The sequence below is a fragment of the Paroedura picta genome, chromosome 4 (genome assembly GCF_049243985.1).
Source record: "Paroedura picta isolate Pp20150507F chromosome 4, Ppicta_v3.0, whole genome shotgun sequence".
Lineage (NCBI taxonomy): Eukaryota > Metazoa > Chordata > Lepidosauria > Squamata > Gekkonidae > Paroedura > Paroedura picta.
Window position 1 is genome coordinate 103,511,710 of NC_135372.1, and position 1,153,433 is coordinate 104,665,142.

At 42.3% G+C, this 1,153,433-nt stretch overlaps 3 protein-coding genes and 6 long non-coding RNA genes across 26 annotated transcripts; 4 read left to right on the forward strand and 5 right to left on the reverse strand.

The window, feature by feature from the left end:
- Positions 1–35,790: 35,790 nt before the first annotated feature.
- CD34 (CD34 molecule) lies at positions 35,791–73,753 on the reverse strand. Its single transcript, XM_077334856.1, has 8 exons — positions 73,421–73,753; positions 51,459–51,608; positions 50,358–50,578; positions 48,848–48,928; positions 42,082–42,214; positions 40,292–40,341; positions 38,737–38,898; positions 35,791–36,694 (listed from the first exon to the last, which is right to left on the reverse strand). Exons 1-8 carry the CDS (start codon positions 73,497–73,499, stop codon positions 36,503–36,505), a joined length of 1,068 nt encoding a protein of 355 aa, XP_077190971.1. The 5' UTR covers positions 73,500–73,753; the 3' UTR covers positions 35,791–36,502.
- A 6,050-nt stretch (positions 73,754–79,803) lies between these two features.
- On the reverse strand, positions 79,804–83,228 carry LOC143836844 (uncharacterized). The gene is made up of 3 exons (XR_013230777.1): positions 83,197–83,228; positions 81,609–81,670; positions 79,804–79,867 (listed from the first exon to the last, which is right to left on the reverse strand). It is a non-coding gene; the product is annotated as an uncharacterized LOC143836844 (long non-coding RNA).
- A 24,534-nt stretch (positions 83,229–107,762) lies between these two features.
- On the reverse strand, positions 107,763–118,799 carry LOC143836845 (uncharacterized). Its single transcript, XR_013230778.1, has 3 exons — positions 118,727–118,799; positions 109,874–109,963; positions 107,763–107,846 (listed from the first exon to the last, which is right to left on the reverse strand). It is a non-coding gene; the product is annotated as an uncharacterized LOC143836845 (long non-coding RNA).
- Positions 118,800–193,734: 74,935 nt separating this feature from the next.
- On the reverse strand, positions 193,735–673,729 carry PLXNA2 (plexin A2). Of its 4 annotated transcripts, XM_077334858.1 has the most exons (33): positions 673,273–673,729; positions 661,044–661,129; positions 625,761–627,037; positions 622,875–623,057; positions 471,350–471,484; positions 392,554–392,654; positions 378,758–378,881; positions 377,805–377,958; positions 374,690–374,786; positions 369,177–369,291; positions 352,570–352,770; positions 348,220–348,316; positions 345,030–345,229; positions 326,116–326,267; positions 312,637–312,754; positions 304,390–304,526; positions 297,861–298,028; positions 293,262–293,355; positions 280,708–280,947; positions 278,807–278,950; positions 275,238–275,472; positions 268,301–268,443; positions 263,645–263,913; positions 236,281–236,347; positions 235,883–236,029; positions 234,904–235,063; positions 233,093–233,196; positions 213,332–213,431; positions 211,502–211,713; positions 209,934–210,103; positions 205,881–206,093; positions 204,849–204,999; positions 193,735–201,858 (listed from the first exon to the last, which is right to left on the reverse strand). In XM_077334858.1, exons 3-33 carry the CDS (start codon positions 626,946–626,948, stop codon positions 201,763–201,765), a joined length of 5,715 nt encoding a protein of 1,904 aa, XP_077190973.1. In that variant the 5' UTR covers positions 626,949–627,037; positions 661,044–661,129; positions 673,273–673,729; the 3' UTR covers positions 193,735–201,762. The 4 variants fall into 4 exon arrangements, with proteins under 4 accessions (XP_077190973.1, XP_077190974.1, XP_077190972.1 ...); XM_077334859.1 differs by lacking the exon at positions 661,044–661,129 and having other exon boundaries at positions 625,761–626,949; XM_077334857.1 differs by lacking the exon at positions 661,044–661,129.
- Positions 272,952–275,296, forward strand: LOC143836071 (uncharacterized). The gene is made up of 3 exons (XR_013230499.1): positions 272,952–273,091; positions 273,748–273,913; positions 275,177–275,296. It is a non-coding gene; the product is annotated as an uncharacterized LOC143836071 (long non-coding RNA).
- LOC143836070 (uncharacterized) lies at positions 428,192–550,519 on the forward strand. 9 transcript variants are annotated; one of them, XR_013230490.1, is made up of 7 exons: positions 428,219–428,245; positions 489,863–490,089; positions 497,877–497,961; positions 518,497–518,666; positions 529,397–529,484; positions 547,667–547,820; positions 550,502–550,519. It is a non-coding gene; the product is annotated as an uncharacterized LOC143836070 (long non-coding RNA). The 9 variants fall into 9 exon arrangements; XR_013230493.1 differs by having other exon boundaries at positions 428,227–428,245; positions 489,863–489,920; XR_013230491.1 differs by lacking the exon at positions 428,219–428,245 and adding an exon at positions 487,386–487,425.
- Positions 673,730–673,878: 149 nt separating the features above from the next.
- On the forward strand, positions 673,879–748,565 carry LOC143836068 (uncharacterized). 7 transcript variants are annotated; one of them, XR_013230484.1, is made up of 5 exons: positions 674,095–674,227; positions 677,277–677,437; positions 740,308–740,489; positions 741,868–741,931; positions 748,080–748,565. It is a non-coding gene; the product is annotated as an uncharacterized LOC143836068 (long non-coding RNA). The 7 variants fall into 7 exon arrangements; XR_013230487.1 differs by lacking the exons at positions 740,308–740,489; positions 741,868–741,931; positions 748,080–748,565 and adding exons at positions 696,140–696,220; positions 699,504–704,817 and having other exon boundaries at positions 673,879–674,227; XR_013230483.1 differs by lacking the exons at positions 674,095–674,227; positions 677,277–677,437 and adding an exon at positions 730,596–730,846.
- Positions 748,566–771,847: 23,282 nt separating this feature from the next.
- On the forward strand, positions 771,848–774,220 carry LOC143836673 (uncharacterized). The gene is made up of 4 exons (XM_077336220.1): positions 771,848–772,472; positions 772,651–772,734; positions 773,030–773,208; positions 774,209–774,220. Exons 1-4 carry the CDS (start codon positions 772,397–772,399, stop codon positions 774,218–774,220), a joined length of 351 nt encoding a protein of 116 aa, XP_077192335.1. The 5' UTR covers positions 771,848–772,396.
- A 52,795-nt stretch (positions 774,221–827,015) lies between these two features.
- LOC143836846 (uncharacterized) lies at positions 827,016–832,400 on the reverse strand. Its single transcript, XR_013230779.1, has 3 exons — positions 832,347–832,400; positions 830,142–830,269; positions 827,016–827,122 (listed from the first exon to the last, which is right to left on the reverse strand). It is a non-coding gene; the product is annotated as an uncharacterized LOC143836846 (long non-coding RNA).
- Between the last annotated feature and the right edge of the window lie 321,033 nt (positions 832,401–1,153,433).

Below are 1,153,433 nucleotides of genomic sequence, written 5' to 3' on the forward strand. Positions count from 1 at the left end.
TCATTGCATCAATTTGGCTCAGGTCTTCAGATTCCTTTCTTGAAAAATAGGGGCTATGACATGGATATGTCCCCCACATTTTCCACACTGAAGACAGAAGCAAAAATGTCATTAAGCTTCTCTGCTTCTTTTTTTTAGCAATCCCTTGATTTCTTTGTCATCCAAAGACCTCATTGCTTTTTTGGCTGGTTTCCTGCTCTGAATATTAAATGTTTAAAATGTTTATTGTTCATCTTGATGCTTTTAGCAACCTGCTTCTCAAAATTTCTTTTTATAATAATTATTATTGCCTTACAGTTCTTTTGCCAAAGCCATTGGCCTCTCTTGTTCAATTCACTGGGGCAGACCTCCAAGTTTTCAAAAGAAGCCTCTTTACTTTTTGTAGCTTCCTTGGCTTGCATTGTCAACCATACAGGCCTGCTTTTAGACTTGGAAACACCTTTCCTAACCTGTGGAATGTACTCTATTTGGGCTTCAATGAGTGTGGTTTTAAATAGCTTCCCAGTGAACTACTTGTCTTCGCATTCTGCTGTCCTTGTGATTTAATTGCAATGTGGAGAGACCTAATTTGTACCCATAACTGATGATGATCCTGTTTTAAAATGAAGGTTTCATGGATAGCTTCCTGTTTTGACATTCTCCCACCAAAGCAGTTTACAAATCTTGAGAGATTTTTGCCCATTTGTGTACACATTGATAGTGAGTGTCCCAACTTCCAAAATCTGTTTGTGATATTATGCTAAGGTATGTGTCCCATATAGTTATGGTTTCCCGGTACAATAGAAAACAAAGCTCAACACAACATTCCAGATGAGAGCTAACCAATCTGAAGGAAAGGCATATTACAGTTTAATATTAGTGGAAGTACCGTCCCATAATGAGAGGAATCTGTATATGCTGGTCATCAAAGTAATTCATTAATAAGAAGCAACCCTTTCATCTCCAGTGAGCAGTGCTTCCTTATGCCACTCTTACAGCTACAAAAATGTTGTTGAAGCATATTTTTTTATTTTTAAAAACCATTATTTATTCAGACAACTAATAGAAAATGTAAACTGACAACATCCTTTTAGCATGCAGAGGAAAAGCATATAAAACATTTTATGACCAATCATAAATTATACTGCACAATAAAGGGAAAATGTCTCTGAATGATCCCCCCCCATAATAGGCTATTAGGAATGTTGTACAACTAATTAAACTATTAATTAGACACCTTATCATCCTTTCACATGATAGCATGTCGCCAAAGAAAAAACTGCCTCTGGGCCAGGCAGAGGAAAGACGAGAAGATGTAAACAACTGCCAAAGAGAAAGGGAAATGACTAAGAGGTTTAAAGAGAAATGGTGGAAGGGGGAGAAAATGAGCAAGAAATTAGATACTTTGATGATTCTTCTGCATAAAAAAAGTAGTGAGATCCAGCAATAAAAGAACAACCAAATTATTTGTACATTTTAAAGTACTCTTGGCTGAGGAATTTTCCCTCCTTCACTTAATACTTTTTTGTTGTCAGTATTTGGAAAGGACATTAATGTGTAAAGATATTCCTCCTGCAGCTTGTAATGAGTACTGGCCAGGGTTGCCAATTTCCAGGGGAGAAACAGTGCTCTATATGAGAGACATATGTACTGGTAAAAAGCCAATTGTGTCTTTCAATGCAAAGATGAAATGCAGTGGTAGAAAAGTAAATGATAGCTTAAAAACTTACAGTTCTTTTCTGCATGACAGCATTCCTAGTTCCAAAAGGTTGCAATTGATGCTGTCACACATAAGGATTCAGTATTAGACTTACTCCTGGTTCTTTTCTGAATTGCTTGATTTGATTTTCTCAAAACATTTTCAATATATTCTACAAGCAACATTTTCATGATAAATACTTAATTGACAAAGAAAAATATTTATTCAACATTATTACTCTTTATTGTACTTCACACAGTATAATTTCTTTTTCATATGAACTTTCTACACTGTGGGGATTTCCGCACCAGATAAATGTAGTGTCATGCCAGACGAATGTAGGTGTTATATTCCAACCCCTTCACATGACGTTGCCACCATCCAGCTGACAGTTCACTACATCCTCCATTTTAAAGCACTTCTTTGGGAATCACATAAAGTGGATTCACCACCCTAAAAAGCGCTAGGGGGAGAGCAACCAGCAGGCAACCAGCAGAAGGAAGGTATGGACACTCAAACATGCTCGTCCGTATTGTCCCACTCTCGCACCCACCTCCCTCTCCCAGGGATGGAAATTTCTCTTTTAAAATGGCAACGTGCCTGGAGCAATGAATAGATGAATATGTGTAGGCAATGCCAGAAGTTAAAGACCTTGAACAGAGACAGACGTGGCGGAGGGAGAGTAGGTGGCAGCAGCCCCCTGAGTGGTGAATAGAGACAAAGATTTCTTTGTAGCACAATGTGTGGCCCTCTAAAGTGACACTCAAAAGCACTATGCATTTATGATTCCATGCATAGGTATTGCAACAGATAAGTTTGAATAAAAAAAAAATAGTGGACATCGCGGTACCTTTAAACTGCTTCAAAATATGGACGAAGGGGATTAGTTGCCTAGATTGATTGGCAGGCAGAAGCGCGATGTGTATAAGACGCGTTGCTCTCTTCTACCTTTTCCAGCAGCAGATGAGGTTGGTAAGATATATGAAAAGATGGCAGACAAAGGTGAGACAAGAAAGGTGAGGAGGGTCTGAGAGGCGCAATATTATTTCGTGTTATGCCATTCCACGGGCATGATGCTAAATTCCCTGTGTATTCCTGCTTCTTTTGTAACCTCCAGGTGAGGCCTGAGGATCCTCCAGAATTACAATAGATTTCAAACAAAAGTGGTGAGGTCCCCTGGAGAAAATGACTTTAGAGGATGGATTCTGTCATTATACTCCACTGAGCTCCCTTCCCAGATCCTTCCTTCTCCTGGCTCCATCCCCAAAATCACCAAACATGTTCCCTTCCTTTAGTTAGCAACTCTAATGTTGGTCCATAAAGTTCCAAAATTAGACCTGGATTCAATCTCATAATATCCTTTGGATACCTCCAGCAAGATGTTGATCTTTTAAAAATGTTGTGTAATGCATTGTCATCTCAGGGCAGCTTACAACAATAAAACCATACAACGATAAATATATTTTAAAACTTAAAAATTGGTTCAATTAAATCAAATTGCATGCTGCCATCTAGCTTAGCGATCCCAAACCTGTAGGCCGCAGACCACATGTGGTCCGTCGACTAATTGGAGGTGGGCCGCGAAGGACGCCTTCTCCCCCCCTCTGGCCCTTTACTCCCCCCCCCCGGACCTTTACAACACACTTCAGATGTCATTGTCTCCCATCACTCCCAGTTGCAGAGAAACAAGCTCAGGGTTCCCATTGATTTGTCATTGTCATGAGTTAAAATTTCCATGAAAATAAAATGTTCCTTACATTAATTGTTGTGGCGTGTCTGTATCTTATTTTGAAGGGATGTTTAAACATTACCATAGTGATCAGAGAGCGTTAGGGCAGTGGTTGAGAGTAGAGGAGTAAACTATCCCCCCCCCACCAGGCCTCAGTAAAAGGCGTTGAGTGGTCCCCAGTGAGTGGTCCCCGGCGTTGAGTGGTCACCGGTGATAAAAAGGTTGGGGACCACTGACCTAAAGCATCCAGGGTCCTATCTGCATTCACAGTTTAATTTCAGTTCTTAATGAATTGAAGTGGTATCTCTTTAGTCTACATCCTGATGACATCTGTTCCTGCACTCTGCACCTGTCTTATTTCTCGGATATTCTCCTCCAAATTGCAAAGTTTAAAAAACAGACTGCAGTGGGTCTATGAGTGCATATACTTTATAAATGAAAGCAGGGACCAGTATCTCGATAAATTTGTAGTTTAAACTGTGCACATGATGTTTGTAACATGTAAACTACTGAGCCATATATCAATTAAAAAACAAGTGTGCACTGTACACTGATTGTACTTACATTTGCAGTTACTTTCAGACTAGCTTAGTGAATATATGACATAAAGGGTAGTTGGAGGAAGGGAGAGGCATGCACATTTGGAGTGAAATTCTTAGAGCATGTTGAAACTACCGTAAATCTGGAATATATGTTTGCTAACATTATAGGGTTGATTGTCCTTTTCTGAGAGATTATCGAGGTTTTTCCTCCCTGCAAACTCACACATGCGTCTGCAGAGTCTAAAATTCCTTGACGCAAACTCCTTCAATGGTGGAAATGCTGAGATTTCCTGAAGACATCAAAGAAAGTTACTTTGAAATCTTCAAAAAAGAATTATGTAAATATTTGTGCTTGCAAAGATGAGGCAGCAGATGGCAGCATTGTACCATGTATGAACACTTTCTGAGGCTTCAAATCCCAGACCCAGCCCTTTTAACAGAGATTCATTTATTTACCTGATAAATTTATATACAACTTTTCTGCCATTGCATTTATGGTCATTTACAATACAAAATTAATGGGATGAAATTAATTCAAAAGAAATTCCATCTAAACACCCGGAAGAAGTTCCTGACAGTTAGCGCGGTGGAACAGGCTTCCTCGGGAGGTGGTGGGTTCTCCATCTTTGGAAATTTTAAAACAGAGGATGGATAGCCATCTGATGGAGAGGCTGATTCTGTGAAGGATCAAAGGGATGGCAGGTTACAGTAGATGAGCGATTGGGATGTGAGAGTCCTGCATAGTGAAGGGGGTTGGACTAGATGACCCAGGAGGTCTCTTCCAACTCTATTATTCTGTGATTCTATGAAAATTACATCTATGATATAATACACATACATATATGCTGTCAAGTCACAACCAATTTATGGTTACGTCAACCAGTGACTTTCAAGGCAAGCAAGCAGCAGAGGTGGTTTGCCATTGCCTTCCTCTGCAGAGCCTTTCTTGATGATCTGACATGGGCTATACCATGCTGTCTTTCTGCCTACACTGCACTACCATGTACACAACACAAAAGGAAAAAAGACAGAGAGAAAAGGAGAAAGGAAAATGTTTAGGCTGCTTGCACATCTGCCTTTGCTTCCAAATTGTCACTCTTGTTTTTTGAATCTTTGCAGGATGCTGTCTTCTGTTCACCCATTTTCCATGTTTTTCCTTTCATCAGTATGCTTTCTCAGACACACTTTAAAACATAAGCACAGTATACGGGCTGGAAAACTTACATTAATGATTTATGTTACTTATAGCCTGCCTTTATCACTGAGACTTGGCGGATTAGATAATGTAAATCAGCACAAACTACAGGACGACGATGATGAAGAGTTTTTATATGCTGCTTTTCTCTACCAGAAACAGTCTCAAAGGGGCTTGCAATCACCTTCCCTTCCCTCTCCCTGCAATAGGCACCCTGTGAGTTAGATAAGGCTGAGAGAGCCCTGATATTACTGCTCAGTCAGAACAGCTCTATCAGGGCTGTGACTAGCCCAAAGTCACCCAGCTGGCTGCATGTGAGAGAGCAGGGAATAAAACCTGGCTAATTAGATTAAAAGCTGCCACTGCTAACCACTACACCATGCTGGATAATCTAATAAACTATTTATTTATTTATTTAGATTTTTATACCACCCTTATCTACAGCTCTGGGTGGTTTACATAAAACATATAGAACATTTAAATGGAACAATATCAAAATAATAATAATATAACAGATATCAATATAACAAATAACAATAACATCTCAGCTATAACAGCATTTCAACAAACAAATTTAACAAGCCCTTGGTAGGTTTGACCTCTCAGTCTGAGGTGTGGGGAACCTGTAGATGTTCCGAGTCGGAACAAGCGAATGCCTGGTGGAAGAGCTCCCTTTTGCAGGCCCTGCAGAATTGTGGGAGTTCAGGCAGGTCCCTGATCTCTTCGGGAAGCTCATTCCACCAGGTGGGGGCCAGGACTGAAAAGACCCTTGCTCTTGTTGAGGTCCGATGTGCCTCTTTGGGGCCAGGGATCCGCAACCAGTTGGAGGTGGTGGAGCATAGAGCTCTTCTGGGGGTTACCAGTTGGGACAACCAGTTGGAGGTGGTAGAGCATAGAGCTCTTCTGGGGGTTATAGGCAGGGATGCAGTCTCTCAGATACACTGGGCCCAGACCGTGTATGGCAATAGGTTGTAATAGGTTGCAGAAATCTGAAACAATGCAGGCATACTAAACATAGCATAGTAAGCAGTGCAAACAATTGTATTACGTAAGTAGAAATTTAATGTAGAGAGAGCAAAATAAAAACATACAGCATCAGATGTTACATATTAGTCCACATTCCCATTCTCTCTATTGAATTTTCCTGAATCATCATCTGTAAACCGCTCCACGGGAGCGGTAAAGAATAAAGCAGTAAGGGCAATGTGGGAGGAGTTAGGCCGGGGCGAGTCCGTGATAAAAACGCGAAGGGACCAATCGGGAGCCGCGAAGCGGCTCCCGATTGGTCCCTTCGACTGTCAGTCTCCACCTGGAGCAGGCCTGCCTGCTCCGAGCACATGGCTGAAGCCTCGGCCTTGCAGGGAGCCGAGGTGAGCGTTTCTCTTGCGAGGGGGGTGGGGGGGAGGCAGATGAACCTTCAGCTGCACCTGGACCAGGCCTGCCTGTTCCGAGCACATGGCTGAAGCCTCGGGCTTGCAAGGAGCCGAGGTGAGCGTTTCTCTTGCGAGGGGGGTGGGGGGGAGGCAGATGAACCTTCAGCTGCACCTGGACCAGGCCTGCCTGTTCCGAGCACATGGCTGAAGCCTCGGGCTTGCGAGGGGGTGGGGGAGGCAAACGAGCCTGCAGGTGCACCTGGAGCAGGCCTGTCTGCTCCAAGCACATGGCTGAAGCCTCGGGCTTGCGAGGGGGCGGGGGAGGCAAACGAGCCTTCAGCTGCACCTGGAGCAGGCCTGCCTGCTCCGAGCACATGGCTTAAGCCTCGGGCTTGCGAGGGGGCAGGGGAGGCAAACGAGCCTGCAGCTGCACCTGGAGCAGGCCTGTCTGCTCCAAGCACATGGCTGAAGCCTCGGGCTTGCGAGGGGGCGGGGGGGGCAAACGAGCCTTCAGCTGCACCTGGAGCAGGCCTGCCTGCTCCGAGCACATGGCTGAAGCCTCGGGCTTGCAAGGAGCCGAGGTGAGCGTTTCTCTTGCGAGGGGGGTGGGGGGGAGGCAGATGAGCCTTCAGCTGCACCTGGACCAGGCCTGCCTGTTCCGAGCACATGGCTGAAGCCTCGGGCTTGCGAGGGGGTGGGGGAGGCAAACGAGCCTGCAGCTGCACCTGGAGCAGGCCTGCCTGCTCCGAGCACATGGCTTAAGCCTCGGGCTTGCGAGGGGGCGGGGGAGGCAAACGAGCCTGCAGCTGCACCTGGAGCAGGCCTGTCTGCTCCAAGCACATGGCTGAAGCCTCGGGCTTGCGAGGGGGCGGGGGAGGCAAACGAGCCTGCAGCTGCACCTGGAGCAGGCCTGCCTGCTCCGAGCACATGGCTGAAGCCTCGGGCTTGCAAGGAGCCGAGGTGAGCGTTTCTCTTGCGAGGGGGGTGGGGGGGAGGCAGATGAGCCTTCAGCTGCACCTGGACCAGGCCTGCCTGTTCCGAGCACATGGCTGAAGCCTCGGGCTTGCGAGGGGGTGGGGGATGCAAACGAGCCTGCAGCTGCACCTGGACCAGGCCTGCCTGCTCCGAGCACATGGCTTAAGCCTCGGGCTTGCGAGGGGGCGGGGGAGGCAAACGAGCCTGCAGCTGCACCTGGAGCAGGCCTGTCTGCTCCAAGCACATGGCTGAAGCCTCGGGCTTGCGAGGGGGCGGGGGAGGCAAACGAGCCTGCAGCTGCACCTGGAGCAGGCCTGCCTACTCCTAGCACATGGCTGAAGCCTCGGGCTTGCGAGGGGGCATGGGAGGCAAACGAGCCTTCAGCTGCACTTGGAGCAGGCATGGCTGAAGCTTTTAGCATGCGGGGCGTCTGGCCGAGGCTTCTTTGGTGAATTGCTGCCTCAACCCTCTGCATTGTGTTGTGCACCTCCTCCAGACACACTCCTTGGTGAGTTTCAATCCCTCCCTATCCCAATCCTACAATCCTTGCCTCCCCTATTCCTACAGTAACCCCATCACCCACCTACCCTCCACACTTATGCCTTCCCTCCTCTATACTCAGCCACCCACAGCTTGGTGTAGTAGTTAGGAGTGCGGACTTCTAATCTGGCATTCCAGGTTCTCTTCTGCGCTCCCCCACATGCAACCAGCTGGATCACCTTGGCCTCGCCATGGCTCTGATAAAGCTGTTCTGACCGAGTAGTCATATCAGGGCTCTCTCAACCTCACCCACCCCGGGTGTCTGTTGTGGGGAGAGGAATGGGAAAGCGACTGTAAGCCGCTTTGAGACTCCTTCGGGTAGAGAAAAGTGGCATATAAGAACCAACTCTTCTTCTCCTCCTCCTCCTCCACCACCCCCTTCTCCTCCCAGACGCCACCTCATGCATCCCCCTTCTGTCTCCATCCCACAGCTCCCTGGGTGCCTGCCAGCCACTCCAGCTACTCTCCAGTCTCCCAACACTCCTGATCCCAGGACTCATCCAGCTACTACACTCCCCCTGAAACGGTGTATCAGCCTCCTCCCAACCCACAGCTACACTTTCTAGCGCCCGTTGTATTTAAACGTACAACGGGCTTTAAATCTAGTTCTTTTATAATTCAGCTCTAGTCCTTTATAAAAATGACCTGAACAGTTCTGTCCAATCTGTAACAAAGGCAAGGCAAGTGTGGTACCAATGTTCCCTATCCCCCCCCCCCCCCACTGAGCAGAGCAGTTCACATCTTGGACAGAATATAACTGCTGCAATCTTAAAATGGGCTCCAGATTGCTGCAAAACAGGACTTCCTGTGTTAATGTGTGGGCACTCATGTACCCAGTTTAGAAGGAACACTGATCATGACTAAAATAAACATGTTATTATCACTCGTTATTTATGTATTTACTGTTTTACCAAAATACCTGCTATGAAAGTGTAGGAGGTGCAATTTTATATTCTTGCCTCTGGTACAAAATTAGCTAGCTGGCTCTGAGTTCAGTTTTACATAGTTTGTGGAAATCCAAATATGTTGGGAGCCTTTCTGACCTCCTCAGGCAGGCCATTCCATAGGACAGGGGCTACTGTAGAGCAGGGGTAGTCAACCTGTGGTCCTCCAGATGTTCATGGACTACAATTCCCATGAGCCTCTGCTATCATTTGCTGGCAGGGGCTCATGGGAATTGTAGTCCACGAACATCTGGAGGACCATAGGTAGGTTGACTACCCCTGCTGTAGATAATGCATGTGTATTGGTTGGTTGTTTATTTTACCCATTTGCAGGGTGCCTCCTGTAGAAAGTCCTGTTCAGATGAGCAAAAGCAAGTCAGTGCTGCTTGTGATGTTAGACCTCACTGCAACATTTGACATAGTAGATAATGAGCTTTTGGCTCACTGCCTTACCAATGCAGGAATAAAAGAGGCAGTCTTATAGTGACTGATCTCCTTCCTTTGTGGTTGTAGATAGAGGGTTGCAGTGGGAGACAATCAATCATGCCACTGCAAACTCTCTTGTGGAATTCCACAGGGCGTTGTTGTATGTCCCACTTTATTATTATTATTATTATTATTATTATTATTATTATTATTATTATTATTATTATTATTATTATTATTATTATTAGATTTATTTCCCGCCACTTCCTACAGGCTCATGGCGGGTAACAATAGTCTTAAAATCCCCCATTAAAACCCCCATTAAAAGACTATAAAAATAGTCAACACGGCGGAAAATACCACTCTCCCCTACCCGAACAAGGGCATTGGGGGATGGAGGGTGATGATGACTACTTCAAACCCCCCAGGGGGGCAATGTTCTTCCTTGCCAATCCCAGCCTCAACCATAGACCTGGCGGAAGAGCTCCGTTTTACAGGCCCTGCGGAATGCTGACAAGCTCCCGCGGGGCCCACAGCTCACCTGGGAGCTCATTCCACCAGGTGGGGGCCAGAGAAAGCCCTGGCCCTGATTGAGGCTAGGTGCGCTTCTCTGGGGCCGGGAACGATCAGTAGGTTTTCTTCCGCAGAGCGTGGAGCCCTGCGGGGCACATAGGGCGACAGGCAGTCCCTTATTCAGCATCTTCATGCACCCTCTAGCCCAGCTGGTCCAGAGATTTGGGCTGGAATGATATCAATATGCTCTGTCTCCTGATTAGTAGCTGCCTGGATTCATCCCTGGAGAAATTTACCAGTTGTTTGGAAGCAGTGATGGTCAAGCCGAACCAACTGAAACTCAACCCCTCCGAGATGGAGATCCTGTGTCTTGGTAGGAAAGGACCAGGAAAGGAAGCGCACTTGCCTAGCCTAGATGGTGTGCAGCTTACAGCTGCATCATTTGCTAGGAATTTTAGAGTGATTCTTGATTCCTCCCTATCCATGGAGGCTCAGATTACTAGAGTAGCTCAACTGGCATTTTACCATCTCTGCCAGGCCAAGTTACTAGTACCCCACCAGGCCCCAGAACACCTAGCCACAGTGATCCATGCAACAATCACCTCCAGGGTGTAAACTGCACGGAGCTTTTATTCCAATCCCATGTGAAACTAGTCACTGAGATAGTGTAGCACAATGGCTAAGAGACTGAGCTATTTGAACCAGGATAGTGCCACCACTATCAAATTTTTAGATAGGCGAGCCTTTACCCTGCAGCTCTGTGTGTACAATACAGGGATGACCTTAATTTACTCTGGTAAGGATTTTGTGACAATGAACTGCTTTGAAATTCTAATGAGCTTGATAAATAGCAACTATTACTAGTGCTTCTGCTTTTGCACATGCATTGCAAAAGCAATCCTAGGTGTAAACTGCACGGAGCTTTTATTCCAATCCCAGGTCGATTCAGTCCCTGCCCTCTACACAGAATGCGATATCCATTTGGATTTGGGGCGATTTAAATTTTCCTTCTGCAGCAAGAAGGATTGATCCGGAGTGACCCTACCTTTATTGTGCAATATCTTAGAGTGCTTTTAATGCTAAATATTTTTAAAATCGAATTGAGAAAGCAGGCTGTTTTGAATCTGGGTTTTGCTCCGTGGTAGAGATGACCTGACTGGCCAAAACTGATCATGTGACAAGCTTGCCTTAAAGGAGAAGCCCCTAATTTCTCCCAACTTCTGTCGGTCTTGGATTCTTTTTCCCTCCTCCTTCGATCCTCTCTCCCCACCTCCAAGAAAAGAAAGAGGCTCCCTGCTTGGCTCTTCCCCCCCTTTCAAGAAAAGAAAGAAAGAGGCTTGGCTCCCCCCCCCTTCTGAACTACCCTAACCACGTGCAGAACACTTTTCTGTTTCAATGGGGTGGGGGGAGGGAGAGGAAGACCCGAGTTCAAATCAATCTGAATTCAACAGGATTGACAATGGAATAAACAAAGTAAGTGCAGACTCTGCCCAGGTTAGATTTATGTAACTTGCTCTACACTGGCCTGTCCCTATTCTTTGCAAAACCAAAACCAAAACCAAAAAAGGAACACAACCCAACCTTAACAGGTAGGAACTCAGAAGTTGAGCTGTACAATAAAATAATGTAAAAATGTTAATTTTTTATTATAGTGCACATATAAAACATATAGTGCACATTAAAAACATAATAAAAACTACATAAAAACTATACAGAACTAACAGCACATAAGACCAAACGTGTTTCGACCCTACTGGGTCTTCCTCAGTGGTCAGAACTGTGACAATACACTCTATATAAAATATTTATATTAAACTTATTATAAGTGTAGCTGAGCGGTTGAATGGGATCCTGGAAAATAATGAAAAATATCAGAATGAGCATGATTAAAAAGGAGAGTCTAATTACCAAACATGAGTGGTAACTTACAGTAAATATATATAAATTTTAGACTTTTTGGAGACCACCTCCTATGGCATATGCCTAGGCTCACCACTCTGTAAAAATAATAAAAATAAGAGACTAATTTTGAAAAATTAAAGAGTAAAATTGCCCATATTACCAACAGGATATCCCCATACATACCTTCGCTATTATATAATTCTGTGCTGAGAGTGTATCTCATGTGCATCAGAAAAAAAAGCTATATCCTTGTATTGGGGAGGAAACTATTTATGCTCATCTGTAAGGCTGATGTAATTCTGCTGCTATTGCATCAACAAGTGTCTGTGGACTGACCTTGAAATCCAGCAAAAAGATGTGTGTGTGTAGGGGAGGGAAAGGTGGGGGAGAGAGAGAAAGAGGGGGAAGACACCATCTCAAGTCTACCAGCTGCAAAGTAAAATACAATTATACAACATTGATACATATTAAAATGCTGACATCCAGTCCATCTCCTCATTCAGGCCATGTGTAAAAGAGTTCAGCTGGTATATCTAAAACAGTTTTCTTTTCCTCAAAGGTTTGGATGATATATCTGCAGATATGAGCTCCTAGAAGATCTGCGGGCCCTACAGCAACTTCCTCATTTTAGAAGGGCCTGAGAAATGGAGCATTTCCACGAGGCTTTTGGTTGAGGCCAGTGAATGTTGGAAATTGATATAATCAATCCCTACAATAACCAGTCCCTGAATGGGAGGTAGGGAGGTAGAAGCTAAGACCCACATTCAATATGCATATGGAATATTTAAACTGATTTTACTGTTTTTCTAATTGTAATTGTATAATTGTAGTTGCAAACTGCCTTGAGTCAGTAATCCTGAATAGGGTAGTATAAAAATGAATGAATGAATGAATTAATTAATTAATGAAACGGTGACATTTCAGCTACCCAAGGCACTGCTTTCAACAGGCTTCATCCATCCTCTTGGAATGTAGCATCCTGGCACCACATTTTCCTTGCAAGGTTATGCAAGGTTAGTGGTAGAATTCCTCAAGGGTCATGAGTGGTTGTACACAAGTGGTATGAATTGTCAGGATAATGGCACTGAGTCAGAAGTGTCCTCTATCAACTGACTGTTGTGTGCTGACTATAGTTTAAGAATCCCATTGCTACTGAGAGTTGCTTGGTTCCCTCACAGCTGGCCAACTTACATATTCAGAAACCAAAATCCATAAATGAATATAAAATATCCCCTTGCCAAGGCCAACACATTTAGAGAGCCACAAATGATGAATAGAGGTTACCCTGTTCACAGAAGAGCTTCTTTATTGTTTGGCTACTAGAGCCTTATGGGTATTGAGATCACAGGATTTACCCACAGCATTACCTTCGGCACTATATATCCTTTGATATATGGCTTCTGTCAGGCAATCACAATGCCTTTGGTTTCTGAGCAGAATGAGCTGTGCAGATTAGAAAAGGCATTGCCCAGAAGGAGTTAACTCTTCGGAGCTTTTTAAGGGACAGGGAAGTTCAGGATATGCCCAAGGCAACTGCCTTCCAGTTCTTTCTTGTATAGGTGCTTAGGCTATGATGTGTCACTTCAGCAAGAAAAAGATGACCTGGGCCATTCAGTCTGTCCGCTTATTGGAAAGTGGTAAAAAGACTGCTGTATTGTCTTTGGAACTTAGCGGATGATGGATCCATAAGGTGAAGCCGGCAGCTCTGCCATCTCTTGTACAGCATTATGGGGTGTGGGTCTTGGAACACAAAACTGCATGAACATTAGTTAACTGTTCTTGTGGTTAGCTATTTTTATGACATGGTGCCCAACTGGTTCTGGCTAAATTTAACCACACTAATAAAATCATGCCCTTTCTTTTAATGTTCCTGATGTTGTTAAAATCAGTCTAATCCATAGGAGTCTGACTAGACATGTCCACACATTTTGGGCTTCTACTACAAAGCATTCTCCCTTACTGCTGAGCATAAACACAATTTCCAGGTGATCTGATCGTGATCAACTCAGTCAATTACATATGCAGTGAGCTTCTCATCAGAGCACCTTGGTGGTTAAAGTGTGTCTGGAGGAGATTTGCACTTGCGTGGTGATTGGGTTTTGGCTGCTTTTGTGAAGACCAAAGATTACTTGGCGGACATACCTCTGAGTTATTAAACTACTTGTATTATAAACCAGGAAATTACTTGTAGTTCATCCTCTTTTCATGCCTTCATAGGCAAATCCATCCTTTCATGTACAAATATTGGCTAGTTGACATTGTCTATCTTTTGCGTCTGCACAGTCGGGAATATTTTTGAAATGTGATCATAAGAAATAATTGCAAGATTAACTGAGTTCATGGGCAAGCTTCAAATATACAGGGGGACCCTAGCGATCTCTCAGTTTAATTTTGTTTTCCTCTGTGCTTTTTAAAATGGTAAGGAGGCTGCTGCAAAAAAGGTACAGCAGTAGGGTTGCCAGGCCCCCTCTGGCCACTGGCAGGGGATGGTAGGAGTAGGGCTGCCAGATCCAGGCTGGGAAACTCCTGGGGAGGGCAGAGATCTCAGTAGGGTACAATGTCACAGAGTCCACCCCCCAAAGTATCCATCTTCCCCAAGGAAACAGATTTCTGCAGTCTGGCAATGAACTAGAATTCTGGGGTATCCCCTCCCACCTAGAGGCTGGCATCCCTACACTGTAATCATGAAAGAAATAGGTGAGCTGGGAAATTCCTAGAGATTCGGAGGGTATGGTCTCAGGAGGGGTAGGTTTTGGATAGAAAAGGCTTCAAGTTGGTTATAATGTCATTGAATCTGCCTTCCAAAGTAGCAGTTTTCTCCAGGGGAACTTATTTCTGGAGATCATTTGTCTTTCCAGGAGATCACCAGTCATTTCTTAGAGTTTGGCAACCCTAGGAAAAAGCAGTGTATTTATGCAAATGAACACATCCAGACTGCTTGCCAAACCATTAGCTTCCTTCTCATAACTGGCAGGCCAGATGTGCACTCACTGATGGTTATTCAAGCATGTCTAGCTGATGCCTGGTGTGAGCAATTTAACAACATTTCACAGCACCTATGCAAAAATCCCATTTCTGAGGGGACAGGGACTGTAAATCCAAAAGCTGCCCCAGATTTCTCTGGACACTCTGTGCCTGAACTATGTTTTGCTGTTCTGCCATAGTCCTAGTATTTATGGTGTTCTTCAACTTGCAGCTCACATAAAGACTTTGATTCAACCAGCCAATCCAGACCCAATCACATTTTGTTCTTATTTACATCTGTTAGAAAATAACATTAAGTCAGAACATGCAATTTATCATAGTGCAGATGTGGTTGTAAAGATATGATCTTCTTTGTACCTGAGCCAGGCTGTGAAAAGGAAAACAGCTTCCCATGTTCCTTAAATAAAAGTTCCCTCCCTTCAGCGCACCCTGCTTCAAACTAGTAATATGTAAAGGATAACAATGATGAAAGTCACTGGGCACATCTTGTCTTCAACCAAAAGAAGAGAGCATGTTGGAACAGAAACTAACCGGAAAAGGCCTTTCGTATCCCTCATCGACTCTTAAGATTTCCAGTTGTAATTAGACTTCCCCTTCCCCCCACCTCCTCAATTGCCTCATAGCCATTCATTGTTGTGTCCTTGGATTACAAGCTCAAGTTTGGCAATTTGTTTGCTGGCAGAGCTTCTCTGACTTTAACTCCTTCCTGACATGCAGAAACTTAGAAGGGATAGTGTTGGCAACCTCCAGGTGAGGCCTAGCCTTCTCCCATTATTACTACTGATCTCCAGACGATAGAGTTCAGTTCCCTTGTAGAAAATGGCAGAATCAGGGACCATCAGTACCATAGATTCTGAGTGAAATACCTCCCTAGATTTCCCCCTCCTCATGCATCATTCCCAAATCCCAGGAATTTCCTGTGACAGAACTAGCAACCCAACAAGGGGGGAATTAGCAGCTGCGTTCACACATGGCTAATAGAAAGCAAGTGTAGGTAAAGAATCCTATTAAATGATTTGATGCTGTATACAAATACTGCAGCATGCTGAGTGAAATGATTAATATCACAGAAGAGAAGCATCAGGTGAGGTGAAATAAAAACAAAAACACTGATCTTTGCCCTTCTAAAATTACATTGAAATTTTTTCTTTTAGTAAGCCATGTGTTTACATATGTTACATATGTTTCCTTTCAGGAACTACCGCTGCATTTCTACAGAGCATATTTACTAGAGAGTCCTTCTGAATTCAATGCAATTGGCATGTAGTTCTGTCTTCAAAAGTCTACTAATAAGATAAGGATGGACAAAATAAAATGTGCAATTTAATGAGCCCATCTTGTGGAGACTCTGGCAATCAGCTTGTTGTTTTCATATGAGAATCCCAAACTCCCTGTTCACACCAGCAAGGGGCAGAGTGTTTCTGTACTGCCAGAAACCACAGATTATTAACGAGTTTCAGACTGGAAATAGTTCCTTGGAATGTGTCATTAGCAGGCTCCCACAGACACACATTTATTCAGTTACACCCAGCTGGGGAATCCTTATAGCATCCAATCTCACCAATAAGAAGGAAGGATTATTAAGAATTTCCAAAGAAGCAACTCAAAATCCATGGATTTTAACAACAGACATTGAGTCAGACCTTTATAATAGTATTATGACCAAATGTTTTATCTCTTTGCATTTGCAAGTTAGTTTTGTGGGAAACTGATGCCATTTACAATAGTTGTGGGATTAACTTATTGAGGCCCCGATTTAAAATGGTGTGGGTAACGTGAATCTAGAATCCAGTGGTCAGTCTCATGAACTTCAACCAATTTATGACAGAGCTGAATAACAGCATTCACTGTGCTGTATGTGAAAAAGTTATTCATTACAACTAAAATTATTTAATAGTTTCCTCCCCCCCAAAAAAACTAAAAGCATTAATTTTATTAACCTCCCCCTGCCAGTTGAAGTCCTGCAAGGACTTATTTCTGTCAACTGGAGATCAGTTGTAATTCCAGGAGATTTCCCCTTCCTCAATTTCTTTTTCTCCTTTTCTAAAAGCCTCTTCTTTTATCCTGCTTCCTACTCTTCTTCCCATCCACCAGACAACCTACCTTTATTTGTCCTCCTGTATAGTACTGGCTGCTGAGCCCAGTTAAACAGTACGCAACCCCAAAGGACTTGTGGAGATCTCTGCAGAATATTTCATCTTTCCATCCTGATGACAACTCCTATATTCAACCTTTCCTGGCCTCCTACTCTCCTTTTCACCCACTTCCCATATTCAGCTATGTTCATTTTTTAAAATTATACCTCATCTTTCTCCACAATGGAGACCTAAAGAAGCTTACATCATTTTCCTCTTCTCCATTTTATTCTCACAGCTCCCCTGTGAGCTAGGTAGTGTAGTGTAACTGGCCCAAGGTTACCCAGTAAAATTTCTGCTAACATCTAGATAACTGGAATGCACTCTAAGTGGGCTGCTCTTGAAGACCATCTGGAAGATACAGTGGTAACAGAAAGCTGTGGCTAGAGTATGGGTTTTAGGGACCTTAGAGGATGGGCTTTAGGGACCTTATTACTCCAGTCTTTTCCCATCTACACTAGGTCCTAGTTTACTTCTGGACTAATTTCAAAATGTTGGCTTTAGGGTTGTCAGCTCTTCCCTGGCCACTGGCAGGGGATGAAGGAGTAGGGTTGCCAGATCCAGGGGCTTTACGCACCGGGATCTTTGTAGCAAATTGGTCACTGAATGAAAAATCGCCATTTAAAATAGTGGAATTCGTCGTTATGCATACCTGCCTGTAGTGGAATCCAGTTGCGTTTTGTAGCGTTTCCCACAGGCTTCCGGTCTCGGCAGAAATCGCTAGAAAGGAAGTGCTATTGCCGAGCTCGACCCGCCCTGGGCCGTCAAGCAGCCAATGGGCAGCCGTTAGCATGCTCCCAAACAGCCCCTTTCCCTTTAAGAAAGGTTTTTTTTTTTAAAAAAAAAGCAGACCCATTGCAACAAATCTGTGTTAATTCGTTGCAACGGAGAGACCCATCCAGCTGCCTGGTGTGTTTGAGCTGTCGTTTGATCGTTGCCACGCTCCCTCCGAGTGAAAAAAAAAATCCCCCCCCCCTCTCATGGGCCCGATTTTCGGCTGAATGAATGTGTAAAAAATAAAGTGACTGCTTAGTAGTGTGCTTAGTGACTGAAGTGTGCTTAGTGACTGAAGGGGAGGGACTGAAGCCGGGGAAGCCTCTAAACTGAAAGAGGCTCGCTGGTGCGTTTATCCCCGCTCGCTCGGAGAAAAAAAAATGGCGATCGCTTCGCCGGAAGATCAGAGAAGAGAGCCAGGGGGAGGGACTTTGTAGAAACCGCAACAATGTTAACACACAGGTCTTTTTCGCTAGTGTTGCAGATTGGTTGCAGGAGTGTATTGCTTTCCGGAGGGTGAATCCACTTTTGGGGATTTCCCTGAAAGCGCTACAAGGAAGCGCTTTTTGCAGATTGGTTTCAGGTGTGTGGCAGATTGTCGACGACGTTGTGCAAAACAGCAAATCAGTAGCGTTTTCAATTGGCAACCATTGTGCTATTTTGAAGGCGTGCAAAAAGCCCCCCAGTCTAGGAAAATCCTGGAGATCAGTGGGTAGATCCTGGGGAGGGATCTCAATGGGGTACAATGTCCAGACCAAGTTCAGAATTAATGTAGACCAAGGTTTTTGGACCAATCATAAAAAGATGTTCTATTGACAACACAGCACCTTCTCCTCTTCCTCTAGTGTTCTAGTTTGGAGAGGTTGACCAATCAGTCCTGATCCCATAAGTCAGGTAGCGGATGAAGGAGAAATTCCCAGTACTCAAATACCAGGGTTAATTTTCTGAAAGGGACGAAGATACTCAATAGGCAGTAACAAAAACTCCAGCTTCCACAGAAGCATGTTATAGTGGCAAGGAAAGACTGAACTGTGGGACACACACACACTGCTGCTGTATTCCAGAGATTCTTTACTTTTAGTCCAGTCCTGAATCAAGGAATGCAGATTTCAATAAAATAACTTGATTAGAGCACTTCTTGCCTAACTCTCTTTTCATGTATGAAGTAATGGTTAGTATAACATTAACCTTTCAGCTTCATTTAAATGAGGAACTGGACCTTAAGACTGAGTCAAAGGGGGAAGCCTTTAAATTTAAACAAGCTAAAGCTCTTGATTGGTTCTCCCATATTCACCTAACTCCACAGAAACACAGAAGTTAAGCAGGGTTATAAAAGTTATCAGTCCAAAAGCAAAAGATTGAGGCAAAAAATTTCCAAGGAAGAAATGTATGGTTGATAAGGAAGGAGTAATAGCTATCAGCTTTGTTCAAATCAGGGCTGTTCGTGTTTACACACTCAGAGAAAACTTCCTGTAGTTACGAGCAGTCTTTTCCGGACTGGACTTCTCTCCTGTTTTGCACTTCTTCTGGCGCCATGTAGTGCATTTCCTTTGGCTTCACACACTTTGGGAACAGCTTTGTTTTCATACCTCACAATAGACAAAGATATTTTTTTCTAGGCTGAGAAATTTGCCTAAGGTGGGTTCAGTTTAAGTTTGGTCTACAAAAATGACAAGGCTTCCTTATAAAGTTGTGTCACAGTGTTGACTAAACTGTTAGGTCAGGAAAGACTAAATTTTGGAGTTGCATTTATTTTCCTACATTTATTTTAGTTATATGCTACTGACAGCAAATCACAGTTCCCAAAGTTCTCAGTTAAAAGGGTGACTGGGGCCTTATGACACCCACAGTTTGGTAAATTGGGGAGCTAGCCTGTGAAAGTACTGGGCAAAAAAACAAGTGGGGTGGTGGTGAGGGGAGAAGTGGCTCTTTTCAAGCTGGGTAAACATGACAGCATGCCGTATTTTTGAAAGAATCTCCTCCTACTGAAGCAAGGGCTGAGGACTGCCATTAGGGTTGCCAACTCCAGACTGGAAAAGATTGGGATATTTTAGGCATGGAGGTTGAGTAGGATTTGGGAAGGGGGGACTTCAATGGGTTATAATGCTAAAAAGTACACTTTTTAGTGTACTGAAGTACACTAAATTGATCTATGTTGCCTGGAAATCAGTTGTAATCCCAGGAGATTTCCAGCCACCGTCTGGAGATTGGCAGCCCTAGCTGCCAATCATGTATGATGTCTTATATTCCTTCCAACATTGGAAGCAGGCAGGCCTGGGAGTTGTTTGCTTCCAATTTGTGACCTATATTGGGGGAACCTATGCTTGGAGGCCCACTGTACCCAATTTCAAAGAACTACATGTATGGAGATTCAATGCAGCTCTTTTGCACAAGAGGGATGAAACAGGAGAACATAAGAAGAGCTCTGCTGGATTAGACAGGCAGACCACTAGTCCACTAGCCTATCTCACACAGTGGCCAAAGTTATTCTTGAGAGCAAGCAGTAAGGCATAGAGGTCAAGGCCTTCCCTGGATGTGGCCTCCTAGCATTGGGTTTTAGGGACCTTGGGTTTCAGAGGTTTTTGCCTTTGAACATGAAGGCTCTCTTTCATCACAAAGATTAGTAGCTAAGGTTGCCAGATGCCCAGTGCTGGTGGGGAAACCTCACTGGTATTTCCTATTCCCTGACAGTATTCAAGGGAGTAGCAAGGGAAGGTGGCAACAGTGCTGCATGATGCAGCAATGTCACTTTCAGACTAGGAACCTGGAAGTGTTGTCACCATTTAGCAAAATGCTCCAGAAATTCCATTCTCCATGTTTTTTCAGGAAATCCTAGAGTGTTCAGCAATGCTGTAATGTCACTTCCAACAGCTAGAAGTCATATCACAGTGCTGCAAAATGCCATTTCACCAGGTCTCTGCTCTTTCAGTTTTCTACTGGTTCCTGCCCTGAGCTGGCAACCCTAATAGCTGCCAATGATGGATCTATTCTTCATGAATTACAGCTAATCTCCAGACCAGGGAGATTCATTCACCTGGAGAAAATAGTTGCTTTGGAGGCTGACCTCTGGCCTTTTATCCCACTGAGTCCTTCTCCTCCCTAAACCCTGCCCTCTTCAGGTTCTACCTTGCAAATCTCTGTAATTTCCCAATTTGGATTTGGCAGCCTAGGTGACTTAGGGAGTGAGCATAGAACATTCTTTACTTTGTAGTGTTCTTTTTTCTCCTCTACCACTTTTGTTTACATAATGGGGCAAAAGCTAAGGCTTTCCTTCACTCACTGCCTCCCCTCTCATGAGCCATAAATGGTTTTGTTGGTGAGGCATAATTTTTACACTACTTTTTTGAAATAACTGCCCCAACCCCACAACTTGCCAAATGAGTATAATTCATTGTGGTATGCTCATGTCCTTGAAGATTAGTCACTAAACTAAACTTTCTGTTACTATTTCCAAATCTCCTATTACAGTGGTCCCCAACCCCCAGTCCATTGACCGGTACCGGTACTGGTCTGTGGATCAGTCGGTACCGGGCTGCAGCTACTCCTTGTCCTCCTCCCCAGCTGCTGCCTCGGGGGCTGCACTGCCACTGTGCCGCCGGCTCACTTTTGGTGCTTTCCAGCAGCTGCCATGGCTTGGGCTTCCCCTTGGTGTGGCACTGCACAGCTGCTGCTGGTAGCACCCCCCAGTGGGTGGCAGGAAGTCAGGGGTGCCGGCGGGAAAGCAAGTGGAGGCTCAGGCAGCGGCGATGTCCCTTGGCAAAAGACTACCCCACCCCCAGGTCTCAGTAAGCTTGTCAAGCGTTGACTGGTCCCCGGTGATAAAAAGGTTGGGGACCACTGTTCTATTACATTATGCTCATGATGTGGAAGTCCTGGACCATAAGCGGGAAGCCCACCCTCTGCTTACTGACATCGGCATAGACCCAGTTTCTGGGAGGGTTAATGCAGGTATGGGGAGGACCCTGAGCATAGATGCATCCCTTTTGGTTAGGAATTTACCATGTGGCCTGAGTGACAGAGGAAGGAATTGGCACTGTTGACCTCCCACACAATGAACATAATGTGACATCAGGCTGAAGCAAATCAAGGCCCATGTTTCAAATGCAGCAGACCAGAATAGATGTAGTTTTTAGCTAGCTCTGGCTTTCACAGGCTAAGGTGTATTAGATGATTGCTGAGCTACCCATGCATTGAGTTGAATTACTGCTCAAAAAGTTTCATTTGTGTTGGAGAAAAAGTTTGAACACCGCAGATTTTTCACACAGCCCATCGGCAGTCACACCACAGCTTCAGCCTGTGGCCATCTCTTATGAAATTACACCTGCAGATTGCTGGTAGGATTGTTAGATTAAGGATCCAGTAGCATAGTAATTTGGTAATTTTTTTTGTTATCTCATATGGAAGTAACAAGAGCACCTGGGAGTTTGACCTCAAATGTCACTCTAAAGCTAAATCCATGCACTAGAGCTCCTCTTTAGCAGCTTTTGAAAGGCATAACACAGAATTATTCCATTTTTTCCCTCAGAATCCATCTGACAGTAAGGCTCCAACAAGCTAATTAAAAGACTGGCTCTGATTTCTTTGCTTGTGTTGACTGCAGTCCAAACCATAATCAATTACAACGTAAACTGTTTAAAATGCTTGAGTATCACAAGCATTATGCTTTTATCCTTTACTAGGTGCTAGATTGCAGCGGGTGCTAGCAGGGAGGTGTTTGGGGGGTGGGTGGGACACAGTAGGCATGTGGGGAGTCTGGCTTTACATGGTGTGAAGCAGCTTCCCCTCCATACTCCTTACTGTGGCTGCTGCCTTGCTGCTGCCTCCGCTGGACTGCTGCTACCAGTACCTGGCCACACCTTGATTGGCCCATGGAGTGGAAGTGGTGTTTGGACAACTGGACAGGGCCTGGATAGGGCCTGGACACCGCTCCACCCATAGTGGCTCTTCCTAATTATATATAGCCCCTATATGGTAAGGATATGTTTTGTTTTATCTTTTGTATTTTGGTCTAAGACCATATATGAAAACAAAACAAAAAAAATGTCTGATTCTCGCCATGACTCTTGAGAAACGATTACGGTATGTTCATATGACCTTTCACAACAACTAATACTAACTCTTGGGTATGTTCGGGCTACGGAGTTAATTGAATTAAGAATATTAGAAGTTGAATGTCAGCACAACCTGAACAGAATCAAAAGTCCTCTCTTTGAATTGCTCCCATTCAATAATTTTGGGTTGCCCTATCTATTTAATTTTTTATGAGACTCTTGTGGCGCAGAGTGGTAAGGCAGCCGTCTGAAAGCTTTGCCCATAAGGCTGGGAGTTCAATCCCAGCAGCCGGCTCAAGGTTGACTCAGCCTTCCATCCTTCCGAGGTCGGTAAAATGAGTACTCAGCTTGCTGGGGGGTAAACGGTCATGACTGGGGAAGGCACTGGCAAACCACCCCGTACTGAGTCTGCCATGAAAACGCTAGAGGGCGTCACCCCAAGGGTCAGACATGACTCGGTGCTTGCACAGGGGATACCTTTACCTTTACCTTTATCTATTTAATTTATATTATTTGGAGCACAGGAGAATGTTTACTCCGGTAAAATATACTTCCATCTACACTTATTGAAGGTAAATATAAAAAAAATACCTAGGCAGTACTATTTATGCATCTGTCAGGAGGGAAGTATAGAAACAACAGAACATGTGCTTTTTGAATGTATGCTATATAATGAAATTAGGAAAGAACTTGTCATCTCGCCCAATAAGCAGGCAGATTTCAGGCATGCTTAAGGAAAATAGGGAGTTAACGTCTGCAGTAGCCAAATTTGCTTGATTGGCTATTAAGGTTTGGAATGTTTGGAAGGAATCTGAAGGAAATATGTCAAAGAGTTGTGCTACTTGCTAAATTTACAATATATCTTGTATTCTTAGAATTTTCCTATTTTATTTTTATCTGTATATATTCTGTAGCTGGTCAAGTACTGTAATAAATAAATCTAATCAATTACAATGATGCTGCTAATGTCTCATAGCAATGTTCACTCTTTTATTCTGTAAGGAAAAGAATGTATTTACTTAATGGATACCTTAGAAGCTTTCAAGTGATAAATCCTCTTGGGATACTGAGCCTTTGGTGAAAGATACTTTCTCCCACTGAAATTTTTCTTTTATGAAATTTGGCATATAATAAATTCAAAACAAAATGAACAGAATGCCCATATTATATATATTTTTATATACTCCAGTGGTTATATGTACCTAGTATCTGAGAACAGCTTTCTAATCTATACTGTAATATTCAGGACTTTATACAAAACCAAATTAGTTGGAAATGATTTTTGCAAGTAGCTATGTTCTGTTGGGTTGCTAGGCATGTAGGGGCAGGGACTCCTCATTTGTGTTTGTGTGGCCGGAATCCATGGAACTATGATGTCACTCCCAGCACAGTCTGGAACTGATTTCAATCTCATGGGATGATGCTCTGACATTTGCCAAAATCTCTATGGTTTAAAAACAGTTTTTAGTAAACACTTGGTGTTATGGAGTCACTTTGAGGTCTAATTAGAAACAGTGTCTTCATGTTAGGGATGTAAATTGCACCCTACCCATTTTGCTGGGGAATTTCCTCCTACTGCCCAGCAGAACAGCGGCAGGCAACAAGAGTGGGGACCAAGAGGTCTCCTGCTGTATGGGGAACTCTGTCATCCCTTGTTATCCCTGGTTATATGTAATAATGGTTAATTAGTGCTCTCAGCCACTCCAGATCCTTCAATGGGATAAAAATGTTTTAAACAAGTAAATAAAATAAATTATACCTCTTGGAAACTAACCTTCATAAATTTGTTAGTGTATACCAAATTCTGGAATCTTGAGCATTTAAGTGAATAGGACATTACATGATATTTGGCACACAATTTACAGACAAATGTGTTACGAGTGGCTTATGCACAAGCACAAGCCTGATTGGCAGAGTTTTTGTAGACAACTTCCAGCTAAAAATATTTAGGTGTTCTCATCAGGAGTTCATCTTGGGTGAAAGCTAGGAAATTTGATCATGATAAATTCATCTGGTGATAATCTCTTTAAGACAAAGTACTTGGCATCCCTGGTAAAAATATACTGTTACATCTCAGAATACATTATTTGTATATTGCAAAAGTATGTATACTTTGAAGACGAGGAAGTGAGTCTGAAGGACTGAGAAAATTTAGTTGACAAGAGATGACCTATTGGGGAAATTTAAAACTGATTTAAAACTCCAGGTCCTGATGGCACACACCAGACTTGGGAACAGCTGCCCAAACTCCTCAAATCTACGGATCACTACCCATTTGTGATGGTCCATGTGGGAACGAATGACATGTCCCTGAATACCATTGCTCCTATTAAAAAAGACTATCAAGATCTGGGGAGGAAGCTCAAGCAAATGGGGGCACAAGTGGTATTCTCTTCAATCTTGCCTGTCAAGGGAAGAGGAATGCGTCGGGAGAGGAAGATAATGGAGGTGAATCACTGGCTGCATAGTTGGTGCCGGCAGGAGAGATTTGGTTTCTGGGACCATGGGATAGGCTTTCTTGAGGAAGGCCTACTAGCACCTGATGGACTGCACTTATCGAAACTGGGGAAGAATGTGTTTGGCAGGAACCTGGGGAGATTCATCAGGAGAGCTTTAAACTAAAGCCACAAGGGGAAGGAGATGATCAACATAGGGAGTGTATGGAAGGAAAACGATCGGGGGTAGCCCAACCGGCAAGGCCAGCTCATAGGGAACCAAAAGTAAAAGGATTCAGATGTCTTTATACTAATGCCCGAAGCATGGGCAATAAAAAGGAACTTCTGGAACTTCTCATGCTGGAACTTCTCATGCTGATGGAAAGGTATGATCTAGTAGGCATCACAGAAACTTGGTGGAATGATTCTCATGACTGGAATGTAATGGTGGATGGATATGAACTGTTCAGAAAAAACAGAATAGATTGAAGAGGTGGAGGAGTGGCACTGTATGTGAGGAAAGGGCTTACCTGTCAGGAAATTCTAGTGAAGGAGAGCATATCTACAGTGGAAAGCATCTGGGTGAAAATAATCGAGGGGAAAACAAACAGTGAGGTGGTTGGTGTCTGCTACCGACCGCCTGACCAACGAGAGGATGTGGATGCTGCACTTTGTGAGCAGCTTGAGAAAATATTTGTCTCCAACAGGTCCTGCCAGACCAACCTGGTTTCCTTTTTTGACCAAGTAACAGGTTTGCTGGATCGGGGAAATTCGGTTGATGTCATTTACTTGGATTTTAGTAAAGCTTTTGACAAGGTTCTCCATGATGTTATGATGGATAAGTTGACGGACTGCAATCTGGATTTTCAGATAGTTAAGTGGATAGGGAATTGGTTAGAGAACTGCACTCAAAGAGTTGTTGTCAATGGTGTTTCATCAGACTGGAGAGAGGTGAGTAGCAGGATACCTCAGGGCTCAGTGCTCGGCCCGGTACTTTTTAACATATTTATTAATGATCTAGATGAGGGGGTGGAGGGACTACTCATCAAGTTTGCAGATGACACCAAATTGGGAGGACTGGCAAATACTCAGGAAGATAGAGACAGAGTTCAACGAGATCTGAACACAATGGAAAAATGGGCAAATGAGAACAAGATGTAATTTAATAAAGATAAGTGTAAAGTTCTGCATCTGGGTCAGAAAAATGAAAAGCATGCCTACTGGATGGGGGATATGCTTCTAGGTAACACTGTGTGTGAACGAAACCTTGGGGTACTTGTGGATTGTAAACTAAACACGAGCAGGCAGTGTGATGCAGCAGTAAAAAAGGCAAATGCCATCTTGGGCTGTATCAACAGGGGCATCACATCAAAATCACAAGATGTCATAGTCCCATTGTATACAGCACTGGTCAGACCACACCTGGAGTACTGTGTGCAGTTCTGGAGGCCTCACTTCAAGAAGGACGTAGATAAAATTGAAAGGGTACAGAGGAGAGCGACAAAGATGATCTGGGGCCAAGGGACCAAGCCCTATGAAGATAGGTTGAGGGACTTGGGAATGTTCAGCCTGGAGAAAAGGAGGTTGAGAGGGGACATGATAGCCCTCTTTAAGTATTTGAAAGGTTGTCACTTGGAGGAGGGCAGGATGCTGTTTCCGTTGGCTGCAGAGGAGAGGACACGCAGTAATGGGTTTAAACTTCAAGTACAACGATATAGGCTAGATATCAGGGAAAAAAATTTCACAGTCAGAGTAGTTCAGCAGTGGAATAGGCTGCCTAAGGAGGTGGTGAGCTCCCCCTCACTGGCAGTCTTCAAGCAAAGGTTGGATACACGCTTCTCTTGGATGCTTTAGGATGCTTAGGGCTGATCCTGCGTTGAGCAGGGGGTTGGACTAGATGGCCTGTATGGCCCCTTCCAACTCTATGATTCTATGATTCTATGAACTCAAATGTGAGATTGTTGACCTAGTAACCTGGATATGTAACTTCTCACTATATTCAGCCACTATATCAGAAGTCTGGAGAGTAGCAAGCATTATACTGATTTTTAAAAGGGGTCCAGTGGGGAACCATGACATTACAAACCAATTAGTCTAGCATCTGTCACAGGCAAATTAGTAGAAACTATAATCCAAGACAGAGATAGAGGCATACACAGGAACAAAGCCTGCTGAAGGGGAAATCAGCATGGCTTCTGCAAAGGTAAGTATTGCCACTCCAACCTTTTGGAATTCTTTGAGAAAGTGAACAAGCATGTAGATCAGCCTTTTCCATCTTTTTGACAATGAAGGAACCCTGGAAATATTTTTCAGGCTTGGGGGAACCCTGGAAATGATGATGTACCATTTCAGAGAAGTGAGTGCAGAAGTAACATGTGGAAGCCAGCTAATCAATCAATTGATCATTTACCATTTCCATTGTGGAGAAAAAGAGTAGGCCTGTAGAGCAACAGAGGAAGTGGGGTCCAGTGATATCTAATGATGTCAGTAGCCATACAAACTTCTGGGAAAGTCACATAACCCCGGCAGAGCTCTTGTGTAACCCCGTGTTCTCTAGAACCCTGGATGGGAATCTCTGATGTGGATAATAGCAGACATTAGATACTTGGACTTCCAAAAGTCTTTTGACAATATGCCTGAGTAAATTTAGCAGTCATGAGATAACAGGATGGATACATGTAGCACTTGCCGCGGCAAAGAACCAGCTAAGTGCAGTCTCGTGTTTTCACTTTCGTAGTGGGAACCAGTTTGTGCCAGCAGCGATCCAGATTTTTCAGGCGAAGGTTGTTAATCAACTCCTATATGGGATACCAATCTGGATTGAGTCTTTGAATGATGAAGTGGATCGTATAGCTGCAATTTTCTTTCGTCGTATTTTGGGTCTTCCAAATATGATTAGTCTTGCCACCCTTTGTAATGAGTTGGGTCTTGGTCTGTTGTCATCTAGAGCATGGTTATCCACTATCAAATTCTGGATAAAATTACATTATCGCTCCACTCCTAATAGTCTCTTGTACGATCTGCTAAGTAATCCTTTTGTTTCTAAATGGTACTGGCAGATCCAACATAAAATTCACACTCTGCATATCAACCTGGAGCCTCTGGCTAATTATGAGGAGTTTCAAATATACAGTATTATTAGACAGAGAATCCGTGATATTGAGAGACAGACCATCGAAGCGGGAATCAATCGGACTTGTTTCCCCCGCTTCTTCGGCCTTGCTTCCAATACAGGTCAGGGAGCTACTTATATGCAAAGTCTTATTAACCCACTCCATCGTCATGCTTTTATGCTTGCTAGATTAAACATCTTCCCATCAGCTTGTCCTAGCAGGCAGATACAGCAATGTACCAATTGGGAACAGACTTTGTAAATTTTGCCAATTAGAGCCTGACTCAGTGCCACATATTCTACTCTATTGCCCATCACATTCTATGCTTAGACAACGACTTGTTGTCCCTATCACGTTGGACCTTTCTGGTCCTATGGACAGAATAACCAGACATTTGTTAGCTGATAGGTCCCCAGAAATAACGGAACTGGTGGCCGAATTCTTGGCTACAGTGATACAAAAGGACAGTTGGCTAGGCAAGAATCAGGTCTAGACCAGGGGCACCTACAACTGGTGGAAATTACTGATTGCTGGGCATTCTGGAGGAATCTACTGTTGGGTACTGCTTATTTTATTTTCTCATAGAAGAAGAATGAGCTTTTTCTCACTTTCTCAAAATTCTAGTCTACTCAAATGAAGCCAATAGGCAGTAGATTCAGGATGATCAAAAGGAAATACTTCTTTACATGAGTGATTAAAATGTGGAATTCACTGTCAGAGGATGTAGGGATGGCCATGGACATAGGCAGCTTTAAAGGGGGATTGGATAGATGCATAGCCAAGATATCTTTTAGTGGCTGCTAGCCATAGTGACCCCTTCAAGGATCACTGCCATGTTGTGGCAGAGGGGCTTGCGTAGCTCAGTGAAGCTATGACCTATGCTGTGCAGTGCCACCCAAGATGGTCAGGTCATAGCTGAGAGCTCTGACAAAAGGTGATCCACTGGAGAAGGAAATGGCAAACCATTCCAGTATCTTTGCCATTAAAACTCTATGGACAGGTTGAAAAGGCAAAACGATGTGACACCAGAAGATGAGCCCCTCAGGTCGGAAGGTGTCCAATATGCTACTGGGGATGAGCAGACGGCTAGTACCAGTAGCACCAGAATGAATGAAGCAACTGGGCCAAAGCTGAAAGGACGCTCAGTTGTGAAGGTAACTGGTGGCGAAAAGACAGTCCGATGCTGTAAAGACTTTTATTCCATAGGAACCTGGAACGTAAGATCCATGAATCAAGGCAAGCTGGACGTGGTCAAACAAGAGATGACAAGACTGAACATCAACATTTTAGGAATCAGTGAACTCAAATGGACAGGAATGGGTGAATTTAGTTCAGATAACCATCAGGTATACTACTGTGGGCAAGAATCCCGCAGAAGAAATGGAGTAGCCTTTATAATCAATAAAAGAGTAGGAAAAGCAGTACTGGGATACAATCCCCAAAATGACAGAATGATCTCAGTTCAAATCCAAGGCAAACCATTCAACATCACAGTAATCCAGTTCTATGCCCCAACCACTGCTGCTGAAGAGGATGAAGTTGACCAGTTCTATGAAGCCCTACAACACCTTCTAGAAGCAACACCAAAAAATGATGTGCTAATCATCATGGGGGATTGGAATGCTAAAGTAGGAAACCAAAAGATAACTGGGATAACAGGCAAGTTTGGCCTTGGAGTATAAAATGAAGCAGGGCACAGGCTGGTAGAATTTTGTCAAGAGAATACAATGGTCATAGCAAACACTCTTTTCCAACAACCCAAGAGACGACTCTATACATGGACAACACCAGACGGTCAACACAGAAATCAGATTGACTATGTGCTCTGCAGCCAAAGATGGAGAAGTTCTATACAGGCAATAAAAACAAGACCAGGAGCTGATTGTGGTTCAGATCATCAGCTTCTTGTTGCAAAATTTAGGCTCAAATTGAAGAAAGTAGAGAAAAGCACTAGGCCACTCAGGTATGAACTAAATCATATCCCCGACGAATATACAGTAGAGGTGACAAATAAATTAGATAAACCAGATAATTTAAATTAATTAGTGTTTCTATCACAGACTTGCACAAGCATTAGACAATACTTTTTTCTTAAGCAGCATATGTTTTGGTTTATGGTGTGGTAATAATTTATTTTGTTGAAAAAGCCATCTTAACTGGGTTAAAAATGATACCTGTTATTTTCACCTATACTTCTGTAACATATGTAAAAGCTATAAAAATGCAGATTTCTAATGAATAGCAAAGCTGGGTTTCTTTCTTGAGTGAAGGAATAGTTTATATATTCTGAAGCATTCATCATCACATTGCTATTTGCTAGACCTTTCTGGGAACTCATTTTCTTATCTAAATATCTTATTTCAAAATCAGTCTACTTGCGCCAAATATGCCCGGAAACTGCTGTTTAAAACAAGTAGGCAAAGTTGATTCTTTAAGTTCCTCCTGTCACTGTTCTAGTTGAAATGGGATAAAGCTTTCCCCTTCACACATACTGACAGAGCCTACAAGACAGCCTATAGATGGAAACACACATTCATGATCTCTCTCTCTCTCTCTTATGCTCTCTTCTCTTCTAGACTATTCTAGACTCAACAGCTGAGGTTTTTCCAGAATGGACATCAAGGGCAGACTGGCCATTGTAACCACTGAGCCTTTTCCTAGTGGACCACACATAGCCCACAAGCCTCATATAATGGAAATGCTATGTGTGGTCATTCGGCCATCAGGCTGCCTTACCCTTCCTACTTCCTTTGAGTAGGTGAGACAGGGACAAAGCAGGCAGGCTGCCCCTGATCATGGATGAGGAAGGCTTGGTGGGCAGCTCCCTGGGGCCCTTGTTCCTCTCTAGTCCCATCCCAGGTGGAGTTATGCTGATGGGGAAACATCACCTGTTATGTTTACCTTTTACCTGGCTAAGACACAGAACCTCTACCTATACAGTATTCATTGGTTCTTGCTAGTTTTTCTCCTGGACCAGGATAAAACTAGCACATGTGCATAAGTGATCTCAGTAAGACTTTAGAAGTGCAGTCAGGGGAGTCTGTTGTGTACTTAACTAAGAATTCTTAGGAATTGACCTAGAGTTGTATGACTGTACTCCTACTTGGAACCACAGAATTTGTAATATAGACTATTTACATTACTGGGTTCCTACAGATGTTATGATTTGAGATCATAGCCAAAGACACCATCAAAATTACAGATTGTTGTCACCAACATCAGGTTCATATGTTCATTCATCACGATTAGGCCATGTTGTTCCGGCACCCTCAAAAGTAAATGAGGCACAAGGCTGGAACAGTAAATTGTCCAACTATGTGGGAATACTTAAAAGAGCATAAATGTGTATCTCCATCTTTTCTACAAGCTTTTGCTGCATGCTGCTGCTCACTCATCCTTTCTTGTGGCATCATGGGATTAGCTGGTTGCTTCAGGGCTGAGGAAGAATTTGGGGGTTCTTATATAATGTTTTTGTGGAATCTCTTTTGGCTTGCTTCATGTTGCCCCAGGAAGACTTGGGATAATTAGGCTTGGTGTTGAGACTGGAATAGGATGGGTTGTTTATTATAGGTTGGATGAAGCAGTAAGCACCCTGAGACATCATGAAGTGAGAGTGGGGGGTATTCCTGAACATCCCATCATATAGGCTATAGCCAGGCTAGTTTGGGAAGGAATGCCCTGTATGCTGAGCAACATCCACCAAACACTTGTATGTACAACATATGGTGGAGGGGTGGGATGGGAGGTAAAGCTGGGTACCTGTTAGCACAGTTAATATTCAGGTAAGGATAGACAAAATTAGCACATAAACTGGTTGCTGAGTTTGGAGCTAAGGTGTTGTTATCAAATGGAGGTAGCCATGAAAAGCTGCCTAATGCAGCCCATGCCTAAATAAAAACTACTTTATGACACATAGACCAGTTATGCACAGGGCAGGTAAACTGGGATGGTGGCAGTACGGCAGCCCTGATTGTGCATGACGCTGCCACCATCCCAGCCCTGGCCCAGCACAGCACCCCAGAAGGCCCACAGTATGCGAATGTGGGAACTCCCGCATTCCCTGCGATATTGCGGGTGCCATCGGTGGCTCTCCGGTGCCAGCCTCATGCTTAATCGGAAGACCCGGGCTCCACTCCATACCTCCGGTATCCCTGCAGGGACAACGGAGGTCTGGCCGCTCCACGGAGCTGGACAGGACATTCCCGAACCCCCACCTTGGTGGGAGAGTGGCATGTTGCTTCCCTGCAATTTGTGCAGTGGGGGCCCCCTGTCCCCTGCTGCTGCCAGGCAGCATACCAGGCCCTTCCAGCCCTGGTGTAGTGCTCGCGCGCTACACCAGGGCAGTCTACGTATGCTAGGAGATTCCCTCCCCCGTGCATATGCAGGAAGCAGCAGGGCATGCCACGTGGCTGCTTCCATGCATAATGTTTCTGTGCATAATGGGTCTTGGTAATTTCAATAAGCTTGTTAAACCCAAGCTTTGCCTCTCTTGTGTCCTTAATTGTGAAAAGTGTTGGGGGCAGATCAGTTCTGGATATAGGATGGAAAAAGAGTAGGTTAGAATCATAGAATCATAGAGTTGGAAGGGGCCATACAGGCCATCTAGTCCAACCCCCTGCTCAACGCAGGATTAGCCCTAAGCATCTTAAAAGTTAGCAAAAATTTCTTACAAATAGATGTGCCACTGACAAGTATATAGAAATCATGACATGTTTTGATTCCTAGAATCCCTTATCAATGGGATGATTAAAGGTACTGTGAAGCCAAGACATTTACTTGTGAATGTGGGTAGTCGTGGCAAGTCTGTACCCCACAGCAAAAGACTGAACCTGTTTTGACTGTGTTCAGAGAGGAACCATTTATTCAGAAGTAGTTTGTATTATAGCCCTGTCTTGGAAAAGGCATTTGTTGCTAAATCATAACACCACCATTAATCCTAAATTACCATCTATCCAGTGGAGCTCAGTACACCTAATGGTACATTTTTACACTATCTGTTCACCTAATCTTACCATAGACTTCTTTAGTTTGAACTGAATTTGAACTGAATTTGGAGGTTATAGCATATAACCCATAGGAATTAAGTTCCCATAAAAGTGGGGACTTAATTAAGTGGCTAATATTTCTGAACTTCAAAAATGATAAAGAGGGTGTGGATGAATTCACTTCGGAAGGCTGAGTGAAATATTTTCCATTTTTGTTATCTCCTGTGGATTTCTTTCTTCCTATAAACTACTGGTTTACTTATTTTAAATGAAATTAATCCATCAGTCTATTCTCATTCCCAGTATCACATTTTAAGTCAGTATCTCTATTGTTTTTATAAGGTCAGCCAATATTCATTCAAGATGTGACACTCCCTATACATGCATACACCCAAGTTAACCTCTGACTTGTACTCTGTTCCACAATTTACCTTGAAACAGAACAAAACCAGGCATATTAATGACATCTCTACAGATGAGGAGAATACTAGAATCACTATTTCCCAGTTGTTCACAAGGAAGATGTTTTTCCTTAGGTCCATTACTCAGTCACCAGCTGTTGAATTCATTGTCCTATTTCCATCAGTGCCACAGTATGAGACCTTAAAATAAATAAGGTGGCCTCCAATTCATACTGGAATTTTCTATATTATTCTGATAGTCCACAGATTTAAATGCAAAACAGTAATGTCCATGTTGACCATGCAAAAAACAAAACAAAAAACACATACCGCATTTCAAAGCCTAATCACATTCTTGGTACTGATTTAAGTGGATAGCCGTGCTGGTCTGAAGCAGCACAACAAAATAGAGTCCAACTGTAAGACCAACAAAGATTGATTCAAGGCGTGAGCTTTTGAGTGCATGCACTCTTCCTCAGACAGAAGATTGCATGAACTCGAAAGCTCACACCTTGAATAAATCTTTGTTGGTCTTAAAGGTGCCATTGGACTCTATTTTTGTTATTCTTGGTACTGTGTTCTCTCTATACCCCCCCACCCCAATACACTGGCAACAAGTCCTTAGATCAGTAAGATTTGAGTCCTGTAGCACCTTAGAGTAAAATAAGATTTTAAGGGTATATGCTTTTTGAGTCAAAGCTCCCTATGTTAGATAAGAGTAGGAATGGATATCTGTGAGTCTTTATATCCCAGTTTGAAGATGAAAAGGATGTTTTAAAGAATGCTTGTAAATGATGCAAAGGAACAAAGGAGTGTCACATCTTGAGAGCCAAAGTGGTATAGTGGTTAAGAGTGGCAGCATCTAATCTGAAAGAACCGGATTTGATTCCCCACTCCTCCATATGCAGCCAGCTGGTTGACCTTAGGCTAGTCACAGTTCTCTTAGGGCTGTTCTCACAGAACAGTTCTATTAGAGCTCTCTCAGCCCCACCTACCTCACAGAGTGTCTGTTGTGGGGAGAGGAAGGGTATACAAACCAATTCTTCTTCAACAATGCATGCTGTAGTCTACTTGATCAGAACAGAAATACATGCCCTGAAAGCCTTGCTGGTCTCTGAGGTGCAGAAGAAGTAGTCAAGCTGATGATTGCTATTATCAACTTGACTTCTTTTATTCCTCGGCTGGGGGATCTTCTTTGGTTTCTAAGATGCTACTGAACTCGAATCTAACTGTTCTACTGCAAACCAACAGGCTTATCCTGTAAAAGAAATGCTTAGATGTCATTCATTGAGCATGGGGAGGGTAATAAAACACAAAATGGGGAAACCGCTTCCTAGCAGGGCAGGGAAAGGAACAATTAATATAATGGGTTTACCCAATCCTCAGAATTTGAGATATCAAAAATTAAAGTCAAAATTTGGATTGACATGTATAAGTATGCTTCCAAAATGTTTTTGGAGAGATACATTTGTGGATTCATTCCGAAGAAAGTTAAAATCTTTTAAATTCATTCAATAGACTTAAAATAGTATAATTCTGTTTAGGCCTGCACTATTAGTTTTCCTTAAGTCCTATTGCACATAATAAGTCCCATTCATTTCAATGGAACTTTAACATGAATAGGATCGATGATGAAGTGTCAGCTGTCTGCTTTACAGCCAAACATAAGTTGCTCATGGCACTGCTTTTATTTGCTCGTTCTTATATGGACAATGAAAACTGAGTCCCCATGGAGACCTCATGAACAGACAGAACACATGAGTGATACTTGCAATTTCAGGCCATTTGCCTGCTGCACTTCAGTGTTGGTTTTGGAAGCTGTCTTGCCACACTTGATAATGTTTATTAACTGGAAGGCCATCTAACTTTCTGCTGAGCAGCAAATCTAATAAAGAACTTTTTCTGTGTAGCTCAGGGATTGCCAGATCCTTGACCATCTGATAAGTTGTAGAGTTCCTGCTAGTAAGCAGCGCAACACAAAGAGCAGAGAGGCAAAGAAGGATTTCTGAGCTGAGTGTAAGAAGGACAAGTAGAATTCAGCCAAAGTAATTACAACATTGGTGGGGTTGTGATACTTTTAAAAACATGATCATGTTGATCTTCTGGGTAGTTTAATTTGGTAAACTAGTTTAATAAATGTACCAGTATTCACCTAAAAGGCAAGTCTTCACATCCTGAAATGGATGTTGATCCAGGTTATGGTAAATCACCACATGGTCATACAATAGAGTGAGGAAACATTCCCATGCACACTTATCTGGGAATAAGCACAGTTGAATACAATGGGATTTATGAGTAGATATGTATAGGATTGCACTGTGATTCACTGTACCATATAAAATAATGGCATGAATCAGAATTACTGACCCAAGTGTGAAATGTTCCACCATTCATTTAAAGTTAAATCTCTTTACATGATCCTTCCTCCTCTAGTACTGGAGTTATTGAACGATTTCCTAACATTTCCTAATATGCCATACATTTGCAGGCAAAAGCCCTCTCTTTTCTTTGGAGGGATTGTTGTGCAGGCCAGTCATATCTAATTTTGGTTTGAAATAGAAAGAGCAAAAACATATATGCCCAATCAGATAAGAAATCCCACTTAAGTAGCTTACTAAGGAAACAGAAACTTGTACACAGCTAAGTCTTGTGGCAGCTCTTAGGGAAAAAATGCTTTACAATGGGACTTTTGAGTCCTTTACAACAAAACAAAACAGGATTATGATGTCATTTATGCCTTAGCTTCTCTATCCTTCTACTCTGCTCCTTCAAGCCACTTTAATGAGACTTTTGACCATGGCATGTTTCACAGTTCAGTGTCAGCAACAACATGGGGTTTGCATGACTGTCCATTTTTTGAGGCTGGCTGCCCAGTCCCATTTTCCCGGGCCCCTCCGTTGAGGTTTGGTTTATCCTGCAGATCAGACTGTTCATGAGAAGCCACAGAGATCACAGTGTTGCCACGACTACCATTTTCTGTGTAATATGGATCTTCACCCTAAATGGGGGGCATAAATGATAACAAAACGAGGAATTAGACAAAGGCATAAAATGAGCAACAAACTGATTCAGATTCCTCATATGAATGGAATCCTTGTCCATTCATCTGGGCATCTTTTCTGTTATTAAAAAGTTCAGTAGGTAATATCGTGTGAAACAGGAAGCCTCAAGAACCTGATATGGTAGCTCTTACAGTTGTCTATAGGTGATAGCAATAAAAATGAACCAAATGGATTGGAACAGAAGTAGCTTTGTATCCTGGCCTAGTACAAACAGGTTTCCTATTCAAAAGACAATATGGTCTTTCCTTCCTTCAGTCAAATGTCCATTTTTTCCTTTAAAGGGCTTATAATAACATGGGAGAAGGCAGTATCAATCAGAAAAGTCATATGGGGATGGAAGGAAGTCCCTCTCCCCAACCTGTACAGCCCCAATTAAAATGGGGCCTCTTCAAAGGTATAAACATTGTTCATCCACACAGTTAATGTCTTGAACAACTCTAGCATTCACTCTCCATGCACCAATGTGAAGGGAATGAGGGAAATTCACTGTGGAATCCTAAGCATGCACTCTTCTGAATGCATGGATTATATAACTGTGTGTGGGACTACACTATCAGTTATTCACAGAATGCAATTTCTCTTGGGAGTGTTTGGACAAACCTATCTCCTAGATTTAGATTAAAAGGCAAACTCAAGGCAGCTAAAATGGAGCCAAAATAGAAATAGGTGCTGAATTATTGAGTGCTTGTCCAAATTAGTGCTTCTCCAAATTACCCTCCTCCAGGTGCTGGTAGAAGAAGAGGGGTTGAAGAATATCACTTCTACTATGTAGAAGAAGAAGAGTAGTTTTTGTATTCCACTTTTTACTACCTGAAGGAGTCTCAAAGCGGCTTACAATCACCTATCCTTCCATGTTGTTGCTGACGCTCCAGCTACTGGATTTATGCAACAATAGGTGGACATACCAAAACATTAAGTACAACTATAATTGTGGCAATTGGATAAAACCAGTAAAGTCAGAGGTTTTTAGAAGGATACAAATAACCTTAAAGGTGGAAGAACAAAAATTAAAGGTAACAAAGGTATCAAGGAAAATATGCTCTTTCTTCATGTTCTTTATTATAATTTGTTAGCTAAATAATGGGGAACAACCATTAATACAGTAGAAATAAAAGGAAATGGTAGAACAAACTTATAACCTAATAATACAAGAGCAAATATGATGCCTATAACTTGTATGTATAACTTTTGTATTTTTACCACTGACTGGGAAAATAATTAAAACTGAAAAAATAGTGATATTTATTTTCTACAATTAACAAACAAATCCTATATTATCAGAGAGAAAGAGAGAGATGAGAGAGAGAGAGAGAGAGAGAGAGAGAGAGAGAGAGAGAGAGAGAGAGAGAGAGAGAGAGAGAGAGTATAGCTTCATCCACACATTGGTGTGCTATTGTGATAATTCTTAGCTAGATTGCCTTGTCCATACAGGAAAATTTAATTTTAAATGATTGCTATAGCACATCAGCAGCTCAATAGCCAATAACAGATAGATGAAGATTATGTCTCTTTTATTCCCAATGTGGTCACAGTGTGGTTGTTCCTGGAACTATAGGACAGTAGTGCACTCACTTCCTGGTCTTGTAACTCCTCCTTAGATGGTAATGTACACTTCAAATATGAATCTACAGACTAATTTGGGGGTCCCCCTAGAAAACTGGGGCCCTGGAATTCCATCTGACCCTAATGGCACTATTACAGAGTCTTTGATTTTTGCTAGCTTTGTAAAATATATTGTTGATACACAGAAGTTATGGAAAAACTTGGTAAAATGTAAGATCTGTAGCTGTTTCTCATTTCCATCCATGTACCCTAACCATAAGCAGAGATACTGGATTCACATTTTGCAGCTCTCTCTATTTGTTTAGGATGCTTTGGGCTGATACTGCGTTGAGCAGGGGGTTGGACTAGGTGGCCTGTATGGCCCCTTCCAACTTTATGATTCTGTGATTCTGTTTTGCCACCTATAAGCACTAACCAGCCTCTCTCCCATGGGGCTCCAGCTTCGTCGTTTCATAAGACAGTATCCAGCCAATGCCAGAAATGCTAGCAGCAGACCAGAAGTGACCAAGGCAATAAGTGTCTTCCGGGTATAGCTCTTCCGATTTTCCATGCTGTATTTTTCATATTGTATCCCTTGCTGAAAAAACACAAAACAGAGCCAAAAATATGATAAACAGGAAACATGTTATATTCTTAGAACCTCCTATTTATATCCAAAATACTCAGTCCAGTTTCTTTTTTCAGTTTTAATTCCAAGGAGAGATGGATAGAGAAATGTAGGTTGAATTTCCAGAAGCATCTGCCTTATTCAGTCTCACTCCACCAAAGGAGAAAAGAAGTTCTAAATCAGTCATAAGAGAAGATCAGATCAGTGTATGGGAACACACCGAACCAAACCAGAATTCTCTGGTCCATGGCCATCCCTACTTCTGATATTCTGATAAAGGGCTTAGAAACCCAACTTTTTCATTCTCTCTTAATTTTTAATTGTAAAGAAATCTAAGTACCATTTTTTCTTTTAAATATGGCCTAAATTAGTTTAAAGAATAACTTGCACACTGTTAAATGCTTTGTAGTTTAATCACTTCTATTCTCCTTTCTGGGGCCTGACACTATTCCCTACCTGACACCCATCTGGGCAGAATGCTTCATGGTTCTTACAATTTGTTGTTTCGTATCCAATTTTTAAGTATTCCCAACTGTTACTTTTCTCCCAACTGTTACTGTTACTCTGCTTCCCTAAGATCTAGAGCAAGACAGCTGCAGGAGTTATGGACACATTTAGCAGTTCAGTGCTATTTTTCGGGAGCTCATTCCACCAGGTCAGGGCTAGGACTGTAAAAGCCGGAACCACCCCTATCCAGCTCACATTGGAGATAATCCATCAGGGCCACCAGTGCAGTCTCCACTCCATGGCCAGGACGGAAGCCCGAGCGGTATGGATCAAGGGCTGAAAACAATAGATAGAGGGTTGCCATTGCCTGACTCTTTGTAGCGACTCTGGACTTCTTTGGTGGTCTCCTATTCATGTACTAACCAGGGATGACCCTGCTTAGCTCCTGAAATCTGATGACACTGAACCATTGATACCCTTTAGTTAATTTCAGATATTGAATGTTCAGCCATATGAAAGATTTTGATTTTCAGGGTACCAGTGCAAAACTTCCAGAAAATCTCTTGCATTTAATAGCTTTTCTTAAATAGCTTCCTCAGAAATCTAGTTGTCCTAAGTTGCTGATCATTATCTCAGGAAATTATGAAATAGAGTAAATATGGTAAATTGTAGCTTGGTCTACTAGGCTTCCATTCAGTCGTAGTATATGGTTACTTTTATAATGCCCTCATTTTAGGTTCCTGCACAGAAAAAAAAAAGAAAAAGAAAAGAAAACAATCCATACATCTGTTCAGCTTCCTTGACAGACAATAGCGCTAAGGGTATTTTATGTAACTTCTACTGTAGATGTAACTAACTACCGTAGATAATGTAGTTCTTTAGTACACTGATCCTATTTCACATATGTGTTCATTACCTGTAGCAACGCAGTTTGTTTTTGTAGGTAAGTAAATAGTCCTTCTGCGCCTGTAGGTTTCAAAACAATAAAAAACTGGATTAATTACACAGCTAGTATCCATCTGTTATACATGGTTGGTATCTATTGCTAAAAAAATGGAAGAAAGGCATCATACATTTTCACAGACAGAATTCTTGAGTCTCTCAAATGTTGTATGTGAGACTGTTGTTCTTGCAGAGAACAGTTGCAATGTGAGTGAGCATTATAGTAAACTACTATCAAAGCCCATTTAAAAATGGGATTTGAAAGGGATGGCAGGCAGGTGTCAGGAATCAGGCGGAAGTCAGCGAGCAGAGTCTGTGATAAAGGAGCTTCCAAGATCCAGGCAGAGTAAGGATCCAAAAGAAAGGCTTTATTGAACAGAACTACTACAACAGCCAACGTGGACCAAGACTCATTGAACAATTGACTTGGCAGAGACAAAGATACAATGAACATTGGGGTATACTTATAGGGGGACCAAACATGGGAGGGGGGGATGAGGAATCGAAATGGCAGGAAAGGTACATTTGCAAAAAGTTACAAAGATTCCCAGCCGAGCCAGATGGCCCAGCTTTGATCTAAACTAACAATCTGTTGAGACTCCAGTGAGACAAGCAAGGTTACTAAAGGTGGGAGAGATAAGAGTGCCCTGCTGAGGGCAGCTATGGTATGCAGAGGCAGACAGGAACCAACATAAGGATTTATCGTTTTATGACACCTGGCCTGGAGGAGTCCGGGAGAATGTGACAGGAGGAGGGGGCATGAACCAGTGTTCATGACAGCAGGAGGGCTCCCAACTCAGTGGCCTGCACTGCACCATGGACTATAGCCAGCTGCCCTCCCCCTCCTCACCTTGCGAACACGAGTGCTAGTGTAGAGTGCTACAGCCTGACCATGGGGACTGGGCCAACAGGGCAGTTGATGTGCCTCTGACACCATGGCACATGGCCACCCATTCTCCCCTGCTCACTGGTGGGCAAGAGGACTCAGAGAGTGGTGGCCCAGTCACAGGTCCTCCTCCTGAACTTAATTGCTGCTTCCTCTTCCTCCTCCCAACTGCTTGGAAGGGGCAGTAAGGAGGAGGAGAAGGACATGGAAGATCTGCAATTGGCCATTAGTGGGTGAGTGCCCATTCTCTATTGGGGGCATATCCCCACTGAGGGCCAATTGGATATGGTATGTGTCATCCACATACCAACCCAACATTATTATGGCCAAAGACATAGAATTTACTACGGTTACCAATCTTCAGGTGGGGGGCTGGAGGTCTGGAATTACAGCTTAACTAGACTAAAAAAACAGTTCTCCAGGGGGAAATGGCAGCTTCAGAGGGTGGCCTTTTAAGGCAACACATCCCACGTGAGATCAATCCCCTTTCCAAACTCACCCTCCCAAATGTCACTCTCAAATATCCAGGAATTCCCAAACCAAAGCTGGCAACCCTAGTCATCCCAAAGTGATAGTGGATGCTTTCAGCACTGTGTGTGAAAATACTGAAGGTATTTACTCTGAAAAACTGCAATACAATGCATGATGAACTGTCAATTTTTAATTTCAAGGAATAACTGGAGTGGGCTGCTTAGTGGAAAAAACAAATTGCTGGAAACTTCAAAAGCTACCATTCACATATTCTTCAAACACAACTGTAGTTTAATGCTAGTGTTCTTAAATCCAAATAGACTGAAACAGAAATTCCCGAATCATGGCAAACCACTCAGTCCTTAAAATGCTGGAAGAAAACTTACTTGTAAACAATCCCTACTGACCTTTCTCGTTAACTTTAACCAGCAGTAAGCATTCCTTGTTCAACTCTGAATTTGCCAGTTCGATGTCACACTGAATTGGTTTTTCACAAATCATACGTTTAAAGTGATCTCCGTTCTTCTCTTTAAATTCTTCCTACAAATGGCCAAGGGAAAAAGGAGCTAATAAAAAAAGAAGCTGACTTGCCCTTTAGCTTTTATTATACAGTATACAAACATCAGTTGGAAAGTCAACTATCATAGGCTGCCTAAGGAGGTGGTGAGCTCCCCCTCACTGGCAGTCTTCAAGCAAAGGTTGGATACACACTTTTCTTGGATGCTTTAGGATGCTTTGGGCTGATCCTGTGTTGAGCGGGGGGTTGGACTAGATGGCCTGTATGGCCCCTTCCAACTCTATGATTCTGTGATTCTGTGGTAAGCTGAGGAGGAGTGGCAGGATGGTGGGTAGTATATCGATGGCAAGTGTGGTCACCAGAGTGTGGTCATCAGAGGCAAGGCAGCATGATGGACCCCTGGACTGGTGGCCAAGATCTGCGTATGCAGGGCTGGTGTGTGGCTGACAGTTGCTCTGGAGGAACAATGGCACTTCAGCAGAAAAGTGGGATTGGAAAGGTCAACCTGGAGCAGTTAGGTCTGGAGGAGGAAATAGTCTGGCAGAGCCTTTAGTGGTGTCCTGCAAGGAGCAAAGTGGGGGGGGAGTGGTTAAAAATCAAATAAATAAATGAATTCCCACATTTATTTCAGTGGTATACTATGTTTTAAGAGTAGGATATCATGGGAACTGTGAGTGGGTTGGGTTTAACAATCATTGATAACAAGCGAGGGAAGTGCTTCATGGAATATGACTGCAAAATGTGGAATACTGATTTAGCCATGATAAAGCAAATTTTGGCTCACACCATGGCAGCTACTATGGGTGAAAGAGATCAGGCTGACGAGCAGCAGGTAAACTACCTGCAAAGATAGAATTTGACTCTGAGTATTTGTTGAGACATATAACATCTGTGTATATCTATTGAAAATATGATTGGGTTAAAAGGAGTTTTTTCTTTGGGACGAGAAAACTGAATGAGGTGAAGGCAGACTTTTTGTTTGGCAGTCACAAGAATCTTCTTCTTTGTCACGAGGCAGGAGATGAGAGAAATAACAAAGAAATGCTTGGTCTTCCTGCCTAGGAAATGTCTTGAGTATTTGAGATGGCTGTTTTGTTCACAGGTTTAACAAGGGAAAAAGTCTTCCCACACAGTGATTTAAATAGTGAACCCTCTTCTTTCAAACAATTATGACTCCTAAGTGGGAGTACATGGGGGAGAAAGTCAGAGAGTGAAGCTTTTTCCTTCTTTTGACCCGTTTGTGTTTCAAACAGGATGGAGCTCCTGGAATACAATATACACACGTCCTCTGGGTTGGGATCAAGGCCAAATTCAGCTAGAACAGGGCTAAAAATAAATATTCTGAAGTAGCAAAACATTCTAGTGCAGGCAGGTTTGGTTATTCAGAAGGCTGCTTTGGGTGTTGAGTTTTTCATGGTTTTTCATGATTTGTATAAATCAGAAGTTTCCAACAAGTATTAAAACATTTATACCCCACTTTTCCTTTTTGTTCAAGATGACTTACAATGAATGATAGTTTTAAAAATCCAGTGAAAACCAGAATAAAATAGCAAACCACTAATTTATTTCATAGGATTCTTTGCATAGTTGATACTGTCATTTCTGGGCCTCTTACTAGTTCATGTTCTGTTTCTAGGTTAGAACAAAATTTGGCAACATGGGGGTAGCCCAAAACATTTGTTACTACTAGCTTGCCGCCTCACCGATGCCGGAATACGAGAGACAGCCCTCCAATGGCTGATCTCCTTCCTCTGGGATCGTGGACAGAGGGTTGCAATTGGAGACAAAACATCAGACTGTCGTCAACTTACTTGTAGAGTCCCACAAGGAGCGGTCCTCTCTCCTATCCTATTCAATATCTTTATGCGCCCTCTCGCACAACTAGTATGGAGGTTTGGGCTGGGTTGTCATCAATATGCCGATGACACCCAGCTCTTCCTCCTGATGGATGGCCGCCCTGACTCCCCCCCAGAAGCATTAGCCATCTGCCTGGAAGCAGTGACGAGATGGCTGAAGCAGAGTCGTCTGAAGCTCAATCCTTCAAAGAAGGAGGTCCTGTGGCTGGGTAGGAAGGGCCCATGCGAGGAAGCGCGCCTGCCTGCCCTGGATGGAGTACAGCTCTCTAGGCTGACTCCACCAGGAACCTAGGCGTGATTCTGGATACTTCCCTTACAATGGAAGCCCAGATCACAAAGGTAGCGCGGCTGGCATTTTACCATCTCCGCCAAGCCAAACTACTAGTGCCCTACCTGGCCCCGGAACACCTAGCCACAGTGATCCATGTGACGGTCACCTCTAGACTGGACTTCTGTAACTCGCTCTACGCAGGCCTGCCCTTAGCCTTGACCCGGAAACTACAGCTGGTCCAAAATGCAGCGGCCAGGATCCTCACAGCAACACCGTGGAGGTCCCACATCCGGCCCATTCTCCACCAACTGCAGTGGTTACCAGTTGAATTCCGGATCAGACTAAAGGTTCTGGTAATTACCTTCAAGGCCATTCGCGGTCAGGGCCCAGTGTACCTGAGGGACCGCCTCCCTGCCTATGCCCCTAAAAGAGCTCTGCGCTCCACCGCCACCAACCGGCTAATGGCCCTAAAGAAGTCCGCCTGGTCTCGACCAGGGCCAGAACATTCTCTGTCCTGGCCCCCACCTGGTTGAACGAGCTCCCGGAGGAGATCAGGGCCCTGACGGAGCTTAAACAGTTCCGCAGGGCCTGCAAAAAGGAGCTCCTCCGCCAGGCATTTGGTTGAGACCAGGCACAACCAACAGTGAATGAAGGGCCCCTGCTCCCCCCCCCGCTCTCCCCTCCCCCCTTCCTCCCAGAAATCCACCAGAGCGCTCTGGACCTCTTGTGGTATTGCACTGTTCCATCGTTATATTATTTTATTATATTGTTTTACTGTTACATTATTCTGTTATATGGTTACAGCCACTGTTATTAATTACTGTATGTTTTAACGAAGACTGTTTCATGTATCGTTGACTAGTTTTAATGTAAACCGCCCTGAGCCTTCGGGGAGGGCGGTATATAAATCTAAATAAATAAATAAATAAAAATAAATAAAAAGTTGGTGACACCTGACATTCAATCAGCCAAGGTAAGCTAAAAATGTAAAGTCACACCCATGAAAGGTTCAGAATGTAGAATCTCCACCAAGAGATCCACATAATTCTCACATGACACCTCTGTTGATTGGACCGTTTCAGATAGTGGGGTGGACCAACTATCTGCCAAGAAGCATTCTTCCAGGGTCCTTTCTCCAGCAGTGAAAGAGCCACTGAAATTGGAGGAAGGCCTCCTTCAGCTTGAGCAAAGCTTCAAATCTTGGATAGGGATAGAATTTATCCCAGTGACCCTTGTGAGAGTAAATGTTACATCTGAATTTGACTGTAACAAGGGGGCACCCTGCAAGGACTTGCATGGATCACTTATTCCTCTTTGTATCCCCTCTTTCCTTCTGGCAGCCTCATATTTTCCTCTTTCCCTGCTTTCTTTTTTCCTTTATACTGACCAACCTATTATCTGCTCTCTAAATCCCCTCCTGTTGTTTTCAGGTTGCTGAAACATCTAGGTTGAGTGGAGACAGTCTGTCTGCAAATATATCCATTCACCACCCACTATAAACAGCTTAAAAGTTTGTGCTGATTGACTTCACATGAAATTCAATTTGTGAACTGTGATCCAGCCAAAATTTGTCACTGACTTTAGTACATGAGCCAGTTCATGCCCATCCCCAGTGCACATTCCTAGTCAGCATTTGGGAAAGGGGCCATGCAGACCTTGGATAAAAGAATCAGAATGAACGGACTATATCAAAGTGATGTTGTGCACTCCCTTTTTAAAAATGTCCAAAATTTGTCATTGTCTGAGCCAGGCTGTTTGTTGGGTTCCCTATTGTTTTGATTGGAAAAGGCCATTCTCTCTGGACATTTATTATCTAGACTGGTGGAACTTTCTGTCTGCCCTGTTTCCCCTTTTCTAATGATTTCTTTTTATAAGTTGTCTTATGCTTACTTTGTCCAGAACCTTATTTATTTTCCCTGGGTTGCCTATGTCTGACATGTTGTGTTTGTGGTGGCCATCTAGAGACCATGAGCTCAGAAACAGAGACTGAGATCCTAAACCTGTGTCTGGGATTGATTGGTTCCCAGCTTGTGACCAGTCAGCAGACAGACTTAAGTTCCAGTCACAGGCCTCCATTAATGGCCAAATGTGTGGGCATTTCTACATGCAGGGAATGTAGCATGCCAGCTGCTGAAGTTAGGCAGCATATTCCGGTCTCTCCAGATGACATCGCCTACCTCCAGCGGCTGGCTTGCTATATCTGCCATTTTAAGCTGCGACAGGGGGAATCCCAAAAAATGGATTCACCACTTGGAAAAGCGCGATCCCCCAGCAAACAACCTGCCCGCAAACTGCAGGAAGAAGGTTTTGAGGGGGAAATGCACTTTAGCCTTGTCCTGCCCCCATTCCCACCCTCCTCCCTCCATTCCCTGCCAAGTGGCGTGGAGGCAGCATCTGGCATACGACGTGCTGGGGAGGGAGGGAAGGCATCCAGGGTGACTGGACTGGCATGGACTGTCAGGGACTGGGTGAGACCTGTTCAGGGCAGAGTCTGCACTTATTTTGTTTATTCCATTGTCAATCCTGTTCAATTCAGATTGCTTTGAACTCGAGTCTTCCTCTCCCCACCCTCCCCATTGAAACAGGAAGGTGTTCTGCACGTGGTTAGGGTAGTTCAGAAGGGGGGGGGGGAGGCAAATGGAGACTCTTTCTTTGTTTTCTTGAAGGGGGGGGGAGGTTCCAAGAAGTCAGAGGAGGAAGGAAAAAATCCTTTCTTTTCTTGAAGGGGAGGGGGGAAGAGGATCGAAGAAGGCAGAAAAAAAAATCCAAGGCTGACAGAAGTTGGGAGAAATTAGGGGCTTCTCCTTTAAGGCAAGTTTGTCACATGACCACCTGTGGCCAATCATGGGTCCTCTACCACGGAGGAGAGCCCAGATTCAAAACAATGCGACTTTAAAATATATAGAGCATTAAAAGCACTCTAAGATATTGCACAATAAAGGTAGGGTCACTCCGGATCAATCCTTCTTGCTGCAGAAGGAAAATTTAAATTGCCCCAAATCCAAATGGAAATCGCATTCTGTGTAGAGGGCAGGGACTGAATCGACCTGGGATTGGAATAGAAGCTCCGTGCAGTTTATACCTAGGATTGCTTTCGCAAAGCATGTGCAAAAGCAGAAGCAGTAGTAATAGTTGCTATTTATCAAGCTCATTAGAATTTCAAATCAGTTCATTGTCTCAGAATCCTTACCAGAGTAAATTAAGGTCATCCCTGTATTGTACACACAGAGCTGCAGGGTAAAGGCTCGCCTATCTAAAAATTTGATAGTGGTGGCACTATCAACTTCCTGGTTCAAATAGCTCAGTCTCTTAGCCATTGTGCTTTACTATCTCAGTGACTAATTTCACATGTAATACCTACATTCTTGTGGTTTTATTATCATTCTACTCTTTTTATATATGGTTAACTACCCCACTATTGTGCTTTCCTCATGGTGTGGCAAGTGATTCCTGAGAACTATAAACAAATTGCTCCCAAATGTCCATTGGGGAAGTTGCAAGATGGAAAATACAGCTGTTTTTGAAAGAATTAAGTCATCTGGCAAATGTTCTTTGCCCATTTTTCTTGTTACGTTCAGGCTCCAGATTTTCATCTCCAAGCAAAACAAAAGAACATTAGCATTTACTCACTAAGCACAGAACTGGGTTGCATTTTCTTGAGATTACATTTTTTTTGAGATAAGATTGGTTCATGGGAAACTTTTGTTAGTATTTGTCCTATCGAATACACTGAACTTTAGCAACTTCCACACAGGGATTTCCCTCCCCTGCATGGAATGCAGGAATTCTCCAGACACCACCACATGATATAGTGCTAACTTCAGTCATGACTAACTGAAGGGGTTCTCCCATTAACTGGAGAACAAAAACTGTTGTAATCCAGTTTAAAGGGGAAATTGTGGTGGCTGCGGGTGAAGCAAATCATCTGTTTATTGTAGATTATCCAGTCTTCTTGTCGCCCACCAGCCAGAAGGCAGCCAATTTTTCTCAGCAGGCATGCTCAAGTCCATCTGGCCCCCATGCCAGGCTCCCCGTGCCCCCAATGTCCTGCAGGTTACCATGGAGGTGGAAATAATTTGGGAACCTGTGGCATGAACCTATACTGGGTTCCCTTGCCACCTGGAAAATGCAGATTTGCCATCAAAGCCCCCTCCTCCATGAGTGGGGGCCACCCAGCTCCGCTTACCCCCAGCCTAATAGGGAGGGATAAGTCCCGTTTGCTCTTCTTAAATGTTATATATAGTACCTAGGCAATGCACACCAACCTGCTTTGTGTGTGTGTGTGTAAGTTTTCAGGAAGGTGTAGTGGGAATAGAAGAACTCAGGCGGGCCAGGCTAAATCTGAAATACTTCAGAGCATCTTTAACATCAAAATGCATCTCTAACTACAAAGCAAGTAAAAGCAAAATATGAGCATTTTCTTTTCTTAACCTGGGACAGGCCTCTACAGCAACAGGTTTTGCCTCAAACCCCTTTTACATTACAGTCAGTTCATTATTATTGATTCTGTCCATCTGGATTTCACTTACACATGAGTAGGTCTTATTGAGCTTCAAGCATATCACATCAGAAGTAGTCACTTGCTTGATATCCAAGCATGTGATCTTGCCCTAGAAAACAGATTGAAACAATGCTATCATTTCAAAATGAAGGGTGTTAGAAATCTTTGAGTCATGTGACAATAGTACCATAAAGGTGTCCTAAATGTCTATACCTTCCAACAAGCTCTCAATTTTGTAGTAGTAGTTTCAATTCAAACATCCCATTCCTGTAGATCTACCATCAAAATATGGTAATGCAGACACTATGATGTCACAAGCCATCTCTTAATAGGAAATTAAGAGATGAAAATTCCCTATCTTTGTTTCTTTTAACACTTCTTTACAATATTATCAAGAGTTTCGGTTCTCCACTGTTGTCTGATGGTTTTGCTGATTTGTTTGCACTGCATAAATCTATTGGATATCTTATATACAATTTATACATGCAGTATATATATATAATGTTGCTACTTTCAACAAATAATACTAAAAATATGTATTTGAGGAAAATTTGGTATGAAGGCATGGATTATAGTATGAAAACAGAGAACAGAAATTAAATCTGTATAAATGGAAAATAAAATTGAAATAGGAACTTTCATGTTGAGGAATGCAAAATTTGAAATCATTCCAACATATGCTGCAGTTACAAGAACAGGATCCAGACAGCAAAGAAAGGCACAACAGGAGTGAACACAGGATGAATTCATTGTAGCTTAGAAAGTGTTCAAATGCAAAGGGGACCTTTTTGGCTGAGCTGGAAATTTATCCATCATTGATAAATGGTTCAAAGACACACATTTTTGGTACAAAAAGAGGACTTCATGGCAGTTGGAACATCTCCATAGCTCCAGTCACCAATTGCATTGTCATTAAATTTACCCTTTTGGTAGGAAAAAGTAAACAATTGGCTATATAATGATATAGTTAAGAGCAAACATATCTGTTTCAAAGAAAAGGCAATGCCTGTTTAGGAAGCATTGCCCTTCCACTGCATTAACTTTTGACTTCAGTGACATTATCAAACAGGCTTACCTAATGGGCTATGTAATAACTCCTGTGTTCCAGTTAAAATTAAACAATGCTACAATAGCAGCTAGCCAGAGCTGTGAAAATACTCATTCAGGAACACCGTCACCATACCACACCACTCATTCATCTGAATGCCAGGTGCCAGGAAGAAGAGTCTAAATGTGTGTTGAGGGAAGCAGGGAGAAGTGCAGCCGTGTTGTAAACATTTCCCCCTTCTTTTTGAGCTTCTGAAAGAATCACAGTCTAATAATATCACTTTAGTCCAACTCTAATAATGGAAATGACAAGTACATGGTTAGAACTTGCAAATATTTCCCAAGGGGGCTGAACAAATGTACTTATTAATTAGTGAGACCATCTAATAAATGGCTTGTTCGCATGTGTAACAGTATTCCAAGCAGAGACTATTCTGTTCTCCTCTTCCTTTGTATTCTGATCAGTAGTCATAATCCTTCACGCTTCTTACCATCATACCGCTATCACCAGCTTGGGCTGTGGTAGATGAGTCAGAGAAGTTATTTGGTTGATCAGTTGAAGAAACATTTTGCAAAACTGGAGCTGAAGTCAGGGAAGAGGTGGCTGTGTCATTGCTGTGAGCAGAAGTTACATTGCCTGGTGTTGGGAGGGTTGTAACAAGTGTTACATTCTCTGCTGGATCTGAAAAGCTGGTGGTGTCATTTGAGATGTCTGAAGATATTAGACAGGGAGGGGAAAGAGAACATATATGAATGTGTGAGACCTCCTGGACTCAATCCATGGCATGACAGTGACTGGAATTCAATAATAGTTTGTCATACAGAAGTGTTGTCAGGATTATAGCATGGAAGATTGACCTCCCAGTTACTCAAAGCTGCAATCCTATAAGGAGGCTGCTGAAATTCCATTCAGTCAATGGGATTTAAGTAGCATAACTGTACAAAGGATAGCAATGTTGGTGGTTGAAAGTCCTGTGAGGTTGCAGCCAAATTATGGCAACCCTGCAGAGTTTTCAAGGCAAGAGATAGTTTCATAGAATGATAGAATGGGAATAGGCCATACAGGGCATCTAGTCCAACCAGTATCAGTCTAATGATTTGCCATTGCTTGTCTCTATGTAGCAAGTAACCCTGGATTTCCATGGGGTTTCCCATCTAAATTTCAACCATGCCAACTCTGCTTAGCTTCTAAAATTTGACTGACTGGCCTAACTTTGGTTATCCAGGTCAGGCAGCAATCTGACCTATTTCTTGAACCTCTGGGCTCTAAGGAAGATATCAGTCAGAGTTTGAGTTCTGGGTAGTTCTGGGTAGTTCTGGGTAGTTCTGGGTAGTTCTGAACCTCTGGGTTCTGAACCTCTAAGGAAGGTATCAGTCAGCGTTTGAGTTCTTGAACCTCTGGGCTCTAAGGAAGGATCAGACAGAGTTTGAGTTCTGAAAAAACTTCAAATATTTTGTTTGTCTGCAGCTTTCAGTTCAAGCACTGAAAATACTCCCTGTTGTACTTCTCCATGATAAATATGAAACTTTAACCAAATAACCCTAAATGAAGAGGAAATTTAGGAATGAGCTCAATTTCAATTCCTTTTTACCTCTGGATGTTTGATTGCTATTTGTAGAGTCAGTGAAAGCCTTTGTTGTGAGAGAGATGAATGCTGTTGTTGACACTTCAGTGGTGGAAGAAGAAAGCCCAGAAGATGATGTAGGAGTGGATATTGTAACATTACCTAAAATTTGATCTTCTAGAAAAGAAAAGGAAAGAAAAGAAAGAGATTTACCAGCAATCTACTCATAGATATAAACTAAAACAGCCAAATCCTGAACCAAACAAAATTCCGTGAAAGGTTCAGGGAGCATGAACTGAGGCATTTTCATGGGAAATTTTGGGTTTCCTTGCTTTGTGTCCTTCCCTACTGAGGAACTTCACCCAACTTCTCCCATATTTATTATATCATGTCACTTAATTTTTTAAAAATAAATCTTAGTTTTCCTATTTAGAGTTTGGTGAGGGATATAATGATTTCATTTTATCTTTTTACTATGTACTTTTTGGAATGGAAGCATATAAGGTAATTAATCTTTGGCCAGTCTTTTCTTTTTCTTTTGTAGGCTAATAACAGTGTAAGGAAGATGTTTCAGTGAGTGCAGTTGGAGGAAATAAACTTCTCTTTATCCTCTTTCATGGCCCCAATCCAAATTAGGGTGATCAACATTTTCTAATTTAAAATTGACAAGAAGATCCTGTCATGTATTGTCTTTGCTTTGACCTCAATAAAACAGCAGCCCTAAGATCCTGGAGCTCTGGCCAGAAGAAAATAAATGTCAAGGTTTCCTCTTCTGTACTCATATATCACAAAGGTTGCCTTTGTGTTCTCTTTTGTTCCTTTATGTGAAAATATTATAATTCCAGAATATTTTGGGTGTTCTTTTTAGAACACATTAATCCACATACATTCCATGGTTCCTCTGTGGTATAGCAGTTAGACTGATAGAGTAGGATTTAGGACACCCAGGTCTGAATTTCAGCTCTGCCATAGAAGCTTGCTGGGAGCCCTTGATCCAGTTGCTCTTCCTCAGCCTAACACTCATTACAGAGTTACTGTGAGATTAAAGGAGAGGAGATACAAGCCAATTCGTGCCCCTGTTATGGAGAAAACCAGGGTGTGAATATCTAAATAAATGAAATACAACTGATTTCTCTAAATCCACCCTTTTAAGTTTGAAAAACATAATTATAATAACTTGTGGATTTTTTTTGCCATTTAATAGGCTACACATGGAACAAGAAATCAATTATTTCCCTGTGTTTGGGTAAGTTGTTTATTTATACCCACAAGCCTCATTAAAAGAACATTGTGTTGTGCAAATGGATAGGGTCTGTCTGCCAAGAAGTCTGGATTATCTTAAAATTGATCTAGAACAAATATTCAGAGCCAAGTGCCTGAAGCAGTCTGCTTGATGTTCTGAATGATACTACCCAAGATGTGTATGGTACAAATGCCCCCAGATTCACCGTGCTAATATAAAATCTGTCATCAAGATCATCCTGAAAAATTGTGCTTTTGTATTTGTTAATGTATGTTTGCAGCCCTCATCAGCTTTACTGCTATGTACTAAAAGCTCCCTCCCCTTTCCTCACAGCTACAGCTTCCCCATCTTAATGTGTTTAAAAAGCAGAAGGTGAAATAAACAAATGAAACAAAGGCTGACGGCTGGCATACAAAGTCTGTTGAAACCCTTATTTCCTGCAGAAGAAGGGAGACAATGCATCCCAATGATACCATGATATTGTTATAGATGATAGGCATTGTGAGGCATTGTGAGGCCTTCACACATCATTTTAGAAATGATATTTACCAAATTAGTATTATGGCCATCAATTAACAGGCACTGGAGATCTTTGGCCCGAACCAGAAACAGTGATCTCCAACTTTTGTTCTTTTGCTCTCAAGTTACCAACCCAGGGATATGGAAGGAGCATTGGGTTCTTCCAAGGTGACTGAAAAGGCTTATGGAATTATGTTTTTTCACAATGAAGAGAAAATCAGGTCCAGAGACCTGCAGCTTATAGTGATGCCAGGCTAAGACTTGGCACCCAAATGTGGACTATGTTTAGAATTAGATTTAAAATAGCATCTCAAAAAACTACTCTGTTTTAAGTAGAGGCTATAAGAAAACCTTAGCTGATGAGACATGCTGAGCAAAGAAGCCATTTAAAGTAACTCTTGCCAATAGAACACATAGATTTTTATGAAACTGGTTTAATTACAAGGAAGGCCTACAATGTAGTAGCTAAAGCAGAGTCCACAGTTTCTATTTCAGGCTTTGCAAAGAGAGGATGTCAAGCTTCCTCCAAATAGCAGAAACACATAAGAGTCACGTGGGTATCAGACATTCTCTTTGCTTAATCCTCCTCTGTTAAGTCTAGGTCAGCTATGGGAAAGGACATTTTTGATCAAGCTTTTAATAAGTTTTCAGCACCAGTATGTCGTATATAACTAAGGCTAGCCTTTCTACAACATTGCAAATACATTTTACTAAACAGGTCTTTGCTTATCCAAGTTACATGCTTAGGGATGCCCATAATAATATCCCATTAGAGAAAAATAAATACAGGCATAAGCTATCCTTTTTATACAGTCTTCCAATGCAAATGTTAACTGAAATAGCAGAACTTTGTTCTTGCCTGCTACAGAGAGCCAGAAAGTGACAGAAGTCCCTGCTCAAATTCTTATAACTGTTTGTCAGAAGGAAAAACTTTACCCTTGAAGTTTACCTGAAGGTTGCATTTCAACAAACTTGTTAACAGTGACACTGTCTCTGTGGGTAATTACCATAGACCAGAAAAAAATCACATTTTATTTCCACCTCTAGCACTTTAGGGAGGCTTACAGACTTTCCATTCCTTTGATGGCAGCTAATTCAATGTGGGAACCAACTGCCAAGCATAATTTCTTGCTATTTAAGGGGTTTGCCCACATTTCTGAAATACAGGGTAGATGCCACCTTGAGAAATGGTGCTCAAAAAAACCACATGTGGCTTCCAAACCACTGGGTATCACTGCTTTATATGTCCATAATGCTAAGTTTGTTCACATCAATATTGTGAGGCTTCCAACCAGGCAGCCTGCCACTGTGTATTCTAGTGTAGTGGTTAAGAACAGCGGTCTCGAATCTGGAGAGCTGGGTTTGATTCCTCACTCCTCCACATGCAGCCAGCTATGTCTCCTTGGGCTAATCACAGTCCTGTTTGAGCTGTTCACACAGAACAGTTCTGTCAGGGCTCTCTCAGCTCTGCTTACCTGACAAAATGTGTATTCAGGTAGTGAAAAGCGGGATGTAAAAATCTTCTAAAAATAATGGTGATTGAATGAATAAACAGTGACTCAACATATTTAATTGGCACAAATTTACCTGTGAAAGAAGCAGCTTACAAATTAAAATTATTTCTATTTAATCATATTCCATGTAGCTTGTATGCAGCAGCCCAAAATAAATACAGCAATTCGGTCAAATTGGTAAGAGATAACAACAGGAGGGAAAAAGAAAAAGAACCATTCCACACATATTGGAATCCTGCAGATGGATTTTCCTGTGCAGAACAGAAGAATCTACTTCTAAAGTGCAATGTATGTGCATTATCTAATGTGGATAATGGGTTTAAATAAATTCAAATAATTTTCAGCTAAACATCCAGAAAAAAGTTCTTTACAGTTAGAGCTGTTCCTCAGTGGAACAGGCTTTCTTGAGAGGTGGTGAGTTCTCCTTCTTGTACGTTTTTCAACAGATAGTCATCTGAGAGATATGCTGATTTTATGAACTTAGGCAAATTGTGAGTGGGCAGGAAGAGATATGCCAGTGTTTGTCTCTTGTGGCTCTTCCTTGCATACCCAGGAAATTGCTAATTGCTGGTGTGGACAGGTGACTTTCCTCCAGGCCAGGCTGGATTCTGGGGATTTTTGGTGTAGGGATCACTTGGGCATGAAATTGGGGTCACTGTGGGTGGGCAGGTAGTTCTGAGTTCTTTCATAATGCAGGGGGTTGGACTAGATGACCTTGGAGGTCTCTTACAACTCTATGATTTTATGATCCTATGATTCTGTGGAATGGGCCAAAGAGAGGAAAGGAAGAAGAAAGGATAGAGATGAGGAGCTGTGTGTCAGCTGATCAGAATTTAGACATTAGAAAAGGTGAGGGGAAGTGACAGTCACTTATTTGAGTATAAGGCACCTTGCACTGTTGTCCTAAACACACTTACACCCTTCTAACTCCATCAACTTCAATAGACATAGAAGGGTGTGACAGTGATTAAAAGTGCACTGTTGGGTAGGGCCTTGTCTTTTTATACTTGTTTGATAAACTTTGGAAAACATGATGTACAAATGGTTCTATATAAATACTAACAACTTCTTCTTAATCTTTCCCAGATGAATTTAAGTGGAAGTGAAAGTGGCCTTGTACTCTGTAGGTACAAATTTGATGGTCGTACCCGGTCCCTGGGAGGCGCGTCTGGCCTCAACCAGGGCCAGGGCCTTTTCAGTCCGGGCCCCCAGCTGGTGGAATGAGCTCCCAGAAGAGCTGCGGGCCCTGCAGGATTTACCACCTTTCTGCAGCGCCTGCAAAACGGAGCTCTTCCACCAGGTTTATGGTTGAGGCTGGCACCTCAATGGTAGATCGGACTCCCCCCAGGGTTACTCTGGCAGTGATTAATTTACCTCCTTCCCTTGGGATATGCGTTGGGTTGTATGGTGCTGTCGCCACTTGGATTGGTTGGGGTTAGGTTGGCCTTGCTTGTTTTTGGGTGGGATTTTATTTTATTAGGGGTTTTATGGGGGTTTTATTGAATGGGACACACCAGGAGCCTTGCGGGAGTGGCGAGCTATAAGTCCAATAAATAAATAAATAATAATTAATAAGATAATTTAAATCCCTTTCTGTAGTGACTTTCTCAGCATAGTGGGTAGTTCTTGCATAGAACTTTATTGCATAAAATCAGAGGATTTTTTTACATGCTATTAGGGATGGGCATGAACTGGAAAAATGCTGTTCATTTTGATTGATGGTTTGTGGTGTGCCCATTTTGTAAGCTGCAAACTGTCACAAAAGTTTAAGTGCTAGATGAACTGGTTTGGTCTGTGAGGTTTGTGATGTGGTAGAATGGCTCCCAGGCATGCTAGAGGCACCAAACTTGCAAGAGTATCAAAGAGCTGACTCTCCTCTACCTTGCCTCCACATTTGGTGAAGATTGGATTTATGGGGTATGGGTTACACCCTCCCAGATGGTGTCCCTATCATTTATTATTTCCAATAGTAGGCTGGTGGGAAAAAACAAAAGAACCAAGGTCAATAGAAGTCCAGTGGCAGAATCAGTCCCAGAGAATCTCTGCAGTACTGAAGGTGGGGAGCATTTTTGCAAGCTCAGCTGAACCAAAGCAGTGTGCCCAGCAGAATCCACTGTAGCAGTGCAAGCCCAAGAGAACTAAGATAAAACCAGATCATTGCTTCAGTAGAAACTGAAGGTGGTGACACATTTTTGCAAACCCAGCAGAACCAATGCAATGTACAAGAGCCCAGCAAAGCCCAGTGCCATTGTGCCAATGCCAGTTCAACAGCACTGATATCTAGCACATAATTACAATCCAATAAAAATGGGGGGGGGTGGAATCTCAGCAAAACCAGTACCAGTACTAACACCCAGCATAACCCATGGTTACAGTGGCAATGCCAGCTCAATCACAATCCTAGCAAGAGGGGTGCATTTTTGAGATCCCAGCAGAGCCAACACAATATACAGAGTTCCCAACAGTACTAGTGCGATCACAGAGTGCCTAGAAGAACCCAGTGCCAATTTTGATATCAAGCACAGAAACACAATCCAATCAAGGGGGGAGGCTTGGAAACTCAGAAGAACCCAGTGCAACTGTGTTAATGCCAGCTAAATCCAAACATAGGGGGCATTTTTGCAAGCCAAGCAGAACCAGTACAATGTACAGAATGTACAGCTATATCAGTACAATTACAGACTCCACTGCAGAACTCAGTGCCATTGGCATTGCAAGTGCATGCTTTGGAGGGGTGGACTTTATGGCCACTGAGAATCCTGAACTCCCCAGGCTCCACCCCAAATATCTAGGGATTTCACATCCTGGAGCTGCCAACCTTAACCTCCCCCCCCCCCCACACACACACCAGGGAAACCTGACAACCATAGTTTAGACATACACTTTTTATTCTTCAGGGTGACATTTTGGTTCTTCTGTCATTTGCAGGCATGATCTTAAAAATTGCGGACAGATTGCTTCCTATGTTTTATTATTTGGTCCATCTTTGCTGTGAGTGGGAAACAGGATTTTTGCCCCTTGCTTTTATAAACCTTTCAGCTTTCCCAAACCTGTTTTACTACAGTCTTTTAGGAATTATCTTAGGAAAGCTGGAGTGGCCACCTTATGGACAGAAAATCCAGATCTGGTCTTACTCATTTTAGCACCATCTACCCTGACTCTGTCTCCTGCAGTCCCGCCTCAATACATACCACTGGGCGATTCCTTTTTAGGAAAAATGGCAATTGACAAATCATAATAGTAGGTAATCAATTACTGATTAACCTTCTCCCCCACCGGAAAAATGGTCCCTGATAGCAAGGGTGGGAAAATGACTGGCATAGGTATCTGGGGCAGTGGAAAAGTGGATCAACCTAACACATGGGAGCCTTGTTGCTATTCTGCTGAATTGATGGCTACAGCTGCAGTGAGGAAGCTTCTGAGTAACATCTAGTTGTGGGTGACTTCTGGTTTAATTCAGTTCACAACAAAGAGGATGTCCAGAATGCTTTTAATGGAGCCAACAAGTATTTTATCAAGTTAATAACTGTCTCTTCCTGTACTATCCACTCCACCCATTAAGATCTGCCTCTCAAGCCCTGTTTTCTGTGTTTCCACCTTCAGAGGTTAGTTGCATCTCAACTTTGGAATGCCCTCCTCTTTGAGGTTCTCCTGGCACCTACTTCATGTTTTTTAAGGCACCAGTCTAAAACACATCTTTTTTATAACCCTGGACTTTTAATTAGGTTTTAATTAGTTTTTTCAGCCTTTTAATGCTCTGCTTGATTTTATAGACATTTTTATACAGTGTTTTTTAAACTGTAAGCTGCCTTGAGCGGGATTCTTTAGAGGTAGCATAAAAATATGCTAAGCAAACATACATTTCACTTTAGTCTATACATTTTTTTGTGTTTTGACCAAAAGATGACATCTAAATGTTATTTTTGTGAAATTGTTCATCTTATTTTCATCCTTTAAAGATAGATTTACAATAGCTGCATGAAACTATTTGTAAAATACTTTACTAGCAACATGTATCTAGGCATATTTCTTCCAACTGCAATCCCTGAGGAGAATGAGTACATACAATATTAAGAAGGGCTATATTAGAACAGCTGTGCACACAGGAGCCATAACCCCATATGACGAAAAAGAATTAATCATTATTAGTTGGTGGCCAACTCAAATGAATGTGAGAATTTAATTTGAATTATGCATCCATAATAGGGTTAAATGAGATCCACTAAATGTCTCAAAACAACCAAATCAAGTCCAGACATTCAGGGTTGGCAACATGACTTGCCTGCCCAATTGTTGAGTCTGTAGCTTGAATGTGTTATTCAGTGGGTGGTTTTATGGGGTTTTATGGGTTTTTATGTAATCTGCATCAAATCCCTCAAAGAAGGAAGGCGGACTATGACTTAACTAACAAATAAATAAATAATTTTGCTCAGCATAATGTAATGAAGATGAATCAGAGTCAATAGGTCTCCGGGGCTAAAAGTACATTTCACAGTATTCAAAAATTCATACAATAGTCTCTTCCCATCAACCAGTATACAACTGATCTCCTGAACGTACTGACTGCACTTATGAGGGAATGATCATGCTACATATTGCTTATTTTAACCTTCATCAACAGCTTGGATCATGCAAATTTATCCTGTTCCCATGCCTCCACCTATCAGTTCTTTACTGTTTTGTGCATCTTTCCGTGGGAAGCCCCTGTGATCTTCAGAAAGACCACCACACTGGTTCTTCTTCTTCCTATAGTGCAGGATTTCTCAACTAGGGTTTCATGAAACTCTGGGGCTTCTTGGTAGCTCTGGAAGGGTTTCCCAAGAAGATGGGAGTTAATTAATTTTTTTATAATTTTAAAAAGGTTTAAAACATTTTTCAGTTGATATAACCATATATAGTCATATTGATCCTTTCCCCAAATGGCCAATGATGAGCCTGGAGGGGGTGGGTGTGTACACAGCTATGCTTCCCAACCATATTCTGTACAATTGCATCACTTTTGGGATTTCTTGAAGCCTGAAGAATGTTTCAGGGGTTTCTCAACAGTAAAAAAGTCACTCTGATGTCATGTGATTGCTTTAACATGTTGACAGCTAAGTTGCCCCATGTTGCCAATTAGACATTAAAAGGGAGTCCCAAATATGCAAAAGTTGAAGCCCAGAGTATCTTAAAATGAACAAGTCTAGCAAAAGAAGACTGTCAGATCTTCTTTTATTTAATAGAGTGGCCACCATCAACTGTACATATACCAAAATAACTGTTGAGATTTGTAGAAATGCTCAGCATGCTATATAGTGAAGAAGTGAAAAATGGAATGTTTCATACTTTAATTTGCATCAAATGTATTTTTGAGATCTTTGAAAGGGAAAGCCATACTCAGCCCGTTTATGCTAAACTACAAAGTCCATTGCACCCAGGAATACAATGGGTGATAGAACATACACCTGTACTGTGACCTTCCAGTGTTCTCCCCCCGCCCCCCGCTCCCTGCTTGATCTTGAGATCCAGTGTGTTGAAGTGGTTAAAGAGTAGTAGATGCTAATCTCAAGATCTGGGTTTGATTCTTGACTCCTGCTTCACATGGGCCCATTATGCACGGCCGCCGAAACAGCGATTTCGGGTCACATGGAAAACGCGGAGGGGGAAGACGCGACGCATACCGGTTATACACGGGGCGGGGCGCGACGGCGGCAAAACCCAGAGTAACCGATTATGCACGCGCCGATCCGGGCGCCGCTTCTGGTTGCGCCCCGCTCACCCGGAAGCTGCGCTTTCTTCCGCGTTTCACTGACGCGGCTTTTTCGGCGGCATGCACCGAAGCTGCAGCCGGTTGCAGCCGGCTCCGTGCATTATCCGTGATTTTAGTCGCCGCCATTCCACCCCGAATGTGCGCTAAAACCCCCGTGCATAATGGGTCATGCAGCCAACTGAGTTGCCAGCCTCCAGATGGGGTCCTGGAGACTTTCAGGAATAATAACTGATCTCCAAAGAAGATTGCTTTAGGATGCTAGGGCTAATCCTGCGTTGAGCAGGATATTGGTATACATCAAAGTTTTATTCAAGTTATAATACAGGGATTTGCAACTAGGGTTCCAGGGAAGCCTGGGGTTACATGAGAGTCATTCAAGGGTTATGCAGCCTTTTCCAGAAGATCATAAGGCTGCTGACATAACTAGATGTCACTGGAGCCCACTTCCCTTGTTGCTTTACAGGCCCAGTTTCTTTCTCCACAATGGAAATAGTAAATGATCAATGGATTGATTGGCTGACTCCTGCATCTTATTTCCATACCCACTTATCTGAAGGGGCCTGTCACCATTTCCAGGGGGCCTTGAAGCCTGAAAAATATTTCAGGGGTTCCTTCAAGGTTAAAAAAGGCTGGTATAAGCTTTTGTGTGTAAGCACACTTTTTCAGATACAAATTGTATCTGAGAAAGTGTGCTTGCACACAAAAGCTTATACCTTTGTTGTTTTTAAAATTACTATGGGACTCAAACTTTCACAGGGTAAAATTAACAGTTTGTTAAGCAGTGCTGTAATCCAGGCTATGCTGAAATGAGCAAGACTTGACAAAAAAACTTGACCCCTCTCTACTACACTCTAACTTCCAAACCTATACTGAAAAGTATCAAAGCCTCCTGCAGGATTCCAGCTCAGCTGAAAAATGAACACTGAGGTTTAGATATATACCACAAGGGATTGGGGAGGGACCTCTGAATTATCACAGCTATTCTTCTGCACAGCTTGTTTTCTTTATTGGTATACATTTATTAGCACTCAGGGTCTGCAAATGGAAGCCAAGTAGATGCAATAAGCTTGAGCAACAACTAGCATGTGGGACAGAGAGGGAAGAAGAAAGGAAGAACATTTTTGCAGAATTTGAATGTTCTTTCGATTCTTCAGACTACAGCAAAACGATGTTTATTCAGGGTCCTGCCCCAACTGTGCAAAGAAACCTGACACAGAGCTATTTATGCCAGATTGAATTAAATAGTTAGTGAGAAGCATAAACATATCTTTAAAATGATTTGTCCTCATAGAGTCAAAAGGAATCTCTGTATCATGTCTGCAAAAGGACAAATGAAAAAAAAAACCCTTTAATCTTTGTGGAGTGAAACCAAGGACCATGGACCTCAAGCCTATCAAGGGAAGTTTGTGTATTTATTGTCCCCTGTATAATCAATTGTGAGCTAATTCCCTGGCAGAACATACCACAACAGGCTTCATTGTCTTTTTTGGGGTTAAATCTCTTTATTTAAATAAAATAACAACAAGCAAACACTGATCAAAAACCATCTTTGGAACATAACAGAGTGTAACCATCCATTTGTCTCTTTTAATTGCAGGGCATGGCCTCATAGATTGGCACAGTGGTGGGCTTCTGAGCTATATTGACATTTATTGCAGGGTTGTTGGAAGAACTGCTGAGATAATATGTGTAAAAGCATAATGCTAAGAAGTATTTGGACTGCTTCAGAGAATAGCTGTTTTAGATTGCAGTAGATTTGACTGGCAGCTTAAAGACGAACAAGATTTTTGGAGTATAAAGGTAAAGATATCCCCTGTGCAAGCACTGAGTAATGTCTGACTCTTACGGTGACGCCCTCTAGCGTTTTCATGGCAGACTCAATACGGGGTGGTTTGCCAGTGCCTTCCCCAGTCATTACCGTTTACCCCCCAGCAAGCTGGGTGCTCATTTTACCGACCTTGGAGGGATGGAAGGCTGAGTCAACCTTGAGCTGGCTGCTGGGATTGAACTCCCAGCCTCATGGGCAGAGCTTTCAGACTGCATGTCTGCTGCCTTATCACTCTGCGCCACAAGAGGCTCTTTTGGAGTATATGAGCTCCCTATATTTCTCAGTGCGAATGACGATGGTTACTGTGTTAATTATCAATAGCGTTTGCTTGCAATAACATTTTTTTGAAAATATATGCTACTTGTAATAAAGCTTGTCATACTGCCAATCACTTGTTAGTCCCTCTTTCTTATCTTCTTCCTGCTGCAGTTCCTTCCTGTTGAGCCCGTGAGAAAAGCCCTTCCCAGCACTGTTTTGAAGAGGTCACACTTCCCAGCATAACAGATGCATACACTGGTAGCCAAATTTTCGGATGTTTCCACAAGGGGGCCATAGAAACAGCCTGTGCCATGGAAGCAGCAGCAAGTGGGGTGGAAGCAGGCAAGGATGGTTGTAAATGGGGACAGGACGCAAAGCTGAGCTTTGTTGTTTTTAAGGCTGAACTCCACTCTGCTCACTTTCCCAGCCTGCAATTTCTACACAGACGTTCCTGTTGCCACCCCACCCTTCCTCCTATAAGGACAGGAGGTTTTTCTTTCTTTTGTCTCAAAGGTACTTAGGAAGAACATGATGATATGTAGAAGCTTCCCCCAAACTGAAGAGGCTTGCTACATTTCACATGAGGACAAACTCCTGCATGGAAGCAGTTTTTATTTGCCAGCTGGCTGTTTGGATGCAAGTTAATGCAGCTGCAAAAATGCTTTTTTCTAATTCAGTCTAGCCTGTAAGATCTTATATATCTATGGCAGATATGGCCACCTAGATTCATGCCACAATAATATCAGGACTACCATAATGTACTGTACATTGGTCTCCCCTCAAAATCAACTTGGAAATTCCAGTTGGTGCAGAATGCTGTGGCTTGACTCTTATTGGGAGTTAGACAGAGCATGCATACTAATCCCATTCTGCAGGCGGTCCATTGGCTGCCCATTAGTTCCCAGGCTCAATTTAAGGTACTGAGAAATGCAAAGTCCTTCATGGCCTTGCTTCCTCAAATCTGTGGGATCCCCTCTCCCCCAATTACAGCTTTGCTCATGGGCAAAATTAAAAACTGCTTGTATCCGTTCCCTCTCCATTTTGGCCTCTACCTTAACGAATGCTCTACCTGAGGAATCCAGGAAGACTCCTTGCTCTCCTGACTTTCTGCAAAGTATGCAAAATTGAATTGTTGTATTTTATTATTTCTAGCCTGCCCTTTCCCAGGCTCAGGGCAGGTTACAGCATAAAAGCATGTAGTTTAAAATTTTCACAAACTTTAAAATATCAGAGTCTTAAACTTTAAAATTCTTAAAAATACAATTTCCTAAAGATACAAAAACACTGCTTTACATGATACCACACCCTTGTCGAGAAAGGAGGAGGAGGAGGACAGTGTATAATAATATCATTTCTCGGCTGAGGATTAATTGGTTGGATTTGGGCAGGGAGGCCAGCTGAAATTATGATGCTAGTGCAAGGCCTCAGTCATAGTTGTTGAACCAAGAGGGCTCTTCTATGCAGCTGTACTGCACACAATCGTTCACAGAGTTACTCAGATAAATAAATATTTATATACTGCCCTATCCCTGTTGGCTTGGGATGCTTTACAACAGTGGTCCCCAACCTGCGGCCCGCGGCCCGGTGCCGGGCTGCAAAGGCCATGGCGCCGGGCCGCGGCTCCCTCTCCCCGCCCCCCCCCGCAGTAAAAAACTTCCCAGGCTGCAAGCTTGCGGCCCGGGAAGCTTCTTACTGCGGCAGGGTGGGGAGAGGGAATCGGGGCCGGGCTGTGCCCATGCGGGCGCAGCCTGACGTCCGGCCGCGGCTCGCGGGGCGCGGCCCGACGCAGGGGCGCAGCCCGACGCAGAGGCGCAGCCCAACCTCAGAAAGGTTGGGGACCACTGCTTTACAACATTTAAAAATAATACAAATAATAAAAAACATATAACTATAAAATGACAAATCCAGTCATAACCACCTTCTATTTTGCATCCCATGTGGGGACTAATTCACCTCCTGAGAAGGGGAGTTGGAGGGCTTCTGTAGGTGTTTCCAGTGGGGAGGCCAGTATTCCATGCTGTTATTGTTTGGCCTCAACCATAGGCATGGCGGAACACCTCAGGGCCTCTGGAACTGCTTGAAATCCTGGAAGGCCCTGATCTCTTCCAGCAGAGCATTCAACTAGGTTGAGGCCAGGTTTATCTCTCTGGGACTAGAAACCCTAAGGAGATTTAAACAGCCTGATCTTAAAGTTCTTAGGGGGGGTGTAAGGGAGGAGGCTAAAGATATAAAGGTCCCAGACCATAGAATCGTAGAATAATAGAGTTGGAAGGGACTTCCTAGGTCATCTAGTCCAACCCCCTGCACTATACAGGACACTCACAACCCTATCACTCATCCACTGTAACCTGCCACCCCCTTGGGCCTTCACAGAATCAGCCACTCCATCAGATGGCTATCCAGCCTCTGTTTAAAAAAAATTCCAAAGATGGAGAACCCACTAAGGAAGCCTGTTCCACTGGGAAACTGCTCTGTCAGGAACTTCTTCCGGATGTTTAGACGGAATGTTTTAAAATTAATTTCATCCCATTGGTTCTGGTCTGTCCCTCTGATCTGTCCCTCTGAGAACAAGAGAACAATTCTGCTCCATCCTCTGTATGGCAGCCTTTTAAATACTTTTAAATTTGGGGTCTTGAATATCAGAGTCAAAACACTGAATCTGATTCGATTTCCAATCTGGAGCCAGTGCAGCTGGGAGCGCATTAGTGTAATATGTGTTCTCCATGGGGCTGTTGTCACGAGATGAGCAGCTGCATTGTGGCCTAGTTGGAGTTTCCGGAACAGCCTCAAGGGTAGCTCTGAGCAGAGCAAGTCACAGAAGACAAATTGGGAGGTGACCATTGCATGGATCACAGTGGCTTGTTCGGCCATTGTCAAGTAAGTGCAAGTTGCTGCATAGATGGAAGAATGCCTTGTGAGAAACATCTGTGACCTGGGTCTCCATAGATAAGAGAGACATTCATGATCAGCCCTAGACACTTGATGGTTGTTAAAGATGTCAGTTGGACCCCATCAAGAGTCTGGAATTGCACCACATTACCTTTCACGTGTCGACCTAGCCATAGAATCTAGTTGGATCTGATTTCAGCTGGCTTCACTTGAGTTAATCCACCCCACCAAGGCATCTGGGGGTGCTGACAGCTAGCTCTCCATCAGCTGAGTGTCATCCATGAATACAACTCTGTATAGCTTGCTGTAAGTAGAATTCTATACTAAAGGATTGTTCTTCACCACTCTTTCTCTAGGAGGGTGCTTGAATGTACCTAGCTGAGGCATATACAAAGCAGCATAGTCAATGTGTTATTATCTTCTCCCATTTCATCACTGCCTTAGAAAACTTGTTCTATAAGGAAGCTAGAAGAAAAGGAAGCAAGGTGAACTAACATCATCACTATCTTCCTTTACTACTGCTCCACAAACTGGAATCAGGTTCCCCCCCTCACAACAGGTTGTTCTGGAATAGAATATCTGATTTTTGAGGGGATGGAGCCTTACCACCATTATCTCACCTTTCTTATTTGCACTTCCCCTCTTTTGGCTGAGACTATATGTTGGAATTGCAATCAGCAAGTAATATGGTGAAGTCAGCCTTGAAGGGATGTTATTAAGCTGTTTAAGCAGCTGAGCTGTAGTGACATCTAATGGTCACTCTGAATTTGCAGGGAATTCTAAGCTTTGTGCTCTGGGGATTCCTTTGTTTAAGGTAAACTCTCACCCACTTCCTGCTTCTACAGGAAGAGCACCACAGTTTGCTTTGCAGAAGTTAGGTGCAGCCATTAGGCTCTCTGCTCTCTCAATCTGCTGATGTGTGACATGTAGTCTGCTTACAGCTCAGCCATAGAAGCTTGCAATACGCTGCTTTTGTAATTACTCTTTAAGCTTTTGTACTCTGCTTCAGTAAGGAGTCTAAAGAAGATGACTATGGTATATGTGTGTAAATAATCTTTCCAAGTAAAAATTACTCTCTTTTAAACCTCAAAGTTCTGTGAGTCTGGATATGTGCCTCATCCACAAAAGTAACTAATAACTGCATACTTTCAAAACACTTTGCTGCTCTATTTTTCTGGAGGGATTCAGGACCAAACCAAATCCCAAAATCCCCAAACTATCCTTAATCTTCACTTGAATTATGAACTTTTGAGTGACAATAATAGACATCACTTTGATGAAATTTGTAAGTTGCCTAAAGCCCAAGGGATAGAGTAGGATATTATGCATAAATCAATAGAATCATACTTTAAGTGCTAAAGTTGCTGTGAAAACCTACTGTGCCTATGTAAACTTGCTTTCATTTTTATGTTATAATACACACACTGTGATAGTCCAAGAGTAGCAGAACAAGGCATAGATTACTCAGTTTTAGAGAAATAAAGGCCCAAGACTGAATCCATACCCTTGCCTAGTATGTTCATTCATGATGCCTCCCTCTTGAGATCTCAAACACCCTTGAGAATTGCCCTTGTGTCTGATGATACAGGGAAAAGTGTAAGAAATGGAACATATATCTTTGAGAGAATCAGTTTCTGGAACTTGCTGTACACAAAGCTTCACTCAATAACACTTCTTCAATTAACTCTCACATTTTTTAAAACTTTTGTCTTTTTGTGTCTTCCCAAAGGGCGCAGATGTTTCTTTATAAATGAGATGGAACCTGCAATTCTCCACCCCCCGCCAAAGTTTAGCCTTTATATTAATTGTTCGATTAGAGCTAAATATTGTAGTGATAGAGTAATTGAGAGTGAAGTTCAAGTGGGGGGCAATAGCTAGAACCAAGCCTCACACTCATCTTCCTCCCTCTCCCCCAAACCTTGGCCGGGTAAAACAACATCACAGTGATACAATACAGTCCTGACAGCAGTAAGGCACAGATCCAGACTTTCATGCCTTGGATGAAATGGGAAAATAATGGAAATGAAGAGGCCAGGATTTAAATTGGATCAACAAGGTTTCACTATTACTATTTACGTATTACTCTGCCAGCAGTTTTAATGAGCACCACCTTTGGAGACTCAGAGCTCCATTACTCATAACCCTTCTAGCTTTGTTCCTCTTCTTCCATGTGGCAAGAACTCAAAAGGGTGGGGCTGCCTTTCCAATGGAAATATCTGATAAAATCCTATTCCTTCCCCCTCCCAGGCTCTTCCCCCTTTTCCACATGGCCCCAGACAGGATATGGGTGTGGGGTCTCCAGTCACAGAAGAAGCAAAGAAAAGGGCAAAGAGAATATGGGTGGAGGGAGACAGGATATTAGGATCATAGCAGGTTAAACCATGACATCACCCTGTTAGACAGCAAATACCCTCACCTAATGAACAGTCAGCCTTGATCAAACACAATTGATACCCTCCCCCCTTTTGCTTTTGCTCATAGACCGACTGGCTTATTTTTCAGCCAATGGCTAACATATCATATGAACATCTGGGGTTTGTAATCGCTACAAACTTTGGAATCAGAAATAATTTAAGAATAGTTGGTTGAATAATATTAGGATATCATTGTTTACAGCTGGAATAACCTCAGCTCAGGCAAAATGGCTATAATATTTTTTATTAAATAATGATTAACAATTTTATTGTTTTGTTCTAGTGTACATTTTGATAGAATTGAACACAAAGTCTTGTATGTGCGGATTTTGGGGCAGAGCCCAGATATCTCTCATGAACAGCTGTGCTAGATGGGGCATTTTAGATAAAGTTGTACTAGATTGCTGGAATTTTCCCTCGTACAGAGGATGAAGTGCCTTCTGCAAACAGCAAAGGTTAGCATCTTGTGCAGAAGTTCATGTTCAAATTATTTGGACATTATACTAATTTTGCTAATTTTTTCTCACAGTTAGTCCTATGAAGCATTATTTGTTTATTTTCACAAACATAGTGGATGCCAAACAATACTTTGGTGACAATCATTGCATTTTTCCTCTAACATTTTTATTCTGAATGATTTCCTACAGGTGAGCATTCATGCAGTGTACTGTTGAAAAATCTGGACTGAAATGCTGAAATTCCAGACCACCTAATGTGTCATATTTCCTGTACAGAGAGTACCATAAAACTCCATGAGATTATCAAGCACATCAACATAATAATCTATAATATTGGAATGCTTTTTCTTGCACTAAAGTGATTTCCATCCAGAAGGTATTTGATATTAGAAAGGAATGCATTTCACATTAGAATAATAGAACCATAGAATCCTAGAATCATAGAATCACAGAGCTGGAAGGGGCCATACAGGCCATCTAGTCCAACCCCCTGCTCAACGCAGGATCAGCCCAAAGGCGGAATTAGGCAGAAGCAAACATGTACAGTGGTCATTCTCAGCCCTCTGCATGTATGGCATATAACAAAGACATAGGTAAATGCCTCTTTCATGACTACAGGCTTTACATTTTTACATGTACACATAGAAGTTTACATTGTTAACATTTACTATTTTGTGAGGTAATTTCATAAAGATAATTAATTTTGTTTTCCTTTTCATTGATTCTCTAAGATGCCTTTGGCACATAGGACTCTTCAACACATGTACAATTGAAAGTATGTGATGCGTGTGGTATGCATTTTCAAACATGTGGCACCATACTTAGAACTTGTGCTTGAAGCTAGGGGATTGGGGGGGGGGACGAAGAGGAGCTGGAGGCTTCTGATCTGAGATGTCTCACTTCTAAGGGATGATAGTTTTAACTGGTCTAGATAACTGACTAACCGATCATGGGGGTGGAGTTTACAGTGATAATATGTCAGGAAATTGCAGGAATCTAAGGAGTCCAAATGGCAGCAAAAGAAAAATGGTTGGAAAAGGAGGGGTGTATGAGTCTTTACATGTGAATACTAGAAGCTGAGTGCTTGGTGTTAGAAGAAAATATGGGTACAGACCTATTTTAGGAACCCAGAGTTCTGGAGAATATCAGTGGAATATAGCTATTCCCAAATACAAGGTACATAAGAAGGACAAGGAACATGTCAGGGATAGTAATGTAAAGTCTGTATGGCACAGAGGGTATATAATATGATAAATGAGAATGGCAAAGTTCCCCACATGATGGTTATTGGTGAAAATGTCAGGCTCAATAGGTAATATCATGCTGGAAGCATGCTATTGGCTGTCTGACAAAACTCTGAGGATGAAATATGGAAAGAAATAAGAGAGGCACCCAGAGGAGAAAGTTATGTAATAATGGTTGACTTCAACTAGGTCCACATTGACTAATAAAGTGTTTGTTTGGGTCATGGGAAAGGGACTAAATTCCTAGATACCATAAAGGAGTGTGACCTTAATCAATTGGTCTGTTTAGCCTAGAGAGGAGACGATTGAGAGGGGATCTGATAACCATCTTCAAGTATTTAAAAGGGTGCCATATGGAGGATGGAGCAGAATTGTTTTCTCTTGCCCGAGAGGAACAGACCAGAATGAATGGGATGAAATTAATTCAAAATAAATTCCATCTAAACATCTGGAAGAAGTTCCTGACAGTTAGAGCGGTTTCTCAGTGGAACAGGCTTCCTCGGGAGGTGGTGGGTTCTCCATCTTCGGAAATTTTTAAACAGAGGCTAGATAGCCATCTGATGGATTCTGTGAAGGCAGAGGGGTGGCAGGTTACAGTAGATGAGCGATTGGGATGTTAGTGTCCTGCATAGTGCAGGGGGTTGGACTAGATAACCCATGATGTCTCTTCCAACTCTATTATTCTATGATCCTATGATTCCATAAATTGGTCACGGAGTCTGCCAAAAAGTGGGTCACACTGAACTTGGTCCTAAATGGTGCCCAGCACCTGGTATGAGCTAACTGTTGTCACACCAAACAGGAACACCATTTAGGTGAATGGAAGTCTACTGTCAAATTCTGAAACAAGCACACTGGATTCAAAACAAGCACACTGGATCAAGCATACCTACTCAATGGGGGATACGCTTCTAGGTAACACTGTGTGTGAACGAGACCTTGGGGTACTTGTGGATTGTAAACTAAACATGAGCAGGCAGTGTGAAGCAGCGGTAAAAAAGGCAAATGCCATTTTGGGCTGTATCAACAGGGGCATCAGATCAAAATCACAAGATGTCATAGTCCCATTGTATACGGCACTGGTCACACCACACCTGGAGTACAGTGTGCAGTTCTGGAGGCCTCACTTCAAGAAGGACGTAGACAAAATTGAAAGGGTACAGAGGAGAGTGACGAGGATGATCTGGGGCCAAGGGACCAGGACCTATGAAGATAGGTTGAGGGACTTGGGAATGTTCAGTCTGGAGAAATGGAGGTTGAGAGGGGACATGATAGTCCTCTTTAAGTATTTGAAAGGTTGTCATTTGGAGAAGGGAAGGATGCTGTTCCCGTTGGCTGCAGAGGAAAGGACATGCAGTAATGGGTTTAAACTTCAAGTACAACGATATAGGCTAGATATCAGGAAAAAATTTTTCACAGTCAGAGTAGTTCAGCAGTGGAATAGGCTGTCTAAGGGGGTGGTGAGCTCCCCCTCACTGGCAGTCTTCAAGCAAAGGTTGGATACACGCTTCTCTTGGATGCTTTAGGATGCTGCTTCAAGAAGCCTGGAGCCTGGTCTATGTTCCTATAAGCCAGGCCTTCTCAACTAGGGTTTCATGAAATCCTGGGGTTTCTTGATAGCCCTGGAAGGATTTTCCAAATAGGTGGGAGTTAATTCATTTTAATATATATTTTAAATTTGTTTAACATTTATCAGGTGATATGATCATATATGGCCATATTGACCTACCCCTCTCCCAATGGCCAGTGATGGGCCTGGGGTGGTCGGAAGGGGAGGGTCCTGGGCATATATACAGCTATGCTTCCCAACCATATTCTTCATGATCATGTCACTTCTGAGGTTTCTCAAAGCCTGAAAAATGTTTCAGGGGTTTCTCAATGGTTAAGAAAGGTAAGAAAGGCTACCAGAAAAAGAAGAAGAAGAGTTGGTTCTTATGTGCCACTTTTCTCTCCCGAAGGAGGCTCAAAGCAGTTTACAGTCACTTTCCCTTTCCCCTCCCCTCTAGGAACTCCTCTAGCTAAGCAATTGGTAAACTAGATGCTGGGGGTAGTTCTGATTCTTGGGATATCTTCACTGGTATATTAATCTTTACTAGGTAATGAAAGTTTTTAGTCCTGGGAGTAACTTGCAGGTGTACTCACATGATAAATTAGCCAATTAAAACATAAAACAGACAATTATTTCCTCCATTTTTTCATTTTGGTGGTTAGGGGTCATTTAGTAGGGTGACTGCAGTTTACTTGTCTATCCCCTTCCCCCAAATGTGAAAATATAGCCTTATTGAGGAAGAGAATCTAGAAAGTTTAGCTATGAAATGCTATGTGTTTGCATTCTATTATTGCATTAGCTGTGCGATAGCACTTCTCATGTGCACATTTCTAGGCAATAGGCCAAAGAAGTCAAAGTATTACTAACATATTGGAGAAGAAGGAGCCAAGTCACACAGGTGTAAAACAACCTCCTTGAGAACAATTGCCAGGTATTAACAGGAGCCAAAACCCAGAACCCATTTCAGTATGAAAAGCGCTTATTGGAGTGCCACTCTAACTGGGAATTCATTCCAGCTCTAGTCACACATAGCAGTTAGTAGCCCAGGATGCACATTCCAATCTAGCTCAAAAGAAATATTTAAGCAGATGGAAATGTACATCCAGAATTCCAAGTTAGTTTCTCCATTTATGCTGGCCCCACAAACATAAGAATTCTTCATCATGTAGACAGCATTTACTAGTTCAGGGAACTCAGGAGGATTGAAGCATGAATTGTGGATTTCTTTTTAAGTAATTGAAGAATTTGTTGCTTTTCCAATGAAATATTACATCTCAGAGAGATCTAATTACATCCAACATAATAGTTGCAGAAACTGCAGAAATAGCAGTTCATGTGCATTTGGAGATGCATATCTGTTCTTCACAGTTTATGTCTATGGGTGATGAACACACCCAAGAGATTCTTGGTGCTAAGATTAGTGTATATAGGAAACAAAAATGAACTGTCTTTAAATAGATAGCGTCAGACCAATGTAACCATGATCTTTTTTTCTCCACAGTAGATGTCATAAGAGGGCAACACAACAGGGTGAACTGTTTAAAAGGATCTACCATCCAGGACCTGGTGACTAAGTCGAAACTAAAGTAGTCTGTCTGCTTTATTATTCTCAGACACGCCACAGAATCTTTTGCAGTTCTTGAAAGCATACCAAATACCAATGTACTATCATTCAAAATAGTTTAGGGGAAGATCATGCATAAACAATGATTTTGATAAATGATCCTGTTTTTTAAAGGCTGACATTGATCTAGATAATGGCTTTTGAAAATGAAGTCTATACAAAAAGACACTGGTTTTTAAATGCACTTATTTTTTACTGTGTAGGTTGAGCCATAGGTTGTAGAAGTTTGTTGAAGATTTTATTTGTGGAATCTGATAAGCTGTATATATTTTTTCCAGTTAAATGGTCTGGGATTTCCTGTTATATATGATTAAATGGATGTGAGTTTCAGGTATGTTGGAAGTTGCCAAAAATCCTTGGGAATCTCTGGTATGGATCGCTGCCAGGTCATGAATGAAAGTATGCATCTGATATACTTCACATTTCACCTCCATATATGGGTGGGTGATTCATGTCTATAGCAACCTGCAGGATTCCTTTTCTATATGTCATTAATCTGGGGATCCGTGTGTATATCTTTTTTTTTATATGCTATGCATTCATGTTTAAGCACAAAGATGTACTGAGCTCCCAAACAAATAACAATAACAACACAAACTTTCTCCAGTATTCCAGGAACTGTGGCACAGGCAGGAACATTCATTTTTATCTTTTCTGTCTGCATAAAATAACAGTCAGGTTTTTCATATTTAATACTCACCCAATAGGCTCAAAACACAGAATGCTGTCCAGAAAATCTGCCTCCTTTCCCTTGCTGTCAAACTCCACTGTAACATCATTCCCAATGGTGGCTTATTAAGCAATGCCTGCCTATGAGTAAAACAGAAAATTTCTCCAAATTCCTCTTGGGTTTTAGCTTTTCTGCAGTGCAGCTAAAGCTCGAGTGTTTCTTCCTTCTCTCTAAAGCCTTTCGAGGTCAGTACATTGTGGGGTAGGATTCCCTTCTAAAAGATGTGCTCGTGGCTCAAGATTCTGAGGTGGAGTTTTCGAAAGTCTGATCTCATAGCTTTATATAGTTCAGTGCAGTTTCTCATCATTACATTGTTAAACTTCCTCCTCTACAATATCACATCAGCTTAACTCTTTCCTGGAATTTTCTGATTTCTCTCACTATGGATAGGCCACCCCCTAGAACTTAAACTCTGAGAGAGAGAGAGAGAGAGAGAGAGAGAGAGAGAGAGAGAGAGAGAGAGAGCAGATACTTTAACACAAACTCTACCCAAGGGTAGAAGGTAAATCACATTTCTTGGCTATCATAACAGGATGTTTGTGCTAAAAGTTTTTAAAGGTATAACCAAATCGTCATACCACTGGAGTCAGCTTTCTGAAAATTTTCATTAAATCGTGTCATTTAAGATGAATTATCTGAAAGTTATTGATAAAGCCAGTGTTTTGGATCCAGCCAAGCATTTCTATGAACAGAGGATTTCTGCATTAGTTTCTCCCCACCCGTTTCCTGTTGTTGTTGTTGTTGCTGTTAGGTGCGAAGTCGTGTCTGACCCATCGTGACCCCATGGACAATGATCCTCCAGGCCTTCCTGTCCTCTACCATTCCCCGGAGTCCATTTAAGTTTGCACCTACTGCTTCAGTGACTCCATCCAGCCACCTCATTCTCTGTCATCCCCTTCTTCTTTTGCTGTTTCCTGTTACAGCCCCTAAATGCTGCTCCAGGAGGACAAAGAACCACCAGGAACAGCATTTTGGAGAAATCTGGGAGGGCTGCAAGAATGGGAAGTGAGAAAGATATGTTCTGTGGCTAGAAATCCTTCCAACTGTGGGAATGTTGTTTTGGACCCACATCAATAATTGAGCCCTATTCAGAGTTGGTGACAACTTGCCAAAAGCTCAGAAGGTTCATATCTATGATATTATATTACATTCTAATTACTTTACACAATTATTTCATATTAACTTACCAATTTTAAAAATATGATTTAAACTTTTATACTATTGCCCCTAGGATTGGCCTGAATTATTACAGATAGCATTTTGGATAGCATTTTGGATGTAAAACAAAGCTTTGGAATTTTTTTTTAATGAATTGCTCTTGTTATTGTATGTGAAGATCCAACATATGGGTGATAATGCAATCCAGAAAATAACTTCAGGATGTCACGCAGTCAACTTTGGGTATCCATTGATAGCATAAAGCCAAGTCAAAGATAAGGCAATACTTCCTGATCTCATTTTGAATTAGAAAAATGATGATGATGTTAGCCATTCAATCAAGTCTGACTCTTGGTGATCCCATGGCTCGACTGTCACCATGATTTTTGATCTTGCACCACTTGTTTTAGTTTTGTAATGTTCTGGCCTGTATCCCTTTTTATTGTATCTAACCAGTGCATTCTTTGTCAGCCTGGTTTTCTTTTTAAAAGGTAAATGTACCCCCTGTGCAAGCACTGGGTCATGTCTGACCCTTGGGGTGACGCCCTCTAGCGTTTTCATGGCAGACTCAATACGGGGTGGTTCGCCAGTGCCTTCCCCAGTCATTACCATTTACCCCCCAGCAAGCTGGGTACTCATTTTAGCGACCTCGGATGGAAGGCTGAATCATCCTTGAGCCGGCTGCTGGGACTGAACTCCCAGCTTCATGGGCAAAGCTTTCAGACTGCATGTCTGCTAGCTTACCACTCTGCGCCACAAGAGGTTTTTACCACTGGCCAATTCTAGCATAAATCCTATCTCCATTGAGTTGGATCGCATGATATGGCCAAAGTAAGTGAGCTGGAGTTTTGTGATTTTGCCTACCAATAATATATCAGGCTTTATGCAGTCATATTACCTTGTTTGTGACTTTTGCTGCCCATGGAATCCTTAGAAGCTTTCTCTAATACCAGAGTACAAATGAATCAATTCTCCTCTTGTCTAGTTTTTTTTTATCATCCAGCTTTCACAGCTGTAAGTGGGTATTGGAAATATGATAGACTGAACTAATATGCATTTGGTAATCATGTTAATGTCTTTGCTTTTCCATGTTCAGTTCAAGCTCATCATTGCTGAGCAACCCAAAGCAATTCAATGATTTATCTCCATAATGCAATTGCCATTCTGATTAATTTGTGAGCCAAGAAAAATGAATTCTTGAACACATTTGATCTCTTCACCAATTGTTATTGTGACATGTCTTTTTTTTTTTGCAGTGGTCATTATTTTCGTCTTTTACTTCATTGACCTTTATAATCAGCTGTTCTAGGCCTTACTTAGTTTCGGCTAGGAGGGTAGTGTCATTAGCATACCGAAGATAATTTATATTCCTTCCTCCAATCATAATTCCAATGTTTGATTCTTTGAGTTCAATCTCTCTCAAAATAATCTCAGCATACAACAGGAAGGGGGAAAAGAATACAACCTTGGTGCAGCTCCCTCTCCCAGATACAGCTGAAACAGGGATGATGCATAATGCAGTGTGTAGAGCAATTTATTTTTTCCTGGCAGATGAGCCATGATATTTTTGCTCAGCTCAAGTTCATGCATGATCTGTCTTTAGCTTTCAATTCTCAGGTGAAGAGGAAATCTTCACAGAACTCTTCAGTTGCTAAGTAGAATGATCCAGCTTGTCTCTATGGTGTCAGATCTCAGGAACTCCTAATCTAGTAATCAGATTGTTTCCATGGTCCCCTGGGAAGAAGGAACCAAGAATGGATGCTACTAGAAATGTGGATGAACTGGTACACAGGCCAAAATTCATCATGCATTTGTGTCCTCTGAACTGAGATTTGGGGGAGGTTTGGGGTTCAGACAATTTAAACCTAGCAGCTGAACATGTGTGTGGGGGGAAGCAAAACAGACTGGTGATGTGTCTGGCAGCCATTTCACCCTAATAGTGGGGCAGGCAGTTGAGGTGGGGAGCAAAAAAGGTGGTTTAAATGGCTGCCAGCCACTTAAAACTAACATCTGATGGTCAGACTCGCCAAGCTATTAGTTTTAAATGGCTGGCAGTCATTTCATCAGTTTCACTCCCTCTTGCTTTGAAGTGGAGGGGAAAAAACTGATTGGTGCAATGGCTGCTTGCCATTTCAGTGGTTCTTTCATTTCTCACCGCTTCTAGTTTTGATGTTACTATGGCATGGATCCAGGTAGTCAGACTAGCTGAGTCAAGGTTGGGGGCCATCTTCCAAGCTAAAGTGAATTGTAAGTAAGTGGGGGGAGGGTTGCAATTTTTAAAAATGTAATCATGAAAAGCAAGGGAATTCCCTTGTTACTTATTTATAATTTACTGATACAATATAATAGCTAGCATTTTTAGCCCAGGACCAGAAACTATCGCTGTGGGGGAAACCTGTGGGCCATTCTGCACATCTAAGAACATGGTGTTAAGCCAGCACAGTTGCTTAATGCTATAAAAAAATCTACTTCTAAAGTTCATGGAAAATGCATTATCTATTGTGTGCGGAATAGGTCCAGGTGTGGCAGCAACCAATGGCCAACATGTTATCACACAACATGCATGACTCACCCAGGCACTGCTGGTTGCTGCTGTTGAAGAGTAGCTATTTTCTGCACCTTTTCTGGATAGGTTGGTTGGTGAGTGAGAAGGAAAGGAAGCAGAAAAAGGCAAGGATATAGGGGTGGCCAGGAGGGAAACAAGAAATAGTGTGTGGAGGTCCTGGGAGCAATGTGCTGCCTGTAAGTTTTGCAGGTTACCCACTGCACAACTGAATCTGGCCTGACACAGCTCAGGTTAGCGTACTATCTGGCACCATGCAACTAGGCCATACTTTTTCCTGGGTACAAGCTGCTGGGTTAGGAAGCAGGGAAAGCTTAAAACAGTGGGCAGATAAAGAAAATTTAACTGTTGGGTAATATGCAGAGAGGGAAGCAGGAAAAGGCAAGAGGCTATGGTGGCTTTCAGAGAAACGAAAGAAGAAATATTGTGAGAAACCAATATGTGACCTCTTCTGTAAGCCCTTGTGGGTCCCTTCTTGTATAGAATACAAAAAAGTACCCCCCAAAAATGTACCAAATGCCTTCTTAGTATTGAATCTGTGGGTTCAGTAAGTCACGGATACTTAGCTCCAACAACTAGTAATTTTTCTGGAACCAGAAATACTGAACACGTTTTGGGAGGTGGTGTGTTCTCCATCTTTGGAAATTTTTAAACAGATGCTGGATAGCCATCTGATGGAAAGGCTAATTCTGTGAAGGTTAAAGGGGGTGGCAGGTTACAGTGGATGAGCGATAGGGTTGTGAGTGTCTTGCATTGGGTGGGGGGTTGGACTAGATGACCCAGGAGGTACCTTCCAGCTCGATGATTCTAACACCAGATATATGAAACTTATATACCGACTTGAGCCTAATGCCAAAACATGTGTTGGTTGTTAATGGAGGCCTGTGATTGGTTCGTAAGTCCATTTCATGATTAGCTGTAACTCTGGAACTGGCAAATCCCTCACAAGGGTTCAGGATCCCAGTGTCTACCTCTGAGCTCAAAAACTCTGAATAGCCGCAGATAATACCCCTGCCTCCTTCAGTAAGTGTCCTGCATGTTGTCTTCAGCCATCGGAGACTCCAGTGCTGGGTTATCTGCTGAGGCTGTTGATGTTACTGGTGCATCAGGCAGACTCACCACCAGCACTGGATATGTGTGTTGTTGCAAAGCCTTTTTGAGCATACACTTGTAGTTGGTGTAGATCCTGACATCCCTATTAGATATGAGGGGAGTAATGATTAGGATTGCCCAGTGTGTGTGTGGGACGGACTCGAGCACCACTTGTTTGATGAGACAGTCCCGTTTGATGTTGATTTGGGATCTGAGTGCAAAAGGAGTTTGCCTGGCCTTCAGATAGGTGGATATGTTAAGTCAAGGACCTGGGACACTGACAGGCCATTGCAGCTCCCCAGGGATTTGTTGAAATTGGCCATGAACTCTGGGCATACCTTGTCAAAGACATTGCTGCAGATATGTTGGACTTTGGTCACGCTGATGGCTCATACTTGCATTCATCATTAAATATGTCGATCCTTGTGTCTGACAAATCCTTACATAAAATTGCTGCTGGACATTCCCATAATGTATTTTCATGAAATGTGTTTTTATGCAGTCCCCTGTTATAATTTATTCCAAAAATACTCCTATGCCTTCATATCATCCACAGCCTCTGTTCAAGATACTGTTCCTGCCCTGAGGATTTTATAGCCTTCCTGTTATTGTAATGTAGGAACAGGGAGGGAGGGCATGAGTAAGACTATAATATCTCTCTTTCCCACAGTCTCTTAGCATACATAGCAAACATGTTTAATGTTTTTTGGGACATGTCCATTATAGGCTTGCCTTCTAGATTCACTGCCACCCTCTAACATCAGTTTTGCCATATTAAAAAAACACCAAAATACAGCCAGCTACAGCCTGTTAAATGAAGTCAGTTTACTTTAACTAAGGAGGTCAGCCAAGCAGTACCTACTTGTAAATCACTGAAAGCCATTCTAGTGTTAATCTCTATATTTGTTCTTTTTGGTTTTATGGAAATACCTAGGACAATAAGGGCAACTTAGACTAGGCCTTTCAACATATATTTAGTACAGTCTATCATAATTTTCAAAAAGAAGATCTCTATTTATATTTGCAGAGGATTCTGGTCTTCCCAGGAAACAGAATCTCTGTCTGGTTAGACATTGCATGTAATTTGGCTTCACAGTTCCAGACCTTTCAGGGCCTGGAGCCATGAAGTCAAGTTATAAACAGGAGTTATATAGAAGGGGAAATTCCAGCAAGTAGGATTTCACTTAATTAAAAGCATGTAAAAAACTTGTGTATGGTCCTCAAAACTAAGGCATACAAAACATGACATCCCTTGCAAATTCTCCAGTCATGTATATAAACTAGAGGCAAAGCCCATTGTATGTGGGAATACAGCTGCTTGCATGCACTTTGCTGATGGCACATGTGGACCTGCAACATGTTGCTGGCCTCATAATTGTCTGCCATACTATGCCATGCTGCTGGACTGATGGATACTACCTCATACATTACCCACTCACATACAGGAATCACCTTCTTTTCTTTTATGAAATGCTGACCAGGATGTTAATGTCTATTATCTGTGTAAAACACAGTTGATATAATTTTACTTACCTTAGTCCCTCAGTGACCAGCTATTTCTTCCAGCAAACATGTTGGCTAGGCGCTGGGCAAATATTTCATTTCTGTAGAATCACAGAAGGTCAGTATCAGAATCATAGAAGGTCAATATTAGTTGTCAGCTTCAGTCCCCACTCAGATTTTAGGTATTCTAGTTTATCAAACAATTTTCCAGCTGACTGGATGGCTGCTGTTATCAAGGCACAGGTAGTGAGGAAAAGCCAGGACATTATCATCCAATTGTTGTCATATTTGTGGAGTTGCAACTTATTGTAAATTTCCCCTTGAGAAATTATTATGTTTCTATACTGAGAGAAAATCAATCTGTTTGCAGAGGAGCAAGCAAGCTTTAGGAAAGAAGGTTGCACAAGCAAGTTTCAGGGATGAATTATCATTGTTTTACCCTTTCTCATCTAATTGTTATCCATGGCTTACTCACAAAGGGTTTCAGAAAGTTCATTGATTGGAGAGTATGTTTGTTCCTTGTACTTGCAGACCATCTCAGAGAGAAATAGTATTTCACTGGTATTGATCCCTGGTCTAGAGCTGCTGTCACAAACTTTTTATGCTCATAATAACGATACTTTTTCGATAGACTGAAGATGGTCTGTAAGTCTTCAGCTAAAAATATAAAAAAAGTTCCCCTGGAGTTTCTGCCTTACATCTATCTAGAACAATTATCCAAGTGTCATATTAGAGCTTTTCCATTTAGTGAACAAGCTCATTGCAAATTCAGCTGCTTCAAAGCAGCAATCCAATGAAAACATACCCGTGGGTGTAATTCCATTGAATTAGATGTCACTTGTTTATGAACAAACATGCAAAAGAGCATGCTACAGATACAATAGCCATATAACCACATTATAGAAGATAGCCAAGGTAGACTTATTAATTATCAGATTTATTTGTCACCCTTTCCCAATGTATATGCCACCCTTTATTGCCAATACTTACGATCTCTACAATAGGTATTTTTTTAAAAAAAGGAAGAGCCATGTATTTGATCAATTGCCAAATCAATTATTAGGGGAGCAATAATGATTTTCAGTTTGATTATAATGATACTTTGGTTGCAGAAAAAGTATTAAAGGATTCATACAGGTGAGGGTCTTTTTACCTCCCCTTCTTGGAGAGAACATTCTTGGATGATTTGCTGATCTTTAAGTGAAAAATTATGCACGATGTGATTGCTTCCACATTCACACCAATCCATGGTTTAGGTTTGGAATTCTGAAATCATGTTTTATAAGGTTAATTTCCTTCCCAGTATGCTAAGGGCTTGTTTCCATGTGATGTTTGTATAAAAAGATTTGTTTTAAAGGTATCCCATGGTTTTTACATGTGGAAATGTTACAAGAAAAATTCTGTTCCTATTTTCTGAGCCAAATCTGTGACCAGCACTGGGCAAAGACCTAAGATCCCACACATAGGCACATTGAGGGAAATCTGCAATTCCCATGTAATATCTTCCGTTTATAGGTCTTCTGGGACCACTTCAAAATAAAGTCTGTAAGTGCAAAACTTTATGATGGCATCAACTTTGAATTTGTATCCCAAGAAATACGGAACAGCATGGGAAGTATAGTTGTTTTGAAATTTCCCATTCATTCCAAATCACTTGCTAACTTCTAGCACACCATAATGTTCATCCCAAACTCCCTTCTGAGCTCAATACGGCTAAAGACTTCTATAGTCTGGCTGCTTGAGGTGTACATTCACTCTGAGGGCATTTCTGCACATGGGTAAAAATAGTGTCAGCGGAGTGGCGTAAAGCTAAATAAAATCATGCTTCCTGGCCCTCCTCACCTTTCCTGCTGTCTTGCTCTTCTCTGCTGCCATTTCATGCTTCTCCCTCTCCACAAGTGCTGCTGGCAATGATGAAAGAGAGCAATGTGATTTACATGGGACTCTTTTCTTCCTGTCACTCATGCCAGGCAGTCAATCCCGTTTCTCCATGCTTTGAAGGGACCCCATGATGCCCGCTAATTAAAAAAAAAATCAGTAGTTCTCCATTGAAACGCCTATGCATCTTATCATAGATGCATAGTGCTTCTTTATTGCCACTCTTTATGGAATTATGAGACTTGCTTCTTTTAAAAATACATCTTATTTCTGATTGGGGGTTGGGAAGCTTAGAGAGGTATGCTTTGTGCTACAACTTTGGGGATAATTTTCTTTTACCCTTGCCTATACGATTTAATGACTTTTCATTGCTCCAGGCAGTTCACTTGAGAAAAAAACCTCTGTTCTGCTGTCTCTCCCCTCGCGTGCACACTAACCGTGGAGTTTCCTTGCAGCATGTGGCAGGGGTGCCTGCCTGGGGGTTTTCTCACTGGCTGGCTGCCTCTTGTTGTGGGCTTGTGGCTCCTCACCCTGCCTCTCGAGAGAGGGAGGGAGGAGAGAGTGCTCAGCTCCCCCATGTGATCCAATGGGGAGGCTTCTTCAAAGGAGAGATGTTTGGAAAAAAATCTTACTATCATCACCTGCACGCTAGTCCACCAGAAGAGGGAGGCAGGAGCAGGGGTGGGACAAGGCAGACGCCTTGCGCATTTGAGCCTCCATACCTTTCTTTGGCTGGCGGCCTGCTGGCTGCTCTCTATTAGGTAGCACTACAAATGTAGGTGAATCCACTTTCACCAACTAGTGCTTTAAAACGGAGGATGCAGCTGGCCGGTTACTGCCCAGATGCTGGATGTTGGCGACGTCATGTGGAGGGGCCTGAATATAACGACTACTCATGGTAAGCATTACACTATATTTAAAGGGTGTGGAAATGTCCTGAGGCTTGTTACTTAGAAAAGAAACAGAAGTTCTTTATTGTAAAAGAACTCCATAATAGATAGAAAAGGCAATGTAAAGATGCCTAGTTATATATGTAAGCTAGGATGGAAAGAGACTGTAGAAACTATGTCAGTTTCATGGCAAACAAAGAGAGAAGGAGAAAGAAAGTGACCAGAAGGTAGAAGCCCCTATGAGTAACTTTCTGGATAACAACAGGGCAGCAACAGGCACGGACAAAGGAAAGGTCAGGAAGCTTTTACCGAATCTCTACTCCTCTACCCTGGTAGCCCAATGTTTGTACAAGCATTAAGTGCACTGTCCATTCTTTCCAACAGTACTCCCAGTACTCCCAAATTAGGGTTGTCTACTTTTCAATGGTTTGCTTGTGCTGCCCCTTTAAAACAGTTTGATCTGCAGTAATTATAAGGTGATTTATTTATTTGCATGACATAAAAATCTTTAGTTGCCAATTCCGCGTTAGAAAACTCTGTTAAAGGGAACTTCTTTTACTGGACACTTGGCAATCTTACAAAAAAGACTTCATGAAAATTATCTTTACAACAATATCTCCACCCACAAAACTAGAACTGACAAGCCAGAAACCTGCACTTACCCTGTCATCCGTTAGTGATGAATGATATGAAGGGCCGTGGCGTGGGTCCTTTCTTAGATTTGGATTCCATATCACAGGACATTATTCATTGCTAGTAGTAGGGACAGCCACTCCCAGTTGTTGACAATGTTTCAATGTCCCCATTGTGTTTCAGGATTAACAGATACATTCTTAACTAGAACAAATTATTAACTAGAATGAATTATTAAAACTATCAGGAAAATCTAGGCATAACTTAGTGGTAATTAAATAAAGAAACTCTTAATTTCTTCGGCTCAAGCACAGGCCTGAGTCCTTGAGATGATTGGAGCACAACTAACTAGTGCCTGGAAGTAACATGCACTGTACAGCTGGGCCACAATGCTGCAAAATGTTGTAAAGTCTCTTAGATGGCCTGTTGCTCGTACTGAAGCATCATACCCCCCCCCCCGGGGTATGTGACCGGGTCTCCCGCTCCCTCCTAGCCCCTTTTTCTTCTTGCATGTTATTAGACTGTGCTGGGGGCTTATACCATACTATTCTGATTACCAGCCATTTTTAACTATTCACACCAAGTTTGGTGCTCTGAGGCATGGGATGGGATTTACTTTTAGTCAGCTGGATACTGCCATCTTTTGTGGGTATGATCTGTTTTTAAGGGTTTTTTTGTTTTGTTTTGTTTTATTGGTTATTTATGTGACTCTTCTTTTTTTGTAAACCACCACGAGCCAGTTCTCCAGGAGTGTGCAGTATAGAAGTTCAAACATAAATGAATGAATGAATGAATGAATGTATGAATGAATAAATAAAACACAGCGCATTGTTGGAAAATGTAGTAAAACTACTAACTGTTGTTTCTGGTATTCTGGTCAATGCATTGTGTTGGTGCTTAACTGCAGGTTGTCACAGATCAGCTGCAATTTTCTGTTGCTGGTCAAGCATTAGCTTGTACATCAGGAAAGGATTTCCACGTATGACTGGGCTGCCTGCTGAAAATATATCCTATCAAAAGTATATGAGCCAGCTTGGTATATTGGTTAGGAGTGAGGACTTCTAATCTGGTGAGCCGGGTTTGATTCCGTGCTCCCCCACATGCAACCAGCTGGATGACTTTGGGCTCGCCACGGCACTGATAAAGCTGTTCTGACCGAGCAGTGATATCAGGGCTCTCTCAGCCTCACCCACCTCACAGGGTGTCTGTTGTGGAAAGGGGATTGTAAACTGCTTTGAAACTCCTAGTAGAGAAAAGGCATATAAGAACCAACTCTTCTTCTTCTTCTTCTTCTTCTTCTTCTTCTTCTTCTTCTTCTTCTTCTTCTTCTTCTTCTTCTTCTTCTATCAATAATGAAGTGCAGCAGCAAGATAAAATAGTGCTGGAACCTCAATCCAAACTAGGGAGTGAGCTATTTAAATAGAAAGGTACATTCCGAAAGCCAATGTCAGTTCCTGTCTGTCACACTGAAAATTACTTCTCATCTTGTCTCTTCCTGACCACCCTGCTCTGTCACTCAGGCTTTCTCCTGTCTCTGATGACTGGTTTCCTGGTATTCTCTCTTACTGCATTGAAGTGTGGGATTGAATGGAAGAAAAACAGCAGGCCCATCCGGACTAGAGCTACTGACCCCAACTTGCCTTTTCTTTCTTTTAAAGGCTAAAAATAGCGCATCATGCCAAAAATAGGATAGGAATTAACCTACAGGAATTTAAGCTTTGGAAACCTCAAAGGTTTTTTTTTTAAATTGCATTTTACTTCATTACAGGGAAACCTCCACATTCAGAGGCAATCAACCTCTGAATCCCAGTACCAGAAAGCTACATCAGGAGAACGTCTCACCTTCTATGCCTTGTTGGCCCTTCAGAGGAACTGGTTGGCCACTGTATGAGACAGGATGTTGGACTAGATGGGCCACCGACCTGATCCAGCAGGGCTATTTTTATGTTCTTATTGTGTGTATGAAAGGATAATGAATTCAGATGGCACACATTCAGTTTAACAACACATTTATGCATAAATCTTTTGGTGGACACCATCTTAATATATGTCTTATATTACCATTCAAATTTGTTTCCTATGAGGTTCCAGAAGAATATTTCTAACAGAAATTTATATATTTAATAGTCATTACACTTTTATACCACCTCTTTTCCAAAGGATGTAGGACGGTGTGCATGGGTTTTAATCCTCCCAATATTCCTGTCAAGAAGGTTAGACTGAAAAATGATTGCCTCAAATTCACCTATAAACTTTGTTTGAGCCCCCCCCCCCCGTGCTTTAGTCCAGACTTTCTCAACCAGGGTTTCCTGAAACCCTGGAGTTTCTTGATAGCCCTGGAAAGGTTTCCTAACTGAGTGGGCATTAATTGATTTTAGTCTATTTAAAAAGAAATTAAAAATATTTATCGGGTAATATTACTATATGTGGTCATGTCAGCCCACCCCTCCCTTCCAAAATGGCCAATGATGGACCTGGAGGGAGTGGGAAATGGAGGGGCCCCAGTGGGCATGTACATAGTTATGCTTCCCAACCATATTCTGCACAATTGCACCACTTCTGGGTTTTCTTGAAGCCTGAAGAATTTGTAGCTATTATGGCTCAGAGCTAATAGCCATTGAGGCTGGAGACAAAACTATTTATCATAGTGGAGGTTTCATTAAAACAATTATTATAGCTCAGGGTTTAGGCATACATTTCAGTTTTGCTTCAGACTGATTTGCTGGTTGTTGACATTTTTCCAAAACTACAAAACCTATTGGACCATAAGGAACAGTGGGACAAGAGAAGTATCTGGGAAATTATGCTTCTCTCAAACTGCTTTAAATTCTGCTGGCTGCCCACAGTCATGTCAGACAAAATGCCTTGCTTGTTTTATCTAATAATCCTAATTTATCTTAGTTTTAAAAGGCTAGTATAATAATCATAACATCCAATACTAATACATTTCATAATATAATTACATGTTGGGTGAAGAATTGTGCTTTTTTGTTTTCTTCCCCCACCAAATGTACTGGCAAATATTCTAATTGGAGGCCTCCAGATGGATAAAAAAGCTCAGAATGTATATAGTATTTCCACATTACAAAATTCTTCACATTCATTATCTTTGTAATCTCTGCAACACTCCTACACAGTAGGCCAGTGTTATTATTCCCCTATTTATAGATGCTGAGACTGAAAGAGTGGCTTGATTCAGACAACTAGTGAGTTCTTAGAATATGTGAGATTTGGAATAGAGATGTCCAAGATGACAGCTCATTTTCTTACCCACTAAGATATCCTACCATTTATGGTTTAGAGTCCAGCAACACCTTTAATGAACTTTTGTCATTACCTTTGTGATCTTTTTTTCTAAATTAAGAAGTCTCTTCATCAAACTGATCACGTTTGCACTTTTCAGTACAAAGATGGGCAAGATATACTCAAATCTTTCTAGGCAGCAGTTATTCTGTAAACAATAAGCAATGGCTGGCAGTAGAATGCTGATTGTCTGCAGGATGCCAGACAGAGTATCTCTGTCTCATTGTTGAATGCTAATTCAAATGGACTAGTGTTTTGTCCAAATGTTTAAAAGTCTATTTGATTTAACACTGAATGATGCAATGGACATATGGCGAGGAATTTATCTGACTGGATACATGCTTTCTATAAGTACTGTTACTGAGGAAGACAGATGGTGAATAATACTTTGGCTAAATCATTTCCCCATATGCAAAAGATCACTGTTTTGGAGTCATGACGTTCCTACTATACACCCAAGGCCTGAGAATTCTCTTTTAAAGAGATATTGTAAAACACTGTGAAAAAAGAGCACCATGAGAAAGAGTACCTTCAAGGAATTTCTAAATATTTTTTAATCCTTATATGAATGTTAGTAAAAGTGTTTCCATTTAGCTCTTCCACCAGGCATTTGGTTGAGGCTGGGCTAGAAAGATCACGTCCCTCCCTCTGTAGCCCCCTAGGCCAGACACTGCCAGTGAACATCCTTTGGGGCAATGGTGACTGCTGTGGCAGAGTTGAAGAGATGGCACGGGAGACACTGTAAATTGTTGTGGTAGATCATTTTTGCTGCCAATATTGGTTTACGTACTGTGGTTTTATGTGATTTTAAAGTTTTTATGTCAACCGCCACAAGCTGGCCGAGCCAAGAATGACAGTCAATAAATATAATTTAAAAAATAAAATAATAAATAATAAGACATTTTGGAAATTATTAGTACATAGGTTAACCATACATTTGAAGCACCTTGATGGCACATAACACATAGAGACATAGCAAGACATGAAGGAGAAAGATAACAAGCAAAGAGACACAGAGAGTTGCCTAAACCAGAACCTTTTATGGAGCTGAGCATGAAAGAGGCAGACACATGTAGAGAAAGCTTTTGTGGACTTCAGTTGTTGGAAGCAGCGGTATATGCAATCTCTTCAAATGTCTGCCTCTCCCAGATCCAGTTCCATAAATAGGTTTGGACTGGACAATGTTATGAGACATCTTGTCTAATGCCAGGACACTTTTGTGAATGTTTTTGACTGTCATGAACCCCGATTCATGCCATCCCGATGCTGCATTTCTCACACTTCTCTGATCTTACCGGCCAGCTCTGGCCAAGGTCATAAAGCAATAAACATGTCCTCTGGTTCTCTTACTCCCTTCCTTTCCCAGCGGGAGAGGCTCCATGCAAATGTATCAATCTTACTGTAAGTGTCCTTGCGGAGACAACCCAAAGTCTCAACAAAGTGCCAATTGCTTGATAAGGTTCCGGGCCATCTGGCGGCTTGGGAACCAACTCTCCTCTGTTACTTTTCCACTCTTCCGCCCTCCCCTATTTGGTGGGCTCTATAACTGCCCCGCGAGTTCCCTTGTACTTTGTTATTATCAAGATCTTTGCTTGGAAGATCTTGGCATGCTTTAGCTTTCTGTGGACTTTGCCTAATAAAGCTCTTTCTTGAAATTTGCAACAGGCTGTTGGATTTCGGATGTGCTTTTACCTGGGATTCCACAGGCTGGGCTCAGCCTGATTCCTGACATTGACTTCATTTATAGTAATTATGTTTTTGGTAATGGTTGAAAACTGACTATAATGATAAATTATGAGTATACTAGAATTAAAACCCATTGTAGCTGATACAACGGGCGCTAGCAGGGGGGAGGGGAGAAATAGCAAAGAGAGCGGGAGGTAGAAAGGAAGAGAATGATTATGATAGAAAGAAATTGCCATTCGGAAGAGTAAGGGGAGGGGTTATCCAGTCTGTAAGGGCATGCGGTTGAATATGTTAGTTGTGTGGGGAGTTGTAGTGGTGTGGTGACAAATCAGGGTGTGGGTGTGGAGAGATGGGTGTCAAGAACCCATGCTTTGGAATGTTGAGTGTGGGAGAGGATGTCTTCAGATATGTGAAGGCATAATCAGTCCAGAGATTCTTCTTAGGGGGAGATTACATGGTAACCAATTCCTCCCAGTTCTGTGGCCCTACTCCTTCTGTCTCCATTTTTTTTTACTGTTGATATAATGTTATGTGCCCACATGCTTTGATCACTATTGCTGCTTAGAAGAAGACGAGATGGATTTTTGTAAAATGATGTTTACTACCCAAAGGAGTCTCAAAGCAGTTTACAATTATCTTCACTTCTTCTCCCCATAACAGACTTATTTTGAGGGAGGTGGGGTAGAGAGAGTGCTAGCTCATGGTTTGGTGTAGGTTGAATGCCTCACTTGGAAGGTGGCAACCCTGAGAGGAGGTCTCTCTGTGCACAGCAGTCTTTACCCTAGTCAAGTTTATGTACACCTAGGTAGTGCGGAATTCCAGAACATGAACCTACACCTTACCTCCTCTCTGGAATGTTTTCTTGACCTGAAATAGGTCATGGGGGGCAAGGTGGCTGAGGGGGCATTACACACTTTTGAGGCCCCACTTCTAGAACCCACCCTGACCTTCTCTTTCCCCACCCGATCATTCCTCGCCCCACACCTCCTTGCCTTTCCCCCATCCTCCACTTTGCCACCCCTTTCCTACGGTTCCTCTAGCACTGCGGCTAGGCTGCACAGTCCGCGCGGCTGCTGCCACGATGCTACACTGAACCAGGCATGCGTGGACTCCCAGTGCGCTGACCCAGGGCCGGCCCCCTCTCCAACATGCATGCGCTGCCTCCCGCGCATGTGTTTTTGCCCTCCCCATCGCCTACACTGGCCCCACCCCTTGGCAAAGCCATGTCGCTTCCCGCGGCCCCCCGCCACCACGATTCCGCCCCTTCCCGCCTATGGGTGGGGAGAGGACACCACCTGATGCCCCTACTCTGCCCATTTTAACAAATGGGCTCTATTCCAAATAAATAAATAAATAAATAAATAAATACATACATACATACATACATACATACATACATACATACATACATGTGAAATGTAGCTACCATTTTTTCTCATTGGCAGGGAATGGGTTGGGGGGAGCACCGCTTATTGGTGTGTGTTGAGACATGGGAGGAGTCGAATAACTCATCTGAAGCTCTGCATGACTAATAGAGCTCAGAGGCAGGTAGGAGAGAAATAAATTGGCTTTTAGCTACTTTCAGGAATGATGATGAAGAGACGCTGTATGCAAAAAGACATGGTTGACCATGCAGAGCAAAATCAGTTTTGCAGAGTAAATTCACTCTCTTGTGCAGAGATCAGAAAAACCACAATGTTTTTAGTGAGTTCTCACCAGCTTTTCTATCGTGCAAAAGAGGCCCAGTTCAGCTCATGTCCTGTCTGCTGGTCACAAAGAAGACCTGATTTTTCAGCAATCAATTTTAGTCTGTTGAACACAGACTATTGTATTCTGTTACCATATAGAGTGACACAAATGACTTTTTGTGCATGCCCATTCTCACCCGGCCCAATCAAGTTCTGCTGTCCCCATTGTTGCATTGTTAATATTGATGGATCAATGATTATTTTTCTTCATCCAGGAGTTACAGGATAAGATATGCCTGTGAGATGTGTGTGTTTGTTGTTTTACACTGGGAATATATGTTTATAAGACATCTTGGGCCGTTTTTCAGGGGGAAAAGTGGGGTATAAATATTTTAAATAATGTACGCACATGCAAAAAAAGAACTTTGCCATTATATAGAATAGGTTACAGAGTGCGGCTGTACACGTTGCAAATGTGCTGTTTAATCAGAAGGCCGTCAATCATTTGAAAATTATCTTAAATGTTAGGGGAAGCAGCTTTTAAAATAGTCACTAGTTGGACACTCCTTACAAGCTGGGAAAGGGAGGGAGGATTTGAAGAAACTAATCTAACTGAAAGTTCTTTTGTCTCCGGAAGCACCAATGGCATTCAGGCAGCCTGCAAGAGGGAGATAAGCATCTGTTTGGGAGGCAAGAAACCTATGGTGGTTAGCTATTGTTTAGAGGTTCACTTCCTGTTACTTCAAAAACATAAAGGCCAACTTTGGCAACATACAAAGGCATCCTGAAGCAACTGCCTTTCTATTGAACTTACAAGGGGGGGGGGGTTGCTCACCTTATTGTCCAGCAATTTTTTGCTTATTTGTAAACTATTACTGTGAAGAGGAAAATATAAGCAAATATTTTGGTATGTGGTGGGGATTAGAACACTGAATTAGAAACTTCTCTACTTGCACAAAGACAGGAGACTTACCTGTGGCGAAACAGCAAGACAAGGCTGGATCAGTGAACAGAAAATGTATTAACACACAGTGGGAGCAAACTTTAGCGGGTCGATGTTTCATTTTATTCAGTGGGAATGATTTGTCTTTAACTGTAAGCCTAAAATAGTCCGAAAAGTAAATTTGTGTGTCTCAATACAGGCAGATGAAGAGACTTCCTGGCTGGATAGCTGAGCTCAATATGTTGATCACATAGATAAAACACCAAGAGGATCTTAGCCATTTCAAGGAAATGCAAGGTGTGTTGACTTCTCAGGGCTGTTTCTTAAAGTCTCCAGCTGCTGGACTCCAGTTCCTTGGATCTTTTTTGCCCTGGTAGCAAAGTCAATGTTATCAACATGGGTTAGGGATGGGCATGAGTTGGCCAACAAGCTAAACTTCAGCACGAATTCTAGCCAGTTTATAGTTCGAAAAGTGATGTTCACAAACAGAAGAGCTACCATGATGCAGTTCATGGTGATTCATGAATTGCTTTCTGCTCCCTGTAAAAAAAACTATGGGGAGCAGAAAGCAGGGATTTCCAAACAGCTGAGTGCTGAGTTATTTCATTAAAATGGCTCTGAGCCATTATTGCGGGGAGCAGAAAGAAGGGGTTTAAATAGCACAGAGCCATTCAAACCAAACAGCTGAGTGGCAGTCACTGTATGGAAACTCCTATTTTCTGCTCCTTGTGCCTTTTCATAGGAAGCAGAAAGTGGGGGTTTGAACATTGTAATTCAGAAGAAGAAGAGTTGGTTCTTATATGCTGCTTTTCTCTACCAGAAAGAGTCTCAAAGCGACTTACAATCGCCTTCTCTTTACATCAAGTTGGCTCAAAAACTGATATGAACCACTTCAATTCACAAATGGGAGTATCTGTTTGTGGTTCAGCCACTAACCACAACGTAAACTGAACTGTAAAACTGTGGTTTGTGCTCAACCCTAGCCAATCAGGTGAACTCTAGGCTAGTCCCTCATTTCATGTTTAAAAAATAGAAGCTACACACAAGAGATCCTATGCATGTCTAGAAGGTAGAAGTAAGGTCTGCAAAATTCAATGTAAATGGAAGCTGGGGCTGAAGTCCTGAGCTTGTTTATGTAAGGAATGAGGGTTTATGAACCCTTGCCTGTATGTCATATGATACCATCACTCAGTCTTCTTGAAGTCTTCAAGGTGATGAACAGTTTAAAAAGGAGTTACAAAGAACATTACAGAAATTAAAACAAATTGAAAGAAGTGTCAATAAGGGAATGCTAAATGAAATAAACAAAAAAATCCTCACCAACTGATGAAAGGCAATGATAGGAGGGGGGACAGATGATTTTCACTCTGGAAGGAATTTCATTATTTTGGTGCCATGACTGAGAAAGCCCTTTTTTGCTGGCTACCCATCTAGCTTCAGAAATTTGGAGCACAGAACAGGGTCCCCAAAGATAACCATAATGCCAGCCTAGGCTTGGGAAATTCCTGGAGATTTGAGGATGGTTCCTGGGGAGGGTGGAGGATGGAGAGGGGGGGGCGGAGGATGGAGAGGGGAGGGAGCTCGACAGATACGTTATGCCACAAAATCTTCACCTGAAGCCATCATTTCCTCCAGGGGAACTGAACTTTGTTTTTTGGTGATCAGTTGTAATTCTATGTGCGCTAGAGGCAAGATTTATCTCTAGACCCATGAACACCTCTCTCTTATATTCCCCCAGAAATACTTGCAGTGGTTCTAATCTTGCCATTGAAACTGGGATACAGAAAGGAGTAAATTCTCTTTCTGGATTGTATTAAGAGACAGACTGTGGAGGAAGCCTGTGGAGGAAGAATAGTAAGAGGCAGACTCTTGGGAGCTTGCAGACCGAGAAAATCATGGTTAAAACCTTCATGAGTATTTTAAAGCACCACACCAGTCCTGACATTTACAGGGTAAGGGATATCAACCACCTGTTTTCAGTGGGTGGAATGAAAGAAGATACAGAAGTTTCAGAGCATTCAGTTATTTTAGATGCCTCTGTTCAAAACCACCTGACTGTGCTACTGTGCAGCTCACCTCATCCCACACACCCTTTACATGTTTAGTAGAGCAAGATCAAACAACAGGAGCAGATCCACAAGCTCTAGTAAAAATACCATGTAAGGAGTTTGATGGGGATATGTGGAATGAAATAATGACAAAGGCCTTAGACAACCACTCAAAAAGAATGTCACAGCATAATGATCAGTGCTGCTCTCTCATCGGTATTCTTTTAAAGTCTTGCCTTTGTACCATGGCATACATTTACCTGATTTAAATTTACCTCTAGTGTATACAACAATTAAACAGTAAGAGTCCTCAGTGTTATTTTTAAAAACAAATGAGGTGGCAAACTTGTTTCCAGACTCACAGAGGTGTATGTGTGTAGTTACAGTACAGAGTCCCCCCACCCACACTTTAGAAAGTAAACGTCTCCAGGAGAAGGCAAACTTTCTGCAGGATATGCTTATTTTTGTATGGAAGAGCATTCAGTTATGGGAGCCACACCTGCAGTATGCAGTGGTATAGTCTGAAAGCAGCTTTATCACCCCGTCTGCTATTTGTGATAACTAGATATAATGTACCACAAGCTCTTTCCATTGCAAAGCACTGAGGAGTCATATGAAAATGTACAAGTACATTGATATAAAGTATAATATTAAACCCAGTGCACTTGCAATTTTCATATGTACAACGTTCAGAATCTTATCTGACTTTGCTTTGGTCTGATAACTGAAACACAGGGAATTATTCAGACTTGACATTCCTACCATATTGCCATATGATAAATAATAAGCCACACAAATAACTTAACAAAAATTCTAATTTCCAAGGGAAGAAAGAGTTGTGAGAATTGTAAAGGCATCATAGTACTGAGCTGGGAATGTTTTAACCTGCCCACCCCTGTGCTGCTTCTCTGAAAGAAACTGCCCCTTCTTTGACAGCTATTAGTCCTAATAAGGAAAAGTCAAGCAACCATGTTTACCTGTCAGTTCCCCATATCAGGAGAAGTTCAGGAAAGGGGATTGAAGCAATTTCTCCTGGGAAAATGGCACAGGGGATGATTTAATCTATCCTGCTTCAGTCTCATGGTTCTTACCCACATTGCCCTGCCCTTGCCTTCTCTTGGATGTAGAATGGTATAGTATAACTGATCTAATCAGGTCTCAGAGGTTAAACAGGTTCAGTGCTTGAATGGGTGTCCACCAAGGTAGACTTTGCAGAGGAAAGTGATGGTAAACCACTGCTGCTTCTCATTTGCTAGAAGACTGCTGTGACCACGGTGGGCTCCCTGTTGTTTCTACAGATGAAGAGCAGGGGAGGTGAGGAGAAAGAAAGAGGGTTCTGGCATCCTGATCCTCTTTGGTCCCTGGACTAGTTCCCTCTGACCTTCTAGGCTTTTCCTTCCTCTCTTCCTGGGCTTGACATCTTCCCTTTTAAAGAATTCCTTGGCCCCAACTCCACCTGTCTTACCCAGAAGGGCATAATACATTAATTTTATTATAAGAAAAAGAGATGTCGCAGTGAGGGGTATATAAATTATCAAATTAATGAATACATAAAGAGCTGTGAGGTAGGTGGGGCTGAGAACAGCTCTAAGAGAACTGTGACTAGCTCAAGGTCATGCAACTGGCTGCATGTGGAGAAGTGAGGAATCAAACTCAGTTCTCCAGATTAGTGTCTGCCACACTTTAACCACTGCACCATTCTGGAAAAGGAAACCTCCCCCAGCTCTTCCCCCTGCTTCTTCCCCTTGCTACTCAGAACTGCTTGGCTGTGCCTTCTGGCCACTCTCCTCCACTCACCTCTGAGCTATGGGAACTTTACACACACACACATACACAGTTGCTTTTTGAACATAAATACATATGGAAGATGAGCCTCTTGTGGCGCAGAGTGGTAAGGCAGCCATCTGACAGCTTTGCCCATGAGGCTGGGAGTTCAATCCCAGCAGCCGGCTCAAGGTTGACTCAGCCTTCCATCCTTCCGAGGTCGGTAAAATGAGCACCCAGCTTGCTGGGGGGTAAACGGTAATGACTGGGGAAGGCACTGGCAAACCACCCCATATTGAGTCTGCCATGAAAACGCTGGAGGGCGTCACCCCAAGGGTCAGACATGACCCGGTGCTTGCACAGGGGATACCTTTACCTTTACCTTTACCTTACATATGGAAGATCTGTTAAAGCAGTGGTCTGCAACTTTTTTAAGGCTGCAGACTGGTAGCGGCGGTGAGGGCGATCGCCCGGCCGCACATGCTGCGCATCTGCGACCACACATGTGCGTTTGCGCCATGTGTGGCCGCAAACGTGCATGCGCGGCATTCCCACGCATGCACATTTGTGGCTGCACATGGCACAAACACGCATGCGCAGCCCTGCTTCCCTCTCCCCCCCTCCCACAAAAAGAAGCTTTCCGGGCCGCAAGCTAATCGCCTGCTTTTGTGGCCGCTTTTGCCGGGAGAGGGAGCCACTGCCCGGTGTCAGGGCCTTCGCAGCCCGACACCAGGCTGCGGCCGGGTGGTTGGGGACCACCGTCTTAAAGGATCATCAGTGACAGAAAATATTCCATGCATGGTAGCAACTTCCCAACTTTTCAAAGATTTAGTCCTGAAATTGTGGTTGTATGTATATCAGGAAAAAAAATCTACTAAATCCTTAAGACAGGAACATTCATTTTCCTAAATTTAGGAGCTACAAATGTAACAGACCCAATTATAATTGGCAGTGGAAACATTAATCCCCCATTAGAATGTTAAGGTTCTAAGTACTGTACCCTGGAAGTATTTGTGGATTTGTCAGTGTTATGATGATTTATATGCCCAATGAACTCAAACTGAGATGATAGGGAGAATTTTTTCTCTGCTCTGGGCTTGCACACATCAGTCACAAAATTCCTAAGAAAAAAACTATTACATGCTTCCCATCTGCATTTGTTTTTCACAATCTTTTGTCAGATCACTGAAAGGCTGAATTTTTGGCATCATTTGTTATCTTGAAACAATATGGCTGTATTCATCCCCCTCCCAAGCTTTGTATTTGAAATTATAAAGATGAACCTGAATTTGTTGGATTACCAGAGAGTTTATTCTTATAAATGAACCATTTAATAAACCAATTAACATTATTTTGTAAACAAAAAGTGTTATTCTTTTCTCAGTGGGCAATGGACAGGGCCAAGCTTACAGAGTACTGATTTCTATATATGTAGTCATGGAAATAGTACATAATGGGAGTGAATTCAGAACTGTATCTGGTAGTGCTTTGGCCTTCAGTTTTTGCAGGAAATGGACTGACATAACATTCAATAAGTGACTCTTCTACATTTTCCAGACAAGAAAATTTCTCTTCTGTGACACTCCCTCACTTAGGCCATGTATGAATTAGATGTTATGATTCCAGTTTGTGTATCCATTCAGTACACACCCATTTTGCCTAATGGGGTGATACTTCACAGCATGAAAATTAATTGGCATAATATAAACATAGCAGATATTTATTTTGCAGGTTGCATGAACCAGTTTTTAGTAGGCATTTATGGCAATCTTGCACTCTTCCCTCCCTCACAAGCAGGATTTTTGCTCTATTTTCCTATCAATTATGGCTGAGCAAACCTTTTATTTATTTTTTTCTTATTTGAAATAATATGGCTATCCCACCCTGTCACATTATTATCTTTTGTTCTTGGTTCAGCTCTGGAACTAGAAGGAAGTGACAAGGTTCCCTCCTTAACTTATGAAAATGTCACATAAAAGGCTTTTGATAGTTCAAAAAGTAACAAAATATTTTATTCAACATAGAGGTTAAAAGGTCATGTAAAATCAGAAGTAAAATGTCTTTGGTGAATCAATAATAACTCTGTGGTAACTTAGTAATTTCACAAACTCCAGTTAATGTTTCTAGAAAGTAAGATTTTTAAGTTTTAGAATCTTTGCTAAGGCAGGCTTTGGTTTCCAGGTCACTAAACATTCCAGTATAAATTCTTGTGTTTAACTGAGTCTTCAAGTTTTATAAGGCAGGGATACACTATCAAGTACCCAGATTCCTTTTCTAAACAAACCAGTGATCACTTCACTTTCTAGCTATCTCCGTTTTCAACTAGGTAGGAAATTTCTTCTCTAAACTCTCCCTTTTTCTTCCCTAATTCAGCAATCCTCCCATTCAGCCTTTTCTACCTTCCCAATCCTCAGTCAGTGAGTTTTCTTCAGCAGTCAGTTCCCAAGTCTTTCTGCTCAGTTCACACTATGTAATGACATCTGTTTGAGCAGCAAATGAGTGATACCTGCTTTGTCACATACTTATACAGCCTTTATGAACTAAGCACATTTTGTCATACCATTCTTCAAAGATTTATGGAATATTCACTCCCAGAGTTAATTACTTGTATTACTAGCATTATGTCTAGAATGTATATATTTTAAACCAAGTATGTGATATAAAATATCTCAAAATAAATAAAATAGGGTTGGTCCATAAAACTATAAAAATGGGCGAAAGCTCTCTGTTAGGAGCAGGTATCAAAAGACCTGTTGATTCCAGTACTATATATTGCTGAAATAATCTATAAAATATAACAAAATGCCAAGCTCGCAAATATTGGTTTCACAGATATTTGCTTTAGGATGCTTAGGGCTGATCCTGCGTTGAGCAGGGGGTTGGACTAGATGGCTTGTATGGCCCCTTCCAACTCTATGATTCTATGATTCTATATATATCTTATTTCAAGTAGCTCAGATATACAGATTCCTCAAGATATCCATGATTACACCTGAGTGACTTGCACATCTGCAGGCTGTACTTAAGTTCCAGGTAACCTGCTCCCTCTTGCCTGTGAAACACGAAGCCTGAGTAGACTCATCATTACTCCATGATCTACTAAGTAATCTCCTCAGCATATGGCTTCATCTTGTTTAATCTTGATTTTTGACCCCAGGTTCTTGTCTTCTACTGGATTTTTCATTGTAAAGTTGGTCTCTTGAACCTGTCTCTTCTTCTTTCATCTCGGAATCCTGTTCTAAATCCTTTCCTGCTTTGTTCCTATTTCATCCTTCCTTGTTTGCCACTCATGATGCACTTCAAATCCATTCCTGATGTCTTACATAACAAAAATGCATGATCGAAGTCTTCCACTGAAACGAAGGGCTTTCCCGCACATTGAACATTATCGCATGAAGCCTGCTACATGGCAAAGCGTAAGAAATAATGATGACTCACCGGCACTCCACACCTCTCAAGCTGTCTCAAATGCTTCTGGGTGCTTTTTGCATGTCTTGTACTCCTCACTCAGTGCGAGAAAAAGAGAGCAAGACACTTTATTCTTGTTTTGCTTTGGCCTATTTACCAATGTCACCAACCAATCCCTGCCCAACATTGCTGATTGACCCATGAACTTCTAGTGAGCACAGAATTTTTTACAAAAATACTTATTTGTTTAAACACCTATCCAAATCTTCATAGAGGCACAGACAATGGCAGCCAAGGCACATGTTTGCCTATTCATTGCTCCAGGCGGCTCTCCATTTTAAAAAAGAATTTCCCATCCTGGGAAGAGCGGAGAGGGAGGCGGGTGTGAGGGCGGGACATTTGAGGTGGATGTAGTGCTTCTTCGCCTCCATACATTTCTTTTGCTGGTGGCCTGCTAGTTGTCTGCTGGGGGATAGCATTTTTTTAGGTTGGTGAATCCACTTTTTGGGATTCACCAACTTGCACTTTAAAATGGTGGATATAGTGAGAGGTTTGCTGGCCAGATGTGGGAGGTTGATGATGTCATGCAGAGAGGCTGGAATATAGCGTCTTCTGATGTTAAGCACAGTATTAAAATTATGGCATGCAGAAAAGCCCTAATACCTGTCTTTCTTAGATACACCTCGTAAGTATTGTTGGTGTCTAGAAAAAAGTGCAAAGGCAACCCCCTAGCAGAGAAAGTGAAAAACACTAAAGAGGTCAAATGATCAAGCCATGTCCACAATAAAAACCATACTAATAAATCAATCTTTTTTTTGAAGGAAACTGGATAAGCTAAAAAGGACAAAGTTTAATTTGTCTGGTTACTGTACTAATATTTCAGAACCTTCAGAAGATGCCAGAGCTCCATTAACCTGCTAGGTTTCATTGACTGCTCTCAAATGCCTCAGTGGCCAAAGTACTTAACTATAATAAACAGCAGTACAACTAAACACCAATAAAAACCACTAAAGCATAAACCTCATAACATAGCACACAGATTAGCCTCTCTATACTAGATTCACTGATTGTTGATTACAATTTATTTCACCCATTTATGGCCGTCACATGAAAGTGTGCTCTAGATTTATTACTCACATTCTTCATCCAACAGTCTGACAGGCAAAATAGTCAGTTATTATTAGAGATAGATGTTGAGTGCTTAATTTAAAATTAATTTTCAATAAATTGATTATTTACTACTTCATATACTTTAAAGATTAGTTTAAATATTGGCCATTTTAGTAAAACCATAAGATATTTATGATTATAATAAATGAAGTAATTCGATGCAAATATATAAAGGACAGATCTGATTAATAATTTGCTACTTTTAGGGTTGGATTTAAATGCTCTGGGGGAAAACAATTCTGGCTTGAAATGAAAGAGGATGACACAAAGCCTTGATAGTGATGTATGAGTGAAGTCATGTTGGGGCCCAGCCTAGGAGAAGAAGAATTAAGAATGCATAAAGTGTTAGTAGAACTAGAATGAAAGATCAGCAAATGAGTGATTAGGTTTCTGCCATTGAAGTTAGTTTAGGAAGAGTGGGTGATAATGTTATTTGTATCTTTTGTTTGTGACTGCTCAAGCTTTCATCATTTAAATGGATCCATTAGTTCCTATAATAATTGATCATTATTTCCACCACATATGTGTCCTACAGTTAGAACTATTTCTGCACAGACACTATTGCTCCTGTCAAAATGAACAATGTGAAATAGCTGAGATGGCTGATACGTAGTTATATTCACTTTTCTGTTTTTTATGTATCATTGGCATGATTTTACTCAACACTGAAATGGCTTCCTTCTTCCTGTAACATCTTTATCTATGGACAATTTTCTTGATGGATGTCTCAGTAATTTGGGGTCAACACATGGACCTGCTGTAAATAAAAGCCCATCATTTTGCTTGTTTTCCCTTTGTCAAACTGTATATGTGTAATTCTTTATTTGACATGTACTGTTTGTGTCTTTCCTAATGTCAAAACCTACTCATCTCAAAACAGCTTTTTGTCAACCAAGTTTCAAACTTGGTCTTAGTTCCATTATCTAGTTCCAGGATATATAGATAGGTAATATAACTGATGTTGGCCTATTAGGCAGGAATCATGTATCAACAGATTCAGTGCTTCTGAATCCCAGAGTTTCTTAGCACACACTCCTGCCCTCAAACTGTGGGTCAGACCCTTTCTGGAAGCATAAACTGCAAAGTGTGTGAGAATAACCAATGCAAGGCATGATTCCAATGAGTAGCCGTGTTAATCTGAAGTAGCACAATATGGGACTAGGGGGAGTGGCAGTCAGTGCTGATCCTCAATCAGCATGTTAAGACTTTTTCTATTTCTCCCAAATTGGCCTGGCTTGGAATATAGGAATGCAGCATAGCAGAAGAGGTGGAATGATGGGAAATGGGATGAGAAATCTAAGTTTAAAAAAAAATCCATTGACTCCTATCTACAAATACTGTGTGTTTAGACACTTACTAGATGATTGATAGTTGATTAGGCAGACACAATCTAGAGCAGTCTTTTTCAACGTTTTTACCATTGAGAAACCATTGAAACACTCTTCAGGCTTTGAGAAACCACAGAAGTGGTACGATGACACAGAATATGGCTGGGAAGCATAGCGGTGTACATGCCCACCTTGGCCCCTTCCCTTCTCACCCCCTCCAGGCCCATCATTGGCCATTTTGGGTGGGGGCAGGTAGACAAAAATTTATATGGTGATGTGGCCATATATGATCAACAAATTAAAAATATATATAAACAATTAACTCCCACCCATTTGGGAAACTTTTCCAGGGCCATGGAACCCTGGTTGAAAAAGCCTGATCTAGTGAAAGAGTCAAATTCTCCCTTTCCTCATCCCTCTCTAGAGTTCTCATTTGGAGCCAATAAGCCAATAAGCTTCAATCACAGAACTCATCACTTATCATTTTTGGAAGATCCAAATAACTGTAAATAGGTATATTATAACTATTCTAAACTGCTGCAGATTCCAAGCTTAACCATGCACGTGGTATGCACGTGCCTCTTCATTTCTAAATCCACATGATGCTGTTGATCTCCCTGAGAGCACAGAATGCGTCTTAGAAAAATGTTTAGGAAACATTAGTTTTAGTATATTTTAGTCCGTACTGATCACCCACACTATTCATGTTTTTCAGTACTCCAATGAAATTTATACACATTGTAATCGACTAGCTATAAAGACTTGCACTCATACAGAACTTATAACACATTACCATCTTGTCTCATTGATCAAGGTTGATCCAGGTTGGTTTTTGGATGGGAGACTAAACAATACCAGGGTTGTGACACAGGCAAGCAATGACAAACCATTTCTGAATGTCTCTTGCCTTGTAAACTTTATGGGGCTGCTGTAAGTTGGCTGTGACTTGATGGCACCCCCCGCTTTACATTTTCACAAAATAAATGCTCATGTGCCATTTGATTCAGCCTTTATGCAACCAGAATGGAAAGTAACAATTAGGTGGGGAAGACCCAAACACTTGCCTGCATATCTGGTTGCTTTTGTGGCACACAGCCCCAAGTGGCATGAGATCACAGCACAAGAAACACACTTTACACCATTGTGAATCTGTCTGCTGGCTGAGCTGCCCCGACCATAGAGACAGACTAGGCAGGCACCAGAAGTGCAAAATTCCAAAGTGTGTCTGCGTGTGTGTGTGCATGCATGTGTGGGCTTTCCTTTTTATTTGGGCTTTCCTCCCCTCATTTCCCAGGCTGAAATTCACCATATATACTTTCTGCCTCCCATCATGCTTTACTTCCATCCCGTTTGCAAAAAAATGTTTGTTTCACAAAATGGTGCCTGCTTGCATCTAATTCCACCATTCTGTGCCCTTGATTGGCTTCCCCCTTCCCCCCAAGAATGTGATTATTTTTAAAGGTTATCATATTACAATGCTGTTGCAGTGTAACTTCTATTTCTTTACAATTGGAAGCATCGTTGTAACAAAATCACACCTTAAAACACAAGTCTGATTTTCCCAGACAGAAGGAGGACTGCGGAGGGAGGATGGTAATGAGGAAGGGGGGCATGCACAAATGATTCAAAATGGTCATGGGAAAAAAACCCAAATGCATTTCCCCATTTGGCAGCTGTGAATTAGATTTGACCTTGAAAGATGAACTTACTGTGACTGGGAATTTCCTTGCTGTAGGGTAAATGAGAGGGCAGTTCAGGTCTGTACTTGGAAAGGCGAATTTTAGTGTGGAAATGGACAAAAAGGGTGGCACTTTTAAAAGGCAAATCTGAATGAAATTGCTAGTGCAGAAACAGACCAAGGGAGTAGGACAGGACATTCATTGAACAAAGCAATAGAAAGTGCCGTGCATGTGCGATTTTGGCTGCGCAGTGCACATGTGCGCATGTGCGCATGCGCAGCCCAGCCACGCATGCGTGATGCGTCGCCCTGCCAGTCCCCAGCCGAAAAAAGGTTGGGGACCACTGGTATAGACTACAGTCCCTATTAATTTATTCAAGTAACTTTGTGCAACATTGAGTACAGTTCAACTCTATGACTTATGTAGGCAATCCCTCTTTAATATTGCAGTTTTGCATAGTTTGTGGAAAGCCAGGAGAGTGGGATCTTTGCTGACCTCCTCAGGCAGGCCATTCCACATCTATATGGACAGTTGTTGATTTTGCCCATTTGCAGGCCGGTACCTGTAGAAGACCCTGCTCTGATGAGCAAAGCTGCCATGGCAGAGCATATGTAGAAAGGAGACCTGGCAGACAGGAGGATTCAAGGCCATTTAAGCATTTGTATGTGACAGTTAATACATAACAGAGCTTTCTGATCCTGGGCATTCCGGAGTATAGGTAACAATTTTTAAAATAGAAGCAAATCAAGAAATGACATTAAAAAAAATCCCTGTCAATTGTTTTTTATTTTTAAAGCTGTTGTTATGCTGCTTAGCATACAACAAATACATAGTGTGGGTGTGCTAATTTGCACAGAAAAAAAGCGTTTGGTTAGCTCAATATTAAAGAGACAAAACATGAAACCATGTGGTATGAGTCAAGAGGCTGAAACAAGGCATGTAATAGAAACTGCTGAAGCATAAACCACACTAAATTATTTTCAGCCATACATCATAGACTATGGAGGGGAGTTTACCAACTTGAAGAACATAACTACCCCTTCTCCAAAACAGATTTTAGACAAAACTATAACTCTATCACTACACTAACAATATGTCTCTTAAAATGAATTTCTTTTTGAACGATAAGGACTGGTACCGTTACAAATTATATCAACAAAACAGATGCAGCGCCCCACCTGTGGAGACCTAGTTTCTCACAGTGTAGTCCTAAACAGAGCTGTATCCATCAAGATGCACTGAAGTTAATGGTCAAATTCTGCCCAGATAGAACTGCACAAAATGAATACTGAACTTCTGTTTATCAAACAGAATAGAAACAAGAAATATTTTACTATATGTTCAGTTTTTATTCTCTGGACATAGGTTTTTCTGGGGTGGGGGGCAGGGAAAATAACAATTGCATGACACAACACTTCCCCCTTGTGGTAGGTAGTGCTATTATTTCATCTTTCACAATAAAAGCTTAACAATTTATTTTTCTGTTTTGTAGCAGTTGCCTCAAGAAGGCATGATATTAGTATCACCACAATAGAAGCACAACTCTGCTACAGCCATTCCAGAAACAAGGGGAGATTAGTTTTATGATCTTCTGCAGTTTCATATTCTCCATGAGCAGGTTTTTATAAAGACTGACTGAAATTGTTCATAAAAAAATAAGCAGAGAAAAATCCAACAAATAAATAAAACACAGGTATTGTCCTACCCTTAAAACAGCTCCACAATGGGTTGGCAAATATTGCCACTATTGGTGCAATTATTTTTTTAAGATAGCACCAACTATGTAAACACCAACTATGTTCTAAATGAGCTGTCCCCAACCCCAGGTCTGGGGACTGGTACTGTTCCGTGGATCAGTTGGTACCGGGCTGTGGATCCTTCTCGTCCTCCTCCCTGGCTACTGCCTTGGAGGCTGCCCTGCCACTCTGCCGCCATCTCACCTTTGGTGCTCTCTGGCGGCCGCCATGGCTGGGGCTCCCCCTCGGCGTGGCACTGCTCAGCTGCTGCTGGCAACACCCCACCCCCAGTGGGTGGCAGGAATTCAGGGGCGCAAGCGGGAAAGCAAGTGGAGCAGGGACTCAGGCGGCAGCAGCGACATCCCTCAGCAGAAGACTACCCCCCCCCCCGGGCCTCAGTAAAATTGTCAAGCGTTGACCAGTCCCCGGTGGTAAAAAGGTTGGGGACCAGTGTTCTAGATGATGATGCTGTGCTCAGAAGGAGTATTAATGTATAGTTTCTGGCATACTCTGTTGGGTGTGGTACTTCCATAAGGACCACAGTTATAACTGTGCCACCTGCGCTACTGTAAATTCCTGTTGTTTTAAGGCACAGAATTTATTATTCATCATGATACATTTTTGCATTATGATTGTGCTTCAAGCACCTGCCCTTGGGTTTTAGTCACAGCAGAGGCCTACAGGACCATTTTGTACTTCTACTTTGGTAACAACTGTTGTGCCCTATGAAAACTTAGAAGTACAGTATAAATGTGCAAAGAGTTTAAATGTGCAGAGTGAGTACAGCACTAAGTTGCTTAAAGGATTTTTTAAATTATTAAGAAACAAACTTTGTATAGAAAGAGGAGAGAAGAGAATCCTGTCTATAATTACTATTTGTCTTTATTCAGTCTAATGTGGAGGCAAGCAGGGAGGAAGTATGCTCAAAATATCAGGAAGTCTTCAATGGAACCAGTTAGGTCATTGGAGGAGATTTGAAAATTATCAGGAAGTTTCTAATCTAACTATGCTAAATATATGTCTCCTCCAATGCCTCTTGCAGGAAATTATTCTTATACCATTAAATCATACACTCTACAGATCTTGCATATACCAACACAGTCTCAATTTTCCTGCTGTAGACTAATACAAGGTACTGATAGCCTTAGAAGGAACTACTGGGATACTTCAGTTTAAGAGTTAAGGAGCACTAAATTGTGCCTCACATGCCTCCAAGTAGTGCATCTAGCCCTGCTTGTAAGATGTTTCCTACAGCATATATTATTTCTAACTTGATGAACCACTGCTGCACAGTTAGCAGGCACATTAAGGAACACAATAATTAAATATATTGTTTTTCTTTAATTGACTGGCTTGTTGGGTAGGCCTCCTGATCAATGGGTTAAGATCTACTGAACAGTTCAACTACAACATAGCATACAGTTATTAGACCACTGTAACAAAGGCAGATTCCACATGGGCGGAAAAGGCCAGGAGGGTGCCCATATGGAAGCACATTTAATCCTTACTTCCACATGACCTTGCTGCTGGGCTGGGGGAACGTGGATATTTTCCACATTCCCTTAAGTGCCCCAGGGGCCAATGGGACCTAGCCCAGCAGAGGCCTGTGTGGACGGGAAGAGCTGGACCTTCCCAGCCCTGCTCCTCCTCATCCTCCGGAGACCCAGAGGGGGCAAACAAATGCCCCACTTGGCTCTGTGGTGCTTTGCAGCACTGTCGGGCTAAATGAGGCTTTTTTTGCAGGAAGGTGGGATTGCATTCTCACACAATCCCACCTTCCTGCGATCCTCCTCCCCGCCGCCCCCCCCCTCCATGATGGATCCTTTCCACCATAGCTGCATCCCCCATGGGGACACGTTTCAGTGGTGGACCAGGTCTTCTGCCAAAATGTGTTTCCTATGGGGATGCAGAAAGTGGTGGAACATGCTGCTACACTGCAACCCAATGGTGGCAGCCCAGTGTGGCCACCACCATGCGGAATGGCCATAAGAGGTAGTTAGAGGGCAGGTTGCAGTAGATGACTGTAAAGGAAACTCTAGTCTGAAATGCATTCTCACCTTTCACACCTTGTTGAGTTTTAATATTTGCATCTTGTTTCATTGCTGATGTTTAGAAGTTTGTCACATTAGGGAAACCATGCTGAGCAGACAAGACCTTTTGCTACTGAAGGAAAAAGGGCAGAGTAGAATGGGGAAAGAAAAACAGAGGAAAAATAAAGCAGGAGCAGTAACAGGAGGAATAAAACATTACATTAAAAATTCTACCTTGTTGTCTCCTTACTTGCTCCAAGCTATACAACATAACTCTTTCCCTGGTCCCGATACAAATCTCTCCTGAAAAACTTAAGTCCCCCTCAATAGGAAAAGAACCAATCTCCCAACCACGACTCACAATATAGTTTTTCCTACTAGTCCCACCCTACTCAGTCATAACTTCCTTTCCCAGGGAAACTGGTCCAACCATTCCTTTGCAGCAAAATGGCATAGGTGGGGCCACTTGCCTGGCTCTTTCTCATCTGACAGTTGTCCTCCTTATAGAGTTCATGGTGATTATTTGAGAAGACTAATGTAATGGCTCCCACCCTGGTGGCTGTAGAGTTGTTCATACATGCTCCATAGCTACCTGAAACTACATTCCAAAAAATCAGCTGTTAGGATGTTGCATATAAAGGGGGGCATAATTCTTTCTTGAATTGATCCACCTAATAACTCGCTTAAGGAAAGAGTACATACTTAATTTATAGCAAGATTACAAATCCCCCCTCCCCCACCCTGAGCAGCTGGCAAAAAATTGGAAAGCAGTCGGGTAAGCCAGAATGTGGAATACTAACAGGCATTAAGAAAGTATCACAAACATATGAACATGCCATATATTGTGTGTCCTTGATCTGTCTGCTCTGACTGGGAGCATTGCTGCTTCATCTCAGGGAGAGGCCTCTCATATTCCCTACTATCTGATCCTTTTAACTGAAGACTCTAAGTATTGAATATGGAGTTTTCTGCAGGCAAAACAAATAATGTACCACTAAAGCATAGTCACTCACCTGAACCCTGGTCACTCGCCATCTGCATGGACTGCAGCATTGTATGTGGTCCACTTTTTATATTATAGCACTGAATGCTGCAGCAAGCAGCAAGCAGAAGACAGAGGGTATAGCAGCACCATGTAATGAGGGGTAAGGAAACCACCTAATAAGGACAAATTGAAGCTGGCCTAGAAGCCCACCTAGGTAACTCTAGCTAAAGAACAACAAAGTGCTTTGCGGTGCACAGTCCAGTATTTTTGTATGAATAAAAATGCTACTGGTGAAAACTGGTACTACAGGTGTGACTGTATTGCCATGTAGACTGTTATCCTTCCCAATAAAATCAGAGTCCAGTAGCACCTTTAAGACCAACAAAGATTTATTCAAGGCATGAGCTTTCGAGTGCAAGCACCCTTCGTCAGACTATGATCTTCTTACATGACAGGGAATAATTCTTTGTTGTCTCACTTTGCCTGTATGAAAATTAACTACATAAACAAGGTGGATTCAGGTGAAAGCACATGAGAGCTTGCACCTTGAATAAAACTTTGTTGGTCTTAAATATGCCACTGAACTAAAATTTTGTTGAGCAAAGAGAGTTGTGGGGAGAGCAAAGGGAAGGTGAATGTAAGCTACTTTCAGACTCCTGGTAGAGAAAAGCAGCATATAAGAACCAACTCTTCTTCTATTTTATTAATTGTTGGTTACAGGAGGAACTGTAGGGGGTGCTAAAATCCCAGCAAAGAGAATTACATGCATTTCATTGTTACTTGCGGCTGGTTTGGACAGCATATATATACTTTACCAAACTCCTTGGCAGTAACGTAACTTTAGATCCTTCCTGTATTTACGAAATGCAGCATGCCTTCTATTTCCTGGTTCATGTTTCTTGCTTGATGCACTGTATGACAGAAACAGGAAAGCAAATGTGAATTCACAGGATCTATCCTTGGGCATGTGGTTGTAAGGTCACACATTGCAAGGAAAGAGAAGTACTTGCTAAAATTACTTTTTCTACACACCTGCTGTTGGGGTCTCTCTTATGCACACACAATAATATTCATTAAGCTGGAATTGTCACCATATTATTCACACACAGAGTTACATACCCCATATAAGATCAATTGATATAATCCAGGCAAGAATCCCCCATGGAGAGTCACATACAGACCTCAGGCTCTGAATGGCACCCTCAAAGTTAACTTCTTTAGATGACTCAGACAAGAGAGATCAGCTCTATGTTGTGTGTATCCAATCCAACACATTATCCTTAGCTAATCTGATCTGGGGGAAAGCCTCCCTTCACCACCAAAATGTAGATTCTTTCCATGGATCTTTGCAGAAAATCATGCTGAGAACATAGTGCTAGCCTACCTCTAATGGTGACAGTTCCTGACTCCAATGCTCTAGAGCAATGTCTTATAAGTGTTTGGTAATTACCACTTCCTTTTTATAAATGGCACCAGAAAAGAGAAAAAAAACATTTGTTTAAAAAATTTTCAACATTTGTTTGATAATAAAAATATAACTTTCACTTTGCTAAATGGTTTGGGGTGTGTGTGTGTTATTTGCCTGTATACCCCCAGGAAGGCAGGAGTCCTTCCTCCCCCTGTGCCATGGTTGTCCTGATTGGAAATGAACCATTGCAGCATTATTAAAGGGATATCCCTGATGGGAACTTATTGCAACAGAACAGTGGCATGTCCCTGGGACATACTTGGGAATGGCTCTTATGAGGGAGTATTCCCATTGAAATCAATAGAATTTACTTATTAGTACACATGTTCAGAATTGTATTGTGAAAGTATCAGTGTGATAACTGCTTCCTTCGTGCCTTGTTTCTAATAGTGACTATTAGAATAACACCAGCCTTGTACTGATACAGTGGTGCAACAAAATTTGTAAATTTGAGGAAAGCCAGCCAAAGAACAGGAAATATCCACTGTTGGATTGTACCATGGAAAGCAAATGCTGAAAAATGTCATTGGTGTAGTAGTGGTTATTGTGGCGGCTGAGAGTGGCGGCTTCTTCTAATCTTGTGAGCCGGGTTTGATTCCCTCCTACTCCACATGCAGCTACTTTGAGACTCCTGGTAGAGAAAAGCAGCAATTCTTCTTCTTCTTCTTCTAGTAAATGATATCAACTCAAGTAGCACTGTTTATTCTGAGACTATGGGGACACAGTCTGAAATCTCCATTGGCTTCTCTTTCAAAGGAGCTGGGAACCTTGGCATGAAATATGAGGATATTCAAAATAAATCCGTATCATTACTAACAATAACAACAATGATGGCGTGGACCTATTTTCTATGGGGAAAAACAGCTGGCTTGCTGGAGCCATTTAAAAAAATAGCATCAACATTTCAACAAACCTAGTTATTCCTTTCTGTTAAAGGTCCTTCAGGGTCGAAATAGTTTTGTCCCCCTTTGTATGTGGGCAAAGGTGGCTGTGTTTTTTCAGAGAGGTTATTTTGACACTGAACACCCCTTCTCAAAAACAACAAATAACCAACAGTTAAAATAACAGTAATCACAAAACAACTTCCCCTTCTTCACAAAAGCAAACACAAATGTGTCCCTTTTCTAATTAACCCCTAGAGAAAAAAGAAAGCTACTAGCACGAATCACTATGCTATCAAACCAGGCTGTAATGTGGGTAACAGTCCAAACCATGGACCGTGCACTTCATACAAGTTCCAAACAGGACCTCCAAAGTAATACAAAGCCTTGCTTTAATAAATAGAAGCACATCAGGAGCAGTGGGAGAGAAATTACTATTGAAAGGACCTTGATTAGCCAAGGAGTGCTCTCCTGATCCCTCCCTGGGTACCACAATTAGGGCAGAGAATTGCACTTTTACTCCATTCAGGATTTCTAAGATGCACAAATACAACAAGTAGAATGGAAGACAAGAGCACAGTTTACAAACCTCTCCAAAACCAGGGAGCCATAGGATCAGTCCTAAGGAGGGTCCAGAGCTCAGGTTCCATGGCATAGAAACCCAGGCAGGGTACAGGGTCTGTGTTTTTAAAAGCAAGCACGGGTTAATGCTCTATTCACTATACAAGTCCATACACAAAATTACTTCCTCACTGAGCTTTGTCCAGCATGTTCCTTTTAACTGCCTTCTTTTGCCGACTCATCCCCCAAACCCAGGTGTTTCTTCTTCCTGATGGATTCCTCATTTTGGCTGCTTTCTATCAGCCTGTCAATCTTGAGCCTCTAAAGACTCTTCTCTAGGAACTAACATTGATTGCTGCTCTGCAACTCAGTGAGTGTTCCATCTTCTCTCTAAAGCTGTCAAGCTCTCCTTCCTTCTTCTACCCTCCATTGATCCAGGAGGCCCTGTTGTGGACTGAGGCTCTGAATTCTATGTCTTTTTTCCCAGCTCCTGCCAGAGTAGGCAGTCTGGCCTTGGCTGGGAAGCATTCTTGTGTCTGTTTCTCAGTCCAGCTGCTTGGGTGGCTATTTTACTGGTGCAGGGCCTGACTCCTCTGATTCCTCCTTTGAGGAGGTGCCAGATGGCTGGCCTATGACACTGGAATCAGACTGGCCAGGAGATGTGCCTTCTCTCCGTTTCTCTGTGCAGCGCAGCATGAAGGGCGGAGCATAGGCACCTTTATAAGGCGACACTTTGGAGTGCTCAGCCTCTTCTCCATGTTCTTTGCCACCTGAACTGCTTCCCTCCCTCCCCCCCCCCCCCCATTTTGTTACAGTTATGTATTTGGTTTACAGGTTATATTCTTAGACACAGCTGCAGTTTAGTGGCACAGAAAGGGGCTTCTGAAGGGGCTTTAGTTTGTTCATTGGATCCCTGTGGTTGAGAGGTCTCTTGAGAGACTGGCATTGAAGGGAGCACGGCTGTCCTAGCTGGGGCAGACCAAGGGCTCTGAGCCAGACAGCAAGTGAGGCTGAATGAGGTGGGCCCCTGTAGGTCCTCATGTTTGCTGCCATCTCGTGGTGTGGTCTCCAGAGTGATGGGATCTGCCTTCCCGTCTGGGAAGAGGTGAGTCCCAAAGAACGTCTGTAGCCAAGGTAAGCAGCAGCTGGATGGCTGCACTGGGGGGACATGCCCATTTCCATGCCTGGCCAACCCTCAGTTGTGGTGAGGGGAGTTCAATAAAGCTGTGGCCTTATTCTACCAAATAAAAACTTGTGTCGTGTCTTATTGGCCGGTGGCCATTCTGCTAATCATGCTAATCATATGCAGAGAACTGAGAACAAGTCTCATGACTCAATTCCAGAGGTTTCCAATAATTAACAGATCAATATTATCAGACTTTGGAAACTATTGGAAATCTTTTGCTGTGTCAGATGTTGCTAGCTTGATCTGATAATGAAAAATGGACATTTTATTAGGTTATTAATATCCATCTGCACACTTCTACTTCAGAGCAGCTACAGATCAGAGCAGACGAGTCTTCATGGCTAAAGCATATACCGATGAAACATGTAGTGGGTGAATGTGATATGGGGGAACAACCTGCATAATGAATGCTCAGAAACCAAAATGGATACTAGTTTTGACAGTGCTTCATCAGTACCACTCCTGCTTCTTGTGGATGATGAAATTCTCCAACTTCCAAAACACATTTCATCTATAGACCAGATATTAAGCCTGCTGTAGGCAAAATCAGCGGGCGCTAGCGAGGTGGGTGAATGGATGAGCAAAAGAAAGAAAGAAAGAAAGAAAGAAAGAAAGAAAGAAAGAAAGAAAGAGGCAGAGAGAGAGAAATTGAGGGAGGGAGGGAGGGAGGGAGGGAGGGAGGGAGGAAGGAAGGAAGGAAGGAAGGAAGGAAGGAAGGAAGGAAAGAAGGAAATGCTGGGAGGAAGGCAGGCAGGAAGGCAGACAGGTAGGTGCCATGTAAAGGGATGGGGCAGGAGTGGAAGGGAGGGGGGAGGGACAAGTAGCTATTGGGGGTAAGAGTGGGGGGTTGAGAAGGGTGGGTGGCTGGGTGGGAAAGTGGCGACAGTGGTGTTTGGGGATGGGGGTTTGGGTGATCGTGTGGGGGAGGGGAAAAGTGGTGGCGGTGACGTTTGGGGATGGGGGCTTGAGCGATTGGACAGGGAAGAGGGAGAGCAGCGGCAGCGTTTGGGGATGGGGGGCTTGGGTGATCATGCAGGGGAGGGGGAAAGCGGCGGCGGTGGCGTTTGGGGAGGGGGGCTTGGGAGGTGCGGGCCAGGGGGGGAAGGAGTTTGGGGGGCAGAGGCGAAGGGTCTGGTGGGCACGGTGAGCCCCCCCATCCTGCGTGGGCCACATGGCAGGATAGGTCAAGGGTCTGCCTACCTGCATTGTCGGCGGCCAGCCGCGAAATGGCGGCTGGCAGCCGAAGGCAGGCCAGGCTGGGGGGTGGGCGGCTTGGGAGGTGGGCTGACAAGCTTCGTGCCAGCCGATTGGGCCCTCTGCATGTCATGCGTTAAGATAGTTGCAGTTAGCAAAACAGAGAATAGGTAATCTTATTTCATAGGTGCTGCGCATGCTCAAGGCACTTGTGTACATAAGACAATCTCCATTGATCCATCCAACTGTTCTTTGTATGGTTATTTCTTCTTTTCTGCAGCTATGAGGCATTTAGTTACATCAATTTTATTCTCTCTCATTTCTAACAACTCTCCTTTGACTAAGGCTGCATTCTATAAACTCCTACTCAAATTTAGGCCTCAGGTAAAAGGAAAAGAGGTAAATGGATCAACAAATCATTAATGTGAGTGCTTCGTCAATACCCCTGCTGTTGCATGGCATAGCATCCCCAAATGGAAGCACTCCAAGATCCTCTGGTCTCCTTATGCCGGGGGTGCAGAAAGAATATACCCCAAGTTATTTTGGCCTTGTATGGGAAAAATTGTGTGATATTATATATTAGTTTTCTGATCAAAGAATGAATTGTGGAAAGTCCTCTCGATAGATGGCATCCTGTTTTCTTGAATATTCCCAGAATAGGCCCAATACCAGTGCAGACGCTAATTCTGTACCAAATTGGACCAATAGCAGATTTTCTCCATAGGCTCCTAGGTTAATTAGGGTGTAAAAGAGCATTCTCACACCTACATTTTTCAGTTCTTTCCCCTCCAAAATCACCTTCAGATTAACTATTATGTGTTATATTGAAATCACTTCTATTCCAATTAGCATGTATTCAACCACTCTCAACAAATTTTGAAACTTTCCTCCAACTTTAAGAGCCTTTTTCCAACTCAAGTTATTCTTCTTGCAGAAGGGCTACTAATGTTTTGGGAAGACTCCTTCAGCTGAAAGAAAGAGTGGTAGAATTATGTGCCAGTAGCTCTGATCCTGTTAAAGTAATTGTAGTTGGAACTAAGTTCCATTGAAACCAGTGGAACAAATCAGTATTGACTAAGTCACATTGTTTTCCATGAAACTTAGTCACAACTCATTTTAGATAGTTTGGGGCAATGGTTTCAATGCAAGTTACATCCATAAAATTCTCATACAAAACCACACAAGCACAAAAGTTACATTAAAAACACATGTTTCTGTTATTCGGCACCAATTACAAAGTTAAAGGGAGAAATTATTTTAGATCCAATTTACCTTAGGGTGTTGGTGTGGCCTATGAAGTATGCTGGCACTTCTGCAGCATTAGCAGCAGCACCCCCCACCACCCCCAATGCCTTTATTTATATCACAGACTATATTCAAGAAAATGCTTGTAAATCATAGCTATGTTTTCCATTCCACTGCTGGTAGCAGTCATGAAAAAGATTATAGACCTGCCAAAAACTGTAGCCCATTGCATTCTATTCAGTGTGGTCCTTAGAGACCACCCAGATTATTCTGGGCTATAATCCAAGTATTTATGACTGGTTAGAAATGTTCTTGACAGTAGATTCTCTTCATGGCAGCTTTCTTTACTTATGATTTAGCACTGATCTAGAGACATTCATGCGTATTAACTATTGTGGTGGGACAATGCTATCAAGGAGACCATCAATAGTTGTCTGGTCATGTTATCAATATGTCATGTGATGTCAAGGCTCATCCTCATCCCCTGCATCACCCTTTGACACCTTAGAGTTGTCTCTAGAAGGTTGTATATTCATGCTTATCAATGTATATTAGAATGAATAGAGAAGCCCTTCCTCTCTTACACATTGCCCTTAATAAACTATTCATCTCAACTGGACATGAAGCCTGATTCCTTCTCTTCTGCAGTCTAAACTACTGGAAACAGAAAGAAGATAAATGTAATCCCATCATGGATTTTTGTACCCTGTTGTTTACTACCCAAAGGAGTCTCAAAGCGGTTTACAAACACCTTTTCCCTTCATCTCCCCACAATAGTCAACCTGTGAGGGATGTGAGGCTATGAGAGGTCTGAGAGAACTGGGAATGGGCCGCAGTGACCCAGCAGGCCTCAGGTGTCTCTAAGCATTTTCCAATTGTCTTCCCTTCCTCTCCCCATAGCAGACTCCCCATGAGGGAGGTGGGGTGGAGAGCCTCACATGGAAGCTGGCAACCCTAAGAGGAAGACTCTCTGTGCACAGCAGTCTTGACCTTAGTAAGGTTTTTTTATACTGGTTTTTTATTTGCCAGGCCAAGGTTGAAAAAGTTATTGCAGTTCCCATGTGTCTCCAGCCATTTAAAGGTAAAGGTATCCCCTGTGCAAGCACCGAGTCATGTCTGACCCTTGGGGTGACGCCCTCTAGCGTTTTCATGGCAGACTCAATACGGGGTGGTTTGCCAGTACCTTCCCCAGTCATGACCGTTTACCCCCCAGCAAGCTGGGTACTCATTTTACCGACCTCGGAAGGATGGAAGGCTGAGTCAACCTTGAGCCGGCTGCTGGAATTGAACTCCCAGCCTTATGGGCAAAGCTTTCAGACGGCTGCCTTACCACTCTGCGCCACAAGAGACCCTTCCAGCCATTTACTTGTTCACTATTTACAGTTCCAGGCTGTAAATATTTCTTTAGATCTTTCTGCATTTTCCAGACTCACAGGACTGATGCTGGTCTGCCTGTCTGCACCCCAGAATACAAACTGTTGTTGGTAAGAGCTGGCCATAGCCCAGAGACCAGGAGGGACAGACCTGCACCACTCCTTCCCAACTGCAGACAAAAATGTATCCTTTGAAGGCTGGACTCTGAGGCATTGTACGATTTTGAAGTCCTACCTCCAAACCTCCGGGAATATTTCCAACCCAGGGGTAGCCAACCAGGTGTGGCCTGGAGAGCTCCTGGAATTACAGCTCACCTGCAGAGTATAAAGATCTGCTGCCCAGGCAGAAAGGGCTACTTTGGACAGGGTTGTGGTAGAGAAGAAACATTTAAGGCCTCCCACACAGGTTGTTGTTGAATTGAAAGACTTCAGGCCTACTGCACAGGGTACTCTGCAATAGCATCCAGTTTCATCTGCAGAATAATGCTGTGCAGCGGCCTCAAATCTGCAGAGAGTTGCAATGAAGAAATACACATGGCTTGGCTGTGTCTAACTCCCGGCCAGAGCAGTATTTTAAGTGAGAAGGGGAATTTATGTGGCCTCCCTTTCAGCCAACTGTTTGGCAAAAGGGAAAAGCTCCCCACCCTCAAAAGGAATGCCCACACCCATGTCCTCAGGCTCCCCTGCATTGCTCTTGGAAATACCTCCCTCCCCTCAGTCCGGGGCTGTCAGAGGCTCCTTTGCAGCAGGCCTGAAAGGAGGGGGGAGGGAGCGCACTCTCCAGCCTCCTGTTAGCCCTGTCAGGGTTCTGAGGCAAAGTTACAGTTGGACATGACAGTTAGGACAGCCTTGGGGTGAAAAGGGCTGGTTCAGCCTGTCCAAGCCTCTGTTCTCATCCTCCTTGGCAGCCCTACTGACCTCCTCTCTCTGTGGTGGTCAGGGGCAAACTGGCAGTGATGTCTCCAGATTGCCCCTGGCTGGGCAGGCCCTGTCAGAACTTTGGCCCTGTCAGAAATTTGGCTTTACTCCTCCCAACTGGCTGGAACTCTGGTCTGACCTGGTGAGGGCCCAATAGGAAGGTGCTTGTCAGTCCAGGGCCAAGGGGCCAATCTGAGAGTTTTGATCACACTCTGATCACACCCCAACTCCCCTTACTGTTGTATTAAGAGTGACAGATAAAGTTCTAAAGTGCATCTTCCAGACACTTTAAAAAACCCTCTCCCTGACTTCAATAAATTTGGGTTTAGAATATCCAAGCAAATTAACTGTAATACAAAATAAACAGTAACAGTTAAATTTTGTCCAATACCAACTCCACATTTCATGAACAGTTTTGTTTCTATATTATCCTGGGGGACAGTATGCTAAAGACTAATTTTATCAGTTTGACAGTGCAATCTGAAGCTGAACGATACCTTTCTAAACCCTCTAATCAATTGATTTAGAGGTATAACTGTTTGGGATTAGGCCAGCAATATTTCACTTTATGTCCCATCCTTTGTTTGCAGTAACTGTCTGCAGATCTTATGGTATAAAGATAATGTTCTTGAATAACTTTCTGAAAGTCAAGAGACACAGGATTCTTTTCTGTCTGGAGAGACAGAGGGTTGTGTTTCCATTTAGCTTGTTTGTGTTATGAATTGCAAGAGAGTTTAATATTACTTCTGCATTGAAAAAGAAAGAAAGTTGCAGAATAACCAAACACTTGAGTGTGTGAGTGCTTGTAACAGTGATCGTTAGGCCTAATTGGATAGTCTGACATAGCCAGAAAAGTAACATTAGCTTGAATTAGGGGGAGGAAAAAAATACACCCCTCCAATTTCATCACTTAAAAGGGGAAAATCCCTTCCAGCTATGGTTTATTTAAAGTAAGCACAGTCTAAAAGCAGTAGCAGTATCTTTCAAGAAGAAAGAAAGCATGGTTGTTCTAAAGCAGATTTACTGTTTGGAATAGCTTCTCTGTGAAGTCACTAACATTTAGAGCACAACAAATTGGTGTTTATGTAAGCTTCACCACAATGAATGACAGTCTTTATGAACCTTGAAAGCAAAACTTGGTTCATGCTGACAGTACTTGAAAGGGGAGAAATGTAAAGTTACTGGCACTGGCAGCTCAATAGGAGGCACAGAACACTGCATCTCAGTGCCAGGCTGAGCCCAAAGGCACACAAAATAGTAAACTTGGTATCTTTTCATTGGGTCAGATTAGTTAGTAATGAATACTTAAGATGGCTTGATGACTCAAAAGCACATGCAAGCATTATTCCAATAAAAGATAGTTACATATTTACATCCTTTATTTCCCTAATCCTTGGGAACCATCAGCTGCCTATACTAATGACTTTTAGAACCCAGGTGGCCTTGCTGCTCATCTTTTTTGAAATCTCTTAGATTCTCTCAGTCTTTACGTGTGTGTGGTCTTGTCATGTTGATATAATCAAATAAGAATTGCAATTTACTTAGATTTATTATTTCTTTCCCTGGATAATTTTTTGTTTAACAGCCTGAGTCATAATCATGCAACTATATGACACAGTATGAGACATAACCATGACTGAGAAGTTTTTGTGTAACCTGGAGATCTGCAACCCCCCCCTTCCCCAAATTTGCAGAAAAATCTCCCTTCTCTCCACTTGTGTTCACAGATGGGGCCAGGCTGAGATTTAGATATATGATTCTAGAATCAGGATCTCGCATAGAAATATAGTACTGTATCCAACAATGTCACCTCAAAACGTCATAATGCAATCAATATATAGTCCCCTAGTTCAGCATTCTTCATAGCTCTACACATGAGCCAAACCTAGGATAGACAGCAAGTGTGCAATACTCTACATTGAGGATATCTCATACAGACTCTCCAACAACTTTCTAACACCTCCCTTTCAACACTCACTGTGCTATCCTAGCAATTTAGAAGGACTGTATCTCGGTGTACGTTGGCAGATACCCACCAGCAGACGTGAAAATTAAAAGAAAACTGGTTCTACAAACAAAGGATGTATTAGTAAGCAGACAAGACAGAAGGGAACACTTGCTCTAAACAGCAGCTGCTCACCCATTCATTATAACATTTAGGACTTGCCGGGGTTATTTATCTCTTTCAGTGTCTGTCACGTGCAAAATACTCACCATGTTTTAACTATCTTTCTGCTCTGGAAAAAAATCAATCAGTCCTCATGCCTTTGATTACAGAAGTGAGAAATACAAGTACATCCCAACTCTCTGTTGAATGACCTGAAGAAAAATGCGGCTACGATAGCAATTATGAGTGCATTAGTAACTTCAGGTGCCGCTTATTTATTGATATGTTTGTACATTAGTGGCAGTTGGCAAGGCTGCAGATACCCAAGTGCCTTCGGATGACACATAATAAGTGCAGGCAAGCACACTCTCACACACAAACACGTCTATGGTAAATAATAGAACAAAAAGCTCCTAGCAGCTCTTCAAATCAAAACATATAAAAGGAAGCAGTTAAACCTCACTGAAAAAGGGCAAGAGGCAGGTCTTCCAAGGAAAGAGGAGAGAAATGTTGAAAAATGGTTAGGCTAAGTCCAACACTCTGAAAGAAAATAAAATGTAAAAGTTTTATGTGCCTTTTTATGCTGTTTTAACCTTTCCGAGATCTCTCTTCCTCACAGTCTCATAATCCTCTCTCTTTGCCCAACAGTTGTTCTCTTAACTGTTCTCCCTTCATACTTTCCCCCTGCAATTATAAGCCAACCCATACAAGATTTCTAGATGGTCCATCAATTCGGCTTTGTTATTTGCTTCCCACTTGCCATTGCCCTCTTCCCCCCTCCCTCCCAGATTGTCCCTTCTGTCTTGCTCAGAAGTCTATCATCCATCTATCTAATTATTGTTTATTAAATTTATAAACCTTCCCGTTGAAGAACAGAGTGGTTCCAGCAGATGAAAGCCAGCTGCCTGTTTCCAGCCCTCCAGGATCACTTGCACCTTTAGAGAGATAGAGACTTAGAGCAAAGCTGCAGGCTAAAAGGAGAAGTGTTTGCTTCATGGCTAGATGTCAGTTTTCTGCTGAGAGCAATGATAAGTAATTGCAGGATTATGTCTGAACAACTGGCATTTGACTATAAAACCTCTCAAAAGATGCTGTGGGGATGTGGATGCAACGTAAACTGTATGCTGATACTGCCTTGCCTGAAGGCCTTGGTCAAGTCCTCTTGACTGATTTCTGGATTCTTTATTTTCTTTCTTTTTCAATTTATATCCCACCTCTCCCAGCAAGCCAGCTCAGGGCAGCTCCCAACATTGTTTCATTAAAACATACACAATAAATACAACCACATATGCAACATTATATTAAACGTTAAAGTCATCATCCTAAAAACAATAATGCCAGCTGTATAGGCAATTTATTCAAGAGTATCTTGGTTTTCAGGGCCTCTATCCTTATGGAGGGAGCTCAGTCATCTTACAATTCATTGGCCACCACCAAATGCCTGGTAGAAGAGCTCCATCTTATAAGCCCTGCAAAACTTACCCAGTTTTTAGGGCCCTTAGCTCTTCTGAAAGCTCATTCCACCAAGTTGTTCAACAGCAGCCATTCCACAAAAGGTTGTTCTGCCTTTTGTTCAATCTTTTGTTGTTTAACAGCAGCCATCCCACAAAAGCCAGCATGCCGTAGGTTCAAGTACCTATTTTGCCATAAAAACTCCCTTAGCATCCTTAGGTCAGTCAAACAATTTTAACTCAACCACCCTCATAGGGTTGTTGTGAAGATACAAAGGACGGGAGGAGAATGATGTAAACTGCTCTGTGTCCTCATCATGGAGTAAGACACACTCTCCTTGCATATTTAAATTCTGCCAGCACTCCAATGTCCCTCTCAAGAGATGCTGACCTTGTTCTGGCTCCCACTGGGGCCAGGGTGTGTGTGTGATTCTTTGCTGGAATAAGGGAGCTCCATGGCTATCTTCTCAGATGATCAGTCCTCTGTTAGGCTGTGGGAGATAATGGGCATTAAATTTTGAAATCTGGAAATGTGGCAGCAAAGTTACACAAATTGTGGCAAGTTCTTAAAGAGATGGGAATACCAGAGCATCTTATCTGTCTCTTGTGAAACCTATATGCAGGTGAAGAAGCAACAGTGAGAACCGGGCATGGAATCACTGATTGGTTCAAAATTGAGAAAGGAGTCTTGCTTATTTAACTTGTATGCGGAGCACATCATGAGAAAGGCGGGGTTAGATGAGTCACAAATTGGGATCAAGATTGCAGGGAGAAATATCAGCAACCTCAGATATACAGATGATACCACTCTAATGGCAGAAAGTGAAGAGAAACTAAAGAGCCTCTTGATGTGGGTGAAGGAGGAGAGTGCAAAAATTGGCTTGAAACTCAACATCAAGAAAACAAAGATCATGGCATCCGGCCCTCTCAATTCCTGGCAAATGGATGGGGAAGAAATGGAGGTAGTGACAGATTTTATTTTCCTGGGCTACAAGATCACTGCAGATGGGGACTGCAGCAAAGAAATTAAAAGTCGCTTGCACCTGGGGAGGAAAGCTAAGGCAAATCTAGACAGCATCCTAAAAAGCAGAGATATCACCCTGCCAACAAAAGTGCATCTAGTGAGGCTATGGTCTTCCCAGTTGCAATATATGGCTTTGAAAGTTGGACCATAAGCAAGGCCGAGCATCAAAGAATTGAGGCTTTTGAACTCTGGTGCTGGAGAAGACACTTGTGAGTCCCTTGAACTGCAAGGTGAACAAACCGGTCAGTCCTAGAGGAGATCAGCCCTGCCTGCTCCTTAGAAGGCCAGATCCTGTAAATGAAACTCAAATACTTTGGCCACCTCATGAGAAGGAAGGACTCCCTGGAGAAGTCTGGGAGCAATTGAGGGCAAAAGAAGAAGGGGACGACAGAGAATGAGGTGGCTGGATGAAGTCACTGAAGCAGTCAGTGCGAGCAAGAAGAAGAGTTGGTTCTTATATGCCACATTTCTCTACCAGGAGTATAAAAGCGGCTTACAATCGCCTTCTCTTTCCTCTCCCCACAACAGACACCCTGTGGGAGCCCTGATATTACTGCTCAATCAGAACAGCTTTATCAGTGCTGTTCTGATCAGCCCAAGGCCACCTAGCTGGGGGAGTGTGGAATCAAACCCAGCTCACCAGATTAGAAGTCCACACTCCTAACCACTATACCAAGCTGGCTCTCGATATACCAAGGTGGCTCTCCAACACCAAATTGGCTCTCCAGCTTGGAGAGATTCCTACTTACTAAAAAGCTGGTCACAAGAGGTGAGAGGCAGGGGATGCAGCCTTCCATGTCAACAAATTGGGGGAAAGGAATTCTGTTATAACATGGAAACAGAATGAAATTGCAAGGAAGCAAAGTGCAAGAGTGACAGAGACTCTATTAAATTATAGAAAGTGATAGATTTTTTTTAAAAAAATAGACTTTAATATATGATAACCCAGAATTCTCATGAACCCCCAGCTGAAAAACATAGTGACTTAACAATTTTATATGCTAACTAGATTTAAAGCCCATTTTATACTGCCATAAAATGGGCGCTAGACAGCTCCCCCCCCAGAATGCGAAGGGCACCAGCGATGCGAGGGATGGCGTGGGGTCAGGAGGCTTTTGCGGAACGGGCCTTGGATGGGAAGGGCATGTAGCGCAGGCATGTAGCGGGCATGTAGCGCAGCTCCTGAGGGCATGTAGCGCAGCTCCTGAGCGGCCGGGTGGTCCGAGGGCACTGGGTCGCGACCAGCCATGAGGCGGGCGACCATGTGCAGGGGCGCGGCAGCGGCGGGGCAGCTGCGGCGGTGGCGGCAGCAGGCCAGGCGTGTTGCTGGCGGTGTAGGCTGCACCGAGGGCGCTCCGAGGGCGAGAAAAGGCCGGCTCCCGCCCCCCCACCCTCCCCAAATGGCGAACGGCGTTCTCTCGGCCGGGTTTGCCTGCTTGGGCCGGGATGGACACTTGGAGGGGCCCCTCTGAGTTTTTATCCCGGACAGGGCCCACCCTAACTCCTCCCACAGTGCCCTTACTCCTTTATTCAGTCCGTGGCGCTCCGCGTCACGGGGCTGTTTAAAGATGTGCATGAATAAAATTATACTTTCTTGGGATTGGGTTTTTTGGAATCCGCCTCCAACCTAGAAATCTCTAGGTCAAGTGAGACCACCATATTATAACAGGATATGGAATTTGCAGGTGCTGCAATAATTTTCGAAGAAAGCAAAACATCCAGGGGCTGCACACTATAATGAGACATATAATGTACCATTAACTTGTCCTGTTCATCTGGCTGCCATCTATCTTGATGTCCCATGGCCTTGAGGTTAACTATATTTGCAGTGGGTGAGAATAATAGGCACATTAGGAATGCCTAAGGTGGAATAAGACTCTCTGGCATAATAAAGAATTAATGACTCCAAATTTGTCCAAAGATACAGAATGGATGTCAGATCTGATGGATGCTTGCTAGGAGAAGCAGATTTGTCCTTTCGTTGCTCATGTTGACATCTTGTCCGCAGCTAAACAAGATTAAACTAAGACTTAAACCAAGCTCCTGGAGCTATGTAGGATATATTCTATTGACAGTGCTGTTCCGCCTTCTGTGTGGGCTGCAGCCATGAGTAGGTGTCTGAAAGAAACAGCTTCTCAGAGACAAAGGTTAATTGTTTTGCCATATAACCTAACTCAAGGGAAGGTCAGTCAGATGTTTCTTATTCAAAAGGACTGCCTCTTGTTCAGTGCCAGAAGACTAGCACTCTAGTGGACTCAACATAAGAGATGGTGAAATTTCCCTATTTTCAAAGCATCCCAGGCATGGTAACTGCCCAGTCATTACCTTCCTGAATATAGTCTGCCAGCCATGCCTGGCAGTTCTGGACCTTAATAATCATGCCTGAGGCTGCAAAAACAGGGAGCTTATCAGATCTATAGAAGACTTTAATACTCAGCTGGTGGGCTGTATTTGGGGTGATAAGTCATAAATTGTGCATCCCTATAACAGAGTGGACATAAGGCTAATGGGTGACATTACTCCTGCTATTGCTCCAGTAACATTTTGCTTCTGTGGGCCTGTTCACACAACCAAATTGGCATGCTAAGTATGTGGGTCAAGTACTTCCCTGCAGAGCTGTGTATGTAATGAAGTTGTCATGTGATTGCTTTATCATATACACAGACTGCAGCTTCATCCACATGCATTTTCCCATTCATTTCTAGCAATTTTGCAGTGTTGTGGTAATTATGGGCTGCAAATGTGCATGTGCTGAAACAATCATATAACCCTTCACTATATACTCAATTCCATATTGATCCACACAGCTGCATATAGAACATGACTTTTTAAATTAACCCTAACTTTCAAAATGACTGTTTCCCCCATTGCTTCAAGATACATGGAAATATGGTATTTGGCAGGATGTTTGATCAATGGACTTGGGTTTTGATATTTCATGTCACATTCTTGGCATCCCATATTTTGTGATTGAATCTTTGTATGTGGGAGGTGACTGGTTTTTCCTTGTTCCTACCTCAGATATTTTGGGTGCCAACAATAGATGGAAGAATTTTTTTGAGTGTAAATACAGTCCAGTGATTGTGACAGGATCCAAGTCCTTTTCATATGAGTGGCTTGGGATTAAACCACATTTAGGAAGAATTATATCCCTCATAGGTTTGAGCCCAGAATGCTGTGGTTGCTTAGCAACAACTAGTGAGGGAATCTGTTTCTTAAAGCTCCAGGTATTCATTTTATCATTTTGATAGTTTTAAAATCTCCAGTGTTTTGTTTTTAAATTACACAAACTTCTGCGAACACAGAGCATTTTACAGGCTTGTAGAAAGATTTGTCTTCCCTGTTCAAAGCTCCAATCATGAGATTTAAACATCCTCAGATCTGGCCAACCTGGCTACTAGAATACACAAGTGGTAGCCTTAGAGACTCATGGGGGGTAATCTCATATCCTCTCACTTCTGAGCACATTGGGGCTGTGGACCTCACCACTCACCTTGGATATGGGCTGCAGCAGTGGTGACTGTGAGCAGCTCTCAGCCTGGCGCAGCTCCCCATGTTGTTTGTCCCTGCAGTCAGACCCTGAGCAGCTCCCAGTATTGTCTGCTACCACAGCCAGGCCTTACATGACTCTTGCCATTCACTTTGGCAGCTGGGCTCTCAGATGTTCTTGGCTTCACCCTCTAAAACAGGGGTAGTCAAACTGCGGCCCTCCAGATGTCCATGAACTACAATTCCCATGAGCCCCTGCCAGCGAATGCTGACAGGGGCTCATGGGAATTGTAGTCCATGGACATCTGGAGGGCCGCAGTTTGACTACCCCTGCTCTAAAATAAGGGTATGTTAGCTGTTATTGCATGTGCAGACAATGCTTTCTTAAATTGTGAGGAACTAAAAAAGAACCAATACATTTCAGGTTTTTCTGCAAACCTAAGAGTCTCTCCCCCCCCCTCCAATTTACAGAAAAATCTGTTTCAAGTTGCTATGGCCCTGATCCACAGATTTAGATGTCCGTAGATGAGGACTACGCAGCTCTGTTCGATCTATAGATAAAGATTATATTAAAGAAAAAAAATAAAAATAATAGCCTGCACAATAGATTTGCAACAGCAAGTATGATTGAATGGTTAGCAAATGAAAATGGAATGCAACTGATCTGGATTAAAACCCCATCTCTATATTATGTTCACTGTACTACCATGAGCAAAGTCTTAGGTAACTCGCCCTCAGTGTGAAGTGTAACACTAGAGAAAAGTTTTCCAGGTTACACTGGGGCAAACATAGTATGGATGACAGTGTTTTGCAAACAAATGGTATTACTGCAGAAGACAACAACCATCTGAGCTTCTAACAATTATTACCTGATTTTATAAAAACACTTTGGGGGGGGGGTAAATGAGAACTCCTCTCTTTTCATGTATTTTCCGTGTCTTTTCCACATGCTGGCTATTCTTTGCTTGCTTTCTATTTAAATATTTTTAAAGGAAGAAGCATGAGGCCTAAGGTTTTGAATTGTTCACAAGATAGTAAATAATACTTTTATTTTCTATGAGACTGCAAAGGATGGAAATAATAAGAAAATAAATGAATCTGTCAGAAATTGGCTGCTTCTCCTTTTTTTCATTCCCCCTATCCCCAAACACCCACCTGACCATGTTATCTTGTTCATTTTCATGTACAACCTGGTGTTACAATGAGTATAAGCACTGATATGATATGCTCTGCTGCACAGAGACCTGGAGCCCATTCCCACTAACCTTGACCTGCTGTAAGCCATCAGCCTCCAGTGAGACTTGCCTAAGCTACACACTGTTGCTACAGAGAAAAGGGAGGGAGGAAACCTATGAAGCGTGTTTAGTCATCCCTGGGGACTTACGGATGGCTGACCCCAATGGCAGTCTAAATAGGAACCGCATTCCTTTCGATTATGTTGGGGTTTTGTCCCACCTTCAGGTGCTGTCTTTCTCTGCTGCAGCAAATGCTCACTCTATGCCAGTCCTGACATTGCTGTGTGCTGTTAGAACCAAAGCAATTTTGCTGAATAGATGGGGGGAGGGAATGGAAGACAGCCAACATCAGGAATTTGTATGTGGAGTAGGAAATGCAAGCTCCTCAGGACTCCACAGACCCACCTGGCCTAGTTATTAGGGAGAAACAGAGCTTGGTGCTATCTGCATATTGGTGACAATTCACTACAAGTCTATGAAAAACTCAAGGTCACCCAGCTGGCTGCATGTGGGGGAGTGCAGACTCAAACCCAACTCACCAGATTAGAAGTCCGCACTCCAAACTGGCAAATCATGGTGGTTCACTTCTTCAGTTTGTGAACTTTGGCTTGCAAATCATGAACCAGCCAAAATTCATCATGAAATTAAAGCCAAGATATTAAATGACCTGAACCACTGAACCCCTAGTTTTCTGCTCTTCACAAAAAAATAGCTGAGCAGCAGGGAACAGAAAACAGGGGTTCAATCCATTCAACCCCCTGCTTTCTGCTCCCCAAAAATATTTGGAGAAAAGAAATCAGGGGTTCTCCCTGCAAAAAAAGGTAACAACACATGAAAGCCCTAGTTTCATCACAGTTAACACCAAGTCCATGTTATATCTCAAGGCTGGCAGCTGTGCATGAGCATTAAAGTCACCCAGAATTAAAAGTCTGAGAAGAAGAAGAGTTGGTTCTTATATGCCACTTTTCCCTACCCAAAGGAGGCTCAAAGCAGCTTACATTTGCCTTCCCATTCCTCTCCCCATAACAGACACCCTGTGGGGTGGGTGAGGCTGAGAGAGCCCTGATATCACTGCTTAGTCAGAACAGTTTTATCAGTGCTGTGGCGAGCCCAAGGTCACCCAGCTGGTTGCATGTGGGGGAGTGCAGAATCGAACCCGGCATGCCAGATTAGAAGTCCGCACTCCTAACCACTACACCAAACTGGCTCTTGAGAAACTGCAAGGTGCAGGCAGCTGCCTATGAAGTAAACAGATGGTTCATTTTCAGCTGGATTTTGAGTCAACACTAATCTGCTGCTTTGTAGGTGAAAAGGCAAATGAGATTTCGGGATGTATTAAAAGAAGGTCCAAATCATGTGAGGTGATGATACTACTTTACTCCACTCTGGTGAGACCTCACTTGGAGTACAGTGTTCAGTTTGGGGCACCACAAATGAAGAAAGATGTAGACAAATTGGAGCATGTCCAGAAGAGGGCTACAAAGATGGTGAGGGGTTTGGAGACCAAGATGTATGAGGAAAGATTGAGGGAGCTTGGTCTGTTTAGCCTGGAGGGAAGACCACTAAGAGGTGATATGATAACCATCTTCAAATACTTGAAGGACTGTCATATAGAAGATGTAGCAGAGTTGTATTCTGTTGCCCCAGAGGATCAGACCAGAACTAATTGGTTGAAATTAATTGAAAAGAATTTTTGGTTAAACATCTGGAAGAAGTTCCTTACAGTTAGAGCAGTTCCTCAGGGAAACAGGCTTCCTCAGGAGGTGGTAAGTTCTCCTTTGGAAGTTTTTAAGCAGAGGCTAGATAGTTATCTGACAGAAATGCTGATTTTATGAGGCAGATTGTGAGTGGATGGGCAGGAAGGGATGTGCCAGTGTTAGTCTCTTGTGGCCTTTCCTTGCATACCCAGGGAATTGCTAATTGCTGCTGTGGGATGGTAGGTGAATTTCCTCCAGGCCAGGCTGGATACTGGAGATTTTTGGTGTATGTGTGGGGGATCATTTGGGCATGAAATTGGTATCAATGTGGGTAGGCAGGTAGTTGTGAGTTCCTGCATTGTGCAGAGGCTTGGACTAGATGACTATGGAGGTCCCTTCCAATTCTATGATTCTAGCTGCTCATCTTGTACATGAAGAACATTCTGAAACCTGGGCAAATGCAAACTTAAGTTTGTAACCCTATGAACAATAAGCTTTACTGCATGGAATTTACTGCTGTACAGGATAAGACTCATAGGCCACTGCTCAGGAGCACAGTAGTTCAAGCCAAGTATCTGATTCGAGTACATCAGAATATTTTGTGCACAATATTAACCAGTCATGAGAACCTGCTGTCTGCGGTGACAACAATGATACTTGAGGAATTTGGGGATGTTTTTCAAGGAGAATGTCATTTGGCAGGAAAACTGAAACTTGAGACAGACAGATCCAGTGTGAAGCTAGTAAGTATCATAGGATGATACTTATTGCACTGGCAGAACCACTGAAGCAGGAGCTGACTTCTGATGACTTACTATACAATCCTAAATGCGGGGTGGGTGAAAGCAAACAGGAAGTCAACTGGCCTTTGTATTGGTACTTTACTGGGATATGTCAGTATAAGCCAAGCACCCTTCCCAGCACCCAAATTGTGGCCACCCAATCCGACCAAGATTTCATCCAGGACATTTTAAAGTTCAGTAGTTAGGTCATGTGGCATGGGATGCCATCCCTGCCATGCGGACTTAAAGCAAGCAGCAAGGCACTTTGGTGGTGGAAAAACAGAGCTCTACACTCAGCTCTACAGGGTGAGCATTTAGCTCTCCTTCTTGGGTGTTAGCACTAAGTCTATATTCTGTGACTGACTTCTCCCATTTCAGAACCCCAACAAGTACCTGACCCTTTTGAGGTTTTGACCCAAAGGGGCAACCATGCAATGACAGGGAATCAAGGGCAAAGATGCCAAACCTGTTCATCCACTTCCCTCGCTTGAGACTGGGTGTCATGATGGTGCCTCCTGCACTGAAGCCCAGCATTGTGTTCATGCGGGGGCAGCAAAAGGCAAAGCTGCACAGCACATACCATGGGAAAAGATCCCAGGAAAGCTTCCTGGGAGATCTTGGAGGGGGGAATGTTCTGGAGAATGGTCTCCAGGGTGTGTCTGGGGGAAGGGGAGGGCTGGCAGCTGCTGCAATGAATGTGGTGAACCAGCTTTTCAGGTGACCCTTTAACTCATTCCTTGCAGAATCAGGGCCTTGAGCAGCAGTTGCAGGTGTTGCTATAGATGGGGAAAGGTCAGAAATAATTAAAGTGAATGAATGAAATTCATAATGGTGTGTCTGTTCTAGGAATGGAGGGGGCTTCTGTCACCCAGAGAAAGATTTCTGTGAAGCGACATGGGATCATGGGGCTCCTTGGAATCAATGGCAAGGGGAAAGCCAATGCAGAGAGTGGATGTTTTTGGACAGACATGCAGTTTGGAAAGGTATGTCTATTGGGTATACTGACAGCCATGAACACCACTTGACTTACATGGTTTCCATTGCAATACATTGTTACCACATACTACACCTAATGATGAATGAAAAGTGGATTTGGAATGGCAGAGCCCATAGTGGAATGATGGCCATTTGAGTCTAAGACCCCCTGTGTTCCACTGAGGAGGGGATTAGGGGATCACACCCGCACATCTAAGCCAACCCCAGTGGCCCTCTTTCCTTCTCTTGTGGGGGTGGTCTGGGAATGCCCTTGGTAACGTGGGAAGCACATCCTCTGGTAAGCAAATACATAGGATAGAAATGACAGTTCCCCTTCTCCTTCTGCCCTTCAGGGACCCTGTGCTCTGTGTGGGTATTGAGACAGTTGAACATGCATGTGGGTGAGACAGCTTGAACCCCTGAATCTGTTGAAAGGAGTTGGTTGCTGTGGGCCACCCCTCTCCATACTCTGACTGAGATGGATGCTAGACTACAGCCCCTTGGCATATGGCCCCTAATTGTTTCTGGTGACCCTGTCCCTCACAGTGCCATCGTCTCCACACAACACGTCCACTGCCTGCAGCAGTACAGTTGCTGTAGATGCTACAGTCCAAAAACACTGTGAAGCCACTGACTTTGTTTGCACAGTTGCAGCACAAGACTGCTGTTCCTGACTTGGAACATTCTGTAGCATTCTGTATAGGTGAATCACAAAGTCATTTGAATCCACCAGGACTTGGACTCTAGTATTTGACAGTGCTTTTACAGAATGTTATAACTGTCCTGTCAAATTGTAATTGCTTGTATGACAGCCCAAGAATATCATCTTCAATGATTGACCCTTTCTATTCCTGACAAAACCTAATATAGTGGATGCAAAATGTAGTAAATGCCTCTTGCATAGTGGAGCTGCAACAAATATCCAGCTCCTTTAATTTAAAGGTTTGTTTATTAATGCATATTTCACGCATGCTGGATAATGCACTTTCAATGTGCTTTTTCAACTGTTTCAAAGAGGAAAATCTAAAGTTCAGTAAAAGTGCATTATCCAATGTGTGTGGAATTCTAACACTGAAACTTCAGGGCAGATAACTTGGTTCTGGGGGGTGGGGAATTACTTAACTAAAAAGCAGTTTCTTGTCCACGAGGGCTAGGATTGTCCTGGCCTGATTCTTAATGGTTTGTACAGGCCCAAGCACTCCTGCAAGTTACTGGCAGGACACTGAAACTGTGTCCATTCTGTACTCCTGCTTGCACATGGGCCTTTTAGGTTAGCGTCTGAAAGAGACACAATATCATAATTGCTGGAAAGAAGAGTTCCAATTACTTTAAAATAGCCTTTTTCAATTGTTTGACCATTGAGAAACTTCTGAAACATTTTTCAGGCTTTGAGAAATCCTAGAAGTGGTACGATTGTGCAGGATATGGTTGGGAAGCATAGCTGTGTACATGCCCACGTGGGGCCCCTTCCCTTCCCATCTTCTCCATGTCCATCATTGGCTGTTTTGGGAGGATCCAGGGCTGTCAAAAATCCTGATGGTTTCATGAAACCCTGGTTGAGAAAGCCTGCTTTAAAAGAAACAACTGGGGCCTTCTCTGGGGCCAGGATGTCTGAAAGAACACCCACTTCTGAATATCCCTGCCTGTCATAAACCCATCTGTAGTAGAGACAAGGTTGTCTACTGTAAGAAGCAAGGCCTTTTTAGTCATGATACCAACATGGAATGACTTTGAAGTATAATTGGAGCCGTGACTCACCAGAGGCTCCCGTTTGCTGCCGCGGAGGCGTGAGCCCGCTTCCAAGAAGACACGTGGCTGAGCGCTCTCCCAACAAGCCTCTTTAATGAGGCTCGCTGAGCTGTGCTCCATCTCAGTGGCCAGGGTAGGAGACACGTGGCTGTAAGCGAGCTATCCCAGCAAGCCTTGTTAAGGCTCGCTGATCTGCTTGCTCCCCCATTGGGCGGGGGAAGGAGGAGGTGTCACAGACGCCTTTAAAAGAGGCTACGAGCACATGCTCGGCCCCTTTCTTCCTGGCGGCGCTGCAGGAAGCTTTCCTCCCTCCCACCCTATTAAACTTTTTTGTGTTGCAATTGTTGAAGGTTGGATTTGCTGTTAATTTTCACCACAGCTGGCGGTTCAGCATGGGAGCATCCATTTGGGGGAGACTGGTCGGCATATCAGTATCCCTCGACATTGGGGTTTCCATAAGAGACGGGGCGGATACGAGCAGGGCGCCCATCCGGCTAGATGGCCAAGCTCGCATTGCCAGGTGGCTTTGGGAGACAGTCAGAGCTTATGCCCATTGGATCACTTGAAAGTCATCTTCCCTGGGTTGGGTTCCAGATGGCAAGGGGAATCAAGCTCCAGGCCAATGCCTAGGCTTGACCCCAGGGTGCCATCTGGGACCATGCATAATCTGGTTCGCTGACCAGATTAACTGGATTTGTCCTCATGCCTGTGCCAACGCTCCAATGTGAGTTGTAATAAAAGCTGTGGCCTATTTTATTCCAAAAATGTTCTTGGTCGTGTCTTCTTTTGCAGTCAAATCCTGCCCTCCTGCCAAGCAATATTGGTTTCATGTAAAGATGTTTTTGTTCTCCCGGGACTCTTGTTAAATCATGGAATCATAGAACTGGAAAGGACCTCCTGGGTTATCTAGTCCAACCTCCTGCAAAATGCAGGAAACTCACAACCACCTGTCCACCCACAGTGGCCCCAATTACATGCCCAGATGACAACTACCCTCCAAATACCAGGAATCCTGAACAATCTGGGTTGGAAGAAATTCACTTCTTGACCTGAAAGTGGTGATCAGCATTTCCTTGGGTATACAAGAAAAGGCCACAGGAGCCAAGCAATGACACAACTTAATCTGTCTACCCATTTATAATCTGCCTAAGCTCATAGAATCATCATTTCTGTCAGATGTCTGTTTCTATCAGAGGAAGCCTATTGGCTTATGGTTGGCTGGCTCATGGCTTACTGCAGTGGTCCTCAACCCCCGGTCCAGTGACTGGTACCAGTCCGTGGATCAGTCGGTACTGGGCCATGGCTCCTCCTCATACTCGTCCCCGGCTGCTGCCTTAGGGGCTGCCCTGCCACTCTGCTGCTGGCTCACCTTTAGTGTTCTCCAGTGGCCACCGTGGCTGGGGCTCCCCCTCGGCATGGCACTGCACAGCTGCTGCTGGCAGCACCCCCCAGCGGGTGGCGGGAAGCCAGGGACGCAGGCAGGAAAGCAAGTGGAGCAGGGGCTCAGGCAGCGGTGAAGTCCCTCGGCAAAAGACTACCCCCCCCGGGTCTCAGTAAAATTGTCAAGCATTGACCGGTCCCCGGTGATAAAAAAATTGGGGACCACTGGCTTACTGTGTTGGCTTTACTTATTAGTGGCCTTATTATCTGCAATGGACTGCAGATACTGCAGAATAGTTAATTTCATTTTAGTTTTTTACAATTATTTCTTGCTTGACTGTTCTTATGTTAAATTTTTCTGCTTTGCTTGTGTGGTTTGTAGAGGTTGTTTTCAAGTTCTTGTAACTGTCTTAAGTAGGGTTCTGCTGTTTGATTTTGCTCCTGTGGTTTTTGGGGTGGGATCTTTAATATTATTACACCCTTATATTAATTTTGTTTAAGCCATTTTAAGACCCTTTTAGTCAAGGATGTATAGAAATTAAATGGCAACATACTTCCTATATTCTTCCAGGGAGCTCAGTCTGGAGTACATGATACTTGAGATCTGACACCCACCCTTTACCCTCACAAACTCCTGTGAATCAAGTTAGGCTGCTGTGTAGCAAATGTGCCAAGGTCACACAGTGAGCTTCATAGATGAGTGGGGATTTGCATCTGGGTCATGCCAGTTTAATCCAGCACTCTAGGCATATACCACACTATTGCCACAGTTCAAGGTGTTTGTTTTATGTAGCACTAAATTATTACAGCAAGTGACAGTTCTAGTGATGCTACAGAGAGGAAATGAACTTGCCTGATTGCTACTCATTCCTTTTCTTTTCTTTTGCTTTCTTCATTTGCTGAGACTCTCCTCCCCCCCCCCCCTTTCTCTCCTATTCCTTGTAGCAATTCAATTCTCTAAAACTCTTCTCATTCCTGACATTTATCATTCCTGTCCATTCTTGATGCTGGGTTCCATGATGTCATGTCTGCAGTCTCTCCCTACTATAAACAAACATAAATTAGTCTCTCCTTTCCCAGTGCTATGGGCTATAATCATTTGACTTGTGTTTGGGAGGTGCCCAGAAACATATCTTTTTCTATTGCAATCAATTTTTCCTCTGACTCATGAGTTATTAAGTGGTGCATTTTCATTATTGTATGCCATTTGATCTTCACTTTGTATTTTTGCTTGGCCACCCCATCCATTGAGTTCATGAACCACATGGTGCGTATTCTGAAAGCAATACATGTTCTCTAACATTGAGAAAAGCAACAGGAACAAAGGTACCCAAATATTTGTATAGTTTGGAAACAGTGATCCTTGATCCCTCACTGGATCATTTTGTAGCTGTTCATTTCTTGCAATTAGCACCATTGAATGTATGCCAAACATTTTGCTAATATTCGTCTGCATAAACTAGCATGCCAAAGAAGTAAATTGCTCATTTTTTTCATGGCTTCTCCCTGTTTGGCACCATTGCTTGTCCTCCTTATTTGCTGTTCATCATATATCATAGTTATTGATTTAGAGTTCAGAAGAATTCCTTATTCCTGATTTGGTGTTCAGTAATAGTGAGGGCAGGTAACCTGTCTAACTCTGGAACAGTTTGTATGTATATGTACTTGCACTGCCTGATGGGAATTGTACTTATTAGGGGGTTAAGATTCCTGAGGCAGTTTGGTGACTCTCATGCTGCTTCATAATGAACACATCTGATTGGATGTGCTGCATTACAAATGTTTTAAATAATAATAGGCTTAATGTTGAAACCATAGGCCATAACACTTATACAGGGAAGAGATTTAGGAAAGATTGTAGATAAACTTGAAACCATTCAAAATATTAGGAAAACCTTGGGAATGCTGCAGGGTATTGCCAGCTGCTCATTTAAGAACTCAAGTTGGTCTTCCATCCATTTCACCTAGAGTGCATTTGAAGTTCTTGACATTTTATATAAGGCTAGCTACCTGAAAAACATCTAGTTAAACCAGCCTTTTTTTTTTTTACCGTTGATAAACCCTTGAAACATTCTTCAGGCTTTGAGAAACCTTAGAAGTGGTGTGATGGTGCCAAATATGGTAGGGAAGCATAGCTGTATACACACTGACCTGGGGCCCCTCCCTTTCCTAACCCCCCAGGCCTAATTTTGGTCATTTTGGGACTGGGTGGGTTAATATGACCTAATATAGTCATATCCAGGACCACCAAGAAACCCCAGGTTTCATGAAACCCTGGTTTGTTTGTTTGTTTATATTTCAATTCCTATACTGCCGCTCTTGCAAATAGCCATCTTGTGGTGGTTTACAAGTATAAAATCAATAAAATCACAATAAAACCCATAAAACTCCCAACAAACAATTACAGTAAGATAGCCACATAAACTTCTCTAGTTCTCTCAGTCCTAACTCTGCTGTTCCAGCCTTGGGCCAAAAGTGGCCTAGATGATATAAACTTGGGGGTTCTGATCATAAAACCAAACTAGGGTGAGACCTACAGTTGGAACACTGGTCACTCCCCTGGACTCAAGCAAATGCCTGGCAGAAGAGCTCTGTCCTGCAGGAACTGCAGAACCTAGATAGCTCCATCATGGCCTTCAGTTCTTCCAGGAGCTCATTCCACCAGGTTGGAGCCAGGACCCGGCGAATGACCCAGGGCCCCAGGACAGCCAGCAATTCATACTCGCAGAGCGAAGAACCCTGCAGGTAGAGAAAACACAGGTTTCAGTTCTTTTTGGAAAGGATTTGTTGATCAGTCCTGTCCCCCCCCCCCCATACATACTATCTACTTTGGATGTGGTAAAAGCATGGGATTTCAGTGAAATTTAAGACTGGGTCTGCAGGAAAGATACTACAAATGTTGCTAATTTAGTGAGTTTAATCTTGCCATGAACCTGTATGGATAGAAGCAGCAAACCCATACAACTGCCAGTCTGAATACCACAAACTGCAGGCACAATGCTAGTGAATATAGCATCTGATAAATATTTTGAACAGGTGAGCCAATAATAATTTGACTCAGCTGCAAATAAGCAGATTTAAGATTATAGACGAATGACCTCAGATGTCTTATCTCTTTAAAATATCCAGAAATCATATCAATAAGAGTTAGAAATGAGTGAGTTGCATTCTACTCAGAGTGCCTGGCTGCAATAATACTAATGCTTAGCAATCATACAGCACAGTTAAAGTATTCAAAATATTAATCATATTAGCTGCAGTCAAATAATTACAATACCTTTAAACAGTGGTTTGATCAAGCTGGTTAGTTATAATGGCTTAATGCAGGTGGTCTGACAAATTGGCAGTTGTTCATTTGTGCCAGACTTAGATTTCAAACCAGTCTCAAGCTGGTTCATTAACCACAATTTGTACTAATTGTGATTTGATACAGTCTATGAAATGCCCTCTACATTGGGCAGGTGTGGTCCTAGCCAATGGGCATCAAGTTACCTGCCTGAGCCCTGCACTGGGGAGGGAGTTCAACTGCCTATGGCACCATTCCCTAAAGGAGGGGAAACAGAAGAAGGGCGGGCTCCTGTGTTACTTGCATTAGCTCTATCTGGAGCTTAGGCAATTGGCTTCTGGTGGTACTCATGGTTCCCATCCACTTTACACAAGGTGAGGGCTGCCCGTTGCTTAGCCCCAGAAGAGCAGGAGTGTGGCAGAGGAGTGACAATGATTCTATGATCCTATTCTGGACTTTTGTGCAAGGCCCCAGAATTTCTAAGAAGGCAGGGGAAATGGAGCAACTTCCAAACTAGGATTTTTTTTTTAAAATGTATTTTAGAAAGCAAAATAGACAAACAGAAAAGGATGATACATAAAGACTGCTAGAAATTGTGATAGATTCAAGTGGGTAGCCATGTTGGTCTGAAGTAGCACAACAATAATAGAGTCCAATAGCACCTTTAAGACCAACAAAGACTGATTCAAGGCATGAGCTTTCGAGTGCACGCAGTTTTCTGTCTGAGGAAAAGTGCCTGCACTCGAAAGCTCACGCCTTGAATCAGTCTTTGTTGGTCTTAAAAGGTGCTATTGTGTAATGTAGTGAAAAAGATAAGCTAAAAACAGTAGAATTCTCCTCATCTCCTCCTCCTCTAGATCTTAACTATTGTTTACCACTAAGTTAATTTTATCATTGCAGCTTATTCCATTAAACATCTTATTGTCTCTACATATCCATCTTAGCCTATTCTATAATTGCATATATTATTATACCATAATCCAAAGCAATTATTCATCCCATGTCACATATTAGAAATAATAAAAGATAGAAATATTCTTATTATTCAACTTCTAATTCTTTATAAGATTATATATTTTAATTTTTTCCTCATTGTAAATTTAACTTCTTTCATAATAAACTATTCATCTGTCCTCAAATTTCAAAACTGATCTATTTTTCGAACATGACATTAATTTCACTATATAGTATACTCAGCCAGTTTATTATTTTAGTTGTCTAAGCCTGGGCAAACAGCATTTTCACATTTTGCTGCATAAATAGTTCTCACTGCCGTGACCATATATTCAAAAATCTTTCCCAAAACTTTGAGTACTTTGTTGAGTAGTATCCCCAGTAACATTAGATAAAATTGAAAGGGTACAGAGGAGAGCGACGAGGATGATCTGGGGCCAAAGGACCAAGCCCTATGAAGATAGGTTGAGGGACTTGGGAATGTTCAACCTGGAGAAAAGGAGGTTGAGAGGGGACATGATAGCCCTCTTTAAGTATTTGAAAGGTTGTCACTTGGAGGAGGGCAGGATGCTGTTCCCATTGGCTGCAGAGGAAAGGACACACAGTAATGGGTTTAAACTACAAGTACAACGATATAGGCTTGAAATCAGGAAAAAAAATTCACAGTCAGAGTAGTTCAGCAGTGGAATAGGCTGCCTAAGGAGGTGGTGAGCTCCCCCTCACTGGCAGTCTTCAAGCAAAGGTTGAATACACACTTTTCTTAGATGCTTTAGGATGCTTTGGGCTGATCCTGCGTTGAGCACGGGGTTGGACTAGATGGCCTGTATGGCCCCTTCCAACTCTGATTCTATGATTCTAACATATTATTGGTATTCATAGGAAATTTGAAACCCTTGAAACATTCTTCAGGCTTCAAGAAACCCCAGAAGTGTCACAATCTTGCAGCATATGATTGGGAAATATAGCTCTGTGTGTGTGTGGGTTACAGTACGTACAGTATATGCCCACCTGGGGCCCTCCCCTCTCCACCCCTTCCAGGTCCATCATTCACCATATCCATTACAATAAATGATATTTTTGCTTTGTAATCAGCTATTCAAACTCGCCTTCTCTCTTAAGGTTCCACTTTCCATATCTGTTACTTCTTTTAGTCTTGATATTGATCAGTGGTTTATTAACGATTGAAATTTGAGTCCTTCATCTCTGATACCTTGCCAGGACTTACATTTCTTCTACACCAGTTTGGTGTAGTGGTTAGGAGTGCAGACTTCTAATATGGCATGCCGGGTTCGATTCTGCTCTCCCCCACATGCAACCAGCTGGGTGACCTTGGGCTCGCCACGGCACTGATAAAACTGTTCTGACTGAGCAGTGGTATCAGGGCTCTCTCAGCCTCACCCACCCCACAGGGTGTCTGTTGTAGGGAGAGGAATGGGAAGGCGACTGTAAGCCGCTTTGAGCCTCCTTTGGGTAGGAAAAAGCGGCATATAAGAACCAACTCTTCTTCTTCTTCTTCTTCTTCTTCTTCTTCTTTTTCTTCTTCTTCTTTTTCTTCTTCTTCTTCTTCTGAGCTTTTAAGTATATTACCGCAGGTTAAGAAATCACGTTTGGTTCTCATGTTCTTATCATCAGTCTCCACTGTTGAAGACATCAGTGGAGAATTGGAAGACTCAATAAGTTCTGATGTGATAACTATTTTCTCAGTAAATTATCTCTGATTATATGATTTTTTCTTGTGCTGTAGTCACTTTAATTGATTTCATTATCCTTAAATGATTATGCAAGCCTTACTCTAGACCTAAAAAATTATTATTTCATGTATGTTATTTATAATAATGATGTAAGTCAATACAATTAATAGGATGAGGAGACATCTAATAAACAATGTGATAGGAATATGATTTTAGAACTGTGAAAAAGGCATAAATGTTAAATATGACATGGTAAATGCAAGAAGTGGTATCACATAACAAGAAACTTAATGCAGTGAGATCAAGATAAAAATATACAGCATCCCATTCCAGTAGCTCTTAAAGAGAAGTGCTGCAATATAAGGACACATTTTTAAAATTCTTCCAAGATTAGTCATATATCCTTAAATACTGAGGTACAACTAGCCTATACATCAATGTTCAAAATTACTGTCTTTGTTTTGTTTGTAAAGTTTTAAACAAACTTTCTCCTCCAAACCTTTCACCTCCTTTTTGCCGTCACCATTCCAACTTGGCAACCGTGAAATATTAATTGTTTCATTTGAAGCCTGTCATAGCTGTCAGAAACCATCAAGCTGGCATTCACTGGGAGCAAAGCCATTGCAAAACATGATGCTAAGATCACCTTTAGCTTTGGGGGTGGGGTGGAATATGGCATTATTAGAACTTTTGTTTCTCCTTTCACGTTGATCTAATGCTGCACCTGGCCTGGGGAAAAGATATGAGCGGGGTGCGGGGGGAGAGATTTAATCAGCTCTGCCATCAAACACCACATTATGCCAGTTATGAGGTATGAAGCAGACCCAGAAGGCTTCCCCTTCTAGGCACCTCTTATAGAGCCAGGGGCCTATTTATTCTGTTTGTACTCTCTCCAGCCACCTTGCTGCAAGCACTGCCTAGCATTCCAATGACAGCTGATGAGCCCTGACTGCCACAGAGATTGTCAAGAGCCAGGTACGTAGAAACCAATGAGCTGTTGCTGGGCAAAGTCAAGAGTGATGAGAACAACTAGCAGATTCAACCTGACCTTGCAGTGATACCAAAAGCCAGTCATATGTCACAAATGTGCAAAATAAGAAAGGCACTTAAACAGAATAGTTTTGCTTTTAAAACTATTGTAGATATTGCACCTCTGTGCTTTTTTTAATGTTTGAGAGGGATGGAGTCAAATAAACATCTGTTGATATTAATGTCATCACTGAGGGGATAGAGATATCCATGCCTGAAATCATACAAGGCATTTTGTAGTTTTTAAAGTTTTCAGCTACAATTGTACATAATGTATTTCACAGCCTGATTGAAACAAAAAGGTTGAGAGACTTCTTGCTCCGATTCACAAAAGCTCAGAAATTGTTAACTTCTTGGTTTAAAGAAGTGGATTTGCACACACACAAAATGAAATGTCTCTCCAATGTGTGAGAAATAATGCAGGGCAAGAATATTGTTTATACAATTGACAGAAATTCTGGGGGTTTGGCCTAACTGATTCCCAAGTCCTGTTCTGAAACTATGAGCTGAAATTTTGAAAATGCTGTAGAGATGTAATCTGATTTCCCAGATGTAGGAAGAAAAGCAAATGCCAAATTTAAGACCGCCCCCCCCCCCATTCCTGCTGGTTGTGAACAAAATTCTTTAAAAAATTGGAGGAGGTGCCATAAAGTAATATTTATTACACTTTTAAAACTTTCTGTACTACAAGGTACTCAGGGTCATGAATACAATTCTTCTTGAGCTTCATTCTTCTTCACAACAAACCTTTGAGGTGGGTTAAACCCTAGTCCAAAGTCATCTTGTGTGTTTCTAGGTGAACTGGGGATTGGAAACTGAATTTCTATGGTCATGCTCCACTACTACCCTACACTGGCATCCTTTCAAGATGCCCATCTGGGAAGTTGAAAGCAGAGGTGGATGCAAAATGTGGAAGAGAATTTTGTTGGAGTTAAGTGTAGGAAGGATTTGCTCCCATGGAGCCAAAGAACATTAGCTCAGCAGCCGGACTGAAAATCCTATTATCGGAACCCATAGAGTGGAAAATAATGGTGTTCCCATGCTGGATATGATCACAGCTAGTCTTTCAAATGGCAAAGATGCAGCAACTTTAACCCCAAATGAATGAGTGCAAACCACCAATAACAGCTGCCCTCCTTCTAAGCACTGGCTATTTGCATAACTTTACTCGCTGAATCCAGGCTACATGATTGACTGCGTGGATTGATTCTGATGTGTATAACAGAGTGTTTATACTGTGCATTCAGTGTGCTTCCAAAATTTGATAACTGGACACAGTTTACAGCTGTACCATAAAAAGTGAAACACTTAGGTTTAAAATATTTTTGTAGAGTAAACAATGAACTACCTCTCTCATAGGGTACTGACAAAGAATGTGTGAACCAGTTGGAAACAATGGTACAGTTGGTATGGTATGATGAGTTGACTGCAAACTATGAAATATTTGTGTGCTGAGGAGGAGAGGCTAGAAAGAGGAATGGAGAACTTAGAATCATAGAGCTGGAAGGGACCTCCATGGTCCTCTAGTCAACCCCCCTGTAGAATGTAGGAAATTCACAGCTACTTCCCATCAGATGTAACCCACTTTTTCCTGTCTTAATTTTTCATATCTAGTCTGCTAAACTGAAAGCTGAGGACAGATATCTCTTGCCTAGTTAAGTGTTCCTATGTCAGACTCAAGAGGCTATAAAGAAAGAAAAACATACAGGGATGAGATTGTCACAGCTTCCTAAGAAATGGAATCAGATGCTGACCAATGGAAACACAACCCCATTTTATCATTCATGCATCCTTTGCCTGTTCATGGTGTCTTTGTATGACAAGGCCACAGGTCATATTCCTCACTAGGTTGGGCTCCCATGCTACACATGGAGTATCGAAGAATGAAGGATTGATTAGGTTCCTCATGAGTCCCAGAAATTGCTAGATTCCTACCAGTAAGCAGAAATATCTATGTAAATTTTGATGTCTGTGAAATGTTACCAGGCATGGGCACAAACCAAACCACAGGCCTTTCCTGTGCAGTCCCTGAGCAACCTCTTATTTGTTTTCGAGGCTTTCTGCAAACCTTGATTAAAGGGATTGCAGTCCTTTTCAATGGGGATTGCAGAGTCATGAACCATAAACTGGTACAGTTAATGAAGAAACCTCCCAGTTTGGTTTGGTTTATAGTTCAGTTTCTGATTTGGTTATGAACCACAAACTGGCATGAACCACATTTTTCTGTACCTAACTGTTACCTATTTGACATCTAATTGTTGCTTAGTACATTGAACATGTTGTTTCAAAAAAAATTCTTTGACAATGCAGTTCTAAATAGTCTTGTACTCTTCTAAGGCCAGCTGGGCAAATACTCTTCTAAGGCCAGCTTAAAACAATATGCTTAAAGTAATTACTAGTCTGAAATAAAGAAAAGGAGACTTGCTCATGGTTCCAGCAAGTTTGTGACAAGGAAACCTTGATTAAGTTAAAGGAAAACCTCCAGAATGATGTAATGCACTGAGATATTTTTTCAGGTAGTCTGCAGCATTTGCGGTTTTACCTGAATAGGTGATTGGATGTGGCTCAGACACTTTGCTAAAATGGGCTTGATGACCATGGATGAGATAACAGCTGAGGTAGATAACATAATCAGGGAAGAAATTAGGAAGAGAATAACTCCAGGTGTTGGGATAGCTCTAAGGGCAATCAGAGAAGATTAACAAACTGCTGTCTGAAGGTTCCTTTGTTAAGCTGTTCCAGGGTGTGGGGAAGGCCCCCTGTGCAATTAAATGTGTTACTTTGTAAAAGCTAAGATCTTCCTGGAGGGATATGGCAACTCACTAGAGCACTCTTGTCCTATTTCTGGCATGCAAACATTTCTGGGCAAGCTCCCTGGCCTAGCCATAGTTCGCTAAGATGAACCAGAAATATTATTTAAAAGGAGGTGTGCTGACAAACTTCCCCTTGTGCACAGTGAAGGGGCCAGAGATCCTAACAGCAGAGATCCTTTTTACTAACTACTGACATGGATTCTCAACCCTTATTTGGATCACATTCCACATAAGGAGGGACAGCTTGCATGGCCTGATGCTGAGCACTGCTTGCTGCCAGTGCCTCTGCTGCTCATCTTGTGAGGCTATCCCTGCTGTCATGAGGGCAACAGTGGCCATGGGAGACAGACTGCATTGGTGGCACAGTAGGGTCAGCATGGAGCCTCAGCAGCCACCACCGCCACTTGTCTTCTGAGGCCATACCTTCTCTCCTGAGGCTGAGAGTGGCCATGGGAGACAGGTGGCATTGACAGTGCAGCAGGGCTCATGATGGAGCTTTAGAAGCAGCTGCCACCTCTGCCACCCATCTTATGAGGCCATCCCTGCTCTCCTGAGGGTGGGAGTAACCATGGGAGATGGGCAGCATCAGTAGCACAGTGGGGCACAGTGTGAAGCCTTCACAGCTACTGCTGCCTCCATCTCCACCTCCTATCTTCAGACCAAGATGGCCAGTGGAGGTAGAGGCAGCACAGCTGTCATCTACTGGAGACAGGACAAATGTCACATCTGTTATCATTTTCATTACAGGGAGCATGTCAATAGATGTGTTCCACATCAATAATTACTTATTGTTTAAGTGGTCATTTCTTGTACTACATATTCACTTCCATTGTCTGTGATAATTGATAGTGGCTTTCCTTTAAATCTAATACTGACAATTGCCACATATGCTTTACATACACTTGACTTTTCTCTTTAATTAGGAAAGCTACAGTGAATTTTGTAATCATCAATAAATCTCGGAATATATCTGTTTCCGCGAATAAATAAATAAAAAGTGGTTTCTGTGATGTTACAGGCTTTAAAATCCATCCATCCATCCATCCATCCATCCATCCATCCATCCATCCATCCATCCATCCATCCATCCATCCATCCATCCATCCATCCATCTAATTTATTCCTCGCCTCTCCCTGGAGGCCTGAGGCGAGTTACAGACATATAAAACCCCCATAAAAACATACAATAAAACATATCATACATAAATTTTATTATTATATTTATATTTATATTTATATTTATATTTATATTTATATTTATATTTATATTTATATTTATATTTATATTTATATTTATATTTATATTTATATTTATATTTATATTTATATTTATATTTATATTTATATTTATATTTATATTTATATTTATATTTATATTTATACCCCGCCTCCCCCTGAAGGCTCGAGGCGGCTTACATAACCCTGTCCCCTAAAACCATAAAATGACAATAAAAACCGATAATTTACAGTAATGGCAACAGCGATGGCGTAAACTACTCATTTGCTCTCCGCATCCTCAACTACGGAGGGGGGTGATGCTCTCTACCGCCAGTTTGTGAGGGGGGCTGATCTTCTTTCCGCCCAGCCTCAGTTATAAGCCTGGCAGAAGAGCTCCGTCTTACAGGCCCTGTGGAATGCTGGTAATTCCCGCAGGGCCCTCAGCTTTTCCGGGAGCTCATTCCACCAGGTTGGGGCCAGGACCGAAAAGGCCCTGGCCCTAGTCGAGGCCAGGCGGGCTTCCTTGGGGCCGGGAACGACCAGATAATAGATAAGATGTCGTATCCCCAGATAATAGATAAGATGTGGTAAAAACTCAGGTAATATGTACTCTACCCCTTGGTAACCCACTAGAGGGGGAGGGTGGACAGAGGGTGCCAGATGGAGTATGCTACTGCCACTGTAAGGGGGGCCCGATCTTCCATGCGGCCTGGCCTCACCCGATGACCTGGTGGAAGAGCTCTTTTTTGTAGGCCCTGCAAAACACTGAGAGCTCCCACAAGGCCCGCAGCTCCTCCAGGAGCTCATTCCACCAGGTTGGGGCCAGGACCGAAAAGGTCCTGGTCGAGGCCAGGCGTGCTTCCCTGGAGCCGGGGATGACCAATAAGTTTGTACCCACAGAGTGTAAGGCCCTGAGCGGGTCATAGGGTGATAGGCCAGGCCCAGGCCCAGGCCCAGACCGCGTAAGGCCTTAAAGGTCAAAATCAAAACCTTGAACCAGATCTGGAAAATAACCGGCAACCATTGCAGCTGCCTCAGCACAGGCTGGATATGGGCCCTCCGAGATGTACTAGTAATGACCGTAGCAGCTGCATTCTGTACCAGTTGAAGCTTCCAGATCAAGTGCAAGGGCAGGCCAGCGTAAAATGAGTTACAGAAATCTATTCTGGATGTGACTATCACATGGATCACTGTGGCCAGGTATTCAGATGAAAGGTAGGGTGCTAGTAGCCGAGCTTGGCACAGATGGAAAAAAGCCTGGCCAGCTACCTTCTTGACCTGAGCCTCGAGTGTTAAGGAGGCATCAATAGTCACCCCCAAATTCCTGGCCTGAGGCGCGATTTTAAGTTTAAGTTCAGAAAGTTTTGAAGTGAGGCAAATCAATTTGTTTTGGTAGTTCACTTTCATTTCCCCATTGGTAAACAGTGAGACGAGCTGTACGGCAGGGCCAGGGCTGTGTGTGCAAGTAATCTGAGATTCTGATGAAACAGCTATGAGAGTTACATGCTTGCCTAAATTTGAAGGATGCTAACATTTCAGATTTTAGCTGGATATTCTTCCCACTGGCAGATCTTTAGGGCTTCATCACACACTGGTAAAAAAAAAAAACATTAGCAATGCATACAGTTCTGCAGATCTGCATGTGAACAGTAGCTCTCCTGCCACTTGATCATGGGCCTGGAGCATATTTATTCTGAATATACTTTTTTAGTCTCACATGCTTTCAAGGATAATTAAAACTTAAATTTGCCTTGATAGAGTTGCTTGATTCTTTTGAAGTCTCATTTAGAGCCAGATGACAGCCAGAATGAGACCAAGGTGCTTGGTCTAGTTTCATTAAAATGAAAATAAATTTGCCTATGTTGACACTTCCCAGATTTTTATGCTGCCAGGATGTAGATTCTGATGTCACTCCCTTTAACATTGCAGCTCCATTCCTCCCTCAACAGACATTTTAATTCCTGTATGCTAAATGAGTCAGGCAACCAGCTCTGGAACTGGTAAAGAAGAATGATAGCAGCAGTCTGTGCAATCCTAAATTCTTTAAATAAAGTAGAATATATGGATGAGTGATTCATATCACTGCAGTGATGTACATCTGGCTGATCTAGCACTAAGTTTGGATAATGTCCCAAGAGCTCATTCTTTTTAAACCACCATCAATAAACTTCCACTTATATGCTCACATTCTTTCCTGGAATGAACTCCCCAGTTAAGGGTTTTTAGATTACTGCATCTGCCTGGAAGACTCTTATCCATGGGTTTATTCCATAGCACTGTTGTAACTTTTAATGGCCTGCCTCTACCTCCCCACAATATCTGTTGGAAAAAAATACTTTCCTTCACTGGCCATGATCCATAGAGTACAAGCCATATTACAAGCAGCAGAAATGAAAAGCCATTAATTATTGTTCTTTCTAGGCTTGAAATAACAGAGTCTGCTAGATGTATAACCTGACTCAACAAAGGGGGTGGTCCAGGGCTCTGGAATTATTGCAAACTAGGGGCAAAGCCCGTTGTCTCCAAGAATACAACGGGCGCTAGAGCTTGGCAGTGGGAAGAGGAAGGGGAGGAGTTGTCCAGTCTGTAAGGGCATGGGGTTGTCATGTGTGTTGTGTGGGAGGTTGTGGTGGCATGGTGGCAAATGAGGCCATGGGTGTGGAGATATGGGTGTCAAGAACCTGTGGTGTGGAATGTCCGTTGATTGTGGGAGAGGACTGACCTTTGGGAATTGTGGCATAGACCGTTTATGCACTGGAGGTTTCATGCTGGGCTGCAGGCTGGGGTTTTAGTTGTGGCAGGTTGCCCCACCTCTTCCTGCATCCACACGGGGGAGCATTTGGCCCAGTGAACCTAATCTGTCCCCTATTTGTGTTCCTGCATGAGAGCTGGAGCAATGAAGTGCCCAGTGCATAAACGGTCATAGTGGTTACAGATGAGCTTTCCAGAGCCATGTCCTCAGATATGTGAAGGGAAAATCAGACTGGAGACTCTTCTTAGGGGAAGATTACATGGCAACCAATTTCCCCCAGTTCTGCATCATTTCCCTTCTTGTGTGAATTAGGCCACATTCACCAAAATGCTCCTCTGCCCTAATACACATAGGGTAGTCACAGTACACAGGTGTCCACCCTGTTCCTTCTGTCTCCCATATTTTCACTGCTGGTAAAATGTTATGTGCCCACATGCTTCTTTCATGGTTGCTCCTTAGAAGAACGGATTTTTGTACCCTATTGCTTACTACCCAAAGGAGTCTCAAAGCGGTTTACAAATACCTTTTCCATTCGTCTCTCCACAATAGTCAACCTGTGAGGTATGTAGGGTTGTGAGAGATCTGAGAGAACTGGGAATGGGCCGCAGTGACCCAGCAGGCCTCAGGTGTCTCAAAGCATTTTCCAATCATCTTCCCCTTCTCTCCCCATAGCAGACTCCCCATGAGGGAGGTGGGATAGAGAGCCTCACAGGGAAGCTGGCAACCCTAAGAGGAAGACTGTCTGTGCACAGCAGTCTTGACTTTAGTAAGGTTTTTAATACTGTTTTTTTATTTGCCAGGCCAAGGTTATTTGCCAGTTACTATTTCAGTTACGATGTGTCTCCAGACATTTACTTGTTCTCTATTTAGTTTCAGGCTGTAAATATTTATTTAGATCTTCCTGCACTTTCCAGACTCACTGGACTGATGCTGGTCTGCCTGTCTGCGCCCCAGAATACAAACAGTTGCTGATAAGGGCTGGCCATAACCCATAGGGCAGGAGGGACACTCCTGCACCACTCCCTACCAACTGCAGGCAAAAATGGCTCATTTGAAGGCTGGACTCTGAGGCATTGTACGATTTTGAAGTCCCACCTCCAAACCTCCAGGAATATTTCCAACCCAGGGGTAGCCAACCTACAGGTGTGGCCTGGAGAGCTCCTGGAATTACAGCTCACCTGCAGAATATAAAGATCAGCTCCCCAGGCAGAAAGGGCTACTTTGGACAGGGTTGTGGTAGAGAAGAAACATTTAAGGCTTCCCACACAGGTTGTTCTTGAATTGAAAGACTTGAGGCCTACTGCACAGGGTTGTTGTGCAGATGAAACAGGAGACAAAAGAGCCAGCTTCCTCTGCAGAATAATGCTGTGCAGTGGCCTCAAATCTGCAGAGAGTTGCAAAGAAGAAAGACACATGGCTTGGCTGTGTCTAACCTCCAGGCAGAGCAGTATTTTAAGTGAGAAGGGGCTTTTCTGTGGCCTCCCTGTCAGGCAACTGTTTGGCAGAAGGGGTAAGTCCCCCCCCCTCAAAAGGAAGGCCCTGAGGCTCCCTGCGTTGCTCTTGGAAAGGCCTCCTCCCCTCAGTCAGGGCTTGTCAGAGGCTCCTTCGCAGCAGGCCTGAAGGGGGGGGGGAGCACTCTGCAGCCTCCTGCCAGCTCTGTCAGGGTTCTGAGGCAATTTACAGTTGGACATGACAGTTAGGGCAGCCTTGGGGCGAAAAGGGCTGGCACAGCCTCTGTTCTCATCCCCCTTGGCAGCCCTACTGACCTCCACTCCCTGCGGTGGTCAGGAGCAGACTGGCAGCCAGACTGGGCTGGGTGAATGGAATTTTGGTCTGTCCTGGTGAGGGGCCAATAGGAAGGCACTTTGCGCGCCTCCCCATTGGCTGCTTGGCCCTGGATGGACACTCGGAGGGCCCAATCAGGAGCCGCTTCGCGGCTCCTGATTGGGCCCTCTGAATTTTTATCCTGGACAGGGCCAGCCCTAACTCCTCCCCAGGTGGCCTTACTCTTTTATTTAATAGGACCCTGTCCTATTTAAAGATAAGGTAACAGAGGAAGGGCTTCAGACAGGGAGCAGCATGTTGTCCAGAAAGTCTTCCCCTGCCTTAAAGAGATGTAGGCAGAAGCAGAAGAAGCTGTTGCAGGAGGATGGTGTAAGTCTTTTTTTGACTTGCTCATTGCCTATTATGGGATTCTTTCCCTTTAAATTTCAACCTTCTGGCCAATGGCTTCTCAGAGCAATCCAAGGAGGGAGACATGTATTTCCTAAATGGAGAGGTGGTTAATAAGTTATGCAATTTGAGAAGGGAGGAATGATTTTGTCTTCTGTGTGTTCTCTGAATGTGTGTGTGTAGATGGGAGTGCAACACAACTCTCAGTCCCCATCTCAACCCACCCTTTCTTCCAGGGGAACTAATCTCTGCAGTCTGGAGAAGAGCTTTCATTCTGTTGGTTCTCCAGGACCCACCTGGAGGCTGGCACCCTGACCAGTGGTGGGGATGCCACCCTCCATCTGGGACCTGGAGATCCTACTTCTGGGGTTCCTCAAAGTCTGAAGAATATTTCAGGGGTTTCTCAATTGTAAATAAGTTGAGAAAAGCTGACTTAGAGGCAGTAACTGAAAAATCTACTGTAAGTTCTTTGTTGACCAATATTTTCATGTTTGATTGTAACATGCAACTGTTTTTGATTTACTCTGATATTGAACTGAAGAAGTACTGACTGAAAGGTTTTCAGTTTTTAAGCAAGTTATGCTATCAATTAAATAATTTCATTAAAGGAAGGAATTGTGACAAGTTTATGAATTATTTGATGTTTATTGTTATTAGCAATTACTGCTACCCAGCATTTCTCTTTGTTTCCCACCTGGAGCGTGGCATCCCTACACCTCCATGGGATCCAAAGCCTGGGCTTTTCTCCAGGGGGACTGATCTCTGTTGCCTGGAAATTACCTGCAATTCCAGTCAATGCCCAGGTCCCAAATGGAGATTGGCATCCTGAAACCTCTCTGGGGCACAGTGGGTGAGCAGGAACTTTTGTCATGTTGCCAGCCCCCAGGAAGGCCACAGTGCAGATGTGCATCTTAACACCCATCATATTCCTGGGTATAACAGGCTTTGCCTCTAGTGGGGAAATATACCCAGGAGGGGGGCAATCAGGTAGGGAGTTTGTCTATATGCAATTTGAACTGATTGGCCCTCATTTATAGAGTACAATTTGAACTGATTGGCCTTCATTAGCAGCATGCAACTTGAACTGATTGGCCCTCATTGGCAAAATGCTGATTGCTCTCTTCCTCTTAATGGAACACTCCCAGGGAGGGCCAATGAGGTAGGGAGTGCGTTTCTGTATGCAATTTGACCTGATTGGCTCTCAGTGGCAGAAAACAATTTGACCTGATTGGCCCTCTTTGGCAGAGTCCTTTCTTTATTGGCAGCACACCCCCAGGGAGGGACAATCAGGTATTGAGTGATCTGTCAACTTGAGCTTTATTATGTTTAGTGGTTATTATTTCAAGTGGTGAGAGCCTTCTTGAATCTCATAAAGCCTAAAGGCAGGGCAGATTTGTAAAAATAACTAAATTGTATGAGTCACTTTCCAGCAAAGACAGGCACATAGAGGCACATACATGTTACAGTGTTGAGTTGTTTCACTTTAGCAAATGAAGGATATAAGTGAGCAAGTTTCAGTGAAACTAAAGATGAGATTCCAGGAGCAGGAGCTCTCTCAGCTTGGGATAGGCCTCAATTGACATTCTAGCCCTTTAGCAGTGTGTGCCAGCCAAGAAGCCACATGATTTGTTGGAAGGCAACTTCCTTGTGTTTGGCAGCTGGTAACTTCTCCTGCTGACTGAATTTGTTGCTCAAGAGACCAGTGAATAGAATATGGAGAGAGTGACCGGTAGGGCTTTATTAGTTAGAGACAGGAAATATTCAGTATCCAACAGTATCTGGGGGAAAATATTGCCTTGGTAGCAACAGAGGTTGTGAAAGAATTGCATTTGAATAACTGTTGCAACTATAAAGCAGCACACATCTATCCCATGGAGTTCCAAGTTCAGGAAGTTAATAAGCAGGGCTGGTACAGTCAAGTCCTGGGTTTTGCCTCTGAGCTATGGTTACAAGAAAAAACATGGGAGAAATGGCCTGGCTCTTTCCCTGCCCCTTTCAGGCCAGTTCAAATCATAGAATCATAGAGTTGGATGGTACCTCCAGGGTCTTCTAGTCCAACCCCCTGCACTATGCAGGATACTCCCAACTACCTGCCCTCCCACTCACAATCTACCTAAGTTCATAAAATCAGCATTTCTGTCAGATGACTATCAGGCCTCTGCTTAAAAATTTCCAATGAAGGAGAACTCATTACCTCCTGAGGAAGTCTGTTCCACTGATGAACTGCTCTGCCAGGAACTTCTTCTAGATGTTTAGCCGAAAATTCTTTTGAATTACTTTTAACTCACTGGTTTTGGCCCAAATCTCTGGGGCAAGAGAAAACAACTCTGCTACATCTTCTATATGACAGCCCTTCAAGTAGTTGAAGATGGCTATCATATCACCTCTTAGTCATCTTCTCCCCAGGCTAAGCAGACCAAGCTCACCCAACCTTTCCTCATATGACTTGGTCTCCAAACCCCTTACCATCTTTGTAGCCCTCCTTTGGACATGCTCCAGTTTCCCTACATCTTTCTTCCATTATGGTGCCCAAAACTGAACACAGCACTCCAAGTGAGGTCTAATCAGAGCAGAATAAAGTAATAGCATCACCTCACATGATCTGGACACTATACCTCTTTTAACACAACCCCAAATACTTTTTGCCTTTTTAGCTACTTTTTTTTTTAAATGGCATGGTCCACGTTGCTATGGAACTGCAAAGCTACTTTGCCTAAAATGTGGGAGGAATCTCCCATCAAGAAGCTTGCAAATGTGTGGCTTACAACCACACCTTTGCAAGCAAGAGACAGTGCGAGTTTTGTGCCTCCATGCAGAATCAGTCCCAATCTTCTTCCTTTATTCCTACTTTTTCTGCTGATGCCCTTCTCCTCAAATCCCACCTGAAAATCCATCTCCAAATCTCCAGGAATTTCCCAACCCAGAGTTGGCAATCCTACTTGAGAAAAGTTTCATGTAACAATTTAGGAAATGGGAGGCAGCCAGGTTGGGGATACATGAAAAACATCCTGGAGACTGAGACAGGGTGCTTGACTCCAACCTCTTTCCACCACATGGTAATAGCAGCGAGATAAATTTTAAAGGGCAGAATAACCTGGGGGAAAAAATCCAAGAAGCATGGCACAGTCATTTCTGTTTGAAAAGAAATCGGGGTGGGGGGGGGGAAGAATTACTTCACTAAAAAACTGTTTTGAGTATGCGAAGATCTGCTTTGAAAGCAAGAAAATATGACATCAATATCCAGAAAGTTAAATGTGCTGTGGGAGAAGGTTAACTGAGCAACTGGAGGAGATTATTAAGAAGGAACCAATAACCAAGCTAGGCTATGAGAGATGGAGGAAATCACTGCACTGGAACACCAGTCACAGGAAGAGCATGGCACCTTGGAGAAGAAACAAAAGAGAGGAAAAGAAGCTGCATATCCAATTGACATTCAAGGGCCAAGTTACATTCATACCTCAGCCTTCAGCCTGGCAAGCCACCTGGTAGAATAGATAACTATGCTTATTATTAATGTGCTCCTTGAGAATGAACTGAATAGGGAACAAAACTACAGTAATCCCTAGGATTACTGGGGATACTGCCAATCTATGTCTACAACAATCAACCAAATTATGTTAAATACCATGAATGGGGGCTTAATCAGATGGAAATGCCCACATGAAGAAAATTAATTCTCCCTTAATAGGAAAATACAAGCTCCTGCTGCAACAGGACTTCAGTTTATGGAGGAGATCCTCAGGTCTTCAGTTTATGGAGGAGATCCTCAGGTCTTGCTATCACATATTCACTTTTGTTGGCCTTTTTCTGTCCTTCCCATTATGAAGATGTGAGACCGACTTTTACCTACCATGAAATTATGGTCCTTAGTATCTCAAATTTCCAAGGAGAAGGGGAAGAAGCAGGGTATTGCTTAGGTCAGGGGTAGTCAAACTGCGGCCCTCCAGATGTCCATGGACTACAATTCCCATGAGCCCCTGCCAGCATTCGCTGGCAGGGGCTCATAGGAACTGTACTCCATGGAGGGCCACAGTTTGACTACCCCTGGCTTAGGTAACTGGATCATATGATTCCAGAGAGTAGAGAGACTCTCTCAGTATTGGGCACTATCAATCAGGACTGGTTTTTAAAAAATCTAGCCTTAGAACTTGTGACAAAAACTTAGTTATTAGAATATGGTCTGGTATTCTAAAGATTCTAAAGATAATTTCATACATTGTTTATTTAAAATCCTTTGTTAATATTAGTATTTTCTTCTGATTGAGGACAGTTGTAGGTGAATATCAGTTGGGTGATGAGTTTTTATGTTAGGAAGATTTCTGCAGATACTTCAAGGCCTTCTAAGAGCTCCAAAACGAGGAAACGTATATAGGTATTAGTTTCTGAGGCTCTAGGAGCCATTCCACACCAGGATCTATGTGGCAAATTGGTTGCGGGACGAAAAAACGCTATTTTAAATTGTGGAATTCATCGTTATGCATACCTGGCTTTGTAGTGGAATCCAGTTGCGTTTCTATCGTTTCCCACAGGTTTCCGGTCTCGGCAAAAATCGCTAGGCAGGAAGCGAAATTGCCAAGCTTGTCCCGCCCCTGGCCATCAAGCAGCCAATGTGCGGCCGTTATCATGATCCCAAAAAGCCCCTTTCCCTTTAAGGAAGTTTAAAAAAACACACACACATTGCAACGAATCTGCGTTGATTCGTTGCAACGGAGAGACCTATCTAGGTATCAGGTGGTGTTTGAGCTGCCGTTTCATTGTTGCCACGCTCCCCCCGAGTGGAAAAAAAAATTAACCGCCCCCCTGGCACGGGCGCGATTTTTGGCCAAAAATACAGTGAAAAATAAAGGGAAAATAAACCAGCAAACGGGGCTGTGTGTTGTTTCGTGCTTGGTGACTTAAAACAGCTCTGCAGCCAGGGAAGCCTCGCTGGGCAAACTTGCTCGGAGAAAAAAAAATGGTGATCACTTCGCCGGAAGATCAGAGGAAAGAGCTAGGGGGAGGGACTTTGCAGAAACCGCAACAATGGTAACGCACAGAACTTTCCCGCTAGTGTTGCAGATTGGTTGCAAGAGTGTAGCGCTTTCCGGAGGGTGAATCCACTTTTTGGGATTTCCCTGAAAGCGCTACAACAAAGCGCTTTTTGCGGATCGGTTTCAGGAGTGTTGCAGATTGTCAACGACGTTGTGCATAACAGCAAAACTGTAGCGATTTCAATTTGTAACCATTGTGCTATTTTGGACAAGTGTGGGATGGCCCCAAGTCTTAGTTATGTGGGGTTGGTTCCTTCAGGGTGGGACTTTTAGTGAGCTGGCTAGGATCTGGCCTAAGATATCACAGGGAGAAAGGGGTTGTATGCACCCTGTGTCACTCTCCCAGAGTCTCTAGGTCTTGCCTATGCTCTTCTATGGACTGTGCTGTGCTTGCTGCTTAAATCCTCCCCCTTGGGGTAGGACACGATTGAGCTCTCCAGTTCCCCCTTCTCAGGTGGGGCTCATGTAATAGGTTTTCCTTGCACGCAGTGAGGCATCTCCTCTCTGAACCTACCTCCCTTCCTTACCCTTTGCATGGGGTGGGGCTACTGGCCCAGACTCCAGACTCCTTTCCCTGCTGGAACACCATCAGCTATGGTGCTCCTGCTTGCTGCTTCCTCCCCACTACCAGGTTCTTCTGTGCTCTGCCATGACTCAGAGAAGATCAGGCATGGCAGCTTTGTTTCCACATCAATCAACGGATACCCCCAGTGGCACTGACAACTACCCCTGACTCTCCAAAGTTTGCTGCCCATTTCCTTCTCTGGAGGTGACTTGATCTCCCTCTTCATTAGTTTGGTGGGGTGGATCCCACCTCTCGATATGTGTTATGACATTCGAATATTGGGACTGAAGTAGAAACCTTTTTCAGTTTTCATGTTTCCTGACTATGAACCATAGTAAATCATTAAATAAACCAATTTCTCTTGTGACTCAAAGTGGCTTACAGTTTTAGCTGAACGAATAATTCTCCTTGTGGAAGAGGTTTGTTTGTTATTGTTGAACAGCACTTGACAATTTTGTTCTTCAATCCATTCCTCTCTCCATTTTGCTTCTTCTCATGCATCCCTATGTTGTAGATTTGTGTATAATTTTAAATGGCATGACTGCATAACAGAACTGTGGCTGGTTTCTGACTGTTTTGAGCCATTATAGGGATTCTAATTACAGGGCAGAACTTTTTTTAAAAAATCTTAACTAGACTAGTAAAAGTACCAGGATGCATCTTATCAGAACTTGCCATTAAAAATCCACTGCTGGCTTGTTGGGATCTATATTCCAGAAGAATTCAGAATGGGGAATGGATTCCCCTGATCCTGATGCTCTATGCAAATGTATAATAAACAATTTATGAGCCAACACTGTACCAGATTGATGTGAAGAAACCTGCAGTGCAGACATGCAGTTTGACTGTCATCTGTGGACCTATTTTTATAGCCCCTTTAGGGACCCTTCCTTACCACTCTGTGTGGAAGGTAAAATTCTAGAAGGTCTTTGTGACTTGTCCTGTAGTGAGAGTTACAGCACCTCCTTGTACCATGGGGTAATTTGCATGGGGTGGGAAGATAAAAGTTTTCAAACCTTAAAGCACTCAGATAATGAGATAAAGTGAAGGGGGGATACAAGGTGACCATGAGGACTCTTGGATGCCACAGAGAGTTTCTTTTATTGATCATAAACTCTTGTCTTCAGAAGCTTTCCCCCTTTCATTTATGAGCTGATGTTCTGCCTGATCCCACCAGACGCTGCAACTCGCAGGCTATTTCCTCCCAAATCATTATTTTACAGACATTCATTTTTTACATAGCAATCTCCCCGCACACTGTCCAAGTTTCAATAACAATGGTATCACCTCACTGTTCACAGTACGACAAAAAGAATTTCCTTCTTTTGCAGCTTCGCACTTGAAAAACCTTGGACCCTCCATGGTTCAGTCTCCCCTTTTCAAATGCTATTCCCTTTCTCCTTCTGCCACCACTCTGCTTAGCAGGTGTGAAATATTAATTGCCACACTGGGGACAGGGCGCTCAGTCTGCTGTGTCTGACTGAAATATCATTCTTCATTGCACGTCTAATTGTTGGGAATGAGGGGGGAGAATAGCTATTGCATTTTTTAGAAAAAAAGCTTCCCGCCTGCCTCTTAATTAAGAGCCATGCTTTGCTTCATGCTGAGATATTTTGGCTAATTATGAAGGGGGGGGGGAATACACAATTTGTCACATCTTTTGTTTTTGTTCTGCCATGTCTTGCAGTGACAGCATTGCCAACCTGTGATATACTGCTCGGCCGACACTTCCAGATGCTCTTTGCAAATCAGAAGAAAGTTCCTGCAAAAAAATTCAAAATTAAATTTCAAAAGAGAAGATTTTATGCAGTTCCACAACACCAAAGAAACCCAAATTCTACTCTATCCCCCCCTGAATAATACAGTATGGGATGTCTCCTCGTCATTTCCTCCTGCACAAGCTTTCATTCAGCTATGTCATCTACAGGATGATTTGTAATAATACTCAAAATCTTTCAGCTCAAATGAAAGATGGATAATTAGTCAAAATATCTTGGTACACATGGTGATTCATCATACAACGCTGGGCACCTGCTATCTGGAACAAAGGTTTAACATCCTTAGGATGTCAGCTATCTTGTTATCTAAATAACTTGTTTCTTGCTCTCATTATTGCAGAGAAAATCTTCAGAATGTCTAAGTGGTGTCTGATGCAGATGGGAAAAAGAGGGAGTCTGATCAAATGTGGCAGACATAAGAAAATGGTTCTGAGTTCCTTGTGTGGTTGTTTTCTCTCTCTTAAAGACAAGCAGAATTCTCCAAAGAGTGAACTATTTAACATCAGTGGTACTTTCCCATGTTGCACATACTTGCTATGGGATCCTCTGCAATTAAACTATGAAGAAATTCATTAGGATGTGAATATTGGAGGCCTCCAGGCACTTGTGCAGTAAAGTTTTTGTTGGGGTCCACTGAGGAAGCATTCATGAGCGAAACTCAAGATTTAACGGTTCTTCGTTTGGATTTTGGAATTTCTAGGGGCACTGCAACAGCTTGTTAATATCTTTGCAGTATTTCTATGTATTGTTTGTGCTTTCAAAACATTTGATAAAAGCTTTTCTTCTTATTATACCAATACTGGTTGTGTTGTCTTTGCATAGTGGATATTGTTTTTTTAATTACTGTCATGCTCTGTGTATCCCAGTTTGTATTTTTTGACTACCGCCTGAGGATTGGCCATCCCAACCTTGGAAGTTGAGCAACTGTGAGGTTGCTGTTGGAAGAAGTTGGTCCATTGCCCCGTGGAATACTGAAATTGGCCTTGTTGGGTCAGGTATTGAAATTGAGAAGGGACTAAATAAGCTAGTCACATCAGGGAGCTTTATGAAGACTTTTTTTTGGGGGGGGGGCTGTCCTTTCATCAGTAATCTCTTTTTCCTGGCCTATGCTTAAAGTATTGTTTTAATTTTTGTATATGTATTTTAGCTTGGTTTTAATAACGTGTAGGGCTTTTTTTGTTTTGTTTTAATGGTTGTGAAGATCTGTTTTAATCATATGTATCAACATTTTTAGATGCCTTTGTAACCCTGATCAGAACAGAATGGTGGGATATACCTCTTATACATAATTTCGGATTAATACTTCCAGCTATGTACTGAACGTTCGAAAGGCTCTAGGGTGAGCTGTGGCTGCCAGGACCCTTCCGAACATTCAGAGTGCCAGGAGAAGACCCCCACCCTTGCTGAGCACAAGGAGGAAGCCACTCCGTGGTGGTGGTGCTAGGGCCGGGGGCCTGACCAGTGCCTGTCCTGCTGGGGAGGGATGCTGTGGGCCTCCCAAAGTCCCCCATCCCCACAGAGTGCAGGAAGAAATCTCTCTGTGCTCCGTGGCAGTGATGCAGGGCCAAGCAGCTGGCCAGCACCTTGCAGAGCAAGTGGCTGGGAAAGGAGAGGGCCAGTGCCTCTCCCAATGGGGAGAGATGCTGGCTAGCTCTTTCAGCCTGCTCCCCACCCCTGGGTGCAGAAACATGTGTCTCTGTACCCTGCGAGGCAGCACTAGGGGGAGGAGCCAGCCATTGCCTCTCTCAGTGGAGAGAAATGCTAGCTGTCTCTTTCAGCCCCCTTCCTACCCCAGGGTGCAAAGACAAATGTCTCTGCACCCTCCAGGAGCAGAGCCAGGGGAAGGAGCCAGACAGTGCCTCTCCCCATGGGGACAGATGCTGGCCGGTCCTTTCATCCCCCTTACCACCCCAGGGTGCAGTGACAAGGCTGTCTACACTCTGCAGGGGCAGGGTGGGAAAAGGGGAGAAGCACTGCCTGACTTTTCAAGTCCCCTCCCTGGGTGCAGAGAGGAGCCTATCTCCGGCCTGCAGGGTGGTGCCATAGTCAAGGAGCCAGCTACAGCATCTCCTGGTGCTGAGAGCCCCTACCAGGTTCTTTGCCCATGCCCCACCCCGCTTCAGAGAGATGCATCTCTGTGCCTGCTCCCTTTAACCCCCCCCCCCCCAACCCTTATCTAGCACCCAGTGTATTTCTGAACACACTGGGCTTTACTTCTAGTTTTTTTTTAAATAAATGATGATAAAGCAATACTAGAAAGAACTTAATAGTTAGAAAGCTAGTTTCACTTGAAGTTAAGCTGGTGTTCTTGTTTAGCTAAAAATAACACAAAACCCCCTAACACCATATTAGATATGCAGTTTTTCCCACTGGCACAGAGCACGCTGCCATTTCATATTACTCCAGGGCCAAGTGGCCAATGGGGAGCCATGCGCAGCGCGGCTCCCCATTGGCTACTTGACCTGTCCTCGGCTGTGCTATCCGGGGAGTCACCAGGGGAAGACCCTTCGCCGCTGGTGAGTCGCCTGGGGGAACATGCTTTGCCGGCGGGAAAGGATCAGGGCCGCTGTGCTGGCCAGGTGCCTGGGACGGGTGGTGCGGGAAAGGAGCAGGGATGCTGCGTCAAAGGCCCTGCTCCTTTCCTGCTTCCAAGGCACAGGCCATGCTGCACGGGGGGTGGGGGTGGACAGGAGGCCCCGGGAAGTCTTTGCCCTGTGAAGGCTTCACCGGGGTGGGGGCTAGCACCCATTTCATTTTAAAATAAAATTGGCTTTATATCTAGTTTCCTACAAAAACAAGCAAAAAGCTATTTTGAGCAAGAATAAAATATGGGAAATCGCTGTCAGTCTGTTACTATACCAAATTCAGCGTGCTGGGATTAACCTTTAAAACCCGAAATGGTTTGAGTTCAGGGTACTAGAAGGGATGCATTCCCTTGTACTGTCCAGCTCTTCAGTCGATATCTTCATCCTAAACTCTACCAGGCTTAGGAAATAAGTATCTTGGGCTTTTAACTAACCTTTTTTGTCATCTTTTAGTTTTTTTTTTAACGTTGACTGCGGTTTATATTCCCCAACTTTTTGAATAATGCTTTGACAACCTGTATGGACACAAAAACTTATACCTTGACTAAAATCTTGAATAAAACCTTGTTGCACTTAGGAATTCCACTGGGCTCAAACTTTATTCTGCTTCTTCAGACCAACCTGTCTACCCATCTGAATCTTTCTTCTGCTAATTGGATATGCATTTACACAGAAGGTAGACTATGTTCTCCTTTGGTCTTGTCCTACACATCACCCTCTTTCATTTTAGTAGCCTAATTGTTACTTCTGTGTTCATGAATAAAAAATGGATTATCAACAATACTCTATATAAAGACGCCATTTTTTTAAAAGCTTTATAATTATTTATGAAATTATCCAGCATTTCATAGTTTGCATGATAACAACTCAAACTGATGTATTAAGCAGGCACAGTAATTATTTTAACAATATTAAATGTGTCTCTGTCAAATAATCATTTCATAAATATGAAGAAAGCATTTCTAAGTGGTGCCATCATTTAAGACGTTACTGGATTAGTGACACCAAAATCCCATATCCTTTTTTCTTCAAGACAGATTGAGCTCCTTATCTGGCTGTGAGCTCCCTATTTCTTGAAAAATGAAAATGAATTTTTAAATTAAAAAAAATTATATATTATAGAGGCAATTTTGGCAGTGAACCGGAAAAATAGAAAGGAAGATAAAAGGAGGTATTTCTTTATCCAGGAATAAATTGTGCAAACCTTGTTCTATTACAGGCAGTCCCCCAGGGTCCTTAGAAATAATTCATTTTCTGTCATCTGTTTAAGGTTCACAGTTCAGTTTGGATATATTAGCTGGAGATGCCTGAGCCAAAAACCAGCCAACCCCCTGCTACCCAAGTCCTGTGAATTTAAATAGTTCCATTCTTTAGGTGAAACAAAAAATGTTAATGTGGCCTGAAGATATTCTAATCCAGATGTTTGTATAACCTGGGAAGATGCATATTTCAGGGGTTTCGAATAAATGTCCCTATTTTCTCTATGTCTTGTTCTTAAATAAAATAAAAACACAACTGGAGCCAGTGTGGTGTGGTGGTTAAAGATCAGTAGACTCTAATCTGGTTTGTTTCCCCCTCCTCCACATGGGCTAGTCACAGTTCTCTTAAAGCTGTTCTTACAGAGTAGTTCTCTTAGAGCTCCCTCTGCCCCACCTACCTCACAGGGTGTCTGCTGTGTGGAGAAGAAGGGAAAGGTGTTTGGAAGGCACTTTTGGAGTTCTTCAGGTAGTGCAAAGTGGAGTATGAAAACAAAACTCTTCTCTTTTTAATAACAAACCCACTGTCACTTACATATTGTGGATATCTCAAGAAGATATTAGAATTAGATCCTAATGATCAGCTTGAGGAAGTTTAAACATAAATGTCACTAACATGTTTTATTTTCAAAAGACTACAAGGACTATAAGATGCAGTCACTCAGATATATGCTGTTTCTGGCAATTCCCAGAGTAGAGACTGATATCATTTCCAAAATTTCCTGTAAGTGATGTCACACTGTCATCCAATAGTTCCCCCCCTGCCCCCCCACCCCCCACGCACACATATCTTCCCTCTCCAGACTGGATGGGAACCTTATCCATGCTGAAGATTAAGACTGGATTTTATTATATTACAGGGACAAACACCATTCCTCTCCCACCTAAATGCTGGTATTCACCAGAAACACAGACTTGTCTGTATAGATGTCATATGCTAGTTCTCAGACAACTACAGTATTCTTTAGCATTGGTAATAAAGGGCATTTCCATACCCCTTAAATATAGCAAAATACTTACCTTATGTAGTCATTATATTCCAGCCCCTCCACATGATGTCGCCAACATGTAGGTTCTGAGCAGTAACTGGCTGGCTACAGCCTCCATTGTAAAGTGCTAGTTGGTGAATCCCAAAAAGTGGATTCACTAACCTATTTAGCGCTAGCTAAGGGTGAGCAACCAGTAGGCAATCAGCAGAGGGAAGGTATGGAGGCTCATTTGTGCTAAAGGCGCCTGCCTTTTCCTGCCTTCGCACATGCTTCTCTGTCCCACAGGAATGTGTTTTTTAAAATGGCTGACATCCTGGCGCACTGGCTCTGGGCGCTGGCTCCTGGTGCTGTAGGAAGGGGAAGAAGGGCGCTGCTAGTGGAGGAGAGGCTGTAGCCTGGCTACAGGCTGTATGCTTGGGGCGGGTGGATATGGGTGGGTGGAGGGGGCCAGGAGCCTTGCTGGCCAAGCCAGGGAGAGCACAACCCTGCCACAGTTGCTCCTGAAGGCTCCTGGTGCTTGTGTGAGAGCGATGTTTGTGTGAGAGTGGCACCTCCTTCTCTGGAGAATTGGTCATTGTGCTGGCAGGGAGTCCCCGCTGCCTGGGCAGTGGTGGCAGGCTCCCCCGGGCTGGCCACTCATCCTGCCAGCACTGCTGGTGGTGGGGAGGTGGAAGCTTGGCTGCAGGCTGTCTGCTCAGGGCGTGGGGGACTGGGTGCCCTGCTGGCCAAGCCGGGAAGAGCTGGCGGCACAGTGCATCCCATTCAGCAGCTCAACTTGGGCCATGCAGGGAATTCATTTTTGTACATGGCTAACATTTTGGAGCAATTAATACACAGACAACCATACAGGCGATGGTAGAAATAAAGGAGTTTTTGTTCAAAGTTGTAACACAAAGCATGCCTCTCTAAAGTTTTCTCCGAACCCCCAATCAGGAATGAGATTAAGTTTTAAAAGTATTAAGACTTGTAATTCCATAAAAGGGGGGGGGGTGTTAAAAAACACTACACATCTATGATTAGATGCATAGGTGTTTAAACAGAATATTATGAATTAAAAAAAACATGGAGAAAGGAGATTGGTTGCCTGACTTGATTGAGAGGCAGAAGAGAGTCATGTATGAACCATGTTGCTCTCTTCCACCATTTCAAACAGGTGATGTGGAAGGGAAGAAGCGAGAAAAGGCAGCAGAGAAGAACAGTACAGGAAAACGGTGAGGAGGGGCTGGGAAGCGTGATTTATTTTAGTGTTATGCCATTCGGCTGGTGTAACACTATTTTTACAGATGCGTGGAAGTGCACAAACACTTCACTGGCTGTCATTCACTAGGAAAGCTAGCACATAAATCACACTAATGAACAGAGAACTCTCCATGCTAGTTACAAATTAATCTGCAAATGCTTGATTTTTTTAAAGTAGGTCTAAATTTACTTGCATTTGTTCTTCCCATTCACAATCTCATACCTTCATATGGAATTAGAGTGCAGGTGCAGGAGAAGACAAAATGTTGTCTAGGCAACTATGTGATGTTTACGTTCCATCTGAGACATCACCATTTAACAGTATTGATCTCTTTGTGACAGAGGAATCGTCAATACATCATTTACAATTATATCTGAAAAAAACTCAAATCAATTTCAACAATCAGGACCATTTAATTAAGTCCAGGAAGCATTTTTCAAATTGAGTTCCGTGGACTCTCTGGATTCCATGAGCTAAAACCATAGAGTTTTTGACAATTCCTAGAGGTATCCTCTGTTGTCTCCATGTTTTGACTGGAAGTTATATAATGGCACACATGATGTAACCAAGTTTAAATTAAAAAAAAAAGAATTGGAATGACAGTGGGCAACAAGGGCTGGTGATCCCCTGCCCTACCTGGGGGATTGAAAAACTAGTTACTGGTGAGGATAGGGATAAATCATAATTTAAATATGATCCAATGGTTTTTAAAATTAAGGAACTGCTGAATAAAATTAATCAGTACTAGCATGATTTGGTTTTCTAGCCAGATGAAGCTGAGTTCAGAAGCACAAAAGCAGCACAAAAACTTAAAATACATTTTAAATAGTGAAATTGGAAAAATTTAAAGGGGGATTAATTCCTATTAAAAATGAGGGCCTTTCAGCATGCCATAAATATAGTGAAATGCTTAACTTTTGCAGATGCCATATTTTTGGTGTTTTGTGCGAGGACATCATCCAGTGCTCAAACAGCAAGCTGGTAGCTATATCCTCCATTTTAAAGTGCTAGCTGGGGAATCACATAAAGTGGATCCCCCAATCTAAAAACTGCAAGCTAAAGGAGAGCAACCAGCAGGCCACACACCAAGGAAATGTGCAGAGCTGAAGTAGCGCTATCTCTGCCTCCAGTTCCTGCCCTCGCACCCACCTTCCTTTCCCTTCTCCCAGGGACAGGGCATTATTTTTAAGCAAAATGCTTGGAGCAACAAATAGGTGTTCAATCGTGCAGGCAAAGCAAAAAAAATAAATAAAAATCCCCACAGTTTAAACACAAAGCATGACAAGGTCCCGATTCAGCACCTTTGGCTGCAGCTCCCATGTAAGTCATGATGAAGGGGCGAATAAGCCTATTGCAGAAGCACGACAATGCAAATCAATAGCACCGTTGACTAAAATGGGAATGTTTGGCTTTTCTGCCTTTCCAGGTGTCAGGAGGAGTGGGAGTTTGAGATACAGCCCCCTAAATTTCAGCGTAGCTCTGGGAGACTCTCCGCTGACAACCTTCAGAATTTCAAAAAGATTGGTCCAAGGGGTTGGCTTCTAGGGGCTCCTGAAGTGGGTGCCTCCATTCCTCCATAGGATAGAATGGAGGGATGGGGCACCCATTCGGGAGCCCCTAGAAGCTGACCCTTTAGACTAATCCTTTTAAAAAATTTAGAGGAGTCAGGGAAGAGCCTCCCAGAGTTACACCGAAATTTGGGGGGCTGTACATCAAACTCCCACTCCTCCAGACACCTGGAAAGGCAGAAAAGCCAAAAATTCCCATTTTAGTCAATGGAAGAAGGGGATTGGCTGCCTGATTGACAGGCAGAAGAGAGTTGCCTGTAAACCATGTTACTCTCTTCAGCCATTTCAAACAGGCATGCAGAGTGTAAGAAGCGTGAAAAGGTGGCAGACTGCAGTGAGATAGCAAAAAGGTGAGGAATGGCCGGAGTACATCACTCAGCTGGTGTAACACTATTTTTAGCGATGTGCAGAAATGCCCTGAATGTTGCAAGTATGGAAGATTTGCATTATGAGCACATTTTTAAATTCTGTAATCTTACTAGTAAATACACATAGTACTATGTTAAAAAGAACCCTAGTTAGTTACTAATTCCTATATACAAGTAAGATTCTGTTCTAATAGAAGTCCAGAAATAAAATACTCTTTCTATTGTATGGCGTATGAATAATATCTTTAGTAATGGAATTACTGACTGATTAGAAGAAACAAGCATTGTTGGCTTTTGCTTTTAGGTCAGAAAAACAATAGAACAGGACTGTTCTTTCACCCTACAACCGTAGAAATATCCACTTGATAAATATCTCATTTTTATACTGGGATTAGAGTACCCAATAGACTGGAAAATAACAGGCTCTGGTAGTGTTGGATGCCCCAGTAAAAGAGATGTGAAGTTCATAGCTTCCTTGAAAAAAAATGTACTAATAATTTGTTTAACTATAGCGTTGTCACAGTTCATGATAGCTCTTGGCTCCTTCTTTATAAAATATTATATTATCAATTCAGTTTCATTCTAAATTTCTCTTGAAGGTAGCTTTCTACTGGTTATAAAGTAACAGTAACTCCATTTGTAAGTATCCTTAGAATTACTCCAGATATATAAGATCTCATATCAGTTCCAAACAATATGAATTTTATTATAAAGGACAACAAGTGTTGCATTTGGTAAAGATTTTAAAGTAATGGGACAGGAGCAAGGCAAGGCTCTTAGAACATGATGCATTTGCAAGCAGAAATAGAGTTATCATGTGTCGACAGAAGGCTTTTTAGAATGCCATTTTTTATCTCCTTTGGGTATATGTGCATGCCACTTTGCCCACATTATATGTCATCACAAGGCACTTTTCAAGAATGACAGAACTTCCGTCAGGGGGAAATTTAAGCTTTAAATGCTTCCAAAATGAGCATGCCACTCATCACAAATGTTAGCACTTTCAAGATACCTTTTCTTACCAATTTGTGAAATATTATTGTTAGCTCTCCCCCTTGTCATTGGCACATACGTGAGCTCTTTTAAAGATGTTATCCATCCATTAGATTCCTATTCTTTCCTCTTTGAAAAATATTACTGTAAGCTCTTATCATCATCATCATCATCATCATTTTTTTTACCTGTGTGCCATCTGTAACTATATAGCAGTCCCCCCTTCATGCAGCATAAAACAAGGCAAGGTTCTGAATGTCAGAGTAATGCAAAGTATTGTATAGCATCCTACCCTAAAACAATGTGATAGGGCACAATTACAGTAGCATGGGGAGTGCATGGCAGATATTTAGAAACAAAAGAACAGAATGGCAATATTTTAATGGTTCTGAGCCCCAAAGTAGAGCAGAAATTTTATATAGCATACTATTCCTCTGTACTGAAATTCTATGGTAAGTTATAGAATTATAGTATACAGCACCAATATTTTTACCATAGAGTTTCCAGAGATTTCTAGAGTGACTGCTATCGCTTCCAGCACTCATAAAGCTGCCCCCCACCATATCTCTACCTCACTCCATTTTGCTGGTTTTATTTATTTATTATATTTATTTATATACTGCCCTCCCTGGAGGTCTAGAGTTGCCAGGATAGGGTCACACTGGTTGGTTACTTACTAGGAAGATATTCCAGGATTACTCAATCTTTTGAGGACACTTTCTCTCTTTGTCTTTGTCACCGAGCTAATGAATCTCCATAAAATCTTTGTAGGTTCTCCTATGTTTGCCATGCAGAAATGACTGTCCATCATTTTTTTAAAACTATTTTCTCAGGGATTTTATTATTTATTTATTTATTTATTATTCTCTGCGGGTTGTTGTTTTTGATGAAAACATATCTTTATTCCAGCAAGGTACAACTGCAACCTCTCAGAGGTCAAAACAAGGGTGGGGGGGAACTTGTTCTAGGACAGGGGTAGTCAACCTGTGGTCCTCCAAATGTTCATGGACTACAATTCTCATGGGAATTGTAGTCCATCGACATCAGGAGGACCACAGGCTGACTACCCCTGTTCTAGGAAACAACTTCCAATGAGAGAGAAAAGAAAAAGGATATATTATATCATCATAATATATCACACACTACATTTTATATGTTTTCTGAAATACATGTATGCAATTTATAAATCAACTAGCAAGAAAGCCCATTGCAACCAGGAATGCAATGGGCGCTAGGACCCAGGGGACACCAGGAGGTGCTTTTTTTTTCTGCTGCGTGGAGCTGTGAAAGGCTCCTACAGGGTTTTTTTTTCTGCTGGCTCTCGTGGGCGTGCTGGCTTGGAGCTCCTACAGGGTTTTTTTTTTCTGCTGCTTGGAGCTGGGAAAGGCTCCTACAGGGTTTTTTTTTCTGCTGCTTGGAGCTGTGAAAGGCTCCTACAGGGTTTTTTTTTTCTGCTGCCTCTCGTGGGCGTGCCGGCTTGGAGCTCCTTCAGGGTTTTTTTTTTCTGCTGCCTGGAGCTGGGAAAGGCTCCTACAGGGTTTTGTTTTCTGCTGCCTCTCGTGGGCGTGCCGGCTTGGAGCTCCTACAGGGTTTTTTTTTTCTGCTGCCTGGAGCTGGGAAAGGCTCCTACAGGGTTTTTTTTTCTGCTGCCTCTCGTGGGCGTGCCGGCTTGGAGCTCCTTCAGGGTTTTTTTTTTCTGCTGCTTGGAGCTGGGAAAGGCTCCTTCAGGGTTTTGTTTTCTGCTGCTTGGAGCTGGGAAAGGCTCCTTCAGGGTTTTGTTTTCTGCTGCTTGGAGCTGGGAAAGGCTCCTACAGTGGTTTTTTTTCTGCTGCTTGGAGCTGTGAAAGGCTCCTACAGGGTTTTTTTTTCCTGCTAGCTCTCGTGGGCGTGCCGGCTTGGAGCTCCTACAGGGGTTTTTTTTTCTGCTGCTTGGAGCTGGGAAAGGCTCCTTCAGGGTTTTGTTTTCTGCTGCTTGGATCTGCGAAAGGCTCCTACAGGGTTTTTTTGTTCTGTCAACGACGCTGTGAGCCCGCTGCGGCCGGCGGCAGAAGGCTTCCCTTCCCCCCCCCCCACCCACCCATCCACCCCCCCGAGGCTCTCTGGAGCCTTCTCTCGGCCGGCGGAGCGGGCTCGCAGCGTCCACAACGCTGCGAGGTCGCTCCGCCGGCCGAGAGAAGGCTTCCCGGCCCACCCCCCAGCCGAGGCTCTCACCAGGCGGGCCGCCATTTTCCGAGCGAGTGAAGCAGGCAATGGGGAGCCGCGCTTCGCGCGGCTCCCCATTGTCTGCTTGGGGCGGGATTGACACTCGGAGGGGCCAATCAGGAGCCGCTTCGCGGCTCCTGATTGGCCCCCCCTGAGTTTTTATCCCGGACCGGTCCCGCCCTAACTCCTCCCCACTACCCCTTACTCCTTTATACAGTCCGTGGCGCCCGTGGCGCCACGGGCTGTTTACAGATTATTTCTTCCCATCGAATGTGACAGGTAGGAAAAACCACATACACCAATATAGGATGGGGGAGACTTGTCTTGGCAGTAGCATGTGCGAAAAGGATCTAGGAGTTTTAGTAGACCATGAAAAAACTTGGCATTCCAATACTACTTTTGGGATTTGGGAATATCAGGAAATACTGATTTGGGGGGGGGGTGTTGGTATACCCAAACCTGGAAAATGCTATTTATTGTGTTTGACTGTTTCTTGCATTGTTTTTCAGTTTTGTTATCCTAATCCTGTTGTTTTGTTGCTTGGTTGTCTCATGCTATTTGATTGGTTTTATACTGCATAACCAGCCTTGAATTTCAGCAAGAAAGGCAGGCCATAACTAAAGTAAATAAATACATTAAATAAGCAAACAAATCTGGACTGTTACTAGTCGTCCGTCAAAAAACTAAATGTTATCCAAAATTGCTTAACTTCATGGTTGATGCACATGGCTGTGATCCCCAGATTTATTTGTACAGATGCTGTAGTTGTGTTCATACCAATGTGTGGATAGCCCCAGAACCATTGAAGCATTTGGTAACCTTGCCAAAATTAGCTTTCATTCCACTCTTTGCTGATTTGCTGTTCTGCTGCCTCAGCGGAGGCTTCTTGTAAAGTCATGGCTGCCATCCAGAGAAGCTTTCATCAAATGCCAAGCTAAGTTTATCTATCATAACAGTGAAATATTTATATCTAGGACTGGCCATTTACAAGTTGATCCACTCAAATATTCATATCACAGCATGATGGCATTTGCTTGGGCCCAGAGTATCTAGACAATTCTAAGGACAACTCCAACTGTTGCAGAGTTTTGTGCCTTCATAATGGCATTGCAAGTCCTGTCAATTATGTATGGGATTTGTAAGCATACAGAGCCATAAAACCACCTCTGTCTCAGTAGTAAAAGGAATAATGTGTTGGGATTCTAATGTTTCAAAACAAAGACATAACTTGCAGTCTCTTTTTCTCTGTACTAAAGTTATTCTCTTTTTCTCACTCATGGGAAGCTGAATACAACCAATAGAAATTCAAATGCCTTACTCATCACCACAATCAGAGATATAAAAATGAATTAGTTCAGAATCTGGTCTGATTCTCTGACTTTCTCCAAAGCACATGGACACATAAGTTTGGTAAGACTGAGTTCAAATCTCCACTTGCTTTGAAGTGCACTGGGTGGCAATGGGTCAGTCATTCCCCTCAGCCTAACCTCCCTTAGAGGGTTATTGTAAGGAAAAAACAGGGGGAGGAGATGTACACAACTAAGCTTGTTGAAGGATTTGCAAGATACCAGGCTCCTAAATGTTCTGGGTTTTTTGTTTTTGTTTTGAAATTGCAGTGCCGTATACTTTTTCTGGTTTGAGTCTGGTGTTTTGGCTGTGGAGTGGATTCTTCTATATGACATTGTTATTCGAATTTGATGATTGATTTTAATGCTTTATTCAGGCAGCACCTGGCATTTTTCTTGTAAGCTGCCTTGGGTTCATCTGTGGAAAGAAATGGCATAAATATTTCAAAGAAAGATTTAGCATGCAAGGGACAGTTCCCAGATTCACAAATGTGTTTTAGGAAGTAACATTCAATGAATTTCGATGTTCAACTCACCACTGGTTTTAATGGTGCAAGAACTAAGCTATCATTAGTGAAATGTATAAATTATCCACATAATTACCATGTGTTCATGTAGTACTGTATTAATAACTACAGCATGCCAATTAGTTCCTCTCCCAATCCAAGAAGGAAAATCTCTATTGCCAATCAGCCCCACTGCAAGTGAATTAGTAATTTCTGTTCCCTACCCTATGTTTCTGTTCAGAATTTGTTTGGTGGTGGGATTGGGCAGTGTGCTGCAAAATGGTAGTAATTAACCCAGCTGCAGAACGTAGCATGCTGAGAAAATCCCTATCATTTTCTGGAATGGGGGCATTTGCAGGAGGAGTCGTCTTCTTATAGCCCATTTTGTATTGTAATTGTGATAACAGATGCTGAAGGAGAGCTAATTTTTCAGTCCTGGGCCTCTCTCTGCTCGTTACCACCTGTGAGGATAGCCACCTTCACCCCTCAAAAGCTAGTGTTTAATAAGCCTCTCTCAGTGGCACGTATCAATTATTACTCAAGTACCTTGGCTCAGGCTGGGTAACTGTAAAGCTATTGAGTTAAAGAAATAATGAGTGGAAAGCCAACCCTCGCCATGGGGCAGCCACAACAAACCAGGGGCTCTGTTGTTAAGTGAAATTTGCCTTTTTCATGCTGGGCTTTCAGCTCTGAAACCTGTGGATGGTTTCCCCCTCAGCCATCTGCAGCATTTCAGATGGTTTCTTTATAAAATGTGTGTGAGAAGGAAATTAAAAGCCCAACTGTATGTAAATAGGAACCTGAGCGAATGCACTCAGCAGCTCTAGGGAATGAGCAGCTGTGATTTGCCAAGCCAACCAGAAAATTAAAAAGATTGTTTTACAAACAGGCAGAGGAGGTGTGTTGGAACATAAAACTCTGGGTGCATGCAAGGTTTACTGAAGGCAGCTTTGTGAGGATTTCCTGTATCTTAAACTGGGTTTTTCAATTTCTTGGCATGAGTCAGGTCCAAGTAAGAGCAGGCTTAACCAAAAGCTTTTCCCTTTGAAACATCTCCTGGTTATTTTCTCCTCCTGGGGGAAGAGATGCCAACACATTTCTTAGCATTCTTTCTGATTTTGAAAGGCTTGGCAAAAATAGTCCATCAGGGTGGGTGGATGGCTGACTGATACAACATTCTGTCTGACCAGTAGAAAAGAGCAAGAGTCCAGTAGCACCTTAAAAAATAACATTTGTAGCAGAGTGTAAGTTTTCATTGAGTCACTGCTCATTTAAATGACCATCTGCAACAGCCTGAGAAGAGCAGGTTCAGGAGATTCAGGAGTTCATAGAACAGACTGACTTGGGGGAAATACAGTTTCCATGGTTCTTTGCAAACTGTGCAAGTGTCACACAATATGGGTGAAGGACAATTGTGTATGCATGCATGCATGCTGTTGTGCTAGCTGCCTGCTGAATGCCAATTAATTGATGAACACTTGATCATCAATATGGATATTTATGACTGGCAATTGCAATGCAGTCTGAATTTAAAGTGTTTAGGCATACCTTGGCAAGACCCCCTGTCATTAGGTTCACTGATTGACTTTGGACCAGTCACTCAATCTCTCAGCCTCTCTTATCTTACTTGTTTCTTGGGAGGATAAAAAAGGTAGAGGAGCACTATGTCATCTTCAACTCCTAGAAGGAAGCATAGAATAAAATGCTAATTAATCATTTCTATACTGCCTCTATGATGAGCTCAAACTGATGGCTGATCCCGCTTTAAAAATCAAATGTTTGTGTCAAAAGAATGTTTAAAATCCTGTTCAGGAGAACTCCCAACATGGGAAGCTGAGCATTGCTTTAAAAAGAGAGGGAAAAGTGAACCTGAGCATTTTCTATATTTCCTTCAAAGCCAAATCTAATTGAAATCTAACCCAGGAGAAAGGCTTCATCTTTCCTCCCCAGAAACCAGTGGCTGGCCTGAAATTGTTATTTGGAAAGCATTGGGGAAACAGCCTCTTCTGAGCAAAGAAAATGATTTTCAGACGTCACCTTTGACAGACTTTGGATACCGCTGCTGTTTTTCATGAGAATATGGAATTCACATGTGCAGAATGTATGGTCAAGTTGTGCAGCTTCCAAGGTCAGAAGCATATTCCATAGTATCAAAAGTCATAAAAGAAAAGATGACTTTTCCAAACCAATGAATATCCAGCTTGGTGTAATGGTTAGGAGTGCGGAATTCTAATTTGGCGAGCCGGGTTTGATTCCTTGCTCCCCCACATGCAATCAGCTGGGTGACCTTGGGCTAGCCACAGCACTGGAAAGTGGCATATAAGAACCAACTTCTTCTTCTTCTTCTTCTTCTTCTTCTTCTTCTTCTTCTTCTTCTTCTTCTTCTTCAAATCTCACTAGATTCTTCAAGGATATAGAAAAATATTAGTAAATTAATCCAAATTAGAATGAAAGGCAAAAATGAGAATCAACGTGCTATGCCCTGCTTAAAAGAGTAGGAATATATGAAGAGCCCCTTTGAATGAGACAAGTAGTCCATCATCCTGTTTCACACAATGGACAGTAAGACTAACAATGAGATATCCTTTATTTGTAGCCATTGATGCTAGTGGCTATCACTATAGCTTCTAGTAGCAAATTCCACATGTTAATCACTCAGAGTAAACAAGAATGTTGCATATCCTGCATATCATGTAACTTTATTTTCAAGGAATGAGCTGCATTTAATGTTGTCCTACCTTTCATGCTTTATTGATCACCTGAATAAAAGAGACTGGCTTTCTCTTGAGCCAGCTTGGTGTAGTGGTTAGTAATATCAGGGCTCTCTCAGCATCAACTACCACACAGGGTGTCTGTTGTGGGAGATGTAAGGGAAGGTGATTGTAAATAGGGTTGCGCGCTCTGGCTGTTCTGGCTGCTTCGATGATCACCGATGCCCGAGGTTTCCAGTGCCGTGGCATGGAGGGGTGGCGGCAGCATGCCAGCCAGTGCCCACAGGCAGGCGCAGAGCTGGTGTGCCACCTCCAGCACTCCCCCTCCCCTCTGCAGTGCAGTGCTGGCTGCCTCGGGTGTCAGTACTCATCGAAGTGGCTGAAGTGCGCTGGAGCGTGCAACCCTAATTGTAAACTGCTTGAGACTCCTTCTGGTAGAGAAAAGTTGCATAGAATCATAGGATCATAGAATCATAGAGTTGGAAGGAGCCATACAGGCCATCTAGTCCAACTCCCTGCTCAACGCAGGATCAGCCCAAAGCATCCTAAAGCATCCAAGAAAAGTGTGCATCCAACCTTTGCTTGAAGACTGCCAGTGAGGGGGAGCTCACCACCTCCTTAGGCAGCCTATTCCACTGCTGAACTACTTTGACTGTGAATTTTTTTTCCTGATATCTAGCCTATATCGTTGTACTTGTAGTTTAAACCCTCTACTACGCGGCCTTTCCTCTGCAGCCAACGGAAACAGCATCCTGCCCTCCTCCAAGTGACAACCTTTCAAATACTTAAAGAGGGCTATCATGTCCCCTCTCAACCTCCTTTTCTCCAGGCTGAACATTCCCAAGTCCCTCAACCTATCTTCATAGGGCTTGGTCCCTTGGCCCCAGATCATCCTCGTCGCTCTTCTCTGTACCCTTTCAATTTTATCTACGTCCTTCTTGAAGTGAGGCCTCCAGAACTGCACACAGTACTCCAGGTGTGGTCTGACCAGTGCCGTATACAAGGGGACTATGACATCTTGTGATTTTATGTGATGGCCCTGTTGATACAGCCCAAAATGGCATTTGCTTTTTTACCGCTGCATCACACTGCCTGCTCATATTTAGCTTACATTCCATAAGTACCCCAAGGTCTCGTTCACACACAGTGTTACCTAGAAGCGTATCCCCCATCCAGTAGGCACGTTTTTCATTTTTCTGACCCAGATGCAGAACTTTACACTTATCTTTATTAAACTGCATCTTGTTCTCATTTGCCCATTTTTCCATTGTGTTCAGATCTCGTTGAACTCTGTCTCTATCTTCTGGAGTATTTGCCAGTCCTCCCAATTTGGTGTCATCTGCAAACTTGATGAGTAGTCCCTCCACCCCCTCATCTAGATCATTAATAAATATGTTAAAAAGTACCGGACCGAGCACCGAGCCCTGAGATACCCTGCTACTCACCTCCCTCCAGTCTGATGAAACACCTTTGACAACAACTCTTTGAGTGCGGTTCTCTAACCAATTCCCTATAAGAACCAATTCTTTTTATTTTAAAACCAGGTGGATCTATGGAAATCTGAAGTAAATGTTTGCAAAGTATGGGATGGTAGTAACTATAAATTCATGTGATTGTCCACAGAACAAGCAATTGCTGATGTACAAAAGAAAGAGCGAATGAAAAAGTTGACAATTCCACACTGTTTTCAATGGACTGGTTTCACCTATTTTTTATTTATTTATTTATTTATTTATTACATTTATATACCATCACTCCCAGCGTACTGGCTCGTTGCAGTTTACATCTAATTAAAAAAACATAAAAACATAATAAAACCACATAAAACCATGAAAAGTGCATAAATTACAGACATCAAACCCCCAGATATTAAATGTGCTCACCAAAGTGGCCAAAACACGCTGGTGCGCGCAACCCTAATAACCCTAATAAGTGTCAATTGAAATCACTTATCATCTTAAACTTTCCACACAGGCTACACATTGATGTGGCCTATCTTCAATTTCACCCACTTACATTCTTCTCTCTTTTGGATACTAGGCTTGGAAAAATGTATGTAACTTCAACAGCCTGCATAAGTTGCCTAGTTTAGCTGCTCTGACAATCTTAGGGGGAAAAATGTCCTGCTCCTCTAACCAGTGCTTAGTGGGATTTATTTAGCTCCTGATGTTACTTGCCTTTGTGCCATGAAAAGCTTCAGCTGCTCATTTCCACACATTAAGTCTCTGTTTAAGGGGCAAGACATTTGTTTTTCTCCAGGAAATACTATCTGTCTATTTCAGTCCTGTCTACTTGGATAGCCACTGGCTCCTCAGGGTCTCAGGGAAAAAAAGATCTAGCCAAACATCTGCTACCTGAGATATTTTAACTGGAGCTGTGGGGAGGATGAACCTGAAGTGAAAGATGTATACTCTGACAGAGCCAAAATAGTTTTTCAAACTGAATCTCAAATCCCATTTGTATTGTGAAAGATCTAGTGTGTTGGGAGTGAATTGCCACACAATCCATCAGAAAGTCATGTAGATGGTCATTACAGTCATTGGGAACTTTCAAGAGTAATTAAAGCTTTATACAATTAAGCTACAGATTAAATCCTGCAAAGTCTGAATCTCCGAATGTTTCATTGGCCAATGAAAATTGGCATTGATCTTGTGTTTTTAATCTAGCACTCACATTTATACCTGGGTAATCACGTCTGCTCTGTTCCCTTTAAAGCAGAAACAATGTGTGGAAAAGTTGCAAATATTTGAATTCAATTTTTTAAAATCCTGTCTCGTTTGCATATATAATTACTGTGCTATAGATTTTCTCCTTCACTAATGCAAGTTGACCAAAAGAGAAAATGTTTTATGAGGAACAAAGAAAACTAATGCTAAAGTTGCCTTGTTATAATCTCCCAATATTAACCCTCCATCATGCTCAGTATGCTGTCAGGACAGGCAGTTTTCAAGACCAATAAGGGTGAAATGGTAGCCATAAAACTCCAGTAATCAAATGTAAAAATAATATCTTAATTCATTAATTCAATGACAAACTAATGAGATGTCTGTCTCAATTATCAGATGGAGCCACCGATTTCATTTTAATGTACTTGTTAGTTAAACAGGCTATCTTTCCCTTACAGACATTTTGCTACAGGGTGACACGGTGAACAACTGAGAGTCCATTGCTGGAGTTAATTATGAGGGTGTAATAAATGTTGACAGAATTCTATTTTAGTGTCTATTACTTTATGGAAAAATCCTTTGAGGGGGCAAAATGTTTTTAATGTTATTACACCACTACTGTGAAGTTTCTCAACTTTAATATATATGTACAAGGAAGCATATTGAGCATGCTTAATATAGGTAGCTTGTCCCATGCCACAGTACAATTAGAACGTTTCATTATATTCCTTAGCAAAGTGGCTAAGCAATGGTAAAAAGTGTGGATTGCTCTTAAGGACTCAATATGCAACCAAGTGGTGGCAATTATGCTGGATTGGGAGAAGAGCCCATAAATTTACAAGGTAGCTTCTTTGTTCAATGAACTATCAACCACCTGAATTCCCACTTATCTGAGAAATCAACATATGATTTCTAGTCTAAAACAGTAATCACTTCACCTTGCAGATTCTGGGCCCTAAATTAACCTAACACTTGGAAAGCTGAACAGAATGTGGTGGCTGATGCTTATGAACAACACTGTCAGCCTTTTTATTACAAATGTTTCATTACTAGCTAAAGTCTATAAATTCTCCCCCTGGTTGTGAAAGGAGGTTGCATAGGTCAAACCAATGGTAGTGAACGGTAACAGTAAGTTCTACTGTTCTATTAGTGTTAACTAATCTCATACTTTAGCTGTGTTTTTTTAAATGGAACTATTATGAATTATATTGTAAACTTCCCTGAGCTGAATGAATGAATAAATTAATAAAACCAAAAACAACCAATCTCAATGGTAGAGGGTGAAAGGTAGATACTAGTAGGTATTTTCAGTGAGAAAATTTTGCAGGATAGGTGTGTGTGTGGGGGGGGGGGGCTAAAGTGCATTACCTATTGGTCTTCAACTGCTCATTTGTGGCTGTCATTCAACATCTCCCCCGAAGAGGCTGATTACTGTCAATCGGAGCCTCGCTGAGTGCAGGAAAATGTCTTTTAATTTTTGTCTTTGAAGGGGGGGGGGATTTCTTGGAAACATTTTGTCCTAATTTTCTTTTTGGAAGTGGGGTGAAGAATTGACAGTGACTGCTCTCTCCCCCATAGATCAAACTTCTTTTTCCTTTTCCCCTAACAAGATGAGTGGTAGAGTGCAAGGTAAAGTCTTGGGATGGGAGAGTGGAGCTGTAGGCTCCAATGGGAAGATTGGCCACAAATATCCATGACTAATGTTTTGCAAACTCTGTTATTGGGGATGGAGATGCTTCATGGAGGGGCTGTGGAAGTGGTGGGGTGGTGTTAGGGTTGAGCTGTGGCTGCCCCTCCCACAGGAGGGAGAGGCCACAAACATACCCGGCCATGCCTCGGCACCTGGATACTGTCAGGCATCCCTGCCTTTGCTTGGCTACCCGGCTGCCTGTCATGCCCCAGAGTTCATCATGATGACTCCTGGGGAGAGGCGGACCTCAGTTTCTTCTGCATAATGTATCTGGATGGGGGTGACCAGAAGGGTCCACAACCTTAGAGGGGCCAGGATGTGCTGTAGTTGTCATTGCACTCCTTGGGCTCTGGATCTGGTACTCAGGCAATTGTGCTCAGCAGGTGTTAGATAGATGGCTAGATAGTGGTGCAGGTAAACAGTTGGTTAGTTAGGTAGGTAGGTAGAGAGATGGCTAGATAGGCAAGTTGAAAGTTGGTTATGTAGGTCGATAGTTGGTTAGGTAGGCAGGTAGAAAGTTGGTTAGGTTGGTAGGAAGATAGGTGGGAAGTCAGAACATCTGATTCAGGACCCATGGAGCATTTTGGGAGCTACACCCCATCCAGGCCCCTACAAGCTTGTGGACTCTCATGATCATATGTGCAGGCACCACTTGGCCCCCACCCATAGGAAACCTTGCTCCTCTCTAAAACTATGACATGGGAAGGTAAGTGGCCACTTCCCAGGGACAATGGGGAGAAGGGTAGACACTGGACAAGACCCAGAAATCATGTCCACAATGAGGCAATACAGTCAGGGGGCTCCACAGTGAATTTCACAGGTATGGCACCCCAGAAAACAGCTAAACAGTTAATGAACTCAAGCGAACCCAAAGGTTTGTGAACATGGGGTTAATGTAAGCTTGAGGTTCATGATTTGTGACTTCCCCTTGAACCGCAACCACCCACAAATCCAATGAACTTCCATTTTCTAGATTCATGCCCACCTCTACACCTGACTTATCCACAACCATAAACTGAAATACATAGACATTACTCCGGACAGAACTTTTAGCTATAAACAACATCTTACCACTGTAGCAAAGAAAATATGCACACAAAACAACATTCTCCAAAAATTATGTGGCACAACTTGTGGTGTATCTGCTGCAACACTTAGATCCTCAACTTTGGGGTTGGTGTATAGTACTGTGGAATATGGTGCTTCAGTGTGTCTCAACAGCCCAACATCCATCAACTTGAAGTCCAACTTGGTACAATGAGAGTCATCAGTGGATGTATTAAATCCACTCTGACTTATTGGTTACCTAAATTGTGCCACATTGCTCCTCCACATGTCCAAAGGTAAGATGCGGTTTTTTGTGAATATAAAAAGATCACTGAAAACACAGAACTGACCATCCACAAAGACATGGCTGATGCGAGCCTATCCAGACTCAAGACTCAATACCTGGCAATAAGATCTGTACAAATTCTGCAATCACGAAACTTCTATCTAGGAATGAATGATTGCAAACATAGGTGAAAACCGTTCTGCCCGATATCCATAACCTGATAAACACCAAGAGCCTGCAGGATTTGACTTGCCTTATAAAGTATGGAAGGGAGTTGATGGAATACAAACAGGCTGTTGCAGTTGTGTAGACCTGTTGTTTAAAGGGAGCAAAATATCAGGTCCCAAATGCAATTGTGGTGCGGCCCACCAAAATATTTTCCATCTGTCACAGGTGTGTGAACATCGTACTTTCCATGGAGATGTGATGGAGCTCTTTCAACTGTCCCCAGCTGTGATTGAGTGGATTGAAAATGTAGATATTAGTATTTAAGGGGATTGCCCAATCTGTCTTCATAACTGTTGCATGTAAATGATTACATTGTTTATATTATTATATGCTTCCTGTGTGTAATTCTGCTGTATGACAAATAAAATAAATAAATCCCCTATGCACATTACAGAGAACATAATCTCTTCTTGCTAAGAAGGCTACTGATGATTTAAATTTGAATATGGCCTCCTAACAAGAACCCTCCTCACTATCTTCCCCCTTCCCAATGCCCAGGGAAAAAGACCTGGAAGATTAAAATAAGCATCATGCAGAGTAAGTAGGCTTTTCCTTTTATTGCACAATAATCCCTTTAAAGCCTGGGAAAGTAAAGTATTTCTATTGATGTTGTCTTTACAGTGCAGTGTTTCCTGGGAGACAGATTTCATGTTCAGCAGCCAAATACCATAATCTTTTGCCACAAATGCTGCACATGTAAAGCCCCTAATGAGCCCAGGAAAGCTAGAACAGGCAGTCATTTGGTTCTACATGTAATGCACAGAAACTGTTTCTGAGATGCATATTAGGTATTAGTTAAAATGGAGTCTTTTATCCATGAGAAAAACACACTAAAGACAGGGAATTGTCTCTGCAATTCAGCTGAGGGTTTCCAGAGCCAGATATGCCTGTCAGGTAATGCTTTTATGTGACCAACTCAAGCATTACAAAGTAATATGCAAGCTTTCAAGTTTACTAAAACTATTACTTTGGAATTCTCTCTATGGATCAATACAGCGGTGTTCTGTTTCTGTGTACTGAATCATTTCCCAGCTGAAAAGGAGATTAGAAATATTAATTCCAGGATTGAGCTGAAAGTATCTACTTTGGTTTGTGTTGATTTTGATTTCATTCATGACATCTTGTTGGCAATCAGTAAAACACATCAAGCACTTGATTTTCAAAAGAGTCCATGAGACACTTGGCACAGGTGGTCTAAGTAAATGGGGAAAGAAGAGCAGCTTCCCTAGACCCCGTGCTGACAGAGCAATGGAATGAAGAAAAAGATTATGCTCCCATCTCCACTACTTGCACCTGTTCAGTCTGGAACTCTGACTGCCCACTCATAGCACCAGTTACGTCTGCCCACCTTGTCCAGTGTTACGAGAGCCAACTGGGTAGCCACCTGCTCCAGTACAAAATCAAAAAGAAAGACAGAACGCTAACCTGACTAGACAAATTAGGAACCTAAAAGCTGAGCTGTAGAAAAAAGTTTTATATTTAAAATAGAAATAGTTATCCTAATCAGGTGCACATTATAAAAATTAAAATAATGGATAAAATCTCCATTATATACTATATAATACAATCAAGAATAACACATGGAAGTAAGACCAGATGCATTTTGACTCGAAGGGTCTTCCTCAGTGCTCACATAATTTAAAACACACTTATACAATTAAATAACATTATGGTTTGCTGAGTGGTAGAAAATCTATAAGGTGATGCTCCAGCTAATATGTGTTTTATAATACTTTTTGTCTAATATGAAGCCCGCACTCTGAAGTGGAGCCTAATATGGAGCCCACGCTCTGGTCCCAGAATACCTTGCCACAGTGATCCATGTGATGGTCATCTCCAGGCTGGATTTCTGTAACTTGCTCTACATGGACCTTGATTCAGAGACTACAGCTGGTATAAAATATGGCCACTAGGATTTTCACAAGAACATCTTGGAGAGCCCAAATCCAGCCACTGCTGGGGCAGCTGCATTGGATGCCAGATGAATACTGGATCAAGTTCTGGAAGAGTTTAGGGCCCTGTTAGAACTAACTCAGTTCCTCAGGGCTTGCAAGATACAACTCTTCCACCAGACATTAGGTTGAGGGCAGACTGACAGAAGATCTTGCCCTCTTCCTGTGTCTCCTATTGGGTGGGTTTTTTGGTTTATTACTAGCTTGTTGGGGTTGAGGAATTGTATGGTTTTATGTAGCTTCCCCTACCTCACAGGGTATTTGTTGGGGGGAGAGGAAAGGGGATTGTAAGCGGCTTTGAGACTCCTTCGGGTAGAGAACCATATAAGAACCAAGTCTTCTTCTTCTTCTTCTTCTTCTTCTTCTTCTTCTTCTTATTATTATTATTATTATTATTATTATTATTATTATTATTATTATTATTATTATTGAAGTGAAGACTTCCACATGCCTCACAGAGAGTTCGGGCTGCTTTTTGCTTAGCTGTGTCAGAGGGCACTGATGTGTGTATATGCGGTAGCAGTGATTATGAGGCCTGATCCTGGACTTCTGCCCAGGGCCCTACAATCACTAAGACTGCCCTTGGACCTGGGCCCCCAAAGCAGGATGATTCATGGTTTGGAAATATCCATTATTGACAAGCTGAGCACAACATAGCATTACTCAGTGAACTGTTGTTGATATGTGCTCACAATTTAGGGGCTTCTTTGGATTGCCTGATCTTCAAGTGCATGACAGGATATGGGCCTATTTTTGTACCCCATAATAGCACATATTCAGAACTACAGTTGTACATTATCGCATGGACATGTAAAAATCAACTACATCAGCATGTGTGCATGCTGCCTTTATGCCTGTGCAATTGTTAGTATTTTTCAGTAAATGGCATTCAGCATGTTCAGTCCTTAGTGGTTTGAACTACAGTTCCCTGGCAGCACTATAAAAAAATCCATAAATCCAACAAAATGCAAATGAATGCAAACATGCATTGCAGTGGAAATCAGGTGGGAGGCAAAATAAGCAAAGCTAGAATACTAGAAAGAAAGCTATGCAGTTTCCTACTACCCCAACAGGATTGTCACTACCAAGCAAAGCATCTATTTTGTAAGTTATTTTATTTTCTGTTGAGTGCAATTGTGGACAGATGGGAACGATGAAAACCATGTGAAAGTAGTGTGAGAATCCACATGTGCAAAGCAGACAGAGAAAAAATCATGCCCTTCCCTCCTCCTACAATGGAAGCAAATGTTTTTTACTTTACTGATTTCTAAAATCTGTAACAAAAACTATGGATGGGGGAACAGGAATAGCAATGTGCCAAATATGTGTGATCCGATTTTGAATATTTGAAAAATAAAGCACAAGGATGGCTTTAGTTACCCTGATGGATTATCTCCATTTAAAGTAAGACAGGGGAAGGCAGCACTATTGATACTAATAGTTCTATCAACCGTCTTTGACACAGTTGACCATTATATTCTTACCTATTAGATGGAATATGAAGTTGGTGCTAAGGCCTTTGGTGGTTTTGAACTTTTCTGTCTGATTGGACACTTGGACTGTTTCTGCACTAGCGATATGATTCTGATTTGCATTTTTAAACGGTGAACTATTAAATCTGTTTCCGCCCTTAAATCTGATCTGACACAGACCTGAATTGCCCCACAGCAAAGCAATCCCCCCCTCCCAAGGGAAAGGTACCCTAGTGCTCCCCTCTTTCATCTGATGTACATCTGGAGAGCATAATTCAGAGACTGCCCAGAACAAATGGCGCTTACTTGCACCTTTCTTTTAATCATGCCCCTTCATTTTTCCAGTCTGTGCTCTTGATCACTTTCCCACTACCCCCCAGGCATCTTTAACATCCCTTCTCCACTCACACAGAGTGCCTACCATCCTCTTAAAGCTCTTTCTCAGGTTATAAGTTATACATAGGTTAGGATGTCACAAGCTGTCCTTCTTCTCATTTTTAAAATATACAGAGCGCCATAATTATTTCACACTGCAGGTCTTCTCTTTCCTGCCGCCAGAGTAGCCCAGCCCCCTTTAATAATAAGTCATCACTCACACAGAGCTATTGGAATTGGGGCTCAACCCCTGGTCCAATTCCTCATTTATTCATATCCTGAAATTTAAGTATATAGACCAAGATATTAAATTGTGTTTGTGTGTTTCTTTCCCTTACACTGATATGGATTGAGTGCCGAAGTTTCTTCCAAGAAAGCCAGGAGCTGATCCCACAGATCTAGCCATGTTTCTTTAGTAGAAGGTGAACCACCGCCTCCTTCAGCAACTCAGGGAACTCTCCGGTAGACACTCTCCGCTGGTTACCCTCTTTGAGCAGCCAAGACGGACAGGGATCTAGGGGGCAAGTGGTTACCCTCACCAACCGCAGCAACTTGTGCACTTTGGTTAATGAGAGTCATCAAACATCACCTCCAAAGGTGGCCAACGGGCCTCCAGTTCCCTATCTATATCATCCGTGGAGGGAAGGTCCCGGCGGAGTGACAAGACTTCATCCACAAAAAATCTGCACAGTTCTGCTGCTCTGTCAGACATCCTCTTTTCCTACCCTACTCAGTTCCTCAGCTGTCAGCTCCTCTGCTACTAACCACTGTCATTCTCAACTGCTTTTTCCAAGTCTCCCTTTCTCGCCATTTCATCAGCTCTCATTGGTTTTCTTAGGAGGAGTCTGAATTAAGCTGGTGCATTATAGACGGGGAGGACTTCACCTCTTTCTCCAACCAAGACCCCCTTAGTTAAGGAGGGTCCCCATTTTATTTTAAACTTAATTCTTTTAATAGTCACCCACTTTTACAGCCTAATTGCCAAGGTGACCTAAAACAGGCATTTGATTCAGCCATGACACTGGAAATTCCCAAGGAAGGGAGAAGGAGAGTTGGTTTTTATACCCCACTTTTCACTACCCCAAACAGCCTCAAAGCAGCTTACAACCACCTTCCCTTCCTCTCCTCATAACAGATACCTTGTGAGGTAGGTGGGGCTGAAAGAGCTCTGATAGGACTGCTCTGTCAGAACAGCTCTATGAGGACGGTGACTAATCCAGGGTCTCCCAGTTGGCTCCTTGTGGAGAAGCGGGGAATCAAGCTTGTCTGATTAAACATTTTAGCTCTTAACCACTGCACCAAGCTGCAGATGAAGGAAGTGCTGTCATTAAATGATCAAGAACCATCTTCCCAAGATCAGATTTCTCCATAAAAATAAGACAAGATTGTCCATGGCAAGCGTATTACAGTAGTTGGAGTTCTGGAATGTCCTCTCTTGAGACATCTATTTGGCTCTATCTTTCTAGAGGTCCCTTTTATGTTTCTCAAACAGAAAACAATTCCATTTCATTCTCTGTTTTACTGCTGCTGTTCCTTTTGAGTTACTTGACCTAAATTACATTATTTAATTTGTATTACCAATTTATGGCTTTATTTCTTTTGCTCTATGTCACTTTGCAGCTTTGCAAAAATCCATTTATTAATCTCATACAATAATTATTGGCTGCTGGAAGGGAGGAACTGGGAGGACTCATTCTGTACCATGCAAAGGAATGCTGCTGCAGCTAACATGCAAGCCAAGGAAGCAGTTTTGTCTAAAGTCCCAAAATAAATACATGCAGAGGTGAGACTTTCCAAAGTCTCTCAGATCTAAGACCAACTCTGTATCCATTGGAGCACTTTGCTGGTCAGTGAATCTATCACAATATTGAAATATATAATTTGAATTTCTGTGTGTGTGTGTGTGTGATTACAAAGATGGCTAGAGGTCAAACACTTATCAATTACTCTTCTAAATTAGTTGCAGGCAATTAGGGTTTCACCAGGATGATGAGAAGTGGGCTCTCCTTCACCAGGAGTGTCTTGGAAAGGCAGATTTAAATGTCAGCACACTAGCAGTACTTGATGCTCCAGACAGATAATCTCCAGTGGGAAATTGGAGAAGCCTAATTTGGAAGTCAGGAAGAGGCAGCTTTTGCTGGCCTTGCTGATTGTTAAATCTACCACTGGGTCCTAAGTATACCACTGGTGTGTTGTGCATAATTAATGGAATGTTGCAACTCCATGGAGGCAGTAGGAATGGTTTTCTATTAGAACCTCTGTGGGATAAATAGAAACATATTCCCATCACTTGACTCACTTGCTAATGATATCCTTGGTGCATCCTGGTTGCTGAATGAGTCTAGGGCTTCCCTTATGAGAATACAAATAATCAGATTCCATAAATAAGCCATTTTGGCTTGGGCTGGAGAATCCACTCATTAGGCCTCAGGAGGGGGCTTACACATTGACCCAAAAGCTAAACCCATGATTAGGAGAATAAAATATTCCACTTGTGAATTATTCTCCCAGAAGAAGAAAGCAAGTGCTGAAGATATGTGTGATGCTGTTGAATACATTTTGCTATCTGACGCTAGTAGTATTCACTGGTAAATTTAAATTTCAAATTATTATCCTTCTAAACACGTTAACTCAAAAGAATATTTATGGAAATAAAAGAAATTGGATGTTTGTGTGTATTATTGCCAATTCCAAACAAGTATTTGTGATTAAATCCAATTGCATATTACCCTCCAGCAAAATGTTTTGTAGAGAAGAAAGATGTTGGGATTTGAACAATTGCAGGTCAAATTAATATGGTGATTGCATTTGATAATTTAAAAATGCCACCTTGTGTTAGCTTATCTTGAAAAACAGTCTGGAGGAAGCTACAAAATAATACTGATGAGATGTGTCTAAGAAAGACAGGGAGAGGACAAAATAAAAGCTCAGACTGCCAATGAGGATTGCCATGCTGACGTTAATGTTAGGAACTTGTTCTAGAAGAACAGCTGTATCAAATCTGATATAGGAAAAGCAGTCTTGTGGCACATTCAAGAAAGTAAACTTGTTGTGACAACAGATTCCAGAGGTCAACTTCCCTAGTCCATAAAGTACAAGAGGCTTGTGTTTTTGTTGGAATAGAACTAAACAGAGCAACTTTAGGAAGCCACTGCTTTGCAGACAATACAACCATATGGGTGAATGTTATGCAAGTCATCAAAGCTAAACCAATTGTCTCAGAGATAATTCTTTGCAAAAGGGATATATTTAGCTAGCCTTGGAAGGAGAGGCATGGAAAATGTGGATAACAGAAAAAGATGGCTAAGCTAACAAAGACAAGCATTGCATACGGCTTGGCATCTGCTGCCCGCATAGCTTATCCATCGCATTCCTTTTCATTCATTGCACCAGCAATGCAGCAAGAGGAAGCACATTGCATATGTATTCTTGGCATACATCATAGCCAGGCTCAAAGTACACACAAGAATATTCATAACATTAAAAAGAAAAATCCACCTTCAGTGGAGTCACTGCCATTGCCATGTCAAAATGGCTGTGTGAACTGACTCATGCTCTGCTGAATATGTACAACTAGAAATTAAGCCCGCTGTAGGAGAAATACAGCGGGCGCTAGGGAATTGGGAGGAAGAATGTAGGAAAGGAAGGTAGAAGAGGGAAGGAGGGATGGGAGCGAGAAAGGAGGGCAAGGGGTGGGTGAAAGAATGGATAGAAGGGAGAAAGAAAGGAAGGGAGAAGGGGAGAAAGGCAGAAAGACAGAAAGGGCAAAAGCGAGCAAGTGAGAGGGAGAGAAAGAGGGAGAGAGAGAGAGGCAGAAAGGAGAGAGAGAAATAGAGGAAAAAGGAAGGAAGGAAGGAAGGAAAGAAGGAAGGAAGGAAGGAAGGAAGGAAGGAAGGAAGGAAGAAAGGAAGGAAGGAAGGAAGGATGGGATGGGAGGTGGGGAAGAAGGGGTGTGTGAAGGGGCTGTGGGGAGATGGGGGGAGTTGCGAGGGGGGCGAATTGGGAGGGTGGTTGGTGGGGGAAGAGCGTGGGGTTGAGAGGGGTGGGTACGTAGGTGTTTGAGGTGGGGGAAGTAGCGGTGGATCGCGCAGGCGACTTGTGTGGGGGATGGCTGGCGGAAGCAGATGGTGGATGGTTGGCAGCATGGTTGGCATGGGGCATGGGGGGGTGGGGAAGTGGTGGTGGAGCTGCTCCCGGCCCCAGGCTGCCTTCAGGCATGGTGGGCAGCTCAGGAGGGGTGGGCTGCCCCCCTGCCACGTCCACCAGGCTGGCCATGGCAGGCAGCTGCCTGTGGCAGCAGCGGTGAGTCCATTAATGGTGGCATGGATGAAAGGCAGCTTGGGAGCTGCTGCACACCTCCCGAGTCATCAGGTCGGTGGGAAGGGGTGCCTTTCGGCCACCCCCAGAGCAGGTTCCAGCTTCAGGGGCAGGAAAGGAGCAGGGCCGCCATGTCAAAGATGCAGCAGCCCTGCCCCTTTCCTGGTGGTGAAGCATCTTCTCCCGGCCCCCTCACCCTCCAGTCAACCATGGGGCAAGCGGCCAATCAGGAGCTGTGCTGTGCGCAGCTCCTAATTGGCCATTTGGCCCTAGAGTTTGGCTTCGCCGCTTCCAATTGGGCCCTCTGAGTATTTATCACAGACTGGCCCCACCTCTTTCTCTGCCCACAGTTCCCTTACTGCTTTATTTCTACCACTCCGCAGGAGCGGTTCACAGTTAATGATTTTCTTACAGAGTGGTGGTGGTACCTTCATGCTCATACATCAAACATCCCATATATAATCTTATTGCATGATTTACTGGGTGTCCACATCTTTTGTTTTGATAGTTGTCAATGCATGAGAAGGAAATAGTGATGTGCAGATTGCAATCATTATTGTCCCGTGGCTAAAGATGGTTGCTAGAGCTGTGAGAGGTGCAAGGAGGTGGGTAACATGTCACAGGATTTGATTGTTTGCTCAAGCTGGGCTTTCCTTCTATGACCACGTGGTTAAGCCAGAAGAGGAAAGCAGAATGACAGAAGCCCAAAGTGGTTCCTGTTTGCCAAAGCATGACTGGAGGCGTCATGTGGGAAGCATGATGGATTTCCCAGTTCCTCCCTTGTCTCCTGTGAAACCTGGTGATACCATGGGATTGGGGACCTTAAAGAGGTATTGAGAATGTCAGTTGAAATAATCTCCTACACAGCCAAGCATTTATGTATGGAAGCAAAATCTTTATAAGGTATTGAGCAACAGTGCACCCACATGCACATACACAGATTAGACAGGAAAGAAAGGGCTTTTTCCCCTTCAGGTAGTGGATTCTTCAGCATTCTGTGTAGGCTTGTTTGCATAATTGCACAATATCTCTACAGTTCTGAAGCAAGCATGATGATCTTGTGCAGACAGGACTAAGCATAAAGGAAAGGGGTAATTTTCATGGGTGCCACTCTGAAACCTCCTTCAGAATCACCTCTGAATGCAGGTCCTGGACTTGCCATGTTCAACAGCAGAGGTTGATAGGCTGCAGCCTTTATGGAGAGGTTGTTATCTGCATTTTATATTAACTTTCCTAAGCATCATTTGACCTTGTCAGTGCAGATAAGCCCTGTGAAGTGCACACCAGACAAAATGTAATTTTAATTAAGTATAGTTATATCTGGCCAAGGTGGCATGGAATACAAATGACCCTGCCACCACTGAACCCTATGCATTTCGATTCCTGTGTCTTTTGCAGCCCACAAGGCCAGACCTCCCTGAGGAAGCATTTGGGGAAGGAATTCTTCATCTTGTGATATCTGAGTGCTTGCACTGCTGAGATGCCCATGAAATATTCTGCAATATTTTCATTTCACCACGATATTGTATCACAGAAACTCCCATATGGTATCCCTCTCTTCTTTTTCTCTTCCAGAATGACAAACTCCCAGTTTGTTTTGGTTATGATGGAGCCAGCACCAAAGAAGACAGCTTACACCTTGTGCGATAACAGCATACATATGCCCCCTGATGTGTATGTGGAGATGGGTCAGCACCCTGCATGATCTATAACTGAATCCAGCAGAGAGAAAATCTGCTTGTACCTCAGCAGATGATTCTTCGCTTTGTATCTGATATTTACATGGAACAGCAGCAAAAGCACTTCCAGAAGGGAGGCTAAGAACTGAATGTAAATCTACTGTAAAAAAAAATGCCACACTGAAAGTGCAAATGCAAAGTTAAATGGTTCTTTTCTGGTTTCCATAGCTGACCATTAACAATATTCGGATGTGATGCATTGGAGGCTAATAGAGATATTTATCATGATGCTCAAAGTGATTCTTCTTCCAAGCAATATGTGCCAAGAAACAGGACTGCACACTTAAAAAGAAAAAGAAAAGAATTCGAAGTCAGTTCATTAGTTTCAGAATTAAACCCAGGAATGTGACTAAATCAATCCGAAAGGCATTTTTGTTAGTTTCAATATGAGAATGTAACCTCTTCTCTCAGCTGGGATGAAATTCTCATGGGCCGTACCATTCTTTCAAGGGAGCCATGCTGCCAGAGTTGCAAAGAGATTGAAGTAATGGAATCATTCTCATCTTAGGAGTAATCAAAATTCCCTTTGGTGGAATTGTCTCCCAGAACGGATGTTCCTAGATCTGCTATCTTGAGTCTTGGATTAAAAAATGCAGAAATAATCTCAGTAAGTCAAGTGATGGGTCAAATTTTTGTCCCTCTAGTTGGCATGCTCAATTTTTGTTTAAAAATAAACTCTTCTGAATGGGAGGTACCAGTCCATTTCTCCTATAAAAGCAGAGAAAAAGAGATTTAAATAGGGTAATTATGCATTTGGATGCTTAAGCATTTCCACATGAACATCAAAATCAGTTGATATTTTAGAAATATGATCCTCATCAGTGATCTCTCAGGTAGCGACACTTATGTAGATTCTTCAGCATCATAGATCCTTTATGTCTCATCTTGCTTGGCCCTGCCTCAAGTACAGGAGACATTTCTTTCAGCTCCTTCTACCTATCTGTAACACGCCTTGTCTGTCGGCCTGAAGGAGTGAACGGATACTATGCTTCGGGGATAAGTATCTTTGATACTGGTTATTGCAGACAGCCTGTGACAGCCCCAAAAGTGAAATGGCAAGCCCTGGGAGTAGCAGAAGTATTCTGGGACTGGAATGACAGTCTCCAGTGTGAAATGCCCCACTTTGCTGTCATTCCAGTCCTAGAACAGTTCTGCTACTCCCAGGGGCTGTCATACTGTTCTGGAACTTGTCATTTCTGTCCCAACACAGTTCTGTTACTCCTAGTGGCTGCCATTCCAGTCCAAGAGCACTAGTTCTATTTCTGGGGACAGTCTTTCCAATCTGGGACCTTTTATTTATTTATTATTAAATTTATATACTGCCCCACTTTGTGGACCAGCTCAGGGCAGTTTACAAAATGTTACAATCATTTAAAAATGCAATAAAAAATAATAAACCAATAAATACACTGAATGCTCTGATTTACCTGCTGCTTCTTCATGTTCCCATTATCTCCAGTGGGCCTTCAGATTTCTCCCATTGCTTCCAGTGGGCAATCCTGGCATTCCTTTTAGCACATCTTTCTTCTGCCCTTGCAAAAATGCCTCTCATGCACTGCCTGCAGTTTTTACCACAGAGATTCTCTGGCTTGACTCTTGTCTTGTTGCATTTGCACTGCCACAGTGACAGTGGTTTTGCTGGGCTTGCAAAAATGCCTCCCACATCTTCAGTTTCTACTGAGATATTCTCTGGTATGACCTTAGTCCATTGGAAACAATGGAAGATGGGCATTTCCTTAGTAGACCATAACTTGGACCCTGTAAACTTAATCCTCACAGAACTTGGAGGGCAGGCAGAGGAGAGTCAGTTAAAGATTCCCCGTGAGTCTGTTTATAGCATGCGGCAGGGGTGGGGGCTGTTTTACTAACTCATTAACCTCATGAAACAAACCAGTTTGTTTGACCCCCTACAAAATTAACCACATTTTCCTGGTTTGTGCCTATTTCTACATATATGTTCTTAATGTTAGCACTGTACATTCATTTTTTTTGTTTCAATAGGAGTTTTGTAGAAGATGAGAAAGCAGAGGATACTCTGTCTGATTGACCTTAGCTGTGGAGAAACATTGCACAACGCTATCAGCAGTGTGGACAACTTCAGGATCAGTACAGATAAAGCAAGTCTAATGTGCATTGGGCTGATCAAATAGCAAAATACAAATATATATGCATGAAATGTGAAGACTCTCATATTCTGCATCTCAAACTTTGGTTCTGTGCAGTGCTAAGAAATTTTCATGTAGCATTATATTTTCTAGGTTTATTTTCCAAATGAAGTCATTTCTCCATTATGCAAATAGAACAGTGTCTTTGAATAAAACAACATTCTAATCTGGTGGAGTCATTAAAAGTCTATAGTCTATAGAGGTAATAAGATTTTACCAGCTCCCTATCTCTACATTTATTAAACTCTGAGTTTTTTTAAAGACATTTGAGCAAAGCCCATGCCCAGTCCAAAATTAGCATATTTCCTTTCTACAGTCCCCAAAGGGTCTCAATTTCTCTGTCTCTTCTCATCACCCAAAGTAATTTGGGGCTGTTAGAGCAAGTTCATTGCTGTAATTGCAACCAGATTGGTCATTAAAGTTGACAGACAGCTGCTGAGAAAGTTGCTCATTGATTCCTGCCACTCAGCTGCTTACTCCCAATGCTGACTCAAAAGCAAGCTTGAGTCACTGAGAAAGGCATCCCCTTTCTTTCACATCAAGGAGAAATGCTTTCTGGAAAGAGGGAGGGCTAGAACTCAGGCCATTGTTTGTAAATAAGGTTCATTCACTTGCATCTTCCCTAAATTAAGCAAGGCTATTCAGCAAATGAAATGTATTCCTGGAGCTTTTTTTCATGGCTCAAAGTTGGTAATGCTGTTTAGAAAAACAACAATCTACTTTTGCAGCTGAGAACAGCATACATTACTACATCTTTAGGAATTCAGGAACACTCACACTGTGACTTTTCAGCCTTCCTTTCATTCACTAAGAGGCAGTTGATACCCTTCTCATTCATTTGTTTCCAGCTATGATGGTGTAGTCATAAGTGCAGTTGTTGTTGTTAGGTGCGAAGTCGTGTCTGACCCATCGTGACCCCATGGACAATGATCCTCCAGGCCTTCCTGTCCTCTACCATTCCCCGGAGTCCATTTAACTGCAGTTACACCCTTCTAATCCACTGAAGTTAATGACCTTCAAAGGGTATATCCTTTTAGGACTACACTGTGAGAGTTGCAACCTGTGAGTTAAGAATGAAAGATAAGAATTAACTTTCTTTCTTTCTTTCTTTCTTTCTTTCTTTCTTTCTTTCTTTCTTTCTTTCTTTCTTTCTTTCTTTCTTTCTTTCTTTCTTTCTTTCTTTCTTTCTTTCTTTCTTTCTAAATCTAAATATGCACCTGCTGTGTTTGGAGTCAAGATTCCTTCCACTGGGCAGACGTGTTTATGAATCCAGTTCCACTGGTATTTTCAAGAAAGCCTGACAACTTTTCTCTTTATTTCAAAAGAAAGAGTTGTTCTTCCTCTATAATAAGAGCATGGGAAGACACTGGGTAGAACAAATTTCAAATTGTAATTTAAAAGCTACTAGATATATAAATTATATCTTACATAGTGACCCTTGTGTGTTTGCAGTTCCTTAACCATGCTTTGGGGGTCAGGACTACAGATTAAGTATGCCATGCGTCAAGGGCAGAGCAGAAAAGTTTTGACAAAGGAGAGATATAAAACTGTTTGGGAATCATCCCTTTTCCTTTTGCATTGTTCATACTACAACTCTGCTCTCCATAGGCTAGTGTAGGTGATTAAACCATCTGTCTCCTTGCTGATTTTCCAACATGGACTATATATTATACAGCCTCGATAGATTTAGGGACCATATACACAATACTCACTTGTGCATGCAGCAAAGGATACATAAATCTCCCCTAGTTGAAGCAGGGAGAATGACTAGGTCATGAATTAAAATATAGCCTACTGATAAAACAATATTGCATGAGAATAAACATATAAACACATAGAAAAAGATTTTCAGGAAATGGGAAAACCTCCTCTGGGAGCAGAAAGCAGGAATGGACACTTCCAGAAATTCCTTCTCTTGATACTCAAAACAGAGATTCAGCAAGTAAGAAACAAAACTTTGGTTTTTAAAACTGTTATGCTAGAAAAAAACAACCTGGGTCCAATATCATCCTATAAACTGCTTAACGGTTTCTTATAGAATCATAGAATCATAGAATCATAGAGTTGGAAGGGGCTATACAAGCCATCTAGTCCAACCCCCTGCTCAACGCAGGATTAACCCTAAGCATCCTAAAGCATCCAAGAAAAGTGTGTATCCAACCTTTGCTTGAAGATTTCCAGTGAGGGGGCGCTCACCACCTCCTTAGGCAGCCTATTCCACTGCTGAACTACTCTGACTGTGAAAAACTTTTTCCTGATATCTAGCCTATATCGTTGTACTTGAAGTTTAAACCCATTACTGCGTGTCCTTTCCTCTGCAGCCAGCAGAAACAGCATCCTGCCCTCCTCCAAGTGACAACCTTTCAAATACTTAAAGAGGGCTATCATGTCCCCTCTCAACCTCCTTTTCTCCAGGCTGAACATTCCCAAGTCCCTCAACCTATCTTCATAGGGCTTGGTCCCTTGGCCCCAGATCATCTTCGTCGCTCTCCTCTGTACCCTTTCAATTTTATCGATGTCCTTCTTGAAGTGAGGCCTCCAGAACTGCACACAGTACTCCAGGTGTGGTCTGACCAGTGCCGTATACAATGGAACTATGACATCTTGTGATTTTGATGTGATGCCTCTGTTGATACAACCCAAAATGGCATTTGCCTTTTTTACCGCTGCATCACACTGCCTGCTCATGTTTAGTTTACAATCCACAAGTACCCCAAGGTCTCGTTCACACACAGTGTTACCTAGAAGCGTATCCCCCATCCAGTAGGCATGCTTTTCATTTTTCTGACCCAGATGCAGAACTTTACACTTATCTTTATTGAATTGCATCTTGTTCTCATTTGCCCATTTTTCCATTGTGTTCAGATCTCGTTGAACTCTGTCTCTATCTTCCGGAGTATTTGCCAGTCCTCCCAATTTGGTGTCATCTGCAAACTTGATGAGTAGTCCCTCCACCCCCTCATCTAGATCATTAATAAATATGTTAAAAAGTACCGGGCCGAGCACACACCTGAGGTACCCCGCTACTCACCTCTCTCCAGTCTGATGAAACACCATTGACAACAACTCTTTGAGTGCGGTTCTCTAACCAATTCCCTATCCACCTAACGATCTGAAAATCCAGATTGCAGTCCTTCAACTTATCCATCAGAACGTCATGGGGAACCTTGTCAAAAGCTTTACTAAAATCCAAGTAAATGACATCAACCAAATTTCCCCGATCCAGCAAACCTGTTTCTTGGTCAAAAAAGGAAACTAGGTTGGTCTGGCAGGACCTGTTGGAGACAAATCCATGCTGACTTCCTTGGATCACCAAATTGTCCTCCAGATGTTTGCAGATCGCTCCCTTTAATATCTGCTCCATTATCTTCCCCACAACAGAGGTCAGACTCACTGGTCTGTAGTTTCCCGGGTCATCCTTCCTCCCTTTTTTGAAGATCGGAATAACGTTTGCTCTTTTCCAGTCCTCCGGGACATCTCCAGTCCTTAAAGAGGTTCCGAAGATGATGGACAAGGGCTGTGCAAGTTCTCTGGAAAGTTCTTTGAGTACTCTCGGGTGCATTTCATCTGGACCAGGGGATTTGAACTCATCCAGTGCAGCTAAATGCCTCTCGACAACCTCTCTATCCATGTTAACCTGCCACCCAGACACTGTCCTTTGGCTACAGCCATCTCTAGACGTGCCTAAACACTTTGACCTGTGGGAAAAAACAGATGTAAAATAGGCACTAAGCCTTTCTGCTTTCTCTGCATCTTTCGTTAGAGTTTGTCCATCCGCACCCAACAGCGGGCCTATTGCCTCCTTTACTTTACGTTTGCTCCTCACGTAACTGAAAAATCTTTTCTTGTTACAGTGGGCTTCCCAATCTTAGCTCACTCTCAGCTTTGGCCTTTCTAATGATTGATCTACAGTGCCTAGTAACATGTAGGTACTCTTCTTTAGAGCTCTGTCCTTCCCTCCATTTCCTGAACATTTTCCTTTTCTTTCTTAGTTCCTCTTGAAGTTCTCTGTTCATCCAAATAGGCTTCTTAGAGCTCCTGCAGTGTTTTCGTATTTCTGGAATAGTCATTGATTGAGCATGCAATAGCTCTTGTTTGAGTAGCGCCCACCCTTCACATGCTCCCTTCCCTTCCAGCATTCTCGTCCATGGTATGACACTCATCATGTCTCTGAGTTTATTAAAGTTTGCCCTACGAAAATCCAACATCCGTGTCTGGCTACAAGCTTCCTTGGCTCCCCATCTCAAAAGGAATTCTATGAGGACATGGTCACTTCCCCCTAGGGTCCCCACCTCCTTCACCTCATCCACCAACTCTTGCCTGTTGGTCAGTATTAAGTCCAGTATGGCTGAACCTCTTGTGGGTTCATCTACCATTTGATAAATGAAATTGTCAGCCAGGCAGGTCAGAAACTTGCATGACTGAGGACGCTTCGCAGAGTTTGTTTCCCAGCACACATCTGGGAAATTGAAGTCACCCATGATGACAAGGTCCTGCCGTTTGGATATTTTCTCAAGCTGCTCACAAAGTGCAGCATCCACATCCTCTCGTTGGTCAGGCGGTCGGTAGCAGACACCAACCACCACACTGTTTGTTTTCCCCTCGCTTATTTTCACCCAGATGCTTTCCACTGTAGATATGCTCTCCTTCACTAGAATTTCCTGACAGGTAAGCCCTTTCTTCACATACAGTGCCACTCCTCCACCTCTTCGATCTATTCTGTTGTTTCTGAACAGTTCATATCCATCCACCATTACATTCCAGTCTTCTTCATCATTTTTCTGATACATTACTTGTCAATGACAGGATTTTTTTGCAAGAGATGTCATTCACTTTGAAAAGGAAAAAAAAAACTACAACTGTTTCCATGTTTGCTGCTAGATGGCACTGTTTAACCTTCTTCAACCTCTTGAGTGTGCAGTGCTTGGCATGTTGCAAAAATAAATTGGAGATTAAATATTTCATAGTGGATTGCCTGTTACTGATTTCATACTGGTGCAACACAGCAAGTAAATACTCCTCACTGGTTTAGTGAGTGTGAGCAACAGTAAGTCCCACCTATTCCAGGCTGCCCCTCTGGAAACAGATATAGAAATTTTTATCCAGTAAACTTTATTTATATATAACAACAGTACAAAGTGAGTCCTTGGATTGCAAAATAGGAGTGTTTCATATTTACAATAGGTACACAATAATATATTAGAATAATAACAAAAAACTTTTTCCCTTGGAACATTTTTAAATACTTCAGCTTTCTTACAGTTTTCCCCACAACACTTATAAAAACAACAGAAACCAGACAACCATCTTTAAAAAAAATATATAATACAGAGCTCCAGTGTGTCAAGTATAAAGGAGGAGGAAGATGAGAAAAAGCATAAGGTACTGTGAAGTGGGTAAACATAGACCATTCAGCTCCACAAACTTGCTGGCTTGCTGTGCAATTCCAGGTATGGGACAAATGCACCTTCTTTCTCTCACCTCCTCAAAATCTTCCTCATAGTACTCAAATGGATCTTTATTAGAAATCCCACCACGCTTGGGTCCTATTATTATTTTTCAACATTAGTGCACTTTCAGAATGAAAATCAGAGTAAAGATCATGCTAGCACGGCACTGGGGAGAAATCCACCGATCATCTTTTCACCCAATCCATTGGAACCAGGCTTGATGCTCACTAGATTGCATTCTAAGGGCCCTCCTCCCACTCTTATTTGGGAATCAGCCCCCTTAACGTCAGGCACAGTTATAAACCTATGGACGTGACCTACAACCTGTCTAGAAAGTGTTTGGAAATTTTCCAAACAGACACACCATTTCAGAAATGTCTCGGGAAAGTTTTGTTCCTTGGTACGTTCTGAAATCTTACTTCAATATCACTGGGACATGATCAAAGCAGAATGCTGACTGCCAATATCAAGTAGTGTTATGTTTCACAAATGGTAGCCAAACTTGACAAAAAAAATCAACTGTTATCAAATTTCCCCTTTAACTATTTAGAATGCCTTATTATGTTCCCCTCTCCCATACCATCAAGGTACAAATGTCTCCAATTTGTGGCCAAAATCAGAATTTTTAAAAATCCTGCAAGAAAAGCTAATTCAAAAATGTTGCTATTCTTTCTGGAGCACTGTCCTGTAAACAAAACAAAATTGAAAAGAAAGTGTCCACACTTCTTCAACCTTATATTGTTTTTTCCAGTTTGAGCTCATCATGATGTTTGTTCTGTGAAGGGAAAAAGATCATACAGAGAAGAAGGCAAGATACAAACAATATAAAGCAAAGGGAGATTCCATTCGAAAACCAAAGACAAACACAGACACCTAAGCACTAACCACATTCAAAGCAAACAGTGTCTCATTCCAGTTAAGTGACCGGACTGATTTCACAGAACACGCTGGGAAACCACTGACAGCCTCTGATGGCCATGTGAGGTTGCTATGAACTTTTCCCAGTTGCTGAAAGGGCTGAACTCGGGCACATTTGTGCCTTGCCTACACTTGAGACAGGAAACTAATGCACATCAGAGCCTTGAACTTCTGAGGACAAAGCTTTCCATGTGTTGGAAAGAGACCTGGGTTCAGTGAGAACAAATGGATCACAATTTCTTTTTGTGCTTCTCATGTAACACGCAAAAGAGATTTTTGCAAGAAGCAGCTCACTCTTCTCCTCATGGAGTAATTTCCACAGTTCCACATCACATGGGAAGCACAGAAAGAGGAAGATACTTGGGCATCCCTTCATCCTGTTCCTTTGTACCGTATGAAGCAGCTAATCAAAAGAAGCAGATATAGTATACATTCATAGTTTGGAGGGAAGAAGAAAATGTAGTCAAGAACTATGTTCCGAAACACAACCTAATCCTTCAGAAGTACATTTTCACTTACTGGAAATTTAACAGATTTCCCCCTCCCCCTTTTGAGATGTCCTTTCATTACAAGAGCTGCTTTTTTGTACCCCACTTTTTACTACCCAAAGGAGTCTCAAAGCATTTTACAATCATCTACCCTTCCTCTCCCCACAACAGGCATCCTGTGAGGGAGGTGAGACCTCTGAGAGAACTATGACTGGCCCCAGGTCAACCAGCTGGTTGCACGTGGAAGAGTAGGGAATCGAAACTGACAGTCTTAACCCCACTCAAGCTGGCTCTCAAATAAAATGATTTTTTGTGTTTGTAAGCAGTAAACAATCTTCTGAAATTGATTGAATTTAGATTGTAGTCCATTGCTCTGCAGACCCATTGGGATGGGTTTATATTTTGAACCCCAATTGATCCATAGTCTTGATGTGCCAATCTGTTTTGTTGCTTAGAGGTTTGGAAATTCCATTTAGTACATTTTTTTTTAAAGGAAAGAGGTCATTTGAGTTTTGCTCATTTACTTCCTACTACCTTGCTGATCTGGTGGGATCTAGGACAGATAGGTAATAGCTGAAAAGACACAGGATGGGAGTGCTGAGTAGTCATCACTGGAGACACATTCACTATTTAGATCAGACTGCTCACCTAGCTCTAACTAGCGAGTAAATATATACAGCATGACAGATCTCTGTGTTACTCGTGTGTGGTTTATGATACAAATGTAATACTGAAATGACAGACTCTAGCTCTACTGGAGTTTTAATGGTGCTTTCATGTTGGCTGTTTATCCCCCCTTCAACCACTCCGGTGTCCTTTTCCTACAGGTTGAATCTCAGCCTCTTTTCCTTGTACTGCAGACTTATTCATATCAGACAAACCATTTTTTGTTTCAATTTGTCTGGTGAACAGAATCTCTTGACAAGAGAATGCAGATAATACTGGAGCTCGAAAGGAGGACAATCTCTCGTTCCTATCTCAAAAATGAAATAGGCATTTTCTCCAACTGGAACCTCTGCAGATGGAACCTCTGTGGAACCTCCAACTGCAACCTCTGTGTTGCATCAGATTGTCATCGTTCACAGAAACATATGTATGTGTTATTTGGCCAGAGTTCTTTTCTAGTTCTGATTCCCTTCATCCAACCTGAATTTAGATCTAGATTAGTCTTGTTTCAACCAACCCATGACTCCTCAGTGTTGAATTTTTGTTTTTTATACAACAAAACAAAGGGAAAAATCAGGGAGATGTCACAATAAGCAGTAATATTCATGGAATAAAATACAAAGAGTTCAACTAAATTATATGTAATGTTGTTATGGACAATCATTTTGGTAGATTTCCTGTGGCTATGAGTGCCACAATATGTAAACCTGCAAAATGATGAGTTAGGACAACAAATGCCAGCCATTATGGTTTCTGTTGAAGTTAAATTGTATTGGAGCCATCCAAAATAAAGGTTGCTTAGCCAGTCATTGCATAAGTGACTGAAAGGCGCTATTCATGGACAAAGTGAAGGTAACTTACTTTTCTGCAGGGCATAGGAGTCCCTGGAGCTCTTATAACTGGGTGAGGACTCTTAAAGAAGAAGCCTTGTCAATATGGCAGGCTTTCTCAACCAGAGTTTCATGAAACCCTGGGGTTTCTTGATAGCTCTGGAAGGGTTCCCTGATTATATTTTAAATATACTTTTAAAAACTGTTAAACATTTATTGGGTAATAGGCCCATAAATGGTCATGTTGACCTGCCCTCTGACCCAAAATGGACAATGGAGGGTCTGGAGGGGGTAGAAAGGGGAGAGACCCTGGGTGAGCATGTACACAGCTATGCTTCACAACCATCATGCCACTTCTGGGGTTTCTTGAAGCCTGAAGAATGTTTTAGGGATTTCTCAATGGTAAAAAGGTTGAGGAAGGCTGCAACAGCATAACCTTCTAATCTAATTGGAATGCACTGAGGTGTACAAAAACTTTGTCTGATCAAAATCTTGGCCACTTATTGGCACTGGTATCACTTTGGGGCAGGTCATCCAGAGGATGTAATATAAACTTAATTCATTTGAGCCAAAACATATGAAGTGAAGAACACTCAATAGGTAACCAATAGCCATTGATGAAAAGAAATCGGACTACTCTTGCAGAACCCATAACAACACTATCACCACATGGAATAGGAAATTAACTACTTCATATTATGAAGATAATATATGAATTCTATATATTATATTGGATTTTCTGACTGGAAAGCAAAAGGCATTCAATGACAATAGGGACAACATGATATCTGGTTGACCCACAGCACCATGTTCCCCTGGGTAAGACTAAGATCTCTACCATTCTGAATCAATCATGCAGCCTTTAAATCTCTAACTAGGATATTTCCCATAACAACTTGGAAGCACTGTAATTTTTGACACTTCTTTACCGTGACAGTTGTTAATTTAGCAACAGGTTGTTCTCAATGTAGATGTATCTGATTTGCTATTTATACTTTGTACTGCCTTCTAAGAGTACAGAAGGAGCTGGATAGTCTGAGTGGCTGCAGAATTTTGGTAGTGAGAGGGGGAAAGTATAGCAGGTGCAGGCAAGTGTGCTAACAAGATGGATTTCTTTTAAAATAAAGGCCTTCAAAGGAAAGAAGCATTTGATTAGCACATCACTACCCTGTGCAGTGGGCTCTTTGATGGCCCTGGATAGCACTCATCAGTAGAAGATTAAATGGAATTATTCAAACAGCAGTGCCAGGCACAGAAATTCCAGAAATGACGTCTCTGGCTTTGATGTAAAAAAAACACCTGAAACAGAACAGGCTGGGATTCAGACATCAGGGAATGGAGCCACGGACATATATGGGGAAGAAAGTCACCTAAGGCAATCACTATGGCTTCTAAATGCTTGAGCTTGGCTGCTGTCCAAAGAAAACAGCACTGGAAACATATCTCACAACACTTGAGTAATCCATGAGCCAGACCAGGCAGTTACAGTCGAACTGTTTGGTAGCCTTTTGGTGTCATAAATATCTAATTCACAGAGCAGAAATTGCTGTTTCATCTTAAGACAAGCCCTGGCCATTGTGGAAAAAGCTAGATGAAAGGCTGCCATGTAACCTTAAAAAGGATGAGTGTAAGCTATCAGTTTGCTGGTTTAAAAGCATGACTTTTGAGGATGGCCAGGCACAAGGGGCAATTCCAGCACAGCATGCCTGAATCCTGGCAAGCCATGCAAAAACTACACTGATCAATCTGCTCTGTGCTATGAGGTCAAACTGGCAGGCAAGATGTCAGCAGCTGGGGTGCTGACTCCCTCCTTCTTCCTACTAGCTGGGTTACTAGTGAATCACCTCTTCCCTCACTTCTAACAGTACAAGAAACTTCAGATGTGCCCGGATGCAGCCTTAATTCAGAAGACTAATGCCACAGCGGAACAGCCCATCTATCATGTCAGTAGAACCTGATAAAAATGAAACGGCACTTACAAGTTCCTTAAATGGACTAAATTTGAAGCGCCCATAACTAAGCAAACTGGCAATTCTTCTGACAAAAACTGGCAGTTGGATTTGCCTGCCAAACTAGATAAGTTCAGTAACAAAGGTTTCTCCCTGTAATTAAACCCACTACACTCCCGAGGGGTATGAAGGGACAAGAGAGAAAACCCTCCTGGATGCAGACTGCCCTTGTTCTTCACTTGGCTCCTGGTTCCTGCTCCTGCTAAGTTAGTGCAAATCAGAGCTTTCTGGCTGCAAAGCTTTTGCTGCTGAGAATGTCAAAGGCTTTGGCTTATTGCACAAGGTCAGTCATTAGTATTTCTTTCAGGCTATTAATAGGGCCCAGGGAAACTTATGAAAGTGAATGATCAGGGGGGAAAGTGGGCTTGGCACAGCTTTTAATGAATTATAATTAAAGCAGTGACTTTCTCCTTTCCTTTATCCTTTTGCTGGCAGCATTAAAAACCAAAAATCAGGGATTCTCATGGAACAGGCAATTCAATGCACAACCAACCCAACCAGCCTGCTGGAAGCACCCTCCCTTCTTTTAGCAGAACCGGGACAGTGTATGTGGAAGGAAGGAATGAGGACCTGGGACATTATGTGGTTCATGTACACCTGCACAAACCAATGTTGGCGGGAAGCATTTGCTCTGCTAGAGAAATGGCCAGCCTTTCCAGTATTTTGGCTGACTAAGCATACCGTATAGTCATCTGTGATAACCATCACTTCCTGACCACCTCTTAATTGTGAATCCTGCTTTGGAAAATTGATGATGTGGCAAGGCAGCACAAATACAGATCTCCTAGAACTGTGGGGCAGTGGAGTGGGATCATACCTCTTAACTGTGAAACTTCCTTCTGTGAAATAGGAACAAAATACTGCTAAGTGACCACTCCCTGTCTCCCTCCCTATTATTTGTGGAAGCCTTTGGACATGGCTGCTCTGGAAATCTTTACCAAGATTTCCAGTGAGTTTACTAAGATGCAGTTTATAGCTAAAATGTTACAAACTTTAGGTAATTATGACATGCTCAGGATCATCATGCAGCAAGTTCAGCGGTACAACCAGCCCATTCTTTAATCTCAGCTGGCAGAGCCATACTGCCTCTCTTACTGACTGACTCCAGGTATCCAACACCCATTTTTTTGAAAACTTGCTTTTTGTTAGGTCTAATCATCTTGCTCCTTAATCATCCCTCTTAACTGCAGCCTGCACAAATATCAATATTTACTACAGAGAGAAATATGTACAGCATTCCATCTGCTACTTGGCACTCTTGGAAGGGACAAGAAAGCTTTGGTCTTTTTGTGACAGGAACGACGACACAGAGACATCAGGCTTCCATTGACTACTAAGAAATGGGCTGGTGGGGTCAGCTAAGAAACCTAAGCCAAGACAAAACACATGGACAAAGACAACAGCCATAAACTAGCACATGGAGTGTGCTACTTCCTTTTGACAAGAGAGAAGGTTCCACTGCACCTTGCCCTCCCAGTGGACAAAGAAGTCTCGTGCTTGGCCTTTGCATGACCACACTTAAGGTGTGAGAAAAATGCAAATACCCTTTGTCCTGATCACATAAGTATCAGGGAATCCAAAGAGGGAAAGCAATAAATATGTCACCTCACTAGGTCTACTCTGTTCAAGTATTGCTTGCTGTAAACATTTTTACTGCAAGGAATCACATAACAACTGGGATAACAGAAAAGCTAACCAACCCAACACCCGAAAGCAACTAAAAAAGCCAATTGGTTTTTTTTTAAACACAAATTGCACCTGCAGAAGCCCACAATGTGCCAGTTTCAGTTTAAAACACTCACAACTTCCTCAGTGTCAAAAGGACAGAACATTCCTTAAGGACACGGTTGTCACACACACAGAAAGAGGGAGGAATCTTTGCAGCAAGATGGAGTTTTTGTCAAAGTAGAAGAGGAATGAAGGACTTTCAAAAATCATAGTGCCCCTCCAACAGTAAACAGGATTGTTAAAAAAATACCATACTCTATAAATACATAGCCAAAGAAGGACTTCAGAATAGATGAGTTGGTTGACTGGATGGCTTTTCCACTCTGCTATGTGTCTGCTATGTGCCTCTTGAAGGCACAAATGAATGGACTTCTTCCCCCAACCACACAGTTTCCTTTATTTAAAAAGGTTTGGTGCAAAGTTGTGCTTGTGGGGTTTTCTGTAAGTTCCCAGGAAAAGGAATAATTGCATTTTTTTCAAACATTCCCATTGGGTTGAGCGTCCATCCCAAGCCATCCACCTGAGCCACAAAGAACTCATGAGAGAAGAGGGGCAGTGTGTGCAGCAGTATCTTTTTTGACAGAGATTTGACGTGGCCACTGTGGTTTTGTCTCATTTCATATTTCTTCTTTCTTTCCTTTTTCTTTAAAAAAGAAAAAAAACTCCCTTTAAATAGTGTTTTTGTTTTCTCCTAATATACATCAAACATCTTTCATGCAAAGCAGCAGTCACAAAGGGATCTAGTCTTCCCATGGATCTTTCTAGGCGTATGACTTGAGGAGCTGAACTTCTTGGTGGATCCAACGATTTTGGAAATGCAGTGCTGATGTTGGTTCTCTGCTGTTCTTTCAACTGGAATCTGATGAGTGATTTTGAGCTAAGTATTTGGGCCAACTTCTGCTTCTTTTTGGCAATTGTTACAGTGTGTCAGGCACAATGCCAGTGGCCTCCTTGCCTGTTCTAATTTTTAATCCCCAGAGGTCTTTGTGGTAACCACTTCCTGCTCCTTAATCCAGGAGTTCCAGCTCCTTTCTTCAGCTCTCCATAGACATGGCACCAATAAGCTGTTCTACTTTGTATGCTAGGCGCTGCCGGCGCGCCTGTTCATCTTGTTCCAGAGCCCCGATGATCTGGAACCAAGCAGACAGAATTAACAAAAGGAAGATTAAATGGATGGCAGAAATAACAAAATGATCTTTCATAATGGTTTTTAGCATTCTCTGCATCTTCAAGGTCAAGTAATATATATATATATTGTATCCTCACAAATGTAAGCATGTAAAGCTATTTAGGTTGAATCAGGTGACTGATCCAGTTTACTGCAGTACTGTCTTCTCTGATTTGCAGCGGCTATCCAGGATCCCAGGAAAAGGTCTTCCCCGTCTTTGCTACCCTGAGATCCTTTTAAATTTTTCAACATTCTGCCTATAAAGCATATACTCTGACCATGGAGTAATCTTCTGTAAGTGTACTTTAGTCTGACACTGTCTACCTGCCTGTATATCACACACAGTCCTGGATCTACATGCTTTAGGATGCTTTGGGCCAATCCTGCGTTGAGCAGGAGTTTGGACTAGATGGCCTGTATGGCCCCTTCCAACTCTATGATTCTGTGATTCTATGTAAAAACTGACAGAGAGAAAAATATGTTGATTCCATTCCATGGACTGCACATGAACGATACTCTGACATTGGAGTCTAGCTTTGTAAACATTTGTGGAAGAACTACTAAGTATTTTCCAGAGACCAAGAAGGCAAATAATGCCCAAACTTCTTAATAAATAGAATTAAATGATGAGATAGTAAAGGCTAATAGAGAGGTGCCGGTATAAATCTAGTCTTTTAGCCGTATTTCCCCTGGAATAATGTACGGGATGAAAAGAAGGCAAAATGTAGAGGGATACTGCATTCAGCAATCCGGAGTCATTTCTGTGTTATCATATTGGTGCACATTACTGGCAAGGCATACAGTCATATGCTACATTTCCTGTTTCATTTAGCAAGAAAGTAATGAGGTTCTCATCTCTAATCGGCAAATGGCTGCTGCACAGTACCATGTATATATACATGCAATTAAATGACAAAAACCTTGCCTTTAATGGTTGTAATTGCAAAATAGGTTTTTCTTGCATTGCAAATTAAAGGGCTGAACAGATGGTGGAAACTTGGTTTCAAGTGATGCATCCATCAGAAGAGCCCATGCTGCCAGCAACACTTTGTAAAATAGATCATGCCTAGGTTCTGCCATGGTTTTTGTTTCTAGGGAGAAAATGGAAGGGGAGGGGATGGTCCTTTAGGTCTAAAGAGTTTCGGAAAGCATTTAGACACCAGTACAGCTTTTCCGGGCAAACAGAATTATGCCTTTTCTGATTTGGTGATTTGGTGATTTTTTTGATAACTTCTGATAATGGTAACGACAGCAAAAATAAATCAGGGAAAACGTATCTCACAAAGGTAATCAGATTATTCTGCTTATCTTAGAGCCCTCAGGAGAGGAGTAATCAGGTTATTCAGAGAAAAAGGTTTTTGAACTTCACATGTTTTTGTTTAAAAGATCTTGTACAACTTAGCTTCTAAATATATGATGCTGGGCTTTAGAAGTAAAATGATAGTGAAATTGGATTAGACTTTGCAAACAAATCAGGGAATCCCCTCCTTTAAACTGCCCACCAGATCACATGTCATTTCATGGGACTTCTGATGAGCAGTCTGACAAAGAGTGTCTTTCTTTTTCTTTTTGCCCCTGCTACCTGAAGAAAATACAGAGGGGGAAACAGCAATTGCCACTGGAATCAACTGGGGACTTTTGCAATGTATTGAATTTGGCAGCTATGTCCTCATATAACACTTATTTTATTTATATTTATTTTTCATTTGGTTTCCAGTAGGAATTCTGGCACTTACAGAAGATTCTCTTGATTTCTCCCCAAATCTTGAACAGGCTGGATCTCTGAGACGGTGACTGAAAGCCCCCTTCCCCCCTCTGTCTGTGTGTGTGTATGTATGTGATAGATGACTTTTGATAATGGCTTTTTATATATATATTTGCGAAATTTCTTAAACTTTGATGGGGCTGGAGCTTGCTGTTCAATACTGAAACATTAACTGTGTGTCCATGAATATATTGGCTCCCTTTGGTTCATCTAAAATTGTTCTTTAGATCTGGACATGAACTTCCTCAAAAGTATATATTTGGTCATTTTTAACTGGCTAATTCTCACGGTCCTGTTAAATTATTACTTAATGACATGGTGCTTTTATGCTCTTGAACACTTATATCAACATGAATTTATTATTTAGAAGCAGCTTTTTAAAAAGTATTTTAACTCAAATCGGAAGTTCATAATAACTGTTTCTGTGAGAAAAAAAAAACACCTCACTTTCAGTTTTGAGTCTCACAAGACCATGCCTTTTATTACAATCTATTTATTAAGAAGCACAGCTTACTTCACATGTCAATATTTCTTAGATGGATGTCAAGGGAATCTCAGTTATGAGAGAAAACAAAAGTTCTTGTTTCAATAAAAAGCTGAGTCAGACCATCATAATGATACAAATGATTGTGCACTGTATGCCAAGGGGCAGGGGCTTGGCTCAGATGCAGAGCACTTCTTGGCAACCAGAAGACCCCAGATTCTAACCCCAGCATTGCCCATTACATGAACGCAGCACATCCATGAAGCTGTCTTGTACCGAATCAGACCATTGGTTCATCAAGGTCAGTATTGTTTACAGTCTTGCAGCAGCTCTCCAGGGTCTCAAACTGTCGTTTTTCATATCAGCTACCACCTGATCCTTTTGACTGGAGACCAAGCCTGGGATTTTCTGCAAGCAGAAGGCCCAGGTTTGATCCCAGAGCCCCAGCCCCTTCCCTAAGTTCAAAAAATGCAGAAATAGCTGATGGAGAAGAACTCTATCTGAAACCCTGTCATTCTGCTGCCAGTCAAGACCAATTATCTTACTTAGTATAAAGCAGCTTCTTGTGTTAATGTGTAAATGGCTTAATTTCTTGCACCTTCCTTTGAAGCACAATAAACTCTCAATATAGCTGGAATTCATTTGTAAGATAAATGACTCCTTTAGGACTTCTTCCCATTTTAAGGAGGAAAAGATCTCTTACCTCTTCACTGTATTTGCTGACATAGGAGTAGATTTCATTGAGTGCACTCAGCATGTTGAAATCAACAGCATGCAGACGTGACTGCTCTGCGAGGTAGGCATTCATGTCCTGGTCACTGATGGCTGGGAGTTTTGCAATATCTGCATAATATCTGCAAAATTTAGTGGGAAGGAAAGTGAGAATGGTTTAGCTTGGTAAGAGACATGAACAAGACATGAACCTACTTTTTCTGCCCTGCACAACTTATGCCCCAACAAATTACCTCCTGTTACCTCCCTGAAAGTGCAAAAAATCTGGTGATGTGAAATGGAGTAGTAGTGGTGGGGGTGTTAAGCACTTGGCAGGTTATTCATCTGTCTGGATTGGTCCATAGGAATTTATTCCTGCCTTAGAGCTACTCCAAAATCATAATCAGTGGGTAGGTTAGATCAGGGGTAGTCAACCTGTGGCCCTCCAGATGTCCATGGACTACAATTCCCATGAGCCCCTGCCAGCGTTTGCTGGCAGGGCCTCATGGGAATTGTTGTCCATGAACATCTGGAGGACTACAGGTTGACTACCCCTGGGTTAGATCAATAAAAGAACTTGCTGGATCTTGTAGGTTACATGGCAATTTTAAAAACAAACAAGCAACCCTCCAAAAAAACACCCCCTACACATTGTGTTTTTGCCACTAACACATACATTATCATTCATTTTCTCATTGATATTTTAAGTTTTCAGGGAAGGACCAAGGTCAGGGCCAGAATTGAAGGTGTATTTTTTAAAAAAATCACTCATACAGTACTAGATATGACTGAAAGGACAGGAAGAAGAAATTATATGAGAAAGTGAAACCAGAAAACCAAAGGGGAAGAATGTTGGGTTACTTAGAGAATTGAAAACATTCTGCTATTGCTCTTTACCTGGCCCTTCTTCACTTGGTTTACACATTTACAGTGAAGCAGGTATAGGCACAACAACTGAAAACCATGAGTGGATTTAGAGTAGCAAATCATGATACAGCAGGTGCTGCCCAATTCCCACACTGACCTCTCTACCCAGCTCTTATAGCTGGGAATGTCCTTGGCGTACAGCAGCTTGTTGGAGGGGGAGTCTTTGCCAAGGCGGTGTTCTGAGGTGGAGCATGAATCCATAAAGGTTTGAGCCACGACTGAGAGACAGGCATCCGTGATACTTCCTTTGTGGATGTCAAAGACAAACTGTGGGTTTTTAATTACATTCACCCAGAAGCGGAGAGGAAGACTGTAGGAAGAGAGAAGCAAAAAGTACAGAAACATATGTTACAATTCCCAAAGGGAAGGGGAGCATGCTGTAGAAGAAAGTGAACCAGATTATATTTGGTACCAGGCTCCAGCTAAAATCAAGTACAATACTGAGTTAGGTTTCTGGAAAATCTCCTGATAGTTTTTCCATTATTCACACACTTTGGAGTTGTACCTATCTGTGTTTTAGTCAGTTGCCACTATTAGCAATTTTCTGGCAGCTTAATTTTCCCCCTCGTTTACTTATGTGCATTAATTTTACTTTATTTAAATTACTATTTCCCACTTCCCCACCTGATGGCAATACAGGAAATAATTTATGATAGGGCAAAAGAGAAAAAGCATATGTTGAAAGGCTGAATTCTGTCTCACCTGTGCAAACTATTAGGGGAACATGCAAATCACACACATCTTTTCCTTCTGCAGCTGTGAAGTCTGGGACAAGAAGAAGAACTTACTTTTTCCTATGCCACATGTAGTATGCTTTATGATCATGCTGTTTAGAAGGCTATGTATTTAAATAAGAAATGATAAGGATCTGCCTTTTCTTTTGTTGACTGTGTTGACTGTCTACCAATCAATACATGGATAAAGGCCACAGTTCACTGTCCAGACACATGCATTGTGTACAGAATTTCCTAGGTTCAACCCCTGGCTTTTCCAATGAGGTGAACTTATGTAGGAAGGCTGGAAAAGACCCATGCTTAGGAGAGTATTAGCTAGGTGGACCAGTGATCTGGTTACATGTATGGTAAGTTGGAATGTTCACAGCTGAAAAGGAAAACTATGCTGATGACTGAAGATAGAGACTGGACAGCTCCTGTCTCTCAGGATTCTTCCCTACTGGGTAGCTCTCTATGCTGAAGACCCCCTGTGGTCAGGCAGCCATGGGAAAAATTTCCCACTGATCAATGCCACTTGGTAGCATTAAGAAGTGTCAATGTATTCTGGATTCCAAGTCATTTCTCTAAAGCTTTTGCTAAATTGTTTTTAGCTCTGTACAGCCTTAGCAGGGAATCTGCTTTGGCAGACACAATGATTAGAGGCTTTTTAAACCACAAGGGATTGAAAAAGAATTTATATATGTATATATGTGTCTGTGTCTCCGTGTGTGTGCATAAAGATCTCATTTTCCTACTGTTGATATCGTCTAAGGGCTGGTGTTTGGCACATGTATCAGTTTTCATTCTGTTTTTAGTAGTAAGTTTCTAACCCAGGGAACTTTTAATCCTAAAATAACAGCGAAGAAAAAGATTTAACAGTGGCAACTGTCTTTAAGATATGGAATACATCTGCAGGTGGGTATGAGCACTGGTTCCTCTCAACCACATGACTGAAGTCCTTTGAAACATGTTGGAAGTGACTGACTGGGCACTGGTATGTGTAGCAGCTTGCACTCCCACTGTTACAACAAAGGCTGAACAGTGAAGGCACCCATTCAATTTCAGTCATGCGAATGCACAGCCTGATAATTCTTAGTAATGTTTTTGAGATTTTGAGATTCTGGCTCTTTTTTCCAAGTCCTAGATGCTGAAATAAGAAATCCATGGGCCTTGGAAAACTGGGAGTTTTGGCCTGACTATACATGTATCAACAAAGGCTCATGAAATCAATGAATATTTGGTTCAGTCTTAGGTGCAATGAGTGGGATGGACTGTGGCTCAGAAATAGATGATATGCTTGGCATGCAGAAAGTCCCAGGTTCAATCTCTGGCATATCCAATTAAGAAGATCATGTAGTAGGGTGATGTGAATACATCTGCCTGAGGCCCTAGGCAACCATTGCCAGTCTCTCTTGATGGATCAGTGGTCTGAATCAGTATAAGGCAGATTCACGTGTGATAGTTCTATGTCATCCTTACATTGCTTTCCTTTTCTTTCTCACACAAACTTCTTCAAAGTCTGTAGTTTCAGGCAATCCCCAGTATGTGTGCTGAGCAGTGACGCACCAGATTATTTTGTTCAGCAACCAGGGCTGGTTCTCCATGGTATCAGCCAAAGCAAACCCAAAAGGACTGCCAAGAACAATCCTCTTCTCCCTCCCCTTCCATTTGTGGAAACAAGATGATGCTTCATTCCCGCCTCCCATCCTCCAGCACTCAGAGCAAAATAGTTGTTTATTCCAAGCAATACCCTATACACTCATGAAATAATTAATTAGACCGGATTAATGAATAGGAATGCATGGATTCAAACACTATTTACATATAGGGCCCCTCTGTGGTCAAATTCTGTCATAGCAACCCAACACAAATCTTGTAATTTTTCTTGACGCACTTTATTTGTAAAAGTAAAGTGGAATTGAGCCCTTGGCTGCACAGAATAATGAGAATGTCCATTCAGCGTACAGCATCCCAGAAAGCCTCAAATTTAAAGGAAGTAGATACATACTGATAGCTTCAAATACTGATACTAAATCCTTATTCAACTACTGCCCAGTTTCCAATATTGTCTAACTCCATGTTAAGCTGGACAGGTCGCTTAGTGCATAAGGTGAACTAAACCGACCATCAGACAACAAGTTATGCCCTCAATTACAACCACAGCTCAACAAAGGAAATTTTAACTTGCTGCCCCAGGAGAGATTTCTGTACCCTTGTAGCACTGATCTAGGGTTGCCAGCTCTGGGTTAGGAAATACCTGGAGATTTGGGGAGGTGGAGCTTGGGGAAGGAAGACTTTGAGGAGGGGAAAGGCCTAAGTGGGCATCATGCCATATAATCTTCCCTTCAAAGCAGGCAGGGGAGCAGATCTCTGTCAGCTGGAGATTCCTTGTAAAATCAGGAGATCTCCAGACCCCACCTGGAGATTGGTAATCCAACACTGCTTCATTCTGATGATGTAGCAGCTGATCAGGCAGCTATTTGTGGGACTGCTTCAGAACAAATTTGACCATGCTTGCATTCGAACCTTAAATAAGCCATTTTAAAAAAACAAGTTTTAAATTCTGCAGAAAGCTCTGTTGACATGTTGTATTATACGGGTCATATCTTGCTGGAAACAGATGGTACTAAACTGTAAATATTAGAGGTTAACAAAGCACCGATCACATGCTACTGATAAGAAAGAGCTGCCGAGACGGAGTGGGATTTGGATACAATGAGGCTGCTACTTTCTTCAGCAGTGAGTTAACTGGGGAATCATTATTAGGAGAGCAGACAGTGTCTTCTGTCACCCCGCTGCTCCCTGGCAACAGTTTTTGATTGAACACTGAAAACCAAAAAAGGAATGTATAAGAATGCCTTCTCTTGGATTACAGGCCACAATCTGAGTCTCTGGATTTACCTTTCCCCAACCAAGAATTACCCCTTTTCCAGAATAATCTGAATAACCCACATCAATGCAATTTTAGACTTATTACGAACTTTTCAGCTGTATCCAGCAGATCACATTTTGTACCTTACTATTTCTAACCACCAGAGACACTTTGTAGTTTCTTTGGCACTTCAGATTTAAGGTGAGGGGAGTCAAAACAGTTTAAAATGGGCTGGGTCAGAGGCAGAGCTGCAGTGTTAAAATTACATGAGGTTGCCTGAATTTGCACACTGATAAATCACATGAGGTGTGCATCAAAATATGTTAGCTATACTGAAACAACAACAATATTGCAATCCAATATAGAGAACCAGAAACTTTGTCCTCAACTTTCCTTCAGAAAGCAAACTGGAAGCATTTTAGTTATGCTAGTTCTATAACAAACGTAAGACCTGTGTCTGGACTCCATTCACCATATTCTGTCCACCAGCCCCTGAATATTTAATGTGTCTCAATTCTTTGCTCTAGTATGGGCTCCATTACCCAGAAACCTCGCCCACTCTTACCAGTTGCTCTTCCAGGTGTGCCTCACGTCTGTGTCATGGATGCCATGCTTATCAGCTTGTTCATCGAGGAAATCAAACATATATTTGATGGCCAGCGGGAGAGCGCTGCCTCGGTGCACAGTGCTGAACAAGGTCTCAAACAAGTCATCTACAAACTTTTGCAGCGTACCCTTTATGAAAAGAGAACCCACAATGTGAGGGTTGGCTTAAAAGAAAGGCACAAAACAGTATCATTATAGGTGATGCCTAGCCAAAGTCTAGGTACAAGTATTTATCCATTACTTTGTACCAAAAATACTTTTTAAAGCAAAATTCTATATTTCTTTATACGTATTTCAGAAAATGCCACAGATTATTATCACAATTATTTATTTCATTTTGACTCCACTCAAAGTTGCTTAAAACACTCTCTACTTTTCTGGTTTGTCTTTGGAGGTTGGTTAGGCTAAGACCAAGGTTACCCCATGAGCTTCTACAGCAGAGTCAGGATTTGAACCAGGAGCACCCAGATCCTAGTCTGAAATTCTAACCACCTCCCTGTGCTAGCTCTCTTGTTTCCCCTACTGTTTTGCAGTTGTATTTGGAAACTGATCCAAAAGCAGCATTTTTATTCTTTCAGTCAATGTTGGTTTCTTTGCTTTTTGAAATTCCCCATGAGGAGTTGTGAAAGCTGCAAGTCTGTTTCGGCCACAGAGAAATATAGAGTTGAAAGGTACCTCCAGGGTCATCTAGTCCAACCCCATGCAAAATTTAGGAACTCACAACTACCTGAACACCCACAGTGACCTCAATTTCATGCCCAAGTGATCCCCCCAACAAAAATCTTCAGAATTCAGCCTGGCCTGGAGGGAATTCACCTACTTTCCCACAGTGTCAATTAGTAATTCCCTGGGTATGCATGGAAGGGCTACAAGAGACAAACGCACATCTTTTCCTGTCCACCCTCTCACATTCTGCCTATATTCATAAAATCTTACATAGTGTGTTAGTGTGCATGTGCTTGCACCTGAATCTATATAAACACACACACACACACACACGTGCATATTCTGTACATTTTGTTCTAGTTTAAGTAGGTTTGTTGTTGGCTTAGAACTGGTAACATTTATCAGAACTGTTTACAATCTGGGATTAATTCTCTCATGGAATTGTATTAACATTGTTTCATTGTCCATTTAATTCTTTCTTTCAATATGGCATGCAGAAGCAACACGGCAGACTACTGAATAGTAATAATTTTAATCATGACCCATTGTGATCCCTCTGTTCAAAAGTTGGCAAGCAAATAAAAAATCTAAAAAACTGGTTCTGAGCCAGATACCCTGAATTTAATAAAATTTATAAGGAAGAGTCTCTCAGTTGAATGTGGAGACACAATTAGCTATAGGGGACACGAGATATTCCCCTGTGCACCAAAAATCCAAAGGCAGAAATGGGGCAATTGTCCTTTTTAAAAGAAAAATCATGGAAAGACTTAGCTTGCAAAAGGCCAACACTCTTCTCCATACTGCTTTCATGTTATCAGTGCATATGCCATTTCCAAAGGAGTTTATACTCTCTGATATTACCTTTGTAGCTAGCAGCCTCGTTAGGTAGATCTCTGACACCATCTTGCTGCCCCGATCACCCTCCTTCTGGTCACCATGATCATGGTTCTTGACTAAATGCCAAACTTTTACCCCACTTTCTAGGTCTGGGGTAATCATGGGTGCCCTGGAGCGGAGACTGTCTGGACTGCCTGTGTACCGAAATGTGGAATCTGGGTAGGAGGAGAAAGAAGCTGGTAATGCACAAAAGGAAAACAGCCTTGATTATATCTCTGTCTTGCTTTGTGTCCACAATTAACACAATATTAATTGGCTTTTGTAAACAGTAGTAAATAAGCAATACACTAGCAAGTCATGGGATTGTATCGTCATCTCTGTTTCATGGAGATCTGAGATTTCCTCCAATAGAAGGAATTTCTTCTAAGTGTATGGAGCCTCTCCAGTCAGAGCCTCACTTGCTAGCAGGAAAATCCTTCTGCTAGAGGCAAGTCAGCTGCCCATAGAACCGAGTCACTGGATAAAATTTCTGATCTGTCTTAAACAGTTTCTAGTCCACCTAATGTTTTCTTAGCTTTATGTCATGAGGGAGTAGTGGCACTATGTGCAACTACATTTGGCCTCCATGATTCGGTGACTCTATCATCATTGGTCCAGTCTTGTGGCCATGCATTCAGAACTAATATCATAATATCCTACAATTTGGCTAGTATAGCAACCATACCTATAACATACAGAGCAAGGTTAGGAGATTTACCTATGTACCTATGCTGTGCGAGGAGAAAACCCCAATGGTATAGTGTTTTGGAGTAATGCCAAACTAGTTTAAAAACTGCCCATCTTCCCCCCTCTCTTCTCTTTGCTATCAAGCAAATGCTTGTTTTGCTTTGACCAGCCCAGACTGGTTTCTTAATTTGCCATTTTTCACTTCTGGGTGTCAGCAGGATTAAGGGGATCCCCATAAATTAGCAGGAGAATGAGTGAATCATTACAAATTTGCCAAAGCTTCACTCTTGATTAATGCTCAGACAAATATGAATATTCCTGAGGATGTAATTAAGGGGTGAGAGCACTGAATCATTCTATATTTAAACTCAGTGCTGCACCAATACATAATGCAAATGTAGAGAGTAAACATGCGGCTTCATTTGCATGCCATCTGCACAATCAGAGATATCAATATCAATGTTAGCAACAACTGTAGAGGCATGTTATGTGCAACTGCTCTTCTGGCAACTGTTTCTGACTCTGAGAAGTTCAATACTGTTGTTGCCTGATAGATCTTTACTGAAACTGGAAAATCTTGCTTGGAATAGTTTTCAAGGGAAAGGACATCTAGGCTACATCCACACACCATTGGATATCATGCTGTTATTGTGCAAAAGCAAACTTGTGTGTCTGGTTGTTGTGTCTACATAGGAAAATCCAGGTATGAATTACTATAGCACAATGGAAGCATGATATCCAACAATGTGGGGAAGCACCCTGGCCTTCTGCAAAAATTTGTTGCTTTAGGGATATGCTGCTACAAAGGTCTGCCCTTGTAATGGTGGTCCCTTTACAGAGAACTTTTCTTTTAGTAAATTGTCAAAGGCTTTAATTTAATTTAAGCACAGAAAACCCACAACAACCAATTTTCTTTTAGTACTTCTTTTGATGGGTATTAGAGGGGAGAAGTTGCATGTGATTTTGGATCTCCTTCTCAAAAATTAGCTTGCAGAAGTAAAGAGCTGAACTTTGCCTATAACTTCAGCAGAATACTGTTATTTCATTGTGATAATGGTTGCACAAGGGCAATGCAACCATTGCTAGAAATGTAAGACAAATTAAAACATGCCCTGATTTATTTCTTACCATATCTGCTAATTGAGGTCCGTGATATGCTGGCAGATGCAGGAATGTTGTAGGAAGAGGTTTGCTTGGGAACAAGAGCAACTACAGAGCGATCAGACACCTGGGTGAAAGAAAAGGACAAAAAGGGATAAGGAGGCAAATCAAACTTGCAAGGAGGTTCTGTACTACAAGATACAGAGTTCAGCTAGTCGAGATCACTGGCAGTTATGAATCTTTCAATTCAGACATGGCAGAAACATATGGAATGACATGTGGTGCTGAAAGACCAAGGGAAATAAATGGTATATTTCCCTGTTGGCCTGTTCAGCCCTTGAGGAAAACGACTGGCAAATGAAGAGGCATATTGAAGGCATTCGTGGCCATTTTGATTTAGGATTACATTTGATCCAATAAAAATGGAGATTCCCAAGAATTGTGGCAAACCAATTAAAGCAATAACGCACAGGGAATAAAACAGCTATAATAATGTTATGGACCATAAAACATTACTATTAAACCATTTTTTATTTTAACCATTTTTATGAACTTTAAAAGTTTGATTTACAGCTGAGCAAGTCATAAAATCATCTTTCGGGATTTTAAATTGTGAGTCCCACAACCAGACCAAAAAGAAGGGGGGATTAAAACTGGGGAAGTCAAACTATAAATGAACATTAACACTAACGAGATTTTGTTATAGCAGGTTTTAGTGGTAGCATTTAATTTTACCCACCCTATAAATCAGAGAGTCACGAAGTTTTAAAACTTATCTTCATTAACAGGCCCTTACATCTCTGAGATTTGTACTAATAGCCTTCTAGTGTTGAACAGTTGTGAGAATTGAAATGGCAGATTCTTTAGGCTGAAAATGCTTTCTGACTTTATTCTGTCTTTGACTTGAGCTTGAGAATGTTCTTTGCTTTTATACGAGCCCTCACTAAATTGTCTTATTGCTAGTGTTTAAAGTGTTTGCTGGTTGTTCATTTTGAAGGTGTTGAAAACTTTGTTCTAATCCAGTAAAGTTTTTAAGGTATATGTATAGGATGAATGGGATGAGGTCATTCTGTTGAAGAATATATGTAACCTGACTAGTATGTTTGGAAGCCAACAATTCCCTTATGTAGCCACCAGGGATAACTATTATATAAGCCTGGAACATTGCAGGGGTGCTCACCAAAGACTGAAATGGTTTACTTAAAATTTCCAGAAACTTAATGTATCCTCATTTCATTTACATCTATAATATTTCAGTTATGGTCTTGCAGCTTTTTTTTGTTCACTCCTCTCATTGTGAGCAGATCAGTTCTGCATATCTTAGCTTTTTTCCTAACATGTCTTTGCATCAAAAATAAATCCACAGTCATCCATTAACATTCTGAGTGCCAGGAGGGCTCTATTCTCTTTTCACTGTTAGTTTCTTCTCATATGAACAATTACTTATGAAAGCTAGCCGTTTCCTTAATGATCCACATGGCCTTGGTTCTCTTCACCTTTTCTGTTGGCCAAGGCTTGTCTAAACATTGTGCTGGGTTGAGTGTATAGATCCCACCCCGGCATCCCCAGGCAGCATCCTCATATTTTAATTACAGACCTACTCTGGGAGGTGTTAATCTAAAAAGCACAGCACAATGTCACATGCTGGGTTCACTGCCAGAAAGGTGCACTTTTCTGAAAGAAACCTTCTAATCTCACAAGCTGTTTGTCCAAGCCCAAACTCAGAGTCTTTGTTTTTTCTTTGGAGAAGTTAAAATAGTAAATGTGGTGATTTAAGAAGGCTTGTCATGAAAAAAAATTGAGAATCTCTGCCCGAACACGTTCCTTATACACCTTTCTTATCTTTTCACTTTGTACTCCTCTCTGTGTAATGGAAATAATCTATTTTATCTTTTTTTTTTAAAGGGGGGATGTTCTGATAAAATGACAAAGAGTACTGTGGCAACTCTGAGATGATCTTGAGTAGTTTCTTATATGTGAAATCTTAAGCCACAATAAATCAGTTGGATTCTAGGAAGCCATAGCTCTTTTTATTACTCTGTCATGCAGAAAGGCTTTCCATTCCTTTATCCTGCTTGCCTTCATAGCATGTCATTGTTTTTACTTTGTCGTCAACATTCCCAGGCCTTAGCCCTCAGCCTCAATCACAGGGATGGGAGAATCTACAAGGTGATAAAAGCTTAGTATATCAATGGTAAGAGAGCAGTATGCCGCAGAAAGCTCTTACTGCACATTCAAGGCGAATGGAAAATAATTATGAAAGCACAGATGCCTGTGAAGCCCTTCATTATGTTATTATTTTATAAAGTTATTTATTATTATTAACAATAGGGCCCAGCATGGCATGCAAGAAGAATGGGATATTTATATTTGCCAAACACAACACTTTGTTCTTCTGCTGTTCCCTACTTCTACCTCCTTTTAGCTAGTTTATAAGTCTTTAGAAGAAACTATCAGCAATCATATTATTTTCTTAGGATGTTATTAGCTGCTACTTTGGCTTAATTCCAGTGGTTGGAATAAAAAGGGCAATTCACACACAAAAGCAATCATTCCTAGGTTTCTGAAACTCTAGGTAGTTTCTTCAGAGCTGTAGTTAACCAAAAGAAAGAGATTTCCCCCACTCCACAGTTCTCGGCGTTAGACAAACTTCAGAGTTAGCCATCAATATCACATTTTTAAATGCCAAGAAATCTCACAAACACCTTCTATGTTTCAGAGACTTAAGCAGCATCTGATGTGATAGATATACTTTCCTCTGTCCCACCCATAATCTTCCAAACCCTAATAGAGATATAGGAGAAATGTATGGATGTCTTCATTTTGATCACAATTCAAGTACCGTATTTGCCGGTGTATAAGACGACTGGCGAGCCTCTTGTGGCGCAGAGTGGTAAGGCAGCCGCCTGAAAGCTTTGCTCATGAGGTTGGGAGTTCGATCCCAGCAGCCGGCTCAAGGTTGACTCAGCCTTCCATCCTTCCGAGGTCGGTAAAATGAGTACCCAGCTTGCTGCTGGGGGGTAAACGGTCATGACTGGGGAAGGCACTGGCAAACCACCCCGTATTGAGTCTGCCATGAAAACGCTAGAGGGCGTCACCCCAAGAGTCAGACATGACTCGGTGCTTGCACAGGGGATACCTTTACCTTTACCTTAAGATGACTGGGCGTATAAGGTGACCTCCCAACATTTCCACTCAAAATATAGAGTTTGTTATATACCCAGCCCGCCCCTGCATCTCCCTGTGACCAGCACTAATGCGCAAGTGCGCATGTGCGAGCTCTGTGTAGACAAGGGGCGGGCCGGGCTGGAGCGCCACTGCTTCCTGCCGAGCAGAACGGGCCGGTCACGCCAAAAAGGCTGGCACCCCTGTCTCGCTGCTGATGACCCACCTCAGCCATGCTGGATACTGCACGATACTGGATGGTATGTAGAATGAGGTGGGCGGGCATAGGGAGGCCACTATGGGCAGCTATGTCTATCCCAACTGAAGGGCACCCGGCGTATAGGATGACCCCCCACTTGGTAGCATGTTTTTCAGGGGGAAAAAGTAGTCTTATACGCCAGCAAATACAGTAAGTCCAAATAGTGACTGTTTAATGGGACTTCAGCAGAATGCAGGGTGGCCTATGTGATCATACAGCATGTCCAGTTTCTTACTTGAACCACATAATACTATAATGCACACAAAGGCAGTACTAAGAGATGGGCTACATAAAGATAGATTCTAGTGGGTAGCCAAGTTGGTCTGAAGTAGCACAACAAAATTTTAGTCCAATAGTTCCTTTAAGACCAACAAAGATTTATTCAAGGTGTGAATAAATGAAAGCTTACACCTTGAATAAATCTTAGATGGGCTCCATGTGAGTTTATATTACATGAAAGATCCATGAGAGCATCTCCTAACATTTCCTTTAACATTAAAAAGCAGCTTCAGGGAGGAATGATGGCAGGGATAGACTAGAAAGCAAAAATGGTCATAAACACTGAATCAGACTACTGTTTCATCAACGTCAGCATTGTTTACTCTGACTGGTAGCAGCTCTACAGGGTCCCAGATGGAAGTCTTTCACATCACCTACTATCTACCTTATCCTTTTAATGCAAGTTGACAAGGATTGAACCTGAGACCTTTTGAATGCCAAGCAAATGTTCTACCATTGAGCCATAACCTTTCCCTGTTCATCAGTGGGAAAGTATGAGGAAAGGAGGAAAAACAGATTTCCACCCTGCATGAGGATCACTGACTCATGGTGGCAATTTGAACCCATTTTGCATGGGGCTGGGCTTATTGTCTCCAACCAGCCTTGCATTGGGGAAAAACCAGCACATTGTGGTGATGACTCCTGTCCAATTGCTTGAGACAAAATCACCAGCTTATGGTAACCATGTGCAAAGTGAGGGCACCTGATTGTGGCAATGACAGTTCTGCCTACTTCTCACACAGTTGTCTTGTACAAGGTAAGTGTCTCCCCACTTAAGGCCAGGAGGTGGCCTTGCAGATCACTGGCACATTAGGAGTTTTCTCAGAGGCTTTAATGGCTAAATCACTCCTGATGATTAGCCATTGTAAATAATCAGTCTTTCCTATGTATTACCTGAAAGGCGTGGATTTCTACTGGGGAAATAGCTTGGGAAGAAAAATAAATTAACCTTTCCTCCTAGGGAAGTCAGTCCCCAGGTGGGACTTGGGGATTACCTGGAATTATAGCTCATCTCCAGGTGACAGAGATCAGTTTCCCTGGAGAAAATGGCTGCTTTGGAGGGTGGGCTAAATAGCATTATACTCCATTGAGGTTCCTCCCTGCCCCAAATTCCACGCACTCCTGGCTCCACTTCCAAAATCTCCAGGTATTTCCCAACTCAGAGTTATCCCTCCATCCCCAACCAAGGCTGTAGCCTCAATCCAAACCGTACTCTGCAGCTGCAGTTACCTGGAGACATAGTCTGACTGTTCTATTTGTGCACATTGTGTCTACAGTTTCTTTCTTTTGGTTAACTGCTGTCCTGAAGAAACTATAGATCTCCCATGTAATATGGCACTCTATGCGTTCCACATGTATCTTTTAACTTGGCCTCATCCACACTCAGTAATTCTTCTTGTTTTGAACCTAACCCCAAAACCAGTTCAGTTCAGTTCAGTTTATAGAACAGGTAGCTGTGATTCTTCCTCATTTTGAGCTTCTTCCTCATTTAAATTTTTTTTAACTATCATGTGAGGAAACAACAAAAAACATTGGCTAACTTTTGTATTTATGTGAAAGGGACTCAAAGACTGTGAAAGAACCACTTGATAAGACATCTAGGTTTTGTTTTCTGTATTGCTCATTCTTCCTTGTCCCTAATTTATAATTGGAAATAGTTTTCTAATCTCTCTTACTGTTTTCCATTGATGTGGTTTGCTGCCTTGGAATTAACCTTACAAGTGCAATTATACATTGTTCAGTGCTAATTGAGAGCAAGTCAGTTTTCTTGTAAAAAGACACATTTGTGAAGACTATATTTTCTCCTTCCAATCATCTTGAGTATTTCGATCTGTTTTCAGAACAGTTACATTTTTATTTTTATTTTTGCAATCAGTAATACATAGCATATGTTTGAAAGGACTCCTAATCTACAATGAATTGGCATCCTGGGGGATGCTGATCCTTAGAAAGAGCAAATGGGAAGTTAGTTGGTTTCTATTGTCTGTGGCTGAACAATCCATGATTTGGTGTTTGGATTGCATCTATATTCAGGGAGCTATTAGAAATGTTTCTACAGGCTTGCACTTATATGAGCACATAATGCTGCCTTATACAGAAGCAAAGCATTGACCCATCTAGCTTAGTCCATAGGCTACTAGGACAGTTGTCACAGCCCCAAATGCTCAAACAGAAAAAGGTCATTCTCAATACTTGTTAGCTTTGCTCCTTGATCTGGAGGTGCAAGAGATTAAATGTGGGGGTTTCTGCATGAAAAGCATTTGCTACCCTACTGAAATATAGGGCTACAAAAATGAAGGGATTTGCCATTTTATGTTTACCATGTAAGCTTTAGACTCACAAAAATCTGATGCCAAATCTGAGAGACCTACATGGACAAAAAGGCATGCAAAAGGGATCAGCACACTGAGGTGTGCAGTGGTAGCACTACTTGTTACATAACCTAGAGAGCTGTTTCTACCTCTTCACTCTAATCCCTGGTCCATCAGGATCCACCCTCTGCATTTGTTTGCCATTGAGTTTTCACAGGTCAAAAGGAAATGCAGCAGATGGGAAAAATCTACTTCTGCAAGCACCTTGTGCTCATCTTTTACAGGATCCCACCAATATTCCACCTGCTGCTTATTTACTTTAGCTTTTTTAAAAATGACAGCTGACTTTTGTGGATGTTTTACACGTTCTAGTGTTTTAATAAGTAATGTTACATTGACTGAGCAGTATATAACTGTTTTAAATACATTAAATACAGGTTTTTTACTGCTCTGACCAAGTCTTGTACCTTCTTTGCAAGCTTCCATCCTACCTGACAACTGAGCAGTACTGTCTGAAGCATTAGCTTCTGCTGATATCGAATGTGACAGAGAAAGGAAAAAAAGACCAGGGTGCACATTTCTTGCAAGTCTGCTTTAAGCTCCCCTAAGAGCTCTCACATTCCAATCTATTATTTTGTGTGTGTGTGAGAGAGAGAGAGAGGACAAGAAGATGTTGAAGCCTTCCCCTGGTCTCCAGCGCAGAAGCACAGTGCTCAGTGGGCTACAGCTTTTGTGTACCTACCTGGCAAAACTGACTTCAGAGTTGCCACATGATTAACTATAAGGGATGCATTCTCAAGATCAGAGCAAAATCCCCCCTTAGATGTACAGATTCTGTGGTGTGAATCCCACACTTATCCACTGGGTGCAAAGGCATTGCCACCAGATTAAGGAAGCAGATTTCTGCCACTTCCCCATTCCCACAGAAGATCTCTGCACTGCATTTATTTTGCATTTACTTATTCATACCCCATTTTTGCTAACAATCCTGTGGAGTTAGGTCATGTTGAGAGTGATGGGTCCAAGGGCAGTCAGAGAGCCTCCATGATAGAAGTGGGGATTCAAGCCTGGGTTTCCCAGTATTCTAGTCCAATACTTCAGTAACTACATCATGGTGGCTCTTAGTGTGGAACTCAGGATTGTTCTTGGAGATCCTGCAAACTACAGGGGAAGAATTTTGCAGATAGCAAGGACTACAGCTTGGAGAAGGTGGAAATGAAACTATTCCAAGAGCAGAATATCACAGTACTTTGGGTCTGTTTCACATTTCTACTGCTGACAAAGAACAGAATAAGAAAAGGATTGGTACTGCAAAATACTGCATATGCCTGACAAGTGGTCAGTAAAGCAGAAGAAAAATGGAAGGCCAACAAATTTATTCATATATTAAACAAAATTATATTCTGCTACAGAGCCTATTATTATTATTAATATACCCTGAGCAAGGCAGCTCAGGGCAGTGTTCAACAATCACAAATCAATAGATTTAATTAAAGGTTTACAGAATTATTTACAACAAAAGAATTTTAAAAATATATAATAATACTAGCGAGAAAGCCTGCTGCAGCCCTAAAAGCAGCAGGTGCTAGCAGGACATAGGTCAGGGGGGAGGCAGCTTTGCCGAGGCACAGAGTGGCCTATCTTCCCCTTACCCAACTCCCACTCCCAAGGCAGAGTGGGACCTGTCAGGCAGTGCTGCGAAGACCATGACCTTCTCCCCATTGGAGCTGGCGGCTCCTCACAAGTCTGACTACCACCAACAATGACTCCGTATTGCCACCACAGGGTCCGCTGTACTCTCAGTGCCACCGACACCTCCACTCAGTGGTCTCGGCCACTGCCGCCTCCTCGCCAGCGGCCCCTCTGCCACCACTGCCTCCTCACCATTGGCATCACCACCAGCTCCTCCTGCCTGGTGACACTGGAATGGGTGGAGTGGCAGGACACCACAGGCACGTCAGCCACATCAGCGAGGCTCGTGTGGGGCGATGGGGGCGGAAAGGCTCACGGCTGGCTAGGGAGGTCGATTCCTTCAGGGGCTGGCCCAATCAGGGTGTGGACAGCTTTGGTAATCATGCCCTGGTGGGCCCATGGAGCGTGCCTGTTTGGAAACTGAGCCCGGACTGTCTCAGGGCTCCGGACACACTCTACCCACTGGCCCTTTTCCAAATTATTATCGGGTCACAATGGTTAGGATGTCCAATTAGAATTAATCATTAATATATAAAAAACTTAACATATTAAGTTGAAGCTTCTTCTGCATACCAACTCATGGGCCCAAAACTGAGTGGGAACAACACCCATGGGAATGATGGAGAACTTGCCAATCATGTATGACTATGCAATGGTTCATATGGAAGATCCATGGGCTTGTGAAAGTTGTGAAATTTGTTGCATGCAAACAGATATTTTGTTAATGAACAGACTTGGACCAAGGCCCCAAATGAAAGTGTATGAGGTGTTATAATTTGGACCAATTCTATCAACCATTTTAATGGATAAAGCCAACATTTCAAGATACCCTTGGTAGTGGCTGCTGCCTAAGAATTTTGCAGGGGTGCTTGGTCCAGGAGAACTCCCAGAATTGTCATTCACATCAAAAGCAGTTCTTTGCTATGAATGCTTCCCGGCTTCAAGTTAAAAGAAATTCTCATTCATTGCAACAAGAAATTTCCTACAATTTAGTTCTATATACAAAACAGGGCACACACAATTACAACCTTATCTATATTATGCTTGTGTTCATTGCATTGCCCAGTCTGAATTTTTAATTTTTTTTTTACTAAAATGAACATAAGAAAGATTAGAACTGAAAATAATATTATTACTGATACTGAAAAGAAAATTTGTTTTGAACAATTTCAAATGACCACTAGGTTTGTGTGTGTGTGTGTGTGTGTGTGGGGGGGGAATTCTGACAAGATTTCTGTGGCAGAAATATCAGCTTCTTTTTGCAGTTTAAATAATATGTTTGGGCTGCTATATTTTGAATTTGCGAAGGAAGGAATATGCACATGTGGCAACAAATGATTGCTATTTCATATCCAGGAAACGGAAACAGTTATTACTGTCAGTGGGGGCAACAGGATGGTTAACATTAAAGACAAACTGAGAATACAGCATAACACTAGCATTCCTAGGAGGCTTACTCTAAACCCACTCCTGCACACAGGCCCCCACACAGAGGCTGTTGATACAACATGGCTCCTTCACAAGTACAAGAAAAGAAACAACATTTTAGATGTAATCCTGATTTGGTGGGTGATAATGTTGGTTGTATAGTAATGCTAAAACACTTCAAATTATCAAAGGGATTGGGTACTTGATTCTTAATCATTTTAAATGGAAACTGAGTGGAAATTTTAAATGTGAGGGGAATTTGTGCTTTTCAGTCACTTAACTGCTTGTGAAAATCCCCTTTGCTCCCCTTAATAACAGCTGAGGTGGCTTTACAAATCTTAACCCATATTTGTACTATATTATTCCACACTGCAAACCCAGGACCATGACTTCATTTAACAAAAAATCTGCAAGAGGGTATGTTAGGTTTTGGGAGAGACAGATAAATGTTCAAACCCTGCTTAGTGCCATGAAGCTAAAATGGAAAGCCTTGGATCAGACATGATCTTCCTTAACATATCTCACAGAGTATTTGAAAGGATGGAAAAACACTTTATACCTTGAAAAATGTCACTGAAATGATTACTAACAATTAGGATGACAGAACTGCTTATGCTTTCAGTTCTAGGATTTGCTTCCAACAGATGGAAGACTTTTATCACGTTCTTTGCTGAGCAAGATATGGCTTGAATTTTTAGTCTGCCCCACCTATTTCCCTTACATTGAGCCCTGTCCTACCTCATATGGCATTTGTACATGGAGGTACCATGATTCTTAGCATATCATTTATTGAGGTGAGCAAACAGCATTTTTTTTCACCAGCAGAAAAGCCTATATCAATAATTGTGGACTTTTCATAGAACCTCTATGTCTGGCTCACTGTGAATCAAGGCTCTAAGTCTTCCTCATAAGGATTTTCATATTACTGTTCTAAACTGGATATTATTTGTTTTTGGCAATTTTGAGTAAAGTGATAAAGAAGTGGGGGTTTCATACAGCAAATTTTATTCCATTAATTTGAATTGCTGTGGTCATTTCAAACAGTGCCATTCCCCTCCCTCCCCGGGCCACCCTTTTTCACTGAGTGGTCTTTTGTTTTAAGCATTCTAAGTTGAGTGCTGTAGTGCTAAACCAATATAGTACTTCAGTGCTATCGTGGCACCATTGAGTTGCCTTGATTCTACTGACTCAATGGCTGCCTTCATTCCATTGACTCGATAGAGTCAAGACACCTCAATGATGCCACAATAATGCCATTGTTATATTGGTTTAGCGCTATAGTGGTCAACTTTGGGGCCCATTCCGCACAAGGATCAATGAGGCAGATTGCTTGCAGGAAGAAATAATGGAATTTAAAATAGTGGAACTGGGCGTAACGCATACCTGCCTTTGTAGTGGAATCCAGTAGCATTTCAATAGTTTCCCACAGGTTTCTGGTCTCGCCAAAAATCGCTAGAAAAGAAGCAATTTTTTCCGTGCTTTGTCCCGCCCCTGGCCGTCAATCAAACGAAAAGCCAATGGGCGGGTGTTATCATGCTCCAGAGAAGCCCCTTTCCCTTTAAGAACAGTTTTTTTTTAAAAAAAGAAAAACACACATTGCAACGAATATGCCTTTCCTTGATTCTTTGCTTCCTCCTAACGTAGAGACCCATCTAACTGGCAGCTGGCATGTGAGCTGCCGATTCATCGTTGCCATGCTCCCCCGAGTGAAACCCCCCCCCCCCGTGCACGGGCGCGATTTTCAGCCGAAAATAAAGGGAACTTGCAAACGGGGCTGTGTTGTGCTTGGTGACTTAGGGGAGCTTTAAAGCAGCTCTGTGGAGGGACTGCAGCCGGAGAAGCCTCACTGGGTGAATGAAGGCTCGCTGGCTCGTTGTTCTCCGCTCGCTCCGAGAAAAAAAATGGTGATTGATTCGCCGGAAGTTCAGAGGAGAGAGCCAGGGGGAGGGACTTTGCTGAAACTGCAACAATGTTAATGCACAGGTCTTTTCCGCTAGTGTTGCAGATTGCTTGCAAGTGTGTAGCGCTTTTCGGAGGGTGAATCCACTTTTCTGGATTCCCCTTTAAGCGCTACAACGAATCACTTTTTGCCGATCGGTTTCAGGAGCGTGGCAGATTGTGTGCGACGTCGTGCATAACTGCAAATTAGTAGCGTTTACAATTTGCCACACTCCTGCTACATTTAACTTGTGCGGAATGGGCCTGGATGTTTAAAAAAATTTCTGAGGAAGATTGCACAGCAAAAAATGGCAAGGGAAAAAGCAATACTTTGAAAAGCAACACTTCAGAGATGGCTAATTAGTGGAAGGAAATTCACTGTATGAAACCCCCATCTCTTTATCACTTTACTCAAGATTGGGCCAGCAAAAAAGGATTCGGGGAGGGGGGGTGACATTGTAGGGAGCGCTATTGACATTTTAAACAGCACACCATAGTGATTCAGCAGCACAATGAAGGGATTGAAAATGGAAAAAAGCAGTTTCCCTAAAAAGTGGCTAAACTGTACTTTGCTGAACCTGACAAAAGTTGGGTTTGTAAATAAATTCTGCTAGCAGCCAGTTATTAAATGGGCCTCTCTGAAATGACAGAAAAATCCATCAGCAACCAGTTACTCAAAAGGCAGTTAGAAAATGGCTTTAAATAGTTATGATTTTCAAGATGACTTGTAGGAGTACTCCTGTGAAACCTGTACCACTCTCAGCAACCCTGAGGCCATTCTGGCACATTAGCACAAACGCCCAGCTCCAGAACACATATGGCCTGTACAATTTTCACAGTTAAGTGCTATCATGCTGTTGGCTAAGAAAGATATATCTGCACAATCACAAGATATCCAGAATGAGTTATAACATCTCTCTACATCCAGAGAGGCACAAATGATTCTTCTTCCTGCTGCAGCCAAAACATGATGACAGCACAAAAGTTTAGGATAGCATGCAACAGACATAGCCTGAAGTGAACTTCATAGTGGCCAGGAGTCAAACTTTAAGCATCAATTGATAGTGAGACTCCACTGCACTTAATGGCAGAGATCTAGAGATCTGTTTCAGAACTGGTTTAAGGAGGGCTATACTTCCTCAGGTGATCAATCTGTTACATAAAAAGTACCTACTTTATTGTGGAAATCCAAACATGCCATTTTCCCCCAAGCACCCCAATTTCAATAATAAGAGCTGCTGGGTGAACTGAAGTTGTGTGATTGTCATGGTGATGCACAATACAATAGCTTGCAGTACTGTCTTATGACCTTTCTAAAACATTCCTTTTTCCATTCCCTCTCCCCACTGATTAGAAGCTTAGTGGTCTTCACTGTACTATTTCATTGTGGAATGTTCAGGCAGCTCTATGGAGAAACAAAACAAGGGAAGAAAAACTGCAGAAGTACCCAATTCCACAAAGCGCTGCCCCACCAGTCTATAGATGGTATTTGCTTTCCTTGAGAGTTGTACCCCATCCCCAGCACAGTTCCCAAAGACCTAAAATAAGAACTACTAACAGATTATTCCACCTTCCCCCAGCCCTCATGAATTACAAAAGAATGGGATATAGTGCTACTGATACTGTATCAGGTCTAGCACAAGCAGTAAAAACTCAAAACATTCAGGTACATCTGGAAATGCTTTGCCAAAGCTCCACAGGATACAGGGATAACACAGAAGATATAACTTTCTGATCCTTGCCAGGGAAGAACAATATTGACCTAAATTGCAGAGAACACTTTTGCTTAAAGCTTATCAAGTGGCTATTCAGTTTCTTTTAGGAAGTGGCTCCTCATTCCAGAACAGGTATTGGGGCTAGTGAAGTCTGTGAGCTTACAGACAACTTGAAATCTGCTCACAGCACATGTGTATTTACTAAGACGGTTTATGCACTTCACTGCCCCAACTCCCGTGCAGGAGCAAAGATCTGGCAGATGAGGCCAAATGCTCCCCATGTGGGTGCAGGAAGAGGTGGGGCAACCTGGCACAACTAAAACTCCAGCCTACAGCCCGGCATGAAACCTCCAGTACATAAACAGTCTAAGAGCCTATCTTACTTGAGCTGGTGTTATGACAAGCAAAACATAATTGTTTAGAATGCAGTCTTTCTTTGTTCCTTGTTTAAAAGTTGGGATCCTTTTTGACTGACATGACAGCAGACCTTCAGCTTCCAAAGCAAAAATTATCCTTAGCCTTAGTTTGAAAGCACTAGCTTTCAATGACTTTTGGCAGAGTTCTCCTCTAAGGGATACAACAGATATGCAAGGAGGGACTCCCATTATCCTATGTATAAACTGAAAGGGGATGGTTGAAAGATTTGGCAATCAACAAAATCCAGATAGTGACACCATATAGAAACTGGGCATTATTTTAGAGTTGAACATCTGCATTGCATTGGGGATATATCTTCCTCACTTGTAAAGGTGAGATATTGCTCCAGAAGCAGGCTTAATTCTGAGCAAACTTACACTGGTGAGACTAGAGGTTTGAAGAAAAAAACAACCCCAGGTAGCAAAAACTCCTGACTTGTTCAGTGTCTGAGTCCATTTGGTAAGATCTAGTTTGTCGTTGTATTTATTTTTTATTTTATTACATTTATGTTTAGAAACGCCCCCCCCAAAAAAGATTTTAAATTTGTTATAGTTTATTTGCAACTACTCATTTAGGCAATAATTTGAAAAACATCTCAGAAGTATCTTAAGGCTGATCTTGGTGTGGGAGATAAGAACAGAATCATTGGCATATGGCAGCAAAGGTAATCTTGGGGCATGAAACTCTGGAGAAGAAAGACTTGGCATTAGGTCATTTAGCTATATGTTTTTTAAAAAGAGCAAGCAGACAACCTTGTCTCACCCTTTATCGATGGTGAAACGCTCAAAAAGTTGCCCCCTGTTTCCACAATGGACTTGAGCCGTAGTGCTGGTGTATAGGGTCTTAATTAGCCAAAGTAGTCTTTTATCAATGAATAGGCCACCAGTTTCTCCCACAGTTTCTTCAGCTGACTGAATCAAATGCTCCCTTAAGATTCATAAAGGCCACGTAAAGTTTCCTGCCAGGACAAGCAGCATATTTTTTCTGCTAGATGAAACAGAGTTAAACAGTGATCAATAGTGGAAAAGCCTCTCCTAAAGCCAATTTGTTCCAAGCCCAGGATTTATTAGTCTTGATCCATTCCACTAATCTTTGGTGCAAAAGGGAAGAATATAATTTCCCAACAGACAATAGGAGACTAATTTGCTGATAGCTGGTTGGATCAAGCCAACTGCCCTTTTAAAAAACTGGAATGATTATAGAATGCTTCAAAACTGGGGGGATTTCCCCCATCTACTTTTGAAGTCTTCCAGTTTGTGTAAAGAGGGTTATTCAGGTTTAAAACTTCAAGGTATCTAGTGGTGCCACAACTGAGGTACTGGTGGGTAGAAGGAGCCATGGTGAAGGAAGGATGGCTGGGCAAGAGGAAGCATGGAGTAGCTGACCACTGAGCAGGCCTGAAGGTCCTGCTGCTGAACAGCAGGTCAAAGTAAAACGCACTTCATTTAGGATTTAATATCAAATGGGGAGCTGACCTGGTATGCATCACAGAGGCCCAGGTAGGTGAAGATCAACTTTGCCTCCTGGGTTCCACCAGCCTAAGCTTGGTGAGTGTGAAGGGTAAACAGTTGTGGTCTATGAGGCCGCTCTGGAAGCTACCAGGTGTTTTGTTACCCAGAACTTCAGTTTTGAGTATGCATGCTTGATATAGGAACTTGGAACAGAACAGGGATTCTGTTGGTGTACTGCTGATCAATGAACATGCTGAGGCCGTCCTGATGGATCAATGGCAAAGCTGTTCGAGCACTGAAGGGTAGGCCTGTCCTTGAAGGGTTTGCACTCCCCCTGAAGAAACAGGTCCATTATTTGGAAGGCCAGCGCGCTGACGCCTACGCCTCCCCTCCCCCCCCCCCGTGGCGCAGTGCTCACTGTGCCGGGAGAGACCGTCCACTTCGGGTGCTGAAGCACCCAACCCTAGCCCAGATCTCTTTATTAGCTTAGGCTAACATTTCAACCTCTTGTGGCGCAGAGCCTCTTGTGGCGCAGAGTGGTAAGGCAGCCGTCTGAAAGCTTTGCCCATGAGGCTGGGAGTTCGATCCCAGCAGCCGGCTCAAGGTTGACTCAGCCTTCCATCCTTCCGAGGTCGGTAAAATGAGTACCCAGCTTGCTGGGGGGTAAACGGTAATGACTGGGGAAGGCACTGGCAAACCACCCCGTATTGAGTCTGCCATGAAAACGCTAGAGGGCGTCACCCCAAGGGTCAGACATGACCCGGTGCTTGCACAGGGGATACCTTTACCTTTTAACATTTCAACTACAACCATTCTTTCAAATGCATGGTCTGGCCATCATGATCCAGACTCTGATTTTAGTCTGTCCTTTACGAGACGCTGTCTTTGAAAATGGTCTGAAAACTTCAACTTGTCCCAAATGAAGCAGCTGGGCTATTGTCAGGGAAGGATACAGGGATAAAAGATCTCCACTGGCTGCCTATTTGTTTCCAGGGGCAATTCAAAGTGCTGGTTCTTACCTTTAATGTCTTGGAGCCAGAGTACTCCTCCTATATTTGTCCCGTATATTATCCAGGCTGCCAGTTAAGACCTGCCTCAAAAGCCCTGTTCTCTGAGCTCAGAAGAGAGGTTGGGGACAATCAGAGACAAGGGTTTTTCAGTAGTGGCACCTTTCTTGTGGCATTGCTTTCTTTTGGGTAGAAGCCCAAAACATTTTTGTGCACCTAGGCTTTTAATTAATGAGTTATTTTTTTGCCTGGAAACTATCTGTGTTCTGTTCTTATGTTTGGATGCTGGGCTGTTGCTTTTGTAATCCTGGATTTTAAGAACTTTTAATATTTTGTTTTTATTGTTATTTTATTTTGTAATCACCTTTGGGTAGGTTCCTAGGGAGGCAGTATAAAAAGGTTCTAAAGAAATAAATAAAAGAAGTAAGATAAAATACTTCCTAATGCTGAATGGACAGCAGTGCTGGCTGCTTCAGGTGCGAACGGCCACTTTGGACACCGTAGCGCCCTACCCTACTTAGAACTGCATTCATGGAGTTACCAAACAGCCTCTCACTGAGATACTGCCAGGCAGAGACTTCCTTCGCTTCAGAGATGGAAGTACATCAGGCCACCCTTTGCGTACATTCCCCTCATAAATATTTAGACGATTAATAGTTCCATGGGACAAAAAGCTGAAGAAAGAGAGTTGTTCCACCTAGTAATAAACTTTGCTTAAGAGCTTTCTTCTTTACCCACAGGAAAATAGAATGCATCAGAAACATGATCAGCCACTCTTCTCTTTCAGTCCTTCCTTCACCTGTCAAATGTTCCCCTCCCCAACTGCTATTAGCAAGACAACCTTATCTTGGCAAGGGGTTAAAATCCTCTTTCTTAGCTTAGCGTCTCTCTCTCTCTCTCCTTCACCCTAATCAGCACATGCAATTGAAAATTCATTGAATTCTTTTGGCATGCCGTCCTTGTCTGGACAACTGTCATTTGCACACATTACGAGATTGAATCCTTTGGAGGAAATAGGGTTATCAGGCTGAGAATTGCAAGACTGAAAGACCAAAAGGGAACCTGAAGGCTGAGAAAACAGAACATTAAAATAAAATACAATTATTTATTATCTAACGCACATAAATAGGATTAAAAACTACAAACAACAATGTTATTAAAAACTTAAATCTACATTTACTGCAACCTATAACATGTTGCAACTACAATTCCCAAGAATAACATTAATGATTATATATGCTAAAAAATGATGCAGTAAAATGTCATACTCAATATGCCAGCAAATTTGGAAAACTCAACAATGGCCACAAGATTGGAAAAGGTCAGTTTATATTCCAATCCCAAAGAAGGGCAATGCCAAAGAATGTTCAAACTACCACACCATTGCACTCATTTCTCATGCTAGCAAAGTTATGCTCAAAATCCTACAAGCTAGGCTCCAGCAATATGTGGACCGAGAACTTCCAGAAGTACAGGCAGGATTTCGAAGAGGCAGAGGAACTAGAGATCAAATTGCCAACATACGCTGAATCATGGAGAAAGCTAGGGAGTTCCAGAAAAAACATCTACTTCTGCTTCATTGACTATGCTAAAGCCTTTGATTGTGTGGAGCACAACAAATTGTGGCAAGTTCTTAAAGAGATGGGAATACCAGAGCATCTTATTTGTATCTCGAGAAACCTATATGCAGGTCAAGAAGCAACAGTGAGAACCGGGCATGGAATCACTGATTGGTTCAAAATTGAGAAAGGAGTTCGGCAAGGCTGAATACTGTCGTCTTGCCTATTTAATGTATGCGGAGCACATAGTGAGAAAGGCGGGGTTAGATGAGTCACAAATTGGGATCAAGATTGCAGTGAGAAATATCAACAACCTCCAAGATCACTGCAGATGGGGACTGCAGCAAAGAAATTAAAAGACGCTTCCTCCTGGGGAGGAAAGCTATGGCAAATCTAGACAGCATCCTAAAAAGCAGAGACATCACCCTGCCAACTACAGTGTGTGTAGTCAAGGCTATGGTCTTCCCAGTTGCAATGTATGATTATGAAAGTTGGCCCATAAGGAAGGCTGAGCATCAAAGAATTGAGGCTTTTGAACTCTGGTGCTGGAGAAGACTCTTGTGAGGACTGCAAGGAGAACAAACTGGTCAGTCCTAGAGGAGATCAGCCCGGACTGCTCCTTAGAAGGCCAGATCCTGAAGATGAAACTCAAATACTTTGGCCACCTCATGAGGAGGAAGGACTCCCTGGAGGAGAGCCTAATGCTGGGAGCAATTGAGGGCAAAAGAAGAAGGGGATGACAGAGAATGAGGTGGCTGGATGGAGTCACTGAAGCAGGTGCAAACTTAAATGATGCAAACTTAAATGGACTCCAGGGAATGGTAGAGGACAGGAAGGACTGGAGGATCATTGTCCATGGGGTTGCGATGGGTCGGACATGACTTTGCACCTAACAACAAAAACAACATTGCTATGACCAATGACCAGATTAATTTCAACTCAGAAGAACTTCTTCAGTGGTCAAACAACATACACACATAACTCTTTAAACATACAATAAGCAATTAACGCCTGCCAGATAGTATATAAAGTCATAGAAAATGATGCTCCCTCAAAGACAACTGAATTACTTGCTCTGGCTTTTGGATAGTGGAACACTGAGAACAGCAGAGGTCACAAAAATGGCTATTCATTCATTCATTTTCATACTGCCCTCCCATACGGCCCAGGGTGGTTTACATGGGAACACCGTGGGAGTAAACATAAGCCATATCAAAAGTAGAAAGGCTTTCCTGAAAGAGTAACTGGGAGATAAACACAGGTGGGTAGTCATGTTGGCCTGAAGCAGAACAAAATCAGAGTCCAGTGGCACCTTTAAGACCAATGAAATTTTATGCAAGATATAAGCTTCAAACCTTGAACATGAAAGCTTATACTTTGAAACTTATACCTTGAATAAATCTTTCCTGGTCTTAAAGGTGCCACTAGACTCTGATTTTGTTCACTTCAGGCCAACATGACTACCCACCTGTCTGCTTGAGAAGCTACTGAACCCAAGTTAATCAACACTGAATTTGTGGATCAAAAACACTAATAGTATTCATTGGAACAATCTCTTGGTATGATGCACACTTCACAAAAATCACCTACCCATCCTCCATTAAATTCAAACCACCTGACTGAGAAAAATAAATATCCCCCCTTTTCTGTGTAAATAAATGGCAAGATTGCTAACTGCGAGGTTTAGGTAGGTCTGAATGACAAGTCCATCGTGACAGATGATAAAGAATATCACATTTCTGGTGCAACATACCTGTTGTTTGGAATTCTGTCCATCTAGGGTTGGCAGTTCCATTTTAATACAGCCATTTCCTGAGTCGCACCCCAGACTTAGATAAGTTGATGGGCCTGGATGTGCATTCATATTCCAAAGTCTGCAGCACAGCAATGTTAACCTCTTTCAGCTGATGCAGCTTTTCTAGTGTAGACTGAACAATGGAATCCTTGTAGCAAAGTATGGGGAGAATGCAACCTGCTATCAGTCAGACTGATTTTATGGCAAAGCAGGAAACTGACCCCAGTTTTTCTCCGTATGGAGACTAACATATGCAATGGGCCAGTCATCTAAACAGAATTATAGAAAGGCCTTGTGTGTGAATCAGCGGAAAACCAATTGCCTGTACAGTCTGATATCCCGCAACATTTGTTCTGACTATTGCTCCATTCAGCTGTGTAATCTACAGCCCATGGCTGATTCTGCCTCCTCCTCAGCACTGCACTCCTCTGTCACTCCAGTCCTAGGTCTCCGACATGGCAGCTACTACATGGGCTTTCACATTCTTAATGCTAGAAGCTCAGCTATTCTGCATCTGCTGCCTGTCTTGCGAACACGACTGGCATTTTTAATTTAGTCAATTTTTAGCTCTGCTTGTTCCTGTGAGATGTGTGTCAGAGCTGTTTTCCCTTTTAATACGTGAACACACTGAAGTATTCTGATTTATCATAAGAATGTGACCCTCCCTGCCTGTCATGTTAGAAAAGCTGCTGCAGAATTAAATTTCTGTTTTTGCTTTGCCTTCTGCTTAGCTGATTTCTGCAGATTACATGCTAGGTTTTGCTTGCTTACCTGATAATGAATCAAGGTATTTAACCGCTTCCAGTCACCTTCAATCTTGGTGGTGATATCTTCATCCTGAAGGACCACACGCGCTATTCGGCCCTGGCGCCACTCTGTTGAGCAAGCAAGAGCATATAAAGTAGGACAAGGACAAGAAAACAAGATTTCTCAACAGGAAATAAGTTATAAGAACACAAATAAAGCATTGCTGGATCAGATCCGTGATCCATCTAGTTCAGCATCCTGTTCCACAGAAAGGACAACAAACAGAGCACAAAGGCTGAAGCTCTCCCCTAATATTGTCTTCTAGCATTGACATTCATCTGTCTGCTGCCTCTGCATATGGAGGTTCTCTTAGTAACCATGGCTTATTGCCTCTGATGAGCCTTTCCTCCATTAATCCAATGCTTGTGGCTACCATTATGTCCACTGACAATAAATTTTACAATTTAATTCCTTATTGATTAAAGAAGTATTTCCTTTTGTCTTATTGCCCATCAACTAGCCTACGTTCTAGTATTATAAGAGAGGGAGGAAAGCTTTCTCTATCCAGACCTCTATCATTTCCCCCAGTCATTTTTTTCTAAACTGCAAACTTCCAGACCCTTTCATCTTTCCTTATTATTGGCTATTTTATTCTCAATCCATTTCCTAAAATGTGGAATTCACTGCTGCAGGAAGTGGTGGTGGCTACAAACACAGACAGTATTGTTGGAATACTATGTCAGGGGCAGCAATGCTTTATATTCTTGGTGCTTGGGGGGCAACAGTGGGAGGGCTTTCAGAGTTCTGGTCCTACTGGTTGACCTCCTGATGGCATCTAGGTTTTGGTCACTGCATGACCGAGTGCTGGACCAGATGGGCCATTGACCTGTTCTAACATGGCCATACAGCTGAAATATAACTAACCCTCAAGTTAGAAATGTACTGAGATTTCTGTATGCCTGTCATATCCAGTTTGCCTTCATGCATTGCATTGCAGGGCTTCCTAAAGAGGTTTTGTAAAAAGCAGTACAATAATCTGAAAAGGCTACATATTTTAGGGACAGTAGATGAAGGCAGTCGAACAATAGATTACCTTCTGAATTATCTCCCTGCCCTTCCATATTAGGGTAAAGCATATATTAGCATTAGAGTAAGCATATATTCACAAGAGCCTCTTGTGGCGCAGAGTGGTAAGCGGCTGAAAGGCTGTCTGAAAGCTATGCCCATGAGGTTGGAAGTTCGATCCCAGCAGCCGGCTCAAGGTTGACTCAGCCTTCCATCCTTCCGAGGTCGGTAAAATGAGTACCCAGCTTGCTGGGGGGTAAAACGGTAATGACTGGGGAAGGCACTGGCAAACCACCCTGTATTGAGTCTGCCATGAAAACGCTGGAGGGCGTTACCCCAAGGGTCAGACATGACTCAGTGCTTGCACAGGGGATACCTTTACCTATAAGCATATATTATATAGAGTGAGCAGTGCAGCCATAAAAGCTCCTACAAGGCATAGGGGAATGAAACTTTACCAAAATTGGTATTGTACAGGTCAATTCTGTTTAGCATGCATCAAGGGAAGCAGCAAGGCAAGAAGATCTGAGGCTTGGTTCATGAGTGATTGTCGCTCTTCACAATGGTTTATATGCCTGAGGAACATCTTCATTGCAAACTTCTCAACTTCCTTAGTCCTAGTACAGGTTTTATTTTACTGTTACTTTTGGATTTGATCTAGATATGAACAGTTGTCCCCTTGAATACAGTAAACATGTCAAAAGAAAATCCTGTCACCGTGCCCTCTTCCCCAAATCCTCTCCTTTTTCACAAGGAAAAGGGTGCCCTACCTAAGTCCATATCAACAGCTCGAGGTCTTTGTGAGTATGGGACATTTTTATACACTGCATCCAGAATCTTCTCTTTGACCTGAGTGATGGTATCGCAGTTGAGCACCTTCACAGGAATCTCAGGACTGTTCTCATTGTCAGGATTCACACAATTTAAGATCTAGAAAAGGGAGATACTAATAATATCAGACCAATCCCATGAACGTTAGGGAAAATATACCAATCATAATTGATATCATAATGTGGAGGCACTTTTAACTGTGTAATCTTCATTAATACCTAATGATTTCCTACAGTTTAGTGCTATTTAAATTGAGAAGTTGACAGTATGGCAAATGAGGACAACCGCTACCTGCTTCACAAAGAGCACGTGGAGGCCTAGGCCTGGAAATATGAGCAGATAAGATTCACACTGTTAGGTAAATGTACAGATACTGCAGCTGTTTCTCATTCTGGTCCATAAAAATGAAACATATTATTTCATGTGTATCAAGTACACAGTCCTTTCAAAAGTCAGGCTTGTCTCTTCAGCCATGCATAAACACCTATCTAGTAAAACATTGCCAATAAAATCTCAGTATCCAAAGTTCTGAGACTGAGGATGAGACTTCAATTAAGATAAGTTATGTTACTTCCAGTGGGTACTTACTCAAAGGATCATGAGGATTTGTGCTGTCTCTGAAAGTTATCAACCAGTATTAAACTGTAAGAACCACTTTTCTATTAATTTAATTCACAGTGATGTTGCAAACAGCCCGACAAGATCTTCCTTTTTTTCTCAACAAACCTGTCTGCTTGAATATGCTCAGAGTTTACCACAACATGACAATTCATCCTGAAAAGAGTCTATTGTATTAAAGATGGGAAAAAAGAATCTTCCCCACTCAACTCATGCCCTGCCTGGGGCTTTTATACATCCCCTATGTCAGTTGATGACTAGTGACCCAACATAAGCTGTTTAGGTAAAGCACCCACTCACTAGAGTTTTGTACTCAATCTGCTGCCGGATCAGCTTGTCTTCACTCAGGGAATAACGGGCCTCCCCTGTTATAGCATCAATTGGGCCTTTCTCCATCTGTTGCTTGATGGCACAGTACAGCATAAAGAGTGGTTCCCCAGCACATTCCTGATTGACACAGAATATAAGAGAACATAGACATGGGTAAAGGCAGAGAAAGTAGACAAATTGTGGCACATAAACTTAGTTTTAAACACCTGGACAACTTTTGACTTAAAAAAAATCTAGCCTGTCTTCACAGTCTTGACAGTGTCTCCTTGACAGTGTCTCCACAAGACATTTGAAAGGCAAAGGTAATCAATAAGAACCATATTACCATGAGCAAAGGACCCAGTTTGACACAACAGATGCTCTCTTACCTTAAGGAATTTATGGAGGAGGAAAGCAAACCAGTTAGTCAACATCTTCTCAGCCACTGATTCAGTCCTGAAATTGTGGAGAAAATAGTTGATTAAAAAAAAAAGCATACAGAGCACTTGCACATAATTATCCCTATGAAAGAGTATTACAAAAAGAGGCAATAAAATAAAGCAGCTGATTGGACTAGTTTAACTTTTACCTCCTGTAATAAATCCTATAATATTACATCTCCAGACTCCATCCTCCATTTTTTCTACAACAGAACACTAGACTACTACCAACTCAAAAGTCTTCTGTCTACCATAACACCCACTATTCCTTTAGTAACTCCAAAAGGTCCTTTGTAATACAACACCTTTCCATGCCTTAGGAAAAAGTCTGTGCCCTGAATCACTCAGAAACCCTCTACTTAATCAAAGAGAGCTTAGTCTAATTCAAGACTGTTAAATCACTGTCACCATTTTTGCCTTCCCAATCAACATCACTTTCATCTTGATCTGGTTGTCCACTCTCACGCATTGGATCACTGCTTCAAGGTAGTGTTCCAGAACAATCACTAAAGCTTCCAAAGCTTTAGAGAAAGAACTATTGAGCTGAATAGCATCAGCATACTGGTGAAAGCCAACTCCCAAGCTATTGTTGTTTAAATCATTGTTGTTCAATGGTTTAAAACAAATACTAAAGAGCATAAAGGGAATAACAGCCCCTGTGGAATGCCACAAACCATCCCAAGCTTTTCCAATGGAAATTCTTTGACTCATGTCTACAAGGATAGAACAAAACAATCAGAAATCTCTCTTTTATATACTATTATTACTATTATATACTCTAGCAAGTTTAGCAAGACTGACTGATAGATCTAATAAAATCTACTGGGATACACCCTTCTTATCCCTTTACAAGGATCATCCATCAGTAGTACTAATCTGACTCATATTTTGCCTTGAAACCTGACTGAAATAGGTAAAGGGCAGATTGCCATACAAAAAGGTCTGAAGTTGTTTAGCCAGCACCTGTTTGCTCACCTTGTACAGAAAAGAGGACTAAGTTTAAAATTGCCTTCCCCATTCTTGACTAAAGATGGTTACTTAAGAAACAATCTAATCACAATTTCTAAACAGCCTGTTGAAATCAGCCAACAAATCAACCTGAAACTCTCCAAAGAACTTTGTTTGGTGAATGCCTCTGACATCTTTTATATCACATCTGTTCTTAAACTGACCTCTAAATTAGGTCAGTTATTTGCTGCTATTTTCAAATTCACTCTGTCAGGGCTCAAATTACTACCCTGAATAATTTTGCTGAACACAGTTCAAAAGATGTTAACCGACAAGACACTCTAGAGCAAGTTCTATATGATCCTTAGGCAGTATAGAATAGCTGTATCCTGTACTGCTGTATTACATCAGGCTCCCATGTTTTGATTGAACTAGAGCAGCTTGTTCAGACAGAAACAATACATTTCTGTATACATGCTCTTGCAGGTTAGGTTACATGATTTGGAAGCTAGATGATATGAGGCTGTGTTCATTAAGAAAATCCTACTGTATTCATTTCTAAGAGCATATGGACAGGATCACAGTATTTATTACTGATGTTAGGTAGATTGTATACGTCTTTTTATGGGCCAGCTGTACACAACCTAAGCTATCTCACAAGAGTTGCAAGGATACAGTGTTGCTTTTAGTTCCTTGGAGGAAGGGTGGGATATAAAGGGAATATTTAATAATAGTAATTATGAGTATATGTCAATTGCCTACATTCAGGATTTCAGAGCCTTGTGTGACTGCATGGAATGTGTTCCAAAAAGAAAATGAAAAAGGAATAAGAAGCATTGACTTTAATGCTGAAGTTTATGAATGCTACATGGTCTCACTCTTAATTTTTGATCATTTAGAATGGCAAAGTCAATCTAGTGCTTTTGTCCTTTGCCCTGTCCCTCCCACATATTCAGCCAGAAGCAAATGCAGATTGCTCATGAACTGAGAGTAACAAAGCCCAGCTGACAGCCCATCAGCAGCCCCTCTCAAGGGATTGCCTGGTGGAGCTGTAACTCCTCACACGTGGTGCAAATTATACCCTGTAGTTCAGTAAATCACTGGAATTTGTGGCTGGTGGCAATCAAGGACAACGGAATGACAATGGCAGGGGAAATTGCAGATTTCTCAAGGGCCACACCCAGCACTAGATCCTCACATTGTATCCAAGATTATCTCTAATTTAAATACAATGGCTTTTAATGATAGTTTTTAATACATGCTCAACAGGATTGCTGATTTCTCTTTAAAGAGACACCTTCTCTTTTCTGGAGATGGAGAGGGATAGTGTAAGATTTCCAAAGACACATCAATGAAAGGAAGAGAATTCCTTTGAACAGCAAGGGCTGTTCAAATAGGAGCTGCAGAGCAGCAGGCAACATGCTCCACTTATTACAGGCTGTGCAAACTAAAAGAATGTTGCTGATGAATTTGTATAAGTTCAGCTGGTATCTGCTATACTATCATTTCAATAGATTTTCTTCCATAACAGACTAGTTAGTGGTAATATCTACTCATCTGTTTTGCCATGTATCAATCCATATTGCTATGTACCATTCAATTGTGTGTTATTCTGAACAGAATTTTGCCGGGCTGACTTCAAGAAACTATATTAGGATTCAGCAGGAAACCTTTGCAGATGAACTGTTCACCAGAGGTCCATACAAGGCTTTTCCCTACCTGATCATATATTTACTTACAACTATCAGTTCTGAACATTTTTCAAGTAGTGTTTCATGGACAGATCCTTGCTCTTTGATGGGTGGAAATTAGATTTAAAAGACTGTCCTTTATAGAGAAAGTGGAGAGGCCATCATTCAGTGGGAAAGGAAATGATTTGCATGTCTGAGTCCTGGCACCTCTATATAAAGGACTGCAGATGGCAGGACTGGGAAAGATCTGTGACTGAGGGCCGGTCTGAACATTATTTTTCTTGACACTTCGATTAATTTTCAGGTGTAATAATGTGAAGCAGGCTCCCACGTTACACTGATCAAAGTTTAAATCACATTTGGTCATGCTGTGCTCTACTCCCCTCCCCCCATAAAATGCTGAGCCCAGGAGCCAAATTTTATATGCAGAACAGATTGTTCAAATTTGCTGGGTCTACCTCAATTTGAGTATGATGGAATTGAACGGGTCTTCATAAAATACTGCCTACTTAAGGAAGAGAAGAAATTGTGCTGTGGTCCAAGTGGCAGAAAAAGCATCAGGACTACAATCCTATGCACACTTACCTGAAAGTAAGCCCTAATAAACAGAGTGGAACTTACTTCAATAGAAATGAATTGCATGAGACACCCAATCCTTGTACCCAACCTTGTACCCACATCAGAACCTCAAGACGTTTACCTGGTTCTCCTCATTTCCATTTTATCCACATAACAACTGTGAAGTAGGTTGGGCTCAGAGTTTGTGACTGGCCCAAGGTCACCCAGCAAGCTTCACAGCAGAGTCAAACACGGTTTGCCTACATCCTAGTCCAACCACTATTATTATTATTATTATTATTATTATTATTATTATTATTATTATTATTGAATTTATTTCCCGCCACTCCCTTGCGGCTCGTGGCGGGTTACAACAATATAAACCCCATAAAATACATTAAAAAACCAATTAACATGTCAATATTAATGACTACCTGGCAAGAGCGGCTAATCAACTACCCATTCCCCTTAGCAAGTGGAGAGGGGATACTGATGGTACTCATGTCTAATCCCAATCCTCAGGTCCCGGGGGGGCGTAGGTGTTAAGCCTGGTCTCAACCGTAAACCTGGCGGAAGAGCTCCGTCTTGCAGGCCCTGCGGAACGATGGAAGGTCCCGCAGGGCTCGCAGTTCTCCCGGGAGCTCATTCCACCAGGCAGGGGCCAGGACCGAGAAGGCCCTGGCCCTGGTCGAGGCCAGGCGTGCTTCCCTAGGGCCGGGGACGACCAATAGATTTTCTCCCGCAGAACGTAAAGCTCTACGGGGGGCATAGGGCGATAAGCGGTCCCTCAGGTATGTGGGTCCCAACTCGCGTAGAGCCTTGAAGGTTAAAACCAAAACCTTGAACCGGATCCGGGCAGCAATTGGCAACCAGTGCAGCTGCCTCAGCACTGGCTGGATATGGGCCCTCCAAGGTGTACCAGTGAGGACCCTGGCAGCTGCGTTCTGCACTAGCTGAAGTTTCCGGATCAAGGACAAGGGAAGGCCCGCGTAGAGCGAGTTACAGAAATCTATTCTGGAGGTGACCGTTGCATGGATCACCGTGGCCAGGTGTTCGGGGGACAGGTAGGGCGCTAGTAGTCGGGCCTGGCGAAGTTGGAAGAATGCCTGGCCTGCTACTCTTTTGATCTGTGCCTGCAAAGTTAGGGAGGCATCAATGATCACGCCCAAATTCCTGGCCTGGGACGCGATGGTAAGATGCGCCCCTCCCAGGGTGGGCAAGCGCGCTTCCTGATCCTGCCCCCTGCGTCCCAGCCACAGGACCTCCGTCTTGGAGGGGTTGAGTTTCAGACGACTCTGCTCGAACCATTCTGTCACCGCTTCCAAACATCTGGCAAATGGTTCCGGGGGAGAGTCCGGGCGGCCGTCCATGAGGAGATAGAGCTGGGTGTCATCAGCGTACTGGTGGCAACCCAGTCCAAAACTCCGCACCAGCTGGGCCAGAGGGCGCATAAAGACGTTAAATAATGTGGGGGAGAGGACCGCGCCCTGTGGGACTCCACATGGAAGTCTGTAGGAGCGCGAGAACTCATCCCCCATTGCTACCCTCTGGGTCCGGTCCTGGAGAAAGGAGCGTATCCAGCGTAAAGCTGTGCCCCGTATCCCCGTTTCGGCGAGGCGGTGGACCAACAATTCGTGGTCCACGGAGTCAAAAGCGGCCGACAGGTCCAGAAGAACCAGCACTGCCGACCCGCCTCTATCCAGCTGGCGACGGAGATCATCCAGCAGGGCGACCAGCACCGTCTCCACCCCGTGGCCAGGTCGGAAGCCAGACTGATATGGATCGAGTGCCGAAGTTTCTTCCAAGAATGCCAGGAGCTGGTCTGCCGCGGCCCTTTCGACCACCTTGCCCAGGAACGCTAAGTGCGATACTGGGCGGTAGCTGTCTGGGTCTCGCGGGTCCAGCATAGATCTTTTCAGGAGAGGGCGGACCACTGCCTCCCTTAACTGCTCAGGGAATTCCCCGGAATCCAGGGAGAGATTGACAATATCCCTGAGCTGGCCTCCTATCTTCTGGCCCCCTCCTTTGAGGAGCCATGACGGACAGGGGTCGAGGGGGCACGTGGTCGCCCTGACCGAACCTAGCAACTCGTCCACTTCGGGTAGAGAGAGCCGTCTGAAGCCATCGAACGTCACCTCCAAAGGCGGCCAACAGGTCTCCAGTTCATTTACTGTATTAACCGTGGCGGGAAGAGCGCGGCGGAGCGACGAGACTTTGTCCGCAAAATGGCTCATTAAAGCCTCACAGCCTAGTTCTAATTTTCTACTATTTTGGCGCCCCTCAAGGGCGGTAAGGGATCTAACTGTTCTAAATAGTTGGGCCGGGCGAGAGCTCGCGGACGCGATTTCCGCGGCAAAAAATTCCCGTTTTGCCACTTTCACCGCCATCTCATACGCCCTCATAAGCGTGCGATGAGATGTTCTCGTAGCTTCGTCGCGAGTCTTCCGCCACACTCGCTCTAGTCGTCTCACTTCCCTTTTTCTCTCCCGAAGCTCCCTGTTATACCAGGGTGCCCGTTTGAGTCGAGGGCAGAGAAGACGTTTAGGGGCGATCTCATCTATGGCAGCCGATAGGCGGGACTGCCAGTCCTCCACCAGGGCCGCCAGTGAGTCGCCAGGAGGCATCGGGTCCCGCAGAGCATTCCGGAATCCTATTGGATCCATAAGTCTCCGCGGGCGGACTAAAATGCGCCCGCCGCCCAACTGGGGGGGGGGTGGTATCCTGAGCCGGGCCCGCAGGGCATAGTGGTCTGACCACGGCACAGCCAAAGCTGTATCCAGATCCACTTCTATCCCAGCGCCGAAAATCAGGTCGAGTGTGTGTCCGGCATGATGGGTGGGCCCAGCAACAAATTGCGAAAGTCCTAGTGTTGCCATGGATGACACCAGGTCTCCGCCATGGACTGGAGAGGGCGCATCCGCGTGGACATTGAAGTCACCCAGGATCAGAAGCCTGGGGTACTGCAACGCCCAGGCGGCCGCCGCCTCCAGCAGGCGGGGCAGGACATCTGGCGGCGCGTTGGGCGGACGGTATACCAACCAGATAGCCAAACTCTCGACCGAGTCCCATCCAATACCGACACACTCCACCCCCTCGATTTCCGGCGCCGGGAGAGCCCTGTGGGTGAGAACCTCCCGGACCACAATGGCCACCCCCCCTCCCCTTTTGTGGGTCCGAGATTGGTGGAGGACCGAGTAACCTGGTGGGGCCAGTTCTCTCAGGGCCACTGTCTCACCTTCCCTCACCCAGGTCTCGGTCACGCAAGCAAGGTCCGCCTTCGACTCTGCAATAAAATGTTGCAGAGTCGAGGCTTTGTTCTTAATCGACCTTGCGTTGCACAAGACCAATGTCGGATCCTTTACCCTAGCCTCCACCCTCACATTCCTGGGGATGGGCCGGAGGTTAGAAGGGGATCGAGCACACCCAGGGCGCCGACCATGTCTCCATGACCGGGCCCTATACAGGACACCAGTGCTCCCACCCCTTCTCTTGTCCAACCTCCTCCCCTCGCTATAGCGCCCCTGGCCCATGATCGTCGAGATCCCGGCCCCAGCATAACCCCCCCTCTCAGTTTGGGCCTCCCTCTCCATACCCCTTGCTCCCAGAGAGATAATCAATTAATCTCCTATCTATACTCCCACCCGGCTGCACTAATCCCACCCTAACCCACCCTACCCTATTTTACTAACCACCCAACCCTCCCTCCCCCACCCTATTCTACCTAGCAGCTGGTGGGACCAAGCTATACTGCAGGGTGGGATCCCGCCTGCAAGGGGTTCTCCCAGCCCTTTAGTTCACTTCCCAGCACTGCTAAGTTTCCCTAGCATCTAATCTCTCTGGTCGAAACCCTATCCTTAACCCCACTAACCCACCCTATTACCAAGAAGGGGGGGGGCTACCCCAGACAGCCACAGGTAGAGAAAGGACAAAACCAGAAAAAAATAAAAAATAAAATAAAAATAAAAAATAAAAAGGAAAGAAGTAGTAGTTGGTATTCGCCGTTTGGCCACCAGGTGGAGCAGAGGGCGATTTTCAGTAAAACAAGTAAATCCTTGTAATTCCTCCAGTCTCCACTAGATGGTGGCCAAGGCCAATCTTCATTTCCAATCTTGGTCTTAAAGGGAGAGCACTGATATCTCCGCTCTCCGCGCTCTCTTCGAGGCAGCAGCCCCACCGATGGAGATGGAAGGGTGGGGGGGGGCAGATTCCAAGCCCCGTTGGCAGCAGGAGCCCTCTGGAAGCTGTCCTTCGCCAGTCGATGGATTTTTCGGCCGCAGGATCTTCAGCCGCAGGGCACGCGCACCGCTCCCGAGCCCCCCGGTCGAGCCCAGGCCCCAGGCAATGGCTCCCGCCGTCGCCGCCGTCGCGCCCCGCCGCCGCTCGTCGCCTCCAAGGCCCCAAGCGCCGTTGCGCCCCGTTTCCACTCACCGCTCGCTGCTTCCAGGGGTCCCGGAGTAGAGCCCCCAGTGAGCCGATCCCAAGGGCCAGTAATGAACCGGCAACGAAGAGCAGGCAGGGAACCAAGCCAGCCCCAGCGCCCCACGCTATCGAGGCGCTCTTCCAGGTAGGCCAGCCATTATGTATACCATGTTGTATACCATGTTGAACAATTATAAGATCTAATTTTCAGAATTTTATCAAAAACAATGTGAATCAAGGCCTTTCACTTACAAAAAGTGAAACAGAGAAATGGGAGCCAATTTAGTATCACGTTCCATGGTGTAACCAGATTCAAGTCTAGTATCATTTTAAAGACCTTCCAAATTTTTAGGGTATGCGTTTTGAGAGCCAATGCTCTTTGAAAAATTACCCCCAACCCCCAATTTTATTGTCCTCTAAGAAGCCACTGGACTTCAATCTAGGTATAGCATGGAATGGGAGTTTGTGACTGGACCAATTTGACTCCCATTTCTCTTTTCCCCTTTTTATGATCTTGATCCTCATTGGGAAACACTATCAAAAATGTATATTCTCAAAATCTTGTTGGTCTGTAGCTTGCTAGTGGACTCAAATGTAGCTGTTCTACTGCAGACCAACATGGCTACCCTCTGAAATTATCTTCCCAGAAAACAACTTCATGGTGTGTGAAATTGAACATGCACATATTTTGATATATAGGGTTGGATTTCATGATCAATCAGCACAAGTACTGAGGGGATTTCCCCCACATTTCTTTCAGGCTCCCCCAGTTATCCTATTAGGAATACTGATTTCCTAGAATTACACAATCAAAAATAATAATTCTGCTCAGGAAGCTGTGGCAGATAAGGAATGAAACTGCTACCCCTTTCCCCTTTCATTAGTACAACTCCACAGACTGAAGTAACAAGAAGGGCATTTTTGTCCCCTCCCCACTCAACTGCAGACCCTTACCTAGTCACAGGTGCCATGAACCTGGGAATCAACTTTCCTGGGGCCACATGGGATTACTGAGGAAGGGGAACAATGGAAAGATCTACAAATATCAGCCCCTTCCACTGATGGATCTCAGGAGCCGGTCCCTTTGCTACAAACATATTTGATTCACTATCACACTTAATACCTATATTTACAATTAACTACAGTGTCCCAGGTGAAAACCTGGGAGGGAAGGATCAGAAAGGTAATGCTGATATAGTCAAGAGAACTGCATGCAGGTTTCCTAGTACTTGAACTGTTAATAATTCCAGAGGAAGGATTTTGTTATTCTGTTGTTGCAGCCCATTTTGTCACATAGCACAAAACTCTTGTCCCTAGACCAGGAATCTGATACCCCATTAGGGTCTAATGAAGGTACTGAGGAATCTTCATTTTTAGTTATAATTGTAATTATTAGACCACAGGTGCTGTGGAGGATTTAACCAATAACTCAGAGTGATTTATCTGTTGTGCAGCGGTTTTGTAAACTCATAAACCTGTTCAGGTATCCTACTAGGTTCCAAATTCATTGATATGCAGCAGAATCTTTTTCCAGTCAAAGGGCTCCTTTCTTTCCCAGTCAAAGTTCTCCCTAAGGAAACTCAGACTAGTGTTTATTTATCTGGTTGTTAATCGATGCATACATATATTTCCTTGACTGCTTTCATTATTTCAGCATACAATGGTAATAAATAAAGAAAAGGTATTGCTATATTTTGGATGCACATATAAATCTGCACAAAATATGTGCATGTTTACACAGGACCATGAGATATCATTAAAAAAAGTGCTGTAGACTTGGACTTTGATGCTGGCATTGTGTGACTGGTATTGCAGATATGTTATTTGGGCCCAAAAAATAAACCATGAGGGAGGGGAGGGTCACATAGATTGTGGCCATAGTGCTGGGGATGAGCTGGCTATTATTGGACTGAGAAAAGAGGCCTTGCAAAACAGACCCACATTTAGTTCTTACACGGATTGTATTAATGAAGTAACATGATATCTGTCTTACCCACTTGTGTTAAGTTTTTACTGAGAAGAGCACCCAGATTTCCTGGATGTGGGGAGTGAGACCAGAAGCCCCTTGGGTTAGAGCCTCAGTGAAGGCATGGGTACATGACAATACTAGTAAGAAAGTTAAGTTACTTTGTACCTAACCATATTCTGTGGTATTATCAATGGTACAAAATGAATATAGTAAAAGACTGTAGTGTTCACAATTTACAGTTGCTCCACTAATTTCAATGAGTTTAGAACGCAGCCCTTAGGGAAAGGCTGTATATAAATGCAAACATAAATAAAGTAACTCTAGATAAGATTATACTGACACCAGATTAACTATGCAGTCACTTGAATATTAGCACACTGATATCATTACATTTTAAGCCGAGTAATTTTACATTAACAATGTACATTCTAAAATGCACCATTTAATGATTTGGTTTTGTTGCCATGCCATCCTATAAAATACCATTAGCCTGCTCTAGAAATTAGTTGGGCAGGAGTGCTCTAACATATGCCGAGTCCAAAATGACCTTCTGATTGATTTCAAGAGACATGAGACACAAGAGCATGGGAGATGAAAATATGGGAGAGGAGGAGAGGAACAGCTATACTTTACTGTGGTCTAGAGATCCAAAGGAGCACCGCCTGAGCAACAAGCCCATCAAAGTGATACTCATTTAAGTCATTTTCAGAACAAAAATAGACATTTTCATGTTTCATATGATTGTAAGTATGGAATGGAATATAGTGGGAGGGGCAGTTTATCAGTAAGTAGTGGGTCCAGAAAGTGGTTCTGTGACCTTGTTCTTTCATACCAACATTGTCCTGCAACTAAAATTAATTTTAAAAACCCCAATGCGTATGAATGACCCCTGTATATGTTCTGAAGCATGTATGGTCAGGGTACCCAAAGAGGTAAATTTTAATTGTGTAGATGTAATTAGGGATGAAGCAGAGTATACTGTTACTGGACATAGGTTTGTTTTCAAATTAATATAATGGATTATCAAGAAGGAGAAATGCTACTTAAGATGTCTTGGACTCCTTTGTTTATAACAACAATTACATAACCTTATAGGGGAATGTGATAATGTAAACTTTATGTTAAAATTATCCTTTGTTTGTCCTCAGGCACGTTGTATCTGCACAAAATATAATATGTGTTTCCTTTGCCAAAATTTTATGGTGGCTTGCAATCAATGCTGCAACTTTGAAGCGCAATTTAGTTTTCTAATTTTGGGGGGCTTTCCGCACCGGGATCCTTATAGCAAATTGTTTGCTGAACGAAAAATCGCCATTTAAAATAGTGGAATTCGTCATTATGCATACCTGACTTTGTAGTGGAATCCAGTTGCGTTTCTATCGTTTCCCAAAGGCTTCCGGTCTCAGCAAAAATCGCTAGAAAGGAAGCACTATTGCCAAGCTCGTCCCGCCCCTGGCCGTCAAGCAGCCAATGGGCAGCCGTTAGCATGCTCCCAAACAGCCCCTTTCCCTTTAAGAAAGGTTTTTTTTTTTTTAAACACACCCATTGCAACGAATCTGTGTTGATTCGTTGCAACGGAGAGACCCATCCAGCTGGCAGGTGTGTTTGAGCTGTCATTTCATCGTTGCCACGCTCCTCCCGAGTAAAAAAAAAAAATCCCCCCCCCCTCACAGGCCCGATTTTCGGCCGAAAACAGTGTAAAAAATAAAGGGAAAATACATCAGCAAACGGGCTTCTCTGTGCTTAGTGACTAAACAGCTCTGGAGAGGGACTGAAGCCAGGGAAGCTTCTAAACAGAGGCTCGCTGGTGGGTTGAGCCCCGCTCGCTCGGAGAAAAAAAAAAGGCTATCGCTTTGCCGGAAGATCAGAGGAGAGAGCCAGGGGGAGGGACTTTGTAGAAACCACAACAATGGTAACGCACAGAACTTTCCCGCTAGTGTTGCAGATTGGTTGCAGGAGTGTAGCGCTTTCCGGAGGGTGAATCCACTTTTGGGGATTTCCCTGAAAGCGCTACAAGGAAGCGCTTTTTGCGGATCGGTTTCAGGTGTGTGGCAGATTGTCAACGACGTTGTGCATAATGGCAAATCAGTAGCGTTTTCAATTGGCAACCATTGTGCGATTTTGAAGGCGTGCGAAAAGCCCCTGGTTGTCACTCCACGAAGAGATGTCAAGATATATGTTAACAGTAAGCAGAGGGTTGTTGGGGTACAGAAATCCTTAATCACGCATGCCTGCTCTTTAGAAGTTTCATGTGACACTCCAGCCCAAAACTCCAGACCAGCTGGGCTAGAGGGCACATACAGATGTCAAAAAGCACGGGGAGAGGGAATCGCTCCTTGTGGAACCCAACATGGGAATGCCACAGAGTGCCAATACTCCCCCACTGTCACCCTCTGTGACCAGTTCCTCTAGCTGGGCTAGAGGGCACATACAGATGTCAAAAAGCACGGGGAGAGGGAATCGCTCCTTGTGGAACCCAACATGGGAATGCCACAGAGTGCCAATACTCCCCCACTGCCACCCTCTGTGACCAGTTCCGGAGAAAGGAGACCAGCAATTTCAAGATGGTACCCTTGATCCCAGATGTGGCAAGGTGGTGGGCCAACAACTCATGGCTGACCACATCAAATGCAGCTGACAGATTGAACATAACAAGGGTTGCCGACCCACCCCAGTCTAGCTGGCATCGGATATCATCTGCTAGAGCGTCCAGAACAGTCTCCACCCCATGGCCAGGATGGAAACCAGACTGGTATGGGTCAAAGGCTGAAGTTTCCTTCAAAAATGTCTACTCCATTACCTTACCAAGAAGCACAAGATGCAAGACTGGTCAGTAGTTAACAGGGTCCCGTGGGTCCAGTGCTAGTTTCTTCAAGAGAGGATGAACCACTGCCTCCTTAGGCCCTTTAGGGCAGTGGTCCCCAACCCCCGGTCCAGGGACCAGTTCTGGTCCGTAGATCAGTTGGTACCAGGCCGTGGCTTCTCCTCATCCTCCTCCCCAACTGCTGTCTTGGGGGTTGCCCTGCCGCTCTGTTGCTGGCTCACCTTTGGTGCTCTCCAGCGGCCGGCATGGCTGGGGCATCCCCTCAGCGTGGCACTGCGCAGCTGCTGCTGGCAGTGCCCCTAGTGGGTGGCAGAAAGTCAGGGGCGTTGGTGGGAAAGCAAGTGGAGCAGGGGCTCAGGCAGCAGCAATGTCCCTCAGCAAAAGACTACCCCCCCTGGCCTCAGTAAAATTGTCAAGTATTGACCGGTCCCCGGTGATAAAAAGGTTGGGGAGCACTGCTTTAGGGAACTCTCTTGTTGTAAGGAACAGGTTCACAATATCCCTCAAAGAGCCTCCTATCCATCTGACACTCAATTTGAGGAGCTAGGACAAGCAGGGATTTAGGAGGCAGGTGGTTGCCTCACTGAGCCCAGCAATTTGTCCACTTCGGATAATGAGAGCTGTCTGAAGCCATCAAACTTACTTGGTGATGTTGGGGCAGTTACCTAATCTCCTTTACAGGGTTGCTGTGATGATAAAATGTAGGAGAGGACAATGACAGAAGCTGCTTTGGGTTCCTATTAGGCAGAAAAGTGGGTTCGAAATGAAGTTTTTAAAAAGTAGCTCCTTTAATGAGAACCAAACTAGATGAAACTTTCATCTTTCCCCTCATATGTCTTCTTTGTGAGGCTGCAAGTTTGAATTGAGGAGGAAGGGGAGGGGGAGGCTGTTTGTTGGCAGTGGCGGAACAAGCGGGGATCAGTCCAGGGCCTCAGCAGCCGCCACTGCCCGGCTTCTGTGCTCCTCCACTGGCACCTCAGTCACCCACCCCACAGCTGCCTCCATCTAGTGGCGCACTTCCTGGGACAGGACTAATGGATGTCACATCCGTTATCATTTCTGTTCAGGGGAGCATACCAGTAGATGTTCCCACATTTTAAAAAATCATCATTAACATGGAATGACCATTAAACAGCAGGACTAACACCTAGGTCTTCTTGTTCATGTTGTGGCCTTTCTGGTTTTTTGTTTATTTTCATATTTTTAAAAGCCATAAATTCCACAGGACTACAGCTAGCCCTTTTGTGAACATTCAGATATTGGCTATTATTGAATCATTGGATATGGGCTATTATTATTATCTAAAAATTCGCACTCGTACTTTAGTTTCAGCAAAAAAGGGTGTCTCATTCCAGCTCTACCCATTCTATTGATTTCCTGCGGCAAGTTTCAATATATCATGTGTCATTTTGCTAACCACATCTGACTGTGCTTACTAGGCTCTAAAATCTATCTTGTGCTGAAGGTCCCAAAAGTAATCCCTTAATGTTTACCTGCCATGTTCTGGAGGGACCGCTGCTATTCTCTCTTCTGTGCAATAGTTTTTTCTGATCTGCAAAGATAACACCTTCCAAGTATGGCACTGACCCCCCACAGCAGGTATGCTTTTTGCTACACAGGCACTCAAAAGACTGCTATAGATCTGCCTCTAAAAATATTAAATAAGCTCCAAAAGATTAAAGCAGCAGGGAGCTATCCCCAGACGCAAAGAAAATCCTTTTCATATTGACCACATAACGAGGGCAAAGCACACTCCAGAGATGAGCCAGCTTTTGAGGAGAGAGAGAGAGAGAAAGAGAGCCTGACGCCAGAAGCCAAAGCCTGCTGGCTGGCTAGAGACAAGAGGAATAAAACTAAGCCAAACAAAGAGGTTTAGGAGATCTCTGAAAAATGAGTGCGTGCTTTATTAATTTTTCTGGTGTTTGTCTGGGACTCTGAACTATGGATGGGCACAAAGTCAGAAAATTTGGTGTGGGTTGAGGCTTTGCCAAACTGAACTGGGGTGGGAAATTTGGGATGGGGAGAGGTGGCAGCCCTTCTGAGAACTAGAGACTCCAAAATTTCAGGGTATCTACAAAAGACTTTCCCTTACCTGCTCATCAAGTTTGGTGAAGATTGAACGGGAGAGGGGTGGGCTGAGTTATGGATACCCAAACAAGATATCCCCAGGAAAGTGCTTTTCAGGGAGATGTGAGGTGTGGCTTCAGGTATGTATAGAACATGGTCCTGTGTGAGCTGGAAGAATCAAAATCCCAGTGGACCTCTCAGGAATGCCCCCTATATGTCCTACAATTTATGTTCTGATTGGACTCAAGAGATCTGAGTTACAGACATCCAAACAAGGTGACCCCAAGAAAGTGCTCTTCAGAGAGATGACAAGCACAGATTCTGTAGTGAAGAATGGGCCCTGTGTGAGCTAAAGTCATCAAAATTGTGCTGGACCTCCCATGGATATTCCCCATATGCCCTGACTTGGGAGTGCTAAGGAACAGGAAAGTGCTTTCTGGGAAAATGTTCAGTGTTGGTTCTTGCCCATAGAACAGACAAGATGGACCCTATGTGACCTAGCAGAGGGGAGGCATAAAATTTGTAGTGGACCTCTCCAGGACCTCCCCCCCCACCAGAAGCATAAGGGAGACAACTGTTGGCAACACTCCGGTGAATGGATATGTCTGTGGCTGGGCCCATTATCTCTCCACTGACCAGATGAAACCCGCCCCACCCCACTCAGGCCTGTGAGCCACCTGCAGAAGTGGAGTGTATTACAATGCACGGCAGGTCCAAATTTCCCCCTCTGCCTAGGAGCAACCCACATGGACATAAATGGCTGGGCCCACCCTTCCCCTGTAGTTGAACAATGTGATTACATGGCATAGGCAACTCTCCTGCCCAGGCCAGGAGCAACTCGTACAGCAAGTGCTGTATGTCCCTAGACCCACCCTCCACTCTGACTATGGTCAATGTGATCATAGGGCAGGGCCAACCTTCCTGCCCTGCTCATGACCCAGGTGTCACTCACATGGTTGTGGGTAGTTGTGTGTTCCCTCCCACAGCATGCCGATGGGTGGAGCAGGTGAAGGCACAGCTGCTTCCTGGCATTGGGCCGGGGAGTGCTAGATGGGTGGGGGTACCAATGGAAGCAAGAGCAACAGAGAGTTGGGAATCTTGGGATGTGGAAGGGGAAGATGCATCACTACCACCACCACAACCCTCCAAGTCACTGTCATTACTATTCCAAACATAATTTTCTGCTGCAGCTTAGGCTGCAATGCTGAAAACTCTTGAGGGGCTGCTGATAGTCCCATGGATGTGGACGGAGCAGGGTAAGTGGGCACAGAGACCCCCAATGATGTTATTGATGAGTCCTTTGCTGTGAGGGAGAGGCTGTGCTTGCCACGCACTACCATATGCTACCCAATATCACTGGACATGCAGGAAAATGATGACATCCTCCCACAGCATGACCCCTTTCACTGTCTCTCATGATACCAAACACCTGACCAAGTAAGCACCCAACTGCAGTCCTGGTGGATCAGTTGGCAGAAAGGGGAACAGGCATGGCAGACAGATACAGATTGGCTCCCCAGAAGAGAAGCGGATCAGTTGGCGGGACATTTCAAACTAGATGTGGAGAGCTGGGCACTAAAATCACCCCATGCCACTGGAGCAAGTTCCCCAAGGCTGAAAGCAAGGAGGCAGGCTGAAAAACACAAACCCACTCCCCCCCTTCGAAAAGCAGAGTAATGGGGGTGGGTTTCAAATGAAGAGTAAAGAGAGTAAAGGGGCTTCCCCAGTGTGTGTGTGTGTGTGCAACCCCAGTAACTCTGGAACAAAGACTCCCATGGCAGGCTGGGTTCAAGGAGGCAGGGTGACAAAAACAGGTCACCCCCTCCCCCAAAGAGAAGCAGGTCAGTAAGGGGATAATAGAAAACACATAGATCACTCCAAAACAAAAAGCATCTCTCTCTCTCTCTCTCTCTCTCTCTCTCTCTCTCTCTCTCTCTCTCTTGTTCTCTCTATCTGTATAAAATGGCAGAGAACTAAGTTGAAACTCACTCCACAAGAGCAGCCTCCCCCCCAAAATACCCAAAGACCAATCCCTTGCCTTACTGTAACCCAAAATGGTTGAAAAGAAAGTGAGTCAAAAGTAAAAGGAAGGGAAACCAGCAACAGCTGGAAAATATTGCTTAAGAAACATGATATGCAAAAGAGGAATTTAATCCTGATTTTTCTACCCTTTGAAGTGAACAAACTAAAAAGAAAACTGAATCACAACCCAGAGGAACCCCGGGCAAAGCAGAGCAACATCATTTGGCTACTGACTAAGTCAGCTATGCGATAACTGCCCCCCCCCCCCCATGTCCAGCAGCAAAGCTCTTTCACGAGTACACCCCATCAGTTCAAAACCATCTTCTGTACCAGAAATAAAGCCAGACAGGGATGATAGGAGGAGTTGGGATTCATCACCTACTTGTTTAAGCCCCTGAGGAGTCACTCTATCCAGAGCACCAATCAGACAGGGGATGTCCCATCCCTATCTGCCTCTACCTGCCTGCAATGAATGGGAACTTTGCTATTGGAAAGCAGCGGTATCTGTCAAGCTTTGGAGGGTCCCCATTTGTGGTTCCAAGGCCAGAACTACTCCACACCATTGCCTAGTATTTTTTTTTATGCCAGAGTGTCTGGGTGGGTTTCATTTTTTGAGCTGCCCCAAGATGTGCCCAAAAGCACAGAGATGTCTTCAGAGACTATAACCTGGCCAGAGCGTGGCATCAGTTTGGCTTGTCACATGGTTTCTGCCCTTCCCTACTCTGAGTTTCAGTTTGCTTCTTGTTCTAGGGCCCAGCTCAGTGATTTCATTTGATTTCAACCCTTTGCCAGATTTTCAAAAGTAATGAGAGATTGGGGGTGGGCAGGGAGGGACTGAATGCAATTTAGAAATTGCTTCCATCATCAGAGATCTTTTTAAAAACCTCTCTTGCTTTGTGGTTGCTCATTCATTATTAACTTAGAACAAAATGTTCCATCTCACAATATTTTGCATACTAAATAAAACTGAAGGAGTCTGCTGATATGCAGGGTTGGAACAGGCCTTTAATTGTAGCTTTCTGACTGAAGTGTTTGATCCTCACACTGCTATCTGGCTTTTCAGTTGCTGTGTTCCTCCCTCCTTGCAGCTTTGCCTGTCCTTATGTAAAACTGCTACTTCTCCTTATCCATTTCTGAGGCACCTGCAGCGATTTTGTCAAATCATATGACTTCCCTTCTAAAGTTCAGTCTAATGCCATCTATCAAAGTCAGTAATATACTAGGAGAGGTGAGATAGTTTTGTGGGCTTCATATTTCAAGGGCAGTGACCAGTGGGGACCGGGCAACCCTAGATCAAGGAGACTGTATGAAGTGCATAGCAAGAAACTTCTTATGATTGCAATATTTAATTCTCTATTAATTCTTGCAAAGAAGTTCAAAATCTCCTGCAAAAGTCAATGGAGCAACATGTCCTTGGGGGAGCCACAAGATATTTTACAGGGCAAGTCATAATCTTGCAATGGATCTCTGGCTAGGGCCGAGACTGGCAAGCAGCAGGAGACCAGGTCTGGTGGCGACATTGTGGGGAGGGAGGAATAGAACAGTTGTCCATGGTAGTGTTCCTAGAAACTGGTATTACACCTTTTAAGGAAATCACAGGTAGAGTGAGACATTATATCTGTGTTTTCTGGAAGTGACATCACACCAGTTTTTTTTTTCTTTCCCACCCTGGCCACTGGAGTGCCAGTGGGCAAGGCCTACCCCAGCAGGCATAAAACCCTATTTCTGGCAAAAAAAAAAAAAAATTGATTAACTTGGTGGTGTTTGCTCCCTTTGTTTTGAGTGACAAATGTCCTTTAAAGATGATTTTTTAAAAAAATCTGCAGATCAGTGGCAAAAAAGAAAACAAGATTTCACAGGAGGGACATATGAGGGACTGGCAAGTGAATAGAGATCTATGTAGTTTGGCCGCTTCAGTCTTTATTTATTTACGAACCAAAATGCATTTCTGCTTTGCAGCTGTTGTTCATGATATCTAATGAAGAGAAAGAGGAGGCAGAGAAAGCTAGGTCTTGCCAGACTCTTATCTTCCAAGGCATAACTTCTTTCTGCCCTTTTAAAATGCTGGAGCTTCCACATGTGGTATCTAATAAACACTATGCTGCAGGGCTTATGTCACTGACAGCAATCCTATGTTGAGTTAGCCCCCTCCATAACATACAGTACAATAGCCCAGTAGCATTATATCTTGTATTTCCTTGCCCTACATCCAGATCATTAACTGCCAGTGTCAGGGATGGTAAAATTAATAATATAACACAGGCATGGGTATGCACTATATACTATAGATGTAAGGGAAGAAGATTTAAAACATGGAGCTATGGTTGAAAATGGCAGCCTTATATCACCTACGTATAACTCCCTCAGCTGTGATTTTTTTCTACTGATATATGACTTCATAGGAATGCCAGAATCAAGTGCAATAGATAGACTCAACTACATAAAGGAATTAAGCTGTTTAGCATCAAAGAATTTGCTGGCTAGTCAGTTTTTCCCTTCGTATTTAAGGATAGTTTCTAGTAAAAGAAGAAGAAGAGTTGGTCCTTATATGTTGTTTTTCTCTAACTGAAGGAGTTTCAAAGTAGCTTACAGTCCCCTTTCCTTTTCTCTCCCCACAACAGACACCCTGTGAGGGTTGTGAGGCTAAGAGAGTCCTTATATCACTGCTCCGTCAGAACAGTTTTATCCAGCACCATGGCAAGGCCAAGGTTACACAGCTGGTTGCATGTGGGGGAGTGCAGAATCAAACCCGGCATGCCATATTAGATGTCCACAATCCTAACCACTGCACCAAACTGGCTCTACAGCAAAAGTTAAACCACCCTGTTATATTCCAGAGGGTAGCCAATTGATGGAAGTAGTAACAGTCTATTCTAAATACTTCTTTTCACAACTGGGAAACCGTCTGCCATTAATCACTCACCTTGACATTTTTATATCCCCTTTGTTTTTATGAAAGACAACTGAACCCAAAAATCAGATTTTGTTATTCTAGCAAGAAACTATCCAAACTTCAGCTGTTTACTAATTTACTAATAATTTACTCTCCCCTTAAATCTGTACTCTTAAGATTTTTGTACCATTGTCTGAGGAAGTGTGCATGTATATGAAAGTTCACATCTTGAATAAAACTACCCTGATATCTAATTTAGAAACAAAGCAGGAGCTCCATAACACTATTACTGCCTATACAAGCAGCTGGATCAACTGAGGACTTGTAATGGCCAGTTGTGCGGCACTAACTTTTCACCTTAAAATGGAGAGGGTGTAGTGCAAAAAGTTCCTTGATGCTGTCTCCTACACTTTTTTCACAGCTGCCTCTTCATGTGGTCCAGAGACTAGCAGCGACAACACTTCTCACTTCTGTCAAACTGTCTTTTCTCTCTTTTTTGAAAGCACAAGACACCAGAGAAAGGGCGGAAAACACTGAGTTGTTCTGAAGCCACATCACCGTGGAGCTTTAATGTTACAAAAAAGGAAAAGGAAGGATATCCAGCAGAGCAAGGAGCATAGTCACCACTTTGCAACAGTTCATGCATCTCCCAAACAGGCAAAATCGCTGCTCTAAATCTTCAGCTTGTGAACAGGAGAGCAAAGTTACTGATTAGGGGAGAGCTCAGCCCTAGTGCTGGCTCCTGCTTAACAGGCTCCTAAGCTAGTTTGTTTAAGGGCTGTTTGTCTGCTACAACGGAATAGTTGGGGAGGGGGGAGAGAAACAACAGATGTATACTCTATAGTGTAAATCTGAGAATTCAGTAACCTAGCTCCTGAGTCTGCCACAAAAAAGGCTGTTGGGGATTTCTCTCTAAGCCTTATTTGGGCAGCAGAACATCTGCTTCTGGCTTAATTTCTTTTTTCCTTTTCAGCTCAGAGACGCCTTCCTAGCTCATAACTGGATGCACTACAATCCACTCCGATTCTGGGTTTGGCAGAAGGAAGTCAAATAAAACATGTCACAGACACTTTATGCAGGCAAGGGAAGACGCGAGCAGGACCACAGCTTGCCACACACAGCCTCCGTGGGCTTGTCATTCTTGCTCCATTGGGATGGAAATCAAGTTGTGAAGTTGCCAGACTGGCTCTGATGTGGAGCACCGGATTATGAAGAAAACCTGATGCTTCTGTAGTAAAGCATGAGGGAAATGCTGAAAGCGTATTTGTGGAGAACAGTGAAAAGTCACTTCTAACAGCTTTGGCAGAAGACTTCTTCTACGGCAGAAAGAGAATATAAGGGAAAATAACAGCATGCTTTGCTTTCTGAGATTCTATTGCTTTCATGAGCATGCCAGAATAAACACCAACCAATCAAATAAATGCAATGAGGCCAGATGAAAGAGAGTTTCTAACTCTGAGATACAGACTGCAGAAACAGGGATGGAGGAGGCATAAGAATACAAGAAGAGTCCTGCTGAATTAGTTCATCCAGTCCAGACAATTAGTCATCCTGGAGGACCAACAAAACAGGGCATAGAGGCCAAGCCCTTCCTCTGATGCTGCCTCCTAGCATTTGTATTCAGAGGTTTACTGCCTCTGGATGTGGAGGTCTCCATTAGTCACTATGACTAGTAGCTATTGATAGTCCTTGTCTCCACCAATCAGTTTGATTAGTTTAGGAAACAATTCAGCTATGTTTGAATTCCCCCAAAAGTCTACCCTTCCTCAGTCCTCCCCTGGGAAAAAGAACTTCTGGTTAACATGTGGTTAATTATGGACAAAGAGCAAAATGTAGTGTGACTCACTGCAGAAATACTGCTATTAGAAAGAAAGATCCTCAGTATCAGATGCCTAGTTTTCAATTTGGAATAGGTTAGGCAGCAAATCCATCTGTCTTGCTACAGGAACTACTAACACATAGTACAGTTGTAATAGGCACAGCATGAAAATGCAATCTAAGTGCCAATTTTACCTATATGGGGATTACTCAGAGACTCAAGCAGTTTAATAGTATGAACATAAGTGCATTTCTAGAATTCTTACAGTTATGAATAAACCACAGAATAAATAGGCCTCATTTTCCAAAGGCCTCCACAGTTATTTATGTGACCCTGTCCTTGGTGGGACCCATTTGGAGATCAGAGGGCTTTATCTTTCTCTGATCTTTAACCGCTCCTAGCGGAGCGGATTAAATATTTCGTTAAGGGCACCAAAGGTGGGCCCTGTCCATGATGAGGAAGGATGCCCATAAGCCCCTTCCTCTAGAATGACAATTGGGGGGCCCAATCGGCAGGCGCAAAGTGCCTGCTGATTGGGCCCTCCGATTGTCAGTCCAGCGGCAAGGGACCAATTGGGAGCTGCGCGAAATGCGGCTCCCAATTGGTCCCTTGCCGCCGGACTGACTAATCGGGAGGCGCAAAGTGCCTCCCGATCCGCCCCCCTTCATCCTCGCCCACAGCTGTCCACCCGCCCACCGCCATAACTACCCTTACCTCCACCAGGCCCAGTCGCTGCCTCGCAGCGCCGCCGCAGCCTCATCTCCTCACTGCGCCGCCGCCGCACTATGAGCCTCAACACGGCCCCAAGTCGCTGCCAACGTGACTGCCGCCCCTCGACGAGCCACCCCGTGCCGCGCCGCCCCACGCCCGCATCGCCACCAACGACTCCTGCGACCCGGCTGAGCCGCCCTGCGCCGCGCAGCCCCGCTCCACCCCTGCCCCGCCAACTCCTGGGCCCCGTTCACGCCCCGAACCATGACCTCACCCGATCAGCTGGCCCCGCCGACTCGGAAGCTCCGCTAGCGCCAGATGCATTAAGACTGCAGCAGGCTTATTTGCTAGTTATATTATAAATAGTATACTTCCTTGGTTTCAAGATAGCAAAAAGTATAAAGTCTAGGACTGATACTCCTAGATGCAGATAGGATGGCCAAAGGTGCTTTATAAATCCCAAAGATAAACAATTGTGCATATGCAGTACATGTGTTAGCAGAACAATGACACCAGCAAGTTATAATTTTTAGAAATTTATCAGAACCAACTTCTGTTAGGAGAAAGCAGCACCTCCAAAATCACTACAGTCACAGTTATTATCTTGCTTCCTCTCCATTTTATCTGCATTTCTTTCTATCGTTCCTGTTGTCTGCAAGTCCTCTGGGAAGAGGAATCCATGAACGGACATTTGAACACATGTATGCAGTTGTCTAAGACAAACACTTGTCCATCATCCGTCTGGTATAGATTAACAGATTTAACATTTTACCTCCCTACATGTCTTTTCCCCTGTTTAAAGAAAGATGAAAGAGGCCTATAAATGGAGACATGAATCAAACGGGGTTACTGAAGGGGGGTAGGAGACAAAATCTTTGAAGATCTATGGTAGCTACAGGCAACCCCTGTTCCAAACGTTTGGGTTAGCATTATACACTAAATAGAAAGCTGGAGAAATCCTCAAAAACTGTAGCACTATCCCATCTCAGAAGTTAGATGTTGTTGTTGTTGTTGTTGTTAGTTGCAAAGTTGTGTCCAACCAATCGTGACCCCATGGCCAATAATCCTCCAGGCCTTCCTGTCCTCTACTATTCCCAGGAGTCCATTTAAGCTTGTTAAAAGTTAATGGGATGCTGCATATGCTACAAGAGAAGTACTTGTTGTTGTTGTTAGGTGCGAAGTCGTGTCTGACCCACTGCGACCACATAGACAATGATCCTCCAGGCCTTCCTGTCCTCTACCATTCCCCGGAGTCCATTTAAGTTTGCAGAAGTACTTGTAAAAGGTAAAGGTAAAGGTATCCCCTGTGCAAACACCGGGTCATGTCTGACCCTTGGGATGACGCCCTCTAGCGTTTTCATGGCAGACTCAATACGGGCTGATTTGCCAGTGCCTTCCCCAGTCATTACCGTTTACCCCCCAGCAAGCTGGGTACTCAGTTTACCGACCTCAGAAGGATGGAAGGCTGAGTCAACCTTGAGCTGGCTGCTGGGATTGAACTCCCAGCCTCATGGGCACAGCTTTCAGACAACATTTCTGCTGCCTTACCACTCTGCGCCACAAGAGGCTCATAGAAGTACTTGTATCTATAACCAAAAATATATTGCAATAATAGAGTTGACAAAAACTGTAATTCTGTCTCAAATGCTATGGTGATATTGACATGCCATTTTGAACCCCATTCCCCAAATACAGTTGGGTGTCTAACATGCACAATACTTACCTTCAAACAATTTGCATCCCCTGTTACTAATTTGACATAACATCGGTTTCTGTTCTACCCCAAAATCACTTTATTAGAGTTCTTTATGCCACTCTCAGTCCAAATCAACATCTTCTATAAAAGAACACCACTGTCAAGGTCTGGGCCTACGCTTTCTTCATTATTTTCTTAAATCTGTGTTCTGATGCTAATCAAATAGAGCAGCATTTCTCGACCACTGTAATGCTGCTACCCCAACTGTGGTGGCAGTGCACGTGAAGGTGCAGGCATGCGTGCAGGCACAATGGCGGTTAACGATGTGGAGGTGGCGTGGAGGCAGCCAGTGCCATGGTTCCACCGCTGCCAACCGCTGTCTACTGCCGCTGCCTGCCAGAGCAACCTGTCCTGTTGACCCCACAGAAGGGGCCAGATGGCCCCACTTGGGCTCGGGACCCCAAGGTTGACAACCACTGAAATAGAGCAATGTCTATTTGATGTAACAATACACTGCTGCTCTGTAAAGTCACAGAACAGCCTTCTAAGTCTTAGAATGATCCCTGTGGTGAAAATGTCCATGCATCCACACACTATCCTGTGCAACAGTCTCAGTAAAAGCTTCTTTATCTCTCAGGAAACTTTCCTTGGACCAACCCTGCTCTAAGGTTGCCACCTCCAGGTTGGGAAAAACCTCGAGACTTTGGAGGTAGAACTTCAGTGGGGTATAATGCCATACAGGCCACCTTCTAATTGGCCATTTTCATCAGAGGAAATCTTTGTACATTCAGGGGATCACCAAGTCCCACCTGGAGGCTGGCATCCCTAACCTGCACTAATAAATAATGGAACTAGTTGAGTTCACATAACAAGTCCTGTGTTTCAAGGTATGCTATGCTATGCTGAATATCATTTAAAATGAAGGCTGACATATTACAGTTGACAGGAGAAATTAGCCCCATGTCTTCTGTGAACTGGGCCAAAAGGAACCTAATACCAAGTGGCTTTGTCATAAGGTGTATGTCCCTTCAGAGATTCAGATAAATTAGGTGTATTGAATCCTTGACCTGAATCTCCTCTCAGATTAATCTCCTTGCTCATTCATAACTCCTAAGGGAATTGTTTTCCTGTATACTTGCCCTTCATCTTGCTTCCCCCCTTCTGACAGCTTCTCCCCTGCTAGTCCAAACAGAAGATGAAATAGGATGGGAAAAAGTAGAGGCTCGGGAGGGGGGGGGGGAGTTAAATATGTGTCTGACACCTAAGGCCTTGTGTAACCTCATGGCATCGGTGAGAGTGATGGTTCTGTGTTAATTCCCCCCCCCCCTCCTCCTAGGAAAGAAAGGCATTTTGGATCCCATCTGGTAGGCTCTGGGATTTCCCCTTCCTCTTGCCTTCATTTATCAAGCAACCCTCTTTCGGACTGATCAGGTGGGACTTCACAAAGTCCCAGTTGTGCTATGTGGGGCTTGTGAAGGGAAGAAAAACGCTACTCTCCACCAGAGGCCTTGAGCAGCCAATTCATTTCCCTTTACTTTCTCTAGTAACATGAAGTTAACTGTATCGTATGATTTCATGGTTGGCCGCGCAAGGCCTTAAATTGGATATAAGAGAATGATTTCCTCCAGCACTTCTGTTTCGCACATTATTTCCTACTGTCCTTTCCCTTTGTCCTATTTGGCACAGCTTAGGCCTTGCTGGATGTAACTACCCAATAAACTTTATAAGACTTTGTTTCTTCCATTCTGACTTCTGCCATCAAAAGAGGAATGGATATAGGGGAAGGGAAAGAATGGTTAGATTGAAAAGGAAGCCATTATTCCCGTCCCTTAACAACAGGAGTGCCAGATGCCCTGGTGGAGGTGGAGCCTGCCACCTCGATGCCACCAATTGGTTGGTTGACAGGGGGAGGACTTACTCTTCAAAAGAGGGAGAACCAACTGATATGTAAAGACTATGTCTATGCCGCTGCCTACTTTAATCACATCCAGGATTTGGGGGTGACACTGTTATTTGAGCAAAAACTATGGTAGAAGCCAAATTTACCACAGAGTTTTTGCCGAAATACCAGAGCATCACCCCTGACATCACTTCTGAGTTACATGGGCAGTGGTGTAGATGCTTCACTGTATGTCAGATGTGCTTCCCTGCTGCTCCTGGTAAGCCCCCCCTCCCCCACTGGTTGCCAGGAGAGTTCTGGCAATTCTACTTAGCAATTAAAATTCAATGGTGAAACTAGTGGTGAGTTTAATCTTTAATCTCTGATTCCCCTCATGCCAAGCAACAAGCACAAATTAGAACTTCCAGGGGGAAAAGGAGATGTTGAATCATGCAGTTTATGCAACATTCCATCCTGTGGAGTTCACCACCAGTAAGGGCATCACTTTCTCTTGTCTATCGTTTGTACTATAAGGACTACTAAAACATAAGAAGAGCTCTGTTGGATAAGATCAATGGCCCATCTAGTCCAGCATTCTATCCCGCACTGTGGTCAACCAGTTGTCCTGGAGGATCAGCAAACTGGCTACTGAGGTCAGAGTCTTCCCTTGATGTTTCTTCCTAGCATTTGTATTCACAAGATTGCTGTCCTTAAATGCGGACACTTTAGTCACCATGGCTAGCAGTAAGTGATGGACCTAACTTCCATGAATCTGTCTAGTCTCCTTTTAACAACTTGGAACAGTAGTCCAGAGTCTTATAGAGATCAGGTACCTTGAAATCATGGTACTGTTTGAGGACCCTCTACAAACCATGACCTAACTGGCTGGTCTGGTTTCTATCCCTTTACAAAACCAGCCTAGGGAAAAAATAGCAAGTACTCAATAAATAATGCAAGCTGGGAATTAAAACCTGACATCCAGAAAATTTAGACTAATGTGGCCAACATCCCTGTAGGTTGGGGTCAGACTGCTGATGCTGAGTAATGTGTTTAAACTGTCAAGATGTCAAAACCTCCAGCACACATTCTTACTTATTACTGTCACTAAAGGTCACCCCATATGGAGTTGCTCCTCGAAAATAGAAAGATCTCCAAGCATTCCTGGTACAGGGCATGTGAAAAGCTTCAGCAAGCATCCTATGTACAATTAGACACCACAGAGGGCAAGAAAAAGTAACTAGCAGGTAAGAAGGAAAATCCCATGAGGTCAGCTATGCTCTTGGGTTATTTTAGTAGACAGGGAGTTCCCTGGTCTTGAGTGCCAGATCTTAGAGCACTGGTGCAGCCAGATAGTTTTCTGCTGCTTTGTAGCCTGCTAAAGCTGCTCCTTCACTGTTAAAGAGGTTCTGTTAGCCTCTTCTGCCACTAGCGCTTTGTCCAAGCCCACTCTAAACTTTTACAGGGTGAATATTCCATCTTCCTGATTTGGATTTGGTTCATCTTAAACCAAAAAGCAGCAAACAAGTTTGTTTTCTGAGCAGCCACTAATCACAAAAAAACAGTGACAGAGGACCCTAGAACATCAAACAGTCCAATTTTGACACTGCGCTTTTCAGACTGGTATTCCATAGAATCATTTAGCAATAGACTAAACCTGGTAGGTGAGTTCATTGACTTCAGCAGTACTAGATGACAATCACATTTCTATACCCCAAAGAAACTACACACCTGGTCTATTTCATTCTTGCATCAAGGCCTTCCCATATAGATTAGAAACCTCTATCAAAGCAGCTTCCCTCTTTTCTTTCTGCTTTTACCTGCGCAAGAGCAACTTTGGGTGATTCTTGTTCTCTAGGTTCTTCTCAATCAGGTCAGACAGCAGCTGCTTCAAGACATCAGTGGCATATTCCAGCTTTCCCTGAAGCCCTGTCATGATGAGCGAAGCCACATTGCCACGGTCCCGCATGGAGAAACTGCGCTGCATCTCTAAGGTCCGAATGAAGGTCAGTAGGAAGACCTTGTTGTTGATTAGCTGGGCAAAGAGCTTTAGGGCCTTTTCAACATTTTGCTGCCCATTCCCTTGGACCTGCAAGAAGAAACAAATGTTCTTAAGTATCAACTTAAAGAGCTGATGTTCCCTATACCCATTTTGAATTTGGATTCACAAAGGCTCAACTAGGGAGTATATTTCATGATGTGACTGTTGAGTTTAAAAGTCCAACAAGTGGTACAATAACTGTGCTTCTATTGCAGAGGTGATATTCTTTCTGGCACATTAATTACTAATTTAGGCTGTTGCTTTCTTGTGCAGTAACAGTAAAAGGAATTCAGGTTTTTCTGCTAGTCCTGGTTGATAGTAATTCTTTAGAAGTCAAAATGATAAAGCACTGTTTGTAATTCTGCACCAAAACTTTCAATGACTTTATTCACCTTGCCCACATTACAAAACTAAGCAGCTGTGTAATTGGCAGCACATTCATCATCAGTGTAACTTTTTTGGGCAGGGTAAGTAGCAAGCATCAATATTTGCTTGGCTAGTGCACCCAATTTGTTTGTAATATAAGCGGGGAATGCAATAGGCGATTCCTTAAAGGGACACTTTAACAGGTTAATCTCTATAGGAGACTCATGTAAACTGATGACTTTATTGTGCAAGACCAAAGGTTTAGAGTAGAAGAAAGTGTCATCTGACCTACATATATTTTAAAATAGCTATGATTGTTATGCTTGCAGTCTTGTAAAGTAGCAAACTCGGGCTCCTTTTCTGGAAAGGGATCCAACTGATCATGGAGTCCTACCACCCACATTTAGCAAGGACCGCCTTATGTAAAATGCCCCAGATCTTGTACCTTTGAAGTACAAACACAGAATAATTGATATACAGTCATTTCTATGCATTCAGAATTGGAACTAAAAAAAAAAGACAGTACAATTATTTTTTTGAACGAGAGGACACACTTGCATAGACAAAGTTTAAGAAATTATCTATTTTACTCTATCTCCAGAGGTAAGATATATGGGAGCATGGGTCTGTTTGTCTCGAGAGGCTTGCATGATGCGGTTACTCATACTCCTTCAGAGATTTGTGAAGTTCATTTCAGTGGTAGGTAAGGGCGTTTGGGAGTATATACATTTTTCTCTCTAATATGTTGGTTTAGTCTTGTAATTGGTTTCTGTTTTATGTCCCTGGTAAACTCACTTGACACATATAACCAGAGTTAGTATCTAACTGGAATTGTTTCATCAAGCTCTTTGTGGGAAGGGAAGGAGGAGGAGTTCAGTTGCCAGAACAAGTGATGTGTGAAGGCCTCCCCTCATGTAAAAAATCTCTAAGACTGATACATCACATCCGTAGCTCACTGACTCTTCTGATATGATGGCACCTAGGAATATCACCTTGATGGTGAGCAGGCATACGAAGCATGTGGCCATAGGTTCAAATGGCTTTGCCATTAACATGGACTGCACCAGGGACAGACTCCACTGAGGTATTGGAAGATGGACTGGGAAAAATTGATTTAATATCCTCTTAGGGACAGCTTGGATTCCCTTTGTGCAAAGAGAGACTTTGCCTTTACATGTGTATGGAAGCATGCTATAGCAGCTAAGTGGACGTTTAGAGTAGAGGCCAGTCTTCGTTGTGACAGGACATGTACAATGACAGGACAATAGGTACAATGATCCAGGCCCTGTTGGAGCTAGCATAGTATCGCAAGGGCTGTAAAATGGACCTCTTCTGCTAAGATTTTGGTTGGGGCCTGTGAGCTGATAACATCTACTGGATTCTCCAGAAGTTCCCACCAGAAATGTCCAATGGGTACATCAAGAGTGAGCTAATTAGGGTCTGGTCAACCTGTTAATTTATGGTCTTGAGTGCTTTAAATGGTTTTCAATGTTTCAAATGATTAATAATGCCAATCCAATGTTACTGAGTTTAACTTTTGATAAGGATTATATTTTGGTGTAGTGGTTAGGAGTGCGGACTTTGAATCTGGTGAGGCGGGCCTGTTTCCCAACTCCTCCACATGCAGCCAGCTGGGTGACCTTGGGCTTTATCAGTGCCACAGCACTGATAAAGCTGTTCTGACTGAGCAGTAATATCAGGGCTCTCTCAGCCTCACCCACCTCACAGGGTGTCTGTTGTGGGGAGAGGAAAGGAAAGGTTATTGTAAGCCACTTTGAGCATCCTTTGGGTAGAGAAAAGCAGCATATAAGGACCAACTCTTATTCTTCTTCTTTTATATTGTATTTTGAACCATATTGTAAACCACTCTGAGCTGTATGGGAGAGCAGCATATAAATGAATGACTGACTGACTGACTGACTGACTGACTGAATGAATGAATGAATGAATGAGTACAGTGTGGGGGGGATTTCATGATGGGGGATAGGAGGTTCTGAATCTTGCACATCACCCTCTGATATGGAATGAGAGAAAAAGGGCAAGTGACCTGATAGAGAGGGAGTTCTTGGTTGCCTCCTTAACCAATTGCAAAAATGAGTTAGTTGGAACCTTCCTTGGACTGGGAATGCGACTATTCTGACTTCTTGTCCAGTTTGTGTTTGTGATGCACCTTTTATGAGGTCATTCTGAGGAGCTACATTTAGGAGATATGGGAATGGAGCCCATAGTTGTTCCTGATTTTTGTGTAGGACACAAGGTGGTCAGGCTTGGTCTCAGAGCATAGAAGCTAAGCATTCTCAAATCCATTTACCAACAACAGAAGACAGTGTATCAACTTAATTTTTCTCATGAGCAGCACCGGACAAGACTTTTCCCCACAGTCCTGCTTCTAGCAAGAAGCTCTATCATGCATAGCTTTCAGAGTGAGCTGATGACATATAAAGCAGTGCAAGATGTCTTGCTCTTTGCCAAGGTGCATAAAGCATTCACCATGGTTATTGGTATGGGGAATTTTCAACCCACAGGTCCCACATTTTTAACAGCATTTTTTGTGCCATATTCTGGATACCTGGCTCTCAGGAGTCAAGACTTAAGGTAGTTGCCAGTAGGATTTGGTAGGTATCAGTAAGATTTGAGGTTGTTGGCACTAAGAAAGCTGTTGAACAGAGCTTCAAAACAGGAACCTCTCTCTATGGCAACAGGGAGAGTACTGAGAGAAATGTGCTGTAGCCCCTATATACCATAGTGGAAAAGGTGTAAAACAGCATGGGGGAGGGGGATGAAGTACCAGTAGGCATTTTTGAGCTTCAAAAAATTCTAATGGGGGAATGCACAGGTAACACAAGGATAAACAGTTAAGTTGTCCATCCCATACAGGATACTGATTCTCTATGTCAACATGTCAAGTCATTGCAAGCTGTTCAAAAACAAACAAACAAAAACCCCAAAACCAAGAACACATAAGTTACTTGTGCAGCTGAAGCCTGAAAAGGGCAAGGGGTCAAGGAACAGAAATCACCAATAGCAAAAGTAAGCATCAAGCTGTTGCATGGGCTATTGTGGCTTGTTGATTAATGTACAGAAGTGCCACTGATAATATATTCCACCATAGACAAATATTAGCCACCACATTTTGGCTTGCCAATTAATGCACAGAAATGCCACATATTTTATCTTCCACCACAGCCAAATACTAAACACTACATTTTTATGGTGAATAATAGGTTGGCTCTGCTGGTCATGGATCTTTTCCACATTCCCCTTTCCCTAATGGTTATTTCCAGTCCTGTCAAAGTTTATCTCAAGGGGTGCAGGACCTGCGTGGATTAATTGCCACATGATTCAGGAAATTACGGTGTGGAGGTAGATGGAACAAAATCTGCCTTTTCCACCAGTATAGCTTTCTTGATGCAAGCAGGTGATTCCCCCCACAACTCCATGGCAGGACCAACTCAGTGGGAAACTATATATGCCTTCACTTTGCTTAAGATGTAAGTAGGAGCTGTATTTCTTAAAAGAATGGAGACTCTGGCAAAGTAGTTGGTAAACTTGGCTTCCAATGCAGCTCAAGAGATGTGACCAAGGTCTCTCATACAACAGCATAGCCATATATAGGGCAAGATGCAGAAAACTTGGCAAGCATCTTTATATTCTTTTCAGAAGCACAGTGCAGTTTCCTAGAGTACCTCCTTTCTCTTTGGTTTCCTTTTCACAAGAAGAGAATTAAAGGAGCCTTGAAATGTTAACAAATTCTACTGTGCTGCTGGACTTGCTAACCTTGTCAAAGGGTTTAACAACTGGGGTCAGGAGGAGGTGGCAAGGCAGCAGCCAGGTAAGAAATCAAGGGGAAGCAAACTGTGTGTAAAATAGATAAAAAAGGCCTTTGTTATAATGAGCCTCGGTGTTCATTGTGCTTAGCCTAGCACTTCTAATAAGATTCAGTGTGGGAGGCAGAAAGGTGCTTTCACAGCTGTGTGGGTTTCAATCTAGCTTCCCAGAAGGGACCCAGGGAACAAGATCATCAGCTACCTGATGAAACTGAAACCAAGAAAACGCACTACATTGTTACCTCTAGCTCCCGCAGGACAGGGTGGTCCTCAATGCCAGGGAAAAGGACCCTCATAGCATAGGTGCGATAGTCGAGGTATGGTATCCCTGAGCGGTCCAGGTCACTGGTTAACTCATTGATGTCTGTCTGCAGCTCTGCAAAAGCTATTACAGGAATGGGAGAGAGGAAGAAAGACAATCACAGACAAGCGCTGGGAATAGAGGCAGTGGCACAAGCAATCAAGGACTGCAAATGAGCCAACTCAGGGAAGCTCTTTTGCTCTAGACCTCTCTGTGTCACTCAGACATGCCCTCAAGCTGGGAGCCACTTCCGTGGCATCAGAGAGAGAGAGAGAGAGAGAGAGAGAGGGAACAGATGCTGAGAACAAAACACACTTGCTAATTTGTATGCTATTCACACCTTGTATGTAAGCACTGAAAATGCCTTGAAAGGCACTAGATAAAAATAAAGATCCTATTTTTAAATCACTGTGCTGTGTGTGGCTTTCTCTTTTTCATTCTACTCAGTCACCTCCCCCCACTCCCACCTCTAGTGTACTTTTGCTGTGGCTAGTCCAGGAATCTATTCTCATGTGTAAAAGCATAAGTGGCATTTATCCAGGGTCCAGGAAGAAAATCAGCCTTTCAGGTAGGGGTACAAAATTGCAACAAGATTTACAGTTGTTGACAGCTGGCAAGCAAAACCTTGTTATCTCACAGGGTTCATGCACCAGCACAGGAGAAGCATAAATGCTTGCAAGGCTCCCTCCCCCCCTGCAATGTGTCCAGTGACTGTATGATGTACAATTATCTGATCCTCCCTTTTTATAAAGGGTAAAGACTGCTCAAATATTGTGTTCATACAGATGTATCACATATTATTATTACAGTGATGGCATGGGAGAACAATGTGAGCATTCATGCTCTCCTAACGTGCACCAGGGGCCTATTCTACTGAATTTTCTTACGCTTGTCCTTATGCTGGACTGAGTAACTAATACACAATGGTTTTGATCCAGTTCAGTTTAAAGTCACAAGGACACATGCTGACTGATAGATTATTAATTTCCTTTTCTATAAGTCATGTTTTCTATTCTACTACTGTTTAAATAGACCCATATCAAAAAAGCATCATTCCTTCACTCTCATTAATGCCCAAACTGAAATTTGCTATGGAGAGCAATACATAGTAAGGCGCTCCTGATAAGGGATGTTGCAAATCTGCCTGCAAACCTGTTTGGCAGGCAAGCATACATTGTATAATATCAGGATCAGATTGTGAGCTAATCTGGGATATGTTCAGATTGCATAGAACAATCTGAATGGAGGCCAAACACATTTACAGAAGCCACCCCACAGTTGAGCACAGTGATCACCTGAGACTTGGGTTCTGATGCTATCCCCTCAGCAAAATAGCTACACAATGAAGTTGCAAAATGGAGAGAAGAGCTTCTTTCTCTTCCCTTCCCTCCATGTTGGGCTGGGACAGTGCTCCCAAGACTAAGGACCTAACTACAAATCACATTTAACACTACTTTAAAGGTAAAGGTAAAGGTAAAGGTATCCCCTGTGCAAGCACCGAGTCATGTCTGACCCTTGGGGTGACGCCCTCTAGCGTTTTCATGGCAGACTCAATACGGGGTGGTTTGCCAGTGCCTTCCCCAGTCATGACCGTTTACCCCCCAGCAAGCAAGCTGGGTACTCATTTTACCGACCTCGGAAGGATGGAAGGCTGAGTCAACCTTGAGCCGGCTGCTGGGATTGAACTCCCAGCCTTATGGGCAAAGCTTTCAGACGGCTGCCTTACCACTCTGCGCCACAAGAGGCTCTTAACACTACTTTAGGTTGGCTCAAAAGACCTCTTTTGGAATTTTTATGCTTCCAAATGAACAAGTGTAAAATTTGGATAGGAAGTGTGGTGCGTGGGAATAAGATTATACCTTCCCCCTATTCACTTTTCCTGATCTAAATGGCCCCAGACTGTTGCCATTTAGTCTGCTATGATGTCCACGTGTACTAATAGGCTACATGCTACATTTCCTTGAGCTAATCTGAGCATTCCCAGAGAAAACGTAAGATAAGAACATTTATACATAAAGACATATAGGCACAAAGGCTTAAAAAGGCATTTATACTTTAAAATTCCATAACTATGCCAAACACTACAGTTTTATATACCTAGTGATAAATGAAGCACTTCGTGATGCTAAAACAGTAAAATAAATTTAGGTTAATAAAAAAGTATTGAATTATTTCATTTTTTCACCTAGATTTCTGTACCACCTCATGCCTTCAGAAATTTTATGTCCCTTCCTATACAGATTCTATACCATCTTAGCAAAATAAACATCTGATCACATTGAGTAATCAATACAAATTTTAAAATAGTAGCCAAATTCTCAACAATATGGTTGTGCCTCAGCATCAGAGAATCTGTTTTGCACGTACAAGGTCCTAAGTTCAGTCCTCCGCATCAGGTAGCCGGTGATGTGAAAGAATTCTGACTTGAACCCTGGAGTGCCGCTGATAGTCTGAGCAAATAATACAGACCTTTATATGTTCACCTGCATGTTCAATGCTGTGTACATTCAAGAACTCCAAGGCACCCTGAAGCACTCAAAAATGCATTCAAGCATCTGCTTGTAAATCTTTTATACGCTTTAATCATTGTTATATTTACAGTGGATGAAAATAGATGACCATTTAACAAGTGGCTGCAGTAGGCATTCAACCATGTGGCATGCTTTCCTCTAGCATCTTTCAGAGTGGGGGAATGAACTTGTGTTTGCCTCCAGATGTCTAGTAAATTTCTAATCACATAGACAGTCATGGCATATGATGCATTCCTCATGTGACGGTGTGTGCCTAACATGACAAGTTTATCACCTGAGATGCATTCTCTATTCATCCAATGAGCGCATCATAACAGTGCTGGAAATAAAATCTCTGTATCTCCCTTTCACCATCTGCTTATAGGTTAAGCAGCAGCAATTTACTGTTGTTGTTGTTGTTGTTTTGTTGTTGTTGTTGTTGGGTGCGAAGTCATGTCCGACCCATCACAACCCCATGGACAATGATCCTCCAGTCCTTCCTGTCCTCTACCATTTCCCAGAGTCCATTTAAGTTTGCACCTACTGCTTCAGTGACTCCATCCAGCCACCTCATTCTCTGTCATCCCCTTCTTCTTTTGCCCTCGATCGCTCCCAGCATTAGGCTCTTCTCCAGGGAGTCCTTCCTTCTCATGAGGTGGCCAGAGTATTTGAGTTTCATCTTCAGGATCTGGCCTTCTAAGGAGCAGTCAGGGCTGATCTCCTCTAGGACTGACTGGTTTGTTCGCCTTGCAGTCCAAGGGAATTACTGTACAAAAGTATAAAAGCTCTGGTGCTGTTGTAGATTCACAACTTGCCTTTTTGCTATGCAGTCTGTGCCAATAGTCAGTATTCTCAGGTTCAAAAGTATTTGAATTCAGCTACTTACTGTGTGTACAATTATAATTATAATTATTATTATTATTATTGGATTTATTACCCGCCACTCCCTTGCGGCTTGTGGCGGGTTACAACAGTATAAAACCCCATAAAATACATTAAAATCCCATTGACACATCTACAATTAAAAGCTGCCTGGCAAGAGCGGCTAATCGACTACCCATTCCCCCACTAGCGGGTGGAGAGGGGATACTGATGGTACCCGTCTCTTTAATACCAATCCTCAGGTCCCGGGGGGGCATAGATGTTAAGACTGGTCTCAACCGTAAACCTGGTAGAAGAGCTCCGTCTTGCAAGCCCTGCGGAACGATGAAAGATCCTGCAGGGCCTGCAGCTCTCCCGGGAGCTCATTCCACCAGACGGGGGCCAGGACCGAAAAGGCCCTGGCCCTGGTTGAGGCCAGGCGTGCTTCCCTAATTAAACCATGAGTGTGTATTAGGGGTTTGGGGTGAGGAAGGACCTTGGCAGGCTACAGTGCCATATAATCTGCCCTCCAAAGCAGCCATTTTCTCCAGGGAAACTGATCTCTGTAGTCTGGAGGTCAATTGTAATTCTAGGAGATCTCCAGGCCCACCTGGCAACCCTAATATGTGTGGAACCTCCACCCCATGCACATGCCCCAGTGCCCAGCATAGACTTTTTCTGGTAATTACTATACTTGATCGCTTCTCCCTTTTGTTGCCAGCATAAAACAGGTAGAGTCTAGCCCATTACACTTCTCCCTGGTTTTGAGGTAACTTTTGCTTTGTTATAGCAGGGCCTGACCTTCCTAATATCCACACAAAGAACCTACAGGGGGGAAAAGGCCAACAGACAGCCAGGCCTAACGACCTGGCACCAACAAACTCTGTTCATGTTGCTTAAATAGGATCAAGCACTAATCCTGTTCTCCACACATTAGTCAAGCAAAACGATGCTTCTGAATCCAATACAGTTGTTAATGTCTTCCCTCCCATGGGGCCTGTATACGAGGCAGTTCTCGGTCTCTCTGACCACAAAAAAAGGGCATTTTATGAGCGTATGTGTTTGAGAGAGATTGACCAAATGTTTATTTGACAGCTGTACGTAGGCTCAGGCCCAGTTAATTCATACCAGATCAAAGTCAACTCAGGGTAAGCAGGAAACAGTTACCATGGAAACGAGACTTGGTGCAGCTCAGCCCTGGAGATGCATCCAATCAACACAGGAAAGTTATAGAGACAAACAAGATGTGTTTCTGTCTATCTAAGATAGAACCACCCATGCATCTGCAGGATATTTCCATCCAGATTCTAGTCCTTTATTCAGAAGTAAGTCCAATTGGGTTAAGTGGGACTGGCTCCCAGGTAAGTTTGCAAAGAATTATTGCTTTAATGCATGATTAGGGCAATGTTACTTTTGTCAAAACTTTGTTAGAACTAGGTGAATCTTTGGCTTTGGAGTAAAGACTGCACAGAGTACCTGTGCATGCAAGAGTTTTGTTAATAACCAAGCTTGCCTTTGTACCTGTCGGAGTCAAATAATGGTTTATGGTATTATAATGACTGCAAAAGAGCACACGTCTGTGCCCTTTTCCAGGAAAGCCTAGTTCAGAAAGGCTCAGTTTCAGTAGAGTGGGGTTTCCATGATCTTGCCAATGGTATTGGCAGAAGCATGTGGGAGATAGGTCATTACCTTATCTAAGTGATTTTTGACATTGTTGCCTGGATGCATTTAAATTCCTTCAAATGAGGCTTTTATGTCAAGGTATGTCAGTAAGCTCATATCACTTTTCTCAAGATTTATGTAGAATATAAGTAAGATGAGGGAAGTGAATGTATTACTTGAAGCCAATTATGTTGAGTCAAGAAATGTATAGTATTAACTGTTGCAGAGAAGAAAAAAGAGAAGCTGTGTGCTAATCTTTTTATATTGCGAAATTAGTGCATCTGCTTAGTGTCAAAGATACATTACAGCTAATATGAAAAACAAGAATTGAACTTCTGCTTATCTCTCCTTGAAGAGTTGCATCCTTGATTCTTCAGTTCCATCCAGTTTTCTGACCACCTAAGAGAGTGGTGAGTGGCAGCTGGTACTGACAGCCACAACTTTGGGAAATCGAACAAAATGAAGGGGATATCCACAACAGAAAATCAGATAAGATGGTAAAAATTCTGGATAAGTGCAAGGTAGGAAGAACTTGATTATCATTACAGAGTCTTCAATAAGGACTAATTTTATGGCAGATGACAGACTGGTCTTGTTATGAAGACTATGAAGAAGACAACTGTAGGAATTTGTCAATGAATTGAAATTTTAGAAATGTTGCGAATAGTACTTGACAAGTGGGGACTTATGAGATTTGTGTTTGTGTATGTGTGGGGGAGGCTAGGTATTTCATCCTCCCTTTATCATCGATCCCATAATAATTCTTAGGCTCTTCTGTAGCCATGAGGTCCAGAGAGGCTCCTGGGTCATTTCACCACCACTAGTCTCAGTGTAGTCTCTGGGCTGCCTTGCCGCTGCCATCACTGGTGTTCTTGGCTCCTGGGTTCTACCACATTGGAAGTAGGAAGAAAAGAGTGTTCTCTGCACTTCTGCTCTTTTACCTTTGGGGGAATTTAATCCCCCTGTATATTTTTCAGATTTTTCTGCAAGCTTGTAAGGAGGTGTCACCCAAATCTGCAGAAAAATGTGTTTAGTACAAGTGTGGCTTCGCGCGACTGCCGGGGGTTCCCTCGGGCCGCGTCAGGCCGGAAGCAACTGCGAGCCGCGCTGCGCGCGGCTGGCAATTGCTCAGGCTGGGAAACGGAGGGACCAATCAGCAGGCGCTTTGCGCCTGCCGATTGGTCCCTCCGATTGTCTGTCGTGAGGAAGGGTCCAACCCGGACGCTTCCTCATCACGGACAAAGCCCACCTCAAGGGGGCTTAACGAATTATTTAGTCCGTGGCGCCCGTGGCGCCACGGGCTGTTTAAAGATAGATGTAGTATATATAAATGTAATAAATGCTCAACAGGCCAGGAATTTTGGCATTGTCCCACTTCTAAAACCAATTTCTAGAATATAATTTTCTGAATTTATGAATTCAGAAAATGTAGGCTGAGGTCTGCACCAAGGGTTGCCAACCTCTAAGCAGAGCCTCAAGATCTCTTGATATTAAAATTGATCTCCAGGCAATAGAGATCAGTTCCCCTGGAGAATATGGCTCTTTTGGAGATTGGATTCTACGATATTATAGTCTACAATATAATGTCCCTCCCTCCCCAAACCCCAACCTCTTCAGCCTCTACCCCCAAAATCTCCAGGTACTTTCCCACCCAGAACTGGCAACCCTGCCTGCAACCCACTTGTGCCAGTATAAATAATGACTGTAATTGATAGAAAACCTTCTAAAATGTTCCAGCTGCATGCATCAGCCCTTTCTTAAATATTTTTTTTCTTTTCAAACAGATTCCACACTTTGTTTGACATTTACAGAGTGGAAGCATACAATTGGGGTGGTACCACTGACCTTCCTTGCATTCAAGGGCCACTCGAGACTCCAGGTTGTCCATCTGCATTTGTAGCCTCTTGAGGGTGAGGTCATTTTCACGGGACTTGCGTTTGTAAGCAATAAGCACAATGATGACAATAATGAGGAGAAGGCTGCCTCCTGCTGCAATGCTGACAATTGCTGGCAAAGTCAACAGGCTGTCTGAGATCACATTTACTGAGCCAGGGGAGAAGATGATGCCACCTACATGCACCTAGTCAAACAAAAAAAATGAGATTAAGTCTTCAGGTTTCACAATGGCAGCCAGGTAGACCTGACTTCCCCTCCTGATGAGACCCCCTTCCCCAATCCTATCCCCAATCTCATCTAAATTGATTTGAAGGGCACCCTCTTAAAAGCCCAAGTGCAATGGGGATCCCCAGAATAAATCTCAAAAAGCACACCTGGTCTGCCATGACCAAGGCAGATTCTATCACAGAGGCAGGATGTCACCAGTATGCAGAAATCACTTACATTTCCACAGGTTCGAGGCATGCATAGCACAAGCATAAATATGCCCTGCTTCCAAGGACACGTCATGTAACTTGGAGGGTGAGGAAAAATTATTGGAAAAAAGAATTTAAAAGCCTGAACAATGTACTCTCAGAAAGAAAGGGAAGTAATGAGATCCTGGGATTACAAGTATATGGATCATGAGCATCCCTTGTATTGGTTCAGTCTACATCTCTGCTCACCTGAATGTCAGCTCCTCTATGAATGACAAACTGCAATTTCCACTGCAGTTGTTATCTTAGTGGGATTTTTTTTTAACAGAGGGGAAATGAAGAAGAAAAAGAAGCTGGATTTAATGACTGGTACCCTGTGCATGTCACCTATAATTTGAAAATCATTCCCAAAATGCCACAGAAAGCTTCAGAAGACACAATATTCAGTTTGTCTTCCAAGTCACAGACAAGGCCATTCAAACATTGTCCTCAGAAAGAAAGGGTACAGCATAACTTAAAACACAAGGCTTAAAGTTTTGATAAATACGTCATCCTGGAACTATCTCTGCCTTTGTTCAGACTATCTGATGGTTCCACTTGACTTTTATTTCCCTGGCTTTTAGCTTCCTTTTGTAAACCATGGGCATTATAGCCAGAATGACAATTTCACTGACAGAGGAGTTTAAATAGAAAACAGAGAAGAGAGAAAAAACAAAAGGAATAACTAAGTGGCAGGGCCTTGAGGAAACCATGGGAATGCAGAATAGACATGTAGATGGTTAAAGATGGACTAAGAGTTTGGAGAAGATGCAATGTGCTCTGATGCCTGGAAATGTGGAGCAGCTGAATTACAGTGTTATTGCAACTGGGAGCAGAAAGTATAAAACACAAAGCAGGCAATAGCTTTTTATTGGATCTTAGCAAAATATAACTGAAAGCTTACTAAGGTTTGATTATGGAACCATCTTCTGTTAGGATATAAGCAGCTATGTAAAACAAACAAGCACATAAATAGATAAATAACCATTCTAGTACCACAGGTTTTTCTTTCAGACAAAGACAGGAAAAAAGTGTCCCATGAGAGACACAAAAGTTGATCTGATGAACAATATCATCTTGTGGTATTTGTGTTCAGTGGATAAATTCTGAGGAAACAACCTGTAACCAAAAAAGCATGCAAGCTCTTCTGTTATTATTTTGATGTTTCCTGCCTGATCTCCTCCTATACTGTATACAGGTGATAGTATTTTGAATGGAGAGTGAAGTATCAAATTTAACTTAGAAGAATAAGAGTTGGTTCTTATATGCTGCTTTTCTCTACCTAGAGTCTCAAAGCAGCTTACATTCACCTTGCTTTTCCTCTCCCCACAACAGTCACCCTGTGAGGGAGGTGAGGCTGAGAGAGCCCTGATATTGCTGCTTGGTAAGAAGAGTTGGTTCTTATATTACACTTTTCTCTACCCAAAGGAGTCTTAAAGCGGCTTACAATCACCTTTCCTCTCCTCAAAACAGACACCCTGGGAGGTGGGTGAGGATGAGAGAGCCCTGATATTACTGCTCGGTCAGAACAGCTCTATCAGTGCTGTGCCAAGCCCAAGGTCACCCAGCTGGCTGCATGTGAAGGAGGAGCGTGGAATCAAACCCAGCTCACCAGATTAGAAGTTGGCACTCCTATACCAAGCTGATCCCCAATACTATTCAACTCATGTACTTGCAGAGAAATGGTGTGTGTAAATATTAGTTTAAAAACAAGGTATTTTCAGCTAACACTTGGCCATTGTATCTATTAAAGGCATGATTAATGGAACAAAAGATGGAAAAATATTTCAGGTAATCAAGTAAAACTTTTAGAGGTCTATTTTCTGATTTAGGATGGATCCAGAAAAATGACAGTTCTTCCAAACAAGGTTACACAACTACAAGTGGACTACCTGCGGACATGAAAAAGCCGTCAGCTGAGCACCAGAGATACATTTCATATAATCATTTAGCCTTTAACACAAACCCCAATGCCAGCTGTCTCCTTTATTTCCTCTGGCAAACATAAGATTATATCTAATAATACCAGCTTCAGCAATGAAGGCTCATTCACTTGTGAGTCCACTAAAATAACATATATGTTATTATCTCACTTGCCAGAAATACCTTGTGATGGTATTAATCAGCTAAATGGGAGCTCCTGTGTATGAAAAGAAAGAGACACAAACCAGGCATACAATGAATGTGTACAAAGTGGGAGCATTGCAGTGTCTTGAAACATTGAATCTCTGATTTGTACAGTAGGATCAAATTTAGAAAAGGGAAACAAGGCTGTCTCTACACTATTGTCATTGTCATATTGTACATTTTTATTTGTTATCATCTTTGTTCGGGTGTGTGTGTGTGTGGCAGAAGGCTGATGTTCAGGTCCCCAAGGAATGTAAGGCTACAAAAACTGTATTCATCAACAAGTCTGACAGATGGTCTGATCCTGGCTTCACCTAGTGTAAAGTGAACTGAAACAAGCCATTTCCTTCCAACACAGCCGAGAACCCAGTGCACTCACTTAGATGGTCTGCTGCCTGCAAAAGCTCTGGCCACAATACAACTCATTAGACTCAGAGGCACAGCAGCACTTTTTTGGCTTCTCAGCAGTTTATAGGATTTGGCACTTCCCAACTAGTGATAGCATATCTGGCTTCCCAAGAGTGATAGCAGATCCGGCTACTAGTGCTAAATATCCTCATCCAAAATACATACCACTGAAAAAAGAAGCATTCATGCATACTTGTGGTGTTTTCCAAATTATAAACATACATTGGCTAAAGAAGTGCCACAAAGTCAAAATATTGTACTCTATATGCTCTTTAGATTTATGTGTGCAAATTACTGAGGTGGTGAATAAAGCCATTTTTGCAGCATCTTTTTATCAGAGACACTCACTGGGGCTTTGCATATGTCTAGGAAATTTGAAGGCATTGGAGATTCCTTTCTTTTTTATCTAAAAGTAGTTTTTAAAAACTAATTTCCTCTTTAGCTACTGAGATCGAAAACAGAACAGAGAAATTTCGTTGGCAGAAAACACAAACGGATGGAGGGAAAGTACAATTTTTTTGACCTCACCATAACTTTGTGTTGCCCAGTGAGATTTGGAGGCTCACACAACAGCTGGGTCTCTGAGACAGTGACAGCACAAGGAATCTCTCCAATCAGAACAGTGTAGTTCAGCTTTGCTCCACCAGAGGCAGGCGGGCATAAATTTTTACCCTGTAGAAATAGTTGGGGAAAAGTTCTGTGAAAATATAGCAAATGCCTTTGGCTCATCCTTGATTATCTCTTCATGCAGCTCTAATAACTGTAAGAAACAATCCTGCATAAACCTTTATTTCCCAATAGGTATTACACAAGTGATACACATTTCTATAGTTAACAGCATAATTTAATAGGAACTCCTGATAATACCCATAGAAAAATGCATATCAAGATGCTGGTCTGTTCTATCTAAGCTTGTAATTTTTTAAACTTTATCCTACTGTGATAATTGACAGCCCAGTGCATGACTATGGATTTTGAAGGGCTGAAGTGGGTATATCCAGACCTGAAGATTTCAGGGTTATTCTTGCAATCTGGGGTACCCTTAAGAAGAAGAAGAAGAAGAAGAAGAAGAAGAAGAAGAAGAAGAAGAAGAAGAAGAAGAAGAAGAAGAAGAAGAAGAAGAAGAAGAGCAGCTGGTTTTTATACCTCACTTTTCACTACTCAGGAGTCTTAAAATGACTTACCATCGCCTTCCCTTCCTTTCCCCATAACAAATACCATGTGAGGTAAGTGCGGCTGAGAATTCTAAGAGAACTGTGACTGGTCCACAGTCACCCAGCTGGCTGCATGTGGAGGAGTAAGGAATCAAACCCAGTTCTTTAGATTAGGGACCACTGCTCTTAACCATTACACCATGGAAAGTGCGAAGATTGTTGGGAGAAAAGGGCATGAGCCTAACTGAGTTATTCTGAGTATGTATGCAAATATGGCATGGCAAGTACAAGGAGAACAGTTTGTGTATCTGCAATAAACAGGAGCATTTTAATGGGCTTCCTATGACACATAAGCTTTGGAAAAAATATTTTACTTTCTTCTTCAGATACTTTGTGTCAGATCCTATATGTTATTCTCACTCCCTTTCTCCATTAGGGAGCTTGCCCTCGACTGCAAAGCAGGAATCTCTCCAGTGCTAGGCATTTCCACTAATTCCAGAATAAGTATTCAAGATGCCAAGAAATATTTAACATGAAAGGAAGCACTCCACAGAAAAGGACCAGCTCTGTAATGGACTAGGTTAGGCACAAGCAGAAAACAGTTGGAGACTTGTATCTTATAATAAGTAATACATATAAACATTCTGCATACTTCCCAGTGTGTAAGCTTTGACACCCCGTGTGACATGTTTAACACGGGACTGGAGCAGAAGTTCTGAGGCAAGAAGTGATCCATCACACTTGAGCAAAATGTACCTTTAATCCCAATGTGCATTTGCTGAACATTCAGAGGTTAGGTTTTTAATACAAAGGGAACAGCAACCAATAGTGCATGGTGGTAAGTTTATCTGTACAGGAGGATGAAGGTGTCAACTACTATCTAAAGCCCTGGGTAAAATAACATTTAAAATTCTGCTGAGTGGTGTTCCTAACTGGTAGATACGGACCAATTACTTTAGGGCTTTAAGACTGCTGTGTAACTTACTGTGCAGTCAGTGTCAGAGCATTTAATAGACTATATAGGAGCAAAACAGTTATAGTTGCATTCAGTTCTGGGGATTTCTACCTGTATAGCATATGACTCAGCAAGCCAGTGTTTTTTTGTTTTTGTTTTTGCATTCACACTTTGTACTTAAAATATACTGTGTGAAGTGGTTCCATGCATGGTAAATGTCATATCTGTTAGTGAAACAAAGTCAAGATTTGATACAGAGAATTCCCAGAATATGCTAATGCGAATATGCCCAGGTCACCTGGACCGTCTGGTCTTCTTACCTTCAGGATAATGGGTGACCCTGGCTTCTGCTCCAGTACTCCGGTGGGACTCAGAAGCTCAAAGGTAGGGTTTGGGTAGTAGATAAACTTGGTATCATTGTAAATTAGTAGGTACTGAACATTGTTAAAGATGAAGCCAAACTCATCAGGTCGTTCAACAGCATCCAAACCAGGACGGTACTCTGGGGTGAGGGAGGGAGCCAGGCATGTCAGGGTGGTTGTATTTATCACTTTACAGACCTGAAACAGAGGTGAGTGTTATACTGAGAATTCATATGTCTTTGAAGAGAAATCACACATAGCAGATAATACTCTTCCTTCAGTAGATTCTCTTTCCACCCCAAATGTTGCCCATCACTGGGTTTGGATACTATCCATTTTCCTCCTCACTTCAGACCTCTTTATTATCCTTTTGCCCATACATGTTCTGTGATCTTTAACATAATCTATTTGGAGGTCAAAAAGCCTCTTTCACAAGTGAAAAAAGCTAGCTGGCTCCAGCACACTAATTGCACATAAACAGGACTTCACCATTTGTATATCTCTGTAAGTAAAGAAAAACATTTTTTCTTTGTTTTTAGACACCCCCCACACCCCCTGATTTTTTTAAATGGCCTTGCAAGGCATAGTTTCAGTGTTCTAGGAGTAACATGAAATGGAATGCTTGAAAATATTATCTCCCCTGCTTTCCCAGTATTCAAAGAAATCATGAAGATCATGTCAGGAAACCCCTCATAACATCTCTTTATGTTTTAAATAAATACCATACTACCCTTACTTTAGCTATCACTTTTAAAAGCATTTGTAGCCATATACATTAAGTGGATAGAAAAGTAGTTTGCACAGTTGCACATTTGGCTTCTATTCATGCAAACTGTAGACCATAATAATTTATCTCCAGACCTGTACTTGGACAACCAACAAAGGAGATTTAGAAAATCCCATTAAAAGCTACAATGCACATTGATATTATCAAATGGATAGCAACATGCTATGGAGCAACATGAATGAACCTATAGTAAACACAATGTGTGAAAATTGGCAGAACTAGTTATCACCGTCCTCAGTGTACAACCCGATTCAACTCCAAAGGTGTTTTGAAAAAGTACCACCTTTGACTGGTGGCTAAAAATAGAAAAGGAAGAAGCAAGATTGATCTCCCACATGCAAGTAATTCCATCAAAGGGTAAGATCCTCTTTCAGTCTGTCTTCTGGACAACACTAGCTGCACGGGAATGAACAATGTGTAAGAATTTGTGGTTACATCGTTCTTACGATAGGTGGTAGAAAGTGTTGTTAAATCACAGCTGACTTATGGTGACCCTCTAGGGCAGGGGTAGTCAAACTGCGGCCCTCCATGGACTACAATTCCCATGAGCCCCTGCCAGCATTTGCTGTTGTAGTCCATGGGCATCTGGAGGGCCACAGTTTGACTACCCCTGCTCTAGGGTTTTCAAGGCAAGAGATAAAGAGAGGTGGTTTTATTATATAATTAGTATATATATTTTTCCACATGGCAAACATTTTATAAACTGCCTGGTACTCTAGAGTAAACAAAGAAATATAGACCTTATTCTACAGAACATACTGAAGTAAGTTGTTTCAATCTTGAGACCTTAGCATTTCTAACACTTTAAAACTTAAAGCTCATTCAAAACAAAGTTAACAGATTCAATAAGAACTATGTTATTTATCTTGCTTAGCTCTTTGCCACTGACAAAAGTGCTAGTGAAAATGACTGTTGTATCCGGATGTCATACTGGCAGAGAATGGAATTAAAGAAAACAAGAACAAAAAAGGAACTGTGAAATAGTCTTTTTCATTAAGGATTGTTACTGTGCCTTTGTTCAGGCTCTTTGTTTTAATTGCTTGCTCTCTACTGAACAGCTGTTTTGTTTGTTAAAATTAGGAGAATGACAATTTTTTCATATGGCTCAGGTAAGTTAAAATCTTCCCAGTGCTATAGCAATGTAATTTACTATATAAAAGGTAAAGGTATCCCCTGTGAAAGCACCGGGTCGTGTCTGACCCTTGGGGTGATGCCCTCTAGCGTTTTCATGGCAGACTCAATACGGAGTGGTTTGCAAGTGCCTTCCCCGGTCATTACCGTTTACCCCCCAGCAAGCTGGGTACTCATTTTACCGACCTCGGAAGGATGGAAGGCTGAGTCAACCTTGAGCCGGCTGCTGGGATCGAACTCCCAGCCTCATGGGCAGAGCTTTCAGACTGCATGTCTGATGTCTTACCACTCTGCGCCACAAGAGGCTCTAATTTACTATATACATATAGTATATAGTCTTCCAACATGATACTAGTAGGATTTATATTATATTATATTATATTATATTATATTATATTATATTATATTATATTATATTATATTATATTATATTATATTATATTATATTATATTATTATATTATATTTATATGCCACCCTCCCCGAAGGCTCAGGTCGGTTTACATATAACTGTAACTGAAACTATACATCAACCATCAACCATACATATAATAATTATAACATTCAAATTATTAACTGGTATAATCGGATAACAGTATAACATAACAGTATAACAGTATAACAACAATAATAATAATTCAAACAGGTCCAGGAGTCTTAGTGGGGTTCTGGGAGGGAGGGGGGGCAGGGGCCCTGCAGATGTTGGCTTGGTTGGCCTGGCCTCAGCCAAACACCTGGTGGAAGAGCTCCCTTTTGCAGGTCCTGCGGAACTGTTTTAGTTCTGTCAGGGCCCTGATCTCCTCTGGGAGCTCATTCCACCAGGTGGGGGCCAGGACAGAAAAGGGGACAAGGCCAGGCAAACTTCTTTTGGGCCAGGGATCATTAGCCGGTTGGTAGCAGCAGAGTGTAAAGCTTTTTGGGGGGGCATAGGCAGGGAAGCAGTCTCTCAGGTACACTGGGCCCTGACCGCGTATGGCCTTGAAGACAATTATCAGAACCTTTAACCTGCTAAGCTTTTGTCAAAGCCATATTATATCTTTTTGCTATTTATTGCTAGCAGGGGTGGAGAGGGGGAAAGTGTGTGGGAAGTTCCAGCCCCTCAGCCCTCCTGCAACCAACCCGCATGGCCCTGCAGGGCCACACCATGGCTCCTCCATTGGACTGTTCCAGGGGGAACCAATACCCAAAGTGCATTTGTACTCAATAAACTCCTAGGAGAGGAAAAAGCTCCCAAAATACATTGTTTGGAATTTGGCTAGAGATTTCATATTATCCAACACTTTGAGTATGGCAGCAATGGTCTTTTTTGCCAAGCAAAAGCATGGGACCAGGGGTTGAATGAAATCTCCTCCACCGATACCTATCCCCTCCTTCTTATTAAGGAACTGTTGGGGCATTTGGGGAAGGGGCATATCTTCACAAAACTGGACATGAGGGAAGCATATTACTGCACTTTTGTGAAACGGGGGGATGAATGGAAGATGATGTTTAACACCGCCCTGGGACAGTTTGAGTACCTAGTCATGATGTTCAACCTCAGTGTGACACCAGTAGTTTTTATGAACTTGATCAATTAAGTCATGCATGTTTTTTCTTGATTATGTTCTGATATATTTGGAGACTTTGGGGGACCATTTGCAGTTGGTGCAGTAAATCCCAAGACGTTTGCGGGAGAGCCACCTGTTTGCTAAACTATCTAAGTGCAAATTCCGTAAGGAACAGCTGGACTTCCTGTGGTATAGTATACCCAATCAGGGGCTGGAGATGGACCCATGTGCAGATATCTCTTTTTCTTCCCACAACTGTTCTATTTGACCCCTAGAAAGATGATGTCTGGAGTTGCAGGACCAAAGACAGATGAGCTGGGAGACTGTAGTAGGGGATGGGGATCAGGCTAAATCACTGTCTCCTACTCACAGGAGTTTTGAAAGTCAAAAGGGAAAGGGAAATGTGGTGGAAATCTGTGTCCACTAGCACCTTCTGTTTGCATTTGGCTGTATACAACCTGATATCTCAAAATTCCAACATAAATTCAACTTCATAGGTGCCTGGGGTTGTAAAAAGGGCCTCAGTCAGGTATAATGTACCTATGGAACATGTAGAAAGACTGAAGCAAAGCAAGAAAACACAAAATGGATGACAGCAGTTGTCATATGGGGAAGTTCTGACAAGGCTGGTTCAAGGTTTTTTGGAGTTCTCAACAAGATGTTATCCAGTGGGCTCACTTCCTAATGTGGCTTGACACAGAAAATATGGAGAACTCTTAAGCCACTGAAGCAAACCTGTTTGGGATGCATGAGTATCACTTCTTCAGACCTCTATTTTTATGGTCTTCTTTTGTCCCCAGCTAAGGAGACCATCAGACAGCACTTCAAAAATGAAAATAGAAGCAGGATTTGAGAGTCTTGAATCAGAACTGCAACACCCTCTCATCTTTCATACTGCACAGCTGCCTGCCAAATATGCCTTTCAGCTGAACTTGTAATTAATGTCTGGTTCTGGTGACAAATCTGAGCAATTTTCCCATGCTAGCAGTAAAGAACAATCAGCTGGTCACAAGGGAATTTTGGGCAAGATGAAGGCTACATCCCCTTGGTAAAAAGCTGGCAGCCCAGGCAGTTCACAGGTTCCCTTGAGAGAACAGTCCCTTATAAAGCAGAGCATGGCTCTTGCAGCAGGGGTTTCATCAAGAAATCACACCCTGTAAAGCAGCAGGAATCTTTTCATTTGGACACACTTGATAAATGGGAAATTTAATCTTACTCAAGTTGGCATTTAAAATACAACTTTTAAAATAATCATAAAATGCTGGATCTTTACAAATTGGCCCACATGAGTCAACCTCTCTTCATTGCTGGAAGGGTAATCACATCTTGATCTGGAGCTACCATCCGAAGCTTTTGCCTCTATTGCTTGAATAACTCTGAAACAGAGATATACCACACTACAATGGTATTTCTTACTCCAGCACTCAAAGAGAACATTTTTTTTTCTGCACTTGACTCCTCTCTCCATTTCAGTTGCATATGATATATGATATTTATATGATATTTATTATTCAGACAATGCTATGCTACACAATGTTGTCACTGCTTAGGATTGCACTACAAAGATATTAACACCTTAGGCAGAGTTTGTGGATCTTTATCTGGCTGCCCTAAATAATGATTTCTGATTAAGGTGCTGGAAAAAAGTATCTGCTAAATGAAGAAGCTACTCATCTTAGATGAAGAGATACCAGATTATCATATAGTACCTTTGGAATATGGTGACTTGATAAAATTCTTTTCAAGCCTTAAAACCCCTAAAAGTTCTCCTAAAAATATTTGGTGAACTTTAACACTGGAAAACCACACTCTCCATACCAACATAAACATATCTTAGCTGCATATAATTATAGGCCTCCTGTAAAAACTCTCCTCAAACTGTTCTTGCAGTGGGTAATGTGTGTGGATGTAGAAGCACCCAACTCAAATATTAGGACGACAGCATTTTTGTTGTGTTTCTGGGCAATTTCAACACCCATCTATCCAAATTTAAACCACAGTTAAATGTGTCGTTTTTGTTTATACTGTCAAACAGTCAGCTGCATATTTCTGCAGATTCTGTTTATGCAAGAATCGAACAGTGATGCGGGAGGGAGACCAGCTGGCCAAGGCAGCCTGGTCATGCTATTTCATTGAGTTTCTGTGGTGTTCACAATGGCCCATTATGCACGGCCGCCGAAACGGTGATTTCGGGTCACATGGAAAACGCAGAGGGGGAAGATGCGACGCACACCGGTTATGCACGGGGCGGGGCACATCGGTGATTTTAGTCGCTGCCATTCCACCCCGAATGTGCGTTATTCCGCCCGTGCATAATGGGTCAATGAGATTATTTTGAGCTATCCAAAGCATCAAACAAGAACAAATGAGGAGGGAGCTCTATCATCTGACCATCTTGGGACATTGCTCAATAGCTCACAATTGCTTTGAATCTAGACCTCCTGGAGGTGGGAAAATCTCAGCTGCAATAATACATTCAGTTAGGTACTCTTTACTTTATATTTATTTGCTTTGAGCACATATAGCTATGCAGGACTGTAGAAACTATTGTTCTAGTCCTGGGGATTATAGAGAAATGCCTCAATGGTGTTTTTGAAAAGAAAATTCATCATAAGCTGCATTTTAAAAGATTTATGTATGCAGGTATCATAAAAGCATGCAGCTCATTTGTACAATGTCCCACCAATTAAATCTACATGTTCTAAATCAATCTGAAACTTTGCTTTGACTTGATCATGACCTCAATAGTTTACATCCAATCTTGTCTGAAAATCCTTTTATCAGATCAGAACTCCAAGTGCTGCTGGCAACATGCACACCTACAATGTCATGTTTCCACGTAGTAAAATTAAGCTGTTTCCCTGCTGAACAGCTCCTGAAAGTCACTAAAAGACCCTAGCAAATTTGCTTTCTTTATGACATTCCAGGCAAAACAACAATATTCATAGCTATAAAGCTTCCAAGAGTACTACAGTTCCAATTGGTTACAGGGTGTGTGCATGACATGTCTATAATGAAAGTTCCCTGCTGGCCATTGCCTGTACCGAGGCTTGTAATGCTTCCAAAGCACAAAATCATACTGTATCTCCTTCATATAATATATAATTTTGAATTTAATCACAGTTTGTGCATGTGCATAAAACTAAGTTGCATGGAAAAGGAAAATGTCAGATTTCTATATCTTTTAACCAGTCATTTCTATGCAATTTACAAGTGAGGATAGCTTTAGCTTAAGTGCATTCAAGGCAATTCTGATATTCTTTTTGAGGGGGATAGGGGATATGGTACAAAGGAGAGAATGAAATAAGAGGGGAACATGCCATCTTGCATCCTCTTAGTTCTGAACAGAACCTAGAAGTAAGGTGTCAGATCTTTGCTGACCTCCAGGCACGTGCATAAAATAGGATGAGGTCAGGTGAATCTCATTAGCCGCTGGAGAAAAGGAGGAATATATAAAAAGAGAACTAACCTGGGAATGTGATACTTGATTATCTTGACAGCTATTGCAATGGTTAAGTCAAGGGGGAACCCTATTCACACTCTAACTCAAAGATAAATGTTATTACAACCCAATTTATTGGCTTTAACTTTTGATGGTAGTTTATAAAGCGAGGGAGAAATGGCTTAAGAGGCCAGCTAGAACTAATAAAGAGTGGTGTATTTTTAAAAAATGATGAAATGTCTATATAGGGCTCTGAGATCCTAAAAACGCTACAGTCAGGATCATAAAGTAAAGGTACAAAGTCTTCCTATCACTGTTACAAGCCTGTATAATTGAGAGTGCTCCACAATACAATCAGTAACTCAGATCCAGGTAGATCACAGAGAACATTCTGAAAATATGCAGACCTAAAAATGTTACAAAGTATACCTGCACTTGAAACAGCACAGCAAATACGGCAAATTCTTACTTTCCCTTTTTCACTGCACGTCACCCTCCTTGAAGCATGTTGTATGAGCACCATGAATGGCTGCACACAAAATTCTTAATGTTTCAAATTTAATGTTGAGGAACAAGGCAGCCTTTTTCTTCAGACATGATCAATTGACCTTACATGTAGTTTGTTTAACAATTGTAAAGCTACTACACACACTTTTTTTACAATGTGTATCTTGTTTTGGTGTAAATCCTATTACTTTTAAAAAGATTGAATATGGAAAGGTGGAATGCAAACACTGAAAATAAATATGTCCACACATAACAAAGGGGAACGGATTGACCTAAAAAAACTGGGGAAAGTTTGGTACTTTTTGCTGGCTTGCAAGTAGGGATGTGTGTTTTGATTCAGATTGGCCGAAAACTACCTGAATCAGTCTTGATTCAGGAATGAATCAGCTGAATCCAACTTGAATCACCATTCCCCAATAAGTTTAAATTGCTGAATCAACCTTGTTCGAATTGCCGAATTGTGATTTGGTGTGATTCAGACAAGTGATCATTTAAATTTAAATTTTAAAGGAAAGGAGGAAAGGGGGAAATTCCCCTTTTCACCTTTCCAGGCACAAGGGTGGGAGGTTGTGTTTGAGGAACCAGACTTGCAGTGTCAGAAGAACCCTAAAGCTGCAAAAAGGGGAAAATTAAAGGGTAACTCAAATATAACGAACTTGGAACAGTATGAATGTGTGTACCTAATGGGGCTCTTCCATTTTTAACAGTTCCATATTGACCCCTGGAAAGCACCTTTGTCATGAAACAGGTGCACGCACAAGGTATGGTTGAAACATTAGTCTCATTGTACCCCTGTCAAATCTTCACTGTTTACTTAGTGTACCTCTCCTGCTGAGGAGTTTTGTGTCTATTGGGAGGGCCTCACAATTACATAAGCATCATATGCCTCAATTGTCTCTCACTCAGTGTTATTTCTATTTATGAGAGGGCTCTGTGGAAAAAAACAGAAGTGGATCCCTGGTACACTCTCTAACCAAGATCCCTCCAGAAGACTTCACCTTGTGTGTCCTAAGATGAGGCTGCACTTAAGCAGTTGTTTGCTTAAGCACTAGTTGGCTATTCTTGTTTTTAAAATGGATATCCTGTTTTTTAATCCTCAAATGATCCTAAAGGCAAAGAGATGCTGAATAAAGCATGGTGTCCTGGAAGACAACGAACGAACGAACGAACGAACGAACGAACGAACAAACGAACGAACGAACGAACGAACGAACTAACGAACGAACTAACTAACTAACTAACTAACTAACTAACTAACTAACTAACTAACTTAAGCACAAGGCCTCAGACAGGCTGTCTATAGAAAAGTTCTGACGTATTTCATTCATTATGCTTCTTCCAAGTAGCTCACTGTTCTTGTACTGTATGTAGACCCTCAATATCAACTTGCTGAAAACTATTTTTAGGTTGCTAATTCTGAACTTCTTCAATGAAGAATTAAATACAAGGGATATTTTTTCTACAAATGTTCTAAATTAGCTCACAGTTGTTCTCATAAATACATATGCAGGCTTGCAATGTAGCTCAGGCATTATAGAGAGGGGCAAGCAGCAAGCACCACATTTACCATCCTTTCTGATAATGCATCAGGAAGGAAGGAAAGGCAGTTTCTCATAAAGACAAAGTAAGACTTTAAAGCAATAAAATTCTCTGCTAGCAGTAACTACTGGTCTCAGCTGCCTGGATTGATTAATGTTAAATCTGCAGGCACAAAAGTCAATGTGATGCAGTGGTTATAGTGGTGGACAAAGACTAAAATGGTTAATATCTCTGCTTGCCATGAAACTTACTGGAAGAACTTGAGCTGGTAATTTTTTTCTCAGTCTAATTATTTTATACATAAGATAAAATGCAAGGAGGAAGAGCCAGATATACCACTCTGAGTTCCTATGAGGAATATTGGGATAAATATCACCTTTATATTTCATTGTTAATTATGGAATGACACTTTCAGGGTACACTGCCTCATATTCAAAATAAGTTTCACGAGCAATTAAATTTATGAGCCTGTTACTTGTAAACGTCATCCATATCGCTAGTCGTCTTCATAGCTGAACATGACTTTAACTCTGCCTGTCCCAGTCTCAAATCCAATGCTGATTTGATATTGTTGTGAAACTGAAACGTTTATGATTACAAGATGTGATGGAAACATGTGTAGATTTGAGACAACTGTGAAGCCACAAGGCCGATTGGACAGAATAGTTAGCAAAAAAGTAGAGTCAGCAGTAAGCAGGAGGTCACAGGCTAGTAAAAACACAAAATAAGCTGCTCTATATTCTCTGTCTCCCTAAGAAGAGGCCAAAGGTCACCTCAGTTAATAGCCTGTCCTGTCGATTCCTTTTATTACACAAGCAATCTGTCAGCAAGCACAGTAAATAACACCCTTTCTTTCAGACAGTTTCCCTGTGTGAACAAGTCCATTGTCTGCACACTCTGGAATTTAGTATCTACATCTGTGATCTCAGTGCTTTTTTAAAAAAAATGTAGTTTTAATAAATAAATCTTCAGAACTATAAACAATGGAAGTATAAACCTTTCAACAGGATTAAAACTTTTCTCAGCATGAGGTGTGTTTATTTAAATGTCCTTGCAGTTCTAACCGGACTTTAATACTGAAGGAGGATCAGAAAGTGATCTGGAAACTTTCTCTTCTTTTTCTGACAAAGCAATTATACATTTGGATAAGGGGGATGATATTGTTTTGTTGGTAAGGTTGATTTGAAAAGGTTTGTTTAAGTGTATTTGAAAAAAAGGGCTGTCTAACATGATAGAGCTGCATATTAAAGCAAAACTAAGGCAAACTCAAAAGGGGATTTTAAGATGGGTCTGTATCTATATTTAAAATAGAATTAGGGTCTCATCAATAGGATTAGGATCAAAATAGGAAATTATTAATTTCCAGGCTAAGACTACTGTGTTTGCAGTGCTATGCACAGGAATTCTTGCCACTGGACTCAGAGGTGTCTCCTTATCCATAGGACAAGGGGGCCTGTGTCCTGCATAAACATGGCTATGGTTATTGCCATATATTATTATTATTATTATTATTATTATTATTATTATTATTATTATTATTATTATTATTATTGAATTTATTACCCGCCACTCCCTTGCGGCTCGTGGCGGGTTACAACAGTATAAAACCCCATAAAATACATTAAAAACCAATTAACATATCAATAGTTAATAACTACCTGGCAAGAGCGGCTAATCAACTACCCATTCCCCACCTAGCAAGTGGAGAGGGGATACTGGTGGTACCCGTCTCTAATCCCAATCCTCAGGTCCCGGGGGGGCATAGATGTTAAGCCTGGTCTCAACCGTAAACCTGGCGGAAGAGCTCCGTCTTGCAGGCCCTGCGGAATGATGGAAGGTCCCGCAGGACCCACAGCTCTCCTGGGAGCTCATTCCACCAGGCAGGGGCCAGGACTGAGAAGGCCCTGGCCCTGGTCGAGGCCAGGCGTGCTTCCCTAGGGCCGGGGACGATCAATAGATTTTCTCCCGCAGAACGTAAAGCTCTACGGGGGGCATAGGGCGATAAGCGGTCCCTCAGGTATGTGGGTCCCAACTCGCGTAAAGCCTTGAAGGTTAAAACCAAAACCTTGAACCGGATCCGGGCAGCAATTGGCAACCAATGCAGCTGCTTGGACTATGTTGGACTATTTGGGCTTATTCATACAATTGTTATTCTTTCCATTGTAAAACCATCATTTTCAATTACCTCATGGTAGATATTTCTGTATATGCTTGGGTATCAGGAATACAGAAAATCATATGATGGAAATTTTTGATAAGAAAATGAGTTGACTCACAATATGAATACATGGACATCATTATGCAGTGGCTAAAAGCATGTGTATATCTGGGTAAACATCCATATAAGGCTTGCAGCAGAAAACTGCTCTTAGATTTGATCATGTGAACCTATTCACAATAGGATAATTGGCAGTAAATGTGTTCTGTTTCCAGCACAATCCTAAGAAATTACACTGTTCTAAATCCATTGACGTCAACAGACTCAGAAAGGTGTGCATCAAGACAGTAATGTAGTACTACAATACACTGTAGCATCATGTAAGACAAATGCTATTTCCCCACATCACAGAAATAATGGAATTGGTCTCCTATATTGGAACCCCTGGACACAACACTGACCAGAGGTTCAGCGTTACAATGACAAATCTTAGAGCTCTAAGAGGCTTTTTGACCACAAAAATCCATATAGTGTCAGAAGCAACTGACAGCAAGTACTACAGTTCTTGAGTGGCAGCCATAACTGAGATTCCAAGGCTTTAATTTGGAAGTTAAATTTGATCTTCTAGCTGAGAAGAAAATGAGAGAAAGACCCAGGGTTTTATGTCCCCCCCCCTTTTTAAATTTTTTTTGTTTAAGAATATGCAACTATGAGCATGCCAGGCTATCAGGAACTAACTAGAGGAAAAACAAGTAAGGGGGGGGGAGAGAAGTTGAACACTGAAGAATCTTCCCTTCACCATAAACTTCAGAACTGCTGATTCAAACCCAAGAAAGATGCATCTGTTTTGCTTGGATTCCCAGGATTTCCAAAAAAGCCACCACATAATTTTAAGGATAACCAAACTAGGGTTAGTCTGTTAGTGAGCATTCTGGGGGTATATCACAATTGTTAGCACTACAAGTTGGGGCCCAAGAAAGTGTGAGAACCCCATGCCATCATAATAACTCTTGTCTCCACAAGTTAATGACATGCAACAAACTTATACCCGGTCTCTGCTTGCAAAACAAGCTTGCAAAACAAGCACGAGAAACACTAAACAATGACAGCCAATAGGGGCTGCTCATGACACCCAATGGTAGTCTTACTTAATTATTACTGACACTGACATCCTACCTTTCTTTCATCATAAAATTCTTCATTTACATACACCTTGATCACCTAAGCAGAATAATACTCATGACAAGCATATCAGCAAGACAGAATCTTTCTTTCCCAGTTTTTCTTTAAAAAAAAAAAAACTGCAGAGGCAGAGTTTGTGATGGGGTGGCTATGTCCACAAAGGATCTTGCAACAACTGTGTCAAAATGGGGAAAAAACCTTGGCTCAAAAGGCTACTTACATTGACAGACTCCTTGCCATTGTACTTCACTCGGATCCTGGGCTCTTGTATAACATCCAGATTGGTCCCTGTGATAGTTAGAGGTGTGTGGCCACTAAAAGGAAACAGAAGGCATTGGGTTAATGGGGTCTGGCAAAGGGAGCTGGGGCAATGCCCAGGGCCTGTGTTTCTGGCAAACACAGATGCCTGTGAAAGTCAGCAAGATGTTTTCTACAGGCTGAACAGGAACTCAGTGACAGAGTAGATTAATATACTATTACCCTCACTCTGGCTAGAACAGTCTCACAAGTTAATTGGATTTTCTGGTCTCATCTGTCCCCCTAGTGGGCAGTCACCTCTCCCATGTAACATTTCTTAGGGATGGCAGGATGAAAAAATAAAGATCCAGGGCTAAATAAATAAGGACAATAAATTAGTCAGAGTGCTTAATTATTTATATAGTGATGCTCCTAAGTAAGGGAGTCTGTACATAATATAGTGTGTACAGGGAAGGGACTGCCAGTTTGTTTCCCTGCCTTTGCAGTTCCCAAGTACAACTACTATACACAGGACACAGATTTACACAGAAAAGGCAGGACTTGCTTGACTATGACCATATGATGTCTGTAGCCCTGCCCCAGGGAGCACGGCAGAAAATATGTAGGTAGGTAGGTAGGTAGGTAGGTAGGTAGGTAGGTAGGTAGGTAGGTAGGTAGGTAGGTAGGTAGGTAGGTAGATAGATAGATAGATAGATAGATAGATAGATAGATAGATAGATAGATAGATAGATAGATAGATAGATAGATAGATAGATAGATAGATAGATAGATAGATAGATAGATAGATAGATAGATAGATAGATAGATAGATAGATAGATGGGGGGAGCTCAGGTTTCAAGCATGGCATAGACAAATTCTCTTGAAATTCAACATATGCATTTTACTGATAACAGGGATTCTTTTACACACGATAGATGGCAAGGGAACCTGAAAGGGGTTCACAATCACTTTAAGAAGTGGCCAAGAGTTAGATCAAAGCTTCATTTTAAAGTATATCTAAGCTGACCATCTGAGTGATTGTAATGAATGACAAAGGTCAACAGCCTTACTGCACTTTCTCCCTCCACCCCCACACTTAAAGAGACAGTTTGGATGACTGCTGGCTCTGCCCAGCAAATTCCAAAGTTGAATTCTACATTGAGGCATTCCTAGTTTCTCAGGGGTGTATGAAGAGTCTCCACAATCTCTTCTAGCCTACTTTATGAGCCTATAACTTTTCTGTCTGTTGGATAACAAACTGTGCCTAATCAGTGTCATCCAGATTTCTTCCTGCAATGAAATCAAAAGAATGGCAAAGACCAGCAAAGACACAGTTTCCTATTTTGATGTGGAACACATCTTCTGGCATGTGCCCTAGGAGCATGCCAGAAAACGTGGGGGAAATTACTCCATTCGGCCAGCCCTCTTTTGTGTGAAGCCAGCAGAGACAGGGCTCCTAAAGCCAGCTGGGGCAATTTTTCCACCCCTGAAGCAGGCTGGGGCTGCTCTGCCACTGTGGTGCTCAGCTTCCCAGGCCTGTCCTGTCCCTCGCAGATCAAGGCAGGCCAGGGAAGCTCTACCACCGTGGTGCCTGGCTTCCCAGGCCTGTCCCACCTTCTGCAGAGCAGGGCACGCCTGGAAAGCAAAGAGACACTGCGGCTGCCAGTGGAGGGCCACAGAACTCCTACTGCAACATGCAAGAAGGTGTGTATGTGAACCAGCAAGGAGAGTAGGTGGGAGAGGCAAGGTGTGGGGGAAAGGTGTGTGTGTGTGGAGGCATTGCAAGGGATGGACCAGGATAGACAGATATGCGGGAGAGGCAAGGGGGGAGTGGGAGAAAGGCATGTGTGGGTGCAGGAGGTAGGGATTGAGGGGGGGGGATCCGGAAGGATAGGTAGGTGGAAGAGGCAAGGGGGGAGTGGGAGGAAAAGGTGTGTGTTTGAGGGGGAAGGATTGACGGGGGTGGGGGGAGAGACCAGGAAGTACAAGTAAATGGGAGAGGAAAAGGAGAGGGGGAAGAGTGTTTATGTCTGTGTGTGTCAGAGAGGGAGGGGGCCAGGATCATACAGTCCCACAGCAGGTATGTATTCTACATACCCTGTGATAGTTGGACTCACACTAGAATTTATTTTAACAATCATTTTGCTCCTGTGCTGGTGAGAAGTGTCATTCCCCACTAGCCACACCAACTTTGTTAGCTATGCCTAGAAAGCCAAAAATGTATTGGGCCTAGAGAAGCTTATTATGATATAATTTGTGTTCACAAGGATGCATTTCTTGTATTCATTTAAAACATTTCCATTCTGCTTTCTATTCTCATGAGTACTTAGGGGACCTTACATTAAGAAAGTATACATTTTGACCATAAGATATAAATGCATAAAATCAATAATCAGTATATATAAAAAAACAATCACTTAAATTAGCGAAAAACAGCAAGCTTCCTACAACAAAACAGTTTTAAACAGTTGAAGAAACAACAGGAAATAATTAAAAGAATACCGAAGATCTCGATGCAAAGAATAAAATTTACAATTTCTAACAGAAGGCAAGAAGAAACCAGACTGATCACAACCAGGGTCAGGGGATGCCTTGCCCCAGGAGTGGGCCAGTTGAAGAGGCAGTGATACGTGCACTGTCAGTCTTAAATCTATTAATGTGAAAATTGCTATAACAGGACATCACCAGCAGGCAAGGCCACCAAGAAAGATGAGCTAGGGCAACAAAATCTGGTACACTTCGTCATCCGGGGAACCAAGAAACTGGACAAGTAATATGCTTTTAAAATATAATACCTGGTTTGGGACTGGTTAGTATATGGGGGATCTCAAGGGGAATATTTGTCTGGAAGCCTGTGGTGGGTCTCAACAGCCTTGCCAGCAAAGCTGAAAGGCTAATTAAGATTCCCAAAACCTGGGTTATCTAAGAGATCAAAACCAAGAGACTTCTCCAGCTCTGACTTCTGGAACTCAGTGTGAAGAGCACAATGCCTCTAAAACCAGGCCAGAAATTCCTATTTCCACTTCTCAGAACCATTTCATTCTGTTTGTTTTCAGAGTATGAAACTAGTGCATGAAAGTTTCTTCTTTTATGTGCTATATATACTATAAAAGGCAAGAGTTATGGCAGCAAGAAAGGGTCCAAGTTTTCGAATCTGTTCCTTAAGTCCTGTATTTCAGAGTGTGGGTACAATGAATCTTGGGTAAGCAGCATATTTTGATCAGCATCAGCTTTTTTAATGCATTGGTTGTCACTGTTTTTATTTTATTCCTGACTCTCTGATGCTCTTAAGAAAAAGCTTTTAATGAGCAATTGTGCACTTCTTCAGCAGATGGGAGTGATCACAGAGCTCCATTTGCTCTCCCGGAATCTCGTCACAGATTGCCACAGTTGTAATTGCCTCAGTAATTACAATTGAGTTAATAACTCTGATTTTCCAACTCAGGAAACAGGGACGCTATAACTGCCAGGCAATGATGAATTTGTGTTTGTGGACGGAAGACAGACTATTCCAGAGAGTTTGCAATGTACTGAAAGGGAACTGAGATATTTTCAAAGAGGCTCTGGAGCTTCTGCAATTACTATATACAGGTCCAACAAATTCAGTCTGTACCTTGATCTTAAAGGCCTAACTCTTCAAGCTGCCCAGATCCTTCAGAAAATCTATAGGAATATATATGCCCAGTTGCTTGAATGATCAGGCCTTATCCATAAAGCTTCAGTATTTACACAGTTGGATTATATTCCCCCAGATGTTGGGGGCCTTTGAGGCCAAGAGGGTCCACTGACAATTTTTCTCACTCACATGTAGTTTTTGCTTGCCTTTGCTATTTGAGCTTAGGGTGGGCAGTAGTAAGCCAGATCTGCACTGAAATTCCTAAGAGGGCTGTGGCTCTCCATTTATCACCAAAGATGTATGCTATTGGTTAGCCATGTTGTAAAGCACTCTACTTTGAATCATGATTAAGGACAATGTCCAGAATACTGGAATGAATTTGTGACTTAGTTCTATTTCAAACTGGGGTTCCAGTTAAGCACCTAAAGTAAGTTATAAAATGTTATTGTCTGATGAAATGCATCCCGTCTGATTTTGCCACACAAATATCTCTGATTTTCAAGCATGCCAAAGATGTCTGTAGGAAACATTTTGACAAATGGATGAGCCTGATCCTTACAAACAACAACAGCTTGTAAACTAGACAAGGCTAACAGATTTATTGTGGTATACACTTGTATGTACTAGACCTGATTTCATTCAGTCCATACAAGTTTATGCCTCAGGAGCTGTGCTGTGTCACTTGTCAACACAGAGCTGAGGTGGGCTCCAAAATGAAACAAGAGAGATTCCACTGCATTCTGCTTCTTGGTTTAGGAAATGAAATCCTGCTCCCTTCCTCCAACACTTGATAGGAGATTCCTTTATTTTGGTGCTTCAGAAGATGAGGCCTTGTAAATCACGTGGCTTGAATCAACTCATGTAAAGCTCAAATCAGCTTACATAACTTTAATTAGAAAAGGGCAGATCAGCCATGTTTTGATCCCATTCATCATTCCCACCTCTCCAGTTATAAGCCCAGCTACCTGGCTATGCTCCATTCGGGATCAATGCGTTGAACTTTGGGGTCATCGATGTATTCAAATTGCAAGTTGCTTTCTAACTGTGCTCGATCCACAGCAACTGAGACATGGACAGAGCTGAGGCCATGAGTAGAAGGGGCAGAGACACACACAATTTCATTCATGGACCTCCTGAAAGAGAGAAGGGGACAAAGGTGCCTTTAAAAAAAACTACACAAATGAAAAAGAATAACACTATGATGCTTATAATGTTCACTTATTACTCTGGAGAAAGTGGCTTCATCTTCAATGCACAGCGAGAATTACATCCCCTTGAATTTGTTTTTGGGTCAGATGGTACACCTGAGCAAGTAATTACTTCATCCTCCTATACATACACCTCCTACTTCCAATTTTTCTGGGCCATGATGCCCAGTCAACAGAATGGCCAGGAAAAAGGAAGATTCTCCCTATTTTCTCTATTCTCCACACCACCCTTCCTCTTTATCTTTTTTTGTGGGTGGAAAAGCAGCTGTGCATGGGAGATAAATCTGAGCAGACAATAGAAAGGAATAGAAAGAGTTAAGCATCTGCCTGATTGCAGCCACCCAATACTAATTTTCATTAACACACACACACATCCAGTTGGGCCTAGAGATATTCACCTGACAGATAAACATGCAATCATAAAATTACAGTCTTGAAGGTTTTAACCTTCTTAAATTCAGATATAATAAACATAATTAACCACAATCACTAACAGCAGTACTCCTTGGATTGTGCGATGTTGACACACAAAAATGGAAGGATAAAGTCCCCAATACTGGTTTCAAGCTAGCTCTTGATGTTCCAAAAAAAGGAGTTGAAATGGCTTTGTAGGATTTTGAGAAAGGTCGTTGTTATTTTATGACTCATTTGTAACCATGAGCATATAAATAAAATATCTAAGGAGTCCTGGGAGGAGTTTGGTGTTAATGATTACAGGCCAATCAAGTCACCTGTATGGCTCCTGCCTGTGTCTTCCTCCAGCCTGATTGGCCATCCACCCAGTGGCCACTCAATCAGCTAATGTATCCCACCTCTGGCCATCTCCTTTCACTGTTTCCAACTCTGGCTGTCTCCTCTCACTGTCAGGTCAGAGTTCCTGGCCACTCAGAAGTCCATTGCCAGGTTAGTGAGCTGGCAGGGCTGGCTGTAGGTCCTATGGGCTGTAGGTTCCTGTGCCACTGGTTGCTGCCTGTGGGGGTCTAGGGCAGTGGTCCCCAACCTTCATCTGGTCGGGGACCGCCTCCGGGGGTGGGGGAGAGCCAGCAGCCCGGCTGCCGCAGTTGCTCAAAAACGCGCACGTGCGGAACTGCCGCGCATGCGCGTTTTGGCCACCAGGTGGTTTTGGCCGACTGGCGCACCGGCTGCCGTGCCGGCCTCTTTCCCCCCTCTCGCTGCAGGGGGGAGGCAGACGCGGCCGCTGGCGGCCCGGTACGATGGCCTTTGCGGCCCGGTGCCGGTCCGCAGACCGGGGCTTGGGGACCCCTGGTCTAGGGGACCAGAGCTGCTCAGGGCCATGATAGGAGGAGGACCAGTCTGGCCCCCTGTGCTTCGCACCCCCCCCAAAAAAGGACCCCAAGACTCCAGAGGGCTCGCTGGACCTTTTGCAGCTGGCGTTGTGAGGAGCCAGTTCCCCACTGCCACTTCCCACCCCCTGCCCCACAAGAACCCTGCTGAGATCTCTGGGCCCTTCACTGGCCCTTTTGCAATGGTGGAGGCGGCAGTAGCCGCCTCCCCACTGCTGATTCCCACATACTGCTGATTCCCACATCCTGAGAGGAGGCCGACGAGCCCACTGGGGCTTCAGTGGCCCTTTGGCAGTGGTGGCAGCCTGCACATCTCTCGCCATGCTCTGTAGCCTTTGCCAGGCCTTTTCTGGTGGTGGCGGCAGGACCCGGCTGCCCACTGCCACTTCCCACCCCCCTGCTCCCCCAAAAGCCACTGAGGTCCCTAGGGGTTTTGGCAGCCCTTGGCTGCCACCACTGGTAGAAGCTGGCTCCCTGCCATTGATGCTTTACCCTGAGGAACTTACAATCTAAATTTTGTTGGAAGGGATACAGGACAAAATAAGAAACCAGAGATAGTAAAGATGAACAGAAAAGGCAGAGGTAATGAAGTTAAAATGTGATGAGAGCCTGCAATACTTCAGTACATCATGGGCCTTTGAAAGAGCCAGTTTCCCTATGAATGGAATGGTTCTAACAGCCTTTCCCTGCCTTGCCCTTCTACCTGCCAGTAGCCTCAAACAAGTACAGACATTTTACCATGCCAGAGACCAGACTTCAGAGAAGCCTGCTTAGCCCTTGTGTGAGATCCAAAGCGACATATCACTGCCGGCAAAGAGTTACTGCAAGCTCCCTGTGATCAGTTAATTAGCTTTCTGCGCTATTACCATGTCGTCATGGTGAATATCCCAACTCCCGTGATCAGAGGCAGGAGAATACAGAGAAGCTGTAATTATAGTGAATCTCATTAGAAACTGCTTCATCTAATCAGTCTCCTTGCACATCATAAGTACATGCCAAGTTCATCACCTATAAACCATGAAGTTAAAAAAGAAGAAAAGAAATGGACCATGTTATGACCTTGCATAGAAAGGCAGGGGTAAAACAGCAGTCTAATAGATTTACTGGTTTGTGTGTGTGTGTGTGTGGGGGGGGGGGGTAATTGGATCATATGGTGAATTAGGAGCAGTGCTTAAATTAGGAACAGTGCCAAAATACATATATACATGGATGATTGTGGTGGAATAATTCTGGCCATAAAGGTAACCATTTTTAAATATTTCCTTAATCTGCTCATTAAGAAAATGTTATTTAAAAAAACCACACTAGTGCAAAAGATTAACTGAGAAAGCTACCTGTCTGAGATCTGGAAAAAGAAGTAACGTGAGGAAAGGTTAAAGGAATGGGTGCCTTTAACCTGGAGAAGAGAAGATTCAGGGAAACATGATCTCACTCTTCAAATATCTGAAAGGATTTCACAATAAAGAGAGAATGGACTTCTTTTCTTCTACTTCAGACAGGAGGATGAATGAACTTAAATTACAGTAGGCTAGATTTCAAATGAACATTAAGAGAAAACCTTAGTCTTAAGAGTGAGAATAGATCACCAATGGAACAGTTAACTCAATAGTAGGGGCTTCTTCCTTATTGGAGGGCTCCATGCTGAGGCTGGACAGCTGTCTATGGGGAGAGCTCCAGTTTTGATTGTTGGACTAGACTAAGTTTATAAAGCCCTTCCAACTCTAGGATCCCATCACTATGATTCTAAAGAAACTCAGTCATAACCTTCAGACCTTGTGTAAAAGTGTAAAAAGAACTATACTTGGCCTCAACTAGGAACAGAATGTTTTCTGTCTTGGCTCCACCTGGTGGAATGAGCTCTCAGAGCAGATCCGAGCCCTGACAGAGCTGGCACAGTTCCACAGGTCTCTTCAGCCAGGCTTCTGGTTGGGGCCAGTGAAATAACAATACCTACTGGGCTTCCCCCATCGAAGATGCTCTTGACTAAAGACTAGTTCTGGGATAAAGGTGATCCATTACTGAGGTTGCTGAGATATGATTTTTTAATATGTGGATTGATTTTTTAATTTAATTTAATTGTATTTATATGTTTTAAAATGATGTACACTGTCTTAAGCCAGCTTGCTAGAAGGGCAGTATATTAATTAAACTAATTAATTAATAAATAATAATAATAGATGAGCAGGGCAGTGGGACTCCTTAATGTTCCAGAACATTGACAAACCAGAAGAGGAATAAAACATCCAACTTCCTATTTAAAAAATATCAAATATTGTGCAAGAGAATAAAAAAGGATATTCCAGCTATTTCACAGGTTACTAAACAGAGTCACTATTACTTTACAATTGTTCTGTTTAAAATTGCTATATGCATTATAGTTTCTTAGCCACCTTGTGAAGGTAATTTTTACAAGCTGGAAGGCATAATAGTAAATAAATATCTCAAATGTCTGCAATGGGACTCCCAGTTAGAAACCAAAGCGACTAATCAGAAGAACCAGCACAAACCAGTAATTCTTTAAACCTGTACAGTCACCTTCTCACAGTATACTGTCCGTTCTGTACTTCCAGAAGAGCAGTAGAAACTCTTTCTACTGGAAAGAGTGCAAAGATGGCCCAAGGTTACTCTAAGATATATTATGCTTTCTGTGGAACCAAATAATGAGGTACAGTTGACAATTTTTTCTGTCAAATATATGAGTCCAACAGAGCTGAGCGTAGTCATGTAAACTAGCAAAAGGCAGAGCTCTGTAAACATCAGTGTTGCCTTCCAGCACCAGTTTCTGAGAGTTCTTATGCAACTCCAGGCTTAAAAAGGACATCTGAAAAGCAAAGGCTATGAAGAAGGCACCTCATCTGCAGATAAGAAATGAAATAGGTGGTAAAATTTAACTAGGCATATTCTGTTTTCCCTTTTATTCATTCCAAAGGTATAAATGAACTCATTATTGAGCGAGATGAGGAAGTAGTAAATCCATTAAATCCTACCCATTTATTAATATGCTGCCCCTAATCTACAGTTTCCCAGTCCAGGCATAAAGTGGGTGTGTTGGGTTATTTTATCTTTTCAGAGGCTGCAGAAGGCAGCAATTCTGATATATAACATTCTCATTAGACTCCATAATGCAGCAAGGGAAAAAACAGGTTTTATAGTAAGTAAAAGGAGAAAGATGAAAAGGCAAGAAGTATATTAGGTTCTTCAAATGGTGGGCTCCAGAAGGAATAGCTAACAGCATATTCAGGTGGGAAGGCCTTACCATAAAATGTATTCCTACCTTTCAACTCCCCTTCTTGAACATAAAAAAAATTGCTTCAATTTCCAATTCCTCTTTAATTAGGTTTATAGACTATAGCATGTGAACAACCACCTTGTGATCAAATGACCATATTTCCATACTAGGACTTAGAGTTAGGAGGTAAAGTGGTAAGACTATCTTCCTTTCAGGGCCTTTATGTTGAACTATGGGATTGTGTGATTTGCCTAACTCACACAGCAGTTTGTTAAACAGGGAAGGTTAATTTACTTTTGTGAAAAATCCTAAAATATACAGAACTGAGCACAACTATATCTTCGTGCATGACACGCCAGCACGGTGTAGAAGAAGAAGAGTTGGTTTTTACATGCCACTTTTCTCTTATCAGGAGTCTCATAGGAGTTTACAGTCACCTTCCCTTTCCTCTCTCTACAACAGACCCCCTGAGAGGTAGGTGAGGTTGAGAGAGCCCTGATATTACTGATTGATCAGAACAATTTTATCAGTGCTATGGTGAGCCCAAGGTCACCCAGCTGGCTGCATGTGAGGGGGCAGGGAATCACACCTGGCTTGCTAGACTAGAAGCCACCACACTTAACCAAGCTGGCTCTGTAGTGGCTAAGAGAGACAGCCTTTCATCTGGAGAACCAAATTTGCTTCCTCACTCCTCCACATGCAGCCAGCTGGGTGTCCTTGGACCAGTCACAGTTCTCAGAGTTCTCTCAGCCCCACCTACCTCATGGGGTGTCTATTGAGAAAAGAAGGTGATTGTTAGGTGCTTTAAGACTCCTTTGGGTAGTGAAAAGTAGTGCATAAAAACCTACTCTTCTTATATAGATTCAGTACTTCTTACTTTACTGCCTAAGTAAAGCACACACTCATATAATAGATTTAAACCTAAATTTCCCTTGACAGAAGGATAGTTTGATTCACTCATTTCACTGCATTCCCCCATATCACAACTAGCATTGTTCCCAGAGTTTCCCTGAGTCCTTGGAGTATCATTAAGGGATTACTGTAGTCTGGAGACTAGAGGCAGGAAAGCCCTGTTTTTCTTGCTGGTTTCTGATCATATTATTTTATGTCATGTGTCTATAGTTATTGATTGATCATCATCATATAGCTTACATAAATTCATAAAACCATGGAACATAAATCAGACTCCTGTATGTTTAGAAATGACAAGTAGTGTTAACTGATTTTGTTTTCATTCCAGAGGCTGGATTTTGAAAGAAAAAAATAATTGTAAACACTTAAACAGTTTTTTTATGATGCCCAGGCCCCAAGACAGAACAAGAGAACATTTTCATCCTTCGTATCTGTCACTCCTTCGTATCTGTGCTCCTAACACTGTTCTGAGTACTATCAAAAGGCAGACACACCTGCACCCAGCACTACAGTACAGATAACAGAATGGAAGAAGCTGTCTGTTGTTCTTTCAGGATTATATCATCTCTCAAAAACAAGGGGATGGAAAAACACATAAACACACAAAAAGGCATGTGCTTGGGATTTGGTTAGGAGGCAGGATTTAAATATACCTAGATGAAGCATTACATAAAATTAATAAACATTAAATTGGTCATTACTATGCAGCTCTCATCACTGTCAAATGCATGATGACTTGAGATTAATGAGAGGATGGGCGTTTACAGCTGAAACAGCTGAAATGTTGCCCATGAAGTAGAGATTACAATGTATGCTCATATGCATACATCAGCCCCCTTACCCATAAAACTCGCAGGTCTGGTTACCAAGCAACACCGATACACTGCTACCAGCCCCAAGAAAATGGCCAGCGATGGTCACCATGGTCCCTCCTGACTCTGGCCCACGGCTGGGACTCAGGGAGCTCACTGTAGGATTCTTAAGAAGAAAAAGCAAAAAAAAAGACAAAGATCATCTGCTTTGGTCTGATGCTGTTTCATGTGAACATACAGCACTGAGATACATTGCTATAAAAGGGGGAAGGCTGTAAAAGAACTTGAGCTGAAGGCCAAAAACACACAATTAGATAAGACTTGCCAGCATGTAACATATTTTCATTTTATTTTGTATAAACAACTGCACTGCTGGTAACCAGTTCTGTGCCTAGATACTGGAAACTGACAGAACCATCCCAAATGGAGTCAAATATTTCCAAATCCATGGATTTAAGAAGGGTATAACTATCTAGGACGATGATCCAATCCACACTCTGCTATGGAGCACACTAGATAGACTCAACAAACTCATCTCATAGATTTACTAAACACATGGGAGTCTAAACACGCTGCTCTGAAGTCCTCAGAAGAAGGCTAGTCTTCACATGTAGAGTAAATAATAACAAGATCCCAAAATATAGCCATGGTAATCTACTGCAACCAAACTAACACAAAGTCTTCTGACATCTTAAAGACTGATGAATGTATAGTGGCATAAACTTGATAAACCAGCACCCGCAGTGTCAGACATATGAAGCCACTCATGAAAAATAACAACCACCACCCACAAAAAGTCACCATCAGTGTTTCTCGTAATATAATCCTAATCTGAGCACTTTCTATATAATAACCTTCCCCCCCTCTTATGGCTGTTTAAATCATTCTGCCATCACCTGCAAGATGAATGAAAGGACAGAACTGTGATATTTAACAGGAAAACATTTATTATTGGATCATGTCTCACCGGGATATATTGCCTTCATGACAACTGTGTACACGCGTGTGCAGAAATAAAGAAACCAAGATATCCAACAGATTCTGTAGGAACTGTGGAAGGGTACATGCACTCAAAAGCTCACGCCTTGAATAAATCGTTGTTGGTCTTAAAGGTGCTATTGGACTCAAATTTTGTCATGCTGCTTCAGACCACTTGAATGTCTTTTAGAGATGTTGTCTCTCCTTATATACCATCTGAAGAATTAAGGTCAAACACTATGTTCACACTTTAGTGATAGACAGATGAAGAAAGCAGATGAAGAAGGCAGGTAGTTTTTCTGTCCATGGAATAGTCCAGTGGTCCAGAGCACTCTCATCCTCTGCTCTCCAATCATGACATTTCTCAGCAGACATCATAACAACTTTTATATAAAATCAGTTCAGTGGTCAAACTAATCCAGGGCCCTGGCTCTGAAAAGTAACCTATGCCGTCTGTTCATGAAATGCTTCTCTTAGCTCAAGAGGCCTGAAAGGCTCCCAAAGAGGCTGTATATGGAACAATAAGAGGAATAGGTTTTTTACCCCTTAAGCCAAAAGTCTTTAAATCTGTAGCTGAATTTTTAATGCTAGGTAATGATCCTCTAATGGCAACAACATAACCAAAGGAGGTAATAAAAGTCAGCATAAATAGGTGCTTGTTCTAGTTCCTGCCTGGTCTGCTGAATGACTTTTCTGTGCCCATGATTTCTCTCATCTATAACATGGGCGTAATGATACTGACTTCTAGTGCAAAATCCTCTGAGGTTTGTGAATGAAAACACAGAGATTTTTAATGTTAAATAGCACTTAATTCAGGATTGTTACAGCTGAGAAATTTAGAAGCCATATTTTTAGGCAATTTTATGTTACAATGGACAAGATGTCCGCTGCAGAAACAAGCAGCATAAGACTACAAAGTACTTTGGTCCAATGTATTCTTTTGTTCTACAGGAGCTTGAGTGTTAAGAGTATTTCAATTTGTTTTTCAAGATTCCAGCCCTTGTGGCTGTAGATATACTTAGAAGATATTGATATATGCAAAATGGTCAGCTTTAAAAAGGTGAATAATAATAAGCTCAAATGTAGGCTTTTTTTTTTTTTTTGTACATCATGGTTTCAAGGACAGGTCAAAATTTCTTGATTCCAGAATATAAATATTGTAGACTAAATACAGGAGACCTAGCAAGTTGCAGCTCTTCATTCTTGAATGTAATGTGCAAATTGGATTAATTCCATGAAAAAAAATCAAATTAGCTGTGGTTCTCTTGCTGTCTCCTGCTGCTAAACAAGTTGCCTTTCCTTAGCCAACAGTACCTGTGCTTTGGCAGACAGCCAGTATTTTTCTTGTCTCGTCTGATTTTCTAGTATTTCTGAGATGTTTACTGATTTCTGTTCAGAGATAAGAATCTGCAAACACACCAAAAAGTAATCCCAAGGCATTTCAGCAACTCTCTGATAGGTCATTCATAAGTCACTGTTTTTATTTATGACATAGCATCCGCTAAACAAACCCACTTCTGCTCTTTACATGGATATACAAGAATAAAAAGGAGCGGGCTGCATAATTTATTTTGTTTGAATTATTCACTCTTTCACTTCACCTGTGAATTACCACTAAAATGTGTAAGCAAATTATTTTATTAATGAAAAAACTTTCATAAAAATAATTTAAAAACCAAAATGTGTAAACAAATTAGATGGCTAAAATCATTCTAGGACAACTGATTATATAGGGGCCATTTTTTCTTTTAAACCCATTATTTGGGCATTGGGGTTGCTCTTATTTTAAGGTGTCTACAGGTGAAGGCAGATAAACTATTCCTCACCTTTCTATTGACCCTCGTCTAAACACTTTCTCCAGTCTGGTTCTGATTCCAAAGCTCAGCTGGGCTTGGAGAAAATCTCCTTGGCTACACTTTATGCTACCGGGGTTTATCAACTTATATCCTGAAAGTGAGCAAAGAAATATGTTTGATGTTATCATATCTAGTTTTTGCAAAGAGCTCACTATTGGATAGTTTGAGGAAATGGAAAAGGCCACTGAGGCTGTCCCTCAGAAACCCCACAGAATACTTTCCTTCCTATTTTATCCCTTTATGAAGTCGGTATCAGACAGAACCAAAACATAAAGCAAAACACGTCGAAGCAACAGGATGGAATTATGTACTAGTAGCTTTTTCCATTAATAAACATGGCACAACACTGCAAAGCATGATAATGTTCAACATATGTTTAATGAGTTGCTGCAAGGTGTTACTCTGAGATTCATCTTCACAACTGCTGTCACCCAGGCACTGGTTATTACTTAACATAGCCCAACACAGTTGCCTTCTGTACAGTTAAAGAATTGTTTTTAACAACTAGCAGCTTTGCAGAGACCAATAAGATGCTCATTGCTTGTGGCACTAGCAACATGGCTTTTTGTGATTCTGAAGAGACTGAATACAACTCAGCGCAGTCCTTTTTGCAGAACATTACTCATCATAAGCGACCTTACCTCAGAGACTGTGTTATAGTCTTAGCTTCTCTTCCAGTGAGTGAACAAAGGCAAGTTTTATATTTGTTGCAGACACTATTTGATTTCCCTTTTTATGCTTTCTTTAGCAAGCCCTTTACTGAATCACCTCAGACTCAACTTACCTACGCTTATTCCCCCCACCCATGCATTGTCTTCTTACGTTCAACTTTTAGCATGTAACCCCAAAGTTCAGCCATTGATTTTAGCAACATGGAAAACTATCCCTATTATAAAGCTATCTATATCACAATGTCAGATTAAGGCTGCATTCACACAGCAAGGAATCTCCATCTTGCATTCATTGCCACTGAGAAAGCAAACGCACGGAATGGAGCTTCCATTTTGGAGGTTTCTGTACACCTTCCTCTGTCAGGTGTAACTTTTCATATCTTATTCCCAATGCCTTGTTTATGAATGGTACTTTCACTGGCACTTTCCTGGTGCATACTGAACTTTGTTACTGGCTGCCCTTGTCCAAAATAAATGGTTTTCCACAGCTGCCTAAAACGAGTTGCAACTACTGAAGATTTAGGTTATAGCGTTCCTTCAAGCCTTTCTTCTCTTTATTCCCTCTTATTTTTCTCCCATCTTCCCCTCTTATGATTTCTTTCACTTATTTTTACTCCTTGGTCCTTTTCTCTGTCCACTCGGGTGCTTTCATTCATTTCCTTGAATTCCCTTCCTGTGATCCTTTTGTAAAGTCAGAAGGGAGGTATTGTGAGTGGCTGTGCCTTCTACAGCAGCATTTTGAAGTATGACTTTGCCTCCTGTGGTAGCCATTTTGGAGTGGCATTCATCATCCCCTCTCAAACTTCCAAAATGTACCCACAGGTTCAAAACGTCTGGTGGGTGTTCTTTGCTTTACACAGTCACCATGGAGTAAACAGAACTATTAAATACTAGAGGCACAGCCCGTTGCATCCAGGAATACAACGGGTGCTAGAGCTTGCCAGTGGGAAGTGGAAGGGGAGGAGTTGTCCAGTCTATAAGGACATCTGGTTGAATGTGTGTTGTGTGGGAGGTTGTGGTAGTGTGGTGACAAATTCACCCCTTCAAAAGGAATGCACATGGCCCCAGAATCCACTTGGTTGCTTGGCTGGTGATGTCTGCCCTTCTGAAGCCTGAGACCTACTGCTGGCAACTGCAGTCCCTGTTGTTGTCTGCAAGGCCAAGTCATTGCCTAATAAAGGTGGATCACCTAGTTTTCCCCAAAGTCTCACTGTCTACTTTCCTGTAAAGCTAAATACACTTGAAATTCTGTGCCACTTATGTCTTTGAGTAAATAGGAGTTTTTATTTACCTGGCCAAGCTTGAAAAAAGTCACTCTAGTTCCCGTGTCTCTCCAACATTTACTTGTTCACTATTTACAGTTTCAGGCTGTAAATATTCTTTATTTAGATCTTCCTGAACTTTCCAGACTTGCAGGATTGATATTGGTCTATCTGTCTGTCTGTCTCTCTGCACCCCAAAATACAAACAGTTGCTGGTAAGGGCTGGCCAAAGCCCGTAGCCCAGGAGGGACTCACCAACAACCACTCCACCCCAACCACAGTCTATGAGCTTCTACCATCCTCTCTAGATCCCTGCTCATCTCTAGATTATAAGGATCAGCTCTGCAGGCAAAAATGGCTACTTTGGAGGTCGGACTCTGAGGCATTTTCCAATTTAAGGCCCTCCTCCAAACCTCCAGGAATATCTCCAACCCAGGTGTAGCCAACTTCCAGGTGGGGCCTGGAGAGCTCCTGGAATTACAGTTCATCTATAAAGATCAGTTGCCCAGATAGAAAGGGCTCCTATGGAATTTGGACACGGTTGAGGAGAAGAAACATTTAAGGTTTCCCACGCAGGTTGTTGTGGAGCTGAATCACTTGAGGTCTACTGTACAGGGTTGTTGTGCAGATGAAACAGGAGGTAAAAGAACCTCTACACAGCTTCCAGTTTCACCTGCACAATGACCCTGTATGGAAGGTCTCAAATCTGCAGAGAGTTGATTGGCTGTTTCTTCCCTCCAGCAGCATGGCCAGCCACAGCAGTATTTTAAGTGAGAAGGGGCTGTTCTGTGGCCTCCCTGTCAGCCAACCATTTGGCAGAAGGGGAAAGCTCCCCCCCTCAAGAGGAATGCCCACCCCATGCCCTCAGACTCCCCTGCATTGCTCTTGGAAACACCTTCCTCCCCTCAGTCAGGGCCTGCAGAGGCTCCTTTGCAGCAGGCCTGAAGGGAGAGGGATGGTGGGCACTCACCAGCCTCCTGCCAGCTTTGTCAGTGTTCTGAGGCAATTTGCAGTTAGACTTGACACTTATGACAGCCTTGGGGCGAAAAGGGCTGGTGCAGCCTGTCCAAGCCTCTGTTCTCATCCCCCTCGGCAGCCCTACTGACCTCCTCTCCCTGCGATGGTCAGGAGCAGACTGGCAGCAATGTCTCCAGATAGCTCCTGGCTGGGCTGGGTGGGCGGGAGGTGTTTGCACCTCCTGACTGGATGGAACTCTGGTCTGTCCTGGTGAGGGCCCAATCGGATTGGCCCCTTCACGCGTTCCGATTGGCCCCTTCGCTTGTCAGTCTGGGGCCAAGGGGCCAATTGTTGCCCTCCCATCATGGACTGAGCCCACCCCCACACCCCTTAGCCTTTTATTTATACTGTAGAACACAGTTTACAGATTATGTCAAAAGGACTTCAGGGGGTCAAAATGTATTTGAATGTGCCCCCAAAGTGAGGCCTGACCCCTTAAAAATATGGCCACTAGGATTTGAGACAGCTATTAAATTTATTATTAATTTGTTGTGGCAGGAGCAAAGAGAACACATTATTAATACAGCAATAGGGTCACTGGCATTTGAGTTTTTGTGTGTGTGACTAATGTCCCCCCATAAATGGCTATAGAAGCAGCCCTGATATTAAGAAGCAACTGGTGTTCAAAGATATTAACACCCAATCCTAAATGTAAGAGTATCTGGAAACTTGAAATCTGGATTTTGGACTTTTGATAGAGTTAATGTTTTTGCAATAAATCCACCTCTAAAACAAAAGCCCATTTCCATTATACTGCACTGCTTAAAGCAGTGATGAAAAAGCAGGAGATAATTTATCAGTTATTTCACAAATTGTGTATCATTGGAAAGCATTAGCATATAGTCAGAACAAAATCAACAAGGTAGGATAAAGTGCCTTGTTTAGGCAAAAAAAAAATAGACAGTGGAAACCCCCAGGTGTGACTTACAAGTATAGGAATAATGTGATTCATAGTTAAATAACTGAAGGGAACAATGATTAGTCTGAGAATGGAAAACTGCAAAGAGGAACTGTGGGTGAAACAGATGGATGGAACCCCTATTGAATTAGCATCCATTTGCTTCCTAAATATAGAGTAACTCTTGTACATCAAGGCAAGCTACAGGAGAAAATCCAAGAATTTATGATGTGCATATGTGTTGTGTATAAGAGAGAGCTAATAAAGCAGATATACTTACTATCAGGAAGTAAGTGATAAAATAACGACCCTGTAAAGTCTTCAGTACTGTATCCTGACCAAACTATTCCATAGTGTTCTGAGCATATACAAAACATAATGGTGAGAGGCAGCTCTACAGATTAATTCTAGTTAATCGAGTCCCAGAGTAACAAGGGATCTCATTATTCTTGCCAATGTGAAAAAGGAGGGAAATTATGAACAACATGATACTTCTCCTTGCCAGTATAGCGCACAGGGAGACCTCACCATTACAGCAAATTCACTGTTAAAGCCATGCTTTGGCAGAGAAGAGACACCTGAAATCATTATATGTCAGCCCCTCTGCAAGGCAGTCATATATAATAATCTTACAATGCCAGCTGGGTTCATTTTTGTCCACAAAATGAGTAACTATATCACATTCATTAGCAGCTTTGAATGTAAGCTGTTTGGGCGGGAAGGAGTGCTGTCATCCTCCACAAGGTCCTAAAATTCAATATCTAATGACAGCCCTTCATGATATGGCAGCCTTCAAATGTAATGTGGATGCTGGGTTACTCTAATCTATGACGCATCCAAAGTCACATCTACTTTCCTGAGAACATCGGCAAAATCTTATGTTTCAGGAGATTTCCCATATTAACATGTAAAATTGGGACACGGGAGATCCAGGTGTGAATCTCCACTTTGACAATCACACACTCTCTGCCTAAACTACTTCATAGTGTTGTTGTGAAGATAAAATGAAGGAGAGAAGAATAATATAAGACACTTTGGGTCCTCTTTGGGGAGAAAAACAGGCTATACATGAAGTAAGCAAATTAAATAAATGTTGGACTAACGGCCAACGTGAATGTAACAGCCCCATGCCTAGAATAAATGCTTCTGCTGAGAGATGCCTTAGCATTTCAAAACAACTTATGAAGTGGATGTAGCTGATCATATGAAGCCACACTATCAGGGCATCTACTGGCTTTGGTGTGGAACCAATGAGTTATTATGGCATATTTTTCTATAGCCATGAGTCCATCAGGTTATAGAGCAGACTACAAAGGGACTGAAGAAGAACAGATGACAAACCCAAATTAAAGAGATGAAAAATAAAGTTAAGTGGAATGAAAACCAATCCTGACAGTTTGTATGCTAAACATGAATACATTATCTAAATATTTTAGGATCCTTAAAGCACAAATAATAAACCATTTCTATCACTTTGAGAATTCTTGTGTTACCCTTAAAATATTAGTTTGCCAGAGCAGGAAGAGATTCTGTTTGTGTATTTTGGTATGGTTTTGCCAAATCAGCTCATCATAGGGGCTATATTAATACTCACCACAAATGTGTAATGCTGCGCAGACTTGGCCACAAATTCTGCCTTGCATTCTCCAATACAGAGAAGAGCAGGACCAGAGCTGATTCCGGGCTCTGCTTGCCCCATCTCACACACAATTCTGAAAATGTAAAGTCCCACAGTGAGTTTCATGAAATGCAGAAGTTACTATGTTTCTATATTCCTGATTTCCATGCCCTTCCCCCTCATCTTCTGAATTACCTAATTATGGAGTCTTCTTTTTGTGTGTGTCATGCACCAATTTAAGGGGGAAGAAAGTCAAAATTAGATATAATTATTGCAAGCTGTAAACTTGAGTGCTAAGCAAAACACTAATGGCAAATATATTAGCCCATAGCAAAGAAAGTGTGAAGTCCTTGAAATAAAGGATGAGTTTGTTAAGGAAGCAGCTCTCATTGCATTCTCCAGTTTAATCTCCAAAGTGGAGAAAATAGATTTGGCAAAAGTGACCACAAGAGAATGCTCTGTTAAATCTGAGAGCATAAAGCAAGTGGAATAGAATACCATTGGCACAATATATGCACATTCACAGATAAAATGGTTAATGCTGTCAAAATATGGAATAGAGAAGTAACTGTCTTATACATCAGATCCCAAACCAGCTATTGCATGTGAATGCATTCTCTTGGACCCATTATGCATGGGGCTGGAAATCCAGGATGGCGGTAGAAGGGCAGCCCCAATTATGCACCCTGCTGCCACCATCCCAGCCCTGATGTGGCTCAGCGCCCCGGAAGACCCCCAACAAGGGAACACAGAATCTTCCACATTCCCTGGGATGCCGTGGGTGCCAGCGGGGGCTGGGTCGGGCCATGCATAAGCAGAAAAGCCAGGGCTTTCATCCCAGCCCTTCCCTTAACCTATGGTGTCCCTGGAGGGACACTGCATGCCCCTGTCGGCTCTGCGGAGCCACGGAGCTGACCGGGGAGTTCCCCCACCCCACCTTGATGGAAGAGTGGCATGCCGCTCCCCACCATTGTATGGTGGGGCCCTCATTCCCCCCACTCCTCCCTGCTCCCCTGCCCACTGCTGCTAACTCCAGGAAGCATGTCCGGCTTTCAAGCCCCGGCGTTTTGCATGTCCGTGCCCGCAGTATACTGGGCCAGCCCATACTCCAGGAGATTCCCTCCCCCATGTGTATACGGGAAGCGCTGGGGCATGCTGCCCTGGCGCAATGCCTGGCAGCAGCCCAACATGGCATAATGGGTCTTAGTGATGCACCTCACCCAATTCTTATGTCCAAGCAAGCAGGGGTAACATTTGGGCAGGGGGTGGGGAGAAATGATATTGCATGACTGTCCTGGAGGAATTCCAGAGCTGATGCACTGAAATCACTTCCATCAATTCCATCACTGACATTGAGTCACCTGACATGTCATATGACTTAATTTCCCCCTTTGCTCTGGCTCCAAAGCTCCTGGAGTTGCAAGGGCAGGCAACCCTATTGCACATACATCTCTCTTCTCTATATCAAGTTCTCCTTAAACATATATTGTGCTGTGCATTACCAGCATGAATTTGAATGTGATGTTTGCCATGGATCTATTGACGATATTGGCAAGCCCATTTCAGGTTCACCTCCTTCTTCCTGTAATGTTAGGTACATTCACTCATACAATGGTATTACATTATAAGTTTCTCTACCCCTGTTCCACAGTCTTTCATAAGGAGAAATACAGCAATATCTACCTCAACATTGTGGGAAGAGGATAGAAAATTTAACAGATCTCCCAGTTTTGGAGGCAGACCCAGTCTAGTTTAGCCCTCATGTACAAGACACTTGAATAGATGAAGAAGAAGCAGTTGAGACAGAGAGGTACACTTGAGCCTTTGTGGGAAATGAGGATGGGAAATGCAAAAGGGGGAAGTTTCAGTCAAAACCACCCCATGCACTGTGTAAATCATTTGCGTCATATTATGCGAAGTTTATTATTGACAATGGCTATTGATATAATAGATATAATCTACACATTTTGGTAAGTCAGCTTTGTCTATCCTGTACGATACATATCATATTGGCCAGAGTTCAGTTCAGTCAGAATCTATATTGTGTGACTTTTATTTATTTTATTTATTTTATTTATTTTTATTTAGTTATTTATATTTGTACTTCTATACTGCCCCTCAAGGCAGGTCATCTCGGGGCAGTTTACACATAAAACCAGTACAAATACAGAATAAAATCCCATAAAAACCCTTAATTATACAAAACTAAGAATAACACCAAGAGAAAGATGATGGCATAATTTCTTCAGCCTAGTGACTGTTCCAGTCAGATCAGTGTGGATGTTCCTACAATCCTGTCCATCCGGGGCAGGTCATATGGGGAGGAATCCACAGATGTCATTCCTGCTCACCGCCCTGGCCTCAACCCAATGTCTGGTGGAAGAGCTCCATCTTGCAGGCGCTGCGGAACCCAGTGAGCTCCATCAGGGCCCTTAGCTCTTCCGGGAGTTCATTCCACCAGGTTGGGGCCAAGGCCGAGATGGCCCTAGCCCTGACCTGGTTGAGGCCAGGCAAATGCCCTGGGGGGGCAGGACTACCAGCAGATTCATAACCGCAGAGGAAAGAGCTCTGAGGGGGGCATAAGCAGATAAGCAATCCCTTAGATAAGTGGGACCCAGGCCGTGTATAGCCTTGAAGGTCAAAACCAAAACATTGCACTTGATCTGGAAGCAGACAGGTAACCAATGCAGCTGCCACAGAACCTACTGGATATGGGTCCTCCAAGGTGTCTTAGTGGGGACCCTCACAGCTGCATTTTGTACCAGCTGCAATTTCCGGATCAAATATGAGAGTAGGCCTGTGTAGAGCGAGTTACAGAAGTCTAATCTGGAAGTGACCGTTGCATGGATCACAGTAGCCTGGAGGCAGGTAGGGTGCTAGTAGCATGTGACAAGATTGTCCCACTTTTGGAGGGACATCTGGAGGTACCTGGCAAATTGTACTTACGTTGAAATTAATATATATATATATTACAATACTATCTTTGTGTTCTATGCGTTCTATGAAACTTTTTGTTGCTCCATATAGACCAAATTTTTAATCAAGAATCCTCCCCAGTCAACGGTGTCCCGCTTTACCAATGGTAAGTAGCAGTTTGGGAAAGATGGAAAAACGCCGTTTAGGCTACTTTCATGATCCAAGCTTCCACTGAAAGGGAAGCATCAGAGATCACTCCCAAGTTCGCGGCAACTGGTGCAGCTGTCAATTGCACCACATCCAGGCATCGGAGACATGCTTCCTGATCCCGCCCCGTTCTACCCAGCCAAAAGACCTCCGTCTTGCAGGGGCTGAGTTTCAGACAGCTCTGCCTGAACTATCTAGACACTTCTTTCAAATAACTGGCAAATGTATCCAGGGGTGGGGAATCCAGCCGGCTGTCCATCAGGAGATAGAGCTGAGTGCCATCCACATATTGGTGACAACCCAGCACCAAACCCCAAACCAGCTGGGCCAGAGTGCGCATATAGATGTTAAAAAGTATAGGGGAGAGTATTGGCCCCTGAGGTACTTACCTGAGAACCTTACCTAGAAATTAATTTCCATTTGCGTTAGGATATAGCAACATTTTGACCCCTGTACAAGAAGACTGCTTTAATTTGTCAGTTCCAATTTTATGTAACCAATTAAGGTTTATTAGTCATAAGTAATTCACCATTGTGATTACATCTGTGTGACCTAATATTTAAAGCTTAACAAGCATCATTCTGCATATTTAGTTCAGTTGCCCATTTGGACAGAGAGTTCCATTAAGTTGAAAAGCTTGCATTTTCTTGCACCAACATAATGCCAGATATATTGATGGTTGCCTGTTCATTCTCAGAAAGTACAGTGTCAGCAACATCCCCACATTCTTCTATTGTTCTCTGCAACTTAAGTCAATCCTCTTCCACAAAGAATTTATAATACCCCTTTGTAGATTGAATCCTTGAAAGAATCTTAACATCAAAATATGTAAATGCAAATGTGATATCTGTTATCCCTGCACATCAACACAAACTCCCTATATAGATGCTGCCCTTGGACAATCATAGCATCTCTTCTGGATACTTAAATCCTTTGTATGATCTTCTCCAGCATCCTATTAATCATGGATTATGTGTGTGCCTCTTTCTCACTCTGATCAAAATAGGGATGTTGCTCTCTTCAAGCTCACACACTAAATGCAATGGGAACAACCATTCATCTCAGCCACAGAAATATTGCAGGTGTATAAACTAACTGAAAAAGAAATGGGTGGGGGAGAGGTTTTCAAAAATTCCTTTTATGAGCTACTACCTTTGAATGGATGCTTGATTTGGTTTCAATAGAAGATGCTGGCATTTTCACTTTTAAAAAATGTGCAGGTTATTGTGACATCATGCCCAGGGAATGACTCACAAAGTTACTGGGAAAGTATTGCCATAAGAAATCATATAACTTTAGCAACTTAGTGTTCATTAAAAAATATTTTCCACAGAGTGAGATGTAGGATCTTTGAGTGACCTTTAGGTATACCTGGTTTTTAATTCTTCAATTGGTAGAATTACAACCTTTTAATAATAATGCACTGTTATGGAAGCCACAGGCAAATTGCAAATTAAAGAAGGGGATATTAATTACTATGGTTATCTGATAGGAAACTGAAGTGCTAATCCAGGCTGAAACCACAGGTACCCTCTTATAAAATGGAGTTCTTGGAAGTGCCATAGGAGGTTGATTATTGGGTTAAGTGGCCTTTAACCAATATTAACCTAATTGCTGGCTGGCAGATAGCGTGGCTAGAACATGGCAAGTCATTACTATCAGAGAATCCAGTCTACCCACAGAACCCTTTACAGAGACTTTTTATCCGGATTCATCCAGAAAAAGCAGCTAACCCTTGCTGTTATCTGCCCAGGATAAATGTTTTAATGATGTTAACAATCTTTGAAAGCTCAAGAGCTCTAATTAGAGTTGTGATTATAAAATCGGGGTTTCATACCATCGTCAAAAGAGAATAATTTTAATACCACCCATTCCTTTGTCTAAAAAGAAAGTGTAATACTACAGTGTATAAAGCCTAATGGCTGTGCAAACCATAGCCTCATATAGCTTGCAATGACATTAGTGCATGGCCTCAAGCCATTACAGTAATAATAATATTACATTGCTCTTCTGTGGAATCTTTTGCCCAGGGATGTACAGGTACTTTGCAAGTGCTAAGACACCCACAGCACTCCAGGCAAGAACAATAAAATAAATATAGTGATGCTGATTCCTGAGATGAGAGAACTAAGGCACTTAGCAATTTAATGATTTGCCCGAAGTGGGTTAGAGCTAGGTTTGCCAACCGATCAGGAGGAAAATGTCCTGTTCATTTAATGAAGGATTAATGTATGGAAATGGACAGCTGAAACTTTTCATAGCAAGGAGGTAACTATTAGCTAGGATTTGCTGCAAATAAAAATTACATTAAAGGAACAATTAGTAGGAACAGTTAAAAATTTGGCACCCCTGCTTATAGCTGGGACAAGAATCCAAGACCTTTTCTGCACAGACAGCTTATTGCAGATTTTCCAAGCAGTCAAGCCTTCTAAGCAGATTCAGTGCCTGCATTTATAGACAAGAAAAAACCCCACAGCTTTCTCAATTTGGATAGGAGCATTACTTGTGACATATGGGGCGTGGCATCCCATGTTTTTAATTGATGCAATTGCCCTATTACAGCTGCACAGTAGTGTCAAGTGGTTGACAGGAAACACAAAGGAACTCCAATCAACAAAACCTTTTTGAAACTGACTGGAGCACTGACAAAGTTCCCTTTTCCTTATTGCCAAGCTCTAGAGATTTCTTTGTTATGTTATCAAGCGCTGTAAAAATGGAGAACAGTCACCAGCCTCGCCATCTGAGGAGGCTTTTCAGAGACCGTTTATGCACTGGGAACTTCACTGTCTCAGCTCTCATGCAGGAGCACAAATTGGAGGCACATGAGGTGTACCAGGCCAAATTCTCCCCCAGGGGAAAATGGGAAGAGGTGGGGCAACCTGCCATGACTAAAACTCTAGCCTGCATCCTGCAGCCTGGCATGAAACCTCCAGTGCATAAACGGTCAGAGAACTGCCAGAGAAGCTTATTTTTTCCATTATTTAAAATTTAGGTTTTTTAAAAAAGTAAAATTCTCTGGCAGCTCCCTCCCACCCTCACAGGGGGAAGAAAAAGAGAAGAAGCTAAGAGGAACAGAGGGAACAAGTCAGAAATCAATCCCAACCAGAAGGAGGTTTCATTCTTGGTTGGAGCTGAGTTACTAGGAAGGAAAGGACTCCAGAGGGGGGCAGGTTGAAAAGGGCAAAATACTTGCCTTCACCTTGGCAGTGAAACTGATGGAGAGGAACAAGCCAAGTACCCTTTACAAATGCAAGAGCAGCTCGAGGCAAGAAAGGAAAGTGGCAGCTCAGCTCGTGCTAGTAACTCCCTCCTAGCACCAGTAGCAACTCCTCAGCAAGGTGCACATAACACAAGCCCTTGGTGAGCTACCTGCACTAATGTTTTCCTTTCTCTCTTTTCATTGACAGTCCCCAGAACACCAAGGATGTCTTTTTCTCTCCCCTCATTCAGCTTTTATGAATCACTCCCTTTCCAGAAATCCCTACTTCAAGTTTATTTCCAAAAGCCCTATATCAGAACTCTTTCTGCGAACTATCAACCAAAATTCTTTCCCACACAGAATGAAGAGAACATGGAGAAGAGGGGGAAATAACAAAACCAGAGAGATAGAACCAGCTGCTCTCTGGCCAATCACCAACCTTCACTAGTCATTCCATAATGAAGGGGGCAGTAGAAAGAAGGTACAGAGCAGGAGGAACAAACTGAATGGGGATGATGGAGTGGTGGAGGGGGGAATCCAAGGGAATTTGCATGCTTTTGAACTACCTTGGGAACAAAGCAAGGGGAAAAACAGTAGAAAACCACTCCCAGAAAACCTGGGAAAACAGCAACTAGAAAGCGAACTGAGTTTTGAAGGGAGTAAAATCAAGGCAGAATAAAAAAGAAAATCCAAAGGATGAACAGGATGAAAGTGAGAAAAAATACAGAAGAAAAAATAAAGCCCAATGGACATTCAAGGTGAAAGTGTGGGATAATACCTATGCATAAAAGTCCTGGCTGTCTCATGCTACAATTGTCTGAATATACTGCTCTTTCCAAACCAACACTCATAAAGTGTTGCCTTGCACTATGCACCATTTGCTAGCATTGTCAGATCTACCAACTCCCCTTTTGCCTCCATAAAGCACTTCCCAGGTAAAAAGCCAGACCATATCCACACAGAGACGTAAAATGCACGTTGCCTCCTGCTTGCAAATGCATGATCCTAAGCCACATATTTGCATGCTTCCGGATGGGAGACTCTGAATGTGTTATCCTGCTGCCTTGTCACAGCTTTTCCCTTCCTAATGAGGTAGCAGAGAAGCTGCAAGTGTGGCCAACCCATAGGTTCCCCCCACTCTGCTCATCAGGTTGTCAATCAATGCAAGCCACCAGTCCCTTCACAATGGTTGTTTTGGGGACTCAGACTTCTGTCCCTCCTGAGTCCCCAAAATAATATATTTTAAAAAAATACTCTTCTGTGTTACCATGTGGACACACCACAACAGTAAAAAACATTTTTTTAAAGTTACACTTCTGCATTACTATGGAATCACACCACAACAATTAAACATTTTCTTAGATCTCTTTTCAGGATTCTTTGTATAATGGTCTCTATTTATGATTGGGTAAATCTCTGATAGGCTGGCCATGGTAACTGGACCCCAATGATTGTGTGTTCACAATATTTAAAACACAGAGCACGAACATCAAGCTAATAGGGACAGGGCTGCTTCATCACATGCCCCTCCCCCCATCTTTCCCCATTCATGCCCCACCATCAGAAAACACAAACAGGAATATGTTTTAGATTGGGTTGCAGCCTGATCCCAATATTACTGTGCATACTGAAGAGAACATGTTACTTGTACTGAGGACATGTCGCTTTATGGCCCATAGTGACATGGACCATGTCCCCCCTTTTTAAAAATTCGATCTGGAAATGGAGAGGGAAAGATCGGGGTGGGCAAAAAACTACTGAGAGTGTCACACATTTCTCCTTTCAGACAGGCTTGCTCCAACCTATGTTCCAATTTGCAGGGAGACAAGAAAGGGGAATTGGGATGTTGCGATTTCTCTCATCATGGAGCAAACTGAACAAAAACTCGCACCAACTCCTGCACAGCCGCGGATTGCTACTGAGGAAGCAGCACTAAAACCTTTAAGCAACGAGAGGCTGAGCAGAGGAAAATTTCTCATGCGGAATTGGTCCCAAATAGCATGCCTTTCCTACAAGCAATTTTCTGCTATTATTAGCATTTACATGCAACATCTTTTTGAAAAAATAGGATTGTTCCACTCTTTCCAATTTTACAGATGTTACTTCTAATATGTGAGCATCGCTGACCTGAGTTGTAAGCAGCTGAAAAAGCCTTTGCCTTTAGAAAACCAGATTCTCTGCAGAATCTGATCCTTGCTGAACCTGTTTATCCAAATGGAAAGCCAAGCTGAGTATAAACTACAATGAGCTTCATGGTTCACAAAGGCTTTGTGCCTTAACCCAGAAAGAGTTTTACCTGGTTTTGTAGTTTTGTTTTTTTTTACTTCGCTAGAAAAGGCAAAATCAGGGCTCAATCTGTTGTTAAACACTGGCGAGGCAAATTGTTGCTCAGCTACACCATCCTAATGAGGAAGGTCAGGCTTCATAGAAGCCTCTTGGAAAGGCCAACACAGCAACAGGCCACATGTTCTGGAAGGGTGAATTAACTAAACCTTGGCCAATCCAGTTTGGATAGGTATCAAGAAACAACTGGATAGACAATTCTTACCTAGTTTTCTCATTTTATCATTCCCAAATGATAAGCATCATTATCTGGGGCAGAGTCATACCTAAATTTGCTTTGAAGATAGATGTGGGCATGGCTTGGCAGCCAAGACTGCCCCCCTCTTGTTAACAGGCCATGAACCACAAGACCTTGAAGGGAACCTGCATGTTGTATTAAAGACAGACACAATTGAGATCAAACTGCATTACTAAATCTCTTGGTGCAGTCGTATCTCCATACCTGTGCTGTCGTACCTCCCCACAAACACTCCATTCCTGTGTTTCCTGTCTCAAGAGAGGACCCTGCTCCATTCTGTGCATGAACAAAACTGAAAACTGTTTTCACCTAACTGCAAGTGAAGCAAGAAGCACTTGGCACCAATCTTGGGCGGTATAGATTGTAATCTCCAACAACCGATACCTCCCTATGAAAAAAAGAAGAAATGGCTCTTACTCACCCACCCCATCCCGCCAATCTCCACCAATTCCCCAAGCCAAAGTTGGCAACTCTAGATTCAGAGAAGAAATCACTGGCGTTCGGGTAAGGCTGAAGCACTGTAGTCACCATAGTAGCCTCACCATCTCTGCATGTTTTGTGGGAGGACAGTTTTTGCAGCATTACACAACTATAGCTGCTTGAGATGCTGTGTTTACTATGACAACAACACCCCAGCTTCTTCTTAGAACTACTAATACCCATCAAGCTGAAGTGCTCCTAGCCTTCACCCCAGGGGGAGGGAGATATACTAGGCAGGCACACCACACTGAAATTTCCAGAGGCCATGGTGATCAGGATTTTCTCAGCCCTGAAGATCTCCCAGTTTGCTTTCAAGGCATCACATCAAAATCACATGATTTAGGTGCTACGTTCTTCCAGCTTCTTATGTTACATTGATTATGATATGGAATTATTTTTCATGCAATAAAATAAATCACAGTAAATGTAACCTTGGAAGACATGGCAACTGCTGAGGCAGTTTTAGAAATCTTCAGCTCCTTCCTCAGAAAGAAGAACACCCCTGAATCCTCATGTTATGCCATAAAAAGGACATTAAGATTGGGTGTGTGCGTGGGAGGACAGGGCTCGATAACTTCCATTTTGAACACTTTTAAGACAAAGATTTTGTCATAGCATGAAAGCTAAATCAGAAAGCTACTACAGAGCACACTATTATTCATTGGGATGCTATGATGGTCAGTAGCACAAATGGCGCTTAAAGAATGATCAATGTGCAGAAGATAGCTCTAATATCAACAAATAGTCATGCAGACAATCAAAAATGCACCCTAACTTTTCAGAGACTATGTTGCAGCCCAATAACCCTAAGGGCATTTCTGCACATCAGTAAAAATAGCATTTTGCCCGCTGAATGGCAAAACGCTAAATGTTATCTCGCTTCCCAGCCATTCCTCGTCTTTTCTGCTGTCTCACCTTATCTGCCGCTGTTATCACGCTTCTTTCACTCCACATGTGCTGCTGGAAATGACGGGAGAAAGCAACACGCCTTATATGTGATTCTCTTCTACTTGTCAATCAATCCAGGCAGCCAATCCCCTTCCTCCATATTCTTTAATGGGAATTTTGGCATTCCTGCATTTCCCAAAGCCTGGGGGGGGGGGGTTGGGATTTGAGGCAGAACCTCCTAACTTTCAAGGTAGCTCTGGGAGGTGCTTCCCTTATTCCTCTCCACATTTCAGAATGATTGGTCCAAGGGGTCCACGTCTAAGAGCTCCCGAAGAGGGTTCCCCCATCCCTCCATTATACCCTACAGCAGTGGTCCCCAACCTTTTTATCACTGGGGACCAGACAACACTTGACAATTTTACTGAGGGCCAGGGGGGGTAGTCTTTTGCCAAGGGATGTTGCTGCCGCCGCCTGAGCCCCTGCTTCACTTGCTTTCCCGCCGGCGCCCCTGACTTCCTGCTGCCTGCTGTGGGGCACTGCCAGCAGCAGCTACGCAGTGCCTTGCTGAGAGGGAGCCCCAGTCATAGTGGCCGCTGGAGAGCACAAAAGGTGAGCCAGCAGCAGAGTGGCAGGGCAACCCCTGAGGCATCAGCCAGGGAGGAGGACAAGGAGGAGCTGCGGCCTGGTACTGACTGATCCATGGACTGGCACTGGTCCTCGGACTGGTGCTTGGGGACCTACAGGACCAACACTTTTGGAGCCCCTAGAAGTGGACCCCATGGACCAATCATTATGGAATTTGGTGGGGAGTCCAGAAGAGCCTCCCAGAGCTACCCTGAAAAGCTGGAGGCTCTACCTCAAACCCCTACCTTCCCAAGCCCCAGGAAAGGCAGGAATGCCAAAATTCCCATTATAGTCTATGGTGCCATAGACTTTTATGGGGGCCGAAGCCCAGGCGGCTGGATTCAAGTCCTTTGACTGGGGGAAGGGGTAAGAATAATTCCTGACTGGGGGGTAGAAATCTTTAAAGAGGTATACTTTGTGTGACAACTTGGGAAATAATAATTTTTTGCTTTGCCTGCATGCTTGAATGCCTATTCGCTGCTCCAGGTAGTTTGCTTTAAAAAAAGCCTCATCCCTGGGAGAAGGGAGAGGGAGGCGGGTGTGAGGGCAGGACATGGGAGGTGGAGATAGTGCTTCTTCGCCTCCATACATTTCTTTAGCATGTGCCCTGCTGGTGGCTCTCCTCTAGCTCGCACTTTTTAGGTTGGGGAATCCACTTTATGTGATTCCCCAGCTAGCACTTTAAAATGGAGGATGTAGCTAGTGGTTTGCTGCTTGGCTGCTGGAAGTTGGTGACATCATGCATAATGCCAAAAATGTAGCATCTTCACCAGATAAGCATTTCACTATATTTATGGCATGTGGAAAAGCCCTAAGTATGTGCCTCTACATGTCATAGATTATTCCCTCCAAGCCTCCCTGAGCCATGTGGATACCTATAATGATGGAATGTTAAGGTTAGGATGATCAGTGGGTTGACCTATCATTGCAACTCTTTTAAGTGGTTGCTCAGAGAAATGGGGAAAAAAGAGACACTTAATGCATTTTCCTTGTCCTGTATAGATGAGCATTTACTGGCATGCTCTTCCTTTTAGTACAATGATTCTCCCCCCCCCCCGAAACTCCACAAAAACAAACAAATAAGCAGCTAACACGGGGACATGTGTCACCGGGGAAGGGTTGTTTGCCCGTCCTTTGTTACATGCCTATTTTCTAATTTTCAGCTGACATTTTTCTTAGTGAAATAAATGAATTGACTCCAGCAGAGGCCTATTCGGATTAAACTGCTGTCACTGCCTCACACGTTTAACAAATGGCTGCCTGCATCCGGCAGCACGGCGGGATGCATTCCAATTGGAGTGGAGAGGAGGCTGAGAATAAACAGCAAGGTGCTCATCAGGAAAGTTGCTTAGCAAAGCAGGAGCCCTGACTCAGAGGGAAACAAAATGCTTAATAAAAGTTTAAAAGGGTCATTTAATCCAAGAGATAAAATCCAGGCTCTTGTTTCTTAGCAGATGCAAGCCGGCCTAGATCACTAGAGCACTGTTGATTTATACTAGCTGAGAATCTGGCCTGACAGGTACAGGGTCTCGTTTGTGCAGTGCCACAGTAAGAAATGACAGGAATATAGAACCATTGGAGTTGTTGTGCTGGAAGGTGATTCCAGAAGCCATCCTGGCACTAAGGCAGGGTTAATTAAGCATAAAATATTAACAGCAGATGTTTTCCAACAAAATGCCTTTTACATCATATTGACCCTGAGAAAAGAATGATGTCTTTGCATAAAAATGACTACGAAGCTATATTCAAACTGGCAGAAAGAACTTGGTGGGATGACAACTTAGATGGAATGATTCTTGAAAGAGAGCCATATCAAACTCTTCTTGCACACAAAAAGGCATAAAATGAAGCAATGCAAAGGAAGAAGCAGGACTTGAACACTCCTTATGACCCTTAGGAAGGAATTAAACCTGAAGTCACCTGAAACTTTTTTGCCATCAAGTCACAACTAGATTATGGTGACTCCTTTGGGTTTTCAAGGCAAGAGACATTCAAAAGTGGTTTACCATTGCCTGCTTCCACATCAGTAAACTGGTTTCCCAAATTCTGAGTTTATGTCATGCTGGTATGATGTGCTTTAACCAGTTCTGCAGGGCCTGTTCCACCAGGTTTATGGTCAAGTCCCCCATAACACTCATTGAGGCAGCTGGCCTTACTGCTGGGTGGAGGAGGAGAACCAGAAGATCATCTCCCTGATAAAGGACTCCCCTGTCTGGGAAATTTAGTTGGAGTTGCTTTTTACAAATTGTAAATGCCTTTTAAAACAATTTTAAATTCATATATTGATTTTACTGTTGTCACCTGTCCTGAGCAACTCAGAAAAAAAATCATTATAATAAATAAGGCAACGTAAGTCATTCATATGTTTTATTGCATGAATGGTTCATAAGGGCTTATATGATTAACCTATTCAAATTACCTATTAAGATCTGTAGTTTAAAAACCACAATAGAAGGAAGCATACTTAGTTTTCCCATTGCAAGATGCATTGGCATTTATAAAAAAGTTAAAATTGATGTTCAGTTCACATAAACACTGAAACACATCCACATCAACTCACTGCTCAGCAATTATATACTGTTCTTCCAGCGGCGTACATTCCACACCAGCCACATGCACATTGTGGGTGATCTCAGAGAAATCCAAGCCCAGGTTAACACCACGAATTGTGACTCGTGTTCCTCCTTCCGGCGGACCTGACACCGTTAGAATCTGAGGAAGGAAGCAAGTATAATGTTTACAATATGAACAAGGCCTACGAAAAAGCCTGCAAGAAGTGTGGATTCTGGAGCACAGTCACCTTAAAACTTAAAAAAAAAAAAATCTTGCAACCAGGAATTCTTTGTACTGGTGCCCAGCCAATCAGGAACAGACTGCCTTGTTACTGCTTGGAGCCACGAGGCAGCAACAAGTTATTTCGGCGAAGGCAGACAGCTGCATGCTTACTCATGTTGATTTTTCAAATATCGAGGGTTATATTCACTCCAGGATATCACAGGGAAAAGGTAGGGTCACTCCGGATCAATCATGCTTGTTGCAGATGAAAAACGCATATCGCCCAAAATCATAATGGAAATTGCATTCAGTGTAGACGGCGGGGATTGAATCAACCTGGGATTGGAATAAGAGCTCCGTGCAGATTCAGCCACAGTGTGCCGAGACACTAAACCATCAAGAAATTAATATCTTTGCCCTGCTTCTTAACAGAAGTGTGGAAGGGTCAAATAAATGACTAGCATATGGAAAGTCAGGATAATACAGTTGTAATACAGTCTTGTCAAGTGAATATTTCTAGCCTTAGGGTTTCAACAAAATAAACAGCACTTTTGTTCCCATGGTTGGATCATCAAGACTGTTTAAAGTGATGTCATACTCCTCTAGGAATCACTGGAACATCCATGGCAAACCGTACTATTTCCAGTGTTTCCTATGTTTCTACTTTGAAGAGGCTTTCATCATTCTTCTCTCCTCCCCTGTTTGCAGACCACAAGCACTTCTTCTAGTCCTAATGAACTGCATTCTATCCCAAGGCCTTTTTAAATTTTAAAGGAACACAGCCACTAACAGCTTTCTGAAGTGGGTTATAATAGGATCAGGAAATATGCCCTTTCTAACATAGGGAGAGGCTAATAAAATGTTTTATGTTTGGACAGCAGCCAGAGATTTGTAGCAATGGGAATATAAACTGCTCGGGAGCAGGCAGATAGTCGTCTTATGGTATGTTTATCCTTGCCGCAATTCCGTGTGAAGCCTCCATGTACATTTTGCCTATTGTGAATATGTCTGAAATTATTTTTAATGATTTAAGGGGGGGAAAAGCAATTTGATAATAAAGCTGAGAATCACAAACCTGAACCAATATAAAGAATACAGAAAATCATTTGTCCAAAGATAAACAAGGAGCACCATGGGAAGGATTTTGTTGTCGTTTAATGAGGTACTATGCAAAGACACCTGGAAGTGAAGCATTAATTGGACAGAATATGCAATGAAGTGTGAGCTGGTCAAGACAACAGCAGTACTTTCAGGTACCATTAATGGGGAAATCTGTCAGTCTGAACATATACTTGGAACTTTATGGGAGCAGAAATAACTTAATGATCTGGCAACTGTGTGAAGTTAGCTGGCCACAGATCAGTGCAAAGGAAATAGTAAGAAAAGAATCCTCCACACATTACTTTACAATTTTCTGACTACAAAACTTGATACTACTCAGGAACAAACAAAATCAGAGTTGTGACACCTCAAATATAAATGGAACTATAAGTGTCCTCCTACGCCAAGTTACACCCATTAACTTCAGCCACCTTAGAATAGACTTTCTCAACCACAGCCAGCGTCTCACCACGGGGGGGGGGGAGTGCACTGCCACGCACCCTCCCCCCCCACAGTGAGGCACTGGCTGCGGTGGCCTGGAGTGGCCGATTCAGACGCAGCTGTGCACAACCCTAGTCACAGTCTCTATCTCAGCTACTGAGGAGATAGCAAAGTGAGAGAAAAAAAGGAGAGTACAATTAGGCATATTCATCCTATAAGCTCTCAGACAGAAACTATGATGACAAAAGCCTGTGTTAAATTTTGTGGCAATCTATATAGCCAAGTGATATAATTTGGCCCATTTTCAGTAGGCTGTCATTCCAATATGACTTTAAACACAAAAAACCCCAACAGCTGTACCACTTGCCAGCTGTATCTTGTACAGATGTCTCACACCAGATGTGTGAGTTAAATTCACATCAATGGGAAATTAATGCACAAGAAGTCAGCACAAATATATCCATAGACAGAGTTCACGGCACATTCCACCACTCCTTTTATCCTTCACTAACTTTGTCTTGTAGTTTTCACCAAATCACTCTGTTCACCTTGGAAGACTGACTAGTGTATTGTAATCATTCTAAGCCCTGAATAAAAATCTCATCTTCACAGCATCTGAATCATGCTCTGACATCTTTCAGTCATGGGAAGAAGCTTATATGCCTGCTGTAGCAGAACATAAGAAAGCTGATGGGAGGTAATAGCTGGATGTTAGATGAGGAAACCTATGCTCAAAGAGTGGGATTGGCTTCCTTCATATAATCTTTTATTATAAAAGCTAGTAACTTTGAAAAGTATTACACTTACTCTGAATGACTTAATTAAGCTCCATTTTGGACGGGCTTTGCGTGTTAAATTAGGAAGCAAAGCATTCCTTTAATTAGGAAGCAAAGCATTCACCTCTCCTTAAATGTCTTTTTGAAGTACTAAAAGGAGAGTTTACTTCATGAGTTGACTATTTATCCAACACTTCCACCATAACAACTTCAGCTTCCCTTAAAAAGGGAAGCCACTTCATCCAGGTCCCCAGGATAGCATCAGTCAGGCACTCAGACTTGGTAACAGGCACTATCTGTTACCGGAATGTACAGTAGCAATTTTTGGCTCTGTAAATGGTTTGTGGTGTAAACTGGGAAAACCAGGCCCTTTTGTTATGTGTTTTCCAAAAATATAGGACAGTTCCCAAGACTATTTTAGCAACAGTTTGTTCGTTTGTTTATATATTTATTCTGCGATTTCTATCCTGCCACTCCCATTCCAATAGCTTGTGGCGGGTCACAAAGTCTTCAATAAAACCCTATTAATCCCATTAAAAGGACATTCAAAATACTATAACATGGTAAAAACATAGCAAACAACTCAATCCCCATGCCCAGAATCTAATAATCCACTATAGGGGAGGGAGGGCCTAGCTGACAACAGCCCATATGCTAGTACTAGCCCTGGGGAGGGAGGAGGCGCGATCTTCCTCACTGCCCTGGCTTCAACCATATACCTGGTGAAAGAGCTCTATTTTGCAGGCCCTGTGGAAAGCAAAAAGCTCCCGCAAGGCCTGCAGCTCACCAAGGAGCTCATTCCACCAGGATGGGGCCAGGACTGGAAAAGCTCTGGCCCTGGTCAAGGCCAGGCCTACCTCTCTATGGCCAGGAATCACTAACAAGTCAGTACCTGCAGAGCATAAAGCCCTGCAGGGGGCAAAGGGTGACAGGCAGTCCCTCAGATATGTGGGGCCCAGACTGTGAATGGCCTTGGAGCACAAAACCAAAGCCTTGAACTTGATCCAGGCCGCAGCTGGCAACCAATGCAGCTGCCTCAGCACAAGCTGGATGTGGGCCCTCCAAGATGTTCCTGTGAGGACCCTAGCAGATGCATTTTGTGCCAGCTGCCATTTCTGGATCAGGGACAAGGGCAGGCCCGCATAGAGCGAGTTACAGAAATCTAGCCTGGAGGTGACCATCACATGGATCACTATGGCTAGGTGGTCAAGGGACAGGTAGGGTACTAGTCGCTGGGCCTAGGGAAGATGGAAGAAAGCCTGGCCAGCTACCCTCATGACCTGAGCCTCAATAGTAAGGGTGGGGATGCAATGGTAAGTTGCATCCCTGCCAGGAAGAGCAAGCATGCCCCTTGGATTTCCCAACCAAAGGACCTCTGTCTTGAAGGGGTTGAGTTTCAGATGACTCTGCTCAAGCCATGCATCCACTGCTTCCAAACATCTGGCGAATGGTTTTGGGGGAGTCTGAGCAGCTGTCCATCAGGAGATAGAGCTGGGTGCCATCAGTGTACTGATGACAGCCCAGCCCAAAGCTCCACACCAGCTGGGCCAGAGGGCATATAAAGATGTTGAAGAGCATGGGGGAGAGAACCACACTCCGAGGGACCCCACAGGTAATGGACTCTAGGTAATGGAGAAAGAGTGTATCCAGCTTAAAGTTGTGCCCTGTATCCCTGTCCCCGCCAGCAGCTCATTGTCGACTATATCAAATGCAGCCAATAGATCTAATAGAACCAGTAGAGCTGACCCACCTCAATCCAGCTGGTGCCGGAGGTGATCTTCTCTTATCTCTTAGGAACCAACCCACTTACCGCATCTGGAATTAAACTTATCCAGACAGTTTTTTTTTAATCACTACTGCCTAGACTCTTGGCCCCAAGTGGCCATACTAAACCTGCACCCTCTACTGAACTCTTCTGCTTCATATGTCTCTCCTTTATAGACTATGCCAGGACATTCTTCTATCCAGTTAGTTCTCATTCAGCACTGTCTCCTAATTTAATCTACCCCATCAATCTTCTGCTGCTGTTCAAATCACAGCAGACCTCAATTCTTTTCCTGCCTGATAATTTTCTCACTGCTGATTTGCTCCTATTTCATTTGAATATCTTAAGCTGATAATTTAATGCTGAAAACCATTCCATAATACAGTGAACCATGCTGGTGCCATTCTAGATGGGGCCGTTGCCATTGTGTTCTAAAAATACTCATTTGTTCACTTGCTTTTGCTTGAATTCCCATTTCCTCCTGCGCTCTCAATCCTGGGACTAAAAGCTTTAATTTGTTCACTATGTAGTGTCTCTTATATTCCCACTTTCTGTAACTCACACTCTGTAGTATGTCTTGTATCATTTACCTTTGCAAAGCATCATGTGTCTCAAAAGACACTATACAACAATCAAGTCGCATTATATTATACTGAGCGCAGAAGGTCTGCTGTTGCTAATGTTTACAAGTCACCCAAACACAATGGTTCATGGTTCTTGACAGTTATTTCCCTTACAACTGCGTGTTATTTTTAAAAATGCATTTACGGCAGCATTTGCATGACAAGCTGAGCTGCTTCGCCCCCTCCCCAATAAAGCCCACTGTTTGCCATTCTCTGAGATGCCATTCACATTTCTTACCTAACTTGAGTCAATAAAAACTGACTACAGTGTCAAACAAGGCAGTAATGCCTTTCCATTTTCCAAACGTTCTGACCTGGAAAATACCCAAACCAGACTTCCCATTCGACCTAGATTTTAGTGGCCACTAATTGAACAGTTTTGAAGGAACTGTGTCACAATGCAGCCCCAGGGTTGGAACAGATGCATTAAATTAATTACAGCTGGGGAGATTCAGTCATAATCATGGAAGGCAACTAAAAATTAAAGGGTATGGTTACAGAGACCCCAGAAATGGACCAGGGCAAAAGCTCAGCCAAAAACAAAAACAAACTGGTTTGAAGCATTAATTCAAAATCCTTAAACATGTGTAGTTTCTTGATCCTATTATTCTGTAGATTCAAGGCCTGCAGTTATGGAGCATTCCATGATCCCAGCCATCATGAAGGACCAGGAAGACTGAGCCTGTTTGAGCGGGGGGGGGGGGGTAGCTAGTACTGCAACAAAATCACAATTTGTCATATATATTTAACTAGTGATCAAGCCCCTGTACCTGAAATACAGCGGGCGCTAGCGGGGCAGTGCGTAGCCCCTGAGCCGGCAGGCCGCCGGCAAGGGAGCCATGGCGAGCTGCTCTGTGCGCAGCTCGCAATTGCCAGCGTGCCGGCGGGCTGATGCGTCGGAGGCGCTTTGCGCCTCTCGATGTGTCAGGCGGCCGGCAAGGGAGCAACCGCAAGCCGTGGGAAGGGAGGCACGGCGAGCCGCGCTGTGCGTGGCTGGCAATTGCCGGCGTGCCGGCAGCCTGACGTGTCGGAGGCTCTTCGCGCCTCTCTACGTGTCAGGCCTCCGGCAAGGGAGCAACCGTGAGCCGCACTGTGCGCGGCTCACGGTAGCCCCCTTGCCGGCGGTCGGCCAATCAGAGGGCCCAATTGGCAGGTGCTTTGTGCCTGCCAATTGGTCCCTCTGATTGTCAGTCCAGAGGAAGGGGCCAATCGGCATCCTTCCTCATCATGGACAGAGACCGCTCTAACTCCTCCCCCCCCAGCCCTTAGCGCATTATTTAGTCTGCGGCGCCACGGGCGGTGTTAAGATTTTGATACCTTGATCCAAAAGACCATATGTGTAGCAACTGAAGACATTCATGGACATGATGTACTTCAGATTTCCAGGTAGAGTCTGGTAATCAGTGGAAACTTTGGGGACAGGGGCATTGAGGGGCAAATAGTCTTCTTTGTCATAATGTGTCTTAAGGGGAAACTCAGAAAGTGGTGTCAGGTAGCTATAAGAATAGCTGGAAATGCTATGATAAAAGTGGAAGTGATATTGACACACATCTAACACCAACTTCCCTTCTCCCATAGCAGGAGGCCTGACACCCCTTTTTGTACTTATAGCCCCTCTGAAAAATTATGTACACTATTTAATCCTGCTACTAGGCGGGAATGGGGGAAGGGAGATGAAACCAGACTTCTGATCTTCCTCTTGAACAGCTGATTGGTAAGGTTCCTGTTTGTTTCCGATGGTGATACTCACCTAATTCTGCTATTGGATTGGTTGGAAAAATAGCAAGCACAGTTGGCATTTGTTCACATGTAGAGATGTGCCTAATTTGCTCTTTGCTGTTGGGCAAACCCAAGGACTGGGGCAGGGTCAAAAGGTCAGTCTCTGGTCTCTGTGTAATCAGAAAGACAGGGTTTCTACAAATAGTTGACCTTGTAGGAAACCTTCCTGTGTGAAGATAAGCTATACAGCAGTGGTCCCCAACCCCCGGTCCAGGGACCGGTATGGATCCCTGGATCCGTGTCGGTACCGGGCTGCGGCTCTTCCTCCTCCTCAGGGGCTGCCCTTCCGCTCTGCTGACGGCTTACCTTTGGTGCTCTCCAGCGGCCGCCATGACTGGGGCTCCCCCTCGGTGTGGCACTGTGCAGCTGCTGCTGGCAGCACCCCCCAGCAGGTGACAGGAAGTCAGGGACGCCAGCGGGAAAGCAAGTGGAGCAGGGGCTTAGGCGGCGGGAGCATCCCTCAGCAAAAGACTACCTCTCCCCCAGGCCTCAGTAAAATTTTCAAGCTTTGACCGGTCCCTGGTGATAAAAAGGTTGGGGACCACTGCTATACAGCATCTTGAAACTTGATAACAATGAAATGTGTACATAGCTAAGCTTCTGCAGACCTCTGCGTCCACTGATGTGTATTGTGAAGTCTGTTCTGATCTGTAAAACAAATAAACGGCTAGCCTGCTTGAGAGGGCTACCAAGCTCCTGAACGACCTGGCAGGAAAGATCGAGCTCTTGAGCAGGCTAGGACAGAGAGAGAAGGAAGCTTCGTGTCTCTCATTACTTCATTCATACAATTTCCCATCCAGCCAGGAATAGTACATGCTAAAGACTGCTTTAGTACTTGTGAAGTTTCTAGCTGGAACAGAATGTTAAGGTGTAAGATATTTAATCATCTTTATCCCATCCCTTCTTACAACAGACCTGGAGAAGAGGATTTCTTTTATAAAGATAATTTCCCAGTGATCTAACTAATGTTACCATTCAGAAAAGGAAATTATATTCTTGTGCATTCTAATCCCAAATCAACTAGTGTGTCACTGTGCCCCAGCTGCTTCAAGTACTTAAAGTGCTTGACAATCAATGAATGAAAGCAGCTACACAAGATGAAGTATTATATTACCGTTTATGAAGGTGTCATTCAGAAGAAAGCACCCATGAGGACAAGTATATATTATCAAACCCTATACCCACCAATAATAGGGTTCTATCCTATTACAGACCAAGTAATGTACAAACATATTACATTTTTTTTCTTATTTGAGATGAATGAAGATGGGAACCTGGAAGGAAAAAAAATGCTATTTTCCTACAGAAACTGTGTTGGCTCAGTGCAGTATAATGGTTAGATTGTCAGATTATGGTCTGGGAGATCTGTTTAAATCTCCACCCATGCCATGGGAGTTTGTTGGGTGACCCTGGGCCAGTCATACACTCTCAAACTAACCTACCACACAGGATAGATGTAAAGATAAAATGGAGTTGAACAGGACAACATAAACCACTTTGTGTCCCCAGGAGGGAAAAAGGATATAAAAGTAGTAAATAAAGTTTCTATGACTCCTTACATTCATTAATGGTTCAATACAATGGTGCTAGGCACAGAGTTTGAGAACTAACTTGCCAGTGTAACCTTGCAAGTTACTTGAACATGCCAACAGAGGAACCGAGTAAAGGAAATTGCCACAACATTCATCTCAGGACAGTTCAATTACACCATACCAAGACTTTGCAAAAGAAACAATGCAATCATAGCCCTGGAGTGCTAATCCAAAAACATCAATACAAAGTGCCCAATTAAGGCCCACAGGCCAAGCAGCATCTCCATCCACACAAAGCACATGTATGCCAGTGCTGCACCTTAAAGGAACACACCAACTCACTGCTATTTATTGCGGTGAAGTCACTGTGTGTCACACTTTGGAATCTATGTTCTGATGTTCTGGGAACAAGATATAATTGTTCTGGGAACAAGATATAATTGATTCCAAAAGCTTCAGAATCAGATGAGACAAAAATATGTTCCTCTTATAAAAAGGAGGAGCTGCGACTTATCACCTACCCATCAATCATGGAGGCTGTCCTAGTTGTCCATCCCTGATTAGCTCTGTCCAATGAATGGCCAATCAGGAAGGATGTCCTGCCCCCTGCCGTGTCCCCATACAACTTCTTCCATCTGGAAGAAGTGCCAGCCACCAGTAAGGTAGGCAAGCAGCTGGAGCTGGGAGGGAAGTGGGGGGCCAGGGCCAGGGGTCCCTGCAGGCCTTTTGGGGGTCATGGGGGGACTTGGCTGGCCTGCCCAGGGCAAGGGAGGGGGGGTTGAGCACCCATTGCATTCCTGGCTGCAACAGCTTTGCCCCCAGTGAAAACATAAATTACAAAAAAGAAATGAGTCCATCAAGTCTAGCACTATAAGCTATCTTGGATATAATAATGCCATATCTGACAAAGGAAATGACAGAGTCATTGTCTTACAAAAGCAACACCAAAATGCAAAGAAATCAACTATTTTCCACTTGCTTTTCTGTTCTATTGTAATATTTGAAGCTGGCTATGTCCCAGTGAATGAGCCCAGCAGGGACTCAGCACATCCATGGAGCTTGTTCATCAGCTTGGCATGATCACTTCTTGTCTCCGTTGTAGCTGATAGTATATTCCAAACCTAATTGTTATCTCAGCAGAGCAATTCCATTATTCAGCCTGACACTGCTCTCCCCCCCTCCCCAGTCCCTGTTAGCTGTTTGTTGCAGCAATGTTATATTAATGAGCCTTGCAAATAAATGAATAGATCAGAGCACCACTTGTTCACAAGGAAGCTGATTTTTTAAATTCATTTCATCACTGAGGTTACAGGCAACAGGGGAACGATTTGTGCTGTCAAGAGGAACACATGGCAGATCCCAATGACATGTTGTTTGAATGCAGAAGATTTCATGTTAGCATGTACACTTCTATTGATTTTCTTCTTTTCTTTCAATGAGTAAGGATTCCCCTAAACCACCACTCCCTGGAGGCTGATTACAATTTTAAATATTGAACTGCTTAAGTTTTCATGAAAAATCCACATCAGACAAAATTTTGCCTTCCAATCCCTTTCTCCAGAATGTTAACTGTGAAACGAATCAAGATTGGCTAGAGCTAGACAGGGTTCTCATGAAGTAAGGCCTTGAACAAATTAACCCATGATTTCTGAACTTGGGTTAATAAAGACTCCTGGTTAGTTTTGTGTTCAAGGGTTGCTACAGATATAATAATTATCTTCAATTAGACCAGATGGGAGGAATTTACATTACAGGGTATAGACAGGAACCTTGTGATCCTGTGACTTTTTCCATCTTGCTCTTTGGGAAAATAACATGGATTCTACCCCTATGGACAAAGTTTATGTATTTGTTCATTTGTTTATTAAAATATTAAAAATTACAATATGAAAATATTTATACCCCACCTTTCATTTTGACTCAGTCACAAGTTCTACAGGCTAAATGATCTTTCTCCAACTTCAATAGTTCTTTTGTTGGAAGAAACCTACTTGTTATTTATTTACAAAATTCAAATCCCACCTTTCTATCCTCATCAGGGTCACTAAGGCAACTAACAAATTAAAAGCAGAAACACACATTAAAACCTTTAAAATCAAACAAAACCATCAGGACCAAGTGGGTAACACTTCAAGTTCAGGTCACATCTTCTGTTCATCAGTAGTACTTCTATTTTGCTGGGATTAAGGTCCAGTTTATTAGGCTGCATCCACTCCATAACTGCATCCAGATACCAGTTCAGGGTTTCTATAGCCTTCCTGGGGATGACTGGAAGCATGAGACTAAGCTGGATGTCATTACAACCCAATCTTACTGGATGACCTCACCCTCAAGTAGATGTTGTGAAGCATAGGAGTCAAAATGGAGGACTGCAGAACCCCACAGACCTAAGGACAAGGGACTGAGCAGCAGTTCCTCAGCACCACCTTCTGAAACCTACCCTCCAGTTAGGACCAGAACCACAGTAAAAATGGTGATTCCCAGTCCCTGCCTGGAGAGATGGTCCAAAAGGATATCATGATTAAACACCACTGAGAGGTCCAGGAAAGGATGGCTGAATCCATCTCATGTGCATTGGCACATAGAAACACCCCAGAATTCAATGGTATGTACTCCTGATTAGACAGACAGACAGACAGACTGCTATGTGCAGGTCTGAAGCTTTAAATTATTGGTTGTAATATAGTAAAATCTGCAAAACAATAAGATTTACTGAGTGCTCATACTCATCCCAGTTGCAGAAACAAACTATCTGAAACTGTCTTCATCATTCAAATTTCACTATTAATATCATAGAAACGGAAAAGTAGTTGATTGGAACACATGCACAAAAATCTTTCTTGTAATGCTCACCACAGTTATCAAATTGTGGTGGGCTCTTTTTCTCCTGAATATTAATCTTTGGCTTTGATAACAATCTGATCTGCTGTGCCTCCTCTTCCTTCTTTCTTTGAATGCTGCAGTGGTAGTTTTTTAAGCACTTAAGACTGCTGGGAAATAAAATTGGCACCTGATCACATTCCTAAAGTTCCCTGAGCTTAGGATGTTTGCTCAGTTTTATACCAGAGTCAAGGAGCTTTAGGGCATGCAATTTTTTGAGTGGCCAGTTTTGATAATATGAACTCAATTGCTTAAAAGAACTACAGCTCCCAGGCTGCCTGGTCCCTGGGGCATAGCAGCATTCTAAGCACCAGACGAGGAAGGAAGGAGGACTTACAGAGGTCTCTACCAAGATCTCCCTGTTCCCATTGTTCCACTGCTAGTGCCAGGTAAGTCTGGAAGAAGGGAAAGACAGGAGGAGGTTGAAGGATACATTGATGAAGAATACCATTCAGAATTCATAATACTTTCACTGATGTCTGTGACTAGCAAAAATTTTCTAATGGCTTTTGGAAAACAGTCCTGTTTTCCAAATACATTTCTAAATCAAGTTAAAGTCTGTTCATCTGTGGCATCTACCATTCACAGTAAGTTTGGACTCTTGTCAGAATGGGATACGGTTCCAGGTCATTCTGTTTAGGCTGTGGGCCCTTTTACAGTGATGACAAATCACAAGCCCCTGAGTTCTAGTCTTCTCTTCTGAACAAACTAAAGCACAGATTTGCTCAAAGTCACCATGAACACCCTAAGGGTGAAGGCATGGAGACAATTTGGCCAACAATTCTCTCCCCCACCCCTCCCCCAGCTTAGCTCAAGGAAAGGAAGTGAAATTTCTGATTTCTTAAAATATTATATCTGTCTGAACAGTTTAGAGGAATAGAAGATTGTTTGCAGGCTACTTTGCTCCTGGTGACTTGGAAACTCTCAGCTCTTTGCAGACAACTCTATGAGAAGAGCAGCATTAAAATGCTGAGAAGGCAAGTTTGTTTATTTATAGAAAGGCTCTAGGCATTGATTAAAAATAAAAATGGAAACAAACCCCCTTGGGGTGAAAGAATATCCTCTAAGCCCATCAAGTTGGCAGAGTGGGTGGGTCTCAGTGTCACATAGAATTAAGCTGAAAAAGAGAAGTATTGTTAAGTTTCTAGTGGCTGTGGAAGTACTGTGAAAAATTCAGTACTGGGCAAAAAGCCAGCACAATGCCTGAGATTTACTTCAATTCCATGCCCAGATGATGCCCCCACTCCAAACCAGATTCCTTGACAAGTCTCACCTAGAGGAAAGTCACCTCCCAACCCCACAGTGGCAATCAGCATTTCCCTGGACATGCAAGAAAGGGCCACAAGAACCAAGCACTGACACAATCCCTTCTGCCCACACACAATATGCCTAAATTTACAGCATCAGAATTTCTTTGAGGTGGCTATCTAGCCTTTGCTTAAAAACATCCAGAGGAGGAGAATTCACCACCTCCTGAGGAAGCCTGTTCCACTGAGAAACTGCTCTGTAAGGAACTTCTTCTGAATCTTTAGCCAAAAATTCTTTTGAATTAATTTCATCCCATTGGTTCTGGTCTGACTCTCTGAGGCAAAATAATTTTGCTCCTTCAAGTACTTGAAGATGGTTATCATATCAGCTCTTATGAGCTGATAGTGTCCTTGAATTAGATGCCCTTTGTGCACTAAAGAGGGTGACAAGACTAAAGCATATGGAGAAAATATCCACATCCACCCTGGTGGAGCGATCTGTTCTGGGTAGCTGCAAATGTAATAGGAGACATCAGCCCTGAACCATGTTTTGCAGCTCCCAAGATCAAAACATGTTTAGTTATATATGTTCTATACCACACACTTGGATTTTAGAACATGCTCTAGGATTTGTGCTATGTTAAAGGTATAGCCAGGACAAGTACAATCAGTGTTTCACTAACCAGCAAGCATAAAACAAAGATTAAAATCCCCTTTTTTATGAGACTGACAAATATCTGAGCTTAGCAGAGCCAGCCATAAACTCCTAAATCGCCAGATGTAACTTGCATATGAACTCCTTGATCTAAAGGCCAAATCTGGCCCAAGGGAAGGTCATCAGAATGATATTTACCCCTAAAGCATTTTAAAGACAAAATTCAAACCATGCCATTTTGAACTCTTTGGCCCATTTTGAACTCCATCGCCCCATTTTGAACTCCTTGGCCCATATGACACATGATAACATTTGTTTTTTTCTCTCTTGCAGTGACAAAATAATTATCCTGCTGGATGGATTGCAGCCACAAGGTGAAAAATACCACTGATGGATTTTTGAATGCTAAGTTTGTGCCTTCTAAACTTTAGCTTGGATAGAAAGATTTTTAACTGTAGAGGACACCACCCATCTGTTTGTATCAGGGGCATTTATTATTATAGAAAAACAAAATACTGAGCTACTAACTAAGAAAATAATGGAGCTTGCAAAGAGGATGAATAATGAGTCTTATGAACTTGATGAGAAGTATAGAGCAGTATTAGAGAAAGGAAGCTTCTGTTCCAATTCTCTAATGACCCATTAACCTCCCAAGAAGTTATCAGGCAGTTCGATCAGCCTGTAGAAGAGACCAAAAAGCAGTATCTTGCAGGACTCACTGACAATTCCACTGCCCAGTGTTCTTTGCAGCAGGTGCTATATGTCACCCTATTATGCTTTCCCATCTGTTTGCGCAAAACACTAGTCACTCAAAGCTTGAGCAGCTCTCTTGCTTCCTTGGCTTTTAAAATTTTGACTAGGAAGGGCCTGTCTATCAATCAAAGAATGCCATAATACATGTGCGGAATATTATAAAAGGACTTACATGTGCCAGATAGAAGAGTACAGAGGGAACTATCCCATTCTCCCACCCTTGTTTCCTCCCCTCTCCCACTATCGCTTCTCTTACTTTCTCTCTCCCACTTTCAGCCTCTTTCCTGCCTCCAACCCCTACTTCTTTCTTGCTCTTTTTGCCTCCCATATCACTCTCTTTCTCTCTTTCTACTCCATCACTATTTTCCTCCTTCTTCCACCCTATACCCTTTTCTTTTTCTCTTTCTGCCCCTCATCACTACTTCTTTTTTCTATCTCCCCTGCCCCATCATTCTCTTTCATTGTTTGCCCCCCAGCTCATCACTCTATCATTCTATTTCTCCTTCACCCACTCCTAGTTTTCGCTTAGCTTTCTCTAACCACCCTACAACTGATAAGCATGCTGTGATTCTTGCCTCCCCAACTGTGCTGCCATTGTAAGGGAATGCTATAGTCCCCACCTACCCCTGCTTTGCCATCATTGACATTGGCCTTGGAGTAGCTGCTGGCCTCCAGCACTGGGTCCACCATGCCTTCATTCTGTCAAGTTGCTGCTGTCATAACTAGGGCCATCATCTCCTGGCCATTTTCCCATTGGCATCAAGGCTGACAGAGCTCCCAGCTTTCATTGCCAGGCCCACCATGGTTTCTTCCTCCCTATCACTGTTGCTCCTGGCCACTGGCCTGGCTGCCTGGAAGAAGTAAATATGCATGTGTGCAGACAACACATTTGTTTTGTGTGGGAATTACCCTTCCCAATGTATTTTTAAGTGTTTTGAGATTTTTCTGCTAATACGGGGTGGTGGGGGGGTTGTCTCCCACATTTGGGGGGGGGATCTCGTTTCTGTTATTGTAGGTAGATTTTTGATATGCACAGATGAACTCACATGTGTCTGTTAGATATATAGATGAAATACAAGCCCTCACATGACAGGTCCATTGAGTACTTCTGAGAAAAATAACATCAACAGTGGCTAACTCTGTAGGGAACTTTTCCTTTAGATTTAGTAAAACCTTCATCAGCAGCATGTTTCAGCTTGTTGGCTGTGCCCCAGCAACATTTACATTTGGAATCAGTAAGTATATTGCCATTGCTGGAGAGAATAATTGCAAACAGAAAAAAAAGAAGAAAGAAAATCAAATAAAAAAACCAAAACCCCAAACCCTAACAAAATGAGCTTTTTGTTTGGTAAACTGGTTGTAACCAAGGTTGCATTTGTATGAAGATTGTACTGTAAATTCCCATGGAACTACTGGCCAGAAGCCCACTTTCTGCCTGGTAAATTACAACCCTGCTTCCCTACCCACCTCCTACTTACCAATTAGCAAATAATGGGAGAATCTTTTCCCAACTCCCTCTCACTCTGTGTATCAACTTCTCCTCTGTCTCTCTCTTTGGCACCTCTTCTTCTCTTTACTAATATATCTCACATTTATCTCTCTCTTCTCCCCTTCTTCCCTAATATGTGCCTTTCATGTCAAGGGTTTATGGAATACAATACAACATTATGCAAATATTGTCTAGCTTTCTACTATCCATTTAGATGGAAGCTTCTCTGACCTGAAGTTAAATATGTTTTTTGGTCTTTGATACAAGATGGATGAGATTGAATGAGCAAAACCAACAGAGTGGCGTTAGTACCTCCTTTTGTAGATAAGGTGCTCTGAGAATGATAAATGTTCAGCTTCAGACTTGGTTGCATGAAACTGATTTTCTATATCCATTTCTATCTGGTTTCTGGCCTAGTTTTGCAATAGAAACTTTGTTGAGACTTCTGGTACACCCATCAGCTTTTACTGTCAACCAAGAACCAAGAAACCAAGAGTTTCACTTGACAGCTACCTTGGGAATTGGGGGCACCACACTCTGGGATTATCTGTCAAATCTGTTCCTGAAAATGATACCGGGGGATAATCACTCTGCACTATGGTCCTTGCCCTTTGGGGTTCCACAAGATTTTGTGTTATCATGCATACTATTTAGCATCTACATGAAACTGCAAGAAGACGTCATTGAGAAATTTTGGAGTGCAGTGAGTTATGAGTAAGTCAACTGCTGCTCTACCCTCCTCAGAATCTGAAGAATTGGGATCCACATTAATGGAATTCCCATCTGAGCAGACAGATCTGGCAGCAGACTCAATGACCCTTCCCAGCCATTACCAGGATACTCAGTCTTCCAGGAAAAGAAAGAGACTAGTTTCTCCACCAGTCTCTCCTGAGCCAGTAGAGTGTAGGAGAAGAAGAGAGTGCTTGGTGGCTCAGGAGAGATGAAGAAGTGCCTGCTTGGCTGCTCAGCAATGATCAGCATTAGTTTCTGGAGCAGACTTCTTGCAGGACCAGAATTCACAGGCTGTTAGGAGAAACAGTAAAAGACCTACAGTGATATATCACTGGTAGGCAAAATCATGAAACTCTGGCTCACTTACTTTGGCCATATCATGTGATCCAACTCAATGGAGAAAGCAATTATACTAGGACTGGTCAGTGACAAAAAGAAGAAGAAGAAGAAGAGTTGGTAATTATATGCTGCTTTTCTCTACCCAAAGGAGTCTCAAAGTGGCTTACAGTCTCCTTCCCTTTCCTCTCCCTACAATAGACACCCTGTGAGGTGGGTGAGGCTGAGAGAGCCCTGATATCACTGCTCGGTCAGAACAGTTTTATCAGTGCCATGGCGAGCCCAAGGTCACCCAGCTGGTTGCATGTGGGGGAGCGCAGAATCAAACCTGGCTCACCAGATTAGAAATCTGCACTCATAACCACTACACTAAGCTGGCTAACAAGGAAGCCAGGCTAACAAAGAACTCAGTCATTAGATATGATCAAAATGGACACCAGACAGAACATTACACATCTAAAAGAAGCGGTGCAAGATTGAAAATTGAGCTATAGGATCGCCAACAGGTGGACTCAACTGAATAGCTAAAGACTTAAAGAGATGGGAGTCCAAGAGAGCTGGGAGTTTCTTAAAAGTGAAATACTGAAGGTTCAATCACAAACAATTCCCTTGAGAAGAAAAGATGGAAGGAGCCTAAGGAAGCCAAGTTGGCTCCATAAGCAGTTGTCAAAAGATTTGAGGAATAAAAATGAGTCATTTAGGACAGTGATCCCCAACCTTTTTGAGGCTGGGGACTGGCAGGGCAACTGCCCGCCCGTGCATGACGCGCATGCGCAATGTGCCCGCAGTAGCATGGGACAGAGACAGCATATTCTGCCAATTTTAAGAGACCTTCATTGTCTATATGTTCACTGGTTATTAACATTAAAGTCCTAAATTGTCCAGGACTTAAAGAATTGCCTGTTCCCATGAATACCTGTGAGATCTTCTGGTAAGGCTCTTATCTGTGTGATCCCTAACTTCAGAGTGAGATGGGTAGCTATTGGAGCACGTGATGTGGAAGTTCTGCATCCAAAGTATAGGAGTCTTAGACAAAGTCCAAGCATCATTTCTCCAGGCCTCACTACAAGCTTTTAATTGCATCCCTTCGCATGCATATAATCTTATGATCATAAAACATATCCGAAATGTCACAAGTAGACCATATTATGGTTTGGAGTTCAGGACTTTGGGTCCATGACAAAGTACACTTGGCTTTGCTCTATTGGGTCCTTGAAAAAGAAGCTCTGAGTAAATGCTGGGAAATGGAAACACAAAAGCTCTATGATTTCTCAGTCCACTGTCCAACACTCACTGCTGAGAGCTATTTATAGCATTGCCTGTTTCTCACCAATGGAAGTGTTAGAGTAAACAAAGTTTTCATAAGACTCTTGCCCCTGTACTCGTCTACAATCCAGAGAAATCAATTACATACTAATTAGTTTCCTGTTTTAATTAGTGTGCCTGCCAAAGGGCGGAGAGGACAGCCCTCTACTGATGACTAAGCCTGACAACCGAAAATAGGTGATCGAGGCCAGTGAAAGTGTATACAGTTTATGCATTAGAGATGCTACAAATTAATTTAAATTTAACATCACTTTATTTGTTCCTCTCCATTGTAATAAGGGGAATGTGTTAAATCAGGACAAGCAAAGGAAAACAAAGAACATTTTAAAGAATACAAATGTGGTAGCTCCATTGCAACCATAGAATTTTTTTTTCCTGCAAAATGTTTAGTACAGAATCATACGTGATAAAAAACACCCCAAAAGGATTGATTTCATACAAAAAATGAAGTGTCTCCTGATACCCATGGAAAACATCTATAATTTGGCATGGTGCATCATGAAAAACCAGGAGATTTTAACCCTATTCAAGTAGATCAATAGAACAACATTTAATGAAAGGTTGTGACCTTCATATCTGGGACACCAATAAGCTGCTGTGGGCTGGTATGAAGTACAGATAAGGAAGTGAACAAAGTGATAACTTGCATTTTCCAAGAGAGACTTCCACTCCTCCTTCATGTACCACAATAATACACCAATGAACATCTGGGTTTCCTAGTTTTGTCATAAATGAAAGACCCAGGAAAGAGAGAATACTTCAAATAAAACTCATGCCACAGCAACATGAATGTGAGACTACCTCATATTTAAATAAATCCCTTTGATTACATTGGAGATATAAGTTAAACCAGGGGTCGTCAACCCCCGGTCAGCGGCCCGATATCGGGCCGCAAAGGCCTTGGTAGCGGGCCACCAGCAGCCGTGCCTGCCTCCCCCACCTCGCAGCGAGGAGCTCGGCAGGCCCCGAGCGAAGCGGCCGCCAAAGCACTCACAGCCCGGCTAGCTTTTTGCTGTGGGGGGGGGGGAGGGAGGGAAGAGGCAGGCATATAAATGGGGAGTTTGAACAATGGCAGCATATAAAACTAATGTGAGGTTGGAACAGAAAGCACAGTTGACTCAGGCTGGAAATGCATGCCTCCTCATGCACAAATGGCAGCATTTTGTAGTTAATATGGGTAACCACATAACTGCCTACAAATTAATAATATAGACATAATATGATAGGCTAAGAAAGAACAGGAAAAATGCGATCTAGATATTACCTCAGTGATGCGTGGGTTGGAGCACTTGACGTTCCTGCTTGACCAATCAAGCCACCTTCCCCATCCCCCAACAGATGAGGGACAGTGCTGGCCCAGAGTACACCTCCCATCTACAGTGCACCAGCCACACTCATATTTCTGGTCTGCTTTCAGGCACAATCCACAGCTTTCTCGCTGGGCAGCACACTTATACAGGTGAACTGTGGAGACAGAAAACATGCATGACCTGAAAGTATACTTGCCAAACCAAAGGAACAGTATTTGCTCATAGTATTGCAAGGTACAAACTAGTCACTATATTGACTAATAATTTATCTACATTGCATTATGAAAGTATTATATGGAGAAAGGTATAGTTCAAACGATGAGCAATTTTAGGAAGAGTGAGAGATGCTGCCTTTGGAATGATATTCTATACAATTATTTATTCTTGAGATGATCAGATGATCCAGCTGTAATTTAAAATCAAACCACTGCTGGTCAAATTGTGAGCCAGACATCATGACACACTTTAGTGTGCTACTTTTTCAGAAACTCTCAACATCATATATTCAATGCTTTGTTAAGGATTACCAAATTGAGTACATACAAAACAGCAGATCAAGTTCAAAAACTGCATATAGCATTCTCTCTCTCTCTCTCTCTCTCTCTCTCTCTCTCTTTCTCTCTCTCTCTCTCATTCAGTAGCTCCCTCTTCAGATACTAGTTGATAGTGCCAGCTAGGATTCAACCAAAAGTAGAACTCAAGAGCTATGGGCAAGGTTATGTAAGGTTCTTACTTGCACATGAGTTTGAACAATTGGGGCATATAAATCCTTCGCTTTCCTGTTGAACCTTTCCCCCAGATGTTCTTAGATATTATTTCTTCCATGCTTGATTTGGAAGACAGCTTTAAAAACCTCTTTGTTTAGTTCCCTCCACTGATTTCAACCAAGAAAGACCTCTTTGAAAACAATGTCTCCATTCCCAGGGAGCCTGGCAGGACTTCCAATATATCAGGTTCCACAGTAAACTTCAAAAGCACTCAAAAGCAAAATATAGCTCAGATGGGAACAAATGGGAACCCATTAAATGGATGTCCTTGTAGCCATAAAAACCAGACTCTTTAACAGGTATTGTTTCAGGGAACAAGTCTGCTGATTTCAGAAGTCTTGTTTTGGTCTGAGCTGCCCCAGATTTGCTGTTGAATTCCAAATATGTTTACTCAGAAGTAAACCACACTGTGTTCAATGAAACAGACTCCTGGTAAGTGTGCACAGGAATTTAGCTTTGATCATATAATTAACTCTGATAACATGTATATTATTCTAGGCATTCCATTTAATGTAGCAGCTATCATTAAACTGCTTTTTCTTTCTCTGTTCTCCGCCAAGTGTGGATTTAGTAAGCCACATCTGACTATTTTTCCTAACCATAACTGATTGTTTTTAGTCAGCCCCAGGCACATATACATGTACTCTGATATTTCAGTTATTTCAGTAAGGTTGCCACTTGCCAACCTGTATTCAGAATTAAAAAAAAAATTCAAACCAGAGTTGTGCCATAATTTGAAGATATGGTAGGCCAGTTATGCTAAGTCTTTACTTTGCTGCAGCAAAGTAGACAAAGGAAATGAGAGACTATAATATAGCTTTTGGCTTCTAATCTTATCTTACATCCTTATGCAAAGTTTCTTTTCTGTTCTGTATCTAAGAGCATATAGTATTGCAATAATAAAGAAAATCATGTAATGGCCTAAGATATTTACATCAGTTAAAAGTAAGGATAAGTTTGTTCCTGTCAGACTCAGTTATGAGCTTGAGGATGGTTGTCGTGGTTGCAAAATTGTTTTTGAACCTGTTAAATCTAATTCAGAGGCTGCCCCATTTCTTGGTCCCAGTGAATCTAGCCATGCTGATCCATGAAACAGTGACCTTGAGATTGCACTGCTACAATGCATTCTCTTTGGGTTCCTTTTGAAGGCAATTTGGAAACATCAGCTGGTATAAAATGCAGCATTTCTTTTATCAACAGCGACTAATTGCTTGGCACATGTCATGCCTATTTTGCGATCTCTGTACCGGTTGCTGAAAATAAAGTTTATTATTATTGTTGCTGTTGTTTCTGAGTTCAATTTAAGGTGCTGGTTGTTACCTTTAAAGCCTTTTATGGTCTTAAAAGATATAGATCTGGACGACCATCTCTTCTACTATAACTCTGGCCCTTGGACCAATACCTACTGGCTAATAGCCTCTTGTAGTGTAGTTAGGATAGCTCTCACTAGGTCTAGAGCAGGGGCCTCCAGATGTCCATGGACTACAATTCCCATGAACTTATGAGGGGCTTATGGGAATTGTAGTCCATAGACATCTGGAAGGCCGCAGTTTGACTACCCCTGGTTTACAGCTTTTCCTGTGGCTCCTCCTATTTGATGGAATTGCCTTCCTGAAGTTGTTAGAAAGGCTTCTGCTTTCATAGTTTGACACTTATTTTTAATTACATAGTTGTTAGATGTAATGGAGTCTTTATTGTACATTTTTAGAATCATTGAAACCAGTCTTGAGTCCCATTTGAAGTAAAGAGAGTGGTTCTGACAACATTTCCTTGGATCTTTTCTGTGACTTGGAAAGGGACATAAAGTGTTATAGTGAAATCCAGCTTCCACTGTAATACAGAAAAAAAACCCATGAGGAGCAAGAACACAGCGTTTTAAATTACTATTAAATACAGGCCATGTTTAAATGAAGCACTGTGAGTTCTTGGCTTCACTAGCTTTATAATCTTAGCTTTTAATAGTAGGTATTTAATTATTGTAGTTCCCATTTATTACACAATATTGCCCGTGTATTTGAATTTATTTCTGCAAAATGTGATTTATAAATATATGAAATATGTGTACCCATGGGCCTGTGCAATTCTTAATATATTCTATCTTTCACCACTAAATTGTTGCACAAAGACATCCCATTTGAACCATTTCAAGAAATGTCATACAAAATCTTCCCTAGGGCATATGTAGGACATCTGAGTGAAAGACGGCTATACATCCATAGATTTTATAAAGTGTATTGGAATTATGCAGCCTTCAGTAGTCCTCAAATAAAAATACAGCAGTACCAGGACTTTACAAAACACAAAATCTCTGAATTTCCTGATCAGATTTCTATATAGCCCATAACCCCAAAAACTTCAAATAAATTTATATTGTTACCTTTCAAATCCTCTGGGTTGTCAATGATAAAGTTTCCATTCCAAACCACTGCAAAATCTACTGCTAAGTTACTGATGTCCATTCCATCGTAGAGATACTAGGGAACAAGAACATTAATATATTAATGTCACTTCTCTGCATGTATGTGAGAGAAGGACCATTTACGCACTGGGAACTTCACTGCCCCAGCTCCCCTGCAGGAGGACAAATCGGGGGCAGATGGTGCACCAGGCCAAATGCTCCAAATAGAGAAAGAGGTGGGGCAACCGGCCATGACTAAAACTCCAGCCTGCAGCCTGGCATGAAACCTCCAGTCCATAAACGGTCAAGGGCTAGCGGCTGAACTATTATTTATTTTAACATTATATCACTTAGGAAAGTGAAACAGGATCTGAAAGATTGATAATATCCATCACCTGCATGGTGAGACACACATTCCAACACAAAGAGACAATTAAATCTGTCAATAGCCCTTGCAAGAAGAAATAAATTAATGATCCAATCCATGCAGGCTGTTCTTGCCATTCAAATCTCTTGCTTAATGAGGCCTATTTTACATACTACCTTTTCTCAGCAAGATGATTTACTATTTAATTATTTATTTATCATATGACATGTTTGTAGCATAGCCAGGAGATCCTTGGATTGTCTGGCAGCCAGGCAAGAGACGTTCGAAGTTGTTTTGCCATAGCTTGTCTCCATGTCATGACCCTTAGTGTTCCTTGTAGGTCTTCCATCCATATTAGTCAGGGTTGACCCTGCTTATCTCCTGAGATCTGATGAGATTGGGCTTGCCAGGGCTAGCAAGAAGATGAAGTCTTGACTTCTATGCCCTGTTGTTGACCCTTCAGGATAACTAGTTGATCACTGTGTGAAACAGGTTGCTGGACTAGACTGTGGTCTGATCCGCCAGGGCTCTCCATAAATATGTTCTTTATGAGGCTCATTGTCATGAATACTGAGCACTTCAGGATTCACACATTTGGCTGTAGCGACATTAATCGGAAATGTATACAAAATACCTTTGAGGTATACAGTCAAGGTCAAATATGTTATAGAAAAAATGAAAGAAGACAGGTAGTAACAATAGTACTATAACAGAATTTGAAGCCTGTAAAGTAGGACTTCCTCTTTTATAACTGGTTCTTAATATAATAGCTATTTTCCCCATCTGTTTTTGAGGTTGTAATTATGATAAACAAATGCATTCCAGAGAGCATTCTGAACAGTTGTATATGAGCCTAGGGACCAGTGAGGCAGCACCATTGAAGGGGAAAGGGAAGGCGACTGTAAGCCGCTTTGAGCCTCCTTCGGGTAGGGAAAAGCGGCATATAAGAACCAACTCTTCTTCTTCTTCTTCTTCTTTTCTGATAGAGTTACCACAAAGCCATTCATTATTTAACTCTCTGGATTCAGGGGTTGTACCAGAACAAGGGAACTAAGAACGTACTCATATGGGCAGGGGAAAATTGGATTATAGTTTAGTTGGGGCTCTTAAACAATAAGCACTTGAAAAGGAGTGAAACAGGGGCATTTTATATACTTGGCAACTGCTGGCTGCGATCACCACATGTTGCTGTGTTGGTGTGAAGCAGCAGAACAAATCTAGAGTCCAGTGGCACCGTTAAGACTTACAGAGTTTTAGTCAAGGTATGAGCTTTTGTGTGCATGCACATTTCCTCAGATACAATGTCATGAAAGATTCAAATGAATAGCCATGTTGGTCTGAAGCAGCACAATAAAATCAGAGTCCAGTAGCACCTTTAAGACCAACACTTGCACTCAAAAGCTCACACTTTGAATAAATCTTTGTTGATCTTAAAGATTTTATTGGACTCTGATTTTAATGTCAGGAAAGGACATTGTATGACATTTGTATCTGACAAAGTCTGTGTGCACACGAAAGCTCATACCTAGACTAAAACTTAAAGGTAAAGGTAAAGGTATCCCCTGTGCAAGCACCAAGTCATGTCTGACCCTTGGGGTGATGCCCTCTAGCGTTTTCATGGCAGATTCAATACCAGGGTGGTTTGTCAGTGCCTTCCCCAGTCATTGCCGTTTACTCCCCAGCAAGCTGGGTACTCGTTTTACTGACCTCGGAAGGATGGAAGGCTGAGTCAACCTTGAGCCGGCTGCTGGGATCGAACTTCCAGCCTCATGGGCAGAGCTTTCAGACTGCATGTCTGCTGCCTTACCACTCTGCGCCACAAGAAGCTCTTACAATTTAAGTATACTTAACTACTTTATGCTGAGTCAGAACTTTTGTCCAAGTTCAGTACTGTCTGCTCTGACTGGCAGCTGCTCTTTGAGACCTCAGGTAGGGAAGGGTCTTAAAAATACCTGTAATCCTTTTTTAAGTAGAAATGCCCACAATTATACTGGGGCGTTTCCACATGTAAGACATACATTCTATCACTGAATCTTTGTTCTTCAAGCTCCTGGAAAGCCACAGAAGCAAAAAAAACAAAAACAAAAAAACAAGCAAACGTACAACCAAAAAACTTTAAGTGAATGCTGTGGGGAAGGTTTTAATGCAATATCTGGGTGTTTCATACTCCTCCTCAACTTTATTATTGGACTACCTACCATTCCATCTTTACTTTAAGATGTCAAGCCATTGGACAACTGTGCAGCCTGACCATCTTTTACTGTAAATGTCCAAAGAACCACTTGCAACAATTATATCATTTTGAATTATTTTTAGGTTAAAAGCAAAACAAAACTGAGACCTTTACAAAGCACTTGGAGATACAGTAGAAGCTGATTGTCCTGACTGGCTGGATTGATTCCAACATCCTTCTTGTTCATTTGAATACTCCTGTCAAATCATCCAAAGCCTTGCTTCTCAACAGGCAGGAGTACAGAGGCCATTCTCTGTTGTCACTTTTTTCTTTCTTTCTTTCTTTTTTAGTGAAGGTTATATTTTATTCCTTACTTCTCTCACTCTCATCCTTGTCCCTTGCCCATCCTCTCCCAGCAACAGGCAGCTTTCCAGTAGTACACATTCTATCATGCTGCTGCAGCCTGGAATTTGACAGTTCCCTGATAAGCGGTCTGCAATTCTCTTTATCTCTGCTGTGTGAATTAGCTTTGCCTTAACACCTTTGTCACATCCCCGCCCTGACTCCCCCTTTCCCTGACCCCCCACAGTCACAGACGGGGAAGCTGACAGATAAAAGATTTTCTCTGGGGCCAGGATTCTAATTAAACACCTCACTTGCCTGTAGCACATTCCCACTTGGAATTCAGGATTAGTTTAACCCATTTCTCTCCCTCCCTCCCCCATTTTAGGCTTCACCACCTGGAATAATGCTTCCATGTGCCTTTCTTTTACCTTCTATGCTGTTGCCTCATGCATACTTCAGTCACTTCAGTATTTTGAAGATGAGGAAAAAAAATTGAAGAAGGAATACTTCCAATGATCAAGAATAACAGAAGCTCTTCTCAAGGTGGCTAGACAGAAAAGCTAGCCTTATGGAATGCAACAGCCTGCCCTGGCATTAAGGAATGGGCAGTCATGATGAATGGCTATAAGAATTAAATGCCCCATACTTGGAGGAGTCCTGGGAGACCTTCTATTGAATGAATATTTGTTTAAATCATCAGACCAAAAAAAAATGAAAAGAAAAAAAGAAAAGCCCACCAATGAACTAAACTGCTTTTTTCTTGTTGCCTTGGACCAACCTATGAAACCCACATGATTTCACTTCCAACTTTTATATTAAAGTCGGAAGGAGGAAACACAAGTCTTGCACAGCAGGGCAAAACTTTGTTGGGGTATTATATAAATGAATGAATAGCTTTTCTAAAGTAATCTATCAAGATTCTTCAATCTCAATTTGATGGAAGGCTAAAGACATGTTGAATGTGAGAGACAGACAGTGCAGTCCTAAACTGTCAGGCACTCTTTTAAGTCTATTCAAGTCAATGGGCTTTGAAGGGTAGAATTCTGTTTAGGATTACATTGAGAGACTCTTAATAAATAGGGACCACCGATTCATTTCTTTCTGATAAATTACCATATAAATTCTAGCAAGGTCATTATTTCAGATATGCTAGCTTAGATGTACATCATTCACTGTAATTACCTGGAAACCTGCCAGGAAACTGAGAACGGGAAGAACTTCTTGGCACTCTTTAGCCCCTCCCCCCATGGTGGGTATATTCTCCTTATAGTATTACTCAGTTACATCTTTCCACTAGCTCACGGAAGTACATGTTTAACTTGGGATTTCGTACAAGCTCTTTATCTGTATCTTTCCTAACATAATTTCCCACATCCTTTAATATAGGCTGTCTTCTCACTCCTCTCCCACTCCCCACAATCCTGCCCCAACCCAAGGCTCTTACTGAGCTATTCTGGCACTGGACACTTGAGCTGTTGAAGCGAAGAGCAGGCACACGATGAATCACGCCTTGGATGTTGAGGACACACTCATAGCCACGCTGGCCCGACTGAGGTTGTGGTAAATTTCTAGCCTTCAAGGTGATGGGCTTCACCTCACCAACAGGAATCAGAATCTCTTCTGTAGGAAAGAGCTGTGGGCAATCCTAGAGGAAAATATATAAAACACAAATATCTATGTAACTGCAGCCTCGGAATGCACAAGAACCGTAGGGTTCGGGAGAAACTAGATGAAGAACAAAGGTGCAAAGATCAAAGACCCCAAACAATATTTATTTTAAGCATCATGATTTTCAAGCATAATTCTCTGGAACAATCTTTTTGATTCCTCAGAGCAGTTTCTTATTAAGACTGGAAATAAACGAGTCAGCTTGTCATCATACAATCTACCTTTGATTTAGACAGACAATCGATCAGCTGGATGGGCAGGAAAGAATGCACTTTTCTGGCATGATTAAGTGAATAAAACAAATGAGCAACAAATAAGTCAAGAGTTCTCATTTGCTTTTGCAATTAAAATTTCCTTCTCTAAGGAAGCCTCTGACAATTCAGAGAATACTCTCAAAATGTATGTGTACATTTTGAAAGAAAGATTAAAGTCATTCAGGGTTGAAATAAGCAAGGCTTTTCTAATCAGCAAATGCAAACTTTTGACAAATACATTAGTTCAGAATATTAATCTGCTTTGAGAGCTCCTTTTGGATTTATTATTATGGTATTTATCCAGTATCACAAACATGACAACTAAGGTATATCATTCATAGCATTCACAATTTTCAAAATAAAGCACTCATCCAATTACCCAGTGAACCCTGCAGCACAATAGCACATAATCAAGGTGTTATCTGTTAATTAACAAATGGAAAGTTCCAGTTTATGACATCATAAATTATGTAAAATTGCCTTTCCATTAAGAATTTCATTTTTAGAGGTTAAATTGAAGAGAAGATTCTATTCAAATCATCAGCACACAACCACTCATATCCTGAGTGCACTAGCAGAACATGCTCATAGTGCAAACCATGACTTCTTTGGGTAGTAAAAACAACATACTCATAGCCACACTGGCAGGACTGAGGCTGGGTACTGGCACTAAGCACTTTTGGATCTAGTTTGTGGCTGGACTTTCTGGGGTTTCTATATATACTGCCTTGAGCTCCATAAGAATAAAAGGCAGAGTAAATGCATAATCCTTCACAAACTGTTTTGAGTTCCTTAGAAGAAAGGCTGTATGCAATCCAGCAAACAAATAAAATTAGGGCCTAAATGTGAATGTAGATCTTGTCCACAGGAAAACTACCTGATCTCAACAAATCATACAAATGCAAGCACTTAGAAGCATCATCACTTATTTTCAGCTGCAGAACCAAAGACTTGTGCAGCCAGACAGCAAATCCATCCATCTCACTGATAGATGTTGCTCACAGCCTTTTCTAGCTATGATCATACTTCTAATAATGCTTCCATTTCTCTATTAACTCAGGTGTAGATAAATGGAAAACAGATCATGTCTGTTTGGGGAGACCCAGTAGCTTTACCCAGAAGCTCCATAAACTTTTACAGCAACTCTTGTATATATTTTATTTCATTTTAAAGACAAATTTTTGTCAGAAATGATTTTTAGATCAGGTTGGGGAAAATATATGCATCACAGGGGGGAAAGGAACTTATATTCTAAGGAGTGACTTCATGAATGGGAGGAGAATATTTGTGATTAAGTATTTACCCTGTGCACCCTTGTCCTTGATTCTAAAAAAGTTCATCTTACATACAGAATGGCTCATGGCCTCATTCTCTAGGGTGCTACTCTAACTAAAGTGGCAGATGCCTTTAGTTGCACCATTAGTGATCCTCATATCTCTAGGATTTGGATGTTAAATAACAAGCATTTTAAATATATATGAACACAATTAATACAGAGAGTTTTTGTGGATGTTCATTTCACTCAAAGTGTTGAAGTCTGTTTATATCGCACCTTCCTTGGATGTTTTTTGTACTCTTTTGCTTTGCAGTAATTCATCTAATTTGTCTCTCGGTGTTACTATTGTGCTGTTTGCACTGCTAATTGCACTATAGCAGAACCTAATGACCAAATAAAAAGTTAGCTCACTACCACAACAAAAAGATATTCTTGGAAGTATTTTGAGAGGATGGGGTAAAGATTTCTATTGCATGGGACTATTCTGTTCTCTTTTTGTACAAACCAGGAACTTTGAGGGGTAAGCCTAAGGTGACCATGTGACCCGCATCTCAGTCCAGAATCCTGCGTCCTTGCACATTGTTATAATGTCCTGGCGGGGGCCTCTCTGTCGCCCCTGGGCAATGCAGCACGAGCCATTCCTAGGCCCAGGGGCGGCGGAGCTGCCCCTGCTGGAACATTTTAACAATGTGTCCATCACTCGCTTCGTTGCAAAAAGGCAGGCTTTCATTGTTGTCCCTCTGAGAGCAGCGAGCCAGGCAGCGGGCATGGCTTCATCCCGCATCGACTCCCTCCCTTCCAGAATTCTCCTGGAAGCTGTTGGAAAAGCTGTTGATACTACTATCCTCATAGAATCATAGAGTTGGAAGGAACCTCATGGGTCATCTAGTCCAACCCCCTGCACTATGCAGGACACTCACATCCCAATCACTCATCTACTGTAACCTGCCACCCCTTTGCCTTCACAGAATCAGCCTCTCCATCAGATGGCTATCTAGCCTCTGTTTAAAAATTTCCAAAGATGGAGAACCCACCACTTCCTGAGGAAGCCTGTTCCACTGAGAAATCACCGTCAGGAACTTCTTCCTCATGAAATAAGTGGAAACCATGTATGGTCTGACAGTTCCCCCCTTACTCAAAAGCTGAGCAACTATTTCCTACAAACAGAACATCACTAAATATACATTTTATTCTAAAGAAACACTACTGATCACAGGCTCCTAAATGCCAGTAAGATCCCATCATGCACTGACAAACAGTATGGGGAGGAAAGCCTCCTTTGTTAATAAACAGTGAATGCTCTACTCCAGCTACTAGAACTGTTGGTCAAACACGACCTTTTCCAGCATTTGAACAAAATTACGTCGCATAACAAGTGGATTCCAATGCATTCCTCTATAAGAGAGGCATGAGTATCCTCTAATTATAACAATATTTCTTCCAACAGGTTGAATTCTTTATCATCAGATTATCATTATTATTGGTTGAATTCTTTATTATCAGAGTGCCATGCAGTCTGGATTATTAATCAGCTGAATAGCCATTTCCATGTGTTTTCAAAAGAAAGAATCCCCACCAGCAAGTTCCTGCTCCCTGAAGTGGTCTGATATCCTCAGAGGTGATTTCCTCACCCAAGGGAGTCTCTCTTAGAATCACAGAATCATAGAGTTGGAAGGGGCCATACAGCCAATTAAATCTAAATCAGACTAAAGCATCCATGATAAGTATCTGTCCAGCCAACTGCTTGAAGACTGCCAGTGAGGGGGAGCTCACCACCTCCTTAGGCAGCCGATTCTACTGCTGAACTACTCTGACTGATTTTTTTTCATATCTAGCCAGTACTGTTCTACACATAGTGTTAACCCATTACTGCAGGCCCTATCCTCTGCTGCAAACAGGAACAACTGCCCACCTTCCTGTGATAACTTTTCAAATAATTAAAGAGAGTGATCATGTTCTCTCTCAACCTTCTCTATTCCAGGTTGAACATTCCCAAGTCTCTCAGCCATTCCTCATAGGGTTTGGTTCCCAGGCTCCAGATCATCCACATCCCTCTGCACCCTCTAAATCTTTCCACATCGTTTTTGAATTGAGGCCTCCAGAACTGCACACAGTATTCCAGGTATGGTTCAACCAGTGCAGTATACAGTGGGACTATGACATATTACAATTTTGAGTTGATGCCTCTGTTGATACAACCCAAGACTGTATTCGCTTTTTTCACTACCACATCACACTGTCTACTCATATTTAGCTTACAGTCCATGTATCCCAAAATCTCATTTATACACATAACTGCAGGTAGAAAGGAGAAAAAAGTAAGGCCCTCATCCAAGAGAATCTCACCTCAGCCAAGGGAACTACTGGGGTGGTGGGAGGGAGAAAGATACCCTATTTCATAGGCAGAGCAGGCACATGAAGATGAAAAGAAGACTTTTTCCTCTCTTTCTGAATGGCCACTCCCCATGCCTGGAGCTTGATATGTGTAGGAGGCTGAAGCCTGCTTTTAAATAGAAATGGTATAGCATGCTAAATTCTGCATTCACACATGAATGATGTACTTGCTTCATTAACTTCGATACTTTCATTTAAACTTCTACATAGCCCTTTCCCCTGCTTAACACCAAATGATTGGGCAGATTACCTTACTACTTCCTGGGGACTGTTGCTTTGTATGATTTTGTTTTTGTCCATTTGGTTCATTTCCCTCTTTTTATAAAGAAGTATATTCCCTCAGAGTCCTGAACACAAACATGTGTGCAAGAGGAACAGACTTCTATTGGTAGAGGAGTTATATTTTTTTTCCCCTGGAGCATAATTGTCATTATGTGCTGGGGGTAATGTAAACTGGCTTCATGGACCCCTGCTTTCAATACAGGTTGATTGGTGCTCTCCTTACATGGGTAATATACAGGCATTTTTGGTGAAGAGTTGTCCTGCATGCTATGGGAGTGACAGTCAACAATGCTACATTATCATGGGTTTCTAGTGCTACTATTGCATTTTCATTTTCAGCTTTGCTGCTAGGAGTGCACAGGATGGTAAGTACACTAGGCCAGTGTTAGCCTTTGCATAGAGGCTGCTGGCTTAGCTGGGGTGTTGCACTGAGCTACCAAAGGGATTTTTTTGAAATGCAAATATTTAAACAGAAAAAGTACTATCAAAAAGTGTTTGCATAACCAGAGAAGCCAGTAAAGGTGGTACAAAGATAAAAGTACACCTAGAGGTACTCTGCTATCATGTCTTTTTAAAATCTTCCATGCTGTTATAAATGCCTGAGTTAATGACAATTTTTCACTATTAGTTTACTTAATTTTGAAGACCAGGGAAATTCAAAACAGAGTATTGTAGAGTTAGGCCCCCAAATTAAAGGCAACTCATTATCCTTTTATCTTTTAAAGTTTCAGAACATCAAATTTAAGATTCATGCTGTTTTGCTACAATATGTGAATTATTGCTATAAGACAAAAACCCTGCGTGCACCATAGAGCACCGTCAGAGCAGAGGAACTGAAAAGGAATTATGTAGTATGATCCATTATCTTTCCAGCCTACAGTATTTTAATGCATCTGGAAAACAGTTTTCTGTTAGATGGATATGTGTGAAAGTCCCCCCCCCCCGCCTCAAAAAAAAATTGTACACTGTACGACTGGAAATGTTGGCTGTAAAGGGGTTTCTATTATCATTAGATACAAGGAGAATATAATGGATTTGTTTTCTCTTAGCAAAGGTTTCGTTGGGAGGGAAATGTCACATTGGGACTCTAAGTGAAAGTAAAGAATCAGTCAGATTGCGAGTATACTTGACTGTAGGGACAAGAAAGAAACTGCAGGCTTTTGCTGTTTGACAGCTTCAGTGATTGCATTAATAAAGGGATCTACGAATGAGGAAGGAGATGCTACAGGACGCAATATCACCAACTGCACAGGGCACTTGTGGCTACTGCATTGCTACTGGCCATTTTCATTGAATTTATCAGATGAGTGAATGAAGACACAGAACCTGTAGGGTGCTGTGCTTTGCTTGGGTGTGTGGCTTAGAAAAGAACGCTGCTGGGTACTGCTATGTTGTTACGGGGCACAATGTTTTAGACCGGAAACCTGTGGGAAACGATTGAAACGCTACTGGATTCCACTAAAAAGGCAGGTATGCGTTACGCCGAATTCCACTATTTTAAATTCCGTTATTTCTTTCTGCAAGCAATCTGCCACATTGATCCTTGTGCAGAATGGGCCACAGTCTTCCTGACAAGCCCATAAGAACTAAGCAAAGCAACTTCACCACCTTTTTACAGACTGCTTCCCCCAACAATCCTATGTCCCCAAATAAAGATTCCATTGAATCAAATAAAGACTCAGTTTTGACCCGTAACCCTTTCCTACCTAAAAATGCCACTGTTGCTTCTTACTAGAGTACAGTCTTGTAGAAGATACTATACAGCTAATCCACTCATCCCTTTCTTTTTAGGTCACAACTGTGTTTTCTCTTTGCAACAAACACCCATCAACCAAGCATCAGGAGCATTCTCACAAGCAAAGCCCCAAGAAGTAACCCACAAAGCACCAGGTTCAAGTGTAATTAAGTTGCTTAGGCAATTGATCTTCAAGTAGGAGTACATATTGGTAAACAAAGAAAGTTTCTTTTGGAGAGTGCTGGCATTCTTCGACCTTTACGAGGCTGAAGGTACAATATGTAGGAAGAGACAAGGCTTTTACCAGGAAGACTTACAAAGGCACAGGTAGAACAAATTTAGAGCCCAGTTTTTAAGACCAACAATTTTTATTCAAGGTTTGACCTTTCATGTGCACGCACACGAAAGCTCATCTGTTCCACATAATGTATTTCTGGTAAGGCCTTGGAGGAGTGTGTCTCATGGCTTAAGTGCCACTCAGCTCTTAACACCCACACAGGGAGGCTGTCCCACCCCTGAATGCCTCCTCCTTCCAATTGGCTTGCCTGTCTGTCCAGCAGCCAGCCAATTGCCTTTGGTCCCCTCAGTCCCCGATGACCCCCTGCTCCTTTCACTTCCCTCTGAGGCTGCAAATTCCTGCTGCAGGAGAGCTGCCCCTGCCAGTGAGTTCCCTGCCCAGAGGCCTCCAGCCTGCAGCCTTTCCAGGTCCTGGGGGGAGGGAGAGGCCATCTGCAGAGTTCTTCCACCACTCCCAACCCACCCCCACTCCCATCTAGTACCTGTTGGATTCCTGAATGTAACGGGCTTGGCCCCTAATACCTTGAATAAAACTTTGTTGGTCTTAAAGGTACCACTGGGTTCTAAATTTGTTCTGCTGCTTCAGACCAACACAGCTATCCACTTGAATCTAAAGGCATCAGCAGAAATTTTCAGTGGGATCAAAGCTCAGTTTTTGGTCCTATTTCCTTCACGCCAAATGAAATCTGGCCTCTTGACCCTGCTCATGCTCTGGATTGTTTTTCATTTTCATTACCATTTTCTTTACAATGCTTATGACAAGAAAGGGCAAGGGGTCCAACAGCTGAAATAGCCGTATAAAAAGCAAAGCACTTTGCAATACAACTTAACTCTTGGACAATAGTTTGTTAAATATTTTTTCTTAAACCCCGTCTTTGAATTATTAATTAGGAGCTGAGCTAGACAGCAAAAGTATTTTGTTGTGATCTGGCAAATCTAGCTCTTATTTTTATTATTATTTCATATGCTTTTTGGAGTCCAGGGTGGGACTCCAGCAGACTTTGAGTATTTCCCCAAATACTACAACTGGATAAATATGATATGAAAGACTTCCAAGTAAACCTGGCTAAAAATGCCTAGCTCAGCATTTACTAGTGAACAGAACGACAACATGCTTATAACTACCCTGACTGGCAAAGTTTTTCTAATATTGTTGTTTTCAGTGGTGCATTCAAGAAAGCAACAGGAATTAGTGTCTCCCCCCCCCCCCCCCCGGAGACTGGAATTTCCCTCCTAAGCCCAAGCAAGGCATTGCTGAGCTACAAAAGAAAATTACATTACAATTGCACTGTGTGAACACACAGAGAATTTCCCAAGATGGATATCCATCCGAGATCTAAATCTGTTTTTCAACTTCAGTTTAGATTTAATTTTTTTTGCCTTAGCATGGAACAAAAAGGGGTGTATGAACCCAATTTGCAATACAAGAGACAAGTTAAAAGAGACAGCTTGTTTCATTTTCATGAACATCTGAAACAAACATACACTTCATTCAAAGGTTACAGATATGTAATGCTAATTAGCTTAATAACCAATTTAGAACTTACATTTGAAATGCTTTTAGTGAACACTGTTTACAGTTTCAACTCACTTTTCCTAATAAATTCTTGTATTTTGCTAGGATTATATCCAGTGTATTTAATTTATAAAATAACAGGTTGGATAGAAAGTACTATGAGCAGATCTTTCTTGGTTTCCACTTTCTAGTGCAGCCCTTTGTGCATACTGTCCTCGAAAAGCTGCTCTTTTTAGTTCAACAAAGTATTCTACTTCATCACCTTTTCCGCATGAGGATTAAATGCCGGGTCAATAATCGTCTGGTAGCAGGGCTAATCCCTGCTACCACATGATGTCAGCGCAGGCTCAGGTTTGGCCCAGCCCTGGCCTGAATCAGAACCTCCAATGCCCCGTGGCAAGGGAATACAGATATGTGTTCCCTTTTTCACCCTGGGGGCTAACGGGGCCTATCTCAGGAGAGGAAAGGGAAGGCAACTGTAAGCCACTTTGAGACTCCTTCATGTAGAATAAAGTGGCATATAAGAACCAACTCTTCTTCTAAATCCTTGTGTGCAAAACAAAAGCTTTGTGTCAACAACAAAGTACTATTGGATTACAGTCCTGAAATGGAAGTACTAAACCATTCTAGTTTCAAAGGAACCTGAAACCATAAACTTCAAGTACTGGTCCTTACTTGAGAATGACCCACATTGTTTGGGAAAGGCATACCTGAAGGAGCACTTCATCCTTTACTGTCCAGTCTACCAGTTACAATCTGCCATCTAAGATAGTATCTCTATGTCTCTGCCTGCAGAGGTCAGGTGGGTGGTGACCACAGACAGAACCATTTATTGTTCTGTGCCTTTGGAATTCTCTTGAGGTGGAAGAGCTCCATTTTACAGGCCCTTAGCTCTCCTGGGAGTTCATTCCATCAGGTCGGGGCCAGGACTCAAAAGACCCTGGTCCTTGTCAATACCAGGCATACCTCCTTCAGGTCAGGGAACAAATTAGCACCTGCAGAGCGGAATATCCCGTGGGGGGCATAAGGAGAAAGGCAGTCCTGCAGATATGATGGACCCAGACAGCAGATGGCCTTAAAGGTTAACATAAAAAACTGCAACTGATTGTTTGATTTAGTCTGCATCTAGCCAGAGGACTGTTTTATTATTATAACACTAGCTGCAAAGGCCATTCATAAGAATCGACTTTGCAAGGCTGCCCTCGGGTCTGCCGTGGGACTACAGTCCCGCAGCAGTGTCCCTGTTGTGTGGGAAGCACTGTCGCCATGACGAGAACGCTCCCCGCGGCCCAGGGAAGGGAGGCGTGCCTCCCTCCCCCTCCCCCTGGCAGACTCCCTGGCCCACAGGAAGCGCTGTCGCCATGGTGAGAGCACTTCCCATGGGCAAGGGAATGGAGGCTTCCCCCCTCCCCCTCCCCCCGGGAGGCTCCCTGGCCCTTGAGAAGTTCTCTTACCATGGCGGGAGGCTTCTCCCTTCCCACGGCAGGTTTCCCAGGTGGTGGAAAGTGCTCCCTCCCCCACTCCCCCCCACTCCCCCCCCCGGTGGCCGGGACTCTTACCTGGGGCCCTGCAAGGTGGCAGAGCGACAGAGAGGCACAGTGTTCCTGGCTCTAGCAGCCAGGTACATCTGTGAGCCAAGGTGCGAGGGCTCAGTGAGGGAGGGCGGGAGCTGTAGGGGCAGGGCCAATCAGGGTGCAGCTGGTCACACCCTGATTGGCCCTATTCCAACTCGGGCAGCTGGACAGTTCGTCCCCCAAGGCTGTTTCACAATTATATATAGGAACCAATGGATAAGGATTAGACTGTTGAATGTTAACACTTTTCTGTCCTATATTATTGATAGTTTTTGGACTTCTAAAATGATTCATGTTTTACTTTGTGAATCAACTCAAACAGGTCTCTGGAGAGGCAGGATATCAAACTTCTAAATAAATGTGTAAAAATTTTTGAAGTCATTTCAGTTTTACCTTCTGACTCTAATCCCACTCTACTCTTAAATTTACTTCTGGATACTGGAATAATTTGAAATACTTTCTACTAGTTCTGTGATGCCAGCGAGATTTTTTAAAAACAATCACAAGTTTATGGTTGTGGAACGATAATAAATATAGTGAGATTCTAATATTTAACATTATGTTCTCAAAGGTCATAATCCCTTCCTCTAAAGTCAAGGCAAGGTATAACTAGGATGCAGAAGTGATACAGAAGTGAATAATTAGGAGTACTTTTTCATATATTTTGCAAAGAAGAAGAGGAGGAGGAGGAGGAGGTAGAGAAGGAGGAAGAGGAAGAAAAACCTGTACTGATATTTCACACATTTGCAAAAATCTATCACCAAAAAGCAAATGAATAAACCAGATGACTCCTTATCTGGTTTGGGGCTCCAGCTTCTAGTAAAGAAAAAAAGACTAGGCATTTAAAGGTCACACAGATGCTTCAGTTTTTTGTTGTTGATGCTGCTGACAATGATTATAATTACAAGGAATTTCAAGCCAGTCTGAAAACACAATCAGATATGGAGATTTCCAGGTGAGATTATTACCTCAACATTTCCGCTGAAAGGAAACAGAACCCTCCATTTTAACCTTTCAGAGCCTTTGAATACTATGTCTGCCTGTTTCAGTATTTCACACATGGAAGCCACATTGGAATTGTTTCCATTCCTCTGCTGAGATGAGACCACAGGAGCACATTTATGCTGCATGCATACTACTTTCATTTACACAGATATATATTTTATTACCATAAACCTCACAGTGACATGATAACACCAACATTCTTCATAGAAATTCTTTTCATGTTATAAAATTTATCTCAAAACAGATATCCATTCAGCACTATTATAAGTGCTCAGGAGTGGGGAATGCATACACTAATGATGATGATTTACAAAATTTATCCCCCCCCCTTCTGCTGTTACATAGGCCACCCAAGGCAGCTAAAAATTTAAATTATACATGATAAAATAGCATTATAGAACCATTAAAATAAACCCCTCTTGCCAAAGTACTTCATTAAAATAATTTTCAAAGGAGTTTTTTAAACCCCAGGTAAAATACATATAAATCAGATGAGAAACAAACTGGAAGACAGTGTAGGTGGGCCAAGACTGCAGAGATATGGCCCCTACAACTCACACTAGTCAATATCTTGGCTGCAGATCTCTGTACCAAGTTTCTGGACATTTTTAAAGGGCAGCCCCATGAAGAGCGTATTGTAGTAATTTAATTGAGATTTAATTATAGAATTCACCACAGTGGCCAAACCATTTTTGTCCAGGAAAGGTCACAGCTGGCTAACCAGTCAAAGCTGGTAAAAGGCACTCTTGACCACAGCTACCAGCAGTAAGCCCAAGTCCAAGAGTATCCCTCCAGACTTACAAATCCGTTTCTTTAAGGGGAGTGCAACCACATCTAGAATGGGTGATTTCTTAAATCCCACCAGCAGATATGTTCTGGGGTTTCCCTATAGGAACAAATCTGAAAAAATTGCTATTTTTTCGGAATATGGGCATGTCCCTATATTTTAGTACACTGAAACCCAAACAATGTCATCCAAAGCAGAATCACACTCTTGTAAATTCATAGAGGTACTTAGAGGACAACTCTTGTTTAGGATTGCACTATAAATGTAGCTCATACTATTCCACACTGCTCTGAACAAAAGAAAGTCATCTGTACAGTTGCACAATAGTGCAATGGTATTATTTTCAATTCCTGAGGTAACTGGATGGAAATCATTTTGTAGGAGCCTTGGTTGGCGACTTATGGAATACTATGACAGTGACAAGAGGTCATTCCTGGCAGCCAGCATTAATCAGAATGTTTGTACCTTGATTAAAGGTATGCATTTTAGCATAAAAGGGCTTCCATGTTCATTTTGGCATAAAAGGGCTTCCGTGTTCATTTTGGCAATGATTCCATAGCAACAAAATTATTTCTCCCCTAAGTGCTAACACTAAAAATACAACATGGGAAATCTTAAATGCATGCTGAATTAACTGTGGTTTAATTTATCAACATAGAGGCTAATCTCTGGGCCAAATTCCAAGCTCAATTGTGGGCTTTGTGAGAATCTAAATCCAATAATCTATGAGAGGTGCTTGAGAATCTGAATTACTCTGGATTCTGCAGGGATATTCTTCTTCTGGAAAACAGAACCTTGGATGAAACTATTAGACATATATGGTATCATGGATATCTGAGAAAGAATGTATATCACATTTACAAAATTAACACCTTGGGACAACCGGCTCTTATCATGTGAATTGTAGTAATTTTAGTTAATCCTTCAAAGAAAAACTGAGTCACGCCTCATCATTGCCTTAACAGGCTGGCTTGCACAGACGTAAGCACAGTGTTGTTTAACTGCATTAAGGAATCATTTGTCTAGAATAAAAACGGCAAAGAAACCAAGCAACGCAAATTTATTTGAGTGACTGCAGACAGCAGAACTGCCTCCCAGCATTAATAGGAAACAAGGTGGTGGAACATGAAAGTGCCACTTTTCCAGTCATTTAGCAAAGTATAACCTTACTTTAAAGGCTTCAGGTCACGTTCTCTCTGACATAAACAAGCAACTGCTAGTAACATGTCAGGGTTCACCACTGGTTAACATCAGGTTAAAAGTATGATTTTAACCTCTTGGGGGGGGGGAATAATGTGTCAAAATCATTGCGAAGGCAGGTTTCTTTGATCGCAATGCATTCTGATCCTGAACTTCATGAGAATGTTTGTATGTGAACTCCTTTCTCACTTAACATCACTAGTATCATTTTGATTAACTGCTGAAGAAAATGCATCTTCTGTTCACAGCAAGTGTGTGTTTTGTTTTGTGTGGATATTCCACTGCTATATTATGGGAAATGTATGGACAGCTTTGCTAACAAAGTGGTGCTGAAAGCAAATAAACAAATAAAACCCAACAAAACCTTCCTAAGACATTTTTGAACTTTGTGTGTTATTTTCTGCAAAGTGCTTTTAGCATAATAACTGGATTCAGCTTTATTCATAACCCTCATTCATTTTTCATAGAAAGACCAAGCAAATTAGCTTGCTGAGCTGGTTGTGTGTGTGTGTTTGGGGGGGGGGGGAAGAAGCACAGAGGAACAATGTTTCATTTGTATCACTGCTTGTTACACTTAGCTAGAGAGATCTCTCAAAGAAGCCCAATACATTTGTTTAGCATATGCTAACTAGAAAGAGGCTAACAGAAGCCTTGCCAGCTACAGAGGACAGGAAGGAAGTGGCAGGGAGAGAAGCAGAGGCAGATTTTTCATGACCTAGAGAGGACTTTCTTCAGGGTCATTAAAATAAAATAAAACCGTCTGATGTTCAAGAAAGCCAAACCTCCTGCTGCTCCACTTGGACAGATATTTAGAACACCTCCTTGAATATGCTGCCTAAATTTATGAAGAAGTTCTGCAATACCATTTAGAACAGACAGGGACTCAAAAACTCTCTAGAGTTCAATTTCCAGATATGTCACAGATTTACTTCTTCAGACTGGTCTGGAAAAATTATAAGTTCTGCTTTTTTCTTCCTTCCATTTCCTACCGGGGCAATAAGAGCAATCTACAACAGTAGAGAACTTTTGCTGCCATTGCCTTCAAGCTTGAAAACAAATTCCCAAAGTTAAGGGAAAGGAATGAAGACAACCCCACTGGATGGGAAGCAAGATGTATCCTCACTAAAGCACAGGAAAGATAAAAGATAATAGTTCCCTCTTGCCGTCTTAAAAAAGATGGATCTTGGTTTTGCATCTGGCTATTTAAAGCTTTTGCTTTGTCTCTAGAATTAGGAACTTCACCTTGGGCATCTTTTCTGGGTTCAGGCTGAAAGGCTTTGAAGTTTTACATACCACAAACTGCCTGGTGTTGCTTTTGGTTAAAAGCAACAAGGAGACAGGGACTGATTCCAATGATGAGTATGTCTGCCTCTCTGTTGCCAAGCCCTGCTGAGGTTCATAGACATGTTCCCCATTTATGTTATACTAGATTTAGAGCCCATTTTATTTCTAAATAAAATGGGTGCTAGATGGCAGTGGCCTCCACCACCGCGGACTGGCGCAGGCTTCTGCCTACGGCTGGATGGCATGGTGTGGGTGAGGAGGCTGGGGGCGGCATCCGTGGGGCGGCAGAAAGGCAGCGTGGGAGGTCTTACCGCGGCTGTTGGCGGATCCCGGGTAATCGGCGCAGCGTTCGGCAGCGGCGGCGGCTCCTGAGGGTTGGCGAGGCGCAGGCCCGGCGTTTAGCGGGCGTTGGTGAGGTGTGCCTGTGGGGGGGGGGGTCGAAGGGGGCAGGAAGTGTGGAGGCGGCGTGGGTGTCGGCGCGGCGCTTCGGGAGGTAGCGGCGCCATTTGCAATCGCCGTCTTCTCTCTCGGCGGGGGCGGCAAAATGGCGGCACTCCCGAAGATTTTTAAAGGGGAGTCCCTGCCAGCGGCGCGCAGGCCGGCTGGCGGGGGCTCCCTCGGGCGGCGGCTTGATGGGTGGCGGCTTGAAGGCTTGATGTGCGGCTTGACGCGCGGCTTGACCTGCGGCGGTTTGATCTGCGGCTTGACGGGCAGGGAGCCCCCGCCAGCCGGCCTGCGCGTCGCTGGCAGGGACTCCCTCGGGTGGCGGCTTGACGGTCGGCGGCTTGAAGGCTTGATGTGCGGCTTGACGCGCGGCTCGCAGTTGCTGCGCCTGGGAATTGGAGGGACCAATCGGCAGGCGCTTCGCGCCTGCCGATTGGTCCCTCCAATTGTCTGTCATGAGGAGGGGTCCAATCCGGACCCTTCCTCATCCCGGACACAGCCCGCCCCAGGAGGGCTTACTGTTTTATTTAGTCCGTGGCGCCAGTGGCGCCATGGGCGGTGTACAGATTATATATCTCCTGGCATAGTTTCTAACAGGAAAGGTATATGTTCTTTTAGTCCGGTGTTTCTTGTTGATTTAATATGCAGCAAAATTCTTTTATAAACAAAACTTGATTTTGCCTTTATAACTGTTTTATTGGATTCCATGTCATTTCCTCACTAGGCTGACTTTTCCTTTAAGAGGATGAATGGCAATGGCTTAATCATGCCAGCAAAGTAAATAGATCTGAAATCTGCAGCCAAATGCAGAAGCTGTTTATCTCCCACATTTGCAACAATATTGATGGGCTCTTTAATCTCAAGAGACCTCATGAGTACTTGGTAGTCCTATGACTGAGAACTGAACTATTTTATTTATTTAATTAATTATATTTATAAATTGCCTTCCTTTGCTGCTCAGGGCGGTTTATAATGGAACTTTCATGAAAACAGTACATTGTGAATAAATGTATTGGTTTGAACATATATAACAGTTTTGGTAACAGGAACTTGTGACAAATAGATATGATTTATAAAGTCAACATTTAATAATAGGACAATTCTCCATTTTTCTGCACTGTGGTTTCTATTCTTTTCTTGATTGATGGTGGAAGGGACCTCTGGGCTCTAGTTGGTGGATTTGTTTACTGGTCTTGACTGGAGGCCAGTTTACAGGCCCTGTGGAATTGTTTTGGCTCCCATCAGGGCCCTGATGTTGTCTGGGAGCTTGTTTCACTAGGTGGGGGCCAGGCCTAAGAAAGCCAAGGCTCTAGACAATGACAGTTGAGCTTCCTTGGAGCCAGGGATCACCGATTTGGTGATGCTTCTGGAACGTAGTGCTCTCTGGGGGGCATAGGTGGAGAGGCGGTTTCTCAGGTACTCAGGGCCCAGACCACATATGGCCTTGAACGTTATTCAGTAGTCAACTGGTAGTCAATGCAGCTGTTGGAGTGCAGACTGGATGTGGGCCCTCCAAGGTTTTCCTGTAAGAACCCTGGCTGCTGCATTCTGTACCAGTTGAAGTTTCCAGATCAGGGTTAAGGGTAGCCTTCGTATAGTGAGTTCTAGAAATCCAGAAATCCAGCCTAGAGGATGCTGGGAAATAGCCATTGTGCATGTTTTTATTTAGGACAGACATTTTGTTCTCTTCTCATCATAGGACTCCCTTACTTACTCTTGCCTTTTATTGAACAGTAAGATCTCCATACAGAGATCACAGAGATCTAATTTGGCCCTCAGTTCATTACACTTTTAATCCACTTGCAATACACTTTAGATTGTGGATTTTGCCATTTTACACAGTAAAATCTCTGAGTTGCTATGGTTGTGACAATTAATGATGCAGTCCTACAAGCTATGCATGGATAAGCCCCATTTATTTCTCAGGTTTACTGATTGAGTAAACAGGTGGTATATTACTATCTAAAGTTACAGAAAGGAATTTCTGGTAGAACAAAAGATTATGGGGATTATTTTTTCTTGCACTGATCAAACAGGCACTACTTACTGTCCTCCCAACTTGGTGAAATTTTCACAGGCTTTCTGTTCTAAATATATCTCGTGTCTTTGGCTTGAAAGCATGCTGTGCGCCTCTGAAATTTTGGGCCCTCCATTTACTTGTAGCCCTGTCAGCTCCTAATATTGAAAAAAGAGCAAATAAGAGCCAAACTACTTACCTTTCCTCTGCAATTTGGGAAGGTTTCTTTCTTTTAAAAAATATTAAGTTCCATGAGAGTAATGCCTGGGAACTGCTGCACTAAAAGGTACTGCCTAACCTATAATCCAGTGTCCATACCTCAGAAACATTGATCCGCCCCTCTTGAAATGAGCACGTTGTAGGGTCATGGGTGCAGAGGTTCCGATATTTACACCAGTGGCAACGAAAAGCACTATTCACACAAGAGAGGCACCTGTCAAGAAAGGAAAAAAAGTTATTGTGTGTGTATAAAAATGGTGCTTTCTCAATTTTACCCTGTGCATTTCAGTTTTGTTAATGTATCATTACTACTGAATAACCAATAAACCATTGTCTATGGAGGCCCAGGTCACTAGAGTAGCCATCTACTGCAGGCATGACTAATAGCACCCGATCTGTCCTGGGAACACCTACGCACAGTGATACACCCAATAGTTACCTCCAGACTAGATTTCTGTAATTTGCTCTTATCCCTCACCCAGAAATTGCAGCTGGTACAAAATGCAGCTGCTTGGGTTCTCACTGGAACACCATGGAGAGCCCATATTCAGCCGGTGCTGAGGTAGCTGCATTGGTTATCAGTTGAATTTTGGATGAAATTCAAAGTTTTGTTTTTAATCTTCAAGGTCATTTGCCGTCTGGGCTCAATGTATTTGTGGGACCACTTAACCTTCTATGCCTCCCACAGAGCCTTCCGCTCTGAAGGGTCAAATAGGTTGGTGATCCCTGGCCCTCGTGAGGTGTGCCTGGCCTCGACCAGGGCCAGGGTTTTCTCAGCTCTGGCCCCCACCTGCTGGAATGAGCCCCCAGATGAGCTGAGGGTCTTGATGGAGCTATCACAGGTCTGCAGGGCCTGTAAAACAGAACTCTTCCACCAGGCATTTGTTTCTGGTTGGACTGAGAAACATCTTCCCCCTCTGGTGCTCTGATGACCTATTCCATCATCCCTGATATAGATAACAGCCATTTGGAGGCTTGGTGGGGGATGTAGGGATGGATCTTTTGGGATGGCTGGGGAGGACGAGAGATAGTTCTTAATTATGTTTTATTGTTTTACTGTATTATTATTGATTAAGGTCATGCAAGACTCTGAGTGTTTTGCCAGGGCCAAAAAACTATCTTTTGGAATGGCTGGTGAGGGTGGGAGGGAGTTCTTATGCTTTATTTTATTACTGTATTATTACTGTGAGCTAGCTGCTCTAGGAGAGATGGCATGAAAGAAAGAAAGAAAGAAAGAAAGAAAGAAAGAAAGAAAGAAAGAAAGAAAGAAAGAAAGAAAGAAAGAAAGAAAGAAAGAAAGAAAGAATTCGTGGAGAATATAATAATAATATTTTATTTATTACTTGCCTTCTCTCTGATGATTCAGGGCAGGTTACAACATTGAAATTTACATAAATCAATATAAAAACCTAATTAAAATAATTAATTAAAACATTAAAACTATTACAAAATTACCCAGGAGAGTAATCTTAAACCCTTTTGATTGGATATATTTGGTGGATTCCTGGCAGGGAAATCAGCACTTCCAGGTGTCACTTCAACCTCAATCATTGGCCTGGTGGAACAGCTCCATTTTACACACCTTACAGGACTGATTAAGGTCATGCAAGACTCGGAGTGTTTTGCCAGGGCCAAAAAAGCACTGGCCCTAGTTGAGGCCAATTCAATCTCCTTGGGGTTGGGGATCCTGAGCAGATTTTGGTCTGCAGATGTTAACGCTCCTTGTAGGACATATGGAGAGAAGTAGTCCTGCAGGTACGATGGTCCAAGACCATGTAGGGCTTTAAAGTTTATAGCCAAAATCTTGAATCTGATTTGGTCTTCATTTTGGAGCCAGTGCAGCTTGATAGCATAACACAATAATTTTTTAAAAAATGTTCATGAAGTTGTGGGTGGTATGATTTCACGAACATTTTATGACAGTTGGATGCAGGTGAATTGCTGTCATCCTTTGCAAGGTATAAAGTATGAGGGTTTGGGATGGAGCCAGGTATGGCCTCGTGTCTTAGCCAGTGGGAATAGAAAACATATTTACAGAATTCTGGTTATCCCCTTGTGCAACCATATTAACCCACAGGCCCCGTGCATCTGATTCAACCAATCAACACCAAGAAATATTTATTTTTTGAAATTACACTTACTGTCTACACTTGCAAGTGATCCAGTTTTGACTGCTTTGTATTGCAGCTTTAAATAAGGAACTAGCATTTGGATTTGTAACTTAATTTCACTGTTAGCCCTAAACAGAACCAGCTTATTTTGTACCTAAGGCAAGAATTTAAAATTGCACCCCATACCTTCATAGTAGGTATTTTGGCACAGAGACAAATGCAAAAATAATAAAAGTAATAATAACACAATGTTTACTTTAGTTATATACTTTTTCTACAGCCTTCATTTGCCTTTGGCATAATAACATGTGGACATAGTGAAGATATAGGGGAGAATATTGGTCGGCACATTTTAGGGACTACTTGGAAACCTTATTCAAATTAACTTCACATGGTTTACCAGTATGTAAGAACTTGGTAAGAGAATCTCCAAGGAACTCACTGCCTCAGTAACCAACAAAAACTCTTAGGCCATGATCATCAGTTTTATGGGGACAGGGTTCTACATGATCACCACAATTTCATATACACCTTCCTTCATATCTAGACAAAAAAGCCATGCCCCCCACTCAAAATGGGGAATGGTGATATATAACTTTTGCCATGAATATTTATAAATTGTCCTTTGCTTAAATAAAAAAATAGTAAATTAAAACAAAAGAACTGGTCAATATAAACAAGGATTCATTTGTTGATGGATAGATTTTCCCATAAGATTGTGAGTGCGCTAGCTCTCAAACTGTTTTCCTGGCTAATAAGTCAAAATAATACAATTAACTATTTGTGTGTGGGGGGGGAGTTGTATCCCACGCTGAAAAAAAAATCAGTTCCAACCAGGTAAACCCCTGGTGACTAGATTTTGCTATTGACATATTTTTATCTTGAAGGTTTTAAGTTTCACTGGTCATCGGATGAACAATGTATAGTGTTACCTGGCACCTTAAAAGTTACTGTCTGCAACTCATATATGACAGCAGCAATAATAGTTTAATGCCATCTAGTGGGTCAGCTAGAGCTCAAGCAAAACTGCTACAATTCTATTGTGCAATTGCTCCAGATTTTGCCCAGGGCCTCTGCTATGCATGCAATTTTTCTTCTCCTGTCACTGAGACGGTGTGTTTTGCCTTGGGATATTTTCAGAACAGCAGCTCCCAAAGGGACAAAACTCTAAACAGCATTTGAATCATGAGCATTTCTGCTTCTACTGTGGAAGAGTCTTTTCTTCCACTTCTAATAATAAAAAGCTTTGAAGAAAAAGAGGGGATTTTATATTTGCAAAAGCCAACAGCATCCTTGAGATCTAAGAGTTCAACCTCCCACACTAGCTTACTGGTTTAACAGCACAAAAGCTTCTTTTTCTCCCCCTCTCAACAACCAATGATAATACAACAGATGGTCAGGGATTTTTAAGGCAAGTACAGGCCATTGGCCTAAAGTAGTTTCTTTGCCATTACAGAGAAACAGTGTTATAATTTATTATCTAAATATCAAACATGAGGCACACAAGGAATCCCAGCAGAAAATGCCCCAATGTAATGCTTCTCCCCTTACTATAGTAAAATACAAATTAACCATATTCTAAATTATATCTTCTTTTTGATACTTTTTGTAATCACCTTAATAGTAAAGGAAGCTCATTTTACTTAGACATCACAAATCTGAAGAGGTAAGCAATATGAAAGAATGAGCTGAGCATTGCTAATTACTCGTGTATTTGACCCCTTTCTCCATTTCTGTTAGTAGGCATCTGAATGTCACCTGCTCTTTAGTTCACTGTTCTAGGCTAGAAATGGATCTCCCTTTCAAAGAACTATGCCCATGGTCTAGTCTGAGAGTCTCACTATGCTATTTTTTACTCTGTTTCAGCTGAGAATAGCTTCTTATTTAGACTGGAATTACATGTGTATAAAGTTCAGCAAGGACGAAATGTGATTGTCAATCAACCTTTGTGCATACTCATTAATCATATTAGAAACCACACAAAAGTGGATTTTCAGTTGTGTTTCTGTTTTATATGAGAGAAACCTGCTAACCATATATTGGGCTTGGATCCTGTCTTTTTGCTCATGTAGGGGTGTGTGTGATTTTTACTTCCTTCCTTCTCTCACTGTTAGCCTTTCTTTAAACCTTTGTTGTTCCTGGGAGTTCACTGAACAATGCAGAAACAGTTGGGGGGGGGGGGGAGATTAATGTAGTAGGAGACTGGACACTCACCTACTTTTTCATATGTTTTCACTTTTTTCACCAAGCAAAAACACTGAAAAGTACTTCAAGCAGCACACGTGAATTCAGCTACAGGATGCTTTCTGATATTTTCTACTTCCCTACTTTAGAACTGATAAGTAAAACAAGGTATCTTTGAGCTACAGTCACTTTGGGGAGCTCTCACTTTGAGGAAGTGCACTCCTTTTTTGAAACACTAGGGCCATGCACCTGAACCCGCATGGACATTAAAGTTTACTTAAGAAAATCCAAGTGCCATTCCACACAGTAAAAAAAAAAAAAAAACTACCGTTACGCCAGAGCATCTCATGCATTTTGCCACTCTGCACGCCTGCTTGAAATGGTGGAAGAGGGGAATGTGTTATACATGCTCCTCTCTTCTGCCTGTCAATCAAGACAGGTAGCCAATCATCTTTCTCTCTCTTTTAAAGGGACCACAATGCCAGCTAATTTTTTTAAAAATGAGACTTATGCATTTAAGCGAGTATGCATCTATTCATAGATGCATAGGGCTTCTTTTACTGCAAGCCCTCTTGCAATCCGGAGCCTTGAAGCTTTAAAAAAATTTGGGGGGGGGATTTTTTTTTGGGTGGTGATGCTTTGTGGGCAAACTGGTGGAGAAAAGTTTATTTTGTACTCTGCCTGGCGATTGTGTGCCTATTAGTTGCTCCAGGCAGTTTTTTCCAAGAAAGAAAGAAAGAAAGAAAGAAAGAAAGAAAGAAAGAAAGAAAGAAAGAAAGAAAGAAAGAAAGAAAGAAAGAAAGAAAGAAAGCCCTATTCCGGGTGAAGAGAGAGGGAGGCAGGCTCGAGGGTGGGCACTGCAGCTGGAGATCTCGCTACTTCGGCCACTTTGGTAACATACGTGTCTTTTGCTAGTGGCTTGCTGGCTGCTTTCATCCTGCTCACGCTACATGGCAGGGGGAATCCAGTTTATGCGATTCCCCTGCAAGCACTTTAAAATAGAGGATGGAGCTGCCGGTTTGCTGCTGGAATACTGGATGTTCATGACATCGTGCAAAATGCCGAAAATATGGCATTTACAAAAAGTAAGAATTTCACTTTTTTAACGGGCGTGGAATGGCTCCAAGATTTAGCTTTAAGACCGTCAAATAGCTTTTCACAACACTGGCTGCAACAATTCACCACTATTTAACCATGTTGTTTTGATCTTCGGGGCTAGTACTTGATGCTGAGATATCTCCTGCGCTGAACAATGCTAACTCTTATTGGTAGAATTTTCAAGGATTATGAGAAGGAGGAACAGAAATAGATTCTTACAATTGGTGGGCACTGCAGTTGTAGAACTTGAACTCAGTGCTGACAAACATCTTGCCTGTCTCTTTGGATTTCAGCAGCAGCTCTATCCCAAACCAGTCTGGAGAATGAAAGAGAGGAAAGGACAATTAAAATGGGGAAAAATAAGATGGAATTGTTTAGTTCACTCATATATAGATTCATTATCTGCAAGTCTCCTTTCTTATAGCCTTCTGGAGTTTTTGTTTCCTTATCAGTTGCTTATTCACCTGCTTTGTCTAGTGAGGTTGTTACAACCTGTTCTTTCCAAGTGGGATGCTGCAAACACCTTTCATGTATCTGATGCCAGGTAAGTCTCCTTATACAATGGGAAAGTATCTACCTACTTTGGTTAAGTAGGCCACTGGGATCACATCTGATTTTGCCCAAAGTAGGCTAGGCTCTCTCTGTCTTTTCCTGCACCTTGTGGTAAGTTCTAAGACTTAGTACTCTCACAAAGCCACACTAAACATAGTTACAGCTTTTGAAGTCAGCAGGCTTACAAAAGAGCAATTTGACTTAGGATGACACTGTCATGGTATGGAAGATACACCAATGCTACTGTTTCTTAAATTGCCAAAATAGCATCAGAAACACCAGGCCATGCAGGAGGAGCCCACACTGAAGCCTACATTTTCGGAAAGCTGATGCTGGCAAGGGCAGATGGCACAGCATAGAGTCCCTTCTCATAATGAAAGGTTCCCACATATCCAGAATAATAAAAATACTGGGACACAAGGCCTGAAGAAAATGAAGTAAGGTAGCAAAACCCTAAGTCCTGAATCCAACTACACATTATATACTGCAGTTATGCCGATTCCTTGCTTTCAAAATTCCATGAAGCTGAGTTGTATCCTTATCTCTGCTTGCTGAGCTGCTTTTTTTAAAAACAGAGTTTAATTTTTTTAATATCTTCCTTTTCTCCACAATGGAAACCCAAAGCTGCTTACATTATTCTCCCCTTTTCCATTTTATATTCACAGAAAATTATGTGAGACAGCTGAGAGTGAGAGAGAGAAAGAGAATGACTGGACTGAGATCACCTAGCAAACTTCCATAGGAAGGTAGTGATTTGAATGTGGTTCTTCCAGCTCCTAGCCTGACACTCTAACCACTGCTCCACACTGGCTAATATAAGGAAGCATTGTGAAACATGATCTTCCTCTTGCCAACTCATACCCATACATGTGAAAACTGGACCTGAGATTGACAGGTGATGCCTTTTTATGTGACACTAACATAATGAAAATTACTCGTAATAGTGGCTTTGCAATTATGGAACCAGATCAATGTGAACAAACACCAACTTGCTCTGAAGTTAGTATTAAACTTTCTACTCTCTCTACCCAAGCAGGAATGTTTGGAAATCAGCCAATGAGAAAATAAGTTTAAAACAATTAGCTTTTGGTAACGATGAACATAAGCATGTGTGTAAGAAAGAACTTGACAGCAGTGACATTCACAAAGCAACAGCCTGAAAAATAGAAACCTCTTCCACCCACTCATGGTAGCTGAGTCAGACCTCAGAGCGTGAGTAACACCCACGCTGCCTCCTTCCTGGTCCGCCTTAAGGAACAAAAGAATGAGACCCCTAATAATACATAAGCCCAGAAAGCAGATGGCTTGAAGTTTGACTGTTAAACGTGGGGGTGCACAAGATTTCATAGGAACAGTTTACTCCCACTGCAGGCAAACACAGGACAGCCATGCTTGCGGATCCCATCCCTTTACCACCAGACGTTTGGCACTAGAGAGCTGTTCGCTGATAGAGTCTGCAGCCAGCTATCATATTCCACTGATATTTGTTTTAGTTCCTTGGACAAGGACACACACCTGCCATATTAGGCACTCTTAAAACTGTTTTAGCATCCTATTGGAGTAAAGAAATAGAATGACAAGACCACACTGACACCCAGGCAGAATTTAGTACATGCCAAGCTCAGCAGAAAAGTAAGAGACCTCCCCTTGGTGTCGCATGTCCCTCCCCAAAGTCTATCTTGAATAATGATACTTCTTTCACATAGATTCTGGGAGGTTGGCCCACTTGCACTTGCAGACAGCAATCTGCTCTAAATCAGCTTCTTACTGGTAGTGATCGGTCACCTAACAGAGACAGAAGCCCTGGGACCAGACCCTATGCTGGTACCACATCCATCAAAAAAACAGTTTTACCAAACATAGTTATATGCTGGGAGGAGCAGGGTACAAACTGAAAAATAAAATAAATAAAATCTAAAGATTATCACGAGGGGCTCATTCACTCACACAATTTCCATTGTGGCATATGCGTTCACCTTGTTTTTTAGCTGTTTATAGCTCTGCCTCTATGCAAGAGAATGAATGGCCAGGAAACTGACATCCAAAGTGGCAACACTGCACTCTTCCGAGGCACTCTGCTACTGACCACAAAGACACTTCAGTTCAATAAATAAAAAATAAAAAGAGAGCAACTAAAATTTCAGTTCAACTTTATTAATGTTTAATAATAATAATAAGGCTCATGATTACCTTTCCTACTATGGTTGTTCAATCCAAAGATTTGATAGAAACAAAGTATTCTAGGGAGTTCTTTTGTGACTGTTTTGTTATAATCTTTTCTTGTATATCCCTGTGTTCTGTACTGAAATGCCACAGACTTTATAGTATGTGATATTTTGTTCTGTTTTTTACTCGCACTGCAGCTTTTGCCACAATGGATGTCTTTAAGGTGCGGCAGGATTCTCTGTCATTCTTTATATAATGTAAGACTTGCTAGTCCCTCCTCCTTCTATGCTGCTTCACACAGAATGCAAATAGATAGGTCTGCTGTTTCCTAATGATGACCAATCTTTTGGGTAGGTGCATTTCAAGGCAAGGAGGGGGTGCCTTTTTAGTGCACACCAGCATGATAAATGTACACTGGGCCAGATTCGCCTCAAATCTACTAGTTGAAGGAGGAGGCATCATAGGGGAGGTAAGCAACAGAGGTTCTTAACTCTAATGCTAGGCCCACCAACTCCACAGTTTCTATTCCAAGCAAATTCCCTAAGCCCTGCCATTTGTGATATTGTACTGCAGTTTGTCTGTCCCTTGTTATATCTCAATGAATAAACCAGCTCACCCTGGTCCACAGGTATGGCAGGGACATCCTTAGATACTGGTGAGATGCATACAATCTGGTTGCCCAAAACTTGGCCTTCCACTTCTGAGAGGTTTCCAAATACGCAAGTGATACCAGTTGACAGGTCAGGTGCATCACTCACTAGCAAGCTGAGCTAGAAAGAAAAGGAAAGAGAAACAACAATGAATGTTCTAAACAGCTTTCAGAGTCCAAACACCACACAAAGTGTTAGGTTGATTGTAATACTGCTTGCATTGTTTTGGACTGTATGTAAGCTGACTTGAGCTCTTCCAGTGGAGAGAGTGGGATACAAATTATTAAAAGAAAAGAAGCAGAAAGAAACTGGCACGATCATGAAACATTATTCCTTTCTTTTTCCTCTCTTCAGCAGTGAAGAAGCAGTCAAGCGGCCAGCTGCTCTTCAATAGCTTTGCACGTCATTGTATGGCAGTTGAAGTTACCCAGCTGACCTGATATGTGATAATACCAGTGGGCAGAAATACAATCAACAATTCCCTCCCAGCTAGACATCAGAAAAGCTTTTAACAGTGCTACAAAAAGCCCAACTTCTAACCAGGGGGACTTTCTTCCACATATCACTGGAAAATATATTATATTTTCCCATTGATACCCTTAAAACCCAGAGGTTGGTCCAGAAAAGATTACTCCTTAGGGCCTAGCCTCACAAATTGTAAATTACAGTACACAAAAGTCAATTTGAATTGACTTCCAACCTCTAGTGACATGATAGTTCTGCCCCACATAGATCTCAGCATGGATTTCTACAAACCACACTGAATGCTCAAAATCTATTTTCACAGTGTTGTGCAGAAAGTTAATCCACACTGAGATCTGCATCTGGCCATGTGCATATGGAACCCATACTTGAAATTAACATACAAAGATTGAAAACCTAATAATGAAGAAAGGCATTTCCCCCAACTCTTACTTACTGGAAGGCTGTGCTCAGAAACTGGGATACTGTTGGGCTGCACAATGATACTCATACACTGGTTAATGCTGGCTGCAAATCGGTACGGTTCATTTGCTCGCTCGCACTTGTCCCTCCGGGAACACCTGGCACCAAAAGCACAGAACAGTATATGTGTAAAGCAAGTATACTTCCACATTCCCTGAAGTTGTTTACATCTCCCATTATTTTGCCTTTTCGTAACATATGATAAAGAAGTTTACTAGAAAAAATGATATAGCACAATTTATTCTATACTAGGCATTACCACTCCTTCAAGACAAGTAGCTTACGGACATGTTGGACAGCATTTGTGTGGTATGGTGTTGCTCAGGAGTATCTAATTGTAATGATTTCCATAGTTACTTACTTTCTTCAGATTCATTCCTGATTTTAGACACATTGATCACATCTTACTTAAGAGAAAGTATTGTCAGTTAAGAAAAAGATGCCTCCAGCTGAATGGAACCCAAGAATGGTGTATCAGAGGAAAAAATCAGATAACTGGCTTTGGAAGCTATGATCTTGAACACAGGAATTTCCATCACCGGATTCTGTGGTTGCCAGTGGTGCTTTTAATTTTCTAAGAATTAAACTATATAACACAGGATGGCAACAACTTCACAACATTTTCTATTTAATTAAAAACTGAGGCTAATTAATCTTCTCATGGAGGTGAAGGGTCTTAGAATGCTGGAAGCTTGCATTCCTCTGCTGTACACTGGAGTTAAGGCTTGTTTTAATGGCTGAATCACCCAGGCTCCCTGCCTCCTTGAACAGAAGCCATTACATGTCACAAGCTGAGTTATGAGCTCTGCAGCTGGCAAGTTTTGGACACCTGGCTCATCACCAGAATCATTTCATTTGAGAAGAGTCCCAGAGTGGGCTGAAACTCTGAGCTTCTATCAAAATGAAGAGAAATGGAGAGAAAAGGCTAATCATCTTGTGATCTTTCCATTTTGCTTCATCATAAGAGGTTATGAGGTCACTGAGCATACTTAGAGAGAGCTCTGAAAAAGTCAGGAGAAGGAGTACTGCTACCAACCAAGCACCAGAGATGTTGTTGAACTTCTGCCACTCAATGCAAATGAAATCTGTAATATGCTGGGCTAAAAGACTCAGGATCAAATTTAGCATGGCGGAGTCGGTATATTTGTCTTGAAGAACTAAGCAAGTGTACTAGGACTTGGAAGAATGTACTTAAAGAAGGAGCCTGATTTTATGTTCTGTACAGGTAAAGGTGGGGAGGACAGAATTTGCTTTGTTTAGAGTGGCGTAATTCATACCTTTAAACAAAATGTCTTAGCTTACTTACTTGAAGGATGTGGGTATGGTAATCCAGAGCACATTTCTACCATAGTGAACATTACAGGGTTGCCATTCCCTGATTGAAGCCTGGGATTCCTCAGACAGCTCTGGAGGCATTTAAAGGGACCTAGGTGACCCTTCCTACACAATCCAGGAAGTGCAGGTAGGGCAACATACAGGCTTGGGGACTGCTGAGCCAGCCCAGCAGGGACAGCAAGCCTGGGTGGGGAGCTGACAGGTCAGCTCCACACCCTCCCCCCCCCCATCCCAGCCTACAGCTGGCTTCAGCAGGGTCAGGAAGGGTGGGTGCAGGGCTGAATTGTCGGCTCTATGGGCTTATCTGATCAGAACTGCATATCCCTAATTCATTTTCCTTTTTGGAGAGGATGCTAGCTTTTAAACAGCAATTTCTTTGGAAATCAGCTTTTGCCATTAATCCATAAGTAGAGGCAAGTGGAAGGCTACCACCTAGGACTCTGAGTGAATCATTCTTATGTGACATGTTAGAGGACTACGGGAATAGCTACAATATGTGGCCCACTCAAGACCAATGTTTCCCTCAGCATTGTCTTATCTTACACAGGAATAAAACATTAGCTTTGATTTTGGTATACTTCCCATACTACCAGGTTGCACTCACTTGAAACTTGTGAAGCAATTAGTTATTGTAACTATTGGAAGCAGACTTTGTTTGTCACCTGTCACCTGTCAAAGCATACTGGCTGTATGCAATCTTAGGTAAATGCTTACATTAGCAAACAAGCTGGCTGTTCTACAAAAGGTCTCAATCTTTCCATGGCAAACTTTGTCCAGATGCAATGACAAGAGGGGCTCACAAAACTGGGCCTCAAAGGCAGGAAACGCCAAGCAGTCTTCATTACTGAAATGTTATTTGTGTCTATAAAATTGCACTGAGGGTGGGGGGTGTTACCAATTTCCCTCTGCAAGCAGTAACAGAGATACCTAGCAATTGATACAGCTATTTTCTTTCTGCACCCTCCCCCTTTAGTGGAATATAATGGACTGAAATATGAATGCTGCCAAAGAAAAGAATTATTGTCTTTTAAGTGAATCTGTGAGATTGCTCTAAAGTGAGCTCTTGACTGAAGCCTTTATCTCATTGACTTGCTGGAATGGCTCTTTTTTATCATACTATTTATGGCAACAGCCCTAACAGAGATAAATAGTTCTGGAGACAATAACATACTAGCAAACAAGCAGCATATGGGGGAGCCCTGCAGGAGATAGTTCCCAACAGACCAAGGAGACTCTTTAGCAGTCTCCTCGTTGGCTGTATCTGCTGCCTGAACAACAGGGTGACCTGTAGTGCAATCCTAAACAAGAGCGACACTCTTCTAAGCCCACTGAGATCAACGGGCTAAGAAAAGAGTAACTATTTTAGGTGTGCACAGTGAGGGAGGAGGAGAAGAAAACTTCCTTTCTCTTTCCTCTTTAAAAAGAGATACTCATGCCTTAAGCTGGCATACCAAACTCTGTAGATAGGATGCCCATTCCGTTTTATAGTCCAGACAAGTGATTTTAAGGAAGAATGGAAGATTTGTTTCACTTACAGTGAATCTTCCTTCTCTGTGGACTGAAAATGGGGCAGTTCTGATCACTCAGAATTAGTTTCTCCTCCTCTAGGCAGGGTCATAATGGGGAGGTGCTTCTCCCCAGTCTGGTCCAGAGGAGTACCAGTGGATAAAACTAAAGCAACCATAACACCTCTCCCCTAATAGCAACTATATAAGTCTTGGGTACAGCAAGGCCCAAGCTGTCACCACATCCAGGAGGCTCGACAGGGCAGCTGGAGGCACGCTGGGTGGTTGGTGCATCAGCCAGATGATAGAGTTCTCCACTGAGTCCCACTCTAGGGTAGTTCAATCCCTTACTTCCCTTGAGGAGGGGTGCCAAAATTCTAGTCAGGGCCAAAGACTGGCAGCTGGGAGAAGCACCTTCCCCTAGTGGGGTCACAAATATTTGTGACCCTGCCTACAAGGAGGAAGAGCTAATTCCAAATGGTCAGAACTGACCCTCGGAGGGCCACTGGAGAAGCACGTCTCTCTCAGCTGCATCTTAAGGCTCTCTAACATTGCCATTTGCAATGTTAGAAATTGCCCTGAATAAAGAAGATTCCTCAAAGCAAAATAAAAATAAATAAAGGGGCTGTGCTTAAACAGAACAACTGTAGGATTCTCATAGAGGGACCCTGGACATCTTTGTTGCCATCTATTATGCCTATGGTGAAATTTGAACTCGATTGGTAGAAGCTTTTTCAGTTAAAAGATTTTTCAGTTATGTGAGGAGCAAACGTAAAGTAAAGGAGGCAATAGGCCCACTGCGGATGGACAAACCCTAATGGAGGATGCAGAGAAAGCAGAAAGGCTCAGCGCCTATTTTACATCTGTTTTTTCCCACAAGTCAAAGGGTTTAGGCACATCTAGAGATGGCAGTAGCCAAGAGTGTCTGGGTGGCAGGTTGACATGGACAAAGAGGTTGTTGAGAGGCATTTAGCTGCATTGGATGAGTTCAAATCCTCTGGGCTGGATGAAATGCACCCGAGAGTGCTCAAAGAACTTTCCAGAGAACTTGCACAACCCTTGTCCATCAACTTCGGGACCTCTTTAAGGACTGGAGATGTCCCGGAGGACTGGAAGAGAGAAAACATTATTCCGATCTTCAAAAAAGGGAGGAACATATGGATGTCGCAGTGCTTTTCTCCACCCTTGGTGGTCGGGGGGGGGGGGAGAGCTCACATGGGGGCCTCTGCCATGCACAGCAGAAGCCTGGAAGGCCCATGGGCAGTAAGGCTGAGACGAAAGGCAGACAGCCATCATTGAGGGTGTAGAAGTTGCCGGAAGACAGACATGGCATTAGCAGTATACCAGCCCCCTGATTGGCTATGGAGGGACGGCCCTCCCCCTAGGGCTAATCAGAAGGCAGGCACATCAGCAGTGGCATCCCCAGCTGGGAGGGAGGGTCAGCACATAGTGGGAAGTACCCTGCACATTTATATATAAAGGACATGGAAGGCAGCCACCCCCCCCCCCCCCACGCAACCATAATGGACATAAGGAAGCTATTCACACCTGCTGGTAATTTATTATAGACTACCAATGTTTTATATAGTTTGATAATGGACTAAAGAGCGACTGGGGAATGGAAGTGGAAGGCATGGAAGTAGGATGTGGGGAAAGCTGCAGGAATGTATGAGAGTGTACATATGTGAACTGTCAAGTACAATTGAATATTTTGTCGGATGTACATCTGTGCTGATTGCAACTTGGAAAGCATATTACCTTGGTAACTGAGCACCATCACAAAATAGAAGAGAGCTATGAAGACTTCAGGTCATCACCTGAAGTAGATGCTACTGTTTTTTCCCCTGGAAGGACTCCTTTGCAGCACTTCCCTCAGGTTTCTGCTTCTCAGGCCACTGCCTATTCCATGCTTCATTCATATAACTTGCCTGATTCAAGGCAAGCAGCCTCAAGCGTAAACAAAGTGGTTGTCATGTGATTTCATCATCCCAAAATTATATGTGCTCATCCGATTTTATCAGCCCCTTAACAAATGCAGTGTGAACAGCACTGCTTTGACCTTCACATTTTTTCTGAGAAGAGCACAAAAAAAGCTGAACCACTTGGCAGGAAAAAAAAAGACAAAAATTGACATTTGAAATATTTTTGGGGAACAAACTTAATTCAGAGGAGACCTCTGAACATGAGTGCAACCTTAAAAGCAGCAAGATTGACACAACTATTGATACATTCAAGACAACTGTTTCAGTAAAATTATCGCTGCTTCAGGAAAGTGGTGGTGAGACAGGAATATTCTAAGGAGAAGTTGAAAAATACTATTAAGGAACTTTTCAAACCACTATATAGACTCTTACAACTCTGCCTATCTTGTGCCCCCAATACGGTTGCCAGCTGGGGCCTGGGGCTCTCTTGGAATTACAACTGATCTTCTTGCTTATGGTTCACTATAAGTCAGCTGTGATGTGGTGGCAATTCTCTCCACCAGATGTCAGAGATCAATTCCCATGAAGAAAATGGCTGCTGAGGTCCCTCCCATTCCCAAACTCCATACCCACATCTTTAGGATTATCCCAGGCTGGAATAGATAACCCTGCCCCCTAGGCTTGACAGAGTGCAGCTTCACACTGCACAAACGGTCAGGAAGTTGGGCAAGACCTTTGATGCCTCCCTTACTATAGAGGCACAGGTAATCAAAGAAGCACACCAGGTTTTTTTTCCATCTGTGCTAGGTGAGGCTACCTGGCCCTGGAACACGTAGACACAGTGATCCATGCGACAGTCACGCCCAGGTTAGATTAATGTAACTCACTCTATGTGGATCTTCCCTTATCCCTGACTCAGAATCCACAGTTTATCCAGGATGTGGCTGCACAGGTCCTATTAAAGACCCCCTGGAGAGTGCATATGCGACTGGTTCTCCAACAGCTGCACTGGTTGCCAATTGAATTCTGGATCAGGTTTAAAGTGTTGGTCCTAACCGTTAAGGCTCTACATGGTCTGGGGCCTGTGTACCTGAGAGACTGCCTCTCTGAATACATCCCCTGAATAGTTCTTCATTCAGCAAACAACTTGCTGATGTGTCCTGGCCACAGAGAGTTGCACTTAGCCCTAGCTCCAGCCTGGTGGAATGAGTTGCCATTTGACATGTGAGCCCTTCTGGAGCTAAGTTCTGGAGGGCTTGCAAGATGGCACTCTTCCGCCAGGCATTTGGTTGAGTCCAAGTACCACCATTCCCATCAAGTTGGGCCTCCTGGCAAAACCCCCAATTCTGCCATTTTTGTGCCAATGGATCAACTGTAACCATCTTATCTCCAGGCACATGGGGTGTGTGGAAGTGATTATTTAAAATGCATTTTAAAGCCTAAATATATTGTATTGGTTTTAATTTATTGTGTAAGCTGCCTCAAGACAATGAGGAGAGGGGCAGCCTATAAACTGGAATATAAACAAACAAACAAATGAATCTATAATGAATTGTGTTTTCTACTTCATCTTAAAAGTAGCTTAACAGGACACCAGGGTTATACTGGAGGAAAGAGGAAAGTTTGCAGAGTCTAACGTTTTCTTCTGATACTAAATAGGCCAGTGATATTGGGTAAATCATCAATATTAGAATAACAGGGATTCATCTACTTGGTTGTTTCCAAATTTCTCCTATCCCCCTGAAATTTCTTTCTGGATTCTGGAGATGCAAATGACCTGGAATCATATTTTTTTTCATTGTTCCATTTACTTCTTCCTGTATTTCTTAAAGAACATTGCACATTTCACTTCTTTCTGTCCATTTGAATTGCTATCCCCCTGTGCATGAACAAAAACACTGTAAAAAGGGAATTTTGATCAGTATTACATATAGCTATATTAGTATTCTTTTGTATGGTATTTAACCAATGTATAAGAGCATAAATGTATATTTATACCCTCCCATCGATATATGCACATACATACATATTTACCATAACATTGAAATTATTTTACAGTGTTTTAGTAATACACTCATATTTCTTGGTACCACAGGGGGAGGGGGAAAACTTCAAGTACATTGGGGAAATTGATAAATGATAAACTCTGCATTTCCTGTTCTGAAATTAATTGCACGTATTTTCTTAAATAGAAATTCAAGAGGAAGTGGCAGAGTGTTTGAAGCTGGTCAGTTGTTATCTCCTCCTGCAAAGATACTGTCCATTAGGATAGTGTAGAAAAACATTCTGCACATTGGCAAAGCAGGGATATTTTTTAGGAGAGCATACTGTAGGTCTCATTGACTGTTTACGCCACCATGAAAGTGATTTTGTCTGAATCATCATACAAAAGTCTCGTTCTCCAAAGTGCCAAGTAGAATGAGACAAAATTCCCCTTTTACAGATCTCTTCCTTGATCAGTGCTGACAGTTTTTTGCTTTCCCTGCAAAACTGTTCTAAGTAGTATTACTGGGTCAAGTACCATGATCCTTCATGGAAAGTCCTAGTCCCTCGGCGCACAACACAACCTCTGCAGAGGGATTACTCAGAAAAAATTATAATTAAGAGTCAATATTGGAAAATTTCATAAATTTCATCTCTTGAAAAAGTGGACCTGTGGCTAGGGTTTGAAAACAAACAAACAAAAAAGTGCTAAATTTTAAACCTGCCTAAAAACCCGACTCTTTAATCCCAGATGTGATGGGAAAGTCTGTGGTTTCTCTGCAGTGATGTAGTGTACTCTGAACATACTCAGAGGGTTTTTCCCTTATATAATATTGTTTCATGTGATCATCACAATGTCAGAAATCTCAGATATGACAATACGTGCCAGCTAGTATTTAGAAAATCAACAGGGATGGCAAGCAGCACTCTGAATACATGTGGTGGTCCATTCTCTGCCTCCTGACTGACCCCTGCCCTCCCTAACATGGACATGTGGGGGGGGAAGAAAATATTATGTAAGACTTAACCTTATGTTTTTGTTAGAATAGCTCAATAAAAAGAAACTGAAACTCCTGAAGTATTCTTGTATTTATCACTAAAATATCTTAACAATAAAAATCAGTAAACCTACCACACACACTAGTCAAGAGGTTGGAATCCATCTGAAGAAACAGAAGGCCTAAGGATCAACTTACAGTGAAACATATTTTTCGGGAGGTAGTGGCTCCACATATGCACGGTATTTTATTCAGGAGGTCACCCTAACTATCAATCTTTCTTTCTAGTCTTGAAATGTATTGTACTATACAGTCTCTCTGCAAGTCAAAGGGAGGGGGGACAAAATGTCTGCCTTCCCTAAAGTGGCTGTGGCAACCACTTTAAAAGAGACAAATCTGCAAAAGGAGGGAAGGGATCCCAATTGTGCAACAAAACCTGACTGCTATCTAAGAGGATGCTGTTCTTCTGGTGAAAATGTTGTTCTCCTGGAATTTTTACCTTTTGCTGTGAAAGATAAATCTCATAAAAATCCAGTTCAGCCTTGGCCTTAAAGCATTCAAGGGAGAAAACTCAAGAGGAGGATGGGTGGTTTACAAAAAAGTGACTGTCTCAATAAGGTAGATTCAAGTGGGTAGCTGTGTTGGTCTGAAGCAGCAAAACAAAATTTCCAGTGGCACTTCTTAAGACCGACAAAGTTTTATTCAAGGTATCAGCTTTCATGTGCACGTACACTTCTTCAGATACAATGTCATGGAATGAAAGTAATCAGTTCACTCTTCTAGGCAAAGTGTGAGAGTAAATTCTCAATAAGGTACAGTGATGTCCAAGTAGAAACAAAAGTAGAGTTACACTGGCAGAGTAGAGAGGAGCAAAGACAAAAAGACCACATGCAGGTTGCAGACCTCCTGCTAGCAACCATACTTGCTCATGGCCACTCCAAGGAATGGTGGTGGTGGTGGTGCCAAAGAAGGATTACAGCTGAACATCAAGAAGACAAAAGAAATTACTACTGATGAATTAAACAACTTTATGGGAGGTAGAGAAGAAAGTGAAATTGTTCAAGATTTTCTGTTCCTTGGCTCAATTATTAACCAAAAATGAGACTGTAACTAAGAAATCAGGAGGTAGCCGAGACAAGGGCAGCTGTAAAGGAACTACAAAAGAACCTTAAGTATAGCAATGTGTCACTGTCAACCAAGATCATGATCATTCACACAGCAATATTCTCCCATACTATGTATAGCTTTGAAAGTTGAAGAAAGCATGCCCTATATCACTTCCAGTTTTCCACAGGAAGTTATATATGAAGGTTAGCTTGGCAACTGATGAGGAATTGGAGCAGAAAAAGATTTGATGTGAATCCTGCCACAAATCTTTCTAGTGGGATTCCCTTGTGTACGGGACAGGAACAGATTTGGTTGTTACATATAATGGATTATGAGAGAGGTCATCAGTTTGAGCATCTCATGTAATTACTTGGGTATCCATTTCCTATACACATAGTATATGCCCACCTTGTACACATGTTATATGCACATACACATATACCCATACTATCAATGTACAGTATATATTTAATTTTAGATGTAAGGGCACTGAGCAATTATTACATTAGACACATGTACCCCTGAGTGTATAAATTAAATCCTACATTGGATTTAAAACCAACATTAGTCCATGGGGGTCTTACAACCTAGGGAATAAACTCTCTTGGATTGTTTCCACACTAGTGCTATCATTAACCCTTTTTAAAGGGTTGACTTTTTAAATCCATTTCCACACTGAAATCCACTTGTTCAGACACATTTGCTCTGCAGCAAAAGAATCCCCAGAAAACCCAATTTCATTTTTTCAAGCAGTGCGGAAATGTGTTTTTCAGTTCAGTGCAGAAATGTGTTCATTTGGGCTTTTTGCCATGTCTGCCATTTTGAGTTGTTTGGGCACACCCCTTTCCACATCACCATCCTCTCCCCACTCCCTCCATTCTGAAAAATCTGCCTTAAAAAAAAAAGCAGTCATGCACAATCGTGTTATAATGTCACTAGTAAATAAGCCCGCTGCAGGCTTAATGCAGCGGGCGCTAGCGAGGCTGGGGAGTCTGGCGGGGCGTGGTGGGGCAAGGGCGGCTCGGGCTGGGCCCCCGAGTCCGGTGGCGTGGCCTACCTCGGCGCAGGCGACCCCCAAACTGGCTGTGGGTGTCGGTGGCGAGGCGATCAGCAGCAGGGCAGGGCAGGGCAGCGGAAGCATGGTTGGAGGGTGTGAGGCTGGTCAGGCTGTAGGCGCGCGGGGCAGAGGGCAGCCGCGCAGTGGTGGCCACGGCCTCAGCCGGGTGCAGGCGCGGCGGGTGGCGGCACGTGGCGGTGGTAGCCGTGTGAGGCATGCGCGAGGCAGGAACCGGCCAGTCGGAGTGGCGGCCAGTCGGAGTGGCGCCTCCCAATTAGTCAGTACGGTGGGAAGGGCTGCGCGTGCCTCGCAATTGGTCCCTTGCAGCTGGACTGACAATCGGAGGGCCCAATCGGCAGGCGTGCCTGCCGATTAGGCCCTCTGATTGCCAGTCATGAAGAAGGGGACTATCGGCACCCTTCCTCATCACGGACAGGGCCCTCCTTTGGTGCTCTTAACCGATTATTTTATCTGCTCCGCAGGAGAGGTTAAAGATAACTGGGACTGTTTCCGCACAGAGGCAGACAATGCTTGTAAACACACAATGGTAAACCACACATTTGGCCGCTTCCTGATGAGAGACTCCTCCTGCCTTATCCCACTGTCTTGTTGCGGCTTTTTGCTTTCCAATGAGGCAGTGGGGAAGCTGGAAGCAAGGGCAACCTGCTGGCTTCTTACTGCTTCTTGGATTGTCAATCAATGTAAGCCACTAATCCCCTCAGAGTGGTGGTTTTGGGGACTCAAATGCCCCCTCCCCGAGTCCCAAAATCAGTTTTTTAAATTAAATTTCTGCATTGCTACGGGGACATGCGACAACAATAAAATATTTTTCTAGAATTTGGGGGGGGGATTATTTTTATGATGGTCTCAATCCATGTTCAGGTAGATTTCTGATAGGCTTGGGACTTATGCTGGACACAGTGATTGGACTCTGAGGATTGTGTGTTCACAATACAGAATAAAAATACAGAACACAGACACCATACTAATAGTGAGAGGTCTGCTTCATAACATGGTCGCCCCTCTTTCCCCGTTCATGCCAGACTACCAGAAAAAAAATGAATTTGTTTTAGATAAGGTTGCTCACAGAGAACATGACAGTACATTTTATTTCCACTGATACATGGGCATGTCGGTTTGCATTCCCATAGCAATACAGACATTTTTTTTTTAATTGGCATTCTGTAAACGGAGAGGGAAGGGTGGGTGCGAGGGTGGGGAAACCGCTAGCGAGACTGTCACACGTTTCTTTATCCAGGCAGGTTTGCCCTGGTTTTTGCCACAACAAGAAAGGGGAAGTGGATTCTCTTGCTTTCCCTTATCACAGGACAATGGGAATTAAAACTTGCACCAACCCCTGGTTGCTTCTGATGTCATCAGGAAGCAGCATTAAAACTTGCTAACAATGTGAGGCTGGGCAGGGGCAAAATCCTCATGCAGAAATGTTCCCATGGTTGTTGTCTATAAAAAAAATTATATTCAGGACACTTTGGACATAAGGGGAGGCAGGTAATCAAGGGCTCAGAATGGTGGGATTAAGGAGCATTACAAAAACAAAGGTGCAAGCAGACACCATTATGCAAAACACACATTTTTAGAAAAGGGGAAGGGAGCAAAGCATGAAGGGAGGCTACTTCTGTCGGACTCAGTGCAGAAAGTATATCACAAATTTCAGCCTTGGAAATTAGAGGAGGAAAGCCCAAATGCAGAAAAGCTAAAGTCAACTCACAGCATTCAAAGGAAATCCAAAGTGAGACTAAAACAAGGTCTAATGTTAAGACTTTATTAATACGGTCATTAACCAGTAAGATTCTAGCATATCATAGAAAAAATTAGGAAATTAAAATTCTGGTATGACACCTAAATAAATTATGTGCACAACATAAGATATCTATATCTATATCTATATCTATATCTATATCTATATCTATATCTATATCTATATCTATATCATCTATTTCTATTTCTATTTCTATTTCTATTTCTATTTCTATATCTATATCATAGTTGTAAGAACAAAAGTAAAATACCCAATGCAACACAAATACGAAAACTAGATTACAAGAAATACATCATCATTAGCTACTTATAGATTCAAGTGGATAGCTAGTCATGTTATTTAAAAGTGATTTCCGATTACAAGTCATGATGTAGCAAAACTTTGATACTCCTAATGTGGAAACAGCTCTGAAATCAGAAAAACTTGCTGCTTGAAGAACGGGGAGAACACAAGAAAGATCCATAACTGTCAGCTCTTTCCACTAGCAGATGATTGGATTCCATCCTCTGTACCTTCAAAGAGGTAGGAAGGATGGAAGGAAAAATGACTGAGTAGTACAGCTTTTCTGGTCAGTATAAAACTGATTTGGGGAAAGCTTGTGCATGCAATCTGGAAAAGTCTGCATGCAATCAGGGCTGCTAGAGATTCAGCTGTTTAGAAAACTCGGGCATTCCCTGTCTGCCAAAATGGAAGCTGAGCTTTATGGAAAATCTGCCCTCAAGTGCCTTAACTCCAAAGTGGCAATGCATAGTGGCAAAATGGATGGGTTAAAAGCCACATAAAAAAGTTAAAAGGTGTCAAAGAAAAGCCTTGGAAATTAAATACCTTTTGTGGAGAGTGTGGCATTGAAATTTCTCCCCTCCTATGAAGGCTTCTGATTCAATCCGGACATTGCATCATAGCCTCTCTCTCTCTCCACACCTGCTGCATGGGCACAAAGCCCATTGCTACTGTGTGGGCACCCTCTGCCTCCACCCCAACAACTAAACATTTAATGGAATTACTGGCACCAGGCCCAAAAGAAATCTGGACTGTTTTTTTTTTTTTCCACCAGTGAACTTAAGCCTGTCCTTCCTTCACACTTTGGACTCCCCTTCCGCTTGAGGAAGCACTACCATTGTTGAAGAGAAAAAGATGCCAAACACCTCCATAAATTCAGATGAACAGCTTCCTTGGCTTTCACCAAAATGTTTCCTAGAAAACCTTTATTCTTTGTCCCAGCAGATGTCTTCAAGCTTAGCAGAGAATTGCGAGGCTAGCAAGCTAAGACAATTCCATTACTTTGCAGGTTTTAAGCCAGAGACTGACATGTGTAGCTTTTCTGAAATTTTGAAGTGATATTTAAACAGCAATTCTATTAGGTTACAGTCTAAGAGAAATGATTGACACCAGGAAGACATCTTGGCAAGAGCGCAGACGCTAGTTTTTCCAAAAAGGAATAGAGGCAAGAAGAAAACAGGAAGACAAGGCAAAGAGATTAAAGTGACAATCTCAGACCAAGGTAAGTAGATTTAAAGGGGGATTGGGGCTTTTTCTGGAATCTGACATAATCAAATGTCTAATGAAATATATTCAGTTGATGTTAAAACCATATATCTATGTCATCTGAAATGGGGTTTGGGTTTTGTTTTGTTTTTTGCACAGAATAACGTATTAAAATTAGGTTTTTCTCACAATTTAGTTAGCCAGATTCTAGTCATATCACTATAGTCTCCTTGACAACAATAAAACTGCAGGGATGTGAATGGCAGCAAAGGGGAAAAAAGAAAAGAAAGGGGGAGAAATGCAAGACAAGTATTATTCAAGTGACTAAAAGACCTATATACACTAGATTCAGTTTCTATAAGTTAAACATCAAGTGATGCCATGTTCAATATTCAGATTAAACCCTCTGTTACAAAATCTTCCCTAGACATCTGATTGTATTTATGGTACAAGGCTAAATACTTCCTCTAGGTATGGCATGATTCTAAAGTACTATGACTGTCTTAATTAGGTAATCACTATGCTATATATGAAATGGATTAAGGGTGTTCGAGTTGGTTTTAACATAATAATTGCCAGCAGTTAATTCTGGACTCACGTATGGTGCAGAACACACCAACCGCAGTGAGGGTCTCCTGAGCTCAAACATTCTCCGCACGTTGTGTACTGTTCACAGGACTCAACGGAAACCTGGGACACCTAGAGAAAAAAGGGAACACAGCAAACACTCATTCAATGCAATTTCACTCATCTTGCTTGCCAATGTAACTCAAGAAAATAAGCCATACACAACTGAACTTCCTGAAGTAAATGAGTGACAAAGGTTTAATTAAAACTCTCAGCATTCTTATATATGTATGCATGTATTTGTGTGTGTGAACAGTTTGTTACTTTCCTTCCACTCTCCTCACTGCAATAAGGTGGTGGAAGTAAAATTTGAATGCACTACATTGGTTCTCCATTTATTTATTTAAATCATTTATTAGTTTCAAGGTGGTTTACAATTATGGCTGTCAAATTAGGAAGCAGCATTGGGGAGGTGGATACTGAAAAGAATACCCCATCTCGTAACTGTAATGGAGTTTCTGATAGCTGCAGGTAAATGTGAGTTTTTCTTTTTTCAAGCATGTGAATCTAAATGCAAATCATGGATGGCTTCAGCTCCTGTTAAAAAGAAAGCCCTGCTGAACGACAAACCTTGTTAAAATGGATGCCAACAAAGGTTGCCAACTTCTGGGTGGTGGCTAGAGATCTCAAGGGATTACAAGTGATCTCCAGTTGATAGAGATCAATTCACCTGGAAAAAATAGCCAGATGGACTCTATGATATTATACCCCACTGAAGTCCCTTCGTTCCCTAAATGCTGCCCTCCTCAGGCTCCACCCCCCAGTTCTCCAGGTCTTGCTCAACAAACAGCCGCCAATTGTAATGCCAATATTTTATTGAGCCACAGTTAAGGCAGGAAAGGAAAATTGCTCCAGGAAGAGCACATTACCAAGGCTGGCTTCCAATTTGTTCATTGTGACTAACAGGAATCCGGTGTTACAGCAGCCCAAAGTGACTTATGTATTCACACGCTAGCAAAGGAGCTAATTCTAATGAATTATTTAAATAATTCAGATCATACCACCTATCTTGAGGGAGGTGACCTTTTATTTTATCAATTAAAAATTGTTTGGACAACTATTTCCTCCCAAAAGGTACTGCTGAATTGTCCTGGTTGAATGCAGTCCTCAGAGAACTACAAATCAGCTTGTTAATTTTCTCAAAACAACAGATTATTCTGAGCAGCCTCCATTTTCCATTCCTTATTTTCCTCAGTCAATTCAGTAAGTACTGTCAGTCTTCAGAACCTTACAGTAGGACTCTCTGTCTGAACACATTTACCCGATAGACATCAGAGAAAATGCAAAGGAATAAACTATCTTTGCTGGAATGCAGAATATTGGCTGTTAATGACATGCTAGTTTAATAACATCTTTTAAACTTTAGCAGATAGCAAATGCAAAGCAAAAAAGGACATCAGTTTAAGATAAAATTTCTGGTTGCAGTTGGAAATATGTAAATTTGCCCCCATGTTTTGAGATGCTTCTTAAGAGAAGCAATAAAACTATGTTGGTTGGTTTCAGGTTTTGGTGTAACCCATCTTTACTTCATAGACAGTTGAGAACCTGTCAATTTGGCTCAGGTTCAGCTTGCTGGTCACAAAAGAGATATTTTTTGTTGTTGCTAGGGGCTGTTTGGGCATGTCTGGCAGGTTATTTTCTGTTTGTTTCAATACACATGCAGGATTCCTCACCTCCAGCTGCAGTGTATGAGGATCTTCAGTTATTCAGAAAAGCAAACCTTTGACTTGATGCAAAAGATTTCATTTATTCAGAGCAAGCAAGCCCTCTCAACAGTACTTTGTCAAAACTGAGGAAAAGACAAGGAGGCATAGCATATAACCCTTCACCATGTCCTCCCCCACCCAAGAACAGCCACGACAACCAGATAGGGAGATCCCAAGGCTAGTCCAGAGGGGAGAAGAAGAAGAGTTCGGTCTTATATGCCACTTTTCTCTATCTGAAGGAGTCTTAAAATGGCTTACAACCGCCTTCCATTTCCTCTCCCCACAACAGACACCCTGTGATGTAGGTGAGTCTGAGAGAGCTCTGATATTACTGCTCAGTCAGAACAGCTTTATCAGTGCTGTGCCGAGCCCAAGGTCACCCAGCTGGCTGCATGTGGGGGAGTGCGGAATAACACCCGGCTCTCTAGATTAGCAGTCTGCAATCCTAACCACTACACCAAGCTGGAGATAGATGGAGGAGAGGTGAGAGGATCAAGGGGGGGACAGGTGTGAATGTAGGAAGAGCTGACAAGAGATTGAGGCAATAAAACATGACAAACAGGCTAGATAAACTAACAGACTCCAGCATGGCTAACAAGCTAAATAATAAGTTAATATAAATCATGGCAAGAAAATAGCATCCTGACAGTGTGTTCAGTTCAATAACCCTGTGACATAAGTCAGTATTGCTTCGATTTTGCAGTTAGGGACTGAAACTACAAGAACATGATTTGCCCAAGATTATATAACTTGGTGTCAAAAACAAAACTGGAGTCCAGGTCTACTAAACCCACATCAGAATATTTATAAGACCATGCCAGCTCTTACGTATAGTAAGATTTGTGCGTGCGTCTGTGTGTGTGTGTGGGGGGGGGTCATCATCCTATCATTCAAGTTTGATGCTGAAAGACCAACAAACAAGAAAACCATTCCGCTGAGAAGTTTTCTCTATATATGAACTGTTATTGCACAAACATAAATATTAAGGTATCATAGAATGAGAGCCTCTTGTGGCGCAGAGTGGTAAGGCAGCCGTCTGACAGCTTTGCCCATGAGGCTGGGAGTTCAATCCCAGCAGCCGGCTCAAGGTTGACTCAGCCTTCCATCCTTCCGAGGTCGGTAAAATGAGTACCCAGCTTGCTGGGGGGTAAACGGTAATGACTGGGGAAGGCACTGGCAAACCACCCCGTATTGAGTCTGCCAAGAAAACGCTAGAGGGCGTCACCCCAAGGGTCAGACATGACTCGGTGCTTGCACAGGGGATACCTTTACCTTTACCTTACCATAGAATGGGGAGTGGTACATTATCTCTTCAATGTACATGGCACCTATTAACTCATATTTGAGCTATGGTACCATGTTAAAGTTTGTGGAGTTTCACATACAAAGCTGCATAAATCTCAGTGGGAAGACCAAAAATATCCTAGCTGTGTGGAAGTGGGTAAGGGAATACTGGGGTGCAGTGCATATTCATTTCCCATCTCCTGTACTGGTTTATGATGTGGAAAATACAGTGTTTTACAAGGCAGCCACATTACTACCTGTGCCTATGATTACCTGTCATGTTAGACACCTAATAGCAGATCAGATTCAAGGAGAACCATGTAGCAGGAACTGTTATGTATTTGTATGTTTATTGGGAGTCAGGGATCCCTGCGTACACATGGTGTTTCATTCTCCTATTCTGAGTAGAGGTGGGAGAAAAAATTGGCCATGAGCCAACAGCATATCACTCCTGAGAAAACCAGGATGTGACATCAGTAACCTCTAAGAACTGCCAGAAATATGGCCAATTCCTACACATGCATGATGTCACTGCTGGATTTTCCTAGAACTGATGCCATATTGTTGCCTTATAGCCACCTCACCTTGTCACTCCCCATCTCCTAGGAAGGGGGTGAGGAGTATTAGCAAAGGAATTTCCAATTATGACAGAAGTCTAAGTGGAATAAATAGATATTATGGATAGCTGGTGTTCAAGGCCATTGCCACATACTGAACTAAAACATGTGTTCATTTGATATCTGTTCATTTCTGTGTTTTGTGTCTTATGCTGGAATAATTATTGTTAGGTTTGAATGTCCCTCTGGACTTCTCTTTCATTGAGTCTGCTTATAGAATATATGAACACCTCTCTCAATAAAACAGAAATAATTACTCATTATCTAATAGCAGAAACACAAAGAGAACATGTACACCATATGGTAAAGATTCAGACATCTCACTGGCACGGCCTGCTGGTACTTCCTGTAACTGTGCAGCAGCTTAATACTGCTAGAGAACAGGGCATAGCCAATGCTGACAGATGGCCCAGTCGTCTAAGTTGAACACGTCAAGGATCAATTCCTGGCTTGGGCAAGGAAACTTGTCTACTAATGCCTCAGGCAGCACTTCTCCTGGCACAACTCCGGATCAAAAAGTTGTTCCCTCAAATCTCCCATTGTAAGAAAGACTGGGGACACGGTTATGTCAGGAGATGATTCTTTATTATATGTGGCCTTGAGAAAAAGCACACTCCTTATTTACAGGCAAGTCACATTCTAAGAATTGATACTGGCAAGAAGTGGATCAGGAATGCATCTTGTACTTACAGGTCTTTTTTATTTTTTGTTCACTGGGTCAAGAACACCAATTATGACTTCACATAGAGTATGACTATAGTATATTTAGTCAACTTGTGTGTCCTTTGGATGAGGATTTCAACCGTAAGGCAGATTAGATGCTGAAGGCATTGAGGAAAAAAGATATGATCTCAGTGGTGCCTTTCACACCAAGAAAGTATGCCAGAGTCATACTATAGTCAAAGCATGAATCAACAGATGTATTTTGTATTACCATTTGTATGATATCCCATCTACACATATTAGTTATAGGGGGGAAATAACTGTGTTGCTTTTCATCCCCTACAAAAACACCAGAAGAAATGATCAACAGTACAAGGAAGGAGGTATACAAATATGTCCAGTAAATAAATCCGTGCTTTGTCCAGCTTTACCCTATGGCAGTGGTCCCCAACCTTTTTATCACCGGGGACCGGTCAACACTTGACAATTTTACTGAGGCCTGGGGGGGGTAGTCTTTTGCCGAGGGACATTGCCGCTACCATCTGAGCCCCTGCTCCACTTGCTTTCTGGCCGGCGCCCCTGACTTCCCGCTGCCCACTGGGGGGCACTACCAGTAGCATTTGCACAGTGCCACACTGAGGGGGAGCCCCAGCCATGGCAGCCACTGGAGAACACCAAAGGCAAGCCGGCGGCAGAGTGGCAGGGCAGCCCTCGAGGCAGCAGCCAGGGAGGAAGACGAGGAGGAGCCACAGCCTGGTACTGAGTGATCCATGGACCGGTCCTGGTCCCCGGACCAGGGGTTGAGGACCGCTGCCCTATGGAACCCTTCAATAAAGACTGACTTTTTTTGCATCATATGTCTATGGAGCAGTTCTCTTTGAGGGGATCTCTTCTGGTCAGCCAGACCAGCCCACAGTTCATGACAGTACCACTCTACTCACAGTTCAATATGGGCTTTTGTGCGTGAAGGTGTCTGTGTGAGGCACCCTTCCATTATGGGCTACCTTTATGGTAACAAACCTGTGTAATAAATGATGAGAAATATAGAACAGTTCTGCAAAAAAAAAAAAAACCTTGATTGTGAAAAGGGATTATTGTCATGTCTTCCTTGCTTATATTCCATCCTGCTGGCACTCTGCATTTCAGACACCTTCTTTCCATAATTGCAATCATCTCACAGTTCTTATTCTTAAAGCTTTTCTTTGAGTTCAACAGAAGTAGGCCCCCTTTGCAGACTTGTTAAAATGCAAATACTTTGTCAGAGCTGGATTGGGGACTAAACTGTTAAGTATGTGTAGAGGACAGTTGTCTTGATTGCAATTTTGCATGCTTGTTGACATGTCTGGAATTCAAGCAGGGGGAAAGAAAGTCTTCAAGGGGAGAATGAATAAGTTACAGATATTTTAAAACAACAGTAAGTCTTTTTCTGCCCCTTCCTCCTGGCACTATATGTACAGCCATAATACGAAGAAATAGGGAAGAAGGCAAAAAGCACTGAATAGGAAGCCCCAGGGAGAAGATGAAAGTGAACAGAAAAATAAGGTTTTGTGTTCTCCCAAAAGCTTCATGCTCCAGTAGATCTGAGAAGAAATTCCTGATTCCTACTCCAGTTCACTTCTCCGAAGCTCAAGCACAGGCGGCTGTATCCGTTACCCTCACCAATGGACTCTCTTTTACCCTTGCCATCCAAATGTAGCTCTTGTGCAGAGAGCTAACTAAAGAAAAGAACCCAGACTCTATTTTTCCTCCCTCGGTTTTTCTGGCCCTTGTGAGTGATGTCGGCAACTGGCTGAGAATTAAAACAACTGTCTGCATTACATTAGCTCTGTCCCTCCAAACACTGCCCAGCTCCCAGCAGCTGGAGAATCAGAGGCTGAAAGGCATCAGTGTGTCTTGGAACAAAGGCCACTTTCACGCCAAATACTGTTGATACAGTGAGAACTCAGTTCCTCTCTACATTTGAAACCAATAAGGGCACTTTTTTTCTTGTTTCCTGGGCCCTACTGAACAGATTTTTTTAGAGGGGAAGTTAGTTAAACCAAAAGGGTCTAAAGTCAGAAGCAGCTCAGTTCCCCCTGTGGAACAAGCAAGCAGGTGTAGCAATCATAAAAGAGACTTGATCATATTCTTGAGTTAAACTGAAAGTGATGTAGATCTCTGAGTGAAACAATGCTCTGGTTTTATATTTGGCAGCTGTGCAAAACACCCACTGATCAGGAGATGATGGCTAAAATGTTGGTTTGACATGAGGCAGGGAGGGAGAGCGGGAGGGAGGGAGGGAGAGCGGGAGGGAGAGAAAGAAAGAAAGAAAGAAAGAAAGAAAGAAAGAAAGAAAGAAAGAAAGAAAGAAAGAAAGAAAGAAAGAAAGAAAGAAAGAAAGAAAGAAAGAAAGAAAGGTGGGTGGGTACTAGAGGCAGAAGGCAGGTCCCTAATCATTAGCTGAGGTGCTGAAATCCAATATACAAGGATAAGAAAGATCTCAACTAATATTTGCAGAAAAAAATGTAAAAAGAAATGATGCCACAAGATAACAACAAATGGCACAAACTTACTTTACATAACATTGTGAAACTCTTCCAGCAAAGATTTCAGTTCTAAGTGTCCACCAGAACTGTTCTCTTCTCTAGACACACCATGCTTTGATACCTGCTATCATCTTTAAAGACAATATAATTCTTGCTATGTAATTTCCTTTCATTTTGCCTCAAGCATTTAAATGACTAAAATCTCTTCTGAAGTCTCACTGCCACTTTGAGCTACAAAACTGGTTGTTTTGTCTTATAGTTCAGCTCCACAAGATGACTGTTTTGTGGGTACCTTACACTTTAAAGTTTTTCTTCCTGATGGTTGCTTTAATTTAAAGTGGTTTTTGCACTGCTTTTGTTGTTGTGACCTGCTTTATCTTGTACAGGTGTAACAATATGAAATATAGCAATTGTGCTGACTTGCCAATCTCCAGGTAGTGGCTGGGGATCTAACAGGTTACAAATGATCTTCAGGTGATAGGGATCTGTTCATCTGGATACAATGACCGCTTTGGAAGATGGACTCTATAGCATTATACCCCATTTAAGTTACTTGCCTCCCCAAACCTCAACCTTCTTAGTCTCCACCCCCAAAATCTCCATATATTTACCAAACCTGGGGTTGGCAACTTTAAACTGTTCTGATGGATCAGCACATATAGGTTATATCAAATTTCACATCAAGAATCTAATGCTGAATGGATTCACCCCAATTTTTACCCGAGTCATTCTTTCATTACAGATCTGCTATCTTTTCTTGTGATACATAGAGAGAAGCTAGAACATGGAAATCATGTTGAATCTAGTTCAAGCAACTGATCAAGAGCTGGAAGCTAATCAGAAAATCACCCAGGGTAGTTTTCCAAAAGGAAACTGTCCAGGAGCCAAGCAGTACAGTGGCACAAGCAGAGAAGCCAGTCCCCAGGGAAACCAGCCACAAGAACAAGTAAGACATGAACTGCAGGACCTGTAACACAAAGGAAGAAATGACCAGCCAGCTAAAAAAAACAGAAGTGAAAAAATTACACCATCCTCCACAATTTTTCTACATTTGGACCCAAAATTGACTATGGAGCCATTCCCATGCCAAAAGGAACATAAAAAAACAGCAAAAGGACAATGGCACGTGTGTTAGTCCTGATATGTCTGGGATGTTTTAAAGCAACTGGACATCATAAAGTTTTGTAAGATATAAATAATTTGTTTTTCTTTTTAAAGATAGTCATTTTGTTGTTGTTAGGTGCGAAGTCGTGTCCGACCCATCGCGACCCTATAGACAATGATCCTCCAGGCCTTCCTGTCCTCTACCATTCCCCGGAGTTCATTTAAGTTTGCAGTCATAGTTTTATGCTGAAGTGTCTGGGACTTGTCAGTTTAGAAAATAATGACCAAGGAGGGTCATGATAGAGAATTATAAAATTATGCATGGGATGGAGAGAATTGACCGGAAATTTTTCTTATTATCTCAAAATACTTGAATTCCAGAGCATTGAATGCAGTTCAAGACAGATAAAATACTTCTATACACAGGGAGTGATTTAAACATGGAATTCACAGCAAAATAATGCAATGATGGACATAGGCATGGATGCCTTCAAAAGGGAATTACACAGATTTATGGAGGATAGGTCTATCAGCTACCCATGGCAGCTAAAGGGAACCTTATATTCAGAGGTAGCAAACCTCTGAATTCCAGTACCAGGATACAACATTATGGGAAGGTCTTTATGCCCTGTTGTTGGACCTCCAAAGGAGCTGGTTGGCTATTGTGAGAGACAGGATACTGGACCAGATGGACCACTGGTCTGATCCAACAGGGGCTTATGTTTTTGTGCTGGAATAGACAGCAACAACACAAACACAAAGCACTATCAGATATATTTGACTGTCATTTCACATACCTCTGAGTGCTAAAAGTGTATACGTGTGATTTCAGTGTTCCAGGTGGAGGCCTCTGGGAACATCTCATCCATAAGTTGACAAATTCCTAGCATACTGTTTTGATACTAAATGGAGCCTAGCTCAGATGTCCAGAACCAATAGACTGATGCAACACTAATTTTATCATCATCACCATTATCGTCATCATCATCACCACTGGAGCCAGCTATAACTTGTGAGTTCAGTGCACAATACTTAGAATCTATCGGACACAACAGTTAGCTACTATCACTATTATATCCTGTCTTCCCAAATCAACATGCCTTTGAATATAATTCTCAAAACAATAAACTACATATAATTCTATGTGATTTCCAGTGATTTCAATAATTTCCAGTGATTTCAATAATTATATGCAATCCTCTATCCTGCCTGGGAGTTTCTCTACCTCACCCCTCTTCCCTGGGGAATCTGGTTATTATGCTTTGAAAGGAATGTTGTGTTGATTGGATGAATTAAAAATCAGGTGGAGTGGTAAGAGAGGTAGGGCTTGAAATGAGAATTTCAAAAGAGTGGAAACAATCAGAAACACAGAACATAATCCCATTTCTAATCTGGAATTTGACCCCACCTCCTTACAAGTCTTCTCAACCAGAACTCTTGCATTAGACACCTGTTTCTGCAAATATGCCTCTGACATGAAAATGGAGAGACTGCAAAGGAAGCAAACTGAAACACTTGTCTGGAAGTGGGCACACAGGAACTACCGTTGAAGAAAGCACAATTGGCCCTGCATAAAACCTTACTGCCCTCACTCTGGGAGACTATCGGATACTGTGTGAAAGCAGGAAGAAGAGCAGTTTCATGAATCAAGCTACCCTTCCTCTCTGATGCACTAAACAGTTGACACCCAAAGCACTGTTCAATCTCACTCTTGGCATTCCTGTCAGTGAGCAACACAGGGCTCACTGACATCCAGCAGTGTTTTAATTAAGACAATTGTCATGGGACACTGTGTAAGAGGTGAGGTTCTTCCACCCCCCCCCCCCTCTTCAGAGAGTAGAAAAGTATGTATCTGATTCTGTCACATGAAATGCCTGCCAGAGGCCAATGGAAGCTTTACAACTTCGCTTTTTTAACATGATGAAACACTTGGCAGTCCTGTCACGCCTTTCATCAAGGATCTCAAAGCACAATAAATTAGATCCTGCAAACCTTTCTGGGAGAACGTGAGATACACATGCCTGCTGGACAAAGCCACTTGAAGTGAGAGGTTGTAGCTGTGGATGGAGCTAGGCAAGCTATTCCCAAAAGGAACACAGCCAGGAACTGATTTAATCAGCTAGCAAAACACTGCCTGATTCCCTTGCTGCAGTTTATGTATTTGGTGTTGGTAAGCTTCATGCATCCAGCGTAGCTTGTTTAAGCTTACAGAAGTCTAAGGACCATCTCTTACATTGTGTTTAAAAAATTCATACTTTTGAAGATACAAAGAAGATACAAGAAGATTAACAAAGACATCTTAAATCAGAGGTAACAAGGTCACTTGGTATGAGGGCCAGATCTGACATAAATGCAATTTTGTTTGGCCAGGACATGCGTGCCATAAAATGTAATACCAGGTATGGGGGTTATAAACTTTGTAAATGACTGCACAGGTAGATTCTGGCCTGCTTTCTCCCATTTGCCCCAAGGATTTGTGTACATGTGGGATAGTTGAGTGTCAGGAAGTCAAAACTTCCAGCTGTTTATTTTACTCTGCAAACACTGTCACGTGGCAAGAACTCCCCAATCAACTCCCAGCTCCATTTGAGCAATCCCTTCCAAGTCCAAAATAATTTTCTTAAAAAAAATTATCATGATTGGCAACAAAAAACAATACAAACAAGGGGATAAAAAATAGGCTCTTTAATCATGCCATAACGCTCCCCCCAAACACACATGCAAACTGTCCCCAATCTCACTTAGATCAAGAAAAAAATAGAAAGAAGGGAAGGTGCTGACCAAACATGGTGGTGGTGGTGTGTGTGTGTGTTTTTGCTATTTCGTTACTTTAGAATCATAGAGTTGGAAGGGACCTCATGGGTCATCTAGTCCAACCCCCTGCACTATGCAGGATACTCACATCCCAATCGCTCATCTACTGTACCCTGCCTCCCCTTTGCCTGCAGAGGTTATAGATTTCCTGCAAGGAATGCTGGGGCATGAGTTATTTATTCATGTGTTGTCTTCCAGTGCACGAAAAAGTAGGAGGTTCCTGCCCCAAGGGAGCTTAAAACCTAATAATAATAACACAACAGAAAATATAATAGCTGCCTCAGACCAACAGAACTACTCACCTGAGTCTACCTGCTAGGCAAAGAAACAGTAACTAACCCAGGCTTTCTTAACCAGGGTTTCGTGAAACCCTGGGGTTTCTTGACCGTCCTGGAAGAGTTTCCTGAATGTGTGGGAGTAAATTAGTTTTAATATTTTTTTTACTTTGGAATTGCATTGTAACATGATCGGACATTAAAAAAAATAATAAGGCTGCGAAGGTAGATTATGGAAGTGATACTTGGTGGGGAAGGTGGGAGCAATGCCTGCTTGGGCCCAGCCTTGACATACACACCGATGAATCTGGGGGCAAAAAACATTTCCTTGCTGGGGGCAACTGAGGGCCTGAGTTGGGCCAGGCCTGGGACTGCCCTGGACTTGGCCTGATTACATGCAAAAGTGGGAATTAGCCCTGCACACTAACAAGTGGTGTTCACAGCCTAATCCGTCATGTGGAAGATGTCTAGGTTGGGAAATACCTAGAGTTTTGGAGGGTGGAGCCTGAATAGAGCAGGGTTTAGGGAGGGGAGGGATCTCAGCAAGAATGTAATGTCAGAGAGTCCACATTCCAAAGTTGCCATTTGCTCCAGGTGAACTATATCACCAGGAGATCAGTTATAATAGCAGGGGATCTCCAGCCATTACCTGGAAGTTGGGAGCCCTATCTTGACTATTTTAGTTATCATAATGAGATTAAAAAGCTTCTATAAAATGCCTCATCAGGGAGAGAAAAGTAAAGAATGGTTCAAAATTCAAGGCTGATTGTAGTAGGAATTATATGGATTATTGCTATCTTAAGGCAATGGAATCAGGCTGATGAGGAAGGATCCAAGCTGGTTGAAATGAAAAATGTGGTGATTAGCATAATTCATTAACATACGATCTGTATTTACATTCAAAAGAACAACAACCAGGTAAGGCATACCCGGCAACAAGTTGCGGCAGGATTGTGAAATTATGCTTCCCGATAAAAAGGAGTAAAGCAATGATTGAAACAGACTACATTTAGCTTGCTTCTATCCATTTCTCCATAAGTTTCTAGAACATTAAAATGTTTGAAGTGTTCCAAGATCCAGTTTAAGGGCTGATTTACATGGCTTATAGGCTTTAAGGATTTTTGTATAGTGAATATGGGAAAGGCGTAGATTAAATCTTTTCCCCAACAAGATGAGCTGTGATCTAAATATGTTGCAACATTTACTAATCTAGTTCTGCATCTTAATTCTGTGGATGCATAATATCCTGTGTGAACTCATATCGAAATATTTTGCAGGGTCTTGAAGGGGAAGGTATTATGTTTCTAAATAGAAAACTTTGGACTCTTGCCCATTTAGAAAATTATGACATTTGTGACACATAATTCTAGTACTATATACACATACATGATTGGCCATATTTTCTTTCTTTTTTTCATAAAACAGATATATACATAATAAAAAATCATTGCAGATTTGTTCCACTCCACAGTCAACTATCACATATATTTTCATACATAAGTATATCATAAGTATATATTGACAATTTAAAGGTACCAAGCTAGACGGGTCTTACTTAATATTCACTGTAGAATGAAGAATATAGTTTCAGAACTATAACTCATAGTTTAATGTATTTGCTTTGATTCCAGGTGTCATGAGTGAGCAGAAGATGACTGAGGCATAAGGAGCATGTGACAAAAAATGAATCATTTTCAAATTGCTGTATCAAAAACTGTTTAATTGCTTGGTTTTCAATATTGCACAGTGACAACTCTTCTCTGCCATAATTTGAAAGTCAGTGATTATGAAATCGTCACCTGCCAGTACTTATGGTTTCATCTCATTCAATGCAGAGAGCAATACCTCAACACAGAATGTTGTTCTTGACTCTTTAGGCTATGTTTTCTTTGCTCTTGCTTGTTACCATACAATCAATGGACAAGTGCTTATCGAACTATAGGTCATGCACAGGTCATTGTTTTAATTGGGCTCTATACACATAACAATTAGACAATTTGGGTGATTACACACACACACAATGCAGGAAATATATAGTGCCATCCTAAAGCAAATTTACAGCCTTTTACATCCATTGAGTTCATTGAACTTAGAACAGTAAAACTGCTCAGAATGACACTTTTGGGCTTCTGCTGATACAATAACTTGTTAAGTGGCCAAGAATCAAGATGTCTATTCAAAGTAACTAGCTGCTGTTCTCTAAAAAAAATGGCAATAATTGGTGATTTTGTATGTGCATGTAAATGTGACTGATTCGATTATAAAGATAATAACAACCAAATTCAGAATTGAAAGCAAAGTAATAACTGTCCACAAAACATCCCTCTACAACCACTCTCTCTAATGGTACCCCTAAAGAGAATTTTTCAAATACAAAGTTGCTTGCAATCCTGACAATCAAATGAATTTGGATGTAAAGACAGATTACTGACAAGAGAACAGAAAAGTTTCTCTTGTATGCTTTGATGGACTTCACATTAGTATACCCACTGCTACCTGGTCCTCCCTAAAGATCTGTTACTTTTCTACCATATATGGATAAAAGACTGACAGGAATCTGTGAAAACCACACAGCCAAAAGCTAGGGGTACAAAGGGCAGGAGTTCAAGCACAAAGAGAATCTAGTCATATATAGTTGGGTCATAAGTAATACATGCAAAGACAGGGTACATCTCTAGCTGCAACAGAATCAAGTGACATTAACGGATAGCCCTCTACCTTGGAAGTGAAGAATCTTAATGATAAAATATTCCATGTTATAAGTAACATGCTGCTCGTATTTCTTTACTGGAAATAGAAAGATGGGGGGAAAGGAGTTAGTAGGGTAGCTAGACAGGCAACTATCAACAATGATCTGGCAGAAACAGGTTAAGAGTAAGGCGGAACATTTTCACATTGGAGCAGTTTGAATCATACTATACTATTGCACCAGTAGTACTTAAACTTTGACCTTCCACAGAATTTCTTTGTTGACTGTTGCTGTTTCATAAATTCACATAAATTCACACACCCGAAAGATAGATGCAACATGACTGTACACCAAGCCTAGTCTCCTCCCCACTCAGCAGTCATTGCCAAACTGTAGTTAATAATTTGAAGTGATATAGTGATGTCTGTCTCTCAAGCATACCGTTCTTTCAAATAATGTAAAGTTGAACATATCACATTTTTTGCCTCAGCTCGGGTAGGAGTGCAATTCTGAGTTCACCGTCTAAACCCTGAAGAGCCATCCCTTACAATACTTACCTAGCATCCTATCTAATTTGGTTCATCAGCAGTCCTTCCTGATAACATGGGGGGGGGGGCTTCTGCACATTGAAAAAAATAGCGTTATACCAGCAAAATGGCATAATGCTACAAAATAACACGCCTCCAACCATTCCTCATCTTCTGGCTCTCTCACTTTCGTCTGACACTTTGTCATGTTTCTTAGCACTCCGCATGACTTTTGAAATGGCAGAAGAGAGCAATATGCTTTACATGTGACATCCTCCACCTATCAATCAAGCCAGGCAGCCAATCACCTTTCTCCATATTTTAAAGGGCCCATGATGGCAGCTATTTTTTTTAAATAAAACTTCTCCATTGAAATGCCTATTTTGCTTTTTATAATGCCACCCCTTATGGAATCACGGGCCTTGAATCTTTTTAAAATTAACCTCATTCCCAATTTTTTTTGGGGGGGGGAACTTTAGAAAGGCATGCTTTGTGTTTCAACTGGGGGAATTTTTTTTTTTGCTTTGCCTGCGCAATTTAACACCTATTTGTTGCTCCAGGCAGTTTGCTTTAAAAAAGAAGTCGCTGGGAGAAGGGAGAGGGAGGGAGGTATGAGGGCAGGAATTGGGGGTGGAGATATCACTTTTTCGGCTCCACACATTTCCTTAGCAGGTGGCTTGCTGGTTGCTCTCCTCTAGCTGGCACTTTTTAGTTGGGGGAATCCACTTCATGCAATTCCCCAGCTAGCACTTTAAAATGGAGGATGTAGCTACCGGTTTTCTGCTTGCACACTGGATGTCGTTGATGTCATTCAAAATGCCAAAAATAAGGCATCTGCACAAGGTGAATATTTCACTAGATTTATTGGGTGTAGAATGGTCCTCAATTTCCACTGGTACATTCCAGTGTAGCTAGACTGCTCTATATATACCAAACAACATATGAATGAAACCAGAAATGGAAGCCAGGGGGGAAAAAATGAGAGAAATGTAAGTGGGCCTGTGAGGCAATATACTGGGTCTCCAAATGGAAGAAAACCCAGACCTTCAGACCAGCACCTGAATAAATAAACTTCATAAATACCCCATAGGGTATTTCTTGTAATTATACTTTAATTCCTTTAAAAAACAATGTAATTAATGCACATTAAAGGACTAACTACATATTTCCCAAGCAATATGTACCAGAGGTTTACATATCATTTACACTGTTTTCATTTTAGTCATTTCAAAATCAATCCTAATTCTCATTCACAACATGCACGAAAATGCAAGCATTTACCTGATATCCCCTCCTTCTTTCCTACAGGAATCTCAATGTACAGCAACATTTTTGTTTGTTTAGTTGACATAGCAGCTTTGGGGATCACTTTTTCCACTACCTAATTACAGAACCTCCTATCCAGTAATTAAATGATAAAGACTCATTACTGTTTTCCTTGATTGCCTGATCAGCTCTGTTTTTAAACCCATGGGGACTTTCCTCAAACCCCTCCATTTAGAACCAGTTCTTTCCCTGAATAGCCACCAGAGTCATAAAATAAGTACTCTGAACAATACGGTCCTGGAAATAATTAAATAAGGAAGGAGGGGGGAAATGCTGGATGCCTCTCTCATCCTCCTATTCCCCACATTTTTGATTGCTACCAAAACAAGTGGTTGACCTCTCAGACTAGGAGCCAACCCATGGGGCATCCCGTCAGTGGCACGCTGCCTCAGAGACCTGTCGTGGTGAGAGGAGTTCAAACAGAAAATCTATTTTTAATGACTTTGGGGAGTTCTGGGGAGATGCTGAGTAATTCAATGTAATTAAAGCTATCTATCACTCAGTGAGCAGGAGCTGAAACTTGATGAACTTTTCAACGATATTTTTTTCTATTCATTAAAAACACAGACACATACAACTATGGGCTCCAGCAGGAGTCATAAAGAGGATGTATGTGTGTATATAGGGTGTATATATTTATCTAAGATCAGCTTGTTGTTTTATAGCAGTTAACATATCTACAGGTTTGGGAAAATAAAGAACTGGATCACTTGCCTTCCTTTTCAATTTTATAACATTCAGATAGATCAAACTAGAGAGATTGTACTAAATAAACCCCACACCTAAAGGTGAGATTTAGGATTGCAAAATGTGGGAGTTAGTGAGGTTCAAAAGACAAGAAAGCTGTTGCTTTGGATTTCTGATGCTAGATTTCAGGTGACAAGCTAAGAGCATAAGATGTAAATCCTTCAAATAAATGAAATAATAACTTAAGATAAACAAGCCCATTTTAAGTTGCAAAATCAGAAAGAAAATAAAGGAAGTATCTCAAGAAAAGTGTACTTATTACTGCAGTGGCTTATTACCAGGGCCGTTCCGCATTCGTCCAAAATAGCATAATGGTTACTAATTGAAATCGCTACAGTTTTGCCATTATGCATAACGTCGTTGACAATCTGCAACACTCCTGAAACCGATCTGCAAAAAGCGCTTCGTTGTTGCGCTTTCAGGGAAATCCCAAAAAGTGGATTCACCCTCCGGAAAGCGCTACACTCCTGCAACCAATCTGCAACACTAGCGGGAAAGTTCTGTGCATTACCATTGTTGCGGTTTCTGCAAAATCCCTCCCCCTGGCTCTCTCCTCTGATCTTCCGGCGAAGCGATCGCCATTTTTTTTTCTCCGAGCGAGTGGAGATCAACGCACCAGCGAGCCTTCGTTTACCCAGCGAGGCTTCCCTGGCTGCAGCCCCTCTGTTTAAAGTCACCAAGCACAAGCATCGCAGAGGCCCGTTTGCTGGTTTATTTTCACTTTATTTTTCACACTGTTTTCGGCCGAAAATCGCGCCCGTGAGGGGGGGAGGATTTTTTTTTTCACTTAGGGGGAGCGTGGCAACGATGAAACGGCAGCTCAAATACCACCTGCTAGCTGGATGGGTCTCTCCGTTGCAACGAATCCCTTCCTTAAAGGGAAAGGGGCTGTTTGGGAGCATGATAATGGCCACCCATTGGCTGCTTGATGGCCAGGGGCAGGACACAGCTTAGCAATAGCGTTTCCTGGCTAGCGATTTTTGCAGAGACCGGAACCCTGTGGGAAACGATAGAAACACAACTGGATTCCACTACAAAGGCAGGTATGCGTTATGCCGAATTCCACTATTTAAAATGGCGATTTTTTGTTCAGCAAACAATTTGCTACATGGATCCCGGTGCGGAATGGCCCCCAGTGTTTTACACATGTTGGTTAGCCTGGGTTGCAAGCTAAAATGTGTACTTTTCCCCAAAGGGGAAGGATCAGGCAGGATCAGGGAGGCGTGTCTGGACATAACCAGGGCCAGGGTCTTTTCAGTCCTGGCCCCTACCTAGTGGAATGAGCTCCCGGAAGAACTAAGGGCCCTGGGGGATTTACCAGCTTTCCGCAGGGCCTGCAAGACGGAGCTCTTCCGCCAGGTCTTTGGTTGAGGCTGGAGCCTAGATGGTAGATTGGGACCCCCCACACCAGGGATACACTGGCGGTCGCTATTCCTTCCCCTTGGTTGGGTCAAGTTGTATTTCTCGTTGCCACTTGGATCGGGTGGGTTGCTTGATTGGGCTGTTATTTTATGAGGATTTTATTGTACTAGGGGTTTTATGTGTTTTTATGATATGTAACCCGCCACGAGCCTTGCGGGAGCGGCGGGCTATAAGTCCAATAAATAAATAATAAACATGTATCTGCCATTTCACTGAGCTCTGGGGCCATTTTAAGAGCTAGTATCATCATTTTAGCACAATCTATTTTGGTACTGTTAATCCATCTAAATTAGCAGCAGTTATCATGATTAACTACATGCTGCAAAAAACTACTATGACATAAAGCACTCATTACCTGCAAAATAACATGCCTGAAAACATTCTAACACAGATGTAATATTTTCCTACTCCAAAGCATTGCCATGGGGGTAAACTCAATAAAGGGTATAAAACCCAAGAAAATTAGAGATGTTGTATAACTGATAAATAGGACCAGTGACTGCAGAATACTACACAAGCTCTGCTACCCAGCTTGACGTATCTTCACTGGTATACAGCGGCTTCTTAATTGCATGATTGCTCAACACATTACAAAAGGTTCATAAATTTCTTTTCTTCCCCTTTTTCAAGAATCTCAGAGAAGCATTGTTTTCTCTCCCATTTGTTTCCTTCCAACACTTCTGTGATGTAGGGTCAAACCAGATGAGATACTAGGAGTTCCTTATGCATGTGTTCCAGTACTTTCTGAAATTCCGTTATCTGATGTGTGTGCGGTCCAGTGAGAACTGGGAACATAATGCACACTTTTCCTGATTTAAAACAGCCCACAGTAGAGAAACAGAAAGGTAATTTAAGCTCTCCAGGGCTATTCCACATCAGAAAAACATGGGGGAGAAGAGCTACCTCTTTTCACCTTGAGATGTGAACCATCTGATTTTTTTCCCCACACATTGATAATGGAATTTTAAAAAGCAATGATCCTGACACTGATCTCGCCTGTATTGGTCTACAGGTTAGGCTGAGTGATTGTGAATTGTCCAAGTCTACCAGTAAGCTTCATAGCAGAGAGGAAACAAGTGGGTTGTCGAATGCTGAGTTCTCTTCTTGGCTCACTCCAATATTTTATTAACTACAACACAAAGCAATTGACTCCACATACAGAACCACTTCTTCAGATGCAAATGGACAGGACAACACTTACAGGCAGGAAAACTTCACATCTTTTAAAGAACTCTAATATCCATGAAAAAATGACTAAGCAGAACAACATCTTGCAATTTTATCGATATGACTGAAGGCTATTCAATGCCTTGGAACAGCACTCTCATTAACACTTGGAGTACAACTTGGAAAACTTTATGAGGAATTATATAGATCTTAGAGTATGGTATAAGTATATCATCCACAACAAAAGTGATCTGATCACAAGTTGTCTTGAAACATCAAGTTAAAGAGAAGCATATGCTTTGTTTTGATGGGTCTTCATGGAACTAACTGCTGGGCGCCAAATGCTAGCTATTTGAATTTTATATTCAATACTTCTTTGACTGGTCCTTAAAGGTCAACATTTCACAAAGGTGACAGTAATTGTATGATTGCCTACTTTGACATTATGGCGGTTACTAAATATGCATATGATAATCTCCCTTGGTTCAAACACAGTTGGATCAATTTTGAGGAACAGTTTTTGTTTTGACAAGTCCTCTATGGCTCATTAGTATAAAAAAGGCATTCCATTTCTATTGTGGCAGGAAGGAATGCCATGGAGACAGTATTTAGGTGATATGGATTTGCACATCCAAATATCCCTGGTAATAGCTTTCTGAATGGGCTTTACTCACGTTTACAGACCAATCACAAAAAAACCTAGTCTTGTATATGATTAAATATATTTAATGGGTTTTTTTGTGGATTCTCCAGTAAATCAATTGTTTTCACTTCCAGGAATCAATTGCTTTTGTTTGTATTTTCAGTTAAAATAAATATGGTTTGTCTGTGTCATACTTGACATTATATTTTATGGCACTCATGGCCCAGCCCAACAAAGTAACACTGATGTCAGCTCCATCCCTTATAACAAATGAGATTGTAACCTCTCCTTCTAACTTCTGAAGATGCTATTTTCTCCAAGTGAATTGATTGCTGGAGATCAGCTGTAATTCCATAAGTTTGGCAAGTCCCAACCAGGAATTTGCCTGCAATGGACCCTGATGATCAACCGATTAGCATGACAGGCCACTCTGTGCTAAGGTGGTGGAGTTTGGAGAGATCATCCTTAGGTTTCCATGTCAATTCTTGGTCAGTTTTGGATTGCCCACAAAGACTTGCCTCTTTTTGATGACTCATTTTGCTGGACTGAATTCCTGAGAAAGTCTTTTACAGAATTCATTCCCATTTGTATTTGTCTCTGGCTGCCAGCAGCTTTAGTTATCATTGCTCTCTTTTCCTTCCAACTGAAATTCCCAGTGATAAGAACTCTGCCTCACAACTTCCTTTCCTTTGGAACTTCATAAGCTTCCTTCGTATGTAAGGTTCATTTATATACACTGATATCATAGTTCTGGAACTAATCTTTTAACACTGAAATATTTAGCCTCATAAGCACAGGGGGACAAGGTTTGGCCCACTTTTATTGTCCTGCATAGCTAATCTTGGCAAGAAATCTATATGTAGAGAGATAATATTTGGAGTAGTTAAAACACAGCCACACTCTGATCTGGATAGTTAATAGGGCTGTCAGATCACGTGTGGAAAGGAACATGGGATCTTAAACCATTTCACTCAAATAGGTATTTTTTTACTAATTTATTTATTTCATTTATATCTTGCTTTTCTCTCCAATGCAGACCCAAAGTGGCCTATATTAGGGAGGGACTGTGGCTGGTGGGAGGCTGTGGCTCAGTGGGAAAGCATCTGCAGAAGGTCCCAGGTTCAATCCACAGCATCTCCAATTAAAAAGGATAAAGCTGTAGATGCTGGGAAAGTCCTCGGCCTGAGACCCGGAAGAGCTGCTTCCAGCCTGAGTAGACAATATGAGCATGATTTGACCAATGTTCTGATTCAGTAGAAGGGAGCTTCACGTGTGTTCATAGTCCAGATGCATATTCTCCACCCCTCCATCTTATTCTCACAACAACCTGTATGTAGGTTAGGCTTGAAGAGGCATGTAGGTTTGAGTTTCCAGACTGTTAAGTGATAGTTGCAGATCTAATATGCTGATTTAAAGAATGAAAGCTAGTGAAGTTATCAAAGAGATTCTGCATGCCAAACAGATTTTCCGGTATCTGTTACCAACTTCCAGGCACATTTATGAACCAACTGTTGGCATCTTTTGTATCTAACTAGATGTTATATCGATATGCTCTTGAATGTACATGTACTACATTGTTAGTCATAAATCATAATGGAACAAAATGAACTGTACATGGAAATTAAGCCCTGTGAGCTTTACTGCAAAAAAGACCAGTGCCTCAAAATAATACAATCTACTGTTTTTAATCTGTAGTCCTAAAGTCACATGACAAATGAGAACAAAACATTATTCCCCAAAAAGAAAAAAAGACATGAAATAACTGACCCAAGGTTACCCAGCAGGCCGAAGCTAAGTCAAAAGTGGATCACTGCTTTCAACAGGTCTGAATGGTCTGATAGATTTTCTGAGATCATATCTACAGATGCCATGTTTGAAGGGACCACAGTATTAATGGGCATCCTATCAAACTTGGCACAGACAATGCCTACATTGATGGACACATGAATGCAAGAGGATCACTGAATAAAGAAATTAGCAAGCAACTGGGAAAAGAATGCGCCTTTAGCACAGAATAGAGTACAGAAGCAACTTTCTTCAAAGAACAGTGGTTAGGAATGTGCATTAGCAATGTGTTGTGAGTGCATGGATGAATACATATGCAAAATCAAAATCCATCTAATATCTTTTAGTAGACCTCTCAAAATAACAGAATACATTGTTTCATGTATTGTTTATAAGTTCAATGTAAACCGCCCTGAGCCTCCGGTGAGGGCGGCATATAACAAACAAACAAACAAACAAACAAGCTTTCAAGCTCTCTGGAATACATCACACTGGTTGTTAAAAATAAATGGGATGAAACAGATATTTCAGGCTCTGATATTGAGGCCACATGCCATGACTAAATCCTGTGCTGACTGTGAGACAGCCTTGAATAGAATAAGTAGTGCAGGGTGCATCTGGTATCAGATTGTACCTTTAAGGCATCTGGGAAGAAGAAACTGAAGTTTCCAAATGAAAATATAAAAGGCTTTAGCTGATTAAATTTCTCTAAAAACACCAAACAGTACATGCAGGTCCTTCAAAAGCCCAAGAGCAGAAGAAAAACATTATTGTGGTCAGTCTTAACAAATGGTATTACATGGTTATTACTTTTGGATTGTACCTTGGACCAATACAGCCAATGACCTCTGATCTCTCTACACATATGTGCATTTATATGTTTATTCTTTTTCCCCACTCAGGAGAGTTTGCCAGCTCCCAAAAGCACTCAACTGCTTTAGTGAAGTTTTTCACCCTGCAGTAATACTGTTGAGGCTGTTCTTTAAAGGGAAATAATGAAATGGAACATAGTGTCTTGAGGACAGAATGCTTAAGGAAAGATTCAGAAAACCAAGTAAACATTCCAACTGGGCAGAATTCCTAAGGGAAAACCGATGCCTTGCATGTGGTTTACTACAGCTTCAACGCATCATCAGAGCTGTCTGAAGCATCTCGGTAAAACATGCTGACATAACAGGAAACTGGAAAGGCTATGCTCCTTTATTCCTAGAGAAAAAATGCCTGAAGTGTAAAGAGAACAAAACTAGTTTTCTTACCAAACAAGAAACATTCAGATTCATTTCAGCTAGCAATGGGTGTTCTCTTTAAATTACATGCTAACACTTTCTCTGGTTCTAACACCTCAAGGTCAAACTAAAAGTTACAAAGGTACCCAGATTTGTTTATACATCTGGCCCATTTTTGTACAAGTGAAAGAGAGAGGTAAGCTCTGATATTCAAACTGAGATGCATACAAGTAGCTCAACCCTCCCCCCCATCTCACTATGTTGTATCTCATTAAAACTAAATCAGCCTTTCACTTAATCAGACTATTGGTCCATCAAAGTCAGCATTGTTTACACAAATTGGCAATAGCTCTCCAGGGTCTCCCATTTTTCACATCACCTACTGCCTGATCCTTTCATGCAGATACTCTACCAATGAGTCACAACACGTTCCCTTACTAGGGCATTTTCTCCCTCCTTGGTGCCATTATGTAATTGGAATCAGGAAGGCAAAAAAAAAAAAAGAGAAAAAGAGATTAACTGGAAGATGGCAACGAAAGACAGGATACATTTCAATTATCCTCACTTGCATGACTTTTTCATATTAAAATTAGATACTCTCCTATGTTACACATTAATAAGAAACTCACGTTAACACATCTGATTGCCACCATCAACTCTGGTTTTGATCTTCACATACTTCAAGTTAAGGCAGCAGTCCTATCCCTCTCCAATACTTTCCTTTCCTTTAAGAGCCACATAAAGAAAACTTAGTCACAGTTTAGCTGGAAAAAACTTTGCTATGTCTGATGGAGGGTTTGCCAGTCGTATGATAAATTACTTGCATTCATGTAAAGATATGCATAGAGAATATGAGTTAATGTGATCAAGAACCCAGGTTAGATAGAGCCATGCATATCTGTACATGTACTCATAACCCCCTTGGGTTTTAGGAGCAGGACCACCTGCCACTGCTTACCCCTGTTTCCTGCCAGAACTTCCAAGGCTGACAGAGGGAAAATGGGGCTAGGGGGTGGGGCATGTTCCTTTAAATGAATGTAGTCTAGTCAAGAGTGGTGCCCAACTTTGCAGTTCTGCTTCCTCTGCCCCCCAATGTACATTCATTCTATTAACAAACACTGTGTAGAAAGGAAGAATTCCTACACAATGAGTTCTGTACTTTTGGTAACAATATATTGTATTGAATGCACAAGGGAAATTTTGAAGGTGACAGGCTATGTAACTGAGAAAACTGGGCACAAACCAAAAGGGAGGGGGGGTTTACATATCAGCTGGAAGTCACCAGCCATCCCTTTTGCTGCAAGGCACTAATTTATAATTATTATTATTTCTACCTTGGATGCAGACTTGGTTTATGGCTAATATATGCCCTGAGACTAAACTTTAATCTAAGCATCAAATGAGGACTAACATTTCCCTAGCAATTGACACCGTGCCACCCAGGGTCTTATTTTCAGAACTGCTCCACAAATTGAACAACCTCTGGCCTTCTATTTCCTTCCTTTCCAGACACATCACTCAGACAGCTTGAATAAACTGCTGAAATCTTTATAGCATCCTGACTCTGTCACCAGCATTGCTACTTAAGAAATCCTTTGCACACACATGCTGCAGATAAAGCCCAGTGATGAACTAATGGCTGTGTCAGGTGAAAAAAACAGAGAGGCAGATTCCTGGTTGAAGTGATTTAGAGCTGCTCCACCAGAAGTCATAAAGCTTCTGTTGATTTTACATCAGGCCAGGATACAGCAATGGAACATCAAGCAGAGCACTTAATACTCAGCTTACTTCAGTATGAACACACAATTGGAATCTTAGTGTTTGTACAGCCAGAAAGCTTATTATTTTCATGCTAAAGGCCAGACTCACAAAACAAAATAAGTGACAACTAAAAACTTGTTCTAAAGGAGGTATGTAGCAAATAATACCAACATAAATCTTTTAGCAAATCATCAACTAGAGGGACCTCAAGGATCAGCAGCTGATTTTATTTAATTTTAATGCATTCTAGACACTGTCCCCCCAATCAATATGAGCCATCATTTTTTATTAAAAGCACCTATTTTGATTCAGCAGAGGATTCCTGGGACAATATTCTAATATAAAAAGTTTCTCTAAAAACCAACATTATAATAATAGTTTGCAGAATTCCTGCGCAACAATGGATTTTGTGTTATAAAAAATAAAAGTGCCTCTGTTAATTTTAAATTATGACCTCGGATATAAGGCTATTGTTCTTGAGAAAAAGCCTGGATCAATCAATTCAGATAATTCTTCGCAAGTTCTCTCTTCTTCACCTCCTCTCAAGAATTCCCTCTTCATCCTCTCCATTTCCTGTTCAGCACAAACCACAGTTTGCTATAATAAGCCACAGTCTTATAGAACCTGAAAGACTACCTGCTTTAATTCTATAAGCAGCTTTTATGGACTAAAGTCTTCTCTATGAGACACATGTGGTAGGTCATCCCAAGGCAAAGTTGTCAAAGAACCATGACATACAGGAAGTACAGGGAAAGACACAACTATATAAACTTCAAACAGAGATTATTCACAGTATCAGTAATTGATAATTACATAGTTTTCCTACTTCTGCTAAACATGTTCACACCTGTAATAGCATCAGGATATTTATGGTATCTGCATCAGCAAATAATGTTAGTGATTATCCTCCAAACCAGGCTCTGAATCCATTACTCCAAGTCAATTTCTGATTCAGTATAGTGTACTGCTGTAGCATTAAAAAGATGTACAAAACAAAGAATAGACAGGAAATTAAGGATGGGGAGAAGTAGTCATAGAACCCCAGGGGTTTATTCATGGTTCTCCAATCCATGATTTGGGTGGTAATCTGATGGATTTATGAGACAGCCCTAAAAAACAAAGTTTTGGGTGACCCCAGAACCTCTGTCCATCTGATATTTTCATGAAGATCCTGAGTAGCAGCAATTATATGATACAGAGCAATGATGATATGTAAGCAAATTATCCACTTTTCTGAATGACAGCCCAAGTAACTCATGGCTCTGATACTTAGGAGTTCTGGACTTGAACTAATATCAACAGAATATCAAGGCTTCACTCTGTAGTTCCTTCATGCAAGTTGCTTCATTCAGTCAATATCTTGAGATTTACATCCAGGCCAATTTATTTAGGCACTTTAAGGTTGCAAATTTGATTGACCAGGAGATAGTGGATCCCACCAATTATAAGTCTCCCCATCTCCCCACCAAGTCATGAGTGCTGACAATAATCATAACTTGAAGAACAAAATGTCAATTTCTTTTTATTAAACTTTCTATTCCAAAAACTGGAATGGAAAATGTCAAGTACTCATACTGAAACAGAATCACACAACTAAAACTGTTTTAAATGTTACATTTCATTTTGACACATCCAACTTTTTATTTTAATTTTATCTTTGAACTTATTTAACTGTTACATACACTGATGTTTTTGGCATGCAGAATAAATTCTGATGTTTTGCCTTATGTGTACAATTCAAAACAAAAGGGAAAAAAAGCAAAACAGACTGTCTGAATTGTCCCTGCATCCTGCATGCATTTGCTTCTTAAAGCATGCAGTGTCTTAATTTTATTTGGAAAGGTTTTCTCTTAAAATCAGTTAATAGATTCAGAGTCACGTAGCACATCCATATACCATGATGTATCTATGCTACAAATCTCAACCTTGATGAGCCTCAGATTTTAGGAGGAAATACTTATTTTAGGGAAAACTGGGGGAACAGCCTTTGAAAATTCCTATCGATAGTTATTTAAAAAGAAAATTAATTAAGGTGAATAATTTCCTCGCTCGGTTGTAAGTGGTAAAAACAGGATTTTAAATAATTCTGGAGTTATAACCAATGTAATTAGGTGTTCAGAGCATACTTAACAACTGAGCTATGCTTATTAAAATTACTGTTTTAATCAGGACATTACCAGAAAATAACTAATAGCACAATGGGTTGATTCCCTAAAATTATAATTAGACCTGGATTTCTCACCACTTGGAGAATTGAATCCTCTCTTGCACTACAAGTGATGCATTTTCTCCCCTACCCCCAATCTGTTTGGAAAACAAGAACTATGACCACCTTGCCAAATTTTCATTTGTAGATCTCAGCTAACAGTGGCTGTAGAGATGTCTGAAAAATAAAAAGGAAAGTTGGAAAAGGCTGTCCTAAAATATTAAAGAATCTTGCACTATAGCCTCCAGGAATAGCAAAGAATCAGAGATCAGGTGTTTACTTTAGTCTGAAGAACTAGTTTCTTTGGTCAGGATGTAAAGGTCACTCCAAGACAAGTGGATCCGTAACTCTGTTGTCTCCTGAAGTAACTAGGGAGAGTCTCTGACTGCTTTGTACTCTCCTTTCATGCATCTCCTGTGAGCTCTTTATAGCTCTAGGCAGGGAAGTCTGTGATTTTCTTAATTCCATCTTCTAGCATTGTTGGCCTTGTGCCATTAACAGCAGCTCTTTCAAGCCCGAATTCAGCATCAAGCACAAGAACAACAGCTAAGATTCTTGTTCATAGACATTGTGCTGATGTTTATTCCTTATATATTAATGGACTCAAATTCATTATTATATAAAATAAAATCACTGGAAAACTAAAAGGTCAGGCTACCCCACCCACCACAAGCCACGACTTTGTTTGAAACTCAGGTCCTCCTAATATATATATATATATTTAAGGTAAACATATTCCAGTGTTATTGTTTTTAAATCACTTGGCTTCTTATCATCTGGAAGCCTAACAAAAGCTTAATTAATTTTTGAGAGAACCCTGACTGGATTCTAACCTGGAATATGTTTTGCATTTTTTTAAATACCCAAAGCATCACCTACAGTTAACTCTCATTATATTCTAACCAGAAGTTTCTTTTAATATTTTCCCCCAAAACCAGCAGTTGGCAAAACTGCCAACTAATGAAAATCAGCTAATGCAATGAGTTGCAGTCCTCCATCAACAAGGCAAGGAACAGACAAAAAACAACACTGAAACAGTTCCCACTCTCCTGCATCCTATGTACCCTCACACACTGCCCTCACACACTGAAAGAAAGCAACATTCAAAGTAGCTCCGAAGCTGATACTTTCTTCTCCCTGCCCAGCTGCTTGCCTCTGGTGAGCAAGTGGTTCTCAACCCCTGGTCTGGGGACCGGGACCGGTCCATGGCTCAGTCGGTACCGGGCTGCAGCTCCCCAGATGCTGCCTCGGGGGCTGCCATGCGACTCTGCGGCCAGCTCACCTTTGGTGATCTCCAGCGGCCGCCATGGCTGGGGCTCGTGCTCGGCGTGCCACTGTGCAGCTGCTGCTGGCAGAACCCCCAGCCAGCAGTGGGAAGTCAGGGGCGCCGGCAGGAAAGCAAGTGGAGCAGGGGCTCAGGCGTCAGCGACGTCCCTCAGCAAAAGACTACCCCCCCCCCGGGCCTCAGTAAAATTGTCAAGCATTGACCGGTCCCCAGTGACAAAAAGGTTGGGGACCACTGCTTTATAGTACAAAGGCCCACCCAGCATATGGTGGAGCTAGTAGTCAGTTGCAAGCAAAACTGCCAACTAATGCAAATCAACTAATACAATTAGCTGCAGTCCTCCACCTCTCAGGCAAGGAACAGACAAAAAAACAACAAGACTCAAACAGCCCCCGCTCTCCTGCAATCTATATACCCTCACACACTGCCCTCACACACTGAAAGAAAACAATACTCACCAGTAGCTTCTGAGCTGACACTATCTCCTCCTCCCTGCCCATCTCATCATATGTATGATATGATGATACAAAATACAGTCTGATCTTAATATCCTTAAAAAGTTAATCTGTGATTGCATTGGGTTCATCAAGCTTGCCCCCCACCCCCAGCATGAAGGGGAGGCATTTCTGGCCATGCATAGAGGAGGGAGGGGGATCTACAATTTCCAGTTATTTCCCTCTTTAACTGCAGCCCCCAACAGTGCATCATTTCTTTCCTCAAAATGCCCCAGTCTTCAGCATACAAATATGCTTTCCCATTATTACCAAATCTTGCCATGTCTCCTGAATTTATGATGGAGGAATTAGCAATTCCAGGTGATAAATAAGCGATACAAGAGCAGCAACAATTAAAATATTCTACCAGTGAATATGATGAGAGTATCTGATCAGAAATCTAGACAGAGGCAATGCTTAATCATTAATGAAAAATATTTGATTAATGCAAATGAAAGGATCCCTAACAACATACATTCAATTTAAGCTAAACACTATCATGCAGATGAAAGTAAAGGGATGAATGGGTGCAATAGAGGTAGAATTTGGGGCAAAGGAAATTAGTTAACATTCTACGAGATGAAAAGAAGTCTGGAAGCAGCAGCCTGCCAACTTGATTTTGTATACGGGGGAACCAAATGCTTTGGGCTGATCCTGCATTGAGCAAGGGGCTGGACTAGATGGCCTGTATGGCCCCTTCCAACTCTATGATTCTATGATTCTATGAAATATGAGAACAGTGATGGCTTGTCTCTGATATCTTTTAATAGTGAATTTTGATCCTTAGGAGCTAGGGACAAAGCACAGAAGTCCTAAGACAAATCCTTGAGATTATCAATTGGGCAATGTCAAAGAAACGGAGGGTTAATTAATGAGTGAAATAGACTTTGATAAATTCTGATGGGTTATTAGGGAACCTCTGGAGCTGGTGAAAGGTTATGGGCAAGTCCTGAGAGTTGACCATATTGTATTTGTGCTGGAAGGGGAGTCCAGGTTTGGTGGACCATCTGTTAATGGGATCTTCATATGCCAGTTTTTAAAGGACATTAGGATAAAACAATTGATAAGATCAGCTACTGACCAGGTGTTCCTTTGTTCCTGTTGTGCCAGGTAGGGAAGAGCGTACTGCCCAGTCCTGTAACTGCATCACTTTTGTGACAGCCAGAGTCAATCAATCATGCTTTTATTGAGACAGGCTTCACACAGAGCCGGGGTTTGGCCTGTTTCTAGCATGCAAAGTCTTCTGGGTTGACTCACTTGGCCTGTCTTACTTAGAATGAACCAGAAATAAAATGGAGGATGGCAGCTGCAAAATGGCTTATCTGGGGTGTATCACCGTGGTTCAGTTCTTAACTGCAGTAAATTGTAGCTGGTTGATTTGGAATACATGTAAATTGTAGTTATGTCACAGATGTACTTCATGGCCTAGTTTCTTTTGCCTTGCACATTTCTAATGCATATGTCTCCCCATTTTGCTATTTGCATATAACTTCTACTGATGGTAGTTTTAGGCTATTTGCATCTCCAAGCAAATAGACCTCATATTTGCATAAAATCCACCTGGAGGGAACTTTAGACAAGGGCAAACATATTCAAAACTGAAGTTAACATTGGATTAACCAAGTCTAGCATTCTCTATGACGCTTACGTTACAAAAAAAATAAAAGGAAGCTATTAGGTATTCAAGCATATATATCCTGAGATTCTGTTACACATAGCAGCTAATACAACAGCATAATTTTGTAAAGGAGACATATTTCAAGAGGAAACCAAATGCACTTATGTGTAGAAGCATGATTCTGTAAGAAATAGGAGTTTTAATAACAGTTCCAGTCAAGGTTAGGAATGCCTACCTCCAGGATCTGGTGATCCCCCAGAATTATAGCTCATAACCCTAGAGAAAAGGAATGCTTTGGAGGTGGCTCTACACCTGGAACCTCATCCCACTGATTTTTCTGCTGGTGGACAATTTGGTAACCCTAGCTAAGGTCTAAATCAGCTCTTAGTAATGATTCTCTTGCACCCCATAGTGCACATTAGAAAGCATACCTAAGAACAGAAAGTTAACCACATTCAAAATTGCTGGGCTTGTAAACCTCACACTACTGCTTGACTGTACCCGGCTCTCACACAGGATGTACTTCTTCTCCAACTGTCCAATGTAACCTGGAGATCAAATGTAACAGTTGGAGATCTCCAGGCACCACCTGGAAGTTGGCAATACTAGCTTATATAGTTACACATGCCCACATGCTAGAAAACAGGGGAACCTTCTCCACTATAGCTGCCACCTTCGCCCCCCCCCCCTGTTCAGTGGTGTTGTTAAAAAAGGATTAGGATAGGGCACGATTAAATAGAGGAGTTTAAAATGACAAACAAGCCTCTAAATGGGATTAGAGTCTTAATGAAAGCAGTAATGAATGAAAGAAGCATCGGAATATTACCCATAAATATCCAACAGATAGATTAGATCCCTGGATACTGCATTAGCAGACTCTATAAAATTATTTCAATTAGTCTTCATCGATAAATAACAAGGCCGTGTCCCACATAAAAGCAAATTCTTCTCTGATGCTGTTTGAAGTCACTAAAACTGATTTGGAGATTTTATCCCAGAAAAATCAAGAAAAAGACAACACACAGAGATGATGAGAACATGAGAAAAATTATTAGCACTATATAACAAGGAAGATTATTATAAGTGCTCCGACTCTTCCAGTCACACAGCACCCAAACAGTGGCCAATAACCAGGCACAGAGGATGAGGCCTCCCCCTGATGTTGCCTCCTGGCACTGGGATTCAGATGTTTACTGCCTCTGAATGTGGAGGTTCCCTTTTGCCAACATGGCTACTAGCCACTAACAGTCCTTCATCAACCTGTCTAATCCTCTTTTAAAGCTGTCTATGTCAGTGAATATCACTAAATACTCTGGCAGATAATTTTACATTTTAATCATTAATTGTGTAAAGAAATACTTCCTTTTGTTCATTCTGAATTTACCACCCATCAGCTTCATTAGTCGAGTTGTCTATTCTTGGCAGGGAAATTCCTGGAGGAGAATCATGAGGCTTGGAAGGAGACCTCAAAATAATATAATGTCATCCCACCCGCCTTTCATGGAAACTGATCTCTGTAATCAGGAGAGCAGTTGTAATTCCATGAGATTCCCCAGGCCTCACCTGGAGTTTATGGGGTGCCCTTAAATTCTAGCATTTTGGAAAAGGGTGAGAAAGTTATCTCCCTTCACTCCCTCTCGCATAATTTTATAAGGCTCTATCATGCCCTCCCCCGCCAATTGTGTTTTTCTAAACTAAAAATTCCCAGATTTTTTATTCCAAATAAAGCTGCATCACAGATCTATACAGGGGTATTTTAATACCGTACATTTTATTTTCACTCCTAATAATCTCCAGCACAGAATTTACTTTTTTCACTGCTTCCCAAGGATTCCTTCCTGCTCCCCACCTTGGTAAACTCCCAAATTCAACATTAGATGCAAGCCCTGGGATACAACACCCCCTACCCTGGAAATGGGTGTGCCTCTTACAGAGCCAGACCATATTTTGACCTATATGGGAAAAGATTTATGAGACACAAGACACACAATCCTGGGTAACTAACTGGACAGGAGGTTAGTGAAACACACAAACACACACAATCCTGGGTCACTAACTGACCAGGATACTGCTTCAGGCCACAAAGTCTTTGGTTCATACCTCCAAGTTCTTGATACTGTATTCTCTTCTGAGAAATGCCAAGCCCTATCTCTAGAACTTGAATGGGGGAACAGGAGGACCATGAAAGAAGCTGGGAAGATGAAATCTATGTTCCTGGAAAATATAAATTAACTTCCCACGAACTGTGCTCTATCACTCTAAACCACTGTTCAAGAAGGCAGGAGAATCATATGCACTATTATTCCTTCAGCTGAGGGGACAGATGACCTTTCCAATACAGTAGCTTTATAAATCTTAAATAATGAAATTTCTTACAAAAGAAATGAATAAATTCAGGTTAGATCATTTCCTTTAACAGATTTACACTGAGATCTGAGAACATGCGTACAGAAGGCTGGCTCAAACAACAAATTTTCTGTGAAAACCACATTGACTGTTAAACCAATAGAAGTCTGTCAGGAAGCCATGGAAACAACATTCAGGTCATCAAATAAAAAACACATGGAGGGACAGAGAAGTCTAGCTGTGTTCTGTTTTCTAATCAGTTGTATTGTTGTGATGTTACATTGGCCTTAACAGTAAGGACAAACATGGATATATATCTTGTTGACATTAAAACCATAAACTTATTTTTTACTGACAAGTGGATTCCATCATGGTGTTGGCTGGACAGGGCTGTTGCTGAGCACTGCTCAGTCCACTGCCAGTCTTTGGTACTTGCACTCAGCCCTTCTCTCTGCACCACTGCTGCCACTCATCTTCAGCCCCTGGCCCTGAGCTGCGGTGGTGCTGAGGTTGACAGCCATCTTCAGCACCTGGCCCCAGGGCGTGGGCATAGTGAGGGCCATTTGTGCTGCCACCACCGGGGCTGCTGTCTCTGCTGCCATGACCTCTGCTGTCAGCATTGGCCGCCTCCCTGCTACTTACTTACTTACTTACTTATTTTCTTAGATTTTTATACCACCCTCCCATACGGACCCAGGTGGTTTACATGGGAAAATCGTGAGTAAAATAGAATGTTATACAGTAACAATTCCAATAGTAAATATAAGTTTAATAGGTTACCATGATTAACTCATTGAACAATTTCAATAGAACAACTTTAACAAAGCCCCTAAGGAGGTCAGAAATGTTCAGATTATGGAGGGTATGATTTGAAAGGGGACCACCGGATGTTTCTAGGTCAGATTAACTTCAGTCGAATGCCTGGTGGAGGAGCTCCCTTTTGCAGGCCCTGTGGAATTCTGGGAGTTCGGGCAGGGCTCTGATCTTTTCAGGGACCTTGATAGGAGAACAGGGCAGATGGACATCATATCCATGACAACTTCCATTACACTCCAGCATAAAATGTGTTTCTACATAAATAATCTCAATAACTATATCCTAGCAAGACTTGCCATTCTTCAAAAACTAATCTTGGAGTACAATATTTCTTTTTTAATACTAACTTTTCAAATACTAACTACATTGAGTTCTTCCTTTATTCTTCTCAATAAAGGGAATGCTAGTGTTTGTGATATGGAAGTGCTTCCAGGAGGACAAAGATTCAGATTTCAGGAAAGGCATAAATCCTGGTATTCAGGGTATTCAAGTCTCTTGATACTGTTTTGAGACTTGGGTTGGGGTTTTATTTGGGTTCTGTTATTCCCTATGGAGAGCACTCAAAAGGAGGCTTTAGTGGCCATTTTTCAACCAAATGACACCAAATTTACTGGGGACCTAGGAGAAAATAGTCAGAAAAATAGTTTAGGGAGTCTTAAAATGGTATTTCCTGGATATACTCAAATATTTCCAGATTTTTCTGAACTAGTTAATTGGTATCCTGAAAATTCCCTAATACCATCCAGATACTCAAATACACAAAAAATAGTACTATTTTTCAGGTATATATTTGTACCTGATCTATCCAAGCTTACTCTATGGCAATTTCAACAGAAATATTCACTGAATACATACTATGCTTATTTGAATAGATTCTGATGTTCTTTTCATTTTCTATATAGCAATAGCTGATTGTATATACATAAAATTTCCTTTCACAAATGAATTATAAGTATATCCCATTAAAATGAATCATTATGAAAAGGGAAAATGAAATGATACAGAATCAGAAGCCATTAGAGAATATCCTATGGATATGTATAAAGCCAGGACAATCTGAAAAGAAGCTAAGGAAGACCCAGAGAGAAACTGGCTGTTAAGATCATTTTTAGGAGAGGAAGCCCATAAAATTTTTTAACACCAAAGCCAACCAGTATCTGAACAAGACACATTCCAGCTCATTGATGCTGGATTACTTTTCTTATGTTGACAGTAGGAGTATAGGAAAAATTGAATCATAGACTTCCTTTAACATTTCCATCAAAGCTGAATGGCTACACATAGGTCTCTCAGTAGGACAAGCAGCCAGGGGTGAGGCTAATAGGCCAACCCCACATGTGACCTCCCCTTTCACACTTGAAATCTCTAATTACTTGGCAAAAGAAAGAACTAAGTCCTATAGAGAGGGTTCTCCCTGCCAAGCTGAGCTCTTCCCTCAGTGATCAATTGGTAGTTTCCTGCTGGGTTGAATGAAGGCATTTCCCTTCAGGTGAAGCAAGGGGAGTCAACAAAATCAGTTTTTATTTCTCACTGGGCAACTAATCAAGACCAAGCTGGCCCCGAAAGGCAAGAACAAACCAGCAAGTATCCCCAGTAGCTCGGAGAGAGCATAAATAAATAACATTGCTAATGAAAAAAGAACCACATGGCTAAGATGAAGTGGGGAAAATCAGACAGATGAGACTGTTTGTAATGCACCAACAGCATGACAATTGGCAAATGAATCTCTACAGTTACCCGATTCTTCTCTTATGAGAAAGAGGCAGGCAGCAGGCAAGCCGGGTATGAAAAATGAGCAGCATATGTATCCAAGACAAATGTGAGCAGGGGGGTTATTGTGGAACGAGGGAATCTGGCAGCTCTCTCACACTTCCCCAGCATCCTCAGGAATTTGTTACAGGTTAGTTATATTTTCCCTGCCTCCTTACTGACTTTTGTTACACTCACCTATAGAAACCCTTGGGGAAACTGTGCATTGTGGGAGAGAGTCATAGATGACAGGGTTCTGTGTAAAATCCAGGCATATCATTTTGTTCCCTTGGCCTTGCATTCTCTACTATGCACAGGAGATAACTACTTTGCTATATTTTCCCCAGCCACCTTGCCATATGTTTGTTTAAAATCACCCAGCTTCTTTGTTTCTTCCTGCCATCTTCTGGTGTTCAGAGTCTCTATTTTCAAACAACTTCTCAGACTAGCTGAGATTTTGCCTTCAGTTTAAGGGCATGTGGTCACAGGTAACCTTGGAGAGTAAGTAAAACATAAGGAAAAAAGTGTAAATAAAAACAAATGTGAAATACAGTGACAAGCCAGATCTACTTGAAGGTTTTCCTATACACACTCTCTCAAAACGTATAGGCAGGTAAGCGGGCATCTGTAAACAGCCCGTGGCGCCACGGGCGCCACGGACTGTATAAAGGAGTAAGGGGTAGTGGGGAGGAGTTAGGGTGGGACCGGTCCGGGATAAAAACTCGGGGGGGGCCAATCAGGAGCCGCGAAGCGGCTCCTGATTGGCCCCTCCGAGTGTCAATCCCGCCCCAAGCAGACAATGGGGAGCCGCGCAAAGCGCGGCTCCCCATTGCCTGCTTCACTCGCTCGGAAAATGGCGGCCCGCCTGGTGAGAGCCTCAGCTGGGGGGTGGGCCGGGAAGCCTTCTCTCGGCCGGCGGAGCGGCCTCGCAGCGTTGTGGACGCTGCGAGCCCGCTCCGCCGGCCGAGAGAAGGCTCCAGAGAGCCTCGGGGGGGTGGATGGGTGGGTGGGGGGGGGAAGGGAAGCCTTCTGCCGCCGGCCGCAGCGGGCTCACAGCGTCGTAGACGCTGTGAGCCCGCTGCGGCTGGCGGCAGAAGGCTCCAGAGAGCCTCGGGGGGGTGGATGGGTGGGGGGGTAAGGGAAGCCTCCGATTCCCAGCCCCAGCAACTGCGAGCCGCGCGCAGCGCGGCTCGCAGTTGCTCCCGGCCTGACGAGACTCCAGCCGGCGAGAAGCTGAAGAGAAAAAAAAAACACCCCTGTAGGAGCCTTTCGCAGCTCCAAGCCGGCACGCCCACGAGAGCCAGCAGAAAAACATTAACCCTGTAGGAGCCTTTCGCAGCCCCAAGCCGAGAGCCAGCAGAAAAAAAAACCCTGTAGGAGCCTTTCGCAGCCCCAAGCCGAGAGCCAGCAGAAAAAAAAACCCTGTAGGAGCCTTTCGCAGCCCCAAGCCGAGAGCCAGCAGAAAAAAAAACCCTGTAGGAGCCTTTCGCAGCCCCAAGCCGAGAGCCAGCAGAGAAAAAAACCCTGTAGGAGCCTTTCGCAGCCCCAAGCCGAGAGCCAGCAGAAAAAAAACCCTGTAGGAGCCTTTCGCAGCCCCAAGCCGAGAGCCAGCAGAAAAAAAAACCCTGTAGGAGCCTTTCGCAGCCCCAAGCCGGCACGCCCACGAGAGCCAGCAGAAAAACATTAACCCTGTAGGAGCCTTTCGCAGCCCCAAGCCGAGAGCCAGCAGAAAAACATTAACCCTGTAGGAGCCTTTCGCAGCCCCAAGCCGAGAGCCAGCAGAAAAAAAAACCCTGTAGGAGCCTTTCGCAGCCCCAAGCCGAGAGCCAGCAGAAAAAAAAACCCTGTAGGAGCCTTTCGCAGCCCCAAGCCGGCACGCCCACGAGAGCCAGCAGAAAAACATTAACCCTGTAGGAGCCTTTCGCAGCCCCAAGCCGAGAGCCAGCAGAAAAAAAAACCCTGTAGGAGCCTTTCGCAGCCCCAAGCCGGCACGCCCACGAGAGCCAGCAGAAAAACATTAACCCTGTAGGAGCCTTTCGCAGCCCCAAGCCGAGAGCCAGCAGAAAAAAAAAACCTGTAGGAGCCTTTCGCAGCCCCAAGCCGAGAGCCAGCAGAAAAAAAAAACCCTCTAGGAGCCTTTCGCAGCCCCAAGCCGAGAGCCAGCAGAAAAAAAAACCCTCTAGGAGCCTTTCGCAGCCCCAAGCCGAGAGCCAGCAGAAAAAAAAACCCTGTAGGAGCCTTTCGCAGCCCCAAGCCGAGAGCCAGCAGAAAAAAAAATCCTGTAGGAGCCTTTCGCAGCTCCAAGCCGAGAGCCAGCAGAAAAAAAACCCTGTAGGAGCCTTTCGCAGCCCCAAGCCGGCACGCCCACGAGAGCCAGCAGAAAAACATTAACCCTGTAGGAGCCTTTCGCAGCTCCAAGCCGAGAGCCAGCAGAAAAAAAACCCTGTAGGAGCCTTTCACAGCCCCAAGCCGAGAGCCAGCAGAAAAAAAAACCCTGTAGGAGCCTTTCGCAGCCCCAAGCCGAGAGCCAGCAGAAAAAAAAACCCTGTAGGAGCCTTTCGCAGCTCCAAGCCGAGAGCCAGCAGAAAAAAAAACCCTCTAGGAGCCTTTCGCCGCTTCAAGCCGGCGCCCTGGGAGCCCCGGCAGCCGCCCACAGCACAGCTGCTGGGTGCTCCCTGCCCTCATGGCCCCAGAACACAATGGAGCCGCCGGGAAAGCCGCAGAAGAACAAAAAAATGCAGAGGAGCCGCCACAGCCCAGCGCACCACACCTGGGACTCCCGCCTCCTCTTTCAGGTAGCCTGTCCCTCGCTCTGTCCCTCGCCTGCCGCTCGCTCTGGTCCCCACCTGCTAGCGCCCATTGTCTTCTTCATACAATGGGCTTTTTTACTAGTGTTTATATAATACAGTTCTTTCCTTTTCATTCCATCAAAGACAGAATGCCAAGAAAAATCCTTAGGTCCCTTTGATTGAGGGGAAAATATTCAGTCAGAATGCATGCCCTGACCTTCATGATTGGAAGAAGTGTTCAGCATTCACACTTTTAACCTTCATATTATTTCCAAGTCACCCCAAGGGAAAGGAAACAGGGCCAGAGAACTCTATCTCAGTCAGGGATATGTTCATTTTACCTAGCAGCCAATTTCAGGTAGAATATCACAGTAGCAGAGTCTGTCCGGCAAAAATTAAGTTCATAACCCTGTTGTTTTCTGTCTGTCTTGCAGGGAATCCTGAGGTTCTTTGGAAGCTTATATAGCAAGGGAGCCATTGGTGAGGCCCCGTGCCCTGGGCAGCTGAACATGTACCACAGAAGGGGTTTATGGCTGTCAATGCTGACAGATATCCTGGAGGCAGAATGTTTTAAAGCCATTGTCATAATCTAATTTTGTTCCCTTCATTTATAGCAGTCATTAGTGCTGGTATCTAACCTAACAATCTTTCATGAATTAATTCATCAATTATTCTTTGAGAGAGAGAAAATGTTGAAGTCACAGGGAGCTACTTCTTTGGGAAAAAATGCATGATTTATGAAATTTTGATTCCCAGATGTTAAGAAATAAAGAAAGATGGGAAGAATCAACAATAAAAGATTTTGCAGACAGCTTGCCATCATCTTCAAATGGGAAGAACTACTCATATAGCCTCCAGACATTTAAAAACATAATAATTATAGTGCAGCATAATTCCCAAACCATTTCATGAGCAATTGGAATTCTTGGGTTGTCTCCTATTAGCAGCCCCTGCTTCCCACTGCTGCTCCATTAGGAGAAAAGTTAATTTTAAAATTGCCATTGGTGCAACAATGTCATATTTCAGGAAGTGGGGAAAACCCAGAAGTAACTCTGCTCTAGGAATTGCCAAAAACTTTGGTTTAACTATAGTTTTTGGTGATTCCTAGAATTGCATGATGTTAAGTCTGCACTTTTCTCAAAAGTGACATCATGCTGCTACACAGATGATGCCTGTCCATGTTCATGCCCCCCATATCCCACTGAGTGTCAGTCACTGGCTAGCTACCCTACAGAATATACTTTCTACAGATATTTTCAATACCAGTGACTCTATGACTTGTTCATTTATCTTTGTGTAGTGGTTTGGTGTAGAGCCTCTTGTGGCGCAGAGTGGTAAGGCAGCCGTCTGAAAGCTTTGCCCATGAGGCTGGGAGTTCAATCCCAGCAGCCGGCTCAAGGTTGACTCAGCCTTCCATCCTTCCGAGGTCGGTAAAATGAGTACCCAGCTTGCTGGGGGGTAAACGGTCATGACTGGGGAAGGCACTGGCAAACCACCCCGTATTGAGTCTGCCATGAAAACACTAGAGGGCGTCACCCCAAGGGTCAGACATGACTCGGTGCTTGCACAGGGGATACCTTTACCTTTACCTTAGTGGTTTGGTGTAGTGGTTAGGAGTGCGGACTTCTAATCTGGCATGCCAGGTTCAATTCTGTGCTCCCCCACATGCAGTCAGCTGGGTGACCTTGGGCTCGCCACGGCACTGATAAAACTGTTCTGACCGAGCAGTGATATCAGGGCTCTCTCAGCCTCACCCACCCCACAGGGTGTCTGTTGTGGGGAGAGGAAAGGGAAGGTGACTGTAAGCCGCTTTGAGCCTCCTTCGGGAGAGAAAAGCGGCATATAAGAACCAACTCTTCTTCTTCTTCTTTTGGGTTGATTAATTCGCAGACGCTTTTCCATTTTAGCTAACTGTTTGTTGTCTTGTTGTAACTACTTTCCCTCTCTCTTCCTGCTTGAAAACCCACTTTCTCATCTGATGTCCCACTCAGATCCATATATCAAGGTATCCAGCTGTCAAAAGCAATTTGAGAACCTGACTGCTATAGTGACCAATGAACAGGTAGGTATACTGAAAACTAAAGCATTGCAGTAGCTCGATTCAGCACATGAAGCTGCTTGGAGAACAAGACTGTGGGATGCTTTGCACTGAATATGAATGTAAACAAACAGACAGACAAACAACAACACCCAAACTTATCTTAACAGAAAGCTCATTTGAGAAACCAAGGAACCTACCAATACATTTTTTGTCAATAAACCTAACTTCCTTTTTCAAGACTAGCCAAGGCAGGCTTTTTCAACTCGGTTTTCCTGAATGGGTGGGCATTAATTAATTTTTCTATATCTTAAAAATTTGTTAAACATGTATCGGGTGATGTATCGGGGTGGGAAGGAGTGGGGCCCCAGGTGGATGTATACACAGCCATGCTTTCCACTTATATTCTGCATGATCATGCCACTTCTGGGGTTTCTCAATGGTAAAAAGTTGAGAAAGGCTGAGCTGGGTTATTAATATAGATACAGGGATTTTATCACATGGTATCTTATCCATGTACAGTCCCCTGCACGCTTCAGTGGTTCAGGAGTATCTAGTTGCTAAAAATGGTCAAAATAGAAGAAGAAAAAGAAAGAAGAACAGTTGGTTCTTATATGCCGCTTTTCTCTACCCAAAGGATTCTCAAAGCAGCTTACAATCGCCTTCCCATTCCTCTCCCCACAACAGACACCCTATGAGATAGGTAAGGCTAAGTGAGCCCTGATATTACTGCTCAGTCAGAGCAGTTTTCTCAGTGCTGTGGCGAGACCAAGGTCACCCAGCTTGGTTGCATGTGGGGGAGTGCAGAATCAAACCAGGCTCGCCAGATTAGAAGTCCACACTACTAACCACTACACCAAGCTGGTTTATTATTTTTCTGTCCATATCTAGCTTCAATTGATCCAAAAACATCACTGAAATAAAAACTGTCAATTATCCCACTTTTCATTGCTTGGAGGTTTTTGTATGCCATACTAACTTTTGAGCCAAAATATTTGGGTTGGTATATTCGGCTCCTAGCCAGTTATGTTTCACACAGTCTAAAAGACAAATATTCTCAAAATTCTCATAAGATTTCCCCTCAAAATTAAAGAGAAAAATCCACTTTCTCTGAACCTTTATCTAGCTTTTACTGTCCTTAGTTTCTCCTAGTCTCTATTATATACCATAGGAAAACTGAAAGTCTTGAAGTATTCACCCTGTGTGGCCACTCTAGGACTTTAATCGCTCCTAGACTCTATGGTATACCCTCCAAAGCTGTCATTTTCTTCAGGACAAATGAACTTTGTAGCCTGTAGATAAGTTATTTCAAAAGAACTTCATGCCCCATTTGAGTTTGGTAACTCTATTGATAGCCTGTGTTTACAGGTGGATCCAATTAATGTATCCAAGGACCAACTCCAGCTCATACAGTAGCTAAAAAACAAAACAAAACACAATCAGAAATATTTCAAGAGTTTCTGTATTCTCCTTTCAGATAGGAAACCATATCCAATCTAACTGAAAAATACTACTAGATATCACAGAAGAGTGCCAATTTGGCAAATCTAGCTGGAGGAAAAGCACACATTCAGCACACACACTGGCCCATTATGCACGGCCGCCAAAACGGCGATTTTGGGTCACATGGAAAATACGGAGGGGGAAGACACGAAGCAAACCGGTTATGCACGGGACAGGGCGCGATGGCGGCAAAACCCAGAGCGGCGGGTGTCGAGGCGTCGATGCGGAGCCGAGGGGAAGCGAGGTGAGCACCCCGCTGCGTTGGCGAGCATCGGAGGCAGAGGCCAGGAAGGGCGGAAGCAGCCTGCGCAGGCGCAGCCATACCGGGTTTGTCAGGCACGGAGGGGGAGGGAGCATGTTTCCCCTCCCCCTTAGTTTACTCCCAGTTCGCCTCTCCCCTTCTTTGCTGCCCCGGTTCCTCTGCCCCATAGGTTTCCCCTTTAAATTGTTTCCCCTACTTTAAGCTTTGTATTGTATATTTGTGCTTTGTTCATTCACACTGTTTTATAAACTGTTTGTATTTTCTTAGAGACCTCGCCCCCGTTCTCGTTTGTGGTTGGGGTGTGTGTTTGGGAATGGGTGGGAGGTGGGTGGCCGGCCTCTCTGCCGTCCTTAGCAGCGGTGATCCCCTCGCCCCCCTCCACTGTGAGCTCTCCAGCCGCCTTTCCGTCTGTGTTCCCTTGGGTTCCCCCCCGGCCTGCGCCGCCGTTAGTTCCAGCAGCCGCTTGAGCGGTTGTGCCGCCTCCGACCCTCCGGCCTCCCCGATTATGCACGCGGTCAATTCGGCGGCGCCTCCGGTTGCGCCCTGATCACCCGGGAAGTTGCGCTTTCTTCCGCGTTCCGCTAACGCGGCTTTTTCAGTGGCGTGCACCGAATCTGCGGCCGGTTGCAGCCGACTCCGTGCATTATCAGTGATTTTAGTCGACGCCATTCCACCCCGAACGCGCACTAAAACCCCCGTGCATAATGGGTCACTGGCAGACACAAGCCAAAAACACAGACTCTTCCCTCCACAAATTACTTCATTGGGCTAGTAGGAAGTGAGGGTAGAAGCAAATGAAGCTTGGCTCTTGCCTCTGTACAACTGCTTGGTTGTCTGTACAACGTGACCATGCAGAGGAAGTGGCCATGATCAGCAGCATTTTAAGAGCACTGTCACTGATCATTAGTAAGAAGCATATGTGCAGCTGCTTCCTACACATGATTGCACTCTGAAAACAACCACAGAAATATGCAACACTGGAGGTGGGGGCAGTATGCTCATGCCTGCTCTCTCTCTACTCAATGAAGGAATTCACAGGAGTAGGTTGTTCTACGCATACTCTACGCCGTGAGAAAGGACTTGAAACAATCATATGGTAGTATATGCTACTGCCCAATACATTAGGAGAAACCTGCTTTGATAATTTGGGAATCATCTTAGGATGGTTACAAATAATTTGACGTGCAGCTACAACAAGAGTATTAAAATGCCCCATACCACTTAGCAGGATGACATAGATTCAAACTACCCTGAGCTGAGAGAGATCAAGGTAGTTTTGTCATCTTATAAATAGAAAATACAATGCTTAAGTGTTCAGATTGGCAGAAAATACTTATATTAACAATACAACTCTCTTTGCCAATCTGTTCTTTTGGCAAAGATCATACTACAGTATTGGCCAGCATAGCATCTCCAAGGTCATTCAGACTTGCAAAACCAGCTGTGTGCTTATAGCCTCCTACATGCACTGCAGTGCACACCATTAATTAGAGATTTTGTTATGGAGACTGACTGAAACTGAAGCCAGAAACAAATAGCTTTGTGTTTTAGAACAAGACATGCTGTGTTTTGCTAAGCTGCAGGGGCATATAGGCAATGCAAAGTTGGTAGCTCAGTTTTTAGCTCCAAAAGTTGTAGCAGAAAATCATTAATAAAATAGGAACCCCATTGAAGCTTTCTCGATTTCAGAATACTAGCAAGCAGCTTGCAAACTACAAGCTACAGTGTTTAATTCTTTATTCCACCAGTGGAGGTTGAAATATTCATACCGTTATGGAAATGAAAGGAAAAGTGTCAGGCAATAACACTGACAGTGTCAAACTCCCAAACCTGTAGCAGAGTATTGCAGAGCTGTCTCAAAAGACTGTTTTTAGGATGTGCAGAGTTCCAGAACAGACTGCATATACATTCAATAATATACACATTGTGGATTGCTCCAAATTCAGAAATAAATTCAAAACAATCCAATTTTAGTCCAGAATTCACAGTAGCTCCAAATGTATAGCTAATTCTCTGGACAAGGTGACTATGTTGCCAAACTTAGATCGGCCTAATCACTCTGACCAAAGCTAATACCTTTAATAGAGAAATAAAGCTTCTCTTTCTGCTTCTGAAACCTGCAGTTATACTTCTGAATGTTTATACAGGAAAGTGATTTTAAAAAAGAACATTTAAAAAATCTTCCTCCTAATTCCATGATTAATTCTGCCTTGTATCCAGGATGCACTGAGCTGTAAATCAAGGACAAACTTTACATCTATTTCATTGAAAGTTTTTAACCACTCAGAAGCTCCCTCAGGTCTTTGCAATATGAAATAAAATTAAACTACTCATTCTATTCCTGCCAGACCTTTATTTCAAGTTCTCAGTTACAAGCAAGGCTCCCTATATGATTTATTGTAGCTGAAGGGGAAAACCCCCCAGATATCTAACAGCCTAGATATTACTTTACCAGAAAGGTACAATGTCCAGTAGAGATTCCTGTAATATCTGAGGGGCACAGATTTACCTCAAACCATGTTATTCAAAAAATAAGTTTATTTATTTAACTGCCATGACTACTGGCAAATCTTTTGTTCGTGTTTAAGAAGTCAAAAGCAAGAAGATACATTCTGAAGAAAGTAAAAAGTGACTTCATAAATGTTTTCTATCATGTTTACAAAATTATTGCAAGATATAGCCTTTAAAAACACAGGTTTCATAATAGTCACCTATTCCTTTAAGTGTTTAATAGCCATTACAAAATTGTTATCTTCAATCTCTATCTTTCAATAATTATCAATGTGCTATTTTCCAACAGCCATACAATAATCTCCCCAACAATGACTGGGAAGCTCAGATTCTTCATATTAGTAAACTCAACAGGGTCCCACCAGAGTCAGCCTTGTTTTTCCTTCTTCTGCAGCTACAATTTCTTCTCATACATTTAGATTTTGGGCTAAAATCACTCCTGGAATAAAACTCACGCCTTCATTAGTTTGTCTCATGAATATGCTGGGCCCCATGTCATCCCATTTTATCAGTTCCTCTGGTAATCAGCTTTGGAAATAATTTGTTGTTTGCCTTCTCTGATGTTTCCTTCTTTTGTGTGTATCAAAACGACAAAGCCATCAGACCCTCAAAGTCCAATTGAAAAATAATTGGAAATCCAAAGTGGCACTAAATGTTATTTTCTAAATAAAACACATTCAATTACAGAACATGCAACTGTGGAACATTAAGAAAGATTAGTTAGCATTTAAAAAAAATGTATTAAACATTCAAAGCCTTCATTATACGCAAAGGACAACATATGCTCATTGGGCTGGGCATGAGATGAAACAAATGCAAAACAATGAAAACTCCACTGTCTTTCAGCAAAATAAGATGCCTTTCCCACCCTACATTTGTATCTCATGTACCACATGGATTTTTGATTTGTTGCATGTGGGGTTTGTGTGTCACAATTCTTTATTGTACATCACAGTCTACAGTTACCAGTTTTATCTCCCTTACCCACCTTTCATTAGCCATACTGAGTTCTGGATAACTATTTGGATGTGGGAAATGTCCTTTATGTAAAAATAAAATCTTGAAAAATTATATAGCTATAGTATGAGATGCCCTAGCAATTATTTTGTAAGATTATTGAATTGATTATTATTGTAGATTCTAAAGTTAATAATTTTATTAGGTGAAACAAGCCTTTGAAAACAGAACAGCCTCATGGGTCAGATCAAAAGTTCATCCAGTCTAACATGTTGTTTCCCACCTTGGCCAATCAAGTGATCTGGAGGGCTCAGAAACTGAGCGCAAAGTCCAAAACTTCCCATTTGTTGTTTCTACTCCTAGTAACTAGTACTCCAAAATATACTGCCTTTAAACTTTAAGGTTCCATTTAGTCTTTACAGCTAATAGGTACCAATCAATCCATGTTTCATGAATTTGTCTAATTCCCAAATCTAGTGGCTATCACTATAAGGCAGTGAATAACATATTTTAATTACAGATCACACGATGAAGTCCTTTTTTGTTCACTTCTGAGTCTACCACCCATTGGTAGACCTGCTGAGGCCTGAGCTTGAGATCTGAGGCAGGGTCACAATCCCCAGTACGCAACTGGCCAGTATGTGTTTGGATCTTGTCTACTGGATTCAGGCAGTTTAAAGTGAAAATGACCAATAGTGTACACTGGTGGGAAGATCCTTTTGTTCCCTGTTTGTATATAAGTTGGGGGTTTTGTGAGGTTTCTACAGTTCAGTTTTTGCCTCTTGTACCATCATGCTGGGATCACAATAAAGAACTGAAATGAACTCCCAGTGTCCTGGTTTCTAAACCCATAGATCTAAAAGGTATACCGAACTCATTGGCTATTTTTGGGTCACGTTCCATTAATGGAACATATGTCAGAAGAAAGCTGGCACACCATGTGAGAGATTTGTTAGTCAGGCTGTATGAACCTGCAATCAGTATTCAAGAGGGGCAAAATATGGTAATCTGGGCATTCATTTTAGAGCTATCTGGTTAAAGTTAAACTTGAATAGCAAGTGGAATTCATCTCCAGAAGGCAACAATGGATGAAAAGGCATAAAGAAAACCAAGCAAATAAGACCATGCAAGTTTGAAGGTAGAAGCTATTTCACTAGGCAGGAATATATGAGCAGCAACAAATAATTGTTGTAGGGGAAGTCATGTTTCTACATTTTGACTGGTGAGAACAGAAAAAGGAAAAGTTAATGTGGCTTTTCAGTCTCCACAATTCCTTTCCTTGGTTATCCTGGATAGTTCTTCCATGGGATATCCATGACTCACAGGCCATAATTCAAGACCCACCACAGAATCTTGATAGGTTCTTTCTTAAAGTAAAAATATTTCTTTACCTGTGTTATTATTTTAACCTGTAGCACAGATATTGGCTTTTGTAACATTTTGTAAAGATAATTGGGACAGCTAGAGAGATGGAATAACTTCAAGATTCCTGAGATCAAGAAAAGTGATTTATTCCCACTTTTTAGTTATTTCTTCATAGTGATTGGATAGGCTGATATAATACCCATAGTTAAATGGATGACGAAGCATCAGAAAGGAAGGTAACTAAATAAGAAACAACATAGGACCAAACCAGATATGTTACATAGACTCAATTTGGCTTCCCTACAACCACAAAACCACTGCAAGAAATAGCTTAAAAATACAGGACAGTTCATTTGACATAGGAATGCTACCTCACTCAGAGGCCAAAATCTCCCTATCATCGAGGTTCCATTCAGTTATCACACAGTTTGGGGTGTCCCTATCTAAAAATCATAAGGAACTATAGTATCATCTGCTCAATTATATAGATTCAGAATATAATCCAGCACTTTTGATCATATGAACTCTACAATTTACCCACCCATATAAAGAAGAAGGAAAAGACTAACAGCTTTTCGACAAGCTTCAATTAGCAACTGCTAAATTTAGAGAGGGTTGCATAAACCGTTTATGCACTGGAGGTTTCATGCTGGGCTGCAGGCTGTAGTTTTAGTCATGGAAGGTTGCCCCACCTCTTCCAGCACCCACACAGGGGAGCATTTGGCCCAGTGCAATTCATCCGCCCCCAATTTGTGTCCCTGCATGGGAGGTGGGGCAGTGAAGTTCCCAGTGCGTAAACGGTCATAGAATGTGGGTATAGAAGAGCCAGACCAGCGTCTGCATACCAGCGGGGCTAATCCCTGCTTATGCAGGGTGGCACCGGCTTGGTCCCCTCTGGCCCCAGCCTTTTTTAGGTCCTCTGATGGTCACCAGCAAGGGAACGCTGATTTTCCAGCCACCATGAGCAGCCAGGCCAGTCCAGTCCCCTCTGTGTTACAGTGGCCAGGAGAGGCCTGAAAATACCCCACTCAGCTCTGTGGCACTATGGAGCACCATGGGGTCAAATGTTTGGGGGTTTTTTTTGGCTAGTTTGTAGAAAAGTGGGATCACATTCTCATGCAATCCCACCTTCAAACAAAACAACCCCCCACTGCTCCCTGTGAGGCGGACCCTTTCCTCTGCAGCTGCATTTCCCAGAGGGATGCATTTTGGCAGTGGAGCTGCTCCATGGCCAGAATGTGTCCCCTGCAGGGACGTAGAAAGTGGCAGACCAGTTCCACCACTGAAATGCATCCCCTGCGAGGTCACAAGAAATGGCAAGCATGGTGCTCCACTGCAACGAATCAGCAGCGGCCCAGCACAGCCCTTGCCATGCAAAATTGGTCATATGCTAAAACTCTAGGGTAGCGATCCCCAACCTGTGGGCCGCGGACCACATGTGGTCCGTTGACTAATTGGAGGTGGGCCGCGAAGGACGCCTTCTCCCCCCCCCCCGGCCCTTTACAACACACTTCGGGTGTCATTGTCTCCCATCACTCCCAGATGGGACTATCTCGTTGCAGAGAAACAAGCTCAGGGTTCCCATTGATTTGTCATTGTCATGAGTTAAAATTTCCATGAAAATAAAATGTTCCTTATATTCATTGTTGTGGCGTGTCTGTATCTTATTTTGAAGGGATGTTTAAACATTACCATAGCGATCAGAGAGCGTTAGGGCAGTGGTTGAGAGTAGAGGAGTAAACTATCCCCCCCCCCACTCGGCCTCAGTAAAAGGCGTTGAGTGGTCCCCGGTGATAAAAAGGTTGGGGACCACTGCTCTAGGGGATGAGGTGGTTTCAATTGCTGAAATGAAGCCCTCCTACAGGGAAGACATTTGTATTGTAAAGTGAAGCTCAGTAGCAGGGAAGAATGTCATATGCCAAAATAGTCCCCAAATGGGAAGAAAATCCTTAATGTTAAAGCAGTAATAAGGAAAATACAATTCCCATGCTCCCTTGTTCTCTTATGTTTGCAGTAGAGTTTGTACTTTTTACTTTAGCTGCAGACCTCTACTTTATTCCTGAGGATTTGCTGACTAATGGAGACAATATGGAGGATTTGTTGGCCTGCAGCAAGAGGGAGTAGTGGGTAGGCATTTATTTGCTAAGGCTGCAGGTCATTGGGTATGCAGCACTGAGTTTTTCTGTTCCTCCAAAGCTCAGCAACAGAAAGCAATGCCTGTATGTAGTCAGGATCTGAAAATTAATGATAACACCAACAATGCAACAAATGTACATGTTAACTTTGATAAATATAATGAAGTATACAAGAGGGGGCCAAAATAATCCTATTTTCACAACCAGAGGCAGTGCGTCAGTAAGTAGCAAAGTGAAGTTCAATCCAAACATGACCTTGAATGGGATCCAATTTGCATCACGGATATCCCAACCAACAAAGAAAATGCAAAGTGAGACACATTTATCTGGGAGATTACTTCAGATGATTTGCTTAAGGACTTTCATTCCTTTCATTTATATATATTGAAAGGAGCTGAACAGGAAAAAAGTTAAGTTTTACAGCTTAATTGACTTATTTTGTTAGCCATTTTCACATCTTTTCTTGTTCATTTTTACAAAAGATGCAAAATACATACTTTTTGCAACTGTAATGTTCACAGGTGTATACATGAAAAAATGACTGCCCTGCAGCCCATACCCAAGAACGATAGCAGCCTCTCAAATTCAACAAATACAATCATGCATACAGGCAAAAAAACATGCAAGAAGAAAGAGCTGACCCCAAGTAAGAGCAGTGAATTTACCTCCACCTATGCTAGAAGGCTTAAGACATGGAAACCAAATCCCTCTCTCTCAGGGTTTCATTATCCAAGAATAGTTTTCTACCTAAATTTACTTATTCTAGCCTGGAGCTTACACATCATGAGACAGAAGCAACAGAGCAAAAGGAGATGCCTTTTCCCCACCACAGTCACCTATAATTCAAACACGTTATACCACTGCCATCACTGTGATTACACACAGACTGCACAATGAAATAAAGCCCAGCCTTCAACAGAATTACATCTTGATTTCAGCTGACCCTCATATTTACAGGGAGCTGCTCCATCTTTAAGCCAGGACTATAAAATCACAAATCAAGAGCGGTGAGGCTGAATGACATTAGCTGTTCTCCTTACATTACTACAGAATCTGATCACAATTGAGATGTATTGTTCACAGCCAGCTAGTGGTTAAGGGCCACTTCATATAAGATCCATTGCCTACTTTGAAATCAGGTAGGAAATTGTATAACTGAAATGTATGGTTCATTTCATGTTACAACCAATATATATATAGTATACACTACAAACCCACACTACAAATACATGTAGGATTTGTGCAGTTTTCAGCAGAAAATAGATTAGTTCTTTATGTTTGCATAAGTATATGTGCACATCCAAGAATCTGTTTGTTGTATGTGAAATGGCCATCTCCTGATGAACAGCCAAGCGGATGCCCCTCTGAACTTATTGACCAGATGTTTTGAGGTCATTTTTGGATTTATCAAGGGTAGTTGTCGGAAGCTGAACCCTTTGAAGTTCAAGTTCCTGTGGCTAGGAGGAAAGAACCAGAGCAGGAAGTGTATCTCCCACACCTGGCTGGAGTACACCTAACAACAGCACACACTGCTAGGAATTTGTTTGTGACTTTTTGATGCCTCCTTTTCTCTAGAAGCCAAAGTCATGAAAGTAGCAAAGCTGGCATTTTCCCACCTCTGCCCAGCTAAGCTACTAGTGTCCTACCTGGCTATGGAAAATCTAGCCATGGTAATCTATGTGACAATCATCTCTAGACTAGAATATTGTAAGTTGCTCTACTTGGGCCTGCCCCTGGCCCTAATTCAGAAATTAAAACTGGTCCAAAATGCTGTTGCACAAGTCCTTGCCAGGACTCCATGGAGGACACATATAAGTTCAGTCCTGCAGGACAGTGGTCCCCAACCTTCATCTGGTCGGGGACCGCCTCCGGGGGTGGGGGAGAGCCAGCGGCCCGGCTGCCGCAGTTGCTCATAAACGTGCATGCCCAATTGCTGCGCATGCGTGTTTTGGCCACCAGGTGGCGCTAACACGCATGCGCAGAGTTGCCACGCATGCACGTTTTGGCCACCAGGGGGTGCAAACGCACATGCGTGGCAGTTCCACACATGCGCGTTAGTGTCGCTGGCGCGCTGGCTGCCGTGCCGGCCTCTTTCCCACCTTCTTGCTGCAGGGGGGGGGAGGCAGGCGTGGCCGCTTGCGGCCCGATATGATGGCCTTTACGGCCCGGTACCGGGCCGCTGCCCGGGGGTTGGGGACCCCTGCTGCAGGAGGTACATTGGCTACTAGGGGAGTTCCAAATTCAGTTCTAAGTTTTAGTGCTAACTTTTATGGCCATTTGAGGTCTGGGACCTGTGTATCTAAGGGACTGTGTGTCTGAATATGTCCCCCAGAGAATGTTGCTGTCAGCTATAGCTGGTTATCCCAGGCCCCAAAGAAGTGTGACTGGCCTTCAGGGCCAGGACCTTCATGGCCCTGACCCCTGCCTAGTGGAATGAGCTCCCAGAGAACAACAAAGCCCTGACAGATAGAGGTCTTTCACCAGGCATACGGTTGAGGCCACTATCCCCAGAAGATCAGAACAACATATGGGCCTCCCCTACCAATTCAGGGTCTTCAGGGGAATGTATTTATTAGTTTTTATTTACAATATTGTACACCACCTCGAGATCACTGGCTTATAAATCTAATCTAATCTAAATCCGTATCCATTGTTGTTCCTCTATATATTTATGAAACAGCCTAGGGGGTGTGATGTGTCTGGCTGTCCAAGTTGGAATAGGGCCAATCAGGGTGCAGCCAGCTTTGCCCCTGCAGCTCCTGCCCTCTGTCCCTGGACTTTAGCCTCTTTGTTCTCAGATGCCACAGTGCCTAGGGCCAGCAGCAGGTAAAGGGGAGAGGGCCCTAGGCAAAGGGTCATGGTGAAGGGCTTGCTAACGAGGGTATCTTGGCCTGCTAGGCTGGGCCTGCTGGCGAGAGCCTTCCGGCCTGCTGACTGCTCATTAAGGACTGCTAAGGAGCTGGCTAGCTAACTGCTAAGGAGCTCTGTCCCAGCCCTGCTAACGAGCTGCCCAGCCCCCACCCACCCCACTTGATCTGGCTGCAAGCTGCTGCCCAAGGCCACCTTAAGCTGCCAGGCCAGGGGCCAGGGGAGGAGACCCTTTCAAGGCCCGTTCTTAGGAATGGGCTTTGAAGCTAGTAATAAATAAAATAAATCTTTCTAGAACTGGCAGGTGACAAAGGAAAATTATTCACAATATTAAAAAAACCCTGAAACAATAACCCCTTTAAAATATATGTATTTAAAAAGTCATTTCCAGTAGGCTGAAAAAGCCTAGTTCCTAATAGATATCAATTACATCTCAGACAATGAAGGGATCTGGATGAGAGGCCCACCTAAAGATGTTAATGTTCATATGGGGAATTCATTCCATTAATCCTCTCATTACCATTGTCATCACATATTTTCTGTGGCACTGGGCATCCCCAATTATATTACCATAAATATTCATATCATCATTCAATTAATTCTTCTTAATTTATGGCAACAACACAGTTACCAGATTAGATATTTTTTAAAATGGAGAAATAACATGCTCTTTTCGAAAACCTAGGCTTGATTTTAATTTTAAAAAACCTATTAAATCATAGAACCAAACTATTGGGTGAGAAACATGAACTACTAGAAATATTAGTGGCATAATCTATTCAGAAATGTCACCATTCATGTCTTTGATGGCAGACTTTATCAACAGAGCCTTATTATCACCTTTCAGAATGTACATAAGCCTGTCTACAGTATGAGTCTTTACATGAAAGACTGTATTTTGACTTCCTCTTATCTCTGCCAATCTTCCACTCCCTCTTTTGTGACACACACCACTGCCTTAGTGTCAGTAAAATAAATATGAAATAATATTTTCCTTTAGCTGAAGACCATGTAAAGCAGTCTTTATGCTCCAGCTCCCAGCTTACTCTGAAATGCTGGTAGTGACTCCTCTGCAGTTGAATGCCCTGACAAATTCCCTTCTGAGCTGGCAATCCTCAGAGTTGGAAGATAACCATAATCTGACACATAATCTCTTTCCTGCTGTCTCTTGGATGTACAGAAATAGCCCAATTTTGTCCAACAAGGAGAGATGCACAATCATGGCAGGAAGATTGGATTTTAGCTGGTAGCCTGGTCCAATTGCATAACCTTTCATGAGCACAGCAGAATCAAATCTGCTAGTATAAAATGGTTTGCACTGCATAGTGGTTACTACTAAGTGAGGAATGCTTTGCTCAATCTGGCCTGAGAATGAATATGCGCCCAAGGAATTATTGTTCTGCATAACATTTTGTAAGAAATACATATTGTGGAGGACAATATGTCGAGAAAGTGTGTAAATGAAAATTTGGGGAATATATATCATAGAATCATAGAGTTGGAAGGGGCCATACAGGCCATCTAGTCCAACCCCCTGCTCAATGCAGGATCAGCCCTAAGCATCCTAAAGCATCCAAGAAAAGTGTGTATCCAACCTTTGCTTGAAGACTGCCAGTGAGGAAAACCTTTCCAAACAGTGGGACAAACAACATAGTAGAAGGTAGGTAATGGACAGGAACAAGGGAACAAAAATAGCATTTTTAATTTATAAAAATTATTCCATCATACCTTGAATTCTTACACTTATGGTAATTAAAGAATCATTCTTGTTAGAAATTGTCTTTCACTTGCTAATATACAGATGTGATTCACTTTGCTTAAAACAGAACATGAGCCACAGTCTGACAGAACACTCTGACATCTTACTTATTTTCACATTTCGTCAGCCTGAATACCAGCATAATCTGTTTAGATTATTTCCTATGAGGTGTGGCCAAGAGTGACAGTTTGGTGTTAACTTTTAGCTATCCTTTCAGTCAGAGTGTCTGCTTGACATATGTCAGTCTTATACATAGTTCAGGCAGAAACCTGAAATGTTCCCTCTCAAAGAAGTCTACAGCTTTCATAGTCAAGAGGGAGATTTTGGTGGCAGAGTTTAAATATGTAAAGGGGGAAGCACTGGCAGCTTAAAAGAACAGCTTTATTGAGAATAGAAACAACTTTTTAAAGAGAGAGAGAGTATGAAGAAAGTTCTAGCAGTCTCACCAACTGTGGTCAAATGAGCAGGAAATCTCCAATTAAGCCAATCAGGACAAAGGATGAAATTATTTGGGAGATTTTCAGGAGTTTGCTTGAAAATCTGCCTAATTAATCTTTACGGGTAAATATTATGTGACCCCCTCCCTTTCTCCCAAAGGAAAGCAGCAGCTTTTATGCAATTAATTTAGTTTTATAACTTAAAACTGTTAAAAGTTAATTTTTATGCTCTATATTTAAAATGTATGTTGTATATTTTACTGTACTCCTAACTCATATGAAGTGCCCAGAGCCTTTGGGGAAGGGCAGTATAAAAATAGAAAAATACAAGAAAGTTCCTATCTAAATATATTAACTATAGATCTCTTGTGATGTCCCGTGTAGGATATTCTTCATAAACTGTTGAACCTTGCATAGTACTGATCTTGCATATTCTAACAGGTTGGTCATTTGGCTATTTTCAATGTTTTAGGCAGTGAATGTACACTGTTTCATAAACACAGATTAGTACTTGTTAATTATTCTCATCAGCAAAAGGAAAATTTTCGTTTCAAAGCCAAGTCTTACCATGGAATACTCCAAGTAATGCATAGTCTGTCTTCAGTATTAATATTTTTAATGTTGGGAGAAAAAGTATTTGTTGTTGGAAATAATTTTTAAATCAAAAAATTGAAATTATCTCAATGAGAATTTTCTCAGAAAATGTTTCCTTGTAGGGATGCGATAGGATTTCAGGAAGTGCTTTGTGTGCACAATAAGGATATACACCTAAAGAACAAGTGGTTGGAATGCCTTGTTTTAACTTGTTTGTGTGTTATATACATGTGTAAACATGCTTGCAAACACTGCAGAAGTGAAGGATAGATCTGGGAGAGCAACCCTGTTATGTTTCAATAAATATAATTCATTGTCCATCTTGAGAAACACTGACCCATTATGTCTCACTCTCAATGTGACTACCTTTTGCTGCAGCAAATAAGATAGAATAACACTGCCTGTTTCAGACAATGGTCAATGCTTTCTCAAGAGTTTTGGGCTAGAACTGGCAGGGAAGTCAAAAAGGAAACCTGGTTCCTGAAAGCCCTGTAGTTGTGGGGGGAGGGGCTCCAAACCAGGGGATTCCTCACACACCACTGAGGACTGGTAACCCTATTCCACAGGCTGTAGCAGTACACTCTGGACATGCAGGTGATGTCTTGACATTCAGTATTAGCCCGGCACTGGCACTTTACCATTCAAGTGGTGCCTCATAATTTCTGATTTATGTCGAATAGAACCAGTTCTGAGAAATGTATAAAGGTTGTTCTTTACCTGTTTTGTTGCAAAGAAGAAAACACAGTAATAATGTTAAATTGGATATTTCATCTAACCAAACTTTTCTGGTTGTGTTTTTTGTAACAAAGAAGCAGCACCACCATTTAACTAAAACATTAGGACATACCACCCTTCCCCAAAGAGACGCATAGTGAGCAAGCATGACTAACACAGCTTTCATAGAGGTAGTTTAATAGTTATGGAAGACCCTCCATAGAAAAGATCACTGTAACAATTTTGTGATATAAGCGAGGGACCTGAAAAGACTTCTGAAAGGCGTCTCATTTTCCTCCCCCACTATTTCCTCTTTGTTTTTCATGAAAGCCCCCAAAGCCCTTCCCTCCTTCATGCCTCTTTTTCTCCATCCCACCACCACCCACCTACCTTTATCTGCCCCACCCCCATCCTCACACTCGCTCTTTCCTTCCCTCTGGTAGTTGCTCCCTGGGAAACTATGGTTCCGTCATGGAATGCCAGCTCCCAGGCTCACTTGCATGGTGGGGAACCCTTAAACACTTGCAGCAGACAGCTCATCTTCCCCTGAATTCTCTTTCCCTCACTGTTGCTTTCCTTCCTCCAGGCAACTCCATACCCCATCACTTTCCAAGCTTCCTTTTATCTTCTCATTCACCAGCCGGCCTATACTTTACCTGTCCCCACCTCCTTATCTTTAGTTACTGTTGTACTGTTTATTTACTTCCTTTAGATCCTACTTTTCTCCCGAATGGGGACCCAAAGCAGCTTACATCATTCTCCTCTCCTCCATTTTATCCTTACAACAACCAAGAATGTCAACTGGCCCAAGGACTTCCAGACTAATTATGCACCGGGGGGGGGGAAGGCTGGGCCAGTGCTCACATGGCAGTGGGGCAAATTCCCGCTTGCACACGATGTTAACACAACCCCTTCCTGGCCTTGTTCCCCCCCTGGGGGGGTCGCTGATTTTTTAGTATTTCCTTTTTTTGCCATGGCCACAATCGGCAGCCATGCTGGGCCAAAACCTTGCACACAGGGAGGAGTGGGCCTTCGAGGCTGGGCTCCTCCCCCACCTATGTGTCCCAACAGGGGCAGAGAATGCCCCATTTGGGTTTGCAGTGCCATGGAGCCAAACAGGGCATTTTTTTACCTTCCATGTTGTCACACAATTCCAGCCTTGTGGAAGTGACCGTTCGACCTCCCCCCCCCCCCCCCCCGCTGCCATGGAGAAACATGGCAGAACCTTTCCACCCCAGCTGGCATGTGTATATGCCGAAATCCATTGATACACAAGAAGCAGCGGAGCATGCTGCCCTGCTGCAAGAAACCAGCAGTGGCCCACCATGGTTGCCACTGCGCATAATGAGCCCCAGAAAGCTTCCACAGCCAAGCACTGATTCAAGCATCTCTCAGATTTTAGTGTAAAATTGCAATGACTACATGAAGTAGTGTCACCAAGTGTTTTTTGTAAAGTGGGCAGGGCTACATAGAGCCTTTGCCCAGGAAGGTTTCTGATTGGCGGTGCAAATTAAAATATATATATTGCTCTGGCAGCAGCTGCTTCCACAGCACAAGGATCTTCACCGTGTGGTTGAAAGTACGCTTTGTTCACCATTTTGTGGTTGGATCCACCTCCTGTAAGAGTCATTTTGTGGTTCCACTTACCATCCTGTGTCAGACACACAAAGGTGCTCACAGAGTGAAAAGTGTTGGGGACTCTGGAGTTAGGGTATCCTCCAGTTTCAGTTCTCAAAAACTGTCCTTTTGAATTTAATTGTTCCAGATGCTCTCTTTCGATTTCCGTTTCCCAGACTAACTTTATGAACATTCTGCTTGTAACTGATCAAAAGTACTCCTTTCCCTAAAGGCAACCACTTTAAACTTTAAACTTAATAAGAAAAATCAAAACCACCAAATAATGGAAACTGTTCCATTTCTTCACAGCATCCAGGGGTTGCTGTGCCTACCTGGCACATTGTGGTGAGTTTTTCTGTTTGCTCAATTTATGGTGTTAGCAATGCATAGTGTATAGTAAAAGTAATATAACAGACTCAATATCTGAGAATGCCGTGCAGCATGTTCTTGAGTTGAGGCTGTTCTGTTGCCACATCGGCAGCTGCTTCACAATATTTGGACTTTGAATAGTCGGACCGAGTGCAAAGCAACTGTCATTGTGGCTGCAGAAGGGCCACAATCCAGGAGGATGTTGCAATGTATATCACATCACAAAGCAGGAATAAACAAGATTCCTATATCTATGGGAAATTAACTGAAAAAAATTAACACATTTAGACAGGTGAAGGAAATGCACCAGCCATGTTGTATGCTGCAAGAGAAAGTAGTACCTCTTTGTAGCCATGGGACTCTTCCCCATAAAAAGGTCATCCCAATTCAGGACTAATGTGCCAGGTTTTCCAGCTAACAGAACACCCCTGCAACCATGTTGCAGTCTGCCCTTTCCCCCTCATTCTGCTCTTTGGGCCCTTGGACTTTGCCAGTCCTCAAGCCCAGGATGTCAGGTTGTGTACTCCTTTCCTACCTATTACAAGTGTGACTGTTTAGATGGTGTAAATGTGACATTGACAATTAGTTCTCAGGTGTTTAATTCTTTACTCTTTTGCCTCTCTTATTTTGTATATAATACAGCTGTTTGTGTTTAAAATCACTATCACTCTTTTTCTTCATAATTGTACTGTGGGGTACCCCTAAAAGATCTACCCTCATACACATAGACCAAAGATATTGAGTTATTCCTTTCTCAGATGCTTTGAAAGCTGATTTTTCTTGCTCTGGGTTAAGTTTGGGTAACACACTCACTCAGGCATCATATTCTCCAGGTAGATCAGACAAGTGCGTCAGATTAAGAGTGGGTACTAAGTTAGGATCGCCAATTGCCTGTATTTTTATTGAAATCATCTGGCAACCCTATTTCTTAGAACCAACAACACTGGCAGAAAACACTGAAAATATTTGAGTTACTAGAAACTCTTCATTAGACTTGATGTTACAAAATATAAAGTGATAGAAGGTAAGAAGCAGTGTCATCATGCCATATTCTTATCGTCTGATCCTGCAGGCATCCTTTGTAAGATGGATATATGCCATAAAGGGAAATGGTTGTGAAATAACAGCAATGTAGTACACCTTCTACCCCATGTTCCTTGGCATCTGGAATCAAAGTGGAATTCAGACTGATATATACTTGACATTTCATGTCTCCATTCATACTATACTCTGAGTTTTACAACATACTTGTAAAGTGGCTGACTACTGCAATTTCTTCAGTGGTGGAGACAACAAAGTTAAAATGTACTTCTAAGTTAAGCAATGCCTGTCTAGTGAGCACTGCTGCTTCACTTTCCCTTCTAGCTGAATATGTAATCTAAAAATATGTGTTGTGTGTGTCCTCGCAAGATTCTCACGGTAATCCAATTCACCTCCTATCAGACACCCACTATATACAAGGGCTGGTGAACACTACATTCCATCGCAGCAGGGACACTAGGAAACTTGGCAGATTTAAAGGTTCAGGCTTAGCAGTGGGCACTGTTGATGCTGGCACCCTGCCCTCTTCACTTCCTTGCTCCCATGAGCTTTGAGGTAGAGAAGGAGAAGCCAGAATGTTTAGTCTGCTTGGCACATTCCTGGATTGCTAAAATAAATAGAAGATTATTAATGGAGCTGCTTTTCCTCAGCAGTGTCGCCAGGAGATGCCAAAGTTATCAAGTGGCTCCTGAAGAATGTCAGAGGCTCTGTGGGGTGGAATGACTGGACTGGAGTGACTGCATAAGCAAACGATCCCCTCCTCTATAGTGAACACAGAACTGGCCAGCTAAATAAGATTGTAGCTGCAGATGTTTTGTAGCTCTAACAGAAAGTTCAACATTCTCAACTCAGAAGAATTCCTAAAAGGAAGAGTGATGAGTTAATAAGGAATTAGCCTGCCATGGAGATACAATCCCAATATAACCTCAGGCAAGTCAATCAGTGCCTCTACATTTCTTCTCTTGCAAGACAAAGATAGCAGTCTCATACTGCCTTGGGAATATGAATACATGCATTGAACAAAATGGAAAGACGATGAATATGGAAAATCTCATCTAAAACCTGATGGCCAGTTTCCATCTGCTTCAATGTTATAGGCCCTTTTTAAATTAAAATAGTATGCAGATCAGGATATACTGAATATACCTTCCAGTCTTGTCATATTAAGAACCAATCTCTAACATCTGAGATGGGTATAATCAGGTATCTTGACAGAAAGAGAGAGAGAAATTAGTAAGATTCATGGTGACTCGTTCTGAATTCAGTTTTAGTAACATTAACGGTGACTCGTTCTGAATTCAGTTGCAGTGATTTTGTTTAGTAAATACCTCTGATATTTGAAGCATTTGTGGTTTTCTTACTTTCCTACCACTCTGCCCTTGGTTCCCCCCTTTCTTGCTTCTTTTGACAGGAGCAAGATTTTTGGTGAGTTAGAGTGGGAAGGGGAATAAATAAATACATATTGGAATGCTAGTATTCTACCACAGCATGTGGGCAGAAGATCCATTCTAGATCAGGTAACTTCAGGAACACATCAATGTCAACACGGATCAACAAACATGCTAATTTCCTTCTTTCAGTGCTTTCTGGTCTAGGCTTCCTCCCTTGTCTCCTGTGTACTTGCAGACAATTCTTTACAGGGCATGTTCCCAGGCATCCTGATGGAAACAGCTAGGAGGGTCTGTGAGTCTCTAACATTCATTCCCTACAAACTTCATAATAATAAAGTGATACACTATACCATATCCCTTTTCCCATTTCACCCTTCACTGGATCATTTTATGCATGCATTCCCATTGCTAATTCAAACTAATTAAAATATAAAATGGAATAATTTGTGCAATTTCAGAGTTCCCTTCTCCATATTGTGAGTTATGTTTCTTTTCTGTTTGCACCCTGCGTGAACAATTCCCCTTCCTCACCGGCTGACTAGCCGCCAAACTCATTTACTCAAAAGCCTCTAACAGCTACAGCAGCACTGAAAGGGAATTGGGAAGGAAGTCCTGATAGAGAAAGAACAAGGAGTCTGAGGTTTGCTTTTAAATTTCATAGTTGAGCACTTTCTGAATTGGGCGATGGGACATTTCAGTTTTGTCCTTTAAGTAATTACCTCACTTGATAATATAGTTTCCCCCTCTTGTTATTCTTATTCTTCTGAAGGTAAAAATATGGTGTCAGTCAAACATAAAGATGTTTAACACTTTATAGACTAACAGCTGCTGGACAGTCTGGGATTCAGGTGCATGTCAGACCTCACTTATGTTGGAAAACACAGGGCATTTCCGCACCCATTAAATGTAGCATCATGCCAGTCAATTGCAAGCTGAATATTCTGGCCCCTGCACATGACATTGCCCACATCCAATTGACAGCTTGCTACATCCTCCATTTAAAGCAATTATTTGGGAATCGCATAAAGTGGATTCACTACTTAAAAAGCGCTAGCTTATGGAGAGCAACCAGAAGGCAACCAGCAGAAGGAAAGTATGGAGGCTCAAACATGCTAAATTTGCCTGCTTTCTCCTGACCTTACACCTGCCTCCTTCTTCCTTGTTCCTGGGGATGGGAATTTCTTTTTAAAAATGGTGACATGCCTGGAGCTACGAATAGGTGGACAAGTGTGTAGGAGATGCCAGAAATAAAAGAATATTTTTTTCTGTGTTGTAACACAAAGCATGCCTCTCAAAAGTTTCCTCCCCCCCAATCAGGAACAATTTTAATTTTTTAATGTATAAAAGGAGTCTTGATCCCATAAGGGGTGGCGTTCAAAAATCACTATACATCTATGATTCCATGCATAGGCATTGCAACAGAGAAGTGTTAATTAAAAAAATTAGTTGTCATCGCGGGACCTTTAAACTGCATCAAAATATGGAGGAAGGGAATTGGTTGCCTGAATTGATAGACAGGCAGAACCTCGACGTGAATAAGGCAGCTTGCACTCTTCTGCCATCTTCTGCCAGCAGCAGATGTGGAGGGTGAGATGCGAAAAAAGGCAGCAGACAAAGGTGAGACCTTAAAAAGGTGAGGAGGGCCTGGGAATCACGACAAAATTTAGCACTTGGCCATTCCACTGGCGTAACAGTATTTTTACTAACGTGCGGAAATGGCCACACATCGATGCTTGCATTCATTCCCATTGCTTCCAGTATTTTAAAATTTATTTTATAAATTTGATTTATATACCGCCCCTTACTACAACATATGTTTTTCTTCCAGTATATGCTTCTGGAGGTATTTTCACTAAAACATTACAAATTATACACATGTTCCTGTATGAATGGAGATCTGCCTAAACCAGCCTTTCTCAACTTTTTTACCATTGAAAAACCTCTGAAACATTCTTCAGGCTCTCAGAAACCCCAGAAGTGGTGTGATAGTGCAGAATACAGTTGGGAAGCACAGCTAACCTTGGACCCTTCCCCTTTTGATCCCCTCCAGTGCCATCATTGGCCATTTTTAAGAAGAAGAGTTGTTTCTTATATGCCGCTTTTCTCTACCCAAAGGAGTCTCAAAGTGGCTTATATTCGCCTTCCCTTTCCTCTCCCCACAACAGACACTCTGTGAGGCAGGTGAGGCTGAGAGAGCCCTGATATCACTGCTGGGTCAGAACAGCTTTATCAGTGCTGTGGTGAGCCTAAGGTCACCCAGCTGCTCAATGCAGGATCAGCCCAAAGCATCCTAAAGCATCCAAGAAAAGTGTGTATCCAACCTTTGCTTGAAGACTGCCAGTGAGGGGGAGCTCACCACCTCCTTAGGCAGCCTATTCCACTGTTGAACTACTCTGACTGTGAAAATGTTTTTCCTGATATCTAGCCTATATCGTTGTAGTTTAAACCCATTACTGCACGTCCTTTCCTCTGCAGCCAACGGGAACAGCTTCCTGCACTCCTCCAAGTGACAACCTTTCAAATACTTAAAGAGGGCTATCGTGTCCCCTCTCAACCTCCTTTTCTCCAGGCAGAACTTTCCCCTCAACCTTGGACCCTTGGCCCCACATCATCCTCGTCGCTCTCCTCTGTACCCTTTCAATTTTATCTACGTCCTTCTTGAAGTGGGGCATCCAGAACTGCACATAATACTCCAGGTGTGGTCTGACCAGTGCCGTATACAATGAGACTATGACATCTTGATGTGATGGCCCTGTTGATACAGCCCAAAATGGCATTTGCCTTTTTTACCACTGCATCACACTGCCTACTCATGTTTAGCATACAATCCACAAGTACCCCAAAGTCTCGTTCACACACGGGACCTTAATTTTATTGTTTTATTGGCATGTGTTACTATGGAATATGCCTGTTTGTTTGTGGTTAGGTATTAATGATATTGCTTTATTAGGGACCAATGGTTTTATTCTCAGTGACATTACCTTCATGGTGACTTTTTCCCTAGTTTCCATTTACAATTTTAGGGTCACAAAAAGCATCTCCCCACCCCTTTTCCCCTCATCCTCCTGATTTACTTAATCTATTGTTGTAAACCACCTTGTCCTGGACAGCTGACAACTAAACAAAACAACTTTTTAATATATGGGATTACTACTTACCCCGGTTACATCAATATGGGTTACAAGAGCTTTAAAATGTTTGATGTTTAATTCCTTTAAATGGAAATAAACAGAGTCAAAAATCAATTGTATCCTTACTCTTCCCCCTCACAGCATAGCCGTATTTCAAAGACAGGTAGAAAATTAGTGACATGAATTACTTGTTTTAAAAGAGAACAAGCTCTGAAGACTAATATTTCCTGTATTGGTCAGCCTCCAGTTATGCAGCTGTGTGCAGTGACATCCTTTAAAAAAAAAAAAGAACACTGAAAGTCCAATATTTACTATATGTAGAATAATAAGGAATTTCTAAGTACAGCTGACAATCCTGTATGTTCAGACACTGAATTATCCCAGTTATGTAGAAAAAGGGGTGGCAGTGGGGAGTCATCTTTCAAAACAAAAAGGGTGAACAGAGGAGTAGTGCAAAAACTCCTTCCTTCTTCCCCACCACAACTCACTTCAGGCACTTTTCTGCCATCTAGGGCCAAGATACCCTGGCTAAAATAAACGTGCTTGGAAAGGGAGGCTGCAGAAAGGAAACAATTGGAGGGGAGGGTCACATACTTCTTATCTCTGCACCCCATGCCTCCCATTCTACAAAAATGGGGCAGTTTTGTGTTTAAATGTGTATAACTGCCATTGTTATATCTAATCTGGCCCTTTTCAAAGTGGTAATAGTAGTCATAACTGAGATGTATAAGGCTGTATAAAGTTGCTTCATTCTCATTTTTCCTAAGAGGAAAAAAATACATAAGCAAAGTACTAGCAAGCATGTACACACAATCCCAGACATGGCCTCAGCTGACAGTCATGAACAGCTGTTCAATCATGGCCGTAAACTATTCACCATCATTTAAAGCAGCTGCCATTTCCTCTATTTTTTATACACTGGTATTTGGGGAAAACTATGTAAGTGTGTGTGTTTTTGTGTGAATGCTAGAAATGTCTCAAAGCCATAAATGCCAATCTAAACATTAAACAACAGGAACATGACAGAAATGGAAAGCTAACATCAAGAGAAGTTTAAGCTGGGGACCTTGGGGCTCAGATAAGCATGGGAGAGAAAATCAGAGGGGGAAAAACTTAAATAATTCTAACTAATATTCATGGGGGGGGGATTAAATATAGTTTAAACATTTCATTTGTGAAAACCCCACCTACTCAAAGCAAAATTATTAACACATGCTTTTGCTGGAAAGAAGCATATGTGTGCCGGGTGCTAGTTCAATAGAAAGAATCCAAATCACATGTATGCCCATAGATACCAGAAGGAGTGTCAAAGCAGCTTGCAATCACCTTCCCTTTCCTCTCCCCACAAAAAGTGGCGGGACTTACCCAAGCCGCCCGTTGGCGGGGGAAGGGCGGGTGAGAAGAGAGCGATGCTGACCGCTCGTCTCCTGCATGCACTCATGCTGTGTGCAGCAGCATGAGCCGCATGTGGGCGGAGCTTGGACGTCCCTTTGGGATGCCTTCTGCCCACTCCCTGCCTCTTTTGTGGCCCGGCATGCAAGCGACCCACCCTCCCTCCTTGTTTTGATGTTATATATTTTGTATGGTGTCCGTTTCATCACAGCGGGTATGTGCATACGAATGAGCCTATTTAGGGGAGCTAGGGCCTACCCAGCGGGATAGGTCACCGCAGATTGTTTGTGACCGGATGGCTCTGGGGGTAGCAAAGGAGGTTCATGCCCTTTGCCCCCCTGCATGGGTCATCTCCCCCTTAGGGGATCAAAAGAAATGAATTACGTATTCCCAGTGGGAAATTTGTGATGTACTCTGAGGGGTTGTGGATTTTGGTTACAGTTGTCAGACTGCTTAGGCCAGGCTCATCCCCATGCTGCACCAACCCTCTGGCAGGAGACACATGATAATAAATGCTGTGGCCAGTTATAAGCCAAACAATTGGTGTTGCATATTCTTCATGCCAGAAATGTCCTTCTACCAGTCAACAGACACCCAGACCGTTTATGCACTGGAAACTTCACTGTCCCAGCTCCCATGCAGGAGCACAAATCGGGGGTGGATGAGGTGCACCGGCCCAAATGCTTCCCCTTCTGGGTTCAGGAAGAGGTGGAGCAATCTGCCACAACTAAAACTCCAGCCTGCAGCTTGGCATGAAACCTCCAGTGCGTAAACGGTCTCAATGAAGTAGGTGAGGCTGAGAAAGCCCGGATATTACTGCTTGGTCAGAACAGCATTATCAGTGCTGTGGCAAGCCCAAGGTCACCCAACTGGCTGCATGTGGGGGAGGAGTGGGGAATTAAACCTGGATCACCAGATTAGAAATCCATGCTCCTAATTACTACAATAAGGTGCCTGAGATCTATTACTAATAAGAGCCTTTTTGACAAAAAGCAACAACAACTACACCTGAGCAATACTTAAAACAAACAAAACTGACCCGGATTCAAAGCTCAGAGGAAATGGCTAAACTTTACATATTAGGGGAGTCTGGAACAAGATAAAACAGAAACCCTGTTTTCCTATTCACAATATTATACCTACTGGATAGGATTATTTCTGTGTAGAGGCTCAAATTACACAAAATAATGCTTGGGCCCTCAATTGACCTAGTCAAGGACAAGTGCTTTAGCAGGAAATGCTCTAAAAGTCTGACAAATTGTCTAATATCAGAGGGGGAAAAAAATCAAGGCAGTATATTATCTCACCTGGTTATGCTCTTTTTTAAAAGATCAATTAAAGGTAATTAACACATCCTGCTTGTCAGGCAGCTTTTCTTAAATGACCTCAAACTAATTTTTTAACTATGTTTCTTCTTTGGTTCTAAATGATTACTGGAAAAAAGAAACCCCGGGTGTTTAATCTAATGTTATAATCAGAGGAGAAAAGGCAGTAACTTGCCACCTGTCTTGGTCAATTGCATTTATCCAAGTATTCTTTCAGAAAGCATACCTGTCCACTTTTGTCCTTGGGAAAGGAACAGAAGCATTCTTATAGCCACTAATCTATGACTGGAAACTGACAGTAAAAATATATTCTGTCAAACATGTTGAATTGTTGGTGTTCCTCAGCATGTTTGAGCATGAGGCCTTTGTGAACCCCAAAGTTAATGTCATCTCCATAAGCTCTTCCCTTTGGGGTCCTGTAGTGTTTAATGTTACATTTTGGCAAATGAAGGGTGCTTGCACTCGAAAGCTCACGCCTAGATTAAATCTTTGTTGGTCTTAAAGGTGCTACTGGACTCTGATTTTGGCTAATGATGAGAGCTGTAGGATTCCGTTAACCTAATGGAGCCATTCTGAAGACGAGAGACTTCATAATCCCATCACTTCTCTTCCCATGTTTCCAAAACAAAAAGTAAATCTTGAGTGAATGATAAAATGGCCTCCAGAACTATGTTTTAATTAGCCTTGGATTCAGTATTTAGTGTCAATCACTTTAATCCATCTCGAAGAAATGAAAGGGGAAAAGCACATTCCTCAAGGCCCACCTGTGTGATAGCTTTCTGGCTGGACATTATAAGTTTGCTCTCACTGGACATGCTCAAAATCTGCATAAACTGAATTTAATAAATGGAAGGCAGTACTAGGGAGGCTCGTCAGGACAAGTTTTGGCCCTTTGGAGGGGACACAACTCAAGAATATGCATGTTTATTTACCATCTAAGCCATATGTATGAGCCCAGTAAGTAGCTTAAATCATATCAACACACAACTTCCCCTGTTTGGAAATGTGTGATAGTGAAACACTGAAAACTGTACCTTAAATTTTATTAAGGTTCGAATCCATAAGACTTTAGCTTTTAGGAAATACATGGCCAAGTCTGACTCGGAGAACCTGTTCAAAATGTAATCAGTCCATTCTTACATGTTATCCACCCGCTCAGCACAATTATTACCATAAGAGGTCTCTTATAGGAAGGAGATTATAGATTGCATATAACATATTTGATTAACCTAACAAGAGCAGGTCTCTCTTATCTGCAACAAATATTCAAGATTGTGTCCAGAAAACCATCCGAACAAGCAGATACAATTCAAATTTAAAACAGATTTTGTTCACTTCTCCTCTCATTCTCTTATCCCAGCAATTTTCATACTTCTGCACTTCTAATAGTTTTATTCTATTCTTTTTAAGGATATCAGCTGTGTTTAGGTCCTCCCTGTTCTAGGACTGATGGTCCTTCTTTACATTTTTCAGTCCTCAGTCTAATCCGAACACATGCAGGTATCTGCCATTTACTGTTTTACCCCATCCCAAACTCAGCAGCCAGAAAATAGAGCTTAAATACAAAGCTGTTTTCATGGGATTTGTGCAACTCAAAGTTACAGGGCACAGAGTTTCACTGCAATTTATTCTACAGATTCCTATTCCTCTCTGGCTCCAGATACAGGAACATTGGCTGTGCAATTACCTCACAATCGGAGATGGACGTGAACCAGGAAAATGCAGCTCATTTTAGTTTGTGGTTGATTCTGTAGTTTGTGAGCCATGAACCATCAAGAACTTTTAGGTGCCACGCCAACCAGTGAGGTTTGTGATGCAGTAGAATGCACCCAGGCATGCTAGATATACCAATCTCGCAGGGGATCTCTGGCTAACTCTCCTCTATCTGCCTTCCAAGTTGGGTGAGGCTTGGACTTAGGGGGTCTGAGTTATGCCACCAAGAGGAGACCCTCTCAGGAAAGTGTGTAAAATGGACTCCCTGTAAGCTACGCACACAACTGCACAGAGAACCTCACCTTGCTGCCTGCTTCTCTACAATCTCTCCAAGTCCAGAGTGGTGTAGGGAATGAGGGGATCCTGCTTTCAGCTGATGTTGTAAAGATGGAATTATGCTGGATGTACACGTATGGTGAAATTGTGTTGGGTGCACAGGCATGGGGGAAGGCAGAATCCCTTCCTGAGTTGGGCCACTGTAACACAATTAAAGGACTTCCCAGATTAAATTCACTGTTTAAAATAGTAGTGTGTCCCAAAAATGAACCGGAAATATGTGTCTAATCTGGTTTGGTCCTAAATCTGCAGCCAGTGACAGCTCTCCAAAGCACTGGATAGACCCCAGTGAAGTCACTCAGGTCTCACACAAATGTCATGGGGTCATGGGGTTATGTTTCTCTGGCCTTGAATACTTAGAACAAACACAGCAGGAGTCTGCTGATGGACATTTTAGAGAAAAATTACTAATGTAAATTATTTTAGAATAAAGGGTTAAATATGCACAGCCATGGGAGAGAACAAATACTGCAAATCACAGACTTATTACAGATATGATGACAGTATAGCACTACAATGTCACCACAATGCATGCCAATGAAACCCCTTTCCTGGGAGGGGGCACAGGCTGCACACACGTAAGCCTGAATTACTATCAGCCACTTCACCTTAATCCTCAAACAGAAAAGTGCCAATTGCCAAATATCTAGAATGGCAAAAATGGCCTCTGTTTACATCATTCGCGGGATAGGGGGACATCAGTATCTGGAGTGTAAACTTTATTTATCGTTCATCTTAAAATTCTCTTCCACTTTTCAAAAGAATAATAATGCTTTCAAGTCTCATCATCAATATCCATGCAAGATGCTCATGTGACTTGGTTAACAGGGTACCAGGTGTGTGTTCTAATTAATGACTTACTCAATCTAGTGCTCTAAGGAAGTTTCTGTGTAGGAATGGCAGACTTTGATTTTTATTAATGAATGTCAATTCCCAAATCCCTCCATACAGCTTGAAAAAGATCTCTTGATAATAACTGAAATTTACAGACAGGCAAAATGATTAATACCACACAAACTTATCTGCAGCAACTATAGCAGCATAAACTTTGAAGCATTTTTGTAATCTGTTCAAGGACTTGTGTATTTTGAGATGTGATGACAACTGACTCAGTCCTATACTAAGCTCAAAATCCGCAGAAACTTCACTAAAATGAAGGCTGTGCTCTGTGCAGACTAGAGATGGTAGCCATCCTGAACTCAGCTCTCAACCTTATGACGATCAAAACAATCAGTGGTTTAGACCCAACAAGATTTATACAACAAGTGAAAAAGAGAATACCACTACAAAGGTCATACTGGGGATCATGGGACCTCATGGAGAAAGATTATGAAGGGCAGCAGTTGAAGTAAGTAAGGGAATCAGATGAAATTTAGTGAAAAAAACTAGCTGATCTAAGGCATTTTCTTAGATCCTAATTGTCTGCATTTACAAAATCCTTAATAGACAAAATGTGAGGAAAATGCTTAAAATATCCATAGGATTTGTATGTTGACATTTAAAAACTTTACATGCCACCTATTGAAAATGACTAGGCTTTTGCTACTTTCCTCAAAGTTACTCTACTATTCATGCTTTGTTTATCTTCCAGTCCTTGATTCAGCCTCACTGTATGGTAATTCTTGAGTCCTCTATATTTAAACACATTGCATATGCAAACGTATATGTAATAGGGCGGGAGGTTTGTTAGTATGGCAGATCCACCTCTGAGTAGTAATGCTATCTACATCTTGATTAGTATGCCTAACTTCACTCAGTGACAGTGAGATCTCCTCCAGCTGTACTGGAATAAATTTTAGACCAAACTTCTATATAGGGTAATAAGCAGAAGAGCCATGTATTCCCTTACGCCTTCCCTTTCACAGTTTCTTGGAATGATTCCCCTTAAAGTAAATGCTAATTACCTGATCCAGTGAAAACTTCCTGGGACTGGCCTGAGGGGATCTATCCCTTTCACAGACCTTGGCAATTTATGTAAAGTTTTCATGCCAATAAAATACCACTGAAACTGCACTATGTATGTAACCTTTCCAATGGCTCTTATTCAGCTGCATCATTTTAAACATAATAATCTATCCACCCCATAACCTTCAAGAGTCAATGTCCCTACCTTTTTCATTCGGATTCACCTCCCTCCCTTAGGCTTAGAAGAAGAAGGCCTATTATTTATACAGGCAGGGGCCCAGCCCTCTCTTTGCTATGACTACTTTGCCCTTCCTGTTGCAACGTGAGGAGAATCTTCAGGGCACAACATTCATCTTTCCCCACCTCCCACCAACTGACATGCAGGAGTGCTGCTCTATTCATAATATTTTGCATAAGGGTCTCTAAACCTCATCCAACCAATGTCATAATGTCATAGAAGTTGGAAGAAATTGTTCATGGGTTCTACAGTTCACTGACTCTCTCTTTCAAAAATAATTTCCAAAGGTAAAAGCAGGAATGAGACCCATCTGTTTTCTAAAGAAGATATTAGGCAAGATTTGAGAACAGGAAGGGGCCACTGTGGAGTCCGATTTAAGAGTGGCAGCTTTTTGTTTAGCAAGCCAGGTTTGATTCCCCACTCCTCCTCATGCGAGGCAGCTTGGGTTCATCACAGCCCTGATAGTGTTGTTCTAAGAAAGAAGAAGAGTTGTTTTTATATGTCACTTTTCTCTACCAGAGGTCTCAAAGTGGCTTACAGTCACCTTAACTTCCTCTCCCCACAACAGACCCCTTGTGACGTAGGTGAGGCTGAGAGAGCCCTGCTATTACTGCTTGGTCAAAACAGCTTTATCACTGCTGTGAGAAGGCCAAGGTCAGCCAACTGGCTACATGTGAGGAAGGAGTGGGGAATCAAACCTGGCTCACCAGATTAAAAGCCAGCACTCTTAACCACTGCACAAAGTAATGTCAGAGCTCTTTCAGCCCCACCTACCTTGATCAGTTTCTGTTGTGGGGAGAGGAAGGCAATTATAAGGCGCTTTGGCAGGCAGTGAAAAATGGAATATAAAGCCAACCCTCCTCCTTCTCCTTCTTCTTCATTATTATGACAAAGGGACCACATGCAAGAAGGCATTCATACACGAGAAGGACTTGATGAAGAGAAAGAACTGTTCAAAGAACCAAATACAAGAACAAGGCCCTAACATTTATCTGTTTATGATATGCAAAAGAAGCCATTAACATTTTTCAAAAGTCAAATGTTTAAACCATAAACATGTGTTCAGGTGCAAGTAAAAGCATTCTTTCATGGAACCAGGTTAAAGATTTGATGGAAAAGTGGTTGCTGCTCCCTCTTCCCCCCTGATGGACTCACCAATGAAAGTGGGAAGGTATTTGTGTGCACCAAGTTATAATTAATATATAGTTAGACTTGCTAACTATCATTTAAAACATTATGATATTATATTCCATTACAGTTCAAGCTCTGATAAATATATCATTTTTCTACAGTCTCACAATATGTCCCTAATTCAAGATCTGTTAAAGCAAGCTATATACCTATAAGTTTTTAAATTTGCTTTACAGGTTTCTGTTGCCCCACTCCTAAATATACTAATCCTAGGGTGGCATTGCAAGAAATGTTTTTAGAAGGAGTGTGTTGGTGTTTAAGCTCAAAAACCAAAGCACAAGGGCAAATTTCTTGGGTAATGAGGAAAGGCATAAAAGACTAGCATTTTAAGAAGTAGTCCAAATAAAGAAGATGCGTGATAAAGGGAATGCAACCAACAGAAGAATCACCTTGACTTGTCAACTGTGGTAAGCCAAAGAATGCTGATGTTTGAAGTAACACCTTTCTAAATGCTTCTAGCTGGTTTCTTGTGTCTTCAACATCTTTTCAGAATTTCTACAAGGAGGGTTTTAATCAACAAAATATGTGAATGCCACGGCAAAAAAATACAGCTGCCCAACAAATCTTTGAATAGCACTCAAGGAAATTATGTTTAAGCAAGACAGAACATAAAAGATATAGAAAATATTCACAGGTTGTACAAATCAGTTATGACCAGTAAAGCAGTGACCATTACACCAGCAACAAAGAAGCCAGTGAGGAGAGTGCTCTGACAGAGCCAACAGAATCATAGGAGTAGGAATGAGTTAAGATTTTGACAGCTGGTATTTTACTTAGTTGAACGTTGAGAACTGGTATTGAGAAAGAGAGTTTGAAAAAGGGTTAACAAGACAGGAAAATGGGTTAAAGACAGAGGCTTGGGTTTGGAGCTATCTTGGATCTGGCATTGTGACTGAATTACACTGGGGTGTAACAAAGTGTTAAAGTCTGTTTAGAAAGGTCCCTCCCCATCTGTTTCCTATTTAAATCAGCCACCTCGCTTTTCAGTATATATTTATCTGTGCATTTTTCCTACATAAAAATTGTTCTTCATTTGAATTATAAATATCTTGTCCCTATCAGAGTATCTCATCCTTCAGTATCAGAGTACTTCATACTTCAGTTACCAGTCAGGCTTCTATAGGTTTTAGACTTCAGCTCAGATTCTGTCCATGAACCTTTTACATTTTGGTTGTGAATCTCAGGTCACTGGAGTAGGTAGGAAACAGATGGGGAATCCCTGGGGTAGTGTCTAGCCTTAGGAAACTGTCATATTGGTTTAAGCCAAAACAGATTTTAAACTCAAAATGAGGAAACATCCTTACAGATTTCTCCTCATTCCCCCTTGCATATTTTGAGATATGGTTTTTAAAGCTAGCTGGATCCTAACCATTGTTACTCAGAAAGAAGTCCAAATGATCACAGTGGAGTTTGTTTCCAGGTATATTTTAAGGTTGTAGAATTGTAGCAAAATGAAACTGTTTGCAGTATGCAAGCTGGTGGGAACTTCTGAGAGTTTAGAAGTATCCTGTCACTGCATCCTCTTTAACCTCTCAAGTCTCGCTTGATCACTGTAAGTCCAGGCACAATATTTGTTTGTTTAGCTTATTTATATGTCTGATTGCGTATCCTCATGGCTCATTAATTTCTGCAGTGAGTATAGGACAAGGGGGGGAAATCACTAGAACAAACAGTTGCAAGAATCCAGGATTTAAATGTTGTATCTGCTGTGGAAAATGCATGCATTAAAACTTACTAATTGAATCTGAATGTTTGTGAGAACTGCAAGGTGGCTCATGCTGGGCACTGTGCTAAAAATAGCTCCTTCCAAATGATCTCAATTCAGATGTGCCAATCAGTCCTGCCTACTACATCTACTGTTATTTCTAACAATCCTGACACAGCACATCACCCAGCTCATGCATCTTAATTCCAACCTGCAGATTCACCAGCTGTTATACCACAATTGTAGTAACACAAACTGATATCAGCACCTGTATCAGTGTGTGAAATCATCCAGCCCACCACTGCATAGATGCCAGAAAAGTATCCTGAAATAGTCAAGGGCTTTAGGGATTTCAGAGTGCTACAGTATAGCTTATTCCATCTTATCTCTGGTGAACAGGAATGAGGATGGGTGTCTGAGTGATTATTCTGACCAAGGAACCCACAGTCAAGGGAGGGGAATTACACACTTAGGTGCTACTAGACTCAAATTTAGCTGTTCTAGAACATTATAGCTTCTAACCCTTCATATGAAGGATCCATGTGTATACCAGATAACTAGATGCATAGAGAAAAATGTTCCTGGATCTTAGATGAAAAGATTTCAATAGACTCAACTTGCCATATGGTAATTCTATTAGGTAGAGAAGTTCAAATACCAAAACTCCCTCTTCCATACAACTAACAAAAGTAAAGGAAAATGCAGTTGTACTTTCTGTGCTAGGCTCAGAAATTGCCACCTCTTGCAGGTCACTGACTGATTCTGGAAGACTGGGCCCAGTATATATTGAATTTGAATTCTGGGGACCAGAATCTGCACGAGAAATTTGCCTCTGTACAGCCTCTCATTGCTCATGTGTTTTAGTGCTGTTTCTTCATGACATTGGCAGTAACCCGTGGCTGTGCAGGAATTGGCATGAGTTTTCATCCAGTTTGCTCCACAATGAGGGAAATCACAAAATCCCACTTCCCCTTTCTTGTTGCGCTGCAAATCGGATATTGTGCCTGCCCTCGCACCTTCCCCTCCCCATTTGCAAATCAAATTTAAAAAATGCCACAGTGCTAGGGGACCACAAAGCGATGTGCCCTCAGTTCAAATACAACGTTCTCTTCAGTGTGCACAGTAATATTGGGATCAGGCACCAACCCAATCCAAAAATATTCCTGTTGAGTTTTCTGGTAGTGGCATATGAACAGGGAAAGGGGGGGGGGCTGTGACGAAGCAGCCCTTAGCTTAGCATCCATGTTCTGTGTTTTAAATCTTCATTGTGAACACACAATCATCAGGGTCCAGTTAACATGGCCAGCCTATCATAAACCTACCCAAACATAAAGACAGACCATTATACAAAGAATCCCAAAAAGAGATATAAATAAATGTTTTACTGTTGTGGCATGTACTGTGTATTTTCAGAGAAGTGTATTTATAACAATTAATTTCAGAACTAAGAGGGGATGGAAGTTTGAGTCCCCAAAATCAATGCTGTGAAGAGATGGGTGGCTAACGTTGATTGACAACCCGAGGAGCTAGGGGAAAACTTTGGGTTGTCCACACTTCCTGCTTCACTGCCGCCTCGTAGGGAGGCAAAAAGCTGTGTTGAGATGGCAAGATAACATGGGGGGGGTCTCCTGTCAGGAAGCATGCAAGTGTTGTGCATTTGCAAGCAGGAGGCAGGATGTGTTTTAAGCCTTCATGCAGAATTAGTCAAGAAGAGGATACTAAGTCAGGCTTAATGAGATTTATGTTCAATGGATGTAGCTCAGTGGTAGAGCAAATACGTGGCATGCAAGGGGTCCTAGGTTCAAGCCCTGGTATCTAAGAATTTCCAGGGAAAGATGTTTGGCGAACAGTTGCCAGTCACATTAGACAATCATGAACCAATATTATGCACTTTTATATATGAAACCAAATGAAAATAAACAGTTTCTTATTACAAATCTGAGAACATTTATGATATAAATATACCACCAAAATACTTTTTTATTATGATGCAACATATTTGTAGAAAGAGAACTGTTCTTTAGGGGATGTGTTTTGATGTGTGCACTTAGTGATTTTAAAACTTTTCATATGTTACCAAAGTTGAAAAATGTAACTTTTGCTTGCAGCTGCTTGTGTTCCCTTTGGAAATTACCCTGAATATTATCCTTCACATAATTGTGAAGGATAATATTGTACCCTAAACATTTTACTTTCTCACAATAAGAAGAGGGGGAGTGAATAACCACCGCTGAGATGATTTATGTATACCATCCCCATTCAAAAACTGTTAAGCAGTCATTGATCCCACCGCCAGGGGTACAAGGTAAGAGCTTCTGTCAGAATAGTGTTTCTTAACTAGGACAGGTAGAAATATCTGCAAAGAGGTTAACATCAATGGAAACATGGAAATCACTTCACTGATGAGTTAAACACAACCGTTAATGGAATTACGCTTCAGGTATGTTTCATTATTTAGTAATTCTCTCCATTTTACAATTAACAGTATTAGCAGTTCTGATGAATATTTAGACCCTCTCACCCCATAACAGATGAGTTGGAGGCAACCCCGCTGGATCTCTAATGGAAAACTTCCTACACGGTTGAGTATCCCCCCCCCATTCTTTATGTGTAAACCAGAGATTAAGCTTTACTATCAGGATTATACAGTCTAAATTTTAAATTGGCACTATATATGAGAAAGATCACTTCCTGTTTCACCACACATGTTCCAGTTTCATGCTGATGAATTACTAAAATGTAAATAATAGGAGAGGCACATTGCCTTTAATAAGAGGGGAAGAGCCCTGAATGTTGTGAACTAGATATTTTGTTCCACAGAACTTTTCTTCAGGATGAATGCCAAAAAGAATGGAAGTGGAGAAGAGGAAAATGCATTGGCACAGTGCAAAAATTCAGATACAGGCTGAATGGAGATTGGTCTGGTTGAAATCATAAACAAATTTACTGAGACAGCAGCCAAAAAAACAGGTGCCATCAGGAGGTCCACCACTGGGGCAAGAACTCCCCGTCAACATGTATTGGTGTAGTGGTTAAGAGTGGCGGCCTCTCATCTGGAGAACTAGGTTTGATAACCCATTCCTCAACATCAAACCAACTGGGTGACCTTGGGCTAGTTACAGTTCATGTGGAGAAAGGAGGGGGAGGTAGTAGTAAGCCTCTTTGAGACTCCTTTGGCTAGTAAAAAGCAGGGTAGAAAAAAACTAGCTCTTCTCCATTTATAATTAGGATTTTTTTTACTCCAGTGTGCTTGACTTTATACTTGCCCACACTGAACCTCATTTACCATGTTCATATCCACTTGCTGAGCCTTGACAGATCCATCTGGAAAGCTTCACATTCCTCCCTGGTTCTCACCACCCTGAACAACTTATGGCCATCCACAAACTTAACCACTTCACTGCTTACTCCTAACTTGTAATAAGTAATTAATTATATTTATATTGTTTTCTACCCTCTCTCCCAAGATTCATATCCAAAGGGTTGAATTCCACAAAGAAAAATTCAGCACAATGCTGCCTTCTTGAGATGACATTCTCATCTCCTCCTGTACACACAGCACCAAGCCCATTATTCAGTATTATAGAATTATGAGTGGTAGGTGGTAAAATGCTTAACAAAATCAGTGAACCCAAGAGCAAGACTTCATGGCTGGGACCGCTTGCATTTTCTCATCTCTGACAGGTGTAGAATATAGTCTGTTACAGTTGAGATTCTGGATATTTACATGGTGTTGGCTCCCTTAAGCAACAGTCTCTAGTAGACTGCAAAGGCTATAAATTTCCATTATAATTATTCTGGTGTTGCCATGTACAATCTGGTCCCTTTTTTTCTAAGGGACAGTTTATCACACTCATAAAGAGGTTCAGAGCAAGGGCCATGCAGACAGTAAATATTAGTGAATCGAAGAGCTGACACTGCCCGGGAAGCAGTGACTCAGCCACACATTGTCTGCTTGAAATTTGCTTGGAAGAGGTTACCTTCCTCTTTCTTCCATTAATTACTGAAATGAGTTTTAGTCATCACTAGTATGTTCAAGAAACTCATATGTATACTGTTCAGCAAAAACATCAACTTTATAAATCACAGAATCATAGAGCTGGAAGGTACCTCCAGGGTCATCAAGTCCAATCTCCTGCAGAATGCAGGAAATTCACAACTACCTGCCCATCCACAGTGACCCCAATTCCATGTCCAGATGAACCTTCCGCACCCAACCCCCCCCCTCAGATTCCCTGGTCAGTCTGGGATTTGAATAAGTGAGTCAGATGCCTTGACATGGCATCACTCAAAGTGTGTATGTGTTATTTTTTTAATGGGATTGTTCTCCCTTTGTCTTATAATAAATAATAATATAATAATAAAATCATATTTTTAAACCACTCTTCCAGATTTGCTCAGGATGGGTAACAGCATTCATATAAACATCATACTAAATCTAATTGCCTCAAATTCATATTTTTCCAGACAGGGAGTTTTGGGATCAGGAGGTGGTCTTCTCTCTCCCAGTGGTGATGCAAGCATTTATTAGTGGTTTTTATTTTGGGAGCGGACAATAAACCTGGTGAAAGCCTGGTGAAATCTTACAGGCCCTGTGGAACTGCTTAAGATCCTGCAGGGCCCTGATATCCCTTGGGAGCACATTCCACCAGGCTGGGACCAGGGTTGAAAAGCCTCCTTAGGGCCAATTATGGCAGTTGCTTTATGATGCCTCTTTTCTGTGTATCCCCCCGCCACCCTTTCTCTGCATGGTTCTTCATGGAGTCACATGTAGGTCTCTCCTGTAGAAATAGTGCTTTCATGCACATGATGCTGGATTATCTGTACAAATGTGATTGGGAATGTACTCCTTAAGCTCTCTCTCTCTCAACCACAACCTGAATCTGAAATGAATCTACTTGAATAAATGTAAGTTTTACATTTACAATATATTCCTTGGGAAACTTATTTACTGCACTCAAAATTATGCTTTGGTACTGAGCAAACTCTGGCACTTAATTACTGAAATATCCCAATACATATTATTAAATTCCATCAAAACTGAGACAGAATATGTGAATATGCTAATTTAAGTGAATCATCATGTGGTATATATCGCCACATATGTCTGTTGCAGATTTCTATAGGAAATGTTAAATAAGAAGTACTGATAGATCTTCCACAAGGGAGAAAGGTACTTTGTGGCTAAAAAGCTCAGGGATCATTAGAAAAATGAGGAACAGATATATTATAGAAAATAACACCAACCTTATGCCTGATCATCAGAAAAAGAACAAATATGAGAACTATGATCTCATGTTAAGGAGCAAGCTATTATCATGGCTGGAAATACAGAGTTTTCAGTATGAATTACATTCCGTTGGAGACAGTTCATAGCAAACCACTGAATGACTAGCAATTTCATGTACTGTTGCATATGTGAAAAGTTTAAAAATGTAAGTAATCAAGACAATAAGAATGTGAGTTCATTCAGAATATTTAGAGGCTAATAAACAAGTCAAATTAGTACTTTGTCTGTAGGCTTTGGAGCAGATTGCAGAAGTCTTATAAAGGGATTGTGGTTGAAGACTGGATCCTATGATCTGTGGGCACAAAGACTGAGATATTCCCTGTTCTTTCTTCCCATCTGGAGCCATTTCTGATCCTGGGGAAGTTTATTCCCAGGGTCAAGGGACTTGTGTGGGGTGAGAGAGTGGGAAGAGGGTGAAATCACTTTTTCTTTTATCTTCTGTCAATATAGCTCTACTCATACAAGGGGCAAAAAGGGTGATCTCAGTCCCTTCTCCCTTCCCACTATAGCCACCCAACTGAAGAAGAGCTGGGTTTTTGTACCCATCTTTTTACTACCCAGTCTCTCATGATTGTTTGGCTATGAGTACATGCAAGTCCCTCAAACGTTCTAGGAGGATGTGGAAGATCCTGGACTGTCAGTGCTTTCCACTGATGGTTTAAGGAATCCAAGCCTGTATTTTGAATGTCCCACAGTTAAAAAATCTTGTTCAGTTGGAAAATAATTCTTTTCTGCTTTCTGTGCTGTGTTAAAAACACTGAGAAGGGCCATATGGAACAGAATTGACTCTGTTTTGATAGGGGAAGGTAAGGCAGGATAACTGAAGATAGGAGTTTTAGTATGTTTAGATTGCTTAGCAAGATAGATATGTAAGAAAACAGCATCTTTATTTTTCTTGAACACAGACTGCCCGATGTGTACATCTGTATATACTGTGTATTTATATTACATATGTTACAATATTACAATTTCATAGTCTGTTTAAGAAACAAAATCTATTGAAATCCAGGAAAACCAAACTAGACAACAAAGGACAATCCTATGCAAATATCACCTGCTGCCAAACACATGGGAAGGAAGTAATGGATGAGGTTTTTGCTTGAGAAATGCTTTGCTAATAGACGAAAGTCCAAATCCCTAAACCATATTTCATTCATAGTGGCTCTGTCCAATTCTCATTTCTTAAAGACAATGGAGTGCCAGCAAGAAAGAACATTCCTTCTTCCCTGGGGCACAGATGGCTGTCTGTGGCCAGACACAGATAAAAATAAAGCCTCCACAGGCACTCTCCATATCTGAAAGAAATGCTAAGCCAAGGAACAGTTCACAATATGCAACACTTTTTCTGTAGTGGCCAAATTTAAAAGAACCTAAGGTGTGGAAAGGTGCACCTTACCTGTCTTTCTGACATCACATAGAGGTAATTATGATCTGTGGAAAAGGCCATGTCACGAAGTATAGGACTTCCGTCCTTGAAAATTGGCACCACTTCATATTGAATACCACCATGGGGAGGCCCATCTGCTCGGATCTGGAAGAAAGACAGACATACTACAGGTCACTATATGGAAGAAAAAAACAGGGACAAATTATACTTGTGACCATATATTAGAAATTAAGTCAGGATCAATGTGATATCCAGCATATTTCAATTAATTCTAATGAAAAAAGTTTATGAATAGAGACATGAAGACCTGAGGGAAAAGGCAGAAATACTGAGGGAGAAAAATGTTTTTTTCAGAAGGATCCCCCGCCTTTCAACACACTCATGTGACAGACCTTCTCCTTTATAATGCAACATTGAACATGAGATATAGTGATAATAATTTCTGTACTTATTAGATAGACTTCTTTCAAGGATCTGTTATTGCCTATATGTGACTAGTATTGTGTACAATTAATGAATGTGTTATAACAAGTATGATGCTACAAAATTTAAGTGGCTTTCCAAGCATGATGCTAATCCTATTGTGACTGTATGAGATAGAGTCTGTTCAAACAATACACTTCGCTGCAAAATTTGTGATTTGTTTTTCAACAGTTATTTCCCCCTGCTTCTCAGATAGGAACTTCAAGAACAGGCTAGAATGGGATATTGCAGAAATGCAAGTTATTACAACACTCAAAACTATGACATACCCAGGACTCAACAAGGACATAGGGTTTTTTTTATCTCATTATTCATGCTAACTTTGTTTATGTATCCATATTCCTCACAATTTATTTTATTTGTGATAATGTGACTGTAAGGTAATGGCAATGTAATGGAATTTTGAGTCTGACTCCCTGGCCTTGGGATAAGATAGTTACCAGCAATTCCCTTGTAGGAATGTTTCACAGTTGTATGGAGACAGATGGCGCAAGCAGCATATGATGAGGTGAGAGCCTTTGATCACTGAAACATGCAGTTTGGTTTCTCCTTGTGTTTTTGTAAAGTACACTGATTTCCAGGGGATTGATTGGCTGTTTTGACAAAGAATTATCATTGTCTGTATTTGGTTGTGTGACACAGTCTACGGATGTAACATAATTGATTTTTGCTATATATTCCCTGTCATGTAAGGAGTTCATAGTCTGACAAGGAGTGTTTGCACTCGAAAGCTCACACACTGAATAAATCTTTGTTGGTCTTAAAGGTGCTACTGGACTCTGATTTTATTGTGCTGCTTCAGACCAACACGGCTACCCATTTGAATCTATTTCAGACAGCTAGACATAGATGTGCTCAGATGACATATAGGTGCAGTCGCTCATTGTTCTCTCTCCCCCTCTCTAGTATTGGCATTATTCGCCTTTTTGCTTCCAGAACTTTTATTATAAAACAGGGGTAGTCAAACTGCGGCCCTCCAGATGTCCATAGACTACAATTCCCATGAGTCCCTGCCAGCATTCACCGCAGTTTGACTAACCCTGTTATAAAATATCTATTACAGAAATAAAAGACTATAAACAGGATGCCCAGCACCAATTTGGGACTGTAGCTATTCCCTTCCAATACAACAGGCTATTTTCCAAGCAATATCAAAGTGTTTTGGGGAATCTCAAATAGCAACATCAAAGAAAGCAAATAATTAACTGCTTGTCAAGAAAATAAGTATCCTATATGTTATTAAGTTAGAATTTGAATGATGCTTGTATTAATCAGGAGACAGCATGGTGTAGTGGTTAAAATAGTCGACTTGGATCTGGGACACTCAGAGTTAAATTCTCACTCAGCCATGATAGGCTGAGGGATGATCTTTGGCCAGTCACATACTCTCAGACTAACCTACCTAACAGGGTTGTTGTGAAGAAACAACTGAGGAGCGGGAAATGGTGTTAAGCTGTTCTATCTCCCCATTGGAGCAATAGGCAGGATATCAATAAAGTAGTAAGTAAACAAATATAAGTAGAAAGAAAGAAAGAAATCTATGTTGCATTGTTTTAAGGAGACAACACTACAGAACTAATAGAGGAGAGAAGCTCATATAATGGCTGTAAACACTAATTTCTGCTGTAACAGACTGTGCATTTCTATATACAAAAATATTGGACTGCAAGCAGATGTATTGCAGCCTAACACTTTAACTAACACAACAACTTTCTATGTGAAAGGCGAGGTAAAAAGGGCAGATATGTGAGTCATCACCTGTAGCCTAAATCTTAAAACAGTGAAAATTGGATTTAGTGATGTGAGCAACCCTAACATCACAAAAAAATGTCCAGCGAGGGCAGAAGAACTGGGAATTATTCAGGATGCAAATTATTATATCACGAGGAAGACCACTTTTTTTCTTTATCCTTATATCATGAGGAAAGCCATTTGATTTTTCTGCTTCAGGCACCACTGCCTCTGCACTGGAGTCAAACATCAAATAAAACGATTGCATATTTTTTACCTGATATGAATGTTTCATTGCCTCCCAAAGTCTGAGGATTATAGTAAACAAACACACTCACACCCAGACATACACACACCAAGAGCTCTAGGCGGATAAATGAGGTGGATATTTGGCTGATTCCATATGAATGTCTCCAAGTCTGTTGGTATTGGTGATATTTTAGGCTTGATTATGCAAATCTCTCCCCCTGCAGAAAAACTCAGCTCAGATTGAAAGAGACCTCACTGCTCGCAGTGGGAATCACAACTGCTTGAAAACATCCCAGTCTCTTTCCAAATGTTAATAATTGATGGCCTTGGGGAAGAGAAGGGGAGGGATAAACAAACAATTTACACTGTATTTCCCCCACCAGGATATGCATATTTGAGTAGCCATTTGATTACAACACGGTGTCTACATAACACCAAGCTGCAAACATTGGCATCCGCCAGGCTGAGAGATTAGACCAGCCATGTGAACCAAGGGCTCCTGGAACCTTCCTGATGCCCCAGTGGCACTCAGTGACAGAGATGCTGTTACTTGCTGGCCAGGAAACTGCTGTGAACAAAGGGATTCTTCAAAGCACTTGCATGCCCTGTCATGGTAGGAAGATTGGGTTGGCGGAGGGTTTAATAGGGGGGGAAAGCTCCTGTCATAAAGTGGCCATCTGCTATAAACAGCCTCATGCCTGGCTGTCACAGGTCATCCCATCTTGCTGCTCAGTCACTCAGACCTTGAGAAATATTAGAGAAGGATGCACTTCCAAGGAATTAAGAAGAGATGCAGTTAATCAGAATATTTACAGCACAAGGAACTGTCCTGATTGGCAAGAAATACAAAATAATGGCCTTTATAAAACCTGATGATATGATTAGATCGAAAAGAGAACATGCTGTGTGCTTCATCACATATGACAAGCAGGGCTGCATCCATTCCACAAGCCCCATCAACACCCCCGCTCAGTCCACAGTTCTCAGGAAAGCAGGCCGTTCTGTCCCCAGGCCCAGCGTACATACTCCCAGCCACAGCCCCCTTTGCCACCCGTCACTAAACCAGCTGTTTAAAGCTGTTGCCAAGCCAACAGACTACAAAGTCTTTGCATTAAAATGTCTGATTGGAATTTAATTAATCCTTGCAAGCCAGCTGGCAATGGGTTGCGGAGTGAGACAGCAGCATTTCTTCATGAAGTTTCAACGAGGACACTTTGGTCCCTTTCCTTCTTTGAGCAAATAACCAAGAATCCCTAGTAATAGATATAGGCATACACACACACACAAACTCTTCAGCATGGAAGAGATGGATTATGCCGAGATGTAACAGACAGACAGACTTTTTATTACAACTTCAGTAGCATTTGTTAGAATCATACTTTCAGCTTGCATTGTAGCATATACTGCACCTAGTACATAAGCGACTTGCCCCTTATGTCTGAAGGCCAGGACATCTCCATGAGGCATACCTGGAATAAAGGTACTTCTGAGCAGGATCTGAACCTGGCTCTCACTGATGCAATTATTAAAATATATATAACATGTATATATTTGCCCACCTCATGATTTATTCTATTTGATTCTATATTTGTTCTTTATTATTGCTCTGTTCTAAGACCATTTATATAAATATACATTAACATGTATATTTCTTTCCTATTAAAATGTACAAAATACAATACCATCAGATTAAAGGTCCATTGCTCTTTGATGCTAGAGAGGCCTCTTAGGCACCCTTTTATTCAGCGTAAGGAGGGGGTAACTCTCAGGTGTCCTCAGTTTCTGTACCTGGCCTCTCTTTGTTGATGCAAGGCCTGGGAAGTTGCAACAATGCTAGCAGGGAGTATTTTCCCCTTCCCTGACCCATTTTTATATCAGCTACTGCTGCCTTACAGCACTGCACTTGGAAAGAAGGGTAGCTACAGTAAAAAAGGGGGCTACAGTTTTGAAAAACAGTGTGGAACATAATATCACAGATATAGGGAGATGAAGGTAGAAGTGGCCATTGCTCTCTAAATTATCTGATTACAGATGCCTTCATTAATTAACTTGGTTCCAAACATACAACTAACCAGATTCTAATACAGTAAGAAAGAATTAGAATAAGTGTCCTGTCAAAAGTTGGCTATGTTGCATGGAAAAAGCCGTCACTCCGGAAGGCAGAAACAATTCAGGCTAAGAGGAAAGAGAAGGAGTCCTGCCCTGGGACCCAGCTGTGATGCTGAGTCTCCTGGGATGGAGGGAGTTTGTTTCCTCAATCAGTGTTGATGTGTGTGTTTGCAAATACAGCTTGAAAACAGCCTAACAACATAATCTGCAAATCCAAATATCAGTGCCAGCTCAGAGCATTCAAGGCCAGCAAAACACTTGCACGTGACCAAGTAGATGCATTCTAATTCAAAAAAAAAATCAGTTCTTCAAAGGCATCATGGAGATTTGTCTGGCTAATACCCCAACAATACCAACTGCAGGCATAAGCTCTGCATTATCTTAAGAGATTAGCAAAATACCATATTGTGTCATGTACACATTGCATAGTAGCACCCTGGTGATACTGTCTGATCCATTCAAGGCTCTGATGTAACATAGAAGCTCTTGCTTGCTTAATGTACCAATTCTTCTATCTAATATTTTACTTGCCATCACAACTGTCATTGCAACTAAGCTATGATGGGTCTGCATCTTCCAGTTCCTCTCTGCAGGCTCTCATTAAAGGCTGTTAAAGACTCTTCGTGGGAACTTTCCATGATTAAATTACCTGTCTTTTTTCATTATGAATTCTTCAGTGAGATAGAATCTCATGACAAAGTGTTTGGTGCCAGAAAAAGAGCTGAATAAGTCCTTGCATACCAAGCTTCTTATTCTGAAACAGCAAAATCTGCTTTTGTTAACTCCCAGAAAACCACACAATCCTTTCCACATGCTCAGAAGTGTGTGTGCGTGTTGGGGGGGGGGGGCTGGTACACACTTAGGAGCTGTTTTGCTTTGTAGAGTTACTGTGTTATCTTCAGTGAACTTCAATTTCAACATATGACTCTCATTTCAGCAGCTTTTTTCCTTTCTCCAGGAAGCTGCAAATAAGCTAATCAATTTACAGATATATTCCTGCCCAAATGAATAGTTTAATTGATAAAGCTCATTGTATCAGTGGCCCATTCCGCACACATTGGATAATGCACTTTTAATGTGCTTTTGCAGCTGGATTTTGCTGCAAACAACTTCCTTTCCTATTAGAGCTTCCTGAGTTGAGAAAGAGCAGCCATTCATCAAACTGCTGTTCTATCATCCACGTTAGGCTTGAAATTACTTTTGTTTCTTATTCCCTATGACTGGCTCTGTCTTACTGACTAAACAGACATACTTACTAGCCAATCAAAAGTATTTATCTAGATGAAATGCATTTTTTTCTGATTAAGTAGGGGGGGGGAATGGGTAGACATATTGGTCTATAGAAAAATCCAGGGGGAAAAGCATATAATACCTTTATTAAGAGTAACCAAGTTAACATAACACAATGGGACTGCACAGAAGCCAGGATAATGAACAAGAAGTTAAAAATGGAAGTCATCCAAGTGAAAACATAACAACCTATAGTTGATCAATGCCTCTCCTCTGCCAAATAGATATTACAGGTCCTTTAAAAGGTCAAGAGCAAAGGAAAAACAACAGTGAAGATTAATTTTAATAGATGCACTATCGGTTAGTGTGAGCCAAATTGTGGGTAGTATTACCAACTGAAACCTCTCAGTTTCTTTTTTTCCAGCAGAATGTAGAAGCCTAACCCACTAGAAATTAACATTAGAGGGATTCGAGAAAGGAATTAATGCAGGACTGTTAGATCTTTGGGTTTGAAAGAAGCCAGGATGCTGGGAGTTCAAACAGCTCTTTATTGTGACCCCAGCATGACAGTACAAGAGTTAAAACTGTCCCCCCCACCAAAAAAAACCCCCTACTTAAATACATGCATAGACAAAAGCATCTTCCGTCAGTGCACGCTATTGGTCAGTTTCAATTTAAACTGACTGGATCCCAACTGGGATCACAACTGGGATTTAGCTGCACATTGGCTAACTGAAGTGCAGACTTACAATCCTGCCTCAGACCTCAAGCTCAGTCTTCAGCAGGTCTACAGACACAATCTTGTAAGTCTGTGAATAGCAGAGTGAATCTCAGTAGGAGTTCCCCAAAATAAAATTCTGAAAAAAGAACTGTAAATCAACAATACACACACAAGGCACCTGAGAATGGATTCCCTAAGTAATCAAGCAAACACATCCATCCACATAGGGCACATGTTAAAAAGGTAAGAGGGAGGGAATTGGGACGTTTTAGGGAAGAGACATATGACCTTAAATCTTGAGGTCTGGAGATACTCAGGGGCAAACATAACTGAGGTCCAAGAAGCAGAATGATGAGCCAGCTAAGGAAGGAGTAAATACCTGTGAAGCGCAGCAGGGGTTCTTAGAAAGAAACTAGAGTTCTGGCCAGCAGAAATCTGGACCATGAATCTAAGGAACAATTTGCTAGTACCTGGGGTCCTTCTTTATGGCTAGAAGTTACCCAGGCTAGGGCAGAGTCTGCACTTACTTTGTTTATTCCATTGTCAATCCTGTTGAATTCAGATCGCTTTGAACTCCAGTCTTCCCCTCCCCCTCCCCTTCCCATTGAAACAGGAAAGTCTTCTGCACGTGGTTAGGGTAGTTCAGAAGGGGGGGGGAGGCAAATGGAGACTCTTTCTTAGTTTTCTTGAAGGGGGGGAGAGGATCCAAGAAGTCAGAGGAGAGAGGAAAAAATCCTTTCTTTTCTTGAAGGGGGGGGGGGACGAAGAAGGCACAAAAAAAAAATCCAAGGCCGACAGAAGTTGAGAGAAATTAGGGGCTTCTCCTTTAAGGCTTTGCCTTGTCACATGACCACCTGTAGCCAATCACGGGTCCTCTACCACGGAGGAGAGCCCAGATTCAAAACAATGCGATTTTCGGAATATATTCAGGATTTTTAGCACTCTGAGATATCTCACAATAAAGGTAGGGTCACTCCGGATCAATCCTTCTTGCTCCAGAAGGAAATTTTAAATCACCCCAAATCCAAACGGAAATCGCATTCTGTGTAGAGGGCAGGGACTGAATCGATCTGGGGTTGGAATAAAAGCTCCGTGCAGTTTACACCTAGGTGGGATTCAGTCATCCTGGTTTTGGAGTGGGTCAAGGTAAAAAGTGTGAACCAGGAAAATACCTTGATTTTTAGCACTGGAACCTGGATGCGACAACATGAGTGACATTTTATTAGACTGCAATGAGCCAGATTGCAGATTTACAAAAGCCAAGGTGCAAACAAAGTGCTATTTCCATTCCTCTTTGCCACTGTAAGAACAGTGACATTTTCCCTGCACATTTCAGCCACTAGTACATTCCCACTCATCTGTAGCTTGGCTTCCGCACAGGAGTGTGCCGCTGAAGCTGAATTCTATTCCTCATAAAACACTATCGTCTGAGGATTGCACATGGCTTACTTAACAACAGTTATATACCATTCATTTCAAAGATTACAATAAGGGCATGTAACACTCCAAGGGTCACCCACCCACCCACACATTCATCCTCATTGTTGAATGCTTAATTCATCTTACTATATGCTGAATTAATTTGCTCTGCAGAAGGAGGTTCTCTGCACTCCAACAGATATTGTTAAAAATATGCTAGAAAAAGAAATTGTCCTCTAGTATGTTGATGGTTCAAAGTACACCTCAGCAGCTGTAATTTATGAAATGTCATAATGGCAGAGTTCACAGGCTTGCATTTATAGGCATGTAAACTAGAGATAAGATGCATTCTCCTACTTGGTGATTTAAGTTTAGAGACCTAAGGAGAGTTTTCTGTCCTGAAGAATGACAATGCTAGCAAATCTATATTTCTATGTCTGTGTGTGTTACCAAGGGCTGGTAACTTAACATTGTCAGCAAATCTCCATTTTAATGCATGGATGTAGTTTACAAATGATTAATATGAGCGGTGTAAAGGCACAGAGTTACTAACACTTGCTGTTAAAAACAAAATAAGATAAATTAAGGGGGATATAGATTCCAAGATCTTAGTCTAAAAGTGATAGCCCAGTAAGGGTGTGGTTGAAGACATAGATCTTGGCAATGCTGGCAGGCAGGAGCTACAGTTTTTTTTTTTTTTTGACAAGTCTGAAGGTAAGCCAAGTGTTCTTTGTCTGGCCACTTAGCAAACCTTATAGTCATTCCACTGAATGAAATCAAAAGAACATGTACTGTAACTTCTTACCTAGAGTATCATATAACTATTAGCCCTTTCCCATCTAATCAATCTAGTGGTGACATGCAGATAATTCAAGCAAGTGAACCCAGACATAGAAACGCTGAAACAAAGAGCTGGAAGGGACCTCAAGGGTTATTTAGTCCAACCCCCTGCCCAATGCTGGAAATTCATAACTATCCATTCCCCCATCCCCCCCCCCCTCCTCTCTATGTCCAAAGGAAGGCAAAAAACCCTTCAGGATCCCTGTCCAAACTGGCCTGGAGGGAAAAAAATCCTGATTCCAAAGTGGCTTTCAGCATTACCCTGGCCATGTAAGAAAAGGCCAACAGAGACAAGCATTGACTCATCCCTTCCTGCTCTCCCACTCATATTCTGCCTAAGTTGCTGTCAGATGGCAAGCTAGCCTCTGCTTAAGAACCTCCAAAGAAGAAGATCCTGCCACCTCCTGAGGAACCCTGTTACATTATAAGAACTGCTCTAACCATCAGGAAGTCCTTTCTAAAATTGTACATGATATGCAAACCTTTGCTTCCCTGGGTTGATACACAATCTGATATCTAGAAAAATTCCTTTTCAACCTTGAAAATGATAGCTAGAGCTTGAGAAAGAGTTGTCAGACTAACCCTGGCAACTAACAGGAAGACTGGAATGGAAAAAATAAGGTGTGTTGTTGGGTTGTGTGTGTGTGTGTGTTTTTTTTTTTTTTTTGAGGGTGTGGGTGGGTTCACAATGATGACGTCACATCCAGGAAAAATGTGTAAGTGACACAAGTCTAGAAATTGCTGGAAACACTATAGTATTACCATAGAGTTTCTGGCAATTCACAGAGTTACCTTTCATTTTCATGTTCAGCAGAGGATAGGACCCACAGTCATGGGTTTAAACTATGTGTAGAATGGTATTGGCTAGATGTAAAAAAATAAAATCACTGTCAGAGTAGTTCAGTAGTAAGCTGATCCTGCATTGAGCAGGGGGTTGGATTGCATGACCTGCATGGCCCCTTCCAACTCTGATTCCATGGAAGTGACATCATCATACTATTGACAGCCGTGAGATTTTACACCCACATGCACACACTGCTGCTTGGAGTTGTGGCAGACAATGGTTAATTAGAGCAGGAGATTCCCCCCTCCCCAACTAGGGGCTTGGAAGCCCTACCTTGCACATGTATTCCTGAAAATTTCACTGTGATGTACCTGCAGGTAGCTAAGACAAATCTTTCTGGATAAGACCAAATAAATATCATTCTGTGTCTCACGCTGCCTAGCCAAATGCATCCAGGAAATCCACAAGCAGGTCAACAAAAAAACAGCCATCCTCTGCTGTTGCTATATCACCTTTAAAAGTTATTCACTATAACACTTCCTCTGAACCTAGTCTCATGGTAAGAAGTCAGTGCCAGCTGTATCATCTATAGATTTGTCTAATTACCTTAATAAAATGACCAAAGTTTCTGAGCTTCATTACATTACGAAGCATTTAACTGCATAAACTAATACATGATGAAGTTCTTGTCTAGTCATTTTTCAAATAATTCATGACAGCTCAGAAGAATTGACAACAGTACCCAAGTTCATGAATAGAAAAAATACTACTAATCATTCCAGATGACTATGAAATAACCATAGAAGTATGACAATATACATAACCTTATCCCATTCTTATACAGTTATGGAGCCATACATAGCACTGGTATTTGATCTCTTTGGAATCTACCATTAACCATTTAACCAGTCAACCATTTAACTGAAGTTTCCTTCCCTGCTACTACTTTGGCATCCACTAGGGTTGCCATCACAAAGATAGCAGTAACACTCTACCACATCAATGGCTAGAACACAGTTTCCCCACCTCATCCTGTGTTCTGGTACATTAAGAAGCAATATTGATATGATTTAGTACCCTGTCTTCTGTGTGGGAAATTTCCCCTTTGAAATTAAAATGAAATATTAATCCTATTAAGTATGTTCCCCTTAAATCAGAGATATGTCTGTGAGGAAATTAATGACAACTCCTTACATGCACATTCAGTTCAAATCAGCATATCCAATTAACTGTGTTACCTGGAGGCACCCTTATCTCAGTATCTCAGTCACATGTCTACTAGTTAGCCCTAAATTATAGTGGGATGAAGCCATTCTAAGTGGACATCACCATTGGTTGTTGCAAGGGCATCAGTGAACGAATTCATTTCCTTAAAAGTCATTAACAGGTCATTTGAGAACTGCTCTATGTGAAAGGTGAGAGAAGTGAATATTAAAAGACTACAATGCACAGCCAAGTCTCTTTGAAGCAAGAGAAAACCCATAAACTCAGGAGCTGTCTCATCTCACTGAAGATTAAATACATTGGTCATGTTCCCTCCTTTTCAACTTCTGTACTGAAAGGGAAGATGAACCAGATGCAGTCATAGAAGTGGCTTGAATAAATTGGATAGCTGATCTTCTAATTACATAACCATTTAGAACAGGAGTTCTCAGCAGCAACTTGTAATAATATCAGGGGCAGTGCAAGTTTGCAAGTTTGCAAGTTTGCAACTTTACCTGTGTGTAGATGCTACGATGAAAAATCTTCAACTGCTGTTTTTCTACTTGTCACTTAAGAACTCTATCAAAAAACTGAAAGTCAACAATTCACCTTGTTGGTACAATGCTCAATGCTATACATGTCAAGGCAGCCTGCTTCCATAACAGCCCTAAATCTCACAGTAGAAATGAGACAATCCCTGCTTAATGCCTATTCTAGCCTCCTCAATTACTACTTTGAACTCAGGGAAGAGACCCAAACACAAAATGCAAGTCTTAACATATCCATGGATCCTTTTGACTGGGAACCTGCCGGTCACCACACACTTGTACTTTAAAGACAAAATCAGGGATTAAAATGAAAAGTACTCATCTCAGCAGTTACCTGAAGGTGCTACTCTGCAAAAGCATGACACCAACAGATGCCAATACCAAGCATTATCAGCTTGAGGAATGGCCTGCCTGGGGAAGTCAGGCTTGCTAATTTCTATTGTTCTGCAGAGTGTGTACAATGGAATTGTCCAGGAGGGCATTTTTATAATCGAAATAGGATTTTAGTTTCTTGCACTCTTTATTATCTTGTCTGCATTAAAAAAAAACACTTTTAAAATACAGTTGTTTCACTGTTTATGGACTTAGATGGGTCTGAAACAGCAGAACAAAGCTTGAATCCCAGTGGCACTTTTAAGATCAACAAAGCTGTATGCAAGGTACAAGCTTTCATGTGAATACACACTTCCTCAGTCACATGAAACCTTATTTACGGCTCAGGGCCATTTACAGAAAACAGGAAAAGATACAATTATGCCATGAATAAAACTGTGCTGGACTTCTGGTTCATAGAATAAAGGTGTCACTGGACTTCTGGTTCATAGTACATCTTACATTGTTTTCTTTATCCCATTGTTTTCCCAACTTTGTAATCTATTGTGAGGCTCAACTGACAAAAGTGGCCTATCAGAATAGTAAATACATTAAGAAGCAAGTCTATCATTCAGAACATAGACAGTACAGATGTATTTGTTACTAAGGAGCTTTCAATTACCTTCATATGAGTGAGGAATTACCTCATTAGATCTCTTTAGAAACTGCTAAGTGTTGAGTAGCATGACTCTATGAACACTTGCAGCAAGTTTTACAGACAAATTCAAAACCAGGTACAAGGCAGTAAGGACAGTCTTGTATTAGGATATAGGCATGGGCAAAGAAAAAATGTTTTTTTGGAGGGGGTTGGATGCTTTGGACCAGAATTGGTATTTAGATTCATCAATATTCAGGAATACCTAATATATATATATATATATATATATATATATCTTAATTATAACCTATGGGACCATTCAAGACAGCAGTAAATCTAACCGAAGTCTATTCAGTGGTCTGGTTGAAGAGCCTCTCCTAAAAATAATAAGTTTCAAAAATGTTGGATTGGGGGACCAATTCTATGGGGACCCATAGAGGGTGCCCTGATCATCTATTGTTTCCAATTGGGGGAGGGATAGCTAGGTAGAAGTACAAGCCCAGCAGAATGCCACAGTGAAAGTGACTGGGAACCTGCAGTGAAAGTGAGGGGGACAATTTTGCAAGGCCAGCCCAGCAGCAGGACCAGTGCAATATCCCCATCAGAACTAGTGTCACCACAGCAGTGTCAAAACCCTCAAGGACTAAGTTCACCTCTGAGAATCTCTGAAGCTGGGGTGAAATAGGAGCAGGGGCAATGTGCTTTTTTAACAATTTCATGATTCTCACAAAGGAAAATCCAAATGCAAAAGGACATTGAAAGTGTGTATGTATATATATGTGTGTGTGTATATATACATACATATATACACATACATAGAGAGACAAAAAATAAAATTATTTCCAGTTATCACAGAATGAGATATCCTATGCTATTATACCCTTTTTTTCAGTGTCAGGGCTTGCCTGTGAGATCTGATGTTATGTTATTTATATCAAACAGTGGAATTAAAATAATAAATAATTGAAATAAATAATTTTATTGGTAATTATGTGGGCGGTTCAGTTTGTAGACTGTAATTTGGGGCTGGTTTACACATAAAATCATCCAGGCAGAGGTCACTTGAAAAAACCTCTGCATGGTATGGGCTCTGTGCTTCAACATTAATATCTGGGGCAGGCACTCTGTGAATTTAGCATTGGCATGGACCCATTTCCTATGGGTAAAAGGCAATTCTTATTGAGTCTTGCTTCTGCCCTCCCACTGAAGCTCAAGGTGCCCCCCCCCCAATGCTGCTTCTGGAATACAACATGTGTGGGGATGCTGAAGTCTCTCTTTGCAGCAGACTTTCTACCCACAGAGGCAGAGTTCTAGATCCAAACCATAATGCTGGAAATTTCTACACATACTGATGATTTCTGGTTACAGGTGAAAATGACAAGAAGATTCTTTAGATTGACCTGCTTATTTTAATATAAACAGGCTGCATCCTTGGCAATCAGATAGTATCCAAAGCAGTGTGTTCTGCAATGATGAAGAAGATGAAAAACTGTAAAAATATATAAAATACCCAAAATCACATGATAGGGAAGAGCCATTATTCCAGCTGTGTGGATAAAGGTAATTAGATATCACAGCCAGGTCAGCCAGGGAAATCCTTCCATCCATCTTCTTTTTGCACTACACTAGTCTTGATTTGTCTCTCATAAAAAGCCACATGTAGCAGAGCCCCGATTTTCTCTCCAGAAGTCTAGGGAGTGACTCATCCTGGTGTTCTATTTAAAAGCAAAAGTTCTTTGAGACAGCGAGAAAGCCATAGTCACCCTCATCCATTTCCCATACAGCATCAGCAGGGAAGGCAGCAGCGTGGAAGAGATAGTTTAAGTTTTCTGTCCTCCTCTACAATTATCTTGGCATTTCGGGTCAGACTCTGAGCTTTCCTCTAGGGAGCTCCTGGCTGCTGAGTTGAGACTTTGAACATTTAGTTAACATTTCCAAAGATAGGGTTGGGAGGTATGTGTGTGCGCCAGGGAGAAAAAGAAAGGAGGGAAAAGAAATACACAGCCACACATTTTGACACAAGTATTGAACTTACAAAAGACTTGAATCTATAAATAATTTGGGTCATAAATCCTTATAAAAATAAACCCTGTGGCTCCCTTTCTTTACTCTCAGCACTGAATGCAGCACTGCACTCCCAACTGAACCTCATTAGCTCATTTTCCAGCTTCTTAGATCTGATTCCCAGGTCTCATTCTTTTGCATTCACCATCACCATCTCTTCTAAAGGAGCAGAGCGCATTCACTGAGCATACTTGAGCTTTTCCAGTACAGACAAGCACAGAGAGAGAGAGAGAGATCCATTCAACCCCTGGGAGGGCAAAGAATGGATTAGTTGGGAATGGGAGGATACAATGTATATATTTGCAAGTTGTTATGTCCCTGGAACAACAGACAAGTGAAGGAGGAGTGACAAGGAAGATGTGGCCCAGAATGCCTAGGCTTCAAATCAGAGAAGACAGGCTTCTCCGGCTCCGTGCTGTTTAGCCGTTTTGTTTATCTTGTGCCCCAGCGATGTGAGAAAAAGGCTGGGATGTCAAGCTGGATTTGCAGTCCAAGCTCTATTGTCTCTTTGTTGTTGCTGTTTGAAATCACACTTCTAACATCCATGGTGATTGTCATGGTTTGAAATGGCTGCTGCGCCACAGTAGTCCCCCTAGGGTCCCATCTACATTCTTTTGCATAGCAACACAATTCCATGTGTTTATAGAGAAGTCAGCAACAAATGCGGCCCATATCCTAATCAAATAAAACTTATGCTATTTTTAAAAAATATTGTCATACAAAATGGGTAATGCTAGGAAACCACATTCCCTAGTTGGGGGGGGGGAGTTTTTCTTGCTTTAGATATAGGTTTAAGTTGCTTGGCAATAAAGGAAAGATATGTTGGACCTTATTTTTATTATTTCATTGTTACAAACCGCATCAGTAAATTCAAGAACTACATCATACCATGTTGAAAAAGTGACTCAAGAATAATTGAAGGCGATAATCCAAACTCCGTTGTGGTTAGCTGCTAAGTTTCATTCAAATTTCATTGTAATGACAATTAATTAAACCTCCCATAATTGATCTGAATGTAACTTGTATCTATCTGGCTTAAGTACACACAGGCAGCCATGCTGGTCTATTTTTTTTTAATCCATACAGGGATAGTACAACACAACATTTTCAAAGCTCTTCTGACAAATCCTTCTGTGGCCTATATAGTTTCCAGCTGATCTCAATACATCTATTGTTTCACTGTCTCTATATGGAACTGTGACTTATTTCCCACTAGATGTCCTATGTATATATATTACCTTTTGGGTGTGATACATCATGATTTATTCACAAGAAATGTCAACTGTAAGGACTGAAGGAAAGTCTCTTGGATGACCTGCTCCCTGAGATTTAAGAAGCCAACACATACTACTGACAATTACAACAGAATGGCCCCATAAACACAGCCAAATACCACAGCAATATTTTTCAAATCTAATTATACTCTCACTTCCTATAGCATACATCAGTGCATTCATAACTTCATGTGACCTACAGCAATAGGATTATATAGATGATGATGAAGGCACTTTTTCCGGATGTAGTCTCTTATAAGAGAATGTATAACATTGGTAATAAAATAGCTGTATATATGGAGGTTTTCTCTGAGACACATGAAAATATATTAATAGCTCTGTGCAATGTATTGTGGTACATGGCTGTAAGTTGCTTCATACAATAATTAACCACAACTTTATGTATTTTCTTAATTTATAGTCTGCCTTTCTCACTTGGACTCAAGGTGAATTACACAGTGTGAGTCAATACCAGGTTTTATCTACTGAAAGAAAGTTGTGTATTAATCTTCAGATATGAACACCACAATACAAGAGAGCTACCAATTCTAGTTGATCTTTGTATGAGGGTGAAAACCTATCTGTATTTTATGACAGAGTCCAGTCATTTTCTTTCTTTGTATGTGTGTGTGAAATAGAGAGAAAAAAATTCCAATATCATAATGCCACTGTATAAATCTCTGGCATGGCCTCATTTGGAATATTATGCACAGTTCTGGTCACTGCACCTCAAAAAAGCATTATAGGATTGGAAAAAGCACAGAAAACAACAACTAAAATGATTAAGGGGCTGGAACACCTTCCCTATAAAGAAAGGCTAAAGAGGTTAGGGCTCTTTAGCTTGGAGAAAGAAAGACTGGGAGGTGAAAGGATAGAGGTTTACAAAATTATGTATGGGTTACAAAAAAGCAAAGTACTTTTCTCCCTTTCTTACAACACAAGAGCTCATGGATACTCAATGAAATTAATGAGCATTAAGTTTAGAACAGACAAAAGGAGGTACTTCTTCACCCAAAGAGTAATTAACATATGGAATTCACCACTGCAGGAAGGTGTAGCAAATCTAAAACGTAGAGAACTTCAAGAGTTGATTGGATAAACACATGGAACACAGATCCGTAAGTTGCTATTTGCCACAAGCCATAGATGGAACACTATGTCTAGGGTGTTCATCCTCTATATTCTTGATGCTAGAAGATGGGCATGGATTGGCTTATGAACTAAAGCCCATCATGAATTTTAAGGTTTGTGAATCAATGTTTGTAAACTGAAGAACTATCATGAACTTCCATGAAATTTTACGTGGTATTAGTTTTGTAGCAGTTTGTGAAGAACAGAAAATGGGTTTAAAAGACTCTGTGCCATTTAAACACTTGCTTTCTTGTCTTTGGGATAAACAGCTATTTTGTTTAAATGGCTTGAAGCCTTGAAAAGCCATGGGGAGCAGAAAGCAGGGCGTGAAATGCCTTCCAACATTTTCACCCCTCCATATATAGAGAGCCAGTTTGATGTAGTGGTTAGGAGTGCGGACTTCTAATCTGGCATGCCGGGTTCGATTCTGCGCTCCCCCACATGCAGCCAGCTGGATGACCTTGGGCTCGCCATGGCACTGATAAAACTGTTCTGACCGGGCAGTGATATCAGGGCTCTCTCAGCCTCACCCACCCCACAGGGTGTCTGTTGTGGGGAGAGGAATAGGAAGGCGACTGTAAGCCGCTTTGAGCCTCCTTCGGGTAGGGAAAAGCGGCATATAAGAACCAACTCTTCTTCTTCTTCTATTCATTGCAACCAGAAGCGGCTCTAGAGTAGCCGCGTGCATAATCGGATACTCTGGGGTTTGCCGCTGTTGCGTTCCATCCCATGCGTAAGCGGTTTGCTTCACTTCCTCCTCCTCCGCGTTCTCCATGCCGCCGTTTCAGTGGCTGTGCATAATAGGCCTTACAGAGTAAAGGCCTTGAGTTGGTCAAAGCCTGCTCCTTCTGGTCTGGTCACAATTTCAAGAGCATTTTGGTGTGGACAAGGAATAAGACAGGCAATGTAATCGTAAACAGAATTATATACTTCTAAGACCATGGAAGCAAAAGGGCTTAAAAGAGTGTTTCTATGTTTCAGATTGCCTTGTAAATTACCTCTGCTGAGTCTTGGCACAGAAAACCAGGCATCATACCAAGGGCAACATGGAAAGATTTCAATGCTTTCCCTTGGCAAATGATAATTTGTGTCTGCTGAAATACAGTCACTTAGAAGGAAGTCAGACAAACATGCAGTATATGTACGGCTCTTTAGCTGGGCTGTGAAAACATTTCAATTACACAGAAGTTGGAGACCAGTGTCTCCAAAGACCCAAAATGGGTTATCAGACAAATAAACCCACAAATATTTTGCATTATAAGCTGCTGGCTGGTTATGCTGCTAGTTATAAAAAAATTGCTATGGACTATGACATTTGCATAACAAACAGCTTGCTGCCTTAGAAAGGTGGGAGACTGCATGTATTCCATGGCAGGGGGTAGTTTATGAATTCTCTAGACAGACTTCTTACCCCAGGGCTGCTGAAAAGCAGCAGACTAGCACATGCAAAGGGGTCTACTGAGCACCCATTACAGAATCATGAACAAGTATCAGAGATGTTTTTGCTTGTTGGTTACTACAAGAATATTTAGTTTGCTGGACATTTCACAAAATGAACATGCCTGTTGCAAAATACACACAGCACAATGAAGGGACTTCCTATATTCTCAGTTTGGCACTTCAGTGAAATATATTTCATGTACAGGAAGGAAACAAAATGGGTATTTTGTTTATTGTGTTTAATGCAAACTGCTTGAAGGTCTTCTGGCTGTATGTACATAAATATGCATAAATGAATGCATAAATCCAATCCTTTTTTTCTTCAGATTCATAATATGATTCTACACAGTGGTATGAAGACTGTCTGCCCTACTCTGGTATACAGTGAGTGAAATTATAGATGCATCTGAATTGAAAACTGGATGTGTTTTCAGAGTACATCTTGCCACATGCAAACTGATTACTAAAATACAAATGGAAGAGACTGTGTGCTTCTCCCAGGCTTTGCAACACAACAATCTACATGTATCTAATGCTGCCATTAAACCAAAAAGTAATTCCATTTTGCTAGTGCTGTGGGTACCATGCTGAAATTGGGGAGACTTGGGTTCAAATCCCTGTTCATCTATGAAGCTTCCTATCTATTTCTGCCTAATCTGCCTCCTAGTTCTACAGAAGGGGGAAAGTGGGGATAATAATATGTGCACAACTCTATGCAATTTGCAGAAAATGACACAGTTGTGATAAATGCACACATCCATTCAACAGCCGAATAGCACACAGAAAATTCATCTAATTTTGTCTCTTGAGTTACAGTGAAGGGAAAAAAAGAGACAGGGGGGTTATGCATCATTGGTCATCAGGCTGCTCCTTATGGCAGCAGTTGCAGCAGAGGCCTGGCAAGGGAGATAAAAGGTGTTAAAGAGGTTTTGAGCATAAAAGGGGGAGATGAATGCTCTGCTCTGCATGGTGCTCTTCAGCAGCCCTGCTAAGAACACAAGAGAAGTATCTTTTCATGCCAGCTCAAACACAGAAGCACTGAAGCAGCCTTGGAGCTAACTTTGCCATTGCAGTCAATGTTTTCAAAGCTAAGTATAACATTCAAGCTACTCGCTTCAAGTTCTGCATAATTGACACAATGAAAAGGGAAGATTTTTGTCTCCTTAAATATTTTAAGGATGTTTTACTGACTTGTGCCATTTCTACCATTTCTCTTGCATGACTTCCAGGTTCCCAAACCATTGAAATAGGGAATACATTTCCATTTCACTCCCAGGCAAGCTCTAGGACTTAATATAACAATTTTAATGTAAGAAACATGTTAAAAATCTATTAACATGAAACACGGGAACAATGCTAAGCAGGTCTACTTAGAAGTAAGTTTCATGTTATTCAAGGACAGGAAAGTATCTTCAGGAATACGGTCTGAATGTGCTGAATTTCATATCTTGAGTCAACTAAGGCTGCAGTGTCGCTTACCCTTTTGTTTGGCAAAATTCAAATTCTAAATAATGTAAAATCTGGTGTTTCTAACCCACATTACCACTCATAAGATGCCCAAAGTGACTCACCTGAACATATACTACTGGTTATCTGAACAAAAAGCTGAAAATGCTAAAATGTCTACATAGAAAAAATTAACTAAGCTTAATAATAAAACTAAGCTTATACTGAATACTGGGAACTGAACCCAAGGCTCCTTAATATAATCTCATACTTTGTTATACTGCATTGACTGTTCATGCTACGGCATCCGACAATACCTTTCTTTGTGTTCGCAAACTGTTTTTTAAAAGTGGGCAAGGTGGGCCAGATGGGTTCTTCTCCATCAGGGCTTCTGACTGGCCACTGGAGATCGAATTGTTTTTTGTTGATCTTTAAAGGACATTGCTTAAGGCAAGTGCTGCCACCACAGCACAGAGATCTTCACTGACGGACTGAATGCAATCTGTGTGTATGCAGAAAACCATCCCAGACAATGTGTTCATTTTAAAAGGCGCCCTGTGAAATTGAGTGCCTATCTGCAATGTTGAAGATGTATTATCAGTTATGCATAACTTTACTATATGCCACTTTGTGGTTGGTTCTGCCTCCTGCAACATTCATTTTATGGTTGCACCCACCACCAAATGTCTGGATTCCAAAGGTGCCTGCAGATTTAAAAGAGGATGGGGGCCTGGCACAAAACAGTTTTGAATAGCGTGGCACAAATAAATATTCAGTAGTATTAAGATTAGCTAGGGAAATCATTGCACCACATAATATGTTTTCATGGCAGTACTGTTGAAAGAAGTAGAATTGTCCTCCGAATAATGCCATTGTTATCCCATGTTTGAATTTAGTATTCCCTAAAGCTGGGCTCTGCACAATGAAAATCTGATTTTAAGATAATACGCCATTCTATATTAAGATGAGGGTACTTTTTTGACAAAATGTAGTGTAAAAACTAATCATACATAAAATCAAGGCCCTGAATAATAATTTAAAAAAACCCAGATAACTGCTTTGTAAGACTAGTCTGAAACCTCACTGAAACCTCACTGGAGTAAACATACTTCTTGTAGGAGATGATATAGATTTCAGTCCTATGTCATGTACCACTAAAGTGGTCCTATGTCATATACCACTAAAACTGTGTGAAGAATATCATCCAACCAGCCATACTTAAATATTGTATGAAGGAGCCAGAGCAGCTGACTGATACACTGAAGATGTTTATGTATCAGATTACTTCCAGTGACTTCTTTGTTATCAGTTCCAGTTCTTTGCCAGGCTCTTGGTTCAAGCACTACTCTCCCTTAGATCAAACAGTTGGGGACTTCTTTTGTCTTGCTATTGTTGATCAAGCCAGGTCATATACTTACTCTTCTTTATATGATTCCCCATTAACTTCAATGAGGTTAAACTTTTCGCTATAGAATCATAGAATCATAGAGTTGGAAGGGGCCATACAGGCTATCTAGTCCAACCCCCTGCTCAACGCAGGATCAGCCCAAAGCATCCTAAAGCATCCTAAAACTATCTTCTAAACCCGCCCTGCAAGAAGGGATGATGGATCAATTCAGTTCAGGCTTTCCCCACTGTACCATTCACTCTATTGCTTTTTAAATTCCAAAACAACAGCCACAAAATTTTAAAGATGAAATACGAACAAAGGTAAAGAGTTGCCATATCAAGAGTAATCAGAAGTCAAAGCATCTTTAATTTATTACCACATAACAGCTTGTAGAGAACAAAGCTAACAGTTCAGGTAGATCACTCTGTTTTAAAGAATTTTTTTTTAATTTGAAAAGCTGTCAGCCTGTACCTTGTCAGATCCCTGCTCAGAGAAGAGGAACTTTAATAATGTACCACCTCCATTCAAATGAACTCCTAATTAATTAAGTACTATTCTTCTGGGGTTAAATTCATTAGAATTGGATTTGAGGAGATGGGTTGACAAGGTTGTTGGGGTTTTTTAATCCTTAAAAAAATTCCCTCTTGGGCCTGGACATTGGAGAGATTATGTTGATCAAAATAACACTTCCTTTTAAGACAAGGTGTCATGATCAGAGTGCTGTCCTCTCTGAACTGCAGGCAGATTCCTTCTTCTATCTCTGCCAATCAATAATACGGCTTTCCCTATTCCTCCAGGTACAGCAAAGACTGTATGGAATCCAAGCATTATGAACATACAAAAACATATCCAAAACCTTCATAATATTATACTCTTATCCTATATTATTTTTATGCATCACTCAAATTTTTGAATGGCTGATTTATTAAAAACAAAACAAAACAGAAAGGCTTAAATTTTCTTTCTACCATAGACTGCTGAGCAACCCAGTTAGGCTACCTAGGGTTGCCAGCTCCGGGTTGGGAAATACCTGGAGATTCTGGAGGTAGAGCCTGAGGAGGGTAGTGTCTGGGGAAGGGAAGGACCTCAGCCGGGTATAATACCATTGAATCCACTATCCAAAACAGCTATTTTTCCAGGAGAATTGATCTTGAGTCATCTGGAGATTAGTTGTAGTAATGGAAGATCTGTAGGTATTACCTGGAGTTTGGCAACCCTAATTCTACCAGAGGTTGGTGGAGTCCTGGGAACAGCAGGTGTGTGAAGTTGGGTTCTGCAACACTGTTTTAAAAGCTCCTGAAAGTTCATAAGATCCGTCCTGCTTAGGTTCACAAACCATGAACAGGGCATGGCTTGGTTTATACATATCCCTTGTTAAGATCTAGTCAGTCTTGATGTCTTTTTAAGCATCTTGCCCTTGCCCCTTTTACAAGGAGTTCTGGGAAGAATACAAGGTTCTTCTATTTTATTTCCACAAGGATGTGAGGAATGCTAGGTTGAGAGTGACTAGCTACCTACTGAGGCTTGTGACTAAGAATGGATTTTATTGCATGTCATCCCGGCCCTCGTCCTACATTCGACCCACTACACTACACTGCCCACCAGTAAACTGCTGAGAACTAAACATTAATTTTCTTCTACTTGCCATTATGTTGCCTCAAATGAGAAGTACAACAATGAGATTTGCATCTTTAAAACAAGAATATGCCAAATCAAATCTTAGGGTCCTGATAATGTGCTATTCAACATTACCATGTGGGTACAAATATGCATCTTATCATCTTGACATATGCCATGTGAGTCCCTAGGTAGGGTGTGTGCTGGGAAATGTGTTGGGAACACAACAAAGTGTTGGGAAATTCCAGCACATTTGGGAGTAAAGAGTGATGCTTAGGGGGTCGGAAGGACCTTAGTGGAGCACAATGGCTTAGCATCCAATTGCCAATAATGTAATTTTCTCCAGGAGAGCTGACCATCATTAGTGGATCAATTGCAATTCTGGGAATTTCCAGACCACACCTGGAGGGAGGCAACCCTATCCCCAAATGAGATTTGATACAGTTACAAAAGGTAGATTTTGTAATAGAATTATTGTGTTTCCCATCATAGAATCATAGATCATAGAATAATAAATAGAGCTGGAAGGTGCTTCCTGGGTCATCTAGTCCAACCCTCTGCACTCATCAAGACACTCACAACCCTATCGCTCATCCACTGTCACCTGCCACCCCCTTGAACCTTCACAGAATCAGCCTCTCCGTCAGATAGCTATCAAGCCTCTGTTTAAAAATTTCAAAGATGGAGAACCCACCACCTCCCCAGGAAGCCTGTTCCACTGAGAAACTGCTCTGTTAGGAACGTCTTTTAGATGTTTAGATAGAATTTCTTTTGAATTAATTTCATCCCATTTGTTCTGGTCTGTCCCTCTGGAGCAAGAGAGAACAACTCTGCTCCATCCTCTACATGGCAGCTTTTTAAATACTTGAAGATGGCTATCAGATCCCCTCTTAGTCATCTCCTCTCCAGGCTAAACACAATACTCCAAGTGAGGTTGAACCAGAGCAGAGTAAACGGCACTATCACCTCCCGTGATCCTGACATGATACTTCATTTGATACAGCCCAAAATCCCATTTGCCTTTTTAGCCACCAAGTCACACTGCTGACTCATGTTCAATCAGACTGCTCTTAATACCAAAATCTGCTCTACTGATACACAATCTAAAATGGGTTCACACTTCTTTGTACTTTCATTCCCTCCTTCCTGCAAGTGTCTATAAACCACAAATACTGAGGATATTTTAATATAGTGGTCCCCAACCCTTGGGCCTTGGTGCCGGGCCGTGGCTCCCTCTTCCCGGCCCCCTGCAGCGAGAAGCTCGCCAGGCCACGAGCAAATCGGCCGCCAAAGTGACCGATTAGCTTGCGGCCTGGCAAGCTTCTTGCTTCAGGAGGGGGGGAAGAGAAGCTTGCCGGGTTGCAAGCTAATCGGCCTCTTCGGCGGCTGATTTCCTCGTGGCCTGGAGGGGCGGGGAGGGGCGGGGAGAGGGATCCGTGGCTGCTGGCATGCCAGCGGCACAAACGAACATGCGTGGACTTGTCGCGCATGCATGTTTGCGTCCAGCGGGACCGCAAATGCGCACGCATGGCAGTGTTGCACATGCGCAGTGCTGCCACACATGCACGTTTGTGCCCCCGCCGGACACAAACGTGCACGTGCAGCAAGTCCACGCATGCACGTTTGCACTGGGGCTGCCGCGCGTGTGCGGGGCCCCGGGTCACCCTCTCCCCCCACCCCAGCACAGCGGTCCACGGCCGCCAAAAGATTGCGGACTGCTGTTTTAATATATATAGACACACATTTAAAATTCCTAGGTTCAGGAATCTTAGGGAAAGAAATGTATATATTGCTAACTAGGGAAGAGAGGGATAATAGGGAAAGCATTTTGGAAAGAAAAAAGTTCAAATCTAATTTTGAAGCAACTTCTTATTTGGTTGTTGTTTCTGTGATGTAAAAGTGCAAAATTGTACTCTTCTGTGTCATAGGCACACGAATAATAGAACTCCCTTCAAAAGTAGCCCTTGTCTAAGAAAATGTGGGTGTTTACTGGGGTGGTGACTAGTTTAAAGTAGCTCCTGTTATTTTGGCAGTGTTGCAATAAGTATACTTGACCCTGATTCTTGGACATGTATACCCTCAGTCTCCACTATCTCTCTTTGATCACTGAGTTTTGCTTCTCAAATTCCCATAAAATTCATCAAAGAATCATCAGAGCAAAATCCCTGGATTAAAGATTTAACAAATCCTAATAGGCTTTAGAAAAGTCAACTCATTCTTTGAAGAAAATATACGGCAAACATTTGTGGAAGTATAAGGAAGCTCTCTCTCCTTGCATGTGGATTGGTACAACAGTGTTATCTAGGAAGTCTCTACAGAAAACCTTGAAAGTAATGTCCATTCATATCTCCCCATGCCTAGCGACATGAATAATCCACTGACCCTCCAGTGTCATTTTTTCTCCCAGAAGATCACCGTTTCACAGTAACAGTTTTCACAGATGAGAAGACAGCAGCACAAGCTGAACTTGCTCAGTAGGGTTGAATAACCAGGCAACATGGAATAAATAGGCACTCATAATACTGTGCAGCAAAGATCAAGTTTTAGTCATTTGCTCTGGATAATTCATCTCCATAGGAAATTGCAAAACAAGTTACTGTCAAGGATCAAAATATAATATTAGGAAAACTCACTCGCCAGATGAAACTAGCAGACATTTAGAGTGTGTTCCTGAGAGATGAAACTTCTGCTGTATTCCCAACATTCCTAATCAACTACCACCCTCCAAATGTGCCCATGTGATTTCATTGTGAAGAAGAGGAACAGTTGGTTCTTATATGCCACTTTTCCCTACCCGAAGGAGTCTCAAAGCGGCTTACAATTGCCTTCCTTTCCTTTCCCCACAACAGACACCCTGTGAGGTAGGTGAGACTGAGAGTGCCCTGATATTACTGCTTGGTCAGAACAGCTTTATCAGTGCTGTGGTGAGCCCAAGGTCACCCAGATGGCTGCATGTGGAGGAGAACGGAATCAAACCCAGCTTGCCAGATCAGAAGTCCACGCTCCTAATCACTACAACAAGCTAGCTAATTGTGACATCGTTTCAGGGCAAAAACTCTGGTAGAAGCTAATTCTACCATAGAGTTTTTATCCCCAAATACAGCGTTACCCTGATGTCAACAATATACCTACAAAACTTCTGATTTACTTTGGGACTTGTGAGAACATCACTGAAACATGGGATGAAACTCCCTGTTTCCAGTAAACCCACCTCCCACCTGCCACAAACTGCCTGTAGGGACCTGACAACACTAACCCCAGAATATTGTCACAGAAATATCTTTTAAATTTCAGAGGGTAGCCAGGTTCGACTGCAGAAGAACAGTCCAATACCACCTTAAAGGTAAAGGTAAAGGGATCCCCTGTGCAAGCACCGAGTCATGTCTGACCCTTGGGGTGACGCCCTCTAGCGTTTTCATGGCAGACTCAATACGGGGTGGTTTGCCAGTGCCTTCCCCAGTCATGACCGTTTACCCCCCAGCAAGCTGGGTACTCATTTTACCGACCTCGGAAGGATGGAAGGCTGAGTCAACCTTGAGCCGGCTGCTGGGACTGAACTCCCAGCCTTATGGGCAAAGCTTTCAGACGGCTGCCTTACCACTCTGCGCCACAAGAGGCTCTAATACCACCTTAGAGACCAACAAAAATTTCTGAGTTTGTTTTCAAGAGTCAAAACTCCCTTTGTAAGATCTTCTCCCACCCCACACACCAAAAAAAAATCTTGATGGTCTCTAAGGTGCTCCTGGATTAAAACATGTCTGTTCTACATAATTATCTGTATTTTATTGTCATGGACCTATGAACAACATACATTTTTAATCTGTTTCAAAACTGCTCAGATGTAAACCTTTATAGTCTTACTTTGAAATACTAAATCTGTTTTTCAGTTTATTTCCAAAGTCATTCCAGAGGAAGCCAGGTGGTAATTGATACTGCAGCCAGATTGCCTGCGGCTAAAAATCTAAATTAAAGGTAACATCTTAAAATCATATATTTAAAAATTAATATTGGCCCAATCGTGAATGTTTGCAACTTCCTGACCTCTTAGCAACTTTAGTAGTGGAGGAACAGGAATAAAGGTCTTTGTTTCACTACTACTGTTTCCTTTATAATACTTGACAGGCACTATGGGTTGCTCAGCAAAAAATTTTTTCTCAATTTAAGCAGTAAGAGACACTATGTCATAGCTATACCTGACCCAATAGTCAGTGCTACTATGATAGTAGAAAGTATCTCATCAACTGCTGTAGCCAAGACTTTATCTACTAAGGTTGCTTGCTCTTGCTTGATAAATACTTGAAAATTTGGGGGTGGAGCCTATGGAAGATGGAGTTTGGGGCATAACTCCATAGCATCCTACGTCCAAAATGGCCATTTTATCTAGATGAACTGATATCTGTTGCCTGGAGATCAGTTATTATAGTGTGAGAACTCTAGCTACTACCTAGAGGTTGGCACCCCTATTATCTGCAGATGTAAACAAAATACAATAGTACATATGAATACTGGCTTTATAGGCTCTTCCCTTAGCTCAGGATATATATTTTAATTATTTGTATTTAAAAGCATCCAGAGTATGGTAAGGTGACCAGATTTTAACATTGGTAAAGTGAGACACCATTGACCGGGGGGGTTCTTGATTAAAAATTTGGTCTATATGTAGCAACAAAAAGTTTTATAGAACGCATAGAATGCAAAAATAGTATTGTAATATATATATATATTTTAATTTTAACATAAGTACAATTTATGTCCCAAAGTGGGACAATCTGGTCACCTTAAAGTAAGGAGGAAAAGATCTTGTGTTCCAAGATTATATAAACAAAAATCATAACACTCTCAGATTATGTTTCGGCTAACCAGTGATATAAAACACTGATTTGCAGATACACTAAATTTTTACTTATTTTAATGTAGCAGCGAGGAGATGCCAACTCAAAACTCCATTCACAGAGAATTAAAGCATTTGGATGGAGAAACACTAAACTCCAAGGGCTGACTACGTTCCACACACTGCGTGGTGCTATGGCTCATACATTTATTTTATTTATTTACAAAATTGATATTCTGCCTTCCTATCTAGTCAGTACACTTATAATTGAATTTTCAGAGTTAGACATTCACTATTAAATAAATGAAGCTAGGGTTGTTCAAATGTTAACCAGACTTTGATGTCCTAGCATAAGGAGTTCAATCAAAATCAATGTCCCTTGGTGAAATGACATTTATTTTCTAGGATTACATTATTCCACATCAATCATGAGGTTCTCTATGTTTCCAAAGGATAAACAAAATTAGTTGAGTTCTTATAGGTGTCCTAGCACCCATCACATTTTTTTTAGTTCCTGTAGGCAACCAACAAAGAACTCCCAGCATAGATACATAATCCTTCAAGCTTCCCACCTGCAAAAGTCCCATTAGAGAACAAACTGTCAGTTCCCAGAGGGCAAGAAAACAAATTATTCATGCCTCCCAAAGTATACTTAAAACAAAGCAAAGACAGACAGTATAGCTGATGGCCATCGGCCTGGAGACAGGCAGATCAAATGAACAGAAACAAAAGGAGAAATGCCTGTGCCTATGAAATACCTCAGATCCCATAGGGGACTTTATAAGAAAAGTAAAGACCATGAAAAATTGGCCTTGCTAACTTGTCAAACAAGGACAAGAAGTATTCTTTTGGCATGATTCCAACTGAGAGAAAGTAATGACCTAGCAGCTGAAACCTATGTCCAGTTGAGACAAACTCAACATTTATGTGAATATCCTCCTTTAACAAATCTTAATACAGCAGAAGCAAAAAGCCAGTCAGTGGGGCTGTCATAGTGAGGGGTGTGTGTATATAAATTGTGATGGATGGATGGATGGATGGATGGATGGATGGATGGATAGATGGATGGATGGATAGATGGATAGATGGATAGATGGATAGATGGATAGATGGATAGATGGATAGATGGATAGATAGATAAAATATGTAGGAGGTTGAGAGGGGACATGATAGCCCTATTTAAGTATTTGAAGGGTTGTCACTTGGAGGAGGGCAGGATGCTGTTTCTTTTGGCTGCAGAAGAGAGGACATGCAGTAATGGGTTTAAACTACAAGTACAACGATATAGGCTAGATATCAGGGGAAAAAATTTCACAGTCAGAGTAGTAGAATAGCTGCCAAAGGAGGTGCTGAGCTCCCCCTCACTGGCAGTCTTCAAGCAAAGGTTGGATACACACTTTTCTTGGATGCTTTAGGATGCTTTGGGCTGATCCTGCGTTGAGCAGGGGGTTGGACTAGATGGCCTGTATGGGCCCTTCCAACTCTATGGTTCTATGATTCTCTGTACTTAAGAATGATAGGGAAATTTCAGAGAAGTTAAATACTTTTTTTGCCTCTGTCTTCAACTGTGTTAAATGAGCTTGCCCATTCAAAAACTGTCAGTTTCAGGAGGGATGTTGAAAGATCTGAGTAGGATTGAGTTGATGAGAAAGGAGTTCCTATGATTGGTAGACAAATTAAAAACTGACAAATCACCAGGCCCAGATAGCATACATCCAAGAGTTTTGGAAAAACTCAAATGTGAAACTGAACTAACAAAAGCATGGATCATTTTTGCATGGAGAGGTAAACTGCAAATGGCATCCTGCTTGCAAATGCAGGATGATAAATCTCATATTTGCAGCCCTCTTAGACACCTCCTGCATTTTCCCTCTGCCCTGTTGAGGCTTTTTGTCTCCTGTCTCCTGACGAGGTTGCATGGGAAAGCAAAACAAACTTCTCCCTCCACTCCTTGGCATGTCAGTCATAGCAAGCCACCAATCACAGTACAACAGTTCTCTCATAAAATGAAACTGAGAATCTTGCTCGGGGTTTTAGATACACAGAGCTTCAGGCCTACTAAGCTACATGCACTTGATGTATCTTCTATTCTGCTTCCCATCGAACCAATGTAGTTCATGCCGGCAAAGGACAGAACTGGGTCAGCATAAAATAAACAAGCTGTGAATGATGCTGTATGGGGAAAGCAGGCTGGGTTTCTTCTACTCCTGTGGTTCAGGTGTCAAGTCCTAAGAATGTTTAGAGGAAATTAATGAAATTAAATTTGGTGATTTTTTGGCAGTTGACCTTCAGGGCAGTGACCCTGTGTCACTACCTTTAGATGGTATTTCTGTCCACATGTATAGATCACATGCTGTTTGGTCTGAGTTAGGGTTCTATGTAGTTCCAAACAGGAAGTATAAAAGCACCACAGAATCTTCTTTGCGATTAGAGAGTTCCAAACAAGAAAAGGAAACAGACAAAAAAGCAGAGTCTGATTTGGTGGATAAATTAAAGCCCTGAAATTCTGATCATAGCTCATGAAAATATGAGGTGAAAATATTAGGATTGTTGCTTAAAGAGCTGCAAAATAAGACATACATTGGAAAATCATAAGAAACTTATGTCTTATAAGTGAGAGAACATTACAAATACTTTATTAGAACACACTATCCAGGTATTAAATTAAAATTGGTTTAGCACTTAATGGTTCATCTCTTCTTTTCTATGAACATTTCTGAAACAAATGAATATTTCTTTGAAATATTGAACAGGAGGCAACTCTGAAATACACCATATGCTCAACAGTGAAAAGATCTGCTCAATATCATTCTTATTGGCTCAGTTCAGGCATGGCTTATTTTAACTATAGCTAGTTTTTGAAACCAATAATCAAAATGCAGATGATTACACAAATCCTGATTTAATTTGACACATGCTAGCTTCATCACTTTCACTCTGGACAGGCATCAGGATGAAGCCAGGGCACTTGCACATGGACAACATACAAAGCCATATTGGTATGCAAGAGAACAGCTGAATTTGAGTCCAGTAGCAGCTTAGGGAGCATCCAGATTTGAGTTTTGAGCTGTTGAGAATCATAGCCCCCTTTGTCAGATATCTGACAAAGGAAGCTTTGACTCTTGAAAGCTTACCTCCCCAAAATCGTGTTGATTGGTAAGTTGCTACGGGACTTAAATCTATATGAGGCAATGTACTCATTTTTATTCTGTATCCTTTCCCTTGCTTACTCTAAAATTCTGTATCCACTCAGATTTCATCACAGCCCTGTTTGCCTGTTCCCAGCCTGCCTGGGTTATCTCAGTTCTTCTGCTTCTGTCCAAAATTAAATGCTAGACACATGAACAAAGTATGTGATTTAGAATGTCATGGAGAACAGCACCATGCTGCTGAGTAGAACATGGAATTTCAGTAAGCATAGTTCCTCTCATCTTTGCATCCCAAGAATTATGATATGTCAAGACAAAAAGAAAAAGAGTCACCTTTAGCACACCTAGATAGTTTTGCTTATGCATCTAGTAGGCTCCCCAGAGTACCCAGCTTGCTGGGGGGTAAACGGTCATGACTGGGGAAGGCACTGGCAAACCACCCTGTATTGAGTCTGCCATGAAAACGCTAGAGGGCGTCACCCCAAGGGTCAGACATGACTCGGTGCTTGCACAGGGGATACCTTTACCTTTACCTTTAGGCTCCCCAGATGCAGAGGTCCTGTAGCTTAAAAGTAAAAAGAGAATTTCAGGAGCTGCAGTTTTTATGGGTCTGCACAAAAGGCTCCACCAGATGAAATTTCCTGTTCTACCCAACCCATAAAGGAACAGGAGACTTTGCATCTAGTTTCCCTACCTGCCTGACTAATGCAAAAACACAAGGATGTTCCTTTTGTCTCGTGGCAACTTCTTGATCATTAGCCGTGCCACATTTTTTTCCATGTAATTCAACAGAAAACCCTAATCCAGTGTAATTAGCTCCCTCATTGCCAACGTCAGGCAGAAAAAAAGCACTGTTTTAATAGTCTTTCATGTCTAGCCGGCTAGGAAAATACAAGTGCGCGGTTCAGTGATTTAACACAGAAGCAGCCCCCATTCGGTTTCCCTCCCATTCCCACTCCGCTTGTCAATTTGTTTTCCTAAACAGAACTGAATGATTTCCTGACTGTAACAGCCCTGACATCTCCTGAAGTGCTGCATCGCCAGCCTTACCCGGACAAAGAGGCTGCCATCGTGTCCCTGTTGGAGTAGCAACAGAACGGGGAGAACTGAATACTGCCAACAGCAGTTGTTGCCAGCATGGGCAACTTTTCCCCCCATCTGTACCTCTAACTTTTCAAATTAACACACACACACACACAAAGACAGAAGAGCACCAGTTTTCCCAGGCCAATTTTTCCCCCTTCAAAACTTGTTTGTCTAAAGCTGGGCTCCAGAATCTACATTTAGGCCTGTGAATGAAAGTGGCCAGGTTCCCAGAGCTTCAGAGTCGAGGAAGCTCTGACTGATTTCAGACAGCAAGAGCGACAGATGCTCAACGCTTTGGAGAATTTAGCCACTTTAATTGGAAGCCCAGCTGTGAATTTTTGAATCCCCATTTTAAAAAGCCAGATTTGAAAAATGTCAGGCTGAGAGAAAATGAAGTCACACCATCATCTTATTGTAATTTGCATTTCACATGTGTTCCTCCAAGTTGTAAAGGGTACAGAGATGCCTGAAAGTCAATAGGGCAAGAACTAAAGCATGAACACATTCATTCAGGGCTAGTTATCTAGACAATCACGAGTATTTATTTTAATTGATTAACTTTTGAAGTACTTCGAAACCAACAGAAGAAGCCAAATCTGGGAGAGTTTCTTTGAATGCACCTTAATTCAAATTTATAGAGGGATAAAAGAGACACAACATGTTCTGCTCAGTTTCATCCATGTGCCTTGAATGGTGAACAATTAGCAGCCCAGAATTCATATAATTACAGAATTACAGGACTAAGATGAAGTTTTTGATTACTTGCCAACATAACAAGTCATCCACGCCTAACACCACTAAGAAATTTAACTGTTACCAAGAGATACCAAGCAACAGGTACACCTCAAATACGTAATTTGATCTTGAATATAAGACTGAGAGGGTTTCTACAGAATGTACTAAAGTTCAACATTTTATTGTATATTGATTAAGGATTTTACATGAACAATGACATCACAGCACAAAATGGATCCAGAAACCTCCTAACACTGTAAACATGCCATAGACTATGCAGTTTCTACACCTCTTATTAATGTATCATGTTTAAAAGTTCATAATTTGATTCAGCACTTTTTGAGATTTCTGTTTGTTTTTTTATTTCTGCAGTTAAAACCTATTGTGTTGCTTTTGAGTGCCCTATCCTGTTGCTGGTACTTCATTTGCACCAGTGGCTCCCAAACATTTTAAGGCTGTTACCCGCTCTCAAGTCACATACTTGGGGCTTCTCCCACATATTAACACACACCTCTTTCCTGGTATCAGGTCTTCTGAATTCCACTTTGGAAACCCCTAATTTACACTCTGTAATCTGTAGACAAAGGCAAGAATAACTAAATAAAATTAAATAATATGTCTTGTGTGATTCTTCTGACCCAAATCAACCCACTCCTCCCACTGCGTACTCTTACATCATCAACCCTGAATTCTGCTTCTCAGTGGTACACCAAGGTGGGGTGTTAGGTGGAGTATGTGAGGGGGCGCATTGTCAAAAATGAACATGGTTAATTTCTCTGCTCCTCCCTCCTGCCCAGTCACTGCAGGCAAGTGAGAGGCCACCACAAAGTTCCTATGCAGCATCCCAGTCGCTCATGTGCCCAGCCTCCACCCATGCAGGCAACTCGCTCCACGATCAACACTGCTTCCCAGCTATGCTTGTCCATTGTTGTGACATTCAAATCATTCCTGAGCTTTCCCACTAGAGTCAGCTTCCACTGCTCTGGAAGTTCATTTTTTAATAGCAGTTTTGATATTCCATGTCTAAAGCTGAAGCTTGACTGGATTCCATATCCAATGGCAATTATGTCATAGTTATAAATCCCATTCTAATTTACATTAACAGCCAGAACACTGCTTTGATTTTGACTTAGGTGGGTTATGCATTCACAGTTTTAAATTGTTGTCAGATCACTCATGCTGTTAAAATGCCCTTTTAAAAACGCCCCTTTTTAAAAACGCGTTGTTTGTTTGTTTAAGATAGTAGATCAACATCATGAATTCTGCACTTGAGAGAGCATTCCTCAAGTGGAAGAATACTTCATCCACTGTTCTCAGAGCTTATTATTAGGCAGTGGTCAGCAGCAATGTTACCAGACAGACACATGCTGCTGACAGAGCCTCATGGGAATCATAGTTCATAGGATTTCCATTCAGCTATTGGTGTAAGACAGCTTAGGGGAGGAGACAGAAAACACAGTAAGGTTTATGCATGCCATAAACAGAATCCCTGCAAGTGGCTTACACAAAAGAATTGTGGCATTACAAGTTTCCAATACTCCAAGGAAACAACACAGGAAATGCCATGAAGGGTGATTGCAATGCATAATCAAAAATACTCTGGTTTTTCTGTGGCAAAACCACCGCTACATGCAGAATCAAATACTGAAATGTCTTTTTTTTGCAGACTTTTTGTGAGTTTTCCTGTTGTGCATAACTGACCCTAGTTAACCCCAGTTTGGATGATTTAACACGCCACAAGGACCAAATCAAATTTGTTTTCAAAGCTCTGTCTTTTAAATTAGATTGAATAGGAGACTGATAGTGTTAATCAAATGAATGGGGAGAAAACAAAATTTATTTTGCATTGATGGGTACATGCTGAGGCTTTGAGGGTTAAAATTATCCTTGCTGACATACTTCTTATTATATCGAAGGCCAAAGACATCCAATGCTCTAACCTTGTAATAATCACTTTATCTGCAAAGAATGGGTTAATTTTTTTAAAAAAATTCAAAGCTCCAATAAAGTCAAGTAGCAGCTGAGACCCATCACTGTATTGAACAAGGTAAACTAATCCCCTGCCTCCAAGTTCAGTTTTCCCACACTGGGGAGGCATCAGGAACAAGACATTGATTGCAACTGGAGCCTTCTGGCTTGATGACAGAATTTCAATAATAGGGGCATTAGCCTGCAATAACAAATATGTAACAACTCCTCCCATGCTATCAGTGCACCAGGAATAAAGTAAAACATACTGTCCCAGAGGAGGCTGGGCAGATCAACTTGTAAGGCAAGCAGTCCCAGGTGTAAGATGTTGAAGCTTGGATAACTTTAAGACAATTTGGTTTTCTTGTTCTTCTGGCTTTCTGCAACAGCACAAAAGCTGTTTGGGCCTGCATGTTACAAAACAGCTGCTTGCACTCAACGCTCATCTCTTTTGTTTCCCATATCTACAGTAGCCAATGCCAACTATATCCGAGGAAGGTCCACGTGTTGTTCAGTGCATATGGCTTACTACTATTACCAGTATTGTTATTATCCTTTCTACAGTACACAAAAGCATTCATAAGCAAACAGAGTAAGACAAAAATTACCACAATACATGACTGTTCCTAGAACAGCCCACAGAGAATATATATGAGGGAAAAGAGAAAACAAATTAAAAAGTAGTTTATTGCAGAACTGTTTCTAGTAAAGTTTTACCAGGTCATTTTCATTTTTCTAGCAATATTTTCTCTTTCCAAAGGTACAAAATTAACATTCAATTTGTATCTAAATGTTCCAGTTGGGGTCACTCCTTCCCCCAATTCCTTGCATCATCTCTGTTCTCTAATCATTTTCATTCAGATATCACACAATCCTAATTTATGTTACAATCATGAAGGACCACATAGATTCACAAGCCAAATACCATGAAGTAAATGTGGTGACAAATAATGTCATGACATCAGGACACTTAGTCCAAAAACTGTGACATTTCCCTGGCCATTAGTCTTAGAGGTGTTTTAATCCCCCCCCCCCTTTGTATGCTACCCTTCCCCAGGCAGCCCAGGGCAGCTCAAAACACACACACATACACATGCACACGCACACGCACACACACACATATGTCATGCATATGTGTGTGTAGATAGACAGACAGATAGAATTTTTATTCACGTATGTATACATGCCTCTTCTCCCCAATTGAGGTACAAAGCCACTTACAAAATTGTTCTCCCGTCTTCTGTTTTATTCTCACAACAACAACTCTGCCAGTTAACCTGAGAGCGACCACGAAGCAAGCTTCCATGGCTGAATGGAGGTTCTAATCCATCTCCCAAATTCTACTATGTAAATCCTTAAAAGTATTTCCTCTTCCTCTTAATAATTGTGAAACTGCCCCCTGGGAGGAGACTGTCCTGGCTATCACAGCCTATCAGAAAGAGGCTGCAGAAAAGATGCAGGTTCCTGATTGGCTGCCCAGACTAAGTCCCACCCTACAGAGGCCTGTGGAGCCTGCTGCCTGCCATTTGGCCACTAGACTTCGCCGAGCACAGGTTGGCCTTAGGAGCCTTGGGGCTCTGCCTGCTTATAGGCCTCGGGAGCAATTGGACCCTCACCAGGACAGGCCATGGCAACCCAGGAGTTCTAGCCAGTCTGCTCTTGACCACCACAGGGAGAGGAGGTTAGTAGGGCTGCCAAGGGGGATGAAAACAGAAGCTTGGACAGGCTGCGCCAGCCCTTTTCGCCCAAAGGCTGTCCTGTCATGTCCAACTGTAAATTACCTCAGAACACTGACAGAGCTGGCAGGAGGCTGGTGAGTGCGCTCCCTCCTCCTCCCCTCAGGCCTGCTGCAAAGGAGCCTCTGATAGGTCCTGACTGAGGCGTTCCCGAGAGCAATGCAGGGAGTCTCAGGGCATAGGGGTGGACATTCCTTTTGGGGTGGAACTTTCCCATTCTGCCAAACAGCTGGCTGACGGGGAGGCCACAGAAAAGCCACTTCTCACTTAAAATACTGCTCTGGCCGGGAGTTAGACACAGCCAAGTCATTGTGTATTTCTTCTTTGCAACTCTTTGCAGATTTGAGGTCTATTGCACAGCGTTATTCTGCAGAAAAAACTGGATGCTGTTGTGGAGGTTCTTCTGTCTCCTGTTTCATCTGCACAACAACCCTGTGCAGTGGGCCTCAAGTCTTTCAATTCAACAACAACCTGTGTGGGAGGCCGTAAATATTTCTTTACCACAACCCTGTCCAAAGTTGCCCTTTCTGCCTGGGGAGCTGATCTTTATACTCTGTAGATGAGCTGTGATTCCAGGAGCTCTCTAGGCCCCACCTGGAGGCTGGCTACCCCTGGGTTGGAAATATTCCTGGAGGTTTGGAGAATTTCCCCCTAAGAAGAGTCTCCAGTCTGATTTTTCCTTCACATATCTGAAGACATGGCTCTGGAAAGCTCATCTGTAACCACTACACCCTGATTCCCACAGGTCAGTCCTCTCCCATACTCAACAAGCATTCCAAACCACAGGTTCTTGATGCCCATATCTCCACACCCATGCCCTCATTTGTCACCACACCACCACAACCTCCCACACAACACACACCTCCCACACAACACAAACATTCAACGCCATGCCCTTATAGACTGGAAAATTCCTCCCCTTCCTCTTCCCACCACCAAGCTCTAGTGCCCACTGTATTCCTGGATACAACAGGCTTTACCCCTAATCTAAACATAATAAAACACTGACACTGTGTGCTGCTTATGACACTCCGACAAACCAAAACTGAAAGAAAAAAAATTCTACTCAAAAAACAACCAATTTACGTAACCAATTGTGTGTGTGTTCCAAAGTGCACTAAAACTCTACAAAACTTGTACATTCCACCATTGAAGCAGCGAATATTTAGACTAAGGAGTCCTGAATTTATGTAACATGATACAATTAATTATCTCTAGGTTAATAGCCTTGAACCAATAAAACAGGACATACAATTCAATATCTGTAGGTTGACAACCTTGAACCACATTAAAACAGAACCAAACATGTTTTCCTTGGCTATATATAACATTATATATGAGGTTTGTGAATGGTAGAAATGTAACGGGTGATACATATATGCACACTGAGGGTTTTGATAACTACGGTCAGGTATGTTTGCTATAAGACTTATTTAATTGCAGTTTGCTGTGTCCTTAATTAATTGAACTTAATTTTTTTCATTAAAATAGCTTTGTCATATATATTTCTTACAGAAGGAGTTATTAAATCTGCATTCCTTGTATAAGTGTTCTTACAAGTCTAAGAAAACCTTTTATACTACCCAATTCTTTTGCCACACAGAATATTCAGAATTAGTAATTAATTCCATTTTTAAAGAATTGTGTATAGTCAAATTATTTATTTTTCATATATAAATTACCCATTCTTTATTCATTTAAAGGATTTATAAACAACCTGTCTTGGCATTAACCTATTTTTATATGTCATAGGGTGCATATATACAATAATTTATCCACTGAATTCCTGTTCAAATGTGTTTCAAGGTTATAAACCTAGAGATAGTAAATTGTATTTCCTGTTTATAGGTTCAAGGCTAATAACCTAGAGATAATTAATTGCATCATGTTACATAGATTCAGGACTTCTTAGTCCAACTATTCACTGCTTCAAGGGTGGAATGTACCTATGTGCTTTTTAAAAAATTGGTACATTCTGCCCTAGAAGCAGCAAATTTTGTGAGGGCTTTTTAAAGTGAGTTTTAGTGCACTTTGGAATATGTATGTAAGTATGCATGTGTGTATGTATGCGTGTATGTGTGTATGTTTGTATATGTGTGTGTGTGTGTATGTGTGTGTGTGTGTATATATATGTTGTTTAATCCATTACTTATCATTCTCTTACTCAACTTTCAGGTGCCCAACTTCTATATTTGGGCATCCACATGCAAAGCTAATAAAATCCCCAAGCTTTGATTCTCATCTTTATAAGGAAGTACAAGGCAGTTAAGCACACACCAAAATCATCTTCATCATCAAGCTGAACTACTTCTACTATCAACACTTCTAGATAGAATTTCTGTTGATTAGTCATCCATTCTGTTACTGACTCCAGGCATCTAGGATATTTGCTAACCATCTATCAGAAGTATCAGGTGTGCTAAACCAGCTCTGTGGCTGTGCCAACAGAAAAGGGAAACAACTGGAGGAATTGGTCTTGCCCTTAGCATCCTAGAGGATAGGGACAAGTATGGATCCATACATTAGCTTGGCTCATACCAAATGTGGGCAGAAGGCCTGAAACTCCAAACATACATGGAAAAGTAAGTTTCTCAAACCTCTCCATGTTGCTACAGTTATTTGCTCAAACTGGAAGCATTCAATGAAACATGGACTGTCATATCCTGAAGGCTAGTAGGAACAACACCTCCTTCCCTCTTTAATATAGAATAAAACAAGAGTGGAATACATTAAACCCCTGCTGGCTTAATGGTAACTTCCTGTACAAACGATTGGTTCTTATAGTACCAGTTAAAGATGCCCAGGCATTACTGAATTGCTCTGGGGAGGTCAGGGAGCTTGTAAATGGAGAGGTGCACCAAGAGAGGACCTTTACATGTGCAACATTCTTCTTATATGACCCCCTTGATACACGACCGCCTGGCTTTCTCTGGCATTCTGAACTATAGGACAAGCTAAACAAGACTCTTGCATGACTGGTTCTCCCAAGGGTTTCTTATTGTAAACAACAGTCTCCAGGGTTGTTTACACTACAGTACATACTGGATTATAATCAAGGTGCAAGCAGCAGAAAGATTAAAAAAAAAACCTTTACCATACGTTTGACACATTAAGGGAAGTTTACAGGCTGCCTATACGTTTTCCCTCATAGGGCACATAGCAAATCTTGTTGATTCATTGAGGTCAAGAAAATTGTATGGGTGGAAGTGTTGAACCCGCCCCTCTCTAAATCTTCATAGCTGTTATTTAGTATTTGTTTGTTTGTTTTTTTAATCTATATATGATCTAGATATTCATTCTGGAATACCATTCTTATCTAGGTTGGTCCTGGATTGCCCCAGTTATTTTTAACCAGAATAAAATACAGAGGAAGATCTTTATAGTTGCCTGAATCTTTCCAAATAAGGTGAACAAAAATGAAGTGGTTAGACCAAACTGTCTCCTGGCAGTTTGGGGTATCTGGAGTCAGACAGTACAGGAAACTTAAAAGCGACTCATTCTCTCCATGGCCCAAATGAAAACTTGATAAATATCAACTTTTCCCCCTCTCTAGCCACAAGTGCCACGCTAAGCTAAACATAATATGTGGAGATTGCATTGCTAATGAATACCAGCTGGGATATCAAGTTCACCCATTGCAGTTGCAGCAGGGTGGGTTGTTTTATAAGAGGGTTTCTTTTCTTCAAAAAACCCTTTGCTGTTATTCCACCTTTTATTCAGCCGCTGGGAAATCACTCCTGCCAAAATACCCACCATGGAATACCAATGTAACAGGAGTCTGTGCTTTGACGAGTCTGTGGTTTCTTTGCCTCTGATCCATCCTGCAGGGCTTGCATGAGGCGGCTTCCATCTATGAGCACAACTTTTTATAAGCTTGCTTGGGGGGCAAATCCCTCTGCTGCCTCTGAATCATAAAGGCTTTGGTTAGAGATCATTTGAAAGAAGGCCAGACTGCTGGCCAGATGGTTGGAGTTTTTGAGGTAAAGTAGATAAAGCTTGAGTAACTGGCTATGACCTCTTTCCAGCATGTTGTGCTGCCACTTGGCAGGTGATAAAGCAGCAAGCACAATCAAATCAGTTCAAAACGAAATTAGCAGGCTTTTTATAAGATCTAGAGGGGAGATGTCTCAAAAAACACAACTGGGAGTCGACTTGTGCTTGATTTATGAGCCAAGTGGAGTCATATCTAAAGTCAGGTCCAGGGGACTGATACAACAACAGATTGTGGCTGCTTTTCAAATCACACTTCAAAAGCCATAGGGTTAGTGGCTGCCACACAAGTATCTTGACATGTGACTATTTAAACATTAAATAGCTAGTATTTGCTGAGAAAGTAAGAGTACAGCTGACAGAGACTCCTGCTTGTCTGCTCGCTCTCTGGATTCTAAGAACAAGAAACCTGAAGAATGTACCAGGAGGTTTCTCAACAGTAAAAAAGTTGAGAAAGTCTGGTTTAGATCATTGTCCTCATTCATTCATTCATTCATTCATTCATTCATTCATGCATTTTCTGTCCTTCCCAAAGGCTCAGAGCAGTTTTCATCAAACAGGAACAATACAAGTTACTCAGTTTATAACAATACAATAACAACAATGGAAACATTATGAAACAATAGAACACTGGGGAAAGCAAGTCAATGTGTACTGATGGCCAGTGGGTTTTGGTTTTGTTTTTTTTTGGTCTAGGTTGTTTTTGTCCAGCCTACTGGTTTACCATAGTTTGTGGGGGTAGGTTTTAGGTCCAGTTAAAAGGATCTCAAGATCATTTTCTCTGGGGATGCAAGTGATTGAAGATCTGGGAAGATCTTATTTCATGCAAACATGTCTTTCATCAGTCAATTATGCCCCTTTCCCAGCTAAAGCTCCTATTATAACTTGAAACTGCAGCATGCACATACAAATTGCTTAAACTCAAATTCACCATTTCCTTTAGCTTCACTTTATATTGTCAATTAAATGCCATGTTGGCCTATAAAATGAAGGGTACAGTATGAAGACAATTTCTATTGAACCTCAAAGTGATCAAGGAGTCTTGCTAAGGAAAGACAGCTTGAAGGAAGACAAATTAGCTTTAGCAACATAACAGTTCTACAGAAAAGATAACCAGGCCTGCCCAAATTGTTTCTGTGTACAACCCAAAATGGATTGTTAGATTGATCTACCTCACTTGCTGAGCTCAAATGAAATCCCATTCATAGCTGTCCTTTATCTGTGAGTTGCCTACTAGGCACGATCTCATCTGTTCTTCAACATACAGCTACAGATTAATGTATCCTAACTGGAATGTATTTTACTGATTAATTTGAAAATAGCATTAAAATATCACCAAAATATCATGGAACCCCAGTTCAGGTATTTTTTCCTTTGATTCTACAAGACACAAAGATATCAGAAGTGAAAACACATGGGATAAGTCAAAACAAAACCCTCAAAAACATATTAGAGGTGAAGCCCTGTAAGGTTGTAGCAACAAACACAGTCAAGAGCCTTGAGGCACTTAAAAGAATAACACTAAAATAAAAACTCTTCAAGGTGCCACAAGACTCCTCATGATTTTTACAAAGCAGATAATGTGTACACCTATATACTCTCGATGCAGAGAAATACAGGAATAGCTGAACAGAATCCTTTCCTATATCAGAAAGAAGACCGAATACTTGGAAACAGTGCAGTCCTGACAAAAGTCTTTGTCCCTTGACTATGAAGTCTGTTTCTTTGTTCAGGGTTGCACTGTAATTTATTTATTTTAAATCCCTCTTTTTCTCCTCAATGGGGACTCAAAGCAGTGTATTGTTCTCCTCTCCTCTGATTTATCCACACAAACCTGTGAGGTAGGTTAGGATGAGAACATGTGACTGGATGAAGGTCACCCATCAAGTTCCCATGGAAGGGTTTGAACCTGGGTTTTCCAGATCCTAGCCCACAACTTTAACCATTATACCATACTGGATCTCAAATTCTATTTTTGTGTGTGTGGGGTTTGTGTGTGTTTTTCATTAGCATCTCCCATTGGCCCTTTCAAAGGGTATTCTGGCCACTTAACGAATGGGGAAAGTTCTTTGTGCGCCACTGATAGGTCACTGCTTAGCCTATGCCTACACTTCCATACAAGATCACCTACTATTGAATCCCTTTCCTCCTTTCCCCATTTTCTGTTTTTTTCTTTTCTTTTCTGGCACATTTCTTTCCTATGCTTAGAATATTCTCTCACTACATGCTGCAAGCTATTTCCCATCATTCTCTCAATGCTTCCCTCCACATTCTGGTCATCAGCCAAGTTTTCCCAGGAAAACCATCCTCTCACCTGGCTTACACTTCCACATGTTCTTTAGCTGTACTACTAATTTATTAGGCCCTTACTTCCTTCCTGCTCCCAGCAGATACATTCTTTACCACTTTAGCTGCCCGTACTAGGGAGTGGCACAAACCCATTCACAACCTTAAATTCATTATGAATTTGGTGCCTCCCCTGAACATTTTTCAAACCTTTGTCTGGTTCAGGGATTAAGGCCATTTAAACCTAGCAGCTGAGCACATCGGTCTGCCAGTCACCTGAGAGCCATTTAAATTGTCTGTTTTGATTCCACCCCCTTTCAAGTAGGTGGAAGTGAAACAAATGGCTGAAATGGCTGCCAGTCATTTCAGCCTAACAGTGGACAGGTGCACCAAACTGTTAGATTTGCCAGCAGACCTGCCAAGCTGCTAGTGTCAGCCCCCAGCCAGATACAACCCTGTCTGACTCCGAGGAAGAGGCAGAGCTGAGAGTCTTCCCAGAATCAGTCCCTGAGCTTCAGCCATTACCAACAGACTCAACCTCAGAAGCACTAGAACTGCCAAGGGAACAGCCCAGAATCCTGAGCCACAGCCAGGCACAAGCATCCAGCACCTCCAGCTTCTTGATACCCACCCTGTAGCAAAAGCCCCAGAAGCAGCTGGCTCCACACCCTCATCTCTTGAGTCCAAAGAGAAATGGTATAGGAAGCAACACTATGCCTTACAGGGAAGGTGCAGGAGCGTAAGACTGTCTACACAAGGCAGAACTGGTCTCTGAGGTGTTTTGCAGAATCCAATCTGAAGACTGGGGCAGCTTTACAGGATTCTCTCTGACCCATTATGCACGGGGGTTTTAGCGCACATTCGGGGTGGAATGGCGGCGACTAAAATCACCGATAACGCACGGAGCCGGCTGCAACTGGCCGCAGCTTCGGTGCATGCCGCCGAAAAAGCCGCGTCAGTGAAACGCGGAAGAAAGCGCAGCTTCCGTGTGACCGGGGCACAACCAGAAGCGGCGCCCGGATCGCCGCGTGCATAATCGGTTACTCTGGGTTTTGCCGCCGTTGCGCCCCGCCCCGTACATAACCGGTATGCGTCGCGTCTTCCCCCTCCGCGTTTTCCATGTGACCCGAAATCGCCGTTTCGGCGGCCGTGCATAATGGGCCTCTGTGTGGGTCTCAAGAGAGATGAGAGGCAAAAGTCAATTGTACTGGCAACATCTTTCTTACTGGACCTGTACTTCCAGACCCTGTTCTTGAACCTCATGGATCCTTTTTCCCTGACTGGCCTGGCTTGCCACTCTTGATTATGGACCTTCTTCTTGACCTTATTGAACTTGGTTTGGGAGGGCCTCTCTTCTGGCTATTGACCTCGGCTCCCTTGACAAATGCTTTCCATATTCCCTGCAGGACTGTTCTGGCTGCTTTCCCATCGCTTCCTGCCAGGCCTGTAGACGTGACAATTAGGTTTAAATGGCTGGCAACCATTCCAGCCACTGATTTTTCTCCCTCTACACTTCTAAGTGGGGAGAAGCGAAACAGACTGGCCTGAACTGGCTGATTCATTTTGGGGCCTGCAGTTCACTTCCGTGTTGAAGTTCACTTTGAGAACACCTTGAAGGAACCAGAAATTTCCAGTTCGTGGCCATCCCAAGTCTGTATCTGTATGATACATAAATGTTTAGCAATAGTAGCAATAGGCAACTATTGGTTTCTATGCACTACTACTTCAAAATATGATTAGGCATAAGTTCATGGAGTTAATGAGGGAAGCTTTTCTGTACAGTAAGTGCGGGTGAGGTTGCCATTGAGGCAGGAAGTGTAAGACAGAACAGTAGTCATTTATTACTGAAAATTAAATTCAGTGTGTAAACTTTCTACATGTACAATGAATCTGAATTAGTAGAAATCCCAAGTGAGGGCCTTAGGCACAGCTGATGATTAGTATTAGTGTAATCAGATGCATAGCCTACTGGCTAAGATTTAGAAGAGCCAGCTGCACATTCCAACTCTTTGGTGTGACTTTAGGAACGCTAATGTCTCAGATTTGCACTGCAAAGAAAGGAGATAATGCTTTAACAACAAGAAGCTGTGCAGATTAATATGTTAAAGATAAATTTTTGCCTCTCTAGTGAAGACTAGATGGGCTTGTTAGACCAGTAAACCTAATCATGTCCTCATCAGTCTCATGAGATGCTTTCTTGTGGTATTATAGGAAGCCCCTCATCCATATCCTGATTCATTTCTAGTCAAGTCAGACTTTATTGCATTAGGCTATAGGGCAGTGCAAGATCAGCCACACAATAAAATTGTTCAAGACAGTATATTAGTTCAAAACAAACACAGATCTATCACGGTTATTAACTAAAAAGAGTAGAAATTACAATCCTGACTTTTTTTTGTTTATTCATTTTATTTATTTCATTTATACCCCAACTTTCCACCCCAGCATCCCACCTCACATCATTCTTTGCTTCTCCATTAGATGCTCACAACAAACCCTGTGAGGTAGGTTAGGCTGAGCCTGTGACTGGTCCAAGGTCACCTAGCAATCTTCTCTGGCAGAGTGTGGATTCAAACCTGGGTCTGCCAGAGCTTAGTTCTACGCTCTACCCACCACACCACACTAAGCATTTTTCATGAGTTTAGTATTTTTGGTATTATGGCTGAGAATACATTGTCATTTAAATTATGAGGATAATTGTTGTTTATATGTATATGGTCTCCAAATGCAGCCAGGGGGCACCACAGTGCCCACTGACACCTTTCCTGGTGCCTGCCAAGCCTTTTTAGAAAACAGACATGGCCTGGTGGGGCTTTTGCCAACAAGGCTTCTGACTTGCTATTTGAGATTTGATTGGTTTTGACAAACATTGCTATGGTAGCAGCTGCCACCACAGCACATGGATCTTCACTTTGTGACTGAAAGTAAGCTGCAGCAAACACTTGGAGCTGTCTCACATCTCCTGAAGCAGCCATTTTGCAGCAGGCATTTTGTGGCTGTGCCCACCATGCTGCGTCAGTATTCCAATGGTGCCTGCAGGCTTAGAAATGTTGGGGACTCCTGGCCTATTCACATCCTAGTTCTCTTCACATAGTCATTGAATCTGAATGAGTAGGATGGATGGATGGACTTATACCTATTTGACCTTCATACAATCAACTGTCTGACAATCTGGAACCCTGCAACAGATAGTCCTGCAATCAATCATGGACACTGAGCCTGTGGGTGTATGGTTGTATGTGCATGGGACTCCTGGTCCACCGGACTGCACTGTGGTTTGGGGGTGCTGATGCACTCGAGTTCTCCCCTTCACACATTCAGTATGAAGAAGATGAGTAGAGGGTTCATAGCACCTTTCAGAATTAAGAACCATTTTCCCTCCTGCTGCTATCTTGGTTCCCCTTACATTTCCACTAAATTTCAGGATCTTTATTCGAGACTCCCCTCCAAAACAAATCTGCCCCACAAGTCAATTCTCTGGCTATACCCACAAGTCACAACATCTTTGAAAACTTTGATGAGAACTAGCCTGGAATATTAACTGAAGGAGTACATTCCACCTCAGCTAACCTCATTGCAGTTTGAAGATCCCATTAATTTTTGTTGTTGGAACATCCAGATAGGTTATTACTATTTATTGTAAGGTTGCTCCTTCAGCTTTGACATGTTCTGTTTTTAAAAGCCCAAGCCCATTCTTAACAACAATGGTTTTTCAATGTCATATCTCATTAGGCATGTTGTGATTTGCATTCAGCTTCAGAGAGTGCAATTGATAAGCAAAACTGCAGTATTCTGGCTCCTCAAGTATATAGCAGTTCTGTCTTAGGAACAGAAAACTGAGGCCCACATACTGTTTGCTGACAAATTATATAGTCAGGTCCAGCATCCTGTTGTTTGAATTCAAGGGAAACCTGGAGTTTCAGAGTCTTAAGTATGCCAAAATGTGTGCCAACCATTTTGAGAGTTCATGGCACCAATTCTGCTTTAGTGAGTTACACTTAAAATGATGAATTATGATATTGTAGATAGTAAGGGAAACAGTATCACAAACCTGTTCCCTTTTCCTGATCACTTGCCAGTGGGCACATGTAGCTACATGTCAATGGTGCAGGCAGAGCAGCAGAAACTTCAGATCAGCCTTATTGGGGGCATTAGAAAGACTTGTGTAGTGTTGTTTTAAAATCATAAGATACCTATCAAGCTCTGCATAACATACCGTAGGAAAAAGGATTGTGCAGGGAACTGAACCTGTAGCTTTTGACACAATGCTATTCTTTAATAATCTTAACTTCTTGGTGAATCAAGCTTCAACAACTCTGAAACAGTCTCTTACAAATCTAAGCTGTCATTTCGAAATATTCCCTTTTGTTTCAAAGACTGAAGGTATATCCTGAAAATCAGCAAAGATTTTAGCAGCAATCATACACCAAGTAGGATAGGATGCTCCTGCTTTCCAAGAAGCTCCCTAACCATCACATCTTGATTTGTGGCCCCATATTTTACCCCAGCCAAAAGATTAGTATGACAAGATCAGGGGTTCAAAGATTAAGCTCAGTTTTGCACATTCCACACCTCAGATTCCCAGAGGCACATGTGACTCTGTAGTTCGGTAAAAGAAAAGCTGCAGATTTCGAAGTGATGGTGTTTAGTGTTATCGCTTCATCAGCATGACAGAATTCTAAATGACTTGTCGATGGTTTGAGCACCAACATGCTTTTTCTTCCAGGAAACCAGTCCTGCTGGCTACCACAGATATGTAAGGCACAAGGGCAGCTATGTTTGCTTCAAGTGGTCACAACTCTTACAAAACCCTAACAAAACTGCTTTGATTAATGAGCCAGTGCTGAGGCAACACTTCTGAATGTGGCGTGCACCTCAGGTTAAAGTCGAGACCAGGTGGGTTTCCGAAAGGACAGCGGCAAACTGAGCACTTGACTTCACCAAGCAGACAGCTCTGCCTTTATTAGCAAGCTACTCTGGGCAATGATTTCAAATGAAAGTCTGTATTTTATTAATTATGAGTCTGCTTTGCTGCTGAACTCTTTAATGAGTTCCCCAGCTGTATCAATCCATAGCCATTAAGCTTAAATGGCTTGTGCATGTGTGTGGATAACCGTGAGGCAAAAATGCATTCATCAAGCAGATAAGAAGCATGTAGGTTTACAACAATACATAGCTCATCAGCCACATGCAGCTCAAGAAGGTGTTTATGGCTTGGCCGAAAGGCCAGTGATAAACAACTGTGAAAAGTTCAGCTTTTGTTTTTTTTATAGACCAGCTCAAGTTTGTAACCAATATAGCTGTAAAGGAAACACGTCACAATGAGTATGTGAATGCTCATCAGGAAAGAAAAACAAACAGGAAGAAGCATGGCATTATTTTAAACTAGCAAAATGCCTGCAATTACATGAGGGAAGGTTGAGAGCATGGAGGGAAGGTTTGAATATTGCACAGACTTTGAGTATTTGCATACTATGATTTTCGTTGAACAGGTTTACACAGCTCCTTTCCCCCAATGCAGAAGATTTCCTCTCCCTCCAATTGTACTATAGTGAAATGTGTGTGAGTGTGTGTGGGGGGGGGAGGGGTATTGTATCTTAGAACAGTGGTCCACAACCTTTCTAAGGCTGCGGACCGGTGGGGGGGGAGGGCGATCCGGCGGCCGCGCATGCCGCGCAACAGAACAAAGCATGAGTCCAGGGGCACCTTTAATGCCAACAAAGTTTTATTCTGGGCATAAGCTTTTGTGTGCATGCTCATGAAAATCTAGCTGCAAAGCACATTGGAAGGGCATTATCAAACATGTGTGGAATAAGCCTTAAGAGAGACATTTTCCAGTCAATAGCCAGCTGCTTTTGGATTCAGGAGAGAGTCAGCCCTAAAGATAAAGCTGGAAATAGCACATCCTCAAAAATTACAGAAGGAAACAGGGATAGTCCTCTGAACAGCTTGGGGGCAGTGTCTGGTGGCTCAGGAAGCATAGGCCCATTTCAGACTACAACTGTGCCACAAGCAGAATAAAGGAAATATTTAAAAGTATACAAAGCATATCACTACAGACTACCAATACTGTAAATAAGCCAAATCATTAAGTACTGTGTACAATTAAAATGTAATAGAAGAAAAATCTCTAGAGTATGAAGAAATCCAAAGAAAATTATATTCAAGATCCAGGTTTACTTACAAGGACATTTTAAATAAAGAATCAAATTTACAGAAACAGTAGACTTTGATATATATATATATATATATATATATATATATATATATATATATATATATATATATATATATATATATATATATACACACAGAGAGAGAGAGAGAGAGAGAGAGAGAGAGAGAGAGAGAGAGAAGCCAGCCCAAACCCAAGACAAGATACATTGCTAAAACTAAATATCTTAAGCTCTAATTGCTGGCTACAAGGCAGGCATATTATAAGCAAAGCTACATTCTAGATGAGATTTTCTCAACCAAGGTTTCATGACACTCCAGGGATTTGTGACAGTTCTGAAAGGGTTTCCTGAATAGGGGGAGGTTTTAATTAATTTTAATATATATTTTTACAATTTGTTAAACATTTATTAGGTGGTATGACCATATGGTCATGTTGACCCCCCCCCAATGGCCAATGATGGGAAGGAGAGGGCCCCTGAGTAGGTATATACACAGCTATGCTTCCCGATCATATTTTGCACTATTTTGCACACTATTTCTGAGGTTTCTCAAAGCCTGAAGAATATTTCAGGGGTTTCTCAACAGTAAAAACATTTAGAAAGGCTGTTCTGGACGCTGAGAGACCTTGCACCTGGAAGTCAGTGGTGGTGGGAAACAAGTCTGATTTATAGATAAGAATCTGGCAGAGTAGGAATGAAAACATGATCTGTTGGCCATCCTTACAAGCATATAGAGGTCAGGAGCTACCAGTACTTCAAGATAGGGAAACAGAGGCTATGTAACTATTTACAAACTCATTATTCTGATTCCCGGTGGTGGTAAGGAGCTAACTGGAGGGGTTAGAGAAACATTTGGTATAAATTCCACAGCATCTGTTAGGTAAAATGTGAAGCTTAAAACCAAGGTTAATATATTTGCATGACCATTAACCTCTCCTTTAAAGGAATATTACAAAAAATATTTTCAGTTAAAGGGAAGTCTGGCAAATGTATTGTAGCCAAGAAATAAACAACCCCCTCCTACAATTCCTTCCCTATTTCTGCTATAAATGCAAGCATTTCTGAGCACCCTTTGCAGCACTCTTCAGTTGATGTTAATAACCATTAAGGGTTAAAACACCAGCCTCAACAGCTCTAGGGAGCCATTTTTAGAAGTCAGCATTTCACAGCTAATCCTCCTAAACAGCTCCTTCACAAATAAATAGTCAAATGATAAGCTTGCCTGCAATAAGATACACAAGGATGTTCTCACTTGACGTTGTCTAACTGTGCAGCCAGTGGAACAGATTCAGTGCAGAAACCCATGGGAGAGGACAGTTTCGGTTTCCTAGTATAAAGCTTTAAGCCTGTTCTGCAGGAGTCTGCTGTTACTGCTCAGGGAAATGGTGCCAGTTTTCCACACTCTCCTATTGTGCAAATATGCGGCAAAAGGAGGTAATAACCTAAGAAAGTTGGGGGGTATGAAATACATGTTTTGCTATTTCTTTGCATATAATGTTTTATCTTGGAATATACAGATAGTTCTAGTTCAATGCAGAATTGCTTGTTTGTTTACATACCATTACTGCGATCCTGTGAAAGATGTCAGAGATGTTTTGGGCTCCTGGTGGCTACAGAATGACAAGTTGTAGTGGCATTTACACTAAGGGAGGAGGAAAAATGGCAAAAAAAAATCATGAAAGATCCCAACAATCTTCCATTCTTTTAAATGTTCTAATGCTGTAGTCCCCCATCACTGGATATTGTGCTATCACTGTGCTATTTGTACAGGGAAATCCAGCTGCGGATAATTCTACAGGGCAAAAACTCCTACAGTGCAATGATAGTGAAATATGCAAGAGCGCATAGATACAGTCTATATGTATGCTGGAGGCATATTTATTGCCAAATTAAGAATGGATGGCACGTAGGGCATTTGAAAAGGACTTTTGAAAGCGGAGCAGTAATTTCATTCCGTAGCAGGAGGCAAACAATTCAGGATAAATAATCCAGAATAAAAGACAAACATTTGGATATTATTGTTAGCCCACAGCACAATGAAATGTTCATTTCTTTATACTGAACCAACACCTACACAGAAACCTTTCAGATCAGTGTTATCAAGCGCAATGTCTTGCTTGTCTGAGAGCCAATCACAACCTACAGCTGATGTTACAAGAAGACCCTGTCCTTGAGCTGCCTTGCTACTGTGCATCCCTAACTTTACAGAGACAGCCCTCAAACAAAATGCATATTGCCTAGAACCGTGACAATCATTCTCCACCTGGTGGGTTGAATATGAACTACAGGCAAGGAATTAAGAGTCAGCATATGCCGGAGCCCTGACAAACCCATCAGGATTGTTAATGATTTCAAAGCAAGGTCCATCTGGTTTCTCTGCCGGGTTCTTCCATCCTTCAAGCAGGTTGGCAGGAAATGCAAAGAGCTATCTCTATCACTGCTGGGCTTCGGCTTAATGCATTGCCAGCAGCTGTCAAGGAGATAAGATGGGAAGAGGAACAGGGATCATTTGCATTGTTGCAAACATTTCTGCTGGCCTCATTTACAAACTCGGCACTCCTTCCCTACCCATTCCTCTGGTTGTATTGATGCCTGCCTCAGACTCTAAGCCTTCTGCCTCTGTATTAACTTCTCAGGCAATTGCAACGCAGATTTATTTGGCATTCCTTCTCCTATCACACGGGCAAATTAGCAGAATCTGCTTCCATACAGCTGAAGATTTAGTCATCTGTTAAGTGACAATGTCTGTTGGCTATGATGGACATACTGAAACGTGTGGTTTTATGTGCAAACAGCTGGGCATGAATTGCTCATCTTAAGGATGTTGTTAGAAGAAATTCAATGGTAATTCTTTTGGTTTCTGTCTGTGAGCTTATTTAACAGCAGAGATTCACCTAGAACAATAATCAAGCCAGACCTTCTCTTGTGCACATCACCTATACAGTAACCATATGATCTGGTAGTGAAGATGCCTCTAGCAGAGGCTAGTTGAGCCACCAGGATGTTATGCACAAGCAGGTAGATTGAAGCATCTCCAGATGCTGTTAGCCGAGTCCTTCAGACCATACAAAGAGACATAACAGGCTGAAAACTCTAGGGAAGAAGCATGTGTATAGATGTTGAGAAGGGGGGAGGTGGTGATGCTAGGAGGCAGCTGCTCATGGGGATTAGGAGGAACCTTAGGACGCAGCTGGAAGGAGAGCCCCAGGGGCATGAGGCAAAAGAGAAGACTGAATGGAGAAGATTAAAAGGGGAAGGCAAACAAAACTAGAGAACATGAGCAGGAGTTGCAGAAACAAGGAAGATTGAAGCTCACATATTGATTTTCATCACATCTTTGTTTGAGGGCCATTAGTAGTTATTATAGGTTGAATGTCTTCCATCAGGATCTTCTTCTAAGCAAGACCCACTGAAATTAACAGAGACTTAGACAGGAGAAACACCTAGTTGGAATGGATGCTTTATTCTAGGAAAGTATTAAAATTTGTGATTATTCCAGAGGACTAAAAAAAAAAAAAACTTTCTAGAATCTTAGATTACTGACTTTAGTGCATTTAATTTTCCCTTTTGACCTCCCAGCCCCCCCATCCCTTCTGAAAACTCCAAGGGCGGAAGGGAACTAAAGAATATGATGCCACACATGTGCCTTCAGTGCTAAGAAGCCTAGCAGTGCAATTCCATGCAGGGTCACTGACTTTGACTGAAGTCAGTGAGCTCAGGCTAGAATAGCTTCGCACTGAACTCTTCTGAAGAAGTGTGATGCTTGAGCATGCTTCCTGTCTCTTTCAGGGCAGCTCCAAGTTCTCTCACAACTAACGCAACTACTGTGTGTATCTCAGAATTATGCCACTATTCTGCTCAGTAAGCATGGTGATTGTCAGACATGTGCATCTCGAAATTATTAAGTAGGTGTACATGGGTGTTAAAAGATATGTCCCTGCTGCAAGAAATGCTTGGGGGAGGGGACAACTGCAATTCTGTTTATGGCATGAAATGTAGTACAGCCCTTGGTGGGAGTTGGAGCAGTCCACAAACATTGTAACACTTGCCTGAATGGATATGCATGGACTTCTATTATCTCTTCCCCCTTCGAAGGAAGGAAGGAAGGAAGGAAGGAAGGAAGGAAGGAAGGAAGGAAGGAAGGAAGGAAGGAAGGAAGGAAGGAAGGAAGGAAGGAAGGATCTTCCAGGCTGAACATGCATCTTTTTATTTCTGCCAAAGAGAAAGAGAAACTAAAACACTTGCCTACAGAGATCACCTGTTTGTCTGGAAGCAATGCGTATTCACCCGAGGTGATTAAAAGAGTGGTGGCATTTTTGAAGCCTGCAGTGAACTAAATCCCTCTCTGTCCCCCACTATTGCATGGTGGCTAAAGAGTAGGATGGTTTTACCACTGCATTTGTCGAACTAAGAAATGCATTTCCTACAAGGCCAAGGCCAGCAGCCCAACCACTTCCACCAGTGGGTGATTCACTTAAGAAAATAAAGTAGCTAATTATTTAACAACCTCCCTGTAATCCTAGCAGCACTAATGGGTTCTGCTGTCTTACCGCTGCTCTCATTTAAGGCTTGTAAAGCTGAGCAAGAGAGGCAGTAGGTTAAAAATATCCCCTTTCAAACAAAACAGCAACATGTTTGGATCTTCTCAGAGAAATTAAAGCAACAAAAGGTCTCTGAACTCATGCATAGCATAACCAAGGAATGTGCACATTGCTGCACATGTCCATCTGTTGGGGACATACTTTCATTTTTTGCAACTCTTCTGACAGGCAGACGGCGAGGGAGGTGTGTGTACAGCAAAGAGGCTGGGAGAAATGGAAGCTGTCTAACAACACTTATGAAAACTGTACATCTATTCAATAGGAAAAATATACACCTGCTACTGATGCATGCTCTTGTCATGCCCAGCATGAAATTAAAATTCCTCTTCAGTCTCGTATTGCAAGCTCCACAAGCCGACAGCAAATGTATCCACTGACTTCCTCAGTGCTCAGATTGGAAGCCAGTGAGGTGAAGGAAACAGGTCTATCGCTTGAGGTAAAAATATTCCATTTCAAAAATAAATCCCGTCAAAATATTGCTAGCCTGGAGCATGTCTCTTGGTATTAATTTCACAGTATGGATTCATGCACTGCCCCCTCCCTCAGCTCTCCCGCTTATCTTTCCAGAACAAACACAACGTGCAAGCTAATTCTGTCGTTTCCCACCTAGAGTCCACTCAACATGTCAGCAGTCCTGCTAGAATTGCAAATAGAGTATATTGAGCAAGGGAACTGTGAGAAGGCAAAGTGATCACCACAAAGGAAGTTGGTGGGACAATTAAATGGAACTGTGGAATGCTCCATGCTGTGGCCAATCCAAAAGGTGTAGGGACAGGACACATCCAGGGAGGGCTCTTTACACTCATTATTCTATGGTCCAATTGATATATTACTCCAGTGGCAAAGTTGATTTTAGGATTCCAACTGCATAGGTAACACGCTAGAGAATAAGCTGTTTGCTAGCCATGCCAAGTTTCAATACAAAAATAAAGACGAGCTGGTTTTTAATACCCTGCTTTTGACTACGCAAAGCAGCTTACAAACATCTTTCCCATCCCCTCTCCACAACAGACACCCTGTGAGGTAGGTGAATCTGAGAGAACTCTAACAGAACTGCTCTGTAAGAATGCTCTAAGAGAACTATGACTATCCCAAGGTCACCCAGCAGGTTCCATGTGGAGGAGTGGGGAATCAAATCCAGTTTTCCACATTAGAGGCTGCTGCTCTTAGCCACTACACCATGCTGGTTCTGAAAAGACATTAAAGAGCTTCCCTCATGCTGTTACACTTCACTTCACACAAGCAGCTTACCAAATGGAGCAGTATCCATGTCCCTGGAAGAAATCAGGAAAGCTCCCACTCTCCTGGTCTTGGACAAATGATACAAAACCGAACTACTGTTCAAAAGGGCTTTTCTGTGCAAATAAAACGAGGGAATTGAGATAGCTAGAGCAGGTGTGGAGGAAGTTTCACAATGAGGCCTTGAGAACATCCCATTGAATACTTAGGAGGACCTAAGAGATGGAGGCGAAGGCTGCTAAACAGTAATTTTATGTGGCCTCTATTGTGTCCACAAACTCATGCCCAGCCCAGTGAAATTATTTAGGCTAGTTCAGTCTCTCCTCAAGGAAAGGTGCCAAAATTCTAGTCAGTTGGAACTTAGCTGTGAGGCATTGGCAAACTATTTTGCGGACAAAATCTTGATGCTCTGCAATGACCTGTCCCCCACGATTGATACAGTAAGGGAACTGGAGGCCCCTTGGCCATCCTGGGAGAATATGTTTAATGGCTTCAGTTAGCTCTCTTTAACCACAATGGACAAGTTGCTGGGCTCAGTGATGGCAACCACTTGCCCTCTAGACAGCAACCACTTCCCCACCCTTAAATCAAGCAATAGGAGGATAGGAGGCCCATTCTGGGAAATAATAAATCTCTTCCTCTCAACTGGGGAGTTCCCATATGTATTGAAAGAGGAAGTGGTACATTCCTTACTGAAAAATCCATTGCTGGATCCCTGCAACCTGGACAATTATTGCTCTGTCTTGCAGCTTGCATTTCTGGGGAAGGTAATTGAAAGGGCCACTGTGGACCAGATTCTGGCATACTTGGATGAAGCTTTGGTCCTTGACCCTTTCCGGTCTGGCTTCCGTCCTGGCCATGAGCTGGAGACGGCTCTGGTTGCCCTGATGAATGATCACTGGTGCCTGCTGGATAGCTATCTGACGGAGAGGCTGAGGTTCAAGGAAGTAGCAGGTTACAGTGGATGAATAGGGTTATGGGTGTACTGCATAGTGCAGGGGGTTGGACTAGATGACCCAGGAGGTACCTTCCAACTCTATTATTCTATGATTCTATAATCCTGCAAGGTGCAATATTCTACCCTACATTGTTCAACATCAACATGTGTCCAATTGGTCCAGAGTCATGGGCTGGGTTGTAATCAAAATGCAAATGACGCCCAGCTCTATCTCCAGATGGATGGCTGACCCAACCCCCTCCCCCCCAGCAACGTTCACCAACTGTTTGGAAGCAGTGACAGTTTGGCTCAAGTAGAGCCACCTGGAACTCAACCCTTTCAAGGGATATCCTGTGGTTGGGTAAAAAGTGTCCAGACTCAGATGTGTGTTTGTCCTGCCTGGACACTGTGTAGGTTGCACAATCTGCCAGAAATTCACATGCAAAGTCTACTTTGTATTGTTCAGGCTTTACAGATTAGAAACTAAGTTTGAAAGATAAAAAGCCCCAAGATTTATCTTAAGGGGCCATTGCCGCTGCAGGGGAGGAACGCTGACAGGGATCTAGCTGGTGGGAGAGAACTCCCAGCCTTGTCATTCTCTAGGCAGTATGTATGTTGGCATGGCAACAGGGGGCATGACTGAGCTAGGCGTCAGTTAAAAGGATGGCCTGACATTGCTCTGCCTCTTTTCCCCCTCAGGGCGCCCGAAGACGAAACCCACCCTCCCTGTTTATTAATTGTTGGACTGTTAATATTTTACACCAAAGTATGGTTGTCAGTGTCCTCATTAGGCAGGCAATATTCCCCTGCAAGGCAATTACTGTCCTAAGGACATTCAGCAAATTCATGGAGGATGGGGCTACTGATAGTTTCCAGTCAATGATGGACATCTACTTCCCCTAGTGCCAGAAGCAGTATGCCTCTTTGTATCAAGATCAAGCAGGAAGATGGGTGTTGAAATCACCCTGTTTGTAGGCTTAACAGAGGCAGCTGGTTGGCTGCTGTGTAAACGGAACCCTGGCTAGATGGTCCTTTGGTTTGATCCAGCATGGCTCTACTTATGTTCTAATGTTCTGTTACCATCTAACCCTGAGACAGGGGGCTGGGAAGCTGCGGTGAGGTGGGGGGAAGGTTATTTTCATTGCCAGAGTGGAATAGATTATTTTACTGGGGTTTTATTGTGGGGTTTTACATGTGTAACCCATCATGAGCCAGCTTGGCTGGGAGTGGTAGGCTACAAATCAAACAAATAAACAAATGAAGGGAGGAAGGGAGGAATATAATGGCAACTATGGAAGGTGTGGAAGCTGAACCTAGATTGCCCCCTCCCACCACAGTGGCTGCCAAAACTTTGCTTAACTTTGATGGTTTGTGAACAACATTCATCTTTTAGGTGGGAGAGTAAGGCATTTAGGGGTCTGGTTGTATTGGGTTTAAATTTACAATACATCAATAATTACCTGTAACCCAAGTAGTATGGGAATATAGTGTCACATGCTAGATCATAATCTGTATCCTAAACATTTGTATCCTGATTCTTTCCATGCTAAGCACTTGTAGCATTTGGCCACCATTATGTAGCATGACTATATGTGAGAAGTACAATAGAAAAATATAACTGATTTGTGGCTATTTAATCTAGTCTATGTGATGGATTGTACAAGATATAAAGCAATTGTGTTTGAGGTTTCCAGAAAGTAGAGACTAAGGGGCTTTACGCACCGGGATCTTTGTTGCAAATTGGTCACTGAATGAAAAATCGCCATTTAAAATAGTGGAATTCGTCGTTATGCATACCTGCCTTTGTAGTGGAATCCAGTTGCGTTTTGTAGCGTTTCCCACAGCTTCCGGTCTCGGCAGAAAAGGAAGCGCTATTGCCAAGCTCGTCCCGCCCCTGGCCGTCCAGCAGCCAATGGGCAGCCGTTAGCATGCTCCCAAACAGCCCCTTTCCCTTTAAGAAAGGGTTTTTAAAAAAAAAAAAACAGACCCATTGTAACGAATCTGTGTAGATTCGTTGCAACGGAGAGACCCATCCAGCTGCCTAATGTGAGCTGTCGTTTGATCGTATGATCGTTGCCACGCTGCCTCGAGTGAAAAAAAAAAATCCCCCCCCCCTCTCACGGGCCCGATTTTCGGCTGAATTAATGTGTAAAAAATAAAGGGACTTTATTTCAGCAAACGGGCTTTTCTGTGGTTTGTGCTTAGTGACTAAAGGTGAAGGACTGAAGCCAGGGAAGCCTCTAAACAGAAAGAGGCTCGCTGGTGCGTTTATCCCCGCTCGCTCGGAGAAAAAAAAATGGCGATCGCTTCGCCGGACGTTTGGAGGACAGGCTCAGGAGGAGGGACTTTGAAGAAACCGCAACAATGTTAACGCACAGGTCTTTTTCGCTAGTGTTGCAGATTGGTTGCAAGAGTGTAGCGCTTTCCGGAGGGTGAATCCACTTTTTGGGATTCCCCTGAAAGCGCTACAAGGAAGCGCTTTTTGCAGATTGGTTTCAGGTGTGTGGCAGATTGTCTACGACGTCGTGCGTTATGGCAAATCAATAGCGTTTCCAATTGGCAACCATTGTGCGATTTTGAAGGCGTGCAAAAAGCCCCTAGAAATTAAATTATCCCACTTTTTCTGAAAATAAATTTCCTTTTGTAATGCTTAATAATTTTCACACATTAAAGTGACAGGTCCATGAGCTGGCAGGATACAGACTTTGAGGATCCATGCTACAGACATTTGAATGAGACCTTAAGAGGAATTCCTTGCCAGGTGAGAATTGCATTGTCCAGAATGAAAAATGTTCTGAGGTGAAGAAAATTGACATTTGTGTACATCTTTATATACCAACTGTGAAGATACCTTAGACATAAAAGTGGCTTAACAAACTACTAATTGCATCAGGTGTGACATTAGCAGTTGGGTACCTCAAAGAGGTGCCCCGGGCTCATTTTCACGTGTCCCACCAGGATCTTACTAACATTGGCTTTAAAAAGCTTTTTGGGTTTTGTTAAAAAAAACTAATCTGCACCTGATGCTGCTTGGTTTTTTTCCCCCTTTCTTCTCCAATCTGCACTGCTCAGGATCAAGTCTAGAGTCACACTCCTTATTTCCCAGCATATCTGAGAGTTTTTCTCCACTTCATTGGAGAAATGTGGGCCCATTGCACTCTCTTCCAGGAGCAGATGTCTTGCCTCTTTCGGATTTTCTCTCCCAACCCCCATCCCAACCATACCTCTAGTATGAATGCTGTGCAGAGGTCTCTGCTGGTTTATGGCAGGAGCAGACCCTTTTACTTCTGATGCTCACTTTTTTTTGTCTGAGTTTTCATTCTGTGGAAGTGTTTCCCCTGATTTACAAGCCCTCTTTAAGTAAGGTGAGAAGCACTCATATGAGGAGGAGTTAAAGACCAGTTCATGGTTGCCTCCAGCTGCTTTCCCCTTTCTCCTAGTCTCCACATGTGCTTCACTGAGGGGGGGCACTCACCAGGACTGCTCTCTCTCTGTTCTTTCCCACTCTGCCATTTCCCCTCTTTGCTTGGAATTTATTTTTTGTAAGTGAAGGGGATGCTTTTTTTCTTTCTTTAAAAATTGATTGTAATCTTATTTCATTCTTTAAAAAAAATATCAGTAAACATTGTGAATAGGGCACACAAACAGCAAGCTTCAGCATAGCCAGATGTTCTGCAATTATGAATAAATGGCTGTCCATCAACCGTTATACCTGTCATCAGAACCAAGTGGGTGTTTAGAACAGATAAAAGGAAGTACCACTTTATCAAAAGAATAATTAACACATGGAATTCACTGTTGCAGGATAAAGTGGTAGCAGCTAGAAGCATAGAGAGCTTCAAGAGAGGATTGAATAAACATATGGAGCAGAAATTAGCTGCAAGGCATAGAGGGAACACTATGTCTGTGGTAGTGATGGTTTGTATTCTTGGTGCATGGGGGGACAACAGTAGAAGGGCTTCTGGAGTACTGGCCCTGCTGGGGGACTTCCTGATGGCACCTGGGTTTTGACCACTCAGTGACACCGAGTACTGTTCTAGATGGGCCATTGGTCTAATCCATCCTGGCTTCTCTTACTGGATAAGTGACTGAGAGTGAACTGAAGCATGCTGTGGGAGGGAAGTGTTTCTCCTAGGCATGGAAAGTCCTTCCTGATACTTTATAAATGACATACTTGAAGAAAAGGATTAGGGAATAGGCATGATTTGCTATGTAGGGTTAGTGATAATTCCAAAAAACTCACCCTCCAAATTCTCTTCTCTCCATCCCTAGATATGATGGCTTTCCCCCCACCCAAGCATGCAACTGAGTACATGATGACATTAACATTCCTTTTTGTTGATCTGGAGATGCAGACATTAGCCCACTTTGCTCCTCATTCAATTACACAAGATCACAAAGACCATGTCTCAAACTTGCTAATTCTTCATTCTAATACTTTCTCTAGTAGAAAGAAAGATGGTGCCTACATCCTCTACTAGCAAACCAGACATTGCTCCATCCTTAAATTAGAGAGAGACAGTCTGCATTAATGTTAGGATCTGCACCAGGACTTTTGCATTCACACACACACACACACACACACACACACACACACATATTGACACAACTGTGCGTATGAATGCATGCTGGAGGTAAGAACTACAATTGGTTAGAGTTTCAATACACATTAAAAACAATATGTACAAATGAAGAGAATGAAAAGCTATAGCTAAGCAAACTGCATGATCCATTTCTGGAATTAATTACAAAACTTTACATGTGAAACTTGAAAATCGGTAAAGCAGAAATGGTGCAGAGCCAACCCATGGGAGAATTAAGAAATTAAATTGGAGAATTTTTGTGTTTATGTAACCCACTGATGTTTCTGTATGGCCTGCTCTTTATTGCAGCAGAGGCTCAACGGCTCCAAAAAGACTGTTCTGAGAATACTTCTGGTCCAGGAGGAACTTGAAATTAACTGCACATTGATAGGATGTTGTGCTGCAATCATATTTACATACCACATAGCTTAAGAACAGTCAAACTCTCTAGTGTACATTCAAACCATGTTTCCCACACCTTAGTATAATGCTGAGCACTTTCATGTAATTGTTTACTGGAACATATTTTGCACCTTATTGATTTCCTATCATTTTTCCTGGAAATCTCCCCCCACTGAGATTACTGTAATGTATACTTTAAGCAAGGTACTTTCTAGATTGTTGCAGTCATGGGTATATTGGGATCCACACTTTCTATTAAATATTGAAGGAATTTGAATAACTGGTTTAATGAGCAATTCCACTGGTATGACCTTTGGCAACTAATCCCCCACACCCAAACAATTGGAATTTATTGTGCAATCCTATGCAGAAATATTTAAGTCCATTGAAGTAGCTCTGAAAAGGATTTATGATAACAAGCTCAAGGTCAGACCTGGAGTTCCCAAGGAATTACAGCAGATCTCCAGATTGCAGAGTTCATCTGGAGGGAATGGTAGCTTTAGAGGGCAGAACTATGGCATCATATGCCCAGTGAGCTCACCCACATTTCCAGGAATCTCCTAAACCAGAGTTGCTAACTCTAATGTGATTGCACTGCTCAGTCTAGTAAATAGCAGAAGATTATTTGTCTGCCTCAGAAACTAGATGTGATGATGGAACATGAAGGGAAGAGGTGAGAACAACAACATATTTGCCAGCTTTGCAACATCTTTGCTGAGAATAGTTTTCCCCCTCCCTTTCTCAGACACCTTATAAATCTTGGGTATGGCCAGGGACAAGATTCTTAGGTGCTTAGAATGTGGCTTGCAGCTGGTATTTTCAGCAAGGCTAGCCAATGAGTCCAGGACCTGCCTGAGAAGCATTTGCTTGTTTTCCTGTCCTCCTTTGCTATGCAATGTTTTATTTATGTAGTACCATTTCTGTCGTAAGCTGCTTTGGGTCCCTTTGGGAGAACAATTGGATATAAATAGTACTAGGGGGTCTGAAAAACCTAGAAGGTAAAATCCATCATTTAAAAAACTACAACCAATATTTTCCTTCTCCTATCTCCTCAGTTCTGTTCAGGCTCTTTTCCCACTAACTGTTTGGGTCATTTCAGGGAGAATCCATTGTACATTGATCCTGTACAGCCCATGTGGACACCGGGCAGGGTCAACTGCTGTAACAGCACAAGCTGTCCATGCTGACTGGTGGGCATCACACCTTTTGACTACTTTCCTGCAGTTCTTGGTGCTGAACTTCCATTCCAAATGCAGGAAGGAACCCTTTCATTTTTGTATGTTGCAATTCTAGTAGTCTCAGTGAGATGCTGTGGGGAAGGAGTGGACAGTGGAAAGAAATACCCCTAATAGCCTGTGAAGTGCAAGAGCCAGCCTCAGAACTGGCCATATAATGTGGAACACTTAAGAAGGTTAGCTTATTACACACACTGTGAAACAGCAAGTCAAAGCAGGGAAATCTATATTGTGCTGTAACACGATATAGAATTAATCCCCCTGGGTAACAAAATCTCTCATAAATAGCAAATGGGGGGAGATATTCGCAGTATTATACTTTATCACACTTTCTGTCAAAATATCCCCCGCAGGGAGTCTTTCATATGATGATATCACCAGTAGAGCCTTACTCAGAGAAGATGAGTTTAACCAGACACCAGCCAACCATCAATATATTTCTTAGTGAGATGAGAATGTAAGGAGACACCTTATAGTCATCTTTGGTCCGTTATTGCTCTTCCTTATGAAGTGTAAGTACTTTATTTTTATGGGTCTATATACACACAGACTATATGCCATTCATTGTTAACAGTATGGACATTGCACTTCCCGCTCTGTGAAAACTTTTACAGATTTAAAGAAACAAAAGCAGCATGTAATTGCACAGTTACTCTTTCGACAATGAGTGTCAGCAGTTTAAACAAACACACTGCACAGCACAGAGTGGTAAGTTGGGAAGGAAAGTACAACATACCCTGTGCTGGAGGAGGATAAGCTTAAAGTGCCAAACATGTTTCTTTCTAAACAGACAGTGTATAGTGATCTATCAGTTGTCAGTCTTTCCAGATAGCCCATCCATCCTGAGGCTATTGTGTTTCTTCTAAAGAGGTGTGTTACCTCCTGCAAGGCAAATATTCTGTTTGCTACTGTTTTGATGGCATTCGGGCTCTATGACAGTAGCACTCTCTCCTGTATGTTGCTTGTATCTTCACATTGAAGGCCTCAGGTCCTTCTCTGCTTTTTAAATACACACAGTCTTAATTGCCTCTCTACCATAGAGAGCATCCTTGCAGCCTTTTAAATGGAAACCACAATATTTTAAGGAACACCAACGCAATTTCTATTTCATCTCAACCCCACCCACATCAGTGATAACTATTTCAGAGCTCGCTCTTGCTTTCTCAGTTTTTCAAGTTATGTGTTCACTTTCTCCAATGCTGCATCACTGATTTGTGGATAAAGAAATGGGGAATTGTTCATAAGTTATCTCCAATTTAACTGAATACCTAACTAGGAACATCAAATTGGAATCAGTACTACTTTTGTGTGAAGAAAGGCACAATGTCTTCCCAGCTAACTATCACTCCAAAAAATAGTTTTGCATATTGAATAAAGACACATGCATTTGTTTCCCAAACAATTAATTTGTGTCACACATAACTTCAGTGTGAAGTTAAAAGCACACTGGCATGGGAAGGGAGGCGTGGGAAGGGAAAGTGCAGGAGCGCACCGAGTGCATGCTGTGTGAAAGTGGGGAGGGGAGTGGGCACACAGCTATATAAACAGTCATGTGCTTTGGGCCCACCCTCCTCCTGGCGGCAAAGCAATGTGTTGCTTGGCTGCTGGTGCTGCTATGAGCTGCGAAGGACAGAGAAGGTGGGACGCAAGTGGAGAGGAGAGCCCCCACCTGTCCTTAAAGTTTGGAGTGTATAGCCCTAGCTCTTATCGGGCTAGTGCGGAGGAGCTTCAGCGGCAGTAGGGGAAAAGGACCCCCTCACATAGGGCTTATGACCCCCAAGATGGGTCTAAGTGTAAGGCAGGTGAAGGAAAAGTAGTGCAGAGCAACATTTCCCAAGCGAGAGCCTGGTTTGCCTTACTGGGATTTCAACAGAAAGACATGTAAGCGGTCACGGTGCTGTTACAATCATATCTGCGAGGTGTGTGGAGGACACCCTAGGGAAATCATGCAGCAGGGTGCCGGGGTTTCAGCAGTCCTTTTGAGGGACCCAGTCCTCCTCAAGGAAGGGGGATCAGGTTTTGGAGGACCTTCCAATGTTGACAAAGCCAACTGAGAGCCCCCCCCCCAAGGTTTTTGCATATTATACGGAGGGCAGTGGGTAGCAACTGACTGTGGGAACTTGAAGTCCACTAGGGACATTTCAGGCATCTTACTAAGTACACTTCAGAAGGAATGTGTGGATGGCCCTGCCACTGAGGAATCCCAGGGTATCTTCCCTGGGAGTGGTCCCTAAAAAGTCACCAGGTAAATTCTGATGGGACCTCACTTTGAAGAAGAAGAAGAGTTGGTTCTCATATGCCGCTTTTCTCTACCCAAAGGAGTCTCAAAGCGGCTTACAGTTGCCTTCCCTTTCCTCTCCCCACAACAGACACCCTGCGAGGTGGGTGAGGCTGAGAGAGCCCTGATATCACTGCTCGGTCAGAACACTTTTTATCATTGCTGTGGCGAGCCCAAGGTCACCCAGCTGGCTGCATGTGGGGAAGTGCAGGATCGAACCCGGCATGCCAGATTAGAAGTCTGCACTCCTAACCACTACATCAAACTGGCTCTTTTGGAGTGGCTTCCAATTTTGGTGGTGGTGGTCCTCTGGAAGGTGGTCTACTGTTGTTAAATTACTGTTCTCACCATTGTTCTATTGTTCCATTACACTATTTAATTGTCACCACTGTATTGTTACTGTTTACAACTATTAAGTTATCTGTACTGTTCACTGTTTGCTATGTTCTATGTAAACCTCCCTGAGCCGCAGGGGAGGACAGTATAACAAAATAAATAAATAATAATGATTCGCCAATCGGAAAATCATGTTCTGGTGGGACATCCAGGCAGTAATGCAGGTGGTGAATAGGCAAACGTCTAGATCAGTCAGAATCATGCGGTTGGTCAGGAGGTTAGTTCTGACATGCCTAGAAGTGACAATCTCCTTTGTGCCATGGCATATCGCCGGGGTGAACAATGAGATAGCTGGTGCTCTCTCACGATTGCAGGTTGAGAAATTTTGTCAAGTGGCTCCAGGGGCAAACCAAGACCCGGAGGATTTTCCAGTCAACCTATGGAGCCTTGGAGAAGCTTGATCCTCTGTGGGGTCCTGGGATATATGGAACTTTCTACGTGGTGGGCCTATGAGGGAGCAACCAGGAAATTTCTAGTATTTGCCAAGAAGGCCGAGCATGCGTCAGCATGGCTAATGCAAGAGTCATTAGTGTTGCAATACCTAGCTTGTTTGGAAAGCGAGGATATTCCACCTGGGACCATGAGGGTCAACCTAGCCATTTTATCATTTTACAGCAAGGTCATGGAATCTTGGCATCATGGGATATCCTTCCTGGCCCAACGGGTGAAGGGCTGAAGATAGCTGAACCCTTTTAAATGCCCTATTTCATTGACAATGCACAGCAGCTTTTGAGGCAATTGAAGGCAATGTGCTTCAACCAACTTGAGACAACTTTATTCACAACAGCCTTCACTGTGGCCTTTTTTGGTGCATTCAGGAATTGTGAATCTCTGGCCCCAACATGGTTCACCCCTGAGAACGCCCCTTTGTCCAGGACAGACATCCTGGTAAGGAGTGTGTCTATTCAAGTCACACTGTGTGAATAAAAAATGGACCAGAAGGAATAGAAAGCCTTCTGTAACTACACTGGATACTTTCTGGAAACCAGGAACGAACCATCAGAGAAGTATTCATATGCACAGAAAGATCAGGATGATTGCATCGCCATTCCAGTCAGCTCAAGAAATGACAGTGACTGATTGCAGAAATAATTCTTATTTTTAATGGATATGACCTCAATTTGTCTCTAGTAAAGATAAAAGGAGTGTACCATCATCCAATGGTAGCTAAGGCTACTATGCCTAAGACATATGTAGGTAAGTCTGTGCTTTACAATAGAACTAAACATTACATCTTCAATTGGTTTGCTTACTGCAGCTATCTTATCTTATATTCCAATATTGGTAAGAATCCTACTGTGTGCCCTGAAATACTTCCAGCTAGGCTGAGAGCATAGAGATCTTCAGTTCATGAATCTTTGACTCAGCACTGCAGATATGGAAGTTATTGAAGCTTCCAGATGCATTGCTTCCTTTGACTCAATGGCAGATGAACAGTATAACCACCCTTTGTCATCTAATGTTGTCTCCCCACTCAACACAGATGATACAACTGACCTGTATCTCCAGCAGATATCAATCAAGGGCCTTTCTGCTTTGGTAAATTTGGCTTTCTATATGCTCCTACTAGGCAGTCTACAGTTTCTGACAACCACCCACCTGGAAGGGAGACTGCCTACTTGTTCTTTCTTCTGCATCCTCCATGCCCCAGTTAGTGACCCCTAACCTGCCACTCTGCTTTTGCTCTAGATGTTTTACACGTGGCAGGGTCAAAGCCATTACAGTTGCTCCAAGCCATACACTTAATCTTTTTATCACACTGCTGTTTCTTCTTTGAAAATTTTCCTCTGATCTTTTTTCCAAATTATATATATTTTAAACAGTTTCGTCTTTGTGCACTCAGCGCCCCATTGGTGGCTATGCTGAAGTTAATTTTGATGAGAGAAAGAAAGATCCTTGACCTAGAAGACTCCTGAACAAAGTTAGAGTCCGGTGGCATCTTTAAGGCTAACAAAGTTTTATTCAAGGTATGTGCTTTGTATCTGAGGAAGTGTGCATGCACATGAAAGCACAAGGCTATGGTCTTCCCAGTTGCAATGTATGGCTGTGAAAGTTGGAACATAAGGAAGGCTGAGCATCAAAGAACTGTGGCTTTTGAACTCTGGTGCTGGAGAAGACTCTTGCGAGTCCCTTGGACTGCAAGGCGAACAAACCAGTCAGTCCTAGAGGAGATCAGCCCGGACTGCTCCTTAGAAGGCCAGATCCTGAAGATGAAACTCAAATACTTTGGCCACCTCATGAGAAGGAAGGACTCCCTGGAGAAGAGCCTAATGCTGGGAGCAATTGAGGGCAAAAGAAGAAGGGGACGACAGAGAATGAAGTGGCTGGATGAAGTCACTGAAGCAGTTGGTGCAAGCTTAAATGGACTCCGAGGAATGGTAGAGGACAGGAAGGCCTGGAGGATCATTGTCCATGCGGTTGCGAGGAATGGTAGAGGACAGGAAGGCCTGGAGGATCATTGTCCATGCGGTTGCGATAGGTCGGACATGAGTTCGCAACTGACAACAACAACAAATAAAAAAGTACACTGAATGTACCTATGAGCATTCTCTCTACAAAACCCGCATATTGTAAAATAGAGTCCAGGGCTACATTTTGGTGAACACCGGGACTGATTAAGAGGCTGGCAAGAGAATTCCAACATGTATACTAATACTGGTATTTAGGTACTGACAAATCCTCTGGCTTTTCCTATCTAGAGAATTGGCAGTTCCATTCCATGAAAGGGGAGGGGGGGACTGGAAAGAAGAAGGCCCTCCCTTCTGTTGTGTGTCAAAATTGGCAGGACCAGCACATGCTTCCATCTTAGCCCTAAGGAGGGAAAGGAAGAACATGAGAAGTCTTTCAATTTCCCCGTAAGCCACTCCCAACTTCCTGATTTGGACAACTGTGGTGAGGAGGTTTTGCTGAAAGCTCCCAAGAGCTTGTTGTGCTGATAGTCCCCCAAACCTTGATTGTCTGACCTGAATATTGGCAGGAGGAATGGGCACCTTTGTTGTGGCTATCAACACTCATGCACTGCTTCAGAGGGTAAGACAAGGAAAAATTCTGGCCCAATGGCATTCTTCTCTTTTTGAGAACAGTATTTTGGAGTAAAGGCCAACTCAGCCTCTGTGCCAGCAGTGAAAGAAAGTGGATTTCTTAAACGAAGGCAGAGAGGAAGTAGAAAGGAATCATAGAATCATAGAGTTGGAAGGGGCCATACAGGCCATCTAGTCCAACCTCCTGCTCAACGCAGGATCAGCCCTAAGCAGTCACTGTACTTTTTAATGAGCACAGTTAATGACCACCTGTCTGCATGCCAGATAGGGCCAAAACTGGGAGATAGGAGTCCACAAAGATTAATAACTCTGCCTTCCTCCTGAGAGGTGTTTCTTCCCATTGGTTGTGATAGCCCCAGCCTGAATTACTGAAGATTTTTTTTTAATTAAAAACTAGGACTGTGGATTCCCTGTCTTCTGAATCATCATTGATCATGGCATCATTAAGTGTTCTGGGTTCACTGAGTGTCTTCCAGAAAAGAGAACTCTCCCAGGCATTTACACATACACAATGCCAGTCAGTGGTTGATCGTATAGGGGTCAGACAATACCTCTATAGCTAATGTGATGTCACTTGAGCAGGAGGTTTCAAGAGTCACAGACATTGATCAAAATGATGGTGAATCAGATGGCACTAACTTACTCTGACAGGGCACTGGGGAAAGAGCTCCCTGTACTCCACAACAAGTGTTAATTATTTACATCCCCTGGACTTTTTCAATTATCTTTCCAACAGCAAAGAATTGCATTTTGTTCTTCAGAGATATTGATTACTCAGAAAAGCGAAGAAGGACATTTAGCTCAGCATACTATTTGTTTCAGCAAAAGCTTACTGACAAAGCAACATTATGTGAGATGCAAAGCTAGACCCGACTTTCAGTCACCCTATTTTATGATCATGTATTCCTATGGGCTTTTCAGTACTAAAAATGTATGTGCTGTAGTGGGTAATACTAAGGAGGTTTCCCCCAAAGTAAGACCCATATTATTCAAAGTGGCTTACTCACAAACAAATGTTCTGAAAATTGCATCCATAGTTGGGTACCTGGGCAATCTTCCCATACTCTTCCCATAAAGTGCTATTTTGCCTGCTTATGTAAAAGACCCCAATGATTCTGCTTTTGAGTTTGCAGGATGCTTGAGTATATGGCCACACTAGGTCTGCCAAACTTGGTTCAATCATATGTTCCATGTAAACCGCCCTGAGCCTCTGGGGAGGGTGGTATATAAATATAATAAATATCTTTAATCCGCTCCTGCAGTGAGGCTGGTCCAGCGGCCGGGAGAAGCCTGAACATCGCAACCGCTGTGGGGAGGGCCCGGCTCTAGTGCCCGCTGTATTAACACTACAGCGGGCTTTATTTGTAGTAATAAATATAATAAATAAACTTGAGGTGGAGTCTGGAAATCTCCCATTTTTACACCTACAGAAATCAGTTTCCCTGGAGAATGTCTGCTCTGGGAGGTTGACTGTATGCCATTGTATCATGCTATAGTCTCTCCTCTCCCTAAACTTTGCCCTCTCCAGACGTCATCCTCCAGATTGCTAGATGTCCTCAAGACAGAACTGGCAACCCTGGATCACACAGAAAATAAAGCTAAAACCATTAAAACTATTGGGTTGGTTGTTTTTGGTCCTGGCCCCTACTTCTTGGAATGAGCTCCCAGAGGAGATCAGGGCCCTGTGTAGCTGGCAAAGTTCTATAGGGCCTATAAGATGGAGTTCTTCCACTGTACTTTGGGTTGGTGCCAGTGATTTGATAACATCTATGGGCCTCCCTGACAAAGACACCCTCCCTAATAATATCCAGTCTTGGATAAACTTATTAGCAGTGATAAACCTTCAAGTGTTAATGATACATTGCTGTTTACTGATATTCTGAATTTATTACCTGGTTTTAATGGTTAATTAGGATCCTCTTGTGGTGCAGGGTGGTAAGGCAGCAGACTTGCAGTCTGAAAGCTCTGCCCATGAGGCTGGGAGTTAAATCCCAGCAGCTGGCTCAAGGTTGACTCAGCCTTCCATCCTTCAGAGGTCGGTAAAATGAGTATCCAGCTTGCTGGGGGGTAAACGATAATGACTGGGGAAGGCACTGGCAAACCACCCCGTATTGAGTCTGCCATGAAAACGCTAGAGGGCATAACCCCAAGGCTCAGACATGACTCGGTGCTTGCACAGGGGATACCTTTACCTTAATGGTTAATTAATCATCAATGTTTTATTATTTCTACTGTATTTATAATTATGTATGTATACTGCACTGAGCCGGTCTCAAAAGGGCAGTTTAGAAATTTAATTTAAATAATAATAACAATTAGGAATGATCCACCAGAATAATAGGACATAGAAATCCTATTTCTATTCCACAACAATAGAAAACAAATTTCAATACATTCACTCCTGGAAAAATCAGGGACATAACAGAGAAGGAAAACAAAAACAGTGGGCTGTTACTGATATCAACAAGCACCAACATTGTAACAGTCTAAACAACTGATGGCAACATTACAACTGACTGGTGTAAAATCATCCTGGAATTATAAATATACAAAAATGTATGAAATTAATAATGATTGCTATCACAAAAAGCACTTTTTCCCACTCCGACCACACATATACCATAAATAAAACATGTTTTACTCAGATGACTGTGTGAGTTCTGTTTAATTTGATGACTGATTGTTCCTGTTTACATTTTAATCCCCTTGTGTTTATGACTGTCATCCCATATTTCATGGCAACTTGATAAAATATTTTAAAATAAAACAATAAAATTAGCTTGCATGTCTAGACACTTCAAGGAAATTTATAATCTAATGAAAAATAATATAACATAAAAATAACAAATATAACAGTCAACTACCACCAATCAACACATTAAGAAAAAAAAACACACCACAATATTAACTGCAGAAAATAAACCACTAGTTAAAGGCGAAACACAATGCCACTTTAAGCCTTCTGGACACTTTGAAATCAATAGATGTACGTTGATACAGTTTAGAATTGCACATCCAGTATATGAGAAAGCCCACTGAATGAACTTTCTCAATGCTGTTTTCTAGTCTACAAGCCTTTGTTTCATTTTCCTATATAACTCCCATATCTCTGAAATTTGTCACAGATTATTCTTTTAGAGAAAAGTACCATACTGAGAATTGCATCCCAATTGGATGGAAAATAAAAGAACTTTCTGCTGGAACTGTTTCATAGTGAAACAAGGGAAACAAAAAGAAATGGGATTAGTACATGCTGTTCAATTTCTGTTTGTGATGCAAAAGGAATGAAAATTACTTTTTTTGTTTATTTTTTTCATTCATATTTGAATTCATATTCCAAAACATCACTGTATCTGCATTATCATTTTACACCAACCCACATATTTTATGTATATTAAAATGTTGAGTCTTAGAAACACAACAACATTTTCTAGCCTTTGTTTTTTTAAGGTCAAAAACAACAGGTTATTGATAATGTGCATCATAGACACCATGTCTGTTCATAGAAGCATGATAACACATTCCCACCAGATTACTGGAATTACATAATTACATTTCCAAGGATTTATAATTCCTAACAGCATGCTGAGTAGTTTTACACTTGTGCAGTAGCTGTTTCATCACTGTGGTTTTTCTTGTATCCTCGTCAAACAAAGAAGAGGCACCATCCCTGTGCAAGGCTTGACTGCAATTTGTCCTCTTTTTTCCATATGTGCAGTTGGATTCATCTTTTAACAAAGTATATTGCCTGCTTCTTGGACCTGCACAGAGTCATTTATTCCAGTAGTGATCAAAATTTACTGGGTTTATGGGCAGATACTAAAGGCATACACAGAAACTAAGTAGTAAGTCTCAGCTCAAAAATCTCAAACTGCTATTTAACAAAAATTACAATGCACTTTTTAAAAATCAGTGGCAGAAGGTGGGATGAGACAGCAATGTGGGAAAATCTAATTTTGTGCAAAATAGCATTATACAGATCAGATTTTGAACAACTTATTAAACAAACTCCCCTCATTGTCACCAACATGAGCTGAACCAGCAAGTGATTGAACATGCCTACTCTTAAAACTACTTCCTTGGTTCAAAACTCAAAAAGTCTTATAATTTTTGTTGTTGTAAGGTTAAACTAAAAACCTGAATGTTAAAACTGTTCTTGCAGGAAATCATGTTAACTATAATTTGTCAATAAGACTAAGTATGCTCCTCTTGTCAAGAGAGGTACCATCTGACCTGCTCCTGAAAACTACTGATTTTCTCCATAAAGAAGTGATACTAAAGGCATACAGATGTCTTGCTGCACAAGAAATAAGCATACAGGTCATTTAGTTATTTGTTTGTTTATTTATTTATTTGTTTATTTATACTTAAATTTATATACTGTCGATTCCGACAGAGTTTGTGGTGGTTTACACAGTAAAAGAATAAAAAGCATAAAACCCATAATTCCCTTAATAATAATACATGATAATACATAAAACCAGGCAGCAGGCAGAACAAGCCCAATTGCTATCTATCATGGAGAAAACTGACTATAGGTGAACCATAATTCGCTTCGTGACTCACCTGCCATTTCAGATGTCCCGGATGGAGACAATCTATAGTACGTCTTTAATCAATTCATTACAAGGGACGTGTTGTTTTTTTTGGGGGGGGGGTTGAAGGAACCTAACTCTGGCCTCCTTATATTACCTGTTATTTTGTTCCCAAGAGTGACTAACAGATTTGGGTTTTGTTATATAATTAAATGCTAACACATGTATTCTTTGCTTAGCACTATTTCTGTATTTGCTTGTGTTAATTAGGATGTGAACCGAGAAGCCTCTCAGCTGCGTTTTAACATGCTTCCAAGTTAGTTTTTCAAAAAGGCTTAGAGAGCAAAAGCTCAAAACTAGAAATATTCTACTCTAGACAAGTTTTCGAAAATCATTTGTCATTTATTCTGTTCATTCTGTGATAGCATTTTGGGATTCTGGGTAAACCAATTAGTGCAAAATCATATCTCTACATGATGTCTTTTCAATCACCCACTCAGAAATATTCTTCAACAGAAGAGAAAATGTTTGTGTCACTCACTGCAGCTTCTTCTATCTCCTATGCACTGCTTTCCTTTTGTAGTGCACTGCCCTGGGCAAAGTGTCAGAATCACCCACATATGCTGAACCATTACTCAAAGCACACATTCCAAGTCCTGTCCCTACATTCATGCTATGTGGGACTAGTATTCACAGGTCTGTAATCCAAAGAAAAATGTAACAATTCTGAATAGGACCAATTAGCCCCTGATTGGTCCACCCATGCACAAAGACCCCCAATATTATTATCTCCCTCAAGGGTTTGTGGTTCAGCTGCAAAGTGTGTGGTGTGCAAACTGAAGGTTTTGGTTCCTGGTATCTTCAGTAATAGGAACTCAGGAAGCTGAGATCCTTTTGAGTATACATAAGTGATGTAGCTGGATCTATGTATAATGTTCCAAGAAAATGAGAAATTACCAGATGATTCCATAAAGCCTTACACTTATAAAATGTGAAGCACTTCCCCTAACATATGAATAATGAAAGCCAGAATCAGAGAGATGTATAGACATGTTTCAAATAAGATAAACTGTCAGTTTCATCTGTGCGCTATTTTGGAATCTGCTGGGACAGCATAAAAGATCTGCCATGTGTGGGCTATTATTTGTATTTCTCTCAGAAAGCTATAGATCCCCTCCCCCCTTTTTGAACACCTGGGATCTCATTATATGAAGTACATGAACTCAGCCTTCCACCTACTAGGCCAGATGATGGGCCAATTTGGCTAGGGATGCTTTAAGACAGAATATAAATAAAAATAAATAATATCTTCTGTCTGATCTTAGTCCATCCTTGATGCTTTAAAGGAGAGCGATAAATTACTGTACTTCAGTGAAGGTGCTGCATAGAAACAGCTTGGAAGAGCCTACTCTGATCAATGCAATCAGCATTGGATTACATTGCAAAGTACAGAGCCTCTTGGTCTACCTTTCTGATCTTAATCCATTTATTTTGGAATACCCACAACAGGATGTTCCAACGGCCTCTTTCAATGCATAACACAAAGAAATGAAAGCAAATGTTTGCTTCTCTCTACAGCACTACACTATATTCCTACCTAGATAGCAGTAACAAAACAGGGCTTGACTGGCCATGTTGCCATTCAATGCCATGACAATTTCTAACTGAGAATATTTTATTTCATATTCCCCAGTCACACTTTAAAGAAGAAGAAGGAGGAGAGTTGGTTTTAATGCCCCACTTTTCACTGCCCGAAGGAGTCTCAAAGTGGCTTACAATTGCCTTCCCTTCCTCTCTCCACAGCAGACACACTGTGAGGTCGGTGAGACTGACAGAACTCTGAATCTGCTCTGTGAGAACAGCCTCTAACAAGACTGTGATGAGCTCAAGGTCATCCAAGCTGGCTATGTGTGGAGGAGCGGGGAATTAAACCCAGCACACCAGAGTAGAAACCGCTGCTCTTAACCATTACAACAAACTGGATCTTACTCACAAATACTGTGTCTGATAGGAACAGAAGATCATAGCACTGGTTCCTTACTCAGAGACCCTGTGGGAGAGGTGAAAGGAAGGATGCAACTGAAACAATTCTATGAATGAATATGATCTGGCTGATGGGCAGTTCATTACTAGAGTAAAGGAAACAACAGTACGTTCCTGAGTGGCTGCCCTATAGTTGCAAGGGTAGAATAAAACAACAGGGGTGAGGCAGGAGGGAGATAGCTATGATCCACTTAGAGATCAGTAAAGCAGCTGGAAGGGATGAATGTGTGGCTTCCTGTTGAAGCAGGTGAAACACAATCCTAAACTAAACCCAAATATATTAAACCCAAATATATTAAAATCCAATTACTATATTACTAAGCTGGATTTTCTATACACATTAAATGGGAAGAACATGTGATAGGCAATACACTGGAACTGAAGGCAATTTCCAAAGTTATGCCAATGGCAGAGGTGAGCTAGTAAATCAGGATTATGATGAAAATCAGAATGGTGTATGTTTGTTTGTTTTTTGTCCATAACTATTTATGCATGAGACACGGGTACAATTATCTGCATACTCTTCATCTGATTCAGATGGATTTGGTACAGGAATGCCTGATTCAAGACCATGACTGTGAACAACACTGGAACATCTGAAACAGTCTTAAATAGTATCTACCCACTGTCTTATCCATTGTGTCACATCTTTAGTCTCACACTTCAACCAAATACAAAACTAAAAATGCACAGTCAAGGGAGAAAAAAAAGTTAGAGCAGTAGATAAAGGTTCTGTGCTGCTACTTGGTTGATCTATAGATCAATCTCTTAGTGATGTCTTGGTTCCCTGTGCCACCACCCTGACCCGTTTTACAACTACGTATGGTCAGTTTCCACTATTATGAGCATTATAAGCAGAGGAAAGAATCTTCAATTATGACTGCACTGGCTAAACTGCAGCTTCCTCGTCAACTAAAAGGCAGCAATGATTATGGCATCTTTATTGTTCACTTAAGGGTGAAGGTTATGTGATTCTGTATATAAAAAGAGGAAATAAGTCAGTATAAGCACATCCATGCAAAGACCGTCTGTGTCTAACTGTGTTTCTCAGACAAGAGAATAGTTGTGCAGATGTGGATGATAGGGTAGGCAGATGAGGCGAATAATTTTAAAAGAAAAATAATTACATACAATACCAACACAGCAATTGGGAGAAAGCAAAATTACCCATCCTGGTTAAATTACCATACTATCTGCTCCTAAAACAACTCATTGCGGAGAGGGGGGATGTTTTGTTTTTAAACAATAATATTTTATACACTTTAAAATGAGATAGACTTTTTGTGAACTCTAATTCTTCTTAATAGAAATCAGAGAAAAAGTTACTAAAAGGGTGCACTCACTTGATCTCTGTTAGGATGCCGAACAGCTGGGAAGACAAAACAACAGCCAGACCCTTATGTCTGCATATCCATAATCACATGACACTACCCAGACGTGAAGCAACGTTCTGTGGTTGCAGTCTTGAGCACTGAATTCTGGAACATTCTACATTTTTGTTACAGTTGCAGCTGAGATTAATTATTTGCTGGAGGGACTGTTGATTTGCTCCAATACAGACTAAGTGAGGCTGTTTTGGCTTCACAGCAGACTTCAGTGGATCTTTAACACCTCTCTCATTACTTTCCAAATTTGTAGAACTTTTAATTTGAAAAGCACTGCACTATGTTTGCTGGAGTCAGCTTTTTGACACCATCTTTCCCTTGTTTAGTCTCACCTCCATCTCCCTTCATATACACATCCCAATTGTGTTCTGTGTTCAGTTTTAGAAGAGCTGTTTTTTTATACCCTGCCTTTTCACTTCCCAAAATGGCTTATAAATTCTTTTCCCTTCTTCTCCCCACAACAGACACCTTGTGAGGTATGTAGGACTGAGAGAGCTCTAAGAGAACTACTCTGCTAGAACAGCTCTAAGAGAACTATAACTAGCCCAAGATCACCCAGCCGGCTGCATGCAGAGGAGTGGGGAATCAAACCCAGTTGTTCAGATCAGAGACCACTGTTCTAGAACCACTACACCATGCTGGCTCTCACTTAAGATCCTCAGACAGGGACCTGACTTCCTGCTACTCTAAGGTATCATAAACTCTGATGGCACAGTCTATACAACAATCATTCATTACAATCTTGAGAGGTAAATTACTCACTTCTGTTCTCATTTTATAGTTATTGGCTGGAAGCAGAGAACTTGCCTATGGCAGAGACAGAAGACAGACCAGGGCTTCCATGCACCACCCCAGTATTTCAGGGAAGTTAGATAAAGCTTAAGGAGAATGAGGCAGATGACAGCCCAGTTTTCTTCCATCGTCACAAAGAATGTTTCAGAAGATAATAATGATTTAAATAAACTGAGCTATCATGGCTTCTCCAAAAGAATCCTTTGATGTGGTATTGAATAATCAGATTTTATAATTTTTATTCTGTTCCCAGGATTCACTTCAAGGAGGACAATTACTATTAATTGAGTTTAAGGCTATCACTCAGCCAGGCTCTGAGAGGAGCACACCAGAGATTTGGGTTCATGTCAGTTCCCAGAAAATCAGATATGGCATCAGCTGTTCTGACTGCAGAATTTGAACTCTAGGTATAGTATATGCTCTATCCCAAGAAGATTCTAATGTATCTAATCCACAATGTATACAATGTTCAGAATGTAGATAGGGCTGTGGAAGAGATTTCAGAATGCTACTGCTCAGTTCTGACTTCATACATCCATAGCTCAGAGGTACCAGGGGTTATAGATTTCTGTCAAGGTCAATTTACTCAGACATCACCTTCTCTCTACTTACACAGCCCTTTGAGACAGAAAGAGTGAAAAGGGCTGCAGTGCCCAAAGGTTGTGTAAGGACAGGTCAGAATGCAGGTTGGTCAGAAAAAGACCATTACTTATGAATCAGACTGATTAAATCACTGGAGAACTGAATACCACAACCAGTAAAGGCACTGGTGCTTTGTCCTCCATTCTACCCAACCTGCACATATTTCATGAAACAATTTGTTTATTGGAGGGCTGCCACACACAGTCTAACAGTACAATCCTAAATAGGCCTACTTAGATTTCCTAGTCAAGTCTATTAAAAGTCATTTTAACACCCAGAAAATTGTGTTTTTTAAATGTAAGACTGCACTATCAAATACATTGTTTATTGGAGTAGATAACTTTTGCCTGGTTTCTGGCTACAGATTGTAGCTATAACTTCCAAATATACCATAGCAAGTTTACAGAAACAGTCACAACATTATTACATAAAATAGTCTTCTCCCCAAATTACCACCCACTCTCTGCCCTTTCTAATGCTACAGGGACACAAGATTTGGTTTTGTTTGAGCACTGGGTGGGAGGTTTCCTCCCTTTAAAGAGCAAGGAGATATTTCTAGACCTAGCGGTTAATCAGGCCTAGATTGTTCATGGATTTTGAGTTCTTCTCTTGTTTGTTATTTGATTGGGTTGGAGTTTGGAGATCCGGTCTCGGGCCAAAGGAGTAATGTCACATTACTTGCATTTCCAAGGTAGTATGCTCATTAGTTAGATGAGCCAGGAAGGTTGGACATTAATTATCAGAAGGCATCTGTTGTTTGTATCGGGGTGGGTAGGAAGGAGGCTTCAGAAGATACTAGCACAGAAGCATTGCTGACAGTATCTCACCTGTGTATGGTTAGTCTGACGTGGTACCTTTTGCAAGGAGTGTGGAGGAGAGACACACGACTTACAAAGGTTTCTTTTAGGCTTGAAATACACCTCTTTTCTTTATGGGTCTTTACTTGTTTTAATTTCTCACCCTTAAGAGAGCTGGTGTGCTATTTTGGGTGCTATAACCCTCAAAGTGCTGCAAGTTTCCAGTCAGCCAGCCACAGAAATGCTGGAAGGAACATCTAGATGGATTGTTAAGAGAGATTTGCTATATGTCAGCAGTCTAAGAAGGGCAAAGATGAATAGGCTGCAGTCTGAGGAGTTTGAGAAAGACATGGTGAACAGAGAGAGAATCTACAGGGATCAGAGATCTGGGCACAAACTTTCAAATCTGGACTTAACCCACACATTGAACTACCACAGATCAATCAGAGAAACAGATAGTCCAAGAGGATTAATTTTCTGTTTTCCAAGCAATGCTAGCTTCTTTTAGATACTATGGAAATTAAAGCTACCATGCAGGGAGCATATTTTGGGGGAAACCAGCCCTAATTCAGACTCTCCATAAAATCTTGAGACAGTGCATGGGTCATTTTTAACAGATTCCAGTCCTGCCATAATCTTGCATTTTCAGTTAACCACTGCCCTGGTACTGTTAATACATTACCACCCATTCCCTTACTACATTATCCACGTCGAAAGACAATCACAGAGCAATAGGAGTACAGCAGAAGCACTGGTTCTCAAGATAAAAACAAAGTAGCTGCAGTCTGTCCTGGAGAGCTCTAGCCCTCAAGATGATTGAGTGAAGCTGCATCCAAAATGGTTCCCCTTTCCCAGCTCTTCTCTCTGCTGGGGGGGGGGGGGATAGAGACCTGCTAGCCATAATATAAACTGTGTAGTTCACTCAGAGTTTTTAAAATGGTATTAAAATAGTCTTCATAAGTGACCTCTGTAAGAAGGCATTAAATATAGATGGCAGCTTCCTTCCTTCTCCTCCTCATCTTGTTACCTTGTGTCCCTTATCTATCTCCAACAGTAATCTGAAAGCAGGTCACTAACAGTGCTATTGTAGGCTTACTTTCTTTGGAGTCAGTTCCCATTGAACAGACCTGAGAAGGAGTCTTGAGTTGACCTGTGGAGGCTTGCTGTGTAAAACCGCTCAGTGCCCACAGAGAGCTTCTCTCCCACCTATGTCAAACCACGAGTGAATAAGATACAGCTTTCATCAGCTATTCACCTTTTCTACCGCCACACTCCCCTCACAAATACAGCTGGCATCTTTTTTCTTAGCTCCCCCATGCTGATGGGTGCTGACAGGTAAATTGTTCTCAGACAGCACCACCAGATTGCCAGAGGCTGATAGTAAAATTATTTTTTCCTCCTCGTAACACTAAAGGTTCCTGTTCTCCCTCTCTTCTCTCACACTCTTTTCCCCTCTATTCCCCCACATTCCCCTTAAAGCAACAACTCGTGATTCTTCTGCCAAATTTAGGAGAGGAACTTTAATAAGATTTGAAATGTCTTGAAGCAATTATCACTAACCTGAGAGCTACAGCAGCGGGGTGGGCAGATTACTTTAGAAGACCAGTAGAGAGCAGCTGATGTGTAACAGTGTTTATTTTAATCTGAAGCAGGTTGAAGATGGATGATAAAACCTCAGCCACCCACAAAACATAGTGTTCTCTGAACAAGAAGCTGTAAGTTCTGAAGCAGACATGCTGCAAGGATGAAATAGTTATGTCTTTGTTATGTTTTTAATGGGTGTTTTAATGGGACAATATTGTATATTTTATTGGGGTTTTTAGTGTGACCCGCCATGAGCCAGCTTGCTGGAAGCGGCGGGATATTAACTGAAACATAAATAAATATATCTATTAAACATATCCAAACAATTAAAACCAGCAATCTATAATAAAACAACCTGTAAAAGATACATCAATAAATCATTAAACCGCAATAAAATAGCAGTAGAACAACTTTTCCACTTTTATTTAAAACTCATCTTGGTAGTTTGCCATTGCTAGGAAGGTGATTATTCGAGATGACAAGATGGAGCATGCTGTGCCAGACACTCTAAGGTGAGCCTGTACAATTTGTGACAACTGACACAAGCACAGTCTACCAGTTATAAATCATATATCCTATACAAACATCCTGTGTTGGATGTTTCCATGGAACTGCTAAAACAGGGAGGTTGTCAAGCATTATGGACTTGGAATGATTATGCACGGCAGCAGCTGTGCCGGGCTGCTGCTGGTTTCTAGCAGCAGAGTAGTATGCATCTGAGAACGCATGGGCGAAGGAATCCCCCAGCACATGCAGACTGCCCCAATGTTATGTGTACACACACACAACTCCGGGGCTGGAAGAGCCCGCCACGCTGTGTGGCAGTGGCAGCAGGGGGGAGCGGGGCTGCTCCCCTGCTGCCACCAGCCTGGACTTCTTGCCCCATGCATAATTAATCTAACTGTCACTTCCATTTAAATTGATGTGAATTTAACTGAGAAAGTGTGTGGTTATACACATTTTATTTATTTATTTATTTTTATTTGTTTTTCGATTTTTAGCCCACCACTCCCGAGGAGTCTCGTGGCGGGTTACATCTAATACCCATTCGGTGAAAAATGCAGAAAATATGCAAAGGTTTATAGCTTGATTAGATTTCTTTTTTAAAATTAATAATATATAAAAACTAAAAACAGACCTGAAATACAACTGATAGGCGCAATATTCACAAGAAAAAAATTAGTCAAGAATATATCAGCATGGTTTCGTATCTTCAAGACTGTCTAACACTTTAAAAATAAAATGCAATTTATTTTGTCTTTTCCCCTCCCCTCAATAAAAAAAAATTGAGTGAATCTACTGTGTTTCATTACAAAATCCACAACAAGAGCTTTTTAAAACCTCCCTGTGCTCAATACGTAGCTTTCAGGATATTACACACAGGCAGATCAATTCTTATTGCCCATTCAAAGTACAAACATTGACACAGGAGCCATGCATACTGACTAGGCAATATACAAAACATCAATCCATATTCTCCACCTAAGTGAGTCCAAGCAAAGCTACAGATGGAGTGAGTCCAAGCAAAGCTACAGGTACAGCATAACTCCCATTAGAAGGAACACTACTGCCAACTGTACCATCTAAAGCTACATTTTGACTTGTGCTTCCTATTTCATGACTTTAAGTATAAAGATTGGTTGTGGTGAGAGGCATGAGCCACAAATACTTGGCTAATTAGTCTCAGAACTATCCCAAGATACGGTTGATCGCTCTTTCTTGGTGATATCTTTGATTGAAATTTTTGTACTACATTGTTGTAACCAATTTTGGAGCCTATCAGGAAACAAGAATGCCTGACTGCTATTATAGGGATCCTTGGTATCTGGAATTTTGACTGTGATTATATGAAAGTTTAAATGTACTTTCCATGTTTCCTTTTGGCTGGTGACATTATAGACCTGGGCAATAAGTATTGATTTGCAATCAGCTAAGTGAAAAGATTTCCAGCATTTAACCACTGAGGTAACTATCTGAGTCAGATTGACTTTCAATTAGCAACATGCCCATGAATCTTAAAATTGGGAAGAATGTATTCTAATCCATTGTCTTGCCCCTGAAAAGATCATTCACAGAACACTGGTCCACCCATGGCACATACAGGGCAGGCCACACTGTAGTATGCCACTAGCCAAGATTAGAAGCACTGTAGGTGAGTCCTACAACTCAAGCAAGGGAGTTGCATACAAAGGCAGACAACATAAAGGACAATGCTTGCCCTTCAAAGAATGTGCAATGACCACCAAAACAAGTGTTTCCAAAGTATGTCACAAAAGTCCATTTTTAATTGTGGCAATTCTGAAGCACCAGCTTCTATTACTTTTCTAGACTGGAGCTGCACAATGGGAAGAGTTGAAGTTGGTTAATGTGATGGAATGAATTATACGATAGATTTGGACTTCACAAAAAACAATGATGTTTGGCCCAAAGGACCATGTTTCTTACTTTCTCATGCAACATTTTGCCATTGTAAAGCGATGCATAATAGTTAACCTGCCATCAACCACAAACACACCCTTTGCATAAAGAGACTGAATGATTAGTCAGCAGTGAGAAAAACTGTTGTGTAATAATGCCTTGTTAAGTATTGTAGAAATTGGTTGGCCATTCAATTGACAGGGAAATTTCCTGGTGGAAATTAGCAGCTCAGATCCCTCATCAGCCATGGCTGTTTGTGTCAATTCACTGTCTACTCCTGTGCTGATACCATTTGTGAGGGGTGAAGCAATGGGTGAGCTAATGCCTATGTCAACCCCACTAAGCCGAGTGCTGCAGGAACCACTCAGGTTCCTTTCTTGGGACATTTTCTGTAGTTTCTGTGGTTTCTACTTCTCTTGTTTGACTTTGCTAACCTTTTGCTAACCTCGGGACATTCTTAGTTCCTCTCCCCCTTACAGTTTCCTCAAATCAAAGGTTCTACAATGTTTTATGTAAACCACCCAGAGTCATACAGAAGGGTGGTATAAAATATAAATAAATAAATAATGATGCAGTATTAGATTAAAACCCAAGTAAAGATAGGATCCTCAGCCTTTGGTATGTACACAGTTTCACAAAATGCTGTCCATGTTTATGTCCAAGCCAAATGAAATTAATTGAATGATGTCAAACTCTGGATACATTATAGGAATAAATGGACTCTGAGAAGGATTAAGAAACTATCATCATTTTCTGGCTGTATGATTTCTGGTATGCTTAATCTGAGGTTCGGAAAAGCCAACCTTCACATGTTCCCCTTGCTGTTTGGATAATTGATATACCATCTCTCCAGAGATCCACCTGTGGCCTACAACTAAGATAATAAAATAAAGGAATTAAAAAACAGGCTAATGCCATCAAAATATAACCACTAAAAACAGGTTGATGACATTAAATCAAGCCAAATCTATCTAGGTTCTACACATAGAATAAATGCTTCTTGAGTGAAATTCAACACCATCTGGATTCTTCCCCAAAATTTCAAAGAACATGCTGAGATTCAATGTCCTTCTTTACCATCAGTAGCAACAGCGAGCAGAAAATAGAAAGGACACTAAAGGTAAAGGTATCCCCTGTGCAAGCACCAGGTCATGACTGACCCTTGGGGTGATGCCCTCTAGCGTTTTCATGGCAGACTCAATACGGGGTGGTTTGCCAGTGCCTTCCCCAGTCATTACTGTTTACCCCCCAGCAAGCTGGGTACTCATTTTACTGACCTCGGAAGGATGGAAGGCTGAGTCAACCTTGAGCCGGCTTGAACTCCCAGCCTCATGGGCAGAGCTTTCAGACTGCATGTCTACTGCCTTACCACTCTGTGCCACAAGAGGCTCCGGAAAGGATACTAAAGATATATAAATGTTGCCTAGTTCAAATTTTCATATAGTGTGTAGCAAACATATGTGGATACAGAGATGAGGGTTCTACCCAGTCAACATATGTTCAACTATAGATCTGAACAGTCTACCTGCAATTACTGAAAACCCTGCAAAACAAGATCCCCAGTCATGTGAAGGGGGCATTATGTGGATCCAATTGTACTTACACAGGCTCCATTCTAGTATTCAGCTGAATGCCTAAAAGGGCATAGGCAGCATCTGCAGTCCCCCTCCCACCATTCCATTGTTAATCACAATCAGAAAGAAGCTTTACTTGTTGAAATCTGAAAGAAGAAAACCCTTAAAACTTTTGTATTTTATACATGAAAAAAAATAAAAACAAGATATGACAAGCTTTTACTGTTAAATACATGTAATATTTCAGAAAAGTAAAGTTGTAATTTTGGAAGAGAGCCATATTACTATATTAACATTGCAGTCCTGAATAGAATTGAAGCCAACTAGCTTACAAGGGTGTGATAAAAGATAAAGGTATCCCCTGTGCAAGCACTGAGTCATGTCTGACCCTTGGGGTGATGCCCTCTAGCGTTTTCTTGGCAGACTCAATGTAGGGTGGTTTGCCATTCCCTTCCCCAGTCATTAATGTTTTACCCCCCAGGAAGCTGTGTACTCATTTTACCAACCTCAGAAGGACTGAAGGCTGAGTCAACCTTGAGCTGGCTGCTGGGATCAAACTCCCAGCCTCATGGTCAGAACTTCAGACAGCATGTTGGCTGCCTTACCACCCTGCATCACAAGCATTTCACAGTCAGTTGATGAGAAAAAGTTGAATATCTCTATTGCCATCTATGAAATGTTCTGTATGTAGATCTTTCAATTTCAAGAGGGGAGTTAATACCTCATAGGGAAGCAGTATGTCATAGAAGCAATGTTCCAGCAACTCAAGTGTGAATTTCAAAGGTCTCTGCAAAGAATAGATGAACAACATGCTAATGCCAGTTACTGAAGGGTGATCTTATATACACAGCATAGATCTCATACTGAAATGGTACTAATTGCTATATCAACAGGGTTTGGAGGGAACCATTGCTTTAAACACTACCAAAATGGTTTCCTATTATGTGTTCTGTTCATAGACCAGTCTGGTAAAAACAGTTTTTCTGTTTGTGTGTTTTATATCCTAATTTCCCTGTCACTTTGCCCAGAGCTTTTCACTGAACTATTGAGCTAGATATCTTAGATGTGATTTCACCAAGATAGCAGGATTCAGAAGAAGAAGAAGAGTTGGTTCTTATATGCCGCTTTTCTCTCCTGAAGGAGGCTCAAATCGGCTTACAGTCGCCTTCTCTTTCCTCTCCCCACAACAGACACCCTGTGAGGTGGGTGAGGCTGAGAGAGCCCTGATATCACTGCTCAGTCAGAACAGCTTTATCAGTGTCATGGCGAGCCCAAGGTCACCCAGCTGGCTACATGTGGGGGAGTGCAGAATTGAACCCAGAATGCCAGATTAGAAGTCCGTACACCTAACCACTACACCAAACTAGCTCTTTAACCAGTGAACAGGACTATAGTCTTCCCAGAAAAATATAGAAAACATAGAGGTGATAATTATTTAGTGAAATAGAGCAAATTTATACAATATATATGAACTTGAAAGCTATAGAATCATAGAGTTGGAAGGGACCATACAGGCCATCTAGTCCAACCCCCTGCTCTACGAAGGATCAGCCCTAAGCATCCAAGAAAAGTGTGTATCCAACCTTTGCTTGAAGACTGCCAGCGAGGGGGAGTTCACCACCTCCTTAGACAACCTATTCCACTGCTGAACTACTCTGTGAAAAATTTTTTCCTGATATCTATGTTATACTTTGTACCATACTAAGACATTATGGTAGTGAAGTTTCCTATAACCATGTCCAAACAGATTTTTTCCCTGTAGTGCTGGCTGAACAACATTGAACGGCCTGCATCCACAAAAAGGGGAAAAATGAGATTATGAGTATCCCTCCCCCAATCATCATGCAATGACATTCACTGTAAGCTGGGTCAAACATTTGTATGGCTAAAAGGGGATGACTACTGGGCCAACAAGATGTGTTATGGAATTTTTAGGGAACAGCTAACAAAGAAATGAACCCATACTTGTTCATGGTCTATATCTATAGAAACAGGCAACAATTGCCCGAATCCTTTAGAACAGCGGTCCCTAACCCCTGGTCCGGGAACCGGGACAGGTCCGTGGATCAGTCAGTACTGGGCCACGGCTCCTCCTCGTCCTCGTCCCTGGCTGCTGCCTCGGGGGTTGCCCTGCCACTCTGCCACAGGCTTGCCTTTGGTGCTTTCCGGTGGCCACCACAGCTGGGGCTCGCCCTCGGCATGGCACTGTGCAGTGGCTGCTGGCAGTGCCCCCAGCAGGCGGTGGGAAGTCAGGGGCGCCAGCAAGAAAGGAAGCGGAGCAGGGGCTCAGGTGGCGGTGGCGACGTCCCTCGGCAAAAGACTACCCCCTCCCCCAGGCCTCAGTAAAATTGTCAAGTGTTGACCGGTCCCCGGTGATTAAAAGGTTGGAGACCACTGCTTTAGAAGTCTCCTTCCAGATCTCCTACCCAACTGCACAGTAGCTCTTTCTTATCTATCATATAGTGTCAGAAAGTGATTAAACCCTGAAGGCTACATTCAGCATGACAGCAGCTAAAACTATCAAAAGAAACTGGAGGTTTCATAATACTGAAAATGTTCAGAACACTTGGTAGAAATAAGAATTGTTTATGCCAATAAAAACAGTAACAGCTGAACAGCATGGACCAGCTGCACAAGTGGCATGAGGTATGGGGGAATTACATTAATCCCTTCAGTATCAGTCTGACCCCTTAAAATGGAAGGAATGGGTCTGAAGGTTCACTGTCATGAAGTAAAGCCAAGGGATCAACTAACAGCAGCATCTGCTAGCCCAGAACATTCTGCTCTAATCTCCACCATTCCATCTGGGGCCACAGACTAGAGGCTGCCAGAATAATACTCATTCATAAGAAGCAGTGAATTGAAATAGTGTGCTAAGGGCAAGCATGATGATAGTGTACAACTACAGGTAGGCAATGTGATTCTGGAGAAGACACAGCAAGAAAAAGGCATGACTAGACAACCATTTCAGAGTATGATTGTGTTAGCCCTGATGCAGTGTCAGTAGCAAAACAGTCTTTACATTATTTCTGCTACTAAATACTGGCAGAGTACTGCCAGGAATGTAGCCTGTTTCAATGGGAGGATAGCTGGAACTATTTTCTTTTAAAGTGTGCAGTATGGGAGTGCAGAATAAATTAATAGTATAGACAAAACAACTTCAAGTTAAAGCTCCAGAAATACTGTGTGTGGTTGGGGGGGGGGGTAAGAGCATTGTGTGTATATGTGTTTGCGGCTAGGCTTTTTGGCAGGGATTAAATCGAAGCTGGTTGCTTTAGGCTGCTTAGGGCTGATCCTGCGTTGAGCAGGGGGTTGGACTAGATGGCCTGTATGGCCCCTTCCAACTCTATGATTCTATGATTCTATGATTCTACTCAACCTCAAATGCTAATGGAATCCAAGGAGCAAGTTAAATCATATCTGATTTATTATATCTGCATTCTTCTGAGGAATGCCCATTTTGCTGACTTATTAGCTAAAACAATGAGAGGAGAGATAGATGTAGGATCAGTCTCTGGTGGCATTCATGTTGTCTTGCTATATTCCATATGATGTTGATGCATATATATAAGTAAAACATGTTTCCACTTCCCACATGAAGGTCTTCAGCTCAAGTTCTAGAAGCCACCAGTTCATTGCTTGCCTGGACAGCTAAAACAGCAACCATTCCATGGACATCTGTCCATGCTACGAATCAACTGAGACCCAGAGGCTCATTCTTCACAGGCCAGTGAACAGGGAGATGACAGTAATGACTTTTGACAACAGTTGACCTGGGCAAAGGTCAGACCAGTGACCCCAAACAGAGTAGTTTCTCTAGCTTTTCACCAACTCACAGGAGCCATGCTTCTTAAAAGACAGTCCTACAAAGAAAACCTAAACAGGTCTTGAACTGTATCTCAGCAGTAACCTTATCAGCATGCACTCCAGATAAAGGCTCCTTTTTCCCCCTGGCAGGAATCAAAGCCTTATTGATACGTGAATTATGAATGAAACCTTAAGCTTTTAAACTTTTAACCTGTACGTTTCTAAGAAAGTCTCCACAATGGATCCAGGGCAGATGGTAGAATCATACAGCTTCTGTGAGCTTGTTTGCTCCAGATCCAAGCGTGTTCGTTGAGGAATACAGTGTTCTCAAGGTAGGCTTGAAACTATGATCCGTGGGAGTGAAAAGAAAAGCTGCTGGTTGAATGACATTAAACCTCACTTAGGTACAGCTTACAGCTTAGATTGCACTTATTGCTAAGAGAGAGGCCTATCATCTTCTTATGTCTGACATTCCTTGAACTTTTAAACTTTCAAACTACAGACCAGTGATTCTGACCTCAATTGCCTGGAAGATAACAGATTTAAAGGGGGTGATCTGCAATCATCTGCAGAACAATTTGTTGATCTGGGAAAGTCAGCACAGATTTGTCTTTAACAGTTCCTGCCAACCTGTTTTCCTTTTCTTGACGGAGTGGTGGGCTTATTGGGAACTCAGTGGATTTCAGTAAGGCTTTTGACAAGGTTCCCCATGATGTTCTGATGGGTAAACTGAAGTTCAGCACTAGAATCAACTGCTTAAGGAGGTGGGGAGCTCCCCCCCCCCAGCAGTTTTCAAGCAGTGTCTGGAAGGATACTTATCCTGGATGCTTTAGGCTGATCCTGCATTAAGCAGGGGGTTAGGCTCAATGGCCTGTATGGCCCCTTCCAACTCTATGATTCTATCTTTCCTTGAATTGAACTCCATAAGTCTTGAATGTCTTTGTGCCATGCAGAGTTTATAATTAAACAACAACAATATTAAAGGGTCCATCTAGAGCAGGGGTAGTCAAACTGCGGCCCTCCAGATGTCCATGAACTACAATTCCCATGGCAGGGGCTCATGCTGGCAGGGGCTCATAGGAATTGTAGTCCATGGACATCTGGAGGGCCGCAGTTTGACTACCCCTGCTCTAGAGCAATACATCATTGGGATTAATAATTTTGTAGTGAAATTCAGTTAAAACAACTGAAGAAGCACCAGTCTAGTTTTTCAAAGTCTCTCCACTCCTAATTGACTCAATGACATTAGCGATTGTTTGGAGTACCACCATTCTCTAGCTTCCCATATCCTGCAATTATAGTGGTTTATATCATAAGGTTATATGAATGTCTATATCAGGTGATACTTTTCACACTAAATACTGCTGTGTTGGAAATGCTGTGAAGATTGGAGCTCTTACACTTTCTGGCCTGAGATGCATCCAATTGATCATTGTGATCAAGGAAGGATATGGGTTCCTCTATGCAAAAGCAGAAAAAAGCGACACTCTCATTCAGTTGTGACTCATTTTCAAATGCTGTAGAGTACTAATTAAAGAAGACCGGCTTTCCCCCTTGGGAACAGAAATCCAAAGGTAACATTCAAGCATGTATTCTATGTTTGCACATTTTCCCAACATTATGTATGAATGACAATGCAGTTTTGCATACAGGAAAAATCAAAGACAGTAATGCAATGTCTCTGAATGCTTTCATTTAGTTATTTCATTTAGAGTCCATCTTTCTCACTTGGATTCAAGGCAGATTACACAGAATGAGTCATTGATTTTGCCTATTTGCAGGTTGGCAACTAGAAAATCCTGCTGCGATGTGTGAAGTTGTGGTGACAGAACATGTGAGATAGGCAAACTTATGCATATGAGGATCCAAGGCCATGAAGGATTTTCATTGTGATGGTTACTACCTTAAACTGATAACTGATGGACAGCCAATGAAGTGCCTGCTGAATGCTTGTTATGGAAACACAGGAAACGTTTCATACATATGACCTCGCTCTACCCCAATATGAAAAAAACTTACAATGTATTGGAGTTTTAGCCCTTGAAAAGACAAAGATTAATGTTGTAGTTGCCCGATGTTTTTTTCTCTTTTGGCATGGACCCAGTCACGTTCTTTCACACAGTTCAGGGAGAGGGAAAATTGCTTCCAGTGTTTTGCTTTCTAAGCACAGGAATATTTATTTCTGATACTGATGTTACAGATTGTGCCTTCATTCATCTCACTGATGCCAAGTCTGAGCAGAAGCCACACCTCCAGAAATTCTAATCATATGAGGCTGTGGCTTAGTATAAGAATGGATGCTTTGGATGAGAAATATCCCAGGTACATTCTCTGCCAACTTGAGTTAAAAGATTACAGGTGGCAGTCAAAGGTTTCTGCCTAGAACACCTGCTGCTAGTGTGAGTAGACAGAACGTTTCTACATGGCACACTGGTTCATGTGAAGATTATTTTCTAGCACCTTTTATTTATATGAGAATCATAGAACCAGACACAAGGCAGGTGGGACCCAAGATGCCTATAAAGGCACCACACATGTGGGTCCCAGCCTCCTCGCCCGGCATGCCGCGGACCAGCTTCCCTCCCTCCCACCCTATGAGAGGTGTAAACAGCCTCTAGGCTGTGTCTGTGGTGGATGTTTCATGGTTAATATTTGGTTACAGCTGAGGGTTTCACATGGGATAGAGCCTGTTGGCAGGGAGTCTGGTGGGTGATCAGACTCCCTGGGGTTCAGGGCCTCCATATAAGCCAGCATGTAAATGAGCGCAGCTTACCTGGCTGGCAGGCCAGGGGCTCGTTGCCAGACAGCAAAGCAGGTGGGCACCTGGTGACTCCCCCCCACAAAGGTTGCCTCCTGTAGGGCAGACTTCAGTAGGCAAGGGAATCTGCTCTCCCGACTGAGAACGGTGCGGATACCTAGCCACCTCTGAAAGCCATGGGTTTTTGGTGCAGTCTACTGACTGCTAGGTCAGGCTCCCTCTCCCATGCTGTGCTAACCCTCCCATGGGGAGGTAATAAAGCTGTGGCTTATGCCCAATAACTGTGTGTCGTATCTTATTCCAGCCCAAAATGCCCTCCTGCAAATCAATTATGTTTGTGGCATCCAGCTTTTCATCTAGTAGTGCTATACATTGTGCTTATTCTCATGCATAAACCAAAAGTTGCACAGCCCACTTCAATTTATTATTATTATTATTATTATTATTATTATTATTATTATTATTATTATTATTATTCAATTTATTTCCCACCACTCCCTAAGCGGCTCGTGGCGGGTCACAATGTCTTAAAACCCCATTAAAACTCCAATTAAAAGACTTAAAACCATCACAACATGGCGGAAGCAAAAACTCCCCTTCCTACCCCCATTGCTAAGGGGGAGGGGTGAAGGAGGAGGAGGAGGAGGTCTATACCACTCTCCCAATATGGCTCAGGGCAGTGTACATGATAGGTTAAAATTAACAGTAAATCAAAAACTAGCACAATAACATAAACATTGACAGTATTCCACCCTACCTGGAATGAGCTCCTGGAGGAGCTGCGGGCCCTGCGGGAGCTTCTGGCTTTCCGCAGGGCCCTGAAAATGGAGCTCTTCCACCAGGCTTATGGTTGAGGAAAAAATATTCATAGTCACAATAGTTCAGCAATGGAATCAGCTGGCTAAGGAGGTGGTAAGCTCCCAGTCACTGGCAGTCTTTAAGCAGCGCCTGGACAGATACATATTACGTATACTTTAGGGTGATCCTGTATTGAGAAGGGGGTTGGACTGGAAGGCCTCTTCTATTGATCCTTCCAACTTTATGATTCAATGAAACCCTGCATACTGGTGGAAATCTTTGCTTCTAGTGTACGGGAAGAATTAAGTCTGGTTATACACAGAAAGAAAAGCTTAAGCCAGTGTTACCTGAGATTAAATTGCAACAAGAAAGGGAAAGGTATACATGAGTGAGTGAATGAATGAATGAATATGAGAGAGAGAGAGAGAGAGAGAGAAGCAACAGTAGCATGTTTATTTGGTCAGTTGACCCATATAAATGGTAGAGAGGAAGGAGGAGGAGGAGGAGTTGGTACTTATATGCTGCTTTTCTCTACCAGGGGGATTCTCAAAGCAGCTTCCAATCATCTTCCCTTTCCTCTTCCCACAACAGACACCCTGTGAGGTAGGTGAGGCTGAGAGAGCCCTGATATTACTGCTCAGTCAGAACAGCTTTATAAGCGCTATGGTGAGCCCAAAGTCCCCCAGCTGGCTGCATGTGGGGGAGCGCGGAATCAAACCTGGCTTGCCAGATTAGAAACTGCCACTCCTAACAACTACACCAAGCTGGCTCTTGAGAGAGAGAGAGAGAGCTTTTAGCCTTTTTACATCCAAGGATAGAGTATGAGTTGTTCTATCAAGTGTTGATAGTTTTTCATTGTCACATATGGGGTGAGGGAAAATCAATTAAATATAAATTATAAATAGAGATGATACAAGTTAAAAGTAAGAAATCAGCAAAGCCCCTAGTGGCTTGTAGCTTGAGGCAGCTTTGGCTAATTTTAGTTTTCCTGTTGTCTTTTCTTCAGTTTGGTTCACTGACTGCTCTTACTGTTCAACTGTCATGTGTGGTGGCCTAAAACAGACTATTCCCTACAATTTTCCAAAGTAGAGTTAACCATAACATGGAGGCAGCTGTTGCAGGATGTAGAAGCGATTTCAGTTGTTCTCTCCTGTGGATCTGCTGGGAGTGAGAAATTTGTGAGTAGGAGGCCTGTAGATGCCATAGAGCAGGGGTAGTCAAACTGTGGCCCTCCAGATGTCCATGGACTACAATTCCCAGGAGCCCCTGTCAGCGAACGCTGGCAGGGGCTCCTGGGAATTGTAGTCCATGGACATCTGGAGGGCCGCAGTTTGACTACCCCTGCCATAGAGTAATGAAAGGCCATGGGGACAAGTTGCACCTTCAGTGTCAGCTGCTTATGTTCTAAGTATGCACAACACGAGGGCAGGTGGGAGATGTAAAGGAATACCATGGAGCCTATTGTATAACAGCTAGGATTTATAGAATGCTTAGGGGCTTTGTAGTCCGTGACTGCACAGGCAAAACAGAAGCAGGCAGAAGAATTTTGTTATTCATACCCACAAGTCCAGTGCTTTTGCCACAGGTAGGTTACACCAGTGCTGTGAACAGGATTTTAAACAGAGAGATTTGGGATACCAACAAAGCCCTGTTCCTTCCTTGTTATGTTTCCAGTGCTAACTATTTCTGGCTTCTATTCTACTTCAGCATAACATTAGATTTATCCTAATACCATATCGGTGGGATATTATGTTGGTATATCCCCGAGTTATGCTGGCACAAGTATTAGCTGCTATCCTAAGCAGTTTGCAGACTGTCCTTAGGACTACACTCTAAGCCATTTAAAAACTGATTCAAGTATATCTATTTATTTAACTTATCTTACACTCACTCCTCACAGGGGACTCAGAGCAGTATATATTTACACCAAAAGTATACTTTGTTGGTTACATGTGATAGAGAAAGGGAACAGTTATTATAGGAGCACAGTACTCGTTTGAAAGCTACTTCCATGCAATATACTGTTTAGTGATGACTATCCCAAGCAGGCTTACTCAGAAGTAATTTCAATTTTATGACCAGAAAAGTATTCTTAGGACTGCAATGTCATGATTTTGTGAAAGTATCTTTCTCTCCTGGACAGATTTCTCTTTATCTGAATGTGCCTTCAGAGGTACATAAATATTCATTGCTAAGCACACAGTGATAGAAGGTTAGAAAGTTTTTGATTCTATGTGCAACTTGGTTTTAGAAGGGTATTTTCAAAATCTTCATTTTGATCAAAATGAAAAAGTGTCATCCTCTGGGGATTCCTTTTTCTCAAGGCATCAGTCTCACAGTATTCATGTGACAATTGACAAACACAATAATTGTAGCAAATTATCCCTTCTGTGAGTTCTTTAAAGTCTTTTGGATCATTTTGGGAGGATTTTTAATATTACATTCCTACTGTTCTAGACAACAACAACAACATTTATTTTACTTTCCCCTTATGCCAATCAAATAGTTTTTACACCATTTTCTGTCTTTTTAGACTGAATTTGCCCATAAAATATGTGTATGTTTACCATTTTATTTCTGTACCAATAAATCAGCTTTATAAATCTGCAATAAGCATAAAGGATGCATATCGTGTGCATAAATGTTATATAAATTTCATATAGAAACATACAACATGAACACACAATACAAACAAGTCTACAAAACCCATAGTGTGAAACAGAAAATCAGAACCATTGATAAATTTAGCAATGGATATAAAAAAGGAATGAGGTGGGGAACACTTGTGCCTCTCTGGTTTATTCTCAGAAAAAAGTTGCTCTTCACAGTGATGTGTTCCTAGAATAACTAAACCAACACACCATGTCTATTCACTACATAAAAATTCCTCAAACCTTTCAGCACCTGGACTGCAGGGTTCCAAATCCCATAAGGTCCAGAGGATCCCAATAATAACAATACAACAAAGGATATCTTGGTGCAGCTTTTCAACTCCTGAAGCATTACAATGGGAGACAACGGACCTGCCAAAATTTTCCCCTTTTATTCTGCTGTTCAGACACACAGGTCTTGTCTTGATACCATTTCCAAAAACACAGCCTCCTCCTCTGTTGTTTGTGCCAGGAGCTAATCCCAATGAGCAGAGTTCTGTGCTGAGTGTTATCAGAGATGCAGCCCTGGTATTTATTTTGCAGGAGAAAGAAAATGCAGCAGCTTTATAGAAATCTTTCCTATACGGCAGAATTTATTTAAATTACTAATGAAGGAATAAATCTAGAAGAGGGAGACATTTACTGCATCCTTATTCACACAGGGCTTTTGTGTGCATGGAGTAATGCGGGGGAGGTGGGAGAGGCTAAGATTTGTGCTATACTAAACCCTGCTTTGCCAGAGTAATGTATTCTGTAAGATTCTATTAAAAGAAGAGCCTACCTGTCAGGGAGGAAATTGAATGCTCCCTCTAACTGTGTGCTTTTTAGGAGCATCCATTTGATCAGGACAACACCTGTCTGAAGAAGCCTTCCTGTGGACCTGGGATGGCAAAAAGGTACTTGTTTGTATAGGAAGAAAAAAACACACTTGTCAGGTTGGTGCCAACTCAATCTGCAGTGGCTTATACTTTTCTGGGTCCTGCTGCTTTTCCTGGGCAACATTCCCAGAACTGAGATGAGTCAATTGCACCTGAGGAGACTGTGGGATGGATGTTTGCAGCTTGCTGTGTCAAAGTATGTCAACACAGTGAACAGAAATCTGATCTTCAGCCTTTTAAGAAGGAAAGGAAGGCAGGATATCAGCAACGGGGAGATCCATACTCCAGTCCATGTTCAGCAATACATATTCTGTCACTTCAGGTGAGCTACATAACTACACTTTACCACATATTATTAATATCAATTTAATAAAGAATGAACTTGTGGCACTTATCTGGTGTTTCAGCTCATAATCAGTGTAGTCAGTGTACCAAAAAGTTACCCATAGTGAAGTATATTTACAAACCACTCTTCTACTGTTTAGAGCACTACAAATTGAGTTTTGACCGTCAGACTTGGCCATTACAGTTATTCTTGGTACACATAGGCTTGCAGCTTCTCACATGATGGTTTGTCATGTAAAAAAAAGCTATATGCACACACACACAGGTAATGTTCTTCAGAGATTACTGCAGTGTTGCCATTCTGGTATTCCACAGATTTACACTTGTATAGTTCTTGTATTTGCTAGTAAAAATGCTGATTTGCTTAGAAAGGTGAGACAAGACAATTTTCTAAAGACCATCCCAGTCAGAATCATAACATCATAGAGTTGGAAGGGACCATCCAGGCCATCTACTCCAACCCTCTGCTCAATGCAGGATCAGCCTAAATTATCCAGGATAAGTATCTGTCCAACTGCTGCTTGAAGAATGCCAGTGAGGGGGAGCTCACCACCTCCTTAGGCAGTTGATTCCACTGATGAATTACTCTGTGATATCTAGCCAATATCGTTCCATATGTAGTTTAAACCCATTACTGTGGGTCCTATCCTCTGCTGCCAACAGAAACCTTTCCTTGCCCTCCTCTAAGTGACAACCTTTCAAATACTTAAAGACAGCAATCATGTCCCCTCTCACCCCTCTCTTCTCCATGCTGACCATTACAGTCCCTCAGCCTTTCCTCACAGGGCCTGGTCCCCAAGCCCCGGATCATTCTTGTCACTGTCCTATGAACCCTCTCAATTTTGTTCACATCCTTTTTGAAGTGAGATCTCCAGAACTGCACACAGTACTTCAGGTGAGGTATAATACTAATGCGGTATAATGTGGGAATATGGCATCTTGTGATTTTGATGTGCTGCCTCTGTTGATACAGCCCAATACTGCATTGTTATCTGTATCTTTTTCCTGTTTCCAGTAAACTTCCCTGAGCCTCTGGGGAGGGTGGTATACAAATATAAATAAATAAATTTCCCTTCTTTACTGCCACATCACGCTGCCTGCTCATATTTAGCATACAGTCCACAAGTACCCCAAAGTCAGGTTCTCACACACTACAATCCAGAACTATATTTCCCATCCAGCATGCATTCTTCTCATTTTTGTGACCCAGATGTAGAACTCTATACTTCTCCTTCTTGAATTGCATCTTATTCTCATTTGCCCAATTTTCCAGTACGTTTAGTTCTTGTTGAACTCTATCTGCTGGAGTGTTTGCTACTCTCCGCCATTTGGCATCATCCACAAATTTAATGAGGTCTAGTTGCCCCCCAATCCAGATCACTGATAAAAAAGTTGAAAAGTACCGGACATAGTACCAAGCCCTGTAGCACTCAGCTGTACACTTTCTCCACCCTGATGCAATACCATTGATAGCCACTCTTTTGGTATCATTTTCTAGCCTGTTTCCTTACACCTAATCATCCAAAAAATCTAGTCCACAGTTCTCCAATTTACCCATCAGATGTCAAAAACCTTAATCCAGGTAAACAATATCCACTGAGTTTCCACTATCTAATAAGCCTGTTACTCGGTCAAACAAGGAAACAAGGTTGGTCTGGCAGGACCTGTTGGTGATAAATCCATGTTGACTTCCCTGGATCAACAAATTGTTCTTTAGATGATTGCAGATCACCCCCTTCAAAATCTGTTCCATTATCTTTCCTGCAATTGAGGTCAGACTCACTGGCCTAGAGTTTCTTGGGTCATCTCTCCCCCCCTTTTTTGAAGATTGAGATAACATTCACTCTCCTCCAGTCATCTGGCACCTCTCCAGTCCTTCAAGAGGTCCTAAAGATGAGGGACAAGGGTTCTGCAAGCTCTCAAGATAGTTCTTTGAGCACACTTGGGTGCACCCCATCTGGCTCAGGGGATTTGAACTCATCCAGTGCCTAGGTGCCTAACTAGGTGCCTCCCGATAATCTCTCTGTCCATATTAACTTGCCACCCAGACACTATACCTTGCCTACTACCATCCCTAGATGTCTCCATATTCTTTTGGGAAAACACAGAGGCAAAACAGGTGCTAAGACTTTCTGCTTTCTCTCTGTCCTCTGTCAGAGTATTTTCATCTTCACTCAATAATGGGTGTATTGCCTCCTTTACCTTACGTTTGCTCCTCACACATTTGAAAAACCTTTTCTTGTTATAGTGGGCTTCCCTGGCCAGTCCCAGTGATATCAGGGCTCTCTCAGCCTCACCCACCTCACAGGTTGTCTGTTGTGGGGAGAGGAAAGGGAAGGCGACTGTAATCCGCTTTGAGCCTCCTTCGGGTAGGGAAAAGCGGCATATAAGAACCAACTCTTCTTCTTTTTCTTCTTCTTCTTGGATCCCTTATCATGTTTCCATCTTGCAGCAATAGTCATGCCTTGAGCATGCACTATTGCTTAAGGAGAGCCCACTTGTCACTTGCTTCTTTTTCTTCCAGCATTATGGTCCATAGGATAACTCTCATCATATCTCTATTAAAATCTGCCCTACGAAAGTCTAAAATACACATCTAACTACAAATTTCCTTGGCCCCCCATCTTCTAAGAAATTCTAGGAGGATATGGTCATTCTCCTCCCCCACCAGGAGTCAGAACAACTCAATTTCATAGTTCAATTTTTCAAAGGACAATAAAATGTGCATGTGAGAAACAGCACAAAACAAAAGGCACTGCTGTAAGAAAGGTAAATTTCACTGAAAAATTCTGCCATAAAGAAATAGACTATGCCACAGTCACTGTTGGTCTGGCATAGGCAGTGGCACATATGCCCAACTTTAGCAAGGTATTTTAAATAATTATAGATTATAACAGATTCAGATACTAAAATAACCATCTGTAATGGTCAGCACCTGGAAAAGTAGGTTCTAAATGCTGTAACAACAGCAATGGTTAGTGATGGATTAAAAATTCTTTACTAGGCAGACTAAAGCAAAGACTACAGGCTATTCTGAGCCCTGTGATTGGCCAGCAAAAGCTGAGTGGGAGTGAATATTCTTGGTTGTAGGCTGAGAGAGGGGGAGTCGGAGTGGGATTCTGATTAGGTGTTTGGGTCAGAGAGAGAGAGATCCTTAGCTGGAACACTCCTCAGAAGAGATTCTCCAGTGAAAAGACAGATTTTGGGCTACAGCTAATCAACACCATGTCTGGTGAACAAGTCCAATCATTTGACATAGAGAGAATTTGGGTAGACAGGTGTTTGCTCCCCAATTAAGCCAAAGTATTCATCGTACCATCGTTAAGATTAATCTATGTAATGATGTCTGTGTACATGTGTAATGTGGTGGGAATAGATGAGGAGAAAGTGGCAAAAGCTGCTCCATGTCATGAAATGTCCAGCTGCTATGCAGTGGAATTTCCATGCACTAATGACAAATCATTTGGTTTAATCTAAAAATGAGCAGCAGTATCAGTAGCTTTAGTCTTTGCCAACATTGCTACCTATGCCACTGGCACAGATAGTAAATAGCTGTCTGGCTTAAGCAGCTGCTCATAACTAGCACATGTTACATAAAACAGAGTATACAGAACATTATTAGTTTTAGCAGGATCATATCAGTTATTTAACTTACAGGGAAACTGGTGAGCCACCGCCCGAAAGGGATACAGATAGTGAAGACCAGGGATAGCCAGGCACCATCAATTCTGCCAGTGCCTCTGGGGCATCTTGGCTGAGACCCTTCACAGACAGCTCACCAACTGCTTCCTACTTTATTGGTGCCAGGCTGTAGAAGGAGGCAGTGAGCCAGTGCCCACTGTTGATGCCACTGAGATGAGTGACAATGCAGCATGGTCTTGCAGAGTATCAAGGCTACACAACTTGACCATTTTCTCTCCCCAGTTTGCCTAAATGCAGAACTGAAGTCCTCTAGAAAGTTCTTTGCCTGATTGGGTTGGACCACATATCCTCCAAATCCTTTCCATCATGCAATATAGGTTTTTTTTATTAGTGTTCTGAACAGGTGTTTGCCTCTCACTCACCTGAGACTGTACAGCAACAGCCATGGCTAATGGTATTCTGCTCACACCGTGTAACATTCAGATTAAGACTGGAAGCCCTTCTAAGGGAAATACAGATGTCAAATCCAATTTTAAAGGGGCTTGATCTGCCAGGAACCAAAAGAACATTTGTTACCTCAGCCGTTTGAAAAGAAACAACCCGCACCCTCCTCTAAGAACAGGACATTTGAATGGACCATTTGCCTCAACCTCTACTGTTATGAGCTACTGCAGCCTGCAGAGAAAAAAAAAGAATTGAGATGGAATAAATGAAGTGATAAAAGAAGAAAGGGAAAGGGCAGCATGGGGAGCAGAGTCCTGGGCAGCACATCATTAACCACAGGACTAGGGTGAACAAGAATCCTGCTGGAATGCAGAAATAACTTGGGGCTGCTTTTGACCTCACACAGAGGACGAGGGTGGGGGAAAGCACTTTGAGTTGCTACTGCCAATTTACAAAGGAGCATAACTAAACGTATCCCTCATACCCTGAGACAAGATTGGATGCTCTTAAGCAAGGGGAAACTAATCAGAGTCATGGGTATAATCTCCCAAACTAGCTCCAGTGAGGCATTGTACCCCTAGTTATTTATTTGCAACATTTTCATGTCACCTGTCTTGTATGATGCCCCTTCAAGTAGCAGTTACATGTGTCTTGGGAGTTTTCCACCAATTATAGAGGTTTAACTTAGGTGGAGATTCCTGCATGTGTTAAAGTCATTAAGGAGGTTGAGAGAGAATTAAGATGAAAGGGAGAAAATATTTCTGCTTAGGAGCTGTCAGCAAGGGCCCTCCCCCAGACCCAAGGAGGGAAAGTGATAGATTGGTGGCCCCTCCTTGACCTGAAGGTCTGGTGACATATGTCTAGATAAACAGTGAGCTCACTGGCATTTGAGAAACTCTTCTCCTGTCAGCATCAACTCAGCCTCCTAACCCAGCTCTAAGAAGCAATAGTGGCTCATGACTTTGCAGGAGGATCTTGAACTGGTTAAGACATGGAGTAAATTTATCTGTTTGATCACCCTAGCTTTTCAAAAATGTTCTAGTCTGTTTTCATGAAGGAGGATTTATGCACAAAATCTCTCTCCCACACACATACACACAACATCATTGTCACAAGTCAGCATGGGAACAAACAAAAAGCATGTCTTCATGTAAAGACTTTCCAGGCTTCTGGAAAATCCTATATACTACAATTAATAGGTCTATTGCCTTTGTGGCAGATTACCAGTGTCCGCTTGTTGCAGGGAGACAATGCAGCTGAGTGGTCAGCTATCACTGCAATGGCAAGCAAGTCAACAGAAGGTGCTCTGATTGTTCCTCAGACCTTTCCTCTGTCTGAGCTCTCTTTGGCTTCAATAAAACTATTGATTGTACAGGCTGTAGAGCTGCTGTCTTGAAATAAGTGATCATCTAAACCTCACTTCAGAAACTGCTTCAGGGGATGTGTGTAGATTTGCTAGAAATAACTCAGTGATGGGAAGTATGGAGGCAGGGGTTAGCAGAATCAAGTAATGCAGCAAACACTGAGATGGGGGAAATGCTTTTACAATTAGCTTGCATCTCTCCACACAAGCTTTTCTTCTTCTGTAGAATGCAAAACCAAACAGGAATCCAATAGCACTTTAAGGCTGAACAAAATTTATTCCAAAATTCCATATATATATATATATATATATATATATATATATATATATATATATATATATATATATATATATATATATATATATATATATATATATATATATATATATATATATATATATATATATATATATATATATATATATATATATATATATATATATATATATATATATATATATATATATATATATATATATATATATATATATATATATATATATATATATATATATATATATATATATATATATATATATATATATATATATATATATTGGAAGATATATGCAGTAAATCTGTTTAGATCAGGAAGTTACTGGTATTTTTCAAATAATCTATTCTGGTGTCCTGATTGGATCATTTAGAGACTTCCTGCTCCTTTGAGTACACTTCCTCCCTGTTTGTCTTCAGATGAAAAACACACAGTTAGAGGAGTTTCCCTCCTCTCTCTTTATACAGCTGTTTCTCTTCTGAATAAAACTATGTATTATTTAAGCAGCCAGTGCTGGGATCCTTTGCATATATAAACTCTGCCAACACCTGCATCACCTGCCTTTTGACCATACCCAGTGAGTTTGTTATGTGTGCCTTCAGCATCCCCCGAGGAAATGAGTCGATATGTTACATGCCCTGGCAAGTTCATCCTTTAAAATCAGGTAAAACAGAAAAAACTGCAGTGACGGAGGCTGAGGCTATTTTGCAGGTCCACTCTGCCCCCCCTCTCAATCTGTGTTGTAAACTGCATTTAAGACTTAAGAATTCTCTTTCCAGCTGCTCCCCTACCCATCTGGAGAAAAGCAAGGAATCATCTGGAACCATAGCAGCAGCTGAGGGGAAGAATTCTGAGTACTGTTGATTTGAAGCAAGAGTTCAGCTGTTTGTTTTACATTTCAGAAAACTAAATGTATTAAGGAGTAATTAAAAAAATGAAAACCAGTGGTGTGTTATGGAGCATTTCCAGCTGTGCCCACCATCTCCACAGCTGGCATGTTGCTTTGCAGCCTTCTGCACTGTGATCCTTTGTTCTAGCCTGCTGGTTCCTCCCCCTTTTTTTCAGATAGCTCCACAGTTTGACCCTGAATCCACCCTATTGCTCTTGCCATGGAAAGGTCATCTCTAAAATCCAGAGGTCACGAGTGATAAATGAAGGAGAAACATAGGAGAAGATTTCCAAACTCTACTCCAGGCAGTTGTGGGAACAGTACAAACACCACCTGGAAAGAGAGGGGGCAGGAATTCTCTACTTTCTAGAAGACAATTGATGTGAGATGTTGTGACATAAATTTGAATTTGCAAAATCTCAGCATACGAAATGATGAAAACAGAGCGGAGTTCAAGTTACCAAATGGTTATGGTTTCATGTAATCTTTATTTTTAAGAGAGCTACTCTTATTTCAGAAAAAAAATTAATTCACCCAAAACTCAGCCTCATTTCAGATTTTCATATGGTAACCTTGAGGGCATGTCCATATGGGACAAGCATGCCTATGGTTTGCAGAGCCTATTTTGAACTTCCACCCATCTGTACAGCAGATGCAGAGACCTTTTTTTTTATTTTGTCATTCCATCAAACAGTACAGGGTGGTGGATATAACACTCCTCCACTTTATACTCATAAGAAATCTATTAAGTAGGTTTTGCTGAGAGATAGTGACAAACCTAAAGTCACCCACTGAGTTGTATGGCTTTCAACATGGGTATCCATAGCCTTAGGTTAATATCCATAGCCCTAGCCCTTATACTTTTAGACTTTGGACTGGCTTTCTTATTCGAACCACAGGAAACACACTTAGCGCAAACCACTTAGAGACTAAAGAAATGTGAAGGTGTGAGACTGCCTGCCACATTCTTCATGCTTCACTCAAGTATTGCTTCTTGTACTTGCATTTAATCCCATATCACAGAGCACTTGAGTGTTACCTTGCATGTGATGCATAACCACTCACTCTTCACAACTCCTATACCACAATACCGGCATCATTTTGAGTCTTCTAAAAGTCCTTATTTAAATACACATGGCTAAGTTTGTTTCAGTAAAAGGGTGGTACTCTTAGGGACAGATGAACAGCAAAGTACTTCTCCTCCTTACGGTGATACACTATCTTTTCAAGGCAACCTCTTTAAAAGTGCATTATGCATCTACACCCTCACAGTGGGACTAGCCTTTGCATCCACTATGTTTAAGATGCATATAACATTGTTATTGTTGAATAGGGCTCATAAGACTATTGTGCAAAGGTTGAAAATGCAGCTAGAGAACTGCTATCATTATCTGGATAAGGTCTGAAGTTTGCAAGCCACAGTACTTGGGCTTTTTTTCTTCTACTTCTTTCATCTGGAAACATTATTTTGTGCATAGATAAACCAGTGCAACACATCCCACTGCCTGGAAGCAGACTAAAGTCTACCATGCCACACACACCTCTCCCCCCAAAAGTAATGATCAGGCAGATTTTATCACTAGCTACTTCTTGGTTTCTAGAAAGCAAAACTGTACTCCCTTCTGAATTCATAACTGTGGTCCCTCCATCAAATTTCAGATTTGCAACAGGTAGTCCAAAACAGCTAAGCAGAACAAAATACCCTCAGTGTCTCCATGTTCTTTCCGCTGTGACATGGGATACAACATATTCATGGAGACTTGTAACAAAGACAGCTGAAAAACAGCTGAAATCCAGTTTGCATCATACAAAAAAGAAAAGAATAACTCCAGAAGATACTCTGGTTTGGGATTTGGTTTCTTTCAGGTGGGGAGTTTCAGACTTCATGTCTGTTAATAATTGCCTCCAAATATGGCATGTGGACACCACAATTAAAAGATATTGAAGAGAATCAAGAGAAAATAGCTACAGATTGATAATTACCCAGCAGCTAAATAAAATACAACATGTGATTTAAAAAAAAACTTATCTGCCTAGTTTAAAACCCATCCATTATTTAGGGAGCAGCAAGTGGCCTGTCAGAATGATCATTTGAACAGCAGTCGGTGCCAACAAAAGCCCCACTATCTTGTTCTGTCTAGCATGAGTTGCTTTTGCAAGCTGATTTTCGCAACAGCTACTACTGTCAGCTTTATTAAAATTCTCCACAGGCAGGGCACCCAACAGAATTTCATGCTTTGTAAGGGCCAAAAGGAGGCTCCCCTCCTTCCCTCCCTGCATCTGGCACCATCAAAGTCCCACTCAGTTCTGACCCCAAGCACAGGGGAATGAGCAGAAATCCAGCATGCTATTTATCTACCACTGTTTAATTGACTTATGGCTCTGCTGGCTTGGCTCCTGGTAGAACTCACAATAAAGCTGAGCTCCTTGAAGCAACAGAAAGAAAGAAAGAAAGAAAGAAAGAAAGAAAGAAAGAAAGAAAGAAAGAAAGAAAGAAAGAAAGAAAGAAAGAAAGAAAGAAAGAAAGAAAGAAAGAAAGAAAGAAAGAAAGAAAGAAAGAAAGAAAGAAAGAATCCAGTCAGGGAAGATGTAGCAGCTGGGGGAGATCTCTGGATCAGCGTGGTTATATGTGTGTCCCACTATCAGAAGCAATAGGCATATGTATTTTCTCATTCGCATGTTACCAAATTTCTCAAAAGAGAATAGTCACGTTCTTGGCCTGAAAATACACTACCAGAGAGTATGTCATTTTTCAACTGCACATCTGTAGAATTTCATAGGTGTTGTTTCTACTTAGTTCTTCTTTCAGGTGATCTGTCAGTGTCATGAGTGACAGACATGTCATCATCATTCTCTCAGTCTGTTGTCATACATATTCATGTCTTCAGTTCTTGAGCTTTCATCGTTTGTTCCACGTAGAAGCCTGAGCACCGTGAGTAAATCAGGAAGATGTTATTTCCTCAGGTCTGCTCCAGGTTCCCCATAATGTTATGAGATCTGATTCCCAAGAACAACAGGATGGACCACAGGGGCCCCAGCTCAATATGGGTTTCAAATGATCCTCAGGTAAGTATTATTTGATTTATATCTTGCTTTCCCCCTCCACTGAGGACTGAAAGAAGCTTACAAAGAAACATAAAAATATAATTTAAGCAAAAAAAAAAAAAAACGGAATTTATGGATTCACTAATCTGGCTCACAGAAGGCCACAATTGCAAGTCAAGGACCAAAAGCCCTTTTGAATCCTGCCCTCTGACTCATGCCTCTGGTCATGTTCCGGCTAAATGTAGGCAACACAGGAGGAACAGAAGCTCTACCCAGATCTTATTCAGCAGGAAAAAGCTTTCCTCCCCTGCTGGAGATATCAACCACACTTCTTTGACTTCACTAATATCCCATGCAAATGTGTGACCCTTGAGCCATACTCTGATTCCTTTATAAAGATTTTGCCCATTCAGGAACCAAAGACGGCAATAGCCTTTTGCCTGTTCTAGGTAGGTATACCCAAAGGCCAACCCCACTTTCCTACATAAATTCTTCATAAAATAGCTCAGCATTTGTTAAAACTGCAGAGAAGAGGGGAGGTAATCTGTTCATTTTGTATGCTCAAAGGAGCAGGAAGTCTCTACATGAGCCAAGCAGGACATTGTTGTTGTTGTTAGGTGCGAAGTCATGTTCGACCCATCGCAACCCCATGGACAATGATCCTCCAGGCCTTCCTGTCCTCAACCATTCCCTAGAGTCCATTTAAGTTTGCACCTACTGCTTCAGTGACTCCATCCAGCCACCTTATTCCCCGTCGTACCCTTCTTCTTTTGGCCTCAATCGCTCCCAGCATTAGGCTCTTCTCCATGGAGTTCTTCCTTCTCCTGAGGTGGCCAAAGTATTTGATCTGGCCTTCTAAAGAGCAGTCAGGGCTCTATGGACAGTACCAAAAGCAGGACATAAGAGGAGACTATTTGAAAAATATCAAGATGTTCCTAATCTAAATCTAAACTGTGTAGTACTCATTTCCTGTGGGAAAGTGACCAGCACTGCTTTTTAGAGTACACCATTCTATAGGATCCCACAGCTTCCATGAATCATGAATGTGTTTTATGTTCTTTAAAATCCCACTTAAGATTTCTGCAGTGCTGGGAGGGGCAGCCTACTGCTAATTTACATATGCTAGTAATTTTTTTTTAATATATGGCTATTGTCATCCACTGACAAAAAAATTGGCATAAAAACACATACAAGTCTGAAACATGCTGAAGAGAGATGACAACTCATCTGGCAGAGGACTGAAGCAGCAGGGGAACTTCATAACTTTGTACCATATGGCTCCATGATCAAGCTTTCTAGGAAAGAAAATACAACAGGCAGAAATGCAGTTTCTGAGCCCTAATGAAGACAAAAGAAGACGCCCTTGCTGAGGTAGATGTGGAGCACTGTGCAAGTGGGGATAATTGCATGCCTGCTGATTCTCAGGGGGGGGGGTGCTGTGCTTTACAAAGAAAAGGTAGATACTCCCCAGAGCAGAAAGTCATTTTTGTTACTGTGCTTCAAAATGTTGAGAATTCTTTGAAACATTTTCAGATTTCAAGAAACTCTGGAAGTGATGTCATCAGGCAACACCTTCCTGCCATGCTCCCAGGAGTCCCATGTCACCAGAAGTACCATCATCCAGACACTCCCACCAGATATGTCATCACCAGGCCACTCCCACAATGCAGGAAGTGACAGCACATACATATTTTCAGATGATTTGTGAACAGAAACAAACCTGCATGCTGGGCTGGCTACCAGTTTGCTCTTCTTCATCAAAGGAAGCCTGCAGTGGAACCCTTGCCTGGACAGTTCTATGCTGCTCCATTGACTCCACTGACCTCCCATGCCAGAAACAGGGCCAGAGCAGGCCTATGATGTTCCTTCCAGCACCCCCATGACCACCCCTATGCCAGAAATGGGGCTGGAGAAGGCCTGTGCCACTCCATCATCCCCATGCCCATTACAATGCTACTCCATTGCTACCCTGCAGTTGTTAAAATGAGAGTACTTTCCTCTATGGACTCCAGCCACTATCATGTGTGATGAGCCATGGCTGGGGCTCCACCCCTTCCCACCACCACCAGGCACATCACTGGCCATTGTGGGGAGCAAATCAACATGACCATAAATGGTCATATCACCTGATAATTTTTTTCCCACCCAATCAGCAAAACCCTGATTGAGAAAGCCTGCTTTAACTTATGCTGCCAGGAATTAAAGCAAAACATTTTTTTAACCTAATCTCTATTACTTCTTATTTTTCCCCCTTTACCAATTTCCTTGTTATCCTGCCACAAGCCATCTTTGGGAGTGGCGGGAAATAAATCGCATAGATAGATAGATAGATAGATAGATAGATAGATAGATAGATAGATAGATAGATAGATAGATAGATAGATAGATAGATAGATAGATAGATAGATAGATAGATAGATAGATAGATAGATAGATAGATAGATAGATAGATAGATAGATAGATAGATAGATAGATAGATAGATAGATAGATAGATAGATAGATAGATAGATAGATAGATAGATAGATAGATAGATAGATAGATAGATAGATAGATAGATAGATAGATAGATAGATAGATAGATAGATAGATAGATAGATAGATAGATAGATAGATAGATAGATAGATAGATAGATAGATAGATAGATAGATAGATAGATAGATAGATAGATAGATAGATAGATAAGCATTATTTCAGTGAAGCTTAGAACAACCCTATAAGGTAAGCTAATATGATCTACATCAGGGGTAGTCAAACTGCGGCCCTCCAGATGTCCATGGACTACAATTCCCAGGAGCCCCTGCCAGCATTCGCTGGCAGGGGCTCCTGGGAATTGCAGTCCATGGACATCTGGAGGGCCGCAGTTTGACTACCCCTGATCTACATAGTATATAGGGCACAGCAAGATATATGAAGGACTGCCTATGAGCACATGAACTTACTCAACCACTCCAGTCATCTTTCGAAGGCCTGTTTTGGGTGTACCTACCACTTGAGGCTAAATGGGTGCAAAGCAAAGAAGGGGTCTTCTCAGTTGCAGCACCAAAAACTGTGAAACTCCCTCTATTGTTGCCTTCCACCAACCAGTGAAGGTTTGTTTGGTGTTTCTCATTCATTCTCAGTAGCCCTTCTCCTTGCTGGTGTGTCTGTGAGGCTATACATTTTAACTGTTTTAAATATTTTATTTAATATTTAACTGTATTTTAAATGTTTTAGTGTTTGAAAATTGTTCACCATTTCAGTATTTGCCACCTTAGGGACCTTGAGTTTAAGAGAAGGAATGAATTAAATACAATACAGTTAAAAAAAAAAACTGGGGTTGGGATGGTTGATGAGAATGATGGCTTGCCTAGGGATACATAGAGCTTGTATGGCTATTATTTCTCATCTTGCACTCCCATCTTCAATGCATATTGCACTGAAATTATAACACACTTGGTGCATGTTTTCATGCTGCACAAAATAACTATCTGTGTATGGGTGTGTGATTGAAAGAGGGAATAACTTGACAGAAACTTTTCTAAGCAGTTCTTACAAGGAGTTCAAAAAGTCTGGATGTGGCACATTTCAAACATGTTCACAGCAGATGCTTATCAAGTCCTGCTTACTCATCACTTGGCTAAGCAAGCCATATTTCATCTCCAGTAGCTAATTCCAGCCCCTTCAACATTTTTACGGCTTGCTTGAATCCCCTCCAACCTGAGGACATTTCATTGGTTTAGATATGCCTGCAAATGAATATGGTAATGCATATGACACTTATATTAAAGAAGGGACTGCAACCTCCCTTTTTCATTGTGTGACACTTTACAGATGCAGCCAAAAACTGCATTAGAGATTTCTTTTTTTTTTTTAAGATAATCCCAGAAGCAACCTTGCATGCTGAAATCTATTTTTGTTCCTACATAGTCGTCTTTAGGGAAGCTGCATATTATCTCAGCAAATCCTTTCACAATTTACAAGGAAAAGAGACATTTGTAGCATAAAACTAGAAGATAGAAAGAGCACTTCATTCATGAGAGCCAGTTTGGTGTAGTGGTTAGGAGTGCAGACTTCTAATCTGGCATGCCAGGTTCGATTCTGCGCTCCCCCACATGCAGCCAGCTGGGTGACCTTGAGCTCGCCACGGCACTGAGAAAGCTGTTCTGACCGGGCAGTGATATCAGGGCTCTCTCAGCCTCACCCACCCCACAGGGTGTCTGTTGTGGGGAGAGGAATGGGAAGGCGACTGTAAGCTGCTCTGAGCCTCCTTCGGGTAGGGAAAAGCGGCATATAAGAACCAACTCTTCTTCTTCCTCTTCTTTTGGTGCTCTTTATTGCAGCCTTGTAACTCTCCCCTCTCACAGCTGCTCTTCTCAGTTTATTTCTGGACTGGAAATAACTGGGCTGAAAATGGCACAGAAGGGGCATTTTGGGGAAGAATCTGCAAGCAAGCTTACCTTCATGCCCTCCAGTCTCTGCCCCCCCTGACTTCACCTGTTTTGTCTGTCAGTATGTAGGCTTGCCCCCAGATTTCTGGCTTGCAGGAAGCTAGAATGCTGTTTCTTAGAATTTCAAAGGATAATATGTCTGTTCAACAGATGGTTTTGAAAGAACGTTCTGTCCCATCCAGTGTTACTTGTCAAGAAAAAGCATTAAGATTAATCCAGATGTTAAAATTCCGATTGCAAGTGAGAAAATAAAACAAAAATTAATTAATTTATATACCACCTTTCTCTCCATTGGGGATTCAAAGTAACTTACATTTTTCTCCACTCCTCCATTTTATCCTCACTACAGCCTTGTGAGGCAGATTAGGACAAGTGTGTGTGACTGGCTCACTTCCATGGCAGAGTTTGTGCGACTATCCTAGAAACTGACAAAAGGAAAGGAAGCCTATTCCAACTATATTTGTGCAGTGGAGGTGGGAAAGTTACTGAGAAGATGAACCTATATCAATGTTTTCCAGATGGTGTCAGCTGCTTTTAAATGCTCCTAAAGAAATAACACACTGATCACGCAGAAGCATTGTTTTGCAGAAACTCTAATCACAGTTTCTTAACAATCACAGCTGCAATGCGAGACAAAATAGTTTTTACAGTTACATCTGCTTGCCTAGTTTCATTAATAGCAAGCTATTCCTTGCATCTCTCTAAATAAACTTTTTGATTTGGCTGGAGCCTTCTTTCCATTTTCTTTATGCAAAGAAGTTCTGAAAATACAACAGGTAGCCTATCTGTAATGGACAACTTATACAAAGAGGAGGAAGATTTAAGATGCATATCTGTGGAGACCCCACTCCACCCCTGACACAAACTTCTGGGGAGAACTTGGTGAAGTCATTTGTATTTTCCCAGATGTTATTTGAATAGCATTCAGTACCTAGTAATTGATTCCCTCGGTCATGCAAAGTACAATGTTCCACAACAGTTATCCTGCCACACCACTGAAAAGCCATTGTGGTGTGGTGGTTAGAGTCTTGAACTCAGATCTGGAAAAACCAGATTCAAACTCACATCCTTGTCATGGAAGCCTGAGGGGTGACCTTGGACCAGTCAAATACTTCCAACTCATGATACCTCAAAGGGTTCTTGTGAGGAAAAACAGAGAAGGGAAGAATGTTATAAGCCACTTTCAGTCCCCAATGGGAGAAAAGTGGGTAAGATAAAGTGGGACATAAGGAAATAAATATTATGTTTCAAAAAACTCTGGATACTAAGAACTGAGCAAAAGAGTCCAACTATGACTTCATTTAATTACTGAGAACTGTGCTTTTTTACTCATCCCTTGAAGTCACTTCAAATCATACAGTCTGACTGACAGCATATTCTTAATTTTTGTCAGATGGAAGCAGGTACACTCATTTAATTCTAAATTAGAAACACTAGCTTATAGTGGGATAGAAAGCAAGTAGGGTGAACAATTGGCTTCCTTAAAGCCCAATGACTAACATATCTGTGCTAGAGGAATTTTGGATACCTTAACTTCAAAATGTACTTTGCCTTTCTTTAGATTTTATATTTAGCTAGCACAATATTGGGTTATATTTTATGAGTTTTGTGAGAGCAAGATCACAAACACTGACTTTTCAGAATCCCCAATATGTATTAGCAAAGTTGCTAATTCTTTTGGCACAACAAGAAACTTGGTGTTCTGCCAGGTACATTCGGTGGTGGTGCTCCTCAACTAGGAACAAGAACCTGGGAGCTCAAAGTCAAAGGATCACCAGTTCCCCACAAACTAATTACCATGGATGAAGAAGGCATAGCAAGAATGATGTCTGCTTTAAGCTTTCTTTCATCCCAAGAGGAGGAGGATGTGACTGTTGTGCTGGAAAGTGGGGAGGGACAAGACTGGCATTCCAGCATTTCTTTTCTTGATATGCATATCTGTCCTTTTTGATATGTAGTTGAAAGGGTTCTTGTCTGATAACAAACATATCTTCACCATTTGTTACTTACCAAAGGAAAAAATTGAACAAACTAATGTTTATTATATGCCTAAGATCCTGTGGCCTTCTGAGCAACCAACACGTATGCAATTATAAAGTATGTGCAGTTGATATAAGAATTGTTGTGCAGTTTCATCCAGCCTTTCTTTTATCTTGGAGCAGAAAAATACTCCTCTTTCTCAGAGAGCAATGAGAAATTACATTATTTCTCCTAGCAATGGAACACAGTCAATGCTTCATTAAAGTTCATATGTATTATTTTACTAACCTTAGAGCAAATTCATCCAAGCGCAATGCCCATCACTCAATTATTGGCAGCTGAATATGCAGACAGATCCAATACTGAGAAGTTCAAAACATTAGTGGATGTATTTTTTTTTTAAAAAAAGCTCTACTTGGGCCAGACTGCCATAGCACTTCCTGACAACTGCGTGTTCAGTTTGCCCTCATAATGTAACAGTAGTAGAGTCAGAATTTTCTGAACTACATACCACTATTGAAGGAGCTAAGGAAGTATCCCCCACATCCACACAAGCTCTTGGATAATCACACTGTAGCCGGACCCTCCATTAAGCAGACTCTATTTGATGGAATATACTAGAAGGCCATGTTATTGATTCCTCTGTCTTATTAAAGGAAGTTTGGCAGGTCTTTCGTTGCTGGGTCAGTGGCAACAAATTGTTCTTGTCCAGAGCTAGTATATGAAGGGATGCCAGTAGTAGATTACTTTTACATGAAACTTGTTCTTGAATTTGCCTTACAGTTCCCCAGAAATCATCCTTTATCTGCAAAGACAATGGCATCCAAAGACAATCCAAACATGCTGACTTGGAGCCATAGAGAGAGACTGCCATCTGAAACAAACTTATACAGATACACTATGTACAGTGATTTTGGAAATCACCATTCCCAAGTACTGCCCAATCATGGGAATTGCTGCCAAAGTGCTCTGTAGCCCTTTAGTTCTCGTTGTTCAGTTTCCAAACCACAGGGAGCATGAGGAAAAGCATAGGAAGAAAACTTCTACAGGAAAAAAAAATAGCTCATAAAACTAGCTTCCAGAATCACAGGTTTATAAATGTAAGAGAAATTTCTGTTGTAATCATCAATTACTAAAACATTAGAACTGTATCTTTCTGTAATGGAAATTTTCATCTCTTTCCCTTTCTCAACAGAACAGCTCACTAGCCTTCAGATTTTTCCATCCTTTATGAACTGTTCCCACGTTTATCTAGCAACCTGGTACTGAGCAACACTTGCTGGTTGCAAATGATCCTCAGGTAAGTATTATTTGATTTATATCTTGCTTTCCCCCTCCACTGAGGACTGAAAGAAGCTTACAAAGAAACATAAAAATATAATTTAAGCAAAAAAAAACCCGCAATCAAACATAACTTATGGATTCACTAATCTGGCTCACAGAAGGCCACAATTGCAAGTCAAGGACCAAAAGCCCTTTTGAATCTTGCCCTCTGACTCATGCCTCTGGTCATGTTCCGGCTAAATGTAGGCAACACAGGAGGAACAGAAGCTCTACCCAGATCTTATTCAGCAGGAAAAAGCTTTCCTCCCCTGCTGGAGATATCAACCACACTTCTTTGACTTCACTAATATCCCATTCAATATTTCCAATACTCTCCTGTGACTATGCATTGCAGGGGAGGGAAAACTATCAACTATTGCTACCATTCTTGTTGAAAAACTTTTTATACATTAGTGAAAAAAACAGGGATCCTGGTAACACTGTTTGGAAAATACTGCAATAGTCCTTATCATCAGCTAAATTTATAATGTGCTATAATCATTTAATCATAAAAGAGCCTCTTGTGGCGCAGAGTGGTAAGGCAGCAGTTATGCAGTCTGTAAGCTCTGCCCATGAGGTTGGGAGTTCAATCCCAGCAGCCGGCTCAAGGTTGACTCAGCCTTCCATCCTTCCGAGGTCGGTAAAATGAGTACCCAGCTTGCTGGGGGGTAAACGGTAATGACTGGGGAAGGCACTGGCAAACCACCCAGTATTGAGTCTGCCATGAAAACGCTAGAGGGCGTCACCCCAAGGGTCAGACATGACTCGGTGCTTGCACAGGGGAAACTTTTACCTTTACCTTTATAATCATTTAGTACAAGGTACATTGTGCCAGGGAAGCTCGTAGAACAAGTTTTGTAAAGCAAACACAATTGTGCTTAGGCGATGAATGTGACCCACCCTGTCAGCCACTCATCAATCTGTCTTGGAAGGGAATCTTTACACATTCATTGCTGTCTATGAAGACTAGCCCAAGCTTTGACATTAGAGACCAGATGTGGTGTCAGTGATTAACAAGACCTTGCATTTTCTGGAATCCATGCACTGGCAACTGGTACATCACTGACTGGGGCCCAAACCCACCAAAGCTTAAAAATATAACAATTTTTATTTGAAAAGGTGAGGGGAAATGTGCACACAGACATGTGTCTATTGCTGCACAGAGACATGTATCTACTGCTCACAGGTGAAGGTTCAGTTTGAGCACTTCAACAAGTCTTATGTGGCTGAGTGGTAGCACTGCTTATGCTCTAAATCCTAGTTTCCACAGCAGCATCTCAGCTGACTGAAACTTAAAATGGCTGTCTAAATGTCCTGCAGCACTCACCTAGCTCAGCACCAAAGGATGTAGGTGGACTTCTGGCCTTTACCCTGATGTGAGAGCAAGATGCATGTCTTGTGTGGGAGGATGGGGAAGAGAGGTCCTTTTCAGATCTTGCGCTCACACAAACCTGGTTCTGTTTAAACAACTACTTACTGGTCCATATGAGTAGCATAGCTAAGATTTTTGGACTCTTATCTCATTGTAGTTTATAACCCTATTAACATTGTATTATTTCAACATTCTACCCATATTTAGCTGTACATCCAATCTGCCCTCTCTGTGTGTACAGATTATATATGTATCTGGCAAAGCTGCCTGAATCAATCTGCCAGGGATATTTCAGAGGGGTGGTCTTCTAGGCTACCTGTGAACTTTGTTGCTTAGCCAATGGATATTATAGAAAGGATCCACTGGTCATTTGTAATGTTTTCCCAGAGTACAGTGAGAGGTATGGTGGTAAACAATCAAACCCCCTATTTCTAAGCCCCTTTAGAATTCCTGGGGGAATGTGATCTGGATATCCTTTTTCTATTCTTTCCAATCATTTCAAAATCACCATCATCATCTCCTTTGGATGGCTGTGCATGCTCAGAATCCATGTGAAAATGCATAGAGACCAAGGTGATGAATGTATCACTCTCTTTTACCACTAATCTGTATCTTAAAAAAAAAAAAAGATACACATCACGGCTATTTTCTCAGGGATAAAAGCCTAACACCTGAAGGAATTGTAAATCGGCTTCCAGCCCACTTGGGGGGGGGGGCATGGAACAAATAATTGGCTCTTTAGTAGCTTATTGGCATTTACATTGCCAAAATCTTTGATAACCCTCTCTCTGAAAGGCAATCTACAAGGACCCACTGTGCCCCAGGGACATGGAAAGGGGATAATAAAACTTCTGATTCATTACCACACTTCACTCCCAAGCATCAGCAGCCATCAGCTTAATTCTTCTTTTCGAAATGCCCCTAAAGCTGAGCTAAACTTCTTCTTACAGAAAATGCCTAAGCTTGAGCTGAAGGCAGAAGAAGAGGCAGGGCTGGTGATGAGATGAAAGAAAGGTTTGATGGCAGAAAAACTGCTAATGCCTTTATTGCTGGGACAGTGACAAAATCTTGCAAAAGGAAAAAAAAATCTTTATCCGCTTTCATGGTAATTATATTCCTGTCCTTCATTTCAAATGCATACCCCCTTGGAAATCCCAGTGAACCTTAATCCAGTCAGGGATCTTAACAGATGCAATGTTATCCGGGTCTCTCATGCCTCTAGCTCCCTCTGTGCCCTTATCAGCACCCCCCCCCCATAGCTGATCTCTTATTTTTAGCCTATCTTTTGGATGAGTAGGAGCTTTTTATTAGTTATGATTTAACAATAAAAAAGAAGGAGAATGCACAAGAACACCCAATTACCCATCCATTTGGAAAACTGAGCCACGTGGAGAAGTTTTATAGCAAACTTTTAGGATTGGAATAATCTACAATATGGAAATTCTTTCTGTTCCACTTGTAAAAAAAATCTTCAATCTACTAATGCAAAGGTCCCCAACACTTTTTGAGAATGAGGACATCTTTGAAATTCTGAGACAATGTGATAAGCACAACCACAAAATGCTTGCCAAATCACATATCTAGAAAAATCCCAAGGGCAAGGGAGAAGATGGGTAGATTTAAAATACACTGTGAAAGAGAAGTGAGAGAGATTGAAACAAACACTGTGTGGCAGCTGCCCCTGATGGATGCTACTGAATGTTATTTGAATCTGCACATCTGTTCAAATCTTCAGTGGCCAGTAAAAAGCCCTTTGAGGCAAAAGCCCCACCTGGCTCCACCCACTTTCTAAAAACATTGGTGGGCACGAAGAAAGAAAGTGCATCATATTGTGGACTTGTTTTCGAAATGCTGTCCTAGTGGTTTATGAAGACTAGGGGTTTTCTGGTTGCAGATGACCATGATAACAGCCACATCTGACATTGTACTGCCTCAGTTTGGCTCCTTAATGGTAATCTCAGAAATCCATTATATAATAATAATAATAATAATAATAATAATAATAATAATAATAGTAATAATAATAATAATAATAATAATATAATTTGTTCTCTGCCACTCTCAGAAAGCTGGTTTGTGGTAGGTTGCAGAATAAAAAACCCATAATACAATAAAATTCCTATTAAACCCCCAATTAAATATATAATATTTAATTATAATAGGGACTGCTATAAATTCCAAATCTTTCAGACTTAGGACTTGCGACAATTAGTCCAAGGCACAAATAGGTTACCAGACTCTAATTTCCATGAATTAGATATATATGGAAACAAGATATAAGCACCCGGATATTTGTACAGCTTATCACTTCCCCTTGTTTATCTTTTAAACAGAATAATGATGAAAGAGTTGTAGCACAACAGAAATCTATAGCATCTGGATAACCAAACATATCCAAACGTTTGTGAAAAATTAACCAGAAAGGCAAGAATACTTCCAAGATATACAATAAGCATGAACAAGATGCATCAATGGTTATCTCAGATACACAAGCAACAACTTCCTCTGAAGGTACATCTGGTTCCGGCTGCACCTCCCTAGAGATGTCTGCTTTGAAGATTATGATATCAGATTTCCAAGCATGAATATGGTGTAATAGTCATCATGAGACTTGGGACCAGGGCAGGTCAAACAAGCTTTGGCATCAGCTGTAGTGGCTAGAAAATCCCCCCCCCCACACACACACACACAATTCCTTCCCTTTGGTCTATTCATATACTGAAAAGACTCCATCTGTCTCCTCCAGTTCAGACATAACAGGACCAGAGTTTGAAGAGTGTAAATCTCCTTTTGCTCTCTTCATTTCTTATGAGCATAATTAGGACAGCAGTGTTGACAAAGACTGGGAATTGCTCTCCCTAGGGGCTCTGAATTCCAGCCAGCAGACTGTTGAAACAAAGAAAATGCCTGCTGATCAGGAGCATAGCACTGATGTAACACTGTCCTGTCCCCACAGCCCTGCCATCTACTGCTGTAAAGCTGTCAACAAATGGGAATGAGAGCCTGTAGTCCAATGAAGGATCAAGATAGAAGGCCTTCTGTCAGAAACTAAATGCAACCAGAGGAAGCACTATCTCCTCTTTATTGCCAGTTTAGTCTCAAAACTGTCACTTCATGGCAAACAACCTATTCAGCCCTGTAGCCTGTACAAAACTACTATGGGCCCATCAGAAGAAGCGGCACCCTCATGGAAAGTCAGTGTGATTTTTCTCAGGCAAGAATCAGGCCTCATACTTTCTGCTTGGAAGATCTTCTCAGTAGGTAAAAAAATCTCGTATTATAAAGGCTACCACGATTGATAAACATCATGCCTTCCAGCACTAGAAAACTTCAAGTCTATCACACACAGAAACCTCAGAAAAACAACAGCCAGGACCAGACTAGACAATATGGGACCCCAAGGGCCACCATTGCCATTTTACATATACCACAGCACTGTAATCCTGCTTGGGACCTCAATGTAGGGAGGAGGAAGGGTATTCAGGATTTTGAAAATACTGCGTGGGGGAGACAGGAACTCCTCCTTTCCCCTGTTCTGTGGCCCCAAGCAGGATGGGTCACTGTGACATTTATGAAGTGAGGTAAATGCAGTGGTAAAATGGCAGCAGCATCCTCCTGATTACATAGTCTTGGTCCTCAGACCCGGAAGCCTGAGTATCGACAAGAATTCAAGAGACATAATGGGGAGGGAGGTTCTAGAGCCACCTCTAGCCACACAAAAAGGTGGGGTATAAATACTTTAATAAAAACAATGCTCTAAACAATTCTGCTGACGTTGTACCTGAATTTCTAGGGTACACATATATATTTGTATTTATTCACATACTAAAATTTCACTGTCCTTTTATTTATTTTTTTATCCTCTGCCCCATCTCAATAATCTTTGAAATAAAAAAGGAAAATGATTGGCAGTTTTGAATGCTAGAGAAACAATACTGCCATGTACTATGATATATCAAGGCTGCCAGGCTCCTCCCCCCCCCAAAAACAACAACGTTTACTGAGTTTTCTTTATAACACAATATAAAACAAAAAGTTTCCCAGGGAATCTTTTTTTAAATTGAATTTTGTCATTTGTATTAACTTTTGATTCCCAGGTCTCTAGGAAAGTTGGATCTAAAAATGTATACTGACTGTTGAAAACACCCAGTGACTCCTACCCTCTTCCCAAAACTCAACATAAGAGACAAATGAAGGGGCAATGATCAAAAGAAAAACAATGGACTGCAGTATGGGGTGGAAACATGGTGCTACACCTGAGCCCCTCCAAGAAATCCCACTCCAGCAGTGTAATCCTGAGCACTAGTTCACTGAAGACAATGGACTTAGAATGGTGCAATTGTACTCAAGGTTGCACTGCCGTTCACCTATCTAAGGCTACCTCATGTAGGTTTCAAGGCAAGAAAAGGAGGTGGCTTGCCATTGCCTCCCACTGCGTAGCAACCCTGGACTTCCTTGGTTGTTTCCCATACAAGTAACAACCAGAGAAGATGGTGCCCCTGCTTGGGTTTTTTATTGCTCAAAACCTCTTTTTGAAAGAGGAACTCATTTTACTGCTTTTGGCGCAATTGCTCTAGGAAGAGGATATTACAGTTTCCACCTGTTACAGCTGGTATCTTAGATGCAGTAGTTTCAAATCAACTTGTAAGTTAGCAGCAACAGCCAAATGACTCACTGCGTAATAAGCCCAACTGCTTTTAATAAGCTGATAGTGGGAATGCCAAGCTGAGATGAATAATTACTACCTCCAGCCAATAGTAAGCTTTGTGCTGCTTGATTTATGTACTTTACAGAATACTCTGGCTGGCAGGTATAAGGCCTGCAGGCAGCAGGTTTATAAGATTAAAGCCCAGCACACAATAAATAATTTAGCATCCCTCTCAAGCAGTGTGATGTCTACATATATTTTAAATGCACACCACTTTCATCCATGTGTGTCTTTTGATCCAAAACACGTAACCGGACAAAAGGAAGAAAGAGAACAACAACAGGGATAAAAAGTAGACTCTAGTGCAGGATATAGACAAGCCATAAACTAATTATTCTGAACATGCTGGTATGCCATTATGCTGAACTGCTGTTTCTCACTTTTTTTGCTGTTTGCCAATGTGTGTGCTGGAAGAATTTGAAATTCTCATTTGACCAAATTATTCAGAGAAGCCCCCTTCTCCAAATAGATGACTTTACAACAAGGACTTGGTTTGCTTCAATCCCCTTACAATGGGTATCAGGTGAATGCTAAGTGAACTTAAAAGTCTGATTTTACAGAGTCTAGAATTAATAAGAAACAACCTTATCCATTGATTACGGTGAACACTTTACATTGGATATTATTTATTCATTGAGAACCACCATCTAGCAGTCTTAAATGCGGTCAGCAGCCAATTTTCACAAGGTGTTACAGTGAAAAACTGACTTTGCTGAACAGGTTATCATAGAGTGTGAGAAAGGCAGACAATCGATTATCCACATCTTCATTTTGAAGATTCTGAGTCAGAAGAAGATAGATTCTGAAAACAGTTTCAACTAACTAAACAGTATCAACTAAAACAAAACAAAACATTAGCTTAAGTTTTAAATGCATCTGTGCCCAGTATTTGATCCCTGCTTAGCTGTCAAGTTAGTGTCAGACAGTAGCCGTATTAATCTGCACTAGCACACTTGGATTCCAGAAGTACCTGAGAGACCAACCAGACTTTCAGGGTATAAATATCTGAGAATCAAAGCTCCCTGACAAAGGTATCTGACGAATGGAGCACTGACTTGCAAAAGTTTATGGCCCAAAATCTTGTTGGTTTCTGAGGTGCTGCTGGACTCAGATATCGCTGCTTAGTCACGATGCCTCTGAGGATTTATAGAACTACCCTTTGTCACTTCCAGATTTTTACTGGAAATAACATGAGGTAGCAGCCAGACTCATATTTGTTTGTTTTTAATTCCCCCTCACCTACACTCTGAACAGTGGTGGGTAATGGAAGTGTGGAGGACAGCAATCCCTGCTCTGGCCAGAGGCCTAGCAGATCTGTGGCAGAGTAGGATTTGACAACCTGACTTGCTATCAGAAAACTAAAACTGGAGCTAGAATACGTGAATGATTGAAAGGACAAGTGCATTAAAGGGTGCACTAATCACACATAACTGGTTTTTGCTCTACCCACAAATCACGCAAAATGTGTGGTCACTATTTTGTTTGAAAAGGGCAAAATGCATATTTTTCCATATTACATTTTGCACTTTTCATCTGTAATACCGGGAGCTGTTATATAATTCACTAAGGGCTAAGTGGGTAGAGAGTGGGTGTGGCCTGTCAGAGGCAGCACCCAATCATTGGGGCAAAGTTCTGACAGGGCCCGCCCACTCAGGGGCAATCTGGAAACATCACTGCCAGTCTGCCCCTGACCACTGCAAGGAGCGGTGGTCAGTATGGCTGCCAAAGGGGATGAAAACAAGCTGCACCTGCCCTTTTCACCCCAAAGCCGGCTTGTCATGTCCAACTGTAACTTCCCTCACTTTCCTCAGAACACTGACAGAGCTGGCGGGTGGCTGGTGAGTGCTCTCCCTCCCTCCCTCCCTCCCCACTCCCTTCAGAAACCTGCTGCAAAGGAGCCTTTAACAGCCCCTGACTGAGGGGAGGAAGGTATTTCTGAGAGCAACACAGGGGAGTCTGAGGGCATGGGTGTGGGCATTCCTTTTGTGGGGGGGAGCTTCCCCCCTCTGCCAAACAGTTGGCTGACAGGGAGGCCACAGAAAAGCCCCTTCTCACTTAAAGTATTGAGGCCTACTGCACAGCGTTATTCTGCAGATGAAACTGGATGCTGTTGCGGAGGTTATTTTTTTCTCCTGTTTCATCTGCACAACAACCCTGTTCAGTAGGCCTCAAGTCTTTCAGTTCAACAACAAGGTGTGAGAGACCTTAAATATTTCTTCTCCACCACAACCCTATCCAAAGTAGCCCATTCTGCCTGGGGAGCTGATTTTTATACTCTGCAGATGAGCTGTAATTCCAGGAGCTCTCCAGGCCCCACCTGGAATTGGTTGCCATGTAATCTCCCCCTAAGAAGAGTCTCCAGTCTGATTTTCCCTTCACATATCTGAAGACATAGATCTAAAAAGCTCATCTGTAACCACTATGCCCCAATTCCCAATGGTCAGTCCTCTCCCACACTCAACAAACATTCCAAACCACAGGTCTTGACAACCATATATCCACACCCATGCCCTCATTTGTCAACATGCCACCACAACCTCCCACACAACACACACATTAAACTCCATGCCCTTACAGACTGGACAACTCCTCCCCTTCCTCTTCCCACTGCCAAACTCTAGTGCCTGTTGTATTCCTGGATACAATGGGCTTTTCCCCTAGTATTACATATTTGCACAAATGCATATCCACAAAAACTCAGTGTTCTACTACCTATACTGAAGCAGGAAATAATATCAATTTCTCTGTATATACAAAACAGTGACAGGACTTATTAGAAGAATTGTGGCTACCCCAGTGCGCAATAACCAAACATTAAGTGTTCAGCCACTCCAGACAGACAGCCAATACCAAATTCAAAATCAGCAGTTCAAAAGTGGTGATAATCTCTAGATCAATTCTGCATGGAGGCATAAAACTTGCATCGTCTCCTGCTTTCGAACGCGTGATTGGAAACCATGCATTTGCAAACTTCCTGATGAGAGACCCTTCCCATATTTTCCCACTGCCTCATTGCGGCTTTTTGCCTCCTGAAGAGGGTCCGGAGAAGCCAGAAGTGAGAACAACCCGAATTTCTCCCCCACTCCTTGGCTAATCAGTCAAGGCAAGCCACCAGTCCCTTCTTCACAGCAGTTGTTCTGGGGACTCAAATTTCCATTCCACTCGAGCCCCAACATTTTTTTTTAAAGCACTTCCATGTTACCATGGGGTCATGCCACAACAATAAAACATGCCCTTATATATCTTTTCAAGATTCAGTATAATAGTCTCTCCTTATGTTTAGGTACATTTGTGAGAGGCTGTCCATGGCGACCGGTATTTACAGTGAAGATTTAAAACAAAGAGCACCTAGCTAATAGGGAGAGGGCTGCTTCATCACACACCCCCTATTTTCCTGTTCATACTCCACTGACAGAAAACACAAACGGGAGTGTGTTTTGGCTGCCTATTCCCATAATGTCCATGCATAATGAAGCAAACATTTTATTTTTACTGAGGGCATGCAGCATTGTGGTCCCACAGCAATGCAAACCGTGCCTTAAAAAAAAAAAATCTTGATCCGGAAATGGAGTAAGGAAGGTGGGTGCGAGAGCAGGCAAAATGGTATGAATGAGGGCAGGCAAAATGTTACTGACTGTCATAATTTTCTCCCTCCAGACAGGCTTGCCCCTGTTTGCAACCCAGATTGTAGCATGATAAGAAGAGGAAAATCAGTATTTTGTTATTTCCCCTCATCGCACAGCAAATCGTAGAAAAAGTCACACCATTCCCTGCTGCTGCCAACGTCATGTGAAAGCAGCAGTAAAACCTGCAATCAAGAGAGGCTGTCCAGGGGGCAAATTCCTCATGCAGAATAGGTCCCAGTATCCCGCTTCACAATGTCTTTATTTATTTATATATCTCTACTTGTATTCCACCCTTCTCACATGGCTCAGAGCATATAACAATAAAATCCAATACAATGTTAAATCCAAGCAATTAAACACACAAATGTAGGGTTTAAAACAATTTAAAAGCCACCTCTTCATAAAAAGCTTACTGAGGGGACTGATCTGTTCTTAGGGGTTAGTTGATTAGGTGGATTTTAGGTGGGAAGGTCAGAATTTTCTAGACATTATTTCCAGGCCTTAATAATTCTGTTCATTTTAAGTTGTAGATATTCAAATAAAGTGATAAAACCATTAAAATATCCTATATATATTAGGCTAAATAATTCCACCGACTGTCTTCTGATTCTGTCTTTCAGTTGCCAGAGTTCTACATTATAACGATTGCAACCATTCCTGTGCAATCATCTTCCTGCCTCTAGGAGATTTTGTCTCATGAACCTGGTTTATTACCTAGTGTTTATTACCTAACTCTGGCCTAGGAAGTATGGCAGCTGCCTTTTCCAGGCATCAATTTCCAGAAATGAAAAGGACAGTAATAAAAAAAAAAAGCAGGAAAGGGACTGCGCATCATGAGGGACTCAGACTAATATACAGATTGGCTGCATCCAGATTGTGCCTGTTTAATATGCCTATAAATTTCGAGCAGAAGCTTATGTGATGAATTTGCATGCTCAATACATGTAACAATTTTCACTATGGCTTTTATGTTTCTTCCATGCTGCTGGGGCAGCACTACCTGGCAGTGCACAGTAAGCACAACAACAATCCGCAGTATACTGTATTAGAAAACAAAACAGGAAGTAAAATCAAACTTGGTATGTCTTGGCCCTGTGTTCTTCACTGCCCACTGGCACAGAGTGACAGATTGTGCACTGGACACCAGGATACATGCATTTGCAACCCAAAGCCAAATATGGCTCTTCTAAAACAACAACAACAACAAAACACTTAAAAATAAAGTACATTGGAGAGGCAAGTGAGATGTTACAACAGCCAGTATGCAAAAGGAATGACAGGCAAAGTTTTTTATGAGGCGAAAGGGCTTCTTAGAAATGCTTTACAAAAAAGGAAACAGAAGAAGTGAACAGCTGCCAATAATCAGGTACAACTACATGCAGCTTTATGCCAGTACAGTGAAGGAATTGTGTAGGGTGGTCCTGTGTGTGTTTATTCCTAATAAAGGACTTGCAGCAACTAGCATTTGGACAGCAGAAACTTCATGGGTTATTAATCAACATGCCAGTGATTCATAATATTAAACTAGATATTTTCAGTTACACAAATTCACTTTCTTATAGCCTTACAGTCTTCGTTGATTTCTTGTTCTTAATATTGGGGAAGTTTGGCCATTTAATTATCAAAGATTACTGACCTACATTGGTAATTTTGTTGATAAAAGCACTGAAAATAGCACAGAGAAAAAATGAAGAATGCACACTGATACTGATCTGTAAAATCCTAACATTTGAAAGAACTCATAAGGAGATTTTTTTCTTGTACTCCTTAATGAATTCTTAATTAATACTGGTTAATCTGTCAATAGCACTTTTATGTTTAAAGTGGTATCAGAAATGCAAAAGAGGCATTTATTGTGCAAGTTGTCCTATTATGACATTGCCTTTCTTAACTGAAACTCTGCACGATGTCCAAGTGCCATCAAATAACACTCAGTCATTCCCCTTTTCAAATTATCAAAACCAGTTGTAAATACAGTAACTGATTAGACGAAGCTCAATAAACAAAAGCTGGATCCAGACAAGGCTGAGATTTATTTGATTTTTTTATGCCGCCCTCCTGTATGGCTCAGAGCAGTTTATATTAAAGGTTTTTGGGGTATTACATAGAACATCATAGATATAAGTAACAGTCATAACATAGCATCAGCAACAATTTCTACAGTGGTTATAAGATTAACAGAATATTAAAACTGGTTCAGTTGAACAACAATTTTGATATCAACAGCAACTTTAACAGAATCCCAAGAAAGGTCAGATTCATTCAGGTCATGTGGGTATGGTCTGGAGGAGGGGACCCACGGATGTTGCTGGGTCAGATTAGCCTCATGCAAATGACTTGTAGAGGAGCTCTCTCTTTCAGAAGCTGAAGCTGGCAACCTTCACCCCCACCCCTGCCAATGTCAGGGGGACCCAGCAATCCTAGTGTCCTCCCACTTTCTTAAATGAAGTAGATGGATCCCTCAAGTTTTGCCTGCCGGGTACTTGATTGTTTCTGTTTCAAGTGCCTAGTAAAATCATTTTTATTTCCCCGAAGATTTAGTATTAACCTGTTTTATTCGTGGGTTTCTCAGTTTCCTTCTTCTCTCCTTTAGAAAATGGATTTTTGTTTTACCTCTGCACCACTGATTTTTATGGTTGCTGCCTTGATTTTGTCTTGTATTTACATTGTTTCTTTACTTGTTTTATGGATTTTGTATAGTTAAAAAGGTAAAGGTAAAGGTATCCCCTGTGCAAGCACCGAGTCATGTCTGACCCTTGGGGTGACGCCCTCTAGCGTTTTCATGGCAGACTCAATACGGGGTGGTTTGCCAGTGCCTTCCCCAGTCATGACCGTTTACCCCCCAGCAAGCTGGGTACTCATTTTACCGACCTTGGAAGGATGGAAGGCTGAGTCAACCTTGAGCCGGCTGTTGGGATCGAACTCCCAACCTCATGGGCAAAGCTTTCAGACGGATGCCTTACCACTCTGCGCCACAAGAGGCTCCTTTTGTATAGTTAGATTTTATATTATTTGTTTGCTGGCCTGACAGTATATTTTTAAACCTGCTACAAACTTCAAAACTTTGGGAAATAATCTGAAAGAAATACTGGGATAGCCAATCAAATGCAAAGTGAATAAGTTGACAACCTTTCTAAAAACTGCTAAGGTGAACATTAATCAAGCTTTTGGGGGAGAGAATTATATACACTTGATGATGGCAGTACCAACAAGACTCATCCCTTTCACATGTTGCCACATAATTAGAAGGTCTCATGGTCTGGGTAGGTGCAAGTACCTTGGCTCCAAACCACTGACACCTTTAAAAGTCAAAACTTGTACCTGGATTTGTGCCTGGAAGTGAACAGAGAACCAACACTTGGGTCAGGACTGTCACTTATTTGATATCTATGATTCTGATGCTTCTGTACTGATGATTTTGTTTCTAGATGAAGTTAAAACTGATCTTATTCAAGACATGGCCATTAAATAATTGATTCTTTTGGTAATTAGGTACTGATCCTTACTTCATTCTTTAAAAAGTGACATATAACCTAAGTCTACCCTGACTTGCACACCAATTACAATTGATGGAAACACACTTATCTTACACATAGATATGTAAAAGGCGAAAGATTTATACGATCTGAAGAGAAACCAGAGTATAAAAGAAAGAATTAGCATAAAGTAGATATATGATGGAATTCATCCAGTCTAGCACTCTCTTTTGTAATAATTAAGAAAAACTTTAAAACAGCTTGCACTTCTATATTTTTCCTCCAAGAGATGTATATCTCCAATATGTAGGATATATAGATTCACCAATATGAATTTTCTTGAACTGCTATAAATAATAAAAATGAAACTCAGTACAAATAAGAATATGTAGAAAAGAAAAGGAAAATACCTTCAATGTAGATATTTGGAGACATACCGGGGAACAGAGAGAAAATTTAAACATTACAAAAAACCTCTGCAATCATTATTTTAATTATATTACTGTTACTCAGTTTTCATTGTGACAGGATGCAGCACTCTGGTCAAACAAGCTACCTGCTAAAGTATGTAGAAATATTACTTTTGTTCTATTACACATGAGAGAGAAAATGTACTTGGTACAAAAAACCTAGAATATAAATAGTTGGACACCACAACAGAAGATGTAGAGAAACTGGAGCATGTTTTGGAAGTTTTTAAGCAAAGGCTAGATAGTCATCTGACAGAAATGCTAATTTTATGAACTTAGGCTGCTAGTGAGTGGGGGGGGGGCAGGAAGGATGTGCCAGTGTTTGTCTCTTGTGGCCCTTCCTTGCATACTCAAGGGATTGCTGATTGCCACTGATTGCTGATTGCCACTGTGGAAGGATAGGTGAATTTTCTCTAGGCCAGGCTGCATTCTGGAGATGTTTGGTGGAAGGATCATTTGGACATGAAATTGGGGTCACTGTGGGTGGGTGGGTAGTTGTGAGTGCCTGCATTGTGCAAGACTAGATGACCCTGGAGGTCTCTTCCAACTCTATGATTCTACATGAATAGCCATTACATGGTAATGGTTTATCAAGGAACCAATAAGAAACCTGGAGAAAAACCTGAGAGTTGGTGTCATATAATTGTCAGAATAGGTTCCAGGACAACTTGGTCTGAATTTATTTATTGATTTATTTATATGCCACCCTTCCCCTATAGTCAGGGCAGTTCACATAAGTTAAAATATAGCCATATCCAATATAGCAAAGTACTACAATATAGTCAAAGTTTAAAATGTAAATTCATTTCATTTAAAATACAATTTATCTAATCTAAACAATGAATAACTGCTTGGTCTGCATCCTATTCCAAGGAATGGAGAGAGGAGGTCATAATTACAATCTTCAAATGCAATTTGGGTAGACTGGGGGGGGGGGTGAAGAAGTTCCTGATAGTTAGACAAGTTCCTCAATGGAATAGGCTTCCTTGGGAGGTGTTTGGTTCTCCTTCTTTGAAGGTTTATGCAGAGGCTAGATAGCCATCTGACAGAAAAGCTGATTCTGTGAACTTAGGCAGATTGTGAGTGGGTGGGCAGGAAGGGAGTGTGTCAGTACTTGATTCTTGTGGCCCTTTCTTGCATGCCAATGGAAATGCTGATCGCCACTTTGGGGTCAGAGTGACCAGCGATTCTGGTTTTGGGGGAGGCATCATCTGAGCATGGAATTGGAATCACTGTGATGGGCAGGTGAATTTCCTTCATTCTGCAGAGGGTTGGACTAGATCATACTGGAGATACCTTCCAACTCTATGATTCTATGATTCTAGAGCACCTATGTTTTGATGTTACGTTTCATTATGTCTCAACCATAGGTCTGGCAGAACAGTTCTGTTTCACAAACCTGTCCTGTGGAACAATCTGTGTTGACTCTGATCTTGCTAGATAGAGTGTTCCACTAGAACAAAGCCAGAACCAAAAAGGTCTGAACTAGGGTTGGGTTCTTTGACGTGCGAAGTGGCCGTTCCTGCCCGAAGCCGCCCGCACCGTAGCGCAGGGGGGAGAGGAGGCATGGGTGCTGGTTGGCTCTGTGCCTGCACGTGTGTGCTGACCGGTACACCAGCACCTGCACCTCCCCTCCCCCCTGCACCGCAGCGCTGTCTACTTTGGGTAGACACCGAAGCACCCAACCCTAGTCTGAACCCTGCTTGAGGCCAATTTTATTTGTTTGGGGATCCTAGGCAGGTTTAGGTTGCTAGACTATAATGTGCTTGGGAGGGGGACATAGTGGGATCCCTGGATGACAATGTGGTCCTCACAATCTCTCAGCCTATCCTACCTCAAAGGATAACATGGAAGGGGAGGAGGAAGAAACTGAGAAAAGCCATTTTTGGTCCCAATCATGGAGGAAAATGGGATAGAAACAAAAATAAGCAAGTTAGCATAAAACATGTTGCTGTTTGGCTAGACTGGTGTTGTTCTTGCTGCCTGTTTATTTTTGTCTTGAAGTTTGTGAGGGTATGGCACATTTTTCAGGTTATGCACATTTTTCAGGTTATGCATGCAGATTTCTCAGATGAAAACCCCGCGAACCACTTGACACTCATGCTGGCCCCTTATAATTCTGCTGTCATTACACAGGGAAATAAAACCCAGTGCAAATGAAGTTCACATGATGAAATAATCCATAGTGCTTGGAAAATTTGATTACAACTCCAAATAGTACATAAAAAAACCATATAAATATAAGGCATGGGAGCCAGCAGGAGGTGGGAAGGAGACATGGGGAGAACTGTTGGCAGTGGTGACGTTTAAAGATGATTTCTCTCCCATCAGCTGAAGCAGTAGTGGTAGGAAATGGGAGCTGGGGACAGGGCTTGGCAACCCTAATAAGTGTAGCTTTTCTGAACTATTGTTTTATGTCAAATTAAATGTGCATGAAGACAAGTATTTTCTTACTGCAGTTTGTACTTTGAGTACATGAATGTCATGGTATCTTTGGCATCACTAATAACTATGCACAACTTCTGCTCTACTTCCATGCCACGTTGAGAACTTTATTTTTAATAGTTCAGACATTTTACCCTGACAGTTTTACACCCTCATTCTATATCTGATCATTCCAGACTCAGGCTTATTTCTAAGAATGAATGCTTACTGCAATCCAGAAGACGGGTATGGTACCTATTTGTTCAGACTTACTGTGTTCTGTGGTCATAAGGAAGCTTGGATCCTTGGGGTTCCATCATATGACTTCAGCTGGAACACTCAAGGTACTATTTACATTTGAAAGCAAAAACTTTTGGCAAAAAGAACAGCAGAGCTTCATCATGCCACGATAATTCAGCTATTTGCTATTTTTAGCCTCTCTCTCTCTCTCTGTCTCTGCCAGTTCTCCTGTCCAGTATAGGAGCACACAACACTACTATTTAATGGTTTAAAAGGAAGGCATAGCAAAAAATGCAATTCCTATGGAGCATGGCCATACTCCTACAGCAAGGTTAATTCTTCATCCAATGTATGAGGGCCAAATTTTGTGCAGCTAGTTCTATTTCTGCTTATCAGACAACACCCTTAAGGCCTTGGGAAGCTCTAAGCCTTGCTTAGCCATTTATGATATGAGCGGCCAGGACTTATCCTAGCTGTGTTTGCAGCTGCGGGGAAGCCCACAGCATGAGGATGCCAGGAGGCTCAAGCCTAAATGTCCCAGGGGTCCTTGGGCATACCTCAGAAGCGGCACGTACGCCACTCATTTGAAAGAGGTGGCTGGCCTCCTCCTCACTCCCCTCCCTTATATATGGGGCAGGGCGGAGGCTCACGCCTCTTTCCTTTTGGCGTCGACCAAGAAGGCTGCGGACAAATGGCTTTCTGCTGGTTCACGGGCTGTCCAGTTGGTGAAGAGAAGAAAAACAGCTGGGCCTAGACACAAATATTATTTTAAAAAATAGGGTTTTTAAATCCCCGGTTGTGATGGTACCACGGAGGCAGGGGCCTGCAGTCCGAGCGGAGAGTGGGCAGCCTGTGGGCCAGGCCGTTAGCGCTCATCAAGTGCTTGGCCTCCAAGCCATGGGGGGAGGGCGGAATCGCCAGGGGCTCCTTCCCAGGCTGAAGAGGAGGTTAGTGGGTTTGGTGGTGAGCCACACCGGGCTCGGTATGACACTAGGAGGGCCCGGCTGGTGTAAGAGGGAGCTCAAGTGACTGTGCAGGCCCTTCCCTTCAGTGCTAGGCTTCTGCAGAGACAGGGGAGGATTGATTCCCATGTGAATGGTGGCCAATTAGGGGCTAGTGGTGGCCAGTTGGGGGCAGCAGCAGGGGTAAGTTTGCCCCTAGACCCCCAAGGCGGCTGTTATTGAGGCAGCAGGGATGCTGGCTGTGGGTGCTGCGGAACAGGATGGCCCTTCTAGGCAGGTGGGGGGTGCAATTTACAGACCACCCCAGACTTATTATGGCCAGAGTGGCCATGGTTGGGGGCAGCAACCCAGACAGTTGGCCTCAAGGGGGGCTCCTTCAGTGGCCTGGTCATCAGGATGCTTATGATAAATATATTTTTTTCCAAATAAAATATCCATATTTCTTTTATCAATAAATTACAATGATTTATCATTATGCTGGGATTCCAGTGCCAACTCAATGATTCTGAATGAATCTTATAATATTTAATCAATTTCAAATGTTTTAGTTCCAAGTCACAATGGGAACAGCCCAGTTCTGTTAAAACAAATCACAGCTTTACCATCAAATTCAATGGAATATGAATTAAACCCCTAATTTTACAAGAATCACATAGATTAAAAAAAAGAAAACAAATCATTAAATTATATTTCTGTTGTAGCATGGAAATATTAGAAAATGAGACCAACATCACACCTGGACTTTACAAGCTCAATAACTAGGGACACTGTGTTTAAAAAGAATTATAATGTATCTGTTGTTTATTTTGAAACACATGCCAGAATCCGAAGATTATCTGAATGGAACCCTGCTATTGACAAAGGAAGAATTTGGCTGGCAATGAGCAGTCTATTTCAAGCCATAAATGTGTGTGTGTGTGTGTGGGGGGGGGGGATTTTCCCTAAGCAAACTCTGTGAAATGCATAAGAGTTTGCATGTCAGTTTACTACACTTTCATCATGGTAACCACTGTTAGATTTTCCCTTAACACAGGAGAGTTCAGAAGTATCTCCAAGCTAAAAGTAATTTAGAGCACAATCCAACAAAAATTAAGCGCTTTTCAGTCTCATTGATTTCAATGGGAAAATTAACTACATGCTTAAAGCTAGGCTATTGAAATCAATGGGACTAAAAAGTGTTTAACTAAGGATGGTAGTTCTGTAGCCTCAGGCAGGGTAGCAACAGGAATTATTAATACAACTCTCATAGTGTCTGCATTGTTGCCCTGTGTCCACACAAAATCATCCTATACCACAACATTTCCTTCTCTAAGCTATATGTGTACTTACTTCCACTTTATTAAAATGCTAAGTGTAGGATATTTATTTATTATTTCTTAATTGCATGTATAGTCCGCCTTCCTCCTTGGTGGAACTCAAGGCAGATTACATAAAGACCCATAAAATCCCCAATCCTTAAAACCATAAACCAGGTGGCAGACAGAAAATCCTCCCACCCCCACCCCCATCCACAAAGGGGTTCAATCAATTATATAGCTAAACTGGGGGAGAGGCAAAGCTCTTAAGTAACTCAGCATCAACCAAAGACCTGGCGAATAGGCCCTGTGGAACTTTAATTGGTTATATGATTTTTTTCTGAAGGGGGCTGTTTTTTCAATTATCTGCATCATTCTGTTTAAGCAGTGAACCACCTTGAGAAGTCTGAGCAAACAGCATACACATTGTCTACATAAATGCTAAATAAAAGAACAGTCTTATTGGTGAGCCAGCTTGGTGCATTGGTTAAGAGCTCAGGCTTCTAATCTGCCAAGCTGGGTTTGATTTCCTGCTCCCCCTCCACATGCAGCCAGCTGGATGACCTTGGGCTTGCCACAGCACTGATAGAGCTGTTCAGACTGAGCAATAATATCAGGGCTCTCCCAGCCTCACCTACTTTGCAGGGTGTCTGTTGTGGGGAGAGGAAAGGGAAAGTGATTGGAAACCACTTTGAGACTCCTGGTTGAGAAAAAGCAGCATATAAGAACCAACTCTTCTTCTTCTATTGTATATTGGAAAGCATCCACAATTTGAACCATCCCTTCACCTTTAAGATAGTCTTGTATTCATTGTATTCACTAGATACACTTCAACTAAAGCCATGAACAGCTAGTTACCCTAAGAAGCAGGATGTGATATAAGCATGCTCTGCTACTGTTCAACAGGGAAGGCCAACTGTGAGAGGTTTTGAGAGGACGTGGACAAGTTGCCTCTAATACTTTCTGCAAGAATGACCTCCAGTGCCCCCTCTTTAAACTTTATGCACATTAGTTAACTCTGTCTATTCAACAGATTAGATATCTGAAAAGAGCTAGGGTGGGGGAGACTTCTCTTATTTCTCATGGATAGACTTTTGATTAAGATTAAATTAAATGGATGACATCAACATCCATGAGAAATAAGAGAAGTCTCCCCCACCCTAGCTCTTTTCAGAAATCTAATGTGTTGAATAAGACAGAGTTAACTAATATGCATAAAAATGCAGCACCTTTAAGGGAGGACCAACACATTTCTGTCTACCCAGACGGGAAAGAAAGGCAAATACGATCACTTACTTCTGTTATTTAGCTGAGCGGAGTATGAAGCAATTGTCCATTGCCTGTCTGACTTATGAATATAGATAGTATTGTACATTGTGCATTGAAATATTCATAAAGCTAACAACATGGAGTCTTGGAATTGTAATAATACAAATGTCTCAATTCAATCATATTTTAAAGGTTGCCTGTGCAGGCAAATTTCCTCAAACAAGCAGCAACAAAAGGCAGTACAAAACATGGGTACAGAAAGTACCTGCACCACGCATTGAAATGAATCTTTTCTTCATAGTAATACCCCACAATTTTTGGACTCTCCATGTTACCTATTTCTTTTTCTCTAATCTCCAGAGAGGTAAATAGGTATCCCACCAACAGTGAAATCCCTAAGCAGAGTTATACCCTTCTAAATCAAATGGACCATTCTAAATTCAATGGACTTAGAAGGGTCTAAATTTGTTAGGATGGTACTATAAGCATGCTAGTCTCTGGGGTGCTAGTCTCTGACAAAGAGAACTTTAACTCTCAAAAATTTATACCCTTAAAATCTTGTTATTTTTAAGGTGCTACAGGATTCAAATCTTGCCATTTGACTGCAGACCAACACAGCTGTTCTCTGAAGTTAAGGCACTGTTGGTCAATGGCAAAACTGGCTCAGGATGGAGGAGTCTGCTTGACATAGAGGGAGTTGCATCCCCTTGTAGGGACAGTTTCATAACTTGGAAGTGCTTAGGGATCCAGGCCTGCATTTGGAAGTGTAGATCTCATCTGTAGTACAAAGTTTTATCAGATCAGCTGATATGTTAGCTATGGTTGTGCCTCAAAACTCTCATCTGAGTACGATTCATGCTCTGATTGCATCCAAGTTAAACTAATATGTGGTGCTGCATTTGAAAGTGGTCTGGAAGCTGCAACTGGTCCAAAATACTGTAGATGGGCTATTATCAAGAACAGAATCAACTCAGTGTTGAAAAGTCTATGTTAGTTCCCCATGTGTTTCTGAGAACAGTTCTAAGTGCTGGGTCTTACCTTGAAAGCCCTAAAAGGCCCAGGCCACCTGAAAGACCATATATTCTATCCAGACCTGCCAGCTAAGGTCTGATTCCCAAGCCCTGCCCTCCATACCTCAACCTTCAGAGTTGAGACAGGTGGCAATCAGAGACAGGAATTTTTCAGTATTATGCTATTACAGCAGTCCGTTGGAACTGTGAATGCCAGTGTTTATACATGAAAAAGAGAGGTATTCAGGGAAGGTTTGGGGAAGACCTTCTGTCTCCATCATTGAAAGCCTTTTCAAGAATGAACACAAAAGATTGAGAGGACAGCAGCTGAAAAACACAGTTAAAAAATTCTAAACAAATAATTACAGCAGGAAATAAAGAAAACCATATCTGTTACAAATTGCTGGAGTTTGTCATGGGAGAGATACATTTTTCAGATTGACAGAAAAATAAAAACAATTGTTCTTTTATATTCTCTTGGCAAACTGGTCAAATTCCAAGCATCATATCATTTCATGGTATACACGCACATATTTCACAGCACAATGTAAGAAATGAGGTAATTCCTCAGTTAAATAAAAATACTTATTAATATCTGGAAAGCATCCTGGATGAATGGATTTCAGTGAAATACAGTTCAAAATAATTTAATTAACCCAGAAAACCAATGACCGAAAATCCAGTGTTCTTACATGTATGCAGATTAGTTGGCTTCACATAATTTATTCTGAATTGCAGTATTTTTTTTTTGTTTTAATAACATTTTAGGGGCAAAGCTCTGCTGTTGACTATAATGTGAGAGGCAGCTAAATGGGATTAAAATGCTATCCCTTCCGTCTATATATAGATAAATCCTTACAACTGAGAAGTGTGCCAAGATGCTATTGTAAGGATTACTAGTACAATTTATGGGCAATATTTTGCACACATTAAGTGTGTGGTGTAGTGGTGAGAGTTTTACATTGGTACAAGTGAGATGCGGGTTCAAATTCAGACTCAGCCATAATGGTCACTTAATCTCAAAGCCTGACAGAGTTGTTAAAATAAAATGGAGCAAGAAACAACATGTAATGCATTGTTGCTTTAAAAAAAATTAAAACACCTGCCTTTTCTATTAAAAGGCCTACAAAAATGTCATAAAATATAAAAATGTCATTTTTGATTGACTGTGTAGCTAAACAGGGATTAGCCATGTTACTGATCTCAAAATAAAAAGTAGAGGATAAGCATGCTCAAGAGGTAGAAACACAGGAGCAAATAAAAGCAAAGAAAGAATTTTTGTAAAATCTTCAGGCACAGGATGGAGAAACAGTTGCTTCCATCTTCCATGTTTTCAAGGTTAGATGAACAACGGAATGGAATGACCAGATTAGATTAATTCTCATGATGGAATAGAATGTAAAGCATTTATTTATGTAAAGCATTTCAAATAACAAAAACCTGACATAAAGACATGAAATTGTGAGTATAGAGCATGGATTTGTGGTGCTCATCAATCATCACTACCATTCATATCCAGGGACTATCCAACAGGCAGCAATAATATTTAATCAATGTATTCTGGAAGGTATTCCAAAGAGCAAAATCCCACTATCCAAGGGAAGAATCATGCTTTACCAGATACAACATGCCAGGAAGGCTTAGGAAGGACTATTATTGCAGAGTAGAAGTGCTGCTTGAAATTCACTTTCTGGGAAAAGCCAAATGAATGAAGTGTGAAATAATTGTGCAAACAAAAGGTTGCACAGAAAGGGATTTACTAAAATAACATGAAAGACTAAAAGTGTAGAACCCTGAGAAATTGGATAAAATGATCAAATCAGTTCAGTCAACCCATACGAACATAGAGACAGAAAGTCTAGGCTTGCCTAATTCCAAATAGCCTGGAATTCTCACAAGTAACATTGTGTTTCAATACTAGTTTGGTGCTAACCAGAAACTATATATACCATCTACATTTTGTTGGTGGGTGTCTCCCTGTAAGCTTGTCGTAACATGCTGTAGCAGTATGGCTCTAAGTTATCATAGCAATCTCATTTTTCTTATGGTAGCGGCTATAAATGGCATGATGGCAAAATTATACATATACTTCTCTATGCTTGACAGCTCTGTGGCATTCATTTATTCTCCATCACACAAACACTACTCCATTGACAAGCTGAATGAAGGGCACATCACTGATTTATTAGCTATAATAGGATACACCACTTCTTGGCTTGAAAGACAAGATTGATTTTTCCCCCACAAATAAACCATGCAATCCACCTTCGTTATTCCATTTGCCCTGCTATGACACAACCAGGGACATGACCCCAGTGGAAGGAATGCAAAACATGCTGGAGTCAGAACAATGATGGACAGAAAGGATTATTGGTATGAATTAAAATCTACATTTTAACGGAAGGTTAACCAAAAAACAACCCCAAACTAAAACTAGCACTAGTTAATTTATCACCTGTATATTGATGATATGCTTTCATCGAACAAATTATCTCTCTGTTGGAATGGAGGGGAAAACTGCTATTATCATTTTCCTGGATACCTAAGGCATTGCCTACTCATCCTACATAAGGGTCAATTGCACATCTGCCATAAATTAAAGTTTCCCTTCAGTACCTTCAGCTACAAACTATTTCCTAACAGAACATTTATGGGCTGTACTTAAATAATAAGATTCTATAAGACCTACTGAGTTGCCAGAGAAAGGGCAGGTAATAAATGCAATACTGTATAATGATGCTGATGCTGATGATGCTATATAAGTGTATCTTATAAGAAGGTATACTTAGAAAGCATTTGAGCTAAGAAATGGTAAACTGATAATCAGATAGCTAGTTAGTCTCAGATTCTGCCCAGTCCTTTACATATTTCTTCCCATGGCTCATGTTTGCAGAAGTGCAACTTTTAAAGCTGATCTTTACTTATGGTTACCAGCCATTCAGCCATTTGGTGCTCTTAGCATTATTCTCCAGACATAGAGACATAACAACACCAAAACAGCAAATAAAGCAAGTCTAACACAGGAATTCAGATTTTGGCTTTAAATATTTTTCCTATCCAGCTTTCATATTAAAGAATTAATTAACAGGCAGCTGTGAATCCACAGCATCTTTACAGACTGTTCCAACTGAAATTAATAGGAGCCAAATGTGGTCTAGCACAGTGGCTTCTGATTTTTTGCCTAGGGAGGTGCAGAGGGTTTTTTTCTCAGCAGTGTCAGAGATCCACAGAATGTGTCACATATCCATGGAGTTTCCAAACAATATCTGTGTATTTGTACATCTACTGTTCTCATGAATCTGTTCCTTTCCCTCCTTGCTTCTTTATGCAACCATACACCAATCTACAACAGTTCGGTGCTAATTGCATATTACCTAGTCTCCCAGCAAAGGCTGATGAGCAGTAGGCAAACTAAGCAGGTTTCCCAAATTGGAGAAGTGTCATCACTGTACAGGTAGTACTGTCAATCGATTTTAAATCCCATGTTTCATCTCTACACTCAAAGAGCTTGTTCAGATTTGCCGCAAAAGTGAATCAAAGCTCGTCAGTTTCCCCACTACTCTTAGCAGCATTTGAACTCCAATCTCCAAACTTGATGTTGGGGCATTCCCCTTAGTCCTCACAGCAAAGGCTGTAGAGAACAGTCATGAAACTAAAAATAGACATGGCTGTTACTCCTTTAAAGTGATCTGCAGACTAGCTTCAGAGAGAGAGAGAAGGAATTTTTCAGTTTCCCCCCAGCTTGGGCAGAAAGATGCACATTCACTGACAATTATTTCTTTTTTCTTTTTTTTTCTGAGCAAGCACAAGAATTTGTGCAGCCTGTCTACAAGATTTCTTTTAATCCCATGATGGAAATATAATTGGGCAGAATCATACATATGAAAGATCAGGGATACCTGTCTGCATCAGCAGAACTATTTTTTATATCAGAAATCTAGCCAAGCAGATTATAGATGCATTCCTAAAAATGCTATGAAATAAAAGAAATGTTCAATAAATCATCTTTAAACTGAGATAGTGGCAAGGAGGCAGTATAGTTTTCAGTCCTGGCCCCTACTTGATGGAATGAGTTCCCAGAGGAGATCTGGGCCCTGTTTGAGCTTGCAGGGCTTGCAGGACTGAGCTCTTTCACCAATCTTTTGGTTGAGGACAATGACTTAATAACAAGTGTGGCCCTCCTCTACAAAACACCTCCCAATGAGTGATGCCTCGTCTGGAGACTTATGTGCAGTGCATATCTAAAGGTTACTATTACTTAATGCAGTTAATTTATTACTTAATGTTTTATTTGTTTTATACTGCTAATGTTTATACTGTTTTTAATTTATCTAGCAGGCTGGAATCTTCCAGGCTGCACAGAGGACATGGAAACAGAGGATGCAGGAAACTATATTTCTTTCTGGCATATAAAATGGCCACAAGCTTTATTGTGAATATGAGCGTCGGCGCACCAGCTTACGAATAGCAAGTGGACCATTCTAAGCCCTACCACTCCAGCAAGCCAACCATTTTGGGAACCGAGCAACACCCGTGGTCAAGCTCACCCCCACTACTAGGCCTGCTGGGTCCCACGGGAGGGTGGTATTGGTGAAGGCCCTATGGACATTAGCCTCTATTGTGGCTCCCACTATCACCCACACAGCGAGGCAGCTCCTCCGCCATAGAAGAGCTGCTAATCAACATGCACCCAGTCTCTTACTAAGGCTCCTGATACCATCCAAGCCATTATGCAGGTGCAGTCTCTGCAAAACTTACGAACACCACAAGCTGTGACAAAGAAAACACGTCTTAACAGAATGCAGCCAAACAGTCAACAGCACATCTCCTGATTAGCCAAAGGGAAGGGAGGGTTGAGGTGCTGGGAACCATGGAATAAAGGGAGGTCTTCAGCGTGGGCTCCCAGCTAAATAGGATCTAGGCCCTGCCTCCCGGCCCTGTGCCTTCCCTGTGGCCAGGTGAGGCTGGCCCTTTCAGCGTGTGTGTTGGGCGGAGAAAGGGGGGGATGTGAGTCCAGTGGAACCCTCTTCTTGCAGCTGGATCCAGCCGTGTTGCTAATAGCAGTCTGCTGGCAAGCCAGCAGCTGCATTTATTGTAAATTTTAAACCACTTTGCACACTGTCCTCAGCAACATTGGGAGGGCAGTATAGAAACCTTAAGCCATTCCTGCGGAGTGGATTAAATAAAAGGGTAAGGGCTGTTTGGGAGGCGTTAGGGCGAGTGCTCCTCCACCTTAAGAAAGGAGCAGGGACGCGGCGTCCCTTCTCCTTTCCAGCCCTGGGAACCCTGCCTATGGGGGGGCGCCCTTGGTGGAGCTGTCCTCTCGCCCCAACGAGCAGCCTTGCCGCATGGCGGACGGGTGAGCCTGCTCCTGGCCCTGGCGCAAGGTCCCTGGATGCTCCGGGGTGGAGAGGTGGGTCGCCACCTTCTCCCAGCCGCAGGAGTGGCCTCACCATGTCGTAGACACGCCAAGCCCACTCCTGCAGCCGGCAGAAGGCCCAGCCACACTCCGGGGTGGGGGGGGGGTCGCCGCCTTCTCCTGGCCCCTGGAGAAGGAATTGGGGTGGGGGGCCTCCCCGTCTTCTCCCGGCCACAGCAGACCAGCCGCAGACCCCTGGGAAGCCTTCGGCCTGTGAAGGCTTCCCCAGGGACTGGCCCCTGGTGCCCATTTTATTCAGCAATAAAATGGGCTTTATTCCTAGTTGAATAAATAATAGTAGAAGTAGCAGTACGGTGAATGAGTCCTTTTCTGGCAAACTGGCTTTGTCAGCAACAAACTGGGGTAGAACTTGGATTGGGGTACGGAATTCAAGAGGGCAAAGTTTAGAATGAAGACAAAGATGACAAAGAAGAAGATGAAGAAGAGAGTGCCTGATGCTGTCTGGTACCCTATCCCCCCCCCCTGAAAGATGGCCAATGTGTTTCACTTCAAATAAATAATCTTTTTAAAAACTTATCTGGAGTTATTAAAATTATGCCCTTCTTATCTAATAAAACAGCTTTCACAAGATGCTTTCTCTAGGGAGCAGTCTCAGATTTGACCTTATTGAAAAATCTGACCTTACCTGACTCACATGCTATTACCGAACTTTTCCAGTAGCAGAGTTTCTCAGATATCTATTACAGCTTCACCTGTTCAAAAACTAATGCAAATCTATTATGCTGCTTAAAAAAAATGTTTAAAATACAGCAGCAGTACCATTTCCTAAAGTGTTTATGTGGTTTTAGGTCCCTAAATCACTGGGGAATCCCACCTTAGTCTTAAAATAAGTTCCTATATCACTTTTGGTATGGGAAATTGGTTACTTTTGCACATTTAACCTATGTATAAAACTCCACTGAAAAAGCCTCACCTAAAGTGCAAGAACAGAAGTAAGCCAAGAGGTCTTCAACAGCCAAAAGTAAGAGATCCTTAGAAAAATAATATACAGAGTGTCACAGTGTTTTGTTCCAAACAACAACAAAATTTCTACCCCCTTGCCAGAACCTTCATATCCTTCACCATCTTGCTTCCAGATAGCCAAATATTCGTCTGGCATTCATCATGGAGAAAGTTGGGTCCAGTCCCTGGATGGTCCAGCATTCTCTATACCGGTCACAAAAAGGAAAGCTTCCCCATAGGCTGGGTTGTAAACTGTAAATAAACTGCCAACACTGGCCTTGCCCAAGTTCCAAAAAACCCAGTTCGCCGAGCCCTGTGGGCCTCATAAAACAACAAAACAAACAGCAAGCTCACTAGCAGGAGTCTGGGAATCAAGCCAATCTCATTATAGGGGAAGCAGCATTAAGCTTGCTCTCTCTTTTGGAGCAGACAAAAACCCCTCCTCTCCAAAAGTCAGTTCTATAGCCACGATGGGCTGCTTAAGGGAGCAAAGCAGTATAAAAAGGAAAGAAAAGAGGATGGAGGAATCATTGTGTACAAAGAAGTGTCAGCATAGAGTGGCAGGTTCCTAAATACACTCATAAAGAGCTTTGCAATTGCAACTTGTGACAACCTGAGGTATTTCTAAGTGTCCAAAAGGCTTGTATCACAAGGAAGGATTTTTTCCCCCAGTTCACAAAGGCTGGACTGACCATAGCCATCAGCTCAATCTTTTTTCAATATGAGTTCCTTAGCTTGATTGAAAGCAAGGCAGCCTGAATATCAGGAACCTAAACATGCTCAATATATTTTTACACATCAGAACAAAGGCTTGTGGCCATCCAAGATGAGCTACAAGGGACAAAAGAGTCTTTTTTGTGTAGTAAACACATTGTGTAAAAATACTCCACTAGCTGATCAGGAAGCTAATCTTGATAGCTTCCAGGCTTGATAGCTGGGCAAAATCTGTTGTTTGTCACCAACCTTATTCCTATTCCTTTTGAGGAATCCAAAGGAATCTGTCTGCTTTTGAATTACTTCCATCTTGGAAGCAAAACAAGTGAGGGAAACTGCCACAAAAACTCTCAGAAATCAAGGGGAAACAGGGGCTGAAAAGTGTACTGAGTGCTGTGGGGAGGGAAAATCAATGCAAAATGAGAAAGAAAACCCAGTGGATACCACAGAGTTTAGATGGTTCCCAAAGGTTCCCAAAACCTCACATGACTTTAAGACTGTGGGCTTTGAAAGTGGGTTCATCCTTAGTGCCTTTAGATTCATGATTAGCTGAAGAAAAATGCATATTTGGCAAGGCAACTGCAGTGAGTGACTTTGTGGGACTCCTGTCACTGATATAATCCTCTATGGCAGCAGTCCCCAACCCCCAGTCTGGAGACTGGTACTGGTCCGTGGATCATTCGGTACTGGGCCATGGCTCCTCCTCATCCTCCTTCCCAGCTGCTGCCACGGGGGCTGCCCTGCCACTCTGCCACCGGCTCACCTTTGGTGCTCTCCAGCAGCCACCATGGCTGGGGCTCCCCCTCGGCATGGCACTGTGCAGCTGCTGCTGGCAGTGTCTCCCAGCAGGCAGCAGGAAGTCAGGGGCGCCGGCGGGAAAGCAAGTGGAGCAGGGGCTCAGGCGGTGGTGGCAACATCCCTTGGCAAAAGACTACCCCCTCCAGGCCTCAGTAAAATTAAGCGTTGACCTGTCCCCGGTGACAAAAAGGTTGGGAACCACTGCTCTGTGGGGCAGGAAATGCAACTGAACAGGACAGGACAGGTCATGACATGTGACTGTCTTGTTCTGTTAGGGTGGCATAAGAATGCCATGGGTAGTGCTATTATGGATCATGCCCCAAATGCAGCCTAATGAGCACAGTCTCTATGTTACGTTTTTCAGCTATTAAACACCATCTTTGCAGTATTTCACACATGGGAAATCTCAGAGGGAACTAATACTGGCATGTCATAGCGAAAGCTAAGGAATCTCTATAGCTCTCACAGTGATGGGGTCCTTTATCCATTGAAAGACAGAGACAGACTAGTCCAAATTATTTCACAGGAATTGGCTAATTAGCTAATAGGAAATAGCACATCACCAAAGGAATGTGATTGTGTTTAATAATGAATCCTCAGAGGATATGCAGATAAATTTAGAAAGTGATACAGTCAGCAAACTGACTCCCTTCAAGCAAGGAAATCTCCAGAGGGCACAATGGGGGGAAAATCCATTCAGTTGGAGACCACAGTTAATAGCTATGAGGTGGCTTATTGGAGCCTAGCTTTCAGCCCCCACTGGTTCAGATTGGTAATCAAAGTGGTGAGCTGTAAATTGTGTTCAGGATTTACAATGCACTTCTCAACCATTATGTGTTAGGACAGACAAAGCAATTGCATTACTGGGCCACTTTCTGCATCAGCTAGGAAACTGAGGCAAGGAGCTTTGAATCACCTGAATAATGCTGTATGGTATAATAATTTTCAACAGCAGCTTTGCATCCTGTCCATTATAAACAGTTTTGCTTTTCTACTTGCACAAACAAAATCCCAGAGAAAATATTTCCTGGAAAAATTTTACATTTTCCTAAATTGGACTGTTGCCGCACGGAGGGATAAAACGCATGTAGCCTCCTGGTTGCAAATGTGAGATGGTAAACCTCACATTTGCAGCCCTCCATATGGGAGACTCCGCCTGCGTTTTTCCTCTGCCCCATCTTGACTTTTTGACTCCTGATGAGGCTGCAAGGGAAAACTAAATGAACCTCTCCCCCTGCTCCTTGGCTTGTCAATCACAGCAAACCATCAATCACAGCACAGCAGTTCTCATGGATTGAAACTTTCTTCCCCCTCCCGAGTGCAGAAATTATTTTTAAAAAGGCACTTCCACATTGCTATGTGGTAATGGCACAACACAGATGCATTTTTAATCAAAAAAAATTAACACTTACGCATTGCTATGGAGAAACACCAGAACGCTACAGCATCCTTTCTGCTTTTTGGGATTCGTGACTTTCAGACTCTATGTCTTAGTGGATTTGTGAGGTGCTGGAATTGGTAACTGGACCCTAAAGAGTGATTATGTGTGAACAGTGGGCTTGAAAACAAAGCTCACAGATGCCTGGCTGATTGGGAGAAGGCAGCTCAATCATGCACCCATCTTGGTATCAATGAAAACACAAAAATGCTGTAATAAGATATTCACAGCCAACCCACTTAGAAATGTATGCTTTGGACGTCAGGTATTCAGGTAATTATTTTGTTTCAGCAATTAATGGATTACGTTATTTAGGATCGTAGAATTATAGAATTGGAAGGTACCTCTTGGGTCATCTAGTCCAACCCCCTGCACTATGCAGGACACTCACAACCCTATTGCTCATCCACTGTAACCTTCCTCCCCCTTGAACCTTCACAGAATCAGCCTCTCCGTCAGATGGCTATCCAGCCTCTGTTTAAACATTTCCAAAGATGGAGAACCTACCATCTCCCGAGGAAACCTGTTCCACTGAGAAGCCGTTCTTACTGTCAGGAACTTCTTCTGGATGTTTAAGATGGAATTTCTTTTGAATTAATTTCATCCCATTCGTTCTGATCTGTCCCTCTGGGGCAAGAGAGAACAACTCTGCTCCATCCTCTATATGGCATCCATTTTATAATTGAAGATGGTTATCAGATCCCCTCTCAGTCATTTCCACTCAAGGGCTAAACAGGTCAAGCTCCCCCAACCTTTCCTCATACGTCTTGGTCTCCAAACCCCTCACCATCTTTGTTGCCCTCCTCTGGACACGTTCCAGTTTGTCTACAACCCTCTTCAACTGGGGTGCCCAAAACTGAACACAGTACTCCAGGTGAGGCCAAACCAGAGCAAAACGGTACCCATTGCCTCCTGTGATCTGTACATAATACTCTCTTAGATCCTTTTCGCTCATACTACTGCCAAGACAAGTCTCCCTAATCCTATATTGGTATATATGGTTTTTCCTACCTAAATGCAGAACTTTACATTTGGGCCTATTGAATTTCATTTTATTGAGTTTAGCCCATTTCTCAAGCCTATCAAGATCATCCTGTATTCTGTTGCTGTCTTCAGTTGTGTTTGCTACCCCTCTCGGTGTAGTATTGTCTGCAAATTTAATAAGTACCCCTTCTAATCCCTCATCCAAATCATTTATAAATATGTTGAAAAACACAGGTCCCAGGACAGATCCTTGTCACTCTTTTCCAAGAAGATGCTGAACCATTAATAAGTACCCTCTGGGAATGATTTGTCAACTAGTTATTGATCCACCGGACAGAATCCATACCGTATTTTACCAACTTGTCGACAAAAATATCATGTGGAACCTTATCAACAGCTTTACTGAAATCCAGATAAACTATGTCCACGGCATTCCCCTGTTCCAGCAAGGTAGTCACTTTCTCAAAAAAAAGAGAAGGTTGGTCTGACATGACTTGTTCTTGCATGACTTGTTCTGTGCTGAATCTTAGAAATCACAACTCTCTGTTAAAGCTGATTATCAAAGGATCTTTATTATCAAGGGATCTTTAACAAATTTCCCCAACTAGTCCTTCCACAGCTGGTGAATGTATAATATATTATTCTCAAATGTTGCATATTCCCTCCTATTACAAGGAACCTAGAATATTATTGCCTTTATGTTTTCCAGTGCTTTCACCATATATGTGTCAGGTTTTCCTTTTTCATTCTGTATTCCCCCTTACTTTCACCATGTAGATCCATAGAGGTGTTTTTGGGTTTTTTGCACTGATTTTTCCTACCTTCAGCATTCAATTCACTTTTCAGTCCCTGTTTCCCCATGATTTCTGTGTTTTTGTGTCAGTTCCTTCCCTTGTTATGCTTCCAAGATGAAGGTAGGTCAAAAGCTCACAAATCCCTTTAGATTTCCCTCTGCATGCCCTTTTGTCATCCCTTGGAGTCCACCCCACCACCCACATTGAAGTCATTCCTCCTACTCTGCACCTTCCACCATCTCCCTCCCCCATTCATTGGTACGCAAGCTCTACTGTTGCTTACTTTTTCATTTTTGGGTGGTGGGGTTAAAAACAGAATAAGTCTATCAATATTAATGTATTGCTAGTCGCCCAATGACTGCAAAAAGAAATGGTAGAGAAAGCGTCTCTCACAAACTAACATGGAGTAGATGGCAGGAGGGATGCAATATAAAACAATGATCAATCAGTGAATAAAAGTCTAGCTGTTTTTATTGCTGCCTCTAATCTATGGATGTCAGGTTCCCCCTGGCTGCTGGAAGGAAATGGAGGGGTTTGCCAGTTATAGTTTTAGGCTTTTAAGATGTTCACAGGTTTATTCTTAAATTTTAAGTTTTCTTTTAAACTGAGAGTTTCTGTGTCTGTTAAAAAACACATCTGTTTTGACTTTTCTTATATTTTTGAGTTCCACTACTCTTCTGGCTTTTAGACAGTGGGCATTCTTGGTTAGTACCACCGATTTCTCCCTTCCTAAAAGTAACAGGAGTTTGTAACAGGAGTTTGAAGCACTTTCTCACACAGGAATCTGTGGAATTTCTTATACCTGGTTTCCTCTTTTTAACTAGAGAGGGATCCTCCTTCTCTACTAAGAAGGTTCTTCTTCCGGTGTGGCCTAAATTCAGTCTATAGTCTCACTGCCTAAATTCCCTCTGCCAAATATCTGCCCCAGTTGTCTAAACACTTTGTGGATTAGCTGTCAGTAAGACCTCAGTTCTCCAACTAGACTTTCTCCTCAGAGTAGATGGTCAGCTAAGCACAGGCATGCAGATTTTGTCAGAACACCCCCCCCCCTCTCTCTGTCATCCGGCATACATTTAGTATCTCATCTCCTTCTCAACTGTTGCTGGCCAGAGTGCTCAGAGCACTTTTAGCCCTCCACACACTGTTTCTATTATTTCAGCATTTAGGACCTTACTATTAAAGTGCTATTATTTTTGTCCTGTAAGCCTCTGCAAGCAGGTCTCTAGTTAGGCAACGTATTTGCTAAAACTCTGCACCCACTTGATTTGCAGAATACTGTCAAATAAGGATATCTTACAAATACTGTGAAAGGCTTGTTCCACTATATGCCTTTGATAAACTTATCAGGTATTTCATGGCAAATGTTTGCCAACCTCTGAAATATAAGAGGAGTACACTCAGAAGCCCATTTCTTTTCTTTATGTTATTCACTTACTGTGGTGAAACAGGTGAATGATATAGATTCAGTCTGCATCCAAAGCCCAGCCGTTTAAAAAGCCAGCACTAAATAAATGCCATCATGGATTAAACCAACCTGGAAAGAGCATTCCTTTAGTAATCCTGCATAATTAATGGCACACAATTCTATATTAAATTGCCTGCATGCAGACACAAACTGCCTGCTTTAAGCAGCTTTAAAGTGAGGCTCTCCTCAATCACTTGCAGTGCCATCCTAAACACAGTCACACCTTTTTAAATCCCTTCAAAATCAATAGGCTTAGAAGGTTGTAACTCTGTCTAGGATGAGCCTGTAAATGTGGTAACCCTCCCCACCCCCAGCACACACCCTCCTAGTGCATCACTGGAAAGAGCTGCTGTGCTGAAGAGGAATCAGAGGAAGGAATCATCCTCAAAGGCTGCTGGGGAGGGGGGGACCAAAGTCTGCCTTTTCTGCCAGCAATACTCCTATCAGTGCTACAAACAAAGGTGGAGTCTTCTGCCTAACTGCAGTTCCCTATCCTGCATGGTTTTGTCTGCACAGGTCACACAATTTCCAACATCTGTTTGTAGAGCTCTTGGGGGGTGGGGGATGTGGGAAGATTCCAGATAGATCTACGCCCCCCCCCCTGGGATCTGAAGTGAACATCATCAGGACCTCTTTCTCCACCCTGCTAGTAGTGTGTGTGTGTGGGGGGGGGGAGTCGGGTTTTTATTGATCTTTCCACCATGTTGGGAATGCTTTACGTCTTTTAATGGGGTTTTTAGACATTGTGACCCACCAAGAGCCACAAAGGAGTGGTGGGAGATTAATAATAATAATAATAATAATAATAATAATAATAATAATAATAATAATAATAATTTCAGAATTAATGCATCCTTCTGGGAAAAGAACACTTATCACCAAATCAATGCACTTTCAGAAGAAGGTTTTGTGAAAGGTCCTCTAGTTTCAGAGGTCTGTTCATCTTGATGACAAACAAGAGCCTTCCTAAGAGTTCACATCACCAGGACAACTATCCCATACTTTGCTCAACTAAGACTGTGTTTTTAAAACAGAAGTTGGATAGACTTTTATAATATTTTTTGTAATACCTCTCATAATACAATGTAGCATATTATGATAAATGTTTTGTATTGATAATAATGTTTTAGTCTGCAGGCCTCTAAGACTCTTCAAAGAAATTATGAAAATCAAGGGAGAAATGTAAACAAATAAAAAAAATTATTTAAAAAAACAGCAGTTTTTGATGTGTTAAAGCCACAATTAAGAAGGAATAGACTATGCACATTGTTGAAAACACTGCTGAACATTGTAATTATTAAGTGCTGAGCTGATTTGGCTCAAATTCATGAAACGAAAACCCAGTGGAGAATATTATTGGCCAAGGTTTGTAGCATTCACTGCTTTTATCTAGAAACAAGTCCTCCACAGCTGGTCCCCAGTTCCACAACAGCCCCTCTTTCACTTAGAGTCTGTCAATGGCCAAGTATTAACATCTTGCTGAGTTGATGCAGGGGCTTTTCACATTTTGTTATATGTTTCTACATGTAGGTGTAGAAGTGTTTACATATATGCACGTCATTATATATCTGTGGTTAGGAGTGCCGATTTCTAATCTGGTGAGCTGGGTTTGATTCTCCGTTCCTCCTCCACATGCAGCCAGCTGGGTGATCTTGGGCTCGCCACAGCACTGATAAAGCTGTTGGCAGGTAAGGGGCCACTAGGTAAGTCCACGCTGCCCATTCTGACTGAGCAGTAATATCAGGGCTCTCTCAGCTTCACCTACCTCACAGGGTGTCTGTTGTGGGGAGAGGAAAGGGAAGGCAATTGGTAAGCCACTTTGAGATTCTTTTGGGTAGAGAAAAGCAGCATATAAGAACCAACTCTTCTTCTTCTTTTCCTCTAATGTTTGTGATGACAGGAAACAGAGTGTCTTGAGCATAATGGCATAATCTTTTTTTGAGAACTAGGTTGCCTGGCTGCATTTATTTTGGCAAATACAACTGTGCCTATGGCAGGTCAAAACCATTAAGTTCCGGTATCATTCACATAAAATGAATGAATGAATAAATCTGTTTGCATACCACACTGAGATTCATTTTAGCAATGTGTTTTATGGTAAATATATGGTGGTTTGATCATGTTTTTCACAAAACAAGGGCTTCCTTTACAAGGAAAGGAATGTGGGGTATTTCTTTGCCTCAGGCAAGCAGCCCCGCTTTGTGAGGCAAACAGGAAGGATGTTATCTAATGCGCACCATCAGCCACACACAGATCCATCCATAAGAAGGGGGGAAGGTGAGAGGAAAGAGAACAGTACAAAAAAGGAAACTTACTCCAGGCTATGACTACCAAAAAGCCTGCCTGTGCTAATTAACCCATTCATTCATCATTAAGAACTGTCATTAGATGTATTGCTTGTAACAGAACTTTCAGTGCAATAAAGCAAAGTGCTACTGAGGGTCATCAGACTTTGGAAAATCATGACTAGAGGGAGGACCTGTAGAGAGCAGAACACATGGATTCAGGAAAAGAGCAAGAGTCTTTAAAGACTAAAAAAATCTGTGGCAAAATTTTGACACCGATAAAATGAGCAGTGACTCACAAAATCTCATACCCTGCCACAATTTTTGTTAGCTTTTAATGTGCTCTTTTCTACTGCTACAAACAGACTAATATGGCTACTCAAGTTGACTGAAAATGTTGCAACCATTGTGTTTCCATGCTGCGTCAGATCTCCTCTTATGTAAAACCAAGCCCCTGAGAGTGTAGTTAGATCAAGATTCCAAACTCTTCTTGAGCCTCTTGGCTTTTGGGATGTTTTGAGAATGTGGCACCACCACAAAAATGGCTGCCATGGAAGCTAGGGTCAATCAAAATGTTGGGAAGATCTACTTCAAGCAGCCTTCTGTAATAGAGGCAGCCATTTCTAAATGAGTGTTTCCTGCAGACACAAAAGTGATGCTTTCTTGGTTCTTCTGTAGCACTTCCTGTTTCAATACATTGGTGAAAAACCAGGATTGGCATCAGGAAATCTACCAACAGGCGCCATGCCATTCACGAGCATCATGCTTAGGATCATTGATCTGGATTACATGCTTTGAGTAGTAAGACTCTTGGGGATCTATGCTTATCCCTTTCTCACCTGAAGTACAACTTTCCTAAGCTCAAGAGCAGCAGGTTGTCCCTGTTTCCAGCAAAATACTGTGCCACCTGTCAGGTTCAGCTACCATGAAGACTCCTTTCTCCCAGTCACCAAGCAGTCGTGGAGAATGCTGATTGGCTGTGATAATGATATGGGCACACACATACAGACCTAAGTTAGAGTAGAATTACAAATTTTAAAAAACGTGATTATTTTAAAAATACAGAAATTGATTAAACATTTATTCAGTGCTTTTAAAAAGCATAGATGCCTTCCCTTTTCATAGAATCATAGGATAATAGAGTTGGAAGGGACCTCATGGGTCATCTAGTTCAACCCCCTGCACTATGCAGGACACTCACATCCCAATCTCTCAACTATTGTAACCTGCCACTCCTTTGCCTTCACAGACTCAGTCTCTCCTCTGTCAGATGGCTGTCTAGCCTCTATTTAAAAATTTCCAAAGATGGAGAACCCACCACCTCCCGTGGAAGCCTGTTCCACCGCTCTGTCAGGAACTTCTTCTGGATGTTTAGATGGGATTTCTTTTGAATTAATTTCATCCCATTCATTCTGGTCTGTTCCTTTGGGGCAAGAGAGAACAATTCTGCTCCACCCTGCATATGGCACCCTTTTAAATACTTGAAGATGGTTATCAAATCCCCTCTCAGTCGTCTTCTCTCTAGGCTAAACAGACCAAGCTCCTCCAACCTTTCCTCATACGTCTTGGTCTCCAAACCCCTCACCATCTTTGTTGCTCTCCTCTGGACACGTTCCAGTTTGTCAACATCCCTCTTCAACTGGGATGCCCAAAACTGAACACAGTACTCCAAATGAGGCCAAACCAGAGCAGAGTAAAGTGGTATCATCACCTCCTGTGATCTGGACAAGGTACTCCATTTGATACAGCCCAAAATCCCATTTGCCTTTTTAGCCACTGAGTCACACTACCGACTCATGTTCAATGTATGGTCTACTAAGACTCCTAGATACTTTTTGCACATGCTACTGCCAAGACAAGTCTCCCCCATCTTATATTGGTGTATTTGGTTTTTCCTACCTAAATGCAGAACTTTACATTTGTCCCTATTGAACTTCATTTTATTCAGTTTAGCCCACTTCTCGAGCCTATCAAGATCGTCCTGTATTCTGTTGCTGTCTTCAGTTGTGTTTGCTACCCCTCCCAGTGTAGTATCATCTACAAATTTAATAAGTATCCCCTCTAATCCCTCATCCAAATCATTTATAAACATGTTGAACAACACGGGCCCCAGGACAGACCCTTGGGATACTCCACTTGTCACTCTTTTCCAAGAAGATGCTGAACCATTAACAAGTACCCTCTGGGTACGATTTGTCAACCAGTTATTTATCCACCTTACAGAATTAGGATCCATACCGCATTTTACCAACTTGTGAACAAGAATATAATGTGGATATATTTTTAAATCTAATACCTGCCTCAAATGGGGGCCCAGATATACAGGGCTACAACCTGATCCTTAGCATGCCATTCACTCTCTGGTCAGGACAATAATTCTACCCAGAAGTACAATAAAATCAGCTCTGCATGAAGAACCCCCCCCCCCACACACACACACACACATACTCTTTGGTGGTCTTCCGAGCCCATTTGGCCTCATCTTTACTTTTTTCCAAGCCATTTTCCACAACTTCAGGGATCTGGGATCCAACCTGTTAGTTTGGCATGTGTAGTGTAGTTTGGCATTAACATGGCTATGTCAAGGCAGGCAAGTAATGTGGATGGCATGGTGCATTCTAACTGTGGTAAAATATAGATAGTTAATCTTGTCTGGTAACATATGGCCATCATAAACATCAAGCAAAAACCTGAATATGTGACATCATAATCACTCATTGTCATCCTATCTAGAGTTGTGAGATCCCCCCTCCTGATACTGGCAGGGGATGGGCAGAAAGGATTGGCATGTCAAGGTTGAGGAAATGTTGAGACACTTATAGTGTCTGCCCTCCAAAGCATCATTTTCTCTAGGAGAACTGATCTCTTTAGTGTGGAGATGTACAATAATTCCAGGGGATCTCCAGGTTCCATCTGGAGGCTGACATTCCTAATCCTATCAGAACTGGAATTATCTTATTTTTAGGTATCCACAGTTATCATTTTATTCCAGTGGTGCTGTCTCAAGGAAAGTTTCAAGGGCAGAAGACTAAAAGAATATAAACACACAACATTTTGGCTCAGAATATTCACCTATATTTCATGAGCAGTAAACAAGTTTTGCAAGTGCATTTAAAACCATAGCATTCAAAAGATTTTCCTGCCACTCCTGAATACTTTGCCAAGAAAAGTTATGTCTCCGGTGCTTTAATGGGGGAAAAAAAATCAACCCACAATTGTTCTTGTGCTGGGAATGATTATAAGACTATCATAAATGTCTCTTTTTCACTTGAGAATAAGAGAAATGTGAATAGAAAACCATCATCCACATCTTAATGTCTATATGTTCATGCCTGGTTTTAATACAGATCAACAACCAATGAATAAAAGACTATTTAAACTTGAGTCAAAGCCACTTCTTCAACACCAGCAATTTGCTTCTCATCCATTCAATACATAAATATATTAACAGTGATATTTCTTCCAAATAGTAAGTGCATGTCTTTCTGAAAGACTTGCATATTTACTAAGCAACACAGAAACAAAAGTAAAGCCTTTGATCAAATTTGAAAGGTATAAAGAAAACAATCAGGTATGCAACTTTAGAAGATAAGACAAATAAATGGCAGACCGATCCCATGGTGGAAAAAATGGTAAATAAGTGGATAATGTAAAAAGCAAAAGATTTATATGATCTGAAGATAAACCTAAGTATAAAAAATTAGATAAGGTAGAATCAGCTACATTGAGCAGCATCACCCCAGGAGTATTTCTCTGCTTTGAAACAGTGAGAATTCCAAAAATTATAAATGGACCATTCCTTCACATCCCCATCTTTTAATATAGCCTCACTTCTGCACCTATTCAACATTTGCAATTGATGGATTTGAATTTATATAACAATCAATAGTAGGCATGTTTAACTTACCTGCAAAATTGTTTTGAGGAGTACTCTTCTAGCTCTTTTTTTACAGGCACTATTAAAACTTTTATAACATGTATGTTTAAACAGTAAATAGAACTCCACAATTATTAAGAAGGTGGTGTCAACTTTGTGGACCACTAACACATGGAACAAAGAAAAGATGCAGCTTCAGGCTCCCTGGAACCCAAACTGTCAACTTACCTTTTTCAGCTTGCCACTCTTGGTCCCCACAAACACCACACTGTAGTCATTGTAGACATAGGAAGTGACAGAAGTCATTCGATCCCGGCTAGAAGTGTAAAGAGTCACTCCCTCTACTGGTATGGAGCCTCCCAATGGCTGGTTAATGTCCAACCCACAGAAGTTATCATCTATTGGGACTGGCTGAAAGGGGAAAAAAATGTAGGTGAGTGCAGAGTGAAGGAGCATATTTTTGAACTCTCCTAGGTAATGTCTGACTGACATGTAAACATTCTGATCATTTGAACCCAAAGTAATACTTTGAAACTTGAGGCCAGCAGCAACTATATTTGTTTTGCTTTGGAATCACTTTGAAACAAGCCTTGGAGTCTCAAGTTCACTGTCTCATTCTTGTATCATATTTTACAGATCAATCTCACCATGCATACCCACCAACATATCAGTTTTACTCATGGTCCTTGTAACAGAGTTGTGACTTGGACAGCTATGTTCTAAGAACCATGAAGGACTCTTGGCATTTCCACGCTAACAGGAAAATTTTGCTTCTTACTCCTTGGATAATAATATAATCATATACTTGGGTTTGTTTGTCCACCTAATCCTTCAAATCACACACTACTGCCAACTCCACATTTTTTTTCTTTCTTTCATGTGATTCAGGCTGTTATGTGAACAACACTATATCCAGTTCCAAGAAGAACTAGCTTAGAGAGGGATTGTTTGGTGCAGAAAATTTCATGGGAAAGCCCACACCATTTCTTTTTTTTTTAATGCCTTCATCTGCCTATGTCGATTAGTTTAAACCTAAGCAGAGTACTTATCCCTGACACTACCTTGTCAAAGATGGCAAACAAACAAATCAGATTGTTTAAAACAATGTGGCAATCTTACTGTCATCTGATTCTGCCTTAGAGAACCTTAGTATCAAGTAATGGTCAAAAATCCACTGAGTTTACTCTGCTTATCTTTAATACTATTCACACAAAATCACTCTTTTGCCATAGTCCAGGCATTCATTCTTGCTGCTATGTAATGCCTGCACAAAACCCCATATTTGCCATTGTGTCCTGATTGGACCCCATCTTTGCCATTGTGTCCTGATTGGCTGAGGTCTCTGCTTTGAAATCCTGTGGTTTAAGTGCATGGTGCAAACGTAGAGTGACTCAAAGATCTGCATAAAGTTGGTGAAATAATTTGGATGTCGAAGGCAGATTGCCTGGTTGTTTAATACTCCCCTGTTATAGAAAATCATATACAAACCCATACAAAATGCCATCCAGAGTTCCTTCTGAGAAGACAAAGATAGCACAATCTATTCTACAGAATCACTTCTTCCCACGTTTTCCAGATTCACATCCTGAGTCAGAATTGTACCTCTATAGTCCTCCAAATCTGCAACAGATCTTGGCCCTTCTGTCATTACAACACATTTCCTCATACAGACACTCTACTTTTGTTTGTTTTCTGGTCCTGCCCCCTATAAATTATCTGGAAGAATTATGATGACCCCAAATCAACCTCATCACCTTCCCTACTTGTGAGAAATCATCTTCTAGCAGCACAGGGAATGCAGGTGTCTGCTCTCTGGAAGTAAATTGCAATTTCCTACTTGCTACACTTGGGTTTTTAGAAAAGCAGCCTACTCTGTCCTGTACAACAGCTTGAATTGATAACAGAATAAACATTTCACACCTTCAAAACATTTTCCTTCAAGAAGATGGACACTTCAACAAGCTGAGCAGAACAGCAGAAAAGACACCCTCTGCCAATCCCAACAGATGTTCTGAGCAGCTGACATAACGGTGCCATTCTCCTTTCACCTCCCCCAGGTTTCTTTCAAGACTGAATGCCTGTGAAACAAGCTGGGCTCAGAAGACAGCTTGTCTTGGAATGCAGAATATCAGGACTCTAGTCATGACTTTCCCATTAACCTACAGGAATCGCTTGCTCCTGCCTTTCCAGTTTGCAAGGGAGAATAAATGATACTGGCCTTCCTGTGCAAATACTTAGAGCACTTCTGTAAATGGAAACCTTTGAAGAACAAATTAATATTGTTCATGCTGACTGGACCTAAGCAGGATTCCTGCTTAATTGCAGACAAACTACAGAATCTCATAGTCTTACTGCTGGAAAAATCGTCCACTGGCTGCATTCATAAAGCACCTTAAATAAGCAGCCTCTATTGGCCACCACAAATTTGTTCATTTACTCTGATGCTACAAATAACTTTGATTTTGGCAGGAATCCTGAAGAAGCTTTTCAGGGTATATGTCCCATTGGATAACATGTGACTTACTTCTAAGCAGGCCTGACTATGACATGGAAAAAAGAGGTTTCTCAGTTCTTCTGTACCCACTTAGCTACATCAATCAGGAACAAAAGAGGAGGACTCTGTCATTAATCTTTGAAGCTCATTTGGATGAAGCTCTCCTGCTGGCATTTTTTCCAGCCTTTCTCAGGTTTGGCATCAGACTGGGCAGCAACTAAAAACTTCCAATTCAAATGCTTCATATTATTGGCTTTTATTACCATAATAACAAAACGATTGCTCATTAAAGAATTCACCTTTCCGTCATGATATATGAATCAATTATGCTCCTCATTCTGACACACAGGGAACAAAGGAAGAAACAACTCAATGACATTTTACATAGCAGCATTTATAAGTGAGAATTGTTTTCCAGACAATGCCTTCTCGATAACCTGCTAATGTTGACAGATCAGCACTGGTGCTTTTATCTTACAGCAGGGTGAGCCTGTAACTGAGTTATTTCTTGAACCTGCTTGTTTAAAAATAACAATCAAATGGTATCTGTAAATGTTATGTTATGTTTTTCATACTTTTCTCTCAAGTAATGTTAGCTAAAAGACCATGAACATTCTTACCGCCTTGGTACACTGAACATCCTTCCCTAGTAGCCAGTTGAGTTCCAAGTTGCCTTCTCCCTGGTAGCAAGATTGCAGGCGGTCCTTAATTTGGGCATTGATTGCACGGATGGGAAAGATGCAAAGAGCTGAATCATCAGGGGGCTGGTGATACTGTTTTTGCCCTTTGGAGAAGATGGCAAAAAGGACATCATCCCGGCCAGTGATGTTGAGAGACCTGGCCAGCACCTCCCCTGGCTTAGAAAGGAAGGCAGCCTGTAGGAGTCGATATTCCACATCACCCTTGACACAGCCAAAAGGCAGAGATACATAAGAGTGGAACTTGGGGTCGTCCTTGCAGAGACGCACAATTCGAGATGTGTAGAACAGATCACTGGCTGAGTTGATGGACACACCCTCAGGCGTCTCTGGTTGGACGGTCAAAAAATAGACAAAATTGCCACTGGCAAATCCATAGATGTAGAAGATATCAAAGTGTGAGACTAGGGCCAGTGTGTCTGATGGGATTTTGATGAGTGATGAAACAAAGTCACTATGGAGCTCATAATCCAACATAGCTGATGATTCTGGGTCACGTGGTAGCTTGCGGCTGGAGAGAGTGGGAAAGTAATCCTGTTTTCCATCCACTGCTGTACCAATGAACAGCTTCCCATCCTCACCCTCAGAACGGACTATAACTCCATACATAGTGCCAGTCTGGTTAACACTGGAAAGATAGTGTTCTTTTTTGTGAGATGGTTCAACCAGTATGAAAAGGTCATCCAATCGCAGAAGTTTGCATACTCCTTGGTAGAGGCTTCCACAGGCTAACAACCTATTCTCAGAGTAGTCAATGATCAGCAGCTTATTAACATTATTGGTGAGTGTCAGAATCTCACTGCAGGGCTGCACTATGAGTGGTGGGTAGCAAGACTTGTTGTCCTCCTCAGGTCCTGTCTTATGAGCTACCAAGATGGTCAAGTTTCCAGACAGCTTGTAAACCCGATTGATGGCTCCCACATAGACTGCTCCAGTGGCCTGATGGACAGTCAAGTGGTTGAAAGTCCAGTCACGGTTCTCAGAGTGAAAAGTATTGTAAATGGAAGTGCTTGCAGAATTTCTTGAAAAAGAAACCAAGAAAAGAAACACCAAGGCCACTGAACAGCCATCGGAGTCCCATATCCAAGGCCAGATCTTTCTCTGTTCCATCCTGCAATGGGGGAAAAAGAGGCAACAGAATGTCACCCTCAGAACTCCCAGTGTCTGCCTCTTGCTGCAGCAGCGGGTCTCACATGGTTCTACAAAAATAAAAACACATGCACAGGAGAAAAGATTAGGCCAGAAGCATCCAGTAGATACAATTCAAGCAGGCTTTTTCATTAAAGACTACTTGAGATAAAATAAGGACATCTCTAAACCCATGAAGAACAAGCATAGTTCCCATTTGGGTAAACAGTGAAGGCTTTAGCACTCTGTTCCGCCTCTGTGCATTAATTGTTACACAGTTTAACTGCTCATAATATGCTCTGAGTCATGAGTTCATTTGGCTGCAGGAGGGAATAATCAATCTCAGCCAAAAGACAAGTGTTTTGCAGACAGTTCACCTACCCAGTCATCAGATCTAACAACCCTGGCTAGAGGGGCTTATTTGCAAGGTGTTGAATTGACAGGGGAGTAAGAGGGGTTTCCTGCCCATGAAATCCATAGGGGTTACAATTTAATTAAAGAGAAAAATCTCAGCAGAGAGAGCTCATGTGTCAGCAGCACCTCCTGTTGCTGCATGCTCCCATTCACCAGCAACTTGGTGCCTTAGGCTGTGTCTGCACCTTTTGTAATTGATGAGTCCATAGAGAGTGGGTTGTGTGTGCCAGTGCAGTATGAACTTACCAAATCGTCATCAAGTGGCAGGTCAGACATGCGTCCATCAATCACAGATGCACAACCACAATGTAGAATCTTGACTACAGACTGGAGACAAAGAGTTCTACAGTATTTTAAAAAACTGTGGCTGGTATTCTGTGGCTGCCACCCTTTTCTGGGACTAAACCCCCCATGGACTAAAATGAAACTTCTGAGTAGACCTGTTTAGAATGCTCAGTCATTGCATCATGAGATTTCATTAACAACAACAACCTACTTTGGTACATCTGATAAAGTATATAGTTCACTTGTACAATGTAACCACTGGGGTTTGCATGAGGTATGAAATGGTGTTGAGGAGAAATGCCTACTTGGTAAAGTACCATGTGGCTTTGTACTGTTGTTCTCACATGGAGTAGCAGTAGAGAGAAGTGCAGACACAGCCCTGGCATTTTACCTGTTTTCTATTTATTGTACAAAGGAAGCAGTGCAAGGAGTAATGGGTTTAAACTACAAGTACAATGATATAGGCTAGATATCAGGGGGGGAAATTTCACAGTCAAGAGTAGTTCAGCAGTGGAATAGGCTGCCTAAGGAGGTGGTGAACTCCCCCTCACTAGCAGTCTTCAAGCAAAGGTTGGATACAGACTTTTCTTGGATGCTTTAGGATGCTTAGGGATGATCCTGCGTTGAGCAGGGGGTTGGACTAGATGGCCTGTATGGTCCCTTCCAACTCTATGATTCTATGATTCTATGAGATTGGGACAATATATTATTTAGCATCCTGATTACATAAAGGACTAACATTCAGTCTGCATATATCTGGCTATGCTATGCACATGAACATCACAAAGAAATATGAAATACATTGGAGCACATATTTCTGGATATCAAAGCCAAGCTACTTAGACCAAACCATGCAGATTTCACTCTTCCCACTGGTTCATGCCTACCCAACTACTGACATTTCCCCCCCTTTCTGCATGTTCCACCTTCACAGCTTCTGTGGCTGAGCCCAAGCAGTTGTTCTATGGCTGTCAGGGAGCCAGTCTTCTTCCATTCACTCTTCAGATCAGATACAAAAGCCATCCAAGATCTAGGATAAAACATTGCTACTCTTCTAGAAGAGACAGAAAAGACTGATACAACCTTAGGGTTGCCACTCAGGAATATATCTGCCATCTCCACCAGTTAGCATTTTGAGGCTCTTAAGATTCTTCCCTAATCTCTTTCCCATGAATCTTTAATGTTTTGTAACTTCAATTGAATGCCATACTTACATTTCTCAGAAACATTAGCCTGAAGAACATTTGTCTTTGGAAAATCAAACGCAAAGGGAGGAAACAAGGACGAACCACTCCCTTGGAAAAAGAAAGTGCAGGCTCTGCCTGCTCCCTACCTCCAGTAAGAATGAAGCCTTTTCTTCGGATGCTACTTACCCCTTTTGTAAAGAATTATTTCTGGGTCTCTATCAATTACATAACACATTGCAACCCACACTGCACTGAAGCTTGCCGACTCCACCTCTGCCGCTCTTTTCCGCTATCTGAGGCTCACCCTGACTCAGTCTGGATCAACCCCTGCTCTTTGCTGTAACAGCAGAGCAGCTTTTGATTGGGCTTGGCAGGCAGCAGCTGTACATTCCTTTCAACATGGACTTGCAGCATCCCCTTTTTTATTTGTAAACTTGCCATCAGCTGCACAGAGTACCTGCCTGAAAGAACAATCATTGCAAAGGGTAGAGTTCAGCAGCTGCTCTTATTCTTTACAACAGAGGGTTTGCTGGATAGGGAAAGTGTTATTCACACAAGGTCTGCAACTGAGTTTTCACTCAATTGTGTTTTCGGCCAGGTGTTGCTGGACAACTACATACTACATACCATGGCTAAGTCTTCAGTTTTGGTATAGTTGGTACTCACAATATGTATTTCTGGCAACATATTACATGTTACACCAGACCTCCTGCAGGAAACACACATAATCTGGAAGAATTATGTATAGGCACATAATATACATACATCTTTAAATAGCTCTGAACTGGCATCTGGTAATCTGGATGAAAAGTTTACTTCTCACCTTATACATGTGCTGTAGAAAACTCTAATACAGCATTAGTCACATATTTCTTGCAACGATCATTACACATAACACTCTGTCAAAAAGACGCTGTTGTCGCTAGAGCTGTGTAGGCACTTTAGCAGAGAAATGATCTTAAGCAGATTTGATGCTGAATTTTATTGCAGGTGGAATTTGGTGGCAAACTGGAATAGACTCAGGATTTAATGGAATAAATTACTCTTTGTTTCAAAGGCTTTTCTAACAGAGAAAGCCACTTCATGCATGTCCCTAGCAAAGTCTCTGTGATTATGCTACGTTGCCAACTCCAGAAATACCTGGTGACCTTGGGGCTGGAGCTCCAGAGGAGAAACTTCCATGGGGTATAATGTCATAGGGCCATCTTACAAAGCAGCCTTTTTTCCTCCAGGTTAGTGGATCTCTGTTTCCCAGAGGTCAGTTATCATCCCAGTAGGTCTCCCGCCAACACCTGGAGATTGGCAACCCTACTTGGTACCACACAGTTCCTCACAGTAAAATTCTAATAAACAGAAACCTAGTGAAGCCCTCTTGTGCTGGAAAATGATCAGAATTCCCCCAAATCCAGGTAGTTCATTGATAAAACTGTAGCATCTATATTTTGCTTGGTAATTAATTCTACTAAAGAACTATGGTCTCTGATAAAAGTACAGCTCCCTGGATTCCTTGACTTTAAACATTTTCCACATAGGGCCAGCTCACCACTTTTTGCCACCCCTAAAAGTCCTCCTCCTAGGTACCTGAGTGGCCCTTTTTGGGCACTGGTGATGGAGAGAACAAAACCTTGTCCTGTATGTTTCTTGGAAGAATAAAGAGCTAATTCTGCTTGGCTATGATTCAACCCTTTGCAACATATATTGACAAGTTCCACAAGGAAAGATGTTTTTTTGGAGGGAGGAGGTAACTACTGAGCTGGCCCACCAGGAGGGCGGTCTAAGAATCAAATAAACTGGGAGCCAGTTTGGTGTAGTGGTTAGGAGAGCGGACTTCTAATCTTGCATGCCGGGTTTGATTCTGCACTCCCCCACATGCAGCCAGCTGAGTGACCACGGCACTGATAAAACTGTTCTGACTGAGCAGTGATATCAGGACTCTCTCAGCCTCACCCACCTCACAGGGTGTCTGTTGTGGGGAGAGGAAAGGGAAGGCGACTGTAAGCTGCTTTGAGCCTCCTTCGGATAGAGAAAAGCGGCCTATAAGAACCAACTCTTCTTCTTCTTCTAATACTGCTGTTTGTAAAGGTTCAATGGTACAGGTATGTGGCTCCAATGCTGTACAGAATTCTCAGAAGGACTAGAGCTAAACAGAAAGGTATAAGCAAGGAAAATGACAAAGCTCTGGAGCAGGATCTTTTAAAGGTCTTTCCCTACTCCTAGTTCTCTTTCACTCAACCAACTGCCGAGCAAAATTAAGAGTTATTAAAAGTGTATGTGTATATACATATATACACACTCATATATTTGTCATTCTCTATATATATTTGTCATTCTCTCTGAAATGACCATCCTCTCCTCTACCTCAAGCCATTTGAGGTAGAAAAAGAAAGGAGATGAAATGCTTTATGCTTCAAAATTGCTTTTCCACCTCAGAACTTGCCACTTACCTGAAACACTCCAAAATACAGCTACATAACACTATTTTCAGAATAAATAGCTGTTAAGCGAGAATCAGAACTTCTTTAACTTAATCATGTGAACATAGTTTAATAAAATTGCTCCCAAAAGCTTATTATCTAGGTGCCAGTTCCAATATGATCTCATATACCTGAGAGTTGCTTTTTAATGCAATATAAATGACTTCTAGCTATGGGGAACAATATGGTCAGAGCATATTAGGGATTAGAAGTTTCTGTTCTATAATTATTGTCATTGTATAGAGTCCCTCGATTATTTAATTCTTGATTTGGGCACCACCAGTCCATTCCTGTTGCCATTTTTTCTGTGCAATGTATAGTTATTTACCTATCCTTAAATATCTCAGCTGCATTTTACAAGTAAGAACTGAACCCAACAGAAAATCATGCCAAATCTATGAAAAGAGACCACAATTTTTTTTGTTAAGTTTCAGTGTCTCCTTCCATAATGGTGTCCATATCTTCTGAAGATGAGCAGCTGGGTAGCTAGAGGTAAGGAATTATTTTTCTTGGAGGTGGGGGGAAGAGAGAATAGAGACGTTTCAATCATGGCAAAGTGACTTCTTTTACAGCAAAAACCTTAAAATTACAAGAGAGAGGAAACATGATTCTTAAGAACCTAACCAAGGACCTTATCTCTCATTAATGAAGCAAATTTTCCCCATTCTTGAACTAAACAAGCATGGCATGAAGTTAGAATTTTGCTTGTCCCTAGAATCTGGTATTCAGACGCTACAACACTAAGTGAAATTACAGCTTTCTGAAAGGCCAGATTTCCTGTTACCTGTGACACGAGTCAGATTTGGAATCCCACAACTGGATTAAGTCTTTTTTTTCTTTTTGGCAGACATTAATGATCTGAGCCAAGGCCCAATTTAGTTCAAGAGTGGTTGGCAATGCTTCAGCCTTCCGTCCCTCACCATTTTCCCAGACAAAAATAGCATTTGGGGGCAGAGGGATATTTACTTAATGCTGCAGTCAGTGCACATAGAGCCTCTCTTCTCCATGCTGTGCACCTATAGAGAATCAACACCCAGTGCCTAGACAGTCATGCTGAAGGAACCTTGTTCTAACCCTGGTCACATATAATATGCAGTTTGAGCCAAATCTATGGACTTAGACAAGGTATAATTCTGTTTAAGATTGCACTGTGAGTGATATGGAGGGTACATTTAAACAGTATAAAGTGGCTGACAATTTTTATCATCCATGAATTTTTCAGTCATTTTAAGGGTGATTTGTGTTAGGGAACAAGAGAAGTTACCATGTCAGTGAATATAGCTAACTTACCTAACTTACCCCCCAGAGCCACGCTAACCACTGAACATTCCAATTTTAAAGCAGCATCTCTATTTAATTACTTGTTTTAATTATACATTACTCAATCAAAGCCATTACAATCTGGCTTTGAATGCTGAGGTTGTAAGTGTAGATATGCCCTGTATTTTGGATTCAGTACCAAGCACTGTGATGGCAACAATAAACCTTCTCTATCCTATAATAGGAGCAAAAAACCCTTCAGTAACATTTATGATTTTAAATGCATTTGTTGATTTCTGCTTCTCTGGATTTTCCTCCCCAAATCCCTAGTGTCAAATTCAAATCTGATTGTTTGTTGGTTAGTCGCAGCTCTCTGATACTACAGAAACCAGCAGGAGATACAGCATGGAGAGAAGATGGAGGGAAGGCAAGGAAAATGGTTTGCATTCAGTTTTTCATTCAGCCTTTAAGTCTAATAAAGATGAGTAAGGAAAAAAAATCTTTAAAATGTCTTCTCCACCTACAAGCTGTTTGTTTTTTTTAAATATACCTCCCTCAGGTCTTGGGAATGAGGAAAAGAGAAAGGAGAAATCAGGTGTGTGTTCACCACTACATCAAATGTGCTTTACCACTAAATCAAAGATACTACTTTACTTATTCACAAGAATTCAATGGTGAACTCAAAGGCTACTGAATTGAGAATGTATGTACTTCAATTAACAATTTCCAAATAAATGTAAATACCAAATCCCTGTCTTGAAAGGAAGGTGCATCTGAACCCTGGGGTAGACAAGCATACACCTGCCAACAGGTATTTCACATAGGCCTTTCACAAACACATGGCTAGTACACAATATGAACTTTTGTTATGTTTATTCTGAAGCATGTCCCACTAGGTTTAACAGGGCTTGCTCCAAGGCATATGTCCACAGGATTGCAACTAAAGTTCATCAACAAAACTCCATGTAGAATTAGCAACAATTATGTTATTGCTATCAAACACTGATTGAAATTGTGGGAGCAAATGCAGTTAATTTCATGATTTTAATGGTTAAGGGTAGAATAAATTCCTGACAAATTTATGATTAAGAACATAAGTTACGAGCTAGGAGTTCCTAATGTAAGTTCCACCGTGAACTCACTAGATGTCTTTAGGGAAACCACTTTTTCTCAGGCATCCATCTGCAATACGGGGATTATGCTTTACAGCAGCGGTCCGTGACCTTTTTTCCATTGCGGACCGCTACCAAGGGGTGGGGGGGTGACCCGCCGGGTCCACAAATGCACGTTTGTGCTGCCACCATGCCGGCGGCCGCGCTTCCCTCTCCCCCCTCCCGCAGAAAGAAGCTTGCTGGACCGCAAGCTAATAAGCTGCTTTGGCAGCCAATTTGCTTGTGGCTTGGTGAGCTTCTCGCTGCGGGGGGGGGGGGGGCGGAGAGGGAGCTGTGGCCTGGTGGTTGGGGATCACTGCTTTACAGGACTGCTGTCCAGATTATGGAGATAAATCACTTTCGGCAACTAGGAAAAATGCTTTATAAATACAAAATACTAATTTAGGAATCATTTGCTCTAACTGCACTACTGTTCCAATTAACTTCATCTTTTAAATAGCATCATAAAAAACAACAAAAAGAAACCATCATGGTCAAATGCGCTTAGAACTCCACTGCCCCCAAGAAATTCTACAGTCAGATTTGCCTTGATTGCTCTTCAGCAATCACCAGTCATCAGATCTACACTGATTGCTTTTCATTTGTATCAAGATATTTAAATCGAGGTGTCTCTTTTGCATAGAAGGTAAACTGAGTTGTACATGCAAACTGAGGACAGTTCCCACACAATTCCCTCCCTCCTACAGTCAAGGGCAAATGGATATATACCTTGGACATTCAACAGGTCAAAAAATGAAATATGGAAAGGCCAGAAGGGGCTATGAGAATACAATGTATGTTCTTTTTTAATTATTCAGAGCACAGGACAGAAATCACATTGCATCAACACTCACTGCAGAACTTTGTGATGCTTTGCTTTAATTAAACAGTCAGATTTCCCTGGTCTACACCAGTTCTAAGTCAGCTGCTAGGTACCAGCTAAGGCAGAACACTGGCCTGCCCCATCCCTGCAGTGAGGAAGGGCTGGGCAATCCACAGGAAGGGCCCAACTTGTATATAGAGTCACTGCCATGCCCCCCTCCTGGGTGTGTGTGTGTGTGTGGGGGGTGTCAGTGCCTCTTCCAGACATGGCTCATGCTCTGTTAAATACCCTGTTCAGGAGTGAAATCAGGGGGAATAAAACAGGTTGTGGTACCAAGGAATCTGAAAGTCATCCCCACCTGAAGCTAGTTCCTCCCTGATCTGGAACAAACCATTTTGGTCTTGGTATTAGCTGAGGCAGTAATAGATCCACATTGGAGTATCCCCATATGAATATGGGGATGATGCACTTGTTGGCTATGGGCCATTTGTGATAGTCCTGCTAAGTATGACTGCCATAGAAACTATGATTCTCCAGATCGGGACCTGTTGATGTGGATTCAGATCTGGAATGGATCATGCAGACAATACCAACTGAGGACAGGCAGAAAGCTCCTTTTATTACTTTGTAGCCAGTTTTTCAGAACCAGGAAGGGTGCAATCCCAAAGGGCAACTTTAAATCATGAAGCCCTATAATTCCTGGCCTTGAGAGTGAATTGTTGGAAGTGTCTATAGGCTGCCATGTTATGAGACTCACCGAAGCAGACAACACAAAGGGAATTTTCATCTGATTGTAGCATTTTAGTGCCACACTACTGGTATTTTTTCAAAAGATTTCTGGGCCGTAATAATAAAAGAAGAGGTGGTAACTTACAACAAAATAAGACAAAGAGCAAAGCAAGAATGATCCTCTTGTCTCTGTGGTGAAAGAAGAACTGGGGAAGATGGCACCAGCCACCTTTGCCAAGTAGCTTTTGGTGGGAAAGCATTTATGTTTGCTGAAAGGGAAAGGGCACCCTTTGGAAAGCTTTAACTAGAAAATTCCTCTGGAGGCAGGCCTGCATGTGCACATTACCATATGTGGGGCTGCACATAAGAACAAATCCAAACTACACATTATCTATGCAGCAATACTTCTCAGCTTATTAAAGTATGTGGAAACTATTGTTGAAAAGGCTCTCTAGTTACTGAGGCCGTCACTTCATTAGGCATCCCTACTCCGCTATCAGTCCTTAACGTTCCTTCTCAGTTGCAGTGATGAAATATGAAGTAATGCAGAAGACATCCCAAAAAGCCTTTTGAATGTATGGCACATTGCATTCCTGCTTTTTGACTACAAGGCAATTTCAAGATCAGGCACAGATATGCAAGTTCCACTAAATGGTTTTGCTTTCAGCTTGTTAACACTGAAGAAGGTAGAAAAGATAAGTATTTTTGAGAAGAGAACTAACAGTGCAATCCTATGAAGAGCTACTCCATTCTTATTATGAGAAAGATTGCCGCAGCAAAGCTGGAGAGTTCCTGTGAGGTGAACATGAATAAGATACTGGAAACAGAATGGGAATGTATTGCCAGGGTTACAGGCTCACCTTTCAGTTCAGCCTTGCTCACGTTTCCTCTTATTAATTTTCCAAGAGAACTTTTTAAACACCAAAACTCTCCCTCACCCTTCCTGAAGTGAGTTCATTTCCAAAGGGCAAAATCAAGCAGCTCAGGTGCTTCTGCACTATGGAAGACACTTAAGGTTGCTAACTGCTTTTCAAATTTACAAGAGAACCCTGATAACCTGTAATAAACACCAGTCACCAGAACCCAAAAGCCACGCTTGTCAAACAGCATTGTTCTCTCTGATAAAGTGATAGCACAACTGAAAGCATATACCAGAGAGAAAGACTAACTAGCAAGAAATTATTATCCTTTTTTCATTCTCCAATTTCCTAGGCTGGAGAAAACATTACTATAATAAAAAGATGAAACAGAAGGATTTCTGACAAAGATTCTGACAAAGCAAAATAACAAGAAACAGATTTCAAGTTCTTTCATAATAAAAAAAATTTAAAAAACAAAATCAGTGTCCAGTGGTACCTTTAGGACCAACAAAGATTTATTCAAGGCGTGAGCTTTTGAGTGCAACTGTTTTATAGACATTTTTATTTCTTCTATGTTTTTGTGAACTACAACTGAATTTGAGGGAACGGATTGGCTGTTTTAGCAAAGAATTATCATATGGCTGTATTTGGTTGTTGTGACACAGTTTACTAATTTAACAGGATTAACTTTTGCTTATATATTCCCACTGTCATTATGGTCAGTTCATAGTCTGAGGAAGAGTGCAAGCACTCGAAAGCTCACACCTTGAATAAATCTTTGTTGGTCTTAAAGGTGCCCCTGGACTCTGATTTTGTTTTGTTATGCTGCATAAGACCAACACGGCTCCCACTTGAAAAAATTTAAAATCACATTATAGTAAAAAGAAATTGCCAAGAGTTTATAAATGTTTATGTGGTAATTCCTTCCTCTTAACTTTTTAAACAGATCACGAAAAACACACAGGCTCTGCTTCATTGCTTCAGGTGTCTCCATGCTAGACTACAGCACCCTACTTGCCTCCTTTCCTCTTCCCTTGCCTTATTTTGCAAACAGGATCATATGGGCAAGTTAACTCAAAATCGTGTATACTGCCCAAGCACTTTGTGGCATGGGTTGGGTGCAGGGATGGGGGAAGGAGAAGAGCACAATGTAATTTATGTAACCTGTAAATGTGACTTTAAAAGCAATTTGGATCCATTTGGTAAAGGAAGTCAAGAGGGAGTAAATGCAGCGATGCAATCGAAATGCAAGCAGCTGAAAGGCCTCAATTAGTCTGAAAGGCGTTATCTGGTATTTAAATAATTATTAGATTGAAGGCATAATCACAGGGTTTGAGCTGATTTTTTTTGCCACTGTCATCTTAATGGAGACCATAGTATTATTATTCAAATGCCTGTGGTTCTCAATGAAGAGAAAGCAGAGCGGGTGTTTGGCAGGCAGGGTTGGGGGGGGGTGTCATTTAATCTCCACATGATGGCAGGAGACATGATTAGTCTTTTCTCTCTTTTTTGCTGTTAGTAACAGACAGATGCTATGGACTATCTGTCCTGTTGTATGCAGACAATTAGAAATATATATTAGAGAATCACTTGTAAAAAAAAAAGAGCAGGCACAAAAGAAACATTTACATGTAGTTTAGCTACATATGCTTCATTAAACTGCTTCCTTTTGAAAAAAGGATATATTTAGCTTTTTATGGCGTAATTGATTGACAAATTCTCCCCCCCCCCCACTCTGGAGGCTTAAACCGGTTTGTTCCTCTCTTCAAAAGAAATCTGAGTCATTTCTAAAGCATCCTGAGGTAGGAGACTAAACTCTTGAAACCTTTCTTACTTACAAGCTGATCTGGTGTATGCTTACTCAGAAGTAAGGTCCAGTGAGTTCAATGGAACTGATTTCCAAATAACTGTGGGATTGCAAAGCATCATCTGCAAGAACAAACCAGCTTGAAAAGGAAAACAGCTATTGCTTCATGTTGTTGTTGTTAGTTGTGAAGTCGTGCCCGACCCATCACGACTCCATGGACAATGATCCTCCAGGCCTTCCTGTCCTCTACCATTCCTCGAAGTCCATATAAAAAATAAGGAAAAAGAAAGAAAATGCTGTAATTGAGCATGATGAAAAAGCTCCAGTTTCCAGTTTGTAATAGCCTTAAAATAGAGAGATATTATGAAGCAATGTATGGCTGTTGGCACCAACTGCTTCAGTGACCCCATCCAGCCACCTCATTCTCTGTCGTCCCCTTCTTCTTTTGCCCTCGATTGCTCCCAGCATTAGGCTCTTCTCCAGGGAGTCCTTCCTTCTCATGAGGTGGCTAAAGTATTTGAGTTTGATCTTCAGGATCTGGCCTTCTAAGGAGCAGTCCGGGCTGATCTCTTCTAGGACTGACCGGTTTGTTCACCTTGCAGCCCTATGGACTTGCATGAGTCTTCTCCAGCACCAGAGTTCAAAAGCCACAATTCTTTGACGCTCGACCTTCCTTATGGTCCAACTTTCACAGCCATACATTGCTTCATAATATCACTCTATTTTAAGACTATTACAAACTGGAAACTGGAGCTTTTTCATCATGCTCAATTACAGCATTTTCTTTCTTTTTCCTTATTTTTTATATGTGTGATTGCATTCGGCCTGAAGAATTCTAGTGAACTCAAAAGCTTGTGCAGAACTTTTTGATGATTTATCTTTACCTTTAATAAAAGGTATTGTCCTTCGGCTTAAGCGGTTTGTGCATTTCACTGTCAAGATCTATTAACTGTGCTTAGAGACAGTAAGGCCAAACAAGCCACTGTAAATCTTAACATTTACAAATCTCTACCAGTTCTGCTGTTGTTGTTGTTGTTGTTTTGCATTTCTAATGGGTCAATGCTTAGTGAGTTTAAAAGGTAGAAGCTCACAATGATGCCTTACAAATTTACAGTTAAGGAATAAGAGATGACATGTAACATATCCACTGTACTGTATCATTTACATCTAGAGAGTGCATTCTGTATTCTTTTCTCAATGAGATTCATATCTATTATGAATAGTTGTCTTTGTTTCAATGATTTTAAACTAAATTTGAATTGCTTTTTTATCACAGCTCATTATCAGTACTAGACAAACTATGAACTTTGGGCTGAACCAGGAGTTATGAGTTTGATTGTCAATGTAAAGTGACCTGGGATCTGGGATTTGGGATTAGGTCCTAAAGTAAACACCACCAGGACCTGAAATATATACTATCAGGATCCCCTCTCCACCCGCCAGTAGTGGGAAGGGGAGGAAGTTGAGTTGCCGATCTTGCCATGTTGATAATGTTGGGAATGTAATTATTGTTTTAATGGAGTTTTAATGGGGATTTTAAGATGTTGTAACCCGCCACGAGCTGCAAGGGAGTGGCGGAGAATAAATATTATAATAATAACAACAACAACAACAACAACAATCTTGTTGGGGAATCACTTTCCTCAATTTCTTTTCCAATTCAGGAGGCTAAATGCATGTGTTTACTGTTGGAATATGCAAGATCCATAGTGTGCATGATTCAAAAATATATAAGGAATCGCCTACAGGGGGCATTGGAGGAGACATGTATTGAACATAGAATAGGAACTTCCTGATCCCCCCCCCCCCCAATACTCTTCTCCAGCATCCTGATTTGCTCATTTGGAGACTTTCTGTTCCTTTGAGCATACTTCCACCTTGTTTGTGTCAGAAGTGCCAGGCTTCTGCCATAAATATTAGCAAATGTTAGACATGTGGACGCAAGGAACTCTGCCCATGTTTACTGTCTGATCTATTTCCTTTCACTTTCATACCTTACCCATCCAACTCCATTTGGCTCTGGGAATATGAAATCTCTCATTGGATTGCCTGGTATCAGGGCTGTTATGGTTTTTGAAGATTTCTCACTTTTCACAGGTTTTCACATGAGGGGGAGTTGGTCAAGCTGTTATATGCTGAGTCTGTTGAACCTCAGTTCCCAAAAAAATATTGTTTGGGTTAACTTGGCTTGCTTTCATTAAAATCAATCTTTTGCACCAAGTCAAGGATTCATTTTTGAGGCAATCTGCAGAAACCTGACAGTTTGCCTGCAGAACAGATGGAATGTGGACAACAGAACAGTTAGTTAGGACACTCTCTCCTTTCTGTATATGCAAAGTTGTTTCTTTTTATAAATAAAACTATTTTATTTTTTTAAGCAGTATGGCACTTTGCTCTGTTTGGATATTTTAATTCTGCCAACATTTACAAGTATGTATGAACATGTCTGCACAATGGAAGCATCAATAAAAAAACAATTAAGCACCTAAATCAAACTTGACGTGGGCTTGATTTAATTTCCTATCCAATTATATATATTTTAAATAAAGAATGAAGAAGTAGGACAAAATTCTGCAGTAATGCAAAACAGAAGGATCAACCAAAGTAATATCTTCACTCACAGCAACAGAAAGAATCTATAACAAAAGGTTGGATCCAAACTAAATTTTCCATCAATGCCATAAAACTTTCCTGCCTTCCCTAACAGCAACACATTGATATCCATATAATGTTATTTGTGGGTGATAGGGAATCCAAAGGAATAACTTCAGGGGGTCTGTAGTTGGGAGGGAGAATCAGTGGAAATGGTCCATGTGGTCTGGATCCAGCCCTAGGGGCAGAGAAACAGCAGCCATAGAATACTGCAGAGCAAGCCATTTATTGCATGCACTTGAGCTCATATTATTCAAATGCCAACTTTTCCCATATGATAAGCTGATTATCAATATTCAATCAGTGTTTAATGGGGGAAATGTCTTATAATCCTTAAAATGTGCCTTGCTATCATCAGGAGAGGAAAGAGCCAGAGACTTCCTTATTATTTGTTGTTATCATGATTTTCCAACATAAGCCATTTTGCAAACCAATCAGATTGGAAAAAACATACGTGGAAGTAGTGGGGATGGTTTCCATGAGTGCAGAAACACCTTCTTGTTTGCCTGTTACTTGTTTCTCACCCATTAGGTAATGTCAAAGCAAGATTCATTACTGGCAAGCAAGGAACAGGGGGATGCTCTGTTTCACCCTACTGACCACAGTTATATGTCATCATCCTGTCAGAAATGCCCTAGAATTCCATAAATTGTAGCAAGGGTCATCAAAAGGGCAGGGCTTACAAGCCTCAATGTCTTCAATATATATATATGTGTGTGTGTGTGTGTGTGTGTGTGTGTGTGTGTGTCCAAGAACAATGCTATTTAAGTGGACTCATCCCATTTCTCCTTTTTATTAAAGAACATTATCTACTCCCATTTATTTTGGCTCGTTCATGGCTCAAAAAGATGTACAGGTCTGGTGAGAGGATAGGTGGCATATAGGTAAGCTTAGGCCAGGAGCACATGACAGGGATAAGTAAGTGGCTAATAGAAGGGGTTGTGCAAGGCAAAGAGATGAAGAAATAAACAAAGTAGCAAGGACAGCAATGCAGGCACAGCCAAGAACAGGCGCAAGATGATGACTTATTTGCTAATAGCCTGTCACAGAGCATTAGGAATATACTGTATTAATTTGTCTGAGTTAAATGGAAGCCTATGTAAAGTCTCTACCTACATCAGCTAATGTGCTTCCATGACTAAAAGTCCAAGAGTCACTGGCTAAAGTTTGCCAGCAATCCCAGATGTTAGCAAATCATCCTAAAGGTGCAGCGTCCTGCAAAAAATAAGCCTGCTCTTTGTTCTACCCTAGGGGGAAACAATACTTTTGGTTGCTTTTTTCAGAGCAATGCATATGAAACAGCCCTCAATTGAAAAACCATCCCAATGTACTTAATTCCTCATTCATTAATCCTGCTAGATCTGAGTTCATTCATTTATTTCCATTATACCCTGTGATTCTCACCAATGGGACTCTGAGCAGCTCATATTGTTCTTCTCTCCTCCATCTGTATACCAACCTAGATCTCAGGGTTGACGGGAGACTGTATGACCAGCCCAAAGCCAACAAGTAAGCTTTCAGGGCAAAGCAGGAACTTATTTATATAATTAATTTTTATACCACCCTCCCCACAAGAGAGCTTAGAGCAGTTTACAATAAAAATATAGTTAAAACCAGTAGTCTGCCCCCACCCCTTTAAATGCCCTCTGCTGGACTAACTGGATGGGGACAGTCTAAATAAGGAGGGGAGCCAAGGAGAAGGAAGGAACTTGATATGGTTTTCAGACAGCCATGGCCTCAACCATAAACCTGATGCAAGAATGCCATTTTACAGGCCCTGAAGAACTTTGATAACTCTGTTATGGCCTGGATTTCAACTGGCAACCCATTCTACCAGGTCAGAGCTTTGAGATCAGCTGTACATCTTCAGGGTCAGGGATTACCAACACATTTGTGTTAGCAAAGCTCAATGCTCTCCAGAGTGTATACTGGGAGAGGTGGTCCCTCAGGTACACAGGGTCCAGAGAGCCTTAAAGGTCAGGATATTGAACTTGATCCTGAACTCCACTAGCAATCAACACAGCTGTTGGAGGGCAGGTTGAATTTGGGTCCTCCATAGGATTCCTTTAAGTACCCATGCAGTTGCATTCTGCATCATCTGTGATCTACAGGTCAGGGCCAAGGGTAGCCCTGTGTAGAGTGAATGATAGCAATCTATCCTGGAGGTGACTGATATATGGATCACTCTGGCCAGGTCTCCCAGGGCCAGATAGGGTACTAGTAGCTTTGCCTAGCACAGATAGTAAAATACCAGGTGAGCTACATTCATTACCTGCACCTCCATTGATATGGAGGCACTGAAGGTCACCCCCAGGCTATTGATGATCCACAAAGGTGTTAATTGCACTCCCCTTCTTCCCCAGCCACAGGACATCTGTCTTTGATGAGGGCTGAATTTCAGGCAGCTCTTCTAAAGCCATCCTGCCAGCTTCCAGACATCTGGCCTATGAATCTGTGGGTGCATCCAGCCAGTCACTCATCAACAGATAAAACTGGGTGTCATCAGCATACAAGTGGCACCCTAGTTTATAGCCCTGGACCAGCTGTGCAAGAGGGAAGATATAGATGTTGAATAATACTGGGGAGAGAATTGCACTCTGTGGGGAGTGAAGAGTAGCATGATCACTCTTCCTCAATAGTTACCCTCTGTTCCCAACCTTGGAGAAAGGAGATCAGCTATTGCAAGGCCAACACCACATATTCTCACATCAGCAAGGTGGTGAGCCAAAAGCTTGTGATTGTGTAAAACATCACCATGAGATCTAGTAACACAAGCTGTGCTGACCCACTTCAGTCCAGCTGCCTCCAGAGGTTATCTGCAAGGGCAACCAAAGTGGTTTCCACTCTCTGGCAATTCCAGAAACCAGAATGGAATGGGTTGCATGCTTTCATGAGCAACAAAGTACAGGTGTCAAGAGGACATATGGTTGGCCTCACCAAAGCAAGCACTCTATCCACATCAGTCTGGGTGAGACATACAGACCTAGGCCCCCCAGATACTAGTTGGATATTCACTACACCATGCTATACTGGTCTAAATCAATTAATGAGACCCTGTTGCTCAATAAAGTGGGCTGTATCCAACCAGGTTAGCTGTGAGTGAAAAAAAAGGCTTCACTACCACAAAAGCTCTGCTGGGGCCTCTGACCTACATAGATAAAAACTATTTGGAACAAGAGCTTAATTAAGGAGAGGAATTGGCTTAACGAGCAAAACATCTGGCTGGATCCAAGTCTTTAGGTTGTGGTAATGCATAGCTGCTAATGTATAGCTTCTTTGGGGTGATTTTATCCCAGCAGTCATGTTGGAGTAAGTAGACTGTCAATGAGGTCTTGGCCACCAATGTCAGGACTCTTAAATGACTGTAGGGTTGTCACATTGTGTCTTCCTGTTCCTTTTATAATGGCAACTGGGAACAATAAAACCAGTCACAAATTAGTCCTACATGACTTTTACTGAAAGCTAGCAGGCCAGGAATCAAGACAGGAGTAATTCCTGACACATCTTAGTATTAAATAAGTCAAAAGAATGAAGGGGAATGAGCACATAAAGTAATCGGGTTGGGCAAGGGTGGGATGAATCTCAGAATATACAGAAGAACATGTATCTCCTTTGCAAGCAATTGCTATGGTCATTTATTTCCCTTGGTCAAGCCAGCCATGATCACAGAATTCAGACATGGTGGCAGAATGCAAAACACACCCATCTCCTTGTCCTTTGCATGACCATCTCCTTTTATGAAGCCTGGTTGAAGAGAGAAAAACAGTCATGGTTTGCTAAGATCACCCTAATTAAAATTGGTGGGCATAATCCAATTCAACATAAACTCCTTTAGGTCCCATTGATTTTGATGTTTGTGTGTTACAAAAACACAGAGCTTCGTTCTTCTGTTGATAGAAACAGGAAAAGAAAGTGCATATCTTTGGCAAGCATTTGTGCTCCATTTGTTTATTTTCATAGAAAGGTGGACTATAAATAACATAAATAAATTAAATTTTAATTAATTTAAATGAGTGCTGGCTTAAAGTTTGCCCTTGGCTAGAATTGAAGCTGAATAATAAAAGCAAGAGGGAAAGGGCGGGAATAGGATATGAGGTCAGCAGCCTTCCCTACTTTATCAGTACTTGGCAAAATGACAAGTTCAGCCTTCAGAGGCACACCTGCATATCTGAGAACATGAACGCTGGCACAGATATTCATGAATGGTTAAGGCCTGCATAGAAACGGGCCTGCTAGTGGAGGAACATTACATAGCTAGAACCCCTTCAGGACATCTGTGGGCTCACGAATCTGATGACCCACCCCTTTCTCCCATACATAGCTTATGCACTGTGTAAGTACGTTCATGCAAATATGAGAAATAGCTAGGAGGTCCAAGTATAGTTTTGTGATAATTGCTTCCTGCAGATTCAGAGAGAGAAGGGGGGTGGGTCAAGAGGAGGAAAGCTGGAGGGAAAGAATAAAACCCAGCTGTGAAAAGGCATTTCCCTGATAACAAACATAATCACATGAATTATGGACTTAATTCTCACTTATTGTCCCAGTTTCAGATATTGTTTATACAACAAGTGTACCGGATGAGCCTTTTCTCTTGCCCCACCCCACATCTCTCCCTTGCACATGTCAGCATGTTGCAGGCGGGGGGGGGGAGGTGGGGAGAGAAGAGGAAGCAGAATCTGCTCATGAGAATAACTGTGGGCAAATTATAAGCTGTGACAGCATTTTGCTACAGACAATGTGGTTTGGAAGAATGATGATTTTCAGTTCAAGGGAATCTCTCCCCAGCTTTGCCACTGACTCACTAAATAACTCTGAACAAGTCACTTCCCTTCTTTGTGTCTGAGCTTCCACTGTGTACAAGAAACACCATATCACAGGAGGATGGCCAGGCACAAGAAATTAAATTCCTTTTCAAGTCGTAAACAAAACATTATGTGCATACATCATAGCAAAAAGGACAATGCTTTGTCTAGAACCCAATAAGTACACAGATATCATGATTTGCCTGTGATACAGGGAAACTATATAATTGAGCACTGAGCAGACATTGAGAAAATGAGGGAGACCATTCACTGCAATAGCATTTCCTGAAACCCTGGAGTGTCTGGAGATGGAAAGACTTCCATGATTCAGAGTGATTACTCTATCTTTCTGGGCTGCAGGTTCCCATTCAAACATATTATCTGGCTTGGTACTTAAGAGTTATAATCTCAGCCTTGTGATCCGTATATATACAACATTTAGCACAGTGGGGGATTTTAGTAAACAATAATTTGAAGAAAGGAACAACTAGCTCCATGAACTCTAGCCCAATAGTAATTATATATGCCACATCATGCCCATTGAGATTCTCTAAGCTTCATTTGAGAAACCAAACAGTTCTAGCCTTAGTTTCCATGGATAACTTTCGCTTAGAATTATCTGAAAAATACTCAATCTGGAAAAAAAAAAAGAATTCCATTATGTATATCTGAAAGGTAGAGAGTAATTTATGTGAGAAAAATCTGGAATGTTTTATTTTCAGGAATAATCGGTTAATTTATATTGTAAAGCAAATCATCCCCCCCCCCACCCGAAAAGGCTATTTAGAAACATGGAAACAGACCTAGAGGTAGCAGAAGTGCTTTTTCCTCCCTCAGAAATCTATGAACCTACCTCCAGTCAACATTCTCACTGTATTAGAACACATCCTTCCCTCCTTTCTTTTTCCCCAATGAGGATCCAAAAGACTTTCCATCATTCTCCCCTCTTTAGGGATGCCAGTCTCTAGATGAGGCCTGGGGGATCCCCTGGAATTAATGCCTTCTGGAAGTTGCCATTGCTTATCTGGCAGCCCTGCTCCCAGAGCAGATTTTCAAGATAAACTGCAAGCAGAAGGTAGAAAATAGATCAATTTTGTCAACTGAATCCAACCCATATTTTTAATGCAAAATAGCCCCAGAAGACAATCCTTGACAGAGGCAGCATGGGGGAAACAGATGTTTGGAGTCAAGATATTTGGGCGCCAGCAGGAGAGGGAACCCATATTATTTGCTCTAGCACTGGGCCCAACCATAAACCTTGCAGAAGAGCTCCATTTTGCAGGCCCTCCAGAAAGCAGAAGGGCCTGCAGTTCCTGTCAGTACCCTAGCACCTGCATTGTGCACCAGCTGCAGTTTCCAGATCAGGATCAAGGGAAGGCCTGCATAGACCAAGTTACAGAAATCAATTCTGGAAATGACCATTGCATGGATCACCATGGCTAGATGTTCAGGAGAAAGGTAGGGTGCCAGTAGCAAAGCCTGGCAAAGATGAAAAATGTCTGGCTAGTGACTTTCTTGACCTGTGCCTCCATAGTTGGTGAGGGATCTAGGGTCACCCCTAAATTCCTGACTTATGACACAATAGATAGAATAGGGTAGAGAACTGTGCCCTGCACAAATTCACACGGGGGCAAGCAGGACCGTGACAACTCATCCCCCACTGCAACCCTCTGTGACCGGTCTTGGAGAAAGGAGTATCCAGTGCAAAGCTGTGCCCTGTATCCCCATTCCAGTGAGGTGGTGGGCTAACAACTTGTGGTCAACCACATGTAATGCGGCCAGCAGGTCTAACAAAACAAAGATAGCTGAATCACCTCGATCCAACTGGAGCTGAAGATCATCCAAAAGGGTGACCAACACCATCTCCACCCCATGGCCAGGACAGAAGCCAGACGGGTAAGGGTCAAGGGCCCAAGTTTCCTCCAAGTATGCCAGGAGCTGGTCCCCGGCGGTCTGTTCAACCACCTTCCCCAGGAACGCCAAATGCAAGACTGGGCAGTAGTTGGCAGGGTCCTGTGGATCCAGAGATGGTTTCTTAAGGAAAGGGCAGACCACTGCCTCCTTGAGCAGCAGGGAACTCCCCAGTAGAAAGGAAGAGATTAACAATATTCCTAAACTGACCTCCTATCTGCTGACCACCTCCTTTGAGGAGCCAAGATGGGCAGGGATAAAAGGAGCAAGTGCAAGCCCTCACAGACCACAGCAGCTTGTCCACTTCAGCTAAAGAGAGCCGCCTGAAGCCACTGAACATCACCTCCAAAGACGGCCAACAGGCTTCCAGTTCCCTCTCTGTATCAAATTTGACAGGAAGGTCACAGCGGAGCAACAAGACTTTATCTGCAATGAAGCTTGCAAAAGCCTCAAAGCCTAAATCTGAATTCCTAGAAATGTGGAGCTCCTCCTCCAGGGCAGTAAGAGACTGAATCACCCTAAACAATTGGACTGGGCAGGAGCTTGCAGATGTGATTTCTGTGGCAAAGAAATCACGTTTTACCACTTTCACCACCATGTCATACACTCTCATAAGCGAGCATTAAAATGTTCTTGTTGCTTCTTCACGAGTTCTCCAACTCACCCACTCTAGTTGTCTCACTTCCCTCTTCCTTTCACGAAACTCCCTGGTATACCACGGAGCTCACGTTATATGAGGGCAGAGAGGACATCTGGGGACCAGCTTGTCTATGGGCAGCATTACCAGTCTGCCACCAGCACCATCAGAGAGTTAACAGGAGGCATCGGGTCCCGCAGAGCACTCTGGAATCCAACAGGATCCATAAGTCTCAAGTCGCAAACAAGTTTTATTTCTCGGACATAGAAGTTCTAAAATATACATAAGCAAAACAATAAAAAGCACAGTTCCATGAGAATACCTCTTGGGAGATAGTATGGAAAAAACTGCTAGGCACAGAAAGCATGTGAAAATACCTACAGCCAGAAAGTACGGCTACACGGAAGGGGCAAAACTGTCATTTTAAAAACTACAACTACTTTTGCCTATGGAGCGAGCACCTCTTGAATAACAGAATGAAAAAAAAATGAGGCAGCATACTAGGGCATAGGGAGTCAAAAAAATTTGTGAGAGACTAAAGCTGTAGGCGAAACACGTTGGGACTTGTATGAAATAAAAATTAAAGAATAACTGAAACTGAAGAGAGACTACTCTATAGAAGTCCAATTTGGATATTTTTTATTGCCATATTGGTTTCCCAGTGCGTCTGTACTATTCTATATCTGTCCCTTCACTGGGACCCACCCCTCCCAGTTCATTTATGCTTAAAAATTGGCACAAGGGGACGAGGAAGGAGCATAAGGAACTCTCTCTGTCTAGAGGTGTCACACCTCCAAACTCAAGCCAGAGTTGCTGGCAAAGCAACACTGTGCTTTTGGCTCTTGATATGGTAAAGAATCTACAGGAGACAAACTAAGAACCATCGGTATATAGATTTAAGTGGAAACCATTTGTCAGAAGATCTACCTTGTGTGTGGGCCGCAAGAGCTTTCTTTGGGTTGGGGAGGGGATCCATAAGTCTCAGCAGGCAGGCTAAAATCCACCTGCCGCCCAAATAGAACATCTGATTTTTTTTGTATTTTTTTGTATTGAAACTGAAGTAGTTTGTTACCATGAATGGTATAGTAAATTGTGCCATTAAAATGGGAAACAGTCAAGCACAAACTGAAACAGGAGCTGTACCACTTAAATTCCACATAGTAAACTTTTATGGGATAAGAAGTCAAATAATTGTAAACACGAAAAGCTAGTTGGCTGGCTCAATTGGCCAGGCTCAGTTGACCATTTCTACTGATGTTATTCCCCTTGTCGTTCTTCAGGAGGGACTACCCCCCAGCAACAGCATTTGACAGATAGCAGTGAGCTGCAGTGGGAAAGGAGAGGTAGAACATTTCCATTCCTCACATAGAACATTTAGTTTTGATCCAACTGAGTATTTCCTCTGGCCTAGTAAGGTTATCATTTTTTTTCTCCACATTAGTTTTATATTAATGGTTTGTGATGTGCTACTGAAGACATATAGGCCCCACAGGATAACTGTAGCCATCGAAAATGAATGCAAGAATTGATCCCAAGTCCCTTACTGCTTCAGACATAGATGCCCTTGGCTACTCTGAGGCATAGGGAGAAAAGGAAGTGAAGAGACACCCAGCATAAAGTAACCTTGCCCAAGGTCACAGAAAGAATCTATATCAAAAAACTGACTTCAAATGAATGGAATTTAAGGCTCCAATGTCAAAGTTCAGCATACTAGATGCTAGACTGCCAGAAAAACAGGACCAAGAGAATCCTTGTTTTCTCCTAGCCTCCTGCTAGAAAAACTACCAGCAGCAGATAAATCCGCCCAGCACAAATTAAATGGCTCCCCAGATACCCCATTAAAACAACAGAAGCCCATGGCCATGCCAGCCCTTTAAAAGAGAGTGGTGTTCGTTATCCTGAATGCTCCCCATGATGGCTACACAGAAGCCACAGTGCTGTTACCTAAGCAAACCAGGAAATTGTACATTTGTTTAAATTAGGTTCTAAAATTCTGAATCCCTGACTGTGCAGCTATAGATTTCATTCCGCTGCCAGCATTGATATTAGGAATGAGCAACATGCAAACGCCAGTACAGACACAATCACTAGAAGATTCTTTCTAGTTATAGGATAAATAATTCTGTTCCAGTGTGGGACTATCTTTGGTGCATGCGAACTGTAAGCACCAAGAAAGATCAACAGAAAAGCTAACTCACCCTGCCCATCAACACTCTGGCTCTTAATGTTCTCTGGGAAGAAAGAACAGGTAGCATCAAAAAGAGGGGCAAAAATGGCAGAAGTCACAATGTAAACATTCAACTTAGGTTGACTAGAATGTTAAAATGATCAAGAATTCAGTTGTTCATTCTAATTTGTAAAGATTGACACAACAAGCCATTTATTTTTTGTTGTGAATGGTTGACATCTTAAACTTTAAAGTAACAAAATCAAGGAAAATAAAAACATGAGAAGTTATTTTATAGATTACTGTAAATAGATCCCTTTGTGACAGATATTCTATAGAGTATAAAACAAAAGTTATTTATTTTATTTATTTATTAGATTTTTAGCCCGCCATTTTCCAGAGACTCATGGTGGGGTACAATATAAATCCTTCATAAAACATGATGAAACCCCATCCCATAACAGAACCATGAAACATTGTTAAAAAGAGGAAGCCATCCACCTCCCAGGGTGGATGCTGGATGCTGGATGTTATTGCGTAACTTGAGAAGGGTGGCCCTGTTGTTCCTGGCTCTGACCTCAACCAAAAATCTGGTGGAAGAGCTCCATTCTGCAGGCCCTACAGAACTCTGAAAGCTCTGTTAAGGCTCACAGCTCTACCAGGAGCTCATTCCACCAGGTCAGGGCCAGAACCAAAAAGCCCTGGCCCAGAGACAAGGTCAGGCATTATTCTTTGGGGCCAGAGACCAAAGTTGTATGGTTCTAGTTCAAATCCCCAAAGACTGGCCAAACTAATGCATGAAATGGTTTTGTCATGGGATCAGGATTCTGAATAGGAAAAGATGTAAATGATCTGCTATTAAACACAAGCAGAGATAGCCTGTTAAGTGACATCTCATTGAGTGATACATTAATATTCTTCTTTCATTGCATGATTTGAATCTGTCTTGTGGCTCTTCAAGCAGCCATTCTTTCAGCTGAAGTGGAGGCAGGTGGAAGCACTTCCACCTTGGATGCCTGGTGATAAGATCAAGGACAGCAGCATGTTATGGAGCCCTAACTGGAGGGCCTCCCTAAGGTTCTTCTCCCAAGGGCAAAACAGCAGAGAGGAATTCTGCCAGAAGAGGATAATATGATCTCTCCAGCAGCTACTGAATGCCAGCTTCTGTAAGAGAAAGAGACTCATTTTCTAACTAAGTATTCCTCAGCCCTTCTTTTTGATTTTGGAGCGGTGGCAGATCACCGAGTAATTCAAGGTGCTTTAATAAGCTCTCTGTTTAGATGAAACCAGCTGTCTTGTTTTTTCTTTATTCTGAACAGTAATTCTTTGCTAAGGATGTTTCTGTCATCCCTCCTCCCACCCTCTCTACCCTAGCCATGCTAGTAAAGCAGTAGACATAAGTTTCATGTGACAGTAGCTGCAATTAAAACTTAGACAAGATGCAGACAAGGAGGGCCAGACATTTGGGATAGTATGACAAGGGCCTTAAACTTGATTCCATTCTGAAAGGCTCAGCGTCTTGCGGTGAAGTCTAATTTTCTTTCCTCTTACCAGATGTTGCTTATATGGTGAGACCTTGCTGATATGAGGTGCTGCATAAATATACTATGAAAGACAGCTCCTGCCCTCATGAGATTCCTGTCTAACACTGATGTTAAAGATATGCACTGCTATGATGGTGGATGGTGTGTGCCACTGTCTCGACACCAGCGATATAAGTTTGACAGGTTCGCCCCAGTATGGTACAGTTTTCCGCTTCACACCACCCTTTTGCTACTGAAAGGAGGCACAAGGATAACACCATGAGAGACACTGGGCTTAGCAATTGGGAAGGGTGAAACTAAAGCAATATGCTGCTCTGATTGTTTTAACCTAAAAGGCATGGGAGGTGTCATTCATCAACCCTGGCCAGTTATTGTGAGCTAATGAAAGCAGGATATAGGGGGAGCTGCTCTTCTTCCTGATCTAAGAAACCCAGGCCTGTTTGCTGCAGTCAAGCATTTCAAGATTAGGAAGATACAGAGGGTCACCATAGACCAGCCTTTCTTAATTTCTTTTACCATTGAGAAATCCCCTGAAACAATCTTCATGCTTCGAGAAACCCCAGAAGTGACATGATTATGTCCACCCATGCAGAATATGTCCACCCAAAGCCCCGCCCCACCTCCTCCAGGCCCATCACTGGCCCTTTTGTGAGGGCGAGGGCCAGTCTTCATGTCCATATATGATCATATCCCCCAATAAATCTTTAAAAGTTAATTAACTTCCACCCATTCAGGAAATCCTCCCAGGACTGTCAAGAGGCCCCAGGGTTTCATGAAACCCTAGTTGAGAAAGCATACAATAGACACTTGATCCAATGAACTCAAAATGTTGATTTCTCTCCCTTCATATTTCATGGACAACTCCAGGGATCTAAGAGTTACATCTATCCTTCCACGTACAGCTACATCTCTTACTAGAGACTTCCTGTCTCTACTCTTTTTCTCCCTCCTCAAAAAAAAAAAACACCCCTTCTTTCTGTGACTTCCTCCAGATCAGGCCTCTCAATCTTTTAAAATTATTATTCATTTACCTTGTTTAATTTTCAAAAATCCTCAAATGGCTTGTGAAACTGATGAAAACCAAACAGATTTCAGTATTATGCCAGCAATTCCTTCTATAGTCACTTACTTGTTGAGGCAGTGGATCGTAGGGTCAAGCCCTACGGATCTTTAAAGGTAAAGGTATCCCCTGTGCAAGCACCAGGTCATGTCTGACCCTTGGGGTGACTCCCTCTAGTGTTTTCATGGATCTTTACAAACCTATTAATTTCAACACTGGAAACTAAATGCAGATGGCATAATCTGACACTGTTAACTAATCTGCAGAACAATTCTAAACAGATTTACACCCTTCTAAACCCATTGACTTTAATGGATTTGGCAGGATTCTGTTTAGCTTTGCAATGAGCACAACAAGTAATATTAAGCAAGTTCCGTTAGGTACAGCATGCAAGTGGTAGGATACCAATCTGGGACTTGAATTTCCTTCCACTCAGGATAATATGGCATCTGTAGCCCTTTATTTTTGCAATCATTTTTTCCTCTCTGGGGGACTGTCTCATGAGATATACTTTATATCTGCCAGCAGCAATATAGAAAGAAAGCAATGCAATTATACATTGGTGGGGTTAGGGAAACCTACTAAGACACAATTTGGGAATCTTTCTCCAATAAAACATATTTGATTTCCTCCACACCACAATTGCTCTGTTCCCTACTACAATGGCTCTACCAACATGGTGAAAAACTCCATGTTGCTTTATACAAAATACTGAAAACGAAGGGTTTAAATTATATCTAATACTTCAAGGGTCTTCAGTGAGGGCAGAAAGCACTTACAGTACACATACTGTGTGTTTAAATTAAATCCCTGAGTTCTATTTCTTTGTGAGACATTACTATTAGAAACTGAAAAGGATGGGGATAGAACTGTGGCCCTAATTCTTTGAACCTGGGTCCCCTTTTAAGTTTATTGTAATAGAGCCTTAGAACTTCCAGTGCACACCCAGGCACACATGCCTCATTATGGCTTATTTTAACTACCATGTTTAATTTGTCAAGCCAAGCGGTTGCCCTCAAATAGTCCTGGTTTCTCTCAACAACTGCTGCTTTCATTGCCTTCCCTGTACCCTAGCCTGGCAACTCAGCAACTGGGGGCTGCTAAGGTGCTGCCACAAAAGCAGCAACGATTAAGCCAGAATTTCTGCATATACATTATACAACAAGAGCCTCTTGTGGCACAGGGTGTTAAGGCAGCAGAAATACTGTCTGAAGCTGTCTGCTCATGAGGCTGGGAGTTCAATCCCAGCAACTGGCTCAAGGTTGACTCAGCCTTCCATCCTTCCGTGGTCGGTAAAATGAGTACCCAGCTTGCTGGGGGGTAAACGGTAATGACTGGGGAAGGCACTGGCAAACCACCCTATATTGAGTCTGCCATGAAAACACTAGAGGGCGTCACCCCAAGGGTCAGACATGACCTGGTGCTTGCACAGGGGATGCCTTTACCTTTTACATTATACAACACCCTAGTAAAAAGTAACTATGTGAACAAACTCAGACTTTTGGCATCAGAACCTAACTATAGCTAGTGAGTGAAGAAGAAGAGAAGAACTGGGTTTTTATACCCTGATTTTCACTACCCAAAGGTGTTGCAAAGTGGATTGCAAACATCTTTTCCTTCCTCTCCCCACAGGAGACACATTGTAAGGTGGGGCTGAGCGAATTCTGAGAGAACTGTGACTAGGCCAAGGTCACCCAGCTGGCTGCATATAGAGTTCTCCAGAATAGAGTCCTTCGCTATTTAACTACAATAAAATGTTGACATCGCCCACATTTAGACAATCCAATACCCACAATTAAACTAAACCACAGTTTTGTGCAATGTCTGACTCAAGCCAGGGTGTATACAACACTATGTATATAGGGTTGAAAAATTATGAATTTACCATTTTACCTTTCCTGATTTCATGAATAAAGACTATTGGGGGGGTAGGACCCCTCCTGGCTACATCCATCTGGCCCTTGCTTGCCCCATGTCCTAAGATCAAAAAGGAAGAAGCTTTGCCACCACGTTCTGGTGACACACTCGGTTGTGTCCTCTTCAGCCTCATCACTAACTCCTTTCAAAAGACCACAGGATGTGGTGCAGGCATGCTCAGGATTCCTGGCCTCTTGTGTGAAATCCCATTTTAATGAGACCTCTAGTCTTCTCCCTACTACTGCCATGAGTTTACCTCCCTTCCTTTTCTGCCACTGCTCAGCTGTTGATGTGGCATGGCCCCAGAAGTATTCTTCACTGCAATCCGTTATCCCACTCAGAAGCAGCTACCAAGTATGTGTGTGTGTGTGTGTGGGGGGGTAAGTGAACCCCTGTCCCCAGACAGAACCAATACACTGAGATGGTTATATATTTGTAACCTTTATACCCAGAGACACTGGGAGCATGGACAGCACACACTTCCTTCCGTGAGTGTAAAGAGCTATGACCTCCATGTATACACATGTTTTCTTAAAATAAATTAATGGCTGCCCATTCATTTCTACTGGAGGGAAAACAAGACTGAATGGGCTAGTCTGCAATCCAAGGGGCAATCATAACACATTCATATTGTAACCTTAAGAGTGAAGTTTAAACTCCAGTTTTCTGTCCACTGTGAAAGCTATTATAGAGCAACTGAGTCACTTCCTTCCTATAACCAGCTTGAAAAGGTGAACCAAGCATTACATGGAATGCAATAAATCTGTCAGAACCTACTTATTATTTGTACAGTTCTTCACCGGGTTGGAAGAAATTGGACCTGGAACAAGTCAGCCCTAGAGCGCTTCTCCATTTTGCTGCTTAGTCAACAAGAGGCTTGGTCTAGCGTTCCCTGATAACTGTACGCTTTTTTGTTGGGCTGGGAAATCTTACCAATACATCAGCAAAGAAAAATAAACATTGCCAACACCCTAAAGGAAATACTGATGTCCCCAAGTCCATGTCTAGCTTGTTTCTGAAGAATCCCATTTTTTAATACAGACCTAGCCAGGCATTCAATAATACAAAGCCATTTATTTCCAGCAGGTCATGCAATTCCCAGTCCTGTGTGTTTGAAAGAGACTCTGTTAGATAGGAAATCTAACAGAACCACAAGGAAATTGACATGGTATCCTATTTAGCAATAAGGTGACTTGAAGGCGAGAAAAATCAAGCATTTGCTATTTTTCCCCAATTGGAGCTTAGCAGAGAAGTGAATAGGGACAATTACCTGTATATCACAGGATTTTGCTAGTTTTATCACATTTTTCAACCTTAGAAACAAATCTAAACACAACAAGTTAAGGAAAGGCTAACCTGATGTGGCAGAGAAGGTTTCTTACCGAACATTAATTATTTGGCTACACTAATGTTGATGCGACATCAAAGTGCAACAATTAATGTATATTTGAATATTAACTAATTAAATTTCCCCAAATATTTATTTGTTAATGAAGTTGCTATAACTAATCTACATTAAAATATCAATAACATCCAGTTATATTCTTTGGATGTGATTGTTCTAGCAGACTTTGAACTGAAGGCCAAAGGGAAGGGAGAGTGAGCAAACAGATCTTTCCAGACATCTGAGTTATACAGATCAAGATTTATGTGTATAGACCTGGCTAGCTCATGTGCTTTTGATTCTGTACAAGAGCATGGCATTGGCACCGGTCTTCTTAACTGTTACATTTTATCTTGCCCAGGCTTCAAAGGGCTTAGAATGTGGATCATAATTGTCCTCCTTTTTATTCCTATAACAGTGGGTTAGGCTGAAAGACAACAATTAGCCCAAGGTTTAACCAGATCAACCCAGCAGTAGCCTAACACTCTTAACGTCTACACTGTTATCAGCTATTTGTTCTTTTGGTGCTACGCCTGCTAGGCACAGGAGCATACATTTTGCTTGCATTCTCTGGCCTGCAGCCAGTGCTGAATATGTGAGTGTACAGAGACAAACGCAGCTCTTATCTATCAGAAATAAGCAATCATTCCAGAGGGGCAAAAAAGGATATTGTAGCTCCTGAAGATAGGGGGGGGGGGGGGAATAGAGGCAAATTCTTAGTTTCATGTTCCCCAATCAATTGTCTTTTCTCACTATTTATGGGGTGGGGATGAAGAATGAAGAAGAAAAGGAGGTTCATATATGCTGCTTTTCTCTACCCGATGGAGTCTCAAAGTGGCTTACAATCGCCTTCCCTTCCCTCTCCCCACAACAGACACCATGTGAGGTAGGTGAGGCCAAGAGAGCCCTGATATCACTGCTCAGTCAAAACAGCTCTATCAGAGCTGTGGCAAGCCCAAGGTCACCCAGTTGGCTGCATGCAGGGAGAGCGTGGAATCAAACCCGGCTCACCAAATTATAAGACAGTGCTCTTAACCACTACACCGCACTGACCTGCTGATCCTTCCATATCTAGAGCACCCACCATTTCGAAAAATGCACTTGGTCCCCATTCAAATTTTATTTTATTTACTTATTTAATTTATACCACACCTTTCTCCCCAAGAGAGACAAAGCAGCTTACAATATTCTCCTCTCCTCCATGTTATCCTCACAGTTATTCTTTGAGTAGCAGACCCAAGGTCACCCAGCAAACCTCCATGGCATAATGGGGATTTTAATCTAGGTCCTCTATATTAGCGATCCCCAACCTGTGGGCCGCAGACCACATGTGGTCCTTCGACTAATTGGAGGTGGGCCCTGAAGGACGCCTTCTCCCCCCCCCCCCCAGCCCTTTACTTCATCCCCCCCAGCCCTTTACAACACACTTCATTGTTGTGGTGTGACTGTATCTTATTTTGAAGGGATGTTTAAACATTACCATAGCGATCAGAGAGCGTTAGGGCAGTGGTTGAGAGTAGAGGAGTAAACTACCCCCCCACGGGCCTCAGTAAAAGGCATTGAGTGGTCCCCGGTGAGTGGTCCCTGGCATTGAGTGGTCCCCGGTGATAAAAAGGTTGGGGACCACTGCTCTAGATCATGGAGGTAAACATGGAGTGCTCTAACTACTACCCCATACCGGACTGGGACTATGAAGGAGTGCTTTAAGCCTTCTTCTTAAAATAGTTTCCTGATCTCAGATGTCTCAAGGAGCTGTTATTTGCCTCACTAGAGCAAACATATTAGCATTAATTGCTCTGGTTAAGGGCAGTGAGAAGAGGATGGGTAGTGGCCTCCAGGCCTGAGAGCTCCTCCTCACAGAGTGATGCCACAGACATTCCACACAGTAGCTTCCCTTAACCCTTACAGAGCCAGATTCTATACAACAGTGGCAAGAGCAATTGAAGGCTAGCTGGGTGATAGGTTATAATTTCCCAATAACAAGACCTTGTGTTTTGGGTGCTGGTAAAATGTGCAACCTCCCCCCATCCCAAACAACACAACACACAAACAAATAAAAGCTCTGCCTTGAGGGGAGGTGTGCAGTAAACCAACAACAATTTACAACCTTATATGAAAGCTAAGCCACACATTCCTCATGAAGGAATTATTTATTACACTTAGATCCTGTTCTTCCTTCTGGAGTTCACATGAGGCATTCAGGTCATCTTCCATTTTCAGCACTGACCAGTCAAAGATTTAAGGTTCAACAATGTAATAGTGTCATGTTCCTTCATACCAATCTCTGGGCTTTCTTTTGTCTGATCTCTGCTGGCAGTTTCATGGATATAGCTGTTTTTAGCCTCTGAAGGCTGCACATGCTGATTTGTTCTCATGGAGACAAAATTTCACAAGTACCCAGCAGAGCTTTTAAAAAATGTGGCCATTGAATGTCAAGGCGAGTTAAATTACTCAGAATCCTCGCATTGAAAATCAAAATCTCTTTTGAAAGTGGGATTTCAAAAAAGTCCAGAGGTGGGCTCGGTGGAAGAAAAACCTACCAGCCATAGCTTCAAGGAAGCCAGATTAGCAATGGTAAAGTCCATTCACAACCTCCCTATCCCAAACAATCTGGATTTCCTAACTTCCCAAGAAAGAAAGCTTAAAAGGAAAACTTCCCATCAGCCTGCTGCCCCTGTGGCATAACCTATTTCTTCCTTTTGAACAAGTAACAAAACAGGCATCCAAGTCCTTCAACAACAGCTGCCTTCATCTTCCTGAGAATTGGGTCTGGTGCTTTGCAGCCTAGCCTGCCACAATCTGTGACCACCTCCAAGGCAGAGAATTTATTTGGTGGAACTGATGCGCTAGAATTGGCCGTGCTGTGTGATTTCTATGCTTCGAAAAGCTGCATTGCACAAGCCCCCTTCTATCAGAGCATTATTACACAGAGAGCAACCAAGCAAATAAGAATCCCTAGACCGCTCTTTAACAGGGTTACAAAGCATTTGCAGGCTCTCTACCATTGCCACACAGCTTTAAAGCTGTCACAGATCAGCCTCGCTGTCTAGTGGCTCAGAAGGTTTATAGCTGCATGCCAGGCTAAGACTTCAGTTCCACTGTGCCTAGGTCCTCTGGTCTACGAATGAATGGTGAAAGACTTTCTGGAATGTTCGGTCTGCCTCTGTTACTGCAAGTTGAAATACATAGAAACTTTCCTATCTTTGCATCTCTCCACTGAAATATCTGGTAATGGGGAGGGGGACGGGCTGTCTAAAATAATTGTGAGTCCTCTAGTGGTGGCTACTGAGAATGACATTTAGCTATTGCCAAAAACTGCTCAGGAAGGACATTCTCCCTTTTTGTGGGACAAGAGTCAACTCACCATCCATTTTGGCAGCCCACCAGAGGTATGATAAATCTATTTCTGCTTCCGGGATGAGACTGCAAAAACAGTACAACTTGACAAATACTTGGCAGCCCATGTCTAGAGGGTTAAGTTTAACATGATGCATCCCACATTTTGCAGGCAGGCCTGTGGTTGAGATATGCAATGGAACTCTTGCGCCAGACACAAAAAGTGTAATTTGGCTCTTGTCCCTTCCCCTCTGCACTGCAAAATCATTCCGGTACCATTAAAGCTTCATTAGCAGCCCTATACACCTGCACCAGAGCTATTAAAATGCACCTTGGCCTTTTCCTTTTCTCTCTGCTTGAAGTGTATTCGGTCATCTGAATAGCACTAAAAATGCAATGAAGAAGAGATGGGAGTGCTTATGCTTAAGAAAAACAATACAGCTGAACAGCAGCAGGGGAAGAATAGACTGAGGAATAATGGATTTAGATCATAGGGCTGCAAGTTGCTATTCTGAATTGTATTCCCGGTTTGTATACCCTATGACAATCGCACAAGAGGCAGCCTTCCAGAGGAACATACAGGAACAGTAATTCCTTTCCCCATATCTAACGGTACTAACACTGAGTAACCATTCAGCAGACCTTCCTTGGTAAAGGTCCCTTGATCTCCTTTCAGGTCAAGTTCACCCAGTTGTAACTGAGAACTGACATCAATGACATCTATCAAGCATGTTTTCCTCATAAGTGATGATGTAGGACAGAGGTACAGTTTGTTCTCCCAATATGTGTCTCAGGGTGCCATACTGGACCTCCTTTTATACAAAAGAAGGCTTTGAAATCTTAAAGGAGCCACATTTTCTAATAAATAGCTATCCAGGGAACTGACAATTTCAGAAACTCTGCTGAATTCATAGGATCGCTCCTGCTCCCCAAAAGAGGATAGAGCAAAATATCCTGCAGCTCAAATGAGCATACAAACTGTTCCCCGGAAGCATTTTTTCCTAAAGAGATCATACTTTTGGAATAGGCTGTTCCAAAGTGAGTCAGTGTCCCACCACAGCCAGGATACTAAAAAAACCCAGCCTAGGTCAGTTTCCTTGAGAACCTTTTCATGCAAGCAGCCTGTGACTAAGTGCTGCTCTCTAGAAGTTTCCTGTTTTTCTCAGCTTCCTGAAAACTGGTAAAGAGCAGTATGAGTTCCAATCAGTGATTATGATGAACGAACATAAAAACTGCCTTTCCAACAGCAGAGTTGACAAGGGCTGGCATTAAGCAGAGAAGTCCCCGGTTTAAAACTTGCCTCATCCATAAACTGAACAGGTGGTCTTAAGCTATCCTCTTTCACACATAGCCTAAGCACCCACCAACCCTGGCCATATGGGTGTAATAATATGTCTACACTACAGGGTTTTGTAAGGATTCCATGGAACACTTTGAATACTCTAATGTGCTATATACTGTTTATTATTATAATAAAACAACCTGGGACCAGAAAGTTGCTAATTACAATTGCCTGTTCTATTTTAATTAGACGAAGGAGCTTCTTATTCAGGAAAATTCATACATAATCCCATAGACTAATGATTGATCTACCTATTATAGTCTTTATCCTAGCCAAGTGGCACCTTTAAGACCAACAAAGTTTTATTCAAGGTACTAAAGTCTTAAACTGCTTACCTTGGTCTTCTACTCTTACTTTAACACAGATGGGATCATGAATCCACCTAAGGTGGGTCACGTGCCCACTATTTCCTTTCTGATATCTTTTTAAAGAGAAGAAGAAAGAGAAAAAAGCAAAATGAAGAATATGGAGAGATAAGCAGAAAGAGACATATATAGTAAAAAAAAAAAGTAAGCCTAGTCTCTTGCTTCTTCTGCCTTCTTTTCCCTTTATTTAACATTGAACAAGGAGCTATGAAGTAATGGTAGTGCTATTATACCCTGGATCAAGTAGGATCATCATTCAATATTGCACTATCACCATAACACACCTCTGTGGGTAGGAAAACCCAGATGGCAAATCATCACAACAGTCAATGACGTAAATAATCACTACACATAGAATCATAGAGTTAGAAGGGGCCATACAGGCCATCTAGTCCAACCCCCTGCTCAACGCAGGATCAGCCCAAAGCATACTAAAGCATCCAAGAAAAGTGTGTATCCAAACTTTGCTTGAAGACTGCCAGTGAGGGGGAGCTCACCACCTCCTTAGGCAACCTATTCCACTGCTGAACTACTCTGACTGTGAAAAATGTTTTCCTGATATCTAGCCTATATCATTGTACTTGTAGTTTAAACCCATTACTGCGTGTCCTTTCCTCTGCAGCCAATGGACCAGCATCCTGCCCTCCTCCATATGACAACCTTTCAAATACTTAAAGAGAGCTATCATGTCCCCTCTCAACCTCCTTTTCTCCAGGCTGAACATTCCCAAGTCCCTCAACCTATCTTCATAGGGCTTGGTCCCTTGGCCCCAGATCATCCTCATCGCTCTCCTCTGTACCCTTTCAATTTCATCTACGTCCTTCTTGAAGTGAGGCCTCCAAAACTGCACACAGTACTCCAGGTGTGGTCTGACCAGTGCCGTATACAATGGGACTATGACATCTTGTGATGTTGATGTGATGTCCCTGTTGATACAGCCCAAAATGGCATTTGCCTTTTTTACCGCTGCATCACACTGCCTTCTCATGTTTAGTTTACAATCCACAAGTACCCCAAGGTCTCGTTCACATACAGTGTTACCTAGAAGCGTATCCCCGATCCAGTAGGTATGCTTTTCATTTTTCTGACCCAGATGCAGGACTTTACACTTATCTTTATTAAATTGCATTTTGTTCTCATTTGCCCATTTTCCCATTGTGTTCGGATCTCGTTGAACTCTGTTTCTATCTTCCGGAGTATTTGCCAGTCCTCACAATTTGGTCATCTGCCACTTGATGAGTAGTCCCTCCACCCCCTCATCTAGATCATTAATAAATATGTTAAAAAGTACCGGACCGAGCACCGAGCCCTAAGGTACCCCGCTACTCACCTCCCTCCAGTCTGATGAAATGCCATTGACAACAATTCTTTGAGTGCGATTCTCTAACCAATTCCCTATCCACCTAACTATCTGAAAATCCAGATTGCAGTCCTTCAATTTATCCATCAGAACATCATGGGGAACCTTATCAAAAGCTTTACTAAAATCCAAGTAAACGACATCAACCGAATTTCCACAATCCAGCAAACCTGTCACTTGGTCAAAAAAGGAAACCAGGTTGGTCTGACAGGACCTGTTGGAGACAAATCCATGCTGACTTCCTTGGATCACCAAATTGTCCTCCAGATGTTTGCAGATCGCCTCCATTATCTTCCCCACAACAGAGGTCAGACTCACTGGTCTGTAGTTTCCCGGGTCATCTTTCCTCCCTTTTTTGAAGATTGGAGTAACATTAGCTCTCTTTCAGTCCTCCGGGACATCTCCAGTCCTTAAAGAGGTCCCGAAGATGATGGACAAGGGCTGTGCAAGTTCTCCGGAAAGTTCTTTGAGCACTCTCGGGTGCATTTCATCTGGCCCCGGGGATTTGAACTCATCCAGTGCAGCTAAATGCCTCTCAACAACCTCTCTGTCCATGTCAACCTGCCACTCTTGGCTACTGCCATATCTAGATGTGCCTAAACCCTTTGACCTGTGGGGAAAAAACATGTAAAATAGGTGCTGAGCCTTTCTGCTTTCTCTGCATCCTCTGTTAGAGTTTGTCCATCCGCATCCATCAGTGGGCCTATTGCCTCCTTTACTTTACGTTTGCTCCTCACATAACTGAAAAATCTTTTCTTACAGTGGCCTTCCCTGGCCAATCTTAGCTCACTCTCAGCTTCGGCCTTTCTGATGATTAATCTACAGTGCCTAGTAACATCTTCTTTAGAGCTCTGTCCTTCCCTCCATTTCCTGAACATTTCCCTTTTCTTTCTTAGTTCCTCTTGAAGTTCTCTGCTCATCCAAATAGGCTTCTTAGAGCTCCTGCAGTGTTTTCGTCTTTCTGGGATAGTCATTGATTGAGCATGCAATAGCTCTTGTTTGAGTAGCGCCCACCCTTCACATGCTCCCTTCCCTTCCAGCATTCTCGTCCATGGTATGACACTCATCATGTCTCTGAGTTTATTAAAGTTTGCCCTACAAAAATCCAACATCCGCGTCTGGCTACAAGCTTCCTTGCCTCCCCATCTCAAAAGGAATTCTATGAGGACATGGTCACTTCCCCCTAGGGTCCCCACCTCCTTCACCTCATCCACCAACTCTTGCCTGTTGGTCAGTATTAAGTCCAGTATGGCTGAACCTCTTGTGGGTTCATCTAACATTTGATAAATGAAATTGTCAGCCAGGCAGGTCAGAAAGTTGCATGACATGACTAGGTGCAATGCAGCACATTTTCCTACAATGTGGATATTGTACCCTGTGTACTCCCCCACCTCAACAGTAACGAGATGTGTAAGTCAATGGGGTGGTTATATTAGGTGTCACAGACAACTGACTACTTCTGATCATGAGGGATTATGAGGGGGTCCTGTTTTGTATGTGGCACTATCCATGGTTAAAGCAGCTGTTTGAGTAAAAGTAATTCAGCATGTCTGGTCACGGTGTGTGGGTCTATGCACCCACTATTTTTCCCTTTGCACTAGAATACAACTGCATACGCTAGAAGATTCTCTCACTTCTCATTTTTCTATGCCTCTGTTCCTATTTACTCACGGTCTAGCAGGAGTTAAGATGTTTCTGCAGATCTCTCCTATGAAAGCAAACTAAGGGCACACTCATCTCATACCCGTAACTGGATTAGCTGGCCATTTATAATAGGGAACAGTATTAAGATTAGGCTTCTGTTTCTTCTACTACTACAAAATGCATGTGAATAAGCATCAATAAAAATAAGGGTGCTCCCCCCCCCCAGCTGCAATGTACTGACTGGAAAAGAGTTACTGCATGTGATTCCATGCATCCCTGCCTGTGCAACTTTGATACATTAACTAAACCACATATATCCAGTATTAGCTTTATAGGACTTTGTGTGCAAAAGCTGATATGTTCCATTCTTTTTCTCTCCTAGTGAGGATGAACACAAAAAGCCCTCTCCTTCTCCTGCCCCTTGACTGTCTCCTTGGTTCTACTAGGTGGCTTATACTGGCTAAATATCTGCTTGAATCTGTTTGTTCCCTAGTCTGATCTTCTGCCAGATGTGACACACCAACAAGCAGTTCCTTACCCTCGACACTTAGAACTGTGTCTTGTGCTGTCACTTATAATGCAGCAGCATACTCCTGAATTACACACACAGGCTCCCAGGAGGAGCCCAAGGCCATGCACCTCAGTGGTGAATTAAATGTGCAGGTGACACCAAACTGGGAGGAGTAGCAAACACCAGAAGTGTGCACACATACAAAAGCTCACACCCTTAATAAATCTTTGTTGCCATCCCACAAGTACCCCATATGAGCATATAGTATGATGTTGTGGTAAATAAGGGATAGTCTTGGGCTGTATCACTAGAGGCATCACATTAAAATCACACGTTGTCATAGTCCTGTTGTATACTGCATTGGTCAGACCCCATCTGGAGTACTGCAGCCTTACTTCTAAAAGTAGGTGGACAAAATTGAAAGGGTTCAGAGGAGAGCAATGAGGATGATCCAGGGTTTGGAGGTCAAGCCTTATGAGGGAAGACTGAGGGAATGTTCAGCCAGCTCTGAAGATTTGATAACCTCAAATCTGATGCCTTCGTCCAGCTGGGAAGGCGCAGCTACACCACTTCTCAGTGACCAAACAGCTTTGCGGCTGAGAAACTGCTTATCTAACACTCACCCAGCCTTACAATCACTCCGGGCATCTAGGAAGGAGACTTTCCTGTTCAGCCATTGGCTTTGAAATAGCAGCAGTCTGGCTTCGAATTTGGAACCTTCCTTCCTTTCACCCACCTCTCAGAGAATGAAATGGGCTTTGGGAAGGAGTTACAATCTCTCCTCCTTGTGACAAACACCTCCAAGCCTTCTGATTGCTTAATTAAGGAAGGATAAGAAAAAAAGAAACTGGGGGAGGAGTGGGAGGTGAGAGGTCACTAGAGTATTTACCCAGGCGTCACCTTTCACTTTCCTGAAGCAGGGGAAGTTAACTTCAAAGCTGAAGGAGGGCTGTGGGGCATGGTACTGCCTGTCTGTTGGGCTCTTTCTCTTTCGGGCTTTCTCTGATGGTATGAAACCAGTGGTACAAATGACAGTAGTACTGCCAGAAGGCAGATGTAAGGGATCAGAATGTGGTGATGAGAAGAGTAGAAACATAAAAAATGCTTTTTTGGGATTGAAAGAATGACACCCCTCCTCCCATTTCTTGGGCTTAAGGATACCAGTCCCCAGGTAGAACCTGGAGCTCCCCTGGAATTATTACAGCTCTTTTACAGGTGTCAGAAATCAGTTCCTCTGAAGAAAAGGGCTGCTTTGGACTCCACGGTGGCCCTTCCCAGCCCCAAATCCCCCCCATACCTGCCTCTACCTCTCAAAGTCTCCAGGTATTTCACAACCCAGAGCTGGCAACCCAACTCTGGCTGCAACCAAAGTACAGTGAAGAGTTGGAAACCGCCACTATGAGAAATGTGAAGGAGGTACAATGGCAGAAAAAGAGATAAGCTAATACTGGGAAGAACCCTACAATATCATGGAAGGCTTCAGGAAAACTGATAGTATGAACCTTGCCTGGATGCAATCCTAACAATTAGGATGGGCAGAGAAGCCATTGAAGCTGCCCATCACAGTAAGACCAGGCAGTCATCTGGCAGGCCTGGGCGTTATCTCTCCTCTTTGTTCCACAAATTGATGGGGAGAAAGTTCTGCACCAATGTTCGCTGTCAGCCCATAAACACTACCTTGGCATATGCTTTATTGTACTGTACTCAGGTCCAGGGCTTCCACATCACTTCCTACCTGATCCTTTTAACTAGAGATACAGAGGATTGAACCTGGGGCCTGCATGCCAAGCAAATGCTCTACCACTGAGCCATGGCCCCTCCCTAACTGCATGATGGTTTCTTTCCACTGAATCACCCCGAATTACCACATTCACCTTGCCTTCCTATTCAGACTTATCTGGGCTGTACTTCAGAGGGTGATCCATCTGTGAACTCTTACATATGGGTTTGGCACGCTCTGGGAGGCAGCTGGAGTTCTCCCAGGATGACTACAGAGATCAGTCCCAAAAATATCTCCAGGAATTTCTCATGTGAAGTTACCTTACACAGAATTAGACCCCTGTTCTATCAAGCTCAATATTCACTATTCTGACTAGCAACAGCTTTTGAGGGTTTCAGGAGGCTTTTTACTTCGTCTTTTTAACTGAGGATGCTGAGGACTAAACCGGGAACCTTTGGCATGCAAACCAGAGGCTCTTCCACTGAGCCATAGCCCCTCTCCCTAAACCCAGCACTGGAAGCCTGAATACCATAAGAACCAGGAAGTTCACAGATCTCAACCATAGCAGTTTCCATGATTCCCAGTGTGACTAATTTACTGCTAATTGTAAAATGGCTACCACCAACACCCTGTGGCTCAAGTCTCACACTCTGCTCATGCAATTGGAGCAATGGAGAAAATGGCTGACAATCACACACCTGGCAGCACTTTGTTATATAGATATGGACATTTGGAGCCAATATCACTTTTCTTCTCCCACTGCAGCTAGCCAGCAGTATACAGAAGGAGGGAACAAGCTACCCACCTCATCTGCTCTCCCTGTTCTAGGGAACTGCCTGCATGTGTGTATGTGAGCATCAGACTGATGGCTTGTCTGACACAGCTCACAATCGCTCTGCCTTTTAAGATGATCTGGCCTTTTTATAATGTTACTGCAATGCCTTTTATCTCCAGGTCTGAATGTAATTTTAGCCACAGCAAAGCAGGATTAAACTTTCATAACATGATACGTTTATCTCTCTTTTCATATTTCCAGCTCCCCCCCCCACACACACACCCAGTTCAGTTTCAACCCAAAGAGAAGCAGAGATTAAACTCAGAAACACAAGCTGAGTTAGATGAGATCAGGTTAAGGGAAGCCAACCCCTTCTCAGCACCCTATTCCTGGCAGGCATCACCCTACAGTCATGCCTGCAGCATCCCTATTGGTCAGCACAGTAAAGCTGCACTATTTACGCTCAGCCAATTAAATGAAAGGATGGAACATCATTCAGGCAAAAGAGCAAGCCGCGGACAATAGCAAGGTTAGATTATGCCAGATTAGAGCAAGATACCTCACTCCTGACATTGGGCTGCTGCACTGTTATGTTTCAGTGCCTTCCTCATACCGTTTTATCACCATCGGAGATACACTCACATTCCAGCCCACAGAAAGAAGAAGCCATGCTGAAGAGATCGCTGAATCTGGTCCCCCTCCCCTGATTAATAGCAAGGAGAAAATACAACCAGGTTCATTCCTGGAATCAAGCACATACAGTATTCCCTCCTTCCCCCATAAATGATATTGGATTCATAACTAGAGCACCACAAAACATTATGCCAGACTCATTTGAAATGCCACCCTTCTACTACAGGAGCACAGAAGACAGAAAATGATTGTTTTATCAGTTTCATGGTAGTGGCAAGTTCATAATAAGGTTGTCCCCATTCTTCCCTACAAAAATCAGTCATTATCAGTATATCAACCTGATCTATGAGCCACCCTCTAGTGGGGGAAAATGACATTGCAGGTCCACAACTCATTCCTGTGCAGGAAAAAAAAGATGAAGTAGGATCATTTTGAACATAGTGACAGAGGCATAGGAAGTGTTTAAATAAATAAAAAGATACATAAAAGCCTATGGAATTCCTATTCATAGTCTCGGTTTTGGCAAGGTCAGATGTCTTCCCTGCCCTGAAACACCCTGATGTTTCTGTATTGCTCTGATAAATATTACAAATCATCTTCTATATCAAACATAAACGAGACTACAGGCCTGGCAGGAACATATATGGAAACTTATTTTAAATCAACAAAATGAAATATCATTAGTAAAACTTGTTCAGTCCTGAATAGGCTGAAAATAAGATTTGCTTTTTTAAACATCTGTGCCTGAAATTGTTGCCGAAGCAAGAACTGGACTGATTCTGCACTTACTTTGTTTATTCCGTTGTGGATTCTGCTGAATTCACATCAATTTGAACTTGGGTCTTCCTCTATCCCCCCCCCCCCCCATTGAAACATAAAAGTGTTCTGCATGTGGTTAGGGAAGCTCAGAAGGGGGGAGCTAAGCGCAGCAGGAACCTCTTTCTTTTCTTGAATGGGGAGGAGGGGAGAATTAAAGACAGCAGAGGGGGGGGAATAAATCCAAGAAGAAAATCTCTGCAGAGAGAAGTTGGGGCTTCCCCTTTAAGGAAACCCTAGCCCTGGCCAATCAGGGCTTTTCTGCAGCACTGGAGGCTCAGTAGCAAGTTGTTTCGGGGAAAGCAGACAGTTGTACGCTTACTCGTGCCAATTTTTCAAATATTGAGGGTTATATCCACTCCAGGATATCACGGGAGAAGGATAGGGTTATTGTAGATGAAAAATTTAAATCGCCCAAAATCAAAATGGAAATCACGTCAGGGACTGAATCAACCTGGGATTGGAATAAAAGCTCTGTGAAGATTCAGCCCTGGTTTACTTCCCCCCTCATTGATTTTACTGCAAGGTCAGATTTAAGTTAAGAGGTTGGCTTTTCCTTCCGAAGGTTTTTGCTTCCAAAGGCCTCTTGATTTCAACCTGTTTGTCCTTAGATTAACGCTGTGAGACAACATACTTGGGCATACGAGGGATGGATAAGCTAAATGATTTGACCAAGTTCACAATAGCAGTGTGTGGCAGAACAAAGTGGATCACAGAGGAGCATCCTTTCTCACGCATCCTACAGCATCTTACTCCACATAGTTTTCTTTAACTGCAGTGGATGGATTTGCCCATAAAAGCCAAGTCAGGTAGCAATACCCACCTGCCAAGGACAATATGCTATCTTGATCCCCTTTTTGTTCTGATGTTATTATCACTGAAGTTCAAAACAACTCTTTTCCACAAACAAAGAACTTTCTTTCATTTGCCTCAGCTTCTAAGGCCTCAAGTTTCACATGCAGGGAGTTCTCATTTTGAAGAATGAGAACAACAGAAAGTGTCCTGACTTATGAAGGAAAGCCCAGCTGTGGCCCTAATTCAATGCCGCTGATGATGGATATTGGATAGGATGGACTCTGCCATCAGTGTGGGTGGAAAACTTCACAGTTACTCTCCCCCCTCCCCTTCAGTCTTCTCTTCCTTTTATAAGTGGCCGTGGCCTGCAAACCAAGCTGGTTAAGAGATTAACTCTCTAAAAACCACATTTACTCTAATTAGCCATGAAATCTTTGTAACTAAGTGAAAAAATGATTCCCTTGAGGGAGTTTTGTCCATTCACCACTGTGAACCGCAGAATGAGGGGTGGGGTGGGAATCCATTAGGGAGCAAAAAATAAAGAAAATTCAAATCTTATAAATTAATAGCAGAAAGTCTAAGCAGGCATCAGCAATAAAATATAGAAACCTCAAATTAGAAAAGGAGGAAAAAGAAATAAGGGGGAGTCTCCTTTGTGGACTCCCCCCCCTGGCTGGCCAAATGTGAATTATTTCTAGTTAACAGAGAGCAATACAATGTGGGGGTCTCTTAATGATTTGGGTAGAAGATTAACAGTTCCTGGTTCCCCCATTTACAGTGACGGACAGAAGTACATTGTAACCCCCCCCCCTCGCTCTGCATGTAGACAGCTGCATGAAGCTACACGAAGAGACAGCTGGTTGAGGAGGGGGGAGAGCATCAGAAAGAAAGGCCCCATGTTGAATTGTTTAAATATTATTTCCCTGGGAGGGTGAGTTGTAAAACAAGGGGGATGGAGAGAACCTCACTACAACTTCGAGCCATAAATATTTCATGTCAGCAGAATACGGACGATTATATTCCTGCCAGCGCCTTTCTAGTATATCTTAAAACATGTCACCCTCTTCCACTCTCCCTCCTCTTCCCCCCTCCATTTGTGTATTTCTTGTAACATGCCCATGAAATAAAGATTAGCTGAATAATCAAGAATGTGTGGAAATGGGAGAATGGTCTGTCTCAAGAGCACCACTGGCTCAGGCTGGGAAAGAAAGTGAGGGTTTCCTATTATTTTTATTAGTTTTAAAAGATGCCTGACAGGTAGGGGAGTGTTTCAAAGACTGAATGGGAACTTAGTAGTGAGAAAGAGATGCAAGGAAGCATAACTGCCAGGATAGCTTGGTGAGATAATGGAAATAGATGGACAAACTTTGTGAGATGGAAATGGGCAGGCAGAACACAGTTTGCATGGGGACTGTGCAGTGAACTTTCAGTTAATCAGGGCAAGGTCTGAACTTTAATGTGACTGAAAACAGGAGACTAAGCAGAAGCATTTCTGTTGGAGTCCAGCAACCATTTGGACACAAAAGAAGCTGGGCATGGCGTCCCAGCAGTCATCATTGTGAAGTTCCCCACTCATACCTCTCTGCTTGGTACATTTAATGTACATTAAGGAGGTACATTAAAGAGAGTTCTGATACAATAAAGTGTTCTGGCCAAACATATATACTCATTTTGGGGCACACTTTTAGAATTACACATTGGCACGGAACTGCCACAAATTCAGTTCATCCTCACCAGAGTAGTGTCTCTCCATTCTAGACTGGACAGAGTGAATATCCACTGGCAATTACCAAGTTCCCAAGCCTTCACCTAACCTTGCAACAAAGTTTTTACAGCTCATTTCAGCACTGGAGATCTCAGGTTACAAAAGAGACCTGGCCTATACTTATGCCTCTACTGTGAATCTGCTCCGAAAGTCATTTCCATTTAGCTGTTTTGTGAGCTGATCTGTCCAATACTAAATGCAATTCACCAAAGAGAGTGGAAGAGCCAAAGGCAGGTGGAGTCATTTATTCTCTGGCCTTCAAGTGGCCAGAACTTTATTATGGCAATTACTTATTTTGCATTTTGAGGGGGAAAAACCAATTTTGTTTATTGAGAAATTGAGCAGAAGACAAGGTTGACAGGGAAGTGTCAGACAGCAAGTTTAATATTTCTATTAAACTGGAGATTCTGTTAAGAACATAGCACTTTTTAAATCAATCTTTCCTTCCAAGGAACCCAGAGCATCTTATGCTGTTCTCCCTTTCATAGTTATATCCTTACAACAAAACCCTGTAAAAGGGTGAAGGGTCTTTAGAGCTGAGTGTGAATGTGAACCCAGGTTATCTCCAGTTCAACACCCAAACCCCCACACTATACTGACCTGTGATCTGTTACGAGCTCCCACATGAGACTCTACAAATAATAAATATCAAATAAAGCAACATGGGCAAGGAAGATGAGTTATCTCAGCTTCTTTCAGTGAATGTTGTGTTGAATTGAGCAAGGTGCTTTCTCTTGCTATATGTTTTGTTTTGAGATCTCCCCCCCCCCCCGGTACACACACACACACACACACACACACAACCCCTTCTACTGAACTTTTGTCTTCAGTTGGACTGGACTGCACTTGCTACGTCAATGCTGACTGCATTCATCCTGAAGTGTACTGAAATACTATGTTTGTAAAGTCCGAAGGTTCAGAGGAATGAGAAGAATACAAAGGGAATTAGCCATGTAAGATATTGATACACTGCTGGATTTGCAATGACAATGGCTCTGTGCAGAGTAGTCATCAGCCTCCTGACTACAGAGGAGAAGTAGGTCATTAACTTGGTGAGATGATGGCATCAATGGGGCTAACTAGTCAATGAGAGCGCATAAAACGCAACGGTCCTATGCTGCTAATATTACCCTTCTCAGCTACAGGTCACTCAAACCCTGGAGAAATCCTGGTAAATACAAAACTAGCCTTTAACAGATACATATGCATCTGCAGGAAAACACACACACAGAAGAGTCCTCACTCTCTTCACATGTGCTGAACTACACAACCAAAGGAGATTTCTCTTTTCCCTCTCCCATGAAGAACCCCACTGTGAATCCATGAGTTTCTTCCAGTGCCAATGTGTGAACACCAACCACCTAGACTCTCCAAAAACTTAAAGCGTTGAAGCAACCTAATTTAAAAATGAAGATCTGAAAGATTGACATCCCAGATTAACCAGAACAAAGTGAGAAGAAATTAGCTCTGTCCACAAAAACACCTCAGCCTTGGGATGTACATACACACAACACCAACAACTTTTGAAGTTGGGGGAAATGTACTATGTTCTCTCCCCCCCCCCCCCCATTCAAACACGGTTTCTTTCATTTCTTCCAAAGCTGCTTTGAGTCTAGGAGACATGATTTCATAAACTATAATCCTATGGATGGGAGAACATGCCATGAACAATAATGTTATTTCAATGGGAACTTTTGTTGGAACCTGTTCACTGCACTTGTCTCCAAGAGATGTAAAGAAGGCTAACAGATTTCTGGCAGGATGAAGGCTCCAGGTAGCTGAATCTGGTTTCTCCAGAACCCTCCCATCTACCATTAGTACCATCTTCCAGAGCCTCTGGAGTGGCTGCCCCTAAGCAGACCTGGTTCTCCAGAGACAGGTGTCCTAATGGCTAGAAAGGCAGCCCTATTTGCCCTCCGGTAACACTCAGTGAGGAGTGATGGAAGGGGTTTTCAGGGTAATCAAATGCCACACCTGGAGACAGGTGGGGCAAAGGAAAATCCACACTGTGGTATTACAAAGAACATTAAGGATGGGCTGGAGAGGAGGGAGATGGGGTAGGCAATTGGTGGTCGTCCCCCCCTCCCATGCATGCAGAATGAGCGGGAACCAGGTGCTGGTGGGAGGCAGGAGCAGCCCCTTTGCCAACCCTGGCTGGTCGCCCGGCTTGAGGGACTTACCCAAGAGAAATAATGCCTCCGGTTCCTTTGGAGGGGGGCTCCCAGTTTCTCCCCACTCCTCCTCGGAATCACGAAGAGGTAATCCACAGAGAGCCCGAAAGAATGGGAATCCACCGCAAGCCCCCGGCGGCTGGCATGGGTCTGTATTCCGAAAGTCTCTCGCGTTCTTGCTCGGATCGGCTCCTTCGCCCAGTCAGTCAGCCAGCCAGCCAGCCAGTCATTCCGCGGCGGAGCCTCTGTGTGCGGCTGGCTGCCCAACGGGGCTCGGCTTTGGCCACTTGTCTTCCGGGCTCGTCTCTGCCCACCGCGCTCGATTCCGACTGGCATCAGCAGTTCCCGGCAAGCTTCCCTCGGCGCCCCCCGGCCGGTGCCATCGCCTTCCCGGGTCGCCCTCTCGCCGGCTGCCAGGAGGACCTCTGCAAGCGAGCGCTCCTGCCTCCGCCTCTCGGCTGGCACTGCACGCTCATCTCTCCCCAGCAGCCGCGGCGGCAGCTAAAGCCGGCCTCCTTTGATTACCCTGGCGCTCATTAACATACAGGCACAGGGCCTTAACCCTTCCCCGGCCGGCGGCTCCCGAACCCGCGCTCGCCTGGTTTGCTGCAGGCGCCGGACCCCTCGCGCGGCTCCCCCCCCCCCCCGCGGGCGACGTCAGAGCAAAGTACAAGCAAGGACGGGGTGGGGGGCGGCGAGAGGGGTGCTGGCAGAGGCTTCAAGCTGGATCCGCAGCCGCTGGTCCCCGCGGACCCACGGACTGAGCCCGTCCAGCCTCTGCCTGCGTGGGAACTGCCTTCAGGGGTCCCTTCCCGAGCAGAAAACTGGGGGGCGGGCTGGAGGGCCGGGGCTGACGCAGCGGCTCCGTTTGCTCGAGGGAGGCTGACGGCAACCCGAAGGTGAAGCGGGGACAGACAGGCGTCTCGGAAGGAGCCCGGCTCACCTGGACGGCGGGACTCCACAGGTGGGCCCTCCGCCTGGTCGCGGGCGGGAAAGAGGAATGGGGGGGGGGGGTTTGGGGTAGCCAGTTCTCCCTGCCTCCCCCCCTGCCTTTCTGTCTACGAGCTCGCCGAGGGTGGATTGTGCTTACTCCCAAGTAAGTAAACAAAGGATGGCATCCCTCCCAGGAAAGGGGGTTCTTAGGCGCCGCACAGGGTGGGGAGGAGGCGAATCTCTTGAGCTTGCTGCACCTTATGATGGAGGCCCCCGGAGAATTCGACAATTCTTTGATTTAGAGATTTCTGCTGGGATGGGGGAGCATCCTGGGTGAGTGCCTGAGTCGTCGAGTTATCTTTGTTCTGGAACTGAAGCGCCCCGACCCCCGCGGAAAGCCAGGCGGGCTTCCCAAAGGACAAAATAGCCGGTGTGGGAGGTGGGGGCGGTTCTTATTGTATTATTTGTCAAACTCAGACATGATTCCTGGCAGCATATAAGGGAAGAAATGAAAAGTCGGATCAACAGGGATCTTCATGGATCCTCCATGAACTCTAATCCAGTATCCAATCACATGTGGAAGACAAGACTATAGACTGGACCACAAAACAAAATGAATCCAAAATATTGGGATGCTAAAGCAGCCCAAAAACATGGCTCCAAGGAATGGATCCTCATGAATTCATATGATTTTAAAATTGAAATGAAGGCTAGTGTGTGTGTGTGTGTGGGGGGGGGGGTTTGAGACAGCCAGTTGCAGCCAGTCCAAAATAAAACCATCTTCCTACTATAAACCATGAAGGCAGCATCACAACAATCATGCATCCATGGCACAATGGTGCAAAAACATGGTTGAAATACATGGATCCTCATGGTTTTTGAAACTATATCATCCTAAACTCACCAGAAGATCACCTAATATACCAATAGCTACAGAATACACCACAGAAACCACAGATCCATGCCTCCATGGCCATGCTGTGGAGTAAAAACATGGTTCCAAAGCTCAAGTCCTCAGGGTTTTTACATTCCAAGCTCACCATCAAAGCACAAAAATTGCACCACAACAATTCTGGATCCATGTCTTTGTGCCGATACCATGGAGCAAAAACAGTTCTGAAACATGGATCCTTGGGGTTTTGCATCAGGTAAGTGAAAACCCACCGTAAGATCCATGGCCATAGCTCCAAACACAAAAATCACAGATCCACACCTTTGTGGTGATATTACGAAACAAAAACATGGTTCTGAAGCATGGATCCTCAGGTTTTTCCATTGGGTCACCCCAAACTCATTGTAAGATCCATAGCCATAGCATAAAGCACTAAATATCACAGATCCACACCTTCATGGCCAAGACCTTGTGCAAAAGCATGGTTCCAAAGCACAAATCCTCATGGATCCTCAGGGTTTTTGCATCGGGTCAATGCAAACTCACGTATCATGTCCATAGCTGCAGAAATCATGGATCCACACCTTCGTGGAAACACCAGGGATCAAAAACATGGTTCTGAAGCATGGCTTTTGCCTTGGGTCACCACATATAAACTGTCACATCAACTATTATATTGATAGACACAGCATAACACAAAAATCATGCATCCACACCATCATGGCAACACCAAGGAACAAAAACATGGTTCCAAAGCAGGGATCCTGATATATTCCCACAAAACCAGAGCTGTATGGAAGGGTGGTATAAAAATCAAAATAAATAATTTTTAAAACCCTGAAAATCCACGAGGAACCGTGCATTGGGAGCTGTGTCCATGGACATGATATGAAGAAGAGTTGGAGCTTATATTTTCTCTTCCCGAAGGAGTCTCAAAGTGGCTTAGTTGCCTTCCATTTCCTCTCCCCACAACAGACACCCTGTGAGGTGGGTGAGGCTGAGAGAGCCCTGATATCACTGCTCGGTCAGAACAGCTTTATAAGTGCTGTGATGAGCCCAAAGTCACCCAGATGGCTGCATGTGGGGGAGTGCGGAATCAAACCTGGCTCACAAGATTAAAAGTCCACACTGCACATCAAGCTGTGATCTACTGGTGAGTTTGGGGTGATCCGATGCAAAACCCCTGAGGATCCATGCTTTGGAATGATTTTTTGCTCCATGGTGTTGCCATAAAGGCATGGATCCATGATTTTTGTGTTGGGGGCGGTGGCCCTTGACACAGTATGTGATCTTATGGTGAGTTTGCATTGACCTGATGCAAAAACCCAGAGGGTCCATGCTTCAAAAATGCATTTTTGTTCCATGATGACACCACGAAGATGTGGATCTAAGATTTTGTGAAGCATGCTGTGGCTATTGATAGGTGATTTGATGGTGAGTTTGAGGTGACCAAATGCAAAAAAAAACCCTGAGGATCTGTGGGGATCTGTGCTTTGGAGCCATGTATTTGCTCCATGGCATTGCCATGAAAGGGTAGATCTATGATTTTTTGGTGCATGCTGTGGCTATTGATATCATAAGTGAACTGATGAGTTTGGGATGATATAGTGCCAAAATCTTGAGGATTCATGTATTTCAACCATGTTTTTTGCTCCATTCTGGCCCCATGATGCCATGGATGCATGAATTTTGTGATGCTCTCCATTGATTAAGACATGGTATGAAGGTGGTTTTATTTTGTTTCAATGTAAGAATCATATGCATTTATGAGGATTTGTTTTAAATAATCTAGATCTGACTTTTACCCACACCTGCATACAGGACATGAAGGTGAGTGAAAGAAATAGGGACAGCACTGGGGGGAGAGCCAAGGAAGGAGAGGAATTAAGTCAGGCTCCCAACCCCATCTCTATAAACACACCCTTTTCCTTAAGAGCATTGCTAACAATCTGCCTTTCTGCACAGTGTTACTGACTAATGATCTGTTACAGAATTATCCCGCAGTGAGGGGAGTCCCCTATTATGACTGCTGTTGAGCAAGTGATGCATCAAACTGAAGTCTATGGGCAGCATGGACAAATGGGGTGGGGGTGGGGGGGAAGGGAAATCATAGCATTATGGGAGGTGGGAAATGACCCTTCTGCTATCATTAAAAGATCTCATCCCAGATGATTCTTTGATTTTACAGATAGTGGCAAAAAGAAAAAAAACATCAATATAGAAAACAAAATCATGATAAAAATCAAGCAGATTACTATCAGTGGAAACAGTTAATTTGTGGGAACAGCTGATCCCCACCCAGGGGCATTATCCTTCCCCAGTGAAAGTGGATGTCTAAGAACTGTTGTGGTAAGTAAATTCTCATATCATATCTGCCTTGGATGGAGATGTTGGGAGTGGCCCCAAAACAACTTGCTTGAGGATCAGTCCAACAAAAAACGAGGAGTTACCATTCCTGCACACGAGTAGTAGATTGGGTAGTCTATGAAATTAAACATTCTTGGATGTTTTCTTTGGCTGCAAGACAAACTAACTCAGCCCTGCCATGAAGCATGGTGGGCCAAGAAGAGAACATCTGCCCCTACCCGGTTTGGTGTAGTGGTTAGGAGTGTGGACTTCTAATCTGGCATGCCAGGTTCGATTCTGCACTCCCCCACATGCAACCAGCTGGGTGACCTTGGGCTCGCCACGGCACTGAGAAAACTGTTCTGACCGAGCAGTAATATCAGGGCTCTCTCAGCCTCACCCACCTCACAGGGTGTCTGTTGTGGGGAGAGGAATGGAAAGGCGACTGTAAGCCGCTTTGAGCCTCCTTCGGGTAGGGAAAAGCGGCATATAAGAACCAACTCTTCTTCTTCTTCTTCTTCTTCTTCTTCTTCTTCTACCCTAAAGACTCTTCAGTATCAGCAATTCACCTCATATCCACATTGCTGCACAAGGCACCACTGTGAATACTAGAAGAACAGTGTCATACCATGTTTCCCTCATGCTATGTTATTATGGCAGGGGTCTCTGGCACTCTGCCTTCTCCCGCTCCTTGACAGTGACAGCAGAGAAAGTGAGAAGGGCCTTCGGTGTTGGCAGTGGAGTGAACCGTTTAACAATCGTGCCAACCAGAACTGTTGGGGGCCATGATGCCTGTCCTCCCACCAACTGGAGCCATGCCAGGGCAGCAGCTGCATGTGTTCCTGGTTAGTTACTGTACAGTAAAGAACTTGAAGTATGGAATGTATTTCCAAAAAATGTTGTGTATCATTTTCTTCAGGCCACAACTGTGGGAAGCCAATAATTTGGCTTTCTAGAGGTGTGGACAGAAAGGGGGGGGGGAGCTGCTCCTGGCACATGTGTCAAATCTTGCCAAATAGAATTTTGTATGCCCTAATATTTTTGTGGGTCTTGCCACTTTTTAAAAAAACTGAAAACAATTATTTCAGCTTTTGGTGAACCCACCACCCTTTCCTTCACACAACCACACATTCAAACAAGCAAATTTAAATACTACCTCCACTGTATTCACACACCAACCTGATTTGAACAATTCTCTCTCTCTCTCTCTCTCTCTCTCTCTCTCTCTATGTTTCAATTTCTATACCACCACTTTCAACAATTTCATGGCAGTTTTTAAGATATAAAACCAATAAAATCACAATAAAGGTAAAGGTAAAGGTATCCCCTGTGCAAGCACCGAGTCATGTCTGACCCTTGGGGTGACGCCCTCCAGCGTTTTCATGGCAGACTCAATACGGGGTGGTTTGCCAGTGCCTTCCCCAGTCATTACCATTTACCCCCCAGCAAGCTGGGTACTCATTTTACCGACCTCGGAAGGATGGAAGGCTGAGTCAACCTTGAGCCGGCTGCTGGGATTGAACTCCCAGCCTCATGGGCAGACAGCTCCAGACAGCACATCGCTGCCTTACCACTCTGCGCCACAAAAATCACAATATGAACCCATAAAACCCCATAACAAGCAATTACAATTAGATAGTGGCCTAATCTTCTTTGATTCTCCCAATCCCAGCTCTGCTGTTCCAGCCTTAAGACCTATGCAGGTGGTCCTAGATGATGTAAACCCAGGTGTTCTGATTATAGAGCATATAATAGGGTGGGACCCACTTCACCACAGAATGTATGAATGTGTGTAAGAAAGAACCTGAAAATCTGTGCTCTCAGTCCATTATGGGCAAATCACCAAATGGTCACTACACAATTCTGATCAATTTCATCTGAATTTGAGCTCATGCTTAAAAATTAATCATTTTAAAACTGCTTCCTAATCTGGTGAGCTATCTGATCCTTCCTAATTTAGTAGCTTATGTACATGGTCAAAATCCTCTACCAAAGATGTAATTATTCTCTGACATTTCCCTTTAGAGAAAAGGATGTAACTTTTTGACATTTTGGCGGCTCACCCTAGACTTGAAAAGTCAGATAAAACTATAGTTCCAAAAAAGAAAAATTAAAACATATCCTGACAAAAGGGGAGGGATTTAATTCCTTGGTGGGCTGATTTTTTGTCTCTGCTAGATGCACCAAAACCCAATGAACAGTTTATGCAACACAAAATATTTTCTTTTGATTTTTCCCCACAGGCAGATTTTGCATTTTTATAGTTATGACCTACTACAGGGTCATCTAAAGAAACCGATTGCCATCCCAATCATAGCAAACAAAAAGAAAGTATTTCTTTGCACAACTCACAATTAACAAAATTCAGGGGTCACAACATGTGTTAGTAGCAACTAGCTAAGTTGTCTCATTTTAAAGGATTGTAGAAGTTCATGGAGGACAAGTCCATCAATGTTTATTGGCCATGACAGCCAAAAATGTAACCTTCACATTCAGAGGCTGCACACATCTGAAGACCAGATGGTGAGAACAAACACAGGGCATGGCTATCACCAAGTCTTGCTTATAGGCGCCCCACAAGCACTTTTCTTGCTGCAGCTGGAGACAGAAAGCTGACATAGGTTGTCCATGATTAGTACAGCACTTAATTTACATGTTGAAGGTCCCAGGTTTAGTCCTTAGCATTTCCACTTAAAAGTCTTGAGGGTTGGGTGGGAGATGGACTTGAGACTCAAGAACCAGTTCTCAGGTGGAGCAGACAATACTACACTAGAGGGACCATTGGCCTGACTTATTTATTTTACTTCATTTATACCGTGCTTTTCTTCCCAATAGAGAGCAAAAGAGCTTGCGTCATTCTGTTGCCCTCCATTTTATCCACAATACACTTGTGGGGTAGGTTTGACTGGCCCATCACCACCCAGAAAATTTCCATGGCAAAGTTAGGATTTGAAACTACCTCTCCCGGATCCTAGTCTGATTAACAACTATATGACTAGCTGTGTGTGTGACTAGGCAAAGGGCAGTTTCTTCTTCTTTACAGTCATCCTTCAAGGTTTTGGGCCATCCCTCTTCTTGGTACATGTATATTTTCTGACAGATTACAAACTAAGGGTATATGGATCTGTGTCATTTAAGCTGGGAAATTAGACAGTGGGAAAAGACTAACCTCACTAGAGCTTTTCTGTCTGTGTCAGTTTTAAATCTCTCTCTCTCTCTCTCTCTCTCTCTCATGGATCATCTTGCTCCCAGCTTAGTCTGTGAACAGGTGTACTAGTTGGCCTAAAACTGGGAAGACTTGCATTCGAATGCCTGTTTGCCATAAAGTCTCTCCCCAGATCAGCTGGCTAGCAGGCAGTTTGAATTGCCCCCCTTATCCCACAGCCCAACAAACAGCTGATTACTCTGAGAGATTTCTTTGGTAGGCCCTTTAAATGCCTCAGAGCCTGAATTGATTTGGCTGTACTTGAATCACCTGAATCCAAATCCCTTACCAAATCTGGGGTTCGGCTATACCCCCCAGACCTAAACTGTACTGAAATTTTCTTAGGTGCACATCCTTAGTTATTTACCAGGTGATATTATTTACAATGCCAAGAAAATCTTAACTGATCATCTCTATACAATAAATGTCTGTTAAAAGAAGACACTTTCCTTCAAGCCTATTGGTAACCCTGTCCTGGACTGCATTTTCACAACCAATAATTAAATACCTTTTAGCTTCCTTCATGAAGTTTATGTATACATGTGAATGACTACAATGAAGTTTGAGCAGTACAAACTGCCAATGCTGTTGGATGATCATATTGGCAAGTGAATTAACTTCTATATTTCAATATGTCCTTTTTGTATTCATCTGAGAATACAACTGGTGACATATAATGTTGGTCCTCTACTCACTATAATCACTGTTATAATTTCAAAATAAGGCCAAAGGATTGGGGTAGAAAACTAAGACAAATCTGAGATCAACAGAGGTAAAGTTAATGAGCTGAAAAGGTATGGACTTACAGGTGAAAATTAGAACTAAATAGTTTTCAACGCAGTCCCTCAAAGGCCAGTAAGTTTTCTAGCTACCTGGTGCAATCAGAGTTCCACCTAGTTGTTTGGAGACTTTCATTTCTAAATGAAGAAATCAGGAGAAATCATGAAGAGCAATTATAAAGGAACTAGAAAAGGTTCTGAAGTGTAAGGATGTGTTACTGGTGACCAAGATCAAGTTAATTCATGCCATGGTATTCCCTATTACTATTTATGAGTGTGAAAGCTGAACAATGAAGAAAGGTGACCAAAAGAAAGATTCCTTTGAAATGTGGTGTTGAAGGAAAATTAAAACACATCCTGACAAAACAGTTTTATGGATGTGTTCATATTCTGCAAAGACAAGAGTCACCAGAAAAGACAATACCACTAGGAAAACTTAAAGGCAGCAGGAAAATAGGAATACCCAACATGATTGACTGTACAAAGGAAGCTACAGTTCTCAGATCTGAACAAGACTGTTAACAGTAGGATTTTGGGAGGGCAATAACTCAGAGGGTCGCCATAAGTAGGAAGTGATGTGATTACACATACACACACATTCCCATAGGTTTAGTACTACAAACAATCTCTTCTTTATTTATAAATCGCTCTGGGAGCATCTTTAAACAGCCCGTGGCGCCACGGGCGCCACGGACTATATAATTCGTTAAGCCCCCTAGAGGTGGGCTTTGTCCGTGATGAGGAAGGGTCCGGGTTGGACCCTTCCTCACGACAGACAATCGGAGGGACCAATCGGCAGGCGCGAAGCGCCTGCCGATTGGTCCCTCCGATTCCCAGGCTGAGCAACTGCGAGCCGCGCGCAGCGCGGCTCGCAGTTGCTCCCGGTCTGATGCTGCGGGAGGCGCGAAGCGCCTCGCGCAGCGTCAGACCGCCGCCCGAGGGAATCCCCAGCAGTCGCACGAAGCGCGGCTGCTGGGGATTCCCTCCTTGCCGGTCTGACACTGCGGGAGGCGCGAAGCGCCTCGCGCAGCGTCAGACCGCCGCCCGAGGGAACCCCCAGCAGTCGCGCGAAGACATACACATACACACACATTCCCATAAGTTTAGTACTACAAACAATCTCTTCTTTATTTATAAATCGCTCTGGGAGCATCTTTAAATAGCCCGTGGCGCCACGGGCGCCACGGACTATATAATTCGTTAAGCCCCCTAGAGGTGGGCTTTGTCCGTGATGAGGAAGGGTCCGGGTTGGACCCTTCCTCACGACAGACAATCGGAGGGACCAATCGGCAGGCGCGAAGCGCCTGCCGATTGGTCCCTCCGATTCCCAGGCTGAGCAACTGCGAGCCGCGTGCAGCGCGGCTCGCAGTTGCTCCCGGTCTGACGCTGCGGGAGGCGCGAAGCGCCTCGCGCAGCGTCAGACCACCGCCTGAGGGAACCCCCAGCAGTCGCGCGAAGCGCGGCTGCTGGGGATTCCCTCCTTGCCGGTCTGACACTGCGGGAGGCGCGAAGCGCCTCGCGCAGCGTCAGACCGCCGCCCGAGGGAACCCCCAGCAGTCGCGCGAAGCGCGGCTGCTGGGGATTCCCTCCTTGCCGGTCTGACGCTGCGGGAGGCGTGAAGCACCTCGCGCAGCGTCAGACCGCCGCACAAGGCAACCCCCCTTTCAAAACCCCTTTTTATAAAGGGGCTTTGAAACTAGTTATAAATAAAGCAGTAAGGGGTGTTGGGGTGGGCCCAGTCTGGGATGGGGAAGGACGCCCATTGGCCCCTTGGCTCCGGACTGACCAGTTGGCTAGCACAAAGTGCCTCCTGACTTGCCCCCCCCATGTCGGCTGCCTTCGGCCCACTGCCGCCATTACGCGGCTGCCCGGTGACAAGTCAGGTAGGCGGCCAGCTGGCCCAGCCTACCGTACCCAGCCCAGCTCCTTGGGCCACCCTGAAGCCGCAGAGTTGGGCGGGGGAACATGCTTCAGGGTGGCTGAAGGATCCAGGCACTAGCCCGACTCCTTGGGCTGACCTGAGCCGTGGAGTCGGGCGGGAGGGGAGCAGGGGACTCCCTGCTAGCGCCCGCTATTTTACCTACAGCGAGCTGAAGTTCTAGTATTTTATATTTATACTGTTGTTACAATATTTAGCCTTTATATAACTTATTTTCTATGTGCAAAGTTCATCGACAATCCTATAGAGTTGCTAACCTTTGAGTAATGGCTGGAGACCTCCTAAAATTCCAACTAATCTCCAAACTACAGAGAACAGTGGAATGATGGTGAGCCATTTAAAACTAACAGTCTGGTGGATTTGCCCATCAGCTCTTAGGTTTATATGGCTGCAAGCCGTGGACAGGAGAAATAAACTGGCCAGTTCAGTTTGGAAAAATTGTAGCTCAGGTTTCTTTGGGGTTCAGTTCAGGGGCCACCCCTAACCCTGAACTGAACCGGAATGTTTGGGTTCATACCCATCACTACACAGTAGTACTTATCTATACATCTTCTTTAGAGCAGAGCTACAGTCTAGGGCTGTAATGCTCTCCTGTATCTCCTTTCTCCATTGCAGGGCTTCAGTAGTACATTGAAATGGACAGCTTACTCACGCCCAGCTCCTTCTCTCCTGACTGCCAGAATTCTCTCTTTTACACTTTTGGGACTGGCCTACCCCTTCTCAGGTGTACCACGTAAGGCATTCCCTGGGTTTAGGACATCCCCAGACTCTTCCATTTAGTCCAGGGATGGAGTTCAGCTTTCTGGCAGAAGCCCGGGCCAACAGGGTACCTTAATGGGCTTTTGGCCCTTCTGCCCCATCCTCTCGCTATCTCTAAAAGCCTGTTAACATAAGTACATAAAAGAAGCCATGTTGGATCAAGCCAGTGACTCATTCATTCTAACACTCTGTGTTAAACAGTGGCCAAAATCTCAAGGGCCATCAGGAGGTCCACCAGTGAGGCCAGAACTCCAGAAGCCCTCTCACCTTTGCCCCCCACATACCAAGAATACTGAGCAGCACTGCTCCACACATAGTGTTACCTCTATACCTTGTGGCTGAAAGCCAGTGATGGACCTCTGCTCCATATGGTTATCTAATTGCCTCTTGAAGCTGTCTATGCTTGTAGCCCCCATCACTTCTTGTGACAGTGAATTTCACATGTTAATTATTCTTTTGGGGGAGAAGTACTTCTTTTTATCTGGCCTGAGCTTACTGTTCATTAATTTGAGTGCTCATGAGTTCTGTATTGTGAGAAAGGGAGAAACTTCTGTCTCTACCTTCTCTGTCCCATGCATAATTTTGTAAACCTCTTTTATGTCACTCCTTAGTCATTGTCTCTCCAAGCTAAAGAGCTCTAACCTCTTTAACCTTTCTTCATAGGGAAGGTGTTCCACCCCTTAATCATTTTATTGTCCTTTATTGCACCTTTTCCAATGCTATAATATCTTTTCTGAGTTGCAATGATCAGAACAGTACTCAGTATTCCAAATGAGGCCACACTATAAATTTATACAGGGACATTCTAATACTGGCTGATTTGTTTTCAGTCCTCTTCCTAATCCCCTGCATAGCATTTGCCTTTTTTATTGCAGCTGCATATTGAATCAACATCTTCGGTGAGTTATTTTTCATGACTCCAAGATCTCTCATCTGGGTGTAGTCTGCATGGGGCTTTTTACCCACTCCCAGTTTGAATAAATCCCTCCCATCTACACTGAATTTGATTTCCATCTTGGGCATTTTAACTTTCCTCTCTGCAACATGTATGATTGATCCAGAGTGACCCTACCTTTTCCCTGTAATATGCAGAAGTTGATATAACCCTAAATATTTGAAAAAATCACCATCGGTAAGTGTGCAGATTTCTGCTTTTTGCAAATTAACTTCCTTCTCCATATCTCATAGCAAAGCAGTCTTCCCTGATTGGCCAGGGCATTAGTTCAAACACTTCCTGGTTCCCAGTTGCAAGGCTTGTCTTAAAGTGACTGTGCTCCAGAAGAGATTTGCCTCTTGGATTTATTCCCCCATCCTCTGCTTTCTCCAATCCTCCCCCCCTCTCATTCAAGAAAAGAAAGAAAGAGACTCCTGCTGGGGGATAGAGGAAGACCAATGTTCAAATCAGTCTGTATTCAGCAGGATCCACAACGGAAAAAACAAAGTAAGTGCAGAATCAGCCCTGGTCAGTTTCTGCCAGTTCAAACCCCATCAACATATATTTATAGTTAGGAATTTTGGCTCCAATGTGTTAAGTATGGCAGCACGCCTGCCTCACATGCTGGCACACTGTACTCCATAACAAGTAATACACCACAACCATCTAGGCTTGGGAGAAAGCCAGACACAGGAACACCCTGAAACACCCAGACCAGACACACTGCCAGGACAGAATCAGTCTTGGAAACCAGGGCATGTTTTGGCTTATCCTCTGCTGCAGGTTGGAATTTCAGGTGCCTCTGGACTCTGATTCCCCCCCCCTCCACCCCATAGTTTTGCTGATAGTGTGGTCTGGCCAGAACTGGTTTGGCTAGAGGCTCTTGGCCAATTTCTTTGTCTCTTCACACTTGGCCCCTTTGCCAAGGGTTAAGCCCATCATCCAGTCAATAGATAGCACCATCTCTAGGATGGTTCCTTTTGTCTAAGGCCATCAGCAGCCATCTCTGGCTTGGGCCAGCAATTTCCACTTGCCTTATGCCTGGCTTGCATCATATAGGCCAGCCCCCCCCCCCCCCAAAAAAAACTCTATATAAACAGTAGCTTTAGCAAGTCCCCTTGTGCATTTCGGATATGGGACTCATCTGAAACAACCTGCATGGTCCCCATGCAGCTTGCTTTCTCTTGTCTATCATCTCTACAGGAAAGGTAGAGATACTGGACTCTCTTTTCCCACCCTGTTCTTCTCTATATATGACTGCTTTTTAGTGTGTTAGATATATTTATGCTTTTATTATTTTCTTTCTAATAAAGACTATTCTTATTATTGTTACCATTTACCAACATAGTGTGCCTTGAATTCTTAAGGGTTTAATTACCTTGTAAACACAGGCAAAATGGATCCTTAAATTCTAAGTTATACCCCTCTCACTGCTCAACAAGTTCCCCATGCAGGACACGTGTAAGCACGATTCGGGTAACAAATGTGCATTACTTTGTACTTGCCCACATTGATCCTCATTTGCAATGTTGATGTATTTATTCACTTTATGTATACCCTGCCCTTCTCCCCAATGGGCACCTAAAGGAGCTTACATTGTCTTCCTATATCCTCAAAAGAGCCTTGTGAGGTAGGTTAGGTTGTGAATGTGTCAGTGTTCTAAGGTCATCCTACAAGCTTCTCTGGCACAATGGGGATCTGAACCTGGGTCTTCCAGTTCTGAGTCCAGCATACTTACTCAAAGGTCCCTAAAGTGGCACCCATGAGTTCCAAGGTGCACCATTCACCTTAGCAAGGCTTCTGTTTGACTATGGGAGATTTAATTGGCTATGGAAAATGAAAAAGCAAACTGGTTCTCCAACAGCAGCCACCACAGCACAAGAACCTTCACTGGCTGACTGAAAGTATGCAGTGCGTAAGCAAGAAAATACTTTTAATCCGTATGTTAAGCAGACCTTCTGCCTGAAGTTTTGAGGAGTTACTATTAGAGTTATGGTTGATATTGTATCTGAGGGAGTGTGCATGCAGATAAAAGTTCATACCTTGAATAAAACTTCATTGGCCTTAAAGGTGCAACAACATTTGTTCTGCTGTTTTGATGTTCTGTTTTGAGTTGGCTCTATTTCCTATGGTAGTCACCTTGTGTTTGGCTGCACCTCCTGCAGCAGCCACTTATGACCCCAGAATTCCAAAGGTGTCACCAGGCTCAGAAACGCTGGGGACCACTATACACCCTGAACCTCAATGTATGCTGGATTCCTTGAGGCCAGCATTAAAAAAGTAACTAATCATACAGAATGTTCAGAATGTTTCTAGCCCCTGAGATACTTTAGTGCCACAAACAATGGTGTAAAATGTGAACTGCTCTGTCAGAGGTCAAATGAAAGAGAAATTTAATGCTCCCCCATGGAGAAAGGAGAGTTGGGTACATGCCTTTGCATTTATTCAGGAAAGAGGTGCTCTTTGGATATTATTGTGTGAAGCACCATCTCAAGGGGGGAATCTTGTCTGGAAAGTATTTGTGAAGAGGAAGCAGAGGTGTGTGTGTGAACTAGCACTGTCTTTCTCTCTTTCTCCCTAATGGAAAAATCCATGACCTACAACAAAGGTGGGTTATATGTCAGACCCAGAGGCTAATCAGATTGCTTCTGCCTTTTCTGGTTAGAACAAAATATAGGCTTTACTTCCCACAGAACCCTCAAGAGGGAGATTAAGGATGCTTTCTGTCTCTTCTCCCCAGGTAAATGAAGCTACAGACTGGACTGTTATTCACCCCCCCCCCAAAAAAAAGCCTTTGATACTAAAAAAGCACGAGTTATAAGAGGGCTGAAGACTGGTCTTGTGGTCTTGTGGAACTTCCTTCCTAGGAAGTTCAGCTGGGAAATCCTAATAGACTTGAATTGCACACTGCTGCTTGCATTTAAAAACCTGGAGATGCATTATATTACTGTGTATGTATCTTTCTCCACATGTTGGGTCACAGCCAGATTGCCATGCATACAAGAAATACATTTTTTAAGAAATAAAGAAACTGTTCTTAAGACAATGAATTTAAAAGTTCAAAGTAAGGGTTCTATTCTGCACCCCCCCCCCCACATGCAACCAGCTGGGTGACCTTGGGCTTGCCACAGTACTGATAAAGCTGTTCTCACTGAGCAGTAATATCAGGGCTCTCCCAGCCTCACCTACTTCACAGCGTGTTTGTTGTGAAGAGAGGAAAGAGAAGATGATTGTAAGCCACTTTGAGACTCCTTCTGGTAGAGAAAAGCAGCATATAAGAACCAACTCTTCTTTTTCTTCAGAAATCTGCTATCTTTCTCCCTCTCTGAAGTGGGCCAGATATGGCCAGCCTGTGCATCATGGCATAGCCTCCCCACTCTGCAATGAGGTTCAAAAATGAGACTGAGTAGAAGACTCAGCATATTGCTGAGTAAGCAGGAGGCCTGTCAACATGCTGCTTCCTCTGTATTTGCAACCTACCTATTCTTTCTGGCAGGATTAAAGTGCATTTTCACATTTATGATGGATGGTGGCAGCAATTTACGCTGAAGTAATCCAATTCAGTCTTTGTTGACCTGCATCCCTTCTGGGAAGCACCAAAGCAATATATTAACATGGACAGAGATTCTGTGTGCAGTAAGGACTTACAAAGCATTGAGACAGGGTAGTGGTGGATAAGATTCAGAAGCTGAACCCTTGTGAAATCTGGTGATCAGGCTTATTTCAAGCAATTGGCAGTATTGTCTCAGAGCAAACCTCAGAACAGATAGTAATTTGACATGACACAAAAGACAACTAGAATTGCTTGAACCTGGTTCCGGATACACTGCTGGACAAACAAGCAAACAAAAAATGCCTCCAAGAACATGAGAGCTTCTTCTGATGTACATAACTGTCTTGTCTAGAAAAGCAACAAGGCATATACAAATTATGATAAGAGGAGAGACATATGTGCCAGAGCAGCTGAGGTTTTTAGCCAACCAACCACTTGAGAAATTGCAACAGGCAGACCATACCACTTAACTGTTTGATACTCTGCTTCATACATCCACAACTCTTGAATGTGCCTGTAACAGATAGCAGGTGCTAGCAGCTACAGTTTAGGAACAACTCCAGTGACTAACAGTACATGAAACTCTAGGTAAAAGTGATTCTGGTACAAGAAAAGTTCATTGTGCCCTATTTTGATGTACATGGCAGATTATTTCACAAATACCAATAAAGAGGTTTGCTTCATTTTGTCCTGGCACTGAGCACAGAGCACAGCTGCAATTGGGGGGAATGTGATTTTAGCTGTAAAGGAGAATTTGACTCCCTCTAGTGGTAGGACTCAGGCCTACAATAATAAGAAAAAGCACACAATACTGATCTATTGATATTAGTTAGGGTCCTAACCCTACCAATTTAAACCAACGTTAACAGTCACCCCATCTCCATTGGAAATCTGAGGACTGCAGTCTTCTCTGTCTGTGGTGAGATACGGGTCTATAAAAGAGATTTTCCTTCAAAGCTACACGTGTAATTTCTGTCCACAGGAAGGAAAGTATGATTTGTCATGACTATTTAAAAAAAATAACTTTCTATTTAATAAAAGTCAAGGTTTTCTTTAGAATAAATTTAGAGCTAGGTTGTCCTTTCTTTTTAAATTTGGTTCTTTTTAAATATGGTTCAACTGAAACCATACGGTCGCAATTGGGAAATGTGGTGCTGTGTGGGGAGGGCAGTGGGGGTCAGCCACATGGCATTATGCACTAAACTCACTGTGACTGGCCCTTATACTCCCCCTCCCCTTATTTCTGAGCAGCTGCAGGATTTGAGGTAATGTGGTGACATGAATGTTGGCCTGGATAAGCCAAGCTTTCAAGCAGCAACCCAGTCATTTACTTCCAGACTTATCTCTCTGCCTTAGAGGGATGTTGGGGAGAAGAGGATAAAAAGGTGAACTGAAACAGTAAATCTCTTTTATTTTGTTTTTTCACATTGGAATGACTTAGGGATTTTCCTCCGATAGATGCAAGCTGTTCTTTTGTCTGCAGACTGAAACCTTTATTTTAGACACAGCATTATTGGGGAAATGTGTATTCCCTTCTTTTACCATACTTGCAGTAGCTCATTAATATTTCCCCCAAAGTAGGAACTCTACTATTAAGTCTAAATTGTGTTTAATATTTGTCTTATTTGTCTCCATTTGTCTTGCTGCTCCTTTGCCAACTTGTTCAATTACGGGATGTAAATTAAAGTGACTTTCAGTGAGAGGAAACTGCATAAAACTGCAGAAGAAGTCCATTAAAATGGCTTATATTTGGTTGCTAAAGAGGGGGGGGGGATAACTGGCCTTCCATTGTGAATAGGCTTGCCAGGCACCTCTTGGCCACCAGCAGAAGATTGGAAGGTCAGGTTTCCAGGTCCAGGTTTGGAAACTCCTTTGAGAAGCACTAGATCTTTTAACTATATCTTTTGTTTTGGGTTCGACAATTTTCAGAAGCAGGATTTTCTCTGTTCCCAACAGCACTGTGGTGCATTTATGAACCTACCAGGATTTTCCTGGCTTTTCTCTGATCCTTCCAAAAACTTGTTTTATTGCAGAGTCATGGTCCTGTGAATGAAAAGTTTGATTTTCCCAGTCCCACCCACATAGCATCCATTTTCCCTGACTATATCTCTGTGGTGGCCATTTCTTCCTACTACCACTTGGAAAGTTAGTTGTTTTAGTCAGTAACTGAATATTGTTAGATCAGTATAACATCAGAACAATCTATCATATTATGTAAAAATCCAACTTTCTTTTTTTTTTGATAAATCTCTAGAGTCTTTCATTGTGGAGATATGAGGGGAAAGACATATATCTGCAATGAAAGGGAGTAGAGACTTTTCCTTTGGAAATTAAAGCTGGGAATTCAAAGAACTTAAGGTGAAAATTTTTAACCTTACTTTTTGAAGACTTTTTGAAGTGAGTTTTGTTCAAAAGGTGGAAAACTCCATGATGTGGTGGAGTGCATCTCTTTTTCCAGGCACAGGTTGGACGAAGGTCCTCTGGATCAAGCCCAGATGTATCTCATTTTGTCAGTTCTATGAATGTCCTGAAAACTGGTGTTCTTAATGAATGATGATAGCATGAGAGTCAAGAAGTAGGAAGAAAGTCTGTTGCCTTTTTTCATGTATTGGACCTGTGAAGTCCATACATTTTTATTTCTGCCCATTGTATAAAGCTGAGCTTTTAAAACTATTAAGGAAACCCCCACACCAAATGTGTAGCTAGAAGCCAGAGAGGACTTTTTTGGTATGTGCAGGCAGCCTAAGTAGAAGGGCCACAGCTGAGTAGAGAGAAAAGGTTTCAGTCCCTACCAGGATGGGGTATGTCCAATGTATTGCTTGCATCTTAAAATTCCATTCCAGTCCATTGGAAAAATCTTCCTTGGTTAAGTACTGTATATCACTAATGCCATTTCCTTTTCCATAGCAAGATATACAAGGCGGGTCAGAGCATCTCCATCATGTCTTTTCTTGCATGAACTGTCTGCATCCTGTCTATTATTTATCAATGGCATTTTTTCCCCTTTTCCTGGCAAGAAAGAAAATGTTCTTGGGCTCACGGAAAGGTAGCTGAGTTAGGTTACAACATAAAGTGGACAATTTGGCAAGCTAATTCTCAGCCTAATTCCCAGCTGCTCCATGAAAATAGTTCTGCAGAGAGACCTTAACTGGGACAGCCTGAATATAACGGACTGAATATCAGTGTTTGCAAGCTCAGTGCTCAAGGCTGTTTAGTATTGAGCAGTGCAGTCTCAAACAGATTTACTCAAGGAACTACATTGACTAAAATAGAAGGGTAATTCAGTAGAGCCTTTTCCTGTACAGCAGCAACCCCTAGAAATTGTTAGTACCTAAATCGCATGCTTGGATATGAACTGATACCACTTCATTGCAGTGCTTGTGTCTGGTAACACATGAATAGAGTTGACTACCACTGTTGCAGATTTTTTAGCAGGGTTTGCACATGCAGATAAGATCAAGAAGGAACCACATGCATAGTGAAGCTGGTTATGTGGGTTATATTGCAGCTCAAGCCATGTGATGAGCCCCATTGTTGTGATGTACATACAAACTCTCCAGGGATGTAATTTCACACGACTGGGAGCATCTCTTACTTCATGGGGTATGCCTGTTTATGAGGCAAGCAGCTGCCAATGGCAGGCATTGCATTCTTATGACTTTAGTCATCTTTATTCTTTATTACATGGCAGTACTTAAATTGTTTGTGCCCCTCACAAAAAGTGCTGCCAACATCCAGATGGGGCCTGGAGTTTTTCTCCACGATTACAGTTGATGTAATCTAGACTAATGTAATCCAGTGGCAGTTTTGGAGGGTAGATTCTTATCTCAGCATGTCCCCACTGAGCCTCTTCCCCTCCAGTACCATCTCCAAATCTCTAGGAGTTTCCCAAGCTAGAGTTGGCAACATTATTTACAAGGCTTAATCTGAAACAGAGCTGTTTGCTGAAAAGTATTATCACTGCCGAGGCTCAGCACTGGAACAAGCGGGACAACAAAAAGAATGACTCTGAGCATATGCAGAGTGAATTTCACACACTAGAAATTCAGGAATGAAGTGCATGTGGAATGAAGTGCATATCTCAAATACCTTGAGATATGAAATACTTTTATGCTAGCCCAATTTATTCAAGTCCAGAAGGATTTTATTGGTCCTTTTCTGATTTGTCTTTAATTAAAATTAAACACAGCAGCTTTTCCTAACATCATCTTGGAGTTATTTGTACGGGAAGAGATCTAAATGCAAGAGAGTCCCATCCATGCCCCCCCCCCAAATGCTCCTCTGGCTGCAGTTTCCCAGGAGAAGAGGGAATTTGTAGCTTACCTGAGGCCATTTTTCATCTCAAGAGATGATCAAGGTGGGCATTTTTAAAAAAAATTAGAGACCCAGTCCTGGTACCTGAGTCCCACTGCTCAACATCAACAGAAAAAAGAATATCTCTGATAACGTTCTCAAATACACATACATGAAATTGAAAATCTTAAGAGTTCAACACTGTGTAGTGACCAATTTAAAGCTGGTTCTAACTGGTGCCTGTAAGATATGTGTCTGCTCTAAGGGATTTTTTTTCTGGTGGAATAGTATTTGGGAAACTAGTTTCTCACCTAGCCATGCTCCCCCCTGCAATTATCTATCAGTCATGGTGGGATACACTTGAAACATCCATTTGATCACTAAGTGGATTGGTAGTTTATACATATTTAGCTATTATTACTGCAAACACCAATTCAATAAAATTTATCTGTTAAAAAGAACCAAGATCATAAGTAATAAAGTGGACCTCACTTTTTTAAAAGGCACTGTTGAAACAGAGACAAAGTTCAAATTGTGTCAACACATGAAACAGATTTCAAACAAGAAAAGCAGTATGTGGAGCCATCATTTCATCCAAAAATTCAAGCAGGGTAATTATATATCTAGTGCTCTGCTTCTCCTTTAAACCAAATTTCATTCAGAAGAATTCCATGGATAGAGAAACATGCTTCAAGACCATATTATACACAATGCACATGTGATTCTGGATAGTATAACCAGGTTTCCAATATTCCCTGAAATCTTTGTGATATGAATTCCCAGAGTCATGAGGACAAATGCACACTGCAATTCTAACCAGAATTATGCCATTCTAAAGTAATTTCTGATCTCAGTTTAGGATTACACTGATAGTCTGGAAGATGTTGCTGGCATTATATTCTTGTCACAGTTTAGTTTTGATAATAAATTGAGAATTTCTGTATCCTCAGGTTGATCTTTTGTATTGAACTGCCAGTTTTCTATGCCCAGTTGTTCAGTAGAGTGATTCAAAAAAGTACATTTATGAAAAATGCTGCTCGACTGGATAGAGCTGTCGCCATGGTTTGAACTGAAAATATGGTTCTGCCAATGTCTCTACACAACTCAAGGGTTTAAGAGAAAGTCTAAACTAGGCTTTCTCAACCAGTGTTTCTTGAAACCCTGGGGTTTCTTAATGGCCTTGGAAGGGTTTGTTAAACAGTTACTAGATGATATGACCATATATGGATGTATCAATCTGCCCCCCTCCCATAATGGCCAATGATGGGCATGGAAGGGGTAGGAAGGGAAGGGGCCTTGGGTAAGCGTGTACACAGCTTTGCTTCCTGACCATATTCTGCACAATTCTGCCCCTTTGGGGTTTCTTGAAGCCTGAAGAATATTTCAGGGGCTCCTTAATGGTAAAATAGTTGAGAAAGGCTGGTTTAAGCCTATAGTGTATTTGTACGATATGAATTAAATCTTCTAGCATCTTTAATAGTATGCCTGTATATGTGTGTATGTGTGCATACTTCTATGTGCATGGCAAAAACATTTTTCAGACTGCGAAAATAATCCTAAATTGAGTCATATCTTTCTAATATCATTGAAATCAATTTTCTTAGAAGAAAGTAGTTCTGCTTTGGTTGTGTTTGAAATACCATTTTGTTGTGCTAGCATGCAGCGGGTTTGTCTTTATCTGGCAAGTTGCCAAGACATGTCATTTGTGGTTCACCATGAAGTAGAAAATAAAAAAGAAGTAAAAGAAGGTTGATATAGAACATTGTCAGCTATCATTTTGATATGTGTTGGAACATAAAGAAAGTGGTCACATTGCCACTGCATACAAATGATCATAACAATCATCACTAATTCTTGCACAGTTTTAAATTGGGACATGGCAAAATAATCTGGAATTCACCCATACTCATGCAGTGTATGTTTGTATGCAACGGCACATATGCAGGCAGACCATTGAAGATTACTGAATGCTAAGAGGTCTACTGATAGCTAAGGCCTGGTCTACACATGCAACCACCTGGGGGAGTAGAACAGACTATACCATTTTCTTGGTGACAGGTTTGTGGTTAAGTCACATTTTTAATGCTATCCACATAAAAATTTCCCATTAATATCTAGTTTAGCCCCTTACATATTGTGCTGATTGTCCATGTCAAGGAATCATTAAGGGGGGAAGAAGAAAAAGTTGTTTCTCATATGCCGCTTTTCTCTACCAGGAGTCTCCAAGTAGCTTACAATCACCTTCCCTTTCCTCTCCCTACAACAGACACCCTGTGATGTAGATGAGGCTGGGAGAGCCCTGATATTCCTGCTTGGTCAGAACAACTTTATCAGTGCTGTGGTCCCCCAGCTGGAGGGGGAGTGGGGAATCAAACCTGGTTTGCTAGATTAGATGTTGACATTCCTAACCACTGCACCAATCTGGCTCTCTTACTTGGAATCTGATGTGGGATAATCCATTCTACCACCCAGCATTCTCATTGTTACCGTGATCTGCTGCATATGTAGATCAAGTCTATGTAGGCACTGATGCTATGATGAGCCAGATGCAAATGCAGAAGCAGGCTGATCCCCCCCCCCCCCATTGTACGCATAAAGGTAGCCTCAGTTTTAAACAGTGTTCGGATTTGGAAAATCACAGTATTCAGCAGCGGCAGTATCAGTGCTCCGGGAAGCCCCGAAAGAAGTGTTTATAATCACATAAACTGCTGTAGAAGAAGTCTTTGATCTGCCACCTCACTTGTTACGGTACTCAGCTGAGTATACTATTCTTGTAGGCTGGATAACAATGTGCTGAATGTAAGTTGTGAATTCACACACACATTCCCCATGGTAAAATACTCTTGGCTTGTGCAAGTCAGAGCTACAGAATCTCCTGAAGCTAAGCCACCTTTTGCAAATCACGGGCAGACAGGGGACATAATTGCACCACTGAAAACTTCTCACTATTGCTACAAGAACTTTGAAAATGGTCCAAATGCAAGACTGATTACTGTTCATTGAATGCTGAGAGGCTGTTCACTGAAAAGGATGTGATCACATCATTACACACCATGCACTGGTTGCGAAGGTAGAAGTCAAAGAGGAAAGCGAGGCAGTTATTCTAGACTGTGAATCAGTGAATTTTTCTTTCATAAAAGAACCTTCTCTTCTTCAGAGTTTATGAAACATGTTTCTTGCCCTTACATACCTTGTGCTCCTGGTGTTCCATTTCCTCTCATTTTCTCCTTTTTTTTCTCCCAGACAACTGCCTTCCAGATGAGCAAAACTTATCAATTCATGACCCTGGAGATGTTTCACACTGAATGTTTTTCCTCTATAGAAGTATCCTTTGTGAAGTGTGTCATGGGTGAAGAAGAAGAAGGAGAGTTGGTTCTTATATGCCACTTTTCTCTACTCGAAGGAGTCTCAAAGTGGCTTATGCTCGTCTTCCCTTTCCTCTCCCCACAACAGACACCCTGTGAGGAAGATGGGGCTGAGACAGCCCTGACATTACTGCTCAGTCAGAACAGCTTTATCAGTGCTGTGGCGAGCCCAAGGTCACCCAGCTGGTTGCATGTGGGGGAGTGCAGAATCAAACCCAGCTCTCCAGATTAGAAGTCCGCACTCCTAACTACTACACCAAGCTGGCTTTCTAGGTGGTTAATTTGGCTCAAGTCAAACAACTGGCCAGGAACTTCAACATTCCAAACTGTGTGTTTGTTAAGCCCTGGCAAATGCACTGCCCAAATTACCAGATGGGTAGTTTTGCCTGCATTTTATCCACTGGTGAAATTATTCTTTCTTCTACGGAACTGTTTTGGATATTTCTTGATGTCACATTGTCCAAAAAACTTGAATAGTTTTTCAAAAACCACTGGAATACAAAATCATGCAATCTGTAGGGTACTTGAGACACCAGGCCAGTGGCTGCTTCTTGGCTTTGGATGGAAAGCTTAGCTCACAACTATCCAAGCACTTTAAAGTAACATTCAAGGTGGGTGAATAATTGTCTTTAGGGAATTATTTCAGATAATTTCACATGGGGAATTATTTCAGATTTATAAGTTTCACTCCATTATTACCTATGATGGAAGAAGGAAATATCAACTTGGCAAGTGCACATAATGCACACACAAAATTGAACAAGCAAGCTGCTAAAGAGTAGCCTCATTTTATTTTATTTATTATATTTATATACCGCCCTCCCCGAGGGCTCTTAAGATCTTCTAGCCTGGGTGTTAAGCCATTTTGCTGTGTCTACATTGCTCCATGAATATTATGGAGGAACTTTCTTTACCAGTTTGTTATAATCTCCCACTAGCATTGACAATTGTTTTTTGGTCTCTTTCCCCACACTTAGCCATTTGAATACAGGGGAAATTAACATGGATTCCCCCACACCATTGAAATATGTTTTCATTACATAGTGTGACAGCAGAACAGAATGCCTGAGTTACAGAATGTCTTGTTACTGTCAAAAACACAATTGTCAAGTATTTCTGCAAGGATATCAAAAACTGAATGCTCAGATAATATGGCATTTTTAACCAGCCTTCATATGACACTTTAGAATGCTTCTAAGGAGTAGGGTGTGATACATAACAAAAAGAATAGAATTATCTTAGCATTCTGCAATATTCTAAATGGTGTATTCCAAGTCATTGTAAGAATAAGGTGCATACTATGCCAGATATTTATGCAAATGTGAGTTGTAATTTGCATTATTTGTTCGCTACTTAATTAAAAGTGCAGCAACAGTATAGCAGATGGAATGTTTTTTCATCTGGCATTTTCTCCTCAACATGCTAGTATGTTAACAGTTTGGTTCTTTGATGCCCTGGTTCCTACTGTATAGATTAGTACTGAAGATATCTTGGATATCTTCTGAAATAATAAAAAGATTCCCAATCCAATCTTGAAGTTTTAGTATAAATAGAGAAAACATGTAAAAAAAACTTCAAAAAACATAAAAACAATTAATAAATTATTTGCTCAATAGAAAAATTCTGTATTAAACTGATATTTTCCCATAATTGCTTAATCCTTGGAGACTTATTCCTGAAAATCCTAAAACATTGGTGAGTTATCACAAGTAGAATTTACCCAGTGGTGGAAATGCCAATAAGATCAGCTCTATGAACACTTGGTATACAGACTTGATCCATCAATTTTATCGATCCTGTCAGGGCTTCCACCTTATTTATTTTATTTTATTATTGTACTTATAGACCACCATTCTCAGCCCAGCCAGCTCATGGCGGTTTACATAAATACATAGACCTAAAAGCATAAGACCGAATAAAACCCACAGTGCATCCAAAATGACGGTAGCAATCAACAATCTAAGATCTCCCCCATACCCACCCTCAACTCTTCCACTAGCATGTGACATTACCTAGTAGATGTTCGCAGAATGGTTAGCCTACGGGGCCACAGACTACAAAGGCTGCAGAGGCTACAGACAGAGGGACCCAATCTTACTACCCTGGCTTCAACCAAACGCCTGGCAGAAGAGCTCCCTCTTATAGGCCCTGCAGAACCCAGAAAGCTCCATTAGGGCCCTTAGCTCTTCTGGGAGCTCATTCTACCAGGTTGGGGCCAGGACTGAAAACCTATTTTGGGGGGCTAATAAATATGCAGTGCTTAGCATCCAAAACACTTGGTTCTACAATATTCCATATGTTGAGAGTTGCCATTTTTCTTCCTACAGCAGATCCAAGCAACATGTTTTGGTTTTCTAGAAGCAAGAACTGATGAACAGATGCTAAACTAGAGACGACATTAAATAGAGCCTATAATCTCTTTGGATGTTAAGATTTGTATTAGGTAAGAAATAGATAAGTGAAGATTACCACTGTCACAGAACAACAGCATCCTACTATGTTGATTTTGAATACGTTTTGTATGTTCTACTGCAATAGCGACAACCAAAAGCAAAAGCCAAATCATGTCCATTTACAAAAAAAGAGAGAAGAAGCTTGACTCTTTTTATTCCCAAACTCTACCAGGCTGAAGGTACTCATTCATTATAGGCCTCTCTCATATCTCAGGGGACTTCTTGCTTTCATCTGGTGCATGTCCAGAGGAGGGCAACAAATATGGTGAGGGGTTTGGAGACCAAGACATATGAAGAAAGGTTGGGAGAGCTTGGTCTGTTTAGCCTGGAGAGGAGACGACTGAGAGGGGATTTGATAACCATCTTCAAGTATTTAAAAGGCTGCCATCTAGAGGATGGAGCAGCGTTGTTCTCTCTTGCCCCGGAGGGACGGACCAGAACCAATGGGATGAAATTGATTCAAAAGAAATTCTGTGTCAACATCCGGAAGAAGTTCCTGACAGTTAGAGCAGTTTCTCAATGGAACAGGCTTCCTCAGGAGGTGGTGGGTTCTCCATCTTTGGAAATTTCTAAACAGAGGCTGGATAGCCATCTGACATAGAGGCTGATTCTGTGAAGGCTTAAGGGTGTGGCAAGTTACAGTGGATGAGCGATAGGGTTGTGATTGTCCTGCAGGGGGTTGGACTAGATGGCCCATGAGGTCCCTTCCAACTCTATGATTCTATGATTCTATGATCTCCTGCTGCTGTCATTTGTTATGTATTTTTTCTTAACAGAAACCATTTTCAGAGATCCAATTGACAAAACTATTTGTTTGTGCTTAAAACATATTAAGCCTGATTATCACCATAATTATAACTTAATTCCATACCACTCATTGACCAATATCACCCTGTTATGCCAGCAAATCCAATCAGAGCAGCTTCCAGCTTGGCTAGATACTGAAGTTAACACAGCAAGGAAGCTGCATGCCAAGCTTCATTGCAGTCATACATATAACCACCTCCTTCTATGCCTGGAAAATAGGCTGGTAAATGTGATCATAATGTGCCATAAGCTTCCATCACTCTTTTTGTTAATATGCTTCTGCATCCTTGCTTGTTACACCCCTGGGCCTTACAAACTTCCCTTACAGGGCAATGCAAGCACCACAATGCTTTAATTTTTCAATGACCATTTGGTGGTCTGAAAGACAAGTAAGGACTATTTATTCATTTGCCTTGTAGAAGTCTTCTAACCTAGCAGTAATATCAGGGCTCTGTCAGCCTCACTCACCTCACAGAGTGTCTATTAAGGGGAGAGGACAGGGAAGGTGATTGCAAGCTGCTTTGGGGCTCCTTCTGGTAGAGAAAAGCAGCATATGAGATCCAACTCTTCTTCTTCTACTCTCTGTTGTGATGAACAAGTTAGGTTGCCTTTAGGGATTTGGGCCAGTTCATGGTATGAAAAGTGATGTTTGAAAATTGAAGGACCTCCATGAACCTCCAAGAATTTTGATGCAGTTCATGGTGATTTCTGCTCTTCACAAAAAAACAAAACCTGTTTGGAAACCTCTGCTTTGTGCTCTCTGCAAAAAGCTATGGGAAGCAGAAAGCAGTGGTTTAAACTTTAAATGGCTCACAAATAGATACAAACCACATCAATTTGGGAACCAACCTTCCTGTTCACATGGGTTCATGGTTCAGCCACAAACCATGAACCAAACTGAGTGGCAAAAAATGTGGTTCATACCCATCCCTAGTTGCCGTGACTAGTTCACCAAGAAATGGAATTGAAATTTTGCAAGCCACTCTTCAATATATTTACACAATGGTAATCCCAGATATGCTATGGTTATCCAACTTGAATAGGACATGGAAGATTTGGTACTAGACAGTTACAGCATTGTTATATGAAATGTTGGGACTTCATTAATAGAACTTCAGACGTGTTATTTGACCTTAAAAGCAGCCATTAGAGAAGAAAAGATCTAGACCTGAGTGGTGGATCTGGGGAAAGGGGGAGTACATTTTTCTCTGTGCAATTTCCCTAATCAGAAATGCTGCCACAAATTAGGAGGGTATACATAATGGAATTAGCTAATAGGGGAAAAAAACCATGATTGCTATCTTTAAGTATTTGAAAGGTTGTCACTGAGAGGAGAGCAGAGAACCGGTATCAGGAGAAAATTTTTCAGTCTGAGTAGTTCAGCAGTGGAATCGATCACCTAGGGAGTTAGTGAGCTCTCTCTCACTGGCAGTCCTCAAGCAGCAGCTGGACAGATATTTATCCTGGGTGCTTTAGGCTGATCCTGCATTGAGTAGGGGGTTGGACTTCATGTCCTGTTGGCCTCCTTCTAGCTCTATGTTTCTAGGATGCAGCTTCAAAGGGACCTAGGTATACAATACAGACTTTGGGGGTATAACTGAATGGTGTCATTGCAGTGCTTCCTGAAACTCTCCAAGAAGGGGCTCCTTTCACCTCTTCAGAGAACCTAATCCTCAGTGTGTGATGGGAAAGACTTGGGTTCCGTAAAACGTTTCCCCAAAACTGTTTTAATACCCAGAATAAAAAAAGAAGACAGACACATTACAGAGAATTCCCCCCCCCCCCCCCCCCACACACACACATTGCTTAAACAACCTGGGGAATGATTCTGGAGGGTTGAGTTAAACATCCTTCATTCCCCAATCCTGATTCCTATTGGGAGGTCAAGTGCACTGAGATGGCTTTAAGAAGGTATGGGTACCCATTCAATTTTTATACTTCATAAAAGGGTATATGTAAGAGTTATTTCCTAATAGGCAACATGATTGCAAATGGTGGCAAAATATGAGAGGGGAAGCTTTGTAAAAGGTTTCAGAGCAAAGTAAGAGAAATTAAATTACTCATTCCAATGCATTACACTGTCTGTTCCAGTGCAGGATAATACTTCTCATTTAGTAGCTCAAATTACTTGGAACTCTTGGACTGTAATGTGCATTTGTGTAATTCATAATTGACATTTTAGAGACCCAGAGAAATGCAATGGCAAAAATGTCTGTTGACTGCAGAGTAAAGGCAGAAGGTTAGAACAGTTTAAACGCCATCGAGCAAGGACATGCCAAAGTGAGCTATTCCTGTACTCAGTGGACAGCAAAGTAGACATATAATTGTAATGCCTATGACAAAGGCTCTTCCTCTCCTTTCCAACTCTGGTGACTTCAACTCATATCAAAGTACATTAAGTCACTGCCTCTTAGTCTTCTGTATAGATTCTAAAAAGTGAAGAAAAAATGGATATGTATATATATTAGTGCTAACTGTCAACGATATGTGCTCTTGCCCGCAGGTCCATATAACCTTTGGCAATAGCCCTTTAGCCCTTGAAACTTTAAACTGGAAAAGCATTCAGGAGGTAAAATCCATTTAAGCATATATATCCTAAATGAAGAGAACGTTTCATGCAAAGATGGGTATGATAAGGGACCAAAAAGGTAGGGACCTCACAGAAGCAGAAGAGATTAAAAAATGGTGGCAAAATTATACAGAAGAACTATACAAGAGTGAGCTTAACATCCCTGATAACCACAATGGGGTAGTTACTGACCTGGAGCCAGACATACTAGAATATGAAGTCAAATGGGCCTTAGGAAGTTTGAGCAACAATAAAACTAGTGGTGGTGACAGCATTCCAGTTGAACTATTCAAAATCTTAAAAGACGATGCAGTAAAAGTGCTACACTCAATATGCCAGCAAATTTGGAAAACTTAACAATCACCACAGGATTGTAAAAGGTCAGTTTACATTCCAGTCCCAAAGAAGGGCAATGCCAAAGCTACCGCACCAATGTAGTCATTTCTTATGCTAGCAAAGTTATGCTCAAAATTTTACAAGCTAGGCTCCAGCAATATGTGGACCGAGAACTTCCAGAAGTACAGGCAGGATTTCGAAGAGGCAGAGGAACTAGAGATCAAATTGCCAACATACGCTGGATCATGGAGAAAGCTAGGGAGTTCCAGAAGAACATCTACTTCTGCTTCATTGACTATGCTAAAGCCTTTGATTGTTTTGAGCACAACAAATTGTGGCAAGTTCTTAAAGAGATGGGAATACCAGAGCATCTTATTTGTCTCTTGAGAAACTTATATGCAGGTCAAGTAGCAACAGTGAGAACTGCACATGGAATCACTGATTGGTTCAAAATTGAAAAAGGAGTTCGGCAAGGTTGTATACTGTCGCCTTGCCTATTTAACTTGTATGTGGAGCATATCATGAGAAAGGCAGGATTAGAAGAGTCACAAATTGGGATCAAGATTGCAGGGAGAAATATCAACAACCTCAGATATGCAGATGATACCACTCTAATGGCAGAAAGTGAAAAGGAACTAAAGAGCCTGTTGATGCGGGTGAAAGAGTGCAAAAATTTGCTTGAAACTCAACATCAAGAAAATAAAGATCATGGCATCCGGCCCTCTCAATTCCTGGCAAATAGATGGGGAAGAAATGGAGGTAGTGACAGATTTTATTTTCCTGGGCTCCAAGATCGCTGCAGATGGGGACTGCAGCAAAGAAATTAAAAGAGGCTTGCTCTTGGGGAGGAAAGCGATAGCAAATCTAGACAGCATCCTAAAAAGCAGAGACATCACCCTGCCAACAAAAGTGCGTTTAGTCAAGGCTATGGTCTTCCCAGTTGCAATGTATGGCTGTGAAAGTTGGACCATAAGGAAGGCCGAGCGTCGAAGAATTGAGGCTTTTGAAATCTGGTGCTGGAGAAGACTCTTGCGAGTCCCTTGGACTGCAAGGCGAACAAACCGGTCAGTTCTAGAGGATAATCCTTTGTCAAAACAGCCAAACAATCCCCTGGAATTCGGTGTACTTTACACAGGGAGAACCAAACTGCCTTATATTAGTGATCAAAGGTTCTCACCTCTCCATATGTTGCTTGCTCCATCCATCTCCATACAACTGTGAAACATTCCTGCCAAGGAATTGCTGCAGGAGAGGTCACAAACATAAAAAACCTGATATTTGTTGAAGAGTTTTTTATCCTGCCTTGCAATTTAAGGATAGTGTAAGCTCACTTCTCTAAGCAGTAATTTTGAATGAGCCCACAGAAAATGTAAGCTTCTTGAGGGGAAACACTAATTCTTAATGCCTTCTCTTGGAACCTTTCTTGCTTCTAGGAAAAGAAACAACAGAGTAATGGTGGACCATAGTACTCATTTTACGCTTAACAATAATCAGTTCCCTGGCCATTTGTGTAACTGAAGTATCAACTTTTAATGTTTTTGTTACAGGAATTTTAGCAAACTGTATGTTCAGACTCATATCGGAATATTTCTCAGGATTGGTTACTGTAATTATTTGTATTATGCCCTTTGAGAAATTCTGTGTATGTTTACTCAGAAGTAAATCCCACTTGATTCAGCGAATAAAATAGTAGCTTTTAATGAACACACAGTCTGAACAATTAAGATTCTGTGATAAAGAAGGTAACAGAAAAACAGAAAAAATACTTCTGATTTTCCACCCAAAAAACCAAACCACTCTTATTGGGGAGAATCTTTACTCCTTTAACTGTCTCTTATCACAACAGAAAGGTAAGACTGCTGAACTGACAAAGGCAGATAGATGTCATCCTATCTTTATGTCACTGACCAGTCTTTAAGCTTCAATGGTGGTCTCAGCTTAACAGCAAAATTACTCTCCATCCAGATCTGTCCCATACTGATAGCTACTAGCTGACTTCATCGTTATTAGTTTGTTAAAGAACTGATTATAGAATCTGTGCAAGACAGATTTTACTACACCATGTTATCAATATCAACTGAAATGGGGGCCTTCTTTCATCCAAGAGAGAATCAGATGAATGTTTAAGTATGGATTATGAGGAAGAAAAATATTATGGAGCTTCTCCAAAACATTTAATCCACGTTAAGCTTAGAGTACTGGAAAAACATTGATGGCAGCCCAAAAAAACATATTTCATTTTTGTCACTGATTATATTCTTTATTTGTAATCTATCTGCTGTATAAAAATAAGAACACCATTTTGGAAACTTCTATTTATCAGTAGGATAGGATATTTCCCTTTTGTTGTTTATTTGGCTTATGTCCCCCTTCTTGGACTGATTTACATGACGAATTATCAGTGGATTCCCATCCTGGTCCTATTCAGGTCCGTACCCACTTATTATTAGTTTTAATTGATTTTGTATACCATCTCTTTTCCATAATGAGCTGAGGGCAATACATGATGATGATGATGATGATGATAATGATGATGATGATATCCGTTCAGTCATGTCCGACCCTCGGCGATTCTATAGGAAAGTCTTCACCATGCATCCCTGTCTCTGACTGCTTATTTTAATTGATTCATGGTCATCCCTATATCACCTTTGATCATGTTGAGCCAGTGTATCCTTTGGCAACCACGTTTCCTTTTGCTGCTGACCATGCCGAGCACTAATGATTTTTCTAGCGAATTTGATCACATGATGATCATGACAACTACTGGCAGTAGCACCAAAATTACGATTGATAATGAGAACATTGAATGTATTGACGATTTCATCTTTCTTGGCTCTATGATCAATCAAAATGGTGGATGCAGCCATTAAATCAAATGGCAAATAACACTGGGCCGGAACACAATGTTAGGCATGAACCGAATATGGAAGAGTAAGGATATCAGCCTTAATACAAAGTGCCAGCTAGTCAATGCCACTTTCTTCCCCATAACAACCTATGGATGTGAAAGCTGGACCCTGAAGAAGGAAGACAGGAGGAGAATAGATGCTTTCGAATTATGGTGTTGGAGACGAATTCTGTGAATACCATGGATAGCCAAAGTTGCCAACAAGATAGTTTTAGAGGGCAACTGTCAAATCGTCAGGCAGAAAATCTAAATCTGTTTCACACTGGTTAAAAAGTGAAAAAGATTTCCCCCCTACCTCAGTAGGAAAATTAATTTCTGTAGGGGAAATCAGAAGTATTTGAAGACAATCCAATCTGCTCTTGGTTTATAACTCCATTGACTACATGGTGGATTGTCAGTCTGGTGGACTGTCAGCCTTGGTGATGTTTTAGCCTGGAGATGAAAACTGCCTCAGCAAGAAAGTGGTTATACAATCCACCTATAAGTTCTCTTGCACATAGAAATGCCCCATAGAAATGAATAGGAACATTGCAAGACTATAGTATTACACCGGTAAATGTGCAGATAGATTGTGTGCAGAAATAGAGGAAAGTAAACTAGTACTGGAAAGGTACGGCTTTGAATTCTAATGCTCAATGAAAGGCTATCCTTATACATTTTTTAAATGTTGTTTACCAATATGATTATGAGGAGAAATATTGGACATGAAAACAGATGTCACATTCCAGTTTGTGTGAATGTGTAACTATTATTTCTCCCTTTTCAGCAGTCTATCATTCATACACACACACACAGAGCACATATGCAAAAGTGACCGCTGCAAGTAGAAAAGAAATGTTCACTGAAAGAGATTTATTGTGTGCATTAGTGATTATTGAAGAAAGGTCTGTCGGGTTCAATTGATGTATTGGCTTATTGTATGATAAGGGTACCTAGAGAGTTTTTGCATTATGGCCAGATGTATAAGAAGAGATCGCTGGTGCTTTTCTTTGGTTGAATACTCAGTAAGAGCCCCCTGAATATTGGGGGATTAGTTCTACAGCAAAGGATGGAAAACTCAACCATTTGATGCATTTTAACATTTATTTCACCAGGACATCAATTAAACACTGCTCTTTCTGAGGGTTTGGAGGAAAAAGTAATAACAACATAGTCAAAAAGTGTCCCCATGGAGCCCTGGCCATGCAGCTGGCCTTTTAACTCTTCTCCTTGTAAATCATCAAGAAAAAATGGTAATGAAGCTGAAAGGGTATTATAAAAACAAGCAGAGGGTTGTGCATGGTACATTTCTTAATTTCTTTTCCAGTCTTCGACTCCTGTTCATGTCCTCGCAGTACAAATGAAATCACTCTACATTGTTCACAAGTAAAACTATTTGTGTTGCCCTCATTGCAAGACGTTTGTTGGAAAGGAGATTAATCCATGGAGTCCTTTCCTTGAGTTTTAAGGGACTTTGAATCAGTCCATGAAAAATACGGTGGATGATGATGATGATGATGATGATTATGATTCCATGCCACTCCCGAAGCTGGCATGTGGCGAGTTACACAGGTCCGTAAAACCAGATTAAACCTCCCAATTAAAAGGACATAAAAATTCCATTACAATCACAACATGTCAGTCTCATCTTTGTGGACCCATGTAATTCCAAGTGAGTTGTTATATTATTGAAACTAATGGTTGTAATGCAATAACCCATCACATTAGTGTTCAATTCAAATAAACAGTAAAGGAAGTAATTTGATAGTGGTGCCTACCAAAGATTTCAATTGCTACTTCCATATATAAAATCACTTGAAGAATGGGGTGTTGGGACTACTGCAAGACCATTCATTCTGTAGGTATCCTCTTTAAGGGCAAGGAACTTTTCTAAGTGCCTTTGTAAAGTGCAGGTGATGGAACTCGAACTGTGATCATGTCATTTCTTATATTCATCCTTTATTACATGTTAAGGGGGGGAGACATGAGAAGATGAGGGGCAGCTTTTCCTGTGGCTGCTATATGTTCTCCTACAATGGACAATTCTGCTTTGAGACCTAACTCCCCCCCCCCAAAATATATTAATATATTAATACATTTTAATTAATGCATTGCTATTCATATAATTAAGTTATATTGCTTGCAAATTGTTTTGTTGAGGCTATCAACAAATTCAAACAAATTGTAATTGATCCCTGGGGATGATCAAGAGTGGACTTGAGATTGCTCCTGGGAAGCTGGTTGACAGCATTGAGTTGTCCCTGCTTTGCTGCATCATTCCTTAGTTCATTCCTGTTCATTCCCATCAGGAGACAGCACAGCCAATTCCTAGACATTCTTGAAGAAAAATGACTTTGTGCTTATCTGCGCTAGTTTTTTGTCATTGTTGTTTGTTTTGTTTTTGTTTTAACATGTTAGGGCCAATTTAAAGCATCTGTAATGTTCATCTGACCTGCATAAGGTCAAACTAGATATTATATGCAGGTGTGCACAATATTACCCTAGCCACTTTCTTTTATAGAAACAATCACTTCCAGAGGAACAATTGGATTTGGAGAAGTGGTACTGTTACATGCATTCATGTGTTCATCAAATGATGTAAACATGGTGATGATTGCTTTAGTCTGAAGACAAGTATCTTCCTTGCAGCAGCCAACCATGCTATAAAAATGTATGACTGAGCCAAAATTTCCTGAACTGGGCATACCGTACTGTTAAGTTTAACTGGCTGGTAGCCATTTCAGCCTAACAGTAGGATGGATACACACATCAGCTGTTAGGATGAGATGGCTGCAAGCCATTTCACCAGTCCATTTTGCTTCTCCCTACTTGGAAGCAGGGAGGGGAAGTGGAACGAATAGGTTAAATGACTCGCAGCCTAACAATAGGGCAGATCGATTAACAAATAAAATGCTTTTTTTCAGATATAAAGGGACAGGATTGAAAATGCAGATTTCCATACTTCATTCAATTTGAGTTCAAATGCAATACACTGTGAACTGATCCAAACTTCATTTGAACTGGGAGATTATATTAATTCAATTGAATTTGAAGCTTGAACACAGACTTCCATAATCTTTTTTCTGATTAAGAACATTTTCAAAATGGAGTACTACTAACACCCCTTATGGATATATAATTTAATATATGCCTGATTGGTGCTAGTGTCCTGAATGATTGTTGCTATTTGTTAGTGTCACCTTCAAGGTCACTGTTCCCCTCCCTTCTGCTATATCTTCTGTGCTGAGACACCATAGGCTTCAACACTGGGGAAGGAAGGATACTTGGACTGATTCTGCATGAGGAATGTGCCCCTGGACAGCCTTTCATTGCTCACAGGTTTTAGTGTTGTTTCCACATGACCATGCTATTTTCAGTTTTGCATGGTACTCACTCCTTCTGGCAGTCATTGCACATTTTCCATGTTGTTTCCACATGGTATTTTAAACTTGCTTTGCAATTCCTTTCCCTTTATGCCGGTACCACAGGTACCTTTTTTTGGCTGAAAAACATTCCATGCTTTTTCTCTCCTCCCCTGTGATCTCATCCACTAATGGATGAATGGACACCCACTTTCTATTTGCAGTCCCTCATCCACCAATGGGAAATCGATGTGCCTTTGATCCATGCCACCCCACTGACTTCTGCTATTACAGAATCACAACAGCAGGGAGTATAAAGTTGGACCCAGATCACTATTCAACAGCAATTAATTTAAAAGTGTTCATATGCACAGCACAGCGCATAATTGATTAGGGTGTTGCCTTAACTCTGAGGACTTCTGTTGGAGCTGTGCTTGAACATGGAAGGTCATACCAAGATCCCTTTAAGGAAATCTTCAGAAGTACAAAATTAACAATAAAACCCAATATTTTTTACACAGATTCCATTATCTGTTTTCATTGCTGCGCATGCACACATCTCCCTCCAAAACTGTCATTCCCTCAGAGACATTTTAATCCACTCTCTAAGAGTGGATTTTGGTACTAGTATTTGAATCCCTAAACGGTCTGGGACCGTCATGTCTACAGGACTGTCTCTTCCAATATGCCCTCTAAAGAATGTTAAGATCTAGCAATCAGAACTTTCTCAGGCCCCAAAATGGTAAACCTGGCTTCAGCCAGGGCCTGGATCTTTTTGGCTCTGTCTCTGGCCTGATGGAATGCTCTGCCTGATGAGATTAGTGCCCTGCAGGACTTTAATCAGTTCTGTAGAACCTGCAAAACAGAGCTGTTCTGCCCAGCCCCTGGTTGAAGCCTAGAAATAACACTGAGATGCTGGCCTCCCTGCTTGAAAGTCCACCCTCAAATAATTTATGGAAGAAAGTCCACTCTCCCTCACATCTGTGTCCTGAAGGTTGTGTAAATTGGGTTAATTTTAGTTTTAATCATGAATTTTAGAGATTTAAAAAATCACTTTAACAATTGTATATTTTTTTGTGAACCACCTTGAGGCTCTAGGGAAAGGTGGGATATAAATGTTAAAATAAACAAACTATCACAATGAAATTTTACCAAGGTTTTTCCAGGAAGAGTTTGCCAGGGGTAGGAAAAGGGGGAAAGCTGAAGAAATGAGGACAAATAAAGTTAGGTTGGCTGATGGATCAGAAGGGAAACAGGGAAAGGGAACAGGCTATGAGAATTTTCAGGGTAGGAAAAAGAAAGTAGCAGGGGGAGAAATGAGATACTCCCCATAAGTCCTTGTGGGTCCCCTACTTATGATAATACTTATGAGAATGAAGGGGAGAGGCAATGGGAAATAATAGTAATGTTTTGTGTTGGAACTGTACAAAAACTGCAGACACAAAATTACATTAAAATTTCCTGGAAATATCCCTTGAATACACAAAGAATACTTAACGTCTTTCTGCCAAAAAGATTGTTTAGTGTGAGCTTAACACCACATATACTTGCTGTGTTTCATTTTCCCATCTGTGAAAAATGAGGATTGAAAGACCTTCTTCCTCCAGGGAATTATAAAAATAATTGTGTTAAAACTTGCATGGCAACTAAGGATGTGCCAAAAAAAAATCTGTATTTTTGGGGTTTGGGTACATTAAACCCTCAAAATATCAGTATTTCTCAATATTCATGAATCTCTATACCAGTATGGCATTGAGATTCAGAAAATACTTAGGGAAGCTGATTTTTTTTCAGCTCCATTAAAGTATATGGGGACCATTAAAGTCAGTGATCCCCATAGGCTATAATGAAGAATTGATCTAGGGGTATCTGGGGCTCTGAGTGATACCCCTTTGTACTGTAGGGGTCCCTCTGCCCCCAGTCTGGCTGCTCCTGCCAAATTTGTACTTGACCAGGGCCCCAAAAATCCTTAAACTGGCTCTGGTACCCGGCAGATACTTAAACCACTCTTGGCTGCAGATGCCCCGAAGTGGGGCTTGGATCTCTAGCTTCATGCTCTATAACTCATAACTCCCATGGGGTAGATGTATCATTCTTTTATAGCAAAATGAAAGAAATCCGGGGGCACTTGTTAGGACTTCAGTTTCATAACATATAGCCCATCTATAATACCAAGCTATTCTAATCCTTATCACTACCACATTTCCAATTCCAGTTCTGGGTGAAAGATTAAAAATTGTTTTGGGAACACCGACCAAACCTGTTAGAAACAAAATGTCCATAGCTTGGTAGATGAAAAGTGCATACAACTAAAACAATACATTACGGTTGGGTTACAGTGACTGGCAAAGCAAGATACACCATGTGCTCCTCAAGCTGTGTGCCCTTCTGGGCATATGGCTAAGCAAACCAACCACCTACTTTGAGCAGAATTATAGTATATAATGAAAGGAGTTGAAGTTAAGAGTTTACTTTTTCTCCATGACTAAAATGTTGTGATTAAAATCCATGGATCTCTGCCAAATTCCATTTCCAGAGCCTCTCTGTATTTAGATAAGGAAATGGTTTAAACAAGAACATTTTCCTTGGCAAATATTAATGGGCTCCAATACTCAGCCAGCTAGCTATATCAGCTTAGTGGTGAGAAAGAGCTGCTTTTAATTACAAATATTTGGATTTTTAAACATGCCTCTTGATGCTATTTCAAATAGGAGGGGAAAAAATTAGTAATAAGGAACCCTCTCCCCCCAAAATGCCTGCTGACATTTGATGAACTTTCACATCTGTGAACCATTTTGACACACAAAATCTTTTGTCTTGGGACTTGAGATGTGGAATTCTTTTCCACCTGTCCCTGATGGCCTTGAAGACAGAGGTCAAAATTATTTGTCATTGTCCAATCTATTTATTTATTTTCAAAGAATATTTCTGTGAAACAGGGGGTGAATTGGTTATGCTGCTATGGCAAAAAAAGTTATCTTCTTAAGAACAAAACATAAATTTACAAATAAACTAATATTCTATGTCACATGATCATTCTTCAAATTTAGCCTTCTGTGCTGCAAGGCAGTGTTACAGTCTACAGCAATACAGTCCAGGAGGAAAAAAAGAGCTGTATTAATCCATTAAAAAAGGGAAATATTCATAGATATTAAAAGGTAGTTTTCACAAAAATTATCCACCACACTTGTCCACTTATTGTCCATATGGATGATGCTATAAAATGGCCCCGGCCTGGTGGAATGCTCTCCCTACTGGGATCAGGGCCCTCCAGGCCTTCATCATAGTGGGTAAGATGTTGTGATGTAAGTCAGAGAAGGGATATAATTAAGCTAAGAATCATATGAGGATTAAACTGTGTGACAATAGCAGGCCTGAAACTAGAAATATACTGTTACCCATCTGATCAGAACTCTGAAGATGATCTTGGCATGGACAAAATATCAAGGAGATGATCAAAGTAGGAATTTTGTAATAATGGTGATTTCAATAACCCTTAAATCTACTGGATCAATGCATATAAAATATAAAAATAAAACAGTAAAATTCTAGTTACTGAAAATGATTTATTTAGTTTGTAATGAAGCTAACTAGAGAGGAGGCAACCCTGGACTTAATCCTGAGTGGCACCCAGAACCTGGAGTGAGATTTAAACACTGTTGAACCTGATGGTAAAGGTGGCCATGAGATTCAATATTTACGTAAATGGGAAACTGCTCCCAAATCCAACATAGCCATATTTAGTTTCAAAAGACACTTTTAAAAGGACTTCAAACACCAAATCTAATTGTGGCCCATACTTGATTTCATTTCACCTGGGACTGTCATACCAGACACAGAACACTTCTGCTATGCCCAGAGATCATCATTCCACTCTGGGTACTGTCAATCCCCTCTCCTCTGCCACTTTCAGGGGCTGTCATTCCAGTCCTAAAACATTAATTCTATTCCAGGTGACTGTCATGCCAGTCTGGGGCCTGTTATTCAAGTCCCGTATCCATTTATCGAGGCCCATTTTGTTCTGTAATATATTTCAACTGAGCTCATGCAAGTCAATTGGTATTCCTAGCTTCCATTATCTTGAATGGACCTTCAAACTTTTTCATTATTTCCAGTGGACAATCCTATCATTCCTTTTAGTACATCCCAAACACAAGCAAAGGAATCATGCCCACAACTCCCCAGGACTGAAATACACAGATCTAGCACATACCCATCAACCAGTGTGTATTCATCTATGTAGCAAAGGAATGATAACACGTGGTGAACTGGCATGGTCACCTCTCAGTCTTCAAAGGCGGGTTCCAAAGGACAGAAAAGCAGACATCTCCAGAATTTCAACAGGGTCTCCCCAAAGTAACCCCACAGCAGCTTGCAGAGACTCCTGGCAAGCACAGGGAGGGAGCAGCAATAAGTTGGAATGTGGAAGGGAAGATGCTTCACTTCACTCTCTGAATCACTGCTGCCATAATCCTTCTCTCCATAGAGTGCTAGCAACTGCTGGTGTCTCGGTAGTGTTCACAACTCTGGTGCCTCTGTGAAGAACCCCAGGAACAGGAAGGAGTCTTTGTGACCCCTGGTGGTACCCTGCTAGGATCAGGCTCCAGCAACCTGGCAGGATAGGTTTGGTGCCCAGAGATGGTGGCAGAGGGTGGACACAGTGAACACCCTTTGCACACTTTCACCCTCATGACATGAGGCATTCACAATCAGGATGGGTAGGAGGATATAAATGTGGGTCCTCAGCTGAGGCACCCAGTAGATAAGCCCCACTTCTTGGAGTGAGCGGAAAGCAAGTTAGAGGAATCAGTAATAAATGCTCTGCTTTTAACAGTTTCCTTGACTCTGTCTTACTGGCCACACCCAGCAAAGAGAGGATGCAGAGATAAAGTGATTCCATAAAGCAGAATAGGAACTCTGTTATTGGGAGCCAGCAATATCTGTTAAGCTTTGGAGAGTCCTTGTTGGTATTTCCATGATTGGAGAAAATCGCCCCTTCTGGTGCTTTGAAGTTTGGTAAGGCTTTTGATTGAGCAGAAGCAGCTTGTCTGGAAATGTATCCATTCACAACAGTCACAAACTGCCATGAACCTCTTGAATGTTCATGCTGGTTGACATCCTACAAATTTCAGTTTGCAAACCATGAACTGGCCAAAACATATCACATTACTCATCTCTAATATTAGAGTAGCTCCTCTTATCTTTGCATCAGTGAACTTATGTCTTATGTAATAGAACTGTAGGCAAGAATGAAAGAAAATCAGCATTATTATTCTTTGTTTCATCATGATTAATAATCATGCAGGGACCACTTTACTTTCATCAAGAAAAAAAAGACTATGAAAAATGTCACAACTCATTAAGAGGAATCTGAATGTGCTTCAAAAACTGCAACCATTTGTTACCTAACAAAGGAATTCTTTGATGTTAAGGGAGGCCGATTTATCCTCATGGGCCAATGAACAACCAAATATTTACAAGCTGTTCTCTGCAGACTGATTGCAGCATAGGTCTGATGCTATTGTGCATGGTTGGATATGAAAAAACTAAAAAGCTACAGTGCAGAGAGGTACTTCAAACCCTGCACAGGGTCTGTTTATTAGCTCAGATTATTTTTGTGAAATCTTTTTTCCCCCTCCTCATCCTCTTAAGTGGCTTGTTTTCTTTAATGATAATTTTGTGTGAGTTTAAAGTTGAAATCCTTGATCTGCAACATCTTTAGCTTTAATTTCTCTCTCTCTTTCCCTCTTTTAGCAGGGAAATGAATTCAAATCATTTGCATTTATTGCCAAGAATATACCGCCTCATCTGTAGCCTTTAGTCTAACTGAATTGCTTTTCTGCTTCACCAGACACATAGCACAGGGGCAGAGCTCACCCCTTTGCCTCCCCCCCCCCCAGCTTTGAGTCAGAAATAATCCATTTTTTGCCTTAAAGAAACATTTTTATCATATTGATCATGTGCAAAAACAGGTAATATAAGCAAAAATATATTACAGAATGCAATGATCTGATGCTTCATATGGATCAGATCAATCACCTGGCAGGCAGCTCAGAAAAAAGATCTTTCCCGCAATGATTTCCAAACTTGATTTTCCTTGCAAATAGAATCCTCATCAGGAGAAGCACCCTGGAGAGTCACCTCACACCTTCAGAAGTTTCCCCTCCCTGCTTCCCCCCCATCCCATACAAAATGCAAAGGCACTTACTTTCCTCCTGATTAACCATATTGCATGTTAGTAAAAGAACAATAGGGAGAATTCCATTCACATCATCAACATTCTTCTTTTAGAAGAGGCTGGCATGCTCATTATGGACTACACCATAAAATCACACAGTATCTCAGAGTTATTTACTACTTCTCCTTGAGCCTGTCACTGCTTAAGAGTTCTGTATGTGAGGAACTATTTTAACCACACCATCTTTTTTTTAATTAATGATCTGATGGGTTGATTCAATACATGTACATCCAAGGAACTCTAACTAAGGCTATTTTATATTTGATTGTCATAACATTATTTTTTTAGAAAAGAATATAAATATATAAATATATAAATATATAAATATATAAATATAAATGGACTCCGGGGAATGGTAGAAGACAGAAGGCCTGGAGGATCATTGTCCATGGGGTCACAATGGGTCGGACATGACTTCGCACCTAACAACAACAACAAATAAATATGTTGTGAGGCTAAAATGGAGGAGGGGAAAAATGATATAAGCTGCTTTGGATCTCTATGAGAAAGGGAGAAGTAGGGTACACACACATGCACATGAGAACAAAGTCCAACAGAATAATTGAGCAAGCATCTTCTCTCATATTTTTTACATCAAGTACAGAAAATGCCTTGCTACTTCTATTAGGTTGCATCTATTAAATTGGTGGCAACTATGGAGTTGACAATCTCTATACAGGTCACATAATTTTGGAATCAGTTGCCTGCCCAAATTCACCAGTTTTGGGATCTCAAAACTTTCAAATGAGGGTGGAACGAGTTGCCTAGTCAGACAAACCTAGGGCTTATCATGTGACGACTGTGGAATTTTAGAAAGAATATGCTCAAAAATTGACTTTGCCATATTCACAATGCTCATTTTTCCTTGAATGAAGAACCTCATACAATTTTATTGTGAATGTACTTGCCATTTAAAATAAGTATTCCACAGTAAGTACAGGTGGATTCCTGTAGCTTTAGCAATAGTCATTTGTTGTTATTCAAAGATTAATGAGCAGTCCAATGTACAATATGATCCCTTCTTGAATTAGCTAGATACACAAATCTATTGCTTTAGATAAGGCACCCCTCTCCCCTTAGGACTGGAGCCAGTATTAGACCAGCCTTGATCCCATGGCCTTCCTTGACATCGTCCCAACTTTCCATCAACCCTCCTAGTCCCACCCAAGGGGCTTGTGTAGGATGTAAATTATATTATACTAGCAGTAAAGCCCATTTTTAAAATGGACCTAGGAAGGGGCTCGGGTCACCTCCGCAGGTGGTGGCCTGCCAGTGAAGGGCTGTTGGCACATTGATGACATGGTGAGAGCCCTTCATGGTGCAAGTGGGCCAGGAAAGGTCCCTGCTGCCAGCCACGCACCTCTGGGGGTGGGCATCCGGTGGGAGGGGCAGTTCCCGGGCTGCAAAGGGCTTTTGCCCCATTGCTGATACGGCATGGCCGGTGGGAGGGGCCTTTCCTGGGCTGTGAAGGGCTCTTGCTGTGTTGGCAATGTGGCAAGTGCCCTTCGCAGGCCAAGCGGGCCAGGAAAGGCCCTTCCTGCCAGCTGCATACCTCCAGAGGTGGCAGCCAGCCCGAAAAGGGCTCTCACCAGGTCTGTGTCCTCCTCACCAGCCAGAAAGCCTCATGGAGGCGGGCACTCCAGGATTGGCCCACTGGACCGTAACTGCTGCCTGGATAGGAGATTCCTGTGTCCGTACAGCACCCAGACAGCAGACGGACAGAGGCCAGACAGGACTGCCCATATGGGCAATTCAGAAACATATAGAGGAACCATGGTAAGGATTCGTATCACCATGACTTGTATGGAATTTTAGTATCTTGTTTTAATGGGGTTTTAATGGGATTTTATGGGGATATATTATTTTTGTGAAGAGCCTCTTGTGGCGCAGAGTGGTAAGGCAGCAGACATGAAGTCTGAAAGCTCTGCCCATGAGGCTGGGAGTTCAATCCCAGCAGCCGGCTCAAGGTTGATTCAGCCTTCCTTCCGAGGTCGGTAATATGAGTACTCAGCTTGCTGGGGGGTAAGCGGTAATGACTGGGGAAGGCACTGGCAAACCACCCCATATTGAGTCTGCCATGAAAACGCTAGAGGGCATCACCCCAAGGGTCAGCCATGACCCGGTGACTGCACAGTGGATACCTTTACCTTATTATTTTTGTATGACAATATTGTAAACTGCCACGAGCCAGTTCTTGGGAGTGGTGGTAATATAAATCTTGTTATAAACATGTAAATAAATAAACCTTTTCTGTAGTCTGCATGCAGCGCAGCAGATGGTGCAGCAGGTCTGCAAAGGAGAAAGAATGGGCAGGGGGAGTCTGCTGGCAAGCAATGGCAATATAATGGGTCTGTGGAGGAGAGGGAAATCTGCACTGTACCATGTTCCACGTGAAAAGTGGCCTAGAAAATGGCATTGGGTTCCTTGCAGGCTGCCCTAGAGCTGATCAAGTTATTGCCTCCCTTCTCAGGATCATTGGATAGGGTGAGCAACATCAGATGTACAATCTTAGAGAGTATGAAAGCTTTGTCTAAAGCTCAGGAAAGAAAAAAAAAGTAGTCATGCTGTTCAGACTGTTGATAGACTCTTAGCATCAACATTAATAAGTGAGATAGATCTCAAGCCCAAGCAGCACAGAAGAGCCTTATGTGGTTTCAACAAAATAGAAATATGTGCCTCATATATAGAACCAGGCAATTGATTTGTTTATCTAGCTTCTTGCTCAACCTTAAGTAGCAGAGGTGCAAATGTATTTTTCACTATTTTGTACCACTCAGACAAAAATCCATCTGGCCTAGAGCTGTTCTTGTTTTCTAATTTTTGACTGAAGTTTCAGTTTTAGTCTGTTGCAGGGGTGAAACTAGCCAAGATTTATATTCATCAGAGTGAGTGGGAGAGTGAGATTACCACTTAGAAACAGGATTTTTGTGAGGTGGATTAATATGTGTAAATCTAACTTTAAAAATGAACAATAAAGTATCATCTTTGCTTTTAATTGTTGGTGTCTCCTGTTAAAAGTTTTTCAGCTCTCTCTCTCCAGATTCACAGTGCAAAGGAGTTATTATGTTTGATCCTCCCCCCACATGTGTCTAGGGTTTCCAGCTCTGTGTTGGGAAATACCTAGAGATGTTGAGAGTGAAACCTGGAGAGAGCAGGGTTTGGGGATGGGAGAGATCATCATCAGGGTATAATACAGTAGATTCCACACTCCAGAGCAGCCATGTTCACCAGATCTTGGTCATTTGGAGATCAATTATAATAGTGGGAGATCTCTAGGTGCCACCTAAATATCCTAAATATGTCTCTGTATATGTGATGAATAAATTATCGTGTATTCAGATACCATCTACTCTATGTTTGAGAGTCTATTGCTTAAAACTGCTTCCTTTGATTGTTGCAAGTATGGCCATGGGACGTGATATAAATGCATTAAATCACTAGGCTGATTTCTACAGTTCCCTTTAATTTCATTTGGTATATCCACAAGCAGCATGAGAGAGGAAATGGACAGAATGCTGAACAAATCCCTGCTCAGGGATGGGGTGAGAACTTCGTTTGTACTTCCATCCTGAAATGGATATCTCAGCTGGCTTACATGAAATGTAAACACATAAAATATAAAGTAATTAAAAAACACAACGACCTATAAAGCAGCCAGTTCACTTTCCAAATAAAAAAAACAGCCACAAGCACCAAGAAAGTGTATTGAAAGATACCATAAACAATTTCAGAGACAAACCTGCAGTTTAATAGATTAAACTCACATTTTAGGGGGGAGGGGGAGGTTACATACCAAAAAGGACTATTTTCAGTCTTTGGTGGAATACCAACATATATATGGTGGGGACAGGTAGATGTTTTAGTGGGCATTCCAGAGTTCTAGCTCGACTGTCAAGACATTCTAATCTATCATGATGTCCTGTCATATTGCAGATGGTGGGCACATCTTTATCCATTGGTCCTCTTAATATTTGTGAAACAGCCTGGGGGGCGGAGTGTGTTCGGGGTGTCTGAGTTGGAATAGGGCCAATCAGGGTGCAGCCTGGCTGTCCAAACAGCTCATGAGAATAGACCTTACTGTGGTGAACTAAACTGCTACATGCAAGGAGAGATGGACCTTCAGGTATGTGGCCCTCCAAGTAACTAAACTGAGCAATAAACTAATCAGCAGCCAGTAGAGACCTCAGAATAGGAATGATGTCCTATTGATGCAGCAGGTCTGAAAAGGAGCAAATGGACTCTTAGTAGCAAATGGACTATTACATTTTGAACCAGCTGCAGCATCTGGAACTTCTTTAATGGCTGTCCCTATTATTATTATTATTTCTAATCTATTTTATGATGAAAAGACCACCACACTGAAGAAATATTATCAAAATAAATCACTCCATTTGTCACCCTCCGGTAAGTCCTCTTTGTTTTTATGCAGTATGCTATCAATTTATTCTAGATGTTCCAAAGACATTTCCAACAGGGTATGTCCTTGGTGGACAATGGAACACACGCATTCAAACTGTGTGAGACTGATGCTGCCAATTGTCCTTAAAGTGCTTGGGCAAATCTAAATGATTATAGTTGATTCAATATGTTCCCAAAACAAGACATGCCATATGAAGCTGTGTTGTTCTTCTGTAATCTAATAGTTTAGAAATGATACATGGTAGTAGGAAATTGGGGACATGTGCATGAATTTACTAAGTTAACCTATTTCCCCCCTTAGTTTTGTTCTTACTGTAACTCAATTTACGTTACATGATTAACTGTGAGCTAGTGCACTGTAAGACCAAGTGCTGCGCTAGGATCACAGAGTTCAAATCCTTAACAGTGCCATCCTAAACAGACCAGAAAAGTATAACTTTAGTTGTAATTATACTGTAGGTGACTTGAAACCAGTCACCGTCTTTCAGACTTACAGGATTGTGAGCTTCAATTAGGAGGGTAAATCATGTATATCCTCAGAGCTCCCTGAAGGATAAAAATATAATAGATTACAAATACAATTGAATAAAAATATAGTTACAAAAAGGAAATATTTGGACATTAGCTTCCTTTTTCCTCTGAAAAAACATTTTAAAGGGAAAAACAAATGTAAGGGAACAGTGTTAAGTTTTGAGGCTATATGTCAGTGTGTACCATTAGCCCTGGCATCTGATTTTCTCTTCCCTCCCAGTACTTTTACTGGCAAGGGGACGTACCTATTGAAGGGAAGAAGCACACATCCAGAGCCAGAATAACTCTGCCAGGATTCCACGCTATAAGCAGCAAATTCCTCTCAGCTGTTGCTCAACCAACAGAACTTCCCAGTATCATATCCCCAGTCTACATCTGCAGCTATTGCAGGACTGCTTGAAGGAAATGTATGTGTGCCATTATCTGGGATAACTTCAAGACTTCAGGAATACATCTTTAGAATCCAATTTCTTCTCCCTATTTCTGTACCACAGCTTATAATGGCAACAGTACTGGGGACCAAGAGTCAAGAACCTGAGATGTCAGGACAAGGAAGAACATATTATCAGGATAGGAAGCCATGGATATCACATAGCTGGAAATACTAGAAACTACAGCATCTGCCCTGGCAGGGTTGTATCTGAAAGCTGCTATGGTGTATAGTTTGAATACTGGACTTGTAGCTAGAAGATTCAATTTCAAACCCAAACTCAGGCATGGAATTCATTGAGTCATTCACTTTCTCTTACTCTAACCTATTTCATAAGTTTGTTGTGAGGACAAAATGGAGGAATGGAAAACGTACCTTAAGTTATTTGGGGGAAAGAAGAGGTAAAAAATATTATAAACATCCATTGTATATACCAATTTTTCTGAGAACCTTCTGTTGGCATGTGCACTGATTGTCAATGGTGTGCAAAATAGGGTGGAATGTGTGGCAATGCATTATCCCCTCCCAATTAATAAGTTTAACCAGGGGGCATGGAAGTAGTGAATCCTTTATTTAGGAAAGAAACTTAGTTACATTTATTAAAGCTACTTTTGACTTGCCACCTTGCCCTTTTTGCACTCTACCTTGGTTGCAACTTTTCTATTTTTTCTCTGTTTGAATCCATGACACTATATGGAAGACCCCATTGCTGTGAGACACCTCTACCCAAATAAGAGTAGAGCGTAGTGGCTAAGGAAATGAGCTGTGATTCTGGCAATTCCCTGGCTCAAAACTTGATTTTCCCACACACTGATTAGGTAGCCTTAGGCGTGTCATACTCTCTTGGCCCTCCTGACTACCTCCCCAACATCTGTGGATAACAACTTCGGCCTATTATATTACAAGGATTGCAAAAAAGGGTACCTGTCAAGTGTTTTGCATATTGAAAGTGTTATGTCAGTGCTCAGTATTATCATTAAACACCATGAAGTTCATTTGTGTTGTTCAGTTGTGCTATTTTACTTATCCCAGATTGCACAACATCTCCAAAGGGAAGGCTATAGGAACACAGCTGAATGTATAGTGACTGAGAATGCCGGAGGAGGTGACTCAAGCAAAGCTGTGAAAAATTAAAATGTGCATAAAGGTTTTTTTTAAGCACACATACATAAAAAAAACTGAAATAAAGACAGTTGGCTGCTCCCACACATGCAATGTCGTTGTGCTGCCAAAGGAACATGGTGACATATCCTCTGTGTTCCCACCTAGCAACAGTATCCAGTTTGGAAATTAACACATCATAAGCACCAGTACAAGCCTCTTGTGGTGCAGAGTGGTAAGGCAGCAGACAGGCAGTCTGAAAGCTCTGCCCATGAGGCTGGGAGTTCAATCCCAGCAGCTGGCTCAAGGTTGACTCAGCCTTCCATCCTTCCGAGGTAGGTAAAATGAGTACCCAGCTTGCTGGGGGGTAAACGGTAATGACTGGGGAAGGCACTGGCAAACCACCCCGTACTGAGTCTGCCATGAAAACGCCAGAGGGCATCACCCCAAGGGTCAGACATGACTCGGTGCTTGCACAGAGGATACCTTTACCTTTAAGCACCAGTATTGTCCTAGTGTGAGGTAAAGCATTTCTCACAAAGGTTAATGTATATAGTAGCAACTTCACTTTATCTTGCAGGTAATGCTTACTGGATCTCTGTCTATATGGCCCTTGCCACCTTCAAGACACAATAAAGAATGGCTCATCATGTGGCCTGTGGGCCACAAGATGGGAGGGGGAGAATCAGGAGTGAAGTTATTTACTAGAGAGTTCTAACAGGAACAGATCCTGATTGGTTGGTAATCATCAGCTGATCTCACTTATATGAGAATGACAAATCAATGGGAACCCTGAGCTTGTTTCTCTGCAACGAGATAGTCCCATCTGGGAGTGATGGGAGACAGAGTGATGGGAGACAATGACACCCGAAGTGTGTTGTAAAGGGCCGGGGGGGGGGGGAGAGAAGGCATCCTTCGGGGCCCACCTCCAATTAGTCGAAGGACCACACGTAGTCCGCTGCCCACAGGTTGGGGATCGCTAGTCTAACAGGCTGAATGTTGCCATGAGCTTTAACATCACAAGCAGTACTGACTCACCTCAATCTAACTGGCATTGTAATCTTCAAAACAACCAAAGCCATCTCCACCCCATGGCAAGGCTGGAAGCCAGACTGGAATGGGTCAAGGACCAAAGCTTTATCTACATATGCTGTAAGTTGGTCCTTATCAGCCCATTTCATCACCTACCTCAGAAATTCAAGATGCAAGACAGGGTCATAGGCGGAGAGATTTTGGGGTGTCAGCTGCCACTTCTAGCAGGCCCGACAGAACATTAGGTGGACAGTACACCAACCAGATGGCCAATTCCTCAACTGAGTCCCACCTCAGGCCAACACACTCAATACCTGGGTTCATTGAGTGCCCTGAAGAAATAAGGCTCCTGAACTAGTATTGCTACCCCCACACACCTGATCTGAAGTTTGGGTCTGATGAAGGACCAAAAACCTGGGGTGGGGTTTAAGGTGATCCTTTTGCCTTCCCTTGCCCAGGTCTTGGTCATGCATGCCAGGTCCTCCTTGTGCTCTGCAAAATATGCCTATGCAGTCAACGTTTTGTAATTAATCAACTTGATTTTATATACTATCACTGTCAAAGTTCGGTTAATCACCTTAGTCTCCATCGTTGCACCTCTGAGTATGAGACAGAGATTAGAAGGAGTATGAGCATCACTGTATGGAGCTCAGCCTCAGAAGATACAAGGACGTGCTCCGTTCAGCAATTTGGGCCTCCCATTTCTTCTATGACAATAGTCTAATCTCATTGCTACTGCAGCATGTATCCAAGGTGGCCAGGTCAGCAGCCTCAATGTAAGGCTGTAATCTTATGAACACTTAGTTGAGAATAAGACCTATTAAATCCAGAGAGTTTGGTACAAAGTATACCTGCTAAGATTTTCTTCCTAACTAATAAACTTTGTTGTTCTTGGAGGTACAGCTCCTAGTGTTAACTAGGAGTGTATTTGTTAGTGTATTTGTATGCTAATTTGCTGTCATTCACAGGTCTTAACAACTGCTTTAATCCAATCTCAATTATGCATTCTTGACACTAACTAACCCTTCCGGGTGACTAATCCACACCCCACCTCAATATGTAAGGATTGAGGGAAAGTGTTTCAATGCAGTTGATGAAGTATGCATGGACATCAAAGCTTATACCCAGAATTAAACTTTGTTGGTAGTAAAGGTGCTACTGAACTCAAACTTTGTTCTATCCTAAACACAACCTTTCTGAATCCATGAGTTTTAAAAGATGCAACTTTGCTGAGGATTGCACTGTAAGTGCCCTTTAAAATCTGGGAAAGAATATTTTCAGGTGTTATTTGTCCAATCTCAAACTATTACTGACCCATTCTCTCTGATAGAAAATATGTTAGTATTGAAAGGTGTCTAAGAAAAAACTCAAGATTGGCAAACATATGCCAAAACAAATATCATAGAACTCTAACAGTGAAATGAGAAGGGAATAAAAAAGATGACAAGAAGAAAACGGGGGGGGGGGGCATGTAATGAAAAAAGAAGGAAAGACAAAAGGTGGTTTGAAAGTATTCCTTTCCCCAACAAGGGATTATAGATTAATCAGAAGTATCAGAACATTTTCTTTAGGATATTACTTTAGCAGTCTGTCTCTTACATGAAATAATAGTTTTCCGTTTTGCTTTTGCAACTTGCATAATAGGAATCCAATACATATTTCATTTGGTTACAAGATTACCATTTAAACTCCTTGTTAGATCAGGGCCTGCTACACTGGTAAATGGACTTCAAATTTCTAACTCTGTATATTCAGAACACAAGAGTTGGTATTAGTTTTGTCCACATTAGCAGTGACATTATTTAGATGCAGTTCAGCTAGAAACCAGCATGTTCTCTGATGGACTTTCCTGGGCCCAATGAACTAACCACATTTATTCATGCATATGCTAGTTCAAACTGTTCCCTTCAGCCTGTGACTATCTGTTGTGCACTGGGGGACAGACTCTATGGTCTATTGATGATTTTGATGACTGTCATGCATAGTACAAGGATGCTACCTGCAGTGTGGAGCACAGCAAGGTTTCTGCCTGGTAGAGACCATTTTAATTGAGACATTAGCTGCAGGAAGGATTCTTTAAAGTCTAGTGTGGTCTATTAAGCCTAGCTACTACGATTACATATTTCAAGTGGCATCCAGACAGAAACATTTGCCTCTATTTTAAGGTGACCAGATTGTCCCACTTTTGGAGGGACATCTGGGGCTACCTGGCCAATTGTACTTATGTTGAAATTAAATATATATATTACAATACTATTTTTGCATTCTATGCATTCTATTAAACTTATTGTTGCTCCCTATAGACCAAATTTTTAATCAAGAATCCCCCCGGTCAATGTGTCCCGCTTTACCAATGTTAAAATCTGGTCACCTTACTCTATTTGCAGACAACACAAGTGCTGCCTTGCCTTCCCATTGCAGTCTTCTCTACCTCTCACCCCCCCAATTGTGCTATTGTGGCCAGTGAACCTGAAATAATAGTGTGGGTATAAATTGGGAGTCTGCAAGGAGGAGAGAAAAGCTGTTCTGTGGGGGAACTGCTGCAGTGTCAACAGAAAGTACCTTACAAACCAAGCTAATGGGCCCTTGAATGTATGTATTGTTTTGCCCCAAGAGATTTCAAAACAGTTTACAATATTGTTCAGCCCTCCTCTGTTTTATCCTCGCAATATTCATTTTATTTATTTATTTATTTATTTAGATTTATATACCACCCTCCCCGAAGGCTCAGGACGATTTACATTAAAACTAGTCAACGATACATGAAACAGTCTTCGTTAAAACATACAGTAATTAATAACAGTGGTTGTAACCATATAACAGAATGTAACAGTATAACAATATGATAAAATAATATAACAATGGAACGGTGCAATATCACAACAGGTCCAGAGCACTCTGGTGGAGTTCTGGGAGGAAGGGGGGAGAGGGGGGAGGGGGATGAGCGGTGGGGGGGAGCAGGGGCCCTTCATTCGCTGTTGGTTGTGCCTGGTCTCAACCAAATGCCTGGTGGAGGAGCTCCTTTTTGCAGGCCCTGCGGAACTGTTTAAGCTCCGTCAGGGCCCTGATCTCCTCCAGGAGCTCGTTCCAACAGGTGGGGGCCAGGACAGAGAATGCTCTGGCCCTGGTCGAGACCAGGCGGACTGCTTTAGGGCCAGGGACCATTAGCCGGTTGGTGGCAGTGGAGCGCAGAGCTCTTTTAGGGGCATAGGCAGGGAGGCGGTCCCTCAGGTACACTGGGCCCTAACCGCGAATGGCCTTGAAGGTAATTACCAGAACCTTTAGTCTGATCCGGAATTCAACTGGTAACCACTGCAGTTGGTGGAGAATGGGCCGGATGTGGGACCTCCACGGTGTTGCTGTGAGGATCCTGGCCGCTGCGTTTTGGACCAGCTGTAGTTTCCAGGTCAAGGCTAAGTAAATTGGGCTGAGAGTGAGTATCTGAACCAAAGTCATCCAATGAGCTTCCTTGGCAGAGTCATGATTCAAACCTCCCTGTCCAAACCTGAGGAGTCCAAATCTGAATCCTGTGGTTTCTCAGGGTTCTTCCCTTCTTTTGGGCTGGGCCAATTCCTGCAGGCCAGACTGAAGATGGCTAGGGTAAGTGGGATGCAGGTGGGGCCTTTTGTTAGTACTTTTAAATTTCAGGAATCTGTTTATGGACACTTTTATCTATTGATCTAAACCACCTCGTGCACTTACAGAAAGGGGTGATTTATAAATCAAATAATGAATAAATCATAAGAAACAGACTTTGTAAAAATACATGTAAAATCCATTAGAATAAATTTTAGAATATTAATTTATCAATAAGCAACACAAGTCTATAAAAGTAAACAACAGAATATAAGAAATGCTAGCTTAACACAATAAACATTTGTATTATACAACACTATCTTATATTCATGAGATCCCAGGTCTTAGCTCAAGCATCTTCTGCAGTACTGTCCATTTGCAAACAAGCAGATAATAGTTGTGGTCTTAGTTCATTAAAATCCAAGCTAGCATTGTCTCCAAGTTCTTTGGTCCATTAATTATTATTTTTTTGAGAAACAGTTCAATTTCAAAATTTGAGGATAGAGTATTTATGATGTAATTAGGAGACAAATAAAATATATAATTAAAAAAATAAATCTTAGTGCTTCATTCCATTCTATTTATTAATGCCCACAGATTGATTGGTCATAAGCTTGATAAAGGCACAAAATGCTCAGTTACAAATACAGTATTTACTTTATATGATATCATTATTAATCTCAGTGATCTGTGCCTCTAGGATCCACCCAGCTACTAGGAGAAATGGAAAAGTGGGGGAGGGAAAATTAATCTTTAGAATATGCTTCTGAGCCTAAAAGACACGTACTAAAGCACCAAATGGCTGAGCCCATCAAGAGGTTAATGCACAGATTAAAACTGCCCTTCCACAACCAACTCTGTCTGTAGTTTTGTCATTGTTGACAGATGCTGCTGTAGTCAAGTGGAAATAACTCAGGGAACTTTCCATGTGGTGTCTAGTCAAAGAAAAAAAAATGAGGCAGTCAGCTAGAGACAGCTCAGTTGTACCAGAGAGAGGGAGGGAAAAAACTCTGGAGAGAGTTGCATCAGCAATGCTCAGACACCTTTCATTCAAGAACCCTGAAGCATTTGAAAATAGTACCTTCACCTGTCTGGAAAGTAATAATTTCCCAGATAAACAGAAGCCACACAGAGGTTTCCTGATTTTACAAGTTCACTCAGAGCAGCTAGAATAAAGTTATCCAGAAACCTGTGATATAATGCAGTATTTCAACCAGTTTTTATTAAACACCTTCAGTGAAAAGCCTTTCTGGCATATTGCTCCATTGAAAAGTGAAACTAAACATTTTCTTTATTAATGCTGTTACATTGGGGACTACAGCGGAATATACTCCTTTAGAAAGGGCATTTACAGCTACAGCAGTCTGAGAAAACCTAGATGGAAAGGCAGGATATCACATCAAAATCACAAGATGTCATAGTCCCATTGTATACGGCGCTGGTCAGACCACACCTGGAGTACTGTGTGCAGTTCTGGAGGCCTCACTTCAAGAAGGACATCGATAAAATTGAAAGGGTACAGAGGAGAGCGCTGAAGATGATCTGGGGCCAAGGGACCAAGCCCTATGAAGATAGGTTGAGGGACTTGGGAATGTTCAGCCTGGAGAAAAGGAGGTTGAGAGGGGACATGATAGCCCTCTTTAAGTATTTGAAAGGTTGTCACTTGGAGGAGGGCAGGATGCTGTTTCTGCTGGCTGCAGAGGAGAGGACACGCAGTAATGGGTTTAAACTTCAAGTACAACGATATAGGCTAGATATCAGGAAAAAGTTTTTCACAGTCAGAGTAGTTCAGCAGTGGAATAGGCTGCCTAAGGAGGTGGTGAGCGCCCCCTCACTGGCAGTCTTCAAGCAAAGGTTGGATACACACTTTTCTTGGATGCTTCAGGATGCTTAGGGCTAATCCTGCGTTGAGCAGGGGGTTGGACTAGATGGCCTGTATGGCCCCTTCCAACTCTATGATTCTATGATTCTATGATATAAATGTTGTAAATTAAAATGCAAATATATTAAACATACGCATATAGGGATTAATTATTTGTTTAGCAGTCTCTTCGCAATTCCCATGGAATAGTAAAATCATTGGAAAAATTCAAACTCTGGGCCCCGATCCAAACCATCTAATAGAACTTGGCCTTAAAACAGCCAAAGCTGCCGTACGGCAACGTCTTTTTGATATAGATTCTCAGGAGGAATTCTCAATTCTTCCTAGAATCTATAGCACTCTGAAAGGATGGTCAGGAAATACTCCAGCTCCATATCTCACAAACATCTCAATAGTAAAATACTGTTGGGCCTTCTCAAGAGCACGTTTTAACTCATTCCCCTCAGCTTCCCTCGAGGGCAGGTTTCTCAATCGTCCACTGGAGCGAAGTGTATGCCCCTGTGATAATTTCACTGAGACAATTTCACATATCTTTAACTGCTCCTATTAAATAAAAGGGTAAGGCCACCTGGGGAGGAGTTAGGGCGGGCCCTGTCCAGGATAAAAACTCAGAGGGCCCAATCAGGAGCCGCTTAAAATACTGCTCTGCCTGGAGGTTAGACACAGCGAAGCCATGTGTCTTTCTTCTTTGCAACTCTCTGCAGATTTGAGGCCACTGCACAGCGTTATTCTGCAGAGGAAACTGGCTCTTTTGTCTCCTGTTTCATCTGCACAACAACCCTGTGCAGTAGACCTCAATTCTTTCAATGTGTGGGAGGCCTTAAATGTTTCTTCTCTACCACAACCCTCTCCAAAGTAGCCCTTTCTGCCTGGGGAGCTGATCTTTATACTCTACAGGTGAGCTGTAATTCCAGGAGCTCTCCAGCCTCCACCTGGAGGTTAGCTACCCCTGGGTTGGAAATATTCCTGGAGGTTTGGAGGTGGGACTTCAAAATCGTACAATGCCTTCAAATGAGCCATTTTTGCCTGCAGTTGGTAGGGAGTGGTACAGGAGTGTCCCTCCTGGTCTATGGGTTATGGCCAGCCCTTATCAGCAACTGTTTGTATTCTGGGGCACAGAAAGGCAGACCAGCATCAGTCCTGTGAGTCTGGAAAGTGCAGGAAGATCTAAATAAATATTTACAACCTGAAACTGTAAATAGAGAACAAGTAAATGTCTGGAGACACATAGTAACTGAAATGACTTATTGGCCTGGCAAATAACCTTGGCCTGGCAAATAAAAAAACAGTATAAAAAACCTTATTAAGGTCAAGACTGCTGTGCACAGAGAGTCTTCCTCTTAGGGTTGCCAGCTTCCCTGTGAGGCTCGCTACCCCACCTCCCTCATGTGGAGTCTGCTATGGGGAGAGAAAGGGAAGACGATTGGAAAATGCTTTGAGACACCTGAGGCCTGCTGGGTCACTGCGGCCCATTCCCAGTTCTCTCATATCTCTCACAACCCCACATACCTCACAGGTTGACTATTGTGGAGAGACGAATGGAAAAGGTGTTTGTAAACCGCTTTGAGACTCCTTTGGGTAGTAAGCAATAGGGTACAAAAATCTGTTCTTCTAAGGAACAACCATGAAAGAATCATGTGGGCATATAACATTTTACCAACAGTGAAAACATGGGAGACAGAAGGAACAGGGTGGACACCTGTGTACTGTGACTACCCCATGTGTATTAGGGCAGAGGGGCACTTTGGTGAACGTGGCCTAATTCACACAAGAAGGGAAATGATGCAGAACTGGGAGGAATGGTTGCCATGTAATCTTCCCCTAAGAAGAGTCTCCTGTCTGATTTTCCCTTCACATATCTGAGGACATGGCTCTGGAAAGCTCATCTGTAACCACTATGCCAAAATTCCCAAAGGTCAGTCCTCTCCCACACTCAACGAACAGTCCACACCACATGTTCTTGACACCCATATCTCCACACCCATACCCTCATTTGCCACCATGCCACCACAACCTCCCACACAACACACACATTCAAGCCCTTACAGACTGGACAACTCCTCCCCTTCCTCTTCCCACTGCCAAGCTCTAGTGCCCCTAGTCTTGTTATATTGTCCTTTTTATGAAACCATCCGAAAATATTTAATCCTACCCTTACTATCCCACTACACTAGACATTCATCTCTATCATCACATAACAGTGATATTCTAGTTAAATTCTTGCTAAGGGATAAAGACCCACTTATTTCTAACATGGTAGCAAAATTTATTTACATCTCTACTAGAATTAGATCAAAAAGAATGTCTGAACGAATCTGCAGAGAGTTGCTTGGCTGTTTCTTCCCTCCAGCAGCATGGCCGGCCAGAGCAGTATTTTAAGTGAGAAGAGGCTTTTCTGTGGCCTCCCTGTCAGCCAACTGTTTGGCACAAGGGGAAAGTCCCCCCCTCAAAAGGAAGGCCCTCACCCATGCCCTCGGACTCCCCTTCTTTACTCTCAGAAACTCCTCCCTCCCCTCAGTCAGGGGCTGTCAGAGGCTCCTTCACAGCAGGTCTGAAGAGAGGGGGGAGGGAGTGCCCCTGCCAGCTCTGTCAGGGTTCTGAGGCAAGTTACAGTTGGGCAAGTGACAGTTGTACATGACAGTTAGAGAAGCCTTGGGGTGAAAAGGGCTGGTGCCTTCAGTTTTCATCCCCCTTGGCAGCCCTACTGACCTCCTCTCCCTGCAGTGGTCAGGGGCAGACTGGCAGCGATGTTCCAAATTGCCCCTGGCTGGGCTGGGTGTGTGGGCCCTTTCAGAACTTTGGCCCAATTGACTGTCTTCCCCCCTCCCTGTCTAGTTCCAGCCCAAAGGGAAAAAATGGTTAAAATACTCCTTTTAACCACATACATCCAAAAAACCAAAAAAAATGAATTTCTTCACAGGGACCAAAAGCAAATTGCATCCAGTGCTATATTCCAAAAGTAAGGGAAGGGAATTCAAATAGCAGTGATGTTAGAACATCTAAAACAGCTGTTCATAAAACTATTTCAAGTGGCTCAGTTTGTCAACATGTGCTTTTTCCCACTCTGATGAAGTATTTCTGAGACACTCCCTGGGATGATGGATTCATTTTCTTAATGAAACGCACACTGTTGATTTTACAAAGTCTAATTGCTTGAAGAAGGAATCTCAGGTTTCTTTATTCTACATATAATCCTGAAAACATTCCAACTTGCACAACAAACAAAAAGTTTAATGGGAATATTATCAAAACATATTTTTGTAGCCAAATTACATTAACTGTTCAAGACAAGAACTTGGTACTTCTGACTTGGTGCAATATCTGAAGTTTCTAGTGGGTTGGATTGTTTGGGTCAGTATATATTTGGTCACATTGTTGTGAGCTGTTTGAATAATTGTGTCCTTCTGTTTCTTAGGACATATGGAAATATTGGCATCTGTGCTAGAACATAATTTCTGGAATCAGAATCCCTGTGTTTCAATACTCATCAGCCTTGCAGATAATTTTGTAATTTAGATCAGATTACTTAGTTTCTTATTTTGTACTATCATTAAAATATTTTAAATACTTTCTAAATAAGAATTGTGTGTGTGTGAGATGCTAATATGTGTGTGTGTGGAGACTGTTTCCGTGTTCTGATAATCATTGTTGTACAGCTGCCAAATAAAGAAATGAGATTTTTAGACAAGGAAATCTCTTTGGTAAACATTCCCATATTCCTAACACAACAGATCAAAAAACTGTTCACAGTGCAAAGGACAGGCAAAATTTAGGCTCCAGTGGCTATTTACTCATGTGTTTGACAAAATTGTTCTACAAGCCAAGCAATACCTTCATATATATTAGAACTTCCCTTCAGGATGTAAGGTGGAATTCCAGAAGTGTCAAAATCTTAAAGATGTTTGGTAATATTTTGATGCAAAAGCATATGTCATACTGTATGTCTAGCAGTCTAGCAAATGGCATTATCCCACTCTGGCAATGGTCTCAATCATGAAATTCAAAGTCCATGAGGGAAATCGGGAGGGTCTACAGGGAAGCAGAAGCAACCACAATGATTTAAGCCATCTATAAAGGATACATTACTAGTGGAGTAGCTGACTCAGAGAACTATCAAAAAAGCAGTGGAGACTTCTGAGAGCTGCTTGCGGTGTTTCAGAGAAAAACAGGGCTAGATGTAGCAAGTAGGATAAAAGGGCATGAGGAAGAAGGATGGGGGAATATACCAAACAGAGAATGAGAGATAGAAGGCTATTTTCCCCCCTTATCACAGAATTAGAAGTCTAGAAATTACTCAGCAAGTAAGAACCTTGAGGAGTAGGAAGAAAGGGAACATCTTTGTATATGTGTGGTAAGAAGGCTTGGATTTTAGTGATATAACTTGGGATGTAACTTCTGCAAAACAGGCTTTGCCTTTGAGCATCATATTTATGGGATCCCAGGTCTTTGTATTCAGGACTCACATAAGGCCAACATCACTACCAGGTGAGCATGTTAAGCCTTCTGGTTACTTATTTTCCACCAGGCAACATTATACCAGGCAATATTTCCCGAATTACCAAATGCATAATGCTTAATATTTATTAATTAAATGTTTATACCACATCCTCTTTTGTGTGATTTGGAGACGTTTGCAATAAAATGTTCAAGAACAATATACCATTAAAATACATCTAAACTAGGGATTAGCACAAATTGACTAACAAATTAAAGTTCATCACAAATTTTGGTTGGTTCATGATTCACAAAGCAATGTTTATGAACTGAAGAACCACCATGAAATTGCATGGTTCATGGCAGTTCATGAAGAGCAGAAAGTGGGAGTTTAAACCCCTGCTTTCTGCTTTTCATGAAAAACGCAGGTATTTGGTTTAAATGGCTGGGAACCTCATCAAGGAACAGGTTTCAAAGGACAGGAACAACAACTGAGAAGACCATGGCCTTGGTGGCAATCTAGGGGGCAAGCCATGGGGCAGTAAGAAGCCCCAAGATGCTGGCTGAAGGGGACATGGAGTATTTACCTGGAAAAGGTGATTCTGCAGGTATGCAAGCCCCAGATTGTAAAGGGCTTCATAGGTGTTGGCCAGCAGAAAACTTTAGAAGGGAATAAAATATTTTAATATACTTATTTTTATGAATGAGCATTTTTGCTAATTTATCCCAGCTTTTGCAGAGCAGGATTCACTGATCACATTCAGTAGGGATCAGTATTTTTCTGCCTATTAACCCAAACTGGGTAAGGTCAAGGGGTTTATCCCCACCTGCTCCACATAACAAAGTTTTGGGAATGTTTATTTTTATTTATTGTTGATATAAAACATTGTCATGCTGCTTTTCCACTCAGTCAGGGCCTGCAAAGGAGTATACATAACAACAATATTGAAAATAAAATTTTAAAACTATAATGTCATTCAATAAAAATACAGAAACTAGGGAGGCCAGGCTGTGGATCAGTAGATCTAGAGAGCCTGTAAGAAAGATCTGTTATGGTAGGCATGTGGTTGAGTCTGGGAAAATAGCATGAAGGAAACCTTGGCTTTTTTGCTCATGAAACATCAGTACTCCATGTGAAAATCAAAACATCAAACTACCCAACTGAAATTACCCCTCTCCCCTCTGGTGAGGTTTTTAAAGAGGTGTTTTAAATGTCTTCTTCATGTAAATTACTTGTGTATTTTCTGTTGTTACCCACCCTGACACAGCTGGGAAGGGCGAGTTATAAAAAACTTTTTTGGAAATTAGTAAAATTATGAAAGTGAAATTGGAACCTGCAGTACAGTTTGGTGATCCAAGGAAGTCAGCATGGATTTGTCTCCAACAGGTCCTGTTAGACCAACCTGGTTTCCTTTTTTGATCAAGTGACAGGTTTGCTTGATCGTGGAAATTCAGTTGATGTCGTTTACTTGGATTTTAGTAAAGCTTTTGATAAGGTCCCCCATGATGTTTGGATGGATAAATTGAATGACTGCAAATACAGCACTGGTCAGACCACACCTGGAGTACTGTGTGCAGTTCTGGAGGCCTCACATCAAGAAGGACGTAGATAAAATTGAAAGGTTACAGAGCAATGAGGATGATCTGGGGCCAAGGGACGAAGCCCTATGAAAGTTGAGGGACTTGAGAATGTTCAGCCTGGAGAAAAGGAGGTTGAGAGGGGACATGATAGCCCTCTTTAAGTATTTGCAAGGTTGTCATTTGGAGGAGGGCAGGATGCTGTTCCCATTGGCTGCAGAGGAAAGGACACTCAGTAATGAGTTTAAACTACAAGTACAATGATACAGGCTAGATATCAAGAAAACATTTTTCACAGTCAGAGTAGTTCAGCAGTGGAATAGGCTGTCTAAGGAGGTGGTGAGCTCCCCCTCACTGGCAGTCTTCAAGCAAAGGTTGGATGCACACTTTTCTTGGATGCTTTAGGATGCTTTGGGCTGATCCTGCAGGGGGTTGGACTAGATGGCCTGTATGGCCCCTTCCAATTCTATGATTCTATGATTTCAATATAATTTGGCTTGATTTGGCAAATTACTTAAGGAAATTTTCAGGCTATAAGGTATGTGAACTAGTGTTGTAATGGATGACTTGGAATTATGATGAACAGTTGAAATGTAATAGATGAAATGGATATTGTTTACAGGACTCAAAAGGTTTATAAAGGTACAGAGGGTGAATTTTGTTTTTGGTAGGGTGTTTATGTTGAATAACGGGTATAACCATTATTGGGGGTATGCCAAATTAAACAAAAATATCTTCACCTGTGGCAGAAGATACTGATAGAGAGAGACAGATTAATCTCTCTGGGAAGTTTTGGAAGGCTGAGATTTGTGAGATTAATAGGTGGACTAAATAAGGATTGATATAAGTCACAATTGGGTGGGACACTATAAAATGTTTTTTTATATAATTTATTATTTATTATTGTATATGCATTTACAGAAAAGTAAAAGAGAAAAAAAGCGACCAGCTGATATAGTTTGCCATCCTCTTTTAGCATACATATTCAGTTCCCATCACATATTAATCCTAATCTGGAAGTTTTTACCATCTTTCTTAACAAAATGATTGTTAATACATATGAGAATATGATCTGTTATAAGAATATATTCTATTATTATCTTAAGTGATATAAAGTCGGTCCCCTTCATATATTGGCCTTGACCTAAGAGTTACTGCTGCTATCTTGTTAATACATATGAAGTATAGTTTGCCATCCTCTTTTAGCATACATATTGGCATACATATTCAGTTCCCATCACATATTGATCCTGATCTAGAAGTTATTACCATCTTTCTTAGCAGAGTAATTGTTGATACATATGAGAGTATAATCTATTATAAGATTATATTCTATTATTGTCTTAGATAATATAAAGTCAGTTCCCTCCATATATTGGTCCTGACCTAGAAGTTACTGCTGCTGTCTTTCCCACAGGAAACCAGGAGAATGCTCCACTGTTCATCACATCCTTCAGGTGGTCGCAGAAAATGAAATTGTATTTTTTCCCATAGTAACGCCTGATGATTCCTACATAGAATGTTTCTGATTGTCCTTCTGTCAGGGCCAGAGAAGTCTCTTGCTTGATTCTTGCTTGCAGTCGCCTTTAAATAGGCTCTGTATACTTTGTCAATCCGGCTCTCTTCCTCTGGTCGAAACAGAGATATCTCCTGATAGCTTCCTGCGTGCTGTCGCCTTTGAATAGACTCTATTTATTTTGTTGATCCAAATCACTTCCTGCTCTGAATAGACTTCCAGGTTTTCGGTGCTTTCCTTCCTTAAATTTGTTTTCCCAAGTTCTTCCAAGGTGCTTTTGATTTTTATGTCCCTAGCTCTCTCCCCCTCCTGTTGATTAACTTCCAGACATTGAATTCTCATTTGAAGTATTGTTGGCTGAGTTGTGTTTTCATCAGCTGTTTTTTCCAAACCATCGGTTCTGTCTAAAAGCTCTTTCTTAGTCTTTTGGATTTCCTTTTCTACCTTATTGACTGCTTTCAGTATCTTTGAGTTCCCTTCGCATAACAAATGGAGAAGCTGTGCCTTAGTTAATTTTTCCATAGTTCTAGACAGTCACAAACTATAAACAGAAAGTCTCGTGAGGTCTCGCGGGAGCACGGGCGATCCAGAATTATCAGTTTGTCGATCTCCGTATCAAGTCAGCGTCCCCCACTGAACTCTCTCCAACAAAACTTTAAAGTCTCTCTTCCCTTCAAGCTCTCTCTTTGTTTGATTAGTGAGTGTAATTAGCTGGGAGCCTCCCGAAAGAATTCACTTGTAAATTGGTTGGGGGGGGGGGAGAGCTTGTGGAGAAAAAAAAGGAAAAGCCAGAAAACTCACAGTCTTTACTGCTGTAGACTTTGGCTCCTGTCAGTCTGGTAAAAGATGATCTGGGAAGAATGTAGGGTCAGCTGGTTGTTTCAGGCTTAGAAAGTTATTTACGACAAGGGCGCCATCATGACCTTAAGCACATGCCGTGGTGATCCGGAGAGCTTAGTCTCCCTCCCTCTCCACGGATCTGTAGGACCCTCAGGATGCCGTTCCCGGTTCCTGGGGCAACTGGCATTGCTCCCCTTCCAGTGAAGGGCAAGAGCGGGCCAGGGACCGGGGTCCAAGGCAGAGGAGGCGGGGGCGGTCCTGAAGGAGAGGAGATAGGGACCAAATAAGGCAGAGCAGCGGCAGCCCTTCTCCAGGCCGTGGGCAGAGCAGCAGGGGTTCTAAGGGCTGGCAGGTTTCAAGTGGCCACAGGAGGGCACACAGGGCAGAGCCCGGGACATCAGCACAAGCCTCAGGGAGTCATGAAGAGAGCGGGTCAGACAGCATGGAAGTACGGGGTAGAGATGATATTGATTCCCCTGAGGGTGGCACATCAGATTACTGGTGGGGATATGCCCAGGCAATGACTCACCTGTCTGGCTCAAGAGCCAAGCATCATCGGCGGGAGAGCCCCAGCTTGTCTGATGAAGATAATTCGGAAGGGAGCTCCAGCAGCAATGAGGTACCCAGAGCAGAGCGCAGAAAAAAGGGACAGAAGTCGTGCCACAGGCGGCGCCATGCAAGGCTTTAGCACCTTGGGTGAGACCTCTTCTAGTGAAGGGACTGATGAAGCATGGAAGGAAGGCAGCTACTGGCTCGAGGGAGCATTTGTTCCGGGCTTACCAGCCTGGTTGCACAAGAGGCGCAGAGAGGCTAGGCGCCTTTTAGAGTCAGGGGAATTGGCTAACATGGCTCATGAGCCGCCAGCAAAATACACTGATTCTGATGCTCCTCCGGGTGTTCATCTCCCAAAAAAGTTGCGAGAGAGGGCTTTGGAGGGCTATTTTGTTGACAGCTTTAAGTTTGTAAGATCTGGGAAGAGAGGTGGGGATACAGGCAAGAAGCACGACAGGAAGAAAGTGGAGGTGCAAAGGAGCGAGAGGAACTTTAACAATTGGCTGCGGGGATTTGCTGAATTTATGGCTCTTGTGGCTGCAGCATATCCTGAAAGAGGGTGGCATCTGGCTCGTTATCTGGCCCACGTACTGGAGGCAAGAGAACATGGTGGGGAAGAGGCGGCTCTTGATTATGATCAAGATTTTCGAGAGCTGGCCTCTTATAACTCTGCAGCCCGGTGGGATGTGAAACATCATGACACCTGGCTAGTGAAGGTGGGGCCTAGTGTGCGGTCTCAAAGGGAAAAGGGTAGGAGGGGGATTAGTGGCCGCAAGGTATCAACTCTTCCCTGTTGGGACTTCAATCGGAAGTCCTGTAAGAGGCAACCCTGTTGATATAGTCATACCTGTGAAGCATTTGGAGGCAACCACGCGGCTAAGAATTGTGACAAGAACCGGGGGGTCTACAGCCCTTTTGAGGGACCCGGTCTTTCGGCAAAAGGGACGGGGGACAGGGACAAAGTGGCCCTTCTGCAACCAGCAAATCTGCTTGAAGCCATCCCGGCAGAACTGCTGCGCCTGGCGCAGTCCCCACTGAAAGTGGAGGCATTGGGAGCTATGCTGGCCAGGTATCTGGATAAGGTTGCTGGGCGATACCTGTTCACGGGTTTTACTGAAGGTTTTCGCATACCCTTCACAGGGGAACAGGTGGCCACATTTCCGGAACCTAAAATCAGCCAGGATGGCACCTCATATTGTGCAGGAGAAAGTGGATAAGGAGAGAAGAGCGGGGAGGATTGCTGGCCCCTTTACCATGCCTCATACAACAATTTAAGGGTATTCCCATTAGGGGTGGTGCCTAAAAAGGCAGCTGGTCAATACCGGCTAATTCACCACCTCTCTTATCCGAAAGGGGCATCAGTTAATGATGGGATTGCACGAGAGTTATGTACAGTGCACTATGCATCCTTTGACAGGGCGGTGCAAATCGTAAAGGGCTGTGGTCGAGGGGCCTTGATGGCCAAGTGTGACATCCAGTCAGCATTCCGGCTTCTCCCGGTTCACCCGGAGGATTTTAACCTGCTAGGTTTCAAGTTTAACGGCCTGTGGTATGTGGATAAAGCCATGCCAATGGGCTGTGCGGTAGCCTGTGCAGCCTTCGAGACTCTCAGCACCTTCTTGGAGTGGGCAGTTAAGGAGGTTGGGAGATTGGGGGAAACCACGCACTTCTTGGATGATTTTCTTTTTTCCGGGCCCCCGGGGTCCCCATTATGTGCTGAGCGGTTGGCAGCCTTTCAGAGGCTGATTGGGGAGCTCGGGGTGCCATTAGCACCTGATAAAACAGAGGGGCCGGCCGCACAGCTTACGTTCCTAGGAATTTTATTGGATTCAGTTCAGGGGACCTCTCAGCTGCCGGCAGACAAGCTGCGGAAGCTGGGGCAACTTATTGACGAGGTGCTGGGCAGGAAGGTCACTCTCAGAGAATTGCAAACCATTTTGGGGCATTTGAATTTCGCCTGCAGGGTGGTCACACCAGGCAGGGCATTTTGTGCCAGGCTGGCACGGGCCACAGCGGGAGTACAACCCCCAGGGCACCATATTCGAGTCACAAAGGGTATTAAGGAGGATTTGTGGGTGTGGCAGCAGTTTTTGGAGAGGTTCAATGGAGTGGCCATATGTCAGACCCCATTGAATGTGGGGGATCATCTCCAAGTACACTCTGATGCATCAGGCAGTAAGGGTTTTGGCCCCGTGGTGTGCTCAGCAGTGGCCTAGCCATTGGAAGGCGGCAGTTTTGCGGGACCTCACATTCCTGGAGCTTTTTCCTATTTTGGTCGCAGTGATTTTATGGAAGGAGACTTTCGCCATAGGTGAGTGATCTTTTGGTGCAACAACCAGGCAGTGGTTAAGGTCGTCAAAAAGCAAAGCTCCAGGTCAGAAAGGGTAATGCGCCTCGTGAGGCGGCTGGTCTTAACCTGTCTGGACTTTAACATTAAGTTTATGGCCCAGCATGTTGCCGGGGTACAGAACGAATTGGCAGATGCTCTATCTCATCTTCAGTTCGACAGGTTTTGGCGGCTCGCCCCAGAGGCACGGCAGGAGCCAGAGAAGTTCCCGGGTGAGCTATGGGAACTTGGCAAAGAGTGATACTCCGGGCGGTCCTGGGATCTATGGCCTCCACCACACGGCGGGCCTACGAGGGAGCAGCCAGAGGGTTCCTGGCCTTTGCCAAGGCATGCAGACTCAGGTCGAAATGGCCCATGACTGAACCAGTTTTATTGCAATACTTGGCGTATCTGAAGGGCAAGGGGATGGCCCCGGGAACCATGCGAGTTCATCTTTCTAGTCTCTCCTTTTATAGCAAGACGTTTGGCACATGGGATCCGGGCTCATCCTTTCTGGCTCGCAGGGCAGTGGAAGGCTGGAAGCGAATGGCACCAAGCAGACAAGATCCACAGTTTCCGATCAAACTTAGCTTGTTAAAGCGATTGGTGAAGCAGTTGGAGTCAGTTTGCTCTGGGGGTTTTTGAGAGCACGCTTGCAAGGGCAGCCTTTTCGTTAGCGTTTTTTGGGGCGTTTAGGAGCAGCGAACTCCTAGCGCCTGCCAAAAGGTCCTTGGCAGGTCCGGCCCTGGAGATCAGGGATGTGGTAGTGCAAAATGATTGTTTGCACATCCTTCTATGGCGGTCTAAAACGGACCAGCTGGGAAAAGGGAACCGGATTTCGATCCCCAGCTCGAGACTCAGGGGCGTTTGCCCGGTGCACTGTTTACAAGCATATTTAGCCATACGCCCCAAGGTGTCGGGGCATTTATTTGTGCACAGGGATGGTTCCAATTTTTCTCAGTACCAATTTCAGGCCCTGTTGAAAGCATGCCTAAAGCGGCTTCATATGAACCCCAGGCATTACAGTATTCATTCTTTTAGGATTGGGCAGCCACCCAGGCCTTCAAACAAGGGGCATCGCCTCAGCAGATCATGAGGTTGGGCCGGTGGAAGTCCAGGGCTTACAAGGGGTATGTACGCCCAGGAACCAGAACTAATCTTTGACTTGTTTCAGGGTCACTGCTTTCCCATCGGTCAGTGTTGATCATCGGCCACAGTTATGTATATTGGGCTGGACGCTACGTTGCAGAATCCGGCTGGACCTTGTACCTGGGAATGGAGGATCGCGTGTCAATTCGCTGGCTGGGTTGCCGAGGGCTACGCTGGGCAGGTCTATGGAATATGGTGGCTGAAGAGGTATTTGAGCACGGGGCCCCAGCTGCCCTCATCATGCACCTTGGAGGCAATGACCTGCCAGAAGCAAAGGGCATGGAGATGATAAAGGTCATCAGTCACGAATTGGCAGCTTTAAAACAGCGACTTCCCAGGACTCAGTTTATCTGGTCAAGCATGGTAGAACGATTGGCCTGGCGAGGGGCGAGATCCACAGTTAAAGTTAATAAGACAGTTCGGAAAGTTAATAAGGCAGTAGCCAGGGAAGTTAGGCAGTGGGGTTGCCTAGTGGTGGCTCACTTAGGAGTCAATAGCAAACACTCGGAGATGTACAGAGAGGATGGGGTGCATCTCTCAGGCCCGGGCATGGACAGATGGCTTAGTGGGTTACAGGCCACAGTGAGGGTTTGGTTGGAGTTGGAGGCTTTGTTGGGCGGGAACGAGGCACTTAAGTGCCAGCGTTCTAGTGGCGGAATGGCACGGTTGGAGAGCACAGGGTGAGCTTAATAGAGCTCCAATTTGACACTTGAGGCCTCAAAATCTTGAGGCGGCTGGGAGCGAGCTAGGCCAACCCGGATGGGGAGGCTGGACGCTCGCTGAGATAGTTGGCAGATGTGCTTGGAGGAGGTCTGCGCCTCTCTCCGGCACATCAGGAAGGATCTCTTACAAAAGGATGGCCCAGCCATAAGGGTAACCTGTGCTCTTGAGGATGGAGGCAGGGGACACCCTGGGATGCTGGACCAAGCTGGGGCGGCTATGGCCGCAGTTTACGCTCTCCGAAAACCGTGCTCATTTATATGCCAACAGAGATGTATGCAAATTAAAGCTGTGGCCATGTTAATTCTTCCCACCAATAAGGCCTGTCTGCAAGTCAATAAGGAATCAAGGATGGTCCTGAACCGATTTATGAACTAAAGTTTGTCATGTATTTTCACAAGTTTGTGGTTCACAAAGTAATGTTCAGGAACTGAAGAGTCGCCATGAACATCTATGATTCTTAAGGCAGTTCACAGATAGTTTGTGGCTATTAGTGAAGAGCAGAAAGCAAACCAGGAGAATTTTTTAAAAAACAGCTGAGTGGCAGGGAGCAGAAAGAAGGGGTCACAAACTGATATGAACTGTTTCCATTTGTGAACCAATGTATCAGTTCATGGTTCATTTTATGGTTCAGCCAGAAAATAAGCCAGAAAAATGTGGTTCATGCCCATCACTAGCCATAAATCAAGGCAAGAAAACCTGCATTGGTGGTTAGGATGGGATTGTGGGCTATACTACAGTTTATTGCTTGTATTTTCTGCATACTGTATGTGTGATATCCTTCTTGCTGTGTTATTTTCTGCTTATATAATGACATTTTCTATATTGTTTGACATATGTCTCATACTTTATGATTTTTTTTCAGATTCCTGGATCTAGTGTATTCTGGGTAGTTCACCTTGAGGCTCAGTGAGAGGACTATACATAAGGTAAATAAATATATTCCTTCACTAGATCAAGTTCATACTCATATTGCAAAAGTATGTTATGCATATTATACAATATGAAATGCTTACAATCAATTACATATATCTCAAAGAGTATATGATTATGAAATACTGGAACAGGACTGCAAATGTTGCTACTCTTTGTTATGGAGCAGAGTTCAAATTTGGTGGTTGTCTAGAAGTCCATGTTAACATTTTGGCCCATTCTGCACAGGTTTATTGTAGCAGGAGTGTGGCAAATTGTAATCGCTACTAAAATGCAGTTATGCACAACGTCGTACACAATCTGCCACACTCCTGAAACCGATCAGCAAAAAGCACTTCGTTGTAGCGCTTCCAGGGAAATCCCAAAAAGTGGATTCACCCTCTGGAAAGCACTACACTCTTGCAACCAATCTGCAACACTAGCGAAAAAGTTCTGTGCGTTACCATTGTTGCGGTTTCAGCAAAGTCCCTCCCCCTGGCTCTTTCCTCTGATCTTCCGGCGAAGTGATCACCATTTTTTTTTCTCAGAGCGAGCGGAGAGCAACAAATCGGCAAGCCTTCATTCACCCAGTGAGGCTTCTCCGGCTTCAGTCCCTCCACAGAGCTGCTTTAAAGCTCGCCTCTAGTCACCAAGCACCACACAGCCCCGTTTGCAAGTTTCCTTTATTTTCGGTTGAAAATCACACCCGTGCACAGGTTTAACTCGGGGGAGGATGGCAACGATGAATCACCAGCTCATACACCACCTGCCAGCTAGATGGGTCTCTCCGTTGCAAGGAATCAACGCAGATTCGTTGCAACATGTTTTTTTTTAAAGAAATCTGTCTTAAAGGGAAAGGGGCTTTTCGGGAGCATGATAACGGCCACCCATTGGCTGTTAATTTGAGTGATGGCCAGGGGCGGGACAAAGCACAGGAAAAATCGCTTCCTGGCTAGCAATTTTTGGCAAGACCGGAAACCTGTGGGAAACGATTGCAACGCTACTGAATTCAACTACAAAGGCAGGTATGCATAATGCCGAATTCCACTATTTTAAATTTTGGAATTGCTTACTGTAAACAATTGGCCACATTGATTCTTGTGCGGAATGGGCCTTTGAATTTGCATGTAGAAATGCCTGTCTTAAAAATAGTCTTTGAAGTGTGGCACAGCACCTGGATTTTATGATGTTTCGAAAATTGAGTCTTATGTTTGCTGCATAATGAAACATTTTGAAAATGTACTTTTAATTTAGGTGTCTTGAAGCTGAACTCTCTTCTTTGATAAAATCTGGTCATACATCCAAGTGAAGAAATGATTTCATAGAGAATATTCTCTCCATTGTATATTGAATCCTCTTGCCACTCTGTTCCAAGTTACACATGAAATCTGGGGAGATGAGAAATGTAAAAATTATTGAAAGGACTTTTCTGCCAAGGAGACTGTAAGGGAGTGATCATGTTGCAAGTTGAAAATTACTCATATATCCAGCCTTTTCATGGCAATGATGTGATCTTGGTCCAGATGCTCATAAAACATATAGCTTCCCATAAACTGCACATGCCATAGCATTTGATACAAGATTTATCTGGTGAACCCAAACTAGACATACAAGTTACAAAGGTGTTTCTCTTTAATATTTCCCCCCTCTGATAATAGGATTCAAAATGTTCAGTCTGTAACTCTTCCTAAGACCAGCAATCATTATCTGACATCCAGATACTGCCAAGGACAAAATAAAAATGCCTCCATTATGGAATGAAAGAATTATCTTTCATTCAACCAGAGGAGGAAAACACAGTACTGGAAAAGGACCTTGCCACCAACTTGGCTCCCAAAAGGGGGAGGGGGAGGGAGCCTATCCAGTCATTGCTCCTACTTTAAGGAACTTGGCTGGGTGTCTTTGTTGTTGATTAATATTTATTTATATGTCAATTATTTTTTACTGTCCCTCTTGGACTAACCATCCCAGGATGGTGCACAACAGAATATGACATTAATTGCAACATAAAAACAGTAAAATATCGCTGTAATATTTAAATTACCAAGAATTAAAATATTGAATTATCAGTACCAAAATTATTAAACCCTGGCCGTCCTTCAGATGTGCAGGCCTGGACTGCATAAGGCTTTGAAGGTTAGTACCAGAACCTCAAATCAGATCTGGAATTCAAATGGAAGCCAGTGCAGCTGTCACAGTACTGGTCTTATGTGGGCACTCCACCGTGTTTGTGTGAGTACCCAGGCAGCTGAGTTCTGGACCAGCTGTAGTTTCCGGAACAGGGTCAAGGGAAGAACCACAGAGTGAGTTGCAGTAATCAAGCCTGGAGGTGGCCATCACATGGATCACTGTGGCTATTATTATGTGATTTATTCCCCGCCATTCCCGAAGCCAGCTCGTGATGGGTTGCAACACTCCTTTATAAAAACCCTCATTAAACCCCATTAAAAACAAGATATTAAGAACAATAAAACACAACACACATGGCAATAACCCAACAACACATCCCCCTACAATGCCTAATAATGGGGGTTAGGAGTAGGGTCATTGATGTTGTATGGCCAAGTGCTAAGAACAGTAACACTGGCATTGAGAAAGCGGGGACCGACGATCTTCCTCACTGTCCTGGCCTCAACCATAGACCTGACAGAAGAGCTCCATTTTGCAGGCCCTGCAGACACAAAAAGTTCCCATAGGGCCTGCAGCTCAACTGGGAGCTCATTCCACCAGGTCAGGGTCAGAACCAGGACCTTTTCGGTCGAGGCCAGGTGCGCTTCTCTAGGGCTGGGAATCACCAACAAGTCAGTACCCACAGAGTGCATAGCCCTGCAGAGCAACAGGCAGTCCTTCAGATATGTGGGGCCCAGACCATGTGGGGCCTTAAAGGTTAGAACCAAAACCTTGAACCTGATCCGGGCAGCAACTGGCAGCAACTGGCAACCAATGCAGCGGCCTCAGCACAGGATGGATATGGACCCTCCAGGATGTTCCTGTGGGAACCCTAGCAGCTTCATTTTGTACCAGCTGCAGTTTCCAGGTCAAGGACAAGGCAGGCCCATGTAGAGCGAGTTTCAGAAATCTAGTCTGGTGGTGACCATCACATGGATCACTGTGGCTAGGTGGTCAGAGGACACGTAGGGTGCTAATATCTGGGCATGGCAAAGATGGAAAAAAGCCTGGTGGGCTACCCTCTTGACCTGTGCCTCCATGGTTATTGAGGCACATTGATAACTCCCAAGTTCCTAGCCTGAGATGCGATGGTGAGTTGTGTCCCAGCCAGCCTGGGCAAGCATGCTTCCTGACCTGCCCTCCTACTTCCCAACCACCTGACCTCCATCTTGGAGGGGTTGAGTTTCAGACAACTCTGCTCTAGCCATCCAGCCACCAGCCATCTGGCAAATGGTTCCAGGGGTCGGGGGGTCGAGGTAGCCATCCATCAGGAGAAGGCATGCTTCCTGGTCTGGTCCTTTCTACCCCAGTCCTAGAACCTCCGTCTTTGATTGGTTCAGTTCCAGGCAGCTTGCTTTAAGCCATTCTGTTATAACCTCCAGGCACTGGCCTAATGAGCTCAGAGATGTATCCAGCAGATAATCCATCAGGAGATAGAACTGGGTGTCATCTGCATATTGGTGGCACCCAAGCCTCAGAAGCCAATTATGAACTGCCTTGGGAATGTCCCTCCATGCTTCATCCATACCTATTTGTGACTGGTATGAACTGGAAGCTGTATGTGACAAGCAGGAGTTTCCCAAACTCATCTGGGCCTCTTTTACAGTCCCACGCAACAATGAGGTAGAGGCAATGGCAGCTAGAGTAAGAGGGGAAGGCTGGACATGTGGGAAACATGAGGGCATCTGAAGAAACATAATCCCATCCATCCCCAAGTTGACTTATAAGCATCCCGGAACTGGGCCAAGGAGAGGGGAAGAGTCACCAGGTGAAAACCAGTAGTCATCTGTTATCCCTTGCAGCAGCCTTTTTCTGGGTACCAGTCTGGCCTTGTTAATCTATTTCTTCACTTTGTTGAGAATGTCTAAAGTAAATCCTTCAGGTATGAGTCCCTGTCCAAGAAACTAATGTGTTTCAATACTGGTGTGTTTAGTTTTTCACTTGGATAAGGTGAGCACAGTAGCACCAGTATTCTTGATAAATGTACTGCAGACTCACAGGAGATGAAAAACTAATTTATCTCAAAAGGGCTTAATAGTTACACCAGAGAATTAGTCGAGCTGTTGCTGAGAAACCTCTGAAGCTAGCTGAAAAAGCAGAGCCTCATTTCTTCGCTAGACAATAACTTAGCATTGCTGTCCCCATGACAGCGGCACCCTCATGACAGCAGCCAGGAGCTCAGTGTGCTAATGCCAGTTAAAAAAAAAACCTGACACATACAGAACTGAGTCTCTATTCTTTGAAGCTTTGTTCAAATTTTGTCATAATCTCATTGTGCTACCGCGTTGTGGGTGGACAGGCCCTTGCTGCTTCTAGCTTTCCAGTGTCATCTGTATACATGTAAGTCCTGGCCTTTGTACAAAAGGTGGCAGCTTGTTAATGAACACTGAACAGCAGCAAGTCCTAAAGTTTACCTGGAGAACTCTTTGCACATTTTTCCTCACATGCTCCCCCTTCCCCCCAAGCAGCATTGTAGGGATCTTGAAATATTTATTTTTTAATTTTTATTTATTTTTAGATTTATATACCGCCCTCCCCGAAGGCTCAGGGCGGTTTACATTAAAACTAGTCAACGATACATGAAACAGTCTTCGTTAAAACATACAGTAATTAATAACAGTGGTTGTAACCATATAACAGAATAATGTAACAGTATAACAATATAATAAAATAAAATAATATCCTCTTAAATAGAGGGAGCATATTGCATAACACTGGCAAACTGCAATATGTATGGTAAATGTGTTTGCCATGCCCACTAACATGCCACAAATGTAAATGTAATGGACAAAGTGTATGATCATGTCATTAGTACCTATAGGATAGTGATGATGCCATCACAAGTCAAGAGTAACGTATCAATACCTGTTTGTGATTGATATGAACTGGAAGCAGCAGGTGACAAGCAGCTCCCAGCTTCACCTACCCCACCAGGTGTCTGTTGTGGGGAGAGGAAAGGGAAGGAGATTATAAGCCGCTTTGAGACTCTTTCTGGTAGAGAAAAGTGGTATATAAGAACCAACTCTTCTTCCTCCCAATGACCTGCTTTGAATTTTAATTTAGAATAATTAGAAGTTGGGTACTCTTTAAATGTACTCCTTCATGGAATGAGCATTCTAGTCTCTACACACACATCAAGTTGGTATGCCATTATTAAAATATCCTGCAGTGGTATACCTAACAGAATAGAGGATGAAAAGAAATTAACAAAAAAAGGTTTGACAGCAAGTAACTGCATACAGGAAAATTATATCAAAACAAATAGGGGACTTGTGAGGACCCATGGTAAACATGAAATGTCATTTTCTTCCTCTCTTGCTGTTGCCTTCTTGCTCCCCATCCCCTGCTGTTAGCTTTGGCTTGCCTTCCTGTTGCCAGCCCCCACTTCTTGCTGGCTACTGCCAACTCTGCCTCTCCCTTCCCCATGTCCTGGACACTACTATTTTTGTGTATCTTGAGGGGTTGCTTTGGCAACCCAAAATGCTGCCCAAACTCTGGTAATGTGTTTGGTTTGACATCTGCACACAATATTAAATGTAAAGGTAAAGGTATCCCCTGTGCAAGCACTGGGTCATGTCTGACCCTTGGGGTGACGCCCTCTAGTGTTTTCATGGCAGACTCAATACGGGGTGGTTTGCCAGTGCCTTCTCCAGTCATTACCGTTTACCCCCCAGCAAGCTGGGTACTCATTTTACCGACCTCGGAAAGATGGAAGGCTGAGTCAACCTTGAGCCGGCTGCTGGCAATGAACTGCCAGCCTCATGGGCAGAGCTTCAGACTCCATGTCTGCTGCCTTACCACTCTGCACTACAAGAGGCCCCTTGCACACAATATTAGATGTTGCTATTAACTTTTTAAAGTCTTTCAACAAAACTGGGGGTTATTTCAGTTTTGCAGAACCTTAAACAACAAGTGTAGGATAGACTTGGTTACCAAAAATTATATTGACACAAATACATTATTATTAATCAGCATTCTTTCTATTTCTACCACTAGGTGGTATATTTGATATTATGGTGCAATAACAGCAACCAGGGAAAGGGAAAGAAAATAGCATTGGGGTATACCAACATCAATAAACAGAGGAAGAAGCCGATTCACAACCATGACTGGTCAGTTAACACAAACGTGCAACATCCCATGATGTGTGGAAACACTGTTGTAATTCTGCATGCAGCTGATGCCACAACGGCAATGAATTGTTTATGGATAATGCCCTGATGTACATTTCTCACATCTACTGCAAGGAAAAATTGGGACCACAACATAGAAAGAACAGCAGAATTTTGACACACCTGGAACTACAGTTATAATGGTGTCCACAAATGGTGGTAACTGCATTACATATGGCTAGGGCAGAAATAGCCTGGCACTGGTCTTGATAGGGGGTGGGGTTCTGTCCCTATCCATTGAAGTATTACTACAATTGGAATATTGGAGTATGTTTAGGTATATAGCTGCATTTGTGCATTTCAGCATATGAAGTACTTTCAGCATATTTTAAAACTTGTAAAACTTTACTGTGAAAATGTAGGAGGTGAAAGCTTGTTTATATGGGAACAACGATTAATAACACTGATATCAAGGTGAAATGAGACAAAATATTCCTCAAGTATTGGCCTTGCTGCTGCACAATAATTTACTTCAGAGATGAAGACAGAGCTAGTAAAGCATTTGGTGCATTTAGAATGTTACACATACAATTAACAATGGGGAAAACAAAAATAATACTAGAGGTTTAAAAGCAACATGCTCAGAAGTCTATTTGGCTCAAGCAAAGAAGATAGTTGTCAATTCCTTGATGCCAAGACAGATGCTAGTTGCTCTGCCCCATTGGAATGGTTTATATAAACATGCATGCTATTCCTGGCTTGCCTGTTTGGCTATCTGCCACTCCCCGACAAGGCTCCAAGGCATGGAGCCTGGTTAAAGTCACAGATTTTAGAACCAGCTTGATTGAGAGGAGCAAGCAATAGGGGAGTTTTGGGGGCTGCCATCCCAGCAGGCCATTTGCACTCTTCTTTTTGTACAGATTGAAGCTTGTTGTGGTGTATGACTTTTGCAGCAACTAAGCTGTCCACAGACTGTTGGGATTTCAGTTGCCACTTCTTTAAAAAGCAGCAGCAACAAACACAAATTCAGCTTGACTGATAAAACACCACCGGCATGTTCAGGAAGAACCTGAGACCAACCCAATTTTTCTAAAAACATGTCTTAATGATTCACTGTAACACGGTCATTCATGCCAAGTTTCAGCAGATACCAAAGAACTCACAAAATGGGGCCTAAGCCTGTCTGTGTTGCTGTTGTATACAAAATGGCAGCCATTTTATTATTGAGTTCAGAGTTCAGAGCCATTTTATTATTGACTTCAGAGTTCATTATTGACTTCAGAGTGAACAGTTAAACTTCTCACTTTTCCTACTCAATTTGCCTGCTTCCTTGATGGCTTTTGTACTTTCCTGTCACAGGGTAGCAAAAAACTAATGTCATCATGCATCTGATGATTTTGGCTGTGGCTCAGAAAAGCTTATGCAGCAATGCATTCATTAGTCTTTCATGTGAAACAAGACAGTTATTTTGGAAAGTCTATATAGTAACAATGACTGGACTAAATCTGGCTCACTATGCCATTTTAAAGGAAATTTGGTTGCATTGAAATTTTGTCCATAGGAATTTCCTGTCAAACACTATACCCTTCTCAAAGAATCTTTGAGTAAAGGTAAGTATCAGCTAAGGGGACAGGGCAGAGGGTATAAAGGGGGATTATTGCCAGTGTCAACTGATGTTGGTCATGCTGTAGTGGTAGAACAGGGAGGAAGTTTTGAAATGCAAATTATTAGTTGGCCCGTTTTGAGCCCAAGTCAGAATAATTCATAAATATTTTAGTATTTGTAGGGCTGCTGAGAGTTACCATGGGCTCCAAGACAAGGATTCTTTCTGGGGAACCCATTGGGATGCAGCATTTTAGTTCAATTTATTTTGATACATAATAAGCTTGGGATACAAAATTTAATGTCACTGTTAACACACAAATCTGCAAAATAGTGAATCAGGCCATTGAACTACTGAGGTTGTTATTGACTGCTCCAATTGACAGTGATTCTGCAAGACTCAGGAAGAAGACTTTCATGTCAACTTCTATTTAATAATTGGGGCTGGAGGTACTATGGACTGAACTTGGGAACTTTCTGCATGTAAACTCAAGGCAGGAGCCCAGCCACTGAGCCACAGCTCCTCTCCCACTAAGAACACTTTTTAAGAACAGGTAGCTCATTCACATTTGTAGGCACCACATTGCAGAGAGAAAGCAAGTACAAAGCAAAGTTCCTCGAAGCACCACAAGCAAAGAGAAATTAATGTATGAAACTGGAAGATTACTTAAATGACTGTATTCCAAAATCAATACATTTTATTTCATCCTACCTTTTGATTTTACCCAAGATAGCTACCAAAACATTACACAGTACACAGTGAAGTGGAAAGCAAATCAATTAAAAGAAACTATGAATGAGAGTCACAGCCAGAAAATGGTGAGGAGGAAAACAACCGTAGCAGAAGATAAGTACAATAAGGCCGTTCTAAAAGGCTTCTGAGAAATAACTGCCATGGTTTCACCCTGAACGTTCATAGGGAAGAAATTAGGCAGACTTCCAGTAGAGGAAATTCTATAACTACAGTGGTGCTGTAATTATAAAACAACTAGAGGCAAAGCCCATTGTACCCAGGAATACAAAGGGCACAAGGATGCACAGCAGCACTGTGACCTTCCTGTGGGCTGGCTACATGACAAAAGCTCCTACCCACCTTTGACTTACAGACCTCAAGGAACATTCCTGACCCAGGGGTCACCAACCTCTAGCTGTGGCATGGAATTCTCTTGGACTTGGATTACAGAGATCAACACCACAAGGAAAAATGTCTGTTTTGGAATTGGGACTCTACAACAATAACTCAGGCTCTTGGAGATGAAAGGGCTTTCTTGGGGGGGGGGACTGTGTGGAAGGGAGGTTGCAGGATGGGAGAGGCTGGGACCTGAGGATTTGCAGGTCACTTCCAGGCAAAAGAGATCAGTCCCACTGGAGAAAATCCCTGCCTTTGGATCCCATGGAAGTGCAGGGATGACAGGCTCCAGGTGGGAAACAAAGAGAAATGCTGGGGGCGGGGGGGGGGAGTAATTGCTAATAACAATAAACATCAAATAATTCATAAACTTGTCACAATTTCTTTCTTCAATGAAAATATTTAATAGCAAAATTTACTTAAGGAATGGAACACCTTACAGTCAGTACATTCTTCAGTTCAATATCAGAGTAAATAAAAAACAGTTGTATGTTACAATCTAACATGAAAACATTGGTTGGCCAAGAACTTACAGAAGGCTTCTCAATTAGTGCCTCTATATCAGCTATTCTCAACTTTTTTTACCATTGAGAAACCTATGAAATATTCTTCAGGCTTTGAGAAACCACAGAAGTCCCAGCTGGAGGCTAGCATCCCCACCACTTGTGGGATCTGGAGAACCCACAGAATGAAAGCTCCCTCCAGACTGCAGAAATCAGTTGCCCTGGAGAAAAGGGCTGCTTGGGATGGGGATGGAGGGCTGTGTTACACTCCCCTACACATAAACATTGGCCAGAAGGTCCATGTTTAAAAGAAAAAAATGCCATAACAGTAAATGAGCAAATCAAAAAAGACTCACTCCATCCTCCTACAACAGCTTCTTCTGCATGTGCTCTAGTGACCTCTCTTCAAGGCAATGGCAATTTATATAGCTTGCTGAAATGGTTAAGAGCAGTGGCTTCTAATGTGTGAGCTGGATTTGATTCCCTGCTCCTGGGTGACCTTGGGCTAGTCAGAGTCCGGTTAGAAATTGTTCTCACAAAGCAGTTACTCTCAGAGCTTTCAGCCTCACCTACTTCACAGAGTGTCTGTTGCGGGGAAAGGAAGGGAAGACTATTATAACCCACTCTGAGACTCCTTTGGGCAGTGAAAAGCAGGATATAAAAACCAACTCTAGAAGAAAACGTGTCTCCCCCCCCACACACATGTCCCCATGGCCGCATGGTGCTTCTGTATTGTGTCTACACTTTCCCCATATTCCATGCCATTGGTCTCAAATTGCTTTGTTGTGATGGTCTTGGAAAGACTACAGCCATACCAAGGTGGTATCCCTATGTAAAGAGAAGTCTACATCTTCCCAGTTCAACCCACTTCAGCATTATTTTCCCTGCTGCAATTGCATGTGATGGCTACCCCGAAAGCATTCATCCCTTTTTAGATGGCTTACTCATGAGTAAACATTCCCAGGGCAGAGACTTTTCTTGGTTGTCCTGGGTCCTAGAGGGCAGGCAGGGGGGCATTTCTGGGCCTCCCATAGCCCACCTCCAGATGGTGCACAGAGGCTACTTCAGGAGGTGTGTCACTCCCCACCCCCATGACCTCCAAGTTGAAATAGACCAGGGAAACTTACTGGCAGCAGGGCAGCTCGTCTTTCACTCAGCAAACTTCCCACAGTGGCTGGAAGTTGGAATCAGAGAGCTGACCTCTTTTTTAGCTGAGCGTCCCCTCCTGATTGGGGCTAAACTATCAGGCCTGAGGGTCCTCCTGATTGGAGCTACATTATCCTGGCAGAGGGCCATGAGTCACTCTTGAGTAAACATTTCCAGGGTAGAGGCTTTTTCCTGGCTGTCTGAATGCAATTACTGTTTCACTGTTCAATCATAATGTTCTATTGTCATAACCGTATTGTTACTGTTTACAACTATTAAGTTATCTGTACTGTTCTCTGTTTGCTAAGTTCTATGTAAACTGCCCTGAACCTCAGAGGAGGGCAGTATATAAATATAATAAAGAAATTTGACCAGATTGACCCTCATCAGCAGAGTGCAATCTAAACTGATTGGCCCTCACTCTTTAGTAAACAAGAGCCTCTTGTGGTGCAGAGTGGTAAGGCAGTGATATGCTGTTTGAAGCTCTTCCCATGAGGCTGGGAGTTCAATCCCAGCAGCTGGCTCAAGGTTGACTCAGCCTTCCATCCTTCCGAGGTCAGTAAAATGAGTACCCAGATTTTTGTGCACATCTGAGCTTTCCTGTTCCTTGATGGCCCCACAATTCAGACTTTTTTGATCATCAAGATGGGAATTAGTCATCTTCGAAAATTATATGTTGCTGAAAACTGCATCTCCTGTTTTGATATTCTGGATGTGGAAACCCTAATCCAGTGGTCCCCAACCTTTTTATCACCAGTGACCAGTCAACGCTTGACAATTTTACTGAGGCCCAGGGGGGTAGTCTTTTGCCAAGGGACATCACCGCTGCCTGAGCCCCTGCTCCACTTGCTTTCCCACCGGTGCCACTGACTTCCCACCACCCACTGGGGGGGGCGCTGCCAGCAGCGGCTGCGCAGTGCCATGCTGAGGGGGAGCCCCAGCCATGGCAGCCGCTGGAGAGCACCAAAGGTGAGCCGACAGCAGAGTGGCAGGGCAGCCCCTGAGGCAGAAGCCGGGTAGGAGGACGAGGACGAGCCGTGGCCCGGTACCGACTGACCTGCAGACCGGGTCCAGTCCCAGGACCAGGGGTTGGGGACCACTGGCCTAATCCATTCAACTGGCGAGGGAGCTATGATGGTATCTTGAAATCTCAAATATTAAGAGTTTGATTGAGCAGCACCATCTAACTTTTAAAAAGCAAAGAAATTGAAAGAAAACAGGCCACCACATCTATTAAATACGTATTTAATTTTCTTGCACTCCATGTCCCCTCTTCTTGATTACAGTGTACTTTCCCATTAGCTTGCTTAGCTCAAAAATTAGTTGTTTAATTTGCATTCAAGAAAACACTGGATGAGCTGAAAACTTTAGTAATTTCCTCTAATCTTTTGACTTGACCTCTGTGGACTCTTGGAGAGAAGAGCTCCTCACTACAACTTAAAAAGAAGGAAGGCTGAAAGATGGGCTTTCCTGTACAGAATATTCAAAGACCCTTGATTGTTGAACAAAATTAGATGGGAGTTTTTGTGTTCTGCCAAGTTTACACTCATTTAGTATGTTTTCCTTACTCCCCTACTTGTTGTTGTGAGGTGCAAAGTCGTGTCCGACCCATTGCGACCCCATGTCCTCTACCATTCCCCGGAGTCATTTAAGCTCACACTGACTGCTTCAGTGACTCCATCCAGCCACCTCATTCACCTCACCTTCTTCTTTTGCCCTCAGTCGCTCCCAGCATTAGGCTCTTCTCCAGGGAGTCCTTCCTTCTCATGAGGTGGCCAAAGTACTTAAACTCCCCTACTTAATTCTTTCCAATCTCACCTCTAAATACTGATACATTTTCAGAAAGGTATGTAATCCAAGATCCTAGGGCAGATATGTTAGGAACAAAGATAAGATTGCAAGGTACAATTGTAAGTTAAGACAAGACACACTGAAAAAGACAGAAGTGCTAGAAAAAGCTGAACTCAGTAAGAAAAGGGGAAGACCCAACATGAGATAGATTGCAAGACCTGAGCAAGGGTGTTACTGAGAGGACATTTTGGAGGTAATTAATTCATAAGGTTGCCCTAAGTCACAATGCACTTGACAGCACATAACACGGAGATCATAGTTAATAACAATTTTTTTAATGTAATTTATTTTTTATCCTACCTCTTCTCAAAGGAGGTAAGGGTGACATAAATGCCTCCCCTTTATACTCACAAGAACCTCAGAAAGGTGATTTAGGCCAAGGTCATAAATAAATTTTTGGTAGAGATATGAACCCAGATTTCCCTGGCCTATTGCTGTAACCACTGCACAACACAACCTCATGAAAATAGGACTACTCCCCCACCCTGAAATGAAATATGCAAAGACTGGCCAAAGATAGCCCATTAACACTCAGGGGCTTTTTGCACGCCTTCAAAATCGCACAATGGTTGCCAATTGGAAACGCTATTGATTTGCCTTAACGCACGACGTCGTAGACAATCTGCCACACACCTGAAACCAATCTGCAAAAAGCGCTTCCTTGTAGCGCTTTCAGGGGAATCCCAAAAAGTGGATTCACCCTCAGGAAAGCGCTACACTCTTGCAACCAATCTGCAACACTAGCGAAAAAGACCTGTGCGTTAACATTGTTGCAGTTTCTACAAAGTCCCTCTTCCTGAGCCTGTCCTCCAAACTTCCGGCGAAGCGATCGCCATTTTTTTTTCTCCGAGCAAGCGGGGATAAACGCACCAGCGAGCCTCTTTCAGTTTAGAGGCTTCCCTGGCTTCAGTCCCTCCCCTTCAGTCACTAAGCACACACATTTTACACAGTCATTCAGCCGAAAATCGGGCCCGTGAGAGGGGGGGGAGGGGGGATTTTTTTTTTCACTCGGAGGCAGCGTGGCCACGATCAAATGACAGCTCAAACAGAGGCTTCCCCGGCTTCAGTCCCTCCCCTTCAGTCACTAAGCACACTTCAGTCACTAAGCACACTACTAAGCAGTCACTTTATTTTTTACACAGTCATTCAGCCGAAAATTGGGCCCGTGAGAGGGGGGGGAGGGGGGATTTTTTTTTTCCACTCGGAGGCAGCGTGGCCACGATCAAACGACAGCTCAAACACCCCAGGCAGCTGGATGGGTCTCTCCGTTGCAACGAATCTACACAGATTCGTTACAATGAGTGTGATTTTTTTTAAAAAAAACCTTTCTTAAAGGGAAAGGGGCTGTTTGGGAGCATGCTAACGGCTGCCCATTGGCTGCTTGACGGCCAGGGGCGGGATGAGCTCGGCAATAGCGCTTCCTTTCTAGCGATTTCTGCCGAGACCGGAAGCCTGTGGGAAACGCTACAAAACGCAACTGGATACCACTACAAAGGCAGGTATGCATAACGACGAATTCCACTATTTTAAATGGCGATTTTTCATTCAGTGACCAATTTGCAACAAAGATCCCGGTGCGTAAAGCCCCTCATATTTTACAGGTGAAGGGCACCAGTGCTGAGAGATGAGTACAAGTCCAGCCCCTGTACCTATTGCTGATTGTGACAGACAGGAGGCTGTCCTTCCCTTGAAGGAAAAATAGCATCTCAATTGTTTTGTCCCTGTGCCTGTGGGAGTCCTGCTCCAGCATCCAATCACATTTGGAGTGGGTGGGAGATAGAATGTTGGAGGGAAGTATAGTGAAATGGCAGAGGACAGGAAGGCCTAGAGGATCATTGTCCATGGGATCACGATGGGTTGGACACGGCTTCACAACTAACAACATAGTGAAAATTAGTCTTGGTCTGCATCAGGAAGAGTGCAGAAGTGCCTCAACTAAAAAGCCTAAAGGGTAACTCTGTTTGGTAGTGTGGCAGAGTAGCTCAGCTTACTCTCTGGGAGAGTTGTTAAGCCTGTGTCTAGTGATAAGCAGACTTCAAAGTTTTGTTCTAAGACTTGGGAAAGGACAGGCTGGTATGTATGGAATCCCATGCCTATGAAAGGATCCAACCAGGGCCTAGTCTGCACAGGTTTTTTTACCCAGTCCCAGTTCAAATGAATCCCTCCCGTCTACACTGAAATTTTTCCTCTGCAACAAGAATAATTAATTCGTGTTGACCATAACTTTCCCCCATGATATCCTGGAGTGGATATAAGCCTTGATATTTCAAAAACCACCATGAGTAAATGTGCTCTTTGCAAATTAACTTGCTGCTGCCTCATGCCTCCAGTCTTCCCTGATTGGCCAGGGTGTCAGTTCAGTCTTCCTGGATCCCAGCTGCAAGGCTTCCCTTAAAGTGACTATGCTCCAGAAACCCTAAATTCTATCAGCAGAGATTTGCCTCTTGCTTTTTTTCTCCCTGCCACCCCTTTCAAGAAAAGAAAGATACTCCTGCTGCACTTGGCTCCCCCGCCCTGTTCTGAGCTTCCCCAATCAAGTGCAGAACACTTTCTGTTTCAATGGGGTGGGAGTAGTGGGGATAAAGGAAGACCCAAGTTCAAATCGATCTGAATTCAGCAGGATCCACAACGGAATAAACAAAGTAAGTGCAGGATCAGCTCTAGTGGCTGGTCAGGGAAATCCTGTTTGTACCTGTAACCATCCCCCCCCCAAAAAAAATTCAAACTACACTATGGAGCCATAACTAGCTTAAACTTATTTAGTTTTTATTTATTCATATTTTTATGCCGACCCACCTCGGTCCAACTGGCGGTGGAAGTCATCCATCAGGGTGACCAGCGATGTCTCTACCCCATGGCCGTAAACCTGACTGGGATGGGTCTAAGACTGAAGCCTTAGCCTTAGATGCCTTAGCCAGGCTTCTCCCTTGATTGACTGGAGATCTGTATTGCTGAACTGTTTTTTAAAGCAGCTTGTAAATAAATTAATGTTCTTTGTTATTCATGTACAAATCCTGAATCAGTGATCTCCATGTTCTACATGCTACCACAAACTTATTTCACAGCAGCAAACCCAAAGCTTTTACACTTACAAGGACCCCATGGAGAGAGCATATTACACCTATGCTCTTTCAGCTGCACTGGCTCCAGATTGAACACCAGATCAAGTTCAAGGTTTTGACTCTTACATTCAAATCCCTTAATAATCTGGGACTTCTGTGTCTTTGGAACTGCCTTTCCCCTTATAAACCCCAAAGCATTATCATCTAGCAGTCAAAGACTCAGGATTCCTGGCCCCAAGGAAATAAAAACTGGCCTCGACTAGGACCAGGGCCTTTTCAGCCCTAGCCCTGGCCTTGTAGAAAATACTACCTGAAGAAATTGGGGTCCTCTCGGATCTTAAGCAATTCTGGAGGGCCTGTAAAATGGAGCCCTTCTGCCAGGCCTATAGTTGAGACCAGAACAACAACATCTAGGTCTGTCTGCTAGAAAGCCATGCACACAAAGGAAACACCTCCAACTCTGTGCACCCTCATAGGTACACACTTTTAAAGGTTGTGGGAAATGTGGGAAATGTTTTCTTATTGTTTTAAATATTGTTGTTAAATACCTTGAGCCCACCAGGAAAGGGCAATATAAAAATCAAAAAGAAGAAGAAGACCCCAATCACACTTCAAGCAATAAAGCTGGGAAGACTGGGAAGATACAAGGAAGACATTTCCTTTAGGACAGGAAAGCCATCTTGGGGACAAGGGGGTTGGATTGATGGTGTCCTTTAGCATTTTATATGGGACAAGGGACAGGTTTTTCAAAAAAAAGGGCTGTCTAGTTTAAAAAGAGTGCAATTGCCACAATAGTTACATCAGGATGAGCATGAAGGGATCTTAAACTGCTATTGTGGTGTGTGTAAATTGTAGCCATGAAAAGATAGGGGGAAAGGCTTTTGTCACATTAGGTCACAACCGAGTAAGGAAATCTGGTTTGCTCTACACTGTCCTGTCCAGTTTTTATTTGTATTTAGTTCTGAGACCACAGAAGAAACTGCTCACATATAACCTGTTGCAACCTTTTGTAGACTAAATCTACTTTCCTTTTATGCATTTTTATCCATAGAAATTGTCATATGAACAGGACTTTTGTCATCATTGTTGTTGTTGAAATCTCTCTGCAAGACAGATGTGGTGGAATGGGCCTGCTCAGGCCTGCAGGCCGTATTCCATCCTGTCCACTCCAAGGGGTTCTCAGCTAATGGAGAGGCCTCTCTTGTTCTTGGTTAATGCACCATCAACACCTGACCACTATACAGAATTGCTCTCTGAGAAGGTCAGGGCTCCCAGATTCCCTTCCTGTATGTCTCCTTCTGCCCAGTGGCTGGTCATCATGGGGACAGTTTGCTGCTTTGTATGCTCCTGGAGAAATAGCCACTGTCCATTGCCAGCCTTTCTCCCCTTGGCACACCTTTTACAATAAGGTGTCTGAGGTAGTGGATATCTATGTGGTACAGAGGACCATGACCAGCATCAATAGTTATGAAGTATTTATTTAAAAGAAAATGTTCATAAGCATACTTTTAGCAGAATACCAGATTGAGCAAAAGAACAAAAAGAAATAGGTAAAACAAAATCCCTCTGTCTCTGTCAATATTTATGCCCTACCAGACATATAATATAGGAATGGCTCCTTAGCTTAAGAAGTTACAGATTTCTACAGAGTTTCCACTACCTTAACATCTAGCCAGTTTGGTGTAGTGGTTAGGAGTGTGGACTTCTAATCTGGCATGCCAGGTTTGATTCTGCGTTCCCCCACATGCAACCAGCTGGGTGACCTTGGGCTCACCATGGCACTGATAAAACTGTTCTGACCAAGCAGTGATATCAGGGCTCTCTCAGCCTCACCCACCCCACAGGGTGTCTGTTGTGGGGAGAGGAATGGGAAGGCGACTGTAAGAAGAAGAAGAAGAGTTGGTTCTTATATGCCGCTTTTCCCTACCCGAAGGAGGCTCAAAGCGGCTTACAGTCGCCTTCCCATTCCTCTCCCCACAACAGACACCCTGTGGGGTGGGTGAGGCTGAGAGAGCCCTGATATCACTGCTCAGTCAGAACAGTTTTATCAGTGCCATGGCGAGCCCAAGGTCACCCAGCTGGTTGCATATGGGGGAACGCAGAATCAAACCTGGCATGCCAGATTAGAAGTCCAGATTAGAAGAAGATTAGAAGTAAACTGCTTTGAGCCTTCTTTTGGGTAGGGAAAAGCGGCATATAAGAACCAAATCTTCTCTTCTGCTTCTTAAAACTTTCCACAGTTCTCTAGGTGAACACATGGTCATAGTAATTAATATGATACGATGGTCAATGTCTGACTGTCCAGACGTGAGGTTAGTGGTATGTCTACTATGATGGACATGGCACAAAAAAAGATCTTCCTTGCGGCCAGGAGTATTTATCACATCTGTTTCTCTACCCACGGACCAGATGAGCACAGGTCAGAGAAGTGTTTCCTGGCAAATTCCAGGAATCTCCTTCCTGGAGCATTTAAAATCTCCAAATCACCGTTTCCTGCTTGGAGAAGGGAGGATGGCTTGACTATCTCTATTGCCTCTAGCTAGACTTCTTGACCATCTCTATTGCCTCTAGTTAGCATTAGAGAGCTATCATACATCTGGAGAGCAACATGGCTGATTTTCTCCTCTCTGCCTGATTGCTGCTCAGAGGGGAAAAAACTGTTAAAATCCTCAATTCAAACCTTCACAGAAAAAGTACATTTCTTCACAAGAGGTATGTAAATACACATAATAAAAATGTTCTTTGAATTATAGTATCTATAAATCTGTTTAAGCTTTTAAAAATACATTTTATTTGTCTCGGTCTTTAAGCATTTCCAAAACAAATCAGGATATCAAAATTTCCTGAATAATACATGAAAGACAAGCACCTTAAAATAAGGAGGAAACCATTATTGAGAATGCTGTATTGTACATCTATAAGCAGTGAGAATTGCTATGATTTTGATGGAATCTGTTCCTTACCAAGGTCACAGATATTTCTATTATTTGCTGGGGAAGTCTTTCTTTGTTTTTGTATGTAGAAGCATGCAAAGATGCAAATGCATTACAGTAGTCTGCATTTGATCTAACTTAATTTATGCACAAAGAGGTCGATCATGGTCATCTTGACAAACTATAATTACGAAAGCTATTCTCCTTCCTCATTAATCTCAAGCAGACATCCAGTTACGTATCATGCATCACTATTTTTGTAACTCACATTTCTGGCAGATAACATGATACTTCATCATAAAGAAGTGAGAGAGAGAGAGTGCACAAGTACGAGAGAGAATTCATTTCTCACTCATGTAATGAGTTAGATTAACGTATTATCTTTTCAGTTCAGGAACCTCAATTGAAATCCATTCCTGTTCAACTTCATCAGGAAAGTTTCCAACCTGGCCCTTTCAGCAAAAATTAATCTATCCAATGGCTATGTTGTTAAGTATTAACTTTATATTTAATGATTCACAAATCTAAAGGGAATGTATGGTGATAGGTAACATAAAAATGCTATACTGAAGAATAAAATAGCCCAGAGAGAGAGAGAGAGAGAGAGAGAGAGAGAGAGAGAGAGAGAGAGAGAGAGAGAGAGCACAGGTAATGGGAAAATTACTGTCTGCTGAACACATACAGCTGCATTATACTGAGTGAGACAGTGATCTATCAGGGTCAGTATCTTCTCTGATTGGCAGCATTTATCTTGCGGTTCAGAAAGCAGTTTTTCAAATCTACAACCTGAACTTTTTTTTGGAGTTGGTGACTACTGAACCTGGCACTTGCATGTCAGATAGATGTTCTGCCGTTGAGTCATAGTCTGTCCCCATGTTCTGTCTTCAAAGTGCAACGCAATAGCGATTCCAGTGAGTAAATCTTGACTGTCCCCATAACAAATGGAGTGTTGTTACATGTCCATCACTACAAGTTTGCAATATATTTTGCAGACAAAATCACTGACATTCAACACAACATGGAGGCTGAATGTTTGTGTCACATTATCTGAGTGTTAGCTTTGGGAGGATCATTAATTTTTAACTGACATTATCCAGAGATGCAGCTAGATTTTCTAGGGTTGCCAGGTTCCCCCAGAAATGCTGGGGATGCTCTGGCATTTGAGTAAAGTTCTATGGCAGAACATCCCCAGTTGTTGTTGTTAGGTGCGAAGTCATGTCCGACCCATCGCGATCCCATGGACAAAGATCCTCCAGGTCTTCCTGTCTTCTACCATACCCCAGAGTCCTTTTAAGTTCACACCGACTGCTTCAGTGACTCCATCCAGCCACCTCATTCTCTGTCGTCCCCTTTCCCTCAATCGCTCCCAGCATTAGGCTCTTCTCCAGGGAGTCCTTCCTTCTCATGAGGTGGCCATGGAGAAGGAAATGGCAAACTACTCCAGTATCTTTGCCATGAAAAGTCTATGGACAGTTCCAAAAGGCAAAACATCCCCAGTATTCCACAGCAATGTGCTGATGTCACTTCTGGGCATGTGGGAAGTGATGTTCACGTTCTAGTATACTGCTGACATCCCCCCCCCCCCCGTGAGAAATATCTTCTGGGAGTGGAGGATACTTGCCCCCACTGGGGGCCTGGCATCCCTAAAGTGTTCTTATAATTAAAGTAAAGTTTATTAAAGGATGATAATTTAAGAAAGAGTTAATATTTCAATCTGTCTTCTGGTGGGATCTAAGTAGTGGAAGCCATGGAGTGATTGGTAAAATGGCTGCTGGAATGGTTGTAGTTAGGGTCTCTAGGTCCAATTTATATGAAAGGTAATATATCTGTTGAGTTCCTTTATAAGCATCTGGGATCAGTTCTTTGGGGAACCAGGAGTATATTCCTAAATTCCTATTATAACAATGTAGAACAGAATTTGAGTCTCACCTTTAAGAACAAAAAAGTTTAATTCATGGTATAAGCTTTTGTGTGCATGCACACTTCATCAGACACATTGACACATTTTCCTCAAGCTTTACAGTCATCAGGAAGGGTTAGTTAGTATCAAGAATGCATAAATAACTGTGCAATAAGTATATCTGAGATTGGATTAAAGCAGTTGCTAGACTTATGTATGGCAGCAAATTAATATACAAATACTGGAGTTAACAAACAGATGTCAGAACTTGAGTCAAGTGCCACCTTTGTTATCAGTCAGTCAGTAACCTCTTATTGGCATAAAATATGTATATATAAAAATAGGGTTTAAAATTTCAACAAAATAATAAAATAGGCCATGGGGTTACATAATCAAACAGATCTTAAAATGATTAAATAAACCATAAAAGATAAAATACAAGGTAGGCAGCATATTATAAAAGCATCTTAGTTAAAACTCTGGCAACTAAAATGATTACCTCTGGGTCTTTGTCAGAGAGCAGAAATTGCAAGGTCATAGATTTACTTACAAAAGGCTTGTTTCCCAGCAAAGCAACAAAGCTGTCATCCCGACACTGCTCATATAAGGGGCAATCTAACAAAATGCGTAAGACAGAGTCAGGGCAGCCAGAACCACATGGACAGAGTCTCGCATGGTATGGGATATGGTGGAATCTTCCCTCTAAGACCTTTGAGGGGAAAGCATTCATTCGTGCCAGGAGAAAAGCTCTCCTCAGGGGTGGGACATCAAGAAGATGCAAATATGTAGACATAATATTTCTCTGCATAGTGATGCCAAAGAATGCTGGTGAGCAGACTCATGGCTGGATAGGTATGAGTTCTTGCTGCTCATGGTCTAGTATTCTCTGTTTAATAATCTGGAAGATACAGGGGCTTTTCACACGCCTTCAAAATTGCACAATGGTTGCCAATTGAAAACGCTATTGATTTGCCGTTATGCACAATGTCGTTGACAATCTGCCACACACCTGAAACCGATCCACAAAAAGCACTTCCTTGTAGCGCTTTCAGGGAAATCCCCAAAAGTGGATTCACCCTCTGGAAAGCAATACACTCCTGCAACCAATCTGCAACACTAGCGAAAAAGACCTGTGCGTTAACATTGTTGCGGTTTCTACAAAGTCCCTCCCCCTGGCTCTCTCCTCTGATCTTCCGGCGAAGCGATTGCCATTTTTTTTTCTCCCAGCGAGCGGGGATAAACGCACCAGTGAGCCTCTTTCTGTTTAGAAGCTTCCCCGGCTTCAGTCCCTCCCCAGAGTCACTAAGCACAAACAACACTTTGGACACAAACAACAGAGAAGCCCGTTTGCTGATGTATTTTCCCTTTATTTTTTACATTTTTTTCGGCCGAAAATCAGGCCCGTGAGGGGGGGGGATTTTTTTTTTCACTCGGAGGGAGCGTGGCAATGATCAAACGACAGCTCAAACACACCGGGCAGCTGGATGGGTCTCTCCGTTGCAACGAATCAACACAGATTCGTTGCAATGGGTGGTTTTTTTTTTTTTTTAACTTTCTTAAAGGGAAAGGGGCTGTTTGGGAGCATGCTAACGGCTGCCCATTGGCTGCTTGACGGCCAGGGGCGGGATGAGCTTGGCGATAGCGCTTCCTTTCTAGCGATTTTTGCCGAGACCGGAAGCCTGTGGGAAACGCTACAAAACGCAACTGGATTCCATTACAAAGGCAGGTATGCATAATGACGAATTCCACTATTTTAAATGGCGATTTTTCATTCAGCAACCAATTTGCTACAAAGATCCCGGTGCGGAAAGCCCCACATTTTTCTTCCAGAGGTAGTAGGGAGTTCAGATCAATGCCAATGGAGACTTAGTTATCACATCAGTTTATTAAATATTATATTTATCTGCTAATACATTACCATTCGCAGGTCTACCAACTGCTTTAATCTAATCGCAGCTATACTTATTTCCCCCTTACTTCATTATCTTGACTCTAATTAGTCCTTCCTGGTAACTACTCCCCTATCTATATGTAAGTCATGAGGAAAACCTTTTCAATGTATCTGATGAAGTATGCATGCAATCAAAAGCTTATACCAAGAATTAAACCATATTTGAGATGTTGTTTGAGATATTTCTCAACTTTTTTACCATTAAGAAACCCTTGAAACATTCTTCAGCCTTTGAGATCCCAGAAGTGGCATGATTGTGCAGAATATGATTGGGAAGCATAGCTGTATACATGTCTACCAAGGGACCCTCCACTTCCCACAATGTTCAGACCCATCTGGAGGGAACTCAGGTAACTAATATCAGAATTGTGACCACCGCCGCTTACATGTTATATGTTACTTTTGTTGATGTTAATTGGGGTTTTTATGGGGATTTTATTGTGTTTTAACTATTTATGTTGTAAACCGCCCTGAGATCTATTTGGAGAAGGGTGTTCTAAAAATTAAATCATCATCATCATCATCATCATCTTTGGGGGGGTTGAATTGACATGATCATATATGATCATATTACCGAATAAATGTTTATCCATTTTTTTAAATTAACTCTGTCAGGATATCCCAGGGTTTCATGAAACCCAGGTTCAGAAAGCCTGATTTATAAAATGCCCTAAGCCAAATATATCTTGGAGAACATTTTTCCCATTTGACCATTCTTGACTGCTTGTGTACTCTGTGAATATCCCAAAGCGATTTAAATTTATGGATGTGTAGAACAACGTTCCACATGAAAAACCATGTGGCTTTCTTTCTAAATTGGAGGTAGTAATTTTTAGTTTTTATTAGATTTTCTCATTTATAAATAAAATGGTATTATTCTTACTGTGCTATAATTATTAAATTTAATTAATTAATTCATCGTTATCCGTGGTTCCTCTTAGTATTTGGGAAACTGCCTGGAGGGTGGAGCGTGTCCGACCCCCGGACACTGAGCTTGAATCCGGGCCAATCAGGATATGGCCAGTGAAGCTGGCCACACCCTGATGGGCTGGCCCCTATGCGTGCCAACCAGCCTCACCGCCCGTTCACCTCTCCAGCAACTTGCACACAGACAAGCCTCGCTGCTGGAGGTGCTGTGTCTCTGGTGCCCCACCACTCCACCCAAACAGTGGTGGTGAAAAGTGGGTGGCTGCGGCAGCAATGGCATGCTGGCTCAAGATGGGGGCCATGGCCCTGAGGAGGCAGCACCAGTGGTGACTAAGACAAGGCTGCAGCGCCGACCTAGAACAGTCAGCACATGCAGCTCTTAGGACAAGTTGATGGCCCCGCCCACCAACAAGCTGAGGTGACACTGTTGGAAGACCAACTCTGCTAAAAATACAAATTCCATTAATTTCTTAACATGTCTTGCCGACAGCTTCATTTCCCAGAGAGTAGAGAGGTGAATCAGGAAGTCTGCTATTTTAGACTTGATTCTCACTAATAGGGATGATCTGGTAGATGAGGTAGAAGTAGTGGGCACAATTAGTAGTAGAGACCATGTGATTCTGGAATTTACAGATTTGGGAAAGAGTAAACCTTTAGGTAGTTGGACATATAGACTGGACTTCAGGAAAGCAGATTTTAACAGACTTAAAGGTATGTTTCTTTCAGTCAAGAGGGCTGGGAGTTTCTTAAAAGTGAAATACTGAAGGCTCAATCACAAACAATTTCCTTGAGAAGAAAAGATGGAAGGAGCCTAAGGAAGCCAAGGTGACTCCAAGCTATCAAATGATTTGAGGAATAAAAAGTCATTTAGGAAATGGAAGGAAGGCCTTATTACCAAGGATGTATAAACAAATAACCAATGATTGTAGGGAGAGTGTTAGAAAAGCTAAAAATCAGTATGAGATTAGGCTAGCAAGAAGTGCTAAACACAGCAAAAAAAAAAAAAAGGGTTCTTTAGTTATATTTCAAGGAAGAAAAAGAGCAGGGGTAGGACCACTGCGAGGGCAAGAAAGTATCATATCCAGATCACGGGAGGTGATAGTACCACTTTACACTGCTTTGGTTTGGCCTCACTTGGGCCCATTATGCACGGAGTGGAAAGTCTGCATTCGGGGTGGAATGGCGGCGGCTAAAATCACCAATTATGCACGCTGCAGGTGGCAACCGGGTGCAGAGTCAACGTATGCCGCCAAAAAAGCCACATTAGCGAGATGCGGAAGAAAGTGGAGCTTCCTGGGACCAGGGCGAAACCAGAAGCGACTCCGGAGTATCTGCGTGCATAATCGGATACTCTGGGTTTTGCCGCCGTTGTGTTCCGTCCCGTGCATAATCGGTTTGCTTCGCTTCTTCCTCCTCCTCGTTCTCCATGCCACCGTTTCAGCGGCCGTGCATAATAGGCCTTGGGTACACAGTTGAAGAGGGGTGTAGACAAAGTGGAGCATGTCCAGAGGAGGGCAACAAAGATGGTGAGTGATTTGGAGACCAAGACATATGAGGAAAGGTTGGGGGAGCTTGGTCTGTTTAGCCTGGTGAGGAGACAACTGAGAGGGGCTCTGATAGCCATCTTCAAGTATTTAAAAGGCTGCCATGTAGAGGATGGAGCAGAGTTGTTCTGTCTTGCTCCAGAGGGACAGACCAGAAAGAATGGGATGAAATTAATTCAAAATAAATTCCAAATTCAAAAGATTTTGATTTAACATTTGTAAACAATTTATTCATGCTCCAACTTAATCATATTAACCAAATTATATTAAATTATATTTGTAAATCACCTTTTTAATCTCATAGATTCTGCCTGATTTTGTTGGGTGGGTTGGTACATTACAAAGTATTGTCTTCATGCCAGACAAGCCCATCACAAGCTTTCTAGTTTCTTTGACAATTTCATCAACACATTATTTTAGGGGCTAGTACATCAGCCATAGCCCAAGATTATATTTTCCTTGTAAAAAGAGACCTACACTGTATGTGTGTGTTCTTTGAGCACCTTGCATACACTGCCTACTTGTGTGTAGACTCTCTTCCTTCTACAAAGCACTGGTGATTCCACTGAATCTGTGAACAATCCTCTTTATGTCATGATACTCCCTTTTCCATTCTACCTGTGCCTTTCTTAGACATTCCATGTGTATGTTTCATTTACTTTTTGCATGCTTGTTTGTACCCCTTTAAATTCTCTTTAATAAAAACAACTTTCCAGTTTACTTAAGATTGGTTTATTTAGAGTTTCTTAAGGGAATAACCTGGTATACATAGAGATCATATAGTTGTCCATCTCTTGCTAAGTTTGCAATTAATTTGCTAGTTTCTGATCTAAATTAAGGAGACCCCCAATTTGGGTAATTCTCATGCTATCCAGAATACAATGGCCTTTGACTGTGGTCAGAAGGGGGGGGGGAAGCAGTAGAATTAATTCCTACAGCCAAGAAACTTTACAACTGTGGGGCTGCTGCTATGAAGACCCTCTCATGTATCACCACACTACAGTTTAGATCAGGCTTTCTCAACTTTTTTACCATTGAGAAACCCCTGAAATATTTTTGAGGCATCTAGAAACCCCAAAAGTGACATGATTGCGCAGAATATGACTGAGAAGCATAGCTGTATACATGCCCACCTCTTACCTCCTCCAGTCCCATCATCGGCCAACAGGTCACATCACCCAATAAATGTTTAACACACACACTTCTGTTAAGCAGCCCAGGGAGGTGAACATGGTTGTGCTACCTTCCATTTTCTCTTCATATCAATACTGTGAGGAATATTAGCTTGAAAGCCTAGGGTCGCTTAGTGAGATCTGTGGGACTAAGTGAGATTTAAGTCTGCCTTTCCCCAGTAAGAGCCTCTTGTGGCGCAGAGTGGTAAGGCAGCCGTCTGAAAGCTTTGCCCATGAGGCTGGGAGTTCAATCCCAGCAGCCGGCTCAAGGTTGACTCAGCCTTCCATCCTTCCGAGGTCAGTAAAATGAGTACCCAGCTTGCTGGGGGGTAAACGGTAATGACTGGGGAAGGCACTGGCAAACCACCCCGCATTGAGTCTGCCATGAAAACGCTAGAGGGCGTCACCCCAAGGGTCAGACATGACTCGGTGCTTGCACAGGGGATACCTTTACCTTTACCTTTACCTTCCCCAGTTCAAGTCCAAGACTCCAGTCCAAAATCACACTTCCCTGTATCTTGTAGGCTTTCACATGCTCATATGGAAGAATGTAGCCCATGATATATGTTTTCCTATAAATTGACACTACTAAAAAACAGAGAGGTGCAATTACAGCTGGCATTAAACTAGATAGGCCACATATTTGTCATCAAACTTGTTAGTCACTTCCAGCATTTAGTCTGGAAAGTGGAGTGAGAGTTGCCAACCTCCAGGTGGTCACTGGCAATCTCCTAGGATTACAACTGATCTCAGGTGACAAAGCAACTGGGGAAAATGATCCCTTTGGAAACTGGACACTTTGACATAATATCCCCCTGAACTTTCTCCGCAGACATTACTCACTCAGTCTCCGCCCTCCAAATTTACAGGTATTTCCCAACCTGGAGCTGGCAAACCTAGATGGAGTACAAATCTCAGAAATCAATCAATTATACATGACTGCCATATATATGTTTGTCTATTAAAATAAAACACATTGGTCACGACAACATGTTTAGCTATTATTTTCAGCTACTAAAAGTTTATATGGCAAATATCTTTCACTTTCCAAACACCATGACAACAACTGAGTGGAATGACTGTTCTGCTTTCCAGCAATGGTTAGCCATAAAAATGCTGACTTGGGATTCCGACACTCAGAAGTGCAAGAATCACTGTTGTCTGCTATAGAATGCCTATAAGGTAGAGAAGCTACCTTTCTTAACCCAGAAAATGCTACATGATGGTACAGTTCTGTTTGGCCAAGCCGGACATAACGACAGTTGTTTTTTAAAAAACTGAAATTCTTATCAATAATTCATCCTAAAATGCTTTCTCTTCCCGGTACACCCTTTTTACTGATCTTTTCGAGAACACTGCTGTATGTATATTTAATTGGATAAGTGGGGAAGAACTTTCTTCCTTCAAGGTGAACAAACCTGAAAGCACAGAGGTCAAAAAAATGGGATTGTGGGGAGAGAATTCAGATCTCTTCACCAAAATAAAGCAAGTGAATGTCATGGCCAAATGAATAGTGAAATCAATTTAGGCTGTCTAAAATAACAGCTGCATTTGAAAGAGGAAAAGGTTAAGTAGATAAAACAGGATTGGCAGAAGCTTTTGTAAATGGCACTTTTTTGCTAGTGTTCAAATCAGTTCTCTTGGTGCACTGTTCTCTTCCAACATCCCTCTTTCAAATGTGACCTTCTGAGTTGAAATTCTTCTTTCTGCAGGAAGCATTCTAGGTAGCAAAAAGCATAAAATCAATGTTTTCATGGCTGGCACTGTAAGAAGAGAGGTTATGTGTGTAGGCGTATTTATCAATACAAATGGCTGAATCATACAAGGCTGCCCAAAAGGTTACACAAACTATCTGACTTTTATAAAATGAGAGCTAGAAATAAACATATATGAATGAGGAAGATTAAACTACCTTACCACAATTATATGCCTGATATATCAGGCCAGCTTTGTGGAATATGCCAGATATCCAAGGAGACCTTCAATTATACTTGGGGCCATTTCGCACGGCTTCAAAGTAGCAGGATGGTTGCAAATTGGAAACGCTACAAATTTGCCATAACCCACGACGTCGTACACAATCTGCAACAGTCCTGCAACCGACCCGCAAAAAGCGCTTCGTTGTAGCGCTTCTAGGGGAATCCAGAAAAGTGGATTCACCCTCCGGATAGCGATACACTCCTGCAACCAATCTGCAACAGTAGCGCCACAGACTTGTGCGTTACCATTGTTGCGGTTTCTTCAAAGTCCCTCCTCCCGAGCCTTTCCTCCTAACTTCCGGCGAACTGTCCGCCATCTTTTTTCTCCGAGCGAGCGGGGATCTACGAGGCAACGAGACAGCGACTGGCTTTCAAGCACGTTCACTTTCTGAAATTCTGCCCGGACACCACAATAGTTTTCCAAAAGCACAGTGGCACACACCGTCACGTTCCAAACATTTGCCCATAGCTTAAAACCACGTCTACCTTAGGCCAGTACTAGCGGAGTCAACGTACGGGGATCATTTTTAAAAACTTTCCTCTGAGCGTGCCAACGAACGTTCGCCGCTCGCAGTCTCCTGTTTAGATTACTGGGGTTCAATAGATATGATTCGAGGTGATTTCATGAGGGGCGGTTTATGTGTAGTGGGTCTTTGTGTGGTTTCGGGTGCGTGGTTGTGCTTGGGTGCGGACAACCCCTTCCATCGGCGGCTAGACCTACGGCAAGCGGAGTCGCCGTCCGCCGTTCATTTAAAAAAAACTTTCCGCTGAGCGTGCCAACGAACGTTCACCGCTCGCAGTCTCCAGTTTAGCTTAGAGGGGTTCAATAGAAATGATTCTAGCATGAGGGGCGGTTTATGTGTAGTGGGTCTTTGTGTGGTTCCGGGTGCGTGGTTGTGCTTGGGTGCGGACAACCCCTTCCATCGGCGGCTAGACCTCCGGCAAGCGGAGTCGCCGTCCGCCGTTCATTTTAAAAAACTGTCCGCTGAGCGTGACAACGAACGTTCGCCAGTTACATGTCATTGATTTATGCTTTGGTTGGTGAATATTATTGGGGAACTGTCGCGTACCACTGCAATTGCTCTCGGTTTTACACCGGCATGCGTTTTTGTAATGGCGGACATCTCACTAAAATGGCTCCCGCTGCATGTTCAAACTGCTCTTCCCGCGTGTGGACGAATCAGCGCATGCGAGAAGTCAAACAAAAGGCGCTAATCTGGCCATTAGGAGCAGATCCTGTTCCCGCGCGAGGAGTTTTGAACGTGACATGTGACCTAATGTAGCCAATGCGCGTGTCCCCTACTGCCCTCTACCAATCAGGAGCCGGCTAGTACCTTTGTCTTTGTGTGCGGGAAGGTATATGATCCGTTGCACCCTGCACCTCGCACCACCATTTTGCTCAGCTACTAGCGAAAGCACCATGGAATCCTCTTCGCAAGCCTCGTCCGTCCCTGCAACCGGCCGTGGCCCAACTTGGAGGGACGCGGAGATCAGGGACCTGATCACGATTTTCTCGGAGGAGAAAATCCAGGACGCCTTCCAGTCCTCTCACAGGAATAGGGAGGTCTTCGAGCAAGTGGCCATAAAGATGCGTGCCCTGGGCCACAACAGGACCGGCCTTGAATGCCGGTCGAAGACCAAAACGATGCGGGCGGAGTACATGAGAGCCGTGAACCGTAACAAGGGTTCCGGCAACGAAAAGGTGACCTGCCCCTACTTCGAGGAGCAGCGCCAGCTGTACGGAGACGGGGAAAGAGCCGGCAGGCCGAAGCGCGTCGGGAGGAGTCTTAAGGTGGTTCGGAAGCCGGCTGCCCCGGTCGAGGAACCACCCGCTGAGGAGGATCCCGGCGAGGGCACCTCGTCCAGCTTTCGGCCTCCACCCCCCGTCCAGCAACGACCAGTGGAATTGGTCACGGTGGACCTGATGGCCATGGCTCCTGGGGAGCCGGAGGAGGTTCCTGAGCAAACGCCCCTTGCCTCCGGTAAGTAATTTTCTTTTTATTTTATATTTTATTGTTTTTATATTGAGCAAATGTGTGTTCTGACGTTTGGGGATCGTTTTCTCGTGTGTTCGTTGCTACGCATAATATGATAGGATTTGATAGGATGTTTGTGGATTGCTTTGGGTGGCTTTTTAAAACGGTTGTGTTTAACCAACAACCCAAACAGTTTTGCAGCATGCCTCAGCCATAGGCCTTCTGCAGCGCTCTAGCCACTACTTTGGGACCTTGATGTGTGGTTCAGGTTGTGTGCTTGCTCCTTTTTCACTATTGTATGCCTTGTGTTCGTTGCAACGCATGCTATGCTTGGATGTTTGTGGATTGCTTTGGGTGGCTTTTTAAAACGGTTGTGTTTAAACAACAACCCAAACAGTTTTGCTGCATGCCTCAGCCATAGGCCTTCTGCAGTGCTCTAGCCACTTCTTTGGGAGCTTGCTGTGTGGTTCAGGTTGTATGCTTGCTCCTTTTTCACTATTTTCTGCTCTTGTCCACAGAGACACAGATGCCTGGGACGGTGGTCCTCGAGTCCCCTGCAGCAGTAGCAGAGGACAGTGATTCTGGGGCGTCCACAAATGTTGGTAAGTATCAGTTGCAATAAGGGGGGGGGGGGTTAACTGCTTTGTGCTTTTCTGTTTGTGCAGGGCAGCAGCACTGCCAAGAGACAGAAGATAGTCCCTCAACGTTGCTGCTTTAGGGTTTGAAGCTAGCTTTGCCACACTTTGGTCCTAAATCATGTTCTTTTTTCCCTTTTTTCAGATTTTATACCCGGGACACAGGAGGAGGAGGAGCGTGGGGTGGCTGGACCTCCTGCCCTGCGCAGGCGGATACAGATACAAGATGGTGAGCGTGCATGAACTGTTCCTTTCGAGCCATGGCTGCAGGGCAATGTCTGTGTGCAATAACTGTGTGCTTCCTTTTCATTTTTGTGCTCCCCTGGCATTGTTCTGAGTCTTGGTTTAACATGTAACCAAGAAAGGCCACCATGGGCAAACAAACAATAACCATGTGCTCCCCTGGCATTGTTCTGAGTCTTTGTTTAACAATATGTAACCAAGAAAGGCCACCATGTGCACCAGGGTGGGTTTTGACTGTCTCGTTGTTACTAACAGTTCTGTTTCTCTTTTTTTGCCAACAGAGGTCCTTTCTGAAGACGACGAGCCAGCTGGCTCACCACCCAGGGGCGCTCTCCCGGCTGAGGAGAGGCTGGCCAGGGAACGCGGCAGGCTGCGGCGCGTCTCCGTCCTGACTAGTGTGGGAGAAAGGATCCTGGAGCACTGCCAGGAGGAGTCCAGGCATGCCGCTGCTGCAGACCAGGCGATGCTCTCCCTCGTGGCCCAGGAGGGCAAAAAATTCCGTGCCATCCTTAGAGACTCGAACAACTCACTACGCGAAATCGTGGAGGAAGTTCGAATGATAAGGAGGCTGATGGAGAGGGTGGTCGCGGTTATGGAGGCGGCCCCCCCTCCTCAGATTACAGTGCACGTCCCCCCCCCAACCCACACCCCCCCACCACCTCCAGCACCCACCCCACCCCCCCAACCACCTCCAGCACCCACCCCACCCACCCCCTCTCAGAATGCCGCGACCCAAACGAGAAGGAGGACTGTTCTCGGGAAGAGAGTCGTTAAACCCGTGGACAAGTTCTCCCCCTCCTAGTTTGGGCCATTTTGTCTGTTTATCTGTGTTTGCTGTTGTCTGTTCAATAAAGTTTATGTTTTTGACTCTGTCTCTGTGTACCCTCTCTAGTGATTGTGCCTATTCTGGCACCGTTGTGTGGGTTGGAGGTTGGAGGGTGTTTTAAAGGTTAAAGGTGTTTTAGGAGTTTGGGGTGAAAGGTGTGCAAGGAGTCACACTGGAGTCTTTTTCAGGAAATTTACAACAACATTTTATTTTCAGAAACAGTTCAACAGGGGAAAAAAACAAGGGAATGTAACTTGGACCCCCCCACCACCACCCCCACCCTCCAAGAAAGCCAACTGTGTTTTAACAAATTCAAATATTTAACAGGGATAGAAAAATGGGCAAAGTAACTGGGAACCCCCCCAACACCCCCCACCCCAAAACACAAAAAGAAAACAAAACTTAGGTCCCACCGCTCCCCTCCCCAGCCCCTTCCAGCTCCCTCACTCTCCTGCACAACCGTCCCATGGTCCCCCGCACTTTGCGGTGGAAGAGGTCTTCGTCCTCCTTCTTCTTAACTGTGTGGGGAGGGAGAAAAAGTACACATTAGTGCCAGACATATTTTCCAATTTTTTTAGTTTACATGCATACACTTTTTGGTGGCCTTAGCCACAGTGTGAGAAGAGTTGGGCAGTGGGGAACATAACCTACGTTCTTCCGCCTCCCTCTGCTGCCTTTGCTGCTCTAACTCCCCTTTCAGGTCTGCCACTTCAGCCTCTAGGGCAGTCACCCTGGCCTCCATGGCACGCAGCCTTGCCTCCATAGTTTCTGCTATAGAAATCAAACAAAGAATTTAATAGCACTTCAAATGGAAGCATCACAGCAGGCTCCCATATTGCTCCATGGGGGAACACACACATGGGTCTCCCGCACAGACATAAAACTCTCACCTGCAACCTGTCCTGAGGTGGAAGGTCCCTCTTCCTCCCCCTCCTCTAGCTCAGGTGCTTTTGCCATCTTGGATGGTGATTGTGTGGCTGGGCAAAGAAAAAGAGAAATCCTAATTAAAAGGACACAAAACAGAGATGAAACACAGCTGGTAGACACACCACAGTTAGAGTCAAAGCGCATAACCAAAGTGGTTCTACACAGTACTGGCGGGCTAAGTCAGAGGGGGTTGACAGCATCTAAGTACTTTCTCGAATTTCATTGGGGACAGTAGGGGAAAGAGGCAGCTAGTCATGCCATGCATGTTTAAGGGCAAAACACAACGAGGGCAGCACTTACCCATATGCCTCCTCATTTCCAGGGGGGGCTTCCCAGCCTTCTCCCATATTTTCACCATCTGGTCGTGGAAGACCGTCCTCCCGCTTGGCTGCGGGACCCCCCCCCCACTGTTCCAGACTGTTGAGGAAGTCCAGCTTCACTCGCTTAAATTTTGTCCGGACCTGCTCCCAGGTCCGGACATAGCCCCTCTCCCTCAGCTTCGATGCCAACACCAGGTAAGCACCCTTGGTGTGGCAGTGGGTGCTGGCCATAAGGCGGCCAACACTTTTCGATTGGAGCACCAGCTCCAGAAGTGCCTCAGCCTCGGCGCGCTGCCAGAAGGAGCCCTTCCGTGGCTTCGGCATCTTCGGAATGACGGTTAGGGAACGAACGTACGTTGCTCCGATCGACCACCCCTATTTTAAATGTATCAAAGCTGCCCACCAATAAAATTATTCCTTGGAACATAAGTGGATTGATCCTCCGGTTTGACAGGGGTCGCCAATACTTCCTGGCTACCCGCCTCCCCGAACTTTCCCCGTTCAGCGCTTCCGTATTGTGTGTGTCAATTTCAGTGGGGAGTTAGCATTTAGGGCTGTCAAAGTGCTTTTGGACCAGAGAATCCCCGTTTTTTTGCTGGCAAAGTACACAAACCGCACAAGACAAGGTTAAAGAAAGAACACAAAACTTTATTCAACAACAGAGTGGGAAAAACAATTAAACACGCCTCCTGTTTCTGTAGATGTGGGTGGCTATGGCGTCCCGAACCTTGCACCCCTCAGCATAGATCCTTTTTCTCCTTGCTTCAGGGATGTCTTGAGTGTCCTCAAGGACCACAGGATCAGGTTCATCCACAGGGAAGGGGATGTTATGTCCCTTGTCCTCGCATATGTTGTGCAAAATGACACACGCGATGATCAGCGGAGTCACATTGTCTATATGCACATGGAGTCGGGACATCAGGCAACGGAACCGGGACTTCAGACGTCCAAAGGCACGCTCCACTACATTCCTTGCCCGGGAGTGACTGAGGTTGTAGTGGCTCTGCACGTCTGTCCTTGGCCGCTTGTAGGGAGTCATGAGCCAGCGTCGTAATGGGTAGGCTCCGTCACCGAGCACCAACGCCGGCACACGCACGCCCTCAATGGTGGCGGCGGGGTTTCCTGGAACAAAGACCCCTTCGTCCATGGCTTTCCTGAGGTTGGATTCCCTGAAAACAAGGGCATCATGCCTCCTGCCACTCCACCCCACCTCGGCATCGATAAACCGGCCGGAGAAGTCCACAGTTCCTTGCAGGAGAACAGAACAAAAGTCCTTCCTGTTACCGTACTCCTTTATGCTTCCCCCGGGGGCACGGATAGGGATGTGGCTTCCATCGACGGCCGCAAAACAATGCGGGAATCCAAGCCTGGCAAACCCGTCCATACTCTGGAATAAGGGAAAGAAAAGAATATAAGCCATGGCATGTCAGCGTGGGGTGTATCGCGTCTTCGTTGCTGACCTGTCAAACAAGAAAAAAAATTTAAAGGGCAAAGGGGATCGAATGACACTCACCGCTCCAAGCCGGTCTCCGAGGCACACGACTTTGCTGAACAATTCCGCCTCCATGGCGAGGCAGAACTCCTTAAGGATATCGCCAACCGTAGTGACTCCGAGTCCGAATTGCTGGGCTACTGTCCGGAAGTACTGAGGGGTTGCCAAGTACCACAATGCGACCGCCACCCTTTTTTCCACTGGCACGGGGCGCCGCATGCCAGTGACTTGCCTCTCCATGCGTCCACGTAGAGCCTCCACGAGTTCAAAAAATGTCCCCCTAGACATTCTAAAGTTGGCAATCCAGTGGTCATCATCCCAGCGAGCCCACACAAAATTTTCCCACCAGTCAGAGGATCTTTCGTCCGCCCAGAACCGGGGGGGGAACCGGACCTCTGCCAGAGCTTGCCAGTGCCTCTTTGCCACCATGGTTGCCCGTTGAGAACGTCTTGTGCTGCTGGTCATCGCTCTGGCAATACGTTCTCGGTATTCCTCTGAAGCAGCCCTCCTATGCTGCACAGTGGTGCGGATACGCTGGACCAACGCAATCATCCGAGCCAACAATTGAACAATAATCCTCTCCATTTCAACGTTAACCTGTGCTGCGGGCAGTAGGCTACGCAAACAAAGAGAGGCCGACCGCGTGTCTGCCCAGGTGCATATAAGCAGGTAACCTGTGGGCGTGTACTGTGGGCGGGGATTAACCTTTCAAACATTTCAATGCATCAACCTCTGGTTCATAGAAAACAATAGAAAACACGTTCCAAGGGCGCCAATGATTTGACGATAACGCGTTGCTACGGGTTTCCCAGGGTTTTTTTTAAAAAAAGGGGACCCCGACAAGTCCGGCTTTAGGGTCGAGGTCAAAGGTGTGCCCGCAGTTTGATTGACGGGCACGGGAGGCCAGAAGCGCTAAAAAGGGACCTCCTTTGTAGCGAAAAGACGGAGAACCGGAAGCCTGTGGGTTACGAAAGTGACGAGAAGTGAAAGTGCTAAATTCCGCAAAAACCGCAGCTGTGCGTTACGGGCACAGCTAGTTACATTTCGCTAGTTGAAGTAGCGATTTCGCTAACAGCAACCAAATAGCAACTTTGAGCTCTGTGCGAAATGGCCCTTGATATATATCATGCCAATAGCAACTGATCAGGTTACTCCATGCAAAAATAGTCATACATGGGCAAAACACTATTAAGTTAAAATGGAAACTTTGTTGTTGGTTTCAATGAGACAAGTTGGTATATCACAATTATTACATAGAGGAGATAGAAATCCTTGTTTATTTTTCAACTCAATTGAACATTAATTTGGTATATTTAGGCAAGACACAGTTTCTCATTCTGCCTCCCTCCCAGTCTGCAACACAATGGCTAACTTTCCAAGGCTGTTGTGTTACAACATGCAGTGAAAAGCGTATTTCTCAAAGTGACATGCACATTGTTGTTACATTATTGTTGTTACACTATTGTTACATTATTGTAAATAGCTTACTAATTTAAAATAGACTTTATTTTTTAAACATGGAGTTCAAATCCAGCCAGCTTTTTCAATCAGTCTTACCCAGTTCCCCTTCTAACTACAGCCCCCATCCTACATGTTTTTTTTCTGTGTCACCTAACTTTTCTGATCATCAAAAGGGATCTTCTCCCTTTCTCATCTTCTGAAAACCTTGTTGGCTCTAACAAAACAGATATATATATGAAATTTGAGAATCCTGAAAATCCTTATCCATTGTTGTTCTTCTATATATTTATGAAACAGCCTAGGGGGTGAGACATGTCCGGCTGTCCAAGTTGGAATAGGGCCAATCAGAGTGCAGCCAGCTTTGTCCTGATTGACCCTGCTCCTGCAGCTCCCACCCTCCGTCCCTGGACTCTAGCCTCTTTGCTCTCAGATGCCTCAGTGCCTGGAGCCAGCAGCAGGTAAGGGGAGAGGCCCTGGGCAAAGGGTCATGGTGGAGGGCTTGCTAATGAGGGCCTCTTGGCCTGCTAGGCTGGGCCTGCTGACAAGGGCCCCCCAGCCTGCTGACTGCTCATTAAGGAACGCTAAGGAGCTGACTAGCTGACTGTTAAAGAACTCTGTCCCAGCTTTGCTAATGAGCTGCGCAGCCCCCACCCGCCCCACTTGATCTGGCTGCAAGCTGCTGTCCAAGGATACCTTAAGCTGCCTGGCCAAGGGCCAGGGGAGGGGACCCTTTCAAGACCCGTTCTTAGGAACGGGCTTTAAAGCTAGTAGCTTCATATTTTAGTTTCTATCAAACAGGACTGTAATTATATATTCAAATATTGGGCAGAGGAATAACTTGAAAGGACAGTTATCAGACAGAAGTAGATATGCAAAGATCACACAAGCAAACCTTAAATATTTTTATCCATTCTGGAGTTTTACATATTTCATTATTATTATTATTATTATTATTATTATTATTGTTATTATTATTATTATTATTATTATTATTATTATTATTATTATTATTTGGATTTATATCCCGCCACTCCCCGTAGGCTCGTGACAGGTCACAGCAGTCCTATCCCCATTAAAATACCCATTAAAAGACTTTAAACAATCCCAACATGGCGGAACTTATTATTCCCACCCCTGCTATCAGAGCGGCAGGGAGGGTGGGGAGGAGATGCTAGGTCTGGGGGGGGGGGTAATGTTGGCACTCATTCGCTGACCCCGGCCTCAACCAAAAACCCGGCGGAAGAGCTCCGTGTTGCAGGCCCTGGTAAATCCTGGTAAATCTGGTAAATCCTGCAGGGCCCGCAGCTCACCCGGGAGCTCGTTCCACCAGGTAGGGGCCAGGACCGAAAAGGCCCTGGCCCTGGTCGAGGTCAGGCGCGCTTCCCTAGGGCCAGGAACGATCAGGAGATTCTCCCCCGCTGAGCATAAAGCCCTGCGGGGGATATACGGTGGTAGGCGGTCCCTCAGATATGTGGGTCCCAACCCACGTATAGCCTTAAAGGTCAAAACCAGAACCTTGAACCTGATCCGGGCAGCAATTGGCAACCAATGCAGCTGCCTCAGCTCAGGCTGGATATGGGCCCTCCAAGGTGTACCAGTGAGGACCCGAACAGCTGCGTTTTGTACTAGCTGGAGTTTCCGGATCAGAGACAAGGGACAAGTTTCTCATTCTGCCTCCCTCCCAGTCTGCAACACAATGGCTAACTTTCCAAGGCTGTTGTGTTACAACATGCAGTGAAAAGCGTATTTCTCAAAGTGACATGCACATTGTTGTTACATTATTGTTGTTACACTATTGTTACATTATTGTAAATAGCTTACTAATTTAAAATAGACTTTATTTTTTAAACATGGAGTTCAAATCCAGCCAGCTTTTTCAATCAGTCTTACCCAGTTCCCCTTCTAACTACAGCCCCCATCCTACATGTTTTTTTTCTGTGTCACCTAACTTTTCTGATCATCAAAAGGGATCTTCTCCCTTTCTCATCTTCTGAAAACCTTGTTGGCTCTAACAAAACAGATATATATATGAAATTTGAGAATCCTGAAAATCCTTATCCATTGTTGTTCTTCTATATATTTATGAAACAGCCTAGGGGGTGAGACATGTCCGGCTGTCCAAGTTGGAATAGGGCCAATCAGAGTGCAGCCAGCTTTGTCCTGATTGACCCTGCTCCTGCAGCTCCCACCCTCCGTCCCTGGACTCTAGCCTCTTTGCTCTCAGATGCCTCAGTGCCTGGAGCCAGCAGCAGGTAAGGGGAGAGGCCCTGGGCAAAGGGTCATGGTGGAGGGCTTGCTAATGAGGGCCTCTTGGCCTGCTAGGCTGGGCCTGCTGACAAGGGCCCCCCAGCCTGCTGACTGCTCATTAAGGAACGCTAAGGAGCTGACTAGCTGACTGTTAAAGAACTCTGTCCCAGCTTTGCTAATGAGCTGCGCAGCCCCCACCCGCCCCACTTGATCTGGCTGCAAGCTGCTGTCCAAGGATACCTTAAGCTGCCTGGCCAAGGGCCAGGGGAGGGGACCCTTTCAAGACCCGTTCTTAGGAACGGGCTTTAAAGCTAGTAGCTTCATATTTTAGTTTCTAGCAAACAGGACTGTAATTATATATTCAAATATTGGGCAGAGGAATAACTTGAAAGGACAGTTATCAGACAGAAGTAGATATGCAAAGATCACACAAGCAAACCTTAAATATTTTTATCCATTCTGGAGTTTTACATATTTCATTATTATTATTATTATTATTATTATTATTATTATTATTATTATTATTATTATTATTATTATTATTATTATTTGGATTTATATCCCGCCACTCCCCGTAGGCTCGTGACAGGTCACAGCAGTCCTATCCCCATTAAAATACCCATTAAAAGACTTTAAACAATCCCAACATGGCGGAACTTATTATTCCCACCCCTGCTATCAGAGCGGCAGGGAGGGTGGGGAGGAGATGCTAGGTCTGGGGGGGGGTAATGTTGGCACTCATTCGCTGACCCCGGCCTCAACCAAAAACCCGGCGGAAGAGCTCCGTGTTGCAGGCCCTGGTAAATCCTGGTAAATCTGGTAAATCCTGCAGGGCCCGCAGCTCACCCGGGAGCTCGTTCCACCAGGTAGGGGCCAGGACCGAAAAGGCCCTGGCCCTGGTCGAGGTCAGGCGCGCTTCCCTAGGGCCAGGAACGATCAGGAGATTCTCCCCCGCTGAGCATAAAGCCCTGCGGGGGATATACGGTGGTAGGCGGTCCCTCAGGTATGTGGGTCCCAACCCACGTATAGCCTTAAAGGTCAAAACCAGAACCTTGAACCTGATCCGGGCAGCAATTGGCAACCAATGCAGCTGCCTCAGCTCAGGCTGGATATGGGCCCTCCAAGGTGTACCAGTGAGGACCCGAACAGCTGCGTTTTGTACTAGCTGGAGTTTCCGGATCAGAGACAAGGGTAGGCCAGCGTAGAGCAAGTTACAGAAATCTATTCTGGAGGTGACTGTCGCATGGATCACTGTAGCCAAGTGGTCAGGGGACAGGTAGGGCGCTAGTAGTCGGGCCTGGTGAAGATAGAAAAACGCCTGACCCGCTACTCTCTTGACATGAGCCTCCATAGTCAGGGAGGTATCAATGGTCACCCCCAAATTCCTGGCCTGGGGCGTGATAGTAAGTTGCGTTCCTGCCAGGGTGGGTAAGCGCGCTGCCTGGTCCTGCCCTCTGCCTCCCAGCCACAGGACCTCCGTCTTGGAGGGGTTGAGTTTCAGGCGACTCTGTTCAAACCATTCAGTCACTGCTTCCAAACATCTGGTGAATGGTTCCGGGGGGGAAGTCTGGGCGGCCGTCCATGAGGAGATAGAGCTGGGTGTCATCAGTGTACTGGTGGCAACCCAGCCCAAAGCTCCGTACCAGTTGAGCCAGAGGGCGCAGAAAGATGTTGAATAACGTGGGGGAGAGGACTGTGCCCTGCGGTACCCCACAGGGGAGTCCATAGGGACGTGAGAACTCTTCCCCCACCGCAATCCTCTGGGTCCGGTTCTGGAGAAAGGAGCAAATCCAGCACAAGGCTGTGCTCCGTATCCCTGTGCCGGCGAGGCGATGGATCAGAAGGTCGTGATCCACGATGTCAAAGGCCGCCGATAGATCCAAAAGGACCAACACAGCCAACCCGCCTCTGTCCAGCTGGCGACGGAGATCATCCAAAAGGGCGACCAACACCGTCTCCACCCCGTGGCCAGGATGGAAGCCCGACTGATATGGATCGAGTGCCGAAGTTATGTATGAAAACAATCAAAGATTGTTTGAAATGAAAACAATCAAAGATACATAAAATTAAAATTGATTTGTCTCAAATCAAGTCCAAGTGTAGTTGGCTGATTTAAAGATTACAGGGCTAAATCTGTAATATTTTCAAGTGTTTTATTTAATTTGAAAGTGGGAAAGGAAATAAACAGTGCAATGATTTATCTATCCATTTATTGAATGCATTAAAAAAGGAAACTCAGTAAGGATGCTGGAATAGTTCATAAGTGAACTTTTGTGAAAAGTTACAAGTGGATTAGGGGACCTATCCATGAAGTTTCAGTGACCTTGACATTCACTGCAACCCTTTGCTCCTAAAATTGTAGATTGACCAGGTAAATCTAATTTGCTGAGTGACCAAGCAGCAAGAATCTAGTTCTGAGGAAAGGTAAGAAATAATTTAGGTCTTGAAGGACAGTGACATGATTCCTGACATATTATGTCAAAGGATTCCAATGGCATGAGAAGTTGTAAAACCACCTATTATCACATGACTATAAAGCATGGTGAGGCAGCTGATTTAAGTGGCACATTTTTTGTACTAGTAAGGTCAGTAGACAGGTATGACCCATGAGGGCAGGCAGACTCCATCAGAAATTTTTCCTACGTAAGTCCCATTGTGTTTAACAGGAATTGCACCAAAGCTCTGTAGTGTTTCAATGAGTGTCTTTGTACAATGCTCATTCATTTCAAGGATTAACAGTAAAATCCAAGGCAGAATTACTCTAATCTAAATTCATTAGAGTATTCACATGTGCCATTTGGATTTTCTGCTTTAGTCTCTATAACTTTTTGTCTGGACCAAGAAGGCATCTACATAAAGGTCCAAATGAAGTGTTTTCTTCAAGAAGATTATGTGTTATGTCATTTGTCCAGATGTGCCATTCCAGTTGCCATTGTAGCTCTGTTAAAGACACAGAGGAATAACAGGAAGAACAAAAGAGGCAAGTCTAATAGATCTGGGTACTTCATGAGGAAATTGACAGTAAACTTTTTTGAAAACAGTTAACAGCCTTGACACAAACTACTGATGAGAATTTCAGGCACTTGTGAATAAAATAAATGCATATCACCTATAAAAGACTTCTTCTTATCTCTGTCTGAGGTTAGCATTGTTGCAGAGAATACCTATTCTTCTGACTAGCAACAATATTTATATATAACAAACTGCTTTGAAAATGTAGAGGCAGAGGTTGATCAAGGCCCTGCTCTCCATTCTCCAAAATTATTTGTTTTCAAATCCAATGACCACACCTCCTGGTAACTACACCATTTTATTGTCTTTGGGAAAACTGGAGGCAGAGACTGTCATTCTAAGGGGTTAGATTTAATCCAAGACCCACCATTTGTTCTTCTCTTAGGTATTATTTTGTCAAGAAGTTGCAAAGACAAAAATGTCTCCAAGTATTAATGGTCTCTATATGGACCCATGCAGTAGATTCTCAGAAATTTATTTACTTGGTGGAGAAGAGGAAGAGGAGGAAAAAGAGGAATAGGAGGGAGAGGAGGAGGAGTTGGTTCTTATATACCACTTTTCTGTACCATAAGTCTCAAAGCGGCTTACATTCGCCTTCCCTTTCCTCTCCCCACAACGGACATCCTGTGAGGAAGGTGAGGCTGAGAGAGCCCTGATATCACTGCTCAGTCAGAACAGCTTCCTATTCAGTCATATTCCAGCTTCCAAATGGATGGACCATTTCTCCACATTGTTTACGTTACCATCTTCATTAGACACTCAACTGTCCATTGGACAATCCTCTTCCTTTCCCTGTTGGCAAAACATTGAACCTGCTGAGATTTCTGAACAGATAAAATCTTTAAAACCTCACAAGTCACCTGGCCCAGATGGGATTCTTCCAGAATTGATTATTAAATATGCTGATTGGTGGGCTGTGCCTCTTGCCCATCTTGCACATTTGTACCTCTTGCACATTTACCAAAATCATCCAAACAGGATTAATCCCAGATTCATGGCTAAATTCTATCATAACCCCAATTTATAAAAAAGGAAAAATTGAACTTCCAAGTAACTACCACCCTATCAGTTTATTGTCAACTATAGGTAAGCTTTTTGCAAAATATCTGGCCACTAAACTTATAAACTGGATTTCCAGCAACCACATCATAGGGCCAGAGCAAATAGGGTTTAGGAAGGGATACACTACCTTAGATCATTGTACTGTTTTAGCTTTTTTAAGCCAGAAATATACCAAACCTAAGAGGGGAAAATTATTTGTTGCCTTTATTGATCTAAAAGCAGCCTTTGACTCAGTTTCCAGAGAGAAACTCTGGATAAAATTAGACAATCTAGACATAGACCAGCGTCTACTATTTCTATTTAAAAAGCTCCCTTATAAAAACTACTGCCAAGTCAAATATTCTGCTGAGGGAAATTTAACACCAAAAATGCAAATAAACATTGGAGTTAAACAAGGCTGTATCCTCACCCCTCAGTTATTTAACCTTTTCTTAAATGACTTACCATTTCTTGGCATAAGACCCACTCCACTTCTTTTATATGTGGATGACACAGTAATCTTATCTAGAACTCGAGTTGGCCTTATACGCTATCTCTGGTCATTTATAGATTACTGTAGTGACAATCAACTTAAAATAAATTTTGAAAAAAACAAGATCATGGTATTCACATATCATGACCTGCTATAAGTTGCCCTGGATAATAAATGGTAATCATATTGAACAGGTAAATCAATATAAGTATTTAGGTATACATTTCACTTACAATAATAGTTGGGCAAACCATAGAGAAAAAACAATCAAAACTGCAAAAGGCCAGTTATCCCTTTTAGCCAAGTTTTACCACCAAAAAGGCAACAAAAACCTTGCAGCAGCCATTAAAATCTACAATACTAAAATAATTCCTCAGATTCTTTATGGAATTCCATTATGGATGGGTGCATTTAATAATAAATTAGAAAACATTCAATCTTCCTTTTTCAGAAATCTAAACTCTGTGGCAAATCATATACTTGTTGCAGAACTTGGCCAGCAGAGTCTAGAAACCAGGGATTGGTTTCAGTCCTTTAAATACTGGTTAAGAATCCATTTTCATGCTCAATCAGGTAGTTTGCTAATTAATTTTTTGAGTGACCCTTTTTCTCTCAACTGGTTAAGTAAAATGTCAAAGAAACTTCAAACTATGGGTCTAGACATATCAACCCTCAGTATGCAAGAGGAAAGGATCATACTAAAATCAAGATCACAGAGACTAGAAGATCAGGATACTCAGGTTTTAGGTTCCTCTAATAACAGCGTATGTTCACCCAGTTTCTAGGATATTCCTTCAACATACAAATCCATGCCCATGTATATCCAAATTTTGGAGACACACCCCTTAAGAAGAGCATTTTTAGTAGCTCACTTTAATATCTTTCCCTCAAATTTCACTCAAAGTATATTTTTGAAGATCCCTCCTCAGGAGAGATATTGTTTGCATGGGTATAGTGTCCCTGACACGTTGTACCATATACTTTTGGTGTGTCCTAAGTTTGATGTACATCGTCACCCTTTAGCTAACCATCTGAGGAAATTGAAATTCAGCTGTATTGATGAGAAACATCGGATTAAAATGATATTAAATATGAGGGACTCAGCAATTATTGTAAAAGTAGCCAAGTTCTTGTTGGCAATTTTAAATGAAAATCTTTTTATGATGGAATCTACATCTGGAATGGTTTGAAATTTTCATTTTACGCTTTGCAATTTTATGGCAATAAAGGTATTCTGATTCTGATTCTTATCAGTTCTGTGGTGAGTCCAAGATCACCCAGCTGGTTGCATGTGGGGGAGCGCGGAATCAAACCCAGCTCACCAGATTAGAAGTCCATACTCCTAACCACTACACCAAGCTGGTAGCAGATGCAAACAATGGCAACATATTATAGATCTTTTTCCCCCCAGCAGAAGCCCCACAGCAGCTTCTTTGAACTTATAAGGAAGATTTCTTCTCTTCTAGCATTTAGGCAAGACTGCAAAACCAGGCTTCTTTAAGGGGAATATGGCATTTCTTGTTTTCCATATCTGAATACTGTTTTCAATGTAAACACTGAGTGTTGTGCTTTGAGATTGTTCACTGACCTTGTGTCCATATATAAGGGAGAAAAGCCAGCTTGCAAATATTTTAAATAAATAAATATCTACCAGGACAGATGTTCCAGATTTTTTAAAGTTCAATTTTTACCATGTTGCTGAATAAAAGGGCATCCTTAGGCTAGGACATACTCCAGAAAAATATCACATCTGTTGCCTGAACTGTGGAATGCACATTAGCATTTTGTTAAATTGTAACCAGTTTATTTCAAGTTCTTAGTGTAAGTAATGGATGGTGAAACAGAGTTGACTCTGCATTTCCAAAATCAAGGATTTCCATTGATCCCATAAAGAGAGGCTAGGAGGGGATGGCAAAAACCAAAAAAGCAAATATTTCTGCATGTATATGCTGTCCATTCAGCTGAATGGCTTGTAGATGAACATGACACTACTAGTTAAATATCCTCAGATAATAAATTACCAAGGCTCATTTAGAGTTGCTGACAGCAAAGTTTGTCAGTGGTTCGGCTCCATTTCCCATTAGCCTTCTTTTACCATGACAATCATTGGATTGAAAAGGTGTTATTCATTACAAGCATCACCATCAATTGGGCCTCTGCGATAATAATGCAGCGATTAATAGAAGTAGTAATACTCTCTGACTGTTTCTGTTTGTTTATCTCTCATGCAGTTTCTTGGAAAAGCCCATTTTTTTATTAGCGTGTCTGTTTACTTCGGTGCTTATATTGTTCTCTGCTAGCAATTACAAAGCCAGCTGCATCTGTAAATCATTTCAAATCCAGCTGTCTTTTAAAAACTTGTCCAGGAATCACCCAGAATCTAGTTAAATGACTTGGCATAACTGGAATCATTTATCTGAGATCAAAATATGAGACAAAAATCTTTCCTTCACTTGAGAAGTCATCTGAGGGCATTGGAGTACAATATATATTTTAGTCAGAATAAAAATATTTCAAATGCATTAATGTCCATCTAGCACCCTTGCCCATAGGACTTTCCTCCAGGGGAAATGATCTTTGCAGTCTGGAAAGGAGCTTTCATTCTGGGGGTTCACTAGGTTCCACCTGGAGGTTGACATGCCTAAACGGTGGCTGGAGATCCCACTTCTGTGGTTTCTTCATGCCTGAAGTATATTTCAGGGGTTTATCAATAGTAAAAAAGTTGAGAAAAACTGACATAGAGGCAGTAATTGAGTAACCAATAGTAAGTAGGGGTGGGGCGCTCTGCGTCTGTGTGCTGGCCAGCATGCTGGCCAGCGAGCTGGCACCCGTGCCAGCACCATTGCCTCCTTCCCCCTTCCCCCCCTCCCCCTGGATATCACATTGGTATTGCTGCAGTCTTTCCAAGACCATCACAACAAATCAAATTTGAGACCAATGGCAGAGAAGATGGGGAAACTGTAGACAGGGCACAGAAACACCATGGGGACATGTAGAAGGGAGGAGACACCATTTCCCAGTAGCACTTTCCCAGCAGACGAAGAGTTGATTTTTATATGCTGCTTTTCACTGCCCAAAGGAGTCTCAGAGTGGCTTATAACAGTTGTCCCTTCCTCTCCACACAACAGACACTCTGTGAGGTTGGTGAGGCTGAGAGAGCTCTGAGAGAATCTGCTCTGTTAGAACAGTTTCTAAGAGGACTGTGACTAGATCAAGGTCACCAAGCATGTAGAGGAACAGGGAATCAAATCCAGCTCACATATTAGAAACTATTGCTCTTAACCACTACACTATTGCTCTTAACCACTACACTAAGCTGCCATTACCTTAAAAAGATGTAACTAGAGCACAGGCAAAAGAAGCTGTAGCAGAAGGATGGTGCACGTCTTTTTTTACTTGCTCATTGACTGTTATGGGATTCTTTTTCTTTAGATTAGGACCTTCTGGCCAATGGCTTCTCAAAGTGATCAAAGGAGGGAAACACTCAGGTATTTCCTATATGGAGTGGTGATTGTGTGTTTAATAATGTTTGAAATTTCAGAAGAAAGGAATACTTTTGTATTCTGTGTTCTCTCTCTCTCTCTCCATCTCTTTCTGTGTGTGTGTTTAGAGGGGAGTGCAACATAGCCCTCCATCCCCATCCCAAGTCCTTTCCTCCAGGATAACTGATCTCTGCAGTCCAGAGAGGAGTTCTCATTCTGTGGGTTCTCAGAGTCCCTCCTGGAGGCTGGCACCCCTGACCAGTGTTGGGGATGCAGGTCTCCAGCTGGGACTTGGAGATTCTACTTCTGGGGTTTCTCAAAGCCTGAAGAATATTTCAGGGGTTTCTCAATGGTAAAAAAGTTGAGAAAAGCTGACAACCAATGTTTTCATGTTTGATTGTAACAATGAATTGTTTTTTATTTCCTTTGATATTGAACTGAACTGAAGAACATTTCAGGCAAATGTTGCTATCTATTATATATTTTCATTGAAGGAAGAAACTGTGACAAGTTTATGAATTATTTGATGTAGAAGTCAGATATATAATTGATCTGGAATTTTTCCATTAGCAGCAATATACAGATCTTGCCACTATATAAGATTGCATAGATAAATCCGAATCAAATTGTAATAATTATTTTTACACATTTTTATACACATGTCTATGCATCATCCCCCAGACATTTTTGTTCTTTTTCCCCCTATACATTTCTATGCCTCATCCCTCAAAAGAATTGGGAGGAAGATCTAGAACAATACTGGTCTATTCAGTATCCTTACCAAACCTCAAAAAGCCTTAACAGACCACCCAGGACAACCCAATCACTTTTGGTTGGTTCCAAAGACTCTTTAGAGGCCATTGGCTGTGGGAAGTTGAGGAATCATTTTCCTTCATTTAAAGAAGAAAAAGAGTATTATTCCACAATAGTTGTGGTCTTTTTCCATTTTTAGGACATATATAACCACTGCATCCTTCTTATCTTTTGACATCATCTTTACTCAAAGAATTATTGATGATTCCGTTCAAAAGAAGATCTGTGAGTCATCGTTTAAGACAAATATTGGAGTCAGTTTGAATCAGCCTCTGGTTCAGCTTTTGCTGGGATGAACACTGTGAGTCTGCCTGCTACACACTTAGTACTGGCATTTCCATTGTGCTGACTTCCTTCATCATGGCTAGTTTATTTAAAATGCATTCAGTGGTAAATACCAGGCTAAATACAAGCTGAGCTCCTGTACCTCCCTGTTTCTATACAAGTTATACATAAAAGCACATTGTGAAACCCAATGATAATTGTTCCGAATCTCAAGTGAATTTGTGCTAATGAACCATAGACTGTTTCTCTTGTAGAGACCTTTCTATTTTATGACTACTGAACAAAACTCAATAAACAGATTATTACTACAACAAAAGAAGCTGTGTAGGAAGAAACCTTGGTTTTTTGTTATAGATGTCAGTAAGTGCATAAATTGACTGCCAGATTAAATTACTTATGGTGAAGAAAAGCACGGACTAGTGGCTGATCTAACAGAACCATTTTACTGTTCTCAAGACATGCCCCTACATGACAGGAAAAAAATTAAGTATATTATATTTTCAAAGAACAGCATGGAACTATTTGTTTTCTGTTGGAATTCTGAAATCCTGAATGTTTTGTCATTAATAATACAAGCTGTTTTTATAAAGCTGGAATGTACAGCCCAGGAGAACCTTTTCTGGGTCACCCCAGAAGGAATTTATAGTTTTTGTGTCTGGTTGCTTGCATGTTGTTGTTGTTGTTTTTTAAATGCACTTATCCATAGACAGAACAAACTATTCAATTTCAATGTGATGTTCTAAACTCAGAGGGGTACTTTGGAATGATTTTTGTAAGATAGCATATATGGAAAATATTAAGTGGATTCAAGTGGAATAGTAAATGGAAAATAACATAATTATTTTCTAATCCACACTATTGTTGTTCTTTTACATCTGTGTCCCACCCGCAAGCCACACTTCTATAATGCACATTGGGCATTTTATTTTATGGATGTAAGCCATCTTAAGCGGAGCTGGAAAGATGGCATAGACTTTTTCTAAGTCAGGTTTACTCAGCCAGGGTTTTGTGAAACCCTGGAGTCGCTTGATGGCCCTGGAAGGGTTTACTGAATGGCTGGAAGTTTATATATTTTTGATGTAAAACATCTAATGTTGGGATCCCCCAAATGGAAGCAGTAGACGGACATGACGTCCGTCATCCCATGCCCACGGACCGTGCCAGAGAATGGGCAGTGGCACCAGAGCACGTTCAGTGCTCTGGCGTCGCTGCTGCCAGTCTTCCAAGGTGGCTGAAGGCAGCCACAGGAAACTGGGGCCAGTGCGGGGGGGGGGGGGCAGCACAGCAACGAGCAGTGGTGCTTGTTGCTGGGTTGGCCCCACCCCCGCTGTGCTTCCGAAGCTGTGCCCATGCTCCAGAGAGCCATCCCACCCATGGAAGATTGGTGGGGGTCGGGCCAGGCCAGCAACGAACCGTGCTGCTTGTTGCTGGGCTGGACCCACCCCCGCTGTGCTGTCAAAGCCATGCCACTCTCTGCAGAGCCAGCAGGTAAGGAGAGGGGGTGGGGTGGAGGACAGGAGGGAGGGGAGAGAACAGGTAAGGAGCCAGCAGGTAACAAGAGGGGGTGAGGGTGGAGGAGAGGAGAGGAGAGGAGGGAGAAGGTGGGGGAGAGGAGGGAGGGAGGAGGGAACAGTTAAGGAGCCAGCAGGTATGGAGAGGGGGTGGGGTGGAGGAGAAAAGAGGAGAGGAGGGAGGGGGTGGAGGAGAGGAGCGAGGGGGGGACAGGTAAGGAGCCAGCAGGTATGGAAAGGGGGTGGGGTGGGGTGGAGGATAGGAGAGGAGAGGAGGGAGGGGGAGGGAAAAATTCTCGCTCCTTATATAGATGTTTCACATAAAGCGCGAGAATCTTTGTCGGTAGATTAAAAAAAATTGTTAAACACTTATTGGGAGATATGACTATATATGGCCATGTCAAACCCTCCCTCATGGCCAATGATGGATCTGGAGGTGGTGGGGAGGAGAAGTTGCCTCACAAGAATAAAACACTGAAATAAAGAACTGTAAAGCTGAAAACTGAAAGAACTGTAATCAACTTTTAAAACAAACACAACCCCAAGAAGAAAAGGCAAACAATGCTGCCCCTCAGATAAAAGTGGAAATAAACACTAGGAGAAAGAAACAGTAAATCCCAAAGCACCCCCAAAACCCACCCCACCCCCAGAAACCAAAATAATACTTTGGAAGAAGTTATTAGGAGGAGAAGGAAATCAGAGTCTCTCAGTTAAACTGTTGATGCCAGGGCAAGCTCAGCTTTGCAAACTCATTTGCAGAAGGCAATGCAACAATTGGCTGGCTGCATTTCACAGCTGGAGAAAGGCTTTTATTTCAGTTACCGTATATACCAGTGTATAAGCCAAGGAGGGCTTTTTCAATGTGAAAAGGAGTGCTGAAAAACCTGGCTTATACATGAGTATACATGGTAGATTTCTTTTCTCCTAATAATCAGGGAAGAAGAATCTTGGTAGGCCAATGGCTGGAGAGCCACCCTTCCCCCAGTTAGGACACCACAACCCAGGTGCACTGTTCTGGTCCATCCTCACCAGGCCCAGCCTTGCTTAAAGTCTGGACACATCTTCCTTACCTAGCCTTGCTGAGGGATAGGACGTGCCTGGCCAAGGTTTACTGTGGGATGGGATGCTGTGTGATGGGAAGTACCTGCTGAGCCTCAATCAGGGATGACACACCTGTTCAATTACACTATGGTGAGGGATGGGATATCCAGTTCAACTATGCCTGGCTGCCCAGCTTGGCTGGACACCTGTTCAGTGCCAGCCCACCAGGTATACCTCCCTCCTTTGGGGGTGAAGGCCAAGGGCATGGCAGGTTAGGCACAGGGACTTTTCCTCCTCAATACACCCCTGCCAATAAGAAAACAAGAAGTCCAACATCAAATAGCAAAACAAAATGGAGATTGAAGAATTAACCCCCCTCCTCCTTTCCCTGCATGGCCTCAAAACAAGCTGAGGTTACAGGAAATTGCTATTTGAGGCTCAGGGCAGTATGAAGAAAGGTTGGGTGAGCTTGGTCTGTTTAGCCTGGAGAGAAGATGACTAAGAGGTGATATGATAACCATCTTCAAATATTTGAAGAACTGTCATATAGAAGATGGAGCAGAGTTGTTTTTTGTTGCCCCAGAGGATCAGACCAGAACTAATCAATTGAAATTAATTGAAAAGAATTTTTGGCTAAACATCCAGAAGAGGTTCCTTACAGTTAGTTCCTTAGTGGAACAGGCTTCCTCAGGAGGTGGCGAGTTCGCCTTCTTTGGACGTTTTTAAGCAGAGGCTAGATAGTCATCTAACAGAAATGCTGATTTTATAAACTTAGGCAGATGTGAGTGGATGGGCAGGAAGGGATGTGCCAGTGTTTGTCTCTTGTGGCCCATCCTTGCATACCCAGGGAACTGGTAATTGCCGGTGTGGGTAGGTGAATTTCCTCCAGGCGTGACTGGATTCTAGAGATTTTTGGTGGAGGGATCACTTAGGCATGAAATTTGGGTCACAGAGGATGGGGAGGTAGTTGTGAGTTCCTGCATTGTGCAGAGAGTTGGACTAGATGACTCTGGACGTCCCTTCCAACTATGATTCTATGATTCTAGATGCCATCTTTGTCTAGTGTGTTTGAGCCTTCAAACATATAGTTTTTTCTATGCTTTCTTCCATAGAAAATTCAGGCAATGACACTACAAAATCTTGAAAGGGAAGGAAAAGAGAGGAGTTCTTTAATCCTTTATCTGTTGGTCGCTTTTCCTGCTGAAAACTTTCCAGTGGGAGAGGGAGAATCAGCCTTGGTGGGATCTTTTAACAAATGATGAACGAATGTAGCAGTGTTCTACTTCTTGTTGTAATTGTGGTTGATATAGTTTTGGTTTACTTAATTTTCATTACTTTTCACTGATGTTTCTTTTATTCCTTTTTAACACCATCTACACCTCATGTACCATTTATATGAAATAAAAACAGACATGAAAAAATGCACTATATTTAAGAAGAATATTTGGCACAAAAAAGGAGAAACTGGTGCACAAAAAAGTGCTGTTCCTCACATTTAATTTGAAATGTAGATATTTGAATCTAATCAGATAACTTTTGAAATGTAGTCCCCACTGCAGCAAGTGATTTAAAAAAAACGCATTAAATAAACACTGCTTGTGACTGACCATCATTTATATGTCTCCCCCCCTGCAATGGTGAATAAACAATTTCCATAGGTTTTTTTTAAATTTAAGATACGATGATATGTAAGTTTTACTCTAGCATTATTGCACTCATTCCTCATTGAGGGGCATGGAATCAAAGTTTATGCATACATACACAAACAACACACACATTTACACAGGAACATTCATAGCTATTCTGCCTCCCTCCCACACACCCTTTTTTTAGACTTGCAGGGTGCCAAGCGATTTCCTAATTCAAATTGCAAATGGCTTGTTGTTGGACACAGTGCCAGTCTCTTCCTTGCCCTTATGCAAACCATTGATTGACTGATCTGGTATTCTCTTAGCTAACAAGAATGGCAAGGATAGTTTCAGCAGACTGTGATGTTTAGGAAGGAGATCTTTACTTATGGTAATGTGCATATATGGTACTCACCCAGATACTTGGATGCAGAAATGTGAACTTTATTTATTTAATCTATACCACAACTTCCTCTGTAATGGGACCACAAAATAGCCTCCATCTGTCTCTGCTACTCCACTTGATCCTCACAACATCCCACTGAGGTAAGTTATGTTGAGATTGTACGATGGACCCATGGTAACCGCCAGCAAGCTTCCATGGCAGAGACAGGATTCAAACTGGGTTCACTCTCACAGAGAGTTCCTGTGTAAGCACAAGTTTTGATTCACATTACTGGAAGGAACAGCTCTTAGAATATAGAAACTGCCTGATAGTGAGTCAGAATATGGTCCTCATAATTTATAATTGTCTTAACTGACAGACAACTGCTCTCCATGTGATCAGGCAGAGATCTGATATCCTTTGGTATGCCTGAAAATGCCTTCTGCATGCAAAATATAACATTTGTCCCTGATACAGTGGCCTCTGATGAAACTCAAGAATACAGGACACCCTCACTCCTAGCACACAATCCTACAAAGGCATCAAAAACATAGAAAGTATGCACATGTATTCCTGTAATAAAGGTTTTTCAATTGCATTTAAATCTGGTCTCTTGGCCCTTAAGACCAGCCCAGGCAAATATAATTTGAAATGAGTGCTGCAATTGTATTGCATACTAAAAATTATATTTTATTAAATTAAACTCCTGCTACTACTAATATACATATTTTAAGTACACTGTGGAATAAAGAATCTACAACTACTTTAACAGGGGCACCTCTCACAAAGAAAAATCCATTTATTGCACAATAGAGGTTAAAATAAATGCCTTTCATGGTTATTGCTTTTTCTCAATAATGCTAGATGTATAAATCATGAAATACAGCCTATGCCCCTTCCAGTCTCATTGTTGAAGTCAGTGGATCTCCTGGTGAGCTCAGCTAGCCAACTCTTGAGTACGTAGTCTTCCTTTTTTGTACTGGAATTGCATAAACACAACCACATTAACAGCAATTAATCTCCCGTATTTTAATACCTAATGATCCATATTTATCAATATATCTAATTCTTACATGACTCCATCTGTAGATACTTATATCCAGAAACTGGAGCTATTAACAGACTAGACACCCAAAAATGTGAGAGAAGCTTTGGCTCGAAGAAAGATCTGAAATCTAAAAACAACCCCCCCCCCAACACTGGGGAGTTAAACCCCCCCCCCAATAATAGAAGCAGCATCTGTAGCTTTCAGAAACAAATGCCCTCAGTGGCAGTTGCTAGGCAACTCCAGCAGCAGACTTCCAGCCTTGATTTCTGTCAATAAAATGCAGGGAAGGTGGAAGGCCCTTTCCAGGGCTGTTTTGGTCTCTAAGCAGGGACTCATTTTGGCCAGGCTCAACAGCAGTTACTGGGTAAGTTGCTAACACCTGACTTACATGACTTGCTTGCTACTAGTCTACAAGTAGTCACTGAGGGTGATTGAATAGTTCCAGTTTCAGACAGGGATGTGGGAGACCCAGGTTTGAATCCCTGTTCTGCCCTGGAAGGTGACCTGGTGATCTTGGGCCCGTTACACCCAAAGCTACCTCATTAAACTTTTGTGAGGATGTAACAAAGGAGGGGGCTTGATATAAACCAAGCTGAAGGCCATTCCACACCCATTAAAAAACTGAAATTCTTACCATTTGTAAACGCAATTTGGGGGGCGTTTTGTACGACATCGTGAACATACAGAGTAACATCTGCAAAACGGCTGCTACATCCTCCATTTTATAGTTCTTGCAGGGAATCCACAAAACTGGATTACCCTGCAAAGTAGCGTTAGCAAGATGAGAGCAGCCAGCAAGATACTCGCAGAAGACATATACATTACTAAAGTGGCTGAAGTAGCAAGATTTCCAGCTCCAATGCCCACCCTCGAGCTGGCCTCCCTCTCTATTCACCCAGAAGAGGTCTTTCTTCTTTTTAAAAAAACTGTCTGGATCAATGAATAGATGCACAATCGCCTAGGCAGAGCAAAAAATAAATTGTTCCCCACCAGTTTGTCCAGTAAGCATGCCTATTCCCCACTCCAAAAAAACCAATCACCCCCCATATATATTTTTTAAAGCATTAAGGCTCCAGATTTCAAGAGGGATTACAGCGAAAGGAGCTCAATGCATCCATTAATTAACACATATGCATTTAAACAAATAGGTTTTAAAAAATTGTGGGCATGGCAATCCCTTTAAAAGAGTGATAAAGGTGATTGGCCACCTGTCTTGATTGTCAGGCAGAAGAGAGGAGTGTGTCGTGTGTTCCCCACATCTGCCATTTCAAGGAGGCATGCAAAATGTTATGAAGCGCTATATGGCAGCAGAGGAGCCAGCAGGTGAGGAATTCCGGGAAGCATGTTTTTATTTAGCGTTACACTATCGCACTGGTGTAAGGCTTTTTTTTCCTGAGTGGAATGGCCCTGAGTCCCCCTTTCAGCCTTCCGCAGAGCCTGCAAAATGGAGCTCATCCGCCAGGTCTACGGTTGAGGCCGGGACAGTGCAGGAAGAGCAACTGGGATCCCCCTGATGTCAACTATGAATGCCACCTCTGAGTTGTGTCTCTTTTCTCCTCCCTCTCGTAGAAGGGTAAGGGGGGGTTGAGGGTTCCGCCATGTTCATTGCTGCTGTTGTTTTTTGATGTTGTGAGTGTCCATTTTAATTGGGGTTTTAATGGGTTTTTAGTCGGACTTTGTCAACCACCACGAGCCTCTTGGGAGTGGCGGTTAATAAATTAAATAACAACAACAACAGCAGCAACTACTACTACTACTACTACTACTACTACTACTACTACTACTACTACTACTACTACTACTACTATTACTGTTTTTGTTGTGATATTTGGGTATAAGTGAAATAAACCTTAATCTAATAGTAGGAGGCATCTGTGGATATTTAAATTTGTGGATCAGGCCCATTGACACACAAGAAAGATTTTTGCACAAAAACCTGAAAATTGTGGGGGAAATTAAGAGTGGCTGAAACCCCCTCCCTCTCAACAGAAACACATTGCATCTGTGCAGACAGTGTTTCCCTGTTGGATCCTCTGTGCAGGAGAGGTTCTGTATGTATAAGATGAAGCCACAGCCTGGCTTTGACAAGGACATCCTGGACTTGGCTGTGTTGTCACCATTGCTGCTATGGTCTCTGGGCCCAGCAGTAATCCCGGTGTCACCACCAAGGACCCTGGGCCTGGCATGACTCCTAGCACGCAGTCAGCACACTCAATGCTGCCATCCCCTAGCACAGCTCTACACCACTAATTCCAAGCTACAATCAACCCACAGTTGATCAAGGAACCTGCTGCTTAAGGACAATGGGGCATTCTAACTCAGCAGACTGCCAACTCTGGTTTGGAAAATTCCTGGAGATGGGGGGAGGGGGCTAATGATGGCAGACTTTGCAGAGGGAGCTCAGCAGGGATGTCATGATGTAGAATCTGCCCTCTGACATTGTCATATCTTTCCCGGGAATTGATCTCTGTTGTCTGGATATGCAGTTGTAATTCTGGGAAAACTCCAAGCCCCACCGAGAGGCTGGTAATCATAAGTTCAGTACCAGAGAGATAAGTGACTCAAGCAGAACCCTATGAACAAGGAAGCCTCTTCCTTCTGTAACAGCATAGGATTTCCTGGTTTCCCTCTACTACAATGGCGGGAGACCTCCTGCAGGGATCCCCTGCTGCTTATCACTGCTCTATTGAAGAGTAGCATGAGAAATTTACCATCAGAATGGCATTTAAAAATTAACATCAGCTACTGTTGCTGTCAGGAAATATCCAAGCAGTCTCAGGTGGTACTAGTGAGGTATGAATGGGTACGACATCTGAGATAGACTGGGAAATGTCCTTGTGGTTCAGCAGAAGCCCCATAATCCTTAACATCAAGAATGTATGACTCTGATCATGTGAAGAATGTATTTTTCTCACAAAGCTAAGCCTAATGAAGATCCTGTACTCACCTACCACCTAAATCTGGGATAAGGGCAGTAAAAATTCATGAGGAAATTATGTTCAGCAGTGCAGCCGGGCCAGGCCAGGTCTGGCACCCAGCTGGAGTTTCAGTGGCAGGAATATGGGGGCATGCCGTCACTTGTGTTACTTCTAGAAAAACCTGGAATTGACATTGGGTAGCTCTAGGAATTGCTGGGAACTCTATGGCACAATCTCAAAGTTTCAAATTATTCCTAGAGGTACCTTCTGTTACAGAATGATGTTTTATGTTGGAAGGATTGACTTGAAGATAGGTAGAACCCTGGCAGCTCCAGCTTTAGCAATTCAAATACTAATAGCAATGTCCCTACTACTACTGACCACTTCTTTTCTAACATATTTTTGTACCTTGTCAGTGTATTCCCTCTATGACTATTTTTAAAAATCTGAGATGGTTATTTGCTCCAATATTTGTTCCAACAAAGTTTATTAGTTTTATCAGAATTTGAAGACTGCTCTGAGATACGGGGAAGGGGTTGCATCCTGAGTGACAGACAAGACACTCAATCAGCACTATGCACAGTTGTTCTTCAAGCAGAGAGGAAATTGCTTTAGCGTTATCACAAGAACTGAACAATCAGCACTATGCAAATCTAGTTTGTGCTCTAAAATCAGAATTGATTTTAGACTGAAGCTGATCAGAATGAGAATAGTTTTCATGTGTCAGAATTTGGGCAACTGTGCTTCTATAATGGGCAAACTCATGAAATTATGTATACCCTATGCCTCTACTAGCCAAAGTAGAGATAGAAAACAAGTATATTTTTATAGCAAGTCTGTTGTACCACTGGATGCATTTAGCTAATTTGATTAAATATTCAGTTTTAATTATTTACAGCAATGCTTGGTACAATGTTAGTAAATGTCTTATTGTATACATAAAAGTAGTGACATCTAGTCTACAGCAAGAGTTTACTCTTCCTTTATTGTACATTTATCATTTAGTGGAAAGTTGTGACACCTAGTCTACAGCAAGAGATTACTCTTCCTTTATTGTACCTTTATCATTTAGTGGAAATAAATATGACTTTGTATTTCTGAGTAGTAAGAAAAGTATGAATTTGTGAGGTTTTTAATGGAAGACTCCAGAAGCTTCCAAGGGCCTTGTATAATTTAAACTCCAGTTAATTGTTTTCACAGCAAACATATTCTTTAATGGAGACATCAGCAAACATGGTCAGTGCTTTGAACAAGAATGGAGAAGAAAAGCCTTGTAGTTTTTGCACTTTATAGAGTTGGTTTTGTCTAATTGTTCTAGTGACATCCTGTAAGAAGTGCTTTCATTTGTCTTATTTCTTGAATTTTCCACTTCACTCAGTCATTGGACTAAGATTGCCAGATTCTTGTTGTGCTGCAAATCAGGGTGCAAACAGGGGCAAGCCTGTCTGGAGGGAGAAATGCATGACAGTCTCAGTAGTGTTTTGCCTGCCCTCACACCCACACTTCTCTCTCCATTTCCTGATCATTTTTTTAAAAAAATAGTGCAGTACACATACCTATGGGACCACAAAGCGATGTTCCCTCACATCAAATAAAATTTTCTCTTCAGTGTGCATGGTACTATTGTGACTGGGCAGCTAAAACACATTCCTGTTTGTGTTTTCTGGTGGTGGGGTATGAATGGGGGAAGAAGGGGGAGTGTGTGATGCTGTATCCATGCTCTTTGTTTTAAATCTTTACTGTTAATACCCAATCATCAGGGTCCAATTACCGTGGCCAGCCTATCACAAATCTACCCAAACATAAAGAGAGACCATGATACAAAGAATCCCAAAAAGTATTTAAGGAATTGTTTTATTTTTGTGGCGTGATCCCGAAGCAATACGGAAGTGCAAGGTTTTTAAAAATAAATAACATTTTACTGTTGTGGCATTTCCCCATAGCAACATGGAAGTGTATTTTTTTAAAATTAATTTTGGGACTTGGGGAGGGGGAGGAATTTTGAGTCCCCAAAACAACCATTGTGAAGGGATTGATGGCTTTTGTTGATTGACAACCTGAGGAGCTGGGGAGAAATTTCAGGTTTATCCATGCTTCCTGCTTGGCAAAAAGCCATGACAAGATAGTCAGATAATGTGGGAGGAGCCTCCTGTCAGGAAACATGAAAATGTGGGGTTTTCTATTGAGCATTTGCCAACAGGAGGCAGATCACGTTTTATGTCTCTGTGCGGAATTGGTCTGTGTTTTACATGAGAAAGAGAGAAATTCTTAATTATACCTCTCTTTATACTCTTTAATCCTCTAGAAAGTTTCCTCAAGTTACACAGAGGATTTATTTACTTGATGATTTGTGTAATATGGTTTCATGTATAGTGTTTTACTACATAGTGACTACAAATGAAAATCACTTATAAACAACTTGAATAGTATCTAATGATGAGGTAGTACTTATAGTATTTAGACTTATTGTTGCACAGGGTTTTTAACAATCCATTTTTAGAATTATGTAATTCATATATATATATATATATATATATATATATATATATATATATATATATATATATATATATATATATATATATATATATATATATATATATGTAAAGGTAAAGGTAAACGTAAAGGTAAACGTAAAGGTAAAGGTAAAGGTAAAGGTTTCCCCTGTGCAAGCACCGAGTCATGTCTGACCCTTGGGGTGACGCCCTCTAGCGTTTTCATGGCAGACTCAATATGGGGTGGTTTGCCAGTGCCTTCCCCAGTCATTACCGTTTACCCCCCAGCAAGCTGGGTACTCATTTTACCGACCTCGGAAGGATGGAAGGCTGAGTCAACCTTGAGCCGGCTGCTGGGATTGAACTCCCAGCCTCATGGGCAAAGCTTTCAGACGGCTGCCTTACCACTCTGCGCCACAAGAGGCTCTTGTGTGTATGTGTATATATATATATATATATATATATATATATATATATATATATATATATATATATGCATATATATATATATGCATATATATATATGCATATATATATATGCATATATATATATATATATATATATATATATATATATAACAGCATATATATATATATGCTGTTAATTAGTATTTTTTGAACAAGATTTTATATTTAATGATTAATTTTATCTGAATTAACGTAATATTTGCATGGAACTTATTTAGAAGAGGAACAATGTCATTATCAATGATGATAGTCATTATCATTAACAATATCATTTAACTTGTAGAAGAAGAAGAGTTGTCTCTTATATGCCACTTTTCTCTACCCGAAGGAGGCTCAAAGTGGCTTACAGTCACCTTCCCTTTCCTCTCCCTACAACAGACTCCCTGTAAGGTGGGTGAGGCTGAGTGAGCCCTGATATCACTGCTCAGTCATAACAGTTTTACAGTGCTATGGAGAGCCCAAGGTCACCCAGCTGGCTACATGTGGGGGAGTGTAGAATTGAACCCGGCATGCCAGATTAGAAGTCCGCACTCCTAACCACTATACCAAACTGGCTTGTTCATTTGTTATCTTGATATGTTGGACACTTTACTGCTCAATGACCATATTAATAAATTGATTGATTGAGTGAGTGCATCTAAATAGATAAATTGTGTGTGACTGAAAGGGGAGAGTAGCAAAATGAAAGATTAGAAACACTGGCATAATTTCTCAGGGTCAGACACCTGGATAAAAGGCCAGACTGGTAAAATTAGAAAGAAATTTTAAAAAAGGAAGGAGAAGAAAACTCATCGATCTCATGCTGCGTATTCAAATAATTAATTCTCTCAGAAGTATTATATTGAGGATTTATGCACACAGGTTTGTAGCCAGGAATTTTTTGTTAAAGAGGAAAATTATTATTAAGGAGGCAGGATGGGGAGCAAGACATGGTTGCCAACCTCCAGGCGAGAGCTAGAGACGTCCTGGCAGCAAGAGAGCAATTATACAGTAGATCATGTTAAGGGAACTCCAGTTGGGTTGACTTACAAAAGGAAAAGAAAAAAAAAGCCACTATATATAGACTCTATGTTCAAATTAGATGAAAATGTACTTCTACTGTTCTACAAGATCTGAAAGTCTCTCTGTAGGGATTTTCATTGAAAGAATTATAATTTGGATTTATGTTCTTTCTAAAAATATATATAATAACATATAAAGCTATCTTGTAATATATCAGAACTTTGGACCATCTAGGTTAGCATGGGCTGCTCAGACTGACAGCTGTTCTATGGGAACTCTGGTGGAGGTTTGTTAATTACATCACGTTACTAGATCATTTTAACTGGAGATGCCAGGATTCATCATGGGACCTGCTATGTGCCAAGCAGCTCTTTTGTGACCAAACCACAGCCCCTTCTTTATCAGATAGGACCCCAAGTTCCCTTTTGCTAAGTGAAGAATCTGCTATTATTAGGAGGACTCTGTGAGAGGACATGAGTAGAAGATCCTTCATTAATGAGAGACAACCTTATAATCCTTATCCATTGTTGTTCCTCTATATATTTCTAAAACAGCCTAAGGGGTGGGACGTGTCCAGCTGTCTAAGTTGGAATAGGACCAATCAGGATACAGCCAGCTTTGTCCTGATTGGTCCTGCCCCTGCGGCTCCTGCCCTCTGGCCCTGGACTCTAGCCTCTTTGCTCTCAGATGCCTCAGTTCCTGAAGCCAGCAGCAGGTGAGAGGGCCCTGGGCAAAGGGTTGTGGTGGAGGCCTAGCTAATGAGTGCCTCCTGGCCTACTGACTGCTCATTAAGGATTGCTAAGGAGTTGACTAGCTGACTGCTAAGGAGCTCTGTCTCTGCTAACGAGCTGCTCAGCTCCCACCTGCCGCACTTGATTTGGCTGTGCACTACAGCCCAAAGCCACCTTAACCTGCCTGGACAGGGGAGGGGACCCTTTCAGGGCCCGTTCTTAGGAACGGGCTTTGAAGCTAGTCATATATATTAGTAGGCATCAGCACATAGCACTGATATACCTATAGCACTGCATGGTTGAAATTGGCTTCCAAATGTCAAGAAATTCCAGTAAGTACACATTGGAGCAAATTTAGAAAGGATCACATACAATAAATGAATAAGGAATACAGTTTGGAAGCCTCTGCCAGATATAAAGCATGCTGCAAATACAGATATAATGTGCAGTATCCCAAGACAAAAAACATCAACACATTTTCCTGCACTCCTCAACTGAATAAGTGATCCAAATATATCACAGGGCCTTGGGATGATGGAAGCCATTAGCTATATGTTTTTGTTTTGGATTGCCTCATTCATGTCAGGTCTGGTATTTTCTGTCTTAAGATAAGAGAAGAAACAGCTGAGAAAAACTGTTTTCTTTGCCCGGTGATGTAATACAATTTTAGTCTACATGGGCATTTCCTCACTACATCCAGTGATCTACATCTGGGAGAAAAAGGAAGGGAGATGCACAGGTAGAAGGGACACACCTCTGTTTTACTGGATTATGAAACTTGTTGAAATCAAACTGGCTGACAAATTCACCTTGTTTCTTTTGAGAAGAACCCAGATCTCTGAACCTTGTCCATCACAATACGTCTGGGCAGTGAACCTCCTTCTCTGCTCTCTCCCCCTTTCAACTATCTCCATTTAATTTGCAAGCTGATTTCATGATGGAGCAGAAATGCCAATCAATTGAACAACCATCAGCAGGAGAGCATCACCAATCTGCATTAGCCAGCTGGGCTTCTTTCCAGCGCATCATCTACAACACATGAATTATTACCGAAACATTACTGCTGTCAGCACATTCCTCTCCATACAACTTCCTATTATTATTTTTTTGGCAGACAACCCTGAAATTTTAAACAGCTCAATCTTGCTAAACTAATGCAACTGCCGTGCACCTTCAGGATGAACTTTCTCAAAACCAACAATCATCGTTCTCCTGGAAGAGATTAAAGAAATATACACGAAATAATTTTGTGAATTCTTTTTCTTGCTTTGTTTTTGTTTTTCTTCTTTGGTGATCTGAGGTTTCATAATTTGCCATAACAGACCAATTTCCCCCCTTTAAGGTGCTATTATTCAGCAACATCAAGTTTAATGCAACAAATAAATCACACTTTAGTACATTGGAGTGTACAACTTTGCACATTAAAAGAATGTGTGCTGTTGTTGCTCACCAGCTGCTTCTGATGTACTGAATACATTTTATATGTGAGGATAGTAGAGTCTTTATTCAAATGCTACTTTAGATTACTTGGGGCTGTTACAATAGTGCTGTAACAGTTTTAGCACCAGAGTTCAGAAGACAGGCAATAAGGATGGAATAGGAAAGACTTTAAAATCAGAGCAAAAGGGAATTATAGGATCTGTTGTCTTTATTTTAAGAAATGGAAGGTTTAGAAACAGGCAGGAAGGATAAAAATAAATAAATATTTTGGAAAAAATAAAATGATTTTGTGATGAAATCATTGCTTGGGTGGTTGGGTGTTTTCTTAGAAAGAAAATAATTATAATATGCTTCTAAAACCAACTACATTTTTTTTAAAAAGGCCCCAATCTATGGCTCCAATTCAACTCAGAGTGAGGTTGTCAACAATTAAAATTATTGGACTTTAGCATCTCTGTGTTAAATGAAGGCCACTATTTATTATTATGGGCTTTGTACTGGCAATGGAATGGAAAGTTGCCAAGATATTAGGATGCAATTCCTCTTTTCAGGAGATAGAATCCTGTGTCTCCTAAGAACACCTCCTGGTTGTCCCTGGTTTCATTATTTTATACTTTTAATACCCAAGCTCAGCATTTTTCTAAGTTCAAAATTATAAAATGGGATACTTTCCCACTTAGGTTAATAGGTTGGAATGTATAATAATTCTTTTTGCAGAGGTGGATCTTTCTCTGTCCGATTATGCACGGGGCTGATAATCCAGGATGGCAGCAGCAGAGCAGCACTGATTATGCACCCTGCTGCCACCATCCCAGCCCTGGCCTGGTGCAGTGCCCCAGAAGACCTGCAACAAGGGAACGCAGAATCTTCCACATTCCCTGGGATGCTGCGGGTGCCAGCGGGGGCTGGGTCAGGCCAGACCCATACATAAGAGGAAGAGCTGAGCCTTTCGGCCCAGCCCTTCCCTCAACCTACAGTGTCCCTGGAGGGACACTACATGCCCGTCGGCTCTGTGGAGCAGCAGAGCCGACCAGGGAGTCCCCTCACCCCCACCTTGGTGGGAGAGCAGCATGCCACTCCCCACCATTGTGCAGTGGGAGCACAATCCCCCCCCCTCACCTTTTTGCTGTTGCTGCCCTCAGGCAGCGAGTCGGGCTTTCCAGCTTTAGTGTTGTATGCGTGCATGTGCGCATGCCTGTGCTATGCCGGGGCAGCCGACATACTCCAGGGGATTCCTCCCCCATGAGTACACGGGGAGTGTCAGGGAATCCTGCCATGGCGCAATGCCCGGCAGCAGCCTGGCGTGGATACTGCTGTGCATAATGAGTCCATGTGCTGCTTCTGCCACCATAGAATCATAGAATCATAGAATTGGAAGGGGCCATACAGGCCATCTAGTCCAATCCCCTGCTCAACGCAGGATCAGCCCTAAGCATCCTAAAGCATCCCAGAAAAGTGTGTATCCAACCTTTGCTTGAAGACTGCCAGTGAGTCCCCCTCCTTTCTTATGTGTGGCTCCTTCTCAAAGTCCAAAATGAATTTCTCAAATGCTACTGAATATTTAATCAGCGATTGCAAGTAACACCTGTTTAAGCAAAGGATTGCAAATAGTGTTCACAGTCTACTGAGGAAAGCTGTCTATCCCTCAAGAGACTTTTGGGTTTCATCCTTGACATATGATTCTTCATAAGCTTCCTGCACTGAATGAGAGTCTCCCCCCCCCCCAAGATGAACATGTTATTAATAGCATGTGGTAAATTGTTTCATGGTGCTGTACCAAAGGGATTTTCTATTATCATTCAGAAAAATTGCATTTGCACACCAAAAAGAGATAGCACCTATTATATTGGTTTGTGTAGAGAAATCAGTTACAAAAGAAAAGCAACTGAGATGACACAATAGTCTGTAGATTTTGGATTTGTCCTAGCTGGCTCCAAAGCTTGCAGCTTGAAATGCAGTCACTTGGATAGTTTTTCTGCCTTTATTTATTCTTGTGAGTTCTTCACACTAGAGTTCTCTGTGGAATACATGTGTCACCTGGCCAGTAAGTGTAAGGATTACCGTGTTCAAGACAGTAAAAGTTGTGCATGTTCTAGATCTGAAAGGAATTTGTGTGTGTGGGGGTGTAGTCTGATAGCTGACATGCATTTCTTGAGTAGAGTTTAGCACAAGGTGCTGTGGAATGCTGTGATTCCATGGATTTTAGATTATTATGACCTCAAAATGCCAGAGCCAAAAATAAAGTAAAATTTGCTAAAACACCTGTGGAACAATATTCACACATAAGGAGAAGACTGAAATGATACACTATCAATAACTGCTTCACAGATGGCACTCTTCCTATAATTAAATGTTATGAAGCAGTGAATAGATGAAAAAGAGATTTCTTCTTATTTCAAATAATTCAAAATTTTCTGAATAATGGTTTCCTGTGACAGGCACTGTTTTTCAAATATTATGAAACTGTGTCCTATTCTAAAGTATGCTTTACCTTCCATGTCATCACTAAATCTCTTGTACTATGACTTGGCCTGACTTAGTATCAAACTATTCTGAGCAGCACAAGAACATACTTAAGTTGGGATGTTGCCCTTCAAGACTGCTGTGATGCTGTGATTACAGACTGAAACTGCTCTATGAAGAAGAAAAAAATCAAAGAGACTATCCAGTGTGAAGGTGCTGAATTAGAAGTTATCAAGAAATTGAACCCTACATGTGCCATTCTGACTTAAACAGATTTCAGTTACAGTTGAACCAATTGTAATTCTGGATGAGCTCCAGGCCTCACTTTGAGGTTGGTAACCCAAACCAAGCTTACAACTTTGGACAAGCTTTGAGCAAACTTTGAACAAATCAGTGGGAACAGGCACAAACTGAACTATGAAGCAAATTTCATCATGCTTAAACTTCTGATTTCTGTTCTCTGTAAAAGTCACAAAAATAGCTGAGGGGTGAGAAGCAGCCTGCTCCCTGCCACTCAGCTGTGGCTGGGTTACTTATACAATCCCTTTAAACTTTAAAAGGGCTGAACAAGAAAGCATGAAAAACAGCTGAGTGGTAGGGAGTGCCTGCTTCTTACCACTCATCACTTTTTCGTGCTTTTTGCAAACCCTGCTTAAAGAGACTGTGGTCTCTTTTAATGGGGTTTGTAGGACCATGAAACTGATTCAGTTCACAGTCAACTTCATAGTTTGGTTGCGTTCATGGTTCAGTTTGTGGTTCAGGAACAAATCATGAACTGTCATGAAGTAGAATTTTCTAGTTCACACCCATCCCTACAAATCAGTGTTGGTTTACATAAATCACAACATTGTTATATAAGGATAAGATGCCACTCTGAACTTGTTGGGAAAGTAGTTGGACACAGTAATAACAACAGTGCATTTTTTATTGGAGTTTTGCTGGAGCAATAAATAAATGGGATATGTTTGCTTTCAACATATCTGAATAGTGGCTGAAAAAACCTCCCTTTTTGCCATGTACTGTGACTTTTCTCCTGTGTACAATCATCCCTGGGACTCAATATTTTATTAATGCAATGGAATGAAATGCCGGCAGCTAGGAAAGAAGCAAAAAGTATTGCTGAGTTTAGAAGATGGAATAAAGGTCATACTGCTAAATTACATGGAACCAATAAAGATTGCACTTAAAGCTAAAAAGACAATTATGCTGATTACAAATCTTCCAGCCATTAAATACAGATTTGTTTAGCTTTCATAAAATTATAGCTGAGAATTGACTGTTTAATTCATGGGTAGAATATGATAAATGTATACCTTTTTAATGAGGATTTAATTGTACACCTAAATGACCAATGCAGTTTTATTATTTATTGAGCACAAATTATTCTTTAAAGCTTTTCAAACTTTGTAGAATAGGAATACTTCCATTAATATGAAATATTTAATTTCTTTGCAACAAAGTCCTTGATAAATGTTCTTTCAATTAAATTGAAATTAAATATAAATGAACTAGGGAAGACATAATTTTTTAAAGGTGCAAAGTTCTCTGTTGTTTTAGTGGATGCTCAACAGTGATTATGCTTTTAACTTTTTGCCAAAATCATTTTCACAACAGACACAGATTTTTCATGCACTTTAAAAAAATGTACACAACAATATCATAGCATGCCAGAAACAACATGGTATGCTGGCTAGGGTGTGAGAAACCCAAATCATATCCTTCTGGGTTGGATTCAATGAGCCACAAGGAGATTCTTTGTCTTCCTGTCTTCCCTAGCCACCATTAAAACTGATTCTGAATGTTGGTAGACTAGGAGTGCCACCTCTAAATAGGAGCTGGTGTTCTCCTGGAATTACAATTGATCTCCAGACTTCAGAAATCAGTTTCAAGAGAAAATGACAGCTCTGGAAGAAGGGCTCTGCTGAGTTCCCTCCCTGTACTCTGCCCTCATCAGGCTCTTCCCCTGAATCAAGGGTAGATTCATTGATTCATGCATCCCAAAGCCACCATGGGCCTAAACTCTGATTATTTCTGAGCCTTTATGATAGCGCCCAAACAAACATAAACAAATGAAAATAAACAACATGACTTACCCTGCACTAGGGGCCCTAGGGTGATCAGCAAACCCTCACCCCAGTTTATTCAACTGGTCTCCTCTCTTAGCAATCCAGTTTTGGAATAATGTGTGACACAGGGTGTGTGTCTGTGCACGTGTGTGTGTGTGTGTATGTGTGTGTGTGGAGCGAAGCAACTAGTTTCTTTTAATTATTTCTTTTTAAGACTGGGAAAGTGTCTGCTATTAATTACTAAACTGGATAGTTTTATTTCTCCAATATTTTTGTGAACTACAACTGAACTCAAAAGGACTGATTAGCTGTTTTAGCAAAGAATATGGCATAATTTGGCACATTTTGATACTATGACACAGTTTACTAATTTGTCAATAATTTACCTTTTCTATATACCTGTACTCTTATGATCCTTGTTCCACATTGTCTGAGGAAGCTCATGCCTTGAATAAATCTTTGTTGGTCTTAAAGGTGCTATTGGACTCAATATTTGTTGTGTGGAGGGAAGTAACTTTATATATAAATTTATAGAAATCACAGGCACCCTTCCCCGCTGTATGAACAGAACTCTGTTTTTCAACCCGGCTTCTTTCACAGACTAAAACCATTCTCTCAGTTCCTTGGAGAAAGGCTAGGATGCAAATTTCATACATAAAATAGCCACTGAAAGGTTGGGATAGCTTTATTCTCATATTATTCCCCCAGCCCCCTATAAAACTGGTCAGTGAACTGGTATGTAACATTTCCAAGGTCTACTTTATTTTCCAAAAAATGACCAATGATTTGACTGGATAGGATCATCTAGGAATTCCCAGGAAAGAGACAGCTGCCCCTCAGGATCTTTCAGAGCAGATCACTGGTGACTTGCTCACAATACACATTCATGAGCTGGCAGTCTGCAAGTGTGAATAGGCTAACTCTAGATAAACATTTTGTATCACAGCATCTCAAACACAATGCTTTTCAGTAAATTTACACATTTCACCAGCAGTCATCAAGTGAACACAATTATGAAATTATTATAATCAGGTATAAAGAAATGGAGTGATGTACAAGTGTGGATGAACCATTGCTAGTGTGAAATTGGACTTGGTGGGAAGAAGTGGGAAGAAGTTGCATTGAGAAGCTATGGAGTTTCCTTCTGTGGTGACTTATTCAAGAGGTTGAAGGCTCGGCAATCCTAGGCACATCTTCATGAAAGTAAGCCCCACTGAACAAAGCTAAATTCTGCATAGGATTGCGCTGTTCAGTAAGTGACTTTTTATAGGACTTTAGAGCTCCTTTACTTCTATGAATATTTACATAGGCAATTCATTATTTGACTTCTGTTACTCCAACTGCTGTCAGCTTCCTTCATTATAAACTTCAGTCTAGTAGCAGCAATGTCCTATCCATCAAACTGATCAAGAGCAGCAATTTGAACAGCTGCATACCTCTACCATGCAGGTGTTTGGATTTGTTGTCTGTCAAGCAGCCAATTGATGGTAGGATTGAGTTTCAGGATTTTCTCATTGAGGTTTTCATTACAAGAATGCACTGAACAGCACATCTATTCATATACTCTCCCTACTGTCCTGTTGCACACCATGCTGTGAAATACAAGTGGATGCAATGAACACTGATACTGGGAGTCATTGAAAGAGAATGATGCAACCATGATGAGCAAGTTTCTGAGTCTGTGTGATATTACCATGAACAGTTTGTGCTATCATCCATAATTCATTGTGCTCTGAACACCTGAATATGGCATGCGTCCATCTTCGCATGAATCTTGCTATGATCAACATGAAGATTTAATCTTGGTCAGTCCTTCTTTTTTTTTTTTTTGGCTAAGGCTTCCATCAGTACCTGTCAGTGAAAAGATGGCAACTCCAAGAAATCACAGAGGAAAAAAACTCAACTCTCTTTTTGCAGTGTCTGATATGAATTGGACACATCTCTCAGCACTGTCCAATTTCAAGATGTGACAAGGTGATCGACCAGTCAATGTGCTCCTGATTGTGCTCTGAAAGAGTACATAAGTTCTGCTGTTCTTAAGATCAGCATCCACTTAGTATGTGGTGGTTCAGACCCACCAGAGAGAGCATGTTTTATTTTATGTTTCTGAAGGTTGAGGTTAGTTTGAGACATCAGTGATCTGAATATGATCTGCATTGTCCACAGCTATAAGTTTCTTCAAGTGCTACCCAAACAAGAAATAAGATCAGGCAACTGAACTAGCAAGAGAGGTAACTAGAGTACATTAGTCTTTCTCAGACTCCTTTACATTTTAGTGAGTAAATCTGATATTGATTATGGAGAGAAAGAGAGAGAGAGAACAACTTTAGTTAATCCAGCTTTTCTCAACTTGCTAATTGCTGTAAACTGCCTCTAGATGACTACGTCGAGATGGGTGATCATACATATTTAAATAAATAAATAAATAAATGACCTGCATGTGAAAAAATAGTTTATTAAGAAGTTTGACTGAGCTGTCCTCTTTATTTAATGGTTTTCTATATGTATAACTGGCATTAGTGGACGGGAGGTTATGTTAAAAGATAGACCAGAAAATAAGATATAAAATATACATGCTAGAGGCACATAAGAAACTTTGTGAGAAAGAACAATTTGGAAATTCCCCCCCTTCCCAAAATCTGTCCTTCTAGCATATGCAAACATGTATTCCTGCTCATTCAAACTAATTTTATTCCCCCTCCTTTAAACCTTACTCTCAACTGCTCTGCATATCTAGTCTCATCAGGATACATATGGGTAATATTCATTGTTTTATTTGAGTCAACAAAGATACCTTTATATATAAATAGAGGACGCTGTATATGAGTGGTCTGGTTTTGTTCCTTTTTTATTGTAATGGGGGGGGGCTTCTACAGTTAGGAAATGGAGCTACAACCTTATGCACTTTTACATAGGAACAAGCTCCATGGAACTTCATAATGCTTGCTCCTGTGTAAACATACATAGAACTGTGCTGCAAGATTATAAACTGGTGACGATGGGTGTTTAGATACAAGCTGCTATTGGGGTGGGGAGGGGGGTGGTTCCAGGGAAAAAAGTAGATATAATTGGAGCACTTTGGATTTCCAGCTTTCACTAAGGGCTTTTTTCGTATGCTGTACTATTTTTAGAATCTTAATCAACCTTTCCAATCCTATCCTATCTGATGTTATAAAGCAGATTAAAACAAACATGCATTCTTGCTCATTCAATGAAATGCTTGTAGAATCAGCAATGTCTGAAAACTACAACAACCTTTCTACCAGCAACTTTATATTTTCACTCCTGTCCTCATGATAAGGCCTCACCAACACATGCATCAACTATCCACATGCTGATGAGAAACCGATTTTTCTTAGGCCAACTGTGCAGGCAGCTGAGACCTCCCCCCCCCCCTCTGGTTTAGGGATTTGTTCCTAGTTTGTTGGAAGAAGCATTCTTTTTTTGCCCCAATCCCCTGTGCCCAGCTGGCACAACTTTGATGGCTGAGTGGGTTTTTGTTCAATAATGAAAAGGACCAACTGGTAACTGTAGTCCATGTTGTCAGAAGCTGGCTTTGTCTTTGGCCATTAACAGTTTTCACAGAAGCTTTACAGATAGAATTTCTATGTCTCCCAGAGCTCAGAATGGAAGAGGCAATAGCATTCCTGAAATGGCTTTGCTGCTACCCAGCCAGGTGGGGCTGCAGCCCTGCCCGCCAATCAAATCTTTGAGCAGCTTCAAACATTACATTGTCCCAGTCCTGCTGCCAGATGGGCTCCCTCTGTTCTTGTAGCACCACCCTCTGACCTTCACACCCTCCAAGCTGTACAGCCTCTGAAATGAATACAAACTGCAGGACATACAAAGGGATCCAGGCAGAACACAAATATTAACATTGTTACTTGGACCAAATAGGAAAATACTATTCTATACTTGTGAATTTGTTAGGGAGTTTTGACAGTATCCCATGCTTTAATAGTTTATGTGGATGTGGTACTAACCAAATTGACTCTTTTGGATTGCCCTGAATTGTCGGATTTGAAAACTGAATTGACTTTTCCTTTGCTTAAGCATGTTTTTATCTCTTTAGAAGCTAAGACTTTTTGGTTACTAAGAGATGAAGATAAACAAGCCACTTTGCATATGGCTACAATTTTAGCAGCGCTAGTAAAATTATGTTGTAATTCAACTAGTAAATCTTAGGCTTCCCTTTTAGTGTGTGATGGCTTGTTGTTTATAACTTTTGTGGTGATAACAGTAATGAAGATCATCGTACCTGTTCTATACTGCCACCAACCTGTACACATTTTGTTGGGCAAATACAACCCAACATTTCCCAGAACTATCAACATTTTCCTTAGAAGTAAAATCTGGGTGACCAGATTTTGCAGATGTTGGAAATGATGGTGTAGGATGGAATAATCTTCACTGAAATGGTCATTTTGCCATTTTAGTTGTTTCCCATAGAATTTATATACAGGAAGAAATGTAGGGCTGAATATAACTGTGACATTTTCAGAGCTTTGGAGGCGTATGATAATACCTTACCTGCCTGCAGTACATGAATGCATTTGTCTCATTGTTCTTTTATTTACTTCTTGTATGGAGAAAAGAATCTTGTAGGCATTCTTTGAGTTGAATAAATGGAGAAATCTGATACCGCTTCTAGAAAGGTAAAGGGAAGAGTGATTCTGCAGAAGAATGTAAAGCTGTTGCTGGAACCTATTAGCTAGTGCTTTAGTATACACGAGTTGTTCACTTCCCACTTATATTCAGAACTGTTTTGCAACTGTCTTTCAAGTTTTTTATTTAAAAAAAAACATCAATTCAAGACTGAATTGAGGTGATCTTTAAATGTGGCTCTTTTAATAAAGAAAAAATAGTTCTTATTAGAAACTACAGAACTGCCATATTCAATGTTTCAGGCAACTAATATGTGTGTAATAAAGGGCTGGGTTTTATTGTATTTATTTATTTGATTTCTATACCACCCTTCCATATGGCTCAGGGTGGTTTACATACAACATGAGTGATACATGAAACAAATTAATATATAACATTAACAAATACAACAACAACAATAATCTAAATAACACAATTTCAGTGATCTTAATCAATATAACAGGAACTGAATTTAGCTAAGGCCCTTAAAGAGAACAGATTGGTTCAGGCCATGGAGAGGATGTCTGAGGGGGGACCTTTTGTCAGCCTCAGCACCTCAATAAAGATACCGGCACATCCACTTTTGGCAATGAATTGGCCACAGCCTTATATTTTAACAAGTGAGCATGGCACTAACCATGGGATAGGATCATGCCCTCTTGCAGTTGGCCGACCACAAGGCAGCCCTTTCAGAAGGCCCCTCATTTTCAAAAGGCCAACTGACTCATGGGAGGTGGCTACCAGTTGCAACCTAATGGGCGTCTGCCTCTGTGGGTTGCCAAACACCACCTGGAAATGCAAGCTCTCCTCTGAGCTTCATATCCACACAGCCCCAACCTCAGGGGAGGCCAACACACAGGCTAAGCTACCCGAAACCAATCCATCCTATGTACCACAAAATGCAGGCTGTGTCAGTTAACATATAATCCATCTGTGTAAGAACAAAACACTGTAACTTGCAATACTAAACATTTCTTAACAATTCATAACAAGGAGGGAAAGAGGCAGGGCGCATGGTGCATCTTCCTTAAAAGGAGATGCCTGCATGTGACCCCTCCTGCCATCACTGCCACACCATGTCTCAGAGGCTGCTGGAACAGTGAGGCCGGCACACCACCAGCATTTTTTGCGGCGCTTTGCCCCGCGGCAGCAGTCAGCACTCTCGCTGATTCTCAGGTACGTTTCTATGCAGTACACTAACAACAGGCAATCATTGGGTGAAGCTTTCTCACCTTCCCCTTTCCTCAGCAGCCATCTATGAGACCTGAAAAGATGATGCTGAGGTATGCAGTACCAACATTGATACAGGGCCCATATCAACACAGGCAACTGAAACAAGGAGAGGAAAGCAAACAAAATTGCTTCTCTTGTCTTCTTACATCAGGGGAGCCTTTAGAACCAAAAGAAGGTCCATTGTTGGAAGGAGTAAGTTGAGTCAGTAAGTCAGTAAGTTGAGCAGGGGGTTGGACTAGATTACCTGTATTGTCTATTCCAACTCTATGATTCTATGTATAGTTTTTTTATCCATGAGGAACTCTTGAGAGACCAAGACATTTCAAATCAAAAGGCAACTACTGGAGAAAGCGGGGGGGGGGGGGTCATCCAGTGGTGGGATCCTGCCCAAATGTAAATAATGGGTTCTTGTCTTCTTGTGTAATCCTTAGCATATGAATCTCGGGGATGTTATGAACAGATGCTATATGTGTAGCTTTTATTCATGTTGTCATTACCCTACATTATTAGAGGGTTCAAGCGGTATGTACAGAAAGTATGCATACATAGCTTGTACATGTTTAGAGCCAGCTGATGAGCTGAGTCAGGGTTAGATTCAATAGGATTAATCCCCCCCCCTGCCTGCCCTCAAGTTGAGTCTGGACTTCTTTGTTGTCAGAACACGGCTTCTTTTTTTGCATTGACACTTTTCTGCTTCCCCCTCTAAGTCTCCATTCCCTTTTATTGTACATAAGACATTTGCTATAGGATGCCAGGCCTATCTGAATGTTATCTTCTGACACTGATATTTTATATACTCCAAACATCTCATCCAATAACCATTATTTTACTGTCAAGTAAACCACTTAGATGATCCATCTTTCTTTGCAGGCAATATTATCTCCCCCCTCCCAAACAAGTGACTCTGCATTATAATATCCTTTATTTATCACCAGGATTTTTAAAGCAATGATGTTAAAGCTCTTATTCTTTATCTTTCCTTTCTTGTGGTTTTGTTTGTTAAGGATGTCACATTTTATTTATCAAGATCAGCCTGTGATTCCTCTGTAGACACCACAAAGAATGGCTTTATGATTTCCAATCTGCCAAGACAGTGTCTCTGTAGAACACCACTCCACTCACATATTCCAGAGACAGAACATAGTGACTTTGTGTTCTGTTCAAACAAGCAAAAAAAGAAAGCAACAAAGATGAGACTCTCTTCTCTGATGTCTTCACTACTTCTGGCTTATCCAAGGTACTTAAAAATGTTTCATTATTGAGGTTCCATTTACAACGCCTCTGTCTATTAATGCTGCTAATATTTCCATTGTCATAGGTATGGATCCTACTAACTTTCCTGCAGGTGAGAGAGGGGGGCACTTTTGCTCACTCAAAAAAGTATGCTGAGGATTGTGGGATCCATGTAGACACAAACTATGTAGGAAAGGGCTGCAGTGTGACAAAGAAGCAGGCAACATTTGAGTAGAAAAAACTAGAAGAATTCCACCCCCTATGTTTTGGAGAAATGTCCTGCAGATTACCATATGATGATCTGTACTGCAATCGAGTACAAAATCATTTTTAACACAATAGCTCCTTTGCTATAGTTCCAACTGGAATGCGTATGTATGCGGGAGGATAATCCTAAAAGGGTTAACTTTCCCCCACTAATCTTATATCTTACATTGTTTATATATTAAGCAACATCTTTAATCTCTTTAGTGTCTTAGTTCATCCATTGACTAGATGCAGAAGCATAATGAGCCTATTTGACACCAAGGAGAGGTAGATGCCCAGGGCTTGTTGATGTGGAAGGCAGGTGGGAGCTTGGTGACATGGGGCTGGGGATGAGGTTTGGGGGCAGGGTCAGGAGTGAGATCATGCCCAGGCAAGACCTTCAGCTGGTGGGGCTCATGCCCATCTGCATCTCCCCTCCCTTCTGGAGGGCACCAGATATAGTGTATAGAAAGAAGCAGTTCTCAGGCACACCCCCCCCCCCAAATGACACTCAGGGCACACACCTCAGCTGCCATACCCTGGATATACTATTGCCTAGCTGATCATCTTATGGAGAATGAACAGACCTTTACCACAAAGATGATGTACTGAGTGAACCAGGTGATTTATACCAGTGCCCACATTTATTTTATTGTTTATTTAATTTATATCCTGCCACACCACAAGTTGTTTGTGATGGGTAACAATATAACCCCCCCCCACACACACACACACACAAAACCCCATAAAGCCATAAAATCAGGGACATCGCTCCCCCCCTAGGAGTTGGAGTGTACGCTACTCCCTTATCCTTTCCTCTTCACCTCTTAATAATTGGGGGAGGGATGGGATTTTTAGCCGCCATGTTAGTAGATTGATGTTTTAATGGGAATTTTAATGGGATTAGTTGTTGTGACCCGCCTTGAGCCTATCGGGAGAGGCGGGAAATAAATCTAATAATAATAAAAAAATTATAACAACCCCCTTTGGCAGTGTAAAAGCTACCCCCCCCCCCCAACCTCACCTCTCAGACTATATTCCTGTGACACAGGGATCGATGACAAGGGAGGTACGATGTACTGGCAGGGAGGTGCCCTAGATCTTAAATGCACTGGCCTCAACCTGGTAGAAGCACTCCGTTTTATAGGCCCTGCAGAACAGTGACAGCTCCAACAAGTCCCTCAGCTCTCCTGGAAACTCATTCTACCTGGTCGAGGGTAGTATACAAACCTAACATAAATAAATAAATATTTAAACTCTATAACAGAACAAAAAGAAGAAGAAACAGAAAACAGCAGTTTCCTGCAACACTCAGCATAATTACCTATTGGACAGGGTTACTGAAGGCAACTACTTGATATAAAAGGAGAGAATAAAGAGCCACCTGCTTGAGACAGGATTGTGGTATGTGATTAAAGGCCCCCACATAAGAGATGATAACCCTGCACAACAAAAGGTTTGGGCACTAACAATGAAAGGCGAGGGATGTGCTGGTCAAAGGTTTGACCAATAGAGATGTTTTAAGAGTTAGCAAATGCACACAGCAGAAACAGGTCAAAATTAGAAAGGCTGTATGTTAATTGTTTTTGAAAAGCCAACTCTACTTGTAAAAAAGACACTTTAGTATTAAAGGCAGAACTTGTGTGACCATTAGATTAGATAATTAGTCTGGCTGAATAACTCAGAAGTGCTGGGAAAGAAATCTTAGAACAGGATCTAGTGTTAATTTGAATAAGTGCAAGAATCAAACAGAAAATTCATAAAACAATAATGATTTTCCAAAATTTGAAAGAAAATCTCTGTACATAATTTCAGAATCAATCTCCTCAGCACTGAAATAGAGATTGTGAATCTCTCAGAAGTACAAAGTCCTGCAGAAGTAAAAGTAGGAAATTCCATTCTTTCTTTCACAATCGCTAGAAAGCAGAGGTCATTTGATTGCTGGGCAAGAACAAAGGACCTCCAGAATGGAGTTTTGTACACAGCATTGGAAAGAATCAATTTGACATCAGTTTGGAATGAGATGTTTTTGTCTTTTGAACAGATATAAATGTCAGTCTTTTTGCCATTTGTAATTCTAATAAGCATATGCAATAACCTGAATGCCATCTAATTGCAAGCAAGATCAGTTGCCTTTTGCAGAACCATACACAGAAGTATGATTAGAGAACCTCCTGCTGTGCACATAAGTATTCACAAAGTCTTGGAAAGGTTGCCTCTTCCTACATGTTGTCCAGCTGCACTGGCTAGATAGAGGATGATGCCTGGAAACAGAACCCATCTTGCTAGCTTTATGAGCCACCACCCTTTGAATATCTTACTCAAAGCAGAAATGAAATTAGGACACTCCCCCTCATCAGTTTATTGGTGTGTGTACAGGCAGAGATGCCATGCTGGTTCTGTTTATATGCAAAAGCATCCTAATGTATAAATGTCCATCAAATACAATCAAGGACTCCATTAAATATTTGGGCTCTCAGCCAGAACATGGGTGCATCAAAAGACTGTATGAATTATTACAATAGCATTTAGGGAGCATTAACAGAATCATTTTGTCTGCAATGGTATTTGGTGCATTTGAAACACAAAGGAGAAATAAAAAGAACAATGAATTTTCTGCTTGTAAGTCATGGTGATATATTACTGGCAGAGCAAGCTTTTGCACATTCACCCAAATCCATCCGGTCAAAACTGTCCTACATCCACTCAATGCAATTGTGTCTGACTCGTATTTTTAGCTGTATATCTCTACATGCTTTTCTAAATTTTAAATAATAGCAGGATCACCTGGCCATGACTCCCACCACTTTGTGGGGCACATTGCAAGGGATATGCACTCCTGGGTCCCTTCTGGTGTGTTGCCCCCCTTGTTCCTCCTGGCCAGAGCTTCAGGCAGCATCCTCGGAGGCATTGGTGGGATGTACCCTGTAGACCAAAAAGCAGTCAGACATTAGAGGCAGTTCACAGCAAGCAAGGTGGAAAACAATCAAGGTAGTGTCAGGCCTTCTATTCAAATGAATAGAATGAGCTTCTTGCAGTGTCTTGTAGGAAGACCAGGAGAACCAATATCTTTCCGCCCCTCCTAAGGAAAGTCAGTGGGCATCAGTACCCACCTATCTTAGTGGCTGAGGAGTGGCTGCCATGGAAATCCTCCCTGCGTAGAGACATCTCCTGAGATTCACGGGGTGCTGGCTCCGGGGATGGATGTGCTGTGAATAGAGGGCAGAGATTGTGGCCAGCAGTCCACTTCCTTATCCCATTTAAATGCAGCAATGTAGCCCCACACATTCACAGGGGAAATGTCAGGAGGGCCACCCACTCCTATCCTGACCCAGTGGTTCATGGCTTACCCAAAGGGAGAGATGTTGAGCATCAATGGCCCTCTATGTCCTCCTGGCCAATTGGCACCAGGTCCTTGGCCCAATTCCCTCTCCATGGTGATAGATAACTGTGGTGGCTTGTGGGACATCAATACTTCCGCATCCCTGGTTGCAGTCATGGGCATTAACTCCTTTGGCTACTGCTGGCTGTTCTCTTCTGTGCCTGGATTCCTGACCTTCAGTTTGAGGTTGCAAGCCATGTGCTTGGAGTGACCAGTGCCTTCCCCTTGCCATAGATCTCCCGCAGCTCCTTGAAGTAGGGGCAAATCACTAGGGCATCTCCAGAGCCCTTGTTGTGGTTGACCACTCAGAAGTACTCGTGGCACAAGCTTTTAGTTTTGGTCCAGCACTCAAGCTCAATCTGGAAATGGGGAGAGTAAGGTGGGTGCGAGGGCAGGCACAACGCTACCGAGACTGTCATGCATTTCTCCCTCCAGATGGGCTTGCCCCTGGTTGCTCCCCGATGTGAAGTGCAACAAGAAGTGGCAAATCCAGGTTTGGTGATTTCCCTCATCATGACGCAAATCTGGCCAAAACTCAATGCCAGCTCCTGCAAAGCTGCAGGTTATTGCCAACATCATGTAGAAGTAGCACTAAAACCTGTCAGCAACAAGAAGTGGTCCAGGGGAAAATTTATTTTATTTTATTTTATTTATTATATTTATATACTCGCCTCCCCAAAGGCTCAGGAGGAAGGCTAATGTGGAATTGGTCAGGGTATAATTATCTACACATATAAAACCTTTTAATTGAGAAACACTGTTATAGGGTGATGTTTGAGGGAGTTTTCAGAGGGGGACAGCAGCTGCTCCTAGAAGTGAGGGACTTATAAACCCCTGTGCATGTGCATAGCACTTTCAATCAACATTTTTTATAAAGAGAAAATTGATATTTTGAACATAATAAGATTAGCTGATATGGCCATTCCATAGATATATCCTCTATATAGAACTATTTTTTGAAGTCAAAAGCAAAATACACCAAGTTAATAGTTAAAAGTTTAGCCTTCTTCTTTATTGGAAGAATAACACACAATTTTCTATTTACAGACAGATTTTTACACCATATGCGAGCTTAATAAAATACGCCAACATTTCTTTGGCTGCTGAAGAATAATTATTCCTGGTTTTCTATATTTTCTTCTCTGAATTAAGGCATTATCTCCATGAAAGACAATCTCATAGACTTTGCAGTAGATTGTGTGCACCATAGAGTCTCTTATGTCAAACTGAGGTTCCTAAGAATTATAATCTACATTATTGCAAATATTACTGCTTATACATTAGCCATCCATCCCCTCTCACTTAACCACAGAAGAGCTAAGTGAAAGGCCCCTTTAGATCCTGGCCCTGAAGTGCTCCATTTCATCATATCAGATTCATAATTTACCTGAGTCTTGAACAGTTACACTTGGTCAACAGAGAGACATGAGCATGCACAAGTATGCAAATGCACATTTATATCCAAGGTTGTCAGCTGATGGCTTGCATCTTGTGGGGTATGGGAGGTCAGAGATTTGGGGGAGATCAATAGTCATGTAGACATGATGAAAATTCTGGGTTCTCCTGGAACCAAAACCACAAGAGTTTCCAACAATTCCTAAATCAACTTGATGTTACTTCCAGATTTCCGATGGAAGTGATCTCATGTTGCATGTGGCAATGGCAATTAAAATAAATTGTGCCACCCAAAGAAGCAGCAGTGGGAAGTGTGGCGTACCTACCAATCTTTCACATTATTGTACTCCAACATGCACAAACACACCATCCTCTTACCTGTGAGAACCAACAGAGTGTCACCAATAAATTGTGAAATGTTTTACAATGCAACACTCCAGCTTTTATCTAACACTAGAGGCAAAGCCAGTTGCATCCATTGAAACAACGGGTGCTAGAATACACACCTGCACTGCGGCCTTCTAGGGGACTGGCTACATGGCAAAAGCTCCTACCCACTCCTAGGGTACTGAGACCCCACCTCCAATCCTCAAGGAACATTCCTGAAATAGGGGTCACAATCTCCAGGTGTGGCCTGCAAATCTTCTGGAATTGGAGGTAATCTTCAGACTATAGCGATCAGCTCCCCAGGGGACTGTTTTGGAGGAGGAACTCAACAATGACAACTCATCTCGAGGCTCCCGGAGATAAAAGGGCTTTCTTGGGAGGGTGGAACCCTTAAGCACTATGCCCCAGAGAGGTTGCAGGATGCATATCTCCAGTTGGGTCATGTAAATCTGCTGGAATAGCAGGTCATTTCCAGGCAACAGAGATCAGTCCCTCAGGAGAAAAGGGAGGGGGGGACACTCTCTGGCTTTGAATCCCATGAAGTTGCAGGGATACCAGGCTCCAGGTGGGAAGCAAGCATCAAATTATTCATAATTCATAAGCTTGTCACAGTTTCTTCCTTCAATGAAAATATTTAATTAAGAGCAAAATTTGCTTGAAGAACTGAAAACCTTTCAGTCAGTACATTCTTGAGTTCAATTCAATATCAAAGTAAATCAAGAACAGTTGTATGTTACAATCAAACATGAAAACATTGGTTGGCAAAGAACTTACAGAGGTCTTTTCAGTTACTGCCTCTATATCTGCTTTTCTCAGCTTTTTTACTATTTAGAAACCCCTAAAATATTATTCAGGCTTCAAGAAACCCCAGAAATATGATCTCTAGGTTCCAGTTAGAGGTTAGAAGAAGAAGAAGAAGAGTTGGTTCTTATATGCCGTTTTTCCCTACCCGAAGGAGGCTCAAAGCGGCTTACAGTCGCCTTCCCATTCCTCTCCCCACAACAGACACCCTGTGGGGTGGGTGAGGCTGAGAGAGCCCTGATATCACTGCTCGGTCAGAACAGTTTTATCAGTGCCGTGACGAGCCCAAGGTCACCCAGCTGGTTGCATGTGGGGGAGTGCAGAATCGAACCCGGCATGCCAGACTAGAAGTCCGCACTCCTAACCACTACACCAAACTGGCTCTTAGCATTCCTGCCACTGTTCAGGGATGCCAGCCTCAAGGTGGAACCTGGAGAACCCTCAGTATGAAAGCTCCTCTCCAGACTGGAAAGATCACTTCCTCTGGAGGAAAGAGCGGCTTGGGACAAGGATGTGTATATGTGTGTGTGTGGGGGGGGGGGCTGTTTAGCACTCTCCTCAACACACAAATACAGGGAGAAGAAAGAGAGAGAGAGAGACAGAAACGACAAAGCATTCCCCCTTTCTCAATTTGCAAAAATTAATAACCACACAAGCCCCTCTCCATGTAGGAAATACTTGTGTGTCCACCTCTTTGGATTGCTCTGAGAAGCCATTGGCCAGAATGTCCCAATCTAAAGAAAAAGAATCCCATAACAGTCAATGAGCAAGTAAAAAAAGACTTATACCATCCTCCTGCTACAGCTTCTTTTGCCTGTGTTCTAGCTCTATTGCTTTAAGGCAATGACAATTTGTATAGCTTGTGTAGTGGTTAAGAGCAGCAGCTTCTAATGTGGCAAGCTGCATTTGATTCCCTGCGACTCCACAAGCTTGATGACCTTGGGCTAGTCACAGTCATGTTAGAAACTGTTCTCACAGAGCAGTTTCTCTCAGAGTAAACATTCCCAGGACAGAGGCTTTTCTTAGCTGCTCTTGGTCCCAGGGGGCTGTTTCTGGGCCTCCTTCAGCCCCTTCCGGAAGGCGTGCAGAGGCTGTGCCAGGAGACAGCTCTCTTTCCCCCATATTTTCTGAGTTAAAAAAGGCCAGTAGGACAGGGCAACTTACTGGCAGTGGGGCATGTTCTGAGGCTGGCTCCTATTTCACCCAGCAAACCTCTGAAACTAACAGGAAGTTGGAAGCTGATAGTTTATTCCTTATTATCCTTTCCTGGCTAAGGGCTCCTTCCTGATTGGGGCTAAATTACCTCAGTTCCTGGCTGAGGGACATCAACCAATGGAGGAATATTTCCAGGGAGGTGGGGGGCAATCAGGCAGGGAGTGAGTTGTCTGCATTTGAACTGATTAGCCCTCATTGGCATAGTGCTCTCTATTGATGGCACATTCCCAGGGAGAGTCAATCAGGTAGGTTGTGAGTTGTGAATTTGAGCTTTATTATGTTCAGTGATGGTGATTAGTGATAGTTATGACGATGATTAGCTGACTCAAGGCTGAAACCCAGGTGTTCTGACTCACGGAGTCCTTGATCTACTCTGTATCAGTTGCCAAGACAGATGGGGGAGGTTGCTAATAACCTGTACACTGCTTTTGTCTTCAATGCACTGCTGCCTCAGGAGACCCCAGAGATGAGAGACAAACTGATTTATGTCCCTTTGTCCCTTGCCAGAGTGAGCAGTCCTCATCCCCTGATGCTTCTTTTGTTGGTTCTGACTCTTAACTCCAGCTGCTCATATAGCACTGGTGCAGTTCTTGTTTCCTCCATCTCCTCATGCTCAGAGGAAAAAACAGGTGGCTGATCTATGACATCCTGTATGGTAAACACCTCAATTGGAAAAAAAATGTGGATAAAGAAAGCCTACAGCACATTCAGAAGTGAATTTCAGGAAACAGGGAATTCCAGTTAGTGAGTGGCACCAAGAGCACCTCTCAGACATACTACACTGATTAAATAGTTATGGGAACCTTCTTAGTCTGATTACAGTGGAACACAGATGAAGAGATGGTTTTCTGTGCATCCAGCAGGGCTCAAGGGTTTATGATTTCATATATTTAAACCTGAAGCTTGAATTGAGCCTGGAAGAAATTAGTCTTTAGTGCAGAAGTTAACTGTAGCATTTAAACCTCCAAATTATATTACACGCTTCTGGCAAATGTTTGAAATGAATGTAGCCTGAGTTTCCATATAGGGTAGCTAAAGAAATGGGGTTCCTTTATGGGACAAGCCTGCAAAAGGGTTTCCTGAATTTGTGGCAAGGATTTTGTAATTAGTTGTCTTGATGGCCTTTCAGGCAAATGACAAAGTACAAAAGAAAGCAAAGGGGATCCTAACAAGGACTCAGAAAAATCCTGTTCTCCAGGGGCTCAAGATATCACATCCTGTGGTAATGAAAGTCTGCTTGTCCAGTGTCCTCTAACAATCTACCTTTAATGGGGTTACTTATTGCAGAGGTAAAGCACTTTATATGGAACCGGGTTTACATTATCCTTGCTATTGGAGATCTAGCTTGCAAGGCTGTTTAAATCCTTTAATCCATAAATAGGATTGCAGCCAGAGCTGGGCTTCCTTCCAAAACTGTAATCTCCAGTATATGAATTATTACAAAGAGATTAGGGTGTTTCAAGTAATAACATTTCAAATAAATCAGCTTTCATGGAGGAACAACTAACTAATATTTGAAGTAACAATATTAAGACATATAGAGCTGCTTGCAAGCAGACAGACCTAAACTGAGGATTTTTTCCCCCACAGGCTTATGTATTGCACACACAGTACCACCTCACTTTTTTGAAGCAAGGCAGATCTCTATTCACTAACTATAGAAATGTCTCTTTTAAAGCCAACAGAGTAAATTTGTGAGAGATGTTTCTTTGTTAACTATATAATTATGGGCTCATTCTGAAGACAGTGAACGGGCCCCTTTATTGATCAAGAATTTTCATTCTGTATCAGAGTGCTGCTCTGATTGTTACACTTTATTTTATTTACACACACAATGCATCAATTTGCAAGGGGCGGATTGCGTGTGGCACTGAGTGCAGGACTACCAGTCTCCGAGTGGAGCCTGGAGACTTCCTGCAGTTACAATTGATTCAGCCTCCAGAGATCAGTTTTGGTGTCTATGGCATTATACCCTGATGAGTTCCATCCTTTTCTCAGATCCTCCCCTGAGGCTCCACCCACCATCTACAGGAATTTCCCAACCTGGAATTGGTAATCAAACTTTTTGTGACTAGAATTCCTGGAGGGGGGGGGGGTACTAAAAAGTGGTTGTGAGAGTTTCCATATGAATTGGAGCATTGTGCTGAAAACAAAGCAGTTGCCCCATAGTCTTTCCTAGTCTTTGCCTGCTTGAAAATGCCCCTCCCCCAGGCTGTGTGAAGCCAATGCAGTGCCTGTCTTTTCTCTTTTTCTCATTGAGGCAAAAAAAAACACACACAAGGAAATGAGGTATGTGGGGACTGGGATGAGGGTGAAGAGGAGTTAAAGCCCAGGGTTCAACTAGGACATGGACTGAAACAGCCCATAACCTGCAGAACCCAAATATAGCCTCCAATTTATTTAATCTCTTTCTTTATTACCACATGGGTGACTATCATTCTCCTGGCGTGTTAGCTCAAGAAAGGGGAGCTGTGGACAGGACCACAAAGAGCTGGCCAGCTAGAAAGAAGCCCAAGTCTGGGAGTATATTGGGCTGCCTTTTTCAAATAGAACATAAAAGTGCCACAACCCAGTTCCTCATGTATCCATTTATGGTGTTTAATGGGCAGTTGTAGAGATCATTACTGAATTTTTATGGAGAAGGGCATACTGACCTCTTAATTTATGCATGTATCAAGAGAGATGTGTGGTCATTTCAGCAGAGCAGAAGGCATGTTCTGCAGTGCACAGCTCGTAATAATGTATTTGTTTAAAACAACACAGTTAATAAAGCAGGGTCTGCTTAAGGCTGCATATTTCACATTAGAATCAAGGACATTAAAGGTTAAAAGAAATCCCTCCCAGACCATGCAGCCTTTTGTCTTATTCATATCTCAGACATCCAACCTTTCAGGTTCTAGCTAATTTCAGTTACATTTTTTTGTTTTCTGTTCCATGAAAAATTTCTCCCCTCCTTGTTCTTCAGTGCAGTCGGAAGCCTAGAACTTTATCACCCCCCCTTGCTTTTCAGGCTTTGCACATGATCAGTAAAAGAGGCTGGGTGGGAGTGTGGCAGCTGGTGAATGGTTGGCTGCATTTGCCTCATGCAGTTTGGTCAATAGGAGGTGGGTCCTGGACTTAAATAAGGCCTTTGGAACAACCTGGACTGGACAGGGTCCAGGTTAGGGCAGGGTCAGTCATGGTTTTGAACTGCAGTCATCTCCGGAATTATGACAGAGGATAGTGGGCACAACCTCAAATGGATCCCACAGGAAATGGAGATGACGACAAAATGACTCTGCAGAAGTCAGAGTCCACCATATAGGTCCAGCAGTCTCTAGATGGGTCATGGAGAAACCTAGAGATCCCTTGAAATTACAGTTCAACTCCAGAATGTAGAAATCAGTTCCTCTGAGGAAAATATATGCTTTGGAAGGAGGACTCTATGGCATTGGATTCCACTGAGGATCCCTTCCACCCCAGGCTCCACTCCCCCAATTTCCAGGAGTTTCCAAACTTGAATCTGGCAGCTCTTCTCCCATCCCCTGCCAGAAGCCAGGGAGCATCTGGCAACCTTGCAGCCACAACATGTCAGAGAGCAAGGTCATGTGTAACTAATAATAACTTTCAGTCAGAAGCTGTGTTTAACAGGAAACATTAAAAAAATAAAACATTTAAGCCTATTTTCTTGCACACCCACAGAATACTTTCAGCCACGCTGTGAAGATCCTTGTGCTGTAATGGCAACTGTTGCATAAGCAGCTTTTAAAAGATCTGTACAGCTAATCAGATCTCCAGTGGTCATTCAAAAGCCCTGTGGGGCAAAAGCCCTATGTTGCTCTGCCTGCATTCTAAAAACATTTGGTAGTTATCATGGAAGGTGCTAGCAGGTGCCATGACACTCACAGGCATCATCTTGCGGACTTCTGAGTTAGGCTCCAATTGATTGCTAACATATAGGTTGGACTGCTTGGTGAGTACCCTTGGACAGCTAACTAGGAAGGAGCTCTCCCAATTTAGTCCTTCTAGAGCTTATGTGACAGCTGTGGCGGCAGGGAGACAGGTCTGGAGGAGGAGGATTTCCTCCTGCTGAGTGGTATCAAAAAGTCCTTAATTACTTAAATGACACGAGAAAGGGTATGAGGTTTAATGCCTCTTGGTACAGTTTCCAGTGCAGGTAAGTATAAAGAAAACTGGCAGTAGCTCAGCCCGATCTGGGAGTCAGAGTGGAGTTGCCCAAATGCTGAAAGCCAGAGCAGGTTGCCTGTTAAGAATAAGTCACAAATATTGATGAGATGTTTCTTAATGATAAAGATACACATAATTTAGCACTATTTGATATATCTTCATTTTGAGTTCAGAGACAAAGCAATAATACATACATACATACATACATACATACATACATACATACATACATACATACATACATACATACATACATACATACATACATACATACATACATACATACATACATAAAATTTATGCCAATAATGGTACTCTGGCTCTGACTTATAAATAAAACTGTTGTGAACATCTGTATTTGGGCCAGTTCCTTGATATAACCTGCGACCAATTAACAACATGAGATGCAGAAGTATCAGAGTAATTAGCTATTACTGTGCGTTCCAGGCCCCATATAAGTCTTTGACATGTTTTAAATAAGCCCTGTTGCTTTAAAGGAAAAAGAAGTATGCTGGATCGGCCCAAATTTCCATCTGTCCCCTCCTTCTGTTTCCAGGAGTAGTGGGTCCTCTGGAAACTCACAAGCTGGGTATGATGTTCTGCCAGAGACAGGAGATTGTTTTAGGGACTTGGGAGGTCAAGAAGCTCACAGAGATAAGATGTCAAATACAAGGCTTATTTTAATAAATGTAACCAAACACAATATAATTAACTAAGCAGGTTCCCATGTCTCTGTGTTGCTGGGAGTTCCTTACAGCAAGACTCACAATCCAGGCCTTGTTTCATAGCAGTCTGTGCCCTAGCCTATGGTAAAGCTCCCTGAGTTTTCTTCTACCTACCCTTTATATTGACTTAGCCTGCTGAGTCATGTTTGCAGGCCTAATAACCAGCAACACCTGGAAAGATAGTCCTGCTTAGAGGCTTAATCAGCCCAAGGCAATTAGTATGCACCTTCCCAGGACCAGAACAATATCCACCTGAGAACACCATTCCTAGGCCTCCTAGTAATCATTGTGAATTTGCCCTATGTAGGAAGATGATGGCCATTCACTGTTGTCTCCAGCATTTTATAACCAGAGATATACTACCTCTGAAAATGGAGGCTTTATTAAGCCATAAAGGTTAGTACTCTTGATAGACATAAAACCTCCATGAATTTGTCCAGTCCTTGTTTTAAAGGCCATGATACAATGTGAATGTAAACATGCTTACATCAAAGCTATGTTCTTTTGAATTCAATAGGCATTATTTCCATAGAACTACAGCTGATCACCATTCCTTGTACTAATAAATTATCAAAGGGAATTATGGAGTTATCTATTGTATGCTGGTGCATATTCTTTTGTCCATGAACTTCTATAATATCCCCAGATTTAGTATTATGAGTAGGGCTGCAACATCTCCCATTATTGCCATTGCCTGTCCTTGCTTCGAGCAGTAGGGAGAGGGTGGAATCTAAAAGCCACCATACTTTTTGGTTATATCTACAAGTGACAATGGGTAGCTGTTGGAATCCTGACTCCTAGAGCTACTGATTGTCACATCAGGGTTATACTTGGAAGTGATATCACAGGCTCCCCATACCCATCAACACTTTCACTCATCCAAACAACAGTAATGAGGAGTGACGTTTGAAAAATAATTTTCTTTTTCTTTTCTTCCTTCTACATCAGTGGTTCTCAACTTGGGGGTCAGGACCCCTTTAGGGTGGGCAGCTTGGCTGGGGGGGCACTGCCACTGTTGCCGCTCCTTCTGCACACACCATACAACTTGCAGGGTAGATCGAGATAGATTGTTTGTCTGTCTGGAGCAGTGGAAAAGAGCGAGATCAGCATGGTGGGACAAGAGGCAGAACTAAACTGAGAAACCCTGGAGGGGAGGAAACAATTTATATACAATCATGAACAATGAATCTTCACGCCATTGGTCAATTTTGGTTTAATTTCTGTGAAAAAACACTTGCATAATTTTATGATTGGGGGTCACCACAACATGAGGAACTGTATTAAAGGGTTGTGGCATTTGGAAGGTTGAGAACCACTTTTCTACATAGTTTAAAATCTCTGTGCTATGTTCCTCATAGCTGTCTGTTCCACCCAAATGAAAATGAGTCTTCCCATGTGATGAATGTAGTATGACATGCCCTTTTCTATAAATCTCACATGCCCTAAGCTTCCTCCATTTTGTTTTCTAGTAGTTGGGAATGCAAACAGGCTCTAATTGCATGAAATATAGGATTCTTTCCTGACCTGTAATTACAATGGCTGCTTGCTAAGGTAGAGAACAGCTAGTTAAAGACTCTGTCAGCATGTCCATTACACAGCTGGGGTTATTTTTCCCCTGGAATTCATCTCTCAGCCATTTCAAATCAAGCTGAAACTTTGAGTTGCCAGCTGTCAGCCCACAGAGGAATAATTGTGATACTTACAGAATTTAATAAAACAAGTGGATGATTACATCCAAAACCTCAGTCTCCTGAAAATAACATGCATAGTTTTTTTTTAGAAAAAAGACTTTATTTCTAAATAAGCTTTGTTTAAAAAATAAGTAATAATTTCTATTAAAAACAGTTCAATTTAAAATTTTATGATCCTATAGAAAGAATAACATGAGAGAAATGTGACAGTAAATGCTGTTAACTAATTAAGATTAGCCACTCTCGTTTGTGTTTTCTTCATTTAAACCCTTCCTTTTCTTGCCAATAGAAACCCAATATGGCTTGTATCACTCTCTTCTTCTGCATTTTAACCTCACAATGTGACTGGCCCAAGGTCACCCAGGAAGCTCCATAGAACAATGGGGATTTGAACCTGTTTTTCCAGGTTATAGTTCCACACTGTAACCATTACACTACACTGGCACTGCAAAAATTATGTAGTAGATAAGATATGGGTTAAGGGAGGCTGTGGAAACAGTGAACAGGTACCCATAAGCAATCTGGGGATAAACAAAGGCTAACAAGCCAACAAAATGGAGGTGCTGCTGGTTAGAAGAAGGTCTATCTCAGGAACTGTCACCTGTTTGTTTGTTTGTTTATTTATTTACCACCCTCCCAAAGGCTTAGGGCGGTTTACCTCAAATGGGATTGTACTTACCCTTAAAGAGTATGTTCATAACTTGAGGTCGCTGCTGGACCTGAAGCTTCCTGTTGGAAAAGCAATTTGCAACAGTTGCCTGGGGCTCTTTTCACCGGCTTTAACTCATAAACTACCTGTAACTATTCCTGGAACAAAAAAAAAAGGTAATGCCATTAGGGTGCTTTCCTTAGTAACATCTAGATCAGATTACTGTAATGTGCTCTATGTGGGGCTGCCCTTGAACTCTGTCTGGAAGTTACAATTGGTACAGAATGCTGCTGCCAGAATGCTGACTGGAATTTGTTGTGGGAATAATATGGACTTTTTCATACAAAGGAAATATAGTGAAATCCTTACCTTTTGCAAACACCATATTTTTGGCACTTTGCACGATGTCGTCCTCATCCAGCAACCCGGCAGCAAACCAGCAACTACATCCTTCATTTTAAAGCACTAGTGGGGGAATCGCAAAAACTGGATTCCCCCCAACTATTTGGCGCAAGTGGGAGGAGAGCAACCAGCAAGCCACACGTCAAGGACATGTGGGGAGCTGAGGTGGCTTGTATGGCCCTTTCCAAATCTATAATTCTACTAGGGGCAAAGCCCGTTGTATCCAATAATACAACGGGTGCTAGAGCTTGGCAGTGGGAAGAGGAAGGGGAGGAGTTGCCCAGTCTGTAAGGGCATGGGGTTGAGTGTGTGTGTTGTGTGGGAGGTTGTGGTGGCATAGTGGCAAAATGAGGGCATGGGTGTGGAGATATGGGTGTCAAGAACCTGTGGTTTGGAATGTTCGTTGAGTGTGGGAGAAGACTGACCTTTGGGGATTGTGGCATAGTAGTTACAGATGAGCTTTCCAGAGCCATGTCTTCAGATATGTGAAGGGAAAATCAGACTGGAGACTCTTCTTAGGGGAAGATTACATGGCAACCAATTCCCCCCAGTTCTGCGTCATTTCATTTCTTGTGGGAATTAGGCCACAGACACCAAAATGCCCCTCTGCCCTAATACACATGGGGTTGTCACAGTACACAGGTGTCCACCCTGTTCCTTCTTCTCCATTTTTTTCATTGTTGATAAAATGTTATATGCCCACATGCTTCTTTCATGGTTACTCCTTAGAGGAAGAACGGATTTTTGTACCCTGTTGTTTACTACCCAAAGGAGTCTCAAAGCAGTTTACAAACATCTTTTCCATTCATCTCCCCACAATAGTCAATCTGTGAGGTATGTGGGGTTGTGAAAGGTCTGAGAGAACTGGGAATGGGCCACAGTGACCCAGCAGGCCTCAGGTGTCTCAAAGCATTTTCCAATCATCTTCCCTTCCTCTCCCTCTCACTATTTACAGTTTCAGGCTGTAAGTATTTATTTAGATCTTCCTGCACTTTCCAGACTCATAGGACTGATGGTTGTCTGCCTGTCTGCACCCCAGAATACAAACAGTTGCTGATAAGGGCTGGCCAGGAGGGACACTCCTGCACCACTCCCTCCCAACTGCAGGCAAAAATGGCTCCTTTGAGGGCTGGACTCTGAGGCATTGTACGATTTTGAAGTCCAACCTCCAAACCTCCAGGAATATTTCCAACCCAGGGGTAGGTAACCTCCAGGTGGAGCCTGGAGAGCTCCTGGAATTACAGCTCACCTGCAGAGTATAAAGATCAGCTCCCCAGGCAGAAAGGGCTACTTTGGATAGGGTTGTGGTAGAGAAGAAACATTTAAGGCCTCCTACACAGATTGTTGTTGTTGTTGAATTGAAAGACTTGAGGCCTACTGCACAGGGTTATTGCGCAGATGAAACAGGAGACAAAAAAAACCAGTTTCATCTGCAGAGCAAAAACTTGAAATGCTGTGCAGTGGACTCAAATCTGCAGAGAGTTGCAAAGAAGAAAGAAAGACACATGGCTTGGCCACAGCAGTATTTTAAGTGAGAAGGAGCTTTTCTGTGGCCTCCTTGTCAGCCAACTGTTTGGCAGAAGGGGTAAGTCCCCCCCCCTCAAAAGGAAGGCCCTCAGGCTCCCCTGAATTTCTCTTGGAAAGGCCTCCCTCCGCTCAGTCAGGGCCTGTCAGAGGCTCCTTCGCAGCAGGCCTGAAGGGACGAGGAGGGGGCACACTCTCCAGCCTCCTGCCAGCTCTGTCAGGGTTCTGAGGCAATTTGCCTTGGGGTGAAAAGGGCTGGCACAGCCTGTCCAAACCTCTGTTCTCATCCCCCTCGGCAGCCCTACTAACCTCCTCTCTCTTTGTTGGTCAAGAGCAGCCATTTCTCCAGATTGCCCCTGGCTGGATGGAATTTTGGTCTGTCCTGGTGAGGGGCCAATCGGAAGGCACTTCGTGCCTTCCAATTGGCCCCTCCGCTTGTCAGTCCAGGCCCATGGGACCAATTGTTGCCCCTCCCCATCACGGACTGAGCCCACCCCAACACCCCTTACTGTTTTATTAAGAGGGACAAGATGATTCTATTATCTCCACCATACACTTGTGTTGAATATTTTGGGAACTTGGGTTGGAAAATGAGTCCTGGAGCAAATCAATTTCAATATTTATGCATCAAATGCTAATAAAATTAGGAGTAAGTTGAACATGTTTTTCTTTAATGTTTGTTTATTTATTTATACTTGGAATTATATGACTACCCCTCCCAGTGAGCTGGTTTAGGGCAGTTAACAACATCTGTTCCGCTTAATAATTCTGGTAAGGGCTTGGCGGAGGTGCTTGTCTCATGGCTTACGTGCCACTCAGCGCTTAACACCCACTCAGAGTGGCTTTCTCGCCCCTACATGCCTGTCTGGCTTGCCTGTCTGTTCAGTGTCAAGCCAATTGCCTTTTGTCCCCCACCCCTGACCAACCCCACCCTCTTCCACTTCCCTACAAGGCTCAGATGCTGCAGATCCCTGCTGCATAGGAGCTGCCTCTGCTCATGAGTTCCCTTCCTGGGGGCCTCCAGCCTGCAGTTTTTCCAGATCCTGGGGGGAGGGGGAAGCCATCTGCATACTTCTTCCACACCCACACCTCTCATCTAGCACCTGTTGTATTCCTGAATGCAACAGGCTTTGCCCCTAGTTATATAATAAATAACATTTAATACAATAGCTGGTTAAAAAAGGATTAGAACAGTGTGTGCATATTGTGTATGTCTGCTGATTTGAGGCTCCAGTATGTAAGCATGGTATAAATGTTTAACTAAGGACAATAACTGTATTCTCACCAGGTGGTTCAGTGGTTCAGCTCATTTATTTGGTGGTATGAAAAAAACCCTTAGTAACAAGAATAGGAAATTGAAGGGTTGCTCCCCATCAGAAAAAGCAACAGAATATTTTATATATTCAGCTCACGGGAGGAGAACATGATGTTATAGGTTAACTCTTTCAGAGAGATCCTTGCAGATCCTTTGGCCACACCACACATTTCTTTCTTGCTCAGAAAGTATATGAATCAATCTTTCTCCTTTGTAGTGCCCATTTAGTCCCATTGAGTTTTACTGACCAGCATTATTTCAGGGGCAACTATGGTTTATTCATTATCCATTTGTAGCAGCTGAACACTTCGGGCAACATTTCATCCATTGTGCACAGTACATAAAGTCAAAACAGCTGCTCTTGTGTGGAGCTATCAGTCTAAATAGGCCAATGCCTCAATATTAACAATTTTCTAATGGAAGTCTCTCTCTCCAGTTCAAGCATAAAGAAAATGTCCTCTTTCCTGCTTTGCTCTTGCTGACATAGCATCCTTGATAGAAAATATGAGTGGGGAAACACCAGATAAGATTAGGACAGCAATCATGTTCAGTGCAGGAATGTTCAGTCTTTGACTCTTTGATCTGATATCTTTTTCCTAAAACTGAATAGAATAGTGTTGGCTTTCAAAAATTAGTCAAGTGATTATAAGTGCTCTTCTAAATTACTGTTGCCTTACTCCTAGCTCTTCTTGACTCCCTGCTCATTACTACATCATAGATATTTTATTTCGTCAAGGAATTTCCCCCTTTCATTGATGGTACCTTAACTTTCTTTTTTCTGCATGTGTCTGTGATAGGCTTCCTGTCAAGTACATGAGTTGTTTTATTTTATTTCTGTAACAACCCAAACAATTAGCTGGACATTGTGGGTTTTCCAGCTGCATGGTCACAGACTGTAACTTCTAGACCAGGGGTAGTCAACCTGTGGTCCTCCAGATGTCAATGGACTACAATTCCCATGAGCCCCTGCCAGCAAATGCTGGCAGGGGCTCATGGGAATTGTAGTCCATGGACATCTGGAGGACCACAGGTTGACTACTCCTGTTCTAGACCATGACCACATAGCCCAAAAAAACCACAATGGCCAGTTGACTTTGGCTGTAAAAGCCTTTAATTCATCTATCAGGTTAGGGAGAGGAAAAGTGGATCATTCAAGAGCTACAGTGGCCGAGCACTAGGTCTCTCTAGAGCAAATCCCTTGCTGCCTTTACTAGCCTCTCTTGCTGCTTTTTCATAGTGGTTCCAATAATTCAACTATGGGTTAGAAAACCCTATGTGTTTTTAAGGAGCTTTCACAGATTATAAATACTGGTGTCAGAATGCTGATGATACCACACTCAAAAGTATTACCATACTGTCCTCTGGGAAACACTGTTCAATCTCACCTGCTCTGCACCCTGCCCTGGCTTTGGTGCTGAGATCCTTGGAAATTCCTCACTCTCCCCCCCCCACCACCACCACCACACACAGTAAGACAGGAAGCAGAGACAGAAGTAGGTATGGATGGGAGCAAAAACTTGAAACTTTAGCAAGAAACAGGAGAATTGACCCAACCAGAAAATACATTACCCCAATAACAAAGCAATTAGATGGCTGGTTGGGTTAAATAAGTCATGACAATCAATGAAAGTTTCATCAGGAGTAAAGGGTTAATAGTCAAGGAGCTCTTTTGTTTACACAATCTGCTGAAAGCATTTGAGGTGGTATTTCATGCCAGAGAAGACCTTGGGAAGATTTATAATATAGATAAGCAGCATGAGCTGGATAAATTTGCACAGTGAGACAGCTGTTAAACTTGTATCTCTCTGTGTACATATGCATACGTGTGTGTGTAAATATATGCAAATATCCAGAATACAGGACTCAGAGGCAGCATTCAGATGTAATTGGATAGCTACTGGTGTCTAAAACAGATGGTTGAAGGTTCACGCTAAAGCATACTTTCACTTTGTAAATAGTTTGCAAATAGCATGTCATTTTGAAAATAAAATTATGTTGTAAACACAATACTCTAACATATACCTTTCTGAGTAATTGCAAAATACCTTTACTGTCTTTATTTAAACAAACTAAGCCCTATTATGCACGGCTGCTGAAACGGCGGCATGGAGAACGCGGAGGAGGAAGAAGCGAAGCAAACCACTTACGCACGGGATGGAACGCAACAGCGGCAAAACCCAGAGTATCCGATTTTGCATGTGGCTACTCCGGATCCGCTTCTGGTTGCACCCTGGTCCCGGGAAGCTCCACTTTCTTCCACATCTTGTTAACGCGGCTTTTTCAGCAGCATACGTTGACTCTGTGCCCCGTTGCTGCCTGCAGCGTGCATAATTGGTGATTTTAGCCGCCGCCATTCCACCCCAAATGCAGACCTTCCACTCCGTGCATAATGGGCCAAGAAGGGACCTTTAGAATTGCCACATAATTTCAAGGTTCTGCAAGCAACCTTATCTTCCTGATCCAAAACAAAGTTGTTGAATAGGTCTGCATAAATAAGCAAGTTCCCAATCACACGACGAAATCCTAAACTCACTTTCCTGGAAGTAAGCTCCATTGAATAGATCTGGGTAGGATTCTGAGTAGACCTGCTTAGGATTGTTCTGTTAATGTAGAATCATAGACAATGGCATCATTATCATATCACAGTCTGGTCTTTCTGCTGCCCCTCAATCCAACAAAGAATCTCTTCTGGTTCATGCATGTAAAAATGATTGGTCATATTAGATCATGCCTTTCCAATATGATATCATGGATTTAGATTATTTCAGCATTAGAACCGACCAATTTGCCTATACCTTCTAATAGTTTAGATCAGATAAGAGTATCCCGAACAGAAGTAGCTATGTACAACTCTCATGGATTCAGATCCTGAAGGAAAGATCTCAGTGGATTTCTTAGTGATTACAATAGCTGGATGTTTTCTGCAGCAGTAGAACACAGCAAGAGGCCAGTAGCACCTTAAAGACTAAAAACATTGTGGTAGGGAAGAACATTTCTTGAGTCACTGCTCACTTCTTCAGATAAGATGTTTTCTTCAGATAAGTGTTTTACTTTTAATATTTTCTCAAAATGCTTTCTACACTGGATTATTATGCTGTCTGATTTAAAAAAGCATGAATACATTTTGAGACAGAAAACAAATGCCACAGTCAGCTCCACAGTTGGGGGTGTCATACTCAGGGCAGGAGCCAGGCCTGGACAGCACAACTCTTCCACGTGGACCTGCCCCAACCTAGGCCCCCTTGGCACCCAGGTCAAAAAAAGGAACACGGAGATATCTACATTCCCTTGCCACAGGACAATGGAGGGCCTGAATTGGGACATTCCCAGGATAGGCCTGGACTGGTGCCACTGTCATCTGAAAATGGGGATTAGCCCCACAACCAGATGAATGCCATCTCAGGCCTAATTTCCTGTGTGGAAAAAGTCTGAGTGTTGAATGTTACCAGGATCTGAATCAAACAGTTTGATCTATTTCTAAAGGATTCCAATGCAGTGTGCATTTAGGTTTTTGGGGGGAGGGGGGCAGCAATGCCCTCAGTTTACACTGTAGGTGCAAATAACAATTTTCCACTGAATTTAGTGACATTTTAAATGACTATCATTACATGCTGTTTTACGTAGATTAAATAAAAGCTACCTTGCCAAATTCCTTTTTCCTCCCAACTCCACTTTGTTTCAATCCTATTTAAAATGCTTATAGAGTTAAGGGGGATTTATGCAAATTACTACACTTTGGGTAGTGCTAACAGAAAAAAATAATAACAACATCTGACAAAAGTTTATTGTATTAAATAGAAGGCTGAGAAATCACTAAACCTACTGTAGTTAGAAGAACTGGCAAGGTAGCTGAAAACAGAAAAGAGCACTGATTATTATGAACTAGCTATTCAAATGAATGTCATTTATGTTTTACAGCAACAGCAAAAATATCTAGTACATTTCAATTTTAATAAGTCAGTGCTTTCTATAATGTAACTATCTTATTACATTCATACTTTAAATGTTGGTTTATAAACTCTAAGAATTTAACCCAGTAGGGTTCATGTTACCACTGAGCCTTTTTTTGTCCAATAACCTAGACAAATGACTTTCAGTTAAAGGTGAATATAAAGTAATGTGTCAGCCTTAAATATTGTGCTATGGGGATCCATTTGATTTTGGGACAGGTTATAATTAAGCAAAAAGTATATTTTAAAAAAGATTTTGGCTGAATGCCAGAAATCTTTAATACACATTCAGTCCCCATAAAAAACAGAGTTAGAGATTTCATGAGAAAATTACGTTGAAAGAAGTGGATATGAATGTTTTGAAATCTTAACCTTCACCTATTAGCTGGGGCTCATTTCAAAGGGAAATAATAAAGTAGTGAAAAGGACTGAAAAAATTCTATTTCTACTAGGTTTGATCAAAAAAGCTACATTCAGTTGGGGGTTAAGTACCATCAAGTCATTTCTGATTTATGGTAACCTTGTGAATTGTTGGCCTACAAAATATCCTGTCATTAACAGTCTTGCTCAGGCCTTGCAAACTGAGGAATGTGGCTTCCTTTATTGAGTAACCCAGTTTATGTTGCATGTCCCACTTTTCCTGCTGCTTTCAACTTTTCCTAGCCTTATTGTCTTTTCCCATGAGTTTTGTCTTCTTATAATGTGACCAAATTACAGTAGCCTCTGTCTGGTTATTTTAGTTTCTAGGAAGAATTCAAGCTTCATTTGTTCTAGAGCCCACTTAGTTGTATTTTTGATCGTTCACAGTATTTAGGTAGTAGAGTGGTAAGGCAGCAGATATGCAGTCTGAAGCTCTGCCCATGAGGCTGGGAGTTCAATCCCAGCAGCCGGCTCAAGGTTGACTCAGCCTTCCATCCTTCTGAGGTTGGTAAAATGAGTACCCAGCTTGCTGGGGGTATGACTGAGGAAAGCACTGGTAGATCACCCCGAGTCTGCTATGAAAACGCTAGAGGGTGTCACCCCAAGGGTCAGACATGACCCGGTGCTTGCACAGGGGATACCTTTAACCAGCATAGTATAGTGGTTAAGACTGGCAGATTCTAATCTGGAGAACTAAAATTTAATCCCCACTCCTCCACATAGAGCCTGCTGGGTGACCTTGGGCCAGTCACAGTTCTCTCAGAAAACTTTTAGCCCCACCTACCTCAAAAAATGGCTGTTGTGGAAAGGGAAAACAAGTATCAGCTACTTTGAGACCTACTTAATGTAGAATAAAGTGGGTATAAAAACCAACTCTTCTTTTTGTACTACTGATCACTGAGCCTCCGGGGAGGGTGATATAAAAACAAACAAACAAACATTTGATATGAAATGTGCCCCAGTAAAAAAATATTAATGCTCTAAAGCTGAAAAAAAATATTTTATCATTTAGGAGTCATGGAAGCTTTCATATAGGATAGTTGTTCTGATGCCTTGATGTCTGGTTTCAGTTTTCAAGGCACTGGAAAACAGGTGGGAAGAGAGCAAATCACCAGATAATTTAAGTAACAGGGAGGTCATCCGATCAGAACAGTTCCCAGAAGACAGGATCATCCCGATTGCCATTCTGTGAACTGATTTACCACTCTGATAATTATTGTATCATTTCACTCGCTTATAGGTCACTAGACATTTAGAAATCACTAGATAGCCAAAACTATTATGTTATGTGGAGCTGAGCATATACCAGGAAGTCAGGAGAAAGGCTTTGCTTGCAGTCAGGAGTCAGGATACAAACATGAGCTAGGATTCTCCTTCCCTACTATCTGATAAGTAGGGGTGCCTGCCAGCTAATAGCTTATGTTGCAGGGGGCAAGGATAAGGACTTTGTTTGTACTAGCTTGCATGCAGACAGGGACAGAATGTCCATGTTTTGCTCCCACCTAGGAATAGGCAGCCTACCGGCTCTGCAGACAGTTTTGGAGGCAGAGGCTTAGCATCATCTAAAAGAAAACACTATCCCCAAACCCTGGCAAAAATAATGAGATCAGTGATGAGAAGGCTCAGGTCATCCTTTTTATGTGAGATACATATTATTTAAGATCTGAACTCTCTCAACATCTAGCATTTTGTTGCACTAAGCAGCCCCAGTCCTCTACCCCCGATACAAGTTGAACATCCCAGTTATTATTAGGTATTGTTAGCCACATTAGGTGAAAAGGACAAGTAAAGATGCAGTAGTCTATTAAAACTTGAATGAGTGTGTAGTCAGAGGAGATAAATCCTGTTCCATCCTCCTCCTTCCTTCAGTGCTTTTGGTATGTTCAGTCCAGTTGACACCAGAGCCAGGCTGGTGGAAAAATGCTGAAAATACCAGAATGCAATGAAATTAGACAAAGGACAAAGTTTAGTTCCCTATTTTTCTGATGACTAAGCCTTCCATTCCTCATTAGAAGTCCTCAGGATAGGAATAAAATCTTATTCAAATGTCCAATTCATACCTTCTTATGCCCATTCAGCAAGTAAGGATTTTGATTTACCATACCTTTTTCTTATCTGCTTGAAATTTGGCAGAGGCTTCTGAAGAGTGAAACATCTGAGAGCTTCATCCCAGTGGCATGGTTATGTCTTGAAATGTTTGCCATTGAGTTCAATGGAAACTGGTAGCAGAATACTACCATCTTTAAATTTATAGTAAAGAAAATGGCTCATATTTTCAGAACATACAAGAGAAGAACCAAAGCTGAATCACTTTCTTTTTCCATGATTCCTTTTTTGTTTGGTTGTTTGTTTTCTGAATCCTTTCCAGTTTGGATATATCATATATATATATATATATATGCTCTGATTAGACTGTGAGAAAGTGTGACCAGCCCAAGGTCACTTGGTGCACTTCAGTGCTAAGTGGTTATTTGAGCCCAAGTCTCCCTATCTCTAGGGTCTCCAACATACTTTCCCTGTCCATCTCAAATACCATTTTATTGTTGACTTATTCCTCTGACAGCATTGCCAAAATAAGAACATCCATCAGTCCTGAATTGTAGTGCAATCCTATGCGAACTAATTCTAGTGTAAGCCCATTCATCTAAGTGAACAAGACTCTAGTATAGCATTGCACTGTGAGTGTCTTGGGGTATCATGCTACAACACTTTCCTTGGAATAAGCTCCTTGGATATAATAGGACTTGTGAAATTATAGTGCTATCCTATGCAGAGTTAAGAGGTTTTGGATGGCAATGTAAGCTACCATGATATGCAATACTACAAGAAAACTTTGTCAGGGTTCTGCACAGTTTTGCACATGTCTTTGTCTGTGAGCTATGCCATGCACACTGTCCTGCAGCTCCCCCAGTCTAGTGGGAAATCAGGCTGGGCTCAGCATAAGCAGTGTCTGTCTTGAATTCATATATCTGTGACCTGAAAAACCTCCCACTGAAGATTCCAACTGTTCTTCTTTACCCCAGGCTTCATTTTTGCAAACTATATCCTTACTCTAAGTTTTCACAGGTGAATTTTAGAATCCAGTTGTCTTGAAATCTGTTTAACTGTAGCACAGAAGTGCTTAGCACGGAAATTTTAAGCTACAAAACATTGTCCATTACAGTAACATCTGTTGTTTGTGACTTTTTCATGGCCAAACCCCTGAATTCCTCTACTGGAATGAGCTGCTCTGTTAAACTAACATCTGTGAATGCTGCATAGAAGGCAAATTTAGTAGAAGTTTTCACACTTTTTCACAGTACAGGTGATCTTGATGTGATGTGTTCTTACATACGTATACAAAAACTGACTGTGGCAGCAACTGTTCAATATTCTAGGCTGAGTTAATTTCTGTTGTAATTTTGTGTGTTTCAGGAAGGGTAGGCCTTGGCTCAGTTTGTCCCTGAAAATAACCTTTTCATTGTTCCAAAGGTCTGACTGGTTTCCAGTTAGTTAATCAGCATTACCAACATTACCAAGCTGGCTCAAAAGAAATGACTGTGATATATGAGACTGCTGTGATATGATTCAAGAAAGGTGGATAATGGCCCCTTAAAACACTGAAAAACATGTGGAAGATACAGTGCTAATTAAAAATTTGGAGACTCCCAAACACTGTGTGAGAATATTGTATTGTGTGACACCCTGTTTTTTAAAACAAGGTGGCATTGCTAAATGTATTCACAAGAACAGCTTCTTTTAAACAAAGTACTGCCGAGATCAAATTTTTTGTGTGCATTATCTCTGTGAAAGAAAGAAAGAAAGAAAGAAAGAAAGAAACCAACCAACCAACCAACCAACCAACAAACAAACAAACAAACAAACAAGCATACTGAGCCCTTGAGCGAGAGGGCCTTTGCCACTGTATGGTGGAAGCGTGGTGGAGGACTCCCTGTCCCACTGGGCACAGGGCAATGCCAAGGTGGCACAGGGTGATGCTGCAGTGCAAGGCACTGTGAGGCAATTAGAGGCAGGGTGAGGGAGGCACCTTATATGGGCAGCCTGTGTTCACTTGCCCTCTTTACCCCCTCAGCTCAAATTGAATTTTTAATTGTTGGACAGATTACATATGTTTTTAGGATTTGAGAGTTCAATTGTCATGTCATAGCCTGCAGCAGTTGAAATGAAGCAGATCTCTTAGGGAAGACTAAGCTTGTGTGCTGGCCTCACTAGTAAAGTGGGCTCCCACAAGGGGCTGTGCAGATGCTGAGCTAGGGGAAGCTCACATTTCCAGGAGGAGAATGGAGCCTGATAGAGGCAGACATCAGGGGGCTCATGTCCAGGATCCACCTCCAATGGGTCACCAGGCCATGGTGTTACAGGCATTCAGGCTGGCTATTCTGTAAGCATCCTCACATTTCCAGGTGGAGGATGGAGCCTGACAGAAGCAAATATCCATGGGGCTCATGTCCCGTATCCACCTCCCATGGGTCACCATCCTGCAAGCCTGGCATGAGGGAGCCTGCTGACAGGGGCTGCCTTGATCCTTCCGCATTTTTATGCCTCGCTCATTGGAAAATAAAGGCTGTAGCCAATTTTATGTCAAATAGAAATTGTCCATGCCCAATGAAGGTGCAACGAATACCCCTATGCAAGGTGAAGGAAGGAAGGAAGGGTTAGATTTGCATTTGGAAATTATTCTTATACTTGGTACAACACAGTTTTTTATAGATTAAAGTTGTGTACATATAATGAGGTTCATGCCATATGAAGGTATTATAAAGTACACTTTGGGGAGAAATGTATATAAGGAATTTTATTCCAGTCATGCATCTTTCTTGTTTGACAAAATGCAGGATTAAATTTGGAATGGTTCCATTAAAATCAGTGTGCTTTTTCTCTTCCAGATTTACTTGAACAGATTCTGGGAGCTCAATCTGGTTTACTAATAACACTCTCTCCCCAAGTCCTGAAATCCCATTCATTTGGGGCTAATTCCAAAGCAAACAATTTGCTTTGTGCTTTAACTGTTATTTCCTTACTGCCAATGAGGAGCTTTTCTACACTGCCCCATAAGTGTCAGCAAGACAAAAGCTAGAATTAAAATAGCAAACAAATAAAGAAAGGAGTATTTTAATCGCATCTCTTCAGATGAGCTATCTTTATGAGAAACAAAGGCAGCTTCAGTTGCTGCTATTTTATCTCCCTCTACTGGTGATCTGAATATAAGTCATTAAGTTTTTAGTTGCCTAGACACTACACAGATATAGCCTTTATTATTATATGTAGATCCCTGAGTGATGAAGTGCTGTCTTTAAAATACTCTAAATCACAGAAGGGGGTCTGGGACATTGAGAAACTAGTTGATCGTCTAAGTTACACTCAAACCCTTTGCATAACATTGGAAGAGTGAATTTATATTACAAGTTTGAGGTTTACATTGTCAAAATTCTGCTGCCTTCAGTCAGAGCTGACAAAGTGCACGCTAAGGGAGCAATCCTCCTCAGGTCTAATTGCAAGTAAACTCCATGTTATTTTGTGTGGCTTACTCTCAGGAAAGGGTATTTAGGTTTGCTGCATTGGTCAGTCAGCTGCCTTGGGATTATGAATAGTTGCAGGAAGGTCCCAGGTAGGTGAGCTTTATATCAGCACAATCCTTAATCTTCTTTCCTTCTTGCTTTCTCCAGGGACTTAGAAGAACATGGGGGGGGGGGTGGAGCAAATGAAAGACTGTAGTTTCCTGTGATCCAAAGACACTGCTTCATTATACTCAAACAGACCATCCTCTAGATGATGTCATTTCCTCTGTGATTCAGTTTAGGGCTGGTAGAGAAATACCAGCAGTCTAGTTTGAGACCTTAGCCTAAGTCTATTTATGTGAATATATGAAGTAGCCACATACAGTCTAGCACTAGATAGACTGCTTGGATTGTCAGCATCTTCATAAGGTCTCAGAAAAGTCTTAGGGAAATTCCGCACAGTAAAAAAAATTAGCATTACACCAGGGCAATGACTTAACGCTAAAAAAACCCATGCATCAGAGAAATCCTCACTTACTGGCTCCTCTGCTGCCGTCTTGTGCTTCCTGCCATTTTGCACACCAGCTTTAAATGGTAGAAGAGGGGAATGTGCTATACCTCTCCTCTCTTCTTCCTGTCAATCAAGAAAGATGGCCAATCATCTTTCTCCCTCTTTTAAAGGGACCATGATGCAAGCTATGCGTTAAACGCGTAAACTTATGCGTTTAAACGTGTAGCATCTATTCATAGATGCACAGGGCTCCTTTTGCAAGTCTTCTTGCAATTTCTTTTGGGGGGAAGAGGCATGCTTTATGGGCAAACTGGTAGGGAAGTTTATTTTGTGCTCTGCCTGGGCAATTGTGTGCCTATTTGTTGCTCCAGGCAGTTTTTTTTAAAAGAAGAAAGCCCTGTTTCAGGTGAAGAGAGAGGGAGGCGAGTTTGAGGGCAGGCACTGGAACTGGAGATCTTGCTACTTCAGCCACTTTGGTAATGCATGTGTCTTTTGCAAGTGGCTTGCTGGCTGCTCTCCTCCTGCTCACGCTACATGGTAGGGGCGATCCAGTTTATGTGATTCCCCTGCAAGCACTTTAAAATGGAAGATGTAGCTGCCAGTTTGCTGCTGCAACGCTGGATGTTCACGACATCATGCAAAATGCTAAAAATATGGCATTTACAAAAGGTAAGAATTTAATGGTTTTTATTGGGTGTGAAATGGCTGTTCGTTCCTGATACCTGAGTTTCCTTAAGTGAAACTGCTAGGATATTGGAGCTTATGCATACAAAACATCTGCAGTATCACTGATTTTTGGCCTTTCCACGTTGAACCACAAAGGATGGACAGAGATGCAGAACTTTCACAGGGACAGCTCCGTTCACCTTTCTGCCACTCTGACAGAAGAGGCTGTGCTCAAACATGGACAAGAATAAACAGTCAGCAATTTTGAAGTCTTGTTGTACACAAAATAAAATAAGATAGAAGTAAATGTTCTGCTAGACAAAGAAGCCAAGATTGGCTAATATAAATGACAATGACAATAAAACAGCACAATTAGTAGAATATTATCCACACAGGAGCTAATCTTGGTAGGTTCCATTGCTGATGCAAAGAATTCCCTGGAGCTGTTTAAAGAACCGGATGGTTGAAAGCATTTGCCTTACAGCCGTGCCATAATAATTCAGCTGCATCTGTGAGTGCAAAGAAAAACCCACAGATCTAGAAATCAAAGCAGCCTGAGGAGTGCTGCTATAAAAAGCAAGCCATTGGCAAATGAAACATAAATGCCCATTTCATGCCTAAAATGCCTGCCAGCGTCTAATACCATTTTTATGTCCATTTTTGATGGAATGACTCGTGATGGTTATAGCGGAGAACTTTATTTGGAATTACTTCACTGGAGTGTCCCATTGTTAATAGCACTGCCACCACCATCAATTAATCTGATCCTCTTGGGCATTTAGCTGTCTAAATCCATAGTACATGTATCTTCAAGAAAACATTTAAAAGTTCAGCTGTTCATTGCAGTAGTTATCACTCTCCTAGGTTAAGCATATGATATGGGATATTTTAGAACAAACCATATATTAGAACCTAAAAGCACAAGTGAAATGCTTCTGTACAAATTTTCTCTGGGAAGGTCAAGTTTTGTTCTGGCCACTGTTTCTTCATTTCCGCACTCTCCACAGAATAATGCCTGCAAAGCAAATAGAGACCTTGTTCTTTCACATAAACAATGACACTCTAGACTTCCTTATGCCACGTGAGATCACTGGGCCATCTAGTCAGACACACTGTTAAAGGCCTCCAGCAGAGATCTTTCTCAGCTCTGTTACTGCAGATGCCAGTGACTAACATTGGACCTTCTCCATCCACAGATACAATAATAACAATAATGGTATTACTATTATTTTTTAATTTTATATATGACCCATATATATAACCTAGCTTGGTGTAGTGGTTAGGAGCGCTGACTTCTAATCTGGCGAGCCGGGCTTGATTCTCCGCTCCTCCACATGCAGCCAGCTGGGTGACCTTGGGCTCGCCACAGCACTGATAAAGCTGTTCTGACTGAGCAGTAACATCAGGGCTCTCTCAGCCTCACCCACCCCACAGGGTGTCTGTTGTGGAGAGAGGAAAAGGAAAGCGACTGTAAGTTCTTCTTTTTCATATATCTATATTTATATATATTTCTATATATCTCCCATGTGCATACATGCCATAAACATATACCAATTATAAAAATTAAAAATGATAAAAAATTTATAAAATTTATAAATATAGCTAAAAATGTGGGGTAAATAAGAGATTGCTGGTGGGAAGGAGAAAAAGAAACAGGGAAAGGTGAGGATATGGGGTTACCAGCAAGAGAGGAAGAAAACATCATATGGGAAGGGAGGAAAATGAGATGCTCAGGCACAATTCCTTTAAACTTCCTACTGTGGAAATGGGCCCAACATGGTAGCCAGCACCACAGTACTGGGTATGATCTAGCCCAGTGGTTCCCAAACTTATCTGGCCTACTGCCCCCTTTCCAGAAAAAATATTACTTACCCCCCTGGAAATTAATTTTTTTAAAATTTTAATCGTTATTCATCGCCCCCAAATGCACCTGTGGCCCATCGCCGCCCCCCTGGATCACTGCAGCACCCACCAGGGTAGCGCCCACTTTGGGAATCACTGGTCTAGCCTATTAGTGAGAACTACGCAGAATTTTCTCTGGAAGATTTTACCAAAGAAGGAAAAGAAAGGAAAGCTGAAGATGGGGGGCAAATAAAGTAAGGTTGGCTGGTGGGTGGGTGGGAGATAAAGAAACTAGAAAAGTGGAGAAGCTATGGGAGCTTTCAGGGAAAGGAAAGAGGTTTTTGCTTGCAAGACATGCATACAAGGCTGCCAGCCTCTAGGCGGGGCCTGGAGATCTTTTGGAACTAGAACTGATATCCAGGTAAAAGCACCCTTGGGAAAAGAGCTGTTTTAGAGGGTGGACACTATGGGATTATATCCTATAAGGTTCTGCCCCTCCTTGAACCCCTCCCTCCCCAGGCTTCACCCCCAGTATCTTTAGGAATGACCCACCCAGAGCTGGCAACTCTAAAAGCATATACAGGGGATTTTCACATTGCTGTTATAAATGAAATGTTGGCCGGATTTCGAGCAAAGCAATACAAGGGTAGAGGCTTCATACAGTGAATTTCATTCCATTTCAGAAGCACTACGGTCATTTCAAACAGGGCCGCATTTTCCTACCCTTTTCCCCAGATTATCTTCCTCAGAGTTTTATTGTTTTGAACATTTTAAATAATGCTGCTGTAGTTCTAAACTAATATAGCCATTCAGTGCTACAGCAGCACCATTGAGATGTCTTGACTCCATTGATGCCAAGGAAGGTTGCATGGCAAAAGAATGCGGATTACATGTGTGTGTTGGGCACAGCACATCAGAAGCACAATGAAGAGGTGAAAACCATTTCCCTCAAAGGCAGCTCAGCCACGCTTTGCTAACCTGATGCAAGCAGGTTTGTATGAACAGTTAAATCAATTCTGTTAGCAGTCAGTTACTAAAATTAGTCTGTCTGAAATGACAGAAAAACTCATTAGCAACCAATTAAAAAATGGAATAGAGTTTTGAAAATGGCCATACACACAAGAGCCACTGCCCATACATGCATACAGGTTTTTTTCTCATCCACAACTTGATTGTGGATGCTGTGTATAACAGAGACCTCAGTGGGTGAAATGGGAGGCTTGGCACTTCCTCAGATTTCCTCCCCAGACTAGAATAATAGAATCATAGAATAATAGAGTTGGATGGAACCTCCCGGGTCATCTAGTTCGACCCCTATCTTGGATGTTGTGTTGGAGGCACCCAGCACTGTAATGTCATGATATTTCACTTCCCATGCTGAGGACACCTCTTTTGGACAGGCCCAGGACTTCATTTCCTCCGTGACAATCATGGGGCTCAGTATGTTATGGGCCCAACCAACGCTGTATGTCTATAAAACCAGGAGGTCAAGCAAAGAACCCTTATTTTAAAAAAAACCTGCTTTCTAAGCTCTCATATAATTCAGAGCTGGCAGTGCAGACTCCAAACCTTGCATCAACATGTGAATCAGATGTGGTGATGCATGCCAGCATCAGAGGACTCTGCTCCAGCATCCACGGTGGTACCAGAATCAGAGGTCCCGGAGCTGCCATCTCCAGAGTCACAACTGCCTGCACCAAGCATGGACATGCCAGAACTGGCGGAACAAGTCACAACGCCTGAAAACACTATTCCGACCCCAGAGAGCCCAACTCCTGCAGAACTATGCCATTGCCAATGGATCTGGACATGGTTCCATTTTCTGCAGGACTTCACCCTGCCAAAGCATGCAAACAGCACAAACCATTTAATAGCCTACAATGATTCACTTAAAACTATCTGTGAACAAAGTGTAAAAACAAATTAAATGGCTTAAAAGTCTGGGTAAAAAGAATCATTTTGACCTGCTGCCTAAAAAAAGTCAGGAAGGTGTCAAGTGAGTCATAAGGTAAAGAAAATGCTACAGGCAAGGTGCCATCACTCATGTCTCTGGTTTTCACCTGCCAAAGCCCTGTCTCTGGTTCTCACCTGCTTCATTCCTGGTCAATTTTACTATATGGGAACATCCAAAAACATAGACTGTGATTTCTGAACACAGCCTCTTGCTTACAATTTAGGTCATTAAAGCTTGGTAAAGAGAGAGTTCTCTGAAATGGGGACTGTAATCCAATCTGTTCTTGTAAGTTTGTTACGCATAAGGGTGGTCTGAATTAATTAACATGAAGGATTACAAGGATCTGATTCCCAACATGCCCTTAGCATTAGCATCATCATAACCCACTTACCCCTGCCCAAAAGACAACACTTTGTAACATTAAAGGTAACTGAAACATCTTGAGGGTTCTTCATCTGCATTTACAATGCAGTATTGAGCAGGCAGTATAGTCTTATGCCTTTTATTTCTATCTCTATTGCGGCAAAGATGATATTCTGTCATTAGACACCCTTGATTGCTTAAGGAAGAATATATTTTACAGTTTCAAGTTGGTTTCAATACTAGGAATCTTGCACACAGCAAATGATGAATGACTCCTTCAATAATGTTTGTTGACCAACACATGTAGTATGTCAGGTGTCATAAAAGTAAGAGAAGTGCCATATGCAGCATTAAAATATCTCATTATTAATAACAGCTGCTACAATAATTTCCATCACCACCAAATGTAGATGATGAGTCCCATGAATTGCTAATCCACCCACTCATGTGATAGCTCCATCTGGTCAGTTTCGAATCAGCGACCAGCCCGTTTCCAGTCCTGAACTATAGAATGATACCAGTGCCTGTTTGCAGATATATACTGAGTACTCAAATGTTTAAACAGTCTTCATATAAGCTTTTTAGAGAACCACAGTGCTTCATATATTTCTTCACATGTGTTGAGTTATCTCTGATAGGCACACTATAGCCAAGGGATTTTCTGCAACATACTTAAATGATAATGGAAGGTTTGCACTTGTCCCCATCACATAATCATAGATTTCAAAGAGTATACTGTAGCATCTATAGAATTCTGGACCAGGGAGATATCTGGAAGTTGCTGTTGCTGGAGCCATATAACTACCACCAGAAGCAGCAGCCACCCAGCTGCTCCTTTTCTTTCCTTTATAAATGATAGGTTGCTACAAAACACATCGTGTCATCAAGTTAAGGATTTCTTCACCCTTAGAAATAGCATCCAGTGAACTGGATTAGAGGTGGGGAAATTTCCCTGTACTATTGACATCACAACATGCAGTTGGGGGAGGCAGAAAGAAATGGAAAAACACAAGTCTGCGTGCTCTCCGTAGGAGTCACACAGCTTCTGTAAGATTTTGTTCTGGCTTAAGTGACAGGATTACATTTGATTTTGACAATTTTTACCTGGGGATTTCTGCATGTGAAGCAGATGTTCTACCATAGAGCCATGCCCCCTCCCTAGCACGTGTCCTCATCCATCTAAACAACATTCAGGGTCAAACGACATGTTTGAATATTTAACAACTTGGAACAGGTTGCCTGCATCCAGTACCGGTTCACCACAACCATACAGCAGCTGTGAGGAATAGGATTCATAGAATAAAGGAGAGCCCTAAGGGGTAAAGAACACTGCCATTGAGTGTGTCTGGAGAGGACTTTTCCCAAAACCATTTTCCATGTGGAGTTATTTCCCTATTTTTGCACATGTACAGAATACTTCACATGGAACAGTGAAAATGGGGAAGGGGAATTCCCCCAGCATTATTCCCTCCCCTCCATGATGGTGTATCTAGCCCATTTGGGTGCTCCCTTGTGGTTTTTTAAAGTCATTCCTTGCAGCCACTATGTGGCTGTGGGGTACTCAGGCTCCCTGGATTCTATTCACAGTACTTTGTCCTTAGAAGCAGGCCCCCAGTATGCAGTTCTAGTGGGACAAATAACCAGATCCATTCCACTCCTAGTGACGAGGGTTCTACATTGGAACCATTAAAAAAATGCAGTTTAACTGATGAGCTGTTTAGCGAGGAGTAGGAGAAGGGTAACTTTATTCTTGATTCCTCTTTGCTGAACAGCTGATCAACATTCCTTTATTTTGAAAAAGGCTTTGTATATGCAGGAATGGCTTTTGCGGGGCCTGTAGCACCAGAGTTGGTTTAAGGATTTCAAGGCCCTATCTGAGTACAATTGCAGCAAGAACGGCCAGACTGGGGGCAAAGGGCCTCCTCCAAAGTGGAAAGGGGTGTCACTCCAAGTGTTCTTAAAGGGACAGGAGAGATGCTATAGCCCTGATCCATGGGGAGAAGGCACTGTGTGGATCCCCTAGAAGTGCAAGGCTCCATGTACATGCTCCATGTGCTCCATGGAAAAACCAGCCCTATGTATTTGCAGATTTGGTTCTGTTTGGCTATTAATTCATTGTGGCAAATCTGCCTTCAGTGTGTTGGAGAAGAAAAGAGAGAGAGAGAGAGTCTGAACAGAGACAGTGATGAGTTGCAAGTGTCTCAGCATCCTACCAGTGATTGCTAAAAACTCTTTGGAGTATCTTCCTCCTCTCATATCTCTGTTGAGTATCTTTCAGTTCTTCAACGCCAATGGCCATCTTGCCCCTTTCCTATTAATTAGGATGTTCTTTCACCACTAATGAAAGGCCAGACACCATTGACAGTAGCACTTTGATCACTTTCACCAACCTCCTGAGCAAGAACGACCTCATTTTCATCTGCTCTGACATTTTTCTTTCCATTAATATCTTGGCTAGCAATCATTTGGCCAGGTGCTTGCTTTGTTTCTTTTATATCCTCTGAATGAGCCATAAAAAGAATCAAAGAAATTTAGCCCATTCAGGTTTTTTCCTGTGGGAAACTCAGTTTTTACCACGCTGCTTTGTGTTTTTAATCTAGCTTTGCTTCAGTAGCATCACTTACACATCATTCATTTGCTAACTTTATTTATAGATCCATCTCATTGTTTTTCATTGTTGGGCAGTTTGTTTGTTTCCATTTTGCTACAAGCAGACCTTGGATAAAATTTTGGTACTAACTGGAAGAACCCAAGCTGCTTCTTTTGGTATTTTACCAATTTGCTTTGGTTTGGCTGTCACTTCCCCAGAAATTCATAGTACACATTTCAGTGCCTCTAAGGCACTCCTAGATACTGGAATCCTGTTGCTTTATTACCAGATAGACACATACTCTATCTCCTAGTAACACTGGAAGGAAGAGAATGAATGTCAGAAGCTCCCGTGGGTTAGTAATTTCAGTCCTCCTTATTTGCAATGAATGGATTCACCAATCCTAAGCCATGTTTCCATATACATTTCCATCTATTAACTTCATCTATAGTCCATCTTTCTCACTGGAACGTCAGATTACAGTATAAAATAATGTAATCAAATAGCATGGCATTCAATAAACAAAACAATAGGAATAGTATTCCAGAATCAGAAAACAATGTAAACAAAAATACCCTGTGTATGGCATGACATATCACACTGCAGAAAGTGGATTACAAAGGCAGAAAACAATGCAGTAAAAGCAAGCCAATACATGCATCAAATATTAAAATAGACCATGGTCCTCCTATTCCTTATACATATGTCCTCTTATGCTGTTCTAATCACTTTATAGAAATGACTTCCTAAACATTTCTGCTTTGCACATTCTGAAACTGTGAGGGGCTTTCCTAACCTCCTCAAACAAACTGTTCCATAGTAGGAACCATAGCAGACCAAATACATATACAACTGTTGCTGATCTTACTATTTGTAAGGTGCACCTTTGGAAGGCTGTGCTTAGGTGAACAAAACTCCCATGGCATGGCACAACAGGTGAGGCAGCCCTGCTAATAAAAAGAACTTTGTAGATGATGGAAGTACTTGAATTGACCCCTGTAACCTATCAGTAACCTGTTCCTGTTGTTGCTGTGCCACAATTAGAACACCGACATGTCCCAAGGTACTTTGGCAAAAAGTCCCAGAAGTACTTAAACCCAGAGTTATTAAAGAAGGTGCATCTTTTTTTGGGGGAGCGGGCATAACTCAGATCCTGTAGATCCAGTCCTCACAAGCATTCATTTTGACAGGTGCAGGTTCAGGAGGTTCAAGAGTGTATAGAACCAATCCTGTTCAAGGTATACAACCATGATGAACCTCAGAGACCACGACCAGAACCACCACTTATTGATTTGCCAGAAAATATATTCATTAGTAGGGAGCCAATTATCAATGAACTAAAAAGAAGAAAAACAATTAGGAACAGAAAAATGGCAGAGTGTGCTCACTCACACAGTCCCAGTGCTTCTCTATTCAATGCAGTATTTCAGAACCAGCATAGTGTAGTGGTTAGAGTGGCAGACTCTAAGGTGGAGAACCAGGTTTTATTCCCCACTCATCCACATGTAGCCAGCTACATCACAGGTATCTATTGCTGGGAGAATAAAGGAAAAGTGTTTGTAAGCCACTTAGGGACTTCTGGTAGTGAAAAGTCGGGTATAAAAACACAGCTCTTCTTCTTCTATATACCTCTATACATTTGATAGGCATTATACATATATTGATTAAAATAGCCATCTGAATCTTTGGTGGCAGGTCTAAATAATTATCCCCTTTCTAAGCCTTTAAAGACTTTATGATTAAGAAAACAATAGGGATAGAAACCTCACATATGAACTATTTTTCCAGTAGGGAAATAGAATACATTTCAGCTGAGCAGAAAGATGTCAGATGGATTAAATACCAGTGTATTTTAATCTGATTTTTTAATTGGCTCTTTTTTTGTATGTGCAAAATAGCACTTCTTCAACATATCTAGGTTTGCTTTCAAAGGCACCATGCCCTTTCTATTATGTGCTTTCATATTTTAAAAAAATGAATAATGGTGGACTTCTGCATTTCTTGCTTGACAGATGTATATTTAATTTCATCAAATAATGGAGCCTTTCCCTTTGTACTTAATACATTTCTACATTCCCCTTGGCTTCATAGAACTGTTTCAGTTACAGTGCTATCCTGCATGATGGGTATTCCTCACAAAATGCCTAGATCAAAACACTATGAAACAACAAAAGAGAGAACAAAATGGCCCAACCAATATGCACAAGCTAGGAACCTGAATGGTTGAGCTGCTGCAGAAAATACATTAAATATTAAAATGCAAATATTTATTTATTAGATTCTTATACTGCCCTCCCATATGGCTCAGGGCGGTTTACATACAATGTTGTGGGTATTACATGGAACAACCTAAGCATAGAACATTGTCAAAATAACATCAACAATAATCCAACAGTGGTTTAAATTAACACATCAATGAATTAAGTTAACAATAATATAAAACTAAAAACAACATAGATAAGCCTCCAGAGAGGTCAGACTGATGTAGGCCATGGAGGAGGTGTCTGAGGTGCCCAATTAGAATATTTATTCTTCAAAGTGCTATCCTTATTGAAGCCCTTTCTCAACCTGAGTGTTTTCTAATATGAAACAAAATGATCAAGTCTGAGAAATAATGGGAAAAGAGGCCTAGAAATGGAATGGACATCACCAGCAGTATGTATGCCTGTAAGAGCATCACGAAGGCCCATTATGCACGGCCGCCGAAACGGCGATTTCGGGTCACATGGAAAACACAGAGGGGGAAGACGCAAAGCACACCAGTTATGCACGGGAGGGGGCGCAATGGCGGCAAAACCCAGAGTAACCCAGAGCACGCGGCGATCCCGGCGCCACTTCTGGTTGCGCCCCGGTCACCCGGAAGCTGCGCTTTCTTCCGCGTTTTGCTGACGCGGCTTTTTCGGCGACATGCAGCCGGCTCCGTGCGTTATTGGTGATTTTAGTCGCCGCCATTCCACCCCGAATGTGCGTTATTCCCCCCGTGCATAATGGGTCTAACTGATCCTTGTAAGTTGTTGTACTAAGATGGTGGCTAACAAGACTGGCTATTTCGAGAGCAGCTGCTGCCTGTGACTTCTGTACACCACAAAAAAAGGACAGTTCGAAATGAATATGATAACAGAAAAAAGAACCTACCCTAGGCTATAATTAATATTTAAACAATTTAACAATAAATACAAATAGAAATGTCTTATCTCTACTTTTAATCATCATAAAACAACCAAAACGGCCTCCAGATTTAAACCGTTTCCAAAGTGGCATTTTCATCAGTGGTTGTTTTTCCAACAATATTTGCTGATGATCTAGTCCTTCGCTATGATCTATTCTTCTTCACAGGATTTATATACAATATATATATATTGCCCTTTGGCTCAAAGGTATGGGGAAGCTTAGTCAAAAGACTTCTGTTACAAGACAATCACAATGATCCTGGAGCCTGGAATTTAAAGAGTAAGAAAAATACAGGCAATTTAAACATCCACAGGTGCAAAACTGATTTGCTATGTCTACATGGTATTATACCAGATTAATACTTCATTTCAGCACTGTTCTTGAACCTGTGCCACTTTTAATTTTATTTAAATGCCTTGACTTTACCGATTCGTTGTTAGAGACAGAATAATGGAAATACTATGGATTCAAATAATATTGAGAACACCAAGATCTGTCAGACATCACTCAGAGGACTGATGTTGCAAAATTTCATAGTTGCCATAGAATTTTATGTGAATGTCAGCCATTTCATGAAATAACATTTTTGAAATCTACAACATCTTGCTGTATTGCATACTAACATGTACTGGCTACTAAGTATTTTTTTAGGTGTAGATTTATTTAGAAATTTTTACTGATCCATATTTTTATCTAGCCAGGCAACAGATTTAGAATCTCATCCTGTGTGGACTTAAGCCCTTCTAAGCCCCTTGATTTTAATGGGCTTAGAAGGGTGTTATTTTGCATAGGATAGCACTGATAATCTACCTTTTCACTATGTTTTGGATTACGTTTTCATGCCAGAATTCTCTTCCTATTGTAAGTCAATCACCAATGGCTAAGCATTCTGCTCCCTTCATTTCTCAACTCCCTTTGGTCACAAAAATTTCAGCTCATCTGAAGGCTCAATTATCCTTGACTGACTAGAAAACTACTGAAGCATTGAAAGCCAGAAGAAATAAAATAAACCAAACATATGTGGAAGAAAGGTGAATAAAAAAACAGCTGAACATTTCCATAAAAATAAGTGACCAACACTCTCCATTAAAATTTGAATGCATACTATCCATACAGAGCTCAATCTATTTACTGATTACAGCTAATCATCTGCTTCAGTAGGATCAATGCAAGTAACAAAATAAGCATTGCACTAAAGATAGGTGGTAGCCCAAAACCATTTTCCCCCTTTTGGAAGTACCTCCCAATTCTAGTTTGACATTATTAATGCTGCCAGGCCTGACATGTGAAAGAACACTTACAGTGCAATTTGAACCAGAGTTATATTTTTCAAAACCAGACTTAAAAACTACCAGACTTAAAAACTTATTGCTGCTTAGAGTTGTCCTCTCACACCCATTCTCACCCCATGAGGATCTTCAAAATCCAAGCTATCAAGCATTATGCTTTCAGGTCTACCTTTGTCCCTTCACAAGTATCTTTCAAATGTACCAAAAGTAGAAATAAGATTATGGGCCAAGACATCTGGATCCCTGTCTAGTGCTAGTGTAGTAGATGGAAGGGCTTTCCTTTTTGTATTTCTGACTAATTGAAAGAGATGTTTCCTTGCACTGGATGGCACACTCCTTTAGCTATGACACTACTTTGACAGTACGCTTTTATCCTTACTGGCCGGCAAAGCTCTGTCAGTCTAATGACTATCTTATTATCTTTTGCTAAGTTCATTATTGAATTCCAACTGTTACTTATTATAATTTATTCACTGATAATGTCTGGAAGCCAGAGAGCTCTATAATTACTGACATAGATAGGTTCCTGCTGAATTGATGGATCATTTGCTAAATAGGCAGTATATGGAATCCATGGCAAGCAATGTTGGATTTAGGGATGATATTGCTTATGGCATTTTCCTGTGTACACAAATAGCTTCCTTAAGAATAAAGCACAATGATTCTGAGGCCTCTCCTGTAACTGCATCATGGTCTATATTCCATCTTTCCTTGAAAATGAGTGCATGGTTGAATGGATATTAAACTTTCAAATTATATCGTAAATGTAAAATTTCATTCTAACATCCAGTAATCCAGGGAGATTATGCATTATTGTGTGCTTTATATTGATATGAATTTAAAACATAGATTACAGTTTTGAAACTAATCCACCTTTCATACTGCTATCTTTAAGAGGGCAGTTATTGTATTACAGTATGCTTTACATCTTTCCATACCTCCCTGAGAACAATTTGAATCATAAGATCATGTCTCAAATGTACACACCCACCACCTCTCATTCTAATGCCTCAGTTTTCACTTGCAACCACCTCATTGCTCTGCAGTGACCTTCATGCTATGAAAACAGATTCAGAGATGGTTTGTGAACTTGGAATGCTGAATTATGCCTTGAAAATATGCATGCTAAATTTCAGGGTAATATTTCATTGTTCAGATGATTTATCACATTATGAACAAAACAAACTGGCCATCAAATTTGAAGAAAGTCCACTGAAATGAAAGTTAAATAAATACTCATCTAGTGCAGTCAATAAGATATTTTTCCCCTCTAAAGAAACGAAAAAGGACTTGGGATGTTCCTAGATACATTAGTGGCTATAAACCACGGAGTTGAAACTGCTACCTGCTGGGGAAGTACTATCACAGGACAGGAAAGAGATGGTAGAAGGCAAGAGATCTGATCCTGGCCTATCCTGTTTACCTGAGAGAGGGACTAGAGCAATTGTTGAGCTTGTTTAAGATATAACACTAACTTAGATTGAAATTTAATTTATACTCTCTTTCTTACTCCAACAGAGTATTGGTGCATTTTTTTTGTATTTGCTCAGAAATTCATATACTTGTTGAATGTCCCAACAGTACATGCAATACCACTGGCTAAAGATGGATAAGACAGCTCACACATTGTGTAGAAATGTCAATATGGGGCAGCTATTCTCATTTTACTGTATGTAATTGCTTTCAAGCCAGGAGCTTCGGGTATGTTAAACTTTACAATCCATGAAACATCAAGGTCTTGACTCAAAAATTACTTGTGCTCTGCTCTAATTATTCACTTATGTCCTGTCAGTTCAGATGTTAGAGTGTCCACTATTCATTGAGCAGGATTTAGGAAGCAATTTTCCAATTTACAGATGCAGGAAGCTAAGACTTTAAAACAATTAGCAATAGAAGAGAGAAATGCTGAAAAAATATAACAATGACTGCACCAATTCAATGTTTGGACATTAAAAATAGTGATGCAGGTGGTGATATTTTCATGTTTTTACATGAAACACTAGCCAGTAAAGACCCAGGATGACCTCCCTCCCTGACAACTCATCCATTATCATCACCACCATTATCATCATCATTGTAATCATCATCATCATTATCATTATCATCATCTATAAATAAAAGTATTAGTATTTAAAAACTCCTTCAAGTGCTGACCAACCCTTAGAAAAGTTCTATCAGAAGGAGATGGTCTTTTAATGTTAAATATGTTCAAATATTTAAATGTTTAAATTCTTAATTTATATGATTGTTAGCCACCTAAAAAGGCAAGGTACAATTAAATTATTATTATTATTATTATTAATATTAATATTAATATTCATACATCTCTTGGCAAAAGACTTCTAGAAATATGTATATTTAGATTCAGAATACAGTTATATACTGTTTTGAAAACATGGACATGAAATGTTAATATCAGTAGTGCTTGGAAATCAATCTGATGGTAATTTTACTGGTTTCAAATATATCCTCTCCCCATTATCATGGGATTGCATCCTCATCGAAGAGAGCCTCCAGGCCTCCATTACAAATTTCACATATATTAGGTTTACTGGGTTCTTGCCCACAAGAAGTGAGCTTCCTCCTTCCACCATCAGTTGTCCACAGTAGGACCAATTAAACAGCAACAGAAAACTGGGGACGTGGGTAGTAGATGGCATGGACACTGTAATGACACTTCAACTTGGAAATGAAATCATAGCATCTGGTACGTGCTATGTGTGGAGTGTGTCAGAGTGGGGTGGGGTTCGGTTGAGGACTTGGCTAGCTGGGTGGTTTACCATCCATCCAATGCTCCCCACACTAGCCTATCAAGCCCCCTGGAGGCAGTTATGGCCTGGGCTTTGCAGTACCCCAGGCTTTTAATTCTGGGAGACTTAATGGTTCAGACTGGGTGTTGACAAGGGAGGCACTGGGGTTTTCCCAATTTGTTACTGGAACTACACATCAAGCTGGCCACACACTTGATCTTATCTTCAGTGCTGGAATAGATGTGGATCTGATGGCAATGTATCCCAACCCACGGTCAGACAACTATGCCATGGCAGCCTGGCTCTGGACACCACGCCCTCCCTGTGTGGGCAGTGGTCACATTTTAGTTTGCCCACAGTGTCTCATGCAGCCGACTGGATTCCTGAATGCTCTGCAGTATCCAATGCCTCCCGGTGACTCACTGGCCTTGCTCATGAAGGACTGGCATGACTGGCAAAAGTCCCGATTGACTGCCACCATTGACAAGATTACTCCCAGGTATCCTCTCTGCCCTTGTCTCAAACTGGCCCCTTGGTATACACAGGAGCTAAGGGAGAGGAAGAGGGAAATGAGATGGCTAGAGTGAGTGTGGATGAAGACTCATGGCAAAGCAGCAAGAATATTTTATTGTATCCTTATGAGGGCATATGAGATGGTGGTCAGGGTGGCTAAACATGAGTTTTATGCTGCCTTCATCCCATCTGTGAGCTCTCACCCAGACCAATTATTTAGGGTGGGTCGATCTTTGACTACCCTTGAGGAAGTATGCCAAAATATTAGTCAATTGACTCTTGGCTGTGAGGCATTAGCGAGCATTTTCGCAGACAAGGTCTTGTTGCTCTGTCGGGACCTTCCTGACACCTTTAATACAGAAAGGGAAATGGTGAGAGGTTTGGAGAACAACTCATATGAGGAAAGGTTGGGAGAGCTTGGTCTGTTTAGCCTGGAGCAGAGATGACTGAGAGCGGATCTGATAACCATCTTCAAGTATTTAAAAGGGTGCCATAAAGGGGATGGAGCAGAGTTGTTCTGTCTTGCTCCAGAGGGACAGACCAGAATGAATGGGATGAAATTAATGCAAAAGAAATTACATCTAAATACCCGGAAGAAGTTCCTGACAGTTAGAGCGGTTTCTCAGTGGAACAGGCTTCCTCGGGAGGTGGTGGGTTCTCCATCTTTGGAAATTTTTAAATAGAGACTAGATAGCCATCTGATGGAGAGGCTGATTCTGTGAAGGCTTAAGGGGGTGGCAGGTGACAGTGGATGAGCGATAGGGTTGTGAGTGTCCTGCATAGTGCAGGGGGTTGGACTAGATCACCCAGGAGGTACCTTCCAACTCTATGATTCTATGATTTTGTAAAGAAGAGAAAACCAGGGACCATTCCACACAGCGTTAATGTTGCTGAAGTGTTACCATTGTGTAATGCTATTTATTTGTCATTATTCACGACGTCGTACACAATCTGCAATACTCCTAAAACACTCCCGCAAAAATCGCTTCGTTGTAGCACTTTTCGGGAAATCCACAAAAGTGGATTCTAGGTGATCTAGTCCACAAAAGTGGATTCCCTGTAAAAAAAACAAAAACGCTAGACTATTGAGAGCAACCTGAAACACATCCAAAAAAGATATGTGCATTCTCAGTAGAGCGGTAGCAAGCATGTTCCTCCCTAAGCTCTTGCGCCCGAGCTTCTGGTGTCGCGATTGCCATTTTTCCCCCTTAAACCAGCAAAAGCAACAAATAAGCTATGCTTCTTTGGCAGAAATCCGTCCACAAGCAATTGTCTGTAAAGTTTCCAATCACAATGCAGCCTCCTGTTCGACGCTGCCCATAATTTTGGCCAGAAATTGTACTTGGGGGGGGGGGTGTTAAAAAAAATACTTTAAGAGCTTGTAAATGATTAAGCACCAGCTCCTATGCCAGTGAAAAAGGTCTTTCTGATACATCGAATGAATTAATATGTGTTGCTACTGGTGTTTTCGGGTTTTTAAAAATCAGTTTTTAAAGGGAAGCACAAACACAACAGTTAATTGGCTTTTCTGTTTGACTGACTGCCAGGGGCAGGAGGAAGCACAGAAAAATATCACCTCCTTTATTGCGATTTCGGTGAGACCGGAAACTTGTGCATTACGAGAACAGCGCTAGTGGGAGAGCCTTTTTTCGATAGAACCGGCTGTGTGCATTACTGAGACCTGCCGCTTTTGATTGCAGCACTTTTCAATAGCGCTCAGGTTTAGCAACTTTGCCCATTGTGCGGAATGGCCCTAGGATTCTACCAGTGCAATCTTAAGCAGAGCTGCATCCTTCTAGGTCCTGTGGTTTAGTAGAGTGTAAGTTATTTAGGATTACACTGTGAAAAGAAGGAATGGTTTTACTTTTGTAAAAAAGACTTAGTGGATGCAGGTTGTATCCCCCAGTTCTTCAATATGATTTAAGGAATACAATTTCCAATAGAAGCACAGTGAGGTACAATGACCAGGGTAAATGCTGTTAAAGAAATCTGAATTGTTTTCAGAAGGTAGAGTGAGAGATTTTGCAGAAGACACAGATGATAGGTTTTGAGTGCTGCCATTTACAAACTTTACAATGTCTGAGCAAGCCCTCTTTGACTCAAATGTTTCTTTATAAATGCAAGAACATAAATGTGCACATATATATTTCCTACTATAATAACATGGCACACTAGGGTATTTCTTTTCCCAGAATATCACTATGAATTGTGAAAAGGTCAATCTGTTTTCCTCTAGCCTGAGAGAAAATGAATACATGTAGGAAATTGTCTTGGATGTTGTTTTCTTGACCACCTTCTTAGGGTGTACTGCACATATCTCCATTCTAAAGTGAACTGACATTTTATCTAGCTGGAGTATTTTGTCAGGGGATCTGTGCTGGTAAATTGGCAGATAAGGCTAATCTGAATGATGCTGGTGGCTTTCTGTTCTCCCCTCTGTACAACATTTTCACATTTGGAGGGTTTGGAAGAGAAAACAAAGTACTGGTTGAAGAGAGCTCAAGTTGCAGAGATTCCAGAGCTGTATTTGCTTTGCTGGTGACATTTTTAAGTGGCTTCTTGGCCTCTTCATGATAACTTGCACATGAGGTAGGATCCCATGCTGTAGCTCCTGTGTCCATTCTTAAGACTGAAGATTTTGTTCTGTGGAGGCTTTGTGAATGTTAACAGAGTCTTTCAGAGAACTTCCCTGTCCAGCATTTCCATTTAGGGAATATATTTGCAGTCCACAGAACACTTGGCCACAGTGATCCATGCAATGGTCACTTCCAGACTAGACTTCTGTAATTCACTCTACGTGGGCCTACCCTTGGCTTTAACCCGGAAATTGCAACTGGTACAAAATGGAGGGCCTATATTCAGCCAGTGCTGCGGCAGCTGAGTTAGTTACCAGTTTGCTTCTGGCTCAAGTTCAAGGTCTTGGTTTTGACCTTTAAGGTTATGTGCAGCCTGGGTTCTGCCTATCTGAGGGAACACTTATTTGCCTATGCCTCCTGCAGGGCACTTTGCTCTACGGGTATGAATTTGCTGGTGGTCCCGACAATGTCACCTGGTGGCAGCTTACAATATAAAACATGTTCACAAATCCCCATAAAACCCATTAAAACATTAAGACCAGTGGATCCCACCATATTCTGCCCTACGTCAAACCGGCGGGTTAATATTGGTGTTACACCCATGAGGCCATGCCATCAGGCAGGCTGGAACAGCTGAGTGAGTTTCTGGGCCATTAAAGTTACACCGCCATTGGGATATTGCACACATTTTGTGATATTTGGGACTGACATTGTATTTTAAGGGATTTTAATGGTTTAATGGGTCTTATAGGAATTTGTGGTTGTGTTTTATATTGTAAACTGCCACAAGGTGACATTGTCGTGAGTTGCGGGGTATAAGTAAAAGCATAAACAAACAAATAAATAAGGCAGAACATGCTGAAGATAAACCATGATAAAGCAGAAGTGATGCTGGTTGGGAAAGCTGATGGCTTAGACGAACTGGAACCACTTGAAGTTGATGGACTGGCATTGACATTTGCAGAGACAGTTAAGGAGTGCACATGGTTTTAGCCTTATAATTTGAAAAGCAGTTTGCTATAATGGCCAAGAATGTCTTTTAGGAAGCCATGATAAGCAAGCTTGACGAAGAGTGCATGGGTTGAGTTTATAAGGTAATTTCTAATTTTAAGTTTAGCTGGTTTCAACTGCTGTGTAACAGGTTGTAAAGAAGTGTGTGGATGTAAAGAAGGATGTGGTAAAGTGGGCAAAATGTTTAGGAACAAATGTCTAAGAACATAGCTGAATAAGTGGAACTGATGTTGGGAGAGAAAGGGAATTATTTTTGCAAGGTTTGTTTTTGTTAAGCCCACAGAAAACCATACATTTGTCACATAAGGACAAAGATATATTTATACTTGACATTTGATAAAAGATGCTTATGCAGATATGAGAAAATATGTATATGATAATCAAAAGGCATCTAAGAATGTCTAAAAGTTTTTTCTAATGACTGTCATGGTTTTCCTGGGCTGCGTGGCCATGGTCTGGTGATTTTAGTCCTTGATGTTTTACCAATAACCAACTATATCACAGTGGTTCTTTTTCCCCACATGCATCTTCTTAATAACAAAATTAATGTCTCTGTATTCTTTGCTTTATAGCAGGCATGTGAGTGACAAATATGATTTACCAAATGAATCTACTTTTGAGAGATACTTGTTTGGACTACCATTAGCCAATCACCCATTCTTGTGCATTTCCTGTAGCCAGAAAAATTGTTCTTCTGTTAGTAAACAGAAAACACATATGTTGCGGGTATTAATTGTGAAATTGTTTGGTCTGTTTCAATGTGCCTCTTTTTGCTGCAGCTGTTCAGAAGGTTCTCTGGGCTTTGCTATGGATCCCAGTCTTCTCCACAGGCCAGCTGGGGGCACAGCCATTTGGGATAGGGGGGAAAGGGAGACGGCAGGAAAGCAAGTGTATTCAGACTTCCTCCAAGAAAACCTTTCAGCTTTTTGATTGGGACTGGAATGGTTCTTATTACTCGAGTGAAGCTTTTTGCTTCTGTGGCAACTTGCCTGCTGCAACTGCATTTAGAACTGGCTTCACTGTGCATTTACAGGAAAAAAGTTATCTTAGCAATGAATTGTTTTCTTTTCACTGTTGTCCTTGAATATTTAGAGAGCTAGCTTGCTGTAGTGGTTAAGAGTGGTGGCCTCAAATCTGGAGAACTGGGTTTGATTCTCCACTGAGTCAAGGAAGTCATGGCCCTCTATTTACAAGATCTGTTGCAAGGCTATTGACAATAGGATGTTTTGGAGGTCAACATTATAGCTCATCTCCAGAGAGCTAACTTGGTGTAGCGTTTAAGAATGGCAGACTATAATCTGGGGAAATGGGTTCGATTTCCCAATCTTTCTCATGCAGCGAGCTGGATAACCTTGGGCCAGTCACAGAGGTCTCTCAACCCCACTGGCCTCACAAGGTATCTGTTGTGGGTAGGCAATTGTAAACTGATTTGAAAATCCTTCAGGTAGTCAAAAGCAGGGTATAAAAGCAGTTCTACTTTTCTAGGATGATAAGGATGATGGGCTTATGTGTTTATGTTAGGGAATATGTCATTTTTGCATGGTTCCTTCCCAATGCTACATAGCTATTTCTCCTAGCATCTAGTATCTTGCTATGGGGTTATAATAATATATATATATATATATATATATAATGGTTGTTTTTGTATATCTAAAAGTTTCCATTTCATGATCTTTGACAATGGTAATCGTGGGTGATATTTGTAACAATAGTCATTGCAGGTCATATTATGCGCATTGGCAGCATCCCAGTGTGAGCTCAGGGGAAGTGTGAAATGTGATTGGTTGGAGACTGCCATGAGAGCAGCATTGTAAGAATGGAAATAAAAAGAGATAAGCATTGTGCCTTTCTCTCCATTTAAAAGCAGGATAGGGTCATCATTAGAAGATAATTTCTCCTAACCTTCTGCTGCTGCTGCCAACTTTCATCTTACCCTACGGGTCATTAGATGACATAACACTCACGTCAGCAAACTATATAATCCAAAGCACATGGCTTAGCAATTGAAATGCTTACATGGTCATGAACCCTGTCTGCTGTTAAAAGTAAATCCCTTTATCGGTATTGCAGTCTCAGGCTTGCATTCTTGTTCTTTTCCCCATGGAAAATCCTTTAAAGTACTCTGGACTCCAAAGCTGAACAAGATCGAATGTGACTTTAAAAAAAATAAAATGCCTGGTCTTATCCGCTTCCTTCTTTGGGATGACAATGGGAGATAAATTCGCTCCACAGGAACCTTTTGTGGACTGTGCTGCTGAGGCAATTTGCAGTTTGCTATGGAAAAAGGCATCTTACGCTACATTTATCCTCCCCTGCCGCTGGCTACAATTCAACCCACTTTGAGCCACTGAGAAGAGGTTCTGAGCTGAGCTCTTGCCTTCCAAATAATAATGGGTGTGCAGGGAAGCAAGAGACAAATACATTTCCTATTCCAGGAAGACCCAACTTGGGAGTGGAGAGAAAAGGCCCAAGGGGAGTGCAGGAAGAGAGCTGAGAAGAGCAACTGCAAAAAAATGTTTGAATAAAACGTATTTCAATGAGGTCATTTCATTTGTCTCAGATGGCTCTGAATAAATGTATATGACTTTTGTATATTCAAAGTTGGGGCAATGTTGATTGAAAGGGGTATAACCAATGCAAATAGTAAGCTGTTACAGAAAGTATGAAGCAAGAGCTACTAAGGAGGACCAGAGGAGAAAATACTAAGTCCATATAATTGGGAGTAAATAGGATTTTGTAAAGGGGGGGATAGGATTCAAAGACTTTGAGAAATAAGCAATTGAACAGAGATTAACCAAAGATACTTTAGAAAACAAATATCTAACACACTTGGTAGCTTCATATTGTTGAGTGAATCTAAACATGAATAATGAGTACTGTCCTACTCATCTGGATTGGCCAATATAAACAAACAAACAAACAAACAATTGTTGAGCATTGACATTCAGAAGAAATCGTACAAAGTTGAATTTTCTTTAGCTGAGAATGCCCTGGAGATTTCTGCTATCCTTATAGTACCCATTTATTTCTTTAAAAAAAAATCAGCACATGTTGGGAGAAACTATACAACCATTAATCTTTCAGTAACTTCTCAACTAACTGTTCAGGATGCCTTGTTTCTAGTAATAAAAATACTCAACTTCTTCCATCTCTGTTTCAAATTAAAACTCTACTGTTGCTTGTGCGACATGTATTGGTAGAACATGGCTCTCAAAACCAGTCTTGCAGGTAAATTGCTCCTTCAGGATACATCTGTAGTTGTTAGCCCCTCTTGAGGGAACATCATTCATGACTATTAGCAAGCAATCATTCTGACAAGATACCCAGCAGCTTATGCACACTATAAAAACCAAATACTATCAGAGCAGTGCTCAGCAAGTTATACCCTTCTAAGCTCTTTGACTTCAGTAGATTTAGACGGGGGTAACTCTGTCAGAGGAGTGTAAATCTGTTCAAGATTACATTATTAATCGGTAATAAAACATATAGACCCTGACTTTTTGTGTGTGTGTGTGTGGGGGGGGGGCAGCTTAAAGAGGCAGTTCCAAGATCTGTCTTTCTAAAAAACAGTCCTATACAACTTTGAATCAGCTAGCTTTCAAAGTTTAAGGCCATTCCGCACAGCTGGTAGAAATCCATAATCTACACTGAATATTCCATTGCTGTGTATTGTAGTGTTCCATTGTCATTTCACACCTGGCCAAAAACTCTGTTTTCTTAGCAGGACTGTTTCTCCTCCAGCATTCCTCGCCTACTTCCAGTTCTTGATGAGGAGCAATGAAAACGCCACAAACTTCCCTCGCCCCCTCCCACCTCGAGGCTGCCAATCAACCGGACAACCAGTCACCCTCAGCTAGCCACACAAAGCCCGCCTTCCCCCCTTAAAAAAAACAACACCAAAGTAATCATTGCAACACAATTTCATTTGGTCACAGAGGCATTGGTTATCTGTCACAGCTCTGTCTTTATGTTTTGATAGTTTCATAGCGCAAAGTTATATTTAGAGACTGCTGTGCAAATCTTCTCAAAAGGCAGCCCCTTCTCAGAAGCAAATAGGTGATGCTTTGGGGCCAAAAGATTTGTCAGTGATAGGGAAAATTTATGCCTTGGAGAATTGATTCCAACTATACTCTCTGTCCTTCCCTGGCAGTTAACTTGTCTGGATCTGACAACCTCACCCCCCCCCCATCCCCTTCCAGCAGCTGGGTGGGGAGGTAACCTGTATTTTTCAGCCATTAACAAACAAAAAGAAGGGGGTTTGCTGGAGTTCTACATGTGCCCCCCCAATGAAAATGAACAAAAAATAAAATGTGACACATGAACTCATATAAAGCGCAAGGGGGCAGCCAGATAATTAAAAGGGTTCTGAAGAAACTTGTGAGTATGCATTGCTACTCAGCATTGTCCATTTTTAAAAAACACCCACCTCCCATCCTTGGAAGCCTTGGAGGTGGGAGCAGGGGAGGGACATCTCTGTGGCGATATGAGTACTATTGACCCCCCCCCCCCTGTCACTTGGTGGATGATTGTGACATCTGTCAGTATTTTGACCAGGGGAATGCAGTTTTCCCAGTTTCCCTGCTTCCACTACAAATAGGCAGATGAAGCGAAACTGGGACGGGAGGCTGGCGTCGTCATCTGAAACCATGATTTTAAAGCATCAGCATCTGGTAATGATTTCGCTGAAATTCCCTCGTGCTAAATGGCTCTTAGAAATGCCCCCCTTCAATTCAGTGTCAAAACTGCATATGGAAAAAAAAGTGAAAAGGTGTGGGTGTGTGCACCACATGCATGCACATGTGCACATGCAAGCCTTTGCACTCAATAAAGGGGCACACAGGACTATGGGCACAAACTCCTCTAGTGATACCAGTCATTAGAACAAATCTTAGGCTATTGACACCTTTAAGAACAATAAAGTTTTATTCAACTTATAAGCTTTTGTGCCTCAAAGATTCCATTTCAGGGTTTGCAAAAAAATTGAGAGAATTTAGATTGAAGCTAGTTGGACCATTTGACTCTCCTAGAACATAGTAAAGAATCACCTGCTAGTTCAGAAACTGGTTATAAGCTTTTATGTGTAAGTGCCCTTCTTCAGTTACAGTGGAACAGAATTTCTTCAACCATTACATATTTGAGTGGGGAGGTTAGTTGCCAGGAGGGGCTGGTTAGTGTCGAGATGCCTCCACCTATCTGAAATGTTTAAGGTAATCTGTTCCTCTGAAGGAATTTGCATCTATACATGCCATGTCTCTCAGTTCTTGCTCATACTTAGTGAACTTTGTTGGTCTTGGAGATGTCACTGGACTTAAACTTTGTTCTTTTACCTGTTTGTTAATTCTTGTATTGGTATGCTATTTTATTGCCTTAATCCAATCTCAACTATAATTGCCCAGTTATATATGCAGGTTGATTCCAAGCATTCCATCTCACCCCTCCAATATGTAATGGTTGAAGACTGCTTGCACACAAAAGTTTATACCTTGACTAAAATTTCATTGGTCTTAAAGCTGCCACTGGACTCAGACTTTGTTCTGCAGCTTCAGATCAACATGGCTGCCTAATTCTTACTAATCTTTTTTAACCTAAGTGCAAATTCAGTCCAAGGCTGTTGTCCCCAACACTGGACAGTCCTTATCTTCAAGGGGAAAAAAACATTTTTTGCTTTGTATTGCTCAATCTACAACCAGAATTTCAATTGAGAAACGCAGCTGTGTCCTTCTGCGAGATAACAAAAATTGCCATAAAACTGTCACAAGCTGCTGCAGGGGCCTATTCAATACTGCTGTATCTTTTTATAAGGGATACTTTAAAAAATAGAGTAGGAAATGATTGCCAATACCTCAGAAGCAGGAAACAAAACAAAACAAAAACAAAGGCGAAGTGGAGGTGGGGGATGACTTTCATTAAATACTGCTTGCAGGCAAACCCGCCTTTATCCTATAGACCTATCTGCTCGGGAGTCTGTGCTTTGTTGAAGCTCTTTGACGCCTGGTTTAGGCTAACAAGCATCTGTTGAGGAGACCTCCTGAGCATGTTAATTGTATGGATTCTTCACACGCAGACAAAACTGCTTTCGTCTTCTCTTTCGGCGTTTTAACATCTCTGTGGATTAAGAAAACAAAAGGGAAAAAAGGAGGCATACTATGGGGTTCCCAACTGTGGATGTTGGCTGTGATGACTGCTTTTAGTCTTTTAGAACCATTTTCAATGTCTCTGTTTGACACCTTGTCATTATCATTCTCTCACACCATCAACTGTCATCTCTCATGTGGCTAACTCTTCATGGTCATGCCAATATTAATTTTGTTTCCCAAAGGAAGTCTGATCACATGCATTGTAGATGCAGTTTGAATAATATAATACAATGTATAGTATGGGGTGCATTATGACTTGTGCATATTGGCTGCATGATACCTCACACCATGGCCTCTTCTTTTGACCACTGGCAGATTCTGAGGTCAAGCTTCAAGAGAAATATGAAGCTTTACTTTGGCTAGTCTGGCAGGGTTCTTCAACTGAAGACATCTCAGCAGCGATAAAGGGGGAGTGGACTCTGCTGGTCATAAACCAGGCTGAAATTAAAAACATAATATGTTGATGAGCCCCAGCCCATGAGCTCTGCCTAGTTTTAACCTTTAAATAAGCTTAGAAATATTTTTTGAGCTCAGCATATAAACTCAGATTCACTTACCTTCCACTCATTCACTGAGAACAGAGATGAGGAAGAACGAGGACTCTTTGAATGTATGACAGCCTACAGCATTAACACTAGGGGAAAATTCTTTCTGAAGTTCTAGAGGGCCATATAGATTGTTATGGGAAGCAAAAGGCTTCCAAAATAGTTTAGCACTGATGGCCTAGTGTCTGTAACCAGCCGTCATTCCTATAACAACTTTAACAGTGGAATTGTTTCAGCCATTTGTGTTGCAATGGTTGCTCTTACAAGTCTCTTTTCACAACCATTAACTGTACTCTGCATACTTCATGAGCTACAAAGAGGTAAGTTGCATATTTTTTTCATGGACTGTAATGTGATTCTTTAAGTATTGTGCATATCATTAATGATGGTGATTTCCGTAGGATTAATAAAAAAACACCTTAGCAGAAAGAAGGAATAGACTCTCATATAAGTTTTGTACTTCCTTGCTACCATGTTCATGTCCACTCTGAAAACAATAGCTTCTGAAACTGGCTGTTCTTCTACTGATTATTATTCCTAGGTAGTGTTAATCATTACCCATGGAATTGCATGTTAATATTGCTGCACTCAAAAATATATCTTGTTCAATAATGATTAAGTATTTTCATACCTACATCCAGTTATTCAGCATTGTAATACTTCTGCTTAGCCTATATTTAAGTATTGAATCCAGATTTTTCCTCCAAATCCATGCATTCAAATGTACCTAATGAGACTTTCAACCTAAAAGCAATTTGTTTACAGTTATCCTGCTCTTTTTGATGGGGATGCTCATTGGTGAAAATAGTGGGAAACAATCAATGCAATACAGCAGGCTATCATTAAAGTCTGTCCTATATACCTGCCAATTTTTCATCTGTCACATCAAATGAAATATGGGCTCCTCTAAGCATTTATAGAATGGTCAGAGCCAATACCTCACAAATGTGTTTCAGTGGTTCTGAGGACAAACATACAAGGCTCTTGAAGGGGAAATCAGATAATTTCACAGATGTTTATGATTGTTTGGTGGCCTGAGTTCAATGCTGATAGCCTGCCTATAATCAGGCTGACACTGCTAATGCTTATTTTGTTCTATAAAATATATAGACTCCTTTTCTCAGAATTCCAAAATAGCATACAATATAAATACAATTACAGCACAATCAATAATACAAAGATTCTTTTAAAAGAAAACCTGTTCACATCAATAAAAGGAGTGCCAGCAGCAAAATAATAGGGTTTAAAAAGAAAAAGAAAAAAAGGCCAGGAAACCGAATGTAACTCTTTAAGGTCACATGAAACATCCCCTTTGGAAACTTATACAAAAATTGAGCCAGGCAGTGTTCTCAAAGATGATGGGGGAAAAACTGGAAAGGTTCTGTTATGTGTAAAGGCCACAATGTGATGTGGTGCTGCTCTAGCTGATCTTAGTTTTCTGGGCAAAGGGATCATTTGGGAGTACACGCTCCTTGACCTACCTAAGGCCCAGGCCATCAACTTTATAAGCAGCAAATGCTGTCCTGTTTTAACAAAAGTCTTGATTGTCAACAGATCTGTTAAGACAGTATTTCAAAGTCCATGGCACACTGCCATGGAATAGTTCACTCATAGCATACATCCCCTATCTCCACTAAACCAACTGGATTAACCATTTGTGACATTAGAACAGCTGAAGATGGGAATCAGAACAGCTGTGCCAATTGTCACCACAGAGCCTGTGTCCCTAAAGAATCCAACACAAGGCCAAGAAAGGGAGTGACACAACAGAAGCCCATTGTGACTTCAGAATAGGAAATGACATCAAGAAAGATGGAGTGCGCAGTCAGATCAGAGGAGACTGCACAAGTGATTACTTGCTTCTGTGTAATTGTGATGGATTGGGTACAAACTGGCTTAAATCTAGACAGACAGAGAGGCAAAGCAGTCAAGATTCATTGTGTCAGTTTAATAGGGTTTTGGCTAGTGTTTGTAGTAAGCAAGTTATATATATAGGTACGTATGCATTTGTTTAGGTGGAATGAGAAGAGAAAGAATATAGATTTCTGCTGGACTTAGCTATCTTATTTATCATATTTGTTTCTGGATTTGGCTAAAGTGCCTACAGTCTTGCAGTCTGAAGCCTTAATTGGGTAACTGCAGTTCAAAAATTGTTTCATCTTGCCTCAGAGTGTGGCAAGGCTAGCTGAACAGAGTGGGGACTGGGATACTGATAAGGAGATTGAGGAAGCTTCCAATAAAGGTGTGGCACATATCCGCTCATATCCCTGCAGGTATTGCTTGAGGAAAGGTCAGGAAAGAAAATAAAGAACTGAGCTGGATGGAGGAAAAATCCCCAATGTATCTTGATGTTGGTAAATGGGGATCACTTTAAGATCTAGAGGTAAATCTTCTTTTGCATTTGTACTGAAAAGCTATATAGTGTGATGAGACTGAACTGTCAGAGCACCAACTGGAGATAACAATATATATATAATTGATTTATGTTCAGCCACTGTGTTGCATTGGAGATGGAATTGCTTGGATTTCTTAGCAATAAAGAACAGCTTTTGCTATTATAACACCATAGATCATGCAACAGCGTGTCATGGCTGAAAAGCGACCAGGTTGTCATGCGAACAAAATAGTCCAAACTTCAGGTTATCAAGGAACAAAAGGTTGTTCTCAAATACAGGTGACCTGAATGTATGGAAGACAGGGAGCCAGTCAAAGCTGTGTCAACTCTTCTCTGCCAGTAAGTTAGTTTAATGGTGAGGACAATATAATAACCCACAGGTAATCAGGTTTCATTGTTACCAGTCCATGTGCATGCTGTAATATATTCACAGTTAATCAAATAGCTGACTTCATCAGACACAAACACAAAGGGGATCAGTTGTTGTGGAACACTGGAAGCCTTGTACCAACACTTGCTGGGAATGAGGCTTGCAATTTGCATTCTATCAGTAGGCAAACTCCCACTGATGCTCCCTCATTCCTACTGGTGCTCCATTAAGTGGCAGGGAGAAAAGGGGTGATGACAGAACTCTAGGAATCTTCCTGATATCTGTGATTTAGACTAGCGATCCCCAACCTGTGGGCTGCGGACCACATGTGGTCCTTTGACTAATTGGAGGTGGGCCCCGAAGGACGCCTTCTCCCCCCCCCGGCCCTTTACTTCATCCCCCCCTGGCCCTTTAGAACACATTTCGGGTGTCATTGTCTCCCATCACTCCCAGATGGGACTATCTCGTTGCAGAGAAACAAGCTCAGGGTTCCCATTGATTTGTCATTGTCATTAGTTAAAATTTCCATGAAAATAAAATGTTCCTTATGTTCATTGTTGTGGCGTGTCTGTACCTTATTTTGAAGGGATGTTTAAACTACCATAGTGATCAGAGAGCGTTAGGGCAGTGGTTGAGAGTAGTGGAGTAAACTACCCCTCCACCGGGCCTCAGTAAAAGGCATTGAGTGGTCCCCGGCATTGAGTGGTCCCCGGTGATAGAAAGGTTGGGGACCACTGCTTTAGACCATAGGAGAAGGCAAAATCTTAGTGCATTAGTGATATATGGAATCGAAGTCACACTGAAGAATTGCCAATGTCCTCCCCCCCCCCATGCCCCTCTAATTCTGCAAGTCTTTCACAGGTTCCAGGCATACATCTGACACCTCTACTGAAAACATGACTAGAAAGTGTGTAGTTGTGAGTTTCCTGCATTGTTCAGGGGATTGGACTAGAAGACCCTGGAAGTCCCTTCCAAGTCTGTGAATCTATGATTCTAATTTGCCAGAATGTGAAATGTCTGGTTTCTAAAAAGAAGGGGTCAGCATGAGAAGAGCTAGTTAGGAGTGTGTGGATCTTTACCTTCTTCCCCCATTAAGCATTCTTTCCTTGTATGTCTTCAGGATGCTAGTCGCAGGCCATTTCCTGCTTCTTCAGTGCCACACTGAAGCCTCTCTAGCTGGCCATATAATGTGCACACTATACCGCTCTTTTCCAATACGGTATGTTAATTCACTAAGTAAAATTTCTTTCAATCCTTAATCAGTTCTCCAACCACTGAGCAATTACTTTGTCCAATAAGGTTTTTGGAATGTCCTAAGCTTGTAGATATGGTAGAGCTTCTGTGTGAATGGAAATAATGTGTGTGGGGGGGAGTGCAATTTCATCATTAAATAAGGAATCACTCCCAACTTGAAGGGAAGTGATAAAAAAGTGTGACTGGTGTGCAAAGTCCTTAGACAAGTATTCCTACAGTGTTTCCCTAAGGCTACTTTGTTGGTCTCTCAAGATGATAGAGTAGCATCTAATACACTACTGAGCTGGCTGGCACCCTAGAATCATAACAAGAACACTATCAATATCTTGACAGAAAAGATCACTCTAGGCATGCAGTTCCTGTATCTGTCCCCTTTTTTGCAATGTAACCATATCTTGCCAGCTAGATTTACTATAGAGCTGAAAAAGAAAATTTTCAGACATGTATTTGTATTCTGGTGCTTTTATACCATTCGTAGACAAGCACATGCAGATGTACAGAAAGTACCATATGTGGGCTTGAAAGGAGCAGATGCTACACAATCAAGAGTAATTTAAAAGAAAAAGGGAAGGTGGTAGAAGGACAAAATAACAACCAACATCAAGATTTTTCTCTTTGGTCCTCCCACCCCATTCTCCTTGCATCTCCATATTCCCCTGGTGAATGATTTGGCTGGATTCCAAATCAGGGCCACCAAATGCCACTTATTTCCCCAGATGTCATTATTTCAATGCTGTTCCCTTGGCTCTCTGCCACAATTGGGATCTCACCAATATATTGCCTCTTTTTCCCCAGTATACATGCCTTCCATACTGTTTGCTAAATATGGGGTGGACTTTTCTTGGTAGTAGCATTTTCATTTATTTGATGACTCATGCACACCAAAGTATTGTTTTGGACATTCATATGAGTTTCAGAAGCTAAGAACCAGAGAGGCAGTACTTTTGTATGAAGGGAAACACATAGCTAGTCACCAAAACAGAGTGTTCTAACCATGAATTCATGATTTATGTATTGAATGAGTCTGGATTTTAAGCATCACCCTTAACTCATAATTCAGAACCCTTCAGATAATAAGATATAGAGTATAATCCATGGCCCCAAAAGGCTATTTTAGCAGCTTTTGACCCTTTGCCTCGCTATTCCATATATCATATCATGAACTATTTTTGAAGCCTAGTTGAATTTTAGAAGCAGTTTAAAAGCCTTTACATCCTGGAAAGTTCGTATGGAAATACATCTCTGCCATTTTTCATTAGACCCAGGGAAGTAGTTGTGCAGTTCTTTTGGATTGTGGCCATTGCTTCTGTTTTACTTCCTAAATGTTTTAAAGGAGATTTTTTAAAATAGAAAACACATTGCAAGCATACTTTTTGTCAAGTGGAGTGGAAGTACACCTCCCTGCATGAAAACATTAAACACTAAGTGCTTTGCAACAACTTAAAATTCAGAAATACTGGCCTTACCACAGGATCCTAGAGTTCTTTAATCTTTTTCTCTTCCAAATGAACATAATATTTGCTGACCATATGTTCCACTTAATATTTCTGGTAAGGGCTTGGAGAAGGAGCGTGCCTTATGGCTTAAGTGCCACTCAGAACACCCACTCAGTGTGTCTGTCCTGTCCCTGAGTGCCTCCTCCTCCAACCAGCTTGCCTGTCTGTCCCCCACCGCTGACCACCCCCATTCTACTTTCCTCTGAGGCTTAGAGGCTGCAGATCCCTGCTGTGTGAGAGCTGCCCCTGCCAGCGAGTTCCCTGCCTGGGGGCCTCCAGCCCCTGGGCCTTGGGACTCCCTGGGGGCATGCCTTGCCCCTAGATGGCTGGGGACATGCCACCCTAATAGCTGCCTGCAGCCTTTCCGGGTCCTGGGGGGAGGAGAGGTCATGCAAAGAGTTCTTCCACCCAACCCCACTCAATTTAGCACCTGTTGTATTCTTGAATGCAATGGGCTTGGCCCCTAGCTGAAGATAAAACCCACAGTAGTTGTAAAACTGGCTATTCTGGCTTTGTATTCCATAGGTGTAAGGATCATGGAATTTCTCCATTTTTTCCCTCCACTCCATATTTCTTTCTGACTTTTATTCCCTGGACTGCAGGACCCATATAGACTAATGACAACATGATCTAAAATATGACAGTGGGAATAAGAAAGAGGATATATGAAGTAAATTACATTATAGCAAGTGAATTAATAACTGGATTATAACTTAACTAGGGTTTAAGGCCCGCTGTAGGCCCAATACAGCGAGCGCTAGCAGGCTGGTGGCTGGGTGCGGAAGGGCTCCCCTGCCCCCCTAGCCTGGGTGCCCCTCCCCCCTCCCAGTTGTGGGGCCCCCGCCATGAAGCTTTTTCCCCCTGGCTCCCTCCCGCCCAAGTGCCCAAAGCCTTTCCCCCCACCCTCCTCCCAGCCCGAGTCCCCGGCTTCGGGGCGGGCAAAGGAGCAGGCCCGCTGCATCTCCAACATGGCGGGCCTGCTCCTTTGCCTGCCCCAAAGCCTCTGCTGCCCACAGCTTGCCCCTACCCCCTCCCTCCTCCCCCCGAGCAGGGCCAGTGCATCTGGGATGAGCCAAGGGGCCAATCAGAAGCTGTGCGCTGTGCAGCTCCTGATTGGCCCCTTGGCCCTGGACTGACACTTGGAGGGGCCAACCAGGAGCTGTTTCGCGGCTCCCGATGGGCCCCTTCAAGTTTTTATCCCACATAGGCCTTACCCTTTTATTCTTACCGCTCCTGCGAAGCAGTTTACAGATTGCTTTTCAAAAGTAATTTATATTGTTCCAAATAGGATCACAAGCATATTTGCTCTTATGAGTTTTTGTGTACATCTGTTTGATTTAGGAACTCTAGTTTAGTTGATGGGAAAGTATTACATTATCTAGGTAACTGTGCAGTCTCTGTATGTGCCACGATGCCTTCATGAATCTGAGTATGTGTTAGTATGGCTACTGGTCAGCTGCTTAATGTAATGACAAACACTGTCAATTGTGCATAAACACAGTCTTTTAAAAACTGTTAACATATAAGAATATCAAGATATAATCAAGGTATTATAACAGAGTGGATTTACTTGTAAAATTAGTATTCAGAATGACCATGGTATACCAATAGAGTTAATCCAAGCCACAGAACAAGTCCATCAAAATCTTCACAAGAATATACCAACAAATATGAAAAACAAAACAATTCCACACAATCTGGATGTGCTCCATTATATTCCAATTCTGAAAAAAGGAGATGTCAAAGATTGCAGCAGCTATTGGACCATTGCAAGTAAAGTTATATTCAAAATCTTACAATAAATTCTGTTACCATACATGGAATGAAAAATGCCAGATGTTCAATCTGAATTCAGAAAAGGAAGAGGCACTAGAAATCATATTGTAAATTTATATTGGTTATTGGACCACAAGAGAATTTCAGAAGAAAATCAGCTTACATAGATTACAGTAAAGCTTTTAACTGTGTGAATCATGAAAAGCTATGGTTGGGTTTTAAATGAATGAATATGCCACAACATCTGATTGTCTGGACAAAAGGCTACTGCTAGGATAGAATATGGAGAAAGAATGGTTGCCAATTTGCAAAAGTGTCAGCCAAGGATGTATTTTCCCTTCCTGTCTATCCAGTCTGTATGCAGAACATGCCATAAGGAAAATTAGATGAGACTCATATGAAGGCAGAGTGAAAATTGATGGAAGGAGCAGTAACATTTTTTTGGTATGGCTATGACACATGACTGGCAGAAACTAATGAAGATTTGAACCAACTACTGATGAAGTTTAAAGGGAAGTGACAAATCAGAATTACAGCAGGACAATAAAACAAATGTAATGATTACTGAGTCATTACACAGCTTTAAGCCTGCCAATGAAGAAATTGAAATTATTCAAGGTTTTCTATTCCATCAGGCAAAAAGAGAGAGTGTATCCAAGAAATCTCAAGGAGACTGAAACTGGGAAGAGCATCCATGAAGGAGCTAGAAGAGAGTTTGAAATAGCCACTCCTTTTATTGGTTTGGAGATAGGCATGTGTTCAAGAGGTCCAGGAATCAGAACAATCAAATAATACTGATTTTGTAGCAAATGTACAATAAAGCCTTTGTTCGTGTATGAAAGGGTGGTCTCTGCCAGTGTATTATGAAGTGAGATTTTTGTATGTTAATTGGCACCATACAGTGGTTTGCAGGATGTCAACGACAGATACTTTGACAGATTTGCAGGAGCTGTCAATGATAATATGTTATTACCACTAAATCATAAGGATAAGACTTTGAATTCATTGGCAATGACTCCAGGCTCATAACATTTGTGTTAGGTGTAGTTAAGGGCAATGATCACTAATATCGGTGTTGTTGTTTCCAAGGATATAATACATCTGGTAAGAACAGTCTTGATTACTGGAGGCTGGAAACTAACAGCTATGGACTTACATAACCATCAAATTTCAACATCCTTCCAGCATAAACTTAAAGTAATCTTTTTGTAATTCAGCACAATACTAATCAATTGTGACAGGACCTGGAGAATATTTTCACGGTGCCAATTACTTAAAGGGCATAGATGCCACAGCACTATTAAAGTAATAGCCAAGACAACTCTCTAGGACATCATGAAACAGTGTACTGAATGTTGTTCAACTTGTTCAATGAAATAAAGGATTGGATCATTAACCTTACCAATGTCAATGTGTTGTCACGATCAAATTCAGCTAAATGAGTGTCCGGGATAATAGTTAAGAGCACATTTCACACCAAGGTATGCATTAATATATTACCGACTTCTAATAATGAGAGAGAAACAGACTCCCTAATGGAGTGAGAAGAATACACAATGAATATGAAAACTGTGTATTCCAGAGGGGCTCATACTAAACAGAAATAGATGCAACAATACATATTTTACAGATGTAGGAAGAATCTTTTTTGCTGCATGTCATTAAGGTAACAGAATATTTTCAAGCTATTTTGAACTGTTTATATTTTTGTTAATATGGAATCATGCTCAGAAATACACATTAGAATATACAGAATGTGGGGAAATATGCTTCATTTCATAGAAGGTCTTATTTCTTCAAGGTCTTCTGTCAATCCTAGACATTCATTTCCCACAGATTGGAACTTTGAGAACTAAACTAGGGGCCTAATTATTTTAAGAAGGTTAAGATGTTATTTGATCTCCATAGGGAGTAGATTTCTGAAGGCAACCATCTCTTAACGAAAAGATGAAGAGAACAAATCTTATTCTTTTGAAGTCAATGGCAAAACACATTTTGTCTTCAGTGCAAAAGAGAATTGCAATCAAATGTGGAAAAGATCTAATGGTTTAAAATTGAACTAGACCAGTTCTGATTAAAAAACATAGCAGAACAGAAATCACTCACTGCTTTTCAGTTTTGTCCTTCATTCAGTTTGTTTTGAATTTTGTGAGCCTATTGTCATCTCTGTATAACTGTACAGTGGTATAACTGCATACTGATGTCAATGTCTTACAGGATTTGTTGTCCTGCAGGATTTGTTTGTCACATCAGTTTAGATCAGGTTTTCTCAACCAGATTTTCATGAAACCTTGGGGTTTCTTGATGGCTCTGGAGGGGTTTCTCAAATGGGTGGGAGTTAATTTTTATATAGTTTTCAAATTTGTTAAACATTTATCAGGTGATATGGCCATATATAACCATGCCGACCTGCCCCTCCCCTCTCAAAGTGGCTAATAATGGGCCTGTAGGGGGTTGGAAGGGGAGGGGCCCCAGTGGACATGTACGCAATTAGTTTATATTTTATCTATTTTATTTATTTATATTTGCTTTTTATTAACCGCCACTCCCGGTCCCTGCTGGCTCATGGCAGTTTACAATAAAATCCATAAAACTACAACAATAACGGCAGCACAATCCAATCCTATAAGCTCCTCCCCACCCCCTCCATGTCCGGTAACAGCAACACACCACTGCCCTCAGGATAGTAATCCTTGCCCTGATGTCTGGCATGGGGTTTCTGCAGGGATGGAACTGATCTTCCTTAGTTATGCTTTCCAGCCATATTCTGTATGTTCACACCATTTCTGGGGTTTCTCAAATCCTGAAGAATGTTTCAGTAGTTCCTGAATGGTGAAAAAAAGTTGAGAAAGGCTGGTTTAGGCAGTAGCAATGGCACTCCATGATAAAAGCTCTTTGTGTGGCATCGTGTGATGCCATTCTGTTTTTTGTTCCCCACACTGTTGGATGAATCATGTAAGCTTATTTATAAACATCTTTGTTGAAAATAAGATAAGTAACTGAGGAACAGAGGGCCTTTGCTGTTCCCCCCAATATGTCCAACCAAGGAAGAGGAGAGTTGGTTATTATATGCCTCAAAGCAGTTTCAAAGCAGCTTACAATCACCTTCCCTTTCCTCTCTCCACAACAGACACCCTGAGAGGTAGGTGAGGCTGAGAGAGCCCTGATATTACTGCTCAGTCAGAATACTTTATCAATCCTGTGGCAAGCCCAAGGTCACCCAGCTGGCTGCTTGTGAGGGAGCGGGGAATCAAATACTATGATGCTAGAACATTATTATGATGCTATATTATTATGATGCTATAGCATTACTGCACTTGTGCAAAATAGGAGGTCCCATTGCTGATGAAGTACATGATGACATGATTTGAGCAGTGTCAGATCTGAGCTCAAAGAAAAGAATCCCCCAGAATAAATGCCCTTTTGTGAAAGGGGCACCACAAAGTTAAAGTATCAGCTGGGGATTCAACTGACTCAGAACACTGAGATGTGGAAAAGGTCCCAGTGGCTTAGCCCATTTTCTGTTTCCCAGAAAATACAGATAAGCAGAAATCTTTTTTTTAGTTCTTCCAAACTTTTATTTATTTATTTAGGAATGAAAACCATGGAAGGCATGTTTGATATTGATACCCTAAATACCCTAAATACCATCCAATTAAAAACCTAAATAAAGCCATTAACTATTTGCCAGTAATCTGGATGCAGTTTACAAACACAAAAATTATCTGGCATCTACAATGTGTTCCAAGAATTGACAGGTAAATATGACTGGAGAGATTTGCATAAGTGAGGCATCACCACATAATCACCCTAATCTCTCTCTCTCTCTCTTTATCTCCCTCTCTTATAACTGCATTCTATTGTTTTTTTAAAAAAATGCTATGACACCTCACTAAAATAAGGCCCGCAATGTGGAAAACAAAGCATTACAACCTCTCAACATTAAAAAAAAGCATTTAAAATGAACACTTCAAAAACCATATAAAATGTATAACAGCAGCATACAGGACAATAATAGTTTTCACCTATTGACAGAATTCAATGATAGGAGACATATGAACATGCTGGTAATGTTGGTAATGTTATTATTGTCTTTTAATGGGGTTTTAATGGGGATTTTAGGATGCTGTAACCCGCCACGAACCGCAAGGGAGTGGAGGGAAATAAATATCATCATCATCATCATCATCATTATCATCATCCCTGGGGAGGAGAGGGTGGCTCCCAAATTGTAAAGGCCCTCTCTTGGGTTTCCACCTTTTTAGCCTCAGCTGATGGGGACACCTGAAGATGACTGGAATGGATGAGTAGATTCATATTGGAGAAGATGGTCCTTTTGGTATGCTTGCCCCCAAGCTATATATGGATTTAAAGGTCAATTCCAGCTCCCTGAATTAGGCCCCCAAATCAGTTGGAAACCAGTGTAGATGGAACAGAACTGAAGTGATATGATCCCTGTGACTCACACCAGTCAGCATTCCATCTTCACCATTTTGTACCAAATTTCGGGTAGCTTTCAAGAGCAGCCCCACATACAGTGCATTGCCACAAAGGCTACCAGAACATGCATCACTGTGGTGGCAAGATCATTAATGCCCAGGAAGGGCTGCAACTGGTTTATCAGCCACAGTTGGTAAAAGTCCCTCCTGGCAACTGCTGCCACCTCTTTACCCAGCAACAGGCTTGGGTCCATTAATATACTTAAGCTATGAACCTGCTCCTTTAGGCAGAGTGCAATCCCATCCAGAAAAAAAGATATCTCAGTTCTTGGTCTAACCTTCCAACTACCTCTAATAGCGCTGTTTTCATGGGATTAAGTTCCAATTTGTTAGCACTTATGCATTTCAAAACTCACTTCAGGCACTTGCCCATGGTTTCCACAGTCTCCCTGGGATCTGCTGGAAGAATGCGAGTGAGCTGAGTAGTATTCACATATTTGTAGTAGCCCAGAAGAAATCTCCAGAGAACCTCTCCCAATGACTTTATACAAATGCTGAAAAGCCTGAAATGCAAGACTGAACCTTGTAGTGCCAAGGACAAGGGGCAGAACAGCAACACCATACTATATTTGAGGTAGGACTCAAAATATTGCAGAACATTGCCGTCCAGTCCCAACTCCAAAAAGCAGTACAGAAAGATCCCATTCTAGAGGACAAACAACAGGCCATTAAATGAAAACTCAAAGATGTACCATTGTTTGAGACTTCCAGTAAATTAAGATAAGATGAATGGCATTAGTCTCTGTTTAGGAGAAGGATGAATAAATAGGCATTAATTCAACTCCCTGAAAAATATAGCCTCCCAACTATGACCTTAGCAGATGTAGCATGACTCCACCAGCCAATCAGACCTAAGAACACCAACCATCTGCTGTCTTAGAAGTGTGTGCATTATATAGAAATGCTGCATGTGCAGCCCACAATGGGGAATATGCCCCTCTACCCACACAGTGCCTCTTTCTACCAACAAAACAAAATATATGGCAATCTGGACCAGAAAGAGTGCATGCCTATCTTCAGACATCTACAAATCCCATTTTAATTTTATTTTAACACTGAAAGGAACTACTTTGATTTAAGTTATGACAAAATACTAAAACACAAGAAAAATGTGTGCAACCTGCTTCATTCTTGAGTTCCTTTTTAATTTCTCAATTAATAACTTAAATGGCATAATTTAAAACTGTTAATTCTTTATTGAGAGCCTGTGTGAGCTCAGGTGCTGCCCAATGTGTCTGTCAGAGCGAAGGTTAAATTCTTACAGCACTTGATAATTACCTAATCACCATTACTATCGCACATTAATTCTACCCCAGGAACTGGTTCATTATGGCTGGCCTATGTTATTAAAGCATGAGGTGCTCTTATTTAAATAAGAGCACCCCTATCCATATACCACAATCCTATAATGCAGTGAATAGACTACAAAATCTATTACTCAACATTCATGGCACTCATAGATAATATTCCACTGCTTCCAGGGGAATTCTTATATAAGAGTGGCACAACAGGTGATCAGAAGCCATGTTCCTGGCATAGAGACATAATGATGGGTAGTATTTTACTGTTGAATTTATGTCTGTTGTTACTGCTATTAAAGGTACAGAAGCAGAGTAGTGCAGTACATAGTACTGGACTAAGGTCTGAGAGATACAGATCCAGATCCCTACCCAGCCATGAGGATTGCTATATGTCATTGGACTAGTTACTACTTCTCAGACTAACCTTCTACACGGGTTTGTTATAAGGATGAGATGGAGGAGATTAAAATCATGTGTTTTCCCCTGAGTTGCTTGGAAGAAATGTGGGATAAAAATGTACTAAACAAATAAACCACAGTAAAGGTGACAATCCTGCTGTCAAGTTGAATTTTTGGAGCTGGAGATTATGACAATTTAGCTGTTTGGAATATGCCACTATGTTTACATACTGTGCTGGACAATATTGATTTTATTCTCTTTCTTTGAAACCATGCTGAAATCAGTGCAGAAATCTAAAGGCTGGTTTAAACTTGCACGCTCATGACTGCAGCATCAAGTAAAGAATTGCATTTATAAATGACTAATCACCAATGAGCAATCACCAATACTAAGGGTAGTATTTTCATATCTCTCAATATACATTAAAATTTTCCAGAGAAGACTCAGATAAAATCTCTGAGTGCCATTAAGTGAATGTACAAGTATGTTTCAGAGGATAATTGTGTTGGTCTGCCTTAGAACAGTTAGATTCAAGTCCAGTAGCACAGAGATCAACAAGAGTTTTAGGGTATAAGCTTTTGTCTAACAAAGGAAACTTCAGCTCTCAAAAGCTTATACCTTGAAGCTCTAGTTGGTCTCTTAGGTGGTACTGGACTGAAATCTAAGTTATGTGTAAACAATAAACTGTACAAGTATGTGTGAACCAGTCACTGAAGATGTATTGTCCAAGAATGCCACTGCCAAAGAGTTTCATTTCTATAATCTGTTCTTATTGCTTTTGTTAACTTGAACATTTCACTTGTTTTATGGCATGGTGGCAAAAAGTAATAATGCAAGGACAGTAAGTATTTGTGAGTTGAAAGCAGGAGAACCTTTCAAGACACAAGAGGGATGAATAGTCACATTTCTTCTGTTGACCTCCCTCTACATTCTGGATCAAACATTTCCTACCACAACCCTTGCCCCCATCTTACTTTATTTACTTTAAAGATTTGTACACTAACTTTCAGACCAATCAGGACCACAAAGGCAGCTAACAATTGTCATTGTCATTGTCATTGTCATTGTCATTGTCATTGTCATTGTTATTGTTATTGTTATTGTTATTGTTATTGTTGTTGTTATTTCCTTGCCTCTCCCAACAGGCTCAACAACTAACCCTATTAAAATTCCCATTAAAACATCAATCTACTAACATGACGGCTAAAAATCCCATCCCTCCCTCAATGGAAAATAGAGCAGTATAAAAGCAAATCATATAATGACTTAAGAAATAGAATATATATATATATATATATATATATATATATATATATATATATATATATATATATATATAAAATAAACAAAGAGAAATAAATTAAAACATAGGGAAAGAAGGTGAGATTATTGATAAAATGCCAGATGGAACAAAAACCAGTGGTAAAACATTGGTAGACAAACAGCCCTGGGGATGGAATTTCACAGACTTGTCATTGTGTCCCCTTCTGGCTCTAATTCCCACCCTCCTTTCTGGCTCTTAGTTTTTCACTCCAGCCTTGTTTATTCTTACCTCTTTTAACTTCTTGGGTCTTCTTTTCCTGTGTATGCTACATCTGTTTCCTCTCCATTCCCTCACCAGCTTCTGCCCCTCCCCCAACAGTGTAAGTGGCCCTTTGTTTCCCACTGTTCTCTTTTCCACTTCTAGGCATCACTTCTCTGGTATCAGCTGCAATCTCTTCTGCAATGACTTGTACCATTTTAGATTATGATGGTAACTGAAAATGCCACTGTTTTAAATGCTGCCTGTATAGGTACAGAGTTGCATTGGAGATGTTTTCGACCCAAGGTTTTGTTCTTTTTTTCCCCACCTCCAAACCCACTATTTCCCTGCAAACTTTTGGGCTTGTAGAAACCTGTATATTTATTATTTGGATTTATATGATCACCCCTCCTGGCAAGCTGGCTCAGGTGTGTGAACAATAAAGAAATTAAATAACAAAGTAGTTAAAATTACATTAGAAGAACAATTAAACCTTCATTAATTAAAACAGTTGAAACAGATTAAAACAGATTAAAACACCTCACTCAGTTCCACTGTTACATCAATATCTGAAGCCATTGTCTGTAGAGGTTTTTTGTTCATCCTATGGGAGGGCTCATTGCAGGAGGGGCCAACTCAATGGTGTTACTGCTTATTGACCCAACCAAATGTCTGGTGGAAGAGCTCTGTCTTGCAGGTCAAAACTGAGGCAGCTCTTCCAGGAGATCATTCCCCCAGGTGAGGGTTAGAACTGGTTGAGGCCAAACGAACATCTTGTGGTTCAGGGGTCACCTGCCTGTTTGTATAGTAAAGTGCAATGCCATTTGGGAGGGATAGTCAGTCAGGTGGTCCCCCAATAACATGGAGCCCAGGCTTTGAAGCTGATCTGGAATTCAACCAAAAGATAATGCTTAAGGACAGGTCTAATGTGGGTTTGCCATGGTGGTCTAGTGAGAACAGCAACATCTGGGGCCAGTTGCAGTTTCCATATCGGGGATCTTCATGGAATGAGTTACAGTGATCTAGCCTGTTGATGACTGTCATGTAGATCACTGTGGCTAGGTGTTCTGCGGACAAGTAGGAAGCTAGTAGCTTTGTTTGGCATAGATGGTAAAATGCCAGCTGAGCTACTCTAGTGACTTAAGCCTTCATTCAAAGATCACACCCAAATTCCTAGTGGATTGTACATCTGTAAACTATACCATATCCAGGATGGGCTAATGTGCTTCCACCATCTTCTTGCCCAGCCACAGGGCATATGACTTTGCTTGAGCCAAACCAACACTGTTTCCATGCAGCTGGCAAAAATCTCAGAAGGCAAGTCTGGTTAGCCTTCTATCAGAATATAGAGTTGGATGTCATCAGCATATTGGTGACACCCAAGTCAAACTCCCAGACCAACTGGGCAAGAGGGTGCGTAAAGATGTTAAACAATGTGGGGGCAAAACCGCAGCCTGCAAACCCCCACAAGGGAGTTGGCAGTGGCAAGAGAGTCTGTCTCCCATGGCTACCCACTCTCCATGGTTCTGGAGAAAAGAGATCAGCCACTGAAGGGCTGTTCCCCGAATTCCAGCATCAGCGAGGCATTGAGCAAGAAGCTATTGGTTCACCAAGTCAAATGCTGCTGTGAGTCTAACAATAAAAGCAGTACTAACTCGCCTTGGTCCAGCTGTCGCCCGAGGGGATCCATTAGAGCTGTTGTTGTCAGCCATTCAGTTGAGTCCAACCTTTGGTGATCCCATGGCACAGCTGCTGCCACAATCTGTGATCCCACAGCTGCCTCAGCTATGCAATGTTCTGGCCAGTGTCTCCCTCAGCTGTGCAATGTTCTGGCCAGTGTCCACCCCAATTGCATCCAACCACCTTTGGCGGCCTGGTTTCCTTTTTCTACTTACTAATCCTAACATTATTTCTTTCTCAATTGAGTTGGATTGCATGATATGGACAAATTAAGTGAGCTGGAGTTTTGTGATTTTGCCTACCAGTGATACATCAGACTTATACAAGGAATACGATGGGGTGGTAGATAGCTGGGTCCCTTGGATCCAATTAAGGTTTCTTCAGTAATGGCCTTGTCATGCCCCTGTGTGGGGAAATTTTTTATGCTCAGTAGGGTTAATCATTGTCAGGATAACCCATTGCTGAAAGAAAGAAAAAAGAGAAAGGGATTTCTGATGTGTACATGTCTCATTCCTGGTAATATTGAGAATATGAGCTTGAGAGCAGACATGATTGCTCTATAAGTATTTGAATGATTGTCACTTAGAGAAGGAGAGGGAGTGGTTACTGTTGCCAGAAGAGAATAGGACCCACATTAATATCTTTAAACTATATGTAGAATGATACTGGCTAGATACTGGGGGGAATTCACAATCTAAGTAGTTCTGCTGTGGAATAGGCTGCCTAATAAGGTGGTTAGCTGTGCCTCATTAAGCACTGTCTTTAAGTAGTGACTGGACTTATCACGGATTCAAATACCTCAGGTTGATCTTGCATTGAGCAGGGGGTTGGACTAGATGGCCTATATCAGGGGTAGTCAACCTGTGGTTCTCCAAATGTTCATGGACTACAATTCCCATGAGCCCCTGCCAGCAAATGCTGGTAGGGGCTCATGGGAAGTGTAGTCCATGGACATTTGGAGGACCACAGGTTGACTACCCCTGGCCTATATGACCACTTCCAACTCTATGGTTCCATGATTATGTGCTTCAGTATTAGAGAATTTTCTATGGACATGGAAAACCCACATTATAAGCAGAGTATAAGCTTAACATAAGAAAACTTACTATATTTTGCATGCTGGGCAGGTTACCATTTATCTCCCTGATAGTATCAGGAAACAGAACCTAATTAAAAAAACAACAACAACTAAGAATACTTTTGAAAAAGATCAGGGAACTGGCTGATGAATCTCTCCACAATGTAGTGATGTATGATAGTTCAGCTATATTATAGTTTTCTTAGTGGAACTGGTTACTTCGGCCCAGTCCTGTTGATTTTAAAAGTTTCTGAGGAGTTCCATTAGGATACCTTAAATAGGAGGCTGCCAAAATGTCAGCACTGCATCAGTTCAGAAGATGAATCTTGGCACATTCAATTCTACGCATAGAGTGCTAATATCTTTTTTACAGCCAAAGCAGCAGAAGGACATCAAAAGAGTAACATGAAACTGGATTTATTCTGCCAACTTCCAAGCACCTGAAATAAGTGACCCACTTCAAAGATTCTGTCAAGGCTTCCAGTGATTCATTGGGAGGTTTCCTCATTTTTGAGCAAGGCTGTCTAATCAGAAGAAGTCTGACAGTTTGTGTCAGGGAGTGAAAAAGCAAGATACCGTTTTTGTGGTTTGGGCTTGGTCCATGTTGGATACCTCTACCAAGGAGCATTAGTTTCAAATTAAAAGTAAAGTCCTTCACTTGGATTAAACAACACCAGCCTTTGGGGCATTATGGAAAGGAGAGAGACTGTGTCACTTCTTCAGCTCTGATTGCCTTAACAATTTTAGCTTGCAATACAGTGGCAGTCTATGGTTATTGCTACGTTCCAGTACATTTAACACTTCCTAAATGTGGGTAAATGAAAAATCACGTCTACTACTCTGTTTTGCAAGCAAAATGTTCTTATGGCTATTTTTTTTACACAGCAATTTAAGAAGCAGCTCCATCGGGGGAGGGGGGAAGAACCAGAATTACATTGAACTATTTTAAAGCTCTCCATTTCCAAAACTCATTCTACTTGTGTGCAACATACTGAGAGCTGGAGGGAAAAAAAGAAGCCTAATTTTAATATGAATTATTATTAGGCTGAAAACACTTGCTAATGAAGGAATATTCCAATAAAAAGAAAGAAAATAAAGAAAGCAGAGATTAAAAACAAAAAACTATAAAGATCCATGTCCAGCCAAATGCTATATTTTTCAGTAAACTCCTCTGAATCGAAATTACTTCTGAATTGCCATAAAAATTATGAATGCAGCTCATGTTTTCTGCATTACATATCAAAACAGTGTAGTCTGACTAATGACCCATTCCTCCAGTTCTGACTAGTTCCACGTACATAAGTACAACCATCATGGGAAATTACGTAGTTTGGGTGTCCAATCAGCTATGCCTGGACAAAGCAATATAATCTCTGGTTTAGAAACAACTCATCCTGAAAACATCTCATCCTGCAGAACCAAGGAAGGCTTGATGTCAATGTTGATAGAAGCAGGGTAAATTGGTAAAAAACCAGGAGGTCTAACATCTTAAAAAGCGACAATGTAAATATAAAAAGGAGTCTTGTACCATCAATGCTAACAAAATTTTATTTCAAAAGAAGCCATGGGCTATAGCTCACTTCTTCAGATGCAAAGTGACAAGGTGGCTGTAGAATACAGATCTCGGGTTCTATACAATTGCAGACATGCCGGCAGTATGGGATTAGTTTGTGTGTCTATCTAGGGCCATCCTTCTTGAAACTGAAGGCTTTTGTTTCCATATGTAAGTGGACCAGGACATTTCTCACCAGGCCTGGATAGAATGTTAGAAAAAGATTTGGTTCAAATTTCTGGATAGTCAAGAAGCTTCTGCATTTAGTATCTTTATACCTCTATAGCATGTGGTTGTATTAGAATAAAATGTGGGAAAATATTCCATAGTTGATTATTAAAACAATGTTTACCTTTATTTTCCAAATGAAAAACATGCCCAACATGGCTAAAAACCTGTTAAGTCAAACCATTCTTCCAACAATTTCCCAAGAAGACCATTTATGGCTTTATTTATTCATATATTTAAACATAACATACAATTAGAGATGCTACTGAATTTTTCATACCTAGTGGTGGTACAGCTTGAAAATCTGTTTCAATTCTGTTTCTTCCTTCATTTTACTATATGTGGTGGACTTGCAGTAAAGCACGGAAATTTTGGCTATAAATACATGCCTGTATACAACAGATTTTAAAGGTTAATATATAAATGAGACCAGAAGTATTTCTGTTGGGATCAATGGACAAAGAACTGGAAAGTAACCATGGTACTTGTTTTTGTATATGACAACAACTGTGAGACACTTATGTGCTCAAAACTGGAAAACAACAAATTTACCTACAATAGAAGACTGGTGGTTAAAGATGTCAAAAATACCTGAAATGGCTAAATTCGCACCATTGGTTAAAGAAAAATAACTTTCTTTTTGGCTAATTGTAAACTTATTGTCTTCCTACAGGAGAGAGAAAAAATGATTGAATGACCTGGGACTTTGGAGATTAGAAAAAGCAATTGTAAAAACAATTTCAATTTTGATATTAAGAAATGTTCAGTATAAAATGACAAATCTGATGTATAGAATATGATTTATGATATAGTTGGCTACAGACGTAAATAATTTAATGTAGTGAATTTAATATGCCTTTTCTTCGTTTTCCTTTTTCACATGTCATTTTTATATATCTTTTTAATTTCCTTAAAAATCTTCAATAAACATTCTATTTAGGAAAAATCTGTTGCTTCCTTCTATGAATTAAACCCATGTGTATTTTTTGTGTGCTTTTTAAATTTTCTTGTACTGATTTTCCCATTAAATGTGCATTTCTACATATAAGTGAAGGACAAAGAAGCAAGTAGATCTTGTGTACCCAAATTGTTTAGCATGACAAATAATATAACCAAAAACAAGAATATTCAGTTATCCTTATATACAGCATTTTTTAAAACAATAGCTTCTTACAACCTCACTGAAATATCTTTATCACTTAGCTGTTTAAATATTTGTGTAGAGGCCTGCTGGGCAGAGCCAGTCTGGCCTCTGTTTCTGGCGTTACGGGCCAATCAGGATGTGCACAACATCCTGATTGAGCTGGCCCTGCTCACACCTGCCCCAAACAAAACCAGAACCTTCAGGTCAGAAAGAAGAAAAGAGCTTCTTTGAGACAGACTCCTCCTCCAGCAGGGAGAAGGAGAGAGGCTCCACTCCTTATGCCCTTAGGAATTCAAGTACAGAAGTCAGTCTGTGTGCTGAACTCATACAAGCTGAGCACTTTCTTTCCTCTCTTCCCCCTACAAATCCTGCAAACTCCAACCCACCCCCAATTATTATTACAATGCAAAGAAGCCAGATGAGGCACCTACATCAAGAGACCATGAGCAAAGTTCCCTTCCCATGAGGAGCACCAGGGTAGTTTGTCCCTTACCAAAAGTCCTCAGGGAAGCTGCTCTCCTCACCACCACTGCTGTGGCAGGGCTGGGGGCTCATTTGGACCCTTGCCAAGGGGCATAAGAAATCTAAACATGCCAGGGGGGGGGAATGGGGCAGTGAGAGAACCCTCCTCCTCCTCAATGCTCCAGTGGACAATGCATGGGAGGGGAGCCTAGAAAGAGGGTGGAGGTGGGTGAAGCTGATAAGCTCTTACCTCAGCTCACTTGAGATGTGCTTTTTCCTCTTCCTTTGAGCAACTAGGCTCCTTCCTCCCTCTTCTCACCTCGGCTACTAAGTGAAGCTGCTGGCCCGATGTCAGCATTTATCCCTCCCATTGGCAAGGGATTGCCACACCAGCCAGGTGGCACCTCCTCCACACCTGCCTCGCTCCTACCTAACCATAGCACCCTCCATGCCACACCCAGCAGTCTCATCACCCTCCTGCCCCTCAATTGTGCCTTCTCCTCTGAGGTCAGACATGCCTCCCTGGCCTGCAAAGCAGTAGGATGAGAGGCACTTGCCCTGTCCTGCCTGTCACAGCTTGTGGGATAGCATTGGGGAAGCCTGCATCCCAGACTCCCCAGTTTGGGGGTCTTTGTAAGAGGTGGCTGGGTGTGATCTAGGCCAACCCCTGTGGGAAGGCTTGGGGCTCACAGAGTCAGTTGGCTTGAGGTGAACCAAAGGATGTGTGTGCCCCCAGCGGTACCACAAGTAGCACACTTCCCCTTTGCGTAAGAGACCACAGTGGCAAAGGAGCTCATGCTCCCGGCTGGGAGACGGGCAGGATTCCTTTGCTTTCATTGGGTCTGAAGGGGGAGGGCATGATCAGCTGACCATGATGGCAGATTTCCCTCCTATGCCAAGCCAACCTGTTTTGGTAAATAGATAAAAACTCATAGATAAAAGCACTGCCAATTCAGTCTCTTGTTAGCCAATCATATAGGAAATGAGACTTGGCTGATTTAAAAATGCAAATGTGATCTAAAACAAACATACACACTCTACCCGCTCTAACTGAAGCAGCAAAAAAACTTCTGTTTCTCACTAACCAGACAGGGAAAAAACAGTTATCTGAGGCATGCAGGGTTTATCTCTTGATTTCCCTCTTATCTAGGAAAATAAATTCAACTCACAGAACTCCCCAATCACATCTGCATCACTCTTCTGCTGAAGCAAGAAGTGTTCAATTAGCCTTGTATGCCACACCAGAAGACTAAGTTCCTAAGGCTGCAAATTATGTTACTTCACAAGTTGTAATAATGTAATATTTCAGACCTGCACATTTTCAAACAACACAGTGGAAATCCTTCTTTCTCCCCTCCACAGACTTATTGTTACTGTGCATTGCTTGGCAGCCAATCATATAAATAAACAATGAGCAAATTAAGCAATTAATCATTGATTGTAAATAAACAGTTCTTTTAAAAAAATGCCATTTCATATTTGCTTAAGTCCATGTTATCAATGATATTTCATGCATGTACCTTTTTGCAAAGCCTAATGAGACATTGTTTTCTCCTCAATTAATTTAATTATCAGACCCAATCATCAATGACCTTGGGTAGAATCAACTCACCTACTGTGTAGATGCAAAAGCTCCTGCAAAAGCTCCTGTGTTTCTAGCACAAACATTGTGTTGTTATAAAGCTGTTCAACAGCTGTTCAAGGCAGATGGAGGACAGGCAAATAGGTCAGGCATTGGTCTCACAGGTGATAATGGCTGTCAAATACAGTGTTCTCACCTACTGAACCTAGTGAAAAAGATCTTTATGAATCTGGGGCAAAATAACAGAATTCACATGCTATGCTTGTACTGCTGCATGCATGGTCTTCACATGCCATTGGAAGAAATCCTCATTCAGTAGACAAAGATGGCTGAAATATTTAAGAATTGTTAGACTGTGTCTAAAAAAATGGACATGGATAATTGGAGGCAAATGACCATCTTAATAGAATCTTCAATTGCATATTACTTTTGGTCGTTTATATATATTTTTGCCAACAATGGATACTTGTATGCAAAGTTAAGGAGGCCTTAGTAATTCCCTATCAACATGTGGGTTTTTAACTTTCTAGCCAGGCATTAGATTTTATTGAAGAGCCCCAGCAAGAGATTTCCTAAGAATTTCAAGTCCACAAATCAAATTCAATTCACTATGACCGTTTACGCACTGGAGGTTTCATGCCGGGCTGCAGGCTGGAGATTTAGACGTGGCAGGTTGCCCCACCTCTTCCTGCACCACATGGGGGAGCATATGGCCTGGTGTGCTTCATCTGCCCCCAATTTGTGCTCTTGCACAGGAGGCGAGGCAGTGAAGTTCCCAGTACGTAAACGGTCTATGTGAATTATTTATTGGCCTACAGTTCCTTTCTTCCCAAACTGCCTTATCCATTGAGTTGCTTCCTATCAACCACACATAATCACCTAATGTCCTAAAACTCATGTGAAATCTTTCTCCAGCTTCTTCTTTCTTGATCTCTGCTTCTCCTGATTTTTCACAGCTCCTCTATTATCTCACTTAAATGTATTGTGCCTGGCACTTTGATCAGTTGGGGAAATTCTATGTAAGTTGATGGAGAGTGTTTTGCCATTTGCTATACGGAGAAATACTCTGAAGAAGTCATAAAGTGGATATCATGCATCTGAAATTACTCACCTCTGAGAACATTTTTCTTTTCATCCACGAGAGGTTTATTCTAATAATGACTTTGCCTTCTTCTTCTGTTCACCACTGTCAACATGGGAGTGTCTCTGCAAGTTTTTTTTTTAAGTGAGCTTATTTGTGCTGGTACTTCATAGAAACATATTACTATTTCCCCATGCTTGTCAACTATCAAGAAGCAAATCTATTACTCTAGTGTCTAGTTTTCAAGAAACAATTTTCATAATCCCACCCCCAAGGCTACATCCAAGTTTCAGCTAATTCTGGCTGGAAACACCATAGTCTTTCCGGGAAATCTCATGCTGAGAATTCTTAATTTTTAATGCTTATAGTACTTTTAAAAAAGGGTGAATGCAGCAGCTGTTGCCGAACTGCTTACATATAACAACTACAGGACAGGAAATTGCAACGAACAGAAAGAACTACCCAGAATAAATACCATCTGACAAGAGAACCATGTTAATGGGTAGGGGGGAATCACAAAACAAGGAACATCTAGAAAAAATAGGAGTGTAGCGGGGAAAGAACAGGAAAACAGGATTGTTGAAGGTGTTGTCTGAAAACCATTCTATAACTGTGTAGATAAGAAGAAATCAAGACAAGGCCAAGGAGGCTCTTTCTGCTTAACTGTGGAGACAGGACATTGGGTGAGTTTAACCACATTCTCTCCTAAGGCTGCATAAGACTTCCTTCACAGAATGTACAGATCCCAGAAGCTGAGCAGGCAGATACAGCCTCTCACAGATGCTTTCTGGTGTGTTTGTCCCAATGGACACAAGACTTTGCCGGCAACTTTTTGCTGCCATAGGCTCTGCCAGTTCCTTGGGGTTTGGAAACTAGACACACTCACTCTTGGGGATAATATGAGGAAGAACAGTTAGTCCATGATTGAGGGGATGTCCCTTCATGTCCATCATAGCCCTGAACAAGGCCAGGTCTATGGTTTTGCACCACAACATGCCTTGATGCAGGATCTGGAATTCATAACTGGCTGCATCCTGATACCTCTGTTCACGGGTGAGATCTGCAAACCCTTTGGGGTCCTCGAACCCTTCTCCAAGGATGCTTTTCTCTTCATTCTCTCTCTCTCTCTTTGGATGGGTAGTCCAGTCCCTCTCTGGAGTCAGCCATGATGTGCAAAATCCAAGTTAATGCACCATGAAAAATGGTGTGCCTTAACAAACTACCAGGTTCCCAGCTGACTCTTCAATAAACAGGTTTAGCAAGTTCAGCAAAGGTGATTGATTAAAGAAGCAACAAACTAAGTCCATGAAATTCTTCATTAAGATTGTTTGGCAATACAAATATATATTAATATATTCCCTATTGACTCCACCTCCATGCTATTTCAAGCATCCCCAAACTGGGAAGCAACCTCTCCACTTTCCCAGGCCCCTTTATCATCCCAGTTGCAAATACTGACATCCTGTCTTTGAAGCCAAGACTAAGCAGAGAAGGCAAAGTCTTCCTTTCTTCCCAATACCTATCGATCAACATAACAGCACATAACCAATATAGAGATCAAAGTGACAATATAAACAAACCTGCACTTCAAAACAATGCATACTGCCAACTACAGCAGGAAGTAAATGCCAACATAGAGAGGTATGCATACCACCAAACCTGGCAGGATGTAGATGCCAACATAGGTACTGAGAACAGGACCAGTGCTATTTTATTCAAAATCTACTCCAGTATGTGTAGACCCCTGCAACAGAACTTTTGAGGGGCTCTTAAACTTCAAGAAGGTTCATATGGAATAAGGTAGTCATTGATGATCCTGAACCAAGACTATTTAGAGGTTTAAAGGTCTAATTACCTTGTGTGAAAAAATTCAGCTCAGTATAAGAAAAAGCAGAGGAAAAATGATGAGTTTTCCCATTGCATTGTGATAGCCTAGTGATCTCAGCTCATATAGCCATATGACTTAATCATATCACAATATGAAGACAGAGTTAATCATATATTAATAGCATTATATAGTTTTTAACAGGATCCTAACTAAGGGGAGCTTCCATGGGCAGGATTGGACAACATCTCCTAGGCAGCATATAGCACTGGGACCATAGCAAGCTGGGTAAGAGTTTAGCTTTCAGTGGTCCTGTTCTCCGAAGCACATGCTGAACTTCATACAAATAGGGGGAGGAAGCAGGTAACAGCACTGTGGTTCACATGTTTCCATGGCTACTTCTCAGTTTCCTCCCCTACCCCCAGCATCTGGCTGCTGCTTTTAATACTTGTAGTAGCAAGCACCATGGCCTGGTTGACCTGCCACCTCTTCCATCCTCAGCTACTGCACATTGCTACCAGTATCCATGGTTGTTGGTCCACACCATCTCCAGCTAGGGCTAGTTTGCTTAGCAGATTTCTCACTGTTTGGTCTCAGGTAAGTGGGTTTCCTTAACCTGTTCCTGCCATAGCCCATCACATATTGACTAGTAAGCATCATGACGTGGAACCACAGAGCTGCCGTATAGTGGTCTTTTAGCCATAGCTGGCCTGTGATGGCTATCTGTTTCTCAACACTATGTTGGATGCTCTGCTCTTTTCCAAAGAAAGGGAAAAAAGAAGAGAGGGCAAACTTCAACTAGCCAGAGTCAACAAGTACCTAAAAGAAGCCACCTAATAATTACCACATAGAGGCACTTACTGGCAAAATTGATGCAATTTTCCAATCGTTTCTGCAAAGTGCACTTGAAGATCCAGGTACATTGCATCACAATGAAAATGCTTACAAATCAGGAACACAGCAAAAATAATCCATCGCAACAGGGTTTTCAAGATGGTAAAAGCAGACTAAAATTCAAAATCCCTGGACAAATGATAAAATAGGCAGTTTTGATGCTTGAAGGCATAATCTAGCACTCTTATTTTACAATGCAGTTTCAGCACAAATAGTTTTGGTGGTTTGACTTTATTCTAGGAGTGCCCTCGGGGAAGGCAGAGAAAGGTCAATAATAATGTAACATATCATGGGCATATACTTTATGATATTTACTCCTCAAGAGTAGGCAAAGACTAAATTGGTAGGCATGAGGCTGACACAGCCCTTTGTGAATTAAGCCCATTTGCCATAAGGCTATGTAAGGGACTTAGTAAACAACCTGGTTCCAATGCACCTGAAGGACTCCCGTCTGCTTGCATCCTGTTGTGAGTGGTAAGACTGACGCTTAAGTTTCTCACTGATGTGCCAATTAGAACTGCAAGTATATACAGAGAGGCTGCATCTGAAATGTGAACTCCCTCATCCTTTCCACCTTTTATAGCTGTATATATGTTGTTGTTACCTACCTTTGAGACTTTGGGATGAGAACAGATAAAAACACAATTCAACATATCAATAAATATGAGTACAAAGGAAGTTATACCATGCACAGGAGAGTTCTGTTATTTCAAAAGTGCTGAAATATAACACTTCAACAACAGGTGGACATTTTAATAATTTCTGGGCTTGTCTCCATAGTGACCTTTGATTGATGATATTGTCTCCAAAACTGGTCACCAAATTAATCAGGGCTGCTTCCATATAGAGATTTTTCCCCCTTCTTTGGGTAGCAGGAAGCCCCTCCAATATTTGCACACAATGTTGTGCCCAATATGGGCATTATTAGTTTGGTTCCCTCCCTTCCTTCTTTGAACTAGATTTTAAAAAATGCACCCACTTTAATTTGGCTCAAAAGGGGAAACCATAGGTTGCTTTTGGCAGAAGGTCCATCTGGATGCTTTACCTGCGACCACTATGGTTGGAGGCAGAGCTACGATATATCTTCAAATATTCTACTTCTTTTCATCCCTTTAAAAAGCTCCCCCTCTTTATTCAAGCCACTGGAAGGGCTACAAGAGGGGAATGAAAATTATTGCCATATCTGTACTCTACAGACATGGTGGAGAAAAATAGGAGGAGCAAAAAGGTGAAGGTGGGAACTGCATGGATAGGTTTGGGAAGATGCAATTTCCAAGGGTTCCTGTCATGCTTACTGCTGCCCATTAATGATATGTGGTGCTTATGCTTTGTCTTGGGTACCACAGACAACACAAAAAGGTGAGAGCACATCTGTTATTGATAATTTGAGTGTGGCATAAAAAAATTCCTTCGTGGCTCCCCCTCCATACAAAAGTTAGTTGGAATGTTCCTTGCCTTCTTTTCTATGAAGTTCTTAGTGAGATCCTTGGAGAAAGGATGGGATATAAGTGTAATATATGAATAAAATATTACACAAGCTTCAAGAATGTGGGCAAACCTCAAGATCCTGGGATCACAAATATTGCTTTTTTGGACATGTTGATTCTAAGGCACTGGAGTGTGTAGCAGGTTTCTGGAAGGCAGGTGTCTGTGGTCTGAGGTAGCACAAGGAACATTTGCAAAATCATGTACGATCTATGGAAGAATAATCGTTTTAATTGTCTGGAGGCTAAGTGAGGTCTCAGATAAGTGAAGTGATTGGTCAAAGGTCACTCTGGCAAGCAGCTTTAACATTAAATCAAGAAAGGTTTGCTAAATACTCTAGAGGATTATGTCTTTCTTTTTCTTGAAGTTTAATTCACTTAAGAATCCCTTCATGTGATTTCCAGTTCCACTAACTAAATCCTATGCTGTGTCAGATAGAATCTAACTAATAAATGTTACCACTGCCTGACTCTTTGCTTGGCTCATTCAGGACAGGACATTTGTGATTCTGAAAACTTTGTGCTGCTATACTGGTGGTGAATGCAGAGTCTAATTTATTTAAAGCATCTTTACCCCATAACAGAACAAAGTATCTTTAAAACTCAGATTCTTAGTCCACACTAAAAGATTTCTGGGTGACAGACTCAGCCAGACATACCTCACTAGGTTGTTGTGAGGACAAAATGGAGGACAAGAGAACAATTCAGCTTTGTTTTCCCATTGGGGAGAAAGATTGGATATGATTATAATAAAGAGTGGCTGCCATTAAGGGTGGCAGAGGCACACATGGCACAACAGCAGAGGGCGGGCTGGAGAGTACCTTTATAAGGTGCCATGTTTAGCCGGCCCATCCTCTCTGCCCAGAACACTGTTGGGACGGCTTCCCATCCTCCCTCCTGGTTTTCATTGGTTCATAGTGTGGTAGTTATGGTTGGGGTTGTTCAATACCATAATAATAATAACCCAGTGCCTGAATTGGGAATTATACCTTCTGTTCCTCAGGTATAATCACTGAAACAGATTAATGTTCCATTATCATGAATGTAAAGGGTGGAGGAGGGGGAAGCATCCTTGTACTAGATCATAAGGAAATATATTTCCCTGCTTCTGCTTCTAACAACAGTTTGCTAATATGCTACTATGAACATTCTATTGCACAGCAGGATATGGATGAGCAGAAGTTATGACCAAGTCAGACCAAGTCTTGAAAATAAGGGAGGTATATGGGGAAAAAATGGGGGGGGGGGTGGAGAGAAAAAATGAATGAGAAAAGAGTGGAAAAGAGGGAGCAAAATTAAGGAAAGGACATTAACCTCTGCTTTGCTTCAGTCTTGCAGAAAGGGGAGTTTAGCAGATAGAGTACCTTTTACTGTGCTCATGCTTCCCTGGGCACCTAGTGGCTACAGTCAGAATGACATCAAAAGGCAAATAATGGGTAAGGTACTTGGCAGAATGCAGTATAACACTGACTTCAGAGGCCCTCCAGTGGCTTGGGCTCTTCAAAGGCCCCTGGGACCGGCCTTTCCTGGACACAAATATGACAGCACAATCTCTATTGGTGTAGACATAGTGTTGCACAGAACTGTACAGCAAGGGCATATGGCTGCAACAAGTTAGGGATGTGGGGGTGTGGTGGAGGTGGAGTGTGGGGAAGTCACTCTTCCTATGGTGCCTCAGAGGACAGTCTGCCAAGCAGATATCTGTATATATATATATATAGACTGCTGGGCAGCGCGGTCCAGCGGCGCAGGCTATTTTGTGTAGCTGTAGGCTGGGTTGGCAGCGAGGTGGTCAGTGTCGGCAGTGGAGGGTGGGAGGGAGGGCGGGCGGGCCGCACAGCCGCGGGGCAGGGTCCAGCTCTGGAGCCGCTGGGATGGCAGCGGGCAGTGGCCGGTGCAGTGGGTGGGGTGGCAGTGCGCTGGCATTGGTGCCGTGGAGGGCCAGGTGTCGCGGAGGCTGCGGGTGGGCCGCGGCAGCTTGTGGCGGCAGGGTGCGTCGGGAGGCAGCAGCCGTCCGGACCGCATCGGAGCGATGGAATGGCGGCGAGCGGCGGCAGGTAGGGCAGCTGGAAGGGAGGCGGTTCGGGAGGCGCTTTGGTCCCTTGCCAGCGGACTGACACTCGGAGGGCCTGCGGATTGGACCCTCTGAGTGTCAGTCCAGAGGAAGGGGCCTATGGGCACCCTTCCTCATCACGGACAGGGCCCACCCTTGGAGCCCTTAACTGATTATTTAAAGATATATATATCTGCAGCTCAGTTTGTATATATAAAAATCAGTGGCTTGAATAGAATCCTGAATTTAGGAATTTGGAGTCACTAGGTCTGTAAATGGGCAAAGTCACATCACAATAACATATATCAGTGTATACTTTCTGTGAATTACTAGGTTCAACCCCCTTCCATCAGAATGGGCTTTGAAAAGCCCCCCGCGGCCGCCCAGCACACCCAGCGGCCCAGTGAGGCGGCAGGTGTGCTGGGCTGGCACAGGGAAGCCATTCCCAGCACCCTTCCCGCTGGCAAGCCCCTGGCTTCCCTGGGGCCCACTGAGCACACCCTCCACCTCGCAGAGGCGGCAGGTGTGTTTAAGGGGCCCCGCAGAAGCTCCCTTTGGATGTGCGGGGTGGGAGGCGCAAAGCGCCTCCCAACTGTCTAGAACTCTGTCCTGTCCTGGTGAGGGCCCACCCACTCTTTGCCCACCAGGTCCTTAACCAAATATGATACCGCTCACCAAGCGGTTACAGATGCACATTTAACAAGCCATGCCCCACATTTATATACAATTATTGCATGCTGCCTCTCTAGGAACCTGCCCGAGGAGTCATACAAAATAAAAATAAATTAAAAAAACATTTAAAGGCATTAATTAAACAGCATTAAATAGCCTAGCATTAAAAAGACCATAAAAACATACCATTGACAGATTAAAACAGCAGTTTCCCTCCCTTCTGCCCTAGTTTTCGGTTTGGGTTTTGGGTTCTTGTTTTATTTTCCATCACAGTGGTATAAGGGGCATGAGAAAAGAGCCTGGGGTTTTCAGGGCTGTAGTTTGTATTGGGGGGGGGGTGTCTTCATAAGATGAGTGCAGCCTACCTGCTTAATGATGAGTGCAGCCTACCTGACTGGATGGTCCAGGGGCTCTGAGCCAGATGGCAGAATGAGGCAGGTGGCTGAATGAGTTGGGTGTCTGTCAACCATCTGTAAAACCATGTCCCAAGAAACTTGACTCTGGGAGCAAAGAACCTGCCCTCCTGGCTGGGATGGATACAGGTACCAGGGCACTACCAGAGTCAAGCATGAGCAGCCGGGACAGCTGATGTAGGGCTGTATTTCTTGTGCCAGGCCAAGCCTCCGGCTGGAGGTTATTGTTACAACAATAAAAAGCTGTGGCCTTGTTAATGGCAATTGGAGTCGTGTCTTGCTTGCCCAACATGCCCCCTGCCAGTCAATGAAGAGTGCTCTGATGAGCTATTTTCATACGCTGTATATGAGCAGGTGCCACCTGTCCCTGGTATTATGCATAGACATCCTTTGCTGGAGGAGGCATCTGCCACTGCAGGCATGCTTCGGCAGCATGAAACTCCTAGTCTTTCTTCTAGCAGCCCCTCAAAATCTGCCACTTGATCCAATATAGATTCTGGGTACGGTGCACAAGATGTGCATGGGCTAACATGATGGATGCTGATGACTGCAGGCTTAAAAAGCATGCAATGTGCACAGTGGTGATATTGTAAAGGATGCATTCAACTATGCAGGCACAAAGTGGTGGACTGTGAAACCTTACCATGACCCCAGTCAATAATGTGCCTTTGCAGCTGATTGAGTCAGAGGACTCATTGCTATGTGACAAGGTGCACTTGCCAAAAAAATCTCTCTTCTCCATGACTGTCAGAGGCACAGAAGCCATGTTGTCTTTCATTCCACTCACCCAATCATCAACAGGAATTGTTAAGAAGAACTAGGAGAGGGAGGTAACAGGCACAGGAGTTGGAAAGAAAATGAAAGTTTTCTTAAGAGACCCCCCCCCCCCCTCTTCCTCCCAATCTAATTTTTTCCTTTGGAGATTTTCATTTGACTTTCATGCTGTTCTCCCTCCTCCGTTCTCATAGAAGCGATGCGGTCGGAGTCCAAAACAGCTGAGTCAGCACGGAATCATTTACACAGGAATGATGAAAACTGTCATTTATTTCCCTGCTTGGTAATTTGCAGCAAAGGGAGCTGGAATTGGGAGAAGGGCCAACTGACAAGCCCCGCAGGCTTGAAATTGAATTGTTTCTGGACAGAGACCCCAATCTGAAAAATTACCCACTAACTACTGTGTGCATATATATGAAATATACATACTCCTCCCCCCCCCCCTCCAAAAGAAAGCAAGAAGGAAAAGCAAGAAAGGGAACTGGGACATAAGAATGTGCTCTTGTAATTTGAACTAGCTCAAGCATGCTTGGATGAGAGAATTCACACTGGGCTAGTGAATCAATTATTTAACTCTGATGAGTGTGATGTGTTTGTGTAGCATAGTGCTAGGTGTCCAACTGAGTCCAAATAATTATGTGCCCCTGGCACTGCCCAAAGCTGCAATGACAGATTTAAATACAGATTAGCCATCCATGATGGTGTCCCTCCCTTCTGTGCCTGGTTATCGTAATTGCTGATGTGTGCTCCTGTGCTGCTTTTCCCTCAGCTCCACGGTTGTAGGAAGTGACATCATATTCTACATAAAGAACTCAATCTCCTGGATAGGGACAAAATGACAGGCTGATCATAACACCAGGGACTCTTAGCAATTGCTGGATCTCCTTTGTAGCCAGGCATTAATGTTACTAAAGCAGGCTAGTGTGTGTAATAAGGCCCCTCTGACCTAACAAGAGCCCCTCCCTCCACCCACACTTCCATTTAACTGCAAAAGCAGAAGATGCAAAAGCTTAGAAATACCAGGGGAATGGTCGATTCAAATGGGTAGCCGTGTTGGTCTGAAGTAGCACAATACTTCAGAGTCCAGAGGCACCTTTAAGACCAACAAAGATTTATTCAGGGTGTGAGCTTTCGAGTGCAAGCACTCTTCATCAGACTATGATCTTCTTACATGACAGGGAATATATAGCAAAAATCAGTTCTGTTATATCAGTAGACTGTGTCACAGCCAAATACAGCCAATGATAATCCTTTATCAAACAGGGGGAATGGTCGGACAACATCGATCTGTTAGACTCAAAGGACAGAAATAAAATTCAAGAGCTCATGGATGTGCTGCAGCTTACTTCAATGTGACTGATAAAGTGGGTGATCTGTCCATCAACCCATTGATTGCCAGGGTTTGGTCAGTCGATCTGGCTGCCTAGATGGGTGGTCCCTCTCCTCCCTCACTGCTTTATGTGCATCTCTCCCAAAGCTGTATGCTCAGTGGAAGAAGACAACCGCTCCAGATAGAAGGGGTATACAGTTCTTCTGTCAATGATCTGCAATACAATGACTATACCAGGCACTTGTGTAGTTACTTTAAAATAATCCAGAAGTCTCCCATTTCCCTAATAGTTTTTTGGCTCCATGATTGTTACTGCCTTACCTATGGCCTCATTTCTGTCATTTAGACACTCTAGTTGGCTCCTAGGACATGGTGTGTGCGTGCAAATATGCACAATGAGGCTGCTAGTTCATCCTGAGTTTCAGAGTTCAGCAAGCTACCTATCACCTATGGTCCTGCTTTCAGTCTACTCTGTAGTGCTCAAGTAGACCTGCAGACAATTCCATTATTGCAGGAGAACACTACAATTAACTGAAACTCCTGCCAAAAATGACAATGATATCTTGGACATATCTTTTCTGAGATAGCAGCTTTTGAAAGGTGACATCATGATTAGGATGCTTTTGGGTACTTTAAGTATATTCCTAGAAACAGACACTGTGAATGTACTTGATGGAGCACATTATCTATACGGATTGCAGCATGTAAATCCAAACAGCTTTTGTATGGGTCACGTCAAAGGCTATTGGTGTGCATATATGAAAAGTCTCTGTCCTATGCTGCTAGTGTGTGTGGGAGAGGAATGCAGGTGCGCCTCTATCAATATATTGTAAATGAATAGGCAAACATCATTACAGTTATTGCCATCAAAGATCATGGGAAGCAAGGCTGATGCTGCTCCAAATGTGCTTTCTCACATTACATGTGATCTGCCTTGCTTCTTGTGATTTTCTAAGAACAGAAGAGGCCTGAGCAGAAGACAGGCTTAAAAGAAGTAAATTAGAATAATACCCACTTTGTTCTTTGGGGCATTGTGTAAAAGACAATGTGAAAGCCATAGAGGGAAAGTACTGGGTCCTCTAAACCTTGCACAGTTTTCAACACAGAGGTGATTGACCAGAGATTACCAACTGTTCATCCCCATTGTGAGCAGATCTCTAAGCATTCCTTTTTATAGTCCCAATTCTATGTCATTGACTAGCTCTGTAGTATATTGAACCTGTCTTTTTAAGGTACAGGCTTAGGTCCCAATGGGAACTCCCTCTCTTCACATGATGATGTGTTTTCTGGCATATACTAGTTAGAACTGGGTTGTTGCAAATTAGGATACAAGCTCTTGTTGAGTCTAAGTTCTTCCCTGCCTTGCTGTTCTGCACTTTAAAGAAGGTTTTGAAAACATCCTGCCTGCTGTGTCTCTCAAGACTTACGGCAGACCACTAACTTACCTCCACAGTGAGTATGCTTTACAGAGGCAAACTCTGCAAGGTCAAGGCCTTTAATAAGCCTGCCTATGTATGATCACAGTTTAACAGACCATGACTGCCCATTTCCTCCCCCCTCCCCTCATTGGTCACCATCTCCCTTCACCAAACAATGGAAGGGGTGGTTACATCCATTTCTTCTCTCTCTGTATCAGCTGCCTCCTTAAGGGCTGCTTGTCTCCTCCGTTGTTATTTTGCAATTTATCTGATTCCCAAACCTGACATTATTGCTCACTGTGATATACAATTGCTTGTCTATTGCTTACTGTGTGCAAGGATATTATTCTGCATCAACAGTTCATATATGTGTTATGTGTGCAGCTCTCCTAAATTTAGAGCAGCAGTCACTGAATTACAAAATGTGATGTCTGCAAATCATTTCCTTATCCACACAGATCAGACGGGAATCGTTATATGAGGCTCTACCACAAGAATTTACGTGAAATGGCCTTGTCCTTGGACATTGTATCCTGTCACTATTGCATTTACCACATTGGCAGTCCTCATGCCTTTACTGAAGATGCCTTTGAATGCTTATGTAACAATAATGTCTGGTAGGATTTTTGTGACAACCATACATTAGATGGAGGAGAGCTGATTTTTACACCCAACTTTTCTCTTCCCTAAGGAGTTTCAGAGTACCTCACAATTGCCTACCCTTCCTCTCCCTACAACAGACTCCTTGTGAGGTAGGTGGGGCTGAGAGAATTCTGAGAGAAATGTGATGGCCCATAGTCACCCAGCAGGATGAGTGGAGAATCAAACCTGGCTCTCCACATTTGAGTGCACCAATCTTAACCATAAACAGAAATAAATTATCTTGACCTCTCCCAGTTGATTTTCAGTTTGTTATCACTACAGAATAGTCAAGAGCCATCTTATTGTAGTGATCAAGAGGTGGTTAAGAGTGGTGGCTTGTGACCTCAAAAGCCAGATTTGATTCCATACTTTTCCACGGGCAGTCTTCTTGGGTGACCTTGAGCTAGTCACAATCCCACCAGAGCTGTTCTCACAGAGCAGTTCTGTCATGGCTCTCTCAGCCTTACCTAGCTCACAGGGTGTCTGTTGTGGGAAGAGGAAAGGAAGGCAATTGTAAGCTGCTTTGAGACTTTTGAGTAGTGAAAAGTGGGGTGTAAAAACAAACTCTTCAGTCTGTAAGCAGATCAGTGGCTGTGGATGATCAAACAACAAAACAATTTAAGAGTGAAACCTGATGCTCCAAAAATAGCCATCAACATCCCATTTCATTTAATGTCTAGGTCAACTTAGCCTATTTCCTACTGTCATTCTTATATACCCCTCCCTAACATATATATATTGTAATGATGGGATAACATTTTTCTGGGCGGCATCCACACCTCATTGAATATTGCATTATCATTGTGCTGTAGCAATCATTCACTTTCTAGATTGTCTTGCCCAGCAGGAAAATTCAGTTGCAAATGACTACTGGAGCACAATATCCAGTGATATGGGGATGCAGCCCTAGAGGTGGAATTCCATGCAGAACTACCATTTGGGGCAGTAGATCCATGTTTCTTGTAAGCTGAAGCAGGTAGTTCTGTCTTCAAACGAAGGGTAATATCCCAGCACTCTACATGAAATGCCTTGTTTTCCCACCTCAGAACCCCTGAAAAGATCACTCCCAGAGTTATGGGCCACACAAAGGAATAGCCATGTGGCTTTGGGGAAGGGAATCGAGAGTAATGGGGTTATTTAGCCACATGTAGTTGTTACTTCCTCCAATGTTAAATCTTAAGAGTGTCTCATTGACCCTTTATGCACAGCGGCAGCTACTCCACGCTGCCGCCATGCCGTTGCGGTGGGGCAGGATGCCCCGCCATTTCCCATGAACGGGGCGTGCAGGGGGCGGGGGCGGGGGCGTGCAGGGCTGCCTAGTGCTGGCAATTATGCATAGTGCCAGCCCCGCATTATCCAGGAAGCTGCAGAAGTTCCCGCATTTCCATAATGCGGGCCTTCCATGGCCCTGCGCCAGGCCATGCCTGCGCTGGCAGCGGGGGCTTGCATAATCGGGGATTTTCCCCAATGCCCTGCCGCCGCCAGCACAGGCATTCTGGCCCGTGCATAATGGGTCATTGCTGTATTTTTCTTCTTTTCTTTTCTTTTCTTTTCTTTTCTTTTCTTTTCTTTTCTTTTCTTTTCTTTTCTTTTCTTTTCTTTTCTTTTCTTTTCTTTTCTTTTCTTTTCTTTTTTCTTTTGCTTACATTCCAACTACACCAAGGGTACTAAATAAGTATGTCATAGAAATACATAACCCCCAGCTGTTGCAATTTGACTTCTGAACACTTTGGAATTTAGCTGTTTATAACAGCACGCAATATAAAAAGTTGTGCAAAAGTTTTTCCTGTGTTCCTATCACAGCAGTGTTCAAAAAAGGCATGAGGATTCTCTGAAGTCCCAATCCAGATATATACCCATTTTGGTTATTTTCTTTTTAGTGCAATGTTAAATATTAGGTAGAAATGTGGGTCAAAGAACGGCTGGTGTCAGCTGGCTACCTGACTTGAGGTTGAGAGGCAGAATGTAATTCCAATTATAGCTGCCTATGTTGTTCTTTACATTCTATGTGACAGCGAGGATGATGGCCTTGGTGATGCTTCAGAACTCTGGGAAATACTATTCATTCCTGACCAAACACAATTTCGATGCTTGCAAATGCACACTATCTGGAAGAGGACAACAGTGCAAGAGAGGTTATCCCATATCATCTTCATTATTATATAAAGAGGTGAAATATTCTTTGTATTCATTTCATATGGTGCCTGCATTATATACTCTCAATGTTCACAGGGTTTCATGGTCCTGGCTATCCATGCTTTGCATTTCAGCACATTCCTTGTTTAATTGGTTTGCACCCCCCTTTTTTCCCATTGGTTTGTGGAAAAGTATAGCTTCTTTTGCTTAATTTTTACAGCAAGATCAGCCCACTGTAATTTTTCATGTATAAATAGCTTGTGGAGTGTAGTTGTGTTTCCCTGCTGGCTAGAGAAAAAATGTATGGATATTCTTCTCCCTTTTATTTGCATCATAATAGGATTTTGTCCTCATTGCTCCAATGCGACTCAGTAAAAGAAGGCTCAGGAGAAGTGGTATGGCAAGTGTAGTGAAATATTGCAGTTAATTAAACATGGAAGTTTATTCCCCTTCTAAAACTGCTAACTTTTTCTAATTGAGGGGACAGGTATAGAAAAATAACTATCGCTGTGTGAACTTCATTTCCTACCAAATGCTATTCCCTATTGTCATCTACCTCTACTAATCCATCAACAAACCCATCAATATCACTGTTCTGTGGATAGCCAGACAACATCTGTCCCACTGGAAGTATAATAGTATACTTAACAGTGATGTAATGGGCATAACAATAAGGCTGGGGTTAAGACAGAAGGTGACTTTTAATGCATTGATAGTTCTCATTCAGCTCTTTACCCACAAACCTTCATTTCAGGCTATTGAAAGGTACATTCATTTTGGGAGTTTATAACACTGCATTGTGCAGGGGGTTGGACCCTGGAGATCCCTTCCAACTCTATGATTCTATGAACACTGGTATAGCAGGTAGATTCTGATCCTTAGCTCTTTAGTTTTGGAGGACCAGACCAAAGAACATCAAAAATGTTCCTTCTTTCATCTCTCTCCTACCTTCAGCCCTTGTGCCACAATTGCCTAGATCAATGAGAAATATGATATATTGTCATGGAAGATGATCATAATGTGTCAGTTACCAGAGCATGTAGGAAGTTGGGTTTGGAGATGAGCAGAGCATTATCTGTTCCTGCTCTATAGGTCCACAGAGCTTCCTGGGTCAGAAGACTGACAATTATGACACTCTCATTCCTTCTAATGCCAAATCGATCTTTTTTTTTGGGGGGGGGGAGTCCCTGATCCTTTCACTTCAGACTGTATTACACCTGGTTTTGACAGAAAAACCTTACTTTTTGACCTCCAGACCGAGCACCTCTAAGGACAAGTAATATCCATGCCAATTAAAGTCTTGGCAAAGACCACTGTTGCACCCCAGCAGACAAAATGCTGCTCTACACCAACTCCCAGCCCAATTTGACTGGGGAATGAGGCAAGTTAAAATTTCCTGAAAATGAAGACTTGGTGTCTAAACACAAAGAACAAACAGCGATTGACCCTTAACTATAGTGTTGCAAGCATGAAGCAGTAATAGCAGTTACATGAATAACTGTTTATTCCATTCTGGCAAAACAAGCAAATAAACTGCCGACTGTGGTTCGAAACTTCATACAGTGTAATATTCCTTTAATGGAACGCTTTTAGAGAAGAGCAATAAAAATAAATTGAAAAGTGCTTTTCTATGGGATGCAGCACCATAAGCACCATCTGAGCAAACAGGATAACACAAAGCTTAACTTAGCATCTCCACTTTTATTGCTCACAGTCGACAGGCCTTATAATAGTATAAATTCACTTTAAAATGGACTTTTAAAACCAGCCTTCTGGGTTAATTCTGAGTAGTATAATTACAGGTCTTTTAATGATTCTAAGCATCATCCCAAACTCTCTTACTCAAGAGCAGTCCTACTGAGGACCTCAGAACCACTCCGGACAAAATGTTTTGTGAATCGTAGCCTTGGTAGTTTTGAGGACAATTATCTTCTACCAGCTTTCAAAGAACTGCTTTTTTCTTCTTGTCACGATGCAAGTTTAATTCTACAGTGCATTTATCTACATGCAGTTGTAAAACAAACTGGTTTCTAGGGCTAGAAGCAGCCATATTTGATTTTTTAAAATTATTATTCAAGTACATAGAAGCCATCAGAGGAAAATGCAAAACAAAACCTGGCCAAAGTGCAACGTTATTTTGGTTGGAGAGAGAGTTCTAAAACTGGACTCTCTTTTTGAAAGTCAATGCCTTTGTGAGAGCAGTGCTTGCTGCAGTTGTGCCAGATAGCAGGAGCTTTCAACAGAATTAGCAAGAGCTTTAAACTGAAACTCAGTGAACATCCAGGTTTCATTTGTTCTACCCATTTAAGTATTTATTTGATTGACGAACAGCTGTCCATGTTTATCACTAGCAGTTCTACATTTTGGAACATCTGAAGACAGATTGCAAAGCAGTAGGAAAATGCATTTCATTCTCCGTAGAAATAGGAACTGGAAAAGTCCTCTCTATTTTCAAGGCCAAATAGATCAAAGAAATTTGCACTGTGGCAGCTAAAGTTTCTTCATAAGAACGGATTTATCTGCTGTAGCCCAAAACATTTACTGAAAATCTATCTATCAATTAACTTGGAGGGATGGCTGAAGAAATCATGAATTAGAAGAACAGCACAGCATTGAACCCACCTGGTTTAAGTCATTGCCATTCACTGTATTACCTGGATGCCAGGATAGTTTTAAAAGAATGTAAACATGAAAAAGAATGGTTTTATGACTTTATTATGCTTGTTTTGACTCTGTGAACTACTTTGAGCATGTCTTTAAAAAGGAGGTGGCATCTATTTTTTTCAGTAAATTATTTGTTACATTTTCTATGTGAAAACTGTTATGAAAGTATAAAATGTGCCCTGAGAATAACAAGGGCTTAACTATGCAATAGGGGCAATTAGATCCTAAAGTAACATCCGAGGAAGGGAGGGTGATAAATGCAATGCATCTTAAAATGAAATTGGTGTCCTGCACACATATCACTATTTGGCCAATTTGTTGGAGGAGCTGCAAAACTTCAGAAGAGGAGCTATGACTCTGTGGCTGAGCATCTGCCTGGCACACAGAACATCCTATGTTCAAACCCTGTCATTACCAGCTGAAAAGATCAGGTGGTAGGTGATATGATAATGTGGTGTGACTTTTATTTTATTTATGTTTTGGGGTATAAAATGGCTGCTTCATAAAATCCTACCCTTGATGCTGAAATTACTAGACTGCACTGACCAAACACAGTCAGTTCTCATTAGGAGAGCTGATGGAGGGACAGAGGAAGTGGGGGGAAGGAAAGTTTCCATCTCACCTCATGACACCCCGCAAAACCCTCTAGTATACTTTTTCTTGTGTATTCCTTGTCCGGCTCATGGTAACCCACCATGAGCCGGACAGGGAGTGGCAGGGAATAACAATAACAACAACAACAATAACAATAACAATCTTAAAAGGGAGAATTCTCATGTTGGTGGCAGCTTCTGTATTGCAGTAACAAGTCCAGGCAACACTGAAATGGGAAGAAAAGGGGTTTTAAACACCATGTCCCCCTTGATGCTTGGCAAAGCTCAAAGCCTCAAAGGAGGAAGTGAAGCAAGTTAATTTGGGGACCACGGCAGCAAACTCCTGAATACCAGTGCTTAAAGGCAGCAACCTGGCAGGTCTCAGCCTCTGTGCCCTGCTTGCTCTTCAGGACAACACGCTGACTACTGTGTGAAACACGATACTGAACTAGATCAACCACTAGTAGTCTGATCCACCTAGTTCTTATTTTCTTATGTTTATGTTATTTAAGAGTTCCTCTTGCACTTCACTTCTACCCCCATGGTATGGTTTTTGTCCTCTCGGGACTAGAAATTTGGAAGTCCTTGCTACAAGACTGCATGGTTGATGCCACACAGTCTGTTAAGTATTGAGTCAACTTATCAGCAAGCACCAATTCCTCTCTGTGAGAAATCCAAGAGTTATATTTCCAGTGCTGCAGAACTTGATTGGGCATAAAATGTTAACCCCAGAAAAAGGTTTATCTGACTTGAATATGCACTTGCAGCAAACATGAGGTGTAATTTACCCATCATTCCTTCTGAGCAAACAATTTTGCATAGAGCAAAGCATTTGGTCATATGTATGTGAATAATTTCCCTACTAGTAGGGAAAAGCACTAGGCCACTCAGGTATGAATTAATCATATCCCCGACGAATACACAGTGGAGGTGACAAATAGATTTAAGGAATTAGATCTGATAGACAGAGTGCCTGAAGAACTATGGACGGAGGTTCGCAACATTGTACAAGAGGTAGCAACTAAAACCATCCCAAAGAAAAAGAAATGCAAGAAATCAAAATGGCTGTCTGAGGAAGCCTTACAAATAGCTAAGGAGAGAAGGGAAGTGAAAGGCAAGGGAGAAAGAGAAAGATACACCCAACTGAATGCAGAATTCCAGAGAAAAGCTAGAAGAGATAAGAATGCCTTCTTAAATGAACAGTGCAAACAAATAGAAGAAAACAATAGAATGGGGAGGACCAGAGATCTTTTCAAGAAAATTGGAGATATGAAGAGAACGTTTCATGCAAAGTTGGGTATGATAAGGGACCAAAATGGTAGGGGCCTCACAGAAGCAGAAGAGATTAAACAAAGGTGGCAAAATTATACAGAAGAACTATACAAGAGCGAGCTTAACATCCCTGATGACCACAATGGGGTAGTTACTGACCTGGAGCCAGACATCCTGGAATGTGAAATCAAATGGGCCTTAGGAAGTCTGAGCAACAATAAAGCTAGTGGTGGTGACAGCATTCCAGTTGAACTATTCAAAATCTTAAAGGACGATGCAGTAAAAGTGCTACACTCAATATGCCAGCAAATTTGGAAAACTCAACAATGGCCACAGGATTGGAAAAGGTCAGTTTACATTCCAATCCCAAAGAAGGGCAATGCCAAAGAATGTTCAAACTACCGCACCATTGCACTAATTTCTCATGCTAGCAAAGTTATGCTCAAAATCCTACAAGCTAGGCTCCAGCAATATGTGGACCGAGAACTTCCAGAAGTACAGGCAGGATTTCGAAGAGGCAGAGGAACTAGAGATCAAATTGCCAACATACGCTGGATCATGGAGAAAGCTAGGGAGTACCAGAAGAACGTCTACTTCTGCTTCATTGACTATGCTAAAGCCTTTGATTGTGTGGATCACAACAAACTGTGGCAAGTTCTTAAAGAGATGGGAATACCAGAGCATCTTATTTGTCTCTTGAGAAATTTATATGCAGGTCAAGAAGCAACAGTGAGAACTGAACATGGAATCACTGACTGGTTCAAAATTGAGAAAGGAGTTCGGCAAGGCTGTATACTGTCGCCTTGCCTATTTAACTTGTATGCAGAGCACATCATGAGAAATGCGGGATTAGAGGAGTCACAAATTGGGATCAAGATTGCAGGGAGAAATATCAACAACCTCAGATATGCAGATGATACCACTCTAATGGCAGAAAGTGAAGAGGAACTAAAGAGCCTGTTGATGCGGGTGAAGGAGGAGAGTGCAAAAGTTGGCTTGAAACTCAACATCAAGAAAACAAAGATCATGGCATCTAGCCCTCTCAATTCCTGGCAAATAGAAGGGGAAGAAATGGAGATAGTGACAGATTTTATTTTCCTGGGCTCCAAGATCACTGCAGATGGGGACTGCAGCAAAGAAATTAAAAGACCCTTGCTCCTGGGGAGGAAAGCTATGGCAAATCTAGACAGCATCCTAAAAAGCAGAGACATCACCCTGCCAACAAAAGTGCGTTTAGTCAAGGCTATGGTCTTCCCAGTTGCAATGTATGGCTGCGAAAGTTGGACCATAAGGAAGGCCGAGCGTCAAAGAATTGAGGCTTTTGAACTCTGGTGCTGGAGAAGACTCTTGCGAGTCCCTTGGACTGCAAGGCGAACAAACCGGTCAGTCCTAGAGGAGATCAGCCCTGACTGCTCTTTAGAAGGCCAGATCCTGAAGATGAAACTCAAATACTTTGGCCACCTCATGAGAAGGAAGGACTCCCTGGAGAAGAGCCTAATGCTGGGAGCGATCGAGGGCAAAAAAAGAAGGGGGCGACAGAGAATGAGGTGGCTGGATGGAGTCACTGAAGCAGTCGGTGCAAACTTAAATGGACTCCAGGGAATGGTAGAGGACAGGAAGGCCTGGAGGATCATTGTCCATGGGGTTGCGATGGGTCGGACACGACTTCGCACATAACAACAATGTGAATAATTTCATGATTGACAGCCAACCATTCCACAAAAACTCTGAATAGCTTACCCAAAAAAAACCCATACAGTCTCATTTACACAGCAACCCACCACCCACAAAACATTTAAAACTAAGCAAATTAGCTTGCAATGCATAGGGCTTAATAACACAGATCAAACTCTAAGGGGTACAGGACACAATAACCTGGCAGGTCTACCAGAAGGCTGAGAGAAGTGGGTCTGCCTGAACCATTCTCTGGATGTCCATTTCAGATGTTAGATCAATGATAGAAAATGCTCATGAATGAGTAGCAGCATTAGCTGATGCAAGATGGAGTTCATAGGCTGAATGAAGTCCCAACATACGAGTGTATTGCTGCTTCAGTAAGCTAAAGTCACATCATGACTATAGGAACAAAATATATCCAAAAAAATCTGTTGACATAAAAGAAAGCATATGCCATTAAGGCTGCTCAATATTCAGAAAGTCAAGTATCCATTGTAATAGGTAGTATAGAGTCTCCTTTTATGCATATTAAAAAGTGTTTTGCGTTTGAAAAGGGGGGGAAGGTCAAAAGATTTTTCTAGCCGTGACATTTAAGATGGCTTCTGACTTCAGCTGTATGCATTGTATGCGATGGAGTTCTACCTTTTGAGTTTCTTTTTTTTTTAATTGTATAATTGAAACAAAACAAAACATTTTTTGTTCTTGCTCTTAACTCACAGTTCTTCCCATGCTGCCCAAGCTTTCTGTGGCACCTCCTATAAAGGGCAACCTTCTAGCAGCTTTCTGTCTATCCTACAATATGTGACAGCTGCTTGCTGCTAAGTGCTAACACATTGCTCTAGCTCTAGCTCAGATTGCTATGCTTCCAGCAAAAAAGAGGATGCTTTCTAATGCTTCATCATGTTCCATTCACATTAACAAACAATATGGGACTTGTACAGGAGGGTCTCGCTAGGTGGCTGTTTGATGGCTTGTTAACAGGCCTCCTGCCTTTCAACATTTCTAGTTCAGAAACTGAATTTATTTGTGGTATCCGGGCTCCTAGGCTTACCATTTGCTTGCTTTTGGCAGTAGAAGTTCAGAGGATTGCTGCCATTGTCTGCTGACACTCAGCTGATTGACAGACAGAAACAGGCTAGCTGTGGGGGTGGGGGCAGCTTGCCATCTTCCCTGTGATGATACAACTTCCAACACAACCAGAAAGTGACAATGTTATGTGAGCTAGGGGAACTGAAAACTCCATGGGGAACTGTATAGTGTTTTGGGGTGAAGGCTGTTGCTTCTGGGTCACATCAGAAGTTGCATCATTGCACAGAAACTAGGAATGCTCACCTCAGTTATTCCTGCCTCATCCCATCTACTGCCATGCCTGGCAACCCCATGATATACATAAGAATGTTTTCATGATGGCTTAAAATAGGTTAATGCATCTGAACCACATTAACTGACTCTCACTGAAAGTGAAAGTCAGCTTGGTGTAGTGGTTAAGAGTGGCAGTCTCTAATCTGGAGAAATGGGTTTGATTCCCTACTCCTCTACATGCAGCCAGCTGGGTGACCTTGGGCTAATCACATTTCTCTCAGATCCCTCTCAGCCTCACCTACACCACAGGGTATCTGTTGTGAAAAGAGGAAGGGAAGGTACTTTGAGACTCCTTTGGGTACCAAAAAACAGGATACAAAAAAAGCAACTAATAGTTACAGGAGCTGGTTTCCAGTCCAGAAGATACTCAGTAGCAAGACTGTATGATTGAATTATTCAGGTACATTCTCAAGAGACCCATCTGTGATTTATATTTTTCCCTTCCTGATCCCAGAATATATTAATCTGACACAGAGTCACAAAACAATTAAAGGATGTGCAGTCAGATTCACTAACAAACAGAGAGCATATCCAAACTTGGGGAGTGATTTAAAGGGAGGGGGTGGTCTCTTCCGTTATTTTCGAAGGCAAAGCTGCCTGTGAAGGTAGGTGGGGGGAGCATTTAATGGGAGCGGGCAGCAATGTAACAGCTGATAATGACAGTTGAGCTGCCCATTCCCTCACCAAGTGGAGTGCCTGTCATTATCAGCTGTTTGGCAGGTGCTCTCACCCCCCCCCCCCCCACACACACACACACTTTTCAGACAGTGGGGATGCTCTCTGCTGCCTGGGAAGGGGGATAAGCCTCTTCCTCAAAAACTTTATGGATTCAGGAAAATCTGGAAAAGTGAAAGGGTATCCGTGTGTTTTGTATTCAACAGAAATAATTTCTGGCTGAATCTGAAATGGTACAATTTTTATGTGTGCAGAAGCTAATTGCCTATTTCAACTGTCAGAACCTTCCAAAGGCCTCAATAAGAGGTATTCCCATTATCTGGAATTATTAAGGTCTTGATTGGGAAGAAAAAGATTGGGAAGAAAAATGTATCAGACAATTAAGAACACTTGGCATTTTCAGGTATAAGAAGGGGAGCCTCTCAATACCATGTATCCCATCTCTTTATACAATTAGACCCATGCTTTACACATGGAAGTCATGAATATGATCAACATTTAAGATGACATCCAAGAATTTCAGAATCTTAAGTCTTGGACATTATTTGATCTGTCACCCACATATCACCATCTGTGTACCTTTGTTTGTCAGTGTTTTACTATGGATTGTCCTGATCGGGGTTACCAGGGCTAGTCTGATCACAGAAGCAAATCAGAGTTGGCCCTGGATAGTATTGGGGTGGGAGACCACCCTGGAAATCCAGGGTTGCTATGAAGAGGAGTTGGTGTTTATACTCCCCTCCCCTTTCCACTACCAGAAGGAATCTCAAAATGGCTTACAATTGCCTTCCTCTCCTGTCCCCACAACAGACACCCTGTGAGGTAGGTAGGGCTGAGAGAGCTCTGAAAAGACTGTTCTGTGATAACAGTTCTATCAAGACTGTAACTAGCCCACATTCATGCATTTGACTACAATTGGGATTCAAACTGAGTTTGCCAGATTAGAAGCCACCGTTCTTAAACAATACACCAAGCTGGCTATGTAGAGACAGGCAATGGTAAATCACCTTTGAACATCTCTTGCCTTGAAAACTCTACAGGGTCACCATTAGTCAGATAAGTGACTTGATAGCACTTTCCGCCTTACCATGGAAACAGAACCTTAAGTTCACAGGGCAGTTGGGTTGCCTATCAATGGGTTCAAAGTCTGGTCTCTATGTCTATTTATGCTGAGCCAAATTGTTCATTTTGCTCAAATTGAAACAAAAAATAGCCTAGATAAATGTGCAGTTTTCTTAAATTTATATTTACAGTCATTATTCCCATAGATGAAACACATTTAGAAGATCAATACACTTTACAAGCTAAGTCTTCCCCCAAGCTCTACCCCATTTTGTTTTCCCCAGGACATTATCTAAAAGAGAACTTTTACTATTAACAGTATGCCTTTTAAGTATAAATGATGCTAGTCAGCTGCTGTGGAAGCAACGCAACCAGCTTATAAAACAAAAACAGCATAAACAGATTAACCGCTTTTAAGTTCCACCTCAGTTTGTCTCTTGCCTTGAAAAAAATGATATAAGGCTGTGATTTGATGGCACTTTCTAGAATAATAGAAGAGTTGGAAGGGATCTCCAGGTTCATTTAGTCCAGCCTCCTGCAGACTGCAGGAAATATACTCTTCTATATTTACTCTTCTCTGTAAATCAAGTCCATGGATTTAGAAGAGTATAACCTTGCTTAGGATTGCACTGTAAATGAGTATTTGGGAATCCATTTACTTGTTTTAATGATCTGCATGAAGGCAAGCTAAAGTTTCAGTCCCATACTGTACTGCCCCCCTCAGCTAGTATTCATGCATCACTGCTTTTCTACATACATGCTTGAATCGAATACTTCTTTTGTAATGAAACAATTTTTTATAAGTAAACCTGAGTTATAAATGATCCAGTCTGGTTGATTTTAGTTTTCAGTCTCAGAACCCATGAAAGTGACAAGTGATATTTTATACCTGTTAACATCACACTCAGCATTCTAAATGAGGAACATATGTCTTTAAAAAAACAACAACAGTGTATCAGTTTACTCTTTTTCATATACCCTATATGAACAAAGAGCTGAGCCAAGATGTTGAATGACTCATGTGATTCCTGTTGCCCATCTTCAGTACAAATTTCTTTCACTCTACAGTGCCCAATTTTGATGTTATGGCTTATCAATCACTACCCTGGGTTAAAATAAAACTTACATTTAAATTTTCATTGCAAAACCCAATTTAATCCAAAGAGTTATTGTGAAACAAAAGAGAAGCAGAGAGGTGTCTCATACATGCTCTCAAAGTCCATTTCTGTTCTCCAAATTCTGTTTGGGTTGTATCTGTTAACAAAGTCCAGTTCAAAATCACACAGCTAGAAGAGACTACAAAGGGTCATCCAGTCCAGCCCTGCACCTTCTCTGGGGCTTTAAAATCACACACTCTTGACAGGGACTCATCCAAGCAGCAGAATAAATACCTTTCTGTACTTTCAGGAGTTATCATGTTAGCAATTCTCCTGCCACATTTTGTTCTAGTATTACAAAACATTACAAATGTATTTTTAAAGTTTCTCTGCATTTATCATCCTGCTAAAATATTTCAAATATTTTTTAAAATTATTTATTTTGGTTTTACAGCAAAAGGAACAGATTTTTTTTGGTTTATCAATCCCCCCAAAAATATTGGTTTAAAACCAAAATGAACATGTGAAGAAAGATTCATCCCCGTCAAAATGGTGGCTACAGGAAACTAATATGTTACTTGGCTTTATTGACCTCAAAAACATATATTTGACGCCAAGATGCACCATGAATTTTAAATATCAAAGTAACCATATTCCATATTTTAAAATGGTGGCTATGGGGAAAATCCCCCCACATTGTCTCTATCCCAGAATATTTTTAAGCAATAATGTTCTGAAACACAGAAATTATCTGCACATTTTCCTTTTTTTGCAGAATACTGAATAAGGAACATTGTCTCATTCAAAAAAAGTCTTAGAGAATGAAAACAAATACTCTTTCAAAGCAAATATACCCTGGGATGTTCCTGAATCAAACATCACACTCCATTCTTGTGATAGGTAGTAGCTGAAGTAAAAGCAACTTGTCTGAGTGATGAGAATTCCCACAGCATGGTAAAAATATGAGCTGAAGGCAGTTTCAGCCCAGAACTTGACTGCTTCACCTATATTGGGTCTTTAATATGTGACAAACCTCTGATCCGTTTTCCATTCTTCAGATGTATCTTGTTTCCTTCCTGGTTCCAGAGGGATGATTATAGAACACTTTGTCAATAATCCAGCAAACCCCTCATACAGTAGATCAATGTGAGGTGGTTTTGTCCTACCCAGTCTTTTAGTGTTACAGCCACAGAATGCCAAAGAGATACTTTTGCAGATTACTGTGAAGTGAATGTTTTAGTCTCTGTTGCCTCTCCAAAATCTGACCTTCCTTATCCCAAATATGCAATGCATGTATTAGTAAGCAACATTTTAGATACAGGAATTCAAGGAGCCCAAATTTCAATGAAGTTTTAGCCTTCCTCCAAAGGGCTCCTCCAAGGGGCTCAGAGCGACATATGTAGGACTCCCTCCCCACACTGTATCCTCACAATGCTGGGAGATAAGGTAGGCTAGTGACAGATTGGCTGGGCCACTGTCCAGTCATGTAGCCTCTATATCATGCAGGCACTCTTAAGCTTTCTGCTGTTTCAGTGGCTGGAACACACAAAGCACTTAATGTAAGCTCTGCTTTGTTTGTCAACCAGGAATAACAGTGGTGAATGCCTGCTTTGGGGCAGGTAGCTACATCATGGGAGCAATGAAACTATTCACTCCATTCTCCCTCAATTCATAAGAATTAATTCATTATTTCTTCTCAGGGGCCTGCACTGATTTAGAGAAGACTCCTGACATGCTACTGCAGATGAGGAAGAAAAGAATGCAGGTATTAGAAAGTGGTTTATAACATCTTAATGAATTTGAGTCCAGTGGCATCACTAAGACCAACAAAGTTTTATCTAAGGGATAAACTTTTGTGTGAATACATACTTCATGAAATATAGTGCAACAGAATAAAGTTTGAATCCAGTAACATGGCTACCCAACTGAATTTATAACATCTTAAAAGAGATATTATTCAAAACCACATCTTCTAGAGTTCAAATTCTATGTACAGATCTTTGGGAGTAAATACCATTGGGGTCAGTGGCTATTATTTCTGAGTAAGCACAAATAGAATTGGACTATATAGCTCATCTTTCCTACTCACCTCAAGGAAATACATTGCTGGAACTGTAGATTATGGTCAATGGTCTTACAGTGTTATCAAATCACATCTTATGAAAAAAATGCATTTTCTACACAATATATGGACAGCTTCTTTTAGTAGCTTCTTTTAGAAAAGACAGCTACAAGGGAGAAAAAAGAAAATAATTCATCCCCATGGTTCTCAAAAGCAATCAGTCAGTTCATGAGCTGTTGCCCCCCATTTCTCTGCCACAGAGTAATATCCTCCAGATTGAAAACACTATATCCTCAGTAAACTGTTCAATATATTTGGCTTCCTGGTTCCATGATGTGCTAAACATAACATTTGACTTTTTGTGCTCCCTCATACTTTGACCATCTGATAAAATGTGTATTTTTTAAAAAGAAAATCATTGTTTATTTTGGCCTGGTTAGCTAGGTGTATCATTGCATGCTTTATTATTGAATATTTGGCTGATTTTTGTTTGTTTGTAAGCATTTTCAGGGACTTCAGCTGAAAAGTTTGAGGTAAAATTATATATATAATTTATATATATAATTCAATACATCATCCTTCTGGTGATGTATTGAATGTTCCAAATTCTCTGATTGGCCCTCACTATGAGATGTGCCCCCAAACATACATACATACATACATACATACATACATGCATGCATGCATGCATGCATGCATGCATGCATACACACACACGCACACACACACATATGAATTTTTGCCAAATTCCTCCAAAATAAGTAAGTTCATACTGGCCAGTTCAGGTCTCTGTACAGGCCCAGCATCCCTGAGAATTAGGCCTTTTTTTTCTTGCTCTGCTGGTCCATACATATTAGCCATGTGTATGGAATATCTGTAGAATGTTCGTACAAAAAGGAAACTTGCACTCCAAATCTGTTCGGAGGTTTTTGCCTATCATTATCATCCCATATATGAGCCTTTTGTGGCGCAGAGTGGTAAGGCAGCTGTCTGAAAGCTTTGCCCATGAGGCTGGGAGTTCAATCCCAGCAGCCGGCTCAAGGTTGACTCAGCCTTCCATCCTTCTGAGGTCGGTAAAATGAGTACCCAGCTTGCTGGGGGGTAAACGGTAATGACTGGGGAAGGCACTGGCAAACCACCCCGTATTGAGTCTGCCATGAAAACGCTGGAGGGCATCACCCCAGGGGTCAGACATGACTCAGTGCTTGCACAGGGGATACCTTTACCTTTACCTTTTTATCATCCCATATATATATATATATATAAAGTTGATGGTCCTTCTTATGATGTATTGAATGTTCCAAACTCTCTGATTGGCCCTTACTATGGGATGTGCCCCCAAATAGAGAGAATGCACTCACTAAGTGAGAGCCAATCATAGTCCCCCCCCCACTCCTTCTCCTCCATACTACTTCCCAGCAATTGCCAAAGAGAGGTTGAGCCAGCAGAAGGTAAGGTGGAGAAGGGGACTTGAGTGCACTCCATTGCAGGTGCTAGCATTTGCCTTGCCACGAGTGGCCCAGCTCACTACTTGGGCTGCTCTGCTCTGCAGGAGCCCACCTTTTACCCTCCTCTCTCCCCCTTTTGCTGTCCTATGGGCAGGCCAGCTCAGCAGCTGGGCTGCCTAATCCTTCAGAAGCCCTTCTACCCTGTTAAGGTGTGGCAGGGCCCCCTGCCTCACTGACAGGCACACTGTCTTCTATAACCAATGGCACCCCACAATAGTCTAGGCTTAAGCTAAAGCCAAGATGACACTGCTAGGGTCGGCCAAGCCAAGCCAGACTCCATCTTAGAAATCTTGCTCTCTGCCTTAGGTTTGGAATGACAGCCTTTGCCTGACTCAGAGGTGCCTCTGGGCTCAAGCTTGCATCAGCTCACACCCCCCCCCCCATTGTATTTCTAAGTGAGTGGACTGGCTTCCTCCTGTTTGCCTAAGGGCTCCTAGGAAAATCATTTGTCTTGCAACATTTTTCACACTTGGCCCCTCTGCACATCCTGCCAGCTAGACCTGATGGCTCTCTTCCTCAGAGGCATTAATACCTTTATCCAAATCCATTTATGGCCATCACCCCCACTTGGCCAGGCATTGTCCTAATCTCCGGGGACCCTGGAAACTTCCAGCACATGCTTACCTGAGCCTTGTCACGTAGCCCCCTTCCCAAAATCCTATAAAAATTGTGGCTTCACACAGCCACTCTGAGTGTCTTCCAACCCAGGACCTCCCAAGCTGGTTCGTGCTTCTTCCTCTGACCCACCACTCCTCAGACAGGTAACTATCAAGCCTTCCACTCTTCCTCACCCTTCTCTATATGACTGCTTGTAGGTGTGTTAGCTATTTGTGTGTCTTTTGTTATTTTCCTTTCAATAAAAGCTTATATTACTATTTTACCATTTACATCTGTGTTTGCCTTGAGTTCCTACGGGTGTAATCAACCCTGGTATATATAGGCATTTCGATCCATAAACGCAAAGTTACCCCCCTCTTGCTGCATTTGGGCTAATCTTCCCCACAAGCTCAAAGATATGTGTTTTTAGGACACGTGTCCACTCAATTTGGGTAACAACCCTCTACTTCTATGCCACGGCACCCAAAAAGCATGCAGGTGCCCTTACCTAAGAGCTCACCTGGTTGGGCAGGTGGGCTGCTTTACCTGGATATAAGCTTTCTGGTGGTAGCTGTAGGACAGGCAGTCCTGGAAGTCAGTGTACCCCTCCTCGCTGGCACTGTACAGGGAGTCTGGGTCGAGGTGTGTATCATAGCAAAAGGAGTGCAGGTAGTGCATGTGGCATACTGCTGACGTGGCAAAGGGCAGATCCCCAGCCCCCATGACTGTGTCACCATGCCACCATGCTCCCATGCCTCCTGGCCACTGGGAGATTGGGGGAGGCTTGCCAACTGTGCTCCACCATGACAGCAGCGCTGGCCCTGGCACCCCAGTCCCATTGCTTTACTGCCACACATCTATGCCTCCTGGCCACTGGGAGAGCCAAGAAGGCTGGCCAGTTATACTCTGCTATGCTGTTCCAGCTGGGCTGTCCTGCTGTGCAGGAGCTCTTTGCCCACCACCTTTTCATCTTTTATGGCCCATTTTTTAAATAGGCTTTCCCATTCATTAATTATTACTATTGAGTACTAATCTTCTACCAAGGGTTGTTCATGCGTTGAACAGGGGGTTGGACTAGATGGCCTGTATGGCCCCTTCCAACTCTATGATTCTATGATTCTATGATTCTATGATTCTATGATTCTATGTTATACCAGATTACATCCAGCCTTCTTGAAAAAAAAGTAACCTGGAGTTGGTTCCACAATCAACAGCTTTGGTACACAATATATAAATATTTGTGTTTTTTCTCTGTTTGCATGTGCAATTGGGGTCATTTCTGCATTAGGAAACCAAGTTTATCATATTACAACACTGTTATGCAAGACTACTTTTTATATACTTAGAAACAGCATTGTAATGCAATCATCCCTCCTTGCTATTGTGGAAACAGTCTGGGCATCTTGGCCTATCTTTCTACCCATTTCACTCCTCCACACACAATGTCTACTCCGGGTCCTGTGAAATCATAAACTTGGCTGAAAAGGAAATCCCTTGATTCAGAGACGAAATGCTGTAAGCCCATAAGGCAAAGTTAAAAGAAGCTTATTGAACCAGTTTAAAAAGAGCCAATTCAGAATCCCTTTATATGGACTTTGTAATAAGGTTACTAAATTTGACCTGGGAAAAAGTGGAGTAGAGGAGTTTACCCGGCAGTGGGGAGAAGCTTAGGATGCTATTGCCTCAGTGTCATCAGCAATGCAGTGATGCCACTTTTGACATGCATTGGAAGTGACCTAATTGCATTACCAGCAACATGGAGGCACTCTGATATTTGAGCAAAAACTCTATGGTAAAAACTGCTTTCCTCCTGCTCCTACATCTGGAAGTAGACTTGCTTTCCCCCTGCCTGTTTAAATGTGGGTACTTGAGCAAATTGTAGAAGTAGTAATTTTAACAAACTATCACTAGCTATATTGAGCTGTTGCTGCCTAATGGTTGAGTCATCAAACAAAATTATTGCATTCTTGAAAAACTACTTCAGAAGGTCTCCATTTTTAACTCAGCCTCCTACATTTATATATATATATATATATAATCTCTGAAATTAATGCACAGATAGAATATACAGGGAATTTTGAGGTTTGCTATTACATTTGGCACATACTATAAATACTGATGAAAATGTTTCTAATAAAGGTAGAATAAAATCATTTTCCCTGAGCTATTATCTGAAAAGCAGACTCAGACATAACGTATAGTACAGAACAAACGGGAACTTTGGATTTACAGTATTGTATTCCAATAAAAGTTAGAAAAACAATTTACTTGTTCTTTCTAGGCCTTTAATATTTCTTTAAAACACTCATAATTCCAGTTCTATATATGATTTAATTTGACATTCCATTGCTCCTACAGGCACAGATTTGCTAATTACATTGCCAAATGCAGGAAAAGGGAAGGGGAAACAAACCAAGTGGGCTAAAGAGGTTTATATTTGCTTTGGATAGGAGCGGTGACCTGTCCCTCTTGACTCCTTGGTTAGAAAACACAATTATGTGAACCAGAGTGGGGCCTCTGGAAACAAAATTGGTTGGATAGAAATGTGGAGAATCCAGGCACTCCATGGGCAAAAATCAATAGTTCCCATCCCGTTGGGATATACCACTTTGAGGGAATGTTTGCTTTTCTTATCCCTCCACTGTGTGGAGATATGTGTGTACAGTAATTCTTACGCCAATCAATACACATCTCAGAATGAAAGATTGAAGCCGGCAAAGGCACAAACATCCCAGAGATGAGAAATGCCTGTGCAGGTTTTTCTTGGCCAGCTGTCAGTTCTCATCCCCTTACTCCTTATCTTGACAAACCGTGGCTGCAATATAGAGCATTGAAGGGGGACAAAGGCTTGTTATGGTGTACACCAGATGAGTTGTGACCACAAGCTGCCTTCTGGGGGGATAGCAGAGAGTCCAAGGAAGGGAAGTGGTTCTTTTATTGCTCTGATCCTTGTTTCTTATCAACTATGTCTATTCAGAACTGAGTTTTAGTGTGCTGACCCTTATCTTAGTGCTGCCTTCCTTGTTAGAAGGTCAGGCATGTGTCAGAGGCTGGATGCCTAATTAATTGCATGAGATGTTTTGGCAGGGGTTAAATAAAGATTGCAGAAGGCAATTGGACAGGAAAAAGTGAATTAGGAAAAGGGTGATATGAGGGCGATATGGTAATAACCCATGGACAGAAACTTTTCACCCCAGTCCAGCTGATTGCATAATGAAACAGGCTTCTACTTGCATATCTTTGACAGGACAAAAAACCCACACATGCAAATTCCATAGCCTAATGCTACATCTTAGGTTCACCACACAGAACATTAAAAAAAAAAAAAAAGTATCATGCTGGTCAGCTGTAAAGGAGGGGCTACATTCATTTCTATGTTCCTGCCAAGTGAATGATCAACTGGGTGTCTTGTTTCTTCAGTGAGGCTTTAAAAATGATTGATGCTTTAATTTCTACATATACAAATTATGTAGCAGAAACTGAGAAACAGATTATTGATGTGGAACATATCTTCTAGTGCGCCCCCTGAAATGGATGTGACTAACGATATGACGGCCGCAACTCTGCCTCAGGGAGTGCGCTAGAAGAGATGGGGGATGGCTGGTGGAGGAGGCCAAGGCTGCAGCTGAAGTTGCAGCTGCGAAGCCTCCATGGGTGGAGGCAGCAGCTACAAAGCCTCCATGGACAGAGGCAGCTGCAGTGAAACTTTTGAGGGTAGAGGCGGCTTCCACGAATCCTCCGTGGGAGGAGGCAGTGGATGTGAGAGGCAGCTACCATGAAGTCTTCATGGGTGGAGGCAGGAGCTGCACAGTCTCCATGGGCTCAGGCAGCTGCCCCAAAGCACCAGGAAGAGAACTTAAAGTGAAACAATATATAATGGATAGTTAGATCTGCCACTGGTCAAGGTGCAGTCCTATCTTTTGTTTCAGTCGTACATTCTGTGCAAATGATTGCATTGCCCCTGAGACAGAGGACCTCTTGCTGAGGATTCTGACTTCACATAGAGTCTTCCAGTTGACCTATTTCTGTCACATAAAGCATTCTGGGTAGCCATATATTTGGCCTGACCAGTCTTGCTTATAGTGAACCAGAAATAAAAATGGAGGATCACAGACACTTTTCCTCCTGGCACAGCAAAGGGCCTCTCTGGGGTGTATCACTGAGAAGGAATGTTTAACATTGATTGCTTCCATGTGTGTAGGATAGCCAAAAGATCCTATGATTGTTTGGCAATCAAAAGTTCCAGCTTTTTAGAGATATCCAGGGTACAGCATGAGGTGAGCTAGAATTGTAGCCCGTCTTGCCAGAACTGCATTTAAATAGGGACTAAACCAGGTTGCAATCTGAAGGTGTGAGTTAGAGGCAAGGAGAGAGGAAGATCATTGTTACTGGGCTTCCCAAGCACTGTAAGGAGGAGTAAACAGACATGGCAGGACAGCCTGGGTCACTTCTGTAGCCATTCCTCTATGAAGGTAATTCTTTCAAGGCTCTTTTCTATCCCCAAATCAAGATGGACAGTACAAGTCAGTCTGTGGTGATATTCTCCCCCATATAAATTATTTACCTAATTTGGCCTGAAATTCCTTAGCTTTCCTTCCTTCTGCTGTATCTTTCAGTGGCTGCGGATGGACAATATTAGTTTCTATGAAGCCTCCCAATGGTAATCTTTTCCTTATGAGCTGGCCCTTCGTATCTCATCTATACTCCTCTTGCTATATTATATGTTATGAAACCTCCCTGTGCTAAATATATATAAAAATCAATTATATCATATCAATGTGACCCGTGTCTTATCTGCCCCCATCTTTTATCCTTCCAGTGATGTGCCAGATCAAGAAAATAATTAAAAATCATTCTGAAGGTTGCAACCCAGTCTTCTCTTTATCCCCTGTCATCTTTTATGAAATTAAAGGAGGGATTTATTTCCCTTTCTATGAGATGACATACTGGATTCTGAAAAGCCATTGCTATGGATGGGAATGTTGCCAAAGAAACACACATACATGCTGACATCACATAACTTTTCTCCTTTGCTAAATGTTAGGGCTGAGGGTGTCAGAGCAAGTGGAATGGACTCAGAAACATTAAACAGAACACATGGTGAGAATGTGCTGGATTAGCTCAAAAGAGAGAGAAAGAGTTATTTTTAAAGCAAGGGATAAAACATGGTGTGATTGTAACTGTTTAGAGGTGGTCCTTTAAGCTATTTTGCATTCACATTCACAATGACTACCACATTAAAACAGACTTTCTCCCTGTCTAGACTTATTTTTAGTTTAAATGAATGTTCTTTTTTTATAAAGAGAAAACACAGGGGGGGTCTTTCACCACCGCATCAGGCGGCCAATCATCCAGCCATAATGATATGATTAAGCCAAGAATATTCTAAGCTGAAAACACTGAGCTTGAGTCACCATTTTGATGAATAAGAATCTATGATAATGAATCAAAGAAGCATCAGGGAATAGAAAACATCAAGGAGTGAAGCACACAATGATGAATGCACTGTACAGTTGTATGTGTGCATTAGCAACAGCAAAGTATGGGAATGTTATCTGAAATGGGATTTCTTTCATTAGACTTTTCTTCACAATGGCATTATCATTTGGTATTTGCATCAAAGAGCTGTAGGTAACATGCATTGACTTCTGAAATTGTTTGCAGCTCATAACTGCACAGCATTGCACCCTCAGTTTAGAGGGGAACCACAGGCACATGAATAACTGTTGTATATCTCCACCCCTCACCATCAGAAGTGCTATCTGCAGAAAACAAACAAACAAAATGATGGAGATCTAGGTCACCTCACACAAAATCTCCATGGAATGCTGTTTTCCCACTCCCTCATTCCCACTGCAGTTTAACATTCCCCCCAATGGGGGGGGGAGGAAAACCTCCAGAACAGGATAAGAAGGGAGTCTGTTGCAGGCAAATATGCCAAATGTGCCCCCCTCCCTCCTTCTGCCAGTTACCTAATCTAGAAATCATGATTAGTTCATGAGAGGAATGCTTATGGGAGGTTCCCAGACAATGTAGTAGGTTCCTCTTCATTTTATATAAACTGCCCTGATCCTCATGGGAGGGTGGTATAAAAATATAAGAAAATAAACAAACAAACAAATTAAGTAAGTTGCCCTATTATTTTTTTATTCATCCCCCATCAAACTGACACTCAGTTTACATGCACAGTACTGGGGGAGGGAATTAAAATGGAAACAAGCTAATCTGAACTAATATAAAAACATACCACTTGCAAAAAAAACTTTTTAAGTGCATGGCATGTGTATTTTACAGCAGCAGCATGGCTGCAGCCTAAGTCAATTGACTTCAGGATGGCACTGTTAATAGTTTACAATTTAGAAAGCTAAGATTCCAGAAGCTGATGTTTTAATCCCATAGTTTAAAGTGGTTCACTTTAAAGTAAAACTTCCTCATAGCCTAATCCATCTCACAGAATTATTGCAAGGATAATAATATCACTCCTCAGAGAGCCTTGCGCTCTACTACATCCAACCTCCTGGTGGTCCCTGGCCCCAAGGAAGTCCGCTTGACCTCAACCAGGGCCAGAGCTTTCTCTATTCTGTCTCCCACCTGGTGGAACGAGCTCCCAGAGGAGATCAGGGCCCTGACAGAACCTAAACAGTTCCACAGGGCCTGCAAAAGGGAGCTCCTCCGCCAGGCATTTGGTTGAGGTCAAGCTAAACCACCGCTTCCTGTTGGCCCCAAAACTCCCCCCCTATGACCAACACTAATCAGTTTAACCCACTGGGTCCCAGTAAGCTGAGGCTCTCACAATTTCTGTTTTATGGTGTTATTGTTATGATCTTGTTAAGTTATTATTGTTATAATATTACTGCTGTTACTGTTACCTGTTACCATGTGTTAATTGTATCCTTCCCTGTTTTCTGTAAACTGCCCTGAGCCCTCAGGGAAGATGGTATATAAATAAATAAATAAATAAATAAATAAATAAATAAATAAATAAATAAATAAATAAATAAATAAATAAATAAATAAATAAATAAATAAATAAATATGGGAAAGGTAGGACCATGTGTGCTACCTTCAGCTCCGTGAAGGAAATTTAGGATAAAAGTGTACTCCAGGGATAGTCAAACTGCTGCCCTCCAGATGTCCATGGACTACAATTTCCATGAGCCATGGGAATTGTAGTCCATGGACATCTGGAGGGCAGCAGTTTGACTACCCCTGGTGTACACAGTAGATAAGCAGCAGACATTTTATGATGTTATTGTAAATGTTTGAGAAGAAGCAAAGTCTCTGTCTAGTGCAGCACAGCTTTGAGTCTGAAGATTTCCTTGGGAATTTCTACCCACTATATTCCGACAGGAAATATCATGAAGAAAAATCCTCCAATCTGTTCTCATAGCTCTACAACTCACATAAAGAGATGTGTAGTAAGATAAAATCCATTTATGACTGAGGAATACAATGTAGGCTAAGTCTGACATTCCCAAATGAGCAGATTGAAATTCTCAGATCATTTTCCTACCAAGTGAAATAGCTGAATGCCACTGTGACCCCCATTTCACAGATGCTACCGCCTATTGCAAACTGTCACACAGCTTCAAGGATACAGGTAGGTCAGGCAGTCACAGTTCACCTTCTTCATTGTCTCTTTTGGCATATAAAGAGCTCTGACTCTTTCATACCCCAGGACTCTCTCTCATTCCAAGAGACAGTACTGGACAGGGCAGCTTAATCCTCTTATTAATCATTCATCACTCAGACAATTCACAGAGCTATTGGTTTTGGAACCCAAACACTTCTTCAATCTCATGTTGCCACCATTTATTAATATGTGTGTGTATATGCAGGGGCAGTGAAGGTAGACAGGTTTATGTTATGTACTTTTATTTACCTAAGATAGTACACATTCAGTCAGCAGGGTTAACCAGCAGCAAGTTAACTCTTGCTGAAGGCTCAAAATGACGTCAAATAAGTAGACATGTTTCTTAACACCTGAAATTGCATCCCTAATCCAATGCATGCTTCCACATCTATTTGTTACAAGTTACCTTCCTTTCAGTGAGGTTCAGGTCACTATTTTTTCAGACACTGGCTCAAGCTGTCATCTCCCTTCTACACAGATCTAGCTCTCCCTCCAACTGACTTAATGGCTCTGACTGCTAGCTCTCCTTCCAACAATCTGTCAGTTCTCACTGGTTGTTCTCAGAGAGAGGTAGAATGAGATCTGTCTGTTAAATACATAAACACACACTCTGCTACACTGCTTCATGAGCATTTTCTCTGCAGATAGCAGGGCCATTGTGCAAACACCATGATCAACACATGTTCTTTAATTGTGTCATTCAGCAAAAGTACCACAAAAGTTCAGCAAAAGTTCAAAATAGGCATGGTAGTGACTGTAAAAAATGCAAGTGTTCAGTAAGTTATTGCATTTTATGAAAGAACATAGAGCATAGAATAGAGAAACCAGTATGATACAGTGATTAGAGTGTTGGACTGTGATGTGGATTCAACCCCTCCTGAGCTTGCAGTGATGCTTGCTCAATGATCTTGAGGTCATTTATACTCTTTTAGTTTCACCTACCTGACAGAATGATTGCAAAGATAAAGTGGATATAGAAGAGCTATGTATGCTACCCTGAGTGCCTTGGAGAATCAATGGGATCCATATATCTACAGATATTTGGACCGTTTCCACTTGAGGAATTTGCCCCCGTCAGACTCTCTTTGCTCATGGGTTTTAGTGCTGCTTCCACACGACATCAGCAACAATCAGGAGCTCTCCATTGGGTAGCAAGAGTTTTGTCATATTTGCTTTGCAATGAGGGAAATTGCAAAATCACGATTTGCCACTTCTTGTTGTGTTTCCAATTGGGGCAAAAACAGGGGCAAGCCTGTCTGGAGGGAGAAACGCTCAACAGACTTGGTAATGTTTTGTCCACCCTTGCACCCACCCTCCCCTCTCCATTTCCTGCTCAAACATTTATTCTACACTTTTGGATTCTCTGCTGCCTTATTGGGAGGCTAAAAGCCATGACTAGGTGGTGAGAAAACATGGGAAGGGTCTTCTGTCAGGAAGTGTGCAATTGCACGGTTTCCAATCATGCACTTGCAAGCAGGAGGCAGCATGCACTTTACTCCTCTGTGTGGAATGGGTCTTGGTGATACCATTACAAATGGCAGAGCTTTACTTGAAATGGTTTTTTGTTGCACCCTCCCCCTTTGTAATATGCAAGTGTTTTAGCACTTACTATTATATTGAACATCAACATAGCTCTTTATACTACCATCCATTTTAGCAACTTTTGACCTACTCTTGCAGGCTACCTGGATGCTTAGAAACACACCCTTTTTTTTTTTTTTTTTGCGCAAACACAATGAATACCATTGACAGATAGAAAGAGGGTCAACTTCATTAGGTATTTCAAAGTGACAAATTTGTCTGTTTGTGTCTGAAACTGTTTCTATGAAAGCATTATTTGATCTTAAATTAAATCTACATGTAGGGAGAACCCATAAGGCAAAACAGCTTGATTTGCTTTGGGCTTGGTTTCTCCTCCTTTCAAGGATAATAAATACAGACATAGAGAAGAAAGGACACATATAAATGGCTAGCATCAAAGAGCCACTCTTTAATGCCATTCAGATAATGTCATAGCACTCGGTCTTCCTAAATTTAAATTATTAGCAATGACCAAGCTCTGTTCCTTCTTGATGCATCACTTAACCCCATAATCAGAAAATCTATTTCATTCTCTGGTTTAGATTGATGATGTCACATTACACTTGTTTTTCTCCACCAGACGGAGCAATCATGCTGGAGCGAATCAGATTGTAGTATGGCTACAGAATGCCAATCAGGAGAGTGATTAATATCACTGATTCTTTTGGTAAGCCACAGTCCACATCTCAAAGTCTACTTTATTTGGGATGCATTAAGATGTTACTAATGGATATTCTCCCCTTTAGGATGATTTTATTCTTATTACAGAGATGGTGGATATGTTTAAAGTGCATATTAATAATAATAATTTCAATTTGCTTTAGAAATGGAAAAAAAACCAATATGTGAACACTGTAGAACATAAATATATAGACATTGGCCTTTTCTGTATGTATAGCCAATTTTTGATTTTCACTGAATTTGAGTCTGTTTGGCTTTTATTCAAATGCTATATATGCATGCACTCTGCACATTTTCTCTCTGATTGTTCTCCTTGGAATGGAGAAAGTGGGTTGCATTGAGCCACCAGTTTTTTTATCTTCTGGGGACAGCACATTGTGCCCCTATTAGTCAGTTTCAGTATGGGCATGTCTTTTGCCTATTCTGCTGTTAATTTGTGCCCTTCACTGAATTAGAACCAACCAGCTTTTCTAGTAGCCCTATGCAAAAACCTGTCTACATGTTGACTCAAAATTATGTTATTTCTCTGCCATGTCTCCAGGTATCAAACACATGGCTGCCTTATACTAGTCCTTTTCACACTGTGGGAATATGGGTACAAACACACTGGCCACAGCCCTGCCTTCATGCAATCACCAAGTTGTATGCATAGTGTGAACACACAGAGGAAATGTCTATGTATATGCTCACTCTCTGCAAGATGTAAAGTTTGGAAAGCAGTATCACTGAACATGAAGAGGGAGACTATACAGACAGACTCATGGAGATCATTGTATCCTTTCCCTAACTGGGCTGCCCACATTCCAATCAGCTCACCTACATGGCTGGGCATCTCATTCATCAGCTACCCCATGGATTTGCAGTGCCAACGTCAGTGGCTGCCTAGCTCATATGGCAGGGGTGAAGGTTACTCTAGTAGCTTTAGCCACCCCTTCCTTTTTCTGTTTGTCTACTTGCCTGCCCCCCTGGATCATGTGACAGTGGATTGACTTCACACTTTCCCCCCTTCTTCCTTGGCTCCCTGCCCACCTAGTTCATGTGACAGTGACTCTAGGTCTTCTCCCCCTCTCCTTCTTGCCTGCCCTTCCAACTCAGGTGGCAGTGACTCCCACTCCCCTCTTCTCTGCTCACATCTGACCCATGGGGACTTTTGACTTGTCTATTCAACCAAAGGCAACATGTCTTTTATTGATTTTTAAAGACCATCCTTTTTATTTTTTACATTTTTCTGTAAAGGTGGGGGCACCCGCTCCCCCAGGTCTGCAGATAGGACTGCACCTATCTGAACTGGGACTCATTCTCTGGGGTTTTCCCCACCCTTTCTATCTTTGTTGGGATAGTTCAGAAATAGATATAGGATATTTTATTGCATCTCATAGGGGATCTAACTTGCATTCTTATGTGTGTATTTACATGCAACAGAAAACAGGAAATATATATGTTTCCTGAAATAACTTGATATTACTGAATAAAATAGAAGCCTTTTTATTTTTTGCAAAGCTCTCCTGTTCAGCATTTGATTTCTGGAAATAACAGATATTCTAGACAAATTCTGTGAAGACTGGATGTCAAAATTCAGGATTGTCCACTCAGCTCCATTTCTTTCTAACTGAGTCTCAAGCCACTAAAAACACATGCAAATGAATCCATCCCTATGAATCCCCATTTGCATTGCATATGTTACAAGACTTTACATGGGTGGCAGCCAGCCAGTGAATAACATTATGCAAATGCAATGACACCAAATATTATTTTTTAATCATGTTGGAACCCCTGTATTCATCCCAGTCTCACTTTCATTGTTGCTTTTGCCAAGCATTTCTAGTCTAATGGATTCATTTTGAGAAGATGAATTTCCAAGAGGTGAGATCCATCATTGGAAAGACTGTAATGCACTCTAACAATGCAAACATTAAAGCAGAGCAAAGATCATTGGTCCAGCAATTTTTCACATGTGTCTCTGTTCTGTATAGATTGATGATGCTACTGCATTTATCAGCTAGATTCATGTCACATGTGGAGGATGTTTTACAGTCCCCAACTTAACCTTGCTAGCATTTGTGTATCTCAATATCTTGAGTCTCTCTTAACAGTTTATGGGGCTCTTTCAGCCAAAGTGTGTATAATGACATTCCAAACTGATATGTACATTTATATGAATCCTATCTTTCCTCTCTCCCAGTACAGGAGGAAAAAAACTATTTTCTTTATTATTTTCTCCCTTCTCCTTTTATTTTTTTAAAAGCAATCTCAGTTATAAAGTCTGACTGAAATCAGCACTGACCTTTGTTTAACAGTTACCGAGTTTAAAAACACAAACATAAAAATGTCCATTTAGATATTGGAAGGGGAAGGAAAGTTTATTGATTTTCTTAGTTTGTTGAGTCTCTTGGGATTTTGCAGGTATTTGTCTTTGCAAGACGGGATGGTGCAAAATGGATCAGTTTATTCTTTATTCCCAGATAAAATTAAAATTCTGGTACAAAATTGATGAGGCGCCTGTTCGATTCAACATTGAATTTTGCTGGCTCAGTTGATCTCTTGGATAGGAGACAGAATGTTTGATTAAATTAAAGTGTTACTTGTCCAATCTACTGCAGAAAAAAAATCCCCTCTATACAGAACTGAATAATTTAACCCTTCATAGAATTTGTGATAATGAGAAATTCAAGCAGTTTTTGCATACATGCCTGTTGAAAATTAGAGCAGAAAATAATGATAATATGTGCTAAACATATTTTTTGATTCAGTCAAAAAAGCCTAAAAACGATAATCAGGAATCCCTTTCGTTCTCACTTCTGTGGTCCTTCATTTTCTAGGAGATTCCGCAAATATCAGACTGGAAACATCATCTCTTCCCTAGTCTCAACCCCTGCCCTAATGTGCCATATCCATAAAACATCTGGACACAATATCATCACAACTGAGTTAATATATACTTTTGATGTAAAACATTTTGAACTTTGGTTTTCCGTCCCAGCTGTAGAATTGGATTAAGATTTTCAAATAAAATCTGCAGTACTGGGAAAGTCACGTTTTTGACTTGTAGCTGGACAAATATTTTCTGCACAAGCCACTCTTACATGGCATGCTTTGCACAATATTCCATGCACTGTTTTCTATTGGTTGTTTAGAGTAGCAATGATGATGCCTCTGGTATATGTGTGCCCTGAATTCTCCTTTTCTCTCTGCCAGATCTGAATGATTATAGGTTCCCTAATGAATGCTAATTAATCATATCCCCTGGCTCCCATGCACATACCAAGTAAATATGCTGTGGCCACAGCAAGTTCATTCTGTTTCCAATCACTGGAAACCTTTACATGCGGAGAAAAATAATTTTCTGGCACAAGTGTCTTACAGGCAGGGGAAAAGAAGCTTGAAAATACAAACAAAATGTCACATCTCAGCTATAGAAATTTCTGTGCAAAGAGAGGATTAAGATATACTGTTCTTTTTTTTCAATTGATATATCCCCTAATATCATTCATGCTCCCAAAGCAGCCAGGAATGTATTCAGCTGGCATAGCATAGTAGGTAAAAGAATGCATTGTTATCTGGGAGATCTCTCCGCAACATCCTGGGCAAGAGGCCTGGGTGCCACGGGTCCTGGATCACCCTGACGCCTTGTGCACTGCATGCCGGCAGTGTTCCTGGCCCACAGGATGCTGGGGTGGTTGTGTCCGCCTCCAGCCAGCCATCCGCGGGCATCAACGAGCGGCTGCAGTAAGTCTCAGCTGTTTTTTCCTTGGGGAAATTCATATGAGAGAAGGGAAGACTTCTGAAGGAGTCTTCAGAATTAAGACTTGGACAGCCTTCTACATATCTAAAAAATACTGGGTGTCCCATCCCATTCCCTTGCCAGATCAGGAGAGTAACTATAAAGTTGTCTCCACTCATATTTTACATGACAGTGTATGTTTTTTTAAATAAAATAAATCAGAACCACTAGATATTGAAAGCTGGTTCATCAGAACAGTGGTTGGCAGCTACCTAAGTCCTTAAGGGAGACTGCTCTTTGCATCCTTTGTTTCTGACATTAAAAGGGAAGCTATGACATTTCCTGTGGTTCCATATGTGAGATAGTGTGGAGATACAAGGAACATAGGTGTAAACTGCACCGAGCTTTTATTCCAATCCCAGGTTGATTCGTTTCCTGCCGTCTACACAGAATCCGATTTCCGTTTGGATTTGGGGCGATTTAAATGTTCCTTCTGCAGCAAGCAGGATTGATCCAGAGTGACCCTACCTTTATTGTACGATATCGTAGAGTGCTTTTAATCATCAATATATTTAAAAATCGCATTGTTTTGAATCTGGGCTCTCCTCCGTGGTAGAGAATCCATGATTGGCTACAGGTGGTCATGTGACAAACTTGCCTTAAAGGAGAAGCCTCTAATTTCTCTCAACTTTTGTCAGTCTTGGATTTTCTGCCTTCTTCGATTCTCTCCACCCCCACCCCCCTTCAAGAAAAGAAAGTTTTTTCCTCCCTCCTCTGACTTCTTGGATCCTCTCCCCCTCCTTCAAGAAAACAAAGAAAGAGTCTCTATTTGCCTCCCGCCCCCTTCTGAAGTACCCTAACCACGTGCAGAAGACTTTCCTGTTTCAATGGGGGGAGGGAGAGGAAGACTCGAGTTCAAATCGATCTGAATTCAACAGGATTGACAATGGAATAAACGAAGTAAGTGCAGACTCTGCCATAGTGTGTGACATGAAGGAAATGATTAACATCAAATGGCTTTTTGAGTCACCTCTTTGAGCAATTCTTAGGAGGCCTACTCATAAATAAGTCCTATTTTAGTTAACACAGCTTATGCCTAGGAAATTACAATTACAGGCCTCTCTCTAGATTCAGGTGTGTAGCCATGTTGGTCTGACGTAGCAGAACAAAATTATTAAGATATCTAATGAATATGCAGCATGTTTGTTGTGCTGCATATTTATTGGATATCTTCATGGTGCTGTTTAATAATTTACTTCTAATTTACTCTCTCCTTATATTTGCACTGATAATTCCTATTTCATTATCTGAGGAAGTGTGCATGCACACCAAAGTGCACACCTAGAACAAAACTTTGTTAGTCTTAAAGATGCTATTGGTTTCAAATTTTGTTCAGCCTCTTTCTAGTAATACTAAATGAGGGCAAGTCCTTTGAAACCAGGAACATATTTCGGTGCCTCCCACATTTCTATACCCATATTTTGGGACTGTTTGTTTTCATGAAGTAGGCCTAGGTCTGATGGGAGAATAAGCAGTCAGAAACACGCAAGGCAAGAGAGAATAAAGTTTGAATAGATTTGCCATTTTACACACATGCAAACATTTCTTACTGTTTATTTACCTAGATGATCATTAAAGCTGGGGTTGCCAAAAGCAGGCTAATTTATTGAGAGCTCATCAAATAACATGTGATTTGAATCTGACAGAGATAACCTTTGGAACTGAGCAGAACTACAGAATGAGTCTCAAGGTGCCAAGTACTGGCTCTTTTCTCACTGGTTCCAGCAATGCCAAAGACTGTATCTTGTGGAGCTGCAAATGTGGAGTGGTGGCTGGAAATGAGACAAGCCTTTTTACAGCCAGCAGCATCCTGTGAACTGATTCTCTCCCACTTTCCTGGATTTGGAACACAATCTAAATTCTATTAAGGTGGAATTAACAATAGCAGGATTTATATATACTCACAAACACATTCCTCATAAAATAAGACTTTCTCTTTTTCACTATGTGAACAGCAGAATTAAGCAGCTTGTGCACCTTGATAATTCCTTGGCTTAGGGTGCCAATGCACAGCCAATCAGCAACCCAGATGGTATCATTTAATGGTTGAGAAGCCAAAGGATCAGATGGCATCAGAAATGGAGCCAAGAGAGGATGCATATTTTGAGTCACAGGATACTAGTCCTCCTACATGGATCAAATATGCTGTCCCCAGGACAAATGTTTCCTCTCCCATGTACAAAACATTTTGTGACCCAATGGAAAATTGTACATTTTCTTTTAAAAATTTATTTTAGAAACCACAGAAGACAATAATGAGTGTTACATATCAAGATGGGTAGCAGGGTTAGTCTTTCTGTAGCAGGAGAAAAGAGTGAGAGTCTCAAAGCACCCTAAAGACTAACAAAATTTGTGGTGGGTTATGAACTTCAGATTCATGGAATAAATATTGTATTCTAATACTCTGTTAACAAAACCCTGTTAAAATAAAAAAGCATTAAATTGAGGTCTTTTTACTTTCCTTTCATAGTAATTTACTTTAGCTAAAAGACTCTGAAAATTACACATATTCTGAGTACAGAAATTTTCTTCAGGAGAACCTAGCACCCCCATATATGCTGGAATTGTTCAGACTCAGGTCCCTTCTGCACCTGTTAAATGTAGTGAAATGCTTACCTTATGAAGTCGCTATGTTTTTGGTGTTTTGTAGCTACACCTTCCATTTTAAAGCACTAGCTGGGGAATCACATAAAGTAGATTCCCCCAACGAAAATGCACAAGCTAGAGGAGAGTAACCAGTAGGCCACATGCTAAGGAAATGTGTGGAGGTGAAGAAGCGCCATCTCTGCCCCCAATGTCCCGCCCTTGTCCCGCCCTTGCACCCACCTTCCTCTCCCTTCTCCCAGGGATGTTTTTTTTTTTTTTAAGCAAACTGCCTGGAACAACAAATAGGCATTCATTGAAGGATTTTAACTCTTGTGTTTTAGCTTGGTTGCTGATTGAGCTAAGGTTTTTTGCACTTTTAAAGTTATTGTTGATACCATATTGTTCCTGTTGACCTTCTTTTGTACTTAGAGAGCTAGGTTATTGTTTTTCTTTGAAATATTCAAAAACATTTAACCTACTGATGCCTCAATTAATGTAATTTTATTAGTATCTATTTTTATTTATAGCTGCTGCATTTCCCACCCTTGGCTTATACTCAAATCAATAAGTTTTCCCAGATTTTTGTGGTAAAATTATGTGCCTCGGCTTATATTCAGGTCGGTTTATACTCAAGTATATGTGGCAATGGAAGGATGGAGGCACCCTCTTTGGGAGCTCCTAGACGTGGACTACTTGGACCAATCATTCTAAAATTTAGCGGGAAATCAGGGAAGAGCCTCCCAGAGCTACCCTGAAAGTTTGGAGGCTCTACTTCAACCCCCCTCCCCCCAGGCCTCAGGAAATGCAGGAATGCTGAAATTCCCATTATAGAATATGGAGGAAGGGGATTGGCTGCCTGGATTGATTGACAGGCAGAAGCACATGTGAAGGGTAAGGAGTGTGAAACTGCGGCAGACAAGACAAGATAGCAGAAAAGGTGAGGAATGTCTTGGAACTGGGATAACGTTTAGTGCTTTGCCATTCAACTGGCAAAACGCTATTTTTACTGATGTGCAGAAATGCCCTCACATATAGACTTTCTACTGCATTTTTACTACATGCATAAAAATGTGATTTTGTCTAATGTTTAACCTGTTTACATTTTACACATGAAGCTACTTTATTATTGAATCAGACCATCGAGGTCAGGTTTATCTACTCTGATTAGCAGCAACTCTACAGAGTCTTGGACAGAGATGTTTCACATGACCTACTGCCTGGCCCTTTTAACTACAGATTCCTGGGATTGAACCTAGCCCCTCCACATATTCTAGACATGTACAAGTGCTGCATTTTTTAAAAATGGGAATGTTATTGAGCATCCTTCATTTTTTTCAAGCAAACCACAAAGCAGAAATAGAAGAAGCTTTTTGTGAAAATACATAGAATTTCCTAGACAAGTAATGTTTTGAAAAAAATCAATGCATATTAGATTAGTTTAGTTCTGCTTTAGTTCTGACCCAGGATTTTAGACTTCACCACTTTTAGGTAGATTAAACTGGTGATGTTGTATCATGTTTGGAGCTAAGGGGTCAAGCAATTGACCCACTGAAGGAACAAAGCTGATATAATCCAAGGAGAGGGAATGCAGCTCTGTTGGGAGAAAAAAAAGTCTGACTCCATCTCTTGCCTCATAGCACCGCTTTGTGGGTTTGGTACTAAGAGTTTATTTAGATCATTTATTTATGACATTTATTTAGTTGCTAGAAGAAGAAAGAAATCCTTCTAATGCGGTGAACACTTTTGGCAAATGGAAATACCCTCTAGTCCAACTGGAGGGCTGCTGCTAATTTGCACATTTGAGTTCCATGCAATAGACATAATTTACATATCATTTTCATAAGCATGGGAGATGCCAAGCTACAGCGGGTGAATAAGTTGCACTAATTCCAAAATAAAGTTATCCTAGACTTGCTAATACTAAATGTTAAGAATTTGAGATGGTGCCTCCCAAAGATTGAAGAGCTATTATAATAATAATTTGGATCACTTTTTTCCCCCTTGCCTTCTTGCTTTTTATTCATTTTTTTCTGGCATAGATTATAACTTTCTCAGTACAATCTTTATTTTCTGGAGAGAAAATAAGACATAATTGCCATAAACCTTGTGGATATATATCTAAAAAGTCACAAAGAAGATAGAAAAGGGAAAGTGTGCAAGTGTTTTTCATAATGTTGCACACGGACTATGTTTCTTTTAGAGCAGAGATCGTCTCGAATAGCATAGGACCACATAGAACAGCAAAATCATCAGGCAGTGTTTAAATAAGGACTAATGAAGACAGGCTGAATACAACAATACCTTTAAAAGAAGACGCTCCGAACATTCTGGCTAATCAATGTGAGACTAACTGATGAGTCAATCCACCACTAATCGCTAATCTCCACTATTCCCACTAGATGCTCAAGTGTTGCTTCCCATTCTTTCTGTCCTGCTGCTTGGAACAAAGTGGTTGCAACTAGTTGTCTGGTCATGCATTTGACTTTAGGATGCTTTCATTCCCAACAGCAGGAGGATTGGGAAGAAGGACAAACTTCTATGACCTCCATGTCATGTTAAACAACAGCAGAAAAATTCAAGAGGGGAATCATAGAGAATTCTACCGCTCACATTACTTTGCCTGCTTTAATGTCCTTTTATGACTAAGTACCTGGTCTTTAGTGCACCTACTAGGACTTGCCTCATTGCTAGGTTTCCTCCCTTTCCCATATCCATGGAATTGCCTGGTTTATCCCCACCACCTACCCAATAGCTAATTCCCCTCCTTCTTAACCTGACAAATCATTTGCTTTCCTATGCCCTCCCAAATCCACCGAATCACTCAGCCTCCCTCCCCCACCGCCAAATAATCCATATCCTCTCTCTCCTGGACCCAGTGAGTCATCTGACTTATCAGTAAGCTACAACAGACTCACAAGTAAGTACACAGAGGGACTCAGTGCTGGGCCAAGTACTGTGAAAGTGGAGTTGGGGCTTCAGAGCTCCCTTCTGTGCCATTTTTGCAAGTAGAAGTAACCATTGCAAGACCCATGCAGATTTAGTTATGGGAGGCTTGAAGTCCATTCTTCTCCCTCAAAGCCTTTGAAGCAGCACCAAGTGGCTGAGAACTTTGTAAAAGAGAGTTCTCCTATGTTCCTATATGGTTGTGAGTCATATTGGGGCACTCCAGAAACAAGTCTTGTCTTGAACAGATAAGCCCCCCCCCCTTCCCTAAACTTCCCAAGTGCTTGATTTCCTCTTGGCTGTGTCCTACCTTATTTCACATTTCTGCATGGCATTTTAGGTTGTTAGGCAGCCCAGGATGTTGTTTTGGTCCCCCTGCTGATATCTGCACATGTACAGTCACTGCACTTTAATTTTGGTGGGTTTTAACCCCTCCTTTTCTCTTGGGTTTTGATATTGGTCTTCAAAATTGAGGGATTACCTCAAGATTTTCAGAAATAGATATCCGAGCCCTGGGTAGAATCATAGAGTTGGAAGTGATCTCCGGGGTCATCTAATCCAACCCCCTGCACAATGCAGGGTAGACTGCTTTGTGGATTTTAATCCATATGGGACAACCATTCATTGTGATTAGGTAGATGGTATTACAACCGATGCAACAGATATTGTAGAAGGACAGAGGATCAGTTGACACATGGGAGGTCTGGTGGCTTGGTCCGAATAAAATTACTAAATCTTGAAATGGGAATGGTCAGTAAAATCTGTATACAGCTCTAAAAATGGGGGAACAAAACACTGAGATAGTATTACAAAATTGCTGTCTCTTAAAAATACATCCACAAAAGAGTGAGTTTCTAATTTCATTTCACAGTTCATGCTGTTATGCAAAAGCATATGTAACCCAACTGCTAGAGAGGTCAGTTGCATCTGTACTATAGTCACATAGAAAGGATGTTGATTTCACCCTGAGCCAAAGGCTGACTTAGCATCACCATGCATAAATGAAATTTATCCAAAGCTGTATTGCTATATTTCTAGGGAAATAAAGGATAGACCTATCTGTTGTGAGTAAACACTTTGTTTCACTGATTGAAAATTTGTTTCAGAAGAATGAAAAGTACTTAGGAGAGTAAAGGGGGGCCATTCAGTGAGAAAATTACTCTAGTTCTCAGACCATGCCAAATGAAATATAAAACAAACAAACAAGCAAGCAGAATTTAATTATTTAAAGATGCTTCTTACATGTTAGAATGAAAAGACTACAGTGGATGGCTTGGTGGATGCTGATATTGAGTCTTATGTAAATAAATATCACTTTTTCTCCTGCAACAAAAAATCTTGTGGCACATAAAAAATGAATGTATTTAGGGATTCGTCCTAAACTTTGCTTTTAAGTGGCTTGAGATACTAAGCCCTATGCCAGTGTACCAAAATGACACTGAAAGATATCCCTTTTATTTGGAGATATACTGGTGCTAAGATATACACTGCAACAATGTAGTAGGTAGCATCATGTCAGGGGAACAATACCGGTAACAATGCTGGCATTACTGTAAGAACTACCATAGAAGTCAAAGAAAGTGAAAAGCACCTGCCCACCCATGCTCCCTAAGCGCCATACAAACACCAGGTAGGATGGAATTTAGCATTTCGCTTCATGGCAATTGCTAACATCTTGGCTCTCTGACATTAAAGTGGGTGCGTAGAATGCTAACTCATTATCCTAGTGCTGCACTAGCCTTGGATGCTGAGGGTCCTGCATGGACCAAAATAACTGGGTGTATATTTATACCTGCTATTTTTATCAAGGTATGTCCCTGGAGCTGTAAATCACTACTAGTCTATGCTTTAGAAACCTTGATATTTTTCCTCATATAGACCCATTATGTACAGGGGCAATAACGCACATTTGGGGTGGAATGGCGGCGACTAAAACCACCGATAACGCATGGAGCCGGCTGCAACCGGCTGCAGCTTCGGTGCATGCCACCAAAAAAGCCGCGTCAGCGAAACGCAGAAGAAAGCGCAGCTTCCGGGTGACCGGGGCGCAACCAGAAGTGGCGCCGGGATCGCCACGTGCATAATCGGTTACTCTGGGTTTTGCCGCTGTCACGCCCCTTCCCGTGCATAACCGGTGTGCTTCGCGTCTTCCCCCTCCATGTTTTCCATGTGACCCGAAATCGCTGTTTCGGCGGCCGTACATAATGGGCCATATAGAAGATCCCCTATTCTAAAGTAGCTTGCAAAATAATATACAGAAATGATTGGCTGATTTAAAACAAAATACCACCAGCCTGTGTTTAGAAATACGTCCATGTTACATAAGAATTGTCCCTAGAAAAAATCAGAATAGAATTCTTAGGAGCATAGGGACATTGATGTAAGAACATACAATCCTTTCAGCTAGACAGTAGCATGGCTGCTGAACGTCCATTCAACATCTTGAAAAAATTGTAAGGGAAAAAGGTAGCACAGTGAGGAAATAATCCCAGACTGCGTAACTACTAGACATTGCCCATTGGGTTTACTCTAACAAAAACTCACAATTTTCCTTTACTCAGATTGCAGTGAATAGTTGCAGTGTGAAGAATGGTGGTTGTAACAATTATCCTTTTCATTTGGCAGCTTGCTTGAATCATGCATGCAGAGCAGTAAATCGTCTTCTCCCATCTGACATAAAGATGGAATTGCAGCTGTGGTGGCACCTGCCAGCCGTGATTTCAGAGGAGACCACTTAGGTAGAGAAAGTGCAGCGGAGTTTCTCTCTTTCCTTCTCTATGGCCAAAAGACAGTTAGGAGTGGAGAAGGGAAGCCTAAAGCCCTTCATAGGAGGAAAAGCCATAGATGAAATGCAATGGCTCTAGCTTGAAGGGACTCCCTGTAAAATCAAAGAATGAAAAGGAGTGGACATTTCTCTAAGTGTGAAATGGCATGGAGCTATATGCCAGTTATGCAGAATACATTTGTTCCATTTTCCTGGACACCCCCCCTCCATTTCTTTTAATTGTATTTAACACGCTTTTGAAATTTTTGCATGTTATTCCCACTCTATACTGCTGCTTAAGTGGAATGAGGCCCCACTCTAAGACACAAAGGGTTTGTACCTCTCTGCCATGTGAGTGGCAACAGAGACTGACAGAGTTCTCTCCTTATGCATATGAGCCGTGTAGGAGTCAAAGTATTTGTTTACATTTATCCAGGGCTGCAATATTACATTTCCAGGCAATAACGAATAACCCGACAGTTGTGAGCAAGCATATTGTTTCATTTCATTGATTGAAAATTCATTTCAAGAGGGGGGAAATGTTCTTAGTGAGTGCAAAGGGGGTTGTTTAGAGAATTAGAAATCAGGCGGGTGGGATGGAGAAGGTGACCTACATAGGGGAGAATTCTGATGGGATCACTATTGCTGTTCACACTAGTGACGCATAAGAGTTATTGACTCTGGATGCATCCTGGCCTCTATACAAAGCACAGTGAGGTGTGAATGTGGAGGCAAAAGTATTGAATCGGTAAAATAGATTCTACCCCACATTGAATGCTCCTTCATAACCTGATGATCTTAGTAAACTAGCATATTGGAAGAAATGTTCTAATACTGTCCTTTGCTTCTGGTTCAATTTGTTTTATTAACAACATCCTTTTCATATCTCTGCTGTAAAGTGGAACAATCTATTCTTCCATGTCAACATTCTACCTACCTCATATTGCTGCCCGTGTAGACCAGGCCTGTACATGAACACAGGAAGCTGCTTCAAATCACCTGCTACCTGACTTTCCTAACTAGAGATGCCAGGGATTGAACCTCAGACGGAATCTGTGTGCAAACCAGATACTCAGCCACTGAGCCATAGCCCTTCCCTGAACAGTTTATGCGAATGAGAAGAGGTAACTCTGTTGCTGTTCAGGCTGGGAAGCAGAGAACCCTTTGTCTTTCACCTCTTGTGAGGATGAGACATTTTGTGAAACCAATTCTGCTATCCCTTTAGCCTTTGCTCAATTCATAATATGGATCTTGTTAAAAATGAATGGCCAAATAGAGGTCAACTGACTCATGTGCTGTGTGCCTTGACTGAAAAGATGATGTTCCAGCTTTGTTTCACATTTCTAGCAACATATTCTTGCCACTGAACTAGGGTAATTTTGAGCTACTGACCTTGCTGTGAAAGGCTCCATATCTCATAAATTACCAATCCCCGAGAGCAACCTAGTAATAAGGAAAATGCTGAGGATAAAGAACATCTAAGATAAACAACAGGCCATAAATAAGCAATAAAAATGACATACAGAATAGATTAGGTAAAGACAAAGTAAACTTTGTGGGAAGGTTAATTGTTGTTCTCTTCCCCTTTGCCCAGAGGCACTGAAAATAAACAAGAGGAGAGATGTTAGCAGAAGTATCATGGGCTCTGTCCAACTGCCAGCCAAGACAATGGAAAGGCTTTGGTTTAGTTCAGTAAGCTGTATCTAAAGTACTCAAAATGAAATTCTGAGTTGGATCCATTAATTAAGCCCTTACAGAAATACTCCTTACACATCACTTCTCATGTAATATCTCAAGGGATAAGTCTTTATTCAGCTTGTCCACATCTACGGATACTGGGCAGTTGCCATATTTATGTTGGGTTAAGTTGCTATATATACAGGGATACTATAATAGAGGAGTTGAAAACTCATGTTTCAGCTGTGGCTTGCAATCACATCTATAGTACAGCAAGTGGGACAATGGCAATCTCAGAAGTTTCTGCCACTGACACCTATTACACGCCAATACCGTGCCTGGCTGCTGTTGGGTGTTGCAATGGGCAGTTTGCCCCACCTTTTCCTGGGTACAGAAAGGAGAGTGTTTTCCCTGTCAGATCCAGTCTGCCCCGGATTAGTACTTATAGATGAGAGGGCAGAGAGGTTCTACCACAGTTTGCAACACCAAAGGGCACTTTTTAATTTTCAAAAAGGTGGGATTGCATTAAAATTCAATTCCACCTTCTTGAAAGTAATTTTTATAAATGTCCCAGTCATCTCTGCAGTGCTGTGCAACACCATGGAGTAACTTGGACATTTTTTGTTCCTCCTGGGATGCCATAATCAGGGGAGGAGTTGGGCCTGGATGGCCTGACTCTTCCCTGCCAGATGGGCCTGACCCATCTGCGCTTTCTTCCGCGTTTCACTGACGCGGCTTTTTTGGCGGCATGCACCGAAGCTGCGGCCGGTTGCAGTCGGCTCCGTGCGTTATCGGTGATTTTAGTCGCCGCCATTCCACCCTGAATGAGCGTTATTTCCCCCGTGCATAATGGGTCATGGTGATGGCTATACACAGGTGGGGGGACGTTCAAAGGAGCGGCTGTACCCCAGTCACCTTAGAGCTGCTGCGATGCCTGGTAGGAGCAGTGGAAAGCATGGCCAGCACTTTCTACAACTGCCTCTTATTCCGGGCCACCTTCATATTGGCCTGGTTTGCGGCGCTGAGGCCGGAGGAATTAGTGGCAGAAGATTCCTCTTCTCTACACTCAGCACTCTTGTGTCTGGGTGACTTTCAGTTCGCTGAGGACACAATTGACGTTCATCTGCGGGTTCTAGGAGACAACCAAGAGAGGCATTGACTGAACAAAAAAAAAAGAGATCTGACTCATACAGCTTAACTTCCTGATGATTGCATAATCCATCATAGGTGTGGCTGAAGGCTTCATCCAGGAGACAGTAGGGACTAGATGCTGTCATGTCCAAGAAAAATCTGCATATGGGCTTAAACTAATAAAGTCCTGCAAAAGCAGTTTGTTATTGAAATGCCCTAGAATGCTATAAAAATGTGAGATATTGAGTGTCCAGTATAAGGAATTGCATAGTTAAACTTCTCTACTCTAATAAAATGTTCTTGGTATCAGCAGCTACCATATAACATGGTTTTCTGAGCATTTAACTAATTCCTTTCTGATCATTGTGTAATTGTTGCATGACGGGTGGTACCAGTGAATTAAAATGCTGCCAAAACATGAATGTATAGGGGAGCACATAGAAGATTCATGTCCCTCGTTGGCTAGATGAAGGAAATAAAAAATTAATGCACATAAATATTGATTTGTGCAGACATGGAAATCAATTTGTATACTTCCTTGCTAAATGGAATCGGAACAGTGTTCTGTGGTTGTTTGGAGGTGAATGGGTAAGTATTAGAGGAGGTTCAAAATAAAACACCAAAAGGACAAGTTTAGCAGGTTTTATCAAGCTGTGTTGAGGGCTGAATCCATATTTTGAAAGAAACTGCTATGAATGATTGCTTGACTAAGTGCTGAAAAGGACTGACTGAGTTGCCTTTATGGTGACTTGTATATGTGTTATGTTTTCCCCAGATGCCAGGTTTGACAGCAAAATCATGATGTAATACCAGAAAAACACACTGAAAAGGGCCACATTGTCACATTTCAATTCAGGTTTCAGTCTCACTAGAACTAACCTTTTAACATTCTCCAATAAACGACTGGTTTGCTTTCTGATATTAGAGATGCAAGGTTTAAGGTTATTTAAACTAGTACTTATTTAGAAAATTTCTACAATTTCATGGAATGCACTTTCTCTCAACCATGTATCATTTTGTAAACCCCTTATGATGCCCCTCATTGCTTATCATTTTTCTATATTAAGAAGCCCCTAACTCTTTAGCATTTCCTTGTAGAGATGTTGTTGTGGGTCTGGGGGGGGGGGGAGAGACTTCCTTTTTTTGTCTTTCATGATATCCTTTGTGAGATGAAATGGGGTGACTAGATCTGTAGTATGCCAAAATGCAGCTGCACCACAAATTTATACAAAGACCTAACGTTACTGATGATGACACAGGCTGCATAATAGAATGCAAATGTTCACATCAGCTGTCATATTACCTTATTTCTAGCTTTGGGTGATGGGGGGGGCAGAATGTGTAAAAATAATAACATTTTGAAGTGAAGAGAGCACTTTGAATGGAAGCTTATTCCTTTAAAATATGGACAAAGCCTAGTGCATCAGCAATAACAACTGCTTCCATGGCTATACTGGTGGTGAGCATAAAAACTAACAACTGCTATCATCCTCATGCTTCAGGGCCTAAAGTGATTGGGGTCAGGATGCAATGTGCCTCTGTATATTGTGCAGAGGCTAGGTGTGCTGGAGGATTTTCCCCCCATCTTGAAACACAGAGCACAGAACAGATCACTGTAAAAGAGAAATGTCTTGATTGTATATTCGTTCCTGTAAAAGCACTTTCATGGGAGGCTCCGGTGAGAATTTCTAGCATAAAGGAGCTTCTTATCTAATCCTTTCTGCATGTATAAATAAGTATTTGTCATAAAGAAAGGTATGTTGCAGAGGACTGGAGGAATATTTGTCAAAGGAGGATGAGGGGCACCTTTTGCCAGGAAACGTTTCTGTTCAAAAGAAAACAACAACACAGGATACCATTCTCAGTGGGCTTTTTATTCACCCTGAACCTCAAAGATTTTTTGCTTAAATTGTTTCAACTCTTTTATGTCAAATTGTGATCCAGAATCACTAATTCCACTAGTATCAGATGAAAAACTGGGTAAAATACAGGGTGGCCTCAAGATTGTTTGCTGTCCAAAGTGAATTAGAAAAGTTTTACTGGCCAAAGTCCTAATCTAGGATTCTCACTTTACTATGGAAGCTCACTGAGGGATATTGGGCCAGCAATTTCCTTCATGTAGCATACCTCACAGGATTATTATAAGGATAAAGTAGAAATCTAGAGCAGTGGTCCCCAACCTCCGGTCCGGGGACCGGTACCGGGCCGTGGATCAGTTGGTACCGGGCCATGGCTCCTCCTGGTCCGCTTCCCCAGCTGTTGCCTCAGGGGCTGCCCTGCTGCTCTGCCGCCGGCTCACCTTTGGTGCTCTCTGGCGGCCGCCATGGCTGGGGTTCCCCCTTGGCTAGCAGCACCACCCAGCAGGCGGCAGGAAGTCAGGGGTGCCGATGGGAAAGCAAGCAGGGGGCTCAGGCGGCAGTGACATTCCTCGGCAAAAGACTACCCCCCCCCCGGGCCTCAGTAAAATTGTCAAGCGTTGACCGGTCCTCGGTGATAAAAAGGTTGGGGACCACTGATCTAGAGAACCATGAACGTGGCTCTGTGAGCCTTGGAGAAAAAGTTGGATCAAAAATATGCTAAAGATGGCTTGAATCTTATCACATTGTTATAACAAACTATGTGAGGTGGCCAAGATGCTGTTTTCTCATCGTAATTTCAACTGGTAATTATTCTATTTAATAAGTCATGTTTTGAAAAATTAATCATTCAAAAACAGAATTTTGCCTGCTTGCAATTGTCAATTTTCTCTGGAATTAGCATTCTACATATAATTGCATTGACTGTTCACCATTTAAAAAGGAGAATTTTGCATAGTAGCCAGCTGGGTAATGGGTTGGTATGTGGTCCTGATTTCCTAGTTTGCTTGGGTTACATATGCCCCTAAGTCATCTTGGGCAGGCCATACATCATTTAAAATTTGCTACATTTTATTTATTTATTTATGATATTTATATACCGCCATCCCTGGGGGCTCAGGGCGGTTAACATAATAACATAAGAACAATGCATTCTGCTTTTGAGAGAAGGTGCTGCATTTGTGCTTGACCAGCTGGCAGCATTATACTGTCAGTGGCATTCAGCATATTGATGCTTGCTCAGAATGTGTTGGATGTATTTAGGTAGAAAAAATCAAATGGGGGAGACTTGTCTTAGCAGTAGTTTGTGTGAAAAGATTCTAGGGGTCTTAGTAGACCATACACTGAACACGTGTCAGCAGTGTGACTCAGCGGCTAAAAAGGCAAATGGGATTTGGGGCTGTAGCAAAAGAACTATGGTGTCCAGATGATGTGAGGCAATGGTACTACTTTATTATTTTCTGGTTAGACATGTGTTCAGTTTTGGGCAATGGAAATTGTGAGGGGTTTGGAGCCCAGGGCAGCCACATGTCTCCAGCTCCAGCTCCAGCTCCCATACCCGTCTCCATCTCCGTCTCCGTCTCCAGGATGAGGTTGGCTAGCGGGGCCAGAGTACATGGCTTCTGCAGCAAGCCAAGCGGCCAGCAGCAAGGAGGAGGAGTGGTGGCAGAGGGCACGACATGGCCCAGCCAAGCTGCCCAGCCACCCGGGTGCTGCCTGGTGAGCACAGCAAGGTCACCTCATCTGTTGGACAAGGTGGGGCTGGCAGCAGCAGAGGCAGCAGCCCTTCTGACTGTTCGATGCTGCCCAGCATGGCATCCCCTCAGACCACCTGAGCAGCCGCATCAGCAGGAAGGATGTGCCACAGAGGAATCACTCTGATCGCAGGGATGGCCCTGGCCCCCATGCACCGCTGGGCATGCCACTCCCGACATGCCGCCCTGCAGCAACAGGAGGAGGCCAAGGAACCCAATGGCCAGGCAGCCACTCACACTCCTGCCACCTCACCCCTGCCTCCAAGCCAGCCACCATCCCCAAGCAGCCTATGGTTGATGCCAGAGAGTTCGAGAAGTGTCTGGCCAATGTCCGCACCAGAGAGGTGTCCACGCTGTGGCTTCCTGAGGCCAGGTGGACCCTGTTCTTCCCTGTCCATGGAAGGGCCAGGGAGGGCTACCTTGGCTCCTGGTGACATCCAGGGATTAAATGGAGGGAAATAATTACCAGTTTGTGGGGGGCGGGCGTGAGCCAATCAGGAGGTCTCACATGTCTCCTGATTGCTGTTGGACTGGAAGCAGAGTCTAGAAGTCCCGGACAGTCCCAGGAGGTCTTTTCTTAAATATATATAGGAGCAAAGTGTTAAAGACTAGTTAGTGTGGGATTCAGAAGGACTTACAAGGGGGAATCTTGTTTTTTTTTCCTCCCTGTCTTTTCCCTCTTCCTCTTCCCTTAAACCTAGCTTAACCTTTTCCCCTTTATTGCTTCCTTTTCTCTTTCTCACCCACTTTCATCTCCTCCCTGTTTTTGGCCATATTGATATTTATTTCCTTCATTCATATCCCATTTTTCTCCACAACGGAGACCCAAAGCAGTGTATGCCATTGTCCTCTTCACCATTTTATCTTTACAACAGTCCTGTGAGGTAACAAGTCTGAAAATATATTACTGGCCCCAAATCACTAAGTAAACTTTTGTAACAGAGTGGAAATTCAAGCCTGAGTCTTCCAGATCCTATTACGAATTCTAAAAACTACAATGGCTTTTATGAGGCAGCTGCTGTTGGGCAGTATCAAACAGTTGAGCCTGGATGAGTGCTGCAAGTTGGGTGGTAGCAAGTTGCCTTTTCATTGCTGTTGGACCTAGTTCTAACAAGCACTCCCTAAAAAGCCAATACTGACCAGGAAAGGACCTTGCCTTTCGCTGACAGAAACCAAGTTTTGAAGGCTAGCAATACTGCTGTGGTTGCCAAGCAATGGCCACCGAGGGCATTCATTTTTTAAAGCTATATAGATACTTTATGATTTTGAAGTGTTTTATATCCCCTACACACACACACACACACACACACACACAGAGTATTCAAAATTTTCTGCAAACCTGGGAATTTTTTCAAGTTCTGTCTGTTCTTGATTCCAATATCTGGATTTGTATATCCATGGATTTGGCCATGCTGAAATTTAAATACCTTCTAGGAGGACAGTATAAAAATAAAACAAATTATATATAAAACTAGTAATCAAGCCCACTGTACTAACAATACAGCAGGCGCTAGATCATGGTATCGCGGCCGGCGAGTCTGCAGGCTGCCGGCACACGGGACATGGCGGCCTGACGCGGCGAGAGCCGTTTCGCGCCTGCCGTATTATGTGCGGCTCACAGTTGCTCCCTTGTCGGCAGGGCGGGAATCGGAGAGGCCAATCAACATCACAGTAATACAGGTCTATGCCCCAACCACTGCTGCTGAAGAGGATGAAGTTGACCAGTTCTATGAAGCCCTACAACACCTTATAGAAGCAACGCCAAAAAATGATGTGCTTATCATCATGGGGGATTGGAATGCTAAAGTAGGAAGCCAAAAGATAACCGGGATAACAGGCAAGTTTGGCCTTGGAGTACAAAATGAAGCAGGGCACAGGCTGGTAGAATTTTGTCAAGAGAATACAATGGTCATAGCAAACACTCTTTTCCAACAACCCAAGAGACAACTCTACACATGGACATCACCAGACGGTCAACACAGACATCAGATTGACTAAGTGCTCTGCAGCCAAAGATGGAGAAGTTCTATACAGTCAGTAAAAACAAGACCAGGAGCTGATTGTGGTTCAGATCATCAGCTTCTTGTTGCAGATTTTAGGCTTACATTGAAGAAAGTAGGGAAAAGCACTAGGCCACTCAGGTATGAACTAAATCATATCCCCAACGAATATACAGTAGAGGTGACAAATAGATTTAAGGAATTAGATCTGATAGACAGAGTGCCTGAAGAACTATGGACGGAGGTTCGCAACATTGTACAAGAGGTAGCAACTAAAACCATCCCAAAGAAAAAGAAATGCAAAAAATCAAAATGGCTGTCTGAGGAAGCTTTACAAATAGCTAAGGAGAGAAGGGAAGTGAAAGGGAGAAAGAGAAAGATACTCCCAATTAAATGCAGAATTCCAGAGAAAAGCTAGAAGAGATAAGAATGCCTTCCTAAATGAACAGTGCAAACAAATAGAAGAAAACAATAGAATGGGGAGGACCAGAGATCTTTTCAAGAAAATTGGAGATATGAAGAGAACGTTTCATGCAAAGATGGGTATGATAAGGGACCAAATGGTAGGGACCTCACAGAAGCAGAAGAGATTAAAAAAAGATGGGAAAATTATACAGAAGAACTATACAAGTGAGCTTAACATCCCTGATAACCACAATGGGGTAGTTACTGACCTGGAGCCAGACATCCTGGAATGTGAAGTCAAATGGGCCTTAGGAAATCTGAGCAACAATAAAGCTAGTGGTGGTGACAGCATTCCAGTTGAACTATTCAAAATCTTAAAAGATGATGCAGTAAAAGTGCTACACTCAATATGCCAGCAAATTTGGAAAACTCAACAATGGCCACAGGATTGGAAAAGGTCAGTTTACATTCCAATCCCAAAGAAGGGCAATGCCAAAGAATGTTTAAACTACCGCGCCATCACACTCATTTCTCATGCTAGCAAAGTTATGATCAAAATCTTACAAGCTAGGCTCCAGCAATATGTGGACTGAGAACTTCCAGAAGTACAGGCAGGATTTCGAAGAGGCAGAGGAACTAGAGATCAAATTGCCAACATACGCTGGATCACAGAGAAAGCTAGGGAGTACCAGAAAAAATTCTGATAAAACTTCATTGTTCAGGTGACCAACATGTTTTGAGCTCATTGACTATGCTAAAGCCTTTGATTGTGTGGAGCACAACAAATTGTGTCAAGTTCTTAAAGAGATGGGAATACCAGAGAATCTTATCTGTCTCATGAGAAACCTATATGCAGGCCAAGAAACAACAGTGAGAACCGGGCATGGAATCACTGATTGGTTCAAAATTGAGAAAGGATATGCAGATCATACCACTCTAATGGCAGAAAGTGAAGAGGAACTAAAGAGCCTGTTGATCCGGGTGAAGGAGGAGAGTGCAAAAGATGGCTTGATACTCAACATCAAGAAAACGAAGATCATGGCATCCGGCCCCCTCAATTCCTGGAAAATAGATGGGGAAGAAATGGAGATAGTGACAGATTTTATTTTCCTGGGCTCCAAGATCACTGCAGCAAAGAAATTAAAAGACGCTTGCTCCTGGGGAGGAATGCTATGGCAAATCTAGACGGCATCCTAAAAAGCAGAGACATCACCCTGCCAACAAAAGTGCGTTTAGTCAAGGCTATGGTATTCCCAGTTGCAATGTATGGCTGTGAAAGTTGGACCATAAGGAAGGCCGAGCGTCAAAGAATTGTGGCTTTTGAACTCTGGTGCTGGAGAAGACTCTTGCGAGTCCCTTGGACTGCAAGGCGAACAAACCGGTCAGTCCTAGAGGAAATCAGCCCTGACTGCTCATTAGAAAGCCAGATCCTGAAGATGAAACTCAAATACTTTGGCCACCTCATGAGAAGGAAGGACTCCCTGGAGAAGAGCCTAATGCTGGGAGCAATTGAGGGCAAAAGAAGAAGGGGATGACAGAGAATGAGGTGGCTGGATGGAGTCACTGAAGCAGTCGGTGCAAGCTTAAATGGACTTCGGGGAATGGTAGAGGACAGGAAGGCCCGGAGGATCATTGTCCATGGGGTCGCAATGGGTCGGACACGACTTCGCACCTAACAACAACAATGTCAGGGGTCTCTCAGTCTCACCTACCTCACAGGAAGTCTGTTGTGGGGAGAGGAAAGGGCAGGCAACTATAAGCCTCTTTGAGACTTCTTCTGTTAGAGAAAAACAGCATTAACAAGTCCTTCTTCAACTGAATCAAAGCCACTAGAAGGCTTGCAATCTAAATACAAAACCATAAGGGAAAACAAAACCCAACCTAACTAGACAAGTTAGGAACCTAAAGGTTGAGCTACATGGAAAGTTTAAGATACAAATATTTATTATAATAAACTGCAGATATTAAAGATTTAAAACATCCATAAATCATGATTTATATATACTACACACACACACACACACACACACACACACACACACACACACACACACACACACACACACACACACACACACACACACATATATATATATATATATATATATATATATATATATATATATATATATATATATATATATATATATATATATACTACATATATTTCACAATAACACATGGAACTGAGACCAAATGCATTTTGACCAAGATATGTGCACTTCATTATAATAAACACTTGTATTATAAACTTCCCTTGTAGTGCAACCTTGAGGTTCCCATCTTGCAATCTAAATTCACCAAATATACAAAGGAGACTCAGAAACGGTTATCAACAGAGGACTGTCTCTAGACAGTTTTCCATAAAATAGGATCCCCTCCTCTGAAGTCTGGGAAATGTAAGAGCAAGTTTGTGTGTGTATCAGTAATTGGCAGTTGAAGTGTCTGTTAGGGAAGGAAGCAAATTTAATCGAAATAATAGAATTTGATTGACTAACACAGCAGCAGTCTGCTTTATCACTTAAAGTGCTATCTTGGAAAATAACTATGGAAAAGAAAATCTTGTATGACTTTCTGAAGTATTTAAATTGTTTTGATATAATGCTATTACAAGAAACCTGGGCATTAGAAGAACCAAGCCTTAATGGCTGTATCACCATGAATGTACTGGCAAAGATCTTTTAATGGCAAAAGTAGGGGCCAAGAGAGGTTTTACCTGCTTGATTTCCCTGAAATTGGCTGCATCTGTGCTTCATTTATCATATTTAAAGGCCCTAGGCACTTCAGTCTTTGCTCACAGGGGAAGTGCTGCTCTAGCCAGCCTACCACCACCTAAAGAATGGGAAGGAAGGGGGAGAGCAGGGTAGGTAGGCAGGCAAACTCCTCAGTTAGAGCAATACAGGTATATCAAGCTTGCTTCCTTCGGAAGATAAGTACAGTCTGGATTAAGACCATTTCCCCTTGTTAATCAACTAACTTTTCTGCTATACTTGAGTCAAGCTTCTAGCCCACTGACCCTCTTAGTATTCATACAGTTTCTCCTCAGAATAACTATTGAAATCTTCAGTTAATTCTCATTTCTCCCCTTCCCGCACATTCAAAACTCAGTGATAGTAGATGAGGTACTTAGCTCAAAGAAGGGCAAGACATCCACCAGTCCATCATATTCCCCCTGGTAAAAGTGATTCAGGCATGGGTATCTGTCCAAAGTCTTCCAGAATGTGAACTAATTATTTAGCTTCTCTGCAATTTAACTTTCAATAATTATTTTACATCTTATGTAATGGTTGAACTGTTCTTCCTGACTGGCTTTCTGTTCTTGATTTATTAACAAACATTTCTTGTTTATTTTAATTTTTAAAAATGTATTTATGAATGTATTTCTGTACCAGCCTCCTAGCAAGTTGACTCAGTATAGAAGTATTGAAGAGCCTTTGTCTGCCTACTTTGTTATCAACTCCAGTTACTTTTGCCCAAATCTATGCTTGCTTTTATAGATCATGAGATTTACAATATTTCTATTCCTTTTCTTCTTTGATTTCTAGTTGTGATGATCATGCATGCATCCTCTTGGATTTTTACTTTGACTAATCTATGAGGCAGGAGAAGAGCTAGACTTTGTAACCCACCTTTTACTACCTGTCTCAGGCGTCTCAAAGCAGCTTACAATCACTTTCCCTGCCTTTCCCAACAGATGCCCTGTGAGGTAGGTGGGGCTAAGAGAGCTCTAAAAGAACTGTGACTGACTCAAGTTCACCCAGCTGGCTTTATTTGGAGGGGAGAATCAATCTAGTTCTCCAGATTAGAGCCTGCAACTCTTAACCACTACAGCACACTGACTGTCTGTATAAATACTGTTTTAGCAGTTTGTAAAAAGCTTCGTCTCCCAAAAAGATCTGACCTTCCGGACTCCCTTTTTTAACTGCTGTTTAGCTAATCCCTTCAATTTTGAAAGGTTTCCTCTTTTGAAATTGAATGTGACCATTTTTGACTTTCTGTGCAAATTTCTACTATATCCTGCTCAGAAAATGGAACTAGAAACAGGATTCTTCTGGCAGGGTTTCACACATGACTAGTTTAAATCCCTGCTCGGTCATGAAAACCAGTGAGTAACCTTGAACTAGTCATTATCTCTCAATTTAACCTACCTTGTAAGATAACATAATACAAATACTTTTCTTCCATGGACTAAAATCTCCTAGAAATTATTTTTACTAATATATAAAATGGGAATGGTAGTGATAGAAATAAAGAAATAAAGCTGGCATTTGCCCTGAGCTTAAGGTGGGATACAGCAATGCATATGCTATTTTTTATTGTCATAGCCCTCCTTTAAATCCCTTAATAGAAAGTGAGACCATATTAATAGTAAAAGATGGAAAGACATACTGACAATGCCCAAGAAGCCTGAATAAATGTGAGCCCATACATTCCGCCTTCAGAAAGACAGTTTTGCAGGAAGAATCCTAACAAAAATAAACAAACATATACCCCATAAAAATAAATCACAGTTTAAATCACTCCTAAGTGAAGTGAGACACTCAGAGTACCTTTCGACATGAAAAACAGCTTGCACAGAACAGGGGGGAAAGGTACAAACTAACAAACAAACAAAAACTTTCCCATTCAGTCTCATTAGATCTAAGCAGTTAGAGCCATCTATGATTTATGCTGGCAAAATCAATCATGTTTATTGATTTCACTGGTAGTGTTAGAAGAATAAGAATTTAGTTAAATTTAAGGAAGACTTTAACTTTTATTTAAGGTTTTGAATTGTGTCCAAGCAACTGTACATGGTTTATACCCAGATTTAAACTTACTGGACTCAAACTTTGTCCTAGGGTGAATGATGTACGCTGAAATTTTATTCAGGTAATTAAGTCTGTAGCGGTATTTTTTCTGCCTCAGAATGTCCTGTGTGCTGTAATAAAGATTTTAAATAAACTAGCTACAACTTTGTGAGGGCCTTTTGTGGTTTTTATTTTTGGGTATTTTGTGTGATGAACTAACAGTTATTTAGAAAGCGATGAAAATGATTGAGGTACAGGTGACTCTGTGGAAGATGTTCAAAAAAGAGAGGAGATAACAAGATCATTTTATGACATGCTTAGGAGCTTCTTTAACTGGCACTTAATTTCTAATCTCTTCCTTCTCTGCCTCCAACCTCACATTTTGTCCTGAAGCCTTTAATTTACCTAGCCCCCTCATTCTGATTCTCAACTGAACCCATTTAAATGCCTTTGCTCATTTTAATCTCATTACCCTGGATGCTTCAATTTCATAACTCCTGCTTGTTGCTTACAGCCTCTCTTCTCACACTCAGATGCCTCTACTTCTGTTGAAATATAGATCATAAGCTCCTTGGGGCAAGCACCCACCATTTCATATAAAGCACTATGTATGTGGTAATTGTAGTCCCTGGCCTATTGAGCTGAGGTACTGATTGGAGCAGAATCAAATTTAATGAGGCACAAGGGCAATACTGGGGGCCATTCCGCACCGGGATCCATGTAGAAAATTGTTTGCTGAACGAAAAATCGCCATTTTAAATAGTGGAATTCATTGTTATGCATACCTGCCTTTGTAGTGGAATCCAGTTGCGTTTCTATCATTTCCCACAGGGTTCCGGTCTCGGCAAAAATCGCTAGAAAGGAAGCGCTATTGCTGAGCTGTGTCCCGCCCCTGGCCGTCAAGCAGCCAATGGGCGGCCGTTAGCATGCTCCCAAACAGCCCCTTTCCCTTTAAGGAAGGTTTAAAAAAAACACACACACGTTGCAACGAATATGCGTTGATTCATTGCAACGGAGAGACCCATCCAGCTAGCAGGTGATGTTTGAGCTGCCGTTTCATCGTTGCCACGCTCCCCCCGAGTGAAAAAAAAAATCCCCCCCCCTCATGGGCGCGATTTTCAGCCGAAAACAGTGTGAAAAATAAAGTGAAAATAAACCAGCAAACGGGCCTCTATGATGCTTGTGCTTGGTGACTTTAAACAGAGGGACTGCAGCCGGGGAAGCCTCACTGGGTAAACGAAGGCTTGCTGGCGCATTGATCTCCGCTCGCTCAAAGAAAAAAAAATGGCGATCGCTTTGCCGGAAGATCAGAGGAGAGAGCCAGGGGGAGGGACTTTGCAGAAACCGCAACAATGGTAATGCACAGAACTTTCCCGCTAGTGTTGCAGATTGGTTGCAGGAGTGTAGCGCTTTCCAGAGGGTGAATCCACTTTTTGGGATTTCCCTGAAAGCGCTACAATGAAGCGCTTTTTGCTGATCGGTTTCAGGAGTGTTGAGATTGTCAACGACGTTGTGCATAACGGCATTGTGCTATTTTGGACGAATGCGGAATGGCCCTGGCTCTTGATGAGCCAATTGCTGCCTTGTGTGGAGCAGCCAAATAAAAGGGTGCAGGAGAAACTAGGGTACTGCTCTGCTCTTTGTGGGAAGCCTTTGCTGCAATCCACCTATGGAAAATATTAGAATATTTGGTTACCATCTAGGTAGCTGAGTAGGCAATTCGGGGGCTCCTTCAAATTGCCAAGGATTGGGGGTCTTTTTTCACCTGCTCCTCAGTGTCCTAGGGAATAGTAGTGTTCTGTAATTTGTCTAGTTCTCTGACTGGCTAAACCATAACTCGTTTTTGCAGAAACAATATGAGTGGCTACAGTATTTGTTGTTGTTAGGTGCAAAGTTGTGTCCGACCCATTGCGACCCCATGGACAACGATCCTCCAGGCCTTCCTGTCCTCTACCATTCCCCGGAGTCCATTTAAGGTTGCGCCTACTGCTTCAGTGACTCCATCCAGCCACCTTATTCTCTGTCGTCCCCTTCTTCTTTTGCCCTCAATCACTCCCAGCATTAGGCTCTTCTCCAAGGAGTCCCTCCTTCTTATGAGACTAGTTGTCCCTCGATCTGGGCCAGGGCCTTTTTAGTCCTGGCCTCAACATGGCGGAATGAGCTGCCAGAAGAGCTAAGGGTCCTGCAGGATCTACCAGCTTTCCACAGGGCCTGCAAGATGGAGCTCTTCCGCCAGGCTTATGGTTGAGGCCGGGGCAGCTCTCCCACTAATCCATCAGAGGATCCCCTCCAATATTGAGATCTCTAACGTCAAGATCATTGTTAGATCTGTTGCATTGGCGCCATCCCTTTTCTGAATATTATTCTCCCCATCAGGCTGAATCTGGGGAAAGTTGAGTAAATATGATTATAATTGTGACCACTGCCGCATATGTTATATGTGACATGTTGTTTGACGTAAATTGGGGGTTTTATGGGGATTTTATTGTGTTTTAACTGTTTATGTGGTAAACCGCCCTGAGACCTATTTAGAGAAGGGTGGTCTAAAAGTTTAATAATAATAATAATAATAATAATAATAATAATAATAATAATAATAATAATAATAATAATAATTCTGCCCCCATTGCTTTGAAGTTCGGCATATATTTTGTTTGAGGAAAGGTATCCATTCATCATGAACTAGTACAAACCTCCATGAACTGCTTGAAAGTTTGTGGAAAATTCATACTGGTTGACTTGCCATGAATTTCAGTTTGCGAACCATGAACTGGTCAAAATTCATCATGAATTTTAGTTCATGAGCTGGTTTGTGCCCATCCCTAAGTGGTGCTACTTATCATTGATAGGGGGGGAAAACTTTGCATCTTCCTCTATTTATCCCATCTCTGTAGTGTTATTTGCCAACTAGCTAATATGAATGAATCCTTTTTGTCTGCTTTTTGCAACTGGTACTGCCTGTCTAGCATGGGAATGATGGTAGTGGCAGGGGTACCACCTAACTGCCACTATGTGTAGTCTTACCATTTCCTTCATGGTTCCCTCATGGCAGCTCCTATGGCAAAATCACCAATACTAGGTATCCCCTACCTTTCCCCCTATGTCTACATATCTACCTGCCAGCTATCTTACATAAATTGTGTGTTTCCTCTGAAGAAGTTGGCCGACAGTGCCTGTCTTCTGGGGGTAGAGAAATGACAAAAAGTCGCATCAGTGCCCAGATGCCTCCCATTTTCCCTGCCTTCACTGTGAATATGAATGAAACATTTTCCATATCTATTATGATCCTAGATAATGTAAGATCTGTCTTAACAGTGTTATTCAATGCCTTATGTATGTGAACAGTTCCTGTTCTGGCTCCTCCCATAGTAATTTGATCTTTATGCTGGATCTTCATTTTCAGTTCCCCATACACATCAGATGAGATCTTTTTTTCAGATCTCTTTGTTGGATAAAACAATAATATCACAGAATCTATCCTTATCCATTGTTCCTCTTAATATTTGTGAAACAGCCCTGGGGGTGGAGAGTGTCCTGGCTGTCTGAGATGGAATAGGGCCAATCAGTGAAGCTGACCGCACCCTGCTTGGCCCTCCCTCTCCAGCTCCTGCCCTCCTTCCCTGGATGCTAGCCACTTTGCTCTCAGACGCCTGAGAGAGATACACAGAGACACAGAGAGCCTTGCCAAACTGCAAATGACCCCTGATTACCTGCTATGGCTCCTGCTGCGAGGGAGAGAGACAGACAGACAGAGACAAACTGCAAATGCGCCCAGAACTGCAAACGACCCTTGCTTCCCTGCTAAAGGAGCTCTGATTACCTCCTATGGCTCCTGCCCTGGGTCCTAGTTCCCATTGTCCCCTGGGTCCTAGCTCCCATTGCATTCCTGGTTGCAATGGGCTTTCTTGCTAGTAGTTAAATAAAACCAGAAAGTTCACTCAGACCTGTAAACTGATGCAATGATTAGGAGAGAGGGAAAATACTGAGTAGAAAAAAAAAAGTTGGGATTATCGTAATTAAATAGTACCCTTCTGGTTGGATGATGTTCCTCCTGTGCGTGAACCTCCCCCTGATATCCAGCTACTTCTCCTTCCTGGGATATCAAAACTAGACACTGAGGTGTCAGAATATCCATTAGACTGGAAAATTTACAAAGGCTCCTAAATGTTAGAAAGGAACAAAAAAACCTGGGGCAGGTTAAAGAGAGTTTTCAGATAAATGGGACAATAATAAACTTGCTTAGCACATTTCTGACAGCAGAGCCTTAGAATAATGTATCATTGCTTCTGGGTAAACACACTTCATTACGTTGATTGGTTGTCTGATGGACAGAGGTGATCAGCTGATATTCTTTGCATGGCAGTTAATGAATGGAAATCCCATTTGCATTCAACTAATAGGAGAAGATATGAACATTGTAGTTTTGCCACCTGAACTGTGGGGCAGGTGCAGTTAGAAAGCTGGGAGTTTAGTTGGATCTGGCTAACAGTGATATGTTATTAGGATGCACTGAAAATTAGATGCAGGATAATCTACTTGTCCCCAATATGTTACGCACATTTGTTTCTTTATATTTGTAAAGAAGCAGAACTAAGAAAGACACAATACATTTCCAGGTATCTCCTGAATCCTTTTCACTCTTTGGAGAAGTAGGGAATCACCCATAATATATTAGGCAACAATGCAACATAAGATGGTGCAGCAGGACTGATGATTCCTTCTCCTTCACTGTCACCGTAGGAAGAAAGTCTAATACATTTATATTTGGGTATGAGCCCAACATTATTCTTTTGGGCCTTTTTTCAGCACTGGAAAGCTGTGTTCACTGTGCACATTAATGGGTTGATTGAAGAGCTCCTGCATTAAGTTATAGGAAATCTATTAGAATGTAGATGGCTTAAGCCATTTATTTCTCTCTGTTACTTGTTCTAAGCCAAGGATCTGAATTGCTGTATATAAAAAAGTGTCAGCGAGGCCATAGCTCTTCAGTTTGCAGCTGGCTCCTTAGCACTAGGGCCCTTGGTTCCCCTAGGCACTTCCTAATCAGCTAAATATTTTTTTCTCTTAACTGAGCATGCTCAAAACATAGTGCACATGCTTCACTATGCACTAAGAAGCCATCTCTGGGGAAAAGCTTCAAATTTCACATGAAGTGTTTACATTGATGCTAAGTACTGTACTTTTCCTTTGGATTTAGGAATTTAAAAACTGGGCCTTGCTTTAACTCTTTTTAGGGCTACGAACTCCTGGTTGGGAAATTTGAGGATAGAGCCTGAGGAGAATGGGATCTAATAAGTGGTGGGACCTCAGTAGGATATAATGCTGTAGATTCCACCCCTCAAAGGGGCCATTTCCTGCAGGAAATCATTTGTAATTCCAGGAGCTCCCCAGGCTCTACTTCGAGATTTGCGACACTATTTGTCAGAGAAAATGACGAACGTATTATCTTGGGAAGGTGTCTTGAAACAGGACAATATTGGTCTTGCATATCCATTTAGGGTATTATGTATCCATTCTATACAGTAATACATTCTGTATTTAATCTGGGAAAGGTTGATACTGATTCATAGCTAATTCTCCCCTCCCCTCTGGATGAGGGCAAATAGAATATGAGGACTGTAGAAATGACATGCAAATAAGAGTTCTGCTAAGCAGTATGAAATTATTTGGAATGCATCTATTTTAAAACAGGTTATGAGATCCAGAATCATATTTCCTTAGGAAGAGGGGATTCATCCAGGCTCACTGTTCTGGGGAGCATTTTAGGTTCCCATGGAAGTGGGAGGCAGCAATCTTGATTTAGTGGCTATGCTTTTAATCCATTTTAACAGACCAATTGAGAATCAGATTCTCAACCATTTAGGAAATCTTGGAGATGGATCACCATCCATTCAGGGTTATTATCCAGGGTCATGAATTATGAAAGTTCCATAAGACAGTAGCTGTGCAGAACCAGGTTAGCTAGTAAGACACATCCTGGAGGCACATGTTAAAGTATCCATTTTCAACACCTTCAAGATACTGCAATGTCCACTTAATATCATAGTCTGTGACTATTTTTGTATGTAGGAGCTTGGTGTAATGGTTAGGAGTGCGACTTCTAATCTGGCGAGACAGGTTTGGTTCTGCACTCCCCCACATGCAGCCAGCTGGGTGACCTTGGGCTCACCACAGCGCTAATAAAACTGTTCTGACTGAGCAGTGATATCAGGGTTCTCTCAGCCTCATCAGGGTGCGTGTTGTGGCCTGTAAGCCATTTTGAACCTTCTTCTGGTAGAGAAAAGTGGCAAAGAAGAACCACTTTATTATTATTATTATTATTATTATTATTATTATTATTATTTAGTAGTAGTAGTAGCAGTATCAGTAGTAATAATAGTAGTAGATGAAGACATGACAGGACAAGGGCAAAGCCTATATCACCTACAAGAATATGTGTAGGTGCTGGTGAAAGCCTGACTGTATGAAAATCCATCAGTGACCACTCCTAATGGCCGTTAGAAGGGTATAAGTGCTTATAATTGAGACCTGCATGCAGTTTAAGGTAAGCTTTTATAAAGTCTTCCCTAGTCATTTCCTCCATTTAACTGCCTGATTATATCTTAGTAATATCTACAATAACAGTTGTAAGGTCATAGGAACTAGAAAACTGGCTTGCTTTTAATCAGGAGGGATGATCCAGATACAAGTGGTAAGTACTGCTGCTGTTCTCTGAAATGCTGCTCATATGTCTACATTTATCTCGCTCACACTGTGGCCTAAGATTTATTTATTTGTTCTTAATGTGAAAATTTTACTATCAAACAAACTATGTAGCAACTCTTTCTCTCTTCCCTCCCTTGGCTATCTAAATTAAATCTTGTTCCTTGCTTTTTCTTCCCGTACCCTGAAACAAGTCTAGAGCCCTCAGACAATTCTGATTATGAATGCAGCTCCTGAAGTCAAGCAGGTCCCTTGCACAACCTGAAAAATAAGTACTTAGAAAAAGAAAAAGATCAGCAAAATGGGAGCCTCATATTAATGTCAGGAAAAATCCCACTTATTTCAAAAATTATTACATACTGTACCTTATGTAAGTAATATCATGGCTCAGTAATTAAAGGCAGGATGATTTATGAAGCTTTAGTATCTAGAGAAGTTGTTCACAGACCTCACAGTACCAAATGAAATTGGAATAGCTTGTTCTACTGAGGAGGCCTTTTAATTTTTGGGGGGTGGGGGATAACTATAATTTCCTGATAAAAAAGTACTAAGCAGTTGATTATTGTTGACCCCAACGATGCTTTAAAGGTTTCTCTTCATTTTTACTTTATACCTTGACCCCTTATATTGTGAAAAGAACCATTTCATTGAGAGTGAAAAAGCAGAAATAGGCCGTAAAATGTAGAACTGGTTTTCAGAAGTGACTCCTGTATTTAGAAATGTATCTGTTGTGTTTTAAGGCACAGAGGTGTTTAGAAATAATGGGCAACAAGGCTTGAAACTTTCATAGACAAACACAAAACTGAATGACTTGACAGGCAAATTTTTCTTGCTGTCATGCACAAAGACTGCTTTCTGGTTCTTAATTCCAATAGCTGGAGATCTCCTGGGATTACTACTGGTCTCCAGGTCACAGAGATCAGTTCACCTGGAGAAAATGGCTGATTTGGATGGTGGATTCCATGGCATTATACCACACTGAAGTCCTTCCCCTCTCCTAAGCCTGCCCTCCTCTGATTCCAACCACAAAATTTCCAGGTATATTCCAACTCAGAGTTTGCAAGCCTAAATTCCACATTGCCTTGTGTGCTGATAGCTCATCCCGACTTCTGTTGTAGTATCTGGCTATTAGCGATTTCTAGAGTATTTTAAGGATAATGAAATGTCTCCACCATCAACACTACAGGATCATCAGTTTTAAAATATATATATTCCCAGGATCTTACTTTGACTTCATGCTTGGCCCATATTACCAGGTGCATTTATATGTCTTACTTTCTATCCAATTCTCCGTCTCTTACAGTCACAACAAACATTTTTGTATACATATTACTCATGGTACATCTCAAGACTGTTTTTCTCATATATGAGAATGGGATGCTGCCATACCCTTAGCAATTAAGACTAGAAGAAAGTTGATTATAAATGAGTTCTGGTCTTTATATTATAGTCCCACAAAATGCAGTCACTTTCTTGCTACAGTACATCTGTTCATGATATCAAAATGTTTCTGACCAGTTCATATTAATGCTCATTGTACTTTCATCACTAGGCTTTTTTCACCAATACTAATAGTATCATTATTATTTTTTCACACAGACACACAAATATACTTTTACACTTGATTTTCCTGATTTTTATTTCATTGTTGTTGTGTCCTTTTTAAAATTAAGACCACTTCAGATAGTTAACGTAATATTAAAAATAATTTGTGTCTCTCTACAATCTGCCATCTTCAGATTTGACAAACGGATTACCATTGACAGAAACCATCTTCTTAGGTTCTTCAAGGACGGTACATTCAGTGACAAGAGGCTGCTACCCCAAACTGATTTTTAGTAGTAATTTTAGCCAGTGCATATTGCAGTAATTTGCATACTTATGAATATTACATATGAATGTGTCAAATTTACTACACTGTAGGTTGATTTGCCATCAGACCATGTTTTCTGTTGGTTAATGGCTCCACTCTACCTTCTCTCTCTGGGTAGTTACTACCAATTGCTGTTAGCTTCCAAAGGGAACAAATAAGAGGAGCAAGAGGCTTGGAGAATAAAGGAAGCAAGCACAGGGTAAGAAAATTAGAGTTGCTCTGGGAAGGAATTCAGGAACAGAAGAAGCAGAGAGAGAAATGGAGTTGGAGAGGAATGGATTCATGGAAAGGGAAAGTGTGATAGATTAGGGAATGTTTGTGTGTGGGTGCAGAGACTAAGGTGAAAAAGGAAATGAGAAATGAGAAGTATAACGTGTGTGTTTATATTCATTTGGAAATATTACCTGGGTTTATGGGATGATTAAATAGGGAATAGGAATAGAGTAGGAAATATGTTAGGACCCGATGCATGGAAAAAGGATTTTTCAAATGCTTTAACCACCCTAGACATAGAATATAAGCAAACTAAGTAGCTAACAATATTTTAAATCTAGAATCCCCAATCTAGTTTAATTATCAAAGCATGGAAGCAGGGTTGGGACAAAGTGTGCAATGTATTACATCCATCTGATTACTGCTTAACATCTGACCTTACCCTAAAAAAATATTTTGTAAAATGTTACCTAGTTGGTTGAAATTCCACTTGGTTTAATATAATATAATGAAAAAAAAAACAATTGTTAAAAGGTTTTACAAGATAGTGAATGATCAGCTTCCAAAATCAGGAGACAATCAAGAACTGCCAGATTAGGTCAAAGTAAGATTCCGTCAGGATCCCATCTTTGGTAGTAGCCCCTATAGGATGCTTCAGTAAAAACAGGCAAAAAGCAAAGATTTTTAATGGCAAATCCCAAATTCTCTCTTTTTCTTTCTTAGTAACCAGTAACCAGTAACCAGTAACCAGTAACCAGTAGAGAGTCTGTAGAGCAGAGCTGCATTCCCTCATGGATCACATACTTAACAGCTACTCATTTATTTGTTTTCTATGAACTGGCTAATCTGTCTAATACCTTGTTCCTCAAAGGCCCATTTTTAGAAAATATGAAATATCATGAAATCCATTGCCCAAGTAAATTGCCCATTGCCCAGTTATCTCTCCTGATGAGAAGACACCTCTTTCATTTTGAGAACTGCGTACTGCTATGCTTACAATAAATAGTGTTATCCACTATTTATTGGGGGGAGGTTATGTGTAATTAAGATGTGCATGTTAATTTCCTTCCTACTTCCATCTGAAGAAAATGAAATTGTGCCATTGGCAATAACTCAGGATAGAGTGACTCTACCAGATTGCAAAGTATCACAAGTAGCTTTATACCAATGTGTGCCATTTCTGTGGTTCGTAATTTGATTGTATGCATAATGTCTGGTGAAGTTATTCTGTTCATGATCTAAGACAGAAGGGGTAGAAAAGGCCATATTCTTGTGTTTATGTGTAGCTATTCTATGCTGTACATTCTGACTCAAAGCTCTTCAGGATGCTTTATTGACGGGTTAGCAGCTGAAGAAAAGAGAAGAAGCAATTGGACTGCTGTGGATCTTAAAATTATTTCTTCTTATTCAACCAAAACAGTATCTCTTCCAACCAAATTATAATCCCCTTCCAAATTGTCCAAGAAGTCTTTGGCCATCTTTGGAGGTTACATTAGACAGCTTCAGATGGCTCTTGCTGACTGCAGTGGATAAGTTGTTAACTTCAGTGAGGCCAACCACTTGCCCACTAGACCTTTGCCCGTAACTGGCATTTTACCATATCTGCCAAGCTAAGCTACCTGGCCCTGGAACATCTAGCCACAGTGATCCAGGTGATGGTCACCTCCAGGTTAGATTACTGTAACTCGTTCCATGTGGGTCTGCCCTTGACCCAGAAATTGCAACTGGTCCAGAACACAGCACCACAGGTAATCATGAGGACACATCAAGCCTGTGCTCAGGCTACCTCCTAATTTTAGGCCATACTGGTTAGGCTACGCTAGTTTAGTGATTCCCCCCCCCCCCCCCGTGTTCTTAAGTATATTTTTCTGTAAATCTAGTTAATGTGCTCTATGAACAGGATTTTATGCTTTTTTAAAAAAAATCTATGACTTCAGTTACAAATTCTATTGTAAAGAACCTGGGAAGAATGAACAGTAAGCTCCATGGAATTGATGTTCCAGATGTTCCCATAAAATAGTAGGAATCAAAGAACATCTGTCCGCCTTAGTAGGATGTAAATTTTCATTATCCTTCAGCACTGAAATATCTATTTCTACCTGTAGAGTATGTTTTCCTTCCTAACTCTGGATTAGATACATCCACGCTGAAATCATCTTGGAAAAAGTAGCAATTCAGTCTTTCTTCTTTCTGACATTTCTGAAATTGCTAGGGGGAAAGGGGGGATTTAAATGGCTTTAAAACAAAAGGACAAAGGAAATTAATGACAGCAAAAACTGATTCTAGATAACTGCATCAGGGAAAGTATTGCAATTCAGTTAGCATTAATTAGTTAGCCCCAAATTACCTTTCATGCTCAAAATCAGGGTATTTAAAACAGGTAAATGGATAGATGATGCTTGGTATGTGTTCAGCCTTTCAGAACAATTTTAGCCATTCGGAGAATGCTTGTAGTCACATCCCTACAGATGTAGTCAAGGTCTCTGAATGGATAGCCATTTCACTGAGCCAGTTGTGTGGCCATTGAAACCGAGAGTCTTGATTAATTCATAAACCTTTTTCTTGCCCCCTGCATAACTTCTTTTGATAATTTTATATCCCTTAACAAAAAAAACACAACATGATTTTCAAAGGAGCGGTTGTTCAGAGAACAGAATGCACATCCCTGTTTACATCCTGCCTCAGCTACTCACATATCATGACTATTCACCAGTAGAGCTGGTTTAGATAAAAATTTTGTCATCCAGTCAGGTAAACACTGTATTGGGCATAGCAAAGTATATAGCGTGGACTTAATTCCCCTTTTCCTCTCCAAACATCCTCAGATCAGGGTCTCATTGGCTGCAAAAATATATGAAAAATGTTTTCACCCCCCGGATAGGTGTTGCACTTTTCCTAACAGCAGTCTTATGAGAACTGGAAAATGTGTGTTTTCCTGTGAGTTCTCTTTCTATGTGATCCATCTATTGACATTTCCCCCCTGCTTCTGTATGATGGGTAATATACAAAGTTACATTCCTTCTGCAATTTGCTGTGAAAGCCATCTAGTGGTTTCTTACTGAATAAAAACGATCCAGTCAAATATATTCTATATTACTCAGTAGCTGATATATTCTCCCACAAAGCAATCCATTTATTACCAGCTAAATTCAGTTTTCTCTACCCTTTGTTCAGCTATGTCCAGGTCTTACATTTTCATGTCAGATTGATTGTACACATAAATATGGAAGTCATCTGTTAGAAATAGGTCTCTGTAACAAAGGACTGATATATTCACATGTGATGTATTTATTTGCTTTCTGTTGTACAGCAAAGTGAGTGATCACACATAGAGATTCTACCCTACAGATCTAATATGATTAGCTACCGCTACTATGGCAAGGCTACAGCCACAATTTCTGGACTTGTGTAGGTAGTGTAAACAATATTTAAAGTTATTTTAATTTTTACCATGGTTTTAATATTCATGTATTATTTTAAACTTGCAATATGCCATGAACTGGCCTTGCTGGGAGTGGTGGGCTAAAAGCTGAAAGACAAAACAAATAGATGAAGCATTGTGTTAACTAACACTTCATGATAATGGGGCTTGCTGCAGAAGATTCTTGTGGTGCCCATTTATTAAGTAACCAAAGACAATGGGATTGACATATTGTCTTTAGCCATGCCTGTATTTTGGCTGCGAAAGATTGGCTGCTGAAATGATGGGTCTGAACTTAGGCTTGTTTTGTGGTTGAAGGGTAAGGGTAAGCCAGGAAGGAGGCAACATCACCTGGGTGCAGCAGCTGCAGGCGGAAGTTGTGTGTGTGTGGAGCAGGGGGTCATTTCTGTGTGTGTGGGGGGGGGGTAGGGGTCAGCAGCACACACTGGCCAATCATTATTTGGCGGGGCTGGTTCAGAGGGGTAGGGCCAGAGCATACCTGGGAAGCAGTCTTTCTTCTGGTTTTCCCCTCCCTCTTATTAAGCAGTATGCATATACACACACCATTCGGCTTGAAAGGATTCAGCCAGATCTGAAAGAGACAAATATTCCTTCACCTTTTTGAATTTAGACAATTGGATTAAGCTGAATCCAAAAAGTTTTGGGGCTTTCTGTGCACATGCTTCTGTTCCTCCCTCCCCAGGCAGCAGTGTCCTTGCTGCCTGAGAATGAAGAGAATGAAGCCACCAAACAGCTGATGATGACAGGCATCCCACCCTCTCCCTTTAAATCTCTCCCCAGGTGCGGAAGGATTTAAAGGGAGTGGGCAGAGTGCCTATTGTTATCAGTTGTTTTTGTGCTTGCCTCTCCCTTTAAATGTTTGCCCCAGCTGGGGAGGGATTTAAAATAAGTAGGTGGGGTGTCTGTTATTATCAGCTGTTAGATACATGCTCTCCCCCTCCCCCCACACCTTCTCAGGCACTGTTTAAGGGGGATACAATTGAACAGGCCAAATCATGGCCAAATCTTAAATCACAATTTCGCAACCCTGATTTGGACTGTTTGAATGCAGGGAATGGGAGGTTTGGCTTGGATGAGGTGAACAAGTACCCAAACCAGCACTTACTCAGGTACTTTTCAACTTATCCAAACCAAACCACCCATGCCTATTAAATCATCAGACATTCCCTCCCACTCACCATCCCTTGGTTGCATTTGGTTGTTTTCTAGTTTGACATTTTTTGTCACAGTTGTATGCATTTTTTTTCACTGGTTGCATGTATTGGGCTGGATCCATTGGGAAAGGATGCATTGCCTACATGCCTACCTTCCCTTGGTTTTTTTTTTAAACTGATGGGGTCTTGGGGACTGAGCCCTGTAGCATCATGTCCACATCAGCATCTCACTTTACTTCCAGATGGTAAAGAAATCACACAGTAGGTTGTGTCTATGTGGGCCCACTGGCTTGCCAGTACTGGTTTAGTTCTAACACAGAGATTAGGGAAGGGTTTCCATCAGCCAACAGGTGGGTTGCCTGATGCCTAGATTCATGCCATCTGTTAGTCACTCTCAACCTTTTTTGGCACAGCTCTTTTAGGAGCTTTTCTCAGGTTCCAGGACCTCCTGCATTAGGCTGGCCACTTGCTCAATGAGCTAGCCATGTGGCACTCAATGCTTCATTGTAATTCTACACATGTTCAATAGCATACTTTTAATGTGCTTTTGCAGCTGAATTTTCCTGTGTGGAACAGGAAAATCTGCTTCTAACATGCATTGAAAGTGCATTATCCAACATGTGTGGAATTAATGCTAATCAATAAATATGTGGCCTGTTTTATTCCACTCTGTTGTCTTTGTGTTTTCTGTCACCGCTTCCCACCCATTCTTCAATCTATTTAATCATAACTATTCCACTAGCTATTTTGCTAAAAAATCTCTCAAATTTTCTCTTCCTTTTGGGGTGCTTTTCCTGACCTTTTATACCTGCCAGATTGTTAAGCTATACAATCAAATGCACGAATCATACAGGCATTTTATATATTTTGGGGGAGGGGTGGAATAATGAACCTGGCAAGTAGGTCTGGATACTGGCTAAATTCCTGAGGTGGTTAGAGAGCTACTGATCTGGGGGGAAAAAGACCCTTCATTGCTGAATCAGTTACCAGTGTCACCTTTACCCCCCAATTCATAAAGATATTATGCCTGCATTTGATGGAAATGGATTCTGCTGGCAACATGGTTCAGAGCTAAAGCTATTAATTACAGCCCTTTGAAGATTCAGCCCTTAGAAGTAACAATGTTCCTCCAGTTATACTGTGTGCATCAAAAACTTGTTTCATTTTTAACAATAAGTTCACCTCTCTAGAAATCTTTCAAAATTTGTTCTACTTCAACTCAGGGCCTTTTACAGAACTAAGTAATCTTATTTCCTGTCACCTCGTAATTTGAATGGTGACCTCTTGCCTTTGCTTGGCTGTTGTATCATTTTCAGTCAACATGATTTGAGTCGCCTCCCTGTCCCCTTTAATTACAGTAAAAATGAATTGAAAAGCAAGGTAGAAATACTCATAAGGTTCAGGGTGCCAACCAACCACTAACTCTGTAGCTAAGTAAAAATCACATTGTAGCAGTCAAAGCTCTTATCAATAAGCAATGCTGCACATATGAAGTCCTTAAAGACTACAGAGGCTACAGAAGGGCCATGATGATCTGTTGGGGAAGCAGTATGGTTCTGTGCCACACATATTTAATGCAAAAGTTCCCAGATTCAATTTCTGGCATCTTAGTAATATGGATTTTAGGTAGAAGCAGCTGGGAAAGACATTGTCTGACAGAGCAGACAATATATGGACCAGTGCTCCCAATTGGTATATGGCAGTTTCATCACATGCACAAGAGGGAAGAAATGGCAACAGCATCTTGCTTAGGCCAGTTGGTGGACTCTGTGAGTTGGAGAGAATCTGCAGGGATCCAGTTGCAAAGTTAAGAAATAGGGATGGGCACAAATATGACCAGGAGAAAGTGGTGGGGAAATCTTTTGAAAGAAGATTCCACATTTCTCCTGGTCATAGTGAGCAGTGATCAGGAAAAAGCAGAGGGGAGGAGATCTCCCAGGGGAAAGTGGATTTCCCTGCCAGAGGGGAGAACCGTTTCCACATGAGCCCACCTGTTTCGCTATTACAGCCTGTTTAAAGAGGCTATGTTAGGGAGGCAGAGGTGGCTGTCAGCACCACTTTAAATAGGCTGCACAAACAAGCCTGAGACAGCTGGGTTAGGTTGGAGAAGGCTCTCTGGTATGACTCAACTGCCTCTAGCTCCCTAGTATACTCCCTTTAAACAGACTCCCTCTTGTGTCCCAATTTAAAGAGGCTACAGAAGGAAGTCCAAGACTGCTGAGGTGGCAGGGAGAGCTGGGCAGCTAGGACAGAGGAAGATGGAAAGCACCATTCCAGGTGATCCCATCTCTTTTTCTCCTGACTGAGCAACTAGGAAATCCTGTCTCCCTTTCTCTCTTGCACAGCCAGTAGAGCGGGAAATGGAAGCCTCTTCCTCAGTGATCCTGTCTCCCTTTCTCCTAGCTAAGGTAATGTTCAGCTTGGAGAAGGTGGAAGGGAATCCCTTCCAGGGTAATTCCCCTCCCCCTTTCTCCTGGGCAGGAAGGGAGTCCCCTTCAGGGATCCTTGACCCATTTTTCCAGGTCATGGTGAGACATGCCAAGAGAAAGGGGGAAGGGAAATCCTTTCCAGGGAGACTGATTCAGTTCAGGTGGAGCCCTTTTGGCTTTTTTTAGGTTCATGTCCATCCCTATTTAGGAAGTCAAGAAAATGTAGAAACTCTCACCTGGAGCAGGACTGCATATTTAAGGTAAACTGGGAAAGAGCAGCCTCTTCACTGAAGAAAGGGATATTATTTCTCACAGCTAAGTACCTAAGTGTTAAGACAGTGGCAAGCTATTGACTACAGGACCACCAGAGGACACTTCCACAGCAGCCTTCAACCTCACTTTGCTTCTGACCCTCACCCCTGCTCAAATGTCTGCTCTTTGGATGTTACAAAAGAGGAGCAAAAAGACAAAGGCAGCACAAAGCGCCTCTGGCAGATGAATGCTATCCTTCTCAATAGGCTGAAAAATGCTAACACTATCAGCTTCCTGTGAGCTTCCCAGTCTCCAGCAAATGTTTACAGAGTCTGAGGAGGGAGGGAGGGGAATTTGTGGAGAAAGGTGTTTCCATTGTTACCATTTGGCTTTTCCACTGACTTCTTTTGCCCCCAAGGCAGATCCTTTTCATAGTCTTGAAACATGGTGAATTCACTGCTGGAAGTCTATATAATACCTGCCTTTAAGCATAAGAATTTTAGATAAATAAAAGGAAGGAAGTAGAACTTTGGGTTCAGTGAGGACCACAAGGAGTTTTAAATGGGATGTTTATGCCCAGGGCTTTGAGATGGGGGGTGGGGGGAGGATGGGGGAAGCAGCAGTCACTTCAAACCCCAAATATTGGATGTTCTGACAGGCTAAAAGAAAGACTCGGTGGCTCAGTCAGTCATTCTTGATTTCACAATCCCCAAGTCATGGCAATATTTAAAACTAGATATAGGAAAGGCATCCATTATGACTCATATACAAAAAAATGAAGGGAATAAAAATATTTCAAAATCAAACAGTATCCTATATTCATTTACACAATACCCTTTTTCTATAATAGCAGGAGCAAAGGAACCTACAGAAAAATCTGCATGTTTTGATTTCCAAAGCCATATTTTTTCCCTCCAAAGTGTAATATTTTTTATATATTTGCTGTAAAATATCATACATTTCCCCTGGTGTCTTGATTGGGAAGGCATTTCAACAAATGTTATGACAGGATTTCAATCTGACCAGGACTAAAAACATTTTTTGTTGCAGGAGGCAGATACAAAACTGTTTGGCACAGGAGATGGAGCCAAATGTGATGTAATGTTTAAGAGCAGCAGACTCTAATCTGGAGAACCAGGTTGGATTCTACATTCCTCCACATGGTGTCTTCTGGGTGACCTTAGGCTCATCATAGTTTTCTCAGCACTCTGCTATCCCCACCTAACTCACAATGTGTCAGTTGTTGGGACAGGAAGGGAATGCATTTGTAAGCTGCTTTGAGATTCCTTAGGGCAGAGAAAAGCTTCTCTTCTCGTTCCAAGCATAAGCATATATGCAAGAGGGGAAGAAGGATCTGGGAATATAAACACAGAGGGAAGTCCAAAACTTGTGTATGTGCTCACTCACACATACAGAGTAGTCAGCCTATGGCTGGCCACTGGAGGGATGAGAGAGGGAAAATTAATTTTAATATATTTTTAAAATGTGTTAAACATTTATCAGGTTCTATGAACATAGATGGTCAATGTCAACCCACTCTCACCCTCCCAAAATGGCCAATGATGGGTCTGGAGGGGGTGGAAGTGGAGGAGCCCCAGGTTGGCATGTACATAACTATGCTTCCCAACCATATTCTGCACGATCGTGCCACTTCTGGGGTTTCTTGAAGTCTGGAAAATGTTTCAGGGGTTTCGCAGTGGTAAAAAGTGGAGAAAAGCTGAGCTAGGGAGTTGGGAGTCTCTATTGTATTTCTCTTTTTATGCATTTTTTTTCTTTTCTTAATAAAACTATTGCATTCTTTTAAGCAGCTTGGTGTGCCACTACACCTTGGAAATTTAAACACTGCCAACATATTTATCCCATCTCTCAAAAAGGAGCATAAAGCAGGCAAAAAAGAGATTCCCCTAAAGGCCAATCATGGGCAAAGTGAATGCGTAATCCTATGCAGCCTTCAGAGAAGTTGTGGGTGGACAGCAGCATATGACAAATGCTTGCAGGGAAAAGGTGGAAAACACATTTATAGTCTCCCAAAGCCTGCCTCCCATAGGAAGGGCTGTTAATGGTGAAGCCAGTCACTGTTCTATGCCTCCTTTAATTCTACGAGGCACCAGGACATCAACATCCCTAAATTTAATGAACATGAATAATCTTCAAAATAGCTTGGTATGTCTCTAAATCCATGTTATTGATATTATTTCAAATATGCGGGTTTTCACACAGCCTTCAGAGTTATACTTCTAACTTCCCATGTTATTTAATTACCTGGTTCAATGATCCAATACTCTGTGAGAATCTATTTCTTAACTGTGGAGATGCAAAAGTGTCTTCAAGAAAGAAGGAAATAAAATACCATCAAAGCTAGTGAGCAGCAACACAATTTGAGTCAGTTGGTAACAAGGTGAGAAGATCCAAGGCTCAGTTCATATTAACTTTGAAGTTTGCATGTTTCCCAATACAAAGTAAGGAACTGAGTTGCATAATATCAAACATTTGCTTTCATCTGTGCTTATAAATATTGGCAGTATTGTGCATATGCTGATGAGAACAAGATGCTATTCAATAAGGATAAGTGCAGACTTCTACATCTGAGTCACAAAAATGAGAAGCATGCATACTGGATGGGAGTGGGTAGCAGTGTATGTAAATGAGATCTTGGTGCACTTGTGAACTGTAAGCTAAACATGAGCAGGCAGTGTGATAGAATCATAGAATCATAGAGTTGGAAGGGGCCATACAGGCCATCTAGCCCCCTGCTCAATGCAGGCCCCCTGCTCAATGCAGGATCAGCCCAAAGCATCCTAAAGCATCCAAGAAAAGTGTGTATTCAACCTTCGCTTGAAGACTGCCAGTGAGGGGGAGCTCACCGCCTCCTTAGGCAGCCTATTCCACTGCTGAACTACTCTGACTGTGAAATTTTTTTTCCTGATATCTAGCCTATATCGTTGTGCTTGTAGTTTAAACCCATTACTGTGTGTCCTTTCCTCTGCAGCCAATGGGAACAGCATCCTGCCCTCCTCCAAATGACAACCTTTCAGATACCTAAAGAGGGCTATCATGTCCCCTCTCAACCTCCTTTTCTCCAGGCTGAACATTCCCAAGTCCCTCAACCTATCTTCATAGGGCTTGGTCCCTTGGCCCCAGATCATCCTCGTTGCTCTCCTCTGTACCCTTTCAATTTTATCTACGTCCTTCTTGAAGTGAGGCCTCCAGAACTGCACACAGTACTCCAGGTGTGGTCTGACCAGTGCCATGTACAATGGGACTATGACATCTTGTGATTTTGATGTGATGCCCCTGTTGATACAGCCCCAAATGGCATTTGCCTTTTTTACCGCTGCATCACACTGCCTGCTCATTTTTAGTTTACAATCCACAAGTACCCCAAGGTCTCATTCACACACAGTGTTACCTAGAAGCGTATCCCCCATCCAGTAGGTATGCTTTTCATTTTTCTGACCCAGATGCAGAACTTTACACTTATCCTTATTAAATTGCATCTTGTTCTCATTGTGTTGAGAATTTGTTGAACTCTTTATCTTCTGGAGTATTTGCCAGTCCTCCCAATTTGGTGTCATCTGCAAACTTGATGAGTAGTCCCTCCACCCCCTCATCTAGATCATTAATAAATATGTCAAAAAGTACCCTGAGGTACCCCGGTACTCACCTCCCTCCAGTCTGATGAAACACCATTGACAACAACTCTTTGAGTGTGGTTTTCTAACCAATTCCCTATCCACCTAACTATCTGAAAATCCAGATTGCAGTCCTTCAATTTATCCATCAGAACATCATAGGGAACCTTATCAAAAGCTTTACTAAAATCCAAGTAAACAACATCAACCGAATTTCTACGATCCAGCAAACTTGTTATTTGGTCAAAAAAGGAAACAGGACCTGTTGGAGACAAATCCATGTTTACTTCCTTGGATCACCAAAGATGAAGAGATAAAGATAAAGATGAAGAGATAAAGAAGATGAATGCATATTTGGATATTATTATTGTTAGATTTATTAGATTATTTAGATGTATTGCTGCTGCTATCAGCAATACCATCTCGCAGAGGGTTACAAGTAATAAAACCCCGCATAAAATACATAATATTATTATTAAAGGCAAAAGTAAAGGTATCCCCTGTGCAAGCACCGGGTCATGTCTGACCCTTGGGGTGACACCCTCTAGCGTTTTCTTGGCAGACTCAATTCGGGGTGGTTTGCCAGTGCCTTCCCCAGTCATTATCATTTACCCCCCAGCAAGATGGGTAATCATTTTTACCAACCTCGGAAGGATGGAAGGCTGAGTCAACCTTGAGCCAGCTGCTGGGATAGAACTCCCAGCCTCATGGGCAGAACTTTCAGACTGCATGTCCGCTGTCTTACCACTCTGCACAATAAGAGGCTCTTAATATTATTATTAACTCCCCTTTAAAAATATAACTCCTGGCAGCAAAAATCCTATCCTCCCACCCCCAGATCAACTAACTCCCTCTCTGTGCATCCTGGGGGGAAACCATGGTGCCGGCGGTCCAGTACAAGGCGATGATCTAGTCTTGTGATGATCTAACCTGGAGGGGCCATCTGATCTTCTATGTTCTGACCTCAACAAAAAACCTGGTGGAAGAGCTCCATCTTGCAGGGGCCAGGTATCACCAGAGGTTTCACATCAAAACTGCAAGATGTCATAGTCCCACCGTATACCATGTTGTACAGACATGGAATACTGTGTGCAGTTCTGGTGGCCTCACTTCAAAAAGGACATAGACAAAACTGAGAGGGTTCAGAGGAGAGTTATAAGAAAGATTCAGGGTCTGGGTCATATGAGGAAAGGCTGAGAGACTTGGGAATGTTCTGCCTGGAGAAGAGGTGGTTGAGCGGGGGCATGATTGCTTTCTTAAAATATTTGAAAGGCTGTCAGAGGAGGGCAGGGAGCAGTTCCTGTTGGCAGCAGAGAATAGGACCCGTATCAATGGATTAAACTATGGATAGAATGGTACCAGCTAGATATTGTATGTGGGGGGGGGAAGGGATTTCACAGAGTAGTTCAGCAGTGGAATCGACTGCCTAAGGAGGTAATGAACTCCCCCTCTCTGGCAGTCTTTAAGCAGTGGCTGGATGCTTTAGGCTGATCCTGCATCCCCTGATCCAGGGGATTGGACTAGATATCTTGTACGGTCCCTTACAACACTATGATTCTATCACTATAATGTGTGTGGATCTAAAACATTAAAATAAACATTAAAATAACTATTTGAGAGAAAAAGCGGCTGAGAACATTACCGAAGCCGCTGTTGACGCGGCGGACGGGTGGGGGAGGACAAGAGCAGCGGCGGCAGCGGCAGCGGCGTGCGCACGCATGCACGCACGTGTGCTGGGTTGGGGTGGGGCGGTGAGTGCGGGGCTATTTAAGCAGCCTCGTGCTCGCTGCCCGCCCCTTTTCGCCCGGAGCCGAGTCAGCGTGGCTTGGCTGCGTCGAGGACGGGTTTGTCGGGTGGCTGTGCCTTCGAGCAGCGGCTCACCCCCCCCCTTCTTTACCAATCTTTATTAAGGCGCTCGGGTTCGGCTGCAAGGATGGCGCACAAGCGCCGGGGCAGCCGAGCTACGGCCGCTGGGTCACGGGGCGGGCCCACCCCCTCCTGCGGGCGGGAAGGAGAAGGAGTTGGAGGTTCCCCCGTGAGTGGGGGTTCAGCCCACAGGGCTAGCGGCAAGCGGGCGAGCGTGGCGAGGGCGAGGGTCGCATGGGCCTCGGCTTTGCCGGCTTCATCCCGCGCTACAGTGGAGTGCCCCAGTCAGACACATGGGCGGCGGCAGGAGTGGGGCGGTGCTGCGGAGCGGCAAGAGTTGGCTGTGGTGCCCCCGATAAGGGGTGGGGTGCGACGCAGTGCAGCTCGCCCGGGGAGGGCTCGGGTCCTGTCCGCCAGCAGGACTCGGGAGAGGGGCGGGAGGCCCCGGGAGGGTTCCTCAGTGGAGTCCAGGGGCAGGCCTAGGACGCGAGCGGCTGCTAGGCTTGACCTCGGGCCGGAGGCAGCCGAGATCGGGGAGAGGCAGCCGTGTACGAGTGAGCAGTCGGGTGGGGTGCGGGGAAGCCAGCATGAACTCAGGCCCCTCACAAGGGGCTACAGGACCCCGGCTTCCCAGGCTGGCCTTAGGGATCTGAGTCCAAGTGAAGGGCCCAGCACACCCGACAGCAGTACGTCGGCATACTGGAGAGGGTATGCCAGGGCCGTAGCACAATTGTCCGGGCCGAGCGCTCCTTTGAGAGAGGACAGTGTTACGAGCACAATGGATGAAAGTTCCTGGGGCGAGAGCTCTGCTGCCGTGGACACGGACAGGTCAGGGGGCCCAGCGAGACGAAAGCGGAGGAGGAACGGGGCGCAAGAAGCGCTGCAGGGCGCGCTCCTCTTCTCCCTCTGGTGAGTCAACCTCCAGTGAGGAGGCTGACAGTGCACATAGGGAGGGCCGTTACTGGCTCGACGGGGCGTTTGTTCCTGGGCTGCCGGCCTGGCTGCAAAAACCGCGGGCGGAGGCTAGGCACCAAATTGAACGGGCAAGAGCTGCTGGGTGCGTGACTGAGCCCCCAGGCCATTATATCGACACGGAGGCTCCGCCAGGGATCCATTTGCCATGCAGGCTGCGTGATAGGGCCCTGGATGGGGGTGGCATTTAGTGAGGCATTTGTCTCATGTGCTGGAAGCCAGGGAGGTGGCAGGTGAGGAGGCAGCTCTCGAATACGATCACCTTTTCCAGGAGCGGGCATCCTATAATGCTCTGGCACGGTGGAACTTGCGGAATAGCGATGCTTGGCTGGTGAAGGTGGGCCCCAACGTTCGCCCGGCAAGGGAGGCCCGGCAAGGGAGGCCAACGTCGGTTCCTGCTAATTCAGGAGGCCCGGAAAGGGAGGCCAACGTCGGTTCCCGCTAATGTGGAGGGGGTCAGGCTTGCCGTGCTGGGATTATAACCGCAAAACTTGCAAGCAGCCCCAGTGCAGGTATAATCATGTCTGTGAGCTCTGCGGGGGGGGGGGCATACCAGCCAGTCCTGCAGTAAGACCGCAGGGACTCAGCAGCCCTTTCGTGCGGCCCGGCCCTCCGCTCGCAAGGATGGGGGACCGGGCACGGGAGGAGCTTCCGCCACCACATAAGTTGCCTGTGAGCCAACCCAGTAGCACCAAGGGCTTGGCCCCGACCCCTGTGCAGGTAAGTGCCCTCCGCCCCTGGTTAAAAAGATATCCGGACAGGGCGGCTGCGGCCTACTTGCTGTCTGGTTTTGAACAAGGCTTTCACATCCCCTTCACAGGCGAGAGAGTGGCCACATGTAGCGGTAACCTGCGTTCAACCAGAGAGCTCCCGCACATTTTAGCAAGTAAGATTGACAAGGAGTGCAGAGCAGGGAGGATGGTGGGCCCCTTCCAAGCCCCACCAATGGACAACCTGAGGGTTTCCCCGCTGGGGGTAATGCCCAAGAAGACCCCTGGGCAGTTCAGGTTGATACATCACCTGTCCTACCCAGCAGGGGCTTCAGTTAACGATGGCATCCCGGCCGAGCTTTGCTCAGTCCAATATGCCTCATTTGACCAGGCTGTGGCTATGGTGTGCAGCTGTGGAAAAGGGGCTTTGATGGCAAAATGCGACATTCAGTTGGCATTTCGCCTCCTGCCGGTACATCCAAAGGATTTTTGCCTGTTGGGATTTAAATTCGGAGGGTGTTGATATTTCGATAAGGCCATGCCCATGGGTTGCTCGGTGGCATGTTCTGCCTTTGAGAGATTCAGCACCTTTCTGGAGTGGGTGGCAAGGGAGCTGGGGCAGTTTACGGAAATCATTCATTATCTGGATGATTTTTTGGTGGCGGGGCCGGCGGGGTCAGGTGAGTGCGTGGCACGCCTCCAGGTGTTTCAGCAGTTGGCCGCGGAGCTGGGGGGTGCCATTGGCACACGAAAAAACGGAAGGTTCAGCATCCCGGCTCACCTTTTTGGCCGTTGAACTGGACACGATACACGGCACGTCTCGCCTCCCCTGGGAGAAGCTGGACACACTGGTAGGGCTGATTCAGGGCATGCTGAAAAGACCAAAATGCACGCTGAGGGAGTTACAGGCATTATTGGGGCACCTTAACTTTGCCTGTTGAGTCGTTGCACCAGACCGGGCTTTTTGTGCCCGCTTGGCAAGGACCACGGCGGGCATCAGGGCGCCACATCACCATACACGTTTGACTCATGGGCTTAAGGAAGACTTGCGAGTTTGGCAGGTTTTTCTCCAAAAATTTAATGGGGTGACGCTGTGGCAGGATCAGCTGCAGCTGGGTGGCTTGATGCAAGTCCACTCGGATGCAGCGGGCAGCCACGGATTTGGGGTTTATTACAACTCTAGATGGTGCTGCAGGCCGTGGCAAGTGCACTGGGGGAGGCAGTGCGCAGGGACCTTACGTTCTTGGAGCTCTTCCCCATCCTGGTGGCCGTTCATATTTGACAGGAGGCCTTTGCTAATTGTAAGGTTCTGTTTTGGTGTGACAACCTCTCGGTTGTCCAGGTGGTCAACAAGCAATCTTCCAAATCGGCACGGGTCATGCGGCTCGTGCGACGGTTGGTCTTGTTGTGCCTTCAGGCCAACATTTCATTCAGAGCTAAGCACGTGGCGGGTGTGGATAACGCATTAGCAGATTCCCTTTCTCGCCTGTGAGAAAGCTCGCCTGCAAGCTTGGTTAGCAAAATCAATCGATCCGCCAGGAAAATCAGTAGGGCGGTTGGAAAATGGGCAGCGGTCAGTGGAGCCAGGGTAATACAACATTTCGGCATAGTCAAGAATGACGAGACTTTTTACAGGCCGGATGGTGTACATTTATCGGATTGGGGAATGGAAGTATGGCTCCAAGATGTGAGGGCCACACTTGCTGCATGGTTAGAGGGTGTGGGCGGGAGCAGGGCCGGCTGGCCCTGCTCTAGTGGCTGGGAGGCGCAAGGAGAGGACCCAATTTGAGGTGTGGAATCAGGTCAGGGGCACCTGTACTGGAGAGGGACCTTGAGGTGGCCAAAAACTGTGAGTTAAGCCTAACCCGGCTGGGGAAGGCTAGCACGGCTCGCAGGGCCAGATGACTCAGGGTGGGCCGAAGAAGGTGTATGCCTCCTTCGGCACCCTGAGGGGATCATCTCCCTCAGAAGATCACCCATCGGCCAGGCTCAGGGCTGCATGAGGAAATGCAGATGGCTGGAGTTGATGGGTAGGCTGACCATAAACGGGGGGAGTCCTCTCCTTGTCCTGCCAACACCTCAGGTTTTTGTTATGTTTAATAAACCTGTGGCCTGTTTGTAATGCCATACCAGTGTCCGCGTTATTCCGACCACAACTATAGACCTGCAAGTCAAGAAACAGTAATTCTGTAAAGGGCACCCCCCCACACACACAAACACACACATATCTATGGATACAAATGATGCAAAGTTTTTTATTTCTGGTAGATGAAATCTAAATTTTTAGCCCAAAAATCTCAGTTGCTGTAAATGTTATAAAGCAGATTAGGTTTCTTTATACCCATGTCTTCACACTTGTCCATTTATGCACAATGGTGTATGTGTATGTGTGTGCACCAATGTGTATGAATGGCCAAGTGTGAAGACATGGACGCAAATGTTTGTCATATAGTGAGCAGATCGCAGTTTACAGGATTAATAGTATGGGAAATGACTAGTTGCCATACCATAGTGCTTGCAGAGGGAAGAAGTGCAACAATCATAGATGGGGATAATTCCATGGTGGCACTTCAGTTTTGTAATTTGCTCCCCCTTAAGGCTTCCCTGGTGCCTGCTTTATTTTACTTTATGTATCAGACCAATATATTTCTCTTTTCTGAGGATTTGAAGAGGTTACATCTTTATAGAACCAAAGTGTTGGGAGGGGCCATGCAGACCATTTAGTCCTATTCCTTGCTCCAGTCTAAAGCATCCATGATAAGTATCTGTCCAGCTACCGAGTGAAGACTTTGTGTACTACTATGCCTTGAATTGCTTCGACTGGCTGTTTTTAAATTGGCATTAGTTTTTCTTATATTTCAGTTGCTTTATGGATACGATCTATTGGTTTTTTAAAAATACATATTGTCTGATTTTCTTTTATTTTTGTGAACTACCTTGAGCAAATCTGGAGAGGTGGTATATCAATTTTCTAATTAATTAAACTTACCACTACATGAACACTTCCAAAATTTCCATATTAGAAAAACTAGGTCTTCTTATTCTTGGCAGCCAACCAGATTGAACAAATGAATAAACTATACAGGCTGATCCCTACCTCCAAGTTTCAACTGTGTGTCCTCTGACATTAAAGTAGCCAGCAAGCTGCACTGGATGGTGGTTGTTTTACCATATGCGCTCTGTGTCTGGGAAGAGTTACCTTCACTAATCACAAAGCTCTTTATCGGTTTTTCAATTTTTTCCCTTTCATGATATCTTTAATGCCTCTATTAAGGAGCCTGGTATACTGCTGAGACACCACAGTTTATATTCTGTTATTGCTTGGCTGTTCCTTGGTTGCCTCATACTCCAAATTCAGGTTGTTAATTCCTTGAGGCAAAGGACAGTTTCCACCACCTCCCCTGATACATTTTAAGTGTGTCAAGTACATTAAATATCTTTTTAGAGGTGGTTTCAAAGAAGGTCCTTGTTTATGATTGATGTTTCTAATAATAATAATAATAATCTGTATCACTTATTGCAAATTGGCATAATTGCAGTTTAAGATCATTTCCACTCGTTCCAACATTCAACAGCGTTGAATACTGCCATCTTTGTTGTTTCAGTAGTAATATTTAGGAAGAACATTGTTCCCACATGCATTATTTAAGCCTGCTGGTACATGTCACTTTATCTTTTTTTGATCTTCTATTTGGGGGGGGGGGTATTTATATGTATGTTTATCTGGTGTTTATTTTGTGTGCATGTGTGTTAAATAATTGAGTGAACAAATAAGAGAGAGTGCAATTAAGACATTAAAAATGTAAAGCATTGTATTTATATTTTCTTATAAATGTTTTAAAGCTGGGATGGGATCTATTTACTTATAAAGCAAATTATGTTTAGTTTGTCTGGAAAGTTAATCTGAGTCTTTATTGCTTTTCATTACTGCTGACCTGAGAAGACTTTCATGCTATACAGATTATCTGGAACCAGTAAAGAAAAATCATAATACAAAATGAAAAGGCTGTAGTAATCTGGTTTATTTTGGTGGAATGTTCTAGGCATAAGAAAGTAACAAAACAAACAAAGGGAAGCGGATAGAGATCACTTTCTCTCCCAAGTGGTTATTTTAATCATTAGCAGAGCAATCCTGTGTTGTGTCTGCATAGCGACAGCCAACCACCAAATAATGATGCTAGTCCTTTCTCTATGGGCATAAGTGGCAGGTGGGCAGCAAAGAAATTTGGTGGCTTCTCAGTGTTTTCTGAGCATTACGAGGGTAGCATCCATCGTTAACCATGCCACTGTTGTCAGTGGGTTTGCTCTGCAAAAGCATTAGTATTGTGATGGACATGGAAAACTGAAACAATCAGATCATGAAGCAAAGGGGTGGAGTCCAGTGTCCATCTCAGGCATTTTCAGGTGTCCGTTGCTCACCAGTAGGTGCACATCCCAGCAAACCAGCCACATGGCTGAGGGTACTCCCACACCAACCCTGCCAGTGGTGGAACAGGAGAGGGGTCCACTGGGGTGGGCTCAGATGTGGAGGCATGCAGCACTACCCTTAGATGATTAAAATTGCCTCAGAAGTAGTCTGGGACAGGAATCCCATTCCATTCTGGAGATTATCATTCCATTCCCAGAGCAATTGGTTCTCAGAGACTGTCATTCAGATCCATTCTACATACATCATTATTTCCATGTGTGGTAATATATTGCAATGGAATCCATCCATGCAAGTAATAAAATCATAGAGTTGGAAGAGACCTCCAGGGTAATCTTGTCCAACTTCCTACACAATGCAGGAAACTCACAGCTACCTGCCCACCCACAATGACCTGAATACCATGCCCAGGTGATGCACACCCCAAGAAAATCCAAATCCCTGGCCAGTCTGGCCTGGAGGAAATTTGCCTCCTGACCCCAAGTGGTGATTAGCATTTCCCTGTACATGCAAAAAAGGGCCACAAGAGCCAAGCATTGACACAACACTTCCTGCCCACCCACTCACAATCTGCCTAAGTTTACAGAATCAGTCATTTGGCATTCCTGACTGTCAGAACGTCCAATGGACATTCAAGCTTCTCCCTTTGTTCCCAGTGGGCAATCCTGTCAGTTGATTTAGCAATCTCTTCATGATGCTTTCCTAGCTGTCTCCAGTGTTCTGTGAGATACCATCAGCCAGTGCAGAAATCTGACAGCTGCTGCCAAAGATGCAGATAACTCCTTCATGACCCAGGAGAAAACACCCCTCCCTCATGGTAAGAATATAGCTGCTGCCACTCAGTTGCTTCCCTGGGGCCCCAAGTAAGGACTCTGACTCCCTTAAAATAGCATAGATGACGACAATAACTATCCCTTACTAGACATTACCTCTCAGCTCATCCATTCCCAGTTGTGTTATCTAAAAGGTGTTAATCAAGGGGGCAATGATTGGATTTCACAAAGGATGGGTGAGGACCTGCTCTTATTCACCCAGTATTTAGCCTGGTCTCAACCAAAAGGCTTGCAGAAGAGCTCCATCTTGCAGGCCATGGGGAACCCAAAGAGCTCTGATAGGGCCATCAGGAATTCATTCTACCAGCTGGGGGCCAGGACTGAAAAAGCCCTGGCCCTGGTCAAGGCCAGGTGCGCTTCCCAAGGTCCTGATACCATCAACAGATTCATATCCGCAGAGCAAAGTGCCCTGAGGAGATCATAAGAAGATAAGCTGTCCCGCAGATAGGTAGGACCCATGCCGATTATAGTAATAACCAATACCTTCAATGGCTGTGGACTCTAATCTGGAGAACTGGGTTGATTCCTTATACCTCCACTTGCAGCCAGCTTGGTGACCTTGGGCTAGTCACAGTTGTCTTAGAGCTGTTCTTCACAGGGAGTCTATTGTGGGGAGAAGAGGGTAAAGGTAAGCCATTTTGGGATTCCTTTGGGTAGTGAAAAGTGGAGTATAGTTCTTACACTTATATTCCGATGCAAAAGTGGTGGGATATTAAGCCTTCTAAGGAATTATAAGAGCCTTTTGTGGTGCAGAGTGGTAAGTGGCAGAAATGCTGTCTGAAGTTGTCTGCCCATGAGTTCAATCCCAGCAGCCAGCTCAAGGTTGACTCAGCCTTCCATCCTTCCAATGTCGGTAAAATGAGTACCCAGCTTGCTGGGGGGTAAAACAATAATGACTGGGGAAGGCACTGGCAAACCACCCCGTATTGAGTCTGCCATGAAAACGCTAGAGGGCGTCACCCCAAAGGTCAGACATGATTCATTGCTTGCACAGGGGATACCTTTACCTTTAAGGAATTATAACCATTGCATTTCATCTTTAAAATGTACAACAAAGTCCTTCTTAAGAGCACTGACATGGTCCATCTGAATAGCTATAGGACAGTTGTGATAAGGGGCAAAGGGGAAGAGTTCTGCCTGGTTTGTTGTCACCGTGGCATTCTTGATAAAATGGGGCTTGGTCACTTTGGTTTCATCTGGGGCAAGGCAGAGCACTAAATGTATTAACTGGTAACCCCATTCCCCATAAGTGGTGGTTAACAAGGCATATACTGTATCTATTAATAGAGATCTTCTGTGGTTTGTTTATGCGCTTCCCTGTGGCAGATATTTGCTAATGAAATTGCAGAATGGATATTGGGTGGTGGTGGTGGGGAGATTTTGTGATCACCATTCAGATATGTTGCAAGGGGGCATGTACAGGTGGGAATAACTCAGAAGGCAAGAGTTAAGAGGTTTCTTTGGGGCCCATTATGCACGGCTGCTGAAACAGTGATTTTGGGTCACATGGAAAACGCGGAGGGGGAAGAAGTGAAGCAAACCGCTTATGCACGGGACGGGACGCAACGGCGGCAAAACCCAGAGTAACCGATTATGCATGCGGTGACCCCGGCACCGCTTCTGGTTGCGCCCCGGTCACCCCGAAGCTGCGCTTTATTCCGCGTTCTGCTAACGTGGCTTTTTCGATGACGTGCATCAAATCTGCTGCCAGTTGCAGCTGGCACCATGCGTTATCGATGATTTTAGTCGCCGCCATTCCACCCCGAATGCACGCTAAACCCCCCGTGCATAATGGGTCAGGCTGAAGCTTGGGTATTTCAGGAGCAGATTCTTTGCCTTGCTGTGCAGTGGAGGCTGCAGAAGAAACCAATCCTATAAATAAAAGGAGCTCAGGAAAGCTAGGTGCAGGCAGGATCTGTCATAATGAAGAAAGACAGGCTCTGTTCAGAACTGACTTAAAAGGACAACTCTGAAATCTTTTGTCCCTGTTACAGGAGTGAATAGTAGGTCTCTTGGGTTCATACGCATAGCGGCAATCAAGTCTGTTTTTCTGAACAAAAAAGCCATTCTGTGTACCCCTGTCAAGATTTCAAATGTTCAGAAGAATCAATGCTATCCCACCAAACTGAGCTATCCAGGGAAGAAAAACAAATTCCCTTGAAAGTGTTGATAAACGGTATTAGTAACAGCAAGGAAGGTAACATCATTCATTGACTTTCTTGCCATCACAGAGCAGGAAATCACTGCATATGTTTGCAAGGCATAAACACTAGAAAGGGAATCACAAATGAAATGCCACATTTTCCATAGTGATTCATTAAATTATGGGAATTGATAATATGTGACGACAGGAGCTGAAATTAATGAGCTTAATTCCTGAAGCAATAAAGACAGTGGCAGACAATGCAGCACCTACATCAAATCTCTCTATTGATCTTAAATAGTATGGTGGTCTAGTTGCTAGGTGACCATATTCTAAAAGGGACACAGTTTCCATTCTTTAAAGATCTTTTAGGCAGATAGAAGTTCCTCAGGTGCAGTACTACTCATTAACAGTGATACAGGAAACTACAGATTCATATGTTAAAGCAGTATTGGAGTACAAAGGGCGTCAGTAAAGCAGAAAGTACATCTCAAAATATGTGAATATTCCAGAACAAATGAAACTACAGGTTTTATGTTTCGCCTGAAGTCCCATAACAATTTGAATGTGATCAACTTCCGTGAAATGCACATGTGCAGCCTATGTTGTGGACAGTGATGGCAGCAGAAGAATATCATTTGGGACTTTTTTTTTGCAAAAGAAAGAAGGCAAACCAAAATATTATTTTTCACCTAGGCTTTTTCAGTGTGGACCCATTTTCACAATTTAGGATAATGCCTACTTTCTTGTAGAGTTTTTTCTTCCTGGTGTGTTTTTAAATATTGTATTGGCTTTGAGTAAAAGGCTCTTAAAGCTAGGGGTTGAGAAAGCATTGTATAGAAATTGCCATCTGGAGAGGGACCTAAATAACGGGGGCAATCAAGGAAAATCATCTCCCTGTTGCTTATAAAATATCTGTTCCACTGGGCTTCATCCACCAATGGAGGAAGATGGGGAGGTGAAGGGCTCTTTCATTCAGTTTCCTATCCCTGATTTCTATGCTGTACAGAATGTTGTCCCTGAAGGTTTCCCAACATCCAGGCCAGAGTTTTTGAGGTCACATCAAACTGTTGGGTGAGGAGGTGGGAAAGTTTCACTTCTGTGATTACGATTGTACACACACTTTGCATAATACAAACCATTGCTTTTATGGTGCTTTTAATTGCTCTGAGCTGTCTAGAGGCTCTTTATATTGAACAGTATAGCAGAAATGAAACCAGTGAATTTGTGTGGGGGGACGTTGCCATCTAGGCTTAGCTTTTCTTTCTGCTCAGCCCCACTCCCAGTCTGCTGACACTTTTTAAAAGAACTGCAATATGGAGGTTCTGCCTTTTGCCTCATAGGTATCTTTTTCATAGTATGCTACTATAGCTAACAGAGATTTTTTTTAATGGGGTAATACATAGAGATGGTACCTGTGAAATCTCAATTTTATTTCAGAGTTTGCACATCCATAAAGTTTTTTTTTTCAGTTGCCAAATGTGGTTTAGGGATGTTATGGGTGCCTGGACTCACTGTTGCACTTACTCCCTTCTGTGATACAATATGTACAAATTCTGGCTCTATATATGTTTGCTAGTAGAGCTGAGATGTTAACAAACCTTGGAGGTAGAGTTACAACCATTTTGAAAGGTAGTTTAATCATTAATAGCTGTGTGGATGAGGTGGAAGTAGTGGGCACACTTGGTAGTAGTGACCATGTGATTTTGGAATTTACAATTGTGGGAAAGAGAAAATACGTAATCGGACATATAGCCCATACTTCAGGAAAGCAAATTTTCACAGACTTAAAGGTATGGTGGGTAGAGGCCCATGGTTAGAAAGACTTAAGTCTTCTGGGCCAGATGAATTGTATCCAAGGGTACTAAAACAACTTGCAGATGTAATCTCTGAACCTCTGTCCATTTGGACCAGAATCAATGGGATGAAATTAATTCAAAAGAAATTCCGTTTAAATATCTGGAAGACGTTCCTGACAGTTAGAACGGTTTCTCAGTGGAACAGGCTTCCTTGGGAGGTGATGGGTTTTCCATCTTTGGAAATTTTTAAACAGAGGCTAGATAGCCATCTGATGGAGAGGCTAATTCTGTGAAAGCTCAAGAGGGTGGCAGGTTAAAGTGGGTGAAAAATAGGGTTGTGAGTGTCCTGCTTTATGTGTGTGGGGTTGGACTAGATGACTGAGGAGGTCCCTTCCAACTCTGTTATTCTATGATTCTACTTCTCACAAAACTACAAATTTATTCATTTAGTTGAATATATCCATTCTACCCTATTTCCATCCCCAATATTCCCCATAGGGAATACTGAAACCCAATTAATTCTGAAATCCTGCAGAAACCTGAACCCCAAAATGCTACCAGGAGATCTGAATACCATTGAATACCAGTATATTTGCCCTTTCTGAAATCCAAATTTAAAGTGTGTTTTTTCCCTGGTGCGCATCTCTAGAAAAAAGATTTTGAGCTAAGAATCTTGGCATCTGCTCCACTTTAACCTAAGGAGAAAAATAGAACTTTTCATTGTTATTCACTATGGCACATTGATTTTGGGAGAAAAGTAGGATATTTTTTAGTGCAGGTATTTCTTCTGCTGGTATTTTTCTCATACAGAATATATACAAAAAGTTGTGATTCCAAAGAGAAGTTGGGTGGGCTTTTCTACCTTCATTGAACTGCAGGTATTTCAGAAAGCTTCTTTGAACTACCTTCACAATTTAACCTACAAAACACAGGGAAGAGATGATCTGAGCATTGAAAAAGTTTCCCATTAGTCCTGTCACCAAAGGGCTTTACATCCCCATTCACATTTTACATCTGTATCCCACAGCAGACCAACTCTGTAATCACTTATTAACAGTTCCCTTTAGTTCAAACAGTGATTTTAGATCCCATTAGCATTTATCACATCAGCAGGATAGTCCTCCTGTGTTCCCAAAGGTGGTTACTATGCCAGAGAGACCTAATAAGCTCTCTTGTTGGTTAATAAGATGCCTGAGGCAAATGCAAGCTGTCTACAGCTTCTAACCTAGATCTTGCAGTGATGGATACCAGCAATGGAAGAGCTTAATTCCAGGGGGCAGGGGGAAAGGTCTTCAGCATGCCTTGAAAAATCACATTCAATGTTTGTTTTTTCTTTGAAGCTTTTCTTTCCCATAATGGCACAGAAATATAATTGGGCATATTCCCCATGTGTCTATCCCCTGTGGCAATGTAGATATTTCTATTTATATCATAGTAGTTTTTTTAAAAAACCCTCTTATTATGAATAGGGCCTGTGTAGGCAGCCCCTAACCTCCATTAGTCCCAGCTACACTGAAGATCAGAGGTGAACATATTTTGCTGAAACAGGCTTTGATTATTGTGCTTTATTATACCATTATAGCACACAGTTTGAAGGATAGGGTGAGTCTTTTTCTTCTTTTTAGGATGAGTTTTAGTGCACCTGGAATTAGGACCAATAGCTTCACTTTTCCTAGGTTAGCTCTTCAGGAATACGGACATAACTTGCCCTCCTCCCAATTGAATCCCACCTGCCTTCTTAGAGGCCTCGATGACCTTAACTCTCTCCATCTATGTTTCCTTACTTTTTCCACCATAGCTCCACTTCATTTTGACTTTCTTTTAGCTCTTCTTTCTTCTTTGTATGAGAATCTAGGAACAATTTCAACTGAACTTCAACTGGACGATGCTAGGCCACCCCAAAAAGCAAGTAATGTCTGCCCAAAGGAGGCCAAGGGAGTGGGAGCTTGGAACATGTCAATTTTTGAATCTTAATCCTGACTAGACAAAACTGGTACTGGTGGGTGGAAGGTCTGACATAAATTTAATCCACTCTGGAGAGAGTTTGAAGGGAGTAGGTACTTGTTAACAGCTCTAGATGACATATAAATTGAATTCAAAGATTTGATTTGAAAGTAGTATTACTGGAAACTGTTTAATTATTAATAAGCCAGTCTTAAGAGAGTTCTTGATAAGCAAATTAATATAAGGAAGGCTCCCTACCACAAAAGAAACTTGGAACTTTTATTATACATTTGGCTCTCATGGTCTTCATCCTTAAATGCCCAATGATGAGCATAGCCAGTGAGATTCCAGAAGTAAATAAAAACCTTATTCAAATAATAGAATCACTGGAAGAAAAACAAGGATTCCACCCAAACAGCATTTGGACCACCTTTGTATACCATGAAGCAAACTATCTTTTGAAATGTGTAGGTATCTCTTATTCTATAGACCAGGGATGACCAAACTGTGGCTCTCCAGATGTCCATGGACTACAATTACCATGAGCCCCTACCAGTTGGTGGTGTCTGCTAATAGATCTTTGCCTTCTTTTATGCCTACATATTGGCTGAAGTATACAATTATTTTCTTTTTCTTATAAGCATATTTGTCCTGTTATTCTTGCAAGCCCACTTCCCTTTCCCCAAATAGTTGTTTTGCTTAGTCAGCTCTGTTCTGAGACATCTTGTCTACTTTACCACATCCAGTTTTGCTGACATCTGCTTGCTTAAGCAGAATACATTTGCTTTTGCAACCAAAATACAATAATATCTTGCTGTATATGCATAAAAATTCAACTGTGTCCTAACCATATTTTGTATGATTTTTAGCTTCTAATCCATTCCTTATCCATAGGTCAGTTATTATCCATGGGTCAAACTGTTTCATCTTGGCACAATCATTTATCTCTCCCCATTCAAACACATCCCCTTGTTCATGAAAATATAGACTCATGACAGCTCCCTTAGATTGGAATGTTAAATTAAAGACACTAACACCACATATCCTTGATTTACTCCCTCTACAATGGTCTCCACCATTATAATTTATGGTATTCAGACAATATTCCAAGCAGTTTTGTCCTTACCATGATCGTGGTTCCTCATCTTTGTCAAAGCATACAATATGAGAAGAATTATGTTTTTCCTGGGAGATAAATTCTTTTTGCCTCTGAAATAATTACTGGGAAATTGTCATGATATGGATGATGCAAGACCCACCTAGTGCTTGTCTTTGAATAAAATGATTGAAATGTGCAAGAAATTCTCCAGGTTTCCATAACATGTTGTGATGCTTGGATGCAGAGTCAACAATCAGGCAATATTGCTTATATTGCTACCCATTGAATGGTTCCCTTAAATGGCATGTCATGAGTTCTGGTTAAGATTAATGATATGATGATAAAGAAGAGCATCATGGAATATGCCATACTCTTTGCTGATTTTTTCCCTACAAGTCAAATGACCTGTTCTCTGTAGGAGAGATTGTATCATAGCCAGCACTCTATACAGGGGGTGTATACAGGGGTGTATCGAGGCCAGAAGAGCTCACCCACTTTAGGAAGTAAAGGTAAAGGTATCCCCTGTGCAAGCACCGGGTCATGTCTGACCCTTGGGGTGATACCCTCTAGCGTTTTCATGGCAGACTCAATACATGGTGGTTTGCCAGTGCCTTCCCCAGTCATTACCGTTTACCCCCAGCAAGCTGGGTACTCATTTTACCGACCTCAAAAGGATGGAAGGCTGAGTCAACCTTGAGCCGACTGCTTGGATCGAATTCCCAGCCTCATGGGCAAAGCTTTCAGACTGTATGTCTGCTGCCTTACCACTCTGCGCCACAAGAGGCTCAGTTTAGGAAGTAAAACCAGTAGTCAAAAACAGGGGTCTAGCTCCCATGTACCTATAAGTAATAATAGCTCTTGACTCCCAATCACCTCTGATATAAGATATTGATCCCAATATCACAAAACACTTTGAAACTCAAATTTATTACTAATAGTACTGCTAGTGCTTTTTAAAGTCAGGGATCCTTCTATATTGCAATGTTCACATTAGTGTCTCTGAAGAAAATGTGAGTTCCCAAGCCTTCCCCTTGCCTTTCTCCAAGGCCAGGCACATAAAGGTAGCACTTCGCTTTTCAGAGAGAGCAATTGAAATATATTTCCATCTCTCAGTCTTATACCTGAGACTTCCCTATCCTCTGGCAGGATTGTGATTGACAAGTGGTTCAGGGGTGCTTGTCTGGAATAATTAGATGTTTGTGTCTCCTAACAAAATTGAAAGATTGACAACAGGGAATTACCCCCCCCCCCACACACACACATAGCTTCATCTTCCCAAACTCCATTTAGGGTAGGATATATAACACAAGCCCAGATTTCTGCAAACTTTCCTATGGTGCCTATAATATATTTTATTTATTTAGAAAGATACAGGAAAGTGATACAAATACTGTATTACAGTTATATACAACTACTATTTGGAAGAAAGACAGAATATTCATTAAACATAAACATAATAATATATATCCCATTCTTTTATATCATCTAGAAGTTATTGACTGGTTACATTATTAACCTCATAGTTAAGATATGCAAAGTAAAGGCTGCTCCTCTTTTGTTACAACTTGATTTTACTATTAAATATAGTCTAATACTGGCCTCCAATTTCTTCTGAATTCCAATGCTGATTTGTTGTATATCATATAGGTAAGTTTCACCGTTATCCCATTTTCCATCAGTCTGTTTAACCAGTCTTTAAGATCTGGTAATGAAATTTTTCCCATGTTGATGCTAAAGGTTCTTAGCAGCTGTTGCCATCTAATTTACAACTTCTTTTACATTTTAACATTATCCGGTACAATATTTAATAACATTCATTTTGGATTCAATATATATTTAACTTTCAATATCTTTTGTATCTCATCATGAATTGTAATCCAATATTTCCTTGTTTTCTGACAATTCTACCCCATATGATAAAATGAAGAAGAAGAAGAAGAAGAAGAAGAAGAAGAAGAAGAAGAAGAAGAAGAAGAAGAAGAAGAAGAAGAAGAAGAAGAAGAAGAAGAAGAAGAAGAAGAGTTGGTTCATATATGCCGCTTTTTTCTTACAGTCGCCTTCCCTTTCCTCTCCCAACAACAGACACCCTGTGAGATAGGTGAGGTTGAGAGAGCCCTGACATCACTGCTCGGTCAGAAGAGTTTTATCAGTGCCGCAGCAAGCCCAAGGTCACCCAGCTAGATGCATGTGGGGGAGTGCAGAATTGAACCTGACATGCCAGATTAGAAGTCAGCACTCCTAACCAATACACCAAACTGGCTCTCTATGATAAAATGATGCATTTATATTTTGACATTTTCAGCATTTATTGATATAATTATTATTAATTGCTTTTTCTTGAAGTGCAATATACTATTTGAAAACATTTGATACCAATTTTCTTTTAACATTTAGAGTGAATTTCCACTCATTGACCCACAAGCTCTCACCAACACACCATTTTGACTACTATAGTTGGATATCCATTTATAGTATAAATGGTTCATGGTTCTTGACCTGACTAATGCCTTTTTATAGTATTCCACTGGGACTTGGCAGTCATGACCAGTTCACTTTTCAGTGGGAAGGTCTTGGTGTAAACTGCACGGAGCTTTTATTCCAACTCCAGGTCGATTCAGTCCCTGCCCTCTACACAGAATGCGATTTCCATTTTGATTTGTGGTGATTTAAATTTTCCTTCTGCAGCAAGAAGGATTGATCCGGAGTGACCCTACCTTTATTGTGCGATATCTTAGAGTGCTTTTAATGCTCAATATATTTTAAAATCGCATTGTTTTGAAGCTGGGCTCTCCTTTGTAATAGAGAACCCATGATTGGCCACAGGTGGTCATGTGACAAACTTGCCTTAAAGGAGAAGCCCCAAATTTCTCTCAACTTCTGTCGGTCTTGGATATTTTTCTGCCTTCTTTGGTCCTCTCCCCCCCCCCTTCAAGAAAAGAAAGGATTTTTTCCTCTCTCCTCTGACTTCTTGGATCCTCTCCCCCCCTTCAAGAAAACAAAGAAAGAGTCTCCATTTGCCTCCCCCCCTCTTCTGAGCCTCCCTAACCATGTGCAGAACACTTTCCTGTTTCAATGGGGAGGGGGGGAGAGGAAGACCTGAGTTCAAATCGATCTGAATTCAACAGGATTGACAATGGAATAAACAACGTAAGTGCAGACTCTGCCCTAGAGAGTGGCCAGCAACAGTATTTACACTGGACTCTTTTGTCCCAAGGCTTCATTGATTTACTGGCCATATTCAGATGATAATTAGTTAAAGAACTGCAATACTTGGAAACTCCTGAGGGTTTGATGTTTCACTTGATGTTAATAGATACTACTCAACTATATCCCTATATAACAAATGAAACCATTTCTTGGCATGTCAGGGTTCTAGGCTTTGGATTCCAGGATGTGGTTGGTTAACTAATCCCTTGCATGTCAAGTGTACCCAAGAAGATCCAGATTCCATTACAGTGGATTAAAGAGGATGAACAAATTTTCCTCATGATTAAGGACCTATCAAAAACATTTGAGCTGTATGCCCATTAGTAGGGCAGGGTAGCCACAGGAGTTCTAACTCAGAAATTGGTGTCATTACCTGGCCAGCCAGGTTGGCCTGAAGCATACATCTCCAAACAATTAGACACAGTTGCCAAGTGATGGTCAGCTTGTATGCAAGTAGTAGTAGCAATGGCTGTAGCTGTAGAAGAGGCTTTGATATTTACCTTTCATATACTCTGCCCTCACATCATGGACACCTTGCTGTAGCACCAAGGAGCCCAGTGGCTAATCAATTCCCAACTGGCTGAGGATGAAGCCTTGCTATTAAGAGAAGGAGATCTGACATATGAAGATTGTACCCAAGTAAATCTAGCAACTTAGTTTCCCTTTGAGGAAGATTCTGAAACTATCCATGAATGTATCCAGGTGACAGATGATGTCACACTTGTTAGAGCAGATCTCAAGGATGTTCTTATCCCAAATGCAGAGCTCATGTATGATGTGGATGGATTAAGCAAAATTGGGGAAGGATTTAGGACAGGCTTTCTCAACCAGGATTTAACAAAACCCTGGGGTTTCCTGACAGCCCTGAATGGGTTTCCTGAATGAGTGGCTACAGCTGGTAATGTGGCTAAAGCTCTCTTAAAGGAAATAATTTCCAGATTTGGACTTCAAGAAAATAAATTATGATAAAACTTCATTGTTCAGGTGACCAACATGTTTTGAGCTCTTTGGATATTAACTGGAATCTACACAAACCTTGGAGAGCCAGTCTAGTGAACAAACTGAATGCATTAACAGGACTTTAAAGACAACTCTTTACCAACATTTGTACAGAGATTAAGCTCTTGTGGTTTCAGGTTTTACCCTTGCAATACAGGCAGCATGGCCCTACCCAGAGAGAAGTTAGGGATGTACCCTTTCTGTTATTGTACGGCAGGCCATTTCCTATTGTGAAACAAATGGTCTGAGTCAGTGGTCCCCAACCATTTTATCACCGGGGACCGGTCAACGCTTGACAATTTTACTGAGGCCTGCAGGGGGGGTCTTGTGTCGAGGGACATCGCTGCTGCCTGAGCCCCTGCTCCACTTGCTTTCCTGCCAGCGCCCTTGACTTCCCACTGCCCGCTGGGGGGCACTGCCAGAGTGGCAGGGCAACCCCCGAGGCAGCAGCTTGGGAGGAGGATGAGGAGGAGCTGCGGCCCGGAACTGACTGATCCATGGACCGGTACTGGTCTCCGTACCAGGGGTTGGGGACCACTGGTCTGAGTAACTCTTGAAGTAAGGGACAGAATGATAAAAGAATATGTAATTTCTTTGTAGTCTTTCTTGTCTTCTTTTTCCAGGTATGCAGTGGTACGACAATCTATCCCACCTGATGTTCCTGTCTATCAGTACCAGTTTGAAGGCTGGGCTAAGGGAAATAGAACAACAGATCATTGCATGATATTATCTACATTTGCAAAAACATATTCAAAATCAAAAAGGGGGAAGTTATTCATTGCCTTTATTGATCTCAAAACAGCATTTGACTCTATACCACGGGAGAAACTCTGGCATAAATTGAGCCAGCTCAAAATAGACGGCTGCTATTTTTTATTAAGAAGCTCCATAGCAAAAACTTCTGTCTGATCAAATATATAATGAATTGGAACCTACAGCAAAAATATACATAAATATTGAAGTCAAGCAAGGATGTATCCTTGTTCTTCACCTGTTTAGCCTCTTCTTAAATGAACTAGCTGATAATTTAGAAAAGTAAATGGACACCCACCTTTTGGAAGTAAAAGGCCAACTCTGATATTGTTATATACAGATGATACAATAATCCTATCAAGAACATGAATAGGTTTGATTCAATATCTAATAACATAGGTACCACTAGAAAGTGATGAAAAAAACAAATGCAACAGGTAAATCACTTCAAATATTTAGAGATTAACTATAGCAACAAATGGGCAAACCATAGAGAAAAAAATCCTAAAAACCACCAAGGGACAAACAGCATTTCTAGTAAAGTTCTTCCACTAGAAGGGAAATAAAAACAGTTTAGCAGCTAAAAATATATATAAAGCCAAAATAGTTCCACAGATTTTATATGGAGTTCCTGTATGAATTGCTGCATTCAATCAGAAGTTGGAAAGCCAACATTTTCCTTCTTTAGAAGGCTATTGAATGTACCAAGCTTTGTTGCAAATGTTACGCTTGCAACAGAGCTTGGCCAGAAAACCTTTCAAACTAAAGTCTGCCTAAATACCTTTAAATATGGGGTTAAAATACACTTTCATGCAGCACCAAATCCCCTACTTTACAACCTGTTAGGTGACCCCTATTTTTGGAGGCTGCAAATAAGAGGTTCTTAGTGAAACTGCAGTGCATTGTCCTCCATATTGACCCATTATGCACGGGGGTTTTAGCGCACATTCGGGGTGGAATGGTGGCGACTAAAATCATGGATAACGCACGGAGCCGGCTGCAACCGGCTGCAGCTTCGGTGCATGCCGTCGAAAAAGCCGCGTCAGTGAAACGCGGAAGAAAGCGCAGCTTCCGGGTGAGCGGGGCGCAACCAGAAGCGGCGCCCGGATCGGCGCGTGCATAATCGGTTACTCTGGGTTTTGCCGCCATCGCGCCCCGCCCCGTGTATAACCGGTATGCGTCGCGTCTTCCCCCTCCGCGTTTTCCATGTGACCCGAAATCGCCGTTTCGGCGGCCGTGCATAATGGGCCATTGTAGGTACCCAAGATGAAAGAACAACCATGAGGCAAATCATTTTACTATAAATCATGCAGAGAATGGAGGACATAGATGTACAACTGAGTTCAATATCAAACAGGATTTTCTCCTCTTGATTCTGGGGAATCCTCCCCATGTACAGATCCTTTCCTACATATTTAGGAACACTAGTGTGTCTAAAAATCCTGCCCTCCAATGTACCTAGAGGCCATCTATTGAAAACTCCTTTCACTCAATGGTTGTCTCTTCATGGATGTGGTTTTCCTGATACTTTATATCACCTATTGGTGATGTGCCATAGGTTTTAGCACTTGCAAAAATCATTACTCAAATACTGTAAAAAACTGAAATATATTAGTGCAGATTAGAATTAATTAATACATAGCATTTTAGATGAAAGGTATCCAGAGAACATCCAAAATAGCAAAGGCATTATTAACAATACTAAGGGTAAATCTGAACTCTATATTGGCTAAATAATAAATTTCTGTGAATTCCATTGTAAACCGCACATCACAATATGACTATCTTACAATTGAATGCCTACTGCTTTATATATCACTGAAGGATTGTAAATATTATTTTATTGTACTAGTATTCTTTTACTGTTTTAGTGTTTACTATGCCTATAAAGGTATTCTGTATTCTGAAGCTGGGCTTATGTGAAGACTTGGAAGCAAAACCCTCTGATATTTGATTGGAAAGACCCATTGCAAGTTCTGTAAACCAGCCACACAGTGGTGAAAGGACATAATATTTGGCTTCACAACACCCAAATGAAGAGGACTTCAGCTCCTATTGACAGAACACCTCCAGAAAATGAACCAAGTTGAGATGTAGCTGATATCAGGATAGAATCATAGAATCATAGAGTTGGAAGGGGCCATACAGGCCATCTAGTCCAACCCCCTGCTCAACACAGGATCAGCCCAAAGCATCCTAAAGCATCCAAGAAAAGTGTGTATCCAACCTTTACTTGAAGACTGCCAGTGAGGGGAAGCTCACCACCTCCTTAGGCAGCCTATTACTCTGCCTGTGATTTTTTTTCCTGATATCTAGCCTATATCATTGTATTTGTAGTTTAAACCCATTACTGCATGTCCTTTCCTCTGCAGCCAGCATCCTGCCCTCCTCTAAATGACAACCTTTCAAATACTTAAAGAGGGCTATCATGTCCCCTCTCAACCTCATTTTCTCCAGGCTGAACATTCCCAAGTCCCTCAACTTATCTTCATAGGGCTTGGTCCCTTAGCCCCAGATCATCCTTTTTGCTCTCCTCTGTTAAGACCCTAGTAGTTCAGGATGACAAGAGTCTGGGTGGAAAGTGGGAAACAGATGCTTTGAATGGCCAAAAGTACTCTTTAAATGCAAATTAATGAATAAACTCCATTCTATTCTTTTTGATAATTGCCAAAATTTGAGGAGGTGGAAAATCTTGTATAATAAACCCTGTACAGACATTATTAGTGTACTTATCAAAATATAAGGATAGCAGTAGGAAAGTGTGCAAACCTTGAATATTCCCTGAGTGAGCGAGTAGGAAAAGACTGCCCTTTAAGTTTTTCGAAACAATGGCAAACCACCTCTGCTTCACACTTTCCTTGAACACTACTTGCCAAGGTTGCCATATGTCAGTAGCAACTTGAAGCACGTATATACATGTACAGGAATGAACAAATGATGGCATATTTGTTCAGATTAATCATGTGAATGTGGTGTAGACACCATAGATCTTATGCCTGAAAACTTTTAAGACTCAGAGTATTTTGTGTATAATTGAAATCCAGTCATGATTTTGAGATGTTCAGTGGTGATATTCAGTGAATAACAGATACCTCACATTTCATAGTTCATAATTTCTTACCCATTACATAGATTATATATGAAAACTATCTCCAGGTTTGCATTATATCATGTATGGAAGATGGGATGAACCCAAACCCTGCTCCTCATTCCTCCTCTAAGACCCATTATGCACGGGGGTTTTAGCGCACATTCGGGGTGGAATGGCGGCGACTAAAATCACTGATAACGCACGGAGCCGGCTGCAACTGGCCGCAGCTTCGGTGCATGCCGCCGAAAAAGCCGCGTCAGTGAAACGCGGAAGAAAGCGCAGCTTCCGGGTGACCGGGGCGCAACCAGAAGCGGCGCCCGGATCGCCGCGTGCATAATCGGTTACTCTGGGTTTTGCCGCCGTCGCGCCCCGCCCCGTACATAACCGGTATGCGTCGCGTCTTCCCCCTCCGCGTTTTCCATGGTCCCCGAAATCGCCGTTTCGGCGGCCGTGCATAATGGGCCTATGAGATACAGTTTATTTGTCAAAGCTCTCAGACTAGTATCTCTTGTAGGAAGCACATACATTGAAGAAAGACGATATTTTTCCTGTGGAAGTCTTCCGTCAGCTGCTGAATTCAGCCGTTATTCAAATTAGGTAATAATCTTTTTTAACATGATGAGAAGCAAATGCCATCCCTCAGGAACCTTTTTACTGATGGCCTTTTAAAATATCAACAAAACCTTCCTATTTTTAATATGCCTATGTAAAGCTGTAATTTGAGGAAGTATAACAATAACTGTGGCTACAGCTTGTTTAGTACAAGAAAATTCGAGTCTATTATTTTTAAGATGCAGAGTGCATTCCTTGTACATATTCATATACAACTTCCTCTGCTCTCTTCAAGATTAATTCAAAAATCACAGATTCCTATGGCAATTCTGCTCATCTCCAATATGGCCTTGAAGATTTTTTGTAGCAATGTAGTATATGATTGAGTGGCAAAGTCTGGGTGACAAATCCCCTGGATGTTTTAACATCCCATATTTATGAATCAAAGATGATCTTCTATGAATGCTTGTTGTTCAAGTCAGGTGCTTTATCCCCCCCACAAGCTTCCCCTCAGTGGACAACTATTAAATATGCATGCCTTTGCATATATTAACATATTAAAATGACCTTTTTCTACCTGAGAGTTTAGCAATCCAAGTGATCTCTGAAAATCTTCTATGTGACCATTCACCTCAATCCCCTGTCTTCCTCTGCAATCTGCATGCTCTGTTAAAACCCTTTGAATTAATGGGCTATAAAACACAGCATAAACATCTCCAAAGAAATGTCTGGCAGGGCACTGTAACTCAAGAGAAATAGAAAGAAACTTTACAAGTCAATTAATATGCAGATAAGAGGGTTTTTAAAAAAATCTTCCAGGGACTGCTAAGTGTTTCATTGAAGCTCAGAAGACCTTTTAAGTTGTCCATCATTGGTGACCACAATTATACAGATGCCCCAGTCCACCAATAGAGATCTGCTAGCATAAGCATTCTTCTACATCTATCACAGATACACAGCCCCAACCATACTGTGATTCTCTTCTGGATCCAATCGACTGGGCTAGATGTCTCCCTTGATGCCAGTTGGACTATTCAGTATTTGTCCATTGTGCATTTGTACCACTGGTTTATGCCTTGATCAAAAATTCAGTGGCATCAAAGGCAGAATTAATAACAAAAAGGCAATTTTGTTTGACTTCTTACACAGCTATCCTTCAATTTCTGAACTTTGAAAAAAGTTCTAGTGAAAGAGAGAGAGAGTGAACAAAAGAAAGTGTTTGATGCATCTGACAGTACAATGTTTAGCAGAAAATGCTAATGTTCTCTGGTGATGGAGAACACTTATCAATATTAAGGAGTACATGAGAAAGAAGAAAGAGGCAAGAGCAAAACAGAACATTTAACAAGAGTATAATTTAGCCTGTTGGCAAATGCTTAAAATGTGCTTCATGAAAAATTACTTGTGCAATTGTATGACTAGGTTATTTGGCTTTTATGCATAAATCATAATATAATCCAATGTGAATATCCAATTTACTCAGGTGTATAACTGCATATGGGTAGAGTGAAAGCCAGAATGTGGAAATTGAAGAGAGGAAAAATCCCCCCCCCCTGTTGACTCTACTAGGTTTGCTGTAACAATCAAGCATGTGGAATATATGCAGATTGTTAATTAAAACATACCAGCAGTCATTTCTGGTAGCAGTCTCATGAGGGCATCCATGCAGGAGATAACTTTCAAGAAGAATCTGCTTATCCATGTTTGGGACTGAATTTTATTCTTAAAATGAAAAAATCAATTTCACTTCAAGAGAGAGAGATATCTCAATAGCATAGGACAATCAAACCTTTCACAGCTTCACTGGATGCATGGGTGGTATGGTGCACTATGTCTGATCAGCTGAAGATAAAGTATATGCATGTAAATGTTGTTGTTCATGCATACACAAATTTTGTGCAAAATAAATTGTATATAAGCCTGCAGGTATAGGGCTTATGTGGTTATTGTACTACAGAAAGTATTTCTCTTCAGAACTTACACTGAATCAATGGAAACTGGAGGTGGGAACAGTGGAATAACCCTGCTCCCTTCTCCATGTTTTACTAATTGTGAATGTCATAAAGTTACACCTTACAGTTTGTTATTCATATAGCAGCTGGCTTGTTTAGCTTATACTGACACCATAGAACCTTGAGGACCATAGAAACACAGCAATTGAGTATCCATATGGCCAAAACTATTGCCAGCAATCATCAAGAGTGGAATTATATTATAAACAAAGCAAAAAATCCAGCAGCACCTACAGCAGAAGATTGGCTGGGAGGACAACCTGTTCCACCAAGTGCCAGCTAAAGCACAAAAAGAAGAAAATAGATCCTTGAATGCTGAAAGTCACATCATATGCTGTGACCACTGATGGAACCCAAAGACCAACACAATACAATAAAAATAGGCATGGTTATACCAATGATTAAAAAATACCCTGTCAAGTCCCATTAATGCCAAAGACACAGCTAAGGGTTTTGCTGCTTCCGAAATGAGAAGGTTTAAATGTGGTTAACTATTGATAGATAATGCTTAATATATTGAATTGGATATATGTCTTTCCATCAGCATTGAGAATCACTGTTATTGGTTTCTAATATTTATGTATCTCATATATATGAAATGTATATATATAACCGCTCCTATTAAATAAAAGGGTACGGCCACCTGGGGAGGCGTTAAGGCGGGCCCTCTGAGTGTCCATCCAGGGCCAAGCAGCCAATGGGAGGCGCACAAAGCGCCTTTCTATGGGCCCCTCACCAGGACAGACCAAAATTCCATTCACCCAGCCCAGTCTGGCTGCCAGTCTGCTCCTGACCACCGCAGTGAGAGGAGGTCAGCAGTGCTGCCAAGTGGGATGAGAACAGAGGCTGTGCCAGCTCTTTTCACCCCAAGGCTGTCCTAACTGTCAAGTCCAACTGCAAATGGCCTCAGAACCCTGACAGAGCTGGCAGGAGGCTGGAGAGTGCTCACCCTCTCCCCCCCCCCCCCCACTTCAGGCCTGCTGCGAAGGAGCCTCTGAGAGGCCCCGATTGAGGGGAGAAGGCCTTTCCAAGAGCAACGCAGGGGAGCCTGAGGGCCTTCCTTTTGAGGAGGGGGGGTTTTCCCCTTCTGCCAAACAGTTGCCTGACAGGGAGGCCACAGAAAAGCCACTTCTCAAGCCATGTGTCTTTCTTCTTTGCAACTCTCTGCAGATTTGAGGCCACTGCACAGCGTTATTCTGCAGAGGAAGCTGGCTCTTTTGTCTCCTGTTTCATCTGCACAACAACCCTGTGCAGTAGGCCTCAAGTCTTTCAATTCAACAACAACCTGTGTGGGAAGCCTTAAATGTTTCTTCTCTACCACAACCCTGTCCAAAGTAGCCCTCTCTGCCTGGGGAGCTGATCTTTATACTCTGCAGGTGAGCTGTAATTCCAGGAGCTCTCCAGGCCACACCTGTAGGTTGGCTACCCCTGGGTTGGAAATATTCCTGGAGGTTTGGAGGTGGGACTTCAAAATCATACAATGCCTCAGAGTCCAGCCTTCAAATGAGCCATTTTTGCCTGCAGTTGGTAGGGAGTGATGCAGAAGTGTCCCTCCTGGGCTATTGGCTATGGCCAGCCCTTACCAGCAACTGTTTGTATTCTGGGGTGCAGACAGGCAGACCAGCATCAGTCCTGTGTGTCTGGAAAGTGCAGGAAGATCTAAATAAATATTTACAGCCTGAAACTGTAAATAGAGAACAAGTAAATGTCTAGAGACACATAGTAACTGTAATGACGTATTGGCCTGGCAAATAACCTTGGCCTGGCAAATAAAAAAAACAGTATAAAAAACCTTACTAAGGTCAAGACTGCTGTACACAGAGAGTCTTCCTCTTAGGGTTGCCAGCTTCCCTGTGAGGCTTGCTACCCCACCTCCCTCATGTGGATTCTGCTATGGGGAGAGAAAAGTAAGACGATTGGAAAATGCTTTGAGACACCTGAGGCCTGCTGGGTCACTGCAGCCCATTCCCAGTTCTCTCAGATCTCTCACAACCCCACATACCTCACAGGTTGACTATTGTGGAAAGATGAATGGAAAAGGTGTTTGTAAACTGCTTTGAGACTCCTTTGGGTAGTAAGCAATAGGGTACAAAAATCCGTTCTTCTAAGGAGCAACCATGAAAGAAGCATGTGGGCACATAACATTTTACCAACAGTGAAAACATGGGAGATAGAGGGAACAGGGTGGACACCTGTGTACTGTGACTACCCCATGTGTATTAGGGCATAGGGGCATTTCAGTGAATGTGGCCTAATTCACACAAAAAGGGAAATGACGCAGAACTGGGAGGAATTGGTTGCCATGTTATCTTCCCCTAAGAAGAGTCTCCAGTCCGATTTTCCCTTCACATATCTGAGGACATGGCTCTGGAAAGCTCATCTGTAACCACTATGCCAAAATTCCCAAAGGTCAGTCCTCTCCCACACTCAACGAACATTCCACACCACAGGTTCTTGACACCCATATCTCCACACCCATACCCTCATTTGCCACCATGCCATCACAACCTCCCACACAACACACACATTCAACCCCATGCCCTTACAGACTGGACAACTCCTCCCCTTCCTCTTCCCACTGCCAAGCTCTAGAGCCCGTTGTATTCTTGGATACAACAGGCTTTGCCCCTAGTATATATATATATGTTGTTGTTGCTGTTGTTGTAAGGTGTGAAGTTGTGTCCGATCCATCACGACCCCATTGACAATGTTCCTCCAGGCTTTCTTGTCATCTACCATTTCTCAGAGTCCATTTAAGTTTGTACCTACTGCTTCAGTGACTCCATCCAGCTACCTCATTCTTTGTCATCCCCTTCTTCTTTTGCCCTCATTCGCTGCCAGCATTATGCTCTTCTCCAGGAAGTCCCTCCTTTTCATGAGGTGGCCAAAGTATTTCAGTTTCATCTTCAGGATAGTTTAAACATTCTTTGGCATTGCCCTTCTTTGGGATTGGAATTTAAACTGACCTTTTCCAATCCTGTGGCCATTGTTGAGTTTTCCAAATTTGCTGGTATATTGAGTGTAGCACTTTTACTGCATCGTCTTTTAAGATTTTGAATAATTCAACTGGAATGCTGTCACCACCACTAGCTTTATTGTTGCTCAGACTTCCTAAGGCCCATTTGACTTCACATTCCCGGATGTCTGGCTCCAGGTCAGTAACTACCCCATCGTGGTTATCAGGGATGTTAACCTTGCTCTTGTATAGTTCCTCTGTATAATTTTGCCACCTTTTAAAAATCTTTTCTGCTTCTATGAGGTCCCTACCATTTTGGTCTTTTAACATACCCATCTTTGCATGAAACGTTTTCCTCACATCTCCAATTTTCTTGAAAAGATCTCTAGTCCTCCCCATTCTATTGTTTTCTTCTATTTGTTTGCACTTTTCATTTAAGAAGGCATTCTTATCTCTTCTAGCTTTTCTCTGGATTTCTGCATTGGGTGTATCTTTCTCTTTCTCCCTTGCCTTTCACTTCCCTTCTCTCCTTAGTTATTTGTAAAGCTTCCTCAGACAGCCATTTTGATTGCTTGCATTTCTTTTTCTTTGGGATGGTTTGATATTCTATCTCTTGTACAATGTTGCGAACCTTTGTCCATAGTTCTTCAGGCACTCTGTCTATCAGATCTAATTCTTTAAATCTATTTGTCACCTTTACTGTATATTCATCAGGGATATGATTTAGTTCATACCTGAGTGGCCTAGGGCTTTTCCCTACTTTCTTCAATTTAAGCCTAAATTTTGCAACAAGAAGCTGATGATCTGAACCACAATCAGCTCCTGGTCTTGTTTTTACTGACTGTATAGAACTTCTCCATCTTTGGCTGCAGAGCACATAATCAATCTGATGTCTGTGTTGACCGTCTGGTGATATCCATGTGTAGAGTCATCTCTTGGGTTGTTGGAAAAGAGTGTTTGCTATGATCATTGTATTCTCTTGACAAAATTCTACCAGCCTGTGCCCAGCTTCATTTTGTCTCCAAGGCCAAACTTGCCTGTTATCCTGGTTATCTTTTGGCTTCCTACTTTAGCATTTCAATCCCCCATGATGATAAGCACATCATTTTTGGGCATTGCTTCTAGAAAGTGTGTAGGGCTTCATAGAACTGCTCGATTTCATCCTCTTCAGAAGCAGTGGTTGGGGCATAGACCCCTTATGCACGGGGGTTTTAGCGCGCATTTGGAGTGGAATGGCGGCGACTAAAATCACCGATAACGCACGGTGCTGGCCGCAACTGGCTGCAGATTCGATGCACGCCGCCGAAAAAGGCATGTTATCAGAACACGGAAGAAACCGCAGCTTCCGGGTAACCGGGACGCAACCAGAAGCGGCGCCGGGATCACCGTGTGCATAATCAGTTACTCTGGGTTTTGCCGCCATTGCGCCCCGTCCCGTCCATAACCGGTTTGCTACGCTTCTTCCCCCTCCGTGTTTTCCATGTGACCCAAAATCACTGTTTCGGCGGCCGTGCATAATGGGCCATAGACCTGGATTACTGTGATATTGAATGGTTTGCCTTGGATTCGAACTGTGATCATTCTGTCATTTTGGGGATTGTATCCCAAGACTGCTTTTCCTACTCTCTTATTGATTATGAAGGCCACCCCATTTCTTCTGAGACATTCTTGCCCACAGTAGTATACCTGATGGTCATCCAAATTAAATTCACCCATTCCTGTCCATTTTAGTTCACTAATTCCTAAAATGTTGATGTTCAGTCTTGTCATCTCTTGTTTGACCACGTCCAGCTTGCCTTGATTCATGGATCTGACGTTCCAGGTTCCTATGGAATAAAAATCTTTACAGGATCGGACTGTCTTTTCACTTCCAGTTACCACGACAACTGAGCGTCCTTTTGGCTTTGGCCCAGTCGCTTCATTCATTCTGGAGCTACTCGTACTAGCCGTCTGCTCATCCCCAGTAGCATATTGGACACATTATTTCATCAATATTATACAGTATAGAGATGAACATAAAACTCACCACTAAATAAGAGAAGCCACAAAGTTAAGGTCTTGACTAAAGTAAGATGAGGCATTCACAGATGGATAAACTTGTTATAGAAAGATCTAATATGCACCCATATTATGCATTGGCATACCTCTCAAGCTTTATTCAATTTGAATGGAATTTTAAACTTAGTCTGTATCTTAAAGCAGTTTTACTCTTCTCACATGGTATTTTGCTGTACCAAAAAAAGTTTCTAGGGACATTTTTATGCATTACTGTCCATTTTTATTATTGTGGAGAAGGAAACTTGCAGGGTGACATTTCTGAAATCTGTTTTTTTTAGTTCCATGTGGAAAAAAATAATATTTTGTAAGAATTGCTCCTTGTTTGTGTTTTAGCTTTCGGACTGATAGGCTCAGGGAACGATAGACTAGGGCCATGGAAATGCATGGAATATACTGGATGATGGTAAAGTAAAGGAAAAGAAACAATAAGGCACCAAATATATTTAAAAGAAAATATATCAATAGCTGAATTAATTTTTGTTATCGCTGCACTTAAGAGTTGTTCATGAATCACAAATTTCTTGCTTCCTTTTCCTGCTGCAAGCCACAATGGTCCCTGAAATGTAACAATGGGGTTGGGAATGTTATGCTTCATGGGTGGACATCCATGCACAGACCTGATCCATTGGATCCAAACCATTACATGGTAGAATATACCCAATGATTGAGTTTAGAGCTGAGGAAGGAAAAGGGAAATGAAGATGTTAGAGGACTCTTTCCCAATCCCCGTTCTGTAAAATAATCCCCTTAAAATCAACTTGCATGGTAGCCTACAATTGGAGTCCTTCTCTTCCAGCCAATGTCTGCAGCAGGCTGACATAGGAATTGTTTAGTATCTGAAGTTCAGAAGCTGCTGGAGAGAATCCTGGTGGGACAAGTTCAAGTTTTATGTAAGGAGATTTAAACTAAAGCAATAATCGAGCCACCATTCAGGATATGTCTGCTGCACTAAACCCTTAATAATAAAAATTAATTAAATGCTAAGGCTATTCTAATTTCATTTATATGAATTTAGTTCTTTCCCAAAAAGAAATGGGAGGGAAAGGTTGAGTTATCGAATTATCTTTTATTATTGCAAGCTTTAGTCACTCCACAGGAAGATTTTCAATCAATGTCATGCTATCCTTGTCATCTTCAAGTTAGAATACATCTTCATTTTAATCTGGCTATGAAGAACATTGCCTAAACTCCTCTATGACTGCATGGGACAAGAATATGAAACAGCAAGAATCATACATGAATTGGTTTCTGTGCAGATATAGCCAGAGGCTGTGGATCCAAAACCTCTTGATTCTGCAAATGGAATAAACAATACATCTTAAGCACATAGTTATAAATCTCTCTGTGGTTATTAAATTTGATGACCATGTGGGAGAAATGCTTAACTCTATCTAGCCCAAACTATACTACTTTCTGTCCCATTACAATCCACTTGAATCAAAATAAAAGTGACCTAGGCAATGAGAATGATATAGGAAAATAAACAGCAAGAAGCAGTAAATCCTAAACAAAGTTACACACTTCAAAGCTTATTGACTTAATTGATCTCAGAAGGATATGTCTTGGTTTAGGATGTCACTGAGGAGGGTATTGATACATAACATAAAAGGGATATAAAAGATGGACTTACATAGATGCTCTAAAATGTAAAATTCAAACTATTACAAACTGTACAAACAAATTCAAACTGTACATCTGATTATTATTGATATTGGTTTCATGAACTGAAATGATTTGAGTAAGTTTGCTTGAATGTGCTGCAATGGTTGAAAGGTGGTCAGGCTGTATGTAAGGCATATGATCTTGTGACCTTTTTGAATGGTGATAATTTCATCATTTCATTTGTTCATGGCTACACCTGGTTGGTTTTTTAATAAGCTTCAGTTGAGTATAATGATAATTGGCAGTCATCCTTCCAGAAATTGGGTTCTGAATCCTTAGAAAGGGTTACTGCTTTAAAAAATGAACCACTACTCTTTATCTGGCCTCTGTGCTTTTAAATGCAGCTTGTTCTGTAGACTTTCACAGTGTTTATCTTCATACCATGAAAACCTTCACCAAGATGCTTTCTGAAGTATCTTTGGAAAGTAAGTCAAGATGTTTTTGGTGATTTGATAGATGTAACTGAATGCCAGTTTTCTTAAAATAGGAAATGTCATACCCTACAACCCTGCCTCCTTCCCTATAACTGAGATAGATTTAATTAGTCTTTAGATTAATTGGATTCTTTTGATCTAATTTCTGTGGTTTATATATTTTCAAAAAGCCGATCAGACTTTTGCTCAATTCTAAGGCAAAGGTCTTCCCAACTGTTCGATTTCAAATGTTGCAGTGCAGTTGTAATTAAATAGAAACTCCAAATGCATCCCCAATTTTTCTTCTTTCTGGGCAAGTGGACCTTAAGATTTTGTGTTTTTATTCTGGAGCTACTGCCTGCCTTTCCATTTTCATAATATCACCCCATATTGCCATTACTGTATATTTGCATGCTTTGGAACTGTGCGCTAATGGTGAATGGCATAATCGCACATCTTTACTTATGGTCCCTTTATGGCTTCAGCCTTCACCCAAAGCATTTAAATGATAACATCACTTGGAAAGAGGTAATTGCACAGTATGGATTTTTATCAAAATAGAGTTTGATTATCTAAAAGCTCTGTAGTGCTTTTGGATGAAGTTAGGGATGAGCCCTGCCTTGAAAGCAATTCATGCAGAACTTTACATTGTACAAAGGAAGGTCTGATGTATGAGTAATCCACTACCTAAAGACAGAAAGCAGCAGCAGCCAAGTTTAGCTTGGAATTCACTTCTCCAAAATCTAATCAGTTAAGTATATTTCAGATAATGGGATTCAGAATAATTGGATGCAATATCCCTACTGGTTGGACTTAGAATATTCTTTCATGTAGGAGAAAAATGAAAGAAAAAGCTAGTGTGCTAGCTAAATTTAAGATCATTGTGCTAGAATAATATATGCTGTTGCAAAGGCATTAAGAACTGACCAAGGCTATTCTACATCACAGAGATGTGGGCTGGCACTTTTAGTAAAAAGTACTAAAAACAGATGGTGTATCTCATGGCCAAGGAGAGCAAGCTTATAAGGAACGGGATGTAGAAAGGCTTGGGTGCAGTTCCCATATAATTACCTCACACAGGACTCTTTGTGAGAACTAGTGTGGTGTAGTGCTACAAGTGGCTGACAATGATCAGAGAAGCTCGAATTCCGAAGCCCACTTTGGATTGATGCTCACTCACAGGGAGCCCTTCACTGTCTCTCAGACTAATCTGTCTTCCAAAGTTATGAGGCCTAAGTTACCTCATAAGGATAACATGATGGAGGGAAAACCATGTGCATCATCTGAAGGGGAAGAATAGATTTTTTAAAAAGTTGTGATAGGTAGTAGCAGCAAACTATGATTTGCATAAAGCAGGAAAGTCACATGTTGCCAATCACATGATGCCAACAGGCCCTAATATGAAACTGTTTAGTCCTCAACCTAATTCATTCAGTTATGGAAAATTGCCTGTCCTTGGCCTACTCCACCACAGAGAGAAGTCAATCCCACTGATGCACCCAACATCTTGAATAACTTTATAACTGCACAACTGATTTTTTTAACTATCACCTATGGAACTCACATCGTTCTAAAATAATATCTGTAGTTTTCAGATAATTCAATGTTATATGAGTCACCATGAGTCACTTTCAAGGCTGCATTCATCTTCTAAAAGGCTCTTTACAAACTCTGATATTGAAATTGTCCTAAATGGTTTTATTTTTAAAATATACCAAGTATTATTTTGCTACAGCAAAATGAGACATAATATAGATCATATCCTGTGGCCAAAGGAGAAAATCATTCTTGATTGGCTCCACCTGAACAAATATCAAGCCTCCAGACATGCTGGTGATTCAGTCAATCATTGTGTATTTAAAGCTACACAATCAATAGTCATACATAGTTAGCTTTGCCATATAAAATCATTATGGCCTGAGCAGCTGTGGGCATAATAGATGTTGTCCATAATGTGTGTTGGTTGGGTGGTGCCTGATAGAACAAATGCAGTCAGCGGAGGCTCTCTTTTCAATATTATGAACCTCAAATGCATTCTCTCTACCTACAATCTCATAGTCTTTTTTATATTTTCAGTTATAATGCAGTTCATATGCATATGTGTACATTGACACAAATACACAAATGCTGTAGCAAAGGAGTCTACCTCATATGGCTCCAGACAAAAATGTGGCTGAGTATAGTATCAGTATGGTTCTTTTAAACAGAAAATGAAATATTTACAGTAAGGTATATTAGAAGGGTAGGTGGGATACCAGAATAACCAATATGTCAAAGGAATGGCAGCCAAAGCTTTTTGTGGGATTAAAGGGGAGGGTGTTTCTGTGTATCTTTTATATTTATTGTGAGACCTTGTCCAGGTCATTTCCTAATGAAGCATTTGCAAGAAGCAGCATTTAGCTTCAGAAACTTTATGGATTATTAATCAACATTTCAATTATTCATAATGTTAAACTATACATTTTCATTTATGCAAAGAGACTCTCTCATACTAGCTCTTTGTTGATCTCTTGCTCTGAATTTTGATGTAGTTCTGGATTATAAAAGGTTCCTGACCTTTGTTCCAGAAGGTTCAGATCCTGGTGGGTATTAACTGGAGAGCAACTCTCATTTTCTTTTTCAAACATCATTTTTTGACAACTTGAGGATTCACCTCATTTTGCAGAATCCCAAATTGTCACCCTGGTTGGCCCTATTTTGAAGATTTGCCTATGCAAACAAGGACTATTAGAAGAGCTGCCTAGAGTTTCCAGATCAGTCACCAGCAGGGGATGGACACCAGACCCCTGAATACCTCATTCCCCACCTCATACCCTGCTGCCCCCACTCTCCACGATTGTGGAGATTTCTCAAGATGGAGTTGGCAACCTCAGTTATCATATATAGGGAAGTGGTAGAAATAATCTCTTCACAAATAGTTACTTGAGATATTTGGCTGAGGGCCAGTGGTTAAAGAGCAGCAGCCTCTATTCTGGAGAACTGGATTTGATTCCTCACTCCTCTACAAGCTGGGTGACCTGGGACTAGTCACAGTTCTCTTAGAGCTGCTCTCACAGAGCAGTCCTCTTAGAGCTCTCTCAGCCTCACCTATCTCACAGGGTGTCTGATGTAGGGAGAGGAAGGGAAAGGTGTTTTTAAGTTGCTTTGGGACTCCTTTGGGTAGTGAAAAACGGAATATAAAGAAATCAGCTCTTTTTCTTTTTCATTCATGCACTGTTCCTCATGCTTGTTTGGAATATCATTCTACAATGTCCTTCATTGCACCTTGTTATCCCTTATCTCTCTAGTGTTTCCTGCTTTTTTAAAAGCAAAAAAACCCAACAACACTGTATGAGCAATTCTATCTATTCGACCATTCCTAACAATACTCTCCTCCTTTCTTATATTTTCAGGTGCATTTTTGCTTACATCTGAATTAAGCCTGTGGAGGACAACTCTCCTCTACCTTTTAAAATACGAGCTAATATATTGGGTGTATGCAAAAATAAGAAATTTCAGAAACTAAGTTATGAATGCAGTACTCATCATTTTTCTGCACTTATTTAAAATCACTGTACAAATGCAGCACTCATGTTTTCCTGGCACTGGGTACAAAGGCACCATTGTTGGGGTTTTTTTCTGTATTTTGATGGACAATATAAATATGCTGCTGGGTGGATCAATACATCATGGGTCTTGAGATACTAATATCAATTTCATGTCACATAGAATGAACAGAGATAGATGTTGCTTGTTCTTCCTTTGCTATCCTTTAGAGGTGGATTGGAATGGAATGTGTGCCTTCTTCCACTAAAATGACATATGAAAAACAAGCCCCATCTCATTCTCTTAATGGAGGAGCCCAGGTTTTTTTGTTTTTTTGGCACAAATACAGCTTCTATAAGGTCTTTTTGCCACTATTGACTTTGCAGCTGTACCATGTCCTGCTTAATAGGTTTGCTTTTAAACCAGTGAATCACACTGGCTGGGTAAATTAAACTCCCCCCACCACCCATCTTCAGAAACAAGTGAAGATGCTGGGAAGAGCTTTTTACTAACTAATGTATGGTTGTTTTTTCCTATCACTCCTTGCCATTGCCCCATTGCTAACTGGCAGTTCTCCAAAAGATGAAGAATATTGGCTGTTCTGTGCAATATTGACTTTAATGATTTCTTCTTCCCACCAATTCCCCCTCCCCTTTCTTCTGTATTTGTTTTTTAAACTCTGCCTCTGTCATTCCCAAGCCTTTCCCTAACTTCATTCTGTGGCAGAATGGAATTGCCTCTAGGTAGAGAGAAAGCAAACAATGCTTGTACCAAACTTCTGATCTGTGTGTAGTTGTAGGAATCAGCAGAAAAGGAACGCGCCAGAGAAGGAGTTTAAAATGGGGAGGGGAGGAAAACAAGTCATTCATGTTTAAGACCTTTGTATCTGTTTTTTCCTTCTGTTTTATCATGATGAGTATTAAATGCATAGCTGCTCACAGCTGACAGCAGAAATGTGAGCTTCACCAAATCCTGTGTAAAAGTTTGACTTGGAGAGCCAGAAGCCCAGCTTGCTTAGTCCCAATAAGGGAAAGCTCTACAAAGCATTGACCCATTATGCACGGCAGCAACCACACCAGGCTGTGCCGGGCATTGCATCGGGGCAGCCTGCCCGGCGCTTCCCAAGTATGCACAGGGGAGGGAATCCCCTGGCGTATGTGGACTACCCTGGCATAGCACACATACACACAAAACACCGGAACTGGAAAGCTAGATACGCTGCCCTGAGGCGACAGTGGTGGTGGGGAGTGGGGGGTGTGGGGCCCCCACTGCAGGATGGCAGAGAGTGGCAAGCTGCTCTCCCACCATGGTGGGGATGGGTGAGCTGACCAGGACATGTGATATCCCTGCAGGTGTCTTCTGCCAATTATGCATGGTGCCGGCCTGATCTAGCCCCTGCTGGGGCATGCGGCATCCCAGGGAACACTGAAGATTCTGCGTTCCCTTTCCATGGGCCTTCCAGGGCACTGTGCTGGACTAGGGCTGGGATGGCGGCAGCTTCGTGCACAATCAAGGCTGCCGCCACCCCAAATTACCTGCCCCCTGCATAATTGGTTAAAGTTATGTTTCCTTATGGGGAGAAAGAGACTTGCAATGTGTTTTGCAGCTTGATCAGATACAGTTTGGTAGGTATGTGTGATATAATTGTCATTGCAGCATCTATCTATCTATCTATCTATCTATCTATCTATCTATCTATCTATCTATCTATCTATCTATCTATCTATCTATCTATCTATCTATCATTTTAAAACTAAACTTATGAACGGAGATAACTGCTGAAACCTGCCTTGCTCCTGAGAAAGTAGGGTGGCCACTACAAAAGGCAGCAAGATGTAATCACATGAAATGCTTTCCCATTTTCTGGAGGGATGTTGGTCAACCAGGCACTCTGCAAATGGCTTTACTTGTTCCTTTATAAGACCACATCATATCTCTCAAGGAAATAAGAAGAGTTGGTTCTTATATGCTGTTTTCTTTTTCTCTTACAGACGGAGTTCCAAAACTGCTGACAATCACCTTCCCTTTCCTCTCCTCTGGGATAGGTGAGGCTGAGAGAGCCCTGATATTACTGTTTGGTCAGAACAGCTTTGTCAGTTTTGTGGTGAGTCCAAGGTCACCCAGCTGGCTGCATGTGGAGGAGTGGGGAATCTAACCCACCTTGCCAGATTAGAAGTTGGTGCTTCTAACCACTACAGCAAACTGAATGAGGAAGGCTGAATGATTTGGCTTTCTTCTTTCCTTGCTTTTACTATTTCAGAGTGGAAAGTGAGACTTTCAAATCTCATCAACAGAAATACCCACTATTATAGGGAGGGGAATTACTGTTTCTGAAATTAATTGATTCCTCTTATTTTTTCCTCTGTTTCTCTCTTTATAAAGACAGGTGACATATTCATTTCTCTTTGAAGAGACATCCATGCTTTCTTACCTTCAGCCCTTGCAGTTTTTTATGTTTGGGGAGACTTTGCTGTGTCTGACCATCTACTGAATGAAATATGAACGTTTTCCAAAATCTCTGAGCTGCCTCCTTCCTCTAAATTTCTTTTTCATCAAAATGGAATTGATTAAAAACAGACACTGTTGCAATACCAGGAGATCACTGGGCTCCACCTGCAGGTTAGCAACCCCAGATTGGGGATATGAAACAAGGATGAATAATTGAATCATAGAGTTGGAATCATCTAGTCCAACCCCCTTCTTCAATGCAGGATCAGCCTAAATGGAGCACACTATTACTCCCGAACCTTTGAGAACCAACAAGTATGGACAGGAGACTTCTAGCAGATGAAAGTGAAAAGTACAAGCATTCAGTTTTAAATAGCATTTCTGTAGCTCAGGAAGTGTAGACCATTTCCACATTGGGAGACATTTCATTTTAGGCTTTCTTTGGATTTCCTTTGGATGCTGTGAGCCCACACTAGGCTTTCCATATTTGGGCTTTCCTCCCCTTGTTTCCCAGGATGAAATTCACCATATGCTTACTGCATCTGAGTGGGACATAGTCAACTTTCTATGTTGCTTTGCTCCCTTTCTCTTTCCCAAAAACTTTGTTTTTGCAAAATGGTGCCTGCTTGCACCTTTCATTTCATTGTGCCCTAAAATTCCACCGTTCTGTATCCTCAACTGCCTCCCCACCCATAATACTGGAGCCTCGGATGAGGGGGATATATAAATACAACAAATAAACAAATAAACAAACAAACAAATAAATAAGTGTTTTTAAAGTGGATTATTGCATTACAATGCTGCTGCAGTGCAACATGGAAGACTGCCACTGTTTTTTATTGCTAGAAGCATGATAACCCACATTTTACTAAAGACTGATATTTCAGGATCAAGGGAGTGAGGGAGAAGAAGGAAGGGGGGAAGAAGGATGGTGATGAGGAAGGGGATGTGGACACACGACTAAAAATGGTGGCTGTGGGGGAAAACCCTAATGCATGCATTAGGGGCAGCCCTGAATTAAATTCCACCTTTAATCACTGTAACTGGGAATTTCCAAAATGCATGGTAAATCAGAGGGTTATTCAGGTCTGCACCGGGAAAAGCAAATTTTAATATGGAAATGGCTCAAAAACTCAGCCCTTTAAAAAATGCGAACTCAGATACTATGGCTAATGCAGAAACAGTCTGTGAAAAGCCAGAAATGAGGATCAAACCAAGATTCCCTGGAAAACTATGGTTAAGAATGGCTATATTTAATTTAAAATTTTCTTGCATTGTGCACAAAGTGGCTGAATGCATCTAGAACTATAGGTTGATGACACCATCTTCATTCTTAATTTCTGTACAGAATTTCTTACTGGAATACTTGGGATGGTACGTGGCATCTAGTTGGCAAGCTTGCAGTGTCCCTTCAATGTTATGGAAGAAGTGTGAAAACAGAATGTGCAACTCATTTACGCTGCCTGTTCCAGTACTTGTAAGATCTGAAGCTGATCTATGTCACATATCAGAAGAAGAACATGCCACTAGTCTGCCTGAAAACTGTCAAGTGTTTCATCACTGAGGATTTTTAAAAACAAAACCAATATACATTCATGTGAACAACTTCAAAGAACAAAGCTCATTGGTCTCTACTTTCACCTCAATGTGCGTCATAGCTCATTTATGAACTCTGTCTCCACACTTCTCAGTACTTTTCACATCAGTAAAGGCTCTTGGTTCACACACTGTCACTCTTCCTCCACCAAGGTGCAGATACAAGGAAAACCTTTCTTTCTTTCTTTCTTTCTTTCTTTCTTTCTTTCTTTCTTTCTTTCTTTCTTTCTTTCTTTCTTTCTTTCTTTCTTTCTTTCTTTCTTTCTTTCTTTCTTTCTTTTTCTTTCTTTCTTTCTTTCTTTCTTTCCCTCCCTCCCTCCCTCCCTCCCTCCCTCCCTCCCTCCCTCCACAGTATTTCTGAGAAAAACAAAGCCAGCAGGAAGAAAGGGGTTAAGGTGGAGCGAACCAGCTGAACAGAAAGTGCCTTGGGAATCCTTCTTGCCTCTTTTATGAGCCTGTCAGAGTCCCCCAAATTCTAAATATGTGTTTGGCTCTATGCTTGCATAAGGGGCCAAAATTATTATGAATTCATGAACCTAATTATAGTTACATTCTGACAACGTAATGAGCTAGTTTGTTATTAAAGTCTTAAAACACTGGATTTTGCCATTGGAACAGCTGGTACCCATGCTCATTTGGAATATGGTTCTATGTTTGTTTGTGGAGACAGTGCTGTAGGCATGTCTGGGAATACAGAATCTGTTCGAAAGTGTTTCTATTGATACTATAAATGAGCATTTCAAGGACTGCTTTGAATTTAGTTCCAGCCGGTCACAGGGCTCATTTAAGTCGCCAAAGCCCTGTGACTGAAAAGTATAGGAAGGTTCAGGGTCACCTTTAATGAAACACAGATTAGGACCCCCATTTTTTATCTCGAGATAGCAGCTGGGAGGAGAGAGGGGCATTGTGGATCCTCTTTAAATATTGATCACTGCATTGTTAAAAACCAAAGCCTGTAGCCTCACAGTCTCTATAGTTTGTGGAACATTTTCCTGCAGACATGGGAAAACTCTGTGAGTTATGATGTTAATAAGAGCAGCACAGGAGGAGTCCTTGATGATCAAACAGAAGCCTAAAGAAGCATTTCCACTGTCAGGGCTCTCCTGATACCAAACATTTTTTTAAATGTGTCTCTGCTGTGCTATTGAGCCTCTTATATGGGGCCTTTTAAACTGAGTCAACTTTAGTGTTTTCTCATGAGTATGTTATCCACTAAAAATTCCAAAATGGTTGCAGTCAGAAATGATGCCACTTCAGATATGCAGGTGGGATGCTATCAACATAAATGAGCTTGCCAGTGGAGATATTCCAAAATTTGACTATAGTTTGTTTTGAAATAGTGGTAGCTATTAAAGCTGAACAAGAAATCTTAGAAGAAAAGTTCAGGAAATCCCGTACCCCTCTCAACCTTTCACGATGAAAAGAGAAAAATGTTTGCAACATCCTTGTTGTCATAGCATGGATTACTGCCAGAATTTCTTCCCATTACACATCTCAGTCAGTTCTTTTCCACCAGATGTATTCATTTATCCTGCAACAATCATTCCTGTACGGTTTTCAAAGCCTAGTGGATATTTGTTCTTTAGATTAAAGATATCCGGGGGGGGGGATCCATAATTGCTCTAAATTAACTTACTTAAAATTTAAAATGAGCCTTGCCTTCCTCTGAAATAACAGGCTGTGTAGCATATACTGCACCAGTATGCATGCATTAGCATTATAGCAAGATTTACACTAGTGACAAGACACAAATACAAACACATAGAGAATGAGAGAGAAAAGGAGAGAGATTTAGTTCAACTTATAGAGACCATGGAGAGGAAGTTGAAGCCTGAAATGTGGCAACTCCACAGTTATAACATTTGAATAAGAAATTCCCCCCAGGATTATCATCAGACAGGGGAATAGGATTGTCAGATCCAGGGTGTAAACTGCATGGAGCTTTTATTCCAATCGCAAGTCGATTCAGTCCCTGCCCTCTACACAGAATGCGTTTTCCATTTGGATTTGGGGCGATTTTAATTTTCCTTCTGCAGCAAGAAGGATTGATCCGGAGTGACCCTACCTTTATTGTGCGATATCTTAGAGTGCTTTTAACCCTCAATATTTTTCAAATCCGGATTGGGAAAGCAAGCTCCGTGGTAGAGAACCTCTGATAGGCCACACCTCGTCATGTGACAAGCTTGCCTTAAAGGAGAAGCCCCTAATTTCTCTCAATTTCTGTGGGTCCTGGATTATTTCTCCCTTCTCTGCCTTTTTCAATCCTCCCCCCCCCTCCAAGAAAAGAAAGAGGCTCCCTGCTTGGCTCCTCTCCCCCCTTCAAAAAAAGAAAGAAAGAGGCTTGGCTACCCCCCTTCTGAACTACCCTAACCATGTGAAGAACACTTTCCTGTTTCAATGGGGAGGGGGGGAAAGAGGAAGACCCGAGTTCAAATCGATCTGAATTCAACGGGATTGACAATGGAATAAACAAAGTAAGTGCAGACTTTGCCCAGGTTGGGAAACTCCTGGAGATTTCAGGCTGTAGCCCCGGGAGGACAGGGACCTCAGCAGGGTACAATGCCATGGAGTCCACCCTCCAAAATATCAATTTTCTTTAGGGGAATGGATCTCTGTAGTCTGGAGATGAGCTGTAATTCTGAATTATCTCCAAGTCCCCCCTGGAAATTGGCATCCTTAATTCATTCAACCCTCCATTTGGACACAATGCAACAGCGGCTGACAGGGAAGGTAAGTGAAAAACAGGAACAACTGAAGTGCAAGGAATCCTAGATTTAAGTTTTTTAGCCACAGTGGATATTTCTACCTCATTGCATTCTCCATGAAAAGACCCATGATAGGGGCTTGATCTTGTGTTTTCCTGTTGTAAAAATGTCTTTATGCATTTGTAACATTACATTATGTTGCCCCTAGGAAGGAGTAGGCCACCGGAAGGGATTCCAACTACTTTTGTCTGCTTGTTCCAAAACAGGATATTAATTTTTAAAAAGCTAGGTTTTATCCCATTGCTTTTCTTTTTAGTGCTAACTGAAGGCTATTTAATAAAGCCAAGATCTCTGGTAATGTTTCTGGAGTGACTGCCAATTCAATGAGTTTGTTTCAACAAGCAGTTTTGTATCTTGTAACTTTCATTTTTGCAGGCAAAAATAGCCCCCCCTCCCATTTTTACTGAAGCAAAGTTAATGTTTGGCCCCCACCTGGTGGAACGAGCTCCCACAGTTTCACAGGCCCTGCAAAAGGGAGCTCCTTTGCCAGGCATTTGGTTTAGGCCAGCCGATCCAACAGCATCTGTTGGGCCCCCAGAAACTCATCCCCACAATCTGAACCCGAACCAACAAACCTACGGCATCATGGTTAGAAATTTAATGTTAGAAATTTAACTGAAGCCCAAAAAGACATTTGGTCCCACCTCCAGAAAATGCAAAAAGGAGCTGCTTTTGCCTGCCCGAGTTGTTAGAAGGCTGGTCAGGTAATTGAAGCCCAAAAAGATATTTTGTGTAAATGGTTGACTTCAAAATAAGATGCTCAGAACTCTGGGAAAAGGCAGCCTGATCACCCACCCCCTCTCTTTCCCAGCTCATTCCTCACCTCCAGAAAACAGAAAAGAGGTTGTTTTGCCTGCCTGATCCCCAAAGGACTGTGGATTTTATTTAAACTTTGACAATGTAGGTTTGTGGTTGCGCTGCAACACTGACTGCACCATTTAAAAAAAATTATTCGAAGCAAGAAATTGAGAGGGCAGGTGTGAGGGTGGGACAAAGCTTCTGAGACTATCGCATGTTCCTCCCTCCATACAGTCTTATCCCAGGTTGCTCACTGGTTGATCACCAATGGTACGTGTGATTTAGGGCGGTGAACCCAGTTTTGGCAATTCCCAAAATCATGAGTTAAAAATGGCCAAATCTCGATCCAGTACTGGACAGCCTTGGAAAGGCTGTCCAGGAACATATTCCTTGTGCAGAAATTGTCTGTGAGTGGCAGAAGTATAGCTCTATATTTGTTTGTTTTTTTCTGACTGAGCTAATTAGCTCTAGTATACCATGCTATCATGAACTATATCTAATGACAAACAGAAATTGTGCCAGTTCATTATAGTGTAATTGTCAGTGTGAATTTCATTTTCTTTAAAAATAGAGCTTGGTACATGTGTTCACAGCTGAGATGATATTTGATCCCAATCCTTGAGAGTGAAGGCAAGCTATCAATTAATATTAAATTAATTATAATAAACTATTTTCAGTTCCCATCAAACCTGCCCTTTCCCCAAAGGTTTTTAAAGTTGCTTTCTCCATCCATTCTAGAAATGTCAAACTAATGTTCTGGGATTTCCAGAGGAAGTATTATATTGTGTTTAGTATGTTGGGCTAGGCCTGGGGAGACCCAAGTTTAAATCACTGGTTGACATGAAACTCACTGTGGACCCTTGGGCAGTTATTCTTTCCCAGTGTAAACTACCTTGCAGAGTTCTTAGAAGGCAAAATGCAAGAGGAGATAGCCATTTATACTGTGGGAAAGGTTAGGAAGTAAGTAAATAAAATTACATAGCATTAAGGGGAAAAGAGTTTAAGGATAGGCATGAAAGACATTTTTGCAACTCAGTTCAGGTTTGTTTGTCTGTTTTGCAATTAAGAAATTGAACAGGGGCATATAAGTTTATGAGCAATTTAAGGTTTATACCCCTGCTTTCTGTTCCCTGTAAAAGTTGAAAACCCCCAACTGTGCTCCCTTCTCAAGTGAAGTGCCCCCTATATAGCACTTCTCCCCCTCCTTTCGGCTGAAAGCCTTTGAGGGGGCATTTTATCTCCTCCTGTCAGTTGGCCGTGGCTTTCCTCAGCCAGCAGAAAGGAAGGGGCAAAGTGCCTCCTAGTTTCCGCAGAAACCTCCGGGGGACTTCTCACCCTCCTGTCTGCTGGCCATAGCTTTTCCTGGCCAGCAGACAGGAAGGGGGGGACTTCCCTCCTATCTGCTGGCTGTGGAAACCACAGGGGGCACTTCACTCTTTCCTGTCTGCTGGCCACTGCTTTCTACAAGGTGTGGAGAACCAGATCCAAACTACGCACACTGTGTAATGTGTGAATAAGTTGATGTCTGTTTCTGAGATTACTTAGATGCGAGGTTGAAATATTGTATAATTATGCTGCTCTAAATAAGATTAAGGTAATGATGGTAGAGAAGGTATTTTAGAGCTCTGTTGATTTAGTGGGCCTGCCATCAAGGGAATGCAAACCACCTACAGTCAAACACCTACACATGTTATGATTTGTACAGGCTAAACTCATCTGCATATGCATAAGGTATGGTTTGTTTGTGGTTTTAATTCCTCATTTTCCCCCAAGTTACAAGGCAATTGTTTTCATCTCTTTCCCGAATTGCCATTTTCTATAATATGTCCTCCATTTACAGTTTCTGTTTTATATGAAGGGGAAGGAAACAAAAACAACCACAGTCCACACTTGGGAGGCTCTAAGCGCCTCTCTGTCCCTTCAACAGCAATTAGCATTCCAGCCATGACAAATCTGCATCATGTTTGTTTACTTTGCAAGGATGCTCAACAGGGACCAGATTGCTGATGTGAAGGTTTTATAAAACATATTTCCTGCAGGCTTTGCCTTGGAGCATTATTCTAGCTGGAGGAAAGAAAGTTCCTTATTTGCCTAGGAGATTATTGGATCTATAAAGCCAGGGGCAGAGTTGCATAGTGGTAACATGATGCATTCAAAAAAGCAGAAGTGGCAAGGAAAGCATGCAGGCACACATACCCAATACCATATGTATGTGAAGGAGGGTTTTGCGCATACACACAGCTTCTGCTGGCAGCTGAAGTCTTCTGCTGGAGAGCCAGCTTGGTGTAGTGCTTAGGAGTGCTGACTTCTAATCTGGCAAGCTGGGTTTGATTCCCCGCTCCTCCTCCACATGCAGCCAGCTGGGTGACGTTGGGCTCACCACATCACTGATAAAGCTGTTCTGACTGCTCAGTAATATCAGTTCTCTCTCAGCCTCACCTACCTACCGTCTGTTGTGGGGAGAGGAAAGGGGAGGTGTTTGTAAGCTGCTTTAGACTCCTGGTAGAGAAAAGCGGCATATAAGAACCAACTTTCTTCTTCATCATCATCCATGAAACAGAGTGGGCCATCAGATTGTTTGTATGCCCATTTCAGTTAGAAATAATTTGATTTTTTTTCCAAAATAAGACATCCACAAAGCAAAGTTTCATTGTTCCATGGTCTGTTCTCTCTTGAGTGGAGTAGCCAGCAAAGTGGTTTATTCACAGTTTTAAACGAGCAGAATTTCCAGGGGTCTTGCATTGCACAGTTGATGGCATTCAGCATGGTGAGTGACTGAGTAGCCACTGGCTGGCTTCATGTATGCCTAGGGGTCACTATTAGGCAGGTTCTTCATAAATTGAAATCTATAATGTATCAAATATATAGGTTAGCTTTGAGCCTGTGTGTCCTGTTACTTTCATCAGTCAGCAGTATTAGCATGTCAATGCATGCTAATACTGGAAGTAACTGGAGGAAACTTACGTTTCTAAGTGCTAGAATAAGAAAAGTATTTGTGATCATTACCAATTAGAACACTCAATGTAAACATGGCATTGACAGTCATGCCTGAATGAATACATGAAGCTGCTGTGTTGTCTTTTTTAACTGGCAAATCTCCCTGTGTTAAGGTTAGACTTTTCACACCACCTGTTACCTGCTCCTTTTAACCAGAGATGCTGAAACTGAACCTGAGACCTTCAGCATGCAAAGGAGATGAGCTACCACTCAGGCACAACCTCTCCCCAATGAAACCACCTTGTGTAATTCAAATGAGCCCACCCACTGCCTATGCTATTAAATTAACTTGCAGATTTCCATTTCCATCTGCAAGTTAATTTAATAACATGGGCAGTGAGAGGGCTCATTTTGAGACATGGAAACAGCCTGATGTGTCAGCGGGAGCATCTGCCCTCATTTAAAGTGATGAGTTTATCATACACTACAGCTTAAGAGGCCACTAAAATACATCCTGGAGCTGGATCTATATAAAATTAGACTGATATCTTATATAGACCAGGACCCTACTTCATTATAAGGAGGGATCTACAAATTTATTTGTTTGTTTAAAATTTCTGGGTATAATTGGGAAAACTATTTTGATCTTGCAAAAGTTCTTTGGAATTATTTCTCTTATATTTCTCTCATGGCAAATTAAACCCCATTTATACAACATCTGTTACAGTACCACTCCCAAATAAAGACGCAGTAGTTGGCTTTAGCTAAGTTTATTTTGATGGCTGATTTACGTCATATGCTATTAGCTTATTTAAGGATAGGATATGATAGGATGCTTCGAAATCCAGGCAGGATTTCAAAGAGGCAGAGGAACTAGAAATCAAATTGCCAACACACGCTGGATCATGGCGAAAGCTAGGGAGTTCCAGAAGAATATCTACTTCTGTTTCATTGACTATGCTAAAGCCTTTGATTGTGTGGAGCACAACAAATTGTGGCAAGTTCTTAAAGAGATGGGAATACCAGAGCATCTTATTTGTCTCTTGAGAAACTTATATGCAGGTCAAGAAGCAACAGTGAGAACTGAACATGGAATCACTGATTGGTTCAAAATTGAGAAAGGAGTTCAGCAAGGCTGTATACTGTCACCTTGCCTATTTAACTTGTATGCAGAGCACATCATGAGAAAGGCGGGGTTAGATGAGTCACAAATTGGGATCAAGATTGCAGGGAGAAATATCAACAGCCTCAGATATGCAGATGATACCACTCTAATGGCAGAAAGTGAAGAGGAACTAAAGAGCCTGTTGATGCGGGTGAAGGAGGAGAGTGCAAAAGTTGGCTTGAAACTCAACATCAAGAAAACGAAGATCATGGCCCTCTCAATTCCTGGCAAATAGATGGGGAAGAAATGGATATAGTGACAGATTTTATTTTCCTGGGGTCCAAGATCACTGCAGATGGGGACTGCAGCAAGGAAATTAAAAGACGCCTGTTCCTGGGGAGGAAAGCTATGGCAAATCTAGACAGCATCCTAAAAAGCAGAGACGTTACCCTGCCAACAAAAGTGTGTTTAGTCAAGGCTATGGTATTCCCAGTTGCTGTGAAAGTTGGACCATAAGAAAGGCTGAGCGTCAAAGAATTGAGGTTTTTGAACTCTGGTGCTGGAGAAGACTCTTGCGAGTCCCTTGGACTGTAAGGCGAACAAACCGGTCAGTCCTAGAGGAGATCAGCCCTGACTGTTCCTTAGAAGGCCAGATCCTGAAGATGAAACTCAAATACTTTGGCCACCTCATGAGAAGGAAGGACTCCCTGGAGAAGAGCCTAATGCTGGGAGTGATTGAGGGCAAAAGAAGAAGGGGACAACAGAGAATGAGGTGGCTGGATGGAGTCACTGAAGCAGTAGGTGCAAGCTTAAATGGACTCTGGGGAATGGTAGAGGACAGGAAGGCCTGGAGGATCATTGTCCATGGGGTCGCGATGGGTCAGACACGACTTCTCACCTAACAACAACAACAAAGGATGCTCTAGTCAGCCCAATGCTACTATTAGTTTGGCAACCTCACCCTTGCTCCACAGTTGGCCAATCATTTATTTCTGCTTTGTTCATACTTGCCTGCAAATTATTACCTGAAGAAGTCATGGCTTACAATCTTGCCTGCACCTTAAGTGTACATTGCATGATGCCGCAAACTGCTCTCCAATTTTCCCTACCTATCATGAGCCAACTACTCTATTCCTGCATTTTCTAGTTATGGCCTAAATAGACCAAAGACCAGCCCTAATTCTATTGAAACAACATGAAACAGATGAAAGAACAGTTTCCTAAAATGTCTATCATGGGAAATGCTGAATAATTTCTGCTTGGCCCTGAAGCTAGGTTTTCCAGGCCTTGCCTGGAAACTGATGAGAGAGACATGGAAAAGAGGGGGAACATGACATTGCATATGTTATGACATCATCTACAGTAAAACCTGGAAGTGATGTCATGTCATTCTAGGGACACGATGAGCCCTGGTGTGGTTGCAAACACACAAGTGTGTGTTGCCATTAGGAGTGGTGAGGCAGGCTTGAAGCAGCTATATATATAGTTGCCATGTCCATCCTTGCAGCTGCAGGAACAGCTTCCCTCCCACCCACTCTGTATCTCATGTTCTGGATATACATGTTCTGTTTTAAAGTTTTAGGAGTTATATATTTTTAATAAAGTTATGTTAATGTCACAGCAATTGTTTAAGGCATGAAGGAGAGCCTGTTTGCAGGGAGTCCGATTTGCCTACCAGACTCCCTGGTGGATGGCAATGAATTAAGAGGCTGGCAATGATTGAGTGCAGCTGACCCGTCTGGGAAGCCAGGGGCTTGTTTGCCCGGCAGCCAGGCAGATAGCCATATGAGGAGGATGCCTGTTGGCTCCCCCTTTCAGACCACTTCTCAATGAAGGGGATTCCCATGAGACAAGGGACCCACTCTCCTGGCTGGGAATACTGTGAGTTCCAGGGCACCTCAGGGAACCAGAGTTGAGCAGCCAGATGGCTGAGGGTCAGGCTTCGCCCCTTGTGCCAGACCAACCCTCCAGTGGTAGGTGGTTCAACAATAAAAACTGTGGTCATGTTTAATGCCATTCTAGAGTTGCATCTTTCTTCCAGCCCAGAATGCTATCCTGCCAGTCAAAAACGAAGCCTTATAGCATGCTAAGCTTTTGAGATGGGTAAACATCACTACTCGCGTTCAGCTCCCGGTATTCTGAGGCTCCTTTCTCAAATATCACTGAGCAACCACCTTCATCCAATTGCTTGTTTTTTCAAGGCTCCACTGTTTTTAAAGGTATAGTGTTTGTGTATACATGCCACTTATAATTGAAACCTCTTTTAAAATGTTAGTAACATTTATTGAGAACAGCCTAGTGTTCCAAGTCACTCCACATGGGCAGATATCAACCAAACTTCAACACTGTTTTGATCCAAGCAGCCTACCTCGAGAACATATCTTTAGTCTTTCTTACTCCCTCTTATATTGCATTACAGAGGCTAATGGTGGGCACCTGTAGTTCCTAGATATGGTATGTAATTGTAAATCTAGATAGAACTGCCTCTCCTCAGAATGTTAAGAAGAGCTCTGCCAGGTTGCGCTAATGGTTTATCTTATATGGCATCACATTTCCCACTGCAGTTCATGAGAAGTCCACTGGTAGGATAAGAAATAAATAACCTTCCATTGCTCTTCCATCAGAAGATGGAATCCAGTGGCATTTTGCTTTGGACTATGAAGGCTCACTTAGTGATGGAAAGGGTTGTCAGGTCACAGCTGACTAACAGCAACAGGTTTTCAAGACAAAAGATTATCAGAGGTGGTTTGCCATTGCCTGTTTCTGCATAGTGAAAAGCAGAGGTGGTTTGCTATTGTTTTCCTCTGCTGTTTTTCTTGGAGGTCTCCCATCCAAGTGACAACCAGGGATCACCCTGCTTAGCTTCTAAGATCACACTGTACCAGGCTCTCTTTTAAAGCTGCCTATGGTAAGGGCTAGTACTATATTTTGTGGCAACAAATTGTGTAAGTTAATTATGCACTTAATGAAAAAATATTTCATTTCATCCATTTTGAATTATATTCACTAGGTAAAAGTATATTCACTAGGACCAATTATGCACAGGGAGGAAAGGCCAAGCTGGTGGTGGCATGGCAGTGGAGAAATCTCTGCTTATGCACAACATTGCTGCCAGCCCTGTTCCTTCCTAGCCCTGGCCTGCTTTAGGGCCTCCAAAGGCCTGTGGCAAGGGAACACTGATCTGTCAGTGTTCTGTTTTTTTGCCATTGTCGCCATTGGCTAGGCCCAAACATACAGGAAGAGCCAGGCCTGGCTCCTCCCTGTGCTACAGTGGCTGGGAGGGTACCAAAAATGGCCCACTTAAATCCATGGCATTTTGCAGCACTGCAGAGTTGAATGGGGTTTTGTTTTGCTATTTTGCAGAAAGAGGGTGGGATCGGCCTCGGAAGACTTGCGGTGGCTACTGTTTAGCCCACTACTATGAAAAAGAACAACTATTGATTAACTATCAAAGAACTAAAACAATGGCTTTTGGAAAACATCCAAAAATTAGGACTTGGGAGTTATACGGTCACAGGCTGGAACAGGTGCAAAAGTATAAAAACCTGAGAGTGATTTTCCAAGCTTCTGGTTCTAGGGCATCCCATTGCTTATGTCACTGATCATGGAGAAAAATCAGCTCATAAATGGTGACTGCCCTAAAAGCAGGGCCTCCTGTTGACACCACGGTGAGCAGGCTGGCAAGACACGGCAGCAATGTGGCCCAGCAGTGGTGTGTCAGCCAACACATGGGATGCACAAGGGGCAGGGCCATGGGAACACCTATTTAAGGCACCACACAGCCAGGCCCTGCCCTCTTCACCTCATTTGCGGCTGGACACCTTCCCTCCCTCCCTGTTTTATGGTTATGTTTTTTTGTAGAGTTATACATTTTGGCTTTGTCGCAGTTTAAGGGGCACATGAAGGAGCCTTGGCAGGGGGCCGGTTTGAACACTGTCCCCCTGGGGGGTGGGGGTCCCATTAAGGGACTGGCTCATAGGAGCACAGTTAACCCGGCTGGGTAGCCAGGGGCTCTGAGGGTTGCAGAATGAAGCGGGTATCCTTCTGTCCTCGGACAAAAGCATCTCCCAGAGAGAGGAGCCAAGTGGCAAGGGTCTGCCCTCCTGGCTGGGATAGGGCAGGACCGAGGGCTCTACCAGACCCTTGTGTACTTAGACAGCAGGATGGCTGCAAGGATGGCTCTTCTTGTGCCGGGCCAACCCTCCAGTGGGAGGAATTGAATTCAAATAAAACTGGTGTTAATACCAACACCAGAGTTGTGTCTTGCTTGGCTGAGAATGCCTGCCATTTTGTTCCTGCAGCATTAAAGCTATTTCAAGCACAACTGTTATATGGGACCATTCTTGGACCACCTGAATCCTGTCTCAAGCCCTTAGAGGGAGTCCAATCCAAATTTCTAAGAGCTGCACTACAAATACTGAGATGCATTTTAAATGCCACAATATGACTTGAGACTGATATGCTAAGAATTGAGACAAGGACATTTTATGTCTTTATATCTATGGCTTAAAGCAAATATTAATCCTCCCTCTGATTCTCCAAAACCCTTTTCAATCAAGCTGGTTAAAAACTGACAACCTTGGGTTTCTCCTCAAATGACCTATTTAGGCTGAGTAAGGCCCAGACAAAGCTAGTTCATACACCAAAAGAGAAGACTCAGAAAGACAGATTGACAATGGAAATTCTCCTGCCTTTTTTCATCATCAGCCACAAAATACTAACACCAGCTGCCTACCTTGCTTCAACTAATATTTATAAATATAGAAGAGCTTTAGCTTTAGCCAGATGTTCAGCTGTGCCTACAGTGGTCCTGGAGGACCATTATAGAAGAGTTCCTATTTCAGAGAGACTATGTATCTGCACATCAAAAGAAGTGGAGTCGATGTAGCATATCCTCTTCTCCTGTCCATTATATGACACAGCTCAAACAAAGTTCATTCCCCCACTATTGGCTATGATGTCAGTCCAATCAAATGCAGATTGGATTAAAAAGCCTCAGATCTCTCTACAGATTGTGAATTTCTACACTTGTATGATCCAAGCTTGCTGAAAGAATAGGAAATACCTTTACATTTTAGAGTATAATGTACAAACTTTATCATGTTTTATCAGTTTTGTTTTTAAGTTCCTATGTTCTGGTCCAAGACCGTATAAATAAACCAATCTAATCTGAAAGTTTAATGCACATTTCAATCATAGTTGCAAAGAGCTGTTTAGACTCCCAAAAACTCTGGAAAATCTGCACTCTATATTTTGAATATAGTTTGGAAACCTGTGCCCTGGGTATTTCTAAAAAATGCATATATCTTTTGCCTGCCTGCTTCAATTTGAGGCTATGATTGATAACATTGTTTAAAAAGCACACCCTGTTTTCAGAGAAATTATAGACATGACAGTTTCTCTAGCGCTCCCAAAATATTGTTAAGAAATACCGTGTGTTTGTCTAAGTGTGAGAATCAACATTGTAGCTGACAGATTTTTCTTTTCTTCTATGCATCTCCTTTTGCAATGCAAAACACCATTGATGGTTCTTGATTTGGCAGCCCTTTAAATGAACAACTGAGCCTTAACATCCTGATTCTTTGTCCATGCAATTCCATAGGCATTCACTGACCATTATAATGCAGTTATTGTAGATAATGCTCTTCAAGTGAAATGTCTTATCACTGTTTTAACATCCTGACACAAAATCACCTCATATTATCACTTCAGCCAAGCCATTAAGCAACTAAAGGCTTCCAAGCAGCTGAATGCATGAGCAATGAATGAGAGAATCTTTGGTAAGTTTCTTTCAGATAAAGCCTCAGTTAAAAAAAATAAAACAAAAACATCTCTTTTAAAATGCAGGATGCTTCAAGGCGCAAGAAATCATGTTCATGCCACAATAAAGCTATTAATTGGTAAGGTGCCACAAGTTACCCTTTCATTTTTGCTGTGATAGGCTTCTTTAGTTCTCCCTCTAGACTTTATCTTCATGGATTGTGTCATGCTGAGGCTCAACCACTAAAAATAGTGTCATAGATCTGTTGAAATATCATTTTAGCATACAATATCTGTTTATTCATTTAGACATTTATAGCCCACTTTTCTCTCACATGGGGACCCAAAGTAGCTTAGAACACTCTTCTCCCCTCCTCCCTTCACAATAACAGCCCAGTGTGAGAGAGTAGTCTGAGAATGAACAACTGGCTCAAAGGCACCCAGCAAGCTCCCATGGCAGAGTGGGGATTCAAATTTGGGCAGTCCAGATCTTAGTCTGACACTAACCACTAGACACCAGCCATATGGAGAAAAAGTATTCTATGCTGTTGCTTTGAGTCATACCAGCTTTTGGATCCTTTCAGCACATAGGATCATTCATTCTTTTAGTAAGCATAGGGTTCAGTCAGGTATCTTTTTTTTTATCCATCCATCCTGGTCCATGTCTGTCAACCCATCTTGGTGTATGACGATCCACCCATCCATCCCATCCCAGTCTGTGTCTATCTGTCCAGTTGTTGTTGTTGTTAGTTGCAAAGTCGTGTCCAACCCATCACGACCTCATGGAATTCATGTCCTCTACCATTCCCCGGAGTCCATTTAAGCATGGATCTGACATTCCAGGTTCCTATGGAATAAAAGTCTTTACAGCATTGGACTGTCTTTTTTGACCAAGTGACAGGTTTGCTGGATCGTGGAAATTCGGTTGATATTGTTTACTTGGATTTTAGTAAAGCTTTTGATAAGGTTCCCTATGATGTTCTGATGGATAAATTGAAGGACTGCAATCTGGATTTTCAGATAGTTAGGTGGATAGGGAGAGAGAACCGCACTCAAAGAGTTGTTGTCAATGGTGTTTCATCAGACTGGAGGGAGGTGAGTAGCGGGGTACCTCAGGGCTCGGTGCTCAGTCCGGTACTTTTTAACATATTTATTAATGATCTAGATGAGGGGGTAGAGGGACTACTCATCAAGTTTGCAGATGACACCAAATTGGGAGGACTGGCAAATATTCCAGAAGATAGAGACAGAGTTCAACGAGATCTGAACACAATGGAAAAATGGGCAAATGAGAACAAGATGCAATTTAATAAAGATAAGTGTAAAGTTCTGCATCTGGGTCATAAAAATGGATGGGGGATACGCCCAAGGTCTCATTCACACACAGTGTTACCTAGAAGCATATCTAGGGGATACACTTCTAGGTAAAACTGTGTGTGAATGAGACCTTGGGGTACTTGTGGATTGTAAACTAAACATGAACAGGCAGTGTGATGCAGCGGTAAAAAAGGCAAATGCCATTTTGGGCTGTATCAAAAGGGGCATCACATCAAAATCACAAGATGTCATAGTCCCATTGTATACGACACTGGTCAGACCACACCTGGAGTACTGTGTGCAGTTCTGGAGGCCTCACTTCAAGAAGAATGTAGATAAAATTGAAAGGGTACAGAGGAGAGCAATGAGGATGATCTGGGGCCAAGGAACCAAGCCCTATGAAGATAGGTTGAGGGACTTGGGAATGTTCAGCCTGGAGAAAAGGAGGTTGAGAGGGGACATGATAGCCATCTTTAGGTATTTGAAAGGTTGTCATTTGGAGGAGGGCAGGATGCTGTTCCCATTGGCTGCTAAGGAAAGGACACGTAGTAATGGGTTTAAACTACAAGTACAACAATATAGGCTAGATATCAGGAAAAAAAAATTCACAGTCAGAGTAGTTCAGCAGTGGAATAGGCTGCCTAAGGAGGTGGTGAGCTCCCCCTCACTGGCAGTCTTCAAGCAAAGGTTGGATACACACTTTTCTTGGATGCTTTAGGATGCTTACGGCTGATCCTGCGTTGAGCAGGGGGTTGGACTAGATGGCCTGTATGGCCCCTTCCAACTCTATGATTCTATGATTCTATTCTCTGATTCTCTGATTCTCTGATTCTCTGATTCTCTGATTCTGTCAAATCTGTAATTCTGATCTTAGCTGTATTTATTGCACAGTTATTCGTGCATCTTGACTCGTAATGCAATTGCCATTTTAAAAGTAGGGGCAGATTCTGGAAGTGGGAAGAAAGCAGGCTCCATGTGGCTAGAGCAACCTGCAAGGGAGAGCTGCTCCAGCCGGGACATTTTTGCACTATTGCAGGTGATTGGCAAAGGCCTGATCTGGTGGGCTGCCCCAATTGGTTCACATTGATGTGGGCAGGCTTGAGACTGGACTGGTGGTCCTTTTAAATGTAGACTCTTACTGGTGCCAAGCCTCTTTTCCTCCTTGTGGAAGGAGCAAAAGATGTAGCCACCGAGGCAGCTATGGCCAGTATCTCACCAAGTGGCAAAGCAGGAGTTGAAGGTTGGTTCCCATCCCCTCACTCTGTGGTGGCTTTTTTGAGAGGTGGATCCATACTGAAGGGAGGTTGTCCTGTGTGCCAACCTCCCCTATATAGGGGGCCTCCTTAAGGGACTGTGTGATGTGGAGCCATAGCATCTTCCATATGGGAGGCCGCCTGGCTCACATATTTACATGACAGGAGGGGGCCCTAGTAGAGGCAGATGTCCGCAGGTGCCTCAGTTTCAGCTGTCACCTCCCGCATGCCCAGCAGCAATCTCAAACTGGAGCATGCATGGCATGGAGTGTATTGGGGTGGTCTGGCTGCTGGTGCAGGGGCTTCCTTGTGGTCTTCTGGTCACAAATTAGCTGGATCTGCCCTTGGTGGCACCTTTGCTCAATTTGTATAACAATACAGCTGTGGCCATTATCTTGCTAAACCATGTGTGTGCTCAGCCTTTTTCCTGTCCTGTGGTTCACCTCCCAGCTACCCAATTAGCCCTTCCTGCCAACTACTGCCCCTCCTAACCTGTATGCAAATTTGAGGAAATATGTTCCAATGTATTTGAAGAAGCTTGCATCTCCACATGCTAAGTCTCTCAGTTCTCACATGTCCAGAAATGTGTTGATCTTGGTGGTGCACTGAACTCAAACTTCATTTTCATATCTGTTTGTCAACTCTTGTATTTATATGCTAAATTATTGCCATTCACAGATCTTATCAACCGATTTAATCCAAACTTAGCTGTAATAATCCAGTTATTTTTGCAATATGAAAATACAACTATACAGCCAGCTTTTGGGAACAATCAAGAACATTTGTCAAGTGTCTCTAAACCTATTAAAGGTTTGCTGAACATTCATCTGTGCAGATTGCAACTTGTGGACAGCTTGTGAACTGAAACATCTGGGTGACTGAGCAGCTCCGGTCACTGTGCCCCTCGGTAATGTTCCTTTTTTTAGAAAGAAGAAATGAAAGGCATCTGTTGCACTGAGAGGCTATCATGGCCTTTTAGAAAGTGTCTCAAAAATTTTGCTGCTGAGGTGTTCTGAGCCCAATGGGTAACTGGAAGACAAAGAGCATTTCTGCTTCTCCTCAACTTGCTACAATCACATAAATTGGAACCGACAGAATTACCATTGATACAAATTAAAAACAAATAAAAAGGATACACAGAACTGATTCCTTGAGTTCAAACTCCATTACCAACTGATTTACTGTGCAGTGACCTGTGATTGTTTGTACTGAGAAAGTGCTGCATGCGGATCCTATCAGCCTCATGGCCGCGTCTCACACCAGTCAATAAGCTATTTAACTTAATGGGAAACGGTATTGATGGGACTTGGAATGCAGCTTAAATGGGGTGGGGAGAGAAAGAAAGATGCAGCTGCAAAAAGCAGATAAAGTCCTCAACTTGGGAGGGGGCTGGCTCATTGGATGTTTCCCTTCTGTTATCTCATTAATTAAAGTCCAGAAAAGGCCTTGCTGGTCTTTGGAGTCAAAGCACTAAAAAATTGCTGAAGGGATGATTATTCCAGAGCATCTGTAAGGGATCTTGGAGAAAATAGTGAAGCAAAGAAACAAGCTGCATCCCCCCCTCCCACCAATCCCTTTTCCTATGAGTAAGTCCACATAGGAGCTAAGGTTTTATTAAAAGAAAGATATAATCATCAGGTTGTTCATCTCATTCTCTGTGATGCCTTCTCATTACTGTAGGGGCTGGGGGCTGTGATCTGAGGATCTGCTCCCCAGACTATTCTGGCTGCCCAGGTCCCCTTTAGCACCCCCTTGAGTGCAGGCAGTGATGGTGGGGTTGCCAAGTACTGACCCTTCTCCCTCCTGGCTAAGGACTCTGGCCTGGTCCACTTTGGTCCTCCTGGTCATTTTATTTCCTTCTCTCATTCTTCTCCTCTGCTCCTCCTCCCTCTCTCTCACTGCTGCTCTCTGCTCTCTCTCCCAGTCATTTTCCACCCTCCATCTCCTTTCCCTTACATACAAAGCTTAAGCCCTGTACCAATGCTGTTTCCCAGACCTGTAGCCATGCCCTGCTCTCACACCAAGAGAAGGTATGTGGGCCACTGGGCAATATCTCTACTCTGGCTGCCCATGTCTAGGTGATTATATCTGAGATTGGATTAAGATGGTTGATAGGATTTTTGAATGACAATAATTTAGCCAAAAATATGAGTTTAGGCTAAAAACATTTAGCCAAAAAAAAAATGCCTGGGGACTTGTGGCCTGCACTTGGCTGGATCCTGCAACTAGTCAGGCCTGCTGAGCTCCATCCAGCTGGCTGATGGAGTCAGTGGCTCATGGGGCAGGCCTCAGCAGTGGGCCGACTGGCACTGATCACCGCCTTACTCTGCCCATGGTTTAACAATTTGTGGCACCCCCAGAATCGGCAGGGTGAGTGTACCAGGGAGCTTGGCCCCCTGGAGTGGAGCACAGCTGCCTGGGTCTAATTACATTATTTGTTTAAATATAAACTTTGACCATGGGGTCAGACTAAACTATTTCTTTGTGCAAATTTGAGACCATTTCCACATGAAGGTGTAAAACATGGGCCACCTCCTGCTTGCAAATGCACAATAAGAAACTGGGTTTGCACACTTCCTGATGGAAGACCCTTCTCATGTTATCCTGCTATCTCATCACAGTTTTTTAACTTCTGACAAGTCGGTGGTGAAGCAGGAAGCGTGGACAACCAGGAATTTTCCCCCAGCTCATCAGTCAATGAATGAAAGCTACCAATCCCTTCACAAGGGTTGTTTTGGGGACTCAAACGTCTTTCAATCCACCAAGAAAAATACACTTCTGCATTGCTATGGGGAAATGCCACAACAGGAAAACATGTTTGTTAAAAAAACTTACACTTCTTTATTGCTTCGAGATCATGCCACAACAATAAAATATTTCTTTAAATTTGGGATACTTTGTATAATGATCTCTTTTAATATTCGGGTAAATTTATGATAGGCTGGCCATGGTAACCGGACCCTGATAAGAGCATGGATGCCAAGCTAATAGGGAGAGGGCAGCTGCATCACATGCCCGTCCTCTCATCCCCTGTTCATATCCCACCACCAGAAAACACAAACATTAATGTGTTTTAGCTGCCTGATCCCAATATTACTGTGTACACTAAAGAGAACATTTCAATTGAAGTGAGGGCACATTGCTATGCGGTTTTGTAGCTACACGGACTGCACCATTTTAAAAATATTTTGGTCAGGAAATGGAGAGGGTAGGGTGAGTGCAAGGGTCAGCAAAACGCTAGTGAGGCTGTCACATATTTCTTCCTCCCAACAGGCTTGTCTCTGTTTGCTCCCTAATTTGCAGTGCAATAAGAAGAGGGAATTCAGGCTTTTGCAATTTCCCTCTTCATGGAGCAAACTGGACAAAAACTCGCACTACCCACTGGAGAGCTCTGGATTGCTGCCAACATCATGTGAAAGCAGCACCAAAACTCACAAGCAATGAGAGGCTGTCCAGAGGCAAATTCCTTGTATAGAATCGGTCTGAGTACCTCTACTGCTGCCATGTTTTTCTTCTGTTCTTTCTAATGGTGTTTGCTAAGTCTCCTTTCAAGTGGAACAAAGTTTAAGTTCAGTGGTAAAGTTTTGTTCAAGGTATAAATGTACACACTTCATCAGATACACTGGAGCAGTCTTTTTTGAAGCAGAGAGAGTCAAGATGCATCAGCAATTGGGAAATAAATAGGATAAAGTTTCAGCGGCACCTTTAAGACCAACAAAGCTTTATTCAAGGTATAAGCTTTTGTGTGTGTGCACACGTTTTCAGATATAGAGAAACAAAACTTCTTCTGCCATTATATATAGGTAGAGAGAGGGAGGGGTTATTGCTAGGAAGGGCTAGCTAGAGTTCACTGGGTGATTATAGCTGAAATTGGATTAAGCAGTTTGGTAAGATTTGTGAATAGCAGTAAATAAGCTTACAAATACAATAGTTAATAAACAGATGTGAGAACTGAATTTGAGTCCAGTGGCATCTCCAAGACCAACAAAGTTCAATTCTGGATATAAGCAATAACTTAGAAACATAAAGGTGCCACCAGGCCCAAACATTCTGCTGCTTCAGTTCAACACAGCCACCCACCTGAATCTTATCTCTTTTCAAGTGTCAATCTCCTTTTAAGCATATACTTGCTGAAAGTTACCGAAACAATACCTTCTGTATCCCTTATGAACAAAGGACCAAGGCACAATTTCACAGCTGTCACAATCACTACATAAATTGGTTGAAAAAATCAAGGACACCTCTGCCTATGAGTTTTTAAAGATAACAAAGTAAAGATAACAAATGGGAGGATATACACAAAGAAGGGGGAGAGCTCAAAAACTACATGGCTCTGGATCATTGGTAAAGTTGAACATATTCTCTATAACTGCTCTGGAATACAGAATTCCATGAGAGAATTAGCCATTCAATAGAGAGCAGTTATGCTCAGACTTAAAAGTCATTCCAAGAGTAAGGGGATGGTAGTGGCTGATCCAGCACAGTAAGCCTCGTCTCCCTTAGATATTTAAAGAAAGACTATAAAGGTTACAAACATAGTGTCTGACCTTAACAGATTAGTGGATTGTCTTCCATTTCTTGAATATCTGGAGCTAGACATGCAAATGAACCAGTTCCAGCTATGCTGATTAGGTGACCTTGTGTCCAATTTCGCCTGCATTGTCCCTTTCTTATAATTACATGGCTACGCTTTGTATGGGGGGGGTGTCATGATGTCATTATGAATCACTTGACTGGCTTCTTCCTCGGGATATAAGAGAAGGAATGGTTGATAAGGTTTATCTGTGGAATAAAAAACAGTGGTTCTGCAACCCTTTCTCCAACTAGTCCATGAAATGCTTAAATGTTAATTGCTTCTTTTTGCACTCATTTGGATTTTGTTATAATCTTAGAGGTGGATGAAGCTTGAGTGTTTATTGGCATAATAAACTCCACAGCCCAATTTTGGCAGCTCCCACTGATTTCAATCAAAATTTAATTCTTGAGATATAACTGGCTGTCGGGTACCTTAAGTAAATTTCTTGATTATCTAAAAAGACCCCCTCTTCCTAAAAGAACTATCCTAAGCTGTTTCCTAAAGAGAAAGGATGGTGTATATGGGGGAGGGGGGCATTTTAATTTTTCATCGTCATTTTTCCTGTGAGAAATGCTATTTCTAAGTCACTTTTTACCCTGTTGGGAAAATATATCTTCCTCCCTGAAACCTGTGAATGTGGTAACCTTCATAGAATCTTTCCCAATATGCAGAAAGCACATGGACAAACAGTCTCACAAAAGTTACATAGCATTAATAACAAAGTTAAGCCAAAACAATGAGAGTCTCTTTTCATGAATACTTTCATTTGCAGCAAAAGAACCTCCCTCTTTGTCAATTTTCTGTGGAAAGATTGAAAATATTTGCAGCACTGCAGGCCTCCAAGATACCATCACCAGAGATCTTGCTTCTCTTCCTTTCTGTTGACAGTCCTAGCACTGCCCAAATTAGATATTGAGATGGGGAAGTTGAGTAGAGAGAAGGGTAACAACAGGATCTCCACCAGTACATAGCAGGATTATTCCCTTAGAAATGCTCAGAATGAACCAGAACAGAGGGGTAGTATCTAAATTTCAGAAATACATACATTTTATGAAAAAGGAACAACTTAGAGGCAACTAACAAACTTGCACACCAAAAATATAAATGAAATACATATTCAATACATTAAACTAAAGAAAGCAAGTTTGAATTAGCATAAGAGAGGAAACAAAAGGGAATTATAGCTATCATAACAGTGTGGAGAAGTCAAAAGAAGAAATTACCAGCATTTCTGGAAAGGAGGTATAGCCTACAAGCTTGAAAACATGTATATCGTGTGTGTCTTAAAGAGGAAATTTGTATTCTCAAGCTAAGAAAAGGGGGCTTTAGCCTATAAAACAATGTACTTGAAGTGATTATCCGTGAAAGAAACTGAAAGTCATATGGTCTTGTCTGGTTTGATATAAATCCTTGGGCAAAAACTCCAGAGGTTCTCCAAGATAAGAACAATAACTGTGATTGCCCTGGGTGGACCTATAATGACTCTCCCAGGAAAAGTGAGAAAACCCACAATAGCATTGCCTAAATGAAACTAAAAGCAGAAGAGGTTTCTTTATGCTCTCTGTATTGTCAGGCTGGATGCTGGCTAGGTGCAACAGCCTGTTGTTGTTAGGTACGAAGTCGTGTCCGACCCATCACGACCCCATGGACAATGATCCTCCAGGCTTTCCTGTCCTCTACCATTCCCCGGAGTCCATTTAAGTTTGCACCTACTGCTTCAGTGACTCCATCCAGCCACCTTATTCTCGGTCATCCCCTTCTTCTTTTGCCCTCAATCGCTCCCTGCATTAGGCTCTTCTCCAGGGAGTCCTTCCTTCTCACAAGGTGTATTTGAGTTTCTGACTGGTTTGTTCGCCTTGCAGTCAAAGGGACTCGCAAGAGTCTTCTCCAGCACCAGAGTTCAAAAGCCTCGATTCTTTGACACTCGGCCTTCCTTATGGTCCAACTTTCACAGCCATACATTGCAACTGGGAAGACCATAGCCCTGACTAGATGAACTTTTGTTGGCTGGGTGATGTCTCTGCTTTTTAGGATGCTGTCTAGATTTGCCATAGCTTTCCTCCCCAGGAGCAAGCGTCTTTTAATTTGCTTGCTGCAGTACTGATCTGCAGTGATCTTGGAGCCCAGGAAAATAAAATCTGTCACTATATCCATTCCCCCCCCCCCCATCTATTTGCCAGGAATTGAGAGGGCCGGATGCCATGATCTTTGTTTTCTTGATGCTAAGTTTCAAGCCAACTTTTGCACTCTTCTCCTTCACCCGCATCAACAGGCTCTTTAGTTCCTCTTCACTTTCTGCCATTAGAGTGGTATCATCTGCATATCTGAGGTTGTAGATATATCTCCCTGCAATCTTGATACCAATTTGTGACTCATCTAACCCCACCTTTCTCATTATATGCTCCATGTACAAGTTAAATAGGCAAGGCGACAGTATACAGCCTTGCTGAACTCCTTTCTCAATTTTGAACCAATCAGTGATTCCATGCCCGGTTCTCACTGTTGCTTCTTGACCTGCATATAGGTTTCTCATGACAGATAAGATGCTCTGGTATTCCCATCTCTGTAAGAGCTTGCGACACAATCAAAGGCTTTAGCATAGTCAATGAAGCAGAAGTAGATGTTCTTCTGGAACTCCCTAGCTTTCTCCATGATCCAGCGTATCTTGGCAATTTGATCTCTAGTTCCTCTGCCTCTTCAAAATCCTGCCTGTACTTCTGGAAGTTCTCAGTCCACATATTGCTGGAGCCTAGCTTGTAAAATTTTGAGCATAACTTTGCTAGCATGAGAAATGAGTGCAATGGTGCGGTAGTTTGAACATTCTTTGGCATTGTCCTTCTTTGGGATTGGAATGTAAACTGACCTTTTCCAATCCTGTGGCCATTGTTGAGTTTTCCAAATTTGCTGGCATATTGAGTGTAGCACTTTTACTGCATCGTCTTTTAAGATTTTGAATAGTTCAACTGGAATGTTATCACCACCACTAGCTTTATTGTTGCTCAAACTTCACATTCCAGGATGTCTGGCTCCAGGTCAGTAACTACCCCAATCGTGATTATCAGGGATGTTAACCTCTTATATAGTTCTTCTATATAATTATGCCACCTTTTTAAAATCTCTTCTTCTTCTGTGAGGTCCTTACCATTTTGGTCCTTTATCATACCCATCTTTGCATGAAACGTTCTCTTCATATCTCCAATTTTCTTGAAAATATCTCTGGTCCTCCCCATTCTATTGTTTTCTTCTATTTGTTTGCACTGTTCATTTAAGAAGGTATTCTTATCTCTTCTAGCTTTTCTCTGGAATTCTGCATTCAATTGGGTGTATCTTTCTCTTTCTCCCTTGCTTTTCACTTCCCTTCTCTCCTTAGCTATTTGTAAAGCTTCCTCAGACAGCCATTTTGATTTCTTGCATTTCTTTTTCTTTGGGATGGTTTTAGTTGCTACTTCTTGTACAATGTTGCGAACCTCCATCCATAGTTCTTCAGGCACTCTAACAGATCTAATTCCTTAAATCTATTTGTTACCTCTACTGAATATTTGTCGGGGATATGATTTAGTTCATACCTGAGTGGCCTAGTGCTTTTCCCTACTTTCTTCAATTTAAGCCTAAATTTTGCAACAAGAAGCTGATGATCTGAACCACAATCAGCTCCTGGTCTTGTTTTTACTGACTGTATAGAACTTCTCCATCTTTGGCTGCAGAGTACATAGTCAATCTGATTTCTATGTTGACCGTCTGGTAATGTCCATGTGTAGACTTGTCTCTTATGTTGTTGGAAAAGAGTGTTTGCTATGACCATTGTATTCTCTTGACAAAAAAAACAAAACAAAAACAAAAACAACCTGTTACTGATCACCTAATCGAGTTTTGGAGGTAAGAGGGCTAAGGAAAGTTTTTCAGGTTGATGGAAACCCCTTTAAAAGACATCTTTGTCTTCGTCTTCCAGGGAGAGAAGTCAGCTGTGAGTCCCTGTGGGCCCACAATGATCTAATTCAAGGCAGCTCCTGAAAGCATGGTGTTTGGCTGTTGAGCACAGTTCTATTTCTGATTGGGAGCAAACATCACAATTTGGATGCAACTGACAGGTAAGGCAACTGTAGGGCCATTGTGATCAAATGTGAACATGATGTTGAGGAAGGGTGTTTGCAGGCAAACTTCCTCTCAATGGCTCTGGCAACCAACACTAGAGATAATGGCAAAGAACATGACCTGTTGGTGACTATTGCTGGGAAAGTGGAAGCTGTTGAGGATTTTCCCTGAAACTAATTCTACTCATGTGAGTTGAGACATACAAACTTTATCTCACACACACTCTCTCTCACACACACACACTGTAACACCTGCTGTTGTGTTCAGTACATTTCACTTTGATTTCAAACATTTTTGCAGTTTTGCTGCAGATTGCTATTCATTCCTCAGGAAAGGCCTAAACTCTGAGACTTATTATCTCCAATCATTTGCCTGCCATTTTAAAATGTATTATTGGCATGTGTCCTTACACCTGTTTCTGAGGTTTATTTTGCAAAATATCTTTGGTGTTTAGATAACCTTGGTTTTGGATCTGCAAAGATGCCTCTTACTCTGTGTGCCTTGAACCTCGGAGGGGAATCTCCAAAAAGTAAATGGCAGGGAGCTTGGCAAACATCAAGCAACAAGGTCTTGGAGCATTTTAAATCCCCAAGGGCATGAGTGAACAGCCCTTGCTACAATTTCTATGGCAACAGCATGAGTTTGAGATGAAAGTTGCATTCAGAATGTCATATGCATCTAAAAAAAGTGAAGGTGAAAAAACAGTACTCTGTGGAGATTTTTTAATTAGGTGGCACAGAAGTTTCACTCTATCAAGTTGCTAATATAGTTTTAAATGAAGCAGGGTGACATGGCCCAAAGGTGACCAGATTTAAAATGAAAAGGTGTAGCAGAAGGTACATTAATAATAAGCTGGGATTGCTGCCTACTGTGTGTGGGTTGTGCTTTACCCACTGTCTACCCGTTCTGATGGTCATGTACTGACCAGTGTTTTGGAGAGAATGATGCTGAGCAGCAACAGGGTCACTTGCTCCAGGGAAGTCTGTTCATAGTTCCATTCCATCCTCAGCTGGAAATATCTCCCACTGCTTAAAAAAAAAACCTTGCATACCTTTTCAGAATGCAGTAATTTCTTGCTAAGGCATATAAATATGTAGAATTCACATGCAAATAGCTGAACTCAACCATTTCTGAGGTGGGTTGAAATACGAATGTATTTTCGTTATCCTAGATGAAACATGTTCAGTAAGAAGGGAGTACAAAGGTGTTGGTGCCAGGCAAAAATAGCTCTGATTTCACCATTAGTTTGCTCAGCAGGGAGCTGCATATTGTAACAAATGAGTCCTTTTAGAAAAGTGCACCTGATTCTCACTCACCGATCAGTTGTTACTGATGTTCTGAATACCTGGTAAAAGCAGAATACAGGTCACTGGCCCAGGGGGTGGGGGATTACTATGTTCATGCTTAATCTCTCTCACCATCTATGACATCTTTCACCTCATTTTCTGTTTGTCTCTCCTGCCTTTAAACTCTGTAAGACAGTTGGCTCCACTCAAGTGCTGAAGTGTCTCCTTTCCAGAATGAAGCTCCTGTCCAGACTGCAGAGATCAGTTCCCCTGGAGGAAAAGGCTGCTTGGGTGGGAAGGTCCCTGTGGCACTGTGCCTCAGGGAGGATCAGGGATGCCAACCTCCAGGTGGGAACTTGGGGATCTGGAATGACAGCTCCTCTCCAGAATGCAAGGATTACTTCCCCTGCAGGAAAGAGCTGCTTGGGATGGGGATGGGGATGAGGATGGGGGCTGTGTAGCATTCCCCTCTACACACACACACACAGAAAGAAAGAGAACACAGTAGTCAAAAGCATTCTTCCCTTCTCAAATTGAAAGCTTTATTAATCACACTATCACCTCTTTATGTGGGGAAATACCTGAGTGTCTCCCTCCTTGGGTTGCTCTGAAAATCCATTGGCTGGAATGCCTAAATTTAAAGTAAAAGAATCCCATAACAGTCAATGAACAAGTCAAAATATCTTACACCATCCTCCTGTAACAACTTCTTCTGCCTGAGTTCATCTGTATCTCTTTAAGGCAGTGGCAATGCATACACCTTGGTGTAGTTGTTAAGAGCAGAAGCTTCTAAAGTGGTGAACTGGATTTGATTCCTTGCTCTTCCACATGCTGGGTGACCTTGGGCCAGTCACAGTCCTGTTAGAAGCTGTTCTCACAGAGCAGTTTCTCTCAGAGCTCTTTCAGCCTCACCTACCTCACAGGGTGTTTTCCTGGTAGACAGTGCTGGGAAGGACACAATGGATGTGATACGTAGTAGTACCAATGATGTGGGCAAATGTAGTTGTGTGGTCCTGGAGGAAAAATTTAGGCTGCTTGGTTGGAGACTCAAGGCCAGGAGCTCCAAAGTAGCCTTTTCAGAAGTGTTTTCTGCTCCATACACAAGGCTTAAATTAGGAGTCTCAATGCATGGAAGAAGGAGGAAGAAGAGTTGGTTCTTATATGCCGCTTTTTTCTACCTGAAGGAGGCTCAAAGTGGCTTACAGTCACCTTCCCTTTCCTCTCTCCACAATAGACACCCTGTGGGGTGGGTGAGGCTGAGAGAGCCCTGGTATCACTGCTCGGTCAGAACAGTTTTATCAGTGTCATGGCGAGCCCAAGGTCACCCAGCTGCCTGCATGTGGGGGAGTGCAGAATTGAACCCTGGCATGCCAGATTAGAAGTCTACACTCCAAACCACTACGCCAAATTGGATGAGAGGATGGTAGAATAATAAAATCATAGAGTTGGGAGGGGCCATTCAGGCCATCTAGTCCAACTCCCTGCTCAGTGCAGGATCAGCCTAAAGCATCCAGGATAAGTATTGGTCCAGCACCTGATTGAAGACTGCCCTTTCCATCTTTAATAAACAGATTGCTCAGGAGTCAACCTGGGGTTGGTAGCCAGAGTGAGCATGCAACACTGATAACACATGGCAGCACGTCCAGAAATCAAACTCAAATTTGGGAATTTCTCACTGGAACACTGAGTTAAGATCTGAAGGGCAGGGGGGGGGGGAAACATTGTGCAGGAGGATTCCAAAACTATGGAGTAAAGAGGTACAAAATTCAGATCTATTCCTGGGGAGGCAAACTTTTCTGCATAAAGTTTTGCATTGTTCAATTCTTTAAGGATATCAATATGGTAGTTTGCTCTTATATGGGAATGGTCTCTCAGCTTTCACATGCCCACTGTGATGCTGTCTTATAACAAAATCTGATTGGGTACAATGTGTAGTGCTGTCCCATTCACTACATGATTTATGATTTTGTCAGTTAATAATAAACTCCCTGCTAGGAAAGATGAAATAAAAATGTAATAAATACATACATCCAGAATGACAAAGAAACTTAGCCAAGGGTGGTGGGGAGGTATGATGATCCTGAATCCATAACTCCTCTGGACAACAGCAACATGGAGCAGGATCAAGAACAGGTATACAGTTGCATACTCCCCTTCCCTGTTTGCTATTTCCTTCCCTAAATTTGTAAGTGGAAATTATTTAGTACAGCTCATTCCCAAAGTAATCTCATATTTTAGTTGCTTTAACTCTAAACTGAAATTAATTTGAAACTGCAGGTCTAACTGACATTAATCCAACTACCTTCTTTGAGTGACACTGCAATCCTATGCAGAATTGCTGCAGTCTAAATCCATTACAGTTAACAGGCTTAAACTGGGGTAACTCTGCATAAGACTGCAGTGTGAGAATGGTACTTAATGGATAGGATTTACTTGATTTATTCAAAATAAGGAATGGGACATTTGGAATGGGACAGTCCTCTCCAAACATACCAACTAAAATCACTTCTATCCCATGGCAAACACGCATGGGTCACAAAACCATAAACCAGAGGCTAATGGATTTTCAACAACGTGCTCCAGCACTTTGCACATTTTTAATTTGCTTTTAATTTGTATTGATCTTCTGCTTCAGTCTTACCAATGTCAGCAGGTTAGAAATTGCTCTGAAGAAAGTGGATGTCTACAAAATACCAGGAAAATGAAAAGCAAACACAATCCCATGTGTGTGCACATTTTTTGAAAAATGATTAGAAGAGACTGGCAGGAGCTCTTTTAGATGAGTGTGCTAATTAAACCCATTAATGTAGGGAGTGTTTGGTTTTGCATACATGCAAGAAATCATGTACAAAATGTCTTGGCCACATACTGCCCTGGGTGAACTGTGCTTTCCTTCTGTTTGATCCACTGTACATACCAATATGCGGGGACATAGTTTAAATTACTTGGGCCCATTTAATCCTCTGTTTTCTGCTCTCCCTGCTTTCAGTAAAGGTAAAGGTATCCCCTGTGCATGCACCGAGTCATGTCTGACCCTTGGGGTGACGCCCTCTAGCGTTTTCATGGCAGACTCAATACGGAGTGGTTTGCCAGTGCCTTCCCCAGTCATTACCATTTACCCCCCAGCAGCAAGCTGGGTACTCATTTTACTGACCTCGGAAGGATGGAAGGCTGAGTCAACCTTGATCCGTCTGCTGGGATTGAATTCCCAGCCTCATGGGCAAAGCTTTCAGACAGCTGCCTTACCACTCTGCGCCACAAGAGGCTCTCTGCTTTCAGTAGGGAGCAGCTATTTGGAAATCCTTTCTGCTCCTCATGGCTTTTTATGGGAAGCTGAAAGCATGGTGTAAATGGAGACATTTAAGCCAAACGTTGAGTGGTAGTCCCCTGCTTTCTGCTCCCTTCTAAAAGCCACCAGGAGTAGAAAGCAGGAAATTAAACTTTAAATGGCTCATGAACCCATAGAGCAGTGGTCCCCAACCTTTTTATCACCGGGGACTGGTCAATGCTTGACAATTTTACTGAGGCCTGGGGAGGGGGGGGGGTAGACTTTTACCGAGGGATGTCGCCTGATTGGATTAAACTACCAGGGTTGAGGGCCCTCCTGATTGGGGCTAACCTATCCTGGATGCGGGCCATGACTTACTCATGAGTATGCATTCCCATGGTAGAGGCTTTTCCTGGCTGTCTGCATACAATTTGCCCTGATTGGCCCTCATTTGCAAAGTGCAATTTTAAACCGATTGGCCTTCATTGGCAGAATGCAATTTGACCTCATTGGCTCTCACTCATGAGTAAACATTCCCAGGGTATAGGATTTTCCTGTACACAATTTGAACTGATTGGTCCTCATTGGCAGGATGTTCATTCCCTATTGCTGGCATTCCCCTAGGAAGGGCCAAAAACTTACCGTAGGTCTCTCAATTACTGCCTCTGTGTCAGCTTTTCTCAACTTATTTACTACCATTGAGAGACTCCTGAAACATTATTCAGGTTTCAAGAAACCCCAGAAGTGGGATCTTCAAGTTCCAGCTGGAGGCTGGCATCCCTGCCACACACACATACAGGAGGCAAAAGTGTTCCTTTCTTTTAAACTTGTAAACCACACAATCACATCTCCATGCAGGAAATACCTGAGTGTCTCCCTCCTTTGATTGCTCTGAGAAGCCATTGGCCAGAAGGTCCAAATTTAAAGGAAAAGAATCCCATAACATTCAATGAGCAAGTCAAAAAAGTTTTAACAGCATCCTCCTGCAACAGCTTCTTCTGCCTCTGATCTAGCTACATCTCTTTAAGGCAATGGCAAATTAAACAGCTTGGTGTAGTGGTTAAGAGCAGTGGCTTCTAATGTGGTGAGCTGGATTTGACTAGCTGTTCCTCTATGTGCTGGGTGACCATGGGCTAGTCAGAGTCCTGTTAGAAACTGTTCTCCCAGAGCTCTCTCAGCCTCAACAACCTCACAAGGTGTCTGTTGTGGGGAGAGGAACAGAAGGTGATTATAAGCCATTCAGACTCCTTTGGGTAGTGAAAAGCAGGGTATAAAAACCAATTCATTTTGTACTGGGAAGGTGCTACTCGGAACCAGTATCTCCCCTCTCCACATGTTCCCATGGCCTCTTGGTGCTTCTATGCCTTGTCTACATTTTCCCCATCTTCCATGCCATTGGTCTCAATTTGCTTTGCTGGGATGGTCTTGGAAGGATTGCAGCAAGACCAGGGTGGTATCCATATGGAAAGGGAAAGTGTACAACTTCCCAGTCCCACCCACAGCAGCATTATTTTTCCTGATGTAATTGCCTGTGAAGGCTACCCACAAAGCATTTCTTCCTTCACAAATTGAAAACTTCATATGACTTACTCATGAATAAACATTCCCAGAGTAGAGGCTTTTCCTGGCCATCCTGGCTCCCAGAGGGCCAATAGGGAGACTGTTTCTGTGCCTCCTGCAGCCCCTAAGTTCCAGAAGGAGCGCAGACGCTGCACCAGCTCTCCTCCTCCATGTCCTCTGAGTTGAAAGAGGCCAGGGCAAGTTAGTGGCAGCAGGGCATGCTCTGAGTCAGGCTCCTCTTTCACCCAGCAAATTTCTGAAACTGGCAGGAAGTTGGAAGCAGAGAGTTGATGCCTTATTAAGCCCTTCCTGGCTGAGGGCTGCCTCCTGATTGGGTCTAAACTACTTGGGTGGGCCATTCCTGAATGAGGGCCCACCCAGATAATGGGTGAGCAGTCAGTTTGGGTTTTATAAGTTTTAATGTTGATTATAATTCTAGTGTTCATATCTGCATTAGCTCGAATGACCATTTATTTTAGAACTGGTTGCTTCTGCTTTCTCTCTTGCAGTATCATTTTTCAGATATGTACACAAACAAGTACAAATCTACAGGTAATCTGAGCACTACATGTGAAAAAAAAATTCTTGTGCATAATGTTTTCACATTATAATTAGCAAGTATAAAAAATGGGTAATGTTTTTAAATTAAAAAGAACAAATGAAAAGAAAATTTAGCTTTTTTGCACCTTCTTAGTTAGGCACTGAAGGAAACAACTTGAACAACATTTTCTCATATTGCATGTGTGCATGGTACAATAAAAATATCTTGGATTTCTGGTTTCCTGAAGGATCTAAACTGAGATTCAAAGATGTATTGGATTTGGTAGAGCAACAAATTAGCATCTTGTATGAGAAGCTTTCCATCAGAACTGGCACAAACCAAACATGATTCTGTGCCTTGCAGGTAGAAAAAGGACCCTAATCCTATTACTGGTTCTCTGGGCCTTTCAGGCATCCCAACTTCAATTCCCTCAAGCTTGCTTTTGCCACACTCTAATAGTGCATTTATAAGCAATTTCCTCTGGGCAATTTGGTGGCTTGATACTAATGACTATGGATTTGTTTTAAATCTTTATTTTACTCCATTTAGTATTATTTATTAGATGACAACCCATGTTAACATCACCTTTTTAGGGAAAAAAACTCTACTTTCTTCTAAACTCCAAAAGAATGAATTGGAAATAAATCTACCAAATGTGTTGAAGCCACTGCAAATACAAATATTGCTCCTTCTTTAAAATGTAACTCCCCACCCCGCCCCCATGGCTCATCCTTTTTAATCACCCGAAAGCACATTTCCATCCCAATAAATTTAGAGTTGGGTTGTCAAAAAAGGCTGTTCTGCATTGTATTCTGCCAGATGCTTTTTACAGATAACTAGGCTTTCTGCATAAACCAGTTACCTTTTTCAAAATGGCTTTCTTCTTTTCACACCCCCCATGCACATCTACCTCTGCCTCGATTAAAGTGCCAGGAAATGACATTCCATACTGAGGAAGTTATTCTCCCTCAGTGGCTTCCTTAGTGAATTTACTCAATAAGTCAAGATGAAGCTTTTCTTTTCTCTGTGTGTATTTGTGTCCCTTAAAAATGAATGTAATGTTGCAGACAGCTCTAGAGACCGAAGTGCTTTATTAATCCAGAGAAGAAATACAGCAAGGCCACTGGAAAGGCTAGCCCTTCCCTTCATTTGCTCCATTTCATCTGGCAAATTTACTTATTTTCTCATCTCCTGTTTCTGTTCCACGAAATAACCAATATTCTGCTCTGTATGCTTTCCTTCCATGTTGCACAGAAAGATTTATTAGGAAACTGCATGGTTCAGGGAGATCTTTAATACTGTGCAGGATCCTTTCACATGCAGAGCATGAGTTCAGATGTTGCTCACCTCAGTGGGAGGATGGAACAGTAGAGCAACATTATCTGTTTAGGAATAATCGGTTACAGCAATCTTACTCTCCAATGAAGATTAATATGAAATGAATGTCATTCTAAGTTGTATTCACATCTTTAGCAGAGGAGGTGGCAATCTAAAATTCACTCACAGAGATAAATTCTAATAAAATTGACAGGAATGATTTCCAATTTATGATGGAGGTGTGAATTGTACACCCACTCTGGAGAGAAAAAAGATATATGGTTGGCTTGTTTCTGAGGATGTTCTTGTGTTTGTTTTTTAATTCATTGTTACTTATGAATCAGTGAAAAAGGTATGCAAGTTAGTTCAAACTACAGAAAAATATCAGAAGACTGTCCTTGTTTCAGGGGAAATTTATAAAGAACTAGATGTAAAGCCCATTGTATTTTTAAATACAACGGGTGCTAGCATGGGTGCTGGTGGGGATGGGGGGGCTCGCAGGGCTCCTGGTGGGCCCCCTTGCTGCACTGTCCCTGTCGGCCCCTTTCCTCAACCCCCCTCCCCCCAAGGTCCCAGCTTCAGCCCAGCGACAAGACACAGTGGGTCTGCTGTTTCCGCCACGGCAAAGCCTTTCCCCGTCTCTCCCCCTCCCCCCCCGAGATCCCGGCTTCGGCACAGCAAAAGGAGCAGGCACGCCGCATCTCCGACATGGCAGGCCTGCTCTTCTGGGCCTTCCTGCCACCTCCCTCCCCACCCAAGGTCCCGGCCTCGCTGCTGGGAAAGAAGTACAGCCACCGTGCCTTCAACATGGCGACCCTGCTCCTTTCCCGGCAGTGAAACCTTTTTCCCTGGCCCCCTCACCTCCGAGTCCAGGATGGGCCAAGCGGCCAATGGGGAGCCGTGCTGTGCACGGCTCACTATTGGCCACTTAGCCCTGGACTGACACTAGGACGGGCCAATTGGGAGCTGCTTTGGGGCTCCCAATTGGCCCCTCTGATTTTTTATCATGGACTCGCCCCACCCCTTTCTCCGCCCACAATGCCCTTACTGTTTTATTTTTACTGCTCCGCTGGAGCGGTTTACATTTAAGGATGATTAATAGTTATCTAATCAGTCAACAGATTGCAGAGGTTAAGAGTTTACAAATCTTTCAGTCAAGGTAACCCAGACCAAACAAAAAAATTCAAGCAAGACAAATACCAACACTGATACTACATAGTCTTCTTCTACCCACTTGAAAAGAAAACAAATCAGTTCACTTAGGTCTAATTTTCAAAGAAATGGTTAACCTGGAACATTTCAGATCACAAGTGGTGACATCATTAATGCTTTTCCATTAAAAAAATAACATGTCTACCCTCCCAACCATTTTCGTGGGGAGCATAACTGAACCCATCCAGGGCTGGATTAAGATCTGCTGAAGCTCTAAATTATGTCAAGTTTGAGAGGCTCCACAGATCTATGAATTTAGTAATTTTAAGCGATTTTTAGACCCTAAACTGTGGCTCCCTTACCTTGTACATTAATCCAGGTCTGTACCAACTCCATTACTTGCAAGTTCAGCCAAATGGCTGTAGTAAACCCTTTGCAAATGCGTGCCTCCAGTCCACACAAGTGGAACCTTGTTTTTTGCGACATATTTGATTGTTTGTATAAAGGTATGTAGGGCTTACTGTAGATATTCAATTGAGGGCATTATGACATGAAATACTAACATATGTCAGGTAATGAGTGTGTGATTTGCTGTCAGAGGGAACTCACTTTAAAACACACTCCCTCCATGTTGGATGGAATGCTGTGCATGGGGCAGACCTAACAATTTCCTTTCCACCTCACATTTACTAAAAGAAAAGGAAGGAAGGCGAGCGTGTCATCCCTTCCTTCTAGCTCCTCATGTCCAGAGACATGAAAGAAGGGATGAAAAGCTCCCCTCCTGGCAAGGGGGGGCATAAATATCTCCTTCTACCCTCACAGTGCTCCATCACTGTGCCAAATGAACACATACTTTTAAAAAGTGAGTTTTAAGTGGAATTTCCCTTCAAGTTCGGTCACACAACTATTACCCAAAATATATCAGGTGTATTATATAGTTTGACCCTGAACTAAGCTGTTAGAAGGCTAGAGACAGACAGTCCACTCCTGCTCAGGTCTGTGTATCAATCAGTAAATGTGCAGATGAAGAATTCTTTAGAAAATAAATGAGAAGTGTTCTAGCCTACTTTCTCCTTGACATCAAGTTACCTATGCACATGATTTTTATTCTTTTGTATGGAGGCTCATTCAGCCTGAAGTGGTATAGCCCATTTATGCCATTTTGCAATACAGTTATGCAATACAGAGTTAGATCTAACAATTTTCCTTAACTCTGCTCTATATCACAGCCCCTGCTTCACATGGGTTTAATACATGCAAGTCCCAAGATGTTCAGCATGGTCATTTTGGATGGTCAACAGGGACATCTCTTTCCTTTATTTAGGGTTCAATCTAATGCTATAGTTTTGCATTTTTATTTAAATACCAGACTGGCATAGAGATGAACAAATATTTTAAAGTTTCTCTTATCCAGCATGGAATTTCTAAATACTAGGATAATCAAATGGCTGAGATTTTTCCTTGCTTTGTTCCCCAAACTTGTTGTTGCCTTTTCTCCTCCCTGAGAGCCATGGAAATATGCAATTAAACCATCACAACAAAGCACATCTGGATATGAACAATAACTTTATTCAGAATACAACCCCCAGTATACCTTAAATCAGGTAGTAGCATAAGCTGTGCAGCATAGCCTCTCACTGGATATACAACCATGTGCAGGATGCTGTAGAACAGAACTGGAACACATGAATACTGAAGACAATGAAGATTTTTAAATTGCCTCTGTATTCTCTAACTGATTGCTAACAGAATTTTTCTCTCATTTCATGCAGGCTCATTTTAGTAACCAGCTGATAGTGGAATTTATTAACCTGTTCACACAAACACACTTACATTGGGTTAGCAAACTGTGGCTGAGCCACTTTTGAGGGAAACTGTTTTCTTTTCGTTTTCACCCCTTTGGTATGCTTCAGAATCACTGTGGTGTTCTATTTAAAATATGTGTCACTTCCTGCAATGCTGCTTCCCCTCCTGCACCTTTTCACCATATGATTTTCCTCAGAGGTTTTTTTTAAAAAAAACATTCTGATATGAGTGCTATAGCACTAAACGGACATAGCACTTTAGTGCCATAGTGGCACTATTGAGATGCATTGACCCCACTGGCAATGCATCTCAGTGGTGCCTCTATAGTATTAAAGTGCTATATTGGTCTAGCACTAGAGTGCTCACATTAGAATGCCCCCCCCCCCAAAAAAAACCCTCTAAGGAAGATTGCATGGTGAAAAAAGTGGGGGTGGGGAAGTGGTACTGTTTGAAATGGTCATAGTGCTTCAGAGATGGCTCATAAAAGGAAGGAAATTGACTGTATGAAACACCCATCCCTGTATCACTTTACCTGAAATTGGGCAAACAATAAATAACATCAGGTTTAGAATGCTAATGTAAAAAATCTGCAATGTCTGAGGAGCTAATATAGGTATCCACCATGGATGTCAAACCTACTAGCGTTGGTTCCAAATTTGTACTCTCATTTCATAGAAATACTAAACTCTCTCAATTAAATTAATGCTTTTTCCTCTAATGAGTTTTGAATTCATTTCATTTGTCCCCTTTCCTCATTTGTTGTTTCAAATAAAATCAGTATTTGCTGTGATAAAATACTTGATCTGGTCTCTTTCCATTTTGTGCCTGCTTGTGTAATAACATGCACATCTAGGAAAGAACCTGGGTAATGCAATAAAGGGTAGATAGCACCCTGACCTGTGACACTAACTGCAAGTAGTTCTGCCAACTCAGCAATGAAAGAAGTGCTCTTTCTGTTAACTAGTTTACTACATTTTCTGTTGTTTACACATTTCTATGCTTTGTATCAAGATGCAAGGCTGATTTAATAAGGAAAGCATCACTTTTCCCCATCGAGAAGAACTTGAATTTCTTGCCTCCTGCCCACACAAACTGTCACGGTTCTCTATGTAAAGGTTATGTATGTGCTTCACTCTATCTGTCCAACTAAGATGTGTACTTTACTGATAACCTCTGTGAAAGGGCTTTATTGGCTGATACATCCTGCTGGAAAGATTTATTAATCACCACCAAAGAGAGTGAACTTTTATCAGCAGAGGCATCTAGAATACTCTTCCTTATCAGCCCTGTCCTGAGAAGGGGATAACAATCTTGGGTCCTGGTAAATTAATTAGAAACTTTGATATGTAATTAAAAAATAAATAAACAGGGAAAAGTTGGGACCATTTTATTGATGACTGAGGTGAAAAAAAACATTTGAAATAACTAACACTTTTGTTGGCTGTAGCTTGAGGGATATAGAGTAACTGACATTAAGTCATCCAATACTTTTTTAAAGCTTCCAGAAGGGATAAATATCACAATTTTTAGAGTATTAGAAAAGAGAGAAAACAATGTAAGCTTTAGAAGTGGAATAGTAGTCCTGTCAGAACTTGTGAAGAAACAGACTATACTGTATTATTATTGTTGTTCTTGTTATTTATTGGATTTGTTTCCCACCACTCCCGGAAAGCAATCTCATGGCGGGTTACATAATAAAACCCCACATGACAATAAAATCCCATTTAAACCTCATTATACAATAAACAATTAAACAACATGGTGGTAAAACCATCAACCTTCCCCCACACAGTACGACTACCACTAGGGGCATCACAGGGACTGCACCAGCTGGCTGCTACCGGAATGATATTCCAGAACTTAAGCTGGCATATCTTCCCGAGGGAGGGCCATCCAGTATTCCCCCAGCACTGGCCTCAACCACAGATCTGGTAGAAGACATTCATCTTACAGGCGCTGTGGAATGTCAAAAGCTCCCACAGAGCCCGCAGTGACATATGGAAGAAAGGTTCAATTTCCTTCTTTTTGGATAGGTCATCAGAGTTTGAAGATATCACAGAAGCGAAATTCTTGAGTTTCTTATTCACATTTCATGTTATGGAGTTTACAGTTAAGGAAATAAATATTATTCACAACCAAATACGATAATGGTAGACAGATTTCTTTTAATTTCTACCCTATTTACATATAAAATGGGGTTGGGAGGAAGTCAGACTTTTTAACAATATGCAGAAAAGAGGCACTTCAGAGTCCCCTTCCCACTACACAATCCTGGCTTCTCATCCATCAGTCTCTTTCCTCACCCTTTTCTTCATTCCTAGTTTACTTCCAATACCAAAAAGAGGGGAAAGGAGATGGAACAATAGATTACATAGGGAAATTAAGCAACCTGAGGGAAGATGCATTATCTTCTCACACCTTTGTCTTTCATTACTAAACTAACACCCATACTCTCTCTCTCTCTCTCTCTCTCTGTGCCTATGTATGTATGTATGTATATAATTTTAGACATGTCTTGTTGTTGGGTTTGTCTACAGCAAATGTGGAGCTAGTTCTTCAGAGTAAACATCTGAGAAAATCTGAAACTAAATGAAAATTTGGATAAGATTACCTCAATCACTTATCATCTCTGCTTGAACCATGGATGTTTTGGTACTAGCTGTTTTGATTCAGGACAGAACTTGATGGCCTTCAGAATCTCCTGCTGATTTTATTTCTTTGATTCATATTCCTGCCTGAGTAAGAACAGTTCCCTCCATATTTCTGTGTGGTGCAACTTGAATTTAAATTTTGTTTTACATAAGGATTGTAACAATCCAGTGGTGGTGGTGGTGGAAAGTGTCCTGGGACATTCTAGAGTCCTGCCTGCACTCACAGTTTAATTTCAGTTTGAAGCAGTATCTCTTTAATCCTCATCCTGTTCATATCTGGTTCGTGCCCTCTGCACCTATCTTATTTCTGTGATATTCTCCTCTAAACCACAATGTTTATATCTGCATGCTAATAAGAAGCCCATATTGCCAAGATATTTCCCTCCCCCTCCCTCCATTTGTTTGAGCTGTTTATTCGTCTCTGTTGATTGGTTTCGGCAGGACCTGGGCTTTTACCTCCCAGCTTTGCATTTTGCATTTCAGTGCTTTGGGTTTTGAATTTAAGTGATGCTTAACACTATTTTTTTTAAAAAAAGGATTGTAAGTGGGGTGGGTGAAACACTTTTCAAAAGTCTTTACTGATCAGTCACCATTAGACACACTGCATTCAAAGTCTCTATGTCAGGTTTTCTCGTGTTTTCTCTGTTTTTCCCCAGAGGAAGACAAGCAATGTTTCTTCCTCACTTTAATAAACAAATTCCCCCCTCCCTGTGAAACACAAGGCAGCTAGAGGCAGAGACAGCTGATCTTTAACTCTTTCTTGTATGAGTGCTTCTCACATTACTTAAAAAGGATTTGTACATTAGGGGAAACAGCTTAGCAGTATGAAAGCTCAGACAGATTTTTGGCAACACCAGAAATTAAAGGGTCTGCTGCTGCAAGAGCCAATTAATCAGCAGAGACCTCAGCACAATGTCAGTGCTGGAGGTTTGAGGGGGGGGGGAGAAACTCCAAAATAAGCAAGGTATCTGCACCTGGAAGAGAATGCCATAGGCCTGCATTTACTTGCTGAAGTAGAGAAAATCCATTAATGGATCTGCCAGGGAACAAGTAGTGTGACTGCAGAGTCAATCTTTAAATGTCCAGATTGCAGAAAAAAACCAAGGAGCATCAGAGTGGAAATTGGGGTCAGGTGCAGATTGCTTTTCTTTAAACCAAGCCCAACAAGCTTTAAAAGCCCAATGCAGATAAGCCCCAATTCAGGGCAATTTAGAGCAGTATACTAAGGAAGAAATAGCAGATAAGCCAGACATATTAATCTTGCATAGTTTAACATTTGAGACTTAACCATACAGAGGTGAGAAGTTGGACAACAGCAAAAAGACATCACTCCCCCTTCTATAATACAGTTGAAAACCACACTAGTATGTTGTTATGCTTTGGTTTAGAAATTTGTAATGTACAGAAAAGTTTGCTTTATACCCCACTTTTCACTACCTGAAGGAGTGTCAAAGCGGCTTACAATCACCTTCCCTTCCTCTCACCGTAAAAGTCACCCTGAGAAGTAGATGAAGCTGAGAGAGCTTTTACAGGACTGCTCTGTGAGAATAGCACTATCAGGGTTGTGATGAGCCAAAGGTCACCTAACTGGCTGCATGCAGAGGAGCAGAAAATCAAACCTAGCTTGCCAGGTTAGAAGCCATCACTCTTAAACACTATACCAAATTACTATCTAACAACTAAAAGGTAGGAACTCTGAAAGCTGTTTAATCTAAAATATAGGGTAATGCAGGGGGGAAAAAGAGAAGAAAAAACTTCAGCACAAGTTCAGTGACTTGAGATTCCCTCACCCATTTCTATCTGTGCTAAGAGAGTAATGATCCTCAACACTTGGATCATTTCCCCACCCCTGACAAGATTAGGTCTTTCTTTTCCCTGATGTAGGTGTCAGTAAGACTTTCAAATCAATAATTTTCTTTGGGACAAAAATAGCTAGTGAATGATAAACAGCTTCTCTGTCTCCTTGTGGTTCTCAGCCAAGGACATCCTTCTTCTGACCTAGCCAAAGCTTCTAGAATGAGTTATCTGGGATTTACTTACAGGAACTGAAGAAATGAACAGGAACTCACAGGGGTATTCAGGGTAAATTTCCCTGTCTCCCACTATTTTCCTATTTTCTTTTCTTGAAAGCCCCCATAGTTTCTCACCTGCCTTCTCTGTTTTTCATCTACTAAGCAATCTACTTTTATTTTCTCCCCATTTTCAGTTGTTATTGTTGCCAGCTCTGGACTGGGAATTAGGAAATGCCTGGAGGTTTTGGAAATGGAGCTTGAGGAGGATGGGGTTTGGGGAGGGTACTCCCCAATGCTATATGTACCCCTCCCCAGTGGGGTACACAATGCTATAGAGTAAGCATGTGCAAAAGAAGAAAAAAATTAGAACATTTCAGATTTGAAATGATTCAGCCAACTCCAAATAAATTTGGTGCCTTTAAAATCAATTGTGCCATTGAAGTCTTTCAGAATTTTCCTGTTTTCCATCATCTTTGTGGCCTGAAGTGTAGCTGCAGGAGCCTCTCCTCAAAAGAACTCTCAAGTTTCAAAAATATTGGCTATGGGAGTTCTATTCAACCTCTTTTGGTGCCCCATCCAAACTTCATTGTCTCCTATGGGGAGGCAAGACCAGAGAATCTATTTTTCCCACAATAGGAAACAGTGGAAGTCAGATGGGGGCACCCTCTTTGGGTGCCCCTAGAATTGGACCCACATATCCAATCTTTTTTAATATTGGGGGTTCTTTTGAGAAGAGGCTATTTTGCTATTTTGGATCCCTTAACTCAATCCCCTCAGGCTAGGGAGGAAATGAAAATGGGAACTTTAAAGGGGAAAATCTAACACACACACAAAAAGCAAAAACAATCAAGAGAACTAGGATGGGGATGCCACCCTCCTAGTGGACCTGGGGAATCAACAACAATTACAGCTCATCTCAATACCAGACATAAGTTCCCCTGGGGGGGGGGAAGATGGGTCATTGTGCCACACTCCAGTTGGGACCTAGGATCCCCTAAGATTACAGCTCATAACAACAGTAGATAGCAGTTCTCTTGGAGAAAAGGGAAAGAATGCCTGAAAGGAAGTAGAGGGAAGCTGGGCCAGTGTGCCCACTGAGACTCAGGGATGTCACTTTCCAGGTGGGACCTGCAGACCAACAAGCCAATCCCTGCCCCTAACAACAAAACCATATGACTATTCAGAAGGAAGAAAACAAGAAAATCACAAAACCCCACCCACCACCACAATAACATCATCCCCACCCAAAAGGAAGTCACCCAGCAAACTCAGGCCAATCAAAATGTACAATAAAAGGCTTTTAACAAAATTCAAAAGGAAGAAAAAACAGAACAATGAAAAAAACAGAATCACAACCCCACACACATAACAATACCCCTGAAACCCAAAGTGTGGGTTAAAGGTAGAAAGTAAGTTTAAAAAGAAAAAGAAAAAAGAAAAGGATAATTTTTTTTTATAGAGAGTCCTCAAGCCCAACCATTTGCAGTCTTCTCCAGTGATGATCCTCCAGGTCTAGAAGCAGCAGCAGACGCCAGCCTGCCAGACAGCCAGCAAGCACAATCACTTCACTTTGTACAATATGTGCACTAAAAAGAGAGCACACCATTGAAATTTTGGTAGCTTTTGGAAGAGAGCTAATGACTGATAAACAGATATCTTCACTCATTAAGTGACTCTGGTACTTTACAACTCTTACTTTGGCTGCTGTACATATTTTATATGTGTAATGAACTGGTGTGTGTTAAAACCAGATCTATTAAGAAGCCCCTACAAGGGCCGAAATGTGTTGTTCTAGTGGTTCATATATTACATAGTACATTGTTGTGCAATAGCCTATGGGCTGTATAAGAGCCTCTTGTGGCGCAGAGTGGTAAGGCAGCCAACATCCTATCTGAAGCTCTGCCCATGAGGCTGGGAGTTCAATCCCAGCAGCCATCTCAGGGTTGACTCAGTTTTCCATCCTTCTGAGGTCAGTAAACTGAGTACCCAGCTTGCTGGAGGGTAAAACAGTAATGACTGGGAAAGGGAATGGCAAACCACCCTGTATTGAGTCTGCCAAGAAAACGCTAGAGGACATCACCCCAAGGGTCAGATATGACTCGGTGCTTGCACAGGGGATACCTTTACCTTTTCCTTATGGGCTGTATATATGATTTTAATTCCTAAGATTTTTTAAAAAATGTGCACAAAAGCTATGCAATTTTAACATTAATACTGACATTCAATCTTTGAAGGTCCTAATTGTCACCACTTTTTATGGTCCTAATATTGTTCCATAACCTAACTTCTTTGGTTTAGAATCTCATTCAATGACATTCTATACAGCTACTCCAGTCCAAGGCCAATGGTTTCTATTAACTTAGACTGGGTTGCATTTTTTGTCATGCATACAAGGTTAACAATAGAAGAAAATATAGATAGAATCATAGAATACAGATTAAATACACTACATGTTACCCATTCAACATTTGGGCAGTGGGTACCCAGTTCTCTATAGCAGCATTCCACTTCTGAAGCCGTAGTAGATCTCAGCCTCACCTACCTCACAGTGGGGAGAGGAAAGGTAAGGCAATTGCAAGCTGCTTTGAGACTCCTTCTGGTAGAGAAAAGCAGCATATAAGAACCAACTTTTCTTCTTCTTATAGGAAATTAAAAGGGAAGCTGTCATAGGAGTGCAGCTATAAAAAGAACCAACTAGAGTAGAATGACTATGTGAGGAGGCAAAATTAGGTACCTGAGTGAGATGGAAGCATTAGAAAGATATAATTGTCATCCTCACTTGCCAGCAGGCAGCACATTGTGTAGTGATGCAGATAAGGTGAAAAGACAGCAGTCCAGTTAATATTTCTCAATGTTAGGGATGTTGCACAGAGCCACACGAATAAATGTAGAATTATGGTGTGTGCATGGATTATTTGATTGTATTTCCTCTCACAACAGTGCTCCTCTCTGCCCCTCAGTCATTCTCAGCCAACTCATACACAGATTCATACAATTCCCCCCCCCATTTAAAGTACAGCTAAACTTGTGTTGATATTTTGTATCTGCTTCCAAGAGCAATTCTTAAAAGATGCTGCCGACTGGTGCAGTATATGAGACCAAGGTGAGTCAAGGAAATATTTTGGGGAAGAAGGAGAAATGTTCTGTTGGAGAGACATCAGAGATTTTAACTACTGAACTTGGAGTGAAGAGATGCAGTTCTGTCACCATGGTAACTGAGTAACAGGCCTCTCCTGAGCTGAAACTGTCATTCACATTAAATTGGGCTGAATCATCTGTCTTGGTTACTGACATGGATAGGACATGGCTCACATAGTCCTTGGAGAAGCAGGATATCCTTATTATTAATAATAATAATACATAACAGCTTAAACTTTGGGTCACCTGGATGGAACCATCCCAACCTTCTTTTTGAATGGAGGTAAAAATCCAAATGTTGGCTCCATCACAGTGGAAAAGGCAATAATAAATAACTAACAATATCCTGCTCTTTAATAGCAAACGGATTGAAGTGGCTGTCTCCGTCTGCCTAATGACAGAATGCCCTGCTTATGGTATATCAGCTTCATACACCGATTTCTGAGTGCTGAGTGATGATGTTTGCTCTTGGCTTATATTTTCTCTCTCTGTCAGGAGATCAGAAGGCAATTTTCCTGATAGCCTTCTATTGAATGCTTTCTGGGAGAAATTGCTAGGTCAAGCGTCATTCCTGAAGCTTGTTCAGTCTTGTCCCCCTTCACAGTGACACCATTTATGCTAGTGAAAACGAGTGTCAAACTATGTAATGTACCTGGCTAGATTTATATTCCTAATGATGGCAGTGGAAGGAGAATGGATACAGTAGCAGTAAAGAGAGTGTTACAAATAATCGTAGACTGTTTATTGGGGGTACCCAGTATTCTTGGGCATCACACTGTAGTGCTGGAAATGGGGTAGTGAAGTAAGCACTCTACAAATGTAGCCAGCAGCTAGGAGCCTGATGATGCTAACTTCATTGCATCTTTTCACAAAAAACTCACTCCTTATGAAAAGCTGTCCCCCATTTTGCATTCTTTTTGAGGTGGATTATCCTGTTGCAAAGAAAATATTCACCTCCAGTGCTGTACACAGAGAATCTGCCACTTCTCAAGAAGAAGAATATTTCTGAGATCATTAGGCTCTATATATCACCCTGAAGTGCCTCTCTTAAAATGACTTCTACAGCTGCTTTAGGGAAATAATTTCTAGTGTTGGAAGAGAAGGACTTGCGATGTCTCTTAATCTCAGCCTTCAGAGAGGACTATGAGAGAGTTTTAAGGATAGATAATCTAGTGAGACTAACATCCTCCTTGTCTCTGACATTGGTTGCTGTGCCCTTTGATGCGTATACTGATAACTCTCAGGAAACCTCTTTCCTTCTTGTTCCTTTTACTCTAACACACACAGTCAGAGTTCTCCATCTTTGGCACCATGGATGCAGGTATGGTTCCTGCATCTGCATCCATCATAGCTAGATATAACAGATTAGGCCTCTCTCCTGCACTAGCTAGAAATGCAATTCCTTAATAAACTACTTATGCTACTTTGAAAAGTCTAAAGAAGTCTCAGCTTGTTTTGTTATTTTCTCTTGCACACATGCAGATAACATATTTAGCTTCTGCTGCTGCTGCTGTGAGCCTAGTGCACTCTGCACAGCACAATGCAGAATGTGATCATCCCTTATAAGGCTAAAGAAGGAAAGGATCAAATAGGTTTTCATAGGCTGTTCCATTTTTTTTCCTCATAAAGGAGTCAATCCCAGTGATGTGGGGAGTGAAATCCAGCATGTGAAGAGAGGAAATACTCAGCTGTATGAGGAGCTCAATGTAATCCCATTCCTCTCTTGCCAAGAGAAGGAGTGGATTGTGCTGTATAGATGCATAAAATGGCTTGGCAAGTGCTTTGCTAGAAGAAGACAGTTGGGTTATTTTGATTTCATAGTAAAATGTTTCAGGTTTCAAAATTTGACACTCTCTGAAATGGCACCTTTGACCACCAAACACAAACTTTGAGAACATTCAGTACATACTTAAATGCATTGGCTTGTAAATTCACTGCAGTAAGGCTTTTAACTTCCATGGTGTGCTACAGGACACTGTGCTGCTTTAACTCAGAAATACTTACAGAACACATCATTACATTCACTTTAAAATGTCAAAGTCAATTGATACAATTCTTTAAAAAGCTTTAAATCAGGGCAGTTTAGACTGTATCCCACTGCAGCAGGATCCGAATCTTGCTACTTGTCTTCTAACATCTGGGCTTAAAGTTTGCTAGTATAATTGGCTGCTGATTAATTATTATTTTTATTTTCTCTTCCTATGTGTACATAGCCCTTCCCTAGGGGGCTCAGGGTGCCTCAAAGCAGTTTATAAATAACACATTAAATGATAAAATGAAATATATAATCCTAAAATTATTAATTTAAAATTAAATCCCACAGTTTTGGAAGGGCTGCCTCCTCTTTAGAGAGAGATAGGAACATAAAGTGCATCCATTACTTGATTGCCAGGTAGCATATTGGCAAGTATGACGCAACTACATTCTTGGTGTTAACAAGGCCACAGCTTTTATTTGAGTACCACCCCCCCCAGCCGGAGGGTTGGCATGACACGAGACGTTGAGCCCACCTCAGCCATCCGGCTGTTCATTTTATTGCCCCTGGAGGTTCCTGGATCCTTTCCCCCCAGCCGGGAGGATACATTCTGCCCTCCAGGGTCCAAACCCCCAGGAAGCAACTTGGCGGGTGACTGACAGGCACCCACCTCATTCGGTCCCCCCAGCCACCTGGCGCAGAGCCCTAACCTACCCAGCTGGGTAGGCCGGGCTCCCTGAAGCTGGTATCTTACGGAGACCTCCTGCTTCAGGGCTCCAGTTGCAAACTGGGCCCTGATGAACCCCGGCCTCTTGTCTTGTGACCCTTTTAAAACCGCCACTGGGCAGGGGCCAGCCAGCCCCGCCCCTGCCAACCCTCGTGGTGTTTTAGATCCCACTGCGCACAAAGATTGTGGGAAGCCAGCTCTTAAAACTCCCTGTCGTATTCGAGAGCTGCCTCGTCCCCAGCCAGTTCCCTGGCTTCTAAAACATGAGCCAGGTATTTACACAGGTGCCACCCCCACTCCGTGTAGGCCGCTGCGATGAGGGCCATATATTCTGCAAAGCCCCAGAGCCAGTTGGAGAAAGCTTTTTCCACCTGCGGCCTTTCCCCTTTCTTTGGCTCTTTGGACTTCCCTGTGAGGCCCCCTTTTCCCTGGCCCTTTAAAAAGCCAAAAATGTCTACAAAAAATCCTTCCAAGGCTCAGTCCCGAACCTTGGGAGGCAAATGTACCCCTGGAGGGGAGTCCTTGTCAGTGAACCAACCAGGAGGCTCCCTGTCCCTGTCCCTGTCCCTGTCCCTGTCCCTGTGCCTGATGCACTCTGCATCTAACAGCCGGATGGCTTCCTCCCTCCTCTTGTGCAGCCAAGAAGGGAGTCCAGGCATGAAGGCCCCTTCTAGCCAATACCACCCCTCCCTCAGGTCCTCATCCCCATCCCTGCCCCCTGCTGTGCTCCCGGGACAGCAGCGTCTGAAGCCACTCTGGCCCTCAGTGTGCTAGCCCGCCTTCCGCCCCGCTCCTCCCTCTCTTTGGCATCGCGGGGCGATGCCTCTTCCGCCGCAGCCGCTCGTGGTGTCCTGGATCATCTGCTGGCCAGCATCACTGTCAGGGCCCTTCCGCTGAGCCATGCAAGCGCCCGGGAAGGAGGGAAAATCCCACAGGCCTCGAAGCTGCGTAGCTGCGTGGGCGCTCTCCGCCTTCTCTCGCGGCTCCTCCAGCCTGCCCCGAGCCGTCGTAGACAGCAAGCTGTCTGGCTGGGAGCAGGTGGCCAAAAGGATGGGCCCAGCCATGAGGCACCTTTTATAGGCGTCTGTTGGCCCGCCCCCTGCCGCCTGATCTGGGCGTGCCCAGCCAGGCATGTACGCTCCTCTCCCCAATGTCGCGCCGTTCCTGCCACTCCCACAGCTTCAACCTGCGGCTGGGTAAGTCACGGCCGCGGCTTCGATGGTAGATATAAACTGGTGTTTTAGGCACTTTTGATAGGGAGGTCAGAATGTTGTTTCTTGGCCTCAACCATAGGCCTGGCAGAACAGCTCTGTATTACAGGCCCTGTGGAACTGTCTGTTCCCACAGGGCCCTGATCTCACTGAGCAAAGAGTTCCACCAGGCTGGGACCAGGCTTGAGGCCAATTTAACCTCTTTGGGGCCATGTATTGTGACCACGTTTTGCTCACTGGGTATTAAGCTGCTTGGGGGGGGTGTACTAGAGGTGGTCTTGCAGAGATGAAGGTCCCTGATCATTTAGGGCTTTGTCTATCCATTATCAATTGTTATCATTATGAATTGCTGATATGCCACTTCTTAAACATTATCTTATTGTCCTTGAACTCACAGCTATCCATTGCCAGATGTATGGCTTTCCTTATTAAAGGCAGGAAGGCAGGGGAAAGCAAAGGATCTGTACAAAGGAATCAGAACAAACATCACTGTAGTCCAGCATTCTGTTTCCAACAGCAGCAAATATACCTGGAAACTCGTGTGCTGAGTAGGAAGATGATAGCAATTCTCTTCTTGTCCACCTATGTATATCTTTTATGGCTGGGGTTACTCTTGCTCTGAGAATTAGAGATTGATTTAGTTATCATGGTCCTATCAATAGATGCATTCTCTAGTATTCTGTATCCTGCTTTTCTTAAAGGTAAGTGGTTTACAGTAGACAATCATGTGACACATCTTTTGTTGAACAGGGCTACCTTGAATTTCCGGTGAATGATTAAATATTGACATGTTTAAAAAAAATTGAGCACAGAAATTATACCAGGGAGAAAGTTTCATTTAACAGGATCCTTTAAAGTAAAATTTCAAAATTCTGAAGACCTCAGCATTTTAAAAGTTGGATTTGAAACCTGTTTGAGATCTAAAGACTAGCTTTCTCAACAAGGCCAAAGATATCTCTGCTCCTAAAATTTTATCACATGCTTTAATTCTCAAACAAAATGTTGAAACAATGGCAGTGTTATATAATGATTGGAATATCTCTATCGGAACCATAAAGCTCACTGAACAGTCTTAGAGCAGTCATTCTCTGTCACAGGAATGCTGAGAGTAAAAATATCCCATGTATGCACCGATGAATTATTTGGAGAAATGAAACAGTATAGCCATACAGAATAAATAACAGTGCACCACCTACCACACCCCTAGTTCCCAAATGCTAAAAAAGCAAGAATTTTGATAATTAGTTCATATAATCCAGCATTTTGTTTATTTATTTTATTCATTTATTTATTATATTTATATACCGGAGGCTCAGGGTGGTTAACATAAAATTATGTCCAAATGATTTCCCACAGTGTCCTTATCTACATTTATTGATTCTTTATATGGGACTATCACAGATCAGTAAGTGAGAATATTTATTCAGTATGTTCCATTTATCTTCCCTTTTCATGGAACTTCATTTATATAATTAATTATTGTAGAGTTCACATTTTTGATAATATATTGCATCTTTGATGATCGTGCCTGAATTTGTACTCTCACTACTGTTTATGTGGTGCCACCCAGGAATTAGCATTTGGAAGTTTATTGCTAATTACATCCTATCCTTCTAAATTTGTTGAAACTAATGGATTAGACAATTACTATTTAGGATTATACTGATAGCTAGTAGCCTCCATGAATTTGTCTGATCCACTTTAAAACAATTATTACTGAATGTTCCATTACTAGAAGTTCCATTGTTGCCCTTACAAGGAAGCTGAAAAAGGGGGGGAAATGTTGTGGTTTTTTCTGCCACCTAGGCTCATCATTTTCCTTGCAGTTTGGAATTCACTATCTTTCCTTCTTAATACTTATCTCAACCTCTGACCCATCCTCACTTGTATGTCCTTCAAGTATCATCAGTTCATTAAACTTGCAGCTCCCTATCTCTCAATAGTTTTGGGATCCTACTCGCTCTTTATGAATTATGCAAAAGCTACTTCGTGCCCATTGACTCTGTTCAAGAAGCATTCTAAGAGAAAAATACTATTTTGAAGGGCAGTTTTCCTAGTATCACTTGCCTTGAGCTTCTCTCATCTTGGGACACTGTGTTAGAACTTTGCCTTCCTCCGATCAAGACTCCTGGAATAGTAGGATCCCCTTTTTATTTTGGACTTGTTTAATAAACATCCCCTTTAAAGCCTCAGTGCAAGGAAGTCTGATATTTGGGAGTCTCATAAAGGCACCTGGGTGTGAATGGTACCAGCTGGCGTGAATCCAGGGATGGTTCAGCCATCCACAGATGAGGGATGATTATCCCAGATCATTTAGAGCAGTGGTCCCCAACCTTTTTATCACTGGGGACCGGTCAATGCTTGACAATTTTACTGAGGCCCGGGGGGGGGTAGTCTTTTGCCGAGGGACATCGCCGCCACCTGAGCCCCTTCTCCACTTGCTTTCCCACCGGTGCCCCTGACTTCCCGCCACCTGCTGGGGGGGGGGGTGCTGCCAGCAGCAGCTGTGCAGTGCCACGCTGAGGGGGAGCCCCAGCCATGGTGGCCACCGGAGAGCACCAAATGCGAGCCAGCGGCAGATTGGCAGGGCAGCCCCCAAGGTAGCAGCCGGGGAGGAGGACAAGGAGGAGCTGCGGCCCGGTATTGACTGATCTACGGACCGATACCAGTCCCTGGACCGGGGGTTGGGGACCACTGATTTAGAGATTTAAAGTGTATAACCAGCATCTTGAATTTGACCTGGAAATGAACTGGAAGTCAGTGCAGTTGCTTTATAATAGGCTCAATATGTGCAGGCAATAATATTGCAGCCTGGCAGCTACATTGTTGACAACCTGAAGTTTCCAAAACATCTTAGGGGCAGCCCCTCACAGAGGTAATTGCAGTAGTCCAAATTGGAGGTGACTGCTGCATAAAACACTGTGGCCATGTCTGGCCAGGAAAAATGGGGCTATAGCTGGTGAGCCTGATAGAGATAGAAAAATGCAAATTTCACTAGAATCATAGAATCATACGTTGGAAGGGACCACCTGTGTAATCTAGTCCAAGTCCCTTCACTATGCAAGATGTTCATCCACTGTAACCTGCCACCCCCTTGAACCTTCACAGAATCAGCCTTTCCATCAGATGGCTATCTAGCCTCAGTTTAAAAATTTCCAAAGATGGAGAACCCACCACCTCCCGAGGAAGCCTGTTTTACTCAGAAACCAGTCTAACTGTCAGGAACTTCTCCCAGATGTTTAAATGGAATTTCTTTTGAATTAATTTCATCCCATTGGATCTTGTCTGTCCTTCCAGGGCAAGAGAGAACAACTCTGCTCCATCCTCCATAAGGCACCCTTTTAAATACTTGAAGATGGCTATCAGATCCCCTCTCAGTTGTCTCCTCTCCAGGCTAAACAGACCAAGCTCCCCCAACCTTTCCTCATACATCTTGGTCTCCAAATCTCTCACCATCTTTGTTGCCCTCCTCTGGACATGCTCCAGTTTGTCTACATCCCTCTTCAACTGTGGTGCCCAAAACTGAACACAGTACTTCAAGTGAAGCCGAACCAGAGAAGAGTAAAGCAGTACCATCACCTCCCATGATCTGTACATGATACTCCGTTTGATACAGCCCAAAATCCCATTTGCCCTTTTAGCCACCGAGTTACACTGCTGACTCATATTTATTGTATGGTCTACTACTAAATCTTTTTTGCACATACTACTGCAACTGAGGACACTTGGTAATCCAAGTTAAGTGAAGGGTTCAGTCAGACCCTCACCAAGTTTCTTATAGAAGTATTCTGATGTAAACTGGAACCTGTCCAGAGCAGGAAGCTACAAACCTTCCAATGGCCCAGCCTTTCCCAGTAGGAATACAGTCTCCACGTGGAATATGAGGATCTCCCTGGAATTTCAGCTCATCTCCAGATTGCAGAGATCAGGTCTCCTGGAGAACATGGATGATTTCAAGGATAGACTTTGACATTGTACCCAACTGAAGTTGCTACCTGCCCTAGGCTCCATCCTTAAATCTTCAGTAGTTTCCCAACCTATTTCCCAATCACAGAATTTCAGTCTTAGCTGGATTTAATTTCAGCCATCTCTGCCTCAATCATGGCATCCAGGCTCTAGGCAATGGCTGTTTATCCAGCAAGAGCTGAATGTCATGAACATGCTGGTGGCACCCAACCCCAAACCTCTTGATGATCTCTGCTAGAAGGCACATATAGATATTATTTATATCAGTTGTATTGAACTGCCCATGTCACATTGAAGCTGCAGGTCATCCTCAAAGGGTACAAGGTTTGTCTCAGTTCCAGGCCTGAAACCAGACTGGAATGGATCTATTTTGCCAAAGATCTGCAGCTATTTGGAAGGAAGAAACTGTAGAACAAATTGTGTTCTGCTGAAATCACCTTTTAAAGTGTTCTGAATGCCTCCCCTTCCTTGGAAGGAAAAGGAAAGAAAAATGTCAAAGGCCACTTTCATTGTCATTGCAATGGCTTTGTCAAGAGAAGGAAAAAGATGCCTGCTTCAAACTGGCAGTTATAATTTTAATAAAGACAGTGTGGTAGCCATGACAGTCTATAGCAGCAAAAAACAAAACAAGTGGTTTCTGGACCCTTTAATGCTAACACACATTTTAAAAAAATTACAAAATACAGTCCCTGTGCTTCCAAAAAAGGGGGAAGAATTGTATGGTAATTTTCAACATTTTTTTCATGGCAAAGGATTTCCTTTCAGGTATAGGGTTGCTCTCTCTTGAATTAGAACTTTCATTTGCCATAAACCACACCTAAAGCAAATATTAGCATTGTTCTAAAGTGTGCCAATGGAAAATGTCATGCCATCCATCGCCTTCCTCAGGAAAGTGTTATATATGCACAAGCGGCAGGTAGATGACATTCTTTCTGAAACATTGCACCAATAACTGTGTACAGAAGCTGAAGTGGAAGACTGAGCCAATACCCTACATTTATAAGCCAAGTGCATAATTCATAGACCATAGATTATATCTCTCTTATTCATGAAAGTTTAAATAGGCCTCTTATTATGGTTCTCCATTAAAAAGCTGTTTTTCATCTGTGTATGCCTATTGACATTCTCAAATTCTGGACAAAAAGATTTTGATCCCCTGAAGTCACCTAGTTTTACAACTTCAATATATTTGAACTGTGAAATAGCCTACATCCATGACCAAGCACTTGCCTGACAGCATTGCAGAGTCTCAATGATTTTGTAAGTATGGTTTACAACATTTGCAACTGCATTAGGAGCCAAAGAATGATGTGAACCTGCCTCCTGTAATTCTGTTCTTGAAAAAACTCAGATGCTGGCATCTTTAGCATGTATGCAATAGTGCTGGAAACCTAAAGAGGGCTTAAGAAAGATATTTGAGAGACACTAAAATATATAAAATCCTTTTTGTAGTACAATTCTACAGATTTTAATATAAATCTGCCTAGCTCTTTCAATCTCCGTGGAATAAAACATCTGCAATGCACCTTGCTGTTTGTGATCTAACAAAAAGCAATTATTTGGTACAGAAGTGGTCCTAGAAAATGAGATGGGTTTTATTAAAACTGGGTTAGTTCAATGAGAAATATAGCCAGGTTAGGTGCGAGACTTAGGTGCGAGACTGGTCAAAATTATGTTGCCACATATAACTGTAAGGCACTTGAAAGTGATCTGTTTATGCTCCCTGAAGGGCTCTTCGCTCCACAGGTACTAATCTTTTAGTGGTCCCTGGCCCCAGAGAAATTGACCCGGGCCAGGGCCTTTTCAGTTCTGATCCTGACCTGGTAGAATGAGCTCCTGGGAGAACTGAGGACCCTTATGGAGCTGGCAAAGTTCTGCAGAGCCTGTAAAATGGAGCTCTTCCGCCAGGTCTTTGTTTGAAGTCCTGTCTGTTATTATCAGTGGGGCCCCTCAGACTACATTATCCATCTGACAAACACTTTTGTGAATGGTTGTAGGAAGGCTGGAGGATTTTTTTTCTTTACTACCATATTGTAATTGTAGCTTTTAAAGTTCTTTTGTTTGTTTTAACGGGAGGGGGCATTATGGGGCATTATGGGGTAATCTGCCTTGAGTCCAAGGAAGAAGGTGGACTATAAATTGATTGATTGATTGATTGATTGATTGATTGAATGAATGAATGAATGAATGAATGAATGAATGAATGAATGAATGAATGAATGAATGAATGAATGAATGAATGAATATCATAAGGGACAATGGGAAGGCTCCAAGTGGAAAATTTTGTGTGTCTTTAACCAGGCACAAATGGAGGTGGACCTGCTCCAGATTATACTACACTGGGACAACTGTTAATTTTTAAAAGTTGTTATAGCAATCTGCCTTTGAGAAGTCTGTAGAAGTCCAAGAGCTATTTCATACTAAGGTTTCCAAGCTTTTGTGGGCAACTTCTCATCATCAGCATCCAGATCTGTCTTGACTGAGCAGAGGAAACAGAAAGAGAGGGGCAGGAACAACATAGTGAAATGAGGCCTAGAAATTCCTAAAGTATTGCATGACACACTATGAAGTTAGAATTATAAAATCACGGAGTTAGAAGGGGTTATATAGACCATCTAGTCCAACCTCCTGGTCAATGCAAGTACAGTCTAAAACATCTGTGATCTATATCTGTTCAGCAGTTGATTAAAGCCCACCACTGAGGGAGAGATCACCACCTACTTAGGCAGCCTATTCCACTGTTGAACTACTCTGACTGTAGTTCAGATACTGACTGTAGTTTCCCCACCTGATATCTTGCCAGTACCATTCTACACATAATTTAAAGCCATTACCGTGGGCCCTATCATCTGCTGTCAACAGGAACCTTTCCCTGCCCTCCGCTAACTGACAACCTTTCAGACACTTAAAGAAAGCAATCACATTCCTTCTAAACCTCTTCTTCTCTAGGTTGAATATTCCTAAATTCCTCAGCCTTAGAATCATAGAATCATAGAGTAGGAAGGCACCTCCTGGGTCATCTAGTCCATCCTCCTGCACTATGCAGGGCACTCACAACCCTATTGCTCATCCACTGTAACCTGCCACCTTCTTGAACCTTCACAAAATCAGCCTCCTTCCCAGATGGCTATCCAGCCTCTGTTTAAAAATTACCAAAGATGGAGAACTCACCACCTCCTGAGGAAGCCTGTTCCACTGAGAAACTGCTCTGTCAGGAACTTCTTCCAGATGTTTAGATGGAAGTTCTTTTGCATTAATTTCATCCCATTCGTTCTGGTCTGTTCCTCTGGGACAAGAGAGAATAACTCTGCTCCATATTCTATATCAGTGGTTCCCAACCTTTTTATCACCGGGGACCAGTCAACGCTTGACAATTTTACTGAGGCCTGGAGGGGGGTAGTCTTTTGCTGAGGGACATCGCCGCTTCCTGAGCCCCTGCTTCGCTTGCTTTACTGCCGGCGCCCCTGACTTTCTGCCACCCACTTGGGGGGCACTGCCAGCAGCAGCTGCACAGTGCCACGCCAAGGGAGAGCCCCAGACATGGCAGCCGCCGGAGTGCACCAAAGGTGAGCCGGCGGCAGAGTGGCAGGGCAGCCCCCAAGGCAGCAGCCAGGGAGGAGGACGAGGAGGAGCTGCGTCCCAGTACTGAATAATCCACAGACTGGTACCGGTCCCTGGACCAGGGGTTGGGGACCACTGTTCTATATGACAGCCTTTTAAATAATTGAAGATGGCTATCAGATCCCCTCTCAGTCATACCCTCTCCAGGCTAAACAGACCAAGTTCCCCCAACCTTTCCTCATACGTCTTGGTCTCCAAACCCTTCACCATATTTGTTGCCCTCCTCTGGACATGCTTCAGTTTGTCTATATCCCTCTTCAACTGTGGTGTCCAAAACTGAACACAGTACCCCAAGTGAAGCCAAACCAGAGCAGAGTAAAGCAGTACCATCAACTCCCATGATCTGGATATGATACTCCGTTTGATACAACTCAAAATCCCATTTGCCTTTTTACCCACCAAGCCACACTGTTGACTCAAGTTCATTGTATGGTCTACTCACACTCCTAGATCCTTTTCGCACATACTACTGCCAAGACAAGTCTCCTCCATCCTATATTGGTGTAAATGTTTTTTTCCTACCTAAATGCAGAACTTTACATTTGTCCCTACTGAATTTCATTTTATTTAGTTTAGCCCAATTCTCAAGCCTATCAAGATCATCCTGAATTCTGATTATGTCTTCTATTGTGTTTTTACCCCTCCCAGTTTAGTATCATCTGCAAATTTAATAAGTACCCCCTCTAATCCCTCGTCCAAATAATTTATAAATGTTGAACAACACAGGCCTCAAGACAGATCCCTGGGGCACTCCACTTGTCACTCTTCTCCAAGAGAATGCTGAACCATTTACAAGTACCCTTTGGGTATGATCTGTCAACCAGTTATCAATCCACCTGACAGAATTAAGATCTATACTGCATTTGATCTACTTGTCAATAAAAATATCTTATGGAACCTTATCAAAAGGTTTACTGAAATCCAGATAAACTATGTCCACAGCATTCTCCTGATCCAGCAAGGTAGTCACTTTCTTGAAAAAAGAGATAAGGTTGGTCTGACATGACTTGTTCTTGCAAAACCCATGCTGAGTTTTAGAAATCACAGCTCTCTGTTCCAACTGCTCAAGGACCGACTGACTGATTATTTGTTCCAAAATTTTTCCAGTTACAGATGTAAGGCTGATGGGTTGGTAGTTACCCAGATCCTCCATTTTCCCTTTCTTGAAGATGGGGACAACATTCATCCACTTCCAATCATCTGGCACCTCACCTGTTCTCCAAGAAATTACAAAAATAATGGACAGAGGTTCAGAGATGACATCTGCTCTTTCTAGTACCCTTGGATGCAATTCATCTGGCCCAGAAGACTTTGTTTCATTTAAAGAAACTAGGTATTTATGGACTGCCCCCACAGTGATCCTAGGCCACCATTCCCATCCCCCCTGTTGTGATACATTTTTGCCACATTGAGCACTATTTCCCTCACTAGAGAAGACTGAGGACAAATAGGATTTAAACTTTTCCTCATAGAACTTAGTCCCCAGGAACTGAATCATCCTCATTGCTCTCCTCTGCACCCTATCAGTTTTGCCTCCAGAAGAAGAAGAAGAGTTGGTTCTTATATGCCGCTTTTCTCTACCCAAAGGAGGCTCAATGCGGCTTACAGTCACCTTCCCTTTCCTCTCCCCACCACAAACACCCTGTGAGGTGGGTGAGGCTGAAAGAGCCCTGATATCACTGCTTGGTCAGAACAGTTTTATCAGTGCCATGGCGAGCACAAGCTCACCCAGCTGGCTGCATGTGAGGGAGCGCAGAATCGAACCCAGCATGCCAGATTAGAAGTCCGCACTCCTAACCACTACACCAAATGGGCTCCTGTACTGCACACGGTACTTCATGTGTGGTATACAGCAGGACTATGACATCTTGTGTTTTTGATGTGATGCCTCTGTTGATATTGCCCAAGTCTGCACTGCTTTATCACATTTTTACTGCTTCATCACACTGTCTGCTCATATGTAGCTTACAGTCCACAAGTGGGCTACGCAGAAATGTATCTCCAATGCATGCTACTCATTTTTTGTGACCCAGATGTAGAACTCTGTACTTATCCTTATTGATTTGCATCTTTATTGTTATAATGCAGTGTCACACAATGCTGCTTTGCCCACCCCCAAGCTTATTCTGGTAGCCAACAAAGGGCTGGCCACCCTACTTCATATGGATGAGGATTTCAAGGATTGCCTCAGGAAGCCTGCAGATCTGCCACTGGAAATAAACCCTGATGGGCTGTGCTTTGGAAACTATGGGTATAATATCTGTATCATGTAAAGTTTCCAGCCAGTAGCTGCCAACTCTGGGGAGAGTCTGGGGGGGGATGGACATGAGGGGGCACCACCATAATGATGGCTTTTCTCAAAAGTTATGTTAGTCAGATCTAGAAATAGCTAGTAAGATAGTATTACCACAGACTTCTAGTGATTCCCACAACAGACAGATGTCCTTTCTGGGTCTTCCCCAGGAATGACTTAATGCTGTTGTGATGCCAGCAATTAAATTTTATTTTATTCTACTGGCTGCTGGAATAGCAGTGGGGAACAGGAGCCAGGTATAAGTTATTACCTGCTGCTTATGGGAACCTGGCAAGCCCAAGGCACCAATAGCTAAAAATTGTGAGCTGCATGCTAACTCAGCAGTAGCCCTGTATGATTTCTAAGACATCTGTATTGGAATTGATATACATATTTACTTTATTTAATGAATTAAAATATTCATATACTACTTTTCCTCATAGTCCAAGGTGGCTTTCAATAATAGTTAAAAACATTTCCCATTAAACCAGAATAAAATAATGTGTATATATTGACCTAATTGAACCTGCAATGGCTAGTTTCTGTTTATTTACCAAGATTTATATGGGAAGGGCCTTAGCTTTGTGTTACACTTGTAGTTAAGCTGTGGTAGAATCATAGAATCATAGAGATGGAGGGTCACCTAGTCTATCCCCATTCACAATGCAGGAAACTCACAACTACCTGCCCACCCTCAGTGCCCCCAATTTAATGCCCAGATAATTCATAAGTACTTCAATGTGTATTGGAATCACTAAAAGACCTGTGGTTATACAGTAGCTACCAGATACCTTGCACATATATTATTTTGACTATGCATATTTGGTCCTATATGGTTTTGTTTAGTTTACAGACCTGAGTCCTATATAACATTTTTTTAAAAAATTATTTTCATATTTTTAGACCACCACTCTTGTAATCAACTGGCTTGTGGCAGTTTACCTAGATCTAAAATCACATAAAACAGAAAATTCACATACAAAACCAAAAGTGATGGTAAAAACGCAACAACAGAATGACCCACTATACCCCTCCCATCCCGCCCCCCCCCCCCCATCCAATGGTCGGCAATCCTCTGGGGGCAGCTACAAGGTATGTTCTGGCAGGTTTTCTACAGGCCTGCACAGGGAAGGAGCAGTTCTTCCTAGCCCGGCCTCAGCCAAATGCCTGGCAGAAGAGCTCTGTCTTACAGGCTCTTTGGAACATGGAAAGCTCTGTCAGGGCCCTTAGCTCTTCCGGGAGCTCATTCCACCATGTTGGGGCAAGAACCAAAAAGGCCCTGGCCCTGGTTGAGGCCAGGCATGCCTCCTGGAGGGTGGGGACAACTAACAGATTCCTATGCGCAGAGCAAAGAGCCCTGCAAGGGGCATAAGGAGACACGTAGGGCAGTTCCGCACATTGAAAAAAATAGCATGCCAGCGCAATTGCATAACACTAAAAATTATGCACCCTTGGTTATTCCTCACCTTCTAGCTCTCTCACTTTCCTCTGCCACCTTCTTGGGCTTCTTAGCACTCTGCACACCTGCTTGAAATAGTGGAAGAGAACAATGTGCTTTGAGCATGACTCTCCTCCACCTGTCAATCAAGCCAGGCAGCCACCTTTCTTCGTGTTTTAATGGGCCCACAATGCCAGCTAATTTTTTAAAAGTAAAACTTCTCCATTGAGATGCCTATGAATCTAATCATATATGCATAGGGCCTTTTTTAATGCCACCCCCTTTGGAATCATGAGCTTTGAATCTTTTAAAAATTAATCTCGAGCCCAAGTTTTTTGTGTGTATGTGTGTGTGGAGACTTTAGAGAGGCATGCTTTATGTTTTAACTGGGGGGGAGGGGGTTTGCTTTGCTTGCACAATTTAATGCCTATTCATTGCTCCAAGCAGTTTGCTACCAAAAAAACAGTCCCAGGGAGAAGGGAGAGGGAGGCTGGTGCGAGGGTGGCACTGGAGGCAGAGATAGTGCTACTTCAGCTCCACGCCTTTCCTTGACATGTGGCTTGCTGGTTGCTCTCCTCTGGCTAGTGCTACATATTTTGGGGAATCCACTTTATGTGATTCTCCAGATAGCGCTTTAAAATGGAGGATGTAGCTATCAGTCTGCTGCTTGGACACTGGATATTGGTGATGTCATGTAAAATGCCAAAAATTTGGTGTCTGCATAAAGTAAGCATTTCACTTTATTTCTTGGGTGCAGAACGGCCCACAGTCCCTCAGGATTTCTGGATCAGAGACAATGGAAGGCCTACATAGAGCGATTTACAGAAGACTAGTCTGCAAGTGACCATTACATGGATCACTGTGGCTAGATTGTCTGAAGACAGGTAGGGTATTAGTAACCAAGCCTGGCATAGATAGAAGAACACCACTTGTGCTACTTTCATGTGGTTTTTTGTTATTGTTATTGTTATTTGTATTTCTTTCCTGCCAGCAAGCTGGCCTGTGGCAGGTTACAAGAAAAACCCCACATAACATAAAACCCCCAATAAAACTCCTAATCAAATATCCACAAACACAACATGGCGGTAAAAGATAAAACTTTTCCCATCATGGTACGACTCCCGGAATTGGCATCAGGAATGCATCAGCTGGCTGGTGATATCTCAAAATTTTGCGGCTTCTCTTCCTAGGTAGGGCCCATCAGATCTCCCTTCTGCATTGGCCTCAGCCGAAGACCTTCTGCTATTTTTTCTATGGTACTGCTCTTTCTTTCTTTCTTTCTTTCTTTCTTTCTTTCTTTCTTTCTTTCTTTCTTTCTTTCTTTCTTTCTTTCTTTCTTTCTTTCTTTCTTTCTTTCTTTCTTTCTTTCTTTCTTTCTTTCTTCCTTCCTTCCTTCCTTCCTTCCTTCCTTCCCTCCCTCCCTCCCTCCCTCCCTCCCTCCCTCCCTCCCTCCCTCCCTCCCTCCCTTCTTTCTTTCTTTCTTTCTTTCTTTCTTTCTTTCTTTCTTTCTTTCTTTCTTTCTTTCTTTCTTTCTTTCTTTCTTTCTTTCTTTCTTTCTATATCTTCCTTATTGTAAACATGAAGTGGACATTATTGGCTGAACCATATTTTAAAAAGGGAATTCCAACAGAAAATGGAGTTACTGATAGCACACAGCTTTCACTTGGGATATTCCCCTTTGCTAATAGGAAGAAAGAAGGGGTAAAATATCCAAGAGTCAAAAGAACTACCCCCCAAAGCCTCTTAGTACAGTCCTGCTGACTCAAGTGTAGCATGGCTCCTCAAAGACATATGTAAAGAATTTAAAGAATCATTTCTTCAATTCCCAGCTCTCATTAAAATAATATGTTCAGATTGTCAGTGGAGGTTATTCTTTCAGCTTTTGAGGGGAGGGAATGGAACTGAAATGGCTTCTACAGGGCCACCCAACATACCCCATGCTATTGTGAGGAAAGCAAACTCTCTGCAGGATTAGCTGTTTGGTGGAAAGCCAAAACAAACTGGAATTTTCTGGTCCATACCTACCTATGCACACAGCTTTCTACTGAGGGACAGACTATCTGTGATTGAGAAGATTGTGGTTTGAATTATCAATCTGCACTATTTACTGTTCGCCTTGAGTGTTCAGTGTTGTGTCCAAAGGACTCTTTCATTTGTGTCCCCATTACCAAGTTCATCTTCATGGCTTCTGTGCAGTCCCACATGGGGTCTGTGTTTCTGCAGTCTCACCATGGAAAAGAGCTAGCAAGCTTGAACAGAAAAAAATTCTAACTCCCAAGAGTGTTCCCCTCTCCCATCTGAGAGAAGTCTGACTTCTCCCACACAAAAGTCACATGACTAGGAGGGGCACACAATCTTCCTTCAGCTCTATTTTTGCTACCGCAGAGAAAGGCTATATCGGCTAACTAATCCAATCTCAGGTAAAAAAGAATACAACAGAGATAGGAAAAGAACATTACTGTGAGAATCGTGACTTTATAGCCTGAGCTTGCTATAAAAAAGAGAAAAGGATGGCTCTTTTTGAAAACTGTTTGTCCTGCGGGACAAAGATGGCACAAACTGACCCATGTGATAACTGTCTTTTATGCCTGAGAGAGGGGCACAAAATTGCATCATGGATGGCCTGTGTGCAGTTGACTCCCAAAGCTAGAGAAGGGAGGGCAATCAACTCAAAGTATCGCTGTGGAAGAAGTCCCTGAAGGTCTTGACCCTGAAGGTCTTCTCAGTGACAGAAACCAAGTAACCCAAACTAATAAGACTGAATACTTATTTCAAAATTATTGCAGTTACAACCAATTGTATTGCCTACTTATGGCTGTGAAAGTTGGATGATGAAAAAATTGGATAAGATAATAGATTCATTTGAACTCTGGTGCTGGAGAAGGCTTCTGCAAGTTCAATAGACAGCAAAAGTCACAAACAAGGAAATATTACAGTGAATAAAGTCTGATATACTTTATACAAATCATGAAACACTGGCTCACTTAATTTGGCCATATTATTAGATTCAACTCAACGTAGAAATCAATTACGTTAGGACTAGATGTAAAGCCCATTTTATTTAGGAATAAAAAGGGCGCTAGCTCCCCTCCCCGGGGACGGCGCTGGGTGGTTGCCCGGGGCCGCAGAAGCCTTTTTCCTCCCCCCCCCCGATGACAAAAGGCTTCTGCAGGCCCGGGGGTGGGGCTTCACACCTCCCAATTGGTGCACAGCTCCCGATTGGAAGTTTGGAGCTTGTCAGTCCAGGGGAAGGGGCCAATGGCCAACTCTATTATTTTATCTACTCCGCAGGAGCGGTTAAAGATAAGTCAGTGGAAAAAAGGAAACCAGGCTGATAAAGAACATGTTATTTGGATGTGATTGATGTGTACACCTGCCAGAACACTGCACAGCTGAGAGGGGAGGTGTGAGATCAGGGATTGTGGTAGCAGCTGTGCCATGGGATTGCCAAATGTCAGACATGACTGAATGGCTGACAACAACAACCACCAAGAAGAGACTTTTCCTCCCAGCCCAGCCATTGGTGGCAGGTCATCTAGAGTTGTTGGTGGGAGTTCTGCTAGAGCAGAAAGTCTGATAATCCTGGATAGTATGTGATTTGGCTCTGGCTTTGGAGATTTTTTAAAAGTCATTTCTAATTTCACAAATTTAAATTATCTCCCTTCTTAGGTAAATGGAGAGGTGAAAGGCCTATAACCCCTCCTTCAACATTATGGAACAAGATTTAATTAAGTCTATGGGTTCTGACAAAAGTTGATTCCGAGTGTATAGTTTATCATTTTTTTGTTAGAAGGGATGGAAATAAAGTTTGTTAGAAATATTGTGTTTAGAAAGTATTGAATACTTTGAACTGTTATTTTTCCTCAAAAAAAAACATAACACCCTTCATCAGGAAGTTTTAAATTACTGAATTCTGGTAAAGACTAAAAACACCCCCGTTCTGAGTAACTGGAAACATCACCGTAAATGGTGTTTTAATCCAGATGTAGTAGTCAGCTGCATTCTGGTAACAACATTATCATGATTATCTTTTTTTGGTAATGTCCCAATTTATATGAAAATAATTTCTGGGAAGGCTAAATGTGTCATTTTAGTAGTCAAAAGATGAATTTACAATGCTTATTACATTCAGATTTTTATTAATAATTTAACAAGTTTGGATAGGTTGTTTCTTAGCCAACGAGAGAGAAAATATGCTAATGTGCTATTGCCTTCCCAGCTCCCAGTTTCCTTTGTGTTTCACTCCATTTGCAAATTGTTATTTTATAAAGGAGTCTGGATGGATAGGCTCCTTTTCTGTCACATTGTTCAAATTCAAGAAAATCTTGAAATGCAGCTTACTATCACAACTAGTGGATATATCTCCCAGTAAGATATTAATATATCTGCTATAGTCCACCATCATTCCACCTGCATAGTCAAAGTCATATGGCTTGTTCTTTGTTAAGTCACTACTGACACCTTACTTCTTCAATGATAGGCAGAAAGAATAAGCTTCACAGATCAGGAGCATGAAGTGGTACACCACAAAGGTCAAGCAACAGACTATCCATAGCTCACAGGCTTTCCAAAACAAGGCACATAATATTTTTTGAATCAGCTTTGTCCAATTTTTCACAAATAATCTTTCAATATTTTTATCAGTTCCATAGCTGACTTATGTTTTACAATCTCATTGACCTCCATAGCCTTTGAAATCCACAGTTCAAACAGATGCCTTGTTAGCACAGAATTTTCCCATTCTCAGATCATCTTAAATAACTTTGTCTTGATTATTCATGGATCAAATGAAAGATTATTTGAACCAGAAAAATGACCACATTCTATCCATTGGAACTGTTACTAATGAATTAGCTTATTTCTTTAAAAAAAACATTCTGGAGTTGAAAGTCCAACATGAAATTTTCTGTTTGGTCACAATTACAATGTGATACATTTATTAACAAGCAAAACAGGTTTTTCTCAAATGATGTTTTAAAAATTAATGACGGAAGGGAACAAATCTTCTCCAGGATTCTACAAACTTTCAGGGACTTGATCAGTCTCTTCTCCACTTCTATCTGTCATCTCTAACTTTTGTATAAATAAAATAAAAACCTGGACATTATTTTAAATATTCCAGTTGCTTAATGTTAAGCTAGTACAAGTAAAAGACTAAATGAGTTCCCAGGATGATAATATCTATGTAGGCTGGAACCACTCTTTTAAAGATAACTTGGTAGGCCTGAGTGATCATGAATCCTTCATCTCCCAGAATTTGGTAAAGTATGGTTGCCAGCTAACTCTAGCTTAGGAAATTCTTGGACTGTTTCTGCACAAGGAATTTGCCCCTGTACAGCCTCCAGTTTCTGGTGGGTTTTAGTCATGCTTCCACATGACATCAGCAACCCAAGGCTTTCCAGGGGCTGGTGAGAGTTTTGGCCATATTTGCCTCACAATGGCCTCTTATGCACGGTGGCAGCTATTGCACGCTGCTGCCACCCCGTTGCAGTGGGCCAGGATGTCCTGCTGTTCCCCTTGTATGCATGGGGGCGGGGCATGCTGGGTTGCCCCGGCATAGCATGTGCTCGCTGAACGCCAGGGCCAGAAGGTAAGCCGGCACGGTGGGGGGAGGAGGTTTGGATAGCCCGGGGAGGGAGTGGGGGGCCCAGGCCGCCTCCACAAGCCCAGGTGGGGGCAAGGGATTGGCCCTGCCGGCCCTGAGGGTCTGCAGAGCACGCAGCGATGTGTGGTGTCCCTACAGGTACACCGTAGTGTCGTAGCCTGGGCGGGCCAGCAAGCCTGGCACTGGAGATTACACACAGTGCCAGCCCGCCACAGCTCCGCCTTACACAGGAAGCTATGGAAGATCCCATGGTCACTTACTGCGGGCCTTCCATAGCCCTGGGCTGGGAGGTGACTGCGCTGGCAGTGGCAGTGAGTGTTATTGGTGATTTTAACTGAAGCGCTCCTGCTGCCAGCACAGGCATTCTGGCCCGTGCATAATGGGCCAGTGAGGGAAATCGCCAAAACTGGATTTGCCACTCCTTATTGTGCTTCACATTGACCCATTATGCACGGGGGGAATAACGCACATTTGGGGTGGAATGGCAGCGACTAAAATCACCGATAATACACGGTGCCGGCTGCAACCAGCCGCAGCTTCGGTGCATGCTGCCAAAAAAGCAGTGTTAGTGAAACGCGGAAGAAAGCACAGCTTCCGGATGACCGGGCCGCAACCAGAAGTGGCGCCGGGATCGCCGCGTGCACAATCGGTTACTCTGGGTTTTGCCGCCGTCACGCCCCATCCCGTGCATAACCGGTGTGCTTCGCGTCTTCCCCCTCCGCGTTTTCCATGTGACCCGAAATCGCCGTTTTGGCGGCCGTGCAAAATGGGCCATTGGGGAGCAACCAGGGACAAGCCTGTGTGGAGGGAGAAACACATGACAGTTTCACTAGCATTGTCTTGCCCTCACACCCACCTGCCCCTCTCCATTTCCTGCTCAATTTTTTTTAAATGGCGTGGTCTGCATTGTTGCAGAATTGCAAAGCTACATTACCTAAGTTAAAATAAAATGTTCTGTTCATTGACCTCATCTGTTTTCTGACTAGGCAGCCAGGACACATCCTTGTTTGTGTTTTCTGGCATTTGGGTTTTAATGGGGAAGGAGAGGAGGAGTGTGATGAAGCAGCCCTCTCCCAATCAGCTAGGCATCAGTACTCCTGGTTTTTAAGCTTTACTTTTCAAACAAAATCACTCATCAGGGTCCAGTTACCATGGACAGCCTCTCACAAACATTCCCGAATGTAAATAGAGACCAAAACACTAAGAATCCCAAAAAGAGTGGGAATGCTTTATTGTTGTGACATTTCTCCATAGCATTTTTAAAAATTTTATTTTATTTATTGATTAATTGATTTAGATTTTTATACTGCCCGTTTCTTTGCAGCTCTGGGCAGTTTACATTGAACATTATATAATACAAATTACATGGAACGATGTATAGTACCAACAGTATGTAACATAAACTTTCATAAACAGTATGTAACATAAACCATATTATAAATAACAATTAACAGTAACATTGGGGGGTGGTTCTTTTATGGGTTGGTTCTTTTAGTCTGGGGGTTCAGCAGCTGTTCTACGTCAGTCATCCTCAAGTGAAAGCCTGGTGGAAGAGCTCCCTCTTGCAGGCCCTGCGGAACTGTGGAAGTTCGGACAGGGCTCTGATCTCCTCATGAGCTCGTTCCACCAGGTGGGGGCCAGGACTGAGAAGGCTCTGGGCCTTGTTGAGGACCAACGTGCTTCTCTGGGGCCAGGGATCCGCAGCCAGTTGGAAGTGGCGGAGCGTAGGGCTCTTTTGGGGGTATATGCAGGGAGGCGGTCTCTCAAATACACTGGGCCCAAACCGCATATGGCCTTAAAGGTGATTACCAAAACCTTAAGCTTGATCTGGAATTCAACTGGGAGCCAGCCAAATTGTTGGAGTACCGGCCGGATGTGGGATCTCCATGGTGTTTTCGTGAGAATCCTGGCCGCAGCATTCTGCACCAGTTGTAGTTTCTGGATCAAGGATAAGGGTAGGCCTGCATAGAGCAAGTTGCAGAAGTCCAGCCTAGAGGTGACCGTCATGTAGATCACTGTGGCTAGGTGCTCTGGGTCCAGGTAGGGCGCTAGTAGCTTGGCTTGGCGGAGGTGGTAGAATGCCAGCTGCGCTACCTTTGTGACCGGAGCTTCCATTGTAAGGGAAGTGTCTAGGGTCACACCCAGGTTCCTGGAGGTGTGCGTTCATGAGAGCTGCCCACCGTCCAGGGTTGGCAGGCACGTTTTCTCCCATGGTCCCTTCCTACCCAATCACAGTATGAACAGTGCTGACCCGCCCCGGTCTAACTGGCATTTGAGGTCATCCATCAGGGCAACTAGCGCTGTCTCCACCCCATGTCCAGGCCGGAAGCCTGACTGAAATGGGTCAAGGGCTGAAGTTTCCTCCAGGAATGCTGATATTTGGTCCGCAGCAGCCCTTTCAACCAACTTCCCCAGAAACGCTAAGTGCAAAACGGGGCGATAGTTGTCAGGCTCCTGTGTGGCCAAGGATGGTTTTTTTTAGTAACGGGCGAACCACTGCCTCTTTTAATCCCTCTGGGAATTTTCCTGTTGAAAGGGAGAGGTTAATTATTTCCTGGAGAGGGGCTCCGATTCTTCTGTCTGTTGTTTTTAGGAGCCATGATGGGCATGGGTCTAGTGGGCAAGTGGTTGGCCTCGTTGCTGCTAGCTGTCGGGAACCCGCTTGCTAACTGAAAAAACAGGGTGCCCCTTTGAAGAAAACGTCACGCCAGGCCTGGTGAACGATACAACAGGAACAAGCTTTATTTCAGCAACGTGGAGTCCGCTGGTATGGAGTAAGAGCTTCCACCGAACTCCAGGTGGAAGCTCCCTTTTATACAAAACTCACCTCCTTAGGCTGTATTGCCCCACCCAGTACTTGCGGAGGGAACATGCTGATACAATCATGACTCATGCACATATGCGAGGTTTTCCGGGGTTCCTGATGGCCCATTTTCCTGGAACAAAGGGCCATCTCCGGGCCCTTGTCAAAAGGTGGAGGGGGACATTGAGGTTCTTTAGCGGCCATTGCCACCTCAACGATCGGGTGGGGCGCCCAGCTGCCGGCTTGCCTATGATCACCATGCCCTACCTCCGTGATCGCGGGCGCCTCTGATGGCGGGGTTCGGTCCGGTTCCCAAGCCACCAAGGACCGAACCACGACATTCTGCCCCCCCAAAGGTCCATTCTCCAACCCCCCGGGACGGCCAGGATACCGCTTGTGGAAACGTTCAGTGAGTCGGGGCGCAAGGACGTCCGCTGCCCAGACCCATTCCCGGTCCCCCAAAGCGAAGTCCTTCCATTCCACGAGGTACTGCAACTTCCCCCTGTGGAGTCTAGAGTCCAGGATATCCGCCACCTCGTGGTGCTCCCCCCCCGGCAGGACCTCGGGCGCTGGCGGGGAAAACACGGGGTGCCAAACGTCACCGTCCGGAGTTTTTTTTAGAAGGCTCACGTGAAAGACGGGATGGATGTGCCGGAGGTTCTTGGGGAGCTTGAGCTTGACCGAAACTTCGTTGATCGGGGCCAAGACCTCGAAAGGCCCCAAAAACCGAGGGCCTAGCTTCTTGCTGGGCAAATTCAACCGTAGGTTCCGGGTGGAAAGGTAAACTCGATCCCCCGGTCGGATCTCTTCAGCTGGTCGTCTCTTCCGGTCGGCGTCCTCTTTCTGCGCTGCCTTGACTTTGTGGAGCTGCTCCTGCAGCGACTTCCAGCAGCTCCCGGCACGCTTCCCCCACTCGCGAAGGTCGGCCGATTCCCGGGCGGGGACCTCTCCAAGCTCCGGGAAGTGTCTCAGGTCTGTCCCGTAGATGACGGCAAAAGGCGACATCTCCGTGCTGCTGTGGTCTGCGTTGTTGTACGCGAACTCGGCCAGGGGGAGCAGGGGCACCCAGGTGTCTTGATGATAGGAACCGAAACACCGCAAGTACTGCTCCAGTACTTGATTAACCCGCTCGGTCTGCCCGTCCGTCTGGGGGTGGTAAGCGGAGCTCAGCCCTTGCTCGATGTCTAACAGGCGCAGGAAAGCTTGCCAAAACCGGGACACGAATTGTGAGCCCCGATCGGAAATCACCTTGTCCGGCAGCCCATGCAGTCGGAACACGTGATCCAGGAACATCCGAGCCAACTGTGAAGCACTGGGGACACTGGCGCAAGGAATGAAATGGGCCTGTTTGGAAAATAGATCTACCACCACCCAGATCACCGTTTTCCCCTTGCTGGGAGGCAAGTCTGTTATAAAGTCCATGGAGATCACTGACCACGGCCGGGTCGGGACCTCGAGCGGGTGCAGCAGACCTTTCGGCTTGCCAACCCCCGGCTTGCAGGTCAGGCAGACAGGACAACCACTGACGTAAGCTTTTGTGTCCCGCCGCAGACTGGGCCACCAAAACCGCCGCCGGGCCAACTTCCAGGATTTTACGAAACCGAAGTGCCCGGCGGTCTTAGCATCGTGGCAGAGGCTGAGGGCTTCCCGTCGTAGCCCTTCCGGGACGTAGACAGCCTCCCCCCTCCGCCAGAGACCGGAGTCCAAAATCAAAGCGTCCCGGAGCTCAGCCAGCTCCTCGTCTGTCCCGTAGGCTGCCACTAGGCGGTCTCGGAGCGGGGCGGTCGCCGGGTCGGGCTCCCATTCCTCCCTGGCCCGACGCCTAGTGACGACCCCCCGTCCCAGCTGCTCCTCACCAAACACGGACCTGGTGCAGGGAGCGTACCCCTCCCCATAATGCGGCAGACGGGAGAGGGCGTCCGCGAGGAAATTCTCTTTGCCGGGGATGTGACCAAGCTTGAAATTGTACCGCGAAAAGAACTCCGCCCACCTCATCTGCTTGGCGTTCAGGGATCGCGGTTGCCGGAGCGCCTCCAGATTCTTGTGATCTGTCCAGACCTCGAACGGCTCCTCTGTTTCCTCCAGCCAATGCCGCCATTCGGTGAGGGCGAACTTAATCGCAAACGCCTCCTTCTCCCAGGTAGACCAGTTCCGCTCCGTTTCGGCGAATTTTCGTGAGAGGTAGGCCGCCGGCCTCAGCTGTCCCGCCTTGTCTCGCTGCAGGAGAACCGCCCCGGCTGCTGCGTCGCTGGCGTCGACTTGTACCACCATCGGCTGGGTTGGGTCGACGTGCAGTAGCGTGGGCTCAGACGCGAAAGCTTGCTTGAGGGCCAGGAACGCTGCCTCCGATTTCTCATTCCAGCCGAGCGCTGCGCTGGGCCGCGTGGCGCGAGGACCTCTCCCCTTGGTACCTAGCAAGTCCGTGAGGGGAGCCACTACGGAGGAGTATCTGGGGATGAAGCCTCTAAAAAAGTTAGCAAACCCCAGGAAGCTTTGTAGCTGTTTCCGGGTGCGGGGCCTTTCCCAGGCCAGCACCGCCTGCACCTTCTCGGGGTCCATAGCTATGCCCTGGGCTGAGATGCGGTAGCCCAAATAGTCCAGGGAGGGACGGTGGAATTCGCACTTAGCCAGCTTCACGTATAGGTGGTTTGCCAGCAGGCGCTTTAACACCTCCCTCACCAGGGTCACGTGCTCTTGGGGATCTTGGCTGTAGATCAGGACGTCATCCAAATAAACAACCACCCCCTGAAACAGAAGGTCCTGCAACACCTCATTAATTAGACTCATGAAAACCCCAGGTGCCCCGCTTAAACCGAACGGCATCACTTTAAATTCGAATTGTCCCAATTGACAGTTAAACGCTGTTTTCCACTCATCCCCCTCCCGGATGCGTACCCGGTAGTACGCCTCCCTTAGGTCCAGCTTAGTGAACAGAGTCCCTTTGCCCAGCCGGGCCAGCAAATCCGGGATCAGCGGGAGGGGGTAAGCGTTCCCCGCTGCGATGGCGTTGAGGCCCCGGTAGTCCTGGCACAGCCGTCGGGACCCATCCTTTTTCCGGACGAACAAGACTGGAGCTCCCATGGGACTGGAAGCGGGCCGGATGAAACCTCGGGCCAGATTTTTACCCAAAAACTCCCGGAGGTCCTTGAGCTCACCCTCACTCATCTTGTAGATGCGCCCTTTGGGTAGTACCGCCCCCTCTGGGATGTTGATAGCGCAGTCCGTGCGGCGGTGTGGGGGTAGCTCGTCCGCTTCCCGCTCGCTGAAAACGGCTGCGAGGTCTCGGTACTCTGGCGGGACCTCGGGCTCTGGTATCTCCTGCTGCGCCGCCGCCGCTCCCCTGGGACGCGCCGCCGTCCTCTTGTGGCTGGAATTCTCGTGGGGGACCCGATGCCGTGCACCCACCGTCAAGTCGAACTTCAGGGTCCCCGCCCGCCAGTCCACCACGGGGTTGTGTTCCTTCAGCCAATCCAGGCCCAACACCGCCCGATATCCCGCTACGGGGACCTGGATCAGCCACCGCAGCTCTTGGTGGTCCCCTATGTGGATGGCGATAGGACCCACCTCCTCCCCGAAAGGTCCCCCCTGAATCGGGCTGCCGTCCATCTGGACGAAAACCAGGGGAACCTTCCGAATGCGCTTCGGTAGCCCCAAAGCCCGGGCTATCTGGGGGTGGACCATGCTGTGGTCGCATCCAGAGTCCAAAAGGGCCTCCCCCACCCAACTTAGTCCGTTCTCCGGGTTCCGGAGCTCTAAAATTACCACGTTCGGAGGTCGCGCCTCATGCTGTAGGGGTTTTCCCTCGCACCGCGGGACCTGCTGCCCGGCGCCGTCTACAGCAGGTCCTGGCCGTTTCCCGTCGCCTGGGCGCTTCCCGGTTCGTTGCGGAGGTCCTCCGCCCGGCGTGCCTGCTGGGGGCGTGTCGCACCTCCCCCCTGGGAGAGCCCGCGGTCCTCCCCCCCTTGCCGTTGGCACGCTGCTGCGAAATGTCCTGACCCCCCGCATTTCAGGCACAGACCTTCCCGGCGTCTCCTTTCCCGCTCGGGGTTCGGGGGTCGTTTGGGGCGAGAGTTGTCGGGGCCCGGTCTCGGCGCCTCGGCTGACCCGCCTTTGGCCTCCCGGGGGGGTGCGGCGGCCCAACCCAGGCTGGCTTCCAGCTTGGCGACCACAAAACACCACCCCTCCAGTGTAGACAGATCTTCTTCCGTCCCCTTGATCACGGCCCATTCCCTGAGCTTCGGGTTAAGGCCCTCCCGGAAGTACTCGATTTGGGTCTCCTCGTTCCAGGAGAACACCTTGCCTGCTTCCCTCCGGAAAATGTCTATATAGTCCATAACCCCCCTAGTACCCTGTCGAAGTCCCTTGATCCGACTCTTTGCCTTGTCCTCAGCCTGGGGGTCCTGGAATCGTCGGCGGAGCGCGACCACGAAGTCCTGCAGGTCCCGAGTTGCCGGGTCGCCGCGCTCGGCCAACCCTAGGTACCACTGACCCGCCTTGCCCTGGAGACACGAGGCCACCCCCCAGACCAAGTCCTCGGAGTCCTCATACCGGTCTAAATACCTCCGGGCATGCGTCAGCGCGTGGAGGAGGAACTGCGGGAGGTCGTCCGGCGTCCCGTCGAAACGCGCCTTAAGCTCTGGGGGGGAACGTTTTGGAGAGTAGTCCGACCCCCTCCGGATCCGGGATTCTCGGCGTCCGCCGTCTCGTCCTGCCCCGCTCCACCGGCTACCAACTTGCCCAACGACGCCGTGCCGCTCCCTGCCTTGCACGTCGCTCCTGCGTTGGTCCGGCTCTCGCCGCCCCGTCGGCTCACCCGCTCCCCCGAGATCCTCTGCTGTCTCGCCTCTCCGCTGGCCGTCTCGCCTACTCGGGACTGAAAACTGCTCCGGGTCGGGGTCCGGGGCCCGCTCACCAGTGCCGGGCTCGTCCTCGTCGCTGGAGACGTCCTCACTCGACGCGATCCCCTCCGCCGTTGTATTACCAGTCCCTCCGGGCCCGGCCCGAGCTTGCTCACGGGCTTCAGCTGCCTGCAAGCGCCTGGCCAAGTCCGCCATGGCCCGCCGCAGGTCCTCTAGGGATTCCTCAGGTCCTACCGGGCGAAGCGCCTGCCTCAGCTGGGTGTCCCAGGTTGGGGCCAACCCCCCAGACCTCGGCGCGCTCCCCGCCGTGCTTGGGAACCCCATGGCCCGGCGCCTTCCCTTGGCCGCCGCTGCCGAGGGTCTCGGGGTCCCGGACAGCTGCTCCTGGCCCCCCGATTTTCGGAGGAAATCTCCCGGGGACATTAAACTCATGTTCCCGGGGTTCGTGGGGGTCGAGACCGCCCCGTTGCTTGAAAACGCCATCTCTGGATCCGTCCCGATAAGCGCTCGGATGCGATGCCGACCCTGGAGTTCGGTGGGAAGCTCTTACGATGTCGGGAACCCGCTTGCTAACTGAAAAAACAGGGTGCCCCTTTGAAGAAAACGTCACGCCAGGCCTGGTGAACGATACAACAGGAACAAGCTTTATTTCAGCAACGTGGAGTCCGCTGGTATGGAGTAAGAGCTTCCACCGAACTCCAGGTGGAAGCTCCCTTTTATACAAAACCCACCTCCTTAGGCTGTATTGCCCCACCCAGTACTTGCGGAGGGAACATGCTGATACAATCATGACTCATGCACATATGCGAGGTTTTCCGGGGTTCCTGATGGCCCATTTTCCTGGAACAAAGGGCCATCTCCGGGCCCTTGTCAAAAGGTGGAGGGGGACATTGAGGTTCTTTAGCGGCCATTGCCACCTCAACGATCGGGTGGGGCGCCCAGCTGCCGGCTTGCCTATGATCACCATGCCCTACCTCCGTGATCGCGGGCGCCTCTGATGGCGGGGTTCGGTCCGGTTCCCAAGCCACCAAGGACCGAACCACGACACTAGCATCCTGTCCACTTCAATTTGTGAGAGTCATCTGAAGTGACTCATTGTCCTCTCCAAAGACAGCCAAGTTCCAAAGACAGCTCTAGTTCACTTTCTGTGTCTAAAGTTGAAGGAAGGCCACGGCGAAGCCTCGAGATTATGTCTGCGAAGTGACTCGCAAATGCCTCACAGCTAATGTTCAATTGGCTATTATTTTGGCGACCTTCATCAAGGGCGGTGAGAGATCGAAGTATCCTAAATAATTGTGCTGGGCATGAGTGCGCAGACGCGATGCTAGTCGATTAAAAGTTTCGTTTCACTAACTTCACCGCCATCTCATAGGCTCTTAACTGCATTCTATAAGATGCTCTTGATTCTTCATCGCGAGTCTTCCTCCAAACTTGCTCTGGATCCATAAGTCTCCGCGGCCGAGCTGAAATGTGCTCGGCACCCAGTTGAGGGGGAGGTGGCAACCTAAAACGGGTCTTCAGGGTATAGTGGTCGGCCACACTCAACCCCGCACTGAAAATCAGGTCCAGAATGTGACCTGCTTGACGGGTAGGGCCAACAACAAATTGTGAGAGCCCTAGTGTCGCCATGGTTGACACCAGATCCAGCCCATTGCCAGAGGGTGGCAGTTCCACATGGACATTAAAGTCCCCCAGAATTAGTAGTCTAGGGAACTGTAATGCCCAGGCGGCGGCCGCCTCCAGCAGGACAGGCAGGGCATCTGGAGGTGCATTGGGTGCGTGATACACCAACCAGATGGCCACGCTCTTGGTTGTGCCCCACCCAAGACCCACACACTCAATTCCTGGGATTGTCGGCGTGGGAGGAGTCCTGAATGAGATGTTATTTCAGATCAGGATTGCCATTTCTGCTCTTGCATTGCAGTGTTACCACATAGCAATGCAGAAGTGCCCTTCAAAAAATAATCTAAGGACTCGGGGGGGGGGATAAAGTTTGAGTCCCTGAAACAATCACTGTGCTGAGATTGGTGCCTTGTGATGATTGACAAGCCAAGGAGTGGGGGGAGAAATTTGCTTTGTTTTTCCTTGCCACTTTGTCGGAGGCAAAAAGCCGCAACAAGGTGGTGGGAAATTGCAGGAGAGATCTCCAATCAGAAAACTTGCAGCTTCATACCACACATTTGCAAGCAGGAAGTTTAACACCATGAAGAAACAGTCTTGGTGATTTGGAAGCAGTGCCTGGGTAGGCTGGGGATTGGGAAGGGAAGGAACTCATCAGGGATGTGATGTCATTCTAAGATTTCTGTCTCTCCTAGACTTGATCATATAAGCCAGTGGTCCTTTTTGAGGCTGGGGACCGGCGGTGGCAGGGAGGGCGATTGCCAGGCCACGCATGCCGTGCATGTGCGGCCACGGACGGGCATTGTGCATGCACGGCTGAAATTTTGCATGCGCAAAAGTGCCACGCATGCGTGCATGTGCGAAAGTGCCGTGCGTGTGCGATTTTGGCCGTGCATGGCACATACGTGCATGCGCGGCCCTGCTTCCCTCTCCCCCCCTCCCACAGTAAGAAGCTTCCCGGGCTGCAAGCTTGCGGCCCGGGAAGTTTTTTACTGCGGGGGGGGGGAGGGAGACGTGGCCTGGTGCCAGGGCCTTCGCGGCCTGGCACCGGGCCGTGGCCCAGTGGTTGGGGACCACTAATATAAGCCCTTTTACATGTTACAGTGAAAACATGTACATCACACATTACATGGGCATGTCTTTCCATATAATAAAATGAGTACCATACTGGCAGACAATTTACTTCTTAAAACAGAAGGCAATTGTTCAGAATCCTGGAGGGGAGGCAGGACTTTAGGAGGTGATTGATCCAGAGCCCTGGAGGGGAGGTGGAACTTTGGGGGATGATTCCTAAAGTCTTGCCTCCCCTCCAGGATGAAAACAATGTAAACAATGTGGACTGCAAAATACAAGAAAGAAAACAATGCAGTCATGCATCATAGGGCAGGTGTGACATTTTGTGACATTTTGTCCCTGTGACATTTTGAGCTGACATTGACTTACTTTGATGGAAAGTAGAAATCTCATTCACTAATGGTGGTGCTTTCTTCTGTGCAAGGAACTTTTTCTTTTGCTGACATAAGGACTTCTTGAGTTAACAGAGGCTCCTTGTGCTGTCTAAAAGTACCATTATTAGTGGAGGTGCTGCTCAATCCAACCCAAGATCTTGCTATGTGTGATGGCACCCCTCATCACTGAACTGGTACACAGTGCCTAATGACCTGTGGCATCCCCCATCAGTCTAGGCTTATGCCAAGCCAGACTCTATGCCCTCTAATTTGCTATTAATTTACTCTCACCTTATATCTGTACTCTTATGATTTTTGTTCCAATGTTAGAGGAAGTATGCATGCACACAAAAGCTCACTCCTTGAATAAATCTTTGTTGGTCTTAAAGGTGCTATTGGACTCAAATTTTGTTGTCCATGTTCTCTTGTCAGCCTGAGCACAAGCCTGGCTAGACTCCCTTTTCTTTTCAGCATGACCAAAGCCTCTGGTCCGACTTCATTGTTCTACATTCCTTTCTCCCCCACTCCCTTGTATTGCTGATCAAGTGGCCAGCCATTTTGTATAGGGCTATTTTGCTCAAGTTCTTTGTCTTCACTCCTGTGAATCACTCTGGCCACTCTGCTAGGGGAAATCTTCTCCCCCACCCTGCTAACTAATCTCCAGGGGCCTTTAGAACCTTCTCATTGTTCACCAATATTTTCCTTTCCTCAGAGCTATTAAGGGCCATCCTGAGTCATCACTTGAGCTCATCAGCATCAATTTCTTCTATTGTCTCAACCCCAAGACAGCCCACTTTGTGTATGTGCAATTGCCAGCATGCCCATCCTTCCAAAAGGGTATAAAAATCCCTGTCTTGGCAAGCCAGATTGCCACTCTGAACTCCCAGATCCATTCAGGTTGCCCTTCACTTTGCCGGTTCGCTGTGTCACCTTGCTCTGCCTTCCTGCTTTCTTTAGGATTGGTAAATATCCCTTCCATTGACCTGCTTATCTGAACTCTATTCATTTCCCTTCTTATTCCCCCATCTCTGATAGCTTGTTAGTGTGCCTGATCTATGTTTGTCTATGTCTGTTTTATTTTACTTTAAAATAAAGACTGCTTATTATTTTATTTTGCTATCTGTTGTCTGCCTCAAGTTCCTAAAGGGTTCAATCATCTGGTAAACATAGGCAATTTGATCCTTTGCTAAGGTTATCTGACCTCTCGCAAGCAATTTCCCACTTAACATGTGTCTCCTGACATGCATTTCAGGTAACAGTCTATTTCCAATTTTATATGCCATTTAGAAGAAGAGTTGGTTTTTATACCCAGCATTTCACGGCCTGAAGGAGTCTCAAAGTGATTTACAATTGCCTTCCCTTTCCTCTCCCTACAACAGACACCCTGTGAGGGAGGTGAGGCTGAGAGAGCTTCTGACAGGATTCCTTGGTCTGAACAGCACTATCAGAGCTGTGAGGAGCCCAAAGTCACCCAGGTGGCTGCATGTGAAGGAGCAGGGAATTAAACCTGGCTCACCAGACTAGAAGCTGCTGTTCGTAATCACTACATCATGCTGTGCATATAGATGCTAGATATAGATATATATCTTTTTAAAATCAGTTCTTTTGAAGACTTTAATGACTTCTATGTGTCTGGGGAGTCAGTAGTCCTTCTTGTATCACAGAAGGTTGCCTGCTTTTGGCGTCATGATAAATAATGTCCCTTTGTGAAATACTACCAGTTTAAATCATTAAGACTCTTCTGTTCTATTGCTGACCCAGTTTATATTTCCTCATCTGTTACCTTCTGCTGGAGTCCATAAAACCCAATAATCTTTGAAAGGTCCAAGGCATTTGCATACACCAATCATTGGTGGTAGTCTCTTTCACAAAATAAAAGGGGTGATACATGAAGCTTATTGAAAATAATATAGATTTGAGGTTCTTTTGAGGCATGGGAGGAGGGAGAGGAAAAACAGAACTGGCAGCAGCTTTCTCCCCAGAAGTCACATGCATATGCAAAAGCATTCTAATTGTCCTCTTTAGAAACTCATCATTCTGGATTTTACAGGCTGCATTATAGAACCTGTCATGCTTATTTTTGTTCTTCTATTATGTTTGTAAGCAGTGATCCCACTGAAAAGAAAATCACCCTATTTTTATCTAGTGTAACCAACTCTCTTTTTCTTTTGGTCTCTATCCCTCCTCCCCTTCTACCAGCAAAACAGAGGAACATTTCTCTGTGTATTAATTGCCTGTAAAATGCATTTGAGATTATTATAATTCCACATTCAAAACTATTATCTTTGGCCATTATGCCTTTGCATTATATTTATTTAAATGTTTTTTCTTCTGAATTAGCTCATTTTAACAGCTACCCATGCCTGAAATATTGTTTCAGCCTTAGCAACTCACAAGTGACTTAAACATTTACCTTTGTAAAAACTCTTAATATTACTGTGTGCCAAATCAAAATTTTCAATACTTAATTATCCTCTCTCTCTCTCCCATGAAAATCTTTTGGAAATACGTAATGAACTCCAACTCTACTCACAAATAGAAGTTTTCACTTTCAAAAAATGTCTTAATAAATGTTTGTAAACGCTAAGAATAATGTGGGCACATTATTTTCAACGGATCCTATTGAAATCAATGGGATTTCTGTAATCCATGTACATAAATGACTTCCAGGAATCTTAAAGACCTTCTATAAACAGATGTATATTTTATTTTCCGGAATGATCTTTAGATGATTCCTAAATACAAGAAAAGTCATAGCATTACATAGCAACTGGACTTGATGAATAACTGTTGTTGGTTGGGGGAACCATTTGTCCATTGCTTGCACTGGTGTGCTTTTTTATATTGAGGCTAACACTGAGGTTAACGTCTGCAAAACATCTGTCCTGTACTCCCTACTAATGGCATAATTTTGAAGCAAATGAAACAAAACAATGCATCACAATTCCAGCAATTACTGGTGAAAAGTTCCTTCTCGTCACAGCTGGCTTATGGTGACTCCATAGTTTTCAAGGCAAGAGATGTTCAGAGAGGGTTTGCCACTGCCAGCCTCTGCATCACAACCGTGGTATTCCTTGGAGGTCTCCCATCCAAATACTAACCAGGCAGTACCTGCCTAGCTTCCAAGATTTGATGATGGACTGCTAATAAACAAATATGACCTTACATAAAACCATCTTCAACTAGATAAAACCATCTTCAAAGTGAGGGGGCTAAGCACACCTCATTGGGGAGGTCGTTCCACAGTCATGAGGCTGCCACTGAAAAGGCCTGTCTCATGAGATTTTTTTGATTGATAGAAAAGAAGAAACCCGTTTTTCTTTTTGGTCCTGCTTTTTACTACTTGAAAGAGTCTCCAAGCAGCTTCTTCTCTCCACAGCAGACATCCTGTGAGGAAGATGAGGCTGAGAGATCTCTGAGCGAAACTGTGACTGGCCCAGTCACCCAGCTGGCTGCAAAGGGAGAAGTGGGGAATCAAACCTGGTTCTCCAGATTACAGACCACCACTATTAACCACTACACCAAGTCAGGAGGGCATCTCACTGTGACCTTAATTCCCAGGCAGGAACACATCAGTCCTTCAGATAAAGCCGTGTGTGGCTTTATCAGTAAAAACCAGCACTCTGAATTGGGCTCAGGGATGGATAGGTGTAACTACTGGACTATCTGTCTGTCTGTCTATCTGTCTGTCTGTCTGTCGCCATCCCCGAAGGCTCAGGGTGGTCTACATGAAACAAGAAACAATACAGGTAACTCCATTTGTAGTAATAATGAGGTAGTAACAACAATAACATTAACATAACAACAATAGAATTAAAGAACAGTGATCATCTGCTCCAAATAGTTGGCCTGACCACCAGTCTAGCCATAGTGCTCTGCACTAGCTGCAGCTTCTGAACACTCTTCAGTAGCCCCACATCCAGCACATTGCAGTAGTCCTGTCTAAACCAAACTAAGGCATGGATTAGTGCTTCTAGATTTGACTGAACTAAGAACAGGTGCAGCTGACCCACTAGTTGAAGCTGGATGAAAGCATTCACAACTATCATACCCATCTGATTTTCTAAGGTGACTGCTGTGTCAAGCAGGAATAACGTCATTCAAGAATGGAAAGATCTGAATTCCCCAGTCTGTCTTTCTACAAGCCCCCCAAAACCTCTGTCTTATCAGGATTAAGTTACAGCTTGTTCACAGTCATTACTGACCCCCAAAACAAGTTCAGAATATTAACAGTATCCTTGGAATTAGGTGGAAAAGAAAGGTAAAGCTGGGTATCATCCATGTATTGATTGCAGTATAGCCCATGCCTCTTTTCCCAGTGGCTTCACCAAGATATTAAATAGCATGGGGGATAAGATCAAAACATGGCAATGTCATACAACAATGGCCATGGGAAAGAACATGAATACCCCCAAGATCACTGTAGCCTAAGTCCTGGGTTTTAATAGTAAGGTTGACCCTTGATTGAGAACAATTACCTGATACTGGTTTATTTAAAAGGGTTCTTTTTTAGTATTACCAACTGTGGCCAATTCTACATGTGTGGAAAAGGCTGAGAGGGCAGCCATATGGAAGTGGGGCAAATCTCTGTTTTCATGTGTTGCTCCCAAGATTCATGCAAGATCAGGCCCCAGAAGCCCCGGGCTAAAAGAACACAGAATTTTCTGAGATCCTTTAGCTCACTGTGGGGGCCAACAGGGCCTGTCCCACAGCAAGCCTCTCTGCCCTATGCTCGCCCAGAGGGGGCAAACAATGCCCTGATTAGTTTGCAGTGCTTTGCCATCCTGCAGGGCAGATCAGAGCATTTATTTTCATTTTGCAGGAAGGTGGGATTGTGTTCCATGCATGGCAGAACTAATCTGGCACTGCTTTGTTTCCTGGGGGGGGTCACATTTCAGTGGGGCAGTAGGTGTGTTCCCTATGTAGCCAATGTGTCCCCCATGTAGCCAAATGTGTCCCCCATGTAGCTAAAGACTGTTGTGGATAATGCAGCTTTGCAGCTATGTACCACCAGCAGCCCAGCATAGCCACCACTGTGCGGAATCAGCAAGTGAGCAATTTTCATTCCCAGAGATTCAGCCTTCAGAGACTGTTCTGCTGTCTGTAGTTTTTGTTTTTCCTGCAAATTAATTTCAATTGGCCATTGAGTTGCTGAGTGAGTCATTGTCTGCTAGAAAAGATGGCTTTTAGTGCACTCCCCCCCAATTTTGTTCTACCCTGACTTGCACCATGATGTACCTGTTGACCATGGAGACATCCTATTTTGTAAAATGGTGAAATGGACAACTGAAGGATGCCATTCCAGGATGATTAAGATATTATGCTATAAGTCTTGGGAAGATTTTTAGATAGCAGCAGTAAGGTTTATTTGTTTTATGTCTCTATTTGAGTGATTTATACTGTACAACATTATTTAAGGTTGGTTTATATTCAAGCGGAGAATTAAAGCATTGACTTGAATGTGGGTGCACCTCTGGGCAAATCTGGAGAGTGGGAAGCTGAGGCCTTGGAAGGTAAAGCTTTCACTCTCATAGAGTAGAAAAGGGTGGCTCATCCTTATAATAACCTTTCAAATGTGGCCCCACAGAAAGGATTTGAACCACTATCAAATGGTTTCCGCTAATCCCAGAGATTAAAGGTAGCTTAGTAGAATATTATGAACAATAGCAACATAGGCCTATGAGATATCCAGCAGAACTAGTAGGGTTACACTTCCCCTCTCTAATTCTTGGTAGAGGTCATCAACCTAGTCACACAATACAATACCTTTATTGGCATAAAGCAGATAAGCAGGATAAACAAAGTTAGTCAGGATACGTCAGATAGTTTAAATTTAAAAACTGAGGACAGAAATTCAGCCATAATAAAAGTGACGTTGGCATCCTTATCACTCAGTAAAAATTGGCAAATCAGGTCTCTTGAATGGTTTCTCCGTTTTGGTATAAGAGGTATGATATGCCTTCTCTGTTCAGTGAACAAGGAACAATCCAGTAAGATATGTTGGATGGTGTCAGGAGAACTTGATTCACAGGTGCATAGTCTGTTTTCAAAGGGGATCTTGGCAAATCTCCCTTGTAATACTTTAGATGGAAAGGCGTTAAGCCGAGCAAGCGAAAACGCTCTGTGATGGAGGGGATTTGCCAAGTTATAGTCAACCAAAGCAGTCTCTGTTCCAAATCCAGAACAGTCTCTGTTCCAAATCCAGAATGAAATGGGTGCAGAAATATCAGTCTCTGCCAAGAGTCCCTGGAGTTGAGAAGCAACAACCCACTCAAGCCTCTATGTCTCTCAGTGGTGCACCTTTTATGAAGACACTGAGCATGCCCTCAGGAATATGCTGGATCAATTGTGAACCTGAACTCTAAAGTAACTTGGGTTATGTTCAAGTTTCACCTGTGTATTGCAAAGTCATTCCCTTAAGCCTTCTATCATACTTCAGTCACATTTTTTTTGCCATGTTCTGAAGTAAAATTCTGTTTTAGCTGCCACCCGTTCCAACTCCTGACCATTGTAATAACAGAATGAATACAGCAACTCCTTGAGGTGTTGTACTTACCTTTGTTAAATGAAATGTGTAATTGACAGTTTCACTTCAGAATTCCCTGGCTGCAAATATCTTATCCTCTTTTGGTCTCTTTCATTTTGACACTCATTATATTTATTCTCTCACAATAGACATATTAGCACCTCTTATTCTTCAAGGAACTATCCCTGCAATAAAACAGAAGGCCTCTCATACAAGTCTAACTGCACCACTGTGTCTCCTGTTATTGCACCCTTAGAAAGAAGCTCGCTTACATTCCCTCCCACTAAATGCTAAAGTAGGTTACATTAACAGAATCTTTAATATAGTAATTTCACTCCTTAGTGGTTGTGATTTGAGGTCAGATTGCAAAGAACCTCTCAATAAGAGCTGCTGTTATTTCATGTCAGCTCTGAAAAGAAATAGTGAGAAAGGTTTCAAGTAATTCTTTCCAGAATATGGGTAAAAAGTGTTTGTATGAATGAGAGTACATACAACTATTTCGATAAAGGCTAGGGAAATCAGATACTTAAAAAAAGAAACTAATTAAACTTATACTTTATAAGCCCTGATGGGGATTCACATTGTTCAGGGGTAGTCAAACTGCGGCCCTCCAGATGTCCATGGACTACAATTCCCAGAAGCCCCTGCCAGCATTGACTCCTCTACCAAGGAAAAGAAAGATTCAGTGTTCAATATGAATCAGCTTTAGTTTTAGTTCTGAGCTGAAGTGGTCTTCCAGTTCTGCCAGTCAGTTGGTCATAGGTAGTGAAGGTGGGTGGAAAACCTGAAGGAATTGCAGATAGCTTGTACTCCACTCACTAACTGCAATGATAGATCATCTTGCTGCTTGTGCATCATTCCCCCCCCCTTCTTTTTTAACCATTTATAAATCAGAGTGAGAAAAAGAAGCAGTTCTTTCTGTTAGTAAAATACTCCTTCCTGATAATTTCTAGTAGATGAAATTTAGCAATAGGATGAAGTCAAGTCAAAACAGTTCTTTCTGTCCTCTCTCCTGTATCTTGTAGATTAAAAACACACACACACAAAACAAATGTGCCACAGTAAAAGGAAGTATTAATAAAGCTGTGGACTTGTTTAAGCCAACGGAAATGTGTGAGTGTTTTCCTTGAGCCCAAAATGCCCTCCTGCAAGTCAATGGGCTTCACTACTAATTTCACAATAAAAGAAAACAGATATTTTTGTTCAAAGTCAATTTCCTTATACCCTTCTATGCAAAACTTATTCTCATTCATTTAATCATACGTTTTTTCACTTGTTCTTCTGTTTCTAACTTAAGTAATAACTTATATATCTAACATAATAAATTATCCTTTTATTTTATTTTATAATAAGCAATTTAAATTCACTCATCTGTCTTAGAACTCTGACTTCCATATTGATGATCGTCTTCAGTCTTGAAACTGATTGGTAATATAGTAGCCATTGAATGTTGATTATTTCATATCTAATACCTTGGCAGGACTTGTTTCTTCTGAGCACTGAGTCACATATATCCATAGATATTCAATAGGACTGGTGGCTGCTGTGCATTCTGATAATTTTCTTCTTGTTGCATTAAGAATTTTGCTATCATTTTTGTCTTCTTCTCATCAATGTTATATCCTTAAATGGATCCATCCAAATTCTTCTGTAAGTTTCATTACATACTGTAATGACTTTTGTGGATCCAAAACTGTTTAAACCATGTTGTCTCCATAACTTTTCATTTTCAATTTTATGTCATCCACTTTTATTCCTTTGATCCTTGTGTCTTGTGTAATCTTCATAGCTAAAGTCTCTATTGCTAAGATAAATATTAGAGGTGATGACAAGGGACAGCCCAGGCATGTTCCCTTTTCAATCAGAATTGATTCTGTTACTTTTCCACTTATTAAAATCTTATCTGGTTGGTCCAGATATATACTTTGCATCTACTTCCAGAATACTAGGCCACAGCCCATATTCTGAAGTACGCTCAAGATGAAAGACCATAATAGATAGCCAGCTTTGAGCAGTGGTTAGAAGCATGGATTCTGGTGAGCCGGGTTTGTATCTGTATCTGGTGAGCCGGGTTTGATTCCCCACTCCCTCACATGCAGCCAGTTGGGTGACCTTGGACTCACTACAACACTGATTAAGCCGTTCTGACCGAGCACTAATATCAGGGTTCTCTCAACCTCACCTACCTCACAGGGTGTCTGTTGTGGGGAGAGGAAAGGGAAGGTGACTGTAAACTGCTTTTAGACTCCTTCTGGTAGAGAAAAGCAGTATATAAGAACCAATTCTTCTTCTTCTAGATTATCAAATACTTTCTCTGCATTCAAAAATGAAAACACTGCTTTCTTTCTTTTTTATTCTCAAAGTCAATTGCATGTATTATTAATTGTATATTATCTTTCATTTACTTATTTAGTACAAAACCTATTGGATCAGCATGTATTAAATTTGGTACTCATTTTCTTAATCTTTCTGCAATTATCATGGTGAAGATGTTGTAATCTATATTTAATAAAGAGATACATCTGTATTAATGTGGTAGTATTACATCACTGCCTTAATGTTACATTTGCTTCTTGCCATGTCAATGGTATTATCTTCCGTTCTCTCTTTCATAATTTTTTGTAATGGTATCATTAAAACTTCTTCAAAAATTTTGTAATACATTGCCATTACCCTATTTGGGGCTGGTGCTTTGTCCTTTTTTCATAGTTTTTCATTGCTTGCAAAATTTCTTGAATTGTTATTATTTGATTTAAAATTTTTCTGTGGTCTGGTATAAACTACATAATCTGGACATATTTTAAATATTATCTTATTCCATTTTCTGAAACAGGTTCCTGTGAGCTCTGTCTACAACCTGAATATAAGACCCAGGTGGTTCTACAGTTATTTATATGGTATTATTTTCTTTTAGGACCAGTTTCCATGCTCCATAATCTGTCTTGGTAGGAGGCAAATGATGTGACAATACTGAAACATTGTTTTAATGTTGTTGATTGTTGTTGATACAAAGTCATTTTATCTGATAAAATGACTGGAGAGGCCAATATCAGTGAGGTTTCTATGGCAAATGAGTACATTTCTGTCATTAATAAAAATTATCAAACTTATGTGGACAGAGAAACAACTCATTTCAGGATTGAACCTTCTCTCACATTACGTAAAGAGAGATTTGAAACTAGTCAATATTCTCCCCATAAAGACAGAGAACAAAATAGATATTTTGCAATTAAAAAAACCTTCATCCACTAAATTAATTTTGTGCTTTAACATGGAGTAGAGATGATTTCCTAATCCCTGACTCCTATTTACTGTATGTAGCATTACTGGAGTATACTACAGTTATATCTTCCTCATCTTAGTTATATGTTCCTTTACTATGATTTCAACACTGATCTGGTTTATTAATTTTGTAGTGTCTTTAAGGAGTTAAGAGTGGCATGCATGGAGTTGTCAGGCAGTGTCTTACCCAGGTAATGGTTTGCTTAGTTTAAGAAACCATTCCTGAGGTGGACCATCTGTGCAGCGTCTGTTAGGAGCTGTAACACAGAATATACCCTCTAGTGTCAACATACCCAGGGAGTCTACAATGCAGGAGTAGGCCATGTTGAACTGAAAACAGATGTGCCCAAGGCCCTTAGGGTTAAATGCAGTTGAGTGAATATTCCATTTGTAAATGGGTTAAAAAAAGGTAGAAGGCATTCATGCTGAAATGAGTTCAGATGTGCTCCAACCTGCCATTTTGCTTAGGAATTAGCTCCAAAAACAAGACATTTAGCCTGAAATTTACACAAAATCATAAATATAATCCAAGTTGGAAAAAGATATTGATCCACAGATTTCACTGACATTTACAAATAAATGCACTTTCCATTTTGCTGGCTGGACTGACCCAAATGGCCTTTACATAATTTACTTTTGATTAAAGAAGTGCTTCAACACAGGGAACTCAAAATTAAAATCAATATGTTTATGACACCATTTTTGAAGAGAAAAACAAAGAGACACAAGATAAGGTAAAACATTCATGTGAAGAGTTGTGAAATAAATCAAGACACAAGCATTTTTTCTTTTGTGCACAGACATCATGAGCACTACATATAACATAACTCGAATCTCGTGTGTGCCAAAAAGGTGACATGGATCTTGATAAAATACCAGATGAAATAAGAATGCTTTTTCATTTAGAAAAAAACCCATATTCATCATAATAAACAAGCATTTCCTTAACAGCAGATAAAACATATAGCTTTCCTGAACTTATTGCAAAATTAAAATTACACTACAATTTCTCTAGTGACTACACTTTTATATATATCCTATTTATCCTATTTATAATTATAAATCCTGTTTATAATTATTGTCTAATTAACTGAATATTTTGCTGTTTCCAGACTTGAGTCAATATTATTTGGCTGCAGTAATTAGATGTTTCACCAGAATTTCATGATGTTTTCTAATAGGTAGATCCAATATTCACTACCTGTTTGCATAGAAATTTCAGAATTTATGTGTGTTTGTGTTTTAAGTGCCGTCAAGACCCTTCCAGTTTGTGGCAACTATGAATTAATGTCTTCCAAAACATTCTGTCATTAACAGCCTTGCTTATAAACTGAGGCCCGTGGCTTCCTTGATTGGGTCAATCCATCTAATGTTGGATCTGCTTATTTTCTGCTGCCTTCAACTTTTCCTACAATTATTGTCTTTTCAGTTATTCTGGTATTCTCATATTGTGACCAAAGACTGACAACCTCAGTTTGGTCATTTTAGCTTTTAGGTCCAGGTTTAATTTGATTTAAAACCCACTTATTTGTCTTTTTGGTGGTCCGCAGTATCCATAAAACTCTCCTCCAACACCACATTACAAAGTAATCAACTTTCAACCTGTCAGCTTTCTTCATTGTCCAGTACTTCTGTATGGAATCAGAAGCCCACCATTTGTTTTAAAAAATGTTCTTTATCTATTCTTAAAATAAATCTTATTGTTCTGAAATTTTAATTAATCTTACTGGGATAAAATGCCATTTAAAACAATTTCTTCTGATCCCCATATGTACAGACATCTTTGTGATGTCCTTAAAAGCTTTTCCCAATTTTTGTCGGTATCAACACCCTTAAATCTATTTCCCATCTCCTTTTGTAATACCTCATTAGTTGTCATTTTCTTGCAGACATGAATACACATTAGCTAACAGTCTCTTAGCTTCCCAGTGAGTGGTAAATATCCTTTCCATCTAACAGAGATCTCCATATGTTTGCAGTTCATAGTACGCATTGAATACCATATTTCAGCTGAAAGTATTGAAACAATGTGATTCTTCCTGGGGCAACTTTTCTCATCATTTCCTTAAATGTCAACAAGTCATCCTTTTCCTCATAAATCTCCTCAAACAGGATAAAATTCCCAGCTCTTAACATATCATAAAATTCCAATGAACAGGTCTATGGTTTTAATGGGGAATAAGGAAAGCTAAGATTGATTTATGTAACTTCTATTTTCTATGAGAACAGTGACTAGGGAAGAATCAGGTGTTTTCCTCTATGGATCTTAAAGGAACAAACTGTTTATTACTCACATCCAAAATATATAGTTTCTACTCAGGTGAATTTTATGGAATGATCCACAAGATTTTACATTCCAGTGACAGTTTCTTTATGTTAATATAAGGCAACTCCATGCTAAACTAGCCTGATCTCATAAGATCCAAGGAATACCATAGTCGTGATGTAGAGTCAGGAAATGGTAAACTATCTCTGAATGTCTCTTGCCTTGAAAACTGTACACAGTCATCATAAGTCAGCTGTGACATGATGGCGAAAAAAAAAGTTGACCAGTATGCTTGGGTATGGGGGTGATAACATTGCTTTAAATGGGTATGTGTGTTATCTTTTCAATGAATGAGATACCTCTCTTTGTTTAATGTAGAACCTTCTTTCTGACTCTTTCTTATTCCTGTGACCTCTTTCTTTCCTGGGAGAAGGATGTATCTGTATGTCTCTCCTGTAGAACCTATGTCATCGATCTTATACATATATGTTGCTGGACTAGCTAACCATTTCTGATAGGGAATTAGATTAGTTTTATCTCTCTCCTTTAGATTGTGACATGGATGTGAACTGAATCTATCTTGATAGATGTAAGTTTAATCTTTTTGTGCTATACTTCTTTGGAGTTCATTTGCTGCAAGCATTACTCCACTTCTATAACTGTCCAGCTTTGCAAAAGTAACTAATACAGATCCCCGATCATTTATATCCCATGTTTCTCCTCAAAGTAGCTCACAACATCATTCTCATCTTCTGAATGTTATCCTTACACAACAACCCTGTGAAGTGGGTTATGCTGACAGAAAGTGACTGACCCAACATCACCCAACAAGCTTCCTAGACATAACAGAGATTCAAATATGGATCTCCCATATCCTGGGACATGTTAGGAACAGATGAGCTGAAATATGAGGGAGGCAAGGTGTAGGCACCACTAGCACAGTATGGACAGAGTCCCCCTCCCAGTATGAAGTAAACAATTTTGTAGCAAGAACATGTTCAGGGGCAAATGCAGAAGTTACAGTTCTTGGAGAACAGGTGAATTGCCGGAAAACTGGAGATGGGCAAATGTTTTCCACGATCTTCAAGAAGGGGAAAAATTATCCTGGTAACTACTGACCCGTAAGCTTGACATATATAACTGGCAAAATTATAAAACAAATTAATGTACAATTGATCCTTGAGCAGCTAGAGCAGTCGACTATGATTACCAAGAGTGAGCATGGGTTTCTCAAGAATGAATCACATCAGACTAACGGTATCTCTTTTTTTTAGAAAGTTACTACTTTGCTGGATCAGGGGAGTACGGTTGACATAGTTTGTCTTGATTTTAGTAAAGCTTTTGATAAAGTTCCACATGATATTCTTGTTAACAAGTTGGTAAAATGTGGTATGGATCCTATTTTAAGATTTGTTTTAATTGTATTACATTTAATAACTGTACTTTTTTGATCTCTTATGATTCTGTTTATATATAACTTGGTATGAATGACGGTTATAAAATTTGACTGACTGAGGTATGAATCCTATTACCATTAGGTGGATCAAAGATGGTAGACAGAGCACACCCAAAGGGTGTTTGTTAACGGTTCATCATCCTCGTGGAGAGGAGTGACAAGTGGAATGCTTCAGGGATCCATCCTGGGCCCTGTGTGGTTCAACATATTTATAAATGGTTTGGATGGAGAAATAGAGGGGGTGCTTCTTAAATGTACAGATAATACTAAACTGGGAGGGGTAGCAAACACAGCAGAAGATAGAATCAGGATACAGGATGATCTTTACAGGCTGGAAATCTAGGCTAAAATGAATTTCAGTAGTGATAAATGTAAAGTTCTGCATTTAGGCAAGAAAAAAATGCATCATTATAGGATAAAGGAGACCTGTCTTGGCAATAATATGTGTGAAAAGGATCTAGGGGTCTTAGTAGTTCAAATCCTGAACGAGTCAGCAGTGTGACTTGGCAGCTAAAAAGGTAAATGGGATTTTCAGCTGTATCAAAAGAAGTCCAGTGTACAGATCATGCAAGATGATGGTACCGCTTTACTCGGCTCTGGTCAGATCTCACTAAGAGTACTTTGTTCAGTTTTGGACATCACAATTTTAGAAATATATAGACAAAATGGAGTGTGTCCAGAGGAAGGCAACAAGGATGGTGAGCAGTTTGGAGACCAAGTCATGTGAGGAAAGACTGAGGGAGCTTGATCTGCTTAGCCTAGAGAGAAAATGACTAAGAGGTGATATAATAGCCATCTTCAAGTACTTGAAAGGATATTATATAAAGAATGGAGCAGAGTCGCTTTCTGTTGCCCTAGAGCAGGGGTAGTCAAACTGCAGCCCTCCAGATATCCATGGACTACAATTCCCATGAGCCCCTGCCAATGAATGCTGGGAGAGGCTCATGGGAATTGTAGTCTATGGACATCTGGAGGGCCGCAATTGGACTACCCCTGCCCTAGAGGGTTGGACCAGAACCAATGGGTTGAAATTAACTCAAAAGAATTTTCAGCTAAACATCAGGTAGATGTTTCTGACAGATAAGTTCCTCAGTGGAATGTGCTTCCTCAGGAAATTGTGAATTCTCCTTCTTTCGAAGTTTTTAAGAAAGGCTAGGAAGTCATCGGACAGAAATGCTGATTCCGTGAACTCAGGCAGATTTGAGTGGATGGGAACAAGGGACTGTGTTGGTGCTTGGCTCTTATGGCCCTTTCGTGCATACCTTTCTTGCATGTGGCCAGTTGCCACATTGGGGGTGGGAGGTGAATTTCTTCCAAGGCAGACTGGCCAGGGATTCTTTGTTTGGGGGAACAACATCTGGGCATGGAACTGGAGTCTCTGTGTGTAGGCAAGTAGTTCTGAGTTTCCTGCATTCTGCAAGGGGTTGGACTAGATGACTTTGGAGTCTCTTATATCTCCATGATTCTACGGTCCAAAGAATCAGAGTCACGAGGTAAAGGCAGAGCCACTGGTGGTGAAGTAAGAAGTAAGATGACATGTTGCTTCCACAGCCAGTCTCCCCTTTTCTCTGCCCTTTATAATAGTTGGATTGAATCATACAGGTGCATGCACACCCATTCTCACTGTCTGGATCCAGGTGTCTCTGGGCTGATAAGCAAGTATTCTGCCTTGTTTCCACCTTCTCAGGTCAAACCCTCCTTTGTCTATGTTCCAGTAGTCCTGGAAATGGGGGAGGCAAGATGGATGGCAGGATGCTTCTTGATTCTGAGCCATGGGACTGAACAAGTGGGATGCTGGTATCAGGCTGAAAATCATTTTGGCAAGGCAGAAACAGCTTGCTGTGGCAGGCTATCTGTAACTGGCTGTGAGTTGGGACCTGGTTCACATGTCAATTCCTCTTCCATTGAGCCCTCTGCTTTTAAGGGCTAACTGTGCAATTGAATCACTGTTTGCAAGGTACCCCTCTGAAGCAGTATAGGTGCAACACTCTAAAACTGCAAGAACTAAGTACAGGGAGGGCTTGGTAATTTCTGTTGTTATATGGAAGAACGAATAGATCAAGCCTTGATTCGTTGTTCAGCCCTGGTCAAGCCTCTCCCACAGCCTTACTTCGCAGTTGCTAAATGGCACTCATGAAGACCTATAACAAAGGGATGTTTGAAGGAAAGCGTAGCAGAATACTGAAAGCATTTCCCCATGCATACCATACATGATATATTGTTGATGTAATTTCCACCTTCAAATGCAGAGATAAAAAACCCACATATCAGAGGACACTGAAAAACTACACATGCTCATAAAGAAGGGTGGAGAAAAACTTATCATCCTGTTACACAAAATTGGTTTTCCCATTAGCCGCCTTATTGCCATATGCTGTGGAAACTGAAAATGCAGTAAGGGGGAAAGTGATGGTGACACTAAGATAAAGTGATACAACTTGGTTAATGATATCCAAAATACACACACAAAAATTTATTTCTGCTCCCCAACTGTGCACAACATGCATAATTGATACAGGCTCTGGCAAGGGGCATAAAAAAGGCCTGTTTTGAAGCTACATTACAAAATTTGAAAATTTTTCATAGTCCTTCTGTCTAGATACGCATATCCAATTATTCTAGAAAATGGAGAAATGGTATTGTATTATCTGGGCAAAATGCTAATAGAAACAGAACTGGCAGATGCTGGTAGATGAATGTCGGGTAGCTCATAACTATGTAGAACAACATGGGTTATGTTGCAGCTTCCCTGATTTCTTTCTTGAATCCCTTGAAAATATATGAAAAAGGAAGAAACAGTAAAGGTATTTTCTATATTACAAATAAAGCATGTTATGTAGCCAAGACAGGAGATTGCTTATCGTATATCTATTGTGCTTTGTTTTATACTGGTGTGTGTGTGTGTGTGTGTGTGTGTGTGTGTTCAAGGCAGTAGGGATGCTGAGAGTAGAGAAACAAATCTGTGTGTGAGGAGGGATGGTATTTACTGATTTTGCATTGTAGCTGAAACATCCAAATTGACTCATAGATTATACATACAGGCACCTGCAAAAAAACTGGAAAGATTCCCCAGCTGGTCTGTGCTTTATCCTCCAACATGTGGCTCTATCACTGCCTTCTGTCCCCTTGCTGCCTTTTCTCCTACTCCCACCTCCTCCTTGGCTTTTCTCTCCTGCATCCTCCCACTGTTCCCCTCACAGGCACTGAAAACCAGTGGCTAGAAGACCTGGTTGCCTGGGCAGCCTCTAGGACACTATTGGTGCTCAGCACCCAGCTATGCTAAAACATTTTTTTTGGGGGGGGGGAAGCTGGCAACGCCTCAAGACTGCAGCTGAGATCTTCCTATGTGCCTCATGACTGATTATGCACGGGGCTAGAAATCCAGGATGGCGGCAGCAGGGCAACTCTATTATGCATCCTGCTGCCACCCTCCCAGCCCTGGCATGCCGCAGCACCCTGGAAGACCCGCGAAAAGGGAACACAGAATCTTTCACCTGGGGTGCCGCAGGTTCCAGCAAGGGCTGGGTTGGGCCAACCCTGTGCATAAGCGGAAGAGCTGGGCCTTTCAGCCCAGCCCTTCCCTCAACCTACAGTGTCCCTGGAGGGGACACTGCATGCCCCTGTCAGCTCCGTGGAGCCATGAAGCTGACCGGGGAGTCCTCCCACCCCCACCCCCATTCCCCCCACTCTCCCCTCCACTTACCTCCTTGCTGTTGCTGCCGCCTGGCAGCGAGTCAAGCTTTCCAGCCCTGGCGTTGTGTGTGTGTGTGCACGCCTGCATTACGCCAGGGCAGCCCGTATACTCTAGGGGATTCCTCCTCTGTGAGTACATGGGAAGCACCGAGGCATCCTGCCCTAGTGCAATGCCCAGCAGCAGCCCAGCGCGGCTGCTGCCGTGCATAATAGGTCCAAGAGAGCTTGCTTTTTTTAAAACTTGGGGTGGGAATTAAAATATCTTTCACTTTTATTTTTTAAGGCTTTTTTCTGTCAAATGACTACTGAAAAATTCCCATAGCTATTTTTAAAAAATTGTCCCTTAATAGTAACAGTAATGTCAGTGTGAAATGTTGTCAAATAATGACCATATTCAGTTACAAAAGTTATATGGACTGAAAAGCAATCATCATCAAAATGGACATGGCTAACCATTATAGCTTTACATGATTGTGCTTTCCATCACTATACCTTTTTTACATTTTGAAAGGTCAGAGTCGATAACAATGTCCTCTTCCCATCAGATGTCTTTTCATTCTGTTCAGGGCTCTGAGAAAGAAACCTTGACTTTGTCTAGATAAGGTATCCAAAAACTTTGGGCATTTCTGCACATTGAAAAAAAATAGCATTCCGCCAGTGCCATGGCGCAATACTATTAAATAATGTGCCTCCTATCATTCCTCACCTCCTGGCTCTCTCCTTTTCCTCTGCCACCTTCTTGTACTTCTGGGCACTCTGCACCCTGGATTGAAATGGTGAATGAGAGGAACGCACTATACTCGTGACTCTCCTCCACCTGTCAATCAAGCAAGGCAGCCAATCACCCTTCTCCCTGTTTAAAGGGCCCGCGAAGCAAGCTAATTTTTATTAAAGTAAAACTTCTCTGTTTAGATGCCTATGCATAGATGCACAGTGCTTTTTTAAATTCCACTCCTTTTGGAATCATTAGCCTTGAAGCAATCTTGTTCATGATTTTTTTGGGGAGGGGACTTTAGAGAGGCATACTTTGTGTGTTAACTGGTAGGGATTTTTTTTCTTTGCCTGGGTGATTTAACGTGTATTAGTTGCTCCAGGCAGTTTGCTTAAAAAAAAATCCCCATCCCCAGTAGGAGAGGGAGGCAGGTGTGAGGGTGGGTGCTGGAGGCGGAGATATTGCTACTTTGGCTCTGCACATTTCCTTGGTGTGTGGCTGGGTGTTCTCCTCTCACTTGCACCAGATAGTTGGGGGAATCCACTTTTTGGAGGATGTAGCTGCCGGTTTGCTGCTGGGACACTGGATGTTGGTGACATCATGCAAAATGCCAAAAATATGGCATCTGCACAAGGTAAGCCTTTCACTTTATTTTACAGATGCGGAATGGCCCTTTGTTTTGGACCAGCTGATTCCGGAGACCATTTTTCAGCCTCTTTTTTATCCTGCTTATCCATTTTTCAAGGGCAGGAGACTGGTGCTAAGGACAGGTTCTTACCCACTACAGGCAAGCAAATGGCCAGCCTAGCTGCATACTTACTTTACCCGTTTGAAATGATAGGCATGGCTCATGTGTAACATGCAAGCACTTACTACAAATCAATGGCCTATTGATATTATTAAAACACTAATATAAGGTAAGACTTTAATATTCACAGTTGTTAACAATATGGATTTAAATAATAAGATGAGTGACTTACTGATATAATTAATTTTTGTAGGAAATACTGAAGGGTTTTCCACACTGACTAACTTTCACTATTCTTACAAGAGTCTTATATTGGAGGTGTGTGTAATTGTAATCATTGTTTCATTGTTTAATTTGACTTCTTATGATTAATATGGCATGGACATTAATTTGTACATTTTGAATTTAGGACTCAACCACTGAAGGAAATATATTGAAAACAGAAATTATCTAGAAACAATTAGGATTGATTCTTCATGTATATACTTTTTTAAATTAAAATTGAATGTATATTGCTAAAACAAGAACAGGTTCCTTGTTTTTCTGTTGCTTTTCAGATAATACTGCAAAAACAAAATCTGAAAAACTAAATAAATCCAGTGTTGCCATATTCTTTATGCATCTGGTTTTGGCCAGCATCATTAACATTTTCTACTTTTTAGTTCCATGATATTGTCTGTGTGGTATCTCACAATAATTATATTTAGGTAGCAAAATTAATACAAAAAGCCAAGATGTTTGCTTTGCACAATAGACCTATTTGGAATTAGATTTATGTGTATTGAACTGACCCATTAAATTAACTATATTTTTTTCCTGTTTCTTTCTGGCGGAGAGAGGTGTGTTTTTACTAATTTAGATTGTAAATACAGCATATTGGAAATACATAAAACAATCTGCTCTCCTTAGTTGCACTACATAGTCACCACGCAATTCTCAAGAATCTCTGTAGATGGTATCTCTAAAGTATTGTTAAAATAGGGACAAGACAATATAGCCTTTTTAGTTTCTTTTTATTTCATATATTGCTATTGACATCTGTCTAATTTTCATTACTCTGTTGATGATCCTGTTGTTTCTCTTCTTTTCATTTTATGGAGGCTATACATTCTGCAGGGCCTGCAAGACACCACTCTTCCACCTTCCTCAGGCTTTCTCCATCTCCTCCTTCCTGGCTCACCCTATTATATTTCATTTTCAGTCTTGGGATAGCTAGCAGATGGTGTGAAGGGGTGGGGATGGGGTTTTAAATTGTGCTGTATTGTACTTTGATTATTGTAACTAATTTTATTGAATGTTTTATAGTTGTGAACAACTCCAAGACCATACAAGGAGGGAATAATAATAATAATAATAATAATAATAATAATAATAATAATAATAATAATTATTATTATTATTATTATTATTATTATTATTATTATTATGGTTTGATACTCAGGAAGAAAACATGAAATGGAAATATTCATATTGAATGGTTTTGAACTTCAGTCCCTATATAAAACCTACTGTACAGTATTAAGACCAGGGGAGGCTTTGAATGCACAGGCCTTTTTTTCTGGAATAAAACCAAATACAAATGTAACTCTCCACCCAAAAAGTCCATGGGAAGTAAGTTCTTAGCAAATGCTGGCTAGCCAACTCAATATAGCCTACTGTGGGATAGTGCTCGTGATCATATCTTGACATATCTGTCGGGAGACTGATGCCACAGTGGAATTTGCTATTCTGAGTGGTAGAATGTTGCGAGGCATAACTCAGGCCCTCTGGTAGCACATTATTATGCCTGGGCAAACAGTTCAGCAATCACTAATTTAGTTTCTGAAGTTGCTATAAAAATTGATCATTATCATTTTAGATCCTGGCTTGAGGAAGATTTATATTTCTTGTAGAATGGCAATAAAAATACTCTTACTTTGAAAACAATGTTTTAGAGGAACACATCATAATGGCTACTAAGAAGATGGACAATAACTTCCACTCAGTGCTCCAACTCTGATAGCCCCAGGATCCACAACATCAGAGATGAATTGACAGTAAGCTACAGTTTCTGCCACTGACCGTTTATGCACTGGGAACTTCAGTGCCCCAGCTCCTGTGCAGAAACACAAGTCGGGGGAGGATGAGGCACACCAGGCCAAATGCTCTCCCATGTGGGGGCAGGAAGAGGTGGGGCAACCTGCCACGACTAAAACTCCATCCTGTAGCCCAGCATGAAACCTCCAGTGCATAAACGGTCACTTGCTCACTTTCTCCCCTGCATTCCTTCCTTACTTATTGCCATCCTATGACATAGAAGATGAAAGATAAGGAAATAGAAACTAATTACAAAGTGATGTGTCCTCAGGAAACAAATGGCCAGATTTGATTGGAACCACAAGTTAGAAAATACTTCATTCAGTTTAGTTATCCTTCCAAAATAACATACATTTGGGCCAAATTTTCATTAGCTACTTTCTTAAAGCCTTAGCTCAGGAGAACCTGAGCTTGTCAGATCCTGGAAGCTAAGCAGGGTCCACCCTGGTCCGTACTTGAATGTGGTTCATATTTGAATGGGAGACCACCAAGGAATTCAGTTTGTGAGGTCCAGGATGTGGTAGAATCCCCCTTGACATACTAAAGATATCAGACTCACAGGAACTCTCTATTTGACTCTTCTCAACTGGGCCTCCATTTCTGATAAGGATTGGGTTTACAGAGTCTGAGCTACAACCCCCCCCCCCTCCCAATAAGGTGCCACAGGAAAGTGCTTTTTAAGAAATATAATATAATGAATATTCTAGTTACCTAATAAAATAATTTAATTTCCAGGACAAAGTGTGTTGGATTGTAAAAATCCATGCAACAGGATACTTTCAGATTTCCAAGGAAACATTTACAGTTATAAAAGAACTGCAAATATATCATTAAGTAATAAATTTTCTTGGAAATTCTTGCTTTGAATCTCAGTGGAGATGAAATATGGTCACTCATGATGGAGAAAACAACAAGAAAGGAAGAACAAGTATTCCTGGAGTGTTTCCTGAAACAGACAGTCTGATCTGAAGCCTGAATGCTGGTACAGTGACAAGGCCTCCAGCAGTGAATGCTAACAGATGCAATTCTCTTGCCCCTTCACTTTCTTTGGCAGTGAGGTGAATGGTTTCCCTAAGGTGAAAGGAGAAGAAGCTGTTGACTTGGCGAGCAGCATGATAAACAGCTAGCTGCTGAAAGAAATGTGGGTGATGATAGGCACCGATTAAGAAAGAAGCAGAGACATTTGTGAGATTAAAAATGAGTGGGGAAAGTCATAACTGCAGGATTCAGAACTTGACCAACTTGATCTGTCATGAGACAGATGCAAACTCATACTTTATTTGGGGGGGGGGTGTACTTTAATATTGTAAATAATACAACCATTATTTTTGACATAGTACAGAGCTCAGAGACTGGTAGAGCAATCCTAAACAGGTTTATTCTGAATTCTGCCCAGTTCTTTTAAATGGGGTTTAATCTGAGGGTTTTTTTTTAAGGATTGCACTGTAAAACTGGATGCCTTCAATTCAACTCTCACTTTAGCCCTCTATTCCCAATACCTTCCCCCACTTGCACTACAGGGATAATAATACTGATTTATAACTTGAGTACTACAAGGATTGCTGTAAATGTTGTCACAAACCCATCCTGTTAGGGCAGAGGCTTGTCACCATCTGAAATGAAAATACAGCTTTTAATGTCTACTGGCAGTCTGGAGTTCACCTGTAAAGGCTGTCTCTGTGCATGTGCAAAAGCAGGGTTTCTGTCATATCCTGTCTCCTGGTCTGCACTGGAAAGGTGGCTTGACAGCATAAATCCTTCAGCCCGATTCTTAGGCCCTCCCCTCCCCCCAGATTCCTGGTTTCTCTTTCATCCTGTTGCTTTCAGCTGGCTAGTCTGCAGCTCCTAATGGGAGCATTGTCTTGCCTTGCAGGGGGCAATAGACATACCTTAATAACAACACTGAAACTTATATTCTTTTTGGCATGAAAATGGCCACAGCCGATATTATTCCCTTGAGGGTTGCGCAGCATGGAAGCGGATATCGCCTTCTTGTGGTCATCCGACCACAAGGCAGCCCTAAACATTAGCAGGTCCCTCAATGGGTGATGCTGGCTGACATGCCCGTTCCCTGGATTTTGACCTGCTAGCCTGTGGGAGGTGACATCCAAAATGCAAACCCACTGGGCGTTTTGCCTCTGCTGGGTTTCGCCTGCCACCCGGAAATGCGAGCCCTTCAACTGGCTCCGCATCCACACGGCCCCTGACAGAGGCTCCCATTAAACCGGTAGACCAGCGCGTAAGCATGGCCCCCTTCAAAATTCCGCTTCCAGCGTACCATCTGCCAGCTGTGACATTTAACAATTTTTATATATATAACTCTCAAAATTCCAAATTCCCAACATACAGGGAAGGAGGGTGGGTGCTGCTTCAGCCGCCGAGGGGGAAAAGAGGCCGGGACCGCAGCACAATGCTCCTTTCAAGGAGCTCCAGCCCGGCCCCTCCCCTCACCGCCGGCGCCATCGTGCTGCCCCTAAAGGGAGGCTGGGAAACATAGTCCCCAGCTCTCCCTGCAGTGTTCTTCTCCGGGGCATCAGCCCCCACCGCAGCAATTGGCCCCCTCGCTGAAAACTCAGGTGCTCTTATATTTTAGTGTCCTTTGTTTGTAGGAGAGCTGGCTGGAGCCAGCTGTGGTTAATTCAGGGTCTGGGAACAGAGACTAGGGTAGAGTCTGCACTTACTTTCTTTATTCCATTGTCAATCCTGTTGAATTCAGATTGCTTTGAACTCGATTCTTCCTCCCCCCCCCCATTAAAACAGGAAAGTCTTCTGCACGTGGTTAGGGAGGCTCAGAAGGGGGGGGGGAGCCAAGCCTCTTTCTTTCTTTTCTTGAAGGGGGGGGGGAGAGAGGAGCCAGGCAGGGAGCCTCTTTCTTATCTTGGAGGGGAGGAGGAGAGGATCGAAAAAGGCAGAGGAGAGAGGAAAAATCCAGGACTGACAGAAGTTGAGAGAAATTAGGGGCTTCTCCTTTAAGGCAAGCATGTCACATGACCAGATGTAGCCTATCAGAGGTTCTCTACCATGGAGCTTTCTTTCCCAAATGGATATTCAGGATTACAAGCAGTTTGAGATATCGCACAATAAAGGTAGGGTCACTTTGGATCAATCCTTCTTGCTGCAGAAGGAAAATTAAAATCGCCCAAAATCCAAACAGAAATTGCATTCTGTGTAGAGGGCAGGGACTGAATCGATCTGGGGTTGGAATAAAAGCTCCGTGCAGTTTACACCTAGGTTTGTGCCTTCTGGATCAAAGGCCTCTTGGTGTGAACCAGTTTTCCTGCCTGATTCTCTGCCCCTATATAAAGTTAGAAAGATCACCACTCTTGAATAATGTTAATGGGTGTTTTAACCATTCCTTCCCAACTGGCTGGAAGTTCCTTAACCAATCCAGAGTTAGAGAGAGCTTTTATCTCACAAACCTCTGGACCCATACCTTCACTGAGATCATATCACAGACCATTTATGCACTGGGAACTTCACTGCCCCAACTCCCATAAAGGTAAAGGTATCCCCTGTGCAAGCACCGAGTCATGATTGACCCTTGGGGTGACGCCCTCTAGCGTTTTCATGGCAGACTCAATACGGGGTGGTTTCCCAGTGCCTTCCCCAGTCATTACCGTTTACCCACCAGCAAGCTGGGTATTCATTTTACCGGCCTCGGAAGGATGGAAGGCTGAGTCAACCTTGAGCCGGCTGCTGAGATTTAACTCCCAGCCTCATGGGCAAAGCTTTCAGACAGCTGCCTTACCACTCTGCACCACAAGAGGCTCCCAACTCCCATGCAGGAGCACAAAGCGGGGACGGATGAAGTGCACTAGGCCAAATGCTCCCCTGTGTGAGTGCAGGAAAAGGTAGGGCAACCTGCCAAGACTAAAACTCCAGCCTGCAGCCGGGCATGAAACCTCCAGTGCGTAAACGGTCACACATATTACCTTATTCGTATTTTGGCAATTGCCATCCATCTTGCATTTCTTGACAGTTTTGGCAAATATTTATCTCTTTGCTGAAATGCACCTCCCCTTGTTCATATTGCATACTTTAAGGCCCTTTTCTGTGGGAAAGAGTGCTGTTCCCAGAACATTAGGAACTCCCTCAATGAGCTTTAATACACCTTGCATCTTCCACCCATGACAAGGGTTACTTTTCTAAATAAGTTATGTTCTGTATATAATGTTCATGTTTTTATCCCTCTGTTTCTCCAAGGAACTCATGGGCCCATTCCACACAAGTAAAATGTAGCAGGAGTGTGGCAAATTGTAAACGCTACTAATTTGCAGTTATGCACGATGTTGCACACAATCTGCCACACTCCTGAAAACGATCAGCAAAAAGCGCTTCGTTGTAGTGCTTAAAGGGAAATCCTAAAAAGTAGATTCACCTTCCGAAAAGTGCTACACTCTTGCAAGCAATCTGCAACAGTTCCAAAAAAGACCTGTGCGTTCCCATTGTTGCGGTTTCAGCAAAGTCCCTCCCCCTGGCTCTCTCCTCTGATCTTCTGGCGAAGCGATGGCCATTTTTTTTCTCGGAGCGAGGGGAGAGCAATGAACCGGCGAGCCTTCATTCACCCAGCAAGGCTTCTCCGGCTGCAGTCCCTCCACAGAGCTGCTTTAAGTCACCAAGCACAACACAGCCCCGTTTGCAAGTTCCCTTTATTTTCGGCTGAAAATCGCACCCGTGCACGGGGGGGGGGGGTCACTCGGGGGAGCGTGGCAATGATCAATCGCCAGCTCATACACCACCTGCCAGCTAGATGGGTCTCTCCCTTGCAACAAATCAACGTAGATTCGTTGCAACGTGTGTGTGTTTATTTTTAAACTTGTCTTAAAGAGAAAGGGGCTTTTCGGGAGCATGATAACAGCTGCCCACTGGCTGTTCTTTTGAGTGATGGCCGGAGGCGGGGACAAAGCACAGAAAAAATCGCTTCCTTTCTAGCGATTTTTGGCGAGACCGGAAACCTTTGGGAAATGATTGCAACGCTACTGAATTCAACTTCAAAGGCAGGTATGCATAACGCCGAATTCCACTATTTTAAATTCCAGAATTGCTTAGTGTAAGCAATTGGCCACATTGATTCTTGTGCGGAATGGGCCATGGTGCTGCACAATGTTCTTTCCTTTCCATTTCTTTTCCTATGAGGCTTGTAACACTTAGAAATAGTGACTGGCCCCAGGTCACCCTCCATGGTTACATGGTTGAGTAGGAATTTGAACCTTATTCACCCTTATTCACCCCTAACTTCTTCAGTGTATTGATTATATTGCAAGACTCATTTATGTCAATGCTATCAAATAAATGAGTTTAGGATCACAGCACTGGTCATCCTAAAATGAGGTTCTGGCAACTAGCTGAGGTAGTGGTAGCTGCAGAGAATTCTCCTGTGTAGAATTCATATGAAATGAGTGATGGAATGTTCTGATGAAAGAAATTGTCAATACAACTTTGCACATCCTGGCATATGCCAATTTTTTTTTGTGTGTCTGACACATACTAGTTTGATTGAGTTAAAACCTGTTGCAACCCTTTTACAAATGTTAATGTTTGAAACCAGACAGTATTAGTTGAAAAAAAATAGCACCTGTGGATCTTTACTGACTACTCCAGGGGCAATCAGACCCTACGGTAGAGCTGTGAGCCAACTGGCTTTGAATCTAGCAGGGAACAGAGAGCCACAGGCAAGCAGCCTTTTAAAATGAAATCAAACTTTATTGAAACTATATATATGTGTGTATCCTAAGCTGAGCTCAGTCAGACACATGTTCACCCTATGTTAAACATTGCATTCAAGTACCGCTTGAGGAGAAGTCTCTAATGATGGAGAATGGTAGAACTCTGTTGTTGTGGCACGCAGGGACTACCTGGGCAAGAGTGCTCCCAAGATGATGGAAAATAGCGCTCTCCTTAGTTGCCTAGTACAACTATGTCTGTTCCATCTTTGTCTCCCTCCTTTGTAGGGCTGGTTACATCATTATAGTGCCACTTGCTGATCTCTGCTGTTTCTATGCCTCTTTAGTTCTTCTCCCTTATTCTCCAAAATGTGGATGTGCCCAGTTCTGGCTGTTTCTTTTTGACATCTGTGATGAGCCACCTACAATCCCCACATTGTCATAAATCTTTTCCTCCAATATTAATTCTGTTCCTTTTCTGACTGAGCTGCCCAAGTAGTGTGGTTTCTTTATTGTAGATAATAAAGTTGATTATCCTGTCACTGATGAATAGTTTGGCTTTTAACTTGGCCCTGGAACAATAAAGGAAGATGTAGGAGCCTTCTTTTCTAAACCATTTTCAAATGGCACTTGAGTCAGAGGTAAAGGAAAACCAAAGAAACTATTCTATTAAGCACACAGGAAAAGTTTAGTTGGAATGTGGAGTTAAGCTTTGTTACAGCAATTCAGTATACAGTTTTCAGATCTTAGGTACAGAAACTTTTCCCTTAGTTTATTCATTCTTATTAGTTAAAGGCATTTATTTCTGTGTTTTCCTAAATACTTCAGTATTTTTCTTTTCTGTTCCTTTGAACTTTCATGGTTTTCTTGAAGGGCAGTACCTTTTGCCAGTACCCCAATCTCTTCCCTTAGAAATACCAGTTTCCCTTTTAACTCCTGAGATGTCTATGACAGTGTCTTTTCATACTAGACCAAGGAAATCCTCACAGCTAATTTCCTATTTTAACCAGCCAGGAAGGGTTTTTTTTTCTTTCTAGAAAATGTCTCCCCTTTTCTTTGGCCTGATTAGAACCTACTACCAAATATATACTACTGAACACTATTTTCAGTTCTGTCCCTACCTTGCCACAGTGATTCATGGAATGGTCATCTTCAGGCTAAATTTCTGTAACTTGCTCTATGCGGGCCTGCCCTTGTACAGCTGATGCAAAATGCAGCTGCTAGGGTCCTCACTGGAACACCATGGAGGGCCCCATGTTGAGGATGTAGCATTGGCTAACACTGGAGTAGTGAATCAGATTCAAGGTACTGTTTTTGACCTTGAAGGCCATATGCGGGCTTGACCCTGTGTATTTGAGGGGCCATCTAACTCCTTATGCCCCGTGCAGGTTGTTGCAATCAGCAATGTCTAATAGGTTGGATATTCTCAGCCCATGGAAAATCTGCCTAGCCTTGATCATGGCCAGGGCTTTTTCAGCCCTGGCCACAGTAGGTAGAATGGGCTCCTGGCAGAGCTGAGGGCACTTCAGGAGCCGGTGCCATTCTGCAGGGCCTGTAAAATGGCCTTCTGCCGGGCCTGTGGTTAAAGCTGGGTAGATCAAGGAAGTTCTTGCCCCTCCCCAGACATACTGGCTGGAGGGAATAGGGTGGGTGGGTTGGGTAATAGAGCTGGGGGGGGAATTAACAGGGATGCATGGGTGGGAGTGGATTTTAATGTTATTTTACTATTTTCACTTTCTGTTAACCACCTTGAGTCAGTAGAGCTGGGAATGGCGGTCAGTCAATAAACAAACAAACAAATGAATAAATAAAACACATAAGCACTAAATGAAGAAAAATCTAACAGTCAATGTTAGTCCACCAATCTATATTTCATATCTGACAACAGAGATTAAAGATTATTTAGCTGACGTTGAACCAGGATCCAACATTGTGCACTCACCCACTGTAGGATTCATTCATGAAGAGTAGTGATTCTACAGTGGCAAAATTTTTCCTAGTATTTACCTCTTCTAAAATCTATGTTCTGCATTCTGAAACTTTCCTTTGTTACTCAAAGACAATGAGTAGACTCAGGAATCCTCGAGAACTATCTTTTGCAGTAACTTCTTCCAGCTACTTGCTATGAAAGCAATTGCAAAAAAGAAGGATCAAAGACAGGGAGTAAGGTTTTGCTACTGCTGCTGCCATTATTTGACCTGAATAAGTTTAAAGGAGAGTTGGGTATGTTTGAGGGGAAGCTTAAGCAGGGAATGCTGAGGAGCGTGAGGAAATCACGAAGGGAGACTCTGCAAGGACTCTTTATGAGCATCTATGTAAATACTTGCAAAAACATGACTTACTAACATAATTGGCATGGAATCCTTGCAGCTGAACAGAAGACTATTTTTTCAGGCTTTTCTTTCTCTAATTAGCCCTCTAATTTACTGGAGAGTTAAAGGACTTTCACCTAAAGTTCCACTGTAATGACACGTGCAAGATTTCAGAAGGTCACATATGACCTGATACATGGGTAGCCAAACTGAAGAGGAAAGTGGTCACTGTAAACAGTATGCTAAGGCCAGTCTTGCTGTAGCTGTAATACTAGGGTCCAGAAAAAGCAAGATTTCAGTTTTCTTCAATAACAGCCAAAAGTGAGTTACTTCTCAGTTCCTTTGGCATGGAAGAATAAAAACACAAGAACTTGAAAAGTTAAATGTCTTTATGCTGCACTAGCAAGTACCCTTGAAAGACTCCTTCATATTCTAGACAACATGATGTGGCAACTTCTTTGGGGAGATGATGTAATATTTTTCTCTTCTTGCCCTTGCTGAAAGAAGCGCAGGCTCCTTTCTTTAGTAACAAAGGCCTTTGGAACACAAAGAATGCTACTGCTGACAAATCAAGTTAAGCTGCTACTGAGACAACCTTTTCTTGGCTCATCACCTGTAACTGCCTCAATCATTTTCTTGAGCATTCATGGCTCTCCCTTTGAAGATAAAGTTCCCCTTCATATATGCTTCTCCACCTCTTTCTTTTAATGTTTGACTCACTCTCTCTAGATTGTCATCTGCAGAAGTACCTTTCAGTTTTTCAATGCTGCCATAACAGGTGGGAGAGCTGAGTATTCAGAGAGCAAAACAAGCCCATCTGTATTTTGCATGAGATTTACAAAAGTTAAAACTAGCAAGGTCTGCTTCATATTTCACATTAAAAGCAAACAAAAAACCTAGGAACAAGACATTTAGAATATAGTGAAGCATGTTACATCACAACCTACCATGAGGATCCAAGGCACAACCAGACAATTCCATTTGAGTTGGAGCTTAAAGCACCTTGTGTCCAAAAGTCCATAAACATGTAAAAAGGGTGATAAATTGCCAGAAAACAGAAAAGAAGCATCACAAATGGGATAACAAGGAGATAGGATGAAGACACCAAGCACGGCAGATTAGCTTTATACATGAATTAACATTATTTGCTAAATTATTGTTTGCTACAGAGTTTTTTAGCTAAGAGTGTTGGGTCACAATAAATAAACACATACATAAACAAATGCTAGCATGCTTGTCACTTGGAGACACTCTGTAATTAAACAGTGGCTGTGGGGGTTTTCCCATGCAAAAAGCAGGAAGCCCTTAAATTAAAGGGAAATGTTCACATTGTAGAATCATAGAATAATAGAGTTGGAAGGGACCTCATGGGTCATCAATTACAACCCCCTGCATGATGTTATGTTCATCCTTATCCATTGTTGTTTCTCTGTATATTTATGAAATAGCCTAGGAAGTGGGATCTGTCCGGCTGTCCAAGTTGGAATAGGGCCAATCAGGGTGCAGTCAGCTTTGCCCTGGTTGGCCCTGCCCCTGCAGCTCCCGCCTTCCATCCCTCAACTCTAGCCTCTTTGCTCTCAGATGCTTCAGTGCCTGGAGCCAGCAGCAGGTAAGGGGAGAGGCCCTGGGCAAAGGAGCATGGTGGAGGGCTTGCTAATGAGGGCCTCTTGGCCTGCTAACTGCTTGTTAAGGACTGCTAAGGAGCTCTGTCCCAGCCCTGCTAACAAGTTGCCCAGCCCCCACCTGCCCCACTTGATCTGGCTGTGAGCTGCTGCATAAGGTAAGGTGGTAAAGCGGGACACCATTGACCGGGGGGGGGGGGGGACGTTCTTAATTAAAAATTTGGTCTATATGGAGCAACAAAAATGTTCATAGAATGCATAGAACACAAAAATAGTATTGTAATATATATATATATATATATATATATATATATATATTTTAATTTCAACATAAGTACAATTTGCCAGGTGCCCCCAGATGTCCTCCAACAATGGGACTATCTAGTTACCTTAACCCAGGGCCACCTTAAGCTGCCAGGCCAGGGGCCTAGGGATGGGACCCTTTCAAGGCCCATCCTTAGGAATGCTAGTCCCAAATATAACTTGTGCACATGAAGTTGCCTTCTCTTGAATTAGACCATTAGTTAATCAAAGCCAGTATTTACTCAGACTGGCGGCAGCGTTCCAGAGTCTCAGGCAGAAGTCCTCCACATTATCTACTACCTAATTTTTTTTAAAGAGGATTGCAAATTTCTCCCATAGCCTCTTTCCAGATTGTAGCAATCACGAGGTTTTACCCTTTAATTCAGGGGGAAAACATCTGTTTTTCTCTGTTTCAAAAGGAAATCTTGGAATGGTTGTTGGGGAGTTTCTGTGAACACATCCACCATAATCACTATAGGGAGAGAAGGGATCAAGCTGCTATCTGCCTTTCAGTCTTTAAATGGATGTTCCCCTTTCCCTTTCAAGCCTACCAGCAATATTATAACATAGTTTAGTTTAAAAAGCAAAAGAAGTATTGCTTCTTATATGCCACTTTTCTCTACCAGGAGGAGTCTCAAAGTGGGTTAAAATTGCTTTTCCTTTCCCCACAATAGACACCCTGTGAGGTAGGTGAGGCTGAGAGAGCCCTGATATTACTGCTTGGTCAGAACAGCTTTATCAGTGCTGTGGCGAGCCCAAAGATACTCAGCTGGCTGCATGTGGGGGAGTGGGGAATCAAACCCAGGTCACCAAATTATAAGACAGGGCTCTTAACCACTCCACCAAGTGAAAGATGAAGAAGATTTCCGGGCTTTAGTTCTTGTGATCATTTTCACAACTATGCAATTGTACAGTCATGAATGAGGAAAGGGGGGAACTGAGTGATGATAAATCACTCTAGCTTCACATATGACACAGTGAAATGGATATTATTTGAGTTGGGAAGAGATATTTGCAGCATTATGCTTGAAAATCAACTTGCCTTGTCCACTCTTCAAATAAGGCATGAGGTGATAATTAGAGGCCTGAACTGAGTCATCCAATAAGAATCATAGAATCAAAGAGCTGGAAGGGGCCATACAGGCCATTTAGCCCAACCCCCTGCTCAATGCAAGTTCAGCCTAAAGCATCCAGGATAAGTATCTGCTTAAAGATGCAGCCACTGCTTAAAGATGGCCAGTGATAGGAAGCACACCACCTCCTTAGTCAGCTGATTCCACTGCTAAACTACTCTGACTGTAAATAATTTTCCTGATATCTAGTTGTTACTATTCTACACATATTTTAAACCCATTATTACAGGTCCTATTCTCTGCTGTCTACAGGAACCACTCCCTACCCTCCTCCAAGTAGCAACCTCTCAAATACTTACAGAGAGCAATAATGTCCCCTCTCAACTCTTTTCCTCTAGGGCTGAATCTGCATGATTTTATTCCAATCCCAGGTCGATTCAGTCCCTGCCGTCTACACAGAATGCAATCTTCATATTGATTTTGGGTGATTTAAATTTTTTGTCTGCAACAATCATGATTGGTCCAGACCTTTTCCCTGCAATATCCAGGAGTGGATATAACCCTTGATATTTGAAAAATCAGCATGAGTAAAGGTGCAGCTCTCTGCTTTTCTTGAACTAACTTGCTGTCTCAAGCCTCCAATACTGTAGAAAAGCCCTGATTGGCCAGGGCATCAATTCAAAGGCTTACTCATTCCCAGGTTGCAAGGCTTCCCTTAAAGCCCTAACTTCTCTCGGCTGAAGCTCTAGAAGTCCTAACTTCTCTCGGCAGAGATTTTCCTCTTGGATTTATTCCCCTCCTCTGCTGTCTCCAATTCCCTCCCTCTCTTCAAGAAAAGAAAGAAAGAGGCTCCTGTTGTGCTTGGCTCCCCCCCTTATGAGCTTCCCTAATTATGTGCAGAACACTTTTTTGTTTGAATAGGGGGGATAGAGGAAGACTCGAGTTCAAATCAATATTAATTCAGCAGGATCCTCAATGCAATAAAGTGCAGAATCAGCCCAGGATGAATATTCCCAAGTCTCTCAGCTTTTTCTCATAGGGTTTGGTACCTTGTCCTGGTTCATCCTCATTGCTCTCCTCTGCACTCTTTCAATTTTGTCCACATCCTTTCTGGATTGAGGCCTCCAGAACTGCACAGAGTATTCAGTGTTGTCTGACCAATACAGTGTACAGCACAACTATGACATCTTGGTGATTTGGATGTGTTGCATCTTTGGATACAACCCAAAAAGACACAGGTTAGGAGACACATAAACAAACTTTTTCTGAACAGCTTTTGTCAGCTGCTGCCAACCCATCTATCTTCTTGGATATCACAGTATTAGCTGGTTAGCATGTATAGCAGCGGTCCCCAACCTTGTTTAGGTTGGGAGGACCGGCTCCGGGGGTGGGGAAGAGCTGGCGGCCCAAGCGCCACACATGCGCATTAGCGCCACCTGGTTGTGAAAATGTGCATGAGTGGAGCTGCTGCGCATGCCCGTTTTCACCACCAGGGCCCATTATGCACGGCCACCGAAACAGCGAATTCGGATCACATGGAAAACACGGAGGGGGAAGAAGCGAAGCAAACCGCTTATACACGGGATGGGACGCAATGGCAGCAAAACCCAGAGTAACTGATTATGCAAGCGGCTTCTGGTTACGCCCCGGTTACCCGGAAGCTGCGCTTTCTTCCGCGTTCCGCTAACGCGGTTTTTTCGGCGGCGTTCATTGAATCTGCTGCCAGTTGCGGCCGGCACTGTGCATTATCGGTGATTTTAGTAGCCGCCATTCCACCCCGAATGCACGCTAAACCCCCCGTGCATAATAGGTCCAGGGGGTGCTAACGCGCATGCACAGCAGCTACACGCATGCGTGTTTGTGTCCGCCGACGTGCCGGAGGCCATGCCTGCCTGCGGCTGCGCCTGCCTCTCCCCCCCCCCTCACAGCAAGAAGCTAGCCAGGCTGCAAGCGAAGTGGCCGCTTTGGAGTAGCCAAAGTAGCCCCAATTATTGATGATGGCAAAAGAAAATATTTGAACAAGTTTATAGCTGAATTGTTTGAGGATGGCTTAATAGCAAACACCACTGCATATGAACAAATGAACAAATGAACGAATGAATGAAAGATTTCATTTAAGGGTCAAACTAGACATTACAGCATCCTTGTTCCCCACCCCCATCATGTACGTTTTCAGGAGCCAAAACAGCTGTGAAGAATGGCCATTTCAGTAGCTGATAAAATGTATGGGCAGACAAGAAAAGTGCCCTAGCCCAATGTGCTGTGGTCCTAATTGGGACTGAGCCCTTGCAGCCTTCTTAAACGCTTTTAAAATGGCAGCAGCATCTTCATAGCAATCACAAAAACATTTTTTCTAGTTTGAACATAAGGGCTTCAGGATCTGGTGATTTCACAGCAGCCAGACTTTCAGTTCTTTAGTAAAACTTGTAATAGTTCCTTTAAGCAGTTCATCTCTTGAGTGCTTAAGCCAACTGTTACTTTATTACAGTTCCAAGTTCTGAAAGCTTATTAAAAACATATGAACAAAGGAGGCAATTACCAGAAGCTACTTATAAACTAATGCCTGGCGGGGATGATACCATGTTAGTCAGTTGAAGCAAAAATTACCAAGGATCTTGTAGCACCTTGAAGGCTAACACTTTTATTTTCAAAAAATCTAGCAATAACTTTCATGGACTAGCACGTACTTCATCTCCCGCTTATGGCAAAGTGGACTGTAACTCATGAAAGGCATTAAGATAAAAACATATTAGTCTTTCTGGTGCTACAATATTCCAGTTTATTAAAGATATTTTCTAGCTGGAGGCAGATTTTGCACCCATAAATTCTTGTCCTAAAATGTTTTCTCAAATGTGATTGTGTGTCTCTTGGGAAACACTGGTAGACACCATCCATTTGGAGTTCTACTGTACAACAACTATTCTTTTCCATTTGCATGCCTAACAGTATAAAACTCATCCACCAACAAAAATTCAAATGTTTAATTGGGGCTGAATATTGTGGAATGATTCATTTTCACCAGATTTTGATTCATTAAACGTGGTAATTTTTTTAAATTTTTGGTTACAGTTTTCATTTTGTTTCAAAAGCCCTCTACCAATTTGAACTTTAACTGGATCTAGAGACCATATGTTCTATAATGAGAACTGAATTCTTTCCACGGAAAGACTTTGCTTACCTTTACCATGAAATTGTCTATGGTCTTTAATAACAGAGGGTTTTGCCCTCTATTCCTTTTTTAATCATAACACAACAAAGCCATCTGGTTTTCTGAAATGTCAGAAAACATTCTGTCTGTCTACAGACCCAAGAGAGAAAAGGTAATTATCCCTTGCTGTCACCCTTTCTTTCACTAACAGAAAAAGAAAATAAAAGCATTTTTCTTGGTGTCTGTTAACCACTCTCTTAAGAAGTATTGTTGACCAGTAGTTGACTAGTAGGCTGGCATGTTTCAGCCAAAATAAGACGTGACACTGTGCTTGGCATTAACTTGGCCACAGTCTTTTATTAACAATCGCAACTCCTCAGAGGGTTGGCCCCCTACATGAGATCAGTAGCCCCGAACCACTCAGATGTCCGGCTGCAACAATACTGGGGACCTTAGGTGCCCTGGGATCAACCTTTTTCCCAGTCGGGAGTGGGAGGTATCTTACCTAGGTGCCAATTGATGCTCACCTTTTTTTGACAGTCGCAATCACTTGGCCATGAACCCCTGGCCTCTCAGCTGGGTAGGCTGCACTTGTTATAGGCTGATTTCATAGGGAGATCTCCAAGCTCCAGAGAATCCCAGTATTCAAACTGGGGCTCCCTGACCAACAGGCTTGGTCTTGTGCCCCATTAAACTGGCTGTGATGATAGAAATTTGGTAGCCAACAAAACTTTACAAAACAGAACGGTTGGGCTCACATGGGAGGGATGTTGCTCCATCAGCTGCACAGGAAAAAAGGTGAGCTGCAGTATGTGGCACCTTATATAGGTGTCCGTGTGCCTGCCCGATGCCCTGTGCATGCCCCCGGGACCTCGCACATTCCTGAGCATATGTCCCTTGCTGCATTGCTTCTGGCCGGCCCACCGCATCATAAACAGGTGGCGCCAGTTACCCAGACAGAAAATAACTTCATAAACACCTCACAAATGTTATATGCTTTTTTCTAATTTAGTAGGAAGCATGGGCAGGATACTTATAGCCTTGTTGTTGTTGTTATGTGCGAAGTCGTGTCCGACCCATCACGACCCCATGGACAATGATCCTCCAGGCCTTCCTGTCCTCTACCATTCCCCGGAGTCCATTTAAGTTTGCACCTACTGCTTCAGTGACTCCATCCAGCCACCTCATTCTCTGTCGTCCCCTTCTTCTTTTGCCCTCGATCGCTCCCAGCATTAGGCTCTTCTCCAGGGAGTCCTTCCTTCTCATGAGGTGGCCAAAGTATTTGAGTTTCATCTTCAGGATCTGGCCTTATAAAGAGCAGTCAGGCCTGATCTCTAGGACTGACCAGTTTGTTCGCCTTGCAGTCCAAGGGACTCGCAAGAGTCTTCTCCAGCACCAGAGTTCAAAAGCCATAATTCTTTGACGCTCGGCCTTCCTTATGGTCCAACGTTCGCAGCCATACATTGCAACTGGGAATACCATAGCCTTGACTAAACGCACTTTTGTTGGCAGGGTGATGTCTCTGCTTTTTAAGATGCTGTCTAGATTTGCCATAGCTTTCCTCCCCAGGAGCAAGCGTCTTTTAATTTCTTTGCTGCAGTCCCCATCTGCAGTGAACTTGGAGCCCAGGAAAATAAAATCTGTCACTATCTCCATTTCTTCCCCATCTATTTGCCATGAATTGAGAGGGCCGGATGCCATGATCTTTGTTTTCTTGATGTTACTTATAGCCTACTCTTTAGCAATTATTTTCTCAATCCCATCGATAATATGCTTAATATAGCAATGAAGAGTCAATTGGGACTCAAAGTGACTCACAACATTGGGCGCTGCACATCTGGTGCAGTAGATCTCAGCCCGAGTGAGTTTTTTTAAATCAAGTGGAGTCATCAGGTGATTGTAACAGCTCACTGGGATAGAGGACAACTGCTAGTTTTTTACCACCATATTGTTGTATGTAATTTTAGTGTTTAATGTTTTGTTAGAGCCTCTTGTGGCGCAGAGTAGTAAGGCAGCCGTCTGATAGCTTTGCCCATGAGGCTGGGAGTTCAATCCCAGCAGCCGGCTTAAGGTTGACTCAGCCTTCCATCCTTCCGAGTTTGGTAAAATGAGTACCCAGCTTGCTGGGGGGTAAACGGTGATGACTGGGGAAGGCACTGGCAAACCACCCCGTATTGAGTCTGACATGAAAACGCTAGAGGGTCAGACATGACTCGGTGCTTACACAGAGGATACCTTTACCTTTAATGTTTTATTAATTTGATGGGGTGTATTGTTTATATTGTTGTAAGCCAGCTCGAGACGACTTAGTCAAGACAGGCGGGATATAAATTAAATTATAAATAAATAAATAAATTTGTCACTCCTCCATTATTATCATCACAAAACCCCTGTGAGGTAGGTAAGTCTGAGAAAATGTGAGTGGCCCAAGATCACCAAGCAATCTTCCATGGTAGAATGGCGGGGGAGGGGATTCAAACCTGGGTCTCCTAGCCTTACACTGTAACAAACCAGTATACCAATCTTACTTCTCCCTTAACAATATCTAGGAAATTCCTCCCCATAACCCCATGCAGAAGTATGTACTTATAGAGAGTAACATTTATGGAGAATTTTGTGTCAAAAAGATGGAAACTGCATATCATATAGCTAGCTGAGTTCTTGTCTGTGTGCAAAATGAATTTCTAAGGCTTATTTTGGACATAAATTAAGGAACATAATAATATTTGACCTTCTTAGCCTCAGCAAATTAAAGAATACTTGTTTCCCTCACTGCCTTTCGAGTATTAATGGGACCCAAGTAGCATAAACCAGCCCATGGGTGTCTTTGAGAATACCACCAGATGACCATTCATGCTGATCTTTGTAGTTTAATATTTGTTAGCCATAAACATGAGGTTGGCATTTTTTTCTGCTGAAAAAGCACTTTTTAAAAGTAGCAAGATCTTATCTTTCATTTTGTATAGATCAGCTTTGCAGCATCTTGAAGTATTTATAGTTTTAATACATAACCATAAATGCCCTCTAAACAAGGAATATTGCACCTTTAGATTACTATTATTGCTTTATTACTCATCACAGCTATAAATTAACATCTTCCCTTGGCAATCCTGGGAGAGTACAGAATTAGGTTGCAACATGCGTAAACAAGAAGCTATTAAAGCTTTGCTGTTCCTTAAAAGTCTTTATAGCTTACCAGTGTATACCTGTAAGTGTTTCAATTAAAGAGCTAACATGCTAGTCCAGTAATTGCCCTCCCATATAAGATAGGATTTTGGCAGTCAGGAAAAGAAAAGCAAGACTAAAAGGTGGAAAATTGGAATATAAAATATTGAAAGTAAAATAGCTATAAAATAAAATCATGCTTATAAACTATGTTAATTAGGTCCTTTTACATCATGTTAACTCTACACTCTGGTTGCTGGCAAGATGCTACTGTTCTGCAACTATGGGCAAAACGTCTTTGACTCAATGTCAGACCTCTTCATTAACTATAGTGGGAAAAATGTATATATTCTGAAGAATTGCTATTGCTTTATCTCATTCTACCTGTTAGATTTTTTGAACAGATTTTTGAACAGAAAAGACAAGGTCAAGCTGCAAAATGGATCAGTGGTTACAGCCATGAAAATAAAGATGAGATTAGGGATTCTGAAACACCTGCTGGTTGCCATTCATGAGCAGGGAGACAATTTTTCAGAGAAATGTTCATCCATATATTGGTCCATTTATGACTGTTTGGCAGGTCACTCCCACTATTCCTTCCAAGCAGAACAGTATAGCACTATCTCACAGAGCCTGCTTGAGTTCTGTTTCTCCCACTCCTTACTGAACTACTGATCCACTCAGCAGGCAGTTGTTTAAATAAAAAGTTATATCAGTCACAAATCATATAAATCATCTGTAAACAAATGCTGTGGTTGTTGTTATAAAAAAAAAACCTGTTCAGTATTTATCTACAGCTCATTCTACACATACTGGATAGTGCACAATATTCTGTTATGCATTGGGAAATTCAGCTGCAAAAGCACAGTATCCTGTTATGCATTGGGAAATCCAGCTGCAAAAGCACATTGAAAGTTCATTATCCAATATGCATGGAATAAGCCCTAGTCAGGTTTCCCCGATGTGACATCCCTGGGAACTATGGTACCCATGGAGCTTTGCAGAAAGTGGGAGTCACTGTGAGACAGGGCTTGTCATTGTTTGCTTTCATTCACATGAAAAACTTTTCTACTGCAATAATATTTGCACCCACTGAAGAATGGACTTTCCTTAACCATTTTTTTGGGGTGGCATTCAGCACCCCCTCTCAAAATTCCAAAAGTGCCCACAGGGGCAGAAGGGTTGATAATCCCAGTATTCTGTAGTTTAATGGCTGCCAATCAGTTTGCAAAAACCTGGTGCCAACCTTTTTAGCAGATCTTCAACCTATTTGGTGCCAAACTGACAGATCTTGTAATGAGTTCACACCTGGTTGACACAGCTGAACACAGCAAGTTTGACTACTGAACAAATTACTGCAAAATTCATGACATCTCAGATTGGGATGCACAGATCGTTTGGAGCACTTAGTCCTTGTGCTGAACAGAATGGTGACAACAGGAACTCAAGTATTTAGGTGTATGGAACTGAACAGGAGACAGGGCTTATGAGTCTAAATTCCAAAGGCTCTGATCACTTTGGAGTCTCCTGGAGCTGGTAAAGTCATGCAGTTTGTTTACATATGAGGTTTGAGTCAGGACAGTGTGAAAAGGGGGGGGGGGTTCATGGTTTGTGGTATACCAACAGGAAGTTGTTAGCAGCAATTTTGACAAGTTACCGTAAATGTTGCATAGAATTAAACAGCTAGATTCAAATCCATTAGCATTTTAGAAACCAACAAGATTTTCAGGGTACAGGAGTTCAAGAATCAATTCCCTTGTCAGATATGTAATGAAGAGAGTTTTGACTCTCAAAAACTTATACCTAAAAAGAAAATCTTGTTGGTCTCAAAGGTGCTATTGGGATTGAATCTCTGTGTTCTACAGCAGACCAACATGCTTACTTTCAGAAACCATCAACATAGAATTAAACAAAATTTGTTCCACAGTGTGTAGTTTCCTGAATTATCATTTATAATGTTTGAAGCAATAAGTACTGCAGAATTGTCTTGTCAATGGTCTAGGTGAATTAATTTCCATTTGGGATTTAGCAGCAGCTGAAATTGATTTTGCATTTGGAGGGATTTCATCATAATGGGAGAAACCTTGTCTATATGGGACTTTATAGTGGAACATGTAGGGCTGAAGAACTGAGAACATGCTATCTCTGGAAAGAGTTTCTGGTACTCAATGCCTTCTTTTCAGAAGCCTAACAAAGCAGGTAACTTTGCAAGTAAAAGCAGGTAACTGGGTTGAGACTGTTGGTTCAAAGGAGATGAGTTGCCATGAAGATGCATTTGAGGAAGTTGTTTAGTTTTCAGTTGCCCATCTGACATAGAGCAGAACTAACTTTAAACCACAAACCACTGAGACTTACCAATGGCAAAATGGAATAGCCCATAGACTCTCAGAAAAATAACAAATATGTCACCAAAGGCAGGTGGTTGCAGTTGTAACTAGACATCCTTATCCATTGTTGTTCCTCTATATATTTGTGAAACAGCCTACGGGGTAGGACGTGTCTGGCTGTCCTGTTGGAAAAGGGCAAATCAGGGTGCAGCCAGCTTTGCCCTGATTGGCCCTGCCCCTGCAGCTCCCGCCCTCTGTCCGTGGACTGTAGCCTCCTTGCTCTCAGATGTCTCAATGCCTGGAGACAGCAGCAGGTAAGGGGAGAGGGCCCTGGGCAAAGGGTCGTGGTGGAGGGCTTGCTAACGAGGGCCTCGTGGCTTGCTAACAAGGGCCTCCCAGGCCTGCTAACTGCCTGCTAAGGAGCTCTGTCCCAGCCCTGCTAACGAGCTGCCCCACTTGATCTGGTTGCGAGCTGCTGCCTGGACAGGGGCCAGGGGAGGTGACCCTTTAAAGACCCGTTCTTAGGAACAGGCTTTGAAGCAAGTTTCAATGTAACTCACACATTGGGTTCTGCATTTCCAGCATATACAAAGATGTAGCTTATGTACTTTTCCCTTTTGAAGATGTGATGCAGTTAGAACTTGTCATTGCAGTCCTTCAATATATTCAGTCCATTTAAAAGATTTACTTCTGGCATGGCTTCACTATGAAACCTGTTTATTAAACACTCAATATAAAGATTCATATACTTTCTGTTGCTGGCTGAGGTCACTGACTTAATGTTAATGGCCTATCAACCAAGATGGCAAACTTAATATAACTGAAGTAAGCACATCAGTGGACTATATTGGCTTCTGTGTACTGAGAATGTACGTAGAATATACATGCATTTGTCTGTACATATGACATTTATGATGGTTTGTATTGGCATGGGACCCTTCTATAAAACCATCAACTAAAAAAATTGTACCTGTGGCTGAAATGGGAAAAGTACTTTGCTGTGTTGTCCTGGTTTACTCCACTCCCCACTGTTGTTGTCCTGGTTTACTCCACTCCCCACCCCTCATCCACTACTATCACCTCTGTTAGATGCTAAATCATTTTGGCTGGTTTAGATTTTATATTTATTCAAACAAACTGGATTTTTTCCCCAGACTACACTAGTGAGATGGTGCTTGAAGTGTTGTATTGAGTGGAGCCCAAATGTGTTCTGTTGGTCTTGTTGTGACCTCTCAACAGAATTAGTTAGTTTCTCATTTCCTCACTCCTGTTGTCTTTTTAAACTTCTGCACAGGTTAATTACTTATTTTAATGGTTATGCTTTTCCACTGGAAAATATACTCAGGCAAATATTCAGCATGGGAGGTTTGAAACTGTGCAACAAACTCCAGTGAGAGATAAGAACTAACAGAAGTATTACCACATGCATGCGCCTTTTCAAGCTGCCTTCCTCCATTACTAACTACAAGAAAGTAGCAGCTAACGCCAACTCTCAAACAAGCTGCATGCAGTGTTACAGTTACTGACAGTGCATCATGGGATTGGTCAAAGAAATCTACATGGCACCCATCACTGAACACCATCCAGCCACAGGTGGATACCTTTACAGAAAATGCTGAGAGCTGGAAATAGCTGCAGAATGTCTAGCAGAACTAGTGGCAAGCACCCTACACCTACAATTGATTCTGTTAGCCATTCAGTATCCTCAAGACTCCATGATGCTGCAACCACTGCTTTAGAAACTCCTTCACTACTTCCTGACACTTACTAGGAAGGGTTTCATATCCCTAAAGAAGACTCCCCACTGATCATACAAAGATGCAAGACTCTGACTCCATGAGATAGGCAAATGATTGTTTCTTATGGCTCTTGGTATAGGGTGAGATATTATACCTGCTGTGATGGACAAGAGGACTGAAGTGAAGAGCAGCTACTCAGCTGAGCTCGTGGTACTGCTGCTCAATTCATTCAGATCTGCTTGAGGGATAGTTCTAAGTCTACCTCAGTGAAAGAGCAGATGGTTTAAAGAGTGTGGCAGATAGAGTGGTTTAACTTTCTCTGGAAGAAAATATACCCCATAGATAGGCCTTTCTTTGGTAATAAGCAGATCTTGGGCCATTCAGTTTAACTCTTGGAAATGCCTCCGTGTGTTAGACCATTCTCTGTGCTTTATTTGTTATATCAGTTATATCTCCTCTTTCAATTGATTACAAATGTGATAAATGTTAGTGCATTTTTTCTAATTCTGTGTTTCATGTTCTATGTTCCGAAACACCAAATGAGGTAATGAATAAATAATCACTAAATATAATAAAGCTCAAATTGCAAGCAAACAACTCACTCCTGACTTGATTGGACCTCCCTAGGGGTATGTCACTAACAGGGAGATAGCACTCTCCCAATTAAGGCCAATCGTGGTGCTTATCTGCCCACTTCTTCCTCTTCCTGCTGCTTGCCAAGTGGAACAGGTGTTGGCCTCTCTGAAAGGTCCTGTTATAGCCTATTTCAACTCTCCATGTCCCCATGGAAAGAAGGGAAGGCAGCTGCTTCCTTTGTCTCCTGTGTTGGCCTCTGCTGGAAAGAAGCACAGATGAGCTGACACTGGAAAGCAGAGAGAATAAGTATTTCAAAAACAGAATCCCAATGGACAATGCAATGAAATATCTTAACTCAGTCCAGGGAGTCAAGGGTTCATTCAGAAAGTGTGGCTAAAGAGGGGGTGTGGCTAAAGATGTCGTCCTGAGAGGGTGGCAGGGCATCTGCTCTGCTATCTCTGAAGCCTGACAGGGGTCAATTGCGCAAGCAATTGGCAGAAAAGAGGAGGGGTACGCAAACCCCACCTCACCTTTCTACCCAGGAAGTTCTTGGGGCCGTCTCCAATCCTTTAGGGAGTATATCTCCCTGGATTATAGGCTGTCAGCGTTCCAGGTCCAGAGGACGACTGCCATTTTCTATCTCGGACTTTCTTTTCTTTCTTTAATCTTAAAGTATCTGCTTCAACCCTACACGATGATTTACTGCAAATGAACGTTGTGAACTGAGGGGAGGACATCGGCTGAGTTCCAAAACATCATTTACTGCAAGTATCTCTCGTTTTTTTTTCTCCGTCTCTCTTCCTGCATCAAAGCCCTTTGTTTCCCCCCTCCTCTTACTCTGCTCTGCCCGAAGCCACCTCGTTATGAGGCAGGCTAATTCTCCTAACTAAGCAAAAGAAGGACTCAAATCAACTCAAATTAATTGGCAAAAGCTCTTATTGTAATTGTTTTGGTTTTCGGAGATAAGAGATAAGAGCTGTGAATGGGAAGATCTCACGAGAACTCTGTTCCAGCACGAGAATATCTGCCTTAACTGACTTCAATACGTCACATGCCAGAGGATAAAACAGAGGACCTCTACTGGCCACTTGTAGAATTGTTAGAGGCCGGCTGTTTGTTTTTTTTAAGTCAAAAACATGTCTATGTTAAAAAGATTGGCTCATCTAATAGAGAAACAAACCCAAGATTTCAAAGTATTTACAGAAGGATTGGTCAAAAATATCTTCAAGGAGATCCAAGATGGCAAGGAAGAAGTCTCCAACAGGAATGATGGATTAATAACAGTGGCTGATGACAGCTTTAAACAAGGTGGAAAACCAACAGTAGAAGAGAAATCTGAAATTCATATCTTCAAGGAGATCCAAGATGGCAAGGAAGAAGTCTTTAACAGGAATGATGGATCAATAACAGTGGCTGATGACAGCACTAAACAAGGTGGAAAACCAACAGTAGAAGAGAAATCTGAAATTCTGGAGATGGAAAAGGGGATGCCGGAGTTCTGCAGCCCAGATAAGGACACCCTTTTTAAAAAGACATACAGCCATCTCAAAGCAACAGTGTACAAAAATCAATCAAAAGAAATATGGATCTGTAGTGAAAGTAACCGATTTAAAGGAGCTATTTTGGGGGAAAAAATTGTATTGATACTGGAGTCCAGGAGGTGCAACGGCCTCAAGATTTATCGATGCATATTCTGCAGGAAAGAGTACAACTGCACTTTCTATGCCAAAGGCCAATGGGACAGAATATAAGTCTACGGGAACGACAAGATGTAGCAAGCCTCGAGATGAGACCCCCTTAAGAAGACCGAAAGCTCATATTGTTTTATGTTTAATGTTATACTATATTCTATATTTCTATTTTTATGAAAAAGGGGAAGCAGTGTCTCTTTCTCTCTTGTTTCTTTTCCTTTGTAGGCATATAGGTAATATAATCATTAGTGTTGGAAATATAAAATGGGGTTCTCCCCCTTTATTTTTTCTTTTTTCTATTAGTGTATTGTTCTAGGGCCAAAGCCCACACTGACCTGTAGAAAACATTTAATGTTAAGCTTTTAACTTAAATCTGAAAATATACCTGTCAAGATGGCTCTTAGAATGGGTCAAGTATAAATTGTTTTGTAGATGTATCTGAATTAAGGATAAGGAGAAGCTATAGAAGACTGAAAGCTTATATTGTTCTGTTTAATGTTAAGCATTTAATCTAAACCTGGAAACTTTACTATTCTCTGTATTAACAACATATACTGTATCCTACATTGCTATTTTTATGAAAAAGGGGAAGCAGTGTTTTTTTTCTCTCTCTTTTTTCTTTTCCTTTGTAGGCATATAGGTAATATAATCGTTAGTGTTGGAAATATAAAATGGGGTTCCCCCCCCCCTTATTTTTTCTTTATTGGTGTATTGTTATAGGGCCAAAGCTCACACTGATCTGTAGAAAATGCAAAGCTCTCAACTTATACCTGTCAGGATGGCTCTTAGAATGGGTCAAGTATAAATTGTTTTGTAGATTTATCTGTATTAAGGATAAGGAGAAGTTATGAAATCCTCTTGTAATTTTTTTTTCTTTGTACATCTTTAAGGCAAAGCTCTACTTTCCTTTCCCTTCATTAGGGTATTGATACAGGGCCAAACCTCATACTGTTCTACAAGAAATGTTTAATGTTAAGCATCTAACTTAAACCTAGAAATATCTGCCAGGATAGCTCTTAGATTGTATCAAGCAGTTAACGTGAGGTCTACGATCTCTCAAGTAAGTTGATTAATAACAACTTTTCTTTTGTATATCTAAATAGGCCTTTTTTAATGTAGTGGAAATGTGGATGGCTCTTAGACTCAGTTTTGGGCAAAAGTTTATATCACTGTGTAGTTAATGTGGGGTCGTATATTTTCAAACGATTATTATATTTTATTTACTTTTTTGTATTAATAACTTGTATTGCGTGCTATATTTCTATCTTTATGAAAATAAAAAAAACTTGTATATATATATATATATATATATATATAAACAAAAGAAAGTCCAAGAGCATCAGCAGAAGGAGCAGGAGCTGGGGCCTTCCCTGAGAAGCCTGGCCTTTGGGAGATGTGGGGGTGGGTGGGAAAGAGGCAGGCTTCTCCATGGCCTTCCCCACTGAGGTTGCCCATTGGGAGATGTGGGGGAAGGGTGGGAATGAGGCAAACCCCAGCATTCCTTGCCCAGCCTGCCCTCTGGGAGATGGGGTGGATGGAAGGAGGCAGCCTATCCCCTATGGACATCCCCAAGCAGCCTGGTCTTTGGGAGATGTGGGAATAGGAAAGATGCAGCCCACCCCCTGTGACCCTCCCTGCCTGGCCTTCAGGAGATGTGAGGGGGCAAGAAGGAGGCAGCCTATCCCCCCATACTTCCCTATGCAGCCTGGCCTTTGCGAGTTGTGGGGAGTGGGAAGCAGGCAGCCCACCACTCCATGGCCTTCTCTGCCTAGCCAGGTACAAATATATGTGCATGTACAAGTATAAGACTACAAAATTAGACACAGATTGTATCAGGGTCATATGGGGGGAGCCAAAGATACCTAAATGATGCAGATTTTGAGCATATGTTGTGGCTGTGTCCTAAAGTCACAAGTCACAAGATATTGGAATGATAATTGATAAATTCTATAAAAGATAAAATCTATAGATATAGATCTATAGATATAAATCTATAGATATAAATCTATAGATATCTATAGATATAATTATAGATAAAATCTATAACAGATCTCAAAATGCAATCACTGTTATTATGCATATATTGTCGTGAGAGATTTTTATTAATTTAATCACAATTAAAATATGATTTACTAGGTTTATATAAGATATATTTGACTTTGTTGTCTCAGATAAGGATAAAAACAATGGGTAATTCAAAGACTGGGAGAAACTTTTCAATCAAATGTCATCACTATGCCTTTTTCAAACAGTTTCCAAACATGAGATATTAAGTAATGTTATTAGTTTTACTTGTGAAAATACTTGAAAGCTAAATGAAAGCATAAGTCACACACACTAGTTTAAAACTGACCAGATAGCATCTCTAAATTTCTGCTGATCCCTAAGCCGTGACTTCTTTTTCTCCCTTCCTTTTGCCCCCAGACTAGGATAACCATCTAGTTGCAAATACTTTCATCTGAAAGACTGTCATTGGAAGCTTTGGGGGGTCCAGTCTCCTGATTCCACTACAATTAAAAACACCACATGAATTGTCTCTTTATTTGTGGTATTTCAACTTCACAGTTGGAATCAGGAGAAACAGAGGGGAGCATGCAACAGAAAATATTGAATCCTAGGAAGGTCACAGAGAGAGGATTAATGTTGAAGCCTGTCATGTCATCTGTACAGAACCTTCCACTGCTGTTCATAACAGTCCTGGTTCCCCTGACAAACGTTAGCTCATTACTAGCTTAGCAGCAAACTAGCTTTAAAAGGAGGAACTATTTGTGTGATAAAGAGCCACAGGGGGCAACAAACTGACTCTGTGAATGTGATTTGACTTTTCACATTCCCCAGGAAGCATTTCTGATCTTGGCTGCTGCAAATGCAGCATAGTTCTTGCAAATAGTAGTGCGTGCAGAAACCAAATAACACTTGATAATCTGTGGACATTAACTAAAGCTACATCACAATAGAATGTGGCTGGAATAATGAATGGTGGCCACTTGAAGAGTAAAAGGAAATCTATCATGGTATTACACTGAATGTTGACAGATGAAATGATGATTTGCTACTTTCTATATAATAGTCTGAAAGTAGTTTGGTTTGAATTGCCCTGAACATCCATAGACAGAAGCAAAATGGAGGATGCTGTCCTCTGTTTTACCAAGAAAAAGTGTTAAAATAGACCGAGTTTACCCATAGTCTTGATGCTAGGTTGCATAGGAATCTTATATTGGATGTGTTTTGCTTAGAATTAGTATAATTAGGATGAATTGCATCATGCCCTGTACAGAGGTGTTATAGCTGCACAAGTAGTAATTGACTGTGTGATTATGGTGCCATATTACCGTATGTTTGATCATCTATCTCAGTGGTTTTCAATGTGCGGGCATGACCCCTTGAGGTGTTGTTTGGTCCTTTCCCGTGGGATGCCAGTGGTAGCACCCACAGCGGTGGCGGCGGTAGTGACTGTGGCTGCAGTGACCACATGGTGCTGGCCTCCTCCATGCCACCTTGAAGCTCATGGAAGCCATGGAGGAGGCCAGTGTCATGGCAAGCGCAGTGACAAGCAGGAGCAGTGGTGGCATGTTCACATGTGCGCACACCCTGCCACTGCCCCTGCTGTAGGGGTCACGGCATTAGGGCAGTTGAGAACCACTGATCTACCTGAACATCTTTGGTTTTCAAAACACTTTCTCGTGTATCAGACATATAATCATTGGTGATAATAACTGCTATGGTGATTGGTTTACATCAAGGAATAACAACACTGGCAATATGTAAGTGCTATTATAACTCTGGCAGATCCTAAGCCTTTACTACTCCTAAGTACATTGACTTACTCAGGCTAGGTTGCCTGGTTAGCTCCAGGAAAGTTATCACTGAGTTTCAATAAATAGTTTTCAAAGTCATTGAGAGAAATCAGTGAGTGATAGCCACAGCTGTAGCCAAGGCTCTACAGTAAATGAGAGACGTTCTGGTAAGCTATGTATTAAAGCAACAACAGAGGCCCAATTAGCTTACATAACTTGAGCTTGGAGCAAATACTTTCATCTGAAAGAGGCTGCCACTCTTAACCATTATATCACCAATGAAACAAAATTCCCTCAATCATTATATATAGGAGGGTGAGGGTGTTAATGGCCAGGGAGCACTAGTTGCATGGATTAAGGCAGTTAAGATCTGTGTATGGAAGTAAATTAGCATACTGTAGGGGGAACCATGAATTTTCAGAAATACCGATTTCGGGGGGTGGGGGCAGGTCCAATAGATCAAATCTGAAAAATGATATTTCCCCCCCACACACACACAACCCTAGTAAATAGAGATATTCAGCACTTTAACAGATATTCCAATTAAAAATTCCATCCTTATCCATGGTTCCTCTATATATTTGTGAAACAGCCTGGGGGGGGGGGGTGGACAGTGTCGGGCCATCCAAGCTGGAATAGGGCTGGATTGGCCCTGCCCCTGCAGCTCCTGCCCTCCATCCCTGGACTCTAGCCTCTTTGCTGTCAGATGCGCCTCAGTGCCTGGAGCCAGCAGCAGGTAAGGGGAGAGGGCCCTGGGCAAAGGGTCCTGGTGGAGGGCCTGCTAACAAGGGCCTTCTGGCCTGCTAGGCTGGGCCTGCTAACGAGGGCCTCCCAGATTGCTGACTGCCTGGTAAGGAGCTCTGTCCCGCTGGCCATCCTTCGCCCACCCCACTTGATCTGGCTGTGAGCTGTGGCCCAAAGCCACCTTAAGCTGCCTGGCCTGGGGACGGGACCATTTCAAGGCCCGTTCTTAGGAACAAGCTTTGAAGCTAGTTGTGTCATAAAAGTATTTGTTGTTGTCAGCCATTCAGTCATGTCTGACTCTTGGCAATCCCACGGCACAGCTATCACCACAACCCCTAACTTCACACCACCTCCGTCAGCCATGCAATGTTCTGGCTGGTGTCCATTATGATCATATCTAACTTTCATGTTCTTTGCCAGCCTTGTTTCCTTATTCCACTGACCAATCTTAGCATAATTGCTTTCTCCATTTAGTTGGATCAGGTGATATGGCCAAAGTAAGTGAGCTGGAGTTTCGTGATATTGTCTACCAATGATATGTCAAACTTTATGTGCTGTATTTCCTTGTTTGTGACTTTTGCAGTCCATGGAACCCACAGAAGCCTTCTCCAACACCAGAGTTCATCGTCTAAAGGCTGCTGAAAAAAAAATGTGTGAACGCGACTAACCGCAGCCGCCAACTGACGAGGCGGTGGGCGGGCCAGCAAGGCATGATGACATGTAGCTGGGATCACAGTGGGGCACACCTATTGGTGCACATATCAGTGGCAGTGTGGGTGGGGCCCTGCAGTACCTATTTAAGGCACCACTAGGCTGGGCCTGGCTTCTTCTGCCAACACTAGCTGCCTGAACAGCTTTCCTCTCTCAGGCCTTGTTTTGGTGTTTGGAATTTTTATGGTTTATGGTTGATTTGGACTCTGGGACCAAGGAGCCTGCCCTACCAACTGTGAGGGATACAGGTACCAGGGCACTTCCAGAGCCAAGCAGGAACAACTGGATGGCTAAAGGAGTGCTCTGCTTCTCATACCAGGCCAACTCACCAGCTGGAGGTTATTATTACAACAATAAAAAGCTGTGGCAGTGTTAATGCTAATTGGATGTGTGTCTTGTTTTCCCAGGAGTCTCTTGTGGCGCAGAGTGGTAAGGCAGCAGAAATGTTGTCTGAAAGCTCTGCCCATGAGGCTGAGAGTTCAATCCCAGCAGCCAGCTCAAGGTTGACTCAGCCTTCCATCCTTCCGAGGTCGGTAAAATGAGTACCCAGCTTGCTGGGGGGTAAACGGTAATGACTGGGAAAGGCACTGGCAAACCACCCCATATTGAGTCTGCCATGAAAGTGCTAGATGGCATCACCCCAAGGGTCAGACATGACTCGGTGCTTGCACAGGGCATACCTTTACCTTTTTACAATGCTTGCCCAACAATACCCCCTGCCAGTCAAAATAATGTCATAAATAACAGACACAATAAGAGGTGCATTTAACAGCTGAAACAAGACATGGTCTTCATACATTTAAAAAACAAGCAATGAGTCTTCACTTGAAATGTTTATTTCTACCTTAGCATAAGGATGTAAAAGCCAAAATCTGTAGAAAGTACAGAAGGCAGTGCCTTTGAAAGCAAGAATTACAGGAAATTGCTAGATACTAAAAGGAACAAATGGAACAAAAGCCAAGATCTATCAGAGTTCAATATCCTTTTATCTTAAAAGTTATGTCAAAGGGAAGAGAAGTTTTAAAATAAACCCCAAGTTACTACCATGGAATGAATCTTAAGGAGGACAGAGGAGCAAAAGGAGGCGACAGGATCTGAACTGACAAAATCACTCTAACAAATTTCATGGAAATAAAGTAGCAAACAATGTGCATGTTCACTATGTCAGGGTCTTAATTTGGGGTGTTCAAAAAGATGTTATTTTTCATTTCGTCAATTGCTCCTCCCCACCCGCAAATTGGTATTTCTGAAAAAATCACAGATCCCAATACTGTTTTGGTATTTAGATCTGGAATGTTTTGAAAAGTCTGAATTTTTTTCTGTTCCAATAGACCTGAGAAGAAAAATGCCATAGACAAAGAAAAAAAGAAAAAGCCAGGCCAACCCTGGGGCTGGGGCTGGCTTGGCTTCTCCTGCAGTGTGGTTTAAACCATGCTGCAGGAGAAGCTGGCCCCAGGATCTGCATGTGGTGAGGTCTCTCCCCACCACATGCAGACCTGACTGGGAACTCTCAGTTCCCATCACATCAGCTCATCTTGAGGATAGATGAATATCCCTGAATAAAAGCCCGGGGTGAGGGGGACGACTTCTATTAAGGCTCAGCTATACTGGTCGCTGATGCCTGCTTGGTTACACCTTCCTGGGTGTATATGGCAGTTGTTGCTGGTTTGATTCGGGGGTTTGTATTGGGATTGAGGTGGGATGGTTAGGAAGGATGGGAGAGATTTTCTAAGGTTATAATTGTGTTTTCTTGTTTTTACTTTATACTTATACCACTAGACTGGAAGCGATGTCATAAAATTAATAAATAAAATAAATAATACTAGTAAAATTCAAAAATTTATATTTGCTTTGCTGTCCAACTCTGCAATGGAATAACACTGCAAACAGCTATCTGTTCAAACTTTTAAGGTTTTAAGGAGAGAGTGTCTGTTACATAGTAACAATTAATGAAATTTTGGATTTATCAATGATAAAAGATTATAAATATAGATCATTCTAAGATGTTATTACCCTGTGCATAGGAATGACAAAATTAAGAAATTAGAGTGAAATTATATGGGGGGGGGAGAAATGTGATTATTTCATTTGCATTGCCATTGTTTCAGTACTGTCAGCTGCTTACTGCAATTTCCCCCTTGTTCATTTTTTCCTTACATTCATGCTGCATCATGGTTTTTTAGTCTTAAAGCTGCTTAAACAATTGTTCTCCCCTATGCAAGTTTTACTTACAAGGATTAAATAATTTAATTTTTTAAAAAAACCATTACTAGGTATTTGTTGTCACAAAGGTAAGGTATTTCAGGAATATAAATAGTTTTGTATATTCAGGCTGAAATATCACAAGAATGCAGATACTACAAGTAAGAATATTGCTTCTTTATGTAAATGCAACTCCTAAGTGTATTTATGTGGAATGGCCACCCGAATTTTCAGACATATCAGAAGTAATGGATCCCCAGTATTAATTGCAAATCCTGTTTGGTATTTTCCTATTTGCATTTTGGCAGTAAGTTTAGATGACATACAAATAGCTGGAAGAAAGAAGTAGCATCAAGTATTTATTAGGAAGACGGCAAATGAAAAGTTTGTTCTTTGTGACTTTACAACCTGCAAGCAAAAAAGCAGCAGCACGATCAGAAGACAAAACGTGTGTTTGTGTGTGTGTGCGCAGGGGGGGGCACAGAAGGAATAAATCAGTATTATTTAATGACAGTGAGTTGTTTTAGCTGGTGCACTAAACCAGGGTACATGAAGACCTTTGACTGACAAAGATCCCTATTCCAATATAACTCACATTTAACAATGAATACTAATTGTAAATGCCAAATCCCTTTTTGTTCTTTTGAAACCTCCATGGCATAGAAATTCTTCATCTCAGTGCCAAGCCAGATGTGCTTATTTTTAAAGAGTTGGGTCAGGGTTATATGGTACAGACCATTGGTATATGGCAGTGTTTCCCAACCAGGGGCCCGGGGACCCCCAGGGGTCTGCACAGGAGGTAGGGGTTGGAAGGGGTCCCTGGCATTTCCCCTGCTGCCTTAGCTAGACTTGGGAACTGGCCATTTCCCTTATTCCCCCTTTCCCTCAAGTATGAGTGGTTTAGTCTGCTGTTGGTTTTCCTGGCTGGGCGGAGGTGGAGCCTGCATACTTATTCCCAACCTAAACTGCCTAGTATCTCTCCCCTTAACACAATCCTTGTCAAGCCTGCTTGTTAGTATTTATGCTCCCTGGAGAATGTACCCTTCCTGCAGTGCTATTGGGAGGTTCTGTTTTTCTGTGTAAAACTGTGAGCTTTGGGAGGGAAAGGGATCCAGGGTTTGTGTTGGAAGGGTAGCTTGGGGGGGGGGAGAGGCGGCTGGTTGGGGGGACATTTTTCTGTACAAAACTGGTGAGCTTTGTGAAAGAAAGGGGACCAGGGTTTGTGCAGGGATGGTGGCTGGGGGGCAGGGACAGAGAGAAAAACAGACAGGCAGACATGAGGCTGGCTCTTAATTGCCCATAGCCCATCCCTCAGCATCCTTTCCTGCTGCATGCTCCATAGCAAGGAAAAAGGCAGAGAGCCATTTGGGGGGGGGGGATCTGCCTAAAACTGGCGAGCTTGCAAAGGAAAGAGAGCCAGGGCTTGTGTGGGGAGGTGTCTGGGAGGGGGGGGACAGAGAGAGGAGGCTGCCGCTTAATAGCCCATAGCCCTTCTGTCTGCTCTCTCTCCTATTTCATGCCCCAATAGTAAGGAAGAAAGTAGGAAGTCCCACCTGAAGCTGGCATCCCTGACCCTGTGTGGGGCATAATGCCACAGAGTCCTCCCTCCAAATAAGACATTTTCTATGAGGGAACTGATCTCTGTCATCTGGATATGAGCAATAATTCCAGGAGATACCCAGGTCCCACCTGGAGGCTGGCATCCCTAGTTGAGAGCTACTACACTTGGATCCAGTGCAAGGACTGTGCACAGCTTGCATAAGGATTCCTTTCTTCCGGGGTTTCCGTTTGCCATGGCAGCCATTTCTGACCCTGAGAAAATATATTCTCAGGTCCTAGGATTGCCAACTTCCTGGGGATCTCTCCAGAACATGTTAAAATCACACAGATCATTTTTCTCATGCCTCTTCTGCAGCACTTTTAGTATTAGGGTGATTATAGCATAAGGCTTGCCAGCAAGAGAAGTGGCCTTTAATCTACAGAACCAGGTTTGATTCCCCACTCCTCCACATGCAGGCAGCTGGGTGACTTTGGGCTAATCATAGTTCTCTCAGAGCACTCTCAGCCTCACAGGATGTCTGTTGTGGAGGGAGGGAGGTTAGATGATTGTAAGCCTCTTTGAGTCTCATTTGGGTAGTAAAGAGCAGGGCACAAAAATCCAGCTCTTCTTCTTTTGGACCTTCCGAAGTGTAGTGCTGCAGGTTTGCTACAAACTTTATTTGCCAAAGTGGAAAGGAAAGGGGAAGAAAAGCATTAAGCATTGTGATCCATGCAGATGTGATGTTCTTGCATGGTGACTGATTTCTGGATACATTTTCAGGGCCAGGCCAAGGGTATCTGTGCCCTGAGTCAATTATGTTGCCCTGACCCTCACATTGTGGAGAAGCAGCCATCATCTCCTCTTCATCTCCCACACACCATTACCTACCTCCTGTCTGTCAGGTTCGCCTGGACACCCAGCTAACAGCTCCGTAAGCACTCCATAGGCACTCAGAGTTTGTCGATGTGGCATGAAGATCAGGATTACTTGTGACTTGGGTTGATGAAAACAATTAAATGTAAATATTCATACAGAATACAAACCATGCCTATGCAAAGAATCATTTTACAGGTACGTACATCACAGACATGTCACTAAAATAGGTAGTCCTAAAACAGTTCTCACAATTAATAAAAACGATCCTGAACATCACCCAGTTGCAAAGAGCTTAAATGGTTTCCGAACAAGAATAAACATAACAAAGATCTATCCCAGTGGTGCACTTTAGAAAGTTCAAAAAGGAAAACCACTATGTTGCAGCTTACAAGTATATCTAGCATCCAGTTGGGCTAAAGCACCAGCAATGTTGCAAATTCTCAAAACAAGCATTAGCAAACACTAGCAATGGAGAAAGAATTAAAAAAAAAAACAGTTTCAGGGACATAGTTCCATAATCCATATCCATAAGCAATAGCTCTTAACATCAAATTCAGATGTATAAACTGGAGAGTATTCACAAATGGCCAACTAATTTCAAAACACTGGGCTAGATCTTAGCCATAACAGGCAAATTAGAACCTTTTTCTCTAACACATCCTTCTCACTGTGAGAATGCAGGTGGGGTATAGGGCTAACATGAGACAAGTCAACTTCCCAAAATATTGTCAAGACCCAGGTAGCACTAGACCTAGCTGGATCCTAACAAACAAGCCAAACCTGACTTTCCAAATAACACTACAAAACTACTTTACATGAACACAGGCCTAGAGAGACCTTCCAGATGTTCTTATGGTCAGACCCAGTTTTTCCCCAAGACTGGAGCAAGCCTGGGTCATGACACCCTCTCATTATGTGTGGCAAAGACTCACCGCAGCTGCCAGTTGACTTTTCGGAGGGCTGGCTGGAAGCGGATGTGACTGCCCCAGCAGCACTGGCATGCTATGTGCTTGCAGCATGCACAGCATAAAAAGGAGAGGCAGTACTGTGGCACATATAAAGGCGCCATGTGTGCGGGTCCCAGGGGGCCTTCTCCAAGATGCCAGGGGGCAGCTTCCCTCCCTCCAACCATATGTCAATGTTTGAGGTGGATGTTCTCTGTTAATATTTTATCAAATTTGTGGGTTTACATGGGATGGAGCCTGTTGGCAGTGAGTCTGGCGTGCAATCGTACTATCTGGGGTTTGGGACCTCCATAGGAGGTGGCATATAAATGAGCGCGGCTTACCCAGCTGGGAGGCTGGGGGCTTATTTTGCCAGGCAGCCTGGGGACAGCCAAATGAGGTGGATGCCTGTTGGCTCCTCCACATAAGTAGCTTCCCTTAGAGTGGACTTCAGTAGGCAAGGGGATATGCTCTCCTGGCTGGGATGTTGCGGGTCCCTAGGGAGCCTCTGGACACAGATTGTGGCGCAGTCTCCTGACTGCTAGGTCAGGCTCCCTCTCCCATGCTGCGCCAACCCTCCCATGGGGAGGTAATAAAATCTGTGGCCTTGTTTATCCCAACATTGGTGCATCACATCTTATTCCAGCCCCAAATGCTCTCCTACGAGTCAATGGGGAAACCACCACCACTCATGCTGATTTCCGTGGTGCTATGGCTTGCTCTTTGGTCATGCCTCCCATCAGGAGTGTCCTGGAAAATGGCCCTAGGAAAAAGCCCTTTGCCCAATCCATCCACTCTATTGAAGGTGGAGGGAAAGAGGAAGAAGCCCTGCTTTTGCCCTTGCAATAGAGGAAAGAAGTGAAGGATCAGGCTGCCCACTGAGGCTGGAAGTGTGGCCCAGGAGTGCCACTTGCTACAGAAGTCCCAGATGATGGAAACAAGCAGATGTAGTAGTAGCAGATGTAGACTGGCTCCCCCTCCTCCAACTCTGCTACCCTAATCTGCAGGTGCTACCCGACAAAATCAACAACTTAATTTGCTTTCTCTATTTTGCTACCACCCTATAGAATGGCCTGTTTGATGAGGTTAGGAAGGTTCCCATTCTTCTGGCTTTTTGCAAACTATGCAAAACTGAATTATTTAGGAGGGCCTTTTTAAAACACAGATAATAGGGCAGTACTTTAACAAAACAGTTCAGATAATTGGTCCAATAAGGAACAGGTATTGTGGACTACACTACTGCATGTAATTCATACTGTCTGCTGCTGTAATTATGTTCCTACTCTGAAATTTCTACATTGATTAAGAAGTCATATTAATGTTTATGCTTTGTTTCAGCTCTGATTTTTATTTACACATGCTTTTAGATGTTTGCACTCAAAATCCAATTCCATTGTTCTTGGGATCCTGTTGATTGTATTGACTTAAACTGTGTAATTCCGACGTGAGTCTCCATGAGAAAAGTGTTGGTAAAATAAATAAGTAAAAATAAGTGATGGACCTGTGAATTTGTTAAGGTAGTTGTCTGGTGATGCTATGGTGAAACTATGTCATTATTTTACTGATTTGTTGTCACTGTTTCTATACTTCTATTCTTTTGACTACAGTAACTGGGATTTGAGTGAATGCCCTGTATATAGCATAGAACTGCAATGATTATTTTAGCATAACAGACGGATTAAGATGTGTAGGTGATTTCAGACAACCCTAATCTTTAAACTCATTGCACTCACAGCAAAAGGTTTGTCTGTGTATGATGACTGACCACACAGACAATGTATCACCTCCTTGTTACCTTGCCCAACAAGATAAAACATGGTGATATCATGGTGATAAGGATAAACCTATCCTTAATTTGGTGCAGAACTGGTATGCCTAATATTGGAATTAATGGCTGCTCTCCAGAAAAAAATGATGAGCATAGGGGGAGCCCATAAGGAATGATAAAAATGTGCCTTCTGTACATAACTTCAAAGATTCTGAGTGAGGCAGGATCCTGCCCTGTTAGACTGCGGGTAGTCTTCCTGTGCTCTGTATTGTATCTATAGTTCTTTGGAGTTTTTGCAGATGGGACAGGCCCTTTAAGATTAGGTTGAAAGTTATAGAAGATCATCTGGTGAATGAGAAAAGATAATTGGCCTGACTGGCTTGGAAGCCCATATGCAGGATGCCTTCCATACTCATTTTGAATTTCTGTTGCTGTGTTGAAGATATTCCACAGAGGAATCCATATCTGGACTGTGAGAAATAAGTCTGGCATAATAGATGTGTTGCTGATGTACGGCCTTACTCTTTGAGTGTGCCCCTTCCTGTGATATGGAGCCTATCTCTACAGGCACTGCTTTTCAGCATAGCTTGCCACCCTTGCATGAATCATTGCAGCACTGTATGGGTTTGTGTTTGCATGGAATATTTGCTACTTCATTATTCCTCTTGTTCTCCCAGCTTCTGCTAGAAATCCTTATGTAAGTGGCAGAATTATGAAAAGCATTCTTATACCCATGATCTGACAGGGAAAAAGAATGTAACAATTACATTTAGGTTCCCTCGGATGGTCTCCCCCTTAGTAAGACAACTACTGTAAGTAACAGTATGTTATTGATAAAAATTCTGATGGTGATGCAGCCCTTATGATCAATATTGATTTTACCATATAAGTATGCTGAAGCAACAAGCAAGAGGCCATTTTGTTAAATCTTGGGCATGTCTGCACATCAGTAAAAATCTCATTATGCCAGCTGAATGGCAAAGCACTAAATCATATCACACCTCCCAGTCCCTCCTCACCTTTTTGCTGTCTCACCTTTGTCTGCCACCTTTTTGCATATCTCACCCTCAACATCTGCTGCTGGAAATGGCGGAAGAGAGCAACATGCCTTATACATGACTCACTTCCACCTGTCAATCAGTTCAGGTAACCAATCCCCTTCCTCCATATTTTGACGCAGTTTAAAGATCTCACAATGCCCACTAATTTTTTAAAAACAAATTCATACTTCTCTGTTGCAATGCCTATGCATGAAATCATAGATGCATATTGCTTTTTAAATGTTACCCCTTATGGAATCTCTAGTCCTTTGATACATTTAAAAATTAATTTTTTGGGGGGGGAACTTTTGAGAGGTACGCTTTGTGTTACAACTTTGAAAAAATATATACTTTTACTTATGGCATGTGTTTCTGCCTATTCATTGCTCCAGGCAGGTCATCGTTTTAAAAAAGACATTCCCAACCCCAGGAACAAGGGAGAGGGAGGCAGGTTTGAGGGCAGGATGAGGCAGGCACCTTTAGTGCATTTGAGCCTCTATACCTTCCTTCTGCTGGTTGCCTGCTGGTTGCTCTCTGGTAGCTAGCGCTTTTTAGGCTGGTGAATCCACTTTATGCAATTCCCCAACTCACACTATAAAATGGAGGATGTAGCGAGCTGTCAGCTGACCAGACGCTGGATGTGGGTGACATCATGCAGAGCAGCTGGAAAATAATGTCTACATTATGTAAGCATTTCACTTTATTTATTGCATGCAGAAAAGCCCTTATTTAAATGAATGGAGGTGAGTTATCTTAGAGGTATTATCAGTGCCTAAAGTATGATGGATGTCTTACCAATTAAGGTAACTAGATTTCCAAAATGTTAATGGGCTCCAGACTGAGTTCTAATGAGTTACCTCCAGGCTTAAGACTATATTTGTGGCATAATTATACTGTTTACAATATGCAGTTTATACACCCAGAAGCCACAAATATGTAACTAGTAAAACCTTCATGTGAGTGAACTTTAGTTTTAAAATGGATGTTAAGGCTGGAAGGAATCATTCTGATCAGCTTCTGATCTGACCTCCAGCAGAACAAACATAGACATTAAGTATCAACCAGCAGTTGGTTTGTTTTCATCTAAGTGAATAAAATGCGTTTTGACTAAAGCATGACACTCTTTAGTGGTATGTACTGATAATCTGCTACAAAATCCAGCACATTTGTGCAAGAAAGGAAATTATACTACAGTCAAAACTGGTTACAGGTTTTTATGGGCCCTTGGGTACAAAGTGTCCATGGAACTGCTTTCTCTGCCCCTCCAAATTATGGTGCTCTTCCCACCCAAAAAATTGCAGTTTTGTAGAAGGATCAAAGTGAAACTGTCTCATCTTCCTTTCTTTCAGTACTAGTGAATCTGAAAGGCAGGTCTATGGCCCTTGAGGTGGTCACTGCACCAGGAAAAGGAAGTACTTGTAATGTTGCATGGATGTCTGAACTGATTGGAAGGTGATCCTTATCTGGGCTGATTCTGCACTTAGTTTGTTTTTTTCTGTTGTGGATCCTATTGAATTCAGATTGATTTGAACACAGGTTTTCTTCTACCCCCCTCCCCAATTGAAACAAACTGTTCTGCACTCAATTGGGAAAGCTCAGAGTGGGGAGGGGTGTCAAGTACAGCAGGAGTGTCTTTCTTTTCTTGAATGGGAGGAGGGAGGATTGGAGACAGCAGAGGGTGGGACAATAACTCCAAGAGGCAAATCTCTGCTGAGAGAAGTTAGGGATTCTGGAGTGCAGTCACTTTAAGATAAGCCTTGCAACCGGGAACCAGGAAGTCTTTGAACTGAAGCCCTGGCCATCCAGGGAAGATTGCTTTGCTACAGCGTTGGAGACAGGAGGAAGGAAGTTAATTCACAAAAAGCAGAGAACTGCACATTTACTCGTGGTGGTTTTTGAAATATCGAGGCTTATATCCAGGATATCAGGGGGGGGAAGGTAGGGTCACCACAAATCAATCATGCATGTTGCAGAGGGAAAATTTAAAGTACCCAAAATCTAAATGGGAATCAAATTCAGTGTAGACTGCAGGGATTTAGTCTATCTAGGAATGGGTAAAAAGCCCGGTCCAGACTAAACTCTGCTCTCTTTTCTCTGGTGTCACCAGACCCATTTCCTGTGTGATAGCTTCAAAGGGTAGCTGTGTTCATCTGCAATAGAAAGCTACATTTAATACTCTTTCAATGCAGGTTTTGACTCTTAAAAACATGTACCCCACCTTGAATCTAGTTATTTTACATGGGAGATTTCTCCCCTTCTTGTGTGCCCTTCTTCCAGGAAATGTTCCTTACCAGTAATCTAATATCAATTCTTGACAGCCAATTCTGGCCCCAGCAAAGGTGAGTTAATTTGTATGATTGTATGTACATTTTGTTTGTGTTTCATTGGTACAATGATAAATTTAATCAGCAATATCACATTTTGAATTTTAGAAGTATATGCCCAGATGCCACCTAATAGGACATGATACAACATTATGGGTTTAATCAGTTTGTTTAAAACGGCTGTTTTAGGCATTATTCTTTTAATAATATGCTAACAAATGTTAAGGTTGGCCTGCACTAGGCAGCCTAACCATGACTGCCTTTGTGGGGCACACCAACCCAGACTCTAGACTTTGCATACATTCTCAAAGATGATGTTTTTAAATTTCTGCACCAAGAAACACTGAGGGATTGTTCAGATACCCTTTCTCTGTAGTGAAAGACTTCCCTAACAACAACAACAACAACAACAACAACATTTATTGTTATTATTGTTAACAACAGTAATAACAATAAATAAATAACAAGAACAACAACAACCCCGACTACTGTTCTGCAAGCTAGGGCCCCCCGATTTTGGACAATCTTTTTATCCAGATCAACACCCAACAACTGTTGCCTCATTAGTCTGCTGGATATAGTTTCCAAAATAAATATCTCATGAGTAACTAGGAGGATTGGGAAGTCTCAAGTCAAATTATCTCCCCACCGCAAATGGGCTTTTTAAAAGGGCAAAGCACAGTTAATCATTGTCTATAC

Excerpts from the sequence above, each read along its gene's own strand:
- CD34 (XM_077334856.1), bottom strand. The coding sequence starts at position 73,499 with ATGATGTTACAGTGGAGTTTGACAGCAAGGGAAAGGAGGCAGATTTTC. Across the intron at positions 51,609-73,420 it reads CTGTGTTTTGAGCCTATTGG|AAGATCAAATTTTAGGTAAT; the intron begins GTGAGTATTAAA and ends TTTCTTTTCTAG. Across the intron at positions 50,579-51,458 it reads TAGCAATCAAACATCCAGAG|ACATCTCAAATGACACCACC; the intron begins GTAAAAAGGAAT and ends TAATATCTTCAG.
- PLXNA2 (XM_077334859.1), bottom strand. The coding sequence starts at position 626,948 with ATGGAACAGAGAAAGATCTGGCCTTGGATATGGGACTCCGATGGCTGT. Across the intron at positions 352,771-369,176 it reads GGCGGATCAATGTTTCTGAG|GATTGCCCACAGCTCTTTCC; the intron begins GTATGGACACTG and ends ATTTTCCTCTAG. Across the intron at positions 236,348-263,644 it reads CCAAAGTTGCTCTTGCGCAG|GACTGAATCAGTGGCTGAGA; the intron begins GTAAAAGCAGAA and ends CCACAATTTCAG.
- LOC143836673 (XM_077336220.1), top strand. The coding sequence starts at position 772,397 with ATGCCTGGGACGGTGGTCCTCGAGTCCCCTGCAGCAGTAGCAGAGGAC. Across the intron at positions 772,473-772,650 it reads TGGGGCGTCCACAAATGTTG|ATTTTATACCCGGGACACAG; the intron begins GTAAGTATCAGT and ends CCCTTTTTTCAG. Across the intron at positions 772,735-773,029 it reads GCGGATACAGATACAAGATG|AGGTCCTTTCTGAAGACGAC; the intron begins GTGAGCGTGCAT and ends TTTTGCCAACAG.